The sequence below is a fragment of the Lissotriton helveticus genome, chromosome 2_1 (genome assembly GCF_964261635.1).
Source record: "Lissotriton helveticus chromosome 2_1, aLisHel1.1, whole genome shotgun sequence".
NCBI lineage: Eukaryota > Metazoa > Chordata > Amphibia > Caudata > Salamandridae > Lissotriton > Lissotriton helveticus.
In genome coordinates, this window is record NC_136059.1 from 610870379 (window position 1) to 612023811 (window position 1153433).

The window sequence follows — 1153433 nt, forward strand, 5'->3', positions numbered from 1 at the left end:
CTCAGAGTGCACCTACGTCATCAGTTGAGTTTTGTCTTTTTCTTTTCAATCCCCTAAATTTTTGTGAGTTCATGTAGTCGTCATTCATGATGCCAAACCTATTGTCTCTTTCATATAATTTCTTTTGAAATGTTCCTTGTCTTTTTCGGAGTATGTATTTGCAACTCAGAAATAGGGTGTAAAGAAATATAAGATAAAGCCCTTCTATTACTATTGGCATTAAAATAGCTTTCAGTATAGCCTTTCCTGCTGTTGAAAACCAGTTCCCAATTGTGGCAATTCCTTTCCCAAAATATTCATACAATCTTGGTGTTTCCAATTTGTGTATTTCAGGATCTAAACCCGAAATGTTCTTTGCAAATTTTTCTATTTCCCTACTATTGTAAGGTATGTATGAGCAACAGTGAGTTAATTTAAGCATCCAGCAGACTCCGCCCTTTTCGGCAAGTAAAATAGCTAATGCAAGACGGTCTTGTAAAATCATTGATCGTATAGCTATTAGTTCTGTTTTTGTTACAAGCTAAGCTCCAGATGAGCTAGCTGCCATTTTGTCATCCACTGTTGACAGCTTTCTAAACTTTTCACCATTTAAAACGACTCCTACAGGTGGAATGACCGCTCCAAATACATCTCCTGTTTCAGTCCTACGTTTCTGCCCATGTGCGATTGTTAGTCTCCGTGCATCTATACTTTTTACATAAAACATTTTTGGAATTAATATGCCTAAGTAGCAGATCCCCTTCCAGTCAGCTGGTAATAGAAAGCATGTGTTCTGTCCACAGATGTGATAAACCCTTAGAATAACATTTTCGTTTCCCTGCAAAATTTGCCAAGGTCCACCCATCAGTTCTATGGTGTGTTCACAGCTACTAATCCCCACATGTCTAGTTCTTTCAGGTGTTCATCTTCTGTACTGTCCATCACACAGGGCTCCTCCCATTGTTTCATTATAAGAAATGCCTTGTGGATGTTTGTGGTGGAGGTATGACCTTCCACAAACCCATACTCATTTGTATGTATGACCACCCCCCTCAGCAACTTTTGAGAGCCTTTGCACCAATATTTCCCCCAGAATATTTGAGTCTACATTTATCATTGTTAAAGGCTAGCGGGATTCACAGTTTGTGGGGTGTCTGCCTGGCTTAGGCAGGACTACAATATTAGCCTCCCTTAGCGATGCCGATAACACACCCGTCTCAAAGGCCTCTGTATACATGGGCAGCAGCAGAGCCCGCAGTGAGTCCACATATGTCTGGTAAAACACTAAGCCCACAGTCCCTGGGGTCTTTCCTATGTTCATGTGTTTGATGGCTCATCTTATACCTGTTTTGTCAAGTGGTGCGTTCAATATAGCTCCGCTTCCTCACCTATGCTAGGGAGGTGTGCCTCATCCAAAATAGTCGCTATGCCAGCCTCATCGCCCTGATCTGTTTTTGAGTGCTGTGTAAAATTCTGCAAATCGGGCCAGGATATCCTCCTGTGTAATCAGGGTCACCCCATTAGCATCTTTAATGGACACTATAGCATTACTGCCATTCTCCCTGTAAAGTAACCAAGCCAAGAGTCAGCCTGGGTGGTCTCCCTGTTCATGTTGCATTTCTATGTACATTTTATAATCGTGCTTCCCAAGTGTGTACCCGGCCAAGTCTAGTTCCCCCTGCAATCTGTGTTGTGTTTGCTATACTTCAGCCATGTGTGGAGATTGCCTGTCAATGTCTAGCTGTTGTTCCAATTTTGTAACTGTGTGTCATATGGATTAGAACACCCCGTAGGATGTAGCCATGCATTTTCCCCGTAATGTCACCTTGAATGCATTCCCAGAGTACCCTAGCCAATGTCACTGTCCCCGTGTTGATGACAAAGAACCCCAGCACCGCCTCCCTAATGTCTTCCCGAGACACTAGATATAACAATGCCCTGAGCTGCATATACCACTGGTGCCACATAAGCCTGGTCTTGCAATTCGACCCCAACAGCGCGTGGTCCGATAAGGTTCGGTCCAGGTGCCTAGCCACTCCGAATTGCGCCATTTTTTCCAGGTGGGTGAATATGTAGTATATCCTGGACAAGGTCCTCGGTGGAGGAGAATAAAAAGAATAATCCCTCGTTGGGACATGCGGTGTCCTCCATAGTTCCGGGAGGTTGAGTGTGTCCCTACCCTCCAGTAATGCCCTAGAAGATCTGCCAAGTGTCCTAGCGGTGGGCCTGCAACTGTCTAGGCGTCTATACAGCACACAGTTGCTGTTGCCCATCCGTATATCATCGTAGTGAGCGTTGGGTGTCAAGAGCTGCATCACTGCCTCAAAGGAATCAGGTATGTCCACATTCGGGACATTCATATTTAAAAATACCATGGGTTTCCGCACCAAGGATCATCCTGACCTTGTTCAACACCTACATGACCCAACCCTCTGCAGACATCGTCAGAGCCCACTGCCTCAAAATAATCTCCTACACAGATGACACTCAACTTATCCTCTCACTCACCGAAGACCCCTCCACCACCAGAAACTACTTCTGTAATGCCATGACCAATCTAGCCAATTGGATGAGAGGCAACTGCCTGCAACTCAACTCCGATAAGACAGAAGTCCTGATCTTCAGGAAGAACACTTCCATATGGGACCACAGCTGGTGGCCAGCAGAACTCAGACCTACACCCACACTAACAGACCATGTACGCAACCTAGGCATTATCCTCGACAGCAAACTGACCATGGAACGACAAGTCAACGTAGCCGCCTCCTCCATCTTCAACACCCTTCACACACTCCCCAGAATCTTCAGATGGATCCCAATACACTCCAGAAAGACAGTCACTCAGACCCTCATCACCAGCCGCCTTGACTATGGCAATGCTCTCTATGCCAGCAAGCCACCCAGCTCTTCAGAAGACTTCAGACCATACAGAATGCTGCAGCTATACTCATCCCTGACCCACATCACCCCCCACTTAAGAAACCTCCACTGGCTCCCCATCAACAAGAGATGCCAGTTAAAGATCCTCACACACGCCTACAAAGCTCTACATGATCAAGTACCATCAACATCAACCATTGACTGAACTTCCATCTACCCGCAGGACATTTGGGCTTTACCTCACTATCCCATGCGCACCCTTGCATCAATCGCAGCCGCAGTGGGGGCCGCTCCTTCTCCTACAACCCTGCCAAGTTCAGGAACAACCTTCCCCTCCATCTTCAAACAGCACCCTCCCTGGCGGACTTCTAACGCAAACTCATGACCTGGCTTTTTGAAGGAGACACTGCACCCCCACACCCAGATACCCTTAAGGGCGACAGTGCTGCGCTATACAAATGCTGATTGATTGATCTCCCCCGCTACACCCACACATTGGCCATCCACCACCTTCAGCTTAGTGGGCACCTATAACAGTACTCCACACGCTGATGAGGTAAAGATGGGGTATTACAGCCGACCCCTTCATTTGGTTCATATTTTCTCATGTCCTTGTGGTAGGTGTATTTTCTGCAACATCACTATTCGTGCCTGGTGATTTCTCACATAGAACCAGATTCTTTGCCTTTTGATAGGGTTCTGAATCCCTTAACATTCCACGATGTTGCTGTCACCCCCATGTGTGTATTGTCTGCATCCCATGCATGCCATGGTCGGACCATGCCAACATGTCACTGCTATGCCTGTAGCCCAAGTCTCCCTCTCCGTTAACTGTGAACAAGCTCCTCCTATCAAACTGAACACCTGTGTTGGAGCCCCCTGTGTGGCCCGCCCCAACTCGGCCTCCACATTCGCCACACATGATGTCATCCCAACTCCCCTACAAACAACACTCAATCTTCCCTCTCCTAGAGGGGTGCCCCAGCAGTTACTCATAAACCTACTCAGTCTCAAACTGACAAGCCTAACTTTCTTAATTCACTGTGAAGCCCCCGCTTCAGGCTTAAACAAAGTATTGTCAGTTGCTCCCCCCACTCAGTTGTCATTAACCTGTGTCCATAGGTGCATGGTCTTCAAACTGCCATCAGTGATTCTCTATGAACTGCATAGTGTCCTTAGCATGATCAAAAAAATGTCTCTTCCCCTGTGAATCCATTCGTAGGCGCACTGGCGGCAGGAGTGCGTAGTCCAGGCATTGGTCTCTCAGTTTCCTCTTCACCTCAATGAATGGCCTCGTCATCTTTTGGGTTGCTACACCGTAGTCCGGACACAAAGAGATCTGATTCCCGTTGTACTTCACTTTGTCCTGTTATCGTGCTGCTGCTAATACGCCCATCTTACCTTTGTATCTCAGGATCCGGGCTACCCGCATGCGTGGTGGGGCCCCTGGCTTGGGTTTGCCGTTGGGGTTTTGTGGGCCCTGTCCACCAGCATCTCCCACTCACCCCCCCCCCACCTGGGTAACACCGTGGGCACCCAGGACTCTAGAAACTGTTCCACAGGGGTTGTCTCCGTCCCCTCAGACAGTTCAGGAATGCTCAGATTGTTGCACCGAGACCAGTCTTCTAAATCCGCCAGTTTGGCCTCCTGTGCCTGCAGACGTCTCTCCTGGTCAGCTAGCTGGCTAGTATGTGCCTCCAGTATCTCATCTGCGCTATCACCTTTAGTGCCCAAGTCCTTTACATGCTCCCGTTATCTTGTCCTTATCACGGTGTAGTGGGGCTACCCCATCTATTTTCTCTGTAATGGCTTTTTCACTTTCCAGGATCAGATTTTAGATATCCAGATTCGATGGGGGCGTGGGTTTCCAGAGGTTAGGTTTCTCAGTAGAGGCAGCACTCTTCTCCATTCTAGCCAGTCCCTCTTCAATAGCGTGGCGAGTCTTCGAGGCTGTGACCGGGCCCCCTTTGGTGTTTTGGAGGCATCCACAGCAAGCAGTGAATCTCTATCAGGTCCAGTGTGAATTTGGCCAGCTCCCGCGATGTACACCTTGGGCAGGTAGGGCACACCACGAGCTGTAGTGTGTGTAGGGGCAGGGGGCATAACTGGGGCAGTAACCCTTGTGATCTTTCAATCTGGCGCTGGAGTGTCATATGATGGTTCAAACTGCTATATGCGGCCAGGGGAGCAGGCCAGTCCTGGGCGAAGTATTCTCTCTCTCATCAGCCCTTTGAATTTTTCACAGGAGGACCCACCAGGTAGAAGACCCTGCAGCAGCCTCTCCACTCGTTCAGAGGAGGAGCTTTCAGAAACAATATGGGTGGGGGCGCTCCGCTACCCCCTCTTGCAGCCACAGGTGTCCAGGCATGTGCTCCCAGGCTTCCTCCAGAGTATTGGGAGAGAATCCCTGCCCTGTATTACCCCAGCCGGGTGGGGCTCTGCATCAGTGGATGGGGGCACTCTGATCTGCCCATACGGGAGTCTCAGTGGGTGGCGATTCTCTTATTTTACTGCTCTGCTTCACCGCCAAGCACCCCCAGGATTGTTAGGCCACAAGTCTTGCCAGTAGGTAATAGTGCAGCCCCTCGTACTTCAATTGGGGTCCGCGCCACTGACCTCGCTCACCCTCAGGTCTAACGATACTGTGTTGTGCCTCACTCCACTCGTCATCCTGAAGACGGCTGTAATTCCAGAAACAAATTATAGGAAGCTTGAATCCGGTCCAGGGAAGGCATGGCTTGGCAGTTCGGGCTGGACTGTTCCCATGAGGCACAGGGTCAGACTGATTTGCATTTGGCCATGTCTGAACTGGGGTGGCAGAGTGGGCTAAAGAACCGTGATGGATTAAACCTAGATCTGTTGATTGGGTGTGAGTGTTTGATTGGTTCAGATGCTCCGTCGATCACCACCCCCTTTTGTACCGTTTTGTTCGCCATAAGTTGGCAGGGTATGCTTAGAAGGGAGTCCCTTGCACACTTTGCCACTGGATTTAAGCAAGCATGGCTGAAGACGGCTGTAATGCCAGAAACCGGTCCTAGGAAGCTTGAATCCAGTCCAGGGAAGGCATGGCATGGCTTGGCAGTTCGGGCTGGACTGTTCCCATGAGGCACAGGGTCAGACGGATTTGCATATGGCCATGTCTGAACTGGGGTGGCAGAGTGGGCTAAAGAACGGTGATGGATTAAACCCAGATCTGTTGACTGGGTGTGAGTGTTTGATTGGTTCAGATGCTCCGTCCATCACCACCCCCTTTTGTATCGTAGTCGAGGGAAGACCTAGGTGGAGACTTGGGCCAAAGTTGAGGTGCTACTATCTGTGCTGAGGAACTGAGAGGGATCTACAGGAAGCCTATAGTGGAGCTATAGATAGGAGTCCTCACAGTTTTCGAAGAACTCAAACACTAAATACCCTCACAACACCTGCTATAGCAACTTAATAGACACACCCGCTCTGGGGCTCCGTGGAAACAGATTGTTGCTACTTACACCACTGTAGGATTACCATTCAGGACATAATGCCACCAAGTCACTGAATCATACATTTGCTGTCACTGCTTACATGCTGCAGGCGAGAGGGCACTTGATGCTAACACCTAGACTTTAGGCAATGAAGTGTTCTGACATTACTGCATGTGGGTGGAATAAGATTATCCTTGCTTTTTTGATACCTAAACGTTACATTTCAATAACTAATTAATGCTCTGTATTTGAATAAGGCTTGCATGAGCATATGTCATTCAGTACTGTGTACTTATATATGTTATTGATTGATCATCTTATAAAACGAAAATTTATAAAAACATTTTTTTTTAATTTATATGTAAATCTACGACTGTGCCTAGGTGTATATATATCTTCAACATTTCCAACTGTAGAACTACAACTAGGTATATATTTATAGGTCCCCACCCTGGGTTGTATGACATTACCACGCCTTCCTTCACCACGCACATCTTTACATCGCGCATTTCACAACGCATACCACTACCAAGCGTTTACATTCATTCACATTAGAAATACCTTCACCACACATACTTTTACCAAGCTTACTGTTTCTGAAACATTCTATCACAATGTAACACTGCCACCTACTGTTCAAATTGTATACATTAACTCTGAATACATTATTTTTATTCCATTTGTCGTTTACACATTTGGTAGAATTTGAACATATACTTTTGGTGGGAGACCCCAGAGCCCCCTTTTTTAATAATCCTCCAATGCGTGGTTTTGTCTTGCGTTGTAAAGACTTGCGTGCCAACAGTCTTACAATGTAAAACATGTGTGGAAAATGTACTACAAAGTAAAAACTTCGGACTGTTTCCCCATGTCAACACCTAGATAGCTTGCAATGTTCTTTGGTATGGGCAGGGAATAACAGTTGGGGAAAGCTTGAAACATTGAAGCCCTCATTCGGTAGAGGACGGTCCAGGCCTCCCAGATATATTGTTCTTTTTTGCAGCATTGGTTTGGTGAGGGCCCGAATTGGGCAACTGCTTACAGCACACATTGCCAGCGTTTTTTATGATGGGTCGTGGATTCCATGGAGTGGGCCTTACCTTGTCCACCGGGTGGTAGAATTTGGCACAAGGTGGTGGCAGGGTTCCGAGAACGTCCCCGTTTGCTACAGAAATTCCTATTTGGTTTCTTAAGCCTTTTAAGGATATGTCTTTTCGTAAATGGCAAGAAGGGAAATGTACAACAGCAGGGGATTTGTTCCTAGGTAACAGATTTGTTATGTTTAAACAAGCTCAGGCCCAATTTGGGTTGGGAACGGAACTACTCCAACAGAATGATAATATGGCCCATGTGGCCAGCACCCTATGGATCACTTTCCCTGAAGCCCCCCTACTGAGCATATGGTAACGTAAAGACTACTAGATTTAGGGGAGTATAGGAAACTGATCACTGCGTTATATGCTGCACTAGTAGAATATAGTTAGGGGAGGAGGGGAAACAGGAAGGGCTTGAGATCGCTGGTTGACAGACTGCCTGGAGGAACTGACAGGACCAGAGTAGAAGAAGGCCTGCAAACAAGGTAAGAAGCTATCCACTAGTGCCAGTTTCAAACAAATACAATTCCATTACTTGCATAAAACATATCTGATATACTGTAAACTGGCCTTGATTTATCCGAGGAGACCAACGCTGTGCGGCACGGTTGGTGTGTTAAGGCTAATTTATTACATATGACATACATGTGTGTGCCCCAAGGGTTGAGTGATTCTGGAGTGACAAGGGTGGATTGATTCTGGAGTGACATGGTAGCCACTATGAAGACAGTGACAGGTATGGCTATGGTTGGGTCCATTAAAATTTGCATTTGTAAGCAGAAACAAAAATATTGTAGAATGAAGCGAATAGACGCATCACTTTACACTAGGTCCCTCTGGGAGCCCTGGGGTTAGAGTGATGGTAGAAGAATTTATTGGCACGGCCTTTGGCGGCCAAATTGCATATGACACGAAGAGATGAGAAGGTGATGGAGGGTCTGACTGGATGTGTGGAAATGTTAGTAAAAATATATGATCCTCTAATAGACCACCTTGAATGGGGCAGGAGTAAAGGATTCAGTATGTACTGTCTGGGAAGAGAAGGTGTAGCACTCTGGAGAGAGGGCTGGAAATATAGACATGGCTAAAGATATCCCTGATCTGAGATAGTAAAGTGTAAATTTTAATGCGATGAGACGTTCCACTTTGTTGTGCCACTGTTTTTGTGATCTGATAAAAAACATGAAGATTGAAAAAATATAATTACTATGGCGTATTATGTTAAGTTCCTGCTTCCATTCTTTTTAATGGGAGTGTTTGTAGTACCTGCGAATGGCCATAAGTGGAACGTGACATACTGGGGATTGGAAGGGAATAGACCCTCCCCTTCCAACTAGCATTTCCTGATTCAGTTTCAGACAGCTTCTTTTCACAATGTGTACCATGTCTTCCTGGAGCATGGTGCTAAACTGTGTGCTTGTCCTCAGCACACGGCCAGCTCCTGCTGGAATTTTTTCTTAGACTATGAAAAATTCATTAAGCATCCAGCACCTTGATTGGGGACAGAAATAGGTCTGTGCACTTGTGACTAACCAGATACGGTTTAGATTAAGTTTTTCCAAAATCCAAAGAGCGTCTGACTCCTTGGTGATGCACAGACAGGTGGTTCTCTGCCCAGAGAAAAGCCAGATGCTATTCAGATGTTTTTCCTAGGATAGGTGAAAAAAATCGAAACAATGTCTGGCTCCCTCCTGGAGACCAGTAACACACACCTGTGCCCTAGGGAGGAGCTGGATGCTGTGTGAATTATTGCAAAAGTGTTGATCTCCTTGATGGGGCACACGCAGATAGGTCTGTGCCCTAGAGAGCAGTCAGATGCTATTTGGATTCTTTCTTAGCACCAAAAAGATCTGGCCCGAGGTTGTCTGGGATTTGGAGCCACAAACCTTTCCGAACACCTGACACCTAGAGGAGTGCTGGCTAGTGTGGCTTGCATGGATGCCAATACTCTTTCTTACCTGAACTCCCCTATACAATGTAAGCTATGGATCTCCAAAGGGTAGTTTGGGAGCTAATGGTAGCTTGCCAGTACCCTGAAAGTAGCTCCCTGAAGTGTAACCCAGCTCAGTAGCAATTTAGAGGGCCTAGCCATTTTGAAGTATGCAGTGCTGTACATCTCCAGACCCTTGGTGTGATGTCCAGCCAAACTTATGGCAGGAAGACACACACACTGAAGGCCTGAATTACCTGCAACATAATCAGTCTCCACTCTCAATTTAGAAAAGTTGCACGGAAAATGGTCAGATTGCAAGCATCAGTAATCAGTCAGACCATGTATGTGTAAACCTGGCCAGAAAAGAAGAGTCAAAACCAACATTAATGACCTAGACTATATGGGCACCTATCGACTCTTGTGATTCTTTATAGGTACACTGTATATTGCTTCAATATTACAAATCTCCTCCCTTTCATTAATTTTTGGGGTAGAAGGTGTATCCTAAAAGTGTGTCTCCTTTAATATCCGCCTATTCCCTGATGGTAGCAATAAAAATTCCAATGGCGAGACATATAACAACACACACATTAGTGTCAAACTATACCCAGGAATACGATACAAAAAAAGTGTGTGAGAGCGAGATGGCACCTCACGGGCGCACCACCAACGGGAACCTGGCAGGTACTCACCAGGATTGCCCTGTTCTCATCATTGGCACCATCAAGCTCGGGAAAAGAAAATAGTGTCCAAGAAACACAAACAACGACAAGTGTATGCAGTGAGAATAGACCACAAAATAACCAGTAAAGTGTCGAAAAACATATAAAATACACACTACAACACAGATGTATAATTTTATTCTGTTTCTTGTGTTGGGTGTGCAACCTAAAAAAAGTGAGTGTGGTTACTAACTATCCAACCAACACCACTTTACTTGCCGGCATGTTTCTAGCTGGTTGTGGGTATTGTATTCTCTCAAAGAAGATTTAGAAATGTTTTGCAGACATACTCATATCACAATTAGGGACAATACGATGTTGCCCAATATGTACCTATAATATGAGATATGACTATATATGATATATTCAATTGGTTTCTTTTTACCTAAATCTGCGCAGCAAAATTGAAGGGGGAAGGATCCATGACCCAAAACAGGTGTTGTTCCAAAAAACCATTACCCTACCGGCTGGTACGAGTACTGATGGCCGTGTGAGGGTAATTAAAACAGAGTTATATGTGCATGGGACAGGATTATATTATATATAGTTTAAAGACAGGTTTCTTCCTTTTTTTAACGTGGTTTTATCTTTATTTGCTTTCCAGTTGCGAAGACTTGTTTGTCCCTATGCAGTGGCTTTAATACGTATGACGCCCTGAAGAAATTGCCTGAAAATCGATGGCAGTGAAACATGTCGGCAAGTAAAGTGGTGTTGGTTGGATAGTTAGTAACCACACTCACTTTTTTTTAGGTTGCACACCCAACACAAGAAACAGAATAAAATTATACATCTGTGTTGTAGTGTGTATTTTATATGTTTTTCGACACTTTACTGGTTATTTTGTGGTCTATTCTCACTGCATACACTTATCGTTGTTTGTGTTTCTTGGACACTATTTTCTTTTCCCGAGCTTGATGGTGCCAATGATGAGAACAGGGCAATCCTGGTGAGTACCTGCCAGGTTCCCGTTGGTGGTGCGCCCGTGAGGTGCCATCTCGCTCTCACACACTTTTTTTGTATCGTATTCCTGTGTATAGTTTGACACTAATGTGTGTGTTGTTATATGTCTCGCCATTGGTATTTTTATTGCTATCATCAGGGAATAGGCGGATATTAAAGGAGGCACACTTTTATGATACACCTTCTACCCCAAAAATTAATGAAAGGGAGGAGATTTGTAATATTGAAGCAATATACAGTGTACCTATAAAGAATCACAAGAGTCGATAGGTGCCCATATAGTCTAGGTCATTAATGTTGGTTTTGCTTTTTGAGTGGAGGGCGACCTATGACTAGCTTTACCCTCTAAGCTCCTGGTAGTTTCAGAAAAGAAGAGTCATCAATAGCCAGAGTGGCGTCATTGAAGTTTGGAAGTATGTGAGAACCAAACTTTGGAAATCCTGTAGCCAAGGAGATAAAAGGCTGGTTTGAGAAAGGTAATGGGCTTGGGAGTAGAGTGCATGTATCTGTATTTGTTTAAATGTTTGTGTCCTTATGTACCTCAATAGAAAGTGTATATTTGATAGAAAACCATGTATTTTGAGAAGCTTATATTTGAAAACAAAATGATTGAAAAACCAAAACATTTTTTAGCTGCTCTTTGAATGATCATGCATACTAATTTGGGAAGATTGCCAGCTTTCTGAACTTCTTTTGTGCCAATGTACACTTGCTGCTGTGGCTGTTATTTCATAAGCCATGTGGAAACTTTATGTTTGCTAAAGCTTTTCCTTACATTGCTATTCGTAACCTTGTCTTATGAGTTGAGGTGTTTTTCTTAATTCTTAAAGAACAAGTTAGTTACGTTCAGTATCACCTTATCTGGTAGAGACTACCTAGCCGCATTTTCATCATCTTAGCAGTATACCCAGGTGTCCGACTGGATCCGGAAAGTTTTTTTGAGCAGTACTCATGCTCGCTTGTAGGTGGGGTTGTTCGGCTCCATGTGGCATCGGTTGCACCGGAAGGGACATGCACGTTGCCAATATAGGTGCCACCCCGGTGTGCTGACGTTAGTTACTTTCCACGCCAGAAGTGCAGAGCTACGAAGCACACTGACCACTTGTGTGGAATACTAAGGCTCTGAAAGGGGAAAGCTCTGTCCCTAGAAAGCTGGTCACAGAGTGGGGAAGATGGGTGTGTCGGTAAGAAATCTGCAGCTAGATAGAGTCTCTACCAAATAAGGTGCCACCGAAGGTAAGTAACTTGTTCATCTGACAAAGGCTTCTACCTGCAGATTCCCTACCTTAGAATAGATACCTTAGAATCCCACGTTGCCGCCTGGAAGATGTCTAGGACTGGAATCCACGTGCTTACACAGTGGTTGCAGCTTTACATCTGGCGGAATGAGCACGAAAACCCTTGGGGTCGTTTTTTAGCCAATGTTTAGTAGATCTTTATACAGCACACAATACATTTAGAGATGGTCCACTTCTTCACGGGCCGTCTTTTCTTTCAGTAGAAAGGAAGCCCTTGTACAAAGTGTGAAGTGGAGAAGTGTGGCTCAATGGTTAGAGCGGCAGACCCTGATGCAGAGGTCTGGCCCGGGACCAGGGTTCAATTCCCGCCTCGGCAGGTCTTGGGCTCAATTTCCTCGGACCTGATAATTCTCGCCTCGGTGCCTATTCTAATCATGGGTCCCACTCTGCAACTCTGGGCAATAGCTTGCTTAATCTCCACAACGGCCCCAAAAGCGCTGGGATGCCTGGCTGCACCTGGGGGGGTGCCCAGGAGTGGACATTTCCCAGGGAAGCCAGGAAGGGTTCCTAAGCGGTATACGGACAGCGCCGGGACACCTCCGGCGGAGGTAGCTGTGCGCTTTACAAATTCCGACATTTTATTTACATTTACAAAGCACCAGTTTGTCTTGGTAGATGTTCAAGTAAGGAGGCTTGGATGACAAGGCCTGAAACTCAGTGACGCTCTGGGCAGATGTTATTGCCACCAGGAAGGCCCTCTTGATGGTAAGGAGCCCGAGAAGACACGCCTCAAATGAAGCTCACATCAGGAACGTAAGGACCAGATTAAGGTCCCACTGAGGCATAATGAAGGGAGAAGGAGGAAACCTATACTGCAAACATTTCAAAACCCTATGTACAATAGGGGATTGGAAGAGGGAAGGTTGGTCAGCCAACTGCAGAATAGCAGAAAGATATCCCTTAGTGCACAGAGCAGAGACATGCTGGGCAAGGGAAAGCACAAAATAGGAGAACCTGAGAAAGAGGAGCAGAAAGAGGGTCAACAGGTTTCTCTGCGCACCATGCCACAAACTTGCTGCAATGGAAGGTTTGGTGAAGCGACACCTGGATAACAGAATAATACTGCAGCCTTCGGATGGAAGGTCGAAAATTGTCAACTGTTGCCGCTCAATTTTCATGCAAGATGGCGGAGCATAGACTGGTTCATGTGGAGAACCTTCCCCTGTTGCTGTGACAAAAGATCCTCCTGCAGCGGCAGCCTGATCAGAAAACCTATGGACATGCTCAACAGCTCGGTATACCACTCTGTGCCCAGTCCAGAGCCACAAGGATGACTCTGGCCTGGTCGTACCTGATCTCCAGGTCCCAAGTAGGACATCAGTAAGTGTTTTGTTAAATGGGAGACGTGGTTTTGATGGGTAGACTCCCGGCTAGGCACTTTCATCAAGACTGTAGTCTTGACAGCCACCATGGGCAAGTTAAGTTCCAGGACCTCAGCCGCCCTCCTTATCACCACTGTGAATGAAGCTCCCTCCTCTATAGCCCCGTTAGGGGGAGAAAGCATGCCAGTATCTGGAGAAGTATCGAGTCCACGGCGTCTGCCAAATCCTCACACCAGTCCATGTTGGCATCATATGGCTGGTATTCTTCAGGGTCCAGCGACCCCTCACTCTCCTCTCCGAGTACTAGCCCATAAGAATAAGCCTCAGGCTCTGGCCTGGAAGAGATGGCTCCTGTCGGCACTGGATTAGGCGTCGGTCAATGCCCCTTTAGCTCTGTGTTGGGGATATAAATGGAGATGGTGGGCATTGGGAGAGTCGGGACCAGAACTGGGGAATGTCAACATGGTACGACCGGTGCCCATCCAGAACCATTTGTGGATCCCTAGTGCTCGACTGGAGTCAGGGCTGCTGGTGTGGATCCAGCAGGGGTCCCTCCCGAACACCACGGGCCCAAAGGCATTCCTTGAGGGAACAAGCCACCCAAATATGAAGTGCATAGCCTCATAAAACACACAATTGGATGGAGATTACTTTGTGGCCCCGAAACTTGGGAGGCGTAGTCGGGCCAGACGCTGACTCAACTGCAGAGCCAGGCCTAGAGTGACGCTCCCTCATCAGGCAACAGACGCATCATTTCGATGACTTCTTGTGGAGGGACTTACAAGAACAGCCGGACTACTTTGAGTGCAACAAGCTTCTCAGACTCAGCAACCGCTCCAGGGCTTTCCTCTCAACAGAGATCTGGATCGTCGAGCTTCAGGGATCTCTTCCTAAAGTCCTTTGAGGTGCTTTGTGAGGCAATTGGAGCAGCAGGGATTGTAGCCGGCCTGGAAAGACCTGATAACGCTTCAACAAAAATGTTGAAACCAGTCAAAAATTGACTAAGGGGTAGTTCTTACCAGATCTTCACTGACTGGCACGGAAAGAAAAGAACTGACACCAGTGCACTGCGGTAGCGCCTATTTAGCCACCACGTACGTAACTTCCGGCACAGACGAAGCCAGGCAGAGCCAAACAACGTCACCCACTGGAGCGAAGGGGTACTGCTCAAGAACAATTTTGGGATCCAGTTGTACGCCTGAGAATAATTCTCAGGTAAGGAATCTACAGCTAGAAGCCTCTATCAGATTCTACATCTATTTATCTTGATATACGTATGTTCAAGGTACTTATTTGCGGAGTTCACAAAAATAAAACTATACATACCTATATATATGTACCTTCATGGTATTGTACTAGTCAATTTAGGCATCACTCAATATTGTAGCTTACATCTGGATGGTGACTGCTAGTAATACTGCAAAGGGCATCACTGCTACATTTGCCAAGTCATTAGTAGCTAAGGACTATTTTCATCGATCAGAAGTAGCTCTCGCTATCGAAAAGGCAACTGGTTTAAGCTTTGGTATAAAAAAAATCAGAATTTCCTCATATTTCTGTAAGTGAAAGTTCTGGAATTTTGAGGTAACGGCACAAATCCTACCGCTGGGTGTTTCCACACTAATGCCAATAAAAGCAGTACCTCATATTTGGGTGGGTCGAGAATAACTCAAAGAAACAGGCCAAATCTGTCACCAGGTAAAGTCAATATTCTATTAACATTTTCTTCACATGGTCACAATTTGGCCTATTCCTGTCTTCTACAATAAGCTCAACAACATGTGTGTGTACCGTTTCTATCATGACAAGTGTGAGAATATTGGACAGTGCAAAATCTGGCATCTACTTGAAGTTCTAGAATCTTCTGTCACAGAAAAGTGAAGAAATTCAGACATTTTCTTACCTATACTATGACATTTAAGGGGAATGTGGGTAATACAATGTATCGAAATTCATACAAGTCACCTCACCATAGATTATTCTGTCCCTGGTTTCCAGAAATATCTGGGTTGGGAGATTCCCCTGGGTGCCAGGTCACCAGGAGTCCAAATACCGCAGATATCCATCCTGGAGTCTCCACCTATCAAAATATTTCACAGTGTCTACTGTGTCGATTCCTACTCAAACCCATGAAAACAACCACAAATTATTCATAACTCCTTATTCAGTAGACCTATGGAGAACACAGATTTGGGTCAATCATTGGTAGGAATAGGTTGCCATGTCAGGAAGACTGAAGGAAACTACCATATTTTGGGGAAACATGCTGAAAATCTGACAAATGTCTTGTTCACTGCACTGCCCCAGCCACCGAATCAGGTAAACTGTGCTCTGCTATCCTCCAGCGATAGATACCAACTTATGTGTAGAGGTTGTTGTGAGGTTATACCTGTGGGCACCCTGAAGCCTTAGAAATCCATACACATCTTGTGGACTCTTAGTTAAGAAACCATGTGGAACAAAACTGGAAGTCCAGCGTTGAAAGGGTAGGATGATGTGCAAAGAAGACGGGAGGGAATTATGTTTCCACAAAAAAATGGGTAAAAATCTAACATAGGACTTGTTCAGTGTAATCGCCCAGCCATGGAACATGGGTGAGGAAGGTCTGGCACCCATTGAAGTAAACCTAAGGAGGAGTCAATGTTAAATATATAAGATTCTAGTAGAGTTCTATACAGCCCAGGGATGATGCCTAGACCAAACAGGAAGCCTAAACTTCCACTTTGCTTGCAGTTCCTTTCCAAATTCCCAAAATGACCGTGACGAAGTTTGTCACCCGTGGGAACCCTAAGCCTACAGCAAACCCATACAGGTCTGGTACCTCAATGCTCAGGAGACTCAGAGGAACAAAGCTGGGGTCAAGCCTTACCAGCGATACGTTTCTGCATAAGGGGGACTGGAGGGAATGACCATGTTTTGGAAAGCAAATTGCTAAAATGTTGCAAACATGTTCAGAGCAGTCTCAGTGCAACATGGGATTGTAGCATTTGTCTTGCATTGATGGCTATGACAAGCGACAGAGAAATTACTTGATTTCTCCATCCTCTAGATCTTCAGAAACGAAGTGAATGAGGATCATCAAGCCATCATTAAGCCCTGTGAAATTAAAGTTCAAGGGAAAATACATTTTGGAACCACTGCCACAGAACTATTCCGTAGAGAATTTCAGGGTTTGCCCCAACTGTTTCTGAAAACAATATTTTCTGTGTCTCTTTATAGTTGTTAGAGCATCTCAGATAGGTTAGTTAAAAAGTATCTGGACCATATACATTTAAACAATGTTGTTGCAATAATTTTGAAGTTTTATGTTTTTAAGTTGCAGGGGACTAAACCCCGTTTTGTATTAGATGGCAAAGAACTCAAAGTTGGGATATATTTCTGGCTAAATCACGTTGAAGTTTTAATATTTTTGGAAATGTTAATTTATATTAAAATATACAGGTGCAATGCCCGTCATGGTAACACTCCCATGCATTGCTAACACTGCAATTGCATCTTTCACCCAGAAAATTGTCTGCGTGACTGGTGTTAGTCAATAGATATAATGTGGAGTGAAATAAAGTGTGTCATGCACTCTAAGGGGTAAATGTGAGAGTAAATAAATACCAGAACTATGTTGGAAATGTATGTGTAGCGACTTGTGGGCTCCTCTTGCTGGGACATGAAAAGAAGAAGCTAAGGATCTTTACTACAACAGACTGACAATTTATTACACAAGTGAATAGGCCTACCTTTGCATGCCCCTGCACACTACAGCAGGAAACACGGATGAGATTAAGAAAGGAATGGACAAAAAGAGACCTACTACCAAGGGGCGTCAGTCATCCCAAAGAAAGGCTAAACCTGCATCTAAGTTACTGCTCGAAGTCTTAGAATTAGACATTAGCATGACAAATACTGAAAGAAGTCTCCTATGAAGAAAGTCACTGATCTTCTGATGCCTTGTCTAGCACAAATGTGAAGAGCCTGTAAACTGTCAACCGAACTCTTGTCTAGTGGCCAAATAATGGCCTACGATTTCCTATGGTGGCTGGCTCAGCGTATGGTTGCCTCGTTTTCTCCTTATGCTCCTTCGGTGCCATACACACTCAACTATTGTATAAGCTCAAGACAATAGCACATTGCATTGTAGCACTACAGGCAAGACACTTGTAGTGAAGTCACTACATACCCAGGTGCATCGTGTGGTTAAGCTGTGCAACTACAGGAGGGGGGCCTAAAGGAAATTTGTTGGAGAAGACATTGTTGAACGGTCTGGTAAAAAGGTCTACGCAGCTTTAACATGTTGCAAGCATGTGTGGTCAGTAGAACTTTAGGTATAAAGTCAGGTGTCAGTGATTTACTTTGCTGCTTGTGTAGTGTGCTACTGTGGGCGTGTTTCATCTACATGTGTGAGGGAACTAGGCACATATATGGCAGATGCTTTGCTGTGACCCACTGTTAGGAGCAGCTTAGCAGACGTTAATTGAACCGGTATAGTTTCATTTGGGCCACGCTGCTAGACATTCATGGTCATTTCTGGTTTGTTTGCGGTGGTAGTAATTGTATGATATCAACACAAATTTTGGAAGTAAATGAGTACTCGCAGCAGAGATTTTTTCCCATTTATGAAGAATGAGGGGGACTGTGCAAAGGGAATTAACTGCAGTCTGATCCGAAGGAAACAAGAAGTCACAAAAACAAAATGCCCAAGAAATTAAGGACTCACTGAAGAAATACTATATATGTGTAATGTGTGCATTGGGTGTGTTTAAGACTTGTAGTCTTGAATGGATCAACTACTTATTTGTACACACAAAATACAGGATTCTTCCTTAACAAAATAAACGAAATTCACTTTTAACAATTCTCAAAACTCTTTTGAGAATAGAGGGAAGGTGCCCCTCTCATGGAATGAAGCAACGGGGTCTTGATTTTAAAACCATCTAAGCCACCAAGCCAATGCGACTCATACAGGCCAATCTCTCTGCTTAATCTGGACTACAAGATCTTTGCCAACATTTTAGCAGAGAGACTAAATGGTATCATAGGAGAGTTATTACATAAAGACCAAAAAGGCTTTGTTAAAGGTAGGAGCATTCAGGACTTGAGACACAATTTGGTGGTGCCATAGATATAGCGACACTGCACAAATTGCCGCTGGCCATCATTACACTAGACGCCACAAAGGCGTTTGATCGTGTGAACTGGGTATATTTAGCTCAGGTATTAGACAGATGCAATCTGGGTGAAAATTTTTGCAGAACAAATCTATCAATTTATCAAAAGCCCACAGCCAGAATTTTGGTAAATGGTAACCTTTCGGCGGCTGTAACAATCAAAAGAGGGACAAGGCAGGGATGTCCGCTGTCACCACTGCGTTTTAATCTCTACATAGAGACACTGGCGAAGAATTTTAGGAAGCAAGTTAGCATAGCTCCCTTTAAGTGTAGAAACTGGGAAAAGAAAGTATCCTTATATGCGGACGACATGATGATATACACTTCCGTCCCAGTTACGGTGATCCCAATAATATACAATATAGCTTTGCAATTTGGGCAGATTTCAGGTTACGAGATCAATCAGTCAAAAACAGAGTGCATAGTCTGGAATATGAATGTTCAACTCCTCATACTGAAAAAGGAGATAAGGTATTTGGGTATTAGAATCACGCAAATCATTGATCACACCACCGATAAAAACCTACGCAGAATAGATAAAGAAATTGCGGACTCCCTAAAAAGCTGGGAGTTCCTTCGTATGACATTAATAGGCAGAGTCAACATAGTGAAAATGATGCTTTTACCAAAACTTATATTCCTATTTCAGAACATCCCATCAGCATTTAAGGAGGAGGCTCTGAGGAAAATACAAGCCACAATGAATTCCTTCATCTGGGCCTTCAAGGGCAAAAGAATTTCGTGGAAGAAACTATGAAGGAAGAAAAATAAAGGGGATTATGTGCACCGGACTTAACTCTCTATGCATGGGTATTTTTAATACGGACAGGGAAGATGCTCTTGTACCAGCCAGACGACTCAGACATAGGAAAAAATGTTCAAAGTATTGCTATGGGACATGAAAGAAGGTGACCAAGCCTTTATGTATAGGTTCGGACACCCACGCTTCTTCAAGAAGGTCCGCTTAAAGTCGCTCAGATATAGCGACTATCTGGTATAAAATCAGAAAGCTCTTGAAAATCAGCTACTATAGTGCCCTGGCTCCCATATGGGAATCCCCAGGATCACTAGAGTGGGCTAAAGATGCATTGGCAACTCCACTGAAATCGGCGGGGCTGGAACGTTGGGCTCAACTAATGCCGGATGGCTCCCTGCTACCATGGGAAGAGCTGAACAACATCACAGACAGTGAATTATCAAAATTCCAATATCTACGAATAAGAAGCTGTAGTCAGGCAATTGGTACAGTGGTGGGTGTCTCAAACAATCTGGAGAGGGCACTACATATGAGAAAGCGGAACAAGAAAGAGATAGCGAACTTATACTGAACGAAGATTGTCATGGCTGACGGCGATTTCACCTTACCTTTCCAGCGCAGCTCTGGGGAGAATGCTTGCCAGACCAAAGCCCAGAAGAAATTTGGCAAGTATCTTACCATACTATATTCTACAGTATCAGCTGCCAATTTAAAGAGAAAGCATCTCTTTTCTCTCCACACAGTTTATTGCTCCCCTATCAGGTTGTCTACATTTTCTTGGGGACCCACCCCCCGCTGCCCGAAGTGTGAGCAGGAAAAAGAGGCGACATCCATATGTTTTTAAGATGCCCAATGATACACACATTTTGGGGTTCGGTTATTGAAGGTATGAAAGCTATGTTCAGTTTCGATATCCAGGTGAGCATAACTTTGGTATTTTTTGGTATCTTCTCGAATTATGAAATGCTACCTGGAGATGTAAGTAAATTGTCCTTTTATTTAATTCTACTTGCTCGCAGAGAAATCTGTAAATGCTAACTTAAGAGTATCTCCCCAACTGTCTTAGTCTGGGTAAACTGCGATTAAATATACAATAAAACTGGATAGGGCCATCAGGAAAAGGAAAAAAGATTTTTGGTAGCCATGTATGAGCTGGCTTGACAAGTTGTGACAACAGAGACCTATTTGTCCAATGAGTATGCCTTTCCACAGTTGTACGTATCCCTCGGATCAGTTTCAAGGGTCCTCTAGTTAGAAAAACTGAACTGACTATTCAGGAGCTTCTCTGTGTAAAGTGCTTCCATTAGGATCAGATCAGAATCTTCATACTGCTGGCCGAATCAACTGAATGGGGGGGCCGCAGAAGGAGCAAAGTAGATTCTGGGCATATCTAATGGCGTATGAGGACAAAAAAAAGGAAAAGAAATTCACTTTTCAATTTGTTCAAGAAATCGTAATAACTTCTTGTATATCAAACATTTACGATATAATGCTCCAAATGTCCCCAACTTTTCCTTCCCATTACCACAGACCATATGCCACGGCTTCATGATGAGAGAAATCATCAGAGAGGTGGATACCATGGGGGAAAGAGCAGGTTCAGGGACCATATACTATTTAAGCCTTGAGAGCTCATAGTTTGCAAATTTAAAGTGTTGCCACTATACATAGCCCCGACATCAGTTAATCCTTCATGGTGTTTGGAATAACCCACTCTAGAAAACAGAAAATATGATTCCTTATACCAGCTGCAAATTTTGCCAATAAAGTAAACTAGCTTGATTTTCTCTTCTCACGTTGTCTACTCTGCTGTTATAGTCTCTCCAGCAATCATTGATTCATAAAGTAACAGCTAATTCAAAGCCCTGTATCAGGCAAGACAGTACTCCGCTGCGCACAAGTCCACACACGGGAGAAAGGTATTCAGATATGTATATGCTCAGCGATGTAGGAGGACCGAATAGCTTTTGGTCAGAACAGCCGGGGTAGCCATTTAATTTTCCCCTCTCTCATATATGCAATACGAGAAGTGGATATCTTTCCATTTGACTTTCAGTCTCACGTTAGGATATGAGATCTCTTCACATCTTTGATCTATTTTTGTACACAGGACAGGGTCCCTTGTTTGCTCTGTGATCACATCAGTAATGGCTATCCCACCTCAGCAGTGAGCTGCTGTGCTCATCGTTATATCGTGAGACAGCGTATCATTCATCAAAGCAGGTACCTGAACTCAAGTATCTCAATATTACACAAAGAATTTATATGAATGACTAGACAACAGGACTCTAGGAACAACCTATGACTTTGATGGCGTTAACAACACTGCTGGTTGACAAGCTCAAGTTTGGGTCAGTACCTTGTGGCGAAGTAGACTGAAAACCCAAACAACAGCAAGTAAAGGCTCCTGTGCCCTGCAATGCATACAATCATACTATATGGATGAAAACAAAAAGAGGCTGCTTCTTTTGTTTAACTGAGCATTCAGAGCACTCCAGTGTTGTGTGTAATATTTCAGACATCTTGGTAACAAACTCACACTACCACTGAAAACCGGTACTACAGAAATATATTCGGCCCCACTTAAAGGGACAGGTAATTCAGTGCTTTGAATGGTCCTTAAAAGGAATGATACAGTACAACTGTACAGACAGTAACATCTCAACGCTGAATGAAAAGTCGTTCACTTGCTCGGTACAATTAGGACAAGCTTTGTCTACATCTTCTTGCTTGCAACAGTAGTTTTTCATTCACAGGGTAGCTGGTATCAAAAGTGATTTAATAAAAGCACTCGTATGCAATTTTATTCCTATGCATGATTGCAAACATTTACAAAAAACATAACAACATTTCATTTTACCTTAAAAAATAACTTATTAAGCAGGGATATACACAGCACAAAATATTTCTTGAAGAAAATGCAACGTTTTGATAATTAAAATGTAAACGTGGAAAAAATAAAGACATGGAATAAAAGTCCCTAATTATTTCTACTTAAGATGTCATGTGATAATATCCTTTTACAATGTCCTGTGGGAATATATATATATTTATATTTATATATATGTACAGATGATTGCAGTTCAGTTTAGGGCAATTTTATATGCCACTCTTTACAGTTGGATGAATCCATATTGGGACCTTCTTTCCTCTCCTAAACAGGGCACGTGGTGAAAGACGGGAAGGTCTGATCGGCTGTGTCTGAGATCCTCAGGTTGAACTGTACACGGCGAGTAATGGTTTTCTTCAACGGTAGATCTGCAACGAGGGTGGCCTCAAGGGGATCCTTGCGAAGACAACCAGTAGAAGATCACACACTCATGGTCATGCTAGGGGAATACTATGAAGAAGAAAAGGAGAATCACCTGTTAGTAGGAAATCAGCGGAAACATCAATAAACATTCAGTATAGAAAATAACATTACATCACAACAGATGTTCAACTCCGACCTTTGGGTTAGGTGAACCCCAGACATAAATTAAATAGTAGATTGTTGCCAAATATGGGGAAAAAGCAAAGACAAAATTCAGAGAAAAATTAATGAAAATGTGTAATTTACAACCGGGTACACTAACTACCAAGCCTGAAGAGGGCCATGCATCTTCAAACAACAATGTATTTTAGAAATTATCCGTATTAGAAAATTCCTCATAAAAAGGACCTTGCGTTGCTTCCCAGCTTTTGGGACTACCATTATTTATACGTAATGGTTACAGTGTTTATTACTACTCTGAAAGTATCGGAAGAACTTGCGCTTGCAACATCAATGAGATGTTCAAGATGAGAACAGGTTAATGCCAAGTGCAGACTCTTCTTTTATAGTTCACGACTTTGTGATGTCTACATTTCAGATACACAAATAGTAATCAAAACCAGACACATCGCCATGCTTCTCCAGAAAGATCAGGCCAACCAAATTCACAACTGCGGCAACAAATGCTACTTCGGGAATGTGCCTACACACCCCCACAGGAACACAGCATCAAAATGTCATACACGGAAAGAATTGCAAGGAGGAAAAATAAAAATGTATTTAGTTTCTTACAGCTGGAGCTCTATTGGGTTCAAGACTATATTTGTAGTTGTTACTTTCTGTGATTAGCATTTTTTGAGATTCGTGGGATGTGATACATTTTTAAGGAATCTTTTCTTTTTTACTGGTTCACTAGTATGTTTTGTTTAGCTGTTTGGATTGTATAATGAATTTAGCATCATTAATCTTTGGGAAACTTGTTACACATTGCATAGGATTTGTTTGAGCAGCAAAACATCGGGTAGGGTAATGGTTAATTAAGTTAATGCAATTAATGAAGATGTAGTTTCAAAACTCCAGACAGTTACTTTTCTTTTTTTTCTTCTTTTTTCTCTTTATAATTGACTGTCTAATACTGTGATATTTGATGAATATAAGTTACATTTACTTGAAAGAATGTTGTAAAATGGAATGTTTGTACTGTGATAGCTAATGGAAGTAAATGTAACTAATGGAAAGAACATCCTTAACCAGTTGGCCGATGGGAGCACTCCCTCCCTGGTGCTGCGAACGGCCAACGGCCGTCGCAGCCCCGCCCACCTTTTAGAACGCCCGCACCGCGGCGGAATTGCCGCCGCGGTTAAGGCGTTAAAGAAAGGTTTTTCGGTAGGTATATTATCTTAACGCCAAATATGTTTAGATAAGAGAGACCTTTTTATTTTCCAGCTACGTGTTTATTCTTTTTAGCAGCCTTGTTGAATTGATTAGCTCACATACGTTGCACAGTTTAAGATGGGTGCTTTGGAGTGCTATTTATATATTGTTGACAGTGGGGGCTGTTACAGAACAGGTTTGTGAAAAAAGATATACAACACTTAACTTTGCATGGCTGCCGTCTCTCCACCGTTTCTCTTCCTGACTCCCGGAAGCAAAGCACGACGTTGCTGTCACCAGCATGACAGCAGCATTGTGAGTGTTCTGAGTGGCCTGGTTCAGCGCTCAGGCAGGGAGTGGGAGCCTGTGCATGTTTTACAATGAGTTGGAGAAGATGCTAAGTGTGCATGACGGTTTGGCCGGCTCAAAATGGCTGGCCAAACCGTCATACAGACTTAAGTGCACATATTTCCTCCTCCCCTGCTTTGACAGTCCAGCCTCGCCAAATCCTAACCTGGCTCGCAATGAAAAATAAAATGATGATAACATTGCGTTATACATTTTTTTTTGCACTTCTGAAAAGCAGTAGGGCGATGCCCCTCTGCTTTAGCGGAGGAGCTGCCGTTGACTATTGAGGAAGTGTGAGAACTTTTTTCGTCTCCTTTATTTTTTATGAATATCCATGAATTTATTGGATTTTGCAGATTTTTGATAATGGATAAATGTTTTTGTTTTTTAGTAATTTACTGACTACTGGAACTGTTAAATATGCTCTGATTAACCACTTTTTCGTGAAACGTGTTGACTCATTTGTGCTTGAACAATACATTATTAAGAATGTATGAAATTTTGATCAGGCTCATCCATTCTTGTAGCAACGTAGAACTGCAAAGTAAAAAAGTTAACTCTAAAGTTAACTAGAGGTGCTTATAGGAGGTCTGTTTAACAAAGTTGTGGTGTTCCAAAAGCATTTGAAATAATTGAGTATTGTTATAGATCTAAAGGTATTCAATACATTGGAAAAACAATGTAGACAGCTACCATGTTGGAAAAAATAATCCTTTGATAAAATGCAATGAAAACTAGAAGCAGCGAGTTTAAAGTCTCTTTTATGATAATCTGGAAATGTATGTATAACCAGTTTTTAATGAAGAGGCCTGGCAGGAATTACTTACACTTTCACTTTGAAAAGGATTCAAGAAGTTTCCACCCATTTCACTGTCATCCCTCGGAGTACCCGGCTGATTGCTCATACTCAAATTACCTGGCGAGTTCTGCTCAAAAAGAAAGGAAGACAAGAGGTATGCATTGCATCAGTACATAAGTAAGTTCACATTTAGAAATCGTATCACACAAATAAAATACAATTTTGAGGTAATTACTTCAATATGCGTTATGAGGTCACAATTTATTTTGAGTCTGACTAGTCTAGAAGCAGAGGGTATTATTGCTTTGAGAGGGGCAAGTGGGCATTGTAAGACACCTACTAAAATAACGTTTTCCGAAATTAGCTTGTAGATGACAAGAGCTTGTACAGCAGTTTGGAAGTGGTCCACAGAGATTATATGTTTGAATTTTTAGGCTCTATCTACTAGACGGCAGAAGCATTATGTTAGCAAAAATACCCACTGCCCATTGCTTTCAATCAGTTTGCTTTATTGTATTTTCTTACTTTGTATTTATTAGCCTATGTGGGATTGTATTTCTCTTCTTGAGCATGGCCTTATTGCCTGCATCCCTCCACTGTTTAATTTTCAGGCACAACTTTTTCTTTTTTTGTTACACACTCCATGAGAGTGCATGTGTTTTCAAGCTGTCCGCCTTGTGTATACTTCTCTTCCCCCCATGCACAGTGTTGCTTTATCGTACCTGTGTGTTCCTCCTATATTACGCTTGACCTTGTGTGCTTCCGCCCCTCTAACCTGATTGGTCTTCTCACCCTGGTGCTTCACTTCCCATTTTTAACTTCATACAACTTCAGACTAATTAATTGTGCAATATTTTAAATTAACTGGATTTGGAAAATGATTAAAAAATATGTACTTGCTTCTTATGCAAGATCCCTGTCTCAGGAGATTTGACTATGATTTGAGAGCAACTGAATCGAAGGCAAAGTGGACTTTCTCTGTGTGGAGCTGTACTATCGATGTATCAAGTTTTGTATCGTTTATCCGAGTTTAAAAGGTAATTGTAGATGTTCCTAGCACTTCTTTGTTTTGTTCATTTTTAGATATAAAGTGGGCAAAAAAAAAAAGGAAAAATGGTTGGCGAAGTTCTAGGTATAGCGCCCAGAAAAGATAAGTGCACAAGATAAGAAAGCAACGCCAAAAACAGGTTGCCTTGAAAAGAAATGTGGGCCTATTCAGAACTATTCAGAGTCGAGGAGGGTGATGCACATAATGTTTTAGCTAAGCCAACCCTTCGAATTAAAGGATATCAAATATAATGTGAGTAACATTAATGTGGAAGATCAGTGTAAATGGGACATAGAGTGTATAACTCTTACTACGCAGTGGAAAGGACTTAGCCAGCCACGCCCCTACCTGGCCCGGTCCCCGCTTCTGATCCCAGCCAGGTTGGGGGAGCCTCCCTTGGCCCGATGGACCCCATCACAGGCACCCAGACACTCGCTAGGCCGCAGGACGGGGGCTCCCGCATCACAGGGTTCTAATATAGTCCATTGTGATCAGAGCTGCTAATATGGCAAAGTCAGGTGGCAGCCCTCCTGAATGAGATGCGTATAGAACTATTCTAAAGAGGGTATTAGTGAAATTACAGGAAGCAAGGACTGGGTGTGGGGCTGACGAGCCACTGACATTCGTCAGAGCAGCGGCTCCAAAATTAAAGATATGCAGTTAAAAAGGTCTTAATTCTGACAAACATGCTGAAGGAGAAAAACTAGTCGCTAAAATAAGACTAGACTTCATTTGTCTACTGATTGAAATAAACATTAGGAGCAGGTAGCAGTTTGACCAAAACAGAGAACAAACTGAGCAAAGCTTCCAATTGTTGAATACTTCTAGAGCGGTTGCTCCGCCTAAGTCAAGCTGCAGAGTATCTCAGTTTAAGAGACCTAGGATAGCAAAATAACAATCATGTTTTGGATAGGCAGGTGGTACAGGGCAGATGAGATAACAGCGGCTGGGCAAGCACAGCATCAAGTCAGCAAAGCATGAACGTGACAAGACATAATTGCTTTAAAAATGATGGTGAAGAATTTGAAGAGAGCCCTGTTAAGGTTCAAGAGAAATCACATCCAAGGACATTCTATGTAGCCTGCATCCATATGTGCCTACCCTTCCGTAGCCAGTCCTCCGGTACACCTTGCCTTTAACTCCAGGCAAAGGTTACCCTTCTACCTCCAAGTAGTAGAACGCAGCATCCTGTGCTCTCCACCAGTGCTCCCCACCACGCGTACTCTTCCTGCTAATGGTACTTCTTTAAGCATTCAACCTCTCCTCACTTCAACTCCACTGCACTAAATACCCTTTAGTATAGAGGACTAAACTGCTCTGCAGATATGTTGAAGATGCTTCCGCTATGAAATCCACATGCTTTTACAGATACATACAAGGGGAAATGTGTGGCTAAGTTCAGAACTTTGTTAATGAAGAGGTCCTATGGAAGTCTTATGGATATATATGTGATGTTGGTGGACCCTTTCTATTGAAACGTTTTCATAAAACCGTCATGGTGTATGCCTTATAAGCTGAAAAACACTTTACAAGTCTTCACTTTTGTCGGCTCACATAGAGCATCTCTCTCTTAGTTTTTGAAAATGGAGGAAAATACTCAGACTCTTCCCTCCCCTCTACCACTCCTCTCTACTATGTTATGAATGTTTATCCTGCTAGGAATTTTTTGTAAAAAAAATTTTTATTGGCATTTCCAAAACATAATATTGACATCCTGTGTCAAACATTTACTACATAGAACCTTACAAGTCACTGCATTACAACACTCCTCTTCCATCGGTGCATGTACAAGTATATATATACATTTCCTGCTATTATTGGTGTATATTACAGTTCATCACTTGTTTCACTTAGATATGCTATTAGGAAACTCCAGTAGTCTCTTGGGCGCGATCTCACTGGCAGTTCTTCTTCATAGGTCTGCAGAGTGTCTTTGCAGTATACCAAGTCCTGTATCCATTGTTTGACCTTTGGTACTTCTTACTTCCCCATTCTATCGACACCCTGCGTTTAGCCACTAGTAAAGCCATTGCACAAAATTTACGTTTTAATGCGGATTTCCGGCATCAATCCCAGCAGACATGTTCGAATAGTACATTCTATATGTGAGTTCACAATTATGCTCAACATTTGCGTTACTTTTAACCAATAGTTTGCAACCCCGGTACAATACCAGGCAAGATGTATGAAGTCCGCCTCCTCACTCCCACACCGTTGGCACCTCTAATCTGTGTGTAACCCAAATCTGTGTAATCTCATCGGTGTATGATAAGTTTGATGTAAATATTTAATATGTATTATACGTAAGTTGCCATTAGGTGTCAGAAAGCTTGTCAGTGTTCCCGTCGTGGCCCATTCCTTTTCAGATAGTGGAGTGTCCAAACATGCATTCCATTTCTGTATGGCCTTTTGTGCGGTGGCCCCTATATCGGTCTGTATTGCTACATAGAGTTTGGACACCAAGTGTTTAGCATCGGGGGTGTCGAGCAGCAGTTGTAACGTCGCTAATTCTTGTGGCTCTACTGGGTATGTTGGATAAAGTTCGTTTATCGCACGTTGTAACCTGTAGTATGTGAATTTAAATAGCATCGTTTGGTTATGCACATATGACATATCCTCTAATGTTTTAAATACACCTTCATGATACAGGTCCCCCATTGAATCTAATCCCACTTGTCTAAGTAGTTCCATTCCCACCTTCTCTTGTGTTACTGATATGGCCGGGTGATGATGGAGCGGTAGTTTAGGGGCATATAGCGGCAGTTTGTTTGCCTTTCGTCCCATCAGTCACCAGGCCTCGTTAGTTGCGTCTATTGTGTTTATGTCTTGCTTATGTAACGGGGGCCTTTGGTGCGTAAGTATTGCATCTAGTGGTATTGGTTGCGCGTCTCCCTCTTCGATTGCTACATGCGTAAGGAAAGGGATTTTGTGGTACCAAAAGTGTGCATATTGGGCCTGCGCGCACAAGTAATACAAGAAGAAATCAGGTACTTTGAACCGCGAGTATGGTAATGTCAACGTTTTTAATTCAATGCGGGCCGTTTTACCTGCCCAAATTAATTTCAACGTCACAGTAGATATTCTAAGAAACACCTCCATAGGAGGTTTGATAGGAATGTTATTGAACAGATATAACAGTTTTGGTAGCATCACCATCTTCACAATTGCCAGCCTGTCAGCTATTGAGAGGGGCAATTGGATCCTTCTCTCAATTTTCTCTTCTAGAGTCGTGATTACTCTTCCATAATTTGTGCAGACAACCACATCAGGGTCCCTATGAAACCACACCCCCAAATGTCTCACTGGTTCTGACTGTCATTCTAGCGGGTAGTCTGTTTGTAGTGGTTGCGTGCTATCTGTTAGAGGTATTATTAAGGATTTAGCCCAGTTTATTTTGAGTCCTGACTGTCGCCCAAATTTAACATATTCCCGCAGTAATGGGTTCAAATTCTCCACTGGATCTCGCACGCAGAGCAACATGTCATCAACGTACATTGATATGTGCAGTGGCCTCTGTGGAAACTGCAGCGCTGAGTAGTAATGGCCCTGTCCTATCTTACAGGCCAGCGGCTCTAGTGCTATGGCGAATAGCAGGGGGGATAGAGGGCATCCCTGCCTAGTGCCTCTTTCTATGGGTATTGCCTCTGAGATATAGTTATTAATCTTTATACGTGCTGTGGGTGTAGTGGGGGGAACCCCATGTGTTGCAATATTGTATGCAGATAAGTCCATGCTATAGTGTCAAACGCCTTAGCGGCATCTAATAATATTGCAGCTGCCTTAGTATTGGGGGTGAGATAGTGCGAGACCCCGAATAGCGTTCTGGTATTGTGAGACGTGGATCGTGTTGGAATGAAACCCGATTGGTCAGGCAACACTAATTTAGTCATTAGGGGTTGAAGCCTGTTAGCCAGTAGTTTAGATAATATCTTGGCGTCCACGTTAATTAGTGATAATGGCCTATATGAGTCGCAGTTTTCCGGGTCTTTATCTGGTTTAAGAAGTATATCATAGCTTCCCTTAAGGTTTGTGGCAATATCGTTTTTTCGTGTGCATCACCTAGCATTGCCACAATATGTGGGGCTAATTGGTCCACATAAGCTTTATAGAACTCCCCAGTATATCCATTGGGACCAGGCGCCTTTCCATTGGGTAGTGATTGGATAACTTCCGTGACCTCCTCCACAGTTACCGGCAATGAAAGATCTGTTCTCTGTGCATCAGACAGCAAGGCAATTGCTATATCGTCGCAATATGGCACGATTTCCTCAGCCGACGCTGTGGCCTCTTTTGTATATAGCTTCCCGTACATGGCCACAATTTCTTTCAAAATTCCCTGAATGTCGTGCCTCAGTGTCCCCCCAGAGTCTCTAATTGCTTGTACCATTGGTGGTGGTCTCTTTGCACATATTTTTGCTGCTAATACTGCACCCGGTCTTCCCCCCTCACCGTATCGTCTAGCTATCTGACGTTTAGAGACATATCGGAGTTCCTCTTCGGCGCTTTCTTGATATTCTGATATTGCTGTTCTGATTTTACCTAACAGTGTGGCATTCTGTGTTTCATTATACTGAAGTTCCAAGTCCCGTATCATGGTCTCTTGTTTAGTTAGTTGTTGTCGCAAATCTTTTAGAATACCTGGATTCGTGCTTATGCAGATCCCCCTGATGGTAGCTTTGAAAGCTTCCCATAGTAGCCCTGGGTTTTCTGTGGTGGGTGCATTTAGTTCAAAATATTCGATGATTGCTTTCCTAATCGTTTCCGAGTATAGCGGGTCTAGTAACGCCTTCCCATTGAATCTCCAACTATATGGAGGGGGTACATAATGCAGTAATTTAATCTTAAGTACCACTGGATTATGATCCGACAGTGTTCGGGGTAAATGGTATACAGAGTCAACCCATAATGCTACCTCCGGGGAGCCCAACCAGTAGTCTATTCTAGACCAACTACTGTGTGCCGCTGTTGTGTGTGTTGCCTCTAATTCTGTCGGATGCCTCTTTCTCCATAGATCATTTAGTTGCTTATCCAGCATAATGTCTTGCAGTTTGTTTAAAGCGCGTTTGTGTGTTTCTATCGATGTAGTTGATCTATCTACTTCTTCATTTAATGCAATATTGAAATCTCCTCCCCATACTAATGGTATATCCGGAAGGCCGTTTATTTTCTGCCATATTGTGTGATAGAAATCAGGGTCGTCCATGTTTGGTGCATAAATATTGAGCAAATTAAGTCTCTGCCCTTTAAGTGTCTCCGTTATTGCTACGTATCGCCCCTCTCTGTCGGTGTGCACTTGTTCTACCTGGAAGTTTAGACCTTTACGGATAAATATGACAACCCCTCTCGAGTACGATGAGTATGCAGCCCCGTATACAGATTCGGCCCACCTATGCCCTACTCGATTCGTGGTGTTTGGATCAATGTGTGTCTCTTGGAGAAATGCTACATCTATGTGTAGTCTTGTGAAGTAAGCCAGTATTTAACGTATTTTCTTCGGGTTTTTGAGCCCCTAACGTTCCAGGTTACAAAATGTAAATTGTCCGACCTTAGTTCCTCATCCATTCCCTAACCCCTCCACGTGTTTGTTCACCCGCTCGTATAGTGTGTAACGTAGTGACATTGTGTACAGTCTCCGTGTATCAGCATCAATTTGTGTTTTCGCACCTTGGATTATGGCAGTGTTTCTCAAATGCAGCAGCTCATACCTACATCTCCAATACCCCCATCCCACCCCCCACCCACTTTAGCATCCCAATCACGCCAAAGACACTCCCTTTTGATAACATTCAACTTGTCATAACTGAGGTAGGGGAACACCCTGTTGGGGGTCCATCCTGGTCACACAACTGCATCCAACATGGTGGATGTGGACAGTTTAACTATAGCATTACAAGTACCATCAACATTGCTCATATAATTGAGATGATCTACACAGTGTTCTATTCTCCCATTTCAAATCGTTTGGCATAGTAGGATATCCTATGCTCCACATTTTACTTTATGAATAGTGTGCATAGTGACAGCCTGCTTTCACAGTATAAACTGTTTCAGTGAGCTACTCCCTAGACACAGGTCTACACGCCGTTAAATCATGACAGCGACCAGTTCCGTTTCATTGCTAGTTAGTCCTGACTTACATACTTTTACAGTCGAAATCACAATTTCTCCGGGCCTCGGTTATTTCGACATACACTCCGCACCCTTGCCTTGACTGTCTTTGCGGGATCAAAGGTGGGCGCTTGAATACCCCCTTCAGCACTTCAGGCGTATTATCCATGCAATCGTTACTATAACCAGCGTGCACTTTTCCCCAGCTTAATTCCCCACATGTACTCCCTCTGAATGTCGAGTCATACAACCATAAAGAAACTACCAAGATCCAGTTTTTGCATCTGGCTTAGTCATCGATTTATTACTCCTTACCGCTGAATGCTCAGTCCGAGTCTTGCTGCTGTTCGACCCTTTGTTGTTCACGTCGCCGTTGGCCAAGTTTCTTAATGTACTCCTGAGCGTCTTTCGGCGTTTGAAATATCACGTTTTTTGCCGTCTCGTGTTATCTTCAGCCGAGCAGGGTACAGCATCGCATATTCTATTCCCAATTCGCGGAGTTTTTGTTTTGCAGTAGCAAACTCCTTGCGGGCTAATTGAACAGTCATCGTGAAATCCGGATAGAACGCCAGTTTGTTGCCTTGATATTCGATGCTTTTCTTCTCCCTTGCCATTTTCAGGATGATATCTCTGTCTCTATAATTTAAGAGGTGGGCGACGATAGGTCTTGGTGTCGCCCCTGGTTTCGGTCTCGGCGCAAGAGATCTGTGGGCACGTTCGACTATGGATACTGTGGACAATTGTTCTGCTCCAAAAATGTTTCGGATCAAATCTTCCATGCAGCTCTCCATTTTCCCAGTATTTGTCGACTCCGGTATTCCCGCTATTCGATTGTTATTTCTTCGGGACCTTGTTTCGAAATCTTCTGCCTTATTTTTAATGACCTCCAGTAGTTTATCTATTTCCGAGCATTTCTGCGTGGTACCGTGCGATTCATCCTGCACTGCAGATAGTCGGGCCTCAGCTTCCACAAATCGTTCGCCATGTTTGTCTAACTTCGCCGCTATGGTGTCTAGGCGTTGGTTATTGGTATCTAACTTTCCATGCACATCCTGCAGACTTTTTTGAATGGCTTTGAGGACTTGTTCCATTCCATTTGCCGGCACTGCCTCGTTTTCCATTTCGGAGTCCGATTGCGCCGTTGCGCCCTTCGCGTTCTTTTTGGCTTAAAACGTCAGTTTGGCTTGTAATTTCTCCGGTTTCCCCATGATATCTCTGGCGCGGGTTTCCCACTCAATTTTTCGTGTGGTTTTCCCTGATGTTTCTGTGCTCCACTTATGCTACCACAGGTGTTTTTTAATCCGTCACACACGACAGTCCTGTCGCTACTTCTGCCAGTCTGTATCCGTCTATGGCTGCCGAAGAGTATGATGTGTACTTCCGTCCCAGAGTAGCACCTTTATTGCAGCCCAAAATTGTCAGCTAAGGAGAGGTCGTCTATTGTTGGGTGTACTGTTGCCCTTTCATGTTGATGTTGCTGCGCGTGTGATGCCTGGCGCAGTATTTGATATGGCCGGAGGCGCCCATAGACACGTTCCCTTCTATACCCACATCTTCAGCAGCTACATTCGTCACGGGCAGCGAAGTGGTACGCCTTGCAATCAAAGTCTTCGCCTTATTGTGGTGTTAGTCGCTGATGGATTTGAGTGTACTCAGTTTGGAGCCACGCATGTGCCTCCCTGCAAAGTCATCGTCATTTTAATTTGTAACAGCTTCCAGATATCCACAAGTGTCACACTATACTCATCCACTCATTTAACCTTTAAGGCGTACGTGTTTGATCTTCCACGCCTAACACCTTCTCGCTGTATTGCGCCCTCCTAATCTCAGCCGTGCACTTCTCTGCCTCAATCGCACATTTCTCTACTAGGGCGCCGACATTTTGTGCTCCGATTTCGCGCCGTTTCTCCTTGCCCTGCTCATTTCGTACTTCAGCGCACTTTTCTGCAAGTAGTTATTTCGGTCTGCTTCCTATTGCTAGTTAAGGGTATTGAAAGATTATCGCTATTTACCGTTGTAGTTTTCAGCGCCCTCCGTCACTGCAGTTCGTCTGATCTTTTGTCCCTCTGGGCGCCGCCTTCTTGAGGAGCCCGAATCTCCAGACCCGTTTCTTTACTGCCGCGATTTTTGCCCGCAGTGGAACAATTGCAGTGTCCGGGATCCGCTCACTGCGTCCGGGGCATATTCCGACATCCACTTCTCACTGTAGATGTCGGTTTGGTACTCGGCAGCCATTCCGCTGAGCACCCTCTAGCGCCCCCCTAGGAAATTGTTTTTCCTGAGCCTTGAAACTCACCCCCTACATGCTGTCCTCTTCCGTCATCCTTTATCTTTACCAATGCATCCCCCACACCCCCCTCCGATCTCTTCTGCGGTTGCCTAGCCCCTACAATGCACATACATTTCACCACTTATCGCTCTATACTCTTCCTACCCTCTGAATGCCCACATCTACCTCGATTCCTTTCATCTTTAGCTCTAAATACTACCTCCCCCTCCTCTAAGAGCAGGGTAGCAATAGAAGGTATACTACCATGACACTTATCTTCTTTTAGTATTCCATTTACCCTCGTTTTTTTTTTTAAACTCAAATTCGCATTTATTTTTTTTATTAAATTCTTAGACCAGAACTGTGACAACAATGAAACCAGTGCATTTGTTTTGCTGAGAAAAGTGAGGTCTCTTTTACATTTTTTTCACAATAATCATAATCTTCTAAACTGGAGAGTCTCTATTCTGGAGTCCACATACTAATATTCGGATGAGTCTTTTATAAAAATGAGATAGTGTTACGTCTAACCAGGAGGATATTAAAATCTTCAACCAGGAGGACATGAACATTTTCCAGTTTACTCGCGATCAGGAAATTGAATAGTATTTGGTTTAGGAGGAGCTGCAGTAGGTTACTGTGAATGTGAAGGAGGAAAAGGATTGCAGTTACTGAAATGATGATGAAAGTTGCATGAGATGGGCAAACGGGACTGCAAGGTAATTAGATGAGGCAAATGGATAAGGTACCTGGTGCCTATTGGGAGTAAATAATAAAGGGGACTAGCTAGGGATCTGCTTGAGGAGGGCAACGAGATCTCAAAGGGTTTTCTGGAGCTGAACAGGAGAGGGCCATCTACTGGCTGACACCAGTGAGACTGTTGGAGTAAAGCATAAATGATGGGAAAAAGATCATTTTGGTGATAGCAGTCCAATTGTTTACAACGAAACACGAAGGGGCCTGAGAACCATGCCCTAAAACATGCCTATGGGAAGGGGATAAGCAGAGACTAAACCAGAACAGGCAAGGGAACATTTAAAGAGACAGGAGATGACCAGCGCAAGAGCTCAACTGACAAAGTATTTGTGTGGCAGGGAGAGAGGGAGGTGGCTGGTCGATGACCATAAAGAAATACAGGAGATAACAGCAGATAGCATTTGGTTAGTGTGGTAATGAAGTTACAGACCAGAGGCTTCCAGCGGAATCACTCTACACCAGACTACAGGGGTTGAGGGTTGTAGGTGGAGAGATAGGAGGCAAATTTGTTGAACACTAGTACATAAAAGAATTTTGAAAGGAAGGAGGAAGATGTTGTGTTTGCTGTTGACGCGTTACGTAAAACGTGACAAATTTCAGTGACAGTTGATTAGGAGAAGAGATGGGAGAGGTGTCTAAGTGTACGTTGTAGAGTCGGCAAGGAGTTTGATGAATTCAAGGCACATAAAGCGTAGGTAAATTTCAGTGACTAGGAGATGGCTAAAGACGTCAGTCAAGAAAGCGAGGGAGGCTGGATGAATGCAATAGCAGGGCAAATAGGATGGGGCTGCAAGAGGATGCCTAGATTTTTCCAAACGGTCATGATATTGAAGTAAGAAAGAAAATCACTTGCAGCAAAGAGGATAGGTTGTGTGTTTAGGGAGGCGACTATGAGAGGATTATTGTGCTTGGTAAATTTTAAAGCATGATTAAGAGAGATGATAACCATGGGCGTCCGCAGACATTTTTTCCAAGGGAGGCAACATCTTAATGTCATCACAATCCTCCCGACATGATGTGTGCCAGGTGGGGCACAAGAAACACTGGGGCGCAGGAGGAGCTGAGTCTTGCGGCAGCTGCGATAGTGTTGCAGCCCGCGCAGCTGTCTGAGCCCCCAGGCCGGCACATGGAAACTTATCAGCACATGGAAACTTATTTTTCTGCACAGTGTGCAGTAGTAGTGCTGCAGTCGCACACTTTGCCACAGCAGCACGCAGTTTCTCATCATGAAGTGCATGGACGGTGGTGTGAGATGAGCTATAAATGAATGAATTCGCGTTTTAGTGTGGTGATGTGGACCACAACGCTAAAATGAGTTAGCTTCACCCTTTGATGCGTGGAACTTGGCAGAACTGCATGGAGAGACTCCTTTGTTATGCAGGTGCCACGAAGGAGCTAATCAGAAGATACAATCACCTGCTAGTGATCTGAAAATTGCACGCCATGGGGATCCGCAGCAGGGCAGGCGTGTGAAAAGCAGAGTGCAGGCTCTACATTGAACAGGTCTGCAGTGAATAATGCTGATGCATGGGAAGCTGCTGCCAAACATTACCAGCTTCTAGACATTTTCTCAAGTCCACAATAAATAAAAGTACGTTCTCAACACAGATTTTGGTGTTTAGGCATTTTTTTTTATAAAAGCATCAGGATAGAGGTGTATTTTTTTTTTTTTTTACTCCTTCCCTTGAAAGAACTGTCCAGGTTTGAGAAGCACTGTGTCAAATGTTAAATTACATTAACTTCTAAGTTGTACTGGATTCCCATCGCAGGAACTAAGTCCAATAAAATACTAGGGCAGATTACCTCACATCCAACACGGGCATCTTGAACTCTGGGGCCACCTCTTAGGACTCGCACTCGATGGCTGTTGGCATGCATGCATGCCACATGGTAAACACACATTACAACGCATTTTTTACAACGCACTACCATTACAACGGAACTTTTACAACGCAAATACTATTACAACGCATTTATTTACAACGCATGTTTTTACAACGCAGGTACTTTTACAACGCATACCATTACAACGTAAGTATAGGTAAGTATATAATTATATTTAAAATGTTATATGTTAGGTTTTTTTTAAAGGGGTATTTTTAGGGTTCAGGGTCATTTTTGGGTTTATGGGTAAAGGGGTATTTTTAGGGTTTAGGGTCAGTTTTGGGTTTTTGGGTAAAGGGGTATTTTTAGGGTTCAGGGTCAGTTTTGGGTTTTTGGGTAAAAGGGTATTTTTAGGGTTCAGGGTCAGTTTTGGGTTTTTGGGTAAAGGGGTATTTTTAGGGTTCAGGGTCAGTTTTGGGTTTTTGGGTAAAGGGGTATTTTTAGGGTTTAGGGTCAGTTTTCAGTTTTTGGGTAAAGGGGTATTTTTAGGGTTCAGGGTCAGTTTTCAGTTTTTGGGTAAAGGGGTATTTTTTGGGTTTAGGGTCAGTTTTCAGTTTTTGGGTAAAGGGGTATTTTTAGGGTTCAGGGTCAGTTTTCAGTTTTTGGGTAAAGGGGTATTTTTAGGGTATAGGGTCAGTTTTCAGTTTTTGGGTAAAGGGGTATTTTTAGGGTTTAGGGTCAGTTTTCAGTTTTTGGGTAAAGGGGTATTTTTAGGGTTCAGGGTCAGTTTTCAGATTTTGGGTAAAGGGGTATTTTTAGGGTTTAGGGTCAGTTTTCAGTTTTTGGGTAAAGGGGTATTTTTAGGGTTCAGGGTCAGTTTTCAGTTTTTGGGTAAAGGGGTATTTTTAGGGTTTAGGGTCAGTTTTCAGTTTTTGGGTAAAGGGGTATTTTTTGGGTTCAGGGTCAGTTTTGGGTTTTTGGGTAAAGGTATTTTTAGGGTTCATGGTCAGTTTTGGGTTTTTGGGTAAAGGGGTATTTTTAGGGTTCAGGGTCAGTTTTGGGAATTTTAGATAAAGGGGTACAAGAAAAAAATAAAATAAAAATAAATATAAATTAAATTAATTAAATAAAATTAAATTAAATTAAATTAAATACAATTACATTAAAAAAAAATAATTTTAAATAATATACAATTAAAAAAATTATATATACTTACCAATACTTACGTTGTAATGGTATGCGTTGTAAAGGTACCTGCGTTGTAAAAAAATGCGTTGTAAATACATGCGTTGTAATAGTATTTGCGTTGTAAAAGTCCCGTTGTAACGGTATGCGTTGTAAAAATATGCGTTTTAACGTCATATATCCATGCCACATGCAACACGTTTGCGCCCTGGGGCAAAGCAAGCAAGAAACTTCTCCATAACACAGGCCTTACCTTCTGCCACCTGACAGCAGATCTCAACTCATGCAGAGCTTCCCGCTCTCATCGCCTTCCAAGGATACAGAGCATTACCCACTCCTCTCGCAGCCAAGCCAGCGCGCACTGCAGCCCTGGGGCCAAGAGCACTGTCAATGGATAAGAGGGAGCTAGGGCTGCGCGCGGTCGGCAGAACAAGTGAAGACATAGCAGAGGGACAAAACAAATTCAATGCAAGAGCTTTGACTACAGAGAACTAAGAAGGACGCTGGCCTATAGTAATTGACACAAACATAAACGAAGGGCACACTTATTCAGGCCACGGACGTTGATTGTAAGAAGATGCACTCTTAGGGGAAGAATAACAGCATTTAGCAGGGCCGTCATAGGTAGTGCTTTCCGGCTCTGAACGATTGACGGCCCTGCTCGGCTGAGTTCAGGAGCGATGCTACTATTTGATTGGTGGCGCCACCACAGTCTAAATTTTTGCGCACACAAGGCCAAATACAGCCCAACTTTGTGCACCCCGCCAAGAGAGCGATTTCCCTACACAAAGAGGAAAAATATCATCCATTTGTGCGGGAAATAGCCCAATCTGAGCCTCCGCAATGTGCACTTGCTGGGGTCTAGGCTGAGCAGGGGCAGGTCAGAGTTGGACCATGATTTGTCCAGCTCTCGATTTTCATGTCAGGCGATATGGTAGTCCGCTATCTTTGGTAGCGCTCAGCTACCTAATGACAGTGCTGCCTCGCCTGCCTGCAAGAAGGTCGCCTGAGCCTCCTGGTGGGTGTTGAGACCTGCGGTGGGTGCAGCCCCATGTCATTGGTAGCTAAGCGCTATGCTGAATGTTATTGATAGTAGCATAGCGCTCAGATACCAAAGACATGACGCTCGCTCACATGACCCCCTTGCATGGCACAGCCTCGCAAAATTGCTCCTACGGCCCGCACTGCCCGACCATAGCCTGTGCCGCAGCCGTATTAGACTGACACTGACTCATAACGGCCCGCGGTCCGTGCAGACGGGCGCTATTTTTTGTTAACATCTACAAAAAAGAATGGCTCTAGCGGCCACCACCTGCACCACAGCATCAGTATGGTAACAGCCTGCACCAGTCTGGCGATCCAGGGTGAGGGGGTGCCCCCCTTGCGGACGCCCATGATGATAACACTTTCGTGGTAGGTGAATTCATTCTAATGAATGATAGGTGTGGGCAGAGATTTACCACCATCTACATTTATGGGTGGGTGTGCAACACTGTTTGAAATGTGTGAATGGCACAGTGATGAAAAGTGGATAGATGTAACTGAAGTGAATGCCACATTCATGGGTTACGCCTAAAGAGCAACTGAAGTGGAGTTGTACATATCATTATTGACTTGGCCAACCAAAAGTAAGGAAATCAGGCACACCAGAATAAGCAGTTGATTAACAGCAGGATACGCAAGCTGAAGGGGGTACAATGTTTGACGCTGGAATGGATGGAAGGAGTGGAGTACTTTTAAGGTAGGTAGTTTGAGATGAGATTAACGTCTAGTGGCTTGAAGAGAGATTGGGTTGGGTGAAAGTCTGTGCTGATGAGGGCCTGGTCAAGAATAAAGGGGGGAAAAGCCTTGAATTTGGTTGTACTGGTGACAGAGCTAGGGATTAAGGCAAATGCAAAAGGATGTGGGTGTGCGCTGCTCCAAATATCCTAATAATTATAAGCACCGAAGTGAATTGCTATATTGTTAGCTGTATGTTTTAGATCTTTGCGTGCACACATTTTTACACTTATAAGGAATATTATATACAGTGAAAGTCTTCAATTGCCTACATTAAACCGACCAGTAGTCCACATATCCAACTAGTTTAAAATCTTTATTTAACTTTAAATGAGGTGGGGTAAAATAGCGATTAAGAGGACTAGGATTGCAGTTTTAGTGACGACAATCTCCTAGAGTTTGTCCAAGCTTTTACGTTTCGAAATTCTTAAAAAATAGTTGGATCCATCTCTAATTAGCAAAAGCAAAAACCTAGGCAAAATGTATGGGATCCATAGTCAATTTTGCGTAAACGGCAATTACATAAAACATGAAAGTAGCTTCTCTGAACGGGTTATAAAGTGTGCCTTTTATACTTTTACAAGCATCAGAGTGATCACCCAGATTTTTTTCTGAAACTCAAGATATATTTAATAATACTTCCATACAGGTTTAAATGTAAAAAGGGCTTATAATCATAACAGCCTCCAGTACCCACCTTTGAAATACTGTCCAGATCACCCGAGCCTAAAAGAACAAAAAACAAACAAACATTGGGCACGACATCAAGAGTTGACATACAAAACGAGCACTGTTAACACTACTGGATTTTTTTTAATTGAATTTCATTAAATGATATCAGCAATAAGGCGTTAAATGTGATGACGAATGACGGTGCAACATCAATGACTTACCGCAGCACAGGGAGAGTGCAAGCAGCATAAGTTGTATGGGACATACAAGTATACAACAGTAGACATGCGAGAGTTAAGACACAGTCATTACAACAGTGTTGTGGGGTGTAACTTCTAGCAATTACCTCAGACACTACGGGCATTTTAATAAAGCCTGGATGGTAAGTGATCATGTGAGAAATACTTGCTTAACAGTAAGAACATGATCTGCCACCCTACATGATTAGTAGCTCTCTTGAAATGGAATGGAAGATTAGCAATATACGTTCAGTCTCGTGTTCTCTCCACGTAAAGCGCTCAGATACCCTCGAGGGTCACGTTCGCGCTATACAAAACTTTCTAAATAAATAAATACGTGATGGGGTGGTTATCAAACAATGCAGAACTCCTCAAGACTAGTGGGTATGTCCTGGATGAGGACAAAAGGAACACTTTCTATTAAGTTCTCACAGAGTGAGGTTCCACATGTTTCCTGATTGGCAGGAACGGGAACGTGGCACCTGCATCAAATGTAGGCAAAGCATCTCCTGTACATTGGCAACACAGCACTGATTGAGTCATCTTTCTTGTAATTACGAAAACTGGATTCAGATACCTGTAGATTAACTCATTCTACAGACTACGACTATACTTTTACTTTTGGGATTTGGAACTCTTCTTCACGCATGCATAGGCCGTTTCCTGTCACTCCCCATTTCTTGCAAATATGCCACTCATGTGACACTCTCGAGGGAGGCTTTTCTGACCATTGCCCAATACACTTGGTACTTGATATAGGCAATGTCTCACCACTAACTTACCCATGAAGAATATCAGTAAACTTACACAAATACCCAGAAAAAGAAGCCCCTCCGGCCACATATCCGCACAGGACAAACTAAGCGACGGGTCAGATTCCTCCACACAATTACAATCGGCAGTAGGTAAAGCAAGCTGGCGGGGGCAACTGATGTAAGACTCCGCCTTAACCAAACAATGATCAATACAGGAGCAAACAGAATCCTCAATTCAAAACCGTACGGTGTGAACCCCTCCACTGACCTCTTCCGCTGCCTTGAAAATGAAAGGATCTCAGTGAATGTCGTTTTCTTCCCATGCGGAATAAACACTAGTGGAACTCGTGCGCGAAGGAGATGAGGAAGCAGGCAGGCTATTAGCAAACCAACTGCGCAAGAGAGTCACAGATGAGCATCTCCACATGGCGCAGTAAGGAGGACAGAAACAACTCCAAGATGAGATCCCCAAAGAGGAGATCGCTTAGCTGCTTACTGACCTATCAACCTGTAAATCTTCAGGAAAAGATTGCTTCCCTAACAATTTTTACAAAACAGGCAAAGATATTGTTGTGATGATGTTATATGAAAAATTCAAAGAGGCAGAAACCACTGGCAAATTGTTTTATCTCTAACACCAATACTGAAAAGGGGCGAAGACCCTCTGGATTGTAGCAGTTATCGCCCCATTTCATTGATAGACAGACATCAAACAATTAGTGATACTTGTGATGCAATTATGTAAAGTGATACAGTCTCTTGTACATGATTCACCAGTGGCGTTGGCTTTTTTACCTATTTTGGGAGCTGCAAGATAGCCCACAAGAAGCCTAACCGATGAGAAAATAAATATTTGACCGAGTTGAAGGAACAACCTTTTCTGTAGATTAGACAGAGTAGGCCTGGCACAAAACTTTATCTCCAAGGTGGGGTGACTTTATGCCAGCACAACGGCACAGGTTAACTGCAGAGGATTTATATCAGGCACATTCCCCATTACACATGGAACAAGACAGAGTTGCCCCATTCCCCACCTCTATCTGTTTTGACCTTAGAGCCTCTGTCAACTGCATTGGCTATACCACCTTGATTAAAGGAACAAACATGCGGCCAAGTAAAATCCTTTATACGCTGATCACACCTACATGACAATCATCAACACAACATTGCTCCAGAATCTAATACACATAACTAACTTTCTTAGTCTTCTCAGGCTATAAAATTAAATGGGGGAAATTGGAGGCTCTTCCAAAGCCCTGTATCATCACAAACGGTAGCTTGGGGGATCATGATATCTGCTTGGTACCCAAAAGGCCTTAAATATCTGGGAATAAAGGGGGTTCAGATTGTGAAGAATGCTGCAGCAAGATTGATTATGAGAATACCACGTCACCAATCTTGCCTCATCTGAAACCCATGCACTACCTGTTAATAGCCAATGGTATCGAATTCAATGTGCTTACCCCTTGGATTTAGAGTCTTAGCTGGGCATGGTCCCCCCTACTTATAAAAAAAGTCTCCGGCATTAGCAGCACCTTAGATTTCACAGATCGAATAATCTCAGCCTTTTGCAAGTCCCAAAAAGTTTTAAAGGCCAGAAAAAGTGACAGATCCTTTGCATTACTGACAGACAAACTCTGGAATGCACTTCCAATCAGCCTACGTATGGCTCCTTCTGAGCCCATCTTTACAAAGAGGTTAAAAACGTTCCTGTTTGAGGAGGTGTAAGATCATCTTGCTCTTTAAGTCTCCAGTTTAGCTTTTCTAATAGCGCCGGGATGCTTCTCATGTAGCAGCCGTGTGCTGTATAAATGCAATTGACTGATTAAACTGAACGATGGTCTTGAACAGAGAGTAGAAGATAACCTGGAAAACAAGTTACTTACCTTTGGTATCGCCTTATATGCTAGAGACTATATCTAGTCGCAGATTTCTTACCTTACAATTTCTCCAGACTTCTGACTGGATCCGGAAGATTCTTCGTGAGCGGTATTCCTGCCTGCTGGTAGGTGGCGTCAGGGCCAGACTGGGAACCATAACTGGCCCTGGCAAACTGCTCGGCCGACTCATGAGGGGGGCCCGAGCTGTTTACTAGGGCCGGTTTCGGCCGATTTGGTTACGGGCAGCCAATACTGCTGCCTCCCCGTAACAAAAATGGCTTAGCAGGGGCCCAAAACCGGCCCCCACCTTAGAGGCTCACCAGGGAAACACCCAGTGCCCGCTTCGGCCAGTCCGGCCCTGGGTGGCGTAGATCGACTCAGCAGTAGTCACCGGTATCGTCCGTGCTGGAAGTGACGTTGGGTAACTACATAGGCACCACCCAGGCGTGCTGATATCAGTTTCATTTCACAACGTTCCATGCCAGAAGCACAGTCATGACGAACACTTATAAATGGTGTGTCAAAACTAGGGCCCTGAAAGGGGTCATCCCGGTCCCTAGAAACCCATTCCCAGAGAGGGGCGGATGGGTGTGTCGGTAAGGAATCTGTGGCTAAATATAGTCTAGCAGATACAGTGTTACCGAAGGTAAGTAACTTGCTCATCTGACAGAGACTTCTAGCTGCAGATTCCTTACCTTAGAATAGATACCCAAGCAATGTCATCCCTGAGGATGGCCTGCGAATCAATTTCAATTGAGAAAGTCCTGCAGGACCGAATGGGCAAACTGCCCAACCCTGCAGACCGGACTGCCATGACAGTATTGCTTGGTGAACATGTGCAGAGAAGCCCACGTTGCTGCCTGCCAGATATCCAGAACCGGAACTCCACGTGCTAATGCAGTGGTGGCAGGCTTAACTCTGGTAGAATGACCTTTTGCTTCTTGGCCAATGCATAGAAGATTTTGATGCAGAGCATGACCCATCTGGAGATGCTCCACTTCTGCACAGTCTGAACTTTCTTAGCATCAACATACCCCACAAAGACTTGGTCATCCTCCCGGAACTCGTGGGTGTGGTCAAGGTAGAACGACAACGCTCTTTTTGAGTCCAGACTGTGGAGTCGCTCCTCTTTCTTGGAGGGATGTGGAGAAGCATAAAAGGTAGGGAAGGTGATAGACTGGCCTACATGAAAAGGGGTGACCCACTTTTGATAGAAAGGAGGCCCTTGTGCGAAGGATAGACTAAGAGGTATGAATGAGATCCACTGCTGGTACTGAAGCCAGTGCAACACATACTCATGATGAGATATGGATCCATGATCTGTGCATACCCACAGTCAGACGGGCCACAACGTCCTGTATGGACTGTTTGAGTATTTATGGGAGCCTGAATGCACAGAGATTGCAATCAACACAATGCTTCTAGAAAACATAGGGAATATCATAGGTGGGTGGCTTGCAGATCACCACAATATAAACAGGCCTTTGGAAAGTCATAAACACTAGGTTGTCCTTCCAGAATAACATGATACAGGACGCTACCCATAAAACTGTATGGCTTAGGGTGCCCATTCCCCATGGCTATGGCTGCTGCAACTGAAAGAAGAGTCCTAACCGGTCCCAATAAAGAATTACCAAATGGTAGGAATTTCACATTTATAGAAATATCCGTATAAGGAAGGGCAGGCAAGCTGAACTACCTCATTCACATAAAACATAATAAACTGTTACCTGCTAGCTTAAGAGTAGTTGGGCTGTGGATTTCCCCCACTACCATCACCTACCCAGCCAGATGTTGGGCAGACTTTCCTTCGTCTCTCTGTCGTTTTTCTCCCCCAGCCCATTTCCTTTCCCCACCCCCTCTACGCTCCACTTTTCTTGTCTTCCTATACCCTTTAAAATGTTTTGCTTCTTAACCGAGACCTTGCTGTTTGGCCCTGGCCCGGTGGAGCTACCTGATAGCTAAAGAGGAGATGGGCTTTGGACTTCCCCCTTAGCCGTCACCTACGCAGCCCGACTAGGGGCAAACTGTTAGGGGTGCTACTGGTCGTCTTACTTAATTCTGTGTGAGTTTATTCAGTCTATGGTTTATTTAATTCTCAATTTAGTTATTGTAAATATTAGCATATGATTAGTTTATTGTTTGTAAATCTTTCTTCTCTTTTGTTTATGTATAAATGCTGATTAGATGCTGTTTTAGTATTTGCTTTAGACAATGCTAGTTGATTAAGTTGATGTGTATTTGGTTGCCCCGCAAGATTGTGCGCTCTTCATGAGAGAGGAACCTGCGTAGGCTCTCGAGACTGGAATCTTCATGTGTGAGGGCTCGCGCTGCTCTCGTGCCAGAGCCAAGTCTATAAATAGACTTTTTCCCCAACGGTCTGCGCTTCGTCTCTTGTGGTCGTCCTGACGAGCGCTTCTGGGTTTATGTCCGGTTTCAGTCACCGTCCTTAATTCCTTCCCTGAAACCTATCCAGTGCCTTCCTTCACTTTAACACCCATTGGAAATAATTCCTATCGAGTCCCCTTCAGCTGTCTAAATTTTGATTCGCTTTGGTTTCGCTGAAACCGAAAGCTCGAGCACCCGTCCTGCGTCAGCGGAGAAATTGATTTCCACTTCCCGGTTTCCTGTTCAACGAAGGGGAGTTCGAGACTCCAGTGAACCTGCCTAGATACGAGGGACAGTAAGATTTAATTCTTCTACAGTTTGGAACTTTAAAAAAGCAGCGCTCTTGTGAATAATTACTTCGTTGCTAAAAGAAGTATAATGCAGTAGTAGGAAAGGAGTTTAGACATTGTCTGATAAACAAGACTTGGCAAACTCAAATCCAAAGAACGTTTTTTCTGTGAGGGTTTCTTTTGATGAGACTTCAAGAACTTTTTGAAGCAAGGCTAGACTGCTAGACTCTTTAGTTAAACAAGCCTTGGCCCAATCAAACTTTCATAGAGCTTCTTCACGTTCTAAAAAGGCAAGACTTATCATCAGTGAAATAAATAAGCCTTGGCAAGGTTAAGGAGTATAACCTTTCTAGCAAGATTTGTATAGCCAGGTGTTTATTCGTTTTCAGAAGGAGTTCTGACTTAATGAGCAAATGTTTTAAAAAGATAACAACTGTGTAACTCAAAACATAGTTGCATCTAGGAGTAGGTTGTTGTTTTTTACACTATCTCCCTACTGCAGATAATCCTTTGAATAGAAGAATTGCAGATGCCTACAGGTATGTTCTTTGCATGCAGGTATTCAGTTCAGTTCACTAACCTATTAACATTTAATGTTGGTTAAGGAAGAGTTAAACTCAAATAATTACTTTTGTCATTCAAAGGAATCTAGAGACTGAGGCTGAGCAATTTCTGGTACAAGTTAAGTGTGAACAAAGACCGCAAAAACCTATGGTCAGTGATTGATGTGTTTAATCAAATTTACTAAGTTAAGATGTTTAAAGGTTGGATTAGTAATTATTAATTCTTGAACTTCAGAATTGCATGAAAATCTGAAAGGCTTTTCAAGAAAAGGTCAACGGTCTGGAACACTTTCAAGAGAGACAACAGCAGAAGCCAAAGTTTCTTTACATGTTGTTAGTCTCTCTGTCCACATCCCCTTTCCCTTAGGGAAAAGTTGATTCAGTCAGAGTTGCGATTCCTGATTGCGTTAGCTGATCCTTGGGGGAGTTGGGAGTTTGCAGCTCCAAGAGAAAAAACGTCAGAAGTGACTCGCAGGTATTCGTAACACAAACTTACTTTAGTCTCCCTGTCCTTTATTCCCCTTTCTCACCTTCCCTACCCCCTTTCCCTTCTTCGCATCTATGCTCTTGAAATGTTTTTCTAGCAACTGATGTTACCTGACTCTAAGGTACTGTTTAATTTTGTGGAACCTTATGCAATGCGCTCTGATACCTCCGGGTCTAGCCAGTGCTATTCGAGCATTTTGTCCGACGCCCGGTGGAGCTGCTCTGTTCAGCTAATTGAGGATATCGGCCTCGGTTTTTCCCCTGACTGTCACCTGCCCAGCTGGATACTGGACAACGTTTCTCCCTCTTCTCCCTGTTTCGCCCCCCCCCTGCGTATTTCTGCCGTTTGCCTTTCCATGTCTCATTTCTATTCATTTTTCTGACCGATGCCCATTGGAGCTTCCAAGAGAGCTATAGAGGAGAATGGCCTTGGATTATCTCCCTGGCCGTCACCTACCTACTCGGTCTTTGGGCTGACTTTCCCTTATCTCTTTTCCGTCTTCCCCCTCATCTTCTCCCTTCTCACTCCACCTCTCCCTCTCTATTTGGCTCTCAACCTGCTATGGCTCCTTCCTCCCCTCCTTTCCTATCAATTGTCTCAACCGTGTTGTTTGTTTACTGTACTTTACTACGCTATTGTAAGGGATGTAATTTGTAAAGCAATATTCCTCTGCTATAGCGCTCTGATACCTACGGGTCTAGCCAGCACTTTATAATCCTTTTTGATGTACCTTCTTATACAACGTTCCCCTGGTCATGCGCTCCGATACCTCCGGGTCTAGATAGTGCTATTTAACCTTCCCAAATTCAAATAAACTAAAAACTGATTTTCCTGAACGCTGAGACCTGAGCAACATGGATGATGACCGGTGGAGCTGCTTGACAGCTAATGAGGAGTCTGGCCCTGGTTTTCTCCTTTGACCGTCACCTGCCCAGCCGGTCATTGGGCATTGTTTCCTCCTAGTCTCCCCGCTTTTACTCCTTCTTCCTACAAATTTTTGACACATTGTTTATGTGTACCTTACCTTAGTATGTTCTTATCTGATGTCACTTGTAACGTAAGAATCCTAAATGTAAAGCGCTCCGATACCCTCTTGGGTCAAGTTCGCGCTATATAAAACTTTATAAATAAAATAAAATTCAGTTTGTAGCACATTCACCCATAGGGCAGACAGGATGACTACAATTTTCCCTATTAAACGATTAATGTTACTACAAACTGTAGGCTAAATAGGTTTCTGAGCAAATGATGACAGAATTGTCCAAGTCCAAAACTGAGTGGTGTTGCTAAACTAAACTGGAAGGAGCAGTTCTTTTAAATGCCCTTTGAAAACTATTTTGAGAAAAAAAAAGATCATCAGAATATGTGTCTGCATAACGTTATGCTTTAAGAGACATATGCGTATACGGACTGCAAAAGTCTAATAAACCTGGTGTTTAAACTTGTAAATCACAAGATGTTACCAGGGTGCTTGAAATGATTGGGTGGGACAAAACACACATTTAATGTGCAAGTCACTGAGAATGATTTTCTTGGCCTGGGCCGTTTGACTGAAATATTGCCACAAACTCTTACACTGAACGCCAAAACCTACAGTCTGCAAACTTGTCCAATAACCATATCTTCTTCAGATAGTCCAGAAGACTTTAAACCAAGAACTCGGGTACCAAGTACCGCTGCAAACAGTTGAGGGGAGGCAAATACCCACTTCCCTTCTGCTCAAACAAGGACACATAGAATTAACCTGATTTGATCGGCATAGAGGGCTGGGTTGATGCTCTTGAATCAACCTGTAAAGCAAAGGAAATTTGGAACACTGTGAAATACCCCCAACCAATTTAGAATAATAACTCCTCAGGGGTAGGATCGAACTTACCTTCTGCAATGTGGGTATCCTTCACGCTTATCTCATCTCTCAAAGCAAAGGGGTCACCTGAAGAGCTGTCCCCACCGTTGAAAATGTTATAATCATTACCCCCCATGCAGGCCTGAACACACAACCGTTGGGTGTTTTAAATCCAATAAAGATGATGGCTGCAAAAGAACAAGACGGGGTCCTACGGCAAGAACATTATCTCCAATCCCATTATGCACAAGGGTGTGAGATCCTTGATACACATAGAATATATTGTGGCATTGCTGGGGGACATCAATAAACAAAGGAGAAGACTGTCTTTTCGACATGTTTATAACCAGTGCCTTGTCCTTTCAAGTTCAACTGTCAAGCACATGATTCGGTCTCAGACACATCCAGGTCCAAGAGGTGTAACAGCCTTGCCATAAAGTTGACTTCTAGCAGTTACAAATTGAGGTCTTATTGAAGTGTAGGCAGATAGAAACTAGACATAAATAAGGTATTCTTACCTAATCTCTATTCTGCACCTTATAGAGATACATTTCACTCGTGCAGTCTTGCCAGAAGGAACCACTTGGACTCAAGCGGTTACATGAGACTTAGGGCCATTTGTGTGAAATTCTGTTTTTGCTTTTCCTAAATAGCAGGTCCTAAGAAATCGCTATTTAGGAAATTCAAAATAGAATGTACAAAAATAGAGATTTCCTAATAGCGATTCCTACAGAGTAGGGATTGCTATTAGAAAATCAATATTTAGGAAATGCTAATCTTAAATGTGAATGGTTTTGCATTTCCACGTTTGTGATTTCCAAATAGCAAAACGCACATTTCAAAATAGGTGCCTATAAGCCTAAGCCCCCCCACCCTACCGATGCACCCCCAAAAAAGTGGTACACATGTAAAGCTCACAAATGCTCTAGGGGCAAGTGTGCGCTTTATGGCGCTTTAAAAAAGCATTTTGGGGTCCTTTTTTTCATTTCACATGGTTACCATCGACTTGAGAGTTGATGGTAATAGCATTTGGTCAATGCATATTTCCTATTTAGGAAATGCTTTGTACATGTGCTTATGAAATCGCACATAGGAAATCCCTATTTGAGATTTCCTATTAAAGGAATTGCAAAATGCGCTTTCTACTTAGTAGAAATCGCATTTTGCGAATCTCTATCTGCCTTTGTACATTAGGAAAGGCTGTTTTGCATTTCATAACTGGCCGAAATTGCGATTCGTCCCATTAAGAAATGCAAAAAGCTTTTGTACATATGGCCCTTCGCTCTCTGAAACCTTCAAAATATTGTGAACCTACAACTCTGGATGTACATTATAGTTTTCTAAAGAGCCAAAACATGTGTGTAGACCTTCCCAGCTGAACGTCTAAAGGGCGCCAATAAACTGGGTACTATGACATAGGAACATAACAAATATGCTCGCTACACTCACAGGAGCAATCCAAAAAGAAAATAGTTGTATACTACTGGGAATGATGAAACCTAGCTCTGCCTGGTCTCCAGTTATAGACACATTAACCGAGTGAGATGTCACAATAACTAACCTCTAAAGGCCGAACTCCGGCCAATTGGAAATAACTTGTATTGGTCATGGATCCCTTCGTCACAAACCACATGCATTTGTTTTGTGGTGGGACTGCCTCACAGGGAAGAGAAACTATGCATCTAAACTTCTCTATTGGCTCTAAGAAATAAATGCAGGTCCAGGAATGTCACCCATCCATTTGTCCAGAGTAAAGGACATGGAGTAAAAGTCACTGGGGGAGTTCAGACTGTGATTCCTTTCCATCACCCCTACCACCAATAGCTTTTTCTACAGTAGAAACTGGGGTAATGGGGTGGGAGGAACAACAATAGTACTACAGAAGAGCATGTACAAATCCCAGACCTACCACGCATGATGTTAAAGGCTCTTTAGAACATAATTGGCTCGTTAGAACATAATTGCACTTTTCTCTTTCAAATTACATGCGTTTTTCAGGTAGCGCCTAGACACCTCAGGGTATTGTTGCCCTTTATAAATTATTCATTCATCCATCAGTAAATCTCAGGCAAAATTTCACCAAGATTGAAGCTGAAGAGAGGATTCCCAGTACATACCCCATTGTGAATCAGTCAGTTGCTTCTTGGATTCTCGAGTCATGAAGGAAATATATAACTCCGCTTGGTGGAATTTTAGTAGTTGGAGTACCTCTAACCAACAACTCCAGGTCACCTTTCAGAGAACAGTGGGACGTATAGCATATCTCATTCCACTTATGTTGAAAGGTTCAGGGACTGGAGCTTTGAGGGCAGTAGTTTAACCACCCTCAATTTCAGCCTCGGTGTGGCACAATGAACAGTGCAACTATTAGAGAGAATGTTGAATCTGTGCAGGCAATGCCAAAGGCCCCATCACGTCACTTAATTTGAACAATTCCCAGATGAAGAGACATACATTGAATGAAATGCCCCACAGTCTCCTTAGAAGGGAAGTCAAAGTTTCTAAAGCAAAGTTGGTGGTAGAATGAGAATGCAGGGAATCAGAAAAGGTGGAGCCAGCGACTGAGGTGACGCAGCTAGAGGACATCTGGGTGTCGTACACATCCACTGATCAATAGTCATTGCAAGAAATTCTCTGAAAAATCCAATTATATCCATATGCCTGAATCTCATGAGCTTCCCTGCTAAATCCTGCTGCCGCACTTGAGTGGGAAGGAAGTTGAAGCCACCTCTAATTCTAGCAACACTGACCACTTTGGCTCCTTAAGGAAGCTACTGGTGGCAGTAAACCACCCTTTAGAGAATGCCTGGCTGGAAGCACCACAGAATGATCTTACACACACTACCATTGACAACCTACTGACAGCTGAAGGGTTTTGTGGCACAAGAGGGGTACCAGTCTTCCCCTTTACTACGATTTGAGTCAGAATACACAACATTAGGGGCCAAAACCATGCATTTGGGCATGTTAATGTGACAATGGTGGAATATATAATGGCGCAGTAGAGAATCTTAGGAGTAGCGTAGAACCTTAGAGTTTTGTGGCCTACCATTACATCTTTGTTCTCTGCAGTTTGGCAGCATGGTTGGAACACGGGCCAGACAGGAAGGCTATTTCAAGTTGTAACAGGTAAAAAAGGCAGAATTTATATGAATACGCCCTTTTCCCTACATTACTTTTTCATATCCCAGTGTTCAGGTTGCCTGGAAGAAGAGATTCCACAAGACAGAAGCAAGTGGAAGATGTTTATTCATGTTCTCGCTCGGTTATGCCTTCTTCATGACGGTGGTCACAGGTGTTGTAAAATGGATTATTGTGACTCACCTTATGAGGTTTCTGGTCAAAACAGGAAAGTAAAACCGTAGATATTACTGCATTTACCTCTAGTACCTTTCTCAAAAGAGGCACATCCATTGCTTTGCACTTACCTGCAACATATCTCAAACCAGTTTCACGGATTTATCTCTAAAGACAGCATAAAGCCTGTAAACATTTAAAGATCGTAATATTTTTCCACATTCTGTTTTTGGCAGAAATGGTAAAAAGCACAGTTTACATGCCTACACTCTGCAGTAAACAGTAGCAGATGTGCTATAACAGTTACTATACCCTAAGTGACACTAGATTTGATCTACAGACAGCGCTGCAGTAAAAACTATAGAGCCATCAAGAAGAGTGATCAGTGATGTTTATTTCTGCGTGAACAGAAGTACTGCTATTGGGTATACTTGATGACCAGCATTAAGGGATAGAAAACAAGTCATTCTTTACCCTCATGAAGATTAGGGACTGAGGGTTTAACTACATGTCTGTGAATGCCACCTCATGTCCCAAAGAGTGTTTAGGAACATTGGGTGCCAATAAAGTATGGGCGGAAAATTTGTTCCACTCACGGAATTAGCAAATTTTTGGCAATTTCACGAATCGTGCGAAATTGCCAAAAAATCGAGAGTTAGCGGATTTTTTTTTTCTTGTTTGCGCTTCAAAAATACAATCTCGCACGCGTGCCATTGACTTACCATGATTCTGCGTTCGCTGATGTGTTTTCCTCCCTGTTCGCATGCGCTGCAAGATTTTGGTAGCTGGCCGAGCGACGCCGCGATCGCGTCATTGCGACCCGAAACAGGAAATTGCGAACGCGGACACGTCATTGAGACCCGAAACAGGAAATTGCAAACGCGAACACGTCATTGCGACCCGAAACAGGAAAAAGGCATGGCGAGCAGGCTGGTTAAGTGGAAACAACATGTTCGCGACCGTTGCGACCGCATGCGCATGTACTCGTTCCCGAACTGGTAAAAAAATCTCGCGAACTCGCAAAAAAAAAAATCATTTGCAAGCTCGTGGAATTTGGCGGATTTTTGCGAATTGCGATTACGAATTCGCGCAAATTCGCGTATTGCGAATTAGTGTATCGCGAATTTGCTAATTCCGCCCATGCTTAGTGCCAATGCCACCAAGTAGATTACTAGCCATCAATTGACTGCAATCATTTTCACTAGAGAACATCTGCAAAAAGACTTAGATGTCCAAGTCATTGCAAGATGTTTAGAATTAAAGTTAAGGGAAAGACCTGAACTGCAGATTGGCTAGTAAAGTATAGGATTAACTCAGCTCACACAAGAAACATTATGACAGTCAAACAATACTCATTTTGATTAGCCAAAAACCAAACCCCACCACTCAAACAATAAAAAAGATGTGTACCTAAAGATCCATTCATATGATGTGGTTCCATGCCGCCCAAGCCACTGAGTGGACCATCCGAACCTGGTCCCATTGGAAACTGCAAAGAGAGAATTTGAATACGTTGGAAAAACAGGCTCCTAGGTTTTAATTTTATAGCACACACACACATAGTTACAACAGAATGCATTATTTATCCTCTCGTGGTGCAAGGTAAAGTTCTCGCTTACATCAGTGTGTGATAGGACTATTCGAAACAATGATACACCCATAATTAAACCCCACACCCTAGATGCAACCCCACAGACAACCCGTTCTCATTTAGTGGATGGCATTAAAGGCAAAATATCTGGAAGCTAACTAGTACCAACAAAAAAAAAATTAAAACACATTAAAAGAACAAAAGGAGCAAGGTTCTTGCCTGCTTTGCATACACAATATAGGAATCAGAGACGCATTGGTTATAAACCCCAGAACCCTAGATTATTATTTATAGTTTTAAATGTTCGATCCTTCATCTATTTGATGAAGTCTTAATAAAAACAATCCCCGTACTGGACGGTGGAACAGTGAACACAACTAAGACATCTAAAGAGGTGGCTGTCTTGGATTGTTTAGCTTTTAAAAAAAAGTTTAAAAAAACTATGATTTTGGAGCAGTGCCCTTTTAATAACAGTCACCCATAGGGTGTAGTCCAGTCTTATGAAGGATTGTGCTCTTAAGTGTTTCAAATCACACGTGCACAGAAACATTCAAGGCTGTAGCCTTGACAAACTGGGACAAATCAAATGTATAATGTGTGCAATAGGTTTTAATCTCAATGCACAAAATAGCACTTTAACCTCCGGATGGGCTAATTAATGTCCAGCCGCCTAGCGTGTTATCCAATGCCATGAAAATTAATTCTCGAGTTCAGCCCACAAACAAGAGCATTACTGTAGGGGCAGAAGGGCCAATCACAAACCAACTTAATATTCAGGAATGTACATGCGGCCCTGCCATCCAACAAACCCAGGCACTTCCTAGACTAAACTGGCACCCACCAACTTTGACGAAAGACATAGATGCCTCTGTGCTCGAACAGGGGCGTAGAATATTCCATAGCAAATGTATGTTTTAGTGCATAAAAATGTAGGCAACATACAAACACCTTCCGCTATTAGTACAGGGTATGCATAAATATAAATGCCTTTTTACTAACATATAAGACCATGCGCGTAAACAGCAATATGCTGAGCAGTAAGGGTGTCACTTCTTTCTTTTGAAATGAGCAGCTCATAAGAGTTTATGGTTACATAAGTGTACCTATGCCTGCTTTCCCTGGTCCTTTGGACATCTGTACAACTGCACAATTTCTAATTCTGAACCTTTTATGGTGTAACTTAAGACTCACAACCATCGGACCACCAATGGCCGCCCATCACCTGGATCTGCTCCCTGGACTGTTTCTTGGTTCTGTTCCTCCATTTCTGATCGGCTACTACTCCTCACTTTTGTATCTGCCGCCACAACAAAGCCACAAAGCATTCTACTGAATGACGGCAGAATATTACCAGTAACACAAAAGATAAAAAATGGACCACAAACACAGCTTTTGTAAGGAGATGCATATTTGCCTGTAGCTTAGTGGATATGGTCAGTAAGACAGCAGATGATCAATGGGGATGCTCTGTTGGTGGCAGACATTTCTCCAATGGTGATACAGCCTTGTGACGGTGGATCAAGGCTCCTTTCTCCTCGAGAACTAGCACATGATTGAAAGGGAATCTGGACCTCGAAAGACTCTTCGATGAGGAGACACGACTCAGCACTGAATAGCTTGAGGCTGTCAAATCATGTTCGGCTAAGCGGTATTTCTTCCTGGCACACATTAATCGAGGGTGTCTGCCTGGGCCTCAAAGTAAGTGTATGGCACAAGGGTTACGGCGTTCACAAGAGTTGGTGACACGGAGTTTCGTGCAGGAAAGGTGACTGCCAACACTGCATCTTGGGCCTATCAGTATTTGCAGTCGGAGCCCCAAACGTTGTAGTTCTCTTCCGGAGAAGGGAGTTAAATGTCGACCTGAAGAAAGAGTATATGCCTGGCTGCAGATAAGTAAGACCATGTACTGGAGTATGGATGGTGTCCTACCTTTCCTTTCCTATGAAAATAAAAATGTCTGGTAGGGCATCCTTAGCGCACATCTTGTCACCCGGTCTATCCGTTTCGTGATCTGATGGCAGACAATTTAATTGTCAGTTCTTCATCTTCTTTAACATGGTGTAAATTTGAAAATAATTCTTTCCGTATTGAGAAAAAAAATGTCATTGAAAGATGGGCAAATTAACACCAAAACAACATGGTCTGTTCCACTGCCCATTAGGATGTTAAAAAAATACTCTGTTGACAATCTAGGTACACTAATCCTAGTGTCCAAAACGTCTGCTCAACAAGCACCAATGAACGGAGCAACCGCTCTGACTGGCTTTGAATCTGATCATGGATTTGACAGCATGAACATAATTCATGGTTTCATATCAACGCCATTAGGTCACATATAATATGCTCCTACAGAACAGAGTTACTGTTCTAGACCAGCCAAAAAGATGGCAATAGAGGCAAAGATGGCAATCTATACGGCTCCGAGCTGCACAAAAATTTATAACCGTACACATAAAGCTTAAGTCCCGATCATAAATGAACTATGATGAATGACGACTCAGTGGGAGATTGTCTAAAGACAAACAAAAATTCGACAGCCACAGAAAGCAAAACCTTCATTCTTGTTTTAGTAAAACGAATGATTGGTGTGCAAGTGACATGAACATTGTCCAAAATGCCACTCCATATAGGCAAGTTTCACTGGCTCACTGACAAAGCAATCCGATAAAACACCCGCATATGTCTGCTTCACACGTCACTTATGGTTTGGATTCTTAAATAAGTAGCGAGAGACGGTCATGGGTAAAGGCTGCTGTCATATTTTAGATATTTGATTTACTGAGGATTACCATTTTTGAATACTGCGAGGATTCTATGTTGCAATACCTACTGCGCGGATTTCAATATGTTATCCTCAAACTAAAAGAGAAACACAGCAACAATAGAGACGTCATTAGATATTACAGCTATATATCAGAAATAAAAAACCTGATAGATCATTCACACACCGCCTTTGCTGCAGAGCTACTACTAACAAAACCTTTCAAGAGCTAATACACACCAACACTGCCATCTTCAGAACTATCACTGCGGGAGCCTCCTTTTACTGCCATACTCTAAACCAGCTGTGATGAGGATGCAAGTGTAGCACCTGAATTCCCTTCCTTCTTTCGGATCTTGGAGCTTGGCAACAAACGCCTGCTAGCTATGTATTTGATACTAGTTAACCTCCCTTCTGTCAAGGCCTCAAACGAGGCTGTTTACCTTCCCTCTGATCCTTCTGGTCTTTTGATTCGCAGCCTCCACGCCAGGCACCTCTTTGGGGGCCATCGTGCACTTTACAAGCTATTTTCTCGGTCTTCCTCAACTGATCCAAGTACCACGCCAGACAGGAAAAGTAAAGGTGCATCTCCAGAACCAGATATTACAAATGGACTACTTCAGGCACAACATTACAAATATTACTAAACATCACGAATCACTATAGGAAAAAATCCATAACTTCTGTAAGGTGCCAAAATAAAAAAAATGAAAATAGAAGTCTGTATAAAGCAAAGTATTAGTATATCACTACGGATAAAGAGAATTAGTAGCAATAAGAAATGTTAGTCTACTGATTATACAACAAAACATATACCAGAAGACAGTCATGTTTTATAATGTCAGAATGTGGTCGAAATGAATACCTAGCTGAGCCAAAGCAGAGGCGGGCTATGCACATAAATACACCTTCCCACAACGTCACAGGATCACATTGATGCCGATGGCTGACCTAGCTGGCTCAACCAGAGCATCCTCAAGTCTGACATGACTATGGGAGCGTGGGGGATGCTTCACAATGGGAAGCAAATGAGTTTGAAAAGGCGAGACAATTAAGCTAATCAGAGACAGAGTAAGGGGGGATTCAGTGGTCGATAAGGTGACCGACTATGCACTTTGACTCCCCAAAAACCCAAAACTCCACCTCAGCAAGCTGTATATCAAGATCCCGGAGATTTTTAAGAGGAAGCATCCAGTCGAGCATTGCTCATTGCCACCACCTGATCTAAAATAATGATTGAACTAGAATTACCACCATTCACCTCCCTCAGTAGTGCTTAGAAATGGCCTAAACCCATCTTTGCAAGAAATCAAAATAATTAGGCGATTTAGCAAAGATTTGTAATTGTGACATACCAGTCTACGGATGGACATGGGTTTTGTAAAGAAGCTGGGAAACGTTGGTTTAATTGAAGGAGACCATGTTTGACAGATCTTCACGCACAGACAGCTAAATTGTTTCCAACGGCAGGCGAATACAGTCTTGGTGGAGGGATGCCTGGCTGCAAGAATAACGCTACAGACTTTGGGCAGAAGGTCAAAACGCTATCAACTGCCACCACTCAATCTCCTTGCAGGAAGGCGGAGAGTGGACCGGTTCAGGTGGAGGACTTCACCTGCTGCTGTGGAAGAAGATCCTCCCAAAAGGCCAGCCTGATTGGAGGATCAATGGCCATGCTCAGGAGCCAGGGATACTAGACCTCCACGCCCAGTCCGGAGCCACAAGGATGACTTGGGCCCAGTCATTCCTGATCTTCGGTTGACGTGAGGCAGCAGAGGGGCCCAAGGACCTGACCATAGCCCAAGAGTCCCTAAAGCACTCCAGCACCTAGCCTGCCTTGTCTACGAAGAGATGGGTGCCACTGTAGGGCATGTCCATGAGGGAAGCTTGGACGTGCCCCGAAAAGCCAGAAGTTCTCAGCCAGACATGTCGTCCAAGAAACACTGTAGACGATAACGCTCTGCCCAGCGAGTTGGTCGTGTCCAATCCATAGCACATAGTGAACTTTGCTGTGTCTCTCCAGTCTAGGACTATTTGGGAGAGAATGGCCCTGGCCTCCTCTGGAACCTGTGGCAGCACTTGCGCAACCGTTTCCCATTGCGTGTGGGAGTATCAGCCCAATGAGCATGCTGGAGTTTACAGACTGAAATGCAAGGTTGGCAGCAGAAAACATTTTCTTTCCAAAGCTGTCCAGCCTCTTCGATTCCCAGTACGGGGGACCGCCAGGGAACGTGCCATGAGAAGTGGAGGCATGGACCACCAAGCTCTTTGGAGTAGGGTGTTTGGTGACTAAATGTAGGCCATCTGGAGTGGGGCAGTGGCGGCAGGCAACCGCCCTATTTACAGGAGCACCTGTGCTGTGTTTAGACCAGGTCCCCAAAAGGAAGTCGGTGAGGGCTTTGTTGAATGGGAGTGGGGGTTCAGAGGAGGAGACTCCCGGTTGCAGAACCTCAGTCAAGGTGTTGGTTTCGACTGCCACCGAGGGCAACTAAAGGTCGAGGACCTCAGTCTCCCTCCGCACCGCCATTGCGTATGTAGCTCCCTCCTGCGTAGCCACAGTAGACGGAGAAAGCATGTTGGTATCTTGAGAAGTATCCTGTCCACTGGCATCACCCAGTTCCTCACAACAGTCCATATCTTGATCACAAGGCTGGTATTCTAAAGGGTCCAGCGACCCCTCCTATTCCTCCCTGAGGACTAACCCTTCGACATAGGCCTCAGGCTCAGACCTAGGACACAGGGGTTCTGTCAGCAACAGAATCTGCATCGGCCGGTGCGGCTCCGTGCCAGATTCAGGGATCACAACAGGGCTGGCGCTGCCGGTGGGCGCATCAGCTTCTGGGCCGGGAAGATCTGAATGCCACAACTGGCACCGGTCCGGATCCTTGCCAAAATCCATGGGCAGATTTAGGAAATGCTCCCTCAAAGCCTTCTTAGCCATGGCTGAGCATACCCTGCCACACTTATGGCGGCCAAGGAGGCCGCCATAAGTGTGGCAGGGTATGCTCAGACGGGAGTCCCTTGCTCACTTTGCCACTGGATTCAAGCAAGCCGGGCTGAAGACGGCTGAAATGGCAGAAACCGGTCCTCGGAAGCTTGTTTCCGGTCCAGGGACGGCATGGCTTGGCGGTTCGGGCTGGACTGTTCCCATGAGGCACAGGGTCAGACTGATTTGCATATAGCCATGTCTGAACTGGGGTGGCAGAGTGGGCTAAAGAACGGTGATGGATCAAACCCAGATCTTTTGACTGGGTGTGAGTGTTTGATTGGTTCAGATGCTCCGTCCATCACCACCCCCTTTTGTACCGCATTCCTTTAAGAGCGCCCTGCCATCCTAAGACAGGTCTAGAATTGTATCCTGTATGTCAGACTAACAAATTGAGCAACAAAGGCAACCTTTAATTTAGAACCGCCTTACTGGCCAACTGCTTATTGTCAGAGTTAGCAATTTCCTTTGCAGCATCAAATATGGTTACTGTTACCTGCTTGCCCTCTTGTATGACGGAATGATATTCTGTTGCTTCATCTTCTGAAAGGAGATACAGGAAGTGGACAATAATGTTTCGTATTTGGCACTCTGCGTGCCAAAATATCCATGGCATTATTGTGATAGCCATGGTGGCCCTGCAACATGAGTCAGGTTGCAGCACAAAAATAGTTGATGTGTTTTTGGAGCACCTTGAGGCAGCTCCTCTGATGTCATCTTGACTTTGGGCAGTCTAATCTAGCATCCTGGCCAAGAATCTGCTGCATTCTACCTCTCCATCCTCCCAGAGATTGTGGGAGCATTAGCCAGATATCTTAGCTACTACACTTTCCTCCTAGAGATGGTTGAGAAAAGAAACTAGAGAGGGGTGAACCAATGACAGAACCTTCCATTAAGTGTCACCAGACAGAGAAGTGGAGTCATTGGTAAACAAATCTATAAGAGCTTCACCAGGCACAGAAGAAGCCACTTACTCTCTTCTTGATTTTGTCTGCCACTGTCCACATATGAAGACTCGCCAAAGGTTCATTTACTGTTTCAGGTCTAGACCTGGGCTTCAAGAAACTGATAATGGAAGGCCAGCAGTCTTTTATTTAGCTCAGAATTTCACCATTTTTGGTGGCATCAAGCCAACAGTGTAGTAGCTTTTGGGGCAGGAGCAACAAACTGTTGATATCAAACCAACAGAGTAGGAGATTTTGGAGCAGGAGACAGAAAAAGAGAGGGAGAAGAGGCTGGGCATCAACAGCCAAATGAAGAAAATGTGTACTATTGATCAGAAAATCACTAAGGCTAGCAGAAGATCAGGTAATTCCTCTGTTAAACAGATTCATAATTTGCTGGCATTTCAGACATCAATCGTGAAAATGCAGTATGCACTGCAAAAACAGCTAAACAGGCAAATATGTACACCAACTAGCCATTCATCATATTTTTCCTCTAAAATAGTCTATGTGCTCTTGGTCCTGTTCCAGTCCATCCTCTAAGTAAGACACATAGTCTTCTTCCTTATACAGGACCTGCTCTGGAGCTCATGCGGAATCCTCATAGTACAGAAAGACAGAATTATTGATAATTCACAAGGTAGTTGCTGTTGGCTGGAGACTGAAGGAACTCATGAACACAATCTAGACAAGAATGGGCTTGATGATGCAGTCAATGAAGTGGACAAGAGGGTCACTCAAGAAATGGTAGTTGACAAAGCAGTCAACTAGAAGTAGTGACCAATTGATTTGTAGTCAAAAGACAGTGTTTAGCCTTTTCCATGCGTCGGACGGCCCCCGGCTGTCCAACGTCACGGTGGGCGTTTGCGGAGGACGGCCGGGGGCCATCCAAACTGCTCATGCGTCATTTTTGTAAGCACCCCGGTGAATGTCCACCGGCGAAGTGGTTAATGAGGCAGAAGATGACGTGTTTATTGTTGACATGAACAAACACTGAAGTTGATATGCTAGGTAGAGTAACTAAAAACTGTTACCTAAACAGTTCTGAAATTCCAAGTCTGATGATGGGGAATAGAGCACGTTAATCCGTGAAAGAATCTGTGCCGGGCATGTGGGTCGGCCTCCGCACACAAAGCATTAACGAAGCCTGTGTTTTGAACCAACAGAGATCTGGGTTCTGTATACAGATCTTGTGTTTAAAGTACATTTAAGATGCGGTATACCCTAAAAAAGACATAAGACTGGAGTTAAATTCTGAAGTCTCCTAAAGAGGCTTATACCGGTGCCTTCTAAGATTTGTGAATTTACTGACACATATAAGACATTTTCAGTCTTCTATGAGAAAATTAGAAAAGGAACAAAACAATAATTCTGGAAGATCTTGGGGTCGTCACTAGGAACTGTAAGTGCTAGTAAAAAAGGTCAAACATAAATGTCCAAAATGTGTTCTCATAAGTTCATGCATTGATCAAATTTCAGACCTTTATGGGATTCCGTAACTATCCTAAGAATACTATACCAGATGTAGATTTCCAGGCGCTCTTATGTGTAAAATTTAGACATGTATATGACGAAAAGGCACTTTCTCTCCATGCGGAAAATATTTTTCCTTTGGAAACCCAATCCTAGACTCATATTGAAAATGGTGGTCACCTTAAGCCCCTTCAGACCTTGGTAATGGCCTTTGTCCTGACCTTTATTATGAGCCAATGTCCATGTGTTTATAGGATGGAGAACTGTCTGCATGGAAATACCCATCATCATGCAAGTCTGTGGGTGTCCATTTGCACTCGGTAAAGTACCCCTCTCAGAAAAGCTGACATTCCTGCCCTTCTGCATGAGCAAATTTACTCCAAGAACCCATAAATTGTCGGTCACAGTGTGGGACAGAAAGAGGGTGACGAGGGGGCAGAGGAGGATCATCTACCAGACAATTTAATTGTTTACTTTTTAAAAACCTCTGCCCAAAATAATTGGCAACAAGGAAAAAATTGATACATTTGTTCTAGCTTACTTAATTGGTCACAAACAGGCTGCTGTTTAAAAAAATGTAAATACCTTAAGTTATTACAGCCCCTGCTGCAGCAATCTATGTGCACCCAGCTCTGTCTGCAGTCTAGTCACAGGTTTGACTCAACGTAAAATAGCATGGAGGGTAAAGCCCAACATGGAACATGCAGGTCAATGATTTGCATTTTATGCAGCCAGCTCAGTGGGTCACTGCTTTTGCCACAGAGATCCTTGTGTTACATGTAGGTCTTAAGTTACAACTGCAACCGCTGTAATATAGCACACCACAGTAGCATAGCGCAGTGAGTTGAGAACTGGCGTCAAAGACCTGCATGCAAACTACAAGAACCTAACAGTTTTTTCTCAATCTTTCATTATTGTAAGTGTGCTAAAAGGGTTCTACTGGGTAGTGATAAAGACTTATTATACATTGTAGGAAACTGGGCTTTTGTTGCAGCCTCCCCACACCCTTAACACACACACTTTCTGCTGGTATTAGATACAACTTTGACTGAAGTGTACTGGGTCCCTGCTAACTAGGTCCCCAGTACAAGTGTTCATCCTCTAAAAATGCTCAATTGTTCCCCTAATGGCAGAACTTTCACCACCCTCTTTAAGTCACTAGTAAATGGTACCATGGTATCAAGGGTCAGAGGTACCACAGAGGGTCCCTAAGGGCTGCAGCATGAATTGTGCCACCCTAAGGAACCCCTCACTAAGCACATGCATGACTGCCATTGTAGACTGTGTCTTGGGGCAGACAAAAGTGAAAACACAACATGTCACACATCTCTGTGAGAATGTCCCTACCACTGCATATGATATTTGTAAGTCACCCCTACAGCAGGGCTGACAGACCTAAGGCAGGGTGCTTAATATTATATGAGAGGGCATATCCGCATGAGCAGATATGCCCCTGTGCTGGTCAGCCCTATTGCTGCCAGTGCAAATGACCAGGAAAGCCATCTTAAACAATGTCATGGATACTGGTGAAAAAAGTGTTCCCCAGCTACATGATGGCTTCACTGAAAATAGGCATGGTTGGTACCAAACATCTCATCTTGATTAATCCACACTGATGCCAGTGTTAGATTTATCATAACATGCACCAAGAGGGCACTTTAGAGATGCCCCTGAAAACCTACCAGCCTCTGGTGTGCTTGCTGACTGGATTCTGCCAGCCTGCCACCAGAGAAAGGTTTCTGACCTCCTATGGTGAGAGCCTTTTGCTCTCAGGAGGTCAGGAACAAAAGCCTATCGAGGAAGAGGGTATACCACCCCCTTCCACCGGACATCCTGCTCATTAGCCTCCTAGGGATAGAGAGCTTCCAAGGAACTGCTGCTTTTGGAATGCGAATCTGGCAACCCCCTGTCCAGAGCCCACTTAGCGCTAGACAGGCAGGAAGATGAACTAGTCTGGTAGGCATGCCACCCCCGAACTAGTACTGCGAGGAGGACACAAATTGTAAGAGGTAGCCATCTTTGTGAAGTGCTACCTTGGAATTCTGTGGCAGGGTTAGGTCCACTTCCCCCAGGAAGTGGTAATATAGGAGGAGTAGTACAGTAGCCCTTTGGCTACTACCCTAACTCCTCTAAAGCCCCCTAAATGTAGTATTCAGGGGAGTCCCTGGCACCAGAGAAGCAAATCCTGACGACATCAGAAGTAGGAAACCGAAGAGCAGCAAAAGCAGAGAAGACTGAAGACAGCGCCTGACTTGAACCCAGCAATGCCTGCCTGCCTGCAACCCTCGACACAAAGTCGACTCACCCTGCAGCGGTTGACTTCAGAAACTTGGGAGGACTGCCTGCCTATTAAAAAGACTCAAGACCTCCTGTGAACAGCAGACTTGTTCTAAAGAACTCCAAAGGAGAAGACTCTGAGGCCTCTGGAACTGCCAAACCAGACACCTGAAGCAGCCCCTGCACCCGTCACCTCCAGCCCAAGCTGAAGTGAGCAAACTGTGCCAAAAAGGTTCCCCAGCCCTCCAGAGCTCGAGTCCATAGTGGTTTCACCCCTTCTGGACTCCACGACGTCGCCTGCAGCCTCCGCAAGTAGGCCCCCTCTTCCCGCGACTGCTCCAGTAAAGAAAAACCCGACACCTAAAGACACCTCTGCACCCGTCGCCTGTGGACCTTAGAGAAGAGGACCAAAGGTGTCTCCAGTCTCAGAGCACTGCAAGGCCTGATCCCACTTGCTAGTTCAGCCCGACTGGCTTCCTAGCCAGAGTCTGCAGCCTCTTTTTACAGAGACCAGTCCCCATTGAAACACATTAGGCTCCTGTCACTGATTTTCACCCTGGTGTCACTGATGGAGTACTTTTGATGCTGCCTTGGAACTTGTGCACCACTCACCTTAACTGCTGGAGATTGGTCCCGTAAGTCGATGTACTGAACCTGTTTGTAGAACATGTTCTTCCTTCCATAGGATAACATTGCAGAACTCAGAAATTGTACTGTGTCCCCTTTTTAAAGTGAAAAGAATTCATATCTGAAAACATACTTACTGAACAAGTTCCTGTACATTGGCATACAAAAACTTATATGCTTCATTGCATCAGCATAATATCTGTGTGACAAAGTGATGTGAATCAGACAATAAGATAAGCAGCGCTTCCAAAGGAAAAAAAAAACTAAATTAGTATGTGATATATAATGGCTATTAGTGTAACTACTCCCACAGACAGATACATCTGATATTCTTGCAGTACAAGTATATCAGTGCTTGAAATGGGGAAATAGAAGTGCAGTTACTCCATACCAGAATACCTGCTTGTTTCTGAGAAGTGCTTGTACTCGCCCGTTTAAAATGAAAAAGTGCTGGCACTCCGTACCCGACAGTACCGGCCCATTTAAAGCTCCGAGTATATCTCCTACATAATCAGTTTGGTAAAGTAAAAAAAAAAAAACGTTCTCTAATAATCAGACTCTGAGCTTTTAAACATTTGTGAAGTGACAAGTGGATTTTCTTTGTTTCTCTTCATGGAAGTAAGATCAAGGTGTAAGGCTCCAGCGAGCTCCCCGCTAGAATTAATAAAGAGTGCTTATGGAGAGGCCTGCCAATTATCACGCATCAGATTTGAGTCGAACGCATTTCAGAGTGGTGTTCCGCATCACCTCACTGAAATGCATTGTCACGCATTTCAATGTCACTGTCTCAGTCTCTTAGCGGGCGTGCCGGCGCCTGTGAAACCAGTGTGCTGGCTCTGCTGCTCCCTGCAGACTTGCCCACATGGGCATTGCAAACAGCACAGGCTCAGTAATGTTAATGATCACTGCTGCAGCCTGCTACAATGTATCTTAATAGCCCTGCTCTGGCTGCATTGAAATTTCCACCAGCTGCACGTGCTGACATCACCCGGCCGAGGCAGTGCTGTGCCCAATACAGAGACACCCGGGCAGGGCCTGCCCTCAACAGTGGCTGAGCACTGGCTGGCGCCGAAGGAGGGGGGGTGGGGGGGGGGAGACCTCATGTCCTGGTCTGGAAGGAAGTCAGGGCCGGATAAACTTCACGGACTCGTGGAGGCGTGCCGGGCGCTGGCTGGCAGTTACTCTGTGTGCTGTCCGCATCACGGCGGCCGCGGCATCATAAGAGGGAGTGTAAGTAAGAGAGGGGCTGCCGATGACATGCCCCACTGCTTCCCCAAACCATTTTTGGCAGCTGTAGTGTTATCAGCAGTTGGAACTCCGCTTTCCAGTCAGGAAAGCAATACATCTGACTGCTTTAAGACTTGCTATTCTCTGACTTTGTGAAGTGTTTGGTTGGGTCGTTAGTAAACAATGTATTGTTTTGTGACATTTTGTAGCATAATTTACTGGTGACCGGGTAAACATTAGCCTAGGGAGTGCTTCCTCATGTGATGATTAAAAAACGGCTCGGGTTACTGGGTCTGGGCAATCAATAGTCATGCATTTGATTTTGGCATCATGTCCTCACTTTTCACCCCCCTTAAGGCCACATTCATTGTTTTTAGCCGTTTACCCAATTTTCGGTCTCTTTCAGTTTCTCTAAGTTTGTTTCTATCTTTCTGCATTGTATTTGTAATTGTCAGCGCCAATTCACCCATACCTTTATGCCTCATTAATGCGTCCCTACCTTTTGGTGTGAGTTCCCTGTACCTTTCCACCAGTGTCTGCATTGAGTTGCAGTGACAGTCTGCCCATGTTTTTATGCCCCCATGTCTATCTCTCTAAATCCCAGTGTCTGTAAAAACGCGTCTGTTACTGTATCTGTGTCCCAGTGTCTCTCAATCCACGCCTTTCCGCCTCTTTGACGCTCAGTTGGAGTGTGCACATTAGCGCTTCCTAGCGCTAGGCCTCTCACTGCCTTCAGATGCTCCCATTCAAACTTCACTGATGTCAACCTCACACAGTGCAGTAATGCCTACTAGACATTTCACCCCCTGCAACAGAGGTCAGCAGGGGTGCACTGAGGAGCTAGTATAGTGTCTCATAACACAAATGGTTGTACTTTGTGATATTTATATGTTTCCCTCGACTTCATTGCTTCATTTTGCTCACGAGAAAGTGTCACTGATACTCCTTCAAATGTCACTCTTAAGATTGAAATTCGGAAAATGTCACACATGGCAATCTGAGACCTTGGCAGGTATGTATGGACCTTTAAGTGAGGCAGTATTTAGCCCAGCTCAAAGTAAAAAAAGAAACTTCTGTCATTCCCTCCAGGTTGGTGCTCTGAACGCTAAAAAGACAAAGCGCGGGCGCAGTCGATTGTGTGATCTGGTGTTTGCTGGTGACACAAGGATAAAGTCAGCGTATTTTACTGTGGCCGGCCCGGACGCAGTTCAATTAGGGTGACCAACCGTCCGTAAATTTCACGGACTGTCCGTAATATGGTTTTACGGACGCTTTTTGTCCGTAATTTTGAGTATTGCAGGGAATAGCACTGTTCCCTGCATGAAGCCTCAGCCCCTGATGGGGCCACCTCGCACTCCTCCTCAACGCACAAGTAGCCCTCACCCGCCCATTGTCATTCTGTATGTGGCTGATTGCCACATACAGAATGACAATTGGCCAGTTTGGAGTGTTACTTACTACATGGGATGGCCTCCTCCTGCCACGGCCTGGGGGAGATGGAAGGAATATGCAAACGCGCCAATGCTGCTACAGCATCCAGTTCATGAAAAAAAGCTAGTGAAACAAAGGGCTAGAGTTCTTTCAGTCTCATAACTTTAGAAAAGTGCAGTTTCAATATTATATTCAACGAAGCCATGGTTGCGGCATTTTTATTTTATGCAACTAGCAACCATTGACAAAACCAATAGTTCTGGCTTGTTGTAGGTGTAACGTTACTTGTGTTATATATCTGGATACAATGACAGAAGAGGCAAAATACCAGTTGGGCGGTACACTATGTTAAGCAGAGATTTGTTGCTAAGATGTTTTAAGCCAAACTCTTAATTACATCAACCACCCCCATTTGAGAGCCCCCCCTTTTCATCCTGCTAAAAGCCCTGGAAACAACACCATGTCACAGTCACGTCATGGCATGGCACTGAGCATCATGCACGACTCATGCCTTCTACTTTTTCAGATTGCCTATGTGCAGGGGTGTAGTGAATCCTCCCCCCACCCCACTCCTTGCTTTATGAACTAAAGCAAGGGAGAAATTCTGGATGAGCCTCTTCTGTCTGCAACTCTGCAGCCAAAGGCTCAGCTCACAATTAATATGAAAAGTTGGGCGAGTGAGTAAGAGAAGGGATATGTGGATGGCTGGATGGATTAGTGAACGGGTAAATGGATGAATGAAATGGTGAATAGATGGATAGATGGATAATGAGCGAAAGGATGGCTTGATGAGTGAAAGGGTGGATGATTGGTGAGTGAATGGGTGGATGGATGAGAGAAAAGGTAAATAGATAGATGGATGGGTGGAAGGGTAGATAGATGGGTAAAAGGGTGGACGGATGAGTGAAAGGATGGATAGATGAGTTAACGGGTGGATGATGGGTGAGTGAATGGGTGGATGGATGAGTGAAATGATGGATGAGTGATAGGGACAATGGATGGATTCATGAGTGGATGAGTAGAAGGATGGGTGGATGGATGGATGGATGGATGGAAGGAAGGATGGCTAAGCGAAAGGGTGAATGGAGAAAGGGAGGATGGATGAATGACTGAAAAGGTGAATGGGTGGAAGGATGAATGACTGGGTGGATGGATGGATGAGTAAGTGAAAGGATGGGTGAAAGGGTAAATGGCTGGATGGATGAGTGGATAAGTGGCTGGATGGATGAGTGGATGATTGGGTGGAAGAGTGAATGGATGAGTGTACGGATGTATAGGGTGAAAGGGTGGATGGATGGATGAGTGAAATGATGGACGGAAGGTTACATGATGGATAGGTTTGCAAATGGATGAATATGTTTGGATATAGATGGGATTACTTATATACTATTACTCAACCTCCTTTAATGTGTCTGTAAAACGTACCTTGTGTACCGAAGTTTTGTCCTGAATTTGACCCTTTGTCCTGAATTTTTACCCTCACTGTCCTGAATTTGCACTCATGCCAGTTGGTCACCCTAAGTTCAATCGAAGCTGCAGGAGCTGGGATCTGCCCGGATCCTCCTCATTTCCTGCACTGCACCCAAAGTCAAAAGCGTATGTGAATCGGATCGTCAGTTATCACAATGTTTAAGCAATATTTTTACAAGAATATGCCGGCCTGGCTCTATCAGAATGGCTAACACTGGGCAGTATTCACAGTCCTCGGAGACAGCAGGTTTCACTATTTTAGCAGCCATTATTTTGAAGTGCAATCACATTTGAAGTAAAAAACCAGTAGTAGAGAATGGATACATTAATTAATTTTGCAGAGATGTTTGACGTCATCGAGCTAGTTGTAACTGACGACAGAAGTGCAATGCAGTTTCTAATATAAGGAGTGATCCGAGACTGATCCATCCGTTTGATACAGCATTTCTTACTGAAACAAGCGGAATATGCGGATCCTTACATTGGGTCTGTTGGGTCCCGGGGGCACTGCGTTCATTAATGTGTACATGTTGTCGCCCGAGTTGGTTGAATCTGAAACAGAAGAAAAATAAAGCACACATTAAAACCAAGGTACGAGTCCACGGTCATCTCTCTGCATTTACAGTGACGTGCAGGTGATGGAGCGAGATTCAGAAAGGTTTTTCATTTCGACTCGTGAAGTCACACTTCCATAATAAAATAATAAAATTAACAATTGTATTGTGTATGTATTAATTTAATCTAGTTTAAGTTGCATCTACACCTGACAAACGCGGGATACTAACATCTGCGCTCATAAACGTGCATTATTTTGCATTTCCTTGTTTGTGAAAATAATAAATTAATCGTGTCTATTTGTCATGTCAAAAATTAACTGTAGCTGTTTAGAATAAATGGCATGTGCTTATTTTGCTGCCCTGTCTATGTGGTGTCACTCTATTCTATGTAGGTGCATAAAGGACATTGCTGGATAATAAGAAGAATGGTAGATATAAAATGCTGCTTTATTTGTTTTGCTTCTGCTAGTTAATTCAAACTAATGGGTTGGTTATTAGCAATAAAGGGTGGCAACAGAACAAATTATTTTTCTCGCATTAATTATTTTCTTGTGTTTGTTTATACATTAGTTAATAAAGAGGCTTTGGGCCTAGTGAAAACTTTCAGTGCTTGCAAAAATCTGCTTGGAGCCAGAATAAGTCCGTGATGACTTCAGTTTTTTCCGTCTGAAAAGTTTGTTACGATGAGATGACATTCTCTTTGCCGAACAAGGCCAAGGCCAGGAACTGGCGAAAGGCTTATAATTTTCATGCATCCGAGGAAGCTGGAAACTTCATTTTGTTTCCAATGTATCGAACTGGAGGAAACTGCGTTTTCGAAAACCGGAGACAATGGTCTCTAAGAATGATGACGGAACTGTAATTCTGAAATCTGGTGACATGTCGCTTGTCACTTTTGAGCCAATGGGACTTCATTTCAGCAGAGAAAAATATACAATTTTAGATTAGCTTAGCGTAGAAAGGTATAAAAACTCTTGCCCCGTAGAAGAGTTATGCTTCTCCTTGCAGACCTTTTGATGAGGGCGTTATGCTGTTGGACTTCTCTTGGAGCACGTAAGAGCCCTCAAAGACTTTACTTTTAATTGTCCTTATAGCTAGCATTAGTTAGGGACTTAGGTTTTGAAAAATGCCCAAGCTGATAACTTTTCATTTGCAATAATAATTTTGATTCATAATAAAATTGTCATAACTATTTGCAATGATTCAAATAAAAAATGCTTTAATAAAAAACTAATACATTTTCCGAATGAGTAGCTAATAAAAATCTTACTTTGGAAATCAAGCTGGTCTTGTTATTTTCATATGTATAGGTTATTCATAGTTAGATCTTATCGCCACAGTGGCTTAATTAGCTTGTAGGTTTGTATAGTACGATGAATTCAATTACCATGGTTGTATATAATTTGTGAATAGGTTAATTAGGTCACATGATCCAGTTGGTTATAATATGTCATGTTAGATTTATGGGCCTTAAGAGAGTTTATTGATTGATGGTGTATATAGTAGAATTGGGTAGCGTTGCTTATGACATATTTCCAAAAGCCAGCTGGATCAATTTTTCTGGTAGCAGATTTGGATGGTTACTATGGTAACCGATATGTTACATGGTAGTTGCATAGGATCGATGATTAACATATGTTGAGTTTGTTCAATTGTGTTATGTGTAGTCGAAAGGGTTTTTCCGACGTGGAAAATCCTAGTTGTACCGGTACAGAGTAGTGTGGCCAGCGTGTAAAGTCACAAGTTACACAGTGCATTTGATCTGTTTGTTGTGATATCGTCGTGTATCACAAGTGTTGTCGTCGCGCAGCACGTGTTAGGGATATAGGTGTGTAAGATAGAATGCATGAATAGTGAGGATTTTCTAAGAAATCGAAACTTTGAGTATAAGGACATTGTGTCCATTGTAAACCTCTCTGTGGGGAAAGTAATAGAATTAATTCCACTTGAATGAAGGGTAGGATAACGTTGCTTATTTTACTGACGATTCATGTTATCAGAGGGGGGTTAGAGTCCCGCCAAGATTTCATGTGTGTGTGGTTAGGGATACTTTCTGTTTGAAAGTGCGTAAATGATCTTGTAATTCTGTTCGAGTCAAACTTTGAATTGCCACTTTATGTGCATTCAGAGGGAAGCGAGTTCGTTATTACGTGTGTGAAGGGTAGAGTAAAGGTTTACTTTACCGGCAAATGCATATTCTGTGAGAATAGCGTCGTCTATTCCACGCATAGAATTTCTCGTGTGTCTGTAAAACTATCATCTTATTTAGAGAAACAGACAAATGGTTTGTTCTTTTTGTTGTGGATTAATCAAATTTCATTAAGAAAAGCGTCTTTAAAATGGCGCTGTGAAAAGTTTTTGTGAAGGAGGGGTGAGCGCTGAGAGTGAGACGCGAGAAACCGCAGCGGTTGTGTACGTCACAGGGTCCGCGCAAGGATTGGGTACTATACGTCACAGGCTGTACTCTGATTGGCTCACGTGATTTTGTTGAGCTGAAAGGTGATTGGCTTTGGTGGAAAGCTCTGTTTTTACTGGTCGAGCAAGGTGGTGACGTAGCTCGAACCTGATTGGCTTGTTGGTGAGTTTCGCGCACGGATTGGCTGGTGTTACGGAACAACCAGGAAAGCATTACGATCATTTCTGATTAAGCGGATTTGATTTAAAAATGACTTATTACTTTAAACATGTTGAGAAAAAGACTTCGATACTTCAAAAATTTAAGAATTTATTTTCACCGGACAAGAAAATTGAAACGCGAGGTGGTAAATTACTTCATAAGTACAAGACACCTGCAGCGTATATGGAAGGTGAATATGGTTACCATACTGTCCTGTGGTTTGATGTTTGGAAAAATTACACAAAGGACGACGGCGTATTGGCTTGGCCGGATGATGGTTCATTTAATGTTAAGGTTTTGAGAAATCTGAGAGAGAAAATGTCAGCTCTAGTACCACGGCCTAGACCGACACAATTTGAAGCTTTAGTTGAGTGGGAAGAGGAGATGTTTCAACTTCAGAGAGAAGCAAATGGGATTAAGAGACCTCCAAAAACACCGAGTTACAGACGAGAAACGCATGAAGATAGAATGCGTATTTGGAGACAGGGAGATATGTGTGATGGTCTCTATTTAATTAGGGAAATGGTTCTAGGGTCTCCAGGTGGAAAAAGAACTGAAAAGAAAAATAATATGGTTATAGATAATGAAACAGAGGATCTAGTTTTAGAAGAAATTTATACAACGAATAATAAAAATGCCCCTTTGAGACAGCCTCGTTCTTGGTCCACTCCAACGGTTTCTACTGGAACCACTCCTAGTGCACCCCCAGTAAATGACTCTCCAAAATTATACCCAAATAATTGTGAATCTTTTGGAACTCCAGAACAGTTTGAGACAAGAACTAATTCTAGTGCCTATAATGAAAGCAGAAGTTTTCCAATGGAAAGGGAAGCCCCTAGAAATCTGATGAGAACTGACAGGATTGAGGAAGTTGCAAATACTTCAGAATACCTGAGATCGAAAGAAAAATTAATTCAGCAAATAACCAAGAGTATGGAAGCAGTGACAGTTCCAGTAACGATTGGTCCTGTTCAGCCTGTTTTCGATCAAAAGGAAATCAAACAGCCAGGTTTAACAATTCCATTAAACGCAGAAATTCAAAAAGTAGCTGAAAAATTTTATTCAGATTTATCTGAAATTAATCGTGAAAAATCAAGGATGCCTGATTTGACTTTTAATCAAGGTTCTTTTAACCAGACACCAATGGGGGCAGAGTCAGATGCTGAGTCACCTGAGAAAAGAGAATTAAATTCAAAACTTGATGTTGCTAAATTAAAAGCAGATTTAGAGGAATTAATAATTGGTACAATTGGTCCTGACAGTTTAAAAATTTACAGAGATGATGAACTCCTGTTCATCAGCAAAAGCAAGCATTGGAAAATAAAGAATAAATATGATCAGCTGGAAGAACTGGCAGAAGAATTAGAAATTGATTTGAACAAACAGAAAAACCTAGGAAAACATTACAGATTAAATTTTACAGAAAAGGATATTGAACATTTCAATACAGGAGGAAGAATTATGCACATAAAAGAGTTGATTGTTTATATCAAGAAATTAGGTGACTTGAGTAAATGGAGAGTGAAATGGACTAAAAAGAAGGAAGACGAAAGGTTGGATAGGTTGGATAATCTGTCTAAACAATTTCCAATGAGAGAAATCGCAGGTGGAGGGTATGTACATGTTCCCTGGTCAAGACAGGACATTTTACTTTTCACTAATGATTTTCCTCGGGTGAGGGAAAAACCTGTGGAATGGTACCGACAAGTAGACAGGTTTATTAAAGTTTCAAAAGTTCTGTGGATTGATCTGGATGGCTTTTTTGACATAGTTGTCCCATCAGATCTATGGACAGAATGCAAAATTGCTATAAGTTGGCCAAAAGCTGAACCAGAACGAGTTAAGGAGACAGGTGCTCCAGCACCGGAGGTCATGAAATTCTATGAAAAAGTGATTTACTGGTTAAAAAAAAAAATCGCCCCAAAAGAAGTAGATTGGGTTAAAATTAACAGAACAAACCAGGAGTCGAAAGAATCAGTTCATTCATTCTATGAAAGATTATTATTGGTTTTCAAACAATACAGTGGTTATGAAAAATTAGATGAGAAAGATATGAGCCATTTTATTTACAGGTTCGTATATGGTCTTAGACCAGAAATTGGGGAAATGATCAGGAATAATATTGTTGGATGGCAATCAAATTCGGTTGATGATATTTTGAGGAAAGCAAAATACTGTAGTGATGAGTTCGAAGCCAAACAGAAGAAACTGAAGGAAAAAGCAATGTGGGCACAGGTAAAAGTAGCTGAACAACAGATAGCAAGCCTTGAAAATAAAAATGGGAATTTTGTGCCACATGGAAATTTTGTACAGAATCAGAATCAAGGTCAAGGAAAGTTTAAAAGTAATTTTAATAATCCAAATAAGCCAAAGTTTAATCCAGAAATTGAAAAATTAAAACAAACGATGCCTTGCTTTAACTGCGGGGAGATTGGACATTGGAGAAACGAGTGTAAAAACCCACCCAGTAAGTTTAAAAATGCATCATTTAACCCACAGATGCAGAATGATGTTGATCTGCAGCAACAGTTGCAGCTGCAGCGTCAAATGAGTGAACTGAGTCTTCAGCGACAGCTACAACAGCAGTTGACCCAGCAGCAGAGTCAGATTCCGTTGCCCCCTTTTCCAAATTGCGGGGGAAGTCAAAAATTCAATCGAGAAATTGGTTTCAGCGGATGTGATCAGGTAATAAGAAATCAAAGACCAAATTTGCAAAGTGCATCAGGACAATTTTTGTTAACAGGAAACAAAGAAAGTGATTCTGAAGACTGCTTCTGACGGTGCCCGAGAGAGGGGGAAGAGTGTGTAATTGGAGCCACTCTTGAGGTTGACCAGTCTGGTCCATTTGTAAATGGAAAGGTGAATGATGTAGAGATCACTTTCCTTGTGGACACTGGTGCGACTCGTTCTACTGTTAGATCAGTGGAAATTGAAAATCTACCTCTCTCTGGGGATACCATCCAAGTAGTCGGAGTCAGTAATCAACAGATGAAGACTGATCTTACTGATCCTGTGAATGTGGAAATAGGCAATTTTAAAGACAAACACAGATTTGTAGTTTGTAATAGCAGTCCAGTGAATTTACTAGGTAGAGATATATTGTGCAAAATGAATTGCAGAATATATTGTTCACCTGGTGGAATTGAGTTACAAACCATGGAGGAAGATGGGTTGTACAGACTAACTATGCTAATGATTGAGGCAGAAGAAGAAAAATTGTTTCCTACCTTTGATAAAGAAAATTTGCCAGAGGAATTGAAAGAGACAGTAAAATCTGAGATTTGGGATTTGACTGGAAATGAGATGGGTTTGATGAAACATGTCGATCCAGTCAAAATCACAGTGAAGCAGGGAATAGACTTTCCAAACATTCCTCAATATAAAATGAAGGCAGAAACGAGTGAGGGTATTATTCCTGTAATTGAAAAATTCATCAAATAAGGTGTTTTGAAAGAAATCGAGAGTAGTCCTTGTAACTCACCGATTATGGGGATCAAAAAGCCAAATGGAACGTACAGAATAGTTCAGGATTTGAGAAAAATTAATCAGATTGTGGTTCCTTGTTGCCCAGTTGTTCCAAACCCTGCTGTCATTCTTTACCAGATTCCGCATGATGCAGAATGGTATACTGTCATTGATCTTTGCAATGCGTTCTTTACTGTTCCATTGCATTCAGAAAGCCAGGAAATCTTCGCTTTTAGATTCCAGAGTAGGACCCTCGCATGGTGCAGAATCCCTCAAGGGTATACAGAAAGTCCTTCTATCTTTATTGAACTGTTAAAGAGATCTTTGGAAGATTTGAGTTTGCCAGGAAAATCGACATTAGTGCAGTATATTGACGATCTGTTGATCGCAGCAAAGACGAGAGATAATTGTGTGACAGACACGATTACAATTTTGAATCATTTGGCAGATGAGGGACACAAAGTGTCTCCTGCAAAGTTGCAGTTTTGTAAACAAGAAGTAAAATACCTTGGTCATAGAATTGCAAAAGGAATAAGACAAGTGACAATCGAGAGAATAAAAATGATTCAGGGAATGCAACCTCCAAAAACACAAAGACAGGTGAGAATGTTCCTGGGAATGGTTGGTTACTGTCGGCAATAGATTAGTGGATTTTCGGTAATTGCGAAGCCACTACAGAGATTGAAAAAATCAGATGTAAAAGATCCAATTGTTCTTACTGATATTGAGTTGGAAGCTTTTGAGAAACTAAAAAGAAGCTTATGTGAAGCTCCAGCTCTGGGCATGCCAGATTATGAAAAAGGTTTTGAACTATACTGCAGTGAAAGAGAAGGATGTGCTTTGTCTGTGTTAATTCAGAGACATGGTAACATGAGAAAGCCTATTGCTTACTTCTCAGCAGTTCTTGATCCGGTTGCGAAGGCATTGCCAGGTTGTTTAAAAGCAGTTGCAGCAACAAGTGTTAGCCTGGAACAAAGTGAGGGAATAATAATGGGATTTCCTGTAAAAGTCTATGTTCCGCACTCAGTTGAAATTCTCCTTACAAGGAGTAAAACGCAGCACATGACAAGCAGCAGACTAACCAAATATGAAAAAATTATTTTGGGATCTGATAATGTGTAAATTGCAAGGTGTGTGAATTTAAATCCTTTCACACTGTTACCTGACACTGAAAATATTGATGAAAATGACGTGGAACATGAATGCTTGGATGTCATGGAATACTGTACCAAGCCAAGGCAGGACATTAAAGATGTACCATTGCCTGAGTCAGATCTTGTCCTCTTTGTGGATGGCTCCTGTCTAAGATCAGAAGGAGGTGTTTTAAAAGCAGCATACTCAGTCTGCACAGTTGCAGATGTTGAAGAAGCATCATATCTAGAAGGAATTCGTTCAGCACAGGTGGCTGAATTAATTGCTTTGATTCGTGCTTGTGAAATAGCAAAAGATTTGAGAGTTACTATAATAACAGATAGTCAGTATGGGTTCGGAGTTGTGCATGATTATGGACAGCTCTGGTCTCAGAGAGGCTACATGACATCACCAGGTTCTCCAATCAAAAATGCAGTATTTATTAAGAGATTGATTGATGGCATTCAATTGCCAAAGGAGATTGCTGTAGTGAAATGTGCAGCACATCAAAAAGGTGAAGATTTTATCACCAAAGGTAATAATTATGCAGACGAAATGGTGAAATTCTGTGCAAAGAATGAATTTGGACTTAATAGGGGAAAAAACAAAGATTTTGGTTCAATTTCAGTAATGCTAACATCTGTTGTTGAGACATGGGAAGAGATTAGGGACTTACAAAATGAAGCTGATGATGATGAGAAAAACTCATGGTTGAGAGCAGAGTGTAGACCACGAGATGAGGATGGTGTTTGGACCTACAAAGATGGCAGAGTAGTCTTACCAAATTGCATGATTGCTGATATGGCCAGATTGTATCATGGTCCTGGTCATATTGGAAGAGACTCTATGTTCAGGCTCTTCAAAGAGACATGGTTTAATACCAAGTTTAGGACAATTGAAGAGTCTCTTTGTCAGAGGTGTTTGACTTGCCAACATATGAACCCAAACAGGAAATCAGTTGTGGGAACGGGAGTCATTGGTCGGGAGGGTGGTCCTTTTACCAGATTACAAATGGATTTCATTGAAATGCCAATACACAACTGTTTGAAATATGTTTTGGTGATTGTGTGCTTGTTTTCAAGATGGGTGGAAGCATTTCCAACATGTCATTGTGATTCGATTACAGTGGCAAAGTTGCTGCTTAGAGAGATAATACCGAGGTACGGTTTCCCAGTCACTCTTGAGAGTGATGGAGGGGGACATTTTGATAACAAACTGATGAAATTGATCTGTGAAGCATTACACATTGAGCAGAAGATACATTGTGCATACAGACCAGAGGCATCTGGAGTAGTAGAGCAGATTAATGGAACAATAAAAAATAGAATTGGGAAAATGTGTCTTGATACAGGTGTAAAGTGGACAGATGCTCTTCCACTTGTTCTGATGACTTTGAGAAGTACACCAGATAAAAAGACAGGTCTGAGTCCTCACGAGATCCTTATGGGGAGAGTGATGAGGCAAGCTTATGTACCTGTAGGAAAACTGTTAAGTATTAATGACAGTGCGATTTTGGAGTATTGCAAGCGTCTATCTGACGTAGTGACTTCTGTATCTAATCAGGTGGGAACTGAAACACAATCAAAAGACAAAGTGCAGACACATGATCTGAGACCTGGAGATTGGGTCAGAACGAAAGTTCACCGAAGAAGGAACTGTTTGATCCCAAGGTGGCAGAAACCGAGACAGGTGATCCTTGTTACAACGAATGCAGTGAAGTGTAGAGGATTGAAAAGGTGGATACATCCAAGTCATACTATTCCAATACCTACACCTGAAAACTCTGATGAAGAGAGTGATACGACAGATGAGTCAGACTCTGAAGAAGAAGTAGAAGGAAATCCAGATATTGAAGATCGACAGAGTGGTCGACATCTGGAGAAACCATCTGTGAATGGAGATTTGATTGGAAAAGAATTGAAGATTATTGAAATAGATTCTGAAGAAGAAAATAATCTGTTAAATAAAGAATCAACAGAAGTAACAGAAAAGGAAACAGGTGAAGAGAGAGAACCTGATAAAGAATCGAGAAAAGAAAAAGAAACAACAGACGAGTCTGATCAAGTTCAGAAGAAAGACCAGGAGGGTATCGAAAGGCAGATAACGAGCTCTGAAAGCAGGAACAAGAATTCCGGATCTGGGAAGTTAAAGGTGATTGAAGAATTGGACGAAGACGAATTACCGAGTACCAGTGATGGGAGAAGGAGTGCTGTTCCTAACAGAGTAAGGCTGCCGATTAGAGAAGATCCTGGGAAAACGATTGAAATTTCTGACAGTGACTCTGGAGAAAGTGATGAAGAATGTCAAAAAGGAGGAGTGAAGAAAAGATCATGGAAAACAGAATCTAATGAGTCTGAACCAAAAAGAAAAATCCTGAGAAAAGGAGAGACCTGGCCCTCTGAAAACGGAGGGTTGAGAGTCAGGTTAGTGAAAAGATCAAAAGAGCAGGTGAACGAGATAAGTAGTCAAGGGGATCCAGAAAAGAAAGTTGAAAAGGGAAAGAAAATAGAAGTGATTTCTAGAAAGACAAAGAGAGTTTTGAGACCGAATCAGAAATATAAGTCTCCTGAATGGGCTTATATATTAATACCACCTGTAATTGAAATAAATAGCAGTAGTCAGGAAGAAGAAGTGGAAGAAATGAGTGACAATGATTGAAGTATTAACCTGTTAGAATTTAGGATTAAGTTTAGGTTTCTGTTTTTGGCGTAAGGCTGAAGAAATTGTGTTAGGTGACACAAGGTCGAAGAAATTGTATTTAGTTGGAGAATAACTTGTGACGCAAGGTCGAAGAAAAATTGTTAGAGGGTTTAAAAAAAAAAAAAATTAAAAGGTGGGTGTGAGGTGTAAATAAGTTTTGAAAAAATAAATAAAAAAAAAGATGCCTTATGTAATGTCGCGTAGTACTTCAAAATGTTCCATTTTTAAGAAATGCTGTAAGATGACTCTGGTGTGTGTGCTCATATTAATTCTGCTCTGGTTAGTTTTAGCTGTCATCTTTCCTTTCGGGATAGATAAGGAGAGGTACAAGGTCAATATGACAAGCAAAGCTTCAGTTAGTCAAAACAAATATAGTGCAACACACAAAGCTAACAAGGTTATTGATCATAGACCAGATGTTCATCAGGACAGGTCTGTTGGTGATTTTTCTAGCAATACTTTTTCAAGGCTTTTGGGAGAGTACGTTAAAGTCATGGGTGTCAAAGATTGTTATATCTGTGTAAAGTTGCCTGCTTCTGTTTCTGAGGGAGTGACATATAATATGCTTCCTCTTACTTATGGCATAACATGCAGTGTGATAGCTAGCTTATTTTACCAAACTGGTCGGTTGGAGTATTATTATTCCAACTATGATGAGATCTTTGCTAATCTGAGAATAGAGAATGCTTTAAATAAACAAACAAGCTAAACAGATGAGGGATTTCTTTTTAATAACTAATGAGCTCACTTATGAGTACGCATACAGAAATAACTTAACTTGCAAATTGAGAGCTGAGGAAAAGACTTTCCTGAACCTTGTTGAGGAGAGAAGGGCGATTTACAAAAGAAATGAGATGGTCAAACAGACCAAATCTAAGTTTTGGCAGAAAGAGGATGCTAAGCTTAATGGCAAATCTTTTGAAAATGTTGCAATTCACATAGACAAACCAATTAGTGGCAAGCTTTGCATTAGGAGAGACAATACACTGTTTGATAATTATTTTGTAGGAGCTAGCAACTGTGAGGACACTTATTAAATAATGGGGGGTTGGGGATTCAAAGGTGGCAGAGATCCAATTTTTCCTGGGATTTATTTTGTCTGTGGAGATAAGGCTTATTATAATCTCCCAGATCATTGGTATGGGACATGTTTTGTTGGTCTTGTGTTCCCCAAGATTTTTCATGTTGACAGAAATGCAGAAGGTTCTTTTGAAATCAGTGGCCATACAAACAGATATAGAAGAGAAAGTTTCTCAGAAATTTTGGGAGACATCTTTGAGGCAGTGATACCCTTAGTAGGTATAATCCTGAATGCAGGAAGAATCAGAAAATTGTCCACAATTGTTGACAGATTGTCCACTGACACAGCAGGTGGTTTTCAGTTAGTGGATGTGGAGGTTATTGCGGTCAGATCAATGGCGATGCAAAATCGCCTTGCTTTAGACATACTCCTGGCAAAAGAGGGAGGAGTCTGTGGCATTTTACATGTACAGTATTGCTGTACCTATATTCCAGATGAGAGTAAGAATATTGAAATGTACATTAGAAACATCACAGATATGCATTCAGAAATAGTCCCCTTAGAAGAAGATGATTTTTCAGAACGACTTTCAAAAAGATTCCAAGCAATCAAAACCTGGTTTCAAGAGATTGGTGGATCAGTTCTTGGCAAGATTCTAACACCTTTGTTTGTAATAATTTTTGTGATAGTTTTGACAAAGATCAGTTGTATGTTACACAAGAGAAAGAAGCACATGAGGGAAAAGAAAAGAATTTATAAAATCAAAAAGGAGCAAGAGAAAGAGATAGAACTTGAGGAGTTGCGCAGAGCTCAATATGAGAGTTGTAAAGATTTTGCTGAAACTAGTCTTTAGAAAATACCTACAGAATGAAATCGAACCATTTTCTTTTAAGATAAAAATTTTTACAAAATTTTTGGGTGTGGTGTGGTGTGGTGATTGGTTAATCACCAGATGAGGGAGTTGATGGAGCGAGATTCAGAAATGTTTTTCATTTCGACTCGTGAAGTCACACTTCCATAATAAAATAATAAAATTAACAATTGTATTGTGTATGTATTAATTTAATCTAGTTTAAGTTGCATCTACACCTGACAAACGCGGGATACTAACATCTGTGCTCATAAACGTGCATTATGTTGCATTTCCTTGTTTGTGAAAATAATAAATTAATCGTGTCTATTTGTCATGTCAAAAATTAACTGTAGCTGTTTAGAATAAATGGCATGTGCTTATTTTGCTTCCCTGTCTATGTGGTGTCACTCTATTCTATATAGGTGCATAAAGGACATTGCTGGATAATAAGAAGAATGGTAGATATAAAATGCTGCTTTATTTGTTTTGCTTCTGCTAGTTAATTCAAACTAATGGGTTGGTTATTAGCAATAAAGGGTGGCAACAAAACAAATTATTTTTCTCGCATTAATTATTTTCTTGTGTTTGTTTATACATTAGTTAATAAAGAGGCTTTGGGCCTAGTGAAAACTTTCAGTGCTTGCAAAAATCTGCTTGGAGCCAGAATAAGTCCGTGATGACTTCAGTTTTTCCGTCTGAAAAGTTTGTTACGATGAGATGACATTCTCTTTGCCGAACAAGGCCAAGGCCAGGAACTGGCGAAAGGCTTATAATTTTCATGCATCCGAGGAAGCTGAAAACGTCCTTTTGTTTCCAATGTATCGAACTGGAGGAAACTGCGTTTTTGAAAACCGGAGACAATGGTCTCTAAGAATGATGACGGAACTGTAATTCTGAAATCTGGTGACATGTCGCTTGTCACTTTTGAGCCAATGGGACTTCATTTCAGCAGAGAAAAATATACAATTTTAGATTAGCTTAGCGTAGAAAGGTATAAAAACTCTTGCCCCGTAGAAGAGTTATGCTTCTCCTTGCAGACATTTTGATGAGGGCGTTATGCTGTTGGACTTCTCTTGGAGCACGTAAGAGCCCTCAAAGACTTTACTTTTAATTTTCCTTATAGCTAGCATTAGTTAGGGACTTAGGTTTTGAAAAATGCCCAAGCTGATAACTTTTCATTTGCAATAATAATTTTGATTCATAATAAAATTGTCATAACTATTTGCAATGATTCAAATAAAAATGCTTTAATAAAAAACTCTAATACATTTTCCGAATGAGTAGCTAATAAAAATCTTACTTTGGAAATCAAGCTGGTCTTGTTATTTTCATATGTATAGGTTATTCATAGTTCGATCTTATCGCCACAGTGGCTTAATTAGCTTGTAGGTTTGTATAGTACGATGAATTCAATTACCATGGTTGTATATAATTTGTGAATAGGTTAATTAGGTCACATGATCCACTTGGTTATAATATGTCATGTTAGATTTATGGGCCTTATGAGAGTTTATTGATTGATGGTGTATATAGTAGAATTGGGTAGCGTTGCTTATGACATATTTCCAAAAGCCCGCTGGATCACAGGGACCTTGTTAGCACAATTCTACAGGACCGGTCTTTCTGTATGCATTGTGCTCCTTTTGCCTGCGTTGTTTCGATTCTATGGCCTGCTATTTTTCGCCAGGAAGTTCTTTAGTCATTGTAAAATTTGTCATACATATTCATATTTTTGTTTGCACAGTCTATGCTTGAGATTGTGTGCCTTATGTCTGCGTTGTTTTGATTCTATGGCATGCTATTTATTTTGGTTTCATTCCTGTAACAGTTCTCTCGTGTAACGTAACTGGTTCTATTGTACAGTGCTCTGACACCTTCGGGTAAAGTCCGCGCTTTATAAAAATGCATTAAATAAAATAAATAAATAAAATAAAAAGAAAACTCTACAGCAGGCGCCCTGGAGGAGCCAGAGCACTGCACATGGCAGGCTGGGTAGAAGAGCCAGAGCAATCGACAGTAGGTCACACCTAAGCAGTTCATGGCTTTCTTATAAGGCGATTCCTCGCCGTCCAGATTCTACAGGGGCTGTGGTACTGCACGGAAAGACGTCAGGGCGTTGTTTGCAAGAGCATCTCTGTATTAACAACCTGGCCCAAGAAAGAAATCACCATTTCCTAAACACTGAACACCCTGTTGCTGCCGAGCGTACACCGGAATTATTAAAGGACAAGACACAATACACTGAAATACATTATCGCCTATGAGCACTCAAAGCAAGCAAACACTATGTGCTATATAGCGATACAAACCAACATCAGCCAGAGATGAAGTACCTATGCATGCAATCGTCCATTCCGCCCGCCTGATCACTGCCGCCACCCGGCACATTAATCTAGAACTGCTATAACCCTGTTCCCTCTGTAACTGACCGGCCGCGCTCAGATGCATGGGATGTCTCACTAACTTCATAACTGCTTCACGTGGGAGGTCCGTGCTATTCGATATCAAGGCTATTTTGGAAAACATTCCGTATCGTATACTGCCACCGTGTGTCAACTACAACCAAAACGACCAGTGGGGGCAGTGATATCTATGCTTGAACGTGTCGCCGCAGTGAAAAGGGGCTGCAGCTAATACTCCAAGCACGGGGTCCACTCCTGAAGACCCCCAGTTCTTTAGTTTAAGTATACACGACAACGTGTTTGTGTTTAACTGGCCGCACTTTATTTACCATTTTCGCAGGGCCCGTTCGCAGAAAGAGGCAAAGGAATTTTTGTATTTATTCATGATAAATATAAGCAAACTTTTCAATAAACCTCTTTCAATGAACAGGCGAAGTTGAAGTCCCGCTTACACCCTCCCGCACGGTTTCCGTGTTTCTTCTGAACCAGCTTCCCTCCCGCTGTTCGGGTTGCTTCCTGCCACCCTCCCACAAGTTTTTCTGTTGCAGATTTATATAGCGCGAACTCGACCCGGTTGTTTTGAAGCGCTTTACATGAGGACCACTTACATTACACAAGGACACATTCATTTTTTGGTAGGCGCGGGGAGATAACGCGATGGATGTGTTCAGAATCACAGGATTCCTGCAGCCCTGCCAAGTGTCACACATCAAGCGTGACGCTAAAGCATTTCAGTGTGGTGATCCGCATCACCGCACTGAAATGCAAAGTCACGCATATGTGGCATGGCTGCCATGAAGACGTAGCGCTGCGAAATATTTCAGTAATGCTGCATGATTAAAACAAAAAACTAGATTGGCAGCTGTGCTCTGGAAAGCACACAACTCCCAGTATGCTTTGGGGTTGACTTTACTGAGCTGCAGTGCTATAAAGTAACTATAGGCTATTTCCGACATGACGGCTGGGCATTCCCTCCATGCGTCTGACATCAGGTTAGACAGTGCCCAATGGCTACCGCGACGTCAGCACTCGTGAGACAGACTTAAAAGTGGAGCGAGAGCTAAGGGTGGCTTGGCTGGAGTCCCTCAATATAATGTTCTGGAGGCTGCGTGAAAAATATTAAAATCAGTGAAGATCCTCCGCGCAGCAACGATTGGAGCAAAGCGGCCGGTAGATTGTTTCTTCCCGTTTTAACTTTTCATTGGTGTTACTTGATTGCCCATATTTATGGGATTTTCATTAGTGTATGCACTGCCCATCTATTAGAGGCACTCCCAGACTTCCGATTGAGGGCGCCCGAGACGAATATCAGTCATGTGTCCCTGCCGCAGTGAGCGATGTTAATAAATGCTCATTAGGGATTAACACCTGCTGCCCGGCCTTCACTTGTGTTCAATGGTGGGGGCACAGACAGAATTGTGTCTGTTCCAGGAATGTGCTGCGCAGACGGCTTTAAAAGCACCATCGGTAGGCGACGGACTACAGTGAGCTAAGATACCACTGACTGCACTCACCTGCAGTAGTTCTAAAGGCCCCGGGAGTCTCTGAGTTAACAGTGTGACACGGTCCTCTAGCCAGCATTGGAAAGTTAGCAAACAAAAGCGGAACTGTGGCTGAGTGCAGAGACTTCCAAGTACGTTTTTTTTTTTTACTGTGAGCTTGGGCCCACAGCCACTGACGTGTGTGTTTATTTGGAAGGTTTTTCAGGTCAAGGAGGGGAGCCATGGGAGTCCATTCTTATTCATGTGAACTGTTGTGTTTCGGGTGAGCGAGCCATTTTATATTCAGTTCCAGCTGGGTCCACCTCAATTCCTCACGCAGTCAGCTATGCTTTTGTTCAGGTGTCATCCTGGCTGGTGGCTACGGACAGCTTAACATCCTAATGCCAGTGTCATTTAAAAAAATAAGCTACTGGAGAAACACCAAGACACCCGAAAACCACACCACGTACAAGAATGCCATGACAGACTTCCACAACCTAATCAGAACCACCAAGAGGACCTTCATCCGCACCAGAAACCTCGCCAACTCCACCAACTCCAAGGAACTCTTCACTGTCATCCAGGAATTCCCCAACCCTCGTAGAGAACCCACTGGCATCACCCAGTCCCAAGACCTCTGCGAAAAGCTTGGAACCTACTTCCACCTCAAAATCAAAAACCTCTACGACAACTTCATCCTCCCTCCACCTGACCCCACAGCCGGCCCGCCCCCCAGACACACCAGCCAGCCCACCATCTCCACCTGGACGCCTATCACAGCAAAAGACATCACCTCAACCGTGGAAGGCATCCACTCAGGAGCCCCCACCAACCTCTGTCCTCACACATCTACCACAAAGCCGCCTTAGCCATGGCACCCAAACTACAACGCACCATAACACCAACCTCGAAACGGGTACTTTCCCAGAAGTCAGGCCTCTGCTCAAGAAACCAACAGCCGACCCTACCGACCTCAAGAACTACCGGCCCATCTCGCTCTTCTCCTTTGCGGCCAAAGTTGCAGAGAAAACAGTCACCAGGGAACTGACATGATTCATAGAAGACAATGCCATCCTCGGCCCATCCCAATCCAGATTCCGAAGCAACCAAGCCACAAGACTGCCCTACTCGCTGCCACAGATGACATCCGAACTCTCCTGGACCAAGGCCACTCTGCAGCCCTCATCCTACTCGACCTATCAGCAGCATTCAACACCGTCTCCCACCACACATTAGTCATCAGACTACACAAAGCCAGCATACAAAGAACAGCCCTAGACTGGCTCTGATCATTCCTCAACAGAAGAAGCCAAAGTATCAGACTGTCGCCCTTCCTCTTCGATCCCACTGAAATCACCTGCGGATTCCCACAAGGATCACCGCTGACCCCGACCCTCTTCAACATCTACATGGCCCCCCTCGCTGCTGTCGTCCAACAACACGACCTCAACATCGTCTCCTACGCGGATGACACTCAGCTCATCCTCTCCCTCACTGAAGCCCCTGCCACCGCCATGCAAATGCAAGAGGTCAGTATGGATGACCAACAGCTTCCTTAAAATCAATGCTATGAAGACAGAAGTCCTTGTCCTCGGAACCACCTCTTCTGCATGGAACACCACCTGGTGGCAGACCGCCCTCGGAAGCCTACCGGTCACCTTCAAAATCCTCACCCACGCCTACAAATGCATTCATGTCGCGAAGTTTTGGAACAAGCTTCCCGACGGCATCCGAGGGGAACCTAATTATGTTGTTTTCAGGAAACAGTTAAAAACGTTTGTTCCCTTGAGCTGGAGGAATGAGTAGGTACTTAATGCGCTGGGATGCCTAAGGGTAGCCATGCGCTATACAAATGTGTAATCATTCATCATTCATTCATACACAACACCGGACCCGAATACCTCAATGACAGAATCAACTTCCATGTAGCCAAAAGAAACCTCCGATCATCCAGCTGTGATATAGGACCACTTGACTACATCATGAACAATAACCATTCCACTGAACCTTACTTTGGCAGCAGAAAATGTTTTCTTTTAAGAAATCCAAACCTGGATCTAAGATATAAAATAGCTCATATTTAATAAATTAAGGTGGCATAGAATGGGTGTGGCATCAAAATCAGAAATTTGCACACAAGGACATTTCTTGAGGAAAGATGTGGTGTTGGTCAGCTTGGATTTTAAGTCCTAAAATATGTTTGGGGTGTTTTGTTACAGTTTTCAAATTCACTAAGTCGTTCGCCTTATTTAGACCAGAATTAAAAACCCTGCACAACTAAAAATTTTTTTTTTTAAAACTCCGATCATCCAACCTCGCACTGGCCGAAACCCCGTGCATCCGCAGAGCCAGAGCTGGTGGAAAATCCTTCTCTCACATTGCAGCCAAGACCTGGAACGAGCTCCCAGCAGACATCCGACTGGCTCCAGGAAGGCACTCAAGACCTGGCTCTTCGGCTGACGGAGCAGAGATACTCCCCCCTCCACCCCCCCCCCCTTCAGCGCCCCAAGACCCTCACAGGTGAGTAGCGCGCTTTAAAAAAAAACCTGAATGATTGATTATTAAAATGGTCGGGGGAAAGTTTTTTTTGCTTCGAATGCAGCACACAGAGGTGTGGCTTCATATTGGTCTAGAGGACTCGATATTAGAATCTACCAGTCAGACTCAGACAAACAAGGGTATTAGTGGTATGGATGACACATTAAATCAAATCTTTGGTATATACATCTGTAGATATCCATGCTCTGGTTGCAGATGGTCCAAAGTTCTTATATGAGCTTTGCATTCACAAATGCCACTGAAGGGAAAATTAATCACGGGTGGGGATATTATTTCTACCCAATCCATTAATATGGCGTCCTCCAGTGTAGATCGGAAACAGAATAAACCGGAGGCCTTAAAAGTGCTGAATTAGTTGAAGGGTCTAGCAACAGCATTGATCAACCCTTGGAGAGGGGGCACCTCACTGAGAATAAAGAGAGCTACTAAAATAGACTTTTTCCTGACCTCAGCCTTAACTGAAACTAGACCAGGACTCTTCGACCCCAAATGGTTTCTCAAACCATGCCATCACTGAATTAGATACTATGACAGGAAGGGCAAAACACGGGTTCAAGAGGTGGCAAATGACCAGACTTCTGCTAGAAGTTTAAAAGTGAGTGAAGAACAAAAGCTATTCATCAGAAAGGATTTGCAATTAAATTTTTGGAAAAGATGAGCCTCCCATGATATGGGACACTTTCAAAGCCACTCTTCAAGGCAGAATTACTTTCCATTCAATATTTGAAGCAATTAAAAGAACATATACAATCAGGCAAATGGAGGCAGCAACTGAGCAAGCCTATTGGGCCATAAACACTGTGGGCTCCCAAAAAAGAAGATCAAATGGGAACAAGCAAAAGCTGCCCTTACATACCATTATTATGCAAAAGAATGCACTAATGTATCAACTTCTCTTCAGGGAGTCGGTCTGACCACCAGACATGGAAACTTGTGCCTCTTGCTCACGCTGCCACTACCTGCCACCTAATACTCACGAGGAAACATCCAATAGCAGATTTATCTCCCTGACTCCGGATTTCACTCCAGCAGCAGTCTGGGAGCAGATCCCAGAGTTTCTGAATTCTGGGGATTGGAAACTGGAAGCTATTGATTCTGGCAGGCCTCTGAATCCTGATTGGTGTGCTGCTCTGATGAACACGAGTGACAGCACCCTGGCCTTGTAGGTCTGACCCCCTCAGCTGCTGCAGGCGTGGACAAGGGAGCGCTCTTGGAGCCCAAGACTTGGGTGTTATCGGAGCGGCAGCCACACGCTTCCCTACTTGGGCCACTGCAGCCTAGCCAGGTCAGATCTGGGCCACAACTGCTCGGGGATGTAGGCCACAATTTTCATCACTGTGGCCAGTGGAACTGACATCTTTGCACAGAGGAGGTGGAAGGGGGCACCTGCAAAGTGGAGCCCCTGCGGGCGGATGACCATCCCAAGGTAAGAAGACCTTCTCAAGAGTTCAATGTGAGTACACGTGCTGAACCACAGATTACATCTACCTTATTCCAGACAAGCAACAAGACTTACTGCTCATCTGCGTCTCTGGGCACCAATGTAAGAAATACTCCAGAACTTATGTGGGCACTGTGCATTTGTAAAAAGTGTAGGGGTGCCAACGTGATGACCTGCACTATCTTCGTGCACTGCTCCCACTGCTGAAAAGATGCCATTGTTTCAGTACGACTCTGACAAATTTTACAACCTGGGGAAAAAGGACTCAAAGCAGGCGAAACTTATTGAGGGAAGCAGATCCTGAATGAATGTGCAGAGACGTTTCTACTACTGAGCGCGCAGCCACAACTATGGAGGACATGAAACTTAGGAGTAATCATTTATGACAAATTGAACTTTGAGCATCAAGTCAACGCTGTCACTTCTTCCAGCTTTTATTTACTCAAAACTTTTTTTTTAAATCCTTACGTATATTCCCAAGCACAGCAAAAAGACCACAATCACCTTGTTAGTCTTATCCAAGGTAGACTATTGCAATGGGCTTTACCTGAACACACAGGAAAAACACCTGAGAAAGCTCCAGACGGTACAGAATGCAACTGCCAGGCTTCTTCTAGGTATTCCAAAGTTCCAATCTGTGGCTAAGCACATTCAGAATTTGCACTGGCTTTCGGTAAGATGTTGCATCAAATTTAAGGACTTATGCATCCTCTAGAAGGCGTTGCTTAACATAGGCCGCAGTTTTTGAGGCAGTATTTTAAGTGGTACTCCCCCATTAGATCCCTTTGTTCAGAACGGGCTAAACGTATGCTTCTCTCAGGATCCGCAAGGCCAACTGGGGTGGTACAAGCTTTATAGCAGGATCCATCAAACTTTAGACTAGCCTTCCGATCTGTATTAGGGCCGTGCCTACATTAATGGCCTTCAGGAAGGAACCTATAACCTGACTATTCAGTAATTAGGGCAACATTCACTTACTCAGGACTGCTAGCGCCAAGACACCTTTAGTATTCGTGCGCTTAATAAATCACTATAACATATTTTATCTTGCCAGTACTGAAAAAAACATCAAAGCAACAGATCAGAAAATGGACAGTGGACAGTGCGACCATGCACTTGGACCAGAAGAAAAAGGTGCCTTGCCAGGCAGGCTACAAGCCTTGTTGACACTGAGCAGGGTATCTATGATCTAGAAGATAACGCAAAGTTCACAAGTGTTTCACACATTCAAACTGGAAAAATTGGTGGTAACAGCCAGTGCTAAATGAAAAGACCTGGAGGCGTGATCGAGGAGCAACAATATTCACTTCACTGGGGTGTTGAGTCTACCAGTTTTCCCAAGCCAGAACATTTTGTGGATACGCTTCTTTCAGACATCTTTGACAGGGCAACTTTTTCATAGTCCATTTTGTAGAGAGTGCACGGGGCCCCAACTCAGAGGTCACCACCTTGGACCTCTGCATGCCTGATTATTGGCCATCTTCTTAATTTCAAGGATAGAGATCCTGTCCTGCGATTGGCCAGATAGATGAAAGTACCATCCCCTTTGAATTGAAAAATTCCCAAAACCTTTTACACTTCAGGAAAGCATTAAAAACATGGATCTTCTAACCTATGGAGGCCATATTGTAGCTATCCCACCTCTCTGATCGCCCTTATTCAAGGCAGCGCCAAGACCCCTTCGGGTACACGGGCGCTATACAAAACTCTATAACATAACATACCGAATTTCAGGGTACTAGGATTTCCTTTCTTCTGTATTTCATGCCCACCGTGCATGGGTCTAGGAGATCCTTTATGGAGGCAAAGAGGGCACTGCTTGCTGCAAACCTCAATTACTCCACGTTATACTGTGCCATTCTTTGCAGAAGAGTATAAAGCTGTGTATACGTCTCCACTAAGCTCTTACGTTTTGTAAGAAATGTGTTTAAAAAAAAAAAAAGACGACTCATTTCCCTTCCAAAGGTGGAGACTCTCAGGCTCCAAGGAGTGATGTGTGGGTAACGTTTTTTATCCGTGCTTAGATAATATGTTAAAATGTTGGTTCTAAGATGGTGAAATGAACAATTGTCTATGGAAATACTGGAAGAGGATGGGGTGGCTCTTCAAACATTATGTGACATATGCACAGGAATGTGACATGCAATCTTTTATAAACCTCTTCATTGCATGATATTTGTGAGGATAAACGTGGGTTCTTAGGTAACTTTGAAGTACTAAATGTGTGTAGCACTAAAAGGTTTGAGAAGTTATAAGTGGGAATTAAAGAGAAGTGTGCAAGGGGATGGGATACTGATTCAGGGCGTTGGTTGGCAATGAAAGAACTGGCACGTAATTTAACACAAAACTGTCAACTACTATTGACCTGCAACACTAACCTACGCATCACCCATATACCTATTTGTGTAGTACATGGTCTTTAATGTATAATTTGAAAAGGCTCACTAACCCCAGAAAGTTGAAGGCCATCGTTTTAGCCTAACTTGCCTAGGCGCAAGGTTGATAAAAGTTCTGCTGGAACAGACACACCTGGATGCGAGGTGCCCTCATGAATTTTCCCCAAGACGGGGCTCGTTCTGGTTCCTCTCTTCATATAGCTCATATGCAAGACGCGTGGCTATTTTGATTAGGAAGCCTGTCCACTTCACCCCGGTAGACATCCAATCCGATCCTGAGGGCTTATTCTAGTGGTTTCTGAATATCAGTGTGACAAAAATGCACTATACATGCCCCTAACAGTCCGCGCAGCTCTTTGCAAAGCTTGACAGTTTGCTGCAAAATTATGAGAGCTCAAAACTAACATGTGGCGGTGAGATGAGCTCTGGTCTGGACTCTGAGATAGATCTAGTATCTGCTGGTTATCTTAGTCAGGTCAAACTACTACCATGGATATTGGCTACAAACGGCCTGCAGATATAAGGAGGGGGTGAGAGAAAGTATTCTTCTTTTACTCGTCTGTCCATGATGCTCATTCAAAGTTGAACTACTGGTTTCTTGGGGCCAACGCCATGCATTGCCTGTTGAAATGAAATATTTACCATAAAAGTTTTCTAACCACTCCCTGTTTGTGCTGGATCTGGACCATTGTGCTGGAATCTGACTTTCCGGTGTGTCTGCCATTTAAAATGGGTTGGAGGTTTCTATGCATTAACTGGGAGAAGACAGTTGTTGCCTTCACTCTGATCATGGGTGGGAAAATCGAATGGGGTGTTCTCCATGCCATGATGCTCTGGCTCAGTAAACTATTTGGGGGTCACATAGTTATGGTCCAATCATAGAAAGGTTACAACTTCAAGCTGAACTGTGAATTAAGCTTCCGCTATCATTGGCTGGGAGAGTCGCCATCATGAAAATGGTGGTCCAGCCAAAATGCTAATACTTATTCATCAAAACACAGGTGCCACTCAGGGCCTCCTTATTTACTCATCTCTATGCACTCCTGATTAGGCTAATACAGGCTGGTAACCAACCTAGAGCCAAATGCGAGGTAATGACTAGACCACTTGAAGGCGTAGGTTTTTGGTGTCCCTGACTTGCAGCGTTCATCTGGCTGCTTGGGCATAGCTGGTATACTCCTGACTCTCATTCACTCAACTTGTACCTGAATGCCGCCGAGTCGAGTGTGGTTCCTTACAAAGTATCCTGGGAGGTAGGAAGCCTAGACCATCCTCTGCGGTGTGTACCACGTGATGCAGGCAGTGATGGACAGTAGCCAATTAGACTGGCTTAAAATTATTGTAATCTCCAGCGCTGCCACTGGCCTGTAACCCACACTTGAACCCGGGGTACATTCATAGTTCCCTAAAGGAGTGGACACAGCTGCTTTGAGGGGCTCAGTTCTTGACATAGGACTATTACAGAGCCAAGGAGAGCATTAGCTCCCTAGAGATACTGACCTACATCTGGCTTAAGCAAGCAACACAAATATCTGTTCCGACCTTTCCACTTGCACCTCCTGATTTCACCCTCCTAACATCTTTAGCTTGGGCTCCACTGCCAGGTGGGTATTTAATCTATACAAGATGTGCTCTGAATTAACAAAAGTTTTCGACCTACCGGCTTTGTAACTGGTGGGAAAGGACATAGGGCAAGTAATGCCGGAGAAAAACTGGACATTTTGTTTCTCCAAAGAGAAATTGGTACAATTCTATTACACACACAAGCTCCTGCAGTTTGGATTCATTAATCACCCTGGAAGGTATGTAGTAATTTGATCTGTCCATAGGTGCTGATTGTCAGAGGTGTAGGCTAGTCCAGCAAGGTTTTTAGGTCTCGCTGAGTCAGCGTGCATGCGCTGTTCGGAGAGACAATTAGGAGCGGCATTTGAGAAGTTCTACCAAAGCGGCGATCAGATTGCCAGAACGCTCACAGGCGCGCTCGACGTTCACAGCACTTTTTCACGTAGCGCGCGCACCACTTGCGTTTTTTTTTAAATTAATTTGTGCGCGTACCAACTCCCAGCCAGGTTGCGTGGCCAATGCTTGTTACTAAAGTGCCCATAAAATATATCTTTTTTTAAAAATAAAAGTTTATGTTTAGCCGGGTCGCGCGGCCAATGCTTGCTACTAAAGAGCCCGTAAACTATATATATTTTTTGTATAAACGTTTATGTTTAGCCTCACTTTACTGGCTCCCCAGTAAAGGGAGGGTGAGCAACAGGTCAGCAGAGGTGTTTGACATGTGTAACCCTCTTGTGCAATTAGCCTGCAGCCAGCATCATACATTGTGTGCCCACTGCAGATTCTGCATTCCTTGAAAGGCTCGCCTGCCCCCCCCCACTGCACTCGTCTGCCTGACCCGCTTGCGTCTCCTATTAACCCACCATGTCGCCTCGTTTTTAAATATATAAATAAATGTCATACGAAAAACTAAAAAAGAGTGCATGTCTAGTGACTTGACGGAGACACACACACACACACACTAAAGAGCGTGTAATGAACGTTCCACATAAAATGGCTTAGTGAAAACGTCGGACTATAAAAATAAGTAAAATAGGGGACTGCAAACTAGTTAATGGTTCAACAATTCACTGACATGATGACACAGAATACTCCCAAAACATCTCTGATTCGGATTTCACAAGCACTCCAATCTGCTCTCAGCTTGCACACACTTCTATCTGGACTCAATACATAGCTCTGTAATGAGCCCTGCTCTCACACAACCTCCTCCACCAATGCCCTTACCCCTCCCCCTCCTGCCACCGGAGGGTGTGAACACATGTAGCCGGTGTATTCTAACTCGCAGGGTACTAGGGCTGCGGTCACAGTTTCACATCCTAAACCAACTTTGCGGACTTCCACAAATGCAGAAATGTAAACCCAAACAAAAAAGTAACCATTTCAAGAGCTACTCCGCCTGCCCTGCTCTAAAAAACACATGCGTCCGCTGAAGACAAAAGTGAGTATGTTTACACGTCAATGGTTGTGTGCCAAACGACATTCTTACATATCCGGTTCGGTTGTTGTACTTTTACAAAACAATATATTCATTTATTAAAGCTCAGACAACTGGGTCACCAAATTATAAATACAGTAACTTACAGAAATTAAAACGTTCTCACGCTAGCCTAGCGGGTTAAGGCATCTGTTGCAGCGCACTTGCAGAACCTTGACTCGCCTCAGATGCAGCTCAGTCTTTAATCCTTCTCAGAAACATAACGCACTACTATCAAGGCCTGCAACTTTACCTACTGTTAATTGCAGCGCTGCAGAGGCACGAGGAAGTGCTAGTTACAGCGTCTTGTTGCCATTTGGCACGAGGGTCAGTGGCATAAAAAGAGTGAAGCAATTAATAAAATAACGTCCGGCAGCAAACTCTGCCCTGAGCAGCGCATTACAAAGAGCACGGTTTTATAAGAAGTGTGACAACAATGGTAAAATATTACACAGCAGGCAATGAATATAAAACCCTCAGCAAGCACGGAATAAATATATTTTTTTTAAATGGGTCTCTGGAAAACCTATAAACAGTCTGGTTGTGACATCACTAAAAACTAGTAATCATCAGTAAAAAGAAGAGTGTGTCAGACTGTAATGAGTTATCACAGCTGACTTGTAACCCCAATGCCTGCAACTAACTCTACAGAGATTGAGAGACGATACACTGGGCATACATTGCACTGGTATTTAAACTAAAGGAACAATTCGCTTTTAAGCTCTTTCCTCTGAATTTTTTTTTCTTCTGAAAAGTTAAACGGCCAGTAGTGGCTAAGCACCCATGCGCATCAGTTTGTTTATTTGGTGCCCGCTGGAGTTCACCGCAGGAGAACAGCTGCAGGTTAACGCACGTTCTAACTACGGCCGATTGTGAAAGCGGCTTACATTCACCTTAAATCATACTCTTCAAACAAATTGCAGGCTGCACTTTAGGGTGTTTATATTCATCACTAGTATCAAACACATGTCCCTCAACTTCTGGATGCGCAGTACTTGGCATTCTGGGTCTCTCACAAGCTCCATTCCTATGTTTTCCCCTCTTTCCCTCAGCCCTCTGGTTTAAAAGTGTGGGTGACCACTACCGGTAAAGAGGTCAGGTAATTAATGAATTACTCTCAGCATCTCTGCCCACTCCTGAGTATGCGCAAGACGACGGAGGTCTGTGCCAGCAAGAAACCACGAAGACAACTGCTTTCCTCACCAGAGCCACAGCTGCAGCAGCGACTTTACTGTAGTGCGCGCTACTCCGGTTCTACCAGTGTAAAATCCGCCATCTTCCTTCTGCCTGTGCTCCGCCACTGAGCTAGACGGGTCACTTCCAGGACTCCTGGTGGTTTTGGTACGTCTCTCACGGTATTATTTCTGACCCCTACGCTATTTCAGTTCTCTCTGTGGCTTATAACGCGTATGTAGATCTTTTCACCATAAAAAAGTCAAAATTATAATTTAATTTTTTTGCCAGTACAACTTCGCGATCTTTTAAATTATACTGGAATTTATATAAACGCAAAATAAAGACAAAAAATAATTCGGGAAAGAGTAGAAGTTAAGGCCAATTGCTTCCTTGGTGGTTAAAGAAAAAACAGCGCCAGCGCTTCTGAACAGTGGTGCATGACCTGCGAGCGCCAGAAGCACTGATCATACGCTTTACACACTAGAGGGGTTGGTGAAAGATTAACAAAAGGGTTTATAAAAGGGATACTGCATTGATTTATTTTCACAATGCAGCTTCTTCATGTGACTAAAAATTGATTTTTTGAAAACCATTCTAAGAATATTCCGCTAAACGCACATGGAGGCATTTAGGTCACGTTAAATCGCTGAAAATAACAAGCATTGGCATAGCCAATAGGTCTCACTCTTGGGACCTTGTACGTTTTTAGTTATGCAGCACAATATCCTTGGTGCAACAGCATCAACTGTTGCATGGCTAAACACTTATAAGGTCCCAAAGGCAAGACCTATTGGCTATGCCAATGCTGGTTTCATCTGGCCCGGCACTGCCAGACTATTCTTGCACACTGGCAACTGGTGTGGAAACCGTTGGCGGACATGTAACTACTTATAGAAACAGGCCTCTCTGAGGAAGAGACAATATATGACTGCCGGGGGCTTGCAATGTAACACAAGGATATTCCTTCAGAAACCAAAGTACTGGTGTACGAGGTGTGGTGATCTCGCCTGATAATGCTATTGTTGAACCGTGATGCATACTTTTTTTTTTCCATACTGACCCAAGAGAGCCACCTTGCCTGCCATTACAAGTGTTTCACCTGGTGCGATAACTTGACCACTGCATCATATTCCTGAAATACAATTATGCCACCTGGGTGCACTCTAAGGGGAGGAGTGAGAGGCAATGGGCGTGGAACAACCCTTCCTCTACTCCTATAAGTCAACGTTCAAGGAGAAAGTCAGGTCACAAATAGGAGGTGCAGCTCAAACGTTAGGTGCAGGGTGAAGTAAAATGTGCACGCAACCCCCTTTTTGAAGACAGATAAGATCACTGTTGCTCCAATCAATGGAAGAAGGATTTCCATTATCAGTTTTATTACCACTTCAATCATCTGCGTGTAGGATCAAGGACATTCTTAACAGAAAGCGACGAACAAAGACATTTAAAGGTGACAGCAGGGGGCGTGGCCAAGATGGCGGCGAGGTAGGACGTGATCCTCGGAGCTCCCCCTCGCCGCCCGCCGATTATAGCACCTTACTGCTTCTAAGGGGGTCGGAATTGCAAATACCGGTCCCGGAGGACTCGCCCTCGGCATCGGTACACTCAGCGCCCGAGGCAGGGGGCTGCAGACGGCAGGCACCGACAGTAGCACCGGGCGAAGAGAAGACACACAGGCCCGCGTGGCTCGCGGTGAGGCAGAGGCCCAGTTTCAGGAACGGCCCGTTCCAGGTGCCGCCGAGGCCAGCCTCTAACGTAAGGGCTTCCGCCGGGTGGCCTGGAAGACACGCGGGTCGCCCCCATCGAGCCTGGGGTTTTGCGCCGCCGGCCTTTGGACTCCTTGGAGTGGGAGTCTGTGAGGCGCTGAATATAGACGGCAAAGCTGTGCCGGGAGGCTGTCAGTCGGCCTGGGCGCCGCGCGCTCCTACGCGGTGGCCGGCGGTAGCAGGGACGAGTCCTTCTCCCTCCCGCATTGAAAGCAGAGGCACTGCCCGGAACGCACTGCGGGTATCGGTGACCCCCTCCACCCACAGAGAGAGGGGAGATCCGCGAGCCGGGGGCCAATGGTGGAGGAGCTTCGGTCGGCCCTGCGCGGGTCCAAGCTACTCTGAGGCGCTCCCTTGAACTGTGATTGGGAGCTGTCCGCTTTGGTCAACAAGGAGTGGAGGATGTACAGCCCGGATGGCCGCAGTGAGTAACAGCTGAGGGGAGAAGTCGCAGCATCGTGAGAGGGTGTTGTGTATGTATTCATACACGCGCATACACTCGTGCATTCACTCTTTGTGACTCGCGCATGTATTATCTTTCAAGTGTACATTCACTGTGCGCGACTCGCGCGTATGTTTCCTTTTGAGTTTATCTCGTGATATGTTATTACTTGAATATGCATGCCTCGCTACCCTGTACAGTTTGTTCTTGATGTATTCTATGCCTTAACTGTTTCTGTCAAGTCAGTTACCGCTGACTACTTGGAGCCTTCGGTTGTATGCAGGGAGTGCTTCTTAATTTACCAATAAACTTACTTTTATTATCAAGATCTGTGTGGATATTTACACAACAATTTGGCGACGAGGGACGGAGCATTTTTGGACCTTTTTAAGAAGCATTTCCTGGTTAATTCTACATTTTTAATTTTTTTGGCTTCCCAATAACATCGAAACATTTCATGAAATATTTCGTTAGGATCTCCAGTACCTGCAACGGAAACGAAAACTAACGATCCGAGGTTTGGAATCCATTTACCCTTCTCTCTGCGTGTTGAAGTGCGTCTCTGCAACAGTTTTCCTTCACGCCGGTGAATATTTTCATCTGTACTACGCTTGGATGATTTTGGGCGGAAGCGATTACTGTACTTCCTTTGCGACGCTACTCTCCGTTGGCTGATTCATGAAAATAAAAGAGGTGACTTCATTTCTTTTTCCCGTATGTATCCAAATACAGTTAAAAAACGGTGATATTCGGCTTATTAACAACGGAAGGAAATTGAAAAGCAGAAAAACGACTATGATTAAAACAGAGAAGTATTCATTTTCCTCTGGGATCGTTTGACTGTTTCTTCAACAACCAAGTACTTTAATTTTTCTCATTGGCAGTGCTCTTTAACAACCATTTATTATTCGTTTAATTACAAGAGAGACAAGTTGTTGTTACCTGGTGTAATTTAACTTTCTAATTCCACTATTATGTGTGCTCAAGGTTACACCCTCTCTCCACCACAAAGTTATTGGTCAGCTGGTAGCTCTCCTTGTATGCCCTGGATTGAATGGAAGGCTTATTTCCTAAATTATATTGAAACATTAGATGCCAATGGAAAAATGAAAGCTCCTGAAAAGAAAGGTATTTTCTTACACTGCTTGGGACCTGAGGGGTTAAAAGCCTTCAATCAACTACCTACATCACAAGCAAGTGGTGATATGAATGTCTTCGATAAGGCTATATATGATTTTGATAAATACTGCTCTCCTAAAGTATGCATAGGAATTTCTAGATATAAATTCTTTCAGAGGAAGCAGTTGAGTGAGGAATCTGTCGATAATTTTGTTTCTTCTCTAAAAACTCTGGCATTAGATTGTAAATTTGGTAATTTACAAGAAGATCTCATCAGAGATCAGGTTGTTATGCACTCCAGTAATGACACTATACAAGAAAGGCTGTGGATAAATGGTGATGAAAACTTAGATTTTATAGTATCCATTGTTAGGAAAGCTGAACTTTCCTGTAGAAGTGCACAACAAGTTAAAGGCAAAGGTACTTCAGTTAGTAAAGAAGTTGTTTCAAAGATTAATCACAAGTATGATAATAAAAATAAGGATTTTTCAAAAAAGAAACAAATATTTTCCTCCAAAGGAAATTCTGAGGACCTCAAAGGTAACTTAAAGTGTTTTAGATGCAACAGCAAATCACACTTCGCAAATAACAAAATTTGTCCAGGTTTAAAACAGAAATGTTCAAATTGTGGCTTAATGGGGCACTTTACCTCTGCTTGCAGAAGGAACAAAGTTAACCAAAAAGTGAAATGTATTGAATTGAGTGACAACAGTGATGATGAAGATTTCACAAATGACTCTAACAACTGTTCTTTTGTTCTAAACATAAAAGAATCCGCAATTCTGAATGTGAGTGACACTACTATTAAGAAAAAACCATTATGTGATATGGTTATTGGAGGGGTAAAGATCAACATGTATGCTGATTCTGGATCACCTTATTCTATAGTGTGTGAATCTGTTTGGAAAAAACTGTTTGTGCCAAGAATAAGTAGTCACTTAGAGAAAAGTGACATCAACCCCGAAGGGTATTCGGGTGGAAGGATAGATATTTTAGGGTTCAGAACCTTAGTATTCAGATTTAAAAACAGAAAGTGTATTGCAAAATTATATGTCTCAAAGAAGGGTCCTTCAGTGCTTAGCTGGTTTGACTGTGGTAAACTTGACATCGTGCTGGACCCTAATAGTCCCAATCCTGTGATGTTGATTGATGAACAGAATGGAATATCTTCTCTGATGTCAAATAAGTTCCCAAATGTTTTTTCAAAAGACATTGGGAGGTTAACCAACTTTAAACATGAAATTCGTTTAAAAGAAAATGCTTGTCCTAAAATACACAAAGCTAGAAATATCCCCTTTGCCGTTAGAGATGAAGTAAAAAGTGAATTAGACGCTTTGGTGAAAGAGGGCATAATAGATAAAATAGAATCATCTGAATGGGTTTCGCCCATAGTGGTTGCCAGACGGACCAATGGCAAGGTAAGACTTTGCATTGACCTTCGCCATCTCAACAATAATATTGTTGTAGATCAGTTTCCCCTTCCCCGTATTTCTGAGATGTTATCTGTTGTTGGAGGGTCAAAAAAATTTTCTACCATCGATTTATCTGCTGCGTACCATCAGATAGAGTTAAATGACAAAAGTAAAGACCTGACTGCATTTATTACACCTTTTGGGTGCTTCAGATTCAACAGAATGCCATTTGGTTTAGCGTCTGCGGCAGCAATTTTTCAGAAAGTTATGCAGGACATTTTAAAGGATTGTAAAAATGCCATCTGTTTTCAAGATGACATTTTAGTATTCAATGATGACAAAGACAAGCATATTACTGCTCTAGAAGAAGTTTTAAGTGCACTCAACGTACATGGCCTTACCATCAAGCATGAGAAATGTAAATTTGGTGTTCATTCTGTAAATTACTTAGGCCATGAACTCTGTGAGGACGGAATCAAACCAAAACCTTCACTTTTAGAAGCCATTGAGTCCGCTCCTCACCCTCAATCTAAAGATGATGCGAGATCTTTTTTAGGTTTAGTCGAGTTCTACGCCAGGTATGTGCCTGATTTTTCATGTAGAACGTATAATATCAGACAGTTAATTAAGAATAGAGTTGTTTTTGAGTGGACGAATGAATGTGAGAAGGAGTTTTGTGATGTAAAGAGTGCTATTTGCTCCGCAAGTGCACTTTCTTGTTTTGATCCTTCTTTACAAAACATCATCACTACTGATGCTAGCTCAAAAGGCTTGGGTGCAGTGTTTACTCAAAAAACGAATAAAGGAAAAGAAGTCATTATTGCACATGCTTCCAGGGCACTTACGCCTGCTGAAGAAAAGTATTCCACAATAGAAAGGGAAACTTTAGCATGCATTTGGGCCGTGGAACATTTCAGGGTGTTTGTCTGGGGTAAGGAATGTATTCTGAGGAGTGATCACAAACCTTTGGTACGGCTTCTTACTACAGAAGGCATGTTGAGAGCCTCAGCTCGCATTGCACGCATGTCCATGCGTTTACAAGACTTTATTTATAATATACAATATGTACCTGGTAAAGAAAATGTTTCTGCGGATTTCTTATCTAGGATGCCTTTACCCATTCAAGAAGATTTACATAATGAATGGGATGATTTCCAGATTGCCATGATTCATGATGAAGGTCCTATTTCGATTGATCAGACCCTGTGGAAGGAGAAATTTGAGGATGATGAGGTTTTAAAGAATGTGGCTAATTACATCACTAGTACTTGGCCTGAAAAAAAGTGTTTAGATTCAGAGTTGAAAAACTTCTGGGAAGTGAGAACAGAGCTTTCATGTTGTGAGAACATCATTAAAAGAGGAGAACGTATTATTCCACCAATAGGTGTGAGGAAAGTTATAGTTTTACATAGCCATGAAGGTCATAGTGGCATGGTCAGAACCAAACAACAAGTTAAGCATTTATTTTGGTGGCCAGGGATGGATATGTTTATTGAACGATTAGTTAGGAATTGTGTGGTATGTGCAAATTCTGATAAATCTCTAGTTACCCGTAAACCAAATATGGGTGCGCACACCATTCCTAACAATCCATGGGAAACTATTGCGATAGACATTATGGGTCCCATTGGTTGTGAATCTAAGTATGTCATTGCAGCTATTGACATTTTCTCTAAATGGCCTATTATCAAAATTGTTCAGAAAATAGATACTGATTCTGTGCTAAGTTTTCTAGATAAAGTTTTTATTGAAGAGGGACTACCAGTAAAAATTATTTCTGACAATGGTGTACAATTTAATTCGAAGAAAGCCAATGATTATTTTTCAAGACTTGGCATTACTCATTCCACTACTTCTTTATATAACCCTAGTGGGAATGGAGTAATAGAGAGATTCAATAGGGTTCTTAAGGGTGCCATACAGTTTACTAGTAATAATGACAAGAAATGGGAAGTTGAAATATTTAAGAAAGTCTGGATGTACAGAACAAACATGAATCCCATGACTGGGTATTCTCCCTTTGAAATCATGAGGGGAAGGGTTCCCAGAACTAAGGTGAATCCGTCGTGTTTGATCAATTCTACTTCTTCAAACGTGGATTTGAATAAAGTTAAAGAAAATCTTATTCGCACCCATTGCACTAATAAAAAAAAAGTACTTTGATGAGAAATTTGGTTCAAAAAAGGATCCGACAGTGAAAGTCGGTATGATGGTAAAGGTTAAAAAAACGTGGAAGGTCAAAAAAGGTGAAAGTTCGTTCATGGGCCCTTTTGAAGTTTTAGAGGTATTAAAAAACTCTGTGAGATTATCAAACAATAAAGTTTGGAATCTCAGTAGGATTGCTATTCTCAAGGCTGATAAGGATGTTTATTGTAAAGAACCTATTTCTGAACATTCTGATCTGTCATATTTGGATGAAGATTTAGGTGAGAGTGAAGCTTGTGATGATACAGCTGCTATACCCTGTTGTTCAAGTAGTTGTTACACCAATCAAAATACAACTGCAATACCCTACTGTTCAAGCAATAACATTACCAATCAAAATGTTGATATCCAACATAGTGTTTCTTTACCTAAAAGAACTACAAGAAAACCCAAATGGTTGTCAGATTTTGTTGCTTACATAACAGGCAAAGTTTAAATTTCAAATAATTTTTGTTGATTTTTTTTTTGTTTCATTTTATAAGGGAGGAAGGTGTGTTGTGTATGTATTCATACACGCGCATACACTCGTGCATTCACTCTTTGTGACTCGCGCATGCATTATCTTTCAAGTGTACATTCACTGTGCGCGACTCGCGCGTATGTTTCCTTTTGAGTTTATCTCGTGATATGTTATTACTTGAATATGCATGCCTCGCTACCCTGTACAGTTTGTTCTTGATGTATTCTATGCCTTAACTGTTTCTGTCAAGTCAGTTACCGCTGACTACTTGGAGCCTTCGGTTGTATGCAGGGAGTGCTTCTTAATTTACCAATAAACTTACTTTTATTATCAAGATCTCTGTGGATATTTACACAACAGGGGGGGGGGATCCCTGCTGCGTTGTCGCCGCCATTTTCCCGCATAGCGCAAGACCCAGTGAGATCCCCGGCCATGAGGTTGCAGCAGACAGTCGGCCACGGGTGGAGGAACAGCAGGAGGGCGTAGTGTCTGCACACCCGGCATTAAGTGGTAGACCCAAGGTGCTTAACACGTAGCAGGCACAGCGCATATAAGACCGCTGGCTTTGGGGCCACAACCTGGAGGACAAGACGGCATTGCAGCGTCACCACTTCTTCTGAACATTTAGCTGCCTTGGGCCACAGTGACACTTGTAAGCCTCTCAGCAGGGGCTTTCTGAGGAATTCCATGACTGTAGCTGGTCGACGGGCCAGTTGAACTGGGCTTGTGACTTGAGTGGACAGGGGCAGCGGCCGGAAGCAGCCGGAGGAGCTACGGAGGCATAGAGGTGAGAGGTAGAAGCCCCGGGGAGGTGGTGACGGAGTGGAGCCCCCTGAGACATTCCAGATTGGACTTGGGGCCACGTCTGCGGATCTCCTGATCATTGAGGCTGGTTGTCCACAAAAGACCCCTCAGCGGGTTGGGTTGAGCTCCATGCGGTTGGAGGCAAGCGCCAGTGGAATCTGGGGCTTCGTCCTAGGCCTGGTAGGACGCCCTATCTGACCACTCGTGAAGCGGCAGAGATTGCGGGCGAGCGCCGGGGGAGTACGACGGCAGTGCCCCCACATTGGCTCCTCACCGGGGTCCTCCTGACTATGACCTCAACTAGAACGAGGAAACAGAAGTCCCATAAAGATATTTTTGGGAGAGCGCAGTCCAATCCTGATCTGTCAACTGCTTCTTCACAGATGGCGTCCCCTCAGACTCAACCCGACGCCAAAGGCAATTTCATTACCAAAGCGTTCCTGGAATCGCTTTTCAATACCCTCAGGGCGGAAATACAGACTGTGAAGATGGACCTCACTGCTGAAATGCGAGATATCCGCAGGGATGTAGATAGATTGGGAGAGCGAGTTGCAACTCTGGAAATAAGAGCGACACCGTGACATCAGACGTGCACATGCTCCAACAAGAGATTCTTCGCCTGCAGGATCAGCATCTAGATACCCAAACACACCTGGATTTAGAAATCAGATCGCGTCGCCACAACATCAGAATCCGGGGGGTGAAAACTTCAGATGACATCAAAGATCTGTTCGCTTTCACAGAAGGCCTCTTTCGCCACATCCTGGCAGCGCCTGCTGACGTTCCCATTGTGCTGGACAGGGCACACAGAGTTGGTCCACCCCGGGCGCCCAATGCCCCGCCTGCCGATATCCTTGTTTGTTTGCAAGACTTAAAAACCAAGGAAGCTATTCTCACAAAGGAGAGGTCCCTCCACTGTATCTCCTATCAGGGTCACTCCCTGGTACTGTATCAGGACCTGGCTCTGATCACTCTGCAGCGACAGCGTCAATTTCGCCCCGTGACAGAAAACCTCAGGCGACAAAACATCACATATTCCTGGGGGCACCCGTTCCGCCTTATCATCCGCTTCAACGGTAAACTGCACCAGATGCGCTCTCTCATTGATACTTGCTGACTGCTGGGCCTGACAGTGCCCAGTGACGAGGATGAATGGCGGAGTGTTGTGTCAGAACCAGAGACTTCTCCCTCCGTGTGGCAGCGACCCAAACGACAGCGGCGATTCCGAAAACCAGACAAGAGGGACATCGTGCAAGGCCAGCAAGATGCACTCACCTCAGCTGCTGACGCACTGGCAGGCCCGCTAAATGAGGACTTGCCGCTTACTTGCCCTGAATGAAGGCTCCCTACACACGGGCGAGCGGCGGGGGGACTTGGATCTCCCCTTTTGGTCACACCACGAGCCCCGCTTCGACGACTTCCGAGCTCTTACAGGAAGGCGGACATTGTTGTCAGGACTTGATTTTTCTACGTAGACTGAGTTTTTTTTTTAATTTTTTTAAGTTTGGGTTCCCTCGTCCACCTCCCTTACCTGCTCCTCCCGATATGCCCCTTCTTGCGATCTACCGGTTAGGTCTCCTGCACCTTAATGCGTGTTACGCCCAGCTGCGCTCACAGCGACATTCGCCTATCACCCTCCTCTGATTTTACATGACTCCCTTTAGGTCCTCACCCTTAACATGCGAGGTTTAAATAACCCGATTAAGCGCACGACGGTCCTAAATTATCTGGCACAATCCAAAGCTGACATTTGCCTTCTTCAGGAAACTCATCTTTTATCTAAAGAACACAATAGGCTGCGGTCCAGGTTCTTCCCCACGCAGCCGTTTTCCTCTTGTACCTCGCAATCTTTAGGGGTTTCTATCTTGGTCTCCAGTTCCTTCCCCGCTAGGATCATACAGAAAGAGGCCGACATTAGGGGTCGCCTGCTAACATACCAGTTCCTGCTGGGAGGGGTGACGTTTGTATTTGGGTCTATTTAGGCGCCCAACGAAGGACAGGCCAAGTTTCTTCTCACTGCCCTCCGAGAAGCGGATGCAGCCTTGGACCGACACTTGTTACTGAGGGGCGACCTTAACATAGTCTTTAACAACGACTTAGATCGCTCATGCCAGAGGACAACACAGGTAGGAGTACTTCCACACACAGAGCAGGCACATCTCCGGGACCTAGGGCTCTCGGACCTTTGGCGACACTTTCACCCACGCACTCGCAGCTACATTTTTTATTCAGTGGCCCAAAAGACCTATGCCCACCTTGATTATTTTCTTATCACTACTTTGTTCCAAGCCAATGCAACAGATATGGAAATTTTAATGGCCTCACTTTCTGATCACTCACCGGTTGTGGCCACCTTCCAGTTGCCGCGCTCCTCCCGAACCTAGCGATTGCGCGACACACTGCTACATCTCCCCACAGTAGTCGAACAAATTCAGAAGGCTATCACTAACTATCTCACCCTCAATGCTAACACAGACACCTCCCAGGCGACTCAATGGACGGTTCTGAAAGCGGTTCTCAGGGGGGAATTCATTGCTATATCCTCTGCTTAGCACACAGAGAGGAGTCGTAAGAGAGTGGAACTAACTCAGAGGGTCTCGGAGCTTGAGCAGCTACACCAAAGAACCGGGGCTTCACTTGCTTGGCGGCAGCTCTGTGTAGAACGAAAGCAACTCGCGGCATTAGATCAGGACAGAGCGGAGTACGAGGCATTGAGACTTCGACACTCCTATTACACAGCAGGGGACAGATGTGGTCGCCTTCTTGCCAATAACGTACGTGAAGCCCGACAGTGCCAGGGAGAGCAAGTCATTCGCACGTCCGGAGGCAGCTCAGTTTCTGACGACGCAGCGATAGTCGAAGCGTTCAGGGATTTCTACGCAGACCTCTATATCGGGGACTCTCTTGATGCTCAACAAAGCGCTGAGTATATAGTACAGGCCCAATTGCCCGCCCTGAACTGATTCCAGGCCGATCATCTAGATAGACCTATACAAAAGGAGGAAGTTATCTCAGCGATCTCTCGCCTCAAACTAGGCAAGTCACCTGGCCCTGACGGCTATACGGCCGCCTTCTACAAGTCATTCTGCGGCCAATTGGCTCCCATCTTGACGAGCCTTTTTAACACCTTAGAACACACGGGGGCCATCAGGGAGTAGATGCTGGAGGCAGCGGTATTGGCTATACTGAAACCGGGGAAAGACAAGACGGAGTGCAGCGCATATAGGCCTATATCTCTGCTGAATGTAGATATTAAACTGTACACTAGCATCCTAGCAGCGTACCTGGCACCATATATGGCCCAACTGATCGAGCTCGACCAGGCAGGCTTTGTGTAGGGGTACCAGACATCCAATTACACTATCATGCCGCCCAACTTCGCTATATAGTGGAAAGGCAGCTGTTGGAGTCTGAGAAACATTGGCTGTTCCAAGACCAGGCAGTTGCAAGTCGACCACTGCAGGGTATCCCATTTCTCTGCAATCCTCACCGCCCTCCAAACCTGTATGCCTCATTTATCACGGGCACTCTCATGGACTCAAGGGATCGAACCAATGTGTCCTCACAGCTGACCACCTATCCATCGCCTCTCACGCCACTATTTGACAATCCGGACTTCCAGCCAGGCAAGGATGCGCGGGCCTTTCAGGTTTGGCACTCTTCCCCCTGTAGGTCCCTGGGTCACCTCTTTGATTTGGATGGTGTTCTCACCTTTCCGCAGCTCAAAGAACACTATGATATCCCGGAAACTGAACATTTGCCATATCTTCAGATCTGACACTGGGCACTACATCTACAAGTCAAATCACAGGCACAGCGTCTACTGACCCCCTACGAGAAATGGTTGGTGACACGCACCTCCGATAAAAAGATCATTTCTGACCTCTATAGAATGCTTTTAGCCAACACCACTTACACATACAATGCGGGTCGGGCCCGTTGGGAAAGAGATTTGGGCAGAACACTGAGCCACAAGGAATGGGGAAATATATACCACAGGGCAAGACACTCCGTCTACCACATGGGCCTCACGGAAACCCTGACCAAGATTATCACGTATTGGTGTTACACACCAGAACGCTTACATCGCTTTGACCCCCGACGGAGTGACCTATGTTGGAGAGGGTGTGGGGAGGTGGGTACGTAATGGCGCTGCACTTGCATACAATCATACTGGACCCAAGTGATTGATGAAATTGATTTACACTTTGAGACACAGCTCCCAAGATTCCCCTCCTATATTCTCTTAGGTCTCTCTAACCCATTGACATACCCGCTCAAATCCAGGTGGGGTCGACAGATCGCGATTACTCTGGGATCGGCAGTAGAGAATATCCTAGTACATTGGCGCTCCACCCAACTCCCCACGCACACTGGCTGGCTCCAGAGGCTCTGGCTGGTGCTGGGCATGGAGAAACTCACGCTTACATTGGCCGGTAAGGGGTCAGAGTTTCCTAATCTGTGGCGGCCCTTCCTGACGCTGCTGGTGTCTGAATTCAGGGAATTAACATGTCCTCGATACTTGCGCCTGCTTCGCCTCCCCGTCAACAAAAGTAGCACCTCCAAGACACCTCCCAAGAAGGGCCGTTGAATACCAGACTGATTTCTTTCTTAGCAATCCTTTCCTTCTTCCCTCCCTTCCTGGTTTCTTTAGTTCAAGGTGGACGAGAGATGGGTGGGAAGGGTAGGGGTAGGGTCTTGGGGTGGGTTAGAAGGGGGAAAGGGGTTTTCGTTTCCTGTTTGTCCCCGTCCCTTTTTGTTCAGAGGACCCGCTCCATGCTTATTACCTATGGTAACGACGCAATGCGGCATTGTTGTCTCTTTGCATATCATTGAGGGGCTGAGGGGCTCTGTTTCTTATTTGTGCTGAAACTAATAAAAAGATTTAAACCATAAAGGTGACAGGAGTGTAATCAGGTACACAAAACTCGCCCTGGAGGCTGACGCAAAGTGTAATGCAAAGAAGGCCTTTCTCCTGCCCAACAGTTGCACGTCGTTAACCAGATTGGGGAATCCAAACAAGAGACACTGCATTAGGGAGGAGCAATAAACTATCAAACAGGAACAAGGCAAAGTGCAAAAGAAATCGTATGGTCCTCCTTACTGCACCCAAGTCCAGTGCACGTCAACAATTCACTGCTGCGTAGTTCTTATGCACCAGAGGCCCCCAACGTGTAGTTCATGAACCACATGTTGCTCAGGGCACCCAAATAGGTTGCTCGGCAACTTACCTAATTACAATGGTACGTTTTGTCCTTGTTACACTGAGCAAAAAAAATGTTTAAGGACTGGGAAGCTTTGCTGACTGGTATTCCGCTGCATCACCACTCCCCTGATGTTTTTTCTTGCAAGACATCGTCTGGCAGAAGCACACATTTTCCAAGCTCCCAGTACTCATGGCCATATACGCCAACACGTTCCTTTGTGCTTTGCATGTTGCTCACTACTGGGATTGATCTACGAATGTTTTATCATTGATCACAAAAGGTTGGTGGCTCCGGTCATACATCATACACCTCCATGTGGGTTTCCCCTCCCCCGCCTTCCATAACTCAGACTCTGCCTTTCCTCTTGGTTTTAAACTTGATGAGAAAGGAAGGGCCAGACAAATGATTCATCTACAAACTTGAAAAGCCGCATAAGAGTTGAAGGCTGATCTTCAGGCATAGGAGTGCGGACGTGGAAATGTGGCAGCAACCCACCAAGTCTATACTCAACAGGAAATCAGCGGATAGAGATTACAGCCTCAATAATCACACATCATCAAGCATTCCATTAGATTGGGAGAGCCATTAAGAAGAGCTGCATTGCAACAAGACAACTCCTACACTTCTCATATAGGCATAAGGAAGAACCCGTCCACTGACAGGTGAAAGAAAAAGGCACGATGCAAATCAGTCCTGGCTACATTTACTCAAAGTCTAGCTGCCATAATCTGGAAGGAACAAACACCTCTGGGACATACATTTCTACTTCAATCATCATCCTGAAAAGCCTTGCAGTTATTGCCCACCCTCTCTCCGCACACAGAGCATATAGCCCTGAGAAGCACATAAGCCAGAAGAGCAACGCTGTGGGTGACATTACATTAGTGTTTGCTATAAGAATGAATGTCCCACGTAAGTGTAGAGGTGTTAATATACGAGTAATTGTGTTTTAGAAGTACGCACAACTCAGCCATTAGCATGAGTGTCCAAAGAAGGTGCAGGGGCTCCACACGACATCCAAAAAGGAAAATAGGAGATCCAACAATATACCATACAGAAGCGGTCTGCAAAAGACAAACCAGGCCACCAGGTTAAACCAGACAGCAACCAGGGTGAACCGAAGCAAAAGCAAATGCAATAGACATTTTCGCTACTAACAGCATTAGATTATACTTAACCACATCTTAAATAGTGAAGAAAAGTGTTAGAAATAACTCCTTTACATCCAAGGAATGTTTGTACAAGACCAGTGCACATGTTGATAAATGGGTCTAACCACAAGAGTGTTCAGGGGAGAATGGGATAAGAATGGAAACTATCTCTGTGCAGGACAATGAGGACATAAACCCGGATTATAATGACACCAGTGTCAAATAGCTATTTCTACCTGCCCCCGTCTCCACACACACACAGCTGAGAATTTACATGAGCACATACTAAGGTAGTACAGCTGGGCCATTTGTTCTGGAATTTAAAAAAATGTAACAAAAAAAACACTACCACTTTAAACTCACTACTTGCAAAGAATAAGCTGAGATTACATGTGAAATTGTTTCCATTTATCACCCATTTTACCATCACACATCAATTTAGCAAAATCAGTGTAAAGACACTGCACAACACCTATCCTTTGCAGCTAAATTCACAGGGCAAGGTCATCTTTTCGGGTGAGTAGGTCCTCAGGTTGCTGAAATGGGTCGCTTGCATAGGTGCCAAACTTCCTCACAGCGCAGTGTCTCTCCCTCTGCCTTTCCCCTTTTCCACACCGCCTCTGCCACTCCGCCTTCGATGGCGACTGATCAGCCTCCACTGTAGGGTCAGGACTTTTAGCGAGCAAAGCGCATCCCCACCCTATGTCGCCTCCTATGTTTGAATATGCACAGGGCGAAAGCTTCCTACGCATTGTCAGTAAGTATGGTGACCCAAACTTTATTGCCTCAGGTGAATCGGTGTGAGGTCAATGAAACACTATTACCAACTTCAGAGTATCTATCTAATTAGGTGGATGCCATTTGAAGTTTATTTGGCACATCCCAGACAAAAAACTCTGGGATAGACGACCAGCACTAACTCAGTAAAATCTAAGCCAGTGATACAAAACAATTCTACTGAGGAATTCTATAGTAAAAGTTCCACATTACAAGCATTTAACACACTTTCCCTTTTAATGCATTTATATTCATCCAAGAACCTCCGACTACCAACGAATGTCTCTGTGTTCCTCCGTCTAATACTTTTAAAGAACCCATACCTGCTGGACTTGGCATGATGGGCGTTCCTGGCTGCCCTCCGCCTCCTGGAGGACCCTGAAAGAAATATTAAATTACATAGGCAGCGAGCCGCAAACAAGTTATCAAAAGGATGCATGAGCAAATGAGCATAGAACACTGCAGGGATTTTCAAATCTATGTTGCACCATGCTATTCAACGATGCTCTAGTTCAAAACATCAAGGATTCCAGAAAAAAATACGTTACCCTTATAATGTGAGCACTGCAACCTTTTGGAACTAAAAACTCCACAGTTAAATGTAAACATTGGAGGCAATACATAGTGTCTCAAAATTTGTATTAATAGCAAAGTCACTCTTGAGGTAGCTTCCACCATATTTTCAGGAGGGGATGGTCTTACTGGATAAAGGACATCTATGGGTGAAATTTTGGAGGAAAAAAGGTGGTATTCTTAAAATATTTTTTTTTTAAAACATGAGCTCGGTCTGGGCGGGGCATAAAAGTGGAAAGGAGACAAAACATCAGTGAAGCATTAGAGCAACCCTAGTAAAGGACCAGGATGAATGACTCAGTCATTGGGATCAAGACTAATATCAGGGTAGTAGCCCCGAATCAGCAAGGAATAAAACTGGCATTAAAAGTATGATATCCTACACGAATCTCCCAAAACTTAGCCAAACAAGACCCTGAATTAAGGTGGGAGAGGGGAGGTAACCTCAGAAATAAGCCAGAGAAAGGCCCCCAAACTGGGTGTAGGTGAGCCCTGAAACTCCATAGGACTTCTCCAAAACTTAAGACGGACCCACTGAACTAAGGAAAGAGGCTGATTACTTCACAAAAGAAGGTGGAGACCCCCAAAGTAAACTAAGATGAGGGGGTGGAGAAAAGAGACTGGAACTATGCAAGGGAGGAAATCTCAAACCATGTCAGGGGGTGAATCTCCAATGATGCTAGGAGGTGAATCTCCAGCTATACCAGGTGATGAATCTCCTAAAAATGCCCGGAGGAGACTCTCAGTTAGAAATAAGCAGGAGCAGAAGAGAGAGGGGAGATACTAAAGACAGCATCCTCAGAAGGAGAGAAAGGACAGATTTAAGTAGGTGGGGCCCTAGACCCAATCTAAGATACAAGGAAATTAAGGAGAATTATCCTTCTGTCCATTCATGATAATCATTGGAGGGAGGTAAGAGGCAACTAAGGATAGTGCCATTATTTAATACACAATAGTCTTTTCACCATCTAATAGTAAACCTAGCTGAGATTAATGCTTTTCAGGGAGATCTCCCCAAAACTCAATGCTAATAATACAAGGACAACGTCACATGCATATATTGTGGGAATACATAATGGTTGTTTACTACTTGATGAAGATGCACTTTTGAAGGCAGTACGCAATAATTTAGAATAACATTCATTGCTGAAGACTTTTGAAATACTTTTGTAGGAGTTGGTGAGTATTTAATAATAATTAAGAGAATAATTAATGGATTAGTTGAAGGTATCTTTCCTTTATGGGCTGCATTCATGTCTTTCACAGAAGTCTATTAAAAGCTATGTGTTTTAAGAAATTCATAGATCAAACTGTTCATTCATAGACTAACGCAAACATGCATTTTAAAAATGCTTTCCAAGGATAGGAAAATCCTGAAACCTTCTACAAGTATTGTTAAAATCCAATCTATTGTGGGCAAATTAAGTAGGGTGGAAGTGTCAATAGTTTTCCATACAACCTAAACCTTTTGTGGCAATAAAATAGAGCAACGATATGTTTAATAATCACCAAATTCAAATGTTTTAATAGATTGCTTGGGGAAATTCTGTAATTCCTCCCCAACACCTGTCTCAAACTAATAATCCGATGGAAAATGTGAAACAAAAGGCATTCAAAACAGTTCACTTTGTGTGCACACAACAGAGAGGCACGTATTATTGTAGTACGGTATGCGAATGCACGTGGAGTAACATGCCCCCTTTTCAACTTAAATTGGATCAAAGATAGCATGGAGGGAGAAAGTTGGCAGCTGCTACATTCCGGCTTGTTCAAGTTGAAAAACCAGACATTTCAAAGCAAAAACAAAAGGTTACTCAAATGTATGTATGAGGCATTCCTTAACCAAAATACATGTTAGCGAGTAATTTCTCATTAAAAAAAGACATCTCTACAAGTATGTTTTAAAAAAAGAAATACTCAACAGTGCCTAGCCCACATCTCTTGAAGGTGGTCTGGCAAAATGACTTAGACTTGGTGCTTTGATTTTTCAGATGTTCTTTTATAATGCAAACGCTACCATCTATCACTTAAAATGTTCCTGCTGGAGATTAGAGATGCCAAAAAAGACTGTTTCCTAAATAGAGTTTAGATTAATATTACCATATATATTCCCACATTTTTATGAAAAAGTTTCATTTGCATTTTATATGTGGAATTACAAATATGTATCAAAGCCATAGGCACTATTTCTGCCACCAGGAGTTAGCAAAAACCCTAGAGTTCACTGAAGTCTAGCAAGAGGTATACTAAAAACAGGGGAACTGATCCGTTTTAAAGGACTTCCTCTTGTTCTCTATTGGAGGAGTGATTTGAGACACTGGTAGGTGTCCCTTAAGGACTGCACTGCCTCTCTACCATATAAGGCCAGGAAGGATTGTAGTGTATATATATGCGTGCCTGTTTGTGACAAAGAGGAGCTTACTTACCTTTGGTAACATGTTTTCTAGTGGAAACCACATATTCCTCTTCTCAGAATGTCTCCTAGCCGCTAGAATTGATCTGCAGAAATTTATAATTGCAGCATTCAATGCACTGACAAGTGGCATATTGCGGATGCACGGTGACTCCTAACAGCCCCAGAAGTGTGATCGAGCAGAACAGCATCTAAGCTCCACCCCAGTGTGTGAATGTCAGTTTCTTGTCTTTTTGCTATCTGCATAGACGCAGAGCATGACAATTGAAACAATGTGCGGAGTACTAACTTGGGGCATTTGTAGATGTTAAAAAGAGGCCACTACATAGGACACAAAAGCAGGAGGGCAGCCAGAAATCTATCAACTAGAAAGAGTGATTAAAAAGGTAAGTAACCTTCTAATGGATACTTCTAACCACAGATCCCCCCCCTCTTTGAGTTGTCCACTCCACAACCCCTCCACCTTTGGGTGGTGTGCATTGGTATCTGTTTTAAGTCTTGCAAATCCAAGCAAGTGAAGTGACCTTTGCAAGGAACCTGGCTGTCAAGGCAATAGTGCTTCGTAAATGCATGCACCAAAGCATATGTAGCAGCCTGAAGGGTATAAAGGACAGATACCCCACCCCCGCACAAATGTAGTTGTAGAGGCCTTGGCCCTAGTGGAATGAGCTCTCAGACCTTATGGGAGCTGCGTCACTACCAGTGCATAGCAGATCTTAATGCAGAGCATTATCAGCCTCAACAGTGACTTCTTCTGTACAGCTTTCCCTTTCTTCAGTCCGGAGTAACCCCCACAAATTCGACAGTCCATTCAATAATCCTTGGAACGATCCATATAAAAGCTTAAAGCCCTTGAAGGGCCAGGCAATGGAGCTGCTCCTCTTTCAATTACAAATCTTTTTTATTAAGGGTTAAAGGCATACAAAATCAATACAAAATAAACGAGAAAGAGACAGAAAACAATACACGATTGGATACAGAGGGTGTATTCAGATGATAATCTGTCCGGTTCACATCATGTGGGCATACAATATACACAATAGATACATGTCAGATAATTTTTCCCTACATGGTTCCATACCCCTAATACACCAATGTGGTATAAGATGAGGAAAGAAGAGGATGAGAAAGGAGGAAAAAAAAGAAAAGAAAAAGAATATAGAGTACAGAACGCAGCAGCGTAACAGAATATCATAGACTTGTCTATAACAGCATCTAATTGTCCAACTCATGCAATCCATTGCTATACAATTAGTAGATCAAAATAGGATGGATAGTATCCCATACTGGCCTAAGGCGGGTCGCGCATGTCTCCCTTGAGTCAAGTGAGCTCCAGAGTTTGGTATGAGGTTTCCGCCATGGTGACGAGTATAGGGCATCATTGTCAGCACCCCTCAGGGAGTTTAGCCATTCCTGCCACATTTTGAACGATACCTCGGAGGCACTTTTACATTTATTTAAAACTACCTTGCATGCAAGTGTGAGCATGAGATCTAAAAGGAGTCTATCGTGTTCAGATGGCAACCTCGGGTCAATTGCTCCAAGTAGGACATATGCAAATTCTTTGGGCGGTCTAAATTGAAATATTCGTTGGATATAATTAAAGATTCTATCCCAAAACTGCTGGAGCTTCGGGCAATAGAAAAACATGTGGGCCAGGTTGCCATCATGAGAGTTGCAGTTCCAGCATAGAGGGTTGTCACGGAGCTTAAGTCTAAAAAGCTTTTCGGGTGTCCAAAATGTCTTATTGATCAGCATAAATTTTGTTTGGGAGAGTAACAGGGATATTTTGCTGGAGAAGGGAGTGAGGTGAAGCCTATCCCAATCAAACTGTATAGTAGAAGAGTTGGTTTCGTTCTCCCAATCTAGTTCACACTTCCTATGGGTTTTCTGAGGCATGGGGGAGAGAATTTTGTAGATTTTTGATACCATGTGACCTAAGGACGAGAGTTGACGTAGTTTGCTGCATAGTGTGGGTTCTTGTGGGAAGATGGCTCTGGCAGAGACAAGGGCTTTGAGACGCAGAAATTTATAGAAGTCAAGTGGTTGGAGGCCAAATCGTGTCTGTAGGGCGACAAAGGCTAGGGGAGAAGGCCCGTCATATACATCTTCCAACAAGTTCAGCCCCTTCTTAGACCAATCTTCCCAGTAGAGGTATTTCCCTTCTTCTTTAAAGGCCGGATTGAACCAGAACGAGGTTAGGTTGGCCTTAGAAAATTTGGTTTTGACTTTGCAATGTCTCTCTAGGTTAAGGAGTGCTCGTTTAGTGTTAAGGAAGACATATTTGGAATGGGAAAAGCCGTGGCGTCCATGGACATAATTGCAGAGAGTGGAAAATTCTTAAGAATAGCCTTTTCAACTTGGGTCCAGATCGGGGTGTAATCTTGTAGTGATAGGAACCAGTTCGCCCCTTGCTTGCACAAGTAGGCTGTCTGATAGCATCTGAAATTTGGAAGTCCAATCCCCCCTTGTCTTTTGGGAGCTGGAGTTTCCGTAGAGAGATTCTCGGTTTCTTCCCCTGCCACAGAAAGGTGCTAAAAAGCTTGTACGTCTTGTTGAGGAACTCGTCAGAGAGTAGCATAGGTAGCATACTTATCAAGTAATTGATGAGGGGCGTAATCATCATTTTTAGAGTTTCCACTCTCCCCCACTAAAACAGGAATTTTGGAGACCAACCATCCAGGAGGGAGGAGATTTTTTATTTAGCTTCAAAGTGCTAATTAAATCCTTTTCGAAATTCAATTCCTAGATACTTGAAGCTCTTCGGTTGCCAGCATAATTCCGAGTCCCCTAACACAGTCTTATCTCCTATGTTATTAAGTAATTTTACCTCTGTCTTGTCCTTGTTAAGTTTGTAGCCTGAGACCTCAGCAAATTCCGCAATGGAGGACATCAGTGCCGGGATAGCTAGGTCAGCATTTTCCGAGACTACCAAGACTTCATCAGCATAAGCCGAAATCTTCACCGTGAGGTCACCAAAACAGATACCCTTAATTAGCTCATTATTTCGAAGTGAGTAGAGAAATGGTTCAATTGCCAGTAGAAAAAGGGAAGAAGAAAGGGGGCAACCGTGTCTCGTCCCTTGTTTCAATTCGAACGGGTCCGACAGGCATCCTCCTGCTCTCACCCTCGCCGACGGGTTAGAGTATAATGCCATTACCATACGAATATAGTTGGTCCCCAGGTTGAATTTCTGCAAAGTGGCTTCTAGGTAGGCCCAGTCGACCTTGTCAAAGGCCTTTTCGGCGTCTAATGTTACTGCCACTGTGGGGGATGAAGTGAGTTTTGCTTTTACTATTATGTGAGCTAATGTTCTAGTGTTGTCACTGGATAATCTGTTTTTGAGGAACCCCACTTGGGATGGATGTATAAGCTGCGGCAGAACCTTCTGGATTCTTTTGGCCAGAATCATGGCGTAGATCTTACAATCAAGGTTGATTAAAGATATCGGCCTGTAATTCTTCGGGGACGTCGGGTCTTTCCCTTCTTTAGGGAGAACCGCAATAATTGCTTCAGCTGTCGTGCCTTGCACTCGACCACAGGAGTTAAAGTGCTCATACAAGTCCTTGAGAGGCTCTGTCAATGTAGGGGAGAAGTTCTTGTAGAACGAGGCACTGAAACAGTCAGGGCCCGGCGCTTTTCCGGTTTTAAGAGATTTAATGGCTTGGGTGATGTCTTCAGAGGATATGGGCTTATTGAGCTCGACCTGGTCTTCCATAGAGAGAGAAGGAAGCTTACAGTTGTCTAAATATGTCTGCACTTTAGAGCCATTGATCTCTAGATTTTTGCTATATAGTTCACTATAGAAGTCCTTAAATATGTCCGCTATTTTGGTAGGGTCCGAGTGAGGGGTACCTAGTTTGTCAACTATGTTTTTGATGACCGTCTTCTGTATTTTGAATTTCAAGTAAGAGGCAAGGCTCTTACCCGCTTTATTCGCGTGACAGAGCTTGAAGTTCTTGTGGTGTTGGAGCCACACCCCCGCCCTTTCCCTGATTATTTTATTATAGTCGTATTTTTTGTTCATCAGCTCATTTAGTGTCATGGGGTCCTTAAGAGCTATGTGCTTTGTCTCCAGCCCTGAGATTTCTTTTTCCAATTGCTCCAAAGTGATATTGGCATCCTTATTCATGGCCGTACGAATTTTGATTAATACTCCCATCTTGTCAGATCTGTTGTGTCACCCTTTGTGTTGTGGGAAAGATATTCACTAATTGCTGATTCTATGGTCAGTCTATGTGCTTCCTTTTTCAAAACTGTCATTGAATCTCCATAGGGAGGGTCTCTTGACCACGTTGTTCAGTGCCAGAGCCATCGTGATGCATGAGTGATCGGAGATAACCCGTGCCTCAATGCAAGTTTCTACAATATCGGCAATGGAGTGGCCAGAGGTGAGTAAATAGTCTATGCGTGAGTAAGAATCGTGGGGTGGGGAGTAAAAGGTATAATCTCTCCCAGACGGGTTTAACAGCCTCCATGAGTCAGTTAAGTTTAAGCGGAAGCAAAGATTGAGTAGTGCTTTGTGTGAATTGTTTGGTCGGAAGGAGCAACGGGAGTCCCTATCTAACAGTGGGTCCATGGGGAGATTGAGGTCACCCCCCAGGATATGTGTTGCAGTGTCTGGTATTGTTTCGATATGGGTACAGAGTTCCTTCCAAAACCCAGGATCATCTTTATTAGGGGCATAGACGTTAGTCACGTAAAACTCTATATTGTCCTTGGACAATTTCGTGGAGACCCACCTGCCTTTTGTATCGGCTGTGCACTGAAGGACATCCATATTGGCTTTCTTCACAATTAAATTAAGAACCCCCTTCTTTTTTCCTAAAGCATCCAACCCAATTGCCTCGCTGTACCATTTGTTTTTCATAGCATTGAATTGGGGCGAGTCGATTTTAGTTTCCTGTAGTAGTACAATGTCACCCTTTCGTTTATGTAGATAATCTAAAAGTTTCCTTTTTTTGATTGGGTGATTTATACCCTTCACATTGAGCGACACTATCTTTAAGGCTTGTTTATTCAGGGTCATTGGAAGTGAGGGGATAGTGTGTTACTTTTTTGACAAAACAGAGTGTAAGGACCAACATGTGTAATTTGTAGGCAGGACTTGTATACCCTAGAATGGACAGGCTACTAAGAATGAGAGCATACTGGACATTGTCATGAACTCTGAGTTGTAAAAAAGTTCTGCTTAGGTACTTGGATAGACGACGTGTTAGAAGCAGAAACACAGAGAAAATAATAAATAGCAGTGAAAACAAGAACCCCCCTCAAATCCACCCACATCCCACACCCACCCGCCCCACCCCAAAAGTACACTGAGGACATGACGACCAAGGAGGAGCCGCCATACCAGGTTCCCTCCCCCGTGGCGTAAGTGGTGTCATTGTTTGCTTCCAAACTGAAGTGAAGCATGGTATACGAACAACATGAAAACCTCAAGAACATGGATTGGAATCATCATTCCAAGTAATTGTACAAAACTAGCGAATTTGTCACACTTTTGCCACCTAGAAAGAACATAATAAAGCAATCGTTTTAACAGTACATCTGTACTACACATCCACCTACCACTGTCGTATGAAGGTGTGAAAAAATAACTAGTGTGCATTCATAATTGACTCCGGTGTAGTATGAGTTGTAGGACTTGTTTTAGCTTAACTAAAGGAGCCTTAATGCTGACTTAGTATAACAATGGCCATTTTTAGAACAATATGGCCAACATGAGAGAATTTAGTTACGTGAGCATTAACTTTTAACATTACAACATGCGCGACAAGTGCACCAGGTACGTCGAAGCCGGGTGAAAGACTCAAGAGTAACATCCCCTGCCGTGGGATCAATTGGATAAGTATTGATCAGCCGTGTTGGGTATCCGCACAGAGACCTGACCACCCCCTTGATGAATAGACCCGGCAGACATGTGGAATTCAGCTGGATACAGAGCAGGTATAGATCAGCAACCAAGTCCCTCATGTACATAACGTGTAGGTTGCAACATAGCTTCTTTGATCACTTAAGCAGAACATTAATAAGGAAAGTAACATCCTACCACACCGCTGACCACATCTGTAACCTCAGGCGATGCGAATGATCAGGTAATAGTTCAGCGACCAAGTCCTTAATGAACCTACAAAGTAATTAACATCACAACCTGAGGCGATGATAAAGATCAAGTCAGTAAGGTATTTGCTGTCATCAGAAGTAGTCGGCTTAGCTGTGTCCATAGCTGCTTCGTCGGGACCGTCCAGGAATTTCTTCAGATGCAAAGGATCAGTAAATATCTGCGGCACCCCTTTGGTTGTCACCCGGAATCGTGCAGGACCCACAAATCCATATTGGTAGCTGAGCGACTGAAGATGCGGGCGTAGGGCTAGGAAATATTTCCTCAGGGCGACAGTTTCTTTGCAATAGTCCTAGATATGTATACCTTGTTGGTCTTCCATAGTATGTGGTTGTGCTTGCGCATGAACGCTAACATTTGCTCCACGTGCCGATACCTAAGAGGTTTGCATACTATCGGTCTCGGCCCCCTCTGACCAGGTAAGATACGAGCCGGGACTCTGTGGGCTCTGTCTAATTCCAATGGAGTAGTAAAGGAAAGGTTGGTGGCCTGCGGGAACCAGGATTCCAGGAAGGGTATACACGATCCATCTTTTTCCTCCGCCCCCTCTGGAATACCCAAAATTCGTAAATTTCCTCTGCGATTTCTGTCTTCCAACTCAGAGATGCGTCCTGACATGGACGCTGTAGAGATTGAGAGTTCCTTACGGGACTTAGTTACCTTCACCTCCGAATCTTCGAGCTGGCTGATTCTACATTCAGTTTCCGAGAGCCTGGCATTAGTATCTTTAATGTCCTGTCGTACAGCCGTGATTTCTTCCCTCGTGGATTTTGTAATTTCATGGACTTTGGCGAGTTTGAGGAGAATCGTGTCCAGCGTCGCATTAATATCCCTAGAGCCCTTGGTCGGTGAGACTGGATTCGGTGGTTCAGCTTTCAGTCTTTTCAGATTCTTGGACTCCTTTTCTCCCATGCTGGAACTTGAATGGATTGCTGGATCCGCTATTTAAAGACCTGAACTGGTTGTGTGATCTGTGGATAGTTATAGTCCTGGAGGAGTTAAGGTATTCGGGAGATCTGAGCCAGGTTACGACTTAGTGGGCCAAGAGTGACCTTGATGGATGCAGCATGGGAAAGGCAGCTCACCCAGATGTCAGAGTAACCAAAGATCTAGATATATAGAATCAGTACCACAGGTAGAAAGATCTAGGTATTTTCAAGCACTTCCATGCAATTCCTCGCATTATTCAAGCAATTTCAAGCTCGTCCCATTATTTACAATGGGGACGTCACAAGGGTCGGCCATTTTAGGGTCAGGCAAGAACAGATGAAGCTATCCTCGTCGACAATATCAGTAAAGAACCAATTGCCATGCACAGACTGAGTAACAGCGCAGCACATTGCCAGAACATTCCCTGGTGAGATGATGGTACGGTTTCACTCTTAATTAATTAATTACTCGCGTGGTAAGCAAACAAGCAGGCATCACATTGCAGAAGGTAAGTGCAGGGCCTTCTCAATCACAGTTTTGGTAGGGGCAGAGATCCGTTTGACGCGATCTGTCCTGCAATTACCAGGGCACCCGGGTTGATGAGCATGGGCTCGGGCCGGTAAGGAGACGGATGGCCACCATTTTCAGGCGTTACGCGCCGTACCTTGATTTTAAGAGATGTCACATGGCGTAGCGTTTAGACTTCATGCACGTACTTCATTTTGCATAAACTGCAGTCGCTGGTTGAGACGGCCTTTAGATACGATGGGTAGATCCCGTGATGAGTTGCGGAGCAGCCTCTTGCATCAGGCCTGTCGAAGAGCAGAGTAGGGGCCGCCGGTATAGCCATGCGGCCGGGAGCAAGAACAGATGCTCTCGTACCGGAAGTCGGGCAGGTTCTCCAGGGGTCCAAACAGCACCGCTAGCTTCGTTGTTGGTTCCGACGCCTCACTTCACCATCTGTGCGCGTAATGGCTGGAGCGCACAGTTTGCCGAGGAGATTCCAGCGCCACGCGAGGAGAAGAGGGTTCAGGCAGCCATCTTCTCCGGCGTCCAAGCCACTCCCCCGCCTCTCCTCCTCTTTCGAAGGGTGAAGGGGAAGCAAGGAACAGTGGTAGAGTGCTGCAATACATGCTTCTATATGCATAGAAATCTGTAGAGTAAACTCTGTATTCTCGACACCCCTGGTGAACGGCTGCTCTATATAAAAACCCTTAAATAAATAAAATCAGCCTCTCTCTTTAGGCTGGTCACCATCTTATTACATAGGCCTTCTTGCCGAAGACATGGGTTTGAAAAAAACAGGCTAGCTTAACTCTGGCTTTCCTTGGCTGAAAAAAAACAGAGCTCTTAAAAAGCAGAAACCGCATTAGATTTGGGTTAAAGTAAACGAATTTAATTTAATTAGGACTCACAGTTTAAAATGCAACATTAATTTCACTGCCATTATCCTTCAACTCTTTGCAGGTCATGTTGGGGCACATGAGTTTTTAGCAAGGATGTGGTCTGGTGGCAAGTTAGAAGAGTCCCTGCCAAATACCAAACCATCGAATATTGTAAGTTTAAACGAGTTAACAAATAATTGGGAAGTCAGAGCTTAGCTATTCTTTCCTTAAACAAAAATATAGTCGAATAAGACAGCAGAAATGTGCCGGCTAGGTAGAGTAATACAAAATATTGTTATTAAACAAAAAATGTTTTTTACTAACCATACAGAAGAAATAATATTTAGCAAGTTCCATCATCATGTGGTACCCCAGAGAAAAGAAGACTAAACTATGAACTTCGGACACAAGCTCAGAAGTGCAACATCTTGTGCATATCAAGTCTGTACATGTAATATTTGCACAAATGGAATCCATCCTGAAAGGCTGACACTTTTCAAAGAAACAAAAAAGGATGTCCCCTTTTTCTATTATTTGTATTAGCTATTAAACATCCAACAATAACTATTAGTAGTGAGAAAACAACAAAAAAGGCGTGGTTATCGGTAATGCAGGGATAAAGGTATTACTTTACTGTCATATGCTACTCACTCCGCCAGAATTTTATAATCAATTTTATTTATTATGTTTTTGGCTCTCCGAGGAGGGCCACATAAAGTGTACAGAATTAAACACACAACAATTACATTACACAAAAGAACAAAGAGAGTTAAATCCTTTAAACATCCTCAAGTAGATACGAAGCTGACATAGAGAACAAAATTACAAAAGTCGGATAGTCAAGACACATCTCCAGAGACATATTAATAAATAGCTAAGAACCCTTTAAAAAAATTAAAAATGTGAAAGCAGAACATTTCATTAGGAGGGCAATAGAGTGCAGACAAAAAGTCATTCAAAGTAACAATGCCAAGATACAGGCAGATAACTTTTAACCATCTGCAGCGTAATTTACGAAGCGCAGGGCAAATCAGCAACACATGCATATAGTCCTGGATGTTTACTTTACAAAAATTACATAAAGGAGAGGAGCCATACCATTTAGATAACAGTCGGTTCAGGGGTAATAAATCATAGCGTAATAGAAACCAAAATCTACGAATACCATGCGGTAGGTTCCATATTACATAGGGTTGTGGGAGTTTCCACAGGTAGGAATCAAGGAGAGGATCAGGAAAAGGATCAACCTTCCTTTTTTCACAAATTACTTTTTTATCCATCTGGAAACATAAGTCCCATGAAGCTGCTTTTAAGACAGGTTTCAACTGTAAAGGAGAATACAAAAACAAAGCAGTTTCATCTAGTTTTAGAAGGGTTACAGCTTTTCTAAAATTACGGACAAGTTGAGAAAACTCATTAAAATTACCCAATAATTCACTTTTGAGGAGTGCTCTCATTGTCCCTACCTCTGCTCTTGCAAGACAGGCCACCCATCTAACAAGGGCCGATAGTCCCTGTACCCAGCTACTCCTGAGACCAAATTCAAGCCTACAGGCGGCCAAAGAGCACGCAGTGTTTAGGGAGGAGAGAGATCTTAAAAGTTTCCCCTCAATCTTATGGCAAAAGTCCCACTTTTTCACATATATAAGTTCAATACCATACAGGATTGTAGCGGGGATTTTAGATCTATACACTTCCAGTAAAATCGGAAAGTGCCGTTTCCCCGTTGCATGGTATAGGGATTTTAAACCTTTGCCATGGGCAATAGCTTTGCGTGTACAATGCTCTATATGGAGTTTCTCACTCAAGTTAGCCGTAATGATTTTCCCCAAAAAAATATAGGACTTTACAACCTCAAGTTTCTGGCCCCCAATAAACCAACCAAAATCAACAGACCGGCACCTCTTCATACCAGCTATACACATGACTTTACTTTTGGTAATATTAATCTTCATATGATTAGCCACAGCAAAAGTATGAAGAGCATTGAGCCGATTTGCGAGACCTTTTGGGGTTAGGTCTAAAATAAGGACATCATCGGCATACATCAGGCAAGATATAGGGGTGCCCCCAACCACCGGGGCGATGCCCTCTCTAGAGGACAAGGTAGCGGGTAAGTCCGCCGTATACAGAGAGAACAAGAGGGGGGCCAGCAGACAGCCTTGTTTAAGGCCATTCAAAGATGGAATTAAATCCGATAACCCCCTTTCGCCCCCCATCAGGACCCTGCACCAGGTCTCAGTATGTAGAGCCTGCACCAGCTCCAACAGATGGGATGGAAGACCAAGCGCTGCCAATTTTCTCCACAGCGTACCACGGTCCACTTTGTCGAACGCTGTGGAGAAATCGATAAAGGCAGCATATACCACCCCACCTCTCACCTGAACATACTTATCTGTGACCACATGAAGAACAGTAAGGTTGTCTAACGTACCATGGTTCCTACGGAAACCCGTCTGTTCTAACGGCAAAATATTATTCTCCTCCACCCAACCGGAGAGGGATTCTAGAAGACATTTCGCAAACACCTTACCGATTGAGTCGAGGAGAGCAATCAAACGATAATTGCTGGGGTTATCCCTAACTCCCTTCTTAAAGATAGGGACCAAAATACTTCCCCTCCAAGAGGCAGGTACCTTTTTTGTCATAAAACATACTTTAAACAGAGGGAACAAGATTTTACTCCACCTTACGGGATCCGATTTCAGGACCGTCATGGGGAGTTCATCGGGTCCCATTGCCCCGGAAACCCGCATACTTTTTATAGCTAACTCAATTTCTTTCTCCGCCGGGTAGATAGTAGAGCCCACGTGAGTAACATTAATGCCGGTATTATTGCCTGAGTTAACACCGGTGGCAAAATCGTCACTTAAAATCCCATTCCCTGCATAAAGATCCCGAATATAGGCAATCCATACCTCTTCCGCTATGGGGATAGGGGAGGGACCCAGTCTTGAGCCACACCCCTTACCGATTATCGACCAAAAGTCTCTAATCCTGCCATGGACGACGGATTCCCTCAAGTTAATCCATACATTGTCCTCCCTTACTTTTTTTAATTTTGACTGAAATCTACTTTTCTTTCTTTTTAGCCTAGATATTTCTTTCCCACGTTCCGTAACTCTATCAAGATATTGTTCGCGGACCAGTTTGTTTATTTCCCTATTTAGACTACTAGAATTTTATAAGACTCTTCCAAGTTTGATGAACATCAATAACTTTTGTAGACCTTTGGTATTTAAAGTTACTTGGAAAAATGGAGGGATAGAGTTTATTGTGGTTGGAACATAGCACTACAAACCTATGCATTTGAATCCTTAGGGATATAAGTTGAGATAAATTTAGACCCACTGGTTGAACAAACAAAATAAGAATTCTACAGATGGTCAAAGTTTAACCTAGGACTGAGGTGGGTGGTACAATTAAAATGTAAATACTTTCTAGGTTCTTACATATTTTGATTTATGTAGTAGTTATGTGTCTATCCTCTAGGTATAAATAAACAGAGAAACATCTTTGACATTTGCTGGAGGTGAAGGTAACAGGGCAACAAACGTCAAGATTTCAGTAAAATAAATGCAGATTCCTTTATGTAATGGAGCATTTGGGTTTCATTCTTTTGAAATATACCAGAAAGCTTTTATATTGCAACAGTTTAAGACATTAGTTAAGATGCACTTGTCAAAGACTTCTGCGAGTGTGTATACACACACATCACTCCCGAACTACGGCTCACCATCAACGCCACGTTCGAAACCAGCATCTTTCCCGACGACTGGAAACGCGCAGAAGTCAGACCCGCTACTCAAGAAACCCTCAGTAGATCCCACAGACCTCAAGAACTACTGACCCATCTCCCTACTCCCCTTCGCAGCCAAAGTCACCAAGAAGACACAAAACATCCAACTAACGAAATTCATCGGCCAAAACTCCATCCTTGACCCCTCCCAGTCCAGAGTCTGCAACAACCACTGCACTGAGACCGCCCTACTAGCCACCACAGATGACATCCGCACACTCCTCGACCAAGGACACACCGCAGCCCTGATCCTACTCGACCTCTCGGCAGCCTCCAACACTATCTCCCACCGCACACTCACCACCAGACTGCAGGAAGCTGGTATGCAGGGAACCGCTCTCGACTGGCTCCGATCCTTACTCACTGGCAGAACCAAATGAATTAGACTTCAACCCTTCCACTCCGAACCCACAGAAATCAACTTCAGAGTACCCCAAGGATCGTCGCTCAGCCCCATGCTCAATATCTACATGGCCCCCCTCGTCGCCATTGTCAGACAGCACGGACTCAGCATAGTATCCTACACAGACGACACTCAGCTCATCCTCGCCGCCATCAAAGACCCCATTATCACCAGACTCAACTTCCAGGAAGGAATTTAAGACGTCGCATCCTGGATGAGCAGCCGCTGCCTGAAGCTCAACTCAGAGAAGACTGAGGTCCTCGGACCTTCCCCCTCTGCATGGGACAACTCCTGGTGGCCCTCGACAGCCCACCCACCCCCATGGACCACACTCAAAACCTCGGCATTGTACTCGACTCCTCCCACTCCATAACCCGGCAGGTCGACCCTGTTGCCTCCACCTGCTTCAACACCCTCTGCATCCTCCAAACCCCCCCCCCCCCCGAATCTAGGAAGACCGTCACCCATGCACTCATAACCAGCAGACTGGACTACGGAAACGCCCTCTACGCCAGGATCAACAAGTGTCTGCAAACTCCAGATCATACAGAACACCGCAGCCAGACTCGTCCTCGCCATCCCTAAACATGAACACATCACCCAGCACCTGTGTAACCTCCACTGGCTTCCCGTCGAGAAAAGAGTAACCTTCAAGATACTCATCCACACCTACGAATGACTCCAAAATACTGGACCCCAATACCTCAACGACAGAATATCCATCCACGTACCCAAGAGGAACCTCCGATCCGCCAACCTCGTCCTTGCAGAACCCCCGGACATCTGCAGGGCAAAAACAGGTGGAAGAACCTTCTCCTACAATGTGGCCAAAGCCTGGAAAGAGTTGCCGATCAACATCAGACACGCGCCCACCCTGCACATATTCAGGAAGACCCTCAAGACCTGGCTCTTTGATTGACCGTAGCAGCTCACCCCCCCCCCGTCCCCCACCCCCCAGCACTTTGAAACCCTCACTTGTGAGTAGCACGCATAAAAACTCCCCGATTGATTGATTTACGGAAATGCAGTATGGAAACAAGGAAGATATGTTCTGCATATGCTCAAAAGAGAAGGCGAGGAAGACAGCTACCAAAATGGATATAAATCTGAACATATGAATGTTTTCTCCTCTATGGAATAATGTATAATGGCAGTGCGTTACAATGGAGGAAATGAAAAAGCTTGCGTCTACGGTATTTAACAAGTAAGAAGAAAAGTGGCAATAAACCCCCTTTGGGAGAACAAGACACCATGGGTCATCCAAACCGGGAAAAGGAAATTTCAAATATTTAAGCACTATGCACAAAACAGTATTTTGAGGAGTTGGCATAAAAGCCACCAGTAGCTGTTCTAATTGATTATTTGCAGTAGGAAAGCTGGTCGATTGGTCAGCTGTAACTAAAGTGGTACTACACTCTGACTCGAACCAATTGCTTGAAAAACAGACAAGACTGGGGTCAAGGGATTGATGAAGTTGCACAAGGTTTATGGTCCAAATAAAGATCGGGCATGCAAGTCATAGGTCCTGATCTCAAATTGAGGCTAATCCAGTAGAAAATCATTTGGCAATTCTTCTGCATGCCTATGAGGCTTTCGAGATTGCAATACCTGCTGGAGAAGTGGCTCAGATTGATTGGAATTATTGCATCTTTTAGTTTCTTGTCTTGTATGTGAGGATGTGTTTGAAAGAATACATTGGGTTCGTTGGTGTGAATTTGACATTAATATCAGCACATTCAGCTACATTTTCTGAAAGCATAAAACTACTGTGTGCATCAAAAATTCCAATTCCACTATCTAGTATGGCAATATTGTCTGTATTAATGAAAATCTGTGTTAAATAATGATTATTATTCGAAACATATGGCATAATTAAGATAAACTTAAGTTAGCATGACTAGCTTGCATTGGCATCTGTTTATATTTGCTGAAAGAAATGCATTTGAGGTGAAAGAGCTTTTCCATGTGAAGGTGTTTCTCTGTGAGGTTTTCATTTTCAGCAATATAGAAGTCCATGTTCTCTGTATCGATAAATTGCTTTCATTTATGTTCCTCTCAAAAAAAGCCATGTCCAGGGTGCTCTTGCCCTAGTAACTTTTTTAAAGTCCTTTGCTCAAGGTTTTCCTACGGACCATTCATTTAACTGTCTATTGTATTATGTAATACATAAACACCGTGTAATTTCCTTAATTTGCTATGCACAACTCATTTAATATTATGCAGTAGAAGTAGATATTTTCAGGTGTATCTTATTGAATGTATTTTAAGAATTCCAATATTCATTGGCTTATTAGAATGATGCATTGCTAGTTCAACCCTATTATGTCATATCTCATCAACGAATGTGTGTGTCTTTTCGTCTAAAACCCAATAAAATATGTTTTGGGACACATGCCAGACTTTCTTTCCCTAACTATGTAGACTCGATGCTAGTCTCTCATTTGATTTATACTGAGTCTTTTCTGGCTTTTCTTTGGAGGCAGACTATAATGGTCCCCTTACTGAACTATTGTTTGTTCTGACTGCTTTCTTTCTTTGGAAAGGTAGCCTTATGTTTATGACCTCATAAAATCGAATTTGACTTACTATTCAGATATTAATTGCTATTTATTAACCACGTTTTGCCTTCTGTAAATGTTTCAATTTAAATAAAACCTACAAGGTTTACCTTGGTCTTGCATACGTGTATTTAATTGGCTTGGACTCCGTCTTATGATGACTAATAGTCCTGATCCTTCATATCACGCCTTATAAAAAATGTTAAGTAGAGCTCGGACACCTGAATGAAAAGGAGGACCAGTAAACTCTTCTGAAATTTGCTAAATTTGAATTTGTTCTATGTGAGATTCCAGTGTATATTGTGAAGTTCAACTTACAGGTTCCTGTGGCCAAGGAATCATGTTTTTACAAGACCCAAATATAGTATAGAAGTTCTATTATGGCGGTCTTTTTAAATGAACATTTCTCCAGTAACAACCTGAAGCACATACAGGTCCTGCTAAAATCAACAATAATGCATCAAAGTACAAAAAAGTTCCAAGCTGGGTAGCATTTTCCAAGTCAGGTAGATCATTTATACAGAGGTCCCAATTCTAGCTCACCCAACAGGCACCAGGTCCAATGTGTGATTCGTACATTACGCATCAAGTCACTAATTAATTACAGCTAAGCTAGTCAGTACAAAATACACAATGTATCTTGATTCCCAACTCATAAATCCATGTTTGGTGAATAAGTACTGAATTTTATATTTTGATGATAACTGGCTGAGATAAAGTAAACTCCTTATGTCTGTCTGCCTGTCTAGCTATCTACATATGTATGCACATACATATATATATATATACATACATATATATATATATATATATGTGTTAGATTTGGGGGTCTCTAGTTGGCATAGGTAGGTAATAATAATAATAATACTGAAGTTTATATAGCGCAGCAGCTACCTCTCACGGAGGGGTCCCGGCGCTTAGTGAGCAAGAGGGGGCAGTGTACCAAGTGATGACAGAGGCAGTGACAAAGTTAGTGAATAAAAAGCCACATAGGGTGAACAGCAAAACAAACAAGGTGATGGACGGAATGTTGCACAATGGCAAAACATTAAACCCCAGTAACAGATCTGGGTTTAATCCATCGTTATTTTGCTCACCAAGCCACCCCAGTTCAGACATGTCCATATGCAAATCAGTCTTGACCCTGTGCCTCATGGGAACAGTCCAGACCGAACTGCCAAGCCATGTCTTCCCTGGACTGGATTCAAGCATCCTAGGACCGGTTTCTGGCTATCAGCCGTCTTCAGCCAGGATAGCTTGACTCCAGTGGCATAGTGAGCACGGGACCCACGTCTGGGCATACCATCTTGTTTTGCTGCTCACCCTATGTGGGAAGGGTATGCCCAGACGTGGGTCCCTTGCTCACTACGCCACTGCAGTCAAGCTATCCTGGCTGAAGACGGCTGATAGCCAGAAACCGGTCCTAGGATGCTTGATTTCGGTCCATGGAAGACATGGCTTGGCAGTTCGGGCTGGACTGTTCCCATGAGGCACAGGGTCCAGACTGATTTGCATATGGCCATGTCTGAACTGGGGTGGCTTGGTGAGCAAAATAACGATGGATTAAACCCAGATCTGTGACTGGGCGTGAATGTTTCGCCATTGTGCAACATTCTGTCCATCATCGTTTGTTTTGCTGTTATTCCTGGAAGAGGAGAAAAAGAAATCTTCGTCCCATTTTAAAAATTTATGGTGTAAACACTCGTAGTGGCCGTACCTATTTTGTTCTCCGCTAAATTTTGGGATATCGCGGTGGCTATTGCTAGATTCATTGGCTTTATTCAGAGGAAGTCTTTTTAGTGTGCAATAATGAAATTAAGACTGTAGCTGCCTTTCTTAAAAAGTCTCTTATTTGCTAAATGAAATTAAGACTAATTGCGACTTTTAGGAAATTATTTTAAGCTTAATGATTACTGTTTTGTGGATAGATTTTTACAGTGACTAGAGGAATTTAACCGCACTATGATGCCGTCACAGTTGTTTTGAAAACTTATACTGCGCACAAAATTGCAAATAATACAAGCAATTTAAAAAGAGCTCTCTATTTGACAGGGTAATTCCTTAAGGCAGGAGTGAAATGCGCATGTCTGTGCAATTTACAGATTATCCTCACTGCTGTAATTTGTGTAAATAAGCTGCAGGGACACCAAAATACAGAGAGTTTGCATTGTCCAAGCAGGACACAATCACCGCTGCAATAGCCACTTTCAAAGCTTAGGGTGAAAGAAGACGAGCAACCTTTCTAATGGATTTCAATAGGCCAAAGCACTTTGCCATGACTGTCTTAATCATTCTAGGGGGATCATGGCCATGTCTAAAATGACACCCAAGCTCTTAGCAGAGGCCGCTGCATAGTACAGGCACAGAGCTCAGAGGGCCTGTAGGTATCGGACCAGAGAGATCTGTACTTATTGATTCGTTCTAGCCTGTGTATTTATCTTGACTAGTTTTAAGAAGTATTTTTAAATTCTCAATTACAATAGAAGTTAATAAAACGGTTAATCATGACACATACATGGATTACACTATCAAATCGTGATGGAATGTTTACAGTCATTACCTGGACATACTACTTTGGTGGGGTCACCTGTATTTTGTTGTATTCAAGGACAGCAAACATACGTACGATCCCATCCTTTCTCCCACTTGCGACCAAGTTCTTTGGTTCACAGTAGATCTGCAAATCCTTGTCGGTCTTTGTCTCTGTATTCCCTCCAATGGTCCTCTATTTTATTACCTTTCCAAGGGCACCACCTTGCCTTATATATAGATTCCTCTGCATTCATACAAGAGTACACATTCTGTGCCCACTTACCCACTGTCGGCAGACATTCATTTCCCCATAAATGGACTACGTCTCGCATTGCCACATCATGGATATATTACAGAAAAAATTGAACATATTTTGTAACTGTCTGTCCTCTCAAAGTGCTTAGCAGGACCACTTGTGGTGTGACAACTATCTCAGTCCCCACAGGCCTTGAGGGACTGTTTTATACACCGTCCCAAAAGGAGCCGATACCTGAACAGGACCATAATATGTGCAGTGAAGACCTCTGTTGCAATCAGTGAAAGAGACCTCTTTTGGTAGTGATTCTTCCAATTAAGTAAAGTCTAGTCCTCGTCAAGTGTGCCCTATGGAGGATCTTGAGTTGTGACAGTCTAAAGCCTGCCCTGATGGCATCAATTTGTGGGTATTTGCATGACTCCGATCAGTCCTCATCTTCAAGCCAACATGTATTTCTATACAATAAATTCTTAGGGGAAAAAAATTATTTTAAAGGTGGCAGCAGGAGGAAAGTAGACTATATAGGTGAAAAAAATGGAGAGCCGGATTACCTTCTTCAAACCTAACAGTGACATTACAATATTTGTTATCCAGGAGACTTGTAAGTCCATTACTAGGTAGGCTGCATGTTTTACAGAAGGTAAGATATATTATATATTTTCACTGTCTACCTCAGCATCTTCAATATTATAAGTGTCTATTTTGCCTTGGCGGGTGGTGACATGGGTTTGTAACTTGCAACCCTTGAGTGTCCCACACTGGGATAAAAGTAATCTACAATCTGTAATTAATAACTATTTTGACTTACCTTTCTCCAGATGTATTCTTTTAAATTGCATACCTGTATAGCGTATTTTGCCTGGTTGGGCGATTATGCAAAATCCTTCTATGGCCCAGTTACAAAATACTTGATACAGTTTGGAAACAATGTAGAAAAAGCTGCATGCACCCCCAAAAGTATCAGAAAAAAGGCTGGTTGAAAGATTTGCCAACTACTGCACCCAATCTCTTTTTGAGGACATTTGCAATCTCAATTAACTTAAATGCACCCGTTTTAAGCATTAAATATGGGCGCTTAGTTGTCATGTTGCTTACTTTTTAATGGTTTTATAAATGTCAATGATGATCAGTGGGACATACTTTCATTTCAGGGCCTTCGCTCCTCAAGATTTAAAAATGTAATTAAGTCTGTCAAATAATTCAGAGGAGCCTCACAGTATCAAAGAAATAGGATTTGTTTTTGTTTGAATACGAGAGCGTGCTGACTGTGGAAACATATGTCGAAGAAAAAAACAGCACTTAGGACAACCATGACCAGACTGTTAATAGTGTTTCTAATAAACAAACATATGCACAGTAAATGGCAGACAAAGCGAACGAACACAAATCAAATGCTCTATTCTGAGCCAATACACAAGGGTCTCTCTAAACATCTGGACAGCCCTTTCAGAAGCTAAATCAAATGCAACATCAATTCTAACAAGCAAACAAAGCCAAATGTACTTACTACATAGCTCCCAGGGGAGGCTGAAGAATAGGGTATCTGAAATAAAGGCATAACAAGATTGTTTGTTTCGGATAGAACTGTGAATGATTACATTACTGGTGTCGTTGTAAAATTCTTCTGTTAACATCTGTGGGAGGCAGCAGTATAACGTAAAATCTCATCTGAATGCTGTCAACCAACAACTGTGTTTCTGAACAGACAACGAGAGCTACGCCACTAACTGAGGCGTAGTTAAACTGTGCTACCAATCCATGACGCTAGTGCATCTAAACGTGGAGGTGGTCTGAATAGAAACAGCTCATGTCATAATAACGACAACTCAACCGTGAAGCTGCACCATTCCATGCTGCTCCCTGCCTATCTCTTCTAGGGTTAATACCAAGCCCTAACAATGCTCTGCAATAACGATACATCATCATAATATCCAGGTGCCCCATTTCCCGCCACCTCAGATGAAAGCATCATACACTTATAACAATGTTCAAATCCATACAGTCAAATCAAATACATACATTGAATTAGATCTTTATCAACACCTCCCTCAAAGCACTGAGTGTTGGATAATAAGGGCGAGGCTCTATGGAATGAAAATTAAGTTTGGTGTGACATGATAGGGGACCATGCGAGGAAGTGGGAAGAGGGAAGCAAAAGACAAGTATGGTTTGGGATATAAAAATGTCCTGTAACTCTTTCAACTTAGAGTTGCTGGCTCATAAGAGCAGGTAAAAGAGAACTAATGATTTTAGGTTCCATGCACACAACCTCCATTGTGTTTGCCCTCACTAGTAACAACCAGATGCTCTCTGCGTCACAGTTACAATTGTCTTAGAAGGACTAAACTAATCTTTAAGCAACGACTGCCCATTCGAGGAAACCTCTCCTTTATTGCAGCCACGTCATCCATATTTATATTTGCAGCATGTACTACAGATTTCTTCTTTTTTTTAGAATGTTGTTTTACATTTTGTATTGATAATTCCGACCAGGGTATTCTAAGAAAAATAATGAGGACCCAAAAAACAAGAATTTGAAAAATAGAGTGTAACACACAAAGCTGAATCTGGAAAAGTTAGAGAAAAGAACAGCTGAATGCAAGAATGAGAAGAAATAATGTTCTGAATTTAAGACAGCTTAGACTGAAGAGCTACAGATAATCAAGCAACAAAAAAAAGCTTATATGCCTGTTTCTCACGTTGGGGCAGTTGGACTTTCTAGATTCATGTTTGCTAAACGCCTTTGCCCTTTAGACCCTTTTACTTGCAGTAGTTAATCAACGCCTCCAAGCCTCTTCAATGTTACATTGTAGGGAATATCAAAGTGTTCCTACTGTGTTTGAGGACGGGTTCGACTCTTGCCTTTGTTAGCAAGCACTGTGTGGTCATCAAACTGGGCAGGATTGCTCTGCCGTGTTCAGGCTTTGCTTTAGAAGGATGAGTTTTTTGTGAGGTAGGTTAGGTTATCATGGCCTTTGTTTCTTTGAAATTCTAACTCTTATGATAAACCATACTTCTCTCTTTCGGATTTTATGGTAGGAAGAACATAGTAGTAGGAAACAGACAACAGATTCTCTGTTGTATGCACGAAATCCCGAGCTAGTCCTGAAACCCATTTATCACAAGGAAAAGCAGGAAAAAATTACAGTATTGAGCTAGTTAGCATAATCTATGGCTGCGGCATATTACTGCAACAAGGTATGCAGCTTCTTTGCCAGATTAGAAGAATGCATATGGCCGCTACGCATCTTTCAGTGGAATAATTTCCTCTGAGATTTAGTAGTAATCCTTGGCACCAAACACTGATTCAGGAGAGCCCAGAGTGGAGTGTGAGACAGGTTTAGCAACATATGTTGTCCTGTTTGCAACTCCTTGCTTAGCAGTATGAATGGGGGGCTGTCTGACCGCGGGCAACTTTGCAGTCAAATATATTAATTCCCTTCAAGCTTTGTCTCAAAGATTTATTCAATTGAGTAGGATATTGGGATCACTTTATGGCATTTTCTTGGGTCAAGAAATAATAAAATTCAGTATAGGGCGAAGGTGAGAGTGAAACTCAGAAGGCCCAGCAATTTTTCCAGACATTATACATCCAGATGGGGTTGCATGGATAGTTAGGCACCTGCATGCTCTGTCCCACAGCACACAGGGCCCACTCATTGTTCTATCATATCCAGGTAAGGCATTAACGTGACTTTTACATTGCACTGAAAGCATAGTATGCCTTTCACTCAGCACTCTGCGTTCATGGATTTCCACAAGGTTTTCCTAGCTAGAGTGCCCATTAATTTGACACCAAGATATCTGGATGCATGTCCTTTCATCTGATATTCCGCCCAATGTTTTACAAGCTATGTACTCCATATCATACTAGATTACTAGAAACGTTCTATTTTATTAATATTAGGTTATTTTAAATTTCTAGACAAAAATAAAACATGAAGTAGAACCTAAGTACATATCAACTTGTTAATGAAGTATTGATCCAATGGCCTCTCATGACAGGAATCTTATATCTATTTGAATTTTTTCCACCTTAGTGAGAAATGGTGTTCTCGCAAGTAAATTGATGAGAGCGGAGTCCAACTACAAACAGAGGGTTAAGTGTTGGAGGTGCAAGATGTTTCTCTATTGTTGAAGACAGGGAAATCGGTGTGGTGCCCTTTCAGCAAGTGCATGTGAATGAGGTTTGGATGCTTGGTGTCTAAATAGAGCTGAGTAGGAGCAGAATGTACTTGATCCCTAATCCCTTGAGGTACTACTAGAGTTTGTAAATTCTTATAGTCTAAACATTTTTGATTTTCTGCAAAAGCTTTTTGGAGTTAATGTAAGTGTTAATGTATTACTGCTTTATTTTTATTTTTTTAATTCACAATGAGGTCTGGCGGTTCTGGTTTGCTGATGTCCTAATCAAAACATTCAGTCCAAGAACCTCAGACAAACAAGCGTCCGAGTGGGACGGGTATGCTCAGACGCGAGTCCCATGCTCTCCATGCCACTGGAATTCAGCTATCCTGGCTGATGAGGGCTGAAAGCCCGAAACCGGTCCTAGGATGCTTGTTTCCAGTCCAGGGAGGACCTGGCATGGCAGTTCGGGCTGGACTGTTCCCATAGGGCACAGGGTCAAGACTGATTTGCATATGGCTGGGTTCAAACTAGAATAGCATGGTGAGCAAAAAAACGATGGATTTAGGCCCAGATCTCTGTACAGGGGTGAATGTATGACATTGTTCTGCATTCTGTCCATCAATAGTTGTTTTTGCATAAACAGGAATATGCCAGACCTGAGGCAATGATCGATACTATAAACCGTAAACATACAAACAATCAAAGCAAACCAGGCTTCTACAAGAATTTTAACTGTTTTAAAGAGGGTGCCCGGAGATGCTGGTAATAACTTCATAATTGTTATTCTTGGGGGCCGTTTGCAGTCTGCAATTCTTTTTTTTTTTAATTGTTTTTATTGTTAAAGTGCATGACAGACAGATAGACAGCAATTACATACAGTATTCGCAAGTTACATTTAACACCGCATCTGGGACAGAGGCCGGAAAAGCATATATATTAAACAGTTACTTTTCCGTCTCTATTTCTCCGCATTTCCAATTCCACCACAGGTGATACACATACCTCCCCCCTATAGGAATTCCACTTCAACCATTTCCTGTCCCACTTCTTCGGGCACCCCCTAGCTATAAAAACTTCCTTCTCCGCTACCATACATCTATCGAATTCTTTCAGCCTCACCGCCACTGTAGGCGGCGCCACTCCGCCCCACACCCTCGCTATCTCCCTCTTGACTAGCGTGTAACCTAGCATCGCCAATTGTTGTTCCGTTTCAGTTAGGTCTGTATCTTCCCATACATTAAGCAAACCCAGGCGGGGCGTCAGGCTTAGCGTCTTACCCGATGCAGATTGCACATGAGCTGTGGCCCTGTCCCATAGATCCCGCACGAGCAGGCATTCCTACACCATATGATAAAAGGTAGCCGGCTGCCGGCAACCCTTCAGACATAGGTAATCCTTCCTAGACCCGATTTTTGCTAGTGTTATTCCGGTCAAATAGGAGTGGTGTAGGATACGAAGCTGTATTAAACTGAATCTGAGCGTAATAGCCGCCTCTCTGGGCGACATAAGCGCCTGTCGCCAATCCTCCTCATCAATCGGCCCAAGGTCTCCCTCCCAGTGCTCCTTAAGCTTTCCGAAGGTATCAGGCAAATTATTACTACGTTTTTTATAGGTCAAGGAGATCTCCTTGGACTGCAGCAGCCCATCCAACAAGCGATCCTCGAGAGGCGACGATTCCGGTATGTCCTCGCAGCTAGGGATAGCCGCTCGCAAAGCATGTCTAATTTGCAGATACCTAAAGACCTCTCCTGGGGCCAAGTGGTAGGCCTTTTGCAGCTCCTCAAATTTGAGAATAGCTCCTTTTTTTTAATCAGGTCCTTGACTGTCGAGATACCAATGACATCCCACCTATCGAATCCCGGGTGATAGCAAAGCATGCAGAGTTTCTGTGAATACCACAGCGGCGTTGCCTTGGTGAGCACCCCCGCCCATCCCAGTCATGAGCTGGCTAGCCGCCAGATCTGTATTGTATAAAGTGGGGCCAATATACTGTTGCTTCTTAGTGCAGGAATACAGGGCCCACAGATAGCCCGAGCGATCTGTCTGATACCTATCTAGGGCACATGCCGGGTCATCTGGCGGGGCGTACCTCCATCTATTTACAGACACCAATTGAGAAGCCCAATAATACAAACTTATGTCGGGCAACGCAATACCCCCATCATACCATCCTTTCATCAGTTTCTGAAGCGCAATCCTCGGGGCTTTGCCATCCCAGAGCAGTGTACGTTTCTCCCCTTCTAACGCTACAAAATATGCATCTGGAATTCGGTGCAGGCAGTTCTGGAGAATGTACAGAAATCGTGGGAGAGCCAACATTTTAAAAAGAGCAGTGCGGCCCACCAACGACAGACGCAGTGACCTCCAATGTTTGACATCTGTGCGCAGTCTGGCCAACAGGGGTGCCAAATTGCGGCTATAGAAGAGATGTAATAAAGACTGCCAGGTACTTAAATCCATCCGCTGAGACCACTCGCGTACAGTCTTTAGGGAGACGGGGGGTCTGCCCATGCAGCACATATATCACGGACTTACTCCAATTAATTGCGTACCCCGAGTACTTCCCAAAGTTCGTGAAGATATTAAGAACTGTGTGAATTGATTTATATGGAGAGGCAAGATATAGCAATATGTTGTCGGCATAAAGAGATATTCTATCTTCACACTCCAGTGACAATCTAAAACCCCGCACCATCACGTCACGACGAATCCAGGCCGCAAGGGACTGCAGTCTGCAATTCTTTCCTTTTTATGGGCCAGCCACTTCGATTTATACACTTGGGATGAGACAAAATGTCATTTACATTAATGTAATCAATCATTCCAAATTGCATGTTCTCCAGATATTCACAACTAATCCCAAGGCTAGGCTTAGAAGCAGTGCAGGGTAATGGGTTGATACCATTAATGGGCGCTTTCAATAACATTTGGGATGGGTTTCTGCACAGTCCGAGAAATCAAACATGCTTTGGGCTTTGTCCATGAGAGGTTTGTGCACGTGTTGTACCATCTGCAGCAATTATCGTGGCAGAAAACTGTGTTTGTGTCTAGGGAAACCAACCCTCCCTAATTTTATAGGCCTGTAAAAGGTAAAGAGCAAGGGTCAGAAAAACAAACAAAAATAGGCAATGCCCACTAACAAAATAAGCATTAGCAAAGTCAGCAGGTTTGGTATTATTGGCAGTCAGCTTCTACACTTTGGCAATGCCTGTTTCGTAATGGTTTTTGTAAAACTGTATTTTTGAGGAGCTGCTGGTCGCTACCCAATATAAAAGATAAACTGACTAAAAGCAATAATATTTTCTTGGCCTTACAAAGCACACTTTACATAGGGTTCCCTGGTACTGAAGGAAACAACTTTGTGTGGACGGTAAATATTTGCAGTTGTAAGTCAGAACAATGAATGCCTTTACCACACATGCCGTTACTGCACGGTCTACAATAAATGAGTCTTTACCACACATTCCTGTACCATGCATATTGTTACAACGACAGGCCTTAGGGAAAGTGCTGGACTTTGGAGCGGTATAGTTTACTATTCCAAATCAGTCTGTGCAAGAGAACGTCGCTTTCCCTGAGATACGTCGTAAAGCATGCGTGGTAAAGAAGCATTCGCATTGTAAGTGCAGCGTATGGTTCGGCCGTCGTTGTAAAGGCTATTTTCCGTTACTTGCTAACCCCAGACCTAAAAAGGCAATGGCCACAAAAATAAAGGTATTCCCTAAGAAAAAATCAATATGCCAAATTAGGCGCCAATATGTCAAAACAAATTAATTGTTATACACGTTACAGCCATACGCTGTCAGCCAGAAAACAGGAACAGGGTTCTTAATAAGCTTTGTTAACCATATTCTGCTCATTCACTGAGTTCCTACACTTTTAGGGGTGCAGAAAAAAACTGTTTACATTTTTCAAACAGCAAGTCAAGTTCGCCAAACCTGCTTTTGTTTTTATCATCATCGTTTGTTTTAACTACCATGTTGTTAAGACCGCAATCACACAGCGCAGTGTGAGTCTTCATGCCTTGTGCGATAGGGTTCACCCCTGCGGGGCTGACCAAAATCCCACCCGCCCAGGACCCCTCTCACAGCTACTTCACAGAGATCAATCAAACACCAGGGTACTACAATGGGACAAAAGGAATTTTATTTCGATTTGAAAGGTTTCTTCTAAGTGCCAAAATGTGTTTTTCGAAAGTAAATAGAAGAAAGCAGTGTCCAATTTACGGAGCTGGTCAAGTGTTGGGGACGTGTGTCTGTTATTTCTCTACTGTTTAAGACCGAGAAACCGGTGTGGGACACCCTTTAGAAGTGGAAGAGACTGAAGGCTAAAGCTAGAGCCCAGGGCCCCTCTCACAGCTGCTGCAAGGCCCCGCCATTTCTGCTTTGTACAGAACCGCATAAAACGATAGAAGTGTTGTAATAGGATTAGAAGCCGACTACCGTGCTTCTGTCATGTGCAGGGTGGTCTTTTGCAAGTGAAGATATCCTACTTCGGTTACGTCCCTAGCACCATAAATATAGCTGTTTTCTGCGGTGTAAAGGACGGCACTTAAATGTGGGGAAATGATTTGTATCACCCTGAGACATTTTCTTCCCAGGAGGGTATAAATGTGTGCAGTAAAAAGCAGACATTTTGAGGTTAGTTGGCGCGCTCTCCTGAGTAATCAGGTGATTTAAGGAACCCCAAATTATTTGGGTTATTAGACCCAACCACCTGAATATTTAGAGCCAAAACTGACAAATGAATGTTTGCCAGCGAGGTAGAATTTGAGAACAACCGCTATTGTTTGTTTGGCAAGTTTTAAAAATTGCAAATGGGCCTGGCTATTGCTTGCTGTAATTAAAAAAAAAAACGTGGATTGCCTAGAAGCCTAAAGTTTAACAATAAAAAAAAGGTTATAATATTGACTGGCAAGAAAAATTAGAAACATTTTGAAAAAACAAACTTAATATTAATTCATTTTATATCCAAATACTTAGGGTTGGAACTCTATCTCACAGACACTCACTCCCTCATAGGATTAATAGGCGGGGAAACAGTTGGTAATCTCAAAGAGACGGTAATTAAGCTGCTGCATATAACGTCTAAATTACAAAACTGTTATATTTGATCTATGTCCCTTTTCCCTGGCTGGGATTTCCCTGTGGCTCAGATGGGGTGACTGCTGGAATGTTTGGTGACATCGTGTAATGTTGGGTGCCTTGCCTGGCCTGTGTGTAGAGTGGCAGTTGATGGCAGGCAGGCTGAGTGACAGGGAGGTCACTCCTGGTGGGGTTTTACATTTCTATCTATCTTATCCTGAAGAACCTAATCTGGAACTTGACTTAATAAACCTATCCTGTTTATACACCTGGCTCAATGACTTTCTATTTATAACAAAAACCATTGGCAAAACGAATATGTTTGGATAGCATCAGCGGTTTCACCAGGCTCATGCATAAAAAAAAGAAGAAACAAAGATGCACACGTGTACCTAGATAGCGGGGCTTTGGATCAGCCTTCTCCATGTGTTGTTATGTTAAACAGACCTTGACTTTTTGTTTCTAACCACCACTGCATACAGAATGGGTAATAGGTCAGAGCACTTTCGCCCTTGGCTCTCTTGCAGTGTGAAACACAGCACTTTGCCTGTTCAGATGAGGACATCTGTATAAAACGTGTGCACTTTAGTGCCAGGGTAGGAGGGCAAATCTCTCTATTTGTTTCTTTTTTTTATTTACTATTTAATTTTTAACTTCTACAGGAGTGTGGCTCACTGATTAGAGCGGCAGACCCCGATGCAGAGGTCTGGCCCGGGACCAGGGTTCAATTCCCGACGCGGCAGGGTCCTGAGCCCAAAATGTCCACGGACTCGATAATTCTCACCTCGGTGCCTATTCTAATCATGGGGTCCCACGCTGCAACTCTGGGCAATAGTTGCTTAATCTCCACTACGGCGGCCCACCCGCTGCGGGAGGCTTGGCTTTCACCCTGGGGATACCCAGTAGGGGTTATCTCACAGGGAAAAGCCAGGACGGGTTCCCAAGGCAAGCGCCTTGATGCCTTCGGGTGATACGTGCGCTATATAAGTCGCAATACATTTACATTTACTTTTTATTTCTTTTTGTGCTTGCAAAAAAAAAAATAATAATAAATGCATACTTGCCAAGGCCAGACTTATTAGCTTTGATTATGCTTGTGAAAGAAGCAATGGCATTCACATTTTAAGGCCCTCCAAAAGCTGCAATGCACATTTTTCTGATGTAAGTTGCAGTACTCTAGTCCGTTACTAGAGGTTCCTCAACTCAGACACAGGTGCTTTGTATAACAGACTGAAGTACCTCACGCGTCCCATATGCATTACTTGTAGGCATGGGCGGTAAATTTCGTTCCGTTCGCGGAATTTGGGTAATTTCGCGTTCCGCAGAGAACACAAAATTGCCCAAAATTCTGTATTCCGCAACTTCGTGAAATGTTTTGCTTGTTCGCGTTCTCAAATGAGTGTTCGCCAGATATTCCCCCCCCTGAGCACGCAAACAGCAATTGCAAACAGTAAAAAAGCATCGTTAACAGCAATTCCACGTGTTTGCGGAATTTCTGCGTGTTCGCAGAGATTTTTTACAGTTTCGCGGAGATTTGCGTAACGCGATTACGCAAATTCCGCCCACCCCTAATTACTTGCCACTTTTTCACAAAAGTTCCACCTCGGGCAGAGGTGGAGGCAAGTTAGGTTTGCTAGGTTATATATATAGTAGGTATGCGAGTATAGTAGTTTATGCATGATAGGGTATGTTAGGTATATTCGGTTAGGTAAAGTAGGTAGACAAGTTATGATATTTTGGTATGGTAACTTAGGAATGATAGTTTAGGTATTGTAAATATAGAAAATAGTACGTAGCTAGGTGTGATAAATTAGGTATGGTAAGCGGATGATGTTTGGGAGCTATGGCAGGTTAGTATAATTAGAAAGAGTATGGTAGTTTAAGTATGGAAGGACATAAAATGTTGTCTGATATTTAAAAGTTAGCCCTATTAAAGCATTTCATAGACTTGTTTGCTTACAAATCATAGCATTCTTAATAATAATAATAATAATCCACATTTGTAAAGCGCACAATCACCCGTAAGGGTCTCTAGGCGCTGGGGGCCGTCGGGAAGATTAAGCGAGCTATTGCCCAGAGTCACATGGTGCTGGGCTAACCTGCCGCCGGAGCCGGGATCGAACCCTGATCCCCAGATTCCAGCGTCAGTCGCCCTGGCCGCGGCGCCACAAGAAGCATAAATATAACAGCCCTCCTTTTAGCTCATTAGCGGGAGGTTCATTATATATTTCATGCTGAAAGCTGCTTGTAGCTTAAAATTCAGTGCTAAATATTAAAAAGTCATGTAAAACAAGGCCATTTTTTTTATTAATACATCAATTAACACGGGTGCTTCCCTCGCCACAACTGCTACTATTCATCATTAAAAGGAGCCCGTTTGCTTAACAGATTGCATTAGCAGAGTAAAGCTGTGGCCTCAAATCGGAGTGTTAAGAAATCGAGAGTGCGCAAGTTAAACAGCGAATTAGTGCCAATACGTTTGTCAAAGGGTCAGCAAATGTATTATTGTTGAATCTTTACGACACCCCTACTCTACTTTGTGAAGAAAAATCTGTAATTCAACAAAATGTTTCAGGACAGCGAAGTAAAACAAACGAATCTCGAATCGGTGTATAGCACGGTGCCTTTATTTTATGACAGACCTGGGCACAAAAGCAGTAAAGTCCTACATTGGCAATTAAAATGCTGGTGTGCAAAGTAAATACAACAAAGAACACTCAAAGGAGTCTAAATCTAACGCTACGTGCCATGCTGAATCTGCAGTTTTACAAATGAACTATTTAATGTCCTCATCATAATCCAATTGAAACAAAAGAGGGCAATTTAACCATCCTCAAAATGCAACGGCCTACAAAGACAGTGAATCCATGTAATGACATATGATGAAGTTAGTGAAGTCAACGGCTGAAGAGGCCTGACTTAAAGCGCGCTCTCTCTCAGGGGAAGCTCCTCCACTAAGGCAGAGGAGCATCACCCCACTGCGGTAAAGCAGTGCAAAGTGAAAATAAAATGATAAAAACGGCTGTCTGTTATCATTTTATTTTTACCGTTAATAGTGCAGGGCTGGCCTCCCCTGACGTCAAGGCGTGGAGGAGGGGTGACTGCACCTAAAGTGCGCATGCAGGTTTGGCCAGCCATCTTGGGATGGCCAAACCGTCAATGCGCACTGTGCATGTTCTCCACAGGATCTATTAAACAGCCTTAGTGCAGAGCATGCCCAGCCTCCGAACTACGGCACTCAGACCAATCACAACGTTGCTTAAAGGCAGCGTTGTGATTTCTCAGAGGATTCTGGGAGGTTGGGTGCTTCCTGCTGTAGGAGACGCGGCAGCTGGGACCTCCACATACAATTTTGTTTCCTAACACCCTAACCTTCTCCCCGCCACCGTTCCCTACCAGCCGCCACTGCTCTTTCTCTTTTTTACATCGCTTTTTGATGTATTGATGACAAATACTCTAGAAACAGGCAGCTAAGTCAGTGTGTAGCAAGACCTAAAGCTACTTTACACAGAAAGGCCTGCTACAGACCAGTACTTTCTGATCAGGCAGGACACCTATTAAAGGAAGAAGCAATGGGAAGCAGAGTATAAAGTGTAAATGGAGGATTCCTCAATGAAGCCTGATAATTTGAGGAAAAAGACAACAATAGGGGAATCATGATCCAAAAAGTGAAAAGAGCAAATAAATGGTAAATTTCCTATTTGGGAATTCATTATTTTATTAAAGCAAACCGTATCTTTTTACCATACCTCTTTATTGGCTGTTTTATAGAATTATAGAGCATACAAAGCAAAGTAATCACAATGCCTTCCATGTAATCATGTATGTATATGAATGTCAGCCAATTATCTTTTCATTAAAGTAAACCATAGAACGTTATAACATCAACAAGAGGTCTGGTCCTAGGCACTTATAAACAGCAGAAATAAGCAAATGTGTGCGTATTAAAGATTCCATATGAAAAAAGCAGAACGCACAAAACCGCGAGAAAAAAGCTGGCTGGTGGTGTTCATTTTATGTCAGGACCCTGAGCGAGAATTATGCACCCTTCTTTCTTCACTTTATTTTATACAGCTGCCATCAACATGTCAACAAAACAATCTTTCACATGAATCAAAGGATTAGAAGACAGAAAAACTTGAACCAAAGTAAATCATGTCTCATTTAGTCTGTCGTCTTTCTCTACACCACTTCATTCTTTGCTGCTCCAGCTGCCCACAGATAACGAGTTGAAGCTCGGGTATGGTAGATTTGTATGGGGTTCTGGTACTTGGTGTTTCTTGGTGACTTTTCCGTTACAAGTAGGGCCTGCTGGAGCACAGTCCCTGCTCCATTTAAGGTTCTGTGAGTTTCTTTATCGTTCGCCGTGACCGTGTGAATGTGGTTCAGCTAAATGCCTGCCAGTGGGCGGAAGTACCCCTGCTCACCCATAGAGACGTGTCTCTACGCTCCATGGTCGGTGCTCTGTGCTTCAATCCCAGTAGGGAACATAGTGCCAAATGTGGAGACTTGTCCCTCCTGTGCAGCCTCGCAGCCCAACGCCCCTGCGGGGGTCAGTAATTGACTAACAAGTGGTGTCCACTTCTGAGGAGCTTGGGTCAGTATGTCACTCCCCGTAGCATGGGACACAATAGGATAGTAGGGCTCTGCACCTCTAAGACGAAGCCCAAGCCCACAACCCCACATAGACTAGACTAGAACCCCAAAGAGTACTTGTGACTCAAAATATTAGCTGGCTTGCCCCAGCACCATAAAGATGAACCTACCTGACGCTGCAGAAACTGAGACAGCATATTAAGGCCTCAACCATGTTACAAAAGGCAGAATGGGCCCACCATTGGCAGCTTTAATGCTTGGGGACTACAGGACCCCCAGACTGTGACACAAATCCGGTTAGACGTGACTGTATACTTCAAGCACAACAAGCACTCAGTCGATTCTTCATTGGTGGTACGGAAGGCAATAGACTGCAGACACTGATAGCGTGCAACTAGAGGGCCAAGCCTCAACAAATCATAGCCCTGCGACACCACACCCTACTCCTGGATGCCACAACGCGGTGTAAAGCACAGCACGTCACCACTATCTCTCAGTGCAGCAGAGATTGTATGACGTAGGGGGACAAGGCAGGGCACCTGCTGGAGTGGTTGACCTGCTGGGAGGAAGAGGATAGATGGGGGGGAGAGATTGTCAATCCAGACCAGAGATAAAATAACCCAGGCAGAGGAAAAAGCACAGGTATTTGACCAGTACTATCAGGCCTTCTACTCAGTTAGGCCACAGAGAAGCGAAGAGGACACAGAGAGGTTCCTGGGCTTTCTGGCTATCCCACATCTGGACGAGGACAGCCGTTGAGATGCTCGTGGCGACCTAAACCTCGAGGACCTGTCAAAGGCACTTGCGTCCATGCTTAGTGGGAAAACGCTGAGTCCTAATGGTTTCCAAGTGGAACCTTCTACAAGACTTGGGGCTCTCGTAGGTTCACACCTGCTGATGATTTATGACATACCAAAATGAGGTATATCATGCAAAGAGGCTAGGAGTTCCCTCATGAGTGGACAGGGGTTTCATATAGCAATCCCAAGGTGCTTTTCTACGGGGTAGTGTGGTCGAGCAACCTGAGGATAAGCAGAGTAGTGTTAGACATCTGCAAATACAGACAACAGTCAATAAATGTTGCACACGACTCAATAAGGAGTTCCACAACAATTCATACAAATAACACGTACCTTAATGTGTGTTTAGGCATCAGAATCAATATGATCAGGTAAGTAAGTTTTTCGAGAGAAATGCAGTTGCGTTTAAAAAGTCAACAATTGGTGCATTTTTTCAGAAGCGGCGATGTTATCCTACGGGAGGAAAAACAAGTACGACATTCAGGTAGAGTACAGTGACTTACAAGACCAATTTCTGGGACTTAAGGTGAGTATTGGGCAAGGTCCAAGGCAGCACGAGCCGGTCACTTCCATAGGCACCAGGGCGGCCTTATGCAGTTGTGCAATACAACATCGGGACCCCAAGTTTAGCCAATGGTGACGGTCCGCGGGAAAAGAAGCTGCAGGGGATGTGGGGACACCAGTGGTCCTCTTCTCCTCAGGCCGGGTACAGAGGGTCTTTAAGGTGTTGGGTTTTTTCATCCCAGAGCACTCGCAGGTGAGAGTGCCTGCAAGCAGAGGCTGCAGGCGATGTCGGGGAATTCATATGGGGTGATCCCAAATTGGATTCTGTCTTTTGAGGGCTTTGGGACCATTGCCCACTTTGACTCGGGGAGAGGTGCTTGGTGGTGCCGGGTTTTGGTGGTTCCGAAGTCCTCACGGTTCTTCTTGGGGTGCCTGCAGGATGCAGGGGAGCAGTTACACCCTCCACAAGAGATTTTGAGTCGTTACTGAAGGCGGGCCGTCCTTCCAGTCTTTGATGGCATGATAGCTGCAGGACAAGATGTCTTAGGTGCAGGTTCAACAAGGAACAGGAGACCGGCATGTAGGGCTGGCGCCAAGTCAATTGTTTTTCTTCAGTCTTCCGCTTTTGCAGCTCTTCCGTGTCCTTCTCCTTTCCAGGATCTGATTTTCTGATGCCAGGATCTTTCCTACTGAATTTAGGGGTGCTGGGGGGGGGGGGGGGGGGGGGGGGGAGTGTAGGTTAGTAAACAATGGGCCACCTACCCCTGGGGTCACAACGCCCCCTATATGACCACTTCTTGTGGGGAGTGGGCATAACTCTGTCCCAGAGTTCCTCAGTTTGCTATCCACAAAATGGGTAACTCTGAAAAGATTCCTTCACTTCAAGTGGCACACCTTAAGGCTGGTGCTGGCCCGAGGGTGGGCACACCTTTCTGACTAGCTAATTTTCCCGCCTGTCCAGGTGCCAGAGGTCTCTGGACAAAGGGGTTCGGCTTCCTCCCCTGAGAGAAAAGCCAGCTTTGCATACCTGCCTTGGAATGCTATTCTGCAGGTCATCCAGTGACTGGAGGGTGTAAGCACCCTCTGCCCCAGCTGGCTTGATTTCTGGCCTACTGAGAGCAAAGGCCCTCAAACTTGGGGGTCAGAAACTTGTCACTGGTGGCAGGCTGGCAAAAACAAGTCAGTCAGCACACCAGTAGCTGCCCTCTGTGTGCATGTATCAATAAATCCAACACTGGGATCAGTGTAGGTTTATTAATATGAGATGTTTGATATCAACCATCCCTATTTTCAGTGAAGCCATCATGTAGCTGGGGTAACTCATTTTCACCAGTGCCCAGCACATTTAACCCTGACCAGCACAGGGGCATATCTGCTCATGCAGATAGGTTCTCACATGTAATATAGTGTACACTGCCATAGAGCTGTAAGGCCTGCCATATGGGTGACTTAGCTATACTGCATGCAGTGCACACACAGGGATGTGTGCCATGTTGTGTTTTCACTTTTATCTGCAGGGAGTGCTAAAGTTATTTGTCAAATGGGGTACACTTGCACAGTTTTTGGGAAAGAGATCCTTCACTGGTGACCTGGTTAGCAGGAAATCAGTGCACTTCCAGTCGAATTCACATCAAATACCAGGCAAAAAGTGGCGGTGACCATGTCAAAACAGGCACTTTCCTACCTGATCTCTGACAACTGTATCCGTCAATGCGGAGAAGGTGTTCGACTCGATACACTGGCCCTATCCCTTGGCAGTACTGCAGTGCTTCAATCTGTGTTTCTGCAGCTGGATAGACCTTTTCGACACTGAGCTCATGGCAGTCTGGGCAGAAGAGGTGACATCCGCACCATTACCATTGAGGTCAGGGACTAGCCAGGGCTGCCACTCTCGCCTCTTGTGTTTGCTGTGTGTGTAGAGCTCTCGGCCTACTGGATTAGGGCTTCTTATGGTGGGAGCGATATGGCGCACGAGGTAAAAGATCTCCTTATATGTAGATCACCTCCTGTTGGACGTTAAAGACCCCTGCTGGAGATGGTTGAGGCTTTCAGGGACTACTCAGGATACAGGGTGAACTGGAGCAAATCTGTGCTCTTCAAGATTGGAAAATGGGACCATGGAAATAACATTCACATCTCCATTAAGATAGTAACAGATGGCTTTAAATATCTGGACATGTATATCTTGCTGTGCCCAGAGTGCTTCTGGAGGAGAACCTGGAGGGATGACCCCGCGGGCGACGTGGCCTGATGGAGGAGGCTTCCCCTGATGCTCCTTGGTCAAGTAGCCCCTCTCAATGATTATCCTCCCAAAACGTTAGTACAGCATGCAGAATACACCAATCCCAGAAACATTTTCTCCTGACTAGATAAAGAGGTATTGCTCGGAGAACACCAGTCAGTCAGTGTCCAATCGTGGGATCGCTCTTCCACACCTTAGGGAGCATTATAGGGCCTCCCAATTTGAAACGATTAATGACCAAGGGGGGCCCAGTGATGCACCTAGATAGGTGCTACATGGCTGAACTCTCCTGGGTGCACTTTGTTTTTGATAGGAAAGGACTATCTGGTCTACCTGCTCTGGCACGAGTGGCTCTCGCAGCTGGGGACAGAGTGAGGACCCATGTGGGATAGAAAGGGAAAGTCATGAAAGGTACAACATTCTGGGAGGGTACAAAGTCATGGGATGTCAGCAAACTGCAGGGCTTTACCCGCTGGGATTTCATTGCCATTTACAGCCTGATACACTATGGAGGATGGGATGATAAAGTCTTTGGAATGACTGCAAGAGGAATATGGGTGCTTCAATAAGCAATTCAATAAATGTACCCAGCTCAGACATACTTTACACACCGAAGCGATTGACTCGTCTGACTTACACACTCGTCTCCTCAGGAAAGCCACTTAAGGAGCAGTCCGGCGGGAGTCTCTGCCATATACAAACTAATAATAAACAATATCCCTGCCGGCCTTGGGACAGGGGTATGGATGACATGGAATACTAACAAAGGGAGGTGGCACTGATACATCATTGCGAGGTTGCTATTAAAGCACAAATCTATCTAATCCAACTGAAGATCCTATACAGAGAATACATCGCCAGGGACAGACTTCACATGATGGGGAAAATACCCACAGCCCACTGTTTGAGACGCAGAGATGCCAACGGGTCATTCTTCCACATCCCTTGGGGTGCGCAGAGATTCAGAAATACTGTGAGACTATACCGAGGAAACTGGGAGATACTCGAGGAAGAGGTCCCACGCAACCCCCAGTCTGTGCTCTTGGAAGTTCCTGGAGCTACTGACCTGCCCTGCAAAAAGCTGGAGTTCTGCTCAATGAGCCTGGTGGTGGCGAGGCGGGACCTAGGCAGGATATGGGGAATGTAGACGGTGCCTACCAAAAGGTGGTACACACAGACAGAGGGTACCCTAGAAAATTCAAGTGGGGCAAGTGGAGGGCATTCTACGGCCTGGGAGCTGATTGCTCACAGTCGTCTCAGGCACAAGACAAACACTGAACAACTAGCCAAGAGTGACTTGAACAGTGGCAAGGTGGACGCTCGCCCCAAGACCCCAGAGTACATTCTGGTAGCTCTCCCTTGACCGGTCTAGCCCTGTTCAGCGTGAAGAGTCATTTTAATTTGTAATGGATGTATGTTCAATGCTCATTATGTATGTTTTCGCACATAATGCTAATAAAATATAGTTGATGAAAAATGAACAATATCCCACCCTGTATGGGTACAGCATATATGGTGGATCCACAGACTGTGTGCATGTAACGGACCTCGTAAGGTGTATTATAAACTTCACGATCTTTGATGAAGTATTGGTGTTTTTGGTATTACTGCGAAGGTTTCTGCGGAATGAGTTAATGTTTATGTACAATGCAACATTGATTTGGATATGTAGGATGGTTACATGCTTGTTTTATTATTGTCTGAACCGGCATCTCCAAGCAAGAGTAAGAATTGCAGAGCTCATTGTCACTGTTGCATGAAGAACGTGGGGGCATAGAGGAAGACAACAGACTATATGGGGCATGATGGACTTTGATTGGTTGAAGTTTTTCTGCTTTCTTTTTCAGTGGTTTATGGGAAAGTTAGTTTTGTTCACATGTTGAAGGCTGCTGTAAAATGAAGAAAAAACAGAGCATAATCCTCGCCTCTGTGTCCTTAGTAGAATTGAAACTTTCCATTACGAGTGCTAGGAAATTTTGCATTTTGTCGCTCACTATTGCGGTTACTGGGCCTGCGCTCCCTCAAGTTTGAGGTATACACATTATCAACATCAGATGCTGATTGCCGCTGTTCCATCTTTCACCACTGTTTGTGAGTTATAAGTAGGGCTCCCGGTTTTATGGTAATCATTTTTATAACATTTCTTTCTGTATTTATTCATATTTATATTTTGGACATTTTATCTGTATTTATCCATATTTATTATGTGTTTTGTGTATAAAAGAAGTTGTAAAACTGTACATTTCCATATTTACTTAACTGATAGACACACACTCATACTTTGATGAGTGTCTTGATTTATCTATTTAAGCTGCCAAATATTTTGTAACAAAACATTCACTAAATATTAGCATTATGCCACAAATATGTGTTGTAATATGCCATTATTTAAAGAAATGTGTTACAGCAAACAGATGATGGACAGAATGCGGACAATGGACACATTCTCCCCCAGTCAAAAGATCTGGGTTAAATCCATCCAGCGGCTGAAGAAGGGTGACATACCCTGAAACCGGTCCCATGGTGCTTGTTTAAGGTCCAGGGCAAACCTGGCCTGGGAGTTCGGCCTGGACTGTTCCCATCGGGCATAGGCTCAAGACTGATTTGCATATGGCTGGGTCCAAACTGGGGTGGCGTAATGGGCAAAAGAACGATGGATGTAACCCAGATCTTTTGACTGGCGGAGAATGTTTGCATGGTCAGCATTCCACCCATCATTTGTTTGCTGTAACACATTATTTAAAGAAATGTCATCCTGTTTTTTAATTTCCCATGCTGTCCATCTGCTCAGCTGTTGGGCTACAATTCCTGAAAGATGGCACGGAGAGTCACTTAAAAGAAGCACAATTGTCTGATTTTATTTACTTTTTAAAATAAAATTCAGACAGAAAACACATTAATTTCTGTCTGTATTTATCTGCAAAAATCAGTAAAAACAGAAAACAGGGAGCCTTTGTTATAAGTAGCAGCACATGCGACAAGAACACACTCATTGAAGCAGTTTGATTGACTGATTTTGTTTCACGTTTAGCCAGTGTCATGTCCCAACCGGAATGTGCAGCACTCCTAGCCCTTTTTTATTACTACGTATAAATGTGCATACTTCAGCCGAGGCCTACCTCTTCCCATCCTTTAACCAGTAACCGACTTTAAGAGTTGCTTTCCAGGCCATAGCTATTCATCTTTTGGCAAGAATTAAGGTAAAATCCATAAGCCAGTAAACCTATTTAGTTTGTTTCGATCTCAGAAGTTGTTCTAACAAACATGTACGTTGGTTTAGTGGTATATTTTTGTCTGTGAGTGCCAATACTGCTTTTGAGTATTTGCTTCCAGTATCTCATGATCATAGAGTAGATCCATGTGACTGAAATCAGCATCTAGTGTACGACCTCTTGGGCAGCGGTATTAGTGCCCACATACAATTTGCCAAAATGTGTGGGGGAAAGGTATCTTTGGTGGATGTAGTTACATTGCATCCATTTTAGGCCTGGGTTTCTAGACACAGTTTTACTGTATTCCTAACATTTCACCCATTGGTTGTCTGAAATAGTGTGACCTATTTGTGCTTTCTACTTCAGTGTCATTCCTATGTTCGTGTTTAGGTATTATGACAGAATCCGGACATGAATTTTGGCTATCTCTAGTAATTTGGTCAAACGCCACAGCTCTTAGCCCCTTGTAACAGGAGTCGGAAAGTGGATGATAGCCTCTGACTATCCAACATCCAGCTTAATGCTATGCAGTTGGGTAACACTGCCTGTAGGTCGTCGCTCTCTAAATTGCCATGGGTGGTCACTCACCTTATTACCAACTGCAGCTGCCTTGCTAGATAATAAGCTTCATAGTGAGTGGTGCCCAACCCTCCTTGTGGATGGGCCATGGTGCTCTAAGAATAGCCACTCGCATTCGGTCTGTGATCCAGATTAGATTAGATTCAGTTCATGAAAAAAGCCTCAACTCGGTATAACAGGTAGGTCAGCGAAAAAAGTATAGAAATATGGGTAATACTGCCATTACGGCTATTGCCACGCTGTCCATCCGGGACAACAGAAGCCTGTTCCAATATGGATTCACAGGAGTTAGGATCAACGCAAAGTATCAAAGGCCTTCTCTATGTTCAGGGAGGCCAACCAATAGGTGTGATTTCCTCTTGAGAGTCTGTCTATGACATAATATAACCTCCTCAAGTAAATAAACATGTTCCTTCCCAGTCCACAGGTCCATTCTGGTCGGTGTGGATCACCTCTGCCACAATATGTAATAACTTAGTGGCCATCCCTTTACTCAAAATCTTGCAGTCCAAGTGTGAAAGCGCACATCCAAAAGATCTCAACTTTTTCATTGCGCCAATATGTTGTAAAAGACCTAGGACCTCTAACCTCACCTTCCATTCCCTGGCAGTGGCAACACTAAGGTCCCCCACCATAATGATGACCGCAAAAAAAAAAAAGCAAATTAGGTTTAGTACATTTTGGTCCAAAAGAACTGTCAATGTCATGGGGGTGGCTAAAAGGAAGCATGGCCCAGGTGCTGCACCACATATATAGTTCCAAATTGCTCCTGCAGTCTAGCCAGCCTTGTTCCTCCCTCCCAAACTTGCCTACCCCATGAAAGCTAGTGTCTACTGAACCATTGGTTCAAACTTGACAACCCTCATAGGCAGCCTGATTCAATCGATGCGGTGTATCTTTTATCCGCCCCGTCAGGTGTCATGGCATATTCATAGGGTAGTTAAGAAGCGTGTGGTATGCCTGCCTCACCCGAGGCTACCTCTGGTCCAGGTAGAAGTGTCCAGGAATAACAGGGAGGGTAAATTATTATAAAAGGCAGTGTATCTCCAAAAGTTTTTTAATGAAAAAGGGATGACACTGTCGGTTAAGAATTGTCGATATATATATGTAATCGGGTAACTAGATTACCATATATCTATGTATATATGGATGCGTCAACATGTTTCAGCTCTTTAGGCCCAGCCGGGTCTGTAGAGCTTTCGTCAGGACAAAGTACAAACAAACATAGATGAGGTACTCACACTAGTCGTGTAGGTTCCTTTCGCTATTTTTAGCGTTTCTTATTTAGTCACCTTAATAGGTTCTTTAGAAAACTTCAACAGGGGTGTGAGAGTCGCTAGGCGTGGTCTTTGCCACGTGGACCGCGTTCAGGTCCCTGTGCTGACTCTGCCCATGGCACAGGGACCTGAACGCGGTCCACGTGGCAAAGACCACGCCTAGCGACTCTCACACCCCTGTTGAAGTTTTCTAAAGAACCTATTAAGGTGACTAAATAAGAAACGCTAAAAATAGCGAAAGGAACCTACACGACTAGTGTGAGTACCTCATCTATGTTTGTTTGTACTTTGTCCTGACGAAAGCTCTACAGACCCGGCTGGGCCTAAAGAGCTGAAACATGTTGACGCATCCATATATACATAGATATATGGTAATCTAGTTACCCGATTACATATATATATATATCGACAATTCTTAACCGACAGTGTCATCCCTTTTTCATTAAAAAACTTTTGGAGATACACTGCCTTTTATAATAATTTACCCTCCCTGTTATTCCTGGACACTTCTACCTGGACCAGAGGTAGCCTCGGGTGAGGCAGGCATACCACACGCTTCTTGACTACCCTATGAATATGCCATGACAACTGACGGGGCGTATAAAAGATACACCGCATCGATTGAATCAGGCTGCCTATGAGGGTTGTCAAGTTTGAACCAATGGTTCAGTAGACACTAGTGTCCATTCCTTTTTGATTAACTCCGGATCTAATCAGGGGAACTGAATGGACCGTAAATCCTCTTCCCTCATCTTTGATAGAAGTACCCCATGAAAGCATCATATGCAGTGCAAAGGACCTTACGATGCCTGAGGCAGATCTATCTATTCTACCAGATAATCTCTCCCGAGGTCATGGGCGTAACAAGTGGATCATCTCCTCCCTCATACACAGATTCAACCCCATCTGAAACATCATCTCCAGTCAAGATGGCAAGTGCCAGTTTGGGGGACACCCCGGGCTATTCTGCTGCTGCATTTCAACCACTGTGCACTCCCCTCCACTCTGCTGTAGGCCAGTATCCCATTGCACCATCTACTGAGTTTCATATGCCATCCCCTGGCTTCTCAGTCACTGAAGTCTGCTGGTGGAGAGTAGTTCTTTGTCTTCCTTGTGCCTTATCTTAAGATCCTCTCTGGGTAGTAGTGGCCTAGTTGGTTTTGGTCATACCATGATTTTGTTAAAGATACTGGGCCTCCATGAATTCTTTATAGGCATCCTGATGGTGCTGACCCAATAGGAATGACGTATGACTGGAGGGCCAATCACGTAGTGCCCCTGATGTGCCCCCAGCACCCGAGAAATCTGGGGCAGTGGAGGGAGCCAACTCAGCTACTCTGTTAACACCTCCCCAGAGATCTATCCTGGAGGTGTACCAGCCATCGAGCCCGGTACCGAACAGCACACCGCTGCTGTCCAAGGACCCTGCCATCGCGCACTTGTGAGGATTCTGCCATCAAGCTCCTCGAGCGTGCCTACTAACTAATCCTGGTACAGCACTGGACCAACAACCGATTTCTGACAATCAGAGCCACACAAGGAGAAAGGCGGACGCCTTCTCCACCCTGCCTTTAGAACCCCCGGGCGTATGCCCTCGTCCCGACGTGTACAACTACAGCGGTATGAGCAGCTCCACGCCGCTCCTTCATCCAACTTAGAACTCTCGTCACTAACCTTGAGCGGTACCAATGTTCTAAACCAGGCAAATGTAATATTGTAGTCCTGATGATGATCCCGTTTTTTATTTATGAGCATGGGATCGAAACGTCAACATTTCTAAATAGTGCCACAGCTATCCATTGTGTCTAATTCTTGTGGTTGCTAGTTTGGTCAAACTTGCTGTTACTTACCTCTGTATGCAAGTTAGCTCAAGCTCAAAATCTTTGCCTGTAATTAATGTTTTATTTTATTGTTTTCCTAGTTCCCCACGCTTTCCCTTATGTACCAGGGTACAGGCTTGTGCCCTACTAACATTTGTTGTCTAAAACATTATTTGATCTCATTTACTCTATTGTTTGAATAAAACTCCATGTCCGGCTGGACATTGGATATATATAGTATCCCACTGTGGGCTATATTTCATTATTTTCTTATTTTTCTAAATTGCTCAGGACCTTTGTTCTCTGAAATAGGAATTGCAACCCGTGGTCCTCTGCCAAAATTCGGGTCCCCTATGTCTGTTAAAAAATATCTTGGAGGTGTGGCAGATAGCTTTACATAACAGTGGGTGATTGCGATTCTTCCAGGGTATCTTTACCAATAGCTATCATCTACATAACATGTGGAAAGTAGAGATATACTGTAGTTTGGTAACACTGTGTAGGAAAATGGGTCAGGGTAGAGCAGAAAGGTAGAGTGCTGCAATGTAGATATGGGTTTTTGCTACAGAAGGCACAACATTGCTACCTCCAAATAGTCACTAGCTCTCCGCAATCAACCAGCACACTAACATTTATGCAATGAGTTTCACATGATAAGTATGCATGCACTAGAACAAGATATCATTATGGTAGAAGGAGCATCTTTTACAGAGATCTACTTAACCTGCAGGTCAACATTTACAGCTCCTGCTAGGGTACTCTTTCAGCCTTATAGAGTTGATCCACTGCCTTCCAATAACTTGGGTATTTGGAACATCAAACAAACTACTTATTGTACACAGTGCACTACACAATGGCGAATATTCATTACCTATGGTACACAACACTGGATGGAAAAATATAAAAATTAAGTTAATAAATGGAATGGGCATATCCGGTAATAAAACTAAATTGTTTTACTCTTTTTGCAGTTTAAGTGAAATGCCAGGTCTACAGCTCTAATATATGGAATTTGCCTTACCGAGTTGGCATTGTTTGGGTTTGGCCACGGTCTACCTCCTCCTGGGCCCCTGTAAAATAAAGAAAATTAGTTTATTTGATGTTGTCATGCATGCACAAGCATTGTGCATGTGGAGTAAAAGTTTCATACCCATGAAATGTAACATTACTCTTCAAAAGCATTGCTTAAGTTTGAACCTGCCAACACTATCTTAAGGATTCAAAAGGTACCCTAAAAAGGAGCACTTAATTTATAACCCTATATAAAAAGACGGACGGCGCAATATTTAACATTTGAGACCAAGATGGCAGAGCCAAACTACATGGTACCCACATTCATTGGTATTCTTCTTACCTGCACTTATTACTTGTTAACAGAACAAATAATAACATACATCAAACGTATGACTTTACATAATGTCCTGTGGAAGGTTTTTATTGTTCCTTTCAAAAAAAGAGAATGTGTGCAGAAGGTCAGAAGATCAGAATTGATCAACCACGATGTGGGTTGTGAAAAGACTTTTCAGACACATTCCCTTCAGCTATATTTTAAACCTGCAGAATGGAAGTGTAATGAAGCATGACACAGAAAAACATGCCAAGTAAATGTACCAGGCGGGTATTTCATAGTCACCATGCTTCACAAAAATCAGGATGCAAACTAGTTACATTTGGAGTTTAAGTGTCTATAGGAACTTGCAAGAAGTTGTTGCCAAGTCTTCCCAGAGAGAGCTCTTATTAGTGGGACTCAACTTGAGTTACTCCAACAGCATCATACTGAATAATGGAACATTAAGTAGCATCCAGAATCAAAAGTTCAGAGCTGGCCAACGAATCTGAATTCTCCCCTTGCGGGCTAAAGCTACTGTTATGGGTACTGTGACGGGCTTAAAAATGTGGAAATCTCTGGCTGGCAACTCGGAAACTTGCTTCCGGTCCAGGGAAGGCATGGCTTGGCAGTTCGGGCTGGACTGTTCCCACGAGGCACAGGGTCAGACTGATTTGCATATAGCCATGTCTGAACTGGGGTGGCAGAGTGGGCTAAAGAACGGTGATGGATTAAACCCAGATCTTTTGACTGGGTGTGAGTGTTTGATTGGTTCAGATGCTCCGTCCATCACAACCCCCTTTTGTACCGCAACTCCCGATCCCCCAGCACGTCTTCTCCTGGTGGGCAGCACCGCATATAGACCTCACTCCTCGCTACTTTTTTAAGCTGTAGCACTATCACGTTGATCAGCAGATGATCGATCCCTGCTCTCTTTAGGCCACCCCTCTTCCTTTCCAAAGGGAAAATGTAAGCGCTAAAAACCTTCAAAATGTAGAAAAAAATACATGTTTAGTTTTTTCTATTTTTCTGCCGCAAATGGACTTCTTTTTCAATTTTGAGAAAGAAGAAGAAGAGCGACACCCAGTGAAATACAGCCCGATGAAAAAACGGCTGCTGTCCCACAGTGGGGGCAGTTCAGTTAAGGAGGGTCCATATCAAACTACAGACCTGAAAGAAGGGTAGTCTAATGCTTATTACGATCATAGAAAGAAGCACGCGGGGCATGCACCAGGTAAAGAAATCTCCGTAAGGCCAGCTTTGCCCCAGTACTAGTCACCAATTAGTCAATGTGAGCAAGGCTGTTATTAAAAATAAAGATACTTCTCTTTGGGATTCCAAGCAGCTTAAAAACCAAATCATTTCTTTGTTAGCAGTGACATTGAATTATAACAAAATACATAGTCTGTCTGAAAGCATACAGTTTTTCCTCAATCCACACACTGGTTTTGTTTTCTAATGCTGAATCAAACTAGTGATGCAGAATATGAACAGATGGAGGCAAAAGCAGAGGGGCAAGGTACAACAGAGAAACACAGTGCACATTTAAAATATGCTAGTTATTTACAAAGGTGCTTGCTTACATGTTCATCCCCGGCATCCCAGGTCCACCTAAAGCATTCAATGGGGGTCTCATTCCACCTCCATAGTTCTGCAATGATAACCAAGGGTCAGACTACCACAAAACAAAAAAAACAAAACCAAAGAGGGGGAAAGAAAGGACAGTAAGTTAATGGACTTTCTCAAAACAATGGAATGGCCAACGCCTGAGTAACAAAGTCTTTGAGGAGTTCTCAATCTGAATTGCTGTGCAAGTTGATATTCAAAGTCTTCTCAGCTATTAACATGAATCATTCCTGCTCTACTTATTGCTCACAAGATCCTCTTTGTTTAAAAATATCTTCATATATTTTGTCACAGAACATTTGTTGCATAGACTATACGGTTGATATTGAGGATGTCATCCAATTCAACAATCGTGTTATGCTCGCTAACCATTAGTCTCATTACAATATTGCATAACAAACAAAAACAAAAAAGAAAGGCTTTTTGATTGGAGGATAGTCTTGTACACAAATGTTGCAGAGCATTCGTGTCACTGATGGTACTGGAATCTTGTGTCACCTCAATAGCTTCTTTTGGTTGGCTACTAGTCCTGCTCAATTTGAACCAATGGTTGTCAGTGGGAGACACCGTCATTTATTTTGTGCACCGGCACTTATTTTTCAGCATTAGATATGTACCGAGAGCAAGAGAAGAAAAAACACAAATGTGAAAGGATGGAGGAAGAAAAAACGGAAAAACCCGTCCCAAAGAGAAAAAAACAAACATTCTAAGATGAGATAAGGGGGCAGGCATTGTCTAGCAGTCGATGAAAGAGACATGAGGTGGATTTAAGACTACGCACCCTTGGTATTCGGCAAGCTTATGTTTATTTGCACCGGCCGCAGGCTTCAAAGCTAAGCTTAAGGCACCAGCACTTTCTTTTACAAGGTAAGCACGGGCTAATACCTATTTCTACTTCTTGTACATTTTGTTCGGCTGTGCCAAATTATGAGCATTCATTGAGGCTACATTTCCACAGTCTGTTGTGAGATATCATGCCCCTGTTTATCTCAGTCAGTTTCTTATGGTGGTCTGTCATCTGATTTCATATCATGTAACTTCCGTTCTAACTCAACTAAGCTCTACACACTGCATCTATAGTACCGCATTCATTCTGAGGGGGATCATTTCAGCCTGGTGCAGGCGATTACAATTCCTGGATTTTCGAGTAGACAACAATCCATTTCAATTCACGATCCCAGTCTAATTCCGCTTTTATTGTTCGGTTTCAAGCCTTTCAAATTTCTATTCAAGGCTATAAAGTCTTCTCTCATTCCCTATGGTGAACAAGTTTCACATTACAATGTGTGGGGATGGCTCTCCAAAGACACATTCAGATTAAGAGTACACCATAACAGCAACTCCAGTGTAAAAGCTGTTGATGTTTGCATCCTTGACGGGCACCTATTCTACCATTAACGAGCAACTGTTGACCAGTTTTGGAATTCTAGCACTATGCCCGTTTCTCCTCTATAGGGCATCTAACAGTGATTTATTGCCCGTCTCCTTTGTTGAAGAACTAGTTTCCATGCCATCTTCACCGAGGGACAACGTTTGAGGTCCGGCACCTCCAGACCTCCTTCCACTTTTGGAAACTGAAGAGTCCTAAGTACAACAATCCTTCAGCTAGATCTCCACATCAGCTTGCATAGTAAAACATTTAGCTCCTTAAATAATGTGGGTTGTACGCTGACTGCCAGGTTTGAAAAGTAGTAAGCCTTCTCAGTAATACCTCCCTTTTTTGACAGAGCAAATCGACCCACTGTCGGGGGCAATGTTGTTTTTTTTTACCATAAACAGAGATCGCAAACATCATGTTCCCAACCATCACATCGTTATCCCTTGGCCTTCCAAGGTCATGGAACATGCCGGTCTCCCATTTAAAGGACATTTTGGGTGGTGGTTCATTACATGGGTCTGATAGATATTGGCCTTATCATGATAGTTCAGAGTTATCTCAATTCCCATGAAGATGTGTCGCTCTTTTGTTTTATGTTTTGTGAATCTCTGCAATGTATCTGCTGTAAAGCACTCCGATACCCTAGGATCAGGCCAGCGCTATATAAAACTTCTTAAATAAATAAATAATAAATAGCTGATAGGTATGATTTAACCCTGAAGTAATGTTGTTTACACACATCATCCACATAGAACATTATCCTCCTCACCTTAGTTACCTCAATAACTCTAATTTCATATTTGCTTCTTATTATGTTGACCAATTGCTAAAGCAAACAGGGGAGGTGACAAGGTACCTAGTGCACCTATAGGCCTCCCAGGGTTGAGGTATTAACTGCCCTGCTCCGATGGTGGTATTAAAATACAGTAGCTTGATCCAAGCAAGAAAGGCATCGCTAGTTCTCGTGAGAACCAGCAGCAAGTACTCGAAAGTAAGCATATCGGATTTTTTCTCCAGGTCAATAGAGATTATTCCTAGAAAGCGGTTAAATTCAGATGTGTCATACAGTATATGGAACACAGGTCTAATGTTCACAGTGTATTTTGTCCTGAAATAAATCTGATCAACATGCATTACATCTGGCAGTAACTTTCTGGCTAATAATTTACTTAGTATTTTGCAATGAGGGTTTACAATTGACAAAAGATGATGGGAATTCATGTTAATCGGCTCTCGCTTGGGTTTAGGAATGATCGCATTATTGCTGCATTGGTGGTGTGTGCCACCTTGCTTCACTGTGTAACTCCGCTAGATGGGGTACCTGCAAGTTAATGCATCTTTCACAGAACTCGAATGGGTGGCATCAGATCATGTCGTCTTTCCACCTGACAATTCAGCTATAGCTTTTCTGATCTCATGTGCTGCGTATGAGGGCATTAACCATATTCTACTGCCCTCAACAGTCTTCTATTTCTGTGGTATTTGAGTCTGCACAAGCATAATACTACTGTGCAAATCCAGCGTTAATTGCACTGTGTGTGCATTACAATGTCCCAGTGACAGTCCTGAGCTGCGTTATAAGGGAGCCCCGGTGTCAGATCCTATTAATCATGCCAATAGTCTACCTGTGTTGTCATCTTCATCGTGTATTCTCACTGCATACTCTTTCTAATCAAGACAATGCAGCCCTTTTACGCACTTCATCGAGCTCCGTACTTCTCGTGAGTACATCAGCATGGCCACCATCGGTTGTCAGGGTATGTTGTTCACGCAGTTAATTCATCTCCTATCTTGTGTGCTCCATCATGCACAGGACATCTTCATGCGATCCCTACCACCTTGCTTAGGGCCTGGCACTCAATCACTGCATTCTAGGCAAGAGGATGTGCATTCTCTTTGAAGGTATTTCTAAACGCTGCATCTTCTGGCACCAGGGAAGAGTTGGAGTGCGCACCCTTTCAGTATCGCAAAAGAGGGTCATGGTCAGAGGGTTCTACAATTGTGTCTGTGACGAGTTCAAAGCATCTGATCCTAACACCTCTAGTGTATAAGCCATACAGGTATATATATGAATACTGACACTTGGACGATATTTAGTTGGCAAGATCCAACGGGTTCCAGTTTGCAGACCAAGCCATATATCCTTTTGCCAAAATCAGTGTTGGGGAAGGAGGTAAAGCTGGGTGTGGGGTGTAGAGCATGAGGTAAGCTTCTCGAAAGAGCCTCTTAACCACTAAAATGTAGTGCTTGTACTACATGCCAATGTTAATTCAGAAACGATTTCACATCTTGCAAGTCCTGTACTCAAGCAAGTTCTTTGCCCGCTCTTACTATAGAACGGCATGGAGTCCAGCTAAGGCACAATCCACTGTGTATTGATAAGCACACATAAAAACGAACAATGTTGAACTCTATAGGCAAGTCGTTAGGGTTATCTTCGGCATTTGTGTAGCGAGTACCAAAATAAAAAATAAAATTCTTATTTATAATATTAGGGTAAGAATAATACACTGAGAAGAGAAATTGAGGGCAGGACAAAACAATGACAAAAATGGTTCCAATCTTTCAGGAAATCAGTTTTCTTCTATGGGTAAGAGGTAGATATCAACAGTAATTCATCATTTCAGCCTCATGTAAACAATAGGAGAAGGAACTATGCCCCACCGACGATACATGCTAATGCACACTTTCCAGATTTGTAAATGTTTGTAAATGTTTTTGGATTTGTAAAGCGCTTATCACCCAGGGGTCTCTAAGCGCTGTACGAATACCGCTGTGGAACCCATCCTGGCCTGTTCCTGTGAGGTGTCCACTCCTGGGAACCCCCAAGGTGAAGCCAGGCATCCAAGCGTTGTGAGAGCCCGTGTGGAGATTAAGCAAGCTATTGCCCAGAGTTGCAGAGTGGAACCCCACGATTAGAGTAGGCACCGAGGCGAGAATTATCGGGTCTGAAGACATTGAACCCAAGACCCTGCCGCGACGGGGATGGAACCCTGGTCCGGACCAGACCTTCTGCCTCAGGGTCTGCCGCTCTAATCGGTGAGCCACTCTTCTTTTGTTCCTTTGGAACTTTACCAGTTAATATAACAAAACATATGTATTCACAAAGCGCATGTTCACCCCTTTGGGCATCATGGCATTGAATAACGGGTGTTTATTGCTATACAATTCATTGGTACTCATTTTATCAACCTAGGAAGGATGACCAGCTAAGTGGACCGACTGAAATTTGAACCTGTGAGCATGTGGTCAAACAGGTTTCTGGAGTGGATGCATTAGTCCACTGAGCAACCAGGCTCAGTTAAGATAAGGTGTTCACTTGAAGCAATAATCTACAACGTGAAACAATATTGTTAATCAAAAGATCCCTCCACTAATTACAACTTTTTCAAGGAAGCTTTCTGTTTGGGTAACAGAATTTTAGCACAGGGGCAGGAATCTTTAAAAAAACGAAGTCAAAGTTTTTGTTATTCCAAAACATCTGTTTCTAACAAAATGTACCACACAGATGGTGTATATTAGTTGCAGCAATATATTAAAAATCAGAATTTCTTTCCTAAAACTCTTAGAAAGCATTTTTTTTCAATAAGAGGTTGTGTCCACATTTTTTAAACATTTTACATAATCTTATACAAAATGATTTGACAAACAGAATCAACATTCAAAAAGGCTGCATGTATAATTAACTGCCACATTTATTAACTGAAAACAAAGCCAAATGAACTCCAACCATTCTAATACAGTCAAACCTGGTTTCACGCAAAATTACTTTTTACAACATAACTATGACGTCATTAGTACCATCAGCCTTTTATTTATTTTTAAACTGCTGTCAATTTTCAAAATGTTATATTATGTCTAGTACGGGAGCCTTCTTTACATGACATTCTATATCCATACTATTGTATAATCATATCGTTGTGGATGCTAGGCTTTTCGGATTGATGTTTAACTATTTTTCGTGCATGAGGAAGAGTGCAAATCGTTTTTCCATAACAAAATGCCCTCACAGCCAGAAGTAATTATTTGAGCTCTCATGGTAAGTTATAATCATTTGAAATGCCATTTAGAACTTCTTAAGCCTTTCATTTTTTATTTCATCTCGAAAGAAGGTCTAGCTGTAATGCTACTCCAGTGATTCTGGCCATAGACCTTTCCACTACTAGAGGCAGAGCGAGGGTGGTGGGCCTCCAACATACCTGTGGTCCTAGGGGAACCATTCCTCGAGGAGCTGTCATTCTCTGCATTGGCCCGCCCATGTTTGGATGTCCTAAAAAAAGATGTACAACTTTAAAAGGGTTGTTACTATCCTTTATATTTAATTGTAAATAAGCAAATGCTTAGCAGTCTTTCTGGCCTTACAAAGTACAATGACACTTCTCCATCTCATGATTAACATAAATCTGGCACATAGTCTCCATCTCATGATTAACATAAATCTGGCACATAGTCTCCATCTCATGATTAACATAAATCTGGCACATAGTCTCCATCTCATGATTAACATAAATCTGGAACATAGTCTCCATCTCATGATTAACATAAATCTGGCACATAGTCTCCATCTCATGATTAACATAAATCTGGCACATAGTCTCCATCTCATGATTAACATAAATCTGGCACATAGCCACTACACCTTGTTGCCGCGTCGGATCCATCCCGCTAGGAAGTAATGTCTGGCTCCCAGGAACACCACCGAGTCCCTGCAAGCATGCAAAGAAGGACAGCATTAGGAAGACCCTCCTGCCTACTCTCGGATCAGATGAATAAGCACAGCAAACGTGACAAGGGTACCTGATTAGGTATTCTTAAGGGTGGCCTTGGGCCTCCTGGATATCGTGGGGACATAAACGGCTGTGAAAAGAGAACACAATAACATGTCACATCCTGAAACAGATCTGTCAGTGCACTCAGCCTACAAATATGTTAACGATTATAATCAGGAACAAATACTAACATATAAAAAGCATTATCTATGTTTTTTATAACCTGGATAACTGCATTTCCCAAGTTGCTATTTTAAAAGTGTGCTGCTCTTCTTGTGATTTACCAAATGATTTTTTATGTAACTAAGATTAAAATACAACAGAGAAGTTAAGTTAAAGACACACTCATTGAAACACAAGACTTAAGATTCGCCAGAAATAGGGAACAGGACTATCACACGTTTTCTTATTTTTATTTAAAGGCAAGTTCTGCTGCAGACTTCAAACAGAAGAACTCATCTAGGGAGTCACAAAGGAGCCACTTAAGTGCAAATCCACTTAAATGTGATTGTGGTGTTCGCTGTAGAATATAAGTATTCAGCATTCTCTTCCATAAATATTTGAGCATATTTCAACAAAAACAAAATGTTGTTTCGAACACATCATTCAAAAGTTAGTAAGGTCACTGCACATGGGATGCAGCAGTGCTCCATTATGCTTTGTAAAGGTTAAATCGTGGTCAACCCTCCGCTGATGGCTTCTGTAATAAGGAATTAAACAGCACGACAATTTAGCAAGATTTGGTAAAATAGTGCATTCTAATACTGAAAGAGTGACACAATAGTGCCATAGATTATATGTTGCATAGTCTGCTGCATAATTCCAGTGACCCAGCTTAAGTGAGTTGAATTGTTTTCGAATAGGCACTGATTCTCAGTACTGAATGATAAGTTGTAAATAACGTAGCTCTTACACCAATAATATAGAACATTAAATTACTGAAACAAAGCAGACTATTGCTTTCAAAAAACAAATTCATAAAAAAATTGTGTGTCCATGGTCTATCACAAGTCGTGGCTGCAATGTCCTTCTACAGAGTTATTGCTTTTCTCAAAATGTACATTAATTCAGCACAAAAAGGCTCAGAAGCAGGCTTGTTAAATATATATGCATTGTAAGAACATGCGGTCATGTCGTGATAAAATCTGCTGTTTTCAATGGCTTTCATTTACTACTTTCTAGAGCACTTGTACAGTTAGTGCTACCCCATGAAAAAGGGAAGGCAGCCTACACCGCCACAAGAATGACCCGCCTTTGCTTTACACGTTTCCATATGAAAATGCCTTAGCTTTTACGTTTTCAAACTAAATGTTCTGGTCTAATATTAAGATTGTCTTTGTAAGGTAAGGTCCCTCGGTCTGTCCCTCGAGGCATATGGTACGATTGTATCCGTGTAATGTATGGTCCCCATGGCTTGAAACAAGTACTAGTCCAGTCCCTTCTAAAGAATCCATTGGCAGATGTAACATTTCTCAGGAACTACCAGCTCATCGTGTTGCTTCCGTTCCTCAAATGTAGATATTAGAAAAGGAGGTAAACGCACAACTTTCAACATTTCTGGAAAAGGAGATCTTTGATTCAGGACAATAAGATTAACATGTGTGTCATAGCACAGATACAGACCAGAGTTATCCATCATTGAGGATGCTTGTATCCAAGAATATCACAGTCACGCTGTGGGCCTGGTCCTACATGAACTTTTGGTGGCCTTCGATAAGATGTCCCATAAAATGTTTCTGAACTCCTCTTGCAGGCGTGTCTTGAACACAAGGCCCTTGACTTACTATCTTCATACTTGCAGGATCATTCCCAGGCAATATATATTCCTCCATTCAGATCCACGTTCAGGACATGGTTCCACAAGGATTGGACCTTAGTCCTAAATTATTTAACGTATATGTTCACCCATTACCCAGATTAATACACTCCATGACCTATCATTCATGACCTATGCTTACAATTCACAATTTCTAATCAATCTTTAGAATCCCCCAGGTAATGCCTGTTCTACATTTCAGCATTGCTCCTCACCATAATGTTTCAAACCTTAGTACAGAACAAACGGAAATACTTCATCTGAGCAAATCGATGTCCTCTAGGACCCTTGGCTGGCATCCAGAAATTCTTGATCCATAGCCCAAACCTGTGTCAGAAAGTCAGAAATCTTGGCTTCTGGGTTGATCCAAAACTTACTTTTGTGGCTACTTGTTTTTATAAACTAGGACCTAGATGTAAGATCTAGCCCTTCCTACCCTCTACTACCATATATACAAGTGGTTCAAATCTTTTATTTTATCAAGATTGGATTACTGTAATGTACTGTATCTGACAGTCACGTTCCAATCACTTTCCTGCCTTCAACACATTCAGAACTTAGCTATCCATCTCATTTTTAACCTGCCACAAGACTCCCACATTTCCTCATTTTGCATCTATCTGCAATGGTGCCCGCCCCTCAGAGACTTATTTTTGAAGGGCTGTGCATGGCTCATTGTCCAATTCATGCACAGATCCCATCTATTTACGCACCAAGTTGTCTTCTCATAAACCCCTGCAAACTTAGAGATCTTATTCCAAAATTAAACCCGGACCCTGAGATTTGATGCCAAAGGGTTGGCGACCACTCATTTCCCTATCTGTTACCAAAACACTGGAAAGCTCAACAATTATCCAGCCTTTCGAAAAAGATCTAAAATCCTAGCTATTCTGCAAACCTCTTGCATGCTCTTAATCCCCCCCTTAGTCTCCTTCAGCATCCTTCCTTAGCACCAGGACACCCTCCCGGGTATTTGCATGAGCTCTACAAATCTGGTAACATAACATATCATTTTCTGTCTCATATCAAAGTGTGAATGCACCGCATGCCTCTTGTGGTTTAAAAACTGCATTAGCTATGTTTTTTTATTAGTTAGAACTATCGACACAAACATGTAAATAGACACAAACGCTGATTACTTTAATGTGAGCATAGATTCAGCTGTTTAGTAGGAGATTGAAAGTAAAAGTATTTGAAAGTCAGAAAAAATCACTCCAGCACATTTGTAATGAGCAGGCTTTGGAACACAGACATTTTATATTTTACTGAAGCTGAATTACGTTTCCAAGACTGGAATTAAATTCTGATTAGGCGTTAGTAATTAAACCAGAGAAAGTTCCCATTGCTGTATTTCAAATGAGTTGAAAACCGTGTAATACAACTTACTAGAAAGGCATGGTATTTCTTCTCCGTCATTCACATTCTAAGCCACTATGTAGGGTGTGGCAGGGCTTTGGTAAAGTTAAAATACATGTTACATTCATGCCAGGCCTGATTGTTGCTAGTAAATGACCGTATGCAATACTAATCGATACCTGTAACAAGCATAGGACCCAGAACAGCAGATTCATTGTCGGAATAGCAATGCTAACAGGATGTTTGGCATATACTGGTCTAAACCATCCATATTTTTGACACGTTCAAACTAACAGGAGAGAGTCGTGACACCTTCCACTTTTCTAGGGGGAGCATTGTAACTGCAGCTGTAAGGCAGATGACTTCTGAAGATCCGTCTTAGAAGAGAGAAGTAGCCTTTGCTCCCACAGATTCCATATGCTTTAGCAAACAGCCATTGTTTGTACATTTCAATAGCAAAGCAGTAGTTAAGCATGAGTGACCCCTTCCAGCTGCATAAGACAGCATTAGTGGTAGATACCACTGCAGGTGCTAGGTTGGAAATGTACCACTACTGAGGGCTGAATTTGGACTGCTCACCTGATAGCAGCATAAAGTAACTGACAGAATTTAAGTTATATGAGTTAGGGAACAGGCAGTATTAGGCTAGGGATGTTTGATGAAATAATATCGGGGTTTGTCCAATATTTGCCCTGGTTTGTAAATTATTTGCGGAGTTGTTTATACAACCCTACCCTTCCACCTCCACCACAGACTATCTCGCGCTACCCCAGTTCAGGAAGTAAGACCTCAAGCACTGGCTCTTCCAATAACCCCAGCACTTAGACGGATCTGCTCCCTACCTCACCCCAGAGACCCTCATGGGTGTGTACTTGCGCTTTACCAACCCTTGATTGTTAGAAATTATAATCATGCTCCTACACATAATTTGTAGATCAATACAGCAAAAAAATCATATTTTATAGTACCATTTGTTAGACACTGATTTGGGACACAAAGGTAGTGCTCTGCACCTAAAGATTGGAGATTGTCTGGCACACGTGTCCTATTTCTAACATTCGTTGTGTAACCGAGCATACCTCACTAGAGAGAAAGCGGGAGATAAATACCTGTCAGCTTTTCTTTTCTCCGAAAAAGGCACATTTTATTTTGGGCTAAAGGGATTGTTTGGGGTGACCCCGATTTAATCGGGTAGAGCATGCCTACTAGGTTATTGGCTATTTGAAGTCCTAAAAGTCCATTAACGCTTCCCTTCCATAAACCCTAAAAGCTCTTTATTATCCACTGGCGCCAACCTTCCGTTGACCATAAATACTCCTTAATACAACTAGACCCTACGCTTTCCTGACTCCAGAAAACCACATACTATCCTTTAACAATACTCTTCCCTAAACTGGAAAACTTTTGTGCCCCTTAACACTACCCATTCCAGTAACCCTAAAGAACTCTCACTACTGCATAACGTCACCCATCCCTAAATCCCCTTACTGCTCCTTTGCACTGTCTCTGAACTGTAAAAATCTCCTTACTAGTCATTAATGCTACCCTTCTGTAAACAGTAAAACCCTTATTAATGAGTAATGCTTCCCTGAACTCTAAGAAGCTATTACTAACCCTTAACAATAATCTTCCTTGCACTCGACAAACTCCTTAATGCTACACTTCCCTGAACGGTAAAAACACTTTAACACAACTCATCTCTGAACCCTAAAACCCTCAACAACTCCTTAATGCAATTCTTGCTTGCACACTAAAAACCCCTTACAACCCCTCAACAGTATCATGCCTGAACTCTAAAAGCCCCTGCTACCCCTAAACGCTACCCTTCCCAAAATATTTAAAAACCCACACTAACCCTTCATGCTACGCTTCCTTCAACTGGAAATATTACCCCTTAACGTTATCCATCCCAGAAACACCAAGACCCCTTAATACTACTTAAAACTACCCTTCCCTGAACCCTAGAGAACAAGTTTCTTACCTTCGGTAACAGCTCTTCTGGTCGAGACTATCTAATCACATATTCACCTTAAAATATTACCAGGCATCAGACTGGATCCGTAAAATCTTCAACAGTACCTCTGAGTAGGTGGCATCAGCAGTTCCGTGGCTACTTTATCCGTGTCGGAAGTGATGTGCGCAGGATACAGGCATCACTCCAGGGCGCTGACATCAGATTTGTTTGCGACTATTTCCACGCTAAAAGCGTGGAGACATGTGAGAATGATTTATGACCAGTGTGCAGAGTCTAACAATCTTTAGGAGAGGAGTTCAGATCACAAAACCGGAGGAAGGGATGGCCTTTCAGGAAACTAAAGTTAGATAGTCTCTACAAAATTTGTTCTTCTAATAGAGACTTCTAACCGCAGATTCCGGTACTTAAATAAAATACTCCAGAGAGGAGGGTCTGCAAACTGGCTCAATCCAACAAATCCTGGTGGACTGAAAGCGCAAAATGCCCATATCGATGGACCTGCCTGCCCAGGCAGTAGTGTTTCGTCAATATGTGGAGTGCCGCCTTTGTAGCAGCCTGGCAGACGTCCAGGACAGGCACTTTGAGGGGAAACAGTCTATGCAATCCAATTTTTTGCATCGCAGTGCCTTTACCATGCATTTGTTACCCGTATTTGTTTAGCACGTATAGGCCTTTAACACGCATGCCTTTACCATGCATTTAAGGGAAGTATGAGGGGTTGGGGTGTCTCCACCGCAAAAAAAAAAAAAAAAAAAAAAAAAAAATTATATATATATATATATATATATACACACACACACACACACAAACACACACACTCACACACTTAAACTTACCATAGTAATGTGTGGTAATGGCATGCGAGGTACAATCAAATGCATGCTAAACAAACGCGGGGTAACAAATGCGTTTTAAAGGCATGCAATGTTTTTCCTAGTGTTGTACCGTCATAAAACCCACTTTGTGCAATAATACAGTACTAGCGGCCTTGGCTCTGGTGGACTGAGCCCACAAGCCTTCAGAAGGCTGCTTATTAGCTAGTGCATAGCAGATAATGATGTAGAGTACAATCCAGTGAGAGATGGTAAATTTCTGCACCACCTTGCCTCTTTTTGCTCTAGCAAACCCAATGAAGGGCTGATTGTCCACCCAGTGTGTTCTTTGGTGCGATCGATGTAAAAGAAGTGTGCTCTTTTTAGGTCCAAACTATGGAGTTGAAGGATGAGGTGGAGTGAAAGGTGTCAGCAACGTGAGGTTTTGGACGACATGGAAAAGGGTCACCGCCTTCAGCAGTAAGGAAGCCAGAGCCTGAAGAACCATTTTGTCTGGTTAGAAGCTGACGCCCCTGGGCTTAACAGAATGAGCTTGAAGCTTCCTTCCCTCCTGGCCGATGTAATTGCAACCAGGAAGACTGTCTTAAGTGCCAAAAGTTCCAGAGGACAACTATGCATGGGTTCAAATGGAGAACACATAAGAGACGTTTAAACTAAATGAAGGTCCAACTAGGGCATAACAAGGCAGGCAGGTGGGAATAGAAGCTGTAAGTCCTTGAGAAAATGTGTCACAACTAGATACTTAAACAGAGAGGGCTGAACTGGCAACTGCAAAAAGCTGAAATGGCAGAAAGGTAACCTCAACAGTGCTGACGTCAAGTCCCTGATGGGCTAAAGACAACATTCAACAAGCACCTCCGACAGAGAAGCAGAAAGTGGATAAACTTTTCGTTAGGAGCACCAATCCACAAATGTGTCCCAACGGAAAGCATATACAGAATTTTTTGAGGGATGCTCACTGCCAGAATAACATCACAGATCTCATAAGGAAGGCTGATAACACCCAGCTGTCGCCCCCCCATCTCCAGCGGAGAGTGTGTAGGTTCGGGTGCAAGACCCTGCTCTGTTGCTGCAACTGGAGATCCTCCCGAAAGGGCAGCCTGATTGGAGGACAAATGCTCATGCCCAGGACTTCTAATTAGCACACATCCATGCCCAGTCTGAAGCAACTATGATAAATTGAGTCTGGCCCCTTCTGATCTTCTTGAGAACCCTAGGCAGGAGAGGTATCAGTGGAAAGAAGTACATGAGTTCTGAGTTCCATTCTAACAAGAACAAGTCTCTGAGAGAGTCACTTTGGAAACTCCAATGTGCAGAAGTGTTTACATTGCACTTTCACGAATTGGCAAATAGATCATGCCAAGGTTCTCCCCATGCTCAGAAGAGTCCTTGTGCCACCTCCGAATGGAAGGCGCCATTCGTGATACACAAGGTGTTCACAACTGAGTTTGTCTACCGTGGCATTCAGAGATCCCACCATGTGGCGTACCATAAGGAAAATATCCTGGCATTCCAGGGCCTCTTGGCACAGTGTCCAAACCACCACTCTGCCTTGGTTGTTGCAGTACCACATGGCGGGTTATTGTCCATGAATACCTGGACCAGTCTCCCCTTGATGGATAATAGGTAGGTTTTTAACTCCAAGCAGAGGCCCTAAGCTCCAAAAGGTTGTTGTGGAGCGGTCTCTCTGCCGGAGACCAGAGGCCTCTGATCTCTGCTTCCTAGATGGCCGCCCCACCCCAGAAGGGATTCATCAGTCACCACCATTAGCTTTGGATGAGGGAAGGTAGAGGGGTCTGCCAATGACCCAATAAAGGTCCGGAAACTACCACTAGAGGTCTCTTGAACTCTCCTCTAAAATCTGGAACATGTCGGAGAGATTCCCCTGGTGTTGTGCCCACTGGAACTTCAGGTCCCACTTCAGAGCTCACATGTGCCACCTGGTTAACTTCACTCCCAGGATACAAGAGTCCATCAGGCCCAGCAGCCACAAAATCAGACTCACTGAGATCCAGAAATGACCCCGAAACATCAGGATCATAGCCCGAATATCCTGGACTCTTCCCTTCAGGGGTTAAGTGTGGAATTGCACCATGTCCAGAATGACTCTGATGAAGGGGACCATCTGAGAAGGAGTCTGCTGTGACATCGGCACGTTGATAGTGAACTCGAGTGAATGCAGGAGGTTCACTGTAGACTAGAGGCGGGTGACAACGACCAGTGGCGATCCTGCCTTCAACAGTCAGTTGTCGAGGTAATGGCAGTCTGGAACTCCTGACCTCCGAAGAGGTGCTGCAACCTCCGCCATTGTGAACTCCTGGGGGACACTGGTGAGTCAAAGGGGAGCACAGAGAACTGGAAGTGCTCTTGGTCCGCTGTCTACCACAGTTAATGCCAATGGGCCTGCAGGACGGGACTATGGAAAAACATGTCCTATAGATCCAACGTTACCATCCAGTTTCCGGGATCCAGGGTAGACGAAACCTGAGCCAGGGTGAGTATGTACCATGGTAAATACCGCAGTTATGCAAACACACAACACAGAGAGACTCTAAACAAACACATAATAGCTAATATGCTACCACTGACAAGCCACATTTAAACTGCTGGAGTGTGCTCGACCAGGTACACTTCTGGCTTGATTGCCAAACTGCAGGTCCATCCTTCTCCTACCTCGCCGTCAAGTCTTGGAATGACCTCCATCCCCAAACAGCATCCTCACTCACGGAATCCAGAAAGAAACTCAAGACATGGCTCTCTGACCGACAGCAGCAGGATCCCAGTGCCTGGAAAAGCTCACGGGTGATTTGCCGCCCTCTACAAGTCCTAACTGATTGAGAACTAACAGTCAACAAATATAGTTTGAGAAATATAACTGATATAGTACCATTAAAACTTCAACACACCAGTGATATATTGCATTGTTGAGAAGAATTTGGTTTGAACTGCCAGAGCAAGGGTCATTTTGGCTTTTGCAGTGGGCAACTACATTCATTTTTCCTCTTCATTGCCACATGCAATTTTTTTATATATTAAATGCAAAGAGAAAATGCGTGGGCCCGTCAACCACTGACTAACACAACCACAGCTCTGAGCCAAAATACCGGGGCTGCTCTTCGGTAACTTCAGCATTAACCATTCTATTTACAAACAGTAAATTAAATAAAAATGATTAACGGTTTCAGTTGTTTCGTTAGGTTCCAACCAGGCCCACTGGAATCATACGATTCTGCTGTCATGGCTATTTTTGCATAATTATGGAATTATCGATTTGTCGCAATTGCCACATAATCCATCATCTGCTGCATAACCTGCAGATTTTAACAAAAAAAGGTTTTCTAGGTCAGTCAGGTCAAAAGTTTCTAAAATACTAAAAATAATAATTTGAAAGAAATGGCGACTCCGGATCCTGCACACCAGAAGGTACTTCTCAAAGGTTGACCGGTCATCTTTCAGTTACTTATTGCTGCATTTGGGAGATAAATTGGTACTAATAAGGTGGAATCTTTTCCCAGACAGCATTACCAGGTTAAAATAAAAAAGTAGGGGTGACGATGATGCCTCTTCGCCGACCCTGGACCGGGCTCATCGGGTGTCTGGACCCGCGGAGAGGCCAGGAGTGCTACCGGACATCCTCACCAGAGTTCACTTTTCCACCGAAAAAGAGGCCATTCTTAAGGCGGCGCGAGGTAAGCAGGACCTCACGTATGACAGGCACAAGATCCAGATCTTCCAAGACTTGGCTCCTAACACTCTGAGGAGACGGCGTGCCTTCAAGTCGGTAACGGATAAGCTGCGAACTCTGGGCATTTCTTACCAATGGGGACACCCGTTTGCACTCATTTTTGAGTGGGAATCCAAGCGCAGGGTACTGCGGTCCTATAGGGTAGGGGCTCAACTACTTCGGCTCCCCACTACTGCACCTGCCAGCCCTGCCCGTCCCCCGCCTCTGACGAGGGTCCCTGCCAAATCATCATGGTCCACTGTGCGTCGCCGACGCCACTCTCTCTCCTCCTCTAGCCGAGCGCTCAGCCACGCAGGCCAAACAGGACATTACAGAGCATATTAGGTCCCTGGAAGGGGACACAGGAGGAGCCACCCAGCATTCACCAAACCCTTGACAAAGATGCCAGGTTCCCCTGATGGATTGAGCTGCGTGTTCCAGGACTCACCCCTCTCTCCGCTGGGGTGGAGAGCTGGGTTAATGTCCACTCATTGCTCTGGCCACCTGAACGCAGCGTAGGTGGTTCCAGAGCTCCTTGCCTGGATACATCTGAACGCGGCTGCAGACTTCCCCCAACTGTTCTTTGGAGAGTGACACTTCTGGGACTATCCAAACCTCGGGGTGTAGGATGTCCTGTCCCTGGAACAGGTCACTGTGGCCCGGTTGGCCATTGTTGGTTTATTCTCTGTTTTCTCTCTCTTCTTTACATTCCCACATTTCTTCTCTATCTTCTCTTGACTACTAGGTATGATGGGCGGGTGGTATTGCAGGTGCAGCATGTCTCCCTAGCGGTTCGACATAGGCCCCCATGCGCGTTTACCCCCACGCAGAGCTCCTTCTACAGTGGCAGGAAGGACTAACTTGGGGTCGGACATGACTTGGAACCCTTCCGAGACCCTTGAAAGTAATATCGCTCAACGTTAAGGGTCTCAACTCTCCTAATAAATGGCGGCAAACATGGCGATATCTCCTCCAGCACAATCCTGATATTATCTTCCTCCAGGAAACTCACCTCATTAAAGCTGATGTACCGCACATGGCGCACCCTAAATATCCCCTCCAATTCTGGGCTGCAGCGGACACCAAAACGGCGGGAGTGGCAATTTTGTGCAGAAGTGGCATCAGGCGGGGGAGGCTAAACCCTTCCGGAGCGCGGACAGACGTTACATAAGGACGAGTGTGGGGATTGGGAGGCACCTATTTACACTGTGTAATGTGTATGCACCCAACCAGATGCAGGACGCTTACCTCCGGACGCTCCTACGGGAGCATGTACTGCAGGATGACCCCTCTGTGATTCTGGGGGGGATTTTAACTTGGTGTGGGACCCTGGGGTAAATCACAGCGAAGCATCCTTGACTGGGGCGGGGGCAATGTCCTCAAGTCTGCAGAAGCACATTACAGATCTTGGCCTCCTAGATGCGTGGCGATATCACTCGCCGGGGGTGCGGGACTATTCGTATTACTTTCATGTACACCGTTCTTACTCGCGCATTGACTACCTGCTTGTATCCAATGCCCTTGTGCGGGGCATGCTGGCTGCGTCGAAGTCGGCCATATCGCTCTCTGACCATGCACATGTTGAGCTGCTCCTGCAGGACCCGGCCGCCTGCCCCACACTTACTCCGCGGTGGCGCTTGCCGTGGGTATCCTCCGGGACCCAGTCGACGTGGATAGCATACGTGCTGCCATCGACTCTTACTTTGTAAGTAATGATATCCCGGAAACGCCTTTCCCCGTGGTGTGGGATGCTTTCAAGGCCACGATACGCGGGCACATCACCTCTCTCTCGATTGCGAGGGCGCGGGAGGCTCGGCATCTTGAAGACACTCTCTCAAAGGACATTAAATTGGCTGAAAAACAGGACCAGGAACAACCCTCGCACATATCTCGTCGGCGGCTGGCGAATCTCCAGGGGCAGCTCCGCCTCTTGCGCACTAATAAAGAGGAAACCTCCCTACTGGCACTGAAGCAGAGGTACTTCGAAGGGGGAGATAAGGTGGGCAGGCTACTGGCGAGACGTTTGAGAGCGCGGGCGGCCAAGGCCCATATAGCTAATATACAGTTACCGAATGGAATGAGGGTTACCTCGGAGCGGGCTAAATGCGAAGCTTTCTGGGCATACTATGCTGCCCTTTACACGGCGGAGGCACAGTCGCCGGATCTCATTACAGAAGTGCTGGATAGATGCGACCGGACCCCGATACATCCTTATCATGCTAGAACACTGGAAGGCCCTCTCTCTGCTAAGGAAATAACTGCAGCCCTAAAGGATCTCCCACTTGGAAAGATGCCGGGCCCGGACGGCCTACCCCTATCCTTTTATCGCATGTTTCAAGCGCAATTTCAGCCTTATCTTTTGAGGCTGTATAATTCCTTCTCCGACACGGAAGGGCCAACGGCCTCTATGGGTATGGCAGAGATAGCTCTTATCCCTAAGATGGTGAAAGACACCATGCTCTGTTCCTCCTACCGTCCCATAGCACTATTAAATTCAGACTTGAAAATGTACACCAAAATACTGGCTAAACGTTTAGATACCCACATGCCTGGTCTGGTGGGTCCGGATCAAGTTTGCTTCATCCGCAATCGGGCAGATAATGTACGAAGAATCGCGCATTTGGAGGGGAAAGCGCACCACTGGAATATCCCGGCCTGCCTCCTATCGCTCGACGTGGAGAAGGCATTCGACCGGGTGGACTGGGCCTTCCTCCGGGCAGTGCTGCAGAGATTTGGGCTAGGGCAGAACATGGTGTCCATGATCATGGCACCGTATCTTGTCCCACAGGCGAGGGTCAGAGTAAACGGGCAACTTACGGAACCTTTCACTATACATCAGGGTACCCGACAGGGTTGTCCCCTGTCTCCTCTACTATTAGCCTTAGTGGTGGAGCCCCCGGCGGAGCTAATCAGGCAGGAGACAGATATACATGGCATCTCTCTTGGAGGCCCGCAGAACAAGGTGGCGCTCTTTGCAGACGACCTCATCCTCACGCTCTCACGCCCGCGAGAGTCTCTCCCGGCCCTACACTCTTTGTTGCGGACCTTTGAGTGGGCCTCTGGTCTCAAAATTAATCATGGCAAATCCTGGGCGCTCAATCTTACGATTCTACAGGAGGAGATCACACTTTTGGAGACTCTCGCTCCTTATCAATGGGCCACTGGCCATATTCAGCATCTGGGTCTGCAGCGGACTCCCTCCCTGGACACGTGGTCCCAGGTGAATTGGAGAGAATGTAGGAGTGCTGTTCGCGAGGAACTGAGGGGATGGAAACCCTTGGTGATGTTGTGGCTGGGCAGACTTAATGCCATTAAGATGTCTGTACTCCCCAAAATCTTATATTTATTCCAATGCCTTCCTACTTCTATTCCTCAGCATCAGATACAGGGCCTTCAACGCAAACTTACCACATTCATATGGGGAGGGTGTAGGCCGCGGTTCGCTCACAAGATTCTCATGCTGCCGCGGGACAGAGGGGGACTGGCCTGTCCCAACCTCATGGATTACTACTGGGCTTCCCATCTCCGCTTTGCGCCGAAATGGACAACAACAGAGTGAAAAGGGCTGGCTACACATGGATAGAGTGGTAACTGGGCGTACCATCTGGGACCTCATGGCTCCACCGAGCGGCACGCTCATGAAATGCGTATATGGCGGTGCCCACTAAAACGGTCCTGGATATCTGGGACAGGGTGGCGGTGCGCAGAGGCCTCACAACATTCCCCTGCCTGCACACACCCATTGAAGGGAATCCTTTCTTCCCTCTGGCATATCGTACACAAGCTTTTACCAAATGGGAGCAAGGGGGATACAGGGAGATTGGCGATCTATATGAGGGAGGCACTCTCAAAACGTTCGCTCAGTGTAGAGAAGAGTTTTGTCTTCCAGTGGAAGCAGGACTACAGTACACACAGCTGCGGCATTGGGTCTCCTCGGCAGAGATGCACAAGGCGGCTACCCGCCCATTCACTTCTTTTGAGCGGCTGGTCCGCTCCTTTGATTAATCGAAGGGCCTGGTAACTCGGATCTATCAGATCCTGCAGCACCCCCTGGAAAAGCCGTCTCACCCATACCAACGTCAATGGCAGTTGACGTCCGCCACGGAAATCGCGCCTTCACTGTGGAGTCGCCTATTGCGCGATATCCCCAAGGTCTATCGCAGCGTCCCACAGCAAGAGAATGCTTATAAATTCATGACGCAATGGTACTACACACCCACACGTTTGCACAAGATGTTCCCTGCGCCTTCTCCCCTGTGTTGGAGGTGCTCAACTGTCTGGAGATTTCATACACATTTGGTGGGCCTGCCTGCTATTGACCCTGTTCTGGAAAGAGGTCCTCAGCCATATTAAGGGGGTATTGAGATTTCCCCTGCCTGAAGCCACAAGCACGATTCTCTTGGGCATTAAACATACCAACCTGAAGGCACTCACCCGCAGCGAATGCACTCTAGCGCTACAAATGCTCGGAGCTGCCAAGCAGCTTATAGCGCTATACTGGGAGAAAGCTGAAGCCCCCTCAATAGCTGCTTGGTATGTGCACTTATGGCATGTTCTCACTATGGAACTCTTTACAGCGCGGCTGCAAGCGCGAGACACTCGTTTTAAAGCGGTCTGGCAACCTTTGATTAAATACCTTTGCGCGATAGAGCATGCGCGTTACATGCCCACTAAACTAAGAGCTCTGCGCCTCTTTGAAGATGCTATACTCCCGTCTGCCCCGACAGACTGCACCCACAAGCAGACCACCTAGCAGCGTGACCCCCCCAACCACGGGCTGCAACGTTGCCTTCCCGCCTCCTGCCCGCGCCTGCCACTCCTTTTCTTCTGCCTCTTCCTTCCTCCTTTTCTCGTCTACCTATTCTTCCTCTTATGCCTCTCGATCTTTGTTGGGGTTTTTTCCGGTTTTTTTCCCTTTTTTATCCTTCTACTGGGGTTTTTTGCCTGTGAATCCAAGTTCTGGTGCCTCAGAGGTTGTGTCCATCCCTGCTTCACCTTGAGATAGCACAATTTAATGCACTATGCGGCCGGCCCCACAGGGGTTGTAGGCGAAATGCTGTGTTAATCCTTACCCCTTGTGTTGCCTTCTTGTGTAGCAAATGAACCATTTGCAAACGCGGCCGGCCCTGTATAGGGTTGTAGGCTTAACGCTGTCTACATGTAGACCTTTGCCTGTGCCCCCCTTTTTCTCTATTTTCCCTTTTCCCCTAAAGTTGAAAATAAATAAGGCTTTGAACAAAAAAAAAGAAAAAGTACAAAATAATAAAGTAATGCCATCACAAAGTACTGTATTATGAGGCATAATTTGCCTATTCTTGTCGCATAATTTAATCAATCCTGCCCTATCATTTGGTCCTCTTCTGCCGCATAATTCCAATGGCCCGGTTTAGAACTCCTGTTTCAATTTAAAAAATAAAATAAAAAAAAGGGGAAGGGCCTAAAGTATTTGCTGGGAGCCTGCCACCAGTGCTGCAAAATGCAAGGATTGCCCAACAACAAGGCTGCTTAGTCTCGATTCCCTTTCCTGACTCTTATTTCTACATTCTTGCTTTCACCCTATTTCACTAAACCAACCCCCATCGTATTCGTCCTCCTCTTTCATCTATTATGTTGGGTCAATGTCTAGTAATGAATAAAATTCCCTCAAAAAGCACCAATTTGGTACTGGTTGCAACCCAATACAGCAAGTATCATACATGGAACAACATATAGATCAGCGATTTTTTATTCCAAGATGTAAAAAGTATAAATCTAACACGTAGTTTAGTGAACATACAAATGCCACTACTCATGTTAAGCCCTTAGAATCTAAAATGCAGTTAACCACTAGGAAGTAACATACATTGGCAAAGACAATAAGTTTCACCTATGCAAAACCTACAGGATTTGTCAGTGTTTTTAAAGATGCTGCACAGACAAGACTCAAAGTAACTAAAATTAATGCGCTAATGCCTGGCCAGGGTTGACCGCGTCATAGAGCCTTTTTTGTTGAACAGTAGCTTTTGTCCCTGTGCGACATCTTTAACAAACATTAAGAAAGCCATATAGCTATGTGGGAGCTATTTAGCTTTGTTCATGTTTTTTTTAAAGAGGATGTGGCATTACTGTCAGAACTGCTGCCTGCGGAACTGGGGAATCAAGTTTCGGGTCTGCATTGAATTAACATCCTGTGATACTGGGCAAATCACTCATACTCCCGGGCCCAAAAAAACTCAAAATCAATGGTGTTCATGTAAAGCGCTTCAATACCTTCAAGTTGAATTTGTGCTATGAACCTGCAAAAAAATATATATATATATTTTTTTTAAAGTAACAAGAGGGAGGAGAGTGGAAAACAATGGCGACGGGGCGAGTGGGTTAAAAAGAATAACGTGGGAGTGAAAAGCAAATACATTATTTTTAAAAGTACCTTAAAGAGCATGTGGCCAGTGGAAAGACGCTGGCCACAAAAAGCAGTACTTGGTCCATGACCACAGCAGAGACGAAGGGATGAAGACTAAAGCCCTGGGGGAAGCCAGAAGGCACGGACTAATAGCAAACCAGGAAATGAGAGTGACGTGAGAGCAGGCTAATGGTAATCAGTGGGCTCAAATTCCCTTTTAAGTTTTTTTTTTAACAATAGCTTTTGCTAACAAAGTATGTGTGCTATATGCAAAACCTAAACATGTATAAATGATTCATTATAGAAATCTCTATTATTTCACAAACACAAAAATGTGAATGCTTGTGGAACTACCAAGTAATACTACAACGTACATTCGTTAAACTAGATCTAAAACTGAGTGCCCGCAAAGTGGTCTTTGCACCCTTTGAACAGAAAAGAAGTGTTAGTGACCAACTACAGCCTAGTTGTGTACTTACTGAATCTCATCACGTAAAGTCTAAAGGTTTCTTTGCCTTATCAAAAAATTATCCACAACAACACAACGCCTGTTATCCAGCATTAAAAAATGTGAGTGCTACTATCGTATTGCAAATGTCTTGAATCCAATTCATTAAGTAAAACTTGCACAGATCTGAAAGCTTTGGCAAAATCCAGAACAAAGACATCAGAATATCTGCTCTTTTTTTTTTTTTACACAGACAACTGAAATTGTTCAGCCTCTTATTTTAAACACGCAGTCCAGGCTAAAATTGAGAGATGTCCAAACCAAAATCTCATGAATGCTAGTCCCACAGCATGAGTTAGCGGTCATGCTAAGTAATGCTAGAATTTTAGATCATGGTAACGGTCAGCCAAAGGGGGCAGCTATTTTAAACCTTTGAGCGCAGATACATCTAGGCTAAAGCACCATTCTTGTGCTGTCAAATTATGGTTGAATTTTCAGTACCACACTTGAGCAATAGTCCTCTGCATGAGAAATACTTACACCAAAAGCTTTTTGTGGTTCTAGCATAGAATTGGTCATTTTGCCTTTGTAAGAGTCATTAAACTTTGGCCACAGAGACATTAGCCCCCATTCCAGTTAGCTCAAATCTGAAAAATGACCGAGCCATAGATTTTCTCACATTTAATAGCTGTCGAGGCCTCTTACTTTCTAACTAGTTCAATCCAACACTTGCATATATAGAACTACCGCATATATCATTCTCACTTCAACTTGTAGTGCTTATAATTGTAAAGTTTAAGGCTAAAATAATTTCAGACCGACCTCTGCTTTTGGAAAAGTAGCTTCAAGTTGTGACCCTCGCTTGTTTAATCATTCACTATTCAATTTTCAACATGTAAACAGGAGAACATTATACCTTGGTTAAATACATACCCATCAATCAATAGCAGATTAACCATTTTAAAAACCATCCTCCTGTCTTTTCTTTCCACCCGTGTCTGGGCAGAAACTAGCATATACAACCACAAAAGGCATGAAGGCCCAACAATATTGTGGACCATAGGGATATACCCACATAGTTGTGAGCTTTGACTTGTTTAAACCTAACATCATTAAAGTACCATATGCAGGTAAACTTTTTCCAACTAAACCGTAGGATTTTATTTGTATTCATATTGGAGTTCAAATAGTAAACTGAATTTAATCTATAGCGGATTCAGGCCTACAAAAGGGGGGGGGGGAAGCTGATTACATTTTTTAAAGGGCTCTATTATCTATATATATATATATATATATATATATATATATATATATATATATATATATATATATATATATATATATATATATATATATATAGAGGTCATAACCTCCCAATTTTGATGGAAAGCTCTTCACTGGTCTCTACAGTCCACCGCATGTAAACTGAAGAGGGCTGGTGCATGTACAATGCCTTTTTTCAGACTATTGGGGTTATATCTGTAATTGGTCAATCTCTGCCTATACAGACTTTTAGTCACATGTTGCAATGGAAAGCATAGATTAGGTTCAAAAGACTTTCATCACTACCTAGTGTATGATGTTCAGCACACAAATTCTCTCAACTGATACAGTTAAATGGTGTAACAAACTACCACAAAGTAGTAAATGTTATTGTCTAGTGGATAGCGGTCTTAGGTAAACAGCATGCAACCATTATGTTACCCGCTGTGCACGACAAGGCTCTAAATTCTTTTTGTACACTCCGTAAAACGTTTATAGTATTAATTCATTGTTAAGCACCTATGCTATACCTTTGCAAACAGATTCTGCTCATTGTCAAGAAAAGTAATCATCCTGTATTTACAGTGGTCATTTCTAGACCTTTTCCTATGAAGATGTACAAGCTTATTTCTACCTCTCCACTTATGTACTGCTACTACCCTTATGTTTCCTTTAATTTTAAGAACATGCCAAAACTTTGCCAAAATGAATCACCAAACTGTAGGCTAGTACTGTTGTTTATGACCGTGCAACTCCAGAACTTCAGAATAACCAGAATACAGTAGTTCCATCTACCAGATCTCTAAACAGAGTCTGAGCTCTTGAGACCAGATAATTAGGCCTACGTTCCTAATAAATAATGGAAATCGAAATTTAGTATTATATATTCACTGTATTACAATAACATTCAAAGAGTACCCATCCCCCAGGTTGCTCAAAGGGATTTTCAGGAGGACACATGGTAGGCTGTCCTAAAGAGGGTTAACACAGTCCAAGCCACTTCAAAATATTTTTGGCAAATTTTATAGTATTCAAAATATGAGGACTGAATTTCTAAAATAGTTTGCCTTTAATTTTATCCCATAAATATATACTAATTTTATGATGATGAAAACATTTCTAAATTTCTGAAACTTTTAGGTATATATAAATGCAAGCAATTTCCACTGATCTTCTGAGGACTACTTTTAAAAAAAAATTTTTTTAAAGGCAAGCAACACTTGTGTGTGCAGGGAATGTTCACATGCCTAACTTGCTAAAACAAGGACTACTCGTCACGCTAGACAATCAAAGTTAAGACAGTAACGGTATTGCATTTTTTAATTGCATAAATAATCTATAAAACCTCTACAAAAAGCAAGCAATACATGGAAAGAGTTAATTTTTTACCTTTTCACAATCTTACAAAATAAAATCTGGATCTGCCACAGCGCACTGTGAAAAACCGTAACATGGTTAACAAAATCTGCTTTTGCAGGAGTTTTTACTTATATTGTAAGACAGTCCAGTCCAGCAGTACCATACATTTCTAAAACATACATCTTGTAAAACAACTCTGAGATGGGGTCCGATGCGATGATTGCAAAGAATTTCCTACATAAAAGCCTTGTAGCAACAGAGCAGTCCAAAATCACAAAATCCTTCACTTCATGCCAAAAAACAGCCTACATTCCTACCCTTCTGTGGAACAAACAGTACAGTTAAAGTAAAGGTTCATGTAATCCTAGGACAAAACAGATAAAGATTATAACCACAATGAATTTACAGTACAAGTTTGGTTACTCAAATTTTACAAGCAGCAAGTTAGTAACTTTACACCCACTAGAGCTGAGAACTTTTCAACAGAGAAGTCTGAAAATCAGACACTCTATTTTTTTATTTAGAAAGTTTTGTATAGCGCGAACATGACCCTAGAGGGTATCGGAGCGCTTTACATAGAATGAACACGATTAGCAATTGGTCTGATCAACAGGCAAATATATGCGTGAGAGCCGAACATATCATCAATTAAAAATAGGAGAACAGAGGTTGAATTGGAATAAAGACAGTACTAGGAAGGACAGTCTACATAAGAGTTTGATATCTGTATCTTTTCAATGTCATCGATATATTGACTTAGGGTAAGAACTTTGTCAGTCGATTTGGCTTCTCTTGTGAAGGTGGAGATTGAGGAAATTAGGCGAAGGTTCGGTGGTAAAGAGTTCTGTATCTTAGATGTGGGGTGGGTCTATAGAATCAAACAAAGGGCCGCTTGCGTTCATCGCCTTAGGATACAAAATGCTGATCATATACACATAACACAATGGAAAAATCACCAGAAATGTATAGCTAATCACAATGTCATAATCCTACATTCCTAACAAGTTCTCTAAAAGAGTGCCATTTGAAATTTCAAAGTAATTTCGTTTAACATCAAAAAGAGGCTCAGTTTCACACAAAGGAGATAACCCTGCATCCAAAGGCATTTAGCAGCTCTAGACATTTCTGAAAAGTAGACAGCCTACGAAATACAGGGCGAGGAGAACTGCTATGTTCTGAAAAGGCGTTTCTACCAGTAACAGATTTGGCTATCTAGAGGTCTTGAAAACAGAGTGAATTGCATTTGCCAAGCTTAAAGCCTCGTTTTATAATGAGGGATCTTTCCCACCTTGCCCATAACTACAATTAATTATGTTCTACCTATTCACAATGGACAAAACGAGAAAGTCAGAAATTTGAGATTCACAAAGGATCACAGAACTACCAACGGACTCCTATGAAGGCTGTAAATTTTCTTGAGCACTACATAACATGGATGCATGCAAAATTTTCACTAAGTCGAGTTTTTTAGCATGCATACGTGTCATGCATATGAAACTTTTTTTGCGTATCTATGACAATATATTCTTCTCTACTGAGAAAACTCTTCTTTTCCACCCCCATTAAATGGGTAGTCGTACAGTGCACAACCCTAGAAATACACATACTCCTGCCTGACAGGAGCTCATTTAGTTCTGAAAGGTTAAGTTAGCACCCACATATGTAGGTAGACTCGCTCATGTAAGCAAAGAAACCAAACCACGCCCCTAAATTTGCAATTGTGAATATTCCACGATACTGTATGTATTTCTACATTTGTTCAAGTGAGTAACGATGGTAAACTTATGCTCACAAACTACTTTTTTTTTTTAGTTTAACCAAGGTACAGAAAATCTTTGCGGGTGGGGTACACAGTGTGAACCCAGTAAAGGTACATGCACAGCACTGTGGAGTAGTTATGGTCTAGTGAGAATTTCTTATGAGATCTGCATTGGTAATGCTTCACACAAGTTGAAATCACAAAACATTATGTTAATTGTCTTAAATTATTGAACAACCACAACAAGGAATCTTTTTTCATCTTGAAATTTTAGAGTTTCTCTACTTACCAAGAAATATCACACTATCGTGGTAAGTGAGATTTTCATGCACTCCCTACATTTTGCCTAATATTAAATGCAAACATACAATTGAAAATCCTGGTAAAATATCACAGTATTATTGTGACGTATGTTATATTCTCTCCTTCAAAAGAATTACTATGGAAGAAATCATTCTTAATCATGCCACTATTGGGCAGTAATGACTCAGTCAAGCTAGGATATTTAAGTGATCACCCGTCTGCAAGGCCTTAATTAGGCATTATCAGCAATCACCACAAAATTAGGCATTAACAATTAACCTGTAATTCCAGTATGGTGTGATATGATCATAATTTTGGCTGGATACTGTGTTCAAACTATCACCACATTTGTCACGTATTCTGCAATAATTTTCAGATTCATTGGGCATTGTGCAGAACTTATGTCTAGCATTGTCTTATACTGTACAGGTGTGAGAGGGAGATATTAGAATTCCCAGTGGGCCTACCACAACCAACATTTTACCATCGTTTGACCGAACCATGACAGGTGTAGAGAAACACACCCTACTACTGTGAGCCACCTCATCCAACGACTTGGAATTCCCTACTCAAATTCAAACAATGAGATGCTGTATGTACAAAAACCCCAAATAAATGAAAATAAGTAGACATTTAATCAACCTATTAGTCAAGTGTTAAGTTTGAGAAAACCTCAGTGCTGTTGGTGTGGAACATTGAGGGTATCACTGGTAAAGGGCTGGCTCTCAGGTTGGATGGTCTCTCAGGACTGTGGGCTAACCATCACTTCCGTCTCCTCAACCAAAATATCACTCAAAGGACGATTGTGAGTGTGAAGATCGGGCGGGCTATGCAAGCCTGCCACCAATTTAGTCTGCCATTTCTAGACGCTCTCTGTCTTTGGGATAGCTAACCCAGAAGCTCAATAAGTTCTCCCCAGAATTATAGGAGGAAGAAAAGTGTGAGCCTTCCCCTCTGAGATAAGTGCTTTGTGCCAGGAACCTGCAATGAAAGGATTTTAGAGTCACAATGACCGCTGCAGCAGCTTCAACATTGCAATGGCTTTACGAACAGCTTACATAGCATGCATTTACCGCAGAAACTAACAAAGAAAGCAATCCTGCTTTCTGGGAACTGCCAAGTGGGAAGGAGGCGCACATTCTGTTGTCCATGAATAGTTTCGGAAGTCATGTCCTAAATGAAAAGAAACCTACACTGAATGATGAACTAAAGTATTTTTTTTTGCTCAATGTCTGTGAAGACTATACTACTGATATTCCACTAATCGGAATAGATACAACCCGCAATCAGTGCTGAAATGTGAAGCGTGTGTAGTCAGTACATGACCTGAGGAATGTAATGCAGTTATCCATCATCTATTTATGTGAGTGATTACTTTTTTTGCTAAAAAACATTCCAACCCAAACCACCCGCTCCCTACAAAAACAAATAAAAATGCCAACATGAATTATTGAATAAAACAGTTCTAATTGTGGATGAACGTAGTTACAAGATGCAGAGTCTGATTTCATGCTTTTGCATTGCTCTTACTAGGCATACACGTTGCTCCTGACTCGCGTCAGCGGTCTGGTGGCATCTGTCATCACAGCACCACAAGCCCTCACGGCATAGGCGCTATAGAAATGGAATAAATAAATACACATATTAAATATCCAATGGAAAACCTTTGGCTACTGCTGTCCATATTTATCAGCTGTGGGCCATATTGATAGCTGTGTATTTCACAGATACTTGTAATGGTGTGAAGAAAGAGTGACAAAGATAGGGAATTATTGACTTTTACCATCCTGGGACACATTTTAGACCTATGTGGTCGTCAACATTGCAGACAAATCTCTCCAGAAGCCTTCTGAAGTAGGAAAAGTCACAGTATGTCAATTTGTCAAAGCTTTACTCTATTGCCATACACCTGGTAATAACTAGTCATGAAATTTGCAGTGATCAAATGCTACAACTTACATCTTGCTGGCGTGTAAAGTTCGTCCCAATGGCTTGTTCACTCAAGTACGGACTGTGTTTTGCTTATTTTTGAAGGATCTACAAGGTCCGTTAAGAACATGGAAATACATATCCTATTCTGCTTTTGAAAGTTGGATTAGAAAGATAAGCTTCCGGATGTGGGATACCGTAGAAGCTTATCGATAACATACCTTCCAACTCGCGCTCATTTGGAGGGTGTCACCTTGGTTTGAATGATTGTCAACCTCATATAAACGACATGCTTCCAGAGAGTTCAGTAGGATTATTCTCTTTCCAAGCATGTATCATCCCCCTTAAATGGTGTATTGTTAATTCACTTTAATTGGATCATTGTCTTAACCCAATGAGGTCACTCTAATCCATGAGTCACTATACTGACAGGGACACAGCAATTACAATAGAAAATGCTCAGTGATTTCCTATAGTAACATGATTTTTGGTAGCCAGCGTAACCCTTGGATAAAGACTTTAAATGCAACTGAAATATTATGTACCAAATAATTTTTAAGCAAAAATGAATTGCTATGACGAAACTACCTAATTAATTGGGGTTGTGAAAAGCTTAAACGAATGTTGCAGCCACTCAAGAGTGTCTAACAGTTCTCTGAAGAAACCTGGAGCTCTGATGACATATGAACTAGGTTGAAGCCCTCTGACCACTTGGTGTCATGCATTGCAACTAATCTAAAAGATACCCATGTTTCTTTGGAATCCGCTAAGCCTCAGGTGAGTGGACCCACTCTTAGCTCCTTGGAAGAGACAACCAACTCAGGATGGGAACCTACTAGCTCGGTAAAGTGAGGAGTCCATTATGGGTTGCCATAGGACTATTCCCCATCCTCCACATTATTCACCACTTACAGGAGCTCATGACCTTGATTATTTCAACATTTGCATATCCTACTCCAGATATCTAGGAGTGATGTACAGATTCACTGTCACAGAGTAAAACCTGAGAAACCAATATTGTTAAAAAAAACAAAAAACATTCCCAATCAATGGAGAATCAAGTGGAGGTACTGCTTTTAGGCAACTATCCATATGTTTATTCGTATTGCCTGGACCCCGTAACTATATCTGAGACACACCGGTCAGTAAAGTAATGAATGATGGTGCGCTTTCAAATGCTTTTTGCCTCTCAATAAATTCTGTAGCACATACCATGCTAACGAACTCTGTGCTTCCCCAAACATGGAGCTGTATTACCAGGCCTCTGATCATGGTCCACCCCAAAATATTAGAACTGGCTGCATACCAAACGCCTTACGAAACACATCAACATATTTCAGCTGATACAAAACCAAGTAAAAATATTTTAGATAGAGCTAAACAAACAAGGTAGCCCCCAAAGTGGTTGCGCTGGTTCTCCACTGAAGCAGGATTGAAATGGACATCATCCGCATCAATCACAAGGCATAATGGAATAGGACAAGAGTGAAAAACATTTTACCCATAACAGTTAGAAAAAAAATCAATGTTCATGTAAGTTATCTGTGTCTGTATATCAAGATATAGTAATGTAAGGCACAGGGGGGTCATGGGGAAGATTTAGGCAGCTAGAGGACTTTAATAAAGCCATGGCACTAATTTGTGATCAAAGCATCACTAGCTAGACTGAATAGAACTGTTCAGAACTAAGGAACTATGATCTGACCTTCTGAAAACCATCAAAACTAAGCAGACTACAGATTGCCGAAGCCCCACTTCAACTAATAATGGCCTACTCATAATGTAGATACATGCTAAGACAAACTGTGTGCGAAAGATAGACCACAGTTTCTCAACTTGGACTGCATTAAATATATAGTACTCAGTAACTTAACTAGAATCATCAACTTTTTGCTCACTGGTGGAAGTCAGGAGACTTCCCCGTTTTCAAAGCAGATCAGCTGAGCCGATTGATGGGTGATAACACACACACACACACACACACACACTTGAAGGTGAAGGATCACAAGAAAACAACAGCCAGTCTGGGCAAAAATCTGGATCCCAAAGGATACAATGAGTCACAAAGAAATAAATATCCAAGAAAGAAGTGACTCAAACTGATAGATTCACCAAAGAACAACATAATATTTCCACTACAACATTTCAGCTTCCGCCTTCCTCAGGTATTACAAGATGGTTTGCTCAGTGGCTGCACGGATGACACCGGCAAATTTTCAAAAAGCATCATGAGTGAAGATTCCATTTGGAAATGCAGGGGTTCATTGCTGTGACTCTAGAAGGTGCATCACATGTGAATACCTTTTTACAAACATCATCAGTAACTAGTTCTGTTACGAGAAGGACCTATGCAATAAGGCAGCATCTTACAAGTCGCTCAACATGCATTATTTATGTGATTCAGTGCCAACGGCAAAGCTGTAAAAAACGATATGTAGGCCAAACAGTGAATGACCTCCGTACACGATTCAGGAACCACGAATCGGCAATAATTAATAAGAAAATTGACCAGCCTGTAGCCAATCATTTTAATCTTGTGGATCATTTGCTATCAGATTTGAAGATTTTCCCTGTGGAACATGTCTTAAAGGAAGAACTACTGGACTCCAGAGAAAACTTCTGGATGTACCGTTGAAAATCACTGCATCCAGATGGACTAACCATTACTGACAATGCAACCAGATTACTGCACATTTCAAGAGCTCTCAGGACTGCCACTGATTACATTCCAAATGAAATCTTCACTCATGATGAGGAAGGCGGAAGCTGAAACGTTTTAGTGGAAATATATTTTTGTTCTTTGGTGAATCTGTTTGAGTCACTTCTTTGTTGGAGATAGATAGATATATATATATATATATATATATATATATATATATATATATCCACAACATCTTCTCCTGCACCAGAAACAAAAGAGCGCCGCACACCGGATTCCTTGTACAAACAGGCGTTTTATTTCACAACATTCAAACGCATCCAAAGGCAAAAAGAAAGCACCTCCAGTAAAGCAGTGCACATTCTGAGTGGGCGACTTTTGGGTTTTGCAAGACAGTGGCGTAACAATAGTCCCTGAGCTACAGAGGCCCCCTCCGTCACATTACGCCACTGACGCAGTGATAAAGGTTATAAAATATGGAATGCAACCACTGCCATGAGCAATTTTGGGGGCACTTTTGCAGTAAACACAAGTGCATCACTGCAGACTAAGTCATAAAACTAATAATCACAAACCAGAGCTTGAGACTGAAAAGTTACAGGTAACTCATAGTGTGCACCAAGCACGTTGAAAACAATAGCAGGCAACGGCAGTATAAAATGGGCTATGCTTAGGTTAACTAGCATACACCCATAAACTGTGCATACCCCGCTTATGTAGTAAATACAGACACTATAAAGGCCATTTGTCAAGTATGAAGCAAACACAAGGAGATGATGGACGGAGAGCTGAATTTTTTCTGACACTCACCCCTAGTCACAGAACTGGGTTAAATCCATCATCGTTCTCGAGCTCACTTCGCCACCCCAGTTCAGACTCAGCTATATGCAAATCAGTCTTGACCCTGTGCCTCACAGGAACAGTCCAGCCCAAACTGCCATGCCAGATCTTCCCTGGACCGGAAACAAGCATCCTGGGGCCGGTTTTGGGGTAAGGCCCCTCATCAGCCAGGCTACCTTGAATCCAGTGGCAAAGTGAGCAAGGGACCCACTCTGGGCATATCCTGCCAAATTAGGGTGAACAAAACAAACACAAGGAGAGGATAAATGGAGCACTGAAACTTTTGGATCATACACTGTGTGGGCCAGATACATCCTACAGGTGAAAGCTGCAGATTATCACTGGGATAGCCTAAGTGGAGCACACAGTTCGCAGCTCGAGGCTGAGAGTCTTGTTCACCACCTTGATACACTGACAACCGGCCTACCTTTCTAGAATATGTATAATAACCTGCCATGCGGTAGCACTATAAAACCCCAATAAATCAGTGGATAAACAGTAGATGAGTGGAAGCTGTGGTAAGAGCCAAAGGAATAAACATGATCAACATAAATAAAAAGAAACAAATCTAACACTTTGAAAAACACCAGTAAGAGTGATATAAAGGTTACAGAGAAAAACTCAAAAACGAAACGCTGAAACTGTCTTTTAAGCACAGCTGTGCAACCATACTTTACATCCAATGCACGTCCAACATCACAGATGATCCAAGACACCAGTGAACACATCCCATATAACACCAATCCCTATCATTGTGCCTAAAAATCTCTAAAATGGAGTACTAATTTACTAGTATCACCAAATCATTGTACTCTTGATTATTAATGATTTATTATGCCAATATCACCACACAACAAAGAGGGAAAGCAGGTAAGAGAGATAGCTCGGTCCTCTATATACAAATACCAAAAAGAGGTACATCAAACTGTCTACAACAAAAAAAGGGCATCTCCCTAAACAAGAGGGACAGAACTTCAGCGGGAGGCAGAACTCGTGTATACCTAAAACAAGAGTGTGTGCCGGGAAGGTAATGAAAGCTTTAGAAAGCAGGCAAGGCTACCGACTAATTTTACACTAGTCACGGTTAACACTGTCAGCTTTGTGATTCAACTCAAATGTTATATAAAACACCATACAGCAAATCAATTGGGGGGACTACTGTCATTTCTTTTCTAGAGGAGAGAAGACACATTTATCTTGGTGGGGTGAATTAAAAAAACAAAAAACACATGGCACACCCTGGTGTCCAATAAAGAATAGGCGATCAACGGGCACGCTCAGAGAGCAGACTGTACTGAATGTTCTGTGTAAATTCGCAGCATCCTTCAAAGCACATCTGACATCCTTCTTTGCTCCCGTCATTCCGGTCCTTTACACTGCACACACTCCCGCAAGTCCATGCAATTAGAGGACATAACATTCTGAAAAATGTATACCTATTGATACATGGCCCACAAAGTAACAGCCACAGCAGGTCGGCCCTAATCACAGATAACGTAATACCATCACTAGGTGGCGCAAAATCACCGTCATACGTATTACCTTCCACACGCAGGCTTATTCTAAATGAAAATGTTCTCTTCACTTAGTAAACGGTGCCTTGCTCCTCCGGCTCACCAATATGCAAAGATTCGACCAGGGCCGGACTTTAGCATGGGCGAGCTGGGCCCAGGCCGTCAATTTTCTGAGGGGCGCAGGAAGTTTATGCTATTTGCAGCACCCTTCATCTTGCTCAAGCCTTGTCCTTATCCCTGCCTGTTCGTATCTGTATGATTTTCCAGTTTAAAAGAGTTTTAGTCCTTCATTATCATATGGCGGGTGATGGTTTTAACACCCCTTTGGCCCCTTCCTTGTCCTCCTTTAACCCTCTGACCCCTGCTGGCACACATCAATAAAACCATGAACTGCGCGAGGCTATCGGTGAGTTAGGTGAGCTGGGAGAGGTCCAGGGATGTTTGTGTTCAAGGTCAGTACCTGCTCATCCAGGTACAGATAATTGAACACAAAAGGGCCCCTCTGCTTCCTCATTTAATTCACTATCATCAGCAAGGGCGCCACATTTATCGCTGCCCAGGGCGCTAACTTAGCAAAGGCTGGCAATTAAACAGTACTATTGTCTACGGCTTACAGCCAGGGCTTCAAGTGAGATGAAAAAACTGGAGGGTCTCTCAAAGGGGCGTGGCCAATGTAATTTAGGGCATGGCTTAAAAACAGGTAAGCAACAAATCTGTGTTTAGCACAGTGTGCCCGACTTGTATTTTGCGGTTTCTGTAATTTGCATCCAGATATATGAAAGAACAAGTAACATCATACCTACAACAAAGTAAGGACTATTGGCTTTGTCAATGGTTGTTAGTTGCATAAGATAAATAAGGAGCAAATATGGCTTGTATATAAGATTAATAAAAACGCTGCCACTTAAAGCCTTGGTGACACCACGACAATGTTGCTGCTCCTGAGTTTCAAAAAGAGAAGGGAAATCCAGAGAGATAATGACTCTCTTTAAAGGATTTCCCTTCCCCTACAACGCTCATCTGGCATGACGTCATGCCGTAACTGCAGTGTGAACGGACCTCCTCTGCCAGGGCACAAAACAGAGCCCGATAGAGACCCGTTCCGAGGCCCTCTTTAAAAAACTCAGTGCTCAGCACCGGTGAGACCCGGTCCACTTAAAGTCCTGCTTACAGCCCCTCCCTTTCACCAAATTGTGGCAATGCAGCTGGATGTAGGGATTTAAAAACCTGTTGCTGAAATGTTTTTAAAAAAAAATAAAACAAAATAACAAGTCTAGACAGAATACGAAGGTTTCGGTTATTTTCCTTTTTCTTCTCTTACTGATCAGTACCTCAAACTGTAGAGCCCTGTATTTGCCATAGAACAACCCTCAGCAACTGAAGGAAACCAACACCATGCATGCTGCCCCTTGCCCACCAGCCAAGCCACGAAAGATAGTTTACAGTAAGGAATCCCCGATGGCCCATCGCCCACCTTGCTGTGTTAATTCATTGCTTATTGCCCTTGAGATTGGTGCAATTCAGCAATGGACCAAGTATAACTTCCAACTGCAACATAGGTTAGACCTTCCTTGGTTGGTTAGTTCGAAGGGAATCTGGCATGATGTGCCCCAAGTTATTTGATAGGGAGCCTAACAATGGTGGATTTGAGTTAAAAGCCTGCTATTTAACATTAGATCTATTATTTGGGATTTTGCATTTCTAACACCAATTTAGCTCAATGCCAATTCCAGCCATGACGGCTACTCTGGATTGACGGGTAGGAGAGCTTGGGGTGGGATTGCCATAATTCATTAGTCAAATTTTCTGTGCTCCTCCACATTTATTTTTTCTAAACCAATTTTTTCATCATGGTACACAATACAAAATATTGCTTCATACAAAATAATTGACAGATTCTATATAGAAATGACAATATCAGTATTTTGGCAGGAGTAGATGGTTCATAAGATGAGTGCAGAAACATTTTTAAACTTCAGATCAGTGGAAATCTAACGCTATACATTCATGTCACCCAGCTAATGTTCTCCTCTATCCTGGTGTCTCTCTCATGTCCATATCTGTACAGCAATGTGGATATAATCTGTGCGGCATCCCACCTCCCCCTTGATGTTTTCATGAGCATGACTACTGATGGAGGGAAGGAAGGGGGATATATGTCAGGGGAGACAAGAAATGGGGGGGGGGTCATACGAGGGCCAGTGCATGATGTGGAGTTTAAACTATGTTATGAGGGGCCCTAGCTAGGCTGAGAGGGCGTTTTTTAACTTCTGCAGATCTTGCAGTAGGATATCCCATTAAGCTGCTATGGGAACCCTGCGCAGCACTCTGACTTCTTCCTGTCTTAGCGCCACTGCCTCAGCCTTACCCCACTCAAGTGCTGTAGCAGACCAGTGTTGCAGGCCCAGAATTGTATCCGCCTTCCAATGCATGCTCCACCACAAAGTTTGATGGCCTGGAATTGGCTAAAAGGTTTGTATTTTCCCTTAAAATATCAGACCACTTCTCTTTCAAAGTCAGTTAAATCTACCTCACCCCTTAACTGTCTCCAAAGTTCACTGAATTATTTGCAAATGTGATTGCTCCTTTTTATTTACAATACTTACAATTTACAACATTGGGGATTTTAATATGCTCATGAGGACCCCAACTGTAGATTGGCTGAGCTGTTAATGGAAGCTCTGGCAGGCTTAAATTTAACACAAGCAGTCAAAGGCCCAAACGCACAAAGGTTGTCATACTCTTGATCTGATTTTTTCTAACCATCTTTCTCCTGTCACAGGACAACCTCTCCAATCAGTCTGGATGGATAATTTTTTAGCACCCTTTCATGCGTCTTGTACTGTAGGTCAGACTGACACAGCTAAGTCAGTGGGATTTTCCAGGCCATGGCAAGCTATCCCTGATCGCCTTATCGACATGTGTTCCCACACATGGTGAAAATTTGACTGAGGAAATAGATGACGCTGTTGACTCCTTCATTTCAACCTTGTTGCAAGGTTTTGGCAATCCTGCCCCCCTTAAAAAAGGTATAAGGAAGAGAGGTAAACTCTCTGCAGCATGGTTCTCATCCCGTCGGAGGTGGAAAAACACAGATGTAAACAGCTTGAAAGAAAACGGCAGATGAATTATGATCCTGAAGATAAGCAGGCCTACAAAGCTGCTCAAACAGATCTGCAGAAATATTAAAAGAGCTAAAATAGAACAAATTGCTAAACAAATTGTAGCCGCAGAGAATACTCAGAGAACAATTTTTAAAATTGTTCAAGCATTTCTGAATCCTGAGGCTAACAATCAGACAAGTCCTGCCTCTCAGTTGCTAGCCGGCAACTTATCTATGTTTTTTCATGATAAAGTGGAAAAAACCTATTCCAATTTTCAGATTACCCAAGTTGTTTTTTCTTTAAGATTGTGCCATGACCTCATGCCGGAGAAGGAGGGATCCCTGCTAGCGTCATTTGAGAGGACCGTTTTATCAGAATCTGAATTCATTATTCAGAGCGTTAAATCTGGCTCCTCCCTAGATGTATGTCCACCTCATATTTTGACTCAGGCAGTTGAACGTATTAATCTGCAGATCAACTTTCTATTTAATTTATCTCTGGTACTGGATACTATGATAGCAGCTCGGAAAAAGGCATTGGTGGTGCCACTTTAAAAACAAAAACAACGCTGATCCTTTATCCTGAATTATTATAGGCCTATCTCCCTATTTCCTACGTTGGGGAAAATGCTGTAAACTCTGGTAAATGTCCAGATAACCAGACATATTGAAAGGAATAACATTCTTCACTCGTCTCAATCTGACTTTTGGAGATCACCGAGTATATCAGATGTTATCTTGATGTTGAAGTAAATAGATGGCCACTTTATTAGATTTGTCCACTGCATTTGATAGGGTGTCCCACAAAATATTCCTGCAGAGACTGGAAAAGGCAGGGCTAGTAGACAAAGCCTGAAACTGGTTTAGATCTTATCTTTCAGGCAGGCATCAGGCAGTTTTTCTATCATCTTTCTTCACCTCACGGTTTAGAGAGATGCACTGTGGGGATCAGCATTAAGGTCAACTTTGTTCAACATTTATATGGCCCCACTAGTCTCCATTTTCCAAAGCTGGGTCTTTAACATTGATGCAGCAGAAGCTTTATTCACTTTCGGTTCTTCGCTACAGGGCCCCTACAATCGTTTTAGTGACGTCATTCAGTTTCTATACATTGGTCCTCCGTTGGGCCTTTTGTTCGTCGTTGTGAGGGGTGAGAAAACAAAGTGTCCAACTGTTGGCCACCCAATGAGGACCAATAATTGGTAGCCAACTTACAAATCAGAAATCATGTTCAAATACTCTCAGAACCATGCTATAGAAATACAATATTGCAATTGGAAGTCCCAACTTTCTAAAGAAATTCAATCTAACTGGAAGTACACAGACCAGGAGCTCTACTGTGGCTACACAGAACCAGAGCAAAAGAATATGATGTTCTGAAAATAATCTACGACTCTCTTTATCATGCATTTAGAAATCACATAGTTGTAAGCACAGTTTCTGCCGAAAAAACATTACAACATATTAAAAGAACCAGACAAATTTAGATAATGTTGTTATTGTATTAAAGATACAAAATCAATGCATATAAGTGAACATTTTAAGTAACTCTGCCATGAGTCTTACAGCTCGTAGAGTAAAACCACACATTTAAGGAAAATAGAACTATTACTAAATAAATGAATCTATGAGGTGGATGGTTAAGAATGGGGGTTCCTTCTACCAACAAGGGCAGGAGTATGGTTAAAAGAGTTCCTTTAGCACAGACAAAGGGATCAAGGTAAAGTCCTCTAACGAAAAGTCCAAGTGCATGGGCAAAGGGAGTGGAGCAATATTTAGGAACGTTCAAGTCTGGTCTCTCACCAGACAGCTCCAAATAGTCCAGCAGGCAAGTGCATCAGCCAAGGGAAAAAGAAGGCAAGGGGCATGTAAAGATAGTCCAGCAGGCAGGCAAGCAACAAGGAGTAGGGAGAAAAATAAAAGGGCAAAGACGCTCTCTCCTCTTAGGAAAGTCACGTTTTATACTCCAAATCACCCATCTGTGACATCAGTTATCATTATACAATGGTCTGACAGTCATGTGATCATTCTTCCGTTCACCAGGTACAAACTAATACTCCAAAATATTTTCCCATGCTGCTCATGAGAAACTACTGTACATTCCATCCCCATGTGTTAGTTGACTAAGATCTTACTACTTTGTTGCTCAGCAAGTATTAAGTCGAAAGTTCACATTCCCGCCAATTCACACACAAATACTAGAAAAGTGTCTTGTTGATTAAACAATGTTGCATAAACAGAACAGATAAAGCAACATTTGCAGAACCGTAAGAAAAGTCCATTACACCAGGCTATGAAATAATGCAGCCTAAGTAGAAAGGCTATTTAACAACTTTTTAATGTCAGCATTTCTTATTTAGTCCAATAAACTCATAAAGTTCAAGCATAAGGAAATCAATCAAATATATATGAAATTATTTGTAGTTGCCAGTGATTATTACACAAAAATGCTCTACTCTGATTGTGGCCTACTACCAACATTTTCAAAAGTACCTACATGTAAACTATTGCCAAAAATCATTCAAATAAAATTGTTTTACGAAATATAAGACCCTAATAATGTCAAGCACTTATACTGAAAGCTGCACTCATATATCACATTGCACAAGTCTTTTCGGTTGCTTTTCATTTTGTTATGGTGCATTACAATGAAAACAATAAAAATGCTAAGTTTCATCATTAATTTTTCATATCGACTTTGTTAAAATATAAGGTAATAAGTTAATAAACATTTCAAATTCATTATTTTATGAACCCTGCTATATCTACATATCCAAGCACACTTTTACAGTGCGGGTTCTTCTACTTTTCTCAGTTTCCAGTGTTTTTCTAAAGGTGTACAAAGTGCAATTTAGAATTTTGTTGTCATCTTTAGTTTGTGTGTCGTGTAAAGTCTAATCAGTTTTTATGCTATCACAACATCATTTCTTATGCAGATGACACAGCTTATACTGGCATTCCAACAGCTTGACGATACCATAGTCGATAACATCCAAGGATGTCCCTGCAGTCGCTAACGGAATGCATAGCAGTTGTCTGAAGCTAAATTCGGACAAATCAGAAATCTTAGTCTTTGACTCATCTTCCTTGTTAACACACCACAAGACTATGGTCCACGGAGCAGGGGATGGCCCTCCACCCCTACTTCAGTTGCTAAGGCTCTTGGGGTTCAATTGGATACAGCCTAATCATTCAAAGCATAGGAGCAGGTCACAGCGTTTGCTTTTTACTTCTTTACGGAAGACCTTGAAATATCTCCCAATGGCTAACCGAAAAAATACTGTGCATGCATTAATTACATTTAGAATGGATTATGCCAATGTACTTTATCTTGGAGCCCCTCTGGAACTGGTAAACCGGCTTCATTGAGTTCAGGATGCAGCGGCCCGCCTTGTTTTAAACATCCCTAAAAGGCAATCCATCTGGCAAGTTCTGAAACAACTGCATTGGTTGTCCATCAAGTTGAGAGTCCAATTCAAAGCACTTCTGATTACTCACGGGGCATTTTACAATAATGGCCCTCGGTATATTCAGAAAAGTAAAAAAATATTTTCCTGCAAGCCAGGGCGCTTCCTGCTGGTAATCAAACTTGTTATGCATACCTCAAGTGCATAACAAGCATTAGAAATGCAATCGGGCTCGGATTTATTTGAGTTTGAGCTAATGGCATTGTAAATGCCAATGTATTGTTGCTATGTGTTATGGAGTGTGTTCATGTGGTGTGTACTGCTAGGGATCTCCTTGCGAATGTGCCAATATTGCACCACTTGCCTGTGATGTCAGTCTTATGTGTGAGAAGCTTGCACCTCTGCTGCCTGTGGTCTCCTTGTGAGTGTAAGAAGCTTGCACTGCTGCTGCCTGTGATGTCGTTCTTGTGAGTGGGTGAAGATTGCACCTCAGCTGGCTGTGGTCTCCTTGTGAGTGTATGCACTGTCATTGCTAGCCTGTAGATATGCACTATCATCGCTAGCCTGTAGATATGCATTGGCTTCACTAGCCTTTAGGTATGCACCGTCATCGCTAGCCTGTAGATATGCGCCGTCATCGCTAGCCTGTAGATATGCGCTGTCATTGCTATCCTGTAGATATGCGCTGTCGTAGCTAGCCTGTAGATATGCATTATCATCGCTAGCTTGTAGGTATGCACTGTCATCGCTAGCCTGTAGATATGCACTGTCATCGCTAGCCTGTAGATATGCACTGTCATCACTAGCCTGTAGATATGCACTGGCTTCACTAGCCTGTAGATATGCACCGTCATCGCTAGCCTGTAGATATGCACTGTCATCGCTAACCTGTAGATATGCATTGGCTTCACTAGGCTGTAGTTATGCTCTGTCATCGCTAGCCTGTAGATATGCTCTGTCATCGCTAGCCTGTAGATATGCGCTGTCATCGCTAGCCTGTAGATATGCGCTGTCATCGCTATCCTGTAGATATGCGCTGTCGTAGCTAGCCTGTAGATATGCATTATCATCGCTAGCTTGTAGGTATGCACTGTCATCGCTAGCCTGTAGATATGCTTTGTCATCGCTAGCCTGTAGATATGCACTGTCATCACTAGCCTGTAGATATGCATTGGCTTCACTAGCCTGTAGATATGCACCGTCATCGCTAGCCTGTAGATATGCACTGTCATCGCTAACCTGTAGATATGCATTGGCTTCACTAGGCTGTAGTTATGCTCTGTCGTCGCTAGCCTGTAGATATGCACTGTCGTCGCTAGCCTGTAGATATGCACTGTCGTCGCTAGCCTGTAGATATGCACTGTCGTCGCTAGCCTGTAGATATGCACTGTCGTCGCTAGCCTGTAGATATGCGCTGTCGTCGCTAGCCTGTAGATATGCGCTGTCGTCGCTATCCTGTAGATATGCGCTGTCGTCGCTAGCCTGTAGATATGCATTGGCTTCACTAGCCTGTAGATATGCACTGTCATCTGCACTCTGCACCGGCACTCTGCACCGGCACTCTGCACCGCCACTCTGCACCGCCACTCTGCACCGCCACTCTGCACCGCCACTCTGCACCGCCACTCTGCACCGCCACCCTGCACCGCCACTCTGCACCACCGCACTGCCACTCTGCACCGCCACTCTGCACCGCCACTCTGCACCACCGCACTGCCACTCTGCACCGCCACTCTGCACCACCGCACTGCCACTCTGCACCGCCACTCTGCACCGCCACTCTGCAGCACCACTGCACCGCCACTCTGCTCTGCACCGCCACTCTGCACCGCCACTCTGCACCGCCACTCTGCACCGCCACTCTGCACCGCCACTCTGCACCTCTGCACCGCCACTCTGCACCGCCACTCTGCACCACCTCACTGCCACTCTGCACTGCCACTCTGCACCTCTGCACTGCCACTCTGCACCTCTGCACTGCCACTCTGCACCTCTGCACTGCCACTCTGCACCTCTGCACTGCCACTCTGCACCTCTGCACTGCCACTCTGCACCTCTGCACTGCCACTCTGCACCTCTGCACTGCCACTCTGCACCTCTGCACTGCCACTCTGCACCTCTGCACTGCCACTCTGCACCTCTGCACTGCCACTCTGCACCTCTGCACTGCCACTCTGCACCTCTGCACTGCCACTCTGCACCTCTGCACTGCCACTCTGCACCGCCACTCTGCACCGCCACTCTGCACCGCCACTCTGCACCGCCACTCTGCACCGCCACTCTGCACCACCACTCTGCACCACCACTCTGCACCACCACTCTGCACCACCACTCTGCACCACCACTCTGCACCACCACTCTGCACCACCACTCTGCACCACCACTCTGCACCACCACTCTGCACCGCCACTCTGCACCGCCACTCTGCACCGCCACTCTGCACCGCCACTCTGCACCGCCACTCTGCACCGCCACTCTGCACCGCCACTCTGCACCGCCACTCTGCACCGCCACTCTGCACCGCCACTCTGCACCGCCACTCTGCACCGCCACTCTGCACCGCCACTATGCACTAGATGGTATCGGATATTGCTTGTTTCACCTTTGGTCAGAAATCTATAATTTTTTTCCCTTCTGGCTCTTTTTTGTTGTTTTTGTTTTGTTTTCAAACCAGTACTGTGGGAGTTTGAAATGCGCAAACTTTTCCCCATTGCCAGCTTACATGTGACAGTTTCCTGCAAGGTCCTACTATTCTCGTCTCACACATCGAATCCTTTTGTACCTGGTTTCCACTGTTGCATTCAAAACAAAATATTAGAGCGATTATCTTTGCTGTAAAATTGGTTTCTGTAATACTGCATATGATCATAAAGTTGTCCATGGAATCTCCAATTGACAGATGACCAAGTAGTTGAGGCACTTGGTGCCATCAAGTGTGATTTAAAGCGCGGGGCATGCCTTATGATCTATGTGCTCTCTTGAAGGCGTTTATATTGCTATTCAGGCTTGCAATGTAACTTAGAAAATCGATTTTAAAATGTGACTTTGAGAAAATGTAACACTGGTCTACGGCACCCGATTGATTAGTCTTTGCAGCATCTTAGGGTCTTCTATGCACTGCATGTATGTCATACTGAAAACATCACTCCATGCGAATAAATCTGACCTGAATTGTATGTTTACATCCGTTCTCTTATATGTGCTGGATTGCTTAGTGTGTTCTGCTGTTGAAGGAACACTTGTGCTTTTTTATGCTAATGTAGTGAGGGCGCGCGCAGTCCACTGTCTGTCAGGAGCGGCTCTGGGAAACGAACATACACGGGAACTTAAATATTAAAAGCGGCACCATCTGGATTGCATTACACGGCCACTCTGACAGCTCCTAATTAAGATTAATCACTCAGCCGTGCTCGTTCGTGCACACAATATGCCACATCGGCCACGTGTAAATTACTTATAGCCTATCAGGTCAATGCTACAAAAAAAACAGAACAGCGAAGACGAATCACTAGGCAGATGCCATAAAAATCTAAGGAATGTGCCTGGAAAGAGCCCTTTCTGAATTCCTTCTTCTTTTGATAGCATAAGATCTCGGGAAGCTCCGCCTCCCCACTTCGTGGAGGCGGAGACCCGAGCCCTAAAAACCAGAGCAGGGGGCAGATCGTTCTTCTTGCTGGCAGCTAGCCTCGGTAATTCCTTACACAACCAAGTCGGCCTACAAGGAAAGTATTTTCAAGGCACATTTGAAGACTTTAGTGTTTCTTGAGATGCTTCCCAGGAAGCAGCTGTTGTGCTATATACGATTACTTTAATTCACTCATTCATTTACTAAAGTAACCTTTGCGTGATTCTGTACTTTTTTTTAAAGAATGTATGAACTACAAGTGAAAAGAGCAACCCAGGTTTGACAGATTCGTAATTTAGTAAATTCCTGGAGTAGTCCACCTCCGCATTCAGTCAGTGTGCCCATTTTAAACTCAGAAGCCAAATGACCTGCATTGATATGGTGGCTTCAGTTAAGCCACTCATCAAATCTGACTAGTGCAGGACGCAATTCACTGCCCCAGAAAGCACTATGCTTCGGCCACCTCTCCCAGGGCTGTGGGTACAGCCTGGCCGGTGACTGCAGGCGAAGATGCAACCTTTACTTTATTACAAAGGGTGATAAAAAAACAGGAGCATTTCGAGCAGTTTGTCGTGATGGAACACTGCCAGCAGCACTGAAAATTCTACAGCTTAATGCCAGGAGACAAGAAGAGTTCCACGTTGCTGGGCAACGTCCCCACGATGACCTCCAACAATGCTGTGCAAAGTCACTCTACTCAAAAGCCTCACATTTTCATCTTCAAGAAACATACTTTAGGAATGAGGGCAACATGGCAATTCACCGAACACAGACACAGGTGTCTGATAAGTGCAGGCAAGTAATAAAACGGCAGAGAGGATTAAACAAGCATTCGTAAAGCAATGCTACTCACAGGTAGAATGCAGTGCCTGCACTACAGAGGATTCCGTTAAAAATAGAGTGGCTACCACCCACGATCCCCACGGCATGTACTTATGACAGGGAGGCAGCAGCAAGTGCTTCATCTTCCAAGATGGCTGCTGATCTATGGAAATAACCAATATTTAGAAAGTGCTAGACGGCAAGTGACGGCGTGCCAAAGGTCACCTTCTTTAGAGTGACAGACTGTGCCCTTGAACAGATTTATGCCTTAATAAAATAAGAATAGGGCTGCCACAGAGGAGTACATTGTCAGACTTACTATTGAGAAGCGTATCCATTTTTTGATTGACAAACTTGAACCAACATACCTACTGAGGATTTTTGGTATTTGTGTGTTAAATATTACAAGAGCATTAGGATTCTTGAGAAGCAGGGGTATTGAATAATTATTCAAACATAAGAAAAACTCTATATCTTGAGATCGAAAATGGTGATTTTTGATTGGTAGGCCTATTCTTGTATAATGGGAGAGATATGGTGCAGCGGCCAGAGCGTCCGACTCCAGAGCACGAGGCTCGAGGTTCAATCTGCCGTGCCGGAAGCAGCTCAGCATCATGTGACTCTGGGCAATAGCTCACTTATCTCCCCGACGCCCCTCAGCGCCTGGGTACCCATAAGGGTGATAAGTGCGTGCTTTAAAAATTGTGGTAAGGTGAAATTATAGTGTAAGGTTTTGTAGAGCACATGCTCAACCACGGCTGTGGCACCTTGGCAGTTAGGTGCGTGAGGATGTTTACTGCTGAAGTGCCTAGTAGATAGAAAGAATATCTTAAAAAATATGTGTTCCACGCCAATGGCAGATGAACAAGAGAGTTCTAGTCCATTACCATTGATAGGCAGTCCTCAGTGGGGTAGGGGAGATTGTGACGCCTGACCTCCAAAGGTAAACTGCGACCACTGCCATCACTTTCATAAACACCCGGGTGCACTGATAAGGGCAAACGGGAGTTCAGCAAACTGGAAATGCTTGTGCCTTATCATGAACTGCAGGCAACGCCTGTGGCCTTGCAGGACCGGGACGTGAAAATAATTATCCTGCAAGTCCAACGCCGCTATCTAGTCTCCAGGCAGCCAAGGTGAGAATCTGAAATTTCTTTTTCTTCAGGAAGGCGTTGAAGGGGTGCAGATCTAGTATGGGGCTGAGGCCTCTGTCCTTTACCGGCACCAGAAAGTAGCGGGAATAGAAACCGCATCCTAATTCTAGCCTGACACCCTTTCAATGGCTCCTTTGGCCAACAGAACATGCACTTCCTGACGGAGCAAGGAGAGATGGTCCATCATGGGGATGGTGGCAGAGGGGGTTTCCAGAACGGGAAGGGCGTAACCCCTCTAGAAAGTTTGAAGCTTCCACTTGTTGGAGGTTATCACTCGCCTTTGGGGCAGATGGTGCTTGATTCTGCCACTTTCAAGATCATGGCTGTGCTGTGTAAAGGGCATGCTAAAAGGGCTTTGAGGACGTGATAAGAGGCAGGGGATTGGACAACAAGTGTGCTCTGCTTCCCCAGTCCTGTGGGCGATGTGTCCACGCCACAAAAAGCTGGGATGCCTGAAGACCTTGTGGGTGGTACCACGGGTGCAGCTGGGAACCACTACTGTAGCCACAGAAGATGAGAAAGGAGGAGTGCAGCTGGAGAAACACCAGGGAAGAACTCAAACATCTGGTGGTAGCACAACTCTTTAAAGCGATTGAGCGCTGAATTGGCCTGGTCACCAAAGAGGCGAGAGCCGTTAATGGGCATGTTCATCAGAGCTGACTGCACATCTCCCAAAAGCCAGTTGATTGGAGCCAGGCATAAAGGCAGAGTGCTACCGTGGATGTGCTAGCCCCGACAAACGAATCTGTGGTGTCCAAATCACACCGGATGGAGACCTTTGCTGCATCCTTTCCATCAATAATGGCCTGGTTTAGAATGGCTCATGCCTCTTTGGAGACCAAGGGTAGCACTTGTGTGACCAAGTCCCACAAGATGTGGAAGTATAGGCCCAAGAGGCTTGGCTGGTGGAAGAGAAGATTCTCTTTCTGAAGGGGTCCAGCCTCTTGGATTCCCTGCCCAGAGGAGCAGTAGTGAACATGCTAGGATGAAGCTTGGGGATTGAGGCCTGCACCACCAAGCTCTCGGGCACTGGGTGCGGGGTGAGGAAAGCTGTGACCCCAGGAGTGAGGCGATGGCGACAGGCAATCATTCCATGCACTGGAACACCTGAGCAGGCCTTGGCCCAAGTTCCTAGGAGAGTGTCTGTGAAGGCTTCGTTGAAGGGAAGCAGGGCCTCTGAAGGCGACAGCCCTGGCTTAAAGCACCTCTGTTAAGATGTTTGTCTTAACCTGGATGGAGGGAAGCTCCAGACCAAGAACATTCACCACCCTCCTCACCAGCACAGCTAAGAATAAAATTAACTTGACTTCGTATAAAGAAAGGATTTGCCGTCAACAGTAGCTTTATGAGCAATGTAAGTGTAGTACATGTGTTACTTAAGTTATTGTTCTAGATCTTCACAGAATGTCAACTGCATGCTATGATTCCTTTAGAATATCCACTTACCCTAGTTCCATGTTTGTACTTAACTGTGCGTTCTGTTCTAAGGCAGTTACTTGTTAGCTTCTGCCTGGAAGAGTCCACTCTTGTCTCTACTCCTGCGCTTACAATAAAGGACTCTGAACTTACCTACCGTCTCTATGCTCGGTCTTCTTACTACAATTTGGCGATGAACTAAGACGAACCCTGTGTGCAGAGCAGCTTCCTGCTGTCCTTTTGATGATTTTCTTCCGCACTCCAGAGCAAACCTGCACAGAGCCTCGAGAGCAGAGCAGAGCAGAGCCATTCCTCTGATTTGGTAACAAGAGCCGACGGTCTCTGCAGCATCCCAGCCTCTCTCCTAGACCACGCCGGGCCCACGTCCAGGAAGGCCTCAGTTTGAGCATATTGGCCCATCGATGACGTACTGGCTCAACTGTTGCCAGTGAAGTACCTCCCTAGCAACGTCATCCCCTAACCACAGCCTGTTTCCCAGCAACGCCAGGACACCGCTTCACTGTGACGTGAAACGTCAGTGCTCCACGTCTTCTTCAGCAATGTCATCGAGCCGTTTCCTGGCAACCTCAAGACGCGACTTCATTGACACCTTTCACTTAATCGCCAGCAGGCATCACGCAAGCGTCCCCATATCGGTGGCCATTTTTCTGAGCTTCCCTCGATTATCACAGTAACCCAACACAGCGGAATCAATTTCGGAGGCTGTAAGGTTCATAAAACAAAGGATCTTCTCGGCGATACATGCCCACCGTGTATTTGACCCCACCCATGTCTCAGGTACTTTTAAGCGATTTTTTCGTAATCTTGCCATGGCGATATATACACTCGTATATCGCTCTGCCCAGCTGGTTCCACTTCCTAATTTTTCACAGCATATACACGCCTCAGCACGTCCCACACCTCTCATTCTTCACTTCGGCGATATACACGCCGTGTATATCGTACTTTACTTATCACTTTTCTCTTGTTTGACTCAAAAGGTTATATGGTTTAACTTGCTGCATTACCTTTCCCATTTTGTTTTGACACAACTTACTACCACTCTTCGACATCACAGCATGGCCTCCTCTCATGTGTCTGTTGTTCCACCACTGAATTTTTTAGCAAAACCTGGCCAACCAAGCATTCCTTGGGAGGATTGGATCCTCATGTTTGAGAACTACTTAGACGCATTAGATGGCCATGAGTTTTCGGCAAAGAGAAAGAAAGCTCTTCTCACAAGCACCCTAGGCAAGGAGGGTCAGCGCGTATTTCGCTACCTCCCTTAGGCACTTCAAGCTAACGGCCAAGCATTACCTGATGAATATAAGGAGGCCATCTGCAGACTTGATGTGAAGTATGTTAAAGAGGAAAACTTAGTTATGAATAGATTCAAATTTTACACACAACATCAAAAGACTGGCGAGTTCACTGATGAATTTATCTCCAGGTTTAGGGAAATGTCTATTAAATGCAAGTTTGAACCATGACAGATGAGTTATTCAGAGATCAACTCATCGTCCAGTGTAATAACAAGAAAATTCAAGAGCGTCTCTGGGCGGGGAAGAACCCCAACCTCAAAACTGCAATAGATCTAGCAAAAGTCGTAGAACAGTTAGAAGGCTGCATGAAGGAACGAGAAAAGAGGACTCTCTCCAGTGATGTGAACTAAGTGTCTCCCCAGGATCTGCAAGACCTTGAACAAAGCGACAATGATCCCAGTGTTATCGCCGCTGTCAAGAATAGGAAGTTTCAAAAGAAACCCTTCATTCCCAGAGCTACAAGTAACTCCAAGTCTAGTAACTCCAACATGTGCAATAGGTGTGGAAGTACAGTACACACCTCAGACTCCAAGTTTTGTTTTGCCTCTAAACAAGGGTGCCTAAAATGTGGTCGTATGGGGCATTATTGCCGCGTTTGTAGGAGCAGATTTCGCTCAAGTGTAGCCACTGTACACGATATTGTTGTAGATGATGATGATAATGACATTTTAGTTATTGAGTCTGACCCAGTCTCTCAAGAGGAAGATAAGAGAAAAAATAGGTCTAAAGCTAGTTTCATAATTGATGGACAAGAGGTAAGTCTGATGGTCGACACTGGCCCAAAATACACGATTGTCCCAAAATGCCTTTTACAAGAGAAGTGGAGCACAAGACAACTCCTCCCTAAGGACATTTCCCCAGGGGGATACCAGGGGGAGTCTATTGACAATCAGATACTTTGTGGCACACATCACCTTTTCCCATAGAGACATTCATGGAAAGATCTATGTAGCTGAACATGGTCCAGCCATACTTGGGTGGCTGCACCAATATGATCTAAGGATCATTGTCAACTCCAGAGCTCCCATGCAAGTCATGGCCATTGAGGATAAGGGTTTAGGTAAGATCCTCAGGGAGGCCAGCAATGTCTTTAGAGAAGAGCTTGGACAACTTAAAGGCTATTCCTATCACATTCTCATCAAGAAGGGATCCATCCCTGTCCAGCACACAGTCAGATGTGTACCCATAGTAGTCAAAGAGGATGTGAAGGAGCTCATCAAAGATATGCTTACAGCGGGAATCATCGAGCCCGTTGAGGCATCCCCATGGATTTTCCCATTGTTATCACAAAAAAGGCAGATGGCAAGCTTCGATTCTGTGTCGACTTGAGGTCCTGGAATCAGTGTGTAGTAGCAGACACATTTCCCCTACCCAACATCACGGAACTAGTCACCACTCTGCAGGGCGCCAGAGTTTTTGCCAAACTCTACCTCATAAATGCATACCACCATATAAACCTGCACAAAGATTCAAAACAACTCACGGCCTTTATTACTCCAGAGGGTACCTACCAGTTCACACGCCTCCCCTTCGGCCTCAACTCGGCAGCCAGTGTCTTCCAAAGGAAGGTTACCAGCATTTTCAAAGGGGTGGGAAATACCATCTATTTCCAGGATGACATCTTGATGTATGGCCAGTCAGTAGAGCAACACAAGAGTACCCTCAAGATTGTCCTAGACAGGCTATCTACAGCAGGCCTCACCCTCTGTAAGGATAAGTGCAAGTTCCTAGTTGATCAGATTGACTATCTAGGATACACAATTGATGCCTCAGGCGTTAAACCCAATAGAGACTTATGTGATGCATCAACCAGGCTCCCCACCCCACTGACAAAGACCAGTTATGTTCTTTCATGGGGCTCAGAGTATTATTCAAAATTTGCTAAGAACTTTTCAGACAAAACTGTTTATATGCGTTCTTTACTTAATGGGGTGTGAGCTTCACTTGAGGCGCCCAACAGCAAGAGTGTTTCAATCTCATCAAGCGAGAAATTTGTGATGCCAATGTCCTAGCCCCCTTTGACGTCAACAAGAAATCCATTGTGATAGTAGATGCTAGCGCCACATGTTTGGGGGCAATGCTATCGCAGTCCAATAGTGGCTCTGAGCGTGCTGTAGCCTTTGCCTCCAGAACATTGACAGATTTTTTAATTTAAATATTTTTATTGCATGTATCTTTTCCATTACATGTATTTTGAGCATCGATACAAGTCACATTGATAAGAACAGCATATATATTAAACCACTGCGAACATAAATCAAACCAATTCCAATACACTGTTATGATGTGTTTGGTATCTACAGTGCAGTATTGCTCGTGATTATCGGCCAGACCCTCACACAACGCCGCCTAAAGAACCACTTCTGGTGGCCTGGCCTAGATGCCCAAGTAGTTGAGTGGGTAGGAAATTGCACAGTATGTAAGGAAGGCGAAAAACAACTTAAGGTGGGTTGTAAGGCCAACAATGCACACATTCAGAGTCCAGGCTTGCATGAGAAAGACAGGTTTGCCATTGTGGTGGTAGATGTTTTTTTATAAATGGCTGGTGGATGAATTTTCTAATAATGCCACCACTGAGAGTACCATTAAGTTTTTGGGCAGGTTATTTAGACAGGAGGGCATCCCTTCTGTTCTTATCAAGGATAACGGCACCAAGTTTGTTTCCAAGGAGATGCAGGCTTTCTTGAAGGGTTGCGGGATCTCAAACTACTGCACCTCTCTCTATAACCCTCAAGGGAATGGCCTATGTGAAAGGGCCAACAAAGTGGTTAAGGGGACCATCCAAATGGCCCCTGACAATGGGTCAGTGGTATACAAAATGGTCAACGAAATGCTCTGGGCTTACCGGACCACTCCCCTGTTGATGGTCAATCCTCCCCTTTCGAGCTGATGAGGGGCCGTGCCCCAGGCGCCAAACTTGGCCCTTCATGGATGAAGCCGCTAGTCACTTTGCAAGGAGGGGGTCGTCCCATCCAACTGGAAACAAAAACCTTTCCCTGTCGCTTCAAGGTGGGTGACCCAGTCAAAATCAAGAGTGGCAGGGTGGAGAGAGGTCTGTCGAAAATCAAGGGGCCCTTTACTGTAAAAAAGGTTCTTGACCATTGTGCCATCCTGAACAATGGCGAGTGTTGGAATTTCAGGCGTGTTGCTCTTCACCCAAAAAATATTGCAAACACAAAACAGAATGTACCCACCAGTTCTCTGAGCAGTAGGGGATATGACTTAGCTCAGAGTCCCGAGGTGTCATCTCCCTCGGCATCACCTGCCAAGGCTCTTGGTGGGGGTGATTCCCTTGTATCGGAGAGCCCCTCCTTTGACGCAGTAGACCCTGGTCCAGATCGGCCGGGTTCCCCTTGTTCCCTAAGGTGTGTTCTGTTCTAGGGTAGTTACTTGTTAGCTCCTGCCTGGAAGAGTCCGCTCTTGACTCTCCTCCTGCGCTTACAATGAAGGACTCTGAACTTACCTGCCATCTCTATGATCGTTCTTCTACTACAGTAAGCATATCAGCTGGGTGAACAAACCGTGAACAGCAGCTGGGCTGCCTTATTCTGAATATCTCTGTGAGAAAATGTAGCAACATTTTCCAAGGTGACAACAGCTTACAAGTGCTCTCCAGAACACTGGCCGACCACCCCTGCTCCATTTTCCTCCAAAGATATGTTCCACTCCAGTATCAAACTCCATTCTGATCTAGGAAATTGAATCATATCACTAGCATGCTTTCTAAACTCAACACCAATATCCCGTCCAAAGTATCTTACACCATCTGCAAGTCAATCAAACTCCAACAAGCTACTACACCTAAACGCAAAACTAACGTTTCTGGTTTCACCACCACCCCAGTAAAGAAGGGTTTTTCATAACTATTTTCAAGATGGCAGAACATTGCACTATGCAAAGGGAATGCAATGAAATGAAATGAGGAACGTGGTTTACACAGCTCCCCCTTTTTAAGTCACAGTTAATACATTTACATTTCAACTTACTAGTCACTATAACCCAATAGGAGAGGTCACAAGATTTGCTCATGGTTACAGGATCTACGTCTAGTTATTCAGTGAACTGCAACTGTGAGTCTACTGATAACAGGGTGTTGGAGAGTTCGATGGTTTGAGCAGGCAAAGACTGGATATTTCTTTACATGTCTGGGGGGAAATACAATATTTCATAGCTCTTTTGAAGGCTCTACTTTCATTTGGATTTTGCAGGGTGTTTGCTTTAGTTAAGGTTTGTTTGCACTGATGTTCACACTTTACTAATTTTACAACTTGGCTCATGCTTTCTGCATTAACCGAGTCAATGTTTGGAACTTTCAAACCACATTTACCTTGCCTCTAACCTTTACTCTTTCAGAGACATTTTGAAAACCTACACGTCCCATCTGGTCCTTTAAAACATCACGACTTAACAGAGGATTGATTCCACCCACCAGTTTACCTCCTTTCACCCTTGGTTGTGCGCGTGAAGTGCATAATCATCACTTATATGTGGGTATGAGCCAAATGATTTCTTTAATGTGTATACAGAAACACAGATAAAGTGTTGTTTTATGTACTATTTCATGTCACAGGAAAGGAAGGCTCTCCACAAAGAATGGCCTAAAGTATTTCATGTCATCTGTGCAGCATTTCAAAACAGGTAAGAAAATCCAATGACAATAAGTCCTGGGTGCAGTTTGCAGGTCTACTGGATGATTTCCTCAGTAACTGTTACAATGGGTTTATTAGAGAACATACACATTTTCAATCGAAAGACTTTATTTAAACATATAGCTTTCATTGCAAGTATTCAAAGCCATTTTGTCACTGAGATTATCCATGGATTGTAGTGTTGTATTAAATATAATCAATTCCTAAACTTGGTGAGGTGGATCAATCCTGGCCAACTGCCAGAAAACGGGCATGTGAGGTGTGGCTGTAAGATAGCCCTAATGTGGATCTGGGACTTCTGGAACTACGGGACACTTCTTCAAACCTGAGCTCGGTCTAAGCAGTTAAAGAAATGACTAGGCTTAGCAGAGCAAGTACAACTTCCTCCTATGGAAAATGTGATGTGAATTTGGAAGAGGAAGCCAGTTCTTTGGCACGGAGCTTCTCTAGCAAGGAAGTTTGTCAGTTAGGCAGTACTTTGCTATCCTAAGATAATAAAAGGTGTAAATGTATAAAAGTTTTACACTGCCAAAGTTTTCTCTACTGTGAACTTTTAGGGAGGTGGACAGTTCTGTTATCACAATTTGTAGACAGCTTGAAAATATACAGTAGACTGTAAAAATAAAATTAAGCTCCACGATGAAAAGTTACAAAGGCTTTTGTTTTACTTATATCCCACAAACTATATTTCAGATGTATTAGAATATGGGGGACTTGATTAGTGACGAGCTGACTTCAATTAATCTGAGAAAATCTTCGATAACTGTTGTCAATAAAGCACTGCACGAGGAATGTTGTGGATAGCTACCCTCTCGCAGGGTAGATTAATTGACATACAATCATTTGAATTGAATACTTAAATATGTGGCATTGTAGGATTTACAGCATGTAAATTCTCTATTGGTTGTCAAATTTCCCCTAGTCTAAACTCACTTTTACATTCCTAGGATACCTCCACTGATGTATCATTCTAATGAGACAGAATTCTAGTAGTCAGTCAGATGATATTTCTCTTTCGACTGCTGCATTTGGGTATTAAAGACGTGAACATTTCCCCCAGACCAGACGGTGTTCAAAACCTCAATTACTGAAATGGGAGGAAGCAGCAGGGTATAAGTTAAAGGGAATAATTATTTGGCATTAAAATAACTGTTCACAGTCACTGTTTAGATTTCGCCTGCACAGTGCTTGCTTTTAATTTTTAATATAAAGTTAAAAGTGACGTACATCCCACCTCCTCTCTTTCCTGGCTTCTCATTGGTTCCTGTGGCTGTAGCATATTTTCCTGCATTTACCAATGCTCGTTCCTTGTCTGCTTCTCTTATCAGTTTCCCGCTGTCGAAATACTGTTAACATCTGCTTTGGTGGAACTATATGTCGGGTGCCCCACAAGACTTACCTTTGCTTGTGAAGCTATTCCGCAGAGACGACAAGAGCGACGACAAGAGCGCCCGCCCCTGTACCCACCTGACCCTCGTGGAGTGAATGACCCAGCAGGGATGAGATGGACGCAGGGAAGGGAGCCAGGATGCAGAGGCTTGATAAGGGTGTGGAGCTTGCGGGTGTCTCGGTGCCAGCTGGGAAAGCAGAAAAGAACCAGATTAGAAGGAACCACCCTTTCCACTTCCTGCGCAGCCCACCCAAGCACACACAGAAGCAACCTTCCGTGAACTCACCAGTGATTCTGTTGTTCGTGGTTTTCAGGTATCAATCAGCATCTCACGAGGATAACCACGTAGAGGCGCTCCAGCGCGAGACATCCAAGCAAAATGAAAAGGAAGGCGCTCCTGCGCGTGAACTTAATTCAGATCTCAGTCTCTAGTTCGGTGGCATCCTAACTTTACTATGTACAAGACTCAGTCCAGCCGAGCTATTCTCCCAGCAGCGCTCCTGCGCGATGGAGAACCAATGTTCAAAGAAAATGAAAACCAAAAACGAAAAGCACTCCTGTGCTATTACCCTTAGCCATAAACAGCGCTCGTGCGCGACTAGGGTACTGGAGGCAGAAATGGGTGGCCCTAAATTGCGCTCTAGCGCGGTGCCACACGGAAAACAAAGCAAGCGCTCCTGCGCTAAGGAAACAACCCAAAGACAAAGTTCAGCGCTGCGTATACCAGCTGTGGTTGTGCGCACAGCGCGGTGACGACAGCCGGCAAACAGCGCACCAGCGCGGTGAAGTCGGCTTGAGGAAACGGCGCTTCAGCGCGGTGCAGACGGCTTGTGGAAACGGCGCTTCTATCCAAGCCGTGTCGCAGGATACTCCTCAGGGTAGAATTCGAAGCCCTGAGCCGGCGGGAAACGCGATGGTTAAGCGTTTCCCCAGGAAGTGCTTCAGGATCCTCAGGCCAGCTGTCCAAGACTAGACCGGGTCGGACCTTCGCCCGGAAGTGAGTATTCTGGTGTTTCTGTGCGTGCATGCGGGGATGGCAGGGAGCGACCAGCGCCGCGAACCATGACCCTATATTTTCATAAAGTTTTGCCATTTACTATTGCATTATATTTATATAACAATTTATCAACCTGAGAGATTAACTGATTTGCATAGAATCGCAGGATGTTGTGCGGTGCTGCTGATACTTGAACCGGATCCCCAGCTCTCCAGTCAGCAGCTGTGGCCACTGCACCACATCGTCTCCACTCCAGTGTCATCTGTCAGGGAGCTCTTTCCTTCTTCCGGACAATGATTGATGAAAACAGCTCTTTATTCATTACACAGGCGAAACCGATGCATTACCAATGCTTGTTTTTAAGCAGCAGTTACTACTTAAGGAGATAACTCAGAGGTAAAGTCGAGTCTTGAATCGTGAAGTGCAGGGACATATTAAATATGTAGTGTACAGCACAGCTCGCCAAGTCTGTTTCTTAACGAAAAGAGGTACATAGAGTCCCTACGGTGGAATCAGAAGGGTGACATAACTTGCATGTGGAGAGTAAAAGTTGGGTACCTTTCATTAAATGAAGTGAACAGATGGGGGCACGTTTTCAACACTGTACATGTTTTACACAAACAATTTTACCTTGGGAAGCTCTAGATGGAGCCAGAGAGCTGTTAGCGAGAAACGCCAGAGACGCCAGGACGCCGTCCCGAAAGGCCAAACGGGCCGTGCTGCTGCTGCTACTACCGGCTATCGGCCATCGGCCATCCGCTCGGCTCCGGCTACTGCCCCCCCCCTCCCGTGGGGGTCGTTGAATGCCGTGGCAGCCGAGAAAGCCCTGAAAAGCCGCTTTTCCGCCGAAAAAAAGCTACGGAAGGCTACTGAAGCTGCACACCCCTCCCTGCCTGGATCCACCCGCCCACCTTCACCTGTGCAGCGCTGTGCTGTGCTTGACCCGGCCCTGTGACTGGGAGCTCCGTGAATGAGCAGAGCTGAGCCATACCGTGGAGGAGGTGAGGAGGCCGACCATCCGAGGCTCCACTGTCACGTGCTCAGCAAGTGGAGTGGTGGTGGCAGCTTACTGTGTTTGGTGAAAACCATAGTTGCGATTAGAACTTATTGCTCACTACCTACCACCATACTCCGGAAGTGACGGGCTGTAGCAGCAACAGCGCAGAGGAGCGGAGGAAAAGCACGTTTTACGTCTCACCGCATAGCTTGGTGCGGGAACTCCTTAAAAACTTGATTAAAAACTTGATTCCTGGAGGGAGCATCGAGCATTGAGCATTGTGCAGAAAGCCGTAACCACTTGAAACGCCATCTTCTGCAGCGAGACGTGGACACCCCTGCTCCCGTCCCTACCGAATAGCATCCGGAGCACCCTGAGCACCAGGCGCGAAGTGTAAAGTGCTTCTGACGACGTGGGAGACAAGAGGTAAGAGGTGGAGGCAAGCGCGGCAGCCATTAGAGGTCGCCGCCAAGTAAGAGCCAGAGGGAGTGGCCTGAGGGGCTGGTAGACTAGGTCTCCAGCCCGCAGCCCCCCTCGTGCGCACCGCTTGCTAACCCCCTCTCCCCCACCCCTACGCGCCCGCAAAACAACAAAAAAACGCAGCTCAACACAGGGGCTCACATCAGCACTAGTACTGGTATTCTCTCCCCCCCAGCACGAGTTGGCACTTACAAGCCTAGCCCCAGCAAACGGTGCAAAAAGAGATGACGCTGAGGAAGACTAAATCCTGCGCGGAGGAGGTGGTGGTTGTGAGCCCCGAGAGTCTAGCACAAAGAAGGGTAACCAGAAGCATAAGTACCCAAAAATCCCAGGAACTGGTCACTGGCACTGGCAATCCCCTCCCCCAAGGCCTCATCACTCAATTCTTTCAGGCCTCAAACTGCCCCTCACCTTTCGAAGCAACGTCACAAGATCCCGAGAGCAGTGGCATACCGGGGGTCCCAAAGATCCACCTGGCCCTAGGGGACCCTAACTCCTGCGAGTCTGTTAACCTCGAGTCACCCGGGAGCCCTGAAGCTTGCTCTCAGCCCAAGGCCAGGTCAAAGAGCCCGATTAGGATCACTGCCGACATTCATGAAAGGCCAACTCCGGGGGCTACCGTGGACTTAGATACTGGGAGGATAAGCGAGGCTGTCGCATCCCCCTCCCCAAAGAGCACAGGCAAGGGTCTGAGTGCAACAGTGTCATCTAGGGAAACACAGCTGCAAATCCCCCAGGGCACGGAGGTCCCAACAACTTCGTTCTTATTTAAACTGGAACAGACTATTGAACGTACTCTTGAAACCACACCTATTAATTTAGGAAGAGCTAAGGCCCCGAGAAGAGTACAAACGGAGGGTTGGAGTCCGCTGAGCTTAACCCATCACCAAGACTTAACCGATCCAACCGATGAACCTACATTTAAAGACCTTAATTTGACAGCAATAAGAGAAGTCCAGGACACAATGGCTAGGGCACTGCTATGGCAGTCCGCAAAGATGGAACTCCAAATCGATCTTTTGCAGTCGATAGCCCAGCATTTGGTGTGCCAAGACGATAAGCTGGCAAAGCTGGAAGTCCTACTTAACGCCCAACAAGCTCATGTCGCCAGCACCAATTCCTGTGACGCCTTAATTGATAAATGGGCAAGTCTACCGGAAGTCTTAAAAGAGATGCTTGCATTAGCCAAGTGTCAGGGCGAGATAACTACGCAAGAACAAGATGCACAAAAGCTACCACCACAGACGACAGAGCCCGCCGAAACTGTATCCTTTAGTACAACGGGCAACAGTGCCACAAAGGCTCCCCTAGTAGGGCCCCGCAGCAACTTTAGTTTGGCTAATAAAGGGAATGGCGACCCCGAGGTCTCGGATCTCGAGACCGTAAGTGATGACCTGTCTGTTACTACCTCTCAGGTGGAGAGGGTCGAAGGAGCAATAGCAAGCGCCAAAGCTCCGCTATCAAGGAGAGCCAAAAAAAGACTCAAAAAACATCTCAAGAAGTCCAAAGCTAGAAACAGAAACACTCTCGGTGGTATCAACCCTGGGCGGCACTGAAAATAAACGTATCCCCAAACCACTCTTCCCCATTTTCGCACCGAAGCAGGTGTCTAAAATGGGCAAGACATGTGACGCACCTCTTGTTCGCGGCGAGGCCCTAAGCCAACAAACCCCTCACCTGGAGGGTCAAACCAATGAGGATCTCCAACCACGGCCCTCACAGGTGGCCGCCGCCGCACCATCAAGTGCCCCCAGCCCTTCCGGCTGGGTTTTGCAACAGGAGTCTGTAACAAATCCCAAACTACAACAGGGCGCACAGCCAGAACAGCCTAGAGTGGTAGGTCTATCTACTGAGGGGCAAGGGAATAAGCAATCAGGAGTCACACTCAAAAACTACCCAAATTTGACATCAGACCAGGGGGAGTGGCAAGGATTGCCGCGTGCGGAAGACCAATCAAGCATGGGGCCCAATGGGCAGCAGCCAGAATCCACTCACAAAAACCCTTCAAATTTCAGCAACCAGAGGCTAATGCTCCAGGGAGAAGGGGTGAGTTTGTGCCCCATCACACAAAAAAACAAACAATCCACCTATGAGCTACAGTTAACCCCTAGGTACACAGCAAAAGGCTCATTTGACATCTTGAACAGGTCTAATATTGTCCGTCTCTTTGGCCATATTGCCTCGCTGGCCCAAATCACCACAGAAAATATTGAGTGGGTTATATTCAAGAGATTGGAGACAGACACCCACGACGAGTCCACCATAATCAGACTTGCGAGCCAGCAAGCCCAGCATGCCGTCCTTAAGAAAGCAACACTGTTCGCTGAATGGGGCATTGATGTCGTTGTGCCAAGGTCACTGAAATATCCACATGTCCTGTTACCGCAACAGGACACACACGTACCGTCATCCGTGCTCAAAGGCATTAGGCACACCTGCCCAGATACAGGGGCGAAATCAGAGCGGGCCAAAACCCCGCTAAAAATCAAAATCCAGCAAATCGACGGACGAAGGAGCGTGCAGCGGCATTACCTGTCATCAGATCACCGGGAGGCCACATGGAGACAGTGTCCCTAGCCTAATAAATAGCCATGTAAATAACGCCCGTCCAAATCCACTCAGGGGGCTAGTCCGCGAGTTATGCATCATCTCATGGAATATTGCTGGGCTGAGTAACATCTTTAGGGACATAACCACATCTGAATACCTCGCACAGGGGGACATACTGTGTATTCAGGAAACCTGGGCAAGGGCAACAACCGCTATCGGTGGCTTTTACGAACATTTCAAACCAGCGACCAAAAGGACAATCTTTGGTCGCCCGTCAGGGGGTCTCTCCATATACGTAAGTCATGTGTGCAAAATTAACACAACTGAACTAAACCTGGGGTCTCCTGATCTTCAAGCCATCCTAATCAGTGGGCTGTCATCGGGTCAAAAAACTCGCCCCCTCCTACTAATTAATTGTTATTTCAACCCAACTAAGTATCAATCCTCCCAGGCCATGGAATCACTTATTTCAATTTTGGAATATCTTTTAATAAATTGGAAGGACCAAGACGTAATAATCAGGGGTGATTTCAATCACAGAGGCCTGGGTTTAATCTCTGGGACACCATCAAGCAAGAAGTCAGCCCTACTGACTGAATTTCTCGCAAATTTTAAGCTGCACTCGACCCACAGAATACAAAAAAGGACCCAACCCGAATGGACCGCCATCCCGACCTTTAGAAATGTCTCTACTATAGACTACATCTTTATCACCGAAGGGCTTGCCCACAATCTTTGCAACTTTACAGTGGATGACAGAGAGGAAAGCGATCATAGGCCCCTCCGTGCCTCATTCAATCTGGCGCGTGTACAAGCAGAATTACAAGTAGTTATTGGAACCACTACGGGGGAGGAACATCACAATGTGCTTAAAAGAATAAAATGGTCAACCAATCTTAGTCACAGCCTGCTAGATTATGTAGCTAGAAGGGAGGACGAACTTAACCCAGATCAACCTAAGAACGCCATCTACCTCTGGGAAACTCTGACCTCCGACTTATTGGATTGTCTAGGCAATAACCACCATTCAAGAAGTCGCCAACTACACTCTGAGCCTCGCCGTGCAAATTCATGGAGCCTGTCACAGAGCAAGCGTGCTCTTAATAAGGCAATCAGGGCACAAAAGAAAGGCACCCATTTGTCAGGGAGATACTCCATAGCTGCTCTGCGAACTGACTATAAAAAGAAAGTCTGGGCCCACAAAAAACTGCAGACCGAACAGAACTGGTTGACCGTGTTCTCCTTAATTAAAGGAAATGACAACAGCAAGCTTTGGCGTTTCATTAACAGTCTGACCCCCAGAGGAGCGCAAAAGGAAAACAGCGTTGCAGGGAAAGTGTGGGAACAGTATGCTAAGGGACTGTACACCTGCGAGACAAACCAGCCCACTGCAGGAAGCCTTGTGTGGTCCAAGGTGGCGGCGGAAATTATCGAACCCGAAAGTGCCTCGACAGTAGGTGTAAACTCGACCTCCATCGGATCGTTCACAGAGATGGAGGTACTAAAGTGCCTCAAGGCCATTAGAACGGATGGCGCTCCAGGCCCAAATGGGATACCGGCCCAGGTTCTGAAAACTGCCTCAGCCTTTTTTGCATCCATACTTACCCCTTTATTTAACCATTCTTTTGCCACTGCAATTTTGCCATCCTCCTGGAAAGGTTCCATTTTGTTTCCTATTCACAAAAAGGGGGACCACACGAACCCGGCAAATTACAGGCTCATAGCCCTCATTGACATAGAATCAAAGTTATATGCCCGCCTTCTTCTCAGGGACTTGGAGGACTGGGTGGCCAAGAACGACATTCTTCCGCCCACACAGACCGGCTTCAGGGCTCACAGCTCCACTCTTGACAATATCTTAGACCTTTCCTACCTCGCGAAGAAGGCTAATAAGAGGAATAAGCCGCCCCTGTTCTGCTGTTTCATAGACTACTCCACAGCCTTTGACCGAGTGAACAGGGGTCGGCTCTGGGCAAAACTTGATTCCTGGGGTCTACCACAGGCTCTGCTAAAAGCTATAAAAGCGCTCTACGAGGGCACCTGGGTTAAGGTGAAGCTAAGCCCCACAATAACAACTGCAAGAATTGACACCAACTCGGGCCTCAAGCAGGGGTGCGTCTTGGCCCCCATGCTCTTCAACTTGTATACTGCGGACATGGGGTCAGCCCTGAAAGATGCCAACTTAGCACCTCCAAAACTGGGGAAGCTCGTCCTGGGAACACTCCAGTATGCAGACGACACTGTGATCTTGGACCACACTAGGGTGGGGCTCCAAAGAGCCTAAGCAGTTTGGCCTTATACAATAAGTCAAATGACCTACGGATCAACGTGGGCAAGACCAAAATAATCATTTTTGGCAAATACCCCCACAAAAAAGGAGCTTCATGGACGCTGGGAGAGCACCGTATCGTCACTGCCCCATCCTATAACTATCTGGGCACCTGGGTCTCTGAGAGTGCCTCTGCAGTTAAACATCTGAAGGAGCTCAAACCCAAAATTGACAAAACCATTCTGTCGCTAAGATGCCTAAGCCATCGCTTGGACAGTCCCTCAGCAGATCCAATGCTGACAGTGCTTAGGGCAAAACTGATCCCTGCCATTGCATACGGGCACATAGCCTACCCAGGTGCATTCGACAAAGTGGTCAACGCGGCCCAGGCGAAAGCCTATAAGATGGTGCTACAGGCCCCTAGGCACGCAAGGAACAACAGATTAAGGCTTGAAATAGGCCTTAAGCGACCTGAGCTGGCATTACTGGGGGACCTTTTAAAACTCTATATTAGAGTACTGAAAGCGCCAGATCATTCCTTAAAGCACTCCCTAAAATCAATCTTTGAGGAGGTGGGCTCTCCCTGGCACTCAAAGGTAGGACAAGCCATTGCAGCATTGAAAATCGAAAGAAGGAGTTTGCCTCTGCACGAAATTCCATTCTCAGCCTCTGCCCAAGCCGTTAAGCGCCAAGTCCGGACCATTTCCTTTGGACTTGGTCTTGCATCCCTTCGGCAAAATCCACTAACTCAGGCCCTGGACAATTCATATATTCCAGGTAAACCCCAACCTTACCTGCAAGACCCAGTATCTACTCATGCGAGAAAGAAAATTTTGTACTTTCGCCTTTTGGCCCTCAGGATCACGGACTTCAACCCCCAATGGGCTCGTACGGATTGCACCATAGCCTGTCGTCTATGCAACTATCGTAGAGAATCCTGGCTACACTTGTTGTGCTGTTGCACAAAGCTGGCCAATGACCGCCATCGCTTGCTGCTTCCGTTTTTACGGAACACGGACCATAGAACTTGTAGAGAGACTTCGAACTGGTGCCTCTCAGTCTCCACGACCTGTCTGATAGCTAGGGTTGGGAAGTTTATACATCAGGTAAAAATGGCACTCGACTCCCACATAACGGCATTGCCTGCAAAGCAACTGGAAGCCCTCGTCCCCAGTCATCCAACCTAGGCTGGTTTAAAGATCCACGAGGAATCCATCCATCGTCTACTGCCCTTGGTGCATGAATTGACTCTACCGAACTTTCACGGGCCTCCTTTTATCAGCTGGGAAACATTGGTGCAACCTATACCTCACCCTTTTTAAAAGAACTCTGTTTTGGACAGCTAATCAGGACCAATATGTTAGTATTTTAACTCAAAGTGAGATTCACTTCTATGCTTCTTTCTTTCTTTTTATCTTATAATGTAAAGATTTTAAGTAATCATGCAGTTTATTAATAAAATTGCCTCCACTACCTTGGGAAGCTGAAAGAACACGATAATGGTGTGCCATAGCTATGCAAACAAGGTAATTAATTGTTGGTAATGTTAAGAGGAGTCTACAGCTGGAGTATATTTTTTATGAAACCTCTGTCTAGGCACGCTGGGATCTATTTTCTAGAACTGATAACATTTAAAATTAGCTAACATCACAAATTATGCTGCGTTATTTGCCCATAAGTGTATATTCTATATGTTGTGCCCTTGTGTGCTGAATTCACATTTCTTTTTGCTAACACCGATGCATAACCTCGTCCTCCCTTGCTGCATTATTCCAGTTGCTCGAAATACAGCCTAACTATACACTTCCCTTTCAAGGCAAACCTGAACAACCTGTAGTTTACTGGAAGCTTAAGGTGCTAAGACTATCACACCACGAGCATTAATTCACTCATTCAGCAGAACACAGCTACATCTCAAGTCCCTCGCGGACTACTTGCTTTTGGACATCTACAGCACTTCACGGTCTTTTGGTTAGATGTGCTCTATACAAACACCACACACTTACAGACCAAGGAAAAGGCTATGACACCTGACCAGACTTGAAATCACTGTCATAACCTAAAGAATGTTTTCAATAATAAGTACGTGTTCAGATGGCACGAGGCGAAGTCTTGTGAGCAAAATGCCGACTGCATGTGCCATCAAATAATTAATAGGCGGAGGACCTTAGAGTTTTCTTTTCCTAAAATGTTAATACTAACTGGCTGATCTACAGATTATTTGTCACTTATTTTATTAATCATGTACACTTTGTTACAGGAGACAGGAATCTATCTGCAGGCTACTACACATTCTAAACATAGAATGATTTGATCGCAATTTACATGAAGAGGCTTAATATAAGTGTGAACAAAATGTAAGCAGCATATCTGTATATTTATTTTTTACAGTACGGCTTTTACATTTATTGTAACTATCTGCAGGCAGAACACCATACCAAGCAAGCAACAGATGGTTTAGTAGGAAGTTGGGGGAAAAAGGATGGCGAGAACATTTTAGTTGGTAACAAATATACCACCCTAAGGTATATTAAGAGGATATTGCACGTATCCTTGGAGATCAGTGGCCTTTCAAATGAGCTCTGCCTTTGAACTTGTCCCTCGTGACATGCAGTATCCTTATAATGTACGGTAATGAGTACTTTAGTCTGTATATTATATGTACATTGCACAACAAGGATTATAAACAAAAAGTGGTGCACCATGTAGCTCTTGGTTTTGAGTAAGTAGTAGTAGTATACATACATTGTCTCAAGAGGGAAGTTTTATACCGAAACATATATAGTAAATAGAAAGAGTAGGTAACAATGCTACAGGTTACCACTTTTTAGTCAGAGGAGTTTAAGTGCATTAGATAATGTATGCATTTGTCTAGAGAGAAAAAAGAGCCTGCAGAATTCTACTTAAATAAAACCAGAGAAATTACCATTTACGCTTTTCAAATATTCTATTTTTCTTTTCTTAGAATACTAAACATTTTAAATAGAGTGATATTAAAATTGGAAATTACTCAATGTATTATTTCAACAAAATTCCAAACAACACTCCTTCCTAAAAAAAAAGGCTCTGTGCAGAACCGGAGTAAGCCACCGAAACATGGATGCAAACTTACAGGAGATGGATGCAAACAAACACTTTCTGGACTAGATCAGAATGTGTGTGAATAAGTACTGTCATATTTTAATGCAAAGGTGGGGTACAAGTTGGACTAACTTGTTTCCCACCTTTGCCTTAAAATATGAATCTTTTCTCCCCTCTCCACAGATAAACTAAGGTAGGCGCTTAAGAGCTAATTTTCTTTCTGTTCTTTTACCAGGTTGTTCTGGAAATATTCTCTATCTTGTCTAATTTCTAATTCCCATATCACTCCAATTAATTATTTTGGGAATGGGTGAAATGTCTTTTTTTTTAATGGGAGAAATAAATAGCCTTTTTGCAGTTTAGCGTTGCATACCAAGCTTACTCCTTTTTAGGTTTCTCCAACAATCAGCTTAGTTGTCTCTCACTGATAGATCTATTAATATATACTTAAAGTGGATTTTGGATGAGCCTACTTCAAACCATGCTCGCTTTGTGTTTTTAGGTCCCGCCTAGGCAGCGCTTGCACTGTATCTGCAAGACATGCTGTATTCAGGATATGGGTTTAAAAGCTCTGCCCATTTTCAAGGACTGCCCCTGTTAAATGTGTTGTCACTCAGAAGATGAAGATGGAGCACTGGAGACTAGTGCTCGTGGTTTGCAGAGCTCTATTGTATTCAGGGCTGTAAATCTTGCTCCTATCTTGCCCCATTTGCTGTGAATTAAAAAGATTGAGGTCGGTTTTAGCTGCAGCTAACTTCTCACTCCTGCTTTTGCAACGCAAGGCTTGGCGGGTTTAACTGTAAATATAAGTGGGTGATTTTCAGCATTACAGGAGAGCTGCTTTAACTGTAACACAAACCTTTCAGTATTCTTTACCCTTCTTTTGATGTAAAATATACTGAAACAACAAAATGTCTGGACAAAGTAACAGGACTAAATGTTTGCTTAAAGTTTGCCTAGGCCTACTTTTTTTCCTTGATAAAGCAAAACAAATAAATAAAATATTACTTATCCTTCCTGCAGAGCATTTTCGAACTAGAAGAATGTGAGACGCTGCGGCCATTACATTTTTAGACATGCAGATCTAAGGCTGTACCATCTCACTGCAAGCCGAATGCCTTGGTAAATGATAACAAAAAGCAAATTTCAGACTCAGTCTCCCTTTACCTCAAAGCAGATTGTACTCCTCAAATGGACACTGAGTAAATAGCTTTTGGGAATTTCTTGCTCGTGCCGCTAACACGGTCAACAAAGCCTATTTAGCCTTGAGTACACAATTCATGAAAGCTTATGTGCCAAAGCAAGGCAAGTCGATTTTTTCAAAATTAAAACATTATTCATTTTTTGAAGACATGTTGTGACAGTTTGTCCTTAAAGTGGTGTCATAAATAACTGATTCCACAGGGAATATATTCACGATTATCAAACACACCTCTCGTGTGCATGGGAGCCTGTACAAAGTAGGCTATTTAAACAAGCATTTGCAATGCAATAGGTCTCGCATTTGTTAAATTTAGAGCTGCTGGTGTTGAAAATGAAAATTTTGTTTTTTTTATTTTGCTTTTTATGCCAATGGCAATAGCGCTATTCAAATATAATTACTCTACTGCAAATAAAAAACAAAACTAAAAAACATGGTCATTTTCAACGCCAACAGCTCTAACTTTAACAAATGCGAGAAATGTTGCATTGCAAATGCTTGTTTTTCTTGCAGCCACTGCCATGAAACAATGTCTGTCTTATCTAAGATCAGTCCACACGCAATTTGCTTTTTCCCATCATTCTATAAGCTGTTTGCGGCCATGTGCCTTCTATGGATTCTCTATATTAAAATGTGTGCAAGTCTTTGTTCTCCTGCTTCTCCCACTTTCCCACTCTTCCTGCTAACTGCTGCTCTGTCAACTCCCCACTCCCGCCCTTCCTGAGCCAAGCTCTCTTCTTGCCACCCACTTACATGTGTATGCAAGTATGGTGGCCATCTTTGAGTGGTTTTTGCATTAAAGTATAACAAACTATTGAAAGATGACAGCAGCAAACACAAGTAAGCTTACGCGCGGGTGGCTATCTTTTAACTGTTTGTCTAACAGTGGAATAATCAAAAAGGCATGGGTAAAACCAATAGCTCTGCGTTCTACATCAGAGATGAAATCTACTGGCTTTGCTAATATTGATATCTTTTTTTGGGACTGCTTCAATAAAAATGATACAACTGATCTCTGATCCACATTTAACTTCCATATTATATGGACATTAAATAGTCTTTCTACTTGGATTGTTCTTTTTACTTCCCTTTTGAATCAGTTTCTGATGTACCTTGCATATACTGAGGCAACACACCAAACTTTCCTCAGCACTGTGAAAAATAGACGCCTATTCATAGCTTATCAGTCTAAAATGTCTCTCAACCTCCAAGTTTCGTTTTGCTAAAACAGCTTCTTTGCATTTCAATCCTTATTAAACAGCATATCATCAAGCTATATTGACAATGATAGTACCTTTATGCTTCCATAACACACTGACACTACATATTCACTGTATTCAGAAGTACAAACCACCCCTCTTCCCACAGCTGAACCCAATTGGATTCTAGGCCAGACAATCCCCCCACCCACCTCCCGGTGCCCACCGCAGTGAGATCTGGCGAGATCAGGCCTCTTTCAGATTTTTTTGTGGGAATGTTAGACCTGGCATCTTTGGTGTAGTTCCCCTGCCTTTTTGCCTCTGCCTCCTGTATTTTTGACGCTGTTCTGGATTTCGTTTTTGCTGGTATAGATGCTTTGGGCACTTTGTCACTACTGATCAGTGTCAAAGTGCAAGTGCTCCCTGTGTAAATTATGATGGTAATTGGTTATCCATGATTGGCATATTTGTGTCACCAAAAAGTCCCTAGTAAAGCGCACTGACTGTGCCAGGGCTGGTGATAACAAATGCTACTAGTGGGCCTGCAGCACCGATTGTGCCACCCACATGAGTAGCCCTAAAATGTTGTCTCAGGCCTGCCACCGCAGTGCCTGTGTGCAGTCTGTGAACTGCCATGTCCTCCTGGTCAGTGTCCCCACTGACCGGCCTAACCCTTCCCTTTCTGTACACATTGGTCACCCCTATGGAAGGCCCAAAGTACCCCCTTGGGCAGGGTGCAGTGTATGTGGAAGGTAGAGCATGTACTAGTGCAGGTGACATGCTCTGGTAGTGAATGACAGCCATTTTCGTTTTTCACTACTGTAAGGCTACCTTGCCCATAGGCTATCATGGGGAATGTTGGCTACAGTGACTACCAGCATATCTTCCCATAGGACCAAGGTAGGACATACAAATCTGGTATCCCTGAACTCAGAATTAATAACACATCTTTTAGGAAAGGTTGTTTTTAAATCCTGTGTTTGAGAACAGCACTTTTAGAAAGTTGCTGTTCTCTTGTCTGACCTTTCTGTGTGCCATGGCCTGTTTGTGAATTGACTGTCTGGTTTGTGAGTGGCATGGGGTGGGTGGCTCCCAGAGGCTGAGTGGGCCATCCCTGGGCTGAATAGCTCCATCTGTATGTAGAGTGGTGGGAGGGGGTAGCACCTGGGCCTGTAAAGGGCTGTGCCTGCCTTCCACAATGCTGGCTCCACCTCCTGCTGGGCGGCTGACGATCCTGCCCCTCTCTCTGAAAGGAAAGTCGAGACCAGGAAAACAAAGTGCTCAAGGAACACCCAGAACTGGTTCAGACTGAAAACAGAGCCCTCCTCCACAAAGGGAACAAAGACTTTTTGGGGTATAAGTACAGGACCCATGACTACAGAAAATTAGATCATCCTGGAATCAAGAAGGAACCTCTGCCAAGTAGGAAGCTGGAAGACTTAAGAAGGAAGACTGTCCTGCTGTTGCTTTGCTGGACTGACCTGCAGTTGCTTTGCTGCCAAGGAGAGGGGAAGGACTTTGCTGTTGCTTTGTCTCCTTGCTTGAAGCGATCTCGAAGGGCCTGTTGTGAGCTGGCCTCCTGTTAAGAAGTCCCAGGAACAAAATGACTTCACCCCCAGCTTTCCCTGAACTCTGCTGAGAGAGTTCTGCCCTTCCTGAGTGCTGAATCCGACTGAGGGGCATCCGGAAGTTGTGGCCTGCTGTTTGGAAAGCCGAAGAAGAAGAAACTAAGACTATCTGCAAATTTTCACGCATCGCTCGCGGAGCGGATCCCCGTCAGTGCGAGGAAATTCCCACCGCCGCGAAGATAAACATCGTCGCAGCGCCTATTGCCGCTGCAAGAACCGACGCATCCTTCGCTTGCGGAATGCATTGTTCCGGTGCGGGAAAAGAACCATCGCTGCGAGTATCGTCGTAGAGCCTGTCGTCGCTGGGAGAGATCGACGCACCGCTTGCTTGCAGACCGCATCATGTCGCTGCGAACATCGTCGCAGACCCAGTGCATCGGAGGGGAACCGGGACAGGAGAAGATAGACGCTGCGCATTGCTGCCGCACCTGAGATCGTCGCCGTCCCGAAGATGGTCGCAGCGTGCCTTTGCGAGACGCTCCCTACGGAACCTACGTACCGGAATCCTTACAAGGTATCGCCTCCCTCCCCATACAGACCGGATTCGTCGCAACACGCCCACTGCGTCCAGCGGGGCTATTGCATCGCCTCCCCAGGGTCTCAGGAGTGACTCATCGCTTGTTTTCCACCGCCCCCAGCTTCTGTTTTGGAACTTTGTCGCATCTAAAGGTACTGTTGTCTAAACGTGACGCAACTGTGAACTATTCTAACGCAACTGTGGATTATTTTGACACAACCATTAAGAACTCTTTAAAAAACCATATCTTGAACTGTGTATGTTGGATTTTTGTCGTTTTGGTCTTGTTTAGTTTAGATTAAATACTTCTATTTTTCTAAACTGTTGTGGAGTCCATTTGTGGTGTTTTCACTGTGTTACTGCGAGTGTTGGTACAAATACTTTACACATTGCCTTTTGATAAGCCTTACTGCTCGTGCCAAGCTACCAAGGGGGTGAGCAGGGCTTATCTAAAGAGTGTATGCTCCTTACCCTGACTAGAAGCAAGGGTCCCTATTTGGACAACTACCCTACCTCTGCCAACTAGAGACCCCCAGTTCTAACAGGGAAAAAAACAAGAAATCTTCTGGATTAAATCCCTGTATTCCATTATTCTCATCTCATGCATGATCTAGAGTATATGCTTTAAGGGCAGTTTAAAAGAAAGATTCTGAAAGGAAGATTGTGCACATGTATTTCTATGTGCAGAACCCGCTTGTTCAAAGTTTAGTCCAACCTTCTCCCAAATAAAAATTAATCAGCCTGCCTCTGAGAAACAAATGTCAGCAGATTTTTTTCAAACAATTATTTCGCTAGCCAAGAACATAGCTGTACCCAAAGTCTGTTCTTCTGTCCTTTAATTACTGTGTCCTCTGCCACTGAAGGGTTTTCTGTTTTAGGGATGACGCTTAAAGAGTTGATCCATGGCAAAGGGCTCTACAGATTATGAGGTATTGATCAAAAGGACTAGGACAATGAAAATACCCGTAGCCATTTTATTCTGTCTGAACTCCTTATTTTGTCTTTTTTTTTTTTTAAACATTTCCGCAACAGTGTTTACTAATTGCTACATTGCCACAATTTGGGGGGGGAGGGGCTGTAAGCCATAGACAATACTATTGTCTCATTGCCAGAGCCGGCCTTTGCTAAAATAACTCCTTGTGAGCGGGCAGAGAGAAATATGGCGCCCTTGCTGATGGTGGTATGTTAAATGAGGAAGCAGAGGGTCCCTTTGTGTTCAATGGACAGTACCTGGATGAGCAGGGACTGGCCCTGAACACAAACATCCCCGGACCTCCCTCAGCTCACTTAAATCACAGATAGCTTAGCTGCCTCACGCAGATGATGGTTTCGCTGATGTGTGCCAGAAGGGGTCAGAGGTTGAAAGGAGGGCAAGGAAGGACGCTAAAGGAGTGTTAAAAACATCACCTAGTGTATTATAATGAAGGACTAAAACCACTTTAAACTGGCAAATCAGACAGAAATGAACAGGCAGGGATGAGGACAAGGCTGGAGCAAGATGAGAAGGGTGCTGCTAATGGCACGACCTTAGTGCACACAGCTCCATGCACCCCTCAGAAAATTGGCGCCCTGGGCCCAGCTCGCCCATACTAAAGGCCGGTTATACGGGAGAGGTGTGGCGCAGCAGCAGAGCGGCTGAATCTGGAGCGCAGGGCTCACGGTTCAATCCCCGGCACGAGCTCAGCTCAGCTCAGCATAATGAGGCTCTGAGCAATAGCTCACTTAATTTCCCCGACGACCACCAGCACCTTGAAACCTTAAGGGGTGATAAGTTTGCACTGAACAAATGTAAATTATTATTATAAGAGGTTTTGCTGTCCTCGCATCTCGCAAAACATGAGGAATCCGTTTTATATTCTTTTCAGATCAGCAACAGCAAGTTCAGAGTTAAATCCATTAATAGAACATTTCATCATCTGTTTTGAACTACTTTAGGTAGAAGAACAAAAGGCTTAGTCACCATCATCGCTCTGTTTCAACAACAAGCAGAGAGGGCTGGAAGAAAGCCTTACTTTTCTGCCAAAGGCCACCCAGCGCTGGTGATTTAACTCTTCAGCACCGTCTCCTCGGGGAATTCGCCTGAGAGTAAATTCCATGATGACTGGTGTTCAGGCCTGTGTGGTCTTCCAGAAATCACAGAGCAAAAATACAGAACAACTGCCGCATTTACTTCCAATGGAAGTTAGGAAAAATACTCGGGCGAAGAACAAGGACATAAAGAGGTCTATTGTTCCCGGACAGGATGTTAATAATGCCGGGCTCACCTCTTTTGCTAAAATTATTCAATCAGAATCGTCGACTAGTATCATTAAGTCCACAAAAGAACTGGTTATCAAACTTCCTGCAGTCAATAAAATGTGTGCCCCTTACTCAAGACACTCTAACATACGTGGAATAACAGGAAACTAACAAGCATTTACAATGCAATAGGTCTCGCAGCATTAAAGTTTGAGCTATTGGCATTGTAAATGACAATGCCTTTTATTCATTTGTTTTTAAAACCTGCAATCGGTGCATAAACACACACTTTGAACGTATAGTCCTTGCTTACGATGAGCTGGCAGTAAAAGAGACTGCCAGCCTTGCTTCTCATAAGCACGGACTATAAGTACAAAGTGCTTGTTTACCCACCAATGCAAATGAATAAAAGGCATTGTGATTTACAATGCCAATAGCTCAAACTTTAATAATGTGAGACCTATTGCATTGTAAATGCTTGTTTTAACTTTGCTCAAACTCCCCCCTCCCCCATGTAATAGATGTGCTTACACTGTAAGAATGCAAGATTTGAAAGAAATATTGGTATAATTGTTTTTAATTTACCTCTTTTCTAGCCCTATCTATCCCAGTATAATGTGAAAGAGCACTTTACATCACACACGGGGCACAATAAATCATACAAGTGTGTAATTCCATGGACAGGAAATATTACAAAACACAAAGAGAGCTCTACGGTGTAGCAATCACATATCATCAATACTTGATTATATGTTAAGAGTGGATGGTCGGGAGAAACACAAAGTAAGGATATAAAATGTAATACAGTGGTTTTGGTTGTCTGTGCTACCAAGACAGCTTCACTTCCCAATGGAACCCTTCTTTGCATTCTTATAGCAACAGTGGAAAAACAAGTGTTGCATGGTTAAACACTTATAAGGTCCCAAAGGCGAGACCTATTGGCTATGCCAATGCTTGTTACTCAGAAGTCACTTGCCGTTACGTTTTTCCATTTTTTCTTATTTCACGCTGCTTTGCGACTCTACTGAGTTTCTCAAACCTCTCTTTATGGGACGTTCTGCTTTGAACTATTTTTTAACTATTGAACTGACTTTAATGCCGAAGCTTTATGCTCCGACTCTTTATGGGTTGTGACTGACGCCTTTCTCCCCGATTCTTAGAATTGGGATTATTTCCTTTATGGAACATGCTAAATGTATTTATTCGGTTTATTGCTTATGGACTGATTTTTTTTACTGCTAATAAGATTCTAATGACTAAACAATGCGTTTATCTTTTGACCTAATAAAGATGATCTGCTAAAACGTATTGTAACCTGAGGAAAGTGAATACAATTTGTTAAATAAATTAAGATGATCTTCTAAAAGAGTTTAATAATAAAAACCTTTTAACTTATACCAAACTCTCTTTATAGACTCAAAATAGACTAATGATTGTGATTATAATAATTTATGTGATGATCAACTCTCCTCTTCTCTAAAACAACGACAAAGATCCATACAGCCACAGAAAGGTAAATAGAGCTGGAATTAGTCTTGAAGATGGTTAACGTATAACTCCTAAATAAAAACTGATTCTCGCCCCAGCACACCTATACATTTCGTTCGCTAGCTGTAGGTGGTACGGGGCAGAAGTATGCAACGTATTAGCCCACAAAATAAACATCTTCTGACGGCTCTGTTCACAGCGTCTCCCGTCCAATCCTATAAAGTGTTTAATGGAAAGTTGGCCAGTCCACTACTGCACCACTCCTGCACTTATGCATGCCAAAATGTATGATTAGGCAGGATCCTACTGATTTTTCTAAAGCGAAAATTGCTGCATTTTAACTTTAAACCACTTAAAGCTTCCGCCACTTTAATCGAGAAAAATGAGGAAATAAAATCCCCTTTGTCCAACTCTCCCTATAATGTCATTTATGCGATACTAAATATTGGCATGCAGGGTTTATAGATTTGTTGGAGTGCTTTAGATTTCTGTGCTCGAGGCAGACGAGAACAGATGAACGGCACGGCTACTGTGATGCGAACAGCATCCCTACTTTCAAAACGCATTCCCTCACTCTCTCGCTCCACGCACTACCCACTACTATTTAACTCGGCAGCTCTAGAGACAGACACGGTTCGTACCTGCTTCTGTAGTCGTCCATTGATAACGTTTCGGCAGATCACTTTACCAGCCCAGCTGAGAATCCTCAGCATGGACGCCGCCATTGCAAAAACAGACCTGGTGGTACGTCACTCCGCAGGGTCATAAATGCTTCTAAAGGCATCTAAGGCAGGACAGTCCCCTCTGCAGTTGAGCTGTCATGGCGGCCATCTTGAAATGTCTTCACCCCCACTGCAGTAAAGCCAAAGTAAAAGCAACTATGCCTTTCTTACTAACCAGTAGCAAGAACAGAGTGAACAATAAAAAAAGGTAGAAATATTTATGTGAACGATAGACTGTATTCAAGTAATAGTGTTTTATTGTAATGTTGTATTTATTGGAAAGTTATTTTGTCTTAGAAAGTTTTGACAGGCCATTTAATTAGAACTGCGTGAAAGAGAATAGCCCGAAAACGGAAGGAATCCCTTTTTAAGCTGCTGGTGAAATAACAGCTACCAGGAAGCACACCACCCATAGTGCCCCTATATCACCCACAACACATTTGCAGTAGAAATAATAGTAAGACAAGACGTGCGCAAAAACGAAACCTGCCGTGGGGCGGGACTTCCGTCTTCGGAAGCCCGCGCCCACGGAATGCCTGGACAGAAAAGCAGTGCTGGTGACGCGGGGCTCCCATGCCCGAGGGAGAGCCCCGCGGAGGCTGCAGAGTCCGGCGATGCGGTGAGTGGGGTTAGTTTGGGGGGCGTCTCTGTATGTGCACGTGAGTGGGGGTGGGGGGGCGTCTCTGTATGTACGCGTGTGTGTGGGCGGGGGGAGGGGGATTGTGTGTGCGCGCTCGTGTGGGCGGGGGCGCCGGCGGGGGGGGGGGGCTGGGGAGGTGGGGTGTGGTGTGTGTGTGTGTATGTGTGCACTCGTGTGTGTGTCTCTGTGTGCGTGCGTGATCCATGGTGACTGAAGAGCCTGCCGGAATCGGAGCGCGCGACCTGATCCGAATCCGGCAGGCTGCGTGCGTGCCAGTCTGTTGTCCCAAACCTCGTTAGTCCTTGAAAGCCAGAATGATTACAATAGGACTCCACTGCGACAATCGCTTTCGCGATTGCATCGCAGTGCGAGCCCTAAAAAGGAAGGAGTGCTTTCACACCAAATAAATAAGTGGGTTCTAGAAGCACGTGCTGTGTTAGCGATTTGGAACACGTTCCCCAAAAAGAAGTCCAGCTAACACTCCGGTATCAAAGAGAATTGTGATACTGTCCACAAATGTAAGATTCATAAAAATGCCTTTGGGTCAATGTGAAAGACTGCCAGCCATAAATGGGACACGATGCATTCAACATTCCCTCATGCGAACAGTAAATAAATGGACCCGAACTTAAAATACAAGCACGCAAGCGTTGACAAAATTAATCACTGTGCATTTTGAATACTAAAAATATTTTTGCTATGCCTCCCTAACACATCAGGGGAAGCATAGCTAAAGCAACAGACGTCAAACAGGCCCGGTTCTAGAGGGTGAGCCAGGCACACCCAAGCAATACTCTGGCCCACCCAAGGCCATTCACAACTGAAAAAAAAGAGTTTTTCACTTTAATGTTTAACAGGGAAGTGGAGCCCTGTGGGATCTCCCTTGTCGCACAAGTTACTACTTGTGTAACGATATATCTGTAAGAGACATTAGTTAGTATTAGATTCCTTACCTTAGAATATCCCCAGGCGTCAGACTGGATCCGGAAATTTTTGCGTAGCAGTACCCTTGCGCGTCGGTAGGCGTCATCTGCGGCTCCGCGTCCGTCGTCGGCGTCGTGGGTGCCGTGATGACGTCGTCGGAGTACTTAGACGCCGCCTCCGCGTGCTGACGTCAGTTCTTAGACACAGCTTTTCCGCGCTAGAAACGCAGAGCCATGTTAAAAACCAACACTGGTGCCATTGAAACTAGGGCCCTGAAAGGGGACAACCCTAACCCTAGATATTGGTTCGCAGAACGGGGAGGATGGGTGGGTCGGTAAGAAATCTAATACTAACTAATGTCTCTTACAGATATATCGTTACACAAGTAGTAACTTGTGCATCTGAAAGAGACATGTTAGTATTAGATTCCTTACCTTAGAATAGATACCCCAGCAATACCAACCCCGGTGGTGGGTCTGCGAACCAATAATCACACCAGAAAGTCCTGGAGGACGGAACGGCCAAAGAAGCCATCCCTCCGGACTTGGCTGTCCAGGCATTAGTGTCTTGCAAACGTGTGCAGCGATGCCCACGTAGCCGCCTGACAGATGTCTTGTAAGGGCACACCCCTGCCCAGGGCAGTGGTAGTTGCCGTCGCTCGGGTAGAATGAGCCCGCAGTCCAACCGGGGGCTCCTTCCTAGCCAAGGAGTAGCATGCCTGGATACACAGGATGATCCACCGGGAGATGGTCCTCTTGTGCACCGCTTTCCCCTTCTTAGCGCCCACGTAACCAACAAAGAGTTGGTCATCCACCCGGAACTGGCGTGTGCGGTCCAAGTAGAATGAGAGCGCACGTTTTGGGTCCAGACGGTGGAGCCACTCTTCCTCTTTAGAGGGATGCGGTGGCGGGAAGAAGGTTGGCAAGGTGATAGACTGCCCGATGTGAAAGGCCGTGACAACCTTGGGCAGGAAAGAAGGTTTGGTACGAAGCACCACTTTGTCCGGATGGACGGAAAGGAAAGGTGGAGTACAAGAAAGAGCCTGGAGCTCACTCACTCTCCTGGCAGAGGTGATGGCAACCAGGAAAGCAGTCTTCAAAGTCAGAAGGCGAAGAGGACAGTTGTGAAGTGGCTCAAAGGGAGCGCACATCAGAAATGTTAAAACCAGGTTCAAGTCCCACTGAGGCATCACAAACGGAACAGGAGGAAACGTGTGAGTGATGCCCTTAAGAAATCTGTTTACAATAGGGGACTTGAACAAAGAAGGCTGATCAGGTAGCCTGAGAAAGGCTGAAAGGTCAGAAAGGTAGCCCTTGAGAGTGCCCAGAGCAGAGCCCTGCTGGGCAAGAGAAAGAAGGAAGAGAAGAACCTCAGAAAGAGGGGCAGAAAGAGGATCCACAGCCTTTGCTGTGCACCATGTCACAAATCTGTTCCACCTGCAGCTGTATACCGACTTTGTGGAGGGACGCCTGGCTGCCAGAATGATGTTACAAACTTCAGGAGGCAAGTCAAATGGCCTCAACTGTCGCCGCTCAATCTCCAAGCATGGAGGTGGAGACTGGACAGGTTCGGGTGGAGGACCGTCCCCTGCAGCTGCGACAGAAGGTCCTCCCGAAGAGGCAGACGAACCGGGGGATCGACTGACAAACTGAGTAGCTCTGGATACCAGTACCTTCTCGCCCAGTCCGGAGCCACAAGGATGACTTGGGCCCGGTCGCGCTTGATCTTCTTCAGCACTGTGGGTAGAAGTGGTATAGGCGGAAAGGCGTACAACAGACCGCAACTCCACTCGCGACGAAAAGCGTCTCCGAGCGAGTGCCGCCTTGGAAATTCCAAAGCGCAGAACAGATGACATTGCGCGTTCTCTTCGGTGGCGAATAGATCTAACCAAGGCTCTCCCCATCGCTGAAAGAGGCCTTGCGCCATGTCCGAGTTCAGACGCCATTCGTGATCCATCATGCACCGACGGCTGAGCTCGTCCGCCCTGGCGTTCAGAGAACCCGCCAGGTGTTGAGCCACCAGGCTCACGCCCTGGCGTTCCAGCCATTGCCAAAGGATCCACGACCCCACCCCGCCTTGTTTGTTGCAGTACCACATGGCGGTGGTGTTGTCCGTGAACACCTGCACTACACTCCCCCGGACAGAGGGGAGGAATGCCTTCAGTGCTAGACGAATCGCCCTGAGCTCCAACAGGTTGATGTGGAGCCGGGTCTCCGCCGGAGACCAGAGGCCTCTGATCTCCGCCTCTCCCATGTGGCCTCCCCAGCCCTGGAGGGACGCGTCCGTCACAACTACGTGCTCCGGTTGGGGAAGGGAGAGGGATCTGCCGCTGACCCAATCGCGGTCCGTAAGCCACCACTGCAGCTGTCTCGCAGTGCCCTCCGAGATCAGGACGTGGTCGGATAGGTTGCCCTGATGCTGGGCCCACTGAAACTTCAGGTCCCACTGCAGAGCCCGCATCCGCCACCTGGCGTGATGCACCAGTAGGATGCAGGAGGCCATCAGCCCCAGAAGCCGCAGCGTCAACCTGACCGAAACCCGGGATAACGGCTGAAAGATGGGAATCAGAGCCTGAATATCCCGGACCCGCTGTTCGGGCGGATAAACCCGAAACCGCGCCGAGTCCAGAACCGCTCCGATGAAGAGGAGCTTCTGGGAGGGACACAGGTGTGACTTCGGCACATTGATGGAGAACCCCAGCTGGTGCAGGAGGTCTGCCGTCGTCTGGAGGTGGCTGACGACTGTCTAGGGCGAGCCCGCCTTCAACAACCAGTCGTCGAGGTAGGGGAAGACTGAAACCCCTAACCTGCGCAGATGAGCTGCGACCACCGCCATCACCTTCGTGAACACCCGCGGGGCGCTGGTAAGGCCGAAGGGGAGCACGGTAAACTGAAAGTGCTCGTGGCCCACCATGAACCGCAGGTAGCGCCGGTGGGCAGGCAGGACGGGGATATAAAAGTAAGCGTCCTGCAAGTCCAACGCTACCATCCAGTCTCCTGGGTCCAGGGCAGCCAGGACCTGAGCCAGTGTCAGCATCTTGAACTTCTCCTTCCGGAGGAAGCAGTTGACGTTCCGTAGGTCCAAGATAGGGCATAGGCCCCCTTTGCCCTTCTTGGGTACCAGAAAGTAGTGGGAGTAGCAACCACACCCTACTTCTGGCCCAGGAACGCGCTCGATGGCCCCCTTGGCCAAGAGGGCCGTAACTTCCTCCTGCAGAAGTCGCAAGTGATCCCCCGATACACGGTGGTTCTGCGGTGGCATGGCTGGAGGAGTCGCCTCGAAGGGGAGGGAGTAGCCCCTTCGGACGATTTGCAGCACCCACCTGTCCGACGAGACAGTGCGCCAGTGGAGCTGGCGTCACATGGGCCTGAAAGCACGGACTAGGAGGGTTTTGAGGCGGATGCTGCGGGGGAAGGTGTGGACTGACCTCGCCGCTGCCCCCGACCGCCTGGACGGCGGTTCCCACGGCCGCCACCGCGTTGGGTATTGCCCTGCGGTGCGTGGCTGGCGGCACGTGTGGGCGCACCCCTTCCGTGGCCACGAAAGGAGTGATAGGCAGCCGATTGCCCGAGAGGCCTAAGGACTTGGCCGTAGCCCTGGAGTCCTTAAAACGCTCAAGCGCATGGTCTGCCTTGTCGCCAAAGAGACGACGGCCATCGAACGGCATGTCCATGAGCGTGCTCTGGACATCTGCCGAGAAGTTGGCGGACCTCAGCCAGGCGTGGCGTCTGACCGCCACCGTCGTTGCCATCGCTCTACTCAGCGAGTCAGTGGTATCCAGCCCACACCGGATGGAATACTTGGCTGCATCCCGGCCCTCCACCAGGGCTTGGCCGAGTTTGGCCCGTACCTCCAACGGACACTCTGGCAGCACTTCCGCGACCTTATCCCACACAGAGTGGGTGTAACGTCCCAAGAGGCAGGCGGTGTTAGAAGACCGCAGGCCTAGGCTAAGGGATGAGAAGATCTTCTTCCCATACTGGTCGTACCTCTTTGATTCCCGGTCCGGGGGGCGGACGGGAATGCGGTCTGGGAATTGGAGGCCTGGATGACCAGGCTCTCGGGGGTAGGGTGGTAGGACAGGAAACATGGGTCGCCCGGGGCTGGGCGGTGGCGCCTGGCCACGTTCCTATCTTCGGGCGAACCCGTAGCGGGCTTGGACCAAGTGCCCAGCAGAACGTCGGTCAAGGCCTCATTAAAGGGCAGCAGAGGCTCGGCCGAGCTGGACTGCGGTTTAAGGACCTCAGTGAGGAGGTTAGTCCTCACGGCCGCGACGGGGAGCTCAAGGCCCAAGGCCTTGGCAGCCCTCATCAGCACCACACTATAAGTTGCCCCCTCCTCCGATGCCACGGAAGGAGGGGAGACAAAACCAGTGTCTGGAGAGGTGTCCAGGCCACTGGCCTCCCCAAGGTCTCCTGCCCAGTCCTCATGAGACTGACACTCCCTGGTCAGAGGGTCCTCAGACCCCTCCCAGTCCTCGTCATCACCCATCTCCTGTTCGTAGAGATGGAACTCTCCAACCGGCGTCTGGAGCGGCGCCCATCGGGGCCGTCCCGACGCCGGAACGAAGGTGGAACCGGGGACGGCGCCGCCCGAGGCCGGCGCCGGAGGTGACACCTGAGGGTCCGACGCCGGGGAGGTCGTCCGATCCACCGGCGACGAACCAGATCCCGAAGGAGGACCAGCGGCATCCTGCGGCGCCGGGCCCGGCGGCGTCGGAATAACTGGACCCCTCGGCGCCGGGCCCGAAGGCACCGGCGGCGTCGGGATAACGGGGACCTGCGGCCGCCGACCCGCTAGGGCTCCCAGACGGGTCCGCTGGGCCCGAAGGCGCCGCGGAGCCCGTTGGAGGAGAGAGTTTCCTCATGGCCATGAGGAAGCGCTCGATCTCCTCCGGCGTCGCGTTGAGCCCAGGGACCGGAGGGTGTGGAGCTGCACGCGGCGCCCGCGACTCCGACGGTGTCACCCGAACCCCCGGCCGCATCGCGCGAGCGTCGGGGGGAGTCCGAGGAGCGATGACGCCGCTTGGACTTCTTGTGCCTCTTACCTGACAACGACTTCGACCCGGAGGAGTGCGGCCTACTCTCGGAGCTGTGGTGGCTCCGAGCCCGCGACCTGTCCCTCGACCTCCCATGGGATCGGGACCTCTCACGGCGCGGGGCCGACTGCCGGAGTTCGAGGCGCCTACGGGACCGCTCCCGCCTGGCTTTCGAAGAGAGGGCCCGGCAGTTGGAGCAGGCCTTGTCGTCGTGGTCGACGCCCAAACACGACAAACAGACGCGGTGAGGATCCGTGACCGACATCAGCCGGTCGCAATCGTCACAATGCTTGAAGCCGGGCATCCCTAAAGGCACCGTTTCGGAGTCGAGAGACTCGAAATAGTAATCAAAAAGGATCAAAAAGTTAGTCAAAAAGTGACTAGGGTTACTGCTTTTTCCAGATCTGCGCTTGCTGGCGCGGAAAAAAGAAGAACTGACGTCAGCACGCGGAGGCGGCATCTAAGTACTCCGACGACATCACGGCGCCCACGATGGACGCGGAGCCGCAGACGACGCCTACCGACACGCAAGGGTACTGCTAGGCAAAAATTTCCGGATCCAGTCTGACGCCTGGGGATATTCTAAGGTAAGGAATCTAATACTAACGTGTCTCTTTCAGATATTTATTTTAATGATTAACATCCATTGACATAGGAACTTTCAGGCCTGGAGAGAGGTGTCAAGCCAGCAGAGTTTATTAGCTGCTATGATGCACAAATGACCAGCATGGATATCCTGAAAACTGATTATGATTCTGAGCTTATTGTATCGTATTTTTAAACTTCAATGCTTTGCAAAGTAAAAAGTTGCCAAAGTTTGGTTTTTTTTAAACATGAAAAGCTGTATAGTGGCTCTGTATGGCAGCAGAAACGTTTCTGTTGCTGCACATGCCCAGGCGCATGCTGCAGTCCTAAAGTTCTGCATTTTAAAGATTTGACAAGCAGCATCCCTCCCCTACCCAAAACCAGAAGCACGTCAGAGATAGCGAATTATATAGCTCTTTGGGTGCTGATTATTGTGTTAAAATGTCAAATGCGGACAGATGCAAATACCTAAAATATCAGATCGATTAAACATTTTGTTGCTTTTTGGCCAGTACTCACTCACATTCATGGCCCACCCATGCTTCTTTACAACCCTTCCAAAGAAAAAATTCTAGAGACGGGCCTGACGTCAAAAAAGACTTGGGCCTGATAACATTTCAAGGAATTTCTCAAAAGGTTAATAGAAACTGGTGCATGTTATGCGGGTTATGGAGCTACTTGATGTGTATACTCATAATCACGTGCATTTTGTTTACTTGTCACTATAATATCATTTTAAGACCTGCACGTTAACATACATGGCCAGTTAAATACGACACATTTTCTCAGGTTTTCCTTTCGCATAAGGTGCTTATGTAGCGTACTAATACAGAAACTTGGACTCATTCGTTTTTAGCTAGTTTTTGCATATAGGTTACATAGGTATCTAGTAACTTTTGCAGGGCGAGGCCTGTGCGGGCAATTAGCACCGCGTCATCAGCATACAGGAGAATTGGGTTGCAAACGTTAATTTTGGGAACGTCTGGTATTGAGTCCAGCAAGGGAGCTTCCACCCTATTGGTTTAAATAGAAAAAGAAATGGGGCGAGCATGCAACCCTGCCGTCCTCCGTCTTAATTGGAAACGCCCTGGTGCACTCCACCTCTCTCCCGTATCTGACGCAGGCAGTGGCTGATGAGTAGAGCTGCCTAATAAAAAATATAATAGACTTATCTATGCCCATTTCTTCCATTATCTTCCATAGATGTTGATGTGCCACACAGTCAAACGCTGCTGACAAATCTATAAACTCCAAGTATAATCTCTCGGATTTTACTTGGGAATACTTGGCGATTAATAGATTTAATTTAAGGCACTGGTTCTAAGAACCCACTCCCTTTTTGAAGCCATAATGGACTGGGATGAAAACCTTGTTGTTGGCTGCCCACTACTCTAGTCTGTTTAATAAGACTCTTCCCATTAGTTTTGCTGTGCTATCTAGCAACGAAATTGGCCTATAGTTTTTGGCCTCGGCTTTGTCCCCTTTCTTGTAAATTGGAACTAAAATAGATTTCTTCCATGAGTCTGGTGGACCCATCTTAGCTATTACATTAAAGACATGGGTCCTTTGCTGTCAAACAAGTCTGGCTGATCAAGGAAGAAATCTATAGGAGTCCAATCTGGTCCAGGCGCTTTGTTGCCAGAGCACTGCATAAGGGCTATCTTATCTCCTAATGATCGAAGGTCAAGGGGGATTTACTAGGAGCAAGCATAGGTAAAATCTGCAGTTTCACCCCCTCCATATAAGGATCAAATATATTGGAAAACATTGTGACCCCTGATTCCTCGTCTACATGACAATCCAATGTTAAAGCTGAAGATGATTTAAGGAATGGGACATTAATAATACTCCAGAAATCCCTAGGGTTTTGGAAATAGTGGCTAGGTGGAGTTGTTATCATGCTTCTTCCTTTAAGGATTTTATTCTAATCTTCCTGACCTCATTATATTGGAAAAGGCATAGTTTGACTACAGCCGTATCTCTAGGCTTTGACCCAAACCATCTAGGACCTCCTGTTTATGGGGTCACCATTTTTCTGAATAGTTGGAACTTAATCTCCGATAGTATGGACTCAAAAGCCATGGTTACAAAGGTTGATTTATCTAGCATGGCCCATTTTAGGGTAATCCCATTCGTTTTTGTTATCGTTGGTTTGACATGTCTTGGCTGCCCCAAATGTGTTACTGCTAAATTCAATTTAGCAGTAAATTCCACATGGTCACTAAAATTTAGATACTTAACCTGACAACTAGAGATACATTTGTTTTATAAACACATTTTTATTGATTTCACAGAAAGTACCAGCCAATCACCAAGATACCACGATAACAAAGGATTATTTGCATTAATCTGGACAACCCAAAGGACAAAGATGTACAAATTCAAAAGGACATATAATGGAGCAACCCCATCGATATCAGACCAATCCTCCCAACCATTTTCCCCAGACCATACGATATTTCTTGGGGCAGCCACGTGCTATGTACATTGTCTTCTCCGGCGTGGCACACCAGTCCACCCCAGGCCCGCCACTTCCTTACAGAGGGAGGGTCAGGACACTTTCAGGCGGAAGCTATGTCTCTTTTGGCCACTACCATTGCCGTAGTGTAAAAAGAGATATATTTTTTAAGGGGTTCTGCTAGGATTATATATTCAATCGTGGTAACACGATATGGTGAACCAAATCTTTTTTACAGCATACCAGATGAGATATCAAGGGTTGCAAATTTCTAGATTATTAATCACTAATATTCTATTCAGAGCTTCCCCATTATGATTATGATTAAATCATCGTTAAAACCACATGCTGCTGAGTTTGAAAGATGACAGTAGCGTGCATTAAAGTCTCCCAGCCACAAAATATTTGGGGTATGTTTCAAAGTACTAAGGGAATTATTAATATCTTTCTCCTGCTGGTCTACAACTTTATTCATATCCCCTGAGAAGTTATTATTATAAAAACTAACTAGGATCTTTTAAGAGCAACAGATGATAAAAAGGAGAGACGTTATTATATGACACTACTTCCAGTTGTAACTTATTTCTAAGTAAAGTTAAAATCCCTGGCTCTACTTGATCTTGATGGAAGGGCAGCAGTATAGAAAGAACGATAGCCATCTAAATTAATCAGTTCGGTTTCCCATATTTCCTGGAAACAAAGCAGGTCATACATACCAATATTTATCCAGTCTGGTTTTGACAATTTACTGCTCAGGCCAGCAATATTTCATGACATAAGTGTGATGGATTTTTCCTGATCATATATTGTGGTTCCCGACATTAGTTTCGGAATCCTGTGTAGATGGATTTTGAACAGGAGTGGGAAGTCTCCTGTTCAAACTATGTCAGTCACAACCCTCTAGATCTGATAGTGCATTGATCGATTGTACGTAGGAAAGAAGACCGGGGACGATCCCAAAGGGTGTTGAAGAGGGTTGAATATAGGGAAGGGGGTGCCAATCCGGGGCGGTGGATTGTCAGCCTCGCAATGTCAGGTCTGGGAGCCGTTGTAATAAATTCCAAACCATTTGAGGAGAGTTCAAATTAACCATCACACAGTCGCCCTTAATACATTTTTCCGAATCCCCTACCCAGCCTACTCTTCTGGCCATTAGAATATGTGACAATATCGCCCCTCTACCCTCAGCATGTTTATCAAACCAGCGACTTGCTTTAGAAATCAATTTTTCTGTGGTCTCCTTTTGAGTACAAAGTAGTCTAGGAACATTAGATAATATTACGACATAAGGACAAGGTGCCAGGGAAGTGCTAAACGTATAATTGTCTTTTATGCTCCTTTTTTCAGATTCAGTCCTCTGGTCCGGTCTTCCCCCACGTCTTGAAGAAGGCAGAGTCATATCCTTTAATGTTTCTTGAGATGTAGGGCCTCTACTACTGTCATTAGTTGGATTTAAGGCCAAGGGGTTAGAAATTTGAACAACAGGTTGCAACTGAGTAGTGGGGGAAATTAGTGGAATTCCTCCGAAGTTAGTATTTCTAATCACTCTTGGTAAGCCCCGTTAGCTAAGCAGTTGGTATGACAGCCAGCATTATAGTGGTTTTTGTCTCCCTCTACAGAGCAAAAGGACTCAATACTAGCCTCAAATCTGGAGAGCCTGTCTATCAATGGTTGGAGTCAAACTGTAAATGACTGTTCTATCTTTAAAATCAAAGATTCCGAGAAAAATGAGAATGCATTGAGTGCTTGAAATGCAACGGTTTCCTCTTTTATTGGGAGGGGGAATAAGGCATTAGCTGTCTGAGAAATCAAACGTTTGGATCGAGTGATAGATGGCTCTGAGACTGGCAATAATGGATCTGGTATCGTCACAGCGGAAACCTCCTTAGTTATGGGTCAGTCAGATTAGCAGGTGCACCAATTTCTCTCATGGATAGCCTACGTTCAACAGTTAAAATATCTTTATCCAATACATCAGTGGCTCTTAAAAGAAAGTCTAATTTGTTCATAGGCTCACCTCCATTAGATGGGATCGTCGGTTTTCATTTCGCCATCTTGTAGGCAAAAAACCTAGCTCTCTTGGGCTGCCTCTGCCCCCCTCGTTAGGGGGGGGGCGAGCCCAGCCTCCTCCGGGCTCTGACGGGCGCAGACATGCCCACCCTTGGCCCGGGCACGCCCGCCCGCGTCCCACACTGCAGGAGCTCTTGGGCCTCTTATGCGCCTCCGTGCGCAAGCAGCAAGTTGCGGCATCTTTGGCGTGCTGCTGCGGGTGGTGCCGGGATGAGTAGGCCCCGGTAAGGCTCTGCTCTCTGTAGTGCTCCCCCGGGCTGCGGCAGCCATTGAGCCTCTTATGCGCCTCCGGGCGCAAGCAGGAAGTCGCGGCATCACTGGCAGCGTGCTGCCCCAGGTGGTGCTGGGATAAGTAGTCCCCGGTAAGGCTCTGCTCTCTGTAGTCCTTTATTAGAAGACTATTAGCAACACAGTCATTGTCACGTCCCAAAACGCTGTCAGTGTGAGTGTCACCTCTACCCGAATAGGATGCAAAAGTCTCCATGCCTTTCCAAGGACAGCATTTAGCGAGCTTCCAAGTAACAGGCATTGCTGCCTGGACATGCCAGCTCCCCTCTACCAGGAAGCTGTCAGTGTCAACATCCAAACCACTAACTCTCACAGACGATAAACAAGCATTGGCAAAGCCAACATGTCTTGCCTTATGTTTGCCAATAGAGACCGATTTCCTCTGAAAATTAATTTGGCCAATGCCATTCAGCATTAGCAAAAAAAAAAAAAAGTGTGTGTACATTTGTCAACTAACAATATGAGAATATCTGGCTCATGGGCGGTTAACTTCTGTGGCCAAACGTTATCCTTGCAATCGGCACTTATTTTTACTAGATGCATGCAAAGCATGCCAAAAAGTAATTTAAACAGCATCCTAATCAACACAAAACTGCCACGAGCTATTTATGAAACTATCTTTACATGACCCATAACCAAAATTAACAGAAAAAGGTGATTAAACTACACGGAACTGGGTTCATGCTGCATTAACTGATTAAACTGCCAAATACAAGACATGACGTTTCTCACACCCATGATGAAGGAAAAAGCACTAAACAAACAATGGCAATATGTCTGGATAATAAATGAAAGTGCCTCTTCAGTCTTCGATGCGTTTAGGCAGTCATTGTACACGGGCACTCTCACTCCTCATTGCACTCATTCTTGCACTTACCTACAAAAGCACACTAAAATCCAACAACATATGTAAGATACATTAATGTAATAAGAGTAGATAAAGGAAAATATTCTGCCCATTAAAAATTAAAGCATATTCTCATAGTTACAAAATCAAACAAAGAATAAGGTGTCTGTCTTTTAATGGTATTTTACACAGTGTAGCGTTGTTTGAAAGTTTCAGTACGCCCACACTTTTGGAATCAGAATGATGGAATGGTAAAACAATGATACAGCATATGGACTGTACATTTCAATGATGTTCACCTGGTTTTAATATGGGATACGTTGCACTGGAGATTAAATGGGCCACAAGCACACTACCCATCCACAATGTACTGTTGTATGCTCTCAAAATTAATATAAAAAGAGGAAAAGGAAAGAAATAACAGGTGACATACAAAGGGAGACAATGAAAAACTCAAGGTCTGAAGGAGGATGAGATTTAAATAAAGGCGAGGTAATAGGGTCTTAAAATTCTTATCAGAACGGAAAAGAGAGTGGAGCGTCCGAGACAGGTATGTGAAATGTGATACCATGCAGAAGGGAGAAGGGGCGAGAGTTATGAGAAAATAAGGCGGAAAAGAGCGGAGGGATGAAACCTAGAGTGAGGAGTGTGAATATGAAAGAGGTTTATGAGTACGAGCACAAAAGCTGTGGCTAAGATAGTATGCTTAGAGAGAAATCGGGACTGTTAAAGGGAGGAAGGAGATGTGAGAAAGTAATGAGGGAGAGATGCAAGGGATGTGTGAAGACGTCATATAAACACGGATGGAAGAATGAGAGCAGATATCCTTGACAGAGAGAATTATGGGGCATGAAGGAAGGAAACTGTGTTCAAGAGGGATGGGATGCTTTTGTAACAAGCATTGGCATTGCCAATAGGTCTCGCTTTTGGGCCCTTATAAGTAGTTATGCAGCATAATTTCCTTGTTGCAACAACATAAAATGTTGCATGCATAAACACTTAGATGGTCCCAAAAGCGAGCCCTATTGGCTATTTGCAATGCAATAAGTCTTGCATTTAGGCAACTTTAAGCTGTTGGCATAGTAAATGACAATGCCTTTTCAATTTATTGTAAAAGTTAAATTTTTTGAAAGTTATTGTCATTTACAATGCCATTATGTTCAATTTAAGTAAATGGGAAACCTATAGCATTGCAAATGATTGTTATTTATGATGTGTAGCCTGGCGTTGCGCGTGTGAGTGGCGTTGCGCGTGTGAGTGGCGTTGCGCGTGTGAGTGGCGTTGCGCGTGTGAGTGGCGTTGCGCGTGTGAGTGGCGTTGCGCGTGTGAGTGGCGTTGCGCGTGTGAGAGGCGTTGCGCGTGTGAGTGGCGTTGCGTGTGTGAGTGGCGTTGCGTGTGTGAGTGGCGTTGCGTGTGTGAGTGGCGTTGCGTGTGTGAGTGGCGTTGCGTGTGTGAGTGGCGTTGCGTGTGTGAGTGGCATTGCGTGTGTGAGTGGCGTTGCGTGGATGAGTGGGGTTGCGTGGGTGAGTGGCGTTGCGTGGGTGAGTGGCGTTGCGTGGGTGAGTGGCGTTGCGTGGGTGAGTGGCGTTGCGTGGGTGAGTGGCGTTGCGTGGGTGAGTGGCGTTGCGTGGGTGAGTGTGGTGTTGCGTGGATGATAGTGGGCTTGCGTGGGTGTGAGTGGCGTTGCGTGTCTGTAAGTGTTGCTGTGTGGGTGAAAGTGGCACAGAGCCTTTGATGTGGCCTGGCGCAGGAGAAATGCTGCTGCTGCTAATTAAATACAAGAGCGGCCGGGAAGCGGCCGGGAAACACAAGTACGGCCGGCCACATAATTAGGGGAGGAGAAGCCGCACAGCACACGCTGGGAGAAGCCCTTTGATGTGCTGTGCGGCCGCGATGCGCGCTCTGTGCTGGGGAAAGGCCTTTCGCTTAAAATCGCGGCAAGATCAAACGAAGGGTGGGAGGGACATTGAGGAACAGATGGCCATGAAAGTGTATGGGCCAAAAGCGCGTGCCTGTGGCCACGTGCACTCGAAGAAAACGCCACGAAAAAATGCGGTGGTTTGACAATCAGTTCGAGCACTTGAATTCTCGCCATTTCCCATTCCTTCGGAATGGTAAAGGCGAGACCTAAAAATGAAGGGTAACTATCTACTTTGCGCAGGAAGGAGTCTCTGCAGAATTGTTTTTATAAAGTATTGCGTAAACATGATGATCGGTTAGATTAATGATTGGATATTGATTAATGTGTATATGCTGTTCATTATTCTTTTATTATTGTCACTTGTAGTGTTCCCTGACGAAGGGCAGAGTGGTGCACGAAATGCATTGGATTTTTAATAAACATTGTTTTGGACGAACCCCTGCATATGTCATGTTTGAACTTGAGGTCCGGAGGGCACAGTTTGAATATTAGAAACTTAGGAAAATGGCAGAGTGAATCCCGTGTGTGGATTGGAGTTAGTATCACATATAAATATGAAGTATAGAAAACATGGATAAAATAATGGACAAAAAAATGAAAACATGGAGTATCGTTTAAATGAAGCCAAAAGCAGCTAGATATTGCAGTGCGACTGGTTTGGGGTAACACGTGTTGCCCCACTCTTCTTTGCCACCAGCTCTGGCATGAAGCATATTCATTTTCAGGCAGATGTGCACAGCACATATGATCAGAACCAGGCTGTCACTCGCAGGCAAGAGAGCCAATGACTGAACAGGGTTGACCCACTGCACTATGCTTTATGCTGTCATGGATGGATGCAGAGTGTAAATGGCACCCATACAAATAGCAGACAACTGTTGACCCAAAACCCCTGTATGTGAGTATATACATTTATATGAATCCATGTATATTTTATCTTTTAAATTACAAGATTAAGAAAAGACAACTAAGGGTGTTCGGTCTTCTGAAAATAATGTAGCTTAAATGAATACAGTTTGATCTTTTACCCTTATGGTTTATCAGAGGGGATAATCAACACCAAAATCCTGCCTACAAAGGTAATCTTTGAAATGTCATATTACAAAATACATCTGCAGGGCTTAACATAGAGCAATTATCAATCCACCCGTAAAGGCCTATTGGTCTAAACATATGCTTTATATAATAAATAAACTGAGTCTACAGCACTTTTCATAACGTACAGATAAGATCTATGGCCTTTGAAATAGCCATTCCCCATGAGCCAATAAGGTCTACACCTTTTAGCATTGGCTTGTCACCATAACCAACTCAGACCTACTGTATTGAGTATACACTTTCCTACATGGCAAGATTTAGATACACCAAAAGAAAATGATAAATATGTACAAAATGACAGTTGTCAAAACAATTTAAAATCCCTCCTAATAGGGCCTAGGATGACCTAAAATGCAAATCATATCCACATGGTTTATTTGTATATGTCACCATTACCAAAACCCTTGCCTCCAATGGATTCCATTTAACAAAATACCTGCTTCAATGTTAATGTTATATGACTTTTATATAGCGCAAATCACCTACAGGTCTCTAAGTAAGCGCTTAACGAGAAGTATGAGCGAGTCACTAAGCAGAGATCGAATAGCAGCCCCGATAGCAGAGATTATGCGGAGGTTAGCACCTCTCTAAACAGGAAAGTTTTTTAACCCCTTCCATGCTCATGACGGAACGGTTCCGTCATCAGCGTCGGTGCTCCGGTGCTGATGACTGAACATTTCCGTCATGAGCCAATACGATTTTAAACCCTTCAGCACTGCAGCGAAATTCGCGCAGCACTGAAGAGGTTAAAGCTTGCCAAAGGTGAGCAGAGCCGGTTCCCTAAACAAGTACTCCGGCAGATCATTACAGATCTGAGGGAGACACACAGAGAACGCTCTGCCCCCTAAAGATTTAGAGGTGTACCTGGGGAAGGCTAACCTACAGGCCTCAGATGACCGCAGAATCTGGCCAGGGACATATTTCACCAGGCAATCTTTTACATACTTTGGTGCCTGACCGTAGATTGCCTTATGAGCAATACAAAGACCCTTGAACTGCGCTCTCTGTTTAATGGGGAGCCAGTGAAGTCTGTGTAACAGAGGAGTAGCGCGTGTCTTTCTAGGAAGGCTAAAAATGAGCCTGGCAGCATCGGTCTGCACCATCTGCAATCTCCTAATAGCTTTAGCCCAGTGTAATAACAATTCACCCTTAAAAACCTACTATTTTTAACATGTATGTTTCACACTACGTAAATCAGGTCTGATGGCTTGGTTAGAACTTTTAATAATAAACTGATCAAATCCATAATATTTAGCCTTTACTGTCGAGTAAACACGATAAACAATACAGACCTGTTGAAATGCACACAAGTTGGCAGCCATCACCCATACAGGTATTTCATGTAACAAAATACCTGCCTACAGTCTGTAAGTCGTTGGGTTCATTGAATACTTTTTACCATAAATATGCCACGTTTACTGCCACTGTCATAACTTTTCAGGACATTTCAGTGCTAAGCATTGGATATAACGTTTTCCAGTGAACCAATCAGCTTTCCCAAAAAGGTAACCATCAGGCAGTTATAAAATTATAATTTTATTCAGAAATTAAGCTAGGCAAAGAAAAATGCTCTCTCATATAAGAGGGCCTAACCAATATCATCACTGTGCAAAACTCTTATCTAAATGGTTTGTCAGCGAGGTTAACCAACACTGTTATCTTTTATGGTAAACTGCGTGATTCCATGTAACAAAATATAATTCTGCAGCCTTTAATACAGGCATAATAATTCACCCTTAAATGCATATTATCTTCATCATATGTGTTTCATGATAATTATTTCAGACGTACTGTCGTTATCGTAATGTTTCATAATAAACAAGTCAGGCTTATAGCCTTGATAACTGGCTTCCACCAAAACGAACTCAGACATGCTGTTCTGGGTATAAGATTTCCCACAAGGTAAAACGTCCAATACAAGCAGTCCTTTTCAAAGTCAAATGCTGCAGACATGAAAATCAATGTGAGTGGAGCATAAGCCACTCTTTCAGTAGTACTTCTGAATGCTCTTTTTTATTTTGATACCACAAGTTAGGGTGACAGCTGAGCGGCCAAGCTAGAAGTAATAAGGGTATGAACCAGAAACCATGAACTGACCTTTCTACTTCTTAGAGGGGCAAGCTATGCTCCACCACTTAAGATGGGTATCAAAACGGGTGCTAAACAGTGGTTTGATTAATTGAACAGCACTAATATCTGTATGAGACGGAAAAAGGTCTTCCCAGTGTGTGCCTTCTAGTATGTGTACAGAAGGGTAAACTCTTCCAAATTTGAGAAAATATTGGGTCCTTATAGGAATCAGCAATCATCATGAAGTCCTTACTTAAGAGAGTGAAAGCACTTTTCTACTGCCTACTAGGTTTCCAATTGGAGCAAACATGCTTAAAACTTAAGAGAAAAATGCTGTGAACACTTGAGGCCTGTCTACATACACCCTGTTAAGTGTCCCTCTCAGGGATTTCTGACTTGTTGATGCTTGAGTTTATATACACCCGAGAAGAGAATATATATTGTCTGTACAAAACTAGTTAAATGATTCCTCAAGTCTTTTAAATGTGTTTCATTCCCCCATTAATAAACTCATCAATTCATCAACCCTAATAGTTTTTTTAGCACTAAGAAGGGATGTAATTACTATATTTTCAGCTACTCAAAGTATGTTGCTTAAAATATATTACTGTACAGATTATTTTTTATCGCTAATGATTCTCAACAGGCCAAGGACAGAATATGAAAATCAGGGATGAAATATGGATTTGGGGTGAAGGAAGCCTCACAGCAGAAGATCTGGAAGATTGCTGTACAATACATAATAGGCAGATAGCACGTTGCTGTTTTGGAAACTAGTTCACGAAATCTACTACTCAGCAGAGCAAGTGAGCAAATCTGAGTGAGAAGTCCGAGTTCTCAAAATATAATACATTAAGGAGCCAGGAGGATGTGAAGAATAGATATGATTAATGAGAGTCAAGGTCCCAAGGTATATAACCGGCTCTCTTGCATCCTATTTTTGTGACAGCTTGCCCTACTAAATAAGTTCACATTTTAAGGTGGTTAGCGACGGCAGCATCTTTTAAACGGAAATATCCACCGAGCTGCAGAAGAAAATACTCTATGAGAATCAGTATGTTATGTTTTTGCTAACTTTGTTTCTAGTATGAGATGTGAGGCTTCTACTGTGTAGCTAATTAATGTGTTTGGGTGTATGTAAAGCACGATATTTTCAAAGTGCTCACTAGTGAGTTTTAGTAAGCTATGCATTAACTGCAACTAATGCAGCCAGTGATGATTATTATTAGTTGCCATTTAGATTTTTGGGTGGGGATAGATTTGTGGGTTTGTAGAATGCATTTTGAGTTAGTTTATACCATTTCTGTTAAATGCTATTCTTTGCAGTTCAGAGTAATAGTTCATCTTTTTTGTCTGCTAATTCTCTGGGAGTACGAATGCTTGATGTCAGTGGTCTGTTTAACAGTGACGTAGATGTAATTTGTTTTATATACTTCTCCAAGTGATTTTGAAACAGTTTTTGTCTTCATGAAACTCGCACTTAGAGTCCGTTTTTTAAATAATGAATGAATAGAAATTATAAAAGAAGCAACACCTAAATAAAGGCCTTAAATGTACATCACATTAATGCCTCCATATACAGAAAGAACTATTTTCCTTATTATTATACTCTAGCCTTCACGCACGCTGTGAGTGAGTGCTTTCACTTGTGAAGTGTGTTAATGGAACCAGCTAGGCTTAGACGCAGTGCTGTCTCCTGCCTAACTTAACTACATGCAAATCTAAACACGCACAAGTGTTTAAGGACTTAAGTTTAACTTGGTCTAAGGTTCCATGTCAGACCAGGAGCTGGTCAGTAAAAGTAGGGAACTCAACTCCCTACTAACAGAACATCACATGAGAAACGGGCAAAAAACCCTGCATGAGCCAGACACTCGTCTTACACGTGCATTACTGACATGCGTAAATCATTTTTCAAAAGTAAGCTCAGTTTTCCAAAGGCATTCATGGTGTTACACAGCACATTTGCAGGTGTGGCAGATACAAATGGGTCCTGACCGAGGAGTACACTCAAACATATCCTGAATTCGTATATTAACTTATATACGAATTCAGGATTTGTTTGAGTGTACTCCTCGGTCAGGACCCATTGGTAGGGTGACCAGGACGGTCCCTGTTTTTAACCAGGTGTCCCAGCAAATTTCAAGAAATTTAGCTCATGTCCCCGTTTTTTGGAGAGGGTTGACTGATAACTGTGGGAGGTGTTTTTTATGTTTTACAAAGCAGGGATAGTTAGCAGTTGTTTCAAGTAAGCAATTTAATTAACAGGCAAGCTCCTGGGCTTAAAAATTGCATTTAATGTATGTTCTTACTGCTTGTTCTGTAATTCTCTGCTGAGTAGCGCTCTCATCGCTTTAAGTAAAATTGTAGTCCTTCTATTTCTGTGAAATGTCCCGGTTTTTGGCTTTAAAATTCTGGTCACCCTACCCATTGGCAATGACTACAAAGGCCTGCCCAATTATTTCCAGCAGATCATAGGAAAGTAGAGTTAAGTTATTGTTCACTGACACTCAAGAATTATGAGACCGCTTTCAGCATTTGTGAAAGTGCCAAGGTTTGATTGGTTGCAAGGTGCTTCTCCACGCACGCTTACGTACCTGTGACATGCTTAAACACCGTTATAAAGTCACACTGGTAGCAAAAACCTCACTTAACCCTCCTAGAGACTCAGCCCACTAGAGTTCGGTAAAAGTCTGTGTTGCCTACACTTTGTTTATTAAATGAATAAAACTTTATGAATTAGATCGTTCCAAGTGCAATCCCACCGGAAAGCTTACTTTAAATAGTAAAATGAAATGCGACAATTTTTTTTAGAATGTAGTTAATAAAATAGGACTGTACTCAAAATTAACTGTTGCCCAAAAAGAGAAACTACTGCGATGGTTAATACATTTGAAGCATTCATAGATAAAGGAAAGACGAGAAGAACTCTCAAAAACACTAAGTAACAAACATTTGCGGACCACGCCATTTACTTGGCAGCCCCACCGCCTTAAATACTTTGGCGTCTGCCTCAAGCTGAGTCTTGCTAATATGGTCAAAGACAATATCACCACTACCATGGTTAACGTCACTACCGAGTTCACTACCTGATCTAAACTTAAGCTCTCCTTATGGGACAAAGTGCAGATTGTAAAAATGAACGTGATACCGCGGTTCAATTACGCTTTCGGCATGCTACAACTGAGGGTACCACAATACCTTCAGTGTGGAAGTGACCGCCGCTTCCAAAATGTCACATGGGCGGGCGTAGCCTATGCTTCAAGGCCTCTAAGCTATATGCTAAAACCACTGCAGAGTGCCTACATCTTCCACGTGCGGAATCATTTTGGCAAGCCTCTATTCTGGCTCATATGGTATATATGTTGCCACCCACAAAGAGAGAGACCACATCGGTGCTTTTATAACACCACATACAACAGGTGATCTTGCGTTCTATTGCTCATCACATGCTCAAACAGGCCCCAAGGGTAACCCTATACTACATAACTCACGCTATGCATTGGGACGGGCGCACAAATTGCTTCAAACTCCCTGCAATATACACATACATGCACCACTTTGGAGGATGAAAAGACCTCACAATAGGCGGGTGGAGCTCGAGTGGTCCCTGTGGAAGGACAAGCGCATATTTTACTTAGAACCCCTGTCACACAAGGGTGACTTCCACCCTTTTGCCTGTCGAGTGAATGAGAGTGGGCTTCCCACCCTCACTATAATGGAAATATCTCCAACGCCTAGGCACTGTGGTGGGTAGAGAACCCTACACCTTAGAGGCAGATCCTATACATCATGGGTACTCACAAACTTTCTCTCAGGGGCCAAAATTACAGTCTGGTTTGTGGACGAGGGCCGCACCGATGGGCCTGCAGGTGAGGGCAAGGGTGGTGGTGGTGGGGGCGGGGCTAGAGTAAAATAAAATCACCACCTTTTCAAAACATTACTAGACGCTATTTTATACTACTCAGTGTTAATAGTTCAGGAAATCTCTTCCCAAGGAACCTCTCCCCAAAGATACACAACACATACTTTGTAAACATTTGTAACAATATTATTACTTCACAGGGGCTCTCTGTGACATTACACCATCCCATCTGTCACAAAATTTAAAGGTAACAGGTTTTTTGTCTCCTGTGGTGACCATAGTTAAGGCATCTATAAAAAATTTAGCAAGCAACTGATTAAAGAGGCCCAAAGGCCTAAGTGCAAAGACATAATGCATTCTTGTTACAGAGAAAACGCAAAAAAAGAGAAAACATCGTAATTGGGAGGCAGTAAACAGAACAAAAGGAGAGAAAGGTATGAGGCAAAAAAAGGATGAGAAAAGATAGAGAGATTGGAACTAGAAAGGACATGGGAAAAAGCAAAAAGAAAGGGTAGAAGTAAGAAAATGTGAAAGGAAGTAAGAAGGGTAAAAGAAGAAAGGGGGCAAGAATGAATGGGAGTATGGATGAATGGATTGATCGATGAAGGGGTATTAGATAGAATGGTGGATGAATGAGTGAGAGGATGAATAAATGTGTATAGATTGGTGAAAGGATGAATGGAAGTATGAGATGATAGAAAAATAGAGAAGTGTAAGGATGCATGAAAGGAGGGTGGGTGGAACTATTCTAGGATGGGTCGCTTTTCTCACTCTGCCAATAGAGGTTTAGTTTAGTTCTGGGGGTGCTTTTATTTTCTGGCTGCTTACTAGCAAACACACAACGTGAACTCTGGAAGTGTTGCATCAATCACCCTCTTTGATCATATGTTTGTGTTCTCCATAGGATATAACAGTGCAAGCGGCCATTATAACCAGGAGTATTTTTTCGAAAATGTAGGAGCTGGGCAGGTATAAATATGGCGCCTATGGTGGAGAAAGAGCTATTGAAACCACACTTCGAGAGAGATAACAGCTGAAGGGGTGCCCCCATCCAGCAAGGGGGCGGTTAAAACAGGATAAAGAGATAATGTGCAGAGAAAGAAGATGCACTGGAACGGACGTGGCCTCCTCCCCTCCATGGATGCAACACCTCACTACTGGAAGGGACGCGGCCTCCTCCCCTCCATGGATGCAACACCTCACTACTGGAAGGGACGCGGCCTTCTCCCCTCCATGGATGCTGCACCTCCTGGAAGGGACGCGGCCTCCTCCCCTCCATGGATGCAGCACCTCACTACTGGAAGGGACGCGGCCTTCTCCCCTCCATGGATGCTGCACCTCACTACTGGAAGGGACGCGGCCTCCTCCCCTCCATGGATGCTGCACCTCACTACTGGAAGGGACGCGGCCTCCTCCCCTCCATGGATGCAACACCTCACTACTGGAAGGGACGCGGCCTTCTCCCCTCCATGGATGCTGCACCTCCTGGAAGGGACGCGGCCTCCTCCCCTCCATGGATGCAGCACCTCACTACTGGAAGGGACGCGGCCTTCTCCCCTCCATGGATGCTGCACCTCACTACTGGAAGGGACGCGGCCTCCTCCCCTCCATGGATGCTGCACCTCACTTCTGTAAGGGACGCGGCCTCCTCCCTTCCATGATGCAGCACCTCACCTCTGGAAGGGACACGGCCTCTTCCCTTTACTGTCTCACAGATATTAATTACGCCAGGCGAGGAATGGTACGAATGTCCATGGGTTTCCTTCCACTAGTCTCTCCAGGTCACCAATGAGTCTTCACCTCAGCCCCCAGCTTTGAAAAAATCTTCTCATCCCGAGATCGTTAGCCGGTTTCCTCACCCAGAAACGCTTCAGGTGGTTCCCGAGACTGCCACTACCCTAGGGGTCTCTAGAAGGTGTTGTATTTTTTTCATCCCTGCCCTCTGAGCCGTCACTCGGAGACTCTACCCCCGTTATTGCACATCAAAGCTTTTGCAACTGCTCCCCCCTGTGACCCACACCTGTATCAAAAACAGAGGTTCTCAGTAAACAGAGAAGGGCTGCTAGAGCATGCGCGCTATTGCACATGCTTCAGCGGCCCCCTGTTTGTGTTGACTGGCCCTCTTGTAAAACACTAGTACTAGGATGACATTGACTGAAAAGGTCTGCAGGACACCAAGGAAGGTCTCCAGGGCCACTGGCGGCCAGCGGGCCGTACTATGAGTACCAGGGCTATACATCATTACATTTTAACATGGAAAGACTAAGGAAACAATGTCACTGCTCTATACTACCCTGACTGACATTTTCTTATCTTAACTGACTGCAAAGAACATACAGCAATGGTGGGAAACCAGATTGCACCTCTCCATACCGGAAAGCGAGTGGCTTGCACTTCTGGAGAATCCTAACAGAACATTACGTGAAGCCAGGCTAAAATTTAGTTACTTCAAGATCCTCCATATGTAGCACTGGTCACCGGACAAGATCCATGGAGCACACATGCTACCGGACTCCAAATATTGGAGATGCCCGGCTATCGACTGCGACATAGTATAGCGCTCAGTCTGTGATCTCCTTCAAATCGATCTGGGGTGTTGACGCCATTGACAAACCGGCTAGCCTTGCTGCATGACACCTCAACCTTTCCACCAATGCCCCACCATGCTAATAGATGGCTCTTGAAAGCTCTGGCAGTGGGGAAGCTGGAGATCCTTCACCACTGGAAAACCTTGACTCCACCCTCCTACCGCACAAGGTTGGCAGACATGCACACTATTAAGGCCTCCATGAAAAAATGATGTACAAACTCAATGAACTATAGAAATCTGAGAAACTGTGGGGAACATTTCTTAATTTAAAAACATCCGTGGTAAGTTAAGTGTATCAGCGGTCACCGCTTCACTGATAGGATGATATTACCCAGACAATCTGGCTGACATAACTAGCTCACCACAGACTCAGTGAGGCACTTATCACTCGTCGACTACACACTTAAGAGTTATGCTGCCATACTTAGGACTGCATTGGGACGATGGAACGGGCAATGTAAGTCGTATGGTACTCATGTACATCCAAGAACGGGGAAGTCAATGGGGGAGCCTTTAATAGAGTACTTGCTTGATTGCCTACTGCTTTTGACCTCTACTATACTTCGTTTATGTTACTACTTCTCCTCAGTGTTGTTACCCTTGTTGGTGAGGTGGGGGGAGTTGTGAGCTTTGAAATTAGCCTTTTTTTTCTCTTTTCTTTTCCCACAGGAAGATGTTTAGTACTTTCCCCTTCTGGCTCTTATTTTACTACTACCACAAAATATTTTAATTTTGGATGCTACATGTTAGTTATTACTCTTGCACACGTGGCAAGGTACTTGTTTAAACACTGTGAAAACCAATAAAGAATTGTGATCCAGAAATTACAAACATTTATAAAAAATAATAAAAACGTTTTAATAATCTCATGATTCTTAGCTTTGAGTGTGCCCCAACCCCAAGAATTACAACATTTTACAACATGGCCATACGAATACAATGTACTTTTATAAACATGGTAATAAAAACATAACTTTAACCAGTAGAAGGTTCTTTAATAAATACAGTATACTTAAGAAAATTCCTATCTGTGCTTTTCTTTAAGGCTATTTTCTCGTGCAGGCAGCCCGCCCTTGCTGCATTTTGCTAATACATGCCTATGCTCTGTAGTGGTCAGTTTTGGTAACATTCTCTAGTTTTCAGAGAATTGGTACAACGGGGTCTTATTTTGTTTGCTAGTGACTGGGAACCATTGGGATTCTATTTCTTGTTTGTCAAACAAAAAAAACGACAGTAGGTTAAGTATAGTCTTCTGTTTTTTCCTGTTTCTATGAAGCAGGGTGGCGGCCCAGTGGCTTTGCTTTCAGTGACTCTTAGACACTAGTATTTGCCCATATACTTCACTAAGGACAGCTGGATTCTAGCCTAACTTCTGGAGGCCGGGTTCATAAAAATTGCTAAATTTTTGAAGTATTCTGGAGGATTCAGAAGCACAAACTATTTAAGACAAGAAGAGAGGTGGTAATAATCCGGAGAATTTTTTTTAACTGAATTACAGAAGGACACGAACCAGCGAGGGAGGAGGCTACTCGTTCTAGTCCATGTGCTGAGTGTCCTGCCCATCCAAAGAAATGTATTTAATCAGAGCCTGCATTTGAATGGAAATAGCCATGTTCCCAGAAAAGCATAATAGAAGCTTTGTCGACGGTATCGAAGGTTCTCACAGTGGATGCCACAGGAACCATGCATATTTACATTTAAGATTTTAGTTCCTTTTTAAATAAAACACAGTCCTCCACTCAAAATATTATTGGATTTCTCTTTACATAGGCGAGAGTGAAACCTCTACTAATGTGTCTTCAAAAACAATTTAAACATAACGCAAGTCCCCAATATTCCAGCCTCATCCTTTTTTGTTTGCAACTTCAGAGCAGATAAGTATACTTTTTAATCTAGTGTGACTGACAAGATATGATTGTTATTGATTTGTTTATGATTAAATAGGATAAGAAACTTAAAACGTATTTGTTAAATGTAGGAAGAAGTATTGTTATTACTTTAATATTGTTGTGGTTGCTGTATGAGTGTTTATACTCAATTTTCGGGTATTTAGTTCATATTATTTATTTTATATATTTTATATATAGAAGAAAAGTTTTATATTGAGGCAATATATTTTCCTAAAAGAGATTAAATTTATTTGGAAGTAGTCTTAAATTTCTTGAACGTTCACAATTTTAAAAGTTGCTTCTTTCAGTCTACCTTTAATGAAGGGACGGCAGAGGTCTTGTGCGTGCGAGCGCATGCTTTTATGCGGCTCGTTGCAAAGTGCAAGAGACTACAGCTGTTGCAGGTCAATTCCTCGATGCGAGACTCCGGTTACAATGAAGTAGTCTGTTGCTTTGTTTTAAGAGGAAATAGAGCGCGTTCTGGGTATGCAAGTCCAGACACGTTTATTTCTTCAGGAATTAGACCTTGTTTAGCTAACGTGTGCATAAGTTTGCCTGGCAACAAAGGTTGCAAGGTAACTAATCTCCGATCAGCTTTGGGTTTTTCTGTTACAGCTGACCGTTGCCAATCGGAGAGTCTTTTTTGGGTTTTGCACTACATATTCTACAGATTTTCGATAAAGTTAAAATATGTATATACATAAAATAAAGCTGAGAAAAAGAGCAATAAGTTTAAGGAGGTTTTTTAAAGGAGGTTTGCGCTTAGAAATTGCTCAAATTTGAATTTGAATTTACAGGAATTTATATAGCGCGCGTATACCATGTGGTTCCATGGCGCTGAAGGATGCTTAACCCAGGGCTAGGGCGGCGGAGTTACTGAGATGGGAAGGCATGTGAAAATAAAAAAGTCTTAAGAGCCCTACGGAATTCAAGGTAGGAAGAGATCGATCTAATGTAACAAGGGAGGGAATTCCAGAAGGTGGGGGCAAGGACAGCAAATTTCAAACCCCCAGATTTACTTTTTTTAAACCGTGGGAAGGAGAGAAAAAATTTGGTGGAAGAGTGAAGTTCTCTATTGGGACAGTAAACACTGATGGCGGATGAGATAAAAGCAGGGGCAGTCCCCGCCATGGCCTGAAAGGTGGTGCAGCCCAGCTTAAAGAGAGCCCGTTCTTTAATAGGCAACCAATGTAGGGATTTAAGAAGGGGAGTAGTGTGGTGGAATCTGGGCAGCCCATAAATCAGGCGGGCGGCCTGATTTTGGACTAACTGGAGGCGCAATTGTACACGATATTCCCGTAGTCCAGCCGGGAAAGGACCATTGCCATCAGAATCAATTTTAGTGCGGGGAGAGAAAAGAACCGGGAAATATTTCGTATAGTGCGGAGGGCAAAAATTCAGGAAGAGACGACTGAGCTGATCTGGGAATGGGGAGTGAGGTGTTTATTAAGTGAGATCCCTAGTGTTTTAACTGAGGAGGAGGGCGTGGGGGGGAGGTGCCCAGGGAAGAAGGCCAAAAGTTGGGAGACCAAGGACTGGGAGTGCGACCAGTGACGACAAGTTCGGTCTTGTCCGGATTTAATTTAAGATGGTTGCTGTTCATCCAATCACTGATGAACAGCATGACAGATTGGAAATTTAGGATACTGACTGGGGAGTGTGAAAGATGAAAGATGAGTTGGAGGTCATCGGCATAGTTATACACGGTGACCTCCATTTGCTGAAGTGCAACAATGATTGAAAAATATACAGATTAAATAATAAAGGAGAAAGAGAAGAACCCTGGGGGACGCCACACTGAACCGGGTGAGGGGAGGCAGAAAATTCAGCGAGATGGACGGCCTGGGTACGATCTCTTAGAAAGCAGCTGATCCAGGTCAGAGCTGGGCCCCCGATGCCCGCCGCCTTGACACGGGTGAGGAGAATGGAATGATCAACCGCGTCAAAGGCGGCGGAGAGATCTAAAAGAACGAGGGCCTGGGGAGATGACAACCTTCTCAGCGGAGTGCCGGGGTCGAAAGGCAGCCTGGCGGGGAGCAAATCCCCCACTCTCTTCCACGAAGGCGCCAAGAACCTGGGTGACATGAGCCTCAAGGGTTTTGGCCAGAAAAGGGAGAAGGGAAATGGGACGATAGTTAGAGGGGGAGGCGGGGTCAGCCCCAGGTTTTTTTTTTAAAATGGGGACAATGATGGCCGCTTTATGAGGGGCCGGTACAGCACCCTGTTCAAGAGAATCATTCAGAAGAGTGAGAGGGGGAAGTAGCAATTAGTAAAAATCTTACGAAGGACATGCGCCGGGGCGATGTCCGCGGGGAAATCCAGATTTGACACGGGTCAATAGGGAGAGAAAAGTTTCTCTAGTCAGGAGGGGTAGATGGGTCAGGCTGGACGTGGTGGGGGAGGCAGGGGGTCACAAAAGGTAGGGGAGGGTGACGGGATCTTTGCTTTGATAAGTACAACTTTCTCAATGGAAAAATCATTGAGAGAGTTGCACAGGAGTTGGGATGGGGGGATTTTAAAAGAGGCCCTATCAGAAGAAGCCAACTCACGACCTATGGCAAATATTTCTTTAGACTGGTTCTCCGCTACGAGAATTCTCCCTGAAAAATAGGTTGTCTTGGCGAGAATTCAAATCAGAATGAGGGAAGGAGCAGAGATGAGCTCCAAGGAAGTACAAGAGGATATAATTAGGAGGCTAAAAGATAAGGAAATAGGGAGTAAGGTGCAGGAAACTGTAGAAAGGATGTATGACATTACAACGCATGCTTTTACCACGCATGCCTTTACATCGCAGTTTTTACAACGCATGCTGTTACAACGCATAGCGCTAAGGGGTGCTGGATAGTGAATAGTTTAATTTACTATTCCAACTCCAGTCCCCGTGGATAGTAGGGAAGGTGTTGGATAGTAAATTAAATCTATTCCCTATCCTAGAGCACCCCCCAGCGCAATGCGTTGTAATGACATGCGTTGTAATAGTTGCGTCGTAAAGGCACTGCGTGGTAAAAGTTGCGTTGTAAAGGATGTTCCCTCTGTAGAAAGGTCGGTAAAGGTAAGAGGATGATTGATAATGTAGAAGAGGAGGAATTTTGGACCTTATCGTAAGAGGAGGAGTCTCAGAAAAGGGGACCAGGTGGACAGAGTTTTAAGGAACAAAAACACAAGAATACCATAGAAAATGTTTCTAGTATATTGAATACGAAAGTGGGTGAACCCACTATTGAAAAAGGTTTGACTGGTGTCCTAAGCGGCGCAAAAGAAAGGCATGTTGATCCTGTGAATGAGAGGTTGACAACCTACCTTGTCAATACATACCAGAAATTTAGAAAATTGATGAATATATTTTGGCTCTACTATAACAATGATCCAGATGAATTTTCTGAGTTTGGGAGTTCTAGTATTCAAACCAAAAAAGAACTGAAAGATCCTTTTGGTCAGTCTTTATTTAATCCTGTGCAAATTAGACACCCAAGAAGCTCTGAGTGGTGGCCTTTGGGACACGTTTTGGATCATATTAAGTTCTGGATAAGACGACCACAGAAAAGGAATGAGTATAACCTCATGAAGACCGAGTGCTCACAGCCATTGATAGATATCAAGGAGACTGACTCCTAATCTTGATACGGACCTAATTACTTATTTCTTTAAATTGGGTCCTGACCCTAGGAAAAGGTTAGAAGGACAATTAAAACAATGCAAAGACACACTTCTGGATATTCTAGGTACAGTTGCAAGGATTTTTGATATGGTTGAGGAGTCCTACTTGAATGGGACTGAGCTCGGTATACATTTTAATGAGCTGTTTCTTTTATTGGTAATGGTAATGCATGCTTGATTGGTGATAGGCGTAAAGCAGTTTTGTTCAGGATTATCACTAAATTGGGTGATTTTGCAAAAAAGAAATAAGTGAAGAGTCTAAGAAACTTTTATTTGGAGACAGGATTGTTAAATCTTTAGGCAAGAATGTTAAACATTTTACACCACTTGATAAGGCTCATGTTTCCAAGTGTTTGGTAACAGAGGTTTATATGGCAGGGCTGGAAGTCTGGGTCAGACTTTCAGCCGTCCAAATGTCAGAGGCCCATATTATCAATGAGGAGGAAGTTTATAAGGAAGAGGTGGTTTCAGAGGAAACCCTTACCCCGGTACCTTCTATCCTCAGCGAGGGAGAAGAGGCAGGAGCAGAGCAGGCCGTGGGAGATCTGGGTCCCAGGCAGGAAATCAAGCAGGTCAAGGTGAGTATGAAAAGAACAATTGGTTTTACCCAGAAAAACACAGGAGGGAGATTAAAGTTATTTATGAAAAGAAATACCAGGAGATTGCTGGGTTTTGAAACTGTAAAAGGATTCGTTTCAGAACCAATTCAGAAGAGAGAATCAAAATATATATTTTTGTCAAAACCAGTTTCAGGTTATCGTGGAACAGGAGATAAAAAGTTCGAGAAAAAGGCAACTGTAAAGGTATGAGAAACGCAAAAAGGGTTTGTAAGTACTCTTTTTGTAGTGGTGAAGGAAAAAGGTTGGAGACCTGTGATAAATGTAAGGGTATTAAATCAGTTTGTGGTTTACAGGCATTTCAAGATGGAGGGTATCCATCTGTTAAGCGATATCTTGATGGACAGCGATTGGCTGGTTAAAATTGATTCGAAGGATGCGCATTTTTCAATACCGATTGCACAGGAAAGTCAGTGGTACCTGGAGTTCAGGTGGAAAGGACATCTGTTTGTTTGCCACCATTTCAGACTATCTTCAGCCTCTGGGTATTTTCAAAGGTATGTAGACCAGCTGTGGGTTATTTACGAGATAGAGGGGTTCAATTATTGATTTATTTCGACGACATTCTGACCATGAACCGGAATGTGCAGACATTACTAGAGCACAGTATTATGGTACAAGGTTTGCTGAGAAGCTCAGGATTTTGAAACAGGCACAGAGGATGGAGTTTTAGGTTTTGTGGTGAATATGGTAATGAAACAATTGGAGGTACCAGAGAGGAAAATTGTTCTAATAAGACGAGAAGTAAAGTTCTAGATAAAGAAGCAGGAGGTAAGGGTGATGGATCTTTTGTCATCATCCATACAGGCTATATTTCTTGGGCCGTTACAGTTCAGGGCATTGCAAAGGGTCCAAAGTTTGGGATTGGGGGGCGTGGCCAAGATGGCGACCTGAGAAGACGCAGGACCTCGAGGCTCCCCGTGAGGCATATCGCTCCCCGCTGGGAGTGCGAAAATCGAGGCCGGGGCTCCTGGGCCTACGGGGCTGGGTCTGGCTGCGGCCCTCCCCGGCGCTGGTTTTAAGGGGTCGGTGCAGGTCCCGCTGGGTCCCCCCCGGAGCTGCAATTACAGAGAAGTCAACCGGACTCCCAGCGGAGCAGCCCTCCGGTACCGCCACATGTCGCAATGCGGTAGAAAATCGAGAAGTGGACTTAGCGACCAGGGGCAATACAAGGCAGGCCTCCGAGCACAACCCCCGTGAAGGCGCCCAGGGAGCAGAGAAAGAGAGGCCCGTCACTGCAAGGCAGAGTGGCGTGGCCCTGGGGGTGCGGTGTCGAAGGGCGGCCTGGCGACGAGATACTCACCTTCCACTCCACATGAAATTAGGAGAGAGGACATTTGGACCCGTTTAGCGCGGCTGGGGGCGCGACCCCCGGAGCTGCCATTACCAGCAGAGCGGCGCACACAGTGGGCCCCACACACGTCAGTCGGCTGAGGGGGCGCAGGGCTAAACCACCCAATAGGTGCCCGCGCGGAGAAGAGCGCTGGTGCCCGCTTCACGCGCAAGGTGCATCCACGGAAGGGGGTGGGTGCCCCCCGCCCCACCATTGTCAGAGACAGGGGCTGACCAGCAGACTGTGCAGGGGCGTCGGGGTGAGCGGACGGTCGGCCCCGCTTCCGGGCAACAGGAGTTCTAGAGATCTGGGCCCTCGCGCTCCGGGAGCCGACAACAGACCCAATAGCAAAGCCTACCCCTCCGCCCGCTTCCAACGCTTGGCGCCCTCACAGAGGAGAGTGGGTGACCTCCGCTTGCATCGTGTGCAGGGTCAGTGGCCAAACTGTGTACACAGCTAAAGCACAGGAAGGATCAGGCAGACGAGCTCTGAGGACAAAGGGAGGGCACCGGTTAACGGTTGGTCGACACTGCCAGCGCATAAGTCAGGGCTTGGACGAGGGGACAGCAAGTGCTCAGCTGCCCGAACGGATGGCCGGAATCGTCGGATGGTGCTCCTGCAGCGAGTTAACCAGGAGAGAGCCCTTCGCGACAGAGTGTATTGGTGTGTCGGCCGCCCATTGGGGCCACGGTGGGGCACTAAAATGGCTGACATGAGGAGGAAGGGGGAAGAGATCTCTCAAGGACATTCTCGCTAAATCCTCTACAACTATAGACAAAGGGGCCCGTCCCAACCGGCTTCTCAGCCCCAACCGGACCGGACACCTAAGGATGTGCCTATCACCAGGAAGTTTCTGGAAATGCTGTTCAGCACACTCCGCAATGACTTCCAGTCACTAAAGCAGGAGGAGGCAGGCGAAGTTAGAGAAATCTGCTGAGATGTTGACGAACAGGTGGAGAGGGTTGCGTCTCGAGGATGGTGAGCATTCCAAAAGCGATGAAATTGAATCCTTGCAACAAGAAATCATCCGCCTAAAGGACCAACAAGTGGACCTTCAAGCGCATGCCGAGGATCGGGAGAATAGGTCTTGGCGGAACAACATCCGCGTCAGAGGGGTTCCTTTGCGAGAGGAGGGGTCAGATGTGGCGGGCTACCTTAAGGGCCTCTCCAGGGACATCCTTGGCGAGGCCTCGGATTTCGAGATCCGCATAGACCGTGCGCATCAAATGGGGTTGGGGAGGCGGGCTCCAGCCCCACCACCGGACATTCTAGCCTTCCGGCCGGACTTTCTGCTGAAAGAACGTATCCTGCGGGAGGCCCGGAAGAAACAACCTATCAAGTATCAAGACCATCCCGTAGCCTTGTACCAAGATTTAGCCTCCATAACCTTGCAAAAGAGGAAAGCTTTTAAGGAGGTGACATCCTATTTAAAGGATAAAGGGGTGCTGTACTCATGGGGCCATCCCTTCCGCCTAATTTTCAAATGAATTGGCAAACTGCAACAGCTGAGATCGCTCCAAGAAACCTGTGAGCTTCTGGGCCTGGAGGATCGCAACCAGGAGACTTCCCCTTCTCCATCACAGCGGCCATCTGGAAATGGGTGGCAGACAGTGGGACGCAGGCGCTCTCCCAAACGAAGCGAGACACTTCGACTCCTGAGTGAATGTGCAGACTCAAACAGGGATTTCATAGTACGGCGACATGGCGGACCCAGGGAGGGAGGGGGGGGTGGAGGGGGATAGCCGGGGTCGACCAGGTTACACGTGGACCCTTCACTCTTTCTTCTTCCCAAGCGTCGGCATTGTTGGAAAGCAGGCGCTGGACAATGATGGTTTTTGGGGGTTTTCTGTTGGGGTTAGGGAAGGGTGTTGAAAGGGCTTGGGATGGGTGCTGGGAGGTGGGGGGAGGGAAAAGGGGGAGGTAGCGTTGGGGAGAGAAGGTGGGGAAGGGGGGGACCGATGTGTCATCAGGGGGGCCCCCAGAAGGGCATCTCGTTACGGTGGAAAATCCAGGGCAAGGCTGTGTCACCCCACCCTGACACTATGTAGAGACCTACTTTGAAAGTCGTTACCCTCAATGTCAAGGGGCTCAACAATCCCACCAAGCGTAGAGCCATCCTGTCCCCCCTAGAGAACTCCGGGGCCTCCATATGTCTCATACAGGAAACACACTTGCTGTCTCGAGATTGGCACAGGTTGCAATCCCGTGCCTTTCCTCATCAATATTACTCCTCCACTATGGATAAGAAGGCGGGGGCCGCCATACTGGTGGCTAAACACTTTTAGGGTACAGTGGGGGACAAGGTGGCGGAGATTAAGGGCAGACTACTGGCACACATGGTCACGGTGAGAGGCATGACTCTGGTTGTAGGGTCTCTGCTCCTAATAAAGTTCAGGAATCCTTTCCTAAGAGTGCACTGTCCGAAGTATTACAAACTCAGGATAAATATGTTCTTATCGGTGGGGACCTCAACCTTGTTATGAACCTAGAATTGGACAGATCGGGCCATCGCTATGGCTCGACAGGGGCGATCTCAACCAAGGGAAGGGCCTGGTTGAGTAAGAGAGGGCTTATAGATGTCTGGCGGAAGACCCATCCCAAGAGCAAACACTACTAATTTTACTCACATGTACATCATACTTACCCCGGTTAAATAATTTTATTAGCTCCTCAGAATTTTATGCACAAGTAGACGAAGTGGACATAGTCCCTGCCACACTCTCTGATCACAATGCTGTGTCAATCTCTATCACAGTCCCCCGCACCTCCAAGTCTAAAGGAAAGTGGAGGCTACGGGAATCCCTACTGCACAGGATAGGGGTGACATAGCAGCTCAACAAATGTATTGCCGATTAGCTCTCGACTAACGATCAGCACGATACACCTTTCCCTGCGCTCTGGGGGGCTCTAAAGCGGTCGTGAGGGGGGAATTGAAAGCGCTCTCGGCAGTGGAAACTAGGGAGCGGAAAGAAAAGAGGGAACTACTCACGGCCAAAGTCACGGAACTTAAAAGAGTGCGTAGTCGCACAGGAGCCCCCAGGATATGGCGTCAATTGAAGGCGGGCAGGGCGCAACTCGCAGGACTAGATCTGGACCGAGCTGAATATGCGGCCCTTCGGCTCAAGCACACCTATTATGTAGGAGGAAACAAAACAGGGCGCCTTCTCGCGAGCATCCATTATCACTTATGGGCCGCTTTGCGGCAGTAAAGATGTCCATATTACCAACAATTCTATATGTCTTCCAAACCATTCCTGTTGGAACACCCCTAAGAACAATTCAAAGGCTACAGGACGCCATCCAACATTTCATATGGGCGGGGAAGAGGCCGCAGAGGCGTAGGGACTTGTCTCATAGGCCTCCAGACGAGGGGGGGCTGGGGATCCCTAATCTCCTACAATACTACCAGGCAGCCCAACTCCGGTACTTAGTGGAATGGAACCGGCCTGAATCACAAAAGAGATGGCTCTTTCAGGACCGAGCGATGGCGCAAACTGCTCTCTGGAGGGTACCCTTCCTGAGGCGAACAGACAGGCCAAAATATCTTAACAGATCCTCCCATAACCCGCACGACTATGAGAGTTTGGAACGCAGTCGCGTGTAAGAGGGGACTCACCTCATTCCCCTCCCCGCTGACACCTCTGCTCGACAACCCGGAATTTGAACCCGGGTTGGACAGACTAGCTTTCACACAATGGCGCGCCTCGGCGTGCATAACCGCAGGTCACTTATTCGATCTCGCCGGTTTTCTTTAACTCTCAGACCTCACGCAGTTCTATGATCTCCCCAACCCGAGCAGATATCAATACTTCCAACTCCGACATTGGCTGATGCACCCGGAGATAAGCCCCCTCGTAGGTAGGAAAATGACAGCTTACGAAAAATGGCTGGTCACTAAAGAAACGGATCGGAAGCTGATCTCCGAGCTCTATCGGATGATCTATCCGCTGACCCCTAAAATACACTCAGCTGGTCAGCAACGCTGGGAGGGAGAACTAGGCAGAGTTCTCTCTGACCAGGAGTGGCAGGCCATATACTACTGGGCGAACCACACTGCTAGGAATACGGCGAGCAGGGAAGCAGCGGTAAAGTAGCAACTTATTGGTACCTAACACCAGTACGCCTGAATAGGGGTAATCCTGATTGTAGCCCTACCTGCAGGAGGGGGATGTGATGAAGAGGGAACTTTGACTCACCTGCTCTGGGATTGCCGGAAGGTGGAGGGGTATTGGAAGGAGGTTCTCAATGAAATGGACAAACACTTTGACATGGAAATCCCTAGATTCCCTGCATACACACTCTTGGGACTTCCCAATAAACTTACTTTCCCCCTGAAATCAATCTGGGGTAAATAGATGGGATTAGCGATGGGGGCGGCAGTGCAACATATTTTGTCACTCTGGGGTACACAGACCTGTCCGACTCACACAGGGTGGTTTCACAGATTGTGGTACATAGCGGGCATGGAGCGCATTCAGGCTTTCCTCACCCAATCCCTGTCCTCTTTTGCTACTACTTGGCAGCCAATGCTCGCAATACTGGCATCGGAATTCAACGAAGTCAGGCTCCCGAAATATCTTCGCCTCCTGAGGCTTGCAGACTCTTCACCTTCAAATGATAAAACAAAGTTAACACAAAACGTTTGGGCTTGAACAAAGGACTCTGGTATGGAGACAAGGTGAGATTGGATGTCGAATCCCTAGATTCCCTGCATACACACTCTTGGGACTCCCAATAAACTTACTTTCCCCCTGAAATCAATCTGGGGTAAATAGATGGGATTAGCGATGGGGGCAGCAGTGCAACATATTTTGTCGCTCTGGGGTACACAGACCTGTCCGACTCACGCAGGGTGGCTTCACAGATTGTGGTACATAGCGGGCATGAAGCGCATTCAGGCTTTCCTCACCCAATCCCGGTCCTCTTTTGCTACTATTTGGCAGCCAATGCTCGCAATACTGGCATCGGAATTCAACAAAGTCAGGTTCCCGAAATATCTCCGCCTCCTGAGGCTTGCAGACTCTTCACCTTCAAATGATAAAACAAAGTTAACACAAAACGTTTGGGCTTGAACAAAGGACTCTGGTATGGAGACAAGGTGAGATTGGATGTCGAAGCTAAGGAGGAGTTGAATTAGGAGTCTAGAGAATTTGCAGGCTTGGAATGGCCGTGCAATTTTTGGGGAAAGTCCAGATTATGTGATGGAGACCGATGCAAGCAATTTAGTTTGGGGAGCAAGAAAAGGAACACAGGAAACAGGTGGAAGATGGAGAGGGGGGAATCATAAATTGTCTGGAAATGAAAGCTGGGGTATGAGCTATACGCAGTTTCAAGGAAAGAATTCAGAAAATGACAGTTGAGGATAGACAATATTTCGGCAGTGACCTACATAAACAAGTTGGGGGAAGCAGGTGAAAGAGATTATCAGAGTTGGCGAAGGATTTCTGGAAGTTTTGCATGGAACACAAGGTAAGTATAACAGCTCAGTATCTTCCAGTGAGGGACAATCTTGTTACAAACTGGAAATCCCATTATTTTAAAGGATTTCAGCGACTGGAAACTGAATCCAATGAATTTTCAAAGGGTTCCGGAAGAGTTGTGTCCTTTCGAGAGAGATTTATTTGCATCAAGGTTAACCAATCAGTTGGAGATTTATGTGAGTTGGAGACCGGATCCTGGGGCAATGGCAGTGGATGCCTTCAGTCGGAATTGGCAAGGTTTGAAAGGTTGTGATGCAAGTGAGAAGACAGGAGTGCAGGCTGGTTTTAGTGACTCCATTTTGGTTAACACAGGCCTGGTACCAGTCTGTGATGGAGTTAGCAATAAAAAATAATTTTTTGATAAAAGCAAAGAAGGGTATTTTGTCGGATTTGGAGGGAAGGGCGCATTCTCTAGTGGAGTCAGGGATGCTCAACCTTCTAGTCCAGCCTGGCAGCTCAGGCTGGACTGCTCCCATGGGGAGCATGGTCAAGACTGCTTTGCATATGGCTGGATTAAACCTGGAATGGTGTTGTGAGCAAAACAAACTATGGATTTAGGCCCAGATCTCTGTACTGGGGTGAGTGTTTGACATTGCTCTGGATTCAGTCTGTCATTTGTTGTTTTTGCTAGTGTATTTGTGTAGCGCACAACTCACCCAGGAGGGTATCCTGCTGCTGAAGCAGAAGCTGTATGGCTGAGCCAGGGTTTGGGCTGGGTGAACAGCCAGGTCTTCAGTTTCTTACAGAATATAAGAACTGGGTAAGAGGTCTAATGTGCAGGAGCACGTTGTTCTAGGCTTTAAGAGCGAGGTAGGAGAACGCATGGCTGCCTTATCTTGTTCTGCGTATGCAGGGGTACGTGCGAGTAGGAGTGCAGCTAAGCATAGCTGCCTGGTAGGCTTCTGGACATTTATGCAGTTGTTGATGTACGTGGGGCCAATGTTTAAAGACTTTATAGTAATTTGAAGAGTTTTCGCTTGTGTGTGGAGAGCCAGTGGAGCTATTTCAGGTGCTGTGTTACGAGAGTCAGAAGTGGGAGGTTAAGGGTGAGCTTTGCTCATGATTTGTGTATTATCTGGAGGCCTCTGATCTGTTGAGCGTTGAATCCAGCACCGAGTGTGTTGCCATTGACCAGCTTGCTGGGTATGAGGGCTTGGGTGACATTTCTGAAAGAGGCGGTGGGGAGCAATTGAGGATTTTCTTGAGGATGTCTAGAGATGAGCACTATCTTCGCCAACTGTGGCGAAACACTCAAACACTCTTGAAGCAAGCAAGTAACCGAAACTGCATTTACCACAATGCCAGGGGCGAAAATTGCTGGGAGGTAAAACGGTGTGCTCCCACCCTTGTTCCTGTTTAATAGTACTCCCTTGAGTCATTGAGCTGACGAGCTCGTGGATGAAGCACCCGCATGCCTGTGAGAGGTACCTGACCTGAGAAAGATGTTGGCAGCCTAATCATTAAACCCCAAATTTAAAGACTGTAATCTCTACTGATGATGGTTAAAGAACCAAAGAACCAGAAACACGTGTCTAGAGAACAGCACTATCTGCGCCAACTGTGGCGAAACACTCGAACACTCTTGAAGCAAGCAAGTAACCAAAACTGCATTTACCACAATGCCAGGGTCGAACATTGCTGGGAGGTGAAACGGTGTGCTCCCACCCCTGTTCCTGCCTAAAGAGCCGATAAGAGTAAAAGCCAGTACAAGGGTATAGAAGCAGAAACATCTGACTCAACAGCATCAAGAGGAGAAATGAAGAGGCAGTTTCCAGGGAGCCACCTCCCTTTGTACCAGTGATGTCATACTCCTCTTTTTTAAATTCCTGCTGCCATGATCAGTAGTATAGGGTCCCTGCATTCCATTTCTTTTTGCCTTTGAAATAATCATTAAAACTTCACTCGTATCCTTACCAAACTGGTGCTCTCCTCAAAAGAAAAGGAAATCAGATGAAAAGGAAATGGTTAGGCTTGACTGAATGCAAAAAGGACATGGCAGCCAAGCACAAAAATTGCTCTGGTACATGAATAGGAGGGAATACCATTGAGAAACTTGGAGGTAAAATAGGCACTCTGTTGAATGTGCACTGGAAAAGCCACAAATAAAAGAAATCCTCAGAATTTAACAGGAGGTTGCAGAACCATCAACTGTTCAGTTTACCCTGAGTGCTGTACCTGAGAACTGTGAAAACATGCCTTTTTCAACCTGAAATGTACATCAACTTAGAAATCAATACAGATCAGTAGTAAACAACTGGCTTGCATCTAGTCTACCACCTTCTCATTAATAATACTCTCGCTGCTGCTGAACCACCGAGGACAAACTCAAAATTTCCAGAAACTACTAAAAATCAAGGGCATCCAACGTCCCAGTTGGCTGCACCTCTGTCTTCTGCATTAAGATAAATACCCAAACACTAATTTCAGTCTTAAAGAACATTCTCCATTTGCCCATTAAACATATAGTTCCTGAAGCTGTTGGTCAAACAAGCAATTATAACCCACATACTAAAGCAACCAATAGCAATAATCCTTGCTAACTACCCTTGTATATCTACTTGGCTTTCAAAAGCAAAACTCTGGAAGTGGTGGCTACAAAACATCTCCAAGCGTGTAGAAGCCAATCTGATGCATTTGATTTAATTCACATTTCAGCCCACTCAGAGGTACAAAGACCACCTAACATAAGAAGGGACCTTTAGCAGACCTTTGATAAACAGCACTCTGGAAGTGGTGATCCTTCAGGACCTGTCAGTAACAGACACCAGCAGACCCTACAACACTACTGAACAGACTGGGAATTCAGTTAAGATTGAAGGACCCATATTCACAACAGTACTGCCTGCTCCCCTCTCTCTAACACGAGCTCTTCAAGATTAACTCTTCCAGATCACTGCAATGATACCTACTTAGGCACTTTCAAAAATGAAATCCTTAAATTGCCAGAAACTACCTTTTCACTAAGCAAAATGATCACTTTAGCTCTGCTTTAAAAATACTGTTTGGCTTCTAGTGGAACAGGATAATTACCTTTATGCATTATACACATAGTTTGTACATTATACAAACAAGTTACTTGTTACTTACTTTAGGTATCATTCTTTCTGGCAGAGACTCTAACCACAGATTCCTCACCTCTTGAATATTCTCCACGGTCAGACTGGATCTGGAAGAATTCCAGAACAGTACCCCTGCTCGCCGCTAGGTACTGCCATGCAACTCTGTGCCGATGTAGCTCAACTCCAGAAGTGAGACACACAGCTTAATATATGAGCCACTAATGTGCAGTATGCAGATAACAAAACTGGGATCTTTTTAGATTAAAAGAGTCCAGTTCACAGAATGGGAAGTGTGTGGGAGGGTCGGTGAGGAATCTGCAGTTAGGGTCTCTACCAGAAAAGTGTTACTGAAGGTAAGTAATTTTCTCTTCCGATAGACTTCAAACTGCAAATTCCTCACCTTTTAAATAGATACCACAGCAGTATCATCCAGGTAGTAGGCCTGGGAACTGGCTCAAACCAAAAAGTCCTGCAGCACTTAGGGGACAAAATGCTCATCTCGTCTGACCTGGCTTTCCAGACAATAGTGATACGCAAACACATGAAGTGTCGCACACATAGCTGCCTGGCAAATGTCCAGGATAGGCACCTCATTTGCCAACACAGTTACTGCAGCCTTGGCTCTAGTGGAATGAGCCCGCAAGCCTTCTGGAGGCTGCTTTTTGGCCAACACGTAGCACATCTTAATGCAAAGCCTGATTCAGCTAGAAATGGTCCTTTTCTGCACTGCTTTGCCTTTCTGAGCTTCAGCAAATTCAATAAAGAACTGATCATCCATCTGATGTTCTCTGGTATGATCAATATAAAAACTAAGAGCCCTTTTTGGGTCCACTCAATTAATTCTCTAATCCTCCTCAAGAAGGGTGAGTTTGTAAAAATGTAAAATCTGATTCTTTTGTTTTTTAATTCAGCTGTGCCTCATCCATGCTCACCTATGTCCTGTTTTCAGCCTGGCTCTATCCTTGACACCACACCTGCATAAACATTAGGTAACAAATCTAAATTGAGACATTGTAGGCTGCATAAACATGCAAAGTCAGCACAAAAGAACAGCTGATGTCTGCACTGGGTTCTTTAAACAATGGTAAAGCCTTAGACATCAAGGTTGTTGATTCTTACCGATTGTCTCATTTGTGTGTTCTTCCCAGAGCTCTATTTGCCTCTGGGCATTCCTGGTCTGTGATCTTTCCTATAAAAACCCAGGTAACCATCGTTCAGTATGCTCTCTCCTCGAGTATCTCCATTGTGCTCGATGGATGGAGACCCATTCATGAATGAATAATAAATAACCTATGGTTTGACTTTGCTCCAGTGTCAATTCCTCCTTACTTGATAGGAACCCGTGGCAAGAATGGTGACCCTGCCCCAGCAGATTTAAATTAATCTGCTCCACAAGTTGGAGAAAAGAGCACTTTGAAAGATGATGTTCTGACCGACATGAAAGGGTGTCGACCTTTGGCAAAAAAGGAGGTTTGAATTCTTAGAACCAGCTGGTCTGGGTAGAAAGTGGTGTAAGGAGAGCTGCCAGAAATGGCTTATAGTTCACTCACTATCCATGCCAAAGTTACAGTGACAAGAAAGACAATCTTGAATGTAATCTAACCAACCTGAGAGGACAGCTATGCAGAGGTTCGAAGGGATAACTCATTAGGATTTTAGAACCAAATTCAAGTCCAACTGGAGTATAAAAAAAGGAGAAGGGGGAAACAGATGTTGTAAACCCTTAGGAAAATGCATCACAAGTAAGGCTGGTCCACCAACTGTAAGGAGGTGGGGCAGCCAACAGGTTCCCTTTAATGGTGCCCACAGCAAAGCCATTTATCTTTTTCTTTTTTCTATAGCCTGAACAAATAATATTTTGCACTCGCCACTTTTGCCCATATGGATCATGATAAGATGACAAGTTTCTTTAAGTATATTTGCCTATTTTGCACTAGAGGGCTCTAAATCCTTCAAGCCTGTGCTGCTATTTGTATCAGCCTGCTGCTTAATTGCATATTTGCACGACAATGGTAATTTATTTTTATCCAATGATCTTTCATATTTATGCGGTATATTTCTAAATTTATATATAGGAGAAAATTGCACAATGCATTGTCTATCTGCATGCTTTGCACAATGAATGGAAAGACTATTCAAATAGCATCACTTCACATTTTTGCTGCTCGTTTGCATATTTGCACATTGCAATTCAGATTTTTTATGAATGTTTCTATCAATATCTGCTGCTATTATATTATTATTCTATATTGTTATATATATATATGTATTACTTATTGGTTATATACGTCGCTGTTGTTGATTATATATTTGTAGATTTGCACACTTGCACATTTCCTGAGGGCCTCGTCCATCATCTCGAGTATGTCCGCTCGCATATTTGCACACTTAATCTCAGATTCTTTAGGAATATTTCTATGAATATTTGCTGCTATTATGCTATTGTCCTATATTGTTATATACATATATATTACCTATTGGTTACATTTTTTGCTGCTGCTGATAGTTTATTCGCAGATTTGCACATTGGCTGAGGGCCACGTTCAACATCTCGTATATGTTTGCTTGCATATTTCCACATTTAAATCCAGACTCTTCATGAATGTTCCTGTGAATATCTGCTGGTATTATGTTATGGGTCTAGATTGTTATATGTATATATATATTATTTATTGGCTATATGTGTTGCTGCTGTTGACTCTATTTTTGCAAATTTGCACACTAGCACATTAGTTGAGGGTCACGCCCAACATCTCGAACATGAAAGAATATGGTGAAATTTATTTCTTTAAATGCTAATGGATTGAATAACGTTCGTAAAAGGAATGCTATTGAGTGCTGGCTGAAAAACCTTTCACCAGATGTCATCTATTTGCAAGAAACCCATCATAAAGACCATGCAGAGTCAGCTGAACTCTTCAAAAGCTGGGTGGGCTATAACATATCTGCCCCTGCTAGGATGGCTGAGAGAGGAGTTTCCATATTAATAGGGAGACGCGTAGGTTTTAATCTTGAAGGGACTTGCATGGACCTCAGAGGTAGATGAGCAGTTGCACACGGTAAATTAAATAACGTCAGTATTATTCTTGCTACAGTTTATGCACCAATTCTGGACGACCCTCAAGTTATTTTACAAGTAAAACAGGCATTAACTGGTCTCTCTGGGCCAATAATTTGGGGGGGAGATTTTAATCTATTACAAAACCCGCGATTGGACTCCACTAAGAAAGACCGTCGACAGAATAAACCCCAAGTTGCCTTAGCAGTCCAAAGTTGTAAAATAGATCTTGATCTTATTGACCACTGGCGAAAGTTAAATCCTATCAAGCGCGAGTATTCATGCCACTCAGCAAAATACAATTCCGCGTCAAGGCTAGATTTTTTTCTGTCATCCCATGATTTAGTATTATACAATTATGCCCATCTACCTAATGCTTTCTCAGACCATGCAGCTCTTTGTATGGAGGGCAATCTGGGGAATTATGAAGCAAGACCTAAAAGTAGATGTTTTTTTTAATAAATTTAATCTCCTTGACCAACAATGGTGCACAGATATTAACCAAACGATTGAGCAATTTTTTACACAGAATAGAGGTTCAGCCCCATTAAATATAATCTGGGATGCTTTTAAAGCTACTCTACGTGGAATAATTACATCTAAAGAAATCCCTAAGCTGAGGGCAAAAAGGGAGGAGAAAATCAAACTCCAAACTGAACTTTCACAGGCAGCCCAAGAGCATTATAGGGTCAGATCTAAGATCTCTGGTCACAAACTCAACGTGGCAAAATGCAAAATGAAGGATTTCTATTATGATTTAGGCGAGACAAATAGCAACCTACACGCACAAAAAATATATGAAGAGAGTGAATATACAGGAAAGCTTTTGGCCTGGCAATCTAAAAAAAAGCAGGTCCGCAATAGAATAGATCAGCTATTAGACCCCACCACTAAAATACAAGTTAAGACCACCACCTCTATTGGTGAACTGTTTTTAAAACACTATGAGGGAATTTATCAAGCATCTGAGGGGGCTACATCTGACTCGATCTTGGAATTTCTAGAGCAACTTGAAATACCTAAATTAGATCCTGAGAGTAATAACTACCTTACTCAAGATTTCACATTATTGGAATTAGAGGAAGTGATTGAGTCTTTCCCCAACGGTAAGGCCAATGGTGAGGATGGCCTTCCCATTGAATTTTTTAAAAGATTTGGGGGAACATTACGCAAAGAACTTCTGAAATTAGTTAATAACTTACTCCAAGGAGGTCCCCCACCGGATTCCTTCCATACAGCGGTGGTGGTCAGTATTTTAAAAAAAGGAAAGGACAAGGAAAATATAAATTCATACCGCCCGATTAGCCTTCTGAATACAGATTATAAAATGTTTACAAAACTTTTAGCAAACCGATTAAATAAAATAGTAGGATCCCTGGTAGCTCACGATCAGTGCGGTTTCATTGCAGGCAGACACCTCCATTCGAATACTACATTTTTATTGGAGGCACTAGATTATTTTAAAACTAATAAGGTGAAGGCTCAAATTTGGTTTTTAGATGCGGAGAAAGCCTTCGATCTAGTGTCTTGGGATTGCCTGTTTGCAATTTTACGTAGTTTTAATTTCCCGAATGTTTTTATTTCTCTCTTACGACAATTGTATATGAATTCTAGGGCACAAATTATCATTAATAATACAAATATTGGGTCCTGTAAAGTCACTAGAGGCACGCGTCAGGGATGTCCCCTGTCGCCAATTTTATTTGCATTCGGGATCGCCATCAGGAATATTAAAGCTGACACAGCCCCAATATTAGGAATGACAAATATAAAACTGTATGCAGATGATATTGCCCTTTTTATAGACTCTTAACCCTCTAGTCAACGGAGGATTTTAAAAATCTTCTCTGATTTTCAAAAGCTAGGGGGTTATAAAATTAATGTAAACAAAACGGAAATTATTCTGGTTAACTGCACTATAGACACTTTAGCTCCAGAATTCAGGCGGATATATAACATGGATCCAAAAAGATATCTTGGAATATTTGTATCGGATAGCCTAGATGACCTTTTTGTACTTAATTTTTTACCTTTATTAAAAAAGGTGGGCTTACTCTTAGACCGTTGGAATTTGTTACCCCTGTCTATTATAGGGCGGGCATCGCTAATTCAGATGTCGGTATTACCCCTTTTTAATTTCCTTTTTAGTGCAATTCCCTGCGCAATCCAGGCCTCTTATTTTAAAAAAGTAGAAGCTCTGATTTATTCTTTCCTATGGGCAAAAAAATCTCCCAGACTTGCACTGAGCACTTTATATTTATCATCTACACAAGGAGGGCTGTCCCTCCTAAATATTAGAGAATATTATTTTGCGTCTTTTGCACATTATAGTCACAGGTTTTCTGTTTTAGATTCCCATGAGTCGGATGATTTTTTTTGTTAAAAGGATGCTGTTGGAATTGAAAATCTATGACCCAGTCAGAATCACTAAAGATCGAAAAAAAGTACGCTATAAATCCCTGCAGTGGATCTTTAAGGTGAAAACTCAGTTTTTTAAATTCTATGGATTACCTAATTTTAGCAACAAGACAAATTTAATGAATTTTAGCTTGGGAGATGCTGGATGTATGGACAAATATATATTAACTATTTGGAAGGAGAATGGCTTTGAGAAAATTGAAGACTTCCTGTTGGGCAACAGATGGAAATCCTGGGATGAAATCAATAGTCAGTTAATCCATTCGCACTGTACGCTGAACTGGTCGTTTATCAGGATAAATCCAAAACTTAGAGAACTCAATATAGGAAATTTATTTATGAAAGAAAATATTTCCACTATCCTTAATAACAAAACACAAAAGAAAATGAGTATTTGGATTAAAATACTAAGAGAGGGTAAAGATCAGGACTTTTACAGCAAGATTACTGAAAGATGGAAAAAGAGGGAAGATGTTACAATTAATCAACAGGTATGGGATAAAATAAATAAATTTAATAAAACCATTTTTCGAGGAGCAAATTTTAAACGTATGCAATTCTTTAATAAATGGTTAATATATAGAACTCCGTCCTTTTTGCATAATATTTTCCCCCAAGTAGCCGACAAATGCTTCCGATGTGAAGGAAAAGGCACGTGGAAACACATTGTTTGGGAGTGCCCAAAAATCCAGGTATTATGGAAGGAAATAGAAAAATATCTCTCAATTGTCCTTAAAACTAATATTGTATTGGATGAATTAATTTCCGTCCTAATTGCTCTTCTATTCATACCCAACATGATGAGTCCCTTTTTATAGCTTCTTTAATAGCGAAATCCCTTATATTACAGTCCTGGAAAACAGATCTTGTCCCATCCTTCCAAGCATGGAAGACAAAATTACTCAGAATCCAGGATAGGGAAAGAAAATAGGCTCTAAGATCAGGGGCTCTGAAAAAATATGATACATTTTGGAGTGGGTTTGATCCTTAAATTTGCCTTGTTACTACTTAATCGGATTTAAAAAATAAATAAATAAATTCCTGGATGAACTTGTTGGTCTATTAAGATCTTTTTGTATATGCACGATGCATTTTACAAATCTAGCTATGAAAAATTATCTGAGAATTCCCACAGGGAATTTAAAGGCTTTGTATTGTTTTAATTCTAACAAAATCTTTTGAATATTAGTGAAAGACGATTGCCTGCTTGCTCTTACACAATTTTGCACTTTATAATTTAAATGTTATAATGACAAATTGTATGGTTGTTCTCAATATTCTTTGCTTCTGTATTGCATTAATTGGATTTCAAATATGTCTTGTCTCTTGTACTGCATTGTTATATTTGAACTCTCAATAAAAAAAAAAGCAAAAAAAAAAAAAAAGCAAAGCCTCGCTGGACAAGGGATAACACAAATACCACATCAGACAGTGTGGCATGCATGAAGTGGGTTAGTCTGCTTAGTAATGCACCAGGCCATAAACTTTTACCAACGGATGGTGCTGGAAAAAGTTGGTGAGGGCAGAGTTCTTGAGAGGTGGTTATTCTGTTTCAGTGGCTGTGGGTTTGGTGAATTCCCAGACTATCTTGAAAAGTTCTTTGCTGTGATGGGAGCGGTCATTGATCCAATCGGTTAGTACACTCTTCTTTCTTATCATTCTGCGGTAGGACTGAGGGAGGATTTGAAGGAGGTCATGTTGAAGGTGTTCTTGCTTGTGCACCATTTTCTCTCCAGTCTTTTGCAGTCACGTTTTGCTGTTCTCAGCTCCTCGGTGTACCATCTTGCTTGCTTGGAGGATCTGATATGCATGTTCGGCTTGATAGGGGGAGGGGCGCAGTGGTTATCCAATTGTTGAAGTTTTTGACACTCTGGTCCAGGTTTGTGGCGGTGTCTGGGTTGAGAGCGTCAGCCCATTGGGTCTGTGTGGCTTTGCTCCAGCTGCGGTGGGGGGTGTTGGATGGCATGATAGTGGCGGTGCGCGGGCTGGAGCCACTCCTCACCAAATGGCAAGAAGGATTTCAATGTCAAGCGAATGGCTGGCAGCACCAACAGGTTGATGTGGAACTGAGCCTCCGCCAGAAACCAGAATCCACTGATCATCTCTCCCATGTGGCCATCGCATCCCAAAAGATATGCATTGGTCACCATTGTCAGCTCGGAGTAAAGCAGGGAGATGAGTCTGTCACTGACCCAATCACAGTCCATCAGCCACCACTACAGGTCTTTCGCAACCTGCTCCAAAATATGAACCTGATTGTAGAGATCTCCCTAGCATAGATTTCACTGGAAAGATATCAATGCAGAACCCACATATTCTATTTGACTTGCATGAACAATAAGGTGCAGGAGGCTGTCAATCCCAGCTGCCCCAGAGCCAAACTCACTGAAATCCAGGACTGAGGCTGAAACATCTTAATCATAGCCCCAGTGTCCTGTACTCTCCGCTCCGAGGAGGAGGGGCTAAACTGCATTGTGTCCAGAATGGCTCAGCTGAAAGAGAGCACAGATGAAGGAGTCAGGTGTGACTCTAGCACATTGACAGTGAACCCCATCCTTTTTAGGAGGTTCGCCGTAGTCGGGAGGTGGGTGACAAATGCCTGGGGCGAGCCTGCCTTCTGCAGCCGTAGTCTAGGTAGAGGGAAGACAAACTGCTGACCTCTGAAAATGGGCTATACCACTGCCATCACTTTCATGTTCACCCAAGGGGCACTTCTGAGGCCAAAACAAAGTAGAGCGAACTTAAAATGCTTCTACCCCACTGTGAACCTCATATTGCTCATGTGGCCCTGCAGGACAGAAATTGGAAAATAAGCGCCCTGCAGGTGCAATGCTGAGCTCCAGGATCGAGTGCAGGCAAGACCTGAGCCAGGCAAGGATCTTGAATTTGTCCTTCTGCAGGAAGGAATTGAGAGGGCAACAAATCTAAAATGGCATGGAGGGTTCTGTCCTCCTTTGGTACTATAAAGTAGCGGGAATGACCACCACGACCTACTTCAGGCATCGGTGCCCTTTGTACGGCTCCTGTGGCCAACAGTGCCTGTTCCTCCTCTGTAAAAAGGACTCATTGTCAACCATCAGCCATTCTCAAGACAGTGGAAGGTGTGGCAGTGTTTCAAGAAATGGTGTATCCCGGCTATACAATCTGTTACATCCACCTGTCTGAGGTTAAGGCTTTCCACCCTGGCAGAAAGTACTGAATCCTGCCTCTGACAGTGTGATTGTGTGCCGATTCGAGGAATGACTTTTAGAGTGAGTTCGAAAGGCACAATGATGCCCTCACACCCTCTCAGGAGACGACACAACTGTCTCAAGCTTGTACTTTTGTTCTTAGATATACGCAAAGACTTGGACATCGACCTGTTGCGGGGAATGATTCAGGTAGTGGAATCTTCCCTTTGACTTCAACCGACGTGGAGTCTTCTAATGTTAAGTGACAAAAACATTTGCCTTTCACTCTCAGGTGGCTTTTGGATGCATCAAGGCACAGTCGCTGTAGGACTGAGTTGTGGTTCTACCGCAAGCAAGCCACATAGGGGTCTGTTACAGACATTTGTTAGTGTCATTCCCCACAAGCTTTAAATCCTCATGCCTTTTGAGAGGACATTTCTCTTTCACACTGGTAGAGAGATTTTGAAAACTTGTAAGAAATGCACACTCAAAGAGACCAGGGTTAGCTCAAAATATGTGTCTATTGATGCACACAAGAAATGAACTCGTGTCAATGCTCATGGGAGGTGCCTATATACGACCTCACACGTCACTTCCAGAGAGGTGTAACGTTAGCACGGAGCAGCACTGTGTCACTTACCTGCATGCCGGGATAAAGCGCAATTATTTTTCGAATCCAGTCTGACGCTTGGGGAATAATGACAAGGTGAGGAATCTGCAGTTAGAAGTCTATCAGAAATAAACATACTGGCTCAGGCATAGATTATCTATGGAAACTTGTCCTATAGTCCCCTCCTGCCCCCACCCTGCACTCGGATCTCAACAAAACACACTATAAATTAATGTATTTTCAATGTTAACGAATAATTGCAAAGAACTGCAAGTGTATCCCTGACGTTTTCTACTTTAGACCTATCTGAATTCAGCATATGATCCTTCGCTGACAGCAAATATATTTCACAAAATAGAAAATGAGAAGCCAGTACATAACACAACTGATTTTTATATCAAGTTCTAAGAACCAGGTCGTGCGTAACAGTCATATAAACCATAAAATGCTGCGACAGTTTGCCAAAAATTTGCAATCTTAACAAAAATAATTATGGGTAGGTTTCCAGGTCCATTTAATCGATGTAGCTAAAACTTTAAAATAACTGTCTGACGCATGAAAACAAATTATTCACAAGGCAACAACAGTCAAATATTTCTTGCGAGGGTCACGAAGGTTGCCTCATATAATGCATTTTTTTTGCTCAGCGCCAGAATGTTTTCAGTAGGATCTCAAGTAAATTATGCACTTCCCAGCCTTTGTCTGCAATGTACACTCCCATGACGAAAGCATATTATCCGGTTTGTGGGCAATTTTATAGCAATCTGGCCGGCACAGCTGAAAATATTCCAAAGCCTCTAAAAGCCAAGCTTTAGACTACGGTGCAAACTGTACCTGGAAGAAGCCGGGCGGCACGGGCCCCACCGGCATGCCGTCTCCTGGGGGCATGTTTCCTAGCACCGGACTGGGCGCTGCCGCTGCACTCTGAAAAGAACAAAGGAAAAGCAGCCATCAGACACTAGCACCAAACACTGCACAGCCGGCATCTCTTGTGCCCAGCAGTAACTTTACACCCCTAGCGCGGGGTTATCGTCACACGACACACGCGTAATGTTGCTGCTAACACTTCAATACTACCAGCCGCACCCACCCAACAATGATAGACACATGAAACTTGCACGGGCCTATCAAAATACTGCGAGTTCCATTGAGAGAAAGAGTGCGCTACCATGAAGACCTACACATTTCATTATATAGATGTGACAGGCTTGATGTCCTAACATTCTGTCTGTGCGGGGTGGTAACGGTGCGAGTAAATCCTCTGCACTACGAGCTCTTATACAGAGAGAAGCTAGAAAACAACCAAGCGTACAGCAACCTGGGCACAGAAAGCTAGAATGGGCGCCGCGTGGGGGGGGGAGGCACAGGATGGTAGGGGCAGTGCATTTATTATACACGTCCATTTCTCACCAATGACTCAAAAATGTACTTTTTTTTTGCATTTACAGATGGTTCTGTTCTACAGACTCCTATTCCTTTTTGCAGCTTGGTTTTCACCGATTTCTTTATCTCACAAGAGTTTGGGTTTGTAAGATAACACTATCGACACATTTTTAGGTATGGCTTGGAGACCTCTTCACCATTTCGCTGCCGTCAACAAAAAGACAGTAATAAGTGCACAAAAGTATAAACATGTGGAACGATTATGGGATACCCATCTTCATTTACTTGACTTGTCAACTGTCATTCACATTTTGGTTTCGTCCACCACAGCGCACAACATGAGATAATGGGTCAGCACACTTCAACCAATCTCTTGCACTGAGACTGATGACTTCTAATCACATGTGCATATCCCCATAAAAAGAGGTGCATTTCAAGGCCAGGGCTGGTGGGCCACTACTTTACCAATGCTTTTTTGTCTGTTTTTTTAAATTTATTAATTCTTGAGCGTTCAAACTAACCTGTGGTGTGCATCAAAATTACAAAAAAAAGTTTATACCAGATTTATGTACACCTGCCAAGAAGCACACATACCTTTATATTAAAATTAAATGCGATTGAATATTTTTCAAAAAAATATTGCAAGCATTTTGTTCCCAAGTTTAGACAAAAGCATGATTTATTTATGTTCTTTTTGATAGCATATGCTTCTAACAAAAACGGCAAAATAGCACCACCCTAGGGCAGATTCTTTTTCATATTTTAAACCGCCATCTGCCGTTGCATTACAGTATGTACAGAAAATGTAAACACAATAGACAAGGAGAAACAAGCATGTGGCCTTTTATACTCGCTAAATACCAACGTTTTTTCAAAAAGTAGTGTTGGAAATATGGCAGAGTTCTGGTTCTTCAAAGTCATCACTGAAATGTCATTTTCTTTATACTTTGCTTTTAAATAGACATGATGAAGTTGCTCATGCATGAGGAATTCCCATTATTGTCACTTGAGATGGATAAAAGCTTAGAAGAAATAAAGATGTAGGGAAGTACTCTTGTTTTGCCGAGATCACGTTGTGACGGGGAGGTGGACACCCCTCATTTAGTAAGGACCAGGAAGAAACCGTGTTGAGGAGGCGATAGTTAAACAATAAACACCATGGAGGTAAGGGCTAGATTAAGGAGCCCAATTCAATGTCTCAACATCAGGCGCACAACACTCATTGGATCGAGAAGGGTACAAACCCCCACCCTTCTATCAGGTTCCATGGATTGTGCTGGAGCAGAAATGCAAAGTACCATCTAAGTATCTTAATGGGTTCCTCCCTCCTCCCAAGGCTACTTTCAGCAGTTCAAGCCTTTGTTTACCATTTCCAATATTTGCAGTGACCCCTGCAGCCACCCACTCTCTTCCCACACATACATCAGCGTGGTCTGCGCCTCGGTGGTCAGGTATTAAACCTACTGTTATAGTATCTCATCCGCATTCACAAAAAAAGTAGACATTTTCTTGCGACACCCAACAACAACAAAGGACAATGTAATAGGTCCTCAGTATGTAATTAAAACACAGAGAAAATGATAGGCAAGGAACAATCTCGCAAGGATTCTGCATGGTCAAACAAAAATATATATGGAATTATGACATAAGAAAATTTTAGTTCTAGCTCGTTTGACTTGCTTTGTGCCGTGAGCCTTTTAAAAACATGTATAGTTGCAGAATTTTACGTTCATGTTTTAGACACGTCTCTGGCCCTGCTGACGTTACGTTACACCCAGGATCAGAGTTCCCACTGGTTGTATGCACTTGACATACTTTGCAGAAGGCTTTGAGGTCCCATGTGTGTCCTAGAAGCTGCAGCAGCCCGAGGGGACATGCTGGGGTCCTAGGGACAGGGATCAGGGAGTTGAAGCCCTTTTGGCTCAACTGACGTTGCCTGCCTTCTGTACCTCTCAACAGAATCGCAAAATGACAGTTCAGGTTTTTGAGACATAGAATTGGACTTCTGTAATAGTTTATCCTTCCTGAATAATGTTTTTGGTCATATGAATTTTATTGGCATGGTGAAAGTTGTTCTTGACGACCAAAAATGCCATTTCCCGTCTTAGGGTCCTATGGTGGGCACCACTTGTACATAACCTCTGATGCCGCCTGGAGTGTCCGAAAAATCCTTCGTGCTTTGTTTCAAGCCTGCTTATGAGGCTTTTACATCAGGGAGAAAATATAGTGTGCGCCAATGCGGAAATTTGTGACAAGCTTCTCAAAAGACTTCACTGGTATTTAGGGATACCCAAAACAATATCAAATACCACCACGGAGAAAAGTCAAAATGCTATAAGGTAACAATTTGACAGTCTTTCTCAGAGTTGACAATTATCAAAATGTGAAGCATTTCTTTTTCTGTTTCACTTTAGCTGAGGACTTAGTAACTGCAGGAAACACGAATGACACTGCTCAGGAAGGAAGCTAATGAGCCCCCTTCCTCCCAATACCATTAGGAGATTTCCTGAGTGCAGGGGGGGGCATTAGCTGCAGACTATGGGGCTTCTGCAAACAGGCGACACTGTCTGTATAAATATTCAGTTCCAGAGGCCGCTGAACGAGCGCCAAATACCGGGGGCCTGTGGACCACACTCCACACGGCTCTCTGGGAAGGCGGAAGAAATTACAGCTGCAGCAGCAGGCTAGAAGTTACAGCTCCTATGGGTTTAGGTTTCGAATATTCATACACCGATGATTTCAGGTGGTACATAAACATGGCAGAAAGTTGGTCTCTATGATATATATATATATATATATATATATATAGACACAAACACAGACAGACACAGACAGACACAAACACACATACACCTCTTCATGGGCAACTGACAGGAGGAAATGGTGCCATCCTGAAATACTAAGACAATTATTTTGTCTACTTGACAGTGCAGGCTTTATACCATCTACAGATTTTAAACTTGGATTCCTTACTACTTACTCTCTTTTACCTCTCAGGCCTCTTTAAAGACTATCTAGCTGCAGATGACTTACTTTAGAATATTCCCCAGGCGTCAGACTGTATCCAGAAATTTTTCAGGAGTATCCCTGCGCGCCGTTTGTCTCATTGTTCTGCTCCACGTCGGTAGTGACGCGCGCTGTGCCTATATAGGCGCCACCCCGGCACACCAACATCAGTTTCTTTTCACGACAATCCACACCAGAAGCACAGAACAAAAAATTCTGCTGCCACACTGGTGTCTATTGCTAAGGCCCAAAGAATAGTGTGACCAGAATTTTAAAGCCAAAAACCGGGAAATTTCAAGGAAATAGAAGGACTACAATTTTACTTCAAGCGAGCGGACAGAATGACAGCGCTCCTCAGCAGAGAATTACAAAACAGGCAGTTCGAAAATCTATAAAAAGCAATGTTTTAAACCCAGTAGCATGCCTGTTTTTTAAGGGGGACCTTTCCACATCGGGGAAACTGACCTGGGAGCCTGACATTGGGGTCCTGGTTCGCCGCAGCATAGGCGCTGCGACACTGCTGCCCACACCGGGTTGCCGGCCTCCCTGACGACGCCGGAGACAGAGGACCACATCCCCCAGCACCCCTAGCGCCGAGGAAGGCGCGCACGTCCGGTCCCGCCCCCGGAGGTGCTCACAAGTTCAGCGCGAGCCCCGGGGGAGCGGGGGACCTTTCCACATCGGGGAAACTGACCTGGGAGCCTGACATTGGGGTCCTGGTTCGCCGCAGCACAGGCGCTGCGACACTGCTGCCCACACCGGGTTGCCGGCCTCCCTGACGACGCCGGAGACAGAGGACCACATCCCCCAGCACCCCTAGCGCCGAGGAAGGCGCGCACGTCCGGTCCCGCCCCCGGAGGTGCTCACAAGTTCAGCACGAGCCCCGGGGGAGCGGGGGACCTTTCCACATCGGGGAAACTGACCTGGGAGCCTGACATTGGGGTCCTGGTTCGCCGCAGCACAGGCGCTGCGACACTGCTGCCCACACCGGGTTGCCGGCCTCCCTGACGACGCCGGAGACAGAGGACCACATCCCCCAGCACCCCTAGCGCCGAGGAAGGCGCGCACGTCCGGTCCCGCCCCCGGAGGTGCTCACAAGTTCAGCGCGAGCCCCGGGGGAGCGGGGGACCTTTCCACATCGGGGAAACTGACCTGGGAGCCTGACATTGGGGTCCTGGTTCGCCGCAGCACAGGCGCTGCGACACTGCTGCCCACACCGGGTTGCCGGCCTCCCTGACGACGCCGGAGACAGAGGACCACATCCCCCAGCACCCCTAGCGCCGAGGAAGGCGCGCACGTCCGGTCCCGCCCCCGGAGGTGCTCACAAGTTCAGCGCGAGCCCCCGCGTCGCGGGATCGCGCGCGGGCCTAAGCCCGGGCAAAGGGCGGGCCCTCTGTGGCCCTCAGAGGCACGAGGAGGCCGGGACGGACCACCCCACTTGATCCCATCACAGAAGGAGGTATTGTGCTGCAATATAGTTTTGACCTTTGTGGCGTACTGTATTATTAAACTATTAAAAACACGATGTCTATATGGGAAGAACTCAACGCCCTGTGTGGCACAAAGTACGTCCCTGATCCTATAACCTCCCCTACTGTGGATACAGTTTGTCTTAAGTCAGATGGCCCCGCTGATAAAGCCTACAACCAAGTAAATGCTGCGCCCCTGGGCTCTCACAATAGAGGGTAGCACGACTCCGCAACTGACATTGGGAACAATACAAGTATACACATTTTGTGCACCAATGTAATACCATCACCTGCTAAACCAACAGCATTTATCGAGGACACGGCCGCAGACAAATTAGAGGACCCTCTTTTGTCTCTAAACATGACTTTATTGGCCAAAATTGAGCAACTGCTGGTAGCTGCCATCTCTCCCTTGGTCACAAAAATTAATGATTTAGGGGAAAGGCTGACCAACATTGAGTCTGTAATAAAAAAGCATCCTCTTCCAGCTACCATAATGGCCACATCCGTCTGCCCTAACCCTACCATCGCCCCCGAAAAGTATAAATCTGGCAATGGTGCCCCCCAATTACAGCCACCCTGTACACCTACTTTAATAAGCCCCAAAGTAATTGTCAAACCTGCATCAACTATCCATACAGTGACTAGATCCGCCTTGGCAAGAATGCCATGTATCAACCTGCCCCCTGAGGCCGCCCGTATGTGTCTGTCCTCTCCGGGGTCCCTGCCCTCACCCAGGGAACACGCGAATCCCAGCAGGATCTGTTAAATAAGGCCATCTATTGGCTAAAAAACAATAGACCCTTGCCGCCGGGGCTAGATGGGGGTATCTTGAGTGTCAGGAGGGTGGGATGGTTAGGGACGCTGCCCAAATGCATTGCTGGGGACCTGGTACTAATTACATTCAAAAACAGCAATGTTGCCCTTTCTTACCATTTTGCACCCCCAAAGAAATACAAGGCACCATCCGTATTTGGGATCTGTACGATTTCTACCCAAGCTCCCCTTATATTACATAGGACTACTAAATCTTGCACAAAAATTGTTGAATGATGGTTTTTTTCTGTGTTTATGAAATGAAATGTCTACGGTTTTTATTCCTGTATTGTCGATGCTTTTATGATTTTTAATCTAAAAATCGAATAAAGCTTATTTGAATTTGAATTTATTAAATTATTTTCTTGAAACAACTGATAAGTATCCCTGCTTTGTAAAAGATTCAAAAGCACCTCCTGCCATTTTCAGTTGACCATCTCTAAAAACCGGGACAGGAGCTAAATTTCCTGAAAGCTGCCCGGTACGGCTGGTGGGAAACCGGGACCGTCCGGTCAAATCCAGGACGCATGGTCACACTACCTAAGAAGGGTGACCCTGTGAATCGGTTCACAGAGCGGGGAGGATGGGAGGTTTAGTAAGGAATCTGCGACTAGATAGTCTCCTTACCAGATAAGACGTTATCAAAGGTAAATAGCTTGTTCATCTGATAGAGACTTCTAGATGTATATTCCTGCACTTAGAATAGGTACCCAGTATCATCTTGGAGGTGCATCTGCAAATCAGATTAAACCAAAAAGTCCTATGGGACTAAAGGGGCAAGGTGCCCATCACGACGGATCTGAACATCGAGACATTAATGTTTGGTGAACATGTGCAAGAATGCCAACATTGCTGACAGACAGATGGGAAGTACAGAAAGAAGCCTTCAGCGTGTCAAAGTGGTACGAAGGGAACTGTGGTGGACGTACAGAACTGCAGGGCAGAAGGGGGCTCGGGTGAGTAAAATAAAGTGTTTGTTAAAATTAAAAAGGGAGAAATAGAATAAAACGCTTGGGTAAGTAAGGGCAATGGAAAAATAATGGGAGTTAAGAGAGAAGGAGTTTATTTTCTTTTTAAAGGCAATAGTGGGGGAATAAGGGGTTTGCAAAAACAACTGATGATGAAAAGTCCACATTTGTAAAGCGCACAATCACCCGTAAGGGTCTCTAGGCGCTGGGGGCCGTCGGGAAGATTAAGCGAGCTATTGCCCAGAGTCACATGGTGCTGGGCTAACCTGCCATGAGTAAGTGGTTTTGTAATGAAAGGGGAATACATCAGAAGGGGGAGTAAAGGGTTTGTAAAAAATAAAAAATGAGAGTAAAGGGGACAGTGCTTTTATAATGGAGTGAAACAAGAGAAGGAGCAAGGGGTTTGCATACAATTGGAGTAAATAGGGCGAGGAGTAATGAAAAGGAGTAAAACAGGAAGGGGAGTAAGAAGTTTGTTAAAAAAAGTAAATAAAGTGGGGGAAAAATGATTCTTTTAATAAAGGGTAAGACGTACAGCAGGAGGGGAAGTAATGAGTTTGTAAGAGCATTTGGTTTGTAAAAAAGGGAGTAAAGCTGGAGGGGGTCAGTAAAGGTGTTTGGTGAAAAAGGGAGTGAACTGGGAGTAAGGGGGGTGGGAAAGAATGGAATAACCTAGGAATGAAGTAAGGGGCTAGTAAAAAAAGGGAGTATATTGAGAGGAGGATTTAGGGGTTTGTAAAAAAACGACAAAGTAGGAGCTAGAGTAAGCAGGTAAAAAAACTGGAGTCACGTGGAAGGGACTACCACCCTCATTTAAGAGCCCCAAAATGAAAATCAAACATGAAGAAACAAACCTTTCTTCAAGAATGGCTTTCAGCATATTGGTTTCATCAACCTCACGAAAGACAATCTGTACGAAAAACAATTATCTGCAATAGTAAGTCTGAACCATTTCCTACAAGTTGAATTTTGGCCAAGATCACATACAACCCCATGCTAAGCCAAGGAAGTGGTAACTTAGAAGCACCAGCCTCCAAGGCATTGTCTTCTTCACAGATGACCAAGCTCCGTCCTGAATGCTTGCAATCGACTGCCTGTTACATGGGTTTGGCTACTGTAAACAGCTAGCACACTACTTCTATCTAGATCAAGTGTCTCCAACCTTTTCGGTACCGAGAGCTACTTATGTTCAATGAAAATTATCCAGATATACTAATATTAGTGTAATAATAGTGACCACACAGGACAAGATTACATTAGTGGCCACGCTATGAAAAATTACCAACCGTGATCTCCTCAGTGCCTCAGACAGTGTTACTAGCAGCAATGTAAACAAGCATTTGCAATGCAATAGGTCTCGCATTAGGAAAGTGTGAGCTATTGGTATTGTAAATGACAATTTTTTTAAATATGTGTTGGCTTTGAAAATATATAAATTAATACCATTGTTATTTACAAAGCCAATAGCTTACACTTTCCTAATGCGAGTCCTATTGGCTATGGCAATGCTTGTTGGTAGCAAGCAAGGACAGTGCTGTTGTGGTGCCGAGTGATGCGGTTGTGGTGCTGACTGATGATGTGGGTGGGCTGAGTGATGTGGTGGTGTCCCAGAGTGATGTGGTGGTGTCCCAGAGTGATGTGGTGGTGTCCCAGAGTGATATGGTGGTGTTGTGAGGCGTGCCGCAGTGTGAGGCGCGCAGCAGTGTGAGGCGCGCAGCAGTGTGAGGCGCGCAGCAGTGTGAGGCGTGCAGCAGTGTGAGGCATGCAGCAGTGTGAGTAATGCAGCAGTGAGCAGCAGTGTGAGGCATGCGGCAGTGTGAGGCGTGCGGCAGTGTGAGGCGTGAGGCAGTGTGCAGCATGCAGCAGTATGAGTAATGCAGCAGTGTGCGGCGTGCAGCAGTGTGAGGCGTGCAGCAGTGTGAGGCGTGCAGCAGTGGGTGGCGTGCAGCAGTGTGTGGCGTGCAGCAGTGTGTGGCGTGCAGCAGTGTGTGGCGTGCAGCAGTGTGTGGCGTGCAGCAGTGTGTAATGCAGCAGCGTGCAGCAGTGTGCGGCGTGCAGCAGTGTGCGGCGTGCAGCAGTGTGCGGCGTGCAGCAGTGTGAGCCGTGCAGCAGTGTGTGGCGTGCGTGGCGTGTGGCGTGCGTGGCATGTGGCGTGCGTGGCGTGCGTGGCGTGTGGCGTGCGTGGCGTGCAGCAGTGTGTGGCGTGCAGCAGTGTGTGGCGTGCAACAGTGTGAGTAATGCAGCAGTGTGCAGCAGTGTGAGGCGTGCGGCAGTGTGAGGCTGTGCGGCAGTGTGAGGCTGTGCGGCAGTGGCATGAGGTGTGAGGGTGTGTGAGGGTGAGAGGATGTGTGAGGGTGTGGGGGTGTGAGGGTGAGGGGGTGTGAGGGTGAGGGGGTGTGAGGGTGAGAGGGGGTGTGAGGGTGTGAGAGGGTGAGGGTCGGTGAGGGGGTGAGGGGATGTGAGGGTGAGGTGGTGTGAGAGGGTGTGGCTTCTGAGGGTGTGTGGCGGAGTGAGGGGGTGAGGGCGTGCGAGGGTGAGGGGGTGTGGGAGGGTGAGAGGGTGGGTGAGGGGGTGTGTGAGGGTGAGGGGGTGTGAGGGGGTGAGGGTGAGTGTTGTGAGGGTGGGTGAGGTTGAGTGAGGGTGGGGAGGGTGGGGAGGGTGGGGAGGGTGGGGAGGGTGGGGAGGGTGAGTGAGGGTGAGTGAGGGTGAGTGAGGGTGAGTGAGGGTGAGTGAGGGTGGGGAGGGTGAGTGAGGGTGGGGAGGGTGGGTGAGGGTGGATGAGGGTGGGTGAGGGTCTGAAGTAAATATTGGCAGGGCAGACGTTAACAACGATAGAGGCGTAAGGCTGATCTGGAAAGTGGGAACGAGAAGGAGGGCCCTGTCCTGCTCCTGGTAGCCCATCAGCAATGCAAACATTTACAGTAAAGTTAATTAACAAGTAATTTGCATTTGCGATGCAAATCCATACGCAGGAAGTGGGCATTTCAGAGTTAGATGCTGGCGTATCGTGTAGAGGAGACTATTCTGATCTTAGCATGGCTTATTGAAAATGTGTTGACCATTTCCTGCAACGCTATCTTCCCTCTTTGTAATAAACATGGTAAGTTGATAAATTACACAGTAAATGTGGCTCGAAAACATTTGTATACTCTTTACTCCGACCAAGGCTGGAAGTAGTCACTAGTTACAGACCTGAAGACTGGATGTGCTCTCTTTGAACACACTGCAGCGGCAGAGCTGTGAACATCGGCCCGATCAGATCTGCACACAATTTGTCATAGATAGACAATAAGCACATTGCATGGAGAGCAAATGTTCCTTCCGCTGGTCTACGAAGCAGTCTGTATGACAGACACACACTACATGCTCTACTGCACAACCTCATGAACACACTACAAAGTCCACAAGGGCTAAAGCTAGAGCTAGGCAAACCCAAAGCGCAGCTTACATATATGTACGGAAAACTAAGATGAAGCAAAAATAAACACAAGGCTCAAGGTGCCCTAAAGCCACAGTCTAGCACACCATGACTGGGGATCCATCTTAGACGGAGCCTAATGAGCGAGTGGCCAACAGAGCCTGTAAGTCCCAGTGGGGTACACGTGTTACTACAACAAGCTCTCGGCATTGCTGCGGGGGAGCGGAGTGCATTCCTTTGAAGTCTGATGGGGGGTGGGGGGTCGGGAGCGGCAGCCTTTGAAGTCTGATGCGAAGCACAGACAAATGGTGGTGTGTGACGTGGTTGGTTTGTGCACGCGCCTTTCTCCCCAACACCACATGATTTACCCCTCAAATACCAGGTTAAAAACATATTGCAATATTTCCTCTTGAATACACACTTTTCAGTTTGGGTATAAATATATTAATTCAGCCAAGCAAAAGGTTCTAATTTAGTAGAATAGGCTGTACACAGGAGAGCTACTCACATCTACCTGGAGAGCTACCAGAAGCTCATGAGCTACTCGCTAGAGAAGCCTGATTTAGATCAGTTAGCAAGCAGCTGTCACATTATCAAGTGATTGAGTGCAGAGAGATTTATCCAGCAAGTATACACTCAATTAGCTTAGGTGAGCACGAGCTAGACTGCTGAATCCTAATGCAGCCCTTCTTGAAGTCACTGAACGTTGACAATCACTTAGGAAGTGTTCCAGGAAGCATGTCACCATGATCGTGTCTTAGGATGAGTGAAACACGTTGAACTTTCACAATGTACTGGAGGCAATTGTTCTCTTTATGATGGAGGTGAAGGTGAACAGCACTACAAAACATAGAACCTTAAGCTAAACTCAAAAAAGGACTTACTGCTCAGAAAAGGGGGGAAATCCAACCCATTATTTAACTAAAGGAATTCAGATTCATTTAAAAATGAAAAGTCATTTTCCACCGAGTGCTTTTACTGCGTGATAGCCAGGTTATTTTAAGATTTATGTACTGTTGCTTTGTGATAAAAACAATCAATGAAATAGTAATGAAAAACGGAAAAATACACTTCAGTAGTGTGTGACCCTAGTGGAGAAGTGTGGCTCACTGGTTAGAGCAGGCAGACCCTGAAGCAGAGGTCAGACCCGGGACCAGGGTTCAATTCCCGACGCGGCAGGGTCTCGAGCTCAAATGTCCACGGACTCGATAATTCTCGCTTCGGTGCCTGACCTAATCATGGGTTCACACTCTGCAACTCTGGGCATTAAGCTTGCTTAATCTCCACAACGGCCCCCCGCGGCGGGATGCCTGGCTTTCACCTTGGGGATGCCCTGTTGGAGCTATCTCACAGGGAAAAGCCAGGACGGGTTCCCAAGGCAAAGCGCTTAGAGACCCCTGGGTTATAAGCGCTATATAAATCCAAAACATACATACATACATACATATGTGGAAGTTTGAACTCAAATGGAGAGCATAACACTTCAGCAACATTCCTACTATACAAAGCAGATTGTAGCAACACCAATACAGCAAATAGTATCACTGTCCATTAAGCAAAGGGGTTCAGAGTTGAAGACCCCACCAGATTAACCACGAGTAACTATGTCAAACTGCAAATCATTAGCATGAGCACGTGTTGGAATATTTCCTGGACTTCTCTCCCTACCACTCACTCAATCCAGGTTTCAACCCCTAGTCCCAACAAAGGTGTAGTGTACAGCTGCCATTCAGTTTGATTCACAATAGAAATCAATTCAAGAAAATGCCAGGAGTAGCAGAAGTGACATTAAGCACCTTGGACTGCTAATGACTACAGGGCTGAGCTCATGACCCAGCCGCAGCTCCTCAGCAGCCAACTAACTGCTTTTGAGTGGGTAGAGGAAAGGCAAAGAGTGAAAAGTACAAGTATTAAAAACACCAGTCAATATCTGTGCCCGACACTATCTTCATGACCCAAGAGCAGTGCCAGGAGAACTTGGAAGCAAATCCAGGAGAAGCAGGTGGCATTCCTGGCTACCTAAATGGCAACCATTGATTCATATTCAAAAGCAGGACAGGAAGGATTTAATTATGCACCCGATGTAAAATGTAAAAAAGTGCATATATAAAAGTATTTTTGGAACTAGATAAGAATCAAGGAAAGGGAAAAATTCAAAACGGACAGCAGCACAGGTACTTCAGCAGGGCTATGTCCAGATCGATGCCCTCTGTGTACATTATCGCTCATTAGTTTTATGTACTGGACACCGGTGGAATGGACAACAGAAAAGTATGGCAAACTTTCCAACGACTGGAATGACACGAGTGGATATGTAACTCAGTGACAAATGGTCAGATTCACAAAGATCACAAATGCAGGTCAGACATTTACAATTCACATGTTTCATCCTGCACTTTCCATAGCCTTCTCTCAAAGATTCACAGCAAATTGCACACAAGGTGAATAATGCCTTCCGCTACTTTCACACAAACCATAGAGGTGTTTGTGGATCCTTTATATCCAGTTTACCCACTTACATCACCTTACCTCCAACCTTCTCAGAGTATATGATGCATTTAGAAGCAATCACTCTTGACTCCATGCAGGGAGTCAAACCAAAAAGCCCCAATTAAATATGCTACAATATAAATTGTCAGCACTAACTTTGAGTGAGAATATTGGATGGGGAAAAAGAAGAAAAGGTTGAGAAAGTCAACTTTTTTTTCTTTATCAGTGCCTCCCCAAACCTTCTAAACACCTGTTTCACTACTAATCCTAAATGTATACCGCCAGATTTCCTGAAATAGTAGGGTGCACTGTACACTTTAGACCTGGCATCTCCAAAAAGTAGCTCGCGGGCTACCGGTAGCTCTCCAGCTACCTGTAGGTATATCTCCTGTGTGCAGCCCAGGCTATCAATAAAGAATATTTTGCTCAGCTGGATTAATATACGAATACCAACATTTTTAAAATGTGTACACAAGAAGAAAATGGGTACACTTTCAGATCACATAAACTAATGCTCAAAGCCAAATGGCAGAATTTTTAAAATGTACTTAAAGGTATTATTTGAGTGATAAATCATGAATTGTTATTAAGACTTACTATTCATATTAATACATTAGTGCCAGGAGCACTGCACCTATGGCTGTTATGTATTACCCATGCAGAGGTATTCCAAATTGATGACAATTTTTATTTTACTTCTGGCAGCCTTGCTGATGTGCAGGTGTAATCACGGCTAACAATCTTGGATGGCTGGTCACTACTACACCAATAATATTAGCAGCTCAGGATGATTTTCATTAAACATAAGTAGCTCTTAGTACTGAAGAGGTTGGAGACCCGCGCTTTAGATTTTATCTTTCAGATTATCTTTATCCTAGAATGTATGATTAAAACTCCCCCTTTCCCCTACCATGTCACTTAGCTGGAGAAACGACACTGCAAATAAGAGACCAGAGGTGCCAAATTTGGAACCACAACCTCTGGTTTCCAATGCTGGCTTTCCAACTAAACCAAAACTGAAGGGCCCTGGCAAATTAAATGTTACTACCCAATGCCTAATTTCCATATTTGCTATGAAGCCGGATGAACACAAGAATACTGCTAGAACAGAATATTTCAATGAATGCCTTCATCCATAAAGTGCCTACAAGTGATTTGGTATGCCGAGCCGAGCTACATAAGTATCTTCCCACTCTCACAAAAGTAACATGTCTGTGGCACAACTGACTTGAAGCTTACAGACAGTTAACTATCTTCTCATCTCAGACAAATCAACACAGCTTTTGGAGAGAAAAAAAACAAAAATGTAATTCTGAAAAAACAACAGTATATTTATTATCTGCAGTGTTATAATTTCAAAGGGGTCAATGCTAATGTCAGTTTGCGGTGGAGCTACAGAATGCTTATGCTATACATCCAGCATGAGAAAGAGCGAATCGATACTGAATGAGTCACATCCTGTCAATCACGCATAGCCTCACTCCAGGCCAAAATAAAAAACCGTTGGCATAGAAACCATTTTTCCCCCAGAGGAATGCTATATCAAGTAAGCATCCGAGGATTCGTAAGCCCTCAAAAGACACCCAATAAACCTCGGCCAAGATCGATCGAATGTAGACATTGCTCAAAAAACCATCCAACAGTATACACTTCCAAAGTCAACCACATAATCTCGCAAGTGGAAGCCAAGGGAAAGAAGGGTTTCTAGGGCAGCTGCAACGAGAAGAATAGATAGCAAGGTGGAAAGTGAGACAGGCTGACAAGCATGTAAAATAAAGGTTTTAGTATGGCAGGTCATGGGTTACATTTTTTCTTGGTATAACACAAATGATCAATGACATAGAAATGTTGATAGAGTCCAGGTGGTTCACTTCCTGTTGGTTTCATTGTTCTGTAATTGGATGTAGCTTACTACTTTCAGTGCCCTATACTTTCGTCAGTGCCCTTGTGCAGCCATCTCACCAGTGGAGGGGAGAGCTCCAAGGCCAACAGAGAAACTATGGCCTATATTTACCAGGACTCTATGCAACGTTTGTGGTCTTCCATTCAGGTCTTCTGTTCAGGAGGTTAAAGCAGCAAAGGAAACAAACTTCCCAAGAGTTAGAAATCTGTATTTGGATTTCAGTACTTCGCAACTGCACATACACAACCTGTGGTGTGCGGTTGCACGGAAGGATGGCCCAACAACGTTTTTTTTCTTGACAACGGGGGCTACCGGAAATCCACTGCCGACTTATGGTGCCACTTTATACAGAGGGTCATTCAAGATGTGCTTTGTCTTTCATAGGCCTTCAAGTGCTTCACTGCGTTTTCCTTCACTGTTTGAAGTTTCTACACACTTCCTCACTTCACTTTTGGACCATCTTCTGTAAAAGTGCCTTTATCCACTTTAGTTTTCCTTTACGTACTTTTTTATTAATATTAATTGCCTTTGGTTAACTTGCTGTATTTATTTTTTCTGGCAGTCTTGCATTACCATCCTTGTTAATGTTTTTGGACTCTGGACCGCCTATATCTAATGCTGGTCTCCGAGTACAAAAAACACATCCAAAGATGTGAGGTCCATGATCTTTAATCCAGATGTCATTTAGGCAATTCACTCACCCCACCTAATAAGATAGGATGAATGCCCGATTGCTCCACAGAGCTGTTCAACATTTTCTAAACCATAGCCAGTTTCACTGTTTTGCAGCATATCTGAGAAGGTCTGCCACAGTCAAGCTCTGGTAACTATGCACCCCAACCCGAGCAACATGTATAGAAGCTTAAGGAGCATACCAATAAATATCTGATCCATGGATATTATTTTTAGAGAACATGTTTTGAGGTTACATGTCCCTTACACAATAATTCCTGTTAAAAATTTCTGGCTGATAATCAGATGCTGAAATGTGTTGCCCATCCTCACCTACAGCTGTGCCTGCATCATACACCCCACCTGCACAGTGCTTAAGAGAAAATGATTTCCAACCATATCAAGATGATAGCTTTTCCGCCAAATTCTCTGCCTTTCAGCCAAGCATGGTCCATCATCAGAAACAATAATGGGTGACCTTCAACCGTAACACACATTCAAGGGAGGAATAAATGGTGCCCACTGCAGCTATCATAAAAAGGCCAAGGTTGTGCCTTGTGTGTTCTATTGCTTCAGCAATCAACACCACCAAAAGTGTAGCACCCACAGACACCCTAAATCACAGGGGAAAGCATCCTTGATCTCACCACTGCACCAATAAAATACCTGTTAAGCCAACCTCCAGCCTTTAAGCTCATGATAGGGGTAAAGAGGCCTTAAAACTACCAAACCTTTAGCAGCGCCTCAAACCAAGTAACAGGCCGCTAGCACAGCCACCCAAAAAGAACAGAGGCCTCTTAACAGCCACTGTTTGTCCCAGTACAATCTTAAAAACAAAAACACAAATATGAAATGTAACACAATGCACAAAGAAATGCAGTATATAGCACAGAATACACAGTGGACCCCAGGGGGGGACCAAACCATATACTAAGAAAGTGGTATAAGAACCACGACTTGAGTCAGGACGATGTCGAGAGCAAGTAGAAGTGCAATGGACCCAAGAAACCACCCAAGGTGAGAGACTAGGAGCCCCACTGAGGTTGTGTGCAGTGTGGGAACACAACCGCGTTCTCCGTTCAAGTCTACAAGTAAATTGCAATTGGATTTTTAAAGATGAAGTACCCTTCCCAGTGGACCCTGAAGAAACCTTTTGGAAGACAGAAGGTTGGAGCGCCACCCCACCCGTGGATACCCTAGTACCCACGTTACCTACACCAGGGAACCCGGGTGCATACGTGTGAAGTGGTGTCGGAAACCGAAGTCAAACCCAATGGAGGACTTTAGTAAAGGGCCGCTGCTGAAGAAGGGGAAAGTGTCTGGTGGAATCCGAAGATGGATTCTAGGTGAGAGTTATCTGCAAGCAGAGGGGACAGAGTCTATTTCACTCCGGGGTGACAAGGAGGCTCGGAAGACGAATGCCCTCAGATGTCGGTGTTGCAGGAGAGTTGACAACCTTGACTCTGCAGACGCGAAGAAAGACCAGGAGCTGTGCATTAGCTGTCCCACGAAGGATGTCGAGTGCTGAGGGGCTTGTGTCCGGCGGGAGCACGAATAAGCCTTGGCAAATGCAACCAACGCACGAGTTGAAGAAGGAGCAACGTCGGGACCAGAAAGGTCCAGGGGACTCGCCACAAGCAGGGGAGGCAGGGCAGGCCCCAAGCAATCAGGAAAGCCCAAGAGAAACAAAGGTGACCCTCAACAGGATCCACAGGCCTGAGGCACTGGAGTCCCAAAAGAAGCAGGCCACGGTGCACACGATGAGGGGTGGCTTAGATTCTGGTCACTGGAGGTGCTTGAGGTTGGGGCTACTTGGAGCCTGAAGATCTTTATAGAAGGAAGCCAACAAGCCTTTGCAACAGCAAGTTGCTACGGTGCACAGGGGCTCGGTTATTGCCGCCCCCACGAGGGATACTGGACTCAAACTTGGTAAGAGGGCAGGGCAGGCCTCAAGAGCTGTGGAAAACCACCACCTGTGTTGCAGAACCTTACGGAGTTCGGAGGATCTCAGGATCAGCAGACCGGTCAACTTAGTTGTGATGCCTGCGAATGCAGGGAAATGACTCCATCACTTAAAGGGAGAATCCTTCAGGTGTCTTTGGTGCCCACAGGCCTTGGAAGGTTACATTATGGTGCACAGGCACAGAAGATACAGCAGACTGGAAGGGAAGACGAAGTTAAGCCCAAAAGAAGTCCAGAGCGCCCAGATGGTAGAAGAAGTGGTGACTGATCTGAATCTTGTCCCACAACGAATCTAGGGACCCACCCAGGTCAGTCATTAGGAACTCTATGGAAAGGGATGGGACAGGGGGAGGTGACTCCCGGGTCCTTTGTCCACTTTCGCGCCAGAGCGGGAGCCAACGCCTCCCAGGACTGGTTTGAACTGAACTATACAGGGGACACCAAATGCGCCCCTCATGCAGACTAGAGGGGCAGGCAAGAGCACCCACCCGGTCCCAATACACTAAATCTTGTCTGGGAGGTGGTCACAACTCCCTGTGACAGGATGCCTGTTGTTCTGCCTTCCCCTGCTCCAGCTTGGCTCAGCAGTAGGAGGGCAGATGTGTCTCTGGTCGTCAGCAACAACTTTGTGCTGTCTGGGTCTAGAAGGCTGGCACCGGGAACACAGAGCCTAACGGAGGGCTCTTCTAAGGCTTGAAATCATTCCTCCCACACCGTTTATGGTGTGGGAGGTATGAGTCCAACATGTTTGATACCAAACATGATAGGATTTGTTGCAGCAAGTTTCCAGGAACAAACAGCCCTCCCCTTGAACGATGAGGATGAATCCAAGATGCAAACAATACAGTGCAAGTAAGATGGAACAGCGGGACCTAAACCAACTGTATAACACAATCAAGTTCATACAAAATAAACAAGTATCTAAAATATGATACACAGGATTATTTTTGTAAAATAATGCATTGCTCGGTGTATCAAAGGTGCGGTCTTAGCTATGAGCAGGGATTAACCGAAGAATTGTTTCATAAGCATTCTTTCATCAAGCAATAGAAGACCGACCAAACTTTGGCAATGTTGACATTTTCACCCCCAAAGGTGATTCAGAAGGTATCTTTATCACATCAAACGCCTGGAACACTTCAATTATCACCCTTCTCACCAATCTACAAGTGAGCTATAAAGCTAATTTCAGACTGCATTTGTAAGTCCCCTCCTGTAATATATGGCAACGGTTTCACATTCCTCTGAGAAAGTAAAAGTGAATCCATTCAATGGACCAATAGGAAGAACAAAGTACTGTCTCGGTCTAACTACTGCCCATATTTTTATGAAAGCAACAATGTTCTTAACACCCAAACAATACCAATGACCCTCTGGGGCCAACCAAACCGTCATGCGCACTTGGCATGTTCTCCATTGGGCTGTGTTGCACAGCCCCGTGGAGAACATGCCCAGCCTCCCCAGGCACAGCCTGAGCGTCCAAACCAGGCGTTCAGAACTATCAAGACGCTGCTCCTGCAGTGTTGTGATTGGCTGGGAGAGCCCGTAAGGAAGAGGAGACGGAGGAGAGACATGCGGCGGCGAATGAAAAGGTATGTTACTTTTTTATTTTTTTCATTTTAATCAATTCCCCCCTTGTTTATAGTGCAAAACCTTGGTCAGGCTTATTGGGATGAGGTGCAATGGCCAGTAAGTAATGTTTGCAGAAATCAATTTTAAAATTAAGACAAACTATATAAAAGAATAAACGAACAGTTGCTTAAAGAGGACTATATCTCTATCTCTTTCTCAAAATTTAGTAGTACAGCCTTAGTTATTTGATTTTATATTGTTTAGATGCAGTATCTTCTCTATTTGAGGACTTGTGCATGTGTTTCATGCATAAAGAATCCACATGCAGACAATAGTGTAAAACTCCCATTCATAAGGAGTATAGCGAATTAGAGTACATTTGTTTACCTGGACCCTGTCCATCTCTTGAAGGTGACTGATTTAGTCTGTTATGTTGTAAAGGGTTGCCCAGTCCAACATTCCCTTGAAAGAAGCAAGAGGACGACACAGAATGGGTCACAGATTGCTTTTTCACCTAAAAGCTTTTCTGTGGTGATGGCAATGCAGACATTACCACTTGAGAACAGTGAGGAAAGTTGGAAGAGGTAGAAAAAACGCATTTTGTTCCAGAATGTGTATGTGTGAGACGGTCTACTGCAGACTGAACGATGTGTGTTTGGAGCTTTAAATTAAAAAAAAGGTAAGTTTCCCTAGAGGTCCAAACTGTTACTCATTACTGGAGACTCGAGATATAGTTCTTGGTCCAAAAGACAGTAGCATGTTGAAGAAGAAAATGCAATGCTTATGAGCGCTCCCTGAGCATATGTGAAGTAGAGTCCCTTTTGATCTCGGATGTCCTGAGACCTGGCAATTTCTTGAGCCTCAAAGTGACATCTGTTTATCTGAACAGGACCGGCAGTGTATTTTCTACATGGTACCTCAATCATCATGCAAAGGAATGGACACTGGTATCTACAATAACCATTGGTTATTATTTGAAAACCCTCATAGACGTTGAGATGTTATAAGTGCGGTGTATCTTTTATCCGACCCTTCTCTAGCGTCATGGCATATTCATCGGGTTAACAAATGACGTGCTATATGCCTGCCTCACCCGAGGCAACCTCTGGAAAGAGTAGAAGTGTCCAGGAATGAAAAAATGAAAAAATGCACTTGTCCAGAGGGTTTGTAGTGTAGTGCTAGTGAGCCAAAAAATTCTAAAAACAGGTTTGCACCCAAACGAACAATTTATTATAAAAAGGGTGTAAACTGTGGTTAAAAAATTAGTGGTATATGAGGTAATCGAGTTACAGGACTACCATATAACTCCATCTAGGTCAACATGTTTCAGCTCTATTGGGCCCGAGGGGTCTGTAGAGCTTTCGTCAGGACAATACAAAAGAGACAAATTGAATACTCACACTATTCGTGTAGTGTTCATTAGTTGTGTGAAAATTTCACACTCAGTTTCCTTTATTTTCAGGAAATCTCTCCGCATCAGGCGGGCTATTAGAGTCGCTCTTCACAAGGCATTCGCCTCGTGTCGGATGCAATTACTGCTTGTGCTGACTCTGCCCCTGGGAGAGTCCTGAATATGCCATGACGCTAGAGAAGGGGCGGATAAAAGATACACCGCACTTATAACATATCAACGTCTATGAGGGTTTTCAAATAATAACCAATGGTTATTGTAGATACCAGTGTCCATTCCTTTGCATGATGATTGAGGTACCTATTCAGGGGAACTGAATGGACGCAAAATTCCTCTTCCCTCTTATGATCACAAATATTTTCTACATGGCTCTGGCTGATGAGAAGTACAAAAGCTTCTTCACAAAGTGAACTGTTAGGAGCAAATCAGACAAATTAATTTTAATTCATGGAAATATTGCAATAGTGCTGCACACTGCTTGGCGACTGGAAACTGGCAATTATTGCGTTTAAGCTCTGAAGAGCAAGTTACCTACCATGGGTAATGGTCTTTCTGGTGAATACTCGAATTCCAGATTACCTGCTCACCTTAATATCCCCAGCCGCAAAACTGGATCCGATGTATGTCAAAAGTAGTGCTTCTGCGCACCGACGGCATGGTATGGCTCCTCATTGGCTTTGTGCTACACCATAAGTGATGGAGCAAAGCTGCGTATAAGTGCCACCCCCGCACAACGAAGTCAGTTTCTTGTCTCTTTCCCTGTCCACGCCCACAGACACTGAAGCGTAGAAATGCTGGTGGCTGTGCCGATCTGTAACCTGCCACACAACAGAAAAGTGGGAGGGCAGGAAGGAATCTGCAGTTAGATATAAGTGCCCAGCATAAAGAGTTTTACGAGGTAACTTGTTCTGCTGGACACTTAGCAGAATCCTCCACTTTAGAATATATACCAAAGTAGCGCTCCCAAAGGTGGAGGGTCTTGGGGGTAGACTTAAACCAATATGTCCTGCAGATCTGGTCAGACCTAGCTGTCAAGTCAATAAAGCTTTGTGAACATATGTACCGATGTCAATATTGCTGAGTGGCAGATATCAAGAACTGACACCTTGTACCAATGTTGTTTTAGAGCACTGAGGTATGGGATCTCAGGTCCTCTCGGCGATGCTTCTTGGCAAGTGAGCAGCAGATTTTAAATGTAGAGAACTATCCACAATGACCGGTTCCTCTTCTGCACTGCCCTTCTCCATGCCTGAGAAGCCGATGGAGAGCTGATCGTCCACCCAAGGTTCTTTCCTCCAGTAGATGTCAACAAACTCTTAGGATCGAGAAGATGGAGACTCTCCTAATCTTTTAAGGGAAGAGGCAGAGTGAAAATGCATGTGTGGTGACTAATTGGCCACCATAGAAGGGCATCACAAGCTTACGGAGGAAAGCTGCCCGGGTCTTCAACACCATCTTGTCTGGAAAGAAAGTAGTGCATAGCAATTGTACCAACTGCACTAGCAGTTCGCATAGCATGCCTACGTGATGGTGATAAGAACAACTTTTTTTTTAGCTTCAAGAGCCCTAAGGAGCAGCGGTCAGTAATTTTCAAGGATGTGCACATAAGTAACGTAAAGTTCACATTACCATCCTACAAGGCCATCACAAATTGTTTGGGAGAAATACATTGAAATTGCATTTATAAAGTACCTACTACCCCTTTAAAGAAACGTATAAAAACTGGGGACTTAAACAAGGACAGTTTGTCAGGTAAACACAGAAAGGCCAAAATGTAAATAAACTTTCACTGTGCCCACTACGCGGCTTTACAGGCCTAAGGAGAGAACAAAAGAACACCAGAAAGTTTGGCTTGTAAAGGGTTGGAGCCGTAGCACCACACTGGGCAACAAATGTGTACTAGTGCCCAGTGTAGATGGACTTTGTGGAAGGCCGACTGGTAGCAAGGATAACATCCACCACCTTGGTCAGCTAATCAAACATATTCAACTGCTGCTGTTCCATCCCCAAGCAGGAAGGTATATGGTGCTGAGATATGGATGCAGGACCCTACCCCTCCAGAAGCAGAAGCTTGATTAGACAGCAAATGCTCAGACTGAGAAGCACTGGGTACCAAACTTTTGTTGCCAAGCACAGGCCAATCAAGGTGACCTGGGCCTCGTCTTTCCTGTTCTTCAGAACCCAAGGGAGGAGAAGTATCAGGGCAAGGCATATAAAAAGAACCCTGTGCTCCATTCCAGCCGAAAATATCCTCCTAACAAGGGGGGGGGGGGGGGGACATCAGCGCGCAAATTTGCTAACACTGCATGTTCCGAAAGGTGGCGAATAGATGTAGCCAAGGCTCCTCCAATGTTTGAAGACGTCCTGCACTGCCCTCAGCATGGAAACGTCACTCATGATCTGCCAGATGACTGTTCGCTCAGGTATTCAGTAACTCTTTCAGGTGGTTGGTAAATAGGAAAATGTTCTGATTTTCAAGACATCTCCAGAGGTGCAGTGTCTCCTGGCACAAGGCCTCACTGTGCCCCCATTGTCACTGTAACACATGGCTAGAGTGCAGTCTGTGAGGACCCACACCAGTCTCCCTTCGATGACTGACAGGAAGGCTTTAGGTTTAGGTGGAATACTCCAAGCCCATGAAGATATATTGTGCTCGCTTTTCACATGAGATGAATGGTCTCTGATATCCACTTCGGCTATATGACCTGCCCCCCCCCGCCCCCATTTCCCACTCGACCAGATCCAACATTAATGAGTGTTACAACAGTGATTGCCGGGAGTTAACCATGGAATTGTACATCTATTATCCAACATCTATCCGAATGCTTCTGCTAGGGTCCATTATGGCCCAGGTAGTGAATGTACCAAGCGCTTTGCTGTCAGGCGTGGGGCTAGGCAAGGATGTTCTTTGACACCTTTTCTCTTCTCGCTATACATAAACGGTCTTGAGAAGGCCTTGCTCGACCTACCTCTGAACATACCCAAGATTGGCAAGAGGTTAATTCCTGTACTGATGTTTGCGGATTACGCCATTCTTGCAGTCTCTCCTAAATACTTTCAATGAATTTATAGTAAGTATGAACCTCGTAACAATTTTTCTGAAAACTTTTGTTCGGATTATTGGGAAAAAAATTTCAAAGAGCCGACATTTGGTATTAACAAGGTCAGTATCCCTACTTTTAGCTACCTGGGTGTTCTTTTTGATAACAAGGGTAGCTGGACTTTGCAGGCCACAATTAAATCACAGCACTTGCTCTGTAATTTTAGGGAGGTCTCTAAGTTTCCCACCAGGCAAGGATCCCACCCATTGAAAGCAATGGGCACTTTGTTTAGAGCCAAAGTGTGTCCGCTGCTACCTATGGGGCAAGTAATTGGGGATACTCAAGTGTGAAATAAGTGAAAACTACGGAGAACCGTATTTTGAGGCCCATGCTTTTGGTTTCTCAATCCACGCCGGCTTCCATTTCCCATAATGAATCAAGACTGCCTTTTATTGAGGATATTATAAAGGCAAAGGCAGCGCCTATTCTGTAGTGGCACTCGATCCAGACGAAGCCTGAAGCAGCATTGAATAGGGATGTTGTTTTTGATTGCCTCTCCCTTGAGCACTCGCTTGAGATACCCTGGCTGAGCTATATCAGGGAGGTGTATTAATCTTTGAATATTCCTTTTACCTCACTGTTGAGGGGTGTTTCAACTTTGACTGATTGAAAGTAGAATTTAAGGCCAGATCATGTGGAGTGGTGCAAGCTGCGAAGGATTGACACACCCTCTTCAAGAGCTTGGTTACCTCATATTTATCTATTTTCCCCAGTGAGCGGCACACAGCCATATTTGAGTGACATTATATCTACCCACCATAGGTACATTTTCCCCAGGTTTCATCTTAATTTAGTTCATTTAATGTTAGCTTACCCATTGAGAGGCCAATGGAACAGAGGAAGGAGGGTCTGTCCTTGTGATGGACAGTCTGAACAATGCACGATGAACTTTGTTTTCTTTTGTACTTTTTACCACCTTATTAGAGTGAGATATATATAAGACCATATGTCGTAAATTTTAGGCAGTGTAAGAAAACCTTGCTGTTTCCTCAATCTGTGCCCAATGAGCTAAAAGCCCGATCAATCATACATTTTGGTTAAGCTACTGTGAACGTTAGGAAACATTTGCCAGATTTCTATGCAATGACTAGATCTAGCTGAAGGTGCCCATCATGTTTTTGTTGATGTATGTTATTCTACGCTGAAGCGTCATGTATTGTTTGTTGATGGCAGTTTGTATTACTTTTAAACTCGTATGTCTTTTCACTGTCCGCTAACCTGCCCTGGATTTAGTTATATGTGAGGGTAGCACTGAGTGTACATTACCACTAACATGGCGGCCCCCAGATAGGTTTTAGTTTTTAGGTATACATAGCCTGTGCTCATATCCTCAAATTCTTATGTTTAGCTATAGGGTGTGAGTATCGAGACTTGAGATTTTGTTTTCGATTTTAATGTTACCATATTATTCTGCGCTATTAATAGTGCACTCCGTTTTAAAATCATAGTAAATATATAAACTACGTTGTTTTTACTGTGTATTTTGATCGTTTTTCCTTGTGGAATCAGAATAAAGAATAAAGAAAGAAAGGCTAGAACTGTTTTCCAGTGAACCACTACTCTCAAAATGGTCCGATGCCTCTTGGTATTTGGATTTAATATGAACCTGTTTGACCCCAAGGACAACAATAAACTTTCCATACGCTATCCTCATCTGGTAGCTACTTGGCAGGAGTGAATTAGAATGAATAAACGAACAAATGGTTTAATAAAGCATATAGCTACTCCTATGAGTGCCCCAGCGCTAGGGAAAATCAGAGCTAGGATACATCATAACTTCAGGCAAACACAATCATGTTTCCAACTTCTTTCTAATTTGCAATTCAGAACTAAAGGTACGGAGCTCCACTGGAAGCTGGTTCCAGGCTTGAGAAGCAGGCTAACTTTTGGGGCTAAAACAAACTACGCTTAGGAGTACCAGAGATCTCGACGGAAAGTAATTATGTAGCCTGACCGCAAGGAACCAGGGTCCTGATGAAAAGGAGGCCCTATGGAACAAAACTAAGGCCTTGACGAGATTTCTCTGCTTGACTGGTAGTCAATACAAGGATCTAAGATGAGGGGACACTGCAAAGAATCAGGCATGTTGCTGCATTCTGGACAACTTGCAGCCATCTCATCAAGTGCTCAGGAAAGCCTAGGTACAGAACATTGGCCTAGTGTAGTTTTGAGGTGATGAGAGCCTGGTCTACTGTTGTGCGGGAATACAAAGGAAGAAGAAAGAGGAACTTTTTTAAAGCTTCAAGCAATGTGAAGTACGCACCCACAACCGAAGACACGTGGTGTCAAAATTCAAAGCTAGGAGTCAAATATCAACCCCAGATTTTTGGGCTGTGGAGGAGATGTTGACGTCTTAGGCCAACCGCTCCCCCACCAATTTGTCTGGCAAGGCCCAAACAATAAAATATCGGTCTAATCCCTGTTACATTTCAAGTGGCTGAAGCACACTGAGTCGAATATCACTTGTAAGCAGGCGTTAAACGGTTCTGACACAGGCGCTGATCCTCTCTCAAAAGAGAGGAGCAGCCAGGGGTCCTCCGATTAGGACCCCATCTTCAAGTCAAATGAGTCCACCTGGGGGTGGGTCCATATGGTTGTTAAATCGTCTGCAAGCTCTGAGATTCACAGGATATTAACTTTTGCAAATGAACACTTTCAGACTCTACCGAAAAAATTAGACGGAGTTTTAACAGAGTGCGACTCGTGTAACGGTGACGGAATATGGACCTTAGCAGCAAAGACCTTTCAAAATGAAATAACACCATTAATAAACAGGCCCTTTAGCCTTCTTTATTCAAAATACTTTTGATTGATTTTTTTTAATGGTATTTTTGCAATATAGCGACTGAGATATGCCATAGTTAATAACTATGATCCATTAAAATTAGCACCTCGAATCTGACGCCTAGGACTGTAACGTTTCCTAGGAACTTGGGGAAAAGAAGCAGATTCATTTTAATAAACTTACCCAGCTGCTAGAAAAAAAAGCTACAATAATAATTTTTAAAAAAAAACAGTACTCGGTGCTTACTCAGAACTACTTTCTGGCAAAGACATGGAGGAAAAAAACCTGCTTCCACATCAACTGTAGTCTAGATTAAACTTTGCATTTAGTGACTTTATAGCTGATGGTTAAATACAACAGTAAAGACCCCTCAATCACATTCTCAACGCCCACCAGCAAAATAGCCTACTCCTGAATCAGATTACTGCATCCTGAAAGTCTTGTAATGTCATTATGGCTGCCTGAAAATTGTACGTTTTGGTGTCTCGCAATTTTACAAGCTAGAGAATCGTGGCACTCCATCTATTTTCCAAAGAGTATTTGAATCGGTGGAGGGTTTAGATTAAGGTCAGGAAGGAAAGGCGCTCAGGCAGGTACGCTAGGAGTGTAAGTAGAAGTAGAGTTGGAACGGTGCTAACGGGTCAGGGGGAACAAACCCAAATGAAACAACCCCTGCAAGTGTGTAGGTCAAGACCCACACAGTCAGCTTAGAATCAAGTCCTGTGCATACACAAGGATAATGGTTCATAGTTTATTTCATGTTTATTCGGACCATTGGTCCACAAACAATACATGTCATTGATTAAAAATTCGTCTTAAAAGAACATTTCATTAGCACACATAAATACATCCTAAAAACAGATTCAATCTAAAATCCCCACTATTACCCAAATTGCTTGAGGATTGGCTAAAATTCATTAAAAAGTTATAAAATAGCCTTCACTTTTTGCATAAATTTCCCCATAGCCACGGCAATATCTAAATAGGCCATTTCGGACAACAGTATCGCAGCCTGGGTCCTAGTTTTAATCTTAAATTTCATAAATATTGGTTTAAAAAACATAATACGCAAGTCCAGGAACTACAGGCAATCAAGTAAAATATGCGGCAGATCACAGTGAGTACCCACAGAACAAGTACAGCCTCCCAACTTATTTATCATAGCACACTTTACTAGATTGTTCATATAACAAGGGTTTACCCCAATTCTTACCCTCAGCACTTCATTTCGTAATTGAGAGTCCGGTATCTTATCAATATAGGGGAAACAGTGATTATTTTTCCATGTAGCAGCCATGAAACGTATCGAGGTTTTATTTACAAGGTAATTTTGATCCTGTGTATTGGATATTTCCATCCCCATCAAGCGGAGTGTCTTCTTGGCGATATTAGTCATCTGGACAGTGGGGCATATATTAACTCCCATCTTATTACACAGCTTTGTTATTATCCCCCTGGTCTCCCTTGCCCATTTTAGTTCGCTGTTCTGTATTTCATTTTTACACAGTTGAGATATTTTAGTGTTTACGCCTATATCTAAGCGTTACCAGAAGCGTAATAGGGCCATACCTGCTTGAACACCCCATGAAGTCGGATGTATGACGTTATAACGCATACTATTACTCCGCATACCATTACAACGCGACTTTTACTCCGCATACCGTTACAACGCATAGCGCCTTGGGGCGCTGGATAGTGGTAAGTATAATTTACTATTCTAACTCCAGTCCCCGTGGACCCTAGGGAAGGTGTTGGATAGTAAATTATACTTATTCCCTATCCCGAAGCACCCTCCAGCGCAATGCGTTGTAATGGTATGCGGAGTAAAAGTCGCGTTGTAATGGTAGTGCGGAGTAAAAGATGCGTTGTAACGGGTGTATACCCATGAAGTCAGGCCGAGTTCCAGCCTTATGGCCTGAATTATTGCTGACATGGGGAGACTAAATTGCTTTTTTAGGTTTTTACCTTCCTCGACATCCCAGTTTTCCTTGCCACTTAAAAATAACAGTTCAGCACCATACAAAAATTGCGGGGGTACAATAGCCGAATATGCTTTTAGCACTGGTCTGTCGGTCATTGCACCATAGACTTTGTTAAACAATTTCAGGCCGCTAATCGATGCAGAGGTTCTTACTTTTGACGCCTCTAGGTGGGTATTCCATTTCAAACTTTTATCGAACCATAGCCCTAAGTATCTATACTCAGTAACTGATTCCACTTTCTCAGCCCCTATCCTCCAAGAGAACCCAGTTTTCTTACGGCCGAAGCTCAGGGTTTTGGTCTTATCCATATTGATCACAAGTTTTTTCCTGGAACAATAGACATTAAATAAATTCAATTTCCTTTGCAGGCCCACCTCAGTCTGATCCATGATCACCAGATCATCCGCATAAAGTAAGCATGCGATCTGCTTGCCATTTAATTTCGGGCTTGCCCCAATGGCATTACCCAAGATTAATGGCAGGTCTGCTAAAAACAAGGAAAACAACAGGGGGGCCAATACACATCCCTGCCGTAGCCCATTTCCAATTTCTATTTTCCCCGATAGACTGCCATCTGTATCTAAGATTATCTGGGCCCAGTTTTTAGTGTGGAGCAGTTGTATTAGCCGCAGTAGGTCATTTGGAATTCCATAGCTAATTAAGGCCTCCCACAACAGCTCTCTATCCACCAGGTCGAAGGCTGCACGGAAGTCTACAAAACAGCAGAATAGTCTTCCCCGCGTTTCCATCGACTTCCGTGCTATAGCCCAAAGAGCAAAGCAATGATCAATTGTGGAATGGCCAGCTTTAAACCCTCCCTGTTCCGAGGGTATAATCTGATTTTCTTCTGCCCAGTCTTTTAAGGCATTCAATATACTTTTTGCGAATACTTTTTCCCCTATGTCTAAAAGGTTTATCAACCTATAATTTTTGGGGATTTTGTGATCACCTTTTTTATATATTGGCCTTACAATTGCACCCTTCCAACTTTCAGGTACAATTCCTGTTTCCAAAATAACTAGGAACATTTTAGCAAATAACTCCGCCCACCATTCCGGTCTTGTTTTAATTATCACTGCCGGGAGGTTATCTGGACCTGCAGCACAGGTAAGCTTCATACTAGCTATAATTTCAGTTATGTATCTTGGGGTAAAATATTCCTTAATTTCATCCCTTACCTGTGGCCATTCTTGGGTTATTGGCTGCACTTGTACCTGCCATTTTCCATAAATTTCTCCCAAGTAGCCTACCCAGTCATCTTCATGAACCATACAGACCAAGGGTCCTGTATTCCTACCCATACTTTCTTGTACTAATTTCCAAAATCCTCTCATATCTTTGGATTCAATTATTACCAGCATATTTGCCCAACACTTATCTTTATACATCCTTTTTTTGTTTCGAGTTAATGTTTTATATTTTAACCTTAGATGCTGAAGTGCCTGATATAGATCCACCTTAAACATGACCCTAAGTCTTCTCTCCTTCTGTCGTATCTGTGCCTTGGTTACCCTGCACTCTTCGTCAAACCAGGGCTTCCTATTTTTATTAACAGCGTGGCTACCTAATCCTATCTTTTTTGACTTGAATGCCTTTTTTAGGGAGTCCGCCAGCTTACCTATGGTTGATTCGAACCAAGGGTTTCCTACCTTAGGTTGAATTTCTTCAGTTGGGATTGACTGCTGGATTAACTTTAACTTTTCAATATGCTCAGCCGATATACAAATTGTTTGCCGTTTTGGACAGTCCACGTGGGTCTGTAGAGCCCTCTCTCTACTTTCACATTCCAGTATGTGTAGTTCTACCCTCAGAGGGAGGTGGTCACTGCCTGTCGTTTGCATCACCTCAAAATGTTTAATTAAATCAAAACACCAAGCCTGGCAAAACACATAATCTATTGGACAGAGTTGCTGGCCTCTTACAAAGGTCCGTCCCGCTGGTTGGTCTAGCTGGAATCTCCCGTATGCACATACCATGCCCAGAGACCCCATTAGCTGAGTGAACGTCTCGTCCTGCTGTGACATCTCCCCCTTTGGGAAGATTGCTACTTCAATATGGTGGGATTCTAAGAATTCTTTGTACCAACTATCCACTCTTCAGGGGTTTAGTCTATGGTTAAAATCACCTAACACCAGAATAATGTCCTTTTCTTGTTTAGCACTAATGGACTCAATATCTTCTTTTAATTTTCCCAAATTTCCCTTATATTCGTGGCCCTTTCCCTTCTGTATATACACATTTACGATGCATATACCCTCATAGCGGGGGTCTACCTTCTGCAGTAGGATTCTACAGCCCAACGCCCACTCTCAAAGTAAATTTAACCTTTCAATTTTTCTAAATATCTGTGAGGCGACCAGCGTAAGTTGTCCCCCTGATGGCCTCCCCAGATTATTTTTCTTTGCTGCTTTGGAGTGTTGGGCGAATCCTTCTGTAACTAAGGATTCTAGGGTATCGTCACACAGCCAAGTCTCCTGTAGGCACAAGATATCATTACTCTTTATAATTTTATCGAACTCGATCTGTGCCGATATTTTCTTGTAGCCATTTATATTCCATGATAGGATTGAAAGACTGTGTGACGACCCAAGCTTCTAGTCGATTTCACTGAGGGATCCCTCTTCTTCATACTCCATACATTCTGGGGTTGCTAGGGCTTTGTACCTGTTTCCAGCAAATCTATCTTCATCATACCCTGCAAATCTACAGTCAGTTACAGTAATTGCCATATCCTCCTTGTTATTTAGGTTCGAGTTAATTAGCCTTATCTGTCGTAATCCTAAACCAGCATGGTTTGTCAGGAAGTACTGTCCCTCTATTTCCTCTTTTCTTACCAATCTAATCCCCTCCTTTTGTAGTTCGTTTTTAGCTTTTTCCACCGCCTCCTTTACCCAGGCGGAATGAAAGAGGACTTTAGTCACTTCATCCCCTGTACTGTTTGTAATGAACCCTACTTCTTTAAGATCCTTTGTACCGATTTTCTTTAGGCTTGTGCATTTTGCCATACTGAATAAAATTTGGGATCGATTTAATGGATTTAGTTTTTTTTTACCTTTTTTCCACCTTTACCATCATTGTCAGGTTTTAGGAAGACCCATAGATCGGGAGTACCTGTTTGTCTAGCGCCATAGGTATCTCCCTTTAAGTTGGCTTCCCGTCTCATTAACACATGATCTCCCTTCACATTTTCAACCGGGGCCTTGCTGCACCTAGGCCTTTCTGAAACTCCTGAACATACTTGTCTCGTTGGTCCCCTTTTAGAACTTTTCCCCTCTTTGCCCTCCATCTCCCTTATTGTAGGTACCAGTGCCCTTTTATTGATATTTGATCTTTCTAAACGTTTCCAATGTTCTTCCTGCACCCTCGTAGACTTTAACTTGTTTTCCTTTAGCCTTTGTGTTTTTTCTCTCTCTTTACCTACTAATTTCATCATTTCTCCCTCCCTTCTTCTCGATTTCCTGACAGGATTTTTTAGTAGTAGACGTCTTTTTGTGCGAGCAACCTCCCTTCTCTGAAGTCTACTCGTATGATATCTCATTTCACCCCACTTTTTTACAATCATTGGATTCCTGGATATATATACTGATGGTTCCTCTTTTGCCGTTGGGACCCTTACCGCACCTTCCTCCTCCTCTTTACTGTGTGCCGCCTCCTGATCTCCACCGATCGGTCTGACTATTGCAGGCATTAACCCCCTAATTTGAGATAACTCGCCCAAAATTGCTTTAGACTGCTCCCCATGGGCTTTTAAGAGTCAAGTCCTGTGCATACACAAGGATAATGGTTCAAATGTACCAAATAAATTTGAAATAAATGTCATTCATTCTTCGTCGCTGAAATTATAGAGGTCGACATCAGGTGTATCGTAAATAAGGATTTTTTATGTCAATCCAGATCAATACAGAAAAAAAAACCAGCAGACACGTGTTTCGTCACAACGTGGTACAATTGTGATTCTTCAGGGCTGTAGGTTTGGCAAAAGGGTCAGTGTAATCGCAATACCGGTGATAATTCCGACACGGTTAAGTAAAAAGTAAAACCAGAAGGGTGGAAAAGAATCCTTCCATGCGTCCCCTGGTAATCGGGAGACGAGTTAGAAGACGGGTAAGTCTTATTTAGGAGGTAATCCTCGCTCCAGAATCTTGTGTGTGAGATTTGCGTTATCCTCTACAGAGTAGTGGAGTCCACTACCCTGGAGAGGATATCGCAAATCTCACACATGAGATTCTGGAGCGAGGATTACCTCCTAAATAAGACGTTCCTAAGAGATTGATTACACTGGTAAATCATCTGACCCTTTTCATGCATCTCCCCTACTACTTGCCTTTAATCCCCTGACCGCTCTTCATGCCACGAGACACTAAGATTCTCCTCACAGAATGCTTCCTGCTCTTGGCACTAGCCACCAATACATGGCACTAGTGTAATTAAACTTGCATTCTATTACAGACAGCATAATGTACCTATTTTTCGTTTGACAATATAAACAATGGTTGTGTTAATCTATGTAAAAGTTAAAATGTAAACTGGAATCAGCACCATAAAAGTAAAATATGATTTAAATGTATTCTCGCACACTCTATTGACGCACTTTTCCCCTTTCTGTCAAGCGCTCCAGCAACCTTTGGGATTATGTTTGCACTATAGAATGCATAGAAATGCATAACATGAAACGTCAACTTCGTTGACCTTACACCAACTACCAACCAATAACTACAAGGAAGCAGTTGAAACCTTCGGGTAAATCAGGGCACGAGTCGGGGTACACGCGGGTGGACAGCGTCCACCCACTATTTTCACAGGGTGAACACCGTTTACTCTGCCAAGAAGTCGGGCCCCACTAAAAAATATGACAAAATCGTCACAGTGTGATTTCCAAACACAGTGACACATTCAGCAGCGCCTGCACGTTGTGTGCTTTCCATCTGCAAGAATGAGCATGCCGGGGATGGGTATTTTTTATTTAAGACTCTTGCTGGGACCACTTTAGTGAGTTTCTGGGCTGGGAGCAGTCAGGAGCCTCACACTTGGATGCAAATGAAGCGGAGAGGAAATAAAGGTTAGCACTTAAGAAAGGCAGCTTTTCGCTTTGTTTTCACTTTGTTCAGTCCCAGTTTAGGAGCTATGCATGCACTGTAAGAACATCAAATGTGTTGGTCTTTCCCCGCATTTACACAGAGCAAATTGCATTTATATAGAGCTTACGACACCTGAGGAGGTGTTGAAATAATTTAAGTACCACTATTTTTTCTTGTATAGTCCTACTCATCCCAATGCAGGGTGTTGGAGCGCTTTACACCAACATGCGCATATTACATGTAATATACATTATGTAAGTTTGTAAATGAATGTACAGGATGTGTTACATAAAATTGGGGGATTGCAAGGTGTTGAAGTCACATATCATCTTCCATAGCTCACTCCGCTATTATCCTCGCGACGCGCTCAAACGTACACATGATAGACCTGCTAAATATATATATGTAAGGGTTTTGGATCTGATGTCACTTCTTGTTATGCCACTTTCTGTAAAGTCGTTGCTTGTGATGCCACTTTCTATGATGTCAATTCCTGTGATGCCATACGCTGTTATGTCGTGCGCCGTGATGTCCCTTGCATACTGCCCAACTAGGTTAGTCCCCCAACTTCTATTTTTAGGACTTGTGCCCTGGGGTATAATGCTGCACTGATCGCAAAAATAAGGGTTAATTAAATCATGCGCAGTAAACATGCACAATGTACGGCCGTACAAGCCATCACATTACATAGCGCAGCAGCCTTTCCCGCTGCGACTAATGTAGCACTTGCTCGCTCCCCTGTCAAGAAACAAGGACGAAGACACCAGTCGCATCTGTATGCACATCACAGACAGCTTCTGAGACTTGTCTCACTTTCTGGTCACCTGGTTCATCAGGCCCCCATCGCTATGGCAACCAACCTCTTCCCTCATCGCATTCCCCCATCTTGCATATGTAAAACCTGTGAGTGGGGGGGACATAAGTGACATGTGTGACTGCTCTACGTCCTTGGTCTAAAATGGCAATAAAAAACACAAAGAGAAACAAGATTCCTCTGACACAAAATACCCTTACAATGGTAACATGCTTGCCACATAGAAGAGGAAAAAGACGAGGCAATTCTGAGTAAAGAAAAAGGTGAAGCACGTTTAAAGGCGCTGCCTCTTCCCCGTGTGCACCTCCACCGACCCGGGTGCGCACGTGTGAAGGAGCCGTGCCCGCACACGATAAGGAGCAGGGTGGGCCCGCTTCTGAGTTGAGTGATTCAGCAGGGGCGGCGCGAGCCTCACGAGCCGGTGCACGATCCCAGCCGGCAGTTGGTGATAACCGTTTTAATTGCTGGGTTATTTCTGTTAGCGATGTTCAGCACCGTGGTTTGAATGTAATGAGAAACAAATGCAAAGATTAGACCCACAGTCATCTCCGCCGTGAAAGGTGCCACAGCGGACGTGATGTGGAAAAGCCTAGTTGCGGACAGAGCTGTGCTGACGGAGCCGTGCAGGAAGGGGGTGCGGTAATGTCGCTCCCGGGATGCCCACCCTCTAGGGGCGCAGATTCAAGCCCCCAGTGTGGCACATGAGATCACACAACGGGTAAGGAGAGCAGCCTCTGCACTTAAATCACGGCCTTAAGATTAAAATAACAAACGAACCATAATCATGGCTCCCAGAAGACCCCAGATGGCAGCTGGCCAAGCCTGAGGTGGCAGACAGAGCAGCCTTTCTTTGTCGCCTGCCGATGCCCCCCGCGGGGCTCTCCAGGGCTCCCGGGCCCCAGTGTCGCATTACACGCCACAGGAAAGGCACCTCTCCTTTACATTTCAGGCACAATGGCTACGAGGCGAGGTTCAGCTACCGAATTTACCATACTCTGGACCTACACAGTGTTCACGTTGCAGAGGTGCAACTAGAGCCACATTTCGGGGGGAGGGTGGGCAGCAAGGAGGGGGGGGCGGTTTGGATAGAATTCTATCCGTTGTGATGGTGTTTGGATTAGACGAATAGTTGGCCTGATTTGTAAAATGGTTTGGCTTTACCTATATAATACATAGGAGCCCTCTTAACAGGTAAAATGTGTATAACCCTTTTGGCCACAGAAGCAGGCTGTGGGAAGGAGACTGGAAGTTCAAGAGGTTGAAAGGAGAAATCACTTTCGGAATGAACTTGGGGTCTATTATAAGAACGACCCTAGCATATGTACCCTTATAAAAGGCTCTGGTATAGTATGGGCCTATAGCTCACTAATTCACCGGTGGGAGGAAATTAGGATTAGGCAGGTTACTTTCCAGAACAGGAATTGAAGAGGGCACGAGGGCAAAGGTTCAAATGGTGGCCCCATACATCTAGAAAGGACTGTATATATTTAGGTTTCAAACTGCGAGGGGGGCAGGAGGGGCATTACATCTCTGAGGTCCTTCACAAACACTTTGGCAACTGGTATTCTGAGCAAACAGGTAAAGAATTTAAGTAACTGTGGTAGATTCAAGTACCCAAACTCTATAATCTCAGGTGCCAAATTGCAAGATTGAGCTATGCTGAGTTCAGGTGACTGATCTGCCCATGTCCCTGCATGACTACATTTGATATGAGGGGAGGCGGCTTGTGAAGGGTGATGGGGATCTCCAGTAGGGTGGAGAACTAGGGGTGTCTGGCCCAGGTTGGAACGACTAGGGTGAACGTGAAGGATGTCAGTGTGAGCTAAAGGATGACAAATGGTAACAGTAGGAGAGGTGGAAAAGCATAAGCACATTTTCTAGCCCAGCGAATCCATTGTACATTCCTCATGGACTGTGGATATCTGGCAGCAAAGCCAGAGTATTTTAAGTTATCTGCTGTTGCAAAGAGATCTATCTGCACAGTGCCCCACCCCTGGAAGCATGTGTGGAGAACTAGGTAGAGGATTTCCCACTTGTGTACTGGTTTATGCATCCTGCTGAGTAGGTCTGCAAAGTTGTTTTGTATTCAGGGGAGGTGTTCTCTATGAGGTGAATCTTGAGGCGAACTTCTCGTGCCAGCAATCTGTGCTAGGTGTGAGTGCTGTGGTGTATGTGTGCCTTCCTGTTTCTGTATGCAATACATTGCAGCCCTGTTGCCTGTTTTGATTAGTACTCTCTTCCCCAAATGATTTGGAGAAAAGCTTTGAGAGAGAGAGTTGTATCACAAGAAGCTCTAGGATATTGGTGTGTTGACCTTGATTTTGAGAGGTCACTGCTCTTGAATGGTCTAGGGATTTAAGTGAGCCCATCAATCCCAGGAGAGGTGTCCATGGTAAGCCTCACATGCAGGAGAAGGTCTGCGGAAGGGCTGACTTGCACCATATCAGTGGTTGTCCATCATTGCAGAAAGCAGTGTCCTTCAGTCTGAACCAATACTATACCCTCCACTGACCCCTGCGCTTGTGCCCATTGAACTTTCAGCTTAAAGGCATCACATGCAGTCTTGCATATGGGACTATTGCAGAGCAAGTTGCATTCATTCCCAAGAGACCCTTGAATGTGTGCACAGGAACTGGGTAGTTTGGTACAAAAAGAGGTCGCAGTAAGTTGTCTCCCCTTTGTTGGTTGGGGTATGCCTTGGGGGTAAGAGTGTGGAGTATTGCGCCCTAGAAAGGCTGCACCTGGGATAGTAGAGGATTCATTTTTGCAACATTTATGGTAAATCCTAATGTGTGAGGGAGAGACTGTTGTGTGTGTGTGTGTGCGCGCACGCGCACACACTAGGCATTGTTTCTTTTTGCTACTCTTGATCAACCAATCATTGATTTAAAGGAAGAGGTGACAACGCCTACTGCTAGACTTTTTGTGAATACCCTTGGGGCAGCGTTTACCCCCAAAGGTAGTACTTTGAATTAGTAATGATGGCCACTTACCACGAAACACAGGTACTTTTGTTGGATGGTTATATGGAAATAGGAGTTTTTGAGATTGAGCGCCGTTGTGAAGTCTCCCTGCTGCAGAAGGGGTATGACCGCTTGGAGAGTTGCCATTTTGAAATGGTCCAACAGAATGTATCTGTTGAGTGGCCAGAGATCGAGAATTGGCCTGGGGTATTCATCTTTTTTGAGGATGAGGAAGTACAGCGATTACACTGCTGTCACTTGGTATAGCGGGGGCACAGGTTATATGGAACTATTGTTTTGTAGAGTGAACACACCTCTTCCTGGACGAGGAGGAGGTGTTCAGAAGTAAATTTGTGACTGAGTGGTGGGATGTTGGCAGGAGTGGTATGTACTTCGAATCAGTAACCTTGCACACTAATTGCTTAACACCCATTTGTCTGAGATGATTTGTTGTTATTGACAGAGTGAATGGCTTAGGCACACCCCAACAGGTGACTTGTAACCGGAGGGGAACTGTAGGCTGTCGCTGTTTGGTACTGCGTTCTTTGCCTCGACCACTTGGATTACCTTTGTATATCCCTTTATTGTAATCATTGCTGGCTTAAAGCTGGTATGAGTGCTGCTGTTGTTTTTGGTATGATGGAATAGGAGATGTAGGTTTCGATCCAACCACGGACAGGTACCTTCAAAAGGATCCACAATAAGAGGTCGCTTGCAGGGCGCTCATTGTCTTCATTATCTCAGTGTCCCTCTTTATTTACGATAACATCTCATCAAACTGCAGGCCGAAGAGATGCTCTTCATCAGCTAGCAGGGTTGAGATAATGTTGTTGCACCTTAAGTTTAAAACCTAAGATGTGGAGCCATGCGTGGCAGTGTAAGATAATGCTGGTATTAACACTTAAGGCTGTGTCACCCGCATTCAATGCATAGTGGATATTCGCACTGGATATTGCCTTACAACACCATTTCTTCCCCTCTTTTACAGTATTGGTAAGGCAGATGTTGGAAAAGCGCTTCCATTTCCTTTTACTATATGCAGTCATAGTGTGATAGGAGTGCTACTGAGTTAGCTATTCATTCACCAGTGAGGAGCTGCTCTTACTGCTACCCTGCTTCCTGCCACAACTATTTCTTACTCTCCTTCTCTGGAGCAAAGGGTCACCTGTGGCCTGGGCTGAGATATGCTTGAGGTCTAGTGGGCCACTCGAGAGTCTGGAAGGACCTTCCCTTGATGAATGTGGGATCATCGAGGGGAGGGGTGGGGGGTAAATGGTTGGCTTGAATCTTTTCCACCCACCAGAGGACCACCTTAACTTGAACAGGGTCTTAAAAGTTTCCTGTGGCACATATCAACATACCTTTAAGGATCAGGATGAATTGAACAGGCTGCTGAGACTTTGAGAGGGTTTTGAATAGGAATCCCTCTTCCTTCTGACCACCTTATGGTAGATGGCAGCACGCTGAATAACCTCATGGTATGAGGTGGTATATTCCATAAGGAAGGGTTTTACTAGATAGTGGTTGAGGCCAGGATCCACTGGTAGGTCAACGTTATAATCATCCATGGATCATCTACTGGTTTCTTTCCTGCTGGTTGGTTGTAAGAGTCAAATGGCTCGTAGGGGCTGCATTGTGGTGAAGAGGAATACGGTGAGCATTGTGGGGAATATGAAAGGGGCACCAGTGGGGCAGTGGATAGTGAGAAAGGTGTATGTAGTAGAGAATGTGGCAGAGCTTTGGGATAGGTGGCCCTACTGTGTGTTTTACATGGAAGGCTTGAGCAAAATCTCTTCCCGGAAAGTCAACTGCAATAGTATTGGGTCTGGTGGTGAAGGAATGTGTGCGTACATTTTTCCTGCAAGTGGATCAATAGAAAGGAGCGGTTGTCTTTCGTCCAGTTCTTGCGGTAGCCGCTCATGGATGGCTTTGTTCTCCTCATGGGCTGGAGGAGGCTTGCAGAGCTCTCTGCCATTCTGGCAACTAGCCTGCTGCTGCTTTGCGAATCCAATTTCATGCAAAGGAAGGCATCAACATTTAGGCCGTCCTGGACCCTCACAGGCGTTTTAGAGCAGATGTCTTTGGAGCTGTGGGCATGGTGATTGAACCTGGATCATTCTAAGCTGATGAGGATCTTCGAACCAATGCACCACTGGCACCTTTTGCATTTGGAACAGATGTGGCTAAGGTGTCGGAGCCTGAGTGCATATAGCTTTGCTGGGATGCTTGGCGACCTCAGATGGTTTGTGTCAGTGCCAACTGGATCCTGTGGCCGGTGGTGGCCTTCAACGGTCTGAACTCTCTCTCAAAAGGCTCTGGAGTCAAAGCCCTCCTCCCATGGGCCTTGTGCTGTACCTCAACACATGTAGCAGCCTTGTTTTTGCTTTATTGCAGTTCGGAGTTGTTTTTGCCCAAGGGACAGGCGTTGAGGTTGGGGCGTTCTCCTAGTCGCTGGGCAGTGGATTAGCAGGTCATTGCGCAAGGGTGATCCCTGAAGGCCCGGCTTTTCCTTACGTGCACGTTTTGGAATGCTCTTCTACCCCAAAGATATTCGGATGTCCTCTCTTTGCATAGTGCATACCAACCGACACTTCTTACAATGAGTAAAGATCTTTTTCAATCTGAAAGCTCAGCACACCAGGAAGTTTGTGTCACTGAGGTCAGGCAACATGCACAGATAACAGACCTGATGGTAATCAGTCCACGGATACTTAGTGTGGCATCAAGGGCAATACTGTAACAGTGATCATTCCATTACCTGCGCTCATTCTTAGAGGGTGTGCCACATGGAGAAGAGTCTTTGGCCCTCAAATGGGGTTAGGCCCTGACATCCTTGGACCCTCGGAGTGAGTGTGATGTGGACCGGCAATAAGATAGTATGAAACAGAGTTATTTAGATAAAAGCTCCAAAAGCATCTGACAAATATGTGAAGGCCGTGCTGAAACCGATCCTATGTAGTACATGTCCAAACCCAGAAAAAAACATTCGACATGGAGTTGGTACCCATCCGTGTGTACACCCATTTAGGAGACAATATTGGGGGACTACAGTCCTTCCCCAGGCCTGCACCAGCCGTTTAGACGCACTGCTGTGACATGATTGTGTCGGATATATATATATATATATATATATATATATATATATATATATATATATATATATCTTAAATTGTACATCTTGTTTGCTTGGTAGGCCAGATCTATTGGTTTTACCAATGCCTGTTCAACCTGATTTTTCCTTGTAATTTCAGTTTTTAGGTTGAGCCTGGGCAGCGCATGCGCTGCTCTGCGAGGCATACTGTATTGAGGTATGGAATAAAAGCTCCGCCGATTTCCCGCCCATATTTTCAATTGGCTCTTTTTACAGTCCTTTCAAAATAGTTGATTTTCATTTGTGAATAGGCTTAGTTGTCCCTCATTTGTACAGCCATGTCTGCATTTGTAACCTCCCATAACGACTGGACTTTTTACTGGTTGTCTTACACTGTTAGCTATATCTAGTCGGTGAGCACTATTTTAACGGTCTTCCCCTATTCCACCCACAACTTTGCCGCTTGCTTTTACGTTTTTATTAATGTATTTGTTTTTTATTTTAATTTGCAGCTTGGTCCGTTTTCACTTTAGCAGCTGCGCTTCCTTATTAAACTAATTTGCAGCGGGGTCCGCTTTCACTTTAGCGACCACGCTTCTTTAACTAATTTGAGGCATGGTCCACTTTCACTTTAGCGGCCACGCTACTGAAATTTGCACTCTTTATTTTTTTAAGTGAATGGGGCGCTTTCACTTAAAAAAAAAAAGAAAGAAAGAAAGAATGCAAGTTTCAGTAATGTTGGCCGCACCTCTTTCTTTAGATGCTGCTCAGTGTAATCTGAATACAGGAGCAGCGTCTAAAGAAAGGGCTGCAGCCACCATTAAAGTGGTCTCGCATTTGCAAGAGTTTGAGCTATCTGCATTAGAAATGACAATGCCTATTATATATGTGTTGCTTTTGAAAACACATAAATAAAAGGCATTGTCATTTAAAATGCCAATAGCTTAAACTCTCGCAAATGCGAGACCTATTGCTTTGAAAATGCTTGTTATATAGTGTCACTCTACTGCTCGGATCGATTGATAATTAAAAACATGTCCTGATCTTCAAAATGAGTGAGAGTAGGTGTTCATTACCTGCAATTTGCTTGCACAAAAAAACAAAACACTTGTGCAATACCTTCATGGGATATGCAAAAGTAACAATTGATGGACGGAATGCTGGACAATGCAAACATTCACCCCCAGTCACAAGGATCTGGGTTAAATCCATCATTCTTTTGCTCAGCACACCAACCCAGTTTGGACCCAGCCATATGCAAATCAGTCTTGACCCTGTTCCTTGTGGGAACAGTCCAGCGCGAACTGCCAAGCCAGGTCTTTCCTGGACCAGAAACAAGCATCCTGGGACTATTTGAGTAGGCCAACCTGGATAGAATCAGCGCCTGGACCATAGTTTTTCTAAGAACTTTAACATTTTTAGTATCCCGAAGTAGGATTTCTCCACAGAGGAAATCTGGGCTTTAAAAGAGATGTCCAGCAAATATCCGCTCTAAATTCCTCAGCACTTCCATAGTAGGGAGGGGGGGGGGGGGAGGGGGGAGAGTCTCTTAGCTAGCTTACGAGAATTTCTGCCTTGTCGGTGTTGCATTGTAGGTTAGGGTCTCTCAGCCAATTCATACCTGCCTTTGTGCATGTTGAAAAGGTCTCCGCAGCTGAAGCAGAGTCATTCTCGTAGGTGAGTAATATCGTCCGCATATGAGACCATTTTGGTGCCGTAGAATTCCATCAAGAAAGCGAGGGGAGACACAAATGTTAATGAGAGCGAGGCTCAATGCAGATTCCTGCAGCACGCCGCATTTTTGTTTCTTTACATCATAATGATGGGGCTTTCTTGAAACTGCCTTTTTACTTGGGTTCAAAAAAAGAATGGAACCATGTCAGAGCAGATCCTTTCACCTCAATTGTTGCAAGATGTTGGAGGAAATATAGTCTGAAACAGTATCAAAAGCTGCTGAGTGGTCTAGGAATGACGGTGACATTATGGCCAAGATCAAGATTCATCTTAATAGATTCTTAAATTTCCAACAGGGCAGTTTCTGTACTAGGACGTGCTCTGAAAACAGATTGTGAGGAATGTAGAAGATTGAAAGCCTCCAAAAACACAAAGAGCCATGTGTTAATTTGTTTTTAGGATTTCTGAGGCAGCTGGCAAGAGGGAAATTAGTAAGAAACTTGAAAGAATCTGTGTCCACGTGCTTTTTTATTGTACATTTAAAAAAAAAAAAGATGAATGACATTAGCCTTTTTTCAAGATTTCGGCAGTATGCCCGACTGCACAGAGGCTGCGAATATCTTACGAGAGACTGGGCAGATAATGTCTGCTATCTGCCTCAGCTTGTGTGGAGGATACAGATCTAGTGAAGTCAGATTTACACTTTCAGAAGCAGTCTCCCAACTCTTCCTCAGAAGGTTGTAGGAGTTGTAAAAGTCTGCCCTTTGGAGGTGGCGGTACCGGAATCTGGACTGGTGTCACAGTAATAGCCACTTTTATTGTCAGTAGATTCGAATAAATCTTCGTGACTATCTATAAAAAAAGTCACTCAGCCTAATACATACGTTCTTATTGACTTCTCAAAATGGGGCAAATACTGTGGGATCAGTAAAGTGTGAGTCTAAATTGAAAATCTCTCAGGGACTATTTTTAACTTCATTTACCATTCTAGAATAAAAGCTGCAATGAGCAAGTTTTAGATTTTTATTATAGATGTTCAGAGCTTGTTTATAAAGTAGTTTATCATCCTCCTTATAAATGTCATGTTCAACTTCTTTCCAGTCTTATGCAGGATTTTCTTTCCAAGGTAAATTCAGGGGAGAACTAATGATCCATAGGGGTATGTCTCTTTATTGTAAGATATTTTTCTGGGGCAACTACATCGGCCACGGCAGAAAGCCACATACCCTCTATGATGTCATCTTTTATGACATCCCCATTTAGCAGAAGACTTGAAAAAGTTAAAACTTCCATCAAGACCGGAAACGTTACTTGATTTCGAGCACGGACTGGGATGACCGGTATATCTGATTTGCTCGCTTTTTGCCTTAAGTAGGGCCAAGAGAAGGGTATTAAATAGTGGTCAGACCAGACTACTAACAAAATGGGAATATTTGACAGAACCAAATCAATGGTACGTCCTGCCTCGGCAGTGGTACCCGTGGATATTAGTGCTAAGTTATGAGCTGCTAATATTTCCACAAAGCACTTGGCCAAATAGTCCTCAAATTGTCCACATAAAAATTAAAATCTCCTAAGAAAGAAGTTCACATAATTAACAATATTAGGCACTAAAGCCTGGTCTAGGGAGTTAATGAATTCTCCTGCACATCTCGGAAAGGGGAGGGGGGGTTCGATGGTATAAAACCCATAAAAATGAGAGTACTGATCATCGTCCCATTACATCATCAATCTAATGGAACAAAGTTAAATTACGTTTGAAACTTCAATACAGCCTGTAGGAATGTTAAGTATTTTTTTTCTACATGCTTGACTTCGAAATAACATTTCAATAATCAACACAGAAAAAAATACTAAAATGATGCGAACTATACGGGCAACAGTGTAAGCTGTAAAGAAGAAAAAAAAAAGAACACAGAATGGCAGTGCGTTGCGGAATGAACACAATGTGGCTCAACCAGATTGTAAACTATAAAACATACTATCTTATGTGTTTATAAAATAAAACACAGGTTTGATTCTATCAATTAAGGGGACATGCGTATTAATTTTATGCAACACTATTAATTAATTTAAGTGTTATGGGTTTTATATGTTCTTGCAGGTTGTGCACAGTTCTGTCAGTATAAAAGTGAATTCTGCCTTAGGAAGAAGGGGCTCTTAAAAATTCTTTAGGGGCAATATAAACAACAAGCAAACTCACCGCCGCAGCCCGGCTTCAACAGGAAGCCAGGCAACCTTTGTTGGGACGGGGGCGGGGCCGGACAAATACAGGAAGCAGTCGCTCCTGTGCCCGCCGGAAGATTTCCGTCTTGCTCGTGGAGAGCCCCGCGGCCCCCGCCTGTTAACAAGAATGACCCGCTGGCTGCCGAGGGACACGCAAGAAGAACCTGGTGAGTGGGGTGTGAGGGGGATGTGTGCGCGCATGTGTGTGTATGCGTGTGTATGTATGCGTTAAAAGAGCCCGATGACTGGTTGGTGGGGGGGGGAGAGGGGGTGTGTACGCGAGTGTCTGTCTGCCTAGCATGACGCCACTTTATGACCCACACTGTTTTGTAAACAGCACGCACACAGCAAGCAGCCAGCAGCAAAAGCGCGCTCACGAGGACAAATCTGAGACAGCAGAGGCGCGTGGCCGAACGCTGTCTCAGATTCCCAGGAAACTGAAAACAATAGTGGTCGAGCTAAACGCATGCTACGCATGCGCACTCTAGCTCGACCTAAAAACCGGTATCGCCCTTATTAGCAAGGTATGGTTTGGTTCCACTGGCACAAGTTACATGGGACCCACGTCGGGTCATGATTTGGAGTCACAGTGTATTATACAAATGAAGTACTGACGGAATGCTTGAATTAATTATCTCAACCACTGCATTCAAACGGAGGTGGCACGGTGTCCAAGGTAAGATAGATTGGGATGTGGTCCTGAGTAATTACAAGGGGCTGAGCTTCATTCAAAGTTTACATATATCACTCTGCCTCTTATTTATGTCCCTCAACCAGGTTTTCCTACTGGTGAGTCTGAGTGACAGCGATAATGTAAATTGATCAAGTCATGTGTTTGATTAGTGTCAATCAGGGCTTTTAAACCGGAGAGTTTTTCCTCTAAGGAATTTGGAGACCCTGCCACAGCAAATTAAACAAATATGCAGTTTAAGTAAAGTGAGTTTCTGACTGCATTTGAAGCCAGGAATCAGCAAACATACAATGTAAGTTCCTGATATATTTGACATAGGACAATACATTTGATTAGTTGAATCTGCTTGTGAAGGAAGTCATAACAATGCTAAACATGTCCAGTCACACTCCACGGCTGTCTGTTCTAAGGTACAATCGTATATCATTTCTTATTTGCTTTAAGTTAACACCTGCAACTAACCAGACTAGTGATGAAACAGGTTCAGCACAATCTCCGCATTCCAGCATCAAAATTTAGAGACCTTTAGCACAATATGACACTTGTAATTAAGTGCAGAATATGAACAATACAGTACCAATCCCCGAGATTCAAATGTATAAAAATGTGGACATTTCATAAACAGTAATGGACAATTTGGTGAGGTGAGAAGGTGACATGCAAGCATATCACAAAACTTACAGTAAATAAATAATAAATAAACAAAAAGGACAAGGCCTTGGTCAATAACAGCAACATTGTGAAAGGGTACAGGAAATCGAGGGGCACAAACCCTGGGTATGTAGACGCAGACGGAGACACATACAATAGAATAAAGGTACATGGTTACCTATTAATATAGGACCAAACAAACTCGGATTATAGAAAGCTGACGGGAGGGTTTAGGACACAAATTTCCTACATGGTTAACTGCAGGAAAACTCATAATGGTTAAACACCTATGTAGGGAGAGGCCACCTTAAGGAGTTTACGTTACGGGAACCCACAATCACTAAACCAGATCCACTGAACACATTTACACATGTTTGTTAAATCAGCAAATTCAAGTCTCTGCATAAGGCTTCATTGAAGGGAAAACTGAAATCAAAGTACATGAAACTTTCACGTATATAGAGAAGACGAAATGGCATGACCATGTTACATAGCTGGTACAATAGAGACATGCAAAGAAAACCCAATTTTTGGAGATCGCTGACAGCACAGCAATGCGCAAACCCAAATCCTGGTTTCATCACTTCAATGACTATGCAGCTTTTGTTTTCTCCACTGGGAGTAGTGGTACAAATATCTCAAGCTGGTGGCAGGCTACAGGCGAGACAAAAATCTTCGTTCTATTGCAACAGTCTACAGGTCACTTAGGACTTTTGCAGAGTGGGAGGACAACTTTGTAGCAATGATCACTCCTGGCTTGCTCTCTTTTGATTGCCAGCTGCCTCTGGGAGCTCCACATGCTGGGAACATATTGGACAACTCCACTTGGCAATTTTTCCTCTCTCTCCATGGAGACTTCTCTACTATTTAGGCAAATACTCCATTCTTCTAGCAGAAAGTGCATTGTTCGGGTGATGCCCTCCTACCTCTGGGAAACTGCAGACAACAGCCCTAATTGTGCAGCAGCCTTTTTATTTCTCTGTGGAACACTCCCTTCCTTATACCAGAAAATCTTGAGACTCAAAGTGGGGTAGTCTGGATCACAGTTTTATACACATTTGTCACACCAGGATTGTGAATCCACTGTTTAAGGTTTCATAAAATATTTCAGTATGTTGCTTTTCAGATGTTATTTCCAGACTTTTGCATAAAGTCATGCCTTGCACAGCATATAGCAATGTGCTGGCTCAAAGTAAGAGGGCCCAAAACATGGGCACAGTGAAGTGGCAGATATCTGTACCCTGATATCATCCTACCTGAAGCAATAAGAAGGGAAAGAAAAAAGGCCAACTCTGCTTCGAAACTTCCTTACCTTGAACAGAAAAGGCTGTCCCACATCTCACCCCTCATGCCCACCATCACCAAATGGCAGTGCTCACGAAGAACTAATCAGCGGTCCTTTGCTAACTAGGAAATGAATGAGGGCCATATGTAGGAAGCTGTTTTGCAATCGCAAATATTGCAAATCGCAAAAAAGAGGAGAGGGTGTATGCGATCGCAAAACAGACCGTTCCTATGTAGGAAAGGTTTCTGCTGCGCAAAAACGGGAATCGCTAATTTAGCGATTACCATTTTTGCCTGCCAATGAATCTGCGAATTATTGTGCGAATTTGCAATCAGCGTCACATCATTTGCGATATTCGCTACTACCATTCTCGCTAACTGCGAAATCGCAAATTGAGATGTAGGTAAAAGTCGCAATTTGCGATTTTGCGAAATTCGCTATTTTGCACTTCTCAATTACCATCAACTCTGAGCAGGTGGTAACCAGGTGCTACCCATTTAAACAGGCCCACAATGCCACTGGGATTTCCCACCATGGCTGGGCTGTATGTTATAGCCAGGAGCCTGCGAATCAGAGATGCTGAACAGAGAAGGAGACGCCAGGGAAGGATATACAGAGCACGCATCACCCTCTTCCAGCTGACCGAGGAGGAGATGCATGTGAACTACAAACTGCACCCAGACAGCATCCTGGAGTTAATAGAGGAGCTGAGACCCATAGTGGAACACCCCACACGCAGGGCACACACTATTCCCACTCATGTCCAGGTCCTGTGCTCACTGCACCTCCTGGCATCCAGGAGTTTTCAGGGGGCGATAGCCTCAGCAGGAGGGGTCTCTGAGAGTGCACTTTCACGCTTCTTCCACGCTTTCCTTGATTCAAAGGTTCAGAGGCTACATCACCACATCCAATTTCCCAGCACACAACAGGCACTAGATCAGACCAAGCAGGAATTCTACCAAATAGCTCAATGCCCCCACGTCATTGCCTGCATAGATGGAACCCATGTCACACTCTCACCCCCATCACAGAATGAGTATGTGTTTAGGAACAAAAAGTGATATCTTTCCCAAAACATTCAGGTAGTGTGCAACGCCAAACATATAATCACTGATATTGGGCCAAAATACCCAGGAAGCACACACAACTCATTCATATTTCACCACTGTGGATTAAATCGCAGACTCACAAATGACGAGGGCTACCTGCTAGGTAAATGCATAGCTTACAAACACACCATCAGTAAATGTTTGAAGTGGCAGGACAGTATTTAACATGAATCTACTTTTACCCTGCAAGTGACAGTGCGTATGCTGTAGGTGACTACATCCTGACTCCGTACCTGAATCTAGCCACTGCAGGTGAGTGGAGGTACAACAGTGCCCACAGAGCCACATGCTGTGCCACTGAGAGGACCTTCGGAATCCTTAAGAGCCGTTTCCGCTGCTAAGAGTGGAGGCGCGCTACAGTACAGCCCCGACACATGTTGCAAAATCGTGGTTGCCTGTGCAATGCTACACAACATCGCTACCAAGAAAGTCACCCCAGTGGATCTGACAGATTCAGACACATCAGATGAAGAGGGACCAGCTCCACGTCAGAGACCACCAGGTGGTGCCAGGTGGCTGCCGGGCGCCTGAGACGAGATGAGATCACACATAACTACTTCTAGGTGAGTAATGAGGACAGAATGCCACAGAATGGTGCTTAACGGGGATATGTATTTCCTTTAGTGCAGGAATACCTCTGTCACGCAGCCTGACTTTATTGATATGGCTTTCCCATGTTTGTGCCACAGTGCAAGTATTTTCCTTCAGCCAATAAGTCCAGATGGAATGTGTTGCTTCACACATTGCATAAGCCCCTGATGTCACTTCAGCTCCTACGTGCACGCCCTGTTGACTCTCGCTCAGGGTGCCTACTGCCCTCCCTGGAGTCATCTACTCTCCCCTAGAGCGCACTCCGGCGTCTGTCTGGTGGAATTGGTGGAGTGATGCTGCTTCTGTTCATCCGTATCCAAAGTGGTAAGTGGGCCTATGCCACCTGTCACAGCTGCGCGCATCTGGTCCACAGCATGTGTAACCTGCACCAGGTACCTGGCCACATCCTGGCAGCAGTGGGCCATCTCATGCTGCATACTGGCATAGCGACGGGCCAGCAGGGATGTGGCGGTTGACAGCTCTTGTGTACAAGTCCACCCGGTTGTGAAGACGCTGTCTTTCCCTGCGCCTGGCTGCCCGGTCTCTCCTTATCTCTCTGCACAGTCCTTCCAGTGGACCTGTCATGCCATTACTCCAATCCGTATCTTTCATGTTGTGATTGTGTGCAGAGAATTTGTGCTGTATTGATTTAATTCCTTTTACTTGCAGGTGCTGTGCTTTCAGCATGCTGCCTTCAAGGCCCGAAAACACTGTGTCTTCGTCGACAGAAGCAGTGCTGGTGGACGGCCGTGACCTGCGTCTCGACCCACTCCCTTCACTTGATTGAACAGGGGACTGTGTTATCTCCGGTCTTGCACGCTGCCTCTGGACTGGCTGTGCCTCTCCTGCTGTGTCTGTTGCCTCTGTCTCCAGCAGTGGTAGTGGTGGCACTATGTTGCGCCGTCTGCATGGCACAGGGTTTGCTGGTCTCACTTTGCCCTCCTCCTCCTGCCCAGCCTCGTCCTCATTTTCTGGTGTGTCCTCCCCTTCTGCCATGGTTGTTGGTGGTGGTGCTGTAAATTTAAATGCACACATTAATTCTGTGTCCTGTCTCGCATTGGTAATGCAATACAGTGTACCATTTTTTAATCACATAAGTACTATCTGTCGGTTGTATTCATTTCCTGGGTAACTCATCCCTATTCCACCTTGCTGTGTCTCACTGCTCCAGGTATCAGTGCATGTGACTACATCTCCCATAATGCATTTCTGGGTGTTCTTGTGAACGTGTACTGGAGTTGCACTCATGTTTGGTGTCTGGGGGTGTGAGTGGGTTGGGTATGTATCAGAGGGTTTTGGCATGCATCTTACCTTGTCTGGTGTCTGGGTGTTCGGAGCTGTCCAGTTCAGGCACGCCACTCACACTCTCAGGCTGAATGGTGCCCTCCACCAACTCCTCCAGGGGCGTTGAATCTGTTGTTGTGGACGTCCCACCACCGGTCTTTTTGGCCTCGGCCAATCTTTTAGCCACCTTCTCCTTTGACCTTTGCCGCATGTTGTAACACCTTTTTCTGAGGTCTTCGACTGAGCGGTGTGTCACACCAATTGCATTTACTTTCTCCTGGATGTCAGTCCATATTTTCCGTTTTTGTGCCTCTGGCACACATAGTGAATTTTTGCCAAACAGGATGTCATGGCTGCTGACTATTTCCTGGGTGAGGACCTCCAGCTCCCTTTCACTAAATTTCTGTTTCCTCTTTCTGGTATTTACTTCCTGCTGCTTCTCTGACCACCAGGACTCCATTTCTCCTGCTTCAAGTTCTTGAGCACAAATCTCCAACCCTCCTCACAGACTCTAGCTCGGCTTCTGGCAATCAGGTGCAGCATGGGCAGTCACACTTCCTGGTTTTGATGTCATCATGCTGCACCTGAATTGCAGATTCTTAGAATTGCGATTCCTTAATTGAGATCTCGCAATTAAGGAATCGCAATTTAAGTAATTGCTATGAAATTCTGCGAATTTTTGGGAATCGCTTTTTTTTGCCATATTTTACCTACATCGGATTTTGCGAGTCTCAAAATGCAATTTGCTAAAAACCGAAATTACAGACTCGCAAATTAATTTTTACCTATATATGGCCCTGAATTTCTAACGGGAGCCCAGTCTCCATTCGCCTCATTTCATATTCTGGCAATACACTTCTGCAGTCATGGAAAGTGTTCTCATTCTCCATACTGTACCATGCTAAAATAGGGGCATCCGAAATGGATCCCCCTCACCCCAGTATTCAGGCACACAACACAGAACCCTACTACCACACATGCTACACATTAAATATACACACATTCACACAGAATGTCAGCACACAGTTCTGGGCTTTATATATCATAGGAAAGTTACATAAGAGGGGTCAGTAGACCGCATTCACCCTGACAGTGAAAAAAAGGTCTGGTCACACAAAATGGTACACTGCCACCACTTTAGTGGAGTACCTATGGCAGGAACAGTCATCTACTGCCTATTAGAAGGCCAGGTTTGGTATACCCCTTCAGGTCCCAGAAGAGGTACCGGACCTCACATGGTCAGGGACAGGCCTAGGTCTCTAGGTTAGCTTGACACCAGGGACAAAATAAAAGTTTGGATACCAGGTGCACATAAACAAGGCATTTAGGGCTAGGGTTCACAAATATTTACCATGCAGGGGACATTCTAGTCCCAACAATGCTCACACCCTCCAATCTAATGCTGTACCTCAACTTCTATCCAAGTGTATTCTATTGTAGTCAAAGTGTGAAAGTGGGTGGCTTCACATTTATAAGTATTCATAAACATGCAGCTGAGGTCCATTTCATACATCATCATTTTGACTGTAATCACTGTTTATTCAAATAGCTCTGATGTAATTTATGATGCTTTACAAAAATTAATAAATACATCTCCAGGGTCAGGATGGGCTTCTCATGCTTCCTTTTAGTTCTATCTTTATTTTTTGCTCGATACAGGATTAATGTTGTATGAAGAAAAAAAAACTACACATTTATAATTTGGGGATGGACAAGAGCAAGTCGCTTTTGTCAGATGCTTGGAAAACACGTATTTTCAAGTAAATTTCTTTTTGGTTTTGCTCCATTACCGCTAACCCTCGTTCATGATTATTTCTCATAGTTTCGCTCAATGTGTTACATTCTGCAGACGTTTAAATATTAGTACTAAGTGTAGTTAGTTTTGTAAATGGTTCCCTTGTTGGCCATTTACTTAAGTCGATTCTGTTACTCAAGCTCACAAGTGGTGATTGGGTTGCCCTCTTCTTGTAAAATAATGAAGAACATCATGTGCAAAACTAACAAAGCCTTTCAGCCGCTACAAATGCATGCCCTATCTATACCTAATGGACGTGTGCAGTATTTAGAACGGGTATAAATTGTGCTTCGTTACCTGGAAATAACAACGTTACTGAACAAATAGGAGTGCACATTTGCTCCAAAGAATATATATTTCGAAATGCATGCTTAGAAACATTCATGTTCGCAAGTGATTTCTCAAGCCCACTGAAGAATATTTGTGAAATTTGCGACATCAAAAGTACATAAATATGTGTCAGTTTAATGGATGTGCTTTGATGGTGACCTTTTATGCTCCGAATAAAGCTGAATTGAATTGAAAAGAAGATGTATACATTCAGAAAAACTACATTACTTACAAGTGTGAGATGCTCACAGGTGAGTAGCGCGCTTTATAAACATAGCTGCCAACGTTTCAGATTGCTATGTGTGACATTTTAATAAATTTAGTGTAATTATGAGTGATATTTCAGTGACTATGAGTGACACTTTCTTGCAAATAAAATCAAGCAATGAAGGAAGAGGAATGAAACATAAATATCATAAATTACACCGATATGAGCAATTAAAAACTCTTTAAACTGCTGCAAAGCACCAGAAAATGGAAAGGTACTAACCTGGTGCCGTTCTAATCTGATCGGACTGTTACTGTTGGGGGGGAAGGGCAAGCCTCAGGAGAGGCGGGCTATGGCACAAAATAGCCTAGGTCACAGCCCGGCCGCAGCGTCCAGCCGGCTGAACAATTTTTCAAAAAGACACAGAGAGCTATAGTATAAATATCAATAGCTGAACGTCCGACCACCCCGAGATCTGCCGTGCCGCCCGCTAGAACATGAGTCAGCTGGGCACTGGCATCATGATGACTCTGTAACACAAGCAATATTTGTCACAGCTCACTTTAATAACAATAATATCAGCTCTAACTGTCATACACTTACTTATGATTCCTGATGCAGATGACTCCTTGGTAGGACAGGTTTCAACTGGGCACAGCTGCTGGTGTCAAGCCCGATAGGCTGGGATTGGGCCCTCCGGCTCGCCGTGTGATGACTTATGTGATGCCACCGGGCCGAGGTGGCCCATCATACTTCCGGAGAGCAGCGAAGCTTAGTGTACCCACTCTATTGAGCGACTGGCCTGCCTGAGCGACTCCGAATGAGACTGCCGATCTGGGCCGATTCGCGGGGGCGGGAATCCCATCCAGACTGGATTCAATTCTTCACCGCCGTCATGGGCAGCGGCGAGTCCTGCTCTCCGCCTGACTTGCCCTGCAACAAACAGCCCAGCGAAAAGACTTCAAGACAGTCCAGTCGGCGCACGCGGCCAGCAGCACTACATACAGTTCACCTGCACCAGACAAAAACCTGGCTCCCCGCTGCGGCGCGAGCCTCAGCAGCAAGGTCGGAGGAGCTGCTGCGGCCCTCTTCTTAATCCCCATAAGTGCAGATAACGGCACCTGATGCAAGTTCACAAGCAGGCCGATTTTCGGGTCTGTCGCGGGATCACACACTGCAGGGCAGCCTATCTGCAGCACTCTCTCTCACTCGGCCCGGCCAACCTCCCGGCTCAGAAATAAGTATTAGCCGGCACTTCAGCCATAAAATTATTCTGCCCCACAGCGCGGGGCAGCCCGGCAGTGCAGCAGGTGGGATCAGCGGTGTTGCGAAGCAGCTGAGCCCCATGATTCCAGCGCCGCCCGCGGCGCTAACCATTGAGCAGCCGGCCTCCAACTCCATAATTTAATTTCAAAATGTAACTCCCAGCGCTCCCTGTCAGCAGGACGTGACGTTGCGTCCCCACATGGCGCCACGGCCAAGTTGCCACATAACGTTAACTGTGGCAGCCAGGCGGCAGGCAGGCACCGCCCGGGTCCGTTTCCAGGCAGCAGGGCAGATCCGATGTAAGATTGCAGAACTGAGAGCAGTGCAGGTCGGATCTTTAACTCTTACATACTGAGCCTGTGAAGTCTGTAAGTGAAGTCTGCTGCAGCCCAGGCCGGGCGCACAGCACACAGGTGCCAGAGGCGCCAGCGCGCGCTAGCACCTAGCATAGGCTAAGGCAGCCAGTTTCAGCGCATTTCAGTGCGGTGATACGGGAACACCACACTGAAATGCGTTAGCGTCACGCCTAATGCGTGATACTTGACAGGACTGTATAAACCCCCTGATTGATTGATTGACAAGTGTAAAAAAAAAAGGAAAAACATGGCAGCAGGCCATTTCAATCTATGCACGTAGGATCTAAAACAGTATCTGCAAGGACCGCTCTAATTTAGCAAAGTGTTGAAGCCTCACTTCTTTAAACAGTAACAAATCCATAAAGCAGCGACGGGTTGGCTGTATGCTTACCTTTGACCCTGTACTGCACTCTGCTGCCTTTTCGGCTAGGGTCGCACCATACAAATATCACACAGATGCACACGACATTCAATGAATTAGGTTACAAGTTCCAAAAGTATATCTCTTCATGAGATGTTTGTGCTTACATTATATAATGAAAACATAAAACAACCACAACAGCACATGACAATGCATTATTCACTGAATTACTGTTGAACAGACCTATAATGTGACCAAATAATTGTCATGAAGAAAAAAATCCCCGGAAGTGATATTTCAGCACTTTTGAAATGCTACAATTATTACAGTATGCACCAACTGTAACTCTATTAAAATACACTTTGTTTTAAGTATGCATAATGTTCCCAGAGCAGTGTAATTTGAATCACTTTATTACAACGGATAGAAACATTAATGTAAATGACTGGCTACTGAAAAGGCGGTAGTGATTCCTTCTCTCTAAATCATTAGTCTAAAACAGTGTATCACTTTTAAGACATTAAGTTAATTGTTAAAACGTCTATAGTATCGGCAAAATATAAACATGCTCTACGAAAGTTCAATCCCATTCAGAAGCAAGTCAGATAAAATACGCCGAACATTTCCAACTGTTTCACATCCCTCTCCCCCCTCCCCCCTGGAAGGAAGGAAACCGCTATTGTTTTTCACATGTCAAACCTTCCGGTTTAATAGTTCAAAACAGGCAATTCTAAACCAGAATAAAACGCTATTCTCCGCTGTGAGCGAGGGAGCACGAACATGATTTTTCTGGCTCGAGAAAGTCTCCCGTAGCTCAAAAAAAAAACCAATTGAACCCACATCAAAATCCATAAACTTTTTATTTGCTTTCATATCGCTAGATGTCAGATGCTATGCACAAAGCAGCGCTGCTAGTGTTATCCTCCAATGAACGCATTAAGAAAATAATTCATTCTAGATAGAACGCTCCTTTGTAGTTTTTGTACGATGAAAATGTGATAATAAAAAGATGTCGAGTAAAAAAAGAAAATAATTTATGTTCTGGAAGGTACTCCCTTCAAAGACCACGAAATCTTAGCTTTGTTTTATGGGGCACATGCAGTAGTAGCACCTTGAAAGCACCGACTGGACGTCAGCTGCTACAGCGCTATATGATTTAGACATGCTGGTGAACAAAAAAATTCCCCATAAATTATATTTTGTATTTAATGATATATCAGCTGTTTAGAAATCAATTCAATGGGAAAGCAGCCAGCATTTTCATAGTAAGTAGGAATAAATGAGTCTGCTCCAATTATCGTATACAAATAGGCAGTCAGTACCTCCAAAACAAGGAAACTATCACAAATCTACAGCATTGTCTGTTTATGGAGATTTCAACCCACACGCAAGGAAGAGGCTACATCTGCAAGTAGTGATACCTCTTTTCCTACCCGAGTCTAGTGAAACAAAGAGCTTAGAGCACCAGTGCACTCCTCTGCTTTCTATTGAACTCATCTTCATGGTCCCCTCGGCGCCTTTGTCTTCTTGCGGCCACTTCTAGATTCTGCTGCTCAGGGGCGGATTGGCACTGCGGGCATTCGGGCATGGGCCGAAGGGCCGGTGCCTCAGTGTCCCCTGTCCCAGTCCACAGAGAGTGGACTAGGAAAGGGGAGAAAAAAAAACGGTGCACAGAGACAGACAGAGAAAATGAAAGCAGCCTCGCTGTGCGGCCGGACAGCGATTGTCAGCTGTGGCCTCTCCTTCACCCCTGCCTTGCCAAGCAATCAAGCTGAGGCTGGGCTGGGGAGGGGTGATTGTTTGCAAGAATCGGCCTCCCTGGGGGCCAGGTGTTTCTCAGGACTTTGAGCCATTTTCACCTCGGCCCCCCTGGGGCCCATGCAGCCCAGAAACGGTGTTAGTCTTAACACCTCGCCCACTGCCCTTCACATTCAGGGCATAGTGGGCGAGGAAGAATGGGTCTTGCTGTGGGGGCCAAGTGATGTTTGGAAATTTTTTATTTTATTTTATTTATTTATGCGATTTTATATAGCGCGGACTTTACCCGAAGGTGTCAGAGCGCTTCACACTAGGAACAGCAATAATACATGAGGAGAAAAATTACAAGTGGACAAATTACATAAGCAAACGTTAAGTTACATGAATCAAAAGTGACAATAGTGAGCAACCAAAATACATGAGGTAGCAATCGGTGCATTACAGGAGGAAAAAGTGATGTGTGCAGGTTACAAAAGCGTACAAAGTACAAGTAGAGGTATAATACTGCAATAAATGGCAGACACTCCAGCACAAGAACAAACGTTACGTAGGCAATGGTGGCACTTGTGCAAGTATCTAAAGCAAACAAAAGTGAGAGGTAGCATACAGTGTGATACCAGAGAAAAGTGACGTGTGCAAGTTACAAAAGGGTACCATACACAGGTACAAGTGTAATACTACAGTAAATGGTAAACACTCAAACTACCAGAACACACTGGGAAGGCACTTCCCATGCTCCAGCTTCACCTCAGCCCCCCCTGGCCACCTGGCTACCTTGGATGACCCAGAAAGCTGTGTTTTGTGCTCCCCTGCCAGGACATTTTCCCGAGGCCTGGAGGGCCGATTAATTTACTAATTGCAGAGGCCTTACCTCTGTTCATGTGCTCCTGAGCTGAAGGTCTGGGGAGGGCTAAGTAGGTTAGTAATAGCAGGGGCTTTGCTGCTTTTCAGGTGCTCCTGTGCTGGAGGGCTAGAATAATTTTGTGACAGAAAGGGGCCTTGCTATTTTTTTTAGTTGCTCAGCATGTAGGCCATTGTCACCTTGGCCCTGTGTCCTGTGCAAGAACAGTATCCTCCCACTTTCATTCCTTGTGTATGCAAATGGTGTTTCATGAAAGGGCACGCCCCTTGAATGTGGGCCACGCCCCTTAAATATGGGCCACGCCTCTTGAATGTGGGCCACTTTTTTCGTCAGTGCTGCTACTAACCGATTTTGTAGGACATGGGGAGAGGGATGCAATAATCGACTCAATACCGTTTTCAACGCACAGTCATTCCCTAACACCTTGCTTTTATTCCCTCTTTTACTTTAATCAAATGGTCACCAGGAGAGAGTGTCTATAATCCTCCACCCACAAACTACCCTGCTCAGGGAAAACAGCCTTCACTAGCAGTCTTCACCATGCAATGCCTTTACTGCGCATCCTTTAATATGTAGATGTATTTACCAGACTGCCCTTGCCATGAATATGCCTTTACCACACAAGGTATGTTTAAGGTAAGTGCATATATATAATTTAGGGTTTAATGGGGGTAGTGTTATAGGACACTAGGGAGTTATTAGGGTTTATTGGTTAGTAGGGGTAGGGGGTGGTAAGGGTATTTTTTTTAGGTTTCAGGGTAAAGTGTGCTATGGATAATTAAAAAAAAAAAAAAGGACGGGGTGGGGTTCCCCCGCCAATAAAGATACCAAATTAAAAGGATTTTTTTTAAAAGCATCTGCACGGTAAAGTCATACATCACCCTCCTCCGCTCAACATTCATTCATGAAACGTTGCCTATTTTGTTAATCGGTTTCATACATTTCGCTCCGTATTTTTTCTGTTATATGCACCCATGTACATTGTCTGATGATCATTACCTCTGGTCACACTTTAAAAGCCCCAGATTAAAGAAATAAACATTCTCAAAGGGACCGGGTGGGGAGGGGGTAATCCCAATGACAGATGACAGAAAAGCACAAAACAATGTTTGAGTGCAAGTCTGGCAATTGTGCACGCTGTAAACAGCAATGTCTCACTGAAATAACATTCATGTGTTTGTGTTTTCTCTGCTTACTACTGAAGGGCGTCTGCATCAAGCAGACACGCCCAAGGCTGCGCTTGCCAGGGAAGCTCTGCACTTAGCAGATTTCCTGTCTAAGGGTGGGTCCATGATTTGCCGGTTGTCTGCTCTTACAAGATACATAGATCTAAATATTTCTAGAGAGTATATTGCCCTGTCAGTTAAGAGGAAGTACGAGCCACCAAATAACTGAAAGTACATCTATAAAAGTAGAAGCATTGACAACTGACGAAGGCTAAGGCTGCAGAAATAACAGTAGTTTAAAATATCGATGGAGAGAAGGAGTTGATTGACTGAAATCTGACAAGTTAACTAGCCTTTCCTTAAACAGTTTCTACACCTCATCTCATTCTGGCACCAAAATTAACACAGGGGACAGGTAACAGAAAAACTGATCTAAATACTGGATTGTTTTCATTATCCTTGCTAACCAAGGCAAACGGTTGGGCACGGTTAGTAAAGACAAAACCAATTTTCAGTTTTGCAATAAGAAACACTAGAAGACACTAACATCCCAAATCTCAAAAACTACGTTTACAGATGTAGAGAAACTCCAACACTTGACTGCAACTCTCCCCTTTTTGTGCTATTTACCATTTCCGAGTACAGCTTGTTGAAAACGTACATGTCTCTACCCCTCCAATGAGAGCCTGGAGCCTCAAACTGATCAATCTAAAATTGTAATCTTGCTGCAAATCGCCTGTTGGTGGAGGTCACCACCACCGGGGTGGACATATAATTTTGTTTTTTAAATAAATACATTTTAATGTAAAATATGAAATAATTTAAAATAATAACTGGGAACGAATACAATAAAAGATACAGCACAGTACCTCAGCAAATTAAAAATGCATTAAAATAAAAATCATATATTATATATATATATATATACATACACACGCATATATATACAAACATACATATAGCCTACTACTCACCTGCTGTACTACAATTACCAGCATGCAAACGTGGCAGTCACTGAGAGCCACGCCCACGGTGGGAGGTTGCTAACAATAAAAGGAGTAACGGAAAAGGTGAGCTCTTCCATGCCTCTGTGTACAGCCCATGATTAAGAGGCGTCGTCCTCGAAACGCGTCGTGCATGATTTTAACTTTGAGATGGAGGAGATGTGTGCTGCCTCGGGGAATCACTGAAAAGACATCGTGGAGTGCATTCCTGAGCGCAAGGGCGTTTTGTTGAACACATACACATATATAAAAAAAATAAACAAATAAAAAACTAAATTACACTCCCTCATTAACATTTTCATTTAATTTGTACTAAAATTGGTCAAAAGTTATTTGTTTAGTGAATTACATTTTTAAAAATATTTTTAGATCATTAAAAATTAATCAGAACGCTTCATTTAATTTTGGGTTAAACTTGCATTCATAATTACACTTAACTTTCACTATGCATATTTAGTTAAATGTAGAACTCAATTAATTTCACATTGCTTCCTATGGTGTGTTAGTTAACCCCGTCCATGCTTATGATGAGCTCAGCTCGTCATGAGGCACAGTGGAGCTGTGCTTATGACGAGCTGAGCTCGTCATAACTGCCGCGGCCCTCCAATGTGCGGCTAATTCCCAGCCTGTGCAGGCGTTTTGTTTGAGTGGGCGGAGTCATGACGAGTCCAGCTCGTCATGAGCACAGCTCCACTGTGCAGTATGACGAGCTGGACTCGTCATGAGTACCGTTTCGCCGCACGCGCCCCCCACCCCCCCGCACTGTGGGGCAATTAGCCCCGCGTGGAAGGGGTTAAACCTCCTTCACCCACTTTGGTTTTTTTGGTGTATGTTGCAGCACTAGTGTTTTACATGTGAGGTGCTTGATTTACAGCTTGGCTGGAGTACACTTAATCCTGTTTTGACACCTTATGGGGATGTAGTAACTTTCAGCGTATTTTGTGGACTGTAATGGTCTTACTCTTTTAGGGGTGTATGTTGTACATTAACATGTCCCTCTAAACCCCCTCATTAATTTTCCCTTAACCCAACCAATTTATGAGTAATTCTTATACATTTTCCCATCACACCCCCAGCCCCTAGCATAAAATAAAATACTTAGTTGTGCAGTGACCTCCTTCACTGTCAGGAAAGGCGGGGATCTCCATCAAACAGTCCTGCCAAGTATCATGCATCAGGAATTAGACTAACGCATTTCAGTGTGGTGCTCCGCATCACCACACTGAAATGCATTGTCACACAATGCATGTCTCAGTTGTCACTGAAGTGTTGCAAAGTGTGTGTGGCAGCTCAGCTGGCAGTGCGCTGCCTGCACTGGCCTGTTGGCGCGCACTGCTCCAGCGGGCGTTTGGGGCACTCCTACGTGAACTAAGGCCTGGCAGCCAGCTAATAGTGCTTAGCTACAATGTATCTTATTCATCAATTTCCCACAGCGACCTTGGTTCTAAGTCAGTCAGACCGCCTGCTTGACGTCACAGCCAGGGTCCAGTCAGGATTGTGCGACACAAAAAAACGTGGCTGTGGTGCTACAGGGGGCGTCACGTTGTGTGCCAGAGCGCGAGGAGTTCGGGTCTCAAGTGTTTGCAGGCAGTGCTGGCCACGTTTTGTTTGCAGCGCTGCTGCTCGCACCGACCCGCCCGCACAGTCTCCAGTAGTGGCCCCAATAATGGCAGCTGGCCGGCAAATTAAGTGATGTTGTTTCCAAGGGGAGCCCGGCTGAGGGAGATTGCTGTACAGATTAGTGGACTGGTCATCAATGACTGAGTCATGACTGACCTCACTGGATTGCAGCGGTTGCCAATAGGCTAGGACTCACTGCAGATAGCTGCCACAGAAGCATGGACCGACAGTTCTGCCCTGGAGTGGTCGCTTGTGGCTTGGGGTGAGCCAGCTGCCTTGCAGAGAGTCACTGCCTGACGCACCAATCATGCAGCGATGTCTGGCTGAGATTATTCAAAACTGAAGAGCAGTAAGTAGTTGCTGTTTACCAGTTACTTGTTGCCTACGACCCAGAGTGTGTGACAGACAGTGTAATAATAACTCAAATTAATGGGAGTACGTGATCAGGTGAGGCCGCTGCCACCTGCCTGCAGTCTAAGACAGTGCAGGGTGCTCACAAGAGACAGGTGGATCCTCATCCGTTACTAAAAGTCCATGATTTTGTTGGTAATATCCCAGCGTGTCCTCAAAAATGGAATGTTCTAGAAATGTTGTGGGCGCCATTGAAGTCAGGGAGGGTTGACATGAGGCGATGAGGGATGGGTAAAGGAGTCGTTCGGCAGGTGGAGGAGTGGTAGAAATTTACCCCTCGCCCAAAATAGAATAAACCGAAAATACAGACTCTGAATGTCTTAGCAAAATCGCCTCAGAGGTTAGATAAACCTGCAAGCTATGGCTTTTAGACAGTGGAGCTACCCCTATTTAACAGCCATTGCCGGGTTTGGCGGCTGAATTAGGGTTTGAATTCATCATAAAGAAATGCCTCTCAGTTTAAACAAGTCTAATAGGAGTTAGATTCCACAAAGCATTAGGAGGATTCACACTCCTCACAAGCTCACACCAGAGTTATCCTCAAAGTGGCCTTAGTAGCAGTACTGTCAAATTTACATAGATCGTACGAGTTCTTGGTTTAGGTGGCATAACTGTCCCACAATGGAGTTTGCACATAATGTGACAGCACAGAAGAGAGCAGAGCTTTCTATCCAGCTTTCTACATGGGACTTAAAAGGTTAGACCTCTGACACCCGAGCTATCCCTCAAGTTATATAGCTTAAACGGTGCAAGACCATACACAGCAGAGCGGCCTGTCATCCTACAGAGAACCTAAAGTATCAGGCCTAAAGGTCACCATTGACTGTCTCATTGAATATTAGATGTGAGTCGTTTATTTAACCCAGGTACTGCACTGCATTAACTAAAACAAGATTTTCGTTTTGTACCATACATTTTCTTAATCTACTGCTCGTGATATAGTATCACTAATGGTGTCGCACATGAGATGTGAGTGTCAGTCATAGGTGCCTTCAAAACATACAAACGTAACTCATGCGTATACTGAAAACTTGGCAGCGATGTTTGGGCCGCTTTATTGACTCTGGTCAGTGGTGACGGATATATGGTCACTCGTAGTCGTTGAAATGTCACTCATAATTACACTGAAATTATAAAAATATCACACACAGCAATCTGAAACCTTGGCAGCTATGATCAAAAGGTTTGTGAACAGCATTTTATAGTAAGTAAGAAGTACTGATGGAATACTACTTTATGTAATACAAAATGCAGTTTGTGTAGCGGGAGAAAAGTCTCAAACTAGATAATGTACAGCGGCTGACGACAAAATAAATTACATGTTAAGCGATGGTTCGAGTGCTAATGATGGAAATTGCCAGTGCAGGGAGAAATCCAAGCGGGTGGCTGCTTGAATCATCTAAGAAAGTACACAGTGACCTATTCACATATGCAAAATAAACACGTCAGCCTCCCTCCCTCTTCACTGAGGCCAAGGAAAGTTCAGCTATACATCTTTATATAACAACCACCTTTGTAATATTGCATGGACACAGAGGCAACAAATATAATAACGTATCAGTGTCAATAGGGAAGCATAAAGGAAGAAAATAGATGCACCATTACAAAACCGCAAAGGCCCCGACAATGGACAAAATATGTGACCCTCTTTCTAGAAAAACAACATCTAGCACATATTAAGTAAGTGGCCTATAGCAAGTTACAGAAACATTAAGGAGGCAGAAAGTCTACAGACTAAGACAGAAGGAGAAACGAAAGGCATCATGGAAGCTAAAGAGCTCACGAACCAAGATCTACCTAAAATCACATATTGGAAACAAGTCAACGAAAGGACGCTCTTCTACTCTAGAGTAAAATATGAGCACTGTATGGACTTGCATTAATCGACCGTGAAACAACAGGTCGTTTGCATTACGCTAGACAGCTCTCTATCTGGCACACAGTTTGCACAAATGAAAACAGTTTACCCTCAGCCAGCAGGGTGTTGGCAGCAAAGGCGAAGCAGCTGTTAAGCCAAAGATTTCCACGCTGCTATCAACATGCTAGAAACAGAGGCTTCCCAATAGCAGCTTTCGACAAGTGCCAACGACTGCTAAAGGCACACAGCAAGACAAGGCTGCCCATCTCAGGCACAACTGAAGTAGTATTTATTCCTTACAGCCAATCACTCTTAACACACTAAAACGTGCCAAAAGGGTCTGATCTTTTTAAGTCCTACAACTCTGATTTCCTTCCCGCCTCTTATAAACAACACTACTTATCTTTAAGTAGTCCCAATGACCGATGGAAGAGTGGACTGCTACATATAGTTAATCCTTCCATACAGTGGGTAAAAAGCCCAAGTGTGTCAACTGTACATAACAAGTCAGCAGATGCAATCACAGGGACGAGGGTACCGGCCATATATAAAGGTCAAAAGGCCGTAACAAGGGCATAAATATAGCTCATCAGGGACACCCAAGTCCAAACACATCAAGTAAGTGATTTTTAAAGAATTATTCCACTGCTAGTGTATCCATTTCTGCATATTAATAGACCAGTTGTTAAAAGCCAACGGAAAACCGTCCACATACGCTTAGGGAACCTAATAGTGCCCGGACAAAGTCCACGAAACTAAATTTGGGATGAGTATGAACGTTTTTACACTGGTTACAAGTGATGATAATGCTAGTCAAACATCCGTGATCTGAGCTCTGTTTTGAAAGATGAATAAATATGAGGCAGACTATCAGGCTGCTCTGGTACATCATAAATTATCTACACTGTTTATTGGAATGGTTGTCACTCGAAGCTTGTATACAGGAATGAAGAAACATTGGAAAACTACACAACATACACATTCAACAGAGTAGTACTGCATTCTGACAGCTTCCAAGATTGCAATATATGTGTGCACTAACTGATCTCTTCAGGTACTACTGATACAGAGAATGACCAGCATGAAAATCTAAAAGTTACCAAGGTAAATCACCTGTAATGAAAGCGAAAACAGCATGAGAGCATACATCACTTAGGGAAATATTTAGACCAATAAAATATAAAGAACCATTTGCTGGACAAAAAAGTTAAATAGCCCCAAATTTTTATTCAGGGTGTTTTCAAAACGTTTCTGGGTTACTCAGTCAAAAGGGAGCTAGGTTTAATTTTGGTATGCCGAACTTTAAGAACACTGAGGAGGGTTTTACTGTAATGAGAGGCAGCATAATTAACTTTTCAATCCAACATCTTAATTCAAATTAATAACTTGCGAGGGGCATCATCAACTAGAGGCAAGAATACAAAACGTATTTCTTCGTGCAAAGTTCAACGTTTTTTTCTCACTTGTTTAGCAACTCAAGAGGCAACAGGCATAGGTGTTGGTACCCAAAGCTGACTCAACAAAGGTGATTAAAGTCGGAGGTTTATGGTCATCCTTGATGCATAACATGGAAGTCAAATTTCATGTTCAAATCTATATTTCTGAGCCTAGATTCACCCACTAAAATAATTTTGCAATTAAATCAATTAAACGTTCAATTTAGTTCTCCACATATATAGTGCCGATTTACCTCGATTTATATACCAAAAACATGACCAGTTGTGTATCAGAGCAATTTACATGACAACAGTTAATGGCTGCATGCAAACAGTTTACCTAAGAAATATAACAAAGCTAGTATAAACAAATACAAGATCATAGCAATATTAACATTTCCCTAATTACAAAGTGAGCAGATGATAATGATCAACCGCAGTATGCACAACTGAAATTGTTTCTAGACAAAAGGAAGAAATGGTGATAGGCATCCTAACCCAGGCCGACATTCTGACATTAATAGCAGACATTCTAGGCGGGTAAGACAGTTTTTCTTCCAATATTGCTGCCACCATTCAGACTAGGAATGCATGTTCTGAAGGATGGGCTAGGTTGCAGTCTAGCTGTATAACAGAAGCCAGTATCCCGACATAGCTGGCTCAGTGAGTCCAAACATCAAGCACGAGTCACTTCCATATTATTCAGCTGCACATACACTACCTCTTTTGATTATCAACCCTTCGCCAACTTGGAGCTCCCTTGTCAGATCGGTAGGATGCCCTACTTACCCAACGACAGAGGCCATTGTGCATTGGTGCCTGTCGTATTCTACTGCATCAGCTCGGTAATGAAACACGCAGGAGACCAGGTATAAGTTTGCAGGTCTTTATTATCATGCATGCTCAGGGTGCATCTCACGTCTGTCCTCGTCGTCGTCCTGGTCTGCAATGCCCCCTTCCTGTCTGTCCACAGGAAGTCGTGTCCAGTGACCTGGACGCTGCCCTGTGACCCACAGGGTCCTAGTGCCCTGTGTCGGTGGTCAGGTCACCACATCTCCCCCTTTGTTACAAACAGAACGTCTTTGTGTCACATGTGCAAGTCCTTGGCACAGTACCTCATGACGAGGCGATAATAGACCGATGGTGATGGAGAGAGAGAGAGAGAGAGAGAGAGAGAGGGAGAGAGAGAGAGAGAGAGAAAAAGAAAGTCTCTACATTTCTTCTAGTAGTCTTCTTGTCTTCTTGCACTCCCTTTTTGGTCGTTGTTCTCTGCTCTGTTCTTGTCCTCCGTTTTCCTCTTTTGGTGGTGTTGTCTCTCTTGTTGTCACTTGCTCTCGGTCTTCTGTTGTTGTTGCGCGTTCTTCCTCTTCCACTTTGAATTCCTTGAAGTGGGAACTGTTTCTTGTTATTCTTCTGTTGTCAGAAGCTGCAGTCACCATTGACCCTTTTACGTCAGTCACAACCAGCGGGTCTCTTGAGAATGGGCTGTCCGACTTTCTTTGTTGTTTCTGTCGCACTACCACCAGATCCCCTTCAGTCAGCTGGTGTTCAGTTGCATTTCTCCTTTTGTCAGCATATTCTTTCATTCTCTTTTTCGCTTGATGATCTCTGTCTGCAATGTCACTTCTGGTCGTACTTTCCGTTGCGTCTATCTGAGGTAGCCTTGTTTTGCTCGATCTCCCTAGCACCAGCTCTGCTGGGCACCTGCCGGTGGAGCTGTGAGGGGTATTCCTGTAGTCTCTGAGCACTTGACAAAGCGCTTGACCAATTGATATCTGCGTTAATTTTGCCCGCATTATGGCTTTCTTGATAGTCCCCATAAATCGTTCTGCCATTCCATTGGCCTGTGGCCACAAAGGAGTTATTTTCCGATGCTTGATCCCCAGATATTCCAGGAATCTACGGAATTCCTCTCCCGAGAAGGGAGGACCATTGTCTGTTTTCAGTGTCTGCGGGGAACCCCAGGCGGCAAATATGTCGTCTAACACTGGTAGTGTAGCACTTGCCGACGTCGACGATACTTCTCTCACTATTGGGAACCATGAAAATTCGTCGATGACCACTAGTAGGTACTTTCCATTCTCCAGTGGCCCATAGAAGTCTGTTGCAAGCTCTGTCCATACTGCAGGTGGCAGTTCCGACATTTTCAGGGGTGTCGGTTTGGCAGGAGGTCCTGTTACTTGACAGGTGTGACAGTGCGATATCTCTTCCTCCACCATGTTGTCCAATCCCGGGAACCACACTTTTTCTCTCAACATCTTTGTTGCTACAATGCCTCGATGCGACTCGTGTGCTAGTTCCACTGTTCTCTTTCTTAGTCGACGTGGTATGACTATTCTTGAGCCCCTCATCAGGATTCCCTTTTCCGTTTCAGACAGTTCTTCGCTTATCTTTTTGAATGCCAGTAGTTCCTCTTTATTGACTCCTTCTTCGTGATGGTGTTGCTGTTGATGTGTCTCCACCTCTGCTGCCGTACCACCACTCCGATGGCCCTCATTGTCGGGTCTCCTTTTGTTTCTCGCTCTAGTTCTTCATTTGTTATTGATGCCGGAGTGTTCTGTCTCACAATGAAGTTTAGATATTCTTCTGCCATTGTGGGGCCACCTTTTTGATAGGGAAGCGGATGCCGCGACATGTAGTCCGCTGGATTTTGATCTTTCCCTGGTTTGTGGACAATCGTGAAGTTGTAGTCCATCAACCTGATCCCCCACCGTTCAATTCTTGGTGGTATCTTTGCCTTTGGGTTTCCATATATTGTTACTAGGGCTTGATGATCTGTTATTATCGTGAACGGTTTTCCGTATATGAACATGTGGTAGTGCTCACATGCCCATACTACCGCCAAGCTCTCTTTTTCTGGTTGGGAGTATGCCCTCTCAATGTCCGACAAGCTCTTGCTTCCGTAAGCCACTATCTGTCGAGGTGAGTCTTTTCCTGGCTTGTGTTGTGCTAATATCGCGCCCAGACCTACCGGGCTGGCATCCACTGTCAGTTCGGTGCATAGTCTCGGGTCGAAATAGGCCAGGTGGTCGACTGCCGTTACTGATGCCCTTATCTATTCGAACGCCCTCTGACACTCTGTGGTCCAATCGAAAGTTTGGCCCTGCTTCGTCAATTCTCTCAGTGGCGTGCTCACTGTCGCGAAGTCCTTTATGTATCTTGCACAGTAGCTGGCAAGGCCGAGGAATGAGCGCACGTCAGCGACATCTTTTGGTTCTTTTGTTTTTTCAAGGGTGTCTATTTTGCCACCATCTGGTCTCATTCCTTTCTTCGAAAAGATGTGTCCGAAGAATACTAGTTCTTCTCTGCCCAGCTCGCATTTCTTCTCATTTACTGTTAGGCCCACCTCTACTAGCTGTGAACACACTTCTCTCAAAGCCTTGTCGTGTTCGTCATCACATTTGCCAAACACCAGGATATCATCACTATAGTTCAGACTGTTTTTGATCGGTCTGATGATCTGGCTGATTGTTTCCTGGAAGATCTCTGCTGCTGACGATATTCCGAAACTTAACCTCTTGTAGCGAAATAATCCGAGGTGCGTTGAGAAGGTCGTGATGTATCTGGACTGCTGGTCCAGCTCCAGTTGGTGGTACCCTTTGCATAGGTCGAGCTTGGAGAATTTCCTCATTCCGGTCAGGCAACTTATCATGTCATCTAGATGCGGCCCTGGGTGTCGTTCTCGTTCGATGGCCGTGTTGGGTATTCTCATATCCACACATATTCTTATTTGGGCGGCGTCCTTTTTTGGTACCGCTACTATTGGGGACACCCATGGCGTTGGCCCCTCTGCTGGCTCAATGATGTCCTGTTCTAGTAGTGCCTTTATTTCTTCTTCTACCTGAGGTTGTAGATGAATGGGTACCCTTCGGTGATGCTGGGCCACAGGCCTGACCGACTCATTTATGTGTAGTGTTATTTGTCTTCCTTTCAGCTTTCCAAGTCCGTTTGTTAGTGCTGGGTACTCTTGTAGGATGTTCTCTCTGTCCGACATGTGATACATCATCTTTAGTAGGCCCATGATCTTTGCCGTTACGTTGCTCAGTAGACATGGTGCGGGAATGTCTCCTCGTAGCACATGTATTTCTTCTGTGATAGTCTTGCCCTTGTGCGTCATGGTGTCCGTGAATTTTCCCATGTTCGTTACTGGATTCTGTGCACCCCAGGTGAATACTTTGACATTTGACGGTCTAAGTGGTGGTTTCTTCTTCATCTTATCATATTCCGTGGCACACATGATGTTACATGTGGCCCCGCTATCCAGCACAAATTCTGTTTGATGGGGTCCTACGTCGATGGTCACCCAATCCGTCTTTTTTATTGACTTCCTATCCACTAGTCTGATGTGCTCCTCTTCATGCCCTTCCTTCGTGGACATGAGGTAAAGGCGTTCTACCTTTCCAGCTGCTCTCTCCTCTTCTTCCTCATCTCCCGACTCTGCCGACGAGCTTCTTGCGGTCACTTCCATGTGCCGTACATGCCTGTTTGTTGTCGCTCTTTGTTTTCCTCGTTCATTTTTGAAATGTGCCCCTTGGCACATGGTGGCAAAATGGCCGCTTTTGTTGCATTTTCTGCATGTCTGACCGAATGCCGGGCATGCTCCTCGGTGTGGAAAGTCCAGACCGCACCTGTAGCATTGAGAACCTTCTTTCCTTGTTCCTTGTTCCTTTGATCCTTTCTTCCAGTTGCCCGTCTTGCGGGTATCTGTCATTCGGTGTATCTGTTCTCCTTTTCGGTCCATCTGCCTGGCTTGCACCATTGCCCTAGCTTCCGCTCTTGCTAAGTCTAGAATTTTTTCTACGCTGGTCGGTTCTTTAAGTAGTCTTGTGCGAAATTCTGTGTCGCGACAGCCTTCTATCAATCTTAGGCGAAGGGCCTGTTCATTGTCAAATTTTTCAAATTCACAATGAGCCACTAGCTTTCTCAGTCTTGTTGCGAAGTCATCCATTGACTCATCCAGCTGTTGAAATGCCATGTTGAAGTTATATCTTTCAAAATCGACGTTCCTTTGGGGGTCGAACTTGGTCGTTAGACATTTTATCAATTTGTCGTATGTTTTTATTTCGCTCGGGGGCAGTGTTATGAGGAGGTCCTCCACTTCATCCCCCGCTAGGTTTAGGAATAGTCCTAGTTTCTTTCCGTCCCCTACATCGGTCGCTTCCACGTAGCGCTCGAATTTCACGATCCACTTCTCCCATCGTATTCCCACTTGTGGTTCTGATACACTGAACGGTAGTGGTGTGCGATACTGCGCACTATGCTTTGTTTCTGGCATTTTCTCTTTTCTTCTTCCTTTGTTGCCTTTGTACTTCTATTTGTATTCTTGCCTTTCACCTGGCTGCCCTTTTGCTCCTTCTTGTACTCTCTTTTGTCCTTTTTATTTGCCCCTGTGCTTTTTCTTTCTTTTTGGACCACTTTGTCCCTTATTTCGGGACTTTTCTTCTTCTTTGTGCCTTTTTCGACTTTTTGCCTGGTTCTAAGATGGCCGCCCGTTTTCGGCTCTTCCGATTGGTCCGGCCGCCTGACCTTAAGATGGCCGCCAAGTCTCACGATCTTTCACGCCCAATCCTCGTTTGCCTGTCTTTAAAATGGCCGCTCCGCTTTGCTGCTTTCCTATTGGCCCAGGCCGCCTGACCCCAAGATGGCTGCCGAGACTCTCGCGAGAGCTCGCGCCGATTTCTCTCGTTCGCGCGCTTCTCTTCAGCGCTTACCCGATCAGGCGGGGGGCTCAGATGGCGGTCTTTCCTTCGGTCCGCTGCCAGTCGGGGTGGGCTCCCGCTTCAACGAGATGCTTCTCTTCCTTCTGTGTCGGCGATGCAGGTTGGGCTCCTGTTTTCAGTCGTTCTTTGTGCGAGGAACGCACACGCGTGGGATCATCAAACGCTTCGTCGCCAGTTGTCGTATTCTACTGCATCAGCTCGGTAATGAAACACGCAGGAGACCAGGTATAAGTTTGCAGGTCTTTATTATCATGCATGCTCAGGGTGCATCTCACGTCTGTCCTCGTCGTCGTCCTGGTCTGCAATGCCCCCTTCCTGTCTGTCCACAGGAAGTCGTGTCCAGTGACCTGGACGCTGCCCTGTGACCCACAGGGTCCTAGTGCCCTGTGTCGGTGGTCAGGTCACCACATCGCCATTGTTGGATCCTCCTGCCCCGCCGTGGTTTCAGTGTTTCGAGATTCAATAGGCAAGGGGCAAAACATTGCCAAAGCTATGCCCACTGCACCATTATTGTCACCAGGTGTGTGATTCTACACCAAAACACGGCAGCACAGATGAAATGAAATGAAAATGGGTTTTCTAAAGCGCAGATAGTTGCCCGGGGGCGTCCTAGCGCTGAGTGCTAACGAGTGATCTCAGTGGGGCTTAAGTTCAGAAAGAAAAGAAAACACACTATTTATTGAACAAAAAAGTTTTCAGTTGCTTCCTAAAAGAGGTAAGGTCAGAATTGGACCTTAAGTAAAAAGGCAAACTGTTCCACAACTTGGCTGCATTCAGAGAAAAGGACCGGCCACCTGATCTGGACCGTTTGATCTTTGGCACAACGGCAAATAGAGCGTTAGTGGACCTTAGCTGTCTGCTGGGTAATTAGGGAGAAATTAAAGGGCGACTGATTAATGGGCCGGTTTCCCAGAAAGATTGGTGGGCAAGACAGAGAGATTTGAAACTGATCCTGTCCTTCACCGGAAGCCAGTGTAGTCTTGTCAGTCCGGCTTTTACAGAGGTCCTCCAAGGGATTTGAAGCAATGTCCGAACCGCACAGTTTTGAATTACTTGTAGCTTTTTTAATGTAGAATCTGGAGCCCCAAGATAGAGCGCATTTCCAAAGTCCAACCTCGAGAGAATTAGTCCTTGGACCACAATTTGTCTTGCCTCAAAAGGTAGTAACGGAAGGATCTTATTCAACATTCTAATGAGGCCAAAACATGTGGCAGATAGCACTACAGCCTGATGGTCGAATGTCAGGGACTTATCCAACCAGACACCCAGGCTCTTGATGGCATCCCTGGGGACTGGGGGGGTGCCTAGGCAGGCTGGCCAAATCTGGTCAATTGTAGGTGGGGCTAGATGTCCCAACATCATGACCTCTGTCTTGTCCCCATTAAGTTTGAGACAAGACAGGGTCATCCACCTACTAACCTCGCTCAGGCATCCCATCCGATCTGCTGTGCCCACAGGGTCTCCGGCCCGCGTAAGAGAGACCACCAGCTGGGTGTCGTCCGCGTAGGTCACGATCTTAATGCCATACGGAGGGACGACCCCAGCCAGCGGTCTCATGTATACGTTAAATAACGTCTGGCTTAATGAGGATCCCTGTGGGACTCCACAGTCCAAGGGCCTGCTTGTAGAAATAGTTGCTCCCTCAAAGACCTGGAATTTTCTGCTGGATAGAAATGAACGAATCCACTCCAGCGCTCCTCCTTGTATCCCAATATCCCGGAGGCGCTGTAACAAGATTGTATGATTTACAGTATCAAAGGCGGCACTTAGATCGAGGAGGATGACTGCCACCGATCCTCCCCGATCCAAGATGCCCCTTGTTTCCTCCAAGACCGCCAGCAGAGCCGACTCCGTCCCATGCTTGGGGCGAAAGCCAGTCTGCGAGGGATCAAGGAGACTGTTATCCTCCAAGAAAGTGGTCAGAAGGCTGTTGATATATTTTTCCAGTACCTTACTGGCCCAGGGGAGCAGAGAGATTGGACGGTAGTTACTGAAATTGTTGGTGCTCATATTAGGCTTCTTAACAAGTGCTTTCACCCTGGCTTCTTTCCACTTAGAGGGAACTGTGTTGGTGGAAATTGAGGCATTGAGTACCTTCAGCATAACTGGAAGGGTGGTCTCACTAACAGTTCTTAAGAAGCGAGGGGGGGCCGGATCGCCGGGGGAGCCCGATTTTACCTGGGTCATTAGAGTGGATAATAGGTCCGACTGTAGCAAAGGAAAGTTCTCCAGCACTGGTGATATATTATCTATCACATCATATTTGGGGTAGCCAGGAACGGCTGTTAAATTCTTTGATTGAATGACTGGAAAGGTAGAGTAAATACAGTCTATTTTATTAAAGAGATAATCTGCCAGCTCATTGCAGCGGACTTGTAAGTCGTCGCTGTTTACGGGAGGCTGGGGAAGGACAGTGAGACTTTTTATTATCCTATATATTTCCTTCGAGTTGGACCTAGCATCCTTAATCTGTTGTGTGTAGTGCTGGGATTGCACTTTCTTAATCGCTAGCTTGTAATCCCTAATGGATTTCCTATAAGCGGCTTTGTCAAGATCTGCGTATCCCAAACGCCATTTTCTCTCCAGCCTCTTGCACTTACGTTTGATCTCCCTAAGCTCCGTAGTATACCAGGGGGCTGACGTTCTGGATCTTTTAGTCAGCGATTTTTTTACTGTGAGAATAGTGTCAAGTGACTGAGTTATCCAACTATTGAAAATATCATTAGCTACTGTGGGATCTGTATTGATCGGAGGGATTGTGGCTTGAAGTTCACGAACCCACTCATCAGTTGATAGTTTAGGCCAGTCTCGAGCCTCCCGTGATCCTGTCAGACGAACAGGCGATTTAGAGATACACCAAGTTAGCGGGATAAGTTGATGATCTGTCCAAGGGAGGGTAATAGAGGGCTCTATTACTAGATCTGGGCAATTGCTAAATACCGGGTCCAGTAGATGTCCTTTTATATGTGTGGGAGAGGAGACAAGTTGGGTCAGCTGTAGTGCAGATAGGCCGGCAATTAATTCTTGGGCAGCATGGTCAGCAGTGTCTTCGAAATGCATGTTTAAATCGCCCAGCAACGTGAAGTTGGCCGATGTAATGGCCTGATCTACAATTGTTGAGGGCGCAGAATCTAGAAACTGTCTGACCGAGCCAGGAGGGCGGTAGGCCAGAACACCAGCAAAATGTATGTTTGGTGATAGTTCCAAGCTAAATTACATGCTTTCACAGTCCAATATGGAAGTGGAATTACATCGGCAGATGTAGCTATCTTTAAACACTATGGCTAAGCCTCCTCCCTTTCCTGACGTACAATCTGTTCTGGCTATCTGATATCCCTGTGGTAAAGCTTGGACAAGGTCAGGTACAGACGATGCGGTTAACCACGTCTCCGTGAAAAAGACTACATCCGGATTGAGCTCTTCGAGCAGTAAGGAGATTTCAGTTTGATGCTTAGGCAGCGATCTGCAATTCAAAAGAAACATTTAAAAAAGTTTCTGATGCTCAGTTGTCATAATACCTCTTGGGAAAAGATTGCAGTGTCTGCACTGGAGGGGAAGATTTAAAGGATGATGTAAATGGTCGCATTCCTTTTTTACCGAGGGTCTCAAGGCAAGCAGGTCGTTAGAATTATATCTTATGTGAGGACCAGGTAAATGAACAGGGGTCGTGGCCCCTGGTCCCGTCCAGTCGCGGACGGGCGCAGACGGGCTTGCCTTTTGCGCGACTTTGGCGCGCCCGCTGCGCGGACGAGATGACATCATTAATTTATGGACCGTTTGGAAGAGTGGGAGGCGTCCTGCAGCTAGAGTGTAGGTCCCTGACCTCACTTAATATGGCGGCTGTCAGTGACGTTAAGTCCTACCTTTATTTTCACTGCGCCAGCTCCTATTCAGCTGCGCAGGGATCGACGAAGCAGTTTCTAGGCAAATAATGTTGACAGTGACTAAAAGTCCTACCAAGTAAGTAATCTACTTGGGATAACGACGCTTTTAAAATTCAGGTCACAGTGTGAAAACGGTTAAAATAAAGGCAGCAAGATCGCTGAGAGAGCCGCTTCCGCCTCAGGGGAGAGTAGAAAGTGATGTTAGAACAGCGCGATAGCAATCCCGCCTCCTAGCAGCAGGGAGTGGCAAGAACAGAGCCCAACACACACTGCATGGTTGGGCCCTTCCTTGCGCTGTCACCTTCCCCATGGGCCTTCCACATCTTCTCTAACAGACCCAGGTAAGTATTAAGCATGGTGCTGTGGAGTTGCTCTTACCCCCATCTTGCATCTACCCTAACCCCTTTAACCACCAAAAAGCAAAAACACAGCTGAAGTTTGCAACTGATTTTAGGCTCAACAATATGATTGTGAAGAGACAAAATAAATGCCAGAGAGTGTACAAGAGTTGTTCCCATGAATACTGAATTAGAGAAGTGCTTTTGAAAATAGGGCATCACTTACTCAGGTCATCATTCAAATTGCCGGACAAAATTACAAAAACAATTGTAAGCAATGGAAAGATAGTAACAACTTCTAACAATAAAGCTTCATCCTACTGATTCAAAGCAAGTCCACAAGGAAGCCATGCATTAAGCTTACAAAGCAATTCCGCTTCAACACAGGATATTAAACTTTCAAGTGTCTGTATGTACAATACTCCAAAACTAATTAATCCACTCACAACAAACCAAATTAAATGAAGCAAGTATACTTCTAAAGCATGTTCCCAACTTCTGATAAACAGATGCGGGCCAAGGTCAAAAAGATGAGGGACCCAAATACATGAGTGAAGGGCAAGGAGAAAGCATGGGATGAATAGTCTGCCAAATATAGTTGAGAACTCAGTCTGCAAAGTGGATGCTGGGTGGTTGAGCTAGTAAAAAGGGCCAGATAATCACAGACCAGGAAATAGGGCCAGCTAAACACAGCTGGTGAGCGACTAGTGGAGTGACTACTCCGTTAAGTGAGATGGACACTAGGGCTACAGTCCACCTAGAACAAGAGTCTCCCAATAGGGAGACCGCAAGCTACCACGAGCATATTAGCTGCATCGGAATAGCTCACACATGATAAAATGCTTGGCAGCTGGTTTGAGAATATAGAGATGCCCACCTGTTCATGTAAAACTTTGGTCCATTCTGTGCCCAGTTCAGTTAGACCTGGGAAGCTGATAGAGTAAGATCAAGCAACCCACTTTCTTCTGATAATTTTTTTCTTACTGCCTATGCAACTCCCTTTCCGTCTCCCATTTCTTCTGTATTTATTTTGTCATCTTCCGGTCTTTCTCTCATTTCTCCATTTGATTTTTCTCTCTTTTCTTGCTTCACTTTCCATTTGCTTCCTCTTCCTAACCAAGCTTCTTTTTTTCATCTTTCGTCCTGTAATCTATTTTATTTCCTGCCTTTGATAGCTTTGCATACTGCTTGACCTTTCTTTACATGTGCCCTCTCTTTCTTTCATTAGTTCCCTTCCTTCCTCTTCTTTTTTTTTCCTTTTAGCTTCTTGGACATATGCATTGGTATTTATATAGTATTAACCTAACTAGGAAGCCACAGAGCACTGTATAGTATGTGGGTTGATGGACGACTGTCTATTAGATCATGTACATCAATTGGGGATTAGACAAATACATTTCACACATTTCATATTTTTATCAATTCACTGCAATAATCATGATTGTATGATATGATCTCTCAATACCAAAATACCTCTAACAATCACACCAGTATGGTCTTTAACAGGAATAAATTCAATGACCAACTCCTTTCTTTTTCTCTTTCTTTTCTGTGCACTCTGTTGCTTCCTAGCTAGGCTTGAACAATATAACAAGCAATACACACAAAAGTTAATGTATGTTTCATAATTGCCTGTGTGTGGGTGTCTTTGGTGGGGAGTGCAGCAGAGATCTATGAAATTTGTGGACATAAACCAATGGACAACAAACAGGACAATAAGCTAGCTTGTGGTAAACGTTCGGGCCCTAACTCTCATACTAAAAGCAGTGCCATCATATGTACTGCACTACAATGAGACCATAAGCCCCAACGAGCCACTCTGAGGTAATCCATAAGCATTTGCAAAATGACAAAAAAAATCCTTGGGAACCCAACAAGCTAACTTTTTGCGATACAGCTCTTGTGTATGCACACTGGGGCAGGACTAGCATACTACCGAGACTGTTTTTCAGTTACTTGGCCCTTGTGCACCATTATCAAATGTATTTGTTAGACGCTAGTATGCAGCTCATGATGCAGGATGCCATTTCTTAGCAGTTCCATGCCTGTGCCTATAACTCTCCACTTCCCACCTATGGTGGCATGCCACCGACTTCAAAAGCATTTGACAAAACCATGACTGAAAGTGCAGCACCCTAATCCGTGCTACAATAGAAGGAGCCCTGGGATTCCAGAGAAAATATCAAGAGGAATGGCTGAGAATATGTGGAACAGGGCCTCATCTAGGCTCACCACCAATGCTCTCCACAGCACCCACTGACACCCAGAGTCATACACGTAAGTCTACAGAGATGAGTAAATCAACCCCCCTCCAGATGCTGCACTCATAAGATAAGGCTGCAACGGCTCGGCATTAGGTAGCCCAGACTGCAACAAGAATAGTCCTTAAAAACATATAGACTTTAAGGTGCCATCAGAATAGTTTAAGGAGTCTATGAGGCAGCAGCAAAAGAAAGGCAAGAACCTGGTCGTAGAGTGGCAGCGACATACCAAAATGCATGTGTCGCCGTGCCTACTGCAGTAAAACGGAACAGAAGTATAAGATTGGAAACCTGGTGACTCATGATCATGAGCAATCATCGGCCTTCCCGGACAACGCACACACAATATGACAACAAATGGGCAACCCATTGGCAACAGGGACAATGTGGGCATAAAGAAATCGGATAGAGTGGTTGCTCCAGTACAGCTGTCCTCCTAGTTTTTGTGAGTCATGACGGTTGGCTCAATTTTCACAAAAGTGCCTGCAGTGCAACAACTGGCCAAATGCAGGAAATTTAACAAGACCTCTGGTGGATGTGTTACAGTGGATTACAAACTTGAGTGGCTTTGTTGTGGAGGCATCATTATGAAGATGGCAAATGATGAGTGTTCCACTTTTTGGAAATTCGCGATCATCAAGAAGTGGTTTTCAATGTATCCATGTGTTTTGTTTATTCAGCAGATGACTGGACAGTGAAGAGAGATGGGAGACTGGGATCTGGGAAGGTCAAAGCGGGAAATCCTTGAAATAATTTGCCACGAATAAAAGAATCACCCGCCAATGTCAGGCATGCCATTTTCACCAGCAAGGGGTCATTAAGTTTAGATTCTGTTCAGATCACTATATCACAGGATAAAGCACAACATTAAATCTTTGTTGTATCAGTCAAAGACAGCTCGTTTTAAAAAGAATTTGCACCATTATCTGGTAGTTTGCTTATTCTAGCTTTAATATAGTCTCACAAAAGGAAGCCATGGGTAGGGTGCAAGATGCTAGCCGTCCAACGGAAAGCTACCATGGAGGCAGCGGAAGCCAGAGTTCAAACTCAGCAGGCTCATACGGCAAGGCACGAAATAAGGCACAACTATAAAAACAGGACAACAGGAGGTGGCAATTAAAAATACAAGCACTTTTTAATGTCGAATGAATTGAAAAATAGCCCTTTAGTAATTAAACTTTCTTCAAAAACAGAAAGTTCAAGTACTGCAATTTAGTATAGTTAGCAAGCGTTATGGCTTTGAGTTGCGTTCCTTATTAAGAAAAAAGGTTTGCATATAAAATATTGTGGAGCACACCCAAGGTAAAATTAACTTCATGCACGAGACAGAACATCAAACATTGCAGCTAGACCCCTCATTTTGATAAGATACAGAGTAGTAAACAGAAGCGAAAACAGGCCACTAATTACCTTCCTCACCAGGTGTAGAATGGGTCTTCCCAGTAGGCCAGAGTGTTGAACAGATGCAATCCCTCAAGAAATCTATCGCAGACAGATGGGCCGATGTGCTGCTATGAAAGCAACTCCAGTTTCCTGGCTCAACTCTCCTAGGGCAGGGGCACGACAGGACTTCCCAAGCGACTGACTTGCTCAATGAAAAGATACAATCCCATAGGGAACCATGAACCAAATACAATCACTGAAGAATAGATCAATCTCTAGTATTAACAACAAAAGGTGGATTGGCTTGATAACTCACTAGTGCAACTGTGTGCTGGCATAAATGCACCTCGAGTTTTGAGTTTCATTTTTGGTAAGTTTGGAGGCCTGCTCAACATGAGCCACCTGGGTGTCAGACAGCCCACACTTTCTAAAAGGTTGTCCCTTACAGTCTCGCAGCATCATTCGCTCCTAGTTTAGGCAAGGATTTTCCAAACAAACCTTTGTCGATAACATTTGCATAAAACAGGTCTATTACTCCTCTTGGCCTTTCTATTAAATCTTACTTCTACTGGGACCCTTTCTTGCACGTCTTGACCAGCGAGCCAGAGGTTACAGCTCCTGCTCTGAATTTCCTTAGCAGTATCTTGCTTGCTACGTCATAATTTCCTACCAATGTAAAAACTAAAAGAGCTGTGGTTGTTTCTCTGCTCAAAAAACCTTTAGGAGGATTATATTTTCTCATCCTCTTCTGGTATCTATTAGCTACCTTTTTCCCTGAACGCCCCACACTATTTTTCTGTAAAAGGAAAAAGGCAGAAGTATATTCAGGGACCTTTTCTTTGGGTCAGGACTGCAGATAATTAATTGCCGGCATCTGTGGAGGATAACGTTGTTTACGATTGCGGTTTCAGAATTGACGGGTTAATTTCATTTGGATAAGAGGTATTCTTTTAAGAATAATGTATTTGCAAAGGTGGCAATAGTGAGCAGTTAATGCTTACTTCAGGAGGTGATAAAAGTATTGGAACTCAAATACAGTATTTCACATTAAGCATACACAATTAGCACTTTATCCATCCAGTGCAGCTATGCCTTTTAAAATGGAATGATTTAGAGATGGCATTTAAGGAATGAAACATCCAAAAATGTGCAAAGTGTAGTGCAATGGGATAACAGACAGTAGTCCACCCTTTAAGACTTAAGTACTGCGAGGCCCAAGAAAGGGGTTAGATTCAGGCAGGACAGGTAACAAATCCTTCGTCAACTAACAGGCCAATGGCTGGGACACTTGGGGAGAGGATTATTTTTTCTTACTGTGGATAAACTGGGCTCCTTGCTTGGGCGGGCTTGGTCATTAGTGCACAATCCAAAAAAACTGCTGTAGCCTTAAGGTTGGTGTACACAGACTCAGTCTGACTGTGCTCGCAAAGCCAGCCGGGTCATTGTCATGTGCAGAATTACAATGGGCCGGCCTGGGCAAGCACAGTATGATGAGAGCCTGGTCCCACAACACAATCTCAAACCAGGTAGTGACAATGAGGTGTGAGAAAACGGCTGCTTTTAAGGACCATTGCTAGAATTGTGAGTAGAAGGGGGAGGTGTACAGGAGATTGGGACTGTAGTGGAGGAGAGCTGCTCAGAAGTGAGGGGGCATTTCATAAACTACATCTGAGAACATGGTGTTATCTGCCAAACACTGAGCCTATGCATGTAGGTAGCCAGTAGGTCCAGTGAGGAGGATCTTCCATTGGAGGTTGAAAAACCAGAAGTGTTTGGTTAGATACCTGGCAAGGGCCTAAATTGACTTGTGGATGATGGAAATTGTCTTGCATTCAATTATCTCTTTACCAAGATTCAATTGATTTTCCTGAGGGTAGGCACAATTTGGTTATTACTTCTCAAACTAAATAGGAGTTTAGTGGCATAGTTCCCGTCTCTTTGAGATTTGGCAAGCATTTTCTCAGGTATTAGGGACATGTGACTTAATTTATTTTAAACTGTAAATCTCTGGTATTAATTTAGCTTTTTTTTGCAAGCAAGCACTACATCTCACAACCTACTTCTTCTACACTTCCTTTTCATATAGCTGTAAACTGCAAAGAATCTACTATAGTAAGCCCATTCTGTGTTGTTGCTTTAACGTAGCTCTTTAGTGACTGACTCTCAGTGTAACTTTGGCAGTCTTTCCATGGCCACAAACTGTTTTCTCTTTTAGTTTTTGCTTTGAACCGCTTAAACATGGAGTATGAGAGTAATTGATGTGTTCATGTGCCCTGTATGCATGTGTGGTCCAGCCTTTGGTGCTTCTGCATACCAATATATTAGCCCTTCTACCTGTGTGTAACACTTGTGCTGTTTCCACTTCTTATATTTAGGGATCCGTGCTTTCAGTTATTTGCTGCAGCTAGCAGGTCATTCACCCGATGTAGCCAATATCTCTGTGTTGATATCCCATGTCTGCTGAAAACCAAATGCCGTATCTCGAACTTTACTAGCATAAAGGGAAGGCTGGAGAGTCACTTGAAGTCCATCTCTATAGTTCTGGGGCAATCGGACTTGGAATGTTAACCACGCCCTAATCTGGAAACAGTTAGTGAACATTATAATATTACTAATCATATTAGTTTCTGAGAGACCAAGGCCTAGCTGTTTTAGACAGTTTGATTAATGTAATGTATATCCACGTAAATTGCTTCAAAATATATGTACTTATTTTATTAGGATTATTAGTTATATTTTTAGCCATTTTACTAATATCTACGCTAGGTAAGAAGATTCTTGCCAAGCTGCTTCAACAATGCCAGAAAATTAATGTTTAATTGATGTCCTTCCTGTGATGTCACATCTTAGAGGGACCTCGCATGTTATTTCTCTGCCCAGGGTCCCACAAACCCTAGAACCAGACTTGTAAACATGGATAATCACCTCACTATCAATCAATCTACCCAGCCCTATACGGACTAAAGGCTTTTAAATGATTTTAATAATTTTATGTCTAAACTTAAACTTAAAGTGAATCAGCAAAAATAATGTAATATTACCTGAGGCCCCAAATACACCAAGTCTAAAAACGTTTTTTTGGAGGGAGAACCCAATGAAATAAGTACCTTCTTTTAATTATCTAGGAATCTTGCTGGATGCAAATGGATTGTGGGACAGGTTAATAAATTAGAGAACACAATAGGCAGGGGAAGTTTGTGACAAAATTTTAGATTTGCCACAAGGCTAGGCGGCAAGCCAATCAAGGAGGTGATCCAGCTCTATAAAAGCAAATGCTTATAAGTCAGCACATAGGGGACCTGGAGTTATGCTGCTCCTGGAAACATTCAGTAGCTGAAAATAGATTTTTGTGTAGGCTTTTAGCCATTCCTAAATCTACCGCGGCCTTCATTTCACATTTGGAATTGGGCATGGGGTTTGTAGAGGACCAATTAGAAAGGCCCCTTTAGATTTGTGGTTAAAGTTATGGGGCACTCTCAAGGCAGATTTTAAGGCAGATGACGGAGGACTGCGTGAATTTAGACAATAGGATTGCTATCCCACGGCAAGGTTATGTAAAAACACTTTTTACAGCCAGGGACACATCCACCTATTTGACTCGCCTAAAAGTATTGTCCCTTAATATAAATAAATAGTCAAACAAATCTAAGAATCACTTAAAGAGAAAATTTGACTTGTAAGGTCTCGCCATGTGTTCGGTTATTAGGTACATGCAAATCTTTACCACCACAGGCAACAAAACTTATCCAACCTGGATTACTAGCCCAGAGTACAGATTTTTTATCTAACCAGACCAACTAAACATGGCCCAATTTTTAGTGACTTTTCCTTCAGGAAACACTTGGTATGCCTCACTCCCATGAGGCCCATGTGGCATTGTCTGCACCCAATCTGTGCACTTTATGCTCTTTTGCACTCTGTACTATATCCTTAGAGTCCTTTTTTTTTACATCCAGTCATTCTGTACAAGCACTTCAGTTCTATAAAGAAGGGCTGATTCACTTGCAAAGTCTGGCTTCACCTGAAATCTGCAATGCTGTACTCCGTTACATTGTTGCTGCTATCACATCAATGGGATATAATGCAAGTTAACTGCTTTACGAGTTAGCTTTTTATTATGATGTTCTTTATTTTAAAAAGCTGTACATTAATTATGCCTCCGCTTTTGATTGTTTTGTATAATGTGAATGTTTTTTATTAACTTTGTGCTTGTATGGTCATACATTTTGACCGAATAAAGATACATTTTGACTTTGACTAAAGGATACAAGGCGAGTCTCCTTAAAGTCTCTGCCTGGGATAGGACCTGCCTTCATCCATAGGAAAGTTCACACCTATATCCTCACATGAAGTTTCCAATAAAAATGCAGCTTAGAACAGAAATGTTATTCTACAACAAATCCCAATGTTTTTTTTTTAAAAAAGGGGGGTGCTGGGAGGGGAAACAGACTTTGTGAGTGAAGACTGATAACTTTGGAGCGCACACTCCTCAGACAAGAAATCTAGATCACGTAGCCTGTGACAAAATACTAAAAATATAGATGTTTCTGTTGACCTAAGCCTGAAGTAGGTGTTGGCATGTGCACTATATGGACCGGTGAAAACATAAGACCTACATACAGGTAGGCTTTATATACTCTCACTGACTTAGCTGCATCTACTCCTCCCTTTAATAACTAATACATCTTTGAACCTCACACACATCGCTTACCCCTAAATATAGCTTGCTTGTCATCTCTGCAGCCACCTGACTGCTGAACTGACAGAATTTGAAGATCCTGCACAGCATCTCCACATTTCTATCTTTACTCAAAATCACTATTCAGAACCACCTAACTCCTCCTAATTTCTAGGCTCCACTAATCAATATCATTCTCATTCATACATGCCTTCTAAGGGCCAGGGAAAGCAATTCAGGGATCACAAACCACAACATCGGCATACAGCAAAAAACCCTCAAGTGGATCGCCTCTTTCTTCTCAGGACGCACACATAGCATCCGACTGCTGCCCTTCACTACCGCACCCAGGGACATCAATAGGGGTACCCCAAGGATCATCCCTCATTCCCATTATGTTCAATTTCTACATGACCCCCCTCACAGACACCGTCAGCTGCCACATAATCCCATATGCCGACAACACTCAACTCATCCTCTCACTCACAGAGGGCCCCTCCAACACCAAAATCAACTTCTGCAATGCCATGACGACGTAGCCAAATGGATGGCTCAAATCAGAAAACAGAAGTATTGATCTTCGGGTAGAACGCCTCCGCATGGGACCACAGTTGTTGGCCAGCAAAACGTAGACAAACACCCACGTCGACGGACCATGCACTTCCTAGACAGCCAACTAACCATGAAACGACAAGTCTAGCCAGTCTCCTCCTCTTGCTTCCACACCCTTTGCTTCTCCGCAGATTCTTCCCAAGGATCCCAATCAACACCAGAAAGACAGTCATGCAGGCCCTCATCACCAGCCACCTCGATTATGGCAACGCACTCAACACCGGAATCTCCACCAAGCTCCTCAAAAGATTTCAGACCATACAGAACACCACAGCCAAACTCATCCTCAACCTCCCACATCACCCCCATCTCCAACCTCCACTGGCTAACCATCCAGAAGAGATGCCAGTTCAAGATCCTCATGCACCCATAAAAAGCCCTACACAACCAAGGACCATCCTACAACAACCATAGATTGAACTTCCACCTACCCGCAAGACACCTGCGATCTACCTCTCACCCTCGCGCACACCCCCCACATCCTTCGCAGCCGCAGCGGGGACCAGTCCTTCTCGAACACTGCTGCCATGAACTGAACTCCCTGCCCCTTCACCTCCGTACAGCACCCTCCCTGGCGAACTTCAGAAATAAACTCAAGATCTGGCTCTTTGACAGAGACCCAGTGCCCCCAGGGCCCAGATACCACTAGGGGTGAAAGTTGTTCACATAAATTCCGACATAGCAGGCTGTTAAGATATGTCTTTTAGAGTTGTTCACAGGCAATTTGATATTATATAGTAATGAGTGTATTGTATTGTAGGTTCTGCATGAGACTGTTTAACAAAATACAGAGTGCCTATTTCTATGTCTCGAAAAAGAAGGATTTATAAGGATTTTTTCCATCGAAACACGTGGATGCTACACTTTGGATACACAATCCGCCTATTGGGCATTGGTATAAAAAAGCCAATTGTAGATTGCTTATTTCCATGCCTAGAATATGTGATCAAGACGGATGTGTTAATTGTTAAGGCTGAGTTATCCTGTCTAGCACTTGTTCTTTCACTCTTCTTAGAAGTTCATGCATATTGTGATATACATTTTTTTATGTACTGTGTTTTTATGAATTTTTGTAATGTGAAATGTATTGATGGTCGGGATATTCCTGTGTTTTTAACTTCTTGTAATGTGAACAATAAATATATGTGATATATTTTTTTAACTTAAAGTGTGACTGTGGTTTCCCTATTATATAGGGTTTAATCCTTGAGATGTGTGGACATTGATGAATGACAGTTAGAGTGTTCTAGGGTGATTGGTACTTGAGGACAGGTTCCGCCCTGCTTAGAAATGTACCCAAGGGAATTCTCCTTCTCTCATATTGTTAATGTGGCCAGTACACATCGATCCGTGTTGACCGCATCGTGGAAACGGTGTTCCTGGTAACGGTTGAATGACCAAGTGCGTCCGCTACGCATGAGAGGTAGAACCACACAAGTCCGTCTACCCAGTACAATGACAGTCAATTGACTTGAAAGTATGCCTTGGACGGTGAGAATGCTGCTCCTCGACAGGAGTTGGGCGGTAACCCTCCTCGACAGCGCAACGGAGGTTACCATAGTGCGGCACACACTCCACCCGCGTCTGGAAGCGAAAGCAACTGACATTACCATAGAAACAGCAGACACTCTAGTTGCTCCTCATGACAGGCTTTATGAAGTAAGCCTCCAAATTGAAGGTGATCTTAAACACCAGATTAAAGCAGTCTTTTGGGAAAATCAGACTTCTTATGATATTTTACTGGCGGAGGTGGATTGGCCCTCCCCTTTTGTCCAAGCTTCCTTCAGAGTGGAAGAGGTTATTCTACCCAGTTTTTTGCAATCTGTACCTGATACTTCAAAGTGGGCATTGTCCTTAGCTCCGGCTTTATATCACAATCAGGCAGGTTGGTATGAGGATTTCCCGGTTCATGTGATTCCTTTGCGTTCTACCCCTCAGTCACAACCACAGTATCCAATTAAACGAGACGCAAAGGCGTCCGTAAGTGACATTTTGACTCAATTGGAATACCAGGGTGTGATTGAACCCTGTGTTTCATCGATGAATAATCCTCTTTTACCGATATTGAAACAGGACGGTTTATATCATATAGTTTTGGATTACAGACATTTGAACAGTCATTTTCATACCTTTGCGGTTCAGAACACACATAGCTCTGTGTTAGTAAACAACATTGTTTGAAAAATGTATAAAACCACTCTGGATATTTCCAATGGCTTCTTCAGCCATTCTTTGGCACCCGAGAGCCGTGAGAGCATTCAGTGCCCTAGGCAATCAGCGACGATGTGCGCGATTGCTTATGGGGTATAAGAACAGTCTTGGCATGTTTTGACACGCATTGTTTACATGAGATTGACTCCGATGCCTTTTTGTAGGTCGAGGACATTTATTTGACCGATGAGATGGATCCTCATCAGATGTGCGTTGATCGCATTGTCACTCGTTTTGCGAAGTTAGGCTACAACTTTAAATTAGCAAAATCGCACATTGCATTTCTGGCAGTACTTTTTCTTGGTATGAAATCCATAACAAAGGTAGGGGGTTGGCCCCACATTTTTGGGAGAATTGCAGTCTATGCTGTTTTTTTAACATTATGGCAGAACCTACATTCCTGATTATGCCCAGCGTATCAAGCCACTTTACGCATTGATACAACCCCCTTTTTCTTCTTACAGTTGGCTTACGGAACATACATCAAAACTTAAGTCTTTGCAGTCTGATCTGCTTGTGACTCCATTCTGGTTAACGAGAGATAGTACTACTAATTTGGTTATAAGGATTGTACCAGGAGCATTAGGATTCACTTAAGTGACGTCCAATGAATGGGACACTGCCTCCATTTCTTATAAATCGCAATTGTATACTCCTGCTGAGATGGGTTTCTCTTCTACATAAAATTTGACAACTGTCCAGATAGCGATTCTGAAAGAGCGCTGTTTGGCTCAGGGAAAACGCGTTTTTATGGTTTTGCCAGTGCCTGCTTTAGAAGCAGTCACAAAGGCTAGTTTCCCAAATTCCAAAGCCTTGCATTCACATTAGATACAATGGGCTAGTTCTTTGACGTTAGCTGATGTCAACTTTATCTTTGACCCTTCTTTGCAAACACAGAGGTTTTTACAATATAAACTTGTACATTCTCCTCCTTTATCATTACTCCCTCTTGATCAGTACAAATGTGTTATTTAAGCTGATGGATCTGCGCAGCCAGCCATTGGTTCTAAATATGCTTATTCTGCAGCCTGCGCGATTGTGGCAGGCTCGATTGTTGATGGGGATTTCAAATCCTCCTTGGTGCACACACAATCTCTTGGAGATCGCACAGCTCAATTGGCAGAACAACGTGCTTTGGTTTCGGCTCACGAATTTTCTGATTCAGATTTTCCTACGCTTGTGTGCGATTCATTTTACTGTGTACAATCCTTCAGTGACAATTTGTTCTTCTAGAAACAAAATGATTTTCGTGATTCTAAAGGCAGCCCAATTAAGCATAAAACATTTTTGGTTCGAGTGGCTGCGCTTAAGGAACGTTTGTCACTCACACATTATTTATACTTTGGGCCATCAACACGTGGGAGCACACGCTGTTGGTAATTCGTTGGCTGATGAGGCAGCCAAATCAGCAGTAGCCACTTGTTCAGTAGCAGCAGTCACTAGATCTATGACTAAAATTGCTGCTGATATACTAGCAGCTATAGCTGCGACAAAGGAGAGAAAAAAAGTTTCCCAAGGTTTCCCTTTATGTTATACATATCACTTGTCTTCTGATCCCGTCCCATCTGAAACTATTACTTCTTTCGGGGATCGGCTGATTCCCAAAGAGGTCTGCACACTTTCTTTGATCATAGGCGCACATGAAGGCGCTGCTTCTGCGCATGCCGGAGTGACAGCGACTATTTCTCTTTTACAGCAATGTTTTGGTGGCATGAAAATACGTTCTTTCCTGTGACATTTGTCAACAGATTAAGACTTCAACTGTTTCACATCCAGTCCACACTCAACTGTACCTCTCAAATCAACCATTTGGTTGTATTTATCTTGATCACTGCAGTCATTTGACGTCTGATCATGCTTTTAAGTATATCCTGGTTGCAGTGGATTCGTACACTAGATTCCTTTGGGTTTGGCCTCAACGTAGTGCTGACACTCGAACTGTTATAAAAGATTTGCGTGTCTTTGTAGGAACATTTGTTTATGGCACCTCCCATTCTGACCAATGTCCTGCTTTTGCCTCTAAGGCTTACCGGGTTGCGATGACGTCTTTGGGGGTGCAGGTGCGATTCTTGTCTCCATATGAGCCTGAGCGAAATTCTGTTGTGGAGCGGATGAACCGTGACTTAAAGCAATCTTTAACAGCAAGAGTATTAGGTACTGGTCGGGCTGGTTGACTCATCTATATGGAGTTCAACGTGCACTTAATCTCCCAAGATCATCTCTGTGTGGGCGGACCCCATCCGAAATGCTCTTTGGCATTAAAATGTTTGTACCAGACCTTGATGGTCTAGACGTTGTAGCGGTAGCCGCAACCTTTGAAGTAAATAATCATTGTGCTATGTTACAGGATCTACAAAAAGCTTGTGAATCACAAGCGAAAGCCCATTTGCCCTCTTTGATGGACGCTGCTGTGCTGATTCCAGTTTCTGGCTGGTTTCCTAAAGTTGGAGATCTGGTCCCAGAAAAGGTGGCAAACAAAAAAGAATTTGGTCCTTAAAACCATGTACCGGTCAAAGTCCTTGGTTTGAAAGGCACCCATACTGTGATTCAGCCTTCACTACCTGGTCGTAAGGAGAATAGTTACATTTCAATCGAGCATATCAAGCTACACCATATGGCCGCTACTGAACAGTATGCCTAAAACTATTCCACGTCGGGATGTTTCACTAAATCAGATGGCTTTTGTTTCCTCAACATCTCCACAACAAATAGAGGGGTAGAAAGAATCTTCAATTGATTTGTTGCCTTTTTTACCTTCTAGGTCTACATCTGTGGATAATGTGTATGCCTCTCCTCCAGTTGAAGTTAAAATTGTCATTCCTAAATTCAATCACCTTCTAATGAGAAACAGCCCTGTTGTTTCAGCTGGGTTCCAGTGGTTACTATATGGACCATAATAGCTTTTCTTCCGATACATCTTTGTTGTCATCATCTGTGGTACAGCCCCCTACATGTACCAGTCTTTTTATCTCCTGGTTTAAAAGAACTTACCTGGTCACGCCCTAGACTTATGCCTGGATGGTGCCCACAATGGTGTTCCGCTTCATTTGGATAGGATTCGGGAATGAGTTTTTCTTGTTGATTAAAGGCCTTTAATTACCTGAATGCTGTGCAGTGAACTAAGTTAACGGAGTTATGGCCCCTCACACTTCTACACATAAAATGAACAGCGATCAAGCCCTAGTTAATATTTCAGCTTTCCCAATGGTTGACACAAGTGTTTGGGATAAAGTACCACTTGATATCCATGGCCCGACCAAAACTTTGAACATTCCATACGTTTTCCGTGTTTCTTTAGGAGATGTGGGTTTGCCTGGAATATGCTGATGACTGGGAGGTTAAGGCTGTTTATTCATTGTTTTCAGATTTAAAATATTATACAGCCTTTGACACTGAGAATTTGTATTTGAATTCGGCAATTATGCTGATTTGTTCTTTTTCCAACATTATGGCCATCGCTTTTTGCACAGAACTAATACTCCTGAGACCATTTTTAAATTATACCAGTAGGAACATTGCCCAACCTCATTACCGGGGAGCTCACAAACTCAATGGAGTAAATTTGTGTATTTCACCAGTTACAAAATATTTCTGACCGTGCCCCATTATTATAAATTGACCATACTCACCCAAACCAAATTTCTGCTGACACATACGAAATTGATCTACTCATTGTCCTTCATAACCAATTTTTCCGTAAAGGGTTATGATATTGGAAGAACACGGTTGATTTAAAATCCATTTAGGGTACCAAAGACTGGCAAGTGCAGGGCACTGAATCATTGCATTGTGCTAGTCTGATCCCGTCTCAGCTCATTTTTAAATGAGACTGAACAACAGACTACTTGTTTTGGTTTAGCCACGGCTAAAAATCTAAATTCTCCCTCCCTTCCGTCATTGGCTGCTTATGATACGTGGCAAAGTCACACCAAATACACAATTGAGGATTTAACCGTCATGTTTCAGAATGGCACACAACTCTTCTAATATTGACCCCTGGGACAGTTGTCACCAACAAGCTCAAATGCATGCCAATTACTCTTTTTGAATACCACAAAAGAGTTTACACAAAGTAGACCTGACCCTCATTTTCCACATTGCCATACCGTTACCACATATTCTGTGGATAAATTATATCAACAATGGTTAGAACATTCTACATTATCAATTGTTGAAACATCTTTATTAACATGTGACATTGATCTTGCTGGTTTTCTTTTGAATGCAAAGTCCCCTCAAGCAAAACGTTTTGTTTATGCTGCACATATTTAATTTTGGAAGCTATCACAGACAGAAGCTGCAGTATGCCTTCGCCAAATTGACCAAGATAATTTAGAAAAAGTTCTTGCAGTTGTCGATAACAGCATTAATACACTGTCTTCTCATATGTATACTTTGGATAATATTGTATCATCAGTCATGGACATTGTTCAACATGAAGTGTCTGTTTTCTAACATGAGCAAAATCAGTTACGTTCTGCAATGCAGTTTGGTTGGACATCAAAAAATGGTAAAGTTCCATGCGATTACCTGAATGCATCTGAATTGTTTTTACCATTTAATTTGACAGATAAACAGAAACTGATGTCAATAAAGGTGGAAACATATACGATGTTACATATTGAAAAACTAGACCAGGTACCATTTTCTGTGTCAGAGACTGATTCGGCTGTGTGGTTAATACAAGGGGTTATTTCACTGCCTATCACTCACTTCCAGTTTACAGCCTGCATGAAACACTATCCAGTTGGTAGATTGTGCCCCTGTGCAAAAGCTATATTCATGAATTATGGTCCCTACCTTTCACGATTCGATGTCACCAAGCAGATAAGGAGGTTTTCTTTATCGTGGAGGACTGTGATTCTACAGTAGGACATTTCCTAGTCTGCAAACAAGTAAACCTTCACGGTGCCTGCAACGTTTCGGCCGCTAATTTAGCGAGTTTTTTTTTAAGGGGACCTCGGTTCCATCTATTATTCCAGCACTGACTTTGTTTTCTAACTGCAGCTATCTTATTTTAAATAATCACAACTGCTGCGGCTTGCGGGCAGGCATCCCAAATATAGTAACAGTTTCACAACGTGTTACATGTTGCTGCAATGTCCTGTTTCCACCCCCGCATGGAATTGTAGATAGTTTGCTTTGGTCTTCCATTCCAACTTTGAAAACAGATTTCAATAACCTAAGAAGACTCAAAGCGCTATTGTTTCAACAAGAAATGGCTCTCACGTCAGCTCGTTAGACCTTCGAATTGCAGGAGGCAAGAATCGCAAGTGAGATTCAGTCATTGCTAAATACGAATCTCCCACTCCATTTTGGAGAATTAATTCACCAAATAGTTTATGCGTCTAATACAGAGTGCTTGCTCACTTTTTTTAACTTGTGGGATCTGGACTTTTCACCTCCTTTCAGACTATTTTTGGAGTAATACCCACGTTTATTCATTCTATTTTTTCCAGCGCCTTCGGAGGGTTTCCTCTAGTGCTCCTGCTAATTTGCGGCATACTTGTACTTCTATTGCTGCACCGCAATGGCTACTCGATCTGTGAAGCTGCAACCCTGGCCCAGATGCAGCTGTACCGTGATCGGATGCACCAGCTTTTTGGTTCAGTACCATTAAAGGATCTTAACATAGACTATCGGCTGACATTCCGTTATGTCTATTTTACCTGCGTGCAACCTGTGTTCCACCGCCTCTGGTGCCCTTTTCAAAGGGCTGTGGATGTCTGCCTGTCCAGTGCAACACAAGCTGACCTGGATTATGAACTGTTAATGTGTCCCTTAAAGGCCCATGACCAGGAATGTTCCACGGGTAGGGGCCTGGTGTGCGATCCTCTGCTTGGACCAACGGCACACTTGAATACCTGTGCTCAGACACAGCGGCACTTGGATCGGAGTTTCATTATAGTTAATGCAGGTTGGCCTGATGTGCTCCCAACGGTCTCTGGATACCGAGGAGCATGTGTGCTTGTTCTACTTACTTAATTGGATGGCATACCTTTTTACCATGGAAAGTTCAGACAACATACTGGAGTTTATGGCATTCTGCTTTTCCTGTAATATTTCTGACTCTGAAGAATCGCTATGAATGTATATGTTTTTAGGTACCCAGTTAACTATTTTTCACATTTTTATTTTGGTCCACAAATATTCTAATTTAGAAAATACTGAGACAGCTTGCCTCTGCTTACCTCTGATTTTTGTTTTAGCCCAGTGCTAACGACCTGTCACATGGCCAATGGGGACATTGTAATTTTCTCCAAGATACTATGAGCACGCTGCAGCTTGCCTGCTGTTTTGCGCACGTTACTACACGACTTTATTTTTGCATTAATTTCTATGGCTGTTTTCACATAAGAACTCATCGCTGTGTTCATTCTCTGCAAGTTCCTGGGATTTTGACTGAACATTGTGAGCAAGGTTTGTGATGTATTCCTATAGGTACTGTATCGATTCCCCTATTCCTGACCCTGGTCTGGTTAATAATTAACTAGCAGCCATCCAACGGTGCAAAAACCGTTATCTGATTAAGCCACACCACGGCACAGAAGCGCGTTATCTGATATTCTGGTATAAATATTACCGACATTGCCTTAAGCAAACACATGCGGTGGTGACGAGATTGGAGCAGCGAGACGTGCCGAGGAGCCCAGCAGAGAGCGAAGCCCACAGGCGCTGCCCCGCCTTCCTGACGCACTGAGAACGAGACGCTGCCTTTCTCCTGCTGAGAAATCCAGCTCCGGCGCTTCCAAGCAGCCCTCGCAGGCAGCTGGAATATCAAGACCTGGGATAAGAGATACCTCCATCATTCTAGATCTCAGGTACAGAACTGAATAACCCCTTGCAGAGAATTCTCGAGTCAGTCCCTTGGCAAAACAAACTTAACTTAAACTGCTACTTATCTACTCCCGCCCACGTATTAGGCTTAGGTCAGGTACACTGGGGTAGGCATGGTTAGAAGCACCAGTTGAGTATGATTAGTCAAATGTATATATGTATGTATCTATTTTATCCATTTTAAAGTATCATATGGCTCAAAAACCATATCAATGCTTTTACAGTATTATTTTATAATTCTGTCTTTACTGTATGCACTTTACTTAACTATCAGTATTACAATAATAGCGATTCATTTCTCTTGTATGAGAAAGGAGACTGATCAATAAATAATATCTTTTATTGAACACGCCCGTCTTTTCCTTTTCTCTACAATCTGGTGAAACTAAGAATGCACTGAACTGACTGAGTAAAATAAGTTGTCTTTTGTTTTCACACGACTCTAGAGATACACTCTTGATTAGGGGAGAGCAAAGTTGTCATGTTCTATGGTTGTCAGAAACTAAATCCCTTCTTGTCTATCCAGGGAGGTTAAAATCCTCCTTGCCTATTCGAGAAAGTTTCTAGTGAACTCTGAGCTAGCTGGCAAACACAAAACTTTAAGTCTAATATCGTCGGTAGAAGACTTAGTTAACCTCTGCCCTAGGTCTATACTATTGAAGATATTATTCCAATGCGCAGAGCCTATTGGGATAATAGGAACTACACTACATGGCGCCCAACGTTTGGATAGGCGATAAAACTAACGCAAGACATTAGAGTAACTCAGTCGTGCTTTTTCACACAGAACCCCTTTTTTTCCCATAATACTCCAAAGACGTCTGGAGTGGGTGAAAGGTCATATCCGCCAAACCTCGCAGGAGGAGACTCCTATGTATGGTTCTTGGTTTATTCAACGTTGAAGGATACACTGTTCCAAAATATTGTGCATCTAATCTTTGTTTCCATAGAAACCTGATCTGCAAACAAACAGAATAACCTTCCTGTCAGTAAAATGACAGAAAGTGAAGAAGAAAGGGAGACAGTTAGAATAGCAGCTGAACTCCTAGTAGCAGACAATACTCTGCTGCAAAATGACCCGGATATAATACTCATCCCGGTCAACATAAGGAAATCTATAACCTTAAAACTTATAGAAAATGGACTGACACCAAGAGGTGGTACAGTCATACTCGTAATTGAGGCACACGAATATCGGCAGACAGAGGTATTCTATTCATGGATAAACTTTCCAGCAGCAAACGCTGCAACAAAGGACTTCCACTATTACAAAATAGAGGAACCTCCTAATGAGTACACTCCTTTCGAGGAGGTGGAAATACCACTCAAATTCCAAGAGCACCTGCTCTTGTTTCATGGCGCCCTAAAACATAATAATCACATCACCAGGCTCGGTCCACTAGGTAGACCAGGAGCAACGTGGCCGGTCCTAGCCGGATACACACCACATCCAGACATTGAAGAAATGCCTGAACCAGAGCTTTTAGCACAGCTAAAACAATTAATAAAAATACATAGACAATTAGTCCAATATGTAATGCGGACTTCAACAATCCAACCAGCAATTAAAATTCCACGGCTGACCACTCATCAGGGGAACACAAATAAAATTACACCACAGAACATACAGTCCTGTCTAGGTAAAGTACCCGCAAAACGGGAACAAATTCCTTTCTGGCTAGCACAAAAAATCACTCAAATAGAGGCGGTGTTTCAAGATACCACCCCTGTTGGGAAACATAGGATTCTGACTATCTGTCTCCCAATGGGAATCGCACCCCATGTGGAGGACTGTGACACTTGGGGAACAGTCTTTGCTTCCATTTACACAAAAACACATGGTGTACCATCCATGTCAGTAATACCAGATGTGCTAAAACAGATTCAAGATGAATACGGTCCAGAACCCGCTTTAACTCTCGGTATGAAACTACTGAAAGATTTCAAGCAGGTCTCGGGAATATTATTAGCCAACATAAAGGGAGAAGCAGCAAATGTGGCGATTCGCCAGAGGTTAAAAGAGACAAATATAGCAGATCAACCATCTGAAATTGCCAAAATCATAGAAAAATCCTATGAAGAACTAGGAAGAGATAGTTTGGGTGGAATACCAGTGAAACCCCAACTAGTTGAAAGTCCTGAAAAGGTATTTATAAAAAATAATTTAAACACTCAAAAAAAGAGCTGGGATGGAAATAAGCAATCCAATCCTAAAGAAAATAGATTCCAGTCCAGAGGAAGGTCTCCTCGGCGGAGAGAAAGATCTCCTGATCAAGGATGCAAGTCTCCCCAAAGGGAGCCCTCTGTGAAAAAAAAACAACCTTAGAAATAGGGATAATATAAAAAAACCTGATAGATATCAAGATATTGATACACGTCCCTCTCAATCTTTTCAGACTTCCTCGCAGAAATCGGAAAGAAGAGGACGATCAGAACACAGGGAAGAGCACGTCAAGTCCAAAGACAAAGAACCTGCTCATCTGAATAAAAAATTACAATTCCCAAAAAAGAAGGTAGCCAGTATTAAAGTAATCAACAATGCCGAGAATACGGAGGACACAGCTGAAAAACGGAGAATGGGCTCAGACAATGCTAGACAGCGCAGCAGAAGTGAGCATAGCTCGCAAAGTCCTTATGAATCATCTGGAGACAGTGGACACGAATGAATACATTCAGGTGGAAACTGCAGATACCAGAGTTAGCAAACCTCATAAAATATATGAAATAACATTGCGTATAGAAGGGGATAAGACTAGAAAAATAAGGGGTCTATTTTGGGATAATCTCTCCAAGGGCTATGACATCCTTCTAGCTGAACGAGACTGGCCTGCAGAGTTTGTCAGGGAGTGCCCACATGGCGAAGAAATAATTATCCCTGCCTTCTCAAACAATATTCCAATTCATACAAAATATACACTTGCAAGAAAGTGGGCAGTAGCTCAAGCCCCTGCCTTCTATATAAATTATGTGGGATGGGATGAGGACTCTCCTCACAAAATCCAGCTAAAATCACAACCTACTGCACAGAGGCAGTACCCGATTAAGCAAGAAGCTAAAAAACAGGTAAAAGAGATCCTAGATCAACTTGAATACCAGGGGTGATTGAAACTTGCACCTCACAAATGAACAACCCTTTGTTTCCTGTCTCCAAACCAGACGATTCATATCGTCTTGTTTTGGACTACAGACACCTTAACTCATGTTGCAAAACATTTGCAGTACAAAACTCGCATAGTGCTGCACTAATGAATAACATAGTGCGCAAAAAATACAAAACCACATTAGACATTTCTAATGGATTCTTTTGTCAAAATATAGCACCAGAGAGCAGATATTTGACGGCGTTCTCAATAAATGGCACGCAAAATAATTTCTGTTGTTTGCCCCAGGGGTTCAAAAACAGCCCAGGATTATTCTCAGCGAGAGTAACAGAATTACTACAAACATATGATGACGAGGCATTATCTTATGTCGACGACATCTATCTAACAGATGATGACTTGGATACTCACTTGAAGAGAGTGAACACCATAATACTTGGGTTCGCAGCAGAGGGTTACAAATTCAACTTTAAAAAGTCAAGGATTGCCCATCTAACAGTCCTGTTTTTAGGATATGAACTATCAAGTGAAGGCAAAAGCCTGGCTGACAATTCCCTAGAGAAATGTGCTGTAATCCAAGCACCTAGAACACTGAAAAACTTACAATCAATTCTAGGCTTCCTAAATTTCGGAAGAACTTACATTATAAATTATGCAGAGAGAATTAAACCTCTCTATGATCTTATAAAACCAGATTTTAAAAGAATCAATTGGACTCAAAAACACAGAAATTTTGAGATCTTTACAAACAGATATGTTAGTTAAAACAAAATTACAAATATGTGACAATACACGCAACCTTGTGACTCGAGTCATCCCAGGAAGATGCGGATTCACATACCTGACCTCTAATGAGAGAGAGAAGGTACCAATAGCATACAAATCACATTTGTACACAGAAGCTGAAAAAAGGTTCAGCATTAAGGAAAGCATTGTTCATGCGGTTCAAACAGCTGTAGCAAAGGAAAAATGGCAAGCAGACGGTAGACAGGTTACAGTCAGAACAGCAGAATCAGCTTTTGAGGCATTAACAACACCATGTAATTTACCGACAACTGCACTAAATCCAGAATGGGTACAATGGGTAAATTCTGTTGCTACAGACAAAGTAAAATACTATTTTGACCCGGAAATGAAAGAATTAAAATTTCTAAAATATGAGAGAGAATACCCTCTGCCAATCGACATTCTGCCTTTACGACAGTACGCCTGTGTAATATATACAGACGGTCATGCTCAACCCTCAGTTTGGGGAGAGCTGGCTTACAACTCCACATGCGAAATTGTAAAAGAAGTGTGGCGCGGAGGCAAATTAAGACCTCTACTTACAAAAACACACTCAGTGGAAAATAATTCAGAACAACAAACTGAAATAATAGCATTAAAAATGGCGCTAGATAATGCCGATCGCGAATTCCCGACACTTATTGTGTGCGATTCGTATTACTGCGTCAAATCATACAATAACGATTTGCAGAAATGGATTCCAAACGGTTACAAAGATGACACAAGTGCCACAATAAAGCAGAAAGCGCTTTGGGAACAATTAGTTCTTTTAAAGAAAGAACTACCAAAAACTCACGTGATACATTCACTGAGTCATCAGCGTGATGGCGTTCACGTTGCAGGGAATTCATTGGCTGAGACAGCCACAGCGGTAGCAAGAAAATCGGCTTCCGTAGCTACAAAAAAGCGTGCAGTAAAATACATTGACGGTGAAACTGTGCTGGAGGTGAAAACGTCATCAAAAGGCGACTGTTCAGCACTACCGATCAATTATCCACTCAATTATACATACATAATCGATGCAAACTCAGTCCCTTTTGCTCGAATCCCTGGAGTGGGGGATAGAGTAATTCCAAACACGGACAGGAGAGGCTTGTTAATAGCAGACGCACATATGGGTGAGGGTCTCAGACACCTTAAGCTAAAAGATTCTCTGGAAGAATTACAATCAGTGTACTGGTGGCCAGGCATGAGCCTGCACCATCACATTTTTGTAAAAAACTGCCCAGACTGCAATAGAGATCGCAGTAGCGAGCGAGGAGGACTATTGCCATGGCACTTCGCTCCAGAAAAACAACAACAATAAGAAAGTACCCATCACGAAAAAGCTTTATATTAACATAAAAAGACTAATTTTCACTTATGATGTAGACCCCAGCGCTCGGCTGACGTCTGGACTGTTATACAAGGATTTGCAAGTCTATAATGGCATATACGCTAGGAGCATGCTACGTTTTGAATAATGTATTCCCTTTAGCCCTCAGGCTTATAGGGAAGCATGGCCAAATGAGCATTGCATAGCGGGACTCTTCTCACTTCCTTCCTGAGGGATACGGGATGGTGTAAAGAAAAAACCAAGACATAAAGCAATCTATAACGGAAAAGGTATTAGGTTCGGGAGCTGGGTGGGTCAAACATTTAATAAGTGTCCAACGTAGTCTAAATAACCTGCCAAGGAATTCTCTGAAAGGGTTCAGTCCGTACGAACTATTGTTCGGGACTAGAATGATGATCCAAGATCTTGATAGTCAGACTTCAGTGGTTAAATACAAAAGCTTTGATATCGAAGATCGTTTGGCTATTTTGCAGGACTTAAATGAAACAAGAAAAGACCTGAGCAACATAAAGTTGAAACAACAGCCAACAACCACTGAAGAGAAACCACCTGTCCCAGCAAGGCCTGTCTGGATTCCAAAAGTCGGGGATCTAGTCAGAGAGAAGATCGCGGTAAAGAAGGAATTTGGGCCTTCTTACAGAAAAGCAGTTCCTGTCTTGTCTGTCAACGGGACAAGATCAGTAGTACTACCGCCCCTTGCTGGTAAAAAGGAGAACCGAGTTGTATCCATCGACCTGGTTAAACCACAATCATGTGGCCGATAACAAACAGTAGGCCAAGTGGACTCCCAAGAAGTAGCAGAACACCAATGTTTGCTACGAATACAGAGGCTCAAACTGGAAGACTGATCACATTTGGAAAATCTACAGTGAATCAACAAGGACTATGCAACAAAGCAATGGAACTTGAACCTCTTAAAACCCAAATCAAAGCTTTTCATCAAGAAACAACAACCTATGATGATGTAACTGCAGACTTTGCTAATGAAACAAAGCAAAATCCAAAAGCAATTGGAACAATTGACAGAACAGCATCCGGCTACTTCATCAACTTCGATGATTCATCTGAAGACCTGAGTGAAGCAAAGAAACAGCCATCAACAAGAACTTTTAAAGACAAAGCTAAGGAACTTTTTCAACAGCTGAAAGAAACCTATCTGATTTCTCCATGGATTGAATTTTGGGTGGCCTTAGGTGCATTTATCCTCATTCTTTGGCTCATCATGGTACTATGCTTGGGACATTTCATTGAAGGAAAATATGCTAAAATGGACACAGCAAGCCAGAAAATCAACTTGGTCCTTAAACCACACACATCTTCACACATCGAGAAAAGAGAACTTTCTTCAGTGAACTTCACAGCCAATCCTATACCAGGCGGTGTAGCATGGGACAAAACTGATTATGAAATCTATGGTCCGGTTGAAATCCTGAAGTATCCACACCAATTCAAGATCTCATTGAGTGACTTTGTAAAACCAAGCTCATTTGCTGATGATTGGGACTTTGAAAGTATTAATGATATGATGTCTGATCTTGTGATGTCTGCTAAATTTACAGAACATGATTATTTGCAGGGTTCGTCTAATTATGATCAGATGTTCTGCTACAACCACTATGGTAACCATTATCTACATAAATCTGCACAACCTAGAAATGTTTTAAATTATAACCAATGGGAACATTGTGCTACTCCTCCAAAAGATAGCTCGAAAACATTTTATGATAAATATTCATACTTTTCAGGGTTTAACACAAGTAATGCAGAAACAGTTTATTTCAAATTGTCAAATAAGACAGGTATGAAGACCATGCTTACAAACACAAAATGTATATATTCCGATTCATTCTTTGAACAAATGAATACATTTGGGTTTGATTTCTGGAACAATAATATTGAAGCAAAAACTGTTTGGGGTACAAGAGATTGGCAAGTACAAGGTATAGAATCATTGTTTAGAGCCTGCATGATCCCAGAACAAATTATATTCTTTAATGACACTATTCAACAAACTACCTGTCTTGGCTTAGCCAAAATCAAAGATTTGAACAAACCGTCTATTCCAAAGCCAACAGTGAACAGTAATAGCTCTATAGATGTTGAGATAGACGTAAACCATATATTAAACCAAAACAGAACACATCCTGAATGGAAAAAATGGTTGATCTGGCCCACAGATACAAATAACTGTCAAGACAGATTCCTGAACAAAAAACAGGGGTTCACATTGACTAGGCCAGACCCTAGATATTCCCAAAGACAACATCCAGGGATAGTAACCACCTACAGCGTGGGCAAGCTCTGCCTTCAATGGCTACAAACGTCCACACTGGCTGAAATTAAGCAACACCTAACTTTACTTACAGAAGGTGCTGACTTGCGTGATTTCATATTGGGACCACGCAAACAGCGTCAAAAACGTTTCATAGCGGCCTCTATATATGCAGCTTATAACGAAGTTTGGAAAGTAACTCAAATTGAGACAGCAGAAAAAATACGGGAAATTGACCATATTAATTTGGAAAAATCACTTTCTGTGGTGGACAATGGGTTAATGACTCTGTCCTCCAGAATATATTCTCTGGACAGCATTGTGTCTTCAGCAATCGATATAATATCGCAAGACTTACTGATGTTACAACACGGTCAGTCCCAATTGCGTTCTATTGTACAGCTTGGCTGGACGTTACAAAATCTGCGTTCTGGCTATGTGCCTTGGCGTTTAATCAACACAACGTCATTATTTGATATCTTTAACCTTACTGATAAACAAATCAGTTTGGCGCAGAAGGGTGCTGACTATACAATTCTGAGCATTGAAAGACTTGAGAGATTACCATTGACAATGTCAGAACGACCTGTCATTGAATGGATAATACATGGAATAATAAATATTCCGATAACTACTTTCCAGTTTCAATTCTGCCAAAAATATATACAGGCAGGCCAGTATGAAAGGTTGGGTAAAGGGTACATTAAGTCAATATGGAACTTGCCCTATACACACGAATGTGTCAGTAATAAAGGCCAGAAAGTGTTTCTCAGTGGCAATAATTGTGCAAAATCACTAAGCGGTACACTTCTGTGTCAGGGTATTAGCTTGCATGGAGCCTGTGAAGGGACTTCAAATAACCTTTCATGTTACCAGCTAGGCACACCTGCAACACAAATAGAACCATTCTTTAGGAGACTCTCGAACGGGAGTTACATTCTAATAGTAGATCGCAGATGTTGTAGTTTGCTGCCCGGAAAACCTTATCTCATAACCGTGACTAGGAAGGTCATGTGCTGTGAACGAGTATTGTTCCCGAACGATTCTCCAGACAGGGAGGCAAGGTTATGGCCTGATTTGAAAATTGCTTCTATTCGAATAGATACTTTAAGCAGAATGAAGACTGTGCTCCTACAGACGCCGACCAGGCTCACGTCATCAAAAGAAACGTATGATCTCCAAGTTGCAAGGACAACAGAAGAGATTCATTCATTATTATCAACTAATTCCCCCATACATTTCTTAAATATTTCTGATACCACTGGTGTCTCCAGTGTATTTAAAGCAGTGTTTTCGGGTGCTTTAACTCCATTCAAAGCCATCCTGGGTATTTTTCCAGACTTTGTCCATTCCATTTTTGGCGGACTTCCACTCCTTTTGGGACTAGTAGCGGGTATTCTATTTTTGATCCTGTTATTTCGCTATGGCAAACCATGTCACAGACAAAACACCTGCGACAAGGTAAGAAATGATCCTAGCCATTGGCTACCGGGACCGGGTAACTAAAATCCTTGGACTATCCCGGCTTAGAGACCTGAACATGACTTGGTCTCTTTCATTTAGACCAATGTGGCAAAGTTGTGTTATGCCTGTATTAAGGTGCTTGCTATGCGGCGAAGAATGCGTGTTGGACACCTGTCTGGCACTACTATCGGATGTGCCAATGGACGCAGATACCTTGTTGGGTCCGGTAACGGCTCATGCATTGTGCTGTCCCCAGCGGCTACCAATCCTGATGACGGCATTCGTGGAGACTTCACCACTACGATTGAGGGGTAGTGAAGTACAAGATGAAAGCAGCATCGATCAGGTACGACCTTCAGTCAGCTATGCTGATCAAAACATCAATGGAGGCAATCATGCTCAGGCTCATGAATGCATGGTAACAACTTTTTCAGAATTAGTGGAACTTACGCAAGAAGCTGTTGACAGTTTTTTCAACAGTCTAAATGATATGATGTTTTCACCAGAGCAGCAGGAATAACTTTGAGCGAACTAGCACTCGGAGTTCCCTACATGCTGAATTTGGCCTTCAACTTCTAAAAAGCGATATGAAAAAAAAAATTCTCATCATTTTTTCAGACTGCAAGAGCTTTTTCCCCAATTCAAAAATATTTACGATTTTTTGGGACACTTATCTTCTGCTTAAAGTAGACATTATTCTTAGAGAACTAAATTTCTATTTTAGGTAGTCACGAGACATTCGCTATCCTCTAGCACTATTCTACATAACTTTATGATTGTGATTAAATGGTCTCGCACCTTTTTTTTTTCTGTATTAAGAGCCATTTCATGTGTATTTTTCGCATTTTTTCAAGATAAATTTAAAATATGCGTTATATGTTTAGCATTATTAGACTGCTTGTGCATATAGTACATGTGATAGTACATGTGATTGTGTTTCGTATATTTCGTAGTTCCAATTTTTCAGGATACATATGAATGTATTTTGGGGTGGTACGATATACACAAACGCTACTGGTTTCACTATGCCTAGATTTGTAAATATGGACATAGTCTACGTGGAGTGGGTGTGAAGTATTCCTATAGGTACTGTATCGATTCCCCTATTCCTGACCCTGGTCTGGTTAATAATTAACTAGCAGCCATCCAACGGTGCAAAAACCGTTATCTGATTAAGCCACACCACGGCACAGAAGCGCGTTATCTGATTAGGTCATAACGCATGCCATCTAATTAGACAAGCGATATTCCTCCAGCCCCTGATAAGGCATACGGAGTTCTCAAAACAAATCAAACCTACAGCGACCTGGGAAATTCCCATAGCCATTGTTTTGATTTCACCGAGAACTTCAGCAAAAGAATGTGCGAACGAGCCCATTCATATGACATCCTTATTGACGTATATATGTCCATCCTTACGTCAATCTCGGCACCTTTCAGGTATAAATATTACCGACATTGCCTTAAGCAAACACATGCGGTGGTGACGAGATTGGAGCAGCGAGACGTGCCGAGGAGCCCAGCAGAGAGCGAAGCCCACAGGCGCTGCCCCGCCTTCCTGACGCGCTGAGAACGAGACGCTGCCTTTCTCCTGCTGAGAAATCCAGCTCCGGCGCTTCCAAGCAGCCCTCGCAGGCAGCTGGAATATCAAGACCTGGGATAAGAGATACCAGCCCTCCATCATTCTAGATCTCAGGTACAGAACTGAATAACCCCTTGCAGAGAATTCTCGAGTCAGTCCCTTGGCAAAACAAACTTAACTTAAACTGCTACTTATCTACTCCCGCCCACGTATTAGGCTTAGGTCAGGTACACTGGGGTAGGCGTGGTTAGAAGCACCAGTTGAGTATGATTAGTCAAATGTATATATGTATGTATCTATTTTATCCATTTTAAAGTATCATATGGCTTAGAAACCATATCAATGCTTTTACAGTATTATTTTATAATTCTGTCTTTACTGTATGCACTTTACTTAACTATAAGTATTACAATAATAGCGATTCATTTCTCTTGTATGAGAAAGGAGACTGATCAATAAATAACATCTTTTATTGAACACGCCCGTCTTTTCCTTTTCTCTACAATCTGGTGAAACTAAGAATGCACTGAACTGACTGAGTAAAATAAGTTGTCTTTTGTTTTCACACGACTCTAGAGATACACTCTTGATTAGGGGAGAGCAAAGTTGTCATGTTCTATGGTTGTCAGAAACTAAATCCCTTCTTGTCTATCCAGGGAGGTTAAAATCCTCCTTGCCTATTCTAGAAAGTTTCTAGTGAACTCTGAGCTAGCTGGCAAACACAAAACTTTAAGTCTAATATCGTCGGTAGAAGACCTAGTTAACCTCTGCCCTAGGTCTATACTATTGAAGATATTATTCCAATGCGCAGAGCCTATTGGGATAATAGGAACTACACTACAGGTTAAACACCAAAGCCCCTTGTTATTTTGTTCTGGCCAGGCTGTAGCCCTTAGTCAAAACATACCGATGCATCTGTTGTTTGGTCTTATTAGAATACACAAATAGATAGCACACACTTGGAGAAAGACCTTTCCAGGGAGAAAAACGAGACAACACCTGTGATGTAGATCTACCATCTACAGGCTGAGGCATGGGGTCTGCTGACAAAGACCAGAGATCTAATTGATAATAACACTGCTTCTTAGCAAAGGGAGGGAGGTTAGGCTCTATTGTCTTCATGATGACATCTCCCTTCATGATTTATGGACTAGCTGCTTTGCTGACTGTATTTATACTATGCATTTTCCTGCTTGTTGCGGCACGTATACTGCATGTTAGGGCACGTTAGTTAAAATAAATATTTTTAACTGTTTCGTGTCTCTGTCAGATATTATTGTGGACAAGTACAAGAGCGAGAGAGAAAGGGTGGGTCTTGTTCCTCTGATTCCTGAGAGATGTCTCTCAGGAATGAGAGGTGTCTAATCATTTATTTCTCTGTGACTGAGTAGGAGAGCAAATGAGACACTATAGCTAGTCGGTCCTGGGCTTGTGGGTACTAAGGTGGTAGTAGGATGACTCAGTCCCTCTACACCAAGGTCCTATAATCCAGCATATAGTTCAGTGTTTGTGCAGAATCCCTGCAACACTAGACCTAAGAAAAGGGGATTCATGTGTTTGGAGAGGATTGCACTACACTGCCATTGGAGAGTGACATATCGAAACACTGAATAGTCGGGCCCCTGTGGGCAATCGAGAATTGGGAAAATACTTCAACCATGTTGAGAAAAGTGTACAAGCATCTTATTTTAGATTATGGCATTACAATTGGTCACTTTTTGGACCATGGGACCTTTTGACGAGGGATGGGAAAATGGAAGATTGTAGACGATGAACCACAACCACAGACAAATGCTTACCTACACACTATCTATACAATGGGCCAATGAAGGCTTCTTGTCACATGACTATACTGTGCTCTTTGGAAAGACAGGGATACTCCCCTGGACACACTTAGAAATTAATGGGAGGCAAATATAGGATATAAATTCTCCGACAAAGAATGGGACAAGTTACTACAGTACCCCTATAAATTTCCTGCAATGCTGGCTGCAATTCACTCTAATGTACAGAGCATAGAATGCCTGCAAACTTATCAATAAAATGACCCCAGATGCCAGGTGGAATAGGCACATTTTGCCCATTGATCTGGAGCTGCCCTGCACTGAAGTCACACTAGGATGAAATGGGATCACTTACCAACACAGAAACAGGGTGGGAGCACTACAACTTCATGGCTAACTGAATATAAAACCTTGCACATAGGCCAAAGGCAGGCAAGGTAAGCACCAGATTTGCCACCTGCTCTTTACACTGGCCAAGCCACATTTATAATACACAGGATGGACTCAGCCAGTACTCTTTAGCAATATGGAAGAAAGCTGTGGGAAATGTTGACATTACAGAAGAAAAGGCCCTACACATAGAAGCTGGCAGAGGTCTCAGAAAGTACCACATAGCGAGGGAGTGAAATGCTCCGGAGATCTTTTTCACAGGTGACAAAGGATAATAATAGACTACTGAAATTGAACTAGCCTTAGCATGAGGATGCTGCTCAGTTATGTCATGTAATATTAAGGGATTTAACAGTGCACTAATCCCTATACAGATGCCCTGGCGTTGGGGGTAATAAACCAAAGACAATGTAACACCCAAGATACTCATATACTCATAGCACACTCAATTTTGCAGACTACCTCACCGCAAAGAATATGAGGAAAGGAAAAAGGAAACAACAGAGGGCCCACCACATTTGGCCAGGGGTGTAACATGGACAGATAATAAAATACCCCCCTGAAAAGGCAGCTCCATATCGCTCCAACAGGAATGGGCCTGTGTTGTTGTGATGTTAGAAAAAATACTTCGTTGATAGAAGATGGGGGTGGAGCAGGGGGCTAAATGTTCATTAGATGGACTATAAAATGAACAAACATTGGTAATAAATTGGTTTCGCCTATGTAATGAACGAAGAGCTGTGTTCATCAATCATTGTCCATCAGAATGAAAGAGCTACCCGACAGATAACACGGGAGTGGAGAGGGCGTGGTGCAGCGGCCAGAGCTGCTGACTCGAGAGCTGGAGATCTCAGTTCGAGTCTCGGAAATGCCATGCAACATCCTGTGAGTCCATGCAAATCACTTAATCTCTCCGGCTGATACATTTTTATATAAATCTGCTGCAATAGTAAAAGGCACATTTTTATGAAAATATATTTCCACCAAAGCAGATGTTAACAGTATTTCGGTAGCAGGAAACTAATAAGAGAAGCAGTTGAGGAACACACATTGGTAAATGCACGAAAATATGCTTCAGCCAATAGAAATGGAGGAAAGGTAAGTGCCACACACAGGAACCAATGAGAAGCCAGGAAAGAGAGGAGGCGGGATGCAAGTTGCTTTTAAGTTTATATGAACAACAATAGATTTCTCAAGCACAGTGCAGGCAACCTAAAATTTGCACAATTGTGTATGGTATAATAAATGTTGCCAAAAGGATGTGGCATTCAATAGTGATTATGTAAGCTAGGCTGCACTCATTTTTTGTAACGTTATCCGCATGTAGCAGCAACAGGTTTCATTTATGTGACCATTGTCAGTGAAAATATATGCTAACAAAACAGTCTCAATAGTTCAGTTTTCAGAAGTTTCATGAATCATATACTGTTGGATTCATACCTCAACCTCATGCTGAGGACACAATACGTTCTTGAATGCCCCAGAGATCTTCTTCTGAGTTTTAGCACTTTGAATGAGAGCTGGTTGAGACTATGGCAGACACAGCGCAAAGGATCGGACTTAATGTGCATTGAGGTGCCAGTTTCTGTATGTTCTTTGCTCAATTATGTTTAAGGGGGGCTGCTCACAAGACCTTGAATTTGAATCTGGCGTTAACAGGGAGCCATCAGAGTGCTTTAAGGTGGTGTTTGATGTGGATGCACTTTTGAAGGGTAAAGCAAAGTCTGACCGCCTTGCTCAGAAGTTGCAGTCTAGGAATGACAATAAGGAAATATATTTGCAAACAGTAAAAAAATAGTATGCAAGTGTGTAACACACAAACTAAATAAAAAATAATAAATATTATAGGAGCTGCCCCTAACACAATAGCTTTGTTTTGACTGGGAAGGGCCAAGCAGAAAGGTTTGAAGACATTGAAGAGTGGTTTTCTACAATCCTTGCTGTACTCAAACATCAACCTCAGATAGTTGATTTGGCTGGCTTTACTACAGAGTTTCCTGCTGTTGTACTTGTTGCCTACCAGGTGAGCCGTGGGCAAGAGCTTTAAGTGGGGAGCCTCATTATCTAACCGCAGATAGTGTAACAACTTGGATTATGAAGCTAACTCTAGTCTCAGCAGACACTTCACCCCATGGAGGCCTTCACCTCATTTAATAGTGTCCTTTAAGAACTTTCCATTCCCAGATTAAAGTCTAAGCAAACTTGGGTGTGTGTGCCACTTTGAAAAGAACTGAACGCCCCCGAAGAACAAGCTATTTACCTTCTCTAATGCATTATCTGGTAGAGAGACTATCTAGCAATAGATGCCTTACCTTTTAAATTATCTCCAGGAGTCAGACTGTATCTGGAATATTTTGGTTTTTCTTCGAGCAGTACACCTGCATACTGTTGGGTGCCATCGTTCAGCTCCTCGTGGCATCTTCCATACCCGAAGTGATGTACGCGGTGCCTATATAGGCGCGACCCCAGCTCTGACGTCAGTTTCTCTTCATGACTTTCTATGCCTAGAGCATGGAGCCACGAAGAACACGGACCACTGTTATGGAAAACTAGGGCCCTGAAAGGGGAACAGCACTGTCCCAGGATACCCGTTTACAAAATGGGGAAGATGAGTGTGTCGGTTAGACTCTACAAGATATGGCATTACCGAAGGTAAGTAACTTGTTCATCTGAAAGATTTCTAGCCGCAGATGCCTTACCTTTTAAATAGATATCCAAGCAATACCTTCCGGGAGGTGAGTCTGCAGACCAATCATACGAGGAACTCCTGACTTCCAGGCGATAGTGCTTTGTCAATGTGTGCAAGGAAGCCCATGCTTCCGCCTGGAAGATATCCAGGACTGGAACTCTGTGTGCTAACACAGTGGTAGCAGCTTCAGTACTGGTGGAATGAGCAAGCACGCCCTCAGGGGGTTGCTTTTTGGCCAATGCATAGCAGATCTTGATACAGAGAACAAGCAATTGGGAGAATGTCTGCTTCTGCACAGCTTCTTCCCTCCGACATATCCCATGAAGAGTTGGCCATCCACCAGGAACTCTTGTGTGGTCAAGGTAGAACGTCAACGCCCTTTTTGGGTCTAGATGGCAAAGTTACTACTTTTCTTTAGAGAAATGTGGTGGAGCCTAAGAAGTAGGCAGAGTGATTGATTGGTGTATGAGAAAATGAGTGACCACTTTTGGTAGAAAGGAAACTCTAGAACGAAGAACCAGTTTGTCTGGGTAGATGTTTAAGTATGGCAGCATGGATGATGAAGCTTGAAGCTCATTGGCCCTCTGAGCAGATGTTATTGCCACCAGAAAGACTGTCTTGATCGTAAGTTGCCTGAGAGAACAATTGTGCAAATGCTCAAAAGGAGCACACATAAGGAAAGTGAGTACCAGATTGAGGTTTCACTGAGGCATAATGAAAGGGGAAAGTGAAAACAAATGTTGCAAATCTTTCAAAAATCTTTCTACAATAGGGAATTTGAAGAGGGATGGCTGGTCAAAGAACCGCAGAAAAGCTGAAATAGCAGAAAGATGGCTCTTGATAGTACTCAGAGCAGAACCTGCCGGGCAAGAGAAAGAATGAAGCAATGGAACGGAGAAAGGGGGGCAGAAAGGGGATCATTCTCTTTCTCGACACCATGCCACACATTTTCCCCAACAGCAGGCATATACCGTCTTGGTGGAGAGACGACTGACTGCTAAGATAACGGTGCAGATTTTGGGAGAAAGATCGAAAGCGGTCAACTGTCGACATCCAATCTACACGCAAGAAGGAAGACTATTGACAGGTTCGGGTGGAGAACCCTTTCCTGCTACTGCAAAAGATGATCCTCCTGAAGGGGCAGCCTAATCGGAGGACAGTTGGCCATGCTCAACAGCTCGGAAAACCAAACTCTCTGAGTCCAGTCCGGAGCCACAAGGATGACTTGGGCCTGGTCATTACTGCTCTTCTTGAGAACTCTGGGCAGGAGTCGTATGAACAGAAAGGCGTACAGGAGGCCTGCGCACCCACTCGGGAAGAAAAACATCTCCGAGCGGTAGCCATCTTGGAAACGCCAGCGCTCAGAACAGACTGTGTGTTTTCGGAGGCAGTGAACAGATCTAACCAAGGCTCTCCCCACTGCTGATCGATCTTGCACCACTTCCAAGTGGAGATGCCATTCATGATCCGCTAGGCATCTTCGGATGAGTATGTCTGTCCTGGCGCTCAGGGAACCTGCCAGGTGTTAAACCACAAGGGAAATGTCCTGCTGTACCAGCCATGTCCAGAGGTGCAGGGCCTCTTGACAAAGAGTCCATGACCCCACCCTGGTTGCCACATGGCGTTGATGTTGCCAATAAACATCTGCCCTAGACTCCCTTGATGGAAGGTGGAAGACTTGGTGCCAGCTATTTCCCCCGGAGCCAGAAGGTGGATGTGGAACCCGGATTCCGCCTGAGACCAGAAGCCTCTAATCTCCACGTCTCCCAGATCCCGATCTGGTTCAGGAAGGGAGAGGATTCTTCCGCTGACCCAATCGCGGTTCGTAAACCACCACTGCTGATCTTTTGTAGTACCTTTTGAGATCTGTACCATGTCGGGGATATTTCCCTGATGCTGCGCCCACTGGAACTTCAGGTCCCACTGCACAGCCTGCATATGTCAGTGGGCTTGTGTCACAAGCAGAATGCATGAGGTCATGAGGCCGACAGCAGCCTCAGAGCCAGTCTCACCAAAATCCAGGATAGAGGCTGAAACATTGGTATGATAGTCTGAATATCCTTGACTGTTCAGCAGGATAAGCCAGGGCCTGCACCGTGTCCAAAAAAAGCTCTGATGAAAAAGGCTGAGAGCGAGTCAGGTGTGACTTTGGCACGTTGATAGTGAACCCCAGCAAGAGCAGGAGATCAGCTGTAGTGTGGAGGTGAGGGACGATAGCCTGGGATGAGCCCGCCATCAACAGCCAGTTGTCGAGATAGGGAAAAACTCATACCCCGATCTTCGCAGATGAGCTGCAACCACCGTCATTACTTGAGGGATGCTGGCAAGGCCAAATGGGAGCATGGTACTGAAAGTGCTGGTGACCTACCATGAAGAGCAGGGCGGGAAGGCGGAGCTGGGATGTGAAAGTATGCATCCTATGCTACTATCCATGTTCCGGGTCCGAGAGAGACAAAACGTGAGTGAGCTTGAGCATTTTGAATTTCTCCTTGTTGAGGAAGAAATTGACAGAGCGCAGGTCTAGTATTGGACAAAGGCCTCTGTCCTTTTTGAGCACCAGGAAGTAGAAGGAATGACAACAATGGCACACTTCTGGCATAGACACCATCTCTATACCTACCTTGGCTAAGAGAGCGGTCACTCCCTAGCGGAGAACAGATAGGTGGTCCAACATCAGTCTATCGTAGGCAGGTGGGATGGAGAATTCAATACCTACATGTCATGGGGGCAGGCTCCCAAATAGTGCACTGGTTAGTGGCAGCTCTTCTTACACATACACTGAAACCAATGCTGAGTCTCTGCATTCGCTGGGAAGAAAACAAGGGTGCACCCTGGAGGTAGAAGGAGTAGGATGCCATCTTAGCTAGTTCTACATACATCCAGAGAAGCTCCAAATTCAAGCTGATCCAAACATACACTGTACAACGAGCATATATCTCACCCGATAAAATAAACCAATACTTCGCTATCACTACATGTACATGTACTCGATGCCAGCAACTAAATGCAGACCTACTCCATATGTTGTGATCTTGCGCCTCTTAATGCAACTATTGGCAGATAGAAGCCACAACACTTGCATGCTGCACTGAAATCCCCCTGCCGCACACGTGGACAGTCCATATACTAGGGCTCTACGCTAGATCCAAAAAGAATTAAGTCACGTCTCGATTCTGGGATCTAGGGCTAATAGTAGCGTAACACTTAATTACGAAAAGGTGGAAACACAGTGCACCCCCGGAAACAATCAGCTGGGAGACATCGCTCATGATATGGGCACAGGCGGAAAGTACCACATTACATAGAGAGGAAACTGCAGGACTCCGCAAGTACCCTATAGCACAATATTGTGATAACATTTTCTCCACCTTTAAAAATGGGATAGGTGAAAATAACACAAATGCGCCTCCCGCCAACACCTAACTTAATCTTGACTGATCCCATTCCTGGAGTCATTATTGTAATCACGGTCACAGCCACGTTTTTGCGTGATGGATTACCTATCCCCTCCCAACGCCTCAGCACACACTACTAGAGTTTTGGTTTTAGAGGTTTTCAATGCTTTTTTAACTCAAGCGTCATTTTGGTGAGCTGCTGCAGAGCCCAGGTCGAGATGAGTGTGTGTGTGCACCTAGAGATGTTAGGTATATTCTCTCAGCTGTAATGCGACGGCAATCTTTTCTTTTCTTTTTTATATATTGTTAATTTGAAGGTTTGATTATCATATATGTCCTATTGGTCCATCCTTTTATTTCCTCCGCATATACATCCGGAATACGACCAGCTGCAATACAAGCTCCTGTTTTTCAAGTGTTTGAATCTAAACACCTATAGTGGACCTCTGGTGTAAATAAGATGTATTCGTTATATAAAGGATGCAACTGTTTGTTAATTGGATATTGCATAGGACCTCAGATGGTAGCGGGAAGTAGCATACATTGTTTTACGATTCCGAGCCATCTACAGATACGACGCAATAGTTATCATATCTTGCTTTTGACTTTCCAGAACTCAATACTACTAAGATAACTATTTTCATGTAGTGATTTTGTATATGTAGATGTGCTCTTTTTTCAAATGTCAATTTATTGGTATTTTTTCTTTTTTGAATTATAGAACAAAGATATTTAAACAAAAAAAAGCAGGTGGCATGGAGGAAGGAGTAGTTATGAAGGGGAGGAAGCAGCTCCTTCGGACGATCTGCTAAACCGCCAGCCTATTATAGACCACCAGTGGGGCAGGTGATGAAAGATCCTGCTCCTTACTGGGTACCCATGAAGGTAAAAGGGCAGACCATAAGGATTTGGAGGCTGTGGGTGGAGGGGGTGGAGTGGCCCATCCTCTGGCTGCCGGACCCATGAGGTCTGTGGGTACCGCGTTCTCAGACACACACAGGCTAGGAAAGTGTGCGCCGCGGTGGCTGGGCAGGTATAGAAGTGGCTGGAAGTCCCTTCTATGGCCACGTAAGGAGCTAAAGGCGAATTTGGTCTGAAAATGCACAAGGCCCTGGCCAAAGCCCTGCTACCCTTAAAGTGCTCCAGCTCTGATTCCGTCTAGCTCTGAAGAGATGGGAGATTTCAAAGGGCATGTCCATAAGCAATGCTTGGACATTCTCAGAAAAACAGTCATCCTCAACCAGGCATGGCCCCTTAGGGCAGAGGTCTTCAAACTGGGGGGCGGGCCCCCCTAGGGGGGCTTCGAGTGATCTCAGGGGGGGCGCCAAGCTCTGGCCAAAAGAAACATTATGCTTTGTTTTCAGCCTAAAAAAATTAGCTGCAGTAAGCACGTCTGTAATGGGCCATCATTCACATCCTTTGTCATTTAAATCCTGGCTGGGAGAAGGTGTCAAAAGGGAAGGGACTTCAAATTTTCTCCAAGACGCACACTGCCATTTTGAATAACCACACTGGATCCTTTGCACATTAGTAAGGCCTGCCTCACCGGAATAGTATGTTTGGAAATCATGTATTTGTTTGCATTTCTAAAACAGTGACAGAACTTAGCTGCAATGTTTAAATAAGTCTAGACATATTTAAACATTGGCAGTTAAATAAAATAATTGTGAAATATTTTGAGGGGGGGCCCGGCGAATTTTTTTCTACACTGAGGGGGGGGCGCGGAATAAAAAAAGTTTGAAGACCACTGCCTTAGGGCCACGGTTGACAAAACTGCTCTGCTCAGTGAGTAGGTGGTGTCCAGTCCACAGTGGATCGTGAACTTAGATGTCTCTTTTCCATGTGCAATAGCCTGGGAGAGTGTAGCCCAAGCCTCCTCCGGGACCAATGGCAGCACCTGCTCAACAGTATCCTAAAGAGCATGGGAATAGCATCCCAAAAGGAACAAAGTGTTCATGAATGCAGTGCCAGGCTGGTAGAAGAAAACCTCTTCTTGCCTAAGTTGTCTCTTTGATACCGATCGGGTGGTGCAGTTGGGAATGCGCCAGGGTTTACAAGGGAAGTGGAGGCTTTGACCACAAAGCTCTCAGGGGGTAGGGTGTTGCATGAGGAAGTTGGGGTACTCTGGGGCGGGGCAGTGGACAATAGTCCTGCTCACAGGAGCCCGTGTTGGATTTGGACCAAATCCCAAGCAGGACATCAGAGAGAGCTTCATTAAAAGGGAGAAGCGTTTCAGAAGGAGACACTTGCGGTTGAAGTACTTCTGACAAGACATTGACTGCCACCATGTGCTAAGTGGAGAAGTGTGGCTCAATGGTTAGAGCGGCAGACCCTGATGCAGAGGTCTGGCCCGGGACCAGGGTTCGATTCCTGCCTCGGTGGGTCTTGGGCTCAATTTCCCCAGACCTGATAATTCTCGCCTCGGTGCCTAGTCTAATCATGGGTCCCACTCTGTGACTCTGGGCAATAGCTTGCTTAATCTCCACAACGGCCCCAGCAGCGCTGTGGATGCCTGGCTTCACCTTGGGGGTGCCCAGGAGTGGACATTTCACAGGAAAGCCAGGATGGGTTCCGCAGCGGTATGAATACAGCGCTACGAGGCCTCCGGGTAGAAGTGCGCTATATAAAATACAAACATTTACATTTACATTTACCATGGTCAAGTTAAGGTCCAGGACCTCTGCCGCCCTCCTAACCATGATTGCAAATAACGCTTTCTCCTCTGTAGCCACTGGAGGGGCAGAAAGCATGCCAATATCTGGAGAAGTATACAGTCTGCTGGCTTCTGCCAAATCCTCACACCAGTCCGTGTTTGTGTCATATGGCTGGTATTCTTCAGGGTCCAGCGACTCCTCCCAGATTCCTAGCCCATAGGAAGAGAGCTCAGGTTCTGGCCTGGAAGGAATGGCTCCAGGAGCATCGGAATCAGTGTCGTAGAAGGTCGATCCATCTGTGTAAGAAACGCTTGGCTTTTTGTACATGTCTTTTTTTATTTTTATGTTTTTTTTTAAATCGCTCTGCAAAATGTCAGACTTTCTAATGATTAATATCTTAAAAGACATGGAACCCTGGAGAGTTGGAAAGAAAAAGACCGTTTAAGCAATATCTTCTAAGGATCACTGCAAATTGTGATAAAAGATGTTCATGTTGCTCAGCCTTCTCTTTGATCTAGGAAGTGAATTTCATTTCACATGAAAGTACAGCCATAAAGGCGGAGGGAAGCTTCTTGTGAGACCAGCAGACGGAAACCGAATTCTTCCCATACACGTATTTTAGTAGTGTAACTACGTTGTCATGTGCTGGTGCGCTGTGAAAAAACGGAATATTCACACTATCCCAGCACACACCTCAAAATTTGTCTGGCCAGGTTTCATATAGCGATCCTCTATAAATCGAAAACTGTACACAATTTGGTTTCATGGATGAATTATCATTCAAAGCTAAATTGAGTTTTTTACAGTACCAAAACAATGTATTAGCCACTATCCCATTGCATGAAGAGAGACCAACTTTAATGCAGACCAGCCAGGAAGAGCATCACAGATTTATACATCACATTCATGGTGACACTCTTGGTAATTCAGCGGGGATCCTTTTTTAAATCAAATGTCTGGCGAGGACTTTTACACGTCTTGTAAAGTATAACAACTTGAGAAGTTGCAGGATAATGTATATTGTGCTTCTCAAAGATTATGTCGTAACAGCACTATATAAATTAGCTGACTTCTAGAGGTGTGGCAGACCTAACCAGACAGATATATTTCGAACTACTTATGACACACAGACACGACATGGTCTCCAGCTCAACTGTTTCTTACTCGATACTAACGATATAAAAGCAAACAATTCAAGTTCGCAAGAATGCCCTATGCATTTTAATACAAGAAAATAAGAATGGCTTTACTGTGACCAGTTTCATAACATTGGTAAGCACAGGCTTCATATGTGGGTTCCTCTCATTTCTTCTTAACATTTCAGCATATTTAGTGCGCTAAGGTCACAAAGGACAACGTACTTTTTAATATTAATCAAGAGCTTCTTCTTCCTTAGTTGACTATTATGACCTGGGAATCTAAGACTAAATTCCAGCTTAAAAATACTTGCGGCTTTTTCTTGATTACTAATGATAATTTAATATCACTGCTAGTATGGCTGATGGTTTACATCATGCACTTATTGGGCAGCTACATCTAATTTATCTTTATTGTTTTGGAGATGCAGGATCATAGCGTAAGGGGCAAAGGTGTACCATCAATGTGCTAGTGGTGACATTTTCTTTTTGTTTGTTTGTTGCAGATTTATAAAGCGCGAACTCGACCCGACGGTATTTGTGCGCTCTACATGAGCACCAGTTACGTTACAAAAGGACACAATCATTTTTTGGTAGGCGCTGGGAGATTAAGTGACTTGCCCATTAGCACAGGATGCTGTGGTTCCCCAGCTCCAAAGTCGGCAGTTCTGGCCGTAAGGCCACAACCTCTCCCCAATGTACTACTATATTATATATGGAGCTGCATTTAGATGAAGCCAAGTTAGTACGTTCACCAATGCAACCGACAGTTAGTGACAAAGTTTGTCCCACAACAAAATTCCCTGGCTCTTCCCTTTCCTTCTTTTATGTTGTAGGGAAGAAAAGCATGGGGGCGAATCGAGACCCCACGTTTTTAGGTTTCGCTAAGTCAACGCATGCGCTACTCTGCGAGACATTTTGTAAGCAGTTTTTAAAAGTGCTGCTAGCTTGGCCACCAGCTTGCGATTACGCACCCAAGAGCGCGCTTCGCTCCACCCCTCCCCGACCAGTTACTGCCATCGGAATTAAATGCGCTTTCACGCGCAGTGCGCGCGCACACATCTCCCTCCACCTCTCTCTCACGCTGCAGCCCCCGGGAAGCGCTGGTACTGTCAAACAAGTACAACAGCCCTCTTAACCAGTACTTGTCTTACTCAAAACCACTACGTTTTAAATCACAACTCACTCAACCTCACTCACTGCACTCTCAGCAATATACCAGCTCCGCTGTAATCAGGCGTCGTAGCACACCCGGGACATACTAGGTGTCACTGGGTGGGCCCGATGATGAAGCATGCCACCAACTAGGTTGGTGGGTGAGGGCTTCATGAATACACCAACAAGGTGCCCCGTGACAGAACTAATTAGAGTACTGCAACACTTTGGTCAACTTAAGCTAGTCCTCTTTGATTAATCACATATAAACCCTCGGGGACTCGGACTAGCTATCTAGTCCTCTCTCTCCCTCTTGTTACACGCAACACATATAACAGCCCATTGAGCCGTAGGGATATGGTAACACATAACAGCCCATTGAGCCGTAGGGATATGGTAACACATATAACAGCCCATTGAGCCGTAGGGATATGGTAACACATATAACAGCCCATTGAGCCGTAGGGATATGGTAAGGGAAATGGAATTACTGCCACTGAATGTATTTCATTATTGCATTTATGTAGAGCTTTTCTCTTGCCAAGGTCCTAAAGCTCTTTCTAGAGTCACATGTTACACTTCTGTATTGCTTGGCTGGGAGAAGGGTGTTTATTTAAGTGTGTTCTATTTCGATCCGCACAATGCAGCATTATTTGTCTTTTTAAATCCGTCACGCTCGTTAAACCTCACCTCAGCCTCCATCAATCCCCATGAGTTTAGAAGAGTTTAACATACGAATGACTCCAGGCCCATAGAAACAAGCATTGGCATAGCCAATAGGTCTCGCTATTGGGACCCTAAGTATTTAGTAATGCAGCACAATATTCTTAGTGCAACAACATCAACTGTTGCATGGCTAAACACTTATAAGGTCCAAATGCGAGACCTATTGGCTATGCCAATGCTTGGTCTTTTTGTGGCCAGAGGCCTGCCTCCCTTTTTTGATGCAGTTATTTTCTTTATTTACAGGGGGATATATAGCCATCTTTAAAAAAATTATTTTATAGGGGAGGGCTGCGCTGTCGAATCCAATGTTGCAGAATTAGGAAATACTTCAACTATCAGCATAGCATCTTTACTTCATGCCATTTACCTCCAATGGCACTGTGTCCACTAACCGATTAAACACCTGCTGTGAGCCAGATGCAAACTAGGAAACACATTAACAATCCTTAAGCTACTCTTGTTTGTGGTAATGCTGTTGGGTAAGTGGAAGCCAACGGGGTTGGTCACTGCGGCCAAGCCTATCCAGCCAGCCAATTGTCTGCCTTATTATGACACATGGTGGGGAGGGAAAAGGTTAAAGCATTACAAAAACTGCCTTCAGTGGTCTATAAACGGAGAAGGAGTCCCCTCAAGCCCATATATCTTGACCAAATATAGCCTGGGAGAAAAGACACCACCCCAGAAGGTGCCTCCAAGACCTGGACACAATACTGCACCTAATGTCTTACAAGATTTGTGTTTAGGGGAATAACAAACGTGGATGAATAGCAAATTCAATGTTCTATTGTAAACACGCTGAACATTTAAGGAAAGCTTTACAAGGTTAAATTAGAACTCCAATGTCCTCTTCCTCTATCCGCTTGGTGAAGAGAGCAGGTTGGCGAATACGAAGTAATAGCAAATTGCAAACATTTCTAATCTGCAAGTCTGTATAGCAAGGCGGCAATCGTTCAGAATGTCTAAAGACACCCAAAACTGTTTTGCCCCACTTACATTACACTCTGAAGCAAATTGTATTTATTACCAACGGCTTGGCACATGACAAAGAGACCTTTTCGAATATCCCTTAGCATATTTTTATTTCATGACAATTGACATATTTTATATATTAAGCTTTATAATACAGCATATATTTTGAGAAGTTTGCCTCCTCCCTTTGTAAAGTTCATGTCACAATGTAATTATCCTGTTTGAAACAGCATGATGCTTTCACAAAGATGGGAAGGAGATCTAGAATCTGACGTGGAACATTCAGAGATGGGACAAGTGCTCATACTATAGAATGAATAAGGTACAAATGAATTATTGATACTGCTTTAATATTAATTGTTTAATTCATTAAGTTTAAATGCAAATAAACACTTAAGATGTTTATTTTCTTCGATGTCTTTTCTTCTAAATCCATTCCAAGCGATGAATTAAGTAATCTAGATTAGGGGAAACAATAGCATTTTTCTACAAATTATGTTAGAGAGCATTAGCACATTAAATGTTGATATGCTTAAATAAGTCACTAAATAACAACTTAACAGGATTGTGTGAATTAATTATTCGCTATGCAAAAAAGGAGAAGCAAACCTTGCAAGACAAGACGCAAGTAATACCTCAAATTCCAAGCAATGAATTGAGTGCACAACACCCTCCAGCTATGAAAGCTAGTAAAATGCAGCTTCAGGGCGGTACATGAGACACACAAAAGGTGATGGGAGGCTGCTTCCAATAGGGATGCTACCCCTAGCGGTCGCTAGTGGTTAGACAAATTGCAAGCATTCCTCCTATCACCTTTTGTGTGTTTGTATGGGTATGCCTGGACGTGGGCCCCGTGCTCACGGTCACTGGAACCAAGCTGTATCCATCTGGTGAGCCCGTGACCAGGGCGAAATCAGCCCTGCGTTGCCTGTATTCCAGTTCAGGGAGGACCTGGCCTGTCAGTTCGGCTGGACTGTTCCCATGAGGAGAAGGGTCAAGACTGATTTGCATATGGCTGGGTAAAAACTGTGGAGGCATGGTGAGCAAAAGAACTATGGGTTGGGATGCTAACATGAGTGACTGCCAGTGGTTAGACAAATCGCAGGCATTCCTCCCAACACCTTTTGTGAGTTTGTTAAAAGATAGTTACATATTGAAGTACAGAAGTGCCTACGTTTTTCCAGAAGAATAGTAAGTTGATGTTTAGTCTTAGTTCATCTGGTAAACTGTTCCAAAGTTAGGAAGCCAGCAAAACATTGGTTCACTGTTGGATTTTCTTGCTTTTGATATTTCTAAAAGAAGCTAAACGTACTTATCCACTTTTGTGCACTCCCACATGAAATTGGTCTTAGGGATGTAATGTAACGTACCACAAATTTATAGAGCCCAAACTGATCACCCGTGAGGGTATGCAGTTGCTGAATAGGTGCGGGCAGCTGGAGAATTAGTCGAAAAGCCACGTCTTCACTGTCTTGCAGAAATACATAAGCATGGTGGCTCGGATATCCTGAGGGAGGGAGTTTTCGGTCTTTGCTTAGGAGAATGAGCGACCTCCTATCCTGCTACTGAGAATCCCGGGGGTGTGGGCGAGTGAGAGAAATGCAGAGCGGAGGTTGAGAGTCAGTTGGTGGAAATGTAGCCGGCAGCTGACAAAGGCGGGGCCCGTCTTGTGCAGCGCCTTATGGAGATGGGCGAGTCTTTCGAAGCGACAGCGTTTCGGATGGGGAGCCAGTGGAGTTCTCGGAGGTGTGATGAGGGTTCAGTGGGGAAGGTTGAGTACCAGTCTTGCAGTGGAGTTGTGGATGGTTTGGAACTTGTTTGTGAGGTGGCTGGTGATGCCTAAGTAGAGGGCACTGTCGTAGTTCAGTCTGCTTGTGACCAGGGTCAGGGTGATTGTCTTTCTGGTGTCCAGGGGCAGCCATTTGAAGATCTGAGAATGCAGAGGATGTTCTAGCAGGCAGAGGTGACATTGTTGATTTGTACTCTCATGGAGAGGTCAGTGTCCAGGATTATGCCCACGTTTCTCACTGTGTTTGTTGTGGGTGGGTAGAGGACTCAGCTCAGAGGGCCACCAAATGGCATCCCCGGGAGATTTACTGGATCCGACTATCAGGACTTCTGTTTTCTATTGGTTGAGTTTTAGGCAGTTGGTGCACATCCAAGTGGCCACTTCCATCATGCATCTTTTTAAGTTGTTTTTGGTGTAGTTGAGAGGGACAGGAGTAGTTGTGTCCTTGGCATAAGAGATGATGCCAAGTCCATGGCAGGGGATGATTTCTGCTTTGGGGACCATGTATATGTTGAAGAGGGTAGGGCTAAGGAATGAGCCTAGTTGCTGAGGATGTCCAGGGCACCGGATGGTTTCTTGAGGAGTAGGGTGAAATCTGTATATTTCCAGGCATTCATGAATGTGGCTGTGGTGGTGTATGAGCTGATAATGGTCTGGAGTGCAGAAATTATCATGGGACCTCCAAGGTTGAAAAGGTGGCAGAGGCAAGGATCTGTGGGGGCACCCTAGTGAGTAGATGCCATAACAGCTGTGGTTTCTTCAGTGGTCATTGGGGTCCAGTTGGTGAGTGGACGGGCTCCTGCGGTGAAGGATAGTTGGGGCTGTCATTTTTAAATGGTTATGGCTTCTAGTACCAGTCAGCTGGCTTCAGAATATAAAACTATCCTGGCCCACACTCAACTCCTCCAGCAATCAATACGAGATACCTGGGAAACTAAGCAGGAGCATGCGTGGTGCACGGTATAGCCAGACCACATGTTCCTTTACAGCTCACTTGGTCTTCCTGTCAATGTCTATTGCTACACCAACGAAATCAGAAGCTCCCCATCTCCTAGAAGACATTCTAGTCCAGTTGAAAACAAGATTTTCTTTCATCTGGGTTTTAGCAGTAGTAGGTTAGTTTCTTCCTTATTCTTTTAATGGCTAGGCCTATGCTGCAATCAAGGGGAGATATATATATCTATATAGATATATATATCTATATATATATATCTATATATATATATATCTATATATATATATATATATATATCTATATATATCTATATATATATATCTATATATATATATCTATATATATCTATATATATATCTATATATATATATATCTATATATATATATATATATATATATATATATATATATAGATATAGATATAGATATATATATAGATATATATATATATAGATATATATATATATATCCTACTGGCGGTCGCCAGTAGGTAGTTATAGTTAGGACCTAGTTTCCATAGGAAATCCACAACATTCTATTTGGAATAACTTTGGCGCTGGTGGACGAATCTTCGCGAATTTCTCCTAGAAAATGGCCTGCTCCGCTCCTTCCCTGAAAGTTTGGGGGTAATTCGTAAAGTGGGGCCGAGGAAAAAGGGGGGGTCCCAAAAGGTGTTTTCCCCATGCAATTTTCCATAGGGACCTTTAGCCAGGGCTACAGCCCGAACGGCTGAACGGAATTACACCAAATTTGGCAGAGAGGTAGAGTTCGGTTCGCAGATTGTGCTTTTTGTTAAATGGTGAAAATCATAGCGATGTCTAGAGACGAAGTACAGCACGCATACGGAAATCCGTACAATTATGAGCACGAGCTGCATGCTGATTGGATGTCAACTGTCTGTCAACACTCCAAACCAGGAAGTGTTGGCTGCCATCTTGTGCCTCGGTAGCACCGAGTCACAAGAAAACAGTAAAACAAAGTTGAAAAATAAGGAAAGGGGGTAGGGTAGAAACATGTTGACCCTCTAGGCCTGCTCAGGGGGTCTCACATGGATGTTTAGGCGCAATTTTCTTTTTTTAATAAAAAAAAAATCGCATTGTACAAGTATTGTACTCGTACGCGGTGGAAAAGGAAAAAAACACTAGAAGTTCGTTTTATTCCTAGTTAGCTCCCGAGGGCAATTTTTTCTATAATGGGGGGCTTGGTAGTGTCCAACAGGAAGAAAAGAATGAAAAAAAAGTAATGTCGAGGTCAATAGACGGTTTCCCAGAACACAAAAGTTTATTGCAATAAATGTATAGAATTTTAACTTGAGCAAAATCAGGATGAATTTGTGTGCGTGGACTGTTTGCTGAAAATGCTGCTGGAGCAGTTGATGTGCTTGGTGCAGTAGCAGGTGGATTGTCCTTCAACCTCTGTGTTGCAGCTCGAGCAAAGTTTTTGGGGTGTAAGTTCTTTACGTGTCGCTCCATATTTGCTGTGCTAATGGAGTATTTTTGAGATGGATCACCCCTTGAAAGAGTTTGGTTAAATTTTACAGGTTACTTTTGGAGCACTAACCTTTTTTTGCCCTTCTGGAAAAGTAAAAAACTGCCAAATTAGATCTTCTTTCCTCTTCTTTGGAGTTTCTTTAGGAATGAAATATTCTTCTGAAGAATGGATGGAACATGAGTCCATTGCGGTTAATATGGTAAACTTCGTTCTATTTGACAAGATTCTCAGAAGAGATGTTTCTTTTTAGAAAGTCAAAGTAGGATTTTTAAAATGGGACGGAAGTTTCAACAGTTGTAATAGGAAGTGTTATGAACCAATGAAATTTCTTCTTTTAAAGTCACATGGCTTTGCCTACGGTTACGCTGTTATTACGGTGTTCTTAGGATGCGAGTATGCATGACTTTTCACCGCGATTGGTGTAATTGCTTTTAAAAGTAATGTAGGATTATTGGAATAAAAAAAAAAAAATCATAATTATCCTAGATAATGTGTTCTGTTAGTATGTTCAATAAATACATAAATATATGTTTCTAAACAATTAAAAACATTCGCGTCTTTGCGTACGGGGCGCTGTACATGACATCACACGGAAACTTTGATGCGATGCGTAACGTGAAAGCGTATTCGTAGCGTGTGGTGAGAATGATTAGCAGTACAAACTATGGTGCGATCACTCTCACTGTCAAATCAGAGCACAGGGCGCGCTATGAGAATGGTTAGAAGTGGTCACTCATGGGAAATCCGATTCAGATGTGTGGCTTATCCACGGTATCATAACGTTACTTTTTAGCCTGTTTAAGTTTGAGGTTTGCATGTAATACTATGGTACAGGCAGATATGGATGTTTAGGCAGTGCTTATCTCCATTAAGCTTGGTTATTATCATTTACATATAGGTGTCTGAGGGAGGGAAAAGAAGTTACGTGTATGGCGAGGATTGCACAATAGCACCACATCACGCCTTAATTTGTAGACACATACAATTGTATGGCTCTTGTAATCGAGATGCGCCTAATTTGGTGTGAGTTTTGAAAGGCACTGCGACACCTGCTATCATACCATCGTTCAGTTTACTGGAAACGGGAGTTATTTAATTTGAAATAATGCAGATTGTTGTGCAATGTTACCAGGCATCGGTTACATGATTACGGTAACTGAGCGTGTGGTTTGCTAAAAAAAAGCTGTTTACTCCTCTGCATGGGAAGCTGGATGTTTCAATCTGGCCGTCGATTCCGACCTGGAAAGCAGAGTCAACCAAGTGAGCCGTATAAGAGCGCTATTGTGTCAAAAAGAGGTTGTTCTTACATCTGCTAGAGAAACATTTGTCCTTCATGTAGTAAAGACCCGCAAAGAAGTGTATGATTTATTAAATACAGAGCTGCCTTTGTATTTTGGGGAGTTAATTCAGAGTATCTTTAATGCGTCCTTGACTACGGGGTTCTTACTTTTTTAAAGTTAGAAGCAGTGTTCTTGTGAGTTCTTTTCAAACTATAATTGGTGTCTTTTCGGCATTTTTCTCATTCGATGTTTTCCAGCATCTTTGGTGGATTCCCCTTAATAGTCGCATTAAATGCCGGTGTGCTTCTATTAATTTGTTTACTTAAATATGGATGCACATCCTCCAGCACCCGACAATATGTCCCGGCTGTTGCTGCTGCGCAACCGAATGCTTAGTTATTACGGAGCGCTGCCTCTGGCTACATTGAGTGCAGCTTATGGATTATCGTTTCGATTCTCCTTTTTCACATGCTTTCAACCTGTCTTCCATTGCCTGAGCTGCGATTTCGACTGGGCCCTGGATTTGTGTCTCTGCAGTACGGTGTCTCCCAACGCAGATTATGACCAGCTGATGAGCCCCTTAGTGGTTCATGACTTGCTCTGTTCTGGCGGAGGGATTATGGCCTTGGCAGCGATACATGGAATAATGGGACGTTGGAATGTTTTTGCAGCGGCGCATGACTTCTTGGCACGCAGTTACATTGAAGATGACCCGAGTTTTCCTCCGATGGTGATAGAGGCTCTGGTCGTTGAGGAACATGTATGTTCATTCTCACTATTGAATTGGATGGCTGCAATGTTTTCAGATGAGAACAATGACTTCCTCTTGGAGGCTGGTGCTACATACTGTGCCTATACGCTGTTGGATCAATACTCTTTGATTTTTCTACCTATTCTTTATTATTTAGTTACTGTTTTCTATCAAACTGCAGATCATTTTTTATGCAAATTTGAACTGGACTCTGCTTTTCAGGCTTGGACTCTGCGTTCCTAGTTCGCCCACGTTTATATCACGTGGTTCTATCAAGGGAGGGTGTCGTGGGCTGAGCCTTGCACTCACACCGTGTTAAGATAGCATGGGTGCACGCAATTTTGATATTGTTTAGAGAAGGCTGAGTATTTTGTTTCACATGAGAATAATTTGTCATGCTACATTTCTAGACTGCCTCAATAGTTTAGTGTGTATAATGAGAGCATGGAACATCAAGGTTATCTTGGATACTGTGTCTGTTAATTGGAATGATCCTCGCACGTTCGACCTATAACACATATGCAGGTGTGGCCACGTCTGATACTGGCGCGTTTAATAATGCATTGTGGAGGCATAATTACACACAGTTGGAGAACATTGGTATCCTAACAGTTTGTGCAGAACTCAATGTGATCCACTACTGCTGAGTACCAGAGGTATGGGACCGTCCATGTAATCCTATGAGACCGTCTGTAGTTATAAACTAACCTGGTAGGTAGGGAGGGTGAAATGTAGGTGTATTTTAAACTTGTTTCCCGTTAGCAATATAAGATGCTTTCTCACTTTGTATTTTATGGAATAGTAACAATGCTGACAACCTTGTTTCTGATAATATGTTTGGTTGTGTTATCTAAGGTCCTGTGCATGAGATTACGGCGTTAGAAATAAACATTTCAAACTTGCACGTGTCTTTATTTACTCCTTGTTTTGGACAGGTTTAAGATTAGAACGAAAGAGTGCTCTTTTTATCTACCTTACTTGAGGTAATCTAAGTCGCATGTTCTGGGTTGACTAGTCATTTGTGTTTTTGGTATAGGACGAAGAACCAATGAGTCACTGATTGCTAGTCTGGTAGGGGGTTTAGGTACTAAGGTGGGTTTTGGTACACCGTAATTCACTGAGGTCCTAAGTCTTTATGCACAGTTCTGTGTAGGAGCAGAATTCCTGCAACAGTAGTTACAACAAAAAGGCTCGATAAAGGGCCTTGAGTTTGAATCAGAATATGAAATTGAAGAATAATTGATAACCCCAGCCAAGAAAGGGAGCAAGTGTGCAAATTTACAATGTCTTTGGCTGGGGTACTTGTTACAATAAAAATGTTCGATAAAGGCCTGCACTTTGAATAGGTATATGAAATAGAAGAATAGTTGATAATCACAGCTAATGTATGCAGCAAGTAGTTGTGTGTATGTGTGAATGATGTGTTGATTGAGTGGAAGATGAAAAAGGTGAAAAATAAGAAAGGTTGGAGACATGCATACTACCCACTGCCTTCTCAGTGATAAGAATCTTTGGATTTCCAGCTCATTACACAGATAGGGTGTTGAATTCCGCAGTGGGAGGAAGAGAAACGAGTAGCACATATAAGGAAGCAAGCTAGTGCATAAAGTACACATAGTGTGCGGTAGTAAGGACGGAAGAAAGGACGGAAGTGTGGAAATTAGCCACTCCTATTCACGGGTAGTAGTTACGAAGAAGGCTGCATAAAGGGCCTTGACTTTGAATTAAAGAAGAATAATTGATGAGCCCAGCCAAGAAAGGCAGTAAGTAGGTGTGTGTATTTGTGGATGATGTGTTGATTGAGCGGAAAATGGATAAGGTGAAAAATGAGAGAGGCTGCAGAGATGCAAACTTTCCATTTCTTTTTAAGGGACGTTGGGTGGGGGGTGTGTGTGTGTGTGCGCGTGTGCGCGTGTGTGTGTGTGTGTGTGTGTGTATTCACTGAAAAAAAACATAGGTTTTAGGTATCTTATAGTTAGGAATTAGCATTTAAAAAACCTTGCAAATTCACTGAAAAAAACATAGGTTTCAGGCATGTTATAGTTGGGAATTCGCATTAAAAAAACCTTATAAATTCACTGAAAAAACCATAGGTTTCACACATGTTATAGTTAGCTGGGCATTTCACTCATACACAATCTTTGAAATTTCCCCGTTATAGTTAGTTCAGCTAACTATAACTCGCGCGCCCGCAATGCACTGCTGATGACGTCCCATATTACATCACTCATGACATGGCCAGTGACATCACTCATGACATCACTGATGACACAAAAATAGAAACTATAATTTTTTTTTTTTAATGGAGATACCAATACCAGTTACAACATCCATAGAGTTACTCACACACACTCAAGCATGCAAATAAACTATCAAACATCCATTTATTTGCATATACAGCTATACACACACCACTACACTTACTTTTACAGAAACGTACACATACTTACTCTCTTTAACAATCACTTATAGAAACACATACTTAATTATACAGGAACTCTTACAATGTCTCACTCTCACATATACTCACTTATATACATCAATACTCACATATACTAGTTTAATTCATATGTAGTTACTCATAAAGATACTATTGAGAGTCATTCACTCACTAACACAGCCATACACACACTCATCCATCCATACAGTCCTGCACACATGCTGTCTTCAAAACACATACAAACAGTGAGTCAGTCATTCATGCATCTGTGCGCTAAGTAATACCCCCCACCAAACCATACAGACACTCATTCTGATACGCAAAAAAACAACTAATAACCCATATAGACACTCATGTAGCTACTCACCAACCCATGCAGCCACTTATACACAAAGTGAGACACTGATACAGAGATTTACATATTTAAACATTACTCGCTAATACATATATTCACTTTGATACACTTAAGTCAGTCATACAATCAATTTTTTTTTAAAACCATCCATTTAGACACTTATTTACCAATTTATTCTTCCATCGACCTTTAGATATACATATATAAAAAATATTGATTTTTCAGAAAGACACACATTCACTGGATGATGTCATGAGTGATGTCATCAGTGATGTCATTTGAGATGTCATGAGTGATGTCACTGACCATGTCATGAGTGATGTAATATGTGACGTCATCAGCAGTGCATTGCGGGCGCGCGAGTTATAGTTAGCTGAACTAACTATAACGGGGGAATTTCAAAGGTTTTGTATGAGTGAAATGCCCAGCTAACTAGAACGTGTGAAACCGTTGTTTTTTTCAGTGAATATATATATATCCCTGATACCCCCTCTGGCCTCTGGTTTCTTCTTGGAGAAATGTGTCGGATTATTTACTACGCCGGCCAGAGGCGTATACGGATGGCCCTGCAGCATTAAGCGTCACGGATTAAACTGGCAATCGGCTGCTCGCAGCTTTGTGTTTATCGAGGTATCGAATAATCCGTTGACCACCAGGGACCACGAGCCGGGATGAGCGGACCGAGCTATTTCAGCTCAACGGGGCGGGATGCCTCTATTTGGTAGCCCCCGTTTATTCGCGGTCTTGTGGCAACTGGTTGCTGTGGCACGAGGGGACTCGGGGCAGCGGCTGTGGACTTCGCCTGTTCAGAGGTTCCCCACACCACCCTTCTGCATGCCCGCACCGACCTATTGTCAAAACCCACTACCCTACGCCACCTACCCAGCCTGCCGCCACAGTGCATGTTGGGATTTGAAGTTCGCTTACCTTCATGAACATCTTCAGGTGTGCCGACAGCATAAAGGGGAGGGGCATTTTGTGCGAGCCATCACTGGAGCAGGAAGGAGCACATTGGTGCAGGACTCGTAACAGCACTGGGCGCTGAGGAAGGCCTAAATGGCCGAAATGCATTCGCCGTCGCTGTGGACAATTGAATAAAGCATGCTGTGATCCCTGATACCCCCTCTGGCCTCTGGTTTCTTCTTGGAGAAATGTGTCGGATTATTTACTACGCCGGCCAGAGGCGTATACGGATGGCCCTGCAGCATTAAGCGTCACGGATTAAACTGGCAATCGGCTGCTCGCAGCTTTGTGTTTATCGAGGTATCGAATAATCCGTTGACCACCAGGGACCACGAGCCGGGATGAGCGGACCGAGCTATTTCAGCTCAACGGGGCGGGATGCCTCTATTTGGTAGCCCCTGTTTATTCGTGGTCTTGTGGCAACTGGTTGCTGTGGCACGAGGGGACTCGGGGCAGCGGCTGTGGACTTCGCCTGTTCAGAGGTTCCCCACACCACCCTTCTGCATGCCCGCACCGACCTATTGTCAAAACCCACTACCCTACGCCACCTACCCAGCCTGCCGCCACAGTGCATGTTGGGATTTGAAGTTCGCTTACCTTCATGAACATCTTCAGGTGTGCCGACAGCATAAAGGGGAGGGGCATTTTGTGCGAGCCATCACTGGAGCAGGAAGGAGCACATTGGTGCAGGACTCGTAACAGCACTGGGCGCTGAGGAAGGCCTAAATGGCCGAAATGCATTCGCCGTCGCTGTGGACAATTGAATAAAGCATGCTGTGATCCCTGATACCCCCTCTGGCCTCTGGTTTCTTCTTGGAGAAATGTGTCGGAATATATATATATATATATATATATATATATATATATATATATATATATATATATATATATATGGCGAATCTTGTCACACAGAACAACAGATGTCCGAATGCTTGTAACAAAGAGCCGACCCAAAAGGTGCTGGTGAACGGTGTTTATTTCGTAGGAGCCAGCGCTGCCGCCATGACGCGTTTCGCCTCCAGGGAGGCTTGATCACATGACATATTTTTTTATATATATATCCTGCAGGGATCAGTTACTCTTTGAGATCCATCCCTTGTGTCGTCTAAACTTGAGTTTGCATCCATAATATTTTGAGGCATAATATTTCTTATAGCTGCACCTACAACACTGACAGAAAAATGATGTGCTTTCACAGCAGGAGCATCATTCTTTTTATATATTTTTTTCAATCTAGTGTCGGAACAAGTGGAAACGGGAAATATTACCCTACTGTGAGGAATAATAGAGCCATTATTAGGAGGACATTCTTTACTGAGACCTATTCCTAATTCTCTTATCACTTCACATCAATCATATCTAGATTTACTGGACAAAAAAGCACAAGAGGCCCATGCAGACTAAACTGCACAGTTATCACCTTAAATAATATTTGAAGTTGGATAATATATCAGTGGGTTTACACGTTTGTAATAAGTCATAGATGATGCAAAACTCAAACAATGCTTCAGCTACAAGGCCATTACTTGCTCCAGGCACTGAATGATCTGGGAATGATGCTAGACACAGAAATTCAAGGCAGAAGAGCTACGACCTGAAAGAGATTCTTTAAAATAGTTATATTACAAACAAAAAAGAACACATTTGAAACAATTGGACAGGCTTTTAAATAATTTTAAGAGTAGACTGACATGCATGCCAGAAAACGTTAAGAAAGATATAGCGAATTATAAAAAGGAGAGAATCTACACATTCATCAACCCAAACCGTTAAGTCTGCAACCAATACAAAATTACCAAAATAGAGAATGCTCAACACACAGGAACGCTTCATTCTCTAATCCTTCAAGTGGTTCAGGTGGGAAAAGTACACCACCACAACAGCTTAACCACATAGCAAACCCAAAACCTCACCCAACTTCCAATCACAAAGTCAGCCTTTAAGAACCAGTACTTGTCGGTAAAGAAACATAAGCCTGTAGCATTTTCAATGGAGTGACTACAGACCATGATTACCTAACCCATCAGTCTGTGCCCTCTCAAGAGAAGGCAATACTAAGCAAAGTCGTAGCTTTTGCTCTCATTTGTAGGAATGAAAGTTATTTTTGAGTGCTTAATTTCTTTTGTAAAAATAGGCTACAAAGCTATTTCCACAACTGACTTTAACTGTCTTGTATCTAAATAATCTTTATTTAGGCTCATCGCATAGCCATCCTATTCATTAGTTCGTTCTAGACATTATGCATTTCAAAACAATGGATGAAAATAACTATGTGAAACTGAACATCTCAATACATGAAAAGATGGTCAAACAAAACTTAGCATATAACAATGGAAATGTTATTAACCAGCAGACAATGGAGAGAGCAGTTGTGATACAGAAACCGGTTGATTAACGTGAATTAGACTGTGAATACTTCAATTAATTGCAAGAGATTTTGAGAGGGGGAGGCTGCGAAACCAATACATGCATTCCCCAAAAGGTCACATCCTATTACACCAGCTTTGTATATCCTACTAAAAGCACAGAGGACATGAGAAGACTGCATAAGTCAATTGCTATTCAAGTTGGTTCCCTTGAATTACTCCTTCAGGAGGACTTCTTGTAAACTTAGAAGTACATTGATGTACTGGGCTGATATTTGATGCTTTTTACTCTTGAAATGATTCAAGGCTTATACATCAGTAGAATTAGTTCTACCCGTTTAGAAGGGAAAACGGTTGCCTGCCTCATTCTGTTTAGATTACTTTTTGAGCTGTGATCCTGTGGAAATTTCAAAGCAATACACCTCATATAGATACCAGAGACATTTTGGAATGTTCAGGAAACACTGCTCTTGATGAAATCTTCAAATACCAACATTCTCAGATGGGCCAAGCCAAGAAAATCAGCTAGGGATTCAGTGAGCATCTCCCACAACAGACACTTTCCAACATTATGGTAGTCTCTTCGGAGGCACTACTGCAAAGTGGCTTAAATTAACACCCAGCTAGGGGTTTATGAATGTCTATTTTTCTAAAATGCTGTATCAAACAAGTCCGTACTCAATTGGCTCTAGTCAAAATCTCCACAAAAAGAACTGTCTCAAAAAAGGGCTGATCTTTTGTACAAATAAAGTGCTCTTTGTTATGCTAAATTCATACATTCCGTCTCTCATTGATAGCTTCTGGACTCACCAAAAATGTCTATAGAAAGAGTACCCCTCCAACTAAGCTAGAAACTCTCGCCTTTTCCATGGACGACATGTTCTACAAGGTGTGGTCTCAAGGAAAAGACTTCAGGAACATTCTGCCTTATACAGTCACAACAGTGGAGATCAGAAAATCATTGTCATTATGCATCTCTGGTGTTCACATAACTCAGCTGTTAAATACAACATAGTCCGGGGTTGAGGCAAGGTTATAAAGATGTTCATGGCGTATGTGTTCTCAGATGTTATAGGAACATTCTTTAAAGAGTTTTTTGCAAAATGTATTTGGTGTTTTAACACCTGTGTGGAATCCATTTATTGATTCTTGCAAAAGATGTCTGCTGGTGTCAATGTACCCTTGCCCCCACCATGCAGAATAATAACTGTTTGTGGTTTCTCAAGAAAGGGTTCTGTAGGGGGGAGATGATGCTTGGTGAGGTGATCACCAAGGTCATTCATTCTTTCACAACTGAGCAAGGTAAAAACCGTTACAGTTAAGGGGACACGTGTTTCGGGTAGACTGAGCTGCGAGACAGACAGACACATGGGTTACGGAGGGGGGGTGTGGCGGTCTGACATTGTATTTTGTGTTTTGTAATTTTCATATTAAGACGTAAATGCATTTGAAGCAATTATCTAGATGTTGGTAACACCGATTACACCAACTATAAATCTACCCTCTGCCTCACTTCCCTATGTCATCATTTTAACAGGGGTTCCTGAGACCAACCATGGGCAGAAAGAATCGCAGCTAGAGCTCAGGAACAAGTGTCTTTTTTGGTTAACCGGGCACAAGCAGTTCTCCTACGACAGGGCTGGAGAAATCTTAATGGTCGGAAGAGTGGGATGGGTGGTCAACAATCCAAAAACAATCCAGGGAGTTTGTATAGTCATCAATTTTAGCAATCCCCTAACCGTACAAAACATTGCAGGTCAGTTTGTTAGCACTCCTGTACCATACACTATGGTCCGCACCCACACCTTGGACTTTTTTTACTCAGGCAATCACACCATGCGCTGGACTCTTATCCTGGAACATCGTTGGAATTAAAAACAAGATCCACTGCCCCGATTGGGGAAAGTTTGTGGGCTCTCACGATGTTTGTATGTTCCAGGAGACCTGGGCTAGAGAGGATACAGAGAGAGGAGGTTTTGCAACCTTTAACGTGCAGGCCACCTCAGAGGGAAGGGGTAGACCCTCGGGGGCCCTATGCACTTGGGTCGCTACCCATCTGGATTGCACGGCAGCACAGCTGAGTTCCGAATCCAATGACTTGCATTGTATCATACTCACTTTCCCCTCCAGTCTGAAACTTGCATTCATTCACATCTATTCACGACCCGTAAACATTACCCAGGAATCCCCGACCACAGAACTACTCAACTCCTTTATAGACACAGTCCCCCCCCCCCGAATGCCAGATTCATTCATGGGGGGATTTTAATTGCCAATTTGAGCCCCTGGCTCCTCCTACGGATGCCCCCTCTAGCGAAGAGGACAGCCTCTGGTCAATCCCTGACCCGCAAGTTCCACCGGTAAAGGCCTGGATCCCTCTGGTGCTGCAGATCAACGCCACAATCCTAACCCACTCCTTGAGAGCCTGTAATGGCCATACCAAGTCTGATCAGCCTGGGAAGCTAACCTTCAACAGAACAGGCCAATCCTCCCTGCTGGACTATATTTTAGTGGAGACAAGCATGTGGCGGTGGGTGGTCGACTTCGCTGTCACACGACAGCGACCATAATGCTCTGACACTGGACCATGAGCCACCAGAAATTTATAATCCTACGTCCACTGCCACCTCTGCTAGTACCAACTTAATACTCGCCAACAACAGAGGGAAAATCAGTTGGGGAAAGTTCAAGCAGTCCCCAGACAAGGAGGCCAAACTATATTCCAAAATCGTCTCACCCTTAATGGAAATGGAGGTGGCTGCTGCAACACTTGTCACTCATCCCACCATCAGCAGACTAGAGCCACTCCATAAAGAACTGACAACTAGCCTGACCAATATCTTCAATCCTATGATGCATCCCAAGCCACCTAAGGGTGTTTAGCAAACCTGGTATAATAACTTCTGCCGCAAGGCAAAGGGTGCCCTCATAGATACTATCAAGCTAAAGGATAGATCCTTAATCAAACAAAGCAGGGCTCAGTACAGAGACTGTACCAAGCTGGCCAAGAAGAACTGGGAGCTTGAAAGATGGGAAGGCATTAAGGCAGCTCTTCACAACAGGGACGTGAAGAGGTTTTGGTCTTTAGTCAGCGCCGACGGTAGCGCAGAGCACTCAGCAATAGAGCCAAATATCTCTGGAGCAGCATGGAAATGGCATTTTCAAGCCCTCTATAAAACCGAGAAACCCACAGAGCCCAAATGTGTAAAGGTCTTAGCAATCCCAGGGAACATTAGTGAAGAACCTCAGTGGATCACCTTAATATAAGTCAGAAACGCAATTAGGAAGCTCCCTCTAGGAAAGGCCCCCGGTTTAGATAAGATCCCCGGGACTTATTCAGGGAGGAACCTAAAAGTAGGGGACCCTATCTCTGGGCTATATTTAATGCTATAATGCTAGGCATGAAGATCCCGGACACATGGCTAGGGTCCGAAATCTTCCCAGTGTTAAAGAAAGGCTCACCACTCTTGCCCTCCAACTACAGGCCAAAAAGCCTCATAGACGTCACCCAGAAACTGTTTGCTAGGATTATCCTTGAGCGACTACATTCTTTGATGGTAGATCATTAAGTCTTGAGCCCGTATCAGGCTGGCATTAGGAAGAATACCTCCACCATCGATCGGCTCTTCAGGCTCCAACTTTTATATTGGAAGACGGTGTCAATAGAGGGTGGCTATCTCTATTTGATATTCGTCGACCTCCAATCGGCTTTCGATCTGGTCCCCCGAGCCAAATTGTGGAAGGTTTTGAAGGAAAAGGGTATCCTGCCCTACTTGCGGTCATTGTTCATGCGCTTACATTCAGGAAATTTTGCCAAAGTCAGGCATGGGAAATCTGGAGAACTGACCCCCCGCTTCCCAGTGAACAGAGGAGTGAGACAGGGGTGTGTGCTGGCTCCCACTTTGTTTTGTCTTTTTATCAACTCCTTGGTGGCCCAATTAAACGAGGTGGCGGACAACAATGCCCCGAAGCTGGAGCAAGGCAGGGTGCCATCAATGATGTTTGCGGATGACACCTTGCTCCTGTCCAAATCTCCCATGGGCATCCAAAGGATCCTAGACAGTTTTTCTCTATTCTATAGAAATTGAGGACTAGAGATCAACACCACGAAGACCAAATTCATGATTTGTAATCCAGCCAAAACATCTTGCCCAAATCCCTCCCTAAATGGTATTTCCTTAGAGCCGGTGACTGTCTTCAATTACCTTGGCGTCACATTGTAAGAAAAATTTGGTTGGGGCCCACAACTAGCCAAAGCATGCTTGAGGCTAGCGCTGCTGGCGGGGGGAATTACCAAATCCTATAGGAACTCGTCATACCAACTGCCAGGTCCTGCAGGTGAAATATATAAAGTGCAAGTGAGAAGTGCTGCAATGTATGGGGCTGAATTATGGGGCCACCGCCCTTCTGGCGCATTGGCCAAAACAGAAAAACTATTTATGAGAAAGCTCCTGGGCTTACCTCCTTGCACTCCCCTTATTCCTCTGCGGCTGGACTGAAGAGTCAAACCAATTGCAGAAGAGATAGGTCTAAGACCACTGACTTTCTGGCGCAGACTGTGTGCAACTCCCGAATTAGCATTCTATCGAAATGAACTTAAGGGGGTCTTGTGTTTACCGGGGGAGGGAAAACTGTCCTAGTTCAAGCACATCAAAGAAACTTGTGTCAGAATAGGGATGCCCAACCTGTGGACCAACCCGGAGGTAGTGTCCCTAACAACATCACAACTACAACTTGTCAGAGCCTATAGGGCACATAAATTAGCCGACCTGCAGATGAACACCAAACTTGGGCACCTACCAGCTGAATTTCTTAACATAAAAACTGAGTACCTCTTTGAGTCTTTTCTGGACGACATACAGCCTCCTATGGCCAGGAAGCTGTATGTCCAGTTCAGAACAGGGATCCTCCCAGTCAATGCTTTTGTGAACAAATGGTCAAATGATTCCCCTGCAGGTTGTCCTGCCTGCAACAGCCCTGACGAGACCGACACTTGCATTCTTTTTTTCTGCCCAGGCTACAAATCTGGTAGACGGCGTTGGCTTATACCATTATGCAGAAACCTGGGATGTACATAGTGTCTGGAGGCGTTTAGAATTTTAAGATCTGATACGCACCCCCCCCCCCCCACCCCCAGTTTTTGCTCTATCTCGTTTTCTTAATTCCATTTGGCACAGGCGTAGGGGCCTTTTTTAATTCATTTCAGCAACTGTAACAAAAATCTCCACATTTTATGTACTTTTTAGCCTCTAATTTTAATCGTTTTTATCTGGTTTTATTCACTCGTGTGTTCGATGGGCATTAAGACCTTGGACATATTAAAATGTTTTTCTGGGATGTATTGCAATATCCAAACCATGAACTGTCAAAATCGGTCTGTCAATATTATATTGTATATGAACTTCTATTTTTTATGGCCTTTTAGGACCGAAATAAAGTTTGTTGAAATGAAAATGATACATTTGTTATGAAGTAGGTAAGGTTCGAACATCACTTATATCGTATTATTGAAAAACATTTTTGGGAAGTCATGAACAGAAGCACTATTCTCTGTCTATTTCACTACAATCAGCTGTAAGCCAAGTCTTTGAGAGGTCGGAAGAACTGTAAATGACGTGCTGCTAGTCAACATTGCTAAAAGACACTAACAACGGCATAGCTGAGACCTATTGGTTTTGCCATTGCTTGTTTGCTTTGCCAGGGTCCTTCCCTGGCAGGTCCTGGAGACGGAGCACTGGGGCCACTTGAAATACCTAGTTGGGGATAAAGAAGACCAGCTACGTTCAAAGAAAACCCAGCTTCAGTGCGTGTTTATGTGGTGAAGCAGCTGTATGTGAATTCCTAAAATGTCACATTGCCTGAATTATGCTCTGTAATGAAAGATAACATTTGAAGTGCTAATTATTTAAAGCTAAATATTGTCATATTAAAGCAGGTAAAGTAACGCTAAATTATAACGAAGTTTGAAGGTTCAAAGCGCCTGAAATCTTGATTCTCAACTTTTTGAAGAAACTCTAAAATAATGGTTGAATCAAATACTCGTAACTAAACTTTAAAACTTATGAACGGGGCGCTCAAAGAATAGTGACCGAGCCACCATGAAAAAAGTACATTTATACCTAACCAAAAAGATGTCCGACACAAAAGAATACTGCAATTACCGCTTCAATAGCCCACCTTGCACTAAGTTTAAAACTGCTAAAACAACTTCTCCAACTAAAAACATACTCCAATGTAAATTAGACAAAAAAAATATACCAGCTAATGAGGAGTCGCGCGGGTGCGCTGAAGCACAGCCAGAAAGCTGGAGCAAGTTTAAAGAGGTGCCACTTGTTCTTGGAGTGTGGCACTTATATTTAATCAGAGGCCCGCTCAAGGCTGCTGCTGCCCGTACTATTAATTCACCCCCTGCCAATCAGGGCCAATCAGTCAAGCACTAGACACGGATCAGGAGGAGGGAGAGAAGCTTCAAGCACTGTAATTCCGCCAGCAGCTACACGCATTAAAGTCAAACACAATTTTGATTGAGAAGGAGTGCGAATTTGTCTTTAGGAAAAACCTCTTGCTCACTGAAAACGCTCAGCTGTTCTCCAGCCTTCTGATTAATACGAGGAGAGTTTTAAATGATGTGATTTACCCCTTCAAGAACACTCCGGTTCAACATACACAGAGACCCGGGTATTGGCAGCAATCCCCTCTCACAATATCTCACAACAGGAGAGATACTAAAGTGTATTTTTTACAGATCCCCTGCCGGGCTAATTTCAGTGGTGGCTTTTTACCAATTAGAGCACGCACCGTAAAACGGGCTCTAAAGTACATTTAAGTCTACAAGGCAGATGTATGAAAACCTTGGACTACACAAAGGTGATGCTGTGGAAAATGGATAGCTTTGTGCCGCTGCACATCCCCTCCTTTTTTTTGTTTAAATCTTTTTATTAAATCACAACTAAGTGCTATCAATCATGGTATGTACGGCCCTGTGTTGAACCCTGGTTTTGCCATGGATAGGTGGTTACTTCCCGGCGGCAATTATTATTGAGCTTTGTATTCTGGATCAGTGTTGAAGGCATTGTCAGGGCCAACGAAGACGGCTGTGCAGATCTGGCATGACGCTACTAATTCGTTAGGATGGAAAAACCGGACTTTGGCTACCCCGCTTTTTGGATCTGACAAATTTGGCAAGCTGTGGAACACTAAAGGGTTTGACAAATGGGATCTTATTGGCATTTCCAAAGTTGGAGACCGGTGGGTGAAGGGACGGGTGAAATCGTTTGCAGATCTCCAGGCTGAGTTTGAATTGGGAAACTCGAAATATTTTCGATATGTTCAGATTAGGAATGCGTTGACGTCTGTCTTCCCGGAAGGAGAGGTGATACCGGTGTCTACCCCTTTAGAGGATCGTATTTTGGATGGCCATATGCGTGACAGTACCATTTCCCTAGTGTATAAGAAACTGATTAATCAAAGGGAAGACCTTCTTTTGCGTTTGCGTGACCAATGGACCAGTGACGGCCTTGAGCTTGATGATGAGGACTGGCAATCGGCGGTTTCTTCACCAAAAGAGGTGGTGATTCCGGCGCGATTGAGATTAGTCCAGCTCAAAATATTGCATAGAATATACGCCACGGCTCCCCGATTGGCCCGTATGGGCTTTTCGGAGGAGGGTCTGTGTTGTCGAGGTTGTGGTCAGCTGGGGACGTTCCTTGACATCATCTGGGAATGTCAGGAGGTATTGGATTATTGGAAAAGGGTCCATGAAACGATGCAGGAGGTCACGGGTGTGGCACTCTTGCCGGAACCCAGACGCTGCCTATTAAATGTTTGGGAGCCCACTGATCATAATGTGGCACAGACTCGGTGGGTGACCCTAGGTGCCATGGTAGCTAAAAGGAACATTGCTCAATTATGGGGATCCCCAAGGCCTCCTACACTTGATGTTTGGGTGGAAAACATGGATTGGTGCATGTTCAGAGAGAAAACAGTGTACTTGGCTCGGGGTCGCCCCCGAAAATGGCATAAGATTTGGGGCCCCTGGAACCGATATAGAGGAGATATATGTGACCCGCCTGTGCCTTTGGTACCTGATGTGTTGCTTTCCCCCTGACCCGTTACTGCTATTGTCTCTGATGCTTCCCTTTCCTCCCCCCCTTCCCCAACACTGTGATGTTTATTGTAATGATATAACATAACTCTACCCTCTTGGAGTCTCCGCAACCTTGGATAATGTATATGCCTTGTTTTGTTTTTATTCAATAAAAAGAAATATAAAAAAAAAAAATCTTTTTATTAACATTTTGCACATTGTACGGCATATAACCATAGCAATGCCTATAAACCATGATAAGTTAACTGCAAGCGTTACATTATCCAGTACCCCTACGTAGAGAAGGGGGGACAGATGGGTGGTGTAACAGAGGTTAAAAGACTCGCGACAGTGCCGGTACAAAAGGCGCAGCACGACTTAAAAATCTTAACTCTGGCTATATCGTGAAGATTTCAGACGCGGTGCAATTTAGGCCAAACTGTGGACATAGGGTATAACAAAAGGAGGACAACTGAAGCAAGGAGGGGTGAGGGAGTCGCAGAGCCCTGCTGCCATGCCTAGCATGACCGGAAATGCCAGCTTCAACTGGGCCTAAAGACAACAGAATGTTGCAAGGAGAGGGCCATATCGCTTTGGAGGTCGGGGTTACACATCACATCTGCCAGGGGGGGGGGGGGGGATGGGCTGTGTGTGCTAGTCTTGAAAATCACCCTGCGATTCCCCGGTGTTAGCGACCAATTCCAGCAGCTTTGACACCATGGTGTCCCACTGAGATGCCAGGGGGAACTTTCGGATACCAAGCAGGTCTTCCCTGCGTAGCGTCACTCCCTCCGTCCCAGCCCAGTTAAGTAACGATCTGCGCCAGGCTACACTCTGAGGTGAATGGGGGGGGGGTTTCTATCGCTTGGAAATCAAGCGTTTTGCTGTCATCTGGCCCAAAACTAGGAACCGGGTGGTAGCCCTGAGCTTTTTATTCCTGCTAAATAGATGCAATATGTGTACCTCCCATAACGGTGGGACAACACGATGCGTGCAAGTGGCTAGTGTGCTTGTCACATTGCTCCAGTATTCGGCCAATACCGGACAATGCCACAACATATGAAGTATGTCAACATCTGATTGCCGGCAACGAGGATAGGTCGCATCAGCCCAGAGGAAGTATCTATTAATCTGAGCTGGGGTGAGATTAGCTCGGTGTAACACGAAGAATTGGATTTGCTTAAATCGTTGATTATGTGGAATGTACGTCGGGCTGCCGCGGACTGTAGTCCATTCTCCATCAGTGAATGGCCTCCCTAAGTCCCCTTCCGAGTGGTGTCTCAGGTGAGTGAGGTCGGCCTCTGTGTGCTGACGAATGGAGGATGCAAAACAATGTGTCAAGTGCCTCCCAGTCCCCATCACATGGAGGTATTGCAATGTGTGATGTGTGGGTGGTTCCTGAGCAAGTGTACCCCACTTAGATGATAACGAGGCTATAAGTGTTCTGTGCAATTAAAACTGTCCAGGGGGCAGGTTCCCTTCCGTTATAAGTTCTTCACATGGGATGAGTGAGCCATCCTGAAAAAGATCACCCAAGTCTTGAATACCCTCTGAGGCCCAGTGCCGTAGCTCGGCAGCTGTGGTAGAAGTGTCCCCTCGCGGGGTTCCTAGCAGTGGGATAGCGGGTGCATATGGGGTGGTGGCTCTGGTGAGGAAGAGGTTCCTACGAAAGCATTTATAGGTCATGGCGAGTAGCAGTGTGTCTGGGGGTTTGGATTTTGCGCATGGGTGGAAAACCTGTAGTAGGTTATGTAGCGTTATTGGGGGTTGTAATGACGCTGTGTCCCCTAAATAGCGGACAAAAGCCACCCAGCAGCCCATTGCAGCTGGGAGGCTAGATAATAATGCTCGAAATTAGGCACCGCTAGTCCTCCCTGTTCGGCGGGCAAGTATAATTTCCCCATGGACACCCTGTGTCTTGACATCCCCATATGAAGTCCCGCTCAACCATTTCCCATTGTCTGAAGAAGGGCGGGGAAATGACAAGAGGTAGAGTGGTGGAATAGTAGAGAAGGCGAAGAAGGGCTACCATTTTAATAGGAGCAATTCTCCTGGATATCGCCAGTGGAAGGGTTTTCCAAAAACTCATTTGTGCTTGAATGGTTGTGGTGGCCCCGAGTATGTTCCCGTCGAGTAAATCCGCTCTGGTGGGGTAGACATGCACCCCCAGATATCGGAAAGGATCTCTACACCATGTGACTGGGATTCCTCCCAGGACATATCCCGGGTCGGGAGTCTCCAGTATGAATGGCGAGAAAATCTATTTCGCTGCGTTAACACGCAGTCCCAAGGCACGTCTAAATGGCTTAGGGCCCGATCTAGAGAGGGTGAGATGTGACGGTCGCGAACATAACAACAGTTCATCTGCTTATAGTGAAATAGTGTGCGTGACATCTCCCAAAGCGATACCCATGTCAATGTGGGCACGGACGTGCGCTGCCAGTGGCACCAACGCGAACATGAGGGAGGACAATGGACATCCTTGCTGTGTCTCTCGTCTCACCAGAATGGGGTCCAAAATATAGGGCCCTGTCTTGACTCCGACTGACGGATTATGGTAAAGCAATCTAAACATACTGATATAGTATGGGCCCAGACCAAAGTGGGTCAGAAGGGCGAATATGAAATTCTAAGCTAGTGAATTGAATGCCTTCTCGAGGTCCAATAGCATGCACCCCGAGCGAGGCCACATGGTAGGGGCATACCCTGCTACCCGAAAGTATTGTCTGATGTTCAGAGCGGTGTTGTGTTGGGGAACAAATCCGTTTTGATCAGAATGTACGAGGTCAGGAACCAACGGAGCCAGTGTATTGGCTAAAATTGTTGCCAGAATTTTATAGTCAGAGTTTAGTTTTGCAATTGGTCGATAGGACCTGGGGGATGTGGGATTCTTGCCGGGTTTTAGCAAAGAAACCACATTGGCAGAGCGCATGGTCAGAGGCAGACTCCCTTCTGAGATTGCCTCTGTGTATAGTGAGTGTAAATGTGGCACAAACCTTTCACGTACGTCTTGAAGAACTCTGTTCGCAGCACTTCCCGCACTTCATCCTCCGTCAGTGGGGGTCTAAAGTAAGGAACTGATCAACTGTCAGAAAGGGCAGCTCTAAAGTGGCCAGGAATAACTCCACACTCTGGGCTTTCCCATCAGCCGGGTCTCATATAGCCTAGTGTAGTGCTTCGCCATGGCTGTGTGGATATTTTTCTGAGTGACTCGCTCACATCCCAGGTCGTCTATTAGCATCTGTATGGGGCGCTGGGGGTGTTCCTGCCGTATCAGGTAGGCCAACAACTTCCCGGCTCTGTCTGCCATAGAAGGAGAGCAGGCAGAGTGTGCCAAGGAATTATGACATCTCAGTCTCTCCCGCAGCGCTCTCCTTAAGGCCTGGGCATCGTCCAGCCACCCTTGTTGGTTCAGGCAAGTGACGGTCCTCGATTCAAGGTGGAGCAATAGTCTCTCAATTGCTGACAGCGATGGGTCTAGCTGCTTGCGAATACTCAAAGTCTGGCCCAGACAGTGACCCCTAATCACTACTTTGAATGCCTCCCAAGTAGCCGTTGCACATCCCTTCTAAACAAAATTCTTGCCCTTGAGGGTGGCTTGCCCAAACAAAAGGCAAGGCACGAGTGTGGACAGCTAGAGTGGAGTTTGCTCCATCAACAGTACTTTAAATGGGCCGGTACGGAGTACCTGGACTTTTTTATTTTGAGACGGAGCATTCCAGCACTTTTCAGTAGAAGTGTAATACTTTTTTTTTTTTATTATTTTATTTAAGATATATCCAACAGAACCAAAAGGAAAATCATATTGTGTTACAGTCAATTCAGCAGCGATATCGGCAGACACATCGAAGTGAAACAATTATACAATGTGATTTTTACATATTGTTCGTGGTGACCATCTCCATCTCCCCGTTGGCCTAAGTATCAGTTACAACAAATCATTCCCACAAGCGACATGCAGAAATATACCATGTATGTACCATAAGATCTCGCCCCAGTGCCCCCGGTGAGCGAGACAATCTGCCTTCTAGAACACGGAGGTAACTTATCGTCGTAGTTGTGATTTAATTCCTTACGTTAGGGATAACAGAAAATAGTCTCTGGACATATCAGTGTGGTATGTGCTCGTCCTGTTGCGTCCGCTCATGTCCCCGACCCCAAGGTAGCCCGTGTTTCGTCAGTGTCATCCGAGTCCACTACCGACCTCCTCTCCAGATACAGCGCCCAGTAATTTTTTGGTCGATTATGTGGGGGTAATAGTTCGCTGTATAGGCCAGTTTGTGTACAACAATATATCATGTCAGTAGTCCATTTATTTAATGTTGGAACGGGCCCTTTCATCCAAGTGAGTGCCACACACCTTCTGGCTACTAGGAAGGCTAGAAGTGTAATACTTCTTATTGGAGAGTACCAGCACTTTAAGAAACGAGAAGGTACTCTAGTACAAGGTACCTGAACTTCTTTTTTTTCCCCATTTCAAGCTCTGCCCGTCGACATGAGCTGTAGTTACAAACAGTGCTTGAAATGGAAAAACAGAAGTGCAGTTACTCTGTACCAGAGTACTTGCTTGTTTCTGAGAAGTGCCGGTACTCTCCAATTAATCATATTACGTCACGCTTCAGAAGTGCAGGTACCCTACCTCTTAAAATAAACAAGCATTTGGAATGCAATAGTTCTCGCATTTACGAGAGTTTGAGCTATTCGCTTTGTAAATGACAATGCCTTTTATGTGTTGTTTTTAAAACAGATAAATAAAAAGGCATTTACAATGCCAATAGCTTAAGCTGTTGCAAATGTGAGACCCATTGAATTGCAAATGTGTTTGGTGCCCTTTCTATAATTTTTTTTAAAAAGCACTAGGAGAGTGTGTCCTGCCGGCAACAGCAGACAGGACAAAACTATTCAATAAAATAGTGCTTGGAGGCTGTAATTAAAGTCTATAGAGTAACACCACAAGTAACAGGGTGTGTCGCCGTGGGAGATTACAATATGAGACAAGGGGGTACAGGTACTAAGGAGGGACTACTAAGCCCTTTGACTAATGAACAGCCAGAAATTACAGTGGACAATGACACAAGCAAATTAAAAATATGGGCGGATCTTCCAAGTCCCTACCTGAATACAGCATGCCTTGTAGAGCAGCACATGCGCTGCCCAGGCTCGGACTAAAAAGAGCCAGTGCTCAGCATCGGACATTACCGGCTCTTTTAACCACATGGCTGCTGCACATGTTCCTCTGCTGTGCTGGACAGCAATAAAAACGGGTGTGGTCATGACGAGCTCAGCTCGTCATGAGCACAGGAGCACTGTACTGCATGACGAGCTGAGCTCGTCATGAGCATGGAAGGGGTTAAAGCACTTGTTACAGACACACACGCATGACACTGGTTCTTACAGCCGCAATCCCCGCAGCACTTGCAGGCAGCTCAGAGAGGTAGCCTAGATAAGGCATGCAAGTGCATGAGAGAAGAAGTGCCATGGGGCTCATCAGAAGGTTCTCTGGATGTCACTGAGCTACTATGTGAGCTCCTCTCGGTTACACAGGCTGGTCACAACTGTAGACCAAGATTTAGAGAAGATCGGAACAAGAAGGCACTAGATTTCACAGCCCAGCCTGACAATTATTCCAGTCCAGGCTCAAGCAAGTCAGCGAGTACCAGGATTTTCACCTGTCTGACCTCAGAGACTGACCATGTGTGCTGATTTGGTCTCCTCCACCTGCTTTACTGTTACCAACCTCTACATAACTGTTTTAGAATCACAAAATCTCACAGACACAAATATTAAAGTGTTAAAGATGTCACCTTTTAACATGATGGTACAGGAGAGACAAGCCTTCGACAATGCAGATAAAGTCAGAGTAAAAATGAATAGAAATCCAGAAAATAAGACGTCCTGTATAAATATCTGTGCAGTTACTGTGGAGAGAAACTGAAGCAGAGCATAAAAACTACCCGCAAACAAGAGTGGTGCAATGTATATTCCCCGCTTTCAATTTCCAGCAGCCAAGGCACAAAAAAGGAAAAGGGGTGGAGATTCATGGTGAAAGGGTATTCATTTCTGCTTATCTATCAACCATTTAGTTCTTATGCAGATCTGGTGGTCCACCAAGTTGTATGAACATTGGAAAGATGCTCTGAATCCAGGGTTATTCACACCATAGGTGTTAAAAGGTTCCTCCTGGCCATATTTCTTAATTATCCATCCTATGTCTAAACAAAACATTCCTTTAGAAACGTAAATCGCAGGCCCTGCCTGCATATGGAGACTATAGAAGGCCCCATCTACAGAGAACACCAGCAAAGTAAAAGACATCTAACTTCCTTTTCAGACAAGCTACACTGGCCTTGAAGACCATCTTCTAAACATTATGTTCCCTGGCTTTCCCCTACTGAATTCTTACCACTGCAAAGGAGACCACAGGTTGGACGGTTATACCTTAAAGAATCTCATATACATTAAGTACATTTTATTCGTTAAAATATATTTATATAATATTTAAGTTTCATATGCAGATATTTTCCTATGTGCTGAGGCAAGTAGCAATCAAGAGAACAGCGTGTGCTCAGCAACACTGAAAAAAATATGCACACAGAAAACAAACGATGGGTTTAAATGGTGACTGTCTGGTAGTAATCCACCAACATCCAGAGTACAGTGCAATAAACTTCACAAGGCATTCATATAAAATGGCTCGTTTGAAAAGCTCGTGTCTCAAAGGCCCCCTCGTGTTCGTTCCCCTGGAAGGGATTCCTGTTTACAGGATCGTTGAGACGAGAAGGGTGTTTCCATGCTCTCCCAGTGGTGATTTTATAAGCAGAATACAGAAACAAACAACATGACATCTACAGGGAAAGAAGGCGGTGAGACCTTCGCCCTGGGGAACAAGCAGAGTGCAGAGTAATAGATAGCTGTGTCACACTGCATTAGATATGCCTTTTACAGCGATGGATTTAGCACACGCCACGAGAGTCTATATCACTGAACATTCCGCTTATCACTCGGGCAAATCGCGTTGAGCGTCTCTAGGTACTCAAAATCATTATGTCCAAAGATGTCATACATTTTCACCCATTAGGAATCAAGGATCTTGTTATGCTGCGGAACCCTGGTACTGTGCACTTAAAGAGACGAGGTTCAACACATCCCACAGGAGGAAAATAACTGTACACCTGGAATCCGAAAATGATGTGAGGATTCTTTATTTTCTCTGGCATTTAGATTTTAGGTTGGTAAGTTCTTTAGCAGGAGAGTAGCAGGGGCGCAACTAGAGCCAAATTTCGAGGTGGGGGGGGAGGGGGGGAATTGGTGGGGGAACCTGTACTTCCAGCAATGCAGAGCCAAATTTCGGGGGGATGGCTAATACAGCCAGCAATGTGCCCTTGTATAATTTAACTGGTGCTCATGCACAGTGTCTCAATAACTTTGGGTGGAGCTATATAAAACTGCTAAAATACAAAGTTTAAAAAGTTACTTTTCAGGAAATGCATTCTTACACTTGTAATGTTACCTTGTTCCCCACATATGCACAGAGTCCAGGTGGGTAAGTTTGATTGTCTTTATTTCAATTATATTATGTTAATCTCGAGCAAGAGGGCGCCGAGCGTCTCACACGACTGCTCCGGTCGCCAGCTCCGTTATCTCCGCTTTCGCGCCTTCAAACTGGCGCCTACTGCGCATGCGCGCCCTTCGCGCTCCTGTCTATGGCGTGACGCGTCATCGCGTTCACGCTCATAGACTAGAGCGCATCCTACATATCTCCCCTTTTTAACAGTAAACAAAATTAACTATTCAACCTCCACAAAGTTGCACAAGGTGTCCCAATGTTCTCTGGCTGGCAGCCAGGTTGCCAACTATCATTAATGTCCACCCATTTCATAGTCTCTATATCTTGAAGGCACTGTAACTGCCCGGCCACTACGGGTGTGTCTTACCGGCATGCTCTCTTCCACCTCTCTGTCTCCGCCTGGTCTCGCACCATCTCTCCAATCTCCACTCTGAGTCACTCCAGCCGGAGTGACATCTCTGACTGCGCGCCCTGCGCCGGGAATGTCCATCTCACTGTTGTCTCCTGTTTCCTCGGGCAACACTTCATCAGCTTGCTCCAGTCGAGGCGTGCTCTCGTGGACGTCCTTCTGTGCCTCTGTCTCTTCCAGCTTGGGCCATACCACAATCCTGTTTACTCTAGCCATGCGGTCTTGGGACCACACTCTGCCATCGCTGAGGAGGGCTGCTCTACCTCTCACCTCCTTGACTTGTAGAGGCTGACTATATTTGCTGTCGCCTTTCTTTTGAAGGGTAGGGAGTTTGACCCTAACCCATTCTCCTTCCTCCAGCTCTGTTCCTTTCACATTCCGACGTTTGTCGAAATTCGCAGCATAAATCTTTTGGGCTTTTTCCAAGTTGTGTTGGACCACCGCAGGGGACCATTTACTGGTAATGGTCTTCTCCCGCCACACAACATTGTCTCGTGTGAACGGATGCCGTCCTCTCAACACTTGAAATGGACTGTACCCCACAGCCGTGGGGGTGATCCTGTAAGACCACAGCATGCTCATTACCTCAACCTCCCAATCCTTTCCCTGCATGATGGCCGCCTGTATGGAGCCCATCAGCACACGGTTGAACCGCTCCACCTGACCATTGCATGCGGGATGATACACTGCCGTGTGTCTGGATTCGATACCATTCCTTCTCATGAACCTAGTCCATTTGTCCGAGACAAACTGCGGGCCATTGTCACTAAGGATGGTTTTGGGAATGCCTTCCCTTAAGAAAACTGAAGTCAGGAATCTCAAAATCGTGTCAGTGTCCATGGATTCTTGAATGTCCACCTCAGGCCATTTTGAGTACTTATCCATCACCACACACAAGTACTTGTTCACACCTTTGCTGTCCAGGACCGGTCCCAATATGTCAATTGCCACATTCTCCCAAGGTCCCTGTGGCGTGTCGAACTTCCCCATGGCCGGTCGGAGAGGCCTCAGCACTTTGTCAGCGCCCTGGCATTGGCCACACTCCCTCACTTGCCTTTCAATGTGAACGTCCATGCCTGGCCACCAATACATCTGCTTGACGCGTGCCTTGGTCTTTACAATACCTAGGTGGCCCTCATGTAGTAGAGTTAGTAATCTGGGTATCAGTGAATCCGGCGGCACAACTCTTTCGCCCCGATAGATAAACACCCCAGAGTCACTCAGGGACAGTTCTTCCCTAATTTCATAGAACCTTCGTACTCCATCAGTGAGCTTCCTTTTGTCAGGCCAGCCTGATGTTAAGTATCTCTTAATCTCCCCTTTTTCCATGTCCTCATCATAGGCGGACTCCCATTCTTGGGCACTTATCGAACTCTCATAGTCCTCCATGCTTGCCACCATCTCTTCCTTATCCAGGGCTTCCTCTGGCGCCACTTCCATCGCGGCAGCCCTGCTGAGATAATCCGCTACCCTGTTCTGTGTTCCCGGCAGATATTCGACATCGTAGGTGTAATCGAGTAGCTTCAGAGTCATTTTGGCTATTCTCGGGGTCGCCGTCTCATGCCCCGAGGAAGTCAAGACCTTGATGAGGGGTTTATGGTCCGTTTGCAGTTTGAATCTCGTACCCCAAACGAACTGTCTGAATCTGCCTAAGGCCCAGGTGACTGCCAACATCTCTTTTTCAATTACGCTGTATCGTTGCTCCGTCGGAGACAGCGCACGGGACGCGAAGCAGATCGTCTCAGTGGCCCCATCATCTCTCACTTGAGCCAAGACCGCCCCCAAGCCCTTGTCACTGGCATCGGTGGTTACCACGGTCTGGCCCGATGGAACGAACCCTTGCAACGGAATAGCTTGACTAATGCAGGTCTTGATGGTGTCAAACTCCTCTTGCGCCTCTGCGTCCCACTCAAACTTGGTCTTGTCTCTGATGAGTTGTCGCATTCTGTATGTCCGGGTGGCAAAGTGTCTCACGAATTTACTATAATACTCGGCCATTCCCAGGAACGACCTCACCTCCTCCTTGGAGCTGGGTGCCTTCGCCTCCTTTATGGCCGTCACATTTCGTTCCTTGGGTGAAATTCCGCTCGTGCTGATCTCATGCCCCAAGTATGTCACCGAATGGGTCCCTATCTTGCACTTACTCCATTCCGCCGTTAGCCCTTTGTTCTGCAACACTTCCAGCACGCTCCGCAACTTCCTGTCGTGATCACCTTTTGACGAGCCCATCACTAAGATGTCATCCTGAAAGTATTGTACTCCAGGAATGTCCTTGAACAAGCGATGCATCAGCTTCTGAAAAACAGCCGCTGCGGATGCCAGGCCAAAGGGCATCCTCCGGAACTGGTAGCACCCAAATGGAGTGATGAAAGCGGTGTACTTCCTGCTCGATGGATGCAGCTCTATCTGGTAGTACGCAGACGTGAGATCGATAGTGGAAAAGTGAGTCACACCTTTGGTCTTGGCGAGCATCTCCTCGATTCTGGGAAGGGGAAACTTTTCCACGATGAGACTTTTGTTGAGCTCGCGGAGGTCAACGCAGAGCCGTACCTGCCCATTTGGCTTCTTGACCACGACCAAGGGGGATAGCCACTCTGCACTATCCACCGGCTCTATGACACCTTGCTCTTCTAGCCTCCGGAGTTCCTGTTGTACTGCTCCGCTGGTGGATATGGGAATGTTCCTGACTTTATGCACCACCGGTACTGCACCCTCCTTGAGGACCATTTTGTGAACGAACTTGTCCAGTTTTCCCACTGATCCGTCGAAAACTTTGGGGTATGCCGACTTCCAATCTTCCTCTCTCGTGAGGGGCCACTCGTCTGTCAAGAGAATCTGTTCTTTACCTCCCGGGTTGAGTATGATCCCCAGATCGCCTGCATCTCTCCACCCCAGCACTGAAGGTCCTCTCTCCGCTATGTACAGGGTGCACGTGGCTGACCTCCCTCTAAATTCGAAGTCGAAGTCTCGACACCCCACCAAAGGAATGGCATTTTCCGTGTACGAGATGGGTCTGATGTCCGGCGGCCATAGGTCTGGCCCCACCACAGGCACAAAGTCTTCCTCCCATATGGACCTTTGCACGATGGTCCAAGGAGATCCTGAGTCGACGGCCACGTGTACCTTCACTCCCCCTATCAGCATGTCCGTGCGAGGCTTGTCTCTTCGCTTCCCCGTCACCTCAAGTACCTGGTCCTCGATGCACAACACCAAGTCGTCGTCATCCAAATCGTCCTCCTCGCTGACGTCGGCTGCTGCCGCTTCGACGCACTTGACCGTGGATTTCTTCCCCTTTTTGCGGCAGACTTTCTCAAAATGGCCGACCAGGCCGCAAAATGAGCATCTGGCGCGAAACGCGGGACAGCGTTTATCCTGCGCCGAATGTGCCGTGCTGCCACATCTATAACACGCAAACTTGTTGTCTGTACTAGGGCGGCCTGCCTGCTTCCCTGTCCATCTCAAGTCCTTCCTCTGATCTCCATATCCTCCCTTGGCTCTCCCAGGCTGGGGTGCATCTTCTATCTTGTTCACCATTTGCCTCGGCGCGTTCTCCCGTTTTGCTGCCTCCGCACCGCGTCGTGACATTTCCGCCTTTTTGACCATCGCCACCACTTCTTTAAGGGACGTCTCGCTCTGCGCCCACAGTTTGTCCTGGACCGACCTGCACGTGGTGTGCATAACAATTTGGTCTTTTATATATTCTTCCTGAAGCCCTCCATACTGGCACGTGATGGCCAGGCGTCGGAGCGCTGCCACGTAATCATCAATCGACTCACCAGCCTCCTGCTTCCGCTGCTGGAAATTATACCTGTCTATGGAGACACAAACTGCTGGGCGGTAGTGGCTGTCCAGGTCATCCAGGGCGTTTTTGAAGACATCTGTCTCATTCACTCCCCTCTCCTTGGGCACCAGATTCTTGAACACTCTCACCCCTTCCGGGCCCAGGTTGTGGAGCAATAGTCTCTTCTTCCTTTCCGAGGTGAATTCCCCTTCATTCTCATCTTCGAGTGCCTCTATATAGTTTTGAAAATAATCCTTCCAGTCCTCCCATTTTAACTGCGGTTCGCCCGGTCTGGGCAGGAATGGGACTGGGGCCATCAGAGCAGACGCTTGATTTGCCATTCTGGCTTCACCTCTGGGGTCTACCCCCTGGGCACTGTGTTGACTGAGTCCACCGGATGCTCCCGCACTCTCTGCCGTGTTCCCTTGCCCTCTGGGACTGCCAGGCGTGCTATCCCTTCTGGTCTGTGTGGGGTCGTCCGTTTGCGCCCCTTCCTCTGACTTGGGGTCAATGCCCTTGGCTGCCAGGGTGCTGGCTATGCTCCCTTTTCCTAGCCCAGCACTGACCTGGTTGTTGGAGCCGGCTCAGGTGGATTCCCGTGGTTGTTTCAGCTGCTGCCACGCCCTCTGCTCGTTTATTCCTGGGTTTTCTGTTGCTGTGTCCTACTGCTGTAAATATGGGGCTGTCCTGGGGGGTCAGCTCCTGACCCTGAAGTGCCTGGTGTTCGTGGTCCCAGCCTCGTCGCCAATGTAATGTTACCTTGTTCCCCACATATGCACAGAGTCCAGGTGGGTAAGTTTGATTGTCTTTATTTCAATTATATTATGTTAATCTCGAGCAAGAGGGCGCCGAGCGTCTCACACGACTGCTCCGGTCGCCAGCTCCGTTATCTCCGCTTTCGCGCCTTCAAACTGGCGCCTACTGCGCATGCGCGCCCTTCGCGCTCCTGTCTATGGCGTGACGCGTCATCGCGTTCACGCTCATAGACTAGAGCGCATCCTACAACACTGTGGCAGCAAAAGTAATTTGCAACTTTAACCCGTTCGGTGTGGGCCGTCCGACGTCACAGTGGGCGTGTGCAGAGGACAGCTGGGGGTCGTCCAAAACATGCCCACTGATTAAATCACCCGCACTGCGGCGGAATTCGCGCCGCGGTCATCGGGTTAAAGAAATAGGCAGCGTGGAGATGCAGGGGCTCTAGGAACGGGTGGCAAACAACAAAGCCTCATTATCAAGTAAATGATCTTTTAACCTCTTCTATGCTCATGACGAGCTCAGCTCGTCATGAGGCACAGTGCAGCTGCACTCATGACGAGCTCAGCTCCTCACGGCCATTGGAACGTTCGCACGCAGGGATAATTTCTCCGCTGTGCTGAACGTTCAAAAACGGGTGTGGCTGTGACTAGCCCAGCTCGTCATGAGTGCAGCTGCACTGTGCCTCATGACGAGCTAAGCTCGTCATGAGCACAGCGGCGCCGCGCGCGGCCCCCCTCCCCCCGCATAGCGGGGGGAAAACACCCCGCAGCGAAGGGGCTAAGAGCCTGTGAAATACTCGGTGCTGCTGTAATAAGATGCCAGGCTAGCCAGCCCACAGCAGCATAAAGAAGCTGTCTCAACCCGGGCTGACACCCTTGGGTGGGGAGGGAAGGGGGGGGGAGCATTGCATGTCTGGAGAGTGGCCACCATGCCAGAGGGTTGACTCGAGGGGACTGGTCCAGAGCTAGAGGATCTCGAGTCACATGCAAAAATATAACCTGGGGTCTTGGTAGATGTTGAAGTGGCGCGGAGCGATCCTGGTGCCAGAGAGGGAGGCCGGAAGGCTGTCCCCTAATGCTCCTAAGCCCTAGCTCTGCCAGCTAGAAGCAGTCTGTGGCCAAATTGTAGTCGGTATATCAGAGTCTAAACAATGCCACAGACATCATTTGTCTATTAGTTGTGAAAAAGGTCAGCTTTAAAGGAACTGACCATAGGAATTTGTACGATAAATCAGTGGATACCGTGCAGCGCATTTCACTCCTAAACTGCTTGCAAGGTCATCAAATTTGAGGAAGAATTTGCCTGAAAACATTAAAATGTAAATGGACCTTTCATCAGTTGTGTACTGATTGCGGGAAACGCGCTATACCAGATGAGACAAGAGCACTAGAACACAGCAAAACAATTAGTAAAGGTGACACTAAATTGAAGCACACATTCCTCAATTGTAGTGTGTGTAGTTAAAAGAACCGAAAGGACTTGGCATATTTAAGTTTTAGAGAATTGGGGTTGAAGTCTCTGCAGTGCAAATTTGTATTTTTTTTTAAACTGGGAAAAGCAAGCATAAACATGGTAAGTACTAAATGTGCTACATAAATATTAATGAGGTGAAAACCGCTACGACTGTCTAGATCTGCGCCAGTCATATTTGCATTAACACTTTGAATGAAGAAGGGCTCGTGTTACTCGGACGCCAAACAGAGCTGGGTTATATTACTCTGTTTCCAAGGAAGTTAGCTGAGTTTTTAACCAAGTCACCATTTTACTTAACAATAACCGGTTACCAAAATTTTTGGCTGAAGAACATCTAACACATTCTTTATCAATCCCAACCTCTGTGACAGTCACTCACCTCCTTGGCACAGTCCTTTTGAGAGCAGAAGCAATCAGAATTCACAACTACAAACACAGGGCACACATCTTTCCTGCTCCTGCTATAATACATTTGAAAGAAAGCCAGAAGTAGGAAGAAAGCGAGAAGCGAATCCAACGGGAGAACTTGGACTAGAAGCTCCCAAGATGAGGGTGGGCTAGCAGACAGCAGGGCACAGATATAAGCTTATATCAAAGTGAGACAGGACCATAGTTTCAGATTTGCACACAACTTGTGCAGGTCCTGAAAGAGGTCCAAAGAGCTTGGATTGCGTTTGGTCTCAGTCAAAGCTATATCAAATATTCAGCTCAATGCACTCGCATTAAATCATGAGCTTCAAGCCTATAGTGGGAGAGCGACCTCCGATAAAGAAGGGACACATACATTTTATCGCCCAAACACACAAGCATTATTGATTACATACTGTTATATCTTAGACTCTGGCTTAAATTGGAGGACAATTGTATAGTCCCACAACAGAATAGCGATCATCATGCCTTAGACCTGCAGATGAGTTCACTGGGAACTGCTCTGGCCAGCAAGTCCACCGAACCCTTTGACTGGTTGCTCCAGCCTTTCTAGTAACAGACGTAAACTCAAATGGAGCTCAGCCATGGGATCCCCGGTTGTAAAGGAGGAGGTTTATGGCATATTGGGGGTATGAGGCTCTGCAAGCCTTGGTTCGGTCCCAGCCTGATGCGATTACAGCAGAGACTATTTCTTCTCTCCACGATGCCATGTTTATAAAACAGAGATATTCTTTGGGAAATCAACATCTAATATGAAGCCAACGTCCGCCAAAACATGGTTTAATAAGTCATACAGGTAAGCTAGACTGATTTTATCTAAAGGCATCTAGGGCCGGGATAGGACATAGATATCAGAAGCTTGTCTAGCTTATAAGGTCACCATAGCCTGTGCCAAGAAAGATTGGGTCATTGACAGCTGGACCTTTATGCTGCATGCCATCAAGGAAGGAGACCATTGTTCCTTTTGGCACATCTTAGCTAAAGGAAGTCAGGATAATTATTCCCTTATTGCAGACTAAGTCGCCCACTTTTCCAAGCTCTATTTTCCCCTCATCGTATTGCCAGAGAACTCATCATATGATTCTGATCTAGTGGGTGCTGTGTCAGTTGTTAGCCGGGTCTGGTGGCCCAGTGGACTAATGCGTCTACTGCAGGGGCCTGTGTTCGACCTCATGGTCACAGGTTCAAATCCCGGCGGGTCCACTCAGCCTTTCATCCATCTGGGGTCGATAAAATGAGTACCATTGAGTTGGGTAACAACAAACATCTGTTATTCAGCGCCAGGATACCCGTAGTGGTGAACGTGCGCTTTACAAATACACATGTTATGTTATGTTATGTTACCTCTGACCACAATAGCAACCCTCTAGCTCTTTTCAAGGTAAGGACTACTTTGGACTAGATTATTACTAATAAAGCCCCAGGACTCTCCCTGCTAACTACAGGCCCATCAGCCTCATCGACAGTACGCAGAACATCTTTAGTGAAATAATCTTGGCTGGGTATGCCGGAGTGGCTAACTAATGCTGTGTTACTGACTCCCTTACAAGCTGGCTTTAGGGAAGGTGTTGTTACAATTTATCAAGTTTTTCATTTTCAGTTGCTGCATTGGTAGTATGTCTTACTCAGGGGTTGCATTCTATACATTTGTTCAGCTTTTGACCTTGTCTCTAGGGATGTTCTTTGGAAGGTTCTGGGTGACATGGGTATCCCCAAATATATCTTGCTGGTCTTGATCAGGTTACTCTCTAGCAACTTTGCACAAGTGCGTTGCAGGACCCAGGGCGAACTCATGGATGCTATCTCGGACAATTGGCTCATCTGACAGGGAAGTGTTCTAGCCCCAACTTTATTTCTGCTCTTTAAAAACAGTCTGGTGGCGTACTTGGCGGACTGTGAGAATGATGCACCAAGTCTTGGAGGTGCTAAGATAGCGGCCCTACTGTTTGTGGATGACACCCTCTTGATTTCTAGATCTCCGATGGGCTTTGAAAAGCTTCTGGCCCAGTTCAGGTGTTTCTGCAAACAGAGGGGATTGGAGGTTAACATCAGAAAGACAAAGTACATAGTCCTTAACCCTTGTCCAACTTCCAGGGCCAACCCTGAATTGCATAGAGCTCACTGGAGCACGTTCCAATATTTGATTACTTGGGAGTCACATTAACCGAACATTTTGATTGGTCTGTGCATACCGTAAAATGAAAGTTGAAGCTCGAACAGTACTCAGGACGAAATTGGGAGCCCCTAAGGGACCCAATAATTCCACCTATTTCCCTAGCTTTACAAATTTACAATATGCCAGCTGTGGGGGCTGCATCATATGGATTGGAACTTTGGGGCCACAAGATTGTAGCTCGCTTGATAAAGTTGAGAACTACTTTCTGCGTCCATAGACTGAACTTTCTGTTAGCACCCCGCTCATTCCTCTGCGCCTAGACTTGTGACTGAGAGCACTTAGTTCAAAAATAGGGCTTAGACCTATATTGTATTGGCACAGAATTTGGGGGACACCGGAGCTATTAGCCTATCGGCAAGGCCTAGAGGAGGTCCTCAGATTACCTGGTGCCCTAAAAGTACCTTGGGTCAGGTACATCCAAAAATCCTTTACCCAACTAGGCTGTGCGAATCATTGGAACACTCCAACAGACCTCAGTGGGGTCACTAAGGCTGCCATTAAAAGCTCGTACTGGCATCATAAGAAACGTACTTAGATTGGGCAATCTATGAATCTATGAAAGACACCCCTAATACTGGAGAATAGGTTCTCTAGGTACCATATTTCTTGAGTTTAAAGTTTATTTTAAACAGAAACCATTCTTTTATGAGGTTGAGCCCCTATCAGATAAGATATCATTTTTGGAATTTTATTACAGGACCCTTCCTCTGTGTTCTTTTACTTCTAAATCACAGCGATTTTCCAATCACAGCGATCCAATGAAATCATCGAACATGTTCTGCTCTTGTGCCCAGCTTACAGGGGATATTGGAGAAAATGGATACCTCCACTTTGCCGTTTCTGGGCATACGAGATTATAGAACAGTAATTAGGATTTTGAGAACTGATTCTAGGCAATTCATAGTGTTCGCGGTTTCACAGTATCTGCTATGCATGTGGAGACTAAGGTTGAAATATCTGCAGTGATTCAATGGCAGTTTGATATGCTCACATTCTGCAAGTAAGTTGTTGTTCTTGCTGGGATGATTATTGTAGTCATTTAACCAAGTATCGATTGATTGAACTAATCATGTGTTTTATGTACTTTTATGGCCTTGTGCCAATAATGGGAAGTTAGAGTTATTGCAGATGCAGCAAGGTTGCGTAAAGCAGTGGTAAAGTAATTATAATCAAACATTTATACTAGCTGCATATAAGAATCAAGTTGTCCCTTTCTGTATTTTCCTATGGTCTACTAATGGTAGAATATACTGGGAGTTGCATTATTCACACAATATATGTTATGTTACAAAAAGAGACTGCTCATGTTTATGCTGCTAATGTTAGCTGCTCTTGTAAATTTTTCACATTTGTTATTGAGATTTCTTTGCTACAACCACAGGATGATGACAGCTGCAGTTGTTTTTCTGATATGTGTACATGATTTAACAGCAAGTTGTTTTTACACAGTATTGTTATTTAAGATGACTTATCGTGGAGATTTAAACATTTGGAAAATTATTCATTGCGATTGTAATGGCAATGAATTTTAGGATTCTTTTATATTTTTTAACTGAATAAAGATGCTTGTACTATTTCTACAATTACAAACACGGGGCACACATCTGTCCTGCTATACTATATTTGAAAGAAAGCTAGAAGTACGAAGGAAGCGAAGAGCTAATCCAACGGGAGAACTTGAACTAGAAGTTCCCAAGAAGAATCTGGGCTAGCAGACAGCAGAGCTCAGATACAAGCTCATTTCAAAGTGAGACAGGAGCATAGTTACAGATTTGCACACGACTTGTGCCGGTCCTGAAAGAGGTACGAAGAGCTTGGATTGCTGTTGCTCTATGTAAAAGCCGTATCAAATATGCCCGTTCCACTCTTTTTCACCACTAGGAGGATGATGTGCAAACCGGCCACATTACACCATGCAACCACTGTCAGACCCACTGTCTGCATGAATGCTCAGCTCAAAAGTAAACAAACAGAGCACAGATGATCACACCCTGCAGCGAGCAAGTGACCCAGCAATACACAAAAATGTATGGAAACAGATACTATCATATTATGAGAAGGCAAAGACAGGTGAGCATCCAAACAAACCAGCCATAAAACTGCATCCTCTGTGCTCAGCTCTTGGAGACTACGTAAAGGTTGTATGAAGCGCTGCATGAAACTCAAGTTATTAGCATTATTATCTGGGCTGGGAATACACCTTAACTGTTAGTTTGAAGTGGCCATTTCACTTGCGGGTAATATTAAAATGACTATTTTTTCGACCCATTTAACAACTTTTAATTTAAACATATCAGCAAATGTAACAATATGACGCTCTTGTATGAACATTTTAGTTTACATCCATAAACCAGAAAATTCATGACACCGTTCCTAAGGGGAAAAATACTGAAACATGGAAAACACAAGCTTATTTGATATCGGAGGATCTTCCTCCAGACAAGGTTGATGCCCTGAAACCCGATACTCACCATCGGTAGCAGCACTCTGTGGCCTCCAACGTGAAGCTGACTGTTGTACCTCAGGCGTAGGGTGGTGGCAGCAGCAGCACCTTTGGGATGTTCCACTTGGAGGCTAGTATCAGGGAGAGTAGCGAGACTCGGAAGCAGATAAAGGGAAAGCCAGGCATGTGTAGCACTGAGTGGTAGGGCCGTGCTGCACTCAGTGAATGAGACGTACAGAGCCCGGGTGCACCTCTGCCACCTAGAGAAATAATCAACTGCCCAAACACGCTATCGTCAGATCACAGGAGCCCTGTGCGGTGGAAGGAGAGCCGCAGTAGAGTTTTGCCACAGGAAACGGGATAGAGATGGAAGCTGCCGCACGTTTAGAGTGGTTGCTCCCAGGGCAATATTGTTTTTAATGCTGTTCTTACAGGAGAGGCGGCTTAGAAACAAAAAACCTGACTTTTGCCACTATTAGCGTGACGGCAGAACCAAGGCAGGGAGAGGAAGCTGGGAGGCGGACGGGGGTTAGAGAGGGGGAGGTGCCTGTTCAATGAGGCTGGGACTGCCCTGGGCGGTGCGTGGTTTATCAAGAAGGAGGGACGCGATTACAGCCAGGGAGAACGATGTGCTAAAAGCCTTAGGCAAGAGCCTGGACACTGCTAGCTGTGGACTCTCTGGAAGTGCCACTCCCTACCTACCTCTGCCCCTCTCTCCCCCGAGAGCCGGAGAGTGCCTCATAATTAGGCGTGCCTGAGCACCAGGAGGAGTGGGAGCGGCTGCAATGCCTCTTTCCTTCTTACAAACAAAATGTTAACAAGCCCAATCCCCCTTAAAAGGAAGTCCAAACCAAACAACTACCCTACCAAACTAACCCCAACTGACAGTGGACATCGAAAAGTGCAAAAAGCTAACGAAACACAATCAAAGGAGCGAGAGTCACTGCTCGTGGGCCAGCACTAACACAACTATGGTATTAAGAGGAGGTGGGAGGAAGGAATGCTAAGTATATTCTAAGCAGCTATGGCTCCAAAGGTGAACACAGGCAGCCAGCAAAAGAGCAGGAAACCAAGAAAAAAATATTTCCCCAAAGAACAGATAAAGAACCATAGCATAATGAGACAGTACTTAGTCCTTGCTGTGTGGGAGGAACTGAAGAGAAAAAGGAGGGATAAAGAGGCAGGACTGACAACTAGCAAGTAAGGATTTTTAAAGGACACAAACAAAGCAAAAGCAGGGGGATGGCTTTAAGCCCACAAGAGAAGATACAACAGGTCTCGAATGCTTGAACTAAAAACATGAATGCTCTGTGGTTCATTCTAGAGGGCGGAGCTCTCTGGCTGACATAGTTTTTATACTCTGCAATCAAGTATTTTTATTTTCTTTCATGTTGCACCACCCAACAGTATTTATACTACTTCTGGTGCCGAATACACACTTCTGCACCTTTGTACATATTTCCTTGTATTCTAGAATCAGGTTTATATGTATCTAAATGCTATTATATCAGGTGCCATATCGCCAATTTTTGGAACCCGGTTTTGGGACATGAAATGAAAAACGTACCTATATCATGTAGCTATGTTCTATCCGATCAGTATTCAGGCCCACCCCTAACCTGCAGGTATGCCTGCCTTGGTCAGTTCTAGTCTAGCAGAAGCATTGGCAAAGTCAATATGTTTTGCCTGTGTGACAGCTATTGGCTTTGACAATGTTTTTGTTTAAAATGTATTTTCATTTTTTATACATGTTGCACAACATGGCTTAAGGAAAGAAAAAAATAATAATTGTACAGTCAGTGGGAGAGGGGATGGGGGTTGGTGGGGTGGTAAGTGATTAAAGGGGTGCTGAAACCTATGCACAAGTATGTAAACCACTGTATGAAGGCTGGTGAGTGTAGACTGAAAGAAATGCCTTGGTAAATTTTCCACTGACTCACCTATAAATAAGAAGTAATTCATCACGCTTCCTTTTTCCTGGTTTCTCTTTTCCTTCCTGCATTATCATGCAGGTTTCACGGCGTTCAATGTGATGGGAGGCGGCAAACAAATAATCTAATCCCATCGAAACACCAGGAGCATGTAAATATCTGCTTAGATGGAAAGCGAATATCGTTCTGATTTTATATCATTGATGCTGAGGCGCTCGTGGCGGCCATTTTAATTTGCGACTCCCGATGTGTTCTGATACTGTGGTGCACGTCTTTGTGGTACAAGCTCTCCTCATAAAATGTGTGTTGAAGGAGTATGCTTTCATTTTCTCTGTCATGCCTTTAATATTTTGTTAACTTAGCCTCCATTCTTCATTGCATGGAATTTCTCCTCAAGAGCACTTCTTTTAAAGAGCACCAGGTATATATCGTTTTTCTACCACAAGGTTTTCCTCATTACAATGCTGCCGTTATCTCTCGTTTATGAGAGATTGTTTGCATATTACTTAATCAAATATTAAAAATATATGTTAATAATTAAATATTTTACATGCTCTTTGGTATGCTACCTCATTTAAAAGGTTGTAGGAAGGTAGGATCCTTCTAGCATGGTTACCCCCACTTTTAGCCTGGTGTTGCTCGTCTGACTGGGATCCTGAAAATCAGGACCCCAGTTGTGAGAAGTTGGCCTGGCATATGCTGTCCACTTTTCTAGTGGGCACCTTGCACCAGTCCAAACAACCCTTTTTGATGATAGGTTTAGGAAAACCTTTATAGAAAGCTATCCTAGAGGTAGCTGTGGAAAGCAGCCTTCAGGCTAAGTCTTGAAGGAATGTAAAGCAGGTTGTTTTACCAGTCTATACTCTTGTGAATGACCAAATGAAAGGAGAACCACACGAGGTATATATATATATATATATATATATATATATATATATATATATATATATATATATATATATATATATTATATATATATATAATATATATATATATATATATATATAAAATATATGTATTTACTCTAGACACATCCCTCTAGTTTCTTTATGAGGGTAGAGGCAAAAGTACATTCAGTAAACTTTATCAGCACACAGTAAATTAGCACAATATACGTAGAGCCCTAGGGGCGTACCAAACCATATATTAAGAAAGTGGTATAAGAACTACGACTGTCATAGAGACAAGGCCTAGAGCCTGTAGAACTGCAAGGGCCACCAGGAACCACCCAAGGTAGGGTACACAGGGGACCCACGGGGGACGCGTACAGTGTCTAAACACAGCCATGAATCACTATTAGCTTCTATGGGGAAAGTCGTGGTTGGAATTTTAAAGTTAAAGGACACTTAGAAGAGGACTTGAAACCCCTTTAGAACTAGGAGGTTCTAGAGTCTACACCCACGGAGCACCGGAGTACTCGAGTTACCTCACCCAGGGAAGCCGGGTAAATAGGTGTCTTTTTGTGTCGGGTTTCATCGCTGTTTTCAATGGCGATCTGCTGCAAAGTGCTGCTGGCGTCAAAGTGGAAAGTGTCCAGAAGGATCCAAGCCTGGATCAAGGAAGAGAAGAACCTGAAAGCAGAGGGGACAGAGTCTGGGTCACTTGCCAGTGACCAGGAAGGCGATGAGCGGAAGCCCACCGATGTCAGGTGATTTCAGATGAAGGAGGTGCAGCTTGACGTTTTAGCCCCAAGGACCAGGAGGCGTCGACGACGACCAGGTGCTGGATTCGAGCTGTCCCACAAAGGATGTAGAGCGCTGCGGTGTCGGTTTCTGGACTGGACTCAACAAGCCTTGGCAACAGCAACCCACGCAGGAAACCGAAATCGGCTACGGTGCAGACCAGCAAGGGCTGAGGGACGCACCACGCGGTGGAGAGTCAGGGCACGTCTGGAGCAACCAGAGAAGCCCAAGGAAAAGTAGAGTTACCTTCGAGGGGTCCCCACCAGTCGACGAACCAGGGATCGCGAAGGGGCCTCGAGCAGAAATACCAGAAGCGAGCTCGCGGAACACTCGTGGAGTGTAGGCCCACAATCTTTGGTGCAGATGGTACTCAGGGCTTGGACTACAATTAGCCCAATGTACAACTTCGGGAAGTCGATGCACTAGCAAATGTGCACGGTGTCCAGGAGTTCCGGTTCCACGTCACTCGTGAGGGTTGCGCGTCTCAGCTTTGCTGGGATCTCGTGTCGGCCTCTGAGAAGTCTGGAAGTCCGTGTCCTGAGTCGCAAAGACTTCAGAGTCCGGCAGGAGCTTCGGAAATGCAGACCAGCAAGAGGCTTCTTTAGTGCCTGCTTGAGCAGGGGAGTCACTCCTTGACCCCGAGGGGGATTCGTCAGTCCTCTAGCGTGTCGAAGTTCCAGGATTCAGCTTTAGAGTTTCGTCCAGTTATAATCTAAAGTCCTAAGGACTGAGGTCCCTTACTTATACTTAGAAAAGGGGTTGGACATACTCTGGGGACCCAACTATGGGAGGGTCAGGAAAGAGGGGTGGTTACGCCCATTTCCTTTGTCCAGTTTCGCACCAGAGCAGGGGCTGAGTGCCCCCTGCAACCGATTTGAACTGGGGTATGCACAGGGACACCAAGTGTGCCCCCAGCACTGTCTGAAAAGCATTCTCTGAATACACCCACCCGGCTCCAATACACTAAAGCCTGTCTGGAAGGTGGTTACACCTCCCTGTGACAGGAAACCTATTGTCCGGGCCTCCCCTGCCGGAGTTTCGTCCAGCAGCAGGAGGTCAGACTCGTGTCTGTGACATCAATTTTGTGATGTTAGGGCTCGTTTAAACTAATATCGGGCAGACCAGTGTGTACATGTCTTCTCCCTCTAGAAGGGGGGAATTCTACCCCCGCCGCCAGGACTGGGGAGTGGGGGGGTAGGGTTCCAAAGTGTTTAACACCAAACACAACATGCTTCCATGCAGCCATTCCAAAGTTAGCATTTACCGCAAGGTTATAATGCACTTCAGAGTATATGGCCTGGCTGCATCACAGAACAGCTTCAGAGAATAGATTCCGAAAGCTGCAGAGGGGTCCTGCTCATGCATGGACACCCTCTCACACAAAACCAAGCACTCTGCCTTCAGGATTGATAAGCCTTGCCATAGGAGTGACTGATAGGTTTATATGTGTCAGTGATTAATGGTAGATATAGGTAACCTATATCTTAGTAAGGGGTGCATGCACCACCTTACCCAGGCTGCAGTAGCAGTCCTGTGGTGCCATTTTGGAAGGCTTCCCAGGGGTGGCATAAGACATGCTTCAGCCCCTGGTAGGCCTCTGGGGTACCTATGCCCTTGGTACCCAAGTTACCATATACTAGAGACTCACAAGGGTACCCCAGTAACCAATCTGGAGTGTACCTAAAGTACATGCAATCATTTTAGAGAGGGAGCAGCTAGGCTGAGGTCCTGGATAGCAGGGCCCCAGCCAGACTAAAGTCGAGAAACAGTGAAACACCAGCAAAAAGTGGGGGTAACCATAGTAAGCAGATCCCGCTCTCCTACACCAGTTACTGTGCTTTCTCCCTAAATTTGACTGTGCTAACTACTTTGGTACCTTCCCAATTGGCTACTGGTGCACCCATGTAAGTCCCTAGTGTATGGTACTAAGGTACCCAGGCATAGGTACACCAAGGGTCTCCCATGGGCTGCAGAATGCATTATGCCACCCACGAGAGACCACTTAAAACTGTGACTATAGGCCTGTCATTGCAGCCTGTGTAAGCTGCTGCTAGTACCACTTGCGACAGACATAGGTTTCTTTATATCTGAGGTCAATCTGTTAGTCACCCCTAAGGTAGGCCTTTCAATCCTGAAGGCAGGGTGCTAGGTTATAAGTGTGAGGGTGCCCTGCACGAGCAGGACCCCCTTTACAAACTCCAAATTCGATTCTCCAGGCTTTGCAAGTACGGTCAGCCATTTTGATACATATAGTGGTCATGCGTGATGGCTAACTATATAGTGGCTGTGCCGAAACAGGGCATGTTTGGTATCAAACCTGTTGAAATCATACCCCAACACCATTACCAATATTGGAGATATAATTCTATGCACCAGGAGGCTCCTCCAAAAAGCCCCAAGTGCTCCCGGTAACATCCTTCCAGTGTCTGCCAGCAAACTAGTGCTGCTGCCAACCCTAGACACGATTCTGTCCTCCAGCTGCAGAGCTGAGCTCGAGCAGGGGAAGGTAGAACAATAGGTTCCTATCACAGGGATGTGTCACCACCTCCCAGACAGAACTCAAGTGTATTGGGCTGAGGTGGGGGTGCTTGCCACCGCCACCAGACTGCTTTGAAGGGCACATTTGGTACCTTCCTTGCATACGCCGGTTTGAGCCAGTTCAGGGAGCCCTTGCCTCTCACTCTGGTGCGAAACTGGACAAAAGACATGGGAGTATCCTCTCCTCTATCCAGCCCCTCCTCTGTGAGGGACCCTTGAATCGTCCCAACCCTTTCCCTAGGGTACTTAAGGGCTTACCTGTGGGTGGCTCTTCAGATTCGTTGTGGAACAAGATTCAAACTCAAAACCACTTCAACTTCAACTGTCTGGGCATCTTGGACTTTGCTGGGCTTCGCCTGAAACAGAGACTGGACCACGGAAGACTCCTGCTGCTCTTGGTCTCGCTGTTCTGCAAGTCTTCTTCTTTGTCTGTGCTTCATCGAGGTTCTTCTCGAGGCTTGTGAGCATCAAAAACACCAGAGGAATCTCCCTTGGAGTGAAGGAGTCACTCCACTGCATTTGCAGTCAGTGCAACAAAGCTGACCGGTCTGCTGCTCCTGATGTCCTAGGACTCCGAAAGGCTCAGCAACACAGGTGGAGGTTCTGAAACTCCCTCGAGGCCAGACCTGTCCTCCCAGCAAGTTTTAAGCCAGTAGCTCTCATCGGAACCAATGGAACAGTATCGCTGTGCACCGTGTCGACTTGCCATTGCCAAGGCTTGTTGGCTCTGTCCTCCAGAGATCTTCAGTCTACAGGAAACTTCAGCATCTCTTCCTGCCAACATCTTCGTCTTCATCACATCCTCTGCTCCATGGGGCACTCATGTGCCTTTGGCCTGCGGGTCCTCTTGAGTGTCTTCTTTGACCTCTGTGGGTTCCCCTGCTTGCTCGTAGTGTGCCTGGACTCTCCTGCACTTGGTGAGTCCTTTCAACCTTGCTAGTCCCAGCGCGGCACCTTTTTCGTTTTCCATGTAGGTTGCTGTTGCTAAGGGTTGTGGGTGCTCGCGCCAGACACCAACCCCCTGGTTCTTAACTTCCGACGTGGGAGAGCTTGTGAACGGCTCCTGGCCTTCCACAGCGTTGCTTGGTCCTTACAGCTGCAGCGACAAGGTCACCGTCATTACCACTTTCATCTTCAGTGGGCTTCCATGCCTCCTGGTCACTCAAGTGGATTAGGCTTTGTACCCTCCACTTGCATATTCTCCTATTAAAGAATCCATCCTTGGATTCCACACCTTCTTCGCCAGCGGCATCTTTTCTGAAGTCCTCCATTGTGGTCTATGGCCGTTTCCAATATCACTTCACACTTTGCACCTGGCTTCCCTGGTGTAGGTATATTGGATCCTGTGGTATCCACGGGTGGGGTGACTCTCCAACCTTCTGTCTTCCATTGGGTTACTTCAGGGTCTACGGAGAAGGCTCCTCCTTAAAAACTGCAACTGTGACTTTCCCATTGACTTGCATTGAGTACGCGGCTGTGTTTTCACTCTGCACACAGTCTCTGTGGGGTTCCTGGTGTCCCCCAGCTCTTTTGAGTCTTCTGGTCCAAGTCCCGACTTTGGTCGCAGTTTGCATTCCACTTCTTTAGTATATGGTTTGGTCTCCCAGTGTAAACTACTGTGTATTTGTGCTTACTTACCCGTTTACATTTGAAATATTGTGTGTATTGTGTGTATATCTCCGGATAGGAGATATACCAATGTGTTAGTGAGTGTGTCTAATAAATATACTTCTTTTCATAACTATGCGGTGTGGTTCTTTTTCATTTAACCTACATTATGTGATTAGTTCTGGTAAAACAAGCTGCTTAACACTCCTTCTGGACTAAGCCTGGAGGCTGCTCTCCACAGCTACCACTTCGAGAGCTTTCTATGGTTGTCTAAGACCACTAAAATCACCTTAATGCATTAACTGAATTAGTGCAGGGTGCTTAACTTATTTAAGTGTGCACCGTATACAAAGCCAGCCTCCTGCAAAGGTCTCAAAGTATTTTAATGGTTTTTCAACATTCTGCTCCTTCTTGTAAAGCAAAGTATTTGAGAAGTATGTCTATAACTATGACAGGCTGAATCCCCTCCTGTCATAGCTTGGTTTCTAATTCTGACCCAAGAGTGCCCTAATAAACTCTAGTGTCAACCCCGGAGCTAGTTTAACTTCATATTTACTTGCTTTCAACACCTCACACCTAGCTCAAAGGTATTTAGTATACCTCTCTATCAAAAAACACCCCTCAGCGCCTCCCTCTCAGAGAAGGGGTGTAGTCCCCATTATGACAAGGTTCATAATGCAAGGTGGTATTCCTATGATGAAGCATACCTCCTTCGGGTGGTTAAGAGAAACCATCCTTTAAAAGGGGAACTCAGTCAGCACTCATTTGAACTTTGTAAACCCTGGGGTTTCTTTTGTGTTTTGGTTTCTGAGTAGGGGAATCAACCCCTGCAAGTCTCAAAACCTCCTCTGGCCCTCTGTGTTTGATTGATTTGAAAAAAGGAAACCTGTGTGGGAGACTTTCTGTAGGTGGTAATGGCTGCAAGATGAACCTTTATAGATGAAAATTGCAGGGCAGACTTCGCTAGGTGCAACAGAGAAGGTAAGATTACATTTTCTTGGCCTAGGATTGGGTGATGACCATTCTGGGCACACCATAAATGTAAGCACTTCCATTTGAAAGCATATGATTTCCTGGTAGAAGGTATTTTAGAGACTTTCAAGATGTTCATACAGTCTTGTAAAAGGCCTTACTGTCAATATTGCATAAACATCTTCTCTCCTAGCTTGAAGAGGACATCTAGTTTGCATTGCAGCTTCCTGTGTGGTCTTTTAGACAGGAGGAGGCGATCCGGGTACCACCACTGGCGAGGCCATTCCAGAGCGATCACCAACATGCATTTGGAGAACATGCGAGGTGCTGACTTGATCCCGAAGGGCAAAACCTTGTTCTGGTAGTCCTTAAATGCTACTATGAAACACACTAACTTCTGGTGGTAACGATCGGAATGTGGAAGTAGGCCTTCTGAAGATCGATTGCCCACATCCAGTCCCCCTGATGAAGCTGGGTACAGATCTGGTGGAGAACAACCATCCTGAACTTCTTCAAAAGCATCAAGTCTAGAACAAGTCTGTACTCCCAATTCGGACCTTTTTCCTGAACCAGAAAATAGCGTGAGTAAATACCTCGCCCTTGTTGGGAAGCTGGAACTTCCTTGATGGCTTCTTTTTGGAGCATTATGTCAACTTCGTTTTGTAGCAAGACTTTCTGAAAGGAGGACATTTTCCTTAGTGGCATAGCAGGAGGCGTGGACGTGAACCTGCTTGAGTAACCATTTTGCATAATATTCAAGACCCACGTGCCGCTTGTAAACTTGCGCCAGTCATGCAGGTGTGTGACAATACTTCCCCCCACAGGAGTGGGACATGGAGAAGGGGGAAACGAGCGCTCATTGCTAGCTGGCGTTTTGGAGGAGAAAGTCGATGGATGAGGAGCCCCTCTTCCTCACTCAGGTCTACGGGGATGGTTATGTGACCTTGCGTGGTGCTGTTGCTGAGTTTCCCCGTGATGGTAGGAGCGATGGTCATAGAGGCAGCACCTGCAGAGGAATTCTTTGCGCCTCTCAAGACCCACTGCTTTGAAGGTATCCAGGTCTGCCTTCACTTGATTTGCCACCAGACCACCGTATTGAATATTTCCTGGAAATCTTGCTGGTCCTTTTTAGACAGCTTTTCGGTTAACCTGCATAGTGAGTCCCGGAGAGATCTGTCGTACCTCTCCAACAAAGCAGAGGCGCTGGCCAATTTCATAAAAGATGAGGAGGTGTTACATATCTTTTTACCCAGATAATCCATTTGTTTGCTATCTTTATCAGGTGATACTGTAGAAGATGCCCATGGATACATCATTGTAGCAGAAGTAATGATTACAGTCAGGTGCTGGATCAAACTTGAGAAAGAGAGGGTCTTGACCAGGTTCCTTTTACTTTTTTAGGAAACATGACGGTGCAGCACCTACAGACGCTAGAGTAAGAAAAGTGTGCAATCTTGGATCCAACAGACCTGGAAGGGGTGATAAAGTTCTGGACACTGCTCTATGGTGAAGAGTTTCAAACATCACTGATACAGACGTGATCGACCCATGTATATCAATATTGAGTTTTGTTGCCTCTCTGATTAGAACATCATTGAAGGTGATGAGGTCATCCACAGGCAAAATCCTTGCTGGAGGAGAATTCGATAACGAACATTGGCGAGTAATCTCTCACTGATGAACGAGAGGTGTTGGAAGACCATGAAGAGGGCCTGTGTCTCACTCTAGAAAAATTAGATCATCGAGAGCTGGACTGTGCATGTCTGTGGGGGGTCCTAGACCTTGATCTCCGTTTTGGTGGGGTCCTTGACTGCGATTTTCTCCTTTGCGGAGATTGGGATCGATGTGGAGATCTTGCTGGAGGCAATCATGATGAAGCCTCAGGAGAAAAAGTAAAAGGAAGAATACTTCTAGGAGGGGGTATATGCCCTTGAGACCCTGAATGGAGAGTACATCTGGGAATAGTCCAAATCTGGACACTGGGGTGGAACACGCAAATGTTTCACTCTCTGCAACCAATGTGGAGAGAGACTGATGCCTCTGTGTAGGAGATTTTTATGGGGCTAGAGATGTATGGTCCCTTGATGAGAGTTACATGATCCAGACATCTAAAGAGGGGTTTCGGCTTGTCAGCATCTATCTTCTTGCCATTGACGTTGAATGAGACTTGTCTGGATGTCAATGTCGACGAGTGTCTGGACGTCGACTGATGTCTTGCCGCCATGCCCGTCGTCTCTGGCACCGGTGTCAATGTTGGGCTGTCAGCAAGTGGCTCGCCGTCGAACCTGGCGACTTTTATGGCTGCTTCAACATCTATCTACATAACACAGAGAGGACCGACGGTACCTTCATCGACTGCTTGGAGGTCGATGAATGTGGCTGGTTGTCGACTGGGCTGTCGGCGATCAACTCGACCGGTATACCTCGGTCGTTGGATGCATCAACAAAACCACCCATACGAAAATATGCCAGGAGTAGCTGAAGTAATATTACTCTTTGGCCAAGACCTTCACAGGAAGTGGCCTGTTATGGCCTTTGACACTGATTATATCAAATGAATATCACAGAGAGAGCCAATACTAAGAATTATAATAGTTTGGTTTTACACACCCTAAACATGCACATGTTTTGCAAGTGTAAAGCACACATGGCAAAACAAATTGCCTCCTGTGGAATTATTATTCATAGTGGTAAAATGAGAGAAATGCTGAGCGTTCTGTAAGATTTGCAACTGTTACTGCATGCCTTTGACACAGGTTTCTACTGTCAGCATTCAATTTGTCAAGCTACTGTTCCATCTATGACCTTCCAGACATTTTACCAGAATACAACCTACAAAGCATGCATAGAAAAATAAAAGATAGATCCATTAGTATTAGGCACGAGCTTTCATGTATCAATTATTTATAAAAAAATATTATTGCCTGCTGTTCTCACACATGTTGGTCCCAAACCAAATCGCAATGTGCAGGCACCCAATGGTGGATTTTATATGCGAGTATCATTTTCTCACCCTTGACAAAGCTATTAGATTTAAATATGCCAACAAAGCAACTGATAGACCTAATGTAGTGAACAGGAAATCTCAAAGGGTCAGACAACTGGATGCGGTTTTATTACTCCTAGCTAAACAAAAAGTAACCATGTTATGGATGCAGGGTCCAACCAACAAAGAAGCACACTTGTATAAAGATGTGGTGGTGTGTGATGAAGGTGTGGAAGCCAGTGCTACCCTAGAACCCATCATACCTCTCCCCCAGATATCAGGGACCCTTTCATACAGCACTTGGGCAAGATAAAGGAAAACTAGAGCTTAGACACAAGGTATAGTATTAAGCATTGGAACTTGTACCCCTTGTGCATAATACACTGGCTAAATGCAATGTGGCTTTCAGTTGTTGCATATGCACTGATTTATACTGGGCATTACTCTAGGGTGAATGATGCAATGTGTTCCTTCTACTGGACTTTTGAAGGTAATAGGTCATGAACTTTACGGTAATTATGCCCACTTTTGTGATTTAAAGGTAAAACGGACATGTTTTTGATTAGACTGCTCATGTGAATAGTCTTATTTTTCCTCTTTTTATTACTAAGTTGGTTACTGTTGTAACACTTCTAAAAGAAGTATTTGGGGGGAGGGGGGATTTGTAAAGCGCATGGCTGCTCGAGGGCTTCCCAGGGCTGGTGAGTGCTGTACTGACAGCTGAGCCCACTAATATACCAAAGGGAAAACAGCCAGGTCTTGAGTTTTTCCTAAAGAAGAATTCATTTTGCAGTGATCTGAGGCAGAGTGGAAGCTCATTCCACATCTTCGGTACCAAGTGTGCAAATGATCTTCCTCCCCATCTTGTCCTTTTGACTCTGATCATACTGAAGAGATGTTGTTGAGAGAATCTTAGGAGTCTGGTTGGAGCATATGCAGATACCAGATTTCTGAGCTTTACTGGGCCTTTGTTATGTATGGCCCCGTGTGCAATGCATAGGGATTTGAACTTGATTTTTGCCTCAATCGGCAGCCACTGGAGCTGTTTAAAGGATTCTCTTAAGGAAACTAATTTGGAATGTTTAGCAGGAGCCTGCTACCGCGTTTGCACAACCTGAAGTCAGCAACATGCCTGAACATCCTGTGCAACACTAGCTTCTTCCATGTGGCGTTTTCGATCTATTCCACTCCCCTAAGAGAAGAAGATGTAGGCTGATAACCCTTTGTTTAGTCGTGCCTGTGTTGGCTATTAATCTGCTGCTACCTCATCTTTCTGTGCAGCAATTGAGAAACTACCACAGTGCAGCTGAACCAACAATTGGGCACATTTCTAAAAATCGAGTGATTTTTAGAAAAGTATGCGCTGATCCAAATTGGCTCTGTGCTGCAGCTGATGGACATGAAGAAGAGTGAGCAACAGGCCAGTAGGCAGCAGTAGAGTTAAATTCCTCTGTCACCTGCCTTGTAAATGCACATGAACCCCAGCTGTACAATTAGCATGCAGCCAGCCTCATGTTTTATTGTGCTCCCTGTGGACTCTGCTGACTCCTGTGGCCCACAGCCCGGACCTTCACCTTCTAGGAAACGAATGTTGGGTGCCTCATCAGAACAAAAGTACTTATAAGTGTGGAGATTCTTATTTCACGAGTAAATTCGTTGAAGTAATGGAAAAGTAAATCAGAAAAGAAAATTCATACCTCTGGCTTTGTTGATAGGTAATACACACGCCAAAACATATGTTTTCATTTAATGTTAAAAAAGTATTCTTTATTAATTCATGGTAAATCGTAAATTACTCATATTTTCATACAATCATCTACGAACGTCACCCCACTGCCCCATCCTCCACTCTCACTCCCCTCCCTCGATTCATATCCCGGTCACCCCGGGCCACCATCCCTCACTTCCCTTTATCTCCCTCTTACCCTGGCTCGTCCAGGCTTTTCACCATCCATGGGTCTTTTTGGCCCCATTGCACCCTGGCCCTGTGTCCTCATCACCCCATCCCCGCACTGCCTGCTGCCCTATGCACCACAGGAAATGTAGGCCAAATGATCTAAGACGTTTCATACTGCAATCGGCTCTCTGGGGCAACAGACACACTCCTATTAAGAGTCATGATGCTGCTAGAGAATCTGCGAGGCCATAGATTGTCACATACAACAGTCTCCAGCACTAACAGACCACAGGCAAGTTTTTTGGGGCCAGACATTTTCTGCCTACTGTAAAAAATACCATACATTTTAAGGTTTTGGACAGCAAATTTTGCTGTTTTTAGCCCTACAATTTCCCAACAGAGGCTGCAAAATATTGGGGTATCTTTACAACCCGGCATACAATAGGTTTTGCTGTACTATAGGGAAGGGGCAAAGAAGGTATACATTTAGAACGTGCGTCTACTAATATATGTGAACCGGTAGACATACTTGCCATATCAGATGGAAACAGTACAGTGAGAATAAAATCAGCTTTATTGCTTGAAATTCCCAAGTACAAGAAAAGATCCGCCAGATTCACGCGCTGCAAAAATGTGAACTTCCTCTCAAATATTATGCACATGGCAGCCTCTTTTATAGAGTTCAAAACAAGCCTTAAGGACACATCTCCCAAAAAAGCTACTAGTTTCAGAACCATATCAACATGCTGCCATGACTCTCAGTTCTTGTGCTGACAAACCCCAAATCTCAATCTAGGATTACGAGTCAATCCAATTCCCCCTCCAGCCATGGCTGCACAAAAACACATAAGTAACAAAGTCTGTGACTGGAGAGTCAAGTTCCCACCAGTAACTGGAATGGACGAAACATATGAGTAACAAGTCCTGGAGCAGTTACCATCTATTCTAAGGGCACCCCACAATGCAAACAGTCAATCAGAACCTCGGGCCCCTCAGTAATGGCACTTCCCACCACAACAATGAAAGTTATGGAGCGTGAGGAACTAGCCAGCCCTTTGCCAACTCCATCTCTAGATGTGGGGGGATATGAAGGTTGTCCCTGCATCAACAACAAATAACTGGAAAAACGATGCAGCTTCTGTGAAATCATTTTGCGCGATAAAGTGAAGAAATGCTCCTGCATCTAGCACAACCACTGCTGAGAGCTTTTACAGTTAACTGCTAAAAATAGCAAGTAAATATTTTGTACCCCGTAGATGAGAAATCAAGCAGACTACACCCTAAACGCATGCTACAAAACCTGCTTAGCTAGTTAACTGAGTAGGATGTTAAGGAATGCACTAATCAATAACTTTGTAATACCAAAGCTTTGTACCAATAGTGTTAAGTGACGAACACACGGACTACCCTTTAGTAAAGTAAGTCATATACACCAGATGGTTGGATCACTGGTAATCATTGAAAACCTATAACCTTTTGCTCACCCTATGGTTAGTTGCGCCCTCCCGCAATGCATATATTTCAGTTTTGTTTTTTTCTTTTACAATTCTTGTGTTGGATTTCAGGTTAAATGGAAGGCTTTTCACACTACTTATCCAATTCAATTCTGCCTTACCTCTGAACAAACACTATATTGGGTCACACTCCCAACACATTGAATTGTGATGTCCTTACCACACTGGAGAGTGAATACTGAACATGGCCTTTTGTAGCAGATCTCTCAGGGTGTCCAGTATCTGTCTATGTGGGCCAAAGCTATGTCACATATTCAGGATATCCATACTTGAATATGTAAACTTACCAAATCTAAACTAGCATCATCTACCTAGTATGCTGTTATCCTGAAAATCTGGCAAATCCCTTGCAAATGGTCTTTCAACATCACTGCTATAGTTAATCCTGATAGAACACCGTTAGCAGATTTTTCAAAGTCAGAATATCCGCTGAAGTGAAAGTGGCTCGTAGGCAAACTATGAAGCCTAGGATGAATACGCATTACAAACAGTCAAGTATGCCCATATTGGGCTATTAAGCTGTATAACAGCAGCAACCCTATTCCACCAAACACCTTAAACATAAACATCTCCCAGGTAAGGGGTAGGCCTTCCGACCTAGAAGATGTATTCAGCCACCCAGGATAACCTAAACACAACAGCATTCACCGACAGCTCACTGAAGAGGGCACATTTACATAACAGGAGAACATTTGCATTCTCCACAACCCTTCTGAAAAAGCCCAATCAGACTCTGGTTTGTGAAGAAAAAGTCCTATGAAGTGTTTGGAATGCCACCCTTGAACTACTGAAAATGCTGTAGTGCCATACAAATGCCAAATGGTGTACTTTAGCAATACAACCATAAAACCGGCATAAAGTAAGAGCAAGGCAGATATAGCATGCCTCCTTTTATTATCTGCATGCTCTGCCTTTTCCTTTCAAACATGAACTTCGGTTCCAAATAGTGCAAACTCACCCTAGTTTTTTTCTTTTTTAGATCGAGCATTCAAGACCTCTTGTATCTACTTTAGTATATACTTATATACTTTAGTATATACTTATATGTGTAAGTACTTTGTGGGCTCTGGAGATCAGCCCTAGGACTTGTCTGCTTCCGCTTAGGGACTTTTTTCTGTTCAACTGCCTCTATTTAACTGTCTTGATAGAAAACGACCATCAGAGGTCAGTAAAATGCCAGAATTGATTTCTGCCGAGGGACTTTCTTTTTTCTATTTTTCTGGCAACTGCCTCTATTTAACTTTCTTGATAGAAAACTACAAGCAAAGGTCAGTAAATACCAGAATCACTTTAGCATTCTCTAGATTCCAGTCCATAGAAATGGTCTTACACGAGCACCCATAGGAAATAATATTTTTTTGAAATCTTGTATTTTAAGTGATATGATCACCAAAGGCCCTGATTTCATATTTAAAACTGAGCTTTGGACTATACCATTTTCTGCTGAAAGGCAATATTTCTCTCCATGTGTTCTCATACCTGGCGTGTCACGCAGTTTGGTGCTTACTTTCCCTCCATGTTAAAGAGCAGTAGATGTTTCAGCACCCAGGTTAATGTGTTTTTTTTTTACTGTGCACCACCAGCACGACCTATAAGATCATGAAATGTCTCCAAAAATGATTACATTTTACATACACAGAGATTTGTTTCCACGTGGATAACTGGTCAACATAATCCTTTTCAACTAACTGACATGGAAGGTTATTTACTATTTAAAACTGCTAATCCAAGCCGTATTAACATTTCAGACCTTGTTGCTACCTATAATATAAATAGTATACATTTTAATGGTAAAGTGGTGAAATATTCTGCTTATGTAGATGACATCCTAATTGTTACAGAAGATCCCAGTACACCCATACCCACACTCAGGGAAACAATTTAATTGTATTAGGAAGTACCTGGCTACAATTTGAACAGAGACAAATCAGAGGTCAAGTCACTGAACTCCCTAGGCACAAAAGATCTATTGAGGAACACAGGTTCGACTTGGCAATCCCGCTATCTCAAATACTTAGACACTAAGTTAGACTCAAACATAATAGACACTATTAACTACAATAAAAACTCACTTCAAAAGACGACAGACCGCTTGAAAGTTGGACACCCAAATGTATTACTTAGAGGAGCACTGAAACTATGGAAATCATGATAACACCTATAATTAACTACTGAATCAGTATGCTAACTCATTGCTTTACGACGACTTCCACTGTACATTAGACAAATTATTCACAAACTTTATCAGGCAGAATAAGATAGCTAGAATAGCTCAAAAATATTTCTGTCTTACTGCTGCTTTAGGAGGCGTTAGCCTCGCCAACTTCAGAGACTATCAGATAGCCTTCCTGGCCAAGAAAGGCACACAATGGTTTGCCCCATCTGACAATTACAAACCCACATGGTTAGGAGTTGAAAGACAACCTAGGTCTCATAATGCTCCTCAACAGTAAACATCTCACCCCTTCCAAAAACCTATGCAAAAACGCCAGGAACGTCATACTAACAATTGACCAGCAATTACCTTCACCAATGAAGTTTTCTAATCTAGCCTCTCTCTGGCACAACTCGAGCATCACATATAAAGCTCAAACACTCTACTGTGACTCCAGAGTAGCCAACATTTTCCAAAACAACTAGGATCGACTGCCTCTCCTATATCTTTTTACAACCAACCTACAAACAATATCAATTAGAGAACAGGGAATTGTAGAACTTCCTCAAACTTAAAATGTCCATCACCAAATCAAAATCTCACAAGGAGCTGTCCCTTCCATCACTTATCAGTAATCTCAAGACAAAACAATGGGAGACTGGGACACTCATTGTGCTTACCCTACAATTGAGACAGAGTGGAACACCATATGAAAGCCAGTCACTTTACATAACATCACACCAGTATTATCCCAGACTAAATTCTGGCTAATTCACAAGGCCTATTGGACTCCAACCCGTTAATACAATATGAACATCTTAGACAGTCCCACATGCTGGAACTGTAAGGAAGAACCTGGAGACTTTGTTCACCTACTCTTCCATTGCAAATCAGTAGGAATATTCAGGGACAATGTCTTCTCATTTTCATACACCGCAAGTGGGAATTTGCATATCTCATCAAGGGCTTCCTTGACCCCGATTTTCAAAACCCTACTGATCGTTTTTTTGCTTATCCTTGTTTTAACTGCAGTCATTAGTAAAATCACCTCTAACTGGAAAGATACACACCAACGCATCATTTACAGCCTGGCTAAACTGGGTGTCACATATCAGTGGAGCAGAAAACATTGCTCTGCAGTATTCCCCATGGAAACCCCAATACATACTTACCTGGGAGTTTTTAGATGCTTACTTTACTACCACAAAACACTGGATACATGAAAATAGGAGCAAGATATTCGACCTTCCCACTTGCGTACCTCATCTGTATATCTATATATCTCAAATCTTTTAATTTCATTTTCCGAGTACCTTTTTTAAAGTTGTTTATCTATACCGAAGTTATGTATGAACTGACCTTTGTACATGCCTGCAATCCATTTTTTTACCCATACAGTGACCCGCTAACAACTACATTGGGGACACTACTTTACTTGCATCCTTGCATCTTCCTCAATTTATCATTTCCACTTGCTGTGATCTTATTTTTTCCTTTGTCTTAGTATCTATTGTTTTATATTTTCTTATTGCACATTAATAAAGATTACAGGAAGAAAAAAAACATCACAGGACCGCAAAGACGGAATGACAGGACTGTCAGATGTTGGTAAAAATTGTTCGTAGACTTAGCAGTGTTTCTAGGGCACAGGTTTCCAATAAATTGGCAAACACCATCAGTGCTTTACATTAGCATAACTTCAGTAAGGCTGGCATCCCTCTGTTAAATAAAAGCCTCAATTCCATGCAAGCGTCTTGTTTATTGCCCTTCAAGTCAGCGGGAAGAGTCTTTTCAAGCTGCCTTTTCCCATGCCAATTCTGTAGGCAATACTTTGCCATTTGGGAATTCTGCCTTAATGTTAATGGTTGATCAATAAATAGCCAGATAAGACTGAACAAGGGGATAGTGTGAGCCTGAAACATCTCTCAGAGTGGTAGGCACAAGGAAAAGTAGAAGAGTGGGACAGAAATATGGGAGAAGCAAATAAGCGGGTGTACGCAGTGGCGGCCAGCATGACTCGCCTACATGGAGAAAATGAAGAGTGCCGACCAAACAGTCAGTGCCCTTAGAGTGGGCACGCCACTACTCCCATGCCTTCGAGCAAGACCGCTCACCTGCCCACCCCCAACCAAAGCCTTATGCTTTCTCGCAATGCGAGAAGCAGAAACATAAAACTGTATTTATAATACCATTTTATGTTTCTGCTTCTCGCACTGCGAGAAAGCAGTGGGCGACGCTCCGCCAACATGGAGTAGCCGCCCATGGGTGTAGGTAGGGCACAGCAGCATTCAATGAGAGCTACAGATGGGAAGAAAAACACAATGGGACTGGACAGTGTAGGTAGCAAAGGATAGCCCACCTTAATGTAGGCAAGCAAAGCGAAGGGGAGATGATTACGGACTAAAAGAGGCATGTTGAGTTGAACCTTAACTGTACTTCCTGCATAAAGTTTTAATTTTGGAATATTTTGGCAGAAAATGAATTTTGTTAAAGCAAGGGTAAGGTTAACACTTGAGGTACAGTAATTAGATTGACTCACATTCTCTGCCCAGCGCTTAGTTGGATTCACATTTTCCTCATAGTTTTGATTCATGGTTTCATCTTTATACTAAGTATCGTGTGCTGCTCTATCAATTCAATAGGGATATATCCTTTTGTATTATTTTTCCCATTTTGGCCATAACCCATTTAATGCCCAGTACTGTAGGTTCGTCATTTCCAAGTTCAAGACAATAGCGGCCTCTGTTTTTAAGGCAGTTTTCAGGATTATTAAAATTCAATGTAAAGCAATCTCTGGAAAACGTTTTCCAGCAAACTCCGCCTGTTTGTTATAGATGCCCACAGCAAGCATCATCTACAAAACCAACACATACAGTAGAACACCTTCTCGACCCTATATTCTCCAATTCAGGTCAATTTTCAGGGTATAATCCTTCCCCCCTTAAGATCGGACCATCACACAGTACATTTGTTAATCTTGGCAACAAAAGGACAGCGATTCAATCCCAGTTTAAGGTAAGCTAAAACCCACCTGTGGGCTAAAGTAAATGAGTCCAATCTTAAAGAGGCACTTCACAACTGCAATTTTCCCCATGATAATTTAATTGAACTCTAAGCACGCAATTTCAATAAATGGATATTATCTGCACTTGATTGTCCTGCATCTATGCGTAAGCACAGACCCAGGAGACTGACCCATACCAGGCATTGGTATTATGGGTTCCTTAAGGCTCCTAAAATTCATTGTATACATTTGGAACCTAGGTGGTGCAAAAGGAATGATTGTGATGTCAAAATAATATATTGCACGACAATCGGACATAAAAAAGTCTCATCAAGAAGCTAAAGCTAACCATAACAATGCTAAAATCGAAAATCCCAGCAATCAGATACGTGAGATTTTCTCTGCTATCCACAGTCTCTCTAACCCAAAGGTCTCAGCTTACTCTCCTCTCAGTTTGCGTGGCACTTTCAAAATCAGATTAATCTTATTTATGCAAACTTCCACATCCCTAATATTAACAGCACACTTCAGATTGATGAACCTACTACTTTATGCGATAGTTGTTCCTTATTGGAATGCTTCCCCCTATCTATGGAGCAGGCTGAACATCTCCTGCATGAGAAAATCTGGTGAGGCTCTGCACCCTTTTACTCCTCGGCTTTTGCAAATGGCCCTCGGATCTCTGTAGCATGCAACTTATCAATCTCAACTTGCATAGTAACCTTTAACTGGAATAAAAGCCATGATCGTACCATTACTTCAGAAGTGCACAGCAGATCCTTAGTCTCCTCCTAATTACTGTCCGATTTCTCTGTTGGCGTTTCCTGCAAAAATGCAGCGACAGGAGGGAACTTCTATTTATCAGCGTTCATTGAAGAACACTATATTCTTGATAAGAATCAACCTGGATTTGTGCTAACTATAGCACTGAATTGATAGTTGTGACCATATCAGATGACGTAAGGTTAATCTTGGACCAACGTGGCTTGGCTGCTTTGAGCCTTCGACCTCTCAGGCATTCGACAGAGTGAAACACTCCGTGGTCATCGCTAGTCTACAGTGGCTCAGGATTTGTGGAAAGACCTTGGAATGGTTCGGACCTTTTCTGAGCAATTGACACCAAGTAGTCACTTCTTCTCGGTTTGACTCTCAACTTCACATTGCATAGTGGTGTACCTCAGGACTCTTTCCTGAGACCTACAGTGTTTAACAGTTGTGTTGCCCCCACTGTCCGTACTAGCACAATCATCACGATTTTATTTTAAAAAATGTACATGGAAGACAGTGAGTTTGTTATACCAATTTCTAAAAGCCTTCCCACGATTCGAGCCAATTTTTGTCAGTGCACTTCTACAGTATTATGATGGATGAGAGCGAACTGTGTAAAACTTAACGGACTACTGGGTTCTTGGCCACTACATGTTACATGTTGGCCACAGGAATTAGGCACAACTTCCGTGCTGGTATTTACAGACAGAAGCACTGGAGTTTTGTTTGAAGACAAGTTGTTCTTCTCTAGCCATATCACCAAAAATGCAGACACTTCTTACTTCATTCTCCAGCAATTCAGGACAATTCTTTCACAACTACTCATTCATCATCATAAAACAGTGGTCCAAACCCTGATTACTTCCAGGCTGGACTATGGTAACTCATTATATCTGGGCTTCCCATGTCTACCACTAATCGATCTCAGTTTGTTCAAAATGCAGCACTAGACTTTGGATGAGCCTCCATTCTAAGTTTCGATCTCTAAACCCCCCTTTACCACAAAGTACAGCAGGTTTTTGTTCACTATTTTCAAGTTTAACACCAACAGCCATCTGTTTACAAGGACGTTTTTCAGAAACATTTTTAGATATAAAGCCATTACGTTTATCTAAATCTATTCTTATGCTACTATATAAATTACCTTTGCAGTGGTCAACTGGTAAGTACTAGAACTTTTCTCCAGTATTACAGTGTCTATCAATTAGATCCAACATTAGTAGGATACGTGATTGCTATATAGATGCTTGTACAGCTATTTCTGTAATACAGATCACACCAGCACCATCTCAAGGGTGTGCCCTCATTTACCTGGGGCAGTAGCCCCAGGCAAATGAGAAACCGTTGCCGCTGTGCTGTATTATAGACACAAATGCAGAGAAAAAGAAGGTGACACAAGTTGCACTGAACATGCACCACTAAGAGTTATACACAAATACAGTGCACTTGCTATGGTTGACTTTTTAAAGGAAGTCCCATGGACCCCCTGACATCCCCATGGAGTCATAACACGCACCTGCAGAGGATCTCTGTTCCCATTACAAATGGCAGCAGCATTGCCATCTGTAAAGTGAAAGGAGGACCGGCTGCTTCAAACAGCTGGTCTGCCTTTCACTAATACGCTGCACCAGGGCAGGTCCACATTCGCGACTGCCCTTAGAGCAGCACATTATCTGTAACAGGGCACACTAACTAGGTATGTGCCTGGCACACAGAGTTAAAGGTTCACCAAGGAGCAGATGGGCAGAGTACCCTAAACATAGCGAGGTCCCAAATCTCCAGATCATTGGTTTTCCATTTGCCCACTCCCCCTGTCTCTACAAGCCCACCCATGCTTCTTCATGGCACTTACAGATCCAGGATTTTGGAACTTGGCATGCCTGATGGCAACCACTTGATCTCTTTTCCACTCCACTAAAACCATTGCCACTTATGCTGATGACCCACAAACTCTCGTATCCTCCGTTTAATGTTCCATGGACTGCTCTTCCATACAACCTTTGCATTTATACGGGAAAAGCAAAACTGTATTGGATTGAATTTATAAACCAATTATTACCTTCTATGTGGGGCGCTGAAGTGCTTACCTACATGAGTAGCACGAGTGTAGGCTGTGTGGATGGAAGGTTGTTTCAGTTTTGACCAGGGGCGCTGCCTCCATTAGGGCATTGAGGCGTTGACCCGCTTATATTTTGGCCCTCCGGACCCAATTAAATGTGAGTTGAGTTGACCTGACCACTACAATGTGTTCTAGTGATTCTGCGTGCTGGTTTCAGTAACCTTGAGGTGGTCCGGACTCCTGGAGAAGTCAGTATGAACCTGAGGGGAAGGGGCTTAATAATGCCAGATGGCACGGAGTTGGGACTCAAGTGCACATGTCCGGTTAGACAGCTGCCTCTCTCAAGCCAGCCCAACATGCGCACAAGAGAAGGCTCTGTGTCTCCCTTCCTGCACATACTGGGGCTGGGGGTGTTCCATAGCCACAGCTCCTGGGCACGGTAATGAGCGTTGAGGCTGCCTGCACCAGCCAATCCAGGCGCTGCTGTAACAGCAATTGCAGTGTCTGAATTGGCTTAGAGAGACGAGTACTGTACCGGGGCAAGAGGAGGCGGTCTCTCCATTTCCTGCAGCACAAAGAGAGACAAGAGGCTGTGAGGACGCAAGCATGGATTTAAACAAAAAGAGTTGCTTTGGTCTTCATTCCAAAAAGGTAAGTTGCTAGTATTTTAGCTTTGCAGGAAATTCTGCAAATGACCGGGAGTGAAGTAACTGTGACCCTTCAGGCTTACACACGATAATGTCACTCACTGGGCCTATTTCTTCTCGACGTTTCCCAAAAATAGAATCATACAACATTATTTTTCAATCACAGTTGTTTCAGCTTGAAACAACTATGATGAAAAAATAATGGGACCGCACAGAATGGAGGTGAGTGCTGGCAGAGGCTCCGGGCCTCTTGTTTACAATCTTCAAACATCAGTGAGTATCAACCTCCAGCGATGCTGCCAGTCAGAGGGTCCCCAAACCCTCGAATGTAGAAGAGCGCTTCCCATTAGGTCTTAAAGGGTTAAACTTGGCAGACCTCACTTCTGCTCAAACCCGTCTCTGTCATCATTATCGGGACAAACATCAGGGAGAAGGGGTGTTGTTTATTTCATAATAACATTTGGGATCGGTGCAGCATTGTTCATGTTTCAGCCTAGAGAGAAACTTTCAAGGTTTTCAAATGAAAAGCCAGTACTGACTTCCTCGGGTTCTACGAACCTTACAGGTCAACAGGGAATACTGTGCTACTTTACAAGTCAGCGGAGAAGCATTTTGTGCCTGGGGTTTTGTTCAGTAAAGATTCATTTTTCTACTTGCCAAAATCAGTGTGAAAGTTCGTCTCTGCTATACCGATTAACACTAAAGCCCAGCTGAACCATACAGCTCCACGTGCTGCACTTCACCACCACCTAAGTCTATTGCAAAGAATGTTCTCGTATAAAAGTAATGCTGAATTACTTTTGTGAGGTACAAGTAAACCACCGACAATCACGATATATCTCACAAATCCATTGTGAAGCACTTATCTGTCAGCCTTTATCACTCAGGTCAGCGGAAGTTTAATGGTCTATCATCCATGTCAAACCAGAAGCACTTGTTCACCACAGAAGAGAACATATTCTGCAACACAGGCAAGTGATTTTTAAGTCAATGGATATGCACTTTTCAAACTCATGAGCCAATGAAGACGCACATCACTCCAATAAAGGCAATATGAGATGCGCTTTTTACAATAAAAGTCACATTATCTATTGTGATGGCGGGTTTTGTAGCATTGCAGCACTTTTAAAAGCACCGCAGAGTTCCTTGTATATCTAAAAGATTTCAGTCTGTAAGACTGGTGATTAATGTACCTACTGGGAAGAGATAGAGGTCTGTGTAGTGAAGGCGGTGACTCATCTAAGGTAGCTCAGAGAGTTAAAATGGCTGCTATAAAGAGTGTGTACTATGTAGATCACAAAACCGTTTATTTGCAATGCTCAGTGGGTTACAGCTTTGGTTATAGAGATCCTTTTGCTACTGTGCAGTTCATAAGTTACAATCATAATCTAGCACAGTGACATATGAACTGCCATCAAAGAGCTGCATGCAAACTGCATGGTACAGGTTAGAAAGGTATGTTTTTCCAGTCTTTGATTATCCTAAGTTTGTTAAAAAGGGTTTGTTTGGGTAGAAATAAATTAATTGTTATGTGTAAAGTCAATCCTCAGCACTGGGTTAGGTCCTAAATCCGGAGTTTGTGCTTCTCCAGACCAAGCACTCTTAAAAAATGCCTACCAATATGAATGACCTTACCCTTACACCTTGTAGGTCCATTTGTCTACGTAATATAATATACACTATTTTACACATGTAGGATTCATTGTCTCTGTATATGTGCATGATGTAAAGTGCTCCAACAACCGCCGCTGGTAAGAGAGGCGCTATAAAACAAATGAAATACATGTGAGAGAGGGGCTATGGAGAGATGAGAGGCACTGTTGGAGGGCGATGATGAGGGAATTATTAAAGAGCGCCAGTAAAGATTGGTTTCTGGTGCACTGTAAGTTCATAATTTACTGTGCATTAAAAATGAATACAAATGAACATAATAAAAAAGGTTTTGCAGAATGCACAGTTTTTGCCATTTTACCCAAGTTTCTTTGAGTGGGAGAACCCTGAAGACCCATTGCAGTACTCAGGCTCGCTTTCTATACACCCTATAGGAGCTGCTCTGACTGGCGACAGAGATGGAGACGGGGAGGGGAGGTTCTCCATTGACTCTTACAGACCCTGAGGATGCTCAGGAGGGTGAGCAACAGGCCCACACACCCGACAGGCCTGACCCAATGGCTGCCAACGACCCATCACTTCACCCCCCCCCACGCAGACAGCTCTTCGCGCTGTCCCTCCCCCTTCTCCTACCAGCTTCGCTGCAAATATACCATGATATTCCACAATAATGCAGCTCTCAGGCACTTACGTACTCAAGTTGGTTCAAGGTTAGAATGTGGCTACTATTTCAGAACCCCTACAAGCCCATGAGCAGAGAGGTCCCCGGAAGCTTGTTTCCTTCCCAGTGTAAGAATTGGCTTTTGTAGTCTGGTCTGCCCTGTTCCCATGATACACTGGGCCAGGGACAGACTAATTTGCATACAGCCAGGTTCTGAAACTGGGATGGTGCAATGAGCTAAAAAACGGTGTTGGATCTAGCCCTGATCTCTTGACTGGGTGAGAGTACTCTGCTTAATTCAGAGACTCTGTCCATCACCACCCCTTGTTGTAAATAATTTTGTCCACCCTAAGCGTGGAAGGGTATACTCAGATGTGAGTCCCTTGCTCATTGCACCATCAGGATTCAAGCAAGCCGGGCCGAAGACGCCTGAAATGGCAGAAACCGGTCCCCGGAAGCTTGTTTCCTTCCCAGTGTAAGAATTGGCTTTTGTAGTCTGGTCTGCCCTGTTCCCATGATACACTGGGCCAGGGACAGACTAATTTGCATACAGCCAGGTTCTGAAACTGGGATGGTGCAATGAGCTAAAAAACGGTGTTGGATATAGCCCTGATCTCTTGACTGGGTGAGAGTACTCTGCTTAATTCAGAGACTCTGTCCATCACCACCCCTTGTTGTACATGAGCAGAGAGAGGCTGCACATCACAACCCCAGCGCAGCGAGGTGAATGACATGCAGGAAGGTTCCTTGTAGATGGATACAGACCCATGAGGGTCACAGCCGACTAATGGACTGAGCGAAGAAGCTCAATAACCTTCCAATCCTTATGAACCCATGATATAATATTATGTTCCCGTGCGGGGTTACTCATATGCCAACACTATCGGCAATGAAAGATGTGATGAACGTAATACTTTTAAATGCCAATAAACATGTTTTACAAAAAATAGGGGCTGCTCTGACATAATTTGCCAGGCCTCTTTTGGTTCACAGCCTGTCCCTGTTCTACATGGCGTACTCTGGAGACCAACAGATCTAAAAATGGCAAATCAGAAGCAGGCTGGCTACAGAGAAAGGGGCATCCAATAAAGGACACCATCCTGACTGAACAAACAAATAAACCAGAAACTAACTCACTGACCCCTTCCTCCACATGCTACTCTTACAGGATCTCCCACTGACATTCTCAGCTTGTATTTCCTCTATCTGTAGTATGTTCTGTCAAAGTCAACTTTTTCTGACTCAAGAACTACTCGCCATCTTTAACCAAGGTACTGGAAATAAGTGCCTTTACAGTAGGAAATTGTGTGGCATGAAAAAGGCTCATCATGCAGAATGTTTCGTGAGTAAAGACAGTTTATGTGGGATGTTGTATGTCATTTTTACATGTTTGGGTGTTGATGTAAAACTACATCCCAAAGCAACTCTTGGTAGTTTTCGACAGCCTTGGCTGCACACTGCACTGTTGAGATGATGTAACTAAAGTTACCTGCGTCATTATCATATGAAATTTCTTTATTGAAGGCATAACTGCAGTTTCACAATTGCTTTATTAACTGTAACAAATTTGCTTGAAAATGCACCATTTGCCCACTCTTTTTCTAAATGTTCTCAGGGAGAGAACTCCTCTGAGCCCCCCACATAACAGTCAGGCTCGCTAGCTATGCTCGAGTCCCACAGGACACACTGAACATTTACGCCCCCACCACTTTCAAATGTCACCAGCCGATAATGGCTTTGACCCTATGTGGGATGTGTTTACCAATTGTTGCGTGATGACCACCAAGGTGCGGTTATCGTGTGAAGGGATGCAGCATGTGGCAATAGGTGGATGATAAATTGTAAGAGACAGACGTGCAGTTTTATGGTTTTCAGTATGCCGGTAGCTTTAAACAGCTCTGCAGATTCCTTTATGGTATGTGATATGATATAGTCTGCTGATGCTTGTAATTGCTCTTCTTGAAACTGCATTATAAAAATGTTTGTTAACTGCAGTTTCTATAATACATTTGCGGTATGTGCAACGTTCTTGAGCTATGCTATAGAAAACTGCACCAATAGATAAACATCACACAGTGTCGATTGTAAAGGCATGAGAAATACATCGGTTTGGTTTTATTTTTAGTATACCTGTCTTGTCCTTGGCATTCTGAAGGCACAGGATTCTCAAAGGGGTGGGGTGTGATGGGAGACTTAGGAGGGCCTTTGTGTTCACGTTAACGTTAAATATACTGCCTTTTTGACTGGTAACCCTCATCTACACAGTAAGGAGAGCACCTATTTATATGAGATCGAGTTCTTTTATAAACGGTCACTCCACGGTGGTACCGATCCCGACTAATTCTGACAGCCACATTTCTCTTATTTGACTGCAAACGGGATTATAAAGTTAACCAGCTCTAAATCTTGTACCTTGCCTGGAGTACTTGACCACAAATCGCCTAATCATCACTACCGACCTGAAAAAAACCTTTAAGTGACTCCTTTAGGAATTCGTCAAAGGCAGGAGGATAAGCAAAAGAAGATACATCAACTTGGCTCTGAAGAACAGCGACAGATTAGCAGTGGAGATCTCAGAGGGAAGCGTGGAACGTTTCCTCTAAGGCTTGTAAGCCAAAAAGAGTGATGGTGAAAGAGGAGAAGGAATTCACGGAGAATACACTGGTCGTGACGCCTGTCAGAGTTATCGCAAGCTTAAGAGTAACATAAACGCAGTAATGTGCGTTCTACCCCATCCATTTCAGGCACGAAACCACATAAAAGCAATCACGGCCTCAAGAATGACACAGTACACACATTTCTTCGACCACGTACACACACCACACAAAGTAAAAAGAAAAAAAAAGGAGCATTCTCTGCCAAGGAGGGCGTCAGCACGGGTGCGGAGCAAGATTAATCTGTGCAGATGGAATAACGCTGTGCTTGCAAATTGCACACAGTCATTTTCACACGCTGTCTCTTCGCGCTGCTGCATTGTAACAAACCCAGCAAAGCGTACGCTGAGAAAAGCAACTGGCCATTAACAATTAAACACCAAACTTCGTAACTGCTGACAGCGGGAAGAGCTCAGAAGTTGAAAGTGATGCTCACGTCGTCACCCGTGAAGTTGTTAGTACAAGACGATTAGTTAAGGAGCTGCAGGCACCCGGACCTGACGTCTTCAGGGAGGTCAAAACAAGTTGGAATAAAGGCCGCGGACGAATTAATTTGCAAAATGGGAATGCCAAGCATTAACTCAAAACACAAACATACCAAGAGCAGACACTTTGAGTGGAACGAGGCAATCTTTAAATCAATAGATAGAACAGTAAAACGGTAAAGCTACAGGGAGCCGACATCCCCGGCAAACAAAAAGTCCCAAACAACACATACCCAGTGGGGGAAATGTGGCATGGCCTAGAGGTGAAGGTCAGCCAGTCAACCTTGCCCCCAGACCAACCTTCATTCTCACAAGTAGGGGCAAAATCGCATCCAGGCAATGCCAGTAAAAGACAGACAATTCACTAGGAAGACTTGCATCTCTTAATTTCTGCCCGGGGTGTCAGAGCAACTGGTGTATATTTGTTTATTTATACAATTTGACAATTTTATTGACTGTATAATTAATTAAAATCGTTACAGTAAAATCAACAATGAAACTATTTCTGTATATATAAAAAGTAGATACTTAAAAAAACTGAGTTTAAAAGCTAGTGCTAAAATCAGAACTGTGATTAGTTCCATCCTTTACTAGCAATTAAGTATTTTATTCGAGTGACTAAGACCCACATGATTGTCCGTTCCCCAACTTATGTGCCAGGGAGTTAGTCTGTTGCAGGTGAGCGTATAAGCTACTATCGATGGTGCGTTTGGGTTTCTTACTAGTTGCGTTGTTTTCTTGGAAGGGGACGTGCAAATGGGACACTGACATTAGAGCTGCGTGAATGGATCCCGTCCGCTGTGGCCCACAGCTTTTAAGGCCAGCCTGATTTGATGGATGAATTTCGCCAGTCTTGCCAGGATCATTGTGCTGGTATTAGACAAACATAGTGCTGATGCTTCGCTACAAGACTTAATATTCGTGCTGAGGCAAATTGGGCGCAGCAGTCGCCGGCGGTCGTTGTTGAGGTTTGGGCAGCAACAGAGAAGGTGCAGCCAGGATTCCTTCTTATAGGTACACAATCTGCACGTTATGGATTCCCCGTTTCGGGCCCAAACGGGATTGAAATCAGCTATCCCCAGCATGGTCAGCCTCTTGTATAGAATTTTGCTTCTGGTCTGAATTGTGAGGGACTCACTTAGGTAGGGTTGAGCTGTTCCTGCCCTATATGAGTCATTTAGTGGGGCCAAATGCGGGCTTCGGCGAAGTGATTTGTGGTCAAGGTCGAAGGAAGTTTCGCGCACTTGTCTATTAATGGCTTTCTTCCATGCGCTCAGGGGGATGTCCTGCCTCGGCATGCTTTCTTCCTCGATCTTCAAGACTCGTATTGCCTTTCCCAGCCTTGTGTGCCATTCCGAACCTGGCTGCTCGAAGATAGATCCGTTCCGTGAGCCAGACCCCTAAGTAGTTATATGAGGCCACCGAACTAATTAGATCGTTCCCCATTTGCCACTGTGCTTTCTTTTTCCGTTGGTAGGGCCCAAAGATAATGACCTTGGTTTTCCCTTGGTTAACTGTCAAGTTGTTTGCTATGTTGAAGCTATTTAGAGCGTTTAATGCTCTTTGTAGTCCCACCTTCGTATGGTCCAGTATGACTATCATCGGCGTACTGGAGAACAGGAAGCCTCACGGTTCCTAATCTTGGGGCTATTAGGCTGGCGCCTTTTAGTGCCTCTCCCAGGTCCGCCGTATATAAGTTAAAGAGGGTGGGGCCAGCACGCACCCTTGCTTCAGCCCGTTCTCTATGCTTATTTTGGGGGAGACTGTGCGGGCACATGTTTTTACCCTCACCCAGGTGTCATCATGTAATGACATTATTGCCTTCAAAAGATTTGGAGGGATGCCCCACTTTTCTAGTTTCCACCATAATCGTTTTCTGACTACTTTGTCGAAGGCGGTGCTGTAGTCCACGAAGCAGCAAAAGAGTGGGAGGTGGTTCTTCAATGTTGCCTGGGCTGAAATGTGTGCGAGCGCCATGACATTGTCCATTGTTGATGCCTGGGGCCTAAAGCCTGTCTGGTGCATGGGTATTATGTTTCTCTCTTCTACCCATTTTTCTAGATCGTTCAATAGTAGGCGAGCGTAAGCCTTAGCTTCCAGATCTAACAGGGCGATGAGCCTGTAGTTTATCGGCTTTAGGCGATCTCCTTTTTTGAAGATTGGGACGAGTATGGAGCCCCTCCAGGACTCAGGGATTGTTGCTGTCGAAAAGGAGTAGTTGATGAGCGGAGTCAGGAGTTTGGCCCAGAATTCCGGTGCCTGTTTGAAGACCGGAGCTGGAATCCCGTTAGGCCCCGGGGCCCCGTCGTTCCTCATGCTCTTGATGGTTTTGATGACCTGTTGGGTGTTTACCCAGGTTGGTAGAGTATCATCTATGATGTCCGGGGATCTATTTCCCATCGGGACCTTGTCTGGGCACGGAATTGGAGCTCCAGGTTTTGTGCCGCTCAGTTGCACCGGCTCTGCAGACTCCGCTTTATCCCTTGGTGGGAAGGCCGTTACATATAGCTGCTTCACATGTTGTATCCAGACCCTTTCTGCAATCCCATTTTCTCGTGATGGGCCTCGGTTGCTCAGCTGATTTATATATCTCCAGAGTTGTGCTGAGTTCTTTTGTTTAAGCAGGGAGAAGACCTTGAGCCACTTGCTTTCCGTGTCAGCTTTTTTGTGTTCCCAAACCTTCTTCCTGAGTGAAGCCCTCAGTGATGCAATCGATACTCCTTCGGTTTGGGGGCGACCTCTTTTCTTGTCTGCAAGTGCTTTGCGCAACTGTCTTTTATGGTCACGTATGTCCTGTGGGAGGGTACTTCCTGGTCTGTGTGGCCGGTCTATTCTAGGGTTTTGGGGTTTGGGGTTCCCAAGCTTGGATTGTAGATCCTCTATTATATTCTCCCATCCTTTTATGAGTGAGGGCTCTCTCAGTAAGCTGCCTTCCAGAGCCTGGTCCAGCCAAATTTGAAGTGTACTATTGATCTTTTCTGACCACTTGATCCTCCGCAGGACAGTGTGTTTCTCCTCCCCACTTGAGTTCCCGATAGATTGGTAGACGATGGCGGGCGGTACATCCAGCTGGAATGCTGCTCTTAGTGGCCTGTGGTCGCTTTCCTTCCTGTCTTCCACTTCGAATTCATCCATTCTGTCCGCCAGCTCTTCGCTGATCATGATGTAGTCTATTCTTGAAACGTCCCGGAATGTGGGCTTGGGCTGCCATCCGGTCGAGCGGGCTCTCTTCAGTTCGTTGGTGGATATCAGCTTGTGATTGTATAAAAAATCATACAGGGAGGCCGCCCTGCCCAAGCCCCCAGTAGATGTTTCGGTTTTGTACAGATTTTTCAAGTTGAAGTCCCCAGCGAGGATGACCTGGGAAGTTTTGTGCTTGTTTAGCAGATCTTCCAGTTTCTGTGCCAGAGCCTCCAGTTTGACTTTCATTAAGGTCTGTGCAGGGTTGATGTAGCAGTTTATTACCAGTAGGCTCATTGGCTGTTTATTGAGTCTCAAGCCTCTTATCTGCACAGCTTGCAAACCGGGGAAGTTCAAGTTAATAGAGGTGACTGTGAGTGCACACTCATGTTTTGTAAAGACGGATAGACCGCCGGCTGGGCGACCGAAGATATTCATTTTTACGGCTGGTATTTGATGTTCGTAGTACCCTGCCAGAGGAGTGGTGGACAAGGCCCACGTTTCTTGGAAACAGATTATGTCACCGCTTTCCAGAAACCCTGCTATGTTCCAGGATATTATAGTTAAATTCGGCTTTAACGTTGGTCTGGGCTCGGCGTCTCCTCTGGCAGGCTGGCTTTTGTCCAAGTTAGGAATGCTGTGTACTCCTTGCGTGTCCGATTTGGTCGGGGGGGGGGCATATGGTGCAGATGACCCGTTGGTTTTTTTGGCAGGAAATTCTAATGCCCAATTGATCCCTTTTATCCGTCTGGTTTCTGTCTTTAGAGCCCGGACTGTTTATCCCATGCAGTACCGACCAAGTGGCCTTTCTCCCTCTTTCGGGGGCCAGTACGCGTGGATATTTTGGATTCGGCAAGATCCGAACTTTAATGCCCCATTCCGCAAATCGGGTGGTGTTGTTCACTACAGCTTGTTGTATTGCTTTGTTCTTCAGGGCCACCACTGAGGAGTCACCATGAGTGTCCCCCTTCATGCTCTCGAATTTCACCCATTCTATGTCGCCAGTGCCTATCTTGTCTAGGGTGTCCAGATGTTTAAACAGGCGTAAGATGTTACTCCGGTTCAGGATGTCGTGGTTTCCCGTGCTCGGGAATCTAGGTGTGAAAACCACCTCATAGACAACTTCTAATGGAGCCGGCGTTTGTGCTCTTTCTTCCTTTTCTATAGCAGGCGCTGCTGAAATTGGCTCTTCGTTTACACTTCCTTGATGGCTTGGGGGGGAGCTTCCTTGAGGCCTTACGTTTTGGCCGCTGTTCATCCAGGTAGCAAGCTGGATCTGCATGTTTGGAATTGATTGGTTTAAGGTGATCCCTTGCTGCTTCTTTGTTGCCAGAATTATCTGGGATGGCGATTCTATAATAAGTGGTTGTTTTCCGACCGTTGAGTGGATATCGGTGAGATGGTTTTGCCTCTCTGGTGACTTTTGACCATTTGCTTTGGAGCTCCTTAAGGGGGTTGTTAATTTGAGTTGGGCTTCCGTTATCGAGGCGGCTGGGTAGGCCCTATTACCCCAGTTTTTTTCTGTAAATATTGGATACAGCTGGGTTGCTTTTGTGCCCGGTTTTGGGGGCGGTTGATTGATTTTCAATAGCTGGGTTTGTCTCGCTTTTAGCTTTGTTTTTTTCTGCTGTTTCTTTTGCTTCTTTTTTGCTCTCCTTGATAATGGTATTTCTTGCGTATCTGTTGCACGTGAGCTATGCTCCTGCTGGTCTGTTCCGGAAACATCACCGTCCCCGAGATTTGGGCTTTGTAGGTTTTTAGACGCTTTTAGGCTACTTTCTAGTATGTTATTTATAAGCTCTTCGCTTTTGCCATTGTTGGCGGTGTTCTGCTGTCCGAGTGGGACCACAGGGTGCTGTGTTTCCCTGGGGATGGAACTGTTGTGCTTCTCCCGTTCTTCTTGCTTATTATGGGTTGGAACCGCCTTGCCCCCTTTCGCTACTTTCACTATATCTGCTAGAACCTCGGGAAGGCAGGCCCATTTCTCGATGAGCGTAGAGCAGCGACAGGAGCAATCGCTCCGGTGGAAGGACGCTAGTTCGGAGATCCTGTCATCAAGGGCCTCCACCTTGGTGCTTATGTCTGCTAGGCGGCCTGCAATAGCTTGTAGGAGATCTATTTGCACTTCCATCTTCGTTGATTGCCATAGAAGAGCTTTATTGGTGGCACTATTAGTCTCCGTCAAGAATGATTTCTCTGGAGTCAGTTCCGCACTGCTATTACAGGCGAGATAGAGCGATTTTGTGTTAGGGGCCCATGGGGACGTCAAAGGCCATGACAAGTTTGGGGTTAGGTCGAGGGTTTGTTCGATCTTTTGTTCCAGACTATGGAGAAGTGAAATTGTAGGACCGCCTGCCGCTGCGGCCGAGCCGTCAGGCTGGGGGGCCGTTGATTTAGGATGATTAGGTTCATCTAGCGGGTCGCTTTTCCCCCGAGGGCTGAAGGTGAGGGCCGAAGTCATTAGTCTGGTGGATTTGAGCTGTTGTCCTTACTGTGTGGCCTCCTGTGGGTATTGCTGTTTCGGTGGTTTTGCGGTTTGTAATATCCGGCCCGTTGTCTTTGGGCGGAGATAGAGTTCCACCCCTGGGTTGATTTATAGATTGCATTGGGTAGGGCTGTTCTTGGACTTCGCTGGCCATTTCCTGGTTAGTCCTATGTATTTCACCTGTGACAGTCTGATCCTTAGATTTACTGGAAGAGGGAGACAAAAGTCTACTGTGGTGGTTGGTGCTGTTTTCTCGGGCTAGGCGTGGAACATCAGGGGAAGCGCCCTGGTTAGGATTTTGGTTGCTGCTTAAGGGATTTATTTTCTTGAGGAATTTTCTGATCGAACCCCTTTGATCTACCCCTTGCGGTTTTTCGTTTAGGCTGTCGGTAAGTGATTTGCTCCTCGTGACTCTGGTTAGTGACGGGTTGGTCGGCGGTTGCATCTTGGGGCTTTTTTCCGGGGTCATAAGTGATCGCCCCTTATTTTTGAGGCCCATGTGGCCGAGGACCTTCGGGAGTTTCTCTTCCCTCTGGCTGGCAGCAGCACTGAGTCAAGGACCCAGCCTCTGCTGTCCTCCGTAGACTGTTACTTTGTTGTCGAGCTCCCCGCTCTGTCCCTGTCCACTCTCTCCCCTCTTGCTTTGTGGCGGAAGAGGGGCCTATCAATTTTCCCTGTCCGTCGCTCTCACCAAGGTTGCAGCCTATGCGCCCCTCGTGGCTGTTATCGCGTTTAGCGTCGTTCTCACCTGGGTCAGTTGGATGGCAGATCAACTTGAGGGTGGTGAGGGTGAGCGTGGCTCACGATGCAAGGCACTGTTAGCACCCCGCCCTGGCAATCCGGGCTTAGGCTGCCTCTTGCTGCTGGTTGCTTGTTGCTGTAGGCGCAATGCTTGCTGCCAGAGCACCACTCGGGGCTGCTGCCGCGTCCTGCATGGGCGCTCCCAAAGCTCCACTCGCGTCCTGCCGGGGCTCGCGGCTCTGGCCGCGCCCAATGCGCCACTCGCGGCTCCTGCCGCGTCCAATTTGCGGATCCGGCCGCACCCAAAACGCCACTCGCGGCTGCTACCGCTACCGGACGCTCGCGGCTCCGGCCATGGCCTGAGCACCCCCTGCGGCTATTAGCGCGTTTAGGCCGCGCCCGGAACACGGCACAGACTCCCACCGTGCCCGCGATATTTTCCGGCAGGGGAGTTGCCTCGGGGGGATTGCCTCCGCGTCTCGGACCGGGCGCTTCGGTCGGCGTCCTCCTTTGCGCCTTCCTCGTCTCACGGCTCGTTGCTCCACCTCTCACAGTGATTTCCGCCCTACTCCACAAAGGATGTCTCACCAGTGACTTATTTATATATTTGTACCTGAAGAAATGGCACCTGCTATAGTCTTGATAAAAGGCACACAATTTTCCATGCTCACTACACCAGATTCAAGCTATACTAGCTGATGAGGTGGTGAAACCCCGAAAACGGTCCTAGGTTGCTTGTTTCTGCCCCAGGAAGGGGCAGAAACAAGTTCGGCAGTTCGGGTCTGGCCTTGCAGGTCGGGCTGGACTGGGAACAGGGTCAACACTGATCTGCATATGGCTGGGTCTAAACTGGAATGGAGTGGCATGCAAAAAAACTATGATTTAACCCAGATCTGTGACTGGGGGTGAAATTTCGATTGATTCAGCATTCCGCCCATCATCTGTTCTTTTTGCATTTGTCACCCTAAGGGGAAAGGGCATGTCTAGACGGGGGTACCGTGCGCCCTATGACATCAGATTCAAGCTATCCTGGCTGATGAGGGGTTGAAATCCCGAAACCGGTCCTATGATGCTTGTTTCTGGTTCAGAGAGGACCTGGCCTGGCAGTTCGGGCTGGACTTTTCCCATGGGGAACAGTGTCAAGACTGATTTGCATATGGCTGGGCCTAAACTGGAATGGTGTGGTGTGCAAAAACGTTGACTTTAATCCAGCTCTGTGACTGGGGGTGAATGTTCGATTGATTCAGCATTCTGTCCATCTTCTGTTCTTATTGCACAGTCTTAATAAACCAACTGACATCGTCCTAGAAAAAGCTAAACCCATCCAGGGGTAAAACATTTTCACAATGGCACAGCTCAGAAAGCGCAGCAACACTCTGCAAGGAAATCGATGTTTCAGAGCTTCACAGCAAATTCTGCCATTACCCTGAACCACAGGGATCATCAGGCATCTTCTACTAGGAAGAACACTTTATTTACATGGAAAATTCAATATTCACTCTTTACACAAAGGTACCCATCTTCTTCAGATATTTACCTGTGTCACTTCTGTGTGCATCTTGGATTTTTTTGTTTGACTCTTCACCTTCCCTCACCACCCAAACAAGAGAAGACTGCGCGTTACTTGATTTTCAAAACTTATTTAGAAAATAATTTCCCTTTTTCCACCCAGCCATAAAAAGACAGTTGACCAGGTAGTCCCGGCTTCTAGGATGAACTTTGGGTACTCTCCATAGCTAGGTCTCCCTAAATATATATTTTTCAGCCTACAGATAATGCAAAATAATGCTTTGAGACTGGTTATTGACCTGCCTCGCAATGCTCCAGTTTCAAGAAAACTCACCAAACTGCACAGGCTATCGGTGTCCAAACGGATAATTTCATATCCATGTGCGTCTACCTTTGAACCCTTTCTCTACGGACTATGCAGTTAATTCACTCTTTACCCACCATCTTCTACTCCATGCTCTACCCAAGCTCAGCTTTCTGTAACTAAAGAACAAGTTCCTTACCTTCGGTAACACTTTGCCTGGTAGAGACTATCTAACCGCAGATGGCTAAATTTAGAATAATCCCCAGGCATTAGAATGGATACAGAAAATCTTGAGCAGTACCCTCTATGCTCCAATGGGTGGCGTAGATCAGCTCCATGCCAACATCATCCACATTAGTAGTGACGACGCAGTGCCCATATAGGTTTCCAACCCGACGCACGGACATCAGTTTCATGACTATTTCTGCACCAAAAACACAGAACGGGTGAAAAACAATGCTGAACCAGTGTGCAGTGTCTAATGAGAACTTTTAGGTGAAGAGTCCAGTTTTCAGAGCGGGTAGGATGGGAAGGCCGGTTAGGAATCTGCGGTTAGATAGAGTCTCTAACAGAACAGAGTTACCGAAGGTAAGTAATTGTTCTTATGATAGAGACTTCTAACCGCAGATTCTTCATCTTAGAATAGATACCAAACCAATACCTCCCTGGAATAGGGTCTGCAAACTGTCTTAAACCGAAAAGTCCTAGAAGACAGGTCTGTGGAGATGGGCATTTCACACGCTAGACAGTCCAAGCAGTAGTGCTTTGTGAATGTTTGGAGTGATGCCCATGTAGTGGCTTAACAGATGTACAGGACCGGTACCGAGCATGCCAACGCAGTAGTAGATACCTTGGCCCTAGTGGAAGATGTTCATAAGCCCTCCGTAAGCTGCTTCTTAGCAAATGCTAGCAGATATTTATACAGAGTACAATCCACCAAGAGATGGTCCGTTTCTGCACAGCCTTGCCCTTCTTTACTTCAGTGAACTCGAAGAGCTGAGCGCCCATCCAATGGTCTTCGGTGCCATCAATGTAGAAAGAGAGCTCTTTTTGGGTCCAGGCAATGGAGTCTCTCCTCCCCTATTAAGGATGAGGTGGAGCGAAAAATGTAGGCAAGGTGATACTCTGACCTACACGAAAGAGGGTGCCCACCTTCGGCAGCAAAATAGCATGTGTCCGAAGGACCAGATTATCAGGGAAAAAGCTTGTGTATGGAGGCTGAACCGACAGAGCTTGAACTTCACTGACTCTCCTAGCCAATGTAAGGGCTACTAGAAAAACTGTCTTGGTGGTCAGAAGTAGCATAGAACAACTGTGTAGGAGCCCAAAGGAAGAACACACAGGAAATGTGAGGACCAGATTACGGTCCTATTGAGGTATCACAAAAAGGGCTGGAGGGAACAAATGTTGTGCCTCAAGGTCAGTCTCACCGAAATCCAGGATTGAGACCGAGACATTGAGTTAAATTCTGAATATCCAGGACACCCTGCTCCGGGGATAGCCACAGAACTGTACAGAATTCAGAATGACTCAGATGAAAGGGGGTGTCAGAGAGAGTCAGGTGTGACTTTGGTTTGTTGATAGTGAACCCCAGCAAGTTCAGGGATTGGGACAGTCTGGACGGCCCCAGAGTCCAAGTAGAGCAGCGTCAACTCCAAGTAAGAAAGGGGTATGGTTTGTTATTCAGCAGCACTTGTGGCATCTGGGTCAGTGCCAGAGAGATTGGGGACAGGGTAGTATAGGCACCTGTGACTGCATCAAGCTGTGCCCGGGGGCAGATTTAGAGGGCCTGGCCTGCATCTGGAATAAACCCACCAGCGGTAACCCATTCAGGTTTTGAGGGACCCAAAGGCATGAGAGGGAGTTGGTATCCTGAAGATGGCGTGCATGGTGGCATCATAACATATTCACATGGGAGGGCGTCCCTTTAGCCCAGGGGAACTGGGGCTATCATGAAGAAAGTCTGTATGCAGGCTCTGTACGTAGAGTGCAGGGCTTTGGAGCACGACATTTGAATGGGGAAGTCTACTAATGCTTCAACTTCTTTCTTTGTGCTTGTTGCACTTATCCAACTTTAAGGAAGAAGTCTTGGAGTGGGAAGACTCATCTATGGAAACTGCTCTGAGAACGGCACAGAGATCTGCCTCAGGTATGGGACTGAGAACGGCATAGAGCCTTCCTTTGCCATGCCATCAGGAGCTTCATTGCCCGCTCGAGAATCGCTTTGGGATGCATCGACTTGGACTCGATGCAGGCCTTCGAGGCAGACCAAGTGAGGATCGGACATCAGACTGACATTCCTCATAAGATTTAAACCCTGAAGATTTAGGAGGGGACATGCCCCTAGCACACTGGGAGCAATTGCTTAAAACATTATTGACAAAAGTATAAAAAGTTTGTCAAAAAATGACTGAAGTAGCTCTCCAGGGAAAGGAACTGATGTCAGCTCGCCAGGCGGTGCATATTTAGGCACCACAACGTCACTTCAGATGAGAAGCCAATCAACGCCACCTATCGGCGTGCAGAGTTACTACTTAAAATTTTCAAGATCCAGTCTGACGCATGGGGAATATGCTAAGGCGAGGAATCGAAGGAAGTCTCTATCAGAAGTCCGTCGCATAGGAATTAGGGAAGCCAGTTTTCAGTTTTCACTGGTTACAGTTCACCAGCACATTCTTAATACAACTGCAGTTCCACAAACAGAAAACTTGTCATTTCTCTTCTAATGTGCCCTCCTTACATTAGGTTTCACATTGTACATTCCTCGTGCCCTCTTCATAGGAGAGCTCATTTGTCTTTGCTGATGAAGAATCAGGACATTCTATCACCGAGGACCACACCACCACTAGATCCAACTTTAGGAAAGCCATTAACAGCATCGCCTACTGGATGAGGTCCAACTACTTGAAGTTGAACACAGACCGGATGAAGTGATCATCTTCGGAAACAACACCTCCCTCTGGGGCGACACTTGGTGGCCCATCACACTCGGCCAACTCCCACTCTGCAGACCATGTCCGCAACCTCAGCATCATCGACAGCCAACTCATGATGAAGCGACAAATTAACGCAGTGTCCTCCTGCTTCCACATCCCCTGCATGCTCTGAAACATTTTAAAATGGATCCCCGTCGACACCAGAAGAACTGTAACCCAAGCCCTCGTCTCCAGCCGACTCTACTACGGAAACACACTATGCCGGAACCACCACACAGTTCCTCAAACGCTTCCAGACTACACAGAACACCTCAGTTGCTCATCCTAGACCTTCCCAAATGGACCAGGATCACCCATCACCTCAGAAGCCTCCACTGACTCCCCGTCCAGAAGAGATGCTGTCGTAATTTGGCAGTACCTGAGTTAGCGTTAAGCTCAGCTACACGAACATTTCTGTTAACTTGACTAAACGTGCGGGGGCCATTTTGTATTCGGTGGCTTCCATTTTGTATGAACATGCGGCCTCGTGGTCAGCGTGCCCTTTCGTCCTTCCTTCATGCCAATGAACCTTTACCCTGCCCAGCAACAGGCTATTTTTAGTAATGGTCAGTCTCGCGCATGCGTACATCTGATTTTTGTACTAGAGAGTGGTCACTCCTTAGGAATGTTCCTCCCAACTGACCAGTGGTATTAAACCCCTCCCACATGTTGGCTGTGTTCCAAAGATGCCCTTATATGTACCTAAAACTGTTCTAATGTATACCACCTACCTTTTTATTGCTGTTAAACTGTATAAAAGAGATCGCGCACCGATGTTCGGGGTGATACTTCTTACATTGCCGAAGGGTGCTGTAGGAGTGTACCACCACCCCATGGGGTCCTAATAAACTTGTCTCTTTGCATTTTCAGTTTCCGTGCCAACTTCTGTTTTATGGTATCCGAGTGCAGGGCTCGACAAATCCACTCGCCCGCTCGCATTTGTGAGGGAGAATGGATGAGGACGAGCTATTTTTAGGTCCTACTCGCCCTTTCTGGCGAGTAGGAAATCAAACTAACTTTTGTCCTCTGTCTTTAAAAACAGAGCAAAAGTGACAAGATAACACGATTTAAAGGCATTCTTTGCTCACAAAGGAAATGAGCAATAAACATGCCTTTAAATCTTGTTATCTTGTCACTTTTGCTCCGTTTTCAGAGACGGAGGTCAAGTGGGTTGGAGTCAGGTCGAGGGGATTTTCCATGGTACTAGACCTGCAGGACTAGTACCATTTTTCGGATTTGTCGAGCCCTGGAGTGTTTCTGCAAGTATGTAGACCTGATAGAACCCGATACCATAATTGGCGACCACGAAGGGACTCATCGGCGACTCGGATGCCCGAAGGAGAGGTCACGACGAAGGATTGGAAACTCGCTATGGACGCGTACGCTGCCACTGAGTGACCCGAGTCTTGGCACCCACGGTGTTTTCTTCCTTTCCTTCTGATCTGACCTTCCAGGTGGCGCCGGTCCTCGACTGAGATTCTGATCGTTTGGCTTGTCGTGTAGTGCCTGTTTTGGCTGATTCGGCTACGGAACTTGGCAGTTGGAATCTGGACACTTTTGAAGATATTTGGTAAGCTTATGTTTGGTAAGATAGTCTATTGACACTTACTGTGGCTTTTTGAATTTGAATTTGTATGAGTTAGCTAACGTTTGGACCTATGATTTGAATTATATGTGGAGTGCACCTCACATAGGCAGGCATGTAGGGATATTTCTCTGCTTTTGAATTTGTTTGAACGGCACATTGTGCATAAGTACCCTTAAGTGCCATTTTATGTAATATCGCGTTTTTCCGTGATATTTTGAACATGCCTGTTCTCAGCACACTCTGAGGAATGTGCTGCCCTGGAAATGGTACCACTTATCGATTAAATGAATCTCAGCCGGCTCCCCCAGAGGGGACTCCTAATCGCGAAATGTACATTAAATTTGGCCTTCCTCCCATAATGTATAGCACGTTATGGCACAAATACACTAAACCTGATCGTGAATTGCAATGGCCACTACATGGGTCATTTGACTTGCGAAAAGTCCAGTATGTAGAACAGTGTTTGTTTCAGCGCAGGTCTAGACAGGATATGTTTGATTGTGTGCGTATGTGGGAGAAAGCGGTGCGTGAACGAATGAAGCGTGCAGAAGCCTTGGCGGACAAAGAGCAGCGAAAGGCTGCTCGGGATAAAGCTTTACAGCTACAGGAGAAGGAATTGCAGGAACAGAAAGAGAAAGAGAATAGAGAACGTAACTTGCAGGTTAATGGTCAGTTTCCTATCAGACGTCCTCTTTATCCTGTTTTTACTAATGAATTAGATGATTTTTCATTGTTAGATCGTTGCCCGCCTCCGTATGTTCAGCCGACGGCTCCGGATGAGGACTCGGACGGGGATAGCCAGGATAAACAGCGTACCAGGTTACATACCGAGCATATGACGGAATTACGTTTGATTGCTCGTAAACTTAACAGTGATACTATAACTGTTTCAAGGGTTAATGATCTTATGAGTCAGTGGTCTGACAAGGAACGGTTGTATTTTTTAAATCATTTTACAGATGAAGTTGTTGAGCGGTTTAGAAAGCACTCTCCTGAGTTGGAACCTAAAGATATATCAGTTGGTCGTGAGAATTTTCGTAAAGGTATTTTTGCTCTTTCAGATGCGGACGAATTCTTCCGACGGTTGGTTCAGTTACGAGATGAGGCGACACGATTGCGAGCGGCGAACAAGGCATCAGAGCAATCAGCGTCTGGATCGACGGAAAATTCCCGAGTGTGCCCTACCTATGGATCAGATAAGAGTGTTGCGATTAATGTTTTGCCTATGCGGGAAGCTGCACCTTTGTTTGTCCCTCCTAAAGGGGATGGTACGGATGAGGATAAGACGTCTAAGGATTCAAGGGGCTATTTTATATATAATTGGGTTTATACGCCATGGAATAGAGCAGATGTTATGGCGCTTAAGAATGCTTTGCCTGACCCCCGTAAAAATCCAGCAGCTTTCTATGAAGGTGTGGAGGGTGCTATTTCTTCGTGTATTATGACGTTAGTTGATATCGATCTTTTCTTTGGGCTGATATTGCCTCCTGATATGTGGAGGGTGATTCGTAAGTTTGACGATCGAACGATATTAGGTGCAGATTGGAAGGACATAGTAAGAGCTGATTCAGATAGGGAACCTGCATGTAAACCTTGTCAATTGATTTTAGAATTGCCAACAGCTATCTTGAATAAATTAAAAACGCTTGTCCCTCCTAAGAAAATAGATTGGACAGTGTTAGCGTCTTGTAAGCAGAAGTCAGACGAATCGGTTTCTGATTTCTTTTCACGTTTTGAGGAAGCATTCCATGATTACAGTGGTCAATCATTAACAGAGGACACGGGCAGGCACTTATTCGTAGATAAGTATGTGGCTAATCTCCTACCGGAGATTGCAAAGCGATTAAAGGCTAGTGAAAGTTCATGGACCACGGCAACGCCTGCCTCCTTATTAACTATGGCTCAGTATTATGAACGTCAGGAACTAGAGGCTAAAGAAAGTAGTGATAAGAAAGCGAAGGACTTAAAGACGAAAGTGATGTTGGCACAGGTTTGTGCTACGCAATCGAGAGGGAACGATAGGGGTAGACGAGGATCGTACGTTACGTCTCCCCCTCGTTCCGACATTTCTGAGGATCAGTGTGCATACTGTAAGCAGTTTGGACATTGGCTCGCAGATTGTCCGGTACTTCGTGAACAGCGTAGTCAGAGGGGTCGAGGAAGTGGAAGGTCACGGAATAGTTATTCTGGATCAAGAGGTGGAGCGAATGATCGTGGTAGGTTTGAAGAGAGGGGTCGTGGTCAGGTTGAACATAATACTTTTGATCGGCGGAATCAATACCAGATAGCTGGAGGAGAAAATACTGAGTCACAGGATAATAGATATGCATAGGATTGCGTAGGATGGGGTGTGGAATCGGTTGAAGTACCAGTCGATCAAAGGGGTCCATATATATCAGCACATGTTTTGGGTTCTACTGATCAGTTTCTGGTCGACACAGGAGCTACTCGTAGTGCTCTGTCTAAACACTTGGTTCCAAGGGCTCCCCTGTCTGGCGAAACGATTACAGCAATAGGGTTCGATGGAACACCTTCACTAAGCCCATTGTCTCAACCCCTTACATTTCATGTTGATAAATTCACTGCCCCATGTCCGTTTTTATTATCTCCAAATACATCAGATAATATTATGGGACTTGATATGCTAAAGCATTTTCGTGCAACAATACGTTGTGCCCCTGAAGGGGTGCGGGTCATTTTGAGTGAAAACTACCCAGAAATTGAGAGATCGTGCCTCATGCAAGAGGCCGACGCATTAGCTTTCCTTCCAAGTACGTTATGGGCTACTTCCGATACTGATGTGGGTCAAATGATTATTCCTCCTGTGCGCATTACTGTGAGGGAGGGAGCGGTTTTACTTCATGTTCCGCAGTACAAGATCTCTAGAGAAGGCGAAATAGCCTTGATACATATTGTGAATGATTTGATAACGGCAGGGGTGGTGGAGGAAGTTTCCTATAATGTTTGCAACAGTCCAATTCTTCCGATCCTAAAGAAAGACACAGATACTAAGATCTATCGTTTTATTATTGACTTGAGGGAAATTAATAAGATAGTTGTACCGCAGTATCCAGTAGTATCTGACATTACCACCTTGCTTACTTTGGTTCCACCCACGGCTACTACATTTACAGTGATTGATTTGAAAAACGCTTTCTTTTCAATTCCTATTCATCCTGATAGCCGATATTTGTTCGGCTTTACATTAAATAATAAATCTTATAGATTTTGTTGAGTTCCTCAAGGTTACACAGAAAGTCCTAGCATTTACAGTCAGGCTTTGAAAAGACAACTTGATTCATTTGATTTGCAGTCGGGGGTGGCACTACTCCAATATGTTGATGACATTCTGCTTGCAGCCGACACACAGGAGCAATGCGAGGAGAGTACACTCTCCCTGCTTTCTTTCCTTGCGGAACACAATCACAAGGTTTCGCGGAAGAAGCTACAATATTGTAGACCAAAGGTGACATATGTTGGTCATCTTTTGTCTAAGGAGGGACGGGCATTGACATCAGACCGAATCCAAGCAATCTTAGATACACCAGTCCCTTGCACGCAGAAGGATGTTCGTGCTTTCATAGGTTTGACGTCCTTCTGTAGGCAATGGATACTAGGATTTTCGTACATTGTAAAACCTTTGTTAGCGCTGCTGTCCAAAACTGCACCACTCCCCCTCGAATGGACGGACGAATGTCAAAATGCTTTTGAACAATTGAGACAAGCTCTTTGTTCTGCGCCAGTGTTAGGTACACCAGATTATACGAAGCTCTTTACACTGTATGTACATGAGAAGGATGGGTGCGCATTGTCAGTCTTGGTACAGTTACACGGAGATAAACAGAGGCCTTGCGCATACTTTTCGGCGGTACTCGATCCTGTGGCTCGAGGACTGCCTGAATGCCTTCGAGCAGTTGCAGCAACAGCAGTAGCTATACGGCAGAGTGAGGGAATAGTTTTGTCACACAAATTGTTGGTGTTAGTTCCCCATGCAGTAGATGCTTTGCTGAACCAAACGAAAACGCAACATCTAACCAGTGCCCGTTTAACAGGATACGAATTAACACTGTTGGCGCCACACATTACATTGAAGAGGTGCGCCACTTTGAATCCCGCTACTTTATTGCCATATCCGGTTACTGAGACCCAGGAGGAAGGACAACATGATTGTGTTTTTCTGACTGACGAACAAACAAAGGGTCGTGTCGATTTACAGGACACGCTACTTCCTGCTGTAGATGGGGAACTGTGGGTTGATGGATCGTGTGTGAGATTGTCAGATGGTACGGCTTCCGCAGCCTATGCGATCACGACACTTAGACAGTGGTAGAAACAGCACGAATACCACAAAAATCTGCTCAAGCGGCTGAATTGATAGCCTTAACGAAAGAATGTGAGTTAAGCGCTGGTCTATGTGTGAATATCTATACTGATAGTCGTTACGCCTTTGGAGTAGCGCACGATTTTGGCCTACTCTGGAGGGAACGAGGGTTTATGACCTCACACGGAACACACATCATGTACGGAGAGTTGGTATGCGACCTCCTGAATGCACTATTATGTCCAAAGAAGGTGGCGATAATAAAATGTAGTGCACATAAGAAAGTGACAGAAAAAATAGGGCAAGGAAATGCTTTTGCAGACTGCATAGCGAGAGAGACTTCTATGTTGCAAAATGACTCCCCTATGTATGTGGTGAGATCACAAGCTGAGCGATGGCATGATGCTAGAGAAGAAATTCTAGACATACAAAAGTCAGCATCTACCTGATCACTCGTAATAATTACAAATCCGCTATCAGGTCAGCAAAAACTGAACATTTCTCCAGCAGGATTGTGTCAGCCACTAATAAACCCAAGGAAGTGTTTAGAGTTCTAAACGAGCTAACCACGGATGACAGATCACTCCCAGCTCAGACTCCTACCCAGGACACTTGTGATACTCTGAACTCCTTTTTCCTGGAAAAAGTCATCAAAATTAAAAACTCCATCCCTCCCCCCACCCAGCTCTCCTCTCTTGATCCCTCCCTCGTTAATTCGTTGACTTTCACTACCTTCCCTGTTATAGACACGACTTCCTTAGTGGAACTTGCCACCCGTGTGAAATCAGGCTCTCCCAATGACCGCTGCCCTCCCTCTGTGCTGCGCAGTGTCTGCCTCAATCTACCAGATAACATCTTACGCTTGCTCAATAGTTCACTTACTAGTGGTAGTGTCCCCACCTCTTTTAAGGAGGCTATTCTGGTGCCCCTTCTTAAGAAGCCTGATGCAGACCCCATTGAGCCATCAAACTACCGTCCTATTTCCCTCCTCCCCTACTTCTCTAAAATCCTGGAGGCTCACGTCACCCGCAGCTTATCAAACTTTGTCGAATCCTCCCAGTATCTTGAGCCCAATCAGGCGGGTTTCCGACCCGCCCACTCGACTGAGGCGGTTATCTTGGCAGTTCTCGATGTACTTAGGCACAACGCTGATATCGGGAACCCCCAAGCCCTTGTCCTCTTGGATCTGTCTGCGGCGTTCGACACGGTGGATCATAACATCCTTCTCCACCGTGTCGAACAGGCCGGCATCCGAGGCGTGGCACTTGATTGGGTCAGGTCCTTTCTTACTGGTAGAACACAGGCAGTCCGCTTGGGTCCTTTTACGGCAAAAAAATCTCCTACGGTCTGCGGAGTCCCCCAGGGCTCCTCTCTCTCCCCGCTCCTATTTAATTTGTATCTCCGGCCACTGATTCAATCCCTCCTCAAATGGGACATCACAACTTTTAATTATGCTGATGATTTGCAGCTTGTTTTCTCACTCAATTCCCCTCTGGCTATTAACACGTTCCATGCTGTAATGATTCACATACAACTCTGGATGGACCAGAACCAATTAAAACTCAACCCAGGAAAAACTGAGCTTCTCCTTCCCGGCCTCAGCCATATTCACTGGGGCCCTCAGTTCTGGCCGTCGGAGCTTGGTTCCCCCCCCACCCCAGCTAAAACAATAAAAAGTCTGGGTGTAATTATTGACACCGAACTTACCCTCAAAGCCCAAGTCGGAGCGGTAATCTCATCATGTATGTTTCAGCTTCGAAGGATTCGCAAAGTTCGTCACTTCCTTCCCCCTGCGGCACTCACCCAATCTGTTACTTCACTGGTACTTTCACGTCTTGATTTTTCAAACTCTATTTACCACGGCCTTCCACTTTATCTGCTAAATCGCCTCCAGGTCGTCCAAAACCAGGCAGCTCGCCTGATCCTTGGACTACCTCGCTGGCAATCCGCTAAACCTCTGCTTTATAGCCTTCACTGGCTCCCTGTGAATCAAAGGGTCGCCTTTAAGGTGGCTTGCCTCTCTTTCAAATGTCTTCACTGCCCTAGTCCTGGGTTTCTCAAGTCCCTCATCCGCCCCTATCGCCCTACACTTAATCTACGTTCTGCCCGTAATGACCTACTAATCACCCCAAAAAATAAAACCAAGAAATTCGGTGGCCGCCGTTTCTCTTATTTAGCCCCCACTCTCTGGAATTCCCTCCCCCTGTCCATTAAATCCTCCCTCTCTCTTCTCTCCTTCAGGAAACTCTTAAAGACCCATTTGTTCCCACCCTTGTGTTAGGTTCTGTGTATTTCCGTCTCCTTCACCTGTCTAGCAGCGCCAGGAAGCTTCGGCGTCAGTGCGCTTTATAAATAGCACTTAATAATAATAATAATAATCTAAAGTAGAACTTGCAACATGGGCAACAGAGGGAGTATTGGATGATGAGGGTTGTTGGAGAAGCAAAGACATGGAGAAATAGAAATTGCCTGCTGCTTACTTGCAAGCAATGGTTCAAATGACGCATGGGCTGGCACATATTGGAGCTCTTGCAATTATGAAATTGCTTACACGAGTTTGGGAGCATCCTGAGATTGCCAGCACGGCTAGGAGAGTAGTGCAGACCTGTCTGATATGCCTACAGTACAATCCTGCTAAAGGGACCTCTACTCCTAAAGGAGGGTTTGTTCCACCTACTGCACCATTCGAAGTACTGCAAATGGACTATATCCAACTGGAGCGCTGTAATAACCTCAAGTATGTCCTAGTGGTGGTGTGTGCTTTTAGTAAATGGGTTGAAGCCTACCCCACAAAGGACAATACAGCATTAACAACAGCTAAGGTATTACTAAAAGAGTACTTCCCACGTTATGGTGTTTGTAAATTTTTGTGGAATGATAATGGTCCTCATTTTGTTGGGAAGATAGTGGAGCATGTCCTGAAAGGATTGGGAATCAGACAAAAATTTCACGCTGTATTCCACCCGCAGTCAGCAGGTCTAGTAGAAAGGTATAATGCGACTCTGAAGCTGAAGCTAGCAAAGATCGTGGCATCCACGTCTTTGAAATGGCCGGATGCTTTGCCATTGGCATTATTGTCTATTAGATCAGTGCCACACTCTCAAACTGGCCTCACACCCTATGAAGTGGTGTTTGGAAGGCCCATGAATATCTGGGGAGTTCCAAAGCATCGTTTGATACATGATGTGCCTTGTATAATGATGAACGATTATTTGGCACGATTAACAAATGATTTACTTTCTATTCATCAACAAGTTCGAGAAGCGCTCCCCGACAATTCCATTGGAGAGGCTCACAATCTTCGTCCTGGCGACCATGTCATGATCCGGGTGTTTGAGAGATCCAGCAGTTTAGAGCCAAGGTGGCGTGGCCCTGAACAAGTGCTGCTGGCAACACGAACGGCTGTGCGAGTCACGAATAAGAAGCGGTGGATACATTCAACGCACTGCAGACGTGTCTCTCCGGATCTGGTGAACCCTGAAGTGCTGTCCGATTACAGAGACATCTTGAATGCGGAGAAAAGCCCAGCTGTTATGCCCAACGAGTCGGAGGGAGCCTTCCCGGACCACGCTATTTCTGGCGGAGTGAAGTACAATCTGCGGCCAAGGAAATAATAAATTTTTGTATTTTTGTGACTGGTTGGTAACCGTTCTGAGGTTTGTGAAAACGGAAGCCGGGAATATCAAGGGGGGGGGGGGGGGGGGGGGGGGGGGGATCAGTTCTGTCCAGTGTAGCGACACCCGTCTTGAATCTCGGAGAAGACACCAGCGGCAGCCTCGGTTCTCAGCACCACATTCTTATTTTTAGTTTGGTTTTTGAAACTTTCGTTCTTTGTACTATGGCACCTATGACATTGAGAAATAGAAAAATTTTGGGTGCAGTTCTTTTTGCTACAACTATGGTGGTAATAGCAGTAATAGCTTGGACTATAGAAAGACTGTTTCCTGCACGGGACTATTTACTGCCTACCACTCCAATTCCATCTGAACATTTCCATTTTACTTTGCCCTATCATGAGGAGAGACATAGACAGACTTACTTGAATAACAGTTTCATTCAAATTCTACATCACACACACAATATGACAAATACATCCAACTGTTGGGTTTGTGGGATGTTACCGGGACATCAAAAGAAAGGAGGAACACCTCTTATTCCTCTTCCATTTTCCCACAATGGTTCATGTAATGCTTGGTACACACTTCTTTTTACATTGAGATGGCCAACAAAGGGTGGACTACTTTTTCGATTGAACAAGGTTTGCTATAACGATCGAGATGGCTATCCACAAGCAGAAGGAACTAAATTCGAGTGGGAAGAATATCGACCGGACAATGTATCTACGCCTCGGATCTTCACCAATCAGAGACTTACAAATATGACCAGTTTACATGTAATTACAGTTATTGATACAAAAGCAGACCTCTGTATTAGGAATAAGGGAACAATTCCGGTGGGAAAAAGTGAATGCAATGTTGCTCTTGCTTTTGATACACCCAATGGTGTTTCATTTGTGGCCTCACGAAACACTTACTTTATTTGCGGTAATAAAGGTTATCATCGTCTTCCTCTTGGATGGTTAGGTACATGTTATATATCTTTTGTATTACCCCCTGTGTTTATTGCCCCACCTATGTACCATAATGATTTTGTATTGTATCATGATTTTATATTGAATAGAGTTAAGAGAACATTGGGTATTGATGATGTCGATCAAACCGACACCTCACTACAACAATATGTGGATTTTAATTTAGGGTTATTCTCTTTTGTAGGTGCTGCCCTAAACAGCAGGAAAATTAGACGGTTAACACATGTTGTGGAGGCAGTTGCTAATGAAACTGCTTCCGCTTTAGGGAATATAACTGAAGAGCTTCAGATTACAAGAATCGTTACGCTTCAGAACCGGATGGTTCTGGATGTAGTGTTAGCTGATCGTGGGGGTGCATGCCGCATCATCGGAAGTAGTTGTTGTGTTTATGTGCCAGATAATTCACCATCTGTGTATGATGCTATCTCTAGGTTGCACAAAATTGCCTCTGAAATTCACACTGACAATGGTACTTGGACTTTTTCTAGCTGGTTTTGGGCTCTGCTTAGTACCTGGGGTTGGAAACTGCTAACTGTTCTATGTGTGATTATTGGTATATTTTTCTTCTGTTGCCTATGTATTCAATGTGGTCCTACTTTATGTACTGTATGTATTACAGCCTGTATCCCATCCAAACGAGCTATTGCTAAAAATGTACAGATGAGTAATGCTGAAGTTAAGCAAATTATGCTGATCGATATTAATGATGAACATTCGGATTACTTCCATTATGAGGTAGCTTCAGCTAAACGCTAAAAGGGTCGTCTGTCGTAATTTGGCAGTACCTGAGTTAGCGTTAAGCTCAGCTACACGAACATTTCTGTTAACTTGACTAAACGTGCGGGGGCCATTTTGTATTCGGTGGCTTCTATTTTGTATGAACATGCGGCCTCGTGGTCAGCGTGCCCTTTCGTCCTTCCTTCATGCCAATGAACCTTTACCCTGCCCAGCAACAGGCTATTTTTAGTAATGGTCAGTCTCGCGCATGCGTACATCTGATTTTTGTACTAGAGAGTGGTCACTCCTTAGGAATGTTCCTCCCAACTGACCAGTGGTATTAAACCCCTCCCACATGTTGGCTGTGTTCCAAAAATGCCCTTATATGTACCTAAAACTGTTCTAATGTATACCACCTACCTTTTTATTGCTGTTAAACTGTATAAAAGAGATCGCGCACCGATGTTCGGGGTGATACTTCTTACATTGCTGAAGGGTGCTGTAGGAGTGTACCACCACCCCATGGGGTCCTAATAAACTGGTCTCTTTGCATTTTCAGTTTCCGTGCCAACTTCTGTTTTATGGTATCCGAGTGTTTCTGCAAGTATGTAGACCTGATAGAACCCGATACCACAATGCCAGTTCAAGATAATGTCCCTCTCAAAAAAGCCCTTCACAACATCGAATTAAACTACATCAACCAATGCCTGACTTTCCACCTTTCCACAAGAGAACTCAGCTCGACCTCCTTTGCACACATCCCACTTATTCGTCGAAGCTGCTGCAGAGGTCGTTCCTTCTCCTACTTTGCTTCCAAGTTCTGGAACAACCTTCCCCTCCGCCGGCGAACTGCACCTACCCTCACCAACTTCACGAAAGGACTCAAACCATGGCTCTTCGACTTGAGGCCATCAGAAACTCAGCACCTAAATATTCAACCGAGTCCGCACTCCTGGAAATCACAGACTCCCTTAAAATAATTGCGGACAGGGGCAGGAAGGCTGTGCTGATCCTAATCGACCTGTCGGCCGCATTTGATACCATATCACACAGCATCCTCCTTTTCAGGCTTAAATCATGCGGTATCTCACACACTGCCTTGGAATGGCTAAAACCCTTTCTTTCCAGGCGCAGATAAGCGGTATCCCTTGGAGCCTTCTTATCGATGGAACGCACCATCACATCAGGGGTACCACAGGGCTCCTCACTGAGACCCCTGTTTAATATATACATGACTCCACTCATTTCATTAATAACATCATTTGGGATCGAAGTTATGTCTTACGCAGACGATACCCAAATGATCCTATCTCCATATCATAACTCTAAAATGTTTCACCGAGGTCCTCCAATGGATGAATGACAACCACCTCAAGGGCAACACTGAAAAAACTGAGATACTACCAATAGGCAAAGAAGTTTCTTTCTTGCCAGAGGACACGTCAGCCCCACCGGAAAATGGTTACAGTAGCAAGAAACTTAGGAGTGCAGTTTGACTCCGACCTCAGTTTTAAATCACGTGCACTAAAGGTTGCAGGGCCCTGTTTCAGCCTTATAAAATCTTTGAAAATGTATTTCGACCTCCTCCCACTCGCGGCAAGAAAATCAGTAGCGGTTGCCTTAATACTGGTGCAGCTAGACTACTGCAACAGTCTTTTGGCAGGAGCCAACAAAACAAACATTAAAAAGAATCCAGGTTGTCCAACAAGTGGCAGCGCGGCTGGTTTTAAAACTTCCGCGAAGATCCTCTGCCTCCACAGCCCTAAAAACTCTTTACTGGCTCCCACTGCACAAGAGAATACTTGTCAAGATTCCCCTTATCACCTTCAGAGCCTCACTTAAACTGGGGCCACATTACCTCTCCTCAAGATTCACCCCCTATAGTACAACCAAAACTCTCAGGTCATCATCAGCCAACCTTCTCAAACCTCCCGGTTTCAAATGCAAAACTAGGGGAAGAAAAACACTAACTGCACTAGGCACTAGGGCTTGGAATCTACTGCCACCGCACTTGAGAACACATACATCCAAAACACAATGTAGGAAAGAACTAAAAACGTGGATTTTCGGAGCCTCGGATGAACTTTGCCTCTCTCTCATCTAAGAATTTCTGAGCAGCCACTCACCTCCATATCAGCGCCAGGATGCTCCTTTCGGAGTGGCAGATTTGCGCTTTACAAATATAAATTTCCATTTAATTTAATTTCACCTGGATACCCCCAAGGTGATAAGCCAAGCTTTACTAATATGTGATTGATTGACATACTACTTCGCTCATGGCATGTTAAGACATCATTGATGACATCACTGTTCATACATTGAATCTTTAATGTATGGGCCCTTTGCTACGTACCTTATTTTTTAAACTGATTGAGAGGTTTATAGAGTAATTTGAGAAACAGTAGCTTGGATGAGGTAATCAGTGATATTGGTATGGTCGTGAATGAAGTCATTTGAGATATCAGTGTTGTTGTTAATGAAGGCATTAAACATATCAAGAGTGAAGTAATATGTGAAGTCATAAGCAGTGCATGGGGGTGGCGTAAGTTATAGTTAGCTCAGTAAACTATTACTGGTGCATTTCAGTGTTTTTTGGGTTTTTTTAAATATTAGTTTTTGTATTATTTGAACAACCAACTATAAAGTCACCATAAAATGTGTTTGTTTCAGTGAATTTCAAGGGCTTTTGAATATATTCAGCCAACTCCTCTGCTGACCACAACTTTCGACCTTTAGCCGACCCTGTGCCCAAACTCCCTATAGGCAAACTAAACCCTGGACGTGCACAGCCTTTGACAAACAAATATATATGTATGTGCAAAAAGGCGCCGAATACCACTACACCAATATGTTTTGACCTCTTGGGGTCGTATAAAAAGACCCCAAGAGATCGAAACGCACTGGTGGAGCAGTGGTGTTGGCTATTAAAGAAGATTAACAAAGGATTTACTGAGTACGGCGATTTTTTGCACACAAATGAACTGTGGGCTCTAAGGTTCAGCCCGTCGCCAGCACCCACAGTTGAGAGCGCCAGGATTGAACCCAATTGCAATCACAAGACATGGGACATAAACTACATAATATTGAGAATATTCTAATTTGTGTCATAACAACTGTACATGCCACTCATTATCCCATCAAAGAGCAACAAAGATAGCATTGGCAAATACATAATCTGCCCACACAAAAAAAGCCACGTTCATTGCACACTATACTCTAATGGAACTCCTCAACCACCCTCTTCTACAAACTCATATTGTGGCTTCTGGTTCTTATGGACACATTTTTGCTTTTCTAACATTTATTCGCTTATCCACACAAGTGCACATTTAGACTTGAGGGTCAACTTATATTTCCCAGCACAGATCAACACAAATGAAGACACTTCACGCACAAATAAGAAAAGTAGTAAAAACAAAAGTGACCATTAATGAAATTATGCAATTCCTAAAGCTAACATTCAATGGCACAGACTGATTGCAGAGATCCTGGTGTTCAATCGTAGTAATATTGCACAACGTAATCACAGACTCAGCCTCCCTTGGTACACCTTGGATAAAGGTCAGAGTCACATTCTGTCAATCAGTGACAGTTCGTGGAAATGCAATCTAGAAACCGGACACAGCGTTCCAACTCTAGCCACAGCCACATTCATCTCTGCAGTAACTATAAGTCCTTTCACAAAGGGGAGGACTTGACAATTCCAGTGCATTGTCCCAACCCTTTAGCTGCTGAGACTTTTTCAACCTCAAGGTTAAGACCTTGTAAGATGAACTTCACACTTCTGCTTTTATAACTGGTCTTCCCTAATCGGAATCCAAGCCAAATTTGCTTCTTTTTTCCACATAGCCTAGGGATTCTGAAGGTAGCCAAAGTTTCTTGTTTCCCCTCGCGTAAACTAATGAAAACTCAAAATATGGCTAATCTGTATTTAAAAACAAAACAAAAAAAAGCTGTGCAAAAAAAACCATCTGAGTGCGATCACCAAGAAGGGATCCACTAGGTAGAGAGAGCACTGGAAATAATACATTGTCCACTTTCCAGTGCTGCTCCTCTTTCAGAGATTGGTGCTCAGGTGTAGAGTTAAGTTCCACTGCCCTGATCAAAAGTGAAAGAACACTGCACCATTAGCACAGTCTACTTTCACGTTGTTTCGCTGTGACATCACAGCGTCCTGGAGTTACACTAAAACAAAAGAAACAACAAAAACAAATCAAACTCAGGACGTGAGCAAAGCTTCTTCATCGCATCCAGACTGAGTAAAAAAAAAAATGCTTCTAATGTATTCCCCAGAAGAGTTTTCTTTTTTTGTGTTCCTGTTGACATGTTTCCAACGGCTGTAAAAGTAGCATAGCAGCCTGGAACGTGTTGATGGAAGTAACAAAAAGGTTAACCCCTATTGCAAGACCTATCCTATAAATAATACCCAAACATGCATCAGAATATTTCAAACACACATCAAATAGCAAAGACTTTAGAGTCTATATACCTATCCTGAGACAAATGGGCACCCATCTCCTTGGATACTTAACTGTTATTTTATTTGAGGTTTTTATAAAGCGCTAATAAACACCCTTTGGTTGCCTAAGAGCACCGTGGTGTGGGTACCTAAAGAGGGTTTAGCAAAGTTACGAAATAGTACATTCCCGGTGGTGGAGAACCAGTCGATCATCCAACAAAGATACCCAGCACCTGAAGACAGTACACAAAAAAGGTATGTTCTTAACATAATAACAAAACTTTGCACTGCAAGACTTGGAGAAGAGGCAAAGCCAGTCTCTGGCATCTGACCAGGCAGAATTTCGCCTCCAATGGAAAGGTCTGTAGTGTAGAGGTACGAAATTCCACAGGGCCAATCCACAAACGTAGAAAGATGGACCACTGAATCTCCGGTATCCGTATGGTATGGTACACAATGGGCAATGGCTATCAGAGCTTAGGCTACTAGTCTGCTGTTAATGGGCCAACAGTTCACACAACGTAATTCAGTGAGCATTCATGAAGCAGCTTTTACATAATATACAAGGTATTTTACGAGATGGTCTTTCTTTTGCTTGAAGGCAATGAAGAGATTTCAAGAGCTGTGTGAGGTGGTCATGTTGTTTTAGACCAAACAGGAGAGGACCCAAGATGGCAGTAGGTGATGAGCTCAGGCCAGGAGCTCCTTGGCCAGGGATTTCCTTTTGGCTCTAATCTATTAAATTCAACCCCTCCTTTGACCCTTTTTGCTCACCTGGGATTATATGGACCGCAGTCCTCGTCTCTCCAACTCCCGCGACTGAATTTCGGGTTCTTCTTGATGAACCGTGATTAAAGTCCTGACCGCGGAGTCTGATCATCAGGGCAGATGCCCGGTGGAGCGACTTGTTTAGCTATAGAGGAGACCGGCTCGGGTTCTTTCCCTTGGCCGTCACCTACCCAGCCGGACATGGGGCACAGTTGTCGTTGTCTCTCCACTCTTGTCTCCTACCTCCCCTCCTCACGAGGATCTGCTGTCGACGAGCCAGTCACAGTGTGGCCGAGGCCCTATCGAGATGGCTGTCGAATGAGCTGGGCTGAGGTTCACCCCTCCTTCCAGGTTGGACCACTGCTGTTTGTCCTGCTGCTAGACCTCTTGCTTCGCCTCCGGTAATACAACTGGGTCACGCGAGTCTTGTTTTCCCATGATGGGGTTGCAGCGGCGTTGAGTTCACGACACCGCAGTACGGTGTCCCCGAGCTTGTTTTCACCTTCCAGGCCATGGAAGGCATGTCCGCCAGGTCCCCGCTGCTGCCTTCATTTCTTTCCGGGGGCCGCTGCCTTGACGCCCGAGCAGACTTCTCCTTGACTTTGCGGCTTACGGTACGACAGCACTGCTGCCCTCATAGCCCCAAATCCTGTGAACACAGACAACCAGTCTGTGTTAGGCGATTCTCCAGCCCTCCTCCCTCCTTTAATCTTGTGGCTGCATACCCCTTCCAGCTCTACTCTGTGGATTCCACTTCCTTGGGTTTTTTTTTCATTGGTTTTGATTTGTCGGTATCCCACCATTTTGAGATAATTACCTTCGGTTCCTTCATCTTGGAGGCTTTCAACCGTTTTCTCTTAGCCGCTGGACTGCTCCCTGACACTTCCTTTTTCTCAAGCTGACCCCCCATCCCACCCCCACCCCCCATGGACCTCCTGGACTCCTCTAGTTTGTTGTATTCTCCAAGTCCTTGAATGTTGATATTGCTTGTCCCCAGTTCCGGTTTGTGCATTTCCCTCTCTGACTATTTTATCTCCCTGAATTTCTTCCCCACTTGGTCTTCCTGACTCGATCTGCATTCCTTAGCCTTTCTTACTTTTCCACCCTCACCTTCCATGCTCCACACGACGAATCTGTCTCTGTTATGATATGCTCTTGTAATTCATTATCACAGTGTAACATTGCTTTCTATGTGTCTTTGTTTTTGCTATTCTCTAGTAACTCATATTTACTGTGTAATTCACTGTGTAACTGATGTGATTTTGTAACTTGTAACTCACTGATCCTTTTGTAAAGCGCTCCGATACCTCTTGGTCAAGCCAGAGCTATATAAAACTATGTAAATAAAATAAATAAGTTGAGCAGAGTTTTGAAACAGAAGTGCTACAGAGATCACTGTTCAAACTGTTACAATAGCCCAGGCCTGGCATGATCACAGCTAGGATTGGGGTAATTTTCGGTGAGCAGAGAAACATTGGTAGAACCCCACTAAGTAGACACAAATGATGGTAGAGGCTAAGAGATGATCCTTTTATCTACTTACTTGCCTGGGTGTAAATCACTAATAATTCACATCTGCATGTTAAAAGCCTGCGTCCGGACAGTAGTCCATAGGCTACACATCATGAGCTGTAATTAGGACTTTTGTGTTTAAACGCAATTTTTTTTGGTTGCACAGGGAAATAAGATGAGAGCGTCCATCAGTGTTATGAAATCAGCCCCCACTGTTACAGAAAGTGTCCTTCTTAGAAAATAAAAACACAAAATGTGAAAAATTCTGCTTTCTGCTTACAAATGGCACACTTTCTTACTCCTTCCTCGCGGTCTTTGGCATCGTGTGTAGATATGCGAGTAGTCAAGAAAATGAAAAAAAAACTAAATTAACAGGTTTCCTTGTAAGAACAAAATATAAAAAAGGTTGACATATTAATCAATTAATCCCGTAGATGAGAATATATTAATTAAAAGATACAACGAACACACCACTAAAGGAGGGAAGAGGATGTAGCGTTAAGGCCACATCTGCCGACTTCGGAACTGGGCAACCAGGTTCAAGTTAATGAATCTCCCAGTGCCCCCAAACAATTATCTGGCCTTGTGCAATGTTACTAGTGCTATGTAAAGTGCTCCAAGGCCCAGGGAGAGTTTGCAATAGATAAAAATGCAAAGGTAATAACTAAATAAAGGTCTATTAAAAATACAATAGATGGTTGTAAACACTCAAACACAGCAAGGTAAGAAATGGGAAATACCTTTAGCGGGGAAAAATAATTCATGGGGAACGGAAGTACTTTTGGTTCATAAACTCCTTGCCATCCATGAATTACACTCAACTGTACGTGATAATTTGTTCGATTCTAACATAAACCCCTTAAGAGGATATTTAACGCCTACACTTCCCCATCATGGCTCGCACAAGTAGAAAAGCTACACAAATATCTGATGCAAAAATCAAGTGGCTGATTTAGAGTTTGGCAGGCAGGGGTAAGTCCCACCATACAGTGTCCTCTACCTGCCAAATCACTCACTGAAGGTGGCAAAAAAAATTAACACGGTCCACTCTAATTTAAGCGGACAGTTTTATACGTGAACCTTTAACAGCCCATACTCCAATAGGTCGTCGGTGGAGGGTGTCAGCGACAGAGCTAGAATAAGCTCCGCCACTGACATACTTTAGTTCAGCCCGACTGTAAATCAGGAAGGCAGCCTTCAGTTTGGCTGAGAGGGTACTCCAATGCGACGGAGTAAACTTTCCGCCAAACTCCAAATCAGCCACCAATTCAAGAGGTTTTCCAGACAGTACACAACTTTGACTAATGTTATATATATATATATATATATATATATATGAGTTACATTTTGAACATTAATCTAGAAGAGATAATGGTCCCTGAGGTATACATTTAAAAGCCTTCCGATTTGACCCAGGTTTTTTCTCCGTTTCTACTAAAATGTAGTGGCGCAACACCTATTTTGTTTTCATTTAGTGCCTCTTGCCACAGATTTTCTGTTTATTATCATTGTAAAGGTAAGATGCGTTACTGTTAACCTTTGGCAGTCAGAATTTCAACACCCGATGGTTGGACACCCGAGTCTGGTGCTGTGATTCAAACTAGTCACCTACAAGTTGCACATGTTTTACCAGCAATAAATAACGCAGAGCGTTATCTTATCAGACCCATAATGTTACCCTTGCATACTACTACTGCCTGTTTGAATGTTACCTACCGCATGTCTGTCTGTGAGCAGTATCTGTCTTGTCTGTAAGGTGAACGCTGATGCTCTGATCAACGGGAACCCTACTCTCCGATATATTATTAACTCGTGCCCAGCACACAGTTTCTATGCCGGTGTTCTGTAAATTGTTTCTTTTGGATGCCCTCCGACACAAAAGCACTTTAGTTAGCCGATACATATGAAGATATTCATATACGATTAACCTTCAAACGGTGTAACACCACAGGACATGGCTTGATGCACATGCTTTTCATGGCATTTTACTTTTACATAAATGGATAGGGTGCTGCGAAGACCAACTGGAAATCGTGTTAAACTTCAGTAGTTACTTCGAAAGATTGTAGTTTAACACATCTTTTCATACTTTGAATTGTGTCAAATACGGATTGTGGTCTGTAGTCTTCAATGGCACAGATGAGCTCAAAACAATGTACTGCAATCCAGCCATAAGTGGTTGTCAGTGTCTGCGGTTACTTCAAGCAACCCATTCAGGCCTTTCCTTCAGCCATGAGACCGGCTCTGCAAGTCAATTATTGCTTTAACACTTCCTCCTGCATCCAGACGGCTAATGGCAGTAAATTCACCCAATCTGAGACGGCGTTTCAATGCTCCCTAATGGAAAGTGGCATTTTGGAATCATGCTATGAGTGTTCTGAAATGCCTGTGTTGTGTGGGTCAAGTGAATGCAACGTTTAAGTAAAAAAAATTCGCAAACTAGAATACCTCTAAAAACAGAGGCCCTCAGGGGACTCATACAAGTACTGCGAGTAAAGTATAATGAATAACTTAACGGGGAAGCCACCTGGAGCACCGATTCACTAAAAAGCATTGTTTTGAAGTATTAGTGAAATCTTAAATAACACAAGCTCATTGAAACAAGAGCCCCTCTTTGTCAGCTGGCTAACAATAACCAAGAGGGTGCCCACATACATGACAAGGATAGGACTATGAACTCTTAAGGTAAATTAGGGTGACCACTTCAGGTCATTAAATACACCGTCTCCAGCCCTGAACCTACCTACAAATCACTGTTCTCAGTTGAGTTAATCGAATTAGTTCAAAGGAAGCAAAAAGAGTACGATACTGAGATGCATTAGTTTATTGCATTAAAGTACAGAGCAGGAAATGGTGTTTATCATTGTGTTGAGCGAAGTGGTCAACTTTAGGAAAGTGCAGTATTCCTATTCTGCCTGTACGTGAGACTTCTTTTCTCATCTTCCTTTTTAGGTGAAGCCTACTAGACAATACAGCTGTCTTGTCTGGGTGTAAAAGACATTTGGGAGCTTACCTGAAACCACCCAATGCTTACCACTGGTTGGTTTTACTGTAGCTCATTTGTCGGATTCTTCTTTTTATTCGTAGCTTTGGATGTCCTTTTCCAAGAACATCCCCAATTTATTTGTATCCTTCCACTTCTCACTCTAAGGGAGCTACTTTTTTCTTTTATCTTCGGCACTCCACAAGAGTGCATGTGTATTCCAATTTACTTGTATCCTTCCACTTCTCACTCTAAGGGAGCTACTTTTTCTTTTATCTTCAGCACTCCACAAGAGTGCATGTTTATTCAAGCTGCCTCTTTAGTGCGCTTCTCTAACCCCCCTATGTGCACCTCTCTCGCCTGTGCTTTTCCCTAAGCTCCCTCCATGATACGCTCACCCTCATGTGCTTCTCCCCATCAGTTCCACAATGATCTAACAGTTTGCTTTTCTTCCCCCACACTACATGTTTCTCTCTTGCACGATTGCTTTGCTTCACTCCCCCTATGCTCTCCATGTGAAAAGAATACGTCTGGCCGCCAATAAGAACACATTTTACGGAGTTTTTGTATCAGAAACAGTTTTTAAGATACATTTCCATGAGTGGTCTGCTGATCACAACTGCACCTAAGCATTTTAAAATAGGCCTTGAACAACGTAGTCTCAGAGGCAGGTGTACAATAGCATCATTTGGGTGTGTGCTTTTCATGTTCAAAGCCAAGTAACAACTTCATCCAAAATACAAAGATTTACTTCATCAAAAACTTTCAAACAGAAGCATAGGCCATACAGTTAATTCGCAAAACCTATGTACGGCTATGCCAGACAGCATAACATTCATAAAATAAACCTGATTTATTTAAATCCAGACCTGGTTATGGAGTACTATATTCTGCAATAAGGATTTTGTTAACATTTATAGGCATATCATGAGGTCAAGTTTCACATTCGTGCCACAAACCTTGTAATGACAACTGCCACAAAACATAACCTGATTCATTAAAGAACTCAAGGAATTCGGATTTCTTGGTTTCTCTTGGTATTGTTTGTGTATCACAAAAAGGTAAGAATTCTGCTATAAACATAGGAGTAGTCCAATGGAAGTCAAAGTCCAACTTCTACCTCTAGAGCTTTCTAAATCAGGTCTTTGCGTCCACAGCTCATGCAGTCAAACGTTTGAGGAAATCTATGGCTGGCTGCAGACCATCAATAAATGTCTACATCACGCTTTTGAAAATAAAAATCTCAACAATGCGCTCAGACACCATGACACAGACATCTTTCCCAGGATGAGACCACACAGCCCTTCTAGATGTGAATATAGAAACATCTCAACAGATAGGAGGGAGAACTGCATCCACCCTTCCTGCCAAGAGCCATACACAAATGCTACCAATTATACTATGGTACTCAAACATCGATTATGCTTATTCATTTACAGGAATAAATCTGGAGACCTCATAGACAATACGACTGCAAGAAAATAACACATATTTGAAGTCCGCCACAAACTTGTGGAGGATATTACTTATATGCCAGTAGTAATAAGATATAATAGAAGAGGACAAAAGCCACCTCGGGCGGAGAAAGAAAATGTAAAAATACTAAGTATTACTGGGAAGCATTAACTCACATAATCATGGAAAGCTTTAGCTTCACTCGAGTGTTCACAGGTTTCTCTTCTTTCAGGAGCAGCACAGTAAAGATCCCAAAATACACTGCAAATACAAAAATACAGATTGGTTCGCACTGGATCTAAATCACGGGACACAGTTTTAAAAGCAGGTAAATGTATTATTTTGTTCTTCATCCTTCTAGATACAGGTCCATATTGACGCACATAGCAAGCATCATGAATAGCATGGACACTCTTTCGTGCATGCAACCATTCAAGTCAGTGGACCTAAAAGATTCAAGTCCCATGGGAACTTTGCTTGGTTTTGCAAAAACTGCGAAGCAGAATTACACCCAGCTGGGAAGAAAAGCCAATTTTACTCCGTAACAGGCACTTTTTGTGGTTTGGAATAAATCTGTTCGAAAGTTAGCAACATTTTAGTCTAATTGTCCAAGAGGCTACCGCACTACCAACCAACTCGAACACTGCACTTTTCGAAGGCTTTGCTGACAGTAATGCCCAAGACAAAGAAGAAAAGATGAGGTGAATCGCCATTTTCTGCTATGGCTACCAGAGACTGGAATTCTTTGCTCTGGTCTCTCAGAGCCATTAAAGACCCAAAGTCTTTTAGACGTCAGTTGAAGACTTGGATTTTTAACAAAGTGTTCAGCCTTCCCCCTGTAGATCCTTTCATCTCACTGATCTGTTAGCACGGGGACACTATCGAGTAGCTGTGCACTCTAGGAATGTTTTTTGACTGATTGACAGCTATCCATAGATGATAAAGAGATTAGGGGATTTAAGTTACTCGTTAGCAGGTCATGATAAAGAACACTTTGTTGTAGTCATAATTACGCGAAGTGATGAAGGGTCCACTAACGTTTCTAGATGCAGCATTGTGAAACAACCAGGTGGGGAAGAGAGTCGCAGAGAGAGGTTATGCCCTAAAACATATAAAAGTTTTTTTTCAGCAAGACATTTGCAGAGTCGAGCAGGAATCCGTAGTTCCGTAACTCAAAATTGGCTCTATGGAAGCCAGAAGCTATACCCGTCAATATTTTGAATATAAATAACTTAACTGAGATCTGCAGGCTTAAAAATACAAACAAAATTGAGGAATATGCCTCTTTTTTCCACTTTCCCTCACCCCGCATGTTACAACACGGTTGTTACAACGACCGCGTTATAACAACGCTACCATTACCCCGCAGGTCATAACAACTACTTGTGGAGGGGGGGCGCTGGATGTTGTAATAGATACCCCTTCGGGGGTTTATTCAGGCGCTATATAAGCACATAAAATAAATAAATAAATAAATAGTATAATTTACTATTCCAACTCCAGGCTGTACGGACAGTAGGGAAGATGTTGGATTTTGAATCCAACACCTTCTCCCCCCTCCGCAAGTCGTTGTAACGACTCGCGGGGTAATTGTATGTGTTGTTACAATGCGGTCGTTGTAACGACCGCGTAGTAACAACATGCGGGGTGACGGATGCATAGTACGGGGTGTTTACCAAATAGAGAGCCATAGTGTCCAGTGGGAAAAGAGACGAGGGCAGGTAGACTCGGTGCACATGCCCTTCAGAAAGATCAAGCTTGATCAGGTGTGTTTCAGGGCTACAGCATTGGAACCATTCAACCTCTGTTGCACATTTTCATTAGACACTCATAGTTGAGAGAGGTGATTGATCGCATTGTTTTGTAGCATTTATCTAGTGTTTCATACTCATGATGGGGTCACAAAGTGCTCATATTTTTACTAGTTTCTGGGCACCTTTTTGTGACTGTATATTAGGAAGAGTGCTGAATGTAGTATGTTCCATGTGGGACTTCGTAGGATGTGATGCAAGAGTTCGAAGACCTGCTCAAACATGGAGTGGAGCACATCACACTACATAACCATACAAATGTTACACATACACTACATAACCATGAAATGTTGTATAGAGTGTGAGAATAAGCCAGCCACGCATACCTACCTACTACTTTGTAAATATCATAAATCTGCTTCTTCTGCTGATACTGATACAAGAACTAGGGGGCCCATTAGGATATCCAGACGTAAAACGGGACCGCCCGCCATAAGGGCAGCGGTCCCGTGGGGGCCATTAGGATGCACCCACCACACTGGCGGTGCTGAAAAATGCACATTGTGCACTTCAATGCACAACGTGGCAGGAACCGTGCGGTTCCCCACAAGCCATTTCAGCATGCCTTTAGAAAAGCATGTCCCCGCCTTCACCCTAATATGGATGGCAGTGTCTAACAGACACCGCCACCATATGAAAACCTTTTCCGTCCGGTCAACTCCTTGACCGGGCGGAAAAGCGGCGGATGGTCTTTCCTTCCGCGCGGTCCCCCCGCCATAGTAATATGGCGGGGGGGAAATGGGTGGCGGGGGGGGAAATGGGTGGCGAGGGGGGAAATGGGTGGCGAGCGGGGGAAGGATGTCGGGCGGAACGCCACCGCCTGCATGGCGGTGGCGATCCGCACGCCATCCTAATGGGGCCCTAGGTCTTTAATGCTTTTTAATTTGGGGATAATTGTCAATGCTCTACTGGAGCAAACATTTGATGTCCATGTTTGACTGTCTAGGTGGAGTCAATAATCGGGCCAACTTGGAGCAGAGAGATTTGGTTTGGTGAAACTTAGAGAGTTGTGTATATTTTTATTGTAATTTTTTTAAAATAGGTCGGGTGCCATGAATTGCTCAATGAACCATATACCTTGCTTTAAAGGTGACCCTTTTAGCTAGTATGAGCCATTGATGGAAAAAAAGGTTAGATCCAATAAGGCTCCACATCGGTAAATTAAAAAGTTGTCTGTCAGCCACATTTTGAATTCCCTACATGTTTAGCAGCATTCACAAGGTAGCTTTGAAGGAATATACTAGTGCAAAAGGAAGTTTTCTAGGTCTACTGCTGGCCAAAAGTGACATAGCTCATTAATGGTGAGGAGATCGGTGGCTGACTCACCCACAATAGAATGGCTCAGGTGGCCAGATATCTGTGTTGTGGCGGAGGAGTCTGCAACGGGGATTGTTGTGGGATGACTTTCAATTAATCAGCATACCGCATGACCGAAACGTTGGCCAATGCGTCGAATTTGGGTGATTTATCGTCATATCAATCATGTCATGGAACATATACCAACTGTATGTGTACTGAATAGTATCATGCAATATTTTACATAAGTTTCTTTGTGTTGCTTTTGCCAGTCATTGCAATTGTAAAACTAATAAAAAGTCATAAAAATGATCTCAACCCATGGAAGCACGAATTGGCCATTTCACTAGTGATGTAAGGGATAGTTGAGAGCGTCATAACACCAAGTTTCTCCCTTCAGTAAAGTATGGTGGAGCGGGTCTTCGTACCATGAGATCAAATGATCAGCTGTTAACAATTCATCCAATTGCCACATGGAAAATTTCAGTTTTAGAGGTTTTCTGGAAAGTAGTTTGTAGGAAAATGGAGTAGGTAATACGCAGCAATGGAGTAGAAAGGGAGAGAGGGTAGGCACCCCCCTTACCCCTAGAGGGGAGAAAAAGATATTCTTAGAGTTTCACAATCACTTTTTGAGTTATTGTATAAGAATTGGATATTAGTTGAAGGGGTCAGTACCCAGCTCAAGTAATCATCACAATCTCGGTCAGGGCTAACCCTTAATGTCACTAAATGTAACTGAGTTCGACCCCTGGTAGCTATGGCACAGAGCATACAGGCTTAAATTAGAGGCAATGTGTAAGGTATTTGCCAATTACTAAACCAGTAATAAAGTTAAGATGCAAAACTATACTACATTTCGCATCCTAGACACGTTACTACTAGATCTTATTGGGGGCAGACGTAGAGTAAGTCTCAAGAAATTGCAATTGGCATCGAACAAGGGAGGGTTGGGTGTCCCTGATTTCCGGGCATATAACTATGCCTCCCAACTACAGTGGCTGTCTTATTGGACGGCAGGCAGAAACCTGCAGGAAATAGGTTATAGCACACGCGATCTAGAGCGAAGTACCCAACATAACATGTTACTCCCAAAAATGAAAATACCCTTGGACGGACCCCCATTGTTAATCACGGCATTATAATGCTGGAAAAAGGCTCTACAGTACACTTCAGCCGTGACCCCCTATGCGTCCAATATTCCACTATTGGGGCTGCCAGCTATGGGTGGTAAGCTTACAATGACTAGTATGCGGGATTGGATAGATGCAGGAGTGGTAGAGGTGGGGTCCTTCTTTGGTGATAGTGTCTTTCTGGACCATGCCACGTTCATGAGGTGCACTGGAGCTCCTAATAGGCTTTCCTTACTGCACGCAACGATAGTGCATTATATAAGGGTGACATGGGCACCCCAGCGCAGCGAACCCCCGCAACATGACTTGGTACAGCTACTCTATCACATGGGGAGGGGTGGCCACCTAGTTAAATGGCTCTATACAGACATCCGAGCGCAGGCTTCCACAGACCTCACAAGCATTCGTGCAAAATGGGCAGACACTGCAGGCGTGCCGATTGCAGACAAGGCCTGGGAAAATATTCTAGAACATCCCAAGAGAGTCCCCCGAAATGCCAAACTTAAGTTTATACAAACTATGGTTCTCCATAGGTCATACTTAACCCCAAAGAGGATACAGTTCATGTTCCCAGAGGTCCAGAGCTGCTGCCCGAGATGCAAGGCGGAGGAGGCTGGCTTTGTGCACATGTTATGGGCCTGCCCGCACCTCAGGAATTACTGGGGTCAGATCCGGAACATGCTCGGAGAAATCACACATCTCACAATAACAGACAACATATTAGAGTGCCTGTTGGGCCTGCGCAAGCGTGCTAAAAACCAGAAAGTTAACTTGCGTTTTCTGGACCTAGCGATAATATTGGCTATCATAGTGTTTACTAAGAGATGGAAGTCCCCGAGGAACCCCCCACTACACATTTAGCATGAGGAGGTGGTTAGATGGGGTAGTGCTGAAAGCGTGGCGCTTAGACGAGAGGACTGAGAAAACATCCCATCTCCTTGGACTGGGACACTATGCTAGAAGAATTTACACAACTAGACATCCCACTTACATTTGTTGACCCCATCTTATAAATAATTACAACAATGATTGCATAGTTAGTGACCGCTAGAACAAATTACACAGAATGGTACAAGGTACAGTGGAAATACAGGTCAGAGACCGTTGATAACTCATGGTGGTGAGACGGAATAGGAGACAGGACGCGGACGGACCGGGGAGGGGGAAAGGGTAGTTGCTACAGGTTGGGGCTTGAAAGTACAGATGCAAGACAAGGCTCCTTTTAAGACATTAGTAATGATTGTGGAAGAATCCATATGTTCCTTTTATACAAAATAGAAATTTCATGTTGTGTAATGCAAAACAATACAGATCGCATAACAAACCGGGAAACCGGCGACTTTTTAAACATTTTCAATTAGAAATAGTATCAAGAAGCACAAACTGCCAATTATAGTCAATGGTCTGCGGGATCCCTCATAAAGGCCACAGCAGGTAGTGATGGTGAGTAGTGGACCTTGACGACTGTGTGACTATAGGCACTGCCCCCCTTTTTGAGATCCATGTCGCACCTTAGCGTGTGCGCACCCTTTCACACTTCAGACTGGGGATACTTCCCCAGCCTGATTACACCTATCTTGGTCCTGACGAAAGCCAGCATATGGAAATGACTGGCTGAAACATGTAGACCTTTATATAGGATACAAGAGTTTATACCAAACTAGCACGGTATCCACCTTATTTTTAACCTTGCCATAGGGCACCATTATTAAACTCACTCTCGTCACTGAGGAGGACCCTATAGACAGTTTTAAACTCACAAATCATGGCATTACACCAAAAAAACAGCTCCTCTGTAATTCAGGCATCGCAGCACACCCAGGGTGCACTCAGCGCCTCGGGTGGGAACCCAATGATGAAGCATGCCACCCACTAGGTTGGTGGGTGAGCGTTCTTTTAAAAAACGTAATGGTTTTCCTAGGCACAAACGAATCAAGGATTTAGTCCTTGTTACAAGCCAGTTCTTTTTGATATTGATGACACAGTAGAAAAGGACCCGATCAAAGATTTTCCCTTCTCACTTGAGTTCTTTAAGTACCAATACACCACAGGAGTACACTACTAAAGCCTCTCAAGAAAGGCACTTCGAGATTTACAGGGCGGCAGAGAGAGGCCAAAGGTCTAGAATGAGCTTAGGGACCCATCCTTTTTGGGGATTAGAAGTCAAATTTACTTCGGTAACTTAATATCTGGTAGCGGCACAGTATAGCCACAGCTTAATTAACTTTTGAATTCTCCCCAGGCGCCAGTCTGGATCCAGAAGTTTTTCAGCAGTACCTCGTACGGCTCTGCGATGATGTTAACTCCGGTAATGAAGTCAGTGGAGCCATGCAAGTCCCCTCTGGCGAGCGGAAGTCAGTTTCTTCTGTGAAACCTTCCGCACCAGAATGCTGAGCCACTGTAGAACCTGGTTGTGGAATTGGTGTGCCAAATAATAAAACTAATTGAAACAATAATAAAGGAAAAACATCAAATGGTATGTTAATATCCAACATGGAGTTTAAAGAAAAACCCTAAAGAATCAACAAAGCACAGGGCTACGTGAAACTCTGCACCCTGGTGCATAACCACAGTGAAAGGGAAGAAACCTTATACTCTATAGATCATTCATCAAAAATCTTTGGAACCCTGTGCCTTGGTAAATAACCCTCATTTAAGGGAAGACAACCTTACTTTCTATAGCCCATTCATCAGTGGCAATGAGTGGCATGATAATAGCAAAACAAACCTTATAAAAACAGCACCAAGCTGTTTGTTGAAACATACCATAATGTGACATATTGATAGTGCCAATACAAGGTATGATGATACCAAATCAATACTTATAAAGAAATAAATCAATATTGCCCACTGGTGTCCAATCCACTGTGAAAAAGAAAACACCCCCACCTTAACGACCACACACATTTGGAAATGGACGGTATGGCAACATCTAAACAAAATCTGTGTGTCCAGGTCAACTGGTCTGTTGAGTCCCAACATAAATTGAGACAGTATCACTGGTATATAAAACCAGTACTGAAAACGTGTTTAACCATTACCTCATAGGTCATTCGCAGAGTGGGGAAGATGGGCAGGGAGTTAAAGAATCTACAGTTAGACTGCGACTCTACCAGATATTACGTTACAGAAGGTAAGTAACTTTTACATCTGATAGAGACATTTTGCCTCCGATTCCTTAACTTTTGAGTTAAATACCATAGCCATACCACACTGGAAGAGGGTCTGCAAACTAATCCTACGAAAGTTCTCAGAGAACTAACCGATCAAAACTAACAACCAACATAGCAATGGCAGAACAAGAGCTTGGCTCTTAATGGAATCCATTATCACTGTCACAGAACATATAAAAAACAAACAACCCGACAGGTGAGAGAGAGAAACTGCCCTTAAAGGGAAAGGGGACAAAAACACTAAAGAACCATCTGTCAGTTATCAGACATAATCCTCTATGCCCCAAGGGGAAAGATAACTCCTTGACCAGAAGGGCCAAGTGCATGACAAAAGTCATGTAGACCATATTCTTCACAACAATAAAGAATTATCTGAGAAAGTGCCATCCATATAAAATCCAAAAGGAGGACTCTCAAAACTCATTCCATTAAACCAAAATGAATGAACTCAAAAGAAAAATGAACAATACCTCTATGGTACTTTTGAGTTTCGTTTTAACAAAATGACTACTGACACGTTACATAATGCACTGTAAAGAGACTAAAATGACACTAATAGTTTTGAATTCAATATTGATATCTATCAATGATATCAGTTGTAAAAAAATAAATCCCACAAAGATGTAGCACCAGGACATATGCATAATATTGATAAAATTGTACCACAATAGACTGAGTGGTCAGACAACACAGAGCATCCCTGGCCCACATTTACTGCAGGACTGCAGGTACCTACAAAGTCTGCGTCTGCATGGCCGTCAGTGTCACGGTCCGTAAGTCTGAATATGACTCCGAGCCGTGGGCACACTCAAAATACCAAGGCAAACTAAAGAAGAAAAGGGAACACAACTATTCGTGCAGTATCAACACATTAAATTAGGAGAAAACGAAAAATTAAAAGGAAATATATAAAATTAATCACTGTTAGCAACAAGCGCATGCAACATGTGATACGAAACACAGCTTGTTCACAAGTTTGCTTCAAGAAGTAACAGCCATGATTTCCCACAGAAAATAGATATAAACCCAAAAAGATAGCCATTATATAACCTCCAGACAGATGCCAAAGCATGGTGGGAGAATTGGCTTAACGGCTAGGGCGCTCGACCTCGGACCTGGAGAACTGGGTTCGAGTCTCGGTATCAACGCCAAAACCTCCTGTGATTCTGGGCAAATCACTTAATCTCCCCGTGCCTAAAAATGAATGTGTGCCCTCATGTAACGTAACTGGTGCTATGTAAAGCGCTCCGATACCCGATTCGGTTCGGGTCTAGTTCGCGCTATATAAAACTCTGTATAAAAAAAAAACCAAAAAAACCTAGAAGAGCTTCTTATAAAGCCTAAAAACTTCACCATAAAATTGTATGACCGAAACCAGGTAAGGAAACTGCAGCTAGAAGTCTCCGTCAGATTGTTTCCGATGCTATCTATCACACAGCATAAAATACAGAGTTCAACCCATATGTTCTGAGAATGAACAAACAAATTACCTATCCCTTCCACAGAGAAGGCAACTAACTTGTGTCTTCCAAAGAATACACCATAGACTGAGTTTAAATTTTCAGAAAAATTTAACACATATAGAAAAATGTACATATGCATTCCGCTCAGAAGGAGAAAACAAACTACAGCATTAAAACGCATAGTCCAGGAGGACTTTAATGAAGGGTGAGTCACAAGAACATGTATTCAAAAGAATACATGCCAAACTGTGCCGCTCAAGACGCTACTGGTTTAGTCACTCTCATCATTTCTGATTGGCCGATTATACAAGAGATCCTCATCAATATTGGTCCAGGCGTATTGTGCTCTTCAGGCCATCGCTTGTTTTACCATATTATTTTTCAACGCTTATTGGTCAAATATTTAAGAGCCCTGAAGAAGTTCCCTTTAGGCACTACTGGGAACGAAACGCGTTGGCTGTGTGCCGGTTTTAAGGATTAACTCAATAAAAAGAAGCACTTTTTGGAATCACTGCTTGCGTGTAATTTTCTACGAGAGCACCTTCCATTTTTTCTTGAAAATTGTGACTGTGATTTGCACCTTTGGACGACGGGTGCAGGAAGTGTGTTGCACCATCTTGTTACTGACTGTACATGTTGATTGGTTGAGCTGGACCCTGGTCTGTTTTTTTTTTTCTCCGAAACCCAACATACCCTTATCAAGGGGCTTCATCAGAACAGAATCCAAGGAGATACCCTTAAATGGAATGCCTCCTTCCTCACCGAAAGACCCCAGATAATCCGCCAACTTCCATTTACCTCGGAACCCAAAATCTTCATCTGTGGCATCCCTCAAAGCTCTGCCCTCACCCCCACACTGTTAAACCCCTACATGAGCGGCTTGGCCAATACGGTCAGAACCCATGGATTAAGCCTTATCTCCTACGCAGACAACACCCAGCTCAGCAGCTATCAGAAGTCCCCTCCACCACAAGAGCCATCTTCCACAGGCAAATGTCGAGTGTCACCAACTGGATGAAAAGCAACTGCCTAAAACTCAACACGGACAAAAAGGAAGTGGTGATCTTTGGGAACAACACCCTCAGTGGAATGGCTCCTGCTGCTGGCCTTCCGAACTAGGACTCTCACCCACTCCGAAAGACCATGCCCGGTATCTTGGAGATACCTTGTACAGCAAGCTCACAATTAAAAGCCAGATCAATGCAGACTCATCTGCCTGCTTCCTCACTCTTCGAATGCTCTGGAAAATCTTCAAAAGGCTCCCAGTCAACAGACGAACCATCAACCAGCTGGGCTAAGGCAACTCACTCTGAGTAGGAATCACCACCCATTTCCTGAAGAGCCTTCAGACCATATAAAAGTCAGCGGCCAGAGTCATCCTTCCAATCTGGTTTCAGGAAAGGCTGCAGTACAGAGACTGCCATGCTCAATATTGCAGATGACACCCATCGATCATTAGAGGATGGAAATACGTGCCTACTTATCCTACTTGACCTATCAGCTGCTTTTGATACAGTCAATCACAAATCCCTACTGGAGTCACTGAATATCCGCTCCGGTTTCAACAGCATTGTTTTAAAATGGTTCACATCTTACCTACAACACTGTTCACAACAAATCAAAATTAAGTCTTGCCTCTCGAAACCCACATCTGTTACTCTTGGTGTCCTCCAGGGCTCAACCCTCTCCTCCTCACTTTGCACCCACTTCCTGGAGCCCTTTACTATCATCCTGAAGTAAGCAGGGATCAAACAACACCTCTATGCAGATGACAAGAAACTCTACTACAAAATCAAATCATCCAGTGACGCCCTACATCTTAACGTCACACTGAGTAAGATACAATTTTGGTTTAACTCCAACCATGTAAAATTAAACCCCACCAAAACAAGTTATCCTGTTCTCCTCCAAAAGTAACCACCTTCCAATCCAAGGCTGCATCAGTGACCAGAAGGCCCTTTATTGTTCACTCACTTTATCCAACTCTGCTAAATCCTTAGGCTTCACCCTGGACAAAAATTTGTCAATGAAGGATCACATCAAAAACATCGCCAAAGGGGCGCTTTACATACTTAAACACCCCAAAAAAATTAAACCATTCATTCCAGCGGGCGATTTTAACAGGCTTGTCCAATCTCTGGTCCTCTCCAAACTTGACTACGGGAATGCCATTCTCACTGAGACCCCGAAAACTCACCCCGCCCCCACCCTCAGTTCAGTACTAAACATTGCAGACCGGCTCATAACAGACATTAAACGGTATGAACACATTACACCTGCCCTCAAATCCCTAAACTGGCTTCCCATCGAAGGAAGATGCATCTACAAGACTGCTTGAATAACCCACAAAGCACTTCACTCTAATTCCCCTAACTATTTTGACAAAAAACAACTCACAAAAGAACCAGACTTATGAGAAGCTCCACCGCTCTTCTTCTCGTTCCTCCCAAATTAAAAAGGAAAACTTCCCAGGCTCGCTCTTTCAGGTAATGCTCCAAGCTTTTTGAACTCCCTCCTGAGGGACCTACGATGCAACTCCTCCTACCCGGGCTTCAAAAGTGACTTAAAACACCATCTCCTCAATAAATACTGGAACTCAGGAACAAACGGAATCTCGGTACTAATAGGCTCACTTGGTCAGTTCAAACTCCATTGATTAGTTGGCTGTTTTCCTTTCTTGGCGTTTGCATCTATTGTCTTGATGTCTTTCGCTCCATGGACTCTAATGTTCGAAACAACCTAAATTTAGTAATCCCACCCTCATGGATAAATGATTTTATTTTTTCTGTTTATATATATTTTTTGTGTATTCCTCCCACTCCGCCTAAATATAGTTTCCCTTGTATACATTTTTATGTATTCGTGAACCTATGATTATGGCACGTAATATGCTCAGTGTCTGATTATTGCCTTGTTCTCTATTCTGTAAAACGCTCTGATAAATCCTCTACCTCCCCATACAGACCTACATCACACCCTCCACTGGCTTCCCATTCAAAAGAGATGTAATTTGAAGATGCTGAGCCACACCTACAAAACCATTCACAATCATGGACCAGCTTACATCAACCACTGTATGAACTTCCAACAACCCTCCAGACACCTGTGTTCTGCCTCCCTCTACCTCGAACACAGACACATGCATCAGCAGTGGAGGAAGCGCTTTCTCCTACCTTGCTGCTAAGTCCTAGAACGACCTCCACCTTCTATTCAGGACCTCATCCTCTCTTCTGGAATTCAGAAAGACTCAAGACTTGGCTGTTACACGGAATCCACCTGAAGCAGCAATGTTCTCAATGCCTGGATACCCTGGCGGTTGATTCACTGCACTACTGTGGTGACCCCTGACGGTAGCTAAGAGGAGGGGTGGTTTTGATGGACATTGAGGACTGATGACCATATTCATGAGTGCTTTTTTTTAGTCACAGGAGCCTGGGGCCCTGAAAAGGAATCTAGCTCAGAAGTGTCGTCAAAGGCAACACTGTATCACTTGGGCACCATTGCGTTCCGGTAGAACCCTTCCCTATCAATGGATGGATGACAGCGATCTTTTGTATCTTGTTGAGTTTGAACTGAAGCTTCTTGAGGATAGGCCTCCTTGAGTCTTCGGATCTGGCGGTCTAGGTTTGTTTCGGGCCCACAGAGTTTTCAGCCCAGAACGTAATTAAGTCATCAACAGGACCTTTGGCTTTGAAGTGTGCTTGGGCACGAAGGCATGTGTTCAGACGCGAAGTCTGATGGGGGGTCAAGCGTCTTGGCTGTATCCCATCTCGGCTCAGAAATCTTGACATTGTACCGACCAGAGCACAGGGATATGACGCAGCTTGAGGGGACAGTAACATATGCATGGGGTTTTAGGTCTGACCCCTGTAGTGGCGGTGCTCTGCCTCAACATATTGCCATTTGTGCAGCTTGTGCGTTGTGTGTCAGCTGTACTAACAACTCTGGGTTGGTGATCAGAGATGGACAGAGCTCTTCTTCCATCTGTCTAGGCTCTGACGAGTCTGAACTGATGACCTCCGGGCTGGACTGGTGGGTGGAGATGGCTGGGGAACTCAAGTCTTCTTCTTTGGTATTGAACGTCAGCTTTGCCGAATAAGTCCAGCATCACTTTGATGTAACACTAGATCTTGAGGTGGGCCCACCGTCTATCTCTTTGCTGCTGAAGGGTCTTTTTACACATAAAGATGAAGCAGGTTTTGTCACATTTCAATAGATACTAAAGCAGTAACTACTAAAAGGTGGTGGGTTTAAAGTGTGAACTTCATACCAGGAAATTCTGCAAGACTGAACGGGTGAAATGGTTCTCAATTCTGACTTGATTGTCTAGACAGTAATTGTTTGTGAAGGTGTGTGTGAAAGGCCCATGTAACAGCCTTGGAGTTGTCCAACATGGAACACCGCTTGTCAAAGCCATGGTGGTCGCCTTATCTCTAATGGAAAGGGCCAAGGACCCTCAGGGGACTCATATTGGCCAGGACATAGCATTTCTGAATGCACAGGATGGTCTACATGAACAAGATTCAGTACTGGACTGCTGATGTAGAGCTGGTCAGTCACCCGGTGCTCTTTCATGTGCCTTATGTTAAAGCTTAGAGCTTTTTTTAGTCCAGTCAATGAAGCTTACCTGCCTCTCTATAAGGGTGTGGCAGAGCAAAAAAGGCAGGGATTGTGAAGGACTGTCCCACATGAAAAGGCAAAACTGCTTTCAGAAAAAAGGAAGCACAAGTTTGCAGGACCAACTTATCCAGGAAATGGGCGATGTACAGAGGTTGCACTGGCAGTGCCTGCAGCTCGCTGACACAGCATGCAGAAGTAACTACTATGAGAAATACCAATCTTGATTTGTAATCTCAGAGTGTTTCAAAGGATGTGCCCTTAGACTACAAGGACCAAATTAACGTTTCACTGAGGCATAGTGAAAGGTGTATAATGGATAATGTAAGTGAAACCCTTCAAAAACTGGTGACATAAATAGCCAAGTTTCATCAGGGAAAAACAACGGTTGAAAGGGCTGACAACCTTTAACAGTGGCCAACACAAAGCCCTGCTGGGCTAGAGACAGAACAAATAACAAAGCATCTGACAGTTTGGCCTGCGGAGGATCAACCTTACAGTCTCCATAACAAGCCACAAACTTCATACGATGACTGGAATAAATAGAGATGATAGCAGCAAGGGTAACATCCACTAATTCAGCAGGTAAATCAAATCAGCTAGGTCGATGCAACTAAGGAATATGCTACTTACCAGTATGCATCTGTTCTTGGCATAGAGGGCTGCAGAGTGGTACATTTATGAATAGATCGCCATCTGGTGTTGGGCTCGGATGATTGCACTTTGTTTTTCTTCTGGAGAAGTCTTTGTCGTCATAGATGACTCCTCCTCTCGGTGTCAGTGCGCATGGGCATCGGCTCCATCCTTAGATTGTTTTGCCATAGTAGGGTTAGATGGAGTAGTGTAGTATAGTACATAAAGATATGCCCATGTAAGTGTATCTAAATAAGATAATGTTGGGACAGACACAGGTTTCCAGGGAGGGCATGTACCACTCTGCAGCCCTCTATGCCAAGAACAGATGCATACTGGTAAGTAGCATATTCCTTTCGAGGCATATGGGCTGCAGATGGTACATTTATGAATAGATTGTAAAGCAGTTACCTCCCTAGCGGTGGTCACCAGTGTCTGTCGCAACTGTTTGAAATAGAGTTTTTAATACAGCTTGGCCCACTCTGGCTTGTTGTGCAGCCTGTACATCAACACAGTAGTGCTTTGTGAATGTATGTGGTGTAGACCAAGTTGCTGCTCTACATATGTCATCTAGGGGAATGTTCCCTAAGAATGCCATAGATGCTCCTAGTTTTCGTGTAGAATGAGCTCTAGGAGGAACAGTTAATGTTCTCTTTGCTTTAATGTAACATATTTGTATACATCTTACAATCCATCTAGCGATGCCTGCTTTAGAGATAGGATTGCCCTTATGTGTTGGGGAAAATGCTACAAATAGTTGTTTAGTTTTCCTGAAGTTTTGTATTCTTTCTATGTAGTACAAAATGGCTCTTTTGACATCTAGTGTATGTAGAGCCCTTTCTGCCACCGTCTGTGGCTTTGGAAAGAAGACTGGTAATTCCACTGGCTGATTGATGTGGAATGCTGAAATTACTTTAGGCAAGAACTTTGGGTTTGTTCTAAGAACCACTTTATTCTGGTGTAACTGTAGGAATGGTTCTTGTATTGTCAATGCCTGTAATTCACTTACTCTCCTGAGTGAGGTAATGGCTATAAGGAAAGCCACCTTCCATGTAAGGAATTGTATTTCGCACCTATGCATAGGTTCGAAGGGTGGCCCCATTAGTCTGGTGAGTACTACGTTGAGGTTCCAGACTGGGGAAGGTGGTAATCTTGGTGGAATGACTCTTTTAAGGCCTTCCATGAATGCTTTTATCGCTGGTACTCTGAACAGTGATATGTGTTGCCTGTTTTGTAGGTATGCTGCTATAGCTGCTAGATGTACTCTGATAGATGTGTACGCTAGATTACATTGCTGTAAGTGTAATAAGTAGCAAATAATCTCCCTTGTTGATACGTCCAGAGGGTTGATATTGTTATTAGTACAGTGTATAGCAAACCTCTTCCACTTAGCTGCATAGCATGCTCTGGTGGTTGGACGTCTCGCTTGTTTAATTATCTCCATGCAATTTGGGGGTAGATCTAAGTACCCAAATTCTAGGATTTCAGGAGCCAGATCGCTAAGTTCAATTGAGTTGGGTCTGGGTGCATTATTTCTCCATGGTTCTGTGTAAGGTGCATGGGTAGAATTCGTAGCTTTTGATGTGGCACTTGTGAGAGTTGCAGGAGCGTGGTGAACCACGGCTGTCTTGCCCACGTGGGTGCTACTAGTATCATGGTCATTGAATGTTGTTGCAGCTTCCTGACCACTAATGGGATTAGTGGGAGAGGGGGAAAAGCGTATGCAAATTTGTTGGACCAATTTATCCATAACGCATTGCCCTGCGACAGGTGATGTGGATACCTGGACGCGAAGCTTTGGCATTTTGCGTTCTGATGAGTGGCAAAGAGGTCTATCTCTGGTTGTCCCCATCTTTGGAAGAATGGCTGCAGTATTTGGTGGTGCAGTTCCCATTCGTGTATTTGTTCCGACTGTCTGCTTAAGATGTCTGCTATCTGATTTTGGACTCCTGGTAGGTGTTCGGCTAACAGATAGATGTTTTGAGGAATGGCCCATCTCCAAATTTCCTGTGCTAGTCTGGATAGTTGGAGAGAGTGCGTCCCCCCCTGTTTTTGAATATAATACATTGCTGTCATGTTGTCTGTTCTGATCAGGACTGCTTTGTTGGTAACATGTATTTGGAAGGCTTTCAATGCTAGAAACACTGCTAGTAGTTCTAGATGATTGATGTGCAGTCTTCTTTCCTGCACACTCCACCTTCCTTGTACTGTGTATTTGTCCATATGTGCTCCCCATCCGGTGAGCGATGCATCCGCTGTTATTGTCACCTGTGGAATTGGTTCTAGGAACGACCGCCCCGTGGCAATGTTTGTTATGTTCCACCACTTCAGAGAGCGGTGTGTGCGGTCGTCTACCAACACCAGATCTGTAATCTGCCCTTGAGCCTGATTCCACTGTGTCGCTAAGCATTCTTGTAGCGGACGCATTTGTAGTTTGGCATATGGTATTAGCAGTATGCAGGATGACATCATCCCTAATAGTTACATGAACACTCTTGCTGGTAGTGAGTGTTGTGGCTGAAATCTTTGAATGACTGTAAGCATTGTTTGGATCCTGACTGGGTTGGGGTACGCTTTGGCTTTTTCTGTGTCTATAGTAGCCCCTAGATATTGTTGAACCTTGTTTGGTTGTAGGTGTGACTTTGTGTAGTTCACCGTGAACCCTAGCTGGTGTAGTAGCTGAATTGTCTTTTGTGTGTTTTGAAGACATTCCTCTTGTGACCTGGCCTTTATTAGCCAGTCGTCCAAGTATGGGAAGACATGAATTTGTTGTCTTCTTAGGTGAGCTGCCACCACTGCCAGGCATTTTGTGAACACCCTTGGTGCCGTTGTGACACCAAACGGAAGGACTTTGAACTGATAATGTTGTCCTTCTACCACAAACCTGAGGTATTTCCTGTGGGCTTTGTGAATGGGGATATGAAAGTAAGCGTCTTTTAGATCCAGTGTAGAAAGAAAGTCCCCTTTCTTCAGTAAAGGCAGTACTTGTTGGAGCGTGACCATGTGGAAATGTTCCGAATTGATGTATGCGTTGAGAGGTCTTAGGTCCAGTATTGGCCTTAGAGACCCGTCCTTTTTGGGAATTAGGAAGTATAGGGAGTATACTCCTGTTCCTTGTTGGTGCTGTGGAACTTTCTCTATGGCATGCTTTTCTAGCAGGGATAGTACTTCTTGTTTTAACAGTGTCAGGTGATCTTGTTTCATTGGACGCTGTTTGGGGGGGATGTTTGGTGGGGTAGCTGTGAGTTCTAGGCAATAACCATGTTGGATAATTTGTCTCACCCACCTGTCTGATGTGATGTTTTCCCAGACAGGTAGGAACTGTGATAGGCGTCCCCCGACCGGTGTTATATGGTCTGGGGGGAGCCTTATGAAGTCACTGTTTTGGGGTTGGAGAGTTGCGGTTGTTGTTGTTTCCGCGACCTCTACCCTTGTTGTTGTTACCCCTGTAGCCACCTCTAGAATTACATCTGGGTGATGTAGGTGTAAAAGAGGTTTGCTGCTGGCTTGTACCTGTATTTTTGGATCCTCCTCTATATGTGGATCTACGAAAGGAACCTCTTTGTGTCGGCTGTTGCAATGCTCCCATTGATTTAGCCGTTTCGGTATCCTTCTTCATCTTTTCTAGGGCCTCATCTGTCCCTGTACCGAAAAGTGTTTTCCCATCAAAAGGTTGGTTCAGTAACGATGTTTGTACTTCTTGTTTGAACCCTGATACTCTGAGCCATGCATGTCTCCTTAACATGATGCTTGTGTTTGTAGACCTTGCTGCAGTGTCTGCCGCGTCTAGGGCGCACTTTATTGAAGTGTTAGTAATTAACTTCCCTTCTTGTATGAGTTGATCTGCCCTCTTTTGATGTTCTTTAGGGAGATGTGTGATGAGTTTTTCTAACTCATCATAATGCGCTCTGTCATACCTTGCAAGTAGTGCTTGCGTATTAGCTATGCGCCAGCTGTTTGCCGCCTGAGATGCCACTCTCTTGCCCGAGGCATCTATTAGTTTAGACTCTTCGTCAGGAGGTGGAGCTTCTCCTGTAGATAAAGAGTTTGCTCTCTTACGAGCGTTTGTGACCACTAGTGAGTCTAGAGGAATTTGCCCTTTAATGTATATTGGGTCTTTTGGAGCTGCCCTATATTTTTTATCGATTCTTGGGTTCAATACCCTAGCCCTCACTGGGTCTTTGAAAATCTCTGATGTATGACTGAGAAGGCCCTTAAGCATTGGTAGTGTTCCTGATGTTCTTTGTGCAGTAGGTAGTGTTTCTAATAAGAAGTCCTCTATTTGAGGTTCTGCATGTAGTTCTACCTTATGATATGTTGCTGCTCTGTTAATGAGTTGTGCAAAACCAGTATTGTCATCAGGAGGTGAAGCTTTTGAGGGATACAATTCAGGGTCGTTATCATTATCTGACCCTACATTATACTCCTCCCATGGGTCTGCCTCCTCTGGGATTGTGTCTTCATCATCCCCAGAATGTTCCCCCTCCCCTGTGTCACTCTCTACATCTGTTGTAGGTGTAGATGGTCGTGTGGGAGGAATATTTGGCCTATTGTGAGGAAGAGGAGAAGATGGTGTGTGTCTAGGTTTTGGAGAAGAGGGAGGAGTTGTATTCGTCCCCATTGTTCTCTTCTTCGGATGAGCCTTGTCGTCCGAATGTTCATTCTTCCTCTTTTTAGGTAGTTCTGTGACTACCTTGCCAGTCTTTGGGTCAATAAACAGAGTCTTTTGTTTAGGATCAGTCCCGTGTTCCTGTGTCGGTACCACAGTTTTCTGGTCCGAAAGGTGTTTTTTCTTTTGAATGTCCATTTGTATTTTCGGTACCGAGATTTTATTCGTATCCGATTTCTTCGGTATCGAAGATGTCCCCGGTGTCGAGGGTGTTTTCGACGCCGAAACGTGCTTCGGTGTGGACATGGAATGCTTCGACTTCGAGCTTTCCTTGACTTGGAGCTTCGGTGTCGATGTGGTCCGTTTATCGGAACCGGAACCACTATGATGGGAGACCGAGTGTTTCGGTTTCTGTTTCGTTGCCGGGCTCCAAGGCGGGGCGTTGGAAACTTTTTTCGGTTGTCTGACCGGGCTGGAAGGCGGGGTCGACACCGTGCGGGGTCTGTTCTTTGGTAAAGGGACGTCGTCACTCACGGATTTTTGGACGTCGATTTCCTCGACGTCAGACTCGTCCGCTTCAGACCCCGCCTCATCGGCCTCTTCTTCCTCCTCTTCTGGGTGCTGGTCCTCAAACAGCTCCGGGATTGCTTGTGACTGCATTCTCGATACCTCGTGTCTTCGGGCTCGACGGTTTCTAATCGTCGATTTTGAAGAGAACGCTGCACAGGCCTCACAGTCCCTGGATTCGTGTTCAGGGGACAAGCAGAGGTTGCACACCTCGTGTAGGTCCTTGTGTGGGAACTTAGCACCACACGTTGGACATTTTTTGAATGGAGTCCTTTCCATGGACCCCGGGCTGGACTACGTCGAGTTTCTCGTAGTCGTCGTCCTTCGAACCGCGTCGGTATGGAGTGAAGTCGCGTTCGATAACAATACCGTCGATTTGGAAAGGAATACGCGCCGGTTATAACCTTCTATGTTGAAGTCGGTCCGGAGCGCTTCGATCCTCATCCGAACCCGATGGCGGAAAAAAACAATCTAAGGATGGAGCCGATGCCCATGCGCACTGACACCGAGAGGAGGAGTCATCTATGACGACAAAGACTTCTCCAGAAGAAAAACAAAGTGCAATCATCCGAGCCCAACACCAGATGGCGATCTATTCATAAATGTACCATCTGCAGCCCATATGCCTCGAACATCTCTATACATTGAGGTGTAGAATGTGGAGATTTGACTTCAATGTCCCAACCTGTTGCTGAGACAGGAGGTCCTCCTGAAAAGACAGCTGGATCGGGTGAGGAGGGGGTCAAATGCTCAAGCTACATAGATCAGAGTACCACATCTCCAGGCCTAATCCAGAGCTGAGCTCCGCCATTATTTACAACTCGAGGTAGAGGTGGGAAGGCGTATTTAAGGCTTGCATGCCTGGGAACATCTTGAATTCATTTATATACAAAAATCAACACTTTGTTTTGAAGAAAACAAAACATTGATACTTTATTTAGAGTGACAGAATTATTTGCAAGCTTTTTGAGAACAGCCACTTCTTCAAAACACCGAACATTACTGTAGCGGGGTGGACCGGCCGTGTGGAGGGAAGACTCCTGTGACAGACTGGTGGGTCACTGATTTGGATGCCCCTTCCTCTTTTACTGCACATCAGGACGATTGGAGGTCTGACTCGCAGTCGCTATGGCCCGACAACGCCAGTGAGGAGTGTTCCTTTACGTGGGCAGGTACTACTAAGGAAGTTACGCACCGGAGTGACGTCTACGCGACCGGATTGGATAAGACCCAGGAAGCAGAGAAGTCGGCGTGTGACATCACCGAACGAGCAAAGTCGGAGTGGAGAGGATCGAGAGAGGCGAGCGAAGGAGTTGGAGTTCCAGCATACCCGGAAGAAGAATTGGAGGGACGTCGAGACGAGGGGCCAGCGGAGGAAGAGCTAGGAGGCCAACGTCACCACGAGTCGCCCAGCCACACTCACAGGGGAGTGTGGCTCTCCCAGGTACGGCAGCGCGTAACAAGCTGGCTGGGAAGGAGGGGAGGTGCTCCTCGGTAGACGAAAAAGCGCGTAGCCCAGTACTGTACATTAATCGTGCTTTGTTCATACGTCGAGTGCTCCCCTCCCTATCCTATACCTACTTTCCCTCTCCAGACACCCTCTCCTCACTGTCTCCCCACCACGCACGGAGTTTGTAAAATACACGGTGCTCCTTACACAACCCGGACCTTCCCCTGGGAAAAGTATTGAAACAAGGACAGGTTCTAATTAGTGCCATTCTTTTCCTCACGCATGTCCTACGGTGGCGTAACCGAGGTGGAGTGGACAAGAGAAAAGCAGGAGGATAGACTAGAACCATCCCACACCAGAGGAGTCAACCCAGCGATCTTGTCCAGAGAGAGACTGTAACAGAGGAAAAAGAAAACCTTTATAAAAATAAAAACATATATACCGAGGTCTAGTCTCTGTGCCCTTACTTCTCCACCCTCGCCCCCCACTACAATTACTGAAACTATAGCAAAGCTATAGAACAATTTATTTTTGTATCTGCACATACAGTCTGCGTGGTGTAAGCTCACATTCTTTTTTGTTAAGCATAGTTTGATGTTAATCCTGCACCCACACAGTTTGTGGGTGACTGAGAAAAAGCAATAATGACACCATTCATTTTTAGATGCAATTGTCTAGGTATTATATTTGTTTACCCACACACTATTTGCACATTAAAATAAAAATGAGAATCTTCCATTAGCCATCTTTACCAATTTGGATTTTAAGATTTATTTTTAGCACTACTGCTCTTATGCCCAATGCACAATCCAAAGCACCACTTAGCCATTTCACAGGAATAGTCGTTAAGACACCCACTCAAGTCCAGAAGTCCAAGTGTGAGATAATAAACTAAAAACACATTTACATTAGGCTAATTTAGGTATCAATTTGTGGTATTCTCCAGATAAATTATATATTTTTGTTTGTCTATAAATAGGTTCTGTGTACCATGGTAGCCAGACATGCATGCACATATTTTTTTAATTTAAGTCATTTACAGTTATCCTCCTACGACACTTTCAGTCAAGCAACAGAAACCAAATAATGCCTGCTATAACCTTCTGACATGCATAGTTAACACTATTTAACAAGGGTATCAAATAAATAGAAAGTTTGGGATGGAAGTACCGCCATACCCGTTTACAAATTCTCAGAGTAAGGCCGGAGGACACCCATAGGGTGACTCAAAGAAAAGGAAAGAAAAGCACAGTTTTAGCAGAGCTCTAGTAAAACATGACTCCTGGAATAACCCACATACATCAGATTTGATGGTGAGCCTGACCCAAATGAATCTGTCTGAGACACATATATAGTTCCTCAACAAGCACTTAGGAATTACTCCCATCCCAAAATCAGACGTTTTTAATTTGAGAAAAGAACTAGCCAAATTGTTTTTCTGAAAAATCCAGTTAAAAGCTTTCTTTGGGAATTCGTTGTAAGAAGACTCTAGAAATAGCAACACAGACCTCAGAACAAATCATACATTCAACCCCCCTCCACTGCAATGTTCCCACGAATCTCATCGTCTGAATAAGCAGGCATTGTGGACATTGAAGATTTGGCAAACGAACCAGAAAGCCAGTTCTACATGTCCAGATTAGAAAGGGCAGCTCTCAAACGGACCAAAATACCAAAAATGCACAAAGAAAGGAGGCCACCTTTAGGTCACGCCATAGTATCAGGAATTGCCCCAAAGGACAAATATTTAGACCAGCCATTATCCAGCTAGGATTTTAAGATGAGCCAGGAAACAGACTTGTAATAACAGAGAGGCACTGTTGGTGAACAACGAATGAGCACAAAGTAATGTGTCGGAACATGCTCAACCATCATAAATAAGGTCAAAAAGACCATTAAAAAAACGTCGAAAGAGTCTTAATATTAACCAGAACTCATGGAAAGTGCCACTCTTCTCTTGCAAATGGAGCTCTTCTCTTACAAATGGAGTACAAATCTGAGAGATCTACATATTTCGTTGTTGTGATTGACAAGGGTTTGCTACAATGCATTTAGAAGTCCGACATGGCCACAGAATGATCTGCCATGTGAACCCAAAAGAGTAATGAATCTCTTACTTTTAAACCTTTTCCCTTTAGATGTACAAACCATTTGATATTTTATATGTATTGAGTATTAGTTATGTTCAGTGTACTAGCTACAATAAATGTGAATGCTCTCCCTTTCTTCTCCGCTTTCACCTTATCCCTTTTGTCTTCACTCGTTCCCAATTGTTCATCTCCTTTTCAATTTTAACGTGTTCCTTACCACACAGTCCATGTTCCGCATCTCCTACCCTTCTTGTCACATGTCCCATTACACCAGCCTTCGCCATAAGCTTTCTCCTATAATATCAAAACTGCTAGCAAGAATGACGAGCCATTTGATGTCATGTACAATGTCATCTCTAGAAACAAGGTACAGAGTTAATCCTCAACTCTGGATATACACCTTTTTGCGCTCCAAGTTACGATGGGGTATCCTTCGCAGTAAAATACATTAGAACTCTTGCGGACTGAAAGACACAGTGGCATCTTAAGGATCTGGGGAGCCCTGGGAAAGAAATTTTGGGGGGCGCTGGGCAAAACATAGTTTGGGGGCCTTGTAAGAAACGCAAACATCTGTTTATTACCCATTTTCTGCGGATTCAAGCCCGAATGATGCTAAACAATACTAAATTATATGTGAAACTTTAACATGGTCACACAAATACACTTGAAATAAGTCTATCCTAGGTCCCCAAAAAAATCCTTAAGATGACAGGTTAGAGAAACCGAGTCAGAGGTATAGACGTAGAGAGGTTTAGACAAGGAAACATAAGAGGTCAAAGCCAGAAAGTGTACTTTCCAAGGGGGTTGTAGTACATTGTAAGCTGTTAGTTATCTTTCTAGTCTTTATAGAATCTTGCCTTGATGCATTCTGTATTCTCTATGTGTCACTTATGTTCTGTATTCTACAAGTGGCAGTTGACTGGTTACTACTGCATCGAAGTGGCCGCTCTTATCTTACTCTGTATCTCAAATAAAGTACTATTGAGATCCTCCTACTCTTGCCACCTGGATTCATTTACAACAGTTTTTGGCGACGTTTTTCTGAACCCATCGAGATAAGAGCGGACAAAGACTGAGGTGTTAATTGGTCCGTGCCTCCAGCAACGCTGTTGAACAGAAGGCTGTTTTACGAATTGGTCCGTGAATCCTATGACACCGTTGGACAGAAAACTGATTTTGTGCACCAATTTACAGCAATGCTAAAGAATCCACAGAGACCGCTTTGTGGTACGGAGTGAAGATCAACACATCCTTGAGAGTTCGTGTTCAGTGTGCTATTTAACGTGCCAGGACTCACAGGTGACTTTGTTTAAGTTATTACCTCAATAACTTACCTTTTGCACTCATTACGAGTGCTTCAGCTAAAACCCTGTGCTCCCGTTAAAAAACCTCGATCTTCCCCTAGTCTCTTTGCGTTCCTGTCTGTGTTGTTCTGCCCCCTCCTCACAGACTGCTCTGATGACGTACTAGAATGTACAGAGGGTGTTGGTGGACTATCTTGTGACGTTTCAGCCCACGGCCAATCACAGTGCTTCTCTTCTGTTTCGACGCGCAGGTTGTTTCTACCATTCTCTTAGCAGTACTTAGAGACACGTCAGCGCGCAACGTACAGGAAGCCATTTTCGTTGTCATAACGACACACCTCCAGCAAAGTAACCGATTCATGACGCATTTCTTTTGCGTACATATTTAACTAAGTCTACTTCTCCAGAAACATGTTGAATGTTAACCACAGTAAGCTTTCAATTTCGGAATAGGAATATTTGTGTTTCCACGACGATACACACGTCAATTTAAGAAACCTGTGTGTGTTGGTTTAAGGAGTCTATCTTTGACGATACACACGTCAATTGCTCTGTGCAGGTACAAGGGATTATATCCTATGTATGAGTAAATGTTTTATGGGGTTTTTTCATATTATATTCATTGATTTACTTATTTCTTCCTTGAAGGTTTTATTCATTTTTAATACTTTCGACCATGTCTGAGCAAACCATCCAACAAAACTAATCAGTCATTTTGCCTCCTAGTTTTCTTCCTATTCCAGGTCAACCAAGTATTTCATGGGAGGATTGGTTTCCGATGTTTGACAATTATTTAGACGCATTGGATGCTCAAGAGTTTTCTACAAAGAGGAAGAAATCTCTTCTATTGAGTTCTTTGGGGAAAGAAGGTCAGCGAGTCTTCAAATTTTTGCCTCAGGTGCTACAAGCTGGCTCTCAAGCCCCTTTAGATGAGTACAGAGAAGCAGTTTCTCGTCTTGAGGTTAGATACTCTAAGGAAGAGAATCTGGTCATGAACAGATACAAATTTTATACCAAGAGTCAAAAAGTGGGGGAGACTATAGATGATTTTGTGTCTAGACTTCGTGAAATGTCAGTCAAGTGCAAGTTTGGCGGCATGACTGGTGAGTTGATCAGAGATCAACTCATAGTCCAGTGCAACAACAAAAAAATTCAGGAGCGTCTGTGGGCAGCCAAGAATCCTAATTTACAGACAGCTATTGAATTAGCTAAAATAGTGGAACAATCAGAAGGTTGCATGAAGGAACTCGAGAAAAGGACTGTTGCACCTGATGTCAGTGAGGTGTCTGGTTGTGACTCTATGAACAGTTTACTGGGTGAAGATGATCTAGGAGAAGTTGCTGCCGTCAAAAACAAGAAGTTTGTCTACAAGAAGCCTTCTACCATGAAATTACAAAGTCAGAATCCAGCGAAAGGTTCCTCTTTTTCAAAACAGTGTTGTAGATGTGGCAGTTATGGCCATCTTTCTGATTCTAAATTCTGTTTTGCTGCTAAGCAAGAATGTATGAAATGTGGGAAAGTTGGCCACTATGCTAGAGTTTGCAAGGGGAAAAGTCGTTCTTCTGTGGCATGTGTAGATGACACTGATAGTAGCAGTGATGTTTTTAACAAAATTCTGGTGGTTGGGTTGGAGGAAGGTAATTTAAATGATGAAATCAAGCGTAGAAACAGGCCCAAAGCTCTGTTCACTGTTAATGATAAAGATGTGTCTTTAATGGTGGACACAGGTTCACGCTATACTATCATTCCTAACCATGTTTACTTGGAAGGGTGGAGTAACATTCCCCTTCTTCCTAAGGACATCTCCCCTGGTGGTTACCAAGGTGAACCTTTGAACATCATTGGTTATTTTCTTGCCAATATCAAGTTTTTTTGTAGACAAATTCAAGGAAAGGTTTATGTTTCTGCCACGGGTCCTGCTATCCTTGGTTGCGTTCACCAGTACGATCTTTCTAATATTGTTAATCCCCGTGCTGATCCACAGGTGATAGTAGTTGAAGATGATCAACTGCTTTCCATCTTGTCTGGTTTTGAGCATGTTTTCTATGAGAGTTTGGGACGTCTCAAAGGCTATTCACATAAGATTATTCTAAAAAAAAAATCTGTTCCCGTCCAGCACAAGGTAAGAAGGATTCCCATTGTCATCAGGGATGAAGTAAAGCGTCTTCTTGATGACATGTTATCCTCTGGTGTGATTGAGTCAGTGGAAGCTTCTCCTTGGGTTTCTCCCATTGTCGTCACAAAAAAAAAAAAATCGGACGGCAAACTCCGTTTCTCTGTAGATTTGCGCTCATTGAACCAATGTGTAGTAGCTGACACTTTTCCCTTACCCAACATTGCTGAACTGGTCACTACACTCAAAGGTGGTAGGTTCTTTTCGAAACTCGATCTCAGGAGTGCCTACCATCAGATTGACTTACATAAAGATCCAAGGAGTTTAACAGCTTTTATCACTCCGTGGGGCACTTTCCAGTTCAATAGGCTTCCATTTGGACTTATTTCAGCAGCGAGTGTTTTTCAAAGGATGGTTTCCAGTATTTTTGAGGGTGTACAAAATGTGGTGTATTTCCAGGTTGATATACTGATTTATGGCCAGTCAGCAGAGCAGCATAATAACACTCTGTAAAGGGGGGTCAGTAATGGGCTGGACACGAGGTTTGGGCAAAGCGGGTTTTATTTTCATGTACAGTTTTCTCTTTCTTAAAGTCAGTCTGTCTCTGGCGAACTCCGCTGGGTCCGTGGTGATTATGGGTTCAGCCGCTTATCCGATAATCTTCTAGCCCGGGATCAGGGCAGTTGAACAAGGCAGCTCTCAGGATGACCGGGGAAAAAACAAAACAAAGAAAGGACTAATTACTTTCCGTCCTCTTTCTTTTACTTGGGGACACCGGGGAAGTGAGGGACACCTTTAGTGCATAGCGTTGCCTTGCCGATACAGTGACTCGTAGTGAGGGTAGGATTATTTACAGGGTTCAAGTAGGTGCGGGACCACTAGGAAGCTGAGGGTATTTAACGCGGGAACAGTCCCCTTCGCCCCACCCAGCTTGTGAACTTGGCCCGTACCTGTTGGAGCCACACTCCTCCCTCGGGAGTGTGGCCGGGCGCAGCGCCTTCTCGTTGGCCTCCTGGCTCGTCTGCTTCTTTCTGTAGCGCGTCTGCTTCTACTTGGGGCACGTCTGCTTCTCGTCCCGGCTCGGCGTTCAGGGCTCCGTACTCTCGCACCAATTCCTCCGTCTTGCTCTCCCTTCCTCCGGTGATGTCACACACCTCCCCTTGGACCTCCGGTGTCTTATCCAATGATGCATAGCACACGTCATTGTGGGAGGGGCCTTCTTCCAGGGCACACGGCCAGTTAAAGGGGCCATATCGATTTCCTTCAGCAAGGGCATGCCACGAGTGTTGTTCGTCCTGTGAGGAAGGATGAAGGGAATCCTTATCATTATATGTCCACCAGTCCATTTCCTCGCTGTCCCCCTGGGTACTGGGCAACTCGGACACCTTGTTACACACTCTTAAAGTTGTTTTGGGGAAATTGTCTAGTGCGGGTCTTACTTTGCGTAAAGACAAGTGTTTATTTTCAGTAGATCAAGTGGATTACTTCGGTTACACCATCACCCCTTCTGGCATCAAACCCAAGAGGGATCGGTGTCAGGCAATTCGTTCTGCTCCCCGGCCTCTGGATAAAGACCAGTTACGTTCCTTCATGGGACTTATCGAATATTATTCGAAATTTGTCAAATGCTTTTCTGATGAGACTGTGTGTTTGAGGTCTCTACTCAAGCGAGGTGTTAGTTTCGTTTGGGGTGTGGAACAGGAAGAATGTTTTGATAACATTAAGCAAGAGATATGCAATGCAGATGTCTTGGCACACTTTGATGTTCACAATAAGTCTATTGTTACTGTTGACGCTAGCGCTACAGGCTTAGGAGCCATGTTGTCACAAGTTAAAGCTGGTTCGGAGGTTACCATTGCTTTCGCTTCAAGGACACTTACCGATTCAGAGAAAAATTATTCGGTCATTGAAAGGGAGGCGTTGGCTGTCTCTTGGGCTGTAGAGTACTTTAGGACTTATCTTTGGGGGATAAAGTTCATCATTAGGTCAGATCACAAACCCCTTATTAAGGTTCTTTCTCCTGGGGGTGCTGGCAAGGGCTCTGCCAGGCTCATGAAGTTAGCTGCTAGACTTCAGGAATTCCAGTTTTCTGTGGAGTACATTCAAGGATGGAGAAATGTACAGGCCGACTGCCTCTCAAGATTGTCTCTGGATTGGCGTACTTTCCATGGCTTGGAGCCTTCTTTATGTTTAGATGATATTGCAGTTGCGTCTGTTGACGATGCAGTTTTTGTAGGTGAGGGTGTTTTCTCAGCTGATGATTGGAAAAGAGAAATGGCATCTGACCACACTCTTCAGGAGGTCATTAGAATCATCAAGTTAGGTTCTAGGCGGGAGAGCACTGTTTCAGTTTCGGTTAGGCCTTTTGTCAAGATTTTGGAGGAACTTTCTATTATCAATGATGATATTTTACTTAAAGGTGAGCAGTTCATACCTCCTTTTGGTCTTAGGAGTAAACTTTTGACATTGGCACATGAAGGCCACATGGGACAGACCCTTACTCAACGCCGTATTAAAAAACACTTCTGGTGGCCAGGCGTGGATGCACATGTTGTGGATTGGGTTGAGCAGTGAGTCATGTGTAAAGAAGGTGAAAAGCGCTTGAAGACTGGCCCTAAATCCATTCCCGATGCGCATGTTCAGGGTCCAGATGTACCTTGGCACACTATCTGTCTTGATTTCATTGGTCCAATGGGTGAACTGAATGAGAAGGATAGGTTCGCTATGGTTGTTGTAGATGTCTTTTCTAAGTGGTTGGTTGTCAACTTTACCAATGATATCACTTCGGAGAGCACGATCAGATTCTTGGGAAATCTTTTTAAGGATGAAGGCTTGCCTTCAGTCATTATCTCCGATAATGGCACCCAACTCATTTCTAGAGAAATGCAATCTTTCTTGAAAGTGTGGTATTTCTCATCACCGTACCTCGCTTTACAATCCTCAAGGCAATGCGGTGTGTGAAAGGGCCAATAGAGTGGTGAAAGGAATAATACAGATGGCTTCTACTGGTGGGGGTATTGTTAGGAAAATGGTGAATGAGATGTGGGCCTATCGCACAACACCCCTACTCCATGGTCAATATCCTTTCCAACTCATGAGAGGACGTGATCCTGGTTCAAAGTTGGTTCCTGCCTGGATGAAACAAGTTGTTACAATGCAAAATGTACAAAGTGGTATCACTTCATGTCAGACACAACACGTTAATCCTGGTCACTCTGTTGCTTTCTTGGTAGGTGACTTAGTCAAAGTGAAGAGTGGTAGAGTTCAAAGGGGTCTCTCGAAATTCAAAGGCCCGTTTAAAGTAAAAAAAGTTCTCAAACACTGTGTCATTCTCAACAATGGGGAGTGTTGGAACTTTAGGAGGGTGGCTCTCTATCAAGGATTGAAGCCTGTTGCTGTTGACAATGTTCCTCCTTTCCCTTCTTGTGATGACGATGTCGCTGTACCTTGTAACTCCTTACCTTCTGTGACTAGTGGGTACTTATTAGCCTCTCATATTCCTGTAGAGCCTGTACTTCAGAATGTAACTTGTAATTCTGGTGGAGGGGATGCTCCTTCCTCTTTGGGCGATGTTCCTTCTCAAAATGATTTGGTGTGTGTGCGTCCTGTTAGATCTCGCCGACCACCAATTTACCTTCAAGATTTCATTCATTGGAGAAGATGTGTAGTACATTGTAAGCTGTTAGTTATCTTTCTAGTCTTTATAGAATCTTGCCTTGATGCATTCTGTATTCTCTATGTGTCACTTATGTTCTTTATTCTACAAGTGGCAGTTGACTGGTTACTACTGCATCGAAGTGGCCGCTCTTATCTTACTCTGTATCTCAAATAAAGTACTATTGAGATCCTCCTACTCTTGCCACCTGGATTCATTTACAACAGGGGTCCCTTGAAAGGTGGGGGCCCTGGGCAATTGACTATTTTGCACAAGCCTTTCAAACGTCTCTTTTTTCAAGTATTCTCCATCAATACGCACTCAAGAGAACCCTGTATCATGATGTGAAAAATAATGTTTGGTAGAATATTTTATTTTTTTATGTCGTAGCATTTTGTTGAAGAACACTTGTAAACTTAACATGCAAATCCAAAATGATGAAGTGCATAGCTGGACAGACTGCAAGAAAACATTGCACATTTACAGAAGAAACAGGCCCACACTATCCAGGTTCTCCTGTGTTACAGCTCATTAATCTTATAATAACAGTGGCAATTAATTGGAGTATGAAAAAACAAGAAATTAAAGTACTTACCACCACCAAGAATGTAGAAATCCCGGAGGCTCACCCAGCGTAATATTTTTTTCCCATCTTATCTACAATGAAGAATCAGAAATTATTGACAAACCCTCTTTACCAAAATATACAGAGCACAAAGTATCATGCAACTGTGAATTATTTGCAATAACTTTCTTCACTTTTCATAATATGCAATAATGTGGAAGTAAATGGGCATCATATGTTACATTTTCACACAGTTTAAGCATCTTGAAGGTATTGTTAACAATGCGCTTCTTTCTCTACACTTTTTACATAAATATGAGGTATAATGTGGTGTGAAGATAGGATCCTAAGGGCCTGATTCAGACCCTGGTGGACGGGTTACTCCGTCACAACGGAGAGAGATATCCCGTCCGCCAAAATATAAATCCCATTATTTCCCATGGGATGTATATGTTGGCGGACGGGATATCTGTCACCGTTGTGCTGGAGTAACCCCTCTGTCAAGATCTCAATCAGGCCATCCGTATGGGTTCGGCTTGAGCAGGTCCCGTTCATAAACCGTGGAAAACAACCCCACTTTAGCAAGCACATATAATCTCTTAGGCTGCCATATGTCACATTAACTGCTGACGTTCAGTATCTGATGTCTATCTTTCCCACAAGTCCACACTCCGTCTCCTTCCTATCAAAAAGCAAAACTCAATACATGTGATAAGAAGCCTTTGTGACGTGAAATATGCTCAGATCACTCCTCCAAACGGATCATAATCAATGGGTCCTGCCAGCAGGAAGCTTCATTACAATTCCCACTTCAATTTTGTTTATTATTGGTGTTCGATGGCTTGCAGCGTATGTTCGAAGGGGGCATGTGTCTGATTTGGATTCTAATGGCAGTACAAACCTATCCCTTTGCATATTTGCAGCCCATCCTCGCCCTGCCACTCAAGGCATCAAGACGGTCAGCTTCAGCCTTACCCCAATTCTTCCAACCTTTCAACCAGAGATTCAGTTGGAGTCTCTGGGGAACATTCACACCATTGCTTTATGTCATTTTACTGATACTAGGGCAAGATCTATAAATCTTGTGTGGTATTTAGATTCCTTCGATCTGGGCATTAAGCCCAGTAGGCAGGGGTCAGGGTCAACAAGTTCAGTTTCTCTGTCAATTCTACGATCACTTTCAGTGCCTTAGTCCAAAACAGGGATAGGATGAGACATTGCCATTACGGTCCAATTTCTCCGTGTAATGGGGAAGGGCAGACCCCTCATACGATGGTTCGTTGATTCACTCCGCATCCACAGTGTTTCGCAGCTCATAACTCTAAGACAATGCTGGAAGACTAACTTAACATGTCCATGCACGGATAAGAAATGGGATGCCCTGCTAGAGGGCCCAAGAAACTTACCACGTAATGCCTGGGTTAAGCTTATTCAACTTTATATTGTATATAGGGCAGTGGGGTAGCATAGGTTGCCAGTGCCCAGTGCAAGTATTACGCGGCATAATTTGCACCCCCTAACCCATAGACTGTGCCGTCCTTAAAAATGTTGCTCCCGGGGCAACTGCCCTTGTGGCCCTACCCACGGTACGCCACTGCATAGGGCTTATCTTACTCCTGCAAATATAAATCGTTATTACCACAAAGCAGACGCTGCCTGCCCTCGCTGTGCTCAGATAGATGCAAACTTGCTACACATGCTATGGGCCTGCCCATGTCTACATAATTACTGGTCCAGTATCACATTTAGTTTATCCACATGCACAGAATGCCCAGACCTGTACAAATGACAAATAGGTCTCCTGGGATTGTATTGCAGGAACAAAAACACAAGACCACGTCCCGCTTCCTACATCTAGGATTCATAGTGGCTAAGAGCCTTAATACTCGTAGGTGGAAATCCTCTGAGCCCCCACCATTTGTAGCCTGGACATGCTCAATTCGGCACAGGCAGATAGAGTGGCACTACATAGAGAAGACACACTCGGTCTAAGGAAGTATCCCATTGGCACTTACTGGGACAATATGTTATCTGACCTGTTGTCTAACCACCCATATGATGTAGACCATGGCGCTGATGCTCTAGTAGGGAGCTCCGTACATTGAGCCTAATGATGCTACCTGCTGTTCGTCCATTTCATTAACTATGAATGCCCCGCACTCACATCCCCAGTAAGGCTTATTTGTAGATACTTAACAGCAGTGGTATGAGCATTTCTGTGGACTGTAGTGAGTGAGGGAATCAGGGGGTGGAGCTCCAAGTTGTATGGTTTCCTATGTTATTATTTTAGAGTTGTTACTGCTATATTACTACTTTTATGAAATGAATCTGTAACCAACAGTCAACAATTTGCCGCCTCTAACTTATTTAGAGGAGTTAACAAACTGGTATCCAACCATATACGAAGTGATGCACCTTCTAGATATGTATGATAATCTAGTGCAGGTCTTTAGTGCCCATCTACTTTTCATTGCTGTCTTTGAGCTGGTCTACTACTGCCACATAACTATGTTATTGATGCAAGTTGTATGTAAAAATATGTTCAGTGATCGTTGAACATTATGCCTTTAAATGTATGCTATACTTTTCGTAATTTGCATTATCCCTTGTAACGCAAAAATGAAAATCTCAATAAACTTATTCAAAAAAAAAAATTAGGAGACAGCCATAACATGCGAACAAATCCTTCCTGTGGTTGTTGGCAGCAGAGGCATCTGGAGTTTTCTTTGTCGTACATGTGGGCTATTCACCGAGGAGTAAGATAGGTTTCATTCAAGTAATTAACCATTGATTATACTTCAGGCAGACATTACAGGAGACATTATGTAAAAACTCCAAAGCATGGGTCTAATTGCTATCAGCTATTTTTGTCCTTAGATTTTGTTCCCAACCAGTCTTTAAGGATGATTTGCAGTGTGAGCTCTGAGGTCTACATTATCTGGTCCTCATATTTGATCAAGAATGTGTGTCAGTGCCCTGTAAGTGATGAACTGACTCAGTTCCAGTCCATCTGGGAGCTCCTGAAATCTGGAAGATTCCCATGTATAAAAAAGGTACCCAATGTAAGCAATCCACCTAGCTGGTAAGAGAGTGAAAGAGAGGGGAAGACTAGAACAGAGATCTGACACATACAGGTGCATGTGATGTTTGGGTTGTATGTACTTTCTCCAGCAGCATTAGGCTATATGCCTCAATTTGTGCCCCACCCCCACTTCTGTTCCTGGTGTCATCAGTCAGTGTAGCATTTCCGTTATCTGCAACACTCTCACTACATCATATCTCTGGGTTTGGATCATGGCGTAACCATGTAGACACCTGAGGCCGCTAGCCATTGAATAACATCGTTCGTAATTTGGAGTTCCTAGCCCTCCCGCAAACATGGAGGTTTGAAACTTAAACAGAGCTACTCAACTCTTAATGGTTCCCCATATCAGGAACAATAAGATCTTATCGAAATCTGCAAAAAACCGCTACGGCACTGTAGAAGAACCAACATTTTGGTTATCGCTATCCTTCCCATATGTGACAGTGGCAGGGAAACCCAGAAGAGTAGTGACTGGCACACTGCTGCCATTGCCTAGGTTAGCCTCTATTAAATCAGAGTCCGAGTGATATACATTAACCATAAAATATTAAAAGAAGTACAGTCTCAGTTATATTGCTCGCAGGGGAAGAGCAGTACATTCCTAATCTGTTTGAGGTCGCAGGGGGAACAAGAACGATTTGTTCAAGCTGATCCTTAACCAGTAATTGTCTACTAAATTATTTAGAACATTCATCACCTCTTGGAAAGCATCTAGGCCCTTATGTTAAAAATTGGTTCATCTGCGCACAGCGCAATAATCTGTTATCTATCACCATGGTGTATTCACCAGTCCGCTTCTCTGTCGCGTAACAGGCACGCCAGTGGCTCCATGGCAACTGCAAAAATCAGGGGCGATAGGGGCAGCCTAGTCTAGCGCTCTGCCTATTGAGAATTCTACAGCTATCACCAGCCTGTCTGCACCCTTGCCATGGCTGCATATATAGTAACTGTAGCCACTGCCTGAAGCAAGGACCTATCCCCAAGGATTCTAGGACCAACATAAATTAAGGCAACCAAAGGGTGTAAAGACCTTCTCGATATCAAGCGAAAGAGTCATGTCCCTGAAGTCATTTGATTGCACATTGTCTAGTCTATCAAGTTTATCACATGGTGCAGGTTAACAAACGTGGGCTTTCCCAGCTCAAAGCCGTTCTGGTCTGGATACTATTGCAGTGCCACAGTAAGGAGCCTGTTTGGAAGTATCTTACCCAAGATCTTGTAGTCTAGGTTCAACATTGTTACGGGGTGGTATGACCTAGTGTACATCTAGTTTCTTGCCACAGGTTTGGCAGGATCACTATAAGAGACTCATGCAGGGAACCCAGTTGTTTGGTGGCTTCATACATTTTTAGGAGTCTAAAAGTAAGGACTGCTCTGTAGAGGGAGTAAAACTCGTCTGGAAACCAGTCTGGAAACCAGTCTGTGCCTGGTAACTGTTCAAATCTATTACCTTCGTAATGTTGTTTTGACAGAAGAGCTTTATAGTTCACCCTTCCAAGCCTGCCCACTGGGTCCCTGTCCTTCTTTCTGAAGAAAATGGAGAACAGCAACTTGACACTTAATGTTGGTGAAATGCCATATTGTTGAATTTCCAAAATTAGTACAGCCTATTTTCTCCCAAACCAGCAGAATGTCAACAAACAAAATACCAGAAACTGGAATACAGAACTGCACTAGAGCAGCAAAAGAGAATAACAGGCACAAGTGATAAGGACTGGTTGTGAAATGAAACACTAGGGCATAGGTAGGGGATAAATGTTATAGATTGGGATAAGCAAACACAACAGGATGATGGAAGGAGCACAGGAACTTTTCAGACAAATCTGCTCCCATTTTATTAAATGATTGAATTTTCCCAAAACTTCACAGTAAATAAAGTCTTTTGCTGTGAAAAATCAAAAGCTGTGCTGTGGAGGCTCTGGTCACTTGAACAGTGCCGGGGGACTGGAATATAGAGTGCTTCATCGCCACTAAAAAAAAAAAAAAACAGGGGAGGCAGTAAGTGAAGATGTGCTACAGAGATACCAGTCAACTATACCACTCTTTTTCATGGCGGATAACAACCAATCCAAACAGGAAAGGCAGAAAGTGAAGGGGGTGAAAAAGGAAGACTCCAGCCTCGAACTAGACAGTGGCAGCAGCAAAAAAAGGTATAATGGAGACCTAAGATCTTGAATAGTCATTACATCCATTGGCAGTATAAACACCAGCCACGATGGGAGATAGCCAACTACTAATGCAGGAATTCAAGGCTAAAACTCTCCACCTTGCGCAAATATCTGGCAATAGCCATCATGGCGTTGAATCACAACCTAAAAGCTGAAACATGAGTACTCTAGGTCAAAACCTTCATAGCTGAACAAGCCCACAAACAGGCTGTTCGGACTGAAAAATAATACAGGAACCCACCCACTCAGCAGGTCATACCCTAGATGGTATTTTCACAAATCAACCAGATATCACTATAATAAAGATTGTACCGTTACCATGGACTGACCATAGAGCCATTTATTTTGACGTGATTAGCAAAACGCCTACCTTAGTCCAACCCCCCCAGTTACAAAACAGAAGGTTCGGAAATGGAATAGGGTAAAAAAAGATGATCTGGAACAGGCGTTGATTGTGGGCCCGCCTGCATTAGATCGTCATAATGATCTAGCAGCCAACCAATTTGATGATTGGATCAGAACAGCTGCTTATGGTGCCGCCCCTGAAATTAACAAAACTATCACAAGAGCAACCGTAACAGCTCCCTGGTATAGTCCAGAGCTAAAAATAATAAAAATAAAATGTAGAAGGTCAGAACGGATCTGGAGGACGGACTACAGTGTGGAGCACAAGCGAGCCTATAATCAATGCGTTGACTAATATAAGCAAGCCATTATTAACTCCATGCATGCGGTGCATTTTTCCGCTGTGCGCTGGAAAATTCAAAAACCCGCGGTTCATGACGAGCTCCGCTCGTCATGAGTGTACGAGAGGTGTACCTCATGATGAGCTGAGCTCGTCATGAGCATCGAAGGGGTTAAAGCTAAAAAGGCATACTTCACCACTAAAATAGGAGATGCTACACACTCCTCAAATTAACTTTTCAAAACTGTGTATACTCTTGCGAAACCCCAGCATACAGAAAAGTTTAGACCTGATCAAGCTTTCTGTGAGGTGATGGCCAAATTTTTCCAAAGTAAAGTACAAGTGATTTAAGATGATCTTTCAAGCTCAGCCACTAAGATCCCTGGTAACGCTCCTCCAAATACAACTGTATGGGCAGTCACTAGCAAACTTGCACGCTTCAGGGCACTTTCTGTGGAGGAGGTCCATGACCTCCTTATATCCACAAAATCTGGTTCCCCAAATGACCCTTGACCCCCCAGCAGTTATTCACTTGGTGCCTAAGACTTAGTGTACATCTCACTACTCTCCTGAACCAAGTTCTTGAAACAGGTAAATATCCCAATGTCTGGAAAAAGGCCTGTATAAGGCCAATTCTTAAAAAAACAGCTTTGGACACGCTAGAACCAAAAAACTACCGGCCTATATCTCGGCTACCACTACCAGCTAAGATTTTGGAAAGAGTTGTAAATAGGGAGCTGATACATTACCTAGAAGATAATCTTCTGTTGGATTCCACACAACATGGCTTTAGGCCTTGTCATTCGACAGAAACTGCGTTAGTGTTAGCAACAGAGGGGATTCGGAGGATACTGGATGGGGGTGGCAGAGCAATCCTGGTTTTATTGGATCTCTCAGCGGCTTTTGACACCGTAAACCACAAGGTGCTGGTGCAGCGGCTGAGAGATGTTGGGGTGGAGGATGTGGCGTTAACTCTCCTCTCCTCCTTTTTATAAAACATGATAACAAAATATACACTGAGAGAATATACAATCTGGAACGTTTCAACTCCCATGTGGTGTTCCGCAAGGATCTGCTCTGTCACCAACCCTCTTTAACATTTATGTGTCCTCCTTGGCTAACTTAGTAAGGTAACATGGCTTTTCCTTGATTATGTATGCCGATGACTCGCAGCTCACCATTTCAGTCTCCGAACCATCAGAGTCAGTAGCCATCAGCTTTCATGCATGTCTGAAAGACATCATGAGCTGGATGAGCTGAAATTTTCTGAAAATAAACACTGACAAAACCGAGGTTTTGGAATTCGGCAAAGGACCATCATTGTGGAACACCAACTGGTGGCCTTCAGAGGCAGATTGCCCCACTCCGGTTACTAAAGTCAAAAACTTGAGGGTGATCCTGGATGAACAGCTCAATCTGTCGGCCCATGTCAATCAACTAACCTCCTCCTGTTTTTTCCTCTTAAAAACTCTGAGGAAAATGTTCCCTTTCATCGCATTTGAACTCCAAAAACTGTTGTAGTTGCACTCTTATTATCTAAATTAGATTACTGCAACACACTTTTTCTGGGAATCGACAAGGCGCAGGAGAGGAAGCTACAATCATTACAAAACACTGCCACTAGATTGCTTATGAACATCCCAAAAGGTTATCCCACCTCAGAGGCCATCAGAGCACTACATTGCCTCCCGGTTCATCAAAGAGCCAACTTAAAGTCGCTTTGTTTAGTACACAAGGCCCTCTACGGAGGAACATCCGGGGAGGTTCGTAAACTACCAGGTACTCTCCAGCAAGAACTTTCAGGTCCTCTACTGAGGGCTTTGTCTGTGTTCCAAGAACACGCAAGGTAAGATGGGGAGGTTGCACACTGTCTTTCTGTGCGGCAAAACTCTGGAATCAGATGCCATCCACTCTACATCTTCAATCAAACCGCATGAGGTTTAGGAAAGATCTAAAAACCTGGCTGTTTCTTAAAACCTAATCATTAGAGTCAGGTTAACTGCAGTAGCTTACGTATCACAGTTATCGCCAAGACGCCTCGGCATTCGCTGCGCTCTATAAATAACAATTCAAATCAGATCAAATGGGTGCTGGTCACCGAACATGCTGCAATGCTTGGGAGACTGAAGGACAATTAAACAAGTTCTAGAAGAAATATAAAAATATGGGGTATTAACACCTTAGTCCCCGGCCCTGAAGTGAAACCTTATGTCAAAGCGCTCTCCAACCACATCCTGTCAGAAGATAATAATATGGAGCCGGAACTCAACAGAATGCAGTGTCTTCGCAGCCAACCAAATCTGCCAGAAATTACTTTCAAATGTGCTAACAAGAATCCATTGAAAGAAAAGAAAATGTCAGTAGCAATATCAATGGACTTCATCCAGTTCGAGGGAGACAAGAGCATCCTACTCCACAACTTATCTTCAACAACTTCAGCAAGATGCCAAGAATTCAGCGAAGTAACTTCAACTCTCTGACAAAAATCAACAACTTAAACATGAAGATATCAAATCTGCTTTTTATTCACTTTCCTGCAAACTATTCAATTGAAGATGACAATGCAAGTGATATGCAACTTCAAGCTCCTCGGAATCAGGGATCTACCTGAAACATCAAAGGAAAATGATAATGATCCAAGAGACAATAGCGAGAATGGAGGAAACCAAGGGCTGCCAGAGATCGCTTGGAAGCCCTTAAATGGAGGCAGAAAGCAGACAAATAGGCATACCCTGCCTCCACAGATGAAGACAAACATTTCCTCGGACCACCGATTACACACACACTGCATTCCTCTAAATTAATGATACTGGGTAGTAATCTCTGCAACATGCACTGTCATTTGGGGCTGAAGTAGCTATCCTAGAGGCCAAATTTAAAAATTACCAGAAATTAAAAGCACAATTGACTGCTTCCATCATGTGTTTGCCAGCTGCAGAGAACACAGAACTAGCAGCCCCTTGAGTCATCCCCATGGGGCCTCACCTAACATGGAAGATGCAGATGCTGCCCAACTCCTTGAAGAGCGCTAGAGGGTGCTCTGGCCAGGGGCATCAGGTTTTCATAGCGACAAATCTCGATTTCCATTTTTAGGGCTCGGCAATAACGCGCTGAAAGCGCGTTCTCGCCGAGAACTATTGTCGGCGTCTCAGCAGTCTGAGACGCCGAAGGGAGACAAGACCTGGCCGCGCGCATTGTTTTTCCATAGGATAACGTTGTGCGCGCGGCCAGGTCTTGTCTCCACGGCATTCCAGGGCTGACCGGATCGTGTCGCGCGCCTCTCTGGAATGCAGGGGGAGTCTGCAGAGAGGTGCGCGGCGGTGCCAAAATGTACACAACATGGGGTACGTAGTCCACTAGGGCACTTCCCCCAGAGCTTGCAGATCTAAATGCATTCATGGAACTGTAAGCCTAAATGTAACTGACAATGACAACATTATTGTGTGATTACTTAAAAGCGTGATTACTTAAAAGCGTTAGAAAGCATAAACGGTCTCAAACTTTCAGTACATGCGCATTTAGCCAAACCACTTAAAATAAGATTGAATCATAATAAAACGGTGCTTGAATATGATTAAATGTGCCACGCAATGAGACACTGCTCATGCAGGGAAATAAAGAGTTTGACTGCTATGGCAGTTGGATGATTTTGTTTGTTAGTTGATTGAGAGTTGGAAACCTTTATTTCCCAAATGTGGCCATTTCAGTCAGTGTTCACGAGGAATATGGAAAGTGAAACGACCTCCTTGGCTGAGCGAGTCCCATGTTGTATAAATATAGGCCTCAACTAGGTTTGCCAGGCATGCAAAAGAGCAGGGCAGCACAGCACTAGATGTGCTAAAGATTCTCCTCCATAATTGCACAGTCTGTAGCTGGTTATGGTCTTAAATGCTTTCCAAAATTGATTCAGTTCCCTGATTGGGACTAATCTTGCTGACAGAAAGTCTTGGGGCGTATTTGCCCAAAGCTTGTTGGAGATGGAGTTTGGCTGGGGCGCTCAGTTGTGGTGCGTTTCAAATCTCGTGGGGATGTAGCTAGGAGCTATTCCATATCCAGTTTGCGTGACCACTGCTGCAGTTTTTTCCTTCTTGCGGTTTTGATACACGAGTAGTTAATAGTGTTTCTGTCCCACTTTTCTACTTCCAGTAGCACGCACGCCATGGCTAGTGTTAGATTGATTGACATGGGGTTATTAACACTTGCAAAATTGAAGTGGGCATTTAAGATGTAGACTGTCCCGGTCCCCTTAGGAGCCAAATCCATTCCATACGCCATGTGGAGAGATGATAGACGGAGATTTAAAAAACAAAAATAATTCTTTGGACTGTATATTGTTGAACCTGATTTATACTAAGAATCATGCAGCCTGGAAATCTAATCCTGGGACCTCACAGCATCTCCTGTAACACTCCACGCAATCAGCTGCAGTACCCTTGCTGTGCCAGCTCAGCTGACACATGCACACACGGACAAACACCACTCCCATGCACACACGGACACCACCACTGCCATGCACACACGGACACCACCACTGCCATGCACACACGGACACCACCACTGCCATGCACACACGGACACCACCACTGCCATGCACACACGGACACCACCACTGCCATGCACACACAGATACCACCACTCCCATGCACACACACGGACACCACCACTGCCATGCACACACGGACACAATCACTGCCATACACACACGGATACCACCACTGGCATACACACACGGATACCACCACTGCCATGCACACACAGACACTGCCATGCACACACAGACACCACCACTGCCATGCACACACGGATACCACCACTGCCATGCACACACAGATACCACCACTGCCATGCACACACAGATACCACCACTGCCATGCACACACGGACACCACCACTGCCATGCACACACGGACACCACCACTGCCATGCACACACGGACACCACCACTGCCATGCACACACGGACACCACCACTGCCATGCACACACGGACACCACCACTGCCATGCACACACAGACACCACCACTGCCATGCACACACAGACACCACTGCCATACACACACAGACACCACCACTGCCATGCACACACAGATACCACCACTCCCATGCACACACACGGACACCACCACTGCCATGCACACACGGACACAATCACTGCCATACACACACGGATACCACCACTGGCATACACACACGGATACCACCACTGCCATGCACACACAGACACTGCCATGCACACACAGACACCACCACTGCCATGCACACACGGATACCACCACTGCCATGCACACACGGATACCACCACTGCCATGCACACACGGATACCACCACTGCCATGCACACACAGACACCACCACTGCCGTACGCACACAGACACCACCACTCCCGTGCACACACGGACACCACCACTGCCATGCACACACGGACACCACCACTGCCATACACACACGGACACCACCACCACTGCCATGCACACACGGACACCACCACTCCCATGCACAAGACACGGACACCACCCGTGCTTAATTTGTAAAAAAAAAAGTGCCAGGGCTTTCATTTGTAAAAATTAAGTGAAAGGGCACTCATCAGGAGGCTACTGTAGTTAGCCATACACATTACGCGACTTTGAGCTATTGCCATTGTAAATGACAATTACTTTTATTTATGTTTTGGTTTTTAAAACAAATAAAAGACCTTGTCATTTACAATGTCAAGACCTTAAACTCGCGTTCATTTACAATGCTAATAGCTCTAACTTTTGCAATCCCGAGACCGTTGCATTGTAAATGCTTGTTTTTCTATGTTGAAAGTTATGGTGTAGGGATGGAAGGAAAAAAAAAAAAAAGAGAAGGAAACCCGCAGACTACCTATATTCACAAGACACACAAAAGCTAGCAAAACGTCTCAGACAACACTCCCCAAAGAATCAAGTGTAATAGAATTTAAAAAAAGAAACCACACAATTACCAGGACATCATCCCACCTTGACTGCCTCTAGTGACTAATTTATAGATCATATCGTTATATGGTCAGGGATTTAACACACTAGTTAGAAGACGGGTGGCACTGAATTGGCTCCATGGCAGAGTTTGATATCACCTTAATAAAACAAGCACTGGCATAGCCAATAGGTCTCGCTTTTGGTATTTTGTAAGTTGTTAGTTATCCGATAGATATTCTTATGCGCACAGGGAATATAAAAAAAACGGGGAAAAAATAGGACTGGGAAACACAGACGAGAGCGGACAGACGTGAGGCACTTAACTGCGGGGGGAAAGTGAAAGAGACGTAACCTGATACTGGAATGCAGCTAATTGGAAGGAAATAAATATATTTCAGCACATCCAGGGGCCAAATACGAGTGTAAGCACTCCGAGCTTGTCCCAATGCGGGTCAACTTCCCGCTGTTCGGCACAGAATGGTCTTTGAGCGGCACAGAACGGACTAGAATATAAATCCCATTGTACAGCCACCAAACACGGTGAATGCAAGCCGGACCTGTCTGTGCTGGGAATCAAAGGGGCGCCTGGTCTCAAGCCGCACTGTGTATTAATACCACGTCGCCATTTTGTTTAGCAGATTAGACTTCATTTAGTGTGAGTCAAAGAACACAATACTTAGGCAAAAGTAGTTCAATACAGTTTGTGCTTATCCATCAAACAACAGAGACAGCAGCGCCGTCATGATACATATTAATTAAAAAATGATCTGTTATGTTGCATTGATGAAAATAAACAAGCACAAAGCATTGCAATTCCCAGCTCTACAAGGTGAGAGGGCCGGAAGAGGCGTGAGGTTATTATGCACGGAACATTGCAAATGTTTCACAATGTTTGCATGATGAGGAAAATTAATTCTGCTTTTAATGTCAGGGTGGGTATGGTCTTAAAGGTTTACCCGAGTCCTAAGCAATCTTCGGTTTACAAAGCTAGTGTATTTTGTGCACCATGTTACTAAATAATACAAATAAAACGCTCAGAAATATCGTGGCAGATAGATCCAAGGATGAGCATAAAACACTCGCACCCAAGCCCGCGCTCACTGTAACTCATCCACTGAAAACCGACACTGCTCCATGCTGCGACCCAAACGCACAGGTATACTACAACACGCAGACAATTGAGCGTAATCACGCACACTGTTCTACCCGTAGAAATCCACGCACAGACCCAATTACGTGCAATACACCACCCTGTGTTGTTGCCTCACACATACTCTTCTCACGGATCCTCTCAGTTAGACTCACACAAAAGCGAACTCTCACATTCACAGCAACCCTTCTCTCACTGAGAGGTAATACTATGGTTTTCCACATTAAATATCTGAACAGTTTCAAATATTAAACTAACGACACGTCACAATTCATTACACGCTTTACGTCCACATTTTAACGAGAACATTTCATAGTTAAAACCGGATCCGTAATAAGCGCGGCCCAGGACGCCGGTTAATAACTGGCGTTTTTATGTACATCCGGGCTCTACATAGGCCGTCCGCCATGACCATATTGTGAAACAAAAAGTACTTGCAAAAGCAAAAACTGACCAACATACCTTCCTGTTGTTGGTGCAGGAGTCTGCTCAAAATCTCTCGACACAGGGGAAAAAGCGCTGCCAGCCTTGCACCCGTGCCACATGCACACTAGAAAGCACAGGGTGAGCCCAGCAGCACCTTCAGCACACCACACAGTGATGTGTGAACCTATATGGTGGAGCCTGCACTCACACTCTGCAGCATGAGCCTGTGTGGTGCCACCGGCACACCACACAGCGCCACATGAACCTGGACATGCCCCTAGTACACCACACAGTGCTGCGTGAGCCTGTGTGGTATAGTTAGCACACATGAGCCTGTGTGGTGCTGCCAGCACACACATAGCGCTGCATGAGACTGTGTAGTGCTGCCAGCACACACACACACACACACACACACACACACACACACACACACACACACACACACACACAGAGGTGTGACTCCTTCTGTGCCTCGAACCCCAGGCAGTGGAGCGTGAGCCCAGCTGTGCCGCCTGCACAGCACACAGTGCCCACGGGGAGCAGAGGACACTCCCAGAAGCACCACCCAGCCCCCGCAGCCCTACGTACCCGACAACTGCAGAATTATCTCTAAGCAAGTGGCCCCAGCAGAGCGCAGGTGTAATCCTGGCAGAATCTTGACATCCATGAGGGGAGAAACACAGACGTGAGCTCATTGTGATTTAATGTCAGGGCGGGTCTTTATAGCAGAGGCTAATGTGGCGAGCGGACGGAAAAAAGGAAAAAAGCACGCGAGAAGTGAAAGCCACACCAAGACATGTGTTTTGAATGATCACACATGCAGCTGTGCACGATCATTCAAAACACATGCCGCCTGTGCGGGTAACCGCAACCAATAGGCCATGGGTGGAGTAATGCTCCCGCCTTTGTCCAATTGCCTGCTGTCTTTGTTAAAAAGACGCACGCAAAGGCCAATAGCCAGGGATAAAACAAAAAGCACACGCACGAGCGTTTGCGAGCGTGAGGTGAGCTTTGAAAAGCCCTTCCATAAAGTCTTCGCCAGAACAGCGCATGCGCTGTTACCGGCTCGACCTAAAAACTCACTTACTATGGCAAGATTCCGAGAAGCTTAGGTCTTATTGGCTCCCAAACCAGCTCTGCCACTTGTCACATTCAAAACTACATAATTAGCAATATTATTAAGAAATGGCCCGTCCTTTAAATTAGCCTCAATGAGAGATAGGATAGGCAGGGAGATAGGAATACGGGGAGAGTACAAAATGTCATGTTCTTGATTTATGTTCCCCAATGAGGACAAGGAACATTTTTCCCCTTCATATTTAAAAAAATAGAAACATTTATAATAGGTTGTCTGAGAATGGGGTGCAAAAGGTTATGCAGTACTTAAACTATTGATCTGCCTCTAAGTAAGGCTCCCACTGCTCACCGGAGGCACTGGTGAACGTATGGAGGTCCTCAGCTTTCCAGTTGCATAGCACTTGAAACACAAAGGAGAGGGACTATGACGTGATGACACCGTACACCAGGTGGTTTCAATGACAAGAGTTTAATCAAATAATTCAGTTCCTCAGAGCGACGTCGAGCGTGTTCCCACTAATGCCAGCCAAGTTCCAACTGCATCACTACAGACTACAACGTTTAAGTCCCAGGTTCATAAAACGAACACTAGAGTAGATTATTTACTATTAAAAAAGCATGCCTTTGAACCAGATATTGGATTCTTCAAAAGGCTTAACTGGTATATCAGGCATTTCATCAGATATTTAAACCCTCAGGATTTTACCACACATTGAACCAAATCTCGGAACATGAGTCCTCAACTGTAGTGTAGTTCCTATACACCCAATAGGCTCTGCGCATTGGAATAACATATCCTATAGATGTGACGTAGGACTGAGGTCTACTAGGACTCTATTGAATATATTAAACTTAAGTGTGAGTGTCAGCTAGCTCAGAGGTCACTAGAAACTTTCTCAAATACACAAGAAGGGATTAGTTTCTGACAACCGCATAAACATGACAACTTTGTTTCCCCAAGATAAAACTGATCATCAGAGTTGTGGAAACAATAGATAGATATTTTACTCAGTCAATCGTGCATGCTCCGTTTCACCAGAGGTGCAGAGAAATGGAGACTGGCATTTTCAATAAAAGTATTATTGAACAGTCTTCTTTCTCAAGCATGAGAAATTAACTGCTACAATCGTAAAACTGGTTGTAAAAAATAATGCATACAGTATAAAGAGTAGAATAAAATAATACTGTAAGAGCATTGTATGGTGCCTAAACCATAGATAAATGCATACATAAATAACAGAGGCTAAAAGTACTCAACTGGTGCTTCTAAAAGAAGCCTAACCTGGTGTACCTAACCTAATCTTAGTACGAGGGAAGAAGTAAGTGAGGTGTAGAATAAATAGATTGTTCTTTTGCCAAGAATCTGTCCGAGATTTCTCTTAGGGTCTAATCAGCCCCGTACCTTCGTTTGGAACGAAGAAGGTCAGGCTCAGGACTCGATTTCCCAACAACCTGCAAGGGTAGCTTGGAAACACTGGAGCTGGATTTCTCGACAGGAGAAAAAGACAGCGTCTCTCTCAGTGAGTCTGCTGGAGGGTGGGCTTCCTCCGACACTTGCAGTAGCAGGGCGCGTCGGGCAAGTAGACAGTCGAACTGCTCCAAACCACTGTGTGTTTGCTAAGGCAAATGTGGGCATATTTATACCTTGAAGTTGCCGAGTTTGACATAAAGGTGGACATAACGTCATTAAAGACTCTCAGTTCTTTGAAAACTCCATGAGTTCTTGGACAGGTCAGTTCTCGCGCAAGGGAAAGTCCCTAGCTGCTGAAGCTGAGTTTTCGAAGAAATCGTTGTAGATTTTCGGAACTAGTGGAAGTAGCCCTGCCGTATTTGGACTGCATGAGCTATGACTAAATATGGTTATGATTCTTATGCCTATATAAGGACATAGGGCCAGATGCATCAAGCAAAAAAGCGATCGCAACTGGTGCGAATCACCAATTGCGATCGCAAATGGAAGAATCGGCATGCATGAATCAAAAACGCTAAAAAATAGCGGAATCGCAAACGCTAAATAGCGAAAGCGGAACAAAATCGCAATGATAAGGCAGAACCCCATTAGCGACTCGCACCTAGCGAGAAACCAAAGACTCTGCGAGTCACATAGCGAAAGCGCAAAATCCTATTTGCGAAAGCGCGATGAACTCGCAAATCACATGCATGAAAACTCGCTAATTGCGAATCATGCAAAAATCGCTATTTTGCATGCGCAGTTTACAGGGAATCACAATCAGGTGGTAAAAAAAAAAAGAAAATTCCTCACACACCTGCCTCACATCAGAGGTCTATTTAAACAGACCCATGAGGCCACAGTGGCCTCCCACAATGGCAGGACTATACATCTTCGCGAGGAGAAGGAGGATACTTGCAGCAGGCCAGGCCAGAAGGCAAATCCAGGAGAGAGTCTTCCGCCTGCGCATCACATTGTTAGGACAGACACGTGAGCAGATATATGATAAGTACAGGATGAATGCAGCCATGATACTAGACCTGATAGCTGAATTGGACCCACTATTGCAGCGGCAAACACATAGGACACAGGCCATACCTACTCATGTCCAGGTGCTATGTAGCCTGCACCTCCTTGCGTCAGGTAGTTTCCAGGACATAGTGGCAGAAGCAGGAGGGGTATCACAGAGCTCCCTCTCACGTTTCTTTAAATCCTTCCTGGACGCCATGATGACTGTGATCAGCAACCACATCAGCTTCCCCACCACCCCACAGGAATTGAGCCAAACAAAACAGGATTTCTACCAAGTAGCAAGGTTCCCACACGTGATTGGATGCATTGATTGCACCCACGTAGCCATATGTCCCCCTGCCGTAAATGAGTATATATACCGCAACCGTAAAGCATATCACTCAATCAATGTCCAAGCAGTGTGCAATGCTGATAACATCATCACCGACCTGGTAGCACAATACCCTGGAAGCACTCACGATTCTTACATCTTCCGCCATTGTGGCTTGCACACACGTCTGCTCAGGGGAGATTTTGGCAATGGACACCTGCTAGGTAAGTTGTACACTGTACACATCACTGACTTAGTCATGGCAATGCATACCTGACACTAACATCTTGTCTGTAACTCTGTAGGTGACAGTGCATATGCGGTGAGGCATTACATCTTGACTCCTTACCTTAACCCAGCCAGCCCACAACAACAGAGGTACAATGCAGCCCACATCAGGACACGTAATGTAATTGAACGGACATTTGGACTGCTCAAGAGTCGCTTTCGCATCCTGCATAAAACTGGAGGAGCAATGCTGTACCAACCGGAAACCTGCTGCAGGATAATAGCGGAATGTGCAATGTTGCACAACATAGCTACAAGGAGAGGCATCCCCATTGAGGAATCCGACACAGAGGGCAACCAGCCCCCAGCACAACCACGCCGTGCACACCTTGGTAGTTCAGCGGAGGGACAGAGAAAACGTGCTGACATCACCCAGCATTATTTCTAAGGTATGTAACAATGACACACAACACTCATCAGCATTTGAAGTAGAACTATTAATTACCACGGCAGGCGGTAGGGGTGCGTAAATATAACAAAAATGGTGTCCATGAGCACATTAACTCCATGCACTGAAGGACAGAGTAGACACACTGAGGACTTGTAATGCAGTCACAAAGATAGTCTTGTATATGATTACGTCACCATGAAGTCTAACACCCCTCCAATTGTGTTTACCATCTCCTCCCTCTCACACCCAAATGTCTTTCTCCTGCTTCTGCATCTCCGGATGCAGCTGGGGCTGGCTGTCTACGGCTACTGCTCCTCCTGACAGTGGTGAGTGGCACAGTGATGCTGCTGCGGCTTGATCCCTCACTACCCTCTTCCGCTGTTACATCACCCTGAACACCAGTGCTAGCCTGCATAATTTCTACGGCAGTTGTAATATGCCCCAGTGCCTTGGACACATCCCCACAACAATGGCCCATATCTATCTGCATTTCTACAGAACGACGTGACAGCTGGGCCACGCCTGTGCTGGTCTTGTTGTTTGACCTGGTATAGGCGGCCATACATGTCAGAAACTGGTGATGCCTTCTCCTCTTTGTGGTGTGTCCCTCCTGCATCACACGCGCAACCTCCAGCAGGGCGTTGTTCGATTCCCTGTGTGCCTCCACTAGTGCAGTTGTGAGCTCCCTCACACTGTCAGCCATTGCAGTAATGTTAGTGTTCATTTTTGTCATCTGCAGGTTGATTGCTCCCATGTGCCTTGCTTGCACGCGCTGCACCCGCACCATCTGTGACTCCACGCCACCCCACTGATCGGGACTTCCTGCTTCCTGTGCCCAAGTATGGGTCAATGGCCTGCGACTTGTCCCTGGCCGGACATGTGCCTGCGGTGTAGGTGTGTTGCTGGCACTTCCACGGCTTGTACTAGGTGCAGCACATTTATCCTGTTCTTTCTCCATTGGCTGCAGTGGTGTAACTGTGGCCCTGCGTTTAGCTGGTGCCTTGGCTTTGGGTGGTGGTGTCACATCTTTTGACACCGCTGACTCTTGGTCGGGCTGTGTGATGTCTTCTATATCACTATCTTCACTGTGTACATCAGCTGAATCTGTGATGTGAAACAGTGCAATGTTATTTGATTTGGTCATTTTAAAAAGCAAACTTAATAAAAATTCTACTTTTATGTTCTAACTGACTCTCATCTATCACTGTACTGCTTATTGTCAGCATTAGTGCTTACTGTATTGGATTCAAACTGGCTATTGGGTAGTACTGACTACAGGTCCCATGATGCATTGGTCTCCCTATGTGAAATGTGTGCTGGACTATTTATAAAATTATTTTGCAGGTCGATTCACAATTGCCCACTATCAGTGTGTACATACTTCAGTTCATACTCATGCATCTTACCTTGTATGCTACAGGCTGGGCCAGATGTGTCCAGGATCGTTACCCCAACCACAGCTTCATGCTCAATTGTGCCCTCCACCATGTCCTCCTGGGGTGTGTTGTCTGGGACTGTTGGGCCTCCTCCTCCAGTCCCCTTCGCCTCTTTCAGCCTTTCCGCTACACGCTCCTTGGCACGACTGCGCAGGTCGTACCAGCGTTTCTTCAGGTCATCTATGCTGCGGTGTGTGACCCCCACAGCATTCACCTTGTCCCTGATCCTGTTCCAGATCCTTCTCTTGTCTGCCTCTGGCACTTTAAGGGAGAGCTTCCCAAACAGCTTTTCATGATTGTTTGCGACCTCCTCAATGAGGAGGTCAAGTTCACCCTCACTGAACTTAATTTTTCGCTTTCTGCCCACTGCACCCTCCTCTGTGGCTGTTTGGGACATGGCTGTCTCCCCCTGTGAGCTGGCTGCAGTAATTTTCCTTCAGCTCTGTCTCCCTGCACTCAGCTTCTGCCTCTGTGTTCCTCTGTGCACAGGTGGCTGCAATTGCTGATTGACTTCCTGGTTGTGATGTCATCAGTCTGCTTCCTAGGCGACTCTGTAGTTTTCACGCTATCGTTTTTTGCGCTAGCTAATTGCGGCCGCTATTTGCGCCCGCAATTAGCTATTGCAATGTGCGGAATTTATGCGAGCTGTGCGTTTTTTACCAATAGCGAGTCCTTCACATGGACTCGCTATTGTATTTTGCGAATTTTACCGATTCTTTATTATTTCGCATTTCTCTTCATGCATAGACAACAGCGAGTCTTTAATAGAGATTCCTTAAAAATCGCTATTAAGGACTCGCTATTTCTTTGCTTGATGCATCTGGCCCATAGTGATTTATACCTATATAAGGGCATGAATCGGGAAATTTACAATAGTGTCCTAAAATGGTTCACAACACAACAAACTGGCTTTCAGGCAACACCAACAAATATAATAGACAACATACACCACAATTTTAAGGAAAATGACATGGACAAGACCTTGTCCAGAAGGGTATGGGATGAGGGAAAAGCAGCCCTAACGTAGCAGGTAATATTGCATACCTCAGCCTTCCAGATATTGAAGGACAAAAAAAATCAGGTTTTAGAATCTAAAATCTTAATACCAGAGGAGCAGAAGTAAACAAACTATCAAACTCAAACCTATTGAGCCAAGCGTAGAGCACATGGGAAACCAGAACCCTTAATCATTCAAACGGCAAGAAAATTGCTTAAGTACAGAAAAGGGGGAAATGCAGACCGCTAGACTTAAGTTGAAAACAATTCAAATAAGCAACTATATGAACATGTTACTTACCTTCTGTAACACCTTTACTGGTCGAGAGTACTCTACTGCAGATTCCTTACCATGTAAACTTCCCTTGTTGCTAGACTGGATCCGGAAACCTCAAATGAACTCCTTCGTGTATAGGCACATGGTGCCATGCAGCTCCACATAAAATCTGTCTGCTCCGGATAAGACTTTGGGGCCTCTACATATACGCATGGATTTCAGTTTCTTTATGATCTCCGACCATGCGGTCAGGTGTGGAGCCGTTGAAATCAGATGAAGCGGTGTGCAGATGTTTTAGATTGGCATCTTATTAATGAAGTGCATTATAATTCCCAGAACTGGAAAGAGGGAGGGAGGGATGGTGATGGAATCTACAGTTTGATAGAGTCCCTACCAGAAAAGGTGTTACACCAAAAGGTACACAATTTATTCTTCTGATCAATATTTCTGTTATTTCCTCACCTTGTGAATAGATACCAAAGTAGTACACCTCCCCCGTTATTGGGTCTGAGGAATGGCTCGGTACCAGGAAACCCTGCAAGATAGATCGGGCAAAGTGCCCATCCGGGTGGAAGTGGCTATCCATTTAATGATACTTGGTGAACATGTGAAGGATAGCACTTGGCAAATGTCCATAACAGGCACAACATGCACCAACACAGTGGTAGCAGCCTTTTCTCTGCTGGAATGAGCATGCAAGCCTTCTGGGCACTGCTTATTGGATAACCTGTAGCAGATTCTTTGCAGCCTCCTTTTACACCTGGATAGATTGCTTTGGTACTGAGACCACTGTGACTTCATATCCCACTACAGAGCAGCCATGTGCCACTCAGCAAGGTCCACAAGCAGGAAGCAGGAGGGCAAGAAGCCCAGAAGCCTCAGAAACCCAAAGGTTGAAACAACGGGATCTAAATATTCTGGATGCGTCAAGGTGGAGGGATGTATCCAGGATGGCTCCAATAAAAGGAGCCATTGTGAAGGAGTCAGGTGTGATTCGGCACATTGATGGAAAAGCCCAGTAATGTGAACAGGTCAGCCGTCATCTGGAGTGGCTTACGACCGCTTGATGCAAGCCTGCCTTCAGAAGCCAGTTGTTGAGGTATGGAAGACTAGTGTTCCCAACCTCCACAAATAACAGTGTGGTCGTCTGGACCAGACGACCACACTGTGATTGGGACCACGCTTACTTGCGGCTTTACTCTTTCGCCTGAAAACACTAAGTGTACAAACTGATAATTTACTGAAATCTCCATTTAAAATACGAAAGCATATTGATAAACAGTCAACGGCATGGAATGGATTAGAAAACTGATTGTTACAAAGTTTAAAAAGCCCTGAAGAAGTCGGTAACGGACGAAACGCGTTGGCTATCTGCTTTTTAAAAAAAAATGAAGAACTGAATTGAAGCGAAGAGCCTCCATTTGCTGTTTCTTGGGAAAACAACTTAATACTGTGTATTTAACAAGATCATTATTGTGCAGATTTAAACAATGTTTTGAACTTTTGAAGGGTGCAGACCAAATTTTGTGTGCATTTTGTTAAGGGAATTGGGTTTTCTCTATTCCCTGTTAGGAGCGTATAGGGATTACGTTCCTGGTACTAGCACCTTCTGTATAGACGTAAGTGTGGTATTCTAATCGTGGTGCAGACGGTTTTGCTCTAATCCCTAAATTTCAGTGGTACTCTGCCTGCTGCAGGAGGGTTGGCTGTCTCCCCTGCCTCACCCTTGAAAGAGCTGGGAGGTCTGTCAAAGCCTTAGAAAGAGTGCTGTTGTTGGGCTAACTGCTTAACAGCCTTAGTTTGGCCCAGAGAACGAACAGTGGCCTTGTTCCCTTTAAATGTCTACACTGCAAGGTCTCTTACTTTCTCCAGAACAGCTGGCAAGATGTCCGAAACTCTGCCAGACAAGGTGTGCGAATACCATCCCAGGATGCAGGAGGTGTTCACGGAGCATAATGCAAGACTGGAATAAGAAAACATATGTTTGGAAAAGCATGCCATCCATTTATTTTCTGTAGTTTGGTGTAGTGGGAAAGAATTTGGGCCCGGGGGGGGGGGAGGGGGGGAATGGAGCAGAAAGTCAGGGTCCCTGGGACCTGTCCTGTACCATCTTGACACTTGTCTGTTTACTGTTGTGGAAGATCCTGTGTTTGCCCTGATGCCCATCAGCACATCAATAAGAGCTTTATTAAAGGCCAAATCAGGCTCTTGAGTGACAGTGGCAGGGTTAAGGACCTCTGTAAGAACATTACAGGCTCTTGCATGGGAAGTGTCAGGTCCAAAAGTTCTGTAGCTATAATGACCATAGTGATAAAGGAGGCGGAATCTTCGACAGGCATTGCCTGATAAGGGGGAAAGGCCAAGGTCGGGGAGGTGTCCAACCCACTGGCATCCTGTAGATATTCTCAAAAACTACCATCTTCATAGATCTAGTTATCACAGTCACCTTCGTCTTCATCATAGAGGTGATGTGTCAGGGTTGAAAAAGGCATTATGACGTAGTCCAGGTGTCTGGTGCTGAGCTTCTGAATCCAATAAACTATCGCCACCAGGTTTTGCATCTGTGGCATCCATGCCAGCGTCAAGGGTTGTACCAGTTATGTTATGTTATGTTATGTTATATTGAGTTTATATATAGCGCACGGCTACTCTGAAAGAGTGTCCCGGCGCTTTCCACAGGCAGCTCGGTGTAGAATAACACAACAAGGAACAACAGATACAAAGAAAGAAAAGAAAAACCCACCAGAAAAAGCCTAAAGATTAAAAAGCCTAAAGATTAAAAAGCCAGGTCATCAGGCTCTTCCTGAACTGAAGCAGATTGGAGGTGCTGCGTAGCGCCAGCGGAAGCGAGTTCCACAACTGGGGAGCCTTGAAGCTGAAGGAGCGCCCCCCAGTGCGGGCCTTCCTCACATGCGGGACCACGGCATTAAAGAGAGATTCGGACCGCAGTGAGCGGGCTGGGCGATATAAGGCCAATCTTCGCTGCAGGTATCCCGCACCTAAACCAAACAATGCTTTGTGCATCAGCGTCAGGGATTTAAACATGATCCGCTTCCGGATAGGCAGCCAGTGAAGCGTATGCAGCAACCCAGCAGCTCGTGCACGCCTATGCAGGCCAAAAATGGCGCGGGCAGCAGAGTTTTGTGCCACCTGCAGGCGCTGGACCAGATAATCAGGAAGGCCAAGGAAAAGGGCGTTGGCGTAATCCAACCTGGATCCAATGAGCGCTTGCACAGTAATGCGCCTATGCTCCACAGACAGCAGTGGTAGAAACTTGCGGAGCATCTTCAGAATGCCGAAACAGGTGCCAGCCAGCCCAAGGACATGAGCTCTCAATGAAAGCTTATTGTCCAGCTTGACACCAAGGTTTTTGGCGACCTGTGATGACTGTGCGGGAGGACACATGTCAGACGGCCACCATTGCCGCCATTCAGGGTCGGTGACACAGCCAAAGAATAAGACCTCCGACTTACTGGAGTTGGCCTTCAAACTGTTCCGCTGGAACCAGTCGAAGACCATTCCCAGACAGCCCCGAATACTCTCTCCATCAAATGCCTGGTCTTTACCGCATGTGAAGAGGAGTTGCGTGTCGTCGGCGTAGGACACGATCTGGGCCCCATAGGCCTCCACCGCAGCCGCCAAAGGGGACATGAAGATGTTAAACAACGACGGGCTCAACACAGAACCCTGTGGAACCCCGACTCCCAATGGCGGCATCTCGGCGGAGCTCTGGGAAACCCAGATCGTCTGGCGGCGGCCTTCAAGAAAAGATGTAAACCATTTGAACACCGTCCCCCTAATGCCGATGTCATAAAGCCTGGCGAGAAGCATCTCATGGGGGACGGTGTCAAAGGCCGCCGACAGGTCCAACATGACTAACATGGCCTTGCCGCCCACATCCAAGGTCTCCCTGATGATCTCCGAGACCTCCAACAACGCCGTTTCCGTGCTGAAATTAGGACGGAATCCGGATTGGGATGGATGGAGCAGATTGTTGGCTTCCAAAAAGCTCGACAAGACGCCATGGACATGTTTCTCTGTGATCTTGGCCAGAGCCGGGAGAAGTGAAATTGGCCTATAAATTTTTTTTATGTATATGAATTATTAATTGGTCTTTTCTGTACATTTGAATATGATGGTTGTTTAAGAACTGAATGTGTTGTCCAATATGTATTGTACATAAAAGGATTTTTATGATTCTGTGTAACTATGATGATATCATTAGGATTTTAATGTGTTTAGCAAATTTTATGATTGTATTTTTTTGCTTTGACAATATCAAAATAAAAACTATATTTTGATATATACAGTTGTTAGTGTTGTTTGAACTAGACTATCTGGGGTTATTGCTGCTGTATTGAAACGTAAATGAATGTTTTAGCCAATTATAATGTTATAATACTCAGAAAGGAAATCTCCTTTTGTTGATTTATTTCCCGGTCCTTTCTGGGTTTTACAGGGAAATCTCTCCCCTTTTTTCAGCTATAATTGGCCAGAACCTCGGCATCAAGACCAGGCTTTTTCAGGAGGGGGATTACCATCGCCCTTTTCCAGGTGCGTGGGACACTCCCCTCCCTCAAGGAGGCATTGAGGATAGAGTTGACCAGGGGGTTCACCACCGCCGCCATCCCGGCCAAAAATTTGGCAGGGCAGGGGTCTAGTGGCGAGCCTGATTTAAGACTGGCCAACAGCACCCGGGACGCATCGCTGGAAACAGCTGGAAAGTCTGACAGCACAGCGACAGGCATGGACGGTAACCCATGTCCCGCTCCGGGGCCGCAGCAACCCTCCTCCGAGCTCTCCAAGAAGGAGGCCTGAATCGCCTTGATCTTGTTGGTAAAAAAACTGGCGCGATCACACGCCCACGCATCCGATGATACTGGCGGGGGTGAATGGGAGCTAGGGGTCGTGAACTCCTTCACAATGGTGAAGATCTCCTTACAGGAGTTCGCCGACGCCTCAATCCTCCTAGCAAGATATTCTTTCTTAGCACCTAGGATGTCCCGGTGATATGCCTTCACAACCGCCCTATAGGCAATTTTAGCCTCCCCGTCGTACTGAAGGCGCCAGGCCCGCTCAGCAACCTTACATTGGCTGCGAGCCACACGCAGCGCCTCCGTGAACCACGGCGCAGATTGCCTTATTACCGTGGAGCGGGGGGCTGCCTTAGGGGCAAGATCCTCCAACCTCTCAGTCAACCACAGCTGCAGAGCCTCAGTGTCTCTTTCCAGACCCCCCCGAGAGGTGGCAGGGATGTTCCGTGAGCGCCTGCTCCAACATATCAGGCGTCACTCTGTGCAACGTTCTCGAGGCTGGTCTAGGCAGCGTGGGGGCGCTGTTGTCCGGCCGTCCATTCTCCAGCACGGAGAACCTAATCAGCCTATGGTCCGTCCAGAGCACCGGCAGGGTTTCGATATCAGCAATCGGGACTGACGAAAACACTTGATCGAGGGTGTGCCCTTTCTCATGTGTAGGACCCGACACAAACGGTGCGAGGCCCAACGGGGATGTAATGTCCAGCAGTTTAATAGCATACGGGTCATCTATCACGTCAAGGTGGACATTGAAGTCGCCTGCTACCACACAATGCTGTGTAGATAGCACCAACTCGGAGATAGCTATCTGCAAGTCCTCCAAGAAAGAGCCCATGGGGCCTGGTGGCCTGTAAACCAGCAGCCCCTTAAACGCTTGGCCCGGGGATAATCTAAGTGTAAAGGCAAGAAACTCAGAGCCCCCGATGGGATTCAAGGGGAGAACCGAGCAGGAGACGTTCTTCTTCACCACCACAGCTACTCCGCCACCCCTTCCCTTAGCTCTGTCCTGCCGGAAAATGTTATACGCCGGTGGAATGGCAGAGAAAATGTCCGGATTGGACGCCTCTCCCAACCAGGTTTCGGTCAGAAGAAGACATAGGGGATTTTCCCTAACAAGGAGATCATGTATGTGCTGGGCATGGCTACCCACTGACCTCGTATTGAGCAGCAGGCATAGATGTTTAACACAAGCCTCAACTAGCCTATGGGCGTTGGCTGGTGTCCAAGTAGGCGACCAGCCGCAGCCCGGGCAGCGCCGTTTACCCTTGAAGCGCCCCGGAAAAACCACGCGACAGGAGCAGGAATAGGTCTGCATTGCGCGCAGCGTCGCCGAGGTGTAACAAATCATCCTCACCCACACCTGACCGGACCGTAGTCTACCGCCGCCCCGACGCCTCCGGAACGCTGACGGGCGCAGACGGGCAGACTCTGGTTCAGCTCAGGCGCGAGTCAGGCGCTTCCGCTGCGCGTCAACCACTGCGCGGGTATTGTGAGCTATAAATAGAGGCTCACCTGATGTGGAAACCGAGCCCTAGAGCGCTCAGGCAAGTAACAGGTCAGGCAAGTAACAGTTGCGTTGGTCGCCGGAGTTGGCGTTGGACGTTGCACCAGAGCTGAAGCTGGTGGTGCCGGGATTAGAGAAGGGACTGACCTGGGGTCAAGTTCGGGTGTCTGGGATGGATCCACCAACAGGCCAAATCTGTGGGGCCCAGAGGCCACTAGAGAGATTCAGTCAAGTACCAAATATTTTGACTATGGTTTCTTTATACACAAACTGCTGGGGACAGTTAGCCCATAGCACTCAGAGCAATCAGGTCGGGAGGTGCTCAAGGATCACACGACTCTTGATCGGTGTAAGTGGTGCTTGTTTGGACTTTGTGTTTTCTGTGGGACTTACAGGACATACCTGCATTCCAAGACCTCAACTTGGAGCGGTCACAAGAACACCTCGGCAATGGGAGAGCACTAGCGCCCTTGACAAAACCAGTTTTTTCTTGCAGAGTTCGGCGACAGCGAGTTCAACTTCGTGGTTGGCCTTAACTTCATTTTAGCACAGCAGGAGTAGTGTGAAGCGCCAAGGCAGAGGCAAACATCATGGATGTCTGTTATGACGCAGCTAGAAACTAGTCGTTTTGGTGGCCATTTCTGCACACAATTTTTTTTTACAAAAACATTTTTGTGAGGGAAGAAAAGTCAGTCAGAGTTACAGCTGTCAGTCGCAGGCAGCATTGTACTGAATACTCCAAGAGTCAACTTGAACTCCTGATTAGATGGCTTTCACATTTCCTTGCTTTTTATGGATGGGTTTCTTTCGCATTCCTCTATTGGTCCCCTCCATGGAGCACAAATAAATATTTTACCCTTGCAATCGGTTTCTGGCCTTGCAGAATAGCAGAAAGCTGTAACTGCCAAAATTCTAGGGGTAAAAATCTCTTTTAAATCATCTTGCATTGTCCTCATGGTAGTCTACCGCCCCCCCCCCCTCCTCCCCCCCCCCCCCCCCCCCCAAGGACCACCCCTAGCTTTAATTAGCTCTTTTTGGAACTCATTACTGATCTATGTTCCAGATATAAGCGCTTGTTGGTAGTGGGGGATTTTAACTACATTGGGATAAAATACAGAAAGAGGCAGCAGGTCTATTTGAGACCGCCATGCTCGCAATGGACCTTCAGCAATTGGTCAATGGTCCTACCCATGAAAAAGGCCATACTCTTGACCTTATCTGGACCTCTCAGCCAAAGGCAAAAATAACAGGTATTAGTCCCTGTGCTTGGTCTGACTATTCGCTCCTTAGATGTTGGGTCCCGAGCGACAGCCAATTAGTGCAGGCCCTACCTCTGTGGAGAAGGGTAAGAATGGGAAAAAATATTGAGACTGATCATCTAATAGATACCGTGCATTCAACTTTGCCCTTTAGCATGGAAATCGCTAACCTTGATCAAGAAAGTGAAGCTTTACTGTCCCACCTACAACAGGCTATAGATATAGTGGCACCTGAGCGGAAAGAAAGAGTCAGAGATAAAGGAAAGGGGGCCTGTGGTTCAATGAACCGTTGAGGGGAAAAAACCAACTCCTTCACAAAGCAGAGCGGCGTTGGCGACAAAGGTATGAGCCTGCCGAGTTATCTGCCTATAAAGCTCTTCTCTCCGCCTATAAAACAGCCATCCTAGCTAGGAAAGCCAATTATGAGGAGAGGATTGCTCGGGCAGAGAACAAACAAAAAGAGACGTTTGTTATTTTAAAGGAACAGAGTCAAAAAACGGAGATGAAATCCGTAGAGGCATCTTTGGATAGTGACGCATTTCAGGACTTTTTCCTTCAGAATGTCAAGGATATCACCTTATAAATTGCTGGAACCCACATTGATCTCAGTTCCTGTCATCAGATTACTTCCCTCCCCTGCCCTAGCAGTCATCTCTCTAATTTTCCCAAAATTGACTCTACCACCTTAGTGTCACTAGTAAATCATACCAAATCTGGATCTCGAGCAGACCCTTGTCCGCCGAGGGTTTTTTCAAAAGGCCTTGCCTGCGCTGGAGAAGCAGGTCTTGGAACTATTAAATAATTCATTGGACTTGGGCTATCTGCCGTTAAATTTCAAAGAAGCCAGGGTTACTCCCTTGTTGAAAAAGCCGGGTGCGGATTCTCAGACTTTAAAGAACTACAGACCCATTTCTCAGCTCCCCTTTCTTGAGAAGGTGCTGGAACAGCATTAATTAAAGACACTCTCAAATTATCTGGAGGACCACCAGCTACTCCAAGCTAGACAGGCGGGCTTCAGAGCTCATCACAGCACGGAGTTAGTGATGGTGTCTGTGTTGGATGAGCTCAGAGTTATGACTGACAATAAACAGCCGAGTGCCCTGATTTTATCAGATCTGTCAGCGGCATTCGATACGGTCAGCCATAATATTTTGCTGAGTCGTCTCACCAATCTGGGTATCTGTGGCCAAGAACATCAATGGCTAAAATCATTTTTGTCTGACCGCACTCAGAGTTCAGCTGGGTGAGCAGTTATCAGACCTAGGCTCCCTGGTTTGCAGAGTTCCCCAAGGTTCGGCACTATGCCCACTTCTTTTTAATGTGTATCTGCAAACTCTGGTTGAGACCCTGACTCAGATGGACTGTCAGGTGTTTAACTATGCCGATGATACTCAACTTCTTATCTGGCTAAATAACTCATATCAGGCCCAGGAGTCGGCCAAACAACTGCTTAGGCTCATGGTGAACTGGATGACAGCTAATTCACTGAAAATAAATCCGGATAAGACCGAAGTGCTTGTCATCCCAACAAGGAACAGCCCATGGTGTGATCTTTTTTGGCATTCAGAACTAGGTATAGCTCCAGTTCCAGTCCCGGTTGTAAAAAGCCTAGGGCTGAAAATCGACTCTGAATTATCCATGTCTTCCCAGGTCACCACTGTTGTGGGAACCTGTATCGGTTTGCTTAGGAAACTGCGGAAGCTTGCTCCTCATCATCATCTGCACATCAGTCAATTATTTCCGCCACTGTCATCTCCAGGCTGGATTATGGGAATGCCCTTTATATTGGCCTCCCCCAGAAGCTCATTAGGAGGTTGCAGGTGGTGCAGAAGGAGTAGTTTCTGTCCTGTAACTCCAGTTCTGTAGTAGGGGTATCTCTGTTATAGTCATAATCTAGTGAATAGTCCCGCGCGGACCCCGGAGCAATCAAAAATAATCTCTTAAGCTGTCAAAACATGCAGACCTGCATAGACACTTAAGAGAGAATTTAAAGACAGATAATGCAGCCTATATCCACAGGCTACACTGTCCAATACTTCAACTGGAATTTCCACCAAAAACCACAACAGCACAGCCTGTCCAGGGTTTTCCACAGAGAAAAACCTTGCTTTTAACAGCAAAACCCTCTGGAATGATAGAGAGGAAGGAGTGGACAGACAAGCCCCATAGGCTGCCATTATGTGGCTCAAAACAGGATACTGTGCCTTTAAGAGAACTTTCCAGAAGCCTCACAGTATCCCAGAATGCAGTGCAGGTCCCTTTCACCTTCAGTTCTTTTTGAAGGCGCAACACGCCAGACCTGTAGCATTCCTTACATGAATATCTCTCTCCACCGGGGAGGAGGGCGGGCGCTTATGACTATAACAGAGATACCCCTACTACAGAACTGGAGTTACAGGACAGAAACTACTCCTTCTGTAGTAGGGGATCTCTGTGTATAGTCATAATCTAGTGAATAGAATGGCAAGCCCATCCCCACACCAAAGCGGCGGTGGAGAAACGAGAAATAACACCACTATTGTGCGAACAAATTTCGCAGCGAAGCCTGCCCAACCTGAGCATCTGCCCTGGCATCAGTGTCCAGACAGTAATGCTTAGCCAAGGTATGGACCGTCTTCCAAGTGGCGGCCTTGCAGATTTCTGCAATCGGAACATTAAGCAGCAAAGCAGTCGTGGCAGCTTTGCCCCTGGTGGAATGAGCCTTAGGTTTATCTCCTACGGTCATATTAGTCTGTTGGTAATACAATAGTGTACAGGACACAATCCACCTAGAGATGGACTGTTTTGAGGTAGCAAGACCGGTCCAGACTGATCCATAATTGACAAACAATAGATCTGAACCACGAATATCTCTGGTTTTAGCCAGATAAAATTCCAACACCCTCCTAACATCCAGGGAATGTAGGGACCTTCCCGCTGGAGATGCCGGATTCTGAACGAAAGTAGGCAAAGCTATTGTCCGGTTGACATGAAAACCAGAAATAACCTTAGGAAGACATTAAGGGTGAGTATGCGTAACAACCTCAGCAGTATGAAATACAGTATAAGGTCCTTGGCAACACAACGCCTGAATATCACTCCCCCCCCTTGGCCGATGTGATGGCCACGAGGAACGCCGCCTTCCAGGACAGATGCTGCAACGAAGCCCTATGAATAGGTTCAAAAGGCTCCTACATCAATCTGGACAGCACCACAGTCAATTCCCATGAAGGCGAAGAAAGCCAGACAGGAGGGAATGCTTTCTTCCAGCCTTCCAAAAAAATCTTTTGATCACAGGGATCTGGAAGAAGGAAGTCTGAAGGGCATTTCCTGTAGGCAGTCAGCGCAGCAATATGAACCGTAATGGATTAGACATAAGGCCCGACTGCGCCAGGCGTAGAAGATACAGAAGGAAGACATCTTCCTTACACGTCGACAGGTCACGGTCCTTGGACTTGCACCAGATGCAAAAACTTCTTCCACTAGTAAGCAGAAGAAGTCCTAGTGGAAGGATGCTTAGCCTCCTTCAGTATATCCATACAAACTTCTGGTGGATTCAAATGGCCATATCACACTATCTCAAGAGCCATGCAGCCAAACTCAAAGACGAGAGGTTGGGGTGCAACGTCTGCCCCCTGACCTTTGCGAGAAGGTCCGGCCTGCAAGGCCTCCGTAGGAGAGGACGGAGAGACCGGTGAAGCAGGTCCCTGAACCACCACTGTCTGGGCCATTCCGGGGCAATCAGGATCATCCGCGCCCTGGACTGGGACAGCTTGATGAACACCGCCGGAATCCAGGGAAAGGGTGGAAAGGCGCACAGAAAGCTGTTCGACCAGTTAATCCAGAACGCATTCCGCAGTTTCCCCACAGGCAGTACCTGGGGGCGAAGTCTCGGCATTCGCCGAAGACTTCTCCTAGTACTTCGTCGTTTATGACCCATTTGCGGCTTTCCTGAATCAGTCTGCTCAGCCCGTCTGCCTGAACATTCTGCACACCTGGCAGATGGGTAGCCGTTAGAGTCAGTCGCCAGATCGCCCGCGCCTCCTGCGACAGAGTGCGCGATCTCGAACCCCCCTGCTTGTTGAGGTAATACATTGTGGTCAAATTGTCCGTTGTACAAGCAGAGAGTTGGTCCGGAGGGACAGAAGAAACGCCTTCAATGCCAAGGGAACAGCTCTGAGTTCCCAGAAAATGATGTGATACGTGGACTCCCTCTGGGACCACGTTCCTTGTATCTGCAAGTCTCCGGAAAGCGCCCCCCCCCAGCCGTGGAGAGACGCACCCGTCACGACAGTCTGTGCGGAAATGTCCTTGTGAAAGGGAACCCCTCTTAGGAGAGTCTCAGCTGAACACCACCACTTCAGAGACTGAAGAGCACGCAGAGACAGTCGTATCTTGTCGCCCATGGATCCTTTCCACTAATCCCACTGATCCTCCAAGCACTCCTGCAAAGGTCTCATGAGCAGCCGTGCGTGTGGCGTGAGGAATATACAAGAGGCCACCGACCCCAGAAGAGAAGACACCGTCTCCACTGCCGCAGATGGGGCGGTCACAAGAGCCTGAGCCTTCCCAAGGGGAGATAATCGACTCTCCTCCGAAGGAGACACGCTTGCTGACAGCGTATTGACGGAGGCTCCCAAGTACTGTATGCACTGGACCGGAATGGGGACAGACTTGGACATGTTGATGTGCAACCCCAGCTCGCTCCAGAGAACGCACGTCCTCTTGAAGTGCGCCTGAGCTTCCGAGAAGGAGGAGGCCCTGACCAACCAATCGTCCAGGCACGGTTAGAGAAGCCACCTCGTTTTTTCACAGGCGTGCAGCTACCACTGCCATGCACTTCGAGAATAGTCTGGGCGCAGACCTCAGCCCGACTGGCAGTACTGTGTACTGATAATGATGGGCGCCGACTTGGAATCGCAGGAACTTCCTGTGTGCAATGAGCACATGGGAGTATGCATCCCGCAGATCTATGGCACCAAGCCAATCTCCCTGTTGCAGCTGAGTATAAACCTGATGCAACGACAGCATGCGAAACTCCTCTACTGCGAATCCACTTGTTTGCTTGTCGCAAATCCAGAATGGGCCTGAACTCGTACCTGTCCTTCTCGTGAACCAGAAGAACCGGGAGTACAGACCTCTCCCCCTTTGAGACAGAGGTACGCCCTCTATCGCCCTTGTCCTAAACAGGATAACGGCCTCTGCTTAGAGCTCGCACCGCTGGAACCGCGAGCCGACCGGAGGAAGTGCTGGAGGAGGGCCGATGAACCGAAGACTGACTTAGACCCAGCCGGCCTTTGTTCGCCGAGGAGCCCCAAGCTCTCCCGCGTATGCGCACAACATACTTGTAAAGCATTAAATGGCGGCCCGGGACCACCGGCAAAACCTGGGAGGAAAACGCCGCTAGAAAGGGCAGAAGGCCTCAGGCCGTTCTCCACGCCCCAAACCTACAGCCGTCCAAAAGTCTCCGATTCAGACTTCATGCGGGCCACTCACTACTCTGATGGCAACCCAAGGGCTGCCCAAAGAACGGGAGAGTAGAAGCACACTGCTGAGCCGCAGGCTGCAGAGACGTCAGGCGAAGAAAAGTATGGCAACGTAGGACAAACCCACAATACCTGGGGGTCGGCAGGAGAGAAAAACTTTGCTCCGACACCGATGCCTAGAACCGAAACTATCAGGCCATTAGACCACCTCTTGTAAGGCTTCCCTCCTGTCTCTCGGCAGAGGAACCACAAATCGGTTAAGAAACCCCCCCCACAGAGGGATCTCACAACAACGGTCCAACAACAGCGGGCCACAGCGCGAGGTCTACATGCCGCCACCCCTGCGACCAAGTCAGGAGCACGGTCGGAGCCAGAACCTCCTGCCAGGCGGTAGTGGACGAAAGGTAAGTCCCGCCAACCAGTAAAGAGTCGGAGAGGGACTCCCCGTACTCATGGCAGACGCATCCCTGGCATCAAGGCACGGAGGTTCGCAGACTGAGGGGCAAAAGGCCCCTGGGGTGGTGGACGGAAGAGGGAACCGAGAGGATTCCGAAACATCCCCGGTGGTCTCACCAGTAGTGGTTGAGCAGGAGGCGACCTAGCAGACGTGCAAGCACTCAAAACTAAGCAAAAGGACAAACGTCCACCGCGTACACGTGGTGAGTAACCACAAACTCCCCATCAGAAGGGTTCCTCGACGCTGATCAACTGCTCTGCGTCGTGAGTGGAAGGTGCCGGGAACACAAAGTCCCCTCTACGACGGGAGGCTCACCAAGGAGCGAGGCCTGGAACCAGACCCAGGCGTCAAGAGCCGGCAGTACTCTGCGGCTGTAACCCATGACGCCGACCGCACTACGACGTCACCATCACTAAGATAGTGACTGTCTCTACGACAACCAACACTCAGACGTCAAAATGTCACTGGGTGTCAAACACGGAGACGCCGAGCCATCCCTAACGGTGACGGCCGGACCCAACGGAAGAGGGCAGAGCCCAAGAGACCAATGCCCCAAAAGGAGCATCACTGCTCCAGGACGTCGAGCCTCACCGCTCCATGACGTCTAGCCTCACTGTCCCATGACATCGAGCATCCCTGCTCCATGACGTCGAGCATCACCGCTCCATGACGTCGAGCATCCCTGCTCCATGACGTCGAGCATCACCGCTCCATGACGTCGAGCATCACCGCTCCATGACGTCGAGCATCACCGCTCCATGACGTCGAGCATCACCGCTCCATGACGTCGAGCATCACCGCTCCATGACGTCGAGCATCACCGCTCCATGACGTCGAGCATCACCGCTCCATGACGTCGAGCATCACCGTTCCATGACGTCGAGCAACACCGCTCCATGACGTCGAGGCACCCCATGACGTCGGGGAACCCCATGACGTCAAGATACTCCATGACATAGAGACACCCCAGGACGTCGACGTCGAGACACCCCATGACGTCGACGTCGAGACACCCCATGACGTCGACGTCGAGACACCCCATGACGTCGACGTCGAGACACCCCATGACGTCGACGTCGAGACACCCCATGACGTCGACGTCGAGACACTCCATGACGTCGAGACACTCCATGACGTCGAGACACTCCATGACGTCGAGACACTCCATGACGTCGAGACACTCCATGACGTCGAGACACTCCATGACGTCGAGACACTCCATGACGTCGACGTCGAGACACTCCATGACGTCGACGTCGAGACACTCCATGACGTCGACGTCGAGACACTCCATGACGTCGACGTCGAGGCACCTCATGACGTCGAGGCACTCCATGACGTCGAGACACTCCATGACGTCGAGACACTCCATGACGTCGACGTCGAGACACTCCATGACATCGACGTCGAGACACTCCATGACGTCGACGTCGAGACACTCCATGACGTCGACGTCGAGACACTCCATGACGTCGACGTCGAGACACTCCATGACGTCGACGTCGAGACACTCCATGACGTCGACGTCGAGACACTCCATGACGTCGACGTCGAGGCACCTCATGACGTCGAGGCACTCCATGACGTCGAAGCACTCCATGACGTCGACGTCGAAGCACTCCATGACGTCGAGGCACCTCATGACGTCGAAGCACTCCATGACGTCGACGTCGAAGCACTCCATGACGTCGACGTCGAAGCACTCCATGACGTCGACGTCGAAGCACTCCATGACGTCGACGTCGAAGCACTCCATGACGTCGACGTCGAAGCACTCCATGACGTCCAGGCACTCCACGACGGCCCCAACGCCGACTGGAACCGCGTCATAGCTCAGACGTGCCCTTACTGGGGATAACCCCAGAGATTACAGCATGGGACTCGGTAGAGGACCTACCCTCACCTCACCCAGAGGCTGAAGATGCCTTCAAACTCCTCTGTTCGAAACCTGGAAGCCGAAGCCCCCTAGAAAAGAAGGTACAGAGAAGACAGGTGTCCAAAGACACAGGCAAGCACAGAGTACAAACCCTGTGAGCTTCAGCTTCGGCCTTCAGCTCAGCTGCAGACAAAGCACATGTCAGACTACAAAGAGTCTAAAGACAAGAAGACTGCAGAAATTCTGCCAAAAAACCACAGCAGAATGCAGATAAAGGCCAAAGACGTCGAGTGAAGCTACAAAAATCCAAAAATATCACAAAAATAGCATAGAAAAAGCTCAAAAAAGAAGAGCTAATGCTCCAGGGTCCTGCTAGCAGGAGCCGGAAAAAAGAACTAAAGGTGAAAGGGACCTGCACTGCATTCTGGGATACTGTGAGGCTTCTGGAAAGTTCTCTTAAAGGCACAGTATCCTGTTTTGAGCCACATAATGGCAGCCTATGGGGCTTGTCTGTCCACTCCTTCCTCTCTATCATTCCAGAGGGTTTTGCTGTTAAAAGCAAGGTTTTTCTCTGTGGAAAACCCTGGACAGGCTGTGCTGTTGTGGTTTTTGGTGGAAATTCCAGTTGAAGTATTGGACAGTGTAGCCTGTGGATATAGGCTGCATTATCTGTCTTTAAATTCTCTCTTAAGTGTCTATGCAGGTCTGCATGTTTTGACAGTTTAAGAGATTATTTTTGATTGCTCCGGGGTCCGCGCACATGGGCGGGACTATTCACTAGATTATGACTATACACAGAGATCCCCTACTACAGAACGGTGCTGCTAGGCTTACCTTGGGACTTCCAAGCAAAACACACGCTACTCCTCTGCTATACAGACTTCACTGGCTCCCCATCTAACAGAGTGCAGTTCAAGGGTCTCTGCATTGCTCATAAGGCAATCTATGGTCAGGCACCTAAGTATATAAAAGATCGCCTGGTGAAATAGGTCCCTGCGATCATCTGAGGCCTGCAGGCTAGCACCCTCTAGGTACACCTCTAAATCTTTAGGGGGTAGAGCATTCTCTGTGTGTCTCCCGCATATGTGGAATGACCTGCCAGATTACTTACGTATGGAACCGGCTCTGCTCACCTTTAGAAAGCTTTTAAAAACTTACCTGTTTAGAGAGGTGTTAACCTCCGCATAATCTCTATCTGAGGCTACTATTAGACCGTTGCTCAGTGACTCGCGCACTGTTCTCGTTAAGCGCTTAGAGACCTGTGGTGATTTGCACTATATAAAAGTCATATCATATCATCACTGCTGATGTCATGGAACGCCTTTTACTTTATTTAGCGGTTTCTCTCCTCCCTAAGTGGAGCAGGTGGTGAAAATGGTATGATATTAACATGAAAAGGATACTAGGATACTACAGTAGTCCACACATTTCCACACTGCTGATTTTTAATTTTCCCACTTCCCACCAACACTTCCATTACTTTCTCTTGTTAGTAAGTACTCCGTTTCCCATACCTCTCTCTCCACGATCCATCTATGTTAGTCATAATACCCGGACCTTCTAATGGAGCACCCTACTTCCAGACTGTCATTCATGCGGATTAATTGGGAAGCTGGCTCCCTAGTTCCAACGTTGGCAGCAACAGCTGTAATGCCAAATCCTCTACCCACCTCATGGTACTGACTGGTGTATCATTTCGCCTCCGGTGGGGTGCTTTCTTTACAAAACTCGAGGGACTATTTACATTACAAAAGTACATTAAATCATTAAACATTACATTTTTTCACTCATAAATTAATGTTTTTTTTTTATTAAGGCTTTTTTCAGAACCCAAAATAAAAACCAGATATTTTCTCTTTGCCAATGCTTATCTTGTTAAGCCACCGCGGACCATGGCAAAATTGTATATACTGAAAAAATGCCCTGCTCTCCCCTCATTTATGTCAAAACCGAGCAGTGAAAGAAGCAGCCAGAAACAAGTCTCGGAGTAATGGGATCGCTTATGTAATGCACATTCTTTATCCATTCGGAAAGAAAATCCATACATTTTTATCAAAAGCAGATGAGGCAAAGGCTGAACGGCCACATAGGAAAGACTGGCATTTCACTATACCTTAAAGGGTCATACAGCATGGAATGCTGAACCCGACAAACCTCACTACACATGTCATCTTAGCGGTACTATACTCCGCTCTTCAGCTCGAAAAGAAACAACAACGTTTCTTTAGAATATCTAAAAATACCAGCCACGCAAACATCCTTCAGAGAAGAAAGCACACTTGTTATTTTCTGAATAAATCACCCTGCAGCAGAAGTCCTTTGCAATCCAACCATACGTGCATGTACTAGTGCACAACACAATGGACACTTTAGAGCTGGAAGGCAGAACGTCGATGCCAGCACTGCTTGCTGTTCAATCCACAATGCAAAATGAAATGCGTCTATATATTTGTCTTGCTTACCTACAAAATGGATTTTCTTATTCAAGATAACCCACTAATGGCTGGCTTCATATCTTTACGGTTTGTTCAACACGCAGATGGCCAATTCCATCACAGGAAAGATTTCCACGTTTGTGTGATAACTCCTACACCCCCCCCCCCGCACCCCCCGCCAAAATAAACAACAACATTGTGGCTCATTTTCTAACCGTACAGTCAGATTAGTAGACGGGACAAACGGTCATGTGTCTTGAAGACAACTATCCTCTTGAGGTGATAATACACTTTAATGTGAATGACCCTATGCTGTACATCTCGGTGCTCCAGCTTTGTTTTATGGCTAAAAAGTTAAATTGCCATGAGTCTGCAACCCTTAAAAGAGCGTGTGAATTAGGGCAGGCAAAATGTTCAAAACAGCAGAATAATTTCTCTCTGGTGATGGAGCGAGTTTGTGGATGTTCCTTTTAGCTGATCTGAATATCTACCCACCCTCTATACAAAGAGGGGGACTGGGGTAGGACGATATTTTACGGGGTCCAGTGTACTGGTCCATAGACTAGTGACACAAAGAGAGTGTACAAAGTTCCCCGGGAAGAGTGACGGAGAGGGGTGTGTGCTAGTGAGTGGGGGAATCCCCTAGTTGGAACTAAAACCCTCACACACCCAGCAAGCTAGGTGTCATGCTTCATCATATGGGTTCTGCTCCTCGTCAGACTGGCGCTGCAATGTCTGACGGGCTCCCGAAACCGGGGCTCTTTATCGGAGATCTTTTGTTCCCGCCATATGGTGCATGCGTGTGAGGGGGTGTGGTCGTGACGTGAAAGAGAAACTAAAAAAGGTGAGTCAGTCCACAACCTAATTTTATTCTCGTGGTAGACTCCCTTGATTAAAAAGGGAAGGTGGTGTTCGAGGGGAGGAAAAAATGCCCTGAAACTATTAGAGCAAAATTAGCTACTACCCTCAATTATGGTCGACATGTTTCATGCCTGATGGCAATTCTTCAGGACCTTGGTAGAAAGTACCACACAGTGAAAAGATTGTTTAGTGCAGGGTAAAAAACTTTCAATGTGGTATACAACCTTGTATGGTCAGAAATACCGGAGCGCAGGCCGATTGGTCCTGCTGCAGTATTGTTACCTGTAGAGATGAGAATGAAAACATTTCACAGGATAGCGTCAGTGAAGTTTTACCTCATCAGAAAGTGTAAGCACACCCATACACACAAACCGTCATGATCAATTAAAAACCGAGCATATACATTGTACTCAGTTGGTAAATAATTTATGTAGCCAACTAGTTCATGCCACACCATGCAACGGTGGAAAATGAAAACAAAAACAAAAACAAAAAAACAAAAGCAATAGAGTGCTGCATGTAGGGAGGAGGGCTGGATGAGTAACCTTACCCCAGAAGATTCCCTGAGGTACCTCACAGTCTGCTCCCGTGGGACCGGCTGAGAAGGTATGGTACCTAGTTAAAGGGAATCATAATAACTTCATTTTGGTGATTAATTCATGAAATGCTGTGGGCCAATCGTAGCGTAGGGACGTGGGGGCTGTGAAGGCTCCCCAACAATAAGGGTAGACAGAATAAGGTTTGCAGTTTACCTCGTATTTCGAGTTGTGGGGTCACCTGGCGTAACCCCTGTTCCCTCACTCAGCCAGGGCAGTACTGCTGACGAGGCAAATAGGGATGTGCTCGCCGAACCCGGCGCCCGCCGTAACCGCATCGTGCCCCTGATCATGCCATCAGGATCACACAGCGCGGAACAACGGGGCAGCCACGTAAGGCGCACACACCCACAAGCCAAACAGGACCGCAGACTTAACCGCGGCACAGTAGAAGATGGTTACCCAGAGACCCACACTCTCGTGGATCCGAGCGTTATGCCTGACAAAGCTCACCTGTTTAAGGATGGTAGACCGGGAGCGACAAGAGGAGTAATTCTCACCTTCGGCGGCAACAGTCCTAGCCGATGCACCTACCCCACGAGCGGCGTCGGAAACACAACGCAGAGCAGCTGGTAACAGTCTCCTCTCGGAGCCATTGTTTATGTCTCCGTATCATTGCGTGCTCTTCCGCCGCTGTGGTCCCGCCCCCTCCCATGACTGCGCATGTGTTGCAGTAGAGGGAACCTAACCTTTGGGCAGTCTGTTGACCGTGGCGGCCATCTTGGAAGGGAGGAAGGTGTTAGTAGAAGTGGATAGGGACATCAGTTAATCACAGTTCCCTATGAGAATAAATAAGTAGTAAAAGCAATGAAAGGCGCCCTGTTATATCTCTGCCAGTGTGTATAATTGCAGGAGTAATGCATCGCATGAGATGTACATTGCTTAAATACAGAGGCAGTTGGATTACATACCTAAGGACACCCATGGGACAGAGTCATTTAACCCAACTACGTCCAATCGAAGACGATGGACCCATCTCTGTTCAATCCTAAACAGAGCTTGTTTGGAAATGGCTGGGTGGGCTTCTAGAACCAGCCATTTGAGACTGTCTGCAGAGTGTTTATTTTGAAAGTAATGTTCATACAGTTTGGTATGTGTTTTGGAGCACCTGATGTTGCTTTTGTGCTCCAAGATCCTCACTTTGATGTGCCTCATGGTCATCCCTATGTAGGTTTTTCCGCAGGGGCAGGTAATCATATAGATACACTTTGTGTTGTTACAATTTGTGTGCTTGCGGAGTTGCCATACAAACGTGTCTGTAATTCTGACCTCTTTACATTGGGATGTCTGAGGGCATGCCGCACACCCACCACACGGGAAATGTCCTACCACTGGGGGAAGGTCCCATAGCGTTCTCTGGTTATCAGTGGTGTTTTTCCTGGGGCGTGTGTGTATTAGGGCGTCCTTAAGATTAGCAGTTCTTTTGAAAGCGAATCTGGGGTTTGGAATTTCTAAACCACCCGAGTTGACTAGGGGCCAATGTTTATCGTTTTCTTTAGGAACGTAGAATTCGGGGTGACGGAGGTGACACAAGTTATCAGATCGTCTTGGGCCTTGGGTTGTTCTTCCAGTAAGTTCACTCTTGGGTTATTCAGTGCTCTTTTACGTGACTGGTTTAAAAGTCTGGTAGGATACCCTCTGTCCTGCAGTTTGTGTTGAAGGAGAGTTGCTTCCCTTTGGAAATCTGCTTTTTCTGTGCAGTTCCTCCTGACCCTGAGGAATTGGCCAAAGGGAAGATTGTCCCTCAGGGCCCGTGGATGATGGCTTTGGAACAATAAAAGACTGTTTCTGTCAGTACTTTTGCGGAAGAGGGTTGTGCTAAGACTTGTGGGATTAAGGTTGATGCATAAATCCAGGAAGGGGATAGTGGTTGTAGAAATGGTACCCGTGAACTTGAGATATGGATTTTGGAGATTGATCCAGGTACAGAAGGCCTCACAGGTTATGCGATCACCCTTCCAGAGAATGAGGATGTCGTCAATATACCTGCGCCATAAGGTGATATTATCACGGTAGGGGTTGAGTGCAGATTTAATGACACTTTCCTCAAAAGTTGCCATGTAGATACATGCCAGGCTTGGAGCAAATGTAGAACCCATGGAAGTCCCCTGGATCTGATGGTATAGTTGGGAACCATATTGAAAGAAATTTTCTGTCAATGCCAGGGAAGCACATGCCATAATAAATGAAACAGGGGTTGGAGAGGACCAGTCTTCCAAGAGCAGGGTGGCTTCTACTGCCTCCAGGGTTGCTTGCTGGGGGATGTTGGTGTACAACGCCTCAACATCCATCGTGAGGAGGAGGTCCACGTTTTCCCTCCCCTCAATGGATTCGATGAGGCGGAGGACATCTCTTGTGTCTTGCAAAAAGGATGGAATTTTCCTCACCACTGGTTGGAGGAAAGAGTCACAGAATTTTGACAAGGGCTCAAGTAAAGAGCCTATGCCAGAGACAATAGGTCTCCCAGGGACTGGAGTAACACCTTTGTGGATTTTTGGGAGGGTGTAAAAGTATGGGATGACCGGGTCTGTGGTGACTAGGAATGCAGCTTCATTTTTGGAGATCCACTCATTTGTCTCGCCCTCTAAGACAAGACTCGTGATTGTAGCACTGAGTCGTTTAGTGGGGTCTATAGTGAGTGGTCTGTAATGAGTGATGTTAGAGAGTTGACGTTTGCATTCGGTGTCATAGTCAGTATTGTTCTGGATAACAGTGGCCCCACCTTTGTCTGCCTGTTTGATCACTATGCTGGTGTCATTGCCAAGTCCCAGGACAGCTTGTTTCTCCGCTGTGCTCAAATTTTTGTAAGAGGTGGTAGTTGGTTTGTTGTCCAAGCTCCTAAGTACTGCCTTCTCGAAAGCCAGTATCTCAGGGGGGACCATCGAGTCTGATGGAGTAAAGGTGGATGGTTTGCGTAACCCTGTGTCTGTTTTGTCTTGTTCAGGTTTATCTGCGAAGAAAGATCTTAGGCGTACCTTCCTGAAAAATTGTTTTACTTCACACATTTCAGTGAAGCTGTCAGGTGTTGGAGTGGGCACGAAGCCAAGTTCTTTCTCAAGGATCTTTTTCTCCAGCGTGTTCAGTGTTCTGCTAGATAGATTTACAATCAGACTCTCCTCCCTCTGGCTGTGCTCCTGGTCTCCACCGCTGTCTGCGCAGTTGGTTGATCTTGCCATTGGACAGTTTTTTGCCCTCCTCGCTTTCGCCCTCTTCCTCTGCCCCAGCCTCTGCCTAAAAAAGGTGGGTTGATCGGATAGAATTGGGGGGGGCCTTGAGGGTAAAAGGGGTATTGCCAAGGCGGTGGCATCTGTGGGGGCCCTTGGTACATTTGACCATTGTTCGGCATTTGGTTCCATCTTGGATGGTGTTGGTTGCCACGGTTGTTAGATGGGTTGCTATCACTAGAATCACTGCCAGAGGAACCCCTCCGGCTGTCGTTGCCAGAGCTCCCATCAGTGGAGTAGCCATTCTTGTTATTGCTGTATCCCTCTTTGAGGTAGGGGTATACCTTTTCTTTATCAAACTTGGCTATATCCTTTTGTAGTTTAGTCATTTTCTGTTGTATGAGATACTCTTGGTTGTCAGTGATCTCTTGGTTGATCTCTGCCAACTTTGTAGTGAATGGAGTCTTCTTCATAGTACTTTGGAGTGTTGTTTCGATTGCTGCGATCTTGACTAATAAAGCATCAGCCAATCTTTTAGCCGTTTTTACAATCAGAAACAGGAGGTCTTTAGTACACTTCCAAGAGACATGACACCAGTCCACTTTAAATTGACCGTCTTCCAGGAACAGTCTCGGCATGATGTTAACTATGAGTCCCTGTGGGGCTATCTTGGCCCGTAAGTATTCTGTCATCATTGCCACGTGTACAGTTATCCTGAGCCATTCTTTTTTGAGGAAGGTTACTGTAGCCCAGTCCTCAGTTGCAGCACTAGAGGCAGTAGCCCCACCCATTCCAAAGAGTGAGGGAGCTGATCTTAATGCCTCTTCAATTGTTTCTTCATCGAAACTCAGACCTGGTACATCCTCCATGGTGAGGTGATGTGTGTACCGGTCTGTGTATTAGCTAGTAGTGAAAGAAAGATGGTAAGGAAGTCCAGCTGTACGAAGTATGTATCAGTGGGCACACTATGGTCCTCTCAGTAAAAATTGATTACTGTAGGTAACCTCAAAGTCCCGCGAGAGTGCTCTCGCGCAAAGCTATCTATACAAAGAGGGGGACTGGGGTAGGACGATATTTTACGGGGTCCAGTGTACTGGTCCATAGACTAGTGACACAAAGAGAGTGTACAAAGTTCCCCGGGAAGAGTGACGGAGAGGGGTGTGTGCTAGTGAGTGGGGGAATCCCCTAGTTGGAACTAAAACGCGAGTTGGGTGAACTACCTGTGCCTGTAGAGAAGGTGAAGAACCTCGGAGTCATGCTTGACGCCGATCTCTCAGGTAGAGCCCAGGTAAACAAAGTGACTAGCAAATGCTATAGCACCCTAAAAGTACTGCGTAAAGTTTTAGACCTTCTTCCGACAGAAGCGAGAAAGACCATAGTCCATGCCCTAATATCCCCCCATTTGGACTATGGTAATGCTCTCCTACTCAAAAGAGTCTGCACCAGTTACAATGCATACAGAATTCTGCAGCACGACTGGTGCTCGGTCTCCCTCGGAGAGCATCTACGAAAAATGCGCTGGCCAAGCTTCATTGGCTCCCTGTAAAAGAGAGAATTATATTTAAAACTCTCTGCTACGCACACCGCATTGCCCAAAACAAAGGCCCTAGTTATCTGAGAGGCCTCATCACCATCCATAGGCCGATCAAAGATCTTAGATCAGCAGGCACGATGCTATTTAAAATCCCCCGCATCACTAAAGCCAAAATGGGAGGAAAATCCTTCCGCTATCTGGCCACCAAGTTCTGGAATGCCTTGCCAATCCAGCTGCGGATGGAGCCATCTGAAACAAGGTTCAGAGCTAGACTCAAAACGTATCTATTTCCTAAAAATTAATTCTGCTCGCCGGACTCTTGGTCCTCTTGATGGTTTGCATTTGCAGTCAGCGCGGGGACACACAGTTTTGTGCAGCCAGGCGCTTAATAAATGCTGATTATTATTATTATTATTAAAACCCTCACACACCCAGCAAGCTAGGTGTCATGCTTCATCATATGGGTTCTGCTCCTCGTCAGACTGGCGCTGCAATGTCTGACGGGCTCCCGAAACCGGGGCTCTTTATCGGAGATCTTTTGTTCCCGCCATATGGTGCATGCGTGTGAGAGAGCGTGGGGGGTGTGATCGTGACGTGAAAGAGAAACTAAAAAAGGTGAGTCAGTCCACAACCTAATTTTATTCTCGTGGTAGACTCCCTTGATTAAAAAGGGAAGGTGGTGTTCGAGGGGAGGAAAAAATGCCCTGAAACTATTAGAGCAAAATTAGCTACTACCCTCAATTATGGTCGACATGTTTCATGCCTGATGGCAATTCTTCAGGACCTTGGTAGAAAGTACCACACAGTGAAAAGATTGTTTAGTGCAGGGTAAAAAACTTTCAATGTGGTATACAACCTTGTATGGTCAGTAATACCGGAGCGCAGGCCGATTGGTCCTGCTGCAGTATTGTTACCTGTAGAGATGAGAATGAAAACATTTCACAGGATAGCGTCAGTGAAGTTTTACCTCATCAGAAAGTGTAAGCACACCCATACCCACAAACCGTCATGATCAATTAAAAACGGAGCATATACATTGTACTCAGTTGGTAAATAATTTATGTAGCCAACTAGTTCATGCCACACCATGCAACGGTGGAAAATGAAAACAAAAACAAAAACAAATACAAAAAAACAAAAGCAATAGAGTGCTGCATGTAGGGAGGAGGGCTGGATGAGTAACCTTACCCCAGAAGATTCCCTGAGGTACCTCACAGTCTGCTCCCGTGGGACCGGCTGAGAAGGTATGGTACCTAGTTAAAGGGAATCATAATAACTTAATTTTGGTGATTAATTAATGAAATGCTGTGGGCCAATCGTAGCGTAGGGACGTGGGGGCTGTGAAGGCTCCCCAACAATGAGGGTAGACAGAATAAGGTTTGCAGTTTACCTCGTATTTCGAGTTGTGGGGTCACCTGGCGTAACCCCTGTTCCCTCACTCAGCCAGGGCAGTACTGCTGATGACCCTACCAGTTAACATCTTTCTATTCTGCAACTCCATCAACTAATTTTAATGAACCCAGAACTGCAAGTTTCTCGCTTTAAGAACTCACACTAGCAAATCTAGATTCATATAATCACATCCACTCCCTATAACCTACTGTCTATGACAAAAACATCATAGATCCTCGTTTACGATTTCAATGTCGGATAGACAGTGAGGTTGATGTAACCTTTAGGTCTAACACGGTATCAGATAGATGGGAAACACCATGCAGTGTGGCACGACAATGCATGGTAGGACCCTTGCAGTTCTGGGTGGACCTAAGAGAGGACGACCGTAACTTGCTGGGAGGTGTTAAGGTTTGGTTATTAACGGTTATGACGTAATCAAAGAGTGATTGTATGCAGAGGAATAAATACATACAATACAGAGCTCTGTTTTTGGCATATTCATTTGCATGCTCCCGGGCAGGGGAGGACGCTACAACTGGCGATGATTGCAGGGTCTGTGCCCTGACGAAACAACAGCAAACTCCTTGTATGTGTCATGTGCACCCAATTTTGATGAGAAGCAGTTCAAAGTTGGCTTGTGGGGAATCGGAGCCCCATTCCAGCCCTTATACAGTCATTCATTCAAATAACTTTATTTCGATTCCACGAAGGAGTCATAAAAGTATACACCAATATAAAATACATGAATTGTAGTGATAAAAAGCATACATTTAGAAAATAAACACATTATGACAAAAGTTACCTACAGAAAGCACAGAATGACAAGAGGATAAAACATTTGTGTATGCTGCATCAATAAATTCCATTCTTTCATAGTAGCAATCATGATTTCCCATACCCTTGACCAAAATACATTGTTTCGGGGTGGTTGAAGGCAGAAAAGCCATGGCCACAGAGTACACTGGTTATTCTGCCCTTCGAGTGAGCTGACTCTGCCCTTGGTTTTAGGCGAGTGGTATATGCCATACTTGGGTAAAAGTCATGAAGATCCCAGACGGATATAGGGCCAACACCTTCAAGGGGGTACAAAGTTCGCATGTAGGGAACGACTAAACTGCTTCTAAATTTTATTAAAACAAGATCACCATCAATGTCTTTTTTAAGGGGACCTAGCCAGCCCACCCTTCTAACAGCCATGATGGTACCGTCCAAACCTAGGGGCAGGGGCCTGTTTTTAGTTAACCAGTGCGTAGTTTTGTTACGTAAGTCTTCGTCCCGCTCAATGTTCCCACGTTTGAGTGCTGGAACTCCCGCAAGAACACACACAAAGGGTGCAGCCTCCGGGGATAACTGTATGTGTGCTGTATTGTTAAGAGCAGTATGTTGTATAGGACCGGATTTGGGGTTAGCTTTAGGGACATTGGAGGGTGAAAGGATGGGGACTACATGGTGAGTTTGATTGTTACTGCTTGTACCAGGTGGATTGGGACAGGTTGATGTTAAAGGTTTATCGGTACATATTTGGTTGGACTTGATACATTTCTCTATTCCCAACAACCTATCCTCTAGGGTGGAAATTTTAGCAATCAGTGGAGAAATGAGTGAGCCGACCATTTGTTCAATCTGGGACAGAAGATTTGAATTAAAGGTTGTTACCAATTGGTCCATTTTTTCTTCTAGTTTTAGAAAGGGGTTAGTTGAAATCAGTGGGGAGCTAAAACACAGTTTTTGTTGTTTTGATTTTTTCCCTGTGAAGTTAGCCCCATCCCACTTCCTTTTGCTAGTTGCGGACTGGGGATTGACTATGGTAGGTGTAGTAACATTATTGGATTTGGGAAGATGTACCAGAGGACTAGCAATTGGGGTTGACATAACAGGCAAGGTGAGAGAATTTTAGTTTCGTTTCTCGGTTCTACAGTGACATAACTTGTTTTACAAAGGAAATTTAGCTCGTCCAACAACGAGAGTTGTTGCACTATACCATTAATTGGATCGAGCGGTTGGTTGGTGAATATGCTAGTCTTTACAGAATCATTCGTTAGGGTGGTAGGCGGGGATGGCGTACAAAATACTTGTGACCCTGGGTGCAGACCTCTATGGCTGATGGATTTGTTGGTCATTCCCTTGTGAGTCATAGTACAATGTGCAAAGTTCGGCTCTAGCGAGACTGCAGAAGAATCAGAAAAGGAACAAATAGCAACTTAAGTCCAATGGCTATTCCCTTGCCGGAGTGTCAGGAAGAGCAACAAGTTATTACCTTGGCAGTATAATGGAGTCAAGGGGGTGGCCCCGTCCCGTCCTCCTCGTGCCTCTGACGGCCTCAGACGGCCCGCCCTCTGCCCGGGCTCAGCCCGGCGCCGCCCGCGCGCGTCCCTCTCGGTGCTCTTGTGGCGCCTCCGGGCGCGGGGAGAAGTGTCACGCCCTCTCCGAGGCTGCTGGGAGCGGAAGTCCGCAGGTGGACACACAGGTGAGTTTGCCTGGAGCCGTTTCCCTCACGGCGGCGTCAGGCTCTGAAAATGCCCCCCAGGAGCGCTCGGCGCTCGGTGCTCTTGTGGCGCCTCCGGGAGCGGGGAGAAGTGTCACGCCCTCTCCGGGGCTGCTGGGAGCGGAAGTCCGCAGGTGGACACACAGGTGAGTTTGCCTGGAGCCGTTTCCCTCACGGCGGCGTCAGGCTCTGAAAATGCCCTTATACAGCACTCAAAGAAGTTGAAGGCCCCGGCAGAGGAACACATTCGAAAGCCCGCCAGAAACACACTCGTAAGGCCTAAAGAAGAGAGATACTGCATCACAGCCTAACAGAGCCGTCATCTATGCAAAGCAAATGCTAAAGGCAGCAACAACCAGGTACAACACGGAAGGCAGCAACACCAGGTACAGTGCTAAAAGTAGTAATAACCAGGTACAAGAAATGAAAATGTACTCACTGGCGATAACCGATAAAATGCATGAGGACCTAAAAATTGGGCGTGACGACTCAAGCGCAACCAAAGGCCCTTCAGAATTGTGAAATGTTTCAATGGCTGCAGAAAGAAGCGCTAAGTATGGTGTAGCTGTGTTTTTGAAACCACCACCGCTCTACGACACACCAAAAAGCATAATATTGGCACCAGATCGACTTCATGAATCAAGACATTTTGACGATTTCATAGATGCCCTAGAAGAAGTAGAGAAGGAAATCATAAAGTACCTAAATAATATTGCTGGTGACGGAGTGAAAGAAGTGATGAAGAGGATCACAAACTGATGCAGTAACAGACCGTCAAATCAAGGAAGTGTTGGACACCAAGTTCAATCCGATGCCGAACATTAAATATGAAAGGCACATTTTCAATCAAGCACAACAGAAAGCTGGATGAGTTTGTTAAAAGACTTTATGTGCTTCTCGATGCTGCAAGTTTAGTGAATTCAATGATGAAGCCATACGTCTTTGAGTAATTGATAGTTGTATTTCAGACTCCTTCCGAAGACGCATGTTGAGAGAGCCGCTCAGCTTAGAGAAAGTACTAATGGCTGCCAGGGCCAAAACAGATAAATGCGAATCACCAAGCTGCTGACATGGAAGCTGGAATGGCGAAAAGTGTATCCGTGTTGGCCATGAAGATTAAGAACAAACACTGAGTACATACATGTCAATTACTGTCTATAAAGAAGAAACTGTTGTGCTTCGGATGTGGGTTTTTCTTTCCACATGAAGACAAATGTCCAGCTAAAAACCAAACTTGCAAAGGTTGCGGTAAGGAGAACCACTTCATAACGGTTTACAAAGTAAAAGAGAAACTATGCCACAGCGAGAAAAGAAGATAGACACCAGAAAGCTCCAGAAGCATTCTCACCACACCCACAAAGAAAAAACCCCCTCAGTTACGACAAGTAGAAACCAAACGAAGTCAATCGTCATCCAGTTCATCCTACAGAGGCTCATTAACATCATAATTGAGCACCAGTAAAGGGTATGGATGTGCGCCGATGACTAAACGAAACAAAACTCATATGGACATTGCTCCAAGATAACAATAAAGGTCAACAGTTGCGCCATAACCTTTATTATAGACAGTGGTGCATCGATTAACATCCTGCCAGCCGAAAGGTTCAACAGCCTATCTCCTGTGCCATGCCTCAACCAATCAAACAGGAAAGTATAAATTTGGACTGGTTCTAAACCGCTGCAGAGTCAAGGGTCATTCACAGCAACTTTGAAACATAAAGCAATATCAGTGCAAGCACCAATTTATGGTCAAGGAGATTCGCCCAGTGCTTGCGTACTCCGCTTTGCCACCGCTTCTGACATAGGACTGATTTCTATCAACTGCAACCTCCACACTCCGTCTGAAGTTGTGAGTCAGTTCCTGTCATTATTTCACAGCCTGGGCAGGCTAAAAACAATGAAAGTGCACCTTTACATCAATGAGGACATTTGCCCTCTAGCCCAGAAGCTCCAACAAGTCCCTTTCAACTTGCAAGAAACCAATCAAATCAAATCAAAATCAGCTTCATTCGGTGCAACAAATATCACCATAAAAGCATACATTATAAAAACATTCCTACATTTACATCGTCATTTCTGGCCTATACAAATACAGAAAAAATTATTTTAGAATACATTTATAAAATGTTTAAAATCCAAGCAGCAGTCATTAAACATGCTTAGAGGGCTAGCGGCTATAATGCATTATAGGCTAATAAGTGGACATTACATCCAGACTTAGGAGATAACGTTCTGGTGCATAGTAATACCTAAAGTGCAGTGTCACATCTTAACAAGAGTACATAATTAAAAACAGTACTAGGAGTAGTCGTCTAGGTTTTCATATGTCAATGCATCCAAATGTGAGTAATCTTTTCTTTTCCTAGTTGCAAGTTGTACGAAACGAATTACAGTATTTATGATTTTCACATTTTCTAGACTACATACAAAGTTAAAAGCATATTTATAATAAAAAGCATGTTAGATTAAAAAAAAAAGGGTTTTAAAACTGATTTCCGGATACCCTTGTAAAAACTACAAAAAAGAACAAAGTGCACCATAAGGAATGTATAGATTTTCCCTCGCATGGACAGTTTGGCAGTTTGGGACACCATTTTTCTATTCTGGGAAAAGCAACTAAATAGTGTAGTGTACCCATTCTTAACCTCGTAAGATAAATTCTCTGTTGTACATTTCTCACCAATATTAAATATGGCTGTATGCTCCTCACGAGCAAGTCGTTCACAATATGAAATGACACTATATTTTTGGCTAGCTGACCTTTCTCTTTCATTTTCCATTATGTTTATATATTTCAACTTAAGTTCATTTTTACCAAACTCCTGCATAGATAGGCGGTCTTTCTTATCAATGTCAACTTTACAGAGATTGAAAATGTACTCCAGGCATGATATCTTCCTACTTAAATCGAGGGCTAAACAGTCCATAAATAATTATTTTGTGAATTTTGTTTAGTCTTTCGACCAAACCCCATGCCAAAATGGTGAGACCAGAAACATTTATTATATCACTAATATACGGGACTGGTAGTTATTTAGGGGTTATATAGTTTGCTGTCGCATTAGAGACTGCCAACAGTCTTTTTAAGAACTTTTTTTTTTGGGATATGTAGGGAGACGATGTTAGATCTCCCCCAAATTGCAGCCCCATAACAGACGCCTGAGGTACTTTTTCTCCAGTAAGGTGCTAAGATTTCTCGGATGGGTTCGTTACCCATTTTCGCTGACAATCAAAAAATGCTCTCTGTAGATCTTAAAAATGTCATATTGCATGATTCGATGTGGGTGTTCCATGTACCATTCTCATTAAAAAGCATCCCCAAATAAGAAAAGGACGAGACTCTATTAATTACAACTCCACCTACATTATTTTGTTTATTTTTAGGCCTACTGCTCCCGCATGTCATGAAAAAGGTTTTCTTTTAATTTAATTCAAGATCTTTATCAGTCATGTACAAGGCGAAATTTTCTATGAGGTTTTGAAGGCCATTCGCTGTCCTTGATATTAGGACCGCGTTGTCTGCATAAAGTAGTACTGGCGTAGGGCGAGACCTAACTTTCGGGGCATTTGCACTAAGATTTTGTAAAAAGGGGTCTACGTTGTAAACATAAAGGGAGAACAGAAGGGGCACTAGTACACAGCCCTGTCTAATGCCACACATGACCATAAAGTCAGGTGTACATTCTCCCATTTTTCCGAACAGTACCCTAGATGTTAAAAAGGTGTAATTCTGATATAAGTATGTAATTATATCATTGGGAGTCCCTAGCCCTATCAATGTTTGCCATCATTTACAATGGTTGACTAGATCGAAAGCGCTAGTGATGTCAACAAAACAGAGGGGCAGCGCCCCTTCCCTATTATTAACTCTAGGTTTAAACATTGTTCCACTTCCCTATTATTAACTCTAGGTTTAAACATTGTTCCACCATCCCAATACCTCTTCTGAATCCATACTGCGCATCAGTTAAAAACAATGTCCTCATTGGCCCAATTTTCAAGTCTTTCCAGCATTATTCAGCCCATCAATTTAGAAGTGGAGTCAAGAAGAGATATTGGGCGGTAGCAATTGGCCTTACCTCTATCCCCTTTTTTGAAGATAGGTACAATGATACTTTCAACCCAGGTTGCAGGTAAAAAGCCCCCAAGGGTAGCATTAAAAACATTCATTAAGATTGGTATCCAGAAGTCCATATTACATTCAAAAACATCAATGGCTATCCCGTCCGCATCTGCGGCTTTACCATTAACACTTTTTTGCAAAGCTAATTTAATTTCTTCTGGCATTATTGGTAAAGAATTTGACGGGTTCTACCAATATAAAATTTCCTTTTCTATTCTCGCTTATTTTTACACCATATGGGTTAAAAATGCCTTCCACATGGGCAACCCAATCTTCCGGGGGTACCACTGTATCAATATTTACTGTTGCATTCTCATTAAAGAAGGGATGGTTAACTATTTTCCAAAAGAGAACTGAATCTTTCATCTCTGCAGCATGGATTAGTTTCTCCCATGCCCCTTTACGGATCTCCCTTTTTTCTTTCTTCCAAAGTATTTTTGTAGATTTTCCTCAAGGTGCAAATCCTTACACTATCTCTTGGCAATTGCTTTAGGGCCAATTTCAATTCCCCATTCAACTTTGAACATTCCTGGGTAAACAATCTAGGGTTAAAGTCACAAGCCTTCTTCTGACTTTTGCTTGTTAAGTTGCCAGCAATTTCAGTTGTAATTGTATTGGAAGCAGTTATCGCCAGGCTCGGGGCAGAACTATCCATGCAAGTTTCTAGGTCTCTTTGTATTTTTTTCTTTAAGGTTTGCCATAAATATAACCGGGTTCACGCCTGACCATTTTATTGACACTCCATTATTCCCCTGTGTAACAATGTCATTTCCACTCTCTTACACTGTTCTTTTTGTGTCAGATTTAGTCTTAAGGAAGATATCAGGGGGTGATGGTCATTAAAAAAGGCTGATAATGATCAGCACTTTTTCCACCAATTCACTGCAGTTTGCTGATACAATAAAATGGTCTATATTTGAAGAAGGCCTTGCTCCTACAAAAGTTTGTATATTAGTTTCCCTTCCTCAGTGGTGGGTTCTAGAAGCACTAAATCATATTTGTGCACCACATTATTGATGGATTTTCCATACAAGTCATGGGAAAAATGGGGATCCTGTCTCCTAGACAGTCACAATATCCGCAGGGTTCTCCTGCTTCATAAACGCATTTAACACAATTAAAGTCCCCTGCCCATATTAATACATAGTCACCACCTACACCCTCCAGAAAATGATCCAAATCATTTTCTAGTAGCCAAATAACTTTGCTCATTGATTTATTAAATACATTATTATAAACATTTATCACGATGATGACCTGCTTTCCTTTTGAATGCAAAAGCTGATAATATTCAGAGATAAGCGTTTTCTTTCAAATCAGGGGCAATGTAGTAGCAATTAGTGTCGCTAAGCCACCTTTCACTCTTCCCATCCTGGATGGGCTGGCATTAGAACAGACAGTTTGGTAGCCATGTACAAAAAAAGGTTCAGTGCACCAAGTTTCTTGGAGTAAGACTAACACGTACCCATCTAACGTTTTCAACCTGACCTCATCGTTAATTTTATTTTGGATCCCTGCAAACATTCCAGGTCATGAGATTTAGTTATTCACTAAGGTGTATACTTGGACCAGCTTTCCTCAAGTTACCAGTAGGAGTATGTTTAGTGTTGCTGGTCATTTGTTTATCCAAATCACCTTTCTGAGATGGCACAGTTACATCATCAATCTCTAAATTCATCACCAGGTTACAGGTATCACCATCAACCTCATTACTATGCAGGGTACCATCCATAAAATATATTACCTTTTGTGAGGTCGTGTCGACATCTACCACACTATTATTAATGGTAAGATCCATTTTCATGACGGGTGACCCAGGCAAGTCCTTTTAAGATCAATCTAGTTCACTGCATTTTCTCAATGCTACATATTTATCATGCAGTGGTATAGATTGTGGTATAGATTGTGGTAAGCGGTAACTCATATTTGCGTGGGTATTGCTATGACTTGGTCTAGAAAAGTATCCCAGAGGGACAGCCATTATATGGTGAACATTATCAGAGCAATGCCTGTTGTCATTGTTCGATAAAGCATTCAACAAATCACCCACCAAATCACTACTTCGAAAGTTTACAACTATACAATCTCTTTGGCATGATTTTCTGGATTTGCCTACCCAGTTCACTCTCCTTAACATGATAGCATGGGGCAATATATTCACCCCAATGTTAGCGTTTACAGAAATCCAGTGAACTACTTGGTTTTTCAGCGACTCATAAGTTTCCCTCTGTTTTACCGCTAGTTTTGGGAGATTTCATGGTCCCTGGATGTTATTATAGTCTTCTGTGTTTTTGTTTGTCCTAGGTAATTGTGGATTTTGTGGCACCCTTATAGGGGGTGAGATGTCATCTTTATGTGGCGTTGGTCCGGGTGCGATTTGTGGTGTCAAGACATCCTTTACGGTCACAGCAGTAGTGTTCTCTCTTTGATTGATGGAGCGGTTAGTAATTTGGCCTCTATTTTTTCCGACACTTTCCGTTGGGTTAGGGACTGGCGTAGCTGGCTTAGTGGTGCTGGTTACCTTATTCATGGATTTGTAGAGTAAAATTTCAATAACCATTGCCGTTAAAAAAGCCATGTCTTTCTGTATTAATTTAATTTCTGACATTAAGCGTCTTTCCATACTGTCCAATTTGCCATAAAGTCTTTTAAGTAATATCTCAAGATTACGCGGCTTTTGGTTAGTGGACTTATGTTCCCCTCTTATCATCCCTGGGCTATTTTTGCCCTTTTTTTGTTTAGGTTTAGATTTAGTTTTGTTCTTTGTTGGTAACTTCTTCGCAGGGCTGTTTACAATTCGCAAAACTTCTTTCTTTTTTTTTGCAGGAGGGGCTATTGGGAGCGTGTCATCTGTTAGAACTGAAATATCCAAAAATGTAGTTAGTACGCATGGGTTAGATATTTTATGGGCATTTCCATTTGCAGTGATATTTTCTAAAAATGACTCAATCGCCTCCCCTATGTTTCCCAAATTAGTCACATTTGTAACAGGATCCTTCCTACCGTGTAGTGCAAACTCTTTTAAGGCAGCATCAATGACTGTTTTTAGAGCTGCCAATTGCTCCTCGACGTAAACGATTTTACTATTAATGAGCCCCAAATCGTTTTTCAGATATTTGGTAATGGGTACACTCTTTAAGGGCACTTTCCCCTTTAGTGATAAATTCCTTTTGCCCATCGTTAATCTGTGTGAAAATCTTCAGTGACAGAGAAACTTAATGTATTTTTCTCTTACCAGGTTGTGCGGTTACTGCTTCTCTTAATCTAAGGGGGTGGCCCTGCCTCGGACGGGAGCGGATGGGTGCGCGCGTGTCCTGCGCTGCTGGAGACCTGGGCGCTGTTTGAAGGCCTCTCGGGGCTCTCCTTGGCATCAGCGGTGTGCACACTGCAAGTGATGCAGGGAAACGTAGTCCCTCTTGCCTCTGCAAAAGGTGATCCAGTGTCCAGCAGCCCGGTGGTCAAAACAACAAGGACAACAAGTATGGCAATGTTCAGAAAGGAGCCTGAGAAACAATCAGAAATGCCATTGAAGCATGACATTATTGAGCACTCCACAGGTCCTATGCTATGGGTGTCGCCCATAGTGGGGGTGCGAAAAAATGACCATGAGGGTGCTGTGCACATCTGTGTGGATATGTTCCAAGCCAACAAACTAATCAAGAGAGAAGATATCCTGGTCAACACATAGCGTACATGATCATGCAACTGACTATGCCAATGTTTTCTCCCGTCCTGATCTGAACAAAGGATATCATCAACTCGAGTTGGAAGAGAATTGCAGATACATTACTACTTTTTTGACTCATGTTATTTGTTTAGATACAAAAGTTTGAGTTTTGGAGTGTCAGCTGCAGAAATATTTCAGGATGTTATAGGTCGAATAATTCAACCTGCTACAAATGCTTTTAACTACAGTGATGACATACTGGTATTTAGAGCAACGCAAAATGTGCATGATAAGGCTCTTACACAAGTGTGTGAATTACTTACTGTGCAGGTCCCACTCTAAATGCAGCAAAGGGTAAGTTTCAGAAAACCAAACTCAAATTTTTTGGACACATTTTCTGATGGGGGAATGACTTCTGACCCTGATAAAGTGAAAGCATTGTCAGCTAATTGTCCCCCGTAAGATGTCACCATGCTACAGTCCTTTTTAGGCAGTTATTGCTCAAGGTACATTCGTGATTTGGCTACTGTGACTGCCCCATTGAGAGAATTGACAAAACGAAATTTCCCATTCCAATGGTCTGTTGAATGTGATCAAAGCTTCAGCAGAATAAAACATGCAATTAAGAATGCAACCGAAAAGGCCTACCTTTGTCCCCAAACTACAGACTGAGATCACAGCGGATGTGAGCTTGGTGGGGCTGGGGGCAATCCTTGCTCAACATAATGGTCATCCAAATACTCAGAGACACATTGTGGTCTATGCCAGTCAGAGCCTATCTGACAAAGAATGTGCCAATTCTCAGCCAGAGATAGAGTCTGTCTGTAGTGTGGGCCTGCAAACATTTTCATGTGTACCGCTATATCGTCACAGTTCAACATCCAAAACAGCTGAGGAGTACATCAACTTCATTGTGAAGTCTAGTACACCAGCAGCCACGACAATCGAATAGATTATTCAGGCCACTAATGCGTACAAGAACATGATTATCATCAAAGACATCATTCTAACTTAATCCTGGAGAACGGGTGTTCGACCTCTTGCTGACTATTTCGAATTTCAAAAATAAAAAATGTATAGGATGAACTGTGTGACCAAGGAAGATGTTGTTTTGAGAGGCTTAAGAATTGTCATACCGGAGTGCCTAAGACAACAGGTCATTGACCTAGCCCATGAAGGACATTGTGGCATTGTAGCTACCAAAAGAGCCCTAAGAGGCTGTTCCCGCGCTTAGACAAACACGTTGAGAGGGAACTAAAAGAGTGTCATCTTAGTAGCTGCCTTTCCCCCATAGTGACACAACATCACCCAACCATGTCTGGACTTCCTATAAAGGCTTGGGAAAGGATTGCAGGTGATTTATTTTGGCCCCTAGGAAACGGAAATCATCTCATGGTAGTCACTGATGAGTATTCACATTTCCTTTTGGAAGAGGAGTTAATAACCCAAGACAAGCTCATTGAGCGGTTGGAGAACATGTTTACAGTGTGGGGTATCCAAGCCATTCTGAAATCGGACCATGTTCCACCATTCAACAGCAATGAATGCAGAGAGTTGCTAATAAGAATGAATATACAACATCATAAGAGTACACCTCTGTGGCCCCAAGCAAATGGTGCTGTGAAACGTCTTGAAGTGAAGCAAGACATGTGTCAAGCCCATCTTGCTTATCAGTCAAAACTCCAATTTCACAATGGGTGAAAATCCAGCCAACTATTGCCCAACTCTTGCTGCTGACATAATTTATGGTTCACAAAACAAGTTCTTGTGGCAGGGGGGCACAGTAGCCATTGCTCTCCAAAACTCTAGCTTCACCTACCTGAATGCCATATTCTATGCTACTGCCCACCTCAGAATAATCAATGCAAATGCAGTCACATCACCTTCAACATCAAGAATCTCAACTGGCTAGCGCTTTTAGCTCACATCAAATTACTCCACATCATCTAGGAAACTATTCACATCAATCAACTTGCACAACCTAAAAGCAAACTTCCCTCTCTGGCTGCCTCACAAGCAGTACTAACAAGATGATATTGCATTAATTCTGCTTGGGAGCAGAACTGTGCCTAGGGAGAACAGGACGTTTGGTGTAGGGTTTGAGTCTTTCTACCACGCCAGTACCCGTTGGCCCAAATCAGACAAGCTCTTAGTGCCTCACATTAACTCCTAACCTTTTCAGAGTAACAGTTGATTTAGGCAAACCTAGAACATGAACCTCTACTCCCCAAGAGAACTGTGGAAGCAGATCATCACCTTTAGTTTCTCACTCATGCATGTCCATAGTAAACAAAGGAAAGACACAAAGGAAGTTTACAATATCTTTATTGAAATCATAGTCAATTTTGAAGCAAGTGTGCTGCGATTAGTAAACAAATACAACTAAGCAACCTAATCAACATTACTAGCTGGTGGTAAACTATAAACAACCCAAACATAGCAACTAATATATCTATCAAGGCATACCCTCACTACGTGAGCACAGGTATATAGTAGTGATCTCTCGAATTAGCACCAGACCCCAAACCTGGTGTGTGTATTTTGCATCATATGTGTAGACCAAGTTTACGAAAGGCTGCTGCCTCCATTCCGTTAGGTCTCTCTGCTGGAATTCTCCTCTGCCCACATCCCCCACGAGGGGACGAGACACAGTTTATATGATCAGAACTACTGTGTTAGAAAACTACAACTGTGCTACCTTGTTATGTCAAAAAACATTCAAATCTGTTACTAACCGGGCAGAAGAAAACCGTACACTATGTTGTGCAAAATTTTCAGACTGGCTCCCAAGAAGAGTTGCTGAATAACACTTAACACATACAGCACATTTTGAAAATAATATCTGGTCACAAAAACAAATGTATTATGTGTGACTGTGTAAAGCAGAGGCAGCATAAAACAGCTAATACGTGCAACTAAGAGAGAACCAAATTGGGCCCAGAAGGGCAATCAAAACACACCCTCCTTGCTCAGGAAAGTAAATTAGGGACCAACTAATTATTAAAAAGCACAGGCTAATCAAAGTCAAGTGAATGCTGGTAAGCATGCAATACAAAAAAATTATAACCATAATAAAAAAAATATAACATGAACATTTTGATAAAGTGGCCAAATTAAGGTGGACCAGAGGCACCCAAGATTTCTTCCACAAGATCAAGGTTTAGTGAATCTAGAACGGATTCGGTCTCTGCAGACTATGATTCCGCGATTGCCCTATTCAACAGCTCCAAAGAACAGACATGATCTTCGTTATCAGAGGATGCTGAGAAATTACCCTGGAGACATGTACCCATGTTATTAGATCCAGTGTTCGGTATTCCTTGTGCTGAAGTATCCATTTCCCCCAGGGGGAGAGGCTTGTACCATGTATCTTAAAGCAGCCACAAGTTTGTGAGGCAACTTCGAAAAAGAGGCAGCTTCGAAAATGGGCCGTTATCGGACTTATCAAGAGGTTCATATCCACAGAAACAAACAATTACAAAGCCATGCAGACATCCAGTGCCCATTCAATGGGCACCATAAGCAATGAACCAGGTGGGTCGTAATGAAATGACACAAGTTCCTGGAGAAAAGGGACTCCAAAGAGTTGTGTTATGCGCTAATGGCACAGCTGGAGCGGGTGGCAGTTCCAGTAGCAATGAGCTTTGAAATGGAACATCCATTGTGGATGTTCAAAAATGGAACCAAAATGCCGCAAATGAGGAATAACAGCAAGGATATGGGCCCGAAGACGCTGGAAAATAATGAACGGATTAACACCCGTATTATTCCAAAAATCTTCTGGAAGGTACTGACTAAGCCAGTCTCGATTGTTTTAAAAAAGTGTCCTATAATGGCGGTATTGGAGGCATTAAACATTCGGTGCACAAGCTCACTGAAGTGTAATTGAAGATTTGTGTTCAATAAGGACTGGATTTCACTGGACCTCCTTGCAACCTGCAGTTCTGAAGTTTCTAGGGCAGATGTTAGTGCTACATACTTTTGAAACAATAAGGCTAGGATTTGGCTCAGCTTGTTAAATAAAGTTTGCCTTTATGGTTTAAATCATTTTGTTGAGGTTTGCAATTAGAACATTAGCCACCATCTACATCCAATGGCCAGTGGGGAGAATCGTTATGGAAACAGTCAAAAGAGGGCAGAGTAGGAAGTAGTAGCGAGTGGAAAGAAAGGAAAGTAAGAGAAGAACCTCAGTAGCGAATGGTAGCACGTGATCAGGGGAGAGAAACATATCTCTGCATTTTAATTTTGTCTTGGTGGAGTGTGTCTGTCCATCGTGGGGGTGTCCGGTGACTCTGAGTACCCTTAAATATCTCAGGCAGGTAAGTTCAGTGAATTCAGTTGACAAAAATTCTATAGTGGAGCTCCATGTTTTATTGAAGCGGAAAGTTTGTGCGTAATACTTGCTTGGAAAAAGCATGTTATTGCAACAGGTCACTGTCTGGGAGACAGATCAAATATACGGGATTCCAGCCTTCATGCCGCAACAGTTTTAACATTAAATAGCTTCAATATAAAAGGACAGTGATAAGTGGGAGAATTGGAGAGGCTGGCATTCCTTTTAGAAAAGAGGCCAAATTTGCTACAAAGCAATGCCGGCGCAGTGAATAGTGACTTGTTTACAGACAAGTGAGTAACGGACAGAAGAGTTGCATTCCTTTCCATTAAGGAATACCTCTTTCTAAGCCCCTTCACATTAATAAGAATGAGAGTGACCATAGCTCATGAATCAAGCTCCCTCATAGGGCTTCAAATCTATCCATTGAGAAATGTTTCATGCAAGCTCTGAACTGGAATATTGAAAGGCACAAAGATATTACAACATGCAGTGCTTAACTTGTTTGAAAACTAATAATAATAAGCAACAGGGCTCTCATCAGGTGACCACTGTAGCTCACACCTCACATTGCCCTTGATCGTGGTGTCAATGAAAGAACAACTACTAACCATCACACTCCTACAAATGTGACAATTCAGACTATTCCAGGCTCCCAAAGGTACAAGAATGGCTTGGGAGGCAAGTAATAGTCTTTTTAATGTATATTGAATTAATATTTAAATTCTGCTGTAGTTATCTTCAAGTTAACCAGGCACCACCACTTTATGGCAGACTGTTACAATCGCCGGTGTTGACAATTAAGTGCCGGTGCCAAGCACCGGAAACCACCAGCTCAAATTAAGCCCTGACGCCATGTATTAGCCACACTACAGAGGGTGTCTCTGCTACTGTGAATAGGAGATTTTTTACCTTCGAAATGTAATGTGTTAGTGGTGTCTTTTGTGGACATGAGCAGTTGTTTGTGTCAGGTTGGAAGGCCAGAATAGCTATATAGAATTAAGGTAAAGCCATGGCACGCGGTCACTTTTGAGGACCGAAAGTGTCCATCTAAATTGCATAATAGATCTAAGCTGACTTTGCCCCTGGTATAATGAAGACCTGTCACTTTACATATTATCAATAACAGATGGCAAAAGGTTATTCAAGTTGTAAATGTGAGAAGACAACATATTAATACAATTATCACCAACAGCAAGTACTTTATCCAAATTATCTTGATCAATTTCTCTTAAAATGTGCAGGACCTTCGATTTGGCTGAATTTCCAAACTTCATTATATGTGGCATAAATAAATCTTGTAGAATGTGGAGACTTGGGACCCAATAAAAAAGTCAGATAGATCCATGGCTTCCGAAAGGAGGGAATGATGCGGTTTTACTTCAGACGGTGTGGAACGGTCCAACCATTGTTAGCAAAATGTCCCTACCGAATAGGTGGTGACAATACGGGAGAGTTGGGAAAGGGGAAAACGGTGTCAAATCTGCTTGCCTTAAACCCAGTTATGGAATTAAAAAACACCGAGCTTAACCAACATTTGTGTCCACTGCTTGGCAGTTCGGGCTGGACTGTTCCCATGAGGCACAGGGTCAAGGCTGATTTGCATATGGCCATGTCTGAACTGGGGTGGTGTGGAGTGCAAAAAAGCGATGGATTTAGGCCCAGATCTCTGTACTGGGGTGAATGTATGACATTGTTCTGCATTCTGTCCATCAACTGTTGTTTTGCACTGCCCATAATTACCACCAGTTTGGACCTGAAAGTGTGGAGCAAAATGTTCCATTCTGTAACATGCTATCGAGTTGTTCTTCAGTGTAATTTGTTAAATGTTGCCAATTGTCAAATCTTGTGATGGAAGGAATATTTGGTGCATTCATGGGTTTAATTTTTGACTATCCTAGACAAGTAGTCTGTTGGACTGGATCATTCAGAAAAATCAATTGTTTTGGAATTAAGCAGGCTCGAAACAAGTTGTTTGTCCCCTGAATTTGCCAAGATATGGTACCCCAAATTGATTTCATATCAATGGTATCCTTCCAATAATCATTGCCTTTCATGGCTAATTGTGTAACTGTTTGACCTGGCACCATTGGCGTGGGTCTCCCCTCCATTTTTCTGTTGCCTCGTGTATTTTTGCTGGTGTTGTATGCTTTGGGCACTGTGCCACTGCTATGCAGTGCCCCAATGCAAGTGCTCCCTATTGTAAATTGATGTATTAATCAGTGGTTCCATGTTTGGCTATTTGGTTTACTTGTCAGACCCTAGAATAGTGCACTGAGTGTGCCCAGGGCGTGTAAATCCAAATGCTGCTGGTGGGCCTGCAGCACTGGTTGTGCCACCCACAGAAGCGGCCTTGTAAAATGTGTCTAAGGTCTGCCATTGCAGAGCCTGCGTGCAGTCTGGTACTGACATGCTGACTGGGCAAGTCCACCTAACTTGCCAGTCCCTAAACCTTCCCTTTTCTTCATATCAGTCACCCCAATTGTAGGCCCCAAGGCAGGGTGCATTGTAATTACAAGTATACTTACAAAGGTAAGTACTTTACAAGTATACTTACCTTTGTAAGTATAAGGTAGGACAAGCCATGATTTGTGTGGCATGTCCTAATAGTGAATTACAGCCATTTTCGTTTTTCACTATTGCAAGGCTACCTGTTCTCCATAGGCCAGAATGGGCTGTTAGAGTTAATACATTTTATAATTATAACTGTCTCAGAGAACATGGTAGAAATTTGAGTTTAGTATGCCTGAACTCATAATAATAAAATACATCTTTTAGTGACGTTGGTTTTTATATTCTGTGTTTGCAAATACCACTTTTAGAAAGTATGTATTTGCTTGTCTAACCATTCAAACCTGCCTCTGCTAGGTTGTGTATTCCTATGTCTGGTTTTGTGAGTGACAGGGCTGGGGAATTCCTGAAGACAGGCTGAGTCACCCGGTGGTGAATAGAGAGATCTGCATCTAGAAGGGAGGGAGGAGTTGCCCCTGAACCTTGAATAGGACTGTGCCTGCCTTCCACAATGCTGGCTCCACCTCCTGGGGAGCGGCTGATGTCATTGCCCTGCACACTGAAAGAAGAGAAGGAGTCCTGTAAACAAAGTGCTCCAGGACTGTACTTGCCTTCCACAATGCTGGCTCCACCTCCTGTGGGGCGTCTGATGTGCTTGCCCTGCACTGCGAAAGGAAAGGAGAAGTCTGGTAAATAGAGTGCTTCAGAACTGGTTTGGACTTGGTAAAGGCCCCTCTCCCCTCAAAGAACAAAGGATTTTGGGGTATAAATATTGGGACCCTGATCCCATAAAATTAGATCACTTTGGACTGCAAGAATAAACCTTTACTGAGGAGAGGAACCTGAAGAAACGGAGGAGAGACTATTCCTAAGCTGAACTGCTGCTTGGGGGATTGGCCTTCAGCGGTTGCCTTACTGCCAAAGGAAGGAGAAAGGAACTTTGTGTACTTTACTTTCAACTTGTAAAGGATCTCCAAGGGCTTGGAAAAGAGCTTGCCTCCTGCTGAAGTCTCAGGGACAACAGACTTAACCCCCTAGCTCCCCAGAGTTCTTTGGAAGTGCCTGCTGCTGTTTTGGGCCTTCTGAGGGACTGTGTGTCGCAAGGAGCTGGAAGCGCGACTCAACAAGAAGAAGCATGTCGCCGTCGCTGTGCCTGCCGTCGCAACTCCGAAGGAGGGTGTCGCCGCTGGAACTGTCGCACTACACCGCATCGGAGACAAGCGTGCCGCAACGAAGAGGAAGTGTGTTGTCATCGCTGCTGCTGCCGTCGCAACTCCGAAGGAGGGTGCCGCCACTGTAGTTGTCTCACTGCACCACATCAGGAGAAGAATCTCGCAACGAGGTCGGAGCGTGTCGCCATCGCTGTACCTGCCGTCACAACTCCGAAGGAGGGTGTCGCCGCTGGAACTGTAGCATTGCACCACATCGACAAAGAGCACCTCGCATCCCGGAGAAGCGCACCGCCATCGGAGCTGCTGCCGTTGCATCTTGGATGTCACCGCTGTAGTTGAAGCATCGAGCGGAAGCTTCACGCATCGTGGGAGAAGAGTGTTGCCACTGGAGCTGTTGTTGTCGTCGCATCATAAGGGTGTCACTGCTGCAGTCCAAGCTTGAACCGAGGACTTCTCGCATCCCCGAGAAGCATGCCGCATCTGGAAGATCTTCACGTCTTTATTTCTTTGTATCTTACTTTGCCACATTTCCCATCGCTGTAACATTGCTGGTCATGGAACGCAACGCAACCTAAGGTACATTGACGCAGAGTGTCGCATCTAAGAACTGAATTGAACTAAGCTTAAATCTACCATCTTAAAGTAATCATAGTGTGTATGTTTGTCGTTTATGGTCTTGTGGTAACTCTTTATAAAGTCTACTTATTTTTTATATAAAACCTGTGTGGTGTCCATTTGTTTTGTTGTCACTGGGTTACTGTATGTGGTCACAACTGCTTAACTTACAATGCCTCTGAAATAAAGCCCTTCTACTCGTGCCAATCTACCAAGGGGGTGAGCAGGGGTTATTTTAGGAGTGTAAGCCCCTTATCCTGACTATAGGAGAGGGTCCCTCATTGTCACAAGTACCTACCTATGCCAACTAGAGACCCCCAAATCTAACAGGAACATTAGCTTGATTTGTGTCAGCAGATATTTCTTTGTTGGTGTAGGGACAAGCTTAAAATAAAAAGATTTTGGGTCGAATATATTGTGTCCAGAAAATGTGAGTTTATACCTATATGATTTAGAGCTTCCCTGTGGGGGAGTAGGACAATATTCCTGTTGGACCTGGCCTTTTGTTGCAGGGTAATCCCAAACGTTTTGCCTTCCTCCTGTATGTTTTCAGACATGTTTTTGTGGCTTTACGATTCTGGGCACTTTACCACTGGTATTAAGTGCTAAAGTTTATGTGCTCTCCCCTTTAAACATAGTATGTTTGGTCTACACCGATTTGGCATATTCAGTTTGCTTGTAAGTTCCTTGTACAGTGGTATCCCATGTACCCATGACCTGTAAATTAAATGCTATTAGTGGGTCTGCTTCGCTGCTTGTGCCACCCACAGAAGTAGCCTTTCAAACTGGTCTGAGGCCTGCCCCTGCAAGGCCTGCATGAGCAGTTTACTGCCACATTGACTTGGCATTTAAAGTTACTTGCTAAGCTTTAGAACTACCCTTTTTCTACATATAGGTCACCCCTAAGATTGGCCCTAGGTAACCCTATGGGCAGTGTGCTGTGTAGGTACAAGGTAGGACATGTGCCTTGACTGTGTGGGCTATCCTGGTAGTGACAAGCAGCCTATTTGGTTTCTCACTGCTGTAAGACCTGCTCCCTTCATAGGTTTACATTGTGAATTCCCTGAAATTCCGTGGTAATTTCCGATCTGAAAAGAGTAGCGTTGCCATGTTTGGTATGTTAGGAATAATGGTGATAAAGCCTGGTTAATGGTGTAGGTGGACTCTGTGTGCTTTGCAGCCCGACTCCATACTTTCCAGACAGCCATCACAGAGGAATGTTTCATCCCCAAATCCAGGGTAGCAGTGTTCCCGTGTTCATTATGTGTTTTAACACCTCCAGCAAGTCTGACATAGACGGAGTACCAAGACTGATGGTATAGACTGTAGCAAAGACTGTACCCCAAGTGGTGCAGTCATCCATTGTGGAAACCATCTGATGAGTTAAGCACATAGTCCATTTTCTGTGTTTGTGACTGTTTCAAGTTGATAAATTGTTTTGGAAATACAAAATGTAATTTCTTAACGATTCATGGGGATTTTGCCCATAATTGAATGAACAATTGCAAGACTTATTGTTGGCACTGCAGGAAACTAAGTTTGCCCTGCCAGGCAGGCCCTGGGTGGGACCCTAATGCGGCGACACACAGTTTATATGATAAGAACTACTGTGTTTGAAATTTGCAGCCGTGCTACTGTATTATGTCTAAACAATTTAGGAGATGTTACTGACCGGACACAAGAAAACAGATAATCATCTTGTGCGAAATGTTCAGACTGAATCCCAAGAAGAGTCACTGGCTAACAAACATGTACAGTACATTTCTAAAATAATATGTCACAAAAACAAATGTATTATGTGTGACTGTGCAAAGCAGAGATAGCCTAAAACAGCTAATATGTGCAACTAAGGGAGAACCAAATAGGGCCCAAAAGGGAAATCACCACAGACACTTAAAGTATCAAAGGTAAGCAAAGTGAAGGCAAGATGACAATACCTTCTTTTAAATGCTTAACCTCTGTAGTAAGCACCACCCCTTAAGCTAGGTGAGGGCACTCATACTACTGACTTTTAGGAAAGAGCAAAAAGCCCTAATTTCTACACAGGTCTGTCCACTCCTCCATCCGCTGCTGAAAGAAATTCTTGCATCTTTCTATTACCTACATTATTGTATCTCCTCGATTAGCTACTGTAAGCACCACATTGCTGCATTGGCAACAATTATACTGTATTAATATGCACACTACTGTAACATGTGCAGTCTGTCCTTTGTAAGGAGCTCTGTCACACGGTCTACATATAACTTAATTTACTTGGTTTAGTACATTATAAGCAAACTTAAAATGCTGCTTTATAATAACACCTAGTATAATTTCAGTGTTTTTGCATGTTTTATTTGTAAACAAGCGTCTGATATGATTTGGTTCTATAATCTGCATGGTGTACTACTGTAGTGTTTTTTGTTTTTATTAATGAGTGTCGAATTGCAGATTCGGAAAAAATAACTTAATCATGATTTTGACCAACACAAACATTTTTGTGAAGTAAGTCAACAGCCTTCCATGCTTAAACGCTGCTAATGAGCACCATAGGTTCATGCGAAAAGGGCTACTGTCTGCGAGGGGTATGACAACATAAGCTTAAGAGACCATCCAGGAGGAGAACCAGTGTTACTGGCATATGAACACACAGATGTTGACCCTTGGAAGTGTAATAGAATCGTGTCATAAGGGTCTCCCAATGCGGCCCCCACACAGGAGACTGCAAACAGAAATCTAGCCCAGGAAGTTGTCATATGCACTCTGGCACCCTTGCACACCCAAAGGCATGCTGCTGTCGGACTCCAAGCGAATTCAGTGGAGGTGTTGCAATCACAGTTGAAGCAGAAGCCTGATCCCACCCCAGAGGCTGCACCTGCCAGCTGAACAGTCTGTGTGATCCTAGCCCACAACAAGCAACTGTGGGATCCATTTCTGGAGGCCGCTCATCCAGAAGGGGCACCCACCAAGCAAGCCTGCCATGCTGCATACCCACTGCGGCCAGAGTCCTGAAAAAGCAGCCATTACGGTCACATAGAACGAAGGAACCACTTAAAGCATGATCCTGGAGCGAGGCAACCAGCAGCGCACGACTAACGACCTAGCAGGCAATGTGACTTCACTAGCAAAGGACTGAGCTGGACACATGGAGTACAGCACTGGGAACATTGCCCATTAGGTAAGCAGAATATTTGGTAGGTCCTTTCAACAGTTCCTATCAAATGGGATTGCATGAGTGTAAACCTAGTGAATTCCACTTGTGCCTAATCTATGCTTATGCTTGAGTTACAGTAGAAGTCCCATAGCCCCGGAGAAGCTCTTAGAATTGGAAGAGGATGCCATACCTAGGATGTAAAGTTGGAGCCCAATTGTACAGAGTAATATGACGTTTTACTATATGCTAAGATAATCAATGGGTTGGACAATGAATGCATTGTTGTGCAGATATGTTGATTGTTGATTTCTCAGCTTTTGCCCCACATCCCAATACCTCCCTTTGTATCCTTATATGATGCACCCTTGGCATTCTAAGAGCCAAGTGCATAAACGGACTTGGCCCAGTTTGCAGAGCCATAGTAGCACAAACCTGATATCACATGTGGCACTCTCAACCACAATGGTTGGGCCCCAGTAGCCCCCGTCTGTCCTGTGGCTTCCTGAAAGGGCTCCAACAGTTTCATTTATTCTTCTTGCACAATAATGAAGCCATCAGTTAACACCTCTTAGTGGCACCATTAACCTCAGGCTTTCTCAAGGCTCAACATTAAATTGTGTATTCACGGTCAGGGTCGTTCATGCTAGGGAACATAGCAAAAATCTATCTGAGCTATGTTTTGGAGCAAATAGGGACTCCTAAGGGGGCCTCTGAGACTTGGGCAATCCATTCATCAGTCTGTGCTAATCAATGACCTGATGTCTTCGGAAAACACGGCTACCAAGTAATTCCCAAAATTGTGTCAGACTTTTTTACTTTCATGCATTAGAAGAACTGAGGAATGAAAATACTTGTATACTGTGTAAATATGTGTATATTAGTGTAGTAAAAGAGCCACTCTTGTGGTTGTGCACCCCATGATGACCGTCGACTCCCACCATCTTAGACTGACTTTAGTGTGTTATTTTATCCTAGCCTTAATATAGAACAGCCTTGTATCAGTGAGAGTCGTCACGGAATACAGCAGTACATTATATTATGAGTTCTTACTATTGGCTTTGACATGTCCTCATGACATCTTGCTCTTTGACTTCACTTTGCTTCACGGGAGTGCTTACTATTGGCTTTGACATGTCCTCATGTCATCTTGCATCTTAACTCTACCTTGCTTTAAGCTGCTCTGTGTGCGTGGAAGCGTTTGCATAACTGACTCCATTTTCATAACGAACGCCATGTTCTGTGCTTGCACGTAGCTGCAAAGTGGGGAGGGCATGTTTTTCTGCTCCTCGCTTGTTTTTCGCTCATCACCGACCAGAGTGAACTAGATATTATCCATAGAATGTGCAACTCTGCCTCAAAGTCAAAATACAGAGGCTTGGCCAGCCACTGTCTTGGCCTTGACGCAGAGTGGTACCAGCCAGCTCAGTTTTTTCAAATGAGAAAGGGGCAGGGTTTTCTAGAAGCTTCGTCCCACGTTGAATAATGGTATTAATGCTGGGAGCTCTCAGGGGCCAGGTGGAAGTTCACCACAGAATAGACGTATTGCTGTGGCTTGGTGATGGAACTTGAGTCCTGATTGAAACACTTTCCTGGGCTGTTGACGGACTTCCTACAACTTGAGCTGGCAAGGATGATGTAAATTTAATCGGTGAGGTGTTCCTAACCACACTCTCTCTTTTGTATATATTTTCTATTCTTTGCTACCTGTATACATATTGCAGTCTATTTCAATTGTTTATTTTAATTACTTACTTGATATGGGAGTCTGCCATGATTGATATATTGGGCCTGCCTTTCTAAAAATATTGCATTAATAAGCGTATATGTGTTTTTTTACCTACATTTGGGTGTGGTTCTTTTTACCCCGCCTTAAGGAAATACGGAGTCTTGCCTTTTGGGTGTGTGGCACCCCCAACACCCTTCTTTTAGCAAAAAACACATTCCTTGCAATTGACCTTGAAAATCTTAGTGGGATGAGAATATTTTTATGCTATTGACACATTTTCTATCGTTTTTAAAGATGTAAGTCTTTGTATTTAGATCAATTCATATAGAAACCCAAAATCATATCGTTAATGTTCTTTAAAAATGAATATCTTTGCAATGTTTGAAGTGTTAAATATGTCAATGTGAGAAAATGAAACCGAACATTAAAAATATTTTTGGAAATAAAATCCTGGATGTACACCATCACCACTAACTCCTTAAAATCCATTATACATTTTGTCTTTCTTACTTAAAATATAATTTAACTTCATCGAATGGATTTATTTAAGACGTAGTAGAAGAAAACAATTGTGGGGTTTTCTTTCAAAGCGACTCATTCCTTTGTGCTCATTTGATTTTTTTTACTTGCCATATATTTGTGATGAACAGAAATGTAAATTGCACTATTTTCCTACATTTGTAGAGAAATTGTCCTCATTTTTAGCTTACTTCAAGATGTCAGTCTGCTCATAAGGTTTAAGATTTACATAAAAGTTGTGAAAACAAATCAGATTTTTATTGGGGGGGGAAGGTGGAAGGGGAGATATATATATATATATATATATATATATATATATTTATTTATATGTGTTAGTGTGAGTAACATAGCATGAAGGTCAATTATTTACATAATAAAAACCAAATTCTGGGAGACGCAGTCTGATTTCTGATCTGGAAGGGGCCCCGAATCATTGTTTTTAGAAGATAATAAGCTTAGAAGCAATCAAGCGGAATTCTAGGGAGAGCTCATTCAAAACCTTAGCAGCCAGGATAGAGAAGGCCTCGCCTCCTCTTCTAACACGCTTAACGCGTGGAATAACCAAGAGCGAGGCAGAAGCAAAGTGCAGTGCTCTGGAGGGAAAATACGGAGTGAATCTCTCGGTCAGATAATCAGAGCTGGAGAGGAACTGCTCTGTGACCAACACTAGTGCTTTCAATAGAATCAGTTTAACAGGCAACCAATGCAGGGCCATCAGTGCGACTGCGCTCGAAGCTCGCTCAGGCAAAAGAAGAAGTAACCTTGCTGCTGCATTTTGTACCACCTTCAGGTACTTTACCTGAGTTTCAGGCGCCCCCAAGTACAAAACATTTGCGTAATCCAGGCGCGAAGTAACCAGGGTGTGAATCACTCCTCTTCTTGTCTCCAGAAGCAGGAGAGGGAGAAATTTCTTAGTAGTCTGGAGCAGCGCAAAGCACTGGCCTACCACCACAGAGATCTGAGCCCTCAGAGAGGGTATTATCCAGCTTCACCCCAAAGTTTTTAACCTACTGGGGAAGGGGGCACCGGGGCTGGCAACGCAGGGGGCCAGAGATCTTCCCACAAGTTGGACGCATGAGACCCAAAAGAGATAATTTCAGTCTTCTCTGCATTGCATAAGAATTGACAGCTCTCCATCCAATCAAAGACAGCAAACATGCAGCTGGAGAAAAAAGCTCCAATTGAGGCCGGCAGACCCTCGAAGGCAAAGAGTAGCTGAATGTCATTGGCTTAATAAATTATTTTACAACTCAACCACTCGTCAATAAAAGTTAAGGGGCCCCTAAATAAGTTAAAAAGGGTAGGACTCAATGACAAGTCCTGCTGGACCCCTTGGTTAACTGCCCTAACCTTTGAGGAGACAGGAGCGAGCTAAACCGATAGGCCTCTAGCGGTCAAGAATGACTTGCAGCAATCCCACACAGAGCCTGTCGAGAGGATCAAGGCTGCATCACCCCCCCCCTCCCAGAGACCAACATCCATTTTATATGTTCAGATATTTCCAGCACTTCTGATTTCGTTCTATGATGGTGACCATAACTAGATTAGCACTGCTGATTCCGTAATATGACGGGAAAGAGAACTAGATTAACTGGGATGTAGCAGTTTGCCAACATCAAAATATTCTGAAATCTGAGCGTTGACTAGCTTTTTCAGCATTTTTATAATGGCCAGGAGCAGAGAAATGGGCCTATAGTTGCAAAAGATGCTTGGGTCTAATGCAGTCTTCTTAAGCAAAGCCACTTTGGCAAGTTTCCAGGCGTCAGGCGCAATTCCAGAGGAAAGATATTAAAAATTGGGTTGATCACCGGGCTGATTAAGTCCACAGCATTTGCAAGCATTGTAGTGGGCAATCATCCAGCGGGGACGCTGATTTGCATCTTGGGATGGCATCACGGATATAGCGTGAACTTGTGGCTACGCTGATCTAGATCAAAATGACAGGCAGGAGAAGGAGATCCCTACCACTGGGATTGTGTGTATGTCAGAAATTTAATTTTCAAAGAATGTTGCCAACCCATTGGAGAGCTCTTGAAAGGGAGCAACAGCTCTGTGCTGACATTGTGGAGAGATAAAGGACTTCACAATCTGGAAGATAAAGCGGAATCTCACCTCAGCATTATTGATTATTTTCTCAGTGAAGAACTGGCACTGGGCCGGTTTAAGAAAAACATAAGCTCTGCGAGGCAATTCATATATGTCTTTGCTGTCAGCAGAGTAGTTCTTGCGCCAATGCGCTCATGATTTTTACAGGCACGGAGTTCCTCGGCCAGGTGTGAGGAAAACCACGAGGCAGAGGATCTGCCCTAGCCCTTCTTCTGCACCTACATAGGGGCTAACACGTCCGCTTCCCCGAGAAGCCACAAGTTGATGGCCTCTACATCAAGATTGACATCATTAGTCAAATGTGAGCATGTATAAGCAGGGACTTCTGCCCAGTCCGAAGAATTCACCCTCTTCCTTGCCCTGGAAGCAGTACGGTATAAGTCTACTCTGCTGACCAGGGACAAAAAAAAAAAAGTATAGTTAACCAGGGCAAGAGGTGGGGGGAGGGTTTGGAGGGCAGATTGATAGCATAAAGTTGAAAAAGACCAGATCAATAGTATGACCTGCCTGATGCGTGCGTGACAAATCCAGTTCAGAGTGCCTACGCTCAATCAGCAAAGCAGTCAACTGGCCCTGAGCGTCATCACTGTGCTAATCAGAGTAACTGTGTTACTCTTGTAACCAGGGCTTTAAGTGAGATGAAAAAACTGGGGAGGGTCTCATAAAAGGGCGTGGCCAATGTAATTAAGGGCGTGGCTTAAATCACATAAGCTAAAAATATGGAGTCAAGCTATCCTGGCTGAAGACGGCTGATAGCCAGAAACCGGTCCTAGGATGCTTGACTCCGGTCCAGGGAATACCTGGCTTGGCAGTTCGGTCTGGACTGTTCCCATGAGGCACAGGGTCAAGACTGATTTGCATATGGCCATGTCTGAACTGGAGTGGCGTGGTGAGCAAAATAACGATGGATTACACCCAGATCTGTGAATGGGGGTGAATGTTTTGCCATTGTGCAACATTCCGGCCATTATCTTGTGTGTTTAGCATAGTGTGCCGCCTGACTTGTATTTTGCGGTTTGTCATTGCATATAGATAGACTACAACAAGTAGCATCATGCGTACAACAAGTCAGGACTATTGCCTTTGTCAATGGTTGTTAGTTGCATAAGATAAATAAGCGGCAACTATGTAACAGACCACAACTATGTGCACATCGATGGTCACTGTAGTCCGGGAAAAAACGGACTGCCTGTGCCAGGGAACAAAACAGAGCCAGATAGAGACACGTTTCAAGGCCACCTTTAAAAAACTGCCGATGCTGAGCACTGATGAGACCCGGCCCACTTAAAGTCCTGCTTGTAATGCAAAATCCCCGAAATTACACCATTATGTGCCATTCGCTGACAACATTCACATGAACTCATCACACATTTGCACTAAAATACAGTGTTAAATGCCAATTCTGCATTCCAAGTAATTACATGCAATTTTGCTGAAATTTCGGGTAACTACACAAAAGTAAATTACGCTAAGTTTGCACACACCTAATTGTTTATGAACCCTTACTGTTTCACATATAGGTCCTTCTTTGATCGTCTAGCCTGAAATTTTATAAGCATGCCCAAGACACCCATCTGGTGCCTGACTTGTTCAATGACTTTCGAAAGGTCCAAGTATACGGAAAAGAAGTTCCAAGAGATTCAAGCATGGGTGGAAAACACATGGACGTAAATGAAGCAACAATATGTTGCTGTTCACAGTCTCTTTTAATGATCTAAAGTCACTGGAGAAATTAATGAACAGATCGTGTTCGTTGGAGTAATTATTTGACTCTATCCTTTCAATGGAGCAACATATCAATGCAACGAATTCCGCTATCAGTTAACTCCTGAAACTAATGCACAATGTTGACCTTTTTCTATAAAGTGCACCAGGCTATTATCCCAGGAGACATCATACATGCTAAATTAGACTATTGTAACTTCTTGTTAGCAGGCCATTGGTTAGGCTACTACGGATCCTAGTGATGCAAAATGCTGCTGCACAAGCAAAACAGTACTTGACTTCGTGCTCACATTTCTCAGGTTCTAAAGTGCTTACAGTCACTGTCAGTTAAAGCCAGGCTAGAAATAGGAACTGCCAGAGCCAAGAGATTTGGTCTAGGAAAGCTGGTGCATTGGTTAATTATTTGTTTTGCAAGTATATGCCACAAAAATATAAAGGCAACAAGTGGCGGCCATATGTTTGAAATAAAAGCTATCAAATAGAACAAGAGAACATTAACCACAGGCAATTGCAACAGAGGTTTAGGTGCTTCCTAAAAAGCAGATTTGCTGAGAACAAGTAAAAAAAAAAAAAAAGAAAATCTGTTCCAACGCACATCACAGGAAAACAAACTTATTAGCACAACAAAAAAAGATGCTATTGGATTTGAATAACCTGAAAACAGTTTAAACATACCCACGGATGACTAAAAAAGTGCTTAAAGAATTGGCAGAGGAAATATTGTCCCAACAGCTCTGGCACTGATGTGCTGTACTTTTCAGGCAGGTGTGGAAATATGATCATGCAAAATGCTGTCATTGGCAAAGCATGAGTGCCAGAGACTGAATTGAGCTGACCTACTCTCTCATGCTGTATGCTGTGGCTGATAGAAGCAAAATATTAACAGACCAGTCTGACTTATGCCCGCCGTCAAGATTCATTTCTGCCGATGCTGCTGTCACCAAACAGCACGCACAACAGCCCTTCTCATCCAGAGTAATCCCTTTACGCCGTCTCTGTCAATTTCCAAGTTTCATCTGTGACTTTCTAGCAACCTTCTTGGACAGAGCCACCTGTTATTCTCGACACTGAAATTTAAAATAAAAAAGTAATCTGGTCCTGATGATGGCCTAACACTTCTGCAGGCCGAAAGGCCGTTGACTGCCACAGCGGAACTCCAGGCGCCCCTATTTACGGACAGCCCACTCATCTGAAATTTTTTATTCATGTACCATTAATAGCATGGGTATCCAGAATATGTTAAGCATTTCTTAAAATCACACTTGTCTCTTGTTGCGCTCATCACCATCGCTGTACATACCACGTCACGTCACTTGCGCCGTCACTATACTTCACGAGCACTTGTGCACAGTATTTGGTTGGCTACATGCCATTCATTGTAATGCAGTGCTACTGCCCCATGTGCTTGTACATATGAAGTTTAATATGTCCAACATGCTTGTCAATTGAAATACATTTTACATTCACAAGAAAATGTCTCCCTGGTTTTCTCCCCCTTTGGATTTAATCCGTTGCAATTAATTGTGCCATATATACTTGACCTGCGAATAATACCCTTGACACACTGTTGTTTATTACAGATTATTGCCCTAGTCTCCTTGGGGTTTATGGGCTTCATCCTGTAGTCTGATATCGCTTGCAGTCAAAGACAGCAGACTCAAGACCCTTCCTATATGTATTGTTTGTTTATGAAGTTTTTTGATTATAGGAGACTGGTGGGACCGACAAAGTGATCTGTACGTCAGACCTGATCAAGCAACTAACCAGATCTCAAAATGCTGTATGGGTTAATATGTCCCTCTCCCCACCAGCTAACATGACATTTCATCCGACCTGCAGAATACTTCTAAACGAAAATAAAAATTTGATGAACATCCTTAACCCCTTCGCCCCGGGGCTAATTCCTCTGCGACGCGTGGGGGAGGGGCCGCACGAGGCGCCACGGTACTTGTGACGAGCTCAGCTCGTCATGACCACGCCCAGAACATTAGGACGCTCAGCACAACAGGGGAATTATCCCCGCGTGGGCGCGCCGCGGTAGTCATGACGAGCTCAGCTCGTCATGAGCATAGCGCCACTGAGCACCGAAGGTGTTAAAATGAACAGGCCAGAGCATTAACTAAAGCCTTCTGATACTAGCTGCAAGGGCCAACAACAATAGGGCCAGAAGTCCTTAAAAGTGAACATAAACGGAAGCTATTTATACGTAGGCCGAAAAGGTATATTCTGCATTAATCTTAGCTGTGGGGGTTCTTTTGAGGGAGCTCTTGGATGCCGCTTGGGTTTGAAGTGCTACATGTACATGCTGTTGCTGATTATTATGAATATGGGCTACAAGCCCTGGTCATCACAGCATACAAGGAGTTCCCCTCACACCCTCTATCAACATCTCCCCACATTCAGTCTGCATCACCTTCACAGCAAACTCAAATCAACAATGCGCCTCCTCTAGATTTTTCTCCTGAGGACATCGGAGACTGCTTCAGTGGAATACACCCCTATCCGAGATGCAATCAGTCCTCCCTTTCTGAGATGAGACCATTCGTAAGACCCTTCATGGCTGATAACCTGCTCTCCTACTCACCACAGCCTTGCCCCTTTATCCAATATACCAAACACTAGTGTGCAGTGCCATCGTTGCTATCCTAGCTACCAGTCATTCATCTGCGATTTAAACACGCTAAATTACGGATGTTCTTAAGTACCACTATTGCAGGGGTCTCCAACCTTTTCTGTAGTGAGAGCTACTTATGCTAAAGGAAAATTCTCCCGAGCTAGCAGCACATTTTATCACTGTACAATAGTGACAATGTATGTTAGCAATACACTATGACCTCCCTAAGAAGGATTATCAGTAGTGACCACATAAGCATTCCGGGCAAGGCTACCAGCAAAAATGCCAGGAATCAGGAAAACGTTTACAGTATTAAATGTCTTCACCAGACTAATGAAGTAGCATTCAAATCATCACTTTTTCTGTGGCAAAATGGAAATAACCACAGTAATAAGTCTAAATATGTTACTGAATTGCAACCTTTTGTCTTTTCAGCATTTAAATTTCTGAGATTACACATTTTTTTTCAAACAAATGGAGCTTTCCATTTTGTACAAACTCAATTTTACGGAAAGAAAGACTTTTGTAAAAAAATATAACTATTGGCTTTAAATATTTGTTTTCATTTTTATGAAATACAGACAGCTTGTCATTTTTATCGACCACTCACATGTACAAATACCTCACATGAACAGATACTGCTTCGAAGGCCCATGTATTAGAATCATAGGCCATGGATAGTTACCATAATGCCTTGGATGTCTGCATCATGCCACTAACACTTTAGCCGCGGACGTTATTTCGCGGCAGTGCGGCGGTTCCACGGAGTAGGCGGACCGCGTCAGCCGTTGTACGTTCGCAGCACCAGCGAGGTAGTGCTCACGACGGCCAACGGCCGACGGCAGCAGTTAAAGGGTTAATGCCCACCATTAGACCAGGGTCCCTATTGTGCAATGGCTTAACAAAACGACTGCTAGGATGGCTACCATTATGTCAGAGATGGTTAAAGGTAGACCAGTCGTGCTCTTACTGTGTCAATGATAGATGCAGGTCATTTAATGTAATTGTAATTTATAAGTGCATGTCTACATTAAGAAAAGTTTTCCAGCGCTAGCCTCCTCAAAACAACATCATCCGCCGTGCAATACCAATCAAAATCGACAGAAGAATTAGACTGATGGTAACAACCAGGTTTTAAGGAGCTTATGATAAGCTGTAAATGATTTACAGGCTCTCAGCATCTGTGGCAAGGTGTTCCAGAGTTTAGTTCCTAAAAACACAAAAGCCTTACCACCTTGAGTTTTCTTGACTCTCGTAACCACTGCCAAGTCAGGTTGACAGGTTAACTTGAAAGGCGGGAACGTTTGGGTATATACCACGACACAAGATGTCTCATGAACAAGGGACCTGTTTGAAAGAGGCACTTATGCATATAGCATCTGGATTCCATCCATCACGGTCGCTCCCCCAGCTCTCCACTCGCTTCACAGAAGCCCTGTGCCAGTTGCCTGCCTTGCCTGCCCGGATTCCTGCTGAGCGCCATCCTGCTACAGCGCTTTCATCATCTAACTGCGCTTGGTATCGTTTCTACCCGCATTGCTTTTCAGACCTAATAACATTAAGTTAGAGCGCTCGTTATCGCTAGTGTTCGCATTGCTACATTGTATCTAATTGTGTAAAGCGGAGATTGTGTTTGCCGGTAGAGCGTCTCTTTAGTTCCTTAGTAAAAAGAATCTTTTAGTGAAGCTCCGGCTGTGCCCCACTTTCAATTTCATTCTGGGCGGCCATTTCGACTTGTTTGTAGTTTCACCCGTGTCTCCTCCCAGACCACGCCTCCCAGCTGACCCTCCCACGCTCCGCCCCCTCCACACTTCATTTATGCCTGATGTTCCAACGCGCAGCGTCCACGCGCTACGTACACGCCGAAGGTGCGCCAAAGGTAAGCCCGTCTACGCCCGTCCGCGCCTGGACCGCGCCCCGCGCCATACCCCCTGGTCCTCGCTTTGCCCAGCCCTCCCGCATTACCTACGATGCCACCACCCTCCTAGCCCTTAACCCCGGCCGCTCCCCCAACTGCGCCCAAGCCGCTCCTGGACACACCCATGGACCTTTCTCATGCTACTCCTGCAAATTCATCGGTACCGTCACCAACTCCGCTACGATCACACCTCAGATTCCCGACACCAACCACCTACAATGCATCCTTCTCAACATCCGATCGGTCCACAGGCACGCCATTGACCTATGGAATCTACTAGACACCATCTCACCAGACGTCGCCTTCCTAACAGAAACATGGATGAACGCTTCCTCCGCCCCAGACATCACCATTGCCATCCCTGAAGAATATAAGATCACACGCAAGGACCGTACCGGCCACACAGGAGGAGGAATCGCTATCGTCCATAAAAAATCAATCCACATCTCAACCAGCTCTGACGTCAATCTCGCCAACTCTGAACACCTTCACTTCCAGATCCACATCGACCCCAAGACCACACTCAGAGGCACCCTCCTCTACAGACCACCAGGACCCCGCGCAAAATTCAGTGAAGACATCACGGACTTCATCACTCCACACGCGCTCCCCTCCAAAGATTACATCCTTCTGGGAGACCTCAACTTTCACCTCGAAAAGAACAACGACCGCAACACCACCACCCTCTTGGACAACCTCGCCAACCTCGGACTTAAACAACTGGTCACTTCCCCCACCCACATCGCAGGTCACACACTCGACCCTATCTTCACCTCCAGCAATCATATCGCCTTCAGCCACACTACGGATCTCCTCTGGACTGACCACAGCTGCGTTCACTTCACCTACAACAAGCCGAAACCCATCAACCACCCCCAACCAACTCTGCAAAGAAACTGGAACAAAATCACCATCGACCAGATCTCCTCATCGCTCCTTCTAAACACCCCAGCCCACTCCTCTAACCCAGACCAAGCCGCCACCAACTTCACCCTATGGTTATCCAACACCGCCGACATCCTAGCACCACTGAAAAAACGTCAACGCAAACCTGGCAGCAAGAAGGCCTCATGGTTCAATGATGATCTTAAGAAGTCCAAGAAACTCTGCCGCTCCCTTGAAAAGGCCTGGAAAAAAGACCCAACCACTAGCTCCAAGGACGCCTTCAAAATCGCCACCCGCACACACCACCAACTAATCCGAAAGGCCAAGAAAACAGCATTCAAGGATCGACTAGACAACAACGCCCACAACAGCAAGGAACTTTTCAACATCGTCAAGGAATTTACCAATCCCTCGGCCAACTCCAATGACATCACCCCCTCTCAAGCCCTCTGCGACTCCCTGGCTTTATTCTTCCACAACAAAATTGCAGACATCCACAACAGCTTCGACAACCAACCCGGAGACCAACCCACCCAACCATATGCTGAACATTCTCCCCCCTTGAACACCCTTAACGACTGGAACCCAATCTCCACTGAGGACACCATCCGCCTGATGAACTCCATCCACTCAGGATCCCCCACAGACCCATGTCCTCACCACATCTTCAACAAAGCAGACTCCGCCATAGCACCGCACCTCCGAGACGTCATCAACTCCGCCACCTTCCCAGAAAGCTGGAAACACGCTGAACTCACCGCCCTTCTGAAAAAACCCACTGCGGACCCCACCGAACTCAAAAATTACCGCCCCATCTCGCTCCTTCCTTTCCCGGCCAAAGTCATCGAGAAAGCTGTCAACAACCAGCTCGCCGCCTTCCTCGAAGCCAACAAATCCCTCGACTCCTCACAGTCCGGCTTCCGAGCAAAACACAGCACTGAGACCGCCCTCATCGCAGCAACAGACGACATTCGAACTCTACTGGACAATGGAGACACAGTCGCCCTCATCCTCCTCGACCTCTCTGCAGCCTTTGACACAGTCTGCCACAGCACCCTTTTACAACGCCTCAGAAACATCGGAATACAAGGAAAAGCACTTGAATGGATCACCTCGTTCCTCACCGGAAGAACCCAGAGAGTCCGCCTTCCACCATTCAAGTCCGAGGCCACTGAAGTCATCTGTGGCGTTCCACAGGGATCCTCACTCAGTCCCACCCTCTTCAACGTATACATGAGCCCCCTCGCGGCCATCGCCCGCCAACACAACCTCAACATCATCTCTTACGCGGATGACACGCAACTGATCCTTTCTCTCACCAATGACCCCAGCACAGCCAAAACTAACCTACACGAAGGAATGAAAGAAGTTGCCGAATGGATGAAACACAGCCGTCTGAAACTGAACTCAGATAAAACAGAAGTCCTCATCCTAGGTACATCCCCCTCTGCATGGGACGACTCTTGGTGGCCGGAAGCCCTTGGAAAAGCACCCATCCCGACAGACCACGCACGGAACCTAGGCGTCATCCTGGATTCTTCACTTTCAATGAACAGACAAGTCAGCGCCGTCTCCTCATCCTGCTTCAACATTCTTCGCATGCTCAAAAAAACATTTCGCTGGATCCCCACCGAAACCAGAAAAACAGTCACCCACGCTCTGGTCACGAGCCGACTGGACTATGGAAACACCCTCTACGCAGGTACTACCGCTAAACTCCAGAAGAAACTCCAACGAATCCAAAACGCCTCAGCCAGGATCATATTAGACATCCCGCGTAACGAACACATCTCTGGTCACCTGAAAGACCTCCACTGGCTACCCGTCAATAAGAGGATCACTTTCCGACTGCTAACCCACGCACACAAATCACTCTACGACATCGGACCAGAATGCCTCAACTCACGACTGTCCTTCTACACCCCCTCCCGCCAACTACGTTCTTCCAGCCAAGCCTTCGCCACTGTACCTCGCATCAACAAGACCACCATGGGAGGCAGATCCTTCTCATACCTGGCAGCTAAAACATGGAACTCACTCCCCACTTACCTTCGCCTTACCCAGAACCACCTAGCATTCAGAAAGCAACTTAAAACGTGGATATTTGACAAATAATCCTCCTCCCCTCCCTAAGCGCCTTGAGACCCTCTGGGTATGTAGTGCGCTATATAAATTCTTTGACTTGACTTGACTTGACATTTGACTTGACTATCTATGGCAGCCAATGGAGCATCTATAACAAGCTGCCTGAAGAAGTGAATTTGGGAGTGTGGAAGAGAAGGCATGCAACATCTACACCAAGAATGTCAAAAATAGTCAAAAATTGCCATTATTATGTCATTGGCACTATTATGCCCATGAATAGATAAAATTGTGTCACACATAAAATTCTTAAAAAGGGGGTTAGTATACACATTTAGCAGTCCTTAACACCAGGTGTTGCTTCTAGGAAGCAACACTGTTTATTAGGGTGGTACACAATGTCAGACAGACCACACATAAATGGATGCAGATGAGGCTTTTAATTGTCTCTACTCTAGATCATACACGGTTCTCCTCAGTTTTTGAACTGTTCATGCACACCTTATCTAACGTATTTTAGCTATGGGTCCTACAGTCCCAGTCCATTGTTCACACACATGGTGCGCTTAGAAGAGTAGGGCCTACAATATGGCCAAGCTCCATGTGACTTAGTTAGATTGATATTGGAAACAGATGGTCATGTGGCAGGCCCCATAGACCGATACAATGGGTGTTTGAGTTTTAGCATGAGGCCCTGCCATTGGTTTGGCTGGCAGTCACTGTAAAGGTCGTGAGATGAGCAGTGCTGCTTTATTTAATATGCAGAGACTATCTCAATGAGACACTGGGTTTGGCTTCACCTCAGAGCTACTTTGAGGCTATTGGTGAGCTACCAGTAGCTCCCGAGCTACTCTTTGGGAGACCCCTGCACTATTGTTTGCTCGGTATGGTACGGCATTTTTAACCGAAAGGCTTGTTTCTGGTAAAGTAAAAATTTAGGGAAGGCTTTTTCTCCAGCAAAAATGTATCTTTCAGGTGTTCCTTTTTTCTAAATTATGTCAGTTGTCCAAATGTTTATAGCTGTTCTAACTCTTAGGGATACACTGCACGAATCAGCTTTCAAAATTGTCCACATGCTCCTCAGCCCCACTCAAAAGTATGCAACTATCAATTATGCTCTCCCCCTGGGTGAACAAGTCTGATCACTTTTTACATAGGGTCACGTAGAACAGAAAACTTGTTTGGCGCAAGACAATAAACCTTTTACTATAAAGGGTAGTTCAAAATATATCCAAAAAGAAATGATCAATTTTATGAAGTTCTAAAGGAAAAATGGAGGCAATCGTTGCCTTTGTGCAGATCATGGTGGGAAACAAATCGTTCTCAATTCAGTAATCCACTAATTTAGAAGTAAGACATTTAACAGGTAGCTGGAAGATCTGATTACTTAAACAGAAGAAAAATTACCGACGTACGTGTATTTTTCAAATAAGTCATGAACATTACTTTAATTTGGATTAGGGATAAACAACAACAAACTGTCAACCACGGTCTTGGTTTGACAGGATGAAGGCAAGTTGTTTTGTAAGTTCAAAGAACTGAAGACTTCAACAAAGAAGAACTAGTATTAATGCTGACTAACTTTTCCATCAAATGATTTTCTTTGATATGCAGCAGCATTAGTATAGCATACCACGCGCTTTCTTTGAGCCTAGAAATGAGTAAAGCAGGAGAGTTGAGTAAAGAGATATTAAGTAAAAAGCAGTGAGGATAGGCATTACCTGCTATACTGATAGGTCGAGTATGTGTCTATGCAGTAAAGCTTGTCAAAGGTGTTGACTTATCTGAAGATTTCTGCAGATGGAACAATTCTCACATGACGAGTGTTCTCTCCCTTGACACCAAAGGAACACGTCAATGATTTACTCTGAAGTAGTCTGTTGGCGCTTTGATGGACCATGAAAACATAACTAACTAATCCACTCAAGGAGGACAGTTAAAAAGGGATTTTGATTTATAAGCATCTTTAGTTTTATCAAGAGAATACTACATGGACCTTTTATCATCCAAGATACAAATAAACTATTCTTTTTGAAGTTGGATTCCGGAAGAAGGTAGAGAACAGTCTGACTGATCTACAGTTTGAATCACACTAATTCGTCTAGTCCCGCAGTTCTTAACCTTTTGACTTCCGTGGGCTCCAATGAATCACTTCTGGAAGCCAGGGATGACCTCATCTTAGTAATTTATTTGTATGACTAGGACGTCAAAATAAAAACAAACAGAGAAACAAGTTTACAACAAATAAATACGCGAGTATGGAATATTTTAGTTCCTTCGCAATTGAAAAGTACACTGAAATCGAAATTTAAAGGGGAGGTTGGATCCTTTCAAAATGTAGTTTTATTTCTAAAATATAAACCATATGCTAGACTCTGGTACATAACATTGTCTTTTCGGCTCCTAATTATATGCTCTCTTTTTCTAGGCACATACAAGTTTGCTGTATTTGCGCTGCACCCACCAATAAGAATAACAAAAGTTTTAGCTCCCAATTTTAAATTACTTCACACTTAGAGTGTTTTAAAACTTACAATTTAAATGTTTTGCTTATTGATGTACATGTACTTTATAGCTCTGGTATTTCATTTTATAAGCAGTTGTGGACCTTCTCAGTAGACATCGCGGTTAAGAACCACTGGTCTAGTCAGTTCTGTCTGCTTTCTATGGCTTATACTGAACTTCTTTCTTAAGCATAAGTTTACTGCAGGTACCTGGGAGCTTGCAAAATAGACATTTAAGATAGGATCTCAAGCCTGCACAGAAGTCCTTGGGACAGCAAGGACATGGACACTACCAATGATGCGGTTATTCAGGAGCAATAAGGATCATCCTTGTTTTATGTTTAAGTTTGCAGATTTACATAGTGCGGCTTTTCACCCATATGGGTATCCAGGCACTGTCCATGGGCAGGGTGAGAGAAGTGATTAGCCCAGAATAACAGGATGTTGCGCTGAGACTCGAACCTGGATCCCCAACTCCCGAGTCAGCAGCTCTGGATCCCCAGCTCCTGAGTCGGCTGCTCTGGCCCCTGCGACACATCTTACATAGGGAAGGACAAGGAATGAAGGAAAGGCAGAGATATGAATCAGACTGGTCAATGAAAAAACACATTCTCCTGGATGTTGGCTCTGAAACCTGGACACGCATTCTCTGCATTTATCGATTGTGCAGTTGCAAGCATCCACTAGCTCAAGCTCTTCAAGGAGATGCCTTCTTCAACATCTGCCATCCTCTTCTGTAAGACCATAAGAGGAATTGCTGTGAAAATACCGAGCCCAAACGTTTTGAGCCTCCCATGATGGCATTTTGAATCTCCTTCTCCGTAGATTACGCAGATACTACATTATTGTTGTATTTACCATCTGGATCAGCATGGATCGACCAATCGTGGATGGAGCGGAGGATTTCAGAGCTAACTAGACTGCACTTGCGTATTTGTGTGATACAGTTGTACACCAGCTGACATCTAATCTGCAATTATATTTATGCACATATTTCTAACATAGATATTGCCCAAGGTTACATAAAGAGATTAATATAGCTCCGGTTATCCCTGCCATACGGCTTTTCTCTGCAGCTATCTGCTCCCCGACTGTCACAGTCTAAAGATGCAACATGACAGGAAATTCCCAGTGTCCATCGTTCCTCGAAGGTTTACCATTTAAGGACAGCAGACATGACAATGGAGTGAGTCTAGGAAATGAACGTATAACGCGCCTTCCACGTTCTACATAGAAACTATGCAGGTCATTACTGGGTATTAGGGCAGCTTCCCCTGGAGAGGATTGTTTCAAGTGTGCCATTGCTATTCCTGAATACTTGCTGCAAAAAATGTAAACCTACATAAACCCCGAGCAAATAACTTGAAGATCTGTATGCGATGCGAAGACAGAAATCCAGCTTAGAAAATAAACTCACCTGCTAAAGGGATAAAGATGTCATTCCTATCCCCTTTGCCTTGTAAAGCACTGAAATCTGGAAATAATTCCCTTCCTTGGAGGACAGAAAATGAGATTGCCTATTTTCTCAGCCACTGAATTCTATTTTATACAAAATAGATAGACCAATACATATGTCAAAGCAAATCTGCAATTTAACAAATCGAGGAGAAAGAGGGCGCGTGAGCGTGTGTGAATGTTAGCAGTCAGTTTACTCTCCTTTCAAAAGCCAGGAAATTAAACGATTTATTGGTAATTCCGGGTAGTGAAATATTGTATCCAAAAGCAAGCAAATAGATAACCAACAAACTTCACTGTTCCAAACCCACAGAAATGAGATAAGATATTTAACAGTACCATATTCTGTTGTTGTTTATAGCACAACACGAGAAAAGCAAACACCACCAATTGATTTAAGCGGTGCACGAGTTGAAGTAAATGCATTTTTTTTTAAAACAGCATTTTCATTAGGTAAGTAATATTCAGTGAATAAGATACTTACCTCTGACAAAAATGTCTGGGCAGATTTCTGTGCTCCTACATGCAGCAAGTATTCATATACATAAAGCGCTAACCTGGAAGAGGAAAGAAATACAAGTGAGTGAGTGCAAGAAGTCTTATCACCCTTAGATCATACTTTAAATGACAAGCAAACTGTTTTACATCAGAGATATCAGGTGAAGTTTCGAAGAACCAAATTATTTCAACTTCTTCCTACCCCCATTCCAATTCAAATAGAATTATTGAGAAACAGTGAGCCCTAGAACTTCAATCGCACAGAATAAGCTAACAAGCATTTACAATGCAATGGTTTCGCCTTTGGAAAAGTTAGAGCTATTGGCATTGTAAATGACAAAATTTGTATTTATGTGTTGGTTTTGAAAACAGATAAATAAATGGCATTGTCATTTACATTGCCATTAGCTTAATCTCTGCAGTCACTCTGCACTCCCTAGCCCTCCCTAGTCACTCTGCACTCCCTGGTCACTCTGCACTCCCTGGTCACTCTGCACTCCCTGGTCACTCTGCACTCCCTGGTCACTCTGCACTCCCTGGTCACTCTGCACTCCCTGGTCACTCTGCACTCCCTGGTCACTCTGCACTCCCTGGTCACTCTGCACTCCCTGGTCACTCTGCACTCCCTGGTCACTCTGCACTCCCTGGTCACTCTGCACTCCCTGGTCACTCTGCACTCCCTGGTCACTCTGCACTCCCTGGTCACTCTGCACTCCCTGGTCACTCTGCACTCCCTGGTACCTCTGCACTCCCTAGCACCTCTGCACTCCCTAGCACCTCTGCACTCCCTAGCACCTCTGCACTCCCTAGCACCTCTGCACTCCCTAGCACCTCTGCACTCCCTAGCACCTCTGCACTCCCTAGCACCTCTGCACTCCCTAGCACCTCTGCACTCCCTAGCACCTCTGCACTCCCTAGCACCTCTGCAGTCACTTTGCACTCCGTAGCACTCCCTAGTCACTCTGCACTCCCTAGTCACTCTGCACTCCCTAGTCTTTTTTTTTTTTTAAGCTTTATTCGGTTTTTAAGTTTTAAAACCATAAAAGCAACAAACAAAATACATACATGCAAAAACAACAACAATTCATTTCAAGGTTAAAAGAAAACCGACTATTTAAGACAAACTAAAATCAATTTGGCAAATCAACTAATCAAAATAATGACACAGGATACACAGAATCCCCTTTCACCAAGTATTATAAATCAGTGACATTTATCTTGGTACCGGATTGTCTCGAGGGCCGGGATAAAAGTCATGCAAATCCCAGATACGGATGGGGCCATCTCCAACTTTGGGCTGGGAAGATCGTAGGTAGGGGACAATGTTCCTATACTTGAATTTAATTAATATCAAGTCCCCCGGAATGTCTTTGGGCAACGTACCTAGCCACCCCACCCTCCTGACGCTCAGGATTCCGCCATCTAAAGCAGGTGGTAACGGTCTGTTGTTTTTAAGCCAAAAGATGGCTTTGTTGAGCAGGTCCTGGTGTGTTTCAAGTTTGCCTTGACTAAGTGCAGGGACCCCAGTGAGAACGGTCACATATGGTGCGGCCTCAGGGGGTAAATTGATTCGATGCCTTCTTTCTGGAAAGATCCTAGGAGCTATGTGAGGGACATGTGCGGGATTAGAAGTAACGTTGCGGCCAGTTGGAATGGGTGTGGTAAGAGGGGAATCAAGAGTTTGAACCTTCCTGCGTACAGTGGACTTAGGCCTTTCATGGTTGGTAGGGGGAGGGGGACGAGTGGGTATAGCAGTATTTTCAGTTAATGGACAAATCCTTTTTACTGTTTTTTCAATACTGGTCAACCTGTCGCCCAGATCGTTGATTTTTGTGACCAATGGTGATATTGCAGAGTTTAACAGTCGCTCAATTTGAGCCAATAAGGTCAATTGGAGGGGCAATACACAGTCATGTATTCTAATCCCAGCCTTATCCAGCGTTAATAAAGTTGGGTTCACAGCCTAGCCTGGAAACATGATGGCCGCCTGAACCCTCGGCTCCGCTGCCCCGCTCTCCTCCCCGCCGTACCGTCCCGCATCCTGTCATTTATCCGGTCTTTCTTGGACGGAATCGGACTCGGGGAGTGCTGCTGACTCCGGCGGTGTGCTTCCCGACGTGATCCCTACGACGGGACGGATTGAGCGTCCCTGTTTCTTTTCCGCCATTAATGGCGTCTTTGTTCGCGGAGCGGACGGGCTCCGACCACCTCAACAGCGGCCACAGCCTACAGGGCGAAGTCGACCAACGGAAATCGGCGGCCGCTTGGAGTTTCTGCGGCGGCGCGCTTTCGTTTCTTGTTACCCCGGCACTTAGTTAGACTTGTAGCGGCTGGTGCTACATTTGTATCTCCTGTGCCTTCCCTCCGTGGAGCGGGGAGAGGGGCCATTTTGTGCCGAATGCGAAGCGCTTGTTTCTGTTGATCTACTCGACTCCAGAGGGTGTTTATTATTGCTGAAGACTGCATCCATGTGCCATATTGCTATGGGACTCGCTGCCCCTGTCCCCGTGACTCGGCTGTGCTTTCCGGGGCGCTCCTGGGAGGATAAATTGCGAGACGGGGATGCCGGCGTATTGGCTCGGGGACTGCCCCTGGTCGTCGACCTTTGCTCAAGTGGAGCTGCATTATCCTCCACGCCGGAGGTTCCCCTTCAGATCGCTGACATCCTGAGCGCCCTGGCTGCCTTGAGTGCTGATTGTGCTGGCCACGCCTGGGACCTGGGGGGCCGCTTGGACTCTGTCTTATTTGCGATATCCTCTGCCCGATATGGAGATCGTGTGTTGAGCGCTTCGCCACACCCTGAGCCCGTGCACGGTGAGCTGTCTATCCTGCTGTGTATGGTGGCGCTGGGGGTACAGGAACTGGCTTCGGCTGTGGCGCTGTCGTCTATAATCCTGGAGTGGTGTGACGATCCTGGACTGGCGCAGCCGCGGGGGAGTCGCCTTTGGGCGCCATGTTCTGTACTTTATTCTGGACTTGCTGGAGATTCTTCTTGTGGTGTTTTGGGCGCGATGCTTCTGCTTCTGCTGTTCATCTGTGGGGACTTGTATTTGCGCACCGCTCTTCTCCGTGCACCGATGGCCCACATGGTGTTGTGTTGGACTGGCCTTAACGGACGGCGCCCTGTTCTGCTGTGGTACTTTCAGTTGCTTACCTTACTTTGGTGGGCGGTTTCATTTTTGCCTTTCGCTGCCACTTTGGATCGTCAGGGACAAGGTTGACAATGCCTTTCACTGTTGTTTTCTGTTTTCGGCTTGCTGGAACTGTGATGGGTAAACAAAGGAACTGGTCGCTGGAACTGTTTTAATGGGGGATCGCTGGGTCGGGCGGCCGCAACTATCCTGGGTTTCCTTTTGGGGCACGTAACTCTGGCCCTCCTCCGGTTTTACATGTGTGTGTTCTTTTTCTTTCTTTCTCCTTTATCTGTATTTCGGGTATTCTTTATTGGGCGACAGGCACGCCGTTATGGGGGGGGGTAGGCCGTAGCCTCTACGTGTGTGCAGGGTGGGGGGTAGGGGGGGGGGTTTTGTTTTGTTTTTCGTTCCTATGGGCCTTCTTTTCCTTTTTATTCGTTAACTCTTTCTCCTCTTCTTTCTCTGGGGTCACTGGTTTGGGTCGGGATGGGATGGGGGGTGATCGACGCACGGCTTATTATGCGATTTTCAATCCTTTTCAGTTATCACTGTGCGGCCATTTTGCTCCTGTCTTACTGTTTGTGGACTTCCTTGCTTCACATCGCCCACCTCTGCTGTTGCTGTATATTGCGACTTTTGATCCTTTCTAATGTCTCTTTATTTACTTTGTTTTATGAACATTATAAAATCAAAACCTTGCTTTCTCCTGCTTCTCGGCGGTGTAACAGCTTCTGTGTAATTTGATTGCCCGTACTTGTATTTGTATCGCTGCTGAGTTACCGTATTGCTTGCTATTGTGCACAGATCTCTGTCTAGGCCAGCCGGTTGGTTGTGGGCCCGTAATTGTTTACGATTTTGTGCAATAAAGGTTTTAAAAAAAAAAAAAAAAAAAAATAAAGTTGGGTTGGGGGGGGATGATGAGGGGCTACAGCACATTTGATTGACATTAAATAGGTTCTCATTGGTATTATCTATTTCCTCATCATGGTTCCTTTTTCTGATTGAACCCTGGGACAGTATGTTGGCTTGAGAAAGGATTTTTTTGGAGGATAAAGGTACATCCTGGGGAGTGCAGTATTTGGTCATTGTCTCTGTCCACTAGAGGGGGGGTTGATACGTCCGGGACATATTTTGTGCCACACAGGGCGTTCAGCTCCTCCCAGACGGACATAATTATTGGAAAGCAGAACTCCGAAACTGACAATAGGCAATTCAAAGCGAAAAAGATAAGAAGGTAAAAGTGTCTCTGTACCTCCTCCTTCGATAGAGCCGAGTGGGGTGGCCCGTCCCGTCCTCCTCTGGCCTCTGAGGGCCACAGAGGGCCCGCCCTTTGCCCAGGCTTAGCTCGGCGTCCCGCGAGGCGGGGCAGAGCGGTGTTTATGGCACCTCCTGGCGCTACGGTGCGTCACTGAAGCTGCGCCGCCGCTGTGGCAGCCGGGAGTTGTGGTCCCGGGGCGGCGGCGCTGATTCCTGCAGCTGGTGACTCCTGGCGGTGGCGGCTTCGCTGTAGGGCTTCCTCTCCCAGCCCCCGGTAAGTGGCCTGCTGTCCCCCCGCTCCGCCGGGCAGAGCGCTGTTTATGGCGCCTCCTGGCGCTACGGTGCGTCACTGAAGCTGCGCCGTCGCTGTGGCAGCCGGGAGTTGTGGTCCCGGGGCGGCGGCGCTGATTCCTGCAGCTGGTGACTCCTGGCGGTGGCGGCTTCGCTGTTGGGCTTCCTCTCCCAGCCCCCGGTAAGTGGCCTGCTGTCCCTAGTCACTCTGCACTCCCTAGCACTCCCTAGCTCTCCCTAGCACTCTGCAGTCACTCTGCACTCCCTAGCACTCCCTAGCTCTCCCTAGCACTCTGCAGTCACTCTGCACTCCCTAGCACTCCCTAGCACTCTGCAGTCACTCTGCACTCCCTAGCACTCCCTAGCTCTCCCTAGCACTCTGCAGTCACTCTGCACTCCCTAGTCACTCCCTAGTCACTCTGTACTCCCTAGCACTCCCTAGTCACTCTGCACTCCCTAGCACTCCCTAGTCACTCTGCACTCCCTAGCACTCCCTAGTCACTCTGTACTCCCTAGCACTCCCTAGCCACTCTGCACTCTGCACTCACACTCTGCACTCACACTCAGCACTCACTACTCTACTCACTCACTCTGCACACTCACTTTGCACTCTGCACTCACAATCTGCACTCAATTTTATCAAATACCGAGGAGAGGGGACTGCCTGGAGTGTGCTTATGTTGACAGTAGCTTGACAGTGCAAGTGTCACCTGACCTATTAACCTACACCAATATTATTCTACCGTTCTTTGCTTCCTAACAATACATATCTATTCCTATGCTATCTACTGGTAATGCTTCACATTACCATACCACATTCCCTTAAGGTCGGACCTGTTGCCATTGCCAATGCTTGTTTGTACTCTTTGCACGCCACTGAAACAACAAACAGTCTGTGCTTTGCGATTCAAAGGACAGATGGCCCTTAACCTGACTTGGAAATCTCCCTCTTCCTCATGTTCAGCTTCCGCCAAGGGTGCAGTCAGTGACCATTATTATGTAATGAGGGTCTAAAAAGGAACATTGACGGGCATGCTACGTGGCCCTGAAGAACTGTCGGAGGAAGCAGGCGCCCGTGCCATACTGTGCCCCTCACATGCCACGCCACAGATGCATGAAGGAGCAGCCTGCGCAGAAGATACAAGTGCGGTAGGGGTGGGGGTGCAGACGTAGCCTGGTAAAGGCCCGCTGTTAATGGTGCGCATAACAAAGCTTCTTCGCCGTTGGAGCCGCTCCACTGGGAAGAAGGCAAAATAGGCGTGGGTGAAGGGCCAAGAGTGCGCTCCAAGGAAGCAACAGAAGGGAGCCCTGGTCCGAAGAGACCAAATAGAACATACAGTGGGCCCCGGAAATATAAGGAACTCTCTGGGAAGGAGCAGGCTAACGTGTGGCAGAGAGGGCGACAGCAAGTTCGCTGACTTTGGGGAATAACGCCACACCCTACCAGTCAAAAACATTCGCTCCCAGTAAGCCTTGGGATGCTAAATGTAGTGGAGCTGCAAAATTAAGTGTGAGGGGACCCCAGAGCAGACACTGCACTCGCAGATAAAGCCTGGCTGGAAGTTGGCTAGAGGAACAAATGTACAGTACCAAGATACGCCTTGCTTTTGTTGGGGGTTACGGTTACCCCATACAGCTAAAACACTAAATGCCAAGAACAGAAAACACTGAAACCCAATCTCTTGTTTACACGTGCCTTCATGTACTTAAACTAGGCTAAAATGTCGAGAAATATTTGACCTTAAATTTGCTAAGAGCAACCCGCCCACGAGCAGTGACCAAACTATAGATAATGATTTGGCGGCAATTAGACCTCCTTAGAAACGCTGTGTCTGCAGGTGGCGGGATTATTAATCCAAACAACGTGTTCGCAAGAGTTTGTGGCTACACGACATAGGTGCTCGGGTTATTCACTATAAAGTTTACTTTCTTTACACCCTGAGTGACCTACAGCTTGCATTTTGGCACCTCTCGTGGTCGGTATCACATGCATTCCCTCGGTTTATACAGCTGCAGAGCGCTGCTCCAGTGGCTCAGTTTGCATCATAAAGAGAAGAACTCGGGAGGGTGCTTGGAGGGGGGGTGCTGCATGTAAATAAAGCGATGGAAAGTGGAGTTTACAGCAAAAGTGCAGGGTTGGTCTTTTCTTTCTTTGCGCCTTCTTAGAGGACCGACAATTTTTATTGAGGGGTAAGATCTATATATTAATGAAGTAGGTCAAAGAAGATTGTTTAAGACAAGCATTTAGTGGAAGATGTTTCTTGGGCGCATAGTTCCTTCAAATTATAAATCTACCCTCGCACGGTTTTTCACTGTTAGTTGAATGAAAAAGAAGCATTTACGACGCATTTACACACGGGCTCAGGGAGGGGGGACGGGCTCACGGACAGCGGGAGGGGGGTTGGGGGGGCGGGAACAGCCAGCACTCATCTGGACCTGGACTTCCTCCGTCTGCGGTCGGCCTCGGAATGGCCAAAACAAACATGGAGGACAAAAAAAAATAAACCCCGCCCACGGCCGCATGACGAGCAAAAAGGGTCAGGATGAGAAAAAGATCACAGGAACGCCCACAAGTCGCCTCGCAGGATGACGGACGCCTCTGTTTGCCAATGGCTAGCGTCCATTTATGGAGCTAGCCAATGGGATACAGAGGCGGACCGAACATCCATACTGTTGACAAAAGTTTTCGTCCTGGGCGGGGCACTGCAAGCAGTGCCCTCGCCAGGTCGAAACCTAAAAAGCGCTGTAGACCTGCGAGACTGGACCAATGTGAACCCAAACCATATTGTCAGTACAGAGCGCACGCCGCGCGCCCAGTAACAGGAAGGAGTGTGTGGAAATCCACCTCCAAATCATGAAAGCGTGGGCTACCTTAAAGCTGATCCTAGGGCGTATAGACCCCATTATTTACTATTGGCAGCTGAAAATCTTTTAAATTGGGTGCGGGTGAAATGTAAACTGTGAATTGCAATAGTTGGGCAGAGAGTAATATCACCTTCATGTTAGTTCAAAGGCATTGCACTCTCCCCACCACTGGGAAAATATATATATATATTCACTGAAAAAACCATAGGTTATAGACCATATATAGTTAGGAATTAGCATTTACAAAACCTTGAAAATTCACTGAAAAAACCATAGGTTATAGACCATATATAGTTAGGAATTAGCATTTAAAAAACCTTATTTTACTCACACAAAACCATTGAAATTCCATATATAGTTAGTTGCACTAACTATATATTGCGCACCCGCAATCCACTGCTGATCATGTCACATATTACATCATTCATGACATGGTCAGTGACATCACTGATGACATCACTGATGACATCTCAAATGACATCACTGATGACATCACTGATGACAACATCCAGTGACTATGTTTCTGTAAAGTTAAAATATGTCTTACATATTGAAGAATGAGTGGATGTATAAGTGTCTGGACGAAGGATTTAGTAGGTGCATGACTGAATGTATGAGTGAGTGATTAAATGTGTCTCACTGAGTGCATGGGTTAGTGACTAAACTGTCTTAATTTGTGCATCATTATGTCTGTTGTTCTGTAAACTGCTGCATGTGTTGATCAGTAGCTATATGAGTAACTATATGGGTTATTGATTGATTGCCCAAGTATTTGCATGGGAGACTGAGTGTGTGTGTGGCTGGATGGGAGGTGTGTGACTCTGTACAGATCAATGTGTACTTGTATCAATGATTGTATAAGAGAGTAAGTATGTGTTAGTATATGGTTGAAAACGTAAGGTGCTCTATGTTTAACTGTATAGAGTAGAAAATGGAAGTGTGATTGATTCTTTACAGGACTGACTAGGTGTGTGAGTAACTCCATGGATGAGTGGCAGAGTGTGAGTGTCTGTATAGGTGTATGAGTGCATATGATTGTGTTGTAAACATGAGTGATTGTATGTATGAATGATTGTATGGGTGAATGAGTGAATGTGTGTGTAGACGTAGGAATCAGTGAGTACGTATGTAGTAACTAGTATTGGTGTGTCAATGGTTTCAAAAATTATACTCTGTTTTTAACACTGGGTGAAACAGAGGTTATATTAAAATGTGAAGAGATGCATTGTATTGTCACATGAATAATATCATCAGTGATGTGGTCATTGATGTCAAATGAGATGTCATCAGTGATGTCATCAGTGATGTCATTTGAGATGTCATCAGTGATGTCATCAGTGATGTCACTGACCATGTCATGAATGATGTAATATGTGACATGATCAGCAGTGGATTGCGGGTGCGCAATATATAGTTAGTGCAACTAACTATATATGGAATTTCAATGGTTTTGTGTGAGTAAAATAAGGTTTTTTAAATGCTAATTCCTAACTATATATGGTCTATAACCTATGGTTTTTTCAGTGAATTTTCAAGGTTTTGTAAATGCTAATTCCTAACTATATATGGTCTATAACCTATGGTTTTTTCAGTGAATTTCAATGGTTTTTTAATAGCAAATATCATAAGCTGTCGAATGTCAAGTACGTGGTAAGTGAAAACATTTTCGTGTTTATGCACACTGATCTGCTTTGAATGGTACCCCCCCCCCTCATTTCTATTAGGAGTACTCTCTCTTTGCAGATAGTGAAAGGTAGTTAACGCAGGCCTTTGCCCCCGTTGTAATCCGTCGTGCCTGCTTCTCTCTCCATTTGATTGATTGTTATCCAAGTATTTACTGTTTTAGAATTAGTTCTCTTTGGTTCATTCTCTATTTACAAACAAACACAGAGTCGCAATACTCTGTTTAGTCTTTGCAGATAACGAAAAATCGTGTAAAAAAAAGAAAAGGAATCGAGCAAAATCAGTAGGCCACTAATGGGATCTCTTTTTGACCTCGCTAAAATAGAAACATTAGGAACAACCCCTCATGACAAATACAAAACTAGTGAGATGAACTGAACTCCACACAATGATGGCTGCAAAACAGCTCGGCTCCGCCACCCACCCCGCCCAAAATAACGATAAAGAGCGGCTGCCATGATTGGTTGCGGAATGGCCACGACGGAGCTACGAAATGATGCTGCTCTCATGCTAACCCCAGCTTCAGTCTGAAACATCCAGAAACACTGTAGACTACCAATTCGATCAGTTCCGGTAGCGCCCCAATGTAACCCGGTAGAGAAGAACTAGCCCTCCCCTCTTTGACTGATGGTTCTTGTTGCCTGTCCCTTCTGTTCTCATTTAACAGAACTATTTAGCCTGCTGAAAGGGGTTGTGTTCCGACCGCTGGTTGGTGGAGACATTTTGACTATATTCTGGACCTGCGTTGTCGCGTAATGCGTCATATGACGCGCCGCGTTAGCGCATCCGGAAGTCATCCGGGGCGCGCAGCGCGTAACGTAAGCATAACAAGTCATGTGACTTGTTAATAAAACTTTTCATTGGTTCATTTTACTTTTCTTATTGTAATGATGAAAGGCTTGGTCATATGACCTAAAAATTACGCTTTTCATTACTTCCGAACATTATTTTTTCTTAAATATATGTTATAATGTTCCAGACTAATGTACTTTCCCGGAAATTTTACAACTGTCCTGCAAGTAAAATATATTCTTTTTTCGAGAAAAAGAGCGTTTCTTCGTCCCATGATGGAGCCGTTGAGCAAAAGAGGGTCGACCTGCTGTCTTAGTCGCCGATACGCCTGAATATGAGATTCTTATCGATCACTTTATGTTGCAGGAATAGAAAACACAACAGCCCTTGACCATTTATCTTTACTGCGTTCCTTCGTATTATACCTTTTACCCTTCATGTAATTGGTCTTCTTTATTTCACTTGCCTTTTAATGATTCTAAAACAGTGACTATTATTACAAACTTTACCAATGTATATACTACTACCATGTTTTCTTTTAAAAACCTTTATTGTGAAAATTTCATTATACAAATACGAGCCTATAACCACGTGGGCCGGCCACGGAACAAACTGTAATCGTATGTGATGAGTAGACATTTACACTGTAGAGGAACGTAACGGGCGGGCCATTAGGTTGCAAGAACTAAGGTGTCTAACAGTTACGGAATCGGTGGACGTACATTTTATAATTAAAATACGACAGGGCCAGTTACAATAAAATTATCTAGATATACATTTGCGGGCAAGTACCATGGGTGACGTTAATTCGAACTTTCAACAGTACAGTAATCAATAACACATCAGAACTTAATATCAATAGGGATGTCGAAATATTCAATCAATTCTCGTCCCCGCCCGCCATGTGCTTCAAAACTGCATACGTATCTCGTGATTTCAAGGTTCTGCAACCAGTACACAACAAGGAGTTACGAGTCCCATTTATTCCGGCGCCATTTTGGGCGAGGACGGGCAGGTCCAGGATATAGTCAAAATGTCTCTACCAACCATCGACTATGATGATGTTCATATGCTGTATTTATTAGAGTAACACTCATCTGTCCACATGAAATTAATTTGCCACAATCTAAACATGTCATTTTAATCTTTCCAAAGTTCTTCTAAAAATTTGGGACCGTTTCCCTTGCCTCTGAAGCTCTCAGTGCCACTTCTTTGATGAATGTACTAGCAGGTCAGGGGTTCTCCTCCAAATCTCTCTTTTATGCAGCACTATAATTAATTGGTGCCACCTCTCCATATGACGATGCATGGTATAGTTACCACAACTATATTTTTTTTCGGTTCCTCTGGAGAGTTCATCGTGGCAGATGAAGCGTGTAACGTACCGGGCATTTACCTTTTTTTGCATGTACAGGAAAGGAAAAAAAAAAATCGAGCGTCCGAGTTCTAAGGTGTCCCAGGGCCATTTTAGTGGAGGACATGATACAGCGATAATGCCCTGGATAAGGACACTTCCTTCGGGCACCCCACGCCGTCTTTCGGCGCAGCATTGTAGGATGGCCACAGCAGTGCGGCAACTTGCTAGACACCACCTCGGTGCCATCCGGATCTCGGCGCCCCACTGCAGATGAACTGCCTCCACATGGAGAAGCGGGAGAGGCTCGTTTGCGCCGCCTCCCCCCCCCCCCTTCGGGCACCCCACGCCGACTTTCGGCGCAGCATTGTAGGATGGCCACACCAGTGCGGCAACTTGCTGGACACCACCTCGGTGCCAACCGAATCTCAGCGCCTTGTGTTGTCTTCCATTCCGAAAATATTGTTGGCAGCATTTTGAAAGGAAAGACAAACAGCCGTTTGTGGCCCTCACTACACCGTTCTCCTAGTGAGTCTCACATTGTTACATTTAGGAAGAATGTTGAAGAGTAGTATGTTGAAAATCTGAAGCCATTGTTATACAAACTCTCAACCAGCCTTGGATGGAAAAATCTTGAAGAATGTACAAACTGAAAACCAGTTTTTCTCTGTATAGCATCAGCAGCAACGCTTGAGTCAGCTTTGTGTGAAGCCGCCATTTTGATTCAATCAATAGCGTCCCCCTGCACACATTCAGGGACCTGGTCGTGTCTTCAGGTCAAACGGATTGTGGGACAAGATGCACAAAGGAAAAGGAAAAAAGTTCCGCCGGACCCCGGGAGGTGGCCGCCTATGTCATGGGCGATCTTAGGCCACACCAGGGCAATAGTGAAGCTGCAGCAGGTGCAAATAAGCTTCAGACAGTGTTACAAGCGCTGCTCAGAACTCTCAACTATGACACCACCTCGGTGCCATCCGGATCTTGGCGCCTTGTGCTGGTTCCGGCCTATTCACACATCGGTCCGCTACTGACGCCACCTCACAGGCCAACGGGGCACCCCACGCCGACTTTCGGCGCAGCATTTTAGGATGGCCACACCAGTGCGGCAAATTGCTGGACACCACCTCGGTGCCATCCAGATCTCGGCGCGTTGTGCTGCCTTTGGCCCCATTCGCACATCAGTCCGCTACTGACGCCATCTCACAGGCTAATGGGGCGCCCCACGCCGACTTTCAGCATTGTAGGATGACCACACCAGTACAGCAACTTGCTAGACATCACCTCGGTGCCATCCGGATCTCGGCACCCCACTGCAGATGAAGTGCCTCTCAACTATGAAACCACCACTGTGACATCCGGATCTTGGCGCGTTGTGCTGCCTTCGGCCTATTCGCACATCGGTCCGCTACTGACGCCATCTCACAGGCTAATGGGGCGACCCACGCCGAGTTTCAGCATTGTAGGATGACCACACCAGTGCAGCAACTTGCTAGACATCACCTCGGTGCCATCCGGATCTCGGCGCCCCACTGCAGATGAAGTGCCTCTCAACTATGAAACCACCAGAAAACGCTTGAGTCAGCTTTGTGTGAAGCCGCCATTTTGATTCAATCAATAGCGTCCCCCTGCACACATTCAGGGACCTGGTCGTGTCTTCAGGTCAAACGAATTTGGGACAAGATGCAGAAAGGAAAAGGAAAAAAGTTCCGCCGGACCCCGGGAGGTGGCCGCCTATGTCATGGGCGATCTTAGGCCACACCAGGGCAATAGTGAAGCTGCAGCAGGTGCAAATAAGCTTCAGACAGTGTTACAAGCGCTGCTCAGAACTCTCAACTATGACACCACCTCGGTGCCATCCGGATCTTGGCGCCTTGTGCTGGTTCCGGCCTATTCACACATCGGTCCGCTACTGACGCCACCTCACAGGCCAACGGGGCACCCCACGCCGACTTTCGGCGCAGCATTGTAGGATGGCCACACCAGTGCGGCAAATTGCTGGACACCACCTCGGTGCCATCCAGATCTCGGCGCGTTGTGCTGCCTTCGGCCTATTCGCCACAAGTGCGCACGCAACTCAGCTGCATAGCGAGTGAAACACCAAGGGGCGCCCCACTGCAGCCGAGGAACCTCCATCTTGGGGGCGACGCACAGCATCACATTGCTTTCCAATGCAGTCAGATCCTCAAACAGCCCCCACTGACTGACGCGAACTCACAGGCCAACGGGGCGCCCCACGCCGACTTTCGGCGCAGCATTGTAGGATGGCCACACCAGTGCGGCAAGTTGCTGGACACCACCTCGGTGCCATCCGGATCTTGGCGCGTTGTGCTGCCTTTGGCCCCATTCGCACATCAGTCCGCTACTGACGCCATCTCACAGGCTAATGGGGCGCCCCACGCCGACTTTCAGCATTGTAGGATGACCACACCAGTACAGCAACTTGCTAGACATCACCTCGGTGCCATCCGGATCTCGGCGCCCCACTGCAGATGAAGTGCCTCTCAACTATGAAACCACCACTGTGACATCCGGATCTTGGCGCGTTGTGCTGCCTTCGGCCTATTCGCACATCGGTCCGCTACTGACGCCATCTCACAGGCTAATGGGGCGACCCACGCCGAGTTTCAGCATTGTAGGATGACCACACCAGTGCAGCAACTTGCTAGACATCACCTCGGTGCCATCCGAATCTTGGCATCTCAACGCCTAGTGGTATCTTCCATACAGAAAATATTGTTACGCTACCTTTGGCCCCATTCGCACATCAGTCCGCAACTTAGACATCACCTCGGTGCCATCCGGATCTTGGCATCTCAGCGCCTTGTGGTGTCAGTCAGAAAATATTGTTGCGCTGCCTTTGGCCCCATTCGCACATCAGTCCGCTACTGACACCATCTCACAGGCCAACAGGGCGCCCCACGCCGACTTTCAGCATTGTAGGATGGCCACACCAGTGCGGCAACTTACTAGACACCACCTCGGTGCCATCCGGATCTTGGCGCGTTGTGCTGCCTTCGGCCTATTCGCACATCGGTCCGCTACTGACGCAAACTCACAGGCCAACGGGGCGCCCCACGCCGACTTTCAACATTGTAGGATGGCCACACCAGTGCTGCAACTTGCTGGACACCACCTCGGTGCCATCCGGATCTTGGCGCGCTGTGTTGCCTTCGGCCTATTCGCACATCGGTCCGCTACTGACGCCGCCTCACGTGCCAACGTATTTTCTCCGCATTTTATACCCTATGCCGCATAACAGGTCATGTGACTTGTTTATAAAACTTTTCATTGGTTCATTTTACTTTTGGTTTCCTAATGATGGAAGGCTTGATCATATGACCTAAAAACAACACTTTTCATTGGATGAAAACTTTTTTTTTTTCCAAACGATGAAAGCCCCACCTTGTTTCTGGATGTTTCAGACTGAAGCTGGCGTCAGCATGAGAGCACCACCATCTCGTAGCTCCGTCGTAGTCATTCCGCGAGCAATCATGGCAGCCGCTCCCCACCAGAAGCCTGCAGGAGTCGGGGCCCCCAAAACTTTTGATGAATTCTCAAGGCGGAGGGGACGCTTTCGAGAATGGGGTCCAAGACCTAGCAGACAAGCATCCGATTTCCAAGGTGTCCCAGGGCCATTTCAGTGGACCAGGCCCAAAAAGGAAAGAGCCTGCCGCCATTTTGAGAGTCCTGTGACAGCCGCCTATCGCTGCACCGCAAGAGTGGGCGCAACTCAGCTGAATTGCGGCTTTTGACACAGTGGACCAAAAACGGACGGAATGGCAACTGAAACGGTAAAGGGGCGCCCCACTACAACAGATGACACTCCACCTGGAGAGGCCCGTTCACGCCGCCTCCCCCGGGGCGCCCCACGCCGTTATTCGGAGCAGCATTGTAGGATACCAAAACCAGTGCGGCAACTTACTGGACATCACCTTGGTGCCATCGTTCTGCTGCCTTGGAACTATTCGCACAACAGTTTGCTACTGAAGACCCACCCCCCGCGACGCCCCACGCCGTTATTTGCTGGGTGGCAACTTACTAGACATCACTTTCGTGTCATCTAGATTTCAGCGCGTTCTGCTGCCTTGGAACTATTCGCACAACAGTTTGCTACTGATGACCCGCCCCACGCCGGAAATCTGGACGTTGTGCTGCGTTGGGACTATTCGCACAGCCGACCGCTACTTCGTTGTTTTTCCCTAAAAATGTTTATATGTTATTACTATTTTTGTTTTCTTGTATATATTTATAAATTATTAAAGTTTTATAATCTTACTACTTTGTCGGAGTGCTATATATTTTTAATGTGACACATAATTGTAAAAACTTTGATGTACAAAGAGTCATCCCTGGAATCTTCCGCTTCACGCTCGGTCCCCTCCCCAATCACAATACAGGATGGTTTTCAGATAATAGCAACGCTTCTGCTGTGACGGATCTCATCGAGTGTGGGCCTTGATCTACTATAACTCCTTTGAAGAGGGGTGAATCTTTACAGCTGTGGCCATAAACTACATCTGCAGGGCTAGCTGATACCCTAGGACCAGCCTGGACAATCGGACACAGAGGAAAAGGAGTGTCAGAGGGTGCAGTAGTGAATAGAGCGAAAGGGAGGTGTCGGGCGGGCACAGGGTGTGATTCTCAGGAAAGAGCAGCGCAGATGGGGGGAGGTTTATTACCCATGCATAAGACAGAGAGCGGGGGTGACCACTGCCTGGGGGAGATGCTTGCGAGGGTGGGGAGCCATGCTAAGGATCGACAGCGTGCACAGAGTGGGTCTGGTCAAGGCATCTAAAATGGCTGCCGTGCACGACAAAAGTGTAGCATTTGAAAAAAGACAAGATGGCGCAGACAATGTTTTTCAACACTTCCTGATTTCCTTCGAATCGAACGTTAACAGACGTTGGGGCATATTACCAAAGTTAAGCGATATTTATCCCTAACGATGCATTGCAAAGATTTTTTTACCGTCAGAAATTATCGCAGATAAACCTTGCTATTATCAAAGTTTATCGCAAATACGATAAAAACCGACCGCAATGCATTAATATCGCTGAAAACTCAGCGATATTCATGCATTACCGAGCTAATCCTCTTAGCCATGTTATCCACCTCCCATAGGATAACATGGCTAAGAACTGCTCAGGGCAGCTGTTACTTTTTGGAGATATTCGCGCTTATCTCGAATATTTCCAAAAGTTGATAATAGGAGATAGCGATGTTAGCGACTGTTTCCAGTCGCTAACATCTTGGCATGCCCACTTTGCATGTCATTAGTGATAAATATCACTCACATGCAAAGTGGGGCCCAAGATGGTCGCTATCTCCTACTAGCCGTCGCTAACTGGTGTTAGCAACAGCTAGGTAATACAGATATAATTTTATCTCCGCGAAGCGGAGCGCTGTTACAGATATATATCTTGTTTTTGAACGTTAATTTCTCAAAATGCACTGAAGCACATATATTGAGACCTAGCAAAGGCACATCGGGCTACCAGTCCCTAATATTTTACCAAGTTTCGTGCAAATCCATTCAGCCGTTCGATTATTATTATTATTTATTTTTTTTGCCCCGCGGGGCCCTTTTAAAACCTCCACATCAAACCTAGGGGATCAGCGAGGATCTACTATGCCCCCTTATGGTCATTTGCCCCTTCGCTTTGGCCTCCTCTTGTCTCTCGATCCTACCGAGAGACAAGATGGCGGCCGCTACGGACTGTTTGGAATGTTTACAGACACCGGAGAGCCAATCAGCTTCGCTTCGCAAAGCTCCGTAACGCGAAAAGTACGCGAAGCGGTGCGCTGTTACAGATATATATCTTTTTTTGAACGTTAATTTCTCAAAATCCATTGAAGCACATATATTGAGACCTAGCAAAGGCACATCGGGCTACCAGTCCCTACAATTTTGCCAAGTTTCGTGCAAATCCATTCAGCCGTAAGATTATTATTATAAATTTTTTTTTTTGCCCCGCGGGGCCCTTTTAAAACCTCCACATCAAACCTAGGGGGTCAGCGAGGATCTACTATTCCCCCTTATGGTCATTTGCCCCTTCGCTTTGGCCTCCTCTTGTCTCTCGATCCTACCGAGAGACAAGATGGCGGCCACTACGGACTGTTTGCGGCCACTACGGACTGTTTGGAATGTTGACAGACGCCGGAGAACCAATCAGCTTCGCTTCACAAAGCTCCGTTGCGCGAAAAGTACGCGTCCTAGGCCGCTGCCCGGTCCGCGCTTACAGATATATATCTTTTTTTAAACGTTAATTTCTCAAAATCCACTGGAGCACATATATTGAGACCTACAAAAGGCACATCGGGCTACCAGTCCCTACAATTTTGCCAAGTTTCGTGCAAATCCATTCAGCCGTTCGGGCTAAAAGTGAGGCCAACCGCCCTATGGAAATTAACATGGGAAAAACGCGTTTTGGGACCCCCCTTTTTTCTCGGCCCCCCCTTGACGAACCCCCCCCCAAATTTTCAAAGGCTGCTCAGAAACAAAATGTGCCATTTTCCTGAAAATTTCAGCCAATTCCGTCCACAAACGGCAAAGTTATTAGACATAGAATTTTCAAAAATCCCATAGAGAAAAAATCCTAACTATATATACCTACTGGCGACCGCCAGTAGGTAATATATATATATTATATATATATATAGATAAAAAGCAAATTTTTTAATATCACATGTACTTTCTAAAAAGCCATATAGTTTCTGAAGGGGCACTCCTGAAAATGAAGGCGAAAAAACAGTGCATTTTGCCGAATAATGTCCCGATAAAAGTCTAATAGGCCATGGGTGACAGACGAAGTTAAAAAAAGGCAACTTCACATGAACCATCATTTTTCATTGCATCTTTTTTACTTCCACATTTCAATTCCTTTCTTGTTTTCATCTTGTCCGTTTCAAAGACAGTCCCAGCCTTATGTTATGACTGAAAAACTTATTGGAAGAGAAAAAAATAATAAATGACAAAAGAAAAAAAACAAAATCATATTACGAATCTCGAACCGTAGACAACAGAGCTCTATAGATTTTGCAGGCTTATTCAGCTGCGTTATTCATCAAGTTACAAAGACGTTAAAGGTTTGGACTGCAGACAGATTACACCAATCAAACAAGAGTACAGATCTCAAACAGCAGCAATGAACAATAAACAATTTTAAATATGTATTTGGAAATGCGGTCTGTCCTCAGATGACAGCTTGTCACTTTATGAATAAACATACATTTTGCTGTCACATACAATATTTTTCCTTGGGAAACAAACTCAATCCCACCAAAATAAAACCTCCTTCGAATCTTCATCAGAAGTAAAAACACAATTTCTTAAACATTAAGTATCAGCTTTTCCTCAACAAATACAAGTTTGGCCCCCAAACATCAGTTTGTCGTTTGAATGACGAACCAACCTGTACTACTGCCACAACTGGATACGTTCTGTCTCGCATCCTGACAAATCACTATCTCAGTCCATGGAAGTCACAATATACCAAGAATTAGCACTATTATGCTACTCCCAATATTTCACCAGGGTTGGGCACAAACTTGCCACGGATTCACACAATATGCCAAGATTTAGCCCTGATGTTCTGGGACCAGCATTATAGCAGCATTGAACACTACAATGCCAAGATACACACAAGATGCCAAGAATTACACTATTATGCCAAGGCTAGCAATATATTAGGGGTGGAAATCATAATGCCATGGATACCAGTCAAATGCCAGATAATACGACCAGTATACCCGGAGTGGGCACACCATAATCACATCATCTAAAACACACACACGAAAACACAATTTCAGGTCTCATCTCTCACATGTACTCTGAAAAGAACCTGTGATGAGTCAAGCATGTTCCACCAGTCTACCACGCATGTAGCACTTCCCAACTTCCATTTAACCTTTCTGTTATTTGATGACATCACCTCATAGAAGTGTAGCCATACAGATCAAGAAACTGAGACACAGAGAAAGGAGAGTGGTACACCGCTCAAACACCTACGAGCCGCCATTGAAGTTAAAATACGCCAGTAGTTTTAAATGAATTTTAAAACCGAGTACGAGAATGTCATAACAGTGCCCAACTACTTCAACCACGGTCAGCACACTACTTTGACCCAATCATTTACCACCCTACAGATTGTACTGAAAGAATGAATTAAGTTTTAATTTGCCTGCAAATACTGTACGTTACAGTCAATACTGTAAATTACAGAAATTAAAACCGGCACTAGCTATGCCAACAGTTCTCACCTTTGAAAAGCATTAAAACATAAGACATGTGCGCACCTTTTAGAAAAAGAAGACGCTCAGAGGCAAATTGCAGCAGGAAGGTCCTCAAAGAGAAAAAAAAGTGAGATAAAGGGGTGGAGTAGTAACGAAGGAGCAGGGGAGGGGAGGAATTATTTCTATCAAAATAGCCCCAGCAGGAAGAGCTAAGGAAGCAATTAAGCAGCTTTGGGGAGGGAGAATAGAAAGAAAGCCCCCAAAAAGTTGAGTGGCATAGGGAGGGATGAGAGGTAGTAAAGCAATGGACAAGCTACGGAGAGCAGTACTGAGAGTGGTGATATGATGGGTGAAGCAGGACACGGAGGAGACCGCAAGAACACACATGTCGTTCCCTGATGTCAGCTGGGGAGGGATAGAAATCATCAAAAGATGGAAAAGAAGCTATGCTTAAGTTGAGGGACAGATACAAGAATAAAAAGACTTTGAATAAGAATCAAACAATTACAACTGACACAAGTCAACCAATGGTAAGCAACGGGCTGTTGAAATCAACAGAGAGCTAAAAGCTAGAAGACTTGTGAAAAAGGACCACACATGGAAGAGGCATTAAAAAGGACCTCAGATGCAAAACAATACAAAGGTCAGAAGAATCAATCTAAAACCATGCTCTCCAGAGCTAGTGGGTTGAGTTTACAGGGCACACCAAGTTAATTGGCTAGGTCTAATGTTGCAAGTAAAGAGGCCTAATCTACTCTCACCCGAGGCTGTCAGCCGAGGGGGTCTGAAATAGGGGACTGTGATATTCTAATGCATGAGTGATAGTGACTTTTTGTTCATGCAGGGTGTGTAATTCCGATCACTCGATGTTCAGGACATATTGTTTAGGGTCAAGGATACGTTTTCATGTTTATTTTGTCCACTTCACTTGACAAGCAGGTTAACCATGTGCAGCATAAACCCTTTGTCTGAACGTTTCCAGTACCACAGTACGGATCAGTAAAAGAGGACAGTCTGCCACCAAAGCAAGGTTTGTATTCATATGTACAAGTTATTCAAACTTGTATATAGTTTATTACTGCAAAGCCTTTACCATTAGGGCGAGCATCCTAAGGAAATGTAGTGAGAGTTGTGAGCTTAGTTTGCATAACCGACAGTGATGGCAGAAGTCACACTGCCGCTCTTCACAGCAGGTCCACCCCAGACGAGCCTACGACCCACCCTAAAGGTAGGGTGCCCCTACAACCAACACCACGTGCAGCCACAAGTCAGACTCTTTATGGAAGGCCGCAGAGCTGCACCCTAACACCTCAATTTTTGGTGACAGTTTTATCCATCCTGGCTACCCCTGCATTGATGCCAACTCATAATGGGTCAACTTCATCACTTATCCCATTTTCTGCGGAGAAGTATCCAGCTCTCCTACAATCTCAAACAGCTGTTCGTCACGCATTATTGCTGTGCCCTCGTAGGACGGGACTACTTTGTCCAGCCCCAAGATGATAGGAATTGCTATAAAGCTCTCAATGAACTGAACTAATGCAACACATACATTTGTCCTAGTACAGCAGGTATCCTGTTTTGTATTTAGCATGTGACTTCCCTGAAGAAGGCGTTCCGCCAAAACGCGTGTTGATATTTGAATTCAAGCCACATGAAGATACATCAGTACCATTAATACATCTGAAGAGAGATTGCAGTTTTCCTTAGCATATAGCATCTTCTGTACAACATTCCACAGCTAACACGTTTTAATTATTTATTCTGCACTTCGCCCCTTAATGTGTGTGGTTTTGCAATGAATGTTTATGCAAAAGGTGTATGTTTGAACTATTTAAAGACTCCTCAACTCAATATTGATGTGTAAGTATGTTTGATAAAAATTATTTCCATTATTTTTTATATATTGTTCATGGATTGTTCATTACTAAAACATCTCATGACCATATATGCTGTATTGATACGTCTTTCTGCCCTAATATGTATACATTCATAACGTGAGTTGTTTAGAAATATTATTGTAGCCTAAGTTTCTGGACACCGATTATCGACAGTGATTACAGTATTTAAACATATTTGCCAACCTTACTAATTTTAGGCTATATATAATGAATGGTCCCAAAGCGCTCCCTGATTATGTGCAACATGTATAACCATAGAAGAATATTAATGATCATTTGCTTTCAAAATAACATTTACACAAAAAATAACTTACGAAAAAAACTTTTGTTAAGCTACTGTGCAACTTTACTATTTCTACGAGTGATATTCAGAAACACTTGTGGTGCACGACAAAAGTTTAATAATAGACAATCAATGTAGAACATTTTGGGCAATATGAAAATAAATATGGGGTCCGAGTCCTAAAGAAAGTCCCAAAACTGCACAGCAGGTATATTGGTGCAGATTTATAACTTTCATAAATCAGCAAGAGTTTACAGTAGTAGGCACAAACAGTGCACCTAGTATTCTTTTGTGAATTTCATTTTCGTATGAGCAAATACACACATTTGTTCACATGGAAATCTTCCTTGCACCTGTGGGTATGCCCAGACTTACTGGGAAGTACAAACTTGCAGATACTGCACCCCAGGTTGTGTATATTGATTTGCATAGGCGTGGCAAAACCAAAACCTTGGTATGAATATAAAATGAGCTCTCGCATGAGAGCACTCACTTATGTCCACTATTATTGCAATGATTATGGAGTTAAGGTACAAATGTCTGTAGTAGTTGATGCACAATATCTGTAGATGTTCTGCAACTCATGTAGTGAACGTGCAACACCTGTGGTTGGTTTGCTTTTGTTTTTCCACTGAGCATATATTCTAGATATGATGTATATGTTACATGAAACCTAACAGTGGACTTTATTCATTTATTATTTAGAGTTTTTGTAATGAATGACTGGTGTGTGGGTACATAAAGGTACACTAGTCACAATGTTGTGTTTTGTAGAGCCTGGTGGGGAGAACCTGGTAATAAAGCAGCACGTGGTTCTTCTACTAAGATGAGAGCTTACTCAGGATGCACACCAACTAATAACTGAGGGAGGCCAGTGTTTGAGTTGTTACAATATATCAGCAGTGCCCCTTTTAAAAGTCAGTGATGGTGGGATGCAGACTTGGAGACCGTGTTTAATTGGAGTTAAATGGTAGACAACCACCAAAGAGTACAAACATTATCCACAGGTTTGGAAAAAACACATGTTCTAGTCCAAGGTAAAGGGAACTGGGAAGCATTTAGAGGGGCTAAACGTAGGAGTTTCGTTTGGTCACGGTTGAGACAGGCAGTCTGCATTTAATACTGAGCTCATGAAAGGCAGTGATGAAGGTTGTGGTTGCCAGGTTAATCAAATGTGACATTGTGCATACATAATGAGTTCAGAAGGAGGACCCATGTATGTTTGAATACTAGTGTCAAAGCAGAGTCCTGGGAAAGATCACAGTTGAAAGGAGTATGAGATTACACAGTGCACACTGTCACTCCAAAAGGAGCATCCTGGTGCTATCCAGTTAAGGTCATGCAGGCTAGAGAAAGGTGGAACCTATATAAGAGAATGACGGACTTCGTCTGGCAAACCAAAGATCCAGGTCTTTAAAGCATTCCTGAACTGTTTTTCTGTTTCGAGGCATCTTAATTTGTCTGGCATAAGGTTCCAGGCTTTGGTTCCTAAAACTGTTACTGATTTCCCTCCCCGGGTTTTGTATCTATAGCAGGGAGTTTTGAGGAGACGCGCTGAAGATGATCCCAGGGCCCTAGTTGTAGTATAAGAGATAAATCTAGCTGACGGGTAGGTTGGACCATGTTTGTGTGCTGCTCTGAAAGTGATTAGGAGGATTTTGAATAAAATTCTCTTATGTAAGGGGAGCCAATGGAGAGATTTCAGAGCAGCCGATGCGGATGGGCCCAGTTTAACATGAGGGGGATAATTTTTGATGAAATGATACAAATCTCAACAGCACAGTTCCTCTGACGTGGGTTTGTGTGGACAATCTTTTGATCAGCATCAGATAGCTGATGGTGACAAAGTACCACTGAGAGGTCCAACAGGATCAATACACAGTGGTGCGCTTGTTCACAGGAGTAGAGTAGCTCTTCTCTGATGTTTAGAAGAGTGGTCTCCATAGCCTGATGGGGTCTGAAATTGGAGTGGCCTGCCTCCAGGTGGGCAGGATATTGGTGGGCAACAACTGCTTCGCTTGCCTTTGCCACACACTCCACAGTGGATTTCTTTAAGGCAGGGGCGATATTTGCATGTTAGAGGCCCTAAAGGAGGACTCGGCTCGAAAGGGAGAAACTTGCTTGCAGTACTCATCAGCTGCATGTCATTATTTTAAGATTGTATATACAAGTCCTGGGAAAGGGGATGTGAGCCCTTTCTCATGTCAAGAGGGTAGAGAGGTTCTTCCACCTTATGGAAGGGGTCCTGGAGGGATACGTTCTCCCAATTTCTTACCTATAGACAGATTGTCCCACCCTGTATATGTCTAACATGCGGGCACTAGTCTCTACAAGTGGTACACCATCTGTTCAAATGCAGGAACGTAAAGAATTCCTATGACCCTAAAACCAAAAAGTTACAGCCTCACTCTATGGCCCTAAGCGGTCCTGGGCTTTCACCAGAGAGGTGAAACTGATCACCCTGATGAAAGCCCAGGAGCCCTTGGGGCCATTGAGGAGGGCTGAACATGTTGGTTTTAAGGTCATACGACGATCATATCCTCAATACCCAAATGTTTATGCTTTTTAATATCCCCAACAACTCTGTTAATAAAGGAATAACTTGGAGTAGTTAGGAGGACTTTTAATCTTTATGCCCCAGGATATACTTCTCTCAAGTGCTCCCGGAAATACAGTTGAGTCGTATGACCTTTAGGAGTCAGGGCGAACCAGATGATGAAGCATGACACTATTAGAGTGTTTGAGGATTATATAAAGAAAAGGAATTCTTTCCTTTCCCACCTTTGAACACACATGAAGAGACTAGTGCCCAGAGTGTTAAGACATATACAGGGTGGGATACTCTGTGGTTTACCGGATATGTCTAAATGTATAAACAAAGAGGGTACAATTTCTTGAGAGAGGTCAGGCTATAGCTTATGTGTGTTTCAGAGACTGGTGCCTGCTTGCAGAGTGCTGTTGTGAAAGCAGGAATAGAGGAGTGACTGCCAGCTTCCTCTGCATGTGTGGCTGAGGTGGTGATGTAAGTCCACATGGAGTTAATTTTGTTGATTAAGAATGACAAGACATGTTTTTTAAGGAGGCTGGAATGCAGAAAGCCAAGTTGGGAGACACAAACTCCCTACACATGAAAACAGTTCTTTTAACGAGTATCATTTTTAATTAAAAATATATATTTATTTATTTTACTCGGGTACAAGCTAATTTATAGCCTCTGTGCAACCATAAAGTAATTTGTTTTATGCAGAATTCTTACCACATTTCTGCACGGACGTTTTCACCCCTGGACTAAATCAGTGGAACATTTATTAGCGCTCAAGGGACTTAGTTTGAGAGAGGAAATTGGATTTGGGTTTCTAGAATCCTAGTTAGTTGGATTTGAAGGATATTCAAGAAGATATTAGATGACTTCAGGCAAACTTCTCAATAAGATGAGCTGTCCCTTGTCTTGAGGTTTCTTGAATAAAAGTAAAGCTCATTATCAATATAGATTTTGATTATGTACTGATCTGTCCAGGGTAGCTGTTAAAATACTTGGAGGCAAATGTCTGGCATCTGGGATAATAGCATGCGGAGACGGATAGCCCTGCTGGGTGGGTCCCTGGTCCAGTTTGTTATAAACCATGTTTTGTCAGATGAGTCATCTTCTCAGATATTCAAACAAGAGCTCAGTCAGAAATGGTCAGAATTGACTGGTTAACATCAAGGAGATCTAAATAGAAGGAGGCAAGGTATTTCTTGTATAGGTGGTAGATTATGGCACAGACAAGGAAGAACGTAGGGTATATCACCTCCTGGATAGAAGACACACGAATGAGCTATAGGACTGGCTTAAAATCTATTCAAGCAAAGTGGAATTGAGATGGACCAGACAAAGTAAGGTGCAAACAAGGGGATCATTTACGGCACTCTTTATGACGTAATCCAAAGACTAATGAAGAACACATGTTAATTAGAAGGGCAAATGCTGAATCCAATTAAAAACAGCAGTAGAAAAAAAATGATCTGATAACTAGAAGTACAAAAACTAAACTTTTTACTGACACAATAAATGAAAAAAAACAGAACAAAAATAACAAATATAATCACATGCAACAAATATGAGGTTGTAGGGATTTTAACAATAACCCCCAATAGTTCCAAACAGCACAGTCAGTAGTATGGGTCACGTAAGAGTTGATCTACTTTTGCAGAAAAAGAACAGTCTGTTGCTGAAGAGATTACCCATATGGTGACAAACGCAATCTTTATTTTGCAGAAGCATGTAACGGAGAGACAGTGACGTTTTGATCTCTATATACTTAATATGCGAGACCTTCCTCAGGACAATGCTTGGAGTAAATAATTTAGGCCCAGTTTGTTTTTCTATGTTAAAAGAAATTAAAACAATTTTTAAACTAAGATATGTATGCCTCAGATAAGTCAAACGATACCAATGCACACACATATTACACAAATGAATGCACAGAAAGACCCCAGACCAGAGAAGTACCCTGTGAGAATGTTACGACCAGGGTCAAACCACACAATTATAACAGTCTACTAAGTTTATATGAAAAAAATCTGTGCTTAAAAATGGTGCATATGAAGGCTATAGAAATACGACAGCTAATGAATATCTGTATAGAGAAATATCCTTCATTTATTTATTTATTGGAACAGTTACACATGGTCACCAAAACATACAATTCCTCCAAGATAACTTGCCTATGATTTCTTTTTAGATCGAGCCTAGGCAGCGCATGCGCGGTCTCTACGAGACATGCTGTATTGCTCTGTGTGCTGTCAGCACGCCCATTGCTTTTAATTTGTTCCTTCATGTGCCTTTCAAAATTCCTTGCTTGTCAGTGGTGAATCGTTGCCCTCTGTCCCTCCATTTGGTGTGCTCCCTCCAATGGACACTGGCCCGGTTACAGGTCTCCTTTAACTTCTGGCCATTTATGTTACTTTTGCTGCACTGTTTTATGTTAGTTTCAGGCCATAACACAAGCGCTCGTTTTTTTAGTCGCTCCGTTCCTGTTAAAAATGTTGTGGTCGTAACACGAGCGAGTCCGCCATAGGAGCCAACCTCCAACAAAAGCTGCTAAATGACTCATGCATGCGGGGTCAGTTTACAGAGGCAAGGGCAGTCCGGATAGTGCCAGCCTGAGCGTCGCAGGAGCCGCACGAGACTCACGCAGATGGCTTATCTTTTTAAGCACAGTTGCCTTGCTGTTTAATGTCTTGCAGAGCGGTCTATACAAACCTTATTCCAATAAATTACAGCCAGTAAGTAACAACATATCATCCACATATAAGCTGTAATCTATGGGACAGACACATGTAATAAGGGGCACAAATTTCTTCTCCTGGACTTTATTTACAAGCCCGGTGCATAACGGGAAATGTAGTCTTCATTCACCTCACTTTGCCACAAGTTCTAAACTACAACTGCCTTGTATAATGTTGGCGCTGCCAACATGCCTTTATGGAGCACTTTAAAGGCAAACAAATTGCGATGCTTTGGTTGAGTTCAGAGCAATCGTTTATTTCACTTGCAAATTAACAGAAAAATGAATGGGTCAACTTTCTGTGATAACGAATATCTGTGGACAATCAATGTTCCTCTTCCCTTCCAGCCGCCATATCGTCCCTGTTTCTCCTTCCCTGCCCTCCTGTCCCTATTCCTACTCCCCCTCTTTTGTTTTCCCTCCCAATCTCGGGTTCTCCCTCCCTGCCCCTGTGTGCCACCCCCACTCGACTGCCAAAGCCAAAAGCTCGCCCATGGGCAAGACCTATTGGCTTTGCCAATGTTTGCTAAGGATACTTGATACTGAAACAAGTAAAGAAAGCATTCAGTTTGAAGGGGGAATAACCGGTAACTGCAGTGCTTACTGAATTACAGAGGAATGGATTAATCATTCAAAAATAGTCAATAGAGTGCAGTTTTGTGGCGCTGCTTGTGGATACCAGCAATTACAAAGTTGCAGGCCGTCAGATGGAGAACTTTATGAAGGGGCACTCTATTTTTTGTTTAACAACTAGACTGCGGTGAAGGAACAAAACATGTGGCCATGTTGGGGACCTATTCTGAATGGTGATCACATTTTCTTTTTAGAGAAGAATAGTAGAGTAAAAAGCTCCCCTTCGAGAATCTATATGTCACACTATTGATTGTTAAGTCAATCACAACACTCAATCATACCACATACGTGTTTATACCCGGACCCTCTTATTCAAAACAAGTATCACCAAGGTATAAAAATTACACAAATCTTTAATGGCATGTGCTCAACGCCATCATTTGGATCATATCAAGATTGAGCATATAACAAACGAAATATGTCACTGTGCATAAAACGGATACTACATCCAAAAGATTGATTAGAAAGCAATACACTATTGACTCACCCAAGTAAGGAACAAATAAAACCCACAAATATAGAAAACCAATATAAAAACAAATGGGAGAACAAACAGCACATTTGTTATTTTTTCTAATCCGTTATATAATATCAAACAAGAGTCCTGATGAAGCAGATATTTTTAATCTATGGTCCCTGTAATAAAAAAAAAAAGACTGACCTTGGTGTTCGAGTTCTTTTTTGGTTCAACATGCGTTCTGACCAGGTGATCCTTCAGATTCTGTCCTCGTTTGAACGTGAAAAAAGGTTTATTTGAAAATAGTTTGTCATTATTCAGAAGATGCCATTGTTTGAGAATTATCTTTTTAATCTTTGTGGACTCGGTCACAAAGGTAGAAACAAACAATTAGGGACTCTATGGGTCTGACTTGGTCTTTCAGAAGAGCTTACCAGGTACCAAGCTCTTTTTTATAGATCTTCTTACTCGCCTTTGTGGATAACCTTGGGCTTTGAGTTTCTCCGTAAGTTTTTTTACTTCAAAATATAATCTATTTTTTTGCTGTGGTTCAGTCCAAGACGAAGAAACTTCCCAAAGGGGAGATTATCCTTGAGATTTTGGGGGTGATGCTTATTGTAACAGATTAAATGTATTTCGGGCAGTAGGTTTAGTAAATAAGGAGGTGTATAGCAAGTGATTTTCTTCTACAATTGTTCGGTCCAAAAAAAGATAGTGGATGTTTGTTAAACTGCATTGTAAAAGAAAGATTGTCATTAAGGGAATTCACCCAATCGTGAAATTGTGTTAGTTGCTCAGTAGTGGCTTGCCAGATTAAGAATACATTGCCTATGTATTGAACCGATTTCCAATTGTTTTTATATGGACTATCTGAATTAGCTACGTACAGGTTAGCAATGTCAGGGACGAAAACCTCTTTCACTGCTACACCTTTAGTTTGCTCCAAAAATTCTTGTTAAAAATTAAAATAGTTTTGCAAAGTGCAATCTTGGCCCAGTCAAGTATAAAAAGACATTGGTACTCTGTGAATTCTAATTTGGACTCAAGTGTATTTTTGAAGATCCTTGAGGAATATTTCTCTACAGGCTTTAAATATACATTGTGACTAGCAAAGCAAGTGACAATAAGCATGGAATGAAAAGTCTTCTAGAGTGTTAATCAGTGTAGTACTGTCCTTAATGTAGGACAGGCTTTTATCAAGGTAGGTTTTATGGAAAATGTTTTTATGAGTTTTTGGCAACCTATACATGGCAGGTATAACAAATATATAGATATACTTAATTTATAAAGTGGTCCATGTTTAAACAACTGGTCAATTTCCTTAAAAACCGCATTCTCAAAAGTAATGATATCTTTAGTCACATCACTGTTTGATGGGAAAGATTTGGATGGACATGGAGGCCCAGGTGTATCACACTGGGAGACAGAATCATGTATATCAAAAGAAATTAAGTCGCTTGGTTCTGTAAAAAAGGTAAATCTCGATTCCTGTGTAAAAAAGGTCACTGAAATGCATAGGTAAAAAAAGATAGGCCAGAAATTAAGGGAGACTTTTCTGTGTCATTCAAAAAATATTTGGAATACATTACACGGATGTCTGTGGTATAAAACAGGAGGTCTGCGTTGGTGTCACCTATGATGAAATCGGACAGCAATAAAAGTCTGATTGGATTTGAATATGGTCGTTTTAGATTTATTGTTGCCTGGTTTTAAGTTTGCTGCTAGTGGACAGAAACCCCAGAGGAAAGAAAAAGCATGCATTAAGAAGTTGTGCAAGGGGTTTAGCATGGACATTGTATCAGTTTTAATACAGACCACCTAATTCACGTTAATATGTACTACACTTAGCTCACTGTTACCACTTGATCATTTTGTTTTTCATCACTCGTTGATGAACAGTACAGAGCATGGGGTGATCCTGAAGAAAAGAAAATGAGACACAGTTACCCAACCAAACTCAATTTTAACTTCCCCATCACAGAGTTTTATGTTGTCCTCTTTGTTATGCGCTGAAGTACACAGAAAGGCAACACGTTGCTTGTGCTTTACAAATCCCTTTAATAAATGAGTGTCTTGTTAATGAAATGCAAGGGTTGAAATCATTTTAAGATCAAAAGTACGTCCAATCATAGCCATAAAAATACAGATGAAAAAGCTTCTCTACCTATTTTTTTAAGAAGGTATGCTAGTAATTAAGTGCAATAAAAAAATATATTTTGATCAATAAATTCTCTTGGGTTGTAATTATAGAGGTCCTCATTAGGCAACTGACACTGATAGCACTAAATTTGATATTGATTAAAATAATTTACTTATATACTGTTCTCAGTTGATTCGAGGTTTGTCACTATACAAACCTACAAGTAAAATGATAAACATTGGTGCACAGATAACCTGAAAACAGATGAATTAAAAAAAATACAAAATGCATAAGGAATCAAAATACATAAAAGAATTGTATACGTCAAACATATTTTTCAAGATAGCTTTGGAGACACCGGAACCAACACGTTTCCCATGGTAAGAGCATTCCAAAAGGTAGCTCCTTGAAAGAAGAGCTTTTATCAATCTTGTAAGGAAAACATTCTAATTCAGTCCCTCAGAAGTTGGCCATGTGACCTATAAGTTACAAACAGATCCCCGCTTTAGGGTCTAGCTATCTTACAATTGGTAACATACCAAATTTAGCAGGTCATTTGTTCCTACTTAAAGAGCGCACTTGAAGTCCTTGAACATGAAATTCCTTTGTACTGCCAATCAGGCTTTCCACAACTTTGTACTACCGTTTGACACCCAAATTTGAAAATATACTCCTACCCACTCTACACTCCCTAAAAAGTGGGTACTTTGAACTCCTGCTGAAAGTCTCCACTTTTTGCTATAGTAAGTTTGGAAGCAGATCTTGAGGAGTGTAGAATGCTATGGTTCAGAACTACATCAGTGAGGCTGGGAGCCAAAAAAGAAAAAAACAGAAATTCTACAAATAGAATACTTCGATTTGCGCTACCTGGCCTCTTTTGACTGGCACTTTTGTGATATTAGTTGAACTTTTCTCTCCCCGGTCACTCTCCATATCCCAGTAGCCAGCACAAAGACATGAAAAAATAAATCAGTTTGGTTACTGGAGCCAAACTGCCTATACTCTGTGTTGTTAAAAATTGAGTGTGTGTGAATTTTTTGCCATGTGCTATTGGTACATCACCTTCCCTAGACGAAACATTGAGCAGCAAGTAGGTTTTAGAAGGCACATTTATGGAACAGCATTTCCTTAGGTTATAAGCTGGTAAAAATATTACTAATTTATATCAGGCCCACGGTGAGCCAAGAAAAATTCTGAAATTAAATGGCAAGATCATAGACCGAACATGCGTACTTTTCAAATGAATTAAAGTGCATGTAGGTGAAGCAACTATGGGTCGAACCAATATCATAAATGCGGAGAATGTTGGTTCTGTAGGGTACAGAAGTGATTCTTGGTTTACAATACTCAAACCTTTCAAGTAATAATAAGTGAAAAGGAAAGATAAAACATGACCCCAAAAAATTCAATAAATCTGAGCTTGTATTCATTCACACTTCATGGTGTCGAGATGACATTAAAAGGTTGTCACAATTTATGAACATATGAATTTTTCAAATGGCGCAGGTGATAAGGTGAAGAAAGTGCGAAAAAAGTGCGATCACTTATTACTGAAAGGTTTGAGTATTGTTTTCTATGTATTATTATTCAGTAAACCAAGAATCACTTCTGTACCAAACAGCACCAACATTCTCTGCATTCTTGAACACCCAGGTTCTGAGGGGCACTGGGTTACCCCATTATACTAGATGAAGCAATATCATAAGCTGTAAGAACTCAAATCCTAATGCAGAGATGGGAAATTAACATGACCGAACAAGATTGCATGTGGTGGACGCTGTTGGTTCAGCTCTAGCCCAATTAGTCAAACTGAGCAAAATCTGACTCCGGGGGGGGCGTGGCTAGCTACGAGCCAAGATGGCAGCAGCATAGCGGAGCTCTGTGACTGACGAGCCCTCTCCATTAAAATCCGCTCATCGATCCGTCTCATCGCAGCAGCCAAATCACGCCATCGGATACTCCTAAACCTCCGATACCCAAGGAGCTATCCAGTTTTTCTGTGCGACTGACCTACGCCGAGAAACACCGTGTTGAAAGCCGGGGCCTGCTTTGGCGCCACAGACCGGGGACTCAAGTAGGAGGCTGCACCGCCGAGACTAGCGGAGGACGGGGCAGGTGCCAGACTACGGGAAGGTACGTCGGACGGCTTCGGGTCCTAAGCCGCAGCCGGAGCAGTACAAGCACAACGCATCCGCAACGGTACACAGCTGCGTAGCAGATCCCGGGGTGATTATATCGCGGAACGGACTTGGGAAACGGGAGGCACACAGCGAATCCGAACTCAGGGCGGGGAGACACTCGGACGGCCAACGGCCTCACTGCGAGCTGTGGGGAGCGGACGGCGGACACCCTACATCCTGGGGCATGAAACGTGCTGCTCGCCGGCGCAATCGGCAATAACGGCACCGCGGCGGACCAGACGACATCACCAGTTCAGAGGCTAAAGCGTACTACGCCACTGCGGAGACCACAGCGACATGGGGCCAAGGGCAGCTCTGATCTCCACAACCGCTGTCAGCCGCCATTACAGACAGGGAGCGCAGAGCACTGACATACAGGCAGCACATACCTGGCACCGCACCCACTTCGGAGCCCATAGACTCGGCAAGGACACAGCATAGTCACTGCACGTCCCTACCTCCTGCTCAGCTAACTATACCCAGCGCTATCCGCAATAAGTGGCAGAGGAAACAGGGGCCAGCAGGCCCCCAAACGGGACAAATTTGCGTATCACAAGGACCCGCCGGACAACGCAAGAGGAGACCCACAGCGCACACCGCCCCAGAACACGGGAACGCAAAATGACACTGAAAAAGTCACCCTGCAGGATGTAATGGCGACGCTAAAGGTGATGCAATCATCGATGGGCACTATATCAACAGATGTCTCCTTAATACGGGCGGACTTCGCGAAAATGTCGGAAAGGCTAGTAACAGTGGAAAAGACAACCACCGGGCTAGTGAAAGACACGTCGGAGCTTCAACGGAAAGTTCAGCGCCTGGAAGAAGACAACGCCGTACTGAAATCCAAACTGGACGACCAGGAAGGCCGCTCCAGGCGCAACTACGTGCGTCTGGTTGGTTTACCAGAGACGGAAGGCGGCCCTGCCCTGGACCTCTACATTGAGGATCTAATCCAAAATCAGCTCCAACCCAAAGGTTTGTCGAACTTTTTCTCAGTCAAACGAGCCCACCGTGTGCCCGGAGGGAAGGCCAAACCAGGGGCACCACCCCGTCCCGTCCTGATAAGGATTTTCGACTTCAGAGACCGGGACGCCATTTTACAAGCCGCACGCACACGCCCGCCGATCAGAATCGACAACTCAGAAATTAACTTCTACCCGGACTACACGGCAGCGGTGGCTCAACAACGAAGGGGCTTCATGGACGTAAAAAAGGAATTGAGAGCACGAGAACTCAAATATTCGATGCTTTTCCCGGCAAAACTGCGCGTCGAATCAGAGGGAAAGACGTGGTTCTTTGAGTCGCCACAGGATGCCCAAGACTGGTTGGAGGGATGGAGGCCCGCCAAAGGACCCAGAAATCGAGGCCCACAACGCGGAAACGACAATGGAAGCCCACGGATATCCGAAGAGGCGGAATAGCCAGAAAGCAGCGCAGGACGGATTTGTCGGACTCCGTCCGACACTGGACAGGCGGCACCTAACCCCTTTTGACCTGGAACGCCTGAGTTCACTCCCAGCCCGGGTGTAAAGGAGGCTGAAAGGGCGACCAGTGGAGTGAACATTTATCCACAGAAGCAGGTAACCAGCCCTGGTAAGAGACTGATCGCGGGAACGTGGGCCCATGCAGGTAAGACATTCTCAAATGGACAGACACTGCATGGTATCATTGGAGAAGGGGCTCGACAACGGACACAGAAGTCTCACCCCCACGAACATTCCTATAAGTTGGGACTTTAAGCACTCTGCTCAGTTGGGGAGGTGGAGGGTTCTATATCCACCGGGCAGGGAGGCAGGGAGGGGGGGAAGAGGGTTTACGCATTTCAAAGTTAACTTGTTTTTTGTTCTTCGTTACTGGCTTTGACACTCACTCATGTACACATACAACATGTATTCAGGCTCTTCTTTATACACCTCGACACATCGCCTCGACAGTGACACGCCCTAGGGAGCCGCTAGCTGCTTCAACATTATACCGCACCCACCTCATGGAACGACCTTTGAAGGGCCAACAGTCCACAACGGATAGTGCCAGGCTTATAGCCCCACCACGAACACAGCAGTCAGCCCCACACTTACACTTGTACGGAACACACCATGACGGAACGGACAACACTGGGACTTGATCCCCCAAGGAGTAAACTGGTATCCCCACCACTGACAATACTTTCCTGGAATGTGAATGGACTAGGTCATAAAATTAAAAGAGGACTGGTTCTACAGTACTTGAAACGTAAGGCACCGACAATAGCCCTACTACAGGAAACACACCTGACAGGCATGGCGACTAAGGCACTAAACCGATGGGGGTTTAAAATGATCACACACTCAGATTTCTCCTCCAGCTCCCGAGGGGTTGGCATTCTAGTCAACAAGAGTGCCCCGCTGGTAATAAACAAGACGTGGGCAGATGACCAGGGGCGCTTTACGGCAGTTACATGTCAGTGGGAGGGACGGAGCTTTAATATAATATCAGTATATATTCCCCCGACACTTCACCAGGGTGCGTTCCACGACTTGGGGAAATTTCTGCTCGAGCTCCCGGAAGGGGACCTAATCATGGGAGGAGACTTTAACGCAGTGCTCAACACGGCGATAGACCGTCAGCCCCCGCGACCCCTGGCGAGACCCAATCAACTTTTCAGAGACTTTCAGGATGCGATGGGGCTGGTGGACATGTGGCGACTGAAACACCCCAATGACCGCCACTACACATTTCACTCGGGAGCCCATAATACCCTCTCCCGAATAGACTGCATACTAACACTAGCGACACCGCCAGAACGAGTGACGGCGATAGAACATTTACCGAGAGGTATATCAGACCACTCGCCAGTGCTGCTCACCTACACTACACACCCTACGAGGCGGCAGAGAATATACCCGATTTACCCAGGCTATTTAAAAAAAACAAAAATTTTCAAGACTCTAGACACTGCGACCACACACTACTTTGAGGAAAACCTATCGTCAGTCGACTCTCCCTCGATCCTCTGGGAGGCCTTTAAGACGGTCATAAGGGGGCAGGCCATCTCCACCATCACTAGACACAAGAAAGACCAAAAGGAGATAAAAGAGGCACTAGAATCGGCAGTCTTGTCAGCTGAAATAACCCATGCAGCAAACCCCACAGACGATACGGCGCACACGCTCACCATGGCGTCGAGCGAATACAGAACCTATGCAGAAGAAATGGCCAAAATTAGACACACAGACACGTTACACAGTATCTATGAACTGGGTGACAAAACAGGGAAAATGCTGGCGTGGCTGGAAAGGAAGGAAAGAGCGGACAGGTGGATAACCCAACTAGCCCTACCAGATGGCACGCATACTTCCTCCCCCCAACAAATAGTGGAGGAACTGGCCTCTTACTACGAAAACATATACACTGCACGGGGTAATGTGACAGAAGAAGATTGCACTGACTTCCTACACAACATACCACTCACCACTATTTCACAGGAGGATGCACAGGAGTTAGAACAGGACCTAACAGCAGATGAATTGGGAAAGGCACTGGCAGCATTACACACAGGCAGAGCACTGGGACCGAACGGTCTCCCGGTGGAGTTATATAAAGCACTGGCACGACAGCTCATCCCTAATATGCTTTCCATGTACACTGACTGCCTATCACAGGATACCTTAGCGGCTGATCAAAGATTGGCCACCATAGTCGCCATTCGTAAACCTGGCAAACCGCCCGACCGGACGTCCTCCTATCGTCCGATCTCACTAATAAATGCAGACGCGAAAGTATTGGCGAAACTGCTGGCACTACGACTGCAACCATACCTCACAACATTAATCCACCCGGACCAATCGGGCTTTATGCCCGGGCGAAACACATCACTTAATCTGAGACGTCTGAATGGGGTACTTCACCGCATTCCCGACCTCCGAGAGGACACAGCCATTCTTTCCCTAGATGCAACCATGGCGTTCGACCTCGTGGAATGTCCATTCCTTTTTGCAGTACTCAGGAAGAGGGGCTTTGGCCCCAAATTTTGTGGCTGGATCAAACTGCTTTACACGGCATCCCTTGCACAAGTGGTGGCCAATGGCCATACGTCCCGTACGATTTCCTTAGGCCGCGGTACAAGACAGGGGTTCCCCCTGTCCCCTCTTTTGTTCGCCCTCATTTTGGAGACGCTGGCGGTGATAATAAGAACAGACCCTGTGGTCCGCGGAATCACCTGGGGAACGGGAGGGGAAGATCGTATATCCCTTTACGCCGATGACGTATTAATATACCTTACGTCCCCGGCAACATCAATAGCAGCCCTCTTAGACATCCTCAAGAAATATGGGGCAGTCTCGGGATATACAATAAACTGGACGAAATCACTCTTATATATACTACACAGTCCACTGCCCATGCTCCCCCCAGACTGTCCACTACAAATAGTACCCAGAGGTTTCAAGTATCTTGGAATTTATGTAACTCAACAGGCTTCCGTCTTCATGGAAGAGAACCTGCAGAAACCCTTGCAGAGGCTCAAATCGGACGTAGCTCACTGGCGCTCCCTCCCGTTGACGCTGTTAGGGAGAGCAGCGCTATTTAAGATGCTCTCGCTTCCACGGTTCCTCTACGCGCTACAAAACACCCCATTCCAGGTCCCAATTACTTACTTCAAGGCAATAGATGCTGAAATATCGGCCTTGCTGTGGGATGGAAAACCGGCTCGAATTGCAAACTCAAAATTGATCCGCAGCTGGTATGATGGGGGGATTGCGCTACCGAGCGTCAAATTTTACTATTGGGCTTCACAGCGAACGGTAATCAACCAATGGCTACACGCCCCACACAATGATCCCGCTTACAGTTTAGACAGGACGCTACTCCCCACAGACCGACTGATGAAGGCCCTATACACTAATAAACAGCGTCATACGCTTACTGGCCCTACTGCTCACACAGTGAAAATTTGGCACACAGCTCAGAGAGCCTTAGGCTGGGAGGGAGTGCTCACACTGGCCACCCCACTTTGGGACACGCGCCGCCTTGGTACCCTAGCTAACACTAAAGGGTTCAGGCAGTGGGACCTCATAGGTATTTCAAAGATAGGTGACTTGTGGAATAGGGGCGACATCATCACTTTCGAAGCCCTGCAAGAAAAATACGGAATGGCGAACACCGAGCGATACAGATACACACAAATCAGGCACGCCTTGAAAGGAGCCATCCCACCGGGAACGACCCTGGTTGACTCCTCCCCACTAGAGGATAGACTCCTCACAGACCATCTTGAGAAAAAAGCAATCTCACTAACATATCGCAAATTGGTAAACAATCTTCCAGACCCCACAGTGGTCCTCCGTAGTAAGTGGGAAGCGGAATTAGGAGACATAGGAGACGAAGATTGGCTATACGCACTTGCTTCGGCAAGAGATGCTTCCATTCCGTCTCGACTAAAACTCATACAATTGAAGATATTGCACCGAATCTATTATTCTCGCACCCTACTACATAAACTAGGTCACATCCCGGAGCCTGGGTGCCTGAGGGGCTGTGGACTCCCCGGAACGTACTTCCATATACTCTGGGACTGCCCCAGGATACAAACATACTGGACTGGGGTGCTGTCGGAACTATCAAACGCAAGCGGGGTGGAACTACAACTTGATCCACGATGCTGTATATTAAACATATGGCCACCCACAGATCTAAACCGGGGGCAACACTGGGCATGACACTAGCAAAGCGAAACATAGCTAGAAAATGGGGGTCCGGGAATGTTCCCTCAAAGACACACTGGGGAGACGAAATGGATACGGCGATGGTGGCAGAAAAGGCAGTATTTATACACAGGGGATGCCCCAAAAAATGGTCCACTATATGGGGCAAATGGAATGAATACAGAGGAGACATATGCGACGCACCGCAGGAGGTATCTGAACCGACACTAAGTCCATAAGAGGGGAGCAAGCAAATAACATACGGATAACGGACACAGGTGCCCTGCTGGGGTGGGCAAGGCCACCAGACTGCTCACCACCATACATCGTTCTGGACGTAAGGGCGGGTCTTACGAGGTCTTCCACACACGCAACACATGAGCTCTACCCAGGGGGGGACGTATCAAGAGGCCACATCTATACTATGGACATATAAACGATGTTATCATTGCCAACGTTCAATGCTTGCCAAAGGTAATACAATTTGTAAACATTGAAGATGCCAAAGTATGTTGTCTGTATGTAAGAATGCAAATTTTACGTGTACTGTTACACTAAAAAGCCAATAAAACTGTTTTTAAAAAAAATAAAAAAATAAAAAATCTGACTCCGACCTATCCTTCTCACTTATGTAAATGAATTTATTAAAGAAGCTGCAACTACCCATGCCTCACAAGATGCTGCTAGCGCAGCAAATAAATTCGATGGGAATGGACTGCAATGGTTTAAGCTATACGATTGCAATGTGGTTATTATTGACCTCTTCAAAACGTTAATTCACTGACCACAAGTGCAGAACCAGATGCCTGAAGCAGTATAATCTTTTGCAATCACAAAGCCTGCAATTCGCAAAATCCCAGACTTTGCAAACGCAAAACGGTGAGTCGCAAAGTACTTAATTTGTTTTTCCAACTCTTAAAATACCTTTTGCAACAAATTCTGCATTGCAAAGTGTAGGGTATATGAAAGACATCCCCCCCTGCTCTGGATTTCACAATGAAATTTATTAATGGTTTGTGACCACATTTGCGGTTAATAAACCACTGGGAAGTTTTTAACACCCAAGTCGGGGTAATAACTGATTTGCAATGGGACTGTTCACCCTGCGGGACAGATTCCCAAACATTAAAAATCTTTATTAATCTTAGAGGCGTGCAATTTAGAACAAGTCTAATAAAGATGAAGAATGCAGGTTATGTCTCAATTTTAAGAAACAAAATATATCAGACCTGCCCTGAAGGTACACCACTGCCTCTGGGTTAAAGCCGCGATTGAATTTAATGTATTTTGAACCATGCTCAAAGAATTCTGGCACAAAGGTACAAACTATACTGCAGTTATTAGTGCAGGGCCGGACAGGCCAATCTGCCACTCTGGCATTTTCCTAGCAGCTGCAGAGCTGGTTTCAAAGCGGGATGTACTGCCATGACCCTTACATGCTCACAAATGTCCTTTCTCGTCATGGTATCCTACAGCGTGGGGCCGATTTTAAAATTCTTCCAGTACTGATTTTGGTTTCTAGTCCAGTCCTGAATCAGCACCCCATTCCATTTTACTCCAGCAAGGAATCCACCCCCAGGGACTTTGAAGCGCTAAACACGATGTGCATATGTAATGCACTCTACATACACTATAGAAATTCCAGAAATAACATACAGGATCACAATTTTAGCACAAAGTTAACTGAAGAACTAGTAATAGACAATAGTAATAACAGACACCTCTTCAATTCCGGACTGCCCAATGACTCCTCAATGTGCATATACTACTACTGCCATAGGGGAGAGGAGTTGGCCTAACTGCTAGGGCGCTCGACCTCGGACCTGGAGGAACTGGGTTCGAGTCTCGGTAACGACGCCAAACATCCTGTGATTTTGGGCAAATCACTTAATCTCCCCGTGCCTAAAAATGAATGTGTGTCCGTCCTCATGTAACGTAACTGGTGCTATGTAAGCGCTCTGATACCCCATTCGGTTCGGGTCTAGTTCGCGCTATATAAAACTCCCCCCAAAAAAGTGCCTGCTTTTCAGTGCAAGGAGAAGTTGATTTGAGGAGTACCATATACTACTCGACATCTTGTGTCCTAGCGCAGTGGTTCAATTGAAGGGCAAGCTGAGGTAAGCCAGGGGTATTTATCTTTCTCCTTCTTCGTTATGCAAATAAGAAAAACACAAGCGGAATCTCGCAAAAAGAAGAGCAGTTGCAAAACTGTGTGCACCTTTTCATGACCTTCAGAGCAAACTCCATGCCATATGAAGGGGGAATCTAAAATAATGTCTTGTTCAACTATTTTATTGACTCTGCTATGGATCTTTTTCTGAAAAAAAATTTTGCGTTTAGGGAAGGCCTGTAATATTTACAGGAAACAGAATGTAGTGCTCTTCTTACAAGTGCGTTCGTTGTGTCGTCAACTTTAAGGCATGTTTTTATGTATGTAGTCTGCTGAAAAGAGTTATGCTAATATTGAAGACAACAATATAATCGGGTTGCAAACTATTTTCGTTGCTTCAGAAGGATTATTTGTTGCTTAGTTTATTAGTAGATAGTGTTTCCAGTGCATTACTATCATTGAGTATACGAAGGGTTCTCCCTTCCCACCTTATGCCATTCCTCTAATCCACCTCTGCAGAATGTACAATTCCTAATGTTTTTCCAAGAATGTATCTATGTGAAGTGTTGGTTGAGTCAGTTGGAGGAGGCTGGTGGCAGAGGAGCCAATGGACAACCTATGTTCACCAAGAAGAACTACTTCTGCTTGGAACATTTTTGCATGGTGTGGTCACTCCATATTGCCATTTCGCTTACCGTGTTTCTAGAAAGATTTATTATTTAGGAGAACGTAGGTTTATTAGGTGATGTGTACACTTAAAAAGTAAATTTTATTGAACAGATTAAACAGGATAATTACGCTTTCGAAAGACAACTAGGTAAAAAGCATGGTCCTTTCTTGTAAATCTAGAGACTGAAGGATGTAATCGCAGCGCTACACTAGGACAAATTGTGTGATCCTGGGCAACAACAACAAAGAAAGTGTACATCAATGTACCTCATTGTCCGTAAGCGGGGCATGAGGGTGCACACGCAATACAATTCACACGTATTCCAATATACTTCAATAGAGCAGTGTATTGCTCGCTTAATTTTTTTAAACATTTTAAGTAGCCTACGTTTACATATCTATTGTATTGTGTATATGATGGCTCTTTCAATGACACAACTCAGAGGCAAGCCAGACGTCGGGCTTGGCTCCCCATAGCAATTCAGTTTCACGGGTTTTCCACTTCTGTCAGTTGTTGACCCATTTCTAAAATTGAGTTTTGCGGGGGCATGGTGGGTAAAAGGACTTCAGGAGGTCTCCCAGGCTCTTTAGAATGGTGGGGCCCGGGAAGAGCGGCGGGAGGGGAGCATCTTAGGCATTTAGAGATAGAACACGGTCACCGGGTCCCTCTTCCTTTAGATGAGTGACAAGTCTGACCCTAGCAGTAGGTGTATGAATCTCAGCATGGGGAGGCTTAGTGGCACCGTAGTTAGTGTCTAGTGGTTAGTGAGCTAGGGCATTATGGCTGAACAGGTGCAGATGGTTATCGGAGGGCTCCTTGAAGCAGGGCAGAAGGCCATACTAGTCTCCGGTGTGTTGGACAGGATTCGGTTTCTTGTTGTGCTGATCCCATCAGGAGACCGGTGGAGGGTGCAGGGGTAGCGGAGGCGGTGCTCGCATACGCCGCTATGTGTTCGAAAGGTCCAAAGGTGGCAATAAAATGGTCGATAGCAAAGGGCAGAGAAAGTGGAGCGGGACTGCGGCAGACCCATGCAGAAAGAGTGCATTTTGCCACCTTAGTAAGAGCAAAGTGGGGTGGAGGCAGTAAAATAAAAAATAAAACCCCCTCACCTGTCTCCATGCGCAGTAAGTCACCTGCTGCTGGTGGTAGCCTCGAGCCTGGGAAGCGAGAGGTGCAGGAGGAGCAAATTATGGTACACGCAATCTGCTGGTCTGTTTTGGGATGGTGCAGCAGGAGATGAAGAGGTGCAGGCACGAGTGGTGAGAAAGGGGGATGAGTGGAAAGAAACTCAATTAGATTATAAGGAGGATGCGGAGGAGTTGGAAGAAAAATATTTGTGATGCGTGCAGATAGTATAGTCAAAAAGAAGATCGGCAATAGACAGCAGGGTAAGTATAGAGTCGGACTACTATGCCGAACAGTGGTAAGGAGACCAGGTGCTGGAGCACTGACAAACACAAGAGCCTGGAGCTGGAAGAGTTGACAAGATGGTACCAATGGTGCGGATGGCTTCAGAGCAGGAATAAGGTCATCAAAGAAGAAGGGGGAGTTGCAATGGCATACGAATAGGGCGTGGGGGAGAGGACAGAGTGGTAAGTAAACAGAGGAAAGGTAAAGACGCTGGGACCAAGAGTGTGACAAAAGATGGTCATCGTGGTCCGTGACGGTAAGGAGGACACAGCATTAGGGGTGTCGGATGGGTCGAATAAAGAGGATTGTAAGAAGGAGCAAGGAACTCCCATAAGTGGGCATTACAAAGCTTTTAGCGGTGCATTTGATGACATCCACAAAAGAACACATTTGGAAGGGAAACTATTTGAAGATTTCAAGCTGTTACATAAAAAAGTGGGACAAAAAAGTGTCATAAAGAGAAGAGTATGGATTTTTCTACAATGCCGAAAGCGCCTATCATTATTGAAATTTGGACAGCAGCATTGTTGATATATGCGAGCGAGCATTAATTGTGAAAACTTTCCAGAGAGTAGTGTGGCATTATTTACGTATATAGTTGTGATCAGGAGGAATAACTTTTATGGTTAGCCTGGGTTAAGCACAATGAAGAATTTAGAGCTAGATTAGCGTAAGGCGTGGATTGTAAGTAGGAGGAATTGGATATGGATATGCTGCTCCAGCAGACGGCATTCATTAGGCGAATGCCTAGGACATACACTGCGAGTGGTCTTCCACTGATCTTTCGGCCCTTCTACAGGCGTTCCACCAAAAGAGGTGCTGGAGTGGACAGCATGTGCAGAAGGAGCCTGCTGGGCCTTTAATAAATGTTTTTGCAACAGGAACTTCTGAAAATATAAGTACAAGTGCTCAAAATATGGAGGAAAACATCGGGTCACGCACTGCTTTGGGAACACAGGGGGAGTTGGCCAGGTGCATCAGGAGGGACTCATCAGGCCCATGCAGAATGGAGTAGGGGTGGTCAGAGTCAGTTGGGGAATAGCTTGTATACCAGTTAAATTGAACACACTTACGATTTGGTCGTAATTATCCTTTAGCTGAGTCTGCAAATGAGTTAGGTAGTGGGTTTTAAGTTGGGATATGAAGGTCCTAGGAAAAGGGGATAGGAGGGGAATCTATATTCTGCAATAGGGCAACAGGCTGTAGGGCTAGAAGAATTGGACAAGTTAAGGAAGGGAGAATAGAGGGGCCTCTCCCAGATTGGCTCTTGGAACACTTCATAACATATTCCATTAGTGTGGGCCCCAAAAAACGAGAGGGGTCCGTTTAGATTGATTCAACATTTGACCTTGGTCAAGTATGCTTCAATGGCTGATGCTCTGGACATGGTGAAATAGTTGAGCGCAGGTGCATATATGGCAAAAGTATGATTTGAAGTTGGGTTTTCAACTTCTACATGTTTTATTCGGGCTATTTTTTAATTGTTAGGGTTTCATTTTCATAGACAGTTATACAGACAAGGTGCTGCCTAAGGGATGTTCTATGTCTTGCCACAACTAGGGAAGTTTGGCACTTTACTACAATGGCTATTCACTTCAGTGTTTGGGGGGCGGGGGGCTGATTATCCATTTCTTGGATGCTTTTTTCTTTGTTGGAGGCAGAAGGACAGGAGAAGCATCACAGAGCTTTAGTTAATGGAGGACGTTGGGGTTCCTATGGCCACAGTAAAAACAGGTGGCCCGGTCACTGTTTTGACATTGCTTGGAATGAAGATAGATTCTGCAAATATGGAAGCAAGATTGCCTGCAGAGAAACTGAAGAGTATGGTCAAGCTGGTGGAGAGTGTGCAGGCAAGAAAAAACGTGGACGTGAGGACAGTCCAAGTATTGTTGGGCCATTTGAACATTGGCTTTTGTATAGTATGAGTGGGCAGACAATTCTGCAGGAAGCTAGCTTTGGCCCTTATTTATTTATTTATAATCAGGAGATAGGTTGCCTCGTCACAGGGTAAGATTAACAGTGGGAGTGAGAGCCGATCTGCGAGTCTGGGTGGCCTTCTTGAAACACTTCAATGGAGTACAGATAGTACATTTGGATGGTGAGACTGAGTAGAGCATACATATTTTTCTGGATACAGCAGATGGATCTGGTTTTGGCCTATAATGACAAAGCAAATGGTGCACAAAACATTGACATGATTGGAAACAGGGGGTAGGAGCATTGTGTTCGTGGACGTCTCTTCTTTGGTGGCGGCAGTGATTTTGTGTGGGAAAGTATTTTAAGAACAAGTAGCAGTCAAAATAGATGGCATGGCAGTGGTATACATAGTGAGCAGGCAGTCGGTGAGAGATTTAAAAGCTCCACAGTTGTTGTGGGTGTTAGCGTTGGGACTTCTGCACTAAAACACTGATTTCAGAGTGCAACATGTGCCTGTTGTAAATAATGCATGACACTCTGGACAAGGCTTTGTTTTCAGAGGACACTGGCACTGAACAAAGATGCCAAAGGAGCTGTGGACTCTAGGTCGCTGAGAGTGGATTACCGGACTAAAGGGTCATTTGTGAGCTCGACACTAATGGCCTACCAGCAGGTGTGGAGGAGGTTTGGGGCTTCAGGGACAAAGTACAGAGCCAGAGTGTATGGCTCAAAAGCTATGTATCTGGGGGATGTGTTGAATTATATATTGGATTTGACTGAGAAGGCTCTGGTCTTGGTGACCATTGCAGGGAAATTGGCAATTTACTGAGGGGTTTTGGCCCTTCTGTGTGAGAGATGGGTACACGCATTTTGGAAAGTGGGAATTGGCAGGAAACAAAAAGGATTAAAAGACAGATTACAATGTCAATGTTGAGGAAGTTGCTGGGGGGATATTGCCAGGAGTGTGTTTGGACAAAAGCGAAATAACCTGGTTTTCATTGGTGTTGTCCTGATTGCTCTTTGGGGCTTTCAGAGTGGCAGAGTTGATCGGGGAGAGAAAGACTGTTGTTGTGTTCTTGCGGGATTTTAAGAAGGTCAGAGACGTAATCCGCGTTATCCGGTGTAAGCATTAGCAAGATGCCTTATAGTAGATGGGCAGTAGCATTTAAAAACGGGTTTGGGTAGAGGAAGGAGGATCTTTGAGCATGCAGACTGTTTCATTTTGATAAGTTTTCAGGTTCTGAGGGGGGGTGGGGGTTCTCTGCATCTAGTGACATGGCAAGGTTACAAGTGCACTCTTCCTTTAGGAATAAGTTACACGCCGGAACCCAACAGTAGATTTAGGATTTTGGCCCACCCATTAGTTTTAAGGTGTTGGAAGTACAGTTGGTTGGGGTATTTTCATGGAATTTGCTGTGTGATCATAGTTGAATTGGTTAGGGATTGTTTTTATGGACCAGACAAGTAAAAATTGTGGACTTATTTGTAGTTGTGGCTGATGGATAGGTGCACTTAGGTGGCAAGATTTGGGGTTTAAGAGGGTTTCATGGTTGGTTTCCTTAATGGTTGAGCAGTTTTGCTCAAGGGAGGAGTGAAATCCATATGGCAAGTTAAGATAATGTTTGGTTATATAGGTTGCTTTTCGGGTCTGGGCAAGCAAGCTGTTGAAAATAACGTTTTGTGAAGGGGAGGATTTTTAGGGGATTGGTGGGGGGAGTCAATTGGTCAGGTATACATCGATGTTTAGGGAGGCCAATTCGTTTAGCCTGCAAGATGTGTGCCAGAGTTGTGGGCTATTGTGAAGAGCACCTACTTCATTAAAGTGCCCTTTGTCACATATAGGAGGTGTCCACCTTGGGATATTTAAATAAAGAAGAAGGGGGTTCGCGTTTTGCGTCCCCGTCTGCTGCACTGCGGATAGCCAAGGAACCATTCCTCCTGCATATCATTTATTCAGCTCTTATTCAACAATATAATCCATGGTAATCCATATTTTTGTATGATTTTAACGTTCTCCTGTTTCAGGTATGCTTCAAAAGAGGATCACTCCGGAGACAGCCAGGTGGTACTTAAAATGTTTTATTTTGCATTTTCAGATGTCTGATGTTGTCGAGGCTTTTACATAGACATGTGCTTCCAACATTATTACGAGCAAACCATTATAATCACCCAATGCATTTCGAACTTATAGTTCTTCTTCAGGGGTACTGAAAAAAAAAAAAATACGGGCCACATCAACCAATGTCTAAAAGTAACAAATACAATTCATTAAACTAATACAGATAGATTCATCAGCGTTCAAAAAAACATGTTTTTTAACCTCCAATAACCATTGCCGAGTATGCAGTTTAATCACGACGTGTTCACAGCAGCCCCTTCCATTTGACCTTGTTCTCATATCTACGCATAGCAGAATCCAAAGACTTAATCCGAATAGTATACTCTCCCCACACCCCTAGTTAGTCTTAAAGTCAAGCCTCTAAATCTAGATGTGACATGTACCTGGTGATATGCAAAACAGCCAGCGGCTTGTAACAAGTCTTTTTCTTCATATGCCATGAGTTAAGCCACAGTCCCATCGACCTGAGGTTCCCCTCCTAACTTATTCTTAAATCATCCACCCACGTGTTTACCCGCCTCTTTCTTAATTGTCCTCACGTGATCTGGATCGGTCACAGAGTGTCTTTATAACTAGGGAAACTACCAGTCCCACCATGCACCTACGTTTTTCAATCAAAAACGGCATGCTCAAAATTATCAACAAAGGTTTATAAACCGACATAATCATAAATTTAAATCATCAATAAATACTAAACAATATATTACTAGACATACAAATAAACCATAAAACAATCGAACATAAATACAACGCAAAGTAAATGAAATACAGTTTCAACTGTAATCATTTCCGTTGTGTTTGAACGTATCGCTGTCTCCTTAGCGAAATAATCCTTCCAAAGTTAATGCAGAAATAGGTCAAACAGTTTGGGGTGCACACAGCTAGTTGGACAAAAACTGTTTGCACGCAATTTCTGAAAGGTTCAAAAGATGAAACGCCATAAGCAAGTAAAGGGAAGGTGTGCACACGCTATTCTCTCTCATGTTTAACAAACAGTTTTTGTCCAACTAGCTGTGTGCACCCCAAACTGTTTGACCTATTTCTGCATTAACTTTGGAAGGATTATTTCGCTAAGGAGACAGCGATACGTTCAAACACAACGGAAATGATTACATCAAATATGGACTATGTTGATTTCATGTCTCAGTTGAAACTGTATTTCATTTACTTTGCGTTGTATTTATGTCCGATTGTTTTATGGTTTATTTGTATGTCTAGTAATATATTGTTTAGTATTTATTGATGATTTAAATTTATGATTATGTCGGTTTATAAACCTTTGTTGATAATTTTGAGCATGCCGTTTTTGATTGAAAAACGTAGGTGCATGGTGGGACTGGTAGTTTCCCTAGTTATAAAGACACTCTGTGACCGATCCAGATCACGTGAGGACAATTAAGAAAGAGGCGGGTAAACACGTGGGTGGATGATTTAAGAATAAGTTAGGAGGGGAACCTCAGGTCGATGGGACTGTGGCTTAACTCATGGCATATGAAGAAAAAGACTCGTTACAAGCCGCTGGCTGTTTTGCATATCACCAGGTACATGTCACATCTAGATTTAGAGGCTTGACTTTAAGACTAACTAGGGGTGTGGGGAGAGTATACTATTCGGATTAAGTCTTTGGATTCTGCTATGCGTAGATATGAGAACAAGGTCAAATGGAAGGGGCTGCTGTGAACACGTCGTGATTAAACTGCATACTCGGCAATGGTTATTGGAGGTTAAAAGACATGTTTTTTTGAACGCTGATGAATCTATCTGTATTAGTTTAATGAATTGTATTTGTTACTTTTAGACATTGGTTGATGTGGCCCGTATTTATTTATTTTTTTCAGTACCCCTGAAGAAGAACTATAAGTTCGAAATGCATTGGGTGATTATAATGGTTTGCTCGTAATAATGTTGGAAGCACATGTCTATGTAAAAGCCTCGGCAACATCAGACATCTGAAAATGCAAAATAAAACATTTTAAGTACCACCTGGCTGTCTCCGGAGTGATCCTCTTTTGAAGCATACCTGAAACAGGAGAACGTTAAAATCATACAAAAATATGGATTACCATGGATTATATTGTTGAATAAGAGCTGAATAAATGATATGCACGAGGAATGGTTCCTTGGCTATCCGCAGTGCAGCAGACGGGGACGCAAAACGCGAACCCCCTTCTTCTTTATTTATATATCCCTGTGTTGGGACAAACACAGTTCTGTTTTGCACGCAATTTCTGAAAGGTTCAAAAGATGAAACGCCATAAGCAAGTAAAGGGAAGGTGTGCACACGCTATTCTCTCTCACCTTGGGATATTGCCATCTCGTCCGAATATCTGATGGTTAGGGGAGAAGGACAAACAACAGGAATCCATATCCCTTTTCCTATGGTATCTAGTTTCAATGCTCCATAATTTCTGTTGTCTCAGAAAATATGCTTCATTCTCTCCACGGCAAAAGTAATACATACCAGAATGCTTTAGTTAAAGAACAGCAGAGATTATGACTAGATGCAGAAGTTGCTATGACTTTTTGCCATGACGAGTACCATCACTGTTGCTTTCATTGAAAACCCTATTTTCAATATGCCAATTAGGAAGATGAGACCCCAAAGACAATTGTGTTTTCACATTAAGAAAAAATTATATTTTACCAAGTGCCTTTCATTACATGTAATGCAAATTTCCATTTGTCTGCTATTTCTGGAATCTAAATACTAACCTTTACAACTCACCGCTGTCTGAAATACAACTGGAGGCGGGATTGAGTTGAAGAACTATTGGGGAAGCAAAACAGAGGACCTTGAATGTTGCAGAAACTTAACTCCTCTAGATGTGGTAAATATCGTTCACAACAAATTTTTTATAATGAGGACTTTGACCCCGCATACCATTACTCCACATATTGCACCTACCCCGCATACCATTACTCTGCATTTTTTTACAACATGTGTGCATTTACCATGCATGCCTCTACAACGAATTTCGTTGTAAAGGTATGTATGGTAAATGCACATGCCTAGTGAAAAAAACAATAATTTGGGCTATACACGTCGTTGTGAGGAAACAGAGGCTCTTTCGTTTCCTCACAATGACGTGCACCGCCCCTCAGAGACAGACGACATGAAGCAGGAACCAGGAGGAGAGAGGAACCACGAGGAGAGAGAGAGAGAGCTAAGGGGGGATTGGCCCTGGGGTGTGGGTTAATTTTTTAGGGTTTACAGTAGTCTCAGGAGGTAGTGTTTCAGTGTAGGGACCGGACTGGGGGTCGAGGGGGTTGTGCTGGGGGTAATGGTTTAGGGTAGTGTTTGTGTAGTGATGGGTAGTGTTTTAGGGTTTAGGGTAGTGTTGGGGGTCATGCAGGGTAGGTGTTTGATTTTAGGGACCGGACTGGAGGTCAGGGGGGTCAAGCTGGGGGTAGAGTCTTAGGGTAGTGTTGTGGTGTTAGGGTAGTGGTTTAGGGTAGTGCTGGGGGTCGAGCAGGGTAGTGTCTGAATGTAGGGAACGGACTGGGGGTCAGGGGAGGGTTGTGCTGGGGGTAGTGTTTTAGGGAAGTGTTGTGGTGTGTGTGTAGTGCAGAATAGTGGTTTAGGGTAGTATCGGGAGGTCATGCTGGGTAGTGTAAATGTAGGGAGAGGTCTGGGTGTCGGGGAGGGTCGTGCAGGGGTACTGCATTAGGGTGTAGAGTAGGGCAGGGTACTCTCACTTACCTTTAAAACTTTTACTATGAGTATACCTTTACCATGCATGCCTTTGTGTTGTAATGGCATGCGTGGTAAAGGCATAGTTGTGGTAAAAGTTTGCGTTGTCATAACTTGCGGTGTCATTGGTTTTGCGTTGTAAAAGATTTGTGGTGATGGTATGCGGAGTGTTTGTTAGCGGGGTAACAACATATAATCTCTAGATGTAGCACCATGTACACCCCAAGATAGAACCTGTGCCTTGCAGGTCTAATATGAGGAAACTTGAATCAACTGTGATGGTTATGTTTGTGGATGACCACAAACTATAAAGCAGCAAGACAAAATGTCACACTACTGCTCATAGATGTTAAGTTTCCCCAGGCCCTTGCGTGACTAGTTAGTGGTGGACTATTTTTTTTCCTTAGAATTCTGGGATTTTTGGTCTTTGATTTGTACTGGTTTACATTAGACTATAACTCCCAGAATTCTAAGAAAAAACAATGACTGGCCTAACTAGTCACGAGTGGACTTGGGAAACTTACCAGCTATAGCTACTCAAAACTTCACCTCTACCCCTCCAAACGGAGCTTTCTGTTTTTGACATTTGAAGCACTTTGTGCTTAAGTCTTTATAATGTTTCCCCACCTCTCGCCTCCCCCCACACACACACACACACACGTAACCAGGCCAAATTCGTGTGTTTTTATACTCACAGGTTGGAGATTCTAAAGACGTTAAGTGTTTGTGGATTACGCAGGTGGGAACCAAGAAATTAGTCATTGTCGCAATTTTAATTTTTTTTAATGAAAGTTGGGAAAAAGCTCTTTGCTAGAATGTATATTGTATTCCCTCTAAAAATAGCTTCAAGAAAAGATTTCCTGTTCTAGGGATACCCTCTACTCTTCCTGGAGAAACAGGAGTAGGAGAAAAAACTTTTTGTAACTACATACATTTTTCTAAAGTGATAGTCAATGTTTCCCCCTACTTTTTGTGGTTCTCCCTACCTGCCATTTGATGTGGAAACAGGTGTGAAACCCATGGGTGAACTCAAAGCTATACACTCCTGAAAACTAGACAAAATGTGAAATACAGCAATGAGTCATTTGTGTTGATCTCCCTGACAACAAATGTTCATGTCCTCTACATTCCCCAGCTAGATCTGGGAAAGGTGGAGGCTAAGGCCTGCAAGAGGTTTGCTCCGGATCCTTGGCTGAAGCTGGGAAGCCTGAGCATGGAATCCATGTTCCTACTCTTGAGCAAAGACATGGCTGTTATTAAACACCTACACCATTGCATGAAGGAACAATAGAAATAGGGCACTCTCGATGGTCACCATTTCATAACTGGGGATGACTGAGGTAGTGGAACTTGTTGTACAGGGATTTGTGGATTCCCACCAGTTGGCCATGCCAAAAAACACAGATTTGGGGATCTTGGCAAATTACTTTTAATGTTCCTAGGCTAATCAGGAGTGCCAGTTCAAAGGTTTAAATAATTAAGATGACTTTCCAACTCTCTCTGGTGTCCAATAGACCCATCTATGGAATAGGTGTCATCACCCTCCCCTCACTTAGAGCTAATATTATCTTATCTACATAAAACATCTGAATTGGGGAGTCCGCTTCAAAAACCCTGTAACAGAAAAAAATGATGCCTTGGCTTAGCAGTTGTGATTTTTATTTCAATTGTTGACCATCAAACTAATCTGAGAACCAAGCCATCAGGATCTCGCTCATTTTGTGCAATACTTTTCGCTGTGTTGTTGTACTAAAATTCTCATTGTAATTTTAAACTTTAAAAAAAAGTGATGGGAGAAAATCTTTCAGGTAGTCTTACTGGCATTTGCTTGGGGTAGCATTCCAACCCATGTATTTTTGCCCACTATGCCACCACAGATTAGACCCAGTCGTTTGCAAACCAGCCTTGGTCCTGCTCCAATAACAATCCAGTCCGAACTGCAAAGAAAGGTGCTCCAGAACCGGAAAATAAGCAACCTAAGGCCAGTTTCCACCTAGATGGGTGCAGCATTACCCCCATGAACTTTTGTGTTTCTGATGTAATGTCCTAAATAGCCAAGGGAATGTCCAGACAGGAGTCTGATAAACATTATGCCAATAAAGAATGAAGAGGGCCTCACGGCGACCCTGCACCCAACTGCCTTCAACCAGGCACAGCAGGTGTTTGTCATAGGGCCTGCTTTGCCCAGCACTGTGCAAAATGTGCTACCTACCACATTTAATGCAGAATGAAACAACGTAAAAGTAAATAGTGAATTAAACATTTTCTCTCATAGATCTTTGTCCCACCTGCAGTAATAAGCTCAATAGCAAAAGTAACAAATCTGAACCTACTAACCATGTACCAAATTATGTGGATTCAACAAGTGGAGCCGAATTTCGTAGAAAATGAACATTCCTTTAAGTCTCCTTTAAACTGACCACTCCGCCCTTTATAGACTTGAATTAAACTGAGAAAAACAAGAGTAAGCTAAACGTGCAAATTTCATGCAGATCCAAACAGTAACAAGATTATTGGTAAATCGCAACGGTTTTATGAATATGACCAAAAGAAAATGGAAATTCATTGGGAAAAAAAAACAACAAACGTCAAGTGATGTTACAGTTAGGTGCGGCATTAAGATCTAACCTCACATATGAAGAACATACTGGGAAAGGTTTAAGTGCTGTTATTGTTAGGTGTTGAAATGAGATACAATCGAACATTTAAAAAACAAAAACCACTGAAATTCAACAGTTAGAGTTTACGTAGCTAACTATACTTACGCACCACCATACGCAGCTTATGACCTCGTATAATAAATCATGCAGGACATATTAAATGTAATCATTGATGACGCTGCTGACGGCATTATCCAGTCATTGTGAAAGAATCCTATAGGGTTGTGGACTTGAAATAATTCAACTTGCTACAACTGTGCCCAATTTTCTATCTCCAATCTCATCACAGTTAACATAACCTCTGGCCACATGCTGGACACACAGCATATCTGGCAAGTCACTCACCTTTGGTGGATGTTACACTCGTTATACTGATATTCACAGTAGGAAGCTGGCTCTGTATAGACTATACCGATAAGAGGTATAGTGTGCACAGAGTTCAGTGAGTCCCCAAAGGTATGGCAGAGGTTAAAGTAGATAATAACCTTACTCTAAATTTAGTGGTAGCTGGGCTGAGCAGTAAGGCTTATCAGAGGGCAGTGTGAATGCATTTGTTGTACACACCCATACAAGACAGGCACACACACTCAGACTTACTCCAGACCAATGTTTTGTAAAAATATTACTTTAGTTACTTTTATGTTAGGAACCAAGTTAATCTCAGGTACAGGCAGGCAATACTTTCAAAAAGGCAGTAGTAATGCTTTATGGTCTTGGAAGTAGTTTGATATTGTCAATTCATAACAGTAACATTCAGTACTGGCACAAGATAGACAGTTGCAGTTAAGCTAGAGTGCAATGCAATCCAGAAGAAGGAAAACAGTGTTATGGATCAGTGAGTAAGTGCACAACTTACCTTGCCAGACTTCGAGGGTTAGTCCAACCCTGGGCAAGGGTCAGTTTGAGACCCCACCATCCCCCGAGGACTGACACGGACAAAATATAGTAAAAGCAAAGTAGCACGAGTAGAGACTTACGGGTGTAATGAAGAATTAGGGGGCAGAATTTGAGTGAAAAGCCAGTAAAAACCAACATGTTTTCTGCCAATCTTTCCCCTTTCCCTCCCACTCAGTTTACCATCCATCTCAGTAATTGTTTTTACTCAAAGCACCTCAAACTGTAAATCGCTCCTGCATTGTAAATTGTGCAATTTGCAATTGTATTTATATAGCACTTACTACCCCTGACGAGGCGTTGAAAGTGCTTTTTGGCGAGTAGCACACTACTTCAAAACCCAAAGGTGGATTAGTGGTGGATTAGGAGGGGGAAATATAAATTTTTACTCAGAGTGGTGGGAGTGGTAGACATGCTAGTCTGTTAGTTGGATGAATAGGATAGATGTTGACTAGACGAGTGTAAAGCTTAGAAAGTGTTATTTCAGAGTTCATAGTAGTAAAAGAGAAACCACAGCAATAGCAACCAATCAGAACACAGAGCAAACAACCTATAAGAAACCTATTTAAATAGCAGGTGACCTTAAATTTAAGGGCCTGTGAAGCTGTGAGGGGGAAGGGCATGCCTGCTCTGATGCCAGTGGGCCAATCACTAAAGCAGGAGGTGCTTCTGAAGTCCGAATCCCCTTTGATACAGAAAGGCTCAATACACACTGCAGGTAAGGCCCAAATCAAAAAGCCATTAAAACATTTCTTTTCACACACTTAAAGACCACCTTTTCTAGCCAGATGTGAGTGCTAAATACACTTTCCAAACACAATATAAACCACAAAACAGGTGAAGAAGTCTCTTGAAGACGCTCTAGTTAGGCTTTGAGTTGTTTTTTGCCTTTTTAGCTTGAAAGGGCGGGGGTGTTGAGATGCATTCTATTAGTCTTAGCACAATTCAGGGGGAAACCAGTAGAGAATTGTAAACAGTCACAGGTAGCAGATCACAGCAGTTTTATCGTTACAACTACACAGCACAAAGTCTGAGTTCTTACCAACTTCTTTTGTCCTTGCTCACTGGGCTTTCTAGGGCTCAGAGAAGTTGCAGCTAGAAACGGAGGTGGCTGTTTTAGGGGTGATGAACTCCCTAGAATTCCACCTAGGATGAAGGTTTCAGAGATTTATGGTGAGTGTAGCGTCGCCGAGACGCAAGGGGCAAGAGATGCCTATGCCACAAAGTGGGGCCTAACTGTGACTGAAATGACAACACAACGCTAGCTGTCAGTTAGGGCCGAAGAACCACGAGCGGTCACTCAGCTGTTTATTTATACCTGGGGGCTTGCCCCGCCCCCAAGGTGCATGCGTGCGTGCGTGCGTATGTGTATGGGCCGGGTGGCTCCATTACTACATCCCTCCAAACTCACAGATCAATAGTCCCGGCCATGAGGTGTTTTGAATTTAGTTCATATTCCATGCATAGTCCTTCAATCGTTGGTTGGGGATCGGATTAGGTCGCAGATGATATCTTTGGCTTTGACGACCCTCCGGACTCCCCGTCTCCACTGATTGCTCAGAGCAATGCTGGTCATTACTTGAGGGGTTCTCTGTGCTGGCGGTGTTTGCTGGCACAACCCTCGTTGAAGTCTGTCTTTCTTCTTCTTGCGGTGACACTGGTGACTCCGTGCGTGCTGGTTCCTGCTCTTCGTCTTCCATTTCCTCAGATGCAGTTCCGTCGTGCCCATATTCACGTGAGACGCGTTTGAACCAGGATACATTTCTGGTAACAGCTCGTGTGCCTCTGAACGCCGACACCATGGTGCCGTGCACGTTCACAACTTCCCATACTTCTGGTTCAAACGCTGGGTCGTATTTTGATTTTCGTTGCCTGTTCTTAATAACCACCCTGTCTCCAACCACCAATGACCTGGCTTCGGCTTTCCTTGCCTGACTGGCTTTGTCGTTAGTGCGCTTCCGGCGTTCTTGGGTGACCTCGTGATCTATTTCTGGGGGGCACCAGGCAGGTGTAGTTGGCACGCAGTCTCTTGGTACCTTCTTGAATACTAGGTGTGCCGGAGCACAGCGTGTTGTCGAGTGGGGTGTCTGTCTGTATGCACTGAGAAATTGTGACAGGCACTCTTCTGCGTCTTCCTTTCTTTCCACACCAATTTGCAGTGCGCGATTCAAAGTCCGCATAAATCTCTCAACTTCCCCATTTGCTTGGGGCCATTGCGGAGTGATTTTTCTGTGGTGAATACCCCGTGCAGCGAGATAAGTCTGGAAGTCTTTTCCCTGAAAAGGAGGGCCGTTGTCTGACCTCACCTCTTCTGGTAGGCCTACCATGGCGAACACTCTCTCCAGAGCTTTCTTGACGTGGTTGAACGCTGTCGTGGGTACAATTTCCACTATTGGAAAACGGGAGTAAGAGTCTATCATGACAAGGGTGTGTCGTCCATCCGGGAATGATCCAAAGTCCATACTCATTTTTGACCATGGCTCTTTACAGAGTTCTTCGGTGATCACCGGGTGAGGAGCAGGTTCCCGGCCTGTGATGATGCACGAGTGGCAGTTTCCAACCTCTTCCTCCACCGCTGCATCCATGCCGGCGAACCACACCTTGCTGCGCAAACGCCCTTTTGTCTTCGATACTCCTTGGTGGCCTTGGTGTGCAAGGCGTACAACTTCTCTCTGCAGCCTTGTAGGTACCACGATCGCTGCCCCTCGGAGGACCACGCCGTGCGGTCCAATGCTCAGCTCACTCTGAGCTCTCCACAGTTGTTGTCTCGCCAGCTGTTCTTGGGGTGTGAGGGCGCTAACTCCATCAAGAAAATTTCTCCAGTTCCTGTTTGTCAGCGTAGTTTTTACCTTGACAAGGCATTCGTCTTCATCCGTTGCTTTTCCAATGTCCTCCAGCGTCAGGGCTACTGGGCAAGCGTCTTGTGAGATCATTCTGACATATTCCTCAACGTCATCTACGTCACTTGTTATTTGGACTGTATCTCCGGATCCGGGGTGTCTGGATAGGAAGTCCGCAGGATTGTCGGCTCCAGGCCTATAGATCACCTCAAAGCGGTATGTTTGGAGTTGGACAGCCCATCTCTCAATTCTGGGTGGTGCGAGTCTGGCAGTTCCCGTAAATAGGGGCACCAGGGGCTTGTGATCAGTCACTACTTTGAATTCATGTCCGAACAGGTAGAGGTGAAAATGCTGGCATGCCCATTTTATTGCCAGTGCTTCACGTTCAATTTGGGCGTACCGCATCTCCGTCGCAGTCAGTGCTCTGCTGGCATATGCTGTCGGCACCCATTCATGAGCTTCAGTCTCTTGCATGAGGACGGCCCCTAATCCTACAGGACTCGCGTCTACAACGACTTCTGTGCGCCGGTGTGGCCTGAAGTATGCCATGACTTTGTCGTCAATTAATGCAGCTTTGATTGCCTCAAATGCTTCGTCTTCCTTGGCCGTCCACACCCATGGTTGACTTGCTTTGGTTAGGTTACGTAATGGCTCAGATAGGGATGCTAATCTTGGGATGAAACGGCCGCAGTACGTGGCCATCCCCAGGAAACTCCTGACTTCCGTGGCTGACGTTGGCTTAGGAGCTGTCCTGATGGCGTCCGCTTTCTTCGGGTCGACCTGAAGCCCTTCTCTGGAGAAGATATACCCAAAGAAGTCCACTGATTCCTTGTAGAAAGAACACTTTGCTTTGTGGAGGGTGAGGCCGTGATCAGCTAGGCGTTGCAATGTTGCTCGGAGGTGGACGTGGTGTTCTTCCAGAGTCTTGGAGAAGACAAGGATGTCATCGCTTAAATTTATAACTCCTGTCAGGCCTGAAAGAGTCTCCCTGATGGCGTTTTGAAAAACTTCAGCCGCCGATGACACCCCAAAGCTTAACCGCTTGTACCTCCGAAGTCCAACATGGGTGGAGAATGTCGTGATGTTACGACTGTCTGGATGTAGCTCAAGCTGGTGATATCCGGCGTTAAGGTCCAGTTTTGAAAACCAGCGTGCACCATTGAGATCGGCCACTATATCGTCCATAGTTGGAGTCAGATGCCTCTCCCTCTTTACTGCCCTGTTTGGAAGACGCATGTCCACACACAGGCGTATTGCGCCTGGTTGCTTTGGTTTTGGAGCAATCACAAGCGGCGATACCCAGGGCGTTGGGCCCGACACCTTTTCAATTACCCCTAACTCCTCAAGCTTGTGCAATTCTTCTTCTACTTGCTTCCGTAGGTGAAAAGGTACTCGTCGGTGTCTGAGAGCCATGGGTCGGACCGTTGGGTCCACGTGAAGTTTGAATTTTTTTCCTTTTAAACAGCCAAGACCTTTGAATAGGGTCGGGAAATCTCTCAAGATTGCTTCTGCGTGTAGTTCATGTACTTGCCGTGCAAAGAACACAAGTTGTAAATCTTCTGCCGTGTGGCAGCTCAGGAGCGTGCCGCGCCTGCCTCCAGTCACATGGAATTTGGTCTTCACTTGTTGATCATTGCACGCAGCTGTTACTTCGATTACTCCCCTGAGAGGAAGTGGGTCGTCGCTGTCATAAGTGTAAATCTTGGCGTTTGAAGGAGACAGCGGTGGGCGCGGAGATAGTAGCTCATATTGCGTGCTGTCCATCACATTTACAGTCGCTCCAGTATCAATGAGTGCTTGCACTGGAGATCCAGCGATGGAGATCTCACACATCGGTGGTGGTCGTCTTCTAGAGCCCTCTCTCCCCACATAGGAGACGAAGAAGATGTTATCATCATCATCATCAGCACAGAAAGCTGTCCTGGAGGCGTCACCACACGGGCCCGGATCTTCCAATGATAGTTGTCGCACTGCCTGTGTAGGGCCTCTTCCATTCGAGCTAAAACGGCGGTTCCCACTGCTGCGACACACCTTTGCAAAGTGATTTATTTTTCCGCAGTTGGAGCATACTTTTCCTCTTGCGAAACATCTCCCATTTGTCGGATGTTCCATGCCACAGTTCCCACATGGATTCCGAGAGCTGGCTCGAGGGCCTCCTCTCTGTGCTTGTGACCAGCGCCTGATTGCGTCAACTTGTTCCTCCTTGATTTGAGGGGTTTTTGCTGGTGCGCTGGGCCTGTCGAGAGCAGCTTGCATTTCATCAGCTCTCGCATTGGATAGCTCATGCGAGCGCGCAAGGACGAGGATCTCATCAAGAGAGATACGCGGCTGTCTAAGAATGAGGCGTCTTAGTTGTACTGATCTGCACCCCTGGATTAGCTGTGCACGGATCTCCTGGCGCTGGTCTGGAAGTTCACAGGCAATGGCTAATTTCCTTAACCGTGCATAGAAAGAGTCAATAGGCTCCGTTTCACCCTGCCTGGCTTGACGCAGCTTAAACCACTCGTAATCAGGGTTCACCCTGGGATCGAAATGAAGGCTCAACGCCCGTACTGCCGCGTCATAATCCTCTTCTCCCCCACGATCTGGCAGCGTTTCAAAAAGCTCATACAACTCATCCCCTCCATAACACATGAGTAAAGAGCGCTTCACCTTGCCATCTGTTTCACGGACACCAATAAAATAATGCTCTAATCTCCCAACCCATATACGCCATCTTGCCGCAGCTGTGTGCGGATCTGCCAGTTCGCTGAATGGAGGGAGTGGCGCTGCGAGGCCATGTCCGGGAGAGGCTACAGCAGCGGCTGTGGCGGCACCAGGAGCTGGACCCGGGACAGCAGGTATCTGCACCACGGCTGGGGGTCCAGTGGGAGCAGGAGGTTGCACTTGTGCTGAGGTTGCAGCAGTGGCACCTCCATTGGCTTGTTGGTCTGTCATACTTTTGACTGTCCACGCAAAGAAGCACTGTGTAAAGAAAACTAGGATCAAACAGGTTCTGTGTGACGCTGATCCCACGTGGCAAAAACGGCACCTCTAGGTAACTTTCCTGTCAGTTTATATCTGGTGCGCGAAAATGTGTTTGTTTTTTTTTTTTTTAGAAGTGTAGCGCTGGCGAATGAGGTATCCAATATATCTTCAAATTCGCTCACTCGCTGTCTGGTCAATGGCTGAATGCTTTGTCCCTCCTTTTTTTTTTTATTCCATCCGCTCAATGCGTGAGGATTTGCCAGTCTCTTTCTCCTAAGTCAGCTGCCTGAAATACGATCTGACAGGGCTTACGCGACCTGAATCATCGTGCGCATGCGTGTGTCAGTACACAGCTGCTGAGGTAATCGTGCGAGGGCCGAGGATTCCTTTCCGATGCGCTGTCAGCCGGTGATTCAGCATGCGCATGCGTGTGTCTCTACACAGCTGCTGAGGTGATTGTGCGAGCGCCGAGGGTGTCCCTCCGACGCGCTGTCGGCAGGTGAGAGAGCGCACACCAAGCTGCGTGGGCGAGCGGGTGTCGACTGAGGCTCTGAAAAGGTGCGAGCTCACCTGACGCACCACGACCTGATGCGTACTTTATTCTCCTCAGAGACGCTTGGCTCCGTCATGTAGAGGAGACTGTCACAGCTGTGTGGCGAGGCGTGAGTGACCGTGTCCGCCTCGTCGCCAGTGTAGCGTCGCCGAGACGCAAGGGGCAAGAGATGCCTATGCCACAAAGTGGGGCCTAACTGTGACTGAAATGACAACACAACGCTAGCTGTCAGTTAGGGCCGAAGAACCACGAGCGGTCACTCAGCTGTTTATTTATACCTGGGGGCTTGCCCCGCCCCCAAGGTGCATGCGTGCGTGCGTGCGTATGTGTATGGGCCGGGTGGCTCCATTACTACAGTGAGTACCAGGGGAAATTCTGCAGGGAGGTAGAATATGGAATGTGAGACACAATAGAGATTGGAGGTCAGTGTGCTGTGTAAAACAGTCTAAATAAGAGTCTTGAGACAGCTTACACAGCAGAAGGAAAAAGAAGACTGCTCTAACAATTGACTTCGCAGGAGCAGATAAAAGATATGAAACCCGTAGATGGGTTTCAAACTTTGACCCTGCACAGAATAAATATTTGTTATGCATGTTATGTCGCTGCCTTCTGAAACAGACTAGTTTGTGAACCGTTGAGGCATACTAATTGGACTGAAGCACTGCTCAGGACTGTGCGAATTAACTGGTTTTATTAATATCATGGTAACAGAGGGATTTTTCTGCCTTTCCAAATATTGAGAGATCTGCATTTTTCAAAACGTTATTTCATATCTCAAGCAGTTTGAATGTGGATCATAAACCGAAAAACAATCATTTATACAGCAAAAATCTATATAACACAAGTCTGATCAAGTATAATTACAGTGTGGCAGAATCCTTATGTCTAATTAAATAGCCAAATGAATGCGTAGTCCCTCTATTAGACCATGTCCATTTTGCACGAGTCCCTAGACACCATTAAGACATTACCTCTGTCCAATGCCTAAAATGTATAAATCAATCGAAGCACTTTAATTACTGTATCAAAAGGCCAAATGAAGGGGACTCTTGTCACCACGATGAGCAGCGCCAGAGGATTCAATCAGCACCTGGGGAAGGATGACTGTACTCTGTTGAATGCTCCTCTTAGGTGTGTATGCCTCTCTTGGCGGCTACAGAGCACCCACAGCCAGCACAGGAAAGCAAAAGAAAGACTAAATGCAAAATCAAGGCACTCAGGAGACCAAACAAGCATACTCAAACAACTGATGCAATAATTGTATAAAAAGGGCTCCCAGAGAAACAAACAACTTCAGTGACAAACCAATGGGAGAAACTACTACAACAATGTGGTTAACTGAATATATAAAATAGTAGTTTAAAAGCTAAAGCAAAGGGAAGGTGACCAACAATTTTGGTCAGGTACTGGTAGACCCAGAGATACTTCTTCCAATATCTTACATACTGATTCTCATTATTTATCTAGACAACATCTGGTCTGGAAAAAAAACAGGTCTTTATGAGCGCTGTAGAGAAGAAAGAATGTTTATAACACCTTCAGTTAGCAGAGAGGAGCATATGCACCTGGACGTATATACACCTCTGATATTGGAGACATATACAAGGAAAACTTGAATGACTATGATGGGACAACTGCATCTACGCTTGCACTGCCATTGGAGTAACAGGCCCACACTGCTGATCATCATGTATGGACATACTGCAATGGTTGCCAATGTGCAACCGGAGAGAAAACTACTATCATAAGAAATGCATCATTTGTGCTTGGCTCAAACAAAACAACCTATTACACAGCAGTGCCCCGAAATTTTATCAAGCAAGACTGTGGCTTTTCTTTGGCCCTTTACCAAACGAGCTGTGCATCAGTGATCAAATATGTTTTGTTGAACAGCCAACATCAATTTTCAACTATAAAAATGAATAAAGACAGCACACATTCAGGTTGATCTTCATAAAAGTTTGCATGCATTTGGAAAGAGATCTACACGCCTCTCATCATACATTAGTCCATGACATCCTACAGTCATACTGATAGACTCATACTGAAGGAATCAATAGCCAGACGTGCTGTCAAAACTGGTGGGAACGATTTACCGGCACCGGCACTGAAAAGACTAAAAGAAAGCCAACAATCAGTATTAGTCTACATGGTTGACAGGTTGTCCCACTGAACTATCTGCCTCACGGTGGGGAAAACTTGATTGCCCAAGTATCTTTCAACCCTCACAAAAACACAAACTGCTATTATTGCCAGAACAAGAGATAGAATGCTGGTGTTAACAATTGTACATGTCAAAAATACTATGATATAAAGTTGTTGGAAAATGTGACACAGATGTGTAAAAAAACAGTGCAGGAAAAAACAACTTAAGAAAAAATGAATTGAAAAAAATGTGGAATATCTGCAGAACCAAGCTCAATAATAATAATAAAATAATCCACATTTGTAAAGCGCACAATCACCCGTAAGGGTTGTTGGAAAATGTGACACAGATGTGTAAAAAAACAGTGCAGGAAAAAACAACTTAAGAAAAAATGAATTGAAAAAAATGTGGAATATCTGCAGAACCAAGCTCAATAATAATAATAAAATAATCCACATTTGTAAAGCGCACAATCACCCGTAAGGGTCTCTAGGCGCTGGGGGCCGTCGGGAAGATTAAGCAAGCTATTGCCCAGAGTCCCATGGTGCTGGGCTAACCTGCCGCCGGAGCCGGGGATCGAACCGTGATCCCCAGATTCCAGCGTCAGTCGCCCTGGCCGCGGCGCCACACCTCTCCCACATACAATGGCTGTGTTCAATACTTCTAGTACAATTCGTAGGAAATGTTCTAAACGTTCTGGTCCATTTTATGCATCTAGAACCCTGCACATTTTCACGACCAGTAAATTCATGCATGCATGCATCACCGAGGTCGCGTCTGGCAGCTCCTGCGCGCAGTACAGCTCTTCTGTATGCAATGGGAGTGCCCACTTACGGTGTTACTAATAGCCTTAAGAACTGGGACACTGAAGGAATTGAAAAGCTTTGGTCGATTTTTCACTTTTATGGGACAGCAAAAAAGGGACACTTTGGTTCAGTATTCCAAAGCCTTTTAATTAATATCCTTCAGACAGAATGATAATAAAAATTATTAAAGGCAGAGAGATGTAGTCGGACTACTAGAAAAGCCACACGTTGTCCTGCTATCTGAAAACAGTACATTAACGAGAGATATATATCTGCCCCAACTGGTCCACGACGCATTCATTGCACGACAAATATTGTTTTTTTAATCAGGGGTTTATTAAGATTTGTCAATATTTTAATGCAATGGTACCAAAGATACCTAGATGAAAACGGCAGCTTCTTGTTCTTAAATACATGCCACTTCTCCGACTGATCTATTAAAAGCAGACTTCAGGATTGGTTGCATATAAAATGTTTGACGTTACAGGGCAGACTTGACTGGTCACATCCCACAACTGCGGTGCAATTTTTTTTTTAAACTAGATATGGGCCCCGATTCTGATTTTTTCCTAGCATAAGCATGATCAATGCAAAGCAATTCGTCATCCACACCCAAACATTTTTACTGCTTTCGAAAAGTGGATTTGTCGCGCAGAGGTTTTGTGAATACCCAAGTTATGCAAAGTAAGCAAATGTTGCCCGCTGTTGAGCATTCTCGACGTGTCTCATGTAACACAAATGTGTGAACAGTCGTATCTTGTGGGTATTGACACCCATTTGTAATTACCCGCACTTAACTGCGTTTCCAAAACGTACACATAAAGGGAACAAGCACTTATAGCACAGAAAATGTGAGAAAATGACTAGAGAACACAATCCTTTTAAAACGTGAGAAGGTAAAGATTTTGCAGGAAAAAATATTTGAAGAGAAGTAAAACCAAGAATGTCCTCATCTTACGTTCCGTGTGCATGTGCGTCAGTGGGAGCAACAAGTATAAAGCTGTAAAGTTATTGAAATCACACTTTCCCTTGTGTAGACTTAAGAATTTTAATAAGTGTGCAGCAGGTCACTAACAAGGAAGATCTTCCCAAACACACAGAGAAAGAAACTTCTGGCCCACGACCTTGTATACTAGAAACCCTATCTATCACACACCTGCAATCGCTGAGGAGGATGAATCAAGTAAGCAACTGAAGTCCAGCCTCAGTGCTACATCATTCAAAAACAATGGTCTCCAACTATTCTTTTTTGCTAGAACCAAATTAGGTAGATAGTTGAACTTTCTCTTATTCAATGGGCATATATACCAAATTAGCCCGAGCCAATCAATGTCAATTTTATCCACAAGAAAACAAAACAAAAGCAACAGCAAAAAAATCCTTCGTGGGGCAATTTTAATTCACTTCATTGCATTTCCAACTGTCTCATTAAAAAACATTTGTAGTTGCCCAAAGAGAAGCGTGCAAAAAGGTAGAATTATAGAGTGCTTGAGAGAAAAGATTAGAAAAAGACACAGCAAAGAAGGTTATATTTACAAATTCATATATACAAGCAATACATTTGTACAATATACAATTCCTTTAAGTCCTGGTGTGTATTATACAATTTAAACACAGTTTATCTTGATTGAAGATATTACTTCCAAACTATTATTGCACCCAATATGTTTACAACATCATCCAGGACAAATTAAAGCGTCGACGTTTCGACTCGTCTTGTGGCCTTATGGTGTGTGGGTATTTGCGACACATGAACGGTCGCAATTTAAAAGCAACAGCTTGACACACATATTTATTATGTTTCAGGACCTTATGCTGCTCCCTTGGGTTGCCCAAAAATTGTAGTCCTGATGAAGACTCGCATGGCCACGGCTTAAATTACCTTAAGGCCACAAGACGAGTCGAAACGTCGACGCTTTAATTTGTCCTGGATGATGTTGTAAACATATTGGGTGCAATAATAGTTTGGAAGTAATATCTTCAATCAAGATAAACTGTGTTTAAATTGTATAATACACACCAGGACTTAAAGGAATTGTATATTGTACACATTTATTGCTTGTATATATGAATTTGTAAATATAACCTTCTTTGCTGTGTCTTTTTCTAATCTTTTCTCTCAAGCACTCTATAATTCTACCTTCTTGCACGCTTCTCTTTGGGCAACTACAAATGTTTTTTAATGAGACAGTTGGAAATGCAATGAAGTGAATTAAAATTGCCCCACAAAGGATTTTTTTGCTGTTGCTTTTGTTTTGTTTTCTTGTGGATAAAATTGACATTGATTGGCTCGGGCTAATTTGGTATATATGCCCATTGAATAAGAGAAAGTTCAACTATCTACCTAATTTGGTTCTAGCAAAAAAGAATAGTTGGAGACCATTGTTTTTGAATGATATTCACTACCCAGGTCTGCTGGCTAATTGGGTTACCCCATTTTTTTGATCAGTGCTACATCAATCAGCTTTTATTCCGACTTTCAGCACAGCTCCAGCTTCAATGTTCAAGCACAGAGAAAGTACCAATTCAATGTGAGGGCCAGGCCTTCATCATCAAGGTCAAGTGGTCCCTCCCAATCTCTGAAAAACCTTCGAAATCATCACTCATCAAAGCCTGATCAATATTCTATAAGGCAACAAGACACCAGATTTGTTTTCATCCTATTCATATCTTTTTTCATCTCACAGAATTACACGAAATGGGCTTTCATAACTAATTCAATATATTTTGAAATGTTCACTTACTAGCTATTTAAATGTTGTGTGTTAGAAAAAAAACTGACACCCTACAGCCTTTCATTTCACACTCTTTGTACAGCACATCGGTCTGTTCCACTCTACAAAATCCTGGTACTCTGCAGTTAGAGAAAGAAAAGTAATTGTAAGAAGCTGTAAACTGACTTCTGACCTCTGTCTCTATACACAGACAAATGTGACAATATAAAAACACGATTTAAAGGCATCTTTATTGCTCCATCACTTTGAGTGAACAGAACACCTATTCTTTGTGAGCTCATCAAAACAGGTTAATATAGCTCACTCTGATAGAATCAGACACGACATAGCGAGTAGAGATTGCTAAAAGACTGCCTTGACAGTTAGCAGCCACTTGCAAAGATGAGAGTGAAGTTCACCTGTCTCCTTCAGCTTCTATGTGGAACCAGATGCGGCTGGCATCTATGGGGAGTGGTATGGGGGCAAATGGGAGGTGGGTAAAAAATAAAAACACTTACTTTAAACACAGCCTCATCGTTGCTGCACCTCCACCTCCTCCTCCTGCTGCTGCTGCAGTCTGGCGCAGGCCACAGCCAACTGCCTTAACCAATCCAGGCGCTGCCCTCACCAGCATGAGAGAAGTGACAGGATTGGAGGGAGCGGCCTCTCTAGCCGCTCCAGAGGACACTGGAGCCCTGCAATTGCTCAAACCCAGCTGCCTTAAGACAGCTGGGTTAGAGCTTTTAAAGTGTGCATGTCTGGGTCTCCATCACAAGACAGCTGGCTAAATGGACATGCATACTTTGAAAAGTGCCCACCCAGGCAGTCCACCCTCCTCCCTGCTGCCGTCGCTCTGTAAACCTCGCCCCATCCTGACACTCGGTTAGGGATGGAGGGATGTAAAATAAAATGGTAAGAAATTAACGTTATTAACATTTTATTTTTCATCTCTGGGGCTTTTGGGGGCAATTTAGATGACTGACAATGCTCATTTGCTCTCACGGAGAAGCCGCCCCTGTGTGAAACACCTCAGAGTCCTGCTTGGTACCGAAGAATTACAGTCCATCAAAATGCAGACAACCCCGTATTTATCACAAACTGAACCCAACCAAAACCAAATCTGCACACATTCCGAACACCAAAGAAGCACAGATATAAGAACAAGCATTTGCAATGCAATAGGTCTCGCATTAGGAAAGTTTGAGCTATTGGTATTGTAAATGGCAAAGTTTTTATTTATGTTTTTTTTTTTAAATAGCTAAATTAATAGCTTTGTCATTTACAATGCCAATAGTTATAACTTTCGCAAAGTCAGCCGCGTCAGCAGCATAACACTAGATGATTCAAGTCAAGTCCTGAGTCCAGGCTCACTCAACAAAAGCAAAGACTGCCCAGTCCTGTTGAAAATTCCAGCCTGCAAGTACCACCACTGCGGCAGCATTTCACTCGCTGCGACTCTACAGGTCATTACAAAAACGTGCCATATATTTTACCACTGTTATAGAATGTTATGCGAAGGTCAGCCATACCCCGGCATTGAAATGAGCAGTATGCGCCCTGCGGCGCTCATAAATAATTCCACTGTGAAGATTCCTTTGTAAAGCGCCATCCCTTCCTACCCGTGTGTAATTAAAAGTTAATTAGAAAGATAAGGTGTTTACCAGCAGACTGGTCCTGCTAATAGGGACACTCCCTCCGGGTAGCCGCAGTTATGAAGTACAGCTGTAGCCTGGATCAATCGTTTCCAGACACCTCGAAAATAAGAGGGAACAAAGCCACAAGAGATTTGGTAGGCTGAGGTTGTGAAAAAACACTTGGGAGGGTTTTAAAATCTACGAATGAGCAAATATGGACCACTTCAATGGTGGCGAATATATATTATTACAGCCTCTTATACAAAAGAACCTGCAATCCTGGCAATATGATTATTTTTGCACTCTATCAGTCATAATAGAAATGAGAGCACCTCGTTGGATGTTTCTACACATTCACAGTCCAGAGCTCGCGCCGCCGGCCTGCGACCAGGAAGTCAGGCAGGCCGGGCGGGACAACAGGAAACAGGAAGTAGGAGGGCGGGAGCCTACCCCGCCTCCCACAGAAGAGCCGCGATTGTTTGGAGCACCGGAGCAGGCAGGAGCCTACCCTGCGCCCCGGTGCCGAAGAAGGGAGGAAGAGTCCTGCTGCCGGTGAGCCGCTGCACCAAGGAAGCCGGTGAGTGGGGCTTCGCCTTCTTGCTGGGCTGCGAGGGCGGGGGCGTGTGTGTGCGCGCGCGTGCGGCGGCGGGCTGTGTATGTGTCTTGGAGTCTGTGTGTATGCGTGTGTGTGTGTGTGTGTGACTGTGGGGGGCGAGGGGGTTGCCTGTCTGGGTGCCTGCGTGTCTGTGTAAGTGCGTGTGCGCGCGTGTGTGTGTGTATGCATGCGCGTTAGGCTGACTTGCTGGGAGTATGGGAGGGAAGTGCGCGGCGCAGGACGGAACGTGCGCGTTCGCGCACACAAATCCAGGAAAAAAGCGCGTACCACTTTCTTGTCCGTCCTTTTCCCCAGACTGATAACTATACGTCTCCAGCTGGACACATGCATCCTTTGGATGCATTACCAGCGAGACCCAAAAAGGCTATCCGACACCAAGCTAGATTGACTTACTCTCCACTGAGGGCCCTCACAGATTCAAAATTGGCAGCAACCCCTTCATTATGAGCCCTTATCTCAAAGAGAACACAGAAAGCCTAGTACCAGCTCGCCGGTATGTAGGATAAAACCCTGCAGTGAGAATCTGTCTTGAAAACCACTCTTTAAACCTTGGCTAACTTCCACTGAGGTGGTGTAAATGTCCACCTAAATGACATCCTAGACCCTACACAGGCAAGAGGGTACTACAGGACCAAAGCCATGGGGCTGTTTGCCTCAGGGGTCAGGGGGTCTGTGTGGCATACTATGTGGTTATATAATTAGAATAATAGGTGTGGAATGATGTAATAGAATGATGCAATATAGAGAAGGTGAGATGCAGAGGAGAGGTTGATAGTTGGTGGCGGCTGAGGGGCATGAATAAAGAGTACCTCTTACCAGTCAGGCTCCTTTCATTGGTGTGGATACTGGTCAGCAACACTACAATTTGGTGAAGATTGTGTTGGGAGGCCACCAGATCAGACACCTCAGCACAAGGAGGGGCTACTTACCTTTAGCACGTTTTTTTAACGGCCCAGAGCCGGCGTGTGGATTTAGAGTGGTGGTACAGAACTTCCCCCGTGTTAAAACGTGGTATAATGAATGGTGAGGGGATGAGACCTCGTTTCCTAAAAAATAAATATTGCAGAAAGCCAATAAGTGCGCTTGGAAGGTGCGTGTGTGCTCCGCACCACAGCACAAGTTAACAGCCTCTTCACTTCTTGGAGCAGGCGGAGTTTAGTGATGCTGTCCATAGGAAACAAATGACCTTGAATCAGGCGTGAGGCCTACAGCGACGGAAGTGGAAATCAGGTTGACATCTTGGAATGGTGGCAGTTGTGCCATTTTATACACAAAATACCAGGTCATTAAGTTTAAAGGAGGAATACAGATTATGATTTTCAGTGTGGTGGATAAAGTGTACATTAATAATTACAACACATTGCTAGCTAAACTGGGCAATAAATAAACGAAGTGAAATGCAGAATGTTACTGCTCTGCTGTTATTCCTATCTTCCACCGGTGAGCCAATTCTCAAGTGGAAGGAGTGGAAAAAGTTTTTTTTCCAATTACGCACAAGTATGTGGCACTTAAGTGCAGAAAGGAAAGTGTGTGAGAAAGTGTGGGAGTGTGAGAAAGAGTGTGAGAAAGAGTGTGAGAAAGAGTGTGAGTGTGAGAAAGAGTGTGAGTGTGAGAGTGTGAGAGTGTGAGAGTGAGAGAGTGAGAGAGTGAGAGAGTGAGAGTGAGTGAGAGTGAGAGAGAGAAAGGATAGGATGTTTTGGAGAATTTGCCAGAGTTATCAACCAAACAGATGAGGAATCTAAATGAAGAAATTGCTATTAGAAAACTAGATTTACATTATCTGCCAAGGATAAGCTCGTTAGTTTAAAAGTGGATTCAGAAGTGAGGGGAAAGATAAATCAGTATAAGAATTATTTAGCAGCCTCAAGAAACGGGCTTTGAGCTGTAAGTTTGGTGGAACTATAGAACAGAGAATCAGGGATCAGTTTGTTCTGCGGTGTAATAGTGACAAGATCCGTAAAGAACTATGGATGAAGGATGAACCACCTTTAGAGGAAGTACTTTCGGTGGCAAAACGTGTGGAACAGATGTTGAAGTGTGTAGAAGAACTCAGTACTGAGAAAGGAGTAAGATCCAATGTATCACAAGTCAAAGCTGAAGGGTCGGTGGTCAAACATGTAATGCCTGTGGTGGTAAGGATTATTACAGCAAGTGTTTTGGGAGCAAAGGGAGGAACATTTCTGAAAATAAGGTTTCTGAAATTTCTCAAGAAGTTCTTTTGCAGGTAAAGGTTGTATCCACTGGGTATCTGACTGAAGTGGTAGTAACTGATGGTACAAGGGTGCCCAGGAAATTTGACTCATACTCACAAATTACCATACTTTTTAAGAATACATTGAAGAAAAATCTTCCTAAAGGGAAAAAAGGCATAAAATGGATGACTAACGTGGTAGGTATGGTGGTTCGAAGAGCAAGATGTTAGGCTATTTTGAAGCGTGTACTGAAGTGAGAAACACTCTTGGGAAAGTGTATGTATCAAAAGTGTGAGATAATCTGATGAGATGGTTTCACCACAGTAGTTTGGGAGTCATTCTTAATACTAACAAAGTCCCCCAGGTTCAAGTTGAAGAGATTGTGTCAAAAGACAACATGTTTCTAAAGGAGCTTCAAAGTCTTTTTTAGGATAAACTAGGGAATCTCCTAGGATACAAGAACAAAATAAGGTTGAGAGAAAACGCAATTCCAGTTTTGGGCAAGGTTAGGTGCATTCCTCAGAGTATACTGGATGCTGTTACTAGGGAACTAAAGAAGTTGTGCGATTTCATGGCTCCTTGAACCAGTGGTAGCTACTCAGTGGTTGGGAATTGTAAAGGGAATGGAGACATTTGTCTCTGTGTTGATGTACAAGTACTCAATAAGGATGTAATAGTTGACAAATTCCCTTTACCTAATATCGAATAACTGATTTCCACATTTTCTGGAGCAAACGTTTTTACAACTTTGGATTTGGTATCAGCGTACCATTAGGTGGAACTTGATGGGGCATCTTAAGATCTCACTGTAGTGGGAGCTACATCTAGCCCCCAAAAACAATCGCACAGCTGAATGCGCACAATTGCATAATTATTCACCGATTTTTCCAAAAATCATCCATTTTACTCCGTGATTTTCAATTTTATCATTCTTATTCTACTGTTTTAATTCGAGTCCACACGCATAAGTGTATATGCTATTTCCGAGTTTTTACTGTTCAACCCATGTCTATCCAGACTTTAAGAATGAGCAGGACTGAAGCATGAATTCATTCCAGGCAGCGTTTATTGAACAAATACCCAATGCATTTCGGGCTTGACGCCCTTCTTCGGGGGTTTCTGTAAACAGATAAAAATAACCTCAGTCACAAAATGCGTTCGTCCACTTAAATATAGCATTCCCAACTGCTGACCTCATATGATTACATCTATTGCACGATTCCAAAAAACATTTGTTCATTTAAAGCGCTTTCCGCCACAAATCTGTACATTATGAAAGTATCTGAGTCACAAACGGTTTCCTCTCCCTCTTTACATCTTTGCCACATTCCCATTTTACGAGCAGTCCAAACCTCCCCGTCGCCTAATGCTTTCCGTTCAATTTTGCTAGCAGTTAGACCTCCCCATCACCCAGTGCCTTCATACAAGTTTCTCACAATGCCTTTCAAGTATTCCCTTGCAAAGTATTACTCATGAATTGCATTATGGGAGCAGTAGTGTTCCATGTACAAAACTTAACGAGTGACACCGGGAGGGCGGGAAATCTGAACCGGGAGCCTGATTGGGAAATTGAAACCAGGGGTTTATAAGAGAGGGTTTTAGGGAGGGAGCGTAATGGGAAGTTCAGACGGAGGTAGAATATACGGCTTTTAACAACAGCAGGCAGGTACGTGACAAGCACAGTGCATTGCTAAGGCATGGTTTGGTAGACAAAGTATAAATGGTGGAGGAGTGGGAGAGGTGAAATTGTTTAATAACCACGGTAGGGAAGCAAACAAGAGGGAAAAGCCGCGGCGGTTTGTACACGGTTTTCTATTCAAAGGTGTATGTAGAGGGTTTTTGCATATGGAAAGGTCTCGAAGGGGCACATGAGTAATACTTTGCAAGGGAATACTTGAAAGGCATTGTGAGAAACTTGTATGAAGGCACTGGGTGATGGGGAGGTCTAACTGCTAGCAAAATTGAACGGAAAGCATTAGGCGACGGGGAGGTTTGGACTGCTCGTAAAATGGGAATGTGGCAAAGATGTAAAGAGGGAGAGGAAACCGTTTGTGACTCAGATACTTTCATAATGTACAGATTTGTGGCGGAAAGCGCTTTAAATGAACAAATGTTTTTTGGAATCGTGCAATAGATGTAATCATATGAGGTCAGCAGTTGGGAATGCTATATTTAAGTGGACGAACGCATTTTGTGACTGAGGTTATTTTTATCTGTTTACAGAAACCCCCGAAGAAGGGCGTCAAGCCCGAAATGCATTGGGTATTTGTTCAATAAACGCTGCCTGGAATGAATTCATGCTTCAGTCCTGCTCATTCTTAAAGTCTGGATAGACATGGGTTGAACAGTAAAAACTCGGAAATAGCATATACACTTATGCGTGTGGACTAGAATTAAAATAGTAGAATAAGAATGATAAAATTGAAAATGACGGAGTAAAATGGATGCTTTTTGAAAAAATCGGTGAATAATTATGCAATTGTGCGCATTCAGCTGTGCGATTGTTTTTGGGGGCTAGATGTAGCTCCCACTACAGTGAAATTGTTAAATTTAGTGCCAGTAGGGCATTGGCACGCAATTCAATCAGCACGCAAGTTTCAGAAAAAAAGAAAAAAAGAAAAGAAATGAAGTTTGGATTAAGAAGGTGTGCATCCTGCTCCCCCACTTACAGTGCATCTTAAGATCTCACAGCATTTGTGACTCCCATGGCTTTGCATAGATTCAGAAGGATGCCTTTTGGGTTGATCCCTGCACATGCAGTTTTTCAAAGGGCAATAATGTCAATACTGAAGGGCACTCCGGAGGTTAAATGCTACCAGGATAATATTTTGGTTTATGCCTCAACCATGAGGGAACATGATGAAATAGTGCCTGAATTACTGGGCCAATAATAGGAAGTCGGTCTAACCTTAAAGCTGGGAAAAGTGTGTGTTTGGAGTGAGTGAGATGAACTTTGGGGTATAAACTTTCTGATGATGGTATACATCCAAGGAAAGAATTAGTGGACACCACTGCATCGCTGAAGAAACCAACGAATAAAGAGGAATGGTCATCCTTACTTGGAATGATTATTATAGTAAATTTGTGAAAGATTTTGCAAGTAAAACTTACAACATGAGAAAACCACTAAAGATATTTAATGTATTGAACAATATAACTGTGTGAAAGAGGAGTGGAGTCATACACTGGGTCAACGTGTGGCACAAAAGTTGTCTATGATGCCAGTATGATGTTATACGGGCTCTTTTCATATAAGAGATAGTGAGGAGAAAATCACTGTTTGTGTGTTAAGAGCATTAAGAGATGCGGAGTCCAACTATTCAGCCATAGAAAGGAAATCCTTAGTGGCTTACTGGGCAATTAAAACATTTCTTATGGGGAATTAAATTCACTGTTCATTTTTATGAGGAAAGGCCAGGACTGTATCTAGTCTCTCATAGATAGGTGGGTAGTAAGTTTACAAGAATATTGTTTCTATGCGCAATATATTCCTTGTGTTGGAAACTTATCAGAAGATTGTTTGTCGAGATGTATCAACACGTGTGGTGCAACTGAGGTAGATGGTGGTGAAGGTCTGTAATATCAATGTCTGGATATTTATTTATTTATAAAGTTTTATATAGCGCAAACTTGATCCCGAGGGATATCCAGAGCGCTTTACAATTATAGGGAAAGGTAACAATCAAAAACATGAGTCTAGCATGGGGAGTATAATAGGCATTGAATCAAAGGGTGTACACATAACAGCTCATTTATAAATCCTGAATGAATTAGGAGTGGGCTAAATGACGGAGCGTAGTGATATAAGGGGAATAAGTGAAATAATCATATAAAGGAAGAATACCCAGTACCAAAATAATAATCTAAACATGAGTCAAATGGGGCGTCTAATAGGCATTGAATAAAGTGGTGAACGTCTAATACATCATTTATACACCTGGGTGAACAAAGAATAGGCACGACGATGTAACATAATGACTTAAGGGGAGTAAATACATTAAACATGTACAGGAATAATAACCAATACCAGAATATTCATCATATACTGTAATACTGACCGATACTATAGTATGTCCGATGCACTTAGAGCTAAAAAATGCCCCTCCTGTTAAGGTAAGAACTTGTTAATGAGGAATCTTTTTGCTTCCACTTTAAAAGCAGCCTCGGAAGACATCCTCCGAATTTCAGGTGGAAGAGAGTTCCAGATTTTAGGAGCAGAGCCAGAGAAGGCTCGTTGACAAGTTCTCTTTTTGCGGAAGATCTGTGGTTTTAAGAGGAGGGAATTGGCACTCCTTAACAATCTAACTCCTCTGGATAGTTCTAGTTTTTGTGCAAGGCAGGTTGGGGTTTAGAAGTGGAGGGCTTTGTGTGAAAGGCAGGCCTTCTTCAGTTCAATTCTAGCTTTGTAGGGTAGCCAATTTAGCGATTTTAAAACCGGGGAGATGTGTGCATTTCGCTTGGTGCCTGTGATCAGTCTGGCCGCTGCGTTCAGTGAAGCCTTTAGGGGGGCCAAAGAGTATTTAGGGAGGCCACATAGCGTAGCACTGCCATAGTCAAGTCTCGGTAAAACAAGCGCTTGGACCACTTGCTTGAAATCTGCTTGCGGTAGGAAAGGTTTGAGACTCCTGAGTGTTCTCAGAAGGTGGTTAGCTCCCTTGCACACATTGCTAATGTGAGACTTCATATTCAGATGCTTGTCCAGGGTAATTCCTAGAGATTTAGCTGAGTCGATAATGCTGGGGGAGCAGTTGAAGGCAGTGAGTTGGTTGTTCCAAAGGTCGATTTTAGGAGTATGTTTCGGGGGAGAAATGAGGAGGAATTCTGTTTTGGAGGTGTTTAGCAGGAGGTGGTTTATAGCTAACCAATTTTTGGTAGTTAGTAGGGTAGAGTTGAGTGAAGTGATGTCATCCGGAGAGGAGATTTTCAGATAGAGTTGGGTTTCGTCTGCATACATATGGAAGCGAATGTCCAAGGAGTTTATAACATTAGCGATTGGTTCCAGGAACAGATTGAGGAGAATTGGATATAAGAAGGATCCTTGGGGAACCCCCATGCTGACTGGGGACGGCTGGGAGAGTGAGTGGTTCGCTTTAACTCTTTGGGTTCTGTGCTGCAGGAAGGACGAGAACCAATGCAGCACCTGACCTGAAAGGCCCATCCTATGTTCCAGAATGAATAGGAGGTTGTCATGATTGACAGTGTCAAATGCGGAGGAAAGGTCAAGTAGGATAAGGAGGCAGGATTTGTTTCAATCAAGCATTATTAAGATGTCATCTATCACGTGAGTGAGGGCCGATTCAGTGCTGTGCCCACTACGAAAACCAGATCGATGTTGGTCCAGGAGGTTGAAATTTTCGATGTGCGTACATAGTTGTGACTGGCTGCATTTTTCCAGGAGTTTGGCTAGAGTAGGTATGCTGGAGATAGGTCGCGAGTTGTTAAGATCTGCACTATCAGCTGTGTTTTTTTATATAGGTGTTACCTGAGCCTCTTTTAGGCATTCTGGGATCATGCCTTGTAACAAAGACGCTTTGACGATCTTTGTCCAGAAGGGAGCGAATTCATCCTTAATTACTTTAAAGATGTTAGGTGGTAACGGGTCACTGAAGTGATTCGATGGGTTGATAATCCGAAGTACCTTTTTGATATCATTTTCATTGAGGGGAGTAAAGGTGTCCCAGGAAGCTTTGTTCTTGATACCCCAGCTAATTGGTGGTGTCTTATCTAGTATGGCCAGTGGGGGAGCAGGTTCATTGGGTAGCTATAGCGCCTTCCTGGCTTCCAGATCAATGTTAATAAGTCTAGTTTTCTCAGCAAAAAAGGCAGCCAGATCAACACATGAGGGAGGTCTGATTTCCGAAGCTGATCGGTTAGGGGCTACCACCGACTGTTGTTTAACCAGTTCAAATAGTTTCTTGGGTCGATTAGCCGCTTGGTTAAGTTGGGATCTCAAGTACTCCGCCTTGGCGCTCTTGATTTGTTGGTTATATGCACTTCTTGCTGCTCTAAGGTTTTTTAGGTGGTCAGCAGATGGAGTGGTTCTCCAGGAACGTTCTATGGCCCTTAGATTGCGCCGTTCCGAGTTTAGGTTGCCATTGAACCAAGGTTTGGAAATTTATGCAGGCGCATTTTTTTGTTGGAGTGGGGCCATAAAATCCATGATGTTGGAAATAGAAGAGTTGTAGAAGTCTGTGAGAGCATGGACTTTAGATATATCCGATTGAGGAGAGAGGGCCTGATTACAGCAGGTTACTAGGTCAGCTGTATTGATATCTCTGAGGTCCCTTTTCCAAATTTTTGGTTTGTTTTTTTGAGCCTTACTCTGATAAACCTCTGAATTGATATGGAAGGAAGTAATGTCCGACCAATCACATGTTAGGATGGATTGACCTTTGGAGATGAGGAGGTCTAAAGTTTTCCCTTTAATGTGAAGAGGCTGGTCACAATGTTGACTCAAATCGTGGTGCATGCAAGAAGGAATTGAGGCATGAGACTGCATGATCATTAGAGTTAGACCAGTGAAGGTTAAAGTCCCCCAGGTAGATGTGGGACTGGACTGAGTCCACACTACCAGAGATGATTTCCATTAATTGTTCAATGAAGGGGAGAATGTCGCCTGGGGGTGATAGAATGGGTGTAGTTTGCAAACCAGATGATTATTACTAGAGATGTTGAGACAAAGGTATTTGCACGTTACCGGTGAAGATGACTCTAGAAGGGAGACCACAAGTGTACTCTGATATGCATATGTGTGGTAACTCATGGAATTGTTGACGCGGAAGAATGGCTACAAGAATTAGATAAGGATATCGAGCTAAAGCGAGTTATAGAATTGCTTACTGCTAGTGATCTCAATGAAAGAGAATTGAAGTGGTGTGATAAATGTTGGGAAATGTTAAGACAGGAACTTGAGGTTGACCAGGTTTTTTGGAGAGAGACAAGCTTAGTACCCCCCACAAAGTATATGTGGGAAACTACTGCAGTTAGCACATGTTCCAGGTGAGTGGAGAGAGAAAGAAATTGACTTGTAAAAAAGGAGGAGTTAGGATTAGCAAAAGAATGTGAAGCATCTTGTAATTAAGGTGGGTGATTGGGTAAGAGTAAAGGCACCCACTGATGTGCTGAGTGTTCCAAGTTTACTAAAGAGATGGAGGTAGTCAAAGTCTACAGGAATGCTGTCGAGACCCATGATGGCAGAATTTGGAACAAGTGCAAAGTTGCAGTTCTTCACCATGATCCCATGAGGGATGGGCGGAGAAATTAACCGACTCATGTCGAAAACAAGAATAATGTGGAGGTTGATCATGAGGTTGTACACATCAACAGACCTCCTGTTGGCGCGCTTGACAGGAGGAAGAGTTTAAGATTCACAAAGAAACCTTCATATTTGCAAGAATTTGTAACAGTACGTTTTGCGGTTTCTTCTATTATGATGCGATTTCATTGTCAAGGTTTTATTTTCTCTGCTTCATCTTCAGAGACAACTTGGAAACCACCCTAAAATCATGTGTTCAAACAGATTCTCTGTTACACCCTATATGGCTTGTTAATGAAATGTATTATTATCAAATAGATTGAGTATTGAAACAAATATCAGATTGTGGTATGTATGTGTGATGGATGAATGTAGTAAGTATGTTGCACAAATCATGGTCTCTCTAGATTCATATCTATTATGTTTTTATATTTAAAGCAAAATGATATACAATACGTTGTTTTGTACTTTTCTGTTCTGATATTTCTATAGAATTAAAGTTGCCCTGGATTATTTACAGTATATCATCTTCAGTCGCAAACATTAATATTTTGGGGTGAGGGATATTTCTGAGACGTAACATTCTGTGTTATATGTTTTGCATAATCTTTCTAGGTCTTCTTTTCCAAGATAATTGTTATTACTTTTTTGTTTGGGTTTATGTTAGTGGAGGGAGAGGTGTGGCGTAGTATACAGTTAGAATAATAGTTGTGGAAGGGAGTGCAGCAATAGAATGATGGACCGTACAGGAGGAGAGATACAAAAGAGAGGTGGACAGTTGGTGGTGGCTGAGGTGTCAGAATTTTTTTTACCTATTACCAGTCAGTCTCCTGTCATTGGTGTGGATATTTGTCAACACCACAAGAGTCTGTCATACTATGGCTCTGCAAAGTAGGTGAAGTACAACCTCTTCAGCACTTGACTCTCTGTGGTAGCCATGGAGAGCAGTCACTGGCTTCTCAAAGAGGTTTGATGGGGATACAACAGGCTGTAGCAGGCATTCAGTCAACTTATCACCAACAGTTTGGGTCCGCAGTAAACTTCACTCCGGCTTTCCATTTTTCAGACCTGGTTCCTCCCCGCTTTGAAGAAATATGTGATGATTGCAGGTGAGTGAAGAAGCTGCTCCATTCCTCAGACATATGCCACACAGCAGTGTACGGAGACAGCAGCAGCATGCGTGCGGCTGTCTTCAGTTGGTAGCAACTCCTCCTTGGTCAAAGAGAACTTGGAACAACACAACAAGTGGGTCATCAGCTCCCACTCTTACACATGTGCAGCAGACGGGGGGTGCATATTCTCTGTCTCCAAGACAGCCTTTGTCTAGATAGATGCACCTCACAGGAGGGGTGCCCACAGGTAGGATTACTCACAACAGAGGCACCAAGAGGTGTGAGCATTCTGCACCAGACTATCGCAGCCACACCGAACTCTGATCAGAGAGAGACACGAAAAGGTTGAGCCCTTTCTAAGGGACCCTTCACCTTCTGCAACAAAAACTGCAGTCCGATCCTTCACACCTACCAACCACCAAATGGCAGTATTTAGAGAGAGTAATCAATAGCTCTCTGCTGCAAAAGGACCTACTCGGATTTCTAAGGGGAGCTGGTCTCCTCTGTTCCCGGTTCAGTGTCCCCACCCTCCAGCTGGAGGTTATCAGTCCTACACTTTCAGTGTCCGGGAAAGTTACCTCCCCTTCATCTTGTGCACATGAACGGGCCCCAGGTGCTTTCAAAATGGAACTTGCATGCCTCCTTCACTCTGGACATGCAGAATTTGTGTAACAGACCACACATGATTGATAAATCAGCACAGGGATCCAGGTTCATCTGTAGAAGCTGAACTTCACACAGCAGGCCACCGCTCCTATGATAGGTATAAAAAGGTCTTATCACAATAGGATCACTAGAAACATGGCACATGGCACGCTGAAACCACTGCACAGGCTAAACGTGCGATAGGGACAGTACTCCTCCGTCAATATTTAGAGTGTTCTCTGTCCAAGCCCATACAGACTGACATCAGGGGACAGTCCTAGGACTTCACACACATGCTAGATAAGCATAAAGCGGAGGATCAAAATTACCCAAACCATCTTATTTGGGCGTACAGGCCAGGGGACAGAATTGTACACCACATAGGTGGCATTTATGTCCCAACAATGTTACACTTACAAGGATCACAAAAATGTGAGAATGAACAGCTAAATGTTAGAATTAAAGATTGGGACACTGAAAATGATAGACTTCAGCAACTGTTAGATAATAAAAATGGGCTCAGCCAGTTCAAGCATTTTCTCTGGAATCAGCAGAGACAGTTTCTAGCACAGACAAAGCAGACTCCGCCCTGCTTTCTGAAAATTATAAAAAAGTAAAAACATATTTCAATAAGCAACACCTTTTAATAAGTAATTCAAACTACTGCTAATTATTCCTTCATATAGATTTAAGTTGTATATTTTAAACACAGATTATCGCACACATTTCATTTTATACCTCGTGTTAGTGTATGGATAATCTAAAAATAAAAGGCAAACAAATACATTCTTCGTTGCTATGCATTTTACACAAACGTGCTTCCTCCCTGCACTCTCCCTCTTGGCATTGGTTTCTTGGCTCCTAACCAGGAAGGTAACAGCTAGTGCCATCACCTCTGAAACCTAGGGGATAGCAACCAGCTACCAGGAGGCCCTTGCAGGTGATGTGTCAATCTCTAGGGTGGGCCCATAGCCGCTTATGCCCAGCCTTGGAAACTGGACCCAAAAAGATGTTGACACGGAGAGAAACCATCCCAGAGCTAAAATCCCTATACTTTTCGGCAATGTTTAGTAATACTAATGGTCCAGTGCAAGAGAGTGCCCACCTGGTCCTGGGGCGAGAGGAGGGACCTTACATTACACTAACATCAACAGGCTTGAGATACAGGACTCAGCAGAACAAGCGTACCGTTAAGAGATAGTAGGTGTTTCACACTAGAGTGACTCAGACTGTGAAAATATTTTGGAAAGTAATACTGTACTCCGTAACAGCTGTTGGAGTTCATGGACTCTGTGCTAAATAAAGAGCTCTGGTCAATCAATGCGATACACTGAAAGCACTCATAAACTGGAGTATCTGTCTACAGGTTTAGTGGAAAATAACCTCTCCGCCCAAAACAATGTTTTAGTTTCCTTACAATATTTAACCTTTTGCGTAAGGAGTGTGGATACAAATGTCAATTAGAGAGATCCGACGAGTATTTCATGACAAAGGGCGCTCAGAATGAAAAAGTTTGAAGAACAATGTTTAACGGAGCAGATGACACTGGATGTAGGATCTTGTCATTGCAAAGCAAGCCGACGAGCAGCATACTTCTGAAAAAAACAAAAATGGCCTCGCCGGTTTAGCAATTTCTTATGAAAAAGTATTGTAGTCACCATTAATGCTTTTGGCTTTAGGAGAGCAAGTCCATGAATAATATATTCGTGTGAGGAATTAAATTGTAATAGTCTCAAGCATGAGTAATATACCCGACAGCACTCATAGAATGTGGTCACTGAAACCATAATAGAAATTGGAGTATCTCTCATGCCATGACACAAGCTGCTAACCAATATACAAAATGACAGAGCCCTGCTTTCTGGGATGTCAGCTGCTCGGCACTGAAATTGAAGCAGAAACTGAGCAAGACTGCTACAATAAAAGCAATATAAAAAAAATAACATGAACATCATGCACATGATGCAAACATTACCGTTATGTCCGAATCCCAAGAAAGAGACAACAAATCAGGGGCAGTCACATATGTACCAACTTAAACTCTTCACTTATGGTATAAATGAACATTTAAAGGATTAATGTGAATTTTAGCTTGTTACAAATGTACCAACAAAGGATTAATGTGAATTTTAGCTTGTTACAAATGTACCAACAAGTACAATGTGCATTTTAAAAATGTGTTTGCAAAACATGTGTTTTGGAGAGTAGCAGAATGCCTATGCTTGCTATTTAAAAGGGACAATTGACGGTCTATCTCTGATAAAACATAGCGGCCCAACAAAGCCATACTTAAAAAAAAAAGAATTGTTGTATTTATTGAGTTACACATTTTAATAAATACATGTCTTGCTTCTACAGTTGAGCAACAAGGATCAATCATTACATAATATGCATAAATGAAGCATTTACATGAGTATAAATGATAAAAGAGGTCATGAAATCCAATTAATAACAAACAGGAGCCACAGTGATATCATCAAACGACCCCAGGAGGCATGATTCCATATTTCTTATGCCGCCAGGTTAGTTACACAGGTTGGCATCATATTCCAGTGACATGTTGAATAATAGCGTTTACAATCACATTGAGATTTCTGCGGTATCAGGGAGCAAGTCTGTGTCAGGGAGAGCCTTTCCAGCTAGATATACTTGATACAATCCCCAGAGGTTCTTGGGACGATTCCGGCGAGGGAGGGGGAGTAACTCACTATACAATTCCATCTGTGTGTTACAGTACAACATATCTCGTGACCACTCCTGCATAGTGGGTGGAGGGCCACGCGCCCAACGCATTCCTATTCTGCGGTTTGCAATTAACACTCCCATTTCGACCAGTCTCCGAATACCCTTACTTTATTTTCTCAGTGTAGCCCAGCAGGGCGACCAATGGATCAGGAAGCATTGGCACCTCAGGAATGTCGCTCAGTGTCTGAAATACCTCTTCCCAGTATTTAGCAATTATTGGACATAGCCAGGCAAAATGTAGGAAGTCCGCAGGACACACTCTACACCTGTCACACTCCCCTGTCTTACTCAGCCTATACCGAAAAAATTGCACTGGCGTGTAGTAAACTCTTTGCAAATATTTAAAATGGATTAGTCAGTGTCAGCCATTTAAGGCGCCTCGTGGGTGGCCTCACAACTGTATCTGCAAGTGTCATCATCAATAATCATATCTAGATCATTTTGCCACTCCAATTTGGACATTGTATAATGGTTCTTGCGATAGGCCTGTGCCACCCCATAAATAGTGGACACTAGTCTGCAGGGGATTTTGACTTCAATATAATTGTGAGGCAGGCCCCCTCAGGGGGCTCCGCCATTTCTTCGCCTAGTAACTCTCGCTTAGAGTGCCTCACCCTATGGTACTGGAATTGCAACAATGGGGTGACCGCAGGTCCTTCTGTTTCTACATCAGCCCACGTACGAGCTTTCCCTTCCAGAAAGAGATCGCCCGCTGTAGTTATATTTATAGTCTTCAATGCTTTAAGCGCTGTGCGATCTCTACTCATAGGGAGCCAAACGCACCATTCCAACAGGGCAATTGGGGAGTATGCTGCATGCCTGTCTTTTCACCAGGTCATGCCATGCATGCACCGTAGAGTTTATGGAGTCCAGAATTCCCGTGCGACGATCTGGGGATCTAAAAAGGCTAGTGGATAGATCAGAAGGGGAGACCGCCACCTTTTCAATATGTAAGTGCAGAGGGTAAGCGGTCTGGTGTAGCCATTGAAACGCTTGTGAGCTTTGTGCTACTCTATAGTACAGGTCCATATCTGGGGCTCTCAGTCCACCGAGTTAGTAAGGTAGGGTGAGCACCTTCCACTGCACTCTCGGCTGCTTACCCGCCAATGACAGTTTAATCAGTATGGAGGTGACCGTTTTCAAAAAAGTGTACAGGGAGGACCATGGGACTATTTAAAAATAAAAATATAAACTTCTGGAGTATCACCATTTTCATCAACGATATCCGCCCCAGAAGCGAGATAGGCAATCGTAACCAACGATCAACATCCTCTAGTTTAGTGAAAAGCCCTCCCATAGTTTTCCTTAAAAACTATCTCTGGGTAAGTATGAAACAAAGCCATACTTATCTAAACTTCGAATGATGCGCCCATTCCCCCAACTGTGAGGATTCCCTCAGCTCCTTTCCTGCTGAGCCCTTTTTATTCTTCCTTTTTTAGCAGTTTGTGCTTGAGGCTTCATAATGTTTTTCCACAATATAGACAGGCAAATATACAACTTTTTTCTCTCAACAAGATTCTAAAGCTAACCATCGTGAGGCTAGTGGTTGCTCCTGAGGCGGAAAGCTGCCTGTATTTTTAAACTGTGTGATTACTTTGCATTTTAGCTGCTTGCATTTTAATAAAATATTTGTGTTTGTATGAACTCTCTGTTTTTAAATAAAATACTCGTGGTGTCCCCTCCTGCCGCACTTATCTCAATAGGAGCGCGCAGGCTCCCTTAATCCATCTTCATTCTGCACCGTACCAGGGTCAATGGGGCAGGCATCAGCCGATTAGGAGCTGATAGCACTGCGGGGCTCGAAGGGCTGACTAGTTGGCGGCCATCTTTGGAGGGGCAGGTTGCTGCTCTAGTGTCTGCACGGAGCGAGGGACACGACGTGCAAAAGCGCTCAAAAGCAGACGGTCCTTCTACGCGCCGCGGACGCGGTAGCGGACACGCCTTTCCGCGCCAAAGGAGCGCCTAAGGAAAGCCCGTCTGTGCCCGTCCGTGCCAGGCCGGGCTAGGACTGGGCTAGGGGCTTAATGATGGGATCAGCGTCCAAGCAACAGATAAGCTACACGGGGAAATGGTTGCGGGAGCTCAGAGGCTGCTCTTCGATTGGCTGCCCTACTACGAGGCTGTTAGAGGAGGTAAGGATTCCTTGCTCTCTCTGTAAAGACATAGGGTCAGGTCCTAGTAAAACTTATTCGTACTCTTTTGCCCTATTAAACTGCCGTTCTGTGCCTAGGCACGCGGCTGAAATCCGCCTCCTTCTGGAGGAGCAAGATCCAGATGTCTTATTCTTGACTGAGACTTGGCTCACAGAGGCATCCGGTCCGGACATTGTCCAAGCTCTTCCGCTTAGCTACTCCATCTGCAGGCAGGACCGGCAAATAGGACGAGGAGGAGGAGTGGCTATTATTTTTAAAAACTTCTTTTTATGTCGTACCTCTGATAGCCCTCTTGTAGACTGCGAGAGTTTAGGTTTCTCCATCTCCTTCTCTCCCACCAGTACCTACTCTGGTATTCTTGTTTACAGGCCTCCGGGCGACCACTACGGTTTCTGTAATAATCTTTTGGATAAGATTGCTCTCTCTATCAGTAGGGCCTCCAATTATTCCATCCTGGGCGACCTCAATATCCACCTTGATGAAGCTGAGGCACCTGCAACTCAGTGCTTGCTGGATACCTTGGGGGTAGTACAACTTGAGCAAATTGTGTCTGGCTCTACGCACACAAGAGGTCATTTATTAGATCATCTCTTCACTAATCTTGCTAATGTCATCTGCAACGAGCCCAGTTTTATTCCTTGGTCAGACCATGCTCTGCTCTCATTTCTCCGGTCACCCCTGAATGAAACTGTTGGACAGGCCCCACGAAGGGCTCGCTCCCTCCCCGCATGACAGGGCCCAGACACCGGCTCTCCGGGGGCTACCCGCAGAAGCAACCCGCAACCCGTCCCCTCCGGGACGCCTGCTCCCGGATGTCTCTGTCACGGGCCCGGGTCCCCGTCAGCCCCATTGCCCAGCCCAGCCGCCATCTTGGACACTGCACCACGCGGCCGCGTGGCCTCAGCTCGACCCCAACCCTGGACCTGGCCAGGCCCCGCCATCCCGGCACCACCATCCACCCAGGAGGTGAACGGACCACTTGGCAGGCTAATGGGAGAAAGAAGTGCCGATGGCTCTCCCCCCGCCAGGTGCCGATCGCCCCCAGCCTCCCCGGGTGCTGGCTCCACCCCCCTGCTGGGTGTCTGGACTCCCTCATCCCGGACCTCCCGACCTCCCAGTGCGAGGGTCCGGACATCAAAGGGCGCCAGACCTATAACTGAGGCAGCCCCAGAGCAGGAGGGCAGTGGTATCCTGGAGTCGAGAGACACCGAGAAGAACTCATCCTTGACGGACTGCTGGCGCTGCCGCAGCCCTGCCTTGTGAACTATCGCCCTGCCTGCTGGCGCTGCCGCGGCCTTCTGCAACCTTCATCCTCGTGGGACCTGCTGGCGCTGCCGCGGCCCGTTGTAACCGTCATCCTCGTTGGGACCTGCTGGCGCTGCCGCGGCCCGTTGCCATCTACGACCTCTTCGGGACCTGCTGGCGCTGCCGCGGTCCGCCCCGTCCGAACACCGAGCTCGAGGATTGTGAGCTACCGCCGTTTCACCTCAGTACCAGTCGGTACCAAGACTGTCCCGCTACCCCCTTTCCCTACTAGAGACTAGAATTGAGAGGATCATCGTGTCCTGACCTCCTTGTATCGTACTACCTTACTTCCAGAACTGCCTATAAAAGGTGTTAATCTGATCTTCGTGTGGTGTCCATCTGTGGGGGGGGAAGTTACTTGTCTGTACGATCGCTGGAGACGGCCCTCACCGGAGGCCTCTCCCCTTGTGCTCGGCCGACCCTCCAGGTCCCCGTCTAACATTGGTGGCCAGCGGCGCGATCCGAACCAACGCGTAACCGTACAGAGAGTAACTCACCCTACGAATAATCCACAATGACGACCAGAGAGAGCGGATCTGCAGAGAAATTCCAGGTGGAAAAACTGGAAGAGTACAACCACCGAGAGCTAAAACTATTTTGCATAGAACTAGGCATTGCCACCACCGGTCTGAGCACGAAAGAGGACTTCAAACACGCCCTAGAATCCTGGGCAGAGACAAATATCGCCGGACCCCGGGACCCCGAAGCCCCCGAGACAAACACCACTCTGACGGAAGAAAGGAGAACGGATCTCTCCCGGGAAGAGATCCGAGAACGAGAGAAAAATAGACTACACGAGTTAGAGTTGGCACGGCTCAAATTAGACGGAGAATTGAAACTGGCAGAACAAAAGATGAACTTAGAACACTTACGGCTCCAAGAAGAGCGAGAGGAAAAGCAGAGACAGAGAGAACTCGAAGAAAAAAGACTGGCATACGAACACGAGTGCAAGCTGGTGGAGATAGAAACGCGCAAACAGAACAAAGACCTAGGGGTGCCCGAGCAACCGCGCCCCCCAGGGACTACCGAACAGAAGGTCCACATCCCCAAAGATGTGGTCCGTGAATATTATCGGAACGACGACATACAGCAGTGGTTCAAGGCCTACGAGATCGCCATGACTGCCCACCGGATCGCTCGAAGTGACTGGGGAGCCGGTCTATGGGGGAGATTCGTCAATGAAGGCCGGGATGCCCTGCTGCAGCTTTCGGACCATCAAATGACGTCCTATGACCACATGAAGGCCGCCCTCCTCAGTCGATATGGGCTAACGCCCAAGATGTACCGCCAGAGGTTCCGCAACTGCACCCGGATCCCGGGTACAACCTGGATAGAATATGTGAACTATTTCAGCCGAGCCTTCGAGGGATGGATCAAGGGTAGCAATGTAACAACCTACGAGCAGCTCTTCAACCTCATTGTGTGGGAGCACCTCTCCAACAACTGCTTCGTCGAGCTCAGGCAGCACCTCCTCGACAGCAAATTGACTGACCCACGGCAACTCGCCGCCGAGGCTGACCGATGGGAGAGCACCCGAGTGACCCGGAGTGGGCCAAACGAGCAGAACAGAACAAACCAAGGTCATCATCGTCCCCGAGGAGGAGGAGGAGGACAGGGCCGGGGCAGAGACGCCGTCCCGGCCGCTCCCGCAAACAACGCCTCGCCCCCGGCCGGCCGGGGCAACCCCCCGATGCGCCCGGGGTTCCGAGCCAACGTTACGTGTCACCGATGCCAACGAGTCGGCCACTATGCCAGTGACCCGACCTGCCCAAAGAACCAGACCCCCGGGCCCCGCCAGATGGCTGCCGCCGCCCTAGGGGAAGAGCAAGTCTCCGAAGAGCCTGACGAGTACGAGCAGGAGCAGCCCGAGTGGGAACCCGCCGCCATGACCCTGGCCTGCCTAGGGGGAAGAGACCTGATCCCGCGGGCTCCCCTACCAGCCAACACCAGGAAATACAGTCAGTGGGTGAACATAAATGGGCGTAAGGCCGAAGCCCTGAGTGACACCGGGGCCAGTGTGACGGCCGTCCGTTGTCACCTGGTGACCCCAGAACAAATCCTGCCAAACGTTCTTTGCCCCGTCCGATCGGCCGACAATTCGGAGAGCCTGTGTCGGATGGTCTGCGTCCCCTTCGAATGGGGAGGAGTGTCCGGTATGCTAAGAGTGACTGTCCGCGACGATGCCCCCGTGGACTGCCTCCTGGGGAACGATCTCGAGAGTTCCCCGTGGGCAGCCGTTGAAAGAAGAGAGCACCTGGGGATGTTGGGCCTCCCGGGCTGGGCGTGTGTAACAACCCGGTCCATGGCCGTCGACACCATCCCTGGATCTGAAGAACCCGAATGGCCAGCACCGCCTCCCCCGATCGCTCCAGAGGGAAGCTCCATCCCTACCGACCCCCCGGAACAAACCCAAGGAGAAGCCGCTCAGCCCCAAGACCTTCCCGACCTGGCTCAGTGGCGTCAGGAAGGGGGGCCCACCCAAGAACAATTCCGGCAAGAGCAAAAGACATGTTCCTCCCTCGAGGGACTGCGACAGCAAGCGCTCGCCCAGAGCGCAGGAGACACCGCAGGAGCCCACTGGATCTATTGGGACAATGACTTACTGTACAGCGAACAAAGAATAGCGGAGCTGGGGGCCAGTCGAGTGCTGGTGGTGCCCCTCTGCTTCAGAGACTTCCTTTTGAACTTGGCCCATGATGTCCCCCTGGCTGGACACTTGGGGCAAGACAAAACATACAACCGCCTGGTGACTCACTTTTACTGGCCGAAAATGAGAAATGACGTCTCCAACCACTGCCGGTCCTGCCCGACCTGCCAGGCCAGCGGGAAGAGCGGCCGCAAACTCAAGGCACCCCTGCAACCATTCCACGTTGTGACCACCCCGTTCGAAAGGGTGGGAATAGACATTGTGGGGCCCCTGGACCCCCGAACAGCACAAGGGCATCGATTCATCCTGGTCCTGGTGGACCACGCCACCCGCTATCCTGAGGCGGTTCCCCTTCGAACTGTAACCGCACCAGTGGTGGGTCGAGCCTTAATGGGAATCTTCTCTCGGGTGGGCTTCCCCAGGGAAGTCGTCAGCGACAGGGGCACGAACTTTATTTCAAAATATATGAAATCCTTATGGCAACAGTGCGGAGTCACCTACCGATTCACAACCCCCTATCACCCGCAAGGAAACGGACTGGTCGAGCGATTCAACCGCACTCTCAAGGGGATGATCATGGGGCTGGAAGAACCCCTACGCCGCCAGTGGGACGTGCTACTACCGTGCCTCCTCTTCGCCTACCGAGAAGTCCCCCAGAAGTCCCTCGGCTTCAGCCCGTTCGAACTCCTGTACGGACACCCTGTTCGCGGGCCTCTCAGCCTAGTTAAAGAGGAGTGGGAAATGGCCCCCATGAAGACCCCTCCAGACGTCTACAAGTACCTCCTGACCCTCCGTAATCAGACCCGGCGATTCAGAGAGATCGCCAAAGCCAATCTTGAAGCCAGTCAGGAGGACATGAAGACGTGGTACGATCAACATGCCTCCTCCATCGAATTCGAGCCTGGCCAGCAGGTATGGGTGATGTCCCCCATCGAACCTTGTGCCTTACAGGACAAGTGGACGGGGCCCTTCAAGGTGATCGAGCGTAAGAGCCCCGTCACCTACCTCATCGACATGGAATCCCCCCGGAACCCCCTCCGGGTCCTCCACGCCAACAGACTCAAACCCCACTTCGTGCGCTCGGAGCTCAGCCTGCTGATGGCTACAGACAGTGGGGCGGAAGAGGACTCCGAGCCCCTCCCTGACCTACTGGGGACCGGGGAAAAAGATGGTTCGGTGGACGGGGTCCAACTCTCCGAGGCTCTGACCCCGGAGCAGCGCCAAGACTGTCGGGCCCTCCTGCGGCCATTTGCAAACCTATTCTCCCTCACACCCGGGGTCACCCCCTGGTGCCTGCACGACGTGGACACTGGCGACAGTCCTCCTATCCGACACCGGCCGTACCGAGTACCAGATCGGGTACGCACCTGCATCCAAGAAGAAGTCTCCAAGATGCTCGCACTCGGAGTCATCGAACCCTCGGACAGCCCCTGGGCCAGCCCGGTTGTACTGGTCCCCAAAGCTGCGGCCCCGGGCACCACACCCGAGCTCCGGTTCTGCGTCGACTATCGGGGTCTGAACGCTGTCACCCGCACCGACGCTCACCCCATCCCCCGAGCCGACGAACTAGTTGACCGCATGGGGGCGGCCCACTACCTAAGCATCTTCGACCTGACGGCGGGCTACTGGCAGATCGGCCTCACCCCCAGGGCACAAGAACGATCCACTTTCTCCACCCCGGATGGACACTACCATTTCAGAGTGATGCCATTCGGCATGAACAACGCTCCAGCCACGTTTCAACGACTTGTGAACCAGGTATTGGCGGGCCTCGAAGAGTTCAGCGCCGCATACCTGGACGACATCGCGGTGTATAGCCGCCACTGGTCAGACCACCTCCGCCACCTCCGAGGGGTCCTGCAGGCCCTCCAACGGGCTGGCCTCACCATCAAGGCCAGCAAGTGCCAAATCGGCCAGGGGTCCGTGACCTACCTCGGACACCAAGTGGGGAGCGGTCTGGTGGCCCCCCTCCAGCTCAAGATCGCTGCCATCCAATCCTGGGGCCCCCCGTAACCCAAACCGAGGTCCGAGCCTTCCTGGGGCTCACCGGGTACTATCGGCGGTTCGTAAAGGACTATGGCAGCATTGTGAGGCCCCTCACGGAACTCACATCCAAGACCAACCCAAGAACCGTCAACTGGACTCCCGACTGTCAAGCGGCCTTCGAGAGGCTGAAGGCCGCCATGTGCACCGCTCCTGTGCTCCAGGCCCCCGACTACAGCCGTGAGTTCATCGTCCAGACTGATGCATCAGACCATGGCATCGGGGCCGTCCTCTCCCAACTGAACCCCGAGGGAGTCGACCAACCAGTGGCCTTCATCAGCAGACGCCTACTGCCCCGAGAACAGCGCTGGAGCACCATTGAGCGAGAGGCCTTCGCAAGTAGTATGGGCCCTCAAGAAGCTCCGGCCTTACCTCTTCGGAACCCACTTCCGGGTACAAACAGATCATCGGCCCCTGCAATGGCTAATGCAAATGCGGGGAGAGAACCCCAAACTATTGCGATGGTCCATCTCCCTGCAGGGGATGGACTTCACTGTGGAGCATCGCCCTGGCCAAGACCACGCCAACGCGGATGGCCTGTCCTGCTTTTTCCGCCTCGACGAGGAGAGTCCCCAAGAGGATGGGTGACTCTCCCCGCCTTCAGCTGGGGGGGGACGCATGTTGGACAGGCCCCACGAAGGGCTCGCTCCCTCCCCGCATGACAGGGCCCAGACACCGGCTCTCCGGGGGCTACCCGCAGAAGCAACCCGCAACCCGTCCCCTCCGGGACGCCTGCTCCCGGATGTCTCTGTGTCACGGGCCCGGGTCCCCGTCAGCCCCATTGCCCAGCCCAGCCGCCATCTTGGACACTGCACCACGCGGCCGCGTGGCCTCAGCTCGACCCCAACCCTGGACCTGGCCAGGCCCCGCCATCCCGGCACCACCATCCACCCAGGAGGTGAACGGACCACTTGGCAGGCTAATGGGAGAAAGAAGTGCCGATGGCTCTCCCCCCGCCAGGTGCCGATCGCCCCCAGCCTCCCCGGGTGCTGGCTCCACCCCCCTGCTGGGTGTCTGGACTCCCTCATCCCGGACCTCCCGACCTCCCAGTGCGAGGGTCCGGACATCAAAGGGCGCCAGACCTATAACTGAGGCAGCCCCAGAGCAGGAGGGCAGTGGTATCCTGGAGTCGAGAGACACCGAGAAGAACTCATCCTTGACGGACTGCTGGCGCTGCCGCAGCCCTGCCTTGTGAACTATCGCCCTGCCTGCTGGCGCTGACGCGGCCTTCTGCAACCTTCATCCTCGTGGGACCTGCTGGCGCTGCCGCGGCCCGTTGTAACCGTCATCCTCGTTGGGACCTGCTGGCGCTGCCGCGGCCCGTTGCCATCTACGACCTCTTCGGGACCTGCTGGCGCTGCCGCGGTCCGACCCGTCCGAACACCGAGCTCGAGGATTGTGAGCTACCGCCGTTTCACCTCAGTACCAGTCGGTACCAAGACTGTCCCGCTACCCCCTTTCCCTACTAGAGACTAGAATTGAGAGGATCATCGTGTCCTGACCTCCTTGTATCGTACTACCTTACTTCCAGAACTGCCTATAAAAGGTGTTAATCTGATCTTCGTGTGGTGTCCATCTGTGGGGGGGGAAGTTACTTGTCTGTACGATCGCTGGAGACGGCCCTCACCGGAGGCCTCTCCCCTTGTGCTCGGCCGACCCTCCAGGTCCCCGTCTAACAGAAACCTACACAGTGAGTCTCTCAAAGAAATTCACTAGGACCTGGTCTAAGTTATCAGTAGAGGAGTGGGAATTGGCTTTGAGGAGATCCACCCCGCCTCGTCTGGATGATCCCATCCTTGCCAATGAGGCCTTTAACAACTGGTTGGACTCTACATTGGACTCCATGCTTCCCAAGAAAGAGGTCCGCCATCGTACGGGCCCTAATAAAAAAACCTTGCATTCAGGGGAACTTAAGGAAGTTAAACAACAGTGTAAACGGGCGGAGAGGAAATGGAGGAAAGACTTCTCTCCCCTTGCCAAAGAGGAATATAAATCAGTGCTCAGACTGTATAAAAATCAATTGAAAAGCGATCAATCTGCGTACTTTCAAGACAAAATCCAGGAAGCATCTAATAGGCCGAGGGAAATATTTAAAATATTTCAAGAACTGACTACTCCTCCCCAGGTTATTGTGACTGCACACGACCCCCTGAAACGTTGCGAAGACCTGGCAGCCTTCTTTGCCGCTAAGGTAACTAATATCTATGCTGGCTTTGGACCACCTGCTCACCTCCCCTGCAGCAAGGAGAACGATTCGAGGTTCGAGGAAGTTATCCCTGACGCTCCAGGTCGTCTTGATACGTTCCCGCTGTTGGATCTGGCTACTGTTGAACGACTACTTAGCAATTTAAAATCAGGATCCCCTTGGATAATGAGCCGCCTTCTGCCCTCAAACAGGTGTCGGGGACAGTCTGCCCGGCCATAATGCATGTTATCAATGCATCTTTGGAGTCGGGAGTAGTGCCCCCCTCCTGGAAGTTGGCGAAAGTTAAGGCCCTCCTGAAAAAATCTAATCTGGACCCTGAAAACTTGGCCAACTACAGGCCTATTTCGCTGCTTCCCGGAGTTAGTAAAATTGCTGAAAAGCATGTTAATCATGTACTTTCTTAGTGTATAGAGACGACAGGAGCCCTTCACTCATCCCAGACGGGATTTAGAGCCAAACAGGGGACAGAGTCGGCGTTGGTGGCAGTGGTGGAAGCAACCAGGAGCATTGTGGATGCCGGAGGCTGCGCAGCAGTGGTACTTTTGGACCTCAGCGCAGCCTTCGACACAGTTAACCATCCCCTCCTGCTTCATCGTATCCGCCTTGCCGGAGTTGCCGGAAGAGCCCTCGAATGGCTCCAGTCTTTCTTGTCTGAGAGATTTTTCTCTGTTTTTGAGGAGGAGGCGTCATCAAGCCAGCTCCAACTGTATCACGGCGTTCCCCAGGGATCCTCACTCAGCCCGACCATGTTTAACATCTACAAGAGACCACTGGCTGAGGTAGTACTTCCCTGGGGAATTCAGCTTGTCACCTACGCTGATGATACTCAGTTGGTCGTGTCCCTAGCAAGGGATGACACCATAGGCCGAGGAATCAACTATCTGACCCCCTGCCTCACTAAAGTGCTGGAGTGGATGACTGCCTCCTTCTTGAAACTAAATGGGTCCAAAACAGACATCATGCTTCTGGGTTATAAAGCTCCCATTAACCTGGACCCTTGGTGGCCAAACTGTCTGGGTTCTCCACCCCCACCCCCACCCCCCCCCCCCAAGAATCAGATAAAGAGTCTGGGGGTTTGGCTTGACTCCAGGTACAAGCAAAGAAGGTGGTGGCAACCTGCTACCGACTGATTAGGGTCCTTAGAAAGGTCCTCATTCTTCTTCCGCCTGAGGCCAGACGCATGCTAGTCCAGTCGCTGATTCTCTCGCGGCTGGACTATGCAAATGCTGTTTATTTCGGGGCCCCAGTAGGATCCATTCATGTACTGCAAGCGGTGCAGAACTGTGCAGCTCGGCTGCTTATGAATGTTCCCAGACGCAGTTCTGCGAGGGCTGCATTACGACAATTGCATTCGCTACCGATTCATGAGAGAATCACGTTTAAAATCTTGTGTATGGCACACAAGTCTATCTGGAACGATGGCCCTAAGATTTTTCTCCCCCTGTTCCGCTTACACCAATCTCTCAGATCCCTTTGGTCCAATCAGCGTAACCTGCTGGTGGTACCTAGGGTGAAGCGAGCACGAATGGGTGGTCGCCAACTCTCTTTCCTGGCAGCCAAATGCTTGAACAACCTCCCGGATAACATCAGGCTTGAAAGTAACCATCTCGCCTTCAGGAAGCGATTAAAGACACATCTGTTTCAGTGAATGTCTCTCCGAGCTTTTTGGTCTAACAGCGCTGGGATGCCTTAGGGTAGCCATGCGTTATAGAAATGAGTATTCATTCATCGTTTATGAATTAAAATGGATGAAAACCAGAAAATAGCCATATCGTAGCAAAATTAGTTTAAGAAATATAGAAAAAATGCTGTTTAAGAAAAGGTGTTTTATGTTTCTAAACATGGCATCAACAAAAGGCATGCTAAGCTAAACTCACTCTAGTTCCAATCTTCAGGAACAGGCAAAAGGGTTACCCAAAAAAAAAAAAAAAAAAAACACCAAAAATTTCCATCACTGATTATGGAACTATCTAAAAGGTAGTCAGGATGTCCTATTTTTTCACTTTCAACCTACTTGCAGTTTGTCAGGTTGAACCCAAAAAACAACACGTCTGGAAAGTAGACAACATTCTTAATGTTGCAATGGGTCATATGTAGATTGCTCATGGTTTTCCCAAGCAAAGAATTGTTGAATTAAAAAACTAATGAAAGTCAGTAAAAAGAAATGGAACTAGGTGCCAATGTTTCCAACTGAAATTTTTGCACTTAATAGGAAATCTACAAAACTAATATACTGTTACATCCATCAAGCTCTTCTGGTTTCATAGATATATAGTGTTTGTTAGATGTTGTGAGAAATTAGGTTATAGGTTGAATGCTACTCAAACAACAACCACAATTATTTTCAGAGTGAAAGACGATCAGACCCAAATTAACCTGTGCTCAACGCTCAGAACACAAAGCACTCACGCTTGACTTGGGGACAATGGGTAATGTATTCATGGAGCACTTCAAACGGCAATAAAATTAAAACACAAGGCAAAAAAAAATCCCAGACTAATCTTGCAAAATAGATTAAACTTTAATAAAGTCCAAAAAGACAAAATTCAATAAGTGGATTTGGAGATAAGCAATTTTAAAGGATTTGATGAGAAGTAATGTAAAGAAGCACAAATTGAGATTATCTGGTTGCGGTGGACTGGTTCCAAGTCACAAAACCAGGCCGACCACGATGGAGCACAGTCCGGATACAGGGCTGAGTTCAGTCCGGATACAGGGCTGAGTTCATTCCGGAAACAGGGCTGAGTTCATTCCGGAAACAGGGCTGAGTTCATTCCGGAAACAGGGCTGAGTTCATTCCAGAAACAGGGCTGAGTTCATTCCGGAAACAGGGCTGAGTTCAGTCCGGAAACAGGGCTGAGTTCAGTCCGGAAACAGGGCTGAGTTCAGTCCGCTGTTAAAAGAATATTATGTCCTGGGCATCCAGATGCAAAGTCTTTGCATTGGCCTGCACAGTGCGAGTGTCGAGGAGCCAAAGACTGGTGCTTACAGTGCCAGGTCCTGCGCTGATCAGGAGCCGCAATGTGGGCGTCAAGGTGAGTTGCGCTGAATCTCTGGTACTGTGAGGACTGGCGTCGAGATGCGGTGTGCACTTAGCCGAGATCTGTCGAGCTGGGCTGGCTGTTGGCGTCAAGATGCGTTGCACTGGGTCTGTGCTTACGAAGCCGCCCAACAGAAGCTGTGATGAGCGATCCAGCTTCTAGATGGGTCAAGCAGGGACGGCTGTCAACGTAGGGTTGCCTTGGCGCAGAGAAGCTTGCTGTGTCCCTGTAGCTCAGAACATCCCTGCCAACTAGCCAGTGGAGTCACTCTGGTGGTCCTGGGTTCAAGGTGTAGGTTCAGTCCTTCTTGCCCCTACAGCAGTGAAGTCCTTCTTGCATGTGGAGCAGCAGAACAGCAGAGCAGTTGGGTAGACCTTCTTGTAGCATAACATCCTTCCTATGAATCTTCCACAGGACCAAAATTGATCTGAAGATATGGGTCCGAGGGTCTAATATGTACACCTGGTGCCCCCTTTGAAGTGGGCCTAGCTCCTAGAGTTTCCCCCTACAGAAGTGTCTGGAAATTCCTGCCGCCATACCTTTGTCCCAGTAGGTCCTTAGGGTGTAACTTGAGCCCGTGCCTTTCATTTAAAAGTGTGGTAATTGACAGCTCTGTCCCCCGCCCATATTGCCAGAGCTAGCCCAACCTGCCAACACCCACAAACCGGCTGCAAGCACCCACTAGTTAGGACACGAAAATGCCAACTTTCTAAAAGTGTGATTTCAAGCAGAATTTACCAGTAAAGAGGGTTCTAAATTACAATTCCACAGACACCAAACATGACTTTCTTACACGCTCCTAATCGAATGTTATCATGTATTAAATGCAATAAGGTAACCCAATGTTATCCTATCAGAGTGGTAGGAATAGCAGTAGTGAAAAAAATGAATTTGAGAGTTTTTCACTACAAGGACCTGTAAAACATATGTGTATGTCCGACATTTGAACTACACTGCACCCTGCTCTATGGGGTATTTAGGGCCTTCATTAGGGGTGATATATGCATTAACAAGGAAGGGTCAAGCCTTGCAAAAGGTTTATTTTGCTTCTCAAAATAACAGTTTCAAACTGTCCACACAGGCTGCAATGTTTAAAGTGTTTAAAGTGACCCTTAAGAGGGTGGCACAATCGGTGCTGCAGGTCCACTAGTGGTATTTAATTTACAGGCACATAGCACCACTTTATTAGGGACTCACAAGGAAGTTAAACGGGCCAGCTGGGTGTAAGCCAAATTCACTATGTTTAGGGGTGAGAGCACAAGCACAATGTGCACTTTACACCTGCTAACCAGTGCTAGAGTCCTAAAAGCCAAAATTGTAATTGTAATTTGTAATTGTAATTTATATAGCGCATGATCACCAACGGTCTCTAAGCGCTTGCTTTGGGAACCCGTCCTGGTTTTTCCCTGTGAGATATCCCGTACAGGGCAACCCCAAGGTGAAAACCAGGCATCCCGCCGCGGGGGGCCATAGTGGAGATTAAGCAAGCTATTGCCCGGAGTTGCAGAGTGTGAACCCGTGATTCGAGCAGGCACCGAAGCGAGAATTATCAAGTCCGTGGACATTTTGGGCTCAAGACCCTGCCGCGTCGGGAATTGAACCCTGGTCCCGGGTCTGACCTCTGCTTCATGATCTGCCTCTTCTAACCATTGAGCCACACTTCTCCGATAAACTGGTCCAGATAATAGAAGAGTGAACGCAAAGTTTGGGGATGACCCTGCAGGGATGGCAAAGTCCAACAGTTGTCCATAAACAGGCAATACCCACAGCCATCACTAGGGCTGCAGATTATAATGATTTTTGATGGTGTAGCAACTATGCATCAATTAATAAGGTAAAATGCAATGAATGACAAGCATTTGCAATGCAATAGGTAATATATTAGTGAAAGTTTGAGCTATTGGAGTTTCAATACCTTGTGGAGTTCCCCAGGGCTCATCCCTCAGTCCGACACTCTTTAACATTTATGTGTCGGACCTTGCCAAAGTCATCAGGGCACACGGGATGAGCCTGACGTCCTACGCAGACGACACCCAACTGGTCCTAGCAGTTAAGAACGATGGGCCACAAAAAGCCAACATGCTCAATCAGGGCATGCAGGCAATTGGTAGTTGGATGGCCCACAATTGCCTGAAATTAAACTCTGATAAATCAGAAGTTGTAATTTTCGGCAATCTCTCCCCGGACTGGTCCTCTTTATGGTGGCCGTCATCTATGGGCCAGCCTCCAGACCCGGTTGATAAGGTTAGGAACCTGGGTGTCCTGTTCGACAATCGACTGAACTTCTTACCTCATGCCAACCAGATTTCCTCCTCAGCCTTTTACAAACTACGGCTCATTAAGAAAATTCTGCCCTTTGTACCTGAACATCTCGCCAAAACATTGGTGAGCGCCCTGGTTCTCTCCACCCTAGATTACTGCAACGCCTTGTTTCTAGGTGCCCAGGAGAGAGTGCTAGCCAAAATGCAGGTTATCCAGAATGCAGCCGCTAGGCTTCTAGGGCGCATCCCTAAATACCAACCGGTCTCACCAATTATAAGACAACTTCACTGGCTCCCGGTGAAAAAGAGGATTAGGTTCAAGGCATTGTGTCTGATCTAGAAGGCCTTACATAATACCGGACCAGTGTTTTTCACTCAAAACCTAACCCCCTACTGCCCTCCCAGAACACTGCGCTCCTCCAACTCCTCTGACCTGGTGGTCCCCCGAACTAAAACTGTAAACAGGGGTGACAGAAGATTCCTAGTAGCTGCACCGAAATTGTGGAACACTCTCCCTCTTTCAATTAAGACCAGTACCTCCCTCTGGTCTTTCCGAAAAAACCTCAAAACTTGGCTTTTCAATCTCTGATTCCCCTAACCTTTGTACATCAACACCTCCGTGGGTTAAACACAGCAGTTATCTAGCGCCGAGATGCCCTAGGGCCGTCGTTCGCGCTTTACAAATGTTGTTATAAATAAATAAATAAATTATATTGCATTAAGGGTGCAGTACCTTTTGTGGCTAATAGAGGTCCCTTTACAACTCCCCAGGGTTATCTTGTAACAGCCTATGGTATTGCACCCTTTCCCTGCTTCATGGAATTTTATTACTGATGTTGCTGCTGGGATATTTTTTGACCAAAAAGAAATCGAACAAAAATCATTTGTAACGCCAATAGCTCAAACTTTCACTAATGCGAGACCTATTGCATTGCAAATGCTTGTTCTTATAGGAGAGGGAAGCGAGTGCACATTGAGAAGTAGACAGGCTGGTTTAAATAGTAATAGTTGTACTTGAGACGGTACTTCTATAATGCAATAAAGTAGAAGATTCAAGTCCGGGAACGAGCAGAAGGTTTGTGCACCACAGGAAGAACTCTTCTCTTGTCAGCACCGCAGTAAGAACTCTTTTGTTGATTCGATGGAAAATGTTCCTTGTTCCCCTTTGTACCTCTTAGTCATCAGCACGCCCTAGCTTCTAGCACCCTCAGAAGCCCAGCGTTTCCAGTAAGAGTGCATGCTCTCCTGTGTGAAGCACCACGTGCTGCAGTGCAGCAGGTTTCTTTCAGCCATTGTGAGTAAATGGGTCTGTGAGGAATGCTGAGTGAGGGGAGCACCAAAGGAGCAGTAAACAAAAGCATGGCGGAGGAGGAACCCGGCGATACAAACGAGGGACAGAAGTGGAGGGAATAGGGAGAGGAGAGGCATAGATCACCACCTGGATGAAGAACAGCTACCTAAAACTCAACTCAGAAAAGACAGAAGTCCTCATACTTGGCAACACCCTCTCCACATGGAATAACTCCTGATGGTCTTTCGCCCTCGGAAATCCCCTAACCCCGACGGATCACTCATGACCTCCGCATCATACTACACTCATAGCTCACAATGTACCGCCAGATCAGCAACGGCTCCTCGACCTGCTTCAACTCCCTCCACATGCTTCGAAAGACTTTGTTGGATCCCAGCTGAAACCAGACAAATTGTCACTCATGAATGCACTCAACAGCAGACTGGACTACAGTAATGCGCTCTATGCCAGAATCAACAAGAAACTCCTTCGCAAACTCCAAACTGTTCAGAAAGCCGCAGCCAGACTGATCCTCAACATCCCCCTTTGCAGCCACATCAACCAACGCCTCGTGATCTCCACTGCCTTCCTGTCGAAAGAAGAATAACCTCAACAGCCGCCTCTCCTGCCACACACCCAAAAGACACCTCTGATCAGCCTTGCTCTCTTTGGCCACTGTCCCATGTATGAGCAAGATTAGAACGGGAGGAAAGTCCTTCTCCTACCTCGCAGCAAGAGCCTGGAACACCCTCCCCCTCCACATCCGTCAATCTCCCACACTGCCCCAGTTCAGGAAGGACCTCAAGACCTGGCTTGACCTGGATGATCCCTGCCCTCAACTGAGCAAATCCCCGCGCCTTGAGACCCTCACGGGTGTGTAGTTGTATTTTACCAACCCCTGAATGATTGATAGATAAGTAAATCTAAGGATGCGACAGGGAATCGATAGATATATCGAGATATGAACAGAAAGAGAAAGGCAGACATGGATGGAACCGTAGAACCAGAGAGACAAAGTCAATGACAGAGGTCTACAGATCGAAGTAGTGTGGGTGAATCAAATCTTCAGTCCCTGTGAGATGCTACAAGGGTACAGCTGAGTGGGATAGGCAGGCAGAAAGGTGTGCAGAGTACAGTGAAATGGGACACTTGGTAAAAGGGTGTACAGTCAAAGCATGAAGTCCTGAAGGTCTCATAAGAAAGGTAGGCGCATGTGAAAGGGTGTCACAAAATAAGTAAGCAAGAGTGAAAGGAGGATACAAATTCAAGGGGTGCAGATTTAATGTCTAGTGAAATGGGAGCGTATGTGAAATAGAAGACGTAAACGATAAGGAGTTGGAGGGGACAAAGTTGAAGGACTGTCCGGCCGAAACAACTATTGCAAATGTGATCGGACCGCGGAGGGGTGTTGGGGACGGGCATGCACTGTTGTTGGATGGGTGAGGTGGTGTTGGGGAAGGGCACAGGGAGATTAAGAGCAGCACAGCGGGCCGAAAAAAGAAGCAGCCACGAAGGTTTCAAGGCAGGAACATGAGCAGAGGCAGGCCAACCTAAAAAAAAATGTAAAAAAAAGAGTGCACTTGACATTTGGAAAATAACGTGAAGAGTAAAAGAGGAATATGTGATCTTACAACGAATTCTGTTGCAGCGCATGCCTTTACCACGCATGCGTTACAACGGAATGCTTTTTCTTCGCATAGGCTTTTCCTCTAATCCTTCGTGGTGATGTCGTACGTCGTTAAGAGGAAACGGAAGATTCTTTCCGTTTCCTCTTAAAGGACGCCGTTTTCCTGCACAACTCGACGTTTTTTTAAGGTGAGTTTCTTTTTTTGGGGGGGGAGACTCCCCCAAAACCCCTTTTTTTGTTACCCTTTACCACACATACCTTTACTACGTACCTCGTAGTAATGGTATGCGTGGTAAAGGCTTTCGTGATAACCACGCATGCGTTGTAATGCATGCGTGGTTAACGTTTCCGTGGAAACGGCCGCGTTGTAGTGGCTGTTTCCCGTAAAAGAACATGTTATGGGGCAGTCCTCATGGGAGGATACAAAAGTCCACAAGCATTTACAATGCAATAGGTCTCGCAGCATTAAAGTTTGAGTTATTGACATTGTGTATGACAATGCCAATATTTTTTTAACTTTTGCAAATGTGACACCTATAGCATTTCTATTGCAATTTGTGTTGTATTTACGTGACTTAGATGTATTGATACATCCTGTTGGTCATGTAGAAATATATCTTCAAAGGCACTGGCAGTAACATCTCTAAAACTAGAATAATGAAGAGTCAACTATCAGCCAGGTTACCCAGCCAATAAGGTAAATAAATGATATCCAGTTGTATTTGTATTTCTGACATTTTTGTAAAGTGAGTTAAGGTCTCAGATAAGATAGGTGTGGTATTTAAACAAGGTATGAGTATTTATAATCAAGTAATACTTTTGAAGTCGAAAAAGTATCCAACCTGAATGCTGGTTATTGTTCTGCTACACCGAGTCCATAAAGTGCTCCACTGATGCAGATAGCTACCTGTCATTGGGCCGGATCTAACAGCATTGTGGCAGGAGTTGGGACCACACAGCTTGCCCAAGCGCTTCCATACCCTGTAAGGTGTTTTGTGCGCTATATCAATCAACATAAACACATCAACGTTGGATCCACCGCCCCCTTTCAATGCCCCTCATAGTCCCCTTGCCCTCGCTCCTCTTCCTCACCAAGAAGGCACCCAGAACGCTCTGCAATGCATCCAGCCTGTCCTCGTCGCTCTCCTCTTCCCGCAGCAGGCCCCGAATATAGGCCGTGTATACAGCGCTATCTATCTCCAGAGCCGTCCCAACCACTCCGGGAAGCCAGACGACTCCATTCCACACTGGGTCAGTGCTCTGACTGCCGCCCGGCCGCGCCACCTGCCAGACTATCGGGAAACGAGAGTGAGCATGCCCGCCGAGCACGGACATCGTAGACGGACTAATTAATGCATATACAGGCTCTGTTTTGGAATTGCAAGAAATGTGAATGAAAAAATACGGCAAGTATTTTTATATTTTTAATTAGTACCTAAATATGTCACACAAAAATGTACAAGTCACTATATACAGGTATTGGGTACTTTAATATTTGTTAGCAAAAACGTTGCTAGTAATTTGAAAACTACTTTAATTTTGTATTTAAATCCACATAAGTGGTAGTTTTCTTCTGCAAAAATATCGACAGTCTACAATTTCAAGGAAAACGCTCGATGATAAATGTTCTTCAAATCCCAATGCTGACTCCAACCCAGAAAGAGGACCTGAACTATATGGCCGTCACGACTGGAGTTCCTAAACGGCTGATCACCCTGTAGTGGAAGGAGCACGTCCGTTTTCTATGCCTATTCATTTGAGCAAACGGAACGTTCCTATATGCAGTGTTGCACAAGAAGAGGCCATGTTAGGATGGAGTTAATACTTAACATTGCAATACGAGCCGCTGACATAAAATGCACGATGTGTATTCTATTTAGTTCTGCTACGCTTTGCCAAACTGGGCTGTGGTATGGACTGCGATTTTCTTTTGGTGCTTTATACCCAACGGAGCTGATGTAGCGTCTTGTGTTGTGGTTTAATTCTGATTCATTTGACACGTAATACTTGTAGTTATGTAATGTTAGTAATTTGGCGGCTGTGCTAAAGTTAGAAAACCAAGCTGATACTCGCCTTCATATCTTTAGTAGAATTACAAAATTTCAGACGCAAAAACTAATGTAATATTGCATATAATTATGTTTGGGCCTTCACATACACATACTTCGAGACCAGCCGCTTTTAGCATTTCAACCCCGTACATTAAATAAACAAGGAGTGTCGTTGGAAGGAGCCGCGGTGTTTATTTTATTTTATTTAATGCGAGTTGATATACGCAATACCAGCAGCGGAGCAGACTCTCACGATCCCCTCTGCTGCCTCTCGTCTCGGAGAGGGCGGGACTTCCGGCTTTGGAAGCCCGCGCACGCGCCTACGGAGAGAAGCAGTGCTGGTGACGCGGGGCTCCCATGCCCTAGAGAGAGCCCCGCGGTGACGGATGAAGACCGGAGTGGCGGTAAGTGGGCGGGGGGCGCACTTGTGTGTGTGTGTGTGTGTGGCGTGTGTGTATGCGACAGCGGGGGGGCGGGGGGGGTGTTCTCTGTATGTGTGGGTGCGTGTGTGCATGGGCGCTTGTGTGTGTCTCTGAGAATGCGCATGCGTGTGGGGTGTTGGAGCTCCCCAGGAGATAGAAGCTGCGCGCGTTCGCGCGCGCGTGGCCTGCGCCGCTCGCCTTTGCGCGCGGCCAGGTGCTGTCTCCTGGGAAGCACAGTCAGTAACAAAAGATCTCCTGGCGGACACAGCGCTGACGCGCTGTTACGCCACGAGACCTAAAAAGGAGGAACTACTAAGCCTACTAACCAATCTCAAGCAGCCACTTACAAACAGTAAGGGGATGTCAATTGAAAAGATGAGAAGTGCTTAAATCTACTATCTAGGAACATCATGCATCGCAGAGCAGTGTATGCGAGGCCCAGGCTCGACCTTAAAAGGGCTTGAAGTAAAACTATGCATCTTTAAATGTACCAAAGAATCTGAATTTACGAATAGTGGTTATGACATTGACACATGTGGAGGAACTGGTTTTTTTTCTTTTCAGAAGACAAATGGGAATGCAGGATGGCAAGACTTTGGCTGCAAGTGCCCAAGATTCTGGTCAAATATTTGTGCTTTGGTGACCCATAATTTGACTGTTACAGGGCTTTTTGGAAAGAAAATGTGCTTGGTTCCATGCATGCCACATCACTCTGAATTCTCCTAGATCTCCAGATTTCAGTACACCTCAAGGTTGGTGGGGTACCCCAAGTACTGGCTGTCACAGAGCTCAAAAACTGCTGCTGCTCCCCACTCCCTCAGGCAAGTGAGAGGAAACTGCTATTCCTCTGGGCATAAATTTGACTTCTGGGCCAGCAGAGATGGGCTAAACCCCCATTCTGCCTCACCTGTGGGCAGAAGTACTGTTTGATGCCCAGATGTTCCGGTGCCTCATCCCAATATTTTTGTTACCCCCCCCCCTGGGGTGGCACATTAGTGATTAATGCCCAGATCTTCAGGCCTCAAGGAATTTGTTGGGAAGCCACTCAATACCAGCAAGGGACGCCCTCTTACCCAATATCTTTTAATTATGCATTTTTGGCCCAGTGGTTTCATGTGTTTCCAACACCTTGGATGTGCAGACTGGGATGTGTGTCCCCTATCAGCTCACTATGGAGGACAGAAAGCCCACCACATCAGCAGGTAAAAAAAGTGAGAAACCGAATTGGGTGCAGGGCTTGGCTTCATAGCATTGGGTTACAATCACACACCTCTGGGCATGGTAGTCTTTCTGCTCCCCTGGTTAGGGTCTTAGAAGGAAAGGTGCAATTAGCCATGCATAGCCCACTTCTCCTTCCCTAGCCCACCAAATTGAACACTTTCTGGTGGTAAAGTGGGTAGCTTCCTCCTCAGGGACTGCCCTCCAGCAGCAATCACTGAGCAGGGATCCACTAGGGAGCGGGTACGATTCGAAAGGGGAGATTCTTCAATTTTTTCTCTTTTGTCTTCTTGTAAGTGGAGCTAGAGCTAGGTAACATCTGCATACACCGAATACCCAAAGATGTGGTTTTGGTAATGCAGGCCAGTAGGGCCATGTGACCGATTAAGGCCGGTGAGAAGGGAAATCTTTGTGGAAATCTACAGATTGTGTGGTACATTTTGAACACAAACAAAACCAGTCTGACACATTGAGTTTAATTTTAGTGGAAAGAAGCAAACTACTACAGTTGTGTCCTTTCAATTCCTTCACTCCTAGCTATGCAAAATAACTGTGTGCCATGATAGATAATATTGAAAGCTCAACTAGCTAGCAACAAGGCTGCTGTTCCAGAGGTTGTTGGGATTTAAGCAGATACCACAATGTTCAAAGCTTATTTTTGCAGTCACTGCCCACAATCTCTGGTATATCACCTTGTTTGTTTCCTATGGTGGCAGTCAATGGCTTGTCAGGGTAAATCCAGGTCAGTGCCACATAAAGATGCATGTGTGAGTCAGGTGTGATCGCGGGTTTTCTAGACTTCTGATATCTGAATTTGTCTGAAATTAAGGAAATGTGAATGCTAAACAGTCTTAGTTTTGATTGGTGTTAGAAGAAAACAGTAAAGATGTAAGCATTACCACCAAACCTTAGTTTCATCACGCAAGCTAGTGCACATAACGTCCGGATCCTAAGCAGGCAAATGTACAATAAAAGGCATCTATTACACCCATGTCGTTATCTGGGACCTCATGACTGTCACCTCAGCCTGAGAGGGGCCCTTTAGCGTACTCATGTAGCCAATGCCTACCCGACTCATAGCAACCCCCCACCCCCTCCCACCTCCCCAACTATGCCATGACCTCACGAGGGCAGCAAATGCACGGTAAAAGCACTCTGTTCCACCTATTACATGACTTATGACATAATGATAGCAGCGTCCTATTTCATGCTACATGGAGAGGGTAAGAAACTGCAGAGGTCTCCCATGCTGCAGATGCCATGGGTAAATTGTACAAGGTCTCCATTGCATGCATAGCAACACCAATGATTTTAAAAAGTTAACCTTCCACTGCAAAATCCCTCGATCACAAACCTCTGGCCTGGTCTAACAGGTGCACTATTAGAGCACTACATCCCACCTGTGTCATCTCATGAGAACAACATGTGCACTATAGAATCCATGTCTTTCGCCAATGCTATCCAGGAAATACCTTGCTGTACCAATTGAAAAAAATCGATGCTTTACGGAATTATACTGGATTCTGTAAATAAGAAGTTTTTTGTCTAGATGGAATGCCTAAGATGGTACTAGTCCCACCATATAGACCAGTTTAAGACAACATGTTACTTACTGTAAGTAAACATATTTTCCAGCCTTGTGGACCATACTTCATCAACTCAACCTTGAGAGAATGCTAAACCAGCAGGTAGGCTTGCATGGCAGTCCTGGTTTTGTACTTTGTTTAAATCGCACCATCTTTGCAATTGTAACATTTAGAACTGAGTTATGAAATAGGATTGTTAGTAGACGAGACAGTACAACACACACATTGGCCTATCTAGAACAGCAGTAACTCACACGTTTACCTTGTCTAGGCTACATAGAACAAATAAGATTACATTTTTCTACAGACCCGTCACAATGTATGCCAGGAGTGTCGCTACAATCCTGACAGAACTGAAAATCGTATTCTGCAAAATGAATCAGAACATCAATTCCATCCGCATTGAATGCTACAGTCAGTGGGAGAATAGGAGTCTACTCGAGTCCATTATCTGCATCTGGCCCAACTTCAGTTTTAGGGGCCGCAACTATAAACAACTTCATCATTCAAAGGTCGGTGTATATTCTTACACAGCGCTGTGTAGAATTTCTAATTTGATATTACAGTTAAAGCAGAATTGTAAATGAGGAAAAAATAATTCACACTGGGATTTACCCACCTACTGAATAGCTATATTCGAAGTAATTACTGTATTTCAGATATACAAGAAACTCGTATTCGAAGTAATGAATGTATTTCAGATCTACAAGAAACTCGTACGAGACATTTCCTATATTGGAAAATGGCGGTGTGTCCAGTTAAAAACGCCATGTTATCCCTAATGTCACAAACGTCTACAATCAGCATTAGCTGCTTATGTACACAACTTTGCGGTTGTCTTCTCCACCCTGTGTATTCTACATTGCTACTCACCCTCTGTAAAGCGCTACTTGAAGCTAGCTCTGCGCTATATCAGCCTCTTAACTAAAATGAACCTCTATGGCGTTTATGGCCCTGTTGCCTGCTTTTTTGTTTAACTTTGTTTTTATTGATTTTACAACAATTTGTAGTTCACAGTATATTAATATCTTTTCCATGTTTGATCCTCAGTAGTAATACAAGACAGAGCATGGCGTTATAAAAATAAATCCTGCCATTACAACCCGCTCTTCAGCCAGTTCCAACCGGTACAGGGTTCCGGTCTAATAATCGATTGGATATCATAATACACAGTTTAACTTACTTAATATGTAGTCAACAACTTAACATAAAACTGAATGACCCCCACCCGGAACACTTGCAGCGCGCCCATACTCCTATCTTTAGGTTATATCTTTAGGTTATATCCGCAATCTCCCCCCCCCCCATCCAGGCACCCGACCCAACATGTCATTCTGTCTGTGTTTTTTGTTTACTCAGTCACCCAATCCCCAGAATATATAATGAATACCAGAAAGATTATATACCCCGTAAGTATATACTTCTAAGCAGGAAGGCCAGCTATGCACGCCTGTGTCCGTGTAGGATGGCCTAGCGAGGCAGTGATCGCCTCCTGCCCTCCCCGCCTTATAAGTCTGCGACAATGGTCCTGTTGCCTGCTTGTCAGACTTTGTGTTTTACAGTCCAACAAACCTCCGCAGTGAGACAGTCGATAACTGCACTCCATGAACCTGTATTCAGATCACTCTCTAATCTGCTCATATCAGGATGGAGGTTTGTAGTCAGGCTATCCTCTCCCCAGGGTTTAATCGGTCATAAATCATAGATCGACGCAACCGTTTTGCCAGTTTGTTGGCAGTTCCCCAATGACCTGACACGAAGATCAACACAGTTTTTAATCGGGGTAGAGCCAGGAGTTTAACCTGATATGAGTAATCTGTTGACTGGCCCTTAGCTCTAAAAGTTCTGTACTAAGGAGTGCTAGATACCGTACAGCGCCCTTGTACTCAGGGAGCTGCCTTACCTACAACATCTTACACTTCGTGTTCAGTCGCAGACCCTTGGCCCAGACACTTAATCTATGCAAAACTCCATGCATTTAATCCCTTTCCACCACCGTGTCCACCGCTTTCACCAATTTAGTATCATCAGCAGAGTCAGGCAGTCCCTAGGTTCCACCTGCAAGGGCAGTGATGAAAATGTGAAGTACATTCCGAGCACTGGAGCTTGAATCCTACTTAATGAAGCCAGCAGGGACCGGGAGTAAACAGCGACAGAGAGAGGTAAGGGCATATTAAGAATAATCATGCAGTCTGCAAAGTTGTTAGAGGAAGAGCGCATCCATTAATGTGCAGCTTTACACATGTAGTAAAGAAAGCCGACAAAGCAACTACTGAGCGCCATAGCTCTAGAGACCAAAAATGTTACAACCCAAGACAAAGAGTAACGGAACGGCACTGTAAATGCGTACAAAGAGGTTAAAAACTATTAAAGGAGCTGTATTATATTGGCATTTATATAGTAGTTACATTTTGGTGGTTTAGTAAGAGGATATACAGTAGACTATGTTGTTTGGTGGTCTATGTGGGAAGAAATATGGTGTCATTATTCGTGAGATATGGGGACTACATTAGGGTGACCAGATTTTAAAAAACAAAAACTGGGACATGTCTCAAAAATAGGAAGACTACAAATTTACATCAGAGTGCCCCAGAATGACAGTGCGCATTGGCATAGAAACACAGAATAAGTACTAAGAAAATACACGAAATGCCATTTTCAAACCCAGTATCAGATGTTATAAGAAAACAATTTAATGAACATGTATAACTAACCCTGCTTTGAAATACACAAAATGTGCCTCCCACTGTTCACTCCACCCTCTATAAAAACCGGGACACAAGCCAAATTTGACAAAGTTTTGCTAAGAGAGCTGGTGGAAACTGAGACTGTCCCAGCAAATCCTAGTCACCTTAGACTGCAGATCATTACGATTACAACTGGTTGAGTGCTTAAATGACAACACAGGACGTTCTATTGTAGTGGTTGGCATTTTGGAGGGGAACAAACAGCTGCTTGTGAATTTATAAGGCCAACATGTAGACGGGCCAAAATTCTTTGACGACCTGTTCCTAAAACAATAAGTAAAGTCACGGGTCTAGGACTTGAGGCAGGTATTACAACATTGCACTTTCTGGAACAGTACATCGGGATACATGGGCTGCCTGCCCCCAACCCCCCTCATATGGTGCAATGCCAAGCTGGCCCTATCACAGGAATGGTTACACTGGTGGAAGTTTGAAAGCTACTACACTAGGCTGACACCAAATGCACCTTTTACTTGCCCATGCTTAGCACACATTAATGTACAGACATGTGGATACTGTCCGGTAGTTTAGTGCTGCTAGTGCGGTCCGTAAAAATACTGACTTGCACACCATCTGACCATACCCCTGTCAGAATGGTTCTTAATATCAGTCCTACACGTCTTACACAATTCCTTAAATGGACACTTTGAAGTACAGCCCCAAGAGACCGGGTATTCAGGACTGAGGTACGTGAAGCCATTATTTAATTTATTTAAAGATAAATTAAAATTCGGTTACAGGGGTGAGCATCCTGTGGAACGCTTTTAAGGCCTACATCAGAGGGGTCTGTATTTCAAAAAGCTCAATGCATTTTGAGACCACTTCGGGGGCAACTAGCTAAATTAGGAGGGAGAACAAAGTCTTAATGCAGAATACTGCAAGACCAAAGGTAAAACTGTCCTAAAGGGACTGGATGGCAAACTGGTTGAATTTCGAGAGGTTCTAGACAGGGAATCCATGTATCTAAATAAACGGGCAAGAGCTCGAGTGATTGGTGAAAGAGATCGACCGAGTAGAACGCTGGCATTTGCTAACCAGAAATCAAAATTAAATGGTCTGGATTCTTTGTATTAAAAACAGTGAGTGAACGAACTACATACGTTTAAGATTTATGTGATGCTATATGACTCTCCTTTGGATAAAACTGATGCAGAAATAGATTCCTATCTTAGGGATATCTCCTTTGGCTAGGTGGATGATGCGTCGAGGCAGCTACAACTCTCTACTCTCATTGGAAGATATCAAACTAGCTATCATGGCGCTGCCCAGTTGTAAGTCTCCAGGGGGGTGGGACGAACTACCAATAGACTTTTATAAACAGAATGTGGGGTAAGGTATGTGGACTTGCTAGCCCACAGACTGCTGGATGTATAAAGCGTGGCACTGGAAAAGGGAACCCTACCTCTATCTGAGTAAGGTAGTACTGGTAGCTTATTGAAGCAGACTAGGGATCCCCAGGAAGGCTCTTTCTACCGACCACCGTCTTTACTGACAGCGAATAACAACATTTTTGCCAAGTTATTAGCACAGAGACTGCAGCTTTTGATGCAATTTCTGCTATTACCAGAGCAGGTCGGGTTTATTCCAAAGAGGTCAAAATCTTTACACCTCCGCACACTCATATTGTTGATGCACAGAATCAAACCCAATTTCAATACTTTGGCGGTTTACCTAGACATGGAAAAAGCATTCAACACCATAGAGTCTCCATATATGGGTAGAGTGTTGTCATCAATGGGCCTCGGAAAGCACAATGTTAAATGTACTATAAACGGCCCCAAAAGCTAGAGTTAGAGTTGACAATGATTACTCAGGAACATTTCAGGTAAATATGGAAAGCAGACAGGGTTGCCTGCACTCTGTTAATATTTGCTTTGGCCATAGAGCCACTGAGTTGCTATATGCGAGAGCATCATGGGTAGAGTGGGCTCACACTCTACAACAAATCCCTTATAATCTACCTTCATGTAGATGACGTTGTGCTATATGTAAAGGGCACAACCCTTAATCTGAAAGCTATACTGATGGAGGTGGTGTTATTGGGTGGATTCTCCAGACTCCGAATAAGCTGGCCTACATCAATGATGTTCACACTGGTAGACAACGCAGTTGCCCCAACTGTGGAGTTCCCCTTGTCTTAGAGCAAAGATGGGCTGAAATATTTAGGGATACATAGACAGAGACACAACAGGATTAGTCCGCTACAACATTGGGGCCCCTTTATAATCCCTTAAAACCAGGGTGGAGATGTGGGTGAAACTGCCTTTGCTGATGGCGGGGAGGATCTCTTTCATTACACTGATTGTTTTGCCACAGTATTATATATGTTTATAAACGTTGCCGTCAGGCTATCGCTGTACTTCTTTAAACAACTGAGGCAGTTCTTGTTTAATTTGATATGGGCTGGGAGCAAGCTTTGAGTAGGCTGGGAGATCCTGAAGAGATTATGGAAGGCAGCGGGGGCTGGCGATTCCTGAATTTACACTGTACTACCCGATTACACAGGCACACTATATTAAATACTGGATCGATCATACTTCTACACTGGGACATGTTAAAGTCAAGCGTGCTATCTGTTGCGCAAAACAACTACTGGCAGAGTTAGGGAACTCGCAGCCTAGAACGACCTGGATACTGTAGGAAGTACTGGTTAAGCCTGGCTAAGGTGGTTCACTCCAATTTCTTACTCTCACATATTAACTCTGGCAGATAATGTGCTTCTGCTACCAACTAAGGGCAAACATACAAAAGCATTAATAAGTAGAGGATTGCAGAATAGGAGAGACCCGTTTACTAGTGGTTCATTCTTAACACTACATGAATACAAGGAAAGAGGGGGCTGCTCTGCACTGGAAATGAAATACCAGCCTTCATGCCGAAATACAGACTGTGTGTGACATTTTCCCAACACTCAAATGAAGTTTGAAATGCTGACAAAGTATATAGAAGGGAAAGAGGGACGGGGCTCGGTATCATTTTTATATGCGGTCCGGTTGTTGTCATGGCCGAATACTTGAGGCAAAGCTCGACTCTGGTGGGAAAGTTCTCTGGAAGAGCTGATCTCGGACAAAAGCTGGACTTACTGTTGTGCACAGGTCAAAGACATACCATTCACATATAAACACAAATTGATACATTATATTTACATCAAACATACTATACTCTGGAAAGTATGTCCACGTTTGAATGACAGGGCGTGGCGGAACGTAAGGGGTGTGGGCTTGAATCTGCTTCGATCATACATGTGTCATGACCATGCCTTAGACTGTGGAACTACTGGCAATGAAAGGTTATTTTTTTCATAAAATAAAATGTAATGACAGAGTTGCAATTGAACCCTGAGCCTTAGACGGCACTGCTGGTAGATGCGTCCCAGAGGTCAGCCTCCTGCTGTAAATTTGTGTCTCCAATGCATGCTACTATTGACTAAGGGTAGGGTAGAAATGGTATGGAAGCAACAGAAAACTCATACCATTGATCAATGTTACTCTGATATTGTTAATTGTTGTGAAATGAGGAATTATTCATTGAGGAACATCATTCCCAGAGAAAGGTCACGTGATTTCTGGTCACCCTTCTGTGTGTATTTGATGACACAGATAGAAAGTGGAGGAGTGACACAATGCAAGCCTGATGATAGATCAACCTCCTCGCCGAACACCAAGGATAACACTAAGGAGAAAATGTAATGCAATTAAACATACTCGAAGATTAGACATTTGTGATAATGTACCTACGAGATGGGTAAAAACAAAATTAAGCTAAATACATTAGATGGAGTAAATGTGTATGCATTGAGTGTGCATTTTTGTTGATCAACAAGCTCTCTAGTAATCTTTAAAATGTATGATAATATTGGAACATTGATGTATACTGTGATGCTGCAATACATGCTCCATCTGTTAGGCGGGGGGGGAAAAAAAGTCAAGACCAGACCAAATTCAGGTCCCATGGAGCCATCACAAAATGGTTTGGAGGAGAGGAACGTGTATGTAACAGTTCTAATAAAACGCATCACAAACAGAGATTTAACAAAGGATGGTTGGTCCTGTAAACAAGGAAAGGCCAAGCAGACCAACAAATCCGGTATGACCTAGAGGCATGATCACTAACTGGACACCTGAAGTACAGACAAAAACTTTTTTAAAAAATTTAAAGCCAATATATAAAAAATAAAATTAAAAACGCACAGTTTAAGAAGCTTTGCCACTTGAGAAAAAGGAACTATTTTTAGGTGGAAGTGAACAAAGCGCACAAGTTTTATGCAGTCACTTAAAGTGAAGGGAGCGAATGGGTAAAGTGGGCTCACGCACTTCCCCACGCTGTGATAGGCTGAAGCAAAATTTGAATGATTGTTCAACAAACCAATGGATTAAATCTGCTGACCAATAGCCTTATGTATGAATATTATATAAGATTTTTTTTGTGGAAAAGAATAGTTAACGAAACAGCTGTAACAGTCTCCAAGACCAGACCTAAAATATTTTAAAGGGGATTCAGAGGGGAAAACAGGAAACAATGGAAAAAAGAACTGTGCTAGGTGGGAGGTGTAAGCATCTTTGGGAGATAGAATAGGATGGGATAGTAGTGTGGAAAAAAGCTAAAGTACAAGTTGGAGTAAGGGGCCGGAGGGAAGAGGCAAGGCGCAAAGAGCCAGTTAAGAATGCAGAATAAATTAGAGAACTTGTCAGAGACGGGGAAAACAACCAAAAGTGCCTATAAAAGAGAAGAACTATTAGCTCAGTCTCCTGTAAGTTGACAGAGCTAGTGGAATGAAGGACTGGGTGAAGCCAATTACAAATACTTGTAATGCTGCCCGAATAGGACTGCCATGGTGGGTTATTTTTTTAAAGCTGGCAGTTCAAAGACAAGTGTTTCCATACCCTATAGGAATCAGAGCCCACCATGCTGTTTCAGCTTCAAAGCTAGGTACCGAGGAGTGGATGTGTGTAAAACATTGTGGTGTAAACAGGCTTTCTAGTAGAGCGCTCTGGCTTCCAATGGAAGCCATTGCAGTATTAACAACCCTGGTGCAATTGTGGTCAAATGTTTTTAGTTCCAATGATAAAGCATTCCATGGGCAACAGTTACTCATTGAGAGTTTTTACTCCAAGATGGACAAATTAAGTTGCACATTTTACAGTACTGCCACATAATGCATATAAGACGCTAAACAGTGTGTAGGCTTTCAGGACTGCACACCAGAGTGCTTAATTAAAAGATGACGTTCATGCTAGGTAAACTAATTAAATGTAGAATCCCCCATAGCAAGGCCTGCCATAAAAATGGCCAAAAACCTATATTTAGAATAATACGGCAGGCAGGGCCGGCGCTAGGCATGGGCAGCATGGGCGGCTGCCCAGGGCCCCCTGGTCTGGTCGCAGGAGGGGGGCCTCGCACCTTTAAAGACTTCGGTGTTTCGAGGCCCGGGGGGGGGGGGGGGGGGGGCCTAAGAATTTAAAGGTTCTACCCATTTCCCCTGCTGGCCCCTCTAGCAGGGCCTAATCGCTGCAGCTGAAGGATGATGGCACGATTTAATAGATATTTAAACTGCCATTATGTGTGAAGTGCGCCCTGCCCCTGTATGAATGAAAAGCAGGATATCCTGCAGGGCGCACAACAAAGGATAGAATGACGTCCTGTCACTTGAAAACTGCTCACCTAGGATGAGGGAAAATTGGGAAAGGAAGCATAGAGGTGAGAAAAAAGGGGGGGGCAGATAGGTGTGAGTATGACAGTGAGACAAGGGGTGCAGGCAAAGGAGCAGACACAGCATTAACAAGTGGCTGGAGCAAGGCTTTACGTGTCTTAGACCCAGCAATTAATTAGAACGGAGATTGAAACGGGCCCCATATTTTTCCTATATTCATGTACTAACTTGGCCTGCAAAGAAACTGGTCTAGTGTCTGCACAATGAGGTATGACACGTTTACAGGGTCGGACTAACCTATAGGGCAATCAAATCAGGCTGTGCCCAACGGTCTAATCTGTCAGGTCAGTATGTAGGCTGTTTTTTTTTATGTTTACAGGCCTGCTTTATGGTCAAATGAGAAGTTTATTTACTGTTGGTTTTCATGATATTTTAAAACAAACATTGCTTCCAGCAAACTCAAATATATGCAGTCTTCCATACCTTACACAATCGTATACAGCATGTCTTTACAAATTAAAAACTGATATAATTTGCAAATACAGACATTTTTCTAGCTGCCTAATTCACTAATGGGGGCCACTTTTATTTCGGTGCTGGGGCCTATTTCCTGTCTCAGTCTGACAATGTATATTAGGGTAACACATGGCAACAAATTAGTTCCTGTTTGTAGTTCACGTGCTTCACTTAATTTTGCATTCCTTAAAAATCTTAGGTATTTTCAAGATGTGTGTTTCTGTAATTCGTTTCACAGCATATTACTCTTGTATGGTGCACACTTTGTATTGAGTCGCATCCAGGTCTTTATAACAGGCTACAATTGAGAGCTTTGTATTTGAGGCCGAAGGCAGTATAACTTTCTCACTGTGCCTACCTGGGGATCAAAAAGGTGTTCAGAATGCATGATCATTCAATACATGGCCTCTCTTCAGAGAACACAGAGCAACAGTACAATATTCAAATTGCAGGTGTGATTCTGTGCAAATGTGTGTGAAGGAGGCACTCATTGGTCAAAACAGTGACAAGGTAAAAGTAAAATAATTTGTTGTTACTCATTTATCCGAAACAGCTAACAACCATTGACAAAATCAATACTCCTGGTTGTTTTTAGGTGTATGTCAGTTGTTGTGTTCTATTTCTGTTTTCAATCACGGAAAGCCCAGAGAGGAAACAAATTACTGGTCAGATTGTACTCTTTGTGGAATCACAGAAATTTAGATTACCCTGTTTAAACTACACCCTTAATTATGTAGACCACACCCCTTTTAGAGACCCACTCATTTGTTTTTCAGCCAGCCTAAATGCCTGGGCTGGCAGAAAGGGAGACAGGGAAGAGGAGAGATGGATGTAATGGGCAGAATCCATGCGGACAGGCTGGTAGAGAGATTAAGAGCCGAGGTGAAGAGCATTACATTCAAGGATGTAAGAGGAGAAGAATCCATGCAAAGTGGTAGGAGGTCGGGAAACTTGTGAACTTTGAAATGCAGAGGTTCCTAACGTAACATTTAATAATTTGTTGTGTGCCAGGCATGCCTCACACTTCCTAGTGGTTTGGGGGTTTCACCCTCATCAAGAATACTTTGAAAAATGGCAGAAGATAGTATTATTGGCCCATTTTCCATAAATTCATTATCCCATTCAATAGAACAATAACAAATTTTAAATCATTTAATGTATTTCTATTTAATACAGATGTAAAATATAGGTACGCATGTTCTAAGTATTAATTTTTAACCGTTATACTCGCATCCAAACTCAGTAAGTAGCTTCTTGCTACAAGGCTTCAACAATGCCATATTATCTGTGATCTCTGAATAAACTGCACCTTTTATAAAATACAGCAGCTCATCTCTTAATGAGAATTTCTAAGTTCAAATATTTCTCTCATGTATTGTTGGAGCTACACTAGTTTCCCATTAGAAAGGAAGTAGCCTTCAAGGCACTGTATACTGCTCACAACATAGGTCCTGAGTACCTTGGAGAAAATGCATATGGTACACACCTAGGTGAGCTCTTCGATCAACCCCCTCAGGAACAGTGGAAACACCTAAAATAATCAAAGAGACCTGTAGTGGCAGAAGCTTTATTTCATTCCTTGCAAACTCTGAAACAATTTAGAAAAAACTTAAAACCTGCCTTTTTTCAACTATGTTGCCCAATTAGCTTTATTTACTGTTACAGCTGCAGATGGCAGTGCTACACTGGCATGCGCTATAAACAATATCAATATAATTAATGGCCAATTGAAATGAGTTCCTATGATGTCACTTCCTGTTAAGTTAACACGTATGCAAATTATAGGGGCCTCGCATTTTCCTATTCTGCCCAGGGCCCCATGAACCCTAGGACCGGCGGGGACTACATACTTCTAATCTTGCCTAAAATATTTAGATGGAAATATAAACATTTCCCAGAGGTTATTGCAAAGTCTAAAAATGTTTACTTTGTCCCGTGGCATATGCTCTTTTTCCACACAAAGCCAAATGTTTCATGTACTCTTACATCAGGATTAACGGGTAAACTATGGTCTCTCACTTGTTGCTCTTAGTACAGTTATTCCTGCCCCCAGTCCTCTAACTATTTCTTTATTACTGGTTAAATCGTAGTCACAAGCTATTGAATTTTGCTAATTTGCCTATTCTGTTTTTAATGCCTACATGTACGAGAAGATTAGGTCACAGCACTAAATGGCACAATGGTGGTAACAAACTAAACGGCAAGCAGTTAACTTTTTAACCACTTGCATTTTTCATTTATTCTGCCTAAAATTGTAACTACAGTGTTCAAAAGGTCAGTTTAAAAATATCACTTTCAGCCTATTTCCTTGCTCAGTTAAACATTGATGTACGTAAATCACTCATGGAATGTATAAAAAGTAAATGCTCTTCCTATTTCTATGTGCCTGCTTTGAATATTTAATTTTTGTAAATTAGACATTCCTTCCATATACCACTTTACCAACCTCATTCTAGCATCAAATTAAGATTTTAATTATATCATAAACATGGCATTTAACTTCTTTTATCATCCCTGAAACCAACTTCATTAGTTCAAATTATAAACGTTACGAGCGCTCAGCTCCTCAGTCAATATCTGTATTCATCAATTTCATATTTGTACATCAAATACAGATATTTTCCCATTTCTTCATACTACGCAAATTAAATGTTTATAAATGCATGGATTATACTCTAAATGTAGGTCCTAAAACGTTCATTGTTTGGCATGTACAGAGAAGATAAATAAAGTACGTGTATGTTTGGTTTAGATATGAATGTATACATTTTATAGAAATATCTCCATTCCTATACAAAACCATCTAGATCTCAGCTTTAGCATAAACTTTGCTGGTTACTCCTCAGAGTATCACACATGTAAAAGGGAATGTCACTGCATGTCATTCATTACATATATAAGTTATTCAACCACTATTTAATTTTTAGAACTTGTGCCCTAGCATGCCACAAGCCAGATAAAAGAACCACCCACCCTCTCATCTCATTTGGCACTGGATCAAATGGAATCAATTAAAGAAATACTGGTGGCATATAGGCTAATGGGAATCGCAGACCCCTACTCCACTTCATACCCACCTAGAGGACACCACAAAAAGTCACTGTAGGGACAGCAGTACCTAATAGACACTAGGAGACACAAATCTAGGCATAAGTAGGTAATAATTTGTGATCTCTAGATATGTTTAGCTCCAATTCTTCACAACACTCTGCACTTGAATACAGATGTACTGTGCTCCCAAATCTATGAACATTTCTCAAGAGCCTAAGACTCCATATCGAGATCACCAACAAGGCACTTTGCTGGCCAATCATGCAAAAGAGGAAACCAACCTGAAGGACTTAGACAAGAGAGACAGCTACTTGGGTGCCCAGCCCACCGATGTATTTCTTTTCCCACCTTCCCCATGTGAAATAGTTTGTTACATTAGTCCATATCGATGGAAATGGAATACTATGGTCCTTGGCCAGTTTCCTTTTCAGTAGCAGTCACATGTTCGTGCAAATTGTAGATAGTTGAATGCACCAGAAACGTTCATGATCTGCCCAGACAACCTTTGTTGTGTAAATACAAATCAAGCATTGGAAAAGCCAACAGGTCTCAGCTTTGTGACCTATTGGCCTTCTGGATGTTTTTTAGGCAATGTCGTAAAGTGTCTGTCGGTGACATTGTGCAGCATTTTTTATTAATAAACACATAATTTATTGGTGTGCGCATAAGTGACGACTCATGTACGTGCATTCTGAAATTACGAAATTCTTTGATTTTATAGTACTGACCTGAGATGAATAAGTACACGTAAAAAAATAGAAATAGTAGCGTGAAAGTGCTTTGTGTTGTTAGAGGGGCAAGGAGCGGACTGGGGAGCAAGGGAGCAACATTAAGTGGAGGGGGATGGGGTGACAGTACCACGCCAAAAAACAGTAAAAAAAGAATTTTTAAAAAGTGCCACAATCACAGTTTGAGCACTAAAGAGGCGACGGTGATGTTGGTGGGAGGGTATGGGGGCGTTGAGGGGTGAAGGGTGGTTACAGGGAAAAGTGGAGGGTGGGAGAGAAATAAGCAACTTGGTCCAAAAATATTTTTCAAAGTACCTGAATCACAGCCAGAGCAGTGGAGAGACACCTATAAAGAAGAATCACGGTGTGCTTTGTTTATTCACCAGAGAAGAAACAGTAAGTGACACCAGGCTTGCACTGTTTAATTACTAAAGAAGTGACACTAAAGCCAACAAATGGTAAGCAATGGATGGGCTCCAGGGTCTTTTTGTAAACAATAGGGTCTCAAAAGCGACAGCCAATGCGCTAGCCCATGGCTCATGCAGGCTCGACCAAAAAAAAAAAAGTCTAACAAACCTGAAGCTCGTGATTGGTTTCTTTTGGAGGCATTTCAGCAAGAAAATTTCCTTGCAGAAGCATTGACTACAAGAGAAATAAATTGCAAGCATCAACATAGGTCCATGCCTGCCGCAATGCTTAGGTAAGAATGAACAATTAAACATACCTGATCTGAGCAAGAAATAAAGGCAATTGTCCACAGTATACTAGGGACTGGCTTAAAACTGGGTGCAGAGATTCTATGCCTAGTACTATTTAATTGTTTGTCATACACAAACTCAAGCAAACATACAACAGTCATGATAGGGAAGGGAGAGATATTCTACCATAAATCTTGCTCTGGATATGTATATAATATATGGGATTCTGCAACCCCTGAATTATAATCAATCTCTAATTTCTTTATAAAAGGTAAGTAGTTACATACCCATTCGTAGATTATATAGAAATTATGTAGCTAGTTACCTTTAACAGCTTTAGACACTTGAGTTCTGACGTCACACTGCCTGCTGCCAGCAGCCAAGGGGAAAGACATGCCAGGTCATGAAGCATAACTGAAACTGCATTTATATTTATGGCTTAGTACCCCTGCAGCTGCTTAAAGAACGAAAACAAAACATTCGTTTTTTCTTCTCCTCTTTTTTTAAGCTCCACAGTGACAAGCAGAAAGGAGATATTTGTGGCAACACTTTAATGTTTTTGCTCCCAAGCAATTATTGAAAAGTTCGAATATTTCAGCTGGTTTTCAGCTCTTTTTTTTCTTAAAAATACTGACTTGTATTAAGCGGATTCTACTAACTTTTTGCAACAAATACCGAACATCTTTTTTGATGTGTATAATTTTGTAGAAGTGATTCTATTTTTATTCTTCATGTTCGCATACAGGCGTAGCTCTTTCATACGAAGGGGAGAGCAACAAGGATTCAAATGGATCGTGGGAAAGTTAATAGTGTGGCCATGTATTATAAGAGATGAAGTACCCCCGGTCGTAGAAGATAATATTACAATTTACTTCGGACTTCCAGAACCTTTTAAAAGGAACCCTGTCTTCAGCTTTATCCCTCTATATGGTCACATAACTCCTCAATGATTTACATTATCCTTATAATGTACAGTAGGGGGCACTTTATCCCATAGATTACACGTCACAAAGTTAGACGAGACAGCCCAAGTCAGAGTTAGTTGTGGGTTTTTCACATCATATATATATATATATATATATATATAAATAAAGTCTAAGCAACAACGTGAAAGCTTGTAACTGAAACGAATACATTCTTTATATGACTAGTTAAAAGAACTTCATTCGAAAGAAGTTTTCATAAATGTTTGTGTAATTAAAAAAAAATCCATTTGGGACTAAACCTGCCTGCCAAACTTCAGAACTATAAATGTATTTGTCTTTAGAAGCGTTAAATCGCTTGAAATTAAGATCCAAAAAAGCAAGTCTGATATGCCATCAATTATATGGTCACATGTAAAATTCACTTTCAATCATAATACCCTACTGCACACGTAATCCTCAGACAGGCACACAAAGGTGGAGGAGCAGCGAAATAATACACACGCACATCAGGCGAGTATCGCATTAAAGCAAAGAAATAAATAATCCAATTAAGGGAAGGATTCACATGCTTGTATCCTTTCATTTCTCCAGCAGCTTACAGTAAGCGTTTGTGAAGGACCAACCGGAGAAAAGCCACAAATGTACTCTCGGAGGATGGTTGAACAATTCCCTACAAACCTGTGAATAAGACGAGAGGGGGAAATATGTACATAATTCCTCGAAAAAATAAACAATCTGCCCAGGATTAAGTTTCAATCACTATTAATTGCAATAAAAAAATAAAGCAATTACAGAGACGTGTACATAGGACAGTTCTGACGTGTACATCTTCCCACAGATTGCTCAACGCATGACTATCTTTCCAGGCACCAACTGGGATGCGAGGCAAACAGCTTTTCTACCCATGCGAGACAGATTAGGGGATTTACCTCAAATTTGCCTTGAGACATGGAATTTCCCTTTGGCACCACACCTTGCAGGATCCCTTAATGTGATAGCAAATTCTCATAGTCACCTTACACTGGAGAACCACGAGTGGGTCCTTCACACTGAAGTGATGGGATGTACATATGTGGACCGCTTTGCCATGGCCCAGAATAGGAAGCATCCTCATTTCGGTGAGATACACTTCCTTCTGAAAGACTCCCTAGGGGAAGCTTAGAGGTTTAGGCGTTCTCAGGACCTGCAATATGAATGTCCACTGGTTCCACGTCTCCTGAAGGGCCTGTGTGAGGTTCAAGCACAGCTGATCCTAAAACTCCCACCCCCGCCCGCCCACCTAGATCTGGAAACGAGGCTCTAATACGCTGATTTGTTGGCACTCAGCATTCTGATATTCCTTTTCTGCCACATAGGATGGCCTTGTTCTTTTGCAGCAGGATGGCCAGGTCCTTCATCCAATCCCAAGATGCTACACATGTGGAGACTGAACGAGCCAGTTAGTGTAATTTTGCCTTCCAGCAAACTTTGCAGATCTCATTCTGCTGCCTTGAAACCTAGTAAAAAATACATGTATGCAGGCTAATGAAAAACACGTATTCAGTGGTACAAGTCTGTAATCTGAATCCTTTTCAATACTGTATAGCTGATGTCCTGCAATCCACTGTCGTTTGCCCAGCAGAATTCCTTTGGAGGGAATAGGACTCATTACAACCCGTACTAATACCACGTGTGTCATTACAACGCTGGTATTACTACGTGTTGCAATTACAACAACATGCCATTACATCACATACTTTTACCAAGCATATGCTTTTACCACCCATACCATTACAACGCAAAGGCATGCGTGGTAAAGCTATACTCATGGTAAAAGTATAAAATGTAAGTGACACTACCCTGCCCTACCCTAAACCCTAATTTAGTACCTTTGCACGACCCTCCCTGACCCCCAGTACTCTCCCTACATTAAGACGACCCCATGACACTACCCTAAACCCAAAACACTACCCTACACTACGCACACAGCACTACCCTAAAACACTACCACAGCACAACCCTTCCCCCAACTCCCAGCTCGCTCCCTACACTTAAACACTACCCTGCACAACCCCCAGACACTGCCCTAAACCCTAAAACACTACCCTGCACTACACACATACCTCAGTACTACCCTAAACCCTAAAAAACTATCTACAGCACGACCCTGAACCGACCCCTAATCCCCCTTACCTCTCCTTGCGATTCCTCTCTCCTGGTTCCAGCGACGTCTGAGGGCGGTGCATGTCGTTGTGAGGAAACGGAAGAGCCTCAGTTTCCTCACAACGATGTGTATAGCCATTACATCACATGCGTTGCAAAGGCACCTGCTAAAGGCTATTTGGCTGTCCTGCCTGACTTCAAGTGTCTGCCTGATTAACTGTCCTGGTTTAGATCGCCACTAGTGGTGAGTTTCCTAAAAGCCTAGCTTTATTTGCATCCTCCCACTCCATTCACTGCTCCTCAGTGATTTGAATCTTATCTTATCTTGACTTTCTTCAAGGCGTCTTTTTTTGAGTGATAAACAATTGTCCAGCTCAAAATCTTACTTCGAAGACCGTTACGTTAGTGGGTATAATTTCATGTCATAGGTCAGAGTACTTTAGGCCCTCTATTGGTCTGCCTTTTCGAGCTTTTTTCAGATTCGGCCATTATTCCTACCCATGGTTGTATCCGCCTTTCACATGGACCAGTAGGATACTTTACCATACTTTTCCCTTGCCTTCTCATCCCACCAAGGAGGATTAGTGGCTGCACAGACTCGACACCAGAAAGGCTGTGTCTTATTACATTGACCATACTTGACAATACAAAGGTACTGATCAGTTCTTTGTGAGCTTTGCAAGAGCCAGTCATTGGGTCATCTTTTGTATCTAGACCTGCTGCGCCCCTTAGCCAAGAGAGACCCCTCTTGAAGTCTTTCATGGTCACTCTTCTTTAGCTATGACTGCTTTCATGGCTCTCACCAGAGGCGTCCTGAAAACTGCCAGTCAGTCAGATGGTCATCCTTGAAAACACTCATGCCAAACAGTACTGCGTCACAACCCAAGAAGGTAGTAATGGGTACTTCCAGGTCTCTGTTGCACAACTGGTTTTGTTTTTTTTAAACAATTTTTATTAATAACAAAAAATATCGGTTAAGGCATTGTACAAAAATCAGTGGAAAGGCAAGACAATATCAATACATTGCTTCGCAACCTATGCATGGTCATGGATACGTACAACTTATATCACCAGACACCATGATAGTTCTTACAGTGAGTACATCTCTACCTGGTCCTCAAAAACTCAAAAGCCGTTTCTCGGTACAAGTACTGAATCGCACTGGTGTTGACCGCCCCATGAAGGGGACCCCACCGTCCTATCCAGCGTAGACATCAATATTTGCCTCTCTCTCCTTAGTTCCACCGTGGGAGAAATGTAAAGATCTCCCTTATACTTATTCCACCGTCCCATTTGTGGTCCTATGTTTTGGGGCAGCCTCTTCCCTTAAATACCGTTTTTTCAACCACCATAACATGGTCCATGTATGTTGCCCAGTCCCTTACCCGTGGCAGCACATCAGCCCCCCACTTCTGGGCAATATTGCGTTTGGCTATGGTCCACACCATGGTCGCCCATGATTGTTCTGTCTGTGTAAGATCAGTTGCCTCCCATAAAAGGAGAAATAGTTTGGGGGAAGGCTGAATAGGTTTGCCACGTGCCCTGGTTAATTGCCGGGTGCGCCCGTCCAATATTTTTAGATGTGGGGGCAGTCCCAAATTATGTGCGTGAATGTACCAGTCTGGTTGCAGCGTCGTAGACAGAGTGGGTCCGGCCTCCTACCCAACTTAAACAACAACTTGGCATCAAAGTAGACCCTGTGGAGCACCTTAAGCTGTATCAGTTTAAGTCGCATAGGAATCGCCACCTCCCTGGGAGACGCCAGCGCCTCCCTCCAGTCTTAGTCTTCCATCTCCCCAAGTTGCGCTCCCAGCTCTCCCGTAGTTTCAACATTGAATCCATCCGGTTATTCACTCATTTTTTGTACATGAGGGAGATGGCTTTACGGTCCATTGATCTAACAGAAGGCGGTCTTCTAGCAGGGAGGAGTATGGAAGGGGAGTACCCCCGAGAAGGGCCGAATCAATGGAGTGGCTAATTTGTATATACCTAAAAGTCTGAGGGTGCAAGGTGGTATTTCTTTTGAAGGTCCGCAAACGTGGCCTTTTTCCCTTTCACCCACAAGTCCCCCACCCTAGAGATCCCAATCAGATTCCACTTAGCACGACTTGGTTAATCAGCACTAGGCAATCTCACCTCCTAGGAATGCATCTCTTTGGGACTCCTTCATTACATAGGGACTCTGCAGGAAGGTGTATTTATCGAACTAAATTACATATCTTTGACAAAAATATTTCTGGAGAATACAGGACATTCCCACAGATTTGTAACCGCTTGTTAAGTTATTAAAAACATAGGGAAAATCCCAAGATATGCATAGATGTTATGTTATTGTCAGTGCTGCAGAGGCCCTATCGTGGTCTCTGCACGACTCAAAGGTGTGGAAAAAGTACCAGAAAGTGATGCTAACATGCTGCACCTAATATACTTCGATAACATCACTTAACATACTCTGTTGTTTGACCCGATGAGAAGAGTCATGGCTGAAGCCACATGGCAGCGCTGGAGAGCTATTACTGAGGAAAGATTTTGAGACTACTTTGGTTCCTGGAAGGATATTCATAAGGTGAGGAATCTGCAGGTAGTTTCTGTATCTACCAGAAACATTGTTACTCAAGGTAACACATTTTTTCTTTGCACTGCATAAGGAAGCAAAGGAGGAGTAGCCTAATTTTATGCTTACTTACAAACTATGGCCACTTTTGGTTTATAAACTGCTAATCAGGGTAAGCCCATGGTCCAACACAGATCAATATACTCTTGACTGAAGGTAGCTCCACCTGTGGAATGTCCTATTCACACATCATTGCTCAAATATGCCCTCAAAATGCACCTTTGTTTTTAAAAGACCCAGCACTTGGAACTTCTGAACCACCATTTTCCGCCAACTTTCTACTCACCACCACACTTTCAGAAAAGTTTCTTACATATAACCTAGCTGGTATGGCACCTTGTAAATACAAGACTGGTAGAAGGCCCTTCACCCAAAGCATTCGCAGACATTTTTACTAGGGGGTGGGGGGCATAATCTTAACATCACCGATCCTCTGCGCGGTGCTAACGTCAGAGCGTGTGGTCAGGTCTTCTCAATACATAGCTGCAAAGTTTTGAGATTGCTTATGTGCAACATTTCAGATTTGCCAGGATTTTGTGTGACACTTCAATGACTTTGAGGGATGTATGTCATTACAACGCATGCTTTTACTACGCATGCCATTACGACGCAGGTTTTACAACGCAAGTCGTTACAACGACTTGCATTGGGGGGCGCTGGATAGTGAATAGTTTAATTTACTATTCCAACTCCAGTCCCCATGGATAGTAGGGAAGGTGTTGGATAGTAATTAAACTATTCCCTATCCTAGAGCGCCCTCCAGCGCAATTCGTTGTAATGTCGTGCATTGTAAAAATTGCGTCGTAATGGTAGTGCGTTGTAAAAGTTGCGTTGTAAAGGATGTTTCCCACTTTGAGAGACACTTTATTGTATGTGGAGTCGTGTCATGGGGTATAAAGGAATTATTTGTAATAATGGTGCCCTTTTCTACATCGCAATGGTCTAGAAGACCTTTGAAAGCTCTTGCAACATTAGACACACACAATGCTTACATTGGCATGTCAGAGCTTTGGGACGCAATGATGTGGACCCTCTATGCCATTGACAGGCAGAGTATCGCTGCAGCAGGGAGTCTGTCACCAGTACTGCAGCCACCCCTGTGCTGTTTACTCTTGCGTCAGTCTGCTAAAAGTCAGACAGAGGTGGGGAGTACAATGACAGTTTGGAGCAGCAATGCTAAACAGCTGGGTTACTGGCATTACAGACAGAGAAAATAATCATTGGCATAGCCAATAGGTCTCGCCTTTGGGACCGTATCAGTTTGTAGCCAGGCAGCACATTATCGATTACATTAGCCATTTAAGATATTAAAGTGTGGGATAAATCAATGGTGGGAGACAATTCATATGCTGTTAAAAAAACATCAAATAAATGAATATACAAGCACATTAGTAATAATGATTGTTTTGTCAGAAATGTATTGATACCTTGATTAACTGCTTGAAGGTATCGGACGAGGTGTTTGCTATGTGCAGATTTGCTTCTGTGTTCTGTCAACCCCACACTGCATGGAAGGAACAGACATACCCAGTTGGATTAATAAGCTTTTGCTTGATATGTCAAGACAGGGACCTCCCCAGGGGGCACAAACACACACAAAGCTTTTCTTGCACTTTTATATAGCGCAGACTCGACCCGAAGCCGGTCTTGGAGCGCTTTTTGTACGCATTGGCAGGGGCAGGAGGGCCAGAGGTTAAACTGGAAAAAACAATGCATGGGTGGACAGGCTTGGGGTCTCATGCTATTAAAGCCTTCCCTTGCATCAGTATGCTGCAAGCACGAGCTTAATAGGGCCAAGGAATGTGCCTTTATTTGGTGGGTTGAGGCTTTGTCTGGTGAGTCTGGAGGTGGATAATAAACTAGTATACATAATTTCCCATTTATGGTTTAAATCTTTTATTGAACTTTTTCCCAAACAAGCGCTCATTTAGTACCCATCTGTTGCCTGGCTGATTTCTGCTAGATTGCTAGTACTCCAGTAGCCACTTAGTTGCATATTTGGTTGGGCGGTGCTGGCTGCATGATCTGAGAAACGTCTTAATGCGTTTTGGTGTAGGAGTTCTGTATGTATTGTAACTGCATCTACCTAGTGCTTACCACTTTTGCCGAGGCATTTTAGCACTTTAAGGTAGGAGTCCAAAGTTAGTGGTTAATCCAGTTGTTATTAATTGTTGTAGATGTATTGATTATTGGATTAATTTATGTTGCAAGGAAATTGAATAATTTCCTCCATTTTCAAGTGATGACATATTACGTTAATAGGAGTTAGGTCATGTGTAACTATTGGAATGAGTTATTAGAAGCGGAAAAAGGGGGCAAGGGAGTAAGTAAATAGGATAGTAAATAGGATAGTAAATATGAGACAAGAATGAGAGTTTAAACAGAGGAGCAGATATCTTAAATGGTTTAGTGCTTTGGAGCTCAGCTTTGTTGTGTTGGTTGTGGGGCTCAAACACATGGTGTGGCTATTCTTTGGTAGTTAGACGTGTAGTATTCTGTTTATTTGGACCCTGGAATGATTTCCTTGTAGGTGTTTGGTCCCAGATATGTGCTGTTGTGAGGAAGCACCTTGATAAGGACTCAAGTGGCACATCTGTACTCTTAGATGTGCGTGCCATTTTCAGTCAGAGACCTTTTTGAAGTTTTGCCTGTGACAATTGTGCTCCTGTTACAGAAGCGTATTGTCGGCATATTAAGGATAAATTTGACTTTAAAATGCAGCTCGCAAAAGCACACCCGCCTCAATAGCCTCAACTGTGGGCCGGAGTAACTTCCTAACAGAGGACAGGAGTCTGTTGTCATGCACGGCATGTACCTCTCCTTAACCTATCCCTTCATTCTGTCTTTGCGACTCTAGCATTGGCAACCCTTGGCCCATTTCTCAAACCCGTACACTGGGAGCTTCTAGGCTCCACACTGCTTGCAGCTTTGTAGTAGTTCAAGCACTCAACCCTTAAGCTTCTGCAATGTTAAATGTACCCTATAGGGAAGATATCTCCAGCAACAAGGTACGACATACACGCAAAGGAATTAGTCTTTCAACAAATTCAGAAAGCACGTCTCATTCATTCGCTCCACCCTACAATTTCTATTGCCTCAAAGCAGGCATGATGCAGATTTTCCCATGCAGCAACAGTGACAAGAGTTGCTTTGCTTATGCAGGTTGTCTCTGGCCAGTGACGGCGGAGTGACTTACGCAAGCCTCCCTTGTCTTGGACGACGGAACGAACAGGAAGACTGTATCTGAACACAATAAAACCCCATTTTACTGCGCTTCATCTGGACCGATCCTCGTTAAAATGCTTCCGCGTTACACGGGAGCATCAGGTGCTCCAAGGAAGTGGCCGTCTTGAGCTAGGAGTGTTTACAGGAATTTGAATTGTAGCAACTCGCTGAACTGCCGGGGGCAACCTATGAGGGACGGGACTTTGACATTTGGTGCAAAACTGGTTCATCCTTTTCAAGCTAATTAGTATTTACCTCACAATGATCCAGACTTTCTGGATAACCAGTTGAAAGAATGCTTCTCGCGTTCTAACTCCTTTTGAACTTTGGTTATCCTATTTCAGGCTTTTCGGCTGAAGGTGGTTCTCTCACATCTGTCGCGAGCCCCGTGACCTCTGAAAAGGAAAGGCTTTGCTGAAATGACAGAGCGCCTCCATCTGGTAATACGGCAGGAGGCCTTTTAAGAGAGATGCTCAACCTAACAAGTAACATGATACTGGAATGCAGCCTGCTGTCCAGCTGGCACACTGTGCGCCGCTGATGACTGGGCTCGCTCCCGAGACACATAGGCGGTGGAAGGGAACATTTAAAGATAAGGCGGGACATACCCGAGACTTTGGCCATTTGCGTGCTTTCTTTTGTGGAAGCCTTACGCAAATGGCCAATCAAATGTGTGGCCGGAAAAAAAGACAAAATGAGGAAAGATGTGCGAGATGGAAGTCCTTACTAGAAGCCACGCAGAGCAGGGCATGCGCGCTGGCTCAGGCGAGACCTTAAGAGACAGCATAAAACGAAAATTCCATTTGTGATATTTTCTCCACCATGCTCTCTCTATGGCAGTAGTAATTCCATTTGTGAATGCTTATTTAGATGGACCGCTTTTCTTATGAATGAGAAATGTCTTCATTTCCATCTATTCCTAAAACAAGCCCTGAACTAGTCAATAACAAGACAAAGCTCCAGAGGCCAGGATCATCCTATTGTTGGTTTACAGTCTAGAACAATCCTAGCACACTCATCTCTCTCTCTTTGTGACTCGCTTTCCCATCCTTCTAGTCCATTAATTCACATTCTCTTTATGTATGTATGTATTTTCTCTTGCCGTCCTCTTCTCCCTCTAGTCTTTTGTCATTTACCCCTCATGTTCATCACCCTCTCGCTTGAATATCTCAACTTCTCCATCTCGTCCATCCAAACTCCGCACACCTGTGTTTACTTGTCCATATTGCTTCTTGCTCCTTTAGTCCCTATATAGTTCCATAGCACCCTTACCTCCATCTTCACTACGCACTATTCATTCCCACATATATTGGATGCTGTTTAACTACAGTGAAAAACTCTGTTATACACTGTTTAGATGCCAAGTGCCCCCTTACCGTGAGTGACATTATCATCTAGTTCTAGCTTTTAAACCAACACATTGCATTCTGGGATATGTAGTTTTACTTTTTTGTTTCTAATTAATAATTTGAGTTTAAATGCCCAGTGTGCAATGTGATTTTGAGTAAAAGTTCATGATTTAAGACTAGCGTTAGTGGGAGTGAAATATGACAAGCACTTGCTAGAAATATTGGGAATATTCCGCTAAGCTCCTTACCCTGCCTTGTCATCACTGTGTTTCTGAAGTGACTGTGATCAGATACTGACAATTACAGCTCAAGTGTCATCTCTGATTACATAACCATAGATACTTGGCAGCAGGGTGATCCGGGCACTGGTTTGTTGTTAACATTCCCCGGCCTACCATTTAGTTTCCCCAATCATCCGCCTTATCGCCAATGATGTTGCGCTCTATTGTGTGGACTGATTTTGTGTCCTTCAAAGTGCCGCTCCTCACATTACTGGGTGATGGTCACGAGATGCTGCTGTCTGCATAGAGAGCAGTTTGACTTGTCAGCTCACTGAGCATCAGTGGACGACGACTGTGCTGCCCAATCCTAAAAAAAGAAAAGGGTTATCTCGCCACAGCCAAGCCGCACACATACGTAGTCTGACGTAACAGTAGTGTCCCCCAACCAGTGCAAGGAAAGGAAGAGATATTAGCTCATGTAACCAATCATGAGAGTCAGCGCTGCCATTTAGGCCGCTGAACCATTTAATCCTTCTTCAGATTGGCCTGCTGCGTTGGGCTCTGTGGCGAAACCTAAATACTGAATATCTTAAAGGAGATGATCACATGGCTGCAGGAGGTTTAGCTGATTTGTGTGATTAATTCCAGACACAAGTGAAAATTCTGGTGGGGCGGGAAGAGGGTGGGGGTGTCTAGCCACAAGAGTATCACCCCTAAGTAATTTGTCTGGGAACACATACAATATACATAAGACGGATCCATTGGGCCTTGTCACTTTAATCTGTGGTTACTTTCTTGGTCGACAATGGGGTTGGTGCAGAAGCATTTGACCCAGATTAGTGTAAGCATATGATAAATTGTCAGATTTGTATTTTCCAGTAAACTTTGGTCACTGCTCTGACTTTCATGCACTCTTACAACTCTGAATGTCCACTCTAAATATACAGATATACAGCAGGCTGAGTTTACATTCCCCTGTGCGGATATGTTCATTTTGTGAGTTCACACTAGAGATCTTAATCACTATGCAGAATCCCCCATTTGGGGTTATCATAAGTTCAGCCTCAAACAAAAAAAACTCTACATTTTAGAAATATAATAATTGTGGTAAATGATTTTAACAATATGTTCAAGCCCATTCAAAAATTAGTGGAACTTAAATAAGACTTTAGGGCAGTACACCAGAGAACCCAGTCAAATGGTCTCGTTAACTTTCACACACAGCATACATGCCTGCAACAGAAGTGAAGGTTTGGAATACAGGACAAAGTACATTCAATGCAGGAAAGCGCATATGAACTATACCAATTGGAGAAACATTGTAGGGTATGGAGGTGATAAAACCCACTGAAAGTGAGCATGAGCCTCTTATTCGGACGATTGGTTTTAATTTTGGTCAACGAATAAGAAGCAACAAAAGAAAATACAATTTCAATACACAATAGGAAAAGATTTACATGGAGCATCATCCAGGAAGCACCCTCAGTTTTGCGTGATACACTTTCTTCTGAAAGGCTCCCTGGGGAAGGCTTTGAAGTTCAGGTGGTCTCAGGACCTGCCGCAGGAATATCCACTGATACCACTTCTCTTGAAGTGAGGATCGAATACAGCTGATCCGGATTCCAACTTCCCCTCAATCCCGCCCTCGCCCCCTGATTAGGCAAGGAGGATCAGATACAACGATCTGTTGGCACTCAGCTATCAACTACTTCTGTCTCTGCCACATAGGAGGGACCTGCTCGTGCAGCAGGATGGTCAGGTCCTTCCTCTAATTCGAAGATGCTACACATGTGGAGACTTACAGAGCCAGTTATAGCCCTTTGCCTTCCAGCAATGTTTGCGGACCTCATTCTCCTGACTTGAAACCTACTACAAAATACATTTATGCAGGCCGAATAATCAAATTTGTTCATTGGTGCAAGTCAGAAATCTGAATCCTTCTCAATTCCTGCATTTCTGATGTGCTGCTCTCAACCGTCTTTTGCCGAGCATGGCCTTCCGAGGCAACTCCTAAAGCCTATTTGGCTGCCCTTTCTGTTTCCAAGGGAAATGTGTAGCCTTTGATTTTACATGTTATACTCCATTTTTGGGACTTGCCTTTTTAGACAAATTTTTATCTCCAAATCCATTATCTCAAAAACCATTGAACGGGGAAATAAATTGTGATTTTCCTTTTGGTCACCAAACTCTCCATCTGCCAAAAGCAAGAGGTATGCTCACATGCATGGAATGATACAGACTGAATAAAACGCAGGTGGTAGGCACACAAGCATGGAATGATGCAAACTATAGAACCAAGAAAAATGTTACTGGATGCAGTTAAGGAAGTGAAGGCAAGCATCCATTCTGCACCATAGGGCATACAAAATTATCCTGAAGGAGAAGAGATTAGATTGGGTGCAGTAAAAATGGTACGAGCTACTTGAAGCTGCAAAGTGCAAATACTCAATGTTTGGCCCTTAATAGCACCTAGTATTAGGTTAGTCATAACAATTACAGAATTGAATATCAGTGAACATAGCTGGTTTACATACTTCCCATTACTACATGCTTGTAATTCATCAACATCATCACTAAATTTCAGAGTGAAGGAATCCTTGAAGTCTCCTAGTGTGTTGATAACATTCACATTTGACACACCCCTGTCAGTGATTCTGAGTGAAAAAGGATGGGAGGGCCCCAGGACAAGTTACTGGTGGATCCGTTTACATCGGAACCATTACTTTGGTTCTGGCATTTTGCCAGGCTAGTTAATGATCTCTTTGCTGGTGCTTCGATTCCGCACTCTAGCTGGGAGCAGAAGTGTCCCAAACTATTACAACGGCACTTGTAGTGACTAAATGAATTATTGTAAAAAATTATTAAAAAATAATGATGATTTCGACTCAATAAAAGACATGGATAATGAATAATAGCAGCTTTTCAGTAAGGCACATGTCTTTTTTTTGTTCTGGAAGTGAGGAAATAAAAGCACAGTACTCCTATCACCCGCCCAAAAAACATTTAATCCTTTTATGGAAAAGCACAATCACCTTCCCTCACCAAGCTGCTCTTACAATTTGTAAATTAGATACAGTTAACATTTGATCTGTACCTTCTATAGACACAATTTCTGTTTAGAATATCAGTAATCACCACCTCAGTAAGATCTAGGGACTCATGTTACAAAATTCTACTGAAAAAGCCGATGATGCTAGTTTAGAATTATATAAAAGGAAGGATATGGTGATTTTAGATTGTACAGGCGTATGTTCCTATATTTTATTCCAAAGAGTCGTGATAGATTTGCATGATTTAGACCTCTATTTTGCTTTGCATCACAATTTTATGGTATATTTTTATGCTGTATGTTATTGTTATTTTATGGACTATTTTTAAAAAATAAAAAATGTACTATATGCATACCGAATAACTCTTAAAGGCCACCCTAATTATACACTTAGAAACTCTGAGAGGAGCAAGCCTATAGAAAATGAAGAATACTAGTCCCACCACATTCTATGTCTTCTGCAAATTCTTGAAACTGTCACTGGTAGGAATAAAAGACACTGGATTGCAGTGCAGCAAAAATAAAACCCCGAAAGGCCAAGCTTTGCAGTTAACACAAGAGGACAAGGAAAGTATAAAGAGCAGGCTAGGAAAAGTGCTACAACAGAAGACAACATAGATGCCACTTTAAGCAATCCGTCAACTTGAGGAGGAAAGCAGTACAAAAGTGCCCAATTGCTGAAGTCCAGAGGGAACTCTGAAAGAAACTTTCCATGGCGGGGGAATGCAAGTAATGGAGATCACCCCCTGGACTATGTAGAGGATTTTCCGTTTGTAGGAAGAGCAGGAAGGGTTTTATCAGTTCAAAAGCATCATGTCATATTTGGGGACTTTTTAGTACCTGAGAAAATGGAATGTCCAGTTAAGTTTAGAACAGTTTTAGTGATCGAGATGGACACACAAAAAACATGGAGATAAAGGCTGCCATAGGAATAAAGGCAGAACTTGATTGAGTTGAGAAAGCGTAGTGAGGAAAAAGTTATAACTGCAGGAGACACAAATTGCTAGGTCATCTGAATTGTGCATAGGACAATAAGGGCAGAAAGGACATTCTGCAAAAAAGACTGGGATTTTCCATGGCAGGTGCAAAGTTGTCACATCATAAGATATGGAGCAGAGGGGATCTGATGACATGGATTTCTTCCTTGAGACATTTCAATGGAGTTACTATTCTGTATTTGGAAGAACTATACCAGTAGCTGAAAATATATTCTGATGACAGAAGCAGGTAGTTTTGGACCAATTTGGATGGATGATGGTGTGCAGAGGGGTGGCCAGACCGGGGGTGCGGCAGGGTAGGACTACTGCTTTTCTTGATTTTTTTTCCCCACTGGAAATGGTAATGGGTTTAGGGAAGAGATTTGCTGGACTGCAGAGTGACCTGCAAGGAGTACAACAATGCAGTGGTGGTTCTGGTCAATGGTCAAAAAAGGCAGAGCTGAGCGAGTTTTAAGACTATCGAGGGTATTTAGGTTTGGATGGCTGACTTTTAATGTGTTATTTTAGAAACAGGCACATGCCAGGTGTGAACAATAACACTGTGGGTGCTTTGTCCTATTCACAGTGTAAGAGGTTGCATGTTCTACCGCCTGGAGCAGAGAAGATGACCAGGGTGAGGAATCAGTTTGACTAGGCAAAGTTACAATGATTTTTTCAACTAACTGAAGGACCCTCAATCTCCTAGAGCCCAGACAGGCCTGTGGAGAATTTGTAAATAGTGAAAACAGAAGTTGGGATTCAGAACAACAAGCTCATTGGGAGGCCCGTCTGAGGCAAATTTATCACCTCTACCAATTGCAGGTAAGTTGGCATGGATCACATTTTATGGCAAATGTTTTTTGGGGATTATGACCCAGCAGTGGGAGAGGAAAGGTATAGTATATTAGCAGTGTGGGCAAGGGAGGGAAGGGGAAGTAGGACTAAGAAACACGTTTCTAGGTTGATGTCAGAGAGATATTTAAGGTATTGTGATATTAGATTTCCTACCAGTGAAGTAAAGTTTTTCCAGTTGTGCTTAGGGCTGTCTGTGCATAACATCGGAATTGTGGGAAGAGAGTGGTGTGGCGAGGAAGGAGTAAGAGGTTTGTTATGAGAGGAAGTGAAAGCGAAACAGCATGCAGTAAAGATTCTGTTGGGTAAACCAATTAGAGATCCATTGGGTAGGGGAGGCAGATGACTTACTATAGGTCTGAAGACGCAGAAGTATGCCTGATGCAACTAAGAGAAAGCATACCCAATCATGGAAATGGCACAGTAGTGTCAGCGTATCGGGTGTCACAAGGGCGAGCACTGGGCTTACTTTGTTTGGCAATGGGTCAATTTGCTGTACACTCTTTTAGGTATGGGCTGGCTACTGAGGCCAACAGGCTAGGCTTTTCTGAAGAGCACAGGAAGTTGATAGGTCAAAAACCTGTGTGTTGTGACCGATTGCTAAGGCCTGACGAGTAGTTCTAAAGGGATTTAAGTTGACAGTTTTGTTGATAATGTTGTTTGGAAGTTGTGTTACTGGTCCAGCAATGGGCAAGACCAGTATTTGGAGAGTTGGACTTTATTTTAAGACACGTTTATTTAGGAAGGAGATTGTCAATGGTCTGCAGTGGGAGGGGTGAGGGTAGTCTAATGTGGGGTTTACAGGTTGGGGCTGTTAAGAAGCATGACATATAAAGAGTGGGCAAATAAATTATAATGGTATTTTCCATAAGTTTCGTATAGGTGCAGAGTTTAACATGTTAATCATCTGATATGTGGCTATGCACTGTCACACAAGCCGACCTTAGGGTCTGTGCATTTTGGAGGAGAACTATTACATTGTTCATTCAGCATGAACGATGTGAAATAAATGTATGTGGTGAGCGGACGCAGTGAACACTAAAGGCACATAACAGAAAAGAACAAGGGGTTAAATGATCATTACACAGAAAGAAAATTGATGCAAATGTTTGAAAGAAAGCACAAATGGGAATTATGCAAAATTAGACGCTAATACCCCCTTGACAATCAACCAACAAAACGGTTCACCATCTTAACCACAGGAACAAATCTATTCCGATCCAAGAGCCAAATCAACTAATAACCATGCACCCCAAGAGCATAAAGTAGCTACATGTGAATTCAAATGCCAATTAACGCGTTAGGAATTTGAAAGGAGAACAACACAGGCCAATTTACTTAGGAGAAGGGCTCTACAGACAGCATCCAAAAGAAGGGTCTACTAATTTCTAATTGGGTGGGAAGCCACGCTTTTTTAAAGGAGATCCGTGACCTGAAAATGGAGATAAATGCGCCTTTTTGGGCTCTTCCCAAGGAATTCCCGAATAGGAAGCAAGCACATGTGAGAACACTTGCCATTGTCTTCACTTTTTTCCCATTAAGACTAGAAAGGTAAGCCGAAGTGAATATTAATTTAATCAAGACTTTTGTTGCATAAAAGCAAATTAGAACTTATTCTGCAGCCTATTAAAGGTGTTCTTTACAGACATCTTTTCAGAGATCTTTATTTTTATTTGTTAGTATTAGCCTCCGAAAATATTCAAGGCTATGGGCTCTACACTTTCATCTAAATGTTCAAGCTCCGAGTTTCTGGAATACCTTGTCTGTACTACCACCTATTTTTGTAAACGAGAGGCACTTACCTACAGGGTTTGGGGCAGTCCCTTTTGCCCCAAAAGCAGCAACAACTTCCAACAAAGTAGGGACTACAGGAGTGACCACAGCTAGCACCTCAAAGGGGATGACAGCAGCCCCACAGCAAAGATAACAACAGCTGTAGCATTTGCTGCAACAACAGCTGCCACTTCAGCAGGAAGAAAGCATCAACCATATCTGCTATCGGAGAAGCAACAATAGCAATGAAAATTGATTCTACACACAGCATGAACATGAGTCCCAAGATTAGCTACAACAGCTGTGAACAAAGGCGCCACCACAGAAGCAGAAACCGCTGAAACAGTAGTTGCAAGCACAACTTCCACATCTGTAAACATAGAAGGGACCACAGTAGCAACTACAGCTGCCACCATGAAGGGGCAACAGAGCTGACCAGAGCTATAAATACAGCTAAGAGCACAGAAGCTACCTAGACAGGAAAAACAAAAAGCGACCACAACTTTCAAAACAGCCGGTACCACAGCAACAACAGCTGCCAGCATAGAAGCAACAAAAACCACACAAAGGAAGAGGCCATTACGTCAACCACAGCAACTACAACAGCAATACCAGCAGCAATTGTTTCTATCACACAAGAAACACCAACTGTGACCAAAGCATCAACAGCTACAACAATAGTTGCAAGGACATGCAAGGACAACAAAGACCTCAGCAGTGACAACAGCTCTCACCACAGCTGCAACCACCACTAGTAATGTGTACAGCTGCCATAATTTATTTTTATTTATAGACATAAAAGCAGCAACTATGGCTGTAACCACATCAAAACCTACAGCAAAGACAACAGCTGTCACCACAGCTGCGTCAAGGACTGAACGTTGCAAAGGGCGCTTGCTCCCTTCTTGACTGCTGAGGGAACAGGAGACTACTCCCAGTAACCAAAGTGCCACCTTGCACTTCGTACTGAAGTGAACGTTGACAAATGTCTCCTGTGGAGGGTCACAGATATGAGTCTAAAAGCAAACAAAAACCTCCATGGCAATAATGGCAATTCTTAATTGTAGAGGAGGAATGATACAAGAGCTGAACAAGAAAGGCATCAAAACTACCATGAAACATGGTCAAGAAAGGGCCCAGCATATCATTTTCCATAATAGAAGTTAAGCTAGGAATTTTGGTGCATTAAAAAGAAGCAAAAAAAAACACAGGAACAAAACCCTATATGACTGGGCAATGAACACAATGAAAAATAGGTACACAAGCGCATGGTTTTGCACTCATCTCTAACCAAGGTTTTTTTATGTACCGTTCAGGTAGGAAACCTCACCGGAGACAAGGTAATCATGATCTCAAACTTGGAACCTCTTATAGCACAACACTGCAGTTGTGACCACCATGGGTAGGAATTCAAGGCTAACCACACCTACACAGAAATGGTGTTTTCTCAGGGCAACAGGTGGCCGTGTGCTCATGACGAGCTGAGCTCGTCATAATGGCCGCAACGCTCACATGCGGGGCTAATTCCCCCGCTGTGCTGAACGTTCTACAGAAACGGGTGTGGCCGTGACGAGCTCAGCTTGTCATGAGCACACGGCCACTGTGGCTCATGACGAGCTCAGCTCGTCATGAGCACCGGGGCGCTGTGTGCGCCCCCAGCACAGCGGGGGAAATGACCCCGCAGGCAAGGGGTTAATATCACATGTTGCATCCAGGTTCCCATGCCTCACCCGCTGATTTTACAGCTGGTTCTCCGCGTTACTAGCGAACTAGCCTACTACCAACAGGAAACTTCTGAACTGACACTGGTCCTTACAGCATTCTGAATGGAAGAGCTAAAGATGCACTGCCTTCTCTTCAAGAAACGTGAGGTAATGGTGACCATGCCGCTACTCCCGTGAGTTCCATTCCCGGATGCAAGAAGCTGCCACAACAGCAAGGACCAAAGCAACATTCACAGCTGTAACCATGGTAGGGACCAATGAAGCAACAACAGCAATGTCAGCAGCTGCTGTAGAGAAGGGCCCTGTAGTAAAGATGCGGAGCACAAAGTAGTTAACAAGTTTTATGGAGTGCCCACGACTAGCAGCAACCAGCCAGCACCGAACTGCAGAATCAAACTGACCCCACACCTGAAATCCTGCTAACCGGCTACTGCTGTCACAGGCGCTATGCTATGTACATACAAGTTTAAATAACAACAATAAAGACTACAAACATGTTATGGTAGTGTGTCTCAAAGCAGAGCTCACAGTGAAGAGAACTAGCATGCCGCGAGACACCAATGGCGTACAGCGTACATGCCGATACCACAGGACCACAGCTTCTGCCATGGCACAGACAACAGCAGTGACCATAGTTGTAGCAGCTGAGAAAATTGAAGTAATGAAGAGAAAGTTTAAATTAATCTCGGTCAGTGGTAATAACTCTGGGGCACATTCCATCTTTTTTTTTTTTTTTAGTTTTTAGTAATTGCGTCACGGACACAGACCACTAACACACAAATCAGTCTTGGTCTTTCTCTAAAAAGGAACAGATTCCCTGAACAGGATGACAAACAACCCCAGATTGGTTTCAGTGTTGATGGATCTGATCACTGATGAACAATAAATCATCTCATGATTTGAGCAATAAACATCACTATAGCCAAGTAGAAAGTAAGGCTTTTGGCCAATGCTAGTGCTTGAAATAACATAGATCTTTGGAGCGGAGACCTTTTAATGATCTACATGAAGTCTACAAAACAATACCTCCCACTTTTAGCTATCCCTTGGAATATACTCCTAAAACAAAATGGTCTTATTTTAAATAAAAAATAAAAACTTTAAATCAAATAAAAGTAAATATATTATAAAAACAGTAACAAGTATTGCCATCTTAAAATCATTGCATAAAATATACCTTTTTTCTAGACTGTAAAACTCCACATAAGTAACTTGCAACACAATAACAAATTGACAGAGATGGTAAACTTTGCAAGTACAAGAGAGATGGACAACATTGTTTAAAATCAAGGTTGCATAAAATCTGTACAATATAGCATTTCCCTAAGTCCTTGAAAAATTACAAAAGAACAAAATATGTGCTTTGCGAGGAGGTGTCACAGACATTTTAAAAGATTTATTTGACCAATCATTCGGATTCGGGAAGGTAACTAAGCAGGAAAAAGTATCCAATCTAAAGCGGGTCAAGACAAATTTGTGTTAGGTGTTACAAACAAACCTTAGATATGGTTGCAAGAATAGGTGAACAGTAACAACTGGTTCTCAAGAACACTTGGTTTAGTAAATTCAGTTGAGAGCTTAGCATCCTCAAACAGTGATAAGCAGACACAGTTCACTATCTCTTCAATAAAAGACTCCAATAATAATATACAAACTAAACAAAGAGATATTGAACGCCTATAAATCCTTCTATGAGGACCTATACAAAAGCAAACAAACATTACACTCGGAAGAGTGTGCCAGATACTTAGAATCACTAAACCTGCCAAGCCTATCTGAGACAGAATGTGCAGCGCTTGGTAAACCCATTTCTGAAACGGAATTAGCCAACTCTATCAAATCCTTTAAAAGTAACAAGGCTCTGGGCCAAGATGGTTTGTCAGCTTCCTTCTATAAGGCATTCGGAGGGTCTCTACAACCAACCTTGTTAAATGTTTTTAATACCATAGCCAGGGAGGGACGCTCATCCAATTTAATTAAAGAAGCCAATATTATCGTTATACCCAAGGAGGGAAAGGATCCCTCATTACCTAAAAATTATAGGCCAATCTCACTGATCAATGTGGACTGTAATTTCCATGCACAAAATCTAGCCTCAAGACTGGACAGGGTTCTTCCAAAGCTTATCAGTAATTCCCAAGTTGGATTCCTCAAAAACCGAATGTCTAATGATACTTGCTTATTATGTCACATACTTGAGCAAGCAAAGATGAAGCCTGACCCATCTGTAGCCATTACCCTAGACGCAGAAAAGGCGTTTGACGGAGTTTTGTGGTCATTCTTGGAACACTGCATGTTGTCTTTTAATCTAGGTAGTCTGTACATCAGCATGGTTATGGCTATGTATTCAACACCTACAGCCCGCATAGCGATCAATGGAACTCTCTTGGATGCCTTTACACTTGAGCAAGGTACTAGACAGGGTTGTCCTCTTTCCTCTTTCCCCTTCCCTTTTTCTCCTAGCCCTTGAGCCACTAATTCAGGACATTAAATGTAACAAAGAGATAAAAGGAATAGGTTTTAGGGACTCACAGGTTAAACTGGCCGCTTATGCAGCTAATATTCTGATGCGTTTCATAGAAGTTTATTCATCCCATTCCGGATACAAGTTAAAAAGTGAGAAAGGCGAAGTTAAGCCCCTTAACATTCACTGCACCAGGGAGGTACTGGGGGGAATCGGGCTTTGCATGGCAGCTGGGATTTAGCAAATATCTAGGGATAGAGTTCGGCAGTAATATCCTCGAGTCTCTTCAACAGAAAGAATCAGTCACCTTAGAAAATTAAAAATCTCCAAGACGCATCGTCCCCAAGATTTATCACATGGTGGGGTAGAATTGAAACCATCAAGATGATGATCACGCCCTTAGTGAATTACCTAATAACCATGCTCCCTCTATTACTGTCTGAGGATTTCCACCGTAAGTTAGATATACTGATATCCAAGTTTCTATGGCAAGGTAAAAAGGCCAGAATTGGACCGAAAAACGTAGATTAGACAAATCCCCTGTGGAGGTGGGGGGGGGGTCAACCTAGCAGACTTTAAACTTTACCAAACAGCGTTCTTGGCTAACCAGGGCTCATATTGGTTCATACCTCCCGAGGGATATACCCCAGTTGGGCTAGAAATTGAAAAATCCTTGCTCAATAATACAGCCCCAGCAACACTTCTTACCTCCAACTTCACGAATGTCAGCTGCTCAAAATCCATATTTAAAAACACAAAATCTGCCCTGCTGAAATTGGATAAGATATCAGCATAAGACTATCTAATCTGGAGTCACTATGGGACAACCATATTATTTTATATAAAGCGAGGACACTACATAATGAGGCCTGGATTGATAGAGGTGTCTTTTTCCGTACCAACTGGTCGACTCCGCTTACCCAATTACTTTCAAAGACCTACAGTCCAAATATAATCTGGACACTGGAATTTTACAACTTTTTAAAGGTTAAGGCGGCACTAACAAAAGCTAAACTACTGCCCTCACCCCCTTCCCTACTACAATACGTAGAGAGATTAAATAAGTAGGGTCACCAAGTTTCTTGGATTTACAAACTACTCTGCCCAAAACAATCTGCCCTCAATAAGAATCTTATCTCCTTTTGGCAGTCACACTCCTCTTCCCTGATTTCCAAAGTTGAATGGTCCAAAACGGGGAGCTCTGACTCCATTAATAAAATCTCCCCAGCCCTGTCAGACATAATTCTGGCTCCTACATGGGGCTTATTAGGGGATAGGGGACCTCGCCCATCTGATACTATACTGCAAATGTGTGGTACCTTTTTGGGACAGGGATTCGACTTAATCTCTCCACTATTCTCCTGTTCCCTTAAAAGGGAACTTTCCACGTTAACATTCGGCTTCCTCAGGGTGGATTCACTACACGAGAAGGATAGTGCCCTACTGGACCTACTTATGACAGCAGCGGTTAAAGTCATCCTAAATAACTGGAAGGTCACACAAAAAGCATCTTTTTTTTTTTTTTTTTTTTAACTACTGGCTAAACTGGGTGTCCCATCTTAGGGGCACTGACAACATTGCTCTCCAAAATTCACCATGGAAACCCCCCTTAGACATATGTGGAATAGCCTTGATCTCAGTGTGGAGATAGGTCCTCCGTCTGACCACACCCTGATGTTATCTGTTCGGCTAAATATTCCCTCATAAGAGACGCATTTGAACAATGTTGATGTATAATATTGGTAGATGCATACTTTCAATTTATAATATGTTTTATAATATGTATTGGTGAATTCTTATTCTTTATGTACTTTGCGTAATGTGGTTTAATTTATATCATGAGACTAGTTTTAAGGTGGCCTCTAGAGCCCTTCATGTATCCTCCCAAAGGAACGCAACGCTTAGAACGGTTTGCTGGCACCTTAATTTCACCTACCAAGGTAATATGTCCCTTTTTTCTTTTTATTTTTCATGTCGGTGATTTGTTTGTATCCGATTTTGTTATTTGTATTAATTTTTATGAAAACAACCAATAAACATTTTTTAACACGAAACAGCAATAGAGACACATCTTATATAAATCATTCCTTGACTGGGAGTGCAATGTTTCCAGGCACTCCAATCATTCCCGTTGCCCCAAATCATAGCAGATTTGTTTAGCATTTTTTAGCCAAGGACTTTGCAAAGATGCAGTCAATTTGAGGCAATCCTTGATCACCTTTTGATTTAAAAAGGGTGTCAGACATGGTCCACATTTTATACCACAATAGAATGGAACATGTGCAAGCGATAGAAAGGCATCCCCAATTCTGAATGGCAAACTTGGGACAGACAGCTTTGTAGATCTGCCAATAGGGTTCTAACAAAAAAGATCAACAGTATCCCAAAATCCCCAAAGCTCCGCCCCATACAATGCTGTGGAAACACCCTTAGACTTGTATACTTTTAACATTTCATGAATCGGTTTATTACCAAGTTTTGTGCAAAGTTAGACAATGCGGCATCTGATTTGATAAAAGTTAACTAGCTTCCTTGCACTGATTGCAACCTTGCATGACCCACGCTGTGAAAACATAACCCCCAGATAGGAAAATAAAGGGGTAAAACCCAGTTTTGTTTTATTAACAAATAGATCGATATTTCACGTTGCACTTCCCGCACTTCATTAAAAAGGTTTTAGTCAAATTGGTTGTTTATAACAGGTTCTGCATGACGTTTGTAAAAGAGATCAGTAAGAACTGTAGGCCCAAGTGGGTACCGGCCATAAGCAGAGGAGTCCGCATAGAGGATGGCTGGAAGCGGACTCCGTCTGATTTGGGGGAAGTCCCGGCACCTCAACCAACCCTACACCAAGATTGACGATGTAACGGGTAAACAAGAAGGGGGCAAGGACACAGCCTTGCCTCACCCCTCTCTCCACAGCGAACAATGACTACGTGCATTTGGCCTTTAGTCCATAGCGCATTCTAGCACTGTCTGAACTTTACCCTGATAACCAAAGGTTAAATGCATGACCATGTGGATAAATATGATTGTACTAGCATAACCCTAATTGGCATATTTAACTTACCTACAAGTCCCTAGGATATGGTACAAAATGTACCCAGGGCCTGTATTTAAATGTCATTAGTGAACTGCAGCACCCGTTGTGCCATCCACTACAGTGACAGTACAAATATTGGTTCCGACCTACCATTGTGGCCTGACTGTAAGTGTAAAAACTGCAATTTGACCTGTCAAAGTAAACCTTTTTGACAGGTCTAAATCTTCCTTTTAAATATTAATACATCACCCATAAGTACATTTTCCTGCCCAGAAGGCATGGTATTTAAAAGTAGAACACAGATAAATGTAATGCTAAGCATTTCCTTATACTGAAAAAGCCCCAAATGCCATGTTCACTGTAGCAAGGTTAGCGGTTATGAAAACACAGGCATACAATATTACATTTAATAAGGATATCAGCTAGAAAACAGTTAGGAATTTCATTATAAGACTCCTTGAAATATGTATTAAAAGCCCAAGTCACTGGTAGTCAGATGTTTAATAAATATTTTGAAAAAGATACTTTAAGAATGTTACCTTTTCCCTGTCCGAAGTCTCTGGATGCTAACTTAGATTAGCCTCCTGCTGCAGCTCTCTAAATGCTTAACCCTGAATGGGGTGTGAAACCTGTGCTGGTCTCAGAGCAGGAAACGTAGTGTTGGGGGTTTCTGTTCCTCAGGCACAATGACCATTTGGGCAGTGCCCAGAAACTCAATTTATTTCAAATGGGCCTTCCCTGTCACAGGCAGATGACACCTGCACAGACCCTCTTTGTTCTCCCGGTCAGCCAGCCTCCAGTCACAGTGAAGAAGAAGTTGCCCCAAGAACTGATTTGAAGTAACCACAGAGTAGTGGTTGTTCATTTCCCGGTCCACAACACTTAGGTAGGCACAGGCTCCGCACAAGAGGAGAATGGTTTCACCCTCTTGGAGTTAGGCAGAGAGAGGCACTGTGGGATGTTTGTTCTAGGGCCCACAGGAAAGGTTGCAAAAGTGGGTAGTGTTAACACTGGGAATTTTTACCTTAGTGGTAACACAGGTTAGTGCCAGGAATAAACGTGTCACCAAATTTAAAAAAAGGAAGCAATGGTGAGATAATTATACAGTCCAACAGAAGTCCTCCCCTGTCTGAACTAATAAAATCAAAAAGGGGAGCCGTTCCATTGGTCCTACTAGACTAGAATTATAGTGAGTGGAGCATCATTTTTAGGGGTGCCTGCAGGGACCTGTATGGTTCACAAACAATAAATCTAGTTTAGTAATACCAATGGAACTGCATACACTTTTTATAAATGTGGAACTCACAGTACCCTCCTCAGAACACTACTGCACCTGCGAAAGAGGACCAATCCTGCTCTGAGACCTGAAAAGAGCTCAATGAGAACCTGCTCTCTCTGTACCTATGACAAATACAGACTCCAAGGTTCATAAGGCCGACCACCTGTTCAATCAAGCTACAAGGACACAGCAGGCTACCACAGTCCTTTACTGCAGCTGCCCAGTTCCAACTGGACCTGCCCTGCACCCACTTACACATTAATTTTTCCCCATCCCATAAGATATATTCAATTCTATATTACATGTGTTTTTTGAGTTTGTGTGCGTTTCTTGCCCTGAACTGCACCCTTAGGGCAGCGAGGGTGTGGTGGATACCGGAAGGTCAAATTTACTATTCCAACTCCAGTACTAGAATAACTGGGGAAAGGGAAGTCATTCTAGGAGGCATATTTACTATTCCAATTCAACTCCTGGAATAGCGTGGGTAAAGTTATGAAATTCCCCATGTATGTTTTTAGGAAGAATTAAAAAATAGTAATTTTGAATTGGAAAAAGTGCAGCCCGGGTGGGGGGTCTGGGGGGGGGGGCTGCAGCTTGAGGGGAAAAAAAGAAATCCTGTTTTTAGGTAATAGAACATAAAAACAGGGAGATAAGGTGATCTGCGCATAATCACAGAATGTGGAACTGAGACCGGGACTTGAACCTCCAGTCCAAGACCAGTAGCTCTGGTCGTTAGGCCACATTAACAAAATACTGCATTTGTTTATGTTTCAAAAAGAGAAATGTGGAATATCTGAATGTCAATTGATTGCTGCATAAGTAAAACATATCTAAAATTTGCATGGTTCTATATGAAAGCAAATATTTTCAAGCTTAAGACCCCAATATATATTATTACCATTGGAGCGGAGCCCTTACCTCGTAGCAACAAACGTGCGTGCAAGAAGCTACCACAGCTGACTATATTAGCATTTGAGCTGATAACTGGAAAATGCAACAGTTTTGGCTTTGTTCTACTAGTGTAGTATTCATCTCTCGGATTAACATTGACATCTAGAATTTTCTCACTAGGTGAATCAGGTTCAACATGGTGTAGCATTGCAGTTGAACTGTCGTGTGTTGTGCTTGATATACAGTTCTGTTGTTGTGGAAATCTTGGGTTTGTTGTAGGAGTTGTTAGTGTTATTGGTACTGTTTGGTGTTGTTGTGATGGAGCAGCAGTGTGGTAGTTTGAAGCAAAGCTTGTAGAGGACAGAGGTAGCAGAACCTGCAGTCTAATGTGGCACTAGGTGCAGAGGCACAGACAAGACAATACAAGTCTCTACTTCCTAAACCCCAATCACTTCTGTGAAGCAGCCCTGTTGGGTTTTTATGGATGATCCATCATAGAAGAGAGTGCATACTCTTTGTCAGACCTCGGCTTCAAACATATCAAAGCACTGCTAGATGCTTTAAATCATTCATATCAGAACATACCACAGCAAAAATACACTCTCCTTTGAAAGCAACACACTAGAGTCTCTAAATTAGCGATCTAGTTGTTCACAATCGGAAAAAGGAGTCCTAGTTGCTAGTTCCTCTTTTCTTTCATCACAAAGTACGTGCCTGCTTACAATGGCACGATTGTCCTCACAGATGCCAGCAATGGAGGACGTCAGTAAGATTCTTTGCTCAGTGCGCGAGTGGAAAGTTGCAGCACGCGGTGAGTTTCCTTTTGAATTGAACTCACGTGTGTACTGTTAAAAGGGAATGTGAATCTCTTGAATTACTTCACCATAAATTCCCCAAAAATATGAATTCCGCTAAACATATTAATGGGGACATGACAGAGGTTATGCTGCTGGGACGCTCGGCTCCGTCCTCGGTGGGCTCGATTTGGCCAGCCTGCCTGGGCCCCCCTCAGTCCCCAAGGATGCCATTAAGAGCTTGGGCATCTGGCTGGATAGGTCCCTAACGTTAGACTACCAGGCTGTCAAGCTATCTGCCACCTGTTTTGGCCTTATTAGAATGTTTAGGAGGATCCTCCCCCTGTTACCATTCAAAGCTAAACAAATTGTTGTACAGGGATTGATCCATTCTAGGCTGGACTTCGGAAACGCACTTTATCTTGGAGTCCCTGACTTCACATTGCGGAAATTGCAAGTGATTCAAAATTGTGCGGCCCGGACCCTACTTCAAATTCCCCGTAGGTTCTCTGCCAAACCTGGATTAATAAGATTGCATTGGCTCCCTGTTAGGGACAGGATTAGTTTCAAGTCCCTTTGTATTGCCCATCAGTCATTCTGGGAAACTGGCCCAGCGATCAATCTTCCCTTAATCACTCCCTACCTCCCTAGCAGACAGCTACGTTCCGCTAACGCGTTTCTTGCTGTCGTGCCCAAGGTTAAACGGACTAGATCGGGAGGCCGTTCTTTTACCTTGAATGCTGCCAGGCTGTGGAACAGTCTACCCCTCCACTGAAGGTCCAACTCAGATCCGACTTCCTTCAGGAAGCATTTGAAAACTTTTTTGTTCAATAAATAGGTTCTCTCCCCCTTCTGTGTCACCCGCCCCGCTGTTAGAACACCTTTCAGTCACAGCGCTTGGACGCCTCCGGGCAGCTATTCGCGCTTTATAAAACGCATTTTCATTTCATTTCATTCATTTCATATTTTACCAATGCCGTGTCCAAAACGCCACTGACATTTTACCGGTAACTCTCCCGCCTGGGTTAAAGATTACCAATTATGTTGATTGGAGCCATCATGTCTCGTCATTGCACGCAGGGTTCATTGGTGGCCGCCAACTAGTCGCCAATATTGAAATAAGATATCGACCACTTGGAGTAACAGGAACAACTCTTTTATTGGCAACCACCAGAGGACACGGGCAGGCAACCGATCACGTAACTGTCCCCCAGTACAACTATCCCTGAGTTCTGATGATGCATCCCACATTCTATTGAATGAATCCTCAGTACTTAAAGGGATAATTACAACACTATGGTATCAAGTTTCCAGGGGTGAGGGTGGCCCAAATGAACCAAGGTGAATAGGAAATACACGGGAATTAACTTCATGCAGAGCCTTCACCCCTAGAGCCTTCGCAACTCACATAAAGACTGACTATGGTCTCAGGGCCACCAAAGTGAAGAGGCGTAGTGAACATAGTTCCTTCCACCTTCCAACCTTTGACTTCTATGCCACTCTCAAGACCTGCAATTGGCAAACGTACACTAAAGGCAATAGTGAGCAATGTTTCAGTGAGAAGAGCAGAGCAATCATTTTTGTTATATTCTAACCTAGAATAGAGTATTCATTATTAAACTCACTACTAAAACTGTTAGTAGGAAAATACAACAGTCTTAGCTGTAGGCTTTTTGTTCAGTTGTGCTCCACAAACACTTCTGCGGATAGGATACATACTGGAATGCACCCTTACTAAAACAGCGCTCTCTAACCAAGCCTCAGTCCCAGGTGTCTTCCATCAGCAATACCGAAACACGTTGACCAGCCAGAAATTTGACGTTGGATTAGCAGACTTGATGGTACTGCTTCTTTGTGGCAGATAAACTGCAGCGCTGTTCAAATTCAGAAATCTACCCAAAACAATTAAGGAATGTCCAAAAGCCACTCTCACTGGATTGTGCACATGGCAAAGCCATAATTTGAAAGATGCACAAATGAACCGAGTATTTACTGCTATTTGATAAAACACGGACGTCTGCGAGACTCCATTTTAAGCTAATGTGGTGATGGTTTTAAAAGTACTTGGGTCAGAACGAACTCTCAACATTACAGCCTTTGCAAGCATGATATATGAACTATCATGGACTTTCAGCTGTGCAGTTGATTCTTATATTCTTACCATCCTCTAGAAATGTCGAGAGGCAACAGTGGCGGTATATAAAATACACATGTTGAACACTAAGAAATTACTTTTCGGAAAAAAGAGGAGCAGTGAAATAGCCTTCCCCTCACAAGGCCATGGTTGGCACTCATTGTGTTCCACATGTTACGATTAAGCTTCTGCCAGCTTGGGGATATCTTTACTAACCTTGTGCTCCATCACAATAAAGGACAGTTTCGCATGCATATGCATAATTAGTTGTTAACCTTGTTTAGAGACAGGGACTGCCCAAAGAAACTTTCAGAAGGGTTGGGTTGAGGGCAAGAAAGTAAGTAACGACTTGACAAATGTGTTAATTTAGGAACATTTATCCGTTTTAGGAGTAAAGCAGCTCTAAATTGCTTGGGGACTGCTTTCCCTCCTCAACCGTCTAGAGTAAGCCTGCCTTCATAAAATGTATACACATCAAGGGGCTGACTTCGCATTTGGTAGAGGGAGTACGGGTACTCCTTTCGGAAAGGTGATGGATATCCTGAAGGCCTTATTACAAGTGCATTAAAATATAATGCACTTCTAATAAGGCTGACAGGATACTCATCCTTGTGACAGACTAACAGGTCCACCAAATTCTAAACAGAATCCTCCAAGTTACTGTAGACAATCTTATACTCAGTTTTGTAGATGTATACGGAGTACGGTTGTCACATGCCTTTTGCATTTTTTTTCCCTATTCACAAGAAACCAGCATGTCTAATCATCCATAACTGTACGCAGATACCGTACAGCTGTCCCCTGTGAATCTTTTTTCTCCAGCGCTCAAAGTAGATACACGTAATGTTGATGCGGTTTAGGAAGAAGTAAACGTTACTATTCTATTGTTACTACTCCTAAATCTTGTTAGCTTGACAAGTTTCGGTGAAGTACTTTGTTGTTACACTGTTGTAATAAATTATTTGTTATGTATGGCTCTCACTGAGAAACATTAGCGTGAATGTCAAATTCTAAATGTGATAATTCACGGCTTTGAAGTAGCAGCAGCAATGGGTTACAGATCTCACAACTCACTGTTGCTACGTCACAAATACATTCCAGGCTGCAGAACAGTACTGGAATGCAGGGAGCACAGCTTCTCAAGCAGAGGGAAGGGAAGGCATAGCGAGAACCCGAGAGAGGGGTGATGGTGGGTGACAAAAGGTCAGGTATTTTTATATTTCGTTTTTACGACAAGACCATGTTATGCATAGCTCACAGAGAGCCATTAGTGTGAATGACTGGATTATAACATTAATTCACTGCTAGGACATAACACTGGGTAACAACCCTATATTGCAACATCAAAAGAGAATTCCAAGTTGCTCTGGTTGGGCTTTCTGAGTCAGAGGAGGGGTGAAAAGCAGGGAACACAGCTTCTCGAGTAAATGGAAATGAAGACACAGTGGATGGTGGGGTGGGTTTCAGAAGGTCAGGTATTTTTTTTATTTGGGACAGGGAGGTGAAGCCTTTCCATCATGCAGGGGTATAAAGTCTCCACCCATGCATAGAAGTTGAAAGCAGGAGCGGATGATTTGGGGGGCCATAGATAACATAAAATTGTAGAAGGGTAAAAAGTTAATTACGGGGATGTGTCTTACCTTGGGGGTTCTGGGTGACATCGTAGACAACTTGCACTTTGACTAGTCTATTTAATGTCACTCAGAACCCTAGGTGAAAAATATCGCTTAATCCACGGGGTTTTTTTTTCAAACAGAGTTTTATTGATTTTGCGCAAACAACTTACAATCACGCACCATGTATATCTCCAGCGCCACGGCGCTCATCAATGCAACTTCCATAATACCCCACATTAACTATGCCCTAACCAACCCCCTCCCCATGCCCCCCCTACCCCCCCCCCCTTGTCAGTGTGCCCTCTACCGTTCTTTCCACAGTGCATCATAAATCTTCATGGAATAGCGTGTGACTCCTCCTTGGTCTTCCTAATCCTGGTTTCCCAGCTGGGTGGACATCCAGATGTTACCCACGGCAGCGCAAGTTACCCAGTCCATCCTTCACATCTCTCGGCATAAGCATTCAAATCCTCGCCTGCTGCAGGATACGCAGGTCTAGCATGCCACATCCCCAGCCAAAGTCCCCGCACTCTCCGCCCCTGTCCTCCCCTCCTGACTCGCCGGCGCTTCCCCCTCACCATCCCCAGCGGCCTCTGACAATGATTGCAGGTCCACCACTAGCGCACTCAACGCCCTGGCTGCATCTAGCGCTTTATCAATAGCGGTGCGCCTGGCTAATTGTAATCCAAGAGTCCCTTCACTAGCCGCCCATTGCTGGAAACACCCCCGCCATCTCAGGAAGCTGGGGCCCCCCCTAGATTTCCAATGCAGTGTGAGCTCCCTCTTGGCCAGGATTAACCCCAAGTCGAAAAATTTACTGGTAATCTTCGTAGCTGGGGTGTGTGGAAACCAGAGTAAGAGGCAAGCCCCCATGTCAGTGTCAACTTGACGTCCTGTAACCTCATTCAAGCAGAACATGACATCAGCCCAGTACGTGCCAAGCCCCCTTTTCTGAATCATTTTGTCCACCATAAGCGTGGAAGGGTATACTCAGATGTGAGTCCCTTGCTCATTGCACCATCAGGATTCAAGCAAGCCGGGCCGACGACGGCTGAAATGCCAGAAACCGGTCCCCGGAAGCTTGTTTCCTTCCCAGTATAAGAATTGGCTTGGTAGTTTGGTTTGCCCTGTTCCCATCATGCACTGGGACAGGAACAGACTAATTTGCATGTAGCCAGGTTCTGAGCTGGGATGGTGCAGTGAGCTAAAAAACGGTGATGGATCAAGCCCTGATCTTTGGACTGGGTAAGAGTGGTCTGCTTAATTCAGACACTCTGTTCATCACCACCCCCTTTTCTGAAGCCCCGCGCATGACCAGGACATATGCCCAAAGTCAGCACCCTCCGTGTTACAGCGGGGACACACCGAATGCGCCCCTCCAAAGACCCAATGGAGTTTGGCCGGCGTCCAATACGCCCTATGTAGTGTGAAGTATTGGACCAGTTGAAACCGAACATTACGCGTGCCTTTCCATGCCCTACGCACGAGCTGGGGCCAGGTCGTCTCCGGTATCTGCCGGCCGAGGTCTTCCTCCCAGCACTCCCGCAACCTATCTAGGTGGGGTGGTCCATCCAGCGCCAGTCTCCTGTACAGACAGGTGACAGCCTTGAAGGTGCCAGCGGCCATCATAACGTACTGGCAGCCCAACGACGAAACTCTCGCGCCACAGCCTGCGTGAGCCACTGTAGCTGCGCCGCCAGATAATACCATTCAAAATCCGGTACCGCTAGGCCTCCTTCCTCCCGTGATCTAAGCAGAGTGTTCAAAGCTACACGTCTCCTACCAGAGCCCCAGATAAACCCTATCAACATCGACCGCAGCATCCGCAAGAAAGAGAGCGGAATCCACACCGGTAGTGTGCGAAAAAAATAAAGCAAGCGCGGGAGGACCACCATCTTCAGTAGTGCTATTCGCCCGGCCACAGACAACGGAAGAGTTCGCCAAAACCCCATACTTCCTCTAATGCCTCTCAGCGCTCTGCCCACATTCCCCTCATACAGGAGCGAGTGGGTGTGATAAATGTAGACCCCGAGGTACGGTAGACACTCCGATTCCCAGCGTAAACCCTCGAGCTCCGCAGGCTGGGCACAGCGGGGGGCCAGGGGGAATAAACAGGTCTTGGACCAGTTAACACGTAGCCCCGACAATTCACCAAACTCTCGGAGCAAGGCCCGTGCCCCCTGCACCGAGGTCTCCACATCAGCCAAGTACATCAGGAGGTCGTCGGCATATAAGGAAATATAGTGCGGAACGCCGCGCAGTAGCACCCCTTCATAAAACTGTCCCTGCCGAGCCCGCGCTGCCAGTGGCTCAATCGCCAAAGCGAAGAGGAGCGGGGATAAAGAGCAACCCTGTCGGGTGCCTCTTTCCACCGAACATGCCGCGGATATTGAGCGGCCCGTGCGGACCCTAGCCGTAGCGGAGTCATACAACAGCTGCGTCCAGCCGTCAAGCCGTCCCCCAACCCGAACCGACGAAGCACGCAGAACAGATATGGCCACTCCACACTATCGAACGCCCTTTCGATATCCACCGATAGCACAGCCGCGCCCGAGGGACCCTCCCCCTCAACTCCCATGACCCGTATTAGGCGCCTTATACACGTTGAGGTGTTCCGCGTGGGGATGAAGCCCGACTGGTCTGGGTGTACCAGAGAGCACATATGGACAGACAACCGCGTGGCCAAGATCCTGCTCAACACCTTATAGTCCACAGTGAGCATCGAGAGCGGGCGGTATGCCATCCGTGCCGTAGGAAGCCTGCCCTTCTTCAGTAACGGCACTATAATCGCCTCCCTCGTCGACACCGGCAACCTGCCCCGATCCCACGCTTCACCATACACCTGATGTAGTTGAGGTGCTAGGAGGTCAATGTAGGAGGCGTAGAACTCCACCGGCAGTCCATCACCCCTGGTGTTTTCTTTCTGGCCATGTGTTTAACCGCTGCCCTAATCTCCCCCAGAGTGATAGCAGCACCCAGCGCAGTTCCCTGCTCTGAGTCTAGCTGCGGCAACCGAGCCGCATCCAGGAAGGCATCCAATCCAGCCGGGAGTGCCGACAGTCGGCTCCTATAGAGCTCCGAGTAGTAAGCCAGAAACTGATCGTTAATCTCCTGTTGTGAGTGAACCAAATCCCCGGCAGGCGTGGTCAGCGACAATATCGGTGTACCCCTTGATTGGGGGTTGGCCAACCACGCCAAGAGCGAACAAACCCGGTCCCTCTCGGCGTGGGCCCGGACCATGTACTCCCGGTAATCATGGCAGCGAAGCCTCTCCACTTGGGTGGCTACCCGCTCCTGGGCCGCCAGCACTTCCTCCCTATTGCCCCCCTCCACGTGGCTAGCCCTCTCCACCCGCCGCAAGGAGGCCTCTTCTCGCTCTACATCAGCCAGCAGTGTCCCACGTACCCCGCCGAGGACGAGAGGCACGCGCCTCATACCACCACCTTAGGTGTCCCATTCGATCGCCCTGGTAGTCGCGGAGCCCGTGTTCTCCAGAAAGTAACACTCGATGCACTCCTGCACCTCTGCGTGAAACATCGGATCTTCCAGCGCCAGTGGGTTTAGCCGCCACGTGGGGATCGGCTGCCGCTGTCTGGACCACAGGACCGCAAGTAAGCAAGGGTTGTGTTCTGAGATGGTCCTCGCCAGGTATTCGCTGCTGCGCGTGAGTTCCTGGGCCCCAGGCGTACAAAGAACAGTGTCAAGGCGCACGTGGAGATCGTGAGGCGCGGAATAAAACGAGTAGTCCCTGTCAACGGGGTGATGCGTCCGCCAGGCGTCCAAGAGTCCCCACTTCTCTTGCCAATCCCTCCGAGCCTTGGCCACCCTGCGCACCACCGATTGAGCCAACGGGGGATGAGAACGATCAATCTCCACATCTACCACCGAATTAAAGTCCCCCCTCATAAACACCGTGCCCACCAGCATAGACGCCAACCTCCTCGATAGTGCCGAGAAGAACGCGGCCTGATCAAAGTTTGGGACATAAACACTGCAAAGCGTAACGTCTCTACCGTCCAGACGCCCTAGTACCGCCACAAACCTCCCATCTGAATCCACCCTCGTCGTCACGGGCTGGAAGGGGACACCTGCTCGCACCCAAATCAACGCCCCTCTAGCATGAGCGGAATAGGTAGTATAAAAGAGTTGCCCCCTCCATCGCCGCTGCAGCGCTTGCCCCTCTGCCAGAGTTAAGTGCGTTTCCTGCAGAAAAGCTACCTGAACCACCTGCGCACCAGGTGAGCATGCACCTTATATCTCTTCCTCATGGAGTTGAGCCCCCGCACATTCCAGGTAACACATTTCAGTTCCAAACTAGCCGCCATCTATAGGCCTATAGCGGAGTCCAGTCCCTGACAACCCCAGCGGCGCACTGACAAACCCCCGCAACATGTAACAACCCCAACCAACCCCCAGAACAGGTGCCAAAAAGTAGTTACCCATCCAAACCTTACCCCCGTCTACGAGGGAAACTCTGGGAACTACCAGAGACTCACAAGTGATGTGAGAGAGAGGGGGTGACTCCACACCAACCAGGGACCCACCACACTGTGAGAGGCCGATCCAGACTAGTATATGGCCTCCCTCCCCCCCCAGCAGCGCCCCTGCCCAATTGAAGTCTCAGTTCGCCAGGGCCCCCGTGCGCTCCGGCAATACCCCGGCAAAGCAGGGGAAAGCGTCAGTCCCAGCGCCCCAAATAGCAGGCCCCCAGAATCCCCGGTAATGTCATCCCCACAGGCTGAGCATACCCCCTGACTGTCCTTCGTTCAGCCTCCTGGATATCATTCGTCCATTAGCCCATCGGCCGTCTGTGGGGTGACCTGAGGCAGCTCCCCAGGGTCCTTCTCCGAGCCCCCATCCGCACCTCCTACTTCCGCCTCATCGGAGCCCATCGGAGCCCAACCGGGAGCCCGAGTCCATCAATGGGGCCTCCGTCGCCCCTCCAGAGATGATCGACACCGCCTGCAGGGCGGCCTGCCTCTCCAGTTCCGTCTGCGACGCCGATGGGGACCGCCTGTTCTGCCCTCGCCTCCGGTTGCGCCTGCTCCTACGTGGCTGCGGTCTGTCCTCTGCAGCCACCGCCCAGGTACCCGTGCCATCCTTGCCCGCTCGGTACCGTTCCAACCACTGCCAAGCGTCGTCCGGTGTGTCGCAGAACGTCGCCACTCCATCCACCAGCACCTTCAGGCGTGCCGGGAACAGTAGAGAGTACTGCAGCCCTTCGTCGCGGAGGGCCCTCTTGACAGCAATGAAGGAGAAGCGGCAGCGCTGGACCTCCTGGGAGTAGTCGGGGGGAAAAGAGACACCGATGCGTTGTCCACCTTGTATGGGCCAGCCGACCTAGCTTGCCGCAGGATAATGTCCCGGTCTCTGAAATGTAGCAGCCGGGCTATCACTGGCCGGGGAGGACGGCCCGGGGCTGGAGGCCGGGCCGGGACCCTGTGAGCTCTCTCCAATGTGTAGAAGTGCTTTAGGCCCTCAGGGACCACCACATCCCGCAGACAAGTTTCCAGATACGAGACTATGTCGCCCCCTTCGACTTTTTCGGGCAGACCCACCACTCGGATGTTATTGCGCCTGTTGCGCCCTTCTGCATCAGCCGCTCTCCTTTCCAGTTGCTGCACCCTGCGTGCTAGGTCCTCCAATGTGGCGTCCGCCGCTTTCCTGGCCGGTTCCAGCGTCTCCAGCGCCAGCTCCGTAGTTTTGACTCGGTCAGCGAGCTTGTCGTGGTCCGCCTTCAAGAGGCCGAGGCCCGTGGAGACCTGCGCAATGTCCTGGCGCATCGCTTCTCTCGTGTCCCCTATGGCTTTGAGGATCTGGTCCATCTGTTGCTGTTGCAGCCCTGTTTGGCCGTCGGCCGGATGTTGCCCGTGGGCCTCAGGGGAGTCCTCAGCCTGATCCGTTGGCGCCGTGCCCGCTCCCTTCCGTGGCTTCCCCATGGTGCACCACCGGGTCTCGCAGGTACGCCAGACGCCAGGAGACTGTCACGTGGTGGGCCCCGGGCCGCGAGGGGAACCGCCGGCCCACGGGTCCGACCGAGCCAGGAACCAGGACTGCGTCTGCAAGCTATCTCAAGGCGGTGCTGCAGGCCCACAGGGACACGTTGCTCCAAAAGGGGGCCCAACTCGCTAGGCCCCAGGTCCGCCGGCCAGTGACGTTAAGCCGCCCGGCCCCCCGATGAGCGCCGGGAAAACCAGTCAGCAGGCCCCACACCCAGGGGAGCTCCAAGGCGACCCCAGGCCCCACACCCGTGCACACTGGGGGCCGCGGCAGGGGGGCCACGGCAGGAAGTCCGCGTCAGGGGGCTAACCCCGTTGTTGCAGGACGGCCAGAGGTCCTCTTAGGCTCCGGGTCCCGTGACGCAGACACCAAAGCGCCACCACCGCGTCCGCACCGGGCCAGGGGCAGGGCCCCCTGCAGCTCGATCGCGGGCAATCCTCGAGCCCGCTCGCCTCCAGTCCTCCAGCACAACGACGGTGTCCCCAGCAGGTCGAGCGCCGCTCACCACTCCTGTCACCAAAGGGGCTCCGCTCCCAGGTCGGGATCCGCGGCACCGGTGCGCCAGACAGCCGGCCGCAAAGCAGAGGCACACCACACAGCGGCAGTCCCGCCGGGTCCGCCGTAGCTGATGTCCCCCTCCGGGAGCACTCCACACCGCAGCAGGGCGCGATGACGCCACAACCCTTCCTCTCCGGGGCTCTCCGCTCGCGGCCGCCGTCCAGTTGCCACCACAATTACGCGGGCACTAGCGCTGGATGCCCGCGTCCGCCAGAGGGCCGTCTTTCGGGCCGCACCGCCCTCCACACACCCAGGCGGCACCTCAGTAATCGAGGCCGGGGATCCGAGGCCAGCAGCGGGCCCTCGGCAAGATGGCCGACCGCCGCTGACTGGGCTCCTTTGTAGCCGCCGATTTCAAGGCTGCTGCGGGTCCCTCCTTATGACCAGCCGCCGCCGAGGCGCCCAGTGTCTTCCAGGAACCACGCCGGGTCGGTGGCGCCGCCAGGGAGGGTCTCGGACAGGATAAATACCGAGATCGGCCCGGAGCTCGGGGCTCAGGCGACCATGCTCGGCGGAGTCCAAGCCACGCCCCGTGCTTAATCCACTGTTACACATCTATAATTCTGTATTTATTACATGGAAGCCTGCAGTCCCTGCATAAAATCCAGTCTATAATTTCCTTGGTACAGGCAAATTGCAATGCATCTAATCACTCGTAATAAAGAAATGACGTGGAAGCTTAACAATAAGTTATTACAGTTTAGTTCTGACATCACAATGCGTTCTTCCAGAACTAGCAACCAAGGTGAAAGGCAGGAACTGCATTTTTCTTCTTTGGATACTTTTCTACAATAAAAAAAAGTTCAGCAGAAAAGAGATGTTTATGGCCACATGTTTATGTTTTACCACACTATAGGTCATTACAGAAAACAGACTCTTTTTAGTATGTTTTTAAATCTGATTTATATGAAACGTATCCCAATGTCTTCTGGCAAAAAAACATTAGCAGCTTTTTGGAGTGTTTCTCAGCATAGGTTCTGCTATTATACTTTGTGACCGCAATGAACATGAGAGAGCTAGACACTAACAATGTAAGTAGTTTGTGGGAAAGGTGATAGTGTGCCCATGTGTTATAAGGAATAAAATGCCCTGTGCTGTACAGCAGCAAGTTATTGCATGTAACCGCTGTGTTTTATGACCTTATATAGGAACTCAGTCTTCAGTCTTGTTACTCTGTATGGTGATGGTACTCACCAGTGTCTTGCAATATTTAATTATTGTAAGGGGTACTTCATCCCATATATTACGAACACATAATTATATCAATCACTCAGATTCTGCAAAGTTCTTAGGTCCTTCCAAATCATATTAATGCAAAATAAAGTGTTTTTTTTAAAACATGCTACATTTTCACAGAAGTGGAGGGCTGCTGTCTTGCATTAGGACTTTGTGTCAAAGCTGCTGCCTCCGACCAGGTTCCCCTACCATAGCACGACCCCTCTACCCACCACCCCGAGCTCCAAATGTCTCAATGGGGTGCTGAACAGTAAGAAGGTCCATCTTCTAGATAGCACAAGCATCTGAAGAACAGAGCAATGGAGGCCTTTGAAGCAGTTTCACAAACTGAACCTCTCGATATTATTTTAGCCCATTCTTATCATCATCTTTGACCTGGTTTCTGCAAACCACAAGTGTGCAAGGCTGATTTATCATATTTTAGAAGTGAGTCAAAGTAGTTTTTTTTATTGCAGTTCCATTTACACAAAAAATAACCATTATTATAATAAAAACACCACAACATTTGAAACAATTTTTTTACTTTTATAGACTTCTAATGTACTTATTTCTTCCAAAAACTTCAAAGTTGACATTTCCACAAGGATTCCATTAAATGCTGTCCAACGGTATAAGATACTTTGGTGAAATCCGCATTCAGACGATGCAGTGTCACATTGATTTCTTTTATAGAGTAGGAATTTAATTCTTGATGTAAGGGAAAGAATAAGGCATTGTGCCTATGTGTAAATGCTAGAACCAGAACACCTCTACGTTACGACCCCCCGGTGGTACAAGGTGTGGGTGTAAGTAACTAAAGCGTCCGAGACAGCAGATTGTGTGCAACTAACATAAATGAGAATTCGTACGATAGTGTTAATAACAGGAAAACAGATTGCACATCCAGGAATAAACATTGACACGGCTTTTAAAAATCTAAAATTAAAAGCAATAGTGTGTTACAAAAAGACGAGCATGAACACATGTACTTGGTCCATGCACCAGGAAGGAGCTACTACAAGAAAGGAAAGAAAGCCTGCATGAGCTAAGCAATTGAAAGACTGCAAATGAGAGTGACAACAGAACAATCAGTGGCATGCTGTGGGCAGCTTTTAAGCCAACTGAATAGTAAAGAATAGGTCTCACAGCACACCACACACGCTGTGTAGAAGAGACCAAACAAAATGGAGAAAGTGGAGGGTGACAAAATACCTTTATCACAAATGGCTCACGCTAGGAAAATAAATATATTACATTTTTTTTTATTTAAAAAAACAACACACACACCCAAAAGACACCCTGATCAATAATAGAAGATGGGACAGAGGTGGTTGCCGGTAGGATATACAGACAGATTTGTTACTGCATAAATAAACCTCTTCTTACCGTAGCAATATCTTGTTTTTAAACAGTACTTCATTGCACATTATTGCTGTGTCTAAGCACTATAAACAGATTTTACCATTACCCAATAGTGGCAATGAACGTATGGACTTCTTTGGGATGTAAGGGCACATTGCGTTGCTGGTACTGAACTTCGGGCCTGCATATTCCAGCAGATGTCTGCACTAGTATTTAACTCACTGAGCCATCTAGCCAACCTGTGAAAAGAAGTCAAAAGACCGCTAAGAAGGTACTAGAAGGTGGAATGTTTCAACTCATTCTAGGGGAAAGCAATAAAGGTGAACTAAAACTGAATAATGTGGGTATAGGGCTGTGAGGCCTACGTAGATGTCTCCCCAGGCCTAGACACACTACCTTGTTTACCTCCAACAATATACATTATTGTGGCATACCATACAAAATAATAACGTTTGTACTCCACCCTAAGCACTTCCCAGTTGCTCAAATGAGACTAAAATTGATTTAATTTCTGGTATTAATACTCAGTCCCCTTCTTGCACTTTGCTCCAACCCTCTCCACCATCTTGAACTTCACCCTGCTTAACTAACTCCTCCTACTAATGCTCATCAGTTCACCCTACTCTGAAGGCTCGATGACAGTACTAAAGCCACAGAGGGACAGGGAGAGGGAGAGGGAGAGGGGGGTGTGGGTGTGGGTGAGAGAGAGAGAGAGCGAGAGAGAGCGAGAGAGAGCGAGAGAGAGAGAGAGAGAGAGAGCGAGAGAGCGAGAGAGAGCGAGAGAGAGAGAGAGAGAGAGAGCGAGAGAGCGAGAGAGAGCGAGAGAGAGCGAGAGAGAGAGAGAGAGAGCGAGAGAGAGAGAGAGACAGAAATACAGGTTACCTGAAATCTGGGAGCTCCTGTAGTCGGTCTAGAAAGACATTTCCAATGCTTTTTTAAAAGGGTAAACTCGCAGACAAACCTAAACCGCTTTACCATGAACCACCAGGCTACGTAGATCTCAAATATGGGCTTTTCCAACTCACTGAGAAGCTCTGTTGAACCAAGACAAGCTGCACACTGAACTTGCTACATGTACCTTAGATTCAGATGCAGCGCTCTAAAGCACCCTCCGCGTCCTGTGGAATCAGTAAAGATGGAGTCTTGCCAAGGCAAATTAAATCCATCAATAGTACTTGTGGAAATAACGGATGATTTTATTATCAAATCACCCACTCAGACGCCGTCCCTGCATTACATCACCCCACTGAGCTATTCGAGAAACCCAACAGGACCCATATTCAAAGTGAGATTTCCCATATTGTCTGCATCTAGACTGTGAGCAGCATCGCTACGGAAAAGGGAATACACAGTTAGGCCTCGAACAGTGAATACAGCCTGGGCAGAGAAAAGGTACCTTTTTTTAAAGTTTGCATTAAATTGATTGATGGGCTACTGTTCTGGCTCACCTACGAGCAGAATTGGATGTCGCTCAAACAGAGGTACATCCTGTTCGGAGCCAAAGGAAGCTACTGAACAATTTGTCTGGGGAATATAAGCAACGTGGCCAACTGCGGCGATAGATCTGAAACAGATCTTCATCGATTCCCTAGTACCTGCATTCCCTGAAGCTCAGCTATCCCCAATAGTGACCCTAACCCATAAACAGTATCAAAAGACTTAATGCACCAATAAATTACTCAAGGTATGCAGAGGACTGTTAGACACCAGTGAGAATACGCCAGGCTGGGTGTAGAAGCGTATTCCAACAAACAGCTGTCGAGTACTCAAGAAAGCCATTTTTTGTCAACCTGTGCTACTTTACAAATGAGATACAAGTACGTTTTCTAGATGCTACAATAGCTTTTGTGGCCTAAAGACCCTTGGAGGGGCGCTCTTTCCAAGGGGAACTCGTAAATACTGCATTTGTTGTTTTCTGGAGTAATCTTTAATGGCTTGGTCTACCGAAACGGGAGCTATTTCCCGAAGCACTAATGAGGTAGCAAAATGATAGGTTGGCATTCTAGGAAGCGGCACTGCTCTGTAGAAACCGCAGCAATGGTAGCAACCCTGGGTGCAACAAACCAGCTAAATCTCAATGCCATTGAAGGAGACTCCTATGGACAACAGAGGACACCACCTTAACTGGGGATGGCAAGAGGCATAGTGGCCCAGCTCGACTGAGAAAGTGGGGTCCGACTCAATGAGGACATGACCTCTAGAAGCAGAGGTGCATGTCAGATGGGATTTGTAGGGACCCCTAACTGCTTATTAACAGCTGTATGTGGTTTGGACTGAACAAACATGGCGAAGAAGCAGCCTAAGAAAGGAAAGCAAGATTTAATTTATTCTTGTAGGAAAGAGGGCGCTGCAAGCAAAGGAGGTGTATATGCGATAGCCAGAGAACTGGCCAGGTTCCAAAAATAAAACCATGGGTGTAATGGATTCCATCCTCATGAAGCTGAAAGAGTTTGAAAAAAAATACCACTGCCGTGGAAGCATGCCTGATAAAGATTGAGTGTAAATTGCCTGCAGTGAAGACTTTAGTGAAGTAGATGGACACTGGGGTTGCTCTTTTGAAGTAAGACTCCAGGCCTAGAGAAGAAGCAAGAACAAAGAATGTAAAGACACTCTGATAAATGCAATATATGAGCTGGATAATAAGGTAGAGGAGATGGAAAATGGGCAGAGATCATCCAGTAGTCCTAGGGTTTCCTCCCATCTGTCCAGTACTATCTATCACTAAAAGAAAGCGTTCTTTTTTCATAACCACACACCATTTTCACTTCGTGGCACAACAAATCTAGTATGACAGAAGGCTGACCAATTCATTGTATGAAAGCGTCCAAAATCGTTCCTGTGCAAAGTCATTCAGATCTTCAAGATCCCATTTCGCAGAGGGTGGTCTCTGTGAAGGAGTCTCTGCTGGAGCAGTACAGAAGGATGCGCTGCTCTATCGAGATCAAGAAATGCAAATGTAACAAAGGGGATGCAAACTCGAGCATCCTACAGTAAGCTTCGAGACCTGGTCATCAGAGTCTCAGTCCGGGCACCTGCAAAGTTTAAGGTGTGGCACGCCTGCAAGACTTATCTCCTTTTATTGTATGGAAGAAGTGCAGAGTTTCATAGGATGACACCAGACTGCTGGAAAACCAGTGTGAGTGTACTTTCATTCCAGGAGAAGAGAGAACAGTTCCGTTTCATACAAAGTACTACTCAAAACAATCGCTGAAATACAGTGATAGTGGAAACGCATCCAAGAGGGCAGCTGAACTGTCCATTTTGTGACTATGTACTGGACTAAATGTGTCCCTTCCCTCGCTTCACGTATCCCACTGACCCACCCTCTGATCACTCTTGGCTTTTCACTTAACCCCTTGTTTACCTTTCCCACTGTTTTCCCTCTTCGTGGCTGAACATGATTTGTTAAGGGTACGGTATTATGGACCTCAATATAGTTAAAAATGCTGTTGGTCACTCAAATACAATGAGAACAAAGAATATTGGTCATGAAGAGTAAAATATTCTTTAAGTAGTCTGCTATCATTCAACATAACATATACTACAACAAGTTATAACACAAGGTTGGGCAACCTCCACTTTACATGAAAGATGCTATAATCCTGTGGTATTCAAAGTGAATGGAATACAGAATACCGTATACAAATATTGTTTTCTTCAAGACGATGGTTATATATTTTAAGTAGTATAAGAGTACATCAAAAATGTCAAATAAGGCCATGTATCAATTCACAAGTCCACCGTAGATAGTGTATTTATATTGTCATGGTACATTCCACTATATTCGACCAGATGACACAGGTTTTGCTCATTGGAAATGTTCAAAGCCGCTGAGTCCAAAAGGAACATATACAGTTCCCGGAAGGAACGGAAGACTGACAGATGGGGGGGGGGTGGAGACTTCACTGCACTTGATGTTGAGATGAACTTAGTCTAGTTCATGTTTCATTTTAATACATGTTTAAGACTATACAATGCAAATTGTTGTAAAAGAAATATGATGCACATATGGGTATATACACTTCGACATTGTACTATGATTGTAGTGTAAAACTTGTGTAAAAAGACGGTTTAACAAAAAAAATGCACAAAAAAAAAAATGTTCTCCAGGTAGATAATTATGGACCTACTAATCACAATGTTGGCATAGCCTGTAAGTGGCATGAAACATGGAAAGATCTGAATGGTCAAGGGTAAAGCTCGAACAGCCTGACAGCTCTGATGGCGCTTTGACATTGCTCGAACCGCCAGCATTACTATTCTAGATCGCAGAACCGAGGGTCGACTGACAAGCTTCCCTTGGGAATCCAGACCCACCCGTCCTCAACCCCTTGTCTTGATAAAGACCCGCCGTGACCACCAATTGGGACGCTATTGGGTCGAAACGTCGACGCTCTTATTTGGCCAAGATACCACCAGGAACTTGGACATCAACCATCAGTTTCCTTGGAATCCTAACCTTATAATACTGGCCCTCCAACAAAAGACATTATCCCTTCCCCGTCCCCCAACTGTATATATTTGTATATAAGTGTCACTATATGCTTTGCACTAGTCACTATGTTCACAACAGTCACAAATAACATGTTTTAAAATACTGAACCGAAAACGGAATGAAGTAATTGCCGTGTTTTGTGTTCCCAGCTTTTACTATATAAAAAACGTTTTTCTCAGAGAGAGGTTTTTGTGTTTGTGTTATGAGCTTTTCCAGCCTTCCTTTAAAGCAATATTAGCGCTCACCCCACAGCACTATTCTATAAAGGCAGAAGGTGCATTAAATAAACTGAGAAGATAGAGAAACCATGGAAAGCATAGAAAGGGCTACAGTACACCACCAGGAGAACTGAAAAAACAAGACTAAACAGACCAATAGGAGAAACCCATCCACCACATTAAAGGATTGCACTGATGAGGTTTGAGCAGACTTGCATTCCTGTTGTAAGCTCAATAAGATTATTTATAAAATAACTTCTTGTTGGTTGGCAATTGTGGTAGAAACAGTTTGCCATTCCATGGTTGATAGTTTTTTTTTTTTTTTTTTTTAAATGGGGTGGTGAGGAGGAGAGGGAGGGAGGGAGTATGATAACCTATGGCCCTAATGTATTCTCGCAAGTGAAACACGCATTTGCAAGCAATAGGTCTCGCATTTAGGAGAGTTTAAGCTATTGGCAATGCAATAGCTTAAACTCTCGCAAATGCCAGACCTATTGCATTGGAAAACAAGCATTGGAAATGCAATAGGTCTCACATTTGTTTGAGTTAGAGCTATTAGCACTGTAAATAGCAGTGCCTTTTCCTTATGTGTTAAGGAGTGTGTGTATATGGTGTGCAGTGGAATTGTGTGGGTTGTATTGTTTTAGTTTTGGTATTGTGGAACTGTGTTGTGTGGAGTGGATTTGTGTGGTGGAATTATGTGGCATGGTGTGCTGTGGAAATTATGTGGATAGTAATTATGTGGTTTTGAGTGTAGTGGAATTACGTGGATTGTCCTTGTTGGTTTTTGAGTGCAAAAATGTGGAATTGTATTTTGTTTTGTTGAATAGCATGCAGTGTAGATTAATTATGTGGTGTGGTGTTGTATTTTTTGTGGCATGATGTGGAATTTTCTGGTGTGGATTGGATCTGTGTGGTGTGTAGTGAAATTGTTTTGTCGAAACACCCACGGGTATTTGCGCGCTCTACAAATTGCCTAACATAAAATAAAATAAATAAAATTTTGTTGAGTTTATGTATGTGGTTTGGTGTTTTATTCTGTCGTGTGAATTGGAAATGCGTGCATTTGAGTTGTGTTGTATGGAAAGCTTTGCATTTTGTGGTGAAGGAAAAAAAACAAATAGGTAGGAGCTTTGCTTTAGATCTGTGTCTTTTGTAGTTCTAAAAAAATGAAAAAACTGATGTCTGAATTCATAAGTGGAGCACTTTTGTGGCTTGCTGTTATGATGTTCATGGGCACGATGGAGAAGCGACAGAGGCAATAGTGACACCTACCAGAGGAGAGAAGGTATTGTAAGAGTTGCCACAGAAAGAAAGCTCCTTAGATCCAAAGTCAGCAGCTCTGAGCGTTAGGCAGCCAAATGCAAGAAGCCCTTTAGATGTTTGTATAAAGGAAGCCGTGAAAATGTAAAGCGCTCCAATACCTTCACGTAGTGTTGGCGCTTTATATATGCAGCACCTCAGCTACAGGTAGATTTAATTAGTAAATTCCCATTTAAAAATCTGCAATTCCAAACACGCGTGGCGTATAGTTTAAAATGGAGTAAGCGAGCATATGTGCAGGTTTGGGTGTGGAAGCGATTTGTGGGATGGAGTGGATCTGTGCAATGGTAGTAAATACCATAGGCACATCCCTTTGTAGCTCGGTGACTACATACCCAGCCCCCACACTGCCAACCCTGGTGCTGCAGAACCGAGGCGTGGCCCTTTCAGGCCCAGTGCTTTGACAAATAAAACAAGCCAGTTGAACAGGAGGAGGAAGGAAAATAAAAGGCGACAAAAATAAAAGCAGAAAGGAAATACACACAAACTAGAAAAAAAGGCACATGCTGCCCGGCATCCCTCAACAACTCTAAATGACAGCTGATTGGCCTGCTTAACTAAGAAGTATGGATGGCCCCCTTCCGTCTGAGCAATCCTTAGACCCGCAAATGTAATATGCGGCCATATTTTCACCTGTTTGCTTTAAAAAAAAAGTCTAGTTCATTATATCTGGTGAAAAACAGTTGCTTGATTCATATCTGGTGAAGATCAAATGTTTATGAAGTAAGGTCTAGTTCATTATATGTCACGAGCAGTGCTTCACCAAACTATTGGCCCAGTTAGCACTCTTCTCGTAATACACTGTACAAGCCATGCATACCGCAAGTCTGTACTCCGGAAGAATATTTCCGTCGTATAGATAATACCTCAATCAACATACCCTCAACGGAGCACACCATGTTCTGCTAAATTCACATCCATACTAAAAAAAAAAAAAAAAACGCGAAAAATAGTATGACCAACAGAAAGAAAACCAGCCCCAAGACTTACTTGTATCTGCCAATATCCTCACAACATGATGCCGAGAGACGCCAACAGCAGTGTGGGAAGTTTGTCTCCCAATTCGCGTACAGCGTCCTTTCAAATTTGAAAGTTTTTAAGCCAATCTCCATAAACACCGTGACACACTGACGTAAGTAGGGGTGTCTCCCAAAGTGAGATAAAGTCCTAACCCACTATGCCACGTCAGAGATTTACACACAGAGGGGAGGTATTGTGACTCCTGCAGAAGTCAAACCTTCACACGAAGGAAAACTTTATTGTAATGCCCTTCTATGACAACAAGAGGCTGTGTCAGAAGATTTTGAAGAAAGCTTTATTGGCTCCAAACACGCTGTCCAAGCAAATTATTCTACCCAACTCTGCCGCAGAGGCCATGGTTAGCAAATAACCATATTTAAGTAAAACAGACTGTATTCTTGCGCTGCTAGACCCTCAATAATGCAATCAGTCTTTCCTGTGGACTGCGTCCCAAACACACCACAAACAACAAAACACCGCAATAGAACAGGACACTGATTGCTACAGTTCGTTGTACCAATGCACTCAGTCTCCAACATACAGACGTAGATGCTCTTTCAACACATGCCAATGCTCCTAACGCGATCGAACTCTTACGGCCATGGTGAGCGATGGCAGTGGGTTACACGCTAAAGGCAAGGGCAGTGGCAGCTGCTACAAGCACACATGACTCCCACATGGCCAGTCAAAGCCATGGTGAGTGCAAGCAGCAAGCGAGTGGACTAGCGCAGCTTGGCAAACTCTCACGGAAGGAACCAACAAGAGTTCAGAGCCGATAAAAGTTCAGCGCGTCAGGCAACTCACAGTTTCAGGTAATATTGTTCCCCCAAATACAGCGAGCCATTCGAAGAGCATACTTCCATCAACACTCTTCAGTATGGTTTGCCGACACTCGCTTACAGCCACCAATCAAACCGCCCCTCGCGCACACCGGCTCCTGCCGCAGCCTTGCGCATGCGCCTTCAAGCAAAGCCATGTTTACAAAGAAAGAGTGCAAACACCCAGCCAAAAGCGGAAGAAAACTGTAGTTGGTGACCGCTGCTTCCAGACTACACGGAAGTGAGTTTGACATCATCAGCCACTAAAAATCCAGTTAACAGGAGCTATGGCATCATTCAGCAAATGGCAAGCGGCAGGAGAAACTACTGGCCGCTTGACAACACAGAGATTACTTGATGCCTCGTAGATGCAGCGCATGCGCTGCCTATGCGAGACCTAAAAATAATTTGTTTACTAGCGCCCATGCAGCGTTTTCCATTTATGGAGGCCGCGCACCCTTCTTTGGACACCGCTTGTCTAAAGAAAAGGGGCACAACCTCCATGAATGTGAAAACGCTGTATGGGCGCTAGTAAACAAAACAAAAAAAATAAGTACGATTGGCCGCTATATTTAAAGTGGGCCGCGCTGCTAAAATAAAGAAACGCGGCTGCTACAGTTAAAGTGGGCCGCCATTAGCAAGTAAAATAAAAGCGGCCCGCCTGCTGCGACCTAGTGGCTGGAATAAGGGCAAATCATTCAACAAAATAGTGCTCACAGCCAAGATAAAGCGGATCGCGTAACAAGACAAATAAAAGGTCCAGTCATTATGGGAGGTAACAAATGCAGATAAGACGGTACCAAGGAGGGACTAACAACCTAATAACCACTCGGAAGCCAGAGTTAACAAAGGACAATGACACAAACCAATTGAAAATATGGACGAAGAGAGTGTGGGTCTTCAAAGCCATACCTCAATACTGCATGCCCCGCAGCAGCGCATGCGTGGTCCAGGCTCGACCTAAATAGGACCAAGTATAAACCAATAAGAGGACTATCATTCTGGGACAAAAGCCATGGGAATATAATTAGCCCTGTGTGGTCACAGAAAATATATATATATATATTTCAAGAAAAAAGCTATTGAAAAGAGTTAACCCATTTTAGGAAAACAACTACTAACGCAGCCAAAGGAGACAGAATGAACCGTTGCAATGGCCCTGTAGTAAAAGGTGCATCTATAGAAAATCTCAGAAACCTCAAGGCAAAATAAAAAAAAATAAAAACAGATGCCAGTGGTTCGATTTCGGGATCTCTAGTTGGCACAGGTAGGTACTAGGGACCCTGGCCTCTAGTCAGGGTAAGGGGGATACACTCTTTAGATAACTCCTGCTCACCCCCTTGGTAGCTTGGCACAAGCAGACAGGCTTATCAAAGACAATGTGTAAAGTATTTGTACCAACACTCACAGTAACACAGTGAAAACACCACAAATGGACTCCACACCAGTTTAGAAAAATAAACCTATTTAATCTAAACTAAACAAGACCAAAACGACAAAAATCCAACATACACTGTTCAAGAATATCTTGATAGACTTCCTAAGGTTGCGTAAAATAATCCACAGTTGCGTCACGTTTTAGCCAAAAGTACCTTTAGATGCGACAAAAGTTCCAAGGGAAACTGCAGCGTTGAAAAACAAGCGATGCGTCACTCCTGAGACCCTGGGGAGGTGATGCGACAACCCCGCTGGACGCAGCGGGCGTGTTGCGGTGACTCCAGTCTGTATGGGGAGGGATGCGATACCTTGTATGGATTCCGGTGTGCAGGTTTCGTAGGAAGCGTCTCGCAAAGGTACGATGCGACGATCTTCGGGACAGCGACGATCTCAGGTGCAGCGGCGATGCGCAGCACAGATCTTCTCCTCTCGCGGCCCCTCGATGGCTCTGCGACGACTCTTGCAGCAACGTGATGTGGTCCGCAAGCCGGCGGTGCGACGATCTCACCCAGTGACGACAGGTTCTGCGACGATACTCGCAGCAATGGTACTTTTCCCGCACTGAAGCATTGCGTTCCGCAAGCAAAGTATGCGTCGGTTCTTTTAGCGGCAACAGGCGCTGCGACGATCTCTATGTTGGCGGCTGTGGGAATTTCCTCGCACTGACGGGGATGCGCTCCGCAAGCGAGCGATGCGTGAAACTTTGTAGAAAGACTCAGTTCCTTCTTGTCCAGCTTCCAAAAGAACAGGTCCATCTTTCAGAGGCACCTCAACTGGCCCAAGTACTCTAGGAAGGACAGAACTCTCTCAGTAGAGTTCAGGGGGAAGCTGGGGGTGAAGTCCTTTTGTTCCTGGGACTTCTTAACAGGGAACCAGCTCAACTCAGGCCCTTGGAGATCTCTTCAAGCAAGGGGACACAGCACAAAGCAAAGTCCTTCCCCTCTCCTTGGCAGCAAAGCAACTGCAGGTCAGCCCACAAACACACAGCAGGACAGTCCTTCCTCTTCAGTCTTCCAGCTTTCTCCTTGGCAGAGGTTCCTTCTTGATTCCAGGATGATCTAAAGTTCAGTGGTCTGGGGACCTGTACTTATACCCCTAAAATTCTTTGTTCCCTTTGTGCAGGAGGGCACTGACCCTGGTCTGAACCAGTTCTGGGTGTTCCTTGAGCACTTTGTTTTCCTGGCTGGGACAGGGTCGTCAGCCGCCCAGCAGGAGGTGGAGCCAGCATTGTGGAAGGCAGGCACAGCCCTATTCAGGTCCAGGTGCTACCCCCACCCACCATTCTAGTTGCAGATGGAGCTATTCAGCCCAGGGATGGCCCACTCAGCCTCTGGGAGCCACCCAGCCCCTGTCACTCACAAACCAGACAGTCAATTCACAAACAGGCCAAGGCACACAGAAATGTCAGATGAGAGAACAGCCACTTTCTAAAAGTGCTGTTCACAAATACAGGATTTAAAAACCACCTTTCCTAAAACATGTGTTATTAAATTCTGAGTTCAGAGATACCAGACTTTTATGTCCGATCTTGCTCCTATGGGAAGATATGCAGGTAACCACTGTACACAGCATTCCCCATGATAGCCTATGGGCAAGATAGCCTTACAATAGTGAAAAAACGAAAATGGCTGTAATTCACTACCAGACCATGTCACCTGCACTAGTACATGCTCTACCTTTCACATACACTGCACCCTGCCCAGGGGGGTACCTTGGGCCTTCCATAGGGGTGTCCAATGTGTACAGAAATGGAAGGGTTAGGCCTGGTCAGTGGGGACACTGCCAGTTTGACATGGCAGTTCACCGACTGCACACAGGCACTGCGGTGGCAGGTCTGAGACACCATTTTAGGGCTACTCATGTGGGTGGCACATTCAGTGCTGCAGGCCCACTAGTAGTATTTGAATCACCAGCCCTGGCACACTCAGTGCACTTGACTAATACAAATATGCCAATCATGGATAACCAATTACACTTACAATTTACTCAGGGAGCACTTGCACTTTAACACTGATCAGCAGTGGCAAAGTGCCCAAAGCATCTAAACCACAAGCAGCCTTCTGTTCATTATTTTGACTTTCTAAGATTATTGGACCAGCAGGCAAGGCAACCTGCTGGAACCAGTGATTTGGCGGGTTGGTATGAAGTCATTCAACATGAGAGAAAAAATTGAGCCACATTAACTACTTTGATACTGTATGCATCAGGCACCGAGGATTCCAAATGTACTGCTGACGATAGGTAAGCCGTTTCAACAATGTGTTATGTGATAAGATCATGTTTGTTAATGTTAACTGTTCAGCATGACAAACGGAGTCAGCAGTGTTTCCTGTGTTAGGCCTACATTCATAATGGTTTTGCTGTGGCGGGTATGGGAGAAAATGAACTTAAAATCCTTTTATAATTGAAAGGTTTATCTAATTGGTGAGGGTCCCCAAACCCCAAATTATTTGGAAAAAAAAGACAATACAGTGACGAAGGTGTCCATATCGAGTGGGATTTCAACTCTAATATAGTACTAGTTATGTATGATATTTAGCAAACATTTGTTTTCAGGTATAAACGAAATCCATGTATAAAGAAGCTGCTGAAAAAGTGGGCAAAGCATTCAAAGTAAAGTGCCCGAGGTAGTAGTCAAGTTAGCACTATAGTGTTTATAGTGATATCATGAGTAAGCTCGTGGTCTATCTGACTTTTATTCACCTCTGCACGGCCTTTCAGAGGTACCAGCATGTTCCAAATTCAAATTTTTCGTCATAGGCAGTTGTCTCCATCTTGGACAAGCACCCCTCCTAGAAATCTGATACAGTACCATGTAACAAGAGTAATCATTCCAGCAAAGAGTCTGCCTGTTATGAAAGACTCCTGCACCGTCTGTCGCCAGATACCTCAATCACTAATTAAATAGATCTTGGTTAATACACATTTACTGTTCAGGGAAACTTGCGGATTTGTTTTTTCAACCCTTTTAATGTGAACAGTAGGACGTAGAGCTGGATTCACAAACTCCTTTTCAACCACAAACGTATTTGCCGCCAAAAATTGCTGGATTTAAAACTGTTTGGGATCCACAAAGGGATACCTGGCAGTCATAACAGTTAAACCTGCGTAAGTGAACACCACGATTGTGTAAACCTCACGCAAGGAGTAGGGAAGTGGACGGATCAAGCTGTGGTGTTCATGTGAATTTAGGAACGTTCACAAGTTCGTCTGGAAGTTTGATATTCTGGAAATAGGTAGACACTTACTCCTGCAATGGACTTAAATAAATTCCCTATTAGGGCGAGAAAGGGAACACAGGGCAGGGGTATAAGAAAAGTTAATTCTCCACAGGCAAAATGTTTCCCCTGGGGGAGTTAAAACAGATATATATAAAAGATTTTAGCTATGTTAAACAAGCATTCCCCAATTAGGAGTTGTACTACTCCTACAGTTCGTCATTATAGAACATGAACATCAAAAAATGTCATATGGCCTACCCAGAAGTCGACTTGTACATTTGTGCAGCTTTTATACCAGGAATTTTTGTGAACTGCAAAAAATAACCAATCTCTACCCATGTGTAAAACTGCTACTACTAGTTCACATCAAATACGTAGACTTTACTTTCTGCATAAAATCTGGCAAAGTACAGCAGAGAACAAATCTACAGTTAAAGGTGGATGGCATAGAACACGTATGTGGTGATGTATTATAAATGCCCTTTTATGTTTCGAGTTCTAGCATTACATGGTACGGCTGAGGCCAAATCAAAATCTATTTTAATAAAGGTATTACACATTAACCACAGGCGGCATACTCAAAATCACTTCCATTAAAAGCCACAAGGCTGCTACTGCCTTTCATATTTTCAAGTGTTTAACAGAGATATTAACTCTTTCATCTAAGCTAGGGTTTCAGGTTAACTTCAATAAGTGGACATATTAACTAATGTCAAACTGTTTAAATAGTGACTTGTATTTGAGCTTTATCTTCAACTCCTGCGTGAAGGAGAATAATCCTTGAAAGATAAAGAGGTGTCAAACTCTATTAAAATGTAGTTATTACACGCAGGGAGCTGGAGGCCGCAGATCATGCACTCTGAGGCAATCGAGATAGGGACGCAATATAATAATCTTGATAACACTAATTAAATCAAGTTAATACTCTGTTTTGTTGGATTAAATGTAAAACAGTAAGTCATATAGCTACGTGAAAGGGTACAGCTATTCAAATACGGGATTCTAAAGAGTTTATTTCCAAAATTGTTAGCAATTTCAAGACATCGAGATCAGACTATAGGTTAAACTTTCAACAAACCAATTTAAATATGTGTCTACCACTGTTGGAAGTTCCTAGCAGAGGAATTTTCCTTACTTCAATCACTGGTACTTTAAACTACATTAGGACAACAGATGGTTAACAAAGCCACAGTGTGGTATTCTAAGAAAAGATCAACAGGTAGAGCACATTTCAGCAATGTGGGCTAAAAACTCCATGAGGTAGCTTACAAGATGCAAGACCTGTCCAATGTAAAATCTTTCTTGCCACTCAGTACCATAAGTATATGTCAATTGGTATGATCAGGTGGCCATTCACAAAGTGGGGTTTCCTTACAGTGCAATCAATTTGCCTTTTCTAGGGGTTTAGCCTACATCCTCTCAAAACAACAAGCAAGATTACTTATTTCCGTAAATAGCCATTAAATGTAAACATCTCCTATCCGTTACCATGTAATTCTATATTAAAACATATTAAACAATCAGAGGAGTAGGGAGAGGAATTTAGTCTCTCTGCCCAAAGGTAATAACTTTCACTAACATAAGCAATGGAATATTGTGAGGGAAAACGTTCTTCTATCTAAATCTATAGAGGTCTTATTTTCAGGTAGCAGGGGGGCTCTTCGTTGGGCAGGGAGTGCAAGTCCCAACGGGACCCAAAAGATGAAGCACTGAGCAACTTTCTTTTGTCAAATATAGCCCTGTATGGGTTGCCTAGATGATATGTAGAAAGGACTTGTAAGAGGTGACTTATGTTGGACAATATAATCCCACCAGGTCAGACTCAGTTGTTTAACCTAACCAGAGGTAGCAAAAAAATAAACAAATTGTCGTTTACCCCAGGTAATGTTAAATCACCGCTCATAAGCCCTTTCTGCATATTGTCTAGGTAACCCATCCAGAGCAGTTTTTGACATATGAAAGAGTCTCAGTGCTCCATCCTTTGGGGCCCGTTGGGGTTTGCACTGCCTGCCCAATAAGGAGCATGACCAGAGAATGAAGCCAGCGACCAGGGGCGTAACACAGGCCTCCGCAGCCCACACGGTGCGGGGCAGGCCCCTAGCTCCAAGGGGCCCCCTCGGCACTGAACTCTGGCCGGGAGAGCTCCTGATTGAGCCCGGAGGGGCCCCCCTAAGTACCGTGCAGGGAGGCCCCCTCACTTTTCGTTACGCCAGTGCCAGCTACATTGGTAGGGAACAGTCCTCACTACCTAAAAAAAAAATAATAACACTCGAAAAAGAAACACCAACTCCAAAATGAAGAAGCACCTTCAAGGAGAAAAGAAAAAAATAAAGCAGGGGCAAGATACGTTTTTGGAAACAACAAAAAAAGCAACACAATATTGCTTGAAAAGCTGTTTGGGTTTAAATTATGGGTAGGATATGGATTAAAACTATGGTTGGAATTAGCGTTAGTAAAATACTAAAAAGTGATTCTCCCAGTTCCTCAAATATGGAAATAAGCTATAGTCAAACCTTTACTATAAAAAAAATTAGATACAGAAGATCTCAGCAATTACATTCCAATCTTTCTTCTACCATTCTTTTGTAAATTGGAAAAAGTGGTTTATCTTCAGTTAATACATTTTCCAGAAAATAAAAACGTAGTATAAACCATAATCAAGCAGGGTTCCAACTGGTCATGGTATAGACCTTGACAATTTAAGGAGAGCAGCAGACACAGGAGAGAGCAATGTATTGCCGTTACTCAACCTCTCCACCACATTCAATACCATAGACTATCCCAACTTGATATCTAGATTAGAAGAACTAGGCATAAGTGGAGTTTCATTAAAATGGCTCCAATCATTCCTTGACAATTGAACACAAGCTGCGATTTGCCCTACATATCATTCAAGCCCGAAAACTCATAACATTGAGATTTACATGGGTCTATCCTCCGCCCCATTATTTCATATTTGTAAGCTCCCCCTTGCCCAAGCTTTGCACAACATGGGGGTCATCTCTACATGTATGCGAAGGACACTCTATTTGTGTTTAGTCCAAAAAATATATATACTTTCCTCGTCCCTTCTGTATTTTTAACTGCTATAAAATTCCCTCTGTTTTTCTCTATAGTGGATGGTGGCAAATTCCTTAAAATTAAACCCATCCAAAACAAAAATACTGTTACCTCACAATCGCCCACAAGTCACCGACATTCTTGAATGGCCCCAAGCGTTGGAAACATGTCTGTCAAGTAAAATCAGTACATAATCTTGGGATTATAATTGACAAAGAGCTACAGCTGAAAAATTAAGTAGTCATTGGTACCAAAACCTGTTTTCGCAGGTAAAGTCGCTAAAAGTGGACCTACAGTTCATGGATTATAATCTATACACACAAGTCATAAATGCTCTAAAACAACTCAGAAAGGATAACAGTAATGCAATCTACTTGGCAGCCCACAAATCTTTAATTTATCAATTATAGTTCATTCAAAACATAACAGTACTTTTGATCCTGAAGGTACCTAAAAGAGCCCATATTTCCCCACGTACTGAAAAATGTACAATGGCTCTCTGCTAGACAAAGCACGGATTTAAAAATAAAAACATCTTAATTCAACAAGTACTGAAAGCAGGCAGTCCAGAATTCCTGACTAAAATGTTTCAATGGCATTCCCTGGCCCATAGGTTAAGATTCAACCAAACATATCTCCTAGGTATTCCAAGACCAAACCAGCTAGGCTAGGCAAAAAATAGGTGCTGTTGCAATGCTAAACTCTGGAAAAACCGTCCTCAGAATCTTCTGGCTGAACCAAATTTTCAAAAATTCAGAAAGCTTCCAAAACACATATGATTATTGGCTGCTGGAAAACCACATGTGATCAATGAGTCAGTCAAGATCCACTGAAGGATAAACTATGCCAAAACAGAGTGCCAAGATACTAGGATGATGGTGCACTTTATAAAAACCTATTTATAGATCATGGGATATCCTCTGTGGAAGCTAGTCTCAGACAGTGATGCATCAAATCATGTTTTCCCCCCAGTGAGTATATTTTACATAGTTTTTCGAAGCTCACTACAACCTATGCACAAAAACACTCATCAGCAACTCAAAGATTCCTTCGGGTATGTGGACCGACAAACAAATTCCAGGAACTGCGAACCCCAAAGTCCTGCACCGTTTAATGCTAGTTATTGATATGTATACACCTCACTAACCACAGATCCAAAAACAAAGGTATGGTAGTTTGGTTATAAGGTTGTAATCTCATTCACAAAATAATACTGCAAGGTTTCTATTAGCTTGACTGCAGGGCGTAGTTGAATCATTTATTTTTGAATGGAAATGTGCTCATCTTGGCTTTGGCAACAAAAAGTCTTTTGAGTCTTGAAAACTGACTGATTCATCTGAGCAAGAAAACCACCGTCAACAGGAGACAATTCTGCATGAATGTAGGTCAAGATTGGAGGAGGGACAGGAGGGTGATACGACCATTACTGAGGAGGATCAGAATTACCCTGCCCCCAATCACTGCATCGAGAGCCCGAGGTGTAAGAGTTATTCCATCATGCCTTGTGCAATAAAAACAAAAACTACCAAGTCAAATGTACCTTTTTGAGAAGGCCTTACGCTGAAGGAAAACCGAGTTCTGATCTTTTGGAAATGGAGACTCAACCGTCAAACAGTATCTTCAACTTAGACATAAACAACAGCAAGCAAAACAGCCTCCTAGTTTCAAAAGTTTTTAAGCAGAAAATTATAAAACATTCTCAAAACATACTGCCCAGTACAAGCAGCACGTGACGTTAAGGAAACACAAACATTCGATCACCACCTGCCAGCGCCACGGTAGTTTTTAACTATGCAAACGCGGGTTTTAAAGTTCTTAAGTTTGCTGTGCTTCTTAATGTGAACATTTTCCAAGTTACAGTTAAAAAAAAACATAGAAATACCTCAAAAAACAAGGTTATTTTCAAATACCTCTTAATGGGTTATAATGTAGAACTTATTCCATAGTCTATGTGTTCGCTATGAAAAGGCACCTGTGCAGAGGGCCTCTACTTACAGCAGGACCTGGTGCACGGTGTGACCTCTGAGCACACCCTGTTCTAGGTCCCTGGACATGAAGAGCCTATCTGAACTTCTGAAGCTCTCCCCGCTGTGTGAAGCCTTTAACCACGTCTAAAAGGTATATTCTAGCATGGGATTGCTCCAAGTTACACGGAGAGGTGCCAGGTGGCTCAACCCTTCATTCCAGACCCCAGCCATCTTCTTGCATGCCAGTGTACGTCAGAGAAGCACTTCGATGTATCCAATGTTACACGATTGTCAGCAACCTTGAAAACGAGTTTTTCACCAACACCTTAGCAAAGAAAAAATAGTCACAGAAAAACCTGTTCATCTTGTTTGAGAAAGTGCTTGTAAAATCGACAGGGAGGAGTAGCTCCCGGGAGGAGGGTTTCAGAACAGCTGGCATGAGGTGTGCCAGATAATAAATGTGCCATTGGCATTCGGATTGAAGTGAAACTCGATTGGCTGGCACCACTCTACCCATTTTAGCGACAGCACAAGAATTTCCTTATTTAAACTATCCAGTTCATGCTACTTGTATGTGCAATACCACATAAACAAACGTAATGGTAGTTACAAAGCTTTGAAAATAACAGTCTGTGACAAACCGAGACCATCCTTTACAATAAGCGTCCCGAGTTAAGTGTTCACATCAATTGTTCAAATAACCAGCCACCAAGTCTTAACATCCGCTCAGTGCGAACACAGACTCATATCTTATCTTCTTGAAAACGGTCAAAAGTTAACAAGCACTGCCTAAGCCAATGGGCCGCCGCTACCCGAGCTATTGTCTTTTTCAGTGTTTTACAGGCACATTGCACAGCAGCACGGCTGCTGTGCAGTATGGCTAAAACTACTTTTTTTTTTTAAGTGCTAGTTAGGGTGCTGGCCACGTCAGTCTTTTTTTATTTTATTTGTAGCACTGTGCTCCCCCAAGGCAACATGGAGAGGGGAATGGAAGGCTAAAGAAGAACGCAGGTGGGAGGGGATGGGGAGCACAGACACAACAGAGGGTGGTCGGAAGGGACTGGGGTCAAGGAGATGGCCAACCAACGGTGGGTGGGAGTTTCGGAGAGCAAGCAGCCAGACAGCCGAGGGTGAGCGGAAGGGGCTGGGGTCAAGCACTCAGGCAACAGAGATTGGGATAGGAGGTGCTGATGGCAAGCAGGATAACCAAGGGTTATGAGATGGGCGGTGGGAAGCCAGATGGGAAGAGTACATGAGGGAGACAGCAGAGAAACCAATACACTCTTGTAGAGTGCTTAAACAAAAATAAAGTAAAATGAGCACTGGGAGGAAAAGTAATGCATCCATGCTACAGGGTAGGGAAAAAACCACACAAAGCAAAAGGAAACATGCAGAGGCTGAAAAATAAGCATGAAAATGCGTGACCGTAACGCCAACTAATGGTAAGCAATGGCCAGCCTCTAGCCCCTGTAAGATAATAGTGCACACTGAGTGGGAGCGGGTCCAGTGCCCGGAGATGGGGCTCCCATGGGTAGACGACACACTTCGCTATTTGGGGATTTGGATTGGTCGAAACCTGACCGATTTCTTCCACCACAACATGGGACGGATAATCCGGGGTCTGAAGGGAAGTATCGCCTTCTGGAACACCCTTAAGATCTCCCTGATGGGGAAGATTGCTCTAATCAAGATGGTGGTCCTCCCGCGCTGCCTGTACACGATGAAGGGGTCCTTTTATGAGTTGCCGCATCGGATTTTTCGGGAACTGGATTCCCTCCTAGTCCTCCTGCTATGGAATGCGAAGAGATGTAGGGTAAGTCTGGAGGTCCTGAAGTGTAGGTGGGGCGCGGGTGGATTGGAAGTCCCCGATCTAGAGCTGTACTACTTCGCATCACAACTACAACATGCCATTGCATGGTTGGATACAGACCCCTCCTGGGAACGGTCCTTGCTGGCAGGGGCCTATGGGAGTGGACAACTGGGAGCGCTGCTTTGGCAGGAGGGGGGAAGGCGAGATCACATTCTCCCGCTGGTACGGTTAGGAGCCACAATCTGGGACCGTGTGATGCGAAGCCACATCTGCAGCACGCCGTTCGCCACTGACATGGATATGTGGCTGATGCCGCCCTTTGCCCGGATTGCACGGGTCATGTCCATAGACAAATGGGTGGAGGGTGGTTGCCTGATGTTAGCCGATTTGTATCCAAATGAGAAATTCATCACTTACCAAGAGGCTGTCACTACCTTTGAGCTTGGTCCAGGGCAATTCCTTCATTACACTAAACTAGCGGCGACTTACGGCCCTCGTTCCCATGCGGTCCCGGCGCACACCCATACCTTAGTCACTATGTTGGCAATGGCGGGGAATGAAGTTCGTGACTCACCTCTACAGGGCTTTGCGGGAGGATAAAAGGTTACGGCCCTTGACGATAGAAGACAAATGGCAGCAGGCGTGTCCGCAAGAAATCACCCCCCGTGAATGGGAAAAGATACATAAGAGTGTGTGGAAGGTGTCGTGAGCAACCGCTTTAAACAAATTCAATATAATATTGTACACATGACCTACCTCTCCCCTAAAACGACTCCAGGTTATTGATAATACCAGAGATTCCCGATGCTCGATATGCCGCAGTCCCATGGCGGATTTTGTCCATATGACGTGGGCGTGCCCTATCCTCCAGTCCTATTGGAAATCGGTTCTGGAGGTCTTGGCGAAGGTCTCGGGTGGGTAATGGACCTGGACCTGCGCCCTTGCCTCCTGGGCTTAATCCCTAGAGACCCCAAATGGAAAGTGAGCAGACGGTTCCTCATACTAGGCCTGGTTACAGCTCGACGTCGTATTGCAATTCACTGGCTGTCCCCGCAGGGCCCGATGTTGCAGAAATGGAGGGCGGATCTAAGGGAGTGGGCATTGGCGGAGGAGGCGCACATGAGGCGTACAAGGAGAGATGGGAAGCTACCTGAGGTCCTACAGGCTTGGGGAGTGATGTTTCAGGAATTGGTGGGACTAGATACCCCATTGACGCAAAACAGCCCAGACTCCACAAACTCGGGACAGGGGGAGACCCAGACTCAGGGCGGCGTGACACACGGTGACCCACCATAGAGGAGGGATGGCATAGATCTAATCTTTCTTTCATACCTTTTCCTTTTTTCCTAGACCCGGCAGCGGAAGGGGGGGGGGGGGGGGGAGTTTGGGGAGGGGTTGGGGGGGGTGGGGGGGGGGGAGTTTGGGGAGGGGTTGGGGGAGTGGGGGGGAATGACGAGTTCCTATGTTGTCCAATCCAATATAGCTTTTACGGACACGGTAACTGGACAAGTGGCGGATAAAGCACACTTCATTATCCTCGCCATTGTTAAGAGACTCGCCAACTACTGGCATTGATATGTAGATTTTCATACATAAGGCGAATATGGTGTATGTTGTCGGATTCAATGGTATGCATATCCATGGTGCTCTGAATCAGTATAAGTATGTAACCTTGCTATGCAATTTTGTTTAATAAAGGTTTTTGAAAATAAAAAAATAAAAAAGATAATAGTGCACACGCTGTTGTGAGATAGTCTCCCACAACCTAGGCCATATTAGGTTTAAGATGTTACCCACAAGCAAATAACAGTAAACCTCTTCATACATGACAAAGTACTGGCCTGGCACAACGCTGGATTGATGATTGGTGGTCAAACTTTCAAATGGAAAAAGTTTGCCTCTTGTGGCATCCAGACAATAAGTGATGTGGTAACACAAAACCCCTTCGTAGGGCACAACATGAGTCACCCTCACCAGATAATCCAGACTGAATAAATTGTCGACAAATATTGCCTCACAAATACTGGAGTACTTCTTATGTCCTCCAATACGACTACATAATTGCATACCTGAGGAAATGCAGCTGTTACAAAAGCATAGTCTTGGAATTACACAACACACACTGCCTACGTACACTAAGAAGCTGTACTGTAAGACATCAGAAAATTCTGGATGGGGGTGGACCATACAGACATGACAAAGAGCACCAGGAGGCCAGTATATGACCCATCTATTTTAAGACACTGAATTACTGGTAGTTGTCACCTGCTAAGATCACAGTGAAGCTATCCATCACTGATTATTGTTGGAGGTGAAACTCTCATTGCTAAGAATTATTCCATGTGCTAACAAGAACATGTGACCACCTATTCACCCTCTGGCAGTGTGTCTGGAATATACTGAGCCATGCAAGCAAATAACTCCTTCCTGCTACCTGCTCAATTAGCCATCTTGGATGATATCTTTGACATAGACAGACAACACCAAAAAACACTGATGTAAGCGAATAGCTACTGCACTATCCACTGCCAAGATATGCATCTTCAGAACCTGGCAAATGGCAATGACACCCTCAAAGGAAGAGTGGACTTCGGAACTCGCCCAACTCGCAATACAAGTGGGTCCTTTACAGATTACAAGACCAAGTGGCACTAAACAACTGTACCCATTACTCAATACTTATGTAGATTCCCTTCTGCTTTCTCCCCATTACACATCATATCTGACCTATTCTAATTTGTTAATGCATCAAGTGGACCCTTTCAACATTCTCACTTTTTGGATGTGGCATTCTTTTGTCATACCTTAAACTATATAACTCATAGGGTGTGTTCCACAGCCCTACATTGCTGAAACTTGAATCATTTCCTGTATTTAACGTATATAAACTGTGAATTTTAAAAATTAAAAGTTTCATTAAAAAATTCTAAAAAATAAAATTAACCATGGTTATTGTCCTAGTGTTTTAGGACAACGCCCCACCCCCTCAAACCAGAGTAGATAAAACTAGACTGTTTTAAAGTTAGCTCCGGTCATCACGTTATCTACAGCAATTGACTGACCACACAAGAAAATCTGTGATGGTGAGGTGTGTATGCAAAATTTAAATTGTACAATGGATATGTGAAAAGTTTAACTGAAATAAAAAGTTGTGGGCATTGCATGGGCAATTGCTAAATTGATAAGATTCACGAGAGCCAACGAATAAGTGAAACAATGTCAGTGGAAGAAAATGCCTTCTGCATGGCGAAAAAACAGGAATTGATGTATTGAATTTACCACACCTTTGGGAAGAATTTCTGTGTACTAGTAAAGTAAGCTTTGACGAAAATCACAAGGAATTTAAGAAAAGGAGCAGTAGCGTAAATAGTGGTCAATGGTGACCATACGGAGATGCAAGTAATTAACTGCCTTGCATCTTGCGTTAGGGAAGAAAACCAAAAAAGCACCTTTACGAGACACTGAATAGAGGTGACTGCCAGATTTTTTTTTTAAGTGGCAAAATCAAAGAGACAAAGTAAAGGAATGGTTCACAAGATTCTTGGGAAATGGGAACAATGGGCTTCGCGAGCACTTCTGTTGTACAAAAAAAAAAAGAAAAGAAGAAGATTGTTTTATAACTAGGCATGAGACAATGTAAGACACATGCGAGCACAGCATACAAGTTAAAAAAGATACCTGTAAATTATGAGACACGAAGTGTTCAACTAAGCTTTCGCAATATTTAAAAAAGTCCTAAATCCACACCGTTCCACACCGATCAATAGCGATATGGGTTTAGCATGTAAGATCAACAGTAATCAAGATTACATTAATCAAAACATTCAAAAACAAAGGTTGCTAAGATATGTAAAAAAAGAAACTGTCAGAACAACGCTGCTTCATGCCACTTGCAGTTAGGGTTTAGCGCACTGGCCCACAGGTCTCATCTGCGCACTGACTTAAGTGCCTGCAACTGTTGCAGTCAGAACTGTAGCAAACCAAGTTCAATGCCTAAACCTCCTAATTTCCTACACAGACATGCCATGCATCATTCGGGTCAGGAGTCGAGAAGCCCACAAAACAGTTAACAGTTCTTCTTGATGCACCAACCTATGAGCAAAAAAAGTGTATATATACATTTGTACAACCAAGAATCCAAGTTTCTGGGTTCATAGACCTAGCTCATGTTGTGGTAACTGACCTGTGTGGTCAGTGATACCTGCCAAGAAAGAAAAATGTCTTTCTAGTGTCCCCTCACTCACCGGGGTTGCCCCACGGTGACATGCTTCAACATTGGGGCCCTCCCAGTTCTCTACGAAAAAGGGGCGTGCTACGACTCACGAACTGCGCAGGTGCACTTTTATGTGAGACTATGTGTAGTGCAAGGGTGGTGGAGTAGGTGTGGGTGAATTTAAAAATACCGTGCTTAGTGGGCCTCAATATATCTTTATTTTGCTCCTAGTCAGGTATATTAAAAATGGGGTGATATCACTAATAACCAACCTATAATGGGGATTGGTTCAGTGAAAGGTCGACATGTTTCATGCTACCCCTAGCATTTCTTCAGGACCATGTAGGGACCAGCCCTACATTTGCCACTCCTATGTCTCTAATTAGACTGTGACGCTAAAAACATTTAAGGTATGAAGCATGCGTTCGTAATAGAATACATACGTTTTTATGGTTTTTCCAAAGACTGTAAATAAAAAGCACATCATTAGTAGCATTTTATGCCTCCCTTATGAGGAGGATCACATCGTGTCTTCTCATGACGCACGCCTCATGTGCTATGGTGGAGATTTGCACCTTAGTGGCGCGTGCAGGCTCTCGTGTTGCGTAATACACTATAGTATTTACAATAAGAAGCGGTTGTGAATTCACACATAAAAACAAGACAGGACTTGATGTGACCAGGACGATAGACACATAAAACACATAATTAGAGGAAAGACATAATGTCAGCCAAAATAAATGTTTCACGATATTTACTTGATGCTGTGCTCAATGGCACCTCATGGTCTCTCTCGGGGTTCGTTTTCACCACCTGGACTCAATGCTGGATATCCATTATGGGGTTAATGAGGCAGAAAAGTAGAGAGATCGGTAAGTTTCTACAGCCCCAATTGTTATCTAGATATTCCGTTGCCAAAGTGTAGGGTCAATTCTACCGAGGGTTTTACTTACTTCCTTCTTCGTGAAAACGTGAGGATATACCTAGAATCAGCTCCCCTCGGGACCGCATCTTACTGAAACACCCGCGCTCGCTCGGTTAAGTATCAAAGGAGCTTCCGGGTTTCTTCAACGGGCCGCTAGACCGCGAAAGGATGGCGGCCATCTTGAGCGGATATAAAAGATTGGTATAATAAACGTTGTTGACATCAGGGGAAGGTTGGTTCGCGACTGCTGTGTTGCAGTTGCGAAAACGTTCGAAATTACTTAAAAACGATACATATATACCAAGGGCCAGAAATTAATATAAAAATATAAAAAAGGGTTCTCCAAGGCACATTTGATAATTATTAGAGGTTTGTCAATGAGGTTATAGATGGTATAACCGAAAAACATACTCAACGATTTCATCTGAAATCATGATATATTTTTGGAAGAGTTACTCAAAACTACTCGTGGTAGCACCACGTGAATACCTTTCGTCACCAATTAATTTTATTATAAGGCAGGGAAGGTATTGAGTTGGATTCAGGTATCATATCATAATTGTACCTACTAGGTACAGGATTTAAGGCAAAGGCACTTGTTGATGTATAGCCTGTCGGATGGCCACCACGTTAATTTGATGAGTGGAAAGGGGGCCATACAGGCATACTTACAGTGGTGTATAACTGCTAGCAATGCGGTTGTTGTTATTGTTGAGTGGCTGTAAAGTGGGAGTTACTAAGAGGTTCAGTTTGTGAAGGCACCCCACGGTATGTCATCATTTAGTCCGCAGGTGTCTGTACGTAATTTGAACACCCATCTTTGCTCACGTTCGTGGAGTATTCTTTCCTGATTTTCCCTGGTTTTTACAATCTCCAGAACCACCCATGTCATATCGTTGGGTGTATGGTTTTTCTCCATGAAGTGATTAGTCATGCGTGTAGTGGCCCGTTTGCACCGGATGTTGCTCCTGTGCTCAACAATTCGTGTGCTAATCTTTCTGGTGGTCATTCCAATGTAGTGTAGATTACATACACATGTTATCAAATACACTACACCACTAGTGTTGCAATTAGACATTTGTCTCAAGTGCCAAGTGGTATTGTCATTGAAAGTGATGATTTTTGTAGTAGATGTTAGATGGCATACACTACAATTGTTGCAAGGATAGTGTCCCACTGGTAGTGGTTGAAGTCTGTTGGGGGATGTTGTCGGTTTTGGACGGGTGTGGACTAAATGGTCTCTCAGATTTTTTCCACGGCGGTGGCTAAACATTGGTGTTGGTATAGTCAAGTTACCACTATTGACAATTGGCCAATGTTTTTTCACAATCCTAGTAATCTGATCTGATACTTTGTTGAACGTTGTAATACAAATTGGCCTTCTAATGTCAGCCACGTTTCTTTCTTTGGGTTCCAAAAGTGCATCCCTGTGGTTGTTACCAGCCCTCTTCTTCGCATTGTTTATGAGCTTGGTTGGGTAATGCCTTTCTTTTAGTTTAAGGCTCAGATCGTCAGCTTGCTTGAGATAGTCATTCTTCTCCGAGCAGTTCCTCCTGAGCCTTAGGAATTGTCCAAAGGGCAGGTTCTGTTTGAGATGACTAGGGTGAAAGCTTTCATAGGTCAATAAACAGTTTCTCGCTGTGGGCTTAAAGTGCGTGGTTGTTGTTAATTTGCCATCGCATGCCAAAATGTTAAGGTCCAGGAAAACCAGGGTGGACCTACTCATGGTGTTGGTGAACTTTAAAAACCTATCTTGTTGGTTCAACCACTCAAAAAAACGTGTTGCCTCATTTTCATTTCCATTCCATATGACCAGAACGTCATCGATATAACGTTTCCATACGCTGATATGGTGTCTGTAAGGGTTGTTATCATTCAGGATCTTTGTTTTTTCTAGATGGTGTACATACAGACCCGCTATGCTCGGCGCGAATGTACTTCCCATACTTGTCCCGTGTTGTTGACGGTACAGGGTCTCCTCAAACCTAAAGAAATGTTCGGTGAGGGCCAGGCGGCAACACTCTAATACCACATGTCTGGGGGTTTTAAAATTCCATTCGGAATCAAAAAGGACCTCCTCCAATATTTCCAGTGTGTCTTTGTGTGGCAGACTCGTATATAGGCTCTCTACATCAAGACTGATAAGAATGCTAGATGAAGGGTCAAAACTGAGTTCTTTAAGTAGACATAGGACATCCTTAGTATCTCGTAGATAGGTATCAGTTTTCTGTACCAAAGGTCTCAGGTAAGCATCAGCATATTTTGAAAGAGGTTCAGGGATAGAACCTATACCAGAGACTATGGGTCTGCCTGGTGGTTTTACCATGTGCTTATGAATTTTAGGAACTGTGTAAAAATATGGAATGACCGGTTTTTTATTTTCCATAAATTCTGTCTCTTTTTTGCTCATCCAATCATTAGCCAATGACTCCTCGATGAGATAGGCAATGGATATTCTCAAACGTTCGGTTAGATCCTCCTTTATGATTATATAATTCCTAGTGTCAGATAGGAGTCGTAGACATTCTTGCCTGTAGTCTGAAGTGTCCTGTAGAACTATTGCCCCTCCCTTGTCTGCAGGTTTTATAGTTAGAGAGCCATTCTTGGATAGTTCCTGTATTGCTTGGAGTTCCAGGTTACTGGTGTTCTGGAACACTTTCGTTGCACGAGGGTCAAGGTCTTTCACTTCCTTCATAATGGCCTTTTCAAACGCCAGAATTTCTACTGGTAAACTGCCGGGTGGTGGCACAAAAGTTGGTTTCTTTTTTAGGCCAGTGTCAGATTCAGTACGGTCGTTATTGTCTTTATCCTGAAAGAAAACTTGCAACTTCAATTTTCTCAGAAATTCTTTAGGTTCACAGCAGAGTTTGAATTTATCTGTGTAGGGTGTGGGCACAAAACCAAGTCCTTTGTTAAGTACCTGTACTTGGGTGGAAGTTAGTTCCATACTTGATAGGTTAACTACCAAATCTACAGGCCGCTCGTCGTCGCCTCTGGTGGTCCCTTGCTGCGCGTGTGACGTGTCTCTGTGACTAAAGGTTGAGCCCATTGTAGTTGCTGCCCTGTTTTGTTTTTTGCCCACTGGTTTGGCTTGCCCCCTCCTAAAAAAGGAAGGTTGGAATTGCCTTGATTACTTCCCCAATTCTGGTAGGGTTGTTGTGGGTACATGGGTGGACCATAGTAAAAAGGGGTTTGGGGGGGGAGGGCCAAATGGGGGACCAAACGGATGTGGACCTTGATATGGTGGCCATTGAGAAATTTGGTGTCCACGGTAACCTCTTGCGTTGCCTCTTCCTCTTCTGGGTCTTCTGTTCATTGGTTGATTGTAGGAGTAAGAGGAAGGACCTGAGCTGTCTGAGCCTGAGTCAGAGCCATCAGTGTCTGTATTGTACCCCGGATTCCAACTGCTTTCTCTATAATCATCTCTTATGTAGGGGTAGGCTTTGTCGTGTGAGAATGCTTTTTGATCTTTTGCAAGTTTTGTATACTTAGTATCCTTCAGACTAATTTCAAATTCAGTCATGTTTTTATTCAATTCGTCCAGTCTCTTCTTTAATTCGCTAGGAGTCTGGAATGTTTTTAGACGTACCTCTAAAGTGTGTATTTCTTCGAGAAGTGTCTCAGAGAGGGGAGCTGCTGTCTTAACTATGAGCACCAACCAGTCCCTGGTACAGTGCCATGAAATGAGCGACCAGTCCTTTTTAAACGGTTTATCATGCTGAAAAATAAAAGGCTCATTTCTGACAATCAGTCCTCTCGGGGCAGTACTTATTTTGAGGTACTCTGCCATCATTACCCCGTGAATTAATGTTTTAATCTGTGTTCTTTTTAATTCAGTCAGTTCAAACATATACATTTGACCTGCCCAGTGAGCGGATGTTCACACCAGATCTTACAAATACCAATGATACAGCTAGAACAAATCGGGCACAAATCATCATCCTACAGCAACCTGACAATTTGCACTACTGTTACACCATTAATGGCACTGTGGAAGGAAATTAGTCTTGTGGCATACCTGGTAATTGAAGGATACAATGCTAGGGTGCAGTTATGGGGTATGACTAGATATTGTTTTTTAATTGAGCTGAAACATATTTGACTATGTGACAGGAGCACCCACACAACTTTAACAGTTTGAGCTAAAAGACCCCGCCCCCATCCCCCACCCCCCAAAAAATAACATTTATAAAGCAGGGTCTGATTCTAATCTAAGTGGCACCTCTCTGGGGTTGATACACCATGTGCCTCGAAGGCTGTTTTGGAAAGCTGTCTTCACTCTTCCAGATGTGCTATACAAGTAGGCGTGACTTCTGCTCCTCAATAAGCAAATACTGTTTGCAGAACATCTTTCAATGAGTGAAACCATCGCCCTGATTGGTCTATTGCCTGGGGTTACATGAATAAGAGTTGTCCTTTAAAGGCACTTGGGAGCAAAATTAATCACTAAATAGGGGGATACGCAGCAGAATACCCAAACTACCTACAGACTCTAAAAGCATTTATATGCAGAAGCACAAGTCAAACTTTAGTGTGAATTTTTAACATCAAGTTAAGAGTAAAAATTAAGGAAATTGTGACTTTTGCATGGCAAAAGATTTATCAAAACGAAAGATTGTTCTAATTTATGGGGTGAGGAAAGGTAGAATGGTAGGACACACCGTATTACTTGTAATTTGCCTGCCGCAGTATTTGAACCACAAATTAAGGCACCAGTAAGGTGTATGCAAGGTTGTGCAATGTACAAATTGCCAGCATTATATGCAGTTGTAAATATTTATCTATGCAAATTTGGCTATACACTAGCAACTAAATCCTGGGAAGTTAAACCTCACTTCTGTGATCTACGGCTCATAAGTTTGGATCTGGTAACGATCACTCGTACGGTTGACTCAACATGCCATCCTTTGGAGGTGTGGATTGGAGCATCATTCATTTGGTTAATAATGACACCTGGTCATTGTGTAACAGTTATTAAGACATTGCAAAAGTGAACTGATCTGAAGCATTATATAAGAAACAAGTTACTAAAAGAAAAGTTCTTTGTAAAAAAGTAGAACATGCTGCGGCTGAGCTAATTTCACACCAGATTCAGTATATCTGTAAATATTGCTGATATCATCTACGTGAACTGTGTTGTAAAGTGTAAATTCTTGAACTATACTGCGAGGACACAAGCAAGGTATTAATTTATAATTAAGATTAGTAGTGACGGTTTACAAAAGTTTTTAACGGATTGAGGTTCAGAAAAGCCATCTACAAATTAGATGCAAATGGAACCATTCACAGATTCTGGACAAAGTAGCAACACATTGTAAAAGTTACATTTACTCATTTAATTTACACGGTTTGACCTATTGATATATGCTTCTGCATTAAACAAGTCTCCGGAATTTAAATGTGGCAGAAATACAAGTGTGGAAATGCACACTATTAAAGACAACTATCTTTCTCCCATTTCTGTAACCATGTCACTGGCAGTTTCTACACTGTGCAACACTAGCATGGATAACTTTACGAAAATTACAAAAATATGAATTCAAGTTCTAAATTTCTCCTACCAAAACATTTCCCACCTATGATGATTCTTAAAAACATATTGTGATTCAACACGTGTGACATCTTACCCAATCTATATGCGAAAATTGTAACTTAGATGTTCCCATAAATGTAGCATGTACATTGCGAATAATGCCTCCAAAGTCTTTTCCGTACTAGACATTAACAAAGCGTACACTCAGTTTCCTTAACCACTCATCTGGTACTTACCTGGTTCCATATTAAGACCCTGCTTGAAAACCTCACTCCTTTACAGTTACTTCACATCTTATTCATGAATAAAATAATGTACACAATATTTGGCTAAATTACATATGCATACCTTTGCCGTTTTAAACTTACACCAGCGTACATAATTATCTATAGTGTGATCAGAAATGGTAGTGATGAGAGAAAGGTTTGAGGAATATTTGGAGTCCCTTCCTATTTGACACCTACTCCCAGCCAGGATCTAAATAACAAAAGACGTTAGTGGTGGCCCATTACAGACGGGATTACTGTCACTTGTTCCCTCACCAGCCTTTCCCCCCACTTAAAACAAAGCACTTATCAGAATTATGCTTCTCTTTGCCAGAGCCTGGTGCCCCCCCCTCCCCACCTCCACAACCCACCTCTGGACTAACTATTGAAAGCAAACATTTTGGTGGGTGAGAGTAGAGGGGCAGAACGAAATTGCTTCCTTATTTCATCGGTTTGTTTTAAGTTCCTTATGCGAGAAGCTTCAGATCCTTAACACAACTGTATGGTTACCTATAGGGCATAAGTCAAGGGTGCAAACAGATAGACTGCATCCACCCACTCTGCCAAGAAATTGGTCCCCCTCCGAATTATGCTGAACTTGTCCAGGTTATCTATAGGGCACAAGTCAAGGGTGCAAACAGATAGACTGCATCCACCCACTCTGCCAAGAAATTGGGCCCCCTCCGAATTATGCTGAACTTGTCCAGGTTATCTATAGGGCACAAGTCAAGGGTGCAAACAGATAGACTGCATCCACCCACTCTGCCAAGAAATTGGTCCCCCTCCGAATTATGCTGAACTTGTCCAGGTCATCTATAGGGCACAAGTCAAGGGTGCAAGCAGATAGAAATTGGGCCCCACGGAATTATGCTGAACTTGTCCAGGTGCAATTTTCAGACACCAAGACACATTCAGCAGCAACTGCACGTTGTCTGCTTTCATTCGGAGGAGCACCATACAGGCAGTGAGGGGACTTTGTTATTTCAGATTCCTGTGGGGCCCCAAACAGAGGCTGAATTTACGGGGCCATGGGGCCTCCTTTTGTTCGAGAATCCTGGCTGGGACCTATCAGAGCCTCACACATAGATGCAAATGCAGTGGAAGGGAAACAACGGCTCACAGCTTGTTACTTTTCAAAAGAAGCATGCTTTTAACTTTGATCAGTCCCTGTATATCAGAAATATGCATTCACTGTAAAAATGGCAGATTTGTTTGCTTGTCCCCATATTTAGAAAAAATAAAACAAAATAGTGGAATTTTAATTGTTTTTCTTTTATAGCACTACTCATCTAAAATGCAGGATCCCAGAGCCCTTTACATCACACATGTACACATATATGGACAATAAATCAAATGTACAGGTTTACATGGTGTAGGAGTTACAGGTCCTTCATAGCTCACTGTACTGTATTAGAAGGATTGCAATTGTTGAAATGAAAGTGACAAAAGGTTGGGTGTTAAAACCAGTAACCCACTTACCCATATACAAAAAACAGAAATCTGTCATCTGCATGTTACCTGATGTGCTTTGCTGAAGACACATTAACTCTATGCTACTCACAGATCTCTCCAGCAAGAACATTAACCAGCAGAGTTATCTTACCATTATTATTATTATTATTCCCTGGGATTTACTGGGTGAACAAAGATCTCTGCAGCATGTGCCTAAACCCCATAAGCTATTTAAAAATGCAGACTTTGCAATTAATTAAGCAGAACACATTTACTTCCATGTTACTTCTCGTTGACAATTTCTTTGTGGCAGAGTTCATAAAAAAATTTATTTATAAATTGAGGCCCAGATTTTGCATTGGGGTTGGGTCACTTTTTTGGCATTACCCAGATGCAAAATCTCCTCATGAGTTCAAAGTGTTTTACACGACGTGATGTCATGTGTCATAAATTCACTTCCATGCTGCTTAACTTGGTTAGTCCCTCCAACTTCTTTTTTTGGGACTTGTGCCCTGGTTAACTATATCCTTAACACAGCTCTACTGTGATCTGTAAGCCTTGGGGACCTTCATTTTGGCTAAGTTCTATCAGTCATTACACCATAGCTCTGTGGTTATCTATAGGCTATATGTATGCCTAAATTCCGACAACATTCTATCAGTCATTACGCCTCAATATTTACATGTGCAAGGCGACCTTCTCGCATACTGGGAATCAGGACGAAGCTTATTTTTGTACAGATTGTAGAAATGTGTCTTGCCATTTAGTTATGAATTGGGTTTGTAGAGATTTGTAATCTAAAGTTTTTAGTGCCCGGGCAACATGTAATGCACTCAGACTATATAGTAACTTGCTCCACCCTAAATTTAATTACAAAAAGGGGGTGGTGATGGACAGAGTATCTGAGTTAATCAGAACACTCCTACCCAGTCAACAGATCAGGGCTTGATCCATCACCGTTTTTTAGCTCACTGCACCATCCCAGTTCAGAACCTGGCTATATGCAAATTAGTCTGTCCCTGGCCCAGTGCATCATGGGAACAGGGCAGACCAAACTACCAAGCCAATTCTTCACTGGAAAGGAAACAAGCTTCCGGGGACCGGTTTCTGGCATTACAGCCGTCTTCGGCCCGGCTTGCTTGAATCCTGATGGTGCAATGAGCAAGGGACTCATGTCTGAGCATACCCTTCCACACTCATGGTGTCCATCATCCCCTTTTGTATCGCTTTGTTCGCCCTAAGTGTGGCAGGGTATACTCAGATGTGAGTCCCTTGTTCACTTGGCCACTGGATTCAAGATAGCCTGGCTGATGAGGATTATGAATCCGAAACCGGTCCCAGGATGCTTGTTTCCGGTCCAGGGAAGACATGGCTTGGCAGTTCGGGCTGGACTGTTCCCATAAGGCACAGGGTCAGACTGATTTGCATATAGCCATGTCTGAACTGGGGTGGCTGAGTGAACTAAAGAATGGTGATGGATTAAACCCAGATCAGTTGACTGGGGGTGAGTGTTTGATTTGTTCAAGCGCTCCGTCCATCATCCCCTTTTGTATCGTTTGTTCGCCCTAAGTGTGGCAGGGTATACTCAGATGTGAGTCCCTTGTTCACTTGGCCACTGGATTCAAGATAGCCTGGCTGATGAGGATTATGAATCCGAAACCGGTCCCAGGATGCTTGTTTCCTGTCCAGGGAAGACATGGCTTGGCAGTTCGGGCTGGACTGTTCCCATAAGGCACAGGGTCAGACTGATTTGCATATAGCCATGTCTGAACTGGGGTGGCTGAGTGAACTAAAGAATGGTGATGGATTAAACCCAGATCAGTTGACTGGGGGTGAGTGTTTGATTTATTCAAGCGCTCCGTCCATCATCCCCTTTTGTACCACCCTAAATTTAAACACCAATAACATTAAAACATGCTTACCCCCAACCAGGGCACAAGTCGGGGTTCCACGCGGGTGGACGGCGTCCCCCCACTTATTTTACCGGGTGGAAGCCGTCCCCCCTGCCCAAAAGCTGGCCGCATTGAGCATGTCCAATTCCAACAAGCTAAAAGGAACTCGCCACAGCACATACCAAGCCACACCTGCGCATCGATGAGGCGCAGGAAGCAGGTTGTACGGAGGAAATAAGTCTACTGGTAATAGACCCCCACCAAGAACATATTGACAGCAGTTCAGAACATGTCCTTGTTCGCTCTTCCAGCTGACTGGTAGCATGAACTGCGCATTACTACAGACACTATAGACACAGACAGCAGACACTAGATACAAAGGCACTGCTCACGTAATGACGCAGTAAGCAATATATCCGGGTAAACTGTATCACAAACGGAGATTTATTATTAAACGTCAACACACATTGGGATACATTACAAGTAGAAATTATCAGTCCATACCTGCCTTCATACGCTACATTCCACAGTGTGTTAACGTGGCCCCCCCAAGTGAACCGGATCTCCCTGTAATAAGCGGAGACTACCTTTCGTGGCGTCACTTCCTGTCATGACGTCACTTCCGGTGACACCACCTAACTTGGAGCATCACCCAACTTCTTTTTTAAGTCGAGCCTATAGCAGCCCATGCGCTGCTTGCTAGGCTCCACTTTTAGTTAAGGGGGTTTTCAAAGTGCTACCTTTGCCGGCCACCAGCTTGCTGTTGAGCGCACAACGTGCACAGCTGCCAGGCTTTCTACAGCGCGTAAATCCCTCCCCTACCCCCTCCCTCCTCGTCAGCCTCAGCGCGCGCTTGTTCTCCTTTGGTCTCTAGCTTTCCCTTTCTCAGTGTCACCATTTCCCTGCCTTTTACAACTGCGGACGCACCACTGTGCCTGCCCCCACTCCTCCCACCAACTCCCCCCTCCCACTCCCTCCTCCCACTCCCTCCTCGTAGCGTTTTGTTGCACAAAACAACGTTGTGAAGTAGAGCTGCTCCCAGATGTTTCGTGAGTGTATTTTCAATCCGTGGGGATTTTGCTTGCGTCGGCTTTACTTTCAAGGAGGGGGCGGGGGGGAGAGAGAGAGAGAGAAGGTAAACATTATTCAGCAGACAGACTGGTGCCAACTGGCAGGACACTGGGCGCTTTACATTTACTGCCTTGTGCAGGAACCGCACTTCAGTCCAGTGTTTCTGCAGCATAAATACACACCCACGTGAACTGAGCACAGGCAGACGCGCCTTTTACTAAGGTGAAAGTGCTTGGCATTTTCCACGTGCTCTTCAGCTGTGTGCGAGTACGGCGACTGCAGCCAAGGAGCCCATCTGAATGAACAAGCTATTTAGCATCTTTTTTTACAACTCTAGGTGTGTGTTAATTCTTACACACAAATCTCACGTGCCTTTGATCTCCATAGACCTGATGGGAGTCTGGTAGATTTACTGATTCAGTCTTAGCACAGGTCTAAACCATGTCATAGGATGAATACAACACTAGCTGTCAGATTGCCCCATGTCAGGCGTGACACCGTGAGCAAGTACTGGCTTTTCAACCAGCATCTCTTTTCATACTTTGTTTTTATAGCGTTATCACAACATTGTTAAACGTGGAACTACACGTCCCAGAATGCAGGGGCAGTGGCTAAAAACCCAGGACTGTCCAAATGTGCCACATGGGTCCACTTAGTGGCTACAGCACATACCCGCTGCAAATGCATAATCACGTGCACACCTAGTAGAGGGGTGGGGAGAGAGAGGGGGATGTTTTTTCGTGGTATCTAAAATTACTTTAAGCTCAAACTATTGCCGTGGTAGTGCAATATTTAATTCTTACAGTGAGATTCACTGTTTATGTTTTCATATGCCATTTTTAAATGCAGACTTTGAAGAAGGCTCGGCTGTGCATCGTGTGTTGTTTAAGAAAAGCAATTGCTTGAACGTTAGTGTATATCAAGATTTATAGCTCACCAGATCTGTTCTCCATGCGCCACGCCTTCTACTGCACTGGGAATCTATTCTAACAACCGTGCAGCCTTCTAATGAGCTACGCTAGCCCACGCATGAAGTGATGGCTATGAATGACACACTATACATATCTGAGAAATTCATATCTGAAGAGATGGGTGATAATTGTATAAAATGTATACATTTGTATTTATTAATATTGGACTATGTTGTTTGTAGGTACTATGCTGTAATAGCAGGCCTGTATGAAGCTGAAGAGATCATCTCTTCCACCGCAACAGCCAACATTGCAGGCCCGGGGAGTTCAGCTAGCCTTACTTAGATAATTTGCATTTTGATACTGGTAGTTTTACTTTTGAATGAGGCACTACAGTATACTATAGTATGATATGGGGCATCAGTGCCTGAGATGCAAAGCACCAGCCGCACTGGCTCTGCAAACCGAAAAAGCCACTCAACATTCTAAATATGGCATGTCTTAAGTCTTTTTGGGTTTTTTTGTAAATCTTTTTTTTTGTTAGTATATTTGCATGGTTTTTGCAGTGTCCTTCCTTCTGTGTATGCATGTGCTGCATGGCTAAACACTTAAAAGGTCCCAAAGGTTATACCTATTGGCTATGCCAATGCTTGTTAGGACTTATGCCCTCCCCCACCACAGAATAGTGCTCAATTTGTATGAATGCATGATCGGAACTCCCGCCACTTCCTCCCAACTAAACCATCGCCCCCTTTCTTGTTCTAGGATGCAAGCGCACGAGGAGCAGCGTGTTAAAATGCCCGCCCCCACCACCACCCGGGAGAGGGGTAACAGGATCAGACACACCTTCGGCAGCTGTTAGTAAATCTTAACAGCCAATCACTTAATTCACGGTATAGGCAGGTACCATCCATACATCATTTTGGAACTGGTCCATTATCTTTAGTTGACCCTGATCAGGCGGAAAATGAGATTACTCTACACTGGGGGTATGAGTTTCTCTGGTGACATTAATCATGTCACGCTAAACTGCAAACGAAGAGGCGGAAACTACTGATGGCCTCGCTGTCTGAAGCCATGAGAAAACAATCTAAAAAAAAAACAGAGGATGAGCTCATCCGTTATGCAACCGCTGGCTTCTTTCGTGCGATAAGCTGTTCGGTGGTACACCTTCAGCAGTGTTGTGTGCGCCTAGGAAAAGATGCTTTGAAACCCTCGAGGATAAAATAAATGAAATCCACTGGTTTGCCTGGATGTCATGCACCGGTGTGCGCCCTTCTTGGTGCCCCACTGAGCCCCTCCTGATTACCTCCTTACTATGCTATGTATCAGAGCTGTGAAAATGGTGAAAATGGTATCAGAGTTCATCTTCCATATTGCAGTGTACCTCTGCAGAAAGAGCAGCTCTAAACGGGTTTACCAGTGGGCGGGGGGTCTGACAGGCACGTGCAAACCTTGCGCGGCGAGCATGACAGGAGGAGACCCGGAAACCCGACTATCAGCGCATGGGTCGATGCTGTTCCCTGTGCAGACAGCCTAAACCGGCTGTGAGCATTCCCCGAAAGCTAGGGCAGTCTGTATAATTTCACCTCCGCCCCTAAGTAAGTTGAGGGCGTGTAGTTCGCCATGTGCAGGTAGCAGAGACAACTCGCGAGCAGAGCTTCTTTCCGGTGCAGGGGGGCGGGTCACACTCAACGCCCATGTGTCCCAGACTGTGCAGGAACCAAAGGCACACAGTGTTGGTGTGCAGAACTAGAAGCAGTAAGTCTGCGCTTTATACCTCTTCCTTCCTGCGCAGGGAGGATCCAGCCCCCCTCATGGCCAGAATAAAAGCTGCGCTGCCTGCCCCTCGATTGTGCGCTGGAGTCGGAAACCTTTGCCACCGGTCCCCTTCTCGACAAGCTCGTGGCAAGGGTGCCAAGTGAAGCACCACACGAATAAACGAGCAATGCCTTGAGTGCAATACAATCCCGTCAAGAAACGTGTGACGAGTGTAGCGCCTCAGAGCACAATTTCCGATTCAAAGCACAATGTTCGATTTACTTTTTCACTCAACACAGGCGACTGATCGATGATTAATTTTATCGCTGTAAAATGTTATAGGTTAAATACACAATATTAAGGCAAACCTGTTACATCCCGCCTCACTGATCTCTAAATATTTAATGAGTTTTTAATGTCCCACGGAGGGTGTGCAGACAGAGACTGCCAGGCAGTCGTGTACAACAGAAAGCGACACTGGCTTATTTCAAAGCGGGCGCTGCACGCCGCCTCCCGTGTTACGCAAGTTCTGACAGCTTCGTGAGCCCTGGTCTGACAGGCGATGCTGCAGCGACTACTTTCCCCGGCAGCACTCAGAGTAAACTGCATGTGCCTGCTTAAGTTCATGTTGCACGAACAGCAACTCCGTGGCAGTCCTCCTAGCTGTCAAACTGCGAGCGCCTATGAATGTAAAACTCAATGAAGCATTATGGGGGATAGTAGAAAAAAGTACACACATAGTTTACTGCAGTGACCCAGAAATACATTGTTTCTCCTTTGTAGCATGTAAAATATAATCTCAATTATCTCACAAACCAATCGGTCGTTCCAAAAATAGGCATTTGTCCATATACTACAGTAATGAATGATATCCCAACAAATACATACATCGCCCATACACGAACCAGTCCTTGGCGCTTTGTTAGATAAATGCCACTGCTACCCAGTCAATATACGAGTCCCAGCCTTTAAGCAAGTATCAAGCCTGTAAAATAAATTTACTGATACATTATATATTTGAATAAAACTAGCCCCTCACGACCCCCCACTTTACTATACACGGAATGTATGCCGGGCTGGACCTGCTGCGTGTCCTGGAGCAGACACGGTCTCGCTCCAGGTGCACATGTCTTAGGTTTGTGAACATGTGCCCAGTGGACGCAGCCGGCAGGGGCACAGAATGACCCACTGCACCAAGACGCACCCTGGCGGTATGCGCCCGACCTCCCCAGCCCCGCAGCCCAGTGGCACTCACTTCTCGCGGGCCTGGCTGTCGGACGGCACGCCGCCGCTCTTGCCTTTGCCGTACATGCTGCACGCAGCGCCGATTGGCAGCACCTGTCAGCCGCTCACAGCCTCCCCGGGAACAACCCCGTCGCCATGGCGACCAGAAGCAGCGTTGCCAGCTATTGGCTCGCGCTCTACCAGTGTCACGCCTCTTTGCCTTGGTAACGGCAGATGACCGACAGCTTTGACCAGGAGAGGATGGAAGTAGAGACAACAGTGAAGCAGCCCGCCTCCTCCTCCTTCACCTACCTCCTCTCGTCTCTCCCCCTCCCCCAGCCTCCTCCTCCTTCTCAGCTCACACCCCTCCCTTTCCTCTCCCAGGCTCAGGGGGAATTTGAAACTATTCTAGACAGATTTTAAACAACTGGCTGTTCAGTGAAGCAAGCTCCACTCCCCGGCCTGGAAACTGCTTCACCCAGAGAGGGAGAGACACAAAGCAAGACATGGAGCCAGGCATCTGGAGCTAATAATACCACTACCTACCCTTGAAACCCACAAAATTATCTCCCGCCCGCCACAATCCCCCACACAGACATTATTTATTTATTTATTTATGCAGTTTTATATAGCGCGGACTTTACCCGAAGGCGTCAGAGCGCTTCACAAAAGGAACAGAAATGGAACATAATGAGAAACCTTACAAAAGCATACGTTACAAAAATAATAGTGACATTTGTGATCAAACAATATACATGAGGTATTAAAAATTGTGAGCAACCAAAAATACATGAGGTAGTAAAGATAATAATGACAATTGTGAGCAAACAGAATACATGAGGTAGTGAAAATTGTGAGCAACCAAAAATACATGAGGTAGTAAAGGTAATAGAGACAGTTGTGAGCAAACAGCATACATGGGGTAGTGAAAGTTGTGAGCAGCCAAAAATACATGAGGTAGTAAAAAGTGCCGGGAAGAAAAAAAGTGACAAGTGTGCGGTTACAAGGGAGAACAAAGTATCATTTTAGGTGTAATACTGCAAAAGGTGCTAGACACTCTTACTTACTACTTACACATTACTGTCTTTCCCACGTTGCATTCCACCCTACACCGTAGTGAAGGCTTAACGAGGCCTCACACACCTAGAATTTGCACATCGTTCCCTGTATCCCCAACACCTTGTATAGAGTTAGGGCTTACATGTAACAAATAGGTGCATTTTGACTGTCCTCATGTCCTACAGAGCGCCCTTGGGTGTGCATCTTACTCTTTGCACAGCCAGTGAGAGGATGCAATGGAATGTACTAAAGCAACGAGTGCTCTCATGCAAGTTAACAGTGAAGTGGGGGTGGAAATCTTCCTGTGGGGTGTACTGTACAAGATTACTAAGATTTAAAGGTGACCACGGGTCCAGCAATGTTCCGATTACACAAGAGCAACACTGAGTTCCTTAGTACGAACAAGGCTTAAGGGCGTTAAGCCAAAATTACGAAACACAAATAATGAACAAAATCAACTGAATAAGCCATAGCCAGAGAACACAAAGCATAACACAATTAGGTTACAAACTGTAGTGGTAAAGGTCAATGCGCCATTAGAGGCACGGGCACTGAAATCACCTCTAGCAGCCCAGTATTTTTTTTTTTTAACGTGGCCTGAAAATTAAGTTAAGTCAAAGAAAGGGACAGGAGGCGTATTTCCCACACAAGGAGTGGGGAGGTCCAGCATAAAGGAAGCCTCAGTAGATACAATACAAAAATGGGTTTTATGCTGTTCCTCTCTCAAAGGTGCTAGTTGGAGTCACAAAGCTACTGGGTCTCACTGTACCCTAGAAAGGGCATAAGTGGGGATCTATATGTTGGATCATAATGCCCTCACACACCCTTTCAGGTGTCATGCTTCATCATCTGGGCTGCTCCTCGTTGGGGTGGCGGTGCAATCCCCAACGGGCTCCCTAAAAAGGGGCTCTTTGTCGGAGATCTTCTATCAAACTGCCATGTGGTGAAGTGCGGGTATGGGGCCGTTTATTGTGTAGATACAGTGTAGTTAAGTAAAATAAGACTAGGAGTACCTAGAAGGACATTTTCCTAATTAAAAACAGTGTACAAGGCACTTGCCCGAAGAGTTTTCGTGTGTATTCGTGTCCTTGTTATAGTGTGTGGGTCAACATGTTTCCCGCTAATGGTGTATTAACCCTGCGATTCTTCAGGACCTATACAAAAAATAACATAAGCTATCTACAATTATGGAAAAAAGGCATATATAGTACTGCACATTAGGGTTATACTTTTACCCCAAATCTTCCTTTAACTGGTTAAAATGTTTGTATATCCCCTTTTTCTCTCTCCAATCACCAGCTTTCATATACAGGAGTAGAGCCTTGTGTTTGGCTCCACTGGGCACTGTTTAAGCCTGGGAACCACAATTAGTGGGCGAGTCCTCCATGAACTTTGAATATATTTTCCTCTAGAATGTTCTGTTTTTCCACAGGGGCATTATTCACATTAGCTCACTGCGGCCAATCACCTGTTTTTAAAGTATATAACTTTGTCTTTATTCTCGAACGCCTTAGGCGCTCACACCAGTTCATGATTGGCATGCTTTGGAGTCACCATGAGCACGGGGGGGGGGGACTTCGTCTGCCACAAATTACCCTTACGATTAATCCCCAGGCACTAAGAATCACACATATCAAGACAGAATTGCTGGGAGCGTGGCCAAGCAGGCTACGATGGTGGCAGTGCCTTGCTGAGGCTCCATGGCGGGCGGACAAATTACCTGCATTCCAGCGTCATCCCTGGTCACAAAATCCCGAACCTCCGGCGGCCGGACCCCACAGAGTGCCTGGAGTTGCTGATCCCTGCTGCAACCGACCGGGATCGCGGACAAAACCGTAACGGGGACAGTGAAGGTCGCGCAGCGGCAAAATACAAGGAGTTCGCCCAACCTACCAGCGAGTCTACCGACATCCCTCCCTCACAAGACCTCTGCGACAAACTCAGCATCTTTTTCCACCACAAAATCAAGAGCATCTACGACAACTTCGACGAAGACAACCAACACACTGAACCCTCACCAACCACCCCCGACACCCGGAAACCAGCGATTGATGACTGGACAGCCCTCACCACCGAAGACACACTAAAGACAATGAAGTCAATCCACTCAGGGGCCCCCACGGACCCCTGCCCCCATCACATCTTCAACAGAGCCGCCAACACCATCGCACCCATGCTCCGCCAAACCATCAACCGCTCCCTGGCGACCGCCTCATTCCCCGACGACTGGAAACACGCCGAGGTCAACCCCCTCCTAAAGAAACCCTCAGCGGACCCCACCGACCTCAAAAACTACAGACCCATCTCCCTGCTCCCGTTCCCAGCGAAAGTCATCGAGAAAGCCATCAACAGCCAACTCGCCACATTCATTGAAGAACACAACATCCTCGACTCCTCCCAATCCGGCTTCAGAAAAAACCACAGTACGGAAACCGCCCTCCTCGCCGCAACAGACGACATCCGCACCTTACTGGACAAAGGAGAAACAGTAGCCCTCATCCTCCTCGACCTATCAGCGGCGTTCGACACAGTCTCCCACCGCACCCTAATACGCAGACTCTACGATGCAGGAATCCAGGACAAGGCCCTCGACTGGATCTGCTCCTTCCTCTCCAGCAGGACGCAGCGGGTCAGACTCCCCCCTTTCCTCTCGGACCCCACACCTATCACCTGCGGAGTCCCCCAGGGCTCCTCCCTCAGCCCGACGCTCTTCAACGTCTACATGGCTCCACTTGCCCCCATCGTCAGAACCTACGGACTCAACATCGTGTCATATGCAGACGACACTCAGCTCATCCTCTCCCTATCCAACGAGCCCAACACCGCCAGACGCAACTTTCGAGAAGGCATGGAAGCCGTCGCCAAATGGATGAAAAACAGCTGCCTACAACTAAACACCAACAAAACAGAAGTACTCATCATGGGCCCAAACCCCGACGCCTGGAGTGACACCTGGTGGTCCACCGCCCTCGGAAACCCGCCAACCCCCACAGACCACGCACGCAACCTGGGAATCATCCTGGACTCCGAGCTCAAAATGGACCGCCAGATCAACTCTGTCTCATCTTCCTGCTTCCACACCCTCCGCCTCCTTCGTAAGACCTTCAAATGGATCCCCCTCGAACACCGAAAGACAGTCACTCACGCCCTGGTCACCAGCAGACTCGACTACGGCAACGCACTCTACGCCGGAATAAACAAAAACCTCATCCGCAAGCTACAGAACATCCAGAACGCCGCCGCAAGACTGGTCCTCAACCTGCCAAAACACTGCCACATCTCCCAGCACCTGCGCACACTCCACTGGCTCCCCGTCGAGGCGAGAATCACCTTTAAGATGCTCACCCACGCACACAAGGCCCTCCACGGCACCGGACCAGCATACCCGAACAGCCGACTCAAATTCCACGCACCCCAAAGGACCCTACGATCAGCTCAGCTTTCCTACGCTGTGGTCCCCCGCACCAGAAAGACCAGATCGGGAGGCCGCTCCTTCTCCTTCCTCGCGGCCAAGGCATGGAACGCCCTTCCGCTCCACCTCAGACAGACAACATCGCTCCCCATCTTCGCAAGAAACCTCAAAACCTGGCTCTTCGACAGACCCCCTCCTTGATGGAATGGAACCTGCACCCCCCCCCCCCCAACTCCCCCCCCACCCCTAGCGCCTTGAGACCCTTACAGGTGAGTAGTCGCGCTTTAACAAACTCCTGATTGATTGATTGATTGAGACCCAGAAAGCGCAACCCAAATAGAGGGCGCAATAACGAGAACAAGATAACACAGAGCCCCACACTGGATTCCCCGGATTTGGAGCAAATCATGCAGGAACGCCGAGATGTCCTACGAGCCGTAACTGCATTACAGACCTCTTCGCCGTCAGACGACACGGACAGAGCCCCATGCCTGTTCTCCATGGCGGGCGAAGATGACAGCGACGACGCATCATCTAAAGGAGATTTGATTGCCCTACCCCGAGTCACCCCCCAGACAGCAGATCTCATAAGTTAGGGAACCAGCTGGGTCATATATAGAGGACTGTCATAGGAGCATTGTCCTTAGTCTCCGGTAACACGTAGATGAGGGGTAGCACTATTCGTGGAGGGATGGAAGCTCCCGACACGACGGCAGTCCTCTCACGATATACATATCACACTGTCCTGACACCAGATGACGCACATTGATCCTTCATGGTTCCGCCCAAGGATCGACCTAGCATGCACGAACCACCACCCCATAGTTGTTAAATTCTTGCGCACGCTCTCTCTCCTCCAGAGCGCCAGTTTGGACGTATCGCTCCCAGCGATAGGTCCCCAGTATTGGGACTGTTTCCCGACCCCAGTTCGTAGTTTACCTATCCCACATACCATGATATCTTGTTACCTCCCATATTCAGGGCAGGGGCGCACACCTACATCCCCATACAGCTCCACGCGTGATGTCCACAGGCTAGTGATAGGAGTCTCCACTCCCCCAGCGACCAGGCACTATCAGGGCACAACATTACTTTCACCATGGCACACATAGACTTTCGGTTTCTAACCCTTAATGTGTGAGGGATGCACACAGCCAGGAAACGCTATGCGATATACGCATATATTAAGCGGCAGCAGGCACAGATTATTTCTCTCCAGGAGACCCATCTCACTAAGGCGGAATTGTACAAACTCCAAAAGAAATGGCGCTGCTCTTTTTGCGCCACAACCTACTCCGCCTTTGCGGGAGGCGCACTGATCTGGATTCGACCCGAAGTGCCCTTTCGCGAAACCGGCAGGAGGGTGGATGCCGAGGGCCGATACGCGCTACTAGAAGGATTGTTAGATGGGCAGGCTATCCTCGTAGGCAGCATCTATGCCCCCAATGTTGAGCAGACACCTTTTTGGGGGACCCTGACGACCGCCCTGACGGGATTCACACACTCCCCATGGATACTGGGCGGAGACTACAATTGCTCCTTGGACCACACACTGGATAGATCCTACCCCCCCACCAAGCAGTCCCCAGCCCATGGGCTCACAGCCGCATTCCGCGCCTGGGCTGCCCACTGGTCCCTAGCAGACGCATGGAGACACACCCATCTTACTACTAACATATACTCATTTCACTCGACGCCTCACAACTTAAGAGTCCACCTGGACAGCTTCATGTGCACTCAATCTCTCCTTCCACGCATCAGACATTCAGACTATTTGGGTAGGGTTGTCTCCGATCATGACGCACATATTGTGGCACTTGCATGGCGTCCCCCTCTACTCCCGATCCCTACATGGCGCCTCCCCAGGGACTGCCTGGCAGACCCTGTGATCCACCGCGAACAGTCAGAAACCATCCAACACTACTTTACTGACAATATGGGCATCACATCGACCAGGTCCCTAGAATGGGACTCTTTTAAAGTGGTCCTATGGGGATCTTGCATCAGGCAAATCACAGGAGTGAAACACAAACTAGAGAGGGCGGTCCAAAACGCAGAACAACAAGTGGCGCGGTTACCTAAAGCAGCGGATCGGTGGGAGGTCCCCCCCACGCAACTAGCAGAGGCCAAAAACAAGTACGTGGAGGCATGTGCCGATTTACGGCGCTACAATTTTCGCACATACACCACTAGAGTCCACCAGGAAGGTAACCGCGCCGGTACCCTAATAGCATGGCTCATTCATCAGGACACACAAACACAACCGATCACCGGCATCCGCAATTCCACGGGGGAAGTTGTCTTTGCGCAGGCAGACATTTTATCGGCCTTCCATGACTACTATAGCGTGCTCTACAGGGAGCCGACTCTGGATAGGGGGAGGGGGAACACATTCGGAAGATACTCACCACCAACACCATAGTCCAAATCACTGAGGAGGATCGCACGACATTAGATGACCTACTTACACCAGTGGAGATTAAATCCGCCATTCACCGCTTCACCAAAAACAAAGCTCCGGGACATGACGGCTTCCCGATAGAACTGTATTCCACGTACTCCCAGCAGCTGGTCCCGCAGCTTGACACAGTCTTTCGGGAGGCACTAGACGTGGGCCTACTCCCTCAATTGATGCGGGAATCGGTGTGGGAACATTCCCCAAGCCTGATCGGGACCCCCTGCTCAGGGCTTCCTATCGTCCTATCACCCTCCTGACTACGGATTGCAAAATCTTAGGAAGGATTCTGGCAGATAGGCTCACAGAAATTCTCCCCAGACTAGTGCACACGGACCAGAGCGGATTCGTCCCCGGGAGGAACACCTCCCAGAATACACGTCGGCTGTTCCAGGTCCAGGATGGGGTGCGGGACAGGTTCCCACATGCGGCGTGCCTAGTACTGGATCTCGAAAAGGCGTTCGACACCCTGGCGTGGCCATACCTCTTTGAGGTGCTTCGGAGGGTGGGCGTAGGGACCCAGTTTATAGCGTATACCTGGCTATTGTATACTGACCTTACCACGAGGGTTCGGATCGGCCGCTATGTCTCCCCTCCCATCCCAATCATGCGCGGCACCCGCCAGGGATGCCGCCTATCCCCCGTTATCTTTGCCATCGCCATGGAGCCTCTGGCAGCGCGACACCGGGAGGTGGGTGAACACTGGGGCATCCCATTAGGAGGGCGCACGCATTGGGTCTCCCTTTATGCGGATGATCTCCTCATTTACTTTAAAGACATCATGGCAGACCTCACCACCTTATGGACCACGCTCGCGAAATTCGAGAAGGCAGCAGGGTTACGGGTGAATTGGGAGAAATCCTCTATCTACCCCCTACACCCTAATACCCCACACAGGGAAATCCATCTGGGAGAGGCTACATTAGCATGGAGAGGCGATGCCCCGCGATACTTGGGTGTCAGACTCTATCATGAGCCCCGTGATCTCCTGGAGGGCAATCACTACTGGGCCCTCTGAGGACTTAAGAGTCAAATCAAGTTTTGGCGGACCCTACCCCTGGCTCCCATAGGAAGGGTAGCCTTGTCCAAAATGATCATGGTTCCGCGACTCCTATATTACTTTACTAATATCCCAGTCATCCCTCCGCGGACCTTCTTTCAAGAGCTCAATTCATTACTAATCTCTCTAATCTGGGAAAGGAGCCGCTACAGAGTGGTTCTGTCGGCCCTGCGCCCCATCATTTGAAGCCTATTTTTTAGCGGCGCAACTACAGTGGCTATCACGCTGGACAGCGCACCGCAATCTAGGGGAAACGACAGGACGGACAAGTATCAGTCCCGGAGCTGAACCGAATGCTCCTTCCGGGCACCAAACCCAACCCGGCGCATCCATTATTAGTCAAGGCGGCCAGATCCTGCGCCATGCGGATTCACCGCATGTCCAAAGGGACCCCGTTATATTTCCCGATACTACCATTGGCGGGACTCCCTAAAGGGCACAAATTCTATGCTACGAGGGAGCTTCGGATAGTGACCGAACACCAGCTCACAGAAACCGAAGCCCTATTCTCCAACGGTCAGCTGCTCCCGTTCACAGACTTGGTCGAAGGAAGCGGGCTCCCAGCCGGCCAATTCCTGCTGCACTGACAGATAGTGGCGGGCTGCAGGCGGATCTGGGACCTGGGGGATGGGGAACCAGAGCCACACCCGGTGTTGCACACATTACTCCATATGGGGGCAGGCAGACACCACGTCACATGGATCTAGAATTCCATCATGGAACTAACACGTGTGCCACTGACACGACTACGGCTCCACTGGGAGGAGGACTTCGGCCGCAACCTCCATGATAGGGAGTGGCTGACAGCCCTAGAACACTACAAAAAAGTGTCCCGCAACCAAAGATTAAAAAATGTCCAGTTTAATGTGCTGCAGCGCGCTTATCTCACGCCGGCAAAGCTCAAGCTCTTTTACCCATCATCCCACTTTGAATGCCCCCGATGCCACACCCCGGATGCCCCATTCATTCACATGTTTTGGACATGCCCCGTGATACAAGCACTCTGGACGACAGTACACGCCACTGTATGGACAGTCACAGGCTTGACAGATTTTCATACATGGAAGGCATGCGCTTTAGGCATTTTTAAACGCAATAAACGGAAGAAGGTTGAGACCAAATTTGCCATGCTGACAGTACTGCTAGTGAATCGCAGTGTGGCAATGCACTGGCGGGCGACAGAAGGTCCCCCAATAGCGGAATGGTGGCGGCAGTAAAGAAATAGGCCGCAGCGGAAGAAGACCTCATCCGCCAGGAGGAAGCTCGCGTCATACAACGGCGTCCCATCTCATTAGAGTGGGCAACACTCCTACATGACTTTAAGCAAACACACACTGGTGTTGCAGAGGGGCCACTGGACACCCGGGTGGTACTTGAACCAAGCGCATAGTAATCTATCCACATGCTTCTCCCCCCCCCCCTGCTACCCTAGCCCCCTAAACGAGCCACCTTCCGACACAATAGGGAACAGGATAAGGAAAAGGACCCACAGGTGATGGAATGGCACGGAGCTCCACCATACTTGCCCCGGCCTTATGCGACCCCTTGCCCTCCCCCACCGACTCCTCATTCCCTGAGTTACGGACCCCCCAGTTCAGTTTGGAACCTGGATTGCCATTTGCTGACACCTCTTGCAGGGGACTATGAACACGATCATCCTACTAAATGACCACTTCCCCCCCCCCCCCCTACCCCCCCCCCCGGTAGCTCCCGTGGCAGGGCTCAGGAGGTCTGCTTAATTACTAGATTAATTGTCCCACTGCTCATCGACAGGTCATGTTAAAGTGGTTTATGATTACAATGCAACAGCAGTCAAGTAGGACGTGTGATAACTGTATGATGTGTATAATGATGAAATCCAATAAAAAGGTTTAACAAAAAAAAAAAAAAAAAATCAAGACAGAATTGCTGCAAAATACAGATTTATATTTTAAAGAAAACGTAGGCTCAGTGGCATCAGCCCAGATCCTCTGGGGTGCATTTGGAAAGGGAGAGCCTGGAGGCTGAGGCAAACATCGTCCACACGACTGACGACAAGGCCCTATGAGGACTAGACGCTCAGAGGCTGGAATATAAACTTATCAAGGGATACGGCTAGAGCCAGGCACAAAGCAATATATCACAGAATTTACGAACATGGTGAAAGAACAGGCAGGCTTGAGCGCCGATGGCGGAGGTCGCCTAGCGTCTCAGCTCCACGGCCGGGCTCTCATTAATCCTGCTGCAGAGGGGGTCCCCGGGATATCTATACCCCGAAAGAATGCACTCGGGGACCTGATCACCCCCTCCTGTAAATAGTGACCCGCGGCGGTCTCAGAACTGGGGGAAACGACGAAAAGCGGAGATCGCGAGGCGGAGCCCAAGATGGCGCCGGCTCCTCCTGCGTCGCCTCGGTGCTGAGAGCGACCGGAGCCCCAGGGAACACGGAATCCCCGACGAGCCAAGCGTTCCCTTCCCCGCTGAAGCAGCGCCCTGCGAACGGTCCCCTGGCGATCCCCGCGGGGAGACACCGACACCCTGTGGCCGAGACCCACTGAGTTGGAGCGGAGTGGGGGAGGAGCGGAGCGATCTGCCCGCCGCCGAGCGGAGGCTGTCGCGGAGGCCAGCGGCGTGGAAACTGGCGCCCAGCTTGGAGTTAAGTGAGTAGCGCTGGAGTGGCGACGGGGAAAATCTGGGACGCCCTTGCGACCCCCCCACCGCGATGTGGCTGCAGCGCTGGGCGCCATGACGCAGGGCTGAGGTGCGTCCACCGGAGGAACTGCGGTAGCAGTGGAAGACCCTGATGTGAGCCCACCCGTCGGAGCGGAGGGGTTGTGTAGGGAAAGCAGAGGCGAATTGACCGCTGAAGTGCGGCGTCTAAGGGCGCCGCCCGTCGCTCTAGCACTGACCCCGGACTTGCAGACGGGGGGTCACTGCTGGGCTCTGTGGAGTGACCTGGTTGCAGCGCGGCTGCGGGGACTTCAGGAAAGGCCGAGTGACAGAGAGATGGCCCCGGAGAACTGTGGGGGCTCGCTGCTCCCGGGACCTGAGCCGCGCTCATCTGGGGCCTGACTGCCCTCACAGCAGAAGCTGGGTGCGCACGTTTGGCCAGCAGTTTGTGGTCAAGCGGAGCTCTTGCCAATGGTCCCGGGCCCTGATCTGGCCCACTGTCGAGCGAACAACCTGACCACCGCCTGAAGACCTGATGGCCTCGGGGAGGTCCCTAAGGACCGCGGAGGAACGAGCTGGGAGGAGGAGACGCTTCTGAAGGCTGCACCGCGGTGGAATCGACCCGACCTTGCTCGCCCCTGCTTCTGCTCCAACTGTGCTGAAAACACCGCACAACATGGGAAAACCGAGAGGGCCCAAGGGCGGCACCCAGACCGCGTCGGACGTAGAACCGCCGGACAACGAAGAGCGACTGAACGCGGAAAGTCCAGGGGGTCCACACATTCAGGAGCAACTGGATAAAATCCTACTGGCGATCACGGAGACCAGATCGGCCCTCCGAGAAGACATTGCGCAGGTTGCGACGGGCTTGGGTCTGCTCCGGGCGGATCATGGCAAGCTCTCCGACAGGGTGAAGGAAGTTGAGGGGTCGATGCGACACTTGGAACCAGCGTAAAAAGCTTTGGACGCAACGATGAAGGACGCTCTGGCCCGCATAGAAGCACTGGAGAAACGGGCGGAGGACGCGGAAGGACGAAACAGGAGAAATAACATTCGCATAGTTGGCCTTCCCGAAAAAATTGAAGGGGGGACATGGTGACATACCTGGAAAATTGGCTGCGGACGACGGTGGCGCAGGAGGGGTTGTCCCCCTTTTACACATTGGAAAGGGCCCATAGAGTGCCGGCCAAACCGCCCTACAGGGCCGACCTCCCCGCCCTGTGGTAGCGCGGTTGCTTCATTTTCGGGACAGGGACTTCTTATTGCAGGCTGCCAGACAGAAGGGCCCTTATCAGGTGGACAACAGCCGAGTAAATATTTTTCCGGACTATACCTACGAGACGCAGAGACGTCGGTCATCCTTCCTGGCTGTCAAGCGAGAACTACGGGCAGAGGGCATCCAGTACTCCCTACTATTCCCGGCGCGACTCCGCATCATTGTAGATGACTCCACCAAGTTCTTTGACACCCCAGATGATGTATGCAGTTGGTTGGAATTATACAGGGCGGGCAAGGATGGCTTCGGAACCTCATCTCAAGCCACGATGGAGGACATACTACAGCGGAAACCTAAGAGGTTCAGACACCGCAGGGGCAGGACAACTCGACCCTCCACGGTGGAGACTGCGGCGAAGCGGCGTGGTGCGCTGGAGATGGTCTCTTCCATATCTGGCCCTCAGGTAGACCATGGAACTGCTCAATCGGAACCAGGAGAGAGTGGGGGCCAATCGGACACGGAGGGCTCTGAAACGGACAGCGTGAGGCTCCCGGTGGTCACCCCTGAGACGGCAGAAGGACTACTGGATGAACAATGAAGCTTTAGGGTGAGCCGGTTCTGGTTGGAGGACTGAGGGAGGGGGCGGGTGCGGGGAAACGATGGGATTCCTGAAGGGGAATTGTTAATTCATTGTTTGCGGGGGGTCGCGGGGACTCCCTTCTATACACTCTAATGCTGTTGAGCTCGGCCGCGATACGGCTAGCAGTGGGACACCACGTCGGCGCTCGGCCCCCCACATTGCCCTTAAGGCACGCCTACGGTGGCCACCGATAGGTTACTAGGAGAGGAGGCTTGGGAGAATACAGTTTGGATGGGGACTGGATGGTACTATTTGGAACCTGTTCTGGGGGGGTTGGAAGGGGGTTCATGTTTACAAGTTGAGTTACAATTGATAAGGGGGGGACTCGTCATCGGTACAGGTTTCGGTGGGAACTTACACATGGCTGTGATGTGCTCAGAGAGACAGGAAAACGCGTTATGGGATAATGGCTGACTTAACGAATCTGAAGTGTATCATCTGGAATGTGCGGGGTCTGCACACCATGCCCAGACAACATAAGGTCCATGCTTATCTAGTGCGTAGAGGAGTGCAGATTGCGCTGCTGCAAGAAACACATCTCATCAAAACTGAGGGACTTGCGCTACAGCGTAGATGGCGAGGACAGGTATACTGCACCACCTACTCAGCTTATGCGAGAGGCGCGCTGATCTAGATAAAGGCGGGGGTACCCTTGCAGGTTGACAATCATACTATAGACCCAGAGGGGAGATATGTCGCGCTGGCAGGGAAACTAGGGGGCAGAGATTTGAATATTTGCTGCTTTTACGCGCCTAACACGGACCAACTCGCCTTCCTAAATACGCTGTCGGGCTCCTTAGCTCGCTACTTATCGGGACCCATCCTGCTAGGCGGTGATTTTAATTCGGTTCTCGACGTTGCCCTGGATAGATCTCATCCTCCCCTCCCGGACTCCCCGACATATCGGATGGCAAGGGGTAGGTTGAATTGGCAGACTCAGTGGGGACTGACGGACATTTGGCGAGCGCACCAACCGCACACTCGGGATTACTCCCACTTCTCTGGCATGCATGAATTGCATGTGCGGTTGGACGGCCTGTTGGGGTCGATAGAGGTGGCTGCCTCGGCGGTGCGGTCTGAATATCTGACGAGGACGATCTCCGACCACAACCCATTATTGATTGACCTCCGGTGGCTCCAAGGGGCCCCTTGTGTCCCTACCTGGAAACTGTGGCCGGAGCTGCTGGAGGACCAGGTGTTCCGCGGGGACCTGGAGGATAGGATCGCGGGATACTTTGAAATCAACGAGGGCACGACAACGGAGAGAGCCACGGAGTGGGACGCCTTTAAGGTAGTGATTAGAGGCTATTGTATAACGCAAAAGGTTGGTGTGCGCCGCGTGCTCCTGGAGGACCTGGCCAGAGCTGATCGAGTCCTCCGCGACCTAGAACTCTCCCGCCCTGGCCGACTAGAGCTCCAACAGCAGATCCTAGCGGCTAAGGAGGCGGTGGCGGTAGAGGTTGAGCGGCTACGTAGCTATGACTACAAGACTTACCTGACCAGATCGCTGGCAGAAGGTGACAAATCGAGTGCACTGCTGGCTTGGCTTGCTAACCCTGCCAAACGCACCTCGCCCATTGTGGCGATGAGGACTGAAGGGAATGAGGAGATTTACACTCCACCCGAGATCCTTAATTGCTTCTGGAACTACTACAAAGGGCTATACCGTAGTCGGTTATCGCCGGACACTTCCCCGACGGACACCTTCCTGGGGGAACTGCCGATCCCCGCTCTAAATTCGGAACAGGCGAAAGGCCTGGGACGAGACGTGGAGCTGGGAGAGATCAAAGGCGCGATTAAAAAAATGGCACGTAATAAAACGCCGGGCCTGGACGGCCTGCCTGTAGAGTTTTATTCCGCATACATAGACATCCTGGCCCCCAAACTCCTGCAGGTATACAAAGAGGCGAAGTCTTTGGGACGACTACCGAGCTCGATGCGGGAGGCTCTGGTGGTACCTCTCCTTAAACCTGGTCGGGAGGGCGCAGAACCAGCCTCTTATAGACCGCTCTCAATGCTCACGGTCGACTACAAGATCTTGAGCAGCATACTGGCCGCGCGATTGCTGGAACACATGGGCTCCCTAGTACATACCGACCAGGCGGGCTTCATCCCCAAACGCAACACAACGATGAACATCCGACGATTGTTTAGACTCTTGGAGGAAGATCACGAGGATGCTCCCGATCCTATGATCCTCTCGATAGACCTGGAGAAGGCCTTCGACAGCCTAGAATGGATTTATCTCCACAGGGTCCTTGAGAGGTTCGGCCTGGGTGAGGGATTCCTGAGATGGACCAAAGTGCTGTACGCCTCGGCGATGGCCAGAGTGAAATCGGGCCCGCTGATATCTCAGCAATACCCAGTAGAACGGGGCACGAGACAAGGTTGCTCGTTATCCCCGTTGCTATTCGCCCTAGCGATAGAGCCGCTGGCTATCTCGATCCATACAGGGGCCCACTATAAGGGATTGCAATCTCCGTTGGGCCACCAATACATCTCCCTATATGCTGACGACCTACTACTTTTCCTCGAGGACGCAAGCACGGCCTTGACCGGAGCAGATGCGGTGCTCACGACTTTTGGTGAGGTATCGGGACTCCAGGTGAATTGGGCTAAGACCTGCCTATATCCGGTCCGCCGAGATAGCCCCCAACCGGACATTCACAGGGAAGTAAGATGGGAACCGGCTTGCTTTAAGTACCTGGGGGTGTATGTCTACCATCGCCCTGCTGACATTCTAGAGGGTAATATCTCCAGGGGCATCCGGGCACACAAGGGTAGCATGTCCTTTTGGTCTACTCTACCCCTATCGGTAGCAGGGCGTATAGCGCTGTTAAAGATGGTGGCTCTACCCAGACTACTGACTACTTCCGGACACTCCCGATATGGATCCCCAGGTCTATCTTCCATGGACTCCATGATAGTGTCGTTCCTGTGGAGCTCGGGCCGCCATAGAGTGGCGCTTCGGACCTTGCTGAGACCGAGAGCGGAAGGGGGGTTGGCAGCACCTGACTTTGAGACGTATTATTTAGCAGCCCAGCTACAGTTCTACACCCAGGAGGTCGCGCGTGAGTTTCGAGGCCTGGAGGAGTCATGGGGCAGTGGCATACCCAGACATGTTTTATCGTATATTGCGCTGCAACAGAGACTAGAATTGAGAAACCTCACTCAGGAGGAACGCACCATACGTTCCTGCTGGAACCGCGTGCATCGCAAACTGGGCAGACCGCGACCCTATGCCCCGGAGATCCCGCTGGGAATGCTCACTGCATTGCCACATGGCGGAGACTGGTCTCGACTGAGTGCTTGGGAAGACATAGGGGTGCAGACAGTAGGTGACCTCTACGAGGATGGTGCATTGCTGCCCTTCCAGGCACTTTTTGGACCGCTACGACGTCCCTCGAGGCGACTTTTTGATCCATGCGGCGGTCACAAGAGCGCTCCAAGCTCACTGGAGAACTGGTCACGAGGAACCGCAGCTCTCAGCGACATGCCAATATGTCATTGATGTCCGCGGGGACAATTAAAGCAGTGTCGTGCTTATACTTCAGAATGGTGGATGAGAGGTTGACCCCCCTCACAGCCCTCAAAGTCAGATGGGAGACTGATATAGGGAAGGAAATTCCAGAGTCCACGTGGTCCCAGCTGCTGCTGAGGAGCTGGAAGGGAACGAGGAATGCACGATTCCAGTTGGTCCACTTCTATGTATTGCATAGAGCCTATCTGACCCCGGAGAAGCTACAGCAATACTTCGGCCTGGAGACGGCAGACTGCCCTAGATGTAGGACAACCAAGGCGGACCTTTTTCACATGCTGTGGTCCTGTTCTATGCTGACCTCTTATTGGTCGACTGTGGGAGACACGCTGACCGAAGTGACTGGGAGATCGCTGCAAATGGAGGCGGCTGTGGGGATTCTACGCTGGTTTCCACACACCCCGAAAAATAAAATTACTAGCAAATTCATCGACTTAGGATTGGTACTGGCCAAACGGGAAATCACCAGACACTGGAAGGCGCGGGTTGGTCCGTCGAGCACTAAATGGCGCAATGAACTACTCAAGTGGGCGGGGAGTGAGAGCACGCTGAGATTCCAGCAGGCGAGGCGGCGACGAGATGAACGGGCACTAGAAGCGGCGCAAGCTTGGGAAACGATAGTGCAGGCCCTGCGCGACCATAACGCACATACTGACTCAGCCTGGATCCCAATAACACGCCATTGCCGAACGGCGTCCACTGTGGAGGACTACGGCGTATATATCACATGATAATCGGCCACAAGATAGACTACCGATGACGAGAGGGGTGGAGGGTGGGGGATGGAGGAAGTGGAGCGGCATTCGCGACCATCAAGCGCTAAAATACTGCATCATGGTGAACAACACTTTATTCCTCCGGGGGGTGAGACAGGCGGAGGGAGGGAGGGTACTTTGTTCGGGGTGTTTTGACAAAGCAGAAGAGACTTATTCTACTACCTGTGATGTCCTACGAGAATGGAGGTTACACACTGCAAAAGTATGGCACACGCCGCCCGACCTCCGGGTTGTGGGCTGAATGGCCGTGTATAGAGTTTGTGTAGATACCGCCTACACTGTTCTAGAATAAGATACAGGTGCCAATGCTGTGATAGTATTTACTTCCTGCAATAAAAAAATATTTACAAAAAAAAAAAAAATGGTGAAAGAACAGGCAAACTACTCGCCTGGTTGGAAAAAAGAGAGCAGACTAGTCGATGGGTCCACCAACTTCAGCGTCCTGCAGGAAAGGGCATAGTCCAACCACAAGAGATTGTGGAGACAAATCTACGGTGGCTACAGGGCGCCCCTGGTCGGAAAAGTACCTTACAAGAAGAGGTAGCCTTGTTGTCATTAGATGCCAAATTGGCCTTCGATACCATTGAGTGGTCATATCCGTTTGCAGTGTTGGAGAGAGTGGGACTTGGTCCGAATTTTATCCGTTGGATCAAGCTTTTGTTTGTATACTGAACATACTGCACAAGTAGTAGTCAAAGGCCCCACATCACAAACGTTTTGACTGTACAGAGGAACCAGGCAGGGATGCCCTTCCTCACCGCTGATTTTTGCACTGGTCCAGGAACCTCTGGCAGTGTGGTTCAGATGGGACCCTCTGTTAAGGGGACTTGGACGGACCAACATGAAGACAGAATAGCCTTCTATGCAGATAACATTCTACTATGTGTGGCATCCCCTGAATACTCAATCCACCGCATATATTTAGCATATTAGGTACTCGGGATACACAATTAATTGGTCCAAGTATCAGCTGTTTCCGATACAGGGCCCTAGACCCAAATTACCGAAAGGCTACGATATTCCCATTGCGGAGGAAGGGTTCCGCTACCTAGAAATATATTACCACAGACCCTCTCAAATTACATGAGGCCAATCTACAAAGTCCCTTGACGCGTCTGCGCAAGGACGTTAAACACTGGCGTGGCCTGCCACTCACCCTGCTGGGACGAGCAGCGCTATTTAAGATGTTAGCGCTGCCTCGTTTTTTATATGCATTACAAAATACTCCTTTTAAGATCCCAGACGCCTACTTTCAAGATATTGATAATGAGGTTCGCTCTCCATTATGGGACGGACGGGCACCACGTATTGCTTTGAATAAACGAATGGCTGGGTGGTATGACGGTGGGATTGCGCTACCTGATCTGAAGATACTACTGGGCTTCGCAACTTGTAGTAATTAATCGATGGGTATATAACACTCAAGATGAACCAAGCACCCGCACTGACATATGGCTAATGGGACAGGGGGAATACCGACAAGCCCTTTACACAAATCCCCAAAAGTTAGGCCTGACGGGACCTACCGCTAGAATCGTGGAAACCTGGCAGGCCATTAATAAGACTGGGTTGGGATTAAAAAAATCACGCTGGCAACCCCACCATGGGAGCCAGAGTGGTTGGGTCGCCTGAGTTCCTGCCCAGGGTTTGATAAATGGGACCCGATTGGCATCTCGGCTGTGAAGGACATGTGGACTAGGAAAGAACTGATTACTTTTGCCGACCTCCAGAAAAACTATCAATTGGCACAGTCCGAAACCTTTAGATATTTGTAAATTAGCCATGCCCTGAAGGCAGTGATACCCAGAGATAGCCAGATCCCAGAATCCTCTCCACTAGAAAATAGTCTGCTGCTAGACCCAATGCCCAAAAAGGCCATATCTCTAACATACAAAAAACTAATAAATAACCAACCTGATCCCTTGATAAAACTCAGACAAAAATGGGAGACAGAAGTGGAGGAATTAGAGGACCATGACTGGCGAGATGCCTTGGCCTCCTTTAGGGAAATCGCCATCCCTATGAGGCTAGGACTGATCCAACTCAAGATTCTGCATCAGACATATCTGGCAGCAAATGTCCTTTTAAAGATGGGAAGTAGAGCTGATGTCCTGTGTCTTCGCCGGTACAACATGGAGGAGACCTTTTTCCATACATTATGGGAGTACCCCATTATCTCAAAATACTGGAAAGTGGTCACAAAGTGTATGGAAGATGTGGGTGGGAAGGAGTTTCTTTCCTCCCCGAAACCTTGCCTACTGAACATATGGGAGGCGATGGTCTTAACTCAGACTGAACAATCATGGGTATCACTGTGGTGGGCTTTGATGAAACGTAACCGCACAAAAATGGGGGTGGGTGATCCACCTTCACTGGGGGGGTGGGGGGTGGAAAGGTGACTTGCACAGGGCAGTGGTCGCAGAGAGGGATGTGTTCAAAAATAGGGAGTGCCCGAAAAAATTGAATCAAAAGTGGTCTAAATGTAATGTGTACAGAGGTGGAATATGCATATCCCCTACAACTGAGCTGAAACGGCAGGCGGGAGAGTTGCAAGATTTACTAAACAACGAAGGTTAATTGGGAAAAAAATTCTACACACACGGGTGGCTATGTGGTTGAATGACTATCATTATATTGTGCTTGATTTCGGTCGACTGACAATTGCTTGTACTGTCCTGTGCTGTCTTTGTTTTTGCAATTAAAAAGAATATTTTAAAAAAAGCAAAGTGATGGATAGAATGCTTGAATAAATTACCACCACAGGCAATCACTCAGGGCTGCATCCTAGTCCATTGTTTGGAATGCTTCTATCATTACGTATGTTTGCATACAAGAAGATGTGGCCACCTTTTTGTTGCAATGAAAACTGACCCTTTTTTTGTAATGTGTGTAGCTGTGGATTTTGGGCACTAGCTCAGCTGGCACCTAGGGAAACCTAGCAAACCTGTATATTTTTGAAAACTAGACACCCAAAGTAACCCAGGATGGGGTCACCTGTGTGGCTCTGACCATGTTCCGTTACCCAGAATGCCTTGCAAACATCAAACTTTGTAAAGAAAAGAAAAAAAAGGACACATGTTCCTCACATTTCTGCAAAGGAAAGTTCTGGAATGTCCGGGGAGCCACAAACTTCCACCCATCCAGTATACTCCCCCTTTTCCCATGTCTGCCGATAAAAATGGTACCTCACTTGTGTGGATAGGCCTAGAGTATTAATCGGGAAATGGCCCAAAACTTATTGTGGAAACACCAAAATCATTTTTCACGAAACAACCTTGTTTTGCAAAGAGTCACCTATGCCTTTGGTCCCGGGCTTGACTGCCATCTAGATGACTGCCATCTAGATAAACCAACCAAACCCTGAAAACTAGACACCTGGGGGAGTCCAAGGAGATGTAGCTTATGTGAATCCCCCAATGTTTTCTTACCCAAAATCACCTGCAAACATCAAATTTAGATATATAAATCACATTTTCCTCACATTTGTGAGTGAGAAAACTGTGGGATCAATGGGGCAACACAAATTTTCTACCACCCAGCGTTTCCCCAGGTCTCCTGACGAAAATGGTCCCTCACTTGTTTGGGCGGGCCAAGTACCCGCGACAGGAAAAGCCCCAAAACGTATTGTTGAGACATCAAAATTACCTATAACAAAACAACCTAGTTTTGAAAGGGGGGCACCTGCGTTTTTTGTCCCGGGCTAGATGGCCATCTAGTGAAACCTACCAAACCCAGACATTTCTTAAAGCTAGACACCCAGGGGAGTCCAGAGAGGTTTGACTTGAGTGGATCCCACAACATTTATCTACCCAGAATCAACTGCAAACCTCAAATTTTTACGGAATAAGTCAAATTTTCCTCACGTTTCAGTATGGTAAAGTTATGGGAGCAAGTGGGCTACACCAATTTCCTACCACCCAGCGTTACCCCAGGTCTCCCGATAAAAATGTTACCTTACTTGTGTGGGTGGGCCAAGTACCCGCGACAGGGAATGGCCCAAAACATTTTTGAACACCGACATAATATTGATGCATACAATATTGAAACACAAAAATATCAGAACTTAAATACCAATAAAAATATTGCCTTACTATACTTAATTACTAAAACCACAAATATTGAAAACACAAAGATAGTTGTTAAAATAAAAAAAGATTTTTTACTGTATCAAAAACAAAAATATTGGCTATAAAAATATTGGTCTATTTAAATAAAAATATAATTTATCAAAAATATCGATTACAAGATGATTGGCAACATAATTAATCACCAATAAATATATAAAAACACGTTTTTACATAAAACAATTACTCAAAATAAAACCAAAATATTTAATACACGTACTTAAGATTTTGTTAATGTAATAATTTTTATTTAATTTAACTATTCATCCCACAAAAATGTTACTAAAATTACAATACCAACACAAAAAATATTAACATGTACTACAAACATTTAATCTACACCAGAAACATTAATATATAGATATAAACATATTCAAAAGTATCAAAAAATATATATCATACATCGCAAATGATACCTAAATTAGCTCTTACCATAGGACTAAACAAACAAATAAAAATACAACTAAACCAACCAATAAAATGAATTATATACCACTTAACCAGTAAGATCAAACAAACAAGTAAATCAACAATATAAAAGGCAAAATAATTTAGACAACTGAGGGCCTTAATATGTCGTGCGGACTTGCGTCTGCCCGACACCATTTCCGTGTTGGAACCGATCGACCATAGGTCATCGGTTCAGACCATCAAATTACAATGCGACATGGGAGCTTGTGCTGCAGGCAGCTTCCTAGCCCCCTTGTCGGCTGAGTTGGCAGATTGGTAACAATTCCCCAGGCTCCCGGGGAGTTCCGGGAGGGATTTTAATGCTGTACTTGATACCAACTTGGAATGCTCACCCCCCATTCCCAGACACGTCTAGAATACATCAAGCCAAAGAACTACATCTCTGGGTGAACGGGTGAGAACTGGCAGATGTATCGAGAGACCGTAATATTGGTCTGGGCAAATATTCTTTTTATTCATGTCCCCCTACTCTGCACACATGCCTACTCTCCTATATGACTCACACTACTTATCGTGGTTAAAACATATCAGACCACAACTCTCTTGAACTCTTATTTACTTGGGGACGAGTCCCTTCTCCGATTCCGATGTGGCGCCTACAGCACCAACTACTTGAAGACTCTGTATCCAGGGACACCATGGCCTCAGCCATCATGGCGTACTTCTCCAAGAATACTGCCACAGCTGCCACACGCTTGATAGAATGGAAAACTTTCTCAATGGACGCAGTGGTGGGAGCTAGGTGGGAGGTCACTCGTTACTTTGTGGAGCTGGAGGGCACACTGGGCCCTCTGGAGGTGGCAGCCCAAGACAATGCACGGCACGCAGAAGAACTGCACGAGGCTAGAATTTTATATGTCGAACTCCTAGAACAACTGCGATTAATTGATCAGAGGCCCTATTTACAACAGACGCACACTGAAATGGATAGATTAGGCACCCCTACTGGCTTGATTAGTTCAGCCTACACCTATCTTATCCCTTGCCACTCCCGCTCAATAATTAGAGACTACGCAGGTGGAGATCACAGCATTCCGTGATATTACAGAGCTTTACTTGGCACCTCTGCCCCACCCCATCCCTGACCAACCTTCTGGCCGCATCTCTACCAACTATCCTAGTAACTGATAAAAAGGACCTGGCAGCTCCTATTACAAGTACAGAGAGCCATTAAGGACCTGGCTTGTAACAAAGTGTTGGGTATAGACGGTCTCTCCATAGAATTTATTCTACCTTTGTGTCACAGTTGGCACCACAGTTTGAAAAACTCTATGGTGCATCACTCGTGGAGGGAGCATTGCTCTTCGTCAGGGAGGCAGTGGTGACCAGATAAGCCCCCTACTAAACTATCCTTATATAGACCGTTATCAATTCTGAACATGGAGTACAAGATACTCAGTAAAATTCTGGCCCGTCGTCGGCTTCTGTTACTCCCTAGGTTGATACATACTGATCAATGTGGGTTTGTACCCCACCGTAGCACTTCGCTAAATATAAGTCAACTATTTGGGATAATGGCAGCAGATCAGGACCTTTGCCCCTATGCAGATTGCCTCTCCTTGGACATCTGGCAAGCTTTCAACACTCTGGGGTGGGATTATATGCCTGCAACACTCCTGCGGTATGGGATCCCTCCGGAATATCTTAAATGGGTGGAATTATTGTATACTTTACCCATGGCCAGAGCCAAAACAGGCCAATATATATCCCATCCTTACCAAATACTTTGTGGGACCAGTCAGGGATGTTCCCTGTCCCTGCTCCTTTTTGTGTTGGTGGGAGGACCACTTGACCAGCGCCTCCGTCATATTATGCCGACCGTAGCGATCCCAGTGGGACGGGCTGTTCACTCAATGTCCTTGTACACCGATGATATGCTCCTGCATCTTAAGGCCCTCAGAACGGCTATGACTGTCTCTACTACTCACACAGTTCGGTTCCATGTCAGGACTACAAATAAACACCACTAAGTCTTGCAGATGAAGAGCCCGCTCTCCAGTTTGGTGAGCTGCAACTGAAAACGTAACCTGATTCTTTCTGCTATTTAGTTATTCAGAGTTATAGGGACACTCAGAATATCCTAGAGGGAAAACTAGTGCCTACGGTTAATTCCCTGAAGTCACAAGTATCATTCTGGATTAGGTTACCCATATCCACTGCGGGCCAGCTAGCGCTGGCAAAAATGGTGATGTTACCAAGATTGCTATATCATTTTGTGAATCTCCCGCTGGTGGTCCCCGCATGGGTATTTAAGCTTGTGAATTCCTTACTGACTGAACTGGTCTGGGGAGGGGACGTCCTAGAGTAATCCTGTCCAAACTGCAGGTGCCGGCATCCTGTGGGGGAATGGGAGCCCCAGATTTTAAAGACTCTGTATAGCTGGACAACAGCAATGGTTATCATGATGGTTGCTAGGTCATAATTTGTTTAAAATAAAATATACAACCCTCAAACTACAGCAAGAAAAGCTCCACACGCTATTATGCCCAGTGTCCTCGCTACCACACGTAGGTTCACTGTTGCGTAATGCTCTGATGTATTGGAGAATGGCCCTAAAATACTCTAACACACATACGCCGTATGCACCGAATATTCCACTCTTCACTCTCCCAATCTCTACGGGCACATTGACATCCCGCAGACTGGCTCCCTGGGATCAGGCTGGAGTAACGTCAGTTGGATCCCTGTTTGTAGAGGGACTCCTTCTCCCCCATGCAGAGTTTGCACAAGTCCACAGAGTACTCGATTCTTTATTCCTAACTCACGCTAATATTCTCCATTATGTTCGCAAACACTCAGTGCTGGATAATACGGAACATGCTACTTACCAATTACTTGTGCGCTCCACACAATGGGGAATGGGAGCCATTTTGAACGCTTGCTCTATCGTGGTCTGAGGGAATACTTTATGGTTTCGCTTGACCCCCTGAAACTTAAATGGGAATCCGAACCGGCAAGGGACCTGACCAACAAAGAGTGGGCCTACATTCTAGAGTACCCCAAATGCATTTCCTATAATACCCGGTTTAAATTTATACAGTTTTCAATATTACACAGAGCGTTTCGGACGCCATACAAGTTACATGCTATGTACCCTGCGGTCTCATCGCAGTGCCCGCGTTGTCGCTCACACCATGCGGAACTCATACATATGATTTGGTCCTACCCTTTCTTGACGGGGTTCTGGGGGGAGGTTTCAGAGAGGCTATCACACATGGGGGGAGTGCATACCTGGACATCAATAGATTCCTGTATATTGGATGTGTCCCCACTGCCTAAAACGGCTAAAGTGATGCAACGGTTTGTCGATAGTTCATTACCTCTGGCAAAAAGATTAATAACAGCGCTGGAAGTTGCCCCGAGCTCCTAGGGAAGGGTCCTGGTGAGAGGAGGTGTAGCGCTGAGCCTCTGCGGAGGGCAAAGCATTGCAACATGAGGTATATAGGAGTCTTCATAAGCATCCAATTTCATTGGATTAGGCTGTACAACTGGAACAGTTCATGTGTATATATATCTCTGAAGCATGAAGTCCGTTATAGAACACCCACTTTTGTATCCTAGACATCATGTATTTAGGCGCTGTGCTACGTCTTATAACACACGGGCCCTTTACGCACCCCTCTATTGATGGTAACCTCGACAGCGACAACATTTTGACCACCCAAACTGGTTCTGTAGGGAGGGCTAGGAAGTTTTGGGGATTGTTACTCAGTCTTTTTTATTATTATGAATGTTTGCTCATTATGGCTGTTCCATGCATTGCTTCCATGAACTCCTTTCCTTTTAGTACTGAATATCAACAACTTTGCATGTACCACCAGAAAGCATGTATGACAACGCGCACGTAATACTATTGTACCAGCATCAAACTAAAGATTTGAATAAAATGTTTTTTAAAAAACTGTAAAACATTTATAAAGTATAAATTAAATGATTGTATAAATACATTAAATAGTATGAATGTGTACAATTGTCGAATTTTGCTGAAAAAGCCTATGTTAAAATGTTGAAAATATGTATACAAAAAAATTCAAGAAATGTTAAAAGAAAAAAACTGTTAAACAATGGGAAATAAATGTTGAAAACATACAGCATACAATACTTTTTAAATTAAATGTCTTTTTTAAATGAATTCATAAAAAATACATGTTTTATTTACTTAACTTTATTGAAATGGATGTTTTGGAGATGAACTATATGTCAAAATATACGATAAACAAAATTTGAAAACAAATAAAATGGGAAAATATGCGACATGTCTATTATAGAAAACAATTAAATTAATGAACAAGTTACTTACCTTCGGTAACGAATTATCTGATCGAGACTATCTATTTACAGAAGCTGCAGATTCCTTACCTATGAATTTCCCAAGGGTCAGGCTGGATCCGGTAATTTTTGCTTAGCAATACCCCTTGTGCACACCTTCGGGTGGCTCCATTCGGCTCCGTGGGACCTCACCTGCATCGTTTATGACGGTGCAGTACCTATATAGGCGCCACGCGGTTTTTCACGCCAGACGCGCACAGCCATGAAGTAAATGACGCAGTTGTGTGCAAATCTAGGTCCCTGACAAGGGGGGCGGGGGGGTAACCCTACCCCCTACAACATTAGTCCGTAAGGCAGGGAGGCATGGATGGGGCTGAAAGGAATCTGCAGCTAGAGTCTTTACCAGAAAATGCGTTAACAAAGGTACGTAACTTGTTCATCTAATAGAGACTTCTAGCTGTAGATACCTTACCTTTGAGTTAGATATCCAAGCCATACCTTCCCGGGGATGGGCTCCAGACCAATACCTCAACTAGGAAGTCTTGCAGGACCAAACAGGCAGAATACCCATTCCTGCAGATCTAACTGTCCATGCAGTATTGTTTGACAAATGTGTGCAAAGATGCCCACGTTGCTGCCTGACAGATGTCCAGGACTGGGACACCCCGAGTCAAGGCCTTAATTGCAGCCCTTCCCCTGGTGGAATGGGCTCTTAATCCCTCAGGGGGCTGCTTCTTTGCCAGTGCATAGAAGATCTTAATGCAGAAAATGACCCAGCGAGCGATGGCCCTTTTCTGCACTGCCCTTCCCTTCTTATCTCCCACGTACCCCACAAAGTGTTGGTCGCCCACCTGGAACTGTTTTGTACGGTCAAGGTAGAACAACAGCGCTCTATTTGGGTCCAGTCGGTGGAGAAGCTCCCCCTCATTAGAGGGATGCGGGGAGCAAAGAAGATGTGCAACATGATGGATTGACCCAGATGGAATGGGGTCACAACCTTTGGTAAAAAAGAAGCCCAGGTGTGAAGCATCACTTTGTCTGGAAAAGACATCAGATAGGGAGGTGTGAAAGATAACGCCTGCAACTCACTCACCCTATGGACAGATGTAATCGCCACTAAAAAGGCTGTTTTGTTGGTCAACAGCCAGAGGGGACAGTTATGTAAAGGCTTGAAGGGAGCACACATTAGGTAGGTGAGGACCAAATTAAGGTCCCACTGTTGCATAACAAAGGGCTTGGGTGGAAACAAGTGAGCCACCTTTTTAGAAACCTATGTACAATTGGAGACTTAAAGAGAGAAGGCTGGTCTGGCAGCCGCAAGAAAGCAGACAGAGCAGAAATGTAATCCTTGAGAGTTCCCAAAGCAGAGCCCTGCTGGGCAAAGGTCAGAATGAGTAAAAGAACAGCGGAAAGACGGTCAATAGACCTTTCTGTACACCATAATACACATTTTTGCCAACAGCAGGTGTATAAAGTCTTTGGAGGGCCCCCTGGCCACCAAAATAACGTTATATACTTCGGGAGGAAGGTCAAAAGCTACCAACTGCCGCTGCTTAATCTCCATGCATGGAGGCGCAGAGTTGACAGGTTAGGGTGGAGAACCCTCCCCTGCTGCTGAGACAGAAGAACCTCCCAAAGGGGCAGCCTGATCAGAAGATAGATGTCCATCTTCAGAAGCTCTGGATATCAGACTCTCCTGGCCCAGTCCGGAGCCACAAGAATGACTTGATTCAGAAAAGGGGGTGGTGATGAACAGAGTGCCTGAATTAAGCAGACCACTCTTACCCAGTCCAAAGATCAGGGCTTGATCCATCACCGTTTTTTAGCTCACTGCACCATCCCAGCTCAGAACTTGGCTTGGATTCAAGCAAGCCGGGCCGACGAGGCTGAAATGCCAGAAACCGGTCCCCGGTAGCTTGTATCCTTTCTGGTGAAGAATTGGCTTGGTAGTTTGGTCTGCCCTGTTCCCATGATGCACTGGGCCAGGGACAGACTAATTTGCATATAGCCAGGTTCTGAGCTGGGATGGGGCAGTGAGCTAAATAACGGTGATGGATCAAGCCCTGATCTTTGGACTGGGTAAGAGTGGTCTGCTTAATTCAGACACTCTGTTCATCACCACCCCCTTTTCTGAATCGTTTTTGGCCACTATAGGTGTGGCAGGGTATACTCAGACATGAGTCCCTTGCTCACTGCTCCATCAGGATTCAAGCAAGCCGGGCCGACGAGGCTGAAATGCCAGAAACCGGTCCCCGGTAGCTTGTATCCTTTCTGGTGAAGAATTGGCTTGGTAGTTTGGTCTGCCCTGTTCCCATGATGCACTGGGCCAGGGACAGACTAATTTGCATATAGCCAGGTTCTGAGCTGGGATGGGGCAGTGAGCTAAATAACGGTGATGGATCAAGCCCTGATCTTTGGACTGGATAAGAGTGGTCTGCTTAATTCAGACACTCTGTTCATCACCACCCCCTTTTCTGAACAAGAATGACTTGGGCCCGGGCGCTCCTGATCTTCTTGAGAACCCGGAGCAGGAGAGGTATGGGCAGAAAGGCGTACAGGAGGCAGGCCTGTGCTCCACTTGCGACGAAAGGCGTCGCCGAGCGATAGCCGCCTTGGAAACTTCAGCACGCAGTATTGCTGACACTGCGCATTCTCTTCGGAGTCGAACAAATCTAACCAAGTTTCTCCCCACTGATGAAAGAGAACTTGCGCCACCTTCGACTGGAGAACCCATTCATGATCCGCTAGGTATCGACGGCTGAGTTTGTATGCCCTGGCGTTCAGAGAACCTGTCAGATGTTGAACCACCAGGGTTATGCCCTGCTGTTACAGCCATGCCCAGAGACGCAGGGCCTCTTGACAGAGGGCCCATGACCCCACCCTGCCCTGCTTATTGCAGTATCACATTGTGGGAGTATTGTCCTTGAACACCTGCACTTGCTTCACCTTGAAAGAAGGAAGAAATGCTTTCAATGCCAATCAAATCGTTCGGTACTCCAACAAAGTTATGTGGAGCCCAGACTCCAGCGGAGACCAGTGTCCCCCGATCCCCACTTCTCCGACATAGCCGCCCAATCCCAGAAGTGACCCATCTGTCACGACTGAGATCTGGTTGAGGAAAGAAGACGGGTCTGCCGTTGACCTAATAGCGGTTCGACAACTACCACTGCAGATCTCTCACAGTTACTTCCGAGATCTGGACCATGTCGGTGAGATTTCCCTGATGCTGTGCCCACTGAAACTTCAAGTCCCACTGCAGAGCCAGCATACACTGCCTGGCATGCTTTACTAACAGGGTTCAGGGGGCCATGAGGCCCAACAGCCTCAGAGTCAGTCTCACCGAAATTCAGGATGGAGGCCGAAACATCGGAATCATAACCTGAATATCCTGGACTCGCTGCTCGGCAAGATAGACCCCAAACTGCACTGTGTCCAGAACAGCTCCTGTGAAAGGGAGCGTCTGGGAAGGAGTCTGGTTTGACTTCAGCATGTTTATAGAGAACCCAGCGAATGCCGGCGGTCATCCGTTGTCTGAAAGTGAGAGACGACAGCAAGGGGCAAAGCGCCTGCAACAGCAAGTCGTCGGGGTAGGGGAAGACTGACACCCCTAACCTGCGCAGATGAGCTGCAACCACTGCCATCACCTTGGTGAAGACTTGAGGGTCACTGGTAAGGCCGAAGGGGAGCACACAAAACTCAAAGTGCTCCCGGCCTACCTTGAATCGAAGGTAATGCCTGTGGTCCGGCAGGACGGGGATGTCAAAAAACGCATCCTGCAGGTCCAACGCTACCATTCAGTCTTCTTGGCTTAGGGCAGGAAAGACCTAAGCTAGAGTGAGCATCTTGAATTTCTCCTTCTTGAGGGAGAGATTGACGGGCCAAAGATCTAAAATGGGTTGCAACCCTTTGTTCTTCCTTGGAATCAGAAAGTAGAGGGAACAGCCGCCACTGCCTACTTCTGAACCTAGGACCCTTTCTTTTGCTCCCTTGGCCAAGAGAGCTGTAACTTCCTTCTGTAACAATTTTAAATGATCCTTCGTCAGCCGTTCCAGATTTAGCAGAATGGGAGGAGAAAAATAAATGAAAGGAAGAGAATAGCGCTCCTAAATGATCTGCAAGTCCCACTTATCCAATGTTATGGACTTTCAGTGGGGGAGACGATGATGAATTCTCCCACCAACTGGAGTTGGGTGGTCTTGCAGAGTCAGACTAGGAGTGCTTGTAGGCTGCGGCTGCCAAAGGCAGGATGGCAGACGACTTCTGGCTTCCATTCCTAGGTCGGAATGAACCGCGTCCAGGTCACCGCACAGCTTGGGAAGCATGCACAAGATGGCGGCTGGGATAGGGCCGACGCGGCTGGAAACCCCTTCCAATGCCACAAAAGGGACAAAAGGTAGACTTGCCACGAGGAGTAGGAGAGAGGCCCAAGGATCTGGCCGTAGCTTGAGAGTCCTTGAACCTCACTAGGGCAGAATCTGCCTTTTCCCCAAAAAGGTGCGTTCCATCAAAGGGCATGTCCATCAGATCACCTGAGAAGCCAGTTGTATTAAACCAGGCGTGGAAGTCGATTTGCCCACCAAATCCATTGCATCAAGGCCACACTTTAGGGTCAATTTTGCTTCATCTCTCCCATCCTTAACTGCCCATGCCTCCTTCAGTACTTGTGACAGCATTTGCACAGCCTTCTCCTAAAGGTAGAGGGAGAAACGGCTCAATAAGCATGCAGTAATCACCAACCACAATGCCAGGCTGGAGGAAGAAAACATTTCCTTTCCAAATGAATCCAGCTTCTTGGATTCCCTATCCAGAGGAGCGGGATGGAGCGATCCCTGCGACAGAGGCCTGTGCCATCAAAACTTTCTGGAGCTGGGTGTTGGCCGAGGAACTTTGGGTCACCAGCGCTGGGCGCGTGCAATTATCCTATTCACAGGAATCGCTGTGATAGGCTTGGACAACGTGCCTTGAAGGATATCAGTAAGTACTTCATTAAAGGGCAAAAGGGGTTCTGATGTGAAAGCCCCAGGCTGAAGCACTTTAGTCAGGAGATTAGTCCCAACCTTCACTGAGGGCAACTCCAGTCCAAGGACTTTAGCTGCCCTCTTAACCACAAAAGGCAAAAGGATGTTTTTTTGCAAAGCAGTCCAACGTTAACTTACAGGGTTTTGTTTGCTTTTCTCCTGTTTTCCAAATGAGAAATTGGATTACTAAATACAGAACTTTAGATTATCTTGTGTGTTTTTGTGACGTCAAATCTGTTGTCAATGTTGTGTCCAACAATGTATTTTGTGGTGTTGAGGAATTTGTAATTTGATTCACTAGATTGTTGTGTTTCTCTGTGGATTTTTTGTACGATGATTTTCTGTTTTGAAAACTGATGGATAATTTAAAAGACACCTATGCCAATTTTTCATAAATAAACAAAAGAAAAATTGAAAGAAAAAATAAATTAAATGAAAACTAATGGTCACATCAAGTGTCATGTGTGATCATGCAGAGAGAAGAATAACTGGTGTCAGTACTGATCTAAGCAGGGTCGCTCCGGCTCATGAAAATAGAGGGTGGCACGAAGTCGACCCTGGCTTCTGTAGAACCGTGCCCAGAGCGTTGGTGCTTCTTACCTAGTGGGTGGGAGCTACACCTGCCAACTCACAGGGTACCACCGTGTGTCCCACATGGCAACATTTTAGAAAAGTAAAGTGGGAGATTTGAAAAAAAATATGCAGGAGAAGGCTCCCATAGTGAGCTCCGGGTTAGGGGATCACCAATTTCGGCCATTATCCCCGTCGTTCACCTCCCTCCGTCCCACTTACCTCCATCGTCCCATCTGCTACGCGTCGGACACCTCATCACAAACAGCAGACGGCAGGGAGCCTGTATTGCCGGAGTCCATTGCTTCGAGTCCCCTGCAGCACCCAGCAGTGTTGCGACACCTAGAAGCCCGGGCCTTAGATGAGAGGTCTGGCTCTACAGTTCTGGGGGCCCGCGCCAGGTTGGGCTGCTGAGGAGACAACTGGAGATTGGTTGGACTCCCGTGGAGCGGGAACTAGTCCGGGAGCGCTTCGTCAAGTCCCCCGTGCCTGCTGACCGCAGGGGGCCGACCAACGGAGCAGCGAGGCCGGGAGTTCATCTCGCACTGCACCGGTGAGTCCCAGTTAGCGGCCACGTAGTCTGGGCGCCGCAACCCGCAGGGTGGGCGATTTGGGAGACGCATCTCTCTGGGAAACAGAGCTTGCCCCCGAGTACGACCTTTGTTGCAGAGGTGGTAGACACATCGTTTGGCCGCTCGAGGGGCGAGTTAGGGTCTCTGAGGCAGCGGCGGTCTATCCGCTTGGGTGTCTCTGCGAGCCCCTGCTGCAGTTAGGATCCAGCACTCGCAAAATGGAGGCTGGCTTGATTTCTTCTTAAAGGGACCGCGCGCAAGATATTAGCCCCAGCTGCATTTACCATCATCGCAGCTGTGCTCTACACTTATGAGGGCTCAGATACAGTTAACTTTTTTGGTTCGACCATTTCGGATATTTTCGGAAGCCTGACACCACCGGACATTTACCTCAGTCGGAGGCTCAATACTTTATTACCTACAGAATAGTACCTTTCTCTATCAATTAAGGGATACTTTAACTCTCCTCTTGGTGGGGTGCCTGCTTCAAAGTCACAGATAAATTATCGTATTTGCCCTATACTCTCTGTCTGAAGCCTGACGCATGGGTGTATTTCACCTTTCTATTACTCCTAGCCCTTATTATCTACCAATGATTCCAAAATGGAGGGTACCCATTCGCCGGAGGGGAAGACCAACATATGCAGCTTACCCTTAAACCAAGGCCTCAACATTGGTTACGGTCTTGCTCTGGTGATGGAGCACTAAAACTAGAAATAAGACTACAAAAAAAGGACTAAAACTAGAAAAAGGACTACAAAAAAAGATCTAGTGATAGAGCACTAAAACTAGATAAAGGACTAAAAAAAACAAAAAACTACTAGGAATAGAGGAGCAAACCTGGTGGTCATGTTGGAAAGGCTTTTCCACTCTTCTGCCCACGGAATGTTATGATGGCTGGATTTGACATTTGTCTACTGGGAACTTTATAGCATTCATTCCCCCCTTGTCAATGCTGGAGTGACCAGGTTCATCCCTTGCCATCTCGGTTCTCACCATGGCTGCCAACACCCACAGTCCGACTGTAGGATCACTATCCAAAGTTGGAGTCAGTGCCTTTAAGATCACCTATCCACCTAACCTCACTAAGAATGCATCAAAAAAATTCAAACATAACTTAATTTTTAAAAAAAACTGAAACTCTTATATCAGACACATACTTCAGTATGTATAATGGTAACACCATGTCGGACCTAATCTTCTTCACGATTAAGAGAGCCCAATGGAGGAAAATTCTAATTTCATTTTTCCAGTGCACACAATAAGGAAAACACCGCATGGATTTAGTCTTGCCATCATTCACTCCATGTTCCACAAAATAGATCTCACCATTACTATCTATAACAATGGGATCATTCTCATTCAAGCTGCTAATCGAAACCTAGAGCAGTTCGACAAACTCTTTCTTAAGATCAAAAGCGTGGTAGCTAACTATTCAACCCCAGGGCGACTAGATACAACACTAACCACTCCAAGTTAACTCCTTATCAATGTTCCCACTCCCCCCTCAGATTCACAACCCTCCTCTCTCACCACCCTTCCCTTGCCCCAGCAGGCTGCCGCAGGGTTCGAATCATAGTCGAATCATATTTCGTGACCATTAACCCTATCACCACTTCCAACCTCCTTATCAATACTTCCTGACACACCTCTAACATTTTGTGACCAACTCCCCCCTCATGATTCTCCCATTAGCGCCACTGACCCCTTTAACACTCATCGGCACCCTTCACCCTCCGCAGCTCTCCACACCCAATCAACTTCATGGTCCATGCCTCCCGGAACACCGCTCATATTCAGGGACACACCCTCTCCCAGTGTATCCACCATTACCGCTTCGGACCCCTCTAACACATTTAGTCACCCTCTCCAGATCTTCACACTCAATTTCCTCTCCTCTCCCAACACCCAGACCTGCTGGCACGCTTAGACGATATCTCCCTCCAGCTGCACCTTCTCCCCCTCGAACTCCACGGTTTGAAAACCCTTTCACTTGAATATCCCCCCTTGTTAAGCCCCCTCCTCACTTGTTCGAACAGGCCAACGCCACTGACACACCTCCCCGTGACCATGCCGTTACCAACCACCTCCAAATCTGTTCCTCTACCTAACGCAGCCTATCGTCCAAGAAGCACGACCTGTCTCACGTTCAATGAAATCGTCAGTCTTCTCAAGTCTTATTCGTCCAACACGGATCTCAAAACAAATCCAAATGAAATAATACAAACCATTCATTCTAACCCTAACCGAGAACCCTACCTCAACTTCAGAGTCATAAATAACGATAACCTCAAGAGAGTCAATATCTCGCAGACCCCTCCCCCCATATTCCGGCTCCATTCAAATGCATACTACTCAATTGTAGGTCTGCTAGCAAACACACCTTCGAGATCTTCAACCTCATTCAACAGAATGAGATAGACATCATAATCCTCACAGAAACTTGGCTCAACTCTTCGTCCACTCCAATTCTCGACCTCGTGGTGCCCTCCACACATGACATAATTCGTCTTGACAGAGCTAAGAAGCAGGGTGGTGGCATAGCTTGTATACATCGGAGTACGCTTGCGGTCTCCCTTTCAGAGTCATCTTCGCCGGTAGCGTGCGAATACCTTTGTCTCAACATCTCTAGTAACTATCATCTGGTTTGCAAACTACACTCATTCAATCACCCCCAGGCGACAATCTCCCCTTCATTGAACAATTAATGGAAATCATCTCTGGCAATGTGGACTCAGCCCAGTCCCACATCTACCTGGGGGACTTTAACCTTCACTGGTCTAACACTAATGATCAAGCAGTCTCATGCCTAAATTCCATCTTACACGACCACGATTTGATTCAACAGTGTGACTAGCCTACTCACATAAAAGGGGAAACTTTAGACCTCATCATCTCCAAAGGTCAATCCATCTCATTGGATTCCATCATACCATGTGATTGGTCGGACCATCACATCATTTCCTTCCATATCAACTCGGCGGTTCATTAGAGTAAGGCACAGATAACCAAACCAAAGATTTGGAAAAGGGACCTCAGAGAAATCAATACAGCTGACCTAGCAACCCTCTGTAATCAGGTCCTCTCTCCCCAATCGGACATATCTGAAGGCCATGCTCGCACAGACTTCTACAACTCTTCTATTTCCAACATCATGGACTCTATGGCCCCACTCCAACAAAAAAATGCATCTGCAAAAATTTCCAACCATGGTTCAATGGCAACCTAAACTCGGAACAGCACAATCCAAGAGCCATAGAACGGACCTGGAGAACCACTCCATCCGCTGACCATCTAAAAAACCTTAGATCAGCAAGAAGTGCATTTAACAAACAAATCAAGACAGCCAAGGCGGAGTACTTACTTCAGAGCACAACTTAACCAAGCGGCGAATCAACCCAAGAAACAATTCGAACTGGTTAAACAACAATCGGTGGCAGCCCCTAACCGATCAGATTCGAAAATCAGACCTCCCTCATTTTTTGATCTGGCAGCCTTTTTTTTAACGGAGAAAACTAGGGGCTATTAACATTGATCTGGAAGCCAGGAAGGCACTACTGCTACCCAAGGAACCTGCACCCCCACTGGCAGTACTAGACAAGACAACACCAATTAGTTGGGGTATTAAGAACGCTTCCTGGGACACCTTTACCTCCCTCAATAAAAATGATATCAGAAAGGTACTTCGGATTATCAACCCTTCTAATCACTTCAGTGACCCGTTACCACCTAACAACTTCAAAGTAGTTAAGGACGAAATCGCCCATTCTGGATAAGATCATCAATGCTTCTTTCTCACAAGGCATGATCCCAGAATGCCTTAAAGAGGCTCAGGTAACACCTATACTATAAAAAAAAACACTGCTGATAGTACAGATCTTAACAACTTCCGACCTTTCTCCAGTATACCTACTCTTACCAAACTCCTGGAAAAATGCGTCCAGTCACAACTATGTGCACACATCGAAAATTTCCACTCACAACCAGTCAACAGATCTGGATTTAATCCATCACCGTTCTTTAGCCCACTCTGCCACCCCAGTTCAGACATGGCAATATGCAAATCAGTCTGACCCTGTGCCTCATGGCAACAGCCCAGCCCAAACTGCCAAGTCATGCCTTCCCTGGACCGGAAACAAGCTTCCTAGGACCGGTTTCTGGCATTTCAGCCATCTTCAGCCAGGCTTGCTTGAATCCAGTGGCAAAGTAAGAAAGGGACTCACGTCTGAGCATACCCTGCTAACTTATGTCGAACAAAGCGGTACAAAAGGGGGTGGTGATGGACGGAGCATCTGAACCAATCAAACACTCACACCCAGTCAACAGATCTGGGTTTAATCCATCACCGTTCTAGAACCGGTCCTAGGAAGCTTGTTTCCGGTCCAGGGAAGGCATGGCTTGGCAGTTCGGGCTGGACTGTTCCCATGAGGCACTGGGTCAGACTGATTTGCATATGGCCATGTCTGAACTGGGGGGGCAGAGTGGGCAAAAGAACGGTGATAGATTAACCTCATGGGTGCTGGAGCGATTCCCCTGCAGTGCTGGGCCGTAATAAAAACGGGTGTGGTCATGACGAGCTGAGCTCGTCAGGAGCACCTGAGAGGTATATGCCATGACGAGCTGAGCTCGTCATGAGCACCGAAGGGGTTAAACCCAGATCTGTTGACTGGGTGTGAGTGTTTGATTGGTTCAGATGCTCCGTCCATCACCACCCCCTTTTGTACCGTTTCATAGTGGGCACAGCATTGAATCGGCCCTCATTCACCTGATAGATGACATCTTAACAATGCTTGATCAAAATGAATCCTGCCTCCTTATCGTACTTGACCTTTCCTCCGCATTTGACACCTTCAATCATAACAACCTCCTATTCATTCTGGAGCATAGGATGGGCCTTTCAGGTCAGGTGCTGCATTGGTTTTCATCCTTCTTGCAGCACAGAACTCAAAGAGTTAAAGCGAACCACTCATTCTTCCAGCCATCCCCAGTCAGCATGGGGGTTCCCCAAGGATCCTCCTCATCTCCCATTCTCTTCAATCTGTTCCTGGAACCATTAGCTAATGTTCTAAAATCCTTGGACATTCGGTTCCATATGTATGCAGACGATACCCAACTATCTAAAAATCTCCTCTCCGGATGACATCACTTCACTCAACTTTACCCTTCTGACTACTGAAAATTAACTAAGAACCACCTCCTGCTAAACACCTCCAAAACAGAATTCCTCCTCATTTCTCCTGCGAAACATACTCCTAAAATCGACCTATAGATGAAACAACTCACCGCCTTCAACTGCTCCCCCAGCATTATCGACTCAGCTAAATTCCTAGGAATTACCCTGGACAAGCATCTGAATATGAAGTCTCACATTAGCAATGTGTGCAAGGGAGCTAACCACCTTCTGAGAACACTCAGGAATCTCAAACTTTTCCCACCGCAAGCAGATTTCAAGCAAGTGGTCAAAGCGCTTGTCCTACAGAGACTTGACTATGGCAGTGCTACGCTATGTGGCCTCCCTAAGTATTCTTTGGTCCCCCTAAAGGCTTCACTGAACGCAGCGGCCAGATTGATCACGGGCACCAAGCGAAATGCACACATCTCTCCGGTTTTAAAATTGCTAAATTTCAATTGAACTGAAGTTTGCCCGCCTTTCACACAAAGCCCTCCACTTCAAAACCCCCACCTACCTTGCACAAAAACTAGAACTATCTGGAGGAGGTAGATTGTCAAGGAGTGCCAATTCCCCCCTCTTGAAACCACAGATCTTCCGCAAAAAGAGAACATGCCAACGAGCCTTCTCTGGCTCGGCTCCTAAAATCTGGAACTCTCTTCCACCTGAAATTCTGAGGATCTCTTCCAACGCTGCTTTCAAATTGGAAGCAAAAAGATTCCTCATGAAGAAGTTCTTACCTTAACAGGAGGGGCAATTTTGTTTGCTCTAAGTGCATCAGACATACTATAGGATCGTTCATTATTCCAGTATATGATTATTATTTTGGTTTTGATTATTATTCCTATAAATGATTATTGTGTTTACTCCCCTTAAATCATTATGTTACTTCGTTTTGCCCATCCTTCGCTCACCCAGATGTATAAATGGTCTATTAGATGCTCACCACTTGAGTCAATGCCTATTAGAAGCCCCATTTCACTCATGTTTAGATTATTATTTTGGTATAGGTTACTATTCCTGTATATGATTATTTCACTTACTCCTCTTATACCACTAAGCTCCATCATATAGCCCACTCCTCGTCCACTCAGGACTTCTAATTGAGTTGTTATGTGTGCCCTTTTTCATTCAATGATTATTATTCTCCCCATGTTGGACTCATGTTTTGATTGTTACCCTTCCCTATACTGTAAAGCGCTCTGATATCCTTCGGGACCTAGTCCGTGCTATATAAAACTTTATAAATACAATTAATTACTTCCTTCGTCGACAGACAGTCGAGGTGAAGATGAAGTCCGCTTAGACTTCTTCTTGTGCCTCTTACCAGAGTGTCCGGACTACGTTGAGTGGGACAAAGAGGACTTTGGGCTCAGAGAGCGGTCTCACGACCTCTTCTTTCTCGATCAGGACCTGGTCCTCCGCGGAGTCCCGTTTGACTGTGTCGGCTGCAAGGAGCTTCAAAGCCCGCTCCCATAAGGTCTTAGGAGCCATGGCCCAACATTCCAAGCACAACTTCGGATTGTAGTCACGCTCGAGAGACAAGAGGCAGACGAGGTGGGGGATCGGTGACCGACATCATGCGGGGACAGGCCCCGCTCAGCTTAAACACTGTCTTCCTCAAAGACATCCTCGCACATGATGGAAAAAAATCTGGAAGTCAACAAAAAGCCTGTCAAAAGTTGTCAGAGAGGTAGCTCTTCCCAGATCGGGAAGTGCTTAACTGGTGCGGAAAGAAAAGTACAGACGTCCGCGCGCCTGTACATGGCAAATTTGTTATTTATGTGTTATTTTTGAAATTAATAGCTTTGTTATTTACAATGGTAATACTTTTATTTTTTGACAATGTGACACCTATAGCATTTTTAATGCAACATGTTTTGTATTTATGTGACTTAGAAGTATTGGTTTTACAAATAATGTTTTTTTTTTTAAATAATTCATACTGAGTTGGAGTTGGAGTTGGAGGGTGGAGTTGGAGTTGGAGGGTGGAGTTGGAGGTGGAGTTGGAGGGTGGAGTTAGAGGGTGGAGTTGGAGGGTGGAGTGGATTTGGAGGATGGATTTGGAGGGTGGAGTTGGATTTGGAGGGTGGAGTTGGATTTGGAGGGTGGAGTTGGATTTGGAGGGTGGAGTTGGATTTGGAGGGTGGATTTGGTGGGTGGAGTTAGAGGATGGATTTGGTGGGTGGAGTTAGAGGGTGGAGTTAGAGGGTGGAGTTAGAGGGTGGATTTGGAGTTATTCCTCACCTCACCTCCCTCTTGCTACCATGCATCTGTTCTGCGTGGAAGACAGAGTATCAAAAAAGTTACCAAACATAAGTATTTTTTATGTTTCCGGCACCTACACGTCGAACACCGAAGACCAATAATCATAGACACCACAGCAAATCAGAGCTTTCAGCATCCCTAAATGTGTTTCCCAACCTAGTCTAAAATCGAAGCCAGAACCCGACCTGATACTTGATGCAATGCAGACATCTTTGCATTTCCTGCCAGGTACCTTGGAACCTAACTGTAAAGGTCCTCATCACAAGCCAGGCAGCCTGCTTTCTTATGCTTGCTACTCCACCAGCCACTATGCATTGATCCCTTAGGTACGCACACCTACCTTCTCAATCCTCTGCTTCCCAAACATCCACAAGGTAATTCCCCTTTCTACCTTCCTAACCGCTGATGCCAACTAATTTTGTCATAAAAAAGCACAACACGCTCATAAGGTGACACTCCTTTCTGCATGCCCAAAACCCCAGACCTCTACTCCTTTGATCAACAAAGTTTATATCTACATTTTAACAGCAAAACAGCAAGACAATGCGTAGAGCAGGGGTCATCACTGCCCCCCCCCCACCTGTATCATTACACAGCACCACCTTACAGAACTACTTCTGAGATAACAGTCGGGGAAACACAATGGCTGCCACAGGAACACAGCAGTGGCAGCTTAGTTTGGCTTTTATGGTGCTCCTGACTCAAATGCAACATGAAGTTGTATGCTTGATGAAGCAGCAATTGTTTCTCTATAATCCATCCGTTTGGGCATTGCAAGAGCCTCGAGTAATGAGCATAGACTAAAAACTGAAGTTCTGCTGTGCCAAGAGGGATGCAATGCCATCTACTTGTCAAAATTGAAACGGACTAGCAGATAACTCATTTGACCATTTCTCTAGTCTAGTGCATTTCTTCAACTTCTGTTTTTTCACTTTGTGACCTGGATACCCTTAGCCACTCCGCTTTAGAGCAGTGGCAGCACAAGTGTATCAGTTACCTCTGTGCCGCTTCTTAGTGCAGGATTTAGTATTACTCGAGGAGTCAGTAGCCAGAAGACGGTTCACTAGCTCAACAAAGGAGCCGCGTCCAAACAGACAGAATTGCTTATAGTATTGCACCAGCTGCCGCACTTCCGTATAAGATTAAATCCCACGTTCACACTTCACACAGGGGTGTGTTCAGGGTCAGGGTCTGCGTTTTGTCTGATGGATGAGACACGCTCGCCTCGCTCCCAAACAAAAAGCAGTGTTGGTTGGTTTGGCATGGGCGCCACGCACGCCACCCACTGCACGGGTGGCATATTCGTGGTGGCCTGGCGACTACATTACTTAAACTAATTTAACTCCTTCAAAAAATCAGTACGGTGTTACTGTTTTGTTTAGTAAAACTTAAACTACTTACTGGGCTGCTTCGTTCTTGGTGGGCTGGGTGGCCGTCCCGGCCGGGACATACTGTAGTGCACTGCCTGAGGCTGCTACAAAGCAGTTTAACTGATTTGCCGAAGTCATCCGGCCGGGTCGCGTCACTCAGTACTAGGTGCAGCTGTGGGGGTATGCTGGGGAGTGGCAATAAGGAGAATGCGTGCGCACTGCGCAATCCACAACCTGAAACAATCTGCGCACGCTAGTACACACCGCCCCAACCCCCACCCAGAGAACCAATATCCGGTCCTGCTCAACTCAGTGTCCCGCCCACTGGGCCGGCGGCGACACTGCATCAACATTTTACATATCATTATCAACTTAGAGGTGAGCCGCGAGCAGTCAGTGAGATCAGAATTTGATCATAGACAACTTGAAGAAGTCATACTGGCAGAGTCTCCAGACGAGAGAAGTAGTTGTTAAACACTGTCTTGAACACAACAAAGTACAACAGTAACACTTTGCCCCTGCCAAGTCCCGTAGTGATAGCGAAGCAAAATAAATTAATATAAATTAATTACGTGCACCAGCATGTGTAGACCCGGCCCTCATAATTAGGTACCGGTGCTAAGCACCGGAAAGCACTGGCACAAATTAAGCACTGGATGCATTCCTTCTTGCCTTTACCACGCCATTCCGACTTCCGATCTAAAACCACACTACAACAAGCGGAAGTCAGGCAGCCTTCGTTAGGACGTGGGCGGGGCCTGCAAACAAACAGGAAGGAACTGCCGGGAGAACGTCCTGGAACCCTGCACGCTGAATGCTGGCTGCCGAGGGACACGCAGAAAGAGCCTGGTAAGTGGAGGGGGGGAGGGGGGGAAGGGTGTACGAGCGTGTGTCTGTTCGAGTGTGTCTGTCTGTGTGCGCATGGGTCTGTTTAAGGGGGGGTGCGTGTGTGTATGCAGTGTGTGTGTGCCTGTGTATGCGTGTGGCTGTGTATGTGCGCATGCGTGAAATATGAGGCACGAGAGGGGCACGGCGCCGTGCGCGCCCACGAGGTGAAATCTGCGCTCGTGCCCCTCTCGTGTCTACATTCCCAGATACAGGCAGCAATAGGTCTCGAGCAGACTCTGCTCGACCTAAAAAGGTGTTCAAAGCTACCAAGGGGAAAATTACGATATCCACCGCAATATAAAAAATGTCATACAAAATAAAATACACAATCAATGCTTCATACTCACACATTTTTTAACTATAACATTAAGGGGGTCATTAGAATGGTGGGCAGATCGCCACCACCAGGCCGGCGGTGGCGATGCGCCCACCATCCCAACCCGATTTACCCCCGCCATATTATGATTGCGGGGTTGGGTAACGCGGCAGACGCGAAGTGCTTCTGCCGCTTTTCCGCCGGTCGGCAATCATTTCGATTACTGGGCAGGTGGAACTGGCCCTCAATATGGTGGCGGTGCCTAGCAGGCACCACCATCCATATTAGGATGCATGGTTTCAAAGGCCTTTCCATTACGGCATGGAAAGACTGGCGGGGATGTGATTTGGGGGCAAGTTGCAGGCCCCCCCAGGGAGGGTGGGGGGTACCCATGGTACCCCACTGCAGTTCCATGTACAAGGTGGCAGGCACGCGGTGCCTGCCACGTTGTGCATGGGAATGCACAACATGTTGATTTGGCTTTGCGGTGGGTGCTGCTGTAAGCAGCACCCACTGCAATGTTAAATATGTGGAATGCGACCGCCAGGGTGGCGGTCGCATCCTAATCAGCAGTGCAGAACTTCGGCACGTCTGGTGGCTGGTCCCAGCACCGCAAGGATGGCAGGTGGACTAAAATCCGCCCGCTATCCTAACGGGCCCCTAAATACTTATTATAAAACCAAACTAACCTAAACTATAAACCTATATATAAAAATTAACATATTAAAAATATTTTTAATACTATAAGTTTCTAGTAAATTGTTTTAGAACATTCCTAAACTATAAACCATAAAATGACAACTAAACAATTATATCAAAATGCACAATCATAAAATAATGAAATTAATTTTATGTTTCGAAATATTAAATATATTTTTAAAATAAGTTGTACATTTTATAAAATTCTACAATTTGAAACACATTTTCACAATTATTAAATATTTATTCAACTTTTTTTGCTATGTTTAATTTGCACATTTCTTTTAAGTCATTAATATGTATCTTAATTAAAATTCAAATAAGTTTTAAGAAAATTTAAAAATAAAATAAAGTTAGAAATTCTATTTCATTCATTTACATAGCCTCAAAAGTAACACATTTTTATTGAAAATATGTTTTTTAGAAATCTCCCAACCTGTAACCCCTAAAAAAAGTATTAAACAATTAGTTATATACATTAATACAACTAAATATACAGATGGCAACAATTTCCTAACTAACAAATTATCTGAATACAAACTCAAAAAAAGAAATATAAACAGATACACAAAAAAACACAGCACAATAAACATACTAATTAACACAATACATACAGCAATATTTTCTATACAATATTTTTAACAAGGATATTAAAAACACTAAAAACAATAATTTTAATGTCTCGATATTCTTGACAGAATATTTTTGTCACTATATTTTTTTCCGATATCCTGTCCAAATGCCACTGAATTTATGCTGTGTAGATCAATTAGAAACAATATTCAGCAAGTGAATAATGTTGTAATATCGAAGGAAAGGGAGTAGCAAACTTATTATTATATGATGAAACTATCAGAAGAGACAAAACTCACCAGTTCCAAATGTCTCAATTGGAACCTCACAGGAGTCTGCTCCAAAACAATCCAAGGCAGATTATTAGCGATCAAGACATCACTGACACCTCAGTTACCACACACCTCCCTTCTCAAAACACAAAGAATAAATATAAAAAACATAAAAATATGAAACCGGTTGGAACAGGGTGAACAAGAAGAAAAACATGTTGCAATGCATCAACACATAGAACAGTGAAGCATTAGAAAAACTCATTATTTCATCACAGGAATTCTGTTGAGATTCTAAATGTGCTCATCTTACAATTTTGCTGTTTCTGAGAATAACTTTATTACCTTCAAGGGACTACTTGGACACCAATCTCCATCTACCAAACACTAGTATTACTCTCTTAACCAACAAGCATTTGCAATGCAATAGGTCTCGCATTAGGAAAGTTTGAGCTATTGGTATTGTAAATGAATTTTTTTTTATTTATGCGTTGGTTTTGAAAATAGCGAAATTAATGGCTTTGTCATTTACAATGCCCATAGTTATAACTTTCGCAAATGTGACACCTATAGCATTTGTAATGCAATATGTGTTGTATTTACGTGATTTAGATGTATTGCTATTACACATATCAATGGCTTTTAATTTTTTTAAATAATTAATACTTAAATAAAAGTTATAATTTATAATGGCCCGCCCCCTGCTCACTCACCGCGCCCCAATTGCATACAGTATCACAGTTCCCATACTTTTTTTAATGCACTTCGAAAACAAACAAAAAAAAATGGACTGGGAGGCTACCCGGTGAAATTACCAGTGGCTGTAGCTGGGTGCATTAACAGTAAGTGTCCGATCGCACTAGTCTTGATGCTGCGTACAATCGTGAGACTACTGATGCCTGGTACTTCGAGCCTGAACTGAAAAATCATAACATACTAAGAGAACAAGACCCAAGCGGCAAAACTAAAAGAAACAATGTCCCCAAAGCGTATCTGTCTGCTTTCCTATGCGGTGGAGATTACCAGAAATGAAGTTCCGGACAAGTCCGTCATTAAACCCACGCACGGCTGCTGTGGCCCTCGAACCGAGATACTCACTGTTTTCTGCAGAGGTGTTTTCCTGCGTGTAGTTGGGGTGAACTCTGCCCTTGCTACAGTGTAGCTGCTGCTGGTGCCCGAGGCTAATGTACCTGAATGGTGACGGCACAGCCCACGGCCTCGCCCAGAGGGGAGGGGCGGCCGCAGCAGCTGGGAGGACTCGGCACACAGCCACCCAGACGATGACAGACCGGAGGCGGCATGTGGGAGGGCGGGCACACCCATCTCCTTCCCTGCAGACGAACTATTGACTCTTCCATTCTAGGTTTCTACATTGCACTACCTCAGTATCAGAAACTGTTGCCATTTAAAACCCCCATCCCCCGTACGAAAATGCAAATATCGATGCAATCTTGTTTGAGACCTTGAGGACTGCTGTTTCGGCGAGTTTCTCTGCTTCACCCGTCGGAATTCTGAACTTTTCATCCCAACAACCCTCTGCTTTAAGTCACTCGTTTAATAAATTAATTAAAATTGAGTTCGTCCGTTTAAAGTAATAATTAAATACATATTTATAGCCGAGACATTTGTATATAGCGCCGTGTAACTACCATGCTCAGCAATGTATGTAAACGTTTAAAAGGGAATGTTGAAATAGAAAATCACCTCATGATATCCGAGCATCAAGTTGCAAAGGGTTGGACAATAGCCTGGGGCATAAGAAGGAATCTAAAGTAGGCAACCTCGGTAATGGACAACCCCAGCTTCAGACTTCTAGAACTCTGCACCCAGCGCTTTTGATTTATTTTACAAATTAATCATTGGTTTTAAGCGTAAAGACATGTGACGAGGCCAGACCGTGCAACATTCAATTTGTGACGCATATCAAGCGGTTAACGCTCTGGTAGGAAAAGATGCCAATGCCTAATAGAAAAATGATTTTGCTAGCGTCTGGCCACTGCGCATGCGCGTTTGAGCCAGTTCCTTTGGGCGGGACTTCCGTCTTCGGAAGTCCCGCGCACGCGCCCACGGAGTGCCTGAGTGCCTGAGAGGGGCTCCCATGCCCGAGGGAGAGCCCCGGCTACAGAAGTCCCGAATGACGGTAAGTGGGGCTTAGTTCTAGGGGGCAGGGGGTGCGCTTGTGTGTGTGTGTGTGTGTGTGTGTGCGATGGCGGCGGGTCTTTGTATGTGTGCGTGCGTGTGTGTAGGTGCGCTGGTGTGTGTGTGGGGGGTCTCTGTGTGTGTGTGTAGGTGCGCTAGTGTGTGCGTAGGTGCGGCGGCGACGGGGGGTGTGTGTGTGTGTGGCTGTGTATGCGTGTGGCTGTGTATGCGTGTGGCTGTGATGTGCGCATGCGTGAGTGTGGGTGCGCGTGCACGCAGTCCAATCCAGCACAAGAGAAGCGCGTGGCACCCTCTTATCCTTCCTTCCCCCGAGACAGGCAACTATAAGTCTCCAGCCTGGACGCATCCTTCGGATGCTAATTCCAGGCGAGACCTAAAAACCAGAGCCAAAAACTTGGTGACTTCTACAGCAGAATCCGCCCTAACTATGGCAGTCTCAGGCCACCAGGACTGCATATCCATCAAGGTAACTATGTTGGAATCAGACCTACACATAACAGTCGGATTATGTCAGACACAACTTCTTCCCACACATCTATTGGAAGCTCCCAGCACGGCATGGGTGATTTCCTCACCTTTTCAGCTTTATCGTTTAAACTACTCTCTCACTTTCCTTTCCACATGCAAGTCTACGCCAGGCTAGCATTAAGTACCTCACAATCCCTGTTCAGTTTTGCTCACGGCCAAGGTCTTTATGAGCAAATTCTATTAACCACACTCTCAAACTTTCAAGGTGTAAAAGCCTAGAAACACTAAGCAAATGTCCATTCTGCGCAAAAAGTTAATTTCAAACATTGATATATTGTTTTAAAGTCTCACTTATGAAGTCATCATTCTATTCTCCCTTGCAGCATCAATCTGCACGCCTGTCAACAGCGCATCATTGTTCATTTCCTCCGTTCATTCACTCTCCGTAACGTAACCATTAGCTATACTGCATAATTTGACTTCCTCCTAATTACACCATTTATCTACTTCATTCTCAACAGCAACTTCACCTACTAACCTAGAGAGGCAATCGTTCACTTAGTTTATAACACCCTGTAAGTACTTCACAGCAAAGTAATACTTCAGCAAAGCTACTATACAACTGAAAATTCTGGCAGAAAAATATTCTAGCCCAACTTGGTAAAATATTTTTGGAGGGGCTTGTGATAGAAACAAACCTGAAACAACATACCAAAAAAAAGACTGCATCATTTGCCTGCCCAGAACACAGCCAGAGCTTCCCTATATTGTAAAATAATTAGATTATTCACTCTTAATGGCCTTGAGGCAAAAGCAGAGGTGATTCTATTTATAACCCTGTATTTGTTTCAACACTTATCCAAGTGTTTTGTCACTAGCATCAATAACTAAAGAACAAGGTAGTCCTGGAATGAAGCACTGCACTTCCTCAACTGTGTCAAGGCTTTCTTTATGTCCAAGAGCACGGACCTTCATCATTCCACTCTAAAACAACACCCTTCTTGAGCAGTTTAGGAATAGAAAAAGTGTGTCTCCCAAAGTTTTGCCTGCACATAGCTTGTGAAATCTCTTGTATTTAAATGTATCTTAACCCTTTGGGTGCTCATGACGGCACCATGCAGTCTTGAGTCACGGGTGGCGTGTGCTCATGAGGGCGCGGTGCCATCATGCCTCTGCCGATCCGTCCACGCGGCACTAATTCCCCGCCTGTGTGGGCGAATTATTGAGCGGGCGGGTTAATGACAGCACCACACCGTCATGAGCACACGCCGCCCGTGACTCATGAAGGCGTGTTGCCGTCACGAGCACCAAAGTGCCCGCCCCCTAGCCCCCCTGCACCGTGGCGGAATTTGCGCCGCAACGAAAGGGTTAAAAGGGAGTTGCCATAACCGAATTACTGTGTTCATTCGCTTTTATGTGGAACTTATTTTTTGGTAACTTCCCTCCGGCTGCACGCATTTACAATAATTCTACTAAAGCTTTTCACACTGTTTAAGCCCCATTCACTATCAAGATAAGATCTCTTTCCACGGAAAAGGCAGGCAACTTCTAACAGTATGCGGGAATGCTTGCTTTTAATTACTTAGTTGCATAAAACATTTGCTTTTCCTTAGAACATTTAAGCATTCCCTATTCATGCCTCAGTACCTTTCTTTGCACTGTGTAGGCATTATCCGATTGATTTTTTTCAACATAATCTACTTGGTCATTATGTTTAAATTCTAAATGTTGTAATAAACATTAGAACATTGGAATGTTGGTAGCTTCATTTAAAACAATGGAGTGCTCTGGGCTTATAATGCCTGGTGTAAGCCCCGAGCTCCAACATTCCAATGTTTCTTTGTTCACAGCTCTGGCTGTGAACAAAGGCTTCAGGGAGATTGATGGGGATTGAAATCTCTGAAGGCTTTGTTTTATTTGTTAGAACATTCTGCCCTCTAGTGGCAGAATGTTCGAACAGCCTTATAGCCCTTCGTAGCTGGGCTATACCGGCTATTAAAGACCCTCTTCCTTGTTAAACGCTGGAGAGGGCCTTTAATAGCCGGTATAGCCTGCTATGACGAGCTATAAGGCTATATTACACGTTAAAAAATAAGGTTAATATACAAGAGCTATGCTATATTTTACTACTAAACAGGCAGCTACAAATGCAGTTATCCTGCAGACAACTGGGACTTGATTTGAATGGTGCAGCAGGTGCAGTGGCACTGTGGCCAAAAGCTCTAGGGACCCCACTAAACCCAGATTATTGCTAAAATGTAAAACTAAACCAGCAGTCATAAGTGCAATTACCTTGGAAACAGAGTAATGGCAATTAAATGGTATTGAAGACAACAGGGTGGACAAGTAAAGTGGTAAGAGTGGCTGCAGTAAATTAAAGGTGTATACAGATTTTCAATATGGTGATTCACTGAAAAGGATAAAGATGAGGGGTATTGTTGTAGTTTTGAAGGGGTAGTTTCATCTTAGGCGCTGCTTGACAAATGGTTTTTGAAAAGGTAAGTCTGGAGGAAGTTTCCGAAAGAGTAGGTCCTGTGCCATTCTTAGTTGGATTGGGAAGGACTGAGGGAAGCTTGCCTTAGAGTCACCGACTTTTTAAATGTTGGGGGTTTCAACTGGAGGGAAAATTTGCTGTTGGATTTCCTAGTGCGGCCTGAAATTTTCAGCAATTTAGTGAGGCAGCTGGGTCTTCCCGTACTTAGTGCTTTAAAGGCCATACATCCTATTTTGAATGCGATTCTGGCTTCAAGTCTTAGCCAGTGTAGTACTTTCAGTATAGGTAAGAAGTGATTCAATTTTCTTTTGACTGAAATTAGATGGCTGATGAGGGGAGAACAGCTTTGAGCAGGAAAAGAGCCTTGGACGGTAGCCCCACAAGTACGGTGTTACCACTATCAATTACGGAGATTCACTTCTCAGCTGGTCAGTTAATAGAATGTGTTTTATTCTTTTTGAATGTCTCAGATGAAAGTTTGCTGTTCGGGCTATCTTACAATGAGGAACATGTAGGAAGGTGGAATCTGACTGCATGGTTGCCCCCACTTTTTTCCTGGTGTTTTGATGGTTTTTGATTTAGTTTGGCTGAAATCCTGCTATTCAGGTCCCCAGCCTATCTGCTTTCCTCTCTAAATTGATTCCAAGTACTTTAGGAACACTCCAGTTTGGTGACTGGGGTACCCTGGTGAGGCCCTAGTATGTGGTACAGTAGGTACTAAGGGCATAGGTACCCCAGAGGCCTACCAGGGGCTGAAGCATGTATTATGCCACCCCTGGGAAGCCTTCCAAAATGGCACCACAGGACTGCTATGCCTGGGTAAGGTGGTGCATGCACCCCTTACTAAGAAATATGTTACCTATATCTACCTTTAATCACTGACACAAATACGCCTATCAGTCACTCCTATGGCAGACCTTAGCAATCCTGAAGGCAGAGTGCTTGGTTTTGTGTGAGAGGGTGCCCATGCATGAGCTGGGCCCATCTGACGAAAAACCTACTAAAGATCAACCCGGATAAGACCGAGGTATTGGTAATTCCATCTACCACCTCACCGTGGAGTGATCTGTACTGGCCTGCTGAGCTTGGATCAGCCCCAAAGCCCAGTGCCAACGTAAAGAGTCTGGGGATTAAATTAGACTGCGACCTGTCAATGTGCAGTCAAGTTTCCGCTGTTGTTGGAACTTGCACGAACATCATCAGACAACTAAGAAAGATAGCCCCCTTCCTCTCTCACTCGATGATGCGCTCAATTGTAGCAGCAACTGTCATCTCCCGGATCGACTATGGGAATGCCCTGTACCTCGGCCTCCCAAAAATGTCGATAAACAGACTCCAGGTCGTAATGAACGACGCCGCACGGCTAATTTTCAGAGTGCCCAGACGAGCAAAGGCTTCCCCTCTTCTTCAAAACCTTCACTGGCTCCCTGTTAAGGAGAGGGTTGAATTCAAGAGCCTCTGTATAGCGCATAAGGCGATTTACGGCCATGCGCCGGCCTATATCAAAGCCCGCCTGGAAGTGTACAACCCGACAAGAGCACTCAGATCATCAGACGCTCAGTTACTGGTCTGCCCCCGCTACAAATTAGTGACTAAGGGAGGGAGAGCCTTCTCTGTCCTGGCCCCCCAATTATGGAACAAGCTGCCTGAGGGGCTACGCAGGGAGATGAATCTCCTATGGTTCAGGAAGTCTCTGAAAACCTTGCTGTTTAGAAGAGCCTTGACCACAGTGTAGTTCTGTAGCTGCATCTCTCTCAGGAGTGAACCAAGTTATTGTATGACATCGATTTCCAAGCGCCTAGAGGCCTGCAGGTGATTGGGCGCGCTATAAATCGAAATTAACAATAACAATAACAATAACAATCTGCAGCTTTCGGAACCTATTCTCTGAGGATGTTCTGTGATGCAGCCAAACCACATACTCTTAAGTGCATTAAAACCTCGCTGTAAAGGCTAACTTTGGAATGGCTGCATGGAAACATGTTGTGTTTGGTGTCAAACACTTTGGAATCCTCCCCCCCCCAAAAACTGGCGGCAGGGGGTAGAATTCCACCCTTCTAGAGGGAGAGACATGTACACACTGGTCTGCCCGGTAATAGTTTAAACGAGCCCCAGCTTCACAAAATGGAGGCTGCAGCCACAGATACGAGTCTGGCCTCCTGCTGCTGACCGAAACTCCGGCAGGGGAGGCCTGGACAATAGGTTTCCTGTCACAGGTAGGTGTAACCACCTCCCAGACAGGCTTTAGTGTATTGGGGCTGGGTGGGTGCACTCTGAGAATGCTTTGATGTCTGCACTGGGGACACATTTGGTGTCCCTGTGCATAGTCCAGTCCAAAACGGGAACAGGGGCTACCAGCCCTGGCTCTGGCGCAAAACTGGACAAAGGAAATGGGTGTAGCCACCCCTCTTTACAAACCCTCCAATAGGTGGGTCCCCAGAGTATGTCTAACCCCTTTCTTAGTATAAGTAAGGGACCCCTGGCAACAGGACTTTAGATTACACCTGGACGAAACTCTGAAACTGAATCCTGGAACTTGATGCTCTACTAAAGACTAGAGGATGGAAGAATCTCCCTTGGGGTCAAGGAGTGACTCCCCTGTTCAAACAGGCACCAACGAAGCATTTGCCGGTCTGCATCTTCGAAGCTCCTGCCGGACTCTGAAGTAATTGCAGCCCAGTTAGAGGATTTCCAGACTTCTCGAAGGCCGACCCGAGTCCCCAGCAAAGCTGAGACCCGCAGCCCTCACGAGTGACGTGGGACCGGAACTCCTGGACGCCGTGCACATTTGCTAGTGCATCGACTTCCCGAGCTTTCCCGAAGTTGTGCATTGGGTTACTTGAAACCCAAGCCCTGAGCACCATCTGCACCGGAGATTGTGGGCCTACACTCCAAGAGTGTTCCGTGGGCCTGCTTCTTGCATTTTCGCTCGAGGGTCCTTCGCGATCCCTGGTCTGTCGACTGGTGGGTCCCCTTGAAGGTACTCTACTATTCCTTGAGCTTCCCTGGTTGCTCCAGACGTGCCCTGACTCTCCACCATAGGGCGAGTCCCTCAGACCTTGCTGGTCTGCACCGAAGCCGATCTCTGCTTTCTGCGTGGGTTGCTGTTGCCAAGGCTTGTTGGGTCCAATCCGGCCACGACACCGCAGCACTCGACATCCTTCGTGGGACAGCTCGAATCCAGCGCCTGGTCGTCGTTGACGCCTCTGGTCCTCGTGGCTGAAGAGTCAAGCTTCACCTTCTACACTTAAAATCACCAGACATCTGTGGGCATTCAACTATGTGCCCCTCGTCACTACCTAGTGACCAAGACTCTGTCCCCTCTGCTTTCAGGTTCTTCTTATCTTCGATCCAGTCTTGGATCATTCCGGACACTTTCCACTTGGACGCCAGCAGCACTTTGCAGCAGATCGCCATTGAAAATGACAACGAAACCCGACATCAAAAGACACCTATGCACCCGGCTTTCCTGGGTGAGGTAACTCGAGTACTCCAGTGCTCCCAATAGGTGTTGACTCTAGAACCCTCTAGTTCTAAATGGGTTTACTCCCAGTCGTCTTCTAAGTGTCCTTTATCTTTAAAATTCCAACCGCGACTTTCCCCATAGAAGTTAATGGTGATTTGCGGCTGTGTTTAGACACTGCACGCGTCCCCCGTGGGTCCCCTACATCACTACCTTGGGTGGTTCCTGGTGGCCCCAGCGGGTCTGAAGGCTCTAGGTCTTGTATCTATGCAAGTCGTGGTTCTTTTATCACTTTATTGGTATATGGTTTGGTACGCCCCTAGGGCTCAACGTATATTGTGCTTATTTACTGGGTGTTATTGAGTTTACTGAATGTACTTTTGCCTCTAGCCTCATAAAGAGACTAAAGAGATATGTTTAGAATAAATACATATATTTTATATATATATATACATATATTTTATATATAAATACATATATATATATATATATATATATATATATATATATATATATATATATATATATATATATATATATATATATATATATACCTGGTGTGGTTCTCCTTTCATTTGACCATTCACGAGAATATAGACTGGTAAAACAAGCTGCTTTACATTCCTTCAAGACTTAGCTTGAAGGCTGCTCTCTACAGCTACCACTAGGATAGCTTTCTATAAAGGTTGTCTTTAACCTACCATCAATAAGGGGCGTTTGGACTGGTGGAAGGTGTCCACTAGAATAGTGGACAGCATATGCCTGGCCAACTTCTCACAGATCATGCAACAAACAGAGGGCTGCAACAGTTCTGCTCCTGCCCAAATGTAAAGCAGGATTGGACGGCTACCTGATCCTATAAGAAATATTAAACAAGTTGAGAGGTTGCCCACAAAAAAGTGAATATGGGGCAGATGGACAAAAAATTATGACTAGGATCGGTAAATTCCTCCGCATACAAGTAATATAGGCTTGATAATTACTTGAAATTATGTCCATTCGTAACAAGGGTGGCATTCTTTATTGTTTAATATTTTGTATCTTACTTAAATTACCAATAAAATGGTCTATTTAAAAAAATGGACTCTTGTATAGTTCTAAAGTGAACAGAGTCACCACTAGGTAGTTAAGCAAGTTCAGGATGTTCATGATGGGGCAACATTGAGCGGTCCAGAGTGGAGCCCAAAGACAGTGAAAGTTTCTCACAATGTCTGTCAATGGGTCGTAACAGTCTTTAGGCTACATACTTATCCAGTCCTTGGCCTCTGCAGAGAGCAATGAGCGAAGTGATGGACACGTGTAATTGTATAGCGCTTACTACACCAGATGAGGCGGTAAAGCGCTTTAGAACGGTAGCACGCTACTGCGGAACCCAATTTGTATTATGATTCTATGGAAAAATGTGCAGAGGAGGTATCGAAATAACCACAGCAACAAAGGAAAACAAAATGCTGCGGCACTGCCAAGCATATTACGGCTTTTCTCACTGCTATCCTTTTCATGGCGGTGAGCCCACTATGAAAAGGGTGGCGGTGATGAAACTAAGAGGACCCTACACTTAAGTCCACAATGAACCTTCAGAAATGCTCTGTTAGATACTCTATCTAACCCAGATTACTCACCTTTAAAACGTCCATAGGCATTAGATTGGATCCAGAAACATCTTAACATAATTGTTCTCGCGCACTGGCACTGGCAGGTGGCATTTCACAGCACAACACAGACTTTGGCCTGCCCCATACATGACCAACAGAGCCACAAATAAGCTTCACCCCTGCACACGGACGTCAGTTTTTTTTTTACTCTGTCTGCATTCTGGGGCCAGAGCCCAACAATAATTGGTCAACATCAGTGTCTAGATTAGTGGATTGAGACCTTTATAGGAAGGGAAAGTGACCAGTCGATTTCTTATGTGTCAATACGATTAAAAGACAAATTCGCGAGAACCGTGTGAGCTCGCTGAGGTCGTGCAGGGCGGCGTCTATACCTCTTGGAAGATTTCATAAGAAATCGACTTCGTCAGTAACTCCTTATGATCCTGGACTGTTACCCATAAAATGTCGTCGTCACATATACGTAAGCTCTACTAAATACACGCTATATAGAGCCAGCACGAACAATACAAAATAAAGTTCAGTGTCTCCATCCGGAACCACGTAGCCAACACACACGCCGCTGAGAACGCCTAACCAGCCATCAAAACAGCGATAACTTATCTTTATCCTTCTTGATTGGCTACACCGAATTTCCACGCGGCTATCTAAATAAGATGAAAAACCGTCATCGTTTCGGAGAAAAGAAATATATCGCATAGAGGAATCCCCACAATATGAAGTAGCCTTTCATCAGAATTATCAGCATAAAAAGGAAACTCGGCCTGACTAGTTGCGACCATACCCTTTTGGACTAAATGAGCTCACAATAATCTTTGGAAAGATACATTAGAAGTGAATTGATGGTAGTGTCCTGAAGAAGACACTCTCAGGGTGTCGAAACGCGTAGACTGAACCATCTCTACATTGTATCACTCCAAACAAGAAACCATAACAAATTTTGTTTTATATCAATATTTTTTATTAATCTTTTTATCATAATGTCAATGAATCTGTTCATGATCATTTTATACTAATTATTAAATTGATATTTTTTGTGCCAATATTAGTGCTTCAATACTCTTTATTCTATTTGTTGTCTGTTACTTTGCCAGTGTATTTTGTTGCCTGGGTGTTTTATTTGCCATACATACACATCACACCCTACAGACTGGAGTTGCATTGATCTTTGATGTAGTGGGAACAGAGAACATTTAGATTTTTGTATGTTCAAATTTACCATTCAGAATTTAAACTCAAAGCAGACAATATTGGTAGATTACTGATTACAATTAAACAATCTATTCCATTTTCAAGTATACTTCCTCTTTCACACTGGACTGAGTAGCAATAACCAGTATGTTGATACTCCCTAAACTGATCTACCTTTTTGTGGGAAAGCCTGCGATACTAAAAGGACTGTTCCTTAACGGACTGTAGAGTCTGCAATCATGGCTTCTATGGGGAAATGCCCGTAGACGAATAGCAATGGAGAATGCTATGCGTAATCTAAATGGTAGGGGCCTTGGAGTGACCAACTCTGAAGGGTATTACCTGGAAGCTTCTATGGCCAATGCATTGGAAGGATGAGAAGTTTGATTCAGAGGGAGCAGAGATTAAGGCCAGCAAAGGATAGGTCCCTACTTAGGGGGCTATACTTGCAACCTTGAAATTCTCCACTTCACAACTTACAGCACTTCAGACAGCACATTATTGCTAGACTAAATTTCTTCAGAGGGTGTGTTCCACTTTCACATATGCCCCAGAGATATTACTGCGGTGTCTGTCTCGATTTAAGGACATGAAAAGGGAATAGGGTAAGACAACAAAGCTGGAGGCAGGCATAACCACAGTTGAGGACCTGTATTCTAAGGAAAAGTTGCATTCATTTGAAACCCTTGTGGAACAGTTTATGCTACACAGTGTTAATAAAAGCAGCAAAATAGAAGTTGGGAAGAAGAGAACAAACCTCACTCTGAAATCCTATTTGTACTCTTGACGGTTTGGAAGTGCTGACATGCAATATCTACATTATACTCAAAATGGTCACCCCATCACCCTGCATACAAACATTTCAACACTAGAAGAGCGAAGGGATGAGAAAATAGGAAAAATCCTTAAAGCCAGGGAATGGGACCGAACCTTGGCATACAGTGACTAGAAACCCCAGATTTAAATTCACACAATTCAATTATTTACACCAAACTTACTTGCCCTATAGTATGATTACCTATATGTACAATAGTATGCCTAGTGTTGTACACATGGTCATATAGCTCAGGTGACTTTTGCCACATGGTATGGGAGTACAGGAAATACAGGAACTGATAATCGAACACTCGGGTAAGCGTGTTGAGCTTAAATCTCTGATATGCTAAACTAGATGTGTGCCTACTTCCAAGAATATTAAACATGTATGTAAGTTCATAGACTTAGCTTTGGGGATTGCTAAAAGAAATATAGCGATGTAGTGGAAGGCCAACAAGGCACCAAACACTAAAGCTCAGCTGTAGTACGATCAGAAGTAGTATAGGTAAAAGACATACGCCAATAACGGAAACAGGTGGCATAATTGTACCACCAAGATGTTAATAAACAGATATATGTTAGAAAGACACAACATAGAGAGAAAGAAGGAGGGAGGCCATCTCCCCGGTTATTTAAAAAACCTAGTACAGTGCCAGATTCTGATTGGAGTACAACAGGGGCCTCCAACCTTTTCTGTAAAGAGAGCTACTTATATGCAACAAAAATCGCCCTGAGCTACTAATATTATTAGAGTTGTAATCATGACTATGTCAGATAAGATTACATTAGTGGCCACCTAATGCAAAATTGTCCGCAGTGATCACCTCACTGCATCAGGCAGGGCTGCCAGCAGTAATGTAAAAAAGGCTTTAATCGATTTGGAATGCCCCTACATGGGTAATACACAACAGCAATGCTCCTGTCACCGAGGGAATATTAAGAGTAATAAGTCTCCCCAATGCCACATGATTTATCACTCAAATATCAGATTTTAATATATTTTTCAAATTCAACATTTTTGCTCCAGAAGCCAGCTTATAAGTTCTGAAAATAAAAACATTTTTATCTCAAATCTAAACCTATTTTAAGTTTGGTATACATATATTCAAATTTAGTAGAGTGGACAGCACAAACGAGATCTACTTAGAGGTAGTTGGAGAGCTACCAGTAGCTCACAAGCTATTTGTTGCAGAAGCCTGTAGGAAAAAGTGGAAAGCACCAGGAGTGTGGTCTGAAGGGCTCCGCTTCAATATTCCGACTCTGTACAGAGCAAGACCAGATGAGCAGTGGAGGCACCTCCTCTAAGGCGCGGTGCGTCGCGCCACTACCAGATGAGCAGTGGAGGCACCTCCTCTAAGGCGCGGTGCGTCGCGCCACTACTCACAAGGAAAAATAATATGATAACGTATCGTTATCATCATTTTATTTTTCCGATTGAAGTCAGTGGCTTTCTGGGCAGGGCTAGTCAAAGTAGGGAGAGGAGTGGTTTGCACTCCTTAAGTGTACGTGACTGCTTGGCTGACCCTCTCGGGCTGGCCAAATAGTCCTGCACACTTTGCATCTTCCTCCACCAGGCTTGCTTTACACAGCCCAGTGAGGAACATGCAAAGCCTCCCAGTCCCTGTCTGAGCGCCGAACCACGGCGCTCACACCAATCACAGCTTTGCAGTGCCGTGATTGGCTATGATGAACATGGGTGTTCTCTGAAGCTTCCTGCTGCTGGCAGAGACAGGAAAAGCAGGACGGAGGTGAGACAGCGGCCGGCTGGCCCAGGAAAGTGGAGTTTTTTTCATTGCCTTTCCGCCCCCACCACTCCCGATCGGTAGCAGCCACTACTGCAGATTAGATATTACAGACACAGTCCAGTTGGAGATTCTGCTGATATCCAAAGTACTGCAATATGCCGGCAGTGGAATGGGTCCAAGCGTGACACTGCACGTCAATTCCTACATATTTATTTTATTTAGAAACTTATAGAGCGCACAGCTACCCCCAACGGGGTGTCCCAGCACTGCAAGCAGTAAGCAGTTGTGATTGTCTCTGTGCAACCAGGGGTTGGTAAACAGCCAGGTTTTTAAATTGCGTCAAAGTAAGCATTCTGATTCTGTCATATGGAGGGGCATTGGCAAGTTCTTCCAGGGTCGAGCAGTAATAACTGTGAATGCTCTACCCCCCATTCTAGAACGGCGAAAGCGGTGAGTATGTAAGAGGCAAAGATGATTTGATCTAAGAGATCGTCTGGACTAAGCATGCTTCAGTCTGGCTCTAAGATAGGCCGGCCCGTGGCCCTGCATTGCTCTATGAGCCAGGACCAGAGATTTAAACTGAATGTGGCTAGTCACAGGTAGCCAATGTGGCCTTTTTAAGTGAGGAGAGATTGGATGACGATATGGGATGTTGCAGATCATTCTTGCCACCGAATTCTGTACAATCTGCAGACGTTTGACCAGATAGAGTGGTACTCCGTTATACAGGCTGTTTGCGTAATCCAGGTGTGACGCTATAAGGGCGTGAATATTGGTTTGGCGAGCATCCAAAGGAAGAATTTTCCGGATCATGCGGAGTATACTGAAACAAGCATATGTGACTTTATTTATTTGAGCCTTACAGGATAGTTCATTATCAAATATGAATCGCAGATTTCTGGCAGAACCCACCGGTGCTGGAAGGGGATTCAATTCAGAAGGCCACCAGAGAAGGGGTAGAGGTTGTTTTTTTATTAAAAAACAGCACCTGGGTTTTATCAGAGTTTAACCTGAGGGTGTTGAGTGACATCCAGGTAGAGATATTGCTAAGGCAGCGTCAAAAATTCGAAAACCTGGCATCAGAGTGATCTCTAAATGAAACCACTAATTGTGTGTCATCAGAGTATGAGATCACTCTGAGCCCACAGGATTCTGTCACCGTAGCCAGTGGCGATACGTAGACATTAAAAAACAGTGGGCTCAGGGCAGAGCCCTGGGGAACACCACAACTAATTGGTTTCTTTTCAGAAACAAGAGGTTGAAGGTAGACCTTGTGGGTACGATCACTTAAAAAAGATCTAATCCAAGCCAGAGGGGTGCCCTGAATCCCAAGACTATGCAGTCTCTCAATCAATATGGGTTGAGAGACACTATCGAATGCCGTCGACAGGTCGAGGAGCACTAACATTGCTGCATCGCCTGCGTCCACGCATTCGCAAATAGTCTCTGACACCTCCAGAAGCGCAGTCCCGGTACTATAGCCAGATCTAAAACCAGACTGAGTCATGGAGAAGTTGCCCGAACTCCAGATAGTTAGAGAGTTGTTCTTGCACGACTTTCTCCAAGCTTTTGGCTGGTTCAGGTAAAAGGGAAATGGGTCTATAGTTGTTAAACACCAATGGGTTGGCTTCAGGTTTTTTTAAATTGGAATCAGCATGGCCTGTTTCCACGACTAGTGGAAGTGTCCAGTTAGTAAGGAGGTGTTCCAAAGAAAGTTCAGTAGAGAGAGATGATAAGAGGGGCGAGTGCACTGAATATTTGTGCCGGATAGGGGTCCAAAGGAGAGCCTGATTTGCATGATAACATTTTTTGAGGAAAGGTATCCATAAAGATAGCATTGAAGGAAGTGAAAGCCTCCTCCTTGGTTGCCCTAGAGTCCAGAGCAGGTGAATCCCCGCACTGGTTGAATGTAGAAAAAATGTCTAGGATTTTTTTCGTGAAAAAAGTTAGATAGCCCATCACAGAGTTCTTGGCTAGGTGGAATCGCGCTAGATAATGCAGATGGCTTAGAAAACTCTTTCACTATTTAAACAGTGTTTTTGAGGAATTATCAGCAGAGCTGACTTTCTCAATGTAATACTCTTTCATTATGGAACGTTTCAATTTATGGAATTTCTTAATGGCAACTCTTTAAATAGCTTTTGCCTCAGTATCATAGAATTGTCTCCAGTTCCTCTCAAGTTTTTTACAAAGGCTCTTCTCAGCACGCAAGGCGGAGGAGAACCAAGGAGCAGAGGGTTTTAATCTGGAAGAGTTTATCGGTTGCACAGGGACAATCGAGTTTATAGCAGAGAAAAAACAGTCATTAAACTTTGAAACATCAGTGTCTAAATCTCCATCAGACAGCCACAAACCGCGGGAAAGTGCAGGGGCCAGTGAGGAGCAGGTCATTTTGCACCATTTCCTGCCGGTATCCCTGGCCTTAACTGGATTGTCAGAGCAAGGGGTAGTAGCCAGACTGAATGGAATAAGAAAGTGTTCTGACCAAGTGAGAGGGAGGGGTAATGAAGTAGTCAGATTAGGACGATTGGTGAACAATAAAATCGAGCGTATGGCCAGCCCGATGAGTGGGGCCACTAACCCGCTGGATCAAATTGAGGCTCATCATGGTATCGAGGAGCAGTCCAGTTTTGTTACAGAAGGTGTCATCCACATGCAGGTTGAAATCACCTAAAATAGTGAAGTGGGGGTGTTTGAGCGATAGATCAGCAGCTACAGTATAGAAATCCATAAGGGATTGTGGGAGTGGACTGGGCGGTCTATATAAAAGAATACCTGCCAAAATTAAACGTGGGGCTTCAGAAATGCTAAAGTACATGGCTTCTAAAAGCCCAATATTAGAGAACTTCCTCGAGGAGAACTTCCAACCCGAGCGTAAAATCACAGCAATTCCACCGCCCACCTTGCAGCTGCTACGACTACTCCCAACAAAACAATATTCAGGAGGATAGCCAGAATAAGGTCGGGATTTGAGGAGTCTTTTACCCATGTTTCGGTGAGAAACATTAAGTCCCAAGCATGAGTGGTAAGGGATAGCCAAATATCTCCCGAATGACGAGGTAGCGATCTACAGTTAAGCAGACACGCCTTGATGTTTTTCAGAAAGGCAGATCTGGTGGGAGAGGGGAATAATCTGGTGGGAGAGGGGGATGAGATATTAAGACCTGTCTTAAAAGAGAATGTGTAAGTAGCACACTTAAAATGTGCGCTCAATGACCCCGACAATTTACATAGCGACGGAGCACTGCACCCTTTATCATTAACTTCCATTAGTTGGTACCTGGTCCAAAGTATTCGTGGTCTGATGGGATGGCCGGCAGCATGGCTGGTGCTGGCCACGGAACAGGCGCGGACGGGCACAGACGGGCTTGCCTTTGGCATGTTCGCTGCACGTGACCACTGGCATGGACTTAAGTAACACATGGGTGGATTAGCGCTGGAACGCTAACCCCAATCTCCTCCCCTCAGCGAGACTGGAAGCCAGAACCCGGCAACCTGCTTTACCCTCCACATCATATTGATTACTCATGCAGAGACATAGTTGTAAAACGTATTTCTTTATTCAAGTCTAGTTTAAACTCGGTTTGGTTTGCAGAATCTTTCAGTAAGGGTCCCTCATTATATTGATTATCGATTAGTCTGCTGAAGAGTGCAAGGCTCAAGTGTGTTGGTCTGTACCGGAACCCCATGAACCATACTCATCATTCCATCATACATGACGGGTAAGGACCCTTACTCACATAGACCCACAGTAAGGTGTCAAAGCCTTTATTAAAATGCGCCCTGAGCACCATCTATTATTTCAGTGAGGCTGCTGTAGTGTTCAGGCCGCCTAAACATCTCTGAACTCACCACCTCTAGAGAATTCAGTGAAAGACAACTCTGCTTTATCTCCATTTCACCACTAATACCAACTTCTGTACTTGATCAAGATAAAAACAAACATTCCTTCGGTCATCAGAAAGTTACACGATTTGACAATGGTGTTCATTTTTTTTTTTTATAAACCAGTTATTTGAGGAATATGACCTTAACGTTTCTTAAATATTTGCTCAGAGCAATTGTTTTTGCGCAGACTGCAAAGAATAAAGGCAGAACTGTGGCTATAGAATGATGGGATCACTTAGTTATGACCTAAATAAGCGTTACCCAGATTCGGCACTGAAGTACAAACCAGGAGAACAACTTTCTTTAAGATGCTGAAAAAAACGTCTCCAAGACATCTAAAGTACAGACAGATGGAAGACCAAATTATCGGAAATGGGGAGGATTAGATGTTCTGGTTTTCATTTCAAAAAGTTTCTTTCAAACATTGAAGAGGATGATGTATGGAGTTCGAGGATATCCCAAAGGGAGAAGGGAGAGTCCAAAGTAGGATCAGCTAGATAACAGAATCAGTCATAGTAAAAATGTTCATACCAGCACCACACTGCAGGAGAATGGGGTTCTTGGGCTTAGATGACTGGGTCTTGGCAACCCATCAAGCTCTGAAAGCAACTCTCATTCTAATGTTCACAAGGAAATTGCAGAGTGTTAAAATGGCCAAGTCCAGCCCTGATCCATGGGTACTGGAGAAAATTCACTTTTTGTATCACCTTATAAATTGAACAATTTCATGAATGTTAGATGATGTTCTAGCAGATTTCCAATAGCCGAGAAAGACTGTGTGGTCTACTTTGTAGAGTGCCATTGGGATGTTGAGTAACAGTAAGATGGTGATGATTCTCTTCTGTCAAAATCAGAGGTATCAAAGAAAATTAGAAGTGTTTCCAAAACATGTCTTAGTCTTTCAACTGCAATTGGAGTCAAACACATTTTCTTTGTGTAAACAGCACTGAAAAGATTCAAGAAATTTTCTGCGGTGAAGAAAATTGCAATGGCATAACAGACGTCCAGCATTAAAAGGAAAAAGATCAAGTGTTACATTATTGGATGATGGTAGAACATTTGAACACATTTAGCTCAGGTTCTTGCACCTGGAAGGCAATGACATGATGTGAGGGCTACGATTTTTGTGCAATCCTCAATAACTACATGAAGTGGAGGAGGATGTGTGGCTGTACGATGCGTAACATTTGATTTTGTGTTTTTTAGCTCGAGTAATAGTGAAAAAAGGGTCTCATGTCAGTAGCTAGAATGTCAGTAGTGATCCCGAGAGGGCTAGGAATGACTGTGTGAGGAGAGAATGCTTTTCTAGTCTGCTCCAATTTCAATACAAATGACTCCGCTACGCTGTTAAGGCACTCTTAGAACAGCAGCATTTCTCAGAACTGCAATCTGATAATATTTCAAGATGATCACAAATAGAGCGCTTGACATTATTATGGTGTTGTCCTCTTAATACATTTTCAAAAGTTTACCCTATAGAGCTGGTATCCTTTCTAACTCATGTCACCCTTCTCCAGCAACAAGGTCCTCTCAGCTGATGTGCGCCCCAAAAAACAAAGTAATAGCTCTTGCTAGGACAACTCGTATTGATCTTGTTTCAGCTATAAACATATGTTTTCTCTTCCTCAGAAAACTCCACATAATTTATTCTGGAACAAAAGACGATGTTCAATGGTACTCTCATCTCTTTGGAGTGGAAGCAGCTTTGTTGTTTCTCTTGAATCACTGTATGTTTGTTATTTTTACCGATTTTAGGAAGGTAAAGGACAAAACGTGAAGTGGTAGACAAATTAAGGACGGTCTCTGTGCTGCTGAATCTAAATTCCGATATATTGCACCCAACCTCTTGAAGTAGTACATCCCACTGATACAGCCCCTGCTATAATTTTACTGTGAACCTCTCTTACACAAAGAAACTACACACCCTACTATTGTATGGTGACCCCCAACAAGGAATCCTCACTACTGTATTTTGTCCCACTCACAATAACAAAATTATTGTATTTTTTGTGACCTACACATACATCTCCACTAGTTCTGTGTATAACAGTAATGGCATCAATACTGTTGTAATGTGATACAAAGTTCCACATTCTTTTCAGTGCTGTGACCACAGATTCCAATATATGTAATGTTGACCACGCAGCTGCTCCCTGTGGTGATCTACACTTGAAACACTGCTTTTCTAATACTGACCACATAGATTTACATGTGATTTGTAGTGATGTGATTCTCTATCACAAAGCACTCATGGTGTGTAATCTTCCATACCTACACACATCTAATTCATTGTGACCAGTCACTCTGCCACCTGCTATTGTAGTGTGTGTACTTCATGTAGATGCTCTTTAACAGTTACATTAAGTCATTACCAGCAATGATCAATGTATTTCAGCTCACATGCTAGAACTACGCAGATGACATACAAATACTTCTTAGACTGGAAATCCTCAAAGACATTGGAAACTCAGAAATCTTCAGTTGCCTCTGTGCCATTGATCAGTGGAGCCATCTTTTTTTTTTTTTTTTTTTTATTTATTGTGCAAGACATGTATAACACAGAGGAATCATAATTGGTACACTGCGTCACGCCAACAACCCGGAGGCAGGCCGCTATGGTGTTCACATCACACGTCAGCAAGGAAAGCAATGGGTCAGTCCTGCCTCAGCGGGCACTGGATCATCAAAAACATTATATAAGAAACAGGATCACCATGGACATGAGCAGTGCAGATCATGCACGGTAATGATCTTACATTTTATCAGTGCTGCAGGCGACAAGTGAATCTAAGGGTAACAGGTCCGCCTCAAGCATAGCAACAGGACACAGCCTGCTGAAGCGGCAGAATAAAAGAAATCGTCCACAAGCACTGTTTACACCCAACTTGTCCCAACATACAAACGAAACAACATGAACAGTAACCATCGGTGCAGTCGAGAGACATCGAGCATGCAATATCCACCCTCGTGTATGGCCTTACGCATGCGTGCCATGTAGCCGCGAATGAGTGTCTAACAGTGGCAGTATCTGTAGTCGCGCATGTGTCAGGGTCCAAGCGCTGAGCCAGGGGAGGGGGGGGGAGAAAGGGGAAGGAGGGGGGGGACTTGGAGGGGGTCGTGGTAGGACAAGCCAGAGGGTCACATGGCCTCAGGGGTGGAACAGGGCAGGCCCGAAGGGTCGCATATAGGGAACATTAAAGGGTGGAAGAGATGGGACAAGTCCTGTCAACAAGGAGGATCACACCAGCTCCGCGCATCCAGACAGTCACATCATACCCCTTGCACAGAGCTCTCAACCCATATCATCTGACACACCTACATCAGACAGATCATCGGAGGCTACCGATCCCAACTGCTCTCCGGTCCACTGTAGGAAGGGTTCCCAGATATCTTTGGGTCTAGAGGCCGCTGGCATCGTTTCCCAATAATTGGTCAGTTGCGTGTGTCCGTATGTCACATCTCTAATCCAGTCTGCGTACAATGGAAGGGCCCTCCTACCCCAGTGCAGCGATATCTGTCGTTTGGCATATAGGAGGAGCATAGCATGCAACTTTCTATCGCAAGGCTCCGTGTCCTTGACGTAGCCTAACAAACCCAACAGCGGTGAAGGGGCGTCGGCCCTGTGAAGAATTTGGTTAATAGCAGCAAAAACCGCTGACCAGTACTCCTCCAGGTTTGGACAGCTCCACGCCACATGAATGAAGGACGCGTCTCCTCCCCCACATTTCCAGCAAGCAGTGTCCTCACGGACTCCCATTCGGTGTAGCAGAACTGGCGTGCGGTAGTAGCGCTGCAGAAATTTAAAGTGAATGAGCCTAAGACGATAATTCGGGGATAGCGCCATGAGTTGTCTGCAGCAGTATTCCCACATGTCATCTGACAGTGGTTCTGGGAGGTCAGCATCCCAAGCCAGTTTGGCTTTGGACACCGTAATCGGGGCCTGCTCCTGCATGCAGTTATATAGCCTAGAAACCAGTTTTTTGGGGGTCGGCCTCGAAAGCAGGTTCTGAAGGGCATCCAGGGGCTGTGGCTCTTCAGGAAACTGGGGTCCCAATCCCTTACAGGATTCCCTGAGGGAGTGGTACAGCAACGCGTCCGCGAAAGACACGGGCTGATCGTCCGTCTCCGCTGGCAAATCAACAAAAGTGCCCTCAGGATAGATATCGGCAAATGTAGTCAGTCGCCGCCCGTGGAGCATAAGGGTACCTCCTCTGGCGCACAGGCAAGGTAGCATTGGATTGCCCCGTAAGGGGACAGCCGGCGCATACAATACGGAGAGTCCTGCTCTGTTTTGCAGTTCACGCCAAGCCCAGCGAATCATCTCTACCGTGTCCACATCCTTCGAGGGACGTTTGACCTTGCCATAAAGCGCCACTCGCAGCGGTAACGGGGCAGCAGCAGCGAGCTCCACCGCCACGTGCGGTTGGTAAGGGGTGGGGAAGGCCCAGAAATGAAGAAACTGTGCCTGTGCGCATAGGGAGTATAGCTTGAGGTCAGGGGCTCCGAGGCCGCCCTGTCTCAGTGGGAGAGTTAGCAGGTTCCAGGATACACGCGCCTGTTTCCCAGCCCAAACCAGAGTCAAGAGCAATGAGCGGACCCGCGCATGAAAGTGCGCCGTCAGGGGCAATGGAATATTAACGAACAGGTATAGGAATTTGGGTAGGACCACCATTTTCACCAGCGCTATGCGCGCCACCAGGGAAAGGGGTAACTTGTTCCAGACCTCGATTTTCCTCTCGAGCCAGTCCACCGCTCTGCCAAAATTAAGAGACCACAACTCCTGCACGTCACGACTGATCCAGATACCTAGATATTTAACTGCGTCAGTTTCCCAACGCAAGGGGTACTCCGATGACGGTTGGCTTGTCTCATCAGTGAGGGGGAACGCGACCGATTTAGTCCAATTCACGGACACTCCCGCGAGTCCCTCAAACCTCACGGAGTAATGGATTCATGTTGTCACTGGGGTTCACAATGTACAGAGTGACATCGTCTGCGTATAATGAAATCAGCAGACTACGGGAGCTGAACCCGATCCCTCTCGCGGTGTGGTGTTGCCGTATCCTGGCCGCAAGCGGCTCCATTGCTATAGCAAATAGGAGCGGGGACAGCGGGCAACCCTGCCTGGTTCCCCTAGAGATCTCAAAGGGCTGGGAAACGAGGCCATTAACGCTCACTCTCGCCCTGGGTGCAGTGTACAGCAACTTAATAAGGGTTATGAAATTGCGACTGAATCCCATTCTCTCCAATATCCGGAAGAGATACGGCCACTCCAGGGAGTCGAACGCCTTGGTGGCGTCAAGGAACACCACCGCCACCTGTACAGAAGGGTGTAAATAGTGCAAGACAGAAAAGATAGTTCTGAGGTTATGCGATGTAGCTCGCCCAGGAACAAAACCGGATTGATCAGGGAGTGCGATGATCGGTAGCATCGGCTGAAGTTTATCTGCAATAATTTTGGCGTAGATTTTCGCATCTACATTGATCAGGGAGAGGGGCCTATAAGAGTCCAGGGACTGTTCGTCCTTGTCCGGTTTCAGAAGCGTAATAATTAAGGCTTCATGCATGGAATCTGGGAGGGAGTTCGATTCGAGGGCCTCCACGAACACCGCATGGAGTTTCGGTGCCAGCTCGTCAGCATATGCCTTGTAGAAGGACGTAGTCAGACCGTCAGGGCCCGGAGCCTTGTTGGCCGGCATGCTTTTGATTACCTGAATAATATCCTGCACGGTCACCGGGAGATCCATGTATTGCCTGTGGTTGTCGTTAAACCACACTAGGGCAATGGAATCTAGAAAGGCCTCCAAAGAAGCCGGAGCGACAGGTTGTCTGGAGGTATACAGGGTCGTGTAGAAGTCAGTGAAGGCTCGCAGAACCTCGTTTTGGCCCACAACCAGGGATCCACTACTGTCATGGATGGCGTGTATGTAGTGTGAATGCGTACGTGAAGCTATCAATCTAGCTAGAGTCCTGCTTGGCCTATCTCCCTCTCCGTATCTCCGAGCCTCTGCTTGCTTCCCTAGGAATTTAACTTCACGGTCTGCCTCCTCATTGAATTCAAGAAGCTTGGTTTTAAATTGACCAGCGACCTCCAATGACAGAGTGCGACTGAAGGCCCCATCCAGATCTCTCAACTCCCTTTCTAGTCGGGCCAGTGTTCCACGAATGGATTGCAGCACACCCGCTTGGCGCGCTATGCACTGGCCCCGGATCACCGCCTTAAAGGCGTCCCACACTATGGCCTCGGACGAAACCGATCCAGTATTTTCTGCAAAGTATGTAATAATATCTGTCCTGATCTCCTCAACAAATACCGGGTCCGTGAGAGCATGTGGAGGTAGACGCCACTGGAAACTCCTATGCATCGCATCAGGCACACATAACACCAACTCACACGGAGCATGATCTGACAGTGATCTGGCCTGTATGTCAACGTTCCTCACCCACGTCGCCACCTCAGGCGATACCAGCCAGTAATCTAAGCGAGACCATGCAGACTGATGACATGTGTAGCAGGTGCCCAACGTTTCCCCGGGGTGCCGAACTCTCCACACGTCTGAAAGCAACCCTTCCCCCATTACATCAAATATAGCCTGACGCGCTCTAGCATGGGTTGGCCTACCCACACCCCTCCTATCAATATCATCATCCAGCACCACATTGAAATCCCCTCCAACAATAATTGATTGGCAATCAAGCAGTGCAATGCGCGCCCATAAAGACAGAAAGAAGTCAGGATCATCCACGTTTGGGCCGTAGATGGCAGCCAGCACAACCGGTTTGCCCTGCAAAGAACCATTCAAGAGCACATACCTCCCATCTTTGTCCTGCTCGCAGGTGCGTTCCCGCCAGTCCAGCCCTCTTCGTACAAGGATAGCCACCCCCCTCGCATAATTGGAGAATATAGCAGAATACACATTAGACCATCTAGAATTACGCAGTCTAGGTGAAGGAACAGCGTTAAGGTGAGTTTCTTGCAGGAAACATATGTCCACATTATGTCTGGCTAGCATACCATGCATCAACCGGGCCTTCTTGTAGTCTCCAAGGCCTCTAATGTTCCAGGTCCACAATTTAACCCCCCCCATCATAGAAGTACAGTAGAGGCAACAGAACCCCGAACGGCAGCCAATCCCCATAGCCACCCATCCCTGCACACAGCACACATAATGCCCCTGCGCCCAGACATGAAAATAGAAGATATCTCTCAGTGCACCAGACCAAAACTACAAACAGCAAACTCTTCAACCCCCCCCGCTCCCCGCCTCCCTCACCAACCCCCCAAACAGGTGGTGACATACCCCACAGAACCCCCAACATCGGCGACAATGGGAAGCACCCCATGAGGCGTGGTGCGCCCAGCGTACACCCCCGTACGGACGGGGTGGCTACAATCAAATGTTAGATCTCCTGGTGACCAGCGGAACCCCCATCCCAGGGTCCACGAAACACTTCAGTTAACCACAGCCACAAAGAGAGCATGGAGTCAGCAGCCTCAGCTCGACGCCCAAGGGCGCCTCAGCGACTTACCACCACGTACTCAGTGCAGACGCAATAACTGCGCGCCCAAGGGAACCCAGGCGTCCCCTCGAGACTCGAAGGGGGGCGAAGGAGCAGTTGTGCAGTTCCACAGTATTAGCCCCTTCAGTCATTGTCACTCAGGTTTTCCGCAGCATCCTCCAATCTTGGCGATTTTCTCCTGGCCCCAGCGCAAATATGTTTAGCGAACTTTAGCGCAGATTTAGCGTCCGTGAAGAAGTGCGAGGTGTCTTCGTGTTGTACCTTCAGCTTCGCCGGGTATAGTAGAGAGTATGGCACACCAGCCTGCAGTAGAACTTTCTTCGCCGGCAGAAATTCCTTACGGGCCGCTTGCACAAGAGGGGTGAAGTCCGGGTAGAAGGAGATGGTATTACCTTGGTGCGTGATCTTACCCCTCTCTCTCGCCAAGCGTAGGATGAGGTCCCTATCCTGGTAGTTGATCAATTTAGCAAGGATGGGTCGAGGTGTGGCTCCAGGCGGAGGTTTTTTCCCAAGCGATCTGTGCGCCCTCTCGACCGTGAAGACTGGGGACAGATTAGGGTCGAATAGTTCATGTAGGAGGTCTGTCACAAACGTCTCCATCCTGCCAATGTTTGTTGTCTCCGGAATACCCGTAATTCGGATATTGGACCTCCTGGAGCGCGCTTCCAAATCGTCTGTCTTGGCGCGTAGATTACCTATTTCCCGCTCCAGTGACGTGATATGTTGTTTGGCCTGAGTCTGGAACTCGCAGCATTCAGTCTGCCTGTTTTCTAGGCAGTCCAGTCTGGTCTCGTGGGCATCCACTTTAGTTTTCACAGACTCCAGCTGCGAAGCCATGTTGTCGAGTTTAGCGTCAATGCTCTTCAAGCTGGACCTCACCTCCATAATAAGTGCCCCGAAGTCTATGTCTGGCGGTGGTCCTTGCGACGACTGTGCGCCGCCCTCCAACTCCGACGTTTGTGTCTTTTGGGGTCTCTTGTTGTCAAAGCTAATTTTGGGTTGCTTTGCCTCGTTTTTCCCCATCCTCGAGGCTCGGAGGTGTCCGCTAGCGTCGCGAGGGAGCAGCGCCCCTCCGCGCCTCTCCTAGTAATGTGCGTGTGATGGAACTCTTGGCGTCAAGGTGCACCTGCCCGACCCAAATGGCAGCAAGTCTCCGGCCAAGTGTAGAGCTCAATTGGTGAGACTGCCCAGTTTTGCTGTGAAGCTGCAGGGAAGGCAAGACAGCACCAAGTCACAAAATGGCGGGCCCCGGAGTTCAAGTAGTGAGGCAGTGCGGTAGTTTGCAGGTCCAGCAGTTCAATGGAGACCCGGGGACCCGAGTAGCAGGGCGCAGCAGCGTTCGACCGGCACTCAGGTCACAACAACGGTCGGCAATCGATATGTCAGGAGTACTGGCTCAGCGGGAGGGTTTAGACCGGTCTCCGCCTCTCCTCAGCTTCGCGCTGCTTCTGCCCCGTCCCTCGTGTGCCGGTCACCAATTGTGTCCCTGTCCCCCAGTGAAGCCCCTGGTTCCCGGATCGCTTACCGCGGCTTCGGGTGTAAGCTCACGTGCAGCACGGCGCCCTTTCTGGAGTCACGGTCGGAGCAGGGGCGGTCCACCTTCACCGCGGTGCCCAGGATCACAGCAGTCAGTCCCCAACAACTGCGCGATCGGGACTCACCGGTGCCTCGGATGGTCACAGCTTACTCTCCGACACAGATACCGGCTACAGCACAGCGGGTCCCCGGGTCCCCGGAGGCCCACGCAGCCGCAGTCTACAGTTCTCCGCAACGCCCAGAGGCCGGCACTTCCGGCCGGGAGCAGAGCGGGCGCGCAGGTCGGTCAGTGACTGGAACGCCGCCGCTCCTCAGGATCGTTGACGATGCGCCTCAAACTCGAGCCGAGTGCTCCCCCAGGCTAAAGACATCGATTCCGTGGGTATCCAGGGTCCGCAGTCACCAGAAGTAGGATTAATGAAGGATTAGTCAGAGTAGCCGGCGGAGCTCACTCAGAGAGCGGCCATCTCGCTGCTCAGCTAGCCACGCCCCCCGATCAGTGGAGCCATCTTAATTTGAATGCGCCAAACCTGAAATACTCACATAAGGCGACTGGAAACAATTGTGACCCACTTAGCGCTTGGCCTGATAATCTGGGACCAACACCTAAAGTATCCAAAGAAGTAAGAAACCTTGGCGTTATCATTATCAATGAATGTCCAAGTGGATAACTTGGCACGATCAAGCTTCATACTATGAAAACCCTGCTGCATATCTTTCCCCACCGAGGATTTTCACATAAGATCCAAGCTACTATCTCTCTTCTACTGTCTGATTACACCAATGGCCTCTACCACGGATCATTTTTACTAACTATGAAAAGACTAAAATCAATCTGCATACAGGTTGTTGACTATCCTTAACATTGACCTCAAAATTTTATGTAAGATTCTGGGGACTGGACTGGGTGAAGCTATTCAGGATTTGATTCATGAGGACCAGTGTGGCTTCATGCAGGCGCGTAGTACTATGCATAATCTCTGCAGATTGACTAAAGCTCCATGCTGCTCTGGACAGAGAGGAAGAAATGGTGTTGGTCTCACTAGACTTAGAAAAGGCATTTGATACAGTGGAGTGGGCTTTTCTAATGGCAGTACTGAGGGGTATGGGGTTTGGCCCCAATTTCTGTGCCTGAATTTGGCTCTTATACACTGCACCTTTGATTCATATGAAGATTGGGAACCAATTATCGGAACCCTGGCCAGTGGAGAGGGACACTGGATAGGGTTGTCCCCTTTCGCCATTACTGTTGGTGATCGAGCTGTTTGCACTGTTGCTGCACACAGAGATGGCCCCTTAGGGCATTTGGTGGGACTCTGTGATCGTACATCAGCGCATTGTCCACATAGAGTGTGAACGTGAGCTGGGAGAGTCAATCCATTTGTTGATGAGGAAACTGGGGGATTTTGGTGATGTCTCAGGGCTAAAACTTAATGTTCGCAAGTCTCTGGTGTTCCCCCTGGGTGTGTTGATTGGGAGGCAGTTACACCAAGTATCGATGGTGGAGCTCCGATGGGAAATGGAGGGGTTCCGTTATTTGAGGATCTGGGTACCCATAATGAAGCCTAAAATCAGTGTCAGAATGTTTATAGGGTGCTGACTGGTCTGGAGAACTCTATTGCTTTTTGTACTGGCTCCCCGTTTCTGTGATGGAGAGGGCAGCAGTAGCAAAGATGGTCTTCCTCCCAAGAAGCCTACATCTCATACAAAATGTAATGTTCTCATTACCGGATCTCTTTTTTCGTAGGTTGGATAGCTTGCTGTTGACAGTTCTTTGGGCAGGTATGCCTAGTAGGGTGGTGCTTGCAACTCTGAAACGGGTCATTGAGGAGAGTGGCTTGGCAGTCCCAGATATACAATGTTATTATGATGCTGCTCATCTGCAGGTTGCAGCTAGTGGCTTGCGGAGCCAGATAATTGGGAGGAGCGACTACTGGGTACCAAGTATGGGGTGGATACACTGCCTCAGCTACTGATGCGGGGGGGGGTGGGGAGATCAGAATTCCAGCTGCCACAATGCAGGGATATGGGGCCACAATGCAGGGATATGGGAAAGGGTGGTCCAGAAGGTCATTATAAGTGCACCCTTTAGTAGAGAGCTGAGACCATGAAATGTAGCACTCTTCAAAACATTGACTATGTCTATGGGACAATGGTTGGGGGATGCCTGGAATCTGGTGACCTTTATCCTGGGAACACTTTTATAGCATTCCAAGATGCGCAGGACTCCTTCGGGTTGGGCCCGGCTCATTTTCTTCATTATGCTAAGATGGACAGTGTGGAAAAGACCTCTAGGTGGACTTCCCGGTGTCTCCGCAGCCATCGGGGTCCTAGATGGTCTCATGGGTTGGGGGAGGGGGGAGGGAGGGCCATCATCTTATCACTCATTTTTAAAGAGCCTTCAAGAGAGACCTGCAGCCGCGGCAGTACCCGGTGCGCAGCGCCTGAGAAAGGGACGCAGCAGTGCTCATTGCGGATGCGGACTGGGAGTTGACATTCAACCGTGTTCGTACTGTGCTATGTAATAACAGATTTAAATTGCTACATTTTTATTTCATACACAACACCTACGTCACTCCATACAGCATAAACAAAATAGATCCCACAAGGAATGCTGCTTGCACACGTTGCAGGTTGTTGGGCCACCTTCCTCCATTTAGCCTGTGAGTGCACTCCCGTCCAGTCTTACTGGACATTGGTGATACCTTGTATAGAGGTGACCACTGGGATTAGTGTTCCCTTGGCTCCACTTGCATATATTCTTGGGATAGGGTCCCGTCCTAGGGGCCATAAAATAACCTTCAAGCTAACCCAGCTGGCCATACTGTTAGCCAAAAGATGGGTATCAATAGGTGGGATGTGGGGTGAAGGCCCCATTGTCATCTTATTGGCTGAAAGATCTGATGGAATGGATGGCTGCGGAGGAAAAGCATATGTGCCCATCACGTGCGGATGAAGGGGTAACAAGGCTATCCTACAATGGGCATAACTGTTGGGTATGTTTAGTGAGGATGGAGTGTCATCTTATTGGCTGAAAGATCTGATGGAATGGATGGCTGCGGAGGAAAAGCATATGTGCCCATCACGTGCGGATGAAGGGGTAACAAGGCTATCCTACAATGGGCATAACTGTTGGGTATGTTTAGTGAGGATGGAGAGCAACCTTCGAAGAATTGGCTGGAGGAGGATGGTTGAAGGGCACTACAAAGGACTCTTTTTTTTAACAATCTTTTTTATTTTTTATTTTCCTATGGATTTTATGCCCACCAAGCGGGTGTAGCAATGTGCCTGGGTGACATGGGGATTGTTGTCATGGTTCTCATTCTAGCTGTTTTGAGATACCTTCGGATGTATGACTATTTTACATGTGTGATGTATACTTTATTGGATTGTATATGTTATCCCATCCGGATTTGCAACCGGCACTGCATGTTGGTTGTTGGTGAAAAATCAATAAAATACAGTTTAAAAAAAAAAAACAATGAAAAGACTACAACGAATTCAGAACTCTGCTGCCTGACTGCTCCTATATGTAAAGCCACAAGTACACATCTCCCTTGCCTTGAGGGCCCTACATTGGTTGCCGGATGCCATAAGATATACCTTGTGGCTGCTTTCTATCACCCACAAAGCAATACATGGAACAGTACCACTTTTCATTAGGTATAAAATCACTAAAAAGAACCTCCACTCCAGATTGGCACCCTGCCTCAAAACCGCAGTATACAAGAAATAAAACCTGGGTGGTACATCTTTCTCTGTTCAAGCAGCCAAACTATGGAATTCATTTCCACCAAACATAAGATCTGCGGATAACTATCTTATCTTATGAAGACTACTCAAGAGTAGGCTCTTTCCCACATGACCACCATACTATATTAATTTACACCGAGCAGAAGATTTTTGGGGCATAGGTTAATTAATTTATACCATTGAACCTGCAAGAGACACAGACTGATGAATTATAATCTTATCGATGGTCCTGGGTTGGACATGGATTGCAATTTTTACACTTTGAGTTTACTGGATTTTTTAGAATTTTGTAAATAGTTTTTAAATGCTGTGTTGCACTTAAAAGTTTTATTTTACTGTACTTACAGATTCATTATTTAATGTATACTATGGAATCCGCAGAATGACGATCCGAAGAAGCGTTTAGTCTCACAAGGATGTTGACAGTTTGGAAGTGCCTCCCCCCCGCCATCAGCCCTTCCTGTAACTTCACTGACTCGGGCAGCCAGCCAGCTAGCACACGTGCAGCCTCACCTTTATGTTTGTTAGCAAAAGCAGCTTATTTTATTTAACCACCATCTAAAAGCCTCGAAACGTGCCAGGACCCACTTTCAACACGCAACCAAGGAACCTCTGGACAGCAGAGATCACGCCTTACATCACAAAATAATCCCATTTCTTACGACGTTTCTCCGCTGTGCCAGGGAGCAGGCTGACCGGCAGCCCTGGGAAACAGCAGACCTGCCCTCTGACGCCATCTCTGCCTCTCCTCCCTCCCTCTACCCCGAGGAGCTCAGAGGTCACATGCTCACACACGTTATTGCTCACCCCGGCCAGACAGACGCAGGCTCGTCACCGGTAGCTTGCCAACACCATGGAACGCGCAAGCAGTGTGGCGTCGTATGCGCTGGTAATCCACAACACAAACTCTTACTGTGTACCGTTACGCAGGTCCATACTATGTTGCACTAGAATAGTGGTTTCGAAATGTTTCGTGCCGAGTCACTCTTTAAATGTGTCTGAAACCGATGGGACTGATAACATTTTCCATATTGATTGTGAGAAAATTGTAACTATTGTGAGTGGAATAAAATCTATTTTTTTAAAAACCCTGAGGTCTACTATATCCATCAAAAGTGGTGCAAAAATAATATTGAGCCTTCATTTTTTTTATTTTCCTCACAATAAATTCTGTTTAGTTATTAATCACAGTACACAATCTTAACATTTCTGAAGTGTTTGGGGTTTGCATTCTCCAAGAATGAATGACAATAGAGATGCCCAGAGTCTCCCTATATTGCAGTGCCATAAAACAATTAACATTTGAAACAGGAGCTGATGTACAAACAGTTGTCAAAAACGTTTATAGGGGGGTTGTTTGAATACTTTTTGACAATGTTGAACACTTTTGCCTTTCTTATCAAAATGTAGCACGTAAACGGATACTGGGCCAGCCTCACGCGCTTAGGGGGGCTATGTTAGCCTGTATTATCGCAAAGGATAACAATTGCAGTTATGTATGTTTTGGTCGCTGGATACCAGCGCGGATACAAGAACTGTGTCTATGCTAAATATGTCAATAAAAAACAAAGTTAAACCTAAAAACGTTGATAAGGAGTTCGTTCCTTTGTGCTAATAAACATACATGTTGCTTCATATGCTAATAAAAAGCAATTGCTTTCCAGAGAAATGTATAAACTAAGACACGCTCAGTTCTCTTTTTGGCTGAGCCTTGCACCCCTTAAAATACCTTTATATTCAACTGGGGACTGTCTACATAGATTCAACACCACCGCATGGCTTTGGAGTGGCCCCATGTCACATGTGACACTAGAACAGTCGTGTCTCCGAAGTCAGCAGCTCGTTGCATGCTGGGATGTGTTGTTTCACTTTTGCTATAAAAGCATGGACCACAGGTCCGACTATGCCAAGTGCTGGTGGCTAACAAACTGGGGCTCGTTAAAGGTTGCACAAATTACATTGGGGCTTAATAGAAGGCAAGTGGCCCCCAGATCGCAAACCTCTTCTCGTGCTGACGACGCTGTTTTCCTGTCCTGTGAGACAGTGTTCAGGAGCCTTGCTTCCAGAGCGCTACAGAAAAACGAAATAACTTCTGAAAACATGGCATGCTGATTATTTCAATTCACTACTAAAGAGTTCTCAAGTGAACATAATTTCCGAGGGTTTAGTCCACAAATTCAATAGAAATAGTAATTGCTGTCTCCTCAAAATACTTATTCAGTCCAATACTTTATGATACTCAGGTTTGGATGAACAGTTTAATGTCAGTGAACCACTGTCACGTTACTTTTAAGACTTCAGCCGAGCACTGAATGCATGGCCTATCTGCTCAAGAAATGCAGCAGGCCAAAAATGTACATTTCAAAGGAATTTGGAAAAAATACACGAGTAAGCTTTTGGGAATGGTCTGTAATGAAAAGGAACGGGTCAAGCTTAAGTTTAAATAAATAAGTTGGACGGTTGCCAGGTCAGATTGAGAAATTCCCAAAAGTCACTTTTCTGATGTGGAATTCAACATTTTAAAGTCCATGTGAAAGAGAGGAATGTATTCTCCACAACACACTGCATATCTTTTTAAGAGATTGCACTGGCAAAGCAGCAAAGAAGCAGTGGTATGCCAATCCTTAATATCTCTGTATAACATTGTAATGCTTTCAAGTGTTACAAGCTAGATTATATCTTCCATCTTTACTATACAGTATGTAGATGTTTAACAAAAATAGGAACACAAAAAGTTCAATAATTAGTGTATTCTTCGCACCCTGTCACCACTGGGCCATCCAGCCTGGCTATATCCACATACACCCTCATCACATTAACAGAGAGAGCATCATAGATAATTTTAAAAAACAACATCTCATGTTGCTACTTTCTCCTGCTTCCATAAAAAAGTAACCCACTTAATAATGTATATAACATATGAAAAATACTCACATCATTATAAAGTACACATTTTTCAAGGTCAGTACACTGAAGGGTAAGTTTTTGTAGATTCAAAGGAAGTGCCATGCCCAAGGACTCAAAAAGCCTCCATAGTCACATCTTACCAGTTCCAGTCAAGAGCACAGAGTAAACCACAATTACTGTCACATCTATCAAATGCTATTTAGTACCGATAGTTCGTTCATTATTGTTAACAAGACCAGCTACTTTTAAGAAAGCTGCTCAAACAAATAGCAATGGAAAAAATATAACCCATTTAAATGGCAGAAAAAAAACACGGTAACATAGTAAGTGTTACTGAGCAAATGTGGTGGAATGCAACAGACAGCTCAAGTTTTTCTGGTTCATGGCTAAGTATCAAATTCAGTCCATATTTTTCTCGCTTCGCATTCTGGGACTTGTAATTCAGATTTTGTAATGGAATAAAGAGGGCAACAACTGATAGAATGTAAAATAAAAGCCCAAGCCTTAACTGAATGAAGTAAACTCTCACGCACCTGGAAACTGTATGTACCTCCTGTTCATTACTTGAATTAACCCTTAGTATCTTCAGTGCAGATCCTTGTCACAATGACACACATTTTTACCAAAAATGAATGTTACAAAAGGAACATATCATAATTCTGCAATTAAATGCAAGGGACAGAACACACTGACACAAATAACATATCACCGAAATATTGGGCAACTTTAGATTTCAGTACTGGACTGTACCTGTGCACACTGCCTGCAGCATCCGGGATGAGTATCAGAGCTGACAGGAGGAAGTGTGTCTGTAGGTGCCACAGATCTCACACTTCGGGTCAGAGTAGGGTGAATAGGTCCCTAAAGTAAGAAAGAGCATGTGTCTGCCTGGACAGGATGCGTGAGAGCACAGTGAGAGAAAAGCAGCAGGGACCAGGCTGAACGGTAAGGATACCACCAGAATCAACATAGCATTAGTATCAAACTAGCACAAGCAGTGGTACAAGAGACCGGAAGCTGTTGGGTCAGGGATACCGGTTACAGCTACAGGTTCAAGTCACGAGTTAGAACACATGGCGCGAAAAACAAGCAGGATTATTGATATATGTCGGTGGGGGCAGTGTGTCAGGAGAGAAAAGCCTGCCTGAAGCAGGTATCAGGTCTCAGTAGGTTGGGCGGAACTGGTCTGGTTAATGGTTATGGCTGGAGGCGGAGCAGGGTCATGAAATGGCCATGGTTCAAGCAGGGTCAGGCTCAGAGCTGGCGCACTGACAGGACTCGGGAGGTTGGTCAGAACAGTAATGGAGTAGTGACAAGGCTGATACAGGGTCAAGGTTTTTGGTTCAAATGTTGAAGCAGGGGCAGGCTGAAGCGGGGCAGCAGGGTAAATGTTGGGACAGTGGCAGTACGGTGCCAAGGTGAAGCTCAGTGTGCTACTGGTCTGCTAACCGCACATTCCCCGCATCCCCTGGACACAGTATTAACAATGTCAGCACGCAGAGAGCCGCCCTCCCATTCCGCACTCACTTTTCGCGGGCCTGGCTGTCGGACGGCACGCCGCTGCTGGGACTCTTGCCTTTGCCGTACATGCTGCCAGAGCTCTGACTGTCACGCACCTGTCAACCGATCACAGCCAGCCCGGTACAACCCCTGTCACCATGGCGATAGGCCGCCGCCTCCGTACTTCTATTGGTCAGTGCATCTTCCGGGTCATCCCACCATCGACGTGACTGACAGGAGAGCCTCAGATGGGCTGGAAAGAAGCACAACAAGGAAGCCTCCTCCCCCTCGTCTGTACCCTTCCCTCCCCTTGAGCCCAGTCCCTCCCTGCCCTCTCTAGCTCCACTCCCTCAACGCAAGGGGGAGTTTGAAACTATCCGAGAAGGATTTTAAACAACTGGCTGTTCAGTTGAGGAGGACGCCACCCCCTCCGCTTAGACGAGCTGCCTGCCAGGAGAGCGAAGGGTAAAGCCAGGCTCGGATCATAGGCTGTTGTTATATAGCCATAAACCTATTGAGCGTTGCCCAGACAGCCCAGCAGGAGGTAGCTGGAAACCGCGGTGTCAGAAACAGGTTGCCTCACGGGGTCACTGGGCAGAACATTGTTAAGTGGTACAGCATACGCATTTCATAGGTGCATCCAAAAACGAACATTTTCTAAGATCGAGGAAACCCCTTATAAAAAGTGATGGGGCAAGGCAAAATGTACTGGAAGCTGGCAATCAAACATTGAGCTTCCAGTTTTTCAACCATTACATATGAACAATGAGGGCGAATTTTATGTATTTGATATTATACTTTAATTAGATTAGATTAAACCTTTATTTCGACCACAACCCTTGCCATAAAAGTGCAGTAGGAATACATCACATTACATGACCGGAGTTCATCACATATCAATAATCACAATAATTTAATGAAAAATGTATTCAAGATAAAACTTCCTAGCAGAAACGTGCACTTCTTAAGCTATAAGCCGCAAATCAATATACAGACGAGAAAAAAAGGGGGGGGGGGGGTCACCCCGCCCAATATACACTTGCCTAAATGGACAGGTAAAGTGCAAATGCTAATTTATTGCAAGATAAATGAACAATATCATGACATGCCTATCCATTTTTAAAAACTACTCTTATCTAAATATAAATACTGGATTAAAATAGCTTAACATAGCAATGAATTCCTTCTTTTGATGGCACCTAAAAAAGACATTTACACAAATCGTGGGGGTCTCCAGAACTTGCAGGAACTCCAAAGCTACCTGGGAACAGCGAATACCCAGCGTCCTAACAATAGGAAGTAAAAACCTTTTGCTGCGATCTTGATAAAAATTGCAGAAGAAACAAAGTGTAACACATTTAGGAATGAAACTTCATCACATGAGTTTACCAGAATACTGGTCACGTCATGATGGCTCCAGGGAAAATTCAAATGCCATCTTACAAAACCTAGACAGAAACTTGTTAATAGCATTCTATCCCAGGAGAAGTTCATCCACCCCAGATATGGGGCCATATCCTGGGTGTTGTTCAGGGCTACGTACTCTCTGACAGTGGTTGTGGAGAATGCCTTCTCAGCTCTATGGTTATATCTATTTACTTTAAACACAGATTTAACCCAAGCCACATCTCGCTTGGTCAGTGTTTCTGGACTATGGAAAAACTGCTCCTCCCTCAGGTCCTCAAACATGGTTTTTAGAAACGGGGGTCTCTAGTTGGCAGGGGTTTGCACCTCTGTCCAAGTAGGGGCCATTCTTCCTAGTCAGGGTAAGGGAGTTGTACTCCTAAAATAACCCCTGCTCACCCCCTTGAAAGTGTGGACAGACTCTGTAACATTACCTTTCTCGTTGCAGCTGACATGATGGTGCGAGCCGGTCGTGGCAACCGTCTTGGTTGCATTGCAAAATGTTAGCGGTGCAAGGCGCAGTGTCCTCTCGAAGCGGTGCAGGCAGCGGCTCGGTGATGATCGTACAGACGGCATCAGTGAGATCAAGGCTTACAGTGCAGGGCGAGACGGTGCTCAATGCAGGGCTGGCAGGTTGGTGTGCAGGCGACAGAGCCGGTTAGCAGGAGCTGGCATCGGTTTGCCCAGACGACTGTGCGGGACGAGGCGGTGCATCATGAAACTTACGCGCTGTGCCCCCAGCCATGATGCCGTCGCAGGTGTTGAAGTCAGCAGCAGCGATGGAGTCTGTGAGGCCAGGATGGCGAAGTGAAGCGAGGTGGTGCAAAGTGCGGTGCCCACAGGTCACAGTGCAAGCAGAGGCTCTGTGGTGGCAGCATCGTTCCTCGTCGTCGGTGAGACCAGGGTTATGGTGCGAGAGGCGGACGTTGCAGTCTGCGGTGGACACAGAGCCCGTGATGGAGTCGGTGACGGAGTCAGTTGCATTTCCGTTCTCTGTGGCAGATGAAACAGTGGTTCCAGCAGTGGTACACAGAGGCTGGTGAAGTCTTTGCCGTCCCTGAGATTTCAGAACAAGAGGTAAGCTCTATTTTAGGCCCTTGGAGATACTCAAAAAAGAAGTTGCAGAAAGTTCAGTCCAGTCCTTTCACTGCCCAAGGCAGAAGCAGCCACTGCAGGCCAACACAGCAAAGCACCCAGCAAAGTGGTAGTTCATCCTCACAGCTTCTCCAGCTGTTCTTCTTGGCAGTCTTCTTGGTCCAAAAAAGTTCTAAAGTTCTGGGGTCTGGGCCCAAATATTTATACCACAAAATCCTTTGTTCTCTGGAGGCAGAGAGATTCTCTTCCCAGTCAGAACCAGTTCTGTCCTCTCTGGTGCAGCTTCCTGGTAGCAGGTGGAGACAGTATTGTCAGAGGCAGACCAGGCCTATTCAGGTAAAAGGAAATCTCTTCACAGGTTTATTTGATTTAGTTCTCAACTGAGAACCACAAATATTTGATACATGATATATAGGTTTACACAGTAAAATAATACAAGTTTTCATTCTAATACAAAGTTAAACAGGATTTTAAAAATGTAAATATATTATAACATACAAATTCAATTTAAATATATTATAACATTGTAGTGACCAATATATTTTTATGAATAATCGGGTCGATTATGACCGTTGCCCACTACCATCTCAGTATATTTTGTTATAATATAGTGCTGTGTAGGCCTGTGTAACACAAATTAGTTATAAAGTAGGGCTTGATGATGTCTATTCTGTTTCCGACTTAACTTGCTTAATGGCAGGGCTTGCCTATTGGCTTTGGCATGATCTTATGCCTTCTTGCATACTAATTTTGCTCTGTTGCGGGAACTGAGGCCTATGCTCGAGCAACTCCATTTTCTGAGCTATCGCCATCTTCTGAGCCTCTCTAGGTGAGAGGCTATGTTTTACTTTCTACTTGTTGTTCACCCTTCTTAAACCAGAGAAGACCTGTTCTTGTCGGAGGAATGTGCTCACTCTATGCCGAAGTCATACCAGACGCCTGGCCAGCCGATGCTGTGTCCTTGGCATGGAGTGGTACAGAATCTGATGGGAAAAGGAGGCGAGGATTGCTAGAAACTTCGACTAACGCTTCCATTTTGTACTAAATGAGGTGTCTGAGCTCTGATCTCTGATAGTCTGATAGTCTGGTATTCTGGCAGTTTGGTGATACATCACGTTGCAGATGTGCAGCTGTGATCGTGGAGCAGAGAATCCTGATTAGGTGGAGAGACGGGCCCACTCTGGAAGCAAGATGTGTAGGAACTTGGTGAGGTGTTCCACTAATTCTTACATTCTAACTGTCTTTGCCTAACTATCCCTTTAATATTCAGGTTCTATACATTTATATACATATAAGTTTTATATGTGTCTTACTAATTGCATTTAGCAATTGCTTAGGTGTTATTGTGAAGAAGGCCTATCGTGACATATTCGTTTTTTCTTTCTTTTGTCATTCTATCATTGTGTAATAAAGAACCCCTGAGCATATTATAATTTGTTTGTGTTCCTTTGGATGGGAGGTCAGGACCTTTCTGATCCAAGTGCTGTCGCATCGGAAGGATGGTAAGTTTCCCTTCCTGCAGGTAATTGTAGAAGGAGAGTTGTTCCGCTCCCATCTAGGGAAGTATAAATTCTAATTATTCTACCCGAGGCATTGTTAGGAGGAGCATGCGTTGTGATTTCCGAATCCTCTCGTATGGGGAGGTGTGCGTTGTCCGAATCCTCTCGGAGGTGGAGAGGTGTGCGTTGTGATTTCCGAATCCTCTCGTATGGGGAGGTGTGTGTTGTCCGAATCCTCTCGGAGGTGGAGAGGTGTGCGTTGTTATGTCCGAATCCTCTCGGAGGTGGAGAGGTGTGCGTTGTGATTATTTGCGAGCTCCTCGGCAATGGCCTTATAGCTTTAGTTTATTGTTAGTGTTTATTCCTTTCTTAGATAAGTATTGTGAAGTGTGGTGTTCCTTTGGGTCCTGAGAAGGGATAAGGTAAGTAATGCCCTGGTGATTGGCAGAATTACAGAATTAGCAGGACATTACAAACATACAAATTCATTTGACCGAACCTTGCAAAGCGAGATCAAGTCCTGAACAGAGGTGATTCTACATTTTATATAAATTGGTTGTAGAAATCTTTTTCTTGCTTCTACGACTAACAGATTTGGACAAGTAAACAACAAATGAACCAAGTCTTGCTCCCCTCCATTACATAAGTGACAGAGGCTTCTAGATTTTTCTTTCGTTAGCCACTTGCAAGTAAAATATTTTAGAGGAATTATTTCAAATCGGAGCAATACAATCGATCTCCTAACTCCGTGCTTTAGGTTAACATACATATACTGTTGTGTTTTCCTATCAACCAAAGTTTCATCGTATTTTTTATATAGTGACAATTTGGCGCAGTGCTGAACGTTGAGGTCAAAGCTTAATCTTGGAGAGAAGTTTTTAAAGAAAAGCTTCAGCTGGGTAGGAGTCCATGATTGTAACAAGTCAGTATTAACATTAGATAGTTTAAAAGCAGTTGAGACATTCCTATAGAATACGTATTTCAAAGTTCCTTGGTCAAATGTCTCTGTTTTGAGTAGGGATGGCAGCATCCCTTCTTCTGCGTGGAGGAGGTTATAGGCCCATCTGATGACATTGCTGATTTCTCTAGCATTGGAACAACGCGGGGCTGGACCATGCACGTCTAAACCACGAATATCCCTTAATCACGCAAGGCAAAGTATCATACCCAGGGGGCCAACTTTCACAAGCACGGATCAGTGAGTTTAGTAAGGCCGCCTCTCAAACTGGCCCTGCCCCTACCACGACATCGCAGTGTGATGCGGAAGCCCAGGTCCACAAACAGCTTTCCTCCCACATCCCCGGTCATATCAAAAGATCACTTTCTGAAAGTCCTCGCTTGTGCTCGCCTGCGCCCGAGGCTCAGGTTTCACTTGAGAATCACCAGCCGCATAGGCCTTTCCAGGAGGATGCCATCACGATCCAGGACACTTCTATTGACTCACTAAGAGTTCACCCCATCGGCGCTGGAAACCTGACTCTGGCTCGGACAAAACAAAAACTACTGCAACAGCCACTGCAACTCCTGCAGCCAAATTACCAGTTCGAGCTCAAGTCCATGACGGCACTTTGTCAGCCCCTTTAAATCTTGAAGAAAGCAGCGGAGGCCCAGCAGCAGCTCACTCATCATCTAAGTCCACGCCGTGCTGCAGCCCGGGTGCACATCAAATCGAACCCAGTGATTCCGCATCTCTAAGGAAGAGCCCAATGTATGAAAGCCCCTTGTCATCTAAAAATCTATCCGATCGATTTTTGGCCTCCCTCGAAGCCCGAATTGAGGCACCCTAGCGCATACACTGGGCTTCAGCCCTCATTACAATTCTTTCAATACTGTGCAAGAAGGAAAGGACCCACCTATGCCCATGCCCTCGGGGCCTTCAAGTCCTTTTTTTGATCTCGTTGACGTCCCTTCAAGATTCAATTGCAACAGCTCTGTTATGGCAAGCCCAGAAAATGGAACTACAGATCGTCTTAATTCAAACTTTGGCTTCAACATTGTCTGACCTGGGCTCCAGGCTAAGTTCTCTCGAAAGGTCCATAGGGCCTTCCAATAGCTCGAACTCCTGTTCCTGCTGTCCATTAATTAACAAACTTTCATCTCTTCCAGAAATTCTGGGCTCGCTTTTGGACAGTGTGAAGCTCAATAGCAACAGCAACGGGAAACCGAAATATACTCAAGCGGCTCAAACTGGTTCTCGTTCTGAGTCCTTGTGCCTAGCAACATTGGATTCTTTATCATCAGCAAGAAGAACTATCCCCCCCCCCAAGGAATCAGACCTCAAAAATTTGACTTTCTCGCCGTACCTGTCATTGGCTACCGGCTCAAGTGATCCCAAAGCTGGCTTGGAGACCATTATCATCAGCAGTCTAATGACCATCCCATTCGCGATTTCGCAGTCTGATCTCATTGACCCAGCCCTCTAATCTTCCCATGAAACCACCATTGTCTAGGAGGGAGAGAAAAAAACCTAAAAAACAAACCAAAAAACAACGTCTTGCAAAACGGAGATCTGGACATTGACCGAACACCGGCCACTAGTATGCCAGCTACTGAAGCGAGGGGGCTCTCCCACTACCCCATTTTTAACCAGGCCTCAAGGCACAAAATGAAAACCCCTAAGACTAGAGTGACTCTCACTGACAACACTGACTCCACCAATAACCTCCAGTCACTAACACAGGAAGCGCCTAAGAGGACCCCCCCGGCCGCCTGATTCACTGAACTATACTCTACAATCACGAAGCATGGATCTTTGTCAACAAAAATCAAGGGGTCAGCCTTTCAAGGCCAAAGCCTGGGCCTGGGCAGGCAAGACAGCATAGCTCAGCCCCTAAGGCAAGTCCAAAACACATGGAATGGCCCAAATCAGTGCTCAGAAAATGCAAAACAAACCAATATCTTTTTCCAAATTACAAAAGACGGTGTACTGACGGGCCTTTCTTCATGTTACTCGTCAGGTGACCTGACCAAAACTCTTCGGGACTACCCTATACAAATGCAGAGGCCTTCTCAGTCTCAATCGATACATGCCTCGGGAGGGCAAAGTCAATTGGTGGGGAATCATCATCTATCTGAAGTTACACCCCAACATTTTAAGGTCCCTTTGCCTCCGCCTGAAATAGCTGGGAGACAGAAATACCAAAGTCCGTAAAAGGATGCAGAACTTATTTTTTTCCTCACTTTGCACACAAGGGCCCGCACGACATCCTTAATAGAAACAACCTCATCCGCCTATTCAAGCATGTCCCGGCGCTTTCTGGGGTTCAAGTCAAGTTTGCCCCAATACCAGGCAAAGTGGGTTCGGAAGCAACTGTAACAACGTGGTCACGAGAATCCCTAAGGGATTACATTTTTGGTAAGCCAGCCTTTTTGAAGACCGGGGTATAGAACTTTGGGTCCCGCCACAACAAAACAATACACCCACGTTCTTCTTCAGGATGATCCAGTGAGGCCGTACACCAGCATACTGAAGGACCCCGAAACCAGAGACCCCGACACTGCCAGAACCTGCCTACACGAAGGGATGAAAGACGTCGCCGAGTGGATGAAGGACAGCCCTCACCAGAGACCCCGACACCGCCAGAACCTGCCTACACGAAGGGATGAAAGACGTCGCCGAGTGGATGAAGGACAGCCGCCTGAAACTGAACTCGGACAAGACGGAAGTCCTCATCCTGGGATCTTCGCCCTCCGCCTGGGACGACTCCTGGTGGCCCCCAGCCCTGGGCACCGCACCCAAGCCAACCGACCACGCACACAACCTGGGCTTCACCCTGGACCCCTCCCTCTCGATGACCAGACAAGTCAACGCCGTCTCCTCATCGTGCTTCAACACCCTGCATATGCTTCGCAAGATCTTTCGCTGGAGCCCGACCAAGACCAGGAAGAATGTCACCCAGGCACTCGTCACCAGCCGACTGGACTACGGAAACGCCCTCTACGCTGGAACCACAGCCAAGCTACAGAAAAGACTCCAGCGCATCCAGAACGCCTCCGCCCGACTCATCCTGGATGTCCCCCGACGCAGCCACATCTCCAGCCACCTGAGGAACCTGCACTGGCTCCCCGTCGACAAGAGGATCACGTTCCGGCTCCTCACCCACGCACACAAGTCTCTCCACGACCTGGGCCCCAAGTACCTCAACGACCGCCTGACCTTCTACACGCCCACCCGCCAGCTACGGTCCACCAGCCTCGCCCTCGCAGCTGTACCACGCATCCGAAGAGCCACCGCCGGAGGAAGATCCTTCTCTTACCTGGCTGCCAAGACTTGGAACTCCCTCCCCATCCACCTTCGGCTGACCCAGGACCATCTCGCCTTCAGGAAACAACTCAAGACCTGGCTGTTCGAGCAGTAGCATACCCCTCCCCCAAGCGCCTTGAGACCCTCCCGGGCGAGTAGTGCACTATACAAATGGCATGATTGATTGATTGATTGATTGATTGAAGGGGATTTGGGGTGCAACCCACGTTTGGCTGCCAAACGCTTCAAAAGCAGATAACCTCATAAACATTTCATGTAATACCAATCAACGCTTGGTGAGCTGTCAACCCAGTCTCTCTGCCTCCCATAATATTCACAGCCGCCATGGGCACTCCCATTGAGAGCCTCCTACTGCATGCTCCTAACAGAATCCTTCCTAACGGCCCAGCCAAAACGTCAGATTCTAAACTGACCATTTCTTCTTCGAACGCGGCTGGGTAAAAGTCAACCCTTTCGTCCAAACTAGCAGTGGAATATTTGAGCAAAAGTGACATCATTTGTTTTTAAGAGACTTGGGGCCCCATTAGGATAGCGGGCAGAAAACCACCCCGACCGCCATAGAGGTGGGAAATAACCGCCCGCCGGTACCGCGGATGAACCGGTGGTCAATGGATTGGATTTGGATTATCCGCCAAAAAAGATCGACCGCGGCGGTAGCGGGCTAACAAAAACCACTCGACGTGGGCGGAGACGTCCAAAAACCGACAGTGGCGGTTGGAAACGCAGCGGAAAACTCACAACCCGCAGCAAGCAAAGCGGAGACACCACACGGGAAATTAGTATATCCCCGATGGTCCCGCGGTACGATCCGGTGTTTCCGACCGCCGCGGTCGCAAACAGGAGTGAATGGGAGAGACAGCGGAAGAGCTGCAGCATAGCTACAGAAGCGGATCAAACATGAAAAACATGGCGGTCTATGCCAAAACACCGCAAAGATGCCAAAACTGGCACAAAGTAAAGTAGTCATGCCCCACAAATACACAAAACACATAACAATTAAAGAACAGATCCCAAAAAAATAATACAAATCCATTGGCCTACACCCACAACACACCTGACATCAAAATACCATTTGGACACTCCCACACAGCTGAGCATAAAACCAGCCCCTTCACTGACCACAATCCTTTGCAACAGTCCAGAAGGGAAGGCCAAACACCACATCTGACAGGAGAAGCAAAAGAACACAGCACACACACCACCACCACCACCACCACTACCACCATCACAACCACCATCACACCAGCACCAACAATACCCCACCACACAACACACCTCACACCTCAACACCACACTCACCCCTGCACCCACAAACACTTCATACACCACGCACCATAGCAGCACAGAAAATGCCAAAATTCACAGAGAGTGAGTTGACAGTTATGGTCGATGAGATAGTGAGAGTGGAACCACAACTGTTTGGTAGCCTGGTCCAACAGCCACCATTAGCCACAAGGATACAAATGTGGGAAAGGATAGTTCAAAGGGTCAATGCAGTAGGGACCACCCCAAGATCCAAGAAGGAGATCATGAAGCGGTGGCATGATCTCAAGAGGGTTGTCAAAGAGAGGAGAAGCAAGACCGGGAGCTGGCTGAGAGGACTGAAGGTGGCCCTTCCATTCCACTAACAACATTCACACCATGGGAGGAGAAGGTGCTTGCCATACTGCATCCTGAGAGTATCACAGGAGTAGCCGGGGGAGTGGAGGCTGGTAAGTACAAACTAATGTCAACTAACACACTGATAAGTACTACCTTGCACAGCCCAAACACCATTGCATTGTCCATCCCCACCTAACAGGTAGCTAGCCATCTTTTTTCTTTTTTTTTTATTGTCCTCATACGCCAATAAAATTATTTTCAGTATTGATTATACCGAGAATCTATATGGAAGCTCTTTCTGCAGACACCCAGTATAAATCTCACGGTACGACCATGTAGACAGTCAGCTCAGTCTCGCACTTTACCAGACCCTTAGACTGATCTTAGGGTGGATCCTTCCGCAAAAAGGCATAATCATTGGACAAAGTTGTTATAATCCATCGAGCCAAATTATACAGGGGGTCCAAAAATGCTTCCTTCTCTTCCATGCTATGCTATCCAGACTAAGAGTATGCCTGATTGCCCTTATCCAATCTGCATATATCGGGACAGTGGTGCTCACCCACAGTTTACATATTTCCCTACGGGCTAAAACAATTAAATACAAAAATAACTTGTTACTGTCTCGAGGTACATTTTCATAATTAGAGGGAATTCCCAAAAAAAACTTGTTGCGTACTAACCTGTATTTCATACCCAAAGAGGGCTTTCATACCTTCTTGTATTTCAAACCAAAATTCATTAAGTGCGGGACAAGTCATGAACATATGCAGGTCATCTGCTTTTTCCAAATTGCACTTTGGACAACAGGGAATAGGCCCCTTCGAAAATTTAGCGAGCCTGGCTGGAGACCAATATACTCTATGGAGAGAAAACAAGTGATTCCGCTTTAAATTGGCAGGTGAGACCGTAAGATGTAGTAAATCAAAGGATACTTGCCATAAAATCTGCAAGTCGGCGTCCGGTACTTGATCCCTCCATAGCTGTTCTGGAAGGGCGAAGTCTCTATCTTCCTCCTCGAGTATTGTCCAATAGAGGACTGATGTTTTGAGTGATCTAGGTGTCTTCATTAAAAGCTCATCCAGAACAGTCTTAACACCTTTATCCCCTGTAACAGCCTGGGTCCAGCTTTTGATTTGTAAGTACTTAAATTTGGATACATTTTTATCCGTAAGAGCAGAAATGTCTTCCCAACTCAAAAGATTTCCTTCGGGCAATAACTGACCCCATGTTCTGATGTTTGCACTCTGCACAGCTATAGATAGTAAGTCTTTAGTCCATTCAGGAGAGCCAGGTGAGTCCCAAATTGGGGCAATAGCGGAGTAATATGGGATATTCAGCGCTCTCCTAACTCTAGCCCACACATATGCCATGTCTCTAAGAACCTTTAAACGCACTTTTTTAAAGTAGCGCATATCTTCAAACTTGAACAAAAATGCATTAGATCCTCCCTGGATCTCAAATAACATATTTTGAAACATAAAGTCTGTTTCTGTCTCCCCTAGGGTATCAAATAATCTTAGTCCTGCCTTCAATAATAAGGTCCAGGCATATACTCTCAGATCTGGTGCGCATAGACCACCCTTGCTTTTCTTTCTACGGAGCTTTTTCCAGGAAATCCTTATGCCTTTTGAAGCCCAAATAAAGGAGTTCCATTTAGCTTGGATTTTAGTTAGTCTGGCTTCTTTGAAAGTAAGTGGAATATTCTGGAATATATATATATTAGTTTGGGTAGCAGCATCCTTTTTACTATATTGATTCTTCCGATTAAGGTCAGAGGAAGAAATTACCAACTTTTTAGGGATTCCGCGATTTCTTTCTCAATTTTTTGCAGATTTTTTTCCGAAAGTTGATTTATGTCCTGCGTAATTTGAATTCCCAGATATCTAATTTGGTGTTTCAAAATTGGAATGGAGTTTGCACGGGTTATATTCCAGCACATACATTCTGATTTTGATTGGTTGATCAGATATCCAGAGACTTGACCAAACATCTCTGCTGCTTTGTATATAAGAGGAATTGATTTGATAGGGTCAATAGTGTACAGCATCAGATCGTCGGCATATAAAGCGACTTTTTTAACCCAATTGTTATGTTTAAAGGGTAGGATGTCTTGGTCTTGTCTGATCTTCTCTGCAAATGATTCCATATATAAATCAAAGAGCAAGGGTGAAAGCGGATACCCTTGTCTTGTCCCTCTTTGAATTTTTATAGGATGGGATAAACTCCCGTTTATTAATAATCTGGCTATCGGAGCTTGGTAAAATGCTGCTATTGCCCTACAGAAGTTTCTGCCTAAATTGACCTTTTCTAGTACTTTAGCCAAAAATTCCCAGTTAACGCGATCAAAAGCCTTTGCGGCATCTAATGTGATAACCGCTAGTGGAACTTTATATTGAGAGGCAACATCTATTGCACCCACCAAAGCTTGTGTAAGATCTTGTATAGAGCGACCTCTGACAAAGCCCTTTTGATCTAAGTGTAATAATTGCCCTGCTGCCCCGTTTAATCTCTCCGCTAATATTTTTGCCATGAGCTTGTAATCAGTATTAAGGAGGGAGATAGGCCTATATGAATCACATTGGGATGGTCTCTTCATTGGTTTTAAGATAAGGACCACTATGGCATCATTCCAAGAAACAGGGATTTTGCCTCCTTCCTCATATATGGAAGTAAAAAGCAATTTAAAAACTGGTATTATTACAGGTGCTAGCACTTTATAGATCTCGGAAGGTAACCCATCAGGTCCTGGAGCCTTGCTTCTCTAGGCGGAATCTATCGCCGAGGCTATTTCAGTAGAGCTAATTTCTCTGTTAAGATTGTTGGAGGCCTGATCATCTAAAGCTTTAACCTGATACTGGTGTAGCCATGACTGTATTGATTGCTTTTGTGGAAGGAGATCTTCTCTATAAACTTCATCAAAATGATGGTAGAAAGCTTGATCAATATCTGTTCTTTTATCTGAGATCACATCCGTATTTGCTATCTGTACTTCCTTAATAGAGTTCTTCTTGATGTCCTTTTTTGTTTTCCAGGCTAACAGTTTTCCGCTGGCCTTGCCGTATTCGAAGTGTGCTAATGAGCTAGCTTGCCAACGTTTTCTCAGCCTTCCATCTAGTAGCTGCTCCAACTGTGATTTACACGTTAACAGATCTTTCTTATTATTCTCTTGATCTGTCAGGCTGTGATCTAGTACAACTTGTTCAAGAACCGTGATTCTTGCTTCAATCTGTGAGATTTGCGCCTTATATGCAGTATGATTTGCAATCTGTAATGCTAATAGCTGCCCTCTCAAAAAGGCTTTATATGTATCCCAGACAACCGGGAGTGTAGCAGTACCTAAATTGAAAATAAAAAACTCGTTTGATTCCTTAAGCAATTTATCAATTACTTCTTCTTCCAACAGAATACTAGCTAGCCATCTTGCTTGGGAGGTCTGTGTGGGGGAGGGAGGCCTGTACTACAACTCCCACCATGCCCCCTGTCCCACAGCCTACCAAGATGGAGCCCTCCCCCCACACCACCCAGGAGCATGTGTCAGCCATTGCATTGTCCACCCTCACCTAACAGGTAGGTATCCATCTTGCCTGGGAGATCTGTTTGGGGGAAGGAGGCCTGTACTACTACTCCCACCATGCCCCCTGTCCACAGCCTACCAAGATGGAGCCCTCCACCCACACCACCCAGGAGCATGTGTCAGCCATTGCATTGTCCACCCTCACCTAACAGGTATGTATCCATCTTGCCTGGGAGGTCTCTTTGGGGGCGGGAGGCCTGTACTACAACTCCCACCATGCCCCCTGTCTCACAGCCTATCAAGATGGAGCCCTTCCCCCCACCACCCAGGAGCATGTGTCAGTCATTGCATTGTCCACCCTCACCTATCAGGTATGTATCCATCTTGCTTGGAAGGTCTGTTTGGGGGAGGGAGGCCTGTGCTACTACTCCCACCATGCCCCCTGTCCCACAGCCTACCAAGATGGAGCCCCCCCCACACTACCCAGGAGCATGTGTCAGCCATTGCATTGTCTACCCTCACATAACAGGTATGTATCCATCTTGCTTGTGAGGTCTGCTTGGGGGAGGGAGGCCTGTACTACTACTCCCACCATGCCCCCTGTCCCACAGCCTACCAAGATCGAGCCCTCCCCCCACACCACCCAGGAGCATGTATCAGCCATTGCATTGTCCACCCTCACCTAACAGGTATGTATCCATCTTGCCTGGGAGGTCTGTTTAGGGGAGGGAGGCCTGTACTACAACTCCCACCATGCCCCCTGTCCCACAGCCTATCAAGATGGAGCCCTTCCCCCCACCACCCAGGAGCATGTGACAGCCATTGCATTGTCCACCCTCACCTAACAGGTATGTATCCATCTTGCTTGGGAGGTCTGTTTGGGGGAGGGAGGCCTGTACCACAACACACAGCAGCAGTTGCATGCAATGCATCGATACATTACATGTACCAGTTATTCATGTTCCTCTCCACCATGTATTTACCGCCAGTAATGTCATTACTAATAATAGTGAAGATCTCTCAATTGTGTTGTGTACAGACAGTTGATTACATGCAGCTAACAGAATACTTGCACAGAGACCAACTATGACCATTCACAATCCACTCCACAGGTGATGAAGGACTCGCTGCTGATGACAACAACGATAAGCACTCCACCCCCGGTACATGGACTCTCGGATGTTGACTCCCAGGATAGTGTGGATGATGAGCTCTTGGCCGGCCCATCTGGTGTGCCAAGGCCCAACAGGTCCCAGGACCCCATCCTCCCCACCACCACGTCTGCTGCACCAACAACCGTCACAGCAGACCCCTGCAGTCATGGCCTGTGCCTCCACTGCTGCCACTTCGGCCACCACCACCACCACCAGCACTCTCCCTGTCCCAGGGAAGGACCAGGACACAACACCAACTGTGGAGGGCAGGGAGAGTGTGCGAGGACCCACCGTGGCAAGGCAACAGGTCCGTGGCAGCAGGGCAGGTGGGAGGGCCAGGGTCCCCCCCAGACCTCAGGAGGTAGGCACACGATCCCTGGACCACTTCACCAGAGTCATCGGTGCATATGAACAGGTCCAGGGACAAAGTGGCCGGTCAGACGAACTTTTACGTGAGCTCATCCTGCTGATGGGGTCCATCGACACACGCCTTGGTCAAATGGTGGACCTCATGGCCCAGCAAGTGGCGTTGCAGAGGGACAGGCCTACAGCACAACCAACACCACTGCCCCCTTCTGTTGTGCCGCAGGGTGACAGTGCACCATCCTCCCCTGCGCCAACAGAGAGGGGTGAGTCCTCTGACGCGGCTGGCCATTCAGCAGGCCCCCTACCGCCAAAAAGATCAAGGGGTATCCAAAGAAGAGCCTGGGAGTCTCCGGAGGCAAAGCACCAGCCACACGCCAGTCACGATGGCAACCCTCTTCCCCACTGCATTGACTGTTTGGACTGTCCTTCCCCACACTGCCTTGGCAATGGCACTTGTCTGTTGGACTGGGTGTCCACATCCACGTGGTATCTACTCTTGCATCTCATCTACCATGACTGTCAAATCACTGCCCATTCACCACCTTCATGTAAATATTCCCGCACCCCTCACATGTCCACTTTGCAAATAAAAAACCTGATGCACCAGATCTTGTGATGTATCATTTTTAGTGCAATATGTACAGATTAGAAAATGTCCATGATGTGTCCAAATGATGTATGTAGGGCAGGATTATTCGGAGACACAACAGAACAACAGTCACTGGTGTCATTGTGGCATCACAGACATAACACTACACAAAACATACACGTGAGACTACAGGCATACATCACCATGTGCAGCAGGTGTTAACAATTCGAGTCCAGCATACCTCCACATATGGAACGTCAATGACACCTTTCCTACACACACATGACTCAACATGTGCCTGTCTGTACCATCCGCAGATAGCCCTGCACAACAACAACAAACACAACAGACAATGTACAATTCGTACATCTTTACACACCTTCAACTGAAGTAGCGGTTGATGAGCTGTTGACGCATGTCAACTCCTTCCTCCTCTCCACTGTCCTCATCACTGGACTCATGGCCATGAACAGGAGGGGGTCTTGGGTCCTCATAATCATCCAGGAGCAGGGGATCCCCTTGTGAATGGCCAGGTTGTGCAGCATACAGCATGCCACACCGATCTTGCAGACCTTCCCAGGCGAGTATGCCAGTGCTCCTCCTGTCCTGTCAAGGCAGCAGAATCTTGATTTGAGTAGGCCAAAAGTCCACTCAATGACACGTCGGGTTCTGCCATGGGCCTCATTGTACCTGATGTCAGCCGGTGTCCTGGGATTCCGTAGTGGGCTTAGCAGCCATGGCCGACTGGGATATGCAGAGTCACCTAGGACAGACAAACACACATTGCAATGTTGCACAGGCCGAGGGCAGCAGGTCACACACACAGCACACCATACCACTAGGCATACTCACCCACAATCCAAGCACGCTCGGGTACCAGATTTGCCATTATCCGGGGCACAATGCTGTTCCTCAGGATGTAAGAATCATGCGCAGAGCCGGGGAATCTTGCACACACATGTGATATGGTCATGTCCGCAAGGCACACCACCTGCACATTGATCGAATGATAATGTTTCCGATTTCTGAAAATGTGCTCACTCGCCTATGGTGGCACCAGACCTACATGGGTGCAATCGATGGCACCAACAACTTGTGGGATGTGCCCAAGGAGATAGAAGTCACCCTTCACACAGGCCAATTCTGCTCCCCTAGGGAAATGTATGTATCTATCCTTAAATAAAATCATGGCTGCAAGTACATCCCTCAGCACCATGCTGAACATGGGTTGCGACATCCCTGCATCGCTGGCCACAGTCTCCTGGAAGGAACTAGTTGCAAAAAAGTGGAGGGCTGCCATCACTTTGTATGTGGGTGTGAATGCTGTTGGGTAGTGGCGACGAGGCTGCAGGTGGGGCGCCAACAGATCACAAAGGGTCTTCAGTGTCGGTCTGTTGAGGCGAAACTTGCGAATGATCGCTATATCCTCCGTGTCCTCCAGCACTGTCAGGTGACGTATGAGATTAGGCCTCCTCCTAGTTGAGATGTAAATGGACACATGTCACTGACAAACATCCTGAGATGGACACTGCACATAAATGTAAGGATTGACGGTAAGGCAAAGCCTGCCATGAGATATGTGTGGCACACCATGTCACATGGGTGGACATATAAGACACACCGAGGGCACACCTATCTATTAGCAATACACAAGTGCCACAAACAACACATTGGTCAATGTGAATGCACACATACACAAACACACATTACACATTAGTACGCCTTGTACGGTAACATCCAACAACGTGTGTAAGATGATCATGACTGTCTCATTCACATCTGCTGTACCTGTCACACATCAATACATGTATGTAACTTGTAACACATCTAAAACACAATTATCACAGTGGCTTTAAAAAAAGTCCCTAGTGTGCATGAGCTTAAAATGAAAGCACAAGTAAGTGACAACACCATACAGTGGGACAAGTATTGCCAAGGCCAGCACTGACACACAACACATTGATTCCTAAGACATAATTCACACCAGCTTAACACTGTGTAGCATCAGCCACCATGAAATGCCCAAGTGACATGGGAGGGACCACAGACCAATGTGCCTCACACATAACGTGGGTCCACCTGTGTATCATATGTGATAATGCCATTGTGTGCCCTATCATGTGCCCTTAACCAGGTTGCTGCTGTCTACTGATGCAATGTTCACGATGGACATTGCCATAGCATGTGCCCAAATCTTGGTAGCTACCGCCTGGCCCCGGCGGTGCGACACCAGCACCACCCCTTTCACAAGTGCGGTAGCCATTGGCATAGGGACATGTGTAGATGGCGGTGGGCATGCTCTGTTGCCCAAATCGCGGTAGCTACCGCCTGCCCCCGGCGGTGCGACACCAGCACCACCCCTTTCACAAGTGCGGTAGCCATTGGCATAGGGACATGTGTAGATGGCGGTGGGCATGCTCCGCCGCCCAAATCGCGGTAGCTACCGCCTGGCCCCGGCGGTGCGACACCAGCACCACCCCTTTCACAAGTGCAGTAGCCATTGGCATGGGGACATGTGTAGATGGCGGTGGGCATGCTCTGCCGCCATGGAGCATTGCCTACAGCCAATGGGAGCGACGATCGTGGTGGCATGATGCAGTTTTGAAAATCGCGGTATGCGTGCTCGGCCACCGCGGAGGCGGTCATTGGATGATTTTGAATGAGGCAGAACTACACAACCAATTGTTGCAGCTTTGCACCTTAGAAGAGAGCCCAGGGGGCTATAAATATGTGGGAGTGAGCCTCACATTTCCACTGCTCAAAGAGACTGCTGCCTGGGACCCTCTCCTGCTGCTGCCTGAAGTGCCTGCTGCCTGGGACCCTCTCCTGCTGCTGCCTGGGACCCTCTCCTGCTGCTGCCTGAAGTGCCTGCTGCCTGGGACCCTCTCCTGCTGCTGCCTAAAGTGCCTGCTGCCTGGGACCCTCTCCTGCTGCTGCCTGGAACCCTCTCCTGCTGCTGCCTGAAATGCCTGCTGCCTGGGACCCTCTCCTGCCTGAAGTGCCTGCTGCCTGGGACCCTCTCCTGCTGCTGCCTGGGACCCTCTCCTGCTGCTGCCTGAAGTGCCTGCTGCCTGGGACCCTCTCCTGCTGCTGCTTTGGACCCCTCACCACTCACTTCCACCACAGGTGTTCCGTGGCCACAGGGATGGCAAGGAAAGAGAAGATCCGTGCCAGTCCATTCGCAAGCGAGGAGCTGGAGGTCCTGGTGGACAAGGTGCTGGCACAGTACCCAAGGCTGTATGGTGGCCGCAATGTAGTGGTAAGTCATTGTCTTGGTAGCTGTAGGGCAGGTGGGGTGTCAGACATGTACTTGTGCTGCAGCATGATATGCCTGAGGGTGTGGGGTTGTGTCATACACTGACAAACAAGCTGTCTCCAGGGCGAGGGAGTGTGTGTGTCCCAATGTCACTGTTTTACCTGCCTGCAGTTCTACGTGTGAGTGGTGTGTGTTACATTATCAGCCATCAAGGGCCACAGGATGTTGGACATATAGGTGCCAGGACAGGAATTGCTTGGGAGATTGTTTCTGTGTGCCACTGTTGGCTGAATCCAGAGACTAGGCCCAGTGTCTGCACACAGTGCTTCAAAACACACACAGGTATAAATGTGATGTATGGAGTGTGCAGACATGCATGGGACTGGTGATGTCTGCAAGCCAACGAGGGTGTTCAGTGCAGTCATCCTGCATGTGTGTGTGATTATCTGTGACCCTATACGCCCTCTTGAATGCATGCAATCACATGGTTTTGGCCCATGCAGAGTGCCCTTGTGAGGTGTCCCCGAGTATGTGATGTTGGGAGTTTACAAATGGTCATGAGTAGGTGTCTTGCTAATGTGGTGATAGATGTTGGTACATGACACTGTGTGACTGATCATTTCCCCTTCTTCTCTCCCACACCTGCAGCTCAAGGTACACCAGCGTTAGGCCGTGTGGAGGGCCATTGCAGCAAAGGTGCGAGCCCTGGGGGTCTCCAACAGACTACGCACACACTGCCACAAGAGGTGGGACGACATCAGTCGGCTTGCAAAAAGGCAGGGGTGAGTATTTGGGGAGGGTGACTGTGGCTGGCAGTGGATGCATTGATTCAGATGCTCCGTCCACAAGGTCAGACTGATTTGCATATGGCCATGTCTGAACTGGGTGGCAGAGTGGGCTAAAGAACGGTGATGGTTTAAACCCAGATCTGTTGACTGGGTGTGAGTGTTTGATTGGTTCAGATGCTTTGTCCATCTCCACCCCCCTTTTGCACCGCTTTGTTCGCCATAAGTTGGCAGGGTATGCTCAGACGTGAGTCCCTTGCTCACTTTGCCACTGGAGTCAAGCAAGCCTGGCTGAAGACGGCTGAAATGCCAGAAACCGGTCCTAGGAAGCTTGTTTCCGGTCCAGGGAAGGCATGGCTTGGCAGTTCGGGCTGGACTGTTCCCATAAGGCACAGGGTCAGACTAATTTGCATATGGCCATGTCTGAACTGGGGTGGCAGAGTGGGCTAAAGAACGGTGATGGTGTAAACCCAGATCTGTTGACTGGGTGTGAGTGTTTGATTGGTTCAGATGCTCCGTCCATCACTACCCCCTTTTGTACCGCAGTGGATGCATGTGTACAGGGCCTGTTGCTGTGGGGGACCATGTGATGTTCGTGTGGTGGAGCTGTGCTGTGTCATGTGAGTGTCTGCTGGAATGTGTGCCAGTGTCATGCATTGTGACAAAATGCCCTTACAAAGGTGACCCTCCCTGATGTTCTTCCTCATTGCCAGATGTGTAAAGATACACATGGTACTTCAGCATTGGTATAGTGCGAGTAATCTATAAGGGTGGGAACAGCAGGGTCTACTAGCTGAGTGTGAGTTCATGTATGCATACTTTGCATGCACCATGACCGTTGAGGCCCACACATCTGACAACAAGGTGGCCCAGAGTAACAAATGATGCTTGGTATGGCCCACTTGGCATTGTGTCCAGTCATGTCCTAATGGGGGGGTGTTTTCCCCTCCTGTTCCCTGAATGTATGTCTGTAGTAATGAGTGTTGTCCACACATCAGGCCCCTAGGTGTGGGCTGGGCAAGTTGTATGTCTGGTGCACTTAATCCACAGGCAGGGTGTTGTGGTGTGTGTCCTCAACATGGCTCAGTCATGGCAGAGATTCAGTGTTACAGGCACTGTAGTGGTTTATGTAGTGTGGTGCTGCTATGTGATTGCAGGGTGTGTTGGTCAGCATGTCGAATTGGGCATCTCCTGTACTGCAGTGATTGGATTGGTTTGTCCTGATAATGACACTAACACAACCCTGTCTCTCTCTCTCATGCAGAATCAACTGTGGACATGGAGGACCGGGACCTGGAAACCAGTGGTGGCGAAAGTAGCACCACAGCTGCACTGGAGGCCAGTGAAACAGAGATCACCAGCGAATCTGAGGGGGACCGTAGTATGCAGGAGGAATCCGTGCCTGAGACACAGAGTACTACATCATATGATGCCAGCGGTGATGCATCCATGTTGTTACGCACAGGAGATGGTGAGTCAGCATCATCATCTCCACACAGCGGCCAGTGGCCAGCCTCCCATCCACTTCCTCTGGTGCTGCCCGTATCCGTGTCCGTAAGAGTGAACTCTGAGCCAGCGTCAGCGATCCCATCCCTTCACGACTGGCTCTGATAGAAGGCAGCGGATCCATGGAACTCTGAGCCAGCGCCACCGATCCCATCCCTTCACGACTTGGAAGTGGATTCTAAGGCCATTGTGCCCCAACCTTCATAGGCGATTCAATACAACCTGTCATCTCTGGACTGTCGTGCAACACATACCTGTCTTGATAAAGACCCGCCGCGACCTCACACACAGGCGCAGAAGGGTCGAAACGTCGACATCCTACAAAGGCCCATTTCTTCTAGGATTCCGCAAAAACTTAAAGAAACTTTGAGAATCTCTAGACACCTATCAGCACACAGCCTCCGAAAAAAGAACTGGGTATATATGTATATATTGACTGTATAGATTTGGATCCCTCACTGTACATATTGCCTCACCACATGATCACTATTCACCATTGTCACTTATTTTGCACCATAAATTCACTTTGACAGTCTCATGTTTGTATTGTATGAAATACCTATTGAATGAATTTAATAAAGATAAATACAAAGATGCAATGAATAAGACCTCCGGTCATTAATTGCGAGGTTCTGGAATTGTGTTGTTTAAAGAGGGGGTTCCTCAATTGCAGTAACAGTATTTTGAATTATTCATGTTTCTCACCCGACAGAACCATTCTCTATATTAACCATTAATTACCCAGGTTCTGAGGGACACAGGGTCACCCCTTTTTCTTTAATCACAAACACGATACAGCACAAGGAGCACACAGCAAACACAACCCAAACGGTCCCGCCCACAGACACCATCCCCTAGGAAGAGCAGAGCCATCCCAGAATGCACAGACAAGAGCCCGTCAGGGAAGGCCAAGGCCAATAAAGCAATGAGGGTGGCATCAGGCTCCCATGCCTCAGAGGCATCACCAGCAAAGGACTTTACTGTCCCTAAGACCTCATGCAAAAGTAGACGTGCTGTGTCTATGCCCACTGAGGAGGTGTTGTTTGGCAAGGGTACACCTAGGAAGGGGACAGGGCAACATCCCCCCACCACATCAACTCCTAATCCAAGCCCACTGAAGCATGTGGAAGTGGGCACTGTAGGTGGGACACCTGGCAAGGAGGCAAAGGAGGGCACTGTAGGTGCGACACCTGGAAAACACACAAAGGAGGGCACTGTAGGTGGGACACCTGGCAAGGAGGCAAAGGAGGGCACTGTAGGTGCTACACCTGGCAAAGACACAAAGGAGGGCACGGTAGGTGCTACACCTGGTAAACACACAAAGGAGGGCACTGTAGGTGCTACAACTGGCAAACACACAGAGGAGGGCATTGTAGGTGCTACACCTGGCAAACACACAGAGGAGGGCACTGTAGGTGGGACACCTGGCAAACACACAAAGGAGGGCACTGTAGGTGCTACACCTGGCAAACAGGCAAAGAGGGCACTGTAGTTGGGACACTGGGCAAACAGGGAAAGGTGGTCCAGAGCGTAGCCAGACAAAGCGTTCCGCAGGATCCAGAACATCACCAGAGGGAGTGCCAGTGTCTGCACCTGATGTGAAACTGTTGGTGTGTGTGCCTGTTGTGTCTTCACCAGTTCCCATTAACCCCAAAACAGGGAGGCCATTTCATATTCCCAAAAAGTGGAAGGGCACCCCTCCAACCTCTCCCACCCACACTGTGTCACAGGTCTGCATGACTCCACCTCCACGTGCCACTATACCACCTGGTCCAAACAGCCCTCCAGCTTGCCAAACAACTGATAGGCCTACATCATCTGTGCCTCTGTGTGACGGGGTGCTGGGTGAACCCCGTAATGATCTGGAGTGGTGGTCCGCCGCTCCCCTCTCACCGTGCACATTGTCCCCACAGCTACCCGAGACCGAGTGGAGCGAGAAGAAAGACGAATACTGGACCCCTCCTGAAATGGGACCCGGCTCCTTTACTTGGAACGAGCCGAGTACGTCAGCCACGCCCCTTCTCTACGGAGCAACGTCAAAAAGCGGAAGCACTGGTTCCTCGGCGGACGGCGTTTCCCTCGAGGAGGACTGTTTGCGGATCGGAAGGAGCAACGCGAGTGAGACCGGGAAGGAGGACGAGCTACAGACGTGCCCCGCTGTGGTCGACAAGCCAGGAGGCCAACGTTACGGCGCTTCGCCCTGCCACGGTCCCGAGGGAGGAACGTGGCTTGACAAGATACGGGGCCGGGTAGCAGGGTGGGTTGGACGTAGTAGCGTCCATACTGAATAGTTACCGCCTCGGAGAGTACCTTGTATCCCTTGTGCCCTTACCCTCACGAGCACTACGAGCACTGCGCTACGTTAGAGGATTCACTTGCACTTGACCTCCTTCACCCCCCCTTCCTTAAAAGCTGTACGTATTGGACGTCCCAGTAACCTTAGTCTTCTTGCCTGTCTTTTTGCTTTTGGGTGCCGGTGGACCTGTCGTGCAACGCCTTTCTGCAACGGGGAGAAGAAACCAGTCCGAAGCCCCATTGGTCCTTTGGTGTAAACGGCGGATGTGTCCCAAACCCCACCTTTATTTTGCTGAACTCTTTGAAAGACTGATTTCCCATACCGGATTGCTACTTCTGTTATGCAGAAGAAGACTTATATCCCAATAAAACCTTCTTTAAAGTCCTTACTCAAAGCCCCTACGTTTGTCTTTACTCCTAACTCTGATAGAATAGAAGGGCTAGAACAACAAGAGGAACCCCCCCTGGGACAACTGGTGTCAGAAGTGGGATCAGAAACATCATCCATCTGCCAAAAAGAGATGGAAGCCCTCATAGATCATATCATTAAAGGCCAAGAGAAGCTCGAGTGGGCAGTACAGCAACAGATCCAATGTGCGCAAGCAGACAGGGAATTAATTAAGTCCACAGTATCCGCCCAACTCGAAGGCCTTAAGACAATACCGCCTCCTACCCAAGTCATATCAGGGGAAGTGCGTCAGATCACCCCTCATCATAGCGGAGTGGCTCTACAAAAATACATACCAGGAGAGGATCCCGATGCTTTTCTACTCAATTTTGAGAGGGTGGCCCGGGCTATGGGATGGCCTGAAGAGAAGTGGCCGTTTTTCCTTGCTCCTCTTCTCACGGGGGAGGCCCAATCCGCTTATCAGGCTGCAAATCCCTTGGGGAATACAGCCTACACAACCATTAAAGAAGTCATTCTTGACCATTTGGGTTTAGACCAAGAGGCATACCGAGTAAAATTCCGTAAAGAGAGAGGAGCACCTGGAGAGAATCCAAAGACCCTTTTCTTTAGACTGAGAATGGCCGCCAACAAGTGGCTAAGACCGGAGATGTGTACGAAGGAAGAAATCCTAAACAAGATATACCTGGAGCAGTTTATGGAGGCTCTACCTTATGCCACACAACGATGGTTACGTCAACATGCTGATCTGGACGTAAACCGAGCAATTGAAATGGCGTCACACTTCTCCAGAGCACAACCTCGGACTGTAGTTTGGGATACTGACAAAACAGAAAAGTCTCAAAAACTGATGGTACCGTCAAAACCTGACAAGAAACTCCCAGTAAAGACCGAAGCAGTTCGGTCCCGTCCTGCTGGAATGATCTCCCCCTTGAACAGAGGGCCCCAGTGTTTTGAATGTGGAGAGTGGGGCCACATAGCCAGGATGTGCCCACGGAAAAAAACTCCAGAAGAACCCATGGAAGTGGGCTACCTACCAAGGACCGTGATGTATTCAGCGGAGCTTGGTAGCGCCTTTTATGTGAGTATGAAGGTGAACGGTCTCCTAGCGAAAGCTCTCTTAGACTCCGGGTGCCGACAGTCGGTCGTCCAGGACCGCTTTGTTAAACCAGAACAAATCTCTACCCCAGCCACAGTGTATATACGCTGCGTCCATGGCGACGTGAAACCCTACCCTGTGGCTGAATTGACTCTGTACTTGCCCCAAAGAGATCCCTGTAAGGTACGGGTGGGGGTGGTGAACTCTCTACCCGAGGACATGATACTTGGTACAGATAACCCTGAATTCCTCTCCCTTTTTAAAGAAACCTTAAACACGAATCAATCTCCAAAAAACGTTAGTCTCTCTCCCGACCCCTGGGTTGCGGACAAAAGTTTCCGCTTTGCACAGGCTGAAGACCGAACCTTGTATAACGCCTGGGAATCCGCTCACGCTAATGAAGGAAACCAGAACCAGCCATTTCCCAGATTCTTGATAAAAAAAGAATTGCTGTATCGACAAGCTCAGAATGAGGGGGATCTACAGTTGCTAGTACCGACGTCCTTTAGAGAACAGGTGTTGTTCTTTGCCCATGCCCATCTAACAGCCGGTCACGCAGGCAAGGAAAAAACCACTGATGTCATCCTCCGTCATTTCTTTTGGCCCGGCATTTATAAGGACGTACAGGATTACTGTGCAAAGTGTGAGATATGTCAAAGGAGGAACACGCAACGACCAACGGCCGCCCCCCTCCAGAGGATGCCCATCATAGGGACGCCGTTCGAAAGAGTGGGCATGGACCTTATCGGTCCTCTGCCGAAAACTCCCCGAGGGCATCTCTATGCTTTGGTGGTGGTAGATTATGCCACCAGGTTTGTGGAAGCATTCCCCCTACGTACCACTACGACGTCAGCCATTGCAGAGAAGTTTGTAGAACTGTTTTCCCGGGTGGGTTTTCCAAAAGAGGTCCTCACAGACCAGGGGACCCCCTTTACGTCGAAGTTAATGAAGGAGGTGTGCCAGCTCTTAAAAGTAAAACACCTGAAAACCTCGGTTTACCACCCCCAGACGGATGGCCTCGTTGAAAGATACAATCAGACCCTTAAAGTAACCCTAAAAAAAATGCTGTCTGCAGAAGGTCCATCCTGGGACAGGCTACTACCCTTAGCCCTTTTTGTGATCAGGTCCCAAAAACAGAGCAGTCTAGGCTGCTCGTCGTTTGAATTGCTGTATGGTCGGGTTCCCCGGTCGCTGTTAGAAATGACTAAAGAACTATGGGAAACAGAGGAAGAGTTGGAGAAGAAAGGAATGTTGGAGTATACCACACAACTAAGAAACAAACTGGGTAAATTGAGGGAGTTGGCTCATTCCTCCCTCGACCGGCAACAAGAGCGAATCAAAGCGAACTATGACAAAGGGAAGAAGCTCCGCAAAATAGCGGTAGGAAAGTGGGCTCTGGTACTTCTTCCATCAATAAGTAACAGTTCCAAAAATGAATGGCAAGGACCCTATCAAGTGATTGAAGCCATTGGACAAACCACCTACAGGTTGCAGTTATCTCCGAAGAAAACACAAACATACCATATCAACCTACTCAAGGAGTGGTTGGGGGCTCCGCCTCAAGACAGCCAGGTGGTCGCACCAGCAGACCCGGTACCATCCTCATTACCACAGCTGGTTGTGAATAACGAACTATCCCAAAGACAGAAAGAAGAGCTACAGGAAATGTTGACCCCCTTTTCAGACGTATTTTCGGATACTCCTGGAAGAACCACTCTGGTGGAACATAAGATCGAAACCTTACCAGGGAAGATAGTGAAGCAACGGCCCTATAGAATTCCAGCCGCTCGCCGAGAAGCCGTTCGGAAGGAAGTTTCCGAAATGCTCCACTTGGGGGTAATAAGACCATCCCAGAGTCCTTGGTCTTCTCCGATCGTTATGATCCCCAAACCGGATGGCTCGAAGAGATTCTGCATGGATTTCAGGGCCCTAAACTCGGTGTCCCACTTCGACACTTACCCGATACCCAGGGTGGATGAGTTGGTGGAGAAGATAGGAGACGCCCGTTATATCACGACTATTGACCTCACGAAGGGGTATTGGCAGGTGCCTCTTCGTGAGGAAGATCGGAAGAAGACCGCCTTTGTGACTGATGAAGGATCATTTGAATTTACTGTTCTCCCCTTTGGCTTGCATGGAGCACCAGCGACGTTTCAACGTCTCATGAACCAAGTACTGCGGCCATATACCAGTTTCAGCTCAGCGTACCTAGATGACATTGTCATATACAGCACTAGTTGGCACGAACGGATCACTGACATAATATCGACGACACAAATATCGAGATACACAAATATCGAGTCAAAAATATCGATTGACAAAATATCGACTCCCTATCTTCAAACAGGTAAGTACCAAAATATCGACTCCAAAATATCGACTTACAAAAATATAGACTGTCAAAATATCGATTTTTTAAAATGTCTTAAAAGTAAGTTAAAACTAATATAGTAATAAATATATTTAATATAAACTTAGAAATAATTATTAAAAAAATATAATTTTAATAAATAATTTATATAATTAAAAAAATTATATCACCAAAAATTACACACACACATATATATATATATATATATATATATATATATATATATATATATATATATATATATATATATATATATATATATATATATATATATTTAAACATATTATTAAATAAACATATATAACATTTTAGAAAATGTTTAAAATTTATTGTTACAACTATAGTGAGTTCAACATTAGCAAAAGTGTTGGATAGCGTAGAGGTAAAATTTACTACTCCCACTCCAGTGGGTGCAACAGTAGGGAAAGCGCTGGATAGCGTAGAGGTTAAAATTACTATTCCCACTCCAGGGATGTATGACGTTACAACGCATACTTTTACAACGCCTACCATTACAACAAAACTTTTACAACGCAAAAACTTTTACAACGCATACATTTACAACGCAAGATTTTACAACGCATATACCTTTACAACGCATACCATTACAACATAAGTATTGGTAAGTATATAATAATTTTTTGAATATAAATTAATAAAAAATATTATAATATAATTTAATATAATTTAATTTTATTAAATAAATGTAATTTAAATGTAATTTTACCTTATTTTTACAAAGTACCCCTGTACCCCAAAAACCCCAAACTGACCCTGAACCCTAAAAATACCCCTTTACCCATAAACTGAAAACGGACCCTGAACCCTAAAAATACCCCTTTACCCGAAAACTGAAAACTGACCCTGAACCCTAAAAATACCCCTTTACCCAAAAACTGAAAACTGACCCTGAACCCTAAAAATACCCCTTTACCTACAAACTGAAAACTGACCCTGAACCCTAAAAATACCCCTTTACCCCAAAAACTGAAAACTGACCCTGAACCCTAAAAATACCCCTTTACCCAAAAACTGAAAACTGACCCTGAACCCTAAAAATACCCCTTTACCTACAAACTGAAAACTGACCCTGAACCCTAAAAATACCCCTTTACCCCAAAAACTGAAAACTGACCCTGAACCCTAAAAATACCCCTTTACCCAAAAACTGAAAACTGACCCTGAACCCTAAAAATACCCCTATACCCAAAAACTGAAAACTGACCCTGAACCCTAAAAATACCCCTTTACCCAAAAACTGAAAACTGACCCTGAACCCTAAAAATACCCCTTTACCTACAAACTGAAAACTGACCCTGAACCCTAAAAATACCCCTTTACCCCAAAAACTGAAAACTGACCCTGAACCCTAAAAATACCCCTTTACCCAAAAACTGAAAACTGACCCTGAACCCTAAAAATACCCCTTTACCCAAAAACTGACAACTGACCCTGAACCCTAAAATTAAAATATTTATCAATTAATCAATTATAATTAATTACCAATAATATTTTAATTAATTACCAATTAATAAATAATTAACAATTAATTTTTTAAAAATATCAATAAATAAATTAACATATTTAATTAATTATAATTAAATTACTTCCCACCCTATTCCCCTATAAACCCACAACCCGCTACAGAAAATAAATTACTAAAATTAAAATATTTATCAATTAATCAATTATAATTAATTACCAATTATATTTTAATTAATTACCAATTAATAATTAATTAACAATTAATTCTAAATTATTATCAATAAATAAATTAACATATTTAATTAATTATAATTAAATTACTTCCCACCCTATTCCCCTATAAACCCACAACCCGCTACAGAAAATAAATTACTAAAATTAAAATATTTATCAATTAATCAATTATAATTAATTACCAATTATATTTTAATTAATTGCCAATTAATAATTAATTAACAATTAATTCTAAATATATATCAATAAATAAATTAACATATTTAATTAATTAGAATTAAATTACTTCCCACCCTATTCCCCTATAAACCCACAACCCGCTACAGACTTATATCACACAAAAAATAAAAATTATTATTAACTTACCTTAAATTCGATATTTTTGTTGTCTATATTATGTCTAGTCGATATTAAGTCCATTCTATATTTTTGATTCGATATTATTTCCATTCTATTCGATATTAATTTTCTCTAGTCGATATTTTTGTTGTCTATATTATGTCTAGTCGATATTATGTCCATTCTATATTTTTTACTCGATATTCTGTCCAGTCGAAATAATTGACTCGATATTATGACTGTACACCGGCACGAACACCTGAGACACTTGCAGACTATACTGTCAGCATTACGGGGAGCAGGATTGCATGTTAATGCAAAAAAATCAAGGGCAGCCTTCACCAAAGTTAACTACCTAGGATACGTTCTGGGAGACGGGGCCATCCTCCTCAAACTGAGAAAATCAGGGCAATAGAGAGGGTGCCTTTCCCAGCAACAAAAAGAGACCTGAGGGCGTTCCTAGGATTGGTGGGTTACTACCGTAGGTTCATTCCTAACTTTGCAGAGACCGCGGCTCCCCTAACGGATCTCCTGCGGAAAGAAGTCACAAACAGGAAGTTCACGCAGCCATCCCAGGAGGCTCTGAATGCCTTCCATTCCCTTAAAACCTCATTGACTACTACCCCAGTCCTACTGTCTCCTGACTACACAAAGCCCTTCATTCTAGCGACAGATGCATCAAACGTGGGAATAGGAGCAGTCTTGTCTCAGTCGGGTGAGGATGGGATTGAACACCCGATACTATATGTGAGCCGGAAATTGTTTCCTCGGGAGTGCAACTATTCCGCAATCGAGAAGGAGGCATTGGCCATCAAGTGGGCAGTAGACAAGTTAAAGTACTATTTAGAGGGAACCCATTTTGTTCTGCATACTGACCATGCCCCTTTGAGGTGGATCCACCAGAACAGTAGCCAGAACTCTAGAGTGTTGCGGTGGTTTCTGTCCCTCCAGCCCTACTCATTCACTGTACAGCATCGCAAGGGCAAAGACAATGGGAACGCAGACTTTTTGTCCAGGGTCTTTCCTCTCCCCGATCGGGAGATGCCAGGGGGGGAGATATGTGACGGGGTGCTGGGTGAACCCCGTAATGATCTGGAGTGGTGGTCCGCCGCTCCCCTCTCACCGTGCACATTGTCCCCACAGCTACCCGAGACCGAGTGGAGCGAGAAGAAAGACGAATACTGGACCCCTCCTGAAATGGGACCCGGCTCCTTTACTTGGAACGAGCCGAGTACGTCAGCCACGCCCCTTCTCTACGGAGCAACGTCAAAAAGCGGAAGCACTGGTTCCTCGGCGGACGGCGTTTCCCTCGAGGAGGACTGTTTGCGGATCGGAAGGAGCAACGCGAGTGAGACCGGGAAGGAGGACGAGCTACAGACGTGCCCCGCTGTGGTCGACAAGCCAGGAGGCCAACGTTACGGCGCTTCGCCCTGCCACGGTCCCGAGGGAGGAACGTGGCTTGACAAGGTACGGGGCCGGGTAGCAGGGTGGGTTGGACGTAGTAGCGTCCATACTGAATAGTTACCGCCTCGGAGAGTACCTTGTATCCCTTGTGCCCTTACCCTCACGAGCACTACGAGCACTGCGCTACGTTAGAGGATTCACTTGCACTTGACCTCCTTCACCCCCCCTTCCTTAAAAGCTGTACGTATTGGACGTCCCAGTAACCTTAGTCTTCTTGCCTGTCTTTTTGCTTTTGGGTGCCGGTGGACCTGTCGTGCAACGCCTTTCTGCAACGGGGAGAAGAAACCAGTCCGAAGCCCCATTGGTCCTTTGGTGTAAACGGCGGATGTGTCCCAAACCCCACCTTTATTTTGCTGAACTCTTTGAAAGACTGATTTCCCATACCGGATTGCTACTTCTGTTATGCAGAAGAAGACTTATATCCCAATAAAACCTTCTTTAAAGTCCTTACTCAAAGCCCCTACGTTTGTCTTTACTCCTAACTCTGATAGAATAGAAGGGCTAGAACAACAAGAGGAACCCCCCCTGGGACACTCTGTCACCCCAGTCAAGTGCTCCTGCTGACCCGGACACACAGCCAGCTCCAAGCCCGCATGACACACAGATGTGAATTGCAGTCCCCCTCATACAAGTATCTCTCCTACAGGTGTACTAGTCCTGGCCATTGTTTGCCACCTGGGGGTGTTGCTGGCCATGGAAGGCTACAGTCACACACACACACTGTGCAGCTTCTCATGTCGTGACTCTGCACTTCTCCTTGGCCACTGGCCTTGTCATTCACTGCTGCTCTTCCCTTGCCTGTGCAGCTTCTCATGTCGTGACTCTGCACTTCTCCCTGGCCACTGGCTTTGTCACTCACTGCTGCTTTGCCCTTGCATGTGCAGCTTCTCATTTACTTGTTGTGCGCCCTGTAGTTGACACAGGCCCTGCTGCTCTGCTGTGTTGGACTCCCCCCTGTGCCATGGACACTGGCCCTGTTGCTCTGCTGTGTTGGGCTCTCACCTGTGCCATGGACACTGGCCCTGTTGCTCTGCTGTGTTGGGCTCTCACCTGTGCAATGGACACTGGCCCTGTTGCTCTGCTGTGTTGGTCTCGCCTGTGCCCTGGACACTGGCCTTCCTGTTTGTAGTTTGCCTGTGCAGATTGTATTGCATTTGAACAGCATTTTGTGCCTTGCTCTTGTCTACTGTTGTTCTACTGTCACATCTGTGCAATATGTCAATAAAGACAGTTACTCCTGTTGTCTGTTTTGTCAGTGTCCTTGCTGAATAAAGTTATTTTGGGCTGTGCATTTTATTGCCTGTGCCCCATGCTATATGTGTGACTTCAACATTTCCAAGCTGTTTGGCTGCATCACATTTTTAGACAGGGGTAACAGGGTCTTCAGTCCATTCAGACATTGATACTTGTGTTATCTGTGTTGCATCTTTTGCCTGTCATGCAATTCTCTTTGTAGTGGTTTGCTATTGTTGGCTACATTGTTGCCATGTCAGCTTGGGGTACAGTGCCCCAAGCTGACATGGGTGTGATTGTGTGCACATGTTTGCATGCACGCTGGGCAAGCTAATGATGTATGTGTGTTATTCCTGTATCTATGCCCAGCTGTGTATGTGTATGGTTATTTTGTGTTGGGTCTCAGTGATGGTCCCCTGGACTACATGTGATGTGTGCTCTTGGGTGGTGATGAGGTGTGCAGTGTGAAGGTTGTGGTTTTGTGGTGGTTGTGGATGTGTGTGTGCCCCTGGATTGTGTTGGCCACACATGTCTCACCCAGGAGGTGTGTGTCTGTTGTTTGTATTGTCCTGCCCTGTGTAAATGATTGTATGCTGTTGTGTGAGTTGTTTGGAGTGCACTGTGCAGTGTGTTGGTGTGTCCATGCAGTTCTGTGTGACTCTTTCTTGTTGTTTTTTTCAATTATGGGTGTGAAACGTGTGTGACTTGCACTTCAGTTTTGTGTTTGTTTGATGATCAATGTGTCTTGAGTGTGTTTGTGTAGACTGTGTGGCCCTGCTGCTCCTCACTGGCAGTGCGTTTGTGTTTGTCATGCATTGCAGGCACATGGTGCCTTTTATCCTACTGCATGGCATGGTGTGTGTGGTGCACTGCCATCACCTATGTGTGCCACTTGTGCCTGGCCATTGTAGGTCTGTACTACCTCTATTTGTGTAGTGTACACCACTTACATGTCTACTACTGACATGCTAGTCAGTTGACTTGAATGTCAGATATCCCCTTGGTTTACATGTTTATGTGCCTCCACTTCACTTGTTTGTGGGACTGTGCCATGTGGTGCAGTTCTTGGGCCTAGAGTGTTGTTCCACATTGGACCTTGCCCAAATGGGTTCTGTGTGATGTATTTGTGCTATTTGTCTAGTGAGGATTGTTCATGTGCACTACAGCTGTGTGTGCTGCCCAGAGATCTGGTGAAGATGGTTGTGCTCTTGTGTACCAGAGTGGTGCATCCTGTTGTTGTTGTGTTGGATGTATGTGTGTAGGATGTTGTATTGCTTGACTTCCTGTGTGTGCTGTTGTATTTGTGCTGTACTGATTTGTGCTGTGTGTGTTGAGGTTGTATTAGTCATGTCTGTGTTTGGCTGTTGTGCTTGTGCACTGGCTGCTTGTCGTACATACAGTGGTGTGTGTATGTGGCCTTGGCATTGACTGATGTGCATCCCCTGATGTCCTGTGGCGTTTGTAGATTTTTGCTTTCGTTTGCATGTGTGGTTGGTTTGATGTGGCAGTGTGGGTCTGTGCAGGTGCCCTTCTTTTGTGATTTGTGTTATGTTATGTTATGTTATGTTAAAAACACTTTTATAGCGCACAGCTGCCCCAGCCAAGGGGCGTCCCGGCGCTTCATAGAAAGTACCCAAACACAACACAGCAGCACACGGACAAAGGCGAACAGATCAAAGTACTAAAATGTATGGGGGAACAGATGCGTTTTAATAGCTCTCCTAAACTTCAGAAGCTCGTCCATTTCACGAATGTGGGGCGGAAGTGAATTCCACAATTTTGCAGCCAAAACCCGGAAGGACCGACCTCCAGCCCTACACAGCTTAAACCGTGGGACTACCACCAAGTTTTGCCCCAAAGATCTCAAGGAGCACGAGGGCACATAAGGCACCAAAAAATTGTCAAGGATCTGGGGGGAGGCCAACTTGAGGATCTTGAAGGAGAGCCACAGGGTCTTAAAATGGATCCTCTGTGCCATAGGCAGCCAGTGCAGCGAACTAATGATGCTTTCCGCAGAGCAGAACCTCGGTAGGCCCACCAGGGCTCTGGCTGTGGCGTTCTGGATACATTGCATCCGGGCGATTTCAGCCTGGTTGGCTCCCAACAGGAGTGAGCTGGCATAATCAAGCCGGGATAAAATGGATGCCTGTATGACCAGCTGCCTGGTGGAAGCATCAAAGAACCTCAAAATAGGTCTCAACCCTCGTAAGATGCCAAAACAGGTGGCCGCCACTTTTTTAGTGTGGCCACAAAAACTGAGGGCAGGATCTAACCAAACCCCCAAGTTCTTTACCTCTGAGACTAGAATAGGAGTTACACCCAGCTCAGGGGGCCACCATGTATCACCCCAAAGATCCGTCCGCTTGCCCACACTCTTGACTTCAGTTTTTTTGGCATTAAGCTGGAGACAGTTGGCGTTCATCCAGCTAGCTACCGCCAGAAGTCCATCCCGGAATCTGGGGGCGTCAAGGTCGGGTCCCCACTCAGGGCGACCGCCAGCTGCGTGTTGTCAGCATAAGAGACCATAGTCATGCCCCAATGCTTGACGACAGCCGCCAGCGGTCTCACATAAAGATTGAAAAACGTGGGACTCAGTGACGAACCCTGCGGCACACCCAGCTCCAGCGGATAGGACTTGGACTCAAAAGGCGGGATGACTACTTTGAAGGTCCGATCAGCAAGGAAGGAGCTGAACCAATCGAGTGCAGTGCCCGAAACTCCCGCCTCTGCAAGACGTTGGAGTAGGATCCTGTGCGAGACCGTGTCAAACGCGGCACTAAGATCCAATAATATCAGTGCCGCAGTCTGACCAGAGTCAAGCACAGAACGAAGGTGTTCCGTCATTGAGAGCAGGGCTGTCTCAGTGCTGTGACCAGCACGAAAGCCATTCTGGGAGGGATCCAGAATGCCTGCCCTCACAAGATGTTCGGACAACACCCCATTCACAAAGGCCTCAGTGATTTTAGCGGCCCAGGGAAGGAGAGAAATCGGGCGATAGCTCTCGAGTTTAAGGGGATCCATTGTAGCCTTTTTCAATATAGGTGTTACAACAGCCTGTTTCCATTTAATTGGGACGACACCTGAGGCAAGAGAAAGATATATAAGGTGGCGCACTGGAGGAAGACAAATAGCCGCAGAGTCTTTGAACTGGGCTGGTCTCAGAGGATCTGCTGGCGAACCGGATTTTATCTTACAGACCAGCTTATGAAATGTCTCCGTCTGTAGACTAGGGAATGAGGCTAAAGCCTGACATATGGTCAGTGCAGGGTTAGTGGGCTCAGCTACTGGCTCAGTGATGGAAAAGGCGCGATAGATAGCTTGGACCTTTTCAATGAAAAAAGCGGCCAGATCTTCGCAATGAGCCACTGAACAAATTTCTGCCGCAGGAGCTCTTTTAGCCGTCAGGTCCTTGAGGACCTTAAAAATTAATTTGGACGGGTTAAGACTATTTATAAATTCCTGGGAATAGTAGGCTGCACGGGCTCTACACACTGCTCTGTGATATATTTTAATTTTAGTGAAGTACAAAGTTTTTTTCCCAGCCTCATATGATTTCCGGCAGTCCCTTTCTGCCTGTTTGCAAGCTTTTTTTAACGGCACCAGGGAACTGTCGTACCATGGGCTGGGTCCTCTGGAGCGAGATTTAGTCCAGACCGCGGGGATCAATGCGTCCAAGGCCCGAGAAACCCAATCAGAAAAAAGGTCATACCCAGAATCAACATTAAGAAAAGGGCCTAATGGGTTGACCTCCAGGAGATCATGGAAGTCCTCCAGATTGAGTTTCTTCCAGTGGCGTTTGAGTACTACTCTGTCCAGGGGCTTAAATGAGTGCTCTTTAATCAGAAGAGAAATTTTCACTAAAAAGTGATCAGTCCAAGCAACTGGGCTGGGCCTAGCCACTTTGGCCCCAGTCAGGTTCGTAAATAAAGGATCGAGGATGTGGCCCCCCACATGAGTGGGGGAAGTAACCAGCTGCATAAGCTGAAGCGCCTCCAGATCCGCCAGAGTACTGCTAATAGTTGAAATATGACCTCAGTCAAAATGAAGATTAAGGTCTCCTAGTATGCTGGAGTTTGCGCAGCCTATTGCCAATGAGCTAACACATTCCGGGAGAGCCTTTCTAAAAGCAGAGTCACAACCAGGAGGACGGTAAATTAAAAGGCCAGAGAAAGTGAAATGATGGCTAATGGAAATTCTAAAGAACGCACTTTCACATCCTACCAGATCCACTACCCTCCAGTCGCATGGGTAGCAGGACTTTACGGCCACAGCAATGCCACCTCCCCTAGATGCCCGATTGTGAGTAAAGATGGAATACTCAGGAGGGAGTGCAAGATTAACAACTGCCGTGTCCACTTCCTGGAGCCATGTTTCCGTCATAAAGAACACGTCAGGTGTCTCTTCCTTTATAAGATCATGGAGTTCTGAGTGGTGCTTCCGAAGGGATATAATATTTAGATTCCACATAGTAATATCTCGCGAGACCAAAGGTCTACTACGAGGGGGTTTGACCAAAGAAGAATCCGTCAGGGCAGAGATCGAAGAAGGGGCATTAAGAGACCAAGTCCCACAGCAGACGCATACGGGCCACACAAGGGACTGACAGGCCCATGCAAATAGCATGGGACCGACTGTCTAATGCCCAACATCTCATCCCTGGTATATCCACTCAACAAAGACATTACCTAGAAGCAGTCAGAACTCCCGTGTATAGAGTACCGCCCCGCCTTACGCCTCCATAGCGCTGACGGGCGCAGACGGGCAGGACTCTGGCACGACTCAGGCGCGATGAGGGCGTGTCCGCTGCACGATACCGCTGCGCGCTTGAGGGCTGGTTTAAGTAGAGCTACCGCGTGTCTACACCACCACTAGACCGCTCAAAATGGCGCCCAAAAAGCGTCACCACCACTCCCAAGATGGCAGGCGAATCTCGTCGGTATCAGAACCCCCAGGACCGGACCCGCTAAAACAGCGGTGAATCAGCAATTACAATGCAGGTAAGTGGGAAGATGCCCAGAGTTAAAATCAGGGGAGAAGAACCTATAAATTGACAAAAATACAAAACGGGTGTTTTAAAAGAGAAGCGCACCTTCAGCCAAGCGCTGAAGCACGTAGGTCCTCAGGCGCTATGAAGAGCTAGGATAACTTATCAAGGCAGACCCCCTTGAGGAACCGCCTTAAGTAGGGCTACCACGTGTCTACACCACCACTAGACCGCTCAAAATGGCGCCCAAAAAGCGTCACCACCACTCCCAAGATGGTGGGCGAATCTCGTCGGTATCAGAACCCCCAGGACCGGACCCGCTAAAACAGCGGTGAATCAGCAATTACAATGCAGGTAGGTGGGAAGATGCCCAGAGTTAAAATCAGGGGAGAAGAACCTATAAATTGACAAAAATACAAAACGGGTATTTTAAAAGAGAAGCGCACTTATGTTGTGTGTGTTTTGTTCTTGGGTGATGATGTTGTGCACTCATGTTGTGTTTGTGCTCCCATTGCCCTTCAACAGTTTGGCTGTCAGGGTATGTCTGTTTCTGATGTGATTCTGTGTGTGTTCCTGTGGTGTTTGTGTGTTGTCTTTATGCAGGCATCAGTTCAGGCGTCCCTGTGTGTGTGTTCTGTTCTGTTTGTACCTACACCCAGGGTGTGTGTTTGTTTGTGTGTTTGTGCTGGGAGGTGTTGGAAGCCTTTAGTGTGATTGGCACTGGTGTTGTGTTTTCTTTGTCAGCCACTCCTGCAGTGGCTGTCTCCATGGTTGTTTGTTGTGTGGTGCAGGGTGTGTATTGTGCTTGCTTGTTGCTTGTTGGTGTGCATGGGTGTGCACAGGATGGGCACCTGGCCTGTGACCTGATGGGGTGGGTTGCTGTGTGGTTGGGGGTTTATGTGTCCCTGTGGTCTTTGTGCCCTGCCCATGCCTTGGAGTGGCCCTGCCTTCTGCTTTGTGCGCATGCGTTGACCGGGGCGTTGACGTGAGCTGGAACGGAAGGTTGCTGCTAGTTGGCAGTCGATGTGTGTCCCGGATGCTGAGGGGTGACTTTGTGCCAGGTGGGTAATGTGTGGGTGCCCTTGTGGATGTGTTGTGACCCCCAGCAGGGTGTTTGTAGTGAATCTGTACCCTGTGTCGGCCTGTGTGTTGTGTGTTGTGTAGTTGCGTACCTGCGGCGGCGTCCGCGGCGGCCCATTTGATGATAGTACTGTAGCAGGTACATCACCGGATGCATATGTAGGGCTGGGTCCATGGCGTTCATGGCCACTGCTCTGCTATCGCGCTCCGCTGTCGAGTTTTCGTCGTGTCAGATTAGGCGGCGTCTCCGCTGCGGTGCGTCTGCTTGTTTTGGCCATCCTAATTTGTTGAGCAGGGCGGATGTCATTCTGCACGGCGGTGAGTCTCCATTGGCTCCCACCGCCGTGGTGCCGGGTGCACTTTTATGGCGGTGCGCGTGTCTCTGCGGCGGACGGGAAATTACCTATGTTTTACTATACTTATATGGCGGACGTGAGTTCCACTGCTCGCGGGCGGAAAAAGGCATTTTTCCGCCCCGCCAGCACCGCGGTGGTGCCACCGCCCGACATCCTAATGGACCCCTTGGTCTCTATTTCCATCGGCTCTCCACGGTTATTATGAACTCTTTCAATCAGCCTCCCAGCCCAATTCCTATGGAAGACCTTCTGGGGGCATTTCTATTTTTATCAAACACAGGTGCAAGATCGCAGCTATCCCTCTCTATCGAAACTTAACGGCCGGGCACATTGTACTAATTACCGGTCTTTCAACTTCAATCAGGTCCTTTCCTCTGCTTTTAATCAACTGTTACCACAACATAGCTAAAACATCAAAACGCAGGTCGAACTCCACACTGAAGTCAGACAAATTAAATGGGAAGCTTTGGGTGCCGATAAGGTGGGCACTTGGCTCATGGGAACAACTCCAAATTTTACTCCCACAGACTACCATCACTGGTGGGACTGTAGTGTAGTTCCTATATTCCCAATAAGCTCTGCGCATTGGAATAATATATTCAGCAGAGTAGACGTAGGACTGAGGTTATCTAGGTCTCTACTGACTATATTAGACTTATGCTTTGCCAGCTAGCTCAGAGGTCACTAGAAACTTTCTCGAATAAACGAGGAGGAGTTTAACCTCCCTGGATAGACAAGAAGGGATTAGCTTCTGACAACCATAAAACATGACAACTTTGCTCTCCCTGAATAAGAGTGTATCTCTAGAGTCTTGTGAAAACAATAGACAGCTATTTCACTCAGTCAAATGTGCGTACTTAGTTTCACCAGAATGCAGAGAAAAGAGAGACGGGCGTTTTCAATAAAAGGTGTTATTTATTGAGCAGTCTTCTTCCTCCTACAAGAGAAATGAATTGCCACGATTGTAATGCTCATGGTAAAGTAAAGTGCATACAGTAAAAGGAGGAGTATGAAATAATACTGTAAAAGCATTGATATGGTTTCTTAGCCATATGATACTTTAAAATAGATAAAATATATACATACATATATACATTGACTAATCGTACTCAACTGGTGCTTCTAAATACGCCTACCCCTGTGTACCTGACCTAAGCCTAATACTTGGGAAGGAGTAAGTAAGTAGCAGCTTAAGTTAAGTTTGTTTTGCCAAGAATCTGACTCAAGAATTCTCTGTAAGGATTTAGTCAGTTCCGTACCTGGGTAATAGAAAGCAGGAGGTCTGGTATCTCTCTCTCAGGACTCGATATCCCAGCAACCCACAAGGGTAGGCTGGAAACGCCGGAGCTGGATTTCTCGGCAGGAGCAAAGACAGCGTCTTTCTCAGCGCGTCAAAGAGGAGGAGGGGCAGCGTCCTTGGGCTCTCGCATCAGCTGGGCTCTCGGAAGTAGATAGCTGCTCTGCTCCAGAATCACCACCGTGTGTTTGCTTAAGGCAACGTTGGTATATTTATACCTGAAAGGTGCCTGGGTTTGATGTAAGGTTGGACATAAGACGTCAATAAAGATGTCACTAAGAACCGGCCATTCTTACAGTGCTTTACAGGAGTTCTAGGACGAAATCAAAACAAAACAAAGGGGGATTTCCCAGGTTGCTGGAGGCTTGGTTTTGTTTAGAGAACTCGGTGTGCTTACTAGGGGGCCGGAGAAGTAGTCTTGCTTAATGTGACAGCATGTGCTACGACTGAATTATGGATATGATTATTATGCCGTTGTATGGATATTTATTGATTATAGCCGGACAAGGGCATAAATTAGGAATATCGATTTGGGTTCCTAGATAAAACACTACACTCACTCCACGAATTAATGTCCATCATTACTAAAAAACTAAGCAATAGTAAACATAAAAGGTGCATGTGTATACCAACCCACCCCAAAATACATTTTTGCATTTGAAATGGTGTATGAAATACATGAAAATGATTATAGGTACTGTACGCTTTTCAAGCAGTGTAATCATTCATTAAAAAGGATGCATATATATATCGGCATGAATAATTTGCAAAATTTACACATGAAATGGCTCTTAATACAGAAAAAAGGGTCGAGACCGTTCCATCACATATAAATACAATTATTGTAAATGTGCTAGAGGCTGTGTTAATGTATTGTCTCTAGAGTTCCTAAAAATAGAAGCTCTGTTCTCTAAGAATAGTTCTACTTCAAGCAGAGTACATGTGCCCAAAAAAAAAGGTAAATATTTTGGAATCGGGAAAAAATAATTTCGCTTTCAGGGGAGAGAGAAAAAATATAGTTCCAAATATGTTCAGTAGCTTTTGTTTATCAAAGCCGAAGGCCGAATTCAGAGTTCAGGGAACGCTGTGTACTGGTTTGCTTAGAAGTTATTCTTTTTGTTCGGGGGAAAACATCATTTCAGACAGACTTTCAAAAAAGTGGTTTAACTCTTCAGGTGAAAGTTCGACCAAGTTGGAAAATGCCGCAACTGTGCAGTCGTGAGCATGATTGCTATCATCGATGACAGGATCAGCAGTGCTCACAGAAGGTCGTACCTGGGTGATGTTGCTCTCATCTCGTACTTCACTACCCTCTAATCGCAGTGGTGAAGTCTCAACGAATGCCGTCATCAGGATTGGTAACCGCTGGGGACAACAAGATGCATGAGCCGTTACAGGACTTAGCAAAGTATCTGTATCCAATGGTACTGCTGATTGTAGTGTAAGACAGACGTCCAACACGCATTCTTCTCCACATAGCATACATCGAAGCACAGGTAAGATACAATTCTGCCAGATGGGTCTGAATGTAAGAAACCAGGTCATATTCGGATCTCTTAGCCGGGCTAATCCAAGGACTTTAGTTATGCGGTCCCGATAGCGTATAGCTAGGATCGTTTCTTCCATTGTTGCTGGAGTTTTGTCTGCGATTTGGCTTGCCATAGCGAAGCAGAAGTATCAAATATAAAATGCCTGCTACGAGTCCCAACAGGAGTGGTAGGCCGCCAAAGACAGAATGGACAAAATTAGGAAAAATGCCCAGAACTGTTTTGAAGGGTGTTAACAGTCCCGGAAAAATTGTCTTAAATATATGTGGGATACCGCCAGTATCGAACATATTTAGGATTTGGCTTAACATTTCTGCGAAATGTAGGGGGTAATTTGCTGATAAAAGGCTATGTATCTCTGCCGTTGTCCTTGCGACTTGCAGATCATACGTTTCTTTTGATGACGTCAAGGGCACAGTTGTCTGTAAAAGGACAGACTTTATTCTGCTTAAAGTATCAATTCGAATAGAAGAGATATTCAAAAATGGCCAAATGTTTGCCTCCCTGTCTGGAGTGCTGTTTGGAAACAATACTTGCATACAGCAAGTGACCATGGAACTAACGCTAACGAGATAAGCTTTTCCTGGCACCATGCCACAACATCTGTGGTCCACTATTAGAATATAGCTCCCGTTAGAAAGCCGTCTAAAGAATGGCTCTATTCGAGTTGCAGGTGTGCCATGCTGGTGACATGAAAGGTTATTTGAAGTCCCCTCACAGGCCCCATGCAGGTTAATACCTTGACACAGAAGTATACCACTTAGTGACCTTTTACAATTATTACCACTAAGGAATACATTCTGTTCCTTTTCACTATAACATGTGTGTGTGTAAGGTAATTTCCATGATGACTTAATGTACCCTTTACCCAACCTTTCATACTGGCCTGCTGGTATATATTCTTGACAGAATTTAAATTTGAAAGTTGTTATCGGAATAGTTATTATTCCGTGTATTATCCATTCAATGACAGGTCGTTCTGACATTGTCAATGGTAATCTCTCAAGTTTTTCAATGCTCAGAATTGTATATTCTGCTTCTTTCTGTGCCAAGCTGATTTGTGTATCAGTAAGGTTAAAGATAGAGAATAATGACGTTGTGTTGATTAAACGCCAAGGCACGTAGCCTGAACGCAGATTTTGTAACGTCCAGCCAAGCTGTACAATAGAACGTAATTGGGACTGACCGTGTTGTAACATTAGCAAGTCCTGCTCTATTATATCTATAGCAGATGATACAATACTGTCCAGTGAATATATTCTGGAAGACAGAGTCATTAACCCATTGTCCACAACAGAAAGCGATTTTTCCAAATTAATACGGTCAATTTCCCGTATTTTTTCTGCTGTTTTAATTTGCATTACTTTCCAAGCTTCGTTGTAAGCTGCGTATATACTGGCCGCTATGAAACGTTTTTGACGCTGTTTGCGTGGTCCCATTATGAAATCACGCAAGTCAGCACCGTCTTTAAGTAAAGTCAAGTGTTGCTTAATTTCTGCCAGTGTGGATGTGTGTAGCCATTCGAGGCAGAGTTTTCCTACACTGTATGTTGTAACTATCACTGGATGTTGTCTCCGGGTGTATCTAGGGTCTGGCCTGCTCAATTTGAATCCCTGTATTTTGTTCAGGAATCTATTTTGACAGTTATTTGTGTCTGTGGGCCAGATCAACCATTTCTTCCAATTAGGATGTGTTCTGTTTTGGTTAAAAATATGGGATACGTCTATCTCAACATCTGTAGTGCTATTACTGTCAGGTGTTGGCTTTGGAATAGACGGTTTGTTTAAGTCTTTAATTTTGGCTAGGCCAAGACAGGTTGTCTGTTGAATGGTATCATTCAAGAATATAATTTGTTCTGGGATCATGCAGGCTCTAAATAATGATTCTATGCCTTGGACCTGCCAATCTTTGGTACCCCAGATGGTTTTTGTTTCAATATTGTTTTTCCAAAAATCAAAACCAAATGTAGTCATTTGTTCATAAAATGCTTCAGAATAGATTAATTTAGTGTTTGTCAGCATTGTTTTCATTCCTGTCTTATTTAACATTTTGAAATAAAAGGCTTCTGCTTCACTTGTATTGAACCCTGAGAAGTATGGGAATTTCTCATAAAATGTTTTAGAACTGCCTTTTGGTGCAGTTGCACAATGTTCCCATTGATTAAAATGTAAAACATTTCTAGGTTTGAGCAGATTTATGCAAATAGTGATGTGCAAAGTGGTTGTAGCAGTACAATTCTTCATAATTAGATGAACCCTGCAAGTAATCATGTTCTGTAAATTTTGCTGACATTACTAAGTCTGACATCATATCATTAATACTTTCAAAGTCCCAATCATCAGAGAATGCACTCGGTTTTACAAAGTCACTCAATGAAATCTTAAACGGGTGTGGATACTTCAAGAGCTCGACCGGGCCATAAATATCGTAATCTGTTTTGTCCCAAGCTACCCCACCGGGTATTGGATTGGCTGTGACATTCACGGATGATAGTTCTCTTTTCTCGATGTGAGATGACTTGTGTGGCTTTAGGACCAAGTTGATGTTCTGACTTGCTGTGTCCATTGTACTATATTTTCCCTCAATGAATTTTCCCAAACAAAGAACCATGATGAGCCAAAGCAGGAGGAAAAGTACACCAAACACAATCCAAAATTCAATCCATGGAGAAATCAGATAGGTTTCTTTGAGTTGATGAAAGAGTTCTGTTACTTTGTTTTTAAAAGATTTAGTTGTTGCTGTTCTTCAGGCTCGCTTGGATCCTCAGAAAAGTCATCGAAATTGATGAAGTAGCCAGATGCAGTTCTATCAATTGTTGGAATCGCTTCCGGATTTTTATTTGCTTTTGGAATTTTCTTTGTTTCATTAGCATAATCTGTGGCTACATCGTTGTAGACAGGTGTTTCTTGATGAACTGTTTCAATTTGGGTTTCAAGAGGCACAAGTTCCATGGCATTATTGCATAGTCCTTTTTTAATCACTGCAGGTTTATCAAATGTGATTAGTCTCTCAGTTTGAACCTCTTGTTTTGTTGGTGTTCTGCTATTTCTTGGGAGTCCACTGGGCCTACTACTTATTATCGGCCACATGATTGTGGTTTTACCAGGTCGATGACTGATCTTGTTCCGTTGACGGCTAAGACAGGTACTGCTTTTCTGTAAGAAGGCCCAAATTCCTTCTTCACCGCGATCTTCTCCCTGACCAGATCCCCGATCTTTGGAATCCAGACAGGCCTTGCTGGGACAGGTGGTTTCTCTTCAGTGGCTGTTGGCTGTTGTTTTAGCTTTACATTGCTCAGGTCTTTTCTTGTTTCATTTAAGTCCTGTAAAATAGCCAAACGATCTTTGATATCAAAGCATTTTTCTTCTACCACTGAAGTCTGACTATCTAAGTCCTGAATATGCATTCTAGTACCGAACAATAGTTCATACGGACTGAAACCTTTTAGAGAATTTCTTGGCAGATTATTAAGACTACGTTGGACACTTGTTAAATGTTGGACCCACCCATCACCCGTACCTAATACCCTCGCCGTTATAGATTACTTTATGTCTCGGTTTTTTCTTTCCACAATCCCGTTTCCCTCAGGATGGAAGGGACAAGAGTACCGCAATGCAATGCCCATGCTGGTCATGGCCTCCTTATATGCTCGAGAGCTAAAAGCAGGACCCTGGTCAGAATGTAGCATGCCAATTGCGTATGTGCCGATATAGACTCGCAAATCTTTTATAACAGTTCTGGCGTCAGCCGAGCGCTGGTGTCTACATTTTAAGTGAATCTAGTCTTAAATAATATACATAGGGACGCATGTTTCCTGTTTAATCATGCGTATAGATCGCCTTATGCTTTCTACTTGGTGTTCTGGCACTACTTCGGCCGGTTCGCCACTGCGATCTCTGTTGCAGTTTTGACAGCTCATTACAAATTTGTAATGTTGCAGGCTCATCCCCGGCCACCAGTATTCTGATTGTAATTCTGTCAGAGATTCCTTGATCCTTCGGTGCCCTAGACCTTCACCCATGTGTGCGTCCGCTAATAGCAAGACTCTCCTGTTCGTGTTTGGAATCACTCTATCCCCCACTCCAGGGATTCGAGCAAAAGGAACGGAGTTTGCATCGATTATGTATGTATAATTGAGTGGATAGTTCACGGGTAATGCTGCACAGTCGCCTATTGAAGACGTTTTTACCTCCAGCATGGTTTCCCCGTCTATGTATTTTTCTGAACGCTTTTTTGTGGCTACGGAAGCCGGATTAGTTGCTTCCGCTGTGGCTGTCTCAGCCAATGAATTCCCTGCAGCGTGAACGCCATCACGCTGATGACTCAGTGTATGGATCACGTGAGTCTTTTGTAGTTCTTTCTGCAAAAGAACTACCTGTTCCCAAAGCTTTTTATGCTGTATTGTGGCACCTGTGTCATCTTTGTAATCGTTTTGAACCCAGTTCTGCAATTCGATATTGTAAGATTTGACGCAGTAATGCGAATCGCACACTATTAGTGTGGGGAATTTGCGATCCGCATTTTCGAGCGCCATCTTTAAAGATCTTATTTCAGCTCGCTGAGTTGAACAGTTTCTGAGTGATTCAGTTTTGGTAATTAACGGTCTGAATTTACCCAACCGCCAGCGACCTTTAACAATCGCGCACGCTGCGTTGTAGGATCTTTTCTCTACATCGTAGTGTTGTGCCAATCTGTCCATATAGATCACACATTTGTATTTTTCGAGAGGCAGAATGTCGATTGGCAGAGGATATTCTTCTTCATATTCTAGATTTTCTAGTTTTTTCATGTTCGGATCAAAATAGTATTTCACTTTTTCTGTAGCAAGAGAATTTTCCCATTGCATCCATTTTGGATCTAATGCCACGGTAGTTAAATTACGTGGGCTTGTTAATGCCTCTAAGGCTGATTCTGCTGTTAAAACAGTAATCTGTCTGCCTTGTGCCTGGGCTCTTTCTTTTGCTACAGCTGTTTGAACCGCATTTACAACATTTTTCGCGAGACTGAATGTTTTTTCAGCTTGTGAGTACAAGTGTGATTTGTATGCTATTGGTACCTTTTCTCCCTCATTAGAGGTCAGGTACGTGAATCCGCATCTTCCTGGGATGACTCGGATTACAAGGTTGCGTGTATTATCGCGAGTTTGCAATTTTGTTTTTGCTAACATGTCTGTTTGCAATGATCTCAAAATTTCTGTGTGTGTTTGAGTCCAATTGATTGATTTAAAATCAGGTTTTATTAATTCATGGAGAGGTTTAACCCTCTCTGCATAATTTAGAATGTATGTTCTTCCGAAATTCAGGAAACCTAGTATTGATTGTAAGTTCCTCAGCGTTTTTGGTGCTTGCAGTACAGCACACTTCTCTAAGAAATTGTCTGCTAGGCTTTTGCCTTCACTTGATAATTCATATCCTAAAAACAGGACAGTTAGATGGGCAATTCGTGACTTTTTAAAGTTGAATTTGTAACCCTCTGCTGCGAACCCAAGTATTATGGTGTTCACTCTTTTCAAGTGAGTATCCAAGTCATCATCTGTCAGATAGATGTCATCGACATAAGATAATGCCTCATCATCATACATTTGTAGTAACTCTGTTACTTTTGCTGAGAATAATGCTGGGCTATTCTTGAACCCCTGTGGGCGTCGACAGAAATTTTCTGCAAGCCCATTATTGAGAAAGCGGTCAAATACGTGCTTTCAGGTGCAATGTTTTGACAAAAGAATCCATTAGAGATGTCTAATGTTGTTTTGTATTTTTTGCGCACGATGTTATTCATTAGTGCTGCACTATGTGAGTTTTGTACTGCAAATGTTTTGCAACATGAGTTAAGGTGTCTGTAGTCCAAAACTAGACGATATGAATCGTCTGGCTTGGAGACAGGAAACAAAGGATTGTTCATTTGTGAGGTGCATGTTTCAATCACCCCCTGGTATTCAAGTTGATCTAAGATCTCCCTGACCTGTTTTTTAGCTTCTTGCTTAATTGGGTACTGCTTTTGTGCAGTTGGTTGACATTTTAATTGGATTTTGTGAGGAGGAGAGTCCTCATCCCACCCTACATGATTTTTATATAATGCAGGAGCTTGGGCTACTGCCCACTTTCTTGCAAGTGTATATTTTTTATGAATTGGAATGTGATTTGAGAAGGCAGGCATAATCATTTCTTCGCCATGAGGGCACTCCCTGACAAACTTTGGTGGCCAGTCCTTTTCAGCTAAAAGGATGTCATAGCCTTTGGAAAGGTTATCCCAAAATAGACCCCTTACTTTCCTCTATACGTAGTGTTATCTCGTATATTTTATGAGGTTTGCTAACTCTGCTGTCTGCAGTTTCCACTTGAATGTATTCATTCGTGTCCACTGTCTCCAGATGATTCATCAGTATCTTGCGAGCTATGGTCACTTCTGCTGCTCTGTCTAGCACTGTCTGGGCCCACTCTCCGTTTTTCAGCTGTGTCCTCAGTATCCTCGGCATGTTTGACTATTTTAATGCTGGCTACCTTCTTTCTTGGAAATTGTAATTTTTTACCTTGATGAGCAGGTTCTTTGTCTTTGGACTTGACGTGCTCTTCCCTTTGTTCTGACGTCCTCTTCTTTCCGATTTCTGCGAGGAAGTCTGAAAAGATCGAGAGGGACGTGTATCAATATCTTGATATCTATCAGGTTTCTTTAGATTATCCCTATTTCTAAGGTTGTATCTTTTCTCAGAGGGGTCCCTCTGGGGAAACTTGTGTCCTTGGTCCGTAGATCTTTCTCTCCGCCGAGGAGACCTTCCTCTGGACTGGAATCTTTTTTCTTTGGGAGTGAATTGTTTATTTCCATCCCAGCTCTTTTTTGGAGTGTTTAGATTATTTTTAATAAATATTTTTTCAGGATTTTCAGTTAGTTGGGGGTTTACTGGTTTCCCACCCAAACTATCTCTTCCTAGTTCTTCATAGGATTTTTCTATGATTCTGGCAAGTTCAAATGGTTGTTCTGCTATATCTGTTTCTTTCAATTTCTGGAGGAAAGTTATATCCTCCGTTGCCAATTGAACCAACTCTCTATATGCCTTTGTTAATTCTTTTATTTTAACTAAGAGTTCTTCGCTAGACATTTTATCAATGTCAGGTTGTGGTGTGCAGCTGGCTAGAACCGGCCACGTTGCTCCTGGTCTACCTAGTGGACCGAGCCTGGTGATGTGATTATTATGTTTTAGGGCGCCTTTAAACCAGAGCAGGTGCTCTTGGTATTTTAATGGGATTTCCACCTCCTCGAAAGGGGTGTACTCTTCCGGAGGTTCCTCTATTTTGTAATAGTAGAATTCGTGTGTGACAGCGTTTGCTGCTGGAAAGTTTATCCATGAATAGAATACCTCTGTCTGCCGATATTCATGTGCCTCAATTACGAATATGACTGTACCACCTCTCGATGTTAGTCCATTTTCTATAAGTTTAAGAGTTATAGTTTTTCTTATGTTGACCGGAATGAGTATTGCATTCGGATCATTCTGTAGGAGACTTGTGTCATTCTCTAGGAGACGAGCTGCTATTCTAGCGGCCTCCCTGTCTTCTTCAGTCTCTGACATTTTACTGACAGAAAGGTTTTTGTTGCAGATCAAGTTTCAAGGAAACAAAGATTAGGTGCACAATATTTTTGGAACACTGTATCCTTCAACGTTGAATAAACCAAAAACTATACATAGAAATCTCTTCCTACTAAGTTCCGGCGGATTTTTAACCTTTTACCCACTCCAGACGTCTTTTGGAGTATTTACGGGAAAAGGGTCTGTGTGAAAAAGCACGACTGAGTTACTCTAACGTCTTGCGTTAGATTTATCGCCTTACCAAACGTTGGGTGCCATGTAGTGTAGTTCCTATATTCCCAATAGGCTCTGCGCATTGGAATAATATATTCAGCAGTGTAGACGTAGGACTGAGGTTATCTAGGTCTCTACTGACTATATTAGACTTAAGGTTTGCCAGCTAGCTCAGAGGTCACTAGAAACTTTCTCGAATAAACGAGGAGGAGTTTAACCTCCCTGGATAGACAAGAAGGGATTAGCTTCTGACAACCATAAAACATGACAACTTTGCTCTCCCTGAATAAGAATGTATCTCTGGAGTCGTGTGAAAACAATAGACAGCTATTTCACTCAGTCAAATGTGCGTACTTAGTTTCACCAGAATGCAGAGAAAAGAGAGACGGGCGTTTTCAATAAAAGGTGTTATTTATTGAGCAGTCTTCTTCCTCAAACAAGAGAAATTAATTGCCACGATTGTAATGCTCATGGTAAAGTAAAGTGCGTACAGTAAAAGGAGGAGTATAAAATAATACTGTAAAAGCATTGATATGGTTTCTTAGCCATATGATACTTTAAAATAGATAAAATATATATATACATTGACTAATCGTACTCAACTGGTGCTTCTAAATACGCCTACCCCGGTGTACCTGACCTAAGCCTAATACTTGGGAAGAAGTAAGTAAGTAGCAGTTTAAATTAAGTTTGTTTTGCCAAGAATCTGACTCAAGAATTCTCTGTAAGGGTTTAGTCAGTTCCGTACTTGGGTAATAGAAAGCAGGAGGTCTGGTATCTCTCTCTCAGGACTCGATATCCCAGCAACCCGCAAGGTTAGGCTGGAAACGCCGGAGCTGGATTTCTCGGCAGGAGAAAAGACAGCGTCTTTTTCAGCGCGTCAAAGAGGAGGAGGGGCAGCGTCCGTGGGCTCTCGCATCAGCTGGGCTCTCGGAAGTAGATAGCTGCTCTGCTCCAGAATCACCACCGTGTGTTTGCTTAAGGCAACGTTGGTATATTTATACCTGAAAGGTGCCTGGGTTTGACGTAAGGTTGGACATAAGATGTCAATAAAGATGTCACTAAGAACTGGCCGTTCTTACAGTGCTTTACAGGAGTTCTAGGACGAAATCAAACCAAAAGCAAGGGGGATTTCCCAGGTTGCTGGAGGCTTGGTTTTGTTTAGAGAACTCGGTGTGCTTACTAGGGGGCCGGAGAAGTAGCCTTGCTTAATGTGACAGCATGTGCTACGACTGAATTAAGGATATGATTATTATGCCGTTGTATGGATATTTATTGATTATAGCCGGACAAGGGCATAAATTAGGAATATCGATTCGGGTTCCTAGATAAAACACTACAGGACAACGTAATTGCCAAATTACGAGAACTTTTAATGGGCCCTGAAGCTCACCACATACTCCCCAGGCCTCGCCCGCAGCAGATTTTTGACCCGGTGTTAGCCATCCAAAGAAAAGCCCTAAGGAGGGCTGTGTGCCTGCACAAATCGAAAGGTACAGAGCTTTCTGCTATTAATATGGCTTCACTGCGCAAAGCCTATGAAAAATCAACATGGGAAGCCAAGAAACAAAAAGAACAGAATGACTGTCTAAAAATATTTGCCATGTTAAAGGAAAAAACCTGACCCACTTTTGGAACCACATAAACAAGCTTCATTCCTCCACAAGAGCAGGGGGAACGCGGTCCGTGAAGAAGTCTGGTCTCAGTATGTGATTCAACAATACTGAGGTTACCCTGGATTCTGAGGAGGGCGAAATTAGAGGTCCTGCCAATTCTACGCAGATAGAAACCCACGAGCTGACTACACCAGCCGCAGTCTGCAAGTATTTGAAATCCATGAAAAACGATGGCACTCCCGGGCCCAACGGCCTTCCATCTGCGGTATTCAAATGTGAGCTGGAAGATTGGGCTAAGCTATTAGTACCCTTATACAACTACGTGTTTACTACCTATTGGTTACCAGACTCATGGAAAGGCTCGATCTAATGCCCAATTTTTAAGAAAGGAGACCCCTCTCTTCCAGCTAATTACCGACTCATTGCCCTATTAGATCTTGAGGCTAAGGTATATGCTCGGTGTCTTCTCAGGTCGCTAGAACAATGGGTAGAGGAAAACAACATTCTACCATACTTTCAAACTGGGTTTCGATCCTCGGCCTCCACAATAGACAACATTACCACCTTAGCTATCCTGAGTCATCAAGCAGCCAAAAAACTCACCTCCCCCTCCAGTCCTGCTTTATAGATTACAGCGCTGCTTTTGTCAAAGTGTCTTGCATCACCAAACTGGGCAAGCGGGGGATCCCTCAGAGTCTGCTAGGAGCCCTTATCTCCTTGCATAAGAACACATGGGTACGAGTCAGAACTGGCCCAACGACAGTCTCTGCAAAAATTCCAACTTCAGACGGCCTAAAGCAAGGATGCGTTTTTGCTCCCCTGTAAGCAGTCTTGTTTGCCAAAACTGGGCCTCGCAACAACGAACCTGCACATTGTTCAATACGCTGATGATATTGGTATAATGGATCAGGCATAAATCTGGCCTCCAAAGAGCCTTGAGCACGCTCCACAAATATAATACTGCTAACGCTCTAAAAATTAATCCGGATAAGACCAAGGTCTTGATTTTCATCTGTTGCAAGAAAAAGAAAAGTTTAGCGTGGAACATTGGACCCTCAAAGCTCAAAACAACATCAAAATACAATTACCTGAGGGTCTAGTTTAGCGAGTCTTCCAGATCATCAGTCCACTTGGCCGCCTTAAAAAAGAGAGCTGGAGCAATAACATACAGCCTGAACTGACTCAACCAGTCCCTGAGTAGTTCTTCTGTAGAACCCATTCTGAAGGTGATTAAAGCCACTCTTCTCCCCGCCTTAAATTATGGGCATCAGGCGTTCCCTGGTCCATTTATAAAAAAATCTGCCATCTCCCGAATTACATTCACAGGGCAAGACTATGACTGGAGCTGGGCCTTCAAAGACAATCTATTTTCTTTGAGGCTGATACCCTATAATATTTTATAAGGACATTAAAAGCCGCAGACTACACCCTTAAAGCCTGGTTAAAAGAAACTCTTGCCAGCTCTGGGAATCCGTGGAACCGTCAAATTGTAAAGGTCATAAGAACGCTACACATCGACGAATCATTACTAATAACAGACACTATTCCATACACAGTCTGGAAAAGGGCTATCGTCAAGCAGGTCAGACAAATTTCCTACCAGATGGACATCTAGGTCCTAAAAACAACAACTATCCTGCTTCCCTTGAATAACTCATACCTCCCTGGGGTACCTCAATCTTACTTCCTGGAAAGTCTGAACACAGTGTCCCTGAGGACTATAATGTTCATGCCTCTCTTAGGTTTGCGCTCCACTGCCTTCAACCGATGGGCTCCAACAAGTGAGGAGGGGGCCTGTAGACTGTGCAACTGCAGGTCTGAATCATGGTTGCATCTTCTGTGCTGTTGTCCCGCCCTTGATGCTCCCAGAAGACTTCTTTTAAAACCTTTATATTTAAAAAAGGGGCACCAATACATGTTGGGAGGCATTGACTCTCTGCTTTACTTCCCTAGAGATTAAGGTGCTTGTAAGGGCTGGAAAATATGTGAGACACTTGGACAATCTGTTTTTACCCCCTCTTGCCCCCTCCCTTCCAGTTCCTCCCCCCCAAAACTTATCACAGACTTTTTTAGCCCCCTGTCCTAGTATCCCTGTACCAAATTATTTTAGCCTTGGCTTTGGAAACCTGTCATGTGATTATAATAGTAACTACAAAACTGCCTCGTCAGTAATATGTATATGAACTTAAATTTGATGGTTTGCTTTGTTTTTGCTTTTAACATGGTAACAGCGCTATGATGACATTTTACCGCAATGGTTTTAAAAAACTGTGCTAATTTAATAAACTAACTAACACTCCTTTTGTCGCTGATTTGTTACAGGTAGTGGCATGCAAGGGACATATGGTGACAGCACATCGTCCTGGACAATCCATCACTGTCGAGTTCTGAAACCATGAGTGAGTGGACCCTGTTAGCAGGTCCAGCTCAGGTGCCTGAGCCTATGTTGCCGTTGCCCAATCAAAGTGGTACTTGATCATCTTCGATCACTTGAGCCGGCAGACAAGTGTGAGTGCCTCATCGACTAATCAAGGAAATGTGATTTTAGGGATGTCTGCCACTTTTTATTTAACAAAGGGGAAGATTTAGAATATTGATGTTGTGAGCTTTAGGACCTGCGTGGTTCTGGCGGGCTCTGGAAAGGAAACACGTGAAATGCGGGGACGTATTTGGGCGTGGTTACGAGGTAATGCGCAGTGTGTGAGCGTATGGTGAGGAATAAAGTAATGCTTGTTAGCAGCTCCTGTGTGGCGTAATTTATCTGCATGCTCCTGGGCTGGGGAAGACATTGCAGTTTCTACTCCGAAGGAAAGAGACATAAAAGGCAAAAAGGTATGACAGAAACAAGAGAAATATTTAGCATTATAACATCGAACATACATAGGCAGGGGGACATAATTAAGAGTGGAGTGGTGGGTCAACATCCGAGAAGACACCAACAGCATATAGTGCTGGATCATAGACAAAATATCGATGTAAAAAATATTGATGACAAAAATATTGATGAAAAAATATAGAATGCAAAAATATCCACTCCCTGTACTTGAACAGGTAAGTAAAAACATATCGAAGTAAAAAATATAGATGTCCAAAATATCGATTTAAAAATATATATAACATAAAATAAAATATTTTTAATATTGATATTTTTAACAAGATAAATTAAATGTAATATACATTTTAACTAAATATAACAAATAAACTTAATTAAAGAAATATGAAGACACAAAAATAATACATATACACATATTTACTTAAAATAATTTACTATTATCTTTATTTAATTTTTAAATGATAGAAAAATTTAATATATACATATATCAATCATTTAAAATTAAAAAATAACCATTTTATTTTTAATTCAAACATTTAGCTATTAAAAAAAATTAAAACATACATTTTGCAATACAATAAATACAACGTTAGGGAAAATGCTGGATAGAGGAATCATTGAATGTACTATTCCAACTCCAGTGAGTGCAACAGTAGGGAAAGTGCTCGATAGCGGAGGGGTAAAAATTACTATTCCCACTCCAGTGAGTGCAACAGTAGGGAAAGTATTGGGTAGCCCCAAAAGAGAGAGGGTCAGAGCTTTGAAGGTCCAGCACCAGACGTATCTACCTATTAGGCCTCTTAAATCAGCACTATGCCTCGGTGCAGCAGGTCTGGAATGTGACCCACATGCACCCCAAATAGGTGGCTAAGAACCACCACTATCAACAACTACAAATTGACCCTGCACCAGAGGAGGATAGGTGTTCGTGTTATGTAATTATCGTAGTGTATGACATTTAAACAGTAACAAAATATATTAAGAACCGAATAGCTTCCCAGAAAAAAGTATCACAAAATCATGTGTCTTGATTGTTGTTGGAAAGAATCTTTTTATTGAGAATCACTTGTTGTTTTAAAAACACCACACAATTGCTTGCCAACGTGTTTCATCCCTCTTGGGACTTCTTCAGGGCTTATTCAAAGTCTGTGTCTGCTGTTGATTTTAGATGCGACTTCAAGCCAACCTTAACAGCAGCGTTAGTGAAATCGTGTATCTTATGTTTTTTAATTCCATTGTTAGAAATGGGAGTCCCAAAGTTTCTCATGTGCTTCCTATTATAAAAGTAGTAAAAGTCCCTGCGTTATCAATATTAGATCTGTGTGCTCAGCGATCTTTATCCAACATCGATAGCATCCAGAAGCGTGATATATTCAAGTATTTTCAATAAGTTATTGGTCCAAGTATCGAGTCTTCTGTGTACACGCGGCCGTCTGGTTACTCCAAAATGTAGGGAGAAACCGGACGGCCGCGTGTATTTCGAGGGTAACTCGACTGCGACTTAAGTTATTGTATTCGTTTCGCCCATATTGGTGTCACTGTTCATCCCATTGCATGTATCCTAAAGTGAACCTATTCGCAACTTATTTTTAAAAGTCAATAAAGTTTGTTAAAAAAAAATACGTGGAGGAAACGATCTTTGGGGAGTGGTGAGCCTCCTCATTTTGGTGTTTAGACTGCAAGAGTTCTTTTTACAGTGCTCCAATGGCAACTACCTCAGACCAAGGGCCTCTAGTTTCAGCATCAGTGATATCTGAATCCATTTTGTATATATTAAAGGAAAGTAATAGAAATGAACCAAAGATTCTGTGGTGGAAATGCGGTTGACCGATTACCATCACAGATAAGGCCGGGAGTCAAGTTTGATTGAGTAAAGTATACATCCTGTAGGTTGGCAAACAAATTCCAGAGCAAATACGAACTCCCCCCACCCCGCCCCACTACCTGCCATGGGCAGCAATCTGAGGAATAGCCCCGGGCACCAGAAGCTCTAGCTACGTCACTGGTAAAAATTACTATTTCCACTCCAGTGTGTGCATAGTAGGGAAAGTGCTGGATAGCGAAGGGGTAAAAATTACTTTTCCTACTCCAATAAGTGCGTTAGTAGGGAAAGTGCTGTACGGCGGAGGGGTAAACATTACTCATTTCCACTACAGTGAGTGCAACAGTAGGGAAAATGTTGGATAGCGGAGGGGTAAAAATTACTATTCTCACTGCAATGAGTGCAACAGTGGGGAAAGTGCTGTATGGCGTAAGGATAAAAATTACTATTCCCACTCCAATAGGTGCAGCAATAGGGAAAGTGATGGGGGGCAAAAGGTTAAAAATTACATTTCTATTCCCACTCCAGTGATTGCAACAGTAGAGAAAGTGCTGGATAGCAGAGGGGTGAAAATGACTATTCCCACTCCAGTGAGTGTAACAGTAAGGAAAGTGTTGGATAGCAGAGAAACAAAAATTTATAATAACATTTAAACAATTGAAAAAAATTAAATAATCTTAAAAATAATATTTTATATTAAATACATATAACAAAAAGGTACAACTATGATCTAAAATAAATTATTAAATACATTTATAAACAATATTTATTTAAAAGAAGCTAATATTAACAAACACATTTAAAAAAACAACATAAATGTATTTTATTTCCTACCCTATAACACCACACCAATAAAAAAGTCAACATTTTTATTTCCATAATGGACATAATAATGATTTAAAAAAGTATTATTAATACAAATAATTAATAAACATTCATTGAATATGCATGCTTTAACACTATAATATGCACAACACACCTCAAATTAATTGCACAATTACCATAATTAATTACTAATAAATTAATTTTATTTAACAACTAATTATTAATTCATCAATTAAAAATAAATTACTTCCCACCCTTCCCACCATTTACACCTATAAACAGCAAAACACACACTTAAAATATATTACACAATTACCATAATTAATTACTAATTAATGAATTCAAAATATTTAACAACTAATTATTAATTAATCAATTAAAAATAAATTACTTCCCACCCTTCCCACCATTTTCACCTATAAACACCACAACACACACCTAAAATAATTACACAACATGATTAATTGCCAATTAATTAATTAAAATCAATTAACAACGAAATATTAATTCATCAATTAAAAACTAAATTACTTTTCACTCTTCCCACCATTTTCACCAATAAACACGACAACATACACCGAAAAATAATTACACAATTAACATAATTAATTGCCAATTCATTAATTAAAATTAATTATCAACTAATTAATTAATAAATAATAAAACATACATTTACACATTTAACTCTATAACATCTCAATTCAACAAATATTAATAAATACAAATAATCAATATATTTACTATAACTAAATTACTTCCCACACTATCTGGCCGCCTTTAGGCGTGCAATTAAAACTTTCCTGTTTCCTGCTTAGTTGTCTGTTCTCTTTTTTTATGTGTGTTATGTTTGGTACTTGTTCAAGCGCCAGGACGCCCCTTTGCTGGGGCAGCTGCGCGCTGTATAAATAAAATTAACATAACATAACATAACTATTCACCTATAAACCCACAACCCACTATGGAACTAAAAGCGCAAAATTCAAACAAAAGAAATGTAATAACTATTACAATTTTAACACATAATAAAAATACAAACAATTCTTATACAAAAAATACATGCATCACACACATTTAAAATATATACTAAGCGAGCGTAGATACCCCTTCTGGGGTGATTCTGGCGCTTTATAAATCCCATTCATACTAAAATACATAACATTAATAAAAAATCAATATTTTGAACATCTATATTTTTGCAAACGATATTTAACAATTCGATATTTTTTACATCGATATTACTTACCCAAAATCGATATTCTGGACCACCATATATTGTTTGTCAATATTCTTGACCCACAATATTTTTGCCATGCTATTTGTGCAAGTCGATATTTATTACTTGCTATTCTGTCTGTGCACCATAGTTCTTCTGCTGGAGATACATCCAAAATGTATAGGGTGCTAGTTCCCATACAAGGGTAGACACAAGCTTTTGTTGAATACAGGTTTCATGCAGGGATCAAGGGGAGTGGTAAAGATAAAAGTGATCCCCTCACAATCACGAAAACATGGATGGAAATGAATGGCTGTTAAACAATGTTGATGGATGTCACACAGGTCAGAACAAGAGGTAGAAAAAACAAGGAGGGAGACAAGATGAGACTGGTGAAATTTGGGTGGGGTTTCACACTGATAGATGTCTTTAGCTTGATGCATCAGGGGAAACCTTATATTCCTATTTCTCAGATGCCCACCACTAACTGATTTTCTATTCTGGATTATTTATTCCCCTGGCGATGGGACTCCGGAGGACTGTGGGAACGGATTTCAAGTTGAGGGAAATTTTGGATAGCTCAGTTCTGATCTGTACATTTCAGTGAGGGACAAAGAGGGGAAGAAAAGGCTGCAGGATAAACGCCTACAGCCCTCAGAGATGAAGCTGCCCATGCCCAATACTTAGCTACACAGGAAAGATAATATGAAGTAGGCACCAAGGCTAGTAAAAAGATGGGTTGCGGTGGATTGAGGAAGTTCAGAATGAGAGAAGCATTGAGGTAAACGAGATTGAGGGAATTGTCTGGACCGTTGTAACTTTTTATGAGGCCCTATATAAATAAATAGGAGGGGCAGTTGATCAAGAAATGAGCAATCTTTATAGACTAGAACACCTGAAACTAAGTAAGATCTTAGAGATCACTTAGAAAGACCACTAACACTGGAATAGGTGGAGGAAGTGATAGGCCCAAATGCAAACGTTGATGGCCCTAGCCCCAACCCATTTACTAGAAGAATCCTTTAATATATCTTCCCACACACTGGGGACTCATATGAGAAGCATATATGTGGAAGCTAGTGTTAGGCAGGCTCTCTGATGGTAGGCTTTCCGTTGAGCGACCATAGCAGTGAAATATAAAAAAGCGAACAAGAGATTAATGCTCCGCCTTTCACCCAATATCCTCTGCTTAAAGCTGGCATACCTAGCCAGGCAGCTGTACACTTTATACATTTGATTTGATTGATAAATTTGAATATGGAAGTGAAGATATTGGCAAAAATACTGGGAAATAGACTCATCACGGTCATACCAATGCTTCTTCATCCAGATCAAAAATACATTTGACCATTTTACTTGGAATTCTATATGTAAGGTGCTAGAAGGGTTTGGCAGGGGCAAAAAATTGAGAGTATGGGTCAAGTTGTTAAACAAGGACCGATGGTGTAGGTAAAAGTTAATGCTGACTTCATCAACCTTCTGGTTGGGAAGGGGAACCAGGCAGAGCTGTCCTTCCTTCCCTGCTCGTCCTTACTAAGGCAGTGAAACTGCTGGCCTGCTGGATCAGGGACAACCTTGGGAGGAGGGTTTCAGTTTGGAATAGGGTAAAGATGACATAGTCCATTATGTTCCAACTCTATGCCGCTAAATCCTGAACCTGTTGGATAGGTTCATGGAGTTCAAAGTAGGTTTAGGTTACAAAATCAGCTTGCTGAAATCCACATTTTTCAGGACTCAAACATGGGAAGGCAAGGGTGATCAATTATTGCCCTGCTGAGAGTCAGTGAAGGTGATTTTAGTTACTTGGAAATAGAAATTACATGGGACAAATAAACATTCTTAACAAGGAACTTAACACTGGTCTGACTAGATTTAGATACTACCACTATCATGGTTGGGAAAAGCAGCATTGTATAAAATGATCCCTCTGTCCTGCCTCCTGTATGTAACACAAATCACCTTTTCACTTCTTTGCACTACTTTGCAGAAGCCTTTTTGGGGGGAGCTGCGGGGATTATTAAGATGGTTGTTGTGGTATGGAGGGAGTTCTAAGATAAGTACTTTCAGAATGATTTATAACTGTTTATTATGGGTAGGGAATATCCCTCACTAACATGAAACACTATTACTGGGCCTCATTACAGGACTTTCACAGATTAGAGTTAGCTGGACAGACAATATATGTGGAAAGGATTGTTCCTACATTATATTTATAATGGTAGAGGTCTACGAATCATACTGCAGGCTACCATAGATCAAAGAGTGACAAATGCCATGGCCGCATGAGGATGGATCTAACAACAAGAGGGGCATCCTAGAGGATGAAGAATGGAAAAAAGAGGGCGGAGGGTGTCTCCCACTTTAGAAACTAGGGCCCTCACACACCCATCTGGGTGTCATGCTTTATCATAGGGCATGCTCCTCGTCAGGCCGTTGCATCGCCTTACGGGCACCCTATAAAGCGTCTTTTTCAGAGATCCTTTATTCCCAATGCCGTAAGGTGAGGTGTGGGTATAGGGCCTTGTGGTGTAGATGAATGTCGGAAGTGTGGGTGCAGAGTGGGGGTGGAAATAAAATGAGATGTAGTAGTACACTAAATTAATTTTAATCAGCGAGTCCACTAATCTCAGTTAAAAATTATAGTGGCACGATCCTGATGTAATGTCCAGCAAGGGCTAAAGTCTAGAGGTCAACATGTTTCTTGCCTAGGTTGTCGCAGGATCAAATGGCAATTCTTCAGGACCAGTAATGTGAAACAAACTATCTACACAGTATAGATAGTTTGTTTCACATTACTGGTCCTGAAGAAACATGTTGACCTCTAGACTTTAGCCATGGCTGAACATTACATCAGTAGCATGCCACTATCATTTATATATATTTTTACTTTGTTACTATATATATTTTCATTAATAAATTAATACATTATATATTTAAATAGTGTATTATTTAAGACATCTAGTACCCTATTCCCCTACAGCGCAACAATCTTTTAATAATCATTAGAAATTAATAAAATGCTTTTGATTATTTTAATTAATATACTACTCAATTAATGTATGCATGATTAATACCATAAACATTTATTGATGTTTAGAACAAGCTCCACCCTATTCCCCTACTAACCCAAAAATATGTTAACATTCATTACCAATTAATAATTAATCATTTTAAATATTATGCAAATTAATTTCAAGACCCCATTCAGAGAACCACAGCACAGATTGGCTAAAGGGCTCAAAATGTGGTGGTTGAAGTCATGTGCCTCTGGGGTCCAGAGGTCCCTCCTAATTAGGCTCTGCAACCTGGGCCAAGAGTTGCCCTTTCTGCACTTCACTCTCAGGATAGTGAGAAAAAAACAGACAAACGCTTCTATGGGAGGCAGCGGAGTGGGCAAAAGCTCAGAAATCAACCGACGCAATAACTACATTGTCTTGCCCAGTGCATATTGTAGTGAAAACATACTACTTTATTATCACATCTAAATGTACTATAACACAATTCACTGGGGCTCAGATGGAAGATTGTAATTGCAACTATGATTTTTAGTAAAGGGATCCATTGATTATGATACCCTCTTTACATTGTTAGAGTATCTAGAGTTCATCAATTCTGTCATAGGCACAGGTTCAGTTCACTAGGTCTTCACTCACTTGAGGCAATTTCAGTTCAGTGCTAAATTTGTACTCAAATTAGAGGAACTTTTAGGAAGCAGTCACTGTAACAGCAGCAGAACGCTGCCTGCACATCTGCTTAAGTCTCTTGTGTGATGCTCTGTTACCTGCTCACGCTGTCATGTAGTTTCCACTAATCAGTTGGAGCTGCGCGTTTGTGGATGGCATTACCATTGGGATGGTCCCAGACTGACTCCATGCACCCCCTCAAGATATGTTGTCCAATAGACCAGCTAGCTTGTAGTGCCATCATAACCCACTCTAAACAGAGAGTGAATAGCTCGGTCTACAATTAAACATGACAACCCTGATCCCTCAGGAATCGTGGTGACAGATATGCAATCTTTTGGTTAGGCACTCGCGTTCTCTTTTGCTCAGAGAAATATAAAAAGAGGGACGTTTCAATGTTTATTGAACCAACGTTTTTCTTGTATAGAATATATATGCTGCAATGATCAATAGACAGAAGCAGATGAAAGTTAAAAGGAGTATCATGACAATGAACAAAAAAAAGTTCGACCATCTTGCTGAAACATGCAAGCATCTGAAAGAGTATAACAAGCTGCGGTACTCCTACTATGCGTACCCTAACCTAGGTGTCTAGGGTGTATGAATATGTTCTGCCAAGAATCCCCGTACTGTATGATCCAACCCCATTACCTGATGGGAAAGAGTGTAGGATCCTGTCTTTGTCACAAGCTGGACACTCCTCACGGAGATATCAGTCAGCTGCTGGGTGAAAACATCAGCGTGTTGAGACCTAACAATGACAGAAGAAGTGCTCCTCTGCCAACACCGGGAAACAGATGTTTATTTAAAACAAAAGGCATCCTTGTAGTGGGTTGAGATTGTGATCAGGCTCCTATTGTTTGTGTGTTACAGATAACTGTGTCGCCATATGGATGGAAATAACTAGTGCCATTGCACAACATATGTTTAGGCCTTGTACATGGTGTCATGGCAATACAATAGTATTATTGCGAAGTTGACTCATGTAAGCAATGTTAGCGTTTCTAGGAAACTAACTCAAAGTGTCACGAATGCAAATGTGTGTCAAGAGTCAATGTGAAAAAGTGAAGGCAACTTTAAGAAAGATCCATGTTCATGTAAAATGAAAATGTTTCCTTCCTGGCCTAACTTGGGTACATGACAATGCTGTTGCGGTTGACTGGTGCTAGTGGGTACTCTTTGTGTTGGTATTCTCATTGGCGCCTTCACTGACAAGGGACTGTGGCAGCGGTTTCACTTGGTAATGGAGCTGCGGTGAGGGAGCATAATGACTGGACTGCTCAGTAGGCACCCATCCAGGCAGATGTGGCCTGCAGGCCGAGATCCGACAGGTCCTCATTTTGTTGTTGTGGCTTCTGGGCTGGGTTTACTTGAGGGTTGTGCTTCAGTTTCAAAGTCAGCTCCTCCTTTGCTTAGATGCAGTCAGAAAAGCAGCAGCACCAAACCTTCATGTGCCACATGGGTGCCAAAGTACAAAGGGTGACTTCCTGGCTTGATTTCGATTAGCGTTTCATTACGGGGGACGTGATGGGAGACTGAGAAATGCCTAATTTATTTTGTTGGGAGTTTTATATAGCATGAATTTGACCCAAAGGTATCAAAAGCGCTTTACATGAGCACCAGTTGCGTTCAGACAATCACATTCATTTTGTTAGGCCGGGGGAGATTAAGGGCCCGATGTAGGACACCAAATACCCGTCGGTAACGGACGATTTCGGCCGTTACCGACTGGTATTTGGTTTTTGACATGTAGTGGGCCTAAAATTTACTGATTCGGTAAATTTACCGATTCGGTAAAATACCGAATCGGTAAATTTACCAAATCGGTAAATCTAGATGTAGGTGGCACTGAAAACAGTGAAAACAGTGCCACTGGCCCTTAAGAATTCGTTATACTATTTTATGGTAAATAACGAATTCCTGTATACATGCACATCTGTGCAAGTACACCTGTGCCATGTGGCACACATACATGCCCTAAGGGCATGTATGTGTGTCACATGACACACAAGCCAGAATCAGGGGTGCAACAGGGTGTCAAAGTGACACCCTGTCCCCCTTGACAATTCGGTAATTGACATTGATTCCTATGGGCCTCAAGGCCCATAGGAATCAATGGCAATTACCGAATCGGTAAATACCGATTCGGTAATTACCGAATCATACCGATTTGGTAAAAATTACAGAATTTTTACCTAAATCTCATTTACCGAATCTAGAATACCGAATCGGTAAAATTCGGTATTCTAGAGTCGGTAAATTAGATTTACCTACATCGGGCCCTAAGTAATTAGACCAGAATCATAGAATGTTGAGTGTCCCTGCCGAGGTTCCCCAGCTTTGAGGTCAACCACTCTAGCTGTTAGGCCACATCCTTGATGGGCTGGCTTCAGCTCCAACTTCGCACCCAAGTTCAGTTAGAAACATCTACATGTTACTCGTACTGGGAAATCAGCGAGCTTTGTCTCCTGGACTGTATTTCTTCCTGCAGGGCCAGGCACTCTCTTTCTCCGGCAAGAAGGCTTCTAGGTGCTATACCGAACTTCAGTTTCTCCAGCAAGTTGTACAAAATGTCAGGTGATGTCACCTCACCTCTGGGAGACTGGCAGTTTTGCCGACACGAGCCCTGATCACACAGCTGTCCTTCAAGCCCATCCTTGGTCATAAACAACTTGGAACTAAAACCAAGTGGGGTGGCTCGGATACTACTTTTATACACCTTTTATCAGAGCAGAGGTTATTAACAACACTGGCAAGCCCGTTGGGTAGCCATGCGATATATAAATTCCAAAGAATATAATATAATAGAATCCACTGTCTAAGATTTTAGAACAGGCTTGGGGTGGTTCTCTTTCAATTATAGTTTTCTGGCTGTTTCTCAGACACAGCCTTAGGGCAAGGTGATAGCTCTTACAACAGGTGGCAATGGGTATTGCTACAAAAAGGAGTATCCAAAACATGGGTGCAATGAAAAGTGAGATCTCTGTACCTGGCTGTCATACACCTTCCTCAAGCAGTAATCAGACACAGACAAAAGGACAACCGTTGCCTTGAACGTCCTCAGCTTGAACAACAGAAACTCCAGTCTCACCCCTAACCTGTACCATTTTCCAAATCGCGGTGCTCAGGAAAAACTAACAAGGTCCGTCCTCATTGAAAGTTTAAGAAAAACACTGTCTCCATCCTTCCTCTGCTCAGTGACTGGGTCTTCACACTCCAACTAGAGGATGTAGGCAATACACTTCCACCATCTGGATGAGGTTGTCTGTATCCTCCGTCTTGTGCCATGCATCACCAGGGTCATTTAAAATGGATCCTACTGTGCCCAGTGGTCAGAATCACACAACACAGAGGTTTACCAGTGCAAGATTGCCAGGGGCTGGAAGAGCCCAGGGGGCCTAGTTACTATATGTTGCATAAGGAGTTGAAATGTTGGCTGAAAAAGAGGGTTCCCTCCTACATAGGGAAGCAAAGAGGGGACTGAGAATGATAGATAATACCAGTGCATAGGATGAAATAATTGTCTTTGTGCCAAGCAGTTGAACTGGGTGAACTCCCCCAGTAGTTTGTGTAGAGCAACAAGGGAAGTCCTGGAACATCAAATGCACCCCTCCCTGCTACACCCAGCATTTACTGAAGTTTATCTTACTCCACTAGTTGCCCCCTCTCCTCCAGAAGGTTCCCTTAGGGTTGGAGCACAACAGAGGCAATGCATAAAGGGACTGCCGACAATTTTTTTAAGCTAGTGTTTGGAGCCTGGTAACACATTTTTATTTTTTATATATATAATTATACATATATTTTTGCCCTGCAAAGTGACTTATCATATGGTCCTGAAGAATGCCCCTGAACCCCTGCTGGGATCACCAAAGGGCAGAAACATGTTGACCTATTGTAGGGGTATATTTGCTAATAACCCCATGTCCTCTTTCTTTTTAATCCTACCCTAGGAGATCGCAGAATAAAAGATATTTAGCTTACTGTATACAGTATTAAACTTCCCCCTTTGCACTCTGCCCCTCACCAACCCTACCTTTGGTCCCTTCCTTAAAACACCTCAGTTCCTCTTCAAGCTAAGAAGAGTTGTAGCCCACATCAGTGACCTTGCGGCCCTGGTGCGAGGAGGGAATCCTATGATGAAGCATGTCTCATTTGGGTGAATAAGGGTTCTTGTCCTAAAAGAGGTCTCCTCCCTTGAACAGGACATACTCTGTGCCAGTCACCTTCACTACACTACATCTGGGGATTTTACTTCCTTCCCCCCTTTTTTTCGTCATTTTGAGACATACTTTTAGTGAGTTTACATAACACATTTTTGTTAAGGGGGCGTGGTTTGGACGCCGATCGGGATGGCGGCGTGAGCCTGTAGCTCCGCGCCTGAACCCGCAATTTATCCTGGGAACTGCCATCCGAGCGCTGATTGCGACGCATACCTTCTGTGCGGGGTGCCAGGGTAATAGAGGACATCGATTGCGGACCTGCGGGAGCCCGAGGAAGGCACCGAAACCCGATATTGGAGTCCGGAGGAGCCGTGCCCCGAGAACAAAGATGGCGGCAACCTGAACCTCCGGAGGCTGAAAAACAAAGTGCAGCGCTCCGCGACTGGGGTGAAGTGCGTGCTGCAGCCCGACGGAGTGAGAGGAGCGGGGGCTTGACAGCGCAGGGCCTCGCGGCGAGGGGAAAGGGTGAGGAGCGCTCTGAGCCGTCGTGACGACCGGCGGGCGTGGGGCCCATCCCCCATCACCCAGTGTGGCGGCCCAGTGAGGGGGGTCCCGTTCCGTGGCTGCACCCAGTGGTTCCCGCAGATGCTGGACATGGGAAAAGGGTGAAAGGGCTCAGTTGCGAGCCGTGCAGGAGTGCAGATTGGCGAGATTTACACCCGATCTGGGGTCTGACCACACACACGGGACGGGAGCTCTGGAAGGGCGTAGCCCCCCGGCCTAGATATCGGCTGCTGCGGTTGCTGTTGGGCCATGTGAGTAGCGGGCCAGGGAAGACTCTGGGGGCTGGACAGCACATTGGCGCTGCACGATCAATTGAAGAAGACGAAGAAGTGATTGAGCGGCGTTGGAGGTCGGAGCACCAGACTAGTAGGGCGCGGCACCCCGGCGTGGGCTGCACGTCCGGCTCTGACCGCGCAGGGCCTGCTTGAGTGGTGTGCACTGTTGGCTCCTTCATGCGCTGGGTTGGACCCCATGCATGTCATGGGGTTATGGCGGGCGCACGCTGAGGATGGCAATGAGCTGCGTGGAGAGAGCCTTTGAACCGTGAGGAGCTTGCTGGCGCACGATAGGAGGGTCTGTGCACCGGGCGGCCATTTTGGGCTCAGGAGTGGGCCCTCGCACAATAGACACAGTGACACCTGGCAGTGGAGGCCGAAGCTGGGAGAGGGCATTGAGCCTTCTGTGCGGCGAGGGGGTGTGGGGGTCCACCTTCACTTCTTGCAGTTGAAGGTTGGGTCTGGCCCATCCCAAGAGACGGACTTGCGGTGGTGTACGCGGCGCCCAAGATGGCCGCTCATGGCGGAGATCTGACCATGAACCAGGGGCAAGACCAGGCGGATGTGCCGAGCAAGGACGATCGTCATACTGCCCCGGACACTTCTGCGCAGGAACAGCGGCTGAACAAACGACTGGATGAAATACTGGAGGCAATAACCGCGACCAAGGAGTCACTCCATCAAGACATAGCGCAGGTCGCCACGGGACTGGGCCTCCTGAAAGCGGACCATGCTAAACTCACTGACAGAGTGAAAGAAAACGAATTACTGCTGCAAGAGCTCAAACCTGCGGTGGTGACCGCAGAGCACAAACTGTCCGATATCCTTGATCGTTTGACGACGCTGGAGAAACGCGTGGAGGATGCCGAAAGCCGCAACAGACGGAACAACGTGAGGGTGGTTGGCCTGCCGGAAAAAGTTGAGGGGGACGACGCAGTGGCTTATATGGAGAACTGGTTTAAGGAGGCCGTGGCCCCGGAGGGCCTCTCTCCCGTCTTCTCCCTGGAAAGGGCGCACAGGGTCCCAGCCTGCCCGCAAATGCCAGGGCCGCCCACCCAGGCCAATGGTGGTCAGACTGTTGCATTTCAAGGACCGGGACCTATTGATACAGAGGGCACGCTCGATAGGCCCCTTTCAGGTTGAAAATAGCTCGGTCACGATCTTCCCTGACTACACACGGGAAATCCAAAAGAACAGGGCGTCCTACTTGACCGTCAAAAAAGAACTGAGGGAAGAGGGCATACAATACTCCTTGCTTTTTCCGGCCAAGCTGCGAGTGATCCTGGATGGAAAGACTCACTTTTTTCAGACTCCGGATGAAGTGTGGTCGTGGCTCGAGTTGTACCGTGCTGGTACGGACCGTAAGAGTAGAGGTGACAAGGAACTGCAAAAACCGGTTCAGATCCGAAAGTCACAACGCATCCGCAAGCGCGACAGGCTCAAGAGAGCGATGCAGGCCGACCAGATGGCGGCGGACAGGAGAGGGGCAGTAGATGCGACGGCGATCATTACGGGGTCCCAACAGGAGAGGATTTCGATGGGATCGGACTCTGATGACAAAGGAGGAAAATCTGGAGGAGACGTCTCGGAGGCTGATAGCTCTGCTGGCCCGACGGTCACCCCACAAACAGCGGATGGGCTGTTTAACATCTGATACTTGGAATGGGGACTGCACTTGTTAATCCTACTGGGACAGACTACCCTGGCTTTTGGTGACCTGGCAGGTACTGTTTTGCAGCTGCAGTGTGGGTTCAAGGGCGCGGGGTGAGGGCCTTGCTTGCTCCGGGTCGGCCCTGGATCACCCTCTTGTTGCCCTTAAGGCCTTCTGTAGTGACAACTACAGAGTAGTGGACTGTGTGTTGAGTTGCAGGTTTGGATGGGGGCTAATGTTGTGCTATTAGGTCCTGTTCTGGGGAGTGGGGTTGGGGAAGTTTTGTTTTTGGTTGTTTTGCAATGGGGGCCATACTGCGATGATGTGGGTAACCAATTAATGCTGTTGTACTGGTGGGGAGTAGGATGCTATGGGGACATTACCTAATCTGAAATGCCTTACATGGAATGTCCGGGGACTTCGAACAATGTCTAGGAGATGTAAGGTACACGCCCATCTGGTGCGGCGCGGCGTCCAAATTGCACTGTTACAGGAGACTCATTTAACAAAGCAGGAATGCACTGCGCTGCAAAGGAGATGGCATGGTCAGGTGTTTGGCACCACGTACTCAGCGTTTGCCAGGGGGGTGCTGATCTGGGTGAGAGCAGGGGTCCCGTTCCAGGCCACGAACCAGCTAGTAGATCCTGAGGGTCGGTATGTGGTGGTTGAAGGGAGACTGTATAGCCGTGACGTGGTCCTATGTAGTATATATTCCCCCAATACGGATCAGGCCAGTTTTTTTGATAATCTTACAGGCTCATTGGCACACTTCCTAGCGGGCCCCATCATATTGGGAGGTGATTTCAACTCGATCATTGATGTGGCGCTAGATAGGTCGCATCCGCCATTAGCCGATTCCCCAGTGCGCAGATTGGCCACACACAGGAAAGATTGGCAGGAGAGGTGGGCCTTGTGGATGTATGGAGGGCGCAGCACCCTGAGGTTAGGGATTACTCCTTTTTCTCAGCTCTACACGCACTACATGTCAGAATAGACTCAGTCCTGTGTGATAGCCAGATGGCCGGCCATGATACTTCACACGGAGTATCTGGCTAGAACCATTTCGGATCATAATCCCTTGCTAGTGATGGTGCAATGGCAGCAGGCGAGATCTGCGGTCCCAACCTGGAGACTGCGGCCTGATACTTTAGAAGATCCGGTGTTCAGTGACACGGTCTTGCAGGGCATTGAGCACTACTTTGCTGAGAATGAAGGTTCGGTTGCCACGAGATCGGTAGAATGGGATGCGATGAAGGTGTTGGTGCGTGGTGTCTGTATGGGCAGGTTTTCGAATGTAAGGACGTCGATACTGACTGATCTGGAAAAAGCGGAATGTGTGCTGAGAGACCTAGAGCAACGTAGACCTGAGCGGCCAGACCTACAGGAACGGCTATTAGAGGCGAAGGAATTGGTAGCGACGGAGACGGAACGGCTGCGATGTTATGACTATAAGCTTTACCAAGGTACATGCTGAAAGGGATAAGGTGGGCGCGCTGCTGGCGAAACTCGCTACGCCGGAACCTAGAGGTTGCCCTGTCATGAGTATCAGAGAGGAGACCGGGGATACGGTCTACTCTCAGGCGGCGGTTCTGAGGCGCTTCCAGTCGTACTACACGAGGCTATACGAGAGTCAGCTCGGGGTGGAAGTATCTACAATAGGCGACTACCTAGCGAATGTTCATCTCCCAGTGCTTGATGGCGCAGACGCGAAAGACTTGGGCGGCCAGATAACGCTATCGGAGGTTCGGGTGGCCATAAAACAGATGGCTAGAAATAAGACACCGGGTGTAGATGGCCTGCCAATTGAATTCTATGTGAAATATATCGATATTTTGGCACCCAGGCTACTGGCGGTGTTTGCGGAGGCCATGGAACTTGGGCATTTGCCCGAATCGATGAGGGAAGCGCTGGTGGTGCCTCTGCTGAAGCCTGGTAGGGAGGCTTCCGATGTAACGTCATATCGGCCCCTGTCTATGCTGACGGTGGATTATAAGATCTTGAGTCGTATACTAGCCACTAGATTGCTACCGCACATGACTACGTTGATTCACAGGGACCAAGCGGGATTTATTCCCACTAGGAACACATCCATTAACACCCGTCGCTTGATCCGTATAATGGATGACGCCTTGGGCTCGGCTCACGAACCAGCAGTATTATCGGTGGATATAGAGAAGGCCTTCGATAGTCTTGAATGGAAGTATCTTGATGAGGTGTTGAAGAAGTTCGGCCTAGGGGATGGCTTTGGGCGGTGGACAAGAGTGCTCTACTCATCTGCTTCCGCCAGAGTACGATTGGGGCGTGTTATATCCTCTGCTTACCCAGTGCCCAGAGGAACGCGACAAGGTTGCTCGCTATCCCCCTTGCTATTTGCTTTAGCAATGGAGCCACTGGCGGCGTACGCTCGGACGGGAGCGATGTATGATGGGGTTAGAAGGGGGAAGGAGACTCATTACATATCACTGTATGCAGATGATCTGTTGCTATACCTGGAAGATACGGAGGGAGCTCTGAAAGGAGCTGTAGCATTGTTGACCAGCTTTGGTAGGCTGTCGGGCCTCAAAGTGAATTGGAATAAAACCTGTGTTTTCCCGCTGCGGATGGGTACGCCGAACCCCCCTCTTACAGTGAACGTGGTGTGGGTGGACACATGCTTCACCTATCTCGGGGTCCGCGTATACCACGAAGCCGCGAGTCTGCTGGAGGGGAATATAGGGCGCTGCTTGAGAGCGTTGAGGGGATGTATGTCCTTTTGGGCCTCCCTCCCTCTGTCGGTGCAAGGCCGGGTGGCACTATTGAAGATGGTGGGCCTGCCAAGGTTGCTATACTACTTCCGTACCCTGCCGATCTGGATCCCTCAGCGGATCTTCAAAGAGTTGAGGACGATGGTTACAGCCTTCCTTTGGGGGCACGGAAGGCGTAGGGTGGCGCTGGATACCCTGATCAGACCCAAACTTGAGGGGGGACTGGCGTTCCCCGACTTTGAACTGTATTATCTAGCGGCCCAACTGCAGGTACTGACACAAAGCATCGCTAGGGAATTTAGAGGCCCAGACCAGGAGCGGGGGGTGGGTATCCAGCGGCATGTCTTGTCATATATAGTTATGCAACAGAATCTGGAGGTAAGAGATCTCACCATGGAGGAAAAGACCCTTCGGTTGTGCTGGCACCGAAGTCTGAAAAGAGCGAAGGTGGCACGGCCGTATGCGCCGGAGATCCCACTCGGGATGCTGACGGCGCTGCCGCATGGGGGCGACTGGTCCCCATTGTCGGAGTGGGAAGAATTGGGTCTCCAGATGGTAGGGGACTTGTATGTAGATGGAGTGCTGGCTCCCTTTGGGGATTTGCGGGACCAGTTCGGTCTCCCGGATGGGCACTATCTCTTACATGCAGCGGTGATCGCCGCAATTCAGAAACACTGGAAGGGGGGGCTGGCGGAACCGGTTGCGACAAAGGCCTTCCAATATGTGGTGATGGCTGCGGGCACACTTAAAGCGGTGACCTGCCTCCATTCTAGAATGTTGCACGAGGGGCTGGAACCTCTGCATGCGCTGAAAACGAAGTGGGAGAATAGCATAGGTAAGCCTATACCAGACACGGTCTGGGGCCATATTTTGGCACGGACCTGGAAAGGAAGTAGGAATGCCCGCTTTCAGCAGGTGCACTTCTTCATACTACATAGGGCCTATCTGACCCCGGGGAAGATCAGGCGGTACTTTCGAGTGCAAGATGCGGCTTGCCCAAGGTGCTTGGCGCCTGCTGTTGAGCTAGATCACTTGCTGTGGGACTGCCCGAAGTTGGGGGCATATTGGCCTGCAGTGGGAGAGCTACTGAACGGCATGCTTGCTGCTTTGGTTCCCTCACACGGCGAAGACAAAAATAACTAGTAAATTTATTGACCTAGGACTGATATTAGCCCAGAGAGAGATTACCTGGCACTGGAAGTCCAAAGAGGGCCCATCAGTGAAGAGATGGATGAATGAGTTGTTGAAATGGTCCGGATGTGAAAGTGTGCTTCGGATGCGACAGGCGACCAGGACTGGTAATGATAAGAGCTTGGAGATGGCGAGGGCTTGGGAGGTGATAGTGCAGGCGTTACGAGACTACCTGATAGAGGATGAAGAATAGATACGTTCGAGGACAGGGGTCCATGAGGATTAGAGAGGACCGAATGCAGACACCCGACCAGTGACGAGCTTTCTATCGGAACGACCGTTTACAACCCACATCAGCAGCAGTTGGGGGGAGGGAGGGTTGGAGGGATGTTACTAGGGAACCGTTATAATTTCAGGAAGAGTACGTGTGGCGGGGTTCTAGGTCCGATCGCTACAGACATGGGATTAATAGGCAGCACACTCTGGGTTCACGTAGAGTGACAATAGATAGATCCCGGGGATAGCCGCTGTGGTAGGGTGTTAGCATGGCCCTGCCGATGGAGGCGTGGTTATTACTGCCGTCGCACAAGTAGGGTGAATAATGATATTTGACGGTGTTGGGAGGGGGGGAGGGGTTTGGTGGGTGTAAAAGCGGATGCTAAATTGTGGTGTTGCCCAGACATCTCTGTAAGATGACCACCGTGATGTTTTGCAGGTACGCACTGATGCGCCGCCCAGCCTCCGGGATGTGGGCTAAATGGCTGTGTATACTGATATTGCCACGGATATGCTTCACAATGTCATGAGGGTATTGGTCGACCTACCTCGATGTCTTGTTTATAATTCTGCAATAAAAACAGTTAAAAAAAATAACACATTTTTTTTTTTTTTTTTTTTTTATTTTATTCATTGGTAAATTCAGAAAAACAGAGCAAGTGCATAACAAAGTCAATGATGCAGATAGGTACAAAAAGCATGGGGTTACAAAGTAGGAACACGCTATATATTGAAATGGGTAGTTAACATAGTGTCTAGAGAGAATAAAGCATCCGTAAATTAAGTGGTTTGAAAAATAAATTTAACCCATATCTTATATTTTAATCCATAGCTAAACATCACTATGATGCAAAATCGAACAAATAAAAAATTAAATAACTAAAAGGAACAAAGGACATGATGCAAGGAAAAATACAGTAAAGAATAGATAATTACATATTCTAGATTTGGTTTCCACTTTCGATATTATACCATCTAGTAATGGGCTCCCACAGCTGTTTCCCTATTGCCCTCATTTTCCTACCTCTTGTGGCGTAAATTGCAATTTCCTGTTTATAAATGGCAATAAACCGATTAAGCCACATATGAAAGGTGGGGGGTTCTGCATCTTTCCATCTAGCTGCCAAGATTATTCGGAGCACGGCATATCCCAAAAAGGTTACCGCCTGTTCTTCCCTATTGTGATCCAAAGAATCATCATGACCTAATACGAGCAATGTTATAGAGTCTTTAATTTGATGCCCGAAGACTTGGGCCCAGTATTCCAGTATCATAGCCTTAACTGTTACCAATGCCGGGCATTCAGAAAACATATGCAGGAGATTTGCAGGTGACTGATTACATCTAGGACAATTATCATCAGTCCTAAGTCCCCAAGCATACAGTTTAGCTGGCGTATAGTATAGGTTAAAAATTGTTCTATAATATTGGGCCTTTAGATTAGAAGCTATAAAATATTTTACTGAGAAAACTAGTGAGAGATCTATATCTACGTTGGGGTTTGCTAATTTTGCGGCCCAGGATTGTTCCGTGCGTTCAAGATCGTCAGGGGCGTTTGCCATGAACATCTGATATAGGACCCCAATTCTTGTGGACTTTTTCCCTATAATGTCCAGTAATGGTATATTATCTAATAGAATTTTTGGTCTAATATTACATATGCTAGATGAGATTTGATAGAATTTTAAAAAGTCACGAACGGGAATGTTGTATCTTATTTGGAAGGACTCAAAGGATGATGGGATACTGTTACCCACAAAATCACCTATTGTTCTAATGCCTAAGAGTTCCCACCTCTGAAATCCGATATCATTAGAAATGGGAGAAAGAATTTTGCATTGCCATAATGGTGTATATTTTGTAAATGTAGGTATGTCCAGATGTTTACGAATAGCTTTCCATACCGCACGTGCATCTAGAATTGTCTTTAATTTAATTTTCTTGTAGTATGATGGTTCTACTTGTCTTAGAAACAGCCCCTTATATTTCTCACCTAAGCTAAGTTCATATATTGATGGAATATATGGGGCTATAGAGATCAAGGTTCTAGATTTGGCCGTTAGAAGAGGGTCCATATGCTGTACTAGCGTTGCCCAAAGATATAGTTTTAGGTTTGGAAGAGCTAAGCCACCTCTATTTTGGGGGAGCGCCAGTAGGGGAAGGGCCCGTCTTATTTTACCATAGCTCCACATAAACTTTGAGATAAGGGAATCTATAGTCTTAATAAAATGTTCTCCCGGTAATAAGGGGATTGCTCTAAAAAAATATAAAACACGTGGAAATATATTCATTTTAACATAATTGGCCTTTCCTATTATTGAAAGGTGCAGACTATCTATCCTTCTACAATCACTTTTGATTTTGTTAATAAGGGGAGAGTAATTTAAATCGGTAATTTTGTTTATATCCACCGACAGGCATACTCCTAGGTATGTAGCCTGTTTAACCCTAAGTATGCTCTCATAATGGATATTATTAGTGGCTAATACCATCGTTTTGTCTCTATTCAAAGAGTACCCTGAATACACCCAAAATGCTTGCGTGATTGTCTCAATTTCAGAGATTGCTTCAGACGGGTTGGTGGTTATAACGGCGACATCGTCAGCATATGCCATGACTTTGGTGGAAAAAAGCCCAGTGATGACAGGTTGAATTGCGGGTGAGGTTAATAACTTCTGAATAAGAGGATCAATATATAGGGCGAATAAAACCGGGGAGCAAGGGCAACCCTGCCTTGTACCTCTTTGAACCCTGATAGACTCCGATTCGTCACCAGCTATAAGGATTTTAGCCGTGGGGTTGATGTAAATAGCTTTAATGGCTTGAATAAGATTGTTTCCAAAATTTTTATTTTCCAAGATGTTCCAGAGAAATTGCCATGATACTCGATCGAATGCTTTTTCTGCGTCGAGGAGGATCATCGACATCTCGCCCCCCGTGGCGCCCATGATGTCAAACAGGGTTATGGCTCTCCGAGTATGGTCTGTGGTGCTCTTGCCAGGAATAAAGCCATGTTGCCACGGGGACACCAGGTGCTCGATGACCCCGCTCAGTCGATTTGCAAGTATTTTAGAATATAATTTTGAATCGGAATTAATCAGGGATATGGGCCTATATAAAGAGGGAAGATGGGGTGGTTTGCCCTTTTTATGAAAAATAATGATATTCGTTTGCTTCCATGATTCTGGGGGGTTTGTGTGGTATTGTACTCCAAGAAACAAATCGAGCAAGAAAGGGGTTATTTGATCGCCCAGGATTTTGTATAGATCTAGTGGGATCTTATCCGGACCAGCCGCTTTACCATTAGCCAAACCAGCTAGAGCAATCTCCACTTCGGTAAGCGTAATTTCTCTATCTAAATTAGCTTTGGTCTCATCATCAATAGTTTTATTTGAAGCCTGATCTGGGAGCCAATTATTTAAAAATGCTGTTATTATGTTATTAGAATGTGAGATTTCGCTACTGTAAAGTTTTTGATAGTATTTTTGGAATACTTTAATAATCTCTTTAGGAGTTGTATACTCATTTCCCTCAAATTCAATCTTCTTAATACTACCCAGTGATTGTTTTTGTCGGGTGCGTAATGCTAGTTGCTTCCCCACATTTTCTCCTGATTCATACAGTCTAGTTTTATTAGCCTGATAAATCTCGGCAGCTTTTTGAATAAGCGTACTATTGATCTCATTTTTAAGAATCATTATTTTGTTTAAGGTTTTCCCCGGATCAGTGGTAGAATCTACTTGCCCTCTTTGAGCCTGATTTATTTCAAAGGCATGATGAGTCTCGAGATTAGAGAGTTCTTGCATCAGTTGTGTATTAGTATGTTTTTCTTTTTTTCGTTTATTAGCTACAAATGAGATAGTTTCTCCCCTCAATGCTGCCTTAAAACAATCCCATACTATCAGACGAGGTGCGCTATACTGGTTATAATCAAAAAATGACCGGGCCCATGATTTAATATAAACTATATACTCCTGATTAACCAATAATCTCCTGTCGAAAGTCCATTGGGGCGTTGATTTAACCAACCTGGCAGTATCAAAGATGCAGGTCAGCGCATTGTGATCGGATATTGTTTTCGGGGATTTCGTTATTTCTAGGATGTCCCCCTCCTCTATAGATGACATAACATAATCGATTCGAACGTATTTATTGTGGGGGAAAGAAAAGTACGTGAAACCATCTACATTTGGCCCTTGGAGTAACCCCCAGACGTCCACTAGATTATGACTTTTCATCATCCGGCCTAGTGCGCTGTATACCTTCGGTTTCCGCCCTTTATAATTCACAGATAGGTGATTGTCTACGGGCAGCCCAATATCGATATTGAAATCCCCGCATAGGATTAGAGGGCCGGACCAGGAGGCCAATTCTATTTCGAGCTCCTGAAAAATATCTGGGTCGTCTAGATTTGAGCCATAAATTGCACAGATAATAATGCCCAACTGTAGTTGGATTATGACCCATCTACCTTGTTTATCGGCCAATTTGCGGATTGGGGAGCCTATTATAGGTTTGGCTAAAATGGCCACCCCTCTGGTCTTGGATGTTTGAGATGTAGTTACCATTAGGTTATATCCAGGTAGTTTAAGTAAATCTCTGTCTGTATATGCTATATGTGTCTCTTGAAGACATATTATATCAACTGGGTTTTGGCGTGTTAGTTGTGATAACTGGGCTCTTTTATTTTTATGATTGAGGCCTGCCACATTCCATGAGCATAAGCTTATTCTCCCCATTTACTAACAATAAAATCTAGCCCAGATTTAATGTATTGGATCCAAAGACCACAAATATTCTTAATATACATAATACAGTTTTGTTTTTTAGGGTTTTGTTTTCTGTTTTGGCTATATTGGTTCGCATCAAACCATGGTCTTTGTGTGCATCTTAGCTTGTGACTGAATTCACCAAATATTTTTGCGTTTTCTCCCCCTACCCCCTTTCCCCCCTTGCCCCCCTTGCCCCCCTTACCCCTCCCCGGGTCCCTCACCAAACCCCTCCCCCCACGCACCACCCTTTGAGGCATGTAGACTCTCACTAGAGTCTGTAGCGATGGAGAGACACCTCTGCGCCGTGCCATATTATTACTCCAGGTTTACCTAATAAGACATGTGCGGGCTAGCGGAGGAATATAGAACATGAAACATGAACCACATATATCTTAAATTAAGTAATCAATTTAGGACCCCATAGAGCCCACTGAGCCGAAGAGAGTACCCATAAGTGCCATAAGTGCCATAAGTGCCAAACAATAAATCATTAAAGCAGTGATAGGTGCAACAAATACATGTTCTAAATAGCTGTGGGAAAATGGAAGTTAGTGTCAGGCCAAGACCTTCATAATTCAATTACATATACACATTCCATCTATGTCATTAAACATTACCCGCCATCAAAGTATTATTATTTCATATTTATGTCAGGCTATCTAAAAAAGCCTTCGCTTTAATTTCGGAGGTGAAAAATTTAACCTGACCATTATACAAAACTTTGAGTGTAGCAGGGTTATTCAAATAAACCTTGGCCTTTTTGTCTAGAAAGGGTTTAATTAACTGTCGAAGCCGCCATCTCCGCTCCACAGTTGTGTGACAGAAATCAGGCCTAACAAAGTACGAGATATCTCCTCGAGAACGATGAGCATCGGGCCTCGCTTTCTCTGCAATAGCCTGACGTAGAAGAAAGTTGCCGAAAAAAACCAGTATCGCCCTAGGATATTTGCTTTGTGAGTTAGAAGCCCGTACAGTAGCCGGGGTTCTGTGGGCACGTTGAATTTCAAGCTCCCAGTTCCATGAGGATAGCTCGGGAAATGTATCTTTAAAGAGTTGAATCACATAAGCGCGTACATTGTCTCCCTCACTTTTCTCCGGAACCCCCAGTATTCGGAGGTTGTTGCGGCGCATACGATTTTCCATCTCCTCGAGCTTCCACTTCACGTCGGTCAGTTCAGCATCGTGGGAGTCAACCTGTTCTTTCACTGCTGTTGCTTCAGTCTCGATAACCACTATCCGATCTTCCATATCAGCCATTCTTGCGTTGGAAGCCGCCACAGTTTTAGAGAGCTTGCGTACCACGGCTTGTACCTTTTGTAGAGCTTGCTGTGCCTTCCGGCCATCTTTGGAGGTTTGTTCCCTATGGGATGCGATCGCCTGCAGCACCGTGTCCATTACCGAGGTTAAGGTTGTGCTTTGCTCCTCCAATAAAGAGGGGCACTGACTGCTGAGGGTTGTTACAGGAGCATAAGCCCGATGAGAACCTGTCATGCCATGACGACTTCTTTTTTTTTTAATCACTGTGTGCCTTCCTGTAGTGATTTCGCCCAATAGCTCATCCACATCACTATCCTGTGTGCTGGAGCTGGAGCCTGTTTGCAAATCAGATAGGGGATCTAGGTCGGAATCTAGGTCATGGTGCCAACCTATGTCTTCACGGCCTTCAGACATGGTATAGAATTCTGATGGTTCCAGGTCCGTATCTGAAGGGATCCCGGTTCCCTCAATGGAGTCTGGCAGGAGTACTGTTGGCCCATCTTCATTTTCCTTTTCCCCTAATGTGGCTGAAACAGGAGTACCTTGCGCCTGAGCCAGCGCCTGTGTCAGAGGGGGCGATGTAGAGACGCCCCCCACGTTAGCCAAGTTGAGTGGTGCAAGCTGCATTTCAGATCGTGGCAGGTTGGGCATATTGACTATACCCGGTTGTGCAATCACTGCTTGCAGAGCCTTATTTATAGTAAGTGTCTCAGTTAGTACTAAACCTGGCTCCTGAGTCTGTAAGTTTGCCCCCGTTATTACTGCTAACATTTGTGTTTGCGCCGGTATTGCCGGTATTACCGGTACTGCTGCATTTTCTTTTTCCGCTACAGTCTCAACAGTAGACATGTCAGTTGTAGTAGGAAAACTTACTGTGATGCTTATCCCCTCGGGAGGCTCGGGAAGGGCTGCCGCTGCCGCTGACTCTGGCTCTGACGAATCCATGCTGGAAAGCGCCACCGGGGTTACTGGCGGCGCTGCAATCAGCGCTCCGCTTGTTGCGTGGTGAATGGAGGCGGAGGATGCAGCACCAGCCGGCGTTTTCCGAAGCAGGTCCACAACAGAGGGGCCCGGGGTGTTGGCGATTCTAGGCGCCTTGTATTGTTTCTGCCGAGGCTGTCCTCCATCAGAGCCGGTGATTTCGTCCGTCAAGGATCCAGCGCGCCTTGCCGCTAGGTTTTGATCACGTAGCGCTTGCTTGGCTGCCCGGGTCTTTGAAGCAGCTGCCGCCGCTGCGTTTTTCGGGCGTTTTTCGGGGCCATCTGAGTATTCTGTAGTATTGATCCGGCTACAGGGGGATTTTTAGGCTTGACCTGGTCGCTAGGCTGTTCTCTGCTGGCTCGAAGTTGAATGAAAAGTCTGAGCACCGTAAGGCCGAGGGCTGATGCTATATAGTGGAGTATTGGCCGCGATTCTGATGACAATGCTGAGTTCACCGAATCATCAAGGTAAGAACCAACCATTCTCCATACTTCATGCTTTTTGCTTGTATATCACCATTATCCCGACTTGATAGCTTCTGGTATCGCTTGTAGCCACTTGTATTGCTATACTTGCAACATGCTTCAGTGCCTCAGCATGCTTCAGTTGGTGCAAAAAAGGGTCCTAACCTTCCTCGTAGCCCATTAGTTAGACCCGGCGCGAGAGAGCGTCTCACAGCGGTCTAGTGAGCCGCCGCCATCTTGCCTACATAACACATTTTTGTTAACTGTGGACAGTTAAGCTGATGATTATAATGAGTGTATGGAATGGTGGAAAGGAACCACAGAAGTGATGTGTGCTTTGTTGATAAAACCAAACAGAACTGGTTGCATAAAACTCTGAGTTTTACTACCATACATGTGCTACACATTTGCTGCACACACCCACACACTCATAAGGAATGTTAGGCCAGGTTTCTGCATAATAGTGGAATTTTACACGAGATGAGTCAGTAGGAATCACAAAACATGGTACACTGCCACCACCCCTTAATGTGATGCACCCAAGGTAGATTACAGATTACAAGCTTTCGACCTTACATTACCATGGACATGCCTAGGCACCTGCATACACACTAGGCTAGCATGCTTCCAGGACCAAATTAAAAGTCAAAATACCAGTTCCGTTATCAGCCAGGCACTCATAGCAGGGAAAGATGACAGTTTATCATGTAGGGGAAATTCCCGTCCCAACATAAATAAATAATTAGTGACATATATATTTAACTAATATATTTTTGAAACTGAAAACATACATATCTATCCTATACAACAGGACAAAAATGTTTACATTATTATAGCATATACTTAATTTAAAAACGAATAAATTTACAATGGTAAAAGATTACAAAATTACATTAGAAAACACAAAACTATTTAAATATAACTCTAAAAATAAAAATTAACAAACAATACACATAAAAGGAAACATAGAGAAAGAAGATATACAAGCCATGTATTAAAAAACGGAACCTCCTGAGGCTTGAGCCGGGAGTAGAGCGAAATTGTGTATTTTAAACCTAAAGTGACAGAATTGTTTCATCTTTTTAAAACTTGCACTCACCTGCCCTGAGCACCTCGCGCTTTCACGAGTCCTCTGACAGCTGATTTAAAAGCTGCCTCTGGCGAGGGTTTGTTTTTGATTTCCCTGCCGCCATTGTCCAGGACACAGGCCACGCCCACCTGGCCAGGCCACGCCCACCCTCCCTTCCCTCGCTATATAGAGCGCGCTGACTGCAAGCGCTGCTACTATTAAAAAACTGAACCTCCTGAGGCTTGAGCCGGGAGTAGAGCGAAATTGTGTATTTTAAACCTAAAGTGACATAATTGGTTCATCTTTTTAAAACTTGCACTCACCTGCCCTGAGCACCTCGCGCTTTCACGAGTCCTCTGACAGCTGAATTAAAAGCTGCCTCTGGCGAGGGTTTGTTTTTGATTTCCCTGTCGCCATTGTCCAGGACACAGGCCACGTCCACCTGGCCAGGCCACGCCCATATTTTATCCCCCCTGCCATCTATAAATCATGTGCTTATACAGGAAGCGCAGCGGACGAGCGCAGCGGGCGCGACGATTGCACGCCGAAGGCGCGCATAAGGCAAGCTCGTCTGCGTTCGTCCGCGCCGAGTCCAGGCCAGGGGCCACCTCCCCTACATCCTATGCCAAACATCCCATAGCCTACAGTGCGGACGTTCTCCACGGCATGAGGTCCTCAGGTCCGGTCTGTGAGCTGCATCGCTACGAGGTAATGTCCCTTCCACCCATTTGTCCATATTGCAACGCCCCTTTTACCCGGTGTCAGACCAAAACACCGAAGCAGGAATACCGGATGTTTTCACTAAACTGCAGATCTCTGCCAAAACATAAGGTGGAAATTTCGTTTCTACTAGCCGGACGCAGTATTTCTATCTGAAACATGGCTGACACCCGATTCTGACCCGGCTGTTGTAACCTCCCTCCCCTCGGGCTTTCAAATCATCCGACAAGATCGCTCGGAGGGTAGAGGTGGAGGGTTAGCAATCATATTTAAAGAGCAATACCACTGCAGACTCATCCCCGAAACTATTCCAGACTGTGAGAGCCTTGCTTTCTCGCTGGAGTTCTCCCCTAACCATTGCTTTTCGGGCACATTGATATACCGCCCACCTGGTCCCCCTAAACAATTTCACAATCTCTTACCAGTAATCATGGCGCCACACGTTAGCGCTTCCGCCAACTATACCGTGTTAGGCGACCTCAACTGTCATTTTGATTCACCGCTGGACTCTTCGGCTATTACGTTAGCCGATGACCTGGCTGCGCTGCAACTTAGCCAACGAGTAAAAGCATCGACCCATGTGAAGGGTCACCTGTTAGACCCAGTGTTCAGTAATTGCGAGGATCTTGTGGTGGGGCTTCCGCTCCCCCTCCCATGGACTGACCACTCTTTGGTGCCCTTTACTTGGTCTACTCAGAAATCCGGTTCAGTAAAACCATCGATAAGACTTGCCAGATCCTGGGCACGGATACCTACAGAGGAATAGAAAAACTTACTTATGGAAGAACTTCCCCCTAACAACGAAGATCCATGTTTGGCTAACCAGGCCTATGAAAATTGGATCCTGCACTCTCTCGAATCCATCCTCCCCCTCAAGAAATCAACGGTAAAACGCCTCCATAAAACAGCACCGTGGTTCTCGGAGGCACTTAGGAACAAAAAGCGCCAATGCCGCAAAATTGAAAGAAAATGGCGCATAGCCTACTCCATGGAGGAAAAGACTCGATATCGAGAGGAGATAAAAGCATATAAAAAGGAACTAAAAGCCGCCCAAGCAATGTACTTCTCCGACAAGATTTTAGCTGCAAAATCTAAACCTAGAGAAATTTTTCAAACTTTGCAAAAACTCACAAAACTCCCGTCTCCAATTGTTTTGAAGGAAAAGTCTGTTTCCCAGTGCAATGACTTGGCTGAATTTTTTTCAGCTAAAGTAAATAAAATATATGCCTCTTTCCCCTGCACTCTCACTCTCACCCCTCCGCTAATTCAGGATAAAATCAAGACCCTAGACTCCGCTCCAGCTCCTCCACCTCTGCTCAGCCACTTTCCTTGCATGAATCTTGAAGTATTGGAGTCCATGGCTCGGAAGGTAAAATCCGGATCCCCATCTGACCTGGCACCCCCTGAAGCCATGATGCTGGTCTCTCAGACTGTCCTACCAATCATTAGGAACCTGCTAAATTCCTCCATTGCCTCGGGCACTGTCCCTTCTGCTTGGAAACGGGCGATGGTCCGAGCGCTGATAAAGAAGCCCAATCTGGAACCATCGGACTTTGGGAACTATCGTCCGATTTCCCTGCTCCCCTGGGTGAGTAAGATCGTGGAGAGGTATGTCAATCTCCAGCTGGTCAGCTTCCTTGAAGATAACCAGCTGTTAGACACCACCCAGACAGGGTTCAGGCCTAAGCATGGAACAGAATCCGCCCTCCTAATGGTCATCGAGGAGTCCAGGAAAATCCATGATCAGGGAGGATCAGTGGCAGTGATCCTCCTTGATCTCAGCGCGGCGTTCGACACGGTCAGTCATGCCACCCTACTGAACCGCCTTTCGAATGTCGGCATCGTGGACAAGGCGTGGCTCTGGTTACAATCTTTTTTGAGCAACAGGTCATTCCAGGTGTTTGATGGACAGACAGTGTCTTCTAGCATTCCCCTGAAGTGTGGAGTCCCGCAGGGCTCCTCATTAAGCCCCGCGCTCTTCAACGTCTATATGAGGCCACTGGCTGAGGTAGTTCGTCCGTATGGAGTCAAGATCATATCCTATGCGGACGATACCCAGCTGGTGGTCTCATTAGCGCAGGAGGCTCTCCAACCACGATCAGGGGGACTTACCGAATGTCTGGAGGAGGTGAAGACCTGGATGACTCGGTCATCATTAAAACTAAATGGTGACAAAACGGAGCTCATGCTCTTGGGCCCTGCCGACCCCACAGTCTTCAATTCACTGTGGCCCCCCTGTCTAGGTCCCCCTCCGGCCCCGAAGGATAACATCAAAAGCCTAGGGGTATGGCTGGACAGGAGTCTCTCACTCAACACCCAGGCCACAATGCTTTCAGCCACCTGTTTTGGAATACTCAGGACACTGAAGAAAGTCCTTCCTTTGCTCCCAATGGAGGCAAAGAAGATAGCCATACAGGGCCTGATACAATCACGGCTGGACTCCAACAACGTCCTATATCTGGGTGCACCAGAGTACACCTTAAAGAGATTACAACTGGTACAAAACTGTGCCGCGCGTACTCTGCTGCAGATCCCTCATAGATTGTCAGTAAAGGCGGCTCTGACTAATCTTCACTGGCTCCCAGTGCGCAAGAGAGTCACTTTCAAAGCAATGTGTATTGCTCACCAGGCTTTCTGGGATTCGGGGCCCCTAATCACCCGTGATCTAGTAAGCCAGTATCACCCAGGGAGAAATCTACGTTCTAGTCAGGCCTTTATGGCAGCAGTCCCCAGAGTTAAAAGGTCTAGATCTGGCGGAAGGACGTTTGCCTTCAACGCCGCCAAGATCTGGAACTCCCTCCCGTCTCACTTGAGATCCAATCCTGATCTCGTTTCCTTCCGTAAACAATTAAAAACACACCTATTCAATTCCGTTTAATTTAACTCAGTTCTCCCTCCTTTTTCTGGTTCTCAACCTCTTTATCCTTCACTGGTTCCTTTTTTAGCGCTTGGACGCCTCAGGGCAGCAATCGCGCTGTTATAAATTCACTTTCATTCATTCATTCATGTTATCCAAAAATATTTAAGTAAAAAGAATGATAACCGTGCCGCCGCTGGCCATAGGCTTACGCCTGCACCACCACCCCAGTGAAGCTGTTAGCTGATGCTGGGGAGGCTTGGAAAGGAACCTCTAGTGCAAGCACCGGGGGCTTCCTTTTTTCCGTTAAGGTTAGGACCAATGCAGAATTTCTTCTGCCTCAGCCTCCACCCCTTCTCCCCCCCACCTGTTACGCCCATGTGCTATACGGCACAGATAGAAAGAAAAAGCAATGTGTGTTATTAGTGCTCATTGGTGTCACTTCTAGATTGGTGCAGGGGCATCATTTTACCTCTCCTTCACTGATCAGTACAGGGCAGGCAGCGTTGGAAAGGGGCCACCTCTCCCCAGTGGAACCCTGTCTGGGGATTGCCTTGAGAGAGCAATCCCGAAACAGCAATCCACGACAAGAGACACCAGAAATGTCTTTACGGTGATGTTAGGAAAGGTCCAGGCTCGGGAGCCCTCCAAAGTAGTTGATCTGCCTACCCAGGGGTGGATGGGGTATATATCGTCAATCTGCCCACTCTGGGGTGGCAGAAAGCCCACTAGACACCAGGTAAATTATTTGGAAGGGGTGTCATAAGGATATGCTACTACTGCAAATCCGTAATACAGGGCCAGATGGGACGTGAGAATTAGTGACTCCCAATGTGTGAGAAATAGCGGCTCACATATTACGAGTCGCTAAATAGAATGTACGACCAATTCTGGCCCACGATTTGCGGCTCGTAATTGAGTCGCATCGCAATTACCGGGCTCGCATTTAGCGAGTCTGTACATGTTAGTATATTGCGAGTGGGTCGTAAATTGACTGCGGGTGGGATGCAAATTGTGATAGGGTCACAGTTTGCGACCACAGCTTTAAAAATTGCTGACCACTTCCGGGAACAGCAAGTGGACCCCAAACCAGGAAGTGGTGTCCATTGTGATTCCCGAATAGCAGTAGGAGCACATAGTGGAGCCAGAATCAAACTCAACACTGCATCCAGGCACCAAGCAAGCCCTGCAATGGCCAGCTAGCAGAGCGAGAAGGGATCAAAGGAGTGCAAGCGCCAAATCACATTTTCTGGAAGAGAATTGGAAATTGTCACAGTTGGATGGTGCAACAACCTCGAACAGCTGTTTGGCCGGGCATCTCACAATTTTCCAGAATCAGAAAAATGCAAGATCTGAAGGGAGATGCAGCAACAACTTAATGTCCTGGGAGTTGCAGATAGGTCCATCGAGGGCCCCAAGAAAAGGTGGTACGACCTGTGCTCTCGTGCTCAGGCAAGGACAGAAGCACAGCTGGGACAGTCCAAAGGGTCCGGAGCGGGACATCTAATGCCCCCCTCCAGGCAGGCACAAGTGACCAGGCGGAGGCCAGCAGCATTGAGCAGGCAATGCTGCAAATTCAGCGGCTGCAACAAAGACAGTTGAGGGTTATCAACAGCAAGCGGGCGGATCACTGAAATAATATCGACTGACAGAATGTCGACTAGCAAAAATATCGAGGAAAAAATATCTACAGACAAAATATCGAGTTTGTATCTACAAACAGGTAAGTACAAAAATATCGAGTACAAAATATCGTTTACAAAAATATTGTTTTAAAAAATATCGACTTTATTAAAAACAGTGTTAAATTAAATTAAAATTATAAATTAATTACTAAAATATACTTAAAAATACTTAAATTAACTTATAATAATTAAATAATTAATGAAAGTTATAAAAAAAATTACAATCATATTTGTTAAAACATATATATATATATATTCACTGAAAAAAACATAGGTTATGGACCATATATAGTTAGGAATTAGCATTTACAAAACCTTGAAAAATCACTGAAAAAACCATAGGTTATAGACCATATATAGTTAGGAATTAGCATTTACAAAACCTTGAAAATTCACTGAAAAAACCATAGGTTAGAGACCATATATAGTTAGCTGGACATTTTATTGACATAAAACCAATGAAATTCCATATATAGTTAGTTGCACTAACTATATATCGCGCACCCGCAATCCACTGCTGATGATGTCACATATTACATCATTCATGACATGGTCAGTGACATCACTGATGACATCACTGATGACATCTCAAATGACATCACTGATGACATCACTGATAACAACATCCAGTGATTTTTTGTTTCTGTAAAGTTTAAATATGTCTTACATATTGAAGAATGAGTGGATGTGTAAGTGTCTGGACGAAGGATTTAGTAGGTGCATGACTGACTGTATGAGTGAGTGATTAAATGTGTCTCACTGAGTGCATGGGTTAGTGACTAAACTGTCTTAATTTGTGCATCATTATGTCTGTTGTTCTGTAAACTGCTGCATGTGTTGATCAGTAGCTATATGACTAACTATATGGGTTATTGATTGATTGCCCAAGTATTTGTATGGGAGACTGAGTGTGTGTGTGGCTAGCTGGGAGGTGTGTGACTCTGTGCAGATCAATGTGTACTTGTATCAATGATTGTATAAGAAGGTAAGTATGTGTTAGTATATGTTTGAAAATGTAAGGTGCTCTATGTTTAACTGTATAGACAAGAAAATGGAAGTGTCATTGATTCTTTACAGGACTGACTAGGTGTGTGAGTAACTCCATGGATGAGTGGCAGACTGTGAGTGTCTGTATAGGTGTATGAGTGCATATGATAGTGTTGTAAAGATGAGTGATTGTATGTATGAATGATTGTATGGGTGAATGAGTGAAGGTGTGTGTAGACGTAGCAATCAGTGAGTGCGTATGTAGTAACTAGTATTGGTGTGTCAATGGTTTCAAAAATTATACTCTGTATTTAACACTGGGTGAAACAGAGGTTATATTAAAATGTGAGGAGATGCATTGTATTGTCACATGAATGATATCATCAGTGATGTGGTCATTGATGTCAAATGAGATGTCATCAGTGATGTCATCAGTGATGTCATTTGAGATGTCATCAGTGATGTCATCAGTGATGTCACTGACCATGTCATGAATGATGTAATATGTGACATCATCAGCAGTGGATTGCGGGTGCGCGATATATAGTTAGTGCAACTAACTATATATGGAATTTCATTGGTTTTATGTCAATAAAATGTCCAGCTAACTATATATGGTCTCTAACCTATGGTTTTTTCAGTGAATTTTCAAGGTTTTGTAAATGCTAATTCCTAACTATATATGGTCTATAACCTATGGTTTTTTCAGTGAATTTTCAAGGTTTTGTAAATGCTAATTCCTAACTATATATGGTCTATAACCTATGGTTTTTTCAGTGAATTTCAATGGTTTTTTAATAGCAAATATCATAAGCTGTCGAATGTCAAGTACGTGGTAAGTAAAAACATTTTCGTGTTTATGCACACTGATCTGCTTTGAATGCTGCCCCCCACCCCTCATTTCTATTAGGAGTACTCTCTCTTTGCAGATAGTGAAGGGTAGTTAACGCAGGCCTTTCCCCCCTTGTAATCCGTCGTGCCTGCTTCTCTCTCCATTTGATTGATTGTTCTCTTTGGTTCATTCTCTATTTACAAACAAGCACAGAGTCGCAATACTCTGTTTAGTCTTTGCAGATAGTGAAAAATCGTGTAAAAAAACTAAAGGAATCGAGCAAAATCAGTAGGCCACTAATGGGATCTCTTTTTGACCTCGCTAAAATAGAAACATTAGGAACAACCTGTTGCAAATAGCAATGTGTATGTACATAAGCGGCGTTCATTTGTGTTCACAGTACCCCTTGTTGATTGTTTGAATCGAGCATTGAATTGTTCGAAGTTGGTTCTCTTAAGGATCTTCTCTGCCTGCAAACGAGGAAGAATAGGAATATTCTCTCTCCCTTTGCAGATAGTGAAGGGTAGGTAACGCAAGCCTTTAACACGTCGTACCTATTTCATTCCTCATTGATTGATTGATTGTCCGAACATTGACTGTTTGGGAATTAGTTCTTTTTGGAGGTATTCCCTGTTTGCAAATAAACGTAGGAAAATCTTTGCAAGTAGTGAAAGTGTAGGTAATGCGGACCTTTCTCCCCCGTTGTAATCTGTCATGCCTATCTACTCCCCACTGATTGATGCACCTGTTTCACCCGGACCATTTACTAGAGATAGGTCATCTGGCCCAACAAGAGAGCACCCCTAGTGAAAAGGACATATGCAATAATAACGAAGTGATCACTGTATCCTGTTAACAGAAACTTTAGCATGAAACAACCTGGAAAGAAAAGAATAGGAAAACGAAAATCAGTAGGCCACTGATGAACTTTTTATTAAATAACAAACAAAGAAACGATAACAATACGTAATGATAAAACCTATTATTGTCCTAGAAACAAGAAACGTTAGAAGTAAGCCCGTAATAAGAAACCTGAAAACATCGCCCCTCACTGCCCCAAAACGTGTCTGTCCCACCGCCTGCCACGGCCAAATAACGGCAAACTGGGAAAGATAGAAGTCAGCAGACATCCGCCCCATTCTAGAAACTTCCAAAGGGCAACAGGTTTTCGGCTACGCCCAGCCGGAAGCAACACATATAAGGCGGATCCTGCTGCCACGCCTCGGAGATCATCACGTAGGGTGTAGCCGGAGGAGAGGCCGAGGCCGAGGCCAGCGGGACCCGGCCAGGGGGATTGACAACGCTGGAGAGTTGCAGGGGGGGGAATGTCCGTGTCCTCGACCCTCCCCTCTCTCTCCCAGTCCGGGCGCGGTGGCCCTTGACAGTTTCAGGTAGTCCCGCCACATTCTCTACCGGTCCGGCCACCAACGGCCGGGGCCGATGGGATCCGGCTGCAGCCGATAAACCAAGGAACCCGTTCATGGGGCCAGAGCAAGGGGCGTCCGGCCGACATCCACCGGAAGCCCGGCCCGAAGACGGACGGGACATTTCTTCTTTCTTCAATAATGGCTTTGACAACACTGGGGGGGATGTCTTGCACATGCCTCCGACCCCCCCCCCTCGTCCACATCGCCTGGTCCGGCCATAACAAATCTCAAGCGAGACGCCGTGGGGTGCACTGGGAGGGAGAGACGGTGCGAACAGGCCTCTCCCGCCTCCCCAGTGGAGGCTTCCCACCTGCACCCTCAGCGCTCCAGGCGCCCGGAAAAGGGTTCTTCCACTGTGGCGATGCTGCAACGTCTCGCCCGGCAGGGTGGAGCCCGTCCGCTCATTTGACCCCGCGATCGCCAGTAGCTACCGAACTCTCAAAATGGCGATCGACCTGGCAAGAGCGGGCCCAGCATAAAGAAATGGCCCGGTCACTGGTTGACTCCACCACCGTAGTCCTCCACGACCTTGAAGATTCTAGAGGAGCCGCGGGAGTCTCCGACCCCCGCAGACACCCCCGATGGGGAATGACTGCCATGATCGCCGTGGAGTGACGAAACTGTATCCGCGGGACGTCGGCGCTCCCATGCTGGCGCCAGCCTCACTTTGAATTACTAGAATCCTGCAAACCTCAGTTCCGGTGAAAGCACACTGTGACCCGGTAGGAAAAATTGTTGCACCCCCTCCCCTTTTTGACTGATAGTTCAAACCACCGATCCTTTCCTTTGCCCTTTTACCAGAACTTTGGACTGCCTCCCCCTCTTTTACATTTTCTAGAGAAAACAAAACATTAACCACTACATTAGCATAGCAGTTGACACCAGAACTGTTTTCAAATTGAAAACCAACAACATCTTCAACAGAATCCTTTTTGTTTCTGCTGTGACCCTGCTACAGCACAGGCATTGTCCCCAGCAGTAATTCTGCAATGCCGGTAAGAATAGCTGTGGTGCCTACTGGACTCACTCACCCCCGCGGCGCCCCACGCCGTTATTTGCTGGGCGGCAACTTACTAGACATCACCTTCGTGCCATCTAGATTTCAGCGCGTTCTGCTGCCTTGGAACTATTCGCACAACAGACTGCTACTGACGACCCACCCCCAGGCAACATCTTCTGAATTTTCATAATTTGAAAGAACTAGTAACATGTCCTCATCAGGAATTTCCTCATGAAAAGTCTGCAATGATGATTCTTGTAACTCTATGGTCTCCAAACATTCGATAAATTCGCCATCAAGAGATTGATCAAAAAAATCATTCAAGTCATCTCCTCCTTGTGAGAATATTTTATTATTGGTGCTGTCAATTTCAATAAATGTATTGGATAATTCAAAAGAAATTGCCACGGTCTCTTCGTTGTTTAAATGTTTTTACTGTTTTTGTTTTGTTGTATATATTTATAAGTTATTAAAGTTTTATAATCCTACTACTTTGTTGGAGTGCTATATATTTTTAATGTGACGCATAAATGTAAAAACTTTGATGTACAAAGAGTCATCCCTGGAATCTTCCGCTTCAGGCTCGGTCCCCTCCCCAATCACAATACAGGATGGTTTTCAGATAGTAGGAACACGTGTGGTGTGACGGATCTCATCGGGTGTGGGCCTTGATCTACTATAACTCCTTTGAAGAGGGGTGATTCTTTACAGCTGGGGCCATAAACTACATCTGCAGGGCTAGCTGATAGCCTGGACAATCGGACACAGAGGAAGAGGAGTGTCAGAGGGTGCGGTAGTGAATAGGGCGAAAGGGAGGTGTCGGGCGGGCACAGAGTGTGATTCTCAGGGAAGAGCAGCGCAGATGGGGAGAGGTTTATTGCCCATGCATAACACAGAGAGCAGGGGTGACCAGTGCCTGGGGAAGATGCTTGCGAGGGGGAGCCATGCTACGAATCGACAGCGTACAGAGAGTGGGTCTGGTCAAGGCATCTAAAATGGCTGCCGTGCACGACAAAAGTGTGGCATTTCAAAAAAGGCAAGATGGCGCAAACAATGTTTTTCAACACTTCCTCATTTCCTTCGAATCGAACGTTAACAGACGTTGGTGCATATTACCAAAGTTAAGCGATATTTATCGCTAACGATGCTTACCAACGAATTTTTTACCGCTAAGCATCGTCAGAAATTATCGAAGATAAACCTTGCTATTATCAAGGTTTATCGCAAATGCGATAAAAAACGACCGCAATGCATTAATATCGCTGAAAACTCAGCGATATTCATGCATTACCGAGCTAATGCTCTTAGCCATGTTATCCACCTCCCATTGGATAACATGGCTAAGAACTGCTCAGGGCAGGTGTTAGTTTTTGGAGATATTCGCGCTTAGCGCGAATATCTCCAGAAGTTGGTAATAGGAGATATATATCTTGCATGTTGTAAGGCAAATTATTGTGGTATATGGAACTTATACCATAATCTCTCAGGAAAGCAGAAACTGATCCTTTTGGGACCGCCTGAGAAGGCCTAGGGGGTGAGGGGTACTCTACTTTGCCCCCTTTTCACGTTCCGAACTATTTTATTTTACTCTCTTCTGTAATTACACAAAATAGCAGCGATAAGATGCATCAGAGACACACAGTGAGAGAAAGGAGGCCGGAGATGAAGAAGAGATGTCAAATACACATTGGAGATAATATAGTGGGAGAAGGGAAGTAAATATGAGTAAACTTACCATGTAACATAAAAATGTTGCACTCTATACTATAAGTCTCATTTTATACTACAATCACTTCGCTACAACCTCATAAATTAAAAATAAAAATGAATAATGTCTCAAACAATTTTTGATTTCTAAATATAAATTTATTCTTCTGAATTTTCTAAATTTGAAAGAACTAGTAACATGTCCTCATCAGGAATTTCCTCTTCAATCATCTCATCTGGAATCTCCTCATTAAAAGTCTGCAATGATGATTCTTGTAACTCTATGGTCTCCAAACATTCGATAAATTCGCCATCAACAGATTGATCAAAAAAATCATTCAAGTCATCTCCTCCTTGTGACAATATTTCATTATTGGTGCTGTCAATTTCAATCAATGTAGTGGAATCATTCAAGTCATGTCCTCCTTGTGACAATATTTCATTATTGGTACTGTCAATTTCAATCAATGTAGTGCACAATTCAAAAGAAATTGCCACGGTCTCTTCATTGTGAGCCATTTTATTTTGAAATTGCTTGCTGTAAATTGCAGAAAAAAATAATCACTTTCATTTATCGTTTTTAGTAATACATAATATAAAACTAACTTTATCAAGTATTTAGTATAACAGAAGGACTGCAAATAAATAACAGAAAACATTTTTCAAATTATCTTCAAGTGTACAACATAGTTCCCCTTACAAATTAACAACTCACCTTTTTAAAAGTAGGAGAAGTGTTAGTACTGTGTAAATCAAACACCAGAAATTCACCACCAAAAATTCCTCACAAATGTACCTCAGACAGTAGTATCACAAAATGGCTGTGGTTTCCTCTCATTTGAGATATATACATAACCAATTAACTTTCATCACACACAAATACAAAACCAAAGTAACATTTTAATTGGTTCTAAATTTCAACACTTTCAAATGTGTTTTCCCCATGCAATTTTCCATAGGACATTTACATACGTCTACAGCCTGAATGGCTGAACGGAATTACACCAAATTTGGCAAAATGGTACATCAAACCTAAGAGGTCAGGAAGGATCTACTATGCCCCCTTATGGTCATTTGCCCCTTCGCTTTGGCCTCCTCTTGTCTCTCGATCCTACCGAGAGACAAGATGGCGGCCGCTACGGACTGTTTGGAATGTTTACAGACGCCGGAGAACCAATCAGCTTCGCAAACCTCCGTAACGCGAAAAGTACGCGTAGCGGAGCGCTGTTACAGATATATATCTTTTTTTGAACGTTAATTTCTCAAAATCCACTGGAGCACATATATTGAGACCTAGCAAAGGCACATCGGGCTACCAGTCCCTAATATTTTGCCAAGTTTCGTGCAAATCCATTCAGCCGTTCGATTATTATTATTATTATTTTTTTTGCCCCGCGGGGCCCTTTTAAAACCTCCACATCAAACCTAGGGGGTCAGCGAGGATCTACTATGCCCCCTTATGGTCATTTGCCCCTTCGCTTTGGCCTCCTCTTGTCTCTCGATCCTACCGAGAGACAAGATGGCGGCCGCTACGGACTGTTTGGAATGTTCACAGACGCCGGAGAACCAATCAGCTTCGCTTCACAAAGCTCCGTACCGCGAAAAGTCCGCGAACCGGAGCGCTGCCCGGTCCGCTGTTACAGATATATATCTTTTTTTGAACGTTAATTTCTCAAAATCCACTGAAGCACATATATTGAGACCTAGCAAAGGCACATCGGGCTACCAGTCCCTACAATTTTGCCAAGTTTCGTGCAAATCCATTCAGCCGTTCGGGCTAAAAGTGAGGCCAACCGCCCTATGGGAAACTCAATGTTAAAAACATGTTTTGGGACCCCCCTTTTTTCTCGGCCCCCCCTTGACGAACCCCCCCCAAATTTTCAGGGGCTGCTCAGAAACAAAATGTTCTATTTTCCTGAAACTTTCAGCCAATTCCGTCCACAAACGCCAAAGTTATTAGACATAGAATTTTCAAAAATCCCATAGAGAAAAAATCCTAACTATATATACCTACTGGCGACCGCCAGTAGGTAATTTACATAATATAATTAAATAAAATCCAATAATATTACCGTACGATAGCATAAGTGTAAAAAATACTATTCCCAATCCACAGAGTGCAATTGTAGGGAAAGCATTGGATAGCGTAGGGGTAAAAATTACTATTCCCACTCCAGTGGGTGCAACAGTGAGGAAAGCGTTGGATAGCGTAGGGGTAAAAATTACTATTCCCACTCCAGTGGGTGCAACAGTAGGGAAAGCGTTGGATAGCGTAGGGGTTAAAATTACTATTCCCACTCCAGTTAGTGCAACAGTAGGGAAAGTGTTGGATAGCATAGGGGTAAAAATTACTATTCCCACTCCAGTGGGTGCAACAGTAAGGAAAGTGTTGGATAGCGTAGGGGTAAAAAATACTATTCCCACTCCAGTGAGTACAACAGTAGGGAAAGCGTTGGATAGCGTAGGGGTAAAAATTACTATTCCCACTCCAAAGAGTGCAACAGTAGGGAAAACGTTGGATAGCGTAGGGTTAAAAATTACTATTCCCACTCCAAATAGTGCAACAGTAGGGAAAGCGTTGGATAGCATAGGGGTTAAAATTACTATTCCCACGCCAGTGGGTGCAACAGTAGGGAAAGGGGTGGATAGTGTAGGGGTAAAAAATTACTATTCCCACTCCAGTGGGTGCAACAGTAGGGAAAGCGTTGGATAGTGTAGGGGTAAAAATTACTATTCCCACTCCAAAGAGTGCAACAGTAGGGAAAGCGTTGGATAGCGTAGGTGTTTAAATTACTATTCCCACTCCAAAGAGTGCAACAGTAGAGAAAGCGTTGGATAGCGTAGAGGTAAAAATTACTATTCCCACTCCCGTGGGTGCAACAGTAGGGAAAATATTGGATAACGTAGGGGTAAAAATTACTATTCCCACTCCAAATAGTGCAACAGTAGGGAAAGCGTTGGATAGCGTAGGGGTTAAAATTACTATTCCCACTCCAGTGGGTGCAATAGTAGGGAAAGTGTTGGATAGCGTAGAGGTAAAAAATACTATTCCCACTCCAGTGGATGCAACATTAGGGAAAGCGTTGGATAGCGTAGGGGTCAAAATTACCATTCCCACTCCAAAGAGTGCAACAGTAGAGAAAGCGTTGGATAGCGTAGGGGTAAAAATTACTATTCCCACTCCAAAGAGTGCAATAGTAGGGAAAGCATTGGATAGCGTAAAGGTTTAAATTACTATTCCCACTCCAAAGAGTGCAACAGTAGGGAAAGCGTTGGATAGCGTAGAGGTAAAAATTACTATTCCCACTCCAGTGGGTGCAACAGTAGGGAAAGCGTTGGATAGCGTAGGGGTTAAAATTACTATTCCCACTCCAAAGAGTGCAACAGTAGGGAAAGCGTTGGATAGTGTAGAGGTAAAAATTACTATTCCCACTTCAGTGGGTGCAACAGTAGGGAAAGCGTTGGATAGCGTAGGGGTAAAAATTACTATTCCCACTCCAGTAGGTGCAACAGTAGGGAAATTAAATACTTCATATATTATTTCAATAAATATAAATTAATATCTATCAAAAATCAATTAAAAGTAATTACATATTTAATATAATATAATAATTAATCAATTAAAATTACAAATTAAAATTAATTATTACAATTATTTAACTATTAATACAAATTAATTACAAATTAACAATTAATAATTTCACATTTAAAAATTAATTTACAATAAATTCTAATTAAATACAATTAAATAAAGTTATTTTATTTAATTAATTATAAATAAATTAATTCCCATCCTATTCCCCTATAAACCCACAACCCACTACAGAACAACAATTATTAAATTAACATAATTAGCAATTAATCAATTAAATAAAATTAATTAGCAAATCTAATTTAATTATTTACCCATAAAAAATTAATTAACAATTAATTCTAAAACAATACCAATATGTTAGCATATTTAATTAATTATAAATAAATTACTTGCCACCCAATTCCCCTATAAACCCACAACCCGCTACAAAAAATAAATTAGTAAAATTAACATAATTAGCAATTAATCAATTAATTAAAATTAATTGCCAAGTAAAAGTTAATTAATTACCAAATATAAATTAATTAACAAATAATTAAAAATGAATAACAATAAATACATTTACATTTTTAATTAATTATAATTAAATTACTTCCCACCCTATTCCCCTATAAACCCACAACCCGCTACAGAAAATAAATTAGTAAAATTAACATAATTAGCAATTAATCAATTAATTAAAATTAATTGCCAATTAAAAGTTAATTAATTACCAAATATAAATTAATTAACAAATAATTAAATATGAATAACAATAAATACATTTACATATTTAATTAATTATAATTAAATTACTTCCCACCCTATTCCCCTATAAACCCACAACCCGCTACAGAATTAAATTACGCAAAAATAAAAAATAAAAATGTCATTAATTAAAATTATTTATAACATAAATACACACTTTTAACACACATAATAACATAAATATCACTATAAAAAATTCAATATTATCAAACATTCGATAATTTTATTAAACTATATTATATACTTCGATATTTTAAATGTCTATATTTTTTACAATCGATATTACATTACTTACCTTAATAACGATATTTTTGATGTCTATATTCTGTCCAGTCGATATTTTGTCCATTCGATATTAAAAACTCGATATTGTGTCCAGTCGATATTTTGTAGTCGATATTTTGACTGTGCACCCAAGCGGGCACAGGGATTCACAAACGTGTCCCTCCAAATGGCAGACAACCAGGCCCAGATGGATGTCAAGTTAGATGCCCTGACTAGGGTGATGGGACAACTCTACCCTGAGCTGGTGAAAAATAGGAGGCAGCAGAGGCAGGATTGGGGCATAGACCCGGACGATTGGTAGCCTGGCCCAGGCAACCACCCTCCACACAAGATGCACACCGGCCATGCAGGGGAAAAAGGTCTACTATAGTGGAGATATGGCAGAGATCTGCAGAATATGACTGCTGCTCTTGAGGCCATACATACTCCAGTGTTGGCACAGGGGTGATAAGGGATGCTCCTGACAGTGAAGTATCCAGCCACAGCAGCGTCTCCACTACTGAGACACACATGCTGTGTAGGAGCAGCAGCAGGCAGCCCATCCCCACAGGGTAAAACCCAACAAGTAACTGGAAGAGGCAGGAAGTGACTGGACATTGCACGTGTATCATGCTATTGCCCCCCTGGACCATTGTTGGTGGTGGAGTAACCACGTTTTGTCAAACTGATTTTGATTATGTTGCCCATGAAGGACATGTTGTCCTGCAGTTACTAAAGGGTTTCCCAGTTTGTACAATTTGATACTAGTCTTGTCATTTGTAGAGGGTGTAATGTAAATGGATGCATCTTACTGTGAAAAACATTGTCTGACTATGTGGTCCCTGTGTCGTTTCCCCTCTGCTGCTCTACTTTGCTCGGGTAGGTGTCGGACAGGCGGGCCAGGGTCATCATCTTCTTGATCAGAATCAGACACCTCCATGGATAGGCTCCTCCTGCAGCCAATATTGTGAAAAATTGCACATGTTGCAACTATTTTGCAAGCCATTACAGGTTCATACTTCAAGGCCTCACCACTTTTATGAAGGCACCGGAAGTGCGATTTAAGGATGCTGAAGATGCGTTCAATCATACTTCTGGGGCATGTGTGTACACTGTTGTACCGTCTCTTGTGTGGGTTGTTGGGATTCAGGTAGAGCGTGAGGATCCATGATCTCAGGGCATAAGCACTGTCACATGGTGAGATAAATATGAGGGTGAGACAACATAGAGAGAGTATTGTTTGCACTGATACATTTAATTTTGTACATCACATTGCATTACCTAGTAGGTATCCTTCTTTAAATTCCCCCCTTTCCAGTCGCTGGTGAATGCCATTGTAGCGAAAGATGTAGGCGTCATAGTTGCTCGCTGGAAATTTAGCTACAATGTCTGTGATGATATGTTGTGCATTGCAGACTACATGAATGTTTAGTGAATGTGTGCTCTTGCGGTTCCGGAATATGTATTCCAGGTTGGATGGGGTACATATGGGCACATGGGTCCATGCAGCCAATTACCTGTGGAAATCTTGCTATCCTGTAAAATTGGGTTATTCTATAATGAATTTCTGTAGCATCCCATGGCAGGTAGATGTGCTTGTGTATGTGGTGGATCACGGCATCAAGGAATTTTCAGAAGAAACGCAAAAGCGCACTCTGCAACACCCCTCCAGGCACTGCAATGACATCTTGGTAACTACCAGTGGCCACTAGATGGAAGGAGCATTACACCCGGACATGGGGGGATTGCATTGCTGCGTTGGGTTCTGATTTCTAGTTGTGGCTTCAAGATGTCTATTAGCTCTAAAATCTCAGTGCTTCTCAGCCTGTACTGGTCATACGTCACTTCCTCTGTCTTGTTAAACATGGTTAGCCTGACTCTGAAAATCCTCTCCTGTCTCTTCCTCCTCGGTTGAACAGCCAAAATCTGGGTCCTCCTCGCTATCACGTACTAAGCAGCCATTGTAGTAAGATTTGTGATGCACTCTGGGCCTGTTTTTTTAGGTTGGGCCCTGTTACCGCCTGGTTTTGATTCATGATAAATTGCATGTGCAAATGCATAATTTTGCGCTTACTCGCAAATTGTGACTTGTATGTGCACGAAGGTTTGCGACTCGCAAATAGTGAATCGCTATTCGAGACACACAAATTCCACTCGCATATTTTTGCGGCTCGGAAATCTGTCGCTTCGCAATTTCTGATTTGCGACTGCCTGTTGTACATCCTATACAGCTCATTTAGCATGCGCAATTCGTTTTGCAACCGTTTTGCGAGTAACAAAACTGTCATAAATCTGGTCCACAGTCTTTCCACCCCCTCCTGGGAGGCAGGCTGGAGAGTTTGCCCCCTCTCCAGCAGTGGGCACTTGTTGGCTAGGTACAATCAGTCTATGAAGGGGACACCAACTTGACCATTTAAAATACATATTGCAATTAATGGTACAAGTTTGAAAAATATTTCCTTTATTCCAACTTCCCATGCCTGCCCTCTACACAACTAACCAGGAACTCTATGCACAGATAGCTGATTTACCATAGTGATGATTATAGTAATTTCGAATTTAAACACAACACATGTAGCTTCTGCCTTGTTAGTGAGTTTCTAAAATGACTTTACATTATTACCCTAAAGGATGCGTTTCTAACTGTATCTTTATTTGAACTCTATCTTAATATGTTTTCACTCACTAGTAGGGATTCAACATCGATTGAATATTCTGTAACCTTCACCTTAGTGTACGAAAAACATTACAGAGCTAGTTGATATGTTATTCCTTTTGATTTGAGTATTTTGAATACTTTATTCATTTTTATTTATTGATCCTACTGAATATCATAAAATAAATGTTCTATCAAGTAATCCATTAATCAAATTCCAAATAGATTATTTTCCTCAAACAATATCTTTGCTGTTCCAGTTCTTAAAGGGTGTTAGGACTATGACACTTCGTAAAGAGATAAGAGAATCGTTTTCCAAGTTTTTTTTCATGCACTCTGAAATACAATCCAAAATAAAAATATTGATCCCTATATATTGTCATTAGGTTTTACCTACACAACCAGTCATAACCTCCCCCACCTAACCCTCAGATCTGAAGTCATATTATCAAGCATGGAAACTCTGGCTCCTCCATTGACATGTACTAAGAAAGCCTGAGAGACTATTTGGAACCTACTGCAATTCATCAACACAATGCTCTCTTTCTTCCTACCGCGATTGCAACCTTGTTTTCCTAAAATGCCTTTCTTTCTTGTCCATACCAGTTTTATTCATTTGAACGTTGTTTTTGTAAATCGTCCTTTCTCATTCTCTGCTGCAAATTCAGTTCTTACTTCAAATGCAACTTTTCTTTTTTCCGCCCAATACATTTTGTATACTGATTAAACAAATTTCTGAGCTGAATATTGTAACCTTCAATCATTCAATCTTGTTTCATATTTATGTACTCTTTCAATTTCATTATTTATACCAGCATCCCAAGACTACTTTATAATAGCTCTTTAGCAAACACGTCGTATGTTGATTTTCATTCATTCCACTGAGATTTCCTGTATCAAACACTCCATCCAATAGGTTTCAAGTCATCTTTTCTTCTTGCCAAATCGGCAGCGTCATTTATTTAATGTGTCCAAGAAATGTGAATTTGATTAATACTGTATTTTGCATCAATAATATGATTTGTAACTGATGATTCTTGTCACCAGCTTTGATGTTATTCTTTTGTTCATTCAGTCCACTAAAAACGCCTTTTTACTTATGCAATAAAGTCTGCCTGGGCATTGTATGCTTTTCCGTGACACATGCCAAAATATTTCAAGTGTCTTATTTTGACATTTTAAGTTGTACGCTAGACTTTAGCCACATAAAAGGTCATACACATTACACATCAAGAACACAATAGGAGAGACATAGCAAAAAGGATTACCCTGCACCCATCCTTTGCCCAGCAAAGCCTGGATTTCAGAGCAGTGAGGCATCAGCAGGGTGACAGACCCAACACAGTGATATGACCAACACCTAGGCACACGGAAAGATACACAACAAAGAGCATGCATGTGGAAACATGGAAGAAAAATGCCTCTATCACATACTAAAGTATACCAAAAAAAAATGCTGGACGGAATACTTGAAGTATTCTCAGCCACTGGGAATTACCTGGGGCCAAATCCTAGTCTATTGTTACTTTGCACACAATGACCCCTCAGTTTGCAATCAGCCATATGCAAATCAGTCTTGACCCTGCTCCATTGCGAACAGTCTAACCCGAACTCCCAGGCCAGGTCCTCCTTGAGCTGGAACACTAGTATCCCAGGACCAGTTTCACCCTTCAATCAGTCGGTTGCAGCCTGGTTCCTGTGCCACTACATACTAGAGAGTGCACACACCAGCATTATGCACAACTGCAGCGTACAGTGTAGCTGATGGCATCCCCATATGAATCCATAACTTGCCAGTGAGAGTGAGCACTCACAAGGTTGTGCTCATATCTAACACCCTGGAGCCATGCACCTCAAACCTTCCCTACAGAACCTCTTAAAATAACAGGCATATGCACATGAAGCCCTAAAAGACATAGGATTCTGCTTGGTGTAATTTACTGTTTCATCCAGCCGCAACGGCCTGCAGCTGGTGTGAGCATTACAGCCATGCGACTTAAAGTTTGAAGAACACTTCATGACATCCTGCAGACCCAAGCCCAGGCGCACAGTAACATTCTTCCTTTCTTATCATCAATTGTAGAAGCTTCAGTGTGGAAGGAGGGTTCAACTTTTAATTCTATGTGAAGACTGGAGTCGAGGATTATCCATGTACTTTCTTCGCTTTTATTACAGCAGCCAAGTAAAAACAGAACAAAAGACTTAATTTCCCATAACAAACAACAACAGTAATCATCGTCAAATCAGCAGTCCATGGTCCCCTGGTCGCTGCAGGCACCTCCTCTTTCTTTGCTGCTCCAGCAGCCAGATAAGTGGTTCTGGCTGTTTGGTCCTTATTTTTTCCTCGTATATGTGGTTATTCTGATCAGCTCTGCATTATGTGGTGATATAACTATAGCGCTCGCACACTTTGCTAACTATGATTGCTTCTCTCCTCAGAATGGCTGCGGGAAGCTTGGATGGTCCACCGCAATCTCAAGGACGCCTACCTCACCATCCCAATCTTTCCTCCCCACCGACGATTCCTCCAGTTTCAATGGCGGGGCAGTTCTAGTTCTGGTGCCTTTATTCCTAAAAGTCTGGACTTTACTCTTGGAGATATTCCCTTGGAAGTCCTATCGGCGGTAGATTCATCAAGATCACATTGTCATCATATAAAAGACAACAAATATCCGTTAGACCAAGTTTAGGTGGGACCCCTTTGCCATACCCACACTACGAGGCAAATCATAAATATAGAGCGAGAAGAGTAGTGGCGCCAGCAGGAACCCCTGCTCCAGACTGTTCTGCATCGCCACTATTCTCGACAGACCTTGGTCCCTCCCCCCATCAGAACTTGGGTCCATTTAGAGGAGTGGGATGATATTTATTGTTAGCCTAAAAAAATGGGTGGGCATTCTTAACACAAGCAATTTTCTCCACAGAGTCTCTCGGTCTACCCTGTCAAACGCTGTGGAAAAATCAATAAATGCTGAGTATACTGGCATGCTCCTAATCTATGGATACTTTTCTCTTGTAAGGCTGGAATACTGTCAAGGGTCTTACGAAAACTTTCACATGGCCCACATGGTAATTGTCATCTTCCCTATGTTAGCATGAGCATGTTGCTGACTGTTGCTTCTTTGCGCACGTTCCTACAGGAGTTTATTTTGCTTGTGCCACATTGCAACTTTCACATAAGAACTTACTGTTGTTTTTTACACTTTGCTCATTCCTGGACTTTAGTCTGCACATTGTGAACAAGGTCTAACAACAATGCTCATTGTTATTCTGTGCTGGTCAGGCCCTAGCACTTAGACAAAACATGCAGATGCAGCTGTTGTTTGGGAACACATACTTTGGTCATATGAGGGTACACGGATAGGTAAGGAACACTTGGAGAGGGACGTTTCCAGGGATAAGAGCATGACAGCACCTGTGATGTAGATCTAACATCTATAGACTGAGATACAGGGTCTCCTGACAACACCCAGAGATCTTCCAATATATAAACATCTCGCTTCTAGACAAAGGGAGGGAGGTTAGGCTAGTTAGTCATTCATTATGACAGCTCCTTTTATGGTTTACGGACAAATTACTATGCCAAGCAGATTTGTGTTAGGCATTTTTCTACTGATTGTGGCACATATACTGCATACTAGAGCATTTTAGTTAAAATAAATATTTTAAACTTGTTCGTGTCTCTGTTAGATCTTATTGTGGACAAGAGTGTGAGTGAAAGGGTGTGTCTTGCCACTGCGATTCCTGAGAGAGTCGGGAGTGTTGTGTTCTGGGGTATCTAATCACTTGCTCCTCTGTGAGTGAGTAGGAGGGCAACTGAGACACTATAGCTAGTCGGTCCCGGGCTCATGGGTACTAAGGTGGTAGGGTAACACAGTCCTTACCTACTAAGGTTCCATATTCCCAAGCATAGTTCTGTGATTTCGCAGAATCCCTCTAACATCGTGCCGCCAACTTTTGGTCTGGTACTTAATAGCGAGACCCCTGAGTAGCACTTGTGCTTGTCCACAATACCCTCTCACCGGTGCCGTCTTTGGTGGGAGGGCTTTGCCTCCTCAGTTTGTGAGGTTCAGCTATTGCTTTAGGTTTTTTCAAGCTTGGATTGTAAAAGGTTTTTGACCTATTTTGTGCTACCGTTTTTTCCAGTTGTTTGCTATATGCAATGGCACAACTGAAAGCGATTCCGATGCATTGCCGTGCGGCGGTTACACATCATTTGACACAGCATGGGGTCCCCATTGCAGATCTCCAATTGTTTTTGTGGTCGAGGTGGATCCTGCATACCGCTTTGAGGTCTTTTAATCCTGGGTAACAATTCCCACGGTGGATGCGAATGAGAATTTCTTTCATGCTTATACAGTCACTGCTGCACTGGCGGCGTATCGTCCTTATGCAGTGATTTAGGTTCCTCTTACGTCCTGGGAGCACCAGATTTGGTTTAATGGCACCCTTCCCCTGCCCTATCTAATTTTTGTTTGTATGGGTCCTTTAAGCATTAATGGGGCCATATGGCCAGTGTTAGCTGGTTTTATGCCACATCCCAATGATCAAAATGCTAATGTGGCGGAAGTACGTTTACTATATACTCAAGTGGTTCATCTGTAAAGATGGGTAATCCAATTTATTTCTCAGAATCGTGAGGACATTCCTTTTTAGATAGCTCAGAAAATTGAACAGCTTGATGTTGTTTTCCCACACACTAATCCTGTGGCGAAACACAGGATCCTTAATATGTGTTTACCTAATGGTATGATTCCCCCTTTAGTGGACTGCAACACCTGGGGGACTGTGTTTGCATCAGTGTATACCTTTTGTTTTGGCCCCCCCACCATGAGCGTTCTACCGAGCGTTCTGAAACTGGTACATGATAGACACGGGGCAGGTCCCGCCCTGGATTTGGGGATGAAACCGGTGGGTATTTTACCCATAGTCTCCGACATGATTCTTTCTAAAATTAAGGGTGAAGCAGTTTGCTTACACGTTCCCCCACGCCTAGCGGTGCTGGCAGAGGTTGATCGGGAGCGTCAGTTGCCGATTATTATTTCTCATGTTTATACATCATTGGGACGCAATAGTTTGGGAATCAGACCATCTACCCAATCTCAAGGTAAACCCCCTCCTGCCAAGGAGGGACATCCAATTTTTCCAAAGAAGACATGGGACAGAAATAAGCAGCTACAGCATCCTAAGTCTCATGCTGATTCACCACCACCTGATGCTCTGAATGTAGATATGATTTACGTGATGGTTCTAAAATTAAAACACCTGCGAGGTTCCATTATCCTGATACCGATTCTCCTTGTTCCTTTCAGGAATCGTTGGATCAACAATTTGGCAGAGCGGGATGACAGGATTGCAGACAAGGTGAGTTCATGCAACAAAGGAGAGACCCACAGCGCCAGTTTGATGTGAAAGTCAAATGGGAGGAACCACCTCCGTATCAAGCCCCTTTTCAGAAGGAAAAAGTTGCCACCTTGACAGCAAAATATGCCCCAGACGGTGAGAACCCTCTTCCTGGATAGGAGCTGGGTGGTGACTCTCCACGACAGCGTGGCAGAAGTTACCATAGATCGCCAGACACTCCACCAGTTTCTGGAGGCGAAAGCAACTGACACTTTTATAACTGTTGAAACTGTGGATACCTGCATAGCTCCCCCAAATAGAGTTTATCATGTAGCCCTTCAGATTGAGGGTGATATTAAATGCACTATGAATGCTGTTTTTTGGGACAACTTTACGTCTTCCTATTATATTTTGTTAGCTGAGGTTGATTGGCCTCCCCTCTTTGTCCTCACTGCTCCCCGCGGCAATGAGATGTTACATCCTTCTTTTTCACAATATGTCCTTGATGAGACTAAACAAGCTTATGCTTTGGAGTGGGGAATAACCTTAGCTCTGTCTTTATATCGCAATCAGGCGGGTTGGGGATAAGGATACTCCTATGTATGCTTTTCCATCACGGTCTACCCCGCTGCCCCAACCCCAGTATCCCATTAAACGTGAGGCTAAAGCATCTGTCAGTGACATTCTCACTCAATTGGAATATCAGGGTTTTATTGAGCTCTGTGTCTCGTCGATGAATAACCCTCTTTTTCTGATATTGAAACCGGATGGTTCATATCATATTGTTTTAGACTATAGACAATTGAATAGTCATGTCCGTACCTGTGCAGTACAGAACACACATAGTACAGCATTAGTAAATAATATTGTACGTAAGAAACTTTACTTTAGACATTTCTAATGTTGTTTTCAGTCACACATTGGCTCTGGAGAGCCGTGACTTGACCTCATTCAGTGCTCTAGGTAATCAAAGGTGCTATTCGAGATTGCCTATGGGGTATAAGAATAGCCCCGGGGTGTTTGCGGCACCTATAGCGTAGCTTTTGAATGAGATTGACGCTGATGCTTTTTCATATGTCAATGACATTTACCTGACAGATGATGAATTAAATCCTCATCTTACGTGTCTGGATCGCATTATTATGTGTTTCGTCGCTTTAGGTTACAATTGCAATTTTGCTAAATCTAATATAGCCTTTTTGCTATTCTCTTTCTTGGATAGAGTTGACCAATGAGGGCAGGGGGTTAGATCCCTACTTTTTGGAGAAGAGTGCTCAACTGCAGCCTCCATCTACCCTCAAGAAATGACAATCATTGCTGAGTTTCTTGAATTTGGCAGGACCTACATTCCAGATTATGCTCAGTGTATCAGGCTGCTATACACTCTGATACATCCTTCCTTTTCATCTTCTAGTTCGCTCTCGTAACACACCGCTGTACTGTACCCTTTGCAGACTGATTATCTCGCAACTCAATACTTACAAACTAGAGTGAATCCTACCAATTTGGTCATACGGATTGTACCAGGTGCAATCGGGTTCACATGCTTTACTTTTAATGAGGGGGATACAGTTCCCTTCTGGATCGTCTTAGACCGTCCGGTTTTTCTTCGGTTTCACTTTGATCGGATTCAGATGTTTCAGGAATTGGAGCGAGATTTTTCTCAGATGCAAGCGGTATGTTTAGCCTTTTCTTCTTTATTGGCCACTTTGCCGCTGCAGCATCTACTCTCCTCTCTTCCTCTTGATCTGATCCTTCGGCACCAGGCTGTTCACTCTGCTTGGGTTCAAAGTCCACCTCTGCAATGTCGTCTATCTCTGAGTCTGCATTCTCTTCGGGAACTGTTTGGTTTATTCTTTCTTGCTCGGTTGATTGTTCCGCTTCATCAAGAGTTCTCATGATCTGACTTGTTCTTTCTGTTTCCGATGCACCCTCCATTCCATTTCGAGGAACAAGAGGAGTCGTGTCCTCAACATGTCCTGGGACTCTGTGAGTATGTGAAGCGTGGATCCAGTTTGGCAATCCTCCACACTTCACCGCTGTACTTGTGACCAGAAGCACTTGATATGGTCCTCGCCAGCGAGCATCAAGGCAGCTCTTCCTCACGTGCTTTTGGACAACCACCCAGTCACCAGGGTTAAGATCGTGTAGCAGGTCTCTCGAGGTGGATGCAGTCGCACCCTCGACCTGATGAGACACAGAATTAACCACATCAGCCAGTCCCTTACAATAATACATAACCAAATCACCTGTGATGTTTATCAATGCTGTAGCTAGCACCATAGGGAGTCGCATAGCTCTTCCCATCAATATTTCGTGGGGAGAGGGCCCTGTCGTCCTATCAGGAGTACTACGCAGACTCATCAGCACCAACGGCAACGCATCAGGCCATTTCAATGAAGTTGACAAATACAACTTTGACACCCTCATCTTGATTGTGCCGTTTATCGGTTCCACAAGACCAGAAGCCTCCGGCCTGTAGCTACAATGCAGTCTCTGATCAATTTTCAAAGCTGTACACAATAGTTTCATGAGTTTGCCATGGAAGTGTGTTCCTCTATCTGTCTCCACCGAGGTCAGAAATCCGAACCGCGGTATCATTTCCCTTAAGAATAGTTTTGCCACTGTGAGACTGTCACATCATCTGGTCGGATATGCCTCAACCCAACGTGAAAAGATGCACACCACCACCAAAACATATCTCAGCCTATTGCATCTCGGCATCTCAATAAAGTCCAACTGTATCCTATTGAAAGGACCTCCTGATCTTCCAAAGTGACTCATCGCAACCACAGTTCTTTTTCCCACCTTCATTTGTTGCCACGTAACACACCTGTGACAGACTGCTTCAGCATGCACACGAAATCGGGGGTTAAACCACGTTTGCCTGAACACTCGCACCATGGCATCTCTCCCAAGATGAACTGCTCCGTGAATCTGCCTTGCCATTGGACTCAATAAACAGTTAGGTAACACTGCCGTCTCATCTGTTAATACCCAAATGCCATCTTCTCTCTTTTCACATCCTGCTCTAACCCATGATGCAGTTTCCTCCTCTGAGACCTCATCCTGCAGCCGCTTAACCTCATCCCATGTATCGGCCACAGCGAACAACATGCTGAGCTCGGTCTCTTCTGTGCTTTCTCCTACGTACTCTCCATTGAAAACACAAACATGTAGTGCACAAAAAATAGCTACTTCGTCAGCATTGTTATTACCCTTGGTGACAAAATCTTCTCCTCTCCCATGGGCTGCACACTTAACTACTGCTATGGCCTTGGGTCTCTGTAAGGCTTCCAGTAACTGACGTACATATTCTCCATTTCGGATAGGGGATCCTGACGACGTTAAAAATCCCCTTTGAGACCATAACTGTCCAAAATCGTGAACCACTCCAAACCCATATTGGCTGTCTATATAGAACGCCTTCTGTGATGATACAGGCACGTATCAGAGCAATAATTTCGGCGCCTGAGCAGAATATACTCTGTTCAAACAGGCAGCTTCAACCACCCCCAAAATAGTACATACAGCAAAAGCTGCTCTCAAACACCCTTCATTGTCTCTTAGGCATGAACCATCAACAAAAAAGATCAAATCAGATTCGGGCAATGGTTCATCAACAATGTCAGGTCTGGGTTTGGTAGATAGTTCAGTAACATCCAAACGGTCATGCTCTTCACAGTCTTCTCCTTCCTCTTGTGGAAGAGGCAGCAGTGTAGCAGGGTTCAACGTTGTACAATGTTTTAGGGTAACATTTTCAGAAGCCAATATAACCTGCTCCTACTTTGTAAGTCTGTTATTCGTTAAATGCTGTGTCTTTGTTCTTGACATTAACAGTTCTACTGAATGTGGCACATAAACAATAAGCGGGTGACCCATTACTATGCTTTCACATCTCTCAATGCTGACACCTGTTGCAGCAACGGATTTGAGACATCCGGGCAACGCAGAAGCTACAGGATCAAATGTAGCATAAAAATATGCCAATGGTCTACGGGCACCTCCATGTGTTTGTACAAGGACCGCTAGTGCACATCCTTCTTTCTCAAAGCAATAGAGCAAAAATGCTTTGTTGTAATCTGGCATTCCTAAAGCTGGGGCACGACATAGGCTCTCTCTCAGCTCATGGAAGGCTCTCAAGCAGTCATCATCCCATGGTACCGGATCACTAATGTCTTTTCGAATCAACCTCAAAAGTAGCTTTGCTTGCAAGGAAAAGTTTGGGATCCACTGTCGACAATAGCCGACCATTCCCAAGAACATGCAGACTTCTTTCTGTGTTTTCGGAGTTCCAATTTGCAGAATCGTCTCTATGCGATCTGGTGACACCCTTCGTTTTCCCTTTTCAATTCGGTGACCTAGATACTGCACTTCTGTTTGACAATACTGAAGCTTGTTTGGGGACACCTTGTGTCTGTTCTCTGCTAAATGATTGAGCAAAGCCACTGTATGATCCTGCAAACATCCTCATTCTCTGCCGCGACAAGAAGGTCGTCGATGTACTGTACCAGGACTGAGCTCTGGGGCATCACTAGCCCTGCAAGATTCTTTTTCAAACACTGGCTAAAGATAGAGGGGCTTTTTTTATACCCTTGAAGGATCCTAAACTATGTTAACACACAGTCGTCCATCCTAAATGCAAAAATATATTGGCTATCTTCATGCAATGGTATGGAGAAAAACGCCTGGCACAAATCGATGACTGTAAACTATTCAGCCTCCCATGGTATCTGAAATAGTATAATAACTGGATTCGGTACCACAGGAATCACTTTTTTATTGACCCTGCGCAAATCCTGTACTGTTCTGACTTGCCGCTGGGCTTCTGTAGCCCCATTATAGGTGAATTACAGGGATTTCCTCTTATCTCCTTCAAAATGCCTTGTGCATGGACTCAATTACAGGTTGTATTCTAGCCACAATTTCTGGAGTTCATTTATACTGCAGGATACGTGGGAAATCTTCATTTGGTTTGACCTGTATCTTAACAGGTTCAACCCCTCGGATCAATCCTATCTTCTCACCTATGAAATCCCACACCTTCGGAGAAACTAAATCTCTCAAGTCATATGGTATGTCTTCTATTGTGAGAATCACAAATAGCTCTGCACACAAACTCATACTTGCCATCTTAAAATCTGCATCATCATCATAGGTTTGCAACTCCACACCCCTCGGAGTGCATGATATTGTACAATTTCGCTTGCATAAGAGATCTCGTCCCAATAGACAGACTGGGCTAGAATCACACACCACAAATTGGTGTTTGTCCTGAAAGGGTCCTATTCTCACAGTTAATTCATTTGTTAACAGATTAGTCATCTTCAAATTGGTTACTCCCACCACTTGGTTCGATTTTCCCGACAGGGTTAAATCTGGGACCACTTCTACCTATACTGTGGAGCACGCAGCTCCAGTGTCTAACAAAAAGGTAACAGGATGTCCATTCACCTTTGCATCTACAAACTGTCCACTTTGATCTACTTCTAGGGCAGCACCCAAAGTGCACTCTCCCTGCACCCCACTGTGACACTCATGAGGACCTTGTATTTGATCTAATCTATCTTTTATCTCAAATTAAGGCATCTGCAGATATGTCTGATTACTCATGGGTATTCTTGGAGGCTGTGGTATCTGCATTTGAGACTCACAACCTCCTCCATACATGGATCTAGGTTGTGTCACAGTATTTACACCTTCTGACACTTGTCCCTCTCCCTCATATTGCAATTGATTTGCTGGATTCAATCTACACTTGCGCTTCCAATGCCCGATTGTGTGACAATAGTGGCAGGTGGTGCCACGTTTTTGATTTGCCACCCACTCAGCTCCCATACCGACATCTGCACCCCTTCCTCTACCCTGTATAGGATGTTGCACAGTCTGTTGGTTCATTCCTCTACCACTTCCTCTTCCTCGACCCATCGCACCTCCAACTCCTTGCCCCCAGTCAGGCCTTTTGGCTTTCCTCACCTGTACCAACATTAATTTTTCTTTTGTTTTCTTTAGTGCTACCTCTACTTGTTCACTGCAGTATTTTGCATATCGCAAAATCTCATCAACAGATTTATTCTGCCAACATATCAAGTGGTGCTGTTTCATCAGACTGACATCGAATCTCAATCCTAACACGAATTTGGAAACAAACTGTCCCATATCTTTTGGCTCAACAGTATCCAATCCACTATGTTGTTTAAAAGGCACTAAAAGTCTCTCATAATAGTCATGCACTGATTCTTTAGGGTCTTGAGTAGTACGATCAATTTTAAGCCAATCTACAGTCTGCGGGCCACGTTAGACTGCAACCATGTATTCGCTTGTTCATATTTCTTCATCACCTCAGCTGAAGGCCCATTGGTCAAGAAGTGTGGCTCACTGGTTAGAAGCGGCAGACCCTGAAGCAGAGATCGGCCCGGGACCAGGGTTCAATTCCCGACGCGGCAGGGTCTTGGGTCAGTGTCCGCGGACTCGATAATTCTCGCCGAGGTGCCTACGCTAACCATGGGTCCCACTCTGCAACTCTGGGCAATAGCTTGCTAAATCTCCACAACGGCCCCATCAGCGCCGGGGATGCCTGGCTTCACCTTGGAGGTGCCCAGGAGGGACCATCTCACAGGGAAAGCCAGGATGGGGACCCCAGCGGTATACAGCGCCAGGACACTCCAAGATGGAGTAACAGTGCGCTTTACAAGTATACTTACCTTACCTATCTCTAGCTGGTTCTGCAGCAGGCCAATAGACAGCAACCTCACATGCCGCCCATAGATCACCTGGAATCACTATATCAAATAGGGTATTCAAATCAATCTATAACACCTTCGAAACCTTAACAAATCTATCAATTTGTTTATACCAATCAGCAGGTTTCTCCTTCAGCCTAGGAAAGTCGTTTGTGAATGCTGCTAAATCACCCCTGCTCCACGGCACTTGTACATATCCCCCATTCTGTACTTCTCTCAGAGGGAAATTTCCTGCTGCTCCCATCCCTCCACCTGGAGGCGGAGTATCTCCTATTACTTTCTTGGCACTTTTCTTTTGGGACCATCTTTCTTCCCATTTATCTAATGCTGTCCACGGTCGCATTGCTAAAATCCTGTTATTCCTGTTATCCTGTTGTTCGCTTTTCCTCCAAATCTTGATCAGTATAATTTAAGCTGCAGCTTCCCTGCATCAATTTTGTTTTGTCCAATTCTACCTTATACCGTCTTGCCAACTGCACCAATGCTTCATGAGCTCACTTTGCCTTTTTAGTAACATCCTTAGCTACAAATAGCAACTCGCTTGGGTCATATGTTTCAATCCTGTCCAATGGCAGATACCCTTCTATCACTTCATCGATTTCAATTTTCAATCTAACCACATCTAACAATGGTGCCTTCATTGCCACTTATATAATTCTCTGACACTTCTCACATCCTGTTTCTTCTCTGCTGCAGCTTTGAGCCCTCCTTAGGCCTACACTCTCCTCCATTCTCAACACTGGACGACTTTCTCTCTCACAACTTCGACTTCTCCAATGGTTACCTTCGCACAAACCCTGTGGTTGAAACATTCCTCTAGGGGCTTCCTGTGTCATATCCCGCTCTTCTCTCTGTAGCATTGACTCCCTCACTGGTGGAACCCACATTCTCAGGTCCGACCTAGAATTTGCCAAAGCTCCTGTTCGTCTACGTTCTGACCCACTGTCCATCCTCGATGGATCAGCAGTGGCTGGCATTGGAGTACTAGCTTCCACTGGCATCTGAGCCATACCTGTTCCACTCATTGTAAGACTACCTCCTGACATAGTTTCTTCCCCTTCTCTGGTCTGCTGTTGGCTTTTTATTGCTCTCTCATTTGGGTTATAGTGCAAAACCACAGGTCCAATTGTAACTGGTACAGTAGGAGAGTCTGGTAACTGCATGGCACATGCATTACCATTGTGCTCAGGTTCTGCATATCCTGGCCCTCCAGATCCCCCTGGAATCCTTATTCCTACCGCCATTCTCCCTCATATTCCTGTTGTCTGCTCTTCTGAACCTGTCCGATCCACTCCTAAAGCTTCCCCAGGTTGCTGCGTTCTCTCTAGCTCCGATCTAGAATCATAAGGTGGAGGACGTTCTGCCAGTAATCTCTCTAGAAAACATCTGTATCACTGTCCTCTTCTGTCTTAGTCTGTCCTTCAGACCCTCCTTTTAGCAACCTGAATGGATATAAACGTTCTCCCTCTATGGTATCTACTCTCCACCTTTTCAATTGTGCATCCCACCTAGCATCCTGATATGCCTTCATTGCTTTCTTCATTCTTCCCTTTGACGCTTCTCTTCTCTTTGCCATTGCTGCCCTCATCCATGCGTCTAATGCCTCAAATTGCGTAGGTCTAGGCGGAGGCTTCAGAGAATGAAGACATCACTCCTCTCAGCTGGTACAACACCTTCATCCAAAATAACCCATAACGAGGGAAAGCAAATTCTCCATCCTTCTCTGTAATTTTATGCTAATTGTTCAGCCACACTATAGTATGGAGTCCTACATTGGTTGCCATATAATGTGCAGGGGTATCCTCTGGTGGAGCTTCTTCTCCCACCCGAGTTACCACCCCAGTGTCGCCTCTACACAAATCACGCAACACCTTAAACCATCTCACTGTGACAAACGATTATTTGCAATCCAGAATTAAATATTAGACTTCGGATGAGCTTCCACCAATCCCAGCGCGGTGTTACACCAACCGACCAATCTCAGCATGGCTCGCACTGATGTCACAACTCCCTTCTTGCAGTGACTCACACTCCCTTACAATTTCACTTTTGGACACTCGCTCACACATTAGTACACTAGTGACTGAAAAACCAAAAGTTATTAATCGAGTAACTTCTTCCTAGCCACAATAACTTACAGTCACATTAACAAGCAATTGTCCGTCTGCTAAAAGATTGATAGAACACTCTTACAAGAACAACCGCTGTGATCCCTGACCTGCGTTGGTCACCCAATCGCTGTAGTCTACCCCGGTACCTGAGGCTTTCCACCACGACGTTACTCCTACTTTCACACAAAGTTCTCTATCATGGTGGAGATGCCCTGAGCAACACCGTAACTGACCGGACACATTGAGGCGGGCATGGTGAGTATGTGCGGGGCCCGGGGGGGACAGCTGCGGCCAGGGAGATTGCACAGTGTTTTGTGGACACTCTTTGGGCCTCACTTGAGCCTCAGATGTGGTGATTGCCCCTATGCCGATCACGGCACCTTCCTGGATGCAGTGCCATGCGCCATACCCTCTTGACTGCACAGGTGTGCTTTCATCAGAGCGGGGAGGGCATAGGACTAACTCTGGAGCCCTGACTCCCTGTTGCCTAGCGTTGGAATTAGAGATTACCTGGGAACCGCTGACAACACTCAGATGCCATTTGGGATGCACATTCCCTATTTGAACCAACCCGTGCTGCGCACACATCGGGTCCCCAATGCTGCCTGACCCTATGATGGCGACCGCCACCCGCGCTATTTCAATCAGCACCGTAACGGCACCCAACTCACAGTGCACACCATTGTTGCGGCTGGGGAGCTGGTTGATCCCCCGTGCCATTGAATTTTGGGCCTGTGCCATGGCTGCCGTGAGGAGCACCTGATGCTCAGCTGAACCTTTACCGTCCACAGTGAGTACCTGCTATACCTTCGGATTCCTGGCCCAATGACCTGCTGGACATTGGTCCACGTCTCCTGCTAAAAAGGCAACCGGGATTTCTTGGCCCCCCTGCCTTCTGCCGTTCACAATGCTTGAATCTCAGGCGGAGGTGGAGTTTGCTGTAGTGCCTGTCCCCAAGATGGCGATTGGGGCCCGTCTGACTAACGCCATGGGGGACTCCTGAGGCACCGGGGCACTCCCAAACCGATCCTACTCCTGTTCACCCTCCATGACATTTGACTCAGGGATCTTTCCATCGGCAGGTGAGACCTAGACATTTAGACTGACGCCCGGTGGAGCTACCTTGCGAGTGAAATGGGAGATGGGTTATGGATTTCCCTCCTTGACTATCACCTACCCAGCCGGTCTTTGGGCAAACTCTCCTGCATCGCTCTACTGGACTTTCTCCCTTCTCCTCTTCTCCCTACCCCCTCCTCTTCTCCTCTTTCCAGCTATTGACCTTTGCCCTCACCCGTCCTTGCTCATATTCCCACCTTGTCTATCCAATGGACTTCTGATTGACATTTGACGACGCCCCCTTGGCAGATACCCAAACTGTTTGTACTCACCTTGATGCACGAGCAACCTTCGCCGATGCCCGTTGGAGCCGTCAAATGCAGCTAAAGAGGAGTATGGCCCTGGTCTCACCCCCTCGGCCGTCACCTACTCAGCCGGACATCTGACATTATTTTCCTTGTTTTTCCTGTTGTGTATTCCCTCCCTCCCCCTCCTCCTTCCCCTTTGACTGTTTGACTTAAGTGATGTAACTATGTAACCTGTAACTCGTTGTAACTCATGTAAAGTGCTCTGATACCTCCGGGTCTAGCCAGCGCTATATAAAACTTTCCAAACAACAAGTGGATCACGACACCCACAATTTTGATCTGACAATCACATACACAAAACTATCCCGGGATCTTGGACTTCTCTTGAGCCCGCTCACTAAAACTTCCTGATTTCCACATGTCCAGACCAGTAAACCGATTAACCCACCTTCACTCGACTTGCATTCTCACTTCGCAAGACAACACACAATTGATTCATCACCGCAATCTAGCACACCACACAGTTTCATATTCACGCTATCACCGTTTCCGCTGCACCATCAGCATCTGCCGACCTTTGTCAATCTTTGTTTCTCACCGTCATCTACTCCAAGTCCAGAGCCAAATTTTCCTCTGCTTTTACTCTAAATCCCTCATTTCCCTTCACTTTTGAGGCAAACCATCCTCTGCTACCATTTGATTATGCTGAATTTAGGCCTTGCATTCCCTTCCAAATTTAGCACTGATGGTATTTTATTTGTCTGCTGAAAGTTGTTAAGGGGAATAAACACTCCAAGATTATAATTACAATTTAGTCATGTTTAAAGAACCACAGACTCCAAATTCTAGTTATGGATTTTATTATAAGGCCTAAAATAATTGAATGTAAACGCATCGAAGAATCAATGAATATAGGTACATAAAAATCAATACAGAGCCGAACCTACGCATATATTTAATATGGCACAAAAGGCATAAGGTGAAAAATTCAAGAATTAAAATACAACACAGGATGGAGGCTGAATCTAACTCCTTATTCATTAGGAAGGAAAGCATAAGTTATCTTTCCCTACTCTACTCTCATCAGGGTTCCTGGCTGAGTACCCTAGCTTCTTCCCAAAGGTGTCAGCACGTGTAGACTTCCTAAGAAGTACTCACGTCAAATGGGTCAAGATTGCTTAGGTCTATGGAGCTCGCTCTTAAGATGCTCCTTCTCCAAAAATCTAAAAGTCTGAACTTCTGTCCCTGCGCAACATACAAAAAGACAAAATTCAGCCCCCTCCTAAATGTATCACATGACAAATTATTTCACTTGCAAGGTTCCTCAATACATTTTCTTTACTTCTTTAATTAATTTCTTCTTGTCTTCTAGTGGCCTTGAGGTTCAGTTAGGCCAGGCACAGAAGATATCCTCCCTTCCCGCTTCTCAGACTCTTCAAAGACATTTCGGTTATCTCCTTAAACTAAGAATAACGAGATCAAATTCCTGTACCTGCAGTGGGATGAGAGCCTACTGTTCTAGCACACACAAACTATCAACAACTTGTAGCTCAGGGCCTGCAGTGCAGGCAACTTAAACACACACAGTTACATTGGTATGAATATAATGTCATCCTGCGTACAGAAATTATGATGTCTCTAATACATGTAAATTCTATTTAAAGGCATACATTGCATTTCTATGTGTAAGATGTCGAATAAATGCATTTGATAAACATAATACACTGCAAACGATAAAAACACATGTAGATACGTTTGATTATGATTATAATGCACCAATACTATGTATAGTGCTATAAGCTCTCTATCACACTCTTAAATACAGACACTAAACTATTTGCAGAGTATTAGCAGATATGAACTGGTTAGTATGGAGATCAATGCAGGTTTATTCCTGAATGTATTCCAGCCCAAAATCTGAGGAGACTTTTACATGTATTGCATTTACTGCGATCAGAAGTACAACATTATGCTTTTGTAACCCTAGACACATAAAAGGCATCGGACACCCATGGATATCAATACATGATCTGCATACTAGAGAGTATGGGGTTTGATTTCATCTTTCGTTGTTGGGTCAATTTTTATATGTAAAGACTGTGACCAAGGTCTGAATTGGGACAATTGTATGGGAGATCTGGGAAACACGGGGGTAAAAGACAGGGGTACCCACTCTTACCACTACTGATTGTGTTAGAAGTTGAGCCCCTAAAGTGTAGATTCATCAAGATATGTGCCACCGTGCATAAAGTATCCATGTAGCCAGACAAATTGCTGGTGTAGCTGCAGCAGCCACAGGAATCGTTGCTGGTAGTCTTGGGAAAAGCTGGACTGATTCTGTGAGGTGTCAGTCCTTACCACAAGCTGTGAGAAATCACAGATATTCCCTAAAGAAGACTGGAAAAGTCTATCCAGAAGTGAGCCCTCAATGGAATCTGAGCAGATGGAGTAGAAGAGGATGTGACACAGTGGCCAGAGCTGCCGACTCTGGAGCTGTGGATCCAGGTTCTAGTTTGGAGTCGGTTCAACATCCTGTGTTTCTGGGCAAATTACTTAATCTCCCTGTGCCCATAGACAGCGCCTGGATACTCTCACAGGTGATAAGCCGTTGTATATAAATCTATAAATTTAATTTAATCAGATCAAATTAGGTACCTGGGTATGCAGCTGGGTAAACCTCCAAATAAACAGTTAGTTTCCAATATGAGAAAAGTAGTTCCTAGACTGGAGACGTCAATGAAGTTCTGGAATACCCAAACAATGTCATTGATGGGTCGAATTGCAATGCACAAGATCGTTTTTCTTCCTTGTTGCCTTTACACTATGCAAAATTCAATATGCCCGATACCCAAGTTTCAATTTGAAAAAATAGCCAAGTTATTACAGTCATTAGTTTGGGCATGTAAAAGAGCAGGGATTACTTGTAACACTTAAGGAGACCTGGGAGACAGTGGCCTGGAACTGCTATAACTTGGCGCTATCTTGGTTGCTTTTGTGGATGTGCAGCTATATAACTCAGTATGCTGTGTGACCAAAGGCGCACTAAAGGCAAGCCCGTCTGTTCCTATTTGCGCACCAGCTGCACACAGCGCCAGCCAGTATGTCTGTTTACCATTAGACACTGGCTATAGGTCATTGGATGATGGTGGTTTACAAGGCTTTACCAGAGAGCAGCTGCTGGAGTTAAGAAGTTGCCAGCGAGATTCTATTCATGTGTTATCTTGACAACTGGGTCGTTCGCTCTTCAATTCGTACATCAGATAGCCAGGCTCCTTAGATAAGGTAGGGTCAGAATCAGCAATGGGGGCTAAAACCTCAAGGCATTATCTTGCGGTTTATTGAATGGGTGTTTCCTTTTAAAACATGCAATGGAAATACTCCTGTTAATATCAGCTACGAGACTGGATATCTACTATTCAATGGAGACTTGGGTCACAGTTGACTCATATCCTGAATTTGGGTCAGCATGTCTGGAGGGATATAGAATTTTATATCAACTAAGAGTGGAGAGAAGCCTTGGTTAAATACAAACTTCTCATTTGCGCTGAGAAGAAAACCTACTTTAGCAACCAAATAAACTCAGCCAAAAGTTCTGTAAAACAACTCTTCCAGACAGTAGCCAATCTATCGGGAATAGCAACCAAACCAACTATACCTCCTTCCCAAACCCTTTGTAATCAACTAGCAACTCACTTCGAGGAAAAAGTAACTCAGATCTATCACAACTTTGCCTCTCTTCACAGTATGTCAGGTATCACTGTTGCCAACATGATTTGCCATCTACCCTTGTCTGAATTCGCCCGTCTCCCAAGATCAAGTTGCAAAACTAATTCTCACTACCAAATCGGGCTCCCCGGAATATCCTTGCCCTCCATCAGTCCTCAAACTCATTCCAGAGATCATAACCCCTACACTAACTCACATTTGTAACACTATTATCATTTCAGGTATATACCCTTCTGTCTGGAAAAAGGTAATGATTAAACCATTACTAAAAAAAACACTCTGGACTTAGCAGAGGTGAAAATAGCTGCACTCCCTTTTCCAGCAAAAATAATAGAAAAACTTATTAATGTACAATTGACACAATATATCGATGACAATAAACTTTTAGACAAATCACAATTTGGATTTCGAAAGGGTCATGGCACTGAAACCGCTCTCATAAAAACAACTGATGAGATCAGAATCACTCTGGATCAAGGCAGTGCGGCAGTCCTGGTGTTGTTGGACCTCTCTGCCGCTTTTGACAAGGTTGATCACGCCACCTTGATCGTCCGTGTCTCGTCCCAAGGCATTAAAAACACTGCAAATACTCTGCTAGCCTCATTTCTCACCAACCAAACTCAATCAGTTGCCCTCGGCGATTTCTCTTCCCCCGCCTTCATGCTCCCATGTGGGGTCCCACAAGGCTCATCCTTAAGTCCGACACTATTTAACATATATGTGTCGGACCTAGCACGGATTATCAGAGCATTTGAAATGGGGTTAACCTCCTACGCCGACGACACCCAACTTGTGCTGTCGGTGCATAGGGACGGCGGAGTAGTGGCACCAAGCTTCCAAGAGGGAATGCTAGCCATCAGCTCTTGGATGGCACATAACTGCTTAAAACTAAATTCAGAAAAAACAGAAGTCATGACCTTTAGAAATCTCTCTCCTATTTGGTCATCTATTTGGTGGCCTGAGGAATTAGGATCTCCTCCCTGCCCAGTCACCAAGGTTAGAAATTTAGGAGTGATCTTTGACGATAAACTCTCCTTTCTCCCTCATTTTAACTCTATTGTTTCTTCATCATTCCACACTTTAAAGATGATAACTAAAATCATACCGTGGCTCCCCAACAATGTAAGCAAGACACTAATAAGCACATTAGTAATGTCAAAAATGGATTATTGTAATGCCCACCTTTGAAACGCCCAGGAAAAAGTAATACGAAAGCTCCAACTGGTGCAGAATGCGGCCGCAAGAATTATATCAGGCAAACCTAAGTTCAGTTCAGTAACAAAAGTCCTTACTCAGTTACATTGGTTGCCCATAAGATCAAGAACCAAATTTAAGGCCTTATGCATTGCCTTTAAGGCCACCAGAGATCTAGGATCAGGATATCTAAATAAAGCTTTTTCTTTCTATACCCCTATTCGATCCCTCTGTTCTGCTTCAGCTTTCTTTTTGCCTGTTCCCCGTACTAACAAGGCCTCATGGGGTGACAGAAGATTTCTGGTCGCAACTGCTAAACTTAGGAACACTCTTCCTCTTCATATTAAAACCAGCCCCTCTTTGCTTAGCTTCAGAAATGTTTTTAAAACCTGGCTCTTTACCCAATAAACTAACATGACCCTGTTGACCACAGCGCCGAGACACCCAAGGGTATTTGCGCGCTCTATAAATTGTAAAAAATAAAATAAATAAATAAGAGGATCGGAGGGGGACTGGCAGTCATATATAAAAGATCTCTTCCAATAAAATAAGTTTAAGTAGGTGGCTTCAATATGGCGGAATTGATGAGGCTCATCATCTCTCTTTCTGCCTCATAGCCCATTACTGGGTTACTCTGTTATTCCCACCTGGCTCACATGCAGAGTTTATTCGAAACTGTTGGTGCTGCACTGGCCCCACTCATGATTTCTCACATGCCTTTTTTATAGTAGAAGAATTCAAACTTTGGCTGGATAATGTCTCCAACACAGCCTATTCAGACTTGGTCAGTTCACTTGGAGCAATAGAACAGCAAATATTGATGCAAGGCCCTACACACATACCTTTCCACAAGCTGAATCTGATATTAGGCCATGATGTGCTCAATATGGTTCAGAATATTCAACCACAAGCCTGAACAGATCATTCTCTCCTAACCTCTGTGATCAAGCCGCCTGTGCTCCTTGGGCCACACAGCCCCAGGGAGCAAAAGCGTGTTCGCCTATGGGCTAAACTTTCTCAATTGGCTAGCTTAGAGCCACCGATCCTCCAGTTATGGGGCTCTCTTCGGCTTAAGTGGCAGATGTGTATGATAATTATCATTCCTGGATCACAAAGTCATTGGACAAGACTCTCCCATTAAAAAAGAGTACCCCTAGAGGTCACCCTTCCGCCCTTTAGTATAATGATCTCAGCGCAACCAAACTGATCTGTAAGACGGCCAAAAGACACTGGCGAAATCATTCTGCTACGGAGGCTAAATCAGAATTTTGGAATGCCTTGAAGAACTTTGAAAACTTGATTAGATGGGCCAAATTGGATTTTTTCACCAGAAAAACTGGTTGCACTCCCAATGTGGAAAACACAAATCTTCTTGATCGCCCAATCACTAGCCAATCCTGCCTGTGCCTCACAAAGGACCATCCCATCTTAACAGCTTTGCAATGATATGGGTAGGCTTTCCTGTTTTCAGTTCCTATTTTTGGTAAATATTGGTGGGCTTTTTTCAGGGTTTTCCAGTGATTTCAATAACTTAAAAAACACTGATTATCATTGGTTACACATTAATGCTAAATTAAAAACGACAGAAACAGTGTTTTACCGGTGTTTATGGAATATTTTGCTTTTATTATTGATTGATTTCTGACTGATAGTGCATAGTATACAGACAGTGTACATACAGTGTATACGAGGTCCAAATACATTTTTACAAATCAAAATGATTGTAGTACACCATACAATACTTCTTCAGTGAGTCTTTGGTCATGTGCGCTTGCTCTTCCCTTACCATGTAAACTTTTTTCTGTGAAAGGGCCGTCTTAACATTTGCACTTGAGGCGGGCAAATCCAAAACAGCCAGTACACAATTTGCTAACTCTGGCCATTGACATAGCTTTCCATGCTAATACTGGTGCACCTGAAGATTGCGATTCTCTGGGACAGGTTCTGCAACATGTGATCTGAAATGGGCGCATATGCCCTTAGAGTTATAGATGCGGTCAAAAATGAAGCAGTACTTTTCAAAGTCTAGAGAAAATCCGGAAGGGATCTAGAACTTGTGCAGATTATCACAGCAAGGCTTCAAATGCCATTGTCGGTGAAGGGACATTTATATGCATCATTGCAAATCATTTCTCATGCATTGTAAAATAAATGTTCCTGAATTGCTCCTCAACATTTCTTTGCTTACCAAGTGTCAAGCATTCTAGCATGGAACATGTTGCTGTGCCAAAGTCAATAAAAGTGTTGCCCCGCCTGCTCTCAAGGAGATGTTTCGCATCTGCACCAATTACACTGAACACTTAGTAGCCATGGGTGATTTCAGACTCTAGTTTTTACGGGCTCGGCGACGTCACCACTTCGTCAGAAGTGGGGCGGAGCTGCGAGCCGTATTGTAAAGGGTATTCTGTTTTGTGCCGGATAAATTCCTCAGTGCGCGAGCTTTTTCAGTCATTTTGTTTGGCATCTGCATAGTGATTCGTCTTCGCTGTGCTGTCTTTTTAGTAGCCTTGACGCGATAGGCTACATGTTATTTCCGGTCGCCATTGTTGGCATATTCTGTGCGGTTATGCGCACGGCCGTCCATAAATATCAATTAGGAGCTGTCATGGAGGCGCTGTAATGTAATCCAGATGCTGTGGGCGCGTTCACCATTCTGCAGTGTGTTTGGTTGGCGCGCGTTCGTCTGCATCGCAGTTCAAACAGTTTGTTGTTCACAACGGCGCGGTATGTGCAGATAAGAGCCAGCTATCTCCTCCAAATAAAGATAGGCAGGAAGAACAGTGCGTTTGGTGGGCGCGCGTACTACGGCCAGCAGTACCACCACCACCACCAATGCTACTGCTACCAGTACCACCACCACCAGTACTACCGCTACCAGTACCACCACCACCAGTACCACCACTACCAGTACTACAACCACCAGTACTACCACCACCAGTACTACCACTACCAGTACCACCACCTCCAGTACTACCACTACTACCACTACCAGTACCACCACCACCAGTACTACCAGTACCACCACCACCAGTACTACCACTACCAGTACCACCACCACCAGTACTACCACTACCAGTACCACCACCAGTACTACCAGTACTACCACCATCAGTACTACCAGTACTACCACCACCAGTACTACCACTACTACAGCCACAAGTACTACCACTACTACGGCCACCAGTACTACCACTACCACCACCACCAGTACTACCAGTACCACCACCACCAGTACTACCAGTACTACCACTACCAGTACTACCAGTACCACTACCACCACCACCAGTACCACCACCACCAGTACTACCACCACCAGTACTACCAGTACCACCACCACCACCAGTACTACCACTACCAGTACCACCACCACCAGTACTACCACTACCAGTACCACTACCACCACCAGTACTACCACCACCAGTACCACCACCACCAGTACTACCACTACCAGTACCACCACCACCAGTACTACCACTACCAGTACTACGGCCAGCAGTACCACCAACTCCAATGCTACTGCTACCAGTACCACCACCACTAGTACTACCGCTACCAGTACCACCACCACCAGTACCACCACTACCAGTACTACCACCACCAGTACTACCACCACCAGTACTACCACTACCAGTACCACCACCTCCAGTATTACCACTACTACCACTACCAGTACCACCACCACCAGTACTACCAGTACCACCACCACCAGTACTACCACTACCAGTACTACCAGTACCACTACCACCACCACCAGTACCACCACCACCAGTACTACCACCACCAGTACTACCAGTACCACCACCACCACCAGTACTACCACTACCAGTACCACCACCACCAGTACTACCACTACCAGTACCACTACCACCACCAGTACTACCACCACCAGTACCACCACCACCAGTACTACCACTACCAGTACCACCACCACCAGTACTACCACTACCAGTACTACGGCCAGCAGTACCACCAACACCAATGCTACTGCTACCAGTACCACCACCACTAGTACTACCGCTACCAGTACCACCACCACCAGTACCACCACTACCAGTACTACCACCACCAGTACTACCACCACCAGTACTACCACTACCAGTACCACCACCTCCAGTATTACCACTACTACCACTACCAGTACCACCACCACCAGTACTACCAGTACCACCACCACCAGTACTAGCACCACCAGTACTACCACTACCAGTACCACCATCACCAGTACTACCACCATCAGTACTACCAGTACTACCACCACCAGTACTACCACTACTACAGCCACCAGTACTACCACTACTACAGCCACAAGTACTACCACTACCACCACCACCAGTACTACCACCACCACCAGTACTATCAGTACCACCAGTACTACCACTAACAGTACTACCACTAACAGTACTACCAGTACCACTACCACCACCACCAGTACCACCACCACCAGTACTACCACCACCAGTACTACCACCACCACCACCACCACCACCAGTACTAGCACTACCACCACCATCAGTACTACCATCACCATGACCACCAGTACTACCACTACCAGTACCACTACCACCACCAGTACTACCACCACCAGTACCACCACCACCAGTACTACCACTACCAGTACCACGGCCAGCAGTACCACCACCACTAGCACTACCACTACCGGTACAACCACCAGTACTACCACTACCAGTACCACCACCACCAGTACTACCACTACCAGTACCACCACTACCAGTACTACCACCACCAGTACTACCACCACCAGTACTACCACTACCAGTACCACCACCTCCAGTACTACCACTACTACCACTACCAGTACCACCACCACCAGTACTACCAGTACCACCACCACCAGTACTACCACTACCAGTACCACCACCACCAGTACTACCACTACCAGTACCACCACCACCAGTACTACCGGTACTACCACCATCAGTACTACCAGTACTTCCACCAGCAGTACTACCACTACTACAGCCACCAGTACTACCACTACTACAGCCACCAGTACTACCACTACCACCACCACCAGTAGTAACAGTACCACCACCACCAGCACCACCACTACCAGTACTACCACTACCAGTACTACCAGTACCACTACCACCACCACCAGTACCACCACCAATAGTACTACCACCACCAGTACTACCAGTACCACCACCACCACCAGTACTACCACTACCAGTACCACCACCACCACCAGTACTACCACTACCAGTACCACCACCACCAGTACTACCAGTACTACAGCCACCAGTACTACCACTACCACCACCACCAGTACTACCAGTACCACGACCACCAGTACTACCACTACCAGTACTACCACTACCAGTACCATTACCACCACCAGTACTACCACCACCAGTACCACCACCACCAGTACTACCACTACCAGTACTACGGCCAGCAGTACCACCACCACCAATGCTACTGCTACCAGTACCACCACCACCAGTACTCCCGCTACCAGTACCACCACCACCAGTACCACCACTACCAGTACTACCACCACCAGTACTACCACCACCAGTACTACCACTACCAGTACCACCACCTCCAGTACTACCACTACTACCACTACCAGTACCACCACCACCAGTACTACCAGTACCATCACCACCAGTACTACCACTACCAGTACCACCACCACCAGTACTACCACTACTACCACTACCAGTACCACCCCCACCAGTACTACCAGTACCACCACCACCAGTACTACCACCACCAGTACTACCACCACCAGTACTACCACTACCAGTACCACCACCAGTACTACCAGTACTACCACCATCAGTACTACCAGTTCTACCACCACCAGTACTACCACTACTACAGCCACCAGTACTACCACTACTACAGCCATCAGTACTACCACTACCACCACCACCAGTACTACCACCACCACCAGTACTACCAGTCCAACCAGTACTACCACTACCAGTACTACCACTACCAGTACTACCAGTACCACTACCACCACCACCAGTACCACCACCACCAGTACTACCACCACCAGTACTACCGGTACCACCACCACCACCAGTACTACCACTACCTCCACCACCAGTACTACCATTACCACGACCACCAGTACTACCACTACCAGTACTACCACTACCAGTACCACTACCACCACCAGTACTACCACCACCAGTACCACTGTGGTAAATAAATAAATAATACCCTATTTTTGACTAGGCATATAGCATAACAGATAGCTCAATAAATAAGAGTCAAGATTCGAGGTAGTAGGAGTTTCTGCAGGTTTATTACAGCATAAGGACAGGATCAGGACAACCTGCATAGGATGACCCAGCAGCTGCTGGGGGCCAGGTCTGGGATGAGCGCGCTAACTTTTAATAACAATACATGAACTTATATACATAGCGCAAACACATAGCATTACATTGCAGTAGGCGTAGCAGTGGGTGGAGCAGAAGGCGTGACGCGTAGCAGTCGCGAAAGATAACAGTAAAAGTAGGTGTAACTGGGCGTATACATAGACATGTGGTGCAAACGTAACAGAATATGTCATGAATGGGGCGGAAACATAGGAGGGGGCTACCTAAGGAGCCGGGACCTCTAACCTGGTGGTGCACGCAAACTGGCAATGACGTATTACTAGGAGAAGCTGGGGGCTATGAACTCTGTGCTAGGAGCAGAGACTAAAGTCTGGAGGGTCGGAGCGACTTGTACCTAAACCCTATCTAGTATCTGATGTTTAGGGAACATGTTGATATAAACTAGAAGTCATGAGGGGAAAGGCTAACTTGATTCTAAGACTGGACCATGCATTATTCTACATGTAGTGTATGATGAAGAATACTAAATGACCATTAAATACAGTATTTCTCTAACGTGGAGCCGCATAGGCTAGACAATGACGGGAACTATTGATGCAGTTCAGTAGCTTAGGAATGCAGAGAAGGAGGACTGAACTGATAACTGGAACTATAACATACTTTTGGCAGACTCAGAGGCAGAGCCAGGCTGCACCGGGCACTGCGAGGCAGGAAGTAAGTGAAGGGTCGAGGATACAGGTGGGGGCTGTATCGCTCCTCAGCGAGACTTCAGGAGACAGGAGCTGAATCTGTGGTCCGGGCCCTTTTGAGGCCTGGAAACGGGGACTTTATAATGGAATAACGTGCACACTGAGAAACGTGGCAACGTAACTTTACATAGGCCTGATATTCGTAGTATTCACGAGGACTGGAAACTAGCATACTAAAGGTGGACACAACTGTAATTGCGTCATTAATCGGACATGGGGAATAACATATGCATATTGGTCATGCACACATAACATATGATGGATGAGGCGTAGGGACACAGAACATGGCAAAATTTACTTTTCCACATTCCCTCCTTGTCACTACGTTTCATCAGGAAACATCAATTTTCATGATACCATCTATCATTTCATACAGTACCATTTGCTCGTCTCGAATTATCTTGGAACGGGACTTAGAACGGGGCTTAGGACTAGGAATACAAGAGGTAGCACACATGCTGCAAATCGCAGGGCCACATTGTATACAGAGGCAGCAGCTAAATATGATCGCTACTGCAATACTTAGAAAGGACAGGAATTTCCATCCCCATGCGGAAATTATATTCCAGAACCAACCGGACCATGTCCAGGTGCCTGGATCTTGATGTAACAGATGGGCAATTTTATGGAGTCTGGTTATAGCTGAATAAACAGACGGCGCGTTATTTGGAATGAAAATGCAACAACTAGATCCGAGGACTCTACAGGCCCCGCCCCTATCGGCCAGTATGACGTCAAGGACGAGACGATTCTGTAAAACGACAATTCTCATAAAGGATTGCTCTTCAGTTAAGTTACCTAGAGCGGAGGCAGTCTCATCTACTACTGCTTCAAGGGTTCTTGTTAACCTACGAATTAGCTTACTATTTACAACTGTGCCTAAATAAGGGAAAACACCTTTATCTATATCAATGAATTGCTCTGCGGCGGTTTCAGTATAATCGACAATCGGGAGATTTCTCTTGTGTCTAGTATGTACTAGGAAGGAATTCCTATGGTAGTCAGGTGGGGCTAGAAAAACAGGCGGCAGTAGGAAGGCAATGTAACAGGTTCCCTCCCAATCGAGGGGCAGACGAACATATGCAGTTTGACCACAAACAAAATAAGAATGACGTGAGGCTTTAAAAATAGATTTCCCACTGTCACTATACTGAATAACAGTAGTACATTCACTATGGCCTACGTGTACAGAACCATAATTACGGACACATAATTCGCCTTTGACTGGTAGTACTGAAATAGCAGGTGAGTCTGGAGTAGTATCAGACTGAACATTCAGGACCATGAAATTCGACGAATAATTACCTAAATTATACACTTCATTTTCTAGATCTAACCCGGTTCTGTGGGGGAGACCTTGCTTGTCTGGGAAACATGTACTGTTAAGAAAAGACATATCTGTTGCGGATGACGTTAACGTGGACCATGCTCCACACGAACCATTATGTGAAAAAGGATAAGGAAAGAGTGGCAGAACTCCCTTCGGTGTCTGGAAAGGGGGGAGTCGACCACACACCCAACAATTAGTGGCATTGCTGGTCTGGTGTGAATAATGTAACATACGGATAAATGAATTATTACGCATAGCGAGGCGGTAAGAATATTCGTGAGGAGGCAGATCACTAAACGTGTGCTCTACTGTAGCATTAGCAGACTTATTTACATGAGAAACTGGAAAATATAGGAAAAAGGCATAACTGGTGCAGGAAATCATTAGGCTGATGAATAATATGAAACTTAGAAAAACGATACATTGAATTGAGTTTTTACTGACTCTCTCACTATGGGGGTCTATTTTATACATGTCAGAAACAATCTAACCGTTTCACCTAGGGGAGGACTTATACAATCAAACTGACTGACTTACTAGACCGTAGTTTTTGCTTATACTCCTGTTGCGGAGTTTTCTCTAACAGGGAAGGGGTTGTAACAATGTCTTTTGCGGGACAGTCCTTGAGAGCAATAGTTTGGCAGTCTTTAAAATCCTGGGAATCCTTGGAAATGTTTTTAGAAACGGGTTTCAATCCATTGAAAAGTTTTACATGAGAAAGGTGGACCCACCCCTTCCTGCCTTCCAGCTTGACGGCAGTACGGGTGGTCAAGAGGACCTGACGTGGCTCCTTCCAACGAGGTTCCAGCGGACTTGATCTGTCAAAATTCCGGACCATCACAAGGGAACCTGGAACGATTTCATGCGGTGCCACCTCGGTATTGTCTGGAAAGGCGGCGGCAACCTGTGAACGACATGAGTTGAGGGCAGACATCAAGGAAGCTAGGTAATCTGTCAGCATATTACATGAAACATCAGTAATACTTCGGGGTCTAGGAGTACCCCACATGTTAGGGGGGCGGCCGAAAACGACCTCATACGGGGACAGACCTGATCTGGAATGTGCGACCATGCGCATATAAAATAGAGCAACTGGCAGAGCTACTAGCCAGTCCACACCTTTTTCTTTACAAACTTTTGCAATACGGATTTTCAGAGTCTGATTATGTCTCTCGACTAGACCGGCTGCTTCAGGATGGCGTACACAATGGAACTTCCACTGGTACCCTAACAACAGGGAAACATGCTTCATTAACTCTGAGGAGAATGGCTGACCGTTATCAGAATATACGACTCTAGGGAGTCCATATCTAGGGAAGAATTCACGAACCAACTGCTTGGCAGTGGTCGCGGCTGTGTAATCTGGGACTGGATATGCTTCTGTCCACCTGGACAAAGCGCATACTACTACAAGGACATACTTGAAACCTCGACATCGCTCCATTTGAATATAATCCATCTGGAGGACCTCAAAAGGGTGGTCAGGGGGCTGGAAACCACCTTGTTCCACCGGGACACTTTTACCTGGATTAAACTGACAACATATCATACAGGTACGGACTTTCTGCTTGGCTGCAGCTCGTAAATGCTTGTTGAACCAAATGTTCTGGATACTGTCTAACATAGCTTTTTCTCCTAAATGTGCTGGACTATGTGCGGTATTAATAATGACTTGAACCATAGAGTCGGGGAGAAACCATGTGGCTCTACCCTTTGTTAACCATCCTTGATCTGTCTGGACCCCTCCTTGTTCGGACCATTTCTTGATTTCCTCGGGAGTAGCATGTAACTGGATATCTATGACATCTTGTGTAGGGTCCTTAACTGTCATGCATGTAGTCGGATCTGGAGTATGTGTCTGATTAACTGGAATGTCTAGAGTCTGTGCTGTAAGCTTGGCTGTGCGGTCTGCTAGATCGTTACCTTGGGAAATAATGTCAGTAACTTTCGTATGTGCTTTGCATTTCATGATAGCAATGGATGTCGGTAAATGTATGGCATCTAACAGAGCTTGAATAAGGAGACCATGCTGAATCTTGGTTCCATGAGAAGTCATGAAACCTCTCTCCTGCCAGAGCACTCCGAAGTCGTGTACAACTCCGAATGCGTAACGTGAATCTGTATAAACATTAACTTTCAGGTTCTTGGCGTGTATACAGGCTTGTGTCAGAGCAACTAGCTCTGCTGCTTGAGCGGACAGGGTATCAATACGGTGTGTTTCAATAACTTCGGTGTCAGTAGTCACTGCATACGCGGCGACTAGTTCTCCTGTACTAGTTCTCATACATGAACCATCCACATAAAGTGTCAGGTCAGGATCTGGTAACGGAATGTCTGTCAGGTCTTGTCTTGGCTTTGTCGTAATGTTAACTACTTCCACACAGTCATGTGGGTCAGGGTTCAAACTGACTGATGGTAACAGTGTAGCAGGATTCAGGACGTTGCAGCGTCTAATTTCTATGTGTGGCTGGAACAGTGTCAATTCATAACCTGTTAAACGTGCAATTGTCAAGTGCTGAGTTTGTGTTCGGTTTAAAAGAACTTCCACGGAATGTGGAACTTGTACTGTCAGGGAATGTCCTAAAACTATGGAATCACTTTGTCTGATAGCTAGTGCGGTGGCTGCAACTGACTTAAGGCACGCAGGCAACGCCTGGGCGACTGGATCTAATGTGCTCGAAAAGTAAGCACAGGGCTTGGATTGTCCTGCTTGATCTTGTGTGAGAACAGATAATGCTGTACCTTCACGTTCAGTAACGAAAAGTGTAAAAGGCTTACTGTAGTTCGGTGTAGCTAGAACTGGAGCTTGACATAGGGCTTTCTTTAACTCGTTGAAACTAAGTGTATGTTCAGATGTCCAAGGGAGGACAGTCGATACGGCTGCCTCCTGTGTCGTTAACTGTATCAGTGGCTTGGCTAGAAATGCATACTGGGGAATCCATTGTCTACAATAAGAAGTAAGGCCGATAAAAGCACGTACCTCCTTCTGGGTTCTGGGCTGGGGAAGACTCGCTATTAACTGGATACGGTCGGGTGTCAACTGCCTACCCCTCTTGGACAGTAAGTGTCCTAAGTAGACCACTTGCTGGACACAGAATTGAAGCTTCGAAGGGGACACCTTGTGCCCCATCTCGGCTAGAAAATACAAGACTGTAAGTGATGCTCGCTCGCAAGCACGTTCAGAACGGGCTGTGATCAGTAGATCATCGACATACTGGAGCAGGGCAGTGTCCGTTGGCATGTGAATGTTGTCTAGTTGTCTCTTAAGTGCCTGACTGTAAATACTAGGACTTTCTGTGAAACCTTGAGGAGCGCGTGTGAACATATAGCTCCTTCCATTTAAACAAAATCCGAAAAGAAACTGGCTGTCTGGATGAATAGGAACACTAAAAAATGCATTCTTGAGGTCTATGACAGTGAAGAACGTGGCTTCAGAATCAATGGCTGTTAATAGGGAAGAGATATCTGGGACTACTGGGTACTGAGGAATAATACATTTATTAAGCTCTCGTAAATCAATCACTAATCGATATACTGGGGGTGCATTTGGATCAGTACGTTTCATGACTGGAATGATCGGAGAATTACATACATTGGAGTCAGTTTCTACAACTACTCCTTGAGCCATGAGCTCGTCAATAATTTTGGATAAGGCTGCTACAGCCTCAGGTGGCAATCTGTACTGTCTGATTCGTGGTAACACTACACCTGGTTTGAGAGTCACACGATAGGGTGTGATTTGCATATAACCTACATCTGTTGGACCTTGTGCCCATAGATGCTGCGGAACATTAGACAGTCTGGAATCAAAATCTCGTAATACATAGTGACCCTTAAAGTCACGTAGGAACAGACGTATTCCCTCTGGGGAACAGCAAATGACTGCACCTAACTCTTTCAGTGTCTTAATGCCTAATAGATTTTCTGGACATGACTTAGTAAGTAACAGATCAGTAGTGCGGGACAATGGACCTACTTCTAGAGTAACTGGCTTTGAAATCTCATTAACGATGGGCTTTCCTGAAAATCCAAGGGAAACATTTCTTGAGCCTGAGAGCGGAGCCCCTGGAACTTCGGCATGACTAATTGTGGTCCTACTTGCCCCTGTATCGATCAAAAACTTTCTGTCTTTCCCTAATACTTGACTGTGAACATAGGGACCTTCTTGATCTACAGGTATCTCGATGAGAGGCAAGCCTACCTCCCTCTCTAGGCTGTTTCATGAATATGGCTGATACTCTGGATACTCGGACTGTGCATACTGGTACATCTGTGATGTGACATGCTGTGTTGCAGCAATAGGCTGCGGTACTGTAACTGTCTGTTGTGCATTCTGTGACTGAGGAGTCTGTGAAACTTGTTCTTGTCTAGGCGGACGTGGTCTTTCTTTAGTCTTACCAGTAGCTATGTTATGTTTCAGAACTGCACACTCGTTTATAAAATGACCTGGCTGTTTACAATAATTGCAGTTCCCTTTAACGGGAGCTGCAGGATGACTGGCTTGATTCGGACCCCTCTTCTGACTGTCTTGAGGAACAGATTGTGCAACTAGCACTTTCATTTTCGTGTCTTTCATACGTTTTCTTTCGTGTTCTTGCTCTTCTCTGATTCTATTCTGGTGGTATTGGAGCATCTGGAGCATCTGGGACGGAGTATTTGCTTGCCAGGTGCTTTCGACTTTCAAAACTCGATTTTTAATTTGTGGACTTGAATTCTCGACTAATTTAGTAACGAAAAGGTGAGGGTATGACTCACTACTTGTCTTGAGACCACTGTTAATACTAAAACATTTTTCAAATCTAGAATAAAAATCACTAATATCTTCGTCTTGTTTCTGTTTACAGGCTGAGATTGCATCCCAGTCTTCTTTTCTAGTTGTCAATAATCTGGGTAAAACTTGAATCAATAATTCTGGTAATTCTTTACATTTATCTCCGAGACCGGTACCTGGTACTCGAGCCTTGTCTTCAGCTTCTAGAGCTGTCCAATCGATCTTTTTCTCTCCCACCTCCCATTCTTTTTCCTTTAGCTTTTCATACACCCCTGCGGGTAACAGGACCTTTAACATTTTAATGATATCTGGGTAAGTGTATTCTCCCATACGGAGCATGTCTTTTAATTCTCTATGGAACCCTGCTGGATCTTTGTCATGACAGGGAATTAATTTCTTCATTTCAAGAAGTTCCATCTTTGTTATTGGAGTGTATACAAACACTCGTTGCATTTCGCCACCCGTCCCTCTGACTGGGTGGACTTCTCGTAACGGATTCTGTCGGTCTATGTAGAATGATTTACTTTCTGGGGGTGAGACATGAACAAAATGTGGGTTCAAGAACGTTCTATATTTGTGGCGTTGTTCTAGAATGACACTAATTAAATCGGTACCTAGACCTCTCCATCTGTACTGGAGTAACTCGTTCAGGATATCATGTAACGGACCTGGATCAGAGTGTTGACCCTCATACAGAGTAATGAGGTGCTGAATCATATACATACCCACCAGTCGTTGCTCGGCTGGGGGCATTTTCAGAAACATTTGTGCCACTATTTCGTCTGGAAAAGTGGTAGAATCAGTAATCCATCGGACTGCTGATCGGGCTAGTTCTTGTTCATGCATGGTACTTAACTCACTATAACCGATTCGTGATTTCAGAATGTGATCGGTAGCTTGAAATACTTGTTCTAGAGAACCTTGTTCTGGTGCTGAATGGTGAAAAATAGACTTGGGTTCTAGGCGTAAATGGCGATCTGGAAATCTAGATTTTCCTACATACGCTATTCTGGCGGGATTCTCGTCCTCTTCTTCTTCGGGATCAGAGATACTTTCTTTCTCGCTTACTTGTGCTGCTTTATGCTGTTCGTGTATCTTTATTATCTCTTTACGGATTTTCTTGTACATACTCTCCATAGCACCGACGGTCTTGTGCTTACCCTCGGCTATATTATCACTCCACCTTGTCAGGATTCTCATTTCGGCGGAATCTTTAGACGGGTAATCTTGTTCTCTTATTAGACAATTGATCAGGAACTTTAATATCATGAGCTGGATCTCGGCTTTCCTTTGAGACATAGTCTCGCTAATACTTTCTGGATCATCCCCTGTACGGATGAAACGATATATTCTGTCTAGATCTCCTTTCATATTCGGTAAGGTGACTAGATACTCGGCCACCTTTCTTACGCGAAATGAATATAAAACCATATTATCCTCGCCTGGGACTGGATCATAGCAACATTCGGCAAGGGATTTTCTTATTTCTGCAACAGACTGATACCTAGGCGTACGCTGTGATGCTTGTGCATGTAATTCGGCTAACGTTAAACGCTTGTGTGGCGGCGGGGTTTGAGGAGGACCTTCTCCTGCAGCCCCTAAACTGGAGTCGTCTACTGAGGCTCTACGTCCTGGCAGAGTGGGAAATGGAAATGTAGGCTGGACTTGTATGGCGGGCTGGACCGGGGGTACCGTAACAGGTACTCCGGTGTCTGGAGAAGCGGGAAGTGCCTGATTTACAGGGACTGGCGGAGCGCGAACAGGATTTGCATATTCTGGGACTGTGTCGTCCAAGTAGGACGAAATAAAAATATCAGCTGCGGTCGGTTTGTGACGTAGCTTGGTCGGAAGTAATGGTGGCGGGAAATTACTGGATGCCTCTGGGGTCGCTTTTGGCAAGCCCTCGGCAAGAAGAGGATACATACCCTTAATGAGGGCATGCCTCTGTCTGTCTGACTGTTCGGCTTTGACTCGTTCACCTATCTCGATTAATTCTCTTTCTTGGGCTCGTTCTTGGGATTCTCTACTTAACTCTGACTTTCTGACTTCCTTTTCGGTTCTTCTATGCGCTTCTTTACGCCATAACTCGATGGCATCTTTCTGTGACTGTCTGGCTTTCTTTTTCCATAATGCTTCTTCTACTCGCATGATACATTCGGCATCCCATGTACCCGATACGGGCCATCTATACTTTTCTTCTAACTGTTTGGTATACTCTACCCATAAATCTAGATACAATATGGCGCTTATGCCATGTTTCTGATACATAAAGTGACCTGGACTGTCCCTAGGCGGGACAGGAACTGCTTCTTCTAATAAACCCTTTCTAGTTTTTAGCTGACGTAATCTTGAAAAGAGCGGCATTGTAAACTTGAATCGGAACACAATACAATACACGAAGAACAATAACAATTGGGAAAACAATTCAGGCATACCACGACATTGGAATTACATTAAACAATATCATAACATAACAGTTCGAACAGAATATTACCTGGAATACTTGAGAACAGAAACAGAACAGAATTTCTCGAGAACGGAACAGACTAGAATTACTGGATGCACTGCTGAAACAGTACGGAACATACCGGTCCCATAAAGGAACGCATCAAGACCCGTATCCACCTAGGTGAACACTTCGTTTGTGAGTCTGGGTACCACCAACCCACGGACCAGGAGTCAATTTAGATTGGTCCTGTCTAGATACTACCCCAGCAATGGTACTCACCGGGCAGCAAGAACGGAAGGCCTCGGACGGGACTGGGCTGGCGACGACGGACTTCGGACTTCAGTTACGGGTGGGCCTCCGGATACCTCGGACCTTGGACTCTCGGCTTGGGCTCTGGTCGGGACTCGCCGCGTTCCTCCACCGTCTCGTTCGGATGCTGGACCGCCTCCTCCGTCTCCTCCGTGGGCCTGAGGGATACTTGAGCAGAAATATCTGCCACTGCGCAGAAGAGTTCCGTCACGACTGTAGAGGGTCAGGGGGTCGGCGTGGCTTCACCGACGCGTGGGGAAAGGGCAAGTCCCTATTCGGGCGCCATTATGTGGTAAATAAATAAATAATACCCTATTTTTGACTAGGCATATAGCATAACAGATAGCTCAATAAATAAGAGTCAAGATTCGAGGTAGTAGGAGTTTCTGCAGGTTTATTACAGCATAAGGACAGGATCAGGACAACCTGCATAGGATGACCCAGCAGCTGCTGGGGGCCAGGTCTGGGATGAGCGCGCTAACTTTTAATAACAATACATGAACTTATATACATAGCGCAAACACATAGCATTACATTGCAGTAGGCGTAGCAGTGGGTGGAGCAGAAGGCGTGACGCGTAGCAGTCGCGAAAGATAACAGTAAAAGTAGGTGTAACTGGGCGTATACATAGACATGTGGTGCAAACGTAACAGAATATGTCATGAATGGGGCGGAAACATAGGAGGGGGCTACCTAAGGAGCCGGGACCTCTAACCTGGTGGTGCACGCAAACTGGCAATGACGTATTACTAGGAGAAGCTGGGGGCTATGAACTCTGTGCTAGGAGCAGAGACTAAAGTCTGGAGGGTCGGAGCGACTTGTACCTAAACCCTATCTAGTATCTGATGTTTAGGGAACATGTTGATATAAACTAGAAGTCATGAGGGGAAAGGCTAACTTGATTCTAAGACTGGACCATGCATTATTCTACATGTAGTGTATGATGAAGAATACTAAATGACCATTAAATACAGTATTTCTCTAACGTGGAGCCGCATAGGCTAGACAATGACGGGAACTATTGATGCAGTTCAGTAGCTTAGGAATGCAGAGAAGGAGGACTGAACTGATAACTGGAACTATAACATACTTTTGGCAGACTCAGAGGCAGAGCCAGGCTGCACCGGGCACTGCGAGGCAGGAAGTAAGTGAAGGGTCGAGGATACAGGTGGGGGCTGTATCGCTCCTCAGCGAGACTTCAGGAGACAGGAGCTGAATCTGTGGTCCGGGCCCTTTTGAGGCCTGGAAACGGGGACTTTATAATGGAATAACGTGCACACTGAGAAACGTGGCAACGTAACTTTACATAGGCCTGATATTCGTAGTATTCACGAGGACTGGAAACTAGCATACTAAAGGTGGACACAACTGTAATTGCGTCATTAATCGGACATGGGGAATAACATATGCATATTGGTCATGCACACATAACATATGATGGATGAGGCGTAGGGACACAGAACATGGCAAAATTTACTTTTCCACACCACCACCACCAGTACTACCACTACCAGTACTACGGCCAGAAGTACCACCACCACTAGCACTACCACTACCGGTACCACCACCAGTACTACCACTACCAGTACCACCACCACCAGTACTACCACTACCAGTACCACCACTACCAGTACTACCACCACCACCAGTACTACCACCACCTGTACTACCACCACCAGTACTACCACTATCAGTACCACCACCTCCAGTACTACCACTACTACCACTACCAGTACCACCACCACCAGTACTACCAGTACCACCACCACCAGTACTACCACTACCAGTACCACCACCACCACCAGTACTACCACTACCAGTACCACCACCACCACCAGTACTACCAGTACTACAGCCACCAGTACTACCGCTACCACCACCACCAGTACTACCAGTACCACGACCACCAGTACTACCACTACCAGTACTACCACTACCAGTACCACTACCACCACCAGTACTACCACCACCAGTACCACCACCACCAGTACTACCACTACCAGTACTACGGCCAGCAGTACCACCACCACCACCAATGCTACTGCTACCAGTACCACCACCACCAGTACTCCCGCTACCAGTACCACCGCCACCAGTACCACCACTACCAGTACTACCACCACCAGTACTACCACCACCAGTACTACCACTACCAGTACCACCACCTCCAGTACTACCACTCCTACGACTACCAGTACCACCACCACCAGTACTACCAGTACCACCACCACCAGTACTACCACTACCAGTACCACCACCACCAGTACTACCACTACCAGTACCACCACCAGTACTACCAGTACTACCACCACCAGTACTACCAGTACTACAGCCACCAGTGCTACCACTACTACAGCCACCGGTACTACCACTACCACTACCACCACCACCAGTACTACCACCACCACCAGTACTACCAGTACCACCACCACCAGTACTACCACTACCAGTACTACCACTACCAGTACTGCCAGTACCACTACCACCACCAGTACTACCAGTACTACCAGTACTACCACCATCAGTACTACCAGTACTACCACCACCAGTACTACCACTACTACAGCCACCAGTACTACCACTACTACAGCCACCAGTACTACCACTACCACCACCACCAGTACTACCACCACCACCAGTACTACCAGTACCACCACCACCAGTACTACCACTACCAGTACTACCTCTACCAGTACTACCAGTACCACTACCACCACCACCAGTACCACCACCAGTACTACCACCACCAGTACTACCAGTACCACCACCACCACCAGTACTACCACTACCAGTACCACCACCCCCTCCAGTACTACCAGTACTACAGCCACCAGTACTACCACTACCACCACCACCAGTACTACCAGTACCACGACCACCAGTACTACCACTACCAGTACTACCACTACCAGTACCACTACCTCCACCAGTACTACCACCAACAGTACCACCACCACCAGTACTACCACTACCAGTACTACGGCCAGCAGTACCACCACCACTAGCACTACCACTACCGGTACCACCACCAGTACTACCACTACCAGTACCACCACCACCAGTACTACCACTACCAGTACCACCACCAGTACCACCACTACCAGTACTACCACCACCAGTACTACCACCACCAGTACTACCACTACCAGTACCACCACCTCCAGTACTACCACTACTGCCACTACCAGTACCACCACCACCAGTACTACCAGTACCACCACCACCACCAGTACTACCACTACCAGTACCACCACCACCAGTACTACCAGTACTACCACCATCAGTACTACCAGTACTACCACCAGCAGTACTACCACTACTACAGCCACCAGTACTACCACTACTACAGCCACCAGTACTACCACTACCACCACCACCAGTACTACCAGTACCACCACCACCAGCACCACCACTACCAGTACTACCACTACCAGTACTACCAGTACCACTACCACCACCACCAGTACCACCACCACCAGTACTACCACCACCAGTACTACCAGTACCACCACCACCACCAGTACTACCACTACCAGTACCACCACCACCACCAGTACTACCACTACCAGTACCACCACCACCACCAGTACTACCAGTACTACAGCCACCAGTACTACCACTACCAGTACCACCACCACTACCAGTACTACAGCCACCAGTACTACCACTACCACCACCACCAGTACTACCAGTACCATGGCCACCAGTACTACCACTACCAGTACTACCACTACCAGTACCACTACCACCACCAGTACTACCACTACCAGTACCACCACCACCAGTACTACCACTACCAGTACAACGGCCAGCAGTACCACCACCACCAATGCTACTGCTACCAGTACCACCACCACCAGTACTACCGCTACCAGTACCACCACCACCAGTACCACCACTACCAGTACTACCACCACCAGTACCACCACCACCAGTACCACCACCAGTACTACCACTACCAGTACCACCACCTCCAGTACTACCACTACTACCACTACCAGTACCACCACCACCAGTACTACCAGTACCACCACCACCAGTACTACCAGTACCACCACCACCAGTACGACCAGTACTACCACCATCAGTACTACCAATACTACCACCAGCAGTACTACCACTACTACAGCCACCAGTACTACCACTACTACAGCCACTAGTACTACCGCTACCACCACCACCACCACCACCAGTACTACCAGTACCACCACCACCAGCACCACCACTACCAGTACTACCACTACCAGTACTACCAGTACCACTACCACCACCACCACCAGTACCACCACCACCAGTACTACCACTACCAGTACCACCACCACCACCAGTACTACCAGTACTACCAGTACTACAGCCACCAGTACTACCACTACCACCACCACCAGTACTACCAGTACCACGACCACCAGTACTACCACTACCAGTACTACCACTACCAATACCACTACCACCACCAGTACTACCACCACCAGTACCACCACCACCAGTACTACCACTACCAGTACTACGGCCAGCAGTACCACCATCACCAATGCTACTGCTACCAGTACCACCACCACCAGTACTACAGCTACCAGTACCACCACCACCACCAATACTACCACTACCAGTACCACCACCACCACCAATACTACCAGTACCACCACCACCAGTACTACCACTACCAGCACCACCACCACCTGTACTACCACCATCAGGACTACCACCAGCAGTACTACTAGTACTACCACCAGCAGTACTACCACTACTACAGCCACCAGTACTACCACTACTACAGCCACCAGTACTACCACTACCAGCACCACCACCACCAGCACCACCACTACCAGTACTACCACTACCAGTACTACCAGTACCACTACCACCACCACCACCAGTACCACCACCACCAGTACTACCACCACCAGTACTACCAGTACCACCACCACCACCAGTACTACCACTACCAGTACCACCACCACCACCACCAGTACTACCAGTACTACAGCCACCAGTACTACCACTACCACCACCACCAGTACTACCAGTACCACGACCACCAGTACTACCACTACCAGTACTAACACTACCAATACCACTACCACCACCAGTACTACCACCACCAGTACCACCACCACCAGTACTACCACTACCAGTACTACGGCCAGCAGTACCACCACCACCAATGCTACTGCTACCAGTACCACCACCACCAGTACTACCGCTACCAGTACCACCACCACCACCAATACTACCACCACCACCACCAACACCACCACCAATACTACCAGTACCACCACTACCAGTACTACCACCACCAGTACTACCACCACCAGTACTACCACCACCAGTACTACCACCACCTCCAGTACTACCACTACTACCACTACCAGTACCACCACCACCAGTACTACCAGTACCACCACCACCAGTACTACCAGTACCATCACCACCAGTACTACCACTACCAGTACCACCACCACCACCAGTACTACCAGTACTACCACCATCCGTACTACCAGTACTACCACCACCAGTACTACCACTACTACAGCCACCAGTACTACCACTACTACAGCCACCAGTACTACCACTACCACCACCACCAGTACTACCACCACCAGTACTACCAGTACCACCACTACCAGTACTACCACTACCAGTACTACCACTACCAGTACTACCAGTACCACTACCACCACCACCAGTACCACCACCACCAGTACTACCACCACCAGTACTACCAGTACCACCACAACCACCAGTACTACCACTACCAGTACCACCACCACCACCAGTACTACCAGTACTACAGCCACCAGTACTACCACGACCACCACCACCAGTACTACCACTACGACAGCCACCGGTACTACCACTACCACCACCACCAGTACTACCACCACCAGTACTACCAGTACCACCACTACCAGTACTACCACTACCAGTACTACCACTACCAGTACTACCAGTACCACTACCACCACCACCAGTACCACCACCACCAGTACTACCACCACCAGTACTACCAGTACCACCACCACCACCAGTACTACCACTACCAGTACCACCACCACCACCAGTACTACCAGTACTACAGCCACCAGTGCTACCACTACTACAGCCACCAGTACTACCACTACGACAGCCACCGGTACTACCACTACCACTACCACCACCACCAGTACTACCACCACCACCAGTACTACCAGTACCACCACCACCAGTACTACCACTACCAGTACTACCACTACCAGTACTGCCAGTACCACTACCACCACCAGTACTACCAGTACTACCACCATCAGTACTACAAGTACTACCACCACCAGTACCACCACTACTACAGCCACCAGTACTACCACTACTACAGCCACCAGTACTACCACCACCACCAGTACTACCGCCACCACCAGTACTACCAGTACCACCACCACCAGTACTACCACTACCAGTACTACCTCTACCAGTACTACCAGTACCACTACCACCACCACCAGTACTACCACCACCAGTACTACCAGTACCACCACCACCACCAGTACTACCACTACCAGTACCACCACCCCCTCCAGTACTACCAGTACTACAGCCACCAGTACTACCACTACCACCACCACCAGTACTACCAGTACCACGACCACCAGTACTACCACTACCAGTACTACCACTACCAGTACCACTACCTCCACCAGTACTACCACCAACAGTACCACCACCACCAGTACTACCACTACCAGTACTACGGCCAGCAGTACCACCACCACTAGCACTACCACTACCGGTACCACCACCAGTACTACCACTACCAGTACCACCACCACCAGTACTACCACTACCAGTACCACCACCAGTACCACCACTACCAGTACTACCACCACCAGTACTACCACCACCAGTACTACCACTACCAGTACCACCACCTCCAGTACTACCACTACTGCCACTACCAGTACCACCACCACCAGTACTACCAGTACCACCACCACCACCAGTACTACCACTACCAGTACCACCACCACCAGTACTACCAGTACTACCACCATCAGTACTACCAGTACTACCCACAGCAGTACTACCACTACTACAGCCACCAGTACTACCACTACTACAGCCACCAGTACTACCACTACCACCACCACCAGTACTACCAGTACCACCACCACCAGCACCACCACTACCAGTACTACCACTACCAGTACTACCAGTACCACTACCACCACCACCAGTACCACCACCACCAGTACTACCACCACCAGTACTACCAGTACCACCACCACCACCAGTACTACCACTACCAGTACCACCACCACCACCAGTACTACCACTACCAGTACCACCACCACCACCAGTACTACCAGTACTACAGCCACCAGTACTACCACTACCACCACCACCAGTACTACCAGTACCACGACCACCAGTACTACCACTACCAGTACTAACACTACCAATACCACTACCACCACCAGGACTACCACCACCAGTACCACCACCACCAGTACTACCACTACGAGTACTACGGCCAGCAGTACCACCACCACCAATGCTACTGCTACCAGTACCACCACCACCAGTACTACCGCTACCAGTACCACCACCACCACCAATACTACCACCACCACCACCAATACTACCACTACCAGTAACACCACCACCAATACTACCACTACCAGTACAACCACCACCACCAATACTACCAGTACCACCACTACCAGTACTACCACCACCAGTACTACCACCACCAGTACTACCACCACCAGTACTACCACCACCTCCAGTACTACCACTACTACCACTACCAGTACCACCACCACCAGTACTACCAGTACCACCACCACCAGTACTACCAGTACCACCACCACCAGTACTACCACTACCAGTACCACCACCACCACCAGTACTACCAGTACTACCACCATCAGTACTACCAGTACTACCACCACCAGTACTACCACTACTACAGCCACCAGTACTACCACTACTACAGCCACCAGTACTACCACTACCACCACCACCAGTACTACCACCACCAGTACTACCAGTACCACCACTGCCAGTACTACCACTACCAGTACTACCACTACCAGTACCACTACCACCACCACCAGTACCACCACCACCAGTACTACCACCACCAGTACTACCAGTACCACCACCACCACCAGTACTACCACTACCAGTACCACCACCACCACCAGTACTACCAGTACTACAGCCACCAGTACTACCACTACCACCACCACCAGTACTACCAGTACCATGACCACCAGTACTACCACTACCAGTACTACCACTACCAGTACCACGACCACCACCAGTACTACCACCACCAGTACCACCACCACCACCAGTACTACCACTACCAGTACTACGGCCAGCAGTACCACCACCACTAGCACTACCACTACCGGTACCACCACCAGTACTACCAGTACCACCACCACCAGTACTACCACTACCAGTACCACCACCAGTACCACCACTACCAGTACTACCACCACCAGTACTACCACCACCAGTACTACCACTACCAGTACCACCACCTCCAGTACTACCACTACTACCACTACCAGTACCACCACCACCAGTACTACCAGTACCACCACCAGTACTACCACTACCAGTACCACCAGTACTACCACTACCAGTACCACCACCACCAGTACTACCAGTACTACCACCATCAGTACTACCAGTACTACCACCACCAGTACTACCACTACTACAGCCACCAGTACTACCACTACTACAGCCACCAGTACTACCACTACCACCACCACCAGTACTACCACCACCAGTACTACCAGTACCACCACTACCAGTACTACCACTACCAGTACTACCACTACCAGTACTACCAGTACCACTACCACCACCACCAGTACCACCACCACCAGTACTACCACCACCAGTACTACCAGTACCACCACCACCACCAGTACTACCACTACCAGTACCACCACCACCACCAGTACTACCAGTACTACAGCCACCAGTGCTACCACTACTACAGCCACCAGTACTACCACTACGACAGCCACCGGTACTACCACTACCACTACCACCACCACCAGTACTACCACCACCACCAGTACTACCAGTACCACCACCACCAGTACTACCACTACCAGTACTACCACTACCAGTACGGCCAGTACCACTACCACCACCAGTACTACCAGTACTACCACCATCAGTACTACCAGTACTACCACCACCAGTACTACCACTACTACAGCCACCAGTACTACCACTACTACAGCCACCAGTACTACCACTACCACCACCACCAGTACTACCACCACCACCAGTACTACCAGTACCACCACCACCAGTACTACCACTACCAGTACTACCTCTACCAGTACTACCAGTACCACTACCACCACCACCAGTACCACCACCACCAGTACTACCACCACCACCAGTACTACCACTACCAGTACCACCACCCCCTCCAGTACTACCAGTACTACAGCCACCAGTACTACCACTACCACCACCACCAGTACTACCAGTACCACGACCACCAGTACTACCACTACCAGTACTACCACTACCAGTACCACTACTTCCACCAGTACTACCACCAACAGTACCACCACCACCACCAGTACTACCACTACCAGTACCACCACCCCCTCCAGTACTACCAGTACTACAGCCACCAGTACTACCACTACCACCACCACCAGTACTACCAGTACCACGACCACCAGTACTACCACTACCAGTACTACCACTACCAGTACCACTACCTCCACCAGTACTACCACCAACAGTACCACCACCACCAGTACTACCACTACCAGTACTACAGCCAGCAGTACCACCACCACTAGCACTACCACTACCGGTACCACCACCAGTACTACCACTACCAGTACCACCACCACCAGTACTACCACTACCAGTACCACCACCAGTACCACCACTACCAGTACTACCACCACCAGTACTACCACCACCAGTAGTACCACTACCAGTACCACCACCTCCAGTACTACCACTACTGCCACTACCAGTACCACCACCACCAGTACTACCAGTACCACCACCACCACCACCAGTACTACCACTACCAGTACCACCACCACCAGTACTACCAGTACTACCACCATCAGTACTACCAGTACTACCACCAGCAGTACTACCACTACTACAGCCACCAGTACTACCACTACTACAGCCACCAGTACTACCACTACCACCACCACCAGTACTACCAGTACCACCACCACCAGCACCACCACTACCAGTACTACCACTACCAGTACTACCAGTACCACTACCACCACCACCAGTACCACCACCACCAGTACTACCACCACCAGTACTACCAGTACCACCACCACCACCAGTACTACCACTACCAGTACCACCACCACCACCAGTACTACCACTACCAGTACCACCACCACCACCACCACCAGTACTACCAGTACTACAGCCACCAGTACTACCACTACCAGTACCACCACCACTACCAGTACTACAGCCACCAGTACTACCACTACCACCACCACCAGTACTACCAGTACCACGGCCACCAGTACTACCACTACCAGTACTACCACTACCAGTACCACTACCACCACCAGTACTACCACTACCAGTACCACCACCACCAGTACTACCACTACCAGTACAACGGCCAGCAGTACCACCACCACCAATGCTACTGCTACCAGTACCACCACCACCAGTACTACCGCTACCAGTACCACCACCACCAGTACCACCACTACCAGTACTACCACCACCAGTACTACCACCACCAGTACTACCACTACCAGTACCACCACCTCCAGTACTACCACTACTACCACTACCAGTACCACCACCACCAGTACTACCAGTACCACCACCACCAGTACTACCAGTACCACCACCACCAGTACGACCAGTACTACCACCATCAGTACTACCAGTACTACCATTAGCAGTACTACCAGTACCACGGCCACCAGTACTACCACTACCAGTACTACCACTACCAGTACCACTACCACCACCAGTACTACCACTACCAGTACCACCACCACCAGTACTACCACTACCAGTACAACGGCCAGCAGTACCACCACCACCAATGCTACTGCTACCAGTACCACCACCACCAGTACTACCGCTACCAGTACCACCACCACCAGTACCACCACTACCAGTACTACCACCACCAGTACTACCACCACCAGTACTACCACTACCAGTACCACCACCTCCAGTACTACCACTACTACCACTACCAGTACCACCACCACCAGTACTACCAGTACCACCACCACCAGTACTACCAGTACCACCACCACTAGTACTACCGCTACCACCACCACCACCACCACCAGTACTACCAGTACCACCACCACCAGCACCACCACTACCAGTACTACCACTACCAGTACTACCAGTACCACTACCACCACCACCACCAGTACCACCACCACCAGTACTACCACTACCAGTACCACCACCACCACCAGTACTACCAGTACTACCAGTACTACAGCCACCAGTACTACCACTACCACCACCACCAGTACTACCAGTACCACGACCACCAGTACTACCACTACCAGTACTACAACTACCAATACCACTACCACCACCAGTACTACCACCACCAGTACCACCACCACCAGTACTACCACTACCAGTACTACGGCCAGCAGTACCACCATCACCAATGCTACTGCTACCAGTACCACCACCACCAGTACTACCGCTACCAGTACCACCACCACCACCACCAATACTACCACTACCAGTACCACCACCACCACCAATACTACCAGTACCACCACCACCAGTACTACCACTACCAGCACCACCACCACCAGTACTACCACCATCAGTACTACCACCAGCAGTACTACTAGTACTACCACCAGCAGTACTACCACTACTACAGCCACCAGTACTACCACTACTACAGCCACCAGTACTACCACTACCAGCACCACCACCACCAGCACCACCACTACCAGTACTACCACTACCAGTACTACCAGTACCACTACCACCACCACCAGTACCACCACCACCAGTACTACCACCACCAGTACTACCAGTACCACCACCACCAGTACTACCAGTACCACCACCACCAGTACGACCAGTACTACCACCATCAGTACTACCAGTACTACCACCAGCAGTACTACCACTATTACAGCCACCAGTACTACCACTACTACAGCCACTAGTACTACCGCTACCACCACCACCACCACCACCAGTACTACCAGTACCCCCACCACCAGCACCACCACTACCAGTACTACCACTACCAGTACTACCAGTACCACTACCACCACCACCACCAGTACCACCACCACCAGTACTACCACTACCAGTACCACCACCACCACCAGTACTACCAGTACTACCAGTACTACAGCCACCAGTACTACCACTACCACCACCACCAGTACTACCAGTACCACGACCACCAGTACTACCACTACCAGTACTACCACTACCAATACCACTACCACCACCAGTACTACCACCACCAGTACCACCACCACCAGTACTACCACTACCAGTACTACGGCCAGCAGTACCACCATCACCAATGCTACTGCTACCAGTACCACCACCACCAGTACTACCGCTACCAGTACCACCACCACCACCAATACTACCACTACCAGTACCACCACCACCACCAATACTACCAGTACCACCACCACCAGTACTACCACTACCAGCACCACCACCACCAGTACTACCACCATCAGTACTACCACCAGCAGTACTACTAGTACTACCACCAGCAGTACTACCACTACTACAGCCACCAGTACTAACACTACTACAGCCACCAGTACTACCACTACCAGCACCACCACTACCAGCACCACCACTACCAGTACTACCACTACCAGTACTACCAGTACCACTACCACCACCACCAGTACCACCACCACCAGTACTACCACCACCAGTACTACCAGTACCACCACCACCACCAGTACTACCACTACCAGTACCACCACCACCACCACCACCAGTACTACCAGTACTACAGCCACCAGTACTACCACTACCACCACCACCAGTACTACCAGTACCACGACCACCAGTACTACCACTACCAGTACTAACACTACCAATACCACTACCACCACCAGTACTACCACCACCAGTACCACCACCACCAGTACTACCACTACCAGTACTACGGCCAGCAGTACCACCACCACCAATGCTACTGCTACCAGTACCACCACCACCAGTACTACCGCTACCAGTACCACCACCACCACCAATACTACCACCACCACCACCAATACTACCACTACCAGTAACACCACCACCAATACTACCACTACCAGTACCACCACCACCACCACCAATACTACCAGTACCACCACTACCAGTACTACCACCACCAGTACTACCACCACCAGTACTACCACCACCAGTACTACCACCACCTCCAGTACTACCACTACTACCACTACCAGTACCACCAGTACTACCAGTACCACCACCACCAGTACTACCAGTACCACCACCACCAGTACCACCACTACCAGTACCACCACCACCACCAGTACTACCAGTACTACCACCATCAGTACTACCAGTACTACCACCACCAGTACTACCACTACTACAGCCACCAGTACTACCACTACTACAGCCACCAGTACTACCACTACCACCACCACCAGTACTACCACCACCAGTACTACCAGTACCACCACTACCAGTACTACCACTACCAGTACTACCACTACCAGTACCACCACCAGTACTACCACTACCAGTACCACCACCACCAGTACTACCAGAACCACCACCACCACCAGTACTACCACTACCAGTACCACCACCACCACCAGTACTACCAGTACTACAGCCACCAGTACTACCACTACCACCACCACCAGTACTACCAGTACCACGACCACCAGTACTACCACTACCAGTACTACCACTACCAGTACCACGACCACCACCAGTACTACCACCACCAGTACCACCACCACCACCAGTACTACCACTACCAGTACTACGGCCAGCAGTACTACCACCACTAGCACTACCACTACCGGTACCACCACCAGTACTACCAGTACCACCACCACCAGTACTACCACTACCAGTACCACCACCAGTACCACCACTACCAGTACTACCACCACCAGTACTACCACCACCAGTACTACCACTACCAGTACCACCACCTCCAGTACTACCACTACTACCACTACCAGTACCACCACCACCAGTACTACCAGTACCACCACCAGTACTACCAGTACCAGTACCACCAGTACTACCACTACCAGTACCACCACCACCAGTACTACCAGTACTACCACCATCAGTACTACCAGTACTACCACCAGCAGTACTACCACTACTACAGCCACCAGTACTACCACTACTACAGCCACTAGTACTACCACCACCACCACCACCACCACCAGTACTACCAGTACCACCACCACCACTACCAGTACTACCACTACCAGTACTACCAGTACCACTACCACCACCAGTACTGCCACCACCAGTACTACCACCACCAGTACTACCAGTACCACCACCACCACCAGTACTACCACTACCAGTACCACCACCACCACCAGTACTACCAGTACTACCAGTACTACAGCCACCAGTACTACCACTACCACCACCACCAGTACTACCAGTACCACGACCACCAGTACTACCACTACCAGTACTACCACTACCAATACCACTACCACCACCAGTACTACCACCACCAGTACCACCACCACCAGTACTACCACTACCAGTACTACGGCCAGCAGTACCACTACCACCAATGCTACTGCTACCAGTACCACCACCACCAGTACTACCGCTACCAGTACCACCACCACCACCAATACTACCACTACCAGTACCACCACCACCACCAATACTACCACTACCAGTACCACCACCACCAGTACTACCACTACCAGTACCACCACCACCAGTACTACCAGTACTACCACCATCAGTACTACCACCAGCAGTACTACCAGTACTACCACCAGCAGCACTGCCACTACTAAAGCCACCGGTACTACCACTACTACAGCCACCAGTACTACCACTACCACCACCACCACCACCAGTACTACCAGCACCACCACCACCAGCACCAGTACTACCAGTACTACCACTACCAGTACTACCAGTACCACTACCACTACCACCAGTACCACAACCACCAGTACTACCACCACCAGTACTACCAGTACCACCACCACCACCAGTACTACCACTACCAGTACCACCACCACCACCACCAGTACTACCAGTACTACAGCCACCAGTACTACCACTACCACCACCACCAGTACTACCAGTACCACGACCACCAGTACTACCACTACCAGTACTACCACTACCAGTACTACCACTACCAGTACTACCAGTACCACTACCACCACCACCAGTACCACCACCAGTACTACCACCACCAGTACTACCAGTACCACCACCACCACCAGTACTAACACTACCAGTACCACCACCACCACCACCAGTACTACCAGTACTACAGCCACCAGTACTACCACTACCACCACCAGCAGTACTACCAGTACCATGACCACCAGTACTACCACTACCAGTACTACCACTACCAGTACCACGACCACCACCAGTACTATCACCACCAGTACCACCACCACCACCAGTACTACCACTACCAGAACTACGGCCAGCAGTACCACCACCACTAGCACTACCACTACCGGTACCACCACCAGTACTACCAGTACCACCACCACCAGTACTTCCACTACCAGTACCACCACCAGTACCACCACTACCAGTACTACCACCACCAGTACTACCACCACCAGTACTACCACTACCAGTACCACCACCTCCAGTACTACCACTACCAGTACCACCACCACCAGTACTACCAGTACCACCACCAGTACTACCACTACCAGTACCACCACCACCACCAGTACTACCACTACCAGTACCACCACCACCAGTACTACCAGTACTACCACCATCAGTACTACCAGTACTACCACCAGCAGTACTACCACTACCAGTACCACCACCACCAGTACTACCAGTACTACCACCATCAGTACTACCAGTACTACCACCAGCAGTACTACCACTACTTCAGCCACCAGTACTACCACTACTACAGCCACTAGTACTACCACTACCACCACCACCACCACCAGTACTACCAGTACCACCACCACCAGCACCACCACTACCAGTACTACCACTACCAGTACTACCAGTACCACTACCACCACCAGTACCACCACCACCAGTACTACCACCACCAGTACTACCAGTACCACCACCACCACCAGTACTACCACTACCAGTACCACCACCACCACCAGTACTACCAGTACTACCAGTACTACAGCCACCAGTACTACCACTACCACCACCACCAGTACTACCAGTACCACGACCACCAGTACTACCACTACCAGTACTACCACTACCAATACCACTACCACCAGTACTACCACCACCAGTACCACCACCACCAGTACTACCACTACCAGTACTACGGCCAGCAGTACCACCACCACCAATGCTACTGCTACCAGTACCACCACCACCAGTACTACCGCTACCAGTACCACCACCACCACCAATACTACCACTACCAGTACCACCACCACCACCAATACTACCACTACCAGTACCACCACCACCAGTACTACCACTACCAGTACCACCACCACCAGTACTACCAGTACTACCACCATCAGTACTACCACCAGCAGTACTACCAGTACTACCACCAGCAGTACTGCCACTACTAAAGCCGCCAGTACTACCACTACTACAGCCACCAGTACTACCACTACCACCACCACCACCACCACCAGTACTACCAGCACCACCACCACCAGCACCACCACTACCAGTACTACCACTACCAGTACTACCAGTACCACTACCACCACCACCAGTACCACCACCACCAGTACTACCACCACCAGTACTACCAGTACCACCACCACCACCAGTACTACCACTACCAGTACCACCACCACCACCACCAGTACTACCAGTACTACAGCCACCAGTACTACCACTACCACCACCACCAGTACTACCAGTACCACGACCACCAGTACTACCACTACCAGTACTACCACTACCAATACCACTACCACCACCAGTACTACCACCACCAGTACCACCACCACCAGTACTACCACTACCAGTACTACGGCCAGCAGTACCACCACCACCAATGCTACTGCTACCAGTACCACCACCACCAGTACTACCGCTACCAGTACCACCACCACCACCAATACTACCACCACCACCACCAATACTACCACTACCAGTAACACCACCACCAATACTACCACTACCAGTACTACCACTACCAGTACCACCACCACCAACACCACCAGTACTACCGCTACCAGTACCACCACCACCACCAATACTACCACTACCAGTACCACCACCACCACCAATACTACCACTACCAGTACCACCACCACCAATACTACCACTACCAGTACCACCACCACCACCAATACTACCAGTATCACCACCACCAGTACTACCACTACCAGTACTACCACTACCAGTACCACCACCACCAGCACCACCAGTACTACCACTACCAGTACCACCACCACCACCACCACCAGTACTACCACCACCAGTACTACCACCACCAGTACTACCACCACCAGTACTACCACCACCAGTACTACCATTGCCAGTACTACAGCCACCATTACTATCAGTGCCACCACCACCAGTACCACCACCACCAGTGCGACCACTACCAGTACCACCACCACCAGTACTACCACCACCAGTACCACCACCACCAGTACTACAACTACCAGTACTACAGCCAGCAGTACCACCACCACCAATACTACTGCTACCAGTACCACCACCACCAATTCTAACACTACCAGTACCTCCACCACATATACTACCACTGCCAATACCACCACCACCACCAGTACTGACCACTACCGGTACCACCACCACCACCAGTACCACCACCACCAGTACCACCACCACCAGTACTACCACTACCAGTATTACCACCACCACCAGTACTACCAGTACCACCAGTACCAGTACCACCACCTCCAGTACTACCACCACCAGTACTACCACTACCAGTACCACCACCACCACCATTACTACCACCACCAGTACCACCACCACCAGTACTACCACTCCCAGTACTACAGCCAGCAGTACCACCACCACCAATACTACTGCTACCAGTACCACCACCACCAATTCTAACACTACCAGTACCTCCACCACATATACTACCACTGCCAGTACCACCACCACCAATACTACCGCTACCGGTATTACCAGTGCCACCAGTACCATGAAGCATTTGCCATGCAATAGGTCTCGCATTTGCGAGAGTTTAAGATATTGGCATTGTTAATGACAATGCCTTTTATTTATGTTTCAAAAACCAATACATAAATAAAAGGCACTTGCATTTAAAATGCCAATAGCTCAAACTCTCATAACTGCGAGACCTCACAAGAAGGACATCACAGGCAGCAGCTGTGCAAGCTTCTTACACTCACAAGGAGACCACAGGCAGCAGAGGTGCAATCTTCTCACACTCGCAAGAAGGACATCACAAGCAGCAGTGGTGCAAGCTTCCCTCACACACTCACAGCAGGTACTGTGCCAAGGCAGCAGCAGCAACAGAGCAAGAGTCCCTTACAAAGAACAGGCACAGCACAGAGATGCACAATGCAATCTTCTCATACTCACAGGCAGCAGCGGTGCAAGCTTCTCACACTCACAAGAAGGACATCACAGGCAGCAGCTGTGCAAGCTTGTTACACTCACAAGGAGACCACAGGCAGCAGAGGTGCAAGCTTCTGCCACTCACAAGAAGGACATCACAAGCAGCAGCGGTGCAAGCTTCTCACACTCACAAGAACGACATCACAGGCAGCAGCAGTGCAAGCTTCTTACACTCACAAGGAGACCACAGGCAGCAGAGGTGCAAGCTTCTCACACTCGCAAGAAGGACATCACAAGCAGCAGTGGTGAAAGCTTCCCTTACACACTCACAGCAGGTACTGTGCCAAGGCAGCAGCAGCAACAGAGCAAGAGTCCCTTACAAAGAACAGGAACAGCACAGAGATGCACAATGCAATCTTCTCATACTCACAGGCAGCAGCGGTGCAAGCTTCTCACACTCACAAGAAGGACATCACAGGCAGCAGCTGTGCAAGCTTCTTACACTCACAAGGAGACCACAGGCAGCTGAGGTGCAAGCTTCTCCCACTCACAAGAAGGACATCACAAGCAGCAGCGGTGCAAGCTTCTCACACTCACAAGAACGACATCACAGGCAGCAGCAGTGCAAGCTTCTTACACTCACAAGGAGACCACAGGCAGCAGAGGTGCAATCTTCTCACACTCGCAAGAACGACATCACAAGCAGCAGTGGTGCAAGCTTCCCTTACACACTCACAGCAGGTACTGTGCCAAGGCAGCAGCAGCAACAGAGCAAGAGTCCCTTACAAAGAACAGGCACAGCACAGAGATGCACAATGCAATCTTCTCATACTCACAGGCAGCAGCGGTGCAAGCTTCTCACACTCACAAGAAGGACATCACAGGCAGCAGCTGTGCAAGCTTGTTACACTCACAAGGAGACCACAGGCAGCAGAGGTGCAAGCTTCTGCCACTCACAAGAAGGACATCACAAGCAGCAGCGGTGCAAGCTTCTCACACTCACAAGAACGACATCACAGGCAGCAGCAGTGCAAGCTTCTTACACTCACAAGGAGACCACAGGCAGCAGAGGTGCAAGCTTCTCACACTCGCAAGAAGGACATCACAAGCAGCAGTGGTGCAAGCTTCCCTTACACACTCACAGCAGGTACTGTGCCAAGGCAGCAGCAGCAACAGAGCAAGAGTCCCTTACAAAGAACAGGAACAGCACAGAGATGCACAATGCAATCTTCTCATACTCACAGGCAGCAGCGGTGCAAGCTTCTCACACTCACAAGAAGGACATCACAGGCAGCAGCTGTGCAAGCTTCTTACACTCACAAGGAGACCACAGGCAGCTGAGGTGCAAGCTTCTCCCACTCACAAGAAGGACATCACAAGCAGCAGCGGTGCAAGCTTCTCACACTCACAAGAACGACATCACAGGCAGCAGCAGTGCAAGCTTCTTACACTCACAAGGAGACCACAGGCAGCAGAGGTGCAAGCTTCTCACACTCGCAAGAACGACATCACAAGCAGCAGTGGTGCAAGCTTCCCTTACACACTCACAGCAGGTACTGTGCCAAGGCAGCAGCAGCAACAGAGCAAGAGTCCCTTACAAAGAACAGGCACAGCACAGAGATGCACAATGCAATCTTCTCATACTCACAGGCAGCAGCGGTGCAAGCTTCTCACACTAACAAGAAGGACATCACAGGCAGCAGCTGTGCAAGCTTCTTACACTCACAAGGAGACCACAGGCAGCTGAGGTGCAAGCTTCTCCCACTCACAAGAAGGACATCACAAGCAGCAGCGGTGCAAGCTTCTCACACTCACATGAACGACATCACAGGCAGCAGCAGTGCAAGCTTCTTACACTCACAAGGAGACCACAGGCAGCAGAGGTGCAAGCTTCTTACACTCACAAGAAGCACATCACAGGCAGTAACGGTGCAATATTCTCACACTCAAAAGGAGATCACTGGCAGTACACGCCACATGAACACACTCCATAACACATAGCAACAATACATTGGCATTTACAATGCCATTAGCTCAAACTCAAATAAATCCGAGCCCGATTGCATTTCCAATGCTTGTTATTTTATTATGTCCACTGTAGCAGTCATGTTTTCCTGTAAAAATCTAAAAATGCAGTAGAGTGTACTTTTTTTCACATCACTATCAATATGCGACCGACGATCCTCATATTTCTTGCCTTTGCTCACTAAGCTAAAATTTCCAGCCTCTAGGACTAAGAAACACTGGCTAAATGACACCATTGGATGACTCTTTCTTGGATGCCACACAAAACACAAAATTGAAAATATTTGTGTTTTAGTTCCTGCGCATAACAAAACAGTGCACCAGAATGGACTAAAAATCAATAGAATTATTCATTAACTCTGAAGATTATAAAGATGATTTCAGCACACCATCTAGCAAGTGGCAAGGATCTCTAACAGGGAAGCACTTCAGCTCCGGTATTGATTTTTGACAGGTCATCACACAAATTTTTCATAAATGTAGCTGAATCACTGCAAATACAAACAATATCACTCCAATCTTTGTTGAAGTTGGTAAGAACTTTTCGCAGTAGCATTCCAACTGACACTACGTTCAATGTTTTCCAAAAGTCTGGTGCCATGTTTTCAACACTCGCCCAGGTCCTGTTTTGTGACAGCACTCTTTTTATATATACCTGCAACTACACCTTGCCTTGAATGTTTAAAGCCTGGGATATTTGGCAATTCACCAACTATCAATACTAACTCGCTAGAAAAGGGGGCTGGTGTATCATAGGGTTTCACCCATTCCCTGTGGGTAAATGTGATGGTACATATTTGGAAAGATTCTTATGAAACCAGTCATTTTACCTATCAATGAAAGAATCAAATGTAGTAAATAAGACCTAAAACCTACTTCTTAACCCTGCATCTTTAGACCAAAGACCACAAATCTGAAAAAAGCAAAAGAAAGAAACACTATTTTAGTGACATCCCCAAACAACAAAACTCAAGCAGAATGTTAGCCCAGTCTTTTTCATGGCTACCTTGTATAACAATGTTACATTGTATTGGCCCCTTCAGAAATAAATAAAAATGACTCTTTCACTTTACTTTTCCTTTCTTTGAATGGCATTTAGTTTGTGGTTGTGCAGGTGTTTATATCTGTCTATTATATGTTTACACTGGTGAGGGCTAGTTCCCTTTCGGTGGGGTTTAATCAGTTGTTATAGGTTTAAACCTAAAACAGGATAGCCTAGGTATGGGTGACTACTTTGAGAACAAGCCAAAGAAACCTGTTACAGACCTTATTTTATTTAATGAGCCCCAATCTGGGGATGGTATGTCTAGGCAGGCACAGTAAGAGTAGACCCCCCCCCACGTAGGTTCTGTTGTTAAGAAGCCTTTGAGCCTATGTCAACAGTAAAATTCATTAAGATTGTTAAGTCAATAATCACAAGTTCTCCACTGGACCCCTTATCTCCTAAGTATTGGTGGGAACTAATGGATCAACTTAGTGAACCACTTTGAACCATCAGCAATATTTCCCTGCAGTCTTCTTCACTCCTTACGGCCTGGAAAAGGGTGTTGATCAACCTACTATTAAAGAACATCAATGCTGATCTTGCAGATCTCAGTAACTTCAAGCTGCTCTCTCTCTTGCCCTTCCCAGCTAAAATTATGGAGAAATATGTCAACAAGGAATTATCAGTACATCTGGAGGAAAATCTTCTACTGGATGCGTCATAGTGAAGATACTGGCCATTTCATAGGACAGGAGTAGCTCTGGTAACAGCGCTAGATGACCTTTGTATCGTAGTGGACAGAGGCCAGCAGGTAGCTCTGGTACTGCTAGACCTGTCTGCAGCCTTTGATGCCATTAATTAATTAATTTATTTATTTATTAACAGTTTTCTATAGCGCAAACATGACCCATGGGTATCAGAGCGCTTAACATCATATGGCATGGGTTAGAAGCAACAATGTACAGGAAGCAATACGATCTTAACAACTTAATTAGTATTACTTTAGACCTAGTCTATAAGTATCTAATATAGGAAAACAATAAAGGTCCAGTACTGATTAAAACACGAGTGAACAATGCTCTGAGGTAGTTTTTCTTTAAGGCTCTATCAATTCCATTCTCATGATAAATATCTAGTAATCACTTCAGTGATAAGTCTTAGGTGGCGCTTTGTCGTACCTATGGGAGGAACTTACTCATAAGAAAGATCTTATTTTCCTTCTTGAATGTTACAGGGTTTGTAATTCTTCTGAAGTTTGCGGGAAGGGAGTTCCAAATTCTGGGAGCCACGCCTGTGAATGTCCTCTCACATGTTTTGTTCTTCTTGAAGATAGGTGGTCTCAGGAGCAGATAGTTGGCCCTTCTGGCAGGTCTGTTTCCTCCTGAGATTTCTGTTTTGTGGGCGAGATATTTAGGTGTGTTGTGATGAATCGCTTTATGGGTGATACATGCCATTTTCATCTGTAGTCTGGCTTCGTAAGGTAACCAGTTTAAGGCTTTCAGGTGAGGGGAGATATGGTCAAATTTCCTCGAACCTGTAATAAGCCTTGCCGCTGCATTGAGGCATGCTTTTAGGGGTGCTGTGGAGATTTTTGGAAGTCCTGCTAGTGTTGTACATCCATATTCGATCCTTGAAATAACCAGTGATTGCACAGCTCGTTTCAAGTCTGTCTCCGTTAAAAAAGATTTTATTTTTCTCAAATAGTTCAAGTGGAAACGGGCGTTTTTTGCCATTGCTTTAATGTGGGTTTTCATATCAAGGTTCTCATCCAGTGTGATTCCGAGTGATTTCGCCGAGTCAACTAGAGTAGGGATGCAATTTAACGCTGTGATCATTTTGGACCATTCCTTCACTTCGGATTGATTATTTTGTGGTGTGATAAGCAAGAATTCTGTTTTATTTGCGTTTAGCTTGAGATGACTGTTTGTTAGCCATTTTAGCGATATTTTGAGGGCCTCATTCATTGTGGTTATGTCTTCCAGGATAGCAATCTTGATGTAAAGTTGCGTGTCGTCTGCATACATGTGGTAAGATATTTTTGATTTCTGCAGAATTTCTGTAAGAGGTTCGATGTATAAGTTAAACAATGATGGAGATAAGGTGGATCCTTGAGGTACTCGGAGTGTGTTTGGGCATGAAGGATAAAGTGATTGGTTTACTAGGAATCTCTGAGTTCTGTTCTTTAAAAAATGATTCGGACCAGTACAGTGCCAGACATTCCCATCCTGTCGTGAAGTCTGTTCAGTAATTTTTTTGTGGTCAACTGTGTCAAATGCTGATGACAAGTCTAGGAGGATGAGTAGACAAGATTGATTGTGATCTAGTGCTTGAAGTGCATCATCGACAGTGTGTAGGATTGCTGTTTCCGTGCTGTGATCTGCTCTGAATCCCGATTGACAGTCATCTAATAATGAGATGTTGTTGATATGTTTACTCAGCTGACTCTGTACACATTTCTCTATCAATTTGGCGAGAAAAGGGATGTTGGTCAGTGGGCGATAGTTATTTGGATCTGTTGGGTCCACTGTGGGTTTTTTGATGATCGGGACAACTTGTCCAGTCTTCAGGCTTTCTGGGAGGACCCCCTGGGTGAGTGAGGCATTTATAATTTCTGTCCATATTGGAATCATAGTATGGCTGATTTCTTTTAGGCATTTCGATGGTAGTGGGTCGTTATAATGGTTGTTGGGTTTCGTGGTCGCAAGCGTTTTAGCAATCTCATTCTGGTCCAATAATTTGAAAGTGTCCCAGTGTGCTTTGTTTTTAGTCGTCTTGTCTGCATAATTCGGATCAGATTGTGATGGAGGTGTATTGTCATTAATGCTATCTGCAGCGATCCTAAGTTCTTCTTCCAACTTATTGGCTTTGTTAATGAAAAAGGTAGAAAATTCTTCGCAACTTAGTTGTGTTTTAGTGACCTCTTGGACAGATGTTGCCATCTTGTTTGATTGTTGTTTTATGATTTCGAACAATTTCCGTGGTCTGTTTTTGGCGTTCTCCAATTCTGTTCTGATAAATTCCTTTTTTGAGTTGATGATCTTCTTGTTATATTCATTTCTGATTTTTCTGAGTGATTTCAGTTCAGGGGAGGATGGGTGTTGTCTCCATTTTCTTTCTGCTCGTTTCAAATTACGTCTTTCTTCATTCAATATTCCATTAAACCAAGGATTTTTAATCTTTTCCGTAACTCTTTTCAATTTGAGTGGTATGGTGGCATTGACTATTTCCGTTACTGAGGTAGTGTAATGGTTCGTTAGATCGTTCACATTTTTCATGTTGTCAGGTGGGTTTAAGTCTCTCTTGCAGCTTTCAATTAGCAGATCCATATTTGAGTCTCTGGTATCTCGGATCCATCTTTTCATTTTGTTAGTTTGAATGGTTTTTATCTTCTCCCGTGATGGAATCAGGAAGGTTGTGGCGTGGTGATCTGACCAGTCGCACGGTTCAATGGAGAGGATTGAGATGTCCTTATTCTTCGAGATAATCCAGTCCAGTGTTGCTCCTTTTGAGTGTGTTGGTTGAAGACATGCTTAGGATAGTTTTAGTTCAATTAAAAAGTCTTTAAAGGCGTTGACCTATTTGTCGTTGTTGTCGTTCCAGCGTAAATTGAAATCACCTAAAAATATATTATTAATGTCGGTGTTGGCGTTAGCAGTGATGATCTCCATCCGTTGGTCAATGAAGTTCAAATTGTTTCCTGGTGGGTGATATAGGGCATGTAAGTTACAAATCTGTTTGTTTGCCGATCTTATATTGAGCCCTAGGTATTCGCATGAATCGAGGGGGTCGGGTTGAAATTGGCAAACTTCTAAATTCGATCTATGGATATAGGCAATACCACCCCCTGTCTTTTTCTGTCTGTCCAGTCTCAATATGTTATAGTGCGGTGGCACCAGTAGGTCCAAGACTGGGGACGAGGATTCAGATAACCAGGTTTCGGTAAGGATTGTTATGTCTATTTCCTGATTGATGATGATGTCAGCTATGTCAGAAGCATGCTTCGCTGCAGATCGACAGTTGAGCAGTAGACATTTGAAAGATTTCTCGGTTCTGGTTGTGATCATGTTTACCGGATCAGTGGTTAGTTGGATTTGTTGTAAGTTATTGAGGTTTAGTTTCCTCTCATTCCTTGTGGATGTTCTGCTGGCGTCTATCGATACTCTTTTGATTTCCTGTGCCTTCATGAGGTCTGATGACTCATAATCCCGGAGTAGTGATAGTATGTCTTCTTCAGTTAAATAATTTTGATTCCTATCTGGTCTATTTTGACTGTTGGACAATGGCAACGATCTCTTGTTGTATATACCTATGGATGTGTTTACTAGTTCTCAGACGAGTTCTACATCATTCTGAGTATTTTCTGTGATATCACATAGTTTTTCTATCCCTTTCAGGGTGTTTTGTATTTCCTGTGCTAGGTTGCTGATTTGGGTTTGGATCTTGAAGATTTTTCTCATGACCTTGGGTGCCGTAGTGTGAGTACTCCTCCGTATGTTTCGATCTTTCCTTTTTTTGTTCCCGAATTTCCGTTTAGAGCAATCTATCAATGACTTCTTGATACTTTCCTTTGGTCGATTATTTTCTCTACAGTGATTGCGGAGTTAGCCGTTCCATCAAGGTTTGTTGAACCACGGCTATTGTTGTTATTATTTGTATTTCGTGTTCTCTCTGATTCATTCCCGACTAACGTATTTTCTGTTCCGCATATGGCTCCTGGTTGAGTGACTTGTTCCCGTGGGATTTTAGATGGGGTGCTGTTTTGTTCAGGTTCCTGTCGGTCTATGGTTGGAGTAATACTTATAAGGCTGGTGTTGGATGAGATTAGGTTGTCTGTTGGCGTATTCTGGAGTTGTAAGGGCCTAGTATCCCTTATTTGCGTAACTTGTTCAGGTTCCTGTCGGACTCTGGTTGGGGTAATACTTATAGGGTTAGTTTCGGATGAGACTAGGTAGTCTGTTGACGGATTCTGGAGTTGTAAAGGCCTAGCGTCTCTTAATTGCGTAACTTGATCTGGTTCCTGGTGGTCTCTAGTTGTTGTGCTACTTGTAGTGGGATTGATTGGTGGGACAGGGGTGTCTTCTATAGGACTCTGGTTAAGTAGAGGGTTCGTGTTCTCCACATTTCTTTTTAGGGATGAGAAGTAGTCGAATTTTTCAAGTTCGTTGTTAGACGCTTGGATCAACACTATTCCATTCTTGAAGATAGTTATGCAAATGTCCGCTCTGAGGTTAGGTGATGCTCTGGTCATAAATTTTGTTCCATGCGGGATGTTCATTGTGGCTTTAATATATAGCATGTTTGTAACGGCATTGCGCCATTTTGCCTTTCTCCTGGTGAAGAATATCATATCTTTCATGATTAATCCTTTATCCATGCAAAAGGAAGTGTCAGATATCAATGTGTCAGGGTTTTTCCTCATGAGAATATGCTTAAATTTTTTGGCCTTCCCTTTTGTAGATTGAATTGTCCTATGCGGCCTCCATTTTAAGGTCAGGTGCGCCGCTTCGTATTTTCCCTTTAAATTCACTAACCAGGCTTTAATACTCATATTCTATGTTCAAACCCCGCTTGCGCTAGGGAGAGCAGGGTTCATCCAATTTCTTTTAACGTGCCTGTTCGCGAGCGGACGCGCTTGGGTAATCTTGCTCAAGCTGATAATTACGCTAGGGTTTTAACTGCTTTTAAGACGTTGTTATTGTGCCCTTGTGTGTGAAAAACTTTATTTGACCTTTTGCTGCTATTTTCGTTTGGCCAGCTCCACGTTCCTCCGTGGGTTCTCTTTTGTCATGGAGGGCGCCGGCATATACTTTTAGGCTCCTTCCGGTCCTAGTGGGTGGAGCAAGGGGATCGTTAGCGCTTCCCTACTTAAAGACCATGGCCGGCTCTTCCCGTGCGGACGCGCGTGGGTAATCTTGCTCAAGATGATAATTACGCTAGGTTTTTAACTGCTTTTAAGAATGTTATTATTGTGCTCTTGTGTGTGAAATACTTTATTTTACCTTTTGTTGCTATTTTCGTTAGGCCTGCTCCCCGTTCCACCGCAGGTTCTCCTGTTTGTTGTGGAGGGCGCCGGCATATACTTTTAGGCTCCTTCCGGTCCTAGTGGGTGGAGCAAGGGGATCGTTAGCGCTCTAGCTCCTCCCTACTTAGAGACCATGGCTGGTTCCCGCGCGCAGACTCGCTTGGGTAATCTTGCTCAAGCTGATAAATACGCTAGGTTTTTAACTGCTTTTAAGAACATTGTTATTATGCCCTTGTGTGTGAAATACTTTATTTGATCTTTTGCTGCTATTTTTGTTTGGCCAGCGCCACGTCTCTCCGCGGGTTCTCTTTTGTCGTGGAGGGCGCCGGCATATACTTTTAGGCTCCTTCCGGTCCTAGTGGGTGGAGCAAGGGGATCGTTAGCGCTTCCCTACTTAAAGACCATGGCCGGCTCTTCCCGAGCGAACGCGCTTGGGTAATCTTGCTCAAGCTGATAATTACGCTAGGTTTTTAACTGCTTTTAAGAACGTTGTTATTTTGCCCTTGCGTGTGAAATACTTTATTTTACCTTTTGCTGCTATTTTCGTTAGGCCTGCGCCCCGTTCCACCGCGGATTTTCCCGTTTGTTGTGGAGGGCGCCGGCATATACTTTTAGGCTCCTTCCAGTCCTTGTGGATAGAGCAAGGGGATCATTAGCGCTCTAGCGCCTCCCTACTTAAAGACCATGGCCGGCTCGCCGCAAGCAGATGCGCTTGGGTAATCTTGCTCAAGTTGATAATTACTCTAGGTTTTTAACTGCTTTTAAGAACATTGTTAATATGCCCTTGAGTGTGAAATACTTTATTTTACCTTTCGCTGCTATTTTCGTGTGGCCAGCGCCACGTTCCACCGCGGGTTCTCTTGTTTGTTGTGGAGGGCGGCGGCATATACTTTTAGGCTCCTTCCGCTCCTAGTGGGTGGAGCAAGGGGATCGTTAGCGATTCCCTACTTAAAGACCATGGCCGGCTCGCTGCGAGCGGACGCGCTTGGGTAATCTTGCTCAAGCTGATAATTACGCTAGGGTTTTAACTGCTTTTAAGAACGTTGTTATTGTGCCCTTGTGTGTGAAATACTTTATTTTACCTTTGCTGCTATTTTTATGTTGGCCAGCGCCCTTTCCACCGTGGGTTCTCCCGTTTGTTGTGGAGGGCGCCGGCATATACTTTTAGGTTCCTTCCAGTCCTAATGGGTGGAGCAAGGGGTTCGTTAGCGCTCTACCGCTTCCCTACTTAAAAACCATGTCCGGCTCGTCGCGCAGTGGGAGCGCCTAAGCGAAAGCCCGTCTGCGCCCGTGCGTGCCACGACCGTGCCAGGTGCCGGGATGCTGCCCGTTTCACCTTAAATCTTCAGGTCAGGACCTGCCACACTAGAGAGGGTCTGTTAGATCTACGACCGGCAAGGCTGCCTTGCCACCACACATGGGACCCTGAGCTCCTCTCCAGGAATTTGCACCTAGGGTGTACAGGTTGCAACACCTACTGGAAGCAGGATAGTAAGAGCTGCTCAGATACTAGTGCCAATAGGTCCCCCTCAAACAGACGGTTGCACAGGGTTTTCTTATAAATGCTAGATCTATTAATAAAAATAAGATCGCTTTTAGAGATTTTGTCTCAGCTAGAACGCCAACATGGGTCTTTGTTAAAGAAACCTGGGCGATGGACGCTTCAGGCCCAGATTTGGATGTTGCAATCCCTTCTGGGTATACCCTGGTGAGATTGGATAGAGTAGGACGGCGGGGTGGAGGGCTGGGAAACCTGTATAGCGACGCCCTTATTTGCCGCACTCAGGCTCTGACTACTCCCTATGATCCCTACCAGGCCATCTACTATTCCATCAACCTTCATCCCACGGAAAGCTTTTCTGGTATTTTATGCTATAGGCAACCGGGCCCTATGACATCTTTCAGTCAGGATTTTAGCAAATTGGTAGAACCATACCTTGAGAGATCTAACATAACTTTCTTGGGGGATTTTAATTTTCATTTAGAGAATACTTCCTGTAGGGATACTCAATGCCTTCTGGGAACTCTGAAAAGTTGTGGTTTTGCACAGCTGGTCGGAAGCTCCACTCATATTGCGGGGCATACCCTTGATGGTTTTTTTTCTGATGATCTTAGGTTAAAGATGGGGCAGCCAATCCCCCTAGCCTGGTCTGACTACTTCGCTGTTCCATTTGACTTACATTTCCAGGCGAAAGTATCGCCTGCTTCTAGTGATAAGAAAATGGAGGGAAGAAGGAACTATAACCTTATAAATAATGATACACTTTCTCACTTCCTTAAAAAGCTGGAGCCCATTAAGCATTTTGATGCAAATTCTGCTGCTGTGGCGCTATCTCAATTACTGACAGCAGCAATGGACTCCCTGGCTCCGATCAAGAAGCATTATTCAGCCAGAATAAGGCCTTCGGCTCCCTGGTTTAGAGACAGACTTAGAAAACTTAGACAGGGCTGCCGTAAGCCGGAGAGGTTGTGGCTTGCTAATTTAGAACCGCTCTGTAGGGAACGGCATAAGCAATGTCTGAAAGATTATAAAGTGTCTATTATGTAGGAAAAGAGATTATACTTCACCAGGGTTACTGCCTCCCTGAAATCTTCAAGGGATCTTTTTAGGAATATTAATTCTCTTATCTCCCCGCATGTCACTGACCCCTCAGAGGCCTCGCAGGAACTCTGTAACAAAATATCAGATTTTTTACAAGCCAAAATATCCGACATCCATGTCTTGTTGGAAACAGCGAACTCTAGTATTAAGCCAGGAATGCAAACTTCTACGCCCCCCGGTGAGACTCTGCTCTTGGGGGAGACTTCCAGGCTCCTTACCTTCCCTCCCATGTCACTGGAGGTGACGAATAGGCTCCTGGATCGCGTCAATTCGGGCTCCCCGTTAGATCCTTGTCCTCTTAAGATGTTGAAAACCTGCCAGGAGATTGTGGTTCCCCCCCTCACTGAAGTCATAAATGCCGCCATCTCTGAGGGAGTGTATCCCTCGTTGTGGAAGATGGCGGTTGTGAAACCGCTTTTGAAGAAACCCTCCTTGGATCCTGGTGAACTGAAAAATTACCGGCCGATCTCCTTGCTTCTCGTCCCTGCCAAGATTTTGGAGGCCTATCTAAATCTCCATCTTAGCATATTCCTAAAAGACCACCACCTCCTGGATGGTTCTCAACATGGTTTTAGGAGATACCATAGCACGGAGACAGCCCTGACGGCAGTCTTTAACAACATCTGGACTCAGGTGGATGCTGGCCATACCACTCTTCTTGTGCTTTTGGACCTCACCGCAGCCTTTGACACTCTATCTCCTCACAGGCGGGTGGCTCGCCTTAGAGAGATAGGTGTTGGAGGCTCTCCTTGCATCCTTTCTTAGTGAGTGAGAGCAGATGGTGAAGCTGGGCCAGTTCTTTTCAGCCCCTAAATCTTTGCAGTGTAGGGGCCCTCAGGGCTCTTCCTTGAGCCCAACACTCTTTAATATATATGTGGCCCCGCTTGCAAAAGTGGTGAGATCTTTTGGGCTGGAGGTGCTGTCCAACGCGGACTACACCCAAATAATGGTCTCTATATCACATAGTGTAAAAGATTCTGCCTTCAATTTTAGGAGCTGTATGGAGGCAGTTTCTGCTTGGATTGTGGAAAAATTTTTGAAACTCAATGGAGAGAAGAAGGTCTTGATTTTTGGGATTAATTGGGAAATCTGGTCCAGCGATTGGTGGCCGCCACACTTGGTGTCTGTCCCTGCTCAGTATCACATGGGAAGAACCCTGCCCTGGGCCCCCTCTCACATTGCTCAATTCGTCCTTGGCTCACGGATCTGTTCCTTCCTCCTTTAAAGCCGCAACAGTTCTCCCTATTATAAAAAAACCTGGCTTGGACCCTTCTTCCCCCTCCAACTTTAGGCCCATTTCCCTTCTTCCCTATTTGGGGAAGATTGTGGAAAGCTATGTCACATCTTGCCTGTCTTCCCATATTGAGGAGCATGGCCTCTTAGCTTCCCACCAGGCGGGTTTCCGCCCGGGCCACTCCACCGAGACTGTTGTCATCGCTGTCTTGGACAAGCTTAAGGGAAAGGCTGATTCCAACCTCCCCCAGGCGCTGGTGCTCCTCGACTTGTCGGCTGCGTTTGACATGGTCGACCATGCCATTCTTCTCGACCGTGTCAGCGCAGCCGGCATTAGGGGAGTGGCACTTTCCTGGCTGACTTCCTTTCTCCAGGGCAGGTCCCAGGCAGTCCAGCTCGCTGGATTCTCTGCTCCCCCCTGCCCTCTTGTGTGCGGGGTCCCCCAAGGTTCCTCCCTTTCCCCTCTTCTCTTTAATCTCTATATTTACCCTCTTATTCTTTCCCTCCGCGAGCTGGGGGTCTCCGTGTACAATTACGCTGATGACCTCCAGCTCATCTTTGATCTCTCCACCCCTGATTCTTCTCTTTTTTTCAGTTCCACTTTAGTCTTTATTTCGGACTGGATGATCACGAACCACCTTAAGTTGAATCCTGACAAGACGGAGCTTGTCCTCACAGGTGGCCCCTCTAACCCTTGGTCCCCGACTCACTGGCCCCTCTCTCTCGGAACCCCCCCTCTTCCAGTTCCCTCCGTTCGCACTCTAGGCATTAAGGTCAGCAATGACCTTTCTATGCAGACTCAAGTTAGCTCTGTTATCTCATCTTGTTTTCTATCCCTCCGCCTCATCCGTAAAATCTCCCGGTTCTTTTCCACCGACACCCTCAAATCCATCATTATGGCCCTCATTACCTCCCGTCTCGATTACGGGAATGGCCTCTATGCTGGCATCCCCGCCTTCGAAATGCGCCGGCTACAGGCCATCCAAAATCAGGCCGCCCGGCTCATCTTTCACCTCCCCAAATTCTCTCACATTACGCCTGTCCTCAAGTCCCTTCACTGGCTTCCGGTTCACTTTCGTTCCTTTTTTAAATTAGCTTGCTTAGCCTTCCTAGCCTACACTCATTCTGCCCCACTCTTTATTGTCTCTCTGATCACTCCTTATATCCCAGTTCGCACTCTTCGCTCGTCATCTCTACTCCTTCTTCAAGTCCCCCGTTATCGTAAAGCCCGAATTGGTGGCACCCGTTTTTTGGTCTTGGCCCCCCAGTTCTGGAACAGTCTTCCATTATCCATCCGCTCTATCCCCACTTACTCTTCCTTCCGGAAAGCTTTAAAAACTTTTCTTTTTCTCCAGGCCTTCCCTGGTTAGTTCCCCTGGTTGCTGTGTAGAATCCGATTATTCCCCCCAGCGCCAGGAAGCCGCTTGGCCACAGTGCGCTTTAGCAAGTTTCTTTTTCATTCATTCATTCATTCATTCATTCATTCAACCTAGGGGTGATTGAGGGCAATGCCCTATCTCTTGAGCTGCAGGTCAATAGGACTGTCTCCACCTGCTTCGGGATCATCAGGATCCTTAGAAAAATCTTTCCCTACCTCTCTTTTGAAGCAAGTAAGCAGGCCGTTATTTACTTTAGTAATGTCCAGATTGGACTATTGCAATGCCCTTTATTTGGGCATTAACAAATGCCTTATTCATTGGCTGCAGATGGTGCAGAACGCCGCGGCCAGGCTGGTATTGAACCTTTCTAGACATCATTCAGTCACTGCCTTGATCAAGCTTTTGCACTGGCTCCTGATGGATCGTAGGATTATTTTTAAAATCCTATGCCTGACTCATGAAGCCTTTTATGACTCTGGCTCAGAGGGCATCAAGTTGATTGTCCATTATTATGCTCCTATCAGATCGGTCTGGTGTTCGAATAGAAACCTACTCACTGTTCCCAGGTTTAAGAACGTTAAATGGGGTGGCAGAGCCTTCTCCACGGCTGCGCCCAAACTGTGGAATTCCCTTCCAGAAGAACTTTCTTCTCAGGTCTCCTTTTTGTTTTTTGGTAAAACCTCGAAGACCTGGATTTTTCTAGTGATGGAGCAAGGATTCGCATATAAAGCGACTTGCTCGTACTCATGAACCTCGAATAACAGTATTAACAAGTAATCACCATGTTTGTCGTAATAATTTCCTTTTTTCCCCAACACGAGGTGTCCGAGAGAAGCTTGCTTATGTATTTGCTAATGTTAATACGCTTGCAACCTAAAATGGCCGCTGCTACGCGGGAATTTAGACTGCGCATGCATCGGTCATACCCATGTGACGTGACGTATTCGTTGTCTTGGTGGGAAACTGTTTGCACTTGCGCAGTAGAGCTAAAATGACTGTTTTGTGTTCTCACATGCGAGAAGCTTGCATTGCTGCTTTTGCTAAGCTGTTTGTTCTTGCTTAATCTTAATGCTATAGTTTATTATAAAGTAATGGGGGTAGTATAGAGACTCATGGTATACAGTGAAATCATTTATTCTGTGTGCTAAGACTGTTTCCTTTTACTTTTCATGTATCATAAACTTTGGGCCTGAGAGATGGGAATACTCCATTTTGAAAGTCCTTTGCACACCGCACCCTATGAGAGGAGGGCTGAAATCAGCTGACATTGAATCCGAGCCAGATGGTAACTCCAGCCAAGATGCGCCTGGGAAGACAACTCTCACCTAGCCGAAGAAGCTGAACTGTACTAAAATTATTACATTGTATACAATGTTAAATTCACCATTGTTATGTGTAAAGCATATATCATGAGAACCTGAAATTCAAGGGGCGTGTACGAAATTCAAATGAGGAGCCTGAGAAAGTTCAAAATTTAGGTGGTATGATGACCTGTCCTTTTCCTGTGTCCAATCGAAATTGGGGATCCTTACACTTGCAATATTGGGGGGTGGTACACTGACCTGGAAAATAGTATAACTAGCCTAGGTTTAGCTAGAGAAATTGTCCGACTTGTCCGAATAGCTGACCTGTCACTAACCCAACGCACTCAATACCTGATCGAGAACAGAGGTGCTGCGAAGCACTCTGTCAGAAGACTCGCTGACCCAATCGAGGTTTTGGGACCTGAAGTGCTGGCAAAGCACTTTGCTGGGGAATTCGATAACCCAATCGGGGTTCTGACTGATAGCTGCAGAGAGGCTGTAGCGCAGGCATTGCAACTGAACTGCGGGTGCTGGTCTCAACTTTGGTGGTCCGGTTCTGATCCAAATCTGGTTTTCCTGTCCTGTTTCTGATCTGCACTTGCTGGCCTACTGGCGTTTGCAACTTTCGGGGTTTCTATCCTTAACTGACCCGTGGCCAGGGTTGGTCTCCGCACCGTTCTAGGTAAATATAAATCTGTGAGGGAAACACATTTGCGTCCTTTTCGTACCCTTCCCTTAAATCCTGCTGAAGTTATAATCACATATGTTCCTTTTCTTCCCCTCCCTTGGTGATAAAGTGCTAAGTCGTTGAACTTGTCATTATTAGCGTGTTCCATTTTCTCCCCTCCTCCTTAGTCTTAGGTGTTAAGTACCGTTTTCTTTTGAATAAATAGATGAACCTTTATATTTACCCCTCCCTTAGGCAATTTGAAGTGGTTTCCTGAATTATTAGCGTGTTCCAATTTTCTTACCTTCCCTCTAGTTACATGGTAAATTCAGATACATCATAATAATTGGTGTTTTCTCTTTTTACCCACCCTTCTGAAAGTGATTCAACTGCGACTTATAGCATGTCCATTATTTTCCCATCCTTTAGAAAATATCTTTTCAAGTCTAGTTTCTATAACTTCATTTTAGTATGCTCCTTGTTCATAACTTCCCTTTAGCCTTCTCATCATATATCTTTTGCATAGCTATACGCTTTTCATGATTCTGAATATTGATAGCTTGCTTGCTGTAAACCTTTGGCTCATGATTTCTGAAGAAAATGAGATAAAGGTTTTCAAAACTTCCCGAGTCTGTGGTCATTACATGAGTGCAAATGTTATTGTATTACTTGACTGCCTTTCTTTACAACTAACTCCCTGATCCATGGTGATCATAGATAACAGTGACAAGGAGTGTAAGTCAAGGTATAGGACCTAGGAAATATAAAAAATTCTGATAGTCAACGCCCAGGTTACCTGTCCTAAGTGATTATGATTAAAATTATATATGGGCCCAGGTGAGTATCTGATAAAATATTAGACGGGTGACCTGCGCGCTCTATCAGTATTTGTCTGGTAGCAGATTGATGGTTAGGGATTAGTTAAGATAGGTAGGTAATTTGCTGCTAACTGTGAAAATTAAAATTGCTGCTAACAGTATTGATCGATCAAATGTAAATTTGTTTTGAAATGTTCTGAAATGTGTTAACATTTTATTGAAGTGCTGCTATATTGATTTATGTATTAACAAAACCCGTTTGTGATTGTTATATGTTTGTCTGGAATAGCGGGTGGTAAATGGAAGCCACGTCGCAGTGAGGTCACTTACTTGCAGGAAAATTAGTGCATGGTTGGGCAGAACTGGAACCACTAATTAGGGTTTCTGTATGAATGTATGAATAAACGATAGCAAAGAGTTCGCTGGCAAAACTTCGATTGTGATATAACCTAGTAAGGGTCACACGGAAGGAGTAGTAGGTTTGTCTAAGCTTGATTGATAGCAAAGGGGTTCGCTGGTGAAACTTTGGCCTTAGTATATATCCCTGAGTGGATGAGTCCGAAGGAGTAGCAGGTTCTCTAATGCTTGTGTGAAGGGTAGGCAGAAGAGATCTACTCGCAGTATATGAAAAGTAAACAGAAGGGATTTACTTGCAGTGAAATAAATCTCTCCTTTCTAGACACTCGAGTATAGTGGCGAATGTTTTGCGTTGTAAATTAAACAAAGCACTTGCACTTTAAAAGTAGAAATTGAGGTTTTCGTTACCTTGTGAAGGAGGGAGTCAGTTGCAGAGCTGCGCTGACGTCACTCAGTGCCACACTGGTATTGGCCGAGACAACGGGTGTGTAGCTGAGATAGCATTGTAAAGGAGGGGTGAGTACAGGAGCGTGGGAACTCGTCTCACGAGAGAGGCCGCGCACTCATTGGTTGAAATTATTTGAAACCGCATATTTGGTTGGTTGCAGAAAAATAAAAGACGCGCTAGTATTGGAAGTAATTTGTAAACAGAGTTAAGTGACCTTTGAAATTTATATGTGGTATCCAACTCATCCAGAGATTCGACCTGATCCAAGATACCAAGGTTTTGCTAGAGAACAGTCGATAAGAGGCAGACCTAACATTATGTACGGAAGTAGGAGGAAAATGACATTTGTTGACAAAGTAAAGAATTATTTAAAAAAAGACAAGCCCATCAAAACTGGAAAAGGAGTTATCATTCCACCACCAAACACTCCCGCATCATTTATGTTGTTTGACAGAGGCTACCACGCTTGTGTATGGTTAGAAAATTAGGTGGAATATATTTAAGATGACGGAATTTTAGCATTTCCTTTAGAAGGTACATTTAATGGGAGAATTTTGTTTAACTTAAGGACCCGAATGAATGATTTACATCCCAGACCTAGACTGACGCAATATGAGACCTTAGAAGAATGAGAGATAGAGGCTTTTGAGCGAGACAGACCCAGAATTGACAAAGGGTTAAGTAAATTCTATCCAAAGGTACAGAAAGAGACCAGAGAGAAAAGAATGAAACAGTTGAGACAGAACATGTTAGTAGAGGGACTATACCCTGTATTACCAGTAGGAGAGCCCACGGGAGGTAAGAGGACAGAGAAAACAAAACATTTATTGACTAGTGGTGATTCAGACGATGATTACCTGGAGAATTTGTTAATGAAGAATCCACCACCTTATAATGAGGAATCTAGATCCCTAAGTACGAGAAACCCATTTCTGAAACCAAACTATGATGAGGGATCAAGTATGTCAAATCCTAGTGCTCCGAGTTATAACCCTCCTTTGATTCCGCAAATAGTACACGAAACCTCTATGGAAAAGGTACTTCAGGATAGAGAACGAGAGGCTTTAGTAAAACAAAGAACTGAACTAATCCAGAAAATCTCCCAATTAAATACAAATCCTGAAGCCCTAACAATCCCAGTAACTATTGGCCCAGTTGTTCCTTTGTACGGGGATAAGCAAGCTAGTTCAAAAGCTCCAGTTATATCTACATCTTTAGTGCAGCCGAGAAAAGAGCCCATGGTAATAGACGATCAGGCAAGTGAATGTGAATCTATCTGTGATTTCCTTGATGGACTTACCAATAAGGGAACCAGAAGGCAGTTACTGAGAAAGAACACTCCTTTTAGTTCAAGAGAAGTGCAGATTGAGCCATATTCTGGTCCCAGAAGTGCCACGGTAGTGACTCCTGAAGAAATAGACAGATGGACCCGAGAACTAGAAAAACCAAATCCCCAGCCAAAACCATTAGATATATATAAATTAAGAATAGAATTGGAGGAACTAATGGCTGGGAATGTGGGTTTGGACAGACTGAACACCATAAGTGAAGAGGAATTATTATTCATTTGCAAAAGTATCACCCGAAATACCAGAGTGTACCATGAAAAGCTAATGGACCCGCAGCTAGTATGGGAATAGACATTGGCAGATCCAAAGTGTTACAAAAACCTTACCGAGCAGAATTTTCAGACAAAGATTTAGAAAACATGAATGTGTCAGGGAAAAAAGTGCAGATAAGAGAATTGCTACACCTGTTGGGGAGATTTAGAAAAATGGAAAGCCAGGTGGGCAAAGAAAAAAGAAGAGATTAGATCAAAACAAATGACTTCTGAATATGTTTTAAAGGAAGCAGAAAAGGTGGAAAAATTATATCCTATGCGAGAAGTACCAGGTGGAGGATATGTATATGTGCCATGGTCCGGACAGGATATTATATCCTTTACAAATGACTTCCCAAAATTGCGCAAAAAACCCGTAGAATGGTACAGACAGGTCGAGAGATTTGTGAAAGTTTCAAAATGCCTTTTGAAAGACCTGGATGGGTTCTTTGACATTGTAGTTCCAGTAGATTTGTGGACAGAATGTAAAATTGCTGTTGATTGGCCAAGTGAAGAATACCCCAGAGACCCAAAGACAGGGGCGCCTTCCGAGGACGTCATGAGAAAGTATAATCAGGTGATGTTGTATCTGTAAGGAAAGGTGCCTGCAAAAGAGACTGATTGGACCAGAATAGATAGAACTATTCAGAATCGAGATGAAACTGTACATTCATACTATGAACGTCGGTAACAGGTGTTCAAGACCTACAGTGGCCTGGACAATATCGAAATGAAAGACATGACTCACTTCATATATCGATTTGTGTTAGGGTTAAGGCCTGAGATCTCACAGTGGATCAAAGACAATAAAATCTGCTGGCAGGCTAAGCCAATTGACGAAGTCCTTAAATAATCCAGTCCAGTAATAATACTGTGAAGATGAGCTGGAAAATAAATGAAAGGAGCTGAAAGAAAAGGTCATGTGGGCACAGGTAAAATTGGCAGAGTACCAGGAGCAGCAGTTGAGCAAAATGACTAGTAATCACAGTCAGGGTCCCGGGAGTGGGGGAAAGCTGAGGGTAAAAATGAGCAGAGAAGAGGCAAGAAAGAAATTTCCCTGCCACGGGTGCGGAAAGGTGGGACACTGGAGGGACGAGTGTAAGGCTGTGCAGAATGGTAATGTGCAAATTAATGATTTAAATCCACAGACGCAGAATGAGATACCACGGAAGACCCAGCAGCAGGTAAAACAGAATCAGTTGCCTCGTGCACCTAGGCCAAATTATAGGAGCAAAGCACAACAGGGTGAAGACACCGAAATGTGGGAATGAAGGGAGGATAGGAATGCAGCAACTTCACAATTTCTGTTAAATGACACATTCCTCTGTGACGAACCCTACTAACGGTGCCTGAGGGGGGAGGACAAGGAGTACGTGCTTGGCGCCTCCTTGCCGTTGGACCAGTCAGGGCCATACATTGAAGGAAAGGTTGAAGGAAATGACGTCACCTTTCTGTTGGACACTGGTGCTACCCGTTCTACTGTGAGAACAGCAGACGTTCCAAACCTACCCCTCTCTGGAGAAGCGATACAAGTAGTGGGCGTTTCTAATAAGCTAATTAGTACCCCAGTTACAGAACCTATGGAAATAAAAATTGGGAATTTTAAAGAAATGCATAGATGTGTTGTCTGTGATTCAAGTCCTGTGAACCTACTAGGACGAGATTTGTTGTGCAAAATGAATCGTACCATCTTTTGCACTCCAAATGGCGTTGAAATTCAGACCCCAGATGAAGACGGAATTTACAAATTAATGTTAGCAAGACCAGACAGAGATTAAAAGACTGACAATACAAGACTTACCTGAAGAACTCCAACAGACAGTAAAACCGGAGGTATGGGATTTTACTGGAAAAGATGTAGGACTAATGGCAAATGTTGACCCAATTAAAATAGCAATAAAGGAAGATGCAGTCTACCCAAATACTCGACAATATAAGATGAGTGCAGAAGTAAAAGCAGGGGTTGCTATTGAAGTCAAACGGTTGCTGGAAGCAGGCATTTTGCAAGAAGTGTTGAGCAGTCCTTGTAACTCTCCCATAATTGGCATAAAGAAACCAAGTGTTAAGTACAGGGTCGTACAGGACATTGACCTATGTCATGCATTCTTTTCGATTCCATTGCATCCAGATAGCAAATTTCTTTTCTCCTTTGAATTTGACAGTCATGTCTACGTCTGGAATCGTGTTCCTCAGGGGTACACAGAGAGTCCTTAGATTTTTAATCAAATTCTGAAAAAATGCCTTGAATCTCTGATATTGCCAGGAAAATCAGTCCTGGTGCAATATATAGATGACCTCTTGGTGGCGTCTAAAAGCAGGAAAGACTGTGTTGAGGATACCATTGCCTTACTGAACCATTTAGGTGAAGGAGGATATAAAGTGTCGCCAGACAAACTACAGTTCTGTACCACATCAGTAAAATATCTGGGGCACCATATAGAGAGAGGTGTCCTTGATGGACTTACCAATAAGGGAACCAGAAGGCAGTTCACTGAGAAAGAACACTCCTTTTAGTTCAAGAGAAGTGCAGATTGAGCCATATTCTGGTACCAGAAGTGCCACGGTAGTGACTCCTGAAGAAATAGACAGATTGACCCGAGAACTAGAAAAACCAAATCCCCAGCCAAAACCATTAGATATATATAAATTAAGAATAGAATTGGAGGAACTAATGGCTGGGAATGTGGGTTTGGACAGACTGAACACCATAAGTGAAGAGGAATTATTATTCATTTGCAAAAGTATCACCCGAAATACCAGAGTGTACCATGAAAAGCTAATGGACCCGCAGCTAGTATGGGAATAGACATTGGCAGATCCAAAGTGTTACAAAAACCTTACCGAGCAGAATTTTCAGACAAAGATTTAGAAAACATGAATGTGTCAGGGAAAAAAGTGCAGATAAGAGAATTGCTAAACCTGTTGGGGAGATTTAGAAAAATGGAAAGCCAGGTGGGCAAAGAAAAAAGAAGAGATTAGATCAAAACAAATGACTTCTGAATATGTTTTAAAGGAAGCAGAAAAGGTGGAAAAATTATATCCTATGCGAGAAGTACCAGGTGGAGGATATGTATATGTGCCATGGTCCGGACAGGATATTATATCCTTTACAAATGACTTCCCAAAATTGCGCAAAAAACCCGTAGAATGGTACAGACAGGTCGAGAGATTTGTGAAAGTTTCAAAATGCCTTTTGAAAGACCTGGATGGGTTCTTTGACATTGTAGTTCCAGTAGATTTGTGGACAGAATGTAAAATTGCTGTTGATTGGCCAAGTGAAGAATACCCCAGAGACCCAAAGACAGGGGCGCCTTCCGAGGACGTCATGAGAAAGTATAATCAGGTGATGTTGTATCTGTAAGGAAAGGTGCCTGCAAAAGAGACTGATTGGACCAGAATAGATAGAACTACTCAGAATCGAGATGAAACTGTACATTCATACTATGAACGTCTGTAACAGGTGTTCAAGACGTACAGTGGCCTGGACAATATCGAAATGAAAGACATGACCCACTTCATATATCGATTTGTGTTAGGGTTAAGGCCTGAGATCTCACAGTGGATCAAAGACAATAAAATCTGCTGGCAGGCTAAGCCAATTGACGAAGTCCTTAAATAATCCAGTCCAGTAATAATACTGTGAAGATGAGCTGGAAAATAAACGAAAGGAGCTGAAAGAAAAGGTCATGTGGGCACAGGTAAAATTGGCAGAGTACCAGGAGCAGCAGTTGAGCAAAATGACTAGTAATCACAGTCAGGGTCCCGGGAGTGGGGGAAAGCTGAGGGTAAAAATGAGCAGAGAAGAGGCAAGAAAGAAATTTCCCTGCCACGGGTGTGGAAAGGTGGGACACTGGAGGGACGAGTGTAAGGCTGTGCAGAATGGTAATGTGCAAATTAATGATTTAAATCCACAGACGCAGAATGAGATACCACGGAAGACCCAGCAGCAGGTAAAACAGAATCAGTTGCCTCGTGCACCTAGGCCAAATTATAGGAGCAAAGCACAACAGGGTGAAGACACCGAAATGTGGGAATGAAGGGAGGATAGGAATGCAGCAACTTCACAATTTCTGTTAAATGACACATTCCTCTGTGACGAACCCTACTGACGGTGCCTGAGGGGGGAGGACAAGGAGTGCGTGCTTGGCGCCTCCTTGCCGTTGGACCAGTCAGGGCCATACATTGAAGGAAAGGTTGAAGGAAATGACGTCACCTTTCTGTTGGACACTGGTGCTACCCGTTCTACTGTGAGAACAGCAGACGTTCCAAACCTACCCCTCTCTGGAGAAGCGATACAAGTAGTGGGCGTTTCTAATAAGCTAATTAGTACCCCAGTTACAGAACCTATGGAAATAAAAATTGGGAATTTTAAAGAAATGCATAGATGTGTTGTCTGTGATTCAAGTCCTGTGAACCTACTAGGACGAGATTTGTTGTGCAAAATGAACCGTACTATCTTTTGCACTCCAAATGGCGTTGAAATTCAGACCCCAGATGAAGACGGAATTTACAAATTAATGTTAGCAAGACCAGACAGAGATTAAAAGACTGACAATACAAGACTTACCTGAAGAACTCCAACAGACAGTAAAACCGGAGGTATGGGATTTTACTGGAAAAGATGTAGGACTAATGGCAAATGTTGACCCAATTAAAATAGCAATAAAGGAAGATGCAGTCTACCCAAATACTCGACAATATAAGATGAGTGCAGAAGTAAAAGCAGGGGTTGCTATTGAAGTCAAACGGTTGCTGGAAGCAGGCATTTTGCAAGAAGTGTTGAGCAGTCCTTGTAACTCTCCCATAATTGGCATAAAGAAACCAAGTGTTAAGTACAGGGTCGTACAGGACATTGACCTATGTCATGCATTCTTTTCGATTCCATTGCATCCAGATAGCAAATTTCTTTTCTCCTTTGAATTTGACAGTCATGTCTACGTCTGGAATCGTGTTCCTCAGGGGTACACAGAGAGTCCTTAGATTTTTAATCAAATTCTGAAAAAATGCCTTGAATCTCTCATATTGCCAGGAAAATCAGTCCTGGTGCAATATATAGATGACCTCTTGGTGGCGTCTAAAAGCAGGAAAGACTGTGTTGAGGATACCATTGCCTTACTGAACCATTTAGGTGAAGGAGGACATAAAGTGTCGCCAGACAAACTACAGTTCTGTACCACATCATTAAAATATCTGGGGCACCAGATAGAGAGAGGTGTCAGGAAAGTTACCACAGAAAGGATTAGAATAATTCAAAACATGGAGCTGCTCAATACCCATAAAGAAATCAGAATGTTTCTTGGAGTTGTAGGATACTGTAGGCAGTGGATTGTGGAATTCGCAGTCCTAGCAAAGCCATTGATAAAGATGACAAAGAAAGGAGCTAAGGAGCCTGTGGAGTGGGATGACGAAAGCATGACTGCTTTTGTGAAATTACGAGAATGTCTGTGTACAGCTCCTGCATTAGGAATGCCTGACTACTCAAAGGAGTTTGCACTGTTTTGTGACACATGAGACAATTGTGCACTTTCAGTCTTGACCCAAATTCATGGTTTAACCAGACGTCCAGTAGCATATTTTTCTTCTACATTAGACCCAGTGGCAGCTGGATTACCCGGATGCCTGAAAGTATTAGCTGCAACATGCATGAGTCTTGAACAGAGTGAATCCATTGTTATGGGACATCCTGTAACTGTGTATGTTCCACATGCAGTTGTAATTTTGCTGACAAGAACAAAAACCCAGTATCTCACACCTAGTCGGCTGACTAAGTATGAGAGAATCCTTGTAGGTGCAGGAAACGTGACCATTGCCAGATGTAATATTCTGAACCCAGCTACCCTACTACCAAATTCACTCTCAGCAGAAGTGAAGGGCGAAGTTGAACATGACTGCATTGATCTGACTGAGTATAGTACTAAACCACGCCCAAACATAAAGGAGGAGCCTTTAATTGATGAGGATTATGAGCTGTTTGTAGATGGCTCATGCATGAGACATGAGGAAGGAGGCCTAAGCGCTGCTTACTCAGTGTGTACTTTGGGAGGTCCAGTGGAAGCATCCTATTTACATGGAGTCAAATCTGCACAAATAGCTGAATTGGTTGCATTGGCAAGAGCCTGTAAATTTGGGAAGAACTTGAAAATAACCATATACACTGATAGCCAGTATGGTTATGGTGTTGTGCATGACTTTGGCCAATTATGGATGCAAAGGGAGTTCCTGACTTCTTCGGGTACCCCTATCAGAAATGGAAATTATGTACAGGATTTACTGGAAGCAATCCAGTTACCAAAGGAATTGGCTGTGGTCAAATAGCTGCTCACAAATCTGGCAATGACAAAGTGACAGCAGGTAATTGATATGCTGACCAGTTAGCCCAACATTGTGCAAAATACAAAATGGCTATTAATAAAAAGGTTGGGGGAAACAGAAACAGCTGCTAACTTATGATGCTAGAAGGAATAAACACATGGGAGGAAGTGAGAGATCTACAGGACTCTGCAGAGCCAAAAGAAAAGGAAAATTGGAGAAAATTTGGTTGTCAGAGAAGGGATGAAGATGGTGTCATTGTTTACCTTGATGGTATGCCTGTGTTGCCAGACTGTCTGCTTGCTCCTATGGCTAGGTTGATACATGGAGACACACATTTGGGAAGAGATGCTATGATACGCATATTCAGACAGGCATGGTTCAACTCGAAATTCAGAAACATAGCAGAGGCACTCTGCCAGAGGTGTCTGGTTTTTCAGCAATTTAACTCAGGATTGAAAACAGTAGTGTTGCCAGGAAAGATTGGAAAGGCAGAGGGCCCTTTTATATGACTACAACTTGACTTTATTCAGTTACCCCCTTGTCGAGAAATGAAGTACATACTTGTCATTGTCTGCCTGTTCTCAACTCAAAATGGGTGGAAGCCTACCCTGCACGCAGGAATGATAGTATCACTGTAGCTAAATTGTTACTTAGGGAACTTATACCTCGGTATGGATTTCCAGTCACAATTGAATCAGACAGAGGAAAGCATTTCCATAGTGAAGTGATAAGACAAATTTGTGAAGCATTCAAAATCACGCAGAAACTGCACTGTGCATATCGCCCAGAGGCATCTGGAGTGGTAGAACAACTGAATGGCACTATTAAATCAAGATTGGGAAAGATGTCTGAATTCCACTCAAATGGAATGGCCAGATGCTTTGCCCCTTGTTTTAATGGGACTCAGAAGTATTCCAGACCGGAACACAGGCTTGAGTCCCCATGAGATACTGATGGGAAGAGTAATGCGGCAAGCATGGGTGCCAGGATACAAAATGATAAGCATATCTGATGATTTGGTACTAAAATACTGCAAAGAACTGGCTGACCAAGTGCGTTCTATCTCTCACCAGGTTGGGGAAGACACTGTCGCCAGACCAACAACTCCAGCACATGACCTGAACCCAGGTGATTGGGTCGTAATAAAGAAACATACTCGGAAAAGTTGCCGTGCACCAAGGTGGGGAAAGCCACGACAAGTAATCCTGGTTACCACCACAGCTGTGAAATGTGCAGGAGTACCATGGTGGATCCATGCCAGCTATACATATAGAGATAACTCTAATCACTAGTATATGCAGTAGACCTTTGTACTATCTACCATTCCTATGTGACTCTTAGAGTATATCCATTTGTATCTCCTTGTGTGACTTTACATCTTGTACATTTGCAATTTTTTTCTGTTTGTATCCTTTATGTAACGCATGTAATCCTAAGTCCTTATGTTTTTCAACTGGTCCTTATGTAAAGCTCTCTGACACCTTCGGGTAAAGATAGGGAAAGAACAGCAAATTGACACTCCTCCAAAAACTCCTGAGCCAGAAGAGGGACAGATAGAAGTTAAGGCGGAGGTTCAAGCGGAAGAAAATCAAAAGTTCGAAGAGCTTGAACAGGACCAGATAGGACTAGACAATTGTGTTCAGGAAGAAGAAAACGAAACAAACCAAAGCCAAACTCAGCATATACCTGAACAAGGCCAGTTTAGTGACCAGGCGGAAGAAATTGACATAAGACCTGGACCTAGTCAGTTAGGGAGTAACACAGAAGACGATTTTGAAACAAATGTGCCACAACTGAACGAAAATAAAAGAGTGTGTGAAGAAAGCCAAGACACAGTGCCAGTTAAAAGACTCAGAAAAGGAGACAAGGTACCTAGATTTGTCAAGAGACTGAGACTGCGACTAAAGACAATAAACGAAGAACCTGAGCAGATAAATTAAGTCTCAAGTCAAACTGATCCAGCTGTGATAAAAACCAATAGAAGGAGTGCACGTATAAAAAGACTGAATAACAAATATCAGAGTCCTGAGTGGACCTATTTTGTATTGGAAGACTTTGAAAACCTGGAAATAAATGACAAAAGTGATGAAGAGTTGTTTACTGACCAGACCGACGAAGAAGCGAAACCAACCTGAAAGTTGCCCCGAATAAGCAAGCTGTGCAGAGTTACAAAGAGGGGTTGAACCTTCTTTTGATTCAAAATGTCTGATTCTTCTGTGAATGGGAGACCGAGACGAGGTTGTTTAAAAACATGCTGCAAAGTATGTTTATGTAGTGTAGCAATAGTACTGTTACTTTGGATAGGACTAACAATAGCCATTCCCTCTATGATGAGTAAAGACACCAACCTGTACCCTACTAATCAATTGCCGAAAGACACTGAAGAGTTACAAACTAGAAATACACCACAAAGAGTAGATACACAAGAGAGAGCACTTAGCATTAGACAAACAAAGGTAGATCTAGAAGCACCAGATGAGGAAGGATTACACTTTAATAAAATCAAAAACAGAACTCACCTGAATGTATTTGCAAACCTGTTAATACATTATGTAGAAGCAATGGAAATAGATGATTGCTATGTCTACATGAAGCTGCCTACCTCGGTAGCTGAGGGTGTGACATACCACCATTTGCCACTAACATATGGAATTTCCTTTAGTGTTTTATCAAGCTTATTTTACAAAAGAGGACCATTACAGTATTACTACTCTAACTTAGATGTGATATTTTCTGAACTTCCCGTGCGAAGAAACCTAAACCCTGTACATACAACTAGAGATGTAGCAAAATATATGAGTGAATATTTTCTAACTGTAGGTAAAATAAATATAGATGACGCACAAAAAGATAACCTGACTTGCTCATTACACGAAAAGGAGAAAATGTTTCTGAATATGGTAGAGAAAAGGAGAGAAACTTTCCAAAAGAAAGCAAAAGACAAGAATCAGAAAACCCCTAAATGGGCTGAAAGCATAGGGAGCACCTCAAATGGTGGGGCTAATGCTGCTATGTTGCTGGATTTCGAAAAGAAAGGGAAACTTTGTCTTCAAAGAGAAAGAACCAGTTATTATAACAATATGTTCATTGGTTCCAGTGAATGCGAACACAATTACAAGGTACAAGGTACGGGAGCTGTTACTTTGGTATTGTCTTCCCAAAGATATACCATGTGAGAAAAATCACTGGAAGCACTGAAAGAATTAATGAATTAGTACGTAGTAAAAGAGAAAGTGTTGGTGAAATAGTAGGTGATATTTTTAGTGCATTGATACCTACAGTGGGAGTGGCTCTGAATACACACAGAATCTGTAAATTGTCAACGGTAGTGGATCAGTTATCAACTGACACTGCTGGAGGTTTCCTGATGGTCAATACCGAATTGGTTGCGATCAGATCTATGGTTTTACAAAATCGACTTGCTCTTGACACATTATTGGCAAAAGAGGGCGGAGTCTGCAGAATGTTGAAAACGACATTGTTGCACTTACTTACATACCAGACAAAAGTGTGGAAATCAAAGGGTATGTGAGAAATATTAAAAATTTGGAAAAAGAGCTTAAACCACTGGAGGTTAACAGTGCCTGGAAGAGACTTACTGATGGTCTCTCCGCTGTAGGTAATTGGTTTTCTAATCTAGGTAAAAGTCTTGTGAGTAAAATACTGATGCCAATAGCGGGAATAGGTTTACTAGTGTTCATAATAATAATTTGCTGCAAATGTCGAAAGCACAAAAAGAAATATTCTGTGAATAGCCGAGGAGTGAAAAGAAATGTCGAAGAGCTTGAATTAGAAGAATTGAATAATCAGATTTATAAAAGGATGAAAAATTCTCATCCTGATAAAATTGCTGAGAAAAGGAAAAATAGAAAGTTTGAAGAAATTGAACTGGGTGAAATGTGAAAAGTTGGCATCTGGTTCCATTAATTGTGATGATATAAAATATCATCAAAGAGGGGAGTGATGGAGCAAGGATTCGCACGTACACATGAACCTCGAATAACAGCATTAACAAGTAATCACCATGTTTGTCATACTTATTTCCTTTTTCCCCCAACATGAGGTGTCGAGAGAAGCTTGCTTATGTGTTTGCTAATGTTAATACGCTTGCAACCTAAAATGGCCGCTGCTACGCGGGAATTTAGACTGCGCATGCGTCGGTCATACCCATGTGACGTGACGTATTCGTTGTCTTGGTGGGAAACTGTTTGCACTTGCGCAGTAGAGCTAAAATGGCTGTTTTGTGTTCTCACATGCGAGAAGCTTGCATTGCTGCTCATGCTAAGCTGTTCGTTCTTGCTTAATCTTAATGCTATAGTGTATTATAAAGTAATGGGGGTAGTATAGAGACTCATGGTATACAGTGAAATCATTTATTCTGTGTTCTAAGACTGTTTCCTTTTACTTTTCATGTATCATAAACTTTGGGCCTGAGAGACGGGAATACTCCATTTTCTTTTTAGTTCAAATCTTTTTTTTTTATTGAACAATAACAAAAATGAGAGCGGCAATAAAGCATCGGTATTTATACAAACATATCAGAGTGATGCCGAAATCAAGTATGGGTCAGTACATATAAAATGATACATAAAGTAAAGAAAAGTATATAAAACAAGACAATAATCATCATTCCGGATCTATAAAAGAGGTGATAGCATATTAACCAACAATAATCAATCATCATCGCATTATTACTGTTTCATGCAATTCCGTAGAAGCCTTCCATCCAGGTTCAGCCATGTAATACCATGCAATACCTCGTCATTCCTGCACAGTACGTCTATAGTTAGTATGCCCATTTAATACGGATCATACCCAGTGCATTTTGTGCAGTAGTTACCTCAAGGAACAACTAAGTGTTGATTTAGTCAGACAGTGTCTTATGGTGGGTCGAAGGTGAAGGAGGCCTGATCTAAGGAGGACCATAGTTTATTGTTGGTGACTTGCCATGGTGACGAGTGCAGAGCGGGATTGTCAGTGCCCCTGATGCAGGACAGCCACTCCCTCCAGGCATTGAAAGAGACCTCAGCCGCTGTTTTCCAGTTGCATAGGACCACCTTGCATGCCAGTGTTAGCAAGAGGTCCAGAAGCTGGCGGTCATGGTCTCCCTTCAATAGTGGGTCTATGGCTCCCAGGATAATATAAATGAATTCCCTTGTGGGATGTATGGCAAATATGTGTCCAATATAATCAAAGATTTTGGCCCAATATGTGTGAAGCATGGGACAATTAAATAACATGTGTGGGAGATCTCCAACGTCCAATGAGCAGTTCCAGCATGTCGGTGTATCTCGCAGGCCAACCCTAAATAGTCTCTGTGGGGTCCAGAATGCCCTGTTAAGTATCATATACTTGGTCTGCGATAGTATCGGCGAGACCTTGTGTGTGAGTGCCGATGTATGTATCCTGATCCAGTCTATGTCTATACCAGTGTTGTTTGGCTCTGCTTCCCATTTGATTTCATTACGTCTCATCGATTTGTTGGGTGTTGGTGCAAGTAGTTTATATATTTTTGAGACGAAATGCCCCGAGGATTGGAAGTGCGGGAGCATTGATTTTAGCCAAGGTGTCGCTGGTTTGAATGTTCGTGTGGACAGAGCTGATTTTAGCTTCAGGAAAGCGTAGAAGTCAATCGGTAATAGGGAATGCCTAGCCTGCAGAGTCGAGAAGGGCAAAGGCATGTTGTTCTCATAGAGATCTGAAATTACATTAATACCTTTATCAGACCAGTGGTCCCATATGGGGGGCGAGCCGCTAATTTTAATCAATGGGTTGCGCCATAAAGATGCAGAAGTTGAATTGTGGATTTGCAGACCAGTCTTGTGAAGGTGATCTAATCGCAAAAGAGCTCTCTTGGTATTGAGCATGATGTATTTAGAGTGCGTAAGGTGTGAGAGGTCCATTGTAAGTACAGCAGAAAGCAGGGCCTTGCCTATAATGGATTTCTCAATATCAATCCATAGAGGCGTATAATTAGGGTCTTCGGCAAACCAGGAAGCTCCCTGCTTGCAGAGAAAGGCAGTTTGGTAGTTTCTGAAATTGGGTAAACCTATACCACCTTTAAGCTTTGGAAGTTGTAATTTTTTCATGGCAATTCTCGGTTTCTTCCCTTTCCACAGGAAGTCCGTGAATGACTTCTCTATTTTATGCAGAAAATCCTCCGTGAAGGTCATGGGGAGCATACACGCCATGTAATTTACCAAGGGGCTGATCATCATCTTTAACGTCTCTGCTCTACCCCACCATGAGAGGAATTTTGGTGACCAACCATCTAATAGTTTTTGTATTTTTTTATAGAGTATATCCTCATTGATTTTTAGGGTGGTTATCAAATCCCTCTCAAATTCCATACCTAAATATTTAAAACTCTTCGGCTGCCAGGTAAGTCCGGAGTCTCCCAGGATATTTTTGTCACACAGGTTATTTAGTAATTTCACTTCTGTTTTATCCTTATTCAGGGAGTATCAGGATACACACGAAAATCCTTCAATTGTAGAGAGTAATGCCGGTATTGCTTTATCAGCTCCATTTTGAAAGTCCTTTGCACACGGCATCCTATGAGAGGAGGGCTGAAATCAGCTGACATTGAATCCCAGCCAGATGGTAACTCCAGCCAAGATGCGCCTGGGAAGACAACTCTCACCTAGCTGAAGAAGCTGAACTGTACTAAAATTATTACATTGTATACAATGTTAAATTCACCATTGTTATGTGTAAAGCATATGTCATGAGAACCTGAAATTCAAGGGGCGTGTACGAAATTCAAATGAGGAGCCTGAGAAAGTTCAAAATTTAGGTGGTATGATGACCTGTCCTTTTCCTCTGTCCAATCGAAATTGGGGATCCTTACACTTGCAACATTGGGGGGTGGTACACTGACCTGGAAAATAGTATAACTAGCCTCGGTTTAGCTAGAGAAATTGTCCGACTTGTCCGAATAGCTGACCTGTCACTGACCCAACGCACTCAATACCTGATCGAGAACAGATGTGCTGCGAAGAACTCTGTCAGAAGACTCGCTGACCCAATCGGGGTTTTGGGACCTGAAGTGCTGGCGAAGCACTTTGCTGGGGAATTCGATAACCCAATCGGGGTTCTGACTGATAGCTGCAGAGAGGGTGTAGGTGGTGGTCCGGTTCTGATTCAAATCTGGTTTTCCTGTCCTGTTTCTGACCTGCACTTGCTGGCCTAGTGGCGTTTGCAACTTTCGGGGTTTCTATCCTTAACTGACCCGTGGCCAGGGTTGGTCTCCGCACCGTTCTAGGTAAATAGAAATCTGTGAGGGAAACACATTTGCGTCCTTTTCTTACCCTGCCCTTAAATCCTGCTGAAGTTATAATTGCATATGTTCCTTTTCTTTCCCCTGCCTTGGTGATAAAGTGCTAAGTCGTTGAACTTGTCATTATTAGCGTGTTACATTTTCTCCCCTCCTCCTTAGTCTTGGGTGTTAAGTACCGTTTTCTTTTGAATAAATAGATGATCCTTTTCTTTACCCCTCTCTTAGGCAATTTGAAGTGGTTGTCCTAAATGTTAGCGTGTTCCAATTTTCTTACCTTCCCTCTAGTTACATGGTAAATTCAGATACGTCATAATAATTGGTGTTTCCTCTTTTTACCACCCCTTTTGAAAGTGATTCAACTGTGACTTATAGCATGTCCATTATTTATCCGGTCCTTTAGAAAATACCTTTTCAAGTCTAGCTTCTATAAGTTCATTTCAGTATGTTCCTTGTTCTTACCTTCCCTTTAGACTTCTCATCATATATCTTTTGCATAGCTACACGCTTTTCATGATTCTGATTATTGATAGCTTGCTTGCTGTAAACCTTTGGCTCATGATTTCTGAAGAAAATTAGATAAAGGTTTTCAAAACTTCCCGAGTCTGTGGTCATTACATAAGTGCAAATGTTATTGTATTACTTGACTGCCTTTATTTACAACTAACTCCCTGATCCATGGTGATCATAGATAACAGTGACAAGGAGTATAAGTCAAGGTATAGGACCTAGGAAATATAAAAAATTCTGATAGTCAATGCCCAGGTTACCTGTCCTAAGTGATTATGATTAAAATTATATTTGGGCCCAGGTGAGTATCTGATAAAATTATAGACGGGTGACCTGCGCGCTCTATCACTAGATTTTTCAGTTTGAGCATGTTCTCTCTCCCAGCGCTTCCTGATGCTTTGCATTCAGCGCCTTGTCGCCCTTGGGCTAAGTTCACGCTCTACAAATTTAATATTTGTTCATTCATTCATTCATTCATCTCTATTCTGCTTAGGGTTCAAACCAATTAACTTTGGGGTTCCTCAGGGTTCTGCCCTCAGTCAAACGCTATTCAATGCCTACATCAGATCATTAGATCTGTTAATAAGATCACATAGGATGCATTTTGTCAATTACTCATATGATACTCAATTGACTATCGCCTATGACCATTCCAACTTGACGTCCTTAACTCCTTTCACAACTGCATTAGAGATAGAGCTGATTGGCTAGACTCCAATTCTCAGAAATGTAATAGTAAGAAAACTGAGATCATGCTCTGCCACATAGGTAAACAGGGTCAAATGGTATCCATACGTTTCTGGCCATCAGAGGATAGGTCAATTCGAGTTAGGGCTTCTACGGTTCGAAATCTGGGAGTACAGATGGAGTAACACCTGCTTCTCTTTAATGAAAAACGTATGCAGAGTTTTGCCTCTTCTACCAGGCACTGGCAAGTGACTATAGTTTTGTAACAGGTCGGGGCGGGGGGCCTGGAGGACTGGTGGACCCCTGACCCTAACTCCCCTCCTTCCCCACAGACTGGCACAGCGAGGGCAGAATGGTCGGAACAGGACGAGGAACTGGACACCGGCGCCTTTAATTGGGCGTATGATGACTCCGACGAGACCACCCCCCCGGCTGACGTAGGAGGTCCTGGATGGATGAAAGAGACGGAAGCCCTGTATGCGGCGTGTGACGTCACCGCGGAGGAGAGAGACGGAGCCAGAGAAGAGAGACCGAGAGCGAAGCAAGAAGAAGACGGAGAGGATGGGAGAACCAAGAGCGAAGGAGAGCCAGGAGGCCAACGACCCCGTGAACCACCGTGCCACACTCCCGAGGGAGGAGTGTGGCTTTCTCAGGTATGGCGGCGTTGGGCAACTTGGGTGGGGAGAAAGAACGCCCCTGTGTGAATACTGTAGATACCCCAGTGTGTACCTTTCCTGTGTCCTTTCTGCTTCCCTCCAACCCCCCCTTCCCTTCCTACGTTCCTCACGACACCCCGCCCTCCTGAGCACGAGCACTTTGTTTGGAGTTGTACAGTTCACGGGTGCTCCCTCACAACCACTCGGTCCTGCTCTGGGAAAGACGTTATCAGTCGTGACACTAACGGCTTCCCTCTGTTGGTCTCCTTTCTCCTTGGGTTCCGGAAACGCTGCACCGGTGAGGAGGGCGACGCGGTCACCCAGGACGCCGGACGCAAGACACCACCACCATGGACAAGCTGGAGTTTGCCAGAGAGAGACTAACGTTTAGAACGAAGCGTACTTTACAAATAAAGCCGAGTCTAAAGAAATATACTGGTCTGCAGCCTATTCCTGTTAAAGTGCCCGTTCCCAGCCCAGCGCCTGTTCCCAGCACCCCTCCCACGCCTACAAGTTTGAAGTGCATTTTAAGCCGTCTAGACTATAGTATGAGTCTCTCTCACTGTGGATTTGGATTCTCCTCATTGGCTAACAGTTTGGAAATGCATTCTTTTTAAGTCTGCCTGCCTGGGACATAGGGCATACTATTAGGTAGGGCCGAATTTTATCTAAAACAAATTCCAGCATTATGTCCTTTCAAGCCTTGTCTAGTCTACTCATGATCACCTTCTTCAGGTTCCCAAAGGGTGAGGGGGTTGGACTTTTTCTGTCCTGGGATCTCAGCTCTGGAAAACACTTACCCTTGCTCTTCAGGTTACGCCCAACCACTTTGCTTTCAGGAAATTGCTGAAAACTTTGCTAGACCCTGAAAAATACCCCAGTATCAATTATAGTGATCTTAACTAGCGTCAGGATGTCTTTTTAGATTGCAGTGTGCTACACAAATTGTTTTAATAAGAATAATAATTAGTTTGGGAGAGTTATACTCCCATCATAAGGTTTTCTGATAGCGTTGAGAGGGCTATTCTCTGCCCCAAGCCCACCCCATCCCACACCAACAGCTGGGTCGTCTCATCTCCAGGACCTCCCAGAAAGCTCTTTGCAGCATATATAGAAAGAAACTTGGGCAGACAGCCATTAAAGATTTTGGCTAGGGTATGAGTGTAGCATAACGCCTGATCCGTCATTGGCCTCTAAATTTCAGAGCAGCGATATTTCAAACAGTACAAAAACAGCACACTTCAATTGCATCTTCTGTGGAAAATAAAGCCTTTGATTCCCGCAGCAATCTTTGTAATACGAGGTCCAATCTTTAGTACTTTCTTAGCTAAACGGTGTAAATGCCATTCTCCATGGACTTCCCAATAATCTATTAATTCCACTGAAAGCCATCAATCACACTAGAGCAAGACTGATTCTCCTTGTAAGAAGATCTGAATGCATCTCCCCATACATCAATATCCACCTTACTAACCTTTCCACACTCAACTCAGATTAAAAAGCTGTTGTATCACTTACAAGAAATTCTCTTTAGGCAACCATCTTACATCATGGATAAATTATATCTAGCTGGAGATTCTAGGAAAGACGAAGCAAAGAATCTCTGTCCCAATGAACCACTTCATCAGGTATTTTACAGTGCATCGCCATCAGTCGGGAACTCAGCTTCCCACTGAGATCTGTCGGCCGTTATCATCTCTTTACCTTCAGAAACAAACATCTAGAAATATTGCTAATCATCTTTTCTTTTAAAGACTATTTTTAGCACTTGCTAATTTGTTCATTACACTATTAATACCGTTCTCTCTGTTTACAGCTTTTTTGGTAAAAACGTATTGTGGCTGCCATGTTAGTGAACGCGTTATACAATAAACCTCGTGATGAAAGACTGTCTTAAAAAAGAGAAATGTCTGAAATATTTCTGCATGTGTGGTAACGATCATCTTCTTCATAGATGTCCCCTTTGACTTTAGACTTGTACAGTGGAAATATCCAGTAATTGAGGTTGATGTGACCTGTCCATCTCGTCCATCAATGCATCATGGCCCTTTATCTAACCACTAGTTCACCATGTCTCTCACGCATCTCGTGTCCAGACTCGTGAAGTGTAACCTGATCCTGGTACATATCTCAAAATTGCACTTTCTCTCTCTACATTAAGGTTTCTACCCTACTACCATCGCCTTGGCCATAATAGGTCCTACATTTGCTGAATCCCAAAATAAACAAAGCCTGTCTTTTTATGTCACTCTCACCTTGGTTAGATGAGGAAGACACGTTTTTATTCCTCTCTCCAGTTATTATCCTTTGTCGTTGTTCAATTTGTCAGTGCTTCCTCAAAGTTTCAAGAGGTAGATCACGGAAGTTGTGTACTCCATTACTGTCATATGGCAGTTTGGCCATATGGTTCTCTGCATCAGGACCCTCTCTTCATTTCCATCATCCACGACCTTGGCTTCCAAGGGAGTTTCCAAAGTGCCTTTAATTGCAGTGGTCCTTGCTGGACATTTGTTTCTATGGCACAGTTCCACGTAAAGAGGGTTGTCTTTCATGACACTCCCTTTAGACGGTAAGGTATGCTCGAACACACTTTAGTTTACATGTTACCTCTTTTCTACCTATTAGCATTGCTGCCTTGGCACTACAATCGAACCCCGGAATCCCACAAGGGAGCGCGGGTTCGCGACTACACTTAGAAAATCTTCAATTAACATGGAAGCTCAACATGGCTTGCTTGGAACGCTGTCTATAATGCCTTATTGCTACCTATGTTGCTAATACATAATTGTATGTTTAATCTGTTTTATAGTACTTACGAAAATGCTAATAAAACATGTCTTAAAAAAAAGTGTTGTCTTTCACATGGAGATCAAGAAGCTAGGCGAGCCACAGTCCCACTGGGCAACACCATCCTTCCACGTCTCCTGGTAGCCTCAAGGGTTGCCGGACACATTTCGGGTACCACAGACCTGAGTTTCTCACACATTAAAGCCTGGTAGAAAGATATCCATTCTCCTTGATAATATATTTGGTGTTGATTTCCTCATATGATCCAGTTTATTGCAGCTTTCCCTAGGTTTTGGATTGCTGACCCGTTAATGGAAGCCTTATCATCCCACAAAGTCACTTCTTAATTGGTTTCTCAAGTTTGTGTTAATAAACGTCTCAGTACTCAGCAGCAGCCAGTGAATGGGATTGGACAGGAATAAACTTGAGGCCCTCTACTTTTCAGATCACTCTTTCTTTCTCTGGCCTTTAGAGGCAAATATATTCTCTTTCCATTCCCTCTTTATATTTTGCTGTCATTTGATTCCTTCCCAGGCATTTCAGTATTTTGTATTTTAAATTTAGGAGTGATAGAAAGTGGGCCCTATACTCGAATGCCATTTGCAAAAGGCACTGTTATCACAACTGCAGACCCATCCAGTGGCTTTCCAGCAGTTTGCAACACTAGGATGCCTAACCACAACATTGAGGGGACTAGGATTTTGGGTACAGTGAACTCTTATGTTGTCTTCCACATGTCTATGTCTATCCTCTCTGTAGGCACCTGCAGTGATTTTAGAGTGCGGTGCTTCTGAGCATAGGGGGCCAGCTCATAAGTGGCAATTTGTGACATGCCCCTTTAGAAAGGACCATTTCTAGGTAAAACTATCATCCTACTGACAGATGGCACGGCCTCTATCAACTCTCATTTGGGATTATTGCATCAAATCTACTGGTATGATTTATCCCTTTTGATCAAGACAAACCTATTGCTTATCTCCCAGGAAAGCATTATAACGTTGACCTTGTTAATGGTGTAGGAGTGTAGTATCTGCTTCTTATAGTTACCCCCACTTTTTGCTGATGCTTCACTGTTTTCGACTTAGTCTGGCTGAGATCCTACTATCCAGGACCCCAGCCTAGCTGCTTTCTCTCTAAAATTGATTGCATGTACTTTAGGTACACCACAGATTGGTTTCTGGGGTACCCTTATAAGTCCCTAGTATATGGTATACTATGTACCCAGGGCATAGATACCCCAGAGGCCTCTCAGGGGCTGCAGCATATATTATGCCACCCCTGGGAGACCATTCTAAATTACACAACAGGTCTGCTACTGCAGCCTGTGTAAGGTGGTGCATGCACCCCTTACTTAGATATAGGTTCCCTATATCTATCCATATCACTGCACAAATAAACCTATCAGTCGCCCCTATGGCAGGCTTTATCAATCCTGAAGGCAGGGTGCTGGGTTTTATGTGAGAGGGTGCAACTGCATGAGCAGAGCCCCTCTGCAGCCTTCGGAACTTCTATTCTTTGGTTGTTTGTGATGCAGCCAACCATATACTCTTAAGTGCATTATATCCTTGCGGTAAATTCTAACTTTAAAAAAGGCTGCATGGAAACATGTTGTGTTTGGTGTCAAACACCTTGGAATCATACCTCCACACCAGTAACTAGTGATGCCTTCTGCTACTGAGCAAAGGCACTTCCCTGCTAACATTACATACAGCTGCTCACAACAAATCCTTCCTATCTTCTGCTTGGCATTGATTTTGTACATTTAGCAGTGTCTGTCATATGTCACATGTTTACCAAGTTTGTCTTTTCATCCAACTTCACTTTCATACTAGAATTAATGAGCTCTTGTGCATTCTTTACAGAAGGACTATAAACACAGAGTGCAAAGTGCGATTGACTGAAAATCCATAACTGGCTGAAGGGATCACATATGACTTCAAAGAGCTTGAGTTAACCAGGAAAGCAACACTCTTACTTGTCATCATAACATAACGACCATAATCATAGATTATTCTCTTTGCAATAGTGCTGAAAAATCCTTACATTAGCGCTTCCTAAATCATAGTTCAAAGCCTCCTCCCGGCTGTTATATTTCTGATAAAAGCTCCTCTAGGAAAATTCATCTTGTCTATAATTTGAGCATCTGCTAACTCAGCACCTAACCCTACATAATCCCAATACCACACCTCAATCCTAAACTTCGGGACTTCTGTTATTATTACACCAAAATTCCTCAAATATCTACAAATTAACCTCAAAACCGAACTTTACCATCCTTACTATCTTCACCTTGTGTAACTTTGTTTCTTATAACTCTGGACCCTCACATTTCATCAATGCTCCTCACTCAGTCTTTTAACTAGCATAAAGGACTTCAATACACATCAAGATGCTAAAGTGCTGGCTGCTGTTACTAAATTGAATCCTTTCCAGTGACTGTATTCCCATTCTGATCCAGAATCATGTTTCAAGGTCGCGTTCTATCCGGTCTTTCTGACTAGCATTACCCGCAGGTTGGGTGGTTTACTCAGGAGAACTTGTTCTTGGATTTTGCATTGATTTGTAATATCTATTTGGAAATCAGTACTTTATTATTTTATTTTTTTTAAACATATTTTATTGGCTTTTACATGTTACACACAACAATCGATATTTTGGTTGTAATATAGGATACATTCATATATTCTTTACTATGCACAGTTCTGTTTCATACATGAGGCATACTGTCATTGTCCTCGGAACATAGCTAGCGATATTTCAACATAGCGGTCCATGGATGTGTCCGAGAAATAGACTTCAAAGGGGGGGGACGTCTTCACTTCATGTACATTCGCTCTTTCCCCATCGTTCCAGATAATAGCTATACGGGGCCCACATCCCTCCCTTTGGTAAACCCCCCCCCCGAGTCAGTGTACGTTTAGCACTTCAGAGCATCCCCCTCACGGGCTACTTTCAAGATCAGACAGTTCTTGTGGTGGGTCGCACAGCTGGCCCCTGTATTCGTTCCATTTCCCCCATATCTTAGTCCATTTTTTGGGGCATCCTCGATGAACATATACCGCCTTTTCAGCCAACATCGCTATGTCCATATCTTTCTCCCATTGCGTACACGTGGGTGTCACACCCGAGCCCCAGTTCCTGGCAATGTGCCTTTTAGCAAGGGCTAGACCCAAAGTTGCCCATGTTTGCATTCCTCGATTCATGTCAGTGGGCGACCAAATATTTAATAAACAACATCTAGGTTCTCTTAATAGTTCAACTCCACTGACTTCCGATATTTCGGAGAGTATTCGGCCCCAGTATGATTGGATCCTGGGACAGTCCCACATAATGTGAAAGAATGTGCCCGGGAGACCGCATCCGCGCAGGCAGATAGATTCCGGGATGCGGCCCAGCCGGTGTAGGAGTGTGCGGGAATAGTATATTCTGTGTAATATTTTCAATTGCACTAACTTGAGTCGTGATGGGATGAAGGCCTCCCTGGCGGATGCTAGAGCGTATAGCCATTCCTCATCCCCTATGTCCCCTAGTTCTATTTCCCATTTGCTCCGAAGGACAGCCGTGGGGTCGGGCATGTTATTGATAAGTTTGCGATATGTGAGGGAGATCGCCTTTTTGTCCAAGCTTTCAGTAAGGAGTCTGTCCTCCAGGGGGGAGGATTCAGTCAGTTGTGTGCCTGTCGGGATTGTCACTTGTAGTGCATGTTTGATTTGTGCATAGCGATAGCGTTCGGTGTCTGCCATTCCATATTTTTCTTGAAGGGCTGGGAATGTGATTATTTCACCTCTTTTCCATAAGTCCCCGATTTTGGATATACCAATCAGGTCCCATTGCCGAAAGCCCTTCGTGTTTGCCAGGGTACCCAGACGCCGCGTGTCCAAAGTGGCGTGGCGAGCGTGAGCACTCCCTCACATCCCAAGGCTCTCTGCGCTACGTGCCAGATTTAGATCGTGTGGGCTGTTGGGCCTGTAAAGGTGTGGCGTTGTTTGTTCGTGTATAGTGCTCGCATGAGTTGGTCAGGCGGCAGCACAGTTCGGTCAAGTCTGAAGGCCGGATCCAGTTGCGGGGCGTGTAACCAGCGGTTAACCACTATTAATTGCGCTGCCCAGTAATACAATTTAACACTAGGTAGGGCAATCCCGCCGTCATACCAGGACCGGATTAACTTAGAGTGTGCTATACGGGCCGGCTTCCCGTCCCATAGGAGTGCCGAGATTTCTGTGTCTATGGACTTGAAATAGGTGAGAGGGACTGGGAAAGGTGTATTTTGCAATGCATAAAGAAATCTAGGGAGTGAAAGCATCTTAAATAATGCGGCCCTCCCCAGCAGAGTAAGAGGTAAAGAGCGCCAGTGTATGACGTCTGATTTTAGTCTCAGCAGGGGTTTCATCAAGTTTTCTTCCATGAATAAGGACTCCTCTGGCGTGACATAGATTCTCAGGTATTTGAATGCCCTGGTGACCATCTGTAAGGTGCAGTCAGGGGGCAGCTTTGGTGTGTGACCTCTTAAGACATAAAGAAGCGATTTGGTCCAATTAATGGTGTAGCCTGACACCTCACCGTAGGCCCTGAGTAGGTCCATCAAGGCTGCCAGGGACTGGGTGGGGGACATCAAATAGATCAATACATTGTCCGCGTAGAGGGAGATGCGATCTTCCCAGCCGGTCCCCCATGTGATTCCTCTAATTACGGGGTCTACTCTCACCTGCACCGCCAGGGGCTCTAGAATAAGAGCGAAGAGAAGCGGGGATAGAGGGCATCCCTGCCTCGTTCCTGGTCCCAGTGTGAATGTGCGGGAAGTGTGGCCATTGGCTACCACCTGCGCCGTCGGCACGGTGTAGAGAAGTTTGACCCAACTGCAAAATTTAGGGACTGCGAATAGGAATGGCCACTCGACCAGGTCGAAGGCCATTGTGGCGTCAAGAGAGAGGATGGCCGCGTCTTCCCGCAGCATGGGAACACGGTGTAGGACTCCATTAATGCGTCGCAGATTAAGTGAGGTATTCCTACCAGGCATATAGCCCGATTGGTCCAGGTGTATTAGGTCTGTAAGGTGGGGCTGCAGTCTCAGCGCCAGAATTTTCACCAGAACTTTAGCTTCCATATTCATAAGGGAGATCGGCCTATAAGAGGATGCCTGGTCAGGTGGTTTACCGGGTTTATGTTTCTCAAAAATAAGAGAGTTTCCCAAGGACCAGAAAGGACTGGGTTAACAATATGTTATTAAGGAAAAGGTTCCTTTCTGTGTATTTATTTTAAAGGGTGACCATGAGGCCTATCCATATCAATTGACTATTTTTTCATTTGCAATTGAGAAAGACAAAAGTCAAATTTTAAGCTCACACACTAGGATGGTTTTACTGTTTACTCAAAATTTATTTTCATAAAAACTCATATTTTAACATTTATTTTGAATACGCATTCAATTGTACAATATGGTGCTCTGATACATTTATATACCCCCTAGCTAACAATTCCGTGTTACGGTTACTATCGCAGAGTCACCACTTTATAATATGCACTCAATTATCATAATACACACATACAGTAAAGAGATAAAAACATTTCTTTTTACATTAAAAAGTCCAAAAAGTCGACACGTTTCGGTGCGTTTATTAGGCTTGTTGCACCTTCATCAGGACAATACAGATTTAAAAACAGTGATACTTCTTCTTTCTAGAAAGAGAAATAGAATGCATATAATTAGTGCGGAGTTCCTACTTTGATGATCTACAGTTTGTGTGTTTTTTTAGGTCATATCTTCTACCATTCGCTGTGAATTCCTTTGTCTTGACAGTCAGGTCACATACACTGCAATTTTGACATCTATAGTGTCCAACAATGGGATCGAGTCCCCAAGCGGCTGTGATGGTGTTTCTACCTGGGGTGGATTGTGGCCACGTGATTGCATGTACCAAGTGCAGCACTCCCTGATTCAGACAACCTAGTCCTGATGACGATCCGAATTTACGGGGATCGAAACGCCGTCGACCTAACAGCGTATTAATTGGCGTACTCCATTCCTGTGGCTCAACAACAAATCCAAAAAATCTTCTGTATTGTGATACCACGCTGTCACCTACCCTAGAGCCACTCACTGTAAATAATTTGCACTTTGTCACAGTGCGCCGTCTTTGCTGTTCACTCATTTCACTTGCACCGCCACCTTCAATATATTCACCTTCAATCACCAAGTGTTCTTTGGTTGTCTTAAATTTACTTTATACAGTGCTGCCTTAACTGTATTTTCTATGACCATGACTTTTGTGATAACATACAGATGATTAACTATCTTTTTTTGAATTGATGTGGTTTCTCCTTCGTTCCCTTGCAAGTAATGCTGTTTGCATGCGCAACTAATTGTCCATACATCCTTACCAATCAGGACACTGTTTCTTTATGCATCGTATATACCCAGTCCTGAACTGGTCTATGGGTTACACTCCTGTAAATTTGACAAGAATGAGGAGTGGGGCACTTTTTTGGGCCAGAATTCCAACCCCAAGGGAGCCCGCCGAGAATTCTGCGTGTGCGACCATCTTGAAACCCCAGCGATTAAGGGCCTTAGAGGTAGTCCCTACCAAATGTGTCTCCTGTAACAGAGTGTGACGAGGAGGACCCGGACTCGGGCCCTCCCGGCTTACCTTTACCTGTGTCCCCTCTTTTTGTGCAGCACACAGACACATGGAAAACGGCTGACGACAGGACACACCCCCTACAGGACACGGAGGAGCCGTGTTACTTTAACTGGGCGGAGCTGGACCCTGAACCCGCCCACCAGCTGGAACTAAAAGAACGCCCGGAACAGACTCAGGTGTGTATTACACCCGGAGGAGTCGGAGAGTGGTGGCGTGAGAGAGGAGCTGAGTGGACTAGGACGGAGGAAGGAGAACCGAGGATTGCAATCGAGGAGGAGTCGGGAGAGCAGAGGAGGAGGTCGGGAGAGGAGACGAGCGAGGAACATCAGCTGGAAGAGTCGGGAGAGCAGAGGAGGAGGTCGGGAGAGGAGACGAGCGGGGAACATCGGAAAGCGGAGGCAGGAGAGGTACAGCGGAAGACGGAGACCGGAGCCGAGGGGAGAAAGACCAGAGACTACTGCGACAAGCCGGGAGGCCACCGGGAAGGCGCATCGCCCAGCCACACTTCACATGAAGTGTGGCTAGAACAGGTACGGTCACGGTTCACGGGGTGGGCGGGCCGTAAGTGGGGTAAACCTCCGTGACACCAACCAACGCCATTCGGTGCACAAACCCCCCCCTCACTTCACCGGCACCTTAGACTTGAAGAGCACGTGTGGTCCCTCACTTCCCTACCCTGAATACACAAGTAAACTGTAGCCTGATATTGGTTTCTTTCTGTTTTGGGCGGCGTTCCTGACGGGAGTTGAGAAACGGCGGACTCAAGGCCTACAACACCCAGAAGGCACCGGGAGTTCCGGCGGCAAGGAACGGCAAAACAAACATCAGAGGACGCCGACAACCCGCTACCGTTCTACAGGGTGCCAGTACAAAAGAGGAGACAATACAAAATAATAAAACCCTCGTTACCTAGAACTCCCGTGTCAGTAAGCTTATTTGAGAACCCAGCCAAAAGCCCACACAGAGCTAATGTGGGAGCCTTTCTCTTAAGATATTGGAGGACCAGGCCTCTTTTAATTTTATGGCCCAGGCCATTGACATTCCACGATAATACTGTGAGCGTGGGGGCAACTAGTGATTGTGAGTGGGGGCCCGGTGTAGGGATCTCATGATCAGCCATGATCATCAGTAAGCGAGTGCCTCAGTATCATCGGATTCAGGATGCGGACCGAGGTCCGAGGTGTGCTGGAGTGTAGAACGTACTCCCGAGTGTCTAGCAGTGTGCCAGTGAGGTGGGTGTCATGTTGAAGGGATCGTGACCGGAAGCGCCCGGTTGGGCGCTCCAGCTTGTCCATCGAACCTAAGTGCATGCAGAAGAAACGGTGTCTTTGTTGCGTGTGTCTGCAAGTAGCCAACCATTTTGGAAAGAAACTAATGAAACAGAAACCTAACAAGGTTAAAATGTAAAGAATCCCTACCCCCCTCCCTGCCTCCCTGCCCGGCGGACAATGAACCTTCCACCTCCCCAACTGAGCAGAGTGCTTACTGTCCCAACACATTGAATTTGTTCGTGGGGGTGAGACTTCCGTGACCGTTGTCGGTCCCCCCTCTCTGTAGATACTCGTGCAGTGCTCGTCATAGCCGGTTAGTCCTACCTGCATGGGTCTTGCCCTGTCGAATCATAGTCTCACCATACTTGGCCCTCCGTAAGTGGACACCGCCTCATCCGCTCCCAGCATGTCCAGCAACCTCCAACATGTTGCTAAGGGGATAGACGTCTGGTTCGGGAATCAAGGGTCGAAAGATTGTGGTGACCATGACGGAGTATGTAATGCGACGATCCATGTTCATTCCGCGTCGTTGTTAGGTTGAGGGCTCCTCTCTTCGGGGTTGCGTTGCGGATTCCGGTTCTTCGGATTTCTCGCCGGTCTCCATGCCCCCAACCATTCCTGAGTCGCTTGTGGCGTGTCGAAGAACCACGATTTGCCTTCGGATTCCACACGCAGCTTTGCTGGGAAAATCATCGAGTATTTTAGTTCTCGAGCACGCAATTCTTTCTTTACCTCCGTGAAGCTCCGGCGTTGTTGAGCCACTGCCGCTGTGTAGTCTGGGTAGAAATGGATCTCAGAGTTGTCAATGTGGATAGGAGGTCGAGTGCGCGCTGCCTGTAAAATGGCGTCCCGGTCCCTGAAGTTAAAGATTCGTGCCAGGATAGGCCGAGGTGGAGCCCTGGGCTTTGGCTGATCTCCAGGGACTCGATGGGCACGTTCCACCGAGAAGTACTTCGAGAGTCCTTTGGGTTGGAGCTGCTTGGTTACAAGGTCCTCAACGTAGAGGTCCAGGGTCGGGCCGCGCTCCGATTCTGGAACGCCAATCAGGCGCACATTATTGCGCCTCGAGCGGCCTTCCTGGTCGTCCAGTTTCGCTTCGAGCGTGAGATTGTCGTCTTCCAGCCGTTGGACTTTGCGTTTTAAAGCCGACGTGTCTACCACAAGGTCTGTAGTAGTCTTCTCGACTGTCACCAGGCGGTCAGACATTTTTGCGAAGTCAGCGCGAATCAGGGCGATGTCCGTTGAGATGGTGCCCATTGATGATTGCATTGTCTTTAGGGTCGCCATGACGTCATGGAGAGTTATCTTGTCAGTGTTATTCACCTCTGCCCCAGAGTGGGGCGGCGTCCGCACGGAGTCTCCCCTCGCAGCGTCCGGCGGGTCCTTATTATAAGCGAACTTGTCCAGTTTCGAGGTCTGCTGACCCCTCGTGCCCCTGCCACTCATCGCTGCCGACGTCGTTTGTGGTGCGCAAGTAGTTGCCTGGGGTGTACAGCGAAGTGGAGTGTGCCCTTACGTGGTTCTGGCGGGCCGTCGCGCCGTCCGCTGTGCCGCGGGGTCTCCTCGCCGCCTCTGCTTGCTCGTATTGGCAGTCCTCCAACTAGGCCGGCGTGGCTGCGACCGTGAATACCCGGGGCAGGCGAGGGCTCGTCACGACCAGTGGGGGCCCCGGGAGTGATCCGCTGGCGTGCGCTAGCTGAGTTGCACTGGGGCCCTCTCTCACCCCTGTCCTCGTCGTTCCTTTCACCCTCGGGGCGCCTTGGCAAGCGGCCCGCGAGATGCGTGAGCAATGGCAGGCGGGTGTGGACCGCTGTATCCCCAGCGAGCCGCCGGAGCAGGAGCGCACCGCAGCAAGGCAATGGGCCTCTCACGCCACGCAGCGCTGCGGCAACGGCTCCAGCCCGCAGCCCAGTCGAGTCACTCGGGACGTTGGCAGATCCCGCAGGCGGGCCAGGAGCGCTGCTGGACAGGGTGCACGCAGGGTGCGGCAGGCGCTGCCGTGCGCGGGGTACCTCGGGCTGGCTTGCACGCAAGACCTCGGCTCTTGGCGCCGGAACAGGCCGCAATCCACAACACGGCGTAGCGGGCCCGGGGAACCTCAGATTTTGACGCAGATTGAAGCCGCTGTCACCGGAGGTCGAGGAGCACACAATCCCGTCGTGCAGCAGCTGCAAAAGGTACGGATGAGTGTTCAGATTTTTAGAGGAGGGCTCGTCGGTCACAGAGCTCACTTAGAGTGCGGCCATCTTGGTTGGTGGTTAGCCAACCCACGCAGTACTTTATTTAATCCAAAAAATATCCTAGAAATGTCTTGAAAATGTATAGCCTGCTGGCCAAACTCTTTGAAAATTGAGCTGCTATATGCACTATTTGATCCAATTTTTCAACACAATTATACATTATAACTTTCCATTCCCTTAAAGTACTTATCAAGAGAAGACTCTTGGTATGGTGGAGTGGTGAGAGGGTTGCGTTTCGACAGCAGTGAGCTCCAGTCTTGGATTTAGTTCTTTGTTTCATAAATGGGAGCCTTTTCTACCCACGCTGACTTGGCACCTTATGACAGTTCCCAAGGCAATGGTTGTTTGTGTGTTTTTTTATTCACTTTTTACCAAACGTACACTGTTTTTGTTAAGCAAGTTTTGTTAAGCAAGGACATGTGGAGTTTCTCAGTAATTTTATTTTATTACTCAGACTTCTGAGGTTCATATAATAGTTTTCTTTTATTTCCTTAGGAATTTCAATAGATGCTTTTGCCCTTGGAACATTTAGCACATTATTCTCTGCCATAATGCTCCATTTACCAACCGTCCTGTGCCTTTAGGAAACAAGCTGTGAAGTGCTTGAAAACTCCCCCCACAAAGTGGGGCAAAGGCGAACATTACAAACTGTAATAGGCAATGAAATGGAGCCTCCATTTTAATACATGGCATACAAGTACTGGTGTGCAGTAACTCATACTGTTAGTATTGTATGGATGAATTCAACAGGAACACTTTCACTGACATGTTTATTTTAATCTGACCACTCGGAATACTTTTTGAGTTGTTTCAAAGAGTGGGTAGAGGTTTTATTAAGTATGCTTATAATTAAGAGCATTAATATTTTGTAAAGGTTTGGGGTCTGTAGTTGACCATAGAATATGCTAAGCTGTGTCTTGCCTGAGTGGACTAATACATTCTGTTAATTAATTTGGATTTCGATAAACCTGTATTTAATCCTCCTGAGTTCTATAATAATAAATAACATGAAGTTGCTTAACTGTACGTACCTGTTATCTGTCAATTACACCGAGACATTTAAAAAAGAATACTGCTTAACTCGTTGCGTTTTGTTGATAGCCAGACAAGAAAGAAAGTATAAACTCTACCTTCGTCAATGCCATCTTCCTGTCCCTCTGTTTTTGTTACATCAAGATCCAAAGTTTGCTATAAAACATACATGCATAGTGTAATGAATGGATTGAAATGGGCACCTTCAAGATTCGAGTTAGAAAACAAAACTTACATTTAAAATACAAAACTACAAACGTTTGATACATGAGGTTCCCTACAACACTGACATCAACTGTCTAAATATAAATAAAACATAGTGCAAGTAGCCTCTAGAAAAGCAAGCATTGGCATAGCCAATAGGTCTCGCCTTCGGGACCTTATAAGTGTTTAGCCATGCAAGGATATTTTGAATTGAATTTTAATGAATTTATTGAGCGCACTGTTACCGGGACGGTTTCCTGGCGCTAGACAGCGGTGGACCAGAGGGGTTGGGAACAAAGACTATACTGCTGGAGGGCTGGGGAACAGGAAGGTTTTAAGGTGTCTACGAAATTCAACGTAGGAAGTAGAAGCTCTGAGGGCAAAAGGGAGGGAGTTCCAGAAGGAGGGGGCTAGAACCGCGAATCTCGTCCCCCCAGACCTCTTCTTCTTGAAGCGTGGAACTGTCAGAAGAGCCTGGTGGGAGGAACGAAGCTCTCTAGCCGGGAGATAAGGGGATATGATCTCACAGAGAAAGGCAGGGGCAGTCCCAGATCTAGCCTGGTAGGTCATGCAGCCCAGCTTGAAAAGAGCCCTCTCCTTCACCGGAAGCCAATGCAAAGACTGCAACAGAGGGGTGGCATGATGAAACTTGGGAAGTCCATAAATCAGGCGAGCGGCCTGATTTTGTATCTGCTGCAGTCGATGGATCAGGTAGTCAGGGGCACCGTTATAAACCACATTCCCGTAGTCAAGGCGCGATAGCACCATGGCCATGAGAATGAGCTTCAGGGCAGAAACAGAAAAAAAACGGGAAACCTTACGGATAGTGCGGAGGGAAAAGAAACAAGAGGACACCACCGATAGAACCTGTGTGTGAAGCGAAAGCTGGGAGTTAATGAAGATGCCCAGGGTTTTGACCTTGGGAACCGGGGAGGGGGGGGAACCAAGTGAGTCAGGCCAAAAAGACGGGGACCAAGGACTGCAACCACCCCCGGTCAAAACCAACTCAGTTTTGTCGGGATTTAACTTGAGGTGGTTGCAGTTCATCCAGTTTTGGATGAAGAGCATTACCCTCTGAAAGTTCCGGGCAGAGGAAGGGGAATGGGAAAGGTTAAAGATAAGCTGGAGGTCATCGGCGTAATTGAACACCGAGACCTCCATCTGCTGTAAAGAAAAAATGAGGGGTGAGATGTATAAATTAAATAACAAGGGGGACAAGGAGGAGCCCTGAGGGACGCCGCATGTCACTCTACTAGGAGGGGCCGCGAAGCCTGCCAGGTGGACAGCCTGCTCCCTGTCAGTTAGAAAAGACCGGAGCCAAGCATGGGCCGTACCCCCAATGCCCGCCGCCTCGACACGGGTCAATAAGATGTCATGGTCCACCGTGTCGAACGCGGCGGACAAATCGAGGAGGACCAGGGCCTGAGGGAGGCAGGTGTCAATGCCCTCCCTCAGTTTGTCCATCACTGACACTACCACCTTCTCGGTTGAGTGCAGCGGACGAAAGCCAGCCTGACAAGAAGAGAGGCGACCAGTGGACTCCACAAAGGAACTCAGGGTCCGGGTGACATGGGCCTCTGAGACCTTCGCCAAATAAGGGAGCAGGGAGATGGGGCGGTAATTGGCAGGCAAAGATGGATCCGCGCCTGCCTTTTTTAGGATGGGAATGATGACTGCTGATTTGTGGGCAGTTGGGACAATGCCTGAGGTGAGGGAGTGGTTGATGAGTGTGAGTGGGGGGGGAATAGCAACAGGAAAAGATCTCTTTTAGGGCAAAAGCCGGGCCAATGTCATGAGGAGATCCCGATTTGACCCGAGCCAATAGCGGGAGAAGGGTTTCTCGTGTCAGGGGGGGGGAGAAAAGTGAGGAGTGGGGCAGCAGGGGGCGATTGGGTAGTGAGCGGAATAGGAAGGGAGGGGGGGATGTTAGCCTTAATGAGAGCCACTTTCTCAATAAAAAAAGAGTTGAGAGAGTTGCAGAGTGATTGGGACGGGGGGATTTTGGAGATCACCCTGTCAGAGGCAGCAAGCTCATGTACTGTGGCAAATATTTCCCTCGGTTGATTTTCCGCTGCCAGAATTTTACCAGAGAAGTACTTGGCTTTAGCAGTTAGGATGTCTTGTTTGTATTCCTTGAGAACAAGGCAGTACTTAGCTTTGAGAAGGGGGCAGTAGTTACGACGCCATGCTCGTTCTGCCCTACGCGCCACCAGCTTCTTGTCTTTAAGGAGTGGAGAGAACCACCTGTTGGCAGCGTGAGCCCGCTTGATAGCGACTCTTTTGAGGGGAACAATGCGGTTACATGCCTTTAGTAACCAGGTGTTAATGGCTGTGAGCTGAGAGGGGAGGGGTAGGTCGTTGAGCTCAGGGCAAGAAGCGGCAAGGGAAGAGCAGACATCAGGGAGGTCGGCCTTATCCCACTTTCTAAGCCAGGTGTTTTTGGGCAGTGGGGGTTTAGGCGGACGACCGAGGTCAAGTGCAAAGGAAATGAGGTGGTGATCTGACCATGAGCAGGGTGAAATAATAGGAGCGTTGGTAGGAATGTTAAGGGTCCAAATTTGGTCGAGCTGATGACCAAGGGAGTGGGTGGGAGTAGAAAGCTGGGGGAGGAAATTGAGACTGGTGAGCAGGGCAGTGAACTCCTTAGATCTGGCATCCTCGGCCGGGTCATTAGGCCAGTAGTTTAGGTCCCCGAGGAGCAGAACTGCGGAGTTGTTCACAACTAGCGTAGCCAGTAGGTCCTCCATAGAACCAAGAAAGTGAGGGGTGGACTGGGGGGGACGATAGATCAAGACACAGGTCAGGGGAACCCCAAATGAGATGGAGCGGACAACAAGACAGTCCACGGCGAAATGGGGGTGAAGGGAAGGGTTGTAAAGTGAGAGTCAGTGTGGGTAATCAGGGCGACACCTCCACCTGTCTTTCCCCCGGGACGATCCATTCTAATAGCCGCGTAGGTCGGGGGCAACATGGCTAGGAGACTCGGAAGAGAGTCGTCCCTAAACCAAGTTTCCGTTAGAAATAACAGGTGGGGTTGGCAGGAATCAAGCAGGTGGAATAGCTCTAATTGATGGGCGACCGCCGACCTGGTATTCAGGAGGATCACGTCGGTGGTAGGCAGGGAAGTGCGGTGAGGGATGGGGACGGGAGAGGAGGGCTGGTGGGCAGAGGGAAGAGGGGCAGCAAGCAGCTGATGGGATGGCAGATCAGGGCATGACTGAATAGAGGAAGACCTGTATAGCCTGAGAGAGATGATGCGCTCTAGCACGGTAAGGGATGGAGGGCGCGAGTGACGGAGTAAGAGCAAAGTGGCTGAGGGGTAGATAATGACTAGAGGGTCAGAGAGACGGGCCCCTGGCCCCGGCCAGCCGCGGACGGGCGCAGACGGGCTTAACTCAGGCGCAACTCCGGCGCGCCTACGTCGCGCCCGCTGCGCTGACACATACTGCCCGTCTAAATAGGGAGTGTCGTGGGGGGAGTGGCTCTGACGTCCACTGGGCTTGGAACCCAAGCCAAGATGGCGCCCGCGATCGTGTCCCTCCCACTGCACACAGCCCCCAGCGGACTCCCAGACCCCTGAGGTCGAGGATGCAGGTAAGGCAACCTTAGAACTTTAAAACACAGTGGTTAGGGAAAAAGAAACAATAATGGGTTAAGACAGTGCGCAGCTCGCAATCAGCAGCGCATTGAATTTAAAAGCGGAGACTGAGTCCACAGCTCCTCGGCAGTGCAGGTAGGACCCTCTGCCACCGGGCCAATCGCTATCACCTGCCGGGGGCGGGGATTGCAACTAAGTAGGGAGTGGCGTGGGGGGAGTGGCTCTGACGACCACTGGGCTTGGAACCCAAGCCAAGATGGCGCCCGCGATCGTGTCCCTCCCACTGCACACAGCCCCCAGCGGACTCCCAGACCCCTAAGGTCGAGGATGCAGGTAAGGCAACCTTAGAACTTTAAAACACAGTGGTTAGGGAAAAAGAAACAATAATGGGTTAAGACAGTGCGCAGCTCGCAATCAGCAGCGCATTGAATTTAAAAGCGGAGACTGAGTCCACAGCTCCTCGGCAGTGCAGGTAGGACCCTCTGCCACCGGGCCAATCGCTATCACCTGCCGAGGGCGGGGATTGCAACTAAGTAGGGAGTGGCGTGGGGGGAGTGGCTCTGACGTCCACTGGGCTTGGAACCCAAGCCAAGATGGCGCCCGCGATCGTGTCCCTCCCACTGCACACAGCCCCCAGCGGACTCCCAGACCCCTGAGGTCGAGGATGCAGGTAAGGCAACCTTAGAACTTTAAAACACAGTGGTTAGGGAAAAAGAAACAATAATGGGTTAAGACAGTGCGCAGCTCGCAATCAGCAGCGCATTGAATTTAAAAGCGGAGACTGAGTCCACAGCTCCTCGGCAGTGCAGGTAGGACCCTCTGCCACCGGGCCAATCGCTATCACCTGCCGAGGGCGGGGATTGCAACTAAGTAGGGAGTGGCGTGGGGGGAGTGGCTCTGACGTCCACTGGGCTTGGAACCCAAGCCAAGATGGCGCCCGCGATCGTGTCCCTCCCACTGCACACAGCCCCCAGCGGACTCCCAGACCCCTGAGGTCGAGGATGCAGGTAAGGCAACCTTAGAACTTTAAAACACAGTGGTTAGGGAAAAAGAAACAATAATGGGTTAAGACAGTGCGCAGCTCGCAATCAGCAGCGCATTGAATTTAAAAGCGGAGACTGAGTCCACAGCTCCTCGGCAGTGCAGGTAGGACCCTCTGCCACCGGGCCAATCGCTATCACCTGCCGAGGGCGGGGATTGCAACTAAGTAGGGAGTGGCGTGGGGGGAGTGGCTCTGACGTCCACTGGGCTTGGAACCCAAGCCAAGATGGCGCCCGCGATCGTGTCCCTCCCACTGCACACAGCCCCCAGCGGACTCCCAGACCCCTGAGGTCGAGGATGCAGGTAAGGCAACCTTAGAACTTGTGCTGCATAACTAAATACTTAAAAGGTCCCAAAAGGGAGACCTATTGGCTATGCCAATGCTTGTTATTCATGAAGTGTAAACGACAAAATGGGGGTCAGATTACGACAGGTATTTTCACCTTTGAAGTTCACGTAGGAGCCTAAATACCGCCATTTATGATTGCAAACATACTTTACTAATTTGTAGACACATTCCGAGAGTAGGTGACATTTCTTTCCGTGTGTGGAACTCATCTCACAATTGCAGGTCTGTGGGTGTTTTATCAAAACCGGCAAGTGCGAGGGTATTCACAAACATTTTACAGGTAGTCACCCACCTTGAAATTAGTTAGATGTTTACTGCTGTAAGGCGCAAGATTCCGTCAATGTAGGGAATGAGAGGGAACAAATCCAAAATCGTTATGGGAGTAAAGGAGAAGAATTAATGGAGATATAAAAACATAAGTAGGTGCAAATGCAAGGCAGAATTGCAATTACGCATGCTTACATGTATAAATCGTTATTTCAGAAATTATTTACTCCTATAAAAACTCCTGGGAGTCTGCAACAGCTGGAGGTTCCCATGAGTACTCCAGGAAATCTTTATAATTCTGAACAAATTCAAACTGTACTCGAAAAACACGGATAAGCCTACATGAGTGTCTAACAATATTTGGGAATCGAGCCACCATGACATATTAAATAGAGCACTTTACCGATGCGTATTGAGTGGCGACGTAAGAGATAAAAAAAAAACTTGCGGGCATGTTTTCTGCAGCCCGAGCATCGTGCAATCCTGCAAAAAAACAGTGCGGTAGCGCTTTAAAAAGACTCCCCGCCCCCAGGACTTCAGCTGGCGCGCTCCAGATCTTCACCTGCCAAGCTGAGGAAAATCAATGTTCATTCCCCTGAGCAAGGAAAGGATCCGGCACTAGAAGGATGCACTAAATCAATACCGCGGCGCGTGGCCAAGTGACACAGGTATCCACAAACACGCGAACAGAGAGCCTTTCTTTCCCCCGCTCACCAAAACACATCTATACAAGGACAACAAAAGCAGCCTACCTGCCTGACTGCGAGGGAAAGCGTGCCCGTCCGTGCCCATCACATAATAGGCGTTGTTCATTGACATTCCCGTTCAAGAACAGTGGGTTGAATGGTCCCTACATGTCTCAAGCAACCGCAGGTTTTGTGCAGTTTTTTTCTTACACGTGTACAATAGAATTACAATAATATAAATGTATATGTCGCAGCCACTCTGTAGTTATAGTCAAGGTTACCAGAGATATGAAGTCCCCTGAATTTTGGTCACTAATAACTTTTTACCAATTTGAGGAATCTTCCTGAAACTTTGCAGACCTCTAGCCAAGACCTTTTGCGTTCTAATATATTACCTACTGGCGGTCGCCAGTAGGTATATATAGTTAGGATTTTTTCTCTATGGGTTTTTTGAAAATTCTATGTCTAATAACTTTGGCGTTTGTGGACGGAATCGGCTGAAATTTTCAGGAAAATGGCACATTTTGTTTCTGAGCAGCCCTTGAAAATTTGGGGGGGGTTCGTCCAGTGGGGGCCGAGAAAAAAGGGGGGTCCCAAAACGTGTTTTTAACATTGAGTTTTCCATAGGGCGGTTGGCCTCACTTTTAGCCCGAACGGCTGAATGGATTTGCACGAAACTTGGCAAAATTGTAGGGACTGGTAGCCCGATGTGCCTTTTGTAGGTCTCAATATATGTGCTCCAGTGGATTTTGAGAAATTAACGTTTAAAAAAAGATATATATCTGTAACAGCGGACCGGTTAGCGCTCTGGTTCGCGGACTTTTCGCGCAACGGAGCTTTGTGAAGCGAAGCTGATTGGTTCTCCGGCGTCTGTCAACATTCCAAACAGTCCGTAGCGGCCGCCATCTTGTCTCTCGGTAGGATCGAGAGACAAGAGGAGGTCAAAACAAAGGGGGAAATAACTATAAGGGGGCATAGTAGATCCTCGCTGACCCCCTAGGTTTGATGTGGAGGTTTTAAAAGGGCCCCGCGGGGCAAAAAAAAAACAAAATAATAATAATCGAACGGCTGAATGGATTTGCACGAAACTTGGCAAAATATTAGGGACTGGTAGCCCGATGTGCCTTTGCTAGGTCTCAATATATGTGCTCCAGTGGATTTTGAGAAATTAACGTTGAAAAAAAGATATATATCTGTAACAGCGCTCCGCTTCGCGTACTTTTCGCGTTACGGAGCTTTGCGAAGCTGATTGGTTCTCCGGCGTCTGTCAACATTCCAAACAGTCCGTAGCGGCCGCCATCTTGTCCCTCGGTAGGATTGAGAGACAAGAGGAGGCCAAAGCGAAGGGGGAAATGACCATAAGGGGGCATAGTAGATCCTTCCTGACCTCTTAGGTTTTATGTACCATTTTGCCAAGTTTGGTGTAATTCCGTTCAGCCATTCAGGCTGTAGACGTATGTAAATGTCCTATGGAAAATTGCATGGGGAAAACACATTTGAAAGTGTTGAAATTTAGAACCAATTAAAATGTTACTTTGGTTTTGTATTTGTGTGTGATGAAAGTTAATTGGTTATGTATATATGTCAAATGAGAGGAAACCACAGCCATTTTGTGATACTACTGTCTGAGGTACATTTGTGAGGAATTTTTGGTGGTGAATTTCTGGTGTTTGATTTACACAGTACTAACACTTCTGCTACTTTTAAAAAGGTGAGTTGTTAATTTGTAAGGGGAACTATGTTGTACACTTGAAGATAATTTGAAAAATGTTTTCTGTTATTTATTTGCAGTCCTTCTGTTATACTAAATACTTGATGAAGTTAGTTTTATATTATGTATTACTAAAAACGATAAATGAAAGTGATTATTTTTTTCTGCAATTTACAGCAAGCAATTTCAAAATAAAATGGCTCACAATGAAGAGACCGTGGCAATTTCTTTTGAATTGTCCACTACATTGATTGAAATTGAGAGCACCAATAATGAAATATTGTCACAAGGAGGACATGACTTGTATGATTCCATTAGATTGATTGAAATGGACAGCACCAAGAATGAAATATTGTCACAAGGAGATGACTTGAATGATTCCACTACATTGATTGAAATTGAGAGCACCAATAATGAAATATTGTCACAAGGAGGAGATGGCTTGTATGATTCCATTAGATTGATTGAAATGGACAGCACCAATAATGAAATATTGTCACAAGGAGGAGATGACTTGAATGATTCCACTACATTGATTGAAATTGAGAGCACCAATAATGAAATATTGTCACGAGGAGATGACTTGAATGATTCCACTACATTGATTGAAATGGACAGCACCAATAATGAAATATTGTCAGAAGGAGGAGATGACTTGAATGATTTTTTTGATCAATCTCTTGATGGCGAATTTATCGAGTGTTTGGAGACCATAGAGTTACAAGAATCATCATTGCAGACTTTTAATGAGGAGATTCCAGATGAGATGATTGAAGAGGAAATTACTGATGAGGACATGTTACTAGTTGTTTCAAATTTAGAAAATTCTGAAGAATAAATTTATATTTAGAAATCAAAAATTGTTTGAGACATTATTTATTTTTATTTTTAATTTATGAGGTTGTAGCGAAGTGATTGTAGTATAAAATGAGACTTATAGTATAGAGTGCAACATTTTTATGTTACATGGTAAGTTTACTCATATTTACTTCCCTTCTGCCACTATATTATCTCCAATGTGTATTTGACATGTCTTCTTCATCTCCGGCCTCCTTTCTCTCACTGTGTGTCTCCGATGCATCTTATCGCTGGTATTTTGTGTAATTACAGAAGAGAGTAAAATAAAATAGTTCGGAACGTGAAAAGGGGGCAAAGTAGAGTACTCCTCACCCCCTAGGCCTTTTTAGGCGGTCCTAAAAGGATCAGTTTCTGCTTTCCTGAGAGATTATGGTATGAGTTCCATATACCACAATAACTTGCATTACAACATGCAAGATATCTATCTCCTATTACCAACTTTTGGAGATATTCGCGCTAAGCGCGAATATCTCCAAAAAGTAACACCTGCCCTGAGCAGTTCTTAGCCATGTTATCCAATGGGAGGTGGATAACATGGCTAAGAGTATTAGCTCGGTAATGCATGAATATCGCTGAGTTTTTAGCGATATTCATGCATTGCGGCCGTTTATTATCGCATTTGCGATAAACCTTGATAATAGTAAGGTTTATCTTCGATAATTTCTGACGATGCTTAGTGGTAAAAAATTGGTTGGTAAGCATCGTTAGCGATAAATATCGCTTAACTTTGGTAATATGCCCCAACGTCTGTTAACGTTCGATTCGAAGGAAATGAGGAAGTGTTGAAAAACATTGTCTGCGCCATCTTGCCTTTTTTGAAATGCCACACTTTTGTCGTGCACGGCAGCCATTTTAGATGTCTTGACCAGACCCACTCTCTGCACGCTGTCGATTCGTAGCATGGCTCCTCACCCTCGTAAGCATCTCCCCCAGGCACTGGTCACCACCGCTCTCTGTCTTATGCATGGGCAATAAACCTTCCCCCATCTGCGCTGCTCTTCCCTGAGAATCACACTCTGTGCCCGCCCGACACCTCCCTTTCGCCCTATTCACTACCGCACCCTCTGACACTCCTCTTCCTCTGTGTCCGAATGTCCAGGCCGGTCCTAGGCTATCAGCTAGCCCTGCAGATGTAGTTTATGGCCCCAGCTGTAAAGAATCACCCCTCTTCAAAGGAGTTATAGTAGATCAAGGCCCACACCCGATGTGATCCGTCACAGCACACGCGTTCCTACTATCTGAAAACCATCCTGTATTGTGATTGGGGAGGGGACCGAGCCTGAAGCGGAAGATTCCAGGAATGACTCTTTGTACATCAAAGTTTTTACAATTATGTGTCACATTAAAAATATATAGCACTCCAACAAAGTAGTAGGAATATAAAACTTTAATAACATATAAATATATACAACAAAACAAAAACAGTAAAAACATTTAAACAACGAAGAGACCGTGGCAATTTCTTTTTAATTATCCAATAGATTTATTGAAATTGACAGCACCAATAATGAAATATTCTTGTCAGTAGCGGTCTGTTGTGCGAATAGTTCCAAGGCAGCAGAACGCGCTGAAATCTAGATGGCACGAAAGTGATGTCTAGTAAGTTGCCGCCCAGCAAAAAACGGCGTGGGGCGCCGCGGGGGTGAGTGAGTCCAGTAGGCACCACAGCTATTCTTACCGGCATTGCAGAATTACTGCTGGGGACAATGCCTGTGCTGTAGCAGGGTCACAGCAGAAACAAAAAGGATTCTGTTGAAGATGTTGTTGGTTTTCAATTTGAAAACAGTTCTGGTGTCAACTGCTATGCTAATGTAGTGGTTAATGTTTTGTTTTCTCTAGAAAATGTAAAAGAGGGGGAGGCAGTCCAAAGTTCCGTTAAAAGGGCAAAGGAAAGGATCGGTGGTTTGAACTATCAGTCAAAAAGGGGAGGGGGTGCAATAATTTTTCCTACCGGGTCACACTGTGCTTTCACCGGAAGTAAGGTCTGCAGGATTGTAGTAATTCAAAGTGAGGCTGGCGCCAGCATGGGAGCGCCGACGTCCCGCGGATACAGTTTCGTCACTCCACGGGCGATCATGGCAGTCATTCCCCATCGGGGGTCGGAGACTCCCGCGGCTCCTCTAGAATCTTCAAGGTCGTGGAGGACTACGGTGGTGGAGTCAACCAGTGACCGGGCCATTTCTTTATGTTGGGCCCGCTCTTGCCAGGTCGACCGCCATTTTGAGAGTTCGGCAGCTACCGGCGATCGCGGGGTCACATGAGCGGACGGGCTCCACCCTGCCGGGCGAGACGTTGCAGCATGGCCACAGTGGAAGAACCGTTATCTAGGTCGTTCCGAAACTGTGCAGCACTGTAGTTGTTAGGATGCCACCGCCTGGAGCGCTGAGGGTGCAGCTGGGAAGCCTCCACCTGGGGAGGCGGGAGAGGCCTGTTCGCACCGTCTCTCCCTCCCAGTGCACCCCACGGCGTCTCGCTTGAGATTTGTTATGGCCGGACCAGGCGATGAGGACGAGGGGGGGGTCGGAGGCATGTGCAAGACATCCCCCTCCAGTGTTGTCGCAGCCATTATAAAAGAAAGAAGTGTCCCGTCCGTCTTCGGGCCGGGCTTCCGGTGGATGTCGGCCGGACGCCCCTGGCTCTGGCCCCATGAACGGGTTTCTTGGTTTATCGGCTGCAGCCGGATCCCGTCGGCCTCGGCCCCCCGACCGTTGGTGGTCGGACCGGAAGAGCATGTGGCGGGACTACCTGCAACTCTCAAGGGCCACCGCGGCCGGACTGGGAGAGAGAGGGGAGGGTCGAGGAGACATTCCCCCCCCCCTGCAACTGTTCAGCGTTGTAAAGGCAATCCCCTGGCCGGGTCCCGCTGGTCTCGGCCTCTCCTCCGGCTACACCCTACGTTAGGATCTCCTGGCCGAGGCGTGGCAGCAGGACCTGCCTTATATGGGCTGCTCCCGGCTGGGCGTAGCCGGAACCCTGCCCCACCTTGGAAGTTTCCAGAGTGGGGGTGGATGTTCTACTGACTTGCATTTTCCCTAGTCTATCGATTTTTTTGGCGTGGCAGGCGGTGGGACAGCGAGGGGTGATTTGGTTTCTCTTACTGTTTTTCTGGTCTCTCACCACTGGCATAGTTTTAACGTTTTCTTGTTTCTAGGACATTAATAGGTTTTATCATTACGTTATGTTATCGTTTCTTTGTTCGTTGTTTAATAAAAGTTCATGTTCATCAGTGGCCTACTGATTTTCGTTTTCCTATTTTTTTCTTTCCAGGTTGTTTCATGGTAAAGTTTCTGTTAACAGGATACAGTGATCACTTCGTTATTATTGCATATGTCCTTTTCACTAGGGGTGCTCTCTGGTCGGGCCAGATGACGTATCTCTAGTAAATGGTCCGGGTGAAAAAGGTGCATCAATCAGTGGGGAGTAGATAGGCATGACAGATTACAACGGGGGAGAACGGTCCGCATTACGTACCCTTTCACTACTTGCAAAGATTTTCCTACGTTTATTTGCAAACAGGGAATACCTCCAAAAAGAACTAATTCCCAAACAGTCAATGTTCGGACAATCAATCAATCAATGAGGAATGAAATAGGTACGACGTGTTAAAGGCTTGCGTTACCTACCCTTCACTATCTGCAAAGGGAGATAGAATATTCCTATTCTTCCTCGTTTGCAGGTAGAGAAGATCGTTAAGAGAATTAACTTCGAACAATTCAATGCTCGATTGAAACAATCAACAAGGGGTACTGTGAACACAAATGAACGCCGCTTATATACATACGCATTGCTATTTTCAACAGGTTGTTCCTAATGTTTCTATTTTAGCGAGGTCAAAAGAGATTCCATTAGTGGCCTACTGATTTTGCTCGATTCCTTTTGTTTTTTTACACGATTTTTCGCTATCTGCAAAGACTAAACAGAGTATTGCGACTCTGTGCTTGTTTGTAAATAGAGAATGAACCAAAGAGAACAATCAATCAAATGGAGAGAGAAGCAGGCACGACGGATTACAAAGGGGGAAAGGGCTGCGTTAACTACCCTTCACTATCTGCAAAGAGAGAGTACTCCTAATAGAAATGAGGGGTGGGGGGCAGCAATCAAAGCAGATCAGTGTGCATAAACACGAAAAAAAAAATTCTTACCACGTACTTGACATTCGACAGCTTATGATATTTGCTATTAAAAAACCATTGAAATTCACTGAAAAAACCATAGGTTATAGACCATATATAGTTAGGAATTAGCATTTACAAAACCTTGAAAATTCACTGAAAAAACCATAGGTTATAGACCATATATAGTTAGGAATTAGCATTTACAAAACCTTATTTTACTCACACAAAACCATTGAAATTCCATATATAGTTAGTTGCACTAACTATATATTGCGCACCCGCAATCCACTGCTGATGATGTCACATATTACATCATTCATGACATGGTCAGTGACATCACTGATGACATCACTGATGACATCTCAAATGACATCACTGATGACATCTCACTTGACATCAATGATCACATCACTGATGATATCATTCATGTGACAATACAATGCATCTCCTCACATTTTAATATAACCTCTGTTTCACCCAGTGTTAAAAACAGAGTATAATTTTTGAAACCATTGACACACCAATACTAGTTACTACATACGTACTCACTGATTCCTACGTCTACACACACATTCACTCATTCACCCATACAATCATTCATACATACAATCACTCATGTTTACAACACAATCATATGCACTCATACACCTATACAGACACTCACACTCTGCCACTCATCCATGGAGTTACTCACACACCTAGTCAGTCCTGTAAAGAATCAATCACACTTCCATTTTCTACTCTATACAGTTAAACATAGAGCACCTTACGTTTTCAACCATATACTAACACATACTTACTCTCTTATACAATCATTGATACAAGTACACATTGATCTGTACAGAGTCACACACCTCCCATCCAGCCACACACACACTCAGTCTCCCATGCAAATACTTGGGCAATCAATCAATAACCCATATAGTTACTCATATAGCTACTGATCAACACATGCAGCAGTTTACAGAACAACAGACATAATGATGCACAAATTAAGACAGTTTAGTCACTAACCCATGCACTCAGTGAGACACATTTAATCACTCACTCATACATTCAGTCATGCACCTACTAAATCCTTCGTCCAGACACTTATACATCCACTCATTCTTCAATATGTAAGACATATTTTAACTTTACAGAAACATAGTCACTGGATGTTGTCATCAGTGATGTCATCAGTGATGTCATTTGAGATGTCATCAGTGATGTCATCAGTGATGTCACTGACCATGTCATGAATGATGTAATATGTGACATCATCAGCAGTGGATTGCGGGTGCGCAATATATAGTTAGTGCAACTAACTATATATGGAATTTCAATGGTTTTGTGTGAGTAAAATAAGGTTTTGTAAATGCTAATTCCTAACTATATATGGTCTATAACCTATGGTTTTTTCAGTGAATTTTCAAGGTTTTGTAAATGCTAATTCCTAACTATATATGGTCTATAACCTATGGTTTTTTCAGTGAATATATATATATATATACACACACACACACACACACATTTATATAAAGGGGCTTTCTTTATTCATTGGTCTATTGGTGTGTCATTCACATTTTGCTTCCGCACACTACAGCATACAGCGCATGTGGGGGGGGGGGGGGTCAACTCTCTTCAGCCACTGGATGACTTCACTTTTGCTCTTTCACAAGAAGCACATCCCAGAAGTACTTGTCTTCAGTACTTAGTTATTTTGCTGTTGCCTTAGTGTTTAGAGTCTGATGTGACAGCAGGACACTTTCTACCAGCTCTTCTATGTTTTTTGTCTAAAAGATTTGTATTGGTCTGTAAGCATCTGTCTCCATGCTATCAGGTCATCCTCTAGTCGTTCCTTCCGTTTTACATGTTTCAGCTCTTCTATGTTAATCACAGGGCACATTCCATCTTTATCAGTTTCTATCTCCTGCCATTGGTGTTGTAAATTCCTTCTGGAGTGCCCTTTGTTCATCTGATGGCAATTTCACAGCAGGCTAGATTGTGTCCATTTGAAAATGTTCTTCATGAAGTTGTACTTTGTTTTATTTAGTATACCCTCAATGGAGTACATTTCGAACTGAATTTCTGTAATATGTAATGCTGGTATGTATTTTAATTGAGAACTATAGTTATATTTGTAAATCAGTTTAGTCAGTATTTCCTGTTTGCATGGCTTTCTAGCTTGTTTTCAGTCTTCTTGAGTGTAGTAATATCTGTAAATTTATTTAGTCTGTATGTCCTGCTTGCCTGGCTTTTTACTGTGCTTTCAGTGTTCTTTTATGTCCTACTTATTTAGTTATTTAACTATTATATTACTAATTTTAGCTCTTCCGTTTATTCCAATTACCTGTCCTGTCTATATTCTATCATCTACGTACCATCTATCATCTATGTATGTATCTATCTTTGCAACCCTATCTGTCTGTGTGCCTTCACAACTCTGTCTGTCTATCTTTGCAACCCTATTTGTCTGTCTAACTTTGCAACTCTATCTATCTATCTCTCTATCTATCTCTCTTTATCTATCTATCTATCTGTCTATCTATCTATCTATCTATCTCTATCTATCTCTCTGTCTATATCTCTATCTATATCTCTATCTATCTCTCTATCTGTCTATATCTCTATCTATCATCAATGTAATCTATCTGTTCAACTCTATCTACCTTTGCTACCATATCTGTCTGTCTATCTGTCTTTGTAATTCTATATCTGTCTATCTATCTTTTCAACACTGTCTATACAACCCTCTCATGTATCTGTCTTTACAAGCCTCCCTATATGTCTGTCTTTGCAAGTGTTAGAAGGTGGTTCGGACACTAGGGCCTCCCGGATTTTTCGCTTTTTGAGCACCTAATTATGGAGATTTTACTGTGGGGGAGCCTCATAATCTGGGACTCATCCACAGTGAACTCATAATGAAGGAGACTGCATGGGGATTTTACTGGTGTCCGCCTGGCTTGACTAGGCCGCTGCGCAGCAGCTGGAGTATGGGACACCGTGCTGGTTACATGCAGACACGGGTGTACATGCGTGTGCATACGTGTAGGAGCTGCGCAGGGGAGATTCCTAGCGTGCGCAGTCCAGGAGCAGCTACAGAGTGAATGGTGTGGCAGGACTTATGCAGAATTGGGTGGTGATATAGAATAGGCTTTATACCCTGGGAAGGAACATGCCAGGAAAAGTCAGTGCGTTTTACTGTGTTTTCACTTCATTATTCCCCTATGGGGATGTGGGGCCCATGGCTAAAATGACTTCCACAAAGCTTACAGATTCCAGACATGCACTAAAGTCCATTGTAGAGTAGGTGAAAATAAGTATTCTGCAGAGTCCAAAGTCATATTTGTACTGCTTTTGGGTCATACAGAACTGTCATATTTCTGTGAGCCAGCCATGACCAGACCCAGGCTGAGGGTTGACCTCAGCTGGATGGATTGATAACCTTTCTTCCACAAGCTAGGGCCTCCTCTCTTCAAAGAAGAAGATGGGTGGGGCTACAGGCTCATCCATTAGCAGCTGTCACTGGGTGCCAGGCACCAGGGTGCACCAAGAAGGAAAGAGTTGGGTTTCAGAGGCCATGTGGCCAGAGACATTGGATGACTCAATTTTTAACAAACCAAGAGGCTGGACAAGGAGGAGTGAGCAGGGGCAGGGAAGTGATGTGTTGCTGTTTGATAGGACCCACAGAGACTTTCTGCCAGCCCCCTACTCAACTTTTAAAAAGTACTTGCACAGGAAGAGAAGCTCTCTCTGGGGTGTGGTCTGCTGAGGTGGAAGGTGCTGGAGCCTGGCAATGGGCAGTTGGAAGGAGAGACCCCCCTGACTTTCACCCAGGCCTCTAACAGCACCAGAAGAAGCGCCCAGGACCGGTGCGCAGAAGCAGGGGCCTCTGCGCAGGGAGAAGAGAGGCGCAGGAGGAGAGCCGGGTGGGACCGGGCCCCCAACCAAAGTCCGGAGCGGCCGGGTGTGGGCTCCCCTTGTCGCATACCCTTACCCGGGGGTCCGGGTGGGACCGGGCCCCCCACCGAGGCCCCAGAAAGCGGCAGGAGCTTGAAGCGCCCCATGATGCCTTGCAAGGCATGAGGAATGGATTGTTTTTGGCGTTTTGGTGGCCCCAGAGGAGAGGGGTCACCCTTGAGTGTGAAAAGGTCCTGGGGGAGCTCCTGGAGCAGCGCAGTCTCGCCCCCAGCACAAAGCTAAGTCCCACCCTAAGTTTCTTGAGGATTTAAAAAAGAATAACCCCTCAACTCTCAGCGAAGATTGCATCACCTCCTAGGCTGGAACTTTTGTTCTACAGCTGGGGGTTCATTGAGAAGTGCATCAAAGATTGAAGGGCTGAGTTGGAGATGTCTCGAGAAAGGCATCCCCTGGAGGTGAAATGGCGTAATTGCACTGAAATGCATTTATTAATGGTTATTTCTTATAGAGGGACTGATGTTCAATGTGAAGTACTGGTGTAAGGTGATGTCACAAGCAAAGTGGATTTAAGTGGCTAGACACTCCTGCTAGGGTGTCTGACGGTATTTACAACTTAATCCTGTGATCATCTGTGATGCCTTTAGGGGCTGTAATTGCAATGCATTTTTAATGATATCCAAATGTGCGGAGTACTGTCATTCTAAAGTGTGCGTAAACATGTAGTCTTGCTGCTGCGCTTAGGTGAAGACCCCAGACTGTTAGCCCTTAAGATGTAAAGGTGTATACTTTAGGGTCAGTAGGAGATGCTTGGTCAGGGTCATGTGTCACCAAGGCAGGTGTATCCCTGTTTAATGCTTGTTGAGGTAATGGGAGGGGGAATCAACTGGGATGGTGCCAGTGCGCAGGGCCCTCGCTCCAGGATAGAGTCAACTAATTGTATTGGGGGCAAGATGATGTGCATACATGGGAGTGGTGGTACTAGACCCCAACACCCCCTGTGGGAGGGGTGGAGATGTTATGCAATGTCACAAAGTAATTCCAACAGCTTATGTATATTTATAAATTGGTGTATAGTATTGAGTGGTGTGTGCGTTTAATAAATGTACTCTTACTTTTATAAAGCAAAGTACAGACTGGACAATCAATTGTTGAGTGTTATTTTTGCGCACCTGCAAATGGCGATTACTAGCCCACACAACCTCCCTTGAGTAAGCCTCAGACTGCACTGCAATGCTACCCTCTGAGAGTCAGGCGCTGCCCTAGGGTGTTTGGTTCCCAGTGAAGGACAAATGTGTCATGTTATTTGTGCAGGCCTCACAGATGCTGCCTCGTTTTCCAGCAAGCCTCTCTGTCTGTCATTGCAAGCCTCTCTGTCTGTCTTTGCAAGCCTCTCTGTCTGTCTTTGCATGCCTCTCTGTCTGTCTTTGCAAGCCTCTGTCTGTCCTTGCAAGCCTCTATGTCTGTCTTTGCTAGCCTCTCTTTGCAAGCCTCTCTGTCTGTCTTTGCAAGCCTCTCTGTCTGTCTTTGCAAGCCTCTATGTCTGTCTTTGCTAGCCTCTCTTTGCAAGCCTCTCTGTCTGTCTTTGCAAGCCTTTATGTCTGTCTTTGCAAGCCTCTCTTTGCAAGCCTCTCTGTCTGTCTTTGCAAGCCTCTCTGTCTGTCTTTGCAAACCTCTCTTTGCAAGCTTCCCTGCCTGTCTTTGCAAGCCTCTCTGTCTGTCTTTGCAAGCCCTTTTATCTGTCTGTCTTTGCAAGCCTCTCTATCTGTAAGTTTCTGCGATTGTAAGAACGTTTTACAAACATCATTATCAAAGGCAAAAGGATTTCAGCCACAGACAGTTTGGCTTTTTGAGGTCTGGTGTTAGCCAAGACTATTTGATTTTACTTCAATATTACAATCCTGTGTAAAACATTGTTACTTGGCAGTTACTGGGCAGTTTGCTGCTGGTGCCGCTGTGCAGGATTTTATCGATGGTGTCCAACGGCCAAGCACTATTCTGTCACTCTGTTACATGTAGGGGTTTCCAGCCAGACTTCGTCCATTAGTCTGTAGTTGTGTCGTGCACATATTTCTTCAAGCCACTGCAGCTTGCATCATGGAGCAGTCGGCTAGATCACTTCAGCCACTTGCTGATTTAACTTTGAGTTACAGCATATTTCCCTTTCCCAAGGAAACCATCCACACACAAAGTTGTCCCTTTCAGTGTTAGGGACTACAATGGTAATGTGCGCTTTTTTGAAACCCCCAAAATGTGGCTTTAGTCAATGATTTTTGGGAATTATGATGGGTCAGCAGCCTCCTCAGTAATACGGTTTTGCACAAACCTTGGCAGAAAAAAAAAGAATTGCCAAAGGCTAGTGGCTAGTGCCAGATCTATTGGTTTGGCCAATGCTTGTCTACATTGGTGAATAATGCACGTTTTATGGAGAATCGTCAAGAGGGAGCATAGAAAAAAGGGGGTCATAAAACATCACTTGTCACCAATCCATTTTCCATAGACTTTGTACTCGTAGTGCGAAAATGGCTGGGCAGATTTGAATGAAATTGACTGGAATATAGATTATGGTGTGTAGATGATCCTTGTGGGTAGTACAGGTAAGTAGGGTAAATATTTTTAAACCTATATGGTATTTTTTTAACTTAAGTAATATCTATTGTTGCAGTAATTTTGCTGTATTTCGCGAAAATACCACAGGAACCTAGCAATGACAACACATTATTTGATTGGCTGATTTTTAAGCCCACTTTCTCTTTGCACTTGGTTAGGGGCTTAAATATAGGTGAGCATTAAGTTTTATAACTTTCCCGTACCTATTACCATTTAATTAAGGTGGGAATAGGTAAGGAAATATGATAAAGTTTCTATAACTAAAAAAAAAAGTCACAGAGTACTGCAGAACCTCCAGGAAGGTACAGCAGTACTTTAAAATATTTAAAACTATATATACATGTAAAAAAATTAAAAACTACTCTATTACACTATATTTCTCAAATTTTGTGTGCTACAGTGTTTTTTTACATATTTAATTCTTTATTACAAAAGTGTACCGAAATACCGAGAAATTACCGCACAACTTACAAATATATATTTTTAAAAAGGTACATTTCTTAAAAAAATTATACTTCTTAGTTACAACCACAGTAGTCCATAAACTTTTAAAAAAATATATAGAAAATGTAAATTAATTGTCCTACCTATTAACACTTTAATAACGTGGTAATTGGTAGGCAATAATAAAACATACTACTTACCTATAATTAAGGTTGTAACCCAGAACACAAGGAAAGTGTATTAAAAATATACCAGCCTTTAAATATTGATAAGGCAACCATTAGCCAATTATATATTGCCTTGTCTTCGGCATGTACAGCAGTAAACCGCGAAGTTACTGCGGTATACCATGGCACAACATATAACTAAGGGCCATATGCATCATTGTATTGCGTTACCCTTGCACCATGCATGGTCTCGCATGTGCAATGCAATCATTTTTTTTATTTTTTATTTTGTCCTCATTCACCTCAGACCACAATAACCAACCTAACAGCCTGTACCAAAAACACTTTTAGAGAGTTAAAAGATGTGTGATCTCGCTCTCTTACTGGTACACCTGTGTGCTGGAAGGATACAGTCCCAAATGGGTATGGTCACTTTAAAAATTTGGTCCGGTATTTACCAGCGACTGCTTACGATGGCACGAGGCAAAGAGAGATATACAAAGAGGTATAATCCTGGGACACATTTTTTTTTCATTTTACAACAGACACAAATCTAATTAATTCCAGTTGTCTCTGAGTTGAGCCACTTAATAGGGGTGTCCAAAGTGCTTTCTTCCTCTTTGACTGGGTTCCTCTCAGGTCTAATTTAGATATCGAGATAAAAAAGGCCAACCAGTCTGAGTGTAATGAAGGCGAGCATTCCATCCATCTTCGACAAATTTCCCTTCTGGCTAGAAGTATGGCATAGAAGAGGAAGGTTCTAGCCGGACCTGTAACTCCATTAGAGATTCCAAAAATTATTGTGCAAAGGCTTACATTTACTTGGTGATCAAGGATGACTGAAATTGTATCACCAACCTTGTCCCAAAATTCAAGAATAGCCGGACACTCCTGGAATATGTGGATATTTGATGGTCTCTCCTGGCCGCATTTCTGGCATTTCACAGGGGGTACCTTCGTCATCCTTGATAGTCATTGGGGGGTAAGGTAAGCCCTGTGGACCGAGAATAGGTGATTCCTCCTTAGCCAAGCTGGCTTTACCGTACGAAACAGAGTACAAAAAGATGTCTGCCAAAATTGATTCCAGGGCTCTCCCAGCAGACAGGCGCCCCACAATTCTTCTGTAAGTATGAAATCCCCATCTATTGCCTCTTCAATTATTTTCCAATGCCAGATGGTAACCTCGTTCCTCCCCCTAGGTTTCTTCACCAATTGTTCCTCTAATGCGTTTCCCGTGCCTACCGGGGGATTTCACGTTTTGGACCTAGCTTTGGAGTTGGATACATTAAAATTTCGAAAAGCCCCCTTTCAGACCGTCGTAAAGAATTTGCCAGGGTAACAGGGTACCTTCCTGAGCTAGATCACCCCAAACACTGAGACCTGCCTCCCTGAGTGGCTGCGCTAATTTATCCCTTAGGTAAGCCGGTGTTCCGGGAGAATTCCAGAGAGTGGCAAGATTACTAAAGTAGCTAAGGTCCATCAACCGTCTGATGCTTGCCCAAGTTCTGGCCATCGCAGGAGAACATTTAATCTTATATTTTTAAAGAACCTGGGCTCTCCATACTTAAACATAAAGCCCTCCTGGACCAAGTTGGAACCTTTCAACATTGCTGACAACATTACCCCAACCTCTTCTTGATCTGGTGATTTTAACAACATCCTGGAGTGGGACAGTTTGAAAGCCCAAGCATAGTACTGCAGGTCTGGGAGGGACAGTCCTCCCTTCTCCCGCTTACGTCTCAGTTTCTTCCATGCAAATCTAATTCCTTTATAAGCCCATATATGCAATTCTTAACTCACATTTACAAAGGAACACAAGGCCACCATGCGTGGCCCTGTGTTGTTTGGTAAATCTAGAAAAACGCACAGCAGCGCCAATCGCTTTCCTGTATTAATCTGAACACCATATTGTACATTCCTCACAAATTTAATCTACATCTATATGCCACTCTACTCTACGACACTCTACTGTAGGCCACTCCAGTCTATGACACTCCACTGTATGCCACTACACTGTACACTACTCCACTCTACACTATTGCACTGTATGCCACTCTGCTCTACGCTATTCCACTGTATGCCACTCCACTCTACGCTAATCCATTCTATGTCACTGTAGTGTACGCCACTCTGTTGTATGCCACTCCACTGTACGCTATTCCATTCTTCACCACTGTACGCCACTCCACTCTATTCCAGTGTATGGCACTCCACTCCTTGCAGCTCTGCTTTTCCACTGTATGCCACTCCACTGTACCCCACTCTACTATATGAAACCCCACTGTATGCCACTACACGCTATTTGACGGTATGCAACTACACTGTATGCCACTCACTGTATGCTATTCCACCTTACTCCACTCCACTGTACACTAATGCACCGTAAGCCAATCCACTCTATGCTATTTGACTGTATGCACTTTCACTCTACGTCACTCCACTCTATACTATTCCATTATATCCCACTAAACTGTACACCACTCCAGTGTTTGCCACTGCACTGTATGGCACTCCACTGTGCGCTAATTCACTCTATGCTATTCCACTGTATGACAGTCTACTCTACGCCACTCCACTCAGTGTTATTCCATTGTATGCCTGGGGGACCTGGCCCTTTTGGCAGGGTCACCCCAAAACTTTTTGCTTTTTCCTAGCCTGTTTCTGGAACCTGGTGTTGGTGATTTTAGGCCTTTGCGCACTTTTTCACTGTGGTACAGTGTAAAGTGCGTGAGCTCTCTGTGTATGTGTGGTGAGTGACCTGCCCTCCCATAGGAATGAATGGGGAATATGTATGCTCATGGTAGTTCCTGATGTGTGCGGAGTGCAGGGTCGAGTTTGATATGTGCAAACTCGTGAGATTGAATGCTGCGTAATGGTGTATGCGGCATGATTGTGTCTAGTCTAGAAGTGCCACTTTGAGAAGTTGGCATGTTTGTGTAATTTGTGCCTGGCGTGTGATTGGCTGGTGAGCCTGGCCCAGAGTGCCTGGGCCTGCTTGTGGATTGACTGTCTGGTTTGAGGGTGACAGGGGATGCGGAGCCCCAAGAGGTTGTCTGAGTCAGCCCGTGGATGAAAGGCAGCATCTGCTGCCAAGGAAGTGGGAGGAGATAGCACCTGGGAGTGAATGAGGCTGTGCCTGCCTGCCACAATGCTGGCTCCACCTCCCCGCTGGGCGACTGTCACCTCTGTCCCTGATACTGAAAGGACTTCCCTCTAACCAGTTCTAGCTGGTTCTCACACTGCCTGCACAAAGACTTCAAAGACTTTTCTCTGTATAAGAAGGGGCTGTGTCCCCTTCCAAAATGTTCTTGTTTTTGGACTTGAATCTGCCAGGGACGTGCTGCTGCTTGGGCCCAAGGGAATCCCTGGGCCCTGCCCAGCCCAGCCCCTGGACGCCTGATGGACTTTCCTGGATGCCTGGAGGACTCCTGGGGGACCCCTCTGCCTTGCTTGGGCTGATGGGGGGGACTTGGCTTTGCCCCCTGGGACTCTCTGGGACCTTTGCAGCATGGAGAAGCTGCATTTTCCTGCAGGGAGCGCTTGATTTGTATTTCTAGCGCCTGGAAGCGCTGTGCATTCCCCCTGAGCGCGTGGGAGCGCTCTGCCTGTTTTCTAGCGATTCGGAGCGCTTTATTTCCCCCAAGCGCTTGAGAGCGCTTTATTTGTACTTACAGCGCTAGGAGCGCTGTACTTTGCCCCAAGCGCTTAATAGCGCTTTTATTTTTATATTTATTATCGAGGGTGCCCACCCCTCATGTTGTGCCTTGTGGAATCACCGCCGCCGGCCCGGAGACCTTGAAGGAGGCGCTGCGCCCGCCTCCCCACCAAGGGCCGCGCTGCCATTGGCGGCCCTCGAAAACCGGAAGTCAGGCAGGCCCGGCCGTGACGAAGGCGGGGCCTGCCACGGAGAGGAAGTGCGGCGGGGAGAAGAGGCGGAGAGGAGTGATGGCCGCCCGGGGCTCCCGTGATCTGGAGGGAGCCCCGGGAAGAGAAGAGGTAGCGCGGCCTGTCGCGGGACTCCCATGTGCTGAGGGAGCCCCGGAGAAGAAGAGCTGAGGCGGCGGAAGGCGCAGGCGGGGCTCCGTTGGAGGAAGGAGAGCCCCGCGCTGCCCAGAGGAGCCCCTCGCTGCCTGAGGAAACCCGGTGAGTGGGGCAGAGGAGAAGGGAGGGGCACCGGGACACATTGTCGGTGTCCGCCCCCCCCAGTAGCACGATATCGCGCTCGTTGTTAGTATGAAGCCACAAGAGCTTCAGGGGCAGTGTTGGCATCTTGGTCAGTAGAGCGGGGGCCATTTCAGTGAGAGGGGGTGCCGGGGCACATTGCCGGTGCCCGCCCCCTCCTGCCTGCGAGCTACTTGTTGGAGCCCATAGAGGCTCGAGGGGGGCATTTCTTCTTTGTTCCTGAGAGCCCCGAGAGGCTCCAAGTGCCCACATTGTGTTGCGAGCCCAGAGAGGCTCGTGAGGCATATTTGTTGAGCCCCGAGAGGCTCCCTGCCAGCATTTGTTGCAGAGCCCTGCGAAGGCTCCGGGGGCCATTTTTGGTTAGAGGAGACGTCGGGGCACATTGCCGGTGCCCGCCCCCTCCTGCCTGCGAGATGTTTGGTTCTTGAGCTTCCGAGAAGGCTCGTGGTGGAATTCCTGTGAGTAGGAGTCCAGAGAGGCTCGTGGCCGCATTTCTTTGCTTGAAGCCCAGAGAGGCTCAGGGGCGACCAATTGTTCAGAGCCTGTGTGGCTCCCACGTGGCCCCATCATTATTGATTCGCAGCTGCCCAGCAATTAGTGGGTAGCTGCCACGTTTAGGCCCCTGACATTGAGACACAGGGCGTCCTAGCCCCAACAAGGCCAGTTGGCCTAGGGACTGTCACAGGTGGTGGCTTATGTAAGGTTTTGCGCAATTGTGTGTTTTTTCCTTGCACCTCTGAATGTTTAGGCACCATGTGTCTTTGCGCTATTGAGTTGTGTTTTCTTTCCTGGCACCTCTGAATGTTTTTAATGCATCATGTGTCTTCCTTGTTCTCACACCGCTGAATGTATTTTTATGCATCATGTGTTTTCTTTCCTCACACCTCTGAATGTGTTTTTGATGCATCATGTGTAATGTGTTCTTGCTCCTACCCCTAAATGTATTTTATTCTTAGGTGGTTGTGTTTTGCCTAGTATAGTTTATACTAGAGAGGTTATGTGTCCATGCGTGATCTAGGCCTATGGTTATTAGTTTTGCGTAGTGTGTACCTACCTTTACCAGTAGTTACTGGTTGTGATTTATAACTGTTATTTTGTTTTATATCTTATTTTCTATGATCTACAAAGTACTATTTCTAAATGTGTTGATTCTGACAGTGACCTATGTGGCCCTGTCTTGTAAATAATCCCTTATGAATATTGCCCGTGCCAGTTGGCACAATGTACATGTGTGATTTTTATCTGATGTGTTTTGACAATACAAAAGTTATTTTATTATAACCTTGTGTGGAGTTCCTTTTGTGGTGTTCCTAGGATGTTGTTGCTGTTTTGTGCTGGCGCACATGCTTTACACATTGCCTCCGAGTTTAGCCTTACTGCTCGTGCCAAGCTACCTAGGGGGTGAGCTGGGGTTATCTTGGCGTGTGACTCCCTTGCCCTGACTAGAATGGTGGTTTCTGCCTGGCTTTGGCGTCAGCCTTAGCCTACCAGAAATAGCCAGTTCTAACAATGCCACTCCAGTGTATGCTACTTCAGTGTACAACACTCTATTGTATGCTATTCCCCTGTACCCCACTCCACTGTACACCACCTAGGTTTATTCAACTCCCCTATATGCCACGCTATTCCACTGTATGACACTCCACTGTACGGTACTCCGGTGTACACTACTCCACTGTATACCACTCCACTCTATGCCACTCCACTCTATGCTATTGCACTATACACCATTCCACCCCACTCTTCCCCACTCCTCTGTACTCTGTTCAAATGTACACAACTATACTCTACACCACTTCACTATATGCCATTGCACTCTACTCCACTCCACTGTACACCTCTCCAGTCAACCCCACTCCACTGTATGCCACCCCACTGTACGCTGTTCCACTATACGCCACCCCACTGTACAACATTCCACTCTACGTTATTCCACTGTATGGCACTCCACTCCATTTAATTTCACTGTATGCCACTCCATGGTACACTACTCCACTAAATGACACTCCACTCTACACAACTCCACTCTATGCTATTCCACTGTACACCACTCCACTGTATGTCACTCGGCTCTACGGCAATCTACTCTAAGTTATTCCACTGTATGTAACTTTACTCTATGCCACTCCACTGTGTGCTATTTCACTCTATGTCATTCTAGTGTATGCCACTCCACTCTAAGCTATTCCACTACATGACACTCCACTGTACGGCATACCACTGTATGGCACTCCACTATACAACATTCTTGTTATACGGTTCCTACAAATTTAGGACGGCTGTGTATTAGATCAACAAAACTTCTTAATACAGAGACTGTCTTCTCATTTCCTCAGTAAATGGTGGTTCGGCTATCTCACAGTACTGCATCTAAACTCCTAAACCTCCAAAGTTGTAGATGATGTTGGTAACCTCGAGCAAGACCACTTTCATTCTCAAAGAATGCATGGAAATAGATCTGACCCTTTGGTTGTCACTTTTGCATGCCCAAAGTTTTACAAAGAAAAGAAACAATGATACATTTTCAAATGTTTATTGATAAGATCTGGTGCTTTTAAATAAAACATGAACTGCGATTATTAGAAATCATTGTTATAAGCATTATTAGAATGGTGAAGAACACAAACAATTTAAATATGTTAATTGTTCCTAATTTGACTCCTATCTATCAATACCCCTACACTAGCAAGAGCATGGTGGGAGTATCCTTCTGCCAGACCGTGTTGAAATGATCTAACCACATACTTTGGTGTAATGCCTCAGGAAGCCAGGATCAGTGCATTAACAAATGCACTCCAACTGAGTGTGCAAGCCTGCATACATCTGCCTGTGCATCTGTTTTCCTTCTTAGGATAAATGTCAGGCCTGAGAAGCTGCAGCTCAGTCACAGCTCTCAGCAGCTTCCGTGATAACTTCGGTGTGAAGTACCTCTCACTGAATTCAAAATGCCCGCTGTTTAAATAAAAAAAAAAAACAGCCTTATCTCATAATGCTAGAGATGCAGAATAACACCATTATTTAGTCTGGAGGAACAGAGTCGTCGTGTACGAGCACATAATAATGCAAGGACATCACGTTCTAGTATGAGTGTCCCTGGAACTAACAGTGCAGAGTACAGAACAACAATGTGTACCAAAAATAAATGTGTGCATGGCATTTTCTCATGTTACTGAAAAACACGTTCAAACCACCATCGTAAGAAGATGCTAAGTGAAAAAGGAAAACTAAAATGATGACTAATTGTAATCCCTGTAACATTCTAATGTAGCCCATTCCACTCTATACCACTACTGTACACTAAAACAGTCCAAGGCACAACACTCGCTATGACACTGTATACCGCAATACTCGATGATACAAAACTCTATGACACAACACTGTATGCCACTGCACTCTACGTCACTTGAGTCTACTCTGCTCTGTGAACCTCTATTCCACTTTATGAAACTCGATTGTCCTCCACTTTATACTACTCATCTGTACAACACTGTACTCCAGTCTATGTCACTATAGAGCACTGTAGTTCACTTTAGGCCTCTTTACCAAAGTGTACTCCACTCTATGACACTCTATGCAACTCCATCTATGCCATTCCATCAGAATGTACTCTACTTTACTCTATAATACACTATTCCGTTATACTCCACTCTATGCCACTCCACCCAACAGGACTTCATGCCACTCAAATCTACAACACTGTATGCTACTTTACTGTATCACACTCTACCGCACTCCACTCTACAACACTGTACTCCACTCTATACCAATCTACAACACTTTCCCACACTCTACGACATAGCATACCCCAATTCATGCTACGCCACTATTCTACACTCCACTATTCTACACTCTACTCCACTCCATGGCATTGTACTGTAGGACACACCAATCCACTATCTGATACTTACCTCCATTCTACACCATGCCACTCCGGTTGATTCCACTGTATGACAGTTTTCCCCACTGTACATCACTATACGACACCCCACTCTACACTGCTCCACTCTAAAACACTCTACTCTACTCTATCCAGCACCACTCTACAAGACTCAACTACACTAGATGCAACTTTATGACACTACTCCACTCTATGCACATCCACACTACACCACTGTACTTTACTGTATGACACTATTGGACATGACACTCTACTCCTCTCTATCACACGCTACTCCACAATATGACACAGCACTCCACTGTATGACAATCTCCTCCCCTATACAACACTGACCACTGCATGACTTACCACGATATGGCACTCTACTATACGATGCTACAGTGTACAAGACATTCCGCCACTGTCCTGTACGACAGTCCACTCAACAACACTGAACTAGCATTGTACTCCACTGAACTCAACTCTATGCCACTAGATTCTACAACACTGTAATCCATTCTATGCCACTGTACGACACTCAAGTCTACGATGCGCAACTCCACAACACTGCACTTGAGGACACGCCAATGTACGACATTCAACTGTACTGTATGACACTCTCCTCCACTATACAACACATCACTCATCATCATCATCAAAATTACTTTATTCGGTATACAAAAATACCATAAAAGTACAATGAGGTTAAAAAACAACAATAATTTTGGCCTTGTTCAAAATACATACACACACTCCAGAAATATTTAACAAATATCTATAAAAATGATCATGATACTTATATAAATTATCCTCAATAACAGTGGGCCATCAAAAATTTATGAACAGTTACATTTAAAATCTGTCAGAATAAGGGCACTGATATATAATGCCAACATAAAAAAAAGGAACCCACCTCCCACATAATACATTATTTAAACAGCATGTGGGCTAGTGCAAGAGAGATAACATCAAGTTCAGTCATCCATCTCCTTTTGTGTTTCTGAGTCTCGCAGCCATCCTAAAAAAATTGACAGTACAAAAAAGTGTAAAAACCTCTGCGGACAATTTTAGAAACCCGAAGGCCACCTTTGCCTGTCCGAACCTAGCATTTTTTAGGATGCGTTTTAAAAATAACTTCCTGGGATGTGCGTAATAGGGGTACAACAGAACTAAGTGAAGCGTGTCCTGCGGAGACCGTTGGTCGCAGCCGCACGGACCCCTCAACTCTGTAGATGTTAAATACCCCGCAGGATCCCCAAAGTGTGATGCAATAGGTTCAACCTGAACCGGGTCATTAAAAGTCTGTCCTGTGCATTACAAAAATAGGACATATAAGGTTCCATGCCCATACAGGATTTGGTCAAAAGGTGGGCTCTCACCAATGGTTTAATCAACTCGGTATCTTTCCTAATGGATGCCATTTTCTTTAAAAAATCCAACTTGATGAGGGCCTTGTCCCGGGCTAACAGTTTTGTGGGATGGTTAAAGTAATCAACGTAGCCCAGGCCTGAGAGAGTCTCCCTCACATATTTAAGCCAGGGGATGTCCCCCCATTGCTCCCGGGTAGTACAGTCCATTATTAGCTGTTGGGTTAATACAGCTTCAGGGTTTGTCCATATTTTAATCCAACAGGTGAGGGGTTTTAGTTGGATCCTGTCTCTGATGTGAGTAAGACCCACTTCCTCATGAATGATATAAGAGGGTGTACTCTGGGGGACACTAAGCAGCCGCCGCAGGTATTTATTTTCTTCAATTTGGATCTTCTGAGGATCGATGAAGCCCCAGACCTTGCTACCATATAAAGTTTTGGCATTACATATGGAACTATATAATTTCAGTATTTGTTCCGGGGACCAGCGACCCAGCCTCTGTGAAAAATTCATGATTGCCCCGGCAGAGCTGGTTAGTGTTCTGCATTTGTTGTCTATCAGGGTTTTAAAACATAGGCGACTATCAAATAAGATACCCAAATAGGAAAATGCCTGCACTTTTTCCATACGATGGGTACCAATCCTAAAAATAAAATTCCTGCTTGGTCTTATTCCCATCTCCATTATATATGATTTGGAGAGGTTGGCGGAAAAATCCAGGCTCTCCATAAAGTTAACAAAACCATCCAGAAGGTGCTGTAGACCCCGCGCGGTGCATGCCAGGAGCACCGCGTCATCCGCGTAAAGCAGGACGGGGATCCCTCTGCTTCCTATCCTTGGATAGTCCACCCCTAAAACACCAAGCGCCCGATCTAGACCATTAATATATAGGGTAAATAAAAAGGGCGCCAGGATGCAGCCCTGTCTCACACCCCTAGAGCATGGGAAGAAATCGGTGGTGTTTCCTTCCTCATTGTACCTTACCTGTGCTGAGGTGTGTTGATGCAAGGCCCGTAGAATGTTAACCAGACCTGCATCGACACCCAAGGCCACCATTAGCTCCCAAAGTTTCTTCTGATTAACCCGATCAAAGGCTGCCGTGAGGTCCATGAATGCCAGGTACACCGTCTCATCGCTGGCAGCGGTGTACTTGGCAACCAGGAGATACAAATTAAGGCATTGGTCTGAGGTTGAACGGCCAGGCCTGAACCCATACTGGGTATCAGAGATTATATCATGTTCTTCCGCCCAGGCCATTAGCCGATTAAGAATGGCCCTCCCTAAAACTTTCACGGTTACATCGATAAGAGAGATGGGCCTGTAACATTGTAGATTGTCCCTGTTACCCTTTTTAAAAATCGGCACTATTGTCGCAGTGAACCAGGACGCAGGCATACCTGACTCCTCTGCTGCATTTATAACTCTTGTTAGAATGGGCGCCCAAAGTTCTACCTGGCTCATTGGAAGATCTGGAGGAATACCGTCAGGGCCCGGGGCCTTATTCTGTGACAGTCCCTCAATGCCTGCTTTTATCTCTCCCAAGGAAAAAAGTATCTGGGATGGGCTCAGATTTCCCTCCTCTGCTAGTATGACTGAGTCACTAGTGCTACTATGATTATAAAGGCCTTGAAAATGCTCCAACCAAGACTCTGGTAGAACGTGACATGCAAGTTTGGGTTTATTTGTATCCTGCAAGCAGGGATCATTAATAACTTTCCAGAAAACAGTCGAGTCCTTTGCCTCGGCTGCTTCTCTTAAATTCTCCCATGCCTGGTGCTGTATGGATATTCAATGTAAGTAACTCCCTGTAAAAAGTTTTGCCATTAATATTGGCCCATCTCAGTCTCCTTCCCTGATCAACGGTTGTAATTGTGCCGCCGGGCTGCATTCTGTGTGAGTACTTGACTGGGTAGGGGTCCCGTAAGGACAATACTAGGGGGCTGTGATCGCTAAAAAACTGGGTTATATAGTAAAACTTGTAATCCAACACTTTAGTGTGTTGGGAACAAAAATAAAATCAATTAAAGCGCCCCTTCCTCTCCCTTTAAAAGTTGGGTGAATTAGGTTACCCTTGTCCACACTAATCAGGTCCATGGTATGTACAAAAGTGAATGTTCCTAGGATCTTGCTTAGCTCGTTTCCCTCCCTGGTGTGTTCCATATGCAGGCAGTCTTCCAGTGGGCAAGGGGACCATTCACCTTTACTAGTGATCAGGTGAGGGCACAAGTGGCAGTTCAAGTCTCCCAATAATGTCAACTGGGCGCTCAATGCCCCAGATACTTCTATTTCTGCCAGCCTTCCAACTCAACCAATCTTTTTAAGGTCTGCCCCACTGTGATGGCATTGTAAAAATGAATAAAGATTAATTTTAGACCCTTGTTCTGGTACCGAATCCCCTGCATACAGTCTGAGTTCCAGCCAAGATCCTCCCATCTCCCTTGAAGCTTCAGGTCTATGTAGGGAATCAGTCCGCCCTTAGCTCGTCCTGATGTGGACTTGCGTGCTGGGACAAAATACATTTTATAGCCTTCCAGAGCTGTTGGACTGCTGCTTGCCTCCCACGTTTCCTGCAAGCATATGATATAAAATCTCTTTATGTGGGCAAGCCAGTCATGATTTTCTAATTTATTGGACAGTCCAGCTATATTCCAGGAGATTATATCAATGTTTCCGTTCCTTACGGCAACAGGGAGTTCAAACCTGTGACAGGTATACGTACTTGAGGGTGCAAGGGGTACAACGGTATTCTCCACTAGACCTGACCCACTGAGATCTTCCTGTCCAATAGAGGGGGTAAGTGCATTAAACTTAGGCGTAACTATCCCTCCATTAACTCTAGGAGGGGGCACGCCCTCCCTTGCAAGCCCATGACCTGGCAATGATCCACCAGTCAGTCAGTCCAAGTCGCTTAGGGCAGAGACATTAGGAAGTGGGGTGTACCTATTCATTAACGGGACTAACCTGCCCCCTCACTCTGGTCTGGCTAGATGTCGTCTGGGATCGTCGCAGTTTATTCAGTGCTTCGAATCCCTGTAGAAAAAACTAAGAGGCAGCATTCTAATACTTGTACCACCCCCTCCCTGATTCAACCCTTTCCATTGATTATCAAGAAGTTCTCTTACCAGCTCTGGGTACCTAAAATTTTAAATGACAGTCTACCGGGAAACCCTTCCTACTGTTTCCAACACAGGAAACCCTTTTTGCCACTATGATATGCCTGTGGTCTGTGATATTAAAACCTGCATTATTCACCAACCAGTGGGCTGCCTTATTTGTCAGGGTGTGCAGGGTTTCTTCCCTCTCGTCACTACATGAAGGGATCCCTGTCAGGACCACCATGTAGGGGCTAGATGCTGGTGGTAGGTCAAGTATCGCGCATGCTGTGCGTTGTCTACACTGGGTGGCCCTAGGTTTTTGGGTACAACTGGCCTAACCTCAGTGGTTCTGGGGACTACATTGGTGTTAGGTCAATATTCTACCCCATCCACCCTTGTCTGCCCAATGTCTCCCCATATACTTGATGGTCCTGGGGCATTACCTTTGTTATTTCCCTCTATTGGGCCCTTAATTGCAGCCTCCTTTCTTCCATCGGGTGGGTCATGCCCATGGTTAGTTCCCCCTAAACTTTCTTTCGTGTGGGCTAGCTTGTGGCCACGGGTGATCTCAGAATCGCTAGCCCCGTTAGGCATTAACCCCCTGGTCGTGGAGGATTCAGGGCTACCCTGTGCGAGTAGCAAAGAAAGTTTCCCCTCTGTCATTCAGTCTCTCGTACAGGGATCCCAGCTGAGTAATTAACATTGTTTCCAGCTTTGACCACTGTACTTTGTCCACCCCCTGGTTAGTCTCTGCGTCCTTGCAGGTTTTTTTTTAATTATTTAAAAAAAAAAACTTTTTATTGAATTGAAAATCAGGGCAAACAATACATTCAGAAGATATTCATGATTGGCTGCGATTAAAGCTATAAATCAAAGCAACGCTACTCATTCCCACATCGACAATATGTAATTAACAGTACATTTGGCCCGCACCCCCAACCCCCCACCAGTACGATCACATTATGTGGACACATCATCTGTTTCAAGCTCAGGTGGATCACAGATATATCCTCAATACTTGTTCCATGCTCCCCACACCTTCTCCCATTTACGGGGACAACCACGATGGATAAAAATTGCCTTCTCGGCCACCATTGCTTCGTCCATGTCCTTACACCATTTCCGGACCGTAGGTATTTCACCTGACCCCCATAACATAGCAATGTTGCGCTTAGCAAATGCCATACCCAACATCGCCCAATCCTGCTCTTGGTGGGTGAGGTCATTGGGCTCCCATACATTTAACAGACAGCGTCTTGGTTCTAGTAGTACCAAAATTTCCACAGTCTGAGATATAGTGCGCATCACCTTGGCCCAGTATGCTGCGATATGGGGACAATCCCAGAAGGTGTGAAAAAATGTACCCTCCTCCCCACAGTTCCTTAAACAGTATTGGTGTTGGGCTTTCCCTATGGCATAGAGCGTCATTCTGGTGTACTATGTGCGGTGTAATACTTTAAGTTGGACCAGTCTGAGCCGCGTGGGTATAGCCGTCTCACGTGGCGACGATAGTGCCTCTTGCCACTCCGACTCGTCGAAGTCACCCACATCTCGGGACCATTTTTGTTGCAGCTTGGTCGTCGGATCTGGCAGGTTGTTGACTAATTTACGGTATGTAAAGGATGTCGCCTTCTTAGTCATGTGTTCCGTAAGGAGTCTATCCTCCAATGGATTGGCCTCTGGTATGGTCGTGCCTGACGCTGGGACTACCTGAAGCGCATGCCGGATTTGTAGATATCTAAAATTCTCTGTCTGCGCCATGCCATATTGTGTTTTCAAGTAGGAAAACTCGACCACCACTCCCTTCTTCCAGAGATCACCCACTGTGGAAATACCAATATTATCCCAGTTTGCGAACCCTCTACTATTCCGAAGTCCCCCAAGCCTATGTGAGTCCCAGAGTGGCGTCATTTGTGTGATATCTCCTTAAGCGAGCATGCGCCTGATACCATATATGAATCGTGTGTGCAGTAGGGCCAATCAGGGAGGGGGGCCTATGCTTGCTATATAAGGCTGACATAATTCCGTCCTCCTCTAGTTCCCGTCTGTCCGCTTGGTATGCAAGTTCGTCCTGTGGGGCATGTAGCCAATAGTTGATTATTTTAAGATGTGCCGCCCAATAATACAGCTGCACGTTCGGAAGGGCTATCCCCCCATCGTACCAGCTACGCACCAGCTTGTCTTGGGCGATTCGTGCCGGTTTATTCCCCCATAATAAACTGGAGGCTTCAGCCGCTATTGCTTTGAAGTAGGCCTGCGGGACTGGAAATGGGTTGTTTTCGAGAACATATAGAAAATGGGGGAGCGTCATCATTTTCTAAAGCGCTGCTCTGCCCAACAGCGTGAGGGGAAGGCTACGCCAGACCGTTGCATCACGCTTAAATCGCTCTAGTTGGGGTTTTACATTTTCCCCATAAAAGTCATCAGGGTCCGGTGTCGCGTAAATGCCTAGGTATTTGAAGGCTTCGTCAGTAACCCGCAGCGGGCAATCCGTGGGTAATAATGGTGGCGGGCCTTTCAGCACATAGAGTACGGACTTGGACCAATTAATAGTGTATCCGGACACCCGACCAAATTTTTCGCACACATTCAGGAGCTCTAGGATGGATTTTCTCAGGGAGGTAAAGTATAGCAGCACGTCATCTGCATAAAATGATACGCGATCTTCCCATGTGTCGGTCCAGCGAAGCCCACGGATGGAGGGTTCCCATCTGATCCACGCCGCCAGGGTTCTAGAGCCAGCGCAAACAATAATGGGGACAATGGACAACTCTGTCGTGTCCCTCGGGACAGTGGGAAATCCCTCGATATGTGCCCGTTAGCCACAACATGCGCCAATGGATTAGTATAGATCAGACGAATCCAGGCACAGAACTTTGGACCGAAACCCAAGTGTTGCAGGGCTGCAAATAAGTATGGCCATTCTACCACATCAAACGCCATGCTCGCGTCCAAGGAGAGAATTGCTGTGGGTTCCTGAATAGAGGACCTCCGGGCCAGCACCGCTTGTAATCGCCTGAGGTTAAGGGCTGTGCTCCGCTGGGGCATGAAACCCAGACTGATCGGGGTGTATTAAGGATGAGAGGTGGGGAGTCAATCACAACGCCAGTAGCTTGGCCAGTATTTTGGCTTCAGCATTGATTAAAGATATTGGGAGATATGAACTGCAATTCTCCGGGGGTTTGCCCGGCTTAGGGATCGTAACGATAGTGGTCAACCATTAATCTCAAGGTAGTTTTCCAGTCTCGAGACTGTCCTGAAACATGTTTAAGAGAAAGGGGGTCGTCAAGTCCGCAGTTCTTTTATAAAGTTTGATGGGGATCCCGTTAGGCCCCACCGCCTTACCGGCCTCAAGGGAGCCAATAGCCGCCTGCAGTTCCTCAACCGAAAGGTCGGCTTCTAAGAGCAGAGCCGCTTCTGGCGTGTGTTTTGTCATAGCAATATCTTTAATATATTCGTGGGCTTCTTCTATTGTAAACGCCGAGCGTGAGGCATATATGTGCTCAAAATGATCGGCCAGCGTATCTACTATGTCACTTTGGGCGGTCACTAGGGACTCTGCGGGCGTACGCAGCTGCACGATTGTTCTGTCTGCTTTCTCCTTTTTATCAAGCCAGGCTAATAACTTGCCTGCCTTATCCCCTAATTCGTATATTCTGTGGCGCGTGGCCTGTAGTCTAGCCATAACCATCTCTCTCTGATACGCCACAAATTCACGTTGTTTGAGACGCATCCTTTGGGAGGTTTGGTGTGTTGGGTGTTCTGTGTGTTGTATTGTTGCGGCATCTAGGTCCGATTCTAAACTATCTAGTTCTGCCCGTTTTTCCCATTTGTATCCTATGATAGATGCTATAGCATGTCCATGTGCTACTGTTTTAAAGGTCTCCCATAGAATGCCGGGTGACTGCACCGATGATACATTTTCTTGGACAAAGTGCCTAGTAGCACCAGTAATCCCCATTTGCACTGCAGGTATAAGCAAGTAACTGGGGTTAATGGGGAAAATGCGGCGTTTCACAGTCTGATGGCGGGAATACATCCGCATTATCGGTGAGTGATCTGATATACCCCTAGGGCGAATATCCACCTCAACCACCCCCCCCCAGGTTGCCCGCAGAGACTAGAAAGTAATCAATACGTGTGAGGCTATCGTGTACCCCTGAATGAAAGGTGTATTGTTTTGCATTGGGGTGCCTAAATCGCCATGCGTCTGTGAGTCCTAGGGCATCTAGGAAGCCGCTCATACGGTGACCGCCCGTTGCACTTGGTTTAGGGGGGTATCTATCTAGAGTACCGTCCATTATGTCATTAAAGTCTCCCCCAATCACTATCTCTGCCTCCGGGAGGGCAAGCAAGAATGCCGTAAATGCAGGGTGTGCTATTGCATGCAGAGAAGGTGGAATGTAAGCTGGGACTAGATTAAACGATTTTCCCTCTCATTGACACGTGACTGCCACGAAGCGGCCCTTATCATCTACTCGCGTCTGTTGTATTATTAGTGGGAACTGCTTCTTGACTAGTATACCCACACCCCTAGACCCAGACGAGAATTCAAAGTGGGCCACCATTTTATAACCCCACCTATCTAGGGCCTTACACGTAGAGCCCATCAAGTGCGTCTCCTGTAATAATGCCACCGCAGGTGCGCATCGTTTTAGGTATTGCAACACTAGACCCCTCTTCACCTTGTCCCCCAAACCCCGCACGTTCCAGGTGAGTAAAGTCAATGGAGTCCTTGGGGAGAGCTGAGCCGTTTGCTGATTAGTGTCGTGTTGACTTTGGGTAGTCATATGTTACAGAGAAAAATCGCAGCATTGCTGACTTAATAGTACAATTCAGCCCCAGTTTGTTGGCAGCCATTTGGTTCATTACATGTGCCCTTATAAACTGTGAAAGATAATATAAACAGAAACTTGAGAACTTTACCTCCCCCCACCCCCTCCCTGCCTCCCTGCCTGACGATTCAAAACTACCCGCCTCCCCAACCAAGCAGAGTGCTTAATTCCCTTCCCAGTTTCCAGCGGACCGGGGTGAAAGATAGCATCTGGTACCCCCCAACCCCACAAAGATAAACAGGTTCACGAACTTCCACCCATCCCCCCAACCCAAGCCATAAAGCTATCTTGTGAAGAAGTACAACAAACATAGTGCAGATTAGTATAAATTATTCAAGAGTCACGCAGTCTGTGAGGCCAATTCAGCGGAACACACTATTATAGCCTATAAACGTCTCTAGTACTCCACTTGCGCCAAAACAAGGCTGTTGGCGAAGTCCTTACATCATATCTAAGTCTATGCACTGGTACTCACATTCTCGTATCGGTACCGCATGAGGCAGTTATCAATGAAGCAGTTTGTGCCTCGAGTCACTCACGTTCTTCACTAAGCACGGGGTCTCTGCGCCAATTTCCAGTGTCACCATTTCTACCAGGTCGACCAGCTTTCCGCCAACCCTCCAGCCACGCCTGCGCTTCATCCGGGGTGACAAAAAAACATGTTTTACCTTCAGCCTCCACCCTCAATTTGGCTGGAAAGAGCATGGAATATTTGATGCCTCGGTCACGAAGTGTCTTTTTGACATCCAGAAAACCCCGTCGTTGCTTTGTGACAGCTGCAGTGTAGTCGGGAAAAATCGTCACATTTGCGTTGTCGATCTTCAGTGGGGGAGCTGCGCGCGCGGCCTACAATATCACATCCCTATCTCGAAAGTTGAATATACAGGCCAGAATAGGCCGCGGTGGCGCCCCAGGCCTCGGTCTGCCACCAGGAACCCGATGTGCGCGTTCAACAGAGAAATAGTTGGACAAACCTCTAGGCTGAAGATGGTTTGTAATCAGATCCTCCACGAACAGGTCAAGGGCCGGTCCCCCGGTCCGTTCCGGCACACCAATAAGGCGGATGTTGTTTCGCCTTGAGCGCCCTTCCTGGTCCTCCAGTTTGGCAGCCAATATTTTGTTTTCAGTCAGGAGGTAGTTTACCTGTTTTTTGAGAGTGGCGGTATCAGCTGTTAGTGTTTCAGAGACAGTTTCGATTTCAGAGATTCTCGTTGACAGTTTACTAAAATCGGCCCTAATTAGGGATAAATCCACTGCAAGAGTCTCAATACGAGAGTCCACCTTATTTAATGTTGCCATGATGTCGCGCAGTGTCACCTCTTTGTCCTCTCTGTTTTTTTCGCCCTGTGTTGGTGGGGCTTCCTTGTCGGGCGCTGTCATCTGTGTCTTGGTATATGTAAATTTATCCAACTTTATCTGGTTATCGCCTCTGACGTTCCTGCCGCTCATTGTTACGGAATACTTGTCTCTGTGCCAGGTCCAGGGGTATGGCCGCCAGTCGCAGTTATCGGCAGGGGGTTTCTCCGAACCCAGCGGCAGTTGTCAATTATAATCGTCTGCCACAACAACAGTCCACTTCATACACTATGGCTCTGGGTCATAGAACAATATAGACCAAGGTTGCTCCGCAGCGCCTGCCAGGTACAAAATGTGGCGCCGCTTCCCGCGACACCGCAGCGCTGTAACAGATCGCCTTCTTCCAAACACCGGGTCCCTTTGCACCTCCAAATCAATCGTGGCATACACAGAAGCGCCCCTACGTTGGTCACTTCAGACCCTCCCGCGGGGTGTCTCCAATATCTGCCTCAAAGCCAGTTAGATCTTGGGTCCAGGTCGTCGGTCGTTCCCCGGGCAATCGCCAAACTCAAGGTCCCGGCTCACCACGCGACACCAGTCCCTCACTCCCAGCAGACTCTCATATGCTGTTTTGTGTGTTGACACTCAGTCCAACTTTATTTACTTTACTGGTGGGGGTCCTATCTGCGCCCTAGCGCCGGATCAACAGCAATGGTGGTGACGATCTCCGTGTCCCTGTGTCACTTCAAATGGCCTCCTCGTACCGCACAGCAGGTTCTCTCCGGCCCCACCAGTCTCGGTGCAGCGGTCACGGGCTCTCACTGGATCGCCTTCAGGTCTAGACAGGGTAGCAGGATCAGTTCTGAGGCGGGCACAGACGGTCAGCTGCCCTGCACTTTGTCCCAGCACTCTGCTCCACACGTCAGCGGAGGCCTCCGGGCAGATGCGAAAATCGAGGCCCCGGCACTGAGGTACTGGGTTTTTCAGAACCGGTACCGAACCGGTAACCCAGTGGTGTCAGGGTACACACCCAAAGACCTCGAGTACTTTCCTGATTTAGACCACAGAAACTCAGAGTCTTCTAGGTGAAGTCAAGGATCGATTTTATTGGCTGCAACCAAGTAACAGGTCCTAGAAGTACAACAACACGGGATGTATATTCTTAGGAGACTGCTCAATCTTACAAAGCCAGGCTTCTCTTTTTATACAAAATATTATGCTTCAGGCAAACATTCTTAAATTTACAGTAGGCCATTCACATATTTTCACTACAAAGAAAAAGCAGAGTCATGATGACAAGCCCACATTACAGTTCGTCCAGCCCATAATAAATCACCCGGCAAGGCCCAACAGTTTCATCAGATATCGGTGGACCCCCAATAAAAACGGGCACCTCCTCCTCGTAAAGCAAGTCAGAGAGAAAGGAACAGGGACAGGTGGGAGCAAGATTAGGCAGGGTGTGTGTGCGATGAAAAGGGTTTATGACATGTTGTGCCTTGATGCTATGTCGTTCGGCCACTGGGAGAGGAACTGACCAAACAGGTTCGGCCTGAGGCAAAGGTTTCAGCTTGCCCAGGTCAGAGAAAAGTCAATCAAGGTGTACGTGTCCTTTGATATTGAATTTAGCTGTATTATAAGCCTATGTCAGGGCAACCCACAAAATGGCTGCCGTACACAAAATGGAAGCCAAGGGTTCAAGACGAAAATGACGATTTCGAGGTGAAATCGTCACTCGAATATGACGAAAATGCTTGTACATAGTGTACTAGTCATTTTCGGTCTTTTGATATAAAAATCGTCATGCTACGACGAAGTTTTATTCACGAGTTCAGAATTTTCAGAACTACAGCTCTTCACGCCGAACCAGGCCCCAGAGCCGCGGTAGCTGTCTGCCGGCCCGGAGATCACTCCTCGCACTCCGGGACCGGATCGTTCAGCCCTCGCTTCTTCCGCTATCGCCGCTCACGGTCGGGGGTGAGAAAAGCTGCCGGATTAGTGTGCGGATCGTCAGGGTTTGCCTGGGGAGCACAAAGCCTCCCTAAGCTGCGGCCATCTTCGTCGGCTGCTAGCCACGCCCCCGTCCTTGCAGTTTTGACACTAAGAGGAAACTGTGGGACCTCCTCCTTCTCTAGCCCCACTCGCCTTAAGTGCACCCCTCTGTTTCAATTTTGATTTCGGCATATGATGCCCCCCACCCCTTGATCGATTGCTTTGGGCCTTGGAATCGGTTAAAGAAGGGGCCTTAGGTGGTGCGGCCTTAGCTTTCAGGGCTTTTTTTGAGCGGGTGACCACCTCGTCCCTATCCTCTGGGGTGATCCCTGTTTCTGACATGTCAATAGATGTCTCATTCTTGCCTTCCCCTCTCCCTATCAGGTCTGTGTCATAGAAGTACGCCCTGCGTGGCACTCCGTTTCAAGTGTAGAACATTGCGTCTGACTCCGATCAACAATGATTAATTCTGGATCTTTTGGAGCCACTCCCACCCCCTGTGACAATGGAGTGGTATGAATTAGAACCTTCATGGTGTTGCCAATTGTTTTATTCAATTGGCCTAGGGCGATCCCCACACCAGGTGATTTACAACTAGCTAAAGCGCCCATGGACGATCGTTTAATGTCTATGATCATGTCCAGCGGGAGCCTCTTCTCCGTTAGCTGGATTAGGAGAGACTCAGCCCTTGATAGAAATGCGCCAGAGTCCCCTTGACACCCCCCCGCCGCCGAACTTGTGGCCTTCCGCTTACTCATCATGCGAAAGTCGGAATATCTGGTTGGTTTGATCAGGATGTTACAAAAGGACCAATTATAAACAGTAGAAATCAATACCTTAGGGCTGGCAGGGTTCTTACATGTCTTGCTCCAGTGTACCCTATAATGTTCTGAGTTGTTGCGATCGGGGTGACTCTTGTTGTTTTTAGTCTCATCCTGCCTATAAATATGGTACAGGGCAGCTGGTTGGTGGTGTTAGGCTGGTCCATCAATCTTCTTTTCGCTGACTTTCAATCCAGCAATGCACTGGGGCTCCCAAATGAAAAAGTTAAGGGGGGTGGCCCAGCCCGGCCTCTGACGGCTTAAGACGGCCCTCCCTTGTCCCGGGCTTCTCCCGTGCGTGTCCCGCGTGACGCGGGTCCCCGCCTCTACTTATGCGCCTCCTGGCACGGTATCTGGCGTCATGAATGTGCGCAGCGCTCTGGGTGCTGGGAGGTGTAGTTTCACCCCAGCACCGATGCAAGAGCCAGCCCGCAGCAGCAACAGGCAGCAACAAGCCCCCGCCGGGGCCGTGGAGCAAGGCAGCGGTGTCAGGCAGTATCCGGTGGCAGGTAGGTTTGTTTGTTCCCCCCGGGTGCGGGACCCCGCCTCTACTTATGCGCCTCCTGGCGCGGTATCTGGCGTCAGTAGTGGGCGCGGCGCTCTGGGTGCTGGGAGGTGTAGTTTCACCCCAACGCAAGAGCCCGCCCGCAGCAGCAACAGACAGCAGCAAGCCCCCGGCGGGGCCGTGGAGCAAGGCAGCGGTGTCAGCTAGTATCGGGTGGCAGGTAGGTTTGTTTGTTTCCCCTGGGTGCGGGACCCCGCCTCTACTTATGCACCTCTTGGCGCGGTATCTGGCATCAGTAGTGGGCGCGACGCTCTGGGTGCTGGGAGGTGTAGTTTCACCCCAGCACCGACGCAAGAGCCCGCCCACAGCAGCAACAGGCAGCAGCAAGCCCCCGCCAGGGCCATGGAGCAAGGCAGCATTGTCAGGCCGTATCCGGTGGCAGGTAGGTTTGTTTGTTTCCCCCACACATCACTCAACTCCACTCTACAATACTCCTCTCCACTATACAACACACGCGCTACTCCACTGTACAACAGTGTATAATATGCTGCCCCACTCTACTTCACTCCACTCTATTCCACTGTACAACACTACAATGTACAACATTACACTCTATGCCACTGTTCTCTACTATACTCTACCATACTCCACTTAATAAACATTCAACTGAATGACACTCAATACTGCGATTTGAAATACCTTTTTATTAAAAAATAAAAAACATTTAAATGTAATGAAAAAACTAAAGCTTAAAGCTGTTATAGTTTTTTTTTAAACTTGTCTTTATTAGTATTTACCGTACTAAATACATAAAATACCAAAACAAACAAAACATTGCTGCAAAAAAAAACAAGGAGCTGATCAGAATCACGGTGAAATGCCTCACAAAGCTCCTACCAAGAGGGGGTGTCACGTCTTATCAACTGCACTAAGTACATTAGTACAAATCACAGGGGGTCCAGCACGAGCCCCAGGCACACTACTGAGCAAGCTCTTTGGCACATTCCTGCAACTGCGAGCTCCACACTCCGTATGTTTACTGATCCATGGCTAAGGCGAAGCAGGGGATACCATATGGGAATGACAAGCTAAGTTAAAGTTAGGAAAACTGTATTTATTCTTTTTATGCAAACCAAACTTAAACTATATAAACGTTAAGAAATTTTAAAGTTACAGTTATAACTTAATTTTCTAATTTACGAATCATCAGTTATAGCTTACAATTATAATTTATGTACCACCTTCAAACTACTATACGTCCCACACCCCAGGACACCGTCTTGTTGCATCACTCGGCACACTACGTTAAGTATAACTAGGACTCTACTATGCACTGTGTTTTTAGAAAGGATGTAATCTGAGATGTAATTAGTATTGTTATGACTGCTATGATTTCACATGCTATAAGTCATATAATATGCATGGAGAAACAACGAGTTTAATAAAAACACATATAAATATATATCAGCAAAAGCAAGGTAGTGCAGAAAGTCCAGTAACATCGACCATACGGGGCCGGTGTATCGCGCTCTCCCCACTGCACATTTCACTTAAGTACGCTTTTGCTTATGCTGTAAACTGTGTTATATCTTTTTTAAAACATGTCATGAAATGTACAACATGAGCCCGCATTTCAAAATAAATTTTGAATCATACATTGTATCGCGCACTCTTGCTTGACTGCTTTGCCTTTCACTGTCCCTCCCTGCTGCACAATTCACTTTCAAGCTTTTTTACCTCCGCTGTTAACTGTGATATATAAATGTATATATATATATATATTCACTGAAAAAACCATAGGTTTTACACACGTTATAGTTAGGAAGTAGCATTTACAAAACCTATGAAATTCACTGAAAAAACCATAGGTTTGACACCAGTTATATTTAGCAGGAAATTTTACTGATATAAAACCAATGAAATTCCACGTTATAGTTAGTTGGACTCACTATAACTTGCGCGTGTAATGCACTGCTGATGACGTCACATATTACATCACTGATGACACCATCCAGTGAATGTGTCTTTCTGAAAAATAAATATGTGTTATATATGTATATATTATTGAATATCTTAGTGAATACATATATTACTGAGTAATGCTTAAATATTTAAATATATGTATTAGTGTTTCACTTTGTGTATAAGTGGCTGCATGGGTTGATGAGTAGGTACATGTGTATGTATATAGGTTATTAGATGTTTTTCTTAGTATCAGTATGAGTGTTTGCATGGTTTGGTGGGGGTATTACTTACTACATAGATGCAAGAATGACTGAGTCTCTGTTTGTATGTGTTTTGAAGACAGCATATGTGCAGGACTGTATGGGTGGATTAGTGTGCATATGTCTGTGTTAGTGAGTGAATGACTGTCTTATTAGTGTCTTTATCAGTAACTACATATGTTTTAATGTAGTATATGTGAATATTGATGTATATAAGTGACTATATGTGAGAGTGAGGGATTGTAAGAGTTCCTGTTTAAATTAGTATGTGTTTCTATAAGTGATTTTTTAAGAGAGTAAGTATGTGTAAGTTTCCTTAGAAGTAAAGTGGTAGTGTGTGTATAGCTGTTTATGCAAATAAATGGATGTTCAATAGTTTATTTGCATGTGTGAGTATGTGTGTGAATAACTTTTGGATGACTGTCGGTGTGTAACAGGATGTGTAGGTGTATCACTACATATGATTAGTGAATATATGTATGAGTGACTATATAGAACTGTTGGTGAATTAGTGCATGTGTATATAGATGGTGGAATTATTGAATTGGTTGTTGTAACTGGTATGGGTATCTCCATTTTTTTGAAAATTTTAGTTTCTATTTTTGAATATGCGTTTCAAGGGTTAGATTACAGTGAAAGGAGGTCTGTCACTGTGTCACAAGGATGGTGTCATCAGTGATGTCATGAGTGATGTAATATGTGACGTCATCAGCAGTGCATTACACGCGCAAGTTATAGTGAGTCCAACTAACTATAACGTGGAATTTCATTGGTTTTATATCAGTAAAATTTCCAGCTAACTATAACTGGTGTCAAACCTATGGTTTTTTCAGTGAATTTCATAGGTTTTGTAAATGCTACTTCCTAACTATAACGTGTGTAAAACCTATGGTTTTTTCAGTGAATTTCATTGGTTTTTAAAATGCTAATTCAGAAATATCTCGTGTAAACAACCTATACTTTTGTCAATAAAGTTCTGGCAATATTTTTTTCGGAAACAAGCCGGTTTCTTCACTGTTCAAGTTGCATAGAGACTCCTTGTAAAGCGATACAGAATTAGAAAGTCTGTACCTTGCCTTTTTTTCAACGCATTAAAATTTGTCTGTAAATAAAAATAGCCTTTCTAAACTTTCGTGCACGACCCGGTGTGCGCACTCTCTGCAACAGTTCTCAATAAAATGGATAGCACATTTCCAGGCTTTCGTGCGCGACCGACTGCGCGCACCCGCCTATATATTTTGTGAAAACTTTGCAATCTGAACTTATTGAATTTCTTCATAGACCCATCAAAGAACTTATAATACATCAAAGAGACTAAACCTAGGCTTCTTTTTTAATATTATGAACATTTTCATTAAATGGAGCCGAATGTCTTTTTAAACTTTCGTGTGTGACCGAATGTACACACCTTGGTATTTAAAAAAAATATATAAAAGGTTTTATACTTTAACAATTGTATGCTTGAATCGAGCTCAGAAGATATATTAAATCCGGATATGTTTGGATTTACTCCTTTTCACGTTTTGAAACTTCGCTGAATTAGACCGCTACTTCCAAATGGCGTACGTGACCAGATACTATCACCGCGTACACGTCCTGAGACGCGCATGTGAAGTCATGTGACTTGAAAACAACACTTCCAATTGGTTCTTAGTAGTTTCTATTCTGCAATTTACACGGAGCACTCCACCCACTTCTCTCACTATCTTTTCTACTCTCAAAAGAGAACAACGTTCAACACCCTTCGGAAGACTTTGCTGAAATGGCTGCCGCCCCGCATTCATCTTCCGAATCTGAAGGAAATGAGCGACTACCTTTAAAAAGAAAAAAGGAATCTTTTATTTGGCAATTTTTCACTTATCCTGAAGAACAAAAGAAAGTAAATGCGCCAAAAGTTACCTGCACGATATGCAATTCGGTTCTCTCAAGAGGAAATCCAAGAAAAAAATATTCCTTTTCCATACATACCATGGTGCGGCATGTCAAACAAGTGCACCCTGTGGAATTTGCACAGGCATCGACAAGAGCCCTGGCCACGCTATTACCATCAGAGGTGGCCAGCACATCTTCTGGTGGACGACCTGTATCTCCATCGAGTGCTGTGATGGACTTGAGACCATATCTTGCAAAGGTGCACATGAAATGCAACGAGTGTGGAGAAATTCTTCTGTACGGAGAGCAGAGCTTCATTCTTACTAAACTAAAAATTGAGAGTCATAAATCCCCCGAGAAAAGATAAATTTCTTCATTTCATTTTGATCCTGTGTCACACATGAAAATGTTGTTGCAAGTTTAAAAAATCAAAAACAACATAACACTTGTTTAAAAAAAAACAACAAAAAAAACGTTCTTTTCAGAACTAACTCATTCTACCAAAAAGAGCTCCAGGAGCATATTATAAAGGGGGTTTATCTCCGCTTTTTTGGCTTTCGTTCGTGCGCGACCGTGTGCGCGCACCCGCCTATATATTTCGTGAAAACTTTGCAATTGCAACTTATTAAATTTCTTCATAGACCCATCAAAGAAGTTATACTACGTCAAAGACACTAAACCTAGGCTTCTTTTTTATTATTATGAAAATTTTCATTAAATGGAGCCGAATGTCTTTTTAAACTTTCGTGCGTGACCGAATGTACACACCTTGGTATTTTAAAAAAAAAATATAAAAAGTTTTATACTTTAACAATTGTATGCTTGAATCGAGCTCAGAAGATATATTAAATCCGGATATGTTTGGATTTACTCCTTTTCACGTTTTGAAACTTCGCTGAATTAGACCGCTACTTCCAAATGGCGTACGTGACCAGATACTATCACCGCGTACACGTCCTGAGACGCGCATGTGAAGTCATGTGACTTGAAAACAACACTTCCAATTGGTTCTTAGTAGTTTCTATTCTGCAATTTACACGGAGCACTCCACCCACTTCTCTCACTATCTTTTCTACTCTCAAAAGAGAACAACGTTCAACATCTTTCGAAAGACTTTCTTTTCACGCGATAATGTGAAATACTGAGATTGTTACAGGATTTTCTATCAGATATGTGTTCCCATTTCTGTTGAAGCACTAACACCGTGGAAAATTCCACCGATAGCAGTGATATTTTTAACGCCGAGCACCGGCGATTTTTATCACTTAGAAGCCTTCCTATTATGAAGGTTTATCTCCTAAGTCTCTGATTCTCAAACTGTGCAAGGCGGCTCCCCTGTGTGCCGTAATAAGGTGCTAGGGGTGCCGCGCACACTCTAGTGTGACTAACCATCCATAAATTCCACGGACATCTCTACCCTGTTATCTGCAATTGTGAACATCAAAAGGAGCTGCGCTACGCCCCTGTAAGAGGCCTCACTCCCACTGCTGCAACGGCTTGGCAGTCCTCCAGATGCACAGGAACAGCCCCTCCGATCCATTGAAGTTCTGTGTCGGTCTCAATACCACTTACGAAATGAAAATAAGCACTGAAGAATATTTATGCTGTAGCAGGAGGAGTACTACATGCTTGCAGAATGCATTCTATTACCTATAAAAAAGTGAAACACCCATGCTACAATCATATAGAATACTTCCTCTAAAGAAGCCTGTGAATAACTTTAAAACATAAGGTTAACCTTTTTTTACTCTCTCATCATTGTTAAAGATAAGTATTTACAATACTATATTAAAAAATGCCATGGTTGTTGCTTTTTAATTTAAAAAATCTTGCAATCTTTCACAAACCCAATACTCATGGCTTCTTTTTCGTGACAAAAATATTGCAATATTACATACCTACATAGAATAACAGAAAAAACATAAAACTACAAAGGCCAAACAGTCTACTAAACGCGGATTTGTAACCTATGGGGCAGATTTATGTTAACTACTTCATACCCAGATATGCACCAGTTAATGTGCACCACAGTATGCTAGTGCTCCGTTACCCATGGTGTGCCACATTTGAAATGTGGCGCTCCATGGTACAAAAACACCATACATGCGTAACACATCTGTGCTGAAAAAGTAATACATTGCTAGAGTTGCATCGCAACTGTGATGCAGCTCCAGCAAGGCTCACCAATGCACTATATTCACAATGCTGCGTCAATACCTACGCCTGCTTCAAGCACATGCACAGTTTTGAAACAGCATGGGCCTGAAAGTCACTGAGTGAAATATCATACATTACAGTCAGCCACTTTCAAGACGCATTCCTTCAGAGGAACACTTACCGTTTATTAGAGGTAGATCGTCCGACTCCACCGGAGGACACCCCTAATAAAAAAGACATATATATAAAATGCGGACTAGCCGCTGTATCGTGCTAGCAAACTTTAACTTAAAAATCGTTAGAAAAAACAAAAGGAATCGAAGCAAAATCAGTAGGCCACTGATAGGATCTCTTTTTGACCTCGCTAAAATAGAAACATTAGGAACAACCCCTCATGAGAAATATGAAACTAGTGAGAGAAACCGAGCTCGACGCCATGATGGCTGCAAGATAGCTCGGCTCCGCCGCCCACCCCGCCCAAAATAACGACAAACCCTAAGCAAATATTATAATTAAATACAACACACCAGCAAAGTAACAGGGTAAAACGTTTTATTAAATAACTATTTACATGGCAGCCTGCTGCAACATGAAAACAACACTTCCAATTGGTTCTTACTAGTTTCTATTCTGGAATTTACACGCAGCACTCCACCCACTTCTCTCACTATCTTTTCTACTCTCAAGAGAGAACAACGTCCTACATTTTTCGGAAGACTTTGGTGAAATGGCTACCGTATCTCATTCATCTTCCGAATCTGAACAAAATGATCGACTACCTTTAAGAAGAAAAAAAGAATCTTTCATCTGGCAATTTTTCACTTATCCTGAAGATCAAAAGAAAGTAAATGCACCAAAAGTAACCTGCACGATATGTGACTCGTTTCTCTCAAGAGGAAATCCAACAAAAAAATATTCCTTTTCCATACATACCATGGTGCGGCATGTCAAACAAGTGCACCCTGTGCAATTTGCAGAGGCATTGACAAAAGCCCTGGCCACGCTATTACCATTAGAGGTGGCCAGCACATTTTCTGATCAACGACCTGTATCTCCATCGAGTGCAGAGATGGACTTGAGATATTTAACTATATATGGTCTATAACCTATGGTTTTTTCAGTGAATTTTCAAGGTTTTGTAAATGCTAATTCCTAACTATATATGGTCTATAACCTATGGTTTTTTCAGTGAATTTGCTCCGCCCCCCACCCCGCCCAAAATAACGACAAACCCTATGCAAATATTATAAATATATACAACACACCAACAAAGTAACAGGGTAAAACGTTTCATTAAATAACTATTTACATGGCAGCCTGCTGCAACATCGATCCAAATGCATGACACTGTTCCTGTCAAGGTAGCATAGCTGGCGGCCTAGGTGTGGAGGACCGTTGTGCAAATACCCCGGGGAGGACTCTGGATATGCTTGGTCCCTGAGATTCTTCGATGTCACTGCCTTCCACAAATGGCATAAGTCCTGGATGTTCGGTGCCATACTTGAGGGTTTGACCTAAAGACACGTCCTGCGGTGCCCTGGTCCAACCATCACATATACCTCCGCCAGGAGACGGCGTGGGGTGCACTGGAAGGGAGAGGCGGCGCGAACGAGCCTCCCCCACCTCCCCAGGTGGAGGTTTCTCAGCTACACCCCTAAAGACACGTCCTGCGGTGCCCTGGTCCAACCATCACATATACCTGCGCCAGGAGATGGCGTGGGGTGCACTGGAAGGGAGAGACGGCGCGAACGAGCCTCCCCCACCTCCCCAGGTAGAGGTTTCTCAGCTACACCCCAGCGCTTCACTGATCTCCTTGTCCTCAGTCAAGCATCAATAGTAAGATTTTCATAGGTGAGTGTAGGTTCATAGTTTGCCATCCACAGACTAAAAGCCTGGAGTGGGAGTGAAAAAACCATAACTAGGTAAGAAGGAACGCAGAGGCTGTAGGAAGGACTCTGGATATGCTTGGTCCCTGAGATGCTTCGATGTCACTGCCTTCCACAAATGGCATAAGTCCTGGATGTTGGGTGCCATAGTTGAGGGTTTGACCTAAAGACACGTCCTGGGGTGCCCTGGTCCAACCATCACATATACCTGCGCCAGGAGACGGCGTGGGGTGCACTGGAAGGGAGAGGCGGCACGAACGAGCCTCCCCCACCTCCCCAGGTGGAGGTTTCTCAGCTACACCCCTAAAGACACGTCCTGCGGTGCCCTGGTCCAACCATCACATATACCTGGGCCAGGAGACGGCGTGGGGTGCACTGGAAGGGAGAGGCGGCGCGAACGAGCCTCCCCCACCTCCCCAGGTGGAGGTTTCTCAGCTGCACCCCAGCACTTCACTCGACATAGGCGGCCGGCTCCCGGGGTCCGGCGGAACTTTTAGCCTTTTGGTGACTCTTCCATTCTGGACCTTGTCCCACAATCCGTTTGACCTGAAGACACGTCCTGCGGTGCCCTGGTCCAACCATCACATATACCTGCGCCAGGAGACGGCGTGGGGTGCACTGGAAGGGAGAGGCGGCGCAAACGAGCCTCCCCCACCTCCCCAGGTGGAGGTTTCTCAGCTGCACCCCTGCGCTTCACTCGACAAGATGAGTTGCGCCCGCTCCTGCGGCACATTGCCTCGCTCGGCCAGCTGAATTATGCCTGCTCTTGCTATTACAGCGTCTCACCCGCCATCCGGCTGAATTGCACCCACTCTTGCGGTACAGCGACAGGCGGCTGCCACGGAGCTCAGGAAATGGCGGTCGGCTCCACAGACTTGGGCCTGGCCTGCAAGGATGGCTCTGGACAACCCTGGAACTCGGACGCTTGACTGCTACGGCATGGGCCCCATTCCCAAAAGCGTCCCATCAGCCTTGAAGATTCTACAAGAGCCACCGGGGCCCCCGACTCCCGCAGAGTTCCGGTGGGGAGCTTCTGCCATGATTGCTCGCAGAATGGCCACGACGTAGCCACGGGGTGCTCTCATGCTGACGCCAGCTTCAGTCTGAAACTTCCAGAAACACTGTAGACTACCAATTCAATCAGTTCCGGTGGAGCCCCAACGACGTATCGCGTTGTTGCATAATACGTCATATGACACGCCGCGTTAGCGCACCCGGAAGTGCTCCGGTGCGCGAGGCGCGAAGCGCAGCTTCCCGGAAGCAATCCGGGGCGCGGCGCGGAGCGCGTAACGTAAGCATAACAGGTCATGTGACTTGTTAATAAAACTTTTCATTGGTTTAGAAATATTTTTTGTCCCAAATGATGAAAACCCCTCCTTGTTTCCTCTTGGCTCCTGCCCCCTCCCCAAGTCTTGCTCGGCCAGCTGAGTTTCGCCCACTCTTGCGGCCTACGACATGGATACGCCGGGGCGTTATGGATCAGTATGAGCAAATATACACTTGGGGATTCACAAGCAACAACAAGCCTTTGTATTTGGGGCTCTAAATCAACAACAGTGACAGAGAACAGAACCGAACTAAGCACTCAGGGGCTACGTTTAAACGTAACATCATCTCCCCAGAGGTACATCACCTTACACACACATGCACTCTGATCTCCTTGGCCTCAGTCAAGCATCAATAGTATGATTTTCATAGGTGAGTCTAGGTTCATGGATTTCCATCCACAGACTAAAAGCCTGGAGTGGGAGTGAAAAAACCATAACTAAGTAAGAAGGAAGGCAGAAACAGAATCTTCCTCTGCAACATCCGGCTCTGCATCGCTACTTACTTATAAATGCAGAAAAAACTCAATTAACACAAGGGCTCTTTTCAGAGCCACCTTATATCAAAGCACTCAAACTTCTGATTTATCTCCATTTTCACACTCTTGTAAATAGGTGTGCGCGCCCGAGTGCGCGCACCCCGCAAATTTTTTCAAAAAAATATATATATATTTTCGCCTTTAAGGACCTTACTGCACACCCTGAGAGAACCTACGCAGCAAAACAATCTCTACCTTCTCCCCTTTCCATGTTCCAACGCTTTGAAATGAACAATATATTTACTCGCAGTGACAAAATGGCGGTCAACACTTCCTGATTTCCTTCGAATCGAACGTTAACAGACGTCACGCAGCAAAAAAAAAATTCCGCTCGCGCGCAGCCGCTTGAGTGCGCGCACCCGTGCGCGCGTATAGATATATAATTGACTTTAACTTTAATTTTCTCAGCAACTACTGAACGGATTTACACCATTCCAAAAAAAGCGTAATCTGCGAGCCGGACTCTACAGTTTTGCCAAATTTCTTATAAATCCATTCAGCCGTTCGACCTGTAGCCGTGTCTAAACGTCCTATGGAAAATAACATGGAGAAAACACGTTTTGGGACCCCCCTTTTATCTCAGCCCCCACTTCACCAATCCCCCCCAAACTTTCAGGGAAGGAGCGTAGCGGACCGAGCCATCTTCTTTGAGAAATTCGCAAAGATTCATGCACCAGGGCCAAAGTTAATCCAAATAGAATGTTGAGGATTTCCTATGGAAACTAGGTCCTAACTATAACTACCTACTGGCGACCGCCAGTAGGTAATATATATATATATATATATATATATATATATATATATATATGTATTTATATATATATATATACACTCACTGAATAAAACATAGGTTTCAGGGACGTTATAGTTAGGAATTAGCATTTAAAAAACCTTTAAAATTCTGTGAAAAAACACCGGTAATAGGGACATTATAGGTAGGCTTACATTTCACTCGCTAAAAAACCAGAGAAATGTGGCCGTTATAGTTAGCTGAGCTAACTATAACTTGCGTGCCCGCAATGTACTGCTGATGACATCACATATTATATCCCTCATTACATGGTCCGTGACATTACTGATGACATCACTGACGACTTCTAAAATTACATGACATCCTCCTGTAAGTGTGAGTGTTTCTAAAAAGTTTAAGAATGTTAT

General features: G+C 45.0%; 1 protein-coding gene across 6 annotated transcripts; it reads right to left on the bottom strand.

Moving 5' to 3' along the window:
* Positions 1 to 22324: 22324 nt before the first annotated feature.
* Positions 22325 to 897701, bottom strand: SSBP2 (single stranded DNA binding protein 2). 6 transcript variants are annotated; one of them, XM_078675324.1, is made up of 17 exons: positions 897566 to 897701; positions 621167 to 621239; positions 535072 to 535133; positions 504742 to 504826; positions 284941 to 285030; positions 166035 to 166094; positions 165877 to 165943; positions 165437 to 165507; positions 159817 to 159884; positions 157928 to 157976; positions 134172 to 134207; positions 112015 to 112069; positions 69991 to 70061; positions 54133 to 54211; positions 41003 to 41031; positions 25365 to 25463; positions 22325 to 22902 (listed from the first exon to the last, which is right to left on the bottom strand). In XM_078675324.1, the coding sequence occupies exons 1-17, from the start codon at positions 897625 to 897627 to the stop codon at positions 22873 to 22875; spliced, it is 1086 nt and encodes a 361-aa protein (XP_078531450.1). In that variant the 5' UTR covers positions 897628 to 897701; the 3' UTR covers positions 22325 to 22872. The 6 variants fall into 6 exon arrangements, with proteins under 6 accessions (XP_078531450.1, XP_078531447.1, XP_078531452.1 ...); XM_078675321.1 differs by having other exon boundaries at positions 159817 to 159908; XM_078675326.1 differs by lacking the exon at positions 897566 to 897701 and adding an exon at positions 819130 to 819270.
* Between the last annotated feature and the right edge of the window lie 255732 nt (positions 897702 to 1153433).

Excerpts from the sequence above, each read along its gene's own strand:
- SSBP2 (XM_078675321.1), bottom strand. The coding sequence starts at position 897,627 with ATGTACGGCAAAGGCAAGAGTCCCAGCAGCGGCGTGCCGTCCGACAGC. Across the intron at positions 621,240-897,565 it reads GACAGCCAGGCCCGCGAAAA|GTTAGCGCTTTATGTATATG; the intron begins GTGAGTGCGGAA and ends TTCCTCTTCCAG. Across the intron at positions 504,827-535,071 it reads TTTCTACATTCTTGGTGGTG|TGTATTTTGGGATCTTTACT; the intron begins GTAAGTACTTTA and ends TTGTATTTGCAG.